General features: G+C 30.8%; 25 protein-coding genes, 3 long non-coding RNA genes and 1 pseudogene across 39 annotated transcripts in view; 15 read left to right on the top strand and 14 right to left on the bottom strand.

Moving 5' to 3' along the window:
* The window catches only part of LOC142229860 (dynein axonemal heavy chain 2), an 11,132-nt gene extending 4,351 nt beyond the window's left edge, over window positions 1–6,781 (top strand). Inside the window, 7 exon segments of the mRNA XM_075300441.1 lie at window positions 1–176; window positions 179–602; window positions 605–747; window positions 749–1,387; window positions 5,088–5,769; window positions 5,839–6,223; window positions 6,298–6,781. The exon segment at window positions 1–176 is cut by the window's left edge and continues 471 nt beyond it. Of these exon segments, the coding sequence (XP_075156556.1) occupies window positions 1–176; window positions 179–602; window positions 605–747; window positions 749–1,387; window positions 5,088–5,769; window positions 5,839–6,223; window positions 6,298–6,745 (2,897 nt within the window). The 3' untranslated portion in view covers window positions 6,746–6,781.
* Window positions 6,782–12,417: 5,636 nt separating this feature from the next.
* On the top strand, window positions 12,418–36,997 carry kl-2 (dynein heavy chain 2, axonemal kl-2). The gene is made up of 7 exons (XM_075300440.1): window positions 12,418–15,569; window positions 20,061–20,259; window positions 24,859–28,741; window positions 28,799–28,903; window positions 34,819–35,761; window positions 35,823–36,313; window positions 36,387–36,997. Exons 1-7 carry the CDS (start codon window positions 12,493–12,495, stop codon window positions 36,932–36,934), a joined length of 9,246 nt encoding a protein of 3,081 aa, XP_075156555.1. The 5' UTR covers window positions 12,418–12,492; the 3' UTR covers window positions 36,935–36,997.
* Window positions 36,998–68,420: 31,423 nt separating this feature from the next.
* Window positions 68,421–592,649, bottom strand: Appl (amyloid-beta-like protein). Of its 9 annotated transcripts, XM_075300177.1 has the most exons (12): window positions 592,305–592,649; window positions 591,625–591,966; window positions 265,800–265,970; window positions 107,407–107,545; window positions 106,898–107,119; window positions 94,322–94,839; window positions 94,108–94,260; window positions 86,432–86,581; window positions 85,752–86,368; window positions 85,536–85,680; window positions 85,287–85,475; window positions 68,421–69,108 (listed from the first exon to the last, which is right to left on the bottom strand). In XM_075300177.1, the coding sequence occupies exons 2-12, from the start codon at window positions 591,688–591,690 to the stop codon at window positions 69,001–69,003; spliced, it is 2,478 nt and encodes an 825-aa protein (XP_075156292.1). In that variant the 5' UTR covers window positions 591,691–591,966; window positions 592,305–592,649; the 3' UTR covers window positions 68,421–69,000. The 9 variants fall into 9 exon arrangements, with proteins under 9 accessions (XP_075156292.1, XP_075156294.1, XP_075156300.1 ...); XM_075300179.1 differs by having other exon boundaries at window positions 591,631–592,649; XM_075300185.1 differs by having other exon boundaries at window positions 94,108–94,248; window positions 106,898–107,116; window positions 591,625–592,649.
* On the top strand, window positions 233,682–239,521 carry LOC142230460 (uncharacterized). Its single transcript, XM_075301095.1, has 2 exons — window positions 233,682–233,902; window positions 238,690–239,521. The coding sequence occupies exon 2, from the start codon at window positions 238,708–238,710 to the stop codon at window positions 239,014–239,016; it is 309 nt and encodes a 102-aa protein (XP_075157210.1). The 5' UTR covers window positions 233,682–233,902; window positions 238,690–238,707; the 3' UTR covers window positions 239,017–239,521.
* A 34,141-nt stretch (window positions 592,650–626,790) lies between the features above and the next one.
* LOC142229968 (uncharacterized) lies at window positions 626,791–633,048 on the bottom strand. Its single transcript, XM_075300563.1, has 2 exons — window positions 631,643–633,048; window positions 626,791–627,012 (listed from the first exon to the last, which is right to left on the bottom strand). Exons 1-2 carry the CDS (start codon window positions 633,013–633,015, stop codon window positions 626,829–626,831), a joined length of 1,557 nt encoding a protein of 518 aa, XP_075156678.1. The 5' UTR covers window positions 633,016–633,048; the 3' UTR covers window positions 626,791–626,828.
* A 9,034-nt stretch (window positions 633,049–642,082) lies between these two features.
* Window positions 642,083–647,760, top strand: LOC142229804 (uncharacterized). Its single transcript, XM_075300383.1, has 3 exons — window positions 642,083–642,187; window positions 646,482–646,549; window positions 646,624–647,760. The coding sequence occupies exons 1-3, from the start codon at window positions 642,158–642,160 to the stop codon at window positions 647,675–647,677; spliced, it is 1,152 nt and encodes a 383-aa protein (XP_075156498.1). The 5' UTR covers window positions 642,083–642,157; the 3' UTR covers window positions 647,678–647,760.
* A 25,944-nt stretch (window positions 647,761–673,704) lies between these two features.
* Window positions 673,705–681,416, top strand: LOC142229908 (uncharacterized). Its single transcript, XM_075300497.1, has 3 exons — window positions 673,705–673,893; window positions 673,970–674,034; window positions 680,950–681,416. The coding sequence occupies exons 1-3, from the start codon at window positions 673,876–673,878 to the stop codon at window positions 681,320–681,322; spliced, it is 456 nt and encodes a 151-aa protein (XP_075156612.1). The 5' UTR covers window positions 673,705–673,875; the 3' UTR covers window positions 681,323–681,416.
* Window positions 681,417–682,451: 1,035 nt separating this feature from the next.
* kz (putative ATP-dependent RNA helicase kurz) lies at window positions 682,452–687,204 on the top strand. Its single transcript, XM_075299531.1, has 5 exons — window positions 682,452–682,601; window positions 682,667–682,852; window positions 683,630–686,739; window positions 686,801–687,003; window positions 687,067–687,204. Exons 1-5 carry the CDS (start codon window positions 682,527–682,529, stop codon window positions 687,150–687,152), a joined length of 3,660 nt encoding a protein of 1,219 aa, XP_075155646.1. The 5' UTR covers window positions 682,452–682,526; the 3' UTR covers window positions 687,153–687,204.
* Window positions 687,205–712,122: 24,918 nt separating this feature from the next.
* pcx (pecanex) lies at window positions 712,123–740,211 on the bottom strand. Its single transcript, XM_075298525.1, has 10 exons — window positions 739,338–740,211; window positions 738,980–739,134; window positions 733,240–734,298; window positions 730,027–733,176; window positions 726,889–728,223; window positions 726,654–726,814; window positions 722,439–722,838; window positions 722,022–722,368; window positions 719,620–721,956; window positions 712,123–714,545 (listed from the first exon to the last, which is right to left on the bottom strand). Exons 1-10 carry the CDS (start codon window positions 739,667–739,669, stop codon window positions 713,361–713,363), a joined length of 10,461 nt encoding a protein of 3,486 aa, XP_075154640.1. The 5' UTR covers window positions 739,670–740,211; the 3' UTR covers window positions 712,123–713,360.
* A 14,867-nt stretch (window positions 740,212–755,078) lies between these two features.
* On the top strand, window positions 755,079–756,902 carry LOC142228180 (uncharacterized). The gene is made up of 2 exons (XM_075298526.1): window positions 755,079–755,965; window positions 756,027–756,902. Exons 1-2 carry the CDS (start codon window positions 755,140–755,142, stop codon window positions 756,701–756,703), a joined length of 1,503 nt encoding a protein of 500 aa, XP_075154641.1. The 5' UTR covers window positions 755,079–755,139; the 3' UTR covers window positions 756,704–756,902.
* Window positions 756,903–761,559: 4,657 nt separating this feature from the next.
* Window positions 761,560–812,335, bottom strand: LOC142229502 (mitochondrial 2-oxodicarboxylate carrier). Its single transcript, XM_075300066.1, has 3 exons — window positions 811,928–812,335; window positions 768,666–768,848; window positions 761,560–762,327 (listed from the first exon to the last, which is right to left on the bottom strand). Exons 1-3 carry the CDS (start codon window positions 812,072–812,074, stop codon window positions 761,755–761,757), a joined length of 903 nt encoding a protein of 300 aa, XP_075156181.1. The 5' UTR covers window positions 812,075–812,335; the 3' UTR covers window positions 761,560–761,754.
* Window positions 787,060–787,640, top strand: LOC142229503 (uncharacterized). The gene is made up of 2 exons (XR_012720420.1): window positions 787,060–787,307; window positions 787,375–787,640. It is a non-coding gene; the product is annotated as an uncharacterized LOC142229503 (long non-coding RNA).
* Window positions 812,336–833,315: 20,980 nt separating the features above from the next.
* LOC142228262 (dual specificity mitogen-activated protein kinase kinase hemipterous-like) lies at window positions 833,316–864,536 on the bottom strand. The gene is made up of 10 exons (XM_075298644.1): window positions 864,129–864,536; window positions 857,304–857,779; window positions 857,055–857,234; window positions 856,756–856,976; window positions 853,193–853,336; window positions 845,239–845,912; window positions 844,759–845,166; window positions 840,389–841,162; window positions 837,577–838,120; window positions 833,316–833,579 (listed from the first exon to the last, which is right to left on the bottom strand). The coding sequence occupies exons 1-10, from the start codon at window positions 864,241–864,243 to the stop codon at window positions 833,441–833,443; spliced, it is 3,675 nt and encodes a 1,224-aa protein (XP_075154759.1). The 5' UTR covers window positions 864,244–864,536; the 3' UTR covers window positions 833,316–833,440.
* A 3,802-nt stretch (window positions 864,537–868,338) lies between these two features.
* Window positions 868,339–876,245, bottom strand: Nipsnap (protein nipsnap). 2 transcript variants are annotated; one of them, XM_075298632.1, is made up of 7 exons: window positions 876,139–876,245; window positions 875,368–875,431; window positions 870,004–870,183; window positions 869,777–869,945; window positions 869,589–869,713; window positions 868,900–869,042; window positions 868,339–868,840 (listed from the first exon to the last, which is right to left on the bottom strand). In XM_075298632.1, exons 2-7 carry the CDS (start codon window positions 875,415–875,417, stop codon window positions 868,692–868,694), a joined length of 816 nt encoding a protein of 271 aa, XP_075154747.1. In that variant the 5' UTR covers window positions 875,418–875,431; window positions 876,139–876,245; the 3' UTR covers window positions 868,339–868,691. The 2 variants fall into 2 exon arrangements, with proteins under 2 accessions (XP_075154747.1, XP_075154746.1); XM_075298631.1 differs by having other exon boundaries at window positions 876,044–876,201.
* Window positions 872,695–874,943, bottom strand: LOC142228251 (uncharacterized). The gene is made up of 3 exons (XM_075298630.1): window positions 874,790–874,943; window positions 873,409–874,723; window positions 872,695–873,350 (listed from the first exon to the last, which is right to left on the bottom strand). Exons 2-3 carry the CDS (start codon window positions 874,610–874,612, stop codon window positions 872,977–872,979), a joined length of 1,578 nt encoding a protein of 525 aa, XP_075154745.1. The 5' UTR covers window positions 874,613–874,723; window positions 874,790–874,943; the 3' UTR covers window positions 872,695–872,976.
* LOC142228253 (uncharacterized) lies at window positions 874,996–876,169 on the top strand. The gene is made up of 2 exons (XR_012720111.1): window positions 874,996–875,193; window positions 875,286–876,169. It is a non-coding gene; the product is annotated as an uncharacterized LOC142228253 (long non-coding RNA).
* Window positions 876,246–880,250: 4,005 nt separating the features above from the next.
* LOC142230814 (uncharacterized) lies at window positions 880,251–881,991 on the bottom strand. The gene is made up of 4 exons (XM_075301438.1): window positions 881,568–881,991; window positions 880,522–881,519; window positions 880,340–880,410; window positions 880,251–880,272 (listed from the first exon to the last, which is right to left on the bottom strand). The coding sequence occupies exons 1-4, from the start codon at window positions 881,989–881,991 to the stop codon at window positions 880,251–880,253; spliced, it is 1,515 nt and encodes a 504-aa protein (XP_075157553.1).
* A 1,676-nt stretch (window positions 881,992–883,667) lies between these two features.
* On the top strand, window positions 883,668–901,981 carry LOC142230815 (uncharacterized). The gene is made up of 4 exons (XM_075301439.1): window positions 883,668–884,091; window positions 884,140–885,137; window positions 885,249–885,376; window positions 901,888–901,981. The coding sequence occupies exons 1-4, from the start codon at window positions 883,668–883,670 to the stop codon at window positions 901,979–901,981; spliced, it is 1,644 nt and encodes a 547-aa protein (XP_075157554.1).
* Window positions 901,982–905,999: 4,018 nt separating this feature from the next.
* On the bottom strand, window positions 906,000–947,091 carry sov (small ovary). 3 transcript variants are annotated; one of them, XM_075300722.1, is made up of 6 exons: window positions 946,988–947,091; window positions 928,231–928,513; window positions 921,249–921,315; window positions 911,533–921,079; window positions 910,317–911,465; window positions 906,000–908,639 (listed from the first exon to the last, which is right to left on the bottom strand). In XM_075300722.1, exons 2-6 carry the CDS (start codon window positions 928,404–928,406, stop codon window positions 906,460–906,462), a joined length of 13,119 nt encoding a protein of 4,372 aa, XP_075156837.1. In that variant the 5' UTR covers window positions 928,407–928,513; window positions 946,988–947,091; the 3' UTR covers window positions 906,000–906,459. The 3 variants fall into 3 exon arrangements, with proteins under 3 accessions (XP_075156837.1, XP_075156835.1, XP_075156836.1); XM_075300720.1 differs by having other exon boundaries at window positions 911,533–921,097; XM_075300721.1 differs by lacking the exon at window positions 946,988–947,091 and adding an exon at window positions 930,779–931,187 and having other exon boundaries at window positions 911,533–921,097.
* Window positions 947,092–952,511: 5,420 nt separating this feature from the next.
* LOC142230816 (uncharacterized) lies at window positions 952,512–952,958 on the top strand. The gene has a single exon (XM_075301440.1). The coding sequence runs from the start codon at window positions 952,512–952,514 to the stop codon at window positions 952,956–952,958; it is 447 nt and encodes a 148-aa protein (XP_075157555.1).
* Window positions 952,959–959,739: 6,781 nt separating this feature from the next.
* On the bottom strand, window positions 959,740–1,010,229 carry LOC142228759 (D-xylose transporter). Its single transcript, XM_075299269.1, has 5 exons — window positions 1,009,875–1,010,229; window positions 965,971–966,206; window positions 963,351–963,614; window positions 960,474–961,318; window positions 959,740–960,382 (listed from the first exon to the last, which is right to left on the bottom strand). The coding sequence occupies exons 2-5, from the start codon at window positions 966,195–966,197 to the stop codon at window positions 960,135–960,137; spliced, it is 1,584 nt and encodes a 527-aa protein (XP_075155384.1). The 5' UTR covers window positions 966,198–966,206; window positions 1,009,875–1,010,229; the 3' UTR covers window positions 959,740–960,134.
* A 36,131-nt stretch (window positions 1,010,230–1,046,360) lies between these two features.
* Window positions 1,046,361–1,071,036, bottom strand: Pp2C1 (protein phosphatase 2C). Its single transcript, XM_075301013.1, has 3 exons — window positions 1,069,868–1,071,036; window positions 1,050,195–1,050,473; window positions 1,046,361–1,050,119 (listed from the first exon to the last, which is right to left on the bottom strand). Exons 1-3 carry the CDS (start codon window positions 1,070,478–1,070,480, stop codon window positions 1,047,025–1,047,027), a joined length of 3,987 nt encoding a protein of 1,328 aa, XP_075157128.1. The 5' UTR covers window positions 1,070,481–1,071,036; the 3' UTR covers window positions 1,046,361–1,047,024.
* On the top strand, window positions 1,051,052–1,052,407 carry LOC142230368 (cystathionine gamma-lyase pseudogene; annotated as a pseudogene).
* A 2,196-nt stretch (window positions 1,071,037–1,073,232) lies between the features above and the next one.
* On the top strand, window positions 1,073,233–1,078,652 carry LOC142231803 (protein regulator of cytokinesis 1-like). Its single transcript, XM_075302448.1, has 2 exons — window positions 1,073,233–1,077,778; window positions 1,077,852–1,078,652. Exon 1 carries the CDS (start codon window positions 1,073,433–1,073,435, stop codon window positions 1,075,593–1,075,595), a length of 2,163 nt encoding a protein of 720 aa, XP_075158563.1. The 5' UTR covers window positions 1,073,233–1,073,432; the 3' UTR covers window positions 1,075,596–1,077,778; window positions 1,077,852–1,078,652.
* A 10,661-nt stretch (window positions 1,078,653–1,089,313) lies between these two features.
* LOC142231804 (uncharacterized) lies at window positions 1,089,314–1,097,692 on the bottom strand. Its single transcript, XM_075302449.1, has 4 exons — window positions 1,096,942–1,097,692; window positions 1,091,460–1,091,725; window positions 1,090,134–1,091,169; window positions 1,089,314–1,090,068 (listed from the first exon to the last, which is right to left on the bottom strand). Exons 1-4 carry the CDS (start codon window positions 1,097,583–1,097,585, stop codon window positions 1,089,513–1,089,515), a joined length of 2,502 nt encoding a protein of 833 aa, XP_075158564.1. The 5' UTR covers window positions 1,097,586–1,097,692; the 3' UTR covers window positions 1,089,314–1,089,512.
* Window positions 1,097,693–1,099,164: 1,472 nt separating this feature from the next.
* Window positions 1,099,165–1,099,815, top strand: mRpL14 (mitochondrial ribosomal protein L14). Its single transcript, XM_075300146.1, has one exon. It carries the CDS (start codon window positions 1,099,257–1,099,259, stop codon window positions 1,099,743–1,099,745), a length of 489 nt encoding a protein of 162 aa, XP_075156261.1. The 5' UTR covers window positions 1,099,165–1,099,256; the 3' UTR covers window positions 1,099,746–1,099,815.
* Psf3 (DNA replication complex GINS protein Psf3) lies at window positions 1,099,763–1,102,882 on the bottom strand. The gene is made up of 3 exons (XM_075300145.1): window positions 1,102,696–1,102,882; window positions 1,102,246–1,102,640; window positions 1,099,763–1,099,961 (listed from the first exon to the last, which is right to left on the bottom strand). Exons 1-3 carry the CDS (start codon window positions 1,102,796–1,102,798, stop codon window positions 1,099,821–1,099,823), a joined length of 639 nt encoding a protein of 212 aa, XP_075156260.1. The 5' UTR covers window positions 1,102,799–1,102,882; the 3' UTR covers window positions 1,099,763–1,099,820.
* A 15,624-nt stretch (window positions 1,102,883–1,118,506) lies between these two features.
* Cep164 (centrosomal protein 164) lies at window positions 1,118,507–1,130,038 on the top strand. Its single transcript, XM_075300850.1, has 5 exons — window positions 1,118,507–1,118,944; window positions 1,125,368–1,125,479; window positions 1,125,549–1,129,429; window positions 1,129,507–1,129,602; window positions 1,129,675–1,130,038. Exons 1-5 carry the CDS (start codon window positions 1,118,818–1,118,820, stop codon window positions 1,130,031–1,130,033), a joined length of 4,575 nt encoding a protein of 1,524 aa, XP_075156965.1. The 5' UTR covers window positions 1,118,507–1,118,817; the 3' UTR covers window positions 1,130,034–1,130,038.
* LOC142230655 (uncharacterized) lies at window positions 1,124,304–1,125,172 on the bottom strand. Its single transcript, XR_012720763.1, has 2 exons — window positions 1,124,712–1,125,172; window positions 1,124,304–1,124,651 (listed from the first exon to the last, which is right to left on the bottom strand). It is a non-coding gene; the product is annotated as an uncharacterized LOC142230655 (long non-coding RNA).
* Window positions 1,130,039–1,153,433: the final 23,395 nt, after the last annotated feature.

A 1,153,433-nucleotide genomic window follows, 5' to 3' on the forward strand; every position in this document is an offset into this window, starting at 1 on the left:
ATTTGGCTGAGAAACAACCTTCGACGGGTTGGGAGTTGGATAATGCCATGATATTCAATCACATTGATGCCTTTGTCCAACGTCTCAGTGACCTAATCGATATTTGTGAGGCCATGATTGTCTTTGCCCGTTTAGATGAGACGGAAGAGATCCCCAGGCCTCGCTTTGGGGGGACCAATGCAAGGAATTTGAAAAAACTGCCGAGCGGGTGGAGAGTCAATTTCGCCAGACTTTGGCCTTACTCGAAAGTGATTCCAAGGATTTGATTTTGAATGTCCATAAGAATAGCTGGTATGAGGAGGTTTTGAAATATCGTCGCACCATCCAAAATCTGGAGGAGACCATACAACGTCTAATGGCCAACGCATTTCAAAGAGTCTGCAATATCGAGGAAGCCTTGGAGGTTCTGCATGCTGTACTCTTCTATTCCTATAGGTCCAGCATACGCAAAACCTATCTCAACATGGTCACTGAGGTTTGGCTAATGTTCTCCCAAGAAATGGACAATACCGCCAAGGCTTTAGTGGATCGAGTTAAGCTTCATGAATCCTGGCTACCCTACTATGCATCTAGGGCTGTGGGTTATCGCATTAACGTGGAACGTTACAGTGGCTAAGAGATCGCCTTAAGAATTCCGAATGGTTACCCTCAGTTCCTGAGGCTGTTACGGTTCTGGCCAAATTCGATGTTTTGAAAAAAGATTTTGAAAAGGAAATGCGTAAATCCTTTGATGAATGGCTACCACAATTGTAGCCATGGTGGTGGTAACCTCCAAGATCGTTTGGAACGTACCCTTCTTGTGCGTTCTAAACTCAAGAAGGGTTTATTGGAATGCAACATTGATCGCACCGTCCTCAGTATCTGCCAAGAGGCTCAACATTTTGAACAATTGGGTTTTCAAATTCCCCCAAGCATACGCAAAATCTACGATAAATATCCCACTTTGCAATTTGTCTACAATAGTGTGATTGCCGTTTGCTTGGACTACAATCGTATCCTATCGGCCCTGTCGGAAGAGGAGCGTAAACTTTTTCGTGCTTTAATTCAAACCTGTGATCGCAAAATAGCTCCTGGCCTCTTTAAACTGACCTGGAGTGGTGAATTGAGCGATGCCTACATAGCTGATTGTGCCAAACACACACAACGTTTGCAACAATCTTTGGATATTTATAAGAGGGCTAATCATCAAATTGCCCGAATTTGTGAACAAATTTGCGATACACCTCTGGTGAAATTTACTCTCCCGGGCGCTGTAGAATTGGCCACATTCGTGGACAATGTTATGGCATTTAATCGCAAATCAACGGCCCAAATTTTGAGTTTATATAATACCATCATTGATCTACTCTATGCTGTATTCCAGGAATTTCAATATGTCATAGAAGAGGTAAGTCGAGAATTGCGTCCTACACCCTCAAAAAATTCCCCTTAAAGGGTGATACGGTCAAAATTTGGTCAAGGGAAAACGCGTGTAAATCGGTGAAATCGTTTATTTAAAAAATCAAATTAAATTTCTTTTTCAAGTTCAATTAGTATAAAATTCAGAAAAAATATTCAGTTAGGCTTTCGCTTTTCCAAATCCGAATTGCCGGGCCTCACGCTTGACACCTGCCATCAGATTTTGTACAGCCACCTTGTCCACCTTCTTCGCCGCAGAAAGCCAGTTTGCCTTGAACTGCTGCTCGTCCTTAGCAGTTTTTTGGTCTTCTTTAGGTTCCGCTTGACAATAGCCCAGTATTTCTCAATTGGGCGGAGCTCTGGCGTGTTGGGAGCGTTCTTGTCCTTGGGAACCAGCTGCACGTTGTTGGCGGCGTACCACTCCATGGCCTTTTTACCGTAATGGCAAGATGCCAAATCCGGCCAAAACAGTACGGAACAACCGTGTTTCTTCAGGAAAGGCAGCAGCCGTTTATTCAAACACTCTTTCACGTAAATTTCTTGGTTGACAGTCCCGGAAGCTATGAAAATGCTGCTTTTCAAGCCACAGGTACAGATGGCTTGCCAAACCAGATATTTCTTTGCGAACTTTGACAGTTTTATGTGCTTGAAAATATCTGCTACCTTTCCCCTTCCTTTTGCCGTATAAAACTCCTGTCCCGGAAGCTGCTTGTAGTCGGCTTTGACGTAGGTTTCGTCGTCCATTACCATGCAGTCAAACTTCGTCCGCATCGCATTTGTAACGGTTGATTTGGCAACTTTTAGCGATTTTGCCAGCTTTGTGTTCGAGTAGCTCGGATTTTCGCGATGCGCGAGCAAAATTTTGATACGCTGCTCTTCTTGCTTGGACGGCATTTTGACAACTGAAGAGTGAATTCCAAAATCAAAATAGGAGCAACATTCTACACACACACCTTCAAAATGAGGGGTGTTCAGGTTTTTTAAATGAAAAATTGAAAGAAATACGTCAAGTTAAGCTACACTTTTAGTTTAGTCAATGCATGGCTTTAAGCTGAGATCAAAGACAATAATAAACTTTTATTTCTATAGAAAATTTTGTAAAAATTTATATCTATAGAAAATTTTGTCAAAGTTTTATTTCTAAAAAAAAGTTTCGCAAAATTTTATTTCTATAGAAAATTTTGTCAAAATTTTATTTCTATAGAATATTTTGTAAACATTTTATTTCTATAGAAAATTTTGTAAAAATTTGTCAAAAATTTATTGCTATAGAAAATTTTGTCAAAATTTTATTTGTTTGTCACAAATTTATTGCTATAGAAAATTTTGTCAAAATTTTATTTCTATAGAATATTTTCTCAAAATTTTATTTCTATAGAAAATTTTGTAAAAATTTTATTTCTATAGAAAATTTTGTCAAAATTTTATTTCTATAGAAAATTTTTTCAACATTTTATTTCTATAGAAAATATTGTCAAAATTTTTTTTATAGAAAATTTTGTCAAAATTTTATTGCTTTAGCAAATGTTGTCAAAATTTTATTTCTATAGAAAATTTTCTCAAAATGTTATTTCTATAAAAAATTTCTCAAAATTTTATTTCTATAAAAAATTTCTCAAAATTTTGTTTCTGTAGGAAATTTTGTCAAAATATTATTTCTATAGAAAATTTTGTCAAAATTTTATTTCTATAGAAAATTTAGCCAAAATTTAATTTCTATAAGAAATTTTGTCAAAATGTTATTTCTATAAAAAATTTTCTCACAATTTTATTTCTATAAAAAAGTTTGTCAAAATTTTATTTCTATAGAAAATTTTGTCAAAATTTTATTTCTATAGGAAATTTTATCAACATTTTATTTCTATAGGAAATTTTATCTACATTTTATTTCTATAAAAAATTTTGTTAAAAATATAGTGCTATAGAAAAGTTTGTCAAAAATTTTTATTTTTATAGAACATTTTTTTGTAAATTTTGTTGCTTTAGAAAATTGTGTCAAAATTTTAGTTTTATAGAAAATGTTGTCAAAATTTTATTTCTATAGAAAATTTTCTCAAAATTTTGTTTCTAAAGAAATTTTTTTAACATTTTATTTCTATAGAAAATTGTGTCAAAATTTTATTTTTATAGAAAATTTTGTCAAAATTTTATTTCTATAGAAAATTTTGTCAAATTTTTTTTTCTATAGCAAATTTTGTCAAAATTTTATTTTTATAGACAATTTTCTCAAAATTTTATTTCTATAGAAAAATTTCTCAAAATTTTAGTTCTATATAAAATTATATCAAAATTTTATTTTTATAGAAAAGTTTGTCAAAATTTTATTTCTATAGGAAATTTTATCAACATTTTATTTCTATAAAAAATTTTTTCAAAATTTTAATTTTATAGAAAACTTTGTTAAAATTTTATTTCTGTAGAAAATTTTGTCAAAATTTTATTATTATAGAAAACTTTTTTCAACATTTTATTTCTATAAAAATGTTTGTCAAAAATGTTTTTCCTATAACAATTTTTGTCATCTTTTTTTTAATTTTGTTATTTTGAATACATATTTTGTTTGAATACATATTAAAAAAGACCGATTAAATACGTCTATAATTCAATTTGACGCAATTTTCTATAGGAATAAAATTTTGACAAAATTTTTTATAGAAATAAAATTGTGACAAAATTTTCTATAGAAATAAAATTTTGATAAAATTTTCTATAGAAATAAAATTTTAACAAAATTTTCTACAGAAATAAAATTTTCACAAAATTCTCTATAGAAATAATATTTTGGTAGATTATTTTCGGCGCGAGTGGCAACCATGACCAATATTTGTGTGATTGGAGATCGGCTTTATATAACTATAAACAGATATGGACCAATTTTGGTATGGTTGTTAACGGCCATATACTAACACCACGTTCCAAATTTCAACCGGATCGGTGAATTTTGCTCCTCCAAGGGGCTCCGGAGGTCAAATCTGTGGATCGGTTTATATGGGGGCTATATATAATTATGGACCGATGTGGACCAATTTTTGCACGGTTGTTAAAGACCGTATACTAACACCACGTTCCAAATTTCAACCGAATCGGATGAAATTTGCTTCTCTTAGAGGCTCCGCAAGCCAAATATGGGGATCGGTTTATATGGGGGCTATATATAATTGTGAACCGATGTGGACCAATTTTTGCATGGATGTTAGAGACCATATATGAACACCACGTTCCAAATTTGAGCCGGATCGGGTGAATTTTGCTCTTCCAAGAGGCTCCGCAAGTCAAATCTGAGTGTCCGCCTATATGGGGGCTATACGTAAAAGTGGACCGATGTGGCCCATTTGCAATACCATCCGACCTACATCAATAACAACTACTTGTGCCAAGTTTCAAGTCGATAGCTTGTTTCGTTCGGAAGTTAACGTGATTTCAACAGATGGACGGACGGACATGCTTAGATCGACCCAGAATTTCACCACGACCCACAATATATATACTTTATTGGGTCTTAGAGCAATATTTCGATGTGTTATAAATGGAATGACAAAGTTAATATACCCCCCATCCTATGGTGGAGTGTATGAAAATTTTTGCCAAAATTTTATTTCCAATGGAAAAATTTTGTTATTTTGAACACATATCTGTTTTTGATTTTTTTTTGGTTAATTTTTTTGTGGCTTAATTTCCTACTTTTTCAGATGGCCTCCGAATGGTATACCTATGTTAATAGATTCGACGAAATGCTATCGGAAGCTATGTTGATTTGTGCTCGCAATTCTTTGAATAATGTCCATTCGGCCTTGCGGTCCGAAGGTGATATAAATCCCGCTCCAATTATCATTATCTCCATTGATATTGAAGAGAAAAAACTTTCCCTAAATCCCAGTATGGAAGCTGTAGAATCACTTTTGCTAAGCATGAAAGATAGTATTCACAATAGTTTGAAAAGTATACCCAGAATTGCCCACAAATTGGAAATGCCTGAGAATCTTGTTGGACCATCATTTGCCGAGATAATGGCAAAAGATAGTGCTATTGGTGAAATTCAAGAGAAAATAGCAATGGAAATTGATTACAATAAAGAACAGATGGAGAAATTCATAGAGAGTTGGCAAGATTACAGCGATATCTGGGAATGTAGTGAAGAGGAGTTTGTACGACGTATTGAGGACACGGATCAAACAGCGGATATATTTGAGGATAGTATTGAGTCATATAGCTCTCAGGCTGAAGTGATTGCCATGAAGGATGCTATTGTGAATGTTTATTTTGTAATGGCTAATCAGACAGCCTTAAAAAATACCCTAATGGATTATATAGAAAAATGGCAGTTACAGAATGTAAGTCTATTGACTAAAAGGGCTACAGCGAGTATCAAAAGTAAGTACATATAGATTGCAAAGAAGAAGAAATTGCCAGTCTTCCACACTATTCTAATTTTTTTTCCAGGTGTTTATCGTTACATAAAACGCAATGAGAAACGCATTGGCGTAGTACCCAGAACCCTAAAGGAAGCCCGTGAGGCTACAGAGCTATTTAATCGCCTGAGAAATGAGGTCCCCATCAAACAGGAAGAATTTCCCGAAATGTTGGATCTCTTTAAGGTTTTGGATAAATATCAAATCGACATAGCCGACAATACCAGAGTTTTGGTGTTGAATTTACAAACCAGCTGGGAAGCATATCTCAAGAAATTGGGTGAAGCTGGTGAAATGCTGGACAATACCAAAGATGAATTCAAAAAGAATTTACTTTTGCAAGCTGACAAATTCCGGGCTGTTATGAAGGAATTTTTGGCAGATTTTATGCTTAAGCTACCCACCTCATCACAAACGTAACTTATAAGCATATCCCCTTTCTTAGTCCTCCGCATATATAAAACCTTTCCTTTCCCTGTTTTTTTTTTAGTAATCCCCGTATAGCTTTGAAATATCTGAAAATTATATCCGATAAAGTCACTGCTTGTTTCAAATTCGAAGAAAGTCTCATCAATGATTTGGCCATTTTCTATATCAATCAACCGGAAAATTTAGAATTAAAAAAATTGGATACAGAAGTGAAAATTGTTCGTAATATATGGGAATTAATATTGCAATGGCAAAATTCATGGAATGAATGGCGTACTGGTAATTTCTGGCAAATCAATATCGATCTCATGGAGGATACTGCCATGGCTTTGTATAAGGAATTCAGTGCTTTGAATAAGAAATATTATCCCCGAAATTGGGATATGTTGATAACAACAACGAAAAATTTGGATAGTTTTCGTAGGACATTGCCTTTGATAACCGCCCTGAAGAATCCATGCATGCGTTTACGTCATTGGAATCGTGTGCGAGATTTAATGAAAGTGTAAGTGGGAATTTGAGGTTTTGTGCGGCTACGATTTTTGGATTTGGACACAATTTTCTACAGAAATAAAATATGAAAAAAATTTTCTATGGAAATGAAATTTTGCCAACATTTTCTATAGAAATACAATTTTGACAAAATTTTCTATAGAACTAAAATTGTGACAAAATTTTCTAAAGAAATAAAATTGTGACAAAATTTTCTATAGAAATAAAATTTTGCAAAAATTTTCTATAGAAATAAAATTTTGGGAAATTTTTATATACCCGTAGAAAAAAAAAAATAGGAAAAATTTCTATAAAAATAAAATTTTGAGAAAATTTTCTATCGCAATGAAATTTTGACAACATTTTTTATAGCTATTAAATTGTGACAAACTTTTCTATAGAGATAAAATTGTGACAAAATTTTCTATAGAAATAAAATTTTGACAAAATTTTCTTCAGAAAAACAATTTGACAAAATATTCTATAAAAATAAAATTTTGACAAAATTTTCTATAGAAATAAAATTTTGAGAAAATTTTCTATAGAAATAAAATTTTGAGAAAATTTTCTATTGAAATAAAATTTTGAGAAAATTTTCTATTGAAATAAAATTTTGAGAAAATTTTCTATTGAAATAAAATTTTGAGAAAATTTTCTATAGAAATAAAATTTTGACAAAATTTTCTACAGAAATAAAATTTGGACAAAATTTTCTATAGAAATAAAATTTTGACAAAATTTTCTATAGAAATAAAATTTTGACAAAATTTTTTATAGAAATAAAATTTTGAGAAAATTTTCTATAGAAATAATAGTTTGACAATTTTTTCTTTAAAAGTAAAATTTTGAGAAAATTTTCTTTAGAAATAAAATTGTGACAATATTTTCTATAGAAATAAAATTTTGAGAAAATTTTCTATAGAAAAAGAATTTTGACAAAAGTATCTATAGAAATAAAATTTTGACAAAATTTTCTATATAAATAAAATTTTGACAAAATTTAGAAATATAGAAATAAAATTTTTACAATATTTTCTGTAAGGAAAAAATTTTGCCAACATTTGCATAGAAATAAAATAAAAAAAAATCTATAGAAATAAAATTTTGACAAAATTTTCTATAATAATAAAATTTTGACAATATTTTCTATAGAAATTAAATTTTGAGAAAATTTGCTAAAAAATAACATTTTTAGAAGACGTGCTAGAAAAAATTGACAAAATTTTCTGTAAAAGTGAATATTGAGTTCGAGTTTAGTGGCTAAACCCGCCATTTTTTCACGATTACTTTTCTCTAATAATCCATTAAAAAGAATATAAACTTTGTAAAAAATTGTTTTGGGATATTCCTGATCACGTTCTAATAAAATTTGCACCAAAGGGGTAAAATTTTATACTGCTTTTTTAGCGGCTCGAACTAATTATCCACCTTAAGAATAAAATTACCCACCTTTAGCAATAAAATTTGTCAAAATTTTCTATAAAAATAAAAGTTTGAATGCATTTTCTATAAAAATTTTGGGACATTTTTTGAGAAAAATTTCTATAGAAATAATATTTTGAGCAATTTTGACAACATTTTCTATAGAAATAAAATTTTGAGAAAATTTTACTATAGAAATAAAATTTTGAGAAAATTTTCTTTAGAAATAAAATTTTGACAAAATTTTCTATAGAAATAACATTTTGATAAAATTTTCTATAGAAATAAAATTTTGAGAAAATTTTCTATAGAAATAAAATTTTGAGAAATTTTTCTATAGAAATAAAATTTTGACAAAATATTCTATAGAAATAAAATTTTGACAAAATTTTCTATAGCAATTAAATTTTGACAAAATTTTCTATAGTAATTAAATTTTGACAAAATTTTCTATAGAAATAACATTTTGACAAATCTTTCTATAGAAATAAAATTTTGACAAAATTTTCTATAGAAATAAAATGTTGACAAATCTTTCTATAGAAATAAAATTTTGAGAAAATTTTCTATAGAAATAAAATTTTAACAAAATTTTCTATTGCAATAAAATTTTGAGAACATTTTCGATAGAAATAAAATTTTGAGAAAATTTTCTATAGACATAAAAATTTGAGAAAATATTCTATAGAAAAAAAATTTTGAGAAAATTTTCTATAGAAATAAAATTTTGAGAAAATTTTCTATAGAAACAAAATGTTGAGAAAATTTTCTATAGAAATAACATTTTGACAATTTTTTCTTTAGAAATAAAATGTTAATAAAATATTCTATCGCAGTAAAATTTTGACAAAATTATCTATAGCAATAAAATTTTGACAAGGTTTTCTATAGAAATAAAATTTTGACAAAATTTTCTATAGAAATAAAATTTTGACAAAATTTTCTATAGAAATAACATTTTGACAATTTTTTCTTTAAAAGTAACATTTTGAGAAAATTTTCTATCGCAATGAAATTTTGACAAAATTATCTATAGAAATAAATTTTTGAAAAGGTTTTCTATATAAATAAAATTTTGACAATATTTTCTATAAGGAAAAAATTTTGCCAACGTTTGCATAGAAACAAAATTGTATAGAAATAAAATTTGGACAAAATTTGCTATAATAATAAAATTTTGACAATATTTTCTATAGAAATTAAATAAAATAAAGAAATAAAATATAGAAAAAAATTTCTATAGAAATAAAATTTAGAGAATTTTTTCTATAGAAATAAAATTTTGACAACATTTTCTATAGAAATAACATTTTGACAAAATTTTCTTTAGAAATATAATTGTGATAAAATTTTCTATGGAAATAAAATTTTGACAAAATTTTCTATAGAAATAAAATTTTGACGAAGTTTTCTATAGAAATAAAATTTTGACAAAATTTTCTATAGAAATAAATTTTTGCCAAAATTTTCTATAGAAATAAAATTTTGACAAAATTTTCTATAGAAATAAAATTTTGACAACGTTTTCTATAGAAATAAAATTTTGAGAAAATTTTCTACAGCAATAAAATTTTAAGAAAATTTGCTATAGAAGAAAAATTTTGACAAAATTTTTTATAGAAATAAAATGTTGACAAGTTTTTCTTTAGAAGTAAAATTTTGATAATAATAAGAAATAAAATTGTGATAAAATTTTCTATAGAAATAAAATTTTGACAAAATTTTCTATAGAAATAAAATTTTGACAGAATTTTCTATAGAAATAAAGTTTTGACAAAATTTTCTATAGAAATAAAATTTTGAGAAAATTTTCTATAGAAATAAAATTTTGAGAAAATTGTCTATAAAAATAAAATTTTGAGAAAATTTTCTATAGAAAGAAAATTTTGACAACATTTTCTATAGAAATAAAATTTTGACAAAATTTTCTATAGAAATAAAATTTTGACAGAATTTTCTATAGAAATAAAATTTTGAGAAAATTTTCTATAGAAATAAAATCTTGACAAAATTGTCTATAGAAATAAAGTTTTGACAACATTTTTTATAGAAATAAAATTTTGAGAAAATTTTCAATAGAAATAAAATTTTGAGAAAATTTTCTATAGAAATAAAATTTTGACAAAATTTTCTAACGAAATAACATTTTGAAAAAATTGTCTATAATAAAATTTTGACAAAATTTTCTAAGGAAATAAAATTTTGCCAACATTTTCTATAGATATACAATTTTGACAAAATTTTCTATAGAAATAAAATTTTGACAAAATTTTCTATAGAAATAAAATTTTGAGAAAATTTTCTATAGAAATAAAATTTTGAGAAAATTTTCTATAGAAATAAAATTTTGAGAAAACTTTCTATAGAAATAAAATTTTGAGAAAATTTTCTATAGAAATAAAATTTTGAGAAAATTTTCTATAGAAATAAAATTTTGAGAAAATTTTCTATAGAAATAAAATTTTGACAACATTTTCTGTAGAAATAAAAATTTGACAAAAATTTCTACAGAAATAAAATTTTGAGAAAATTTTCATTAGAAATAAAATTTTGACAAAATTTTCTATAGAAATAAAACTTTGAGAAAATTTTCTATAAAAATAAAATTTTGAGAAAATTTTCTATAGAAATAAAATTTTGACAACATTTTCTATAGAAATAAAATTTTGAAAAAATTTTCTATAGAAATAAAATTTGGGAAAATTTTCTATAGAAATAAAAATTTGACTAAAATTTTATTTCTCTAATAATCTAGTAAAAAGAATATAAACTTTGTAAAAAGTTGCTTTGGGATATTCCCCATCACGTTTTACTAAATTTGCACCAAAGTAGTACTATTTTATATTGTTTTACTGATTTAATTTCGGTTTTAGCGGCTAAACTCGAACTAATTACCTTAAGAATAAAAGTTTTGATTAATTTTTCTATAGCAATAAAATTTTGTCATAATTTTCTTTAGCAATAAAATTTGTCAAAATTTTCTATAAAATAAAAGTTTGAATGCATTTTCTATAGAAATAAAATTTTGGGAAATTTTCCTATAGATATTTTTTGAGAAAAATTTCTATAGAAATAATATTTTGACAAAATTTACTACTGAACTAAAATTTTGGGAAAATTTTCTATAGAAAAAAAATTAGGAAAATTTTCTATAAAAATAAAATGTTGAGAAAATTTTCTATAGAAATAAAATTTTGAACAAAATTCTATCGCAATAAAATTTTGAGAAATTTTTCTATCGCAATGAAATTTTGACAACATTTTTTATAGCAATTAAATTTTAAAAAAATTTCCCATAGAGATAACATTTTGACAATATTTTCTATAGCAATAAAATTTTGACAAATTTTTCTATACTCGTGAATAAAATTTTGATAAATTTTTCTATTGAATTAAAATTTTGAATAAAATTCTATCGCAAAAAAATTTTGAGAAATTTTTCTATCGCAATGAAATTTTGACAAAACTTTTATAGCAATCATATTTTGACAAAATTTTCTATAAAAAATGTTGACAAAATTTTCTATAAGAAAAAAATTTTTTAAAAAATTTTCTATAAGAATAAAATTTTGACAAAATTTTCTATAAGAATAAAATTTTTACAAAATTTTGTATAGGAATAAAAGTTTGACAAAATTTTGTATAGGAATAAAATTTTGACAAAATTTTCGATTAGAATAAAATTTTGAATACATTTTCTATATGAATAAAGATTTGCCAATTTTTTCTATTCTATAGCAATAAAATTTTGAAACATTTTTCTATTGCAATAAAATTTGACAAATGTTCTATAAGAAAAATTTTTTAAACAAAATTTTCTATAATAATAACATTTTGAATACATTTTCTTCACGAATAAAATGTTGACAATTTTTTCTAGTCTGTAGCAATAAAATATTGACAAACTTTTCTATCGCAAAAAATATTGAGAAATTTTTCTATCGCAATAAAATTTCGATAACATTTGCGATATTTGAATGGTAGATTCTATCAGACCTATAGATCTCATTGTTTGAACTTTATGCCCGAAGATGGCGGTAGTTGAACTGTAGTTCCAAAGATCTCAGTCTTTGAAGGGTTAATCCTAAGATTTCAGTGTTCTATCTATCGATCCATTGATCTCAGAACACTTCATTAGATTTTTACCAATGATCTCTCTTACACTCCTACCACTTAAGCTGCAAAAATATTTTCATTGGTTAGAGCTGCTTCAACACTTTCACCCTTTTTTCCGTTTAGGGATTTCGATGAGAACTCTCCAAAGTTTACATTGGAACTTATTATTGAACTTGATTTTCAAGCCTACTCAGAAGATATTCAAGATATCTCAAATGCAGCAACTATGGAGTTGCAAATTGAAAATGGTATTAAAAATATTGCTAGCATTTGGCGTAAGCAGACATTTGAAATGATCCATTATCGAGATGGAATCTATAAAATCAAGAGTGTCGACGAATGTTCGCAATTGTTGGAAGAGCATATGGTTCAAATATCTTCAATGAAATCGACCAGATTTGTGGAACCTTTCGCAGCGGTGGTGGATTATTGGGAGAAGACACTTTCGTATATTTCAGAGACTTTGGAAAAGGCTTTGCTAGTTCAGAGACAATGGTTGTATTTGGAGAATATATTCGGTGGTGAGGATATACGGAAACAATTGCCGGCGGAGGCTAAACGCTTTGCAACAATAACGGAGGAGTTTAAGGCCATAACGATGTATATGTTTGAGGCTAAGACGGCTCTGAAGGCTACCCATATAAAAGAGCCACCTTTTTTGTTGAATCGCTTTCAGAAAATGGATGAACGATTGGAGGCCATACAAAGAGCTTTGGAGATTTATTTGGAGAGTAAGCGGCAATTATTTCCACGTTTCTATTTTATATCGAACGATGATTTATTGGAGATCTTGGGCAATAATAGAAGGCCAGATCTGGTACAGGTGCATTTGAAAAAGCTTTTTGATAATCTTGTGAAATTGGAGCTAAAGCGGGTGGGTAAGGCATTAAATCGCTGGCAAGCTCTGGGTATGTACGCAGACGATGGAGAGTATGTAGAGTTTTTGAATGTGCTCTACATTGATGGTCCTTCGGAGAAATGGTTGAGTATGGTGGAGAGTTTTATGTTTGCCGTGATGAGAGAGCAATTAAAGTTAACACGGGCCTCTTTGAGGAAGCTGGCCACAAATCGGGAGAAATGGCTCTCTATGTGGCCGGGCCAATTGGTAAACACCACGTGTTTGATCCAATGGACCACGGAATGTACACGCAGTTTGATGCATTGCAAAATGGTGGATCAAAAGAAACCTTTGCGTAAATTGAAACGCAAGCAAAGTAAAATTTTGGGCAAACTTTCCGAGATGAGCCGTAAGGATTTGAGTAAAATTATGCGCCTGAAAGTGAATACCTTGATCACGGTAGAGATCCATGGACGTGATGTCATCGAGCGTATGTATAAAAATAATTGCAAAGATGTGGGCCACTTTGAATGGTTTTCCCAATTGCGATTCTATTGGCATCGCGAGTCGGAGACTTGTGTGGTGAGGCAAACGAATACCGAGCATTGGTATGGCTATGAGTATTTGGGTAATTCGGGCCGTTTGGTCATTACCCCTTTGACAGATCGCTGCTACATCACCCTAACGACAGCCTTGCATTTGTATCGCGGCGGTAGTCCCAAGGGTCCTGCCGGAACTGGGAAAACTGAAACCGTCAAAGATTTGGGTAAGGCCCTGGGAATGTGGGTGATTGTGACAAATTGTTCGGAAGGCTTGGATTTCAAGAGTATTGGTAAAAATTTCTCGGGCCTGGCCCAGACAGGATCCTGGGGCTGTTTCGATGAATTCAATCGCATTAATATTGAGGTCCTTTCAGTTGTGGCCCAGCAAATTATGTCAATTATAGCAGCCCTCTCGGCCAAGTTGACCGAGTTTATATTCGAAGGTCAGAAAATCAAATTGGTTCCCACGGTGGGCCTATTCATCACCATGAATCCAGGCTATGCTGGACGCACGGAGTTGCCCGACAATTTGAAGTCCATGTTTCGACCCATTTCCATGATGGTTCCCGACAATGCCATTATAGCTGAGAACACTTTGTATTCGGATGGCTTTACCAATACCCGAAGTTTGGCCCGTAAAGTCTATACCCTGTATGAATTGGCCAAGCAGCAGTTATCCAAGCAATATCACTATGACTTTGGTTTACGATCCATGGTAGCTCTGCTGAGATATGCGGGGCGTAAACGTCGTCAATTACCCCAAGCCTCAGAGGAGGAGGTGGTCTATTTGGCTATGCGTGATATGAATGTGGCCCGCTTGACGGCCAATGATCTTCCCCTATTCAATGGCATAATGTCCGATATATTCCCTGGGGTGGAGGTTCCCCTCATAGACTACAGTGACTTCAAGGTGGCCATAGAGGATGAATTACGGGGAAATGGCCTGCAGATTATACCCAGTGCTGTGAAGAAGGTCATAGAGCTATATGAGACCAAAAACTCCAGGCACTCCACCATGATCATAGGAGATACCAATACAGCCAAGTCGGTGACTTGGAAGTGCTTGCAAGGAGCTTTTGGCCGCATGAATTCGAACAAAAAGCCTGGTTGGCCTGCTGTGGCTGTACATCCGGTTAACCCAAAGGCCTTGAATTTGGCCGAACTCTATGGTGAATATAATCTGGCCACGGGTGAATGGTTAGATGGTGTGCTGAGTTCCATAATGCGGACGATATGTGCCGATGAAGATCCTACCCAAAAATGGTTGCTCTTTGATGGTCCCGTCGATGCCGTGTGGATTGAGAATATGAATTCCGTTATGGATGATAATAAAATTCTCACGCTGGTTAACAGTGAACGCATAACCATGCCAGCCCAAGTTTCCCTGCTATTTGAGGTAGCCGATTTGGCAGTAGCCTCCCCGGCCACAGTCTCTCGTTGTGGTATGGTCTATAATGACTATCGTGATTGGGGTTGGAGGCCTTATGTAAAATCTTGGATGCAAAGGCAAAAACCTTCTGACTATGTCAAATTCATTTCTCTATATTTCGATGAATTTTTGGATCGGGTCTTGACTTATAAGCACGGCCATTGTAAGGAAATTGTCAAGACCAATGAATTAAATGTCGTCATTTCGATGTGTAATCTTTTGGAAGGATTTGCCACTAAGGCCAATGGTATTGCGGCTGGTGATGAAGAGCTACTGGAAACTATGACAAAATTGTGGTTTATGTTTTGTTTGGTATGGTCTGTTTGTGCCACTGTTGATGAGCAGGGTCGCCTGAAATTGGATGCTTTTATTCGAGAAATGGATAGTACGTTTCCCATTAAGGATACCGTTTATGATTATTATGTGGATCCAATGCAACGGTGTTTTCTCCCATGGGAGAGTAAACTTTCCGATGCATGGCGTTATAATGAAGAGTAAGTTATTTAGATAGTGTACGTTTGAGAGATAACGGATATAAGAAAGTTGGACAAAAGTCCAATGTTTTGATATGAAGAGATAACCGATATACATAAGAGACTCTGAAGAAAATATAAATTTTTCACATCACTGATATAATAAAGTCCGAAAGCACGCGATTTTGACAGATCGTTGCTACATCACCCTAACGACAGCGTTGCATTTGTATGGCGGATGTAGTCCCAAGGGTCCTGCAGGAACTGGGAAAACTGAAACCGTCAAAGATTTGGGTGAGCCCCTGGGAATGTGGGTGATTGTGACAGATTGTTCGGAAGTCTTGGATTTCAGGAGTAAAAATGCATCTGGCCTGGCCCAGACAGGATCCTGGGGCTCTTTCGATGAATTCCGTTTTGCGTTCTTATATGCGTTTCTTATAAACTAAACCCTCTGTGGGCCCACCAGAAATATTAGTTTTAGACCCCAGAAGAATAATTCTCCTGAGTCAATCCTGTCCTGTGGTATTGCAATGTGGTTTTCTTCGTGGCTGAGGTAGGCCTGTGGCCTTCCGGGATTACCTTTTAAGGATCCACAAACTGTAAATAATAACACACTACTTTGCTCCTTTGCTGGAATTTTTTATTTACAATTCTTATTACATTTACAATATAAATGTGGTTGAGAGCAATCTATGGGCTGGTGGGTTGAAGAGGCGGCGAAGATGGCGAGCCGTGGGCTGTACAGGGTTGGGCGGTGGTGAGGACTATGGGATGCTGACGAGCGACGATGGTGATTCTGGTTGGTGACAATGTTGAAACGGTACGAAGCTAACTGGTGGCGGTGCCGGCTGGTGACGACGATGAAGGGATGATAATGGTGTCGATGATGGACGCTGCGATGTTGTCTAGTGACGGTGATGAGACGGGGTCGTTGGTGTTTTTGTAGCCCCTGGGAATTTATGTATGAAAAGAACAAATAGGAAAAATAAAAGAAAACAAGTATATACGGCCGTAAGTTCGGCCGGGCCAAAGTTTATGTACCCTCCACCATGGATTGCGTAGATACTTCTACTGAAGACTGCCATCCACAATCGAATTACTTGGGTTGCGGTAACACTTGCCGATGGCAAGGTATCTTAAAACTTCCTAACACCGTAATATATACCACATAGTCCATACGTGGTATATATTAAACTAAAAAAGGCCGATTAAATACGTATATAATTAAGTTTAAACTTATGTCTATAGAAATCCAATTTGGAAAAAAATTTCTATAGAAATCCAATTTGGAAAAAATTTTCTATAGAAATAAAATTTGGAAAAAATTTTCTATAGAAATAAAATTTTGACAAAATTTTCTATAGAAATAAAATTTTGACAATTTTTTCTATAGAAATAACATTTTGACAATGTTTTCTATAAAAATAAAATTTTTGTAGATTATTTTTGGCTCGAGTGGCAACCATGATTATGAACCGTTATAGACCAATTTTTGTGTGATTGGGGATCGGCTATATATAACTATAGACCGATACGGACCAATTATGGCATGGTTACAAGCGGCCTTATACTAACACCACGTTGCAAATTCCAACCGGATCGGATGAATTTTGCTCCTCCAAGAGGCTCCGGAGATCAAATCTGGGGAACGGTTTATATGGGGCCATATATAATGGACCAATTCTTGCGTGTTTGTTAGAGACCACATTTTAACACCATGTTCCAAATTTCAACCGGATCGGATGAATTTAGCTCCTCCAAGAGGCTCCGGAGAAAAAATCTGGGGGTCGATTTATATGGTGGCTATATATAATTATGGACCGATATGAACCAATTCTTGCATGGTTGTTAGAGACCATATACTAACACCACGTACCAAATTTCAACCGGATCGGATGAATTTTGCTCCTCTAAGAGGCTCTGGAGTTCAAATCTGGGGATCTGCTTATATGGGGGCTATATATAATTATGGACCGATATGGACCACTATTGGCATAGTTGTTAGAGACAATATACTAACACCACGTACCAAATATCAATCGGGTCGGATGACTTTTGCTCCTCTAAGAGGCTCCGGAGGTCAAATCTGGGGATCGGTTTATATAGGGGCTATATATAATTATGGGCCGATGTGGACCAATTTTTGCATGGTCATTAGAGAACATATACCAACACCATGTACCAAATTTCAGCCGGATCAGATGAAATTTGGTTCTCTTAGAGGCTCCGCAAGCCAAATCGTGGGATCGGTTTATATGGGGGCTATATGTAATTAAGGACCGATATGGACCAATTTTTGCATGGTTGTTAGAGACTATATACTTACACCATGTACCAAATTTTAGCCAGATCGGATGAAATTTGCTTCTCTTAGAGCAATCGCAAGCCAAATTTGGGGGTCCGTTTATATGGGGGCTATACGTAAAAGTGGACCGATATGGACCAGTTTTGCATGGTTGTTAGAGACCATATACTAACACCATGTACCAAATTTCAGTCGGATCGGATGAAATTTGCTTCTCTTAGAGCAATCGCAAACCGAATTTGGGGGTCCGTTTATATGGGGGCTATACGTAAAAGTGGACCGATATGACCCATTTGCAATACCATACGACCTACATCAATAACAACTACTTGTGCCAAGTTTCAAGTCGATAGCTTATTTCGGAAGTTAGCGTGATTTCAACAGACGGACGGACGGACGGACGGACGGACGGATATGCTCAGATCGACTCAGAATTTCACCACGACCCAGAATATATATACTTTATGGGGCCTTAGAGCAATATTTCGATGTGTTACAAACGGAATGACAAAGTTAATATAACCCCATCCTATGGTGGAGGGTATAAAAACAAACAAGTTATTGGGGTTAGACATTTAAGCTTCAACATCCAGCTCAAGGAAGCGAGTTGCCTCTACTAGGTTTGTCCAGAGTGAAATAGGTATCAGGTCTGTCGGCTTAGCAGGACTCTTGATGTGTGGCGACTGTCCACAATTCGCAGCACTGGTAAGAATATATTGCCTTCTGAACCGCTGCTGTGTGTGCCGCCCTCAATGACGTCCTTATTCCTTCATTACTGTCCTTATTCCCTCATCACAGTCATCGCCGATCAAGTGGTCTATTGACTGGATATCCTGGGTCGTTGGTGTCGGGTCCACTGGTGTTCGTAGGCGGGTATGACGATGATGAAGGGTAGACTGGTTTTAGTAGACGGGGATAACGATGGTGTCGTTCTGTCCCTGCAACGATAAGAGGGAAAGGACAGGGTTCGACTATACTAGCACTAGAGTGAAGCGGGCTAACCGCTGAAGCAGCTGAACTGCTGAAACGAACGAATCGCAGAAGCGGACGAACCCTTGAAGCAGCCGATCTGTGGAAGCGAATGAATTACTGAAGCGGACGGACCGCGGAAGCAGCCGAACTGCTAAAGTGGAAGAACCGCGGAAGCAGCCAAATTGCTGAAGCAAACGAATAGCGGAAGCGGACGAACCACTGAAGCATCCGAACTACGGAAGCGAACGAATCGCTGAAACGGACGAACCGTGGAAGCAACCGAACTGCTGAAGCGATCGAATCGCGGAACCGCCTTAGGTGGGTGGTCGAATAGCCGGGGGAGAAGAGGGTATGGGAGGAGGTGGTGGGCAGTGGAACCGTGGAAGCAGCCGAACTGCTGAAGCGATCGAATCGCGGAACCGTGTTAGGTGGGTGGTCGAATAGCCGAGGGAGAGGAGGGTATGGGAGGAGGTGGTGAGGAGTGCTAGTCTACTATAACGTTAGGATGCGAACGGATCGCGTTAAGTTTACAGGTATTGATGCGAACGGATCGCGTTAGGATGCATCGATTCTGCTATCGAAAGTTCGGCAGCGTTCTATGCCACTCGCTTTACTACTCGTCAAACTTCGGGCGATTCCTGCCATCATCCTTAAGAACCCACATTCTTAAACTGATGGTACCCACAACCCAACGAGAATTATTCTCATATCATTTATTTATGTTGGGTGTCGAAAATCACGTCGTTGAGCTTGTAAAGCACCCAATTCTTGAGTAAAACCAATTGATTGAAGGTGGTGAGAAATCATTATTCTAATGTTGAAATTTTCGACAATTTGTGAGGGAAGGAATATGATCACCTCAAACATGTTTTAAGAGCAAAATGTTATTTTTGTATGGTGACCATGTAACATGTTTGTCACTAAAATGTTATTTTCTCGTCAAATATAACCTGCTTGCCGAAATCAGATACATGATTTCCGATAAAATAACATGGTTGCGAAAACCATGTTACATGGTCACCACCCAAAAATAACATTTTGCTCTTAAAACATGTTTGGGGTGATCATATTCCTTCTCTGGGTGTACAGATCATTTCCGTCGTAACCTGCAGGTTATCCGTTTTGAGACAGATAACCTGCATTACGGTTGCAAAATAGCTTCTTGAGGTTCTTATATCCGTTATATTACTGCATATAAGAGTAAAGTAATATTCAAATTTGATGATTTCCTCCAGTGAGCCTTTCTATAAAATCATTGTACCCACTGTGGATACGGTACGCTATGATTATTTGGTATCAAAACTTTTGCAAGATAATCATCCAGTTTTAATGGTGGGCAATGTGGGCACAGGAAAAACATCAACTGCTGTTAGTGTTATGGAAGCTTGTGATAAGAATAAATTCACTGTACTCTCAATAAATATATCGGCACAGGTAAGTAATTTAAAGGGGATTCAATTCCAAGGCTTAAAGGGGGAAATTCTAGGACTTTGGCCTCAAATCGTTGTATGGATTAGTTTAGTTTAGTTTAAGATGGGGATATAGAGAAACCTCTAAAATCAGATTTCCTAGAGTTGAAAGAATTGTCTGTCCGCCTGCTAGGCTGACTCTTTGGTTAGATGGTACTATGCAAAAGATCGGTAGGATGGAATGGTTTACCTGTGGTGATTATGACCACCAAGTGTGAAATTTTGACATCAGGAAGAAGGTCCTGGGAGTTTGAGAAACCAGAAAAACTAATAGAGGGAAATGATTGTTAGGCAAATGTCATGGAATTTTTGAACGAGAATCTAGGTCAGAGGAAGGTGATATATGTAGGGCGTATGGTGAGTGAACCCCTGGATCACTACATCAGCCATCGAACTATATTGAAATGTAGAACCCACCATATCGGGAAAGATGTGAAATGGAACCTGACTTAGCTTAAAAACGAATTAAGAAACTTATTAAACATACGAAGTTCCTGGAATAAGAGAAGGGACCGATGAAATGAATGCTATAGAATTAAGTCACCTACAACTGTAATGCCCCCCTTTCTCATTCACCTTCAAAGGTTGGCGGGAAACTACTCTCACTGTCCTAACTTCAAATCCCCTAGTGGTTTAATTGTAAAGAGTTGTCCGAATGGGCACTGAAGACACACAGAGCGATGTAGAATAAGAGAAAGGCTGCAGAAGGAGAGTTGGAAGACGGCGAGGATTGTCGTGGGCATCATGATCAGGAACCTTCTGAGCCCATCTGCGCTACATAGGAACATCGGAAAATTAGATATGTGTGTATGGATGGAGAATGATGAGGCCTTGGGTTAGTATCTCAGCTACCTACCTGCACTCAAGAGATATAGAGACAACCATATCGGGAAAGATGTTAAATGGAAGCTGGCATTGGTTGAAAACAAACTAATTTTTTTTGAAAATACAAAGTTTCTAGAATAAAAGAAGAAACCGAAGACAAGAACGCGCGAAGAAACTGAATTTTAGAGGTGTAGGTTTAAATGACCTAGAATTTTATTGTCCCTCTTCCCTCTTCAGTTCCGATGGTAGACGGAAATCGAGTTGTCATTCGGGCATGAGAAGTAAGTAGTCCTTCAGACACAATAAATTGATTACTAAAGTGGAGTAGGAAGACGGCAACGATTGTCGTGGGCATCATGATCAGTTTAGCACATCTGTGCTAAAGGGTGATACGGTCAAAATTTGTTCAAAGGAAAGAGCGTGTAAATCGGTGAAATCGTTTATTTAAAAATCAAATTAAATTTCTTTTTCAAGTTCAATTAGTATAAAATTCAGGAAAAATATTCAGTTAGGCTTTCGCTTTTCCAAATCCGAATTGCCGGGCCTCACGCTTGACACCTGCCATCCAATTTTGTACAGCCACGTTGTCCACCTTCTTCTCCGCAGAAAGCCAGTTTGCCTTGAACTGCTGCTCGTCCTTAGCAGTTTTTTTGGTCTTCTTTAGGTTCCGCTTGACAATAGCCCAGTACTTCTTAATTGGGCGGAGCTCTGGCGTGTTGGGAGGGTTCTTGTCCTTGGGAACCACCTGCACGTTGTTGGCGGCGTACCACTCCATGGCCTTTTTACCGTAATGGCAAGATGCCAAATCCGGCCAAAACAGTACGGAACAACCGTGTTTCTTCAGGAAAGGCAGCAGACGTTTATTCAAACACTCTTTCACGTAAATTTCTTGGTTGACAGTCCCGGAAGCTATGAAAATGCTGCTTTTCAAGCCACAGGTACAGATGGCTTGCCAAACCAGATATTTCTTTGCGAACTTTGACAGTTTTATGTGCTTGAAAATATCTGCTACCTTTCCCCTTCCTTTTGCCGTATAAAACTCCTGTCCCGGAAGCTGCTTGTAGTCGGCTTTGACGTAGGTTTCGTCGTTCATTACCACGCAGTCAAACTTCGTCAGAATCGTCGTGTACAGCCTCCGGGATCGCGCTTTGGCCGTCGTATTTTGTTTATCATCGAGATTTGGAGTCACTACCTTCTTGTAAGTCGATAGTCCGGCTCGTTTTTTGGCTCGATGCACGGTTGTAGACGATAGACCCAGCTTATTTGCGGCATCTCGGAGAGAGAGGTTAGGGTTTCGCTTGAAACTACGGGCAACTCTCTTAGTCGTCTCAGCGGCTTCCGGTTTTCGATTTCCCCCCGATCCAGACTTCCTGGCTGTCGACAAACGTTCCCCAAACACTTTAATTACATTTGTAACGGTTGACTTGGCAACTTTTAGCGATTTTGCCAGCTTTGCGTGCGAGTAGCTCGGATTTTCGCGATGCGCGAGCAAAATTTTGATACGCTGCTCTTCTTGCTTGGACGGCATTTTGACAACTGAAGAGTGAATTCCAAAATCAAAATAGGAGCAACATTCTACACACACACACCTTCAAAATGAGATGTGTTCAGGTTTTGTAAATGCAAAATTGAAAGAAATACGTCAAGATTATATTGACCAAATTTTGACCGTATCACCCTTTACATAGGAACATCGGAAAATTAGGTATATAGGGCGTATGGTGAGGATGATGAGAATTATGAGACTTTGGATCGCCACCTCAACCACCCATATAGAGCCCGCCATATCGGAAAAGATGTTAAATGGATCTGGAATTGCTTGAACTTTAATGTCCCTCTTCCCCCTTCAATTCCGAAGGTCGACGAAAAACTCCTCTAACCGTCATAACTACAAATCCCGAATGACAACTCGTTCCAATTAACCAAGAGAAGGACTACTGAAGAAGAGGTCGAGGATTGTCGCGGGCATCATGACCAGGAACCTAGAGTTCAGAGCACATCTGCGCTACATAGGAACAGCGGAAAGTTACGTATCTAGGGCGTATGGTGAGCATGATGAGACTTTGGATCACGGACCTGCTGTCAAGAGATATAGAAACCTCTATATCAGGAAAACGCTATATTAGAAACGAAAATTTGTTATAGAGACAAACTCCCTGCTGTAAAAGAAGGAATTGATGGAAAGAATGAACTGAAACATACAACGAGTCGACTAAAGCGTTCTCCTGAGACGTACCACTAGGAAAGCTGGCTGTTTCAGAGTTGAAGAATGAAGTGACCAACAACTTTTTCGTCCCCATTACCCCCTCAGCTTTGAAGGTCGACGGAAAAATCCTATCATCGTCGTAACTACAAATCCCCTAGTGGTAATGAGTTGTCCGAATGAAGACACACAGAGCGATGTAGATTAAGGCTATTGAACTGAAGTAATGTAGGAAGATGGCGAGGATTGTCGTGGGTTTGTTAAGAAAGTTAGGGCATATGGCGAGGATTATGAGACATAGGTCACTAGCTCAGTCTCCGGCAGACAGGATTGTCGTGGGCATCATGATCGGGATCCTATAATTGAGAGCACATTTCTTCTATATATGAGCAGCGGTAGGTGATGTCTTTAGGGCGTTTGGTGAGGATGAAGAAACCTTTGATCATCATTTTAGCCATGGACCCGCTGTCAAGAGATATAGGAACCGCCATACCTGACCCAGCTTGGAAATTGGTTATAGAGACAAAGTTCCTGGAGTAAAAAAAACATGTTGAAAATAATATACTAATACTTACATCGAGCCGACTAAAGCCTTCTCCTGGGACGTATCATTAGGAAAGCTGTCTGTTTCAGAGTTGAAGAATGAAGTGGCCAACAACTTTTTCGTCCCCTTCAGCTTTGAAGGTCGACGAAAAAATCCTTTCACCGTCATCACTACTGATGACTAATGGCCGCGACAACTGATGACCAATGCTCATAGCTGGGAAAGAAGATGAATTCTGTAGAGATCAAGAACTTAATTTTCATATCAGAGCAGAATTATGCCTGAATTGTCTTCTGGACTCCCTTACATAAGCGTTTTTTTGTTTTGGGAGCAGAATGGCTAAAACCCATTCCAAAAGTTAGCATAGCAACGTCAGTGCTTACATATCTGGGACCCCAAAGGATTGGTTGTAGAGCAGAGAAGACTGATGACTAATGGCCCTGGCAACTAATCACTTATGCCCATAACTGTACTTCCATTACGTCAATGCTTCCATATCTGGAACCTCAGAGGATTGGTCATAGAGCAGAAAGAGGAGTGATGACTTATGGCTTTGACAACTGATGGCACATGTCCATAACTATACTTCCATCGATCTTGCCTTCCTTCCGTTGGTCTAGTTAGGATTTTCTATGGGGGAGAGGGTAATTCTCACACCAAAATACGGTCTTTAAAATATTTCAAGCGTAGACAGAAACTTCCAGCGGTTTACATGTTTACAGAAATGTCTCAACCATCTTCCAATCTTTCATTAGCTCTCCCCCTTCTCTGGCGACAGGGCAATTCCCATACCAAATACTGTTTTTAAAATATTTCAAATGTCAACGGAAAATTTCACGGGTTCACATGTTTATAGGAATGCCTCAATCCTCATCCCTAGCTAGGCCCTTGCTTTCCCTCTATGGAAACCTAGATCCTTGGAATGTTAGCGCTGACAGCTTTCATCCAATTCTTCTACTAACTTCCCCAACAATTTCCCTTATTTCTTGCAGACAACCGCAGCAGGTCTTCAGGAATCAATTGAAAATCGTACAGAAAAACGTACCAAAACACATTTTGTACCAATTGGAGGTAAAAAGATGATTTGTTTTATGGATGATTTCAATATGCCGGCAAAAGATGTGTATGGGTCTCAGCCTCCCTTAGAGTTGATACGCCAATGGATCGATTACAAATATTGGTTTAATCGAAGAAATCAACAGAAAATCTATGTAACCAATACACTGATCATGGCAGCCATGGGTCCACCAGGTGGTGGTAGGCAAGTGATATCGTCCAGAACGATGAGCAGATTCTTTTTGCTAAATATGACCTTTCCCACGGAGGCAGTGATTATGCGCATATTTGGCACAATGATCAAACAAAAATTGCAATCGTTCGCCCATGAGGTTAGGGAACTTTGGCATCGTATTGCAGGAGCCACCATACACCTATACAATGATGTGGTCGCCAAGATGTTACCCACTCCCAATAAGTCACATTATCTCTTTAATTTGAGAGATATTTCGAAAGTTTTCCAAGGATTGCTAAGAGCTAATTCGGAAGTTCTTGTGAAGAAAGCTCAATTTTTACGTTTGTGGGTGCATGAATGTTTCCGAGTGTTTAGTGATCGTCTGGTAGATGATCATGACTACGGATGGTTCGTGAATGAAATAAACGAAGTGTTGGGCAAGCACTTGGAGGTTACATTCCACAGTTTTTGTCCCAATAAGGTGGTGCCAATATTTGGAGACTTCATGAGCATGCAAGGTTTCTATGAGGATTTGAATTTTGAAAAACTTCGCGAGTACATCAATGACCAAATGGTGGAGTACAATAATTTCCCTGGTATGGCTCGTATGAATTTGGTCTTCTTCAAGGAAGCCATAGAACATGTGACACGTATAATTCGTGTTATATCACAGCCCAGGGGCCATATGCTGAACATAGGTATAGGAGGTTCAGGTCGTCAGGTTCTGGTGAAATTGGCCGCCTTTATTTTGGAAATGGGAGTTTTTCAAATCGAGGTGACCAAGAAATACAAGACCCAAGAGTTCAGGGAGGATCTAAAGAATCTCTATAAGGTGACGGGTATTAAACAGCGCCCCACCATATTCATATTCAGTGGCGAGCAAGTGGTGGAGGATACCTTTTTGGAAATCATCAATAATATGTTGAGTACGGGAGAGATAAATCTCTTCAAGGCCGATGAGTTTGAGGAATTGAAAACTGAACTGGAGCGTCCAGCCAAGAGATCTGGTGTTCAGTTGACCACAGAGGCTTTGTATAATTTCTTTATGCAAAATGTCAGAGATCACATGCATGTGGCCCTGGCCATGAGCCCCATAGGTGATGCCTTTCGTTCCTATATACGGCAATATCCGGCCCTTATCAATAACACCACACCGAATTGGTTTCGGCTTTGGCCTCAAGAGGCTCTCTTGGAAGTTGCTACGAAATTTCTAAGCGAATTCAAAATTAATGTCCCAGTTCCGGGGCGTGAAGATGAGAAACATCGTGACAGTTTGATAATGACCACCGAAGAAGTCCTACAGCAAAATGTGGCCTATGCTTTTTCGGTAATACATTCGAGTGTCTCTGATATCTCTCTGATGATGCTGTTGGAGGTGAAACGCCAGAATTATGTGACTTCTCTGAATTATTTGCAATTGGTTAGTGGCTTTAAGGAGCTGCTGGAACGGAAACGTTACGATATTTCCTCTAGTGCCAATAGGCTACGTAATGGCCTCGGGAAAATTGCCGAAACTCAGGAAAAAGTTTCCATAATGTCTGAGGAGTTGAAAGTCAGTTCGGAACAAGTAAAAATTCTAGCCGTTGAGTGTGAGGAATTTATAGCCATAATTGAAGAACAGAAAACGGAGGCCACCGAACAAAAAGAGAAAGTGGATGCTGATGCTGTGGTCATAAGGCGTGAGGAAGTTATTTGCTTGGATTTGGCGGCCGCCGCCAAAGCGGATTTAGAAGTTGTCATGCCCATGGTTGATGCTGCTGTCCAGGCTTTGGATGCCCTAAACAAAAAAGATGTCGCAGAAGTGAAATCTTATGGTAGACCTCCTATGAAAATCGAAAAAGTCATGGAAGCTGTCCTAATTCTCCTGGGTAAGGATCCCACTTGGGAGAATGCCAAAAAAGTTTTGGGTGAAGCCACATTTCTCAATGATCTCAAGAATTTCGATCGTGATAATATATCCGATAAGACTTTAAAGCGTATTGCCATATATACGAAAAATCCTGAATTGGAACCGGATAAAGTGGCTGTGGTGTCGTTGGCTTGTAAGTCCTTAATGTTATGGATTATGGCCATAGAAAATTATGGAAAGGTATATCGCATTGTGGCGCCCAAACAAGAGAAGCTGGACAATGCCATGAGGACATTGGCCGAAAAGCAAGCGCTGCTAGCAGCAGCCCGGAAGAAATTGGAAGAGCTAAATGCCCGCTTGGCTGATCTCTACAGGCAATTGAATGAAAAGACCCAGCTTTTGAATGAGTTAAGACAGAAGGAGGAACGTTTACGAAAACAATTGGAAAGAGCCATAATTCTGGTGGAATCGTTGTCCGGAGAAAGGGAGCGTTGGATTGAAACAGTGGCTAGTTTGGATAAGCAATTTGAAAAGCTTCCTGGAGATTGTTTGATAGCCACCGCCTTTGTATCTTATCTGGGTCCATTTGACACGAAATATCGTGAGATCCTCTTGGAAAAATGGGCCCTACTCATCAAGGAAAGGGCTATACCGGCCACAGAAGATTTGAAAATAACCGGCTTTCTGGCCGATGCTGTCACCATAAGAGAATGGAATATCCAAGGTCTACCAGCTGATGATTTTAGTACAGAGAATGGTGTTATAGTTACCCAGGGCAGTCGCTGGCCTTTGATCATAGATCCTCAAATGCAAGCCAATACTTGGATTAAGAACTCTGAAGAGAAAAATGAGCTGAAAATAATCGATTTTGGTCAATTGGATTATTTGAAAGTACTGGAGTTGGCTATGCAAAATGGCTACCCCGTTTTGCTGCAAAATGTAGGCGAAAACATTGATCAAGCCATAAATCCTATACTTCGCAAGAGCTATTCCTTACAAGGTGGTCAGAAGCTGATCAAATTCAATGATAAATATTGTTCCTACAATGACAACTTCCGTTTGTATATAACCACCAAGATTTCAAATCCCCATTATCCTCCTGAGATATCCTCGAAGACCACTCTGGTAAATTTTGCCCTTAAACAAGATGGTCTGCAAGCTCAACTCTTGGGTATTATTGTCCGCAAAGAGAAGCCGGCCTTGGAAGAGCAAAAAGATGAATTGGTTCTAACCATAGCCCGTAATAAGAGAACTCTTATCGATTTGGATAATGCCATCTTGAGATTACTCAACGAGAGTCGAGGATCTTTACTCGAAGATGATGAGCTCTTTGCCACTCTACAAAAATCCCGCCAAACCTCTAAATTGGTCAAGGAATCTTTGAGCACAGCCGAGGTGACTGAAATTGAAATTGACACAGCCCGTCAAGAATATCAGCCTGCTGCGGAACGTGCTTCCATTTTGTTTTTTGTTCTCATGGATATGTCTAAAATAGATCCCATGTATGTGTTCTCTTTGGCAGCCTATATTTTACTCTTTAGCCAATCCATTGAGAGGAGTCCGCGACATCAGATTGTTTTCGAGCGTATTATGAATATCAATGATTATCATACCTATGCTGTGTACAAGAATACCTGTCGCGGTTTGTTTGAGAAACACAAATTGCTCTTTTCGATACATATGGCAGCCCAGATTTTGGCCAATGCTGGCCGTCTGGTCGATGGGGAATATGAGTTTATTTTGAAGGGAGGAATTGTTTTGGATAAACAGGGACAGCCACCAAATCCAGCACCCGGTAGGTATTCTTGATGATGGGAAAATTTCTTATTTACGCCTCATTTTCTTCCCATAGTATGGATTAGCGAGCAAGCCTGGGACAATATCACCGAATTGGATAAAGTTGCTGGCTTCCATGGCATCATTGATTCCTTTGAGCAGAGTCCTAAGCTATGGCAAGGTAAGATTAAGAGAAAGAGCAGGTATGGGTGATCTTATTGAGCCATTTAGAGTATAAGGGCTAATATCTCTGGCTCCGGCGTTGAGGTTGTATGTTGTGGGGAAGACTGTACAAGCCTAGAATTCGAGCTTCTAATCTTTATAATATCAGTGATTCGTTAAATATCTACCTTTTTTGGTGTCGGAACTTTCGGTGCTGACAAAGAAAGATGCGTTTGAGCAGTGTGTTTAATTATGTCAAGGTAAAATTAGGCGGAAGAATCAATGGTTGGTCGAAAAGATTGGAGAATTTCTAGGGAAGCTCTTTTGCGAGGTTTGATGGAACTCAATAAAGACCCTAGATAGTATGATGGGTGATATCTCCGATGTTTTTCAACATGCACCAATCATCGCTTCAATTCCGGTCATCGATTCATTCGTTCTATTTGTTAGCTTGAACCGCTTAAAGACTTAAAAGTGTGTGAGGGTGATATTTCCGGCACAGTTAAACTTCTACATATCACCTACTCTACCACCTTCTGATGGCGTTGAGGTTATATCTTACGGGACGGCTGCACTTATATGTCAATTGGCCGCTCAGCGATAAACCATGTAGCGCAAGAACGGACAACACCGGCACAGGACACTCTGTTGAATAAAATACAGATCTGTCAGAAAACTGCTTTTGGAGACAGTGACATGGTCTGTCCACGATCATCTGAAACCCTACTTTCCCCTGGGGACCAAAATCTTCCCGGTTCAAAGACATAACCGATAGTAACTCCAAGCATATGCAGCACGAGCCTAAAATTGTCTTGGCTATGCAATCTTCTCACTCACTAGCAACTGAGAAGTTGCTGGTAGGTTATGGGTACACAACTCAAACCAAGCCACCTCATGGAGGATATGCTCTGGAAAATTCAAGGCGATCGGAATCGACTTCACCCAATGAGAAGGGGTCCATCGTCTACGACGATGAGGATCGGCTGCCTAGAGAGACATATTAGTGCCATCCCATCTAATAAATGATATCTTAAAGTACCAAAACAGAAGGGATAAACAAACAATCAATCAGTGATTTGGGAATAAGGATGGCATTGGGGGTTTTGACTTGCGTTGGAGAAATTTGGTGGTGGTGCAGAGTACTGTGGATTGCCATTGATTGTCGCTCCGAATCATTGGAACAGCATCTATAGCATGAAACAAGTATGGTCTCGGAAACAATGCAATCTCTTCACCCGACTGATAATTTTTTGTGGACACATCCGATTTGACTTCGTCCAATGATAAGGGAATGAGGACAGATTTGAAGATAGCTGCTGAGAAAAAATTCACAACACCAATTCAGCATGATACTGGGGAAAGATCCCCGATGGTCTTCGACGATGAGAGATGACAGTCTAGAGAGACTACCCTAATGCTATCTAATGTAAGTCAAGGCACCAAACCTGAAAGCAAACAATCAACAGCCACTAGTAATTTGGGAATAAGGATGGCATTTTAAACTTTAAACTTTTAGTAGAGAAATTTCCAAGCGGTACAGCAATGCCTCTTCAAGGAGGTCATCTTCTGTAGGATCCAAGGCCATTCGATTTGACTTCGTCCAATAATAAGGGAATAAGGACGGATTTGGATCAATCAACTGACACCAATGATTTGGGCTTCAACCGTCGAACTGAACGGACGTGTTTTTTTTTTATACCCTTCATCACTACTGTGGTACAGGGTATAATAAGTTTGTGCATTTGTATGTAACGCCAAGAAGGAGTAATCATAGACCAACATTTTAGTATACGGATCGGCTTAGAATTAAATTCTGAGTCGATTTAGCGATGTCCGTCTGTCTGTCTGTCTGTCCGTCTGTCTGTCCGTCTGTCTGTCTGTCTGTCTGTCTGTCTGTTGATGTATTTTTGTGTGCAAAGTACAGCTCGCAGTTTTAGTCCGATTGTCCTAAAATTTGGTATAGGGTCCTGTCTCGGCTCAAAGACGATCCCTATTGATTTTGGAAAAAATCGGTTCAGATTTAGATATAGCTGCCATATATATTTTTCACCGATCTGGTCATAATTGGCGTGTATATCAACCGATCTTCCTCAAATTCCGTACATCCGAATATTTTATGAGTCTCGAAAAACTTGCAAAATATCAGCTAAATCGGTTCAGATTTAGATATAGCTCCCATATATAGCTTTCGCCCGATTTACACTCATTTGCCCACAAAGGCCAAGTTTTTGCTCCGATTTAGTTGAAATTTTGCACAGGGAGTAGAATTAGCATTATAGCTATGCGTGCCAAATTTGGTTGAAATCGGTTCAGATTTAGATATAGCTCCCATATATAGCTTTCGCCCGATTTACACTCAAATGACCATAGAGGCCAATTTTTTCCTCCGATTTAGTTGAAATTTTGCATAGGGAATAGAATTAGCATTGTAACTATGCGTGCCAAATTTGGTTGAAATCGGTTCAGATTTGGATATATCTCCCATATATAGCTTTCGCCCGATTTACACTCATTTGCCCACAAAGGCCAAGTTTTTGCTCCGATTTAGTTGAAATTTTGCACAGGGAGTAGAATTAGCATTATAGCTATGCGTGCCAAATTTGGTTGAAATCGGTTCAGATTTAGATATAGCTCCCATATATAGCTTTCGCCCGATTTACACTCAAATGATATCAACCGATCTTCCTCAAATTCCGTACATCCGAATATTTTATGAGTCTCGAAAAACTTGCAAAATATCAGCCAAATCGGTTCAGATTTAGATATAGCTCCCATATATAGCTTTCGCCCGATTTACACTCATTTGCCCACAAAGGCCAAGTTTTTGCTCCGATTTAGTTGAAATTTTGCACAGGGAGTAGAATTAGCATTATAGCTATGCGTGCCGAATTTGGTTGAAATCGGTTCAGATTTAGATATAGCTCCCATATATAGCTTTCGCCCGATTTACACTCAAATGACCACAGAGGCCAATTTTTTCCTCCGATTTAGTTGAAATTTTGCATAGGGAGTAGAATTAGCATTGTAACTATGCGTGCCAAATTTGGTTGAAATCGGTTCAGATTTGGATATATCTCCCATATATAGCTTTCGCCCGATTTACACTCATATGACCACAGAGGCCAATTTTTTGCTCCGATTTAGTTGAAATTTTGCACAGGGAGTAGAATTAGCATTGTAACTATGCGTGCCAAATTTGTTTGAAATCGGTTCAGATTTAGATATAGCTCCTATATATATGTTTTTCTGATTTCGACAAAAAAATGGTCAAAATACCAACATTTTCCTTGTAAAATCGCCACTGCTTAGTCGAAAAGTTGTAAAAATGACTCCAATTTTCCTAAACTTCTAATACACATATATCGAGCGATAAATCATAAATAAACTTTTTCGAAGATTCCTTAAAATTGCTTCAGATTTAAACGTTTCCCGTATTTTTTTACTAACATTGTGTTCCACCATAGTGCATTAGCCGACTTAAATTTTGAGTCTATAGATTTTGTTGAAGTCTATCAAATTCTTCCAGATCGAGTGATATTTAAATGTATGTATTTGGGACAAACCTTTATATATAGGCTCCCACACATTTGACGGATGTGATATGGTCTCGAAAATTTAGATCTACAAAGTGGTGCAGGGTATAATATAGTCGGCACTGCCCGACTTTTGACTTTCCTTACTTGTTTTATTATCGAATTATTCAATTTCATCGTAATAAATACTTATTACGAATACCAAGTGTGGTGGTAAATTAAATTATTACGAATACCAAGTGTGGTGGTAAATTAAGCCACCATACAGCGAAGTTCAAAGTCATCCACTGGGTTGCTAAGTTCACGCCATCAAAAGGAAGTAATCCCTCACGAAAGAGATTCAAGGAACGCAGAAATCCTTTTTTTATCCTAAAGAAATTAGGATCAATCGACCCAAGCACGTTATCGGCTAAGCAAAGCGATTCCTTATAATGGGCTCAAGAAATTCTTGAAGCTGGAAAAGGCGAACGATCACCGGATGAGCTGCCATCCTCCCAAGGGGATCAATGATCGTTTGACTCAGTTGCAAAAGATAGTCTTGTGATAGCCATCATTAACAAAGGAGCATTGGACGGTATGGTTCCAAGCAAAAATTGGGAACGCGATATCTGGTGTCTACTCAGAGGTGCGAAAAAAGTTTTCAGGACCAAGCCCTCGATGGCAAGATGCTGGACGGTATCAAGGACAATTTAAGCTAATCGCATTTGCAGACCAGAGGTGAAGTTTGGGGAAGGAACCGCTTTGGAGATAGTCGAGAAGAAAGTCACAAAGGCTAAACCTAGAGCACTTGCATGGATACCTGCAAACCCTGCTGATCCTGAGTCAATATTAAACAGGCTAAAGGAATGTAACCCAGATCTTGGGAGCCACCGTGGTGCAATGGTTAGCATGCCCGCCTTGCATACACAAGGTCGTGGGTTCGATTCCTGCTACGACCGAACACCAAAAAGTTTTTCAGCGGTGGATTATCCCACCTCCGTTATGCTGGTGACATTTCTGAGGGTTTGAAAGCTTCTCTAAGTGGTTTCACTGGAATGTGGAACGCCGTTCGGACTCGGCTATAAAAAGGAGGTCCCTTGTCATTGAGGTTAACATGGAATCGGGCAGCACTCAGTGATAAGAGAGAAGTTCACCACTGTGGTATCACAATGGACTGAATAGTCTAAGTGAGCCTGATACATCGGGCTGCCACATAACCTAACCTATCCTAACCCAGATCTTCGATGCGCCGATTGGAAGGTTGGTCGTTTGGATGAGGTGGTTGGACCAAGACGACAAGTGGTGTTTAAATTGTACATTGAGTCGTTGCCACATCTAGCCCATACCCAAGAACGTGTAGGTTACGGTTTTCATGATAGCCATATGAATGCATACAAAAGTGATCAGCCAAAGGCTTCCGAAAAGAAAAAGCCTCCGTTAGTGTCAGAAGTGAAAAAATCTCCTTTCGAAACCGAAAGAGTCATAAAAACTACAGACATTAACGAACATCATATGTAGGAAGTTTCTACAGGACTGTTTCAAGAGTCACCGAGATCTGTGAAGAGGAAGTCCCTGATGACTCAATCTAACCCGGCTCGTGATAAATTGTATGGCGTACACAACCTAAACCATACCACTTCATGGCAGGCACCTTCCGGAAAATTCAAGGCCATCCGGCGTGAATAAGGGTGAAGTCGAAGGTAACGCATTGTACTAGAGGAAAGACAACCAATGGGCTGCGGCGATTAGAGACGGCGGATTAGAGAGGCTGGGTTAGCGCTATCTCACCTACGATCAGACATCTACAGGTACCTAAAACCTTACCTCTCATTTGTGGAACCCTGAAATTCAAGACGTCTTGCAGAAGTGTGATCATCCGAGTCACATCTTTGTGGCTTGGCGGCTGCCTAGAGAGACCGAATTAATGATGGCTCACTTAAGATCTGGCATCACAAGATACTTCACACTTCGGAAATCGGCAATTCAAGTTGTATTACCGAATTGTGGACACTAGAGTGTCCTGCGAAGCCGATTGAGTTGACATTTATTTCACTCTGCACGTATCCAGTAGGGATACATAAATAAAAACAACTTCATGCAAAGTTTCGTTTTCCTCTTTCTCTATGAATCCTAGGGACCACATTACATTACCTTAAAACAAGAATTTTTTGATACGCTTATAGAAAAACGCAGGCCCATATTTTGTAAGAGGGTTTTGAGATTTAAATGTTTCCTTATTAAATAGTTTCTGTCTCTAGACCTGAGGTTTGTTTCTTATAGCTTGAATTAACTCTCTGAGCATAATAGTTTCTCGAACACTCTTTTTGGGCCAATTTCCGTTTTGGGGGGTTTTAGGAGGAAGATCCCTGTGATACCCAATATTCTAAGATGAAAGAATTATTTTCCCTAATTTTTTCCACAGTGTGGTATGCTACCACAAATCCCGAAAATGAAGATCTCGTTGGTGAATGGAATCATAAATTGACAGATTTCCAGAAGATGTGTGTTGTGCGATGTTTACGACCGGATCGAATGCAATTTTGCCTTACCCAGTTTATTGTCAATTCTCTGGGTCAGCGTTTTGTTGAACCCCCAGTATTGGATCTAAAGACCACATTCGAAGAGTCCATTTCACAGACCCCTCTGATCTTTGTACTATCGCCTGGAGTAGATCCAGCTCAGTCCCTGCTGAGTTTGGCTGAGCAAGTGAAAATGTCGGCTCGCATGTTTTCTCTGAGTTTGGGTCAAGGTCAGGCCCCAGTAGCAACAAAAATGATAATGGATGGCATACGTGATGGCAATTGGGTATTCTTGGCCAATTGTCATTTATCCCTGAGTTGGATGCCAACATTGGATAAAATTATAGCCACCATGCAATCTATGAAGTTACACAAACGTTTTCGTTTATGGCTTAGTTCCAGTCCTCATCCGGAATTTCCCATCTCCATATTGCAAACAAGTATCAAAATGACCACGGAGCCTCCTAGGGGAATTAAGGCCAATATGAAGCGATTGTATAGTAATGTCAATGTTGATAATTTCGAAATGGCCCATGACCCCGGGAAATATAAGAAATTATTATTTTCCTTGTGTTTTTTCCATACCATTCTGCTGGAGCGTAAGAAATTTCTGCAATTGGGCTGGAATGTCGTCTACAGTTTCAATGATTCGGATTTTGAAGTTTCGGAGGCTCTATTGCTGCTCTATTTGAATGAATACGAAGAGACTCCCTGGGGAGCTTTAAAGTATCTGATAGCAGGAGTAAATTATGGTGGTCATGTTACCGATGATTGGGATCGTAGATTATTGGCGACCTATATAAATCAGTATTATTGTGAGGAGGCCATAAAAATCAATAAATATAGGTAAGTGTGAAGGGAAGGGATGAGAAGACTTTTGTTTCATGTATCTATGCAACCATTTCAGATTGTCATCGTTGAGCAATTACTTTATACCCTTGGAGGGAGATGTTCAAGCTTATATGGATCATATTCAACAATTTCCCACCTTTGATAAACCTGAGGCCTTTGGCCAACATCCTAATGCTGATATTGCCTCATTGATTGGAGAAACTCGTTTGCTGTTTGAGACTTTGGTATCCATGCAGGTTCAATCCTCAACCTCGGTGGGTGAAAGTAAAGAAGTTAAGGTCTTACGTTTAGCCCATGACATCGCCCAAAGTACTCCGGATGAATTGAACTATGAGCAGACAGCCAAACTTATAGGCCTTAATCGGTCACCATTGGAAGTTGTGTTACTACAAGAAATGGAACGTTATAATGTCCTATTGAGGAATATAAAAAATCATCTCAGAGATCTACAGATGGGCATCAAAGGTTTAGTGGTAATGAGTACGGAATTGGAGGATATCTATCAGGCAGTATATGAGGGAAGAGTACCGCAGGTTTGGTTAAAATGTGAGTAGTAATTGGCCCTAAGCCAAATGAAAACGAAGTTAAGCTAAACTCCCCTTCCTCCCCCCATCCATAGGTTATCAATCGGAAAAACCTTTGGCCTCTTGGTCTCGTGATTTGATCTTTCGTATTGATCATTTCGGCCACTGGGCCAAAGTTCTGAAACCTCCTAGCCTCTTTTGGTTAGCTGCTTACACCTTCCCCACAGGATTTATAACAGCCGTCTTACAAACCTCAGCTCGAGCAAATCGCATTCCCATAGACGAATTGGGTTGGGAATTTCATGTCTTTGTAGAAGAGGATACTGCAGCAGCTCGTATTGTTCGTGAAGGTGGTGGTGTCTATGTACGAGGCATGTATCTCGAAGGTGCCGGTTGGTTACGTAAAGCTCAATGTCTAACCGAACCTTTACCCATGGAATTGGTATTTCCCATGCCTGTCATACATTTCAAACCTGTGGAACAATCAAAGAAACGAACTCGTGGCATATACTCATGCCCAGCCTATTATTATCCACAACGTGCAGGATCCTTTGTTATAGCTGTCGATTTAAAATCTGGTTCGGAAAATGCCGATTATTGGATTAAGAGGGGAACAGCCCTATTGTTGAGTTTGAGTAATTAGTTTGTGTTGTTGTTAAGTGTTTTTTTTTTTTTTCAAAATAAAATATCATCGTTATTATTGTAATTTGATGTGAGATTTCATGGAGAAAGAGGATGAAGAAATTTAGGTTAGCTTGAATAGGATGGTAACAACTTTTAAAGCGAATTGATGTCCACTTAGACCACTATAGGGCCATTGTGATTCCTCGAGGTAATTTTTTCAACTTCTTCTTCGTGAGGTGGTCACTTTTAAAGTCGCTCATGAATTTCCATTTATCCGTCTTTCTTAAAGTAACTTATATGATTTAACCAGAGGCCCTGATGAAGGCAAGTATTTCCCTTAAGCTACACTCTTGCAGATCGATGAGAGCCTGCAAGAAAAAGGATACTGGTCTCCTTTTTCTTCTAAAGGATAATGCTGGACACTTATACGGGAGTTGGTACAAGTCTTCCGTAACTTCCGGCTCCTGACATCATCCGCAAATATCAGCATCTTTAAAGTCTATTCCTAGAATCCACCGTGGTGCAATGGTTAGCACGCCCGCCTTGCATGCACAAGGTCGTGGGTTCGATTCCTGCTTCGACCGAACACCAAAAAGTTTTTCAGCGGTGGATTATCCCACCTCAGTAATGCTGGTGATATTTCTGAGGGTTTCAAAGTTTCTCTAAGTGGTTTCACTGCAATGTGGAACGCCGTTCGAACTCCGCTATAAAAAGGAAGTCCTTTGTTATTGAGCTTAACATGGAATCGGGCAGCACTTAGTGATAAGAGAGAAGTTCACCAATGTGGTATCACAATGGACTGAATAGTCTAAGTGAGCCTGACACATCGGGCTGCCAACTAACCTAACCTAACCTAACCTAACCTAAAGTCTATTCCTACCATATATTTTCCAAATGTGTTATGCCCAAGTGTATAATGCCAATAAAAGGCTGCAATTCGTGTCTGTTCATATTTTTTTAGGGTTTTTGTCTTTCCATATCAACTTGGTTTGCTCTCCAACCTTCCGAAAATACCCAACGTTCTGACCATAATTTATTATCTTGTAAAGATTTGAAGACAGCGGAGGAAAAACGTCCACAAGGACACTATTAATTTCACGGGCAACCTTCATAGCCAGCATATCTGCTTCTTCATTTCCGCCCATTCCACAGTGCCTAGGTTCCCAGCACAGAGTTATATTATGCTATTCAGTGAGAATCCTAAGCACTCGATATCGCTTCTGCATCAAAAATACTCCTCCTAGCTCACTGTAATAAATGTCACTACCAGTTCCTTCGTCCATTGTAGATTTTCAGAGTTTCGAAAGCAATCCTTCTTTCCTTTCACTCTTCTTTAATCAGTCACCATACAGACCGTCTCTTGTGTGAATTAGCATCCAATATTGCAGAGGGATTGAATAGTAAGGAGCAACATAAACGTTCGATTCTCGTAGCATTGGACTGGTCTAAGGCGTTCGGTACAGTGAACTATACCACCCTTTTAGGGGATATTATAGGAACCTCCCTTCCTAATAATCTTAAGAAATGGCTGGCAGACAGTCTTATGTGGAATTCAGAGGAAAAACATCTTCGCCTAGGCGAAATAAACAAGGCGTACCTCAAGGCGATGTACTGTCCCCCTCCTTTTTAACTTTTAACGTGGCTAGAGCTCACCTCCAACCATCAGATGTTCACCTGATCCCCTATGCGGATGACTGTTCCATACTGACATCAGGGAGCTTGAGGTGAGGATAAATGACTACCTCCCTGCACTTAGGGACTTCTTTGTCGGCAGGAATCTGAAAATTTCCGCCCCCTAAATCTACTGCGACCATTTTCACATCGTGGACCAAGGAAGTGAACCTTGAACTTGATATCCACATTCGTGTCCAGAGAATCCCCACATGTAAGGACCCCATAGCTTGTGCGTTGCGGATTGCCACTGGATGTCACTCTAAGACACTAGAACAGCATCTGCAGCATGAAGCCAGGATGAGATTTCTGCGATTACAAAGGCTTCTGAGTCGCTGTTGATGAGGCCGTTATTCAGAAGCGATATCAGCTTCTTCATCGACAGTCAAGCAGCTATAGAAGCATTGGACAGTGCGAATATAAGGGGTAAGGTAGTCAGCCGCTATCATAGAGAACTCAAGGTTCTCACTGAACAGCATAATATAACTCTGTGCTGGCTACTTGGGCACTGGTGGGATAATAGGAAATGAGGAAGCGGATGTGCTGGCTAAGGAGAGCACTCGTGCAACGAATAATGTCCTAGAGGACGTTTTCCTCCACTATCTTCTTATCATTACAGACTAGAGGTCAAATATGATGAACTATGGCGAAGAAGCTGGGTCCCTTCTGATGGTTGCGAGCAAACCAAGTTGATATGGGACGTGAAGAACCGAAGGAATTGGGAAATTTCAATGTCCATGAACAGAGAGGAATTGCAGCCATTAATTGGCATCATAACAGGACATAGCACACTTGCGAAACACATGGTAGGAATAGGCCTTAAAGATGATGATATCTGTAGACGGTGCCAGGGCCCGGAAATTAGGTTAGGTTAGGTATAGTGGCAGCCCAATGTATCAAGCTCACTTAGACTTTCCAGTCCATTGTGATACCACAGTGGTGAACTTCTCTCTTATCACTGAGTGCTGCCCGATTCCATGTTAAGCTCAAGGGACCTCCTTTTTATAGCAGAGTCCGAACGGCGTTCCACATTGCAATGAAACCATTTAGAGAAGCTTTGAAACACTCAGCAATGTCACCGGCATTACCGAGGTGGGATAATCCACCGCTGAAAAACTTTTTCAGTGGTCGGTCGAAGCAGGAATCGAACCCTCGACCTTGTGTATGCAAGGCGGGCATGCTAACCATTGCACCACGGTGGCTCCCAAAAGTTACGGAAGACTCGTACCACATCCTGTGCCAGTGTCCAGCATTATCCTTTAGAAGAAACAAGATCTGCATGAGAGCAGCTTAACTACATTCATCAGGGATGAATGTAAGTATGTTCCTCTGGTTGGTTGTTCTAAGATTTCTTTTAGAGAAAATGGACAGGTGGAAGTGCTGTGACTATTCCAAAGGGGGCCGCATCGGAAAGAAGAAGATGGAAAGATCACATCGAGGAATCACAATGGACCTATATTGGTCTAAGTGGACATAAATTCAACACAAAATTGATGTCATCCTCTACAACCTAACCTAACCTATCGGAGAGGCAACACTGCACCTTCCTTATCCAACAACACCTGATAAAGTGCAGAGGGATAAACCACCCAAACCACATCCACATCCAGGAGGGTACCAACCGAAAGAGTCATTCCCATTTGGTTTGTTTTAAAAAAGAGATATTCAGTCAATAAATCATTGCAGCGGTTCACAAGGCTATAGATTCCTACAAGTGCAGCGTTGTGCTGGGGGGAAGACCACTACCTAGTAGCGATGAAGTGAGACGGCTTCCCAGAGAAACCAGGTCGGTGCTATCTCAGCTAAATAGTTACCTCTCCCTTCTGAATCCGGCAATTCAAGATGTTTGCCCGAATTGTGGACAGCCTCACATCACGAAGCATGTCATGCAAAGCCGGCAGACCTTACACCTACTTCACTCTGGACTCATCCAGTAGAGGCAGCTCGCTTTTTCGAACTGGATGTTGTTTGCTCTCTCTTTTAAATTTCCCTATTTGATTTTGAGCATCAATATCAGTTAGAATGTAGTAGTTTGGTAATAGTTTCTGGTCGATTCTCATAATACTGAAGATTGTTACTGCGAACTACTTTTCTCTCAATCCTACTTTTCTAACACTCCTACATGGGAACCCCAGCAACTCAATAGGAGAACTGTAGATTCTACGATCTCAGTGCAGGAATTGCTGACCCAAAGTTCTCCGAAATGCAAGCGCAAGATGAGCGCCTTACTACCACCAGAAATGTACTGTAAGGTACCAAGTATTTGTATTACCTACTGAGTCTCACTGTTGATGCAAAACTTCAGTCAGACAACCAATGCATTAGTTCATTATTTGTGATACCCAAAATCATGTTCCAGAGGTTGAGAATAGCCACCATGATATCTTGTCTATGCTGTACATTTCTGTACAATGGTCTTTAATATTTAGATTTTCTATTTCCTACAATATTTCCAACAGCCTTAAATATACTGTGAGGGAAATGTCGCTGAGAAATGTAGATCTCACAGAGAAAACTGCCGATTCGAAGAGTTCATATAGGATTTGAACGCTACTTTACTTACCAAAAATCTTAGGATTCTATAGTCTAAGAGATAGAAGCAAAGTGCGAACCTATGGATGGCACTCATATAAAAGGTTGTCTGATAAGTCCCTGGTCTAACAAAGAAAAACACATTTTTTTTTTGTCAAAATTCGTTTTTATTATTCAACATAGTTCCCTTCAAGGGCGATACAACGATTATAACGACCTTCCAATTTTTTGATACCATTTTGGTAGTACTCCTTCGGTTTTGCCTCAAAATAGGCCTCAGTTTCGGCGATCACCTCTTGATTGCAGCCAAATTTTTTTCCTGCGAGCATCCTTTTGAGGTCTGAGAACAAGAAAAAGTCGCTGGGGACCAGATCTGAAGAATACGGTGAGTGGCGAAGCAATTCGAAGCCCAATTCATGAATTTTTCATGCCATCGTTCTCAATGACTTGTGGCACGGTGCGTTGTCTTGGTGGAACAACACCTTTTTCTTCTTCATATGGGGCCGTTTTGCCGCGATTTCGACCTTCAAACGCTCCAATAACGCCATATAATAGTCACTGTTGATGGTTTTTCCCTTCTCAAGATAATCGATAAAAATTATTCCATGCGCATCCCAAAAAACAGAGGCCATTACTTTGCCAGCGGACTTTTGAGTCTTTCCACGCTTCGGAGACGGTTCAACGGTCGCTGTCCACTCAGCCGACTGTCGATTGGACTCAGGAGTGTAGGGATGTTTCATCCATTGTCACCGTGGTGCAATGGTTAGCATGCCCGCCTTGCATACACAAGGTCGTGGGTTCGATTCCTGCTTCGACCGAACACCAAAAAGTTTTTCAGCGGTGGATTATCCCACCTCAGTAATGCTGGTGACATTTTTGAGGGTTTTCAAAGCTTCTCTAAGTGGTTTCACTGCAATGTGGAACGCCGTTCGGACTCGGCTATAAAAAGGAGGTCCCTTGTCATTGAGCTTAACATGGAATCGGGCAGTACTCAGTGATAAGAGAGAAGTTCACCAATGTGGTATCACAATGGACTGAATAGTCTAAGTGAGCCTCATACATCGGGCTGCCACCTAACTTAACCTAACCTATCCATTGTCACATATCGACGGAAAAACTCGGGTGTATTACGAGTTAACAGCTGCAAACACCGCTCAGAATCATCAACACGTTGTTGTTTTTGGTGAAATGTGAGCTCGCGCGGCACCCATTTTGCACAGAGCTTCCGCATATCGAAACATTGATGAATAATATGACCAACACGTTCCTTTGATATCTTTAAGGCCTCTGCTATCTGGATCAACTTCATTTTACGGTCATTCAAAATCATTTTGTGGATTTTTTTGATGTTTTCGTCGGTAACCACCTCTTTCGGGCGTCCACTGCGATCACCGTGCTCCGTGCTCATTTCACCACGCTTGAATTTTGCATACCAATCAATTATTGTTGATTTCCCCTGGGACAGAGTCCGGAAACTCATTATCAAGCCAAGTTTTTGCTTCCACCGTATATTTTCCCTTCAGAAAACAGTATTTTATAAAAACACGAAATTCCTGTTTTTCCATTTTTTTTCACAATAACAAAAGTTGCTTCACAAAAGACGCTCTATATCACAAACTAATTGACTTACAGACGTCAAATGTTGACACGAATCATTTGAAGGTTGGTACTATATAAAAATAATATGCATTTAATACTAGCGACGCCATCTATGTGTCAGACTGGGGACTTATCAGCCAACCTGTAATTTGGCTTTTACCATCTCTGATATCAACGATTAGACTTCTTGGCGTTCCCGACAGAAATTTGTTCGAAATTAAAAATACTAGAGATATTTCGGGTTCACAAAGATCTGTATCGCATTTAGAGTGTATGGGTCCATGGTTTAGTGTACAGACCCCATATAGAGTGATTTGACTTCTAGGAACCGCAATTTTTATTCCATTTGCCTGAAAATTCAAATCTATAGGTATTTTATGTGTCGAAATTGGTTTATAAAGGATTATGTTTTCCCAAAGTCTCCATATCACCGATCTAACGATTTGATTTTTTGGGGTTTTAGACACCGCAAATTTTATCCGATATGTCTGAAATCAAAAAAAAAGTTGGAGTATGGAGGGATGGTATAAAATGGTTGGATTTTTATCCGATATTTTAGATTGTAATGGAGCCCGACACAAATAAAAACAAGTATATACAGCAGTAAATTCGGCCGGGCCGAATTTTAAATACCCACCACCATGAATCAAATATGATAGTTTACTTTGAAAACTCTTCGTCGTAGTGGGTTACTTGATAATATACAGAATTGTAGGGGGTTTGATGACAAATCTTCTCCCAAGGCAGTCAGCTCCTGAAGACAAACTTTAAAGATTCTACCTATGAAGACCAGATAAGATTCTAGATTTATGAGAACCAATTTTGTTTGAGTTTTAGAGAAATTATAAACATATCGTGTATATGATTAAATTACGCCTTGATTTAAAATATTAAATCTGCAGATTTTTTCCATCATTATTTAAATAAATACGATGAGTAAAATCTGGAAATTTTACTTTCAGTTTGAAGCAATTTTCATGATCAGTGCGCCTGCTATTTTAGAGAATTTTAGAGTTGAATAAACGAAAATACTTTATAAGAAAAGGAAATTTCGTTTGTCTAAAATTTCATTATAGATTACTAATTTCCAGCAAATCGGATAAAAACTACGGATTCTAGAAGCCCAAGAAATAAAGCCGGGAGATCGGTGTATATGGGGGCTATACCAAAACATGGACCGATAGGTACCATTTGCTACTCATATATTTGTGATCTTAAAATACCTCCAGAATTTCAAACAAATCGGCTAGAAAACATAGTTTCTAGACGCCCAAGAAGTAAAAATCGAGAGATCAGTCTATATGGGGGTTATACCAAAAAATGGACCGATATACCTCAATTTCGGTACACTTATTTTTGGCTTAAAAAACCTCTACATTTCGAATTTCAGGCAAATCGGGTAATAAATACAGTTTATAGAAGCTCAAGAATTTCAGGCAAAGCGGATGGTATATATAGTTTCTAGAAGCCCAAGAAGCAAAATCGGGAGATCAGTCTATATGGGGGCTATACCAAAAAATTGACTGATGGGCACCATTTTCGGCACACCTTTTTATGGTCCCAAAAGAACTCTAGATTTTCAATTTCAGGAAAATCGGATAGAAAATATAGTTTCTAGAAGCCCAAGAAGCGAAATCGGGAGATCAGTCTCTATGGGGCCTATATCAAAACATAGACCGATGAGCACCATTTTCGGCACACCTTTTTATGGTCCTCAAATGCCTCTAGATTTCTAATTTCAGGCAAATCGTATCGTAAATATAGTTTCTAGAAGCCCTAGAAGCAAAATCGGGATATCGGTCTATATGGGGGCTATACCAAAACATGGACCGATTGGCACCATTTTCGGCACACCTTTTTATGGTCCTCAAATACCTCTATATTTCCAATGTCAGGCAAATTGGATAAAAACTACGGTTTTTATAGGTCCAAGACTCCAAATCGGGAGGTTGGTTTATATGGGGGCAATATCAAAACATGGACCGATACGGACCATTTTCGACTCACCTCTTTATGGTCCCAAAATACCTCTAGGTTTTCAATTTCATACAAATCGGATAGAAAATACTGTTTCTAGACGCGCAAGAAGCAAAATCGGGAGATCGGTCTATATGGGGGCTATACCAAAACATGGACCCATACGGACCATTTTCGACACACCTCTTTATAGTCCCACAATACCCCTAGATTTCCAATTTCAGGTAAATCGGATGGTAAATATAGTTTCTAAACGCCCAAGAAGCAAAATCGGGAGATCGGTCTATATGGGGGCTATATCAAAACATGGACCGATACGGACCATTTTCGACACACCTCTTTATGGTCCCAAAATACCTCTGGATTTCCAATTTCAGACAAATCTGATAAAAACTACGGTTTTTATAGGCCCAAGACCCCAAATCGGGAGGTCGGTTTATATGGGGACTATATCAAAACTTGGACCGATATAGCCCATCTTCGAACTTGACCTGCCTGCAAACAAAAAACTAATCTGTGCCAAATTTGGGGACGTTAGCGCCATTATTGAAGGCTATAGCGTGATTACAACAGACAGACAGACAGACGGACAGACGGACATGCTTATATCGTCTTAGAATTTCTCCCTGACCAAGAATATATATACTTTATATAGTCGGAAATCGATATTTCGATATGTTACAAACGGAATGACAAACTTATTATACCCCCGTCACCATTTTATGGTGGTGGGTATAAAAATGTATGATTATTGGCATACTTCTTCAATGTTAAGACATTATCCCCTGGCATAAATTTTGGCAGCATGACATGTCACAAGTATTATTTCGTCTACTTACCAACGATGGGCTGACATAAGAAAAGCCTTCGTAACCTCAACTACTTACCCATTTTTTTGATAGGCCTATATTTTGAAACCAAATTATAGTTTTGGTTCTAATGTGCCATTTTAGTGGTATATTTGCCGCTATATGTAAATACTATAAGTTTTACATTTTTATGCCATTTTTTTGTCCTATTGTGCCACTGTTGATTTTATAACATATTAATATGTTTTTTTAGCCTTTTCCCATTTTATACATTATTTTCCCCAAATAGTGGCTCTCCAACTGCCTAAAAGTATGCAAAGAAATTTGTCTGTAGTAGGTAAACTAAGCTATTCGCCCAAACTGTTAATTTTGAGTGAATGATTTTCGATGGCATTGAAACAAAATTATGGTTCGATTAGTTTAGATCTAATTTAAAAGCCAAAAACACTTGTCAATTCTACAGTGAACATCATAACAAAGTGTACATAAGTATTTATAAAAAAATGTATTTTATTTCAGCCTTTATATTTAGGATTTTATAAACATTTTTTGGTTTACCAAAAGAGTATATAAATTTAAAAATAAAAAAATTATACCATACTTTTTTAAAATAAACCATTTTTACACTTTATTTTGAAGAAAAATTTTGTTAAGAAATAAAGTTTTGCAAAAATTTTCTATAGAAATAAAATTTTGACTAAATTTTCAATATAAATAAAATTTTGACAAAATTTTCTATTGAAATAATAATTTGAGAAAATTTTCTATAGATATAAAATTTTGACAGAACTCTGACAACATTTTTTATAAAAATAAAATTTCGAAAAGATCTTCTATAGAAATAATAATTTGAGAAAATTTTCTATAGAAATAAAATTTTGAAAAAATTTTCTATAGAAATAAAATTTTGAAAAAATTCTATATAGAAATAACATTTTGACAAAATTATCTATAGAAATAAAACTTTGACAGCATTTTCTATAGAAATAAAACATTGACAAAATTTTCTATGGAAATAAAATTTTGCCAAAATTTTCTATAGAAAGAAAATTTTGACAAAAGTTTCTATTGAAATAAAATGTTGAAAAAATTTTCTATAGAAATAAAATTTTGACAAAATTTTCTATAGAAATAAAATTTTGACAAGATTTTCTATAGAAATGATAACTTGAGAAAATTTTCTATAGATATAAAATTTTGACAAAAGTTTCTATAGATATAAAATTTTGACAAAAGTTTGCTATAGAAATACAATTTTGACAAAATTTTCTATAGAAATAAAATTTTTAGAAAATTTTCTATAGAAATAAAATTTTGACAAGATTTTCTATAGAAATGATAATTTGAGAAAATTTTCTATAGATATAAAATTTTGACAAAAGTTTCTATAGAAATAAAATTTTGACAAAAGTTTGCTATCGAAATACAATTTTGACAAAATTTTCTGTGGAAATAAAATTTTGACAAAATTTTCTATAGAAATAAAATTTTGACAAAATTTTCTATAGAAATAGAATTTTGACAACATTTCCTATAGAAATAAAATTTTGACTAATTTTCTATAGAAATAAATTTTTGAGAAAATTTTCTATTGAATTAAAATGATGACAACATTTTCTATAGAAATAAAATTGTTAAAGAAATTTTCCATACAATAAAATTTTGACAAAATTTTCTATAGAAATAAAATTGTGACAAAATTTTCTATTGAAATAAAGTGTTGACAAAATTTTCTATAAAATAAAATTTTGAGAAAATTTTCTATTAACATAAAATGTCGACAAAAATTTCTATAGTTTTACAAAATTTTTTATAGAAATAAAATTTTGACATAATTTGCTATAGAAATAAAATGTTGAAAAAAAACTTATATAGAAATAAACATATGGCAGAAATTTCTATAGAAATAAAAGCTTGAAAAAAATTTTTATAGAAATAAAATTTTGACAAAATTATCGATAGAAATAAAACTTTGACAAAATTTTCTATAGAAATAAAATTTTGACAAACGTTTCTATAGAAATAAAATTTTGACAAAAATTTGCTATAGGAATAAAATTTTGACAAATTTTTCTATAGAAATAAAAGTATGACAAAAATTTCGATAGAAATGAAAGTTTGACAAAATTTTCTATAGAAAGAAAATTTTGACAAAATTTTTTATAGACATAAAATTTTGACAAAATTTTCTATAGAAATAAAATCTGACGAAATTTTCTATAGAAAAAAAAAATTTACGGAAATAAAACTTTGCCAAAATTTTCTATAGGAATAATGTTTTGAGATATATTTCTATAGATATAACATTTTGACAAAATTTTCTATAGAAAGAAAAATTTTTATGGAAATAAAATTTTGACAAAATTTTCTATAGAAATAAAATTTTGACAATTTTTCTATAGAAATAAAATTTTGAGAAAATTTTCTATTGAAATAAAATTTTGAGAAAATTTTCTATTGAATTAAAATTTTGAAAAAATTTTCTATAGAAATAAAATTGTTAAAGAAATTTTCTATAAAATAAAATTTTGACAAAATTTTCTATAGAAGTAAAAGTCTGACAAAATTTTCTATTCAAATAAAATGTTGACAAAATTTTCTATAAAACAAAATTTTGACAAAATTTTCTATAGAAACAAAATTTTGAGAAAATTTTCTATTAAAATAAAATATCGACAAAATTTTCTATCGAAATAAAATTGTTAAAGAAATTTTGACAAAATTTTCTATAGAAATAATATTTTGACAAAATTTGCTATAGAAATAAAATTTTGAGAAAATTTTATATAAAAAAAACGTATGACAAAAATTTCTATAGAAATAAAATTTTGACAAAATTTTCTATAGAAATAAAATTTTGACAAATTTTTCTATAGAATGAAAATTTTGACAAGATTTTCTATAGATATAAAATTTTGACAAAAGTTTCTATAGAAATAAAATTATGACGAAAATTTCTAGAGAAATAAAATTTTGAGAAAATTTTCTATAGAAATAATATTTTGAGAAAATTTTCTATTAAAATAAAATGTTGACAAAATGTTCGATAGAAATAAAACTTTGACAAATTTTTCTATAGAAATATAATTTTGACCAAATAATGATTGAAGAATAAACCAACAATAACAAAACAAAAAGAATGAAGTAAGAGGAAGCACACTCAAAATAAACCCAGCCAACTGCACTCAAATCGATGATTTGACAGTGGCAAAGGAAAAGAGATATGTTTGTACGAATTTATTTCGGCATAAGCCGGCTATCGTAAACCTTTTTTCGGAAGGTTCAAGTGAGGTTGATAGTTTGGCTGCAAGTACAGGGTGCTGATGAGAAATGTGGTAATTCCGAAACGTGCGTCCATCCAACCATCTATAGGGCTTTGCCCAAATAAATTTGGCAAACATTCTTTTCCACTGTTGGTTAAGCTAAACTTGTAGTTTAGTCAATGCATGGTTTTAAGCCGAAATAAAATTATGACAAAAATTTCTATAGAAATGAAAGTTTGACAAAATTTTCTATAGATATAAAATGTTGACAAAGTTTTCTATAGAAATAAAATCTGAATAAATTTTCTATAGAAAACAAATTTTCTACGGAAATAAAACTTTGCCAAATTTTCTATAGGAATATTTTTTTGAGATATTTTTCTATTGATATAAAATTTTGGCAAGATTTTCTATATAAATAAAATTTTGACAAAATTTTCTGTAGAAATAAAATATTGAACACATTTTCTACAGATATAAAATGTTGACATAATATTCTATTTGTTGACAGAATTTTCTATAGAAATAAAATTTTGACAAAATTTTCTATTGAAATAAAATTTTGAAAAAAAAATTATATAGAACTAGCGTAACCCGGCCCGCTTTGCTGCGCCTTCCGAAGCGTATTTGGAGGAACATTTTGCGTTAACTTAGTCAACTATATCCTTCGTGCTGAAAACAAATTCGAAAAGATTTGAATTCTTTTAAACAAATCGGACTACTTGATTTTTCGTTTATAGGTACAAATACGGCGGGAGAGGGTGTACCCTTTCCTCCAAATTTTTTTAATAATGTTCTGTATTCAAGTAGTTGGACAATCTTCTATATTTCTTGTGAATTTTAAGTGTGGTTTGTCAAGGAAAGGTATCCTTTTCCTCAAAAAATCTGAAAATTAAGCACTATATTATCCAATAAATCGGAAAAAGCAAACGTAGTAAAAAATTTTACCACATTAACATTTGCTAAAATGTTGGAAAATGATGTACCCTCTACGTTGGCTACCAATTTCATGTAAATTTAAGTTCTTTACTAAAAAGAAGTCTGGCAGAAGCCTGTGCAAAAATCATAAAATTATGTACCGAGTTCCCATTTATGGACAACCCTCTACTTTCAATTTAAGAAAAAAAAACGGACAAAAGGGCACCCTCTCCCCACCTTCGCATCACTCCGACCTGATATCGGACTATCACGTACCCTATATTAAATTCGCAACTACTCAATGGTCCCTATAAATTCTATCGAAGTAAATCGATAAAGTTTATTTCAATTTTCCCTTCCCCAACCAGATATCGAAAAATCATATACCAATTTAAAAATCATGTATAAATTTAATCACCTCCTCCCACGTTCCCTGTAAATTTCAAGTAGATCGGCGATGTTTATATTTTGCTCTATTGTTTTAAAGGGACGTCACTTTCCCCGATACAATATCGACAAACACCGTAGTGAATAGCACCCCTAACCTTCCCAGAAAATTCTTAAAACTTTCCTTCAAGTGTGGGGCAAGGAAGGTTGCCTCTTCGTTCATAACGTTCCCCCACTGCTTTTGTAAATTTCAAGAAAACTTAATTTGTTTTTGCAGTTTTAGAGGAGGACTTCCTCCCCGACCAAATATCGAAAAGTGATGTAGCGTATCTTTTGTAAACGTCCCAGAAAATGTCAAACAAATTATAAGCCTAAAGGGGCGGCCTCTCTTCCGTCCAAATATCACAAAATCAGGTATCAACTATTAATATCGTAACCTCTCCCCAGTCCTCAAGTAACTCGGTAAAGTTTAATTGTTTCTCTGTATGTACTTAAGAGAAGCGGATGTCTCCCTATGCCCTTTTATTTCAGGAACCTGGTATAAATTTCAAAACCCGTTTTTTCCGTAAAATTTCAGTCGGGGGAGTTTAGTTTTGTTTGTACTTTCAAAAAAAAAAAAAAAAAAAAAATCGGCAAAGGGGACGTCCCCCTCCCCGACCAAATACCGAAAAATAATGTAGCGGATTTTTGTCTAGATGCCAACCCCAACATTCAATGAAAATTTTAAGCAAATCGCATAATTTTGTTCCAAGTTTCAAAAAGTAGGGCAAGGGGTAGGTCCCCCTCCCCATCCACATATGAAATCATCAGGTACCCCATATTAATTCCATAACCTCACCACATGTTTTCTGTTAATCTCAGATAATTTAGAGAATTTTAGTTTTTTCACAGTACTTTAAAAAAGTCGTACAAAGGGGAGGCCCCCCTCCGCCGCCAAATATCGAAATAAAAAGTAGCGGATCTTTGTCTAGATGCCAACCCCAATCTTCAATGAAAATTTCAAACAAATCGGTCAACTTTGGTCTAATTTTCAAAAAGTCGGACAAAGGGGAGGTTCCTCTCCGCGACCATATGTCAAAAAATGAGGTACCCTATTTTCAGCACATGAGTGCCCCCCACGATCTCTGAAAGTTTCAAGTAAATCGGTTCAGCCGCTTTCGCGCCAACCCGGAACATACAAATAAACAAACAAACAAACAAACAAATAAACAAACATAATTTGAATTTTATATATATAGATTAAAATGTTGACAAAATTTTCTATAGAACTAAAATTTTGACAAAATTTTCTATATATATAAAATGTTGACAAAATGTTCTATTGAAATAAAATGTTGAGAAAATTTTCTATAGAAATAATATTTTGAGAAAATTTTCTATAAATATATAATTTTGACAGAATTTTCTATAGAAATAAAATTGTGACAAAATTTTCCATAGAAATAAAATTTTGACAAAAATTGCTATAGAAATAATATTATCAGAAAATTTTCTATTAAAATAAAATTTGGACGAAATTTTCTATAGAAATAAAATTTTGACAAAATTTTCTATAGAAATAAAATTTTGACAAAATTTTCTATTGAAATGATAATTTGAGAAAATTTTCTATAGATATAAAATTTTGACAAAAATTTGCTATAGAAATAAAATTTTGACAAAACCAAATTTTGTACGAATTTATTTCGGCATAAGCCGGCTATCGTAAACCTTTTTTTCGGAAGGTTCAAGTGTGGTTCACTTTGGGTTTAGTAAACTGCATGAATTTATTCTGATAATTGGTGGATAGTTTTGCTGCAAGTAGAGGATGCTGATGAGGAATGTGGTAATTCCGAAACGTGCGGCCATCCAACCATCTTGCAGTCTATAGGGCTTTGCCCAAATATATTTGACAAACATTCTTTTCCTCCGTTTGTTAATCTACACTTGCAGTTTAGTCAATGCATGGTTTTAAGCTGAAATCAAAAACAACAATACAATTTTCTATAGAAATAAAATTTTGACAAGATTTTCTATAGAAATGATAATTTGAGAAAATTTCCTATAGATATAAAATTTTGACAAAAGTTTCTATAGAAAAAAAAATTCTATAGAAAAAAAAAATAACAAGTATATACGGCCGTAAGTTCAGCCAGGCCGAATTTTATGTACCCTCCACCATGGATTGCGTAGAAACATCTACGAAAGACTGTCATGGACAATCGAATTACTTGGGTTGTGGTATCTTAAGACTTCTTAACATCGTTTTCTAAATTGTGAGTTAGTCCATACGTGGTATGTATTAGACAATACATAGAAAGCCAGAATTGAAATATGGGGGTCGCTTATATGGGGGCTATATACAATTATGAACTTCATATGGACCAAATTTTGTGTGATTGGGGATCGATTTATCTGATGGCTATATATAACTATAGACCGATATGGACCTAGTTAGGCATGGTTGTTAACGGCCGTATACTAGCACAATGTACCAAATTTCAACTGACTCGTATGAAATTTGCTCCTCCAAGAGGCTCCAAAACCAAATCTCGGGATCGGTTTATATGGGGGCTATATAAGATTATGGACTGATATGGACCACTTTTGGCATGGTTGTTAAATATCATATACTACCACCACGTACCAAATTTCAAGCAGATCGGATGAATTTTGCTTCTCCAAAAGGCACCGGAGGTCAAATCTGGGGATCGGTTTATATGGGGGCTATATATAATTATGGACTGATATGAACCAATTCCTGCATTGTTGTTGGATACCATATACTAACATCACGTACCAAATTTCAACAGAATCGGATGAATTTTGCTCTTCCAAGTGGCTCCGGAGGTCAAATCTTGGGATCGGTTTATATGGGGCCTATATATAATTATCGACCGATTTCGACCAATTTTTGCATGGGTGTTTGAGGCCGTATATTAACACCACGTTCCAAATTTCAACTGAATCTGATGAATTTTGGTCTTCCAAGAGGTTCCGGAGGTCAAATCTGGGGATCGGTTTATATGGGGGCTATATATAATTATGGACCGATGTGGACCAATTTTTGCATAGTCATTAGAGACCATATATTAACACCATGTACTAAATTTCAGCCGGATCGGATGAAATTTGCTTCTATTAGAGGCTCCGCAAGCCAAATCGGGGGATCGGGGGGCTATATATATTTATGGACCGATGTGGACCAATTTTTTGCATGGTTCTTAGATACCATATACTAACACCATGTACCAAATTTCAGCCGGATCGGATGAAAGTTGCTTCTCTTAGAGGATTCGCAAGCCAAATTTGGGGGTCCGTTTATATGGGGGCTATACGTAAAAGTGGACCGATATTGCCCATTTGCAATACCATCCGACCTACATCAATAACAACTACTTGTGCAAAGTTTCAAGTCGAAAGCTTATTTCGTTCGGAAGTTAGCGTGATTTCAAAAGACGGACGGACGGACATGCTCAGATCGACTCAGAATTTCACCACGATCCAGAATATATATACTTTATGGGGTCTTAGAGCAATATTTTGATGTGTTACAAACGGAATGACAAAGTTAATATACCCCCCATCCTATGGTGGAGGGTATAAAAATGTTTTCAGAAAAATTTTTATTGAAATAAAATTTTGACGAAATTTTCTATAGAAATAAAATTTTGACAAAAATTTCTATAGAAATAAAATTTTGATAAAATTCTCTATAGAAATACAATTTTGAAAAAATTTTCTTTCGAAACAAAATTTTGACAAAATTTTCTATAAAAATGAAATTTTGACAAAATTTTTTTTATAGAATGAAATTTTTGACAAGATTTTCTATAGAAATAAAATTTAGACAAAATTTTCTATAGAAATAAAATTTAGACAAAATTTTCTATAGAAATAAAATAATATTTTCAGAAAATTTTCTATTGAAATAAAATTTTGACAAAATTTTCTATAGAAATAAAATTGTTATAAAATTTTCTATAGAAATAAAATTTTGACGAAATTTTCTATAGAAATAAAATTTTGACGAAATATTCTATAGAAATAAAATGTTGACAACATTTTTTATAGAAATAAAATGTGGACAAAATTTTTTATAGAAATGAAACCATTTTTACATTTTATTTTGAAGCTCACTGTATATAAGAAAATTAATTAATATAATATAATTAATTTTTTAATATAATTCATAATTTTTTCTTTTGAAAAATTGTGCCAATTTTTTTTTTTTTGGAAATGAGTGTTGCCATCTTTTATTACGAATGATATTTTTTATAACTTTTCCCAAACGGTTACACTGTTTGGGTCCCATTTTGAAATATTTTTTGATGCCAATTGTTACACATTTTTAATGCCCCTAACCATTTTTAAACACATTTTTCCTTGCTGTCCTTTTATAAATAGAAATTTCTGGTTTTAATTAGAAAGCTTTAAAAATTACCAAACAAATTCAAATCCCAAATCTTCAAATTGGGCTTCATTGTCATAGAGAAAAAATGTACTTGTTGAAATAAAAAGCCCTGATTTTTTTTTTATTTATTTCTTTAAAAATCTTTAATAAGCAGTTTGTTTTTCAGTTATATCTCGATAACTAGTTCTAGATAATCGCTTAATTCTAGGTAAGGGATAGAGGCCGAGCAAAAAGTGTCTTTTTGAGGGGGCTTGGGGGGAAAGGAGGGAACAAGTGTATATAGGTTAAGAGTAAATACATGAAGCAGGTGCGGTGGCTTTGGTTTTTAATGTTATATTTTTTTTATATATATATATTTTTTTATAAATTTTCTTAGCGAAAATTTTATTTATTTGTTTTTTGCGATTTTTAATTTTCAAAGAATGTAGTGTAAAATAATTACCAATTGGTGTTACCTTTCAATTTAAAATTACTTTTTAAATAAAATTTAGTTTAAGAAATTCTTTAATAAGTATAAGAAATATAAGAATAAGATTAATAATAATAATAATAATAATAAGAATATTTAAGAATAATAATTACCTTTGTGATAACAAATTGCATCCAATTTGAAAGTAAACGAAATAAAAACACAATTTCTAATAGTTGTTTTTGTTGTTTTTTTGGTTTTTATATTTATGCAAAATATTTCAAAAGAAGAAGAACACAAATACTTTTCTTGTAGTTTTCTATGATGTCTAGGGGAGGAGGGGGTAGCTGGGCAAGAGAGGAGGTTTTTTAGGGTTTGCAAAGTTTAATAACTGGAATATTTGATTTTTGGACAAAAATAGAATTATTTTATAAAGAAAACTAATTAAAAGAAAAATTGTATAGTATATTTTTCTGGGGGGGTAAGTTTTCATAACGCATCTGATTATTTTTGTTTTGAAGGGGGAGGGCCGGGATTTTTGTTTTGTTTTTTTTTTCTGGTTGTGGTTTTGAAACATTTTACATTGAATGGTTGTTTGGGTTGGTTGTTCTTGTTGTTGTTGGTTTTTATTATAATTATTAAATATATTTTTGGGTTTTTTTTGGTTTTGTTTGTTTAGCGTACAATTATTGTTGCAATTACAATTGTCTTGAGTACATTTATATATATAAGATTTTTTTTTTTAATTTTTTATTTTTAATTATATATATTTTGTTGTTTGTTTTGTGTATGACTTACATAATGTAAAAGTAAACGAAATAAATTGAAATAATAAGATTTTTTGTTTGTTTTATTTTTGGATTTTCTTTTTTTCATATAGGTTTTTTTACTTTAATATTTCTTGTTTAATGTTTTGTGTAAAGTTTTTCTCTCTTCTTCTTCTTGTCTTGTTTTGTTATATTATTTTATTTGTTTATTATTATGTTTTGTTTTCTTGTTTAACGCAGGACGGGGTTTTTTATCTTGTTTTCATTTTTTTTTTGTTTGCTTCTCATTTCATTTTGTTGCATTTGCAATTTTTTATTTTATTTTATTATGTTTTTTTTCTTTTGTTTTCTTTGAATTTATTTTAAATTTTTATTATTACTCTTACATTCATGCTAAGTTTTACATAAATATTTATGTTTTGTTGCTGTTTAATAAATTTTTCAAATGATTAGATGATTTAAGCATAATTTTCATTTCTTATGTTGTTGTTTTTTTTTTTGGTTTCTTTAGAAAGATTGTTATTCTTGCTGGGGGTTTTTGGTTTAATATTTTGGTTGACTAGGTTAATGTTTATGTGTCAAGTTTAATGTAATAAATAAATTAAAACTATAAAAAATAATGTAATAATAATAAGTTCAGTTTCAATAGAAGAAAATATATTAATAATAATAAAAATAAAATAAAAAATAAATACTAAAAACCAAATATAAAAATAAACTCAAAACTAATAAAAATTGAAATTTTATTTTTGTAAAAAATAAATAATATAAAAATTAAAAATATATAGTAATCAACTTTCGAACGGTCCCATCGCCCACTTTCCCGCCCCTTCCGACCATGAGGGCCTCGTCCCCATGACGTAGGGACAGCGTACACACCATGATCAAATATAAAAATAATAAATATGAAAAATTTTATATTGTATCATATTTAAAAAAATAATAAATTTATAAAACATAAATAAAAACCAAATATATAAATGTATTAAAAAATAAAAAAAAAACAATATTTTTTATTTTTGTAAATAAATTTAAACCCCAAATATATAAATAAATTAAAAACTAATAAAAGTAAAACAAGAAAAAAATATAACCGAATATATATAAAGAAAAAATTAAAAACTAATATTTTTATTAAGAAAAATATAAGAGAGTAAAAAAAGTTAAAAAATAAATTTATAAAAAATAATAAAACACATAAAAAACAAAATGTATAAATAAATTAAAAAATATTTTGATTAAAAGTAAAAATAAAACAGAAAAGTATAATTTAATATAATATATAATTAAATCAAAAACTAATAACAATATACATTTTATTTAAAAAAAAAAATTATTTATAAAAAATATGTAAAGCCCAAATTTTATTTTTGTACAAAATAAATTTTTAAATAAATTCAAAACTAATAAAAATATACATTTTATTTTTTAAGATAATGAATTTATAAAGAATGCGTAAAACCCAAATATATAAATAAATTAAAAACTAATAAAAATATAAGTTTTATTTTTGTTAATAAAGTTATAAAAAATAAATAGTTAAAACAAAAATATATAAATAAAATCAAAACTAATAAAAATATAAATTGTATTTTTGTAAAAAAAAAATAATAAATAATAAATTAATTTAAAACTAATAAAAATATAAGTTTTATTTTTCTAAAAAAATAAATTTATAAAAAAAAATACATAAAACACAAGTATATAAATTAAAAATTAATGAAAATAAAACAGACATATATAATATAGTAACAACTTTTAAAAAATAAATGTATAACAAAACACATAAAAACCAAATATGTAAAAAAATAAAAAAAAAATATAATAAAGAAATAAGATAATATATTATAGTAAAAATATTGAAAAAATATTTATAAAAACCACATAAAAACCAAATATGTAAAAAAATAAAAAAAATATAATAAAGAAATAAGATAATATATTATAGTAAAAAATATTGAAAAAAATAATTATAAAAACCACATAAAAACCAAATATGTAAAAAAATAAAAAAATATAATAAAGAAATAAGATAATATATTATAGTAAAAAATATTGAAAAAATAATTATAAAAACCACATACAAACCAAATATGTAAACAAATAATAAAAAAATAAGATAATATATTATAGTAAAAAAATATTGAAAAAGATATTTACAAAAACCACATAAAAACCAAATATATAAATAAATTCAAAACTAATAAAAATATAATTTTTTTTAATAATTAATTTATAAAAAAATACCCAAAACCCAAATATATAAATAAATTAAAGACCAATAAAATATAAACTTATTGTTTAATATCAAAAATAAAATTAAAAAACAAAGCAAGTTAAAAGAAAATACATTAATAACAAAAAATAAAAGTATAATATATAAATACAACATATATATAAAAAAAATTATAAAAAGTAACAGAAATTATAAAAAAACTTATTATAAATTCTGTGAAAATACCCAAAAATCATTACAATAAAAACTTTTAAAAATTAATTTGTTGTAAATTATTTTGTATCAAATATAAATAAAAAACAATAATAGGTATTATTATTACTATAAAAAACAACAAATATAAAAAGTAATATTTTACAAACAAATCAAAAACAAAAAAATACAATAAATGGATAAATAAAAAACTGAATAATTTTTATTTACTTATTTTAATAAGTAAAGATAGCAAAGGAAGTTGAATTGAAAGATTTACAAATTTTCATTAAATTTATAAATTTGTATAAAATATAGATAAAAAACAAAAAAAAAAAAAACAACAAATAATAATAAGTAATAATAAGTAATTTTATATTATAAAAAAATTGCAATAAACTCCAAATAATAAAATTAATTTAAAAAATTATATATTTTATTCACTCATTTATTATTTGGATTTTATTGTAATTTTTTGATAATATAAAATTTAATTTTCATAAATTAATAAATTTGTATAAAATATAAATAAAAAAACCAAAAAAAAACTACAAATAATAATAAATAATTTTATATTATAAAAAAATTGCAATAAACTCCAAATAATAAAATTAAATTAAAAAATTATATATTTTATTCACTCATTTATTATTTGGATTTTAGTGTAATTTTTTGATAATATAAAATTTAATTTTCATTAATTAATAAATTTGTATAAAATATAAATAAAAAAACAATAAAAGAAAAAACAACAAATAATAATAAATAATCTTATATAATAAAAAATTGCAATAAACTCCAAATAATAAAATTAAATTAAAAAATTATATATTTTATTCACTCATTTATTATTTGGAGTTTATTGTAATTTTTTGATAATATAAAATTTCAATTTCATTAATTAATAAATTTGTATAAAATATAAATAAAAAAACAATAAAAGAAAAAACAACAAATAATAATAACTAATTTTATAATATAAAAAAATTGCAATAAACTCCAAATAATAACATTAAATTAAAAAATTATATATTTTATTCACTCATTTATTATTTGGAGTTTATTGTAAATTTTTGATAATATAAAATTATTTTTTTATTATTTGTGGTTTTTTGCTTGTATAGTTTTATAATATATTATAAAAATTATATTAAAAAAATTAAAATAAATTCCAAATAATTAATGAGTAAATAAAAAAAAATAAATAATTATAATTATGTTTTACTTATTTTAATTAGTGAAGACAGCAAAGGAAGTTGAATTGAAAGATATTTAACTTTCCATTAATTTAATTTGGATTTAAAATTGAAACCCATTCAATGATTGTGAATTTCTTTTTTTTTATATAAAAACCATTTGATATTCTACACGGAAAAAATCACCAAAATTTTTTCAATTAAAATTTAATTGATTCAACAAAAGTCAAAAATCAATAACAAACATTAGTTTTAAAAATTAATTTTTTTATTGGATCAATTAAATTTTTAATTTTTTAATTAGATCAATTAAATTTTTAACTGGATCCATTAAATTTTTTGGCATTGGCATTTGTGATTGATACCATCATTTCTGTGATTGCCAAGATTTCAATTAAAAATTAATTAGATCATTAATTTTGTGATTGAGGACAATTTTTTTTCCTGTGAAATGGTACCACTTTTGGGACTGAAGCCATAGCAGAGAATTTTGACAAATTATGACTTTGTCTTATTGTTTTACCCTACAGGCGATACAGTAGTTATCGGATATAAGAAATTCAGGAAAAACACACAATTTTTTTTACTTAAAGGATTTTTTTTCTCATAAGCAATAAATTTTTCTTATGGGTGTTTTTACTAGTTTTCTTATATTCATATAAAATTTCTATAGAGCATACTTTTGGGAGTTAAAAAATAATCGTATCACACCTAATAGGAGTATTGGATTATATATATATGGAAGAGTAAATTATTTTCAACTTCCTTTTTATATTTCAAAAAAAAAAAAAAATGAATTTAAAATAACAATTTAAAAAATTACAATAAATAAATAAATATTATATAAGAAATTGTAAATTTAAATAATATTAAGTAGAAATTATAATAAACACATTATCATTTTAACTTTCTTTACTATTTTAAATATTTTCGTAAATATATTTTACTTAATATAGTTTAAATATTAATTACTCTTAAGATTTGCTGCTGATGAAGGGATGTTTGGTTAGAGGATTTAAATAGCATTTTTCCCATTTTCCATGTCATATATAGTATTTAAAGGTATTTATGACTGAATTCTCATATGGAAAAGAAATAAAGCAAAAATTGTTTTTTTCCTCATAGAAATGGAATAGATGACTCATGGTGAATATGTGTATATATAAAGGGCAATTTAATCAAATTGAAAATAAATAGTTGGCTTTTATATATTAAAAATAAATAATAATAACTGTCACAGCAAAGTTTTAAGATTGTTGTTTTATTTAATTTTTTTGTTTATGAATAATTTAGAAATAAATTTTGAAAGGAGATTAAAGGGTTTATAAATTGTCATTTGTTTTATAATTATACATATTTTACAGAAAAACTATAAAAAAAAAATAAAAAATAAAAAAAAAATTTATTGTTATGAAATATTGCAAGAATTTCTTTTTGAAATATATATTTGTCCCCTATAACATAATTTTATACAAATAAATCCCAAGTTCATAATATGAACTTAAATGATTTGTATTGTGAACTCAATTCTAATTTCTTTCTTTGCGATTACTGCATCGAGCTGTTCTCAGATGTAGTATTACATCTCAGCATGCTGGTGCGAAGAGACAATTGCCCAAAAAAAAAAAATATCACTCATCTAAAGCTTGCGTGATCAGGAGATATACTATGATCTCACATCTCAGCATGCTGGCACGCCGTAAAGATTGCGCAAAATAAATAGGAAGTAAAGCCCTGGGCGCCATAACAATGATGGCTACTGCCACTCTCGGGTTAATTTGGTCATTCTATCGATCAATGTAAGATCTATAAAGGAATGCTGGTGCGAAGAGACGATTGTCCAAAATAAATATCACTCATCTCACTTTGAGTGTTTAGGAGATGTATGATCTCATATCTCAGCATGCTGGTGCGCAATAATGATTGCGCAAAATAAATAGGAAATAAAGCCGATCAATGTAAGATCTATAATGGGACCTTAGTGAGAAAAAGGTTGAGAAAATCTCAGCATGCTGGAACAAAGGGATGATGGTGTAATAATGAAGCGGAGAGTTGTTAAACGGTTTGACATAAAGTTTGAATATTCCAAGGAGAGTTAAATCACTGGCCTCACTATTTAAGGCAATAACTCCGGCCATATTGACGATGAGTCCAAGAACTGATTCTTAAATTTTACTTAAGCAATTGCTTATAGAATGCTAAGTGGAAATTGTCTTGGACTGGACAGACTGGACTAAAGGTTTTTTTTGTGCTTAAATATTCATAGGGATCGGTCTATTTTTCATCTTCTAATTAGGAAGGAAATAGTAAGCTATCTCTGATTATTCAGAGCTGATGTCAATTTCTCTTTTTGAAAGGAATAGTTTGTTATACATCGATATTCACAGAAAAAAATATTTTTTGTCTTCAAACCAATTAATTTTTAATTGAAATGAAATGTGAAATTACAGAAATGATAGTATCAATCACCAAAGTCAATTGAATAATTAATTGTTCCACTTAATTGATACAATTAATTTTTGTGATTGTGACTTTTGTATCAATTAAACAATTTTGTGGAACCAATTAAATTTTTAATTCAATATCTTTATTTGAAATTCTATTAAAATTTTAATTGGAAAATTTATGATGATAAAATTTTTCTGCGTTTGAGAGGGTGTAGACCCAATTCTTAGCATGCTGGTATGATGTGAAGATTGCACAAAATAAATATGAGTGTGATACTCTGCTGGAGATAATGAGAGAGGTCATTCTTGCAATCAGTAAATTGTTTTTTAAATTGTTCCAGTGCGATTGAGCTGATTTCTTCATATAATCATTTCATATAATCTGTAAGCGAACCTTTTGAAAACCCTTTGCCATCTTGAGTAGTTTATTCATCAACTTTCTTAGCTATTATTTTGTATTCAAGCCTTTAAAAATTCTCCCATTAGACTAATTAGCTATCAAGAGAAAGAGCATTGGGAATTAAGAGAATTCATAAGCTTAGCAATTATGGAGAGAGACTTTGAGGATTTTATTCATTAAATTTCTTAGTTATTGAAATTCTCCCAATAGACTTATGTGCTTAGCAATTATGAAGAGAGATTCTGAGGATTTTATTCGTCAAATTCCTTAGTTGTTGAAATTCTCTCAGTAGCCTAAAATTATTTACCAAGAGAAAGAGCATTGGGAATTAAGAGAATTCATAAGCTTAGCAGTTATGCAGAGAGACTCTCAGGATTTTATTCATTAAATTTCTTAGTTATTGAAATTCTCCCAATAGACTTATGTGCTTAGCAATTATGAAGAGAGATTCTGAGGATTTTATTCGTCAAATTCCTTAGTTGTTGAAATTCTCTCAGTAGCCTAAAATTATTTACCAAGAGAAAGAGCATTGGGAATTAAGAGAATTCATAAGCTTAGCAGTTATGCAGGATTTTATTCGTTAAATTTCTTAGCTATCGAAATTCTCTCAATAGACTTATGTGATTAGCAGTTATCAAGAGAGACTCTGAGGATTTTATTCGTCAAATTCCTTAGCTATTGACATTCTCTCGGCAGACTAATTATTTACCAAGAGCAAGAGCATTGGGAATTAAGAGAATTCATAAGCTTAGCAGTTATGCAGAGAGACTCTCAGGATTTTATTCGTTAAATTTCTTAGCTATCGAAATTCTCTCAGTAAACTTATGTGCTTAGCAGTTATCAAGAGAGACTCTGAGGATTTTATTCGTTAAATTTCTTAGCTATTGACATTCTCTCAGTAGACTAAAATTATTTACCAAGACAAAGGGCATTGGGAATTAAGAGAATTCATAAGCTTAGCAGTTATGCAGATAGACTCTCAGGATTTTATTCATTAAATTCCTTAGCTATCGAAATTCTCTCAATAGACTTATGTGCTTAGCAGTTATGAAGAGAGACTCTGAGCATTTTATTCGTCCAATATCTTAGCTATTGATATTCTCTCAGTAGAGAAAAATTATTTACCAAGATAAAGAGCATTGGGAATTAAGAGAATTCATAAGCTTAGCAGTTATGCAGAGAGACTCTCAGGATTTTATTCATTAAATTTCTTAGTTATTGAAATTCTCCCAATAGACTTATGTGCTTAGCAGTTATGAAGAGAGACTCTGAAGATTTTATTCGCCAAATTCCTAAGCTATTGAAATTCTCTCAGTAGATTAAAATTATTTACCAAGAGAAAGAGCATTGGGAATTAAGAGAATTCATAAGCTTAGTAGTTATGGAGAAAGACTCTCAGGATTTTATTCATTAAATTTCTTAGCTATCGAAATTCTCTCAGTAGACTTATGTGCTTAGCAGCTATGAAGAGAGACTCTGAGGATTTTATTCGCCAAATTCCTTAACTATTGACATTCTCTCGGCAGATTAATTATTTATCAAGAGAAAGAGCCATTAAGAGAATACATGAGCTTAGCAGTTATGGAGAGCGTCTCCACAGAAATATTAAAGAGCAATATTTTACCTAGCGTATTTCCATCATATGGCATGTGGGGCAGAGATTTTCCTACAATTCAAAAAGAGAAACCTTCGTTGTATAACAGACCTAGCCACAAACATTATCTTTGTTATAAAATTTAGTTACTCTCACTTATGGAGAGCAAAGGTATTATTTGCTCTTGAGAAATGTCAGTTAATCAGCGTAGCCACAATGAATTTTTATTTTGGACCAACATTTTTCCAAAATTCGTACCAGTGGACCATTTTTCCAAACTAAATTATTTATAATTTAAAAGATAAAAATTTTTCCAAAATTTTATTTCGATAGAAAATTTTGTCAAATTTTTATTACTATTTACTCCTATAGACGATTTTGTCAAAATTTTTATTTCTATAGAAAATTTTGTCCAAATTTTATTTCTTTAGAAAATTTTGTCCAAATTTTATTTCTATAGAAAATTTTGTCCAAATTTTATTTCTATAGAAAATTGTTGTCCAAATTTTATTTCTATAGAAAATTTTGTCCAAATTTTATTTCTATAGAAAATTTTGTCCAAATTTTATTTCTATAGAAAATTGTTGTCCAAATTTTATTTCTATAGAAAAGTTTGTCCAAATTTTATTTCTACATAAAATTTTTACAAAATTTTTGCATAATTTTGTATCTATACAATATTTTGTTTTAAATTTATTTCTGTACAAAATTTTGTCCAAATTTTATTTCTATAGAAAGTTAAAAATTATGTTAAAATTTTAAAAATTTTGAAAAATTACCGATTTCACGAAAATGGACCAAAATTAACCAAATTCCAGTTGGTCCGACCATCGGACCAAATTTAAAATTTAATATTTTTGGACCAATTTTGGTCCGACCGGACCAAAAAAAAAATTACCGATTTCATGAGTGCTAATCAGCGTAGCCGCAATGAATTTTTATTTTGGACCAACATTTTTCCAAAATTCGTACCAGCGGACCATTTTTCCAAACTAAATTAATATAATTAAAATTTTTCCAAAATTTTACTTCGATAGAAAATTTTGTCAAATTTTTATTACTGTTTATTTCTATAGACGATTTGTCCAAATTTTATTTTTGTAAAATTTTATTTCTATAGAAAATTTTGTCCAAATTTTATTTCTATTGTGAATTTTGTCCAAATTTTATTTTTATAGAAAATTTTGTCAAAATTTTACTTCTAATTATACAATTGCCTGTTTCGGTATCAGGCTAACATGAAATATAAAAACTTTATTTCTATAGAAAGTTATCGCAAAATTTTATTTCTACATAAAATTTTTACAAAATGTTTGCATAATTTTGTATCTATACAACATTTTGTTTTAAATTTATTTCTATACAAAATTTCGCAAAATTTTATTTCTATAGAAAATTATGTTAAAATTTTAAAAATTTTAAAAATTACCGATTTCACGAAAATGGACCAAAACCAACCAAATCCCAGTTGGTCCGACCATCGGACCAAATTTAAAATTTAATTATTTTTTGGAGCAATTTTGGTCCGATCGAACCAAAATGGCAACCCTGGTGCTAATACAAACACCCCACCCTATAGGAGTATAAGTAAATATATTGAGACACACTTTTTAAAACGTATTTCTATATTCATCCAAATTTTATTTCTATAGAAAATTTTGTCAAAATTTTATTTCTATAGAAAATTATCGCAAATTTTTTTCTACATAAAATTTTTACAAAATTTTTGCATAATTTTGTATCTATACATCATTTTCTTTTAAATTTATTTCTGTACAAAATTTTGGACAAAATTTTATTTCTATAGAAAATTATGTTAAAATTTTAAAAATTTTGAAAAATTGCCGATTTTACGAAAATGGACCAAAATCAACCAAATTCCAGTTGATCCGACCATCGGACCAAATTTAAAATTTAATAATTTTTTGGAGCAATTTTGGTCCGACCGGACCAAAAAAAATTACCGATTTCATGAGTGCTAATCAGCGTAGCCACAATGAATTTTTATTTTGGACCAACATTTTTCCAAAATTCGTACAAGCGGACCATTTTTCCAAACTAAATTAATATAATTAAAATTTTTCCAAAATTTTACTTCGATAGAAAATTTTGTCAAATTTTTATTACTATTTATTTCTATAGACGATTTGTCCAAATTTTATTTCTATAGAAAATTTTGTAAAAATTTTATTTCTATAGAAAATTTTGTCCAAATTTTATTTCTATTGTGAATTTTGTCCAAATTTTATTTTTATAGAAAATTTTGTCAAAATTTTACTTCTAATTATACAATTGCCTGTTTCGGTATCAGGCTAACATGAAATATAAAAACTTTATTTCTATAGAAAGTTATCGCAAAATTTTATTTCTACATAAAATTTTTACAAAATGTTTGCATAATTTTGTATCTATACAACATTTTGTTTTAAATTTATTTCTATACAAAATTTCGCAAAATTTTATTTCTATAGAAAATTATGTTAAAATTTTAAAAATTTTAAAAATTACCGATTTCACGAAAATGGACCAAACCAACCAAATCCCAGTTGGTCCGACCATCGGACCAAATTTAAAATTTAATAATTTTTTGGAGCAATTTTGGTCCTATCGGACCAAAAAAAAATTACCGATTTCATGAGTGCTAATCAGCGTAGCCACAATGAATTTTTATTTTGGACCAACATTTTTCCAAAATTCGTACCAGCGGACCATTTTTCCAAACTAAATTAATATAATTAAAATTTTTCCAAAATTTTACGTCGATAGAAAATTTTTGTCAAATTTTTATTACTATTTATTTCTATAGACGATTTTGTCCAAATTTTATTTCTATAGAAAATTTTGTCCAAATTTTATTTCTATAGAAAATTTTGTGCAAATTTTATTTCTATAGAAAATGTTGTCCAAATTTTATTTCTATAGAAAATTTTGTCCAAATTTTATTTCTATTGAAAATTTTGTCAAAATGTTATTTCTAATTATACAATTGCCTGTTTCGGTATCAGGCTAACATGAAATATAAAAATTTTATTTCTATAGAAAATTATCGCAAATTTTATTTCTACATAAAATTTTTACAAAATTTTTGCATAATTTTGTATCTATACAACATTTTGTTTTAAATTTATTTCTGTACAAAATTTTGGACAAAATTTTATTTCTATAGAAAATTATGTTAAAATTTTAAAAATTTTGAAAAATTTCCGATTTCACGAAAATGGGCCAAAATCAACCAAATTCCAGTTGGTCCGACCATCGGACCAAATTTAAAATTTAATAATTTTTTGGAGCAATTTTGGTCCGATCGAACCAAAATGGCAACCCTGGTGCTAATACAAACACCCCATAGGAGTAAAAGTGAATATATTGATTTTAGAGTTGCCACATATTTTCGATAGCGCAAAACGTATTTCTATATTTATTAAAAATATGGGCTGTTTACCTCCTATAGAGGAATAATAATAAAATTAATGTTTTTCGACCTTTTTATGGGTACTTTCTTCTATTCTTCTTTTAATCAAAAGAAATTCTTGCAATAACTATTTTTCCCTCAACTTAAATTATGATATTAAATATAACAAATAATTAAATTTTATTAAAAAACAATTAAAATAAAATAAACTTTAAATAAATTTTTATATAAATATACAATTTTAACTAAGTCTTGTTTAAAATAAGATCAAATGATATGAATTTGTTTACATGTCTAATGTTATTCTCTTTTTCTCTCTATATGGTTTAAAGAGAATTTAATGAAGAGCTAAGAATAATAGAAACAAAGCAATATTAAGCTGTGCTGTTTATTTTGTTGTAGTATGTGTGTGAGTGTGTGTTGTTGTAGTTTACAATAGTTTTCTTTTGATTTTCTTTATGTTCTTAAGAGCATCTCATAGCTCTTCAAATCAGCTGCTTCATCTGAGGTTGAAGTTGAAATTGAAGAGTTGCCATCAAATTTAGTTATTTTTTTGTTTGTTTTGGTGATAATAAGAGTTGCATTCTTTAATGATGTTTTGGTTTAGCGTTTTAATGTATTCTTATTCATTTTTGTGTTTGACTAGAGTAGTAATTCTGTTATTATTCATTCATGGCTTAAAAGCGTTTGTTTGAATAGTAAGCTGCTCGTTTTTTCTCATATTTTTTGGTTTATATTTAGATTTTCTTTAGCTTTAGGTATTTCTTTCATATGAATTTTTGGAAGGAATTAAGAGAGAAGATCGTTGGAAACAAAAAAGAGAAATGTTTAGAAGTTTATAGGTTGAACCATGAGTAGCTTGCCTAAAATGAGTAATGCCTTTGTAGCGTTTTTGTTTTCTTCTTCTAACATTTCTCTTACTTTTGTTTGAATTTGAATTTTTATTACACTTTTAAATCTTCTTCTATTCTTGTCTAAATTTTGCTCTTCTTTTCATAGGAAATAATAAGTTGTATTTGTTTTTAATGGTAATATTTTGTTTTTTTTTTTTTGTTTGTTGTGTTCTTTTACATTTAATTTTCTTAAATCTAAATTTTTTTTATATGATTTGCTTTATCATTATATTCATTTTGGTTTTTTATTTTCTTTTTTGCATTACACACAATCAATTTACTTTTTTTTGGTTTTTTGTATCTCTCTAAACAAGAACGACGTTTAATGTTAGTAAAAGAAAATATTGTTGTTTGTTTTTTTCTTGTTATTGAATTTTTGGTTTTCTTAATAATCTTTGTTCTGCTTGACATTTTTCTTAAATCTTTCTGGGGTGATTGATGTTGATTTTTTTCTTTTTCCGATTTTATTTTGAAGTTGTAAATCTTTGCTGTGATCTCTATGGATAGATGGAGGTGTTGTGTGATCGTCAACAGATTTTCATAGTCAGAGATAGTTTTTTGTTTTTAATGAATTTTTCACATATTACAATAATTTGCAATTACTTAACTTTCTATTTTTCTCTTCGCTCATTTCCAATTCTCTTATCCTTCTCTGTATTAATTCTCTGTTAACTATGAAAAATGTTATTTAACAGTCCTCTGTATGTTTACATATTCCTATATTGTTCTTATATGAGGAATGAGGTGAGAGTAAGAGAGTCTGTTTGTGGTTATGTGAGATGGTGTTGGGGAGGGCGGGGGTTGGTAATAGTTTGTTGGAGTTTATTCATAAAAAGTTTTTTGTTCTTATATCTTCATTTTGAATAAGTTTTTGTTTGTTTTTCTTAGCTGTTTTTGGGTTTTGTTGTTGTTGTTGTTTTATTATTATATAAGTAAGTGTATTTATTTTGTTGCTGTTTGTGTTGTGTTGTTGTTGTTGCTGCTGCAAGTTTACTCTTTTACTTCAAAATATTTGTAAGTGGGATTCTCGTAACCATTGATTTGCATACTCGGCACGATTTTTTCTTCAGGGACCACAGGATGATGGGCGGCGGCATTCTGTAAAAAGGGATTCGAAAAACAAAATTTGGAAAAATAGTGATTAACACAAAACTATGTTTAAAACAAGTAAGGAAAGTCTAAAGTTGGGGGGGGGGGGGGGGGGCGCGTATATATTATACCCTGCACCAATTTGTAAATCCACATTTTCGATACCATATCACATCCGTCAAATATGTTGGGGGCTATATATAAAGGATTGTCCCAAATACATACATTTAAATATCACTCGATCTGGACAGAATTTGATAGACTTCTACAAAATCTATAGACTCAAAATTTAAGACGGCTAATGCACTAGGGTGGAACACAATTTTAGTAAAAAATATGGGAAACATTTAAATCTGAAGCAATTTTAAGGAAACTTCGCAAAAGTTTATTTATGATTTATCGCTCGATATATATGTATTAGAAGTTTAGGAAAATTAGAGTCATTTTTACCACTTTTCAACTAAGCAGTGGCGATTTTACAAGGAAAATGTTGGTATTTTGACAATTTTTGTCGAAATCGGAAAAACATATATATGGGAGCTATATCTAAATCTGAACCGATTTCAACCAAATTTGGCACGCATAGCAACAATGCTAATTCTACTCCCTGTGCAAAATTTCAACTAAATCGGAGTTAAAAATTGGCCTCTGTAAATCGGAGTAAAGCTATATATGGGAGCTATATATAAAACTGAACCGATTTCAACCAAATTTGGCACGCATAGCTACAATGCTAATTCTACTCCCTGTGCAAAATTTCAACTAAATCGGAGTTAAAAATTGGCCTCTGTGGTCATATGAGTGTAAATTGGGCGAACGATATATATGGGAGCTATATCTAAACTGAACCGATTTCCATAAAGTTTGGCACACCTGACTATAGTACTAATTGTCCTCCTAGTGCAAAATTTCAACCAAATTGGGGTAACACTCTGGCTTCTGGGACCTTATTAGTCCATATCGGGCGAAAGATATATATGGAAGCTATATCTAAATCTCAACCGATTTCAGTAAAATTTGGCACACTTGACTATAGTACTAATTGTTCTTCTTATGCAAAATTTTAAGCAAATTAGGGTAAAACTCTGGCTTCTGGGGCCATATAAGTCCATATCGGGCGAAATATATATATGGAAGCTATATCTAAATCTGAACCGATTTCTTCCAAAATCAATAGGGATCTATTCTGAGCCAAAACACATACTTGTGCCAAACTTGAAGTCGATTGGACTAAAACTGCGACCTAGACTTTGATTACAAAAATGTGTTCACGAACAGACGGACATGGCTATATCGACTCAGGAGCCCACTCTGAGCATTTTTGCAAAAAGACACCATGTGTCTATCTCGTCTCCTTCTGGGTGTTGGAAACATATGTACTATATAAAAATACGTTAAAATAAATGTTGGTGTATATAGCCAATTCACGCACCATATCAATATTTCCATGGCTTTTTAGTGTCACATGCACGGATGAAAAAGACTGTTTTTCATATGTTTGGCTATAAACATTATATGTTTGGAACACAAATTTTTAAACACAATATTTTTGAGTGCAAGCATATAATGTTCATAAACTAGCATAACATGTTTTGGACATATATGTTAATATGTTAGAACATATTATGTTTGGGACATAAAATGTTTGTAAATATAATATGCTTGGATGCAAACATATATTAATTTAGAAATAGCCTATAAACATATATGTGTTTAGTAGCTTGGAGCGCTATTTAACAGGGAGCGGTATTGAATTAAGTTGGTGGTTGTTGCTTGTTATTACAAACTTAACATTTTATTTTTCCTTGGGCAATTGATCAGCTACTTCTTTGATCCTTACAAACTGTGTGGTCCGCTGTTCGAATCCCCGTCCGGCAAAAGGTAAAATTAAAATAAAAAAATCATACAATTGAATAATTTCTTCTACAATGTTTGTATTACAGAAAAAGGTGCTAAGAACTAAAAAATCTCGTTGAAGTGAGAAAGATGTGGGGGAATATACAATTGGGCAGAAACAAAATTTTGAGCATTCAGGTCGAAAACCTATGTTGTTAGCACCTATATTACCTGTTTATTTTCATAATTCGTTATGATTGTAAATATATAAATAAATAAAATTTTGAGCACAATATTGTTTGGGAGAATTTTTTTTAAGCATATAATATTTTTGGGTGCAAACTGCTTCCAACCATATTATATGTTCACATAATAACATATTGTTTTTTGGAAGACAACATTATTGAATTTGGATGCAAAAATACAAAATGTTTGGAACTCAGACTACCCAAACATATATTGTTTAGACCAATATGCTTTCAAACATATTATATATTGGAAGAGATCAAACATATAAATGTTTGGGCAATACCCAAAAATATATATGCTTGAAGCAAAATATGTTTGGGAGTATATGTTACAGAAGCGATTTTTTGTGAGCGTGTGCTAACAGCGTATAGTCCCTAAAAACTCAGTCAAAAACTCAAGTAAGGAAGGTTAGGTTAGGTTATGTGGCAGCCCGATGTATCGGGCTCACTTAGACTATTCAGTCCATTGTGATACCACAGTGGTGAACTTCTCTCTTATCACTGAGTGCTGCCCGATTCCATGTTAAGCTCAATGACAAGGGACCTCCTTTTTATAGCCGAGTCCGAACGGCGTTCCACATTCCAGTGAAACCACTTAGAGAAGCTTTGAAACCCTCAGAAATGTCACCAGCATTACTGAGGTGAGATAATCCACCGCTGAAAAACTTTTTGGTGTTCGGTCGTAGCAGGAATCGAACCCACGACCTTGTGTATGCAAGGCGGGCATGCTAACCATTGCACCATGGTGGCTCCCAAACAAGTAAGGAAAGTCTAAAGTCGGACGGGGCCGACTATATTATACCCTGCACCACTGTGTAGATCTAAATTTTCGATACCATATCACATCCGTCAAATGTGTTGAGGGCTATATATAAAGGTTTGTCCCAAATACATACATTGAAATATCACTCGATCTGGACAGAATTTGATAGACTTCTACAAAATATATAGACTTAAAATTTAAGTCGGCTAATGCACTAGGGTGGAACACAATGTTAGCAAAAAATATGGGAAACATATAAATCTGAAGCAATTTTAAGGAAACTTCGCCAAAGTTTATTTATGATTTATCGCTCGATATATATGTATTAGAAGTTTGGGAATATTAGAGTCATTTTTACAACTTTTCGACTAAGCAGTGGCGATTTTACAAGGAAAATGTTGGTATTTTGACAATTTTTGTCGAAATCGGAAAAACATATATATGGGAGCTATATCTAAATCTGAACCGATTTCAACCAAATTTGGCACGCATAGCAACAATGCTAATTCTACTCCTTGTGCAAAATTTCAACTAAATCGGAGTTAAAAATTGGCCTCTGTAAATCGGCGTAAAGCTATATATGGGAGCTATATATAAAACAGAACCGATTTCAACCAAATTTGGCACGCATAGCTACAATGCTAATTCTGCTCCCTGTGCAAAATTTCAATTAAATCGGAGTAAAAGATTGGCCACTGTGGTCATATGAGTGTAAATCGGGCGAACGATATATATGGGAGCTATATCTAAATCTGAACCGATTTCAATAAAATTTGGCACACGTGACTACACTACTAATTGTACTCTTAGTGCAAAATTTCAACCAAATTGGGGTAAAACTCTGGCTTCTGGGACCATATTAGTCCATATCGGGCGAAAGATATATATGGGAGCTATATCTAAATCTGAACCGATTTCAATAAAATTTGGCACACTTGACTATAGTACTAATTGTTCTTCTTGTGCAAAATTTTAAGCAAATTAGGGTAAAACTCTGGCTTCTGGGGCCATTTAAGTCCATATCGGGCGAAATATATATATGGGAGCTATATCTAAATCTGAACCGATTTCTTCCAAAATCTGAGCCAAAACACATACTTGTGCCAAATTTTTGCCAAATTCGATTGGACTAAAACTGCGACCTAGACTTTGATTACAAAAATGTGTTCACGGACAGACTGACAGACGGACATGGCTATATCGACTCAGGAGCCCACCCTGAGCATTTTTGCCAAAGGCACCATGTGTCTATCTCGTCTCCTTCTGGGTGTTGCAAACATATGCACTAACTTATAATACCCTGTTCCACAGTGTGGAGCAGGGTATAATATATATATATATATATATATATATATATATATATATATATATATATATATATATATATATATATATATATATATATATATATATATATATATATATATATATATATATATATATATATATATATATATATATATATATATATATATATATATATATATATATATATATATATATATATATATATATATATATATATATATATATATATATATATATATATTCCCAAAGAGACTAAAATCCGATAAGGGTTTAGGTAGTGATCAATAGTTAAACTCCTTTTCGCTCGAGGACTAAGACGCATAGTTTAGGCGATATGAGCAAAATAAACAAGCATATACGGCAGTAAGTTCAGCCAGGCCGAAGCTTATGTACCCTCCACCATGGATTGCATAGAAACTTCTACTGAAGACTGGACCAATGAACCAATGGACCAATTCTTGCGTGTTTGTTAGAGACCACATTCTAACACCATGTTGCAAATTTCAACCGGATCGGATAAATTTTGCTCCTCCAAGAGGGGGCTATATATAATTATGGACCGATATGGACCAATTTTTGCATGGTCATTAGCGAACATATACCAACACCATGTACCAAATTGCAGCCGGATCGGATGAAATTTTCGTTTCTTAGAGGCTCCGCAAGCCAAATCGGGGGATCGGTTTATATGGGGGCTATATATAATTATGGACCGATGTGGACCAATGGTCATTAGAGAACATATACCAATACCATGTACCAAATTTCAACCGGATCGGATAAAATTTTCTTCTCTTAGAGGTTCCGCAAGCATAATCGGGGGATCGGTTTATATGGGGGCTATATGTAATTATGGACCGATATGGACCAATTTTTGCATGGTTGTTAGAGACCATATACTAACGCCATGTACCAAATTTCAGCCGGATCGGATGAAATTTGCTTCTCTTAGAGCAATCGCACGCCAAATTTGGGGGTCCGTTTATATGGGCGCTATACGTAAAATTGAACCGATATGGACCAATTTTTGCATGGTTGTTAGAGACCATATACTTAGACCATGTACCAAATTTCAGCCGGATCGGATGAAATTTGCTTCTCTTAGTGGCCTCGAAATCCAAATTTGGGGGTCCGTTTATATGGGGGCTATACGTAAAAGTGGACCGATATAGCCCATTTGCAATACCATACGACCTACATCAATAACAACTACTTGTGCCAAGTTTCAAGTCGATAGCTTGTTTCGTTCGGAAGTTAGCCTGATTTCAACAGACGGACGGACGGACGGACATGCTCAGATCGACTCAGAATTTTACTATCACCCAGAATATATATACTTTAGGGGGTCTTAGAGCAATATTTCGATGTGTTACAAACGGAATGAAAAAGTTAATATACCCCATCCTATGGTGGAGGGTATAAAAATAAGATTTTCATATAAAAATGTCTTTTTTTTAGGAAGTTTGGATTTTTTGCTAGCAGAATAGTTCATAAGTTCAATGCATTTTTATAAAGCAATTATCGGTCTTAAAATGAATAAACTTGGCAGCACTTACAGATGGGGTTGCTAATTAATTTCGACCAGAAATATTAAAAAAAAACAAAAACTATTCTCAACGCTTACAAAAATTCCATTAGTGATGGAAGCCCCCTTTGTACAATGGTCAGGGTTCAGTAAATGACAAGGAGGCGATATGATATAAAAATTTAGATTTTTTGAAGAATTTTGGATTTTCGTGGGAGCGATCACGACCTTTTTCTCTTTAATATGCATAGTTTAGGATTTTTGGATTTTCTTGGGGAAATCATGAATTAATATCCGCTTCGCTCCAGTAAACACAATTTAGGCGATATGAGAAAAATAAGATTTTAATATAAAAATTGAATTTTTTTCGAAGATTTTAGGTGGAATTTTGGATTTTCTGAGGGTGATCGCAAATTACGCTCTTTGTCGTTCTTGTACGCATACTTTAGGTGATATGAGTAAAATAAGATTTTCATATAAAAATGTCGAATTTTCGAGGACACTTCATAAGGTCAGTGCATTTTTAGAAAGCTCGTGACAGTCTTAAAATTATTATACTTGGCATCACTTACGGATAGGGTTGCCAACTAATTTTGACCAGAAGTATTTAAAAAATATTCCCAACGCTACAAAAATCGTATACGTTATAGAAGCCACCTTGGTACAATAGTCAGGGTTTTGGATGTGACACCGAAATAAGCACTTTTCGCTCGTGGGCAAAAGGTTTAGGCGATATAAGGAAAAAAACAGAATTTGATATAGAAATTTAGACTTTTCGAAAATATGTATGGAATTTTGGATTTTCTTGGGGTGATCACGAATTAAGCCCCTCCTAGCTCTGGGATACATACTCCAAGCGATATGAGCAAAACAAGATTTTCATATAAAAATTTCGATTGTTCGAGAATGTGGATGGATTTTTTGGGGGTGATGAAGAATTAATCTCCTCTTCTCTCTACTACGCATAGTTTTGGCCTTTTCAGATTTTCTTTGGGTGATTACGAATTACCCGCTTTTGCGCTCTACTTTAGGTAATATGAGCTAAATAACTTTTTTATATACAATTTTTTTTTTTGGATTTTCTTGGGGTGATCATTAATTAAGCTCCTTTTCGCTCTTGGATACATAGGTTAGGCGATATGAGAAGAAAAAAGATCTCATAAAAAAATTTTTATTTTTCGAGGATATTGATAAAAGTTTGGATTTTAATGGGGTGATCACAAATAAAATTCCATTTCGCTCTAGTGAAATGAAAATAGGCTAAAGCCTTTGAAGTCCCCAAAACTGCAAAAACCCATCGATACACAAAAAAGGTTAGATTGGAAAGAACCAAGGAGTTGCTTCGCTTGCACAAAGTGGCAAGATATCGAATTTGGTTTTATCCGATCAGAAGTCATTGCAAATTAAGCAGTTAAGTTATGGGAACCACCTTAGTATAGTACGTTTCTTAAATCCCCCTTTCTTGAGGGATTCCCACCTTTTTATGTCATTGGCCAAGGAAAGCTTAGCCGACTAATTTTTTATTGTCCAAAGCCCTGAAGTTTGTAGCCCTGAAGTGGATGACTTTGAATTGCATTGCATGGAGGCTTGTTTTACACACTGAAATTCGTAATGAGTACGTTTGCACTCAATAGAAAAAATGCAATTTAGAAAACACAAAAATTGGGATATTTGGATCCATCGAATGCGCAGACGAAGTTATAATACTTCCTCAAGATATGGATAGTAACAAGAAGGGCCGGAGGTCAGTGTAATGTCTAAGGATGACAAGGTCTGGGAGCTTGAAAGTGCACCCGGAGAAAAGGTAACATAATCACCAATTGTACTAAGATAGCCTATTGTGGTAAGATGCCAGTATGTTATTAGGTTTAGTAAGGTTAGTTTAAGTTAGGTTGAAAAACAGATCCAGGTTTCCCTTTCTCATGTCGACGGACAAACACTTAAGCGAAAATACGACTAATTTGTTTCCAGGCACTGATTCCAATCTGGGCGAGTTTTCGAATGGTCGTCACTCTTACTCGACACAGATATGTCTTTAAATCTGCTAGAGTTAATAAGGTCCAATGGACATGTGGTCTAGGCATTAATGGGCCAAAGAGGGTCAAGTTAACGAATGCTTCGGAAATGAGAAAGAAATTTAGGTCTATAGACATTTTTACCAAAAGGGGACCGACTTAACCGTCGTTAGATTATGCAACCAGAGAAGGAATGTGATCACCTTAAACATGTTTTAAGAGTAAAATATTATTTTTTGACGGGGAACATCTAACATGTTTGGCGAAATTTTATGTTCTGTTCAACTATATATCTGATTTCGGCAACCATGTATATGTATGCCGAGAAAACAACATTTTGGCGACAAAAATGTTCCTTGTTCACCGTCCACAAATAACATTTTGCTCTTGAAATATGTTTAAGGTGATCATATTCCTTCTCTGCGTGTGGGTGTTGAGAGAATAGGTGGAAATAAGAAACATAACAAACCATCGAACGATAATAAGGGCACCTAGGGAATAGTAATGGCGCAATGCTCAGGATACCAGTTTTGACCGAACAAAGTTTTTCAGTGGTGGTTAATTCCCCTCTCAGTAATGATATCGAAATTTCTCTAAATGGTTACACCTTAAAATAAAACAAGTATATACGGCCGTAAGTTCGGCCAGGCCGAATCTTATGTACCCTCCACCATGGATTGCGTAGAAACTTCTACGAAAGACTGTCATCCACAAATTTCAACTCACTCGGATGAAATTTACTCCTCAAAGAGGCTCCAAACCCAAATCTCGGGATCGGTTTATATATATAAATATATATATATATAAACCTATAAATGATTATGGACTGATATGGACCACTTTTGGCATGGATGTTAAATATCATATACTACCACCACGTACCAAATTTCAACCAGATCGGATGACTTTTGCTTCTCCAAAAGGCACCGGAGATCAAATCTGGCGATCGGTTTATATGGGAGCTATATATAATTATGGACTGATAGGAACCAATTTCTGCATGGTTGTTGGATACCATATACTAACATCACGTCCCAAATTTCAACTGAATCAGATGAATTTTGGTCTTCCAAGGTGGTTCGGAGGTCAAATCTGGGGATCGGTTTATATGGGGCCTATATATAATTATTGACCGATATGGACCAATTTTTGCATGGTTGTTAGAGAAAATATACTAAGATCATGTACCAAATTTCAACTGAATCAGATGAATTTTGGTCTTCCAAGAGGCTCCGGAGGTCAAATCTGGGGATCGGTTTATATGGGGGCTATATATAATTATGGACCGATACGGACCAATTTTTGCATGGTCATTAGATACCATATACTAACATCATGTACCAAATTTCAACCGAATGGGAAGAATTTTGCTGTTCCAAGGTGCTCCGGAGGTCAAATCTGGGGATCGGTTTATATGGGGGCTATATATAATTATTGACCGATATGGACCAATTTTTGCATAGAGATAGAGACCATATACTAGTATAGAGTATAGAGACCATATACTAAGATCATGTACCAAATTTCAGCCGGATCGGATGAAATTTGTTTCTCTTAGAGGCTCTGCAAGCCAAATCGGGGGATCGGTTTATATGGGGGCTATATATAATTATCGACCGATGTGGACCAGTTTTTGCATGGCCATTAGATACCATATACTAACATTATGTACCAAATTTCATCCGGATCGGATGAAATTTGTTTCTCTTAGAGGCTCTGCAAGCCAAATCGGGGGATCGGTTTATATGGGGGCTATATATAATTATAGACCGATGTGGACCAATTTTTGCATGGTTGTTAGGGACCACATACTAACACCATGTACCAAATTTCAGCCGGATCGGATGAAATTAGCTTCTATTAGAGGCTCCGCAAGCCAAATCGGGGGATCGGTTTATATGGGGGCTATATAATTATGGACCGATGTGAACCAATTTTTGCATGGTTGTTAGAGACCATATACTAACGCCATGTACCAAATTTCAGCTGGATCGGATGAAATTTGCTTCTCTTAGAGCAATCGCAAGCGAAATCTGGGGGTCCGTTTATATGGAGGCTATACGTAAAAGTGGACCGATATGGCCCATTTGCAATACCATCCGACCTACATTAATAGCAACTATTTGTGCCAAGTTTCAAGTCGATAGCTTGTTTCGTTCGGAAGTTAGCGTGCTTTCAACAGACGGACGGACGGACGGACATGCTCAGATCGACTCAGAATTTTACTATCACCCAGAATATATATACTTTAGGGGGTCTTAGAGCAATATTTCGATGTGTTACAAACGGAATGAAAAAGTTAATATACCCCATCCTATGGTGGAGGGTATAAAAATAAGATTTTCATATAAAAATGTCTTTTTTTTAGGAAGTTTGGATTTTTTGCTAGCAGAATAGTTCATAAGTTCAATGCATTTTTATAAAGCAATTATCGGTCTTAAAATGAATAAACTTGGCAGCACTAACAGATGGGGTTGCCAATTAATTTCGACCAGAAATATTAAAAAAAAAAAACTATTCTCAACGCTTACAAAAATTCCATTAGTGATGGAAGCCACCTTTGTACAATGGTCAGAGTTCAGAAAATGACAAAAAGACGATATGATATAAATATTTCGATTTTTTGAAGAATTTTGGATTTTCTTGGGCGCGATCACGATATTTTTCGCTCTAGTATGTATAGTTTAGGATTTTTGGATTTTCTTGGGGAAATAACGAACTAATATCCGCTTCGCTCCAGTAAACACTGTTTGGGCGATATGAGAAAAATAATTTATAATTTTCATATAAAAATTTAATTTTTTTCGAAGATTTTAGGTGGAATTTTGTATTTTCTGAGGGTGATCACAAATTACGCTCTTTGTCCTTCTTGTACGCATAGTTTAGGTGATATGAGTAAAATAAGATTTTGATATAAAAATTTCGAATTTTCGAGAACACTTCATAAGGTTAGTGCATTTTTAGAAAGCTCGTGACAGTCTTAAAATTATTATACTTGGCATCACTTACGGATAGGGTTGCCAACTAATTTCGACCAGAAGTATTTAAAAAATATTCCCAACGCTACAAAAATCGTATAAGTTATAGAAGCCACCTTGGTACAATAGTCAGGGTTTTGGATGTGACACCGAAATAAGCACTTTTCGCTCGTGGACAAAAGGTTTAGGCGATATAAGGAAAAAAACAGAATTTGATATAGAAATTTAGACTTTTCGAAAATATGCATGGAATTTTGGATTTTCTTGGGGTGATCACGAATTAAGCCCCTCCTAGCTCTGGGATACATACTCCAGGCGATATGAGCAAAACAAGATTTTCATATAAAAATTTCGATTGTTCGAGAATGTGGATGGATTTTTTGGGGGTGATGAAGAATTAATCTCCTCTTCTCTCTACTACGCATAGATTTGGCTTTTTCAGATTTTCTTGGGGTGATTACGAATTACCCTCTTTTGCGCTCTACTTTAGGTAATATGAGCTAAATAACTTTTTTATATACAATTTTTTTTTTTGGATTTTCTTGGGGTGATCATTAATTAAGCTCCTTTTCGCTCTTGGATACATAGGTTAGGCGATATGAGAAGAAAAAAGATCTCATAAAAAATTTTTTATTTTTCGAGGATATTGATAAAAGTTTGGATTTTCATGGGGTGATCACAAATAAAATTCCATTTCGCTCTAGTGAAATGAAAATAGGCTAAAGCCTTTGAAGTCCCCAAAACTGCAAAAACCCATCGATACACAAAAAAGGTTAGATCGCAAAGAACCAAGGAGTTGTTTCGCTTGCACAAAGTGGCAAGATATCAAATTTGGTTTTATCCGATCAGAAGTCATTGCAAATTAAGCAGTTAAGTTATGGGAACCACCTTAGTATAGTACGTTTCTTAAATCCCCCTTTCTTGAGGGATTCCCACCTTTTTATGTCGTTGGCCAAGGAAAGCTTAGACGACTAATTGGTTATTGTCCAAAGCCCTGAAGTTTGTAGCCCAGTGGATGACTTTGAATTGCATTGCATGGAGGCTTGTTTTACACACTGAAATTCGTAATGAGTACGTTTGCACTCAATAGAAAAAATGCAATTTAGAAAACACAAAAATTGGGATATTTGGATCCATCGAATGCGCAGACGAAGTTATAATACCTCTGCAAGATATGGATAGTAACAAGAAGGGCCGGAGGTCAGTGTAATGCCTAAGGATGACATTTGACAGAACAAGGTCTGGGAGCTTGAAAGTGCATCCGGAGAAAAGGTAACATAATCACCAATTGTACTAAGATAGCCTATTGTGGTAAGATGCCAGTAGGTTATTAGGTTTAGTAAGGTTAGTTTAAGTTAGGTTGAAAAACAGATCCAGGTTTCCCTTTCTCATGTCGGCGGACAAACACTTAAATAAAGGGTGATACGGTCAAAATTTGGTCAAGGGAAAACGCGTGTAAATCGGTGAAATCGTTTATTTAAAAAATCTAAATTTCTTTTTCAAGTTCAATTAGTATAAAATGCAGGAAAAATATTCAGTTAGGCTTTCGCTTTTCCAAATCCGAATTGCCGGGCCTCACGCTTGACACCTGCCATCAGATTTTGTACAGCCACCTTGTCCACCTTCTTCGCCGCAGAAAGCCAGTTTGCCTTGAACTGCTGCTCGTTCTTAGAAGTTTTTTTGGTTTGCCGGGCCTCACGCTTGACACCTGCCATCAGATTTTGTACAGCCAGCTTCTTCGCCGCAGAAAGCCAGTTTGCCTTGAACTGCTGCTCGTCCTTAGCAGTTTTTTTGGTCTTCTTTAGATTCCGCTTGACAATAGCCCAGTATTTCTCAATTGGGCGGAGCTCTGGCGTGTTGGGAGGGTTCTTGTCCTTGGGAACCACCTGCAAGTTGTTGGCGGCATACCACTCCATGGCCTTTTTACCGTAATGACAAGATGCCAAATCCGGCCAAAACAGTACGGAACAAGCGTGTTTCTTCAGGAAAGGCAGCAGACGTTTATTCAAACACACCTTCACGTAAATTTCTTGGTTGACAGTCCCGGAAGCTAAGAAAATGCTGCTTTTTAAGCCACAGGTGCAGATGGCTTGCCAAACCAGATATTTCTTTGCGAGCTTTGACAGTTTTATGTGCTTGAAAATATCTGCTACCTTTCCCCTTCCTTTTGCCGTATAAAACTCTTGTCCCGGAAGCTGCTTGTAGGCGTCTTTGACGTAGGTTTCGTCGTCCATTACCACGCAGTCAAACTTCGTCAGCATCGTCGTGTACAGCCTCCGGGATCGCGCTTTGGCCGTCATATTTTGTTTATCATCGCGATTTGGAGTCACTACCTTCTTGTAAGTCGATAGTCCGGCTCGTTTTTTGGCTCGATGCACGGTTGTAGACGATACACCCAATTTATTTGCGGCATCTCGGAGAGAGAGGTTAGGGTTTCGCTTGAAACTACCGGCAACTCTCTTTGTCGTCTCAGCGGCTTCCGGTTTTCGATTTCCCCCCGATCCGGACTTCCTGGCTGTCGACAAACGTTCCCCAAACACTTTAATTACATTTGTAACGGTTGATTTGGCAACTTTTAGCGATTTTGCCATCTTTGCGTGCGAGTAGCTCGGATTTTCGCGATGCGCGAGCAAAATTTTGATACGCTGCTCTTCTTGCTTGGACGGCATTTTGACAACTGAAGAGTGAATTCCAAAATTAAAATAGGAGCAACATTCTACACACACACACACCTTCAAAATGAGGGGTGTTCAGGTTTCACCTTTACGATTAATTTGTTTCCAGGCGCTGATTCCAATCTTGGCGAATCTTTCCGAATGGTCGTCTCTCTTACTCGACACAGATATGTCTTTAAATCTGCTAGAGCTAATAGGCATGTGTGTTAACGAATGCTTCGGAAATGAGAAAGAAATTTGGGTCTATAGACATTTTGACCAAAAGGGCACCGACTTAACCGTCGTTAGATTAGGCACCCAGAGAAGGAATGTAATCACCTCAAACATGTTTTAAGAGCAAAATATTATTTTTTGACGGGGAACATCTAACATGTTTGTCGGAATTTTATGTTCTGTTCAACTATGTATCTGATTTCGTCAACTATGTATATGTTTGCCGAGAAAACAACATTTTGGCGACAAAAATGTTCCTTGTTCACCGTCCACAAATAACATTTTGCTCTTGAAATATGTTTAAGGTGATCATATTCCTTCTCTGCGTGTGGGTGTTGAGAGAATAGGTGGAAATAAGAAACATAACAAACTATCGAACGATAATAGGGGCACCTAGGGAATCGTAATGGCGCAATGCTCAGGGTACCACTTTCGACCGAACAAAGTTTATCAGTGGTGATTAATTCCTCTCTCAGTATTGATGTCGAAATTTCTCTAAATGGCTACACCTTAAAATGAAACAATGTTCGTACTAGGCTATAGAAAGGAGCATATTTTTCATTGAACTAAACATGAAATCGGGAAGCAGAAGTTCACCGCGCTGTCGTATCAGAATGGTCTAAGTGAACCTGAAGGAATAGGCTACCTAACTTTACCTAATAGGGGACACCTTGGCAGTAATGACGGATGCACCACTAAATCGCGATCGAATGTCACACGCGACCTTGACTACAGAGTGTGAGTTTCCGATGCCAGAAAAAATCTGGGAGTCTGTGGTTTCAGATGTGGTGACGAGAACAAGCCAAATTAGAGCTTTGAAAACTATATTGGAGTTTATGATGGTAGAGAAACAAAACGAAAGCATCAATGAGGCAATGAGGGTCACGTTAACTAGAACTGTGAAAATGACAATGGATTGCAGACTTATGCGGACACAAAACCGAGTAGGCTATGGTGGCTTTAAGATTGACGATTTTGTGGGAATGGGAGCAATCACAAGACACAGCAAACCAATTGAAATCACTGAACAAATTTCCATAGGGCGTGAATTCGTAATTCCAGAAGGTTAGTCTTGGGAGACTGGAAACTTTCGTACATATATAACACAGGGAAATAATCCCTACTCCAAAAGATCAGTAATGGATAGAAGACATAGCAAACGAATTGCAATCACTGAACAAATTTCCATAGGGCGTGAATTCGTGATTCCAGAAGGTTAGTCTTGGGAGTCTGGAACCTTTCGTACATATATAACACAGGGAAATAATCCTTACTCCATAAGATCAGTAATGGATAGAAGGTCGGAACTGGGAGTTCTTATGGTGGACCCAAACACTGCGGCCATTTTCTAATTGCTTGACCACAGCAGAATCCTGCATCATGTCTCAGCAATAGCCCAAGGTCAGGGAACATGTAGTGATAGCTAAACGCACTGGAAGCGGCACTTTCACGAAACGTATTAGAATACAAGAAAATAATTAACGATAAGTCGAAATACGACAGGATCCTCATCACATCTATCCATTAATAAAATATAATCTCGGGTTATTCTCGGTTAATCCATTGATTGTATCGCCGTCATTGGCAACGTGTTCCAACGAAACACAGATTCGGTAAGGAGACAGAAACTCTATAGCAGTATCATCCTGAGACCTTGGGGCCTATAGTCTCATCACAAAGAGAGATCTTCGATCTTGAGTTTTGGAATACTAGAAAATAATCAACGATAAGTCGGAATACGGACCGGTCTCATATCCAGGGTTGGCCTGTCACAAACTGTGACTTTTGCGACATACATTTGCGACGGTATAATACGTATGTCGCAAAAGTCGTAAACCTATTGTAGAAAACCAAATTTTGAATAAAAGAAATCCTGAACATTTTTTAATTTAGTTTGACAGCATTTGTGAAAGTTTTCCCATGGTCAAGCCTATTTTCTTAGGTGGTATCGAAATTGCCGTTGGTGAGTGTGCAAAATACCTTGGGGTTATATTGGACAGGAGACTGAACTTAAAGCTAAGAAAGGACAAGAAAATCCACGGTTACCCTGTACTCGTGCAAAAGGCAATAGGGAAAATGTGGGTACTAAAACCGAAGATTGTGAACATTCCTAAGAATTGAAACTTCTGATCGTCATTCTGTTTTCTGTTCGGCGATAAAATTTTCTTATGTTCTAAAGAAGCGTTCCTGCATGCTGGGAACTGTAGACCTTTAGGTCTATAGTTCCCTCAATGAGATCCTCAAGTTTACACTTCCCTTTCTGAGACTTCCGTGCTTAGAATTTGCTTCTTGCGACCTTAGGACATATAGTTCCATCACTGAGATCTTCTGGTCCACAGTTCCCTCATTGCGATCTTCGAGTATAGAATTCCCTCCATGATAGCTTCGAGCCTATAAATCCCACACCTTCGAGTCTATAGATCCCACACTGAGACCGTGGGGCCTATAGTCTCAACGCAAAGAGAGATCTTCGAGTTTAGAAATTCCTCCCTGATACCTTTGAGCCTATAGATCCCACACCTAAACCTTGCGGTTCCACACTGACAATTTCAAGCCTACAGTTCCCACACTTTGATTTTCCCTACGAAGTATCCTAGAATTTGGCATATTTCACATTGCAACTCACCTGATCAACTTCAATAAAACCTTGCGCATGGGGCGAACGTGCTGTTCTCCACTTGGCAACAGCAATACCCACAAAGATGGCAGCCATAAGAGCAATGCCAGCAAAGGACAATGTAAAGTAGACATTGCGTCCCTCTTTATTCGCATGCGCAGATGATGAATGAGAGAATTCTCTGCGCAGAGAGAAGCTCTGTAAAGAAAAAGGATAGATTTTAGGTAAATACGGGTACAGAGAACGTACACGAAATACCGATTCGCGATGGCCCAAATCATGTGACATGAAATGCTGGACGGATGGTTCAGCTTCCTGATGGGCAACAGCGGCAGCAACATCTTCGACAGCACGTTGAACGGCCTCATCATCCACGGTGGGCAGGATGGTTTGGGTTTTGGTGCTGAAAGTAAAAGCAAAAAAAATAAAAGAAGAGTTAGAAGAGGCAGTTACTATGGATGCTGGGCTAAATACCTGAGTGTGGCTTCCACATATTCCTCTGCTGCTGAATCTTTATCACTGTGAGCCATCTTTGTGGGATCTACCATGGATTCATCTTTGCTGGTCTTCGATTCTTCACTGGTGAATGCCTGTGAATCTTGTTCAGCCTTAACCATATCATCAACTTTCTTGGCTTCCAAACGTAATTTCTCTTCACGCAACTTTTCACGTTCGGCAGCCCGTTGTTCTTTGCGTTGTTTTTCGGCCAAGCGTAGACGTTCCTTTTCAGCAACTTTACGTTCAATCTCAATGCGATATTTATCCAAAATAGCAGCTTCAGCTTCTTCGCTCATACCCAAAGAGGAGCCGGGAATATCATCTTTGCTGCGTAAGGCCAAAATGTAATCGTTCATTAGTTGAGAGATCTTGTTGGATAATTCGGGATAACGTTTCAGCATAGTCATCGATTGGTTAACAGCACGATCGATATCAATCAAACGTTCCAAGGTACGAGGTCTTTCAGAAGCAGCAGCTTCCAAACCACCAGCACCACCAGAATTCAAGAGATGACGATAATGGGCCAAAGCATGGGCACGATCCTTATGAAGAGCACGCAACAGTTTCTGCAGGCATTTCTCAACATGGTGAGCCTGAAAGTATGCAATGGAAAATTTTTTAGATTTTGTAAACAGCTAAAGGTAGCCCGCACTTACATTGGGTGGTTGCTCAGTCAAGGCTTGAGTGTAGCAGGTCATAGCTTCCCGTTTGCGTTGATTGATATGGGCCAAAACACGTTGCTGATGCATGGCAGCCAATTGATGCTTCTCAGCATTGCCTTCTTCTTCGAGTGCCTGAACAGAAGTCTAAAATTACATTCCCATATAAAGATGTATTGCACATTTAAGAGAGAAAGACTATCAGAAGGAAGTTGACATACTTTTGGTGTTGTTTGATTTGAGTTTTGAGCAATTTTGCAATGACTTTTGAGTGGTGGTGGTGGTGAGTTTCGTAAAGTTTTTTTTTGTTTTATTTTTTTTTTCTACTGATTTTTCATATTTCGAATCGATTTTACTTTCGGTTAGTAAATGATGTAATGAATTTCGTTAAGCGATTTTATTTAAAGCCTCTATATATCTAAATGTAATGTTTATCTACAGTGCTCGCTCAAGCTAGTTACACAAGCCTCTTGCATGGATAATTATCCCCCTTGGCATGCAGAATTATGGTGATTATGATTGTCATCGGAATCTTTAGTAGGAAATAAGGGGAGTGTGTTTTGCAAGTGGTGGAGGTGGAAATTTCCAAGAGAAAAAAATTGAATATGCTTTGCCAAAGGTGTTGGTGAGAGGAGTGACGTGAGAGTGGTGGAAAATAAATTAACCTCATATGATAGCTTCATGATCATCAGTAAGAGAATATTTATCATTTTTCTTCGAAAAAGAAAGAGTAATGAAGAAATTTGTTCAATTCAATGAGGTGAGAATGATGGTGAAAATGAACCTCATGTGGTAGCTTAGATCATCTACAGGAGAATATTGTTCTCTTTTGAATTTTTATGCTCTGTGTGCTCTTAAGAGTCAATAGAGAAATTTGGCCAATTGATTTTTATTTGTATACCTGAAGTCTAGGCCTAAATATAGAGCTGAGGAAAAGAGACAAGGGTCTAAAATAGACATCTCTATATATTCTTCTACTGCTTATTGATCATGGGAAATTTTAGAATAATTTAATTGAAACAGTTCTTCAAACTCCTTAACGAAGGTCCTGAAAGGACAAACATTTTTATTTCTATGGAATTGTTAAAAGACCTCGACTCAAAAACTAAGTGTCGCAAAGTTAGAATTGCAACAACATCACGAAAATCACTCATTGAAATTGGTAGGTCAGCGGAGTGACTTGGATTACCAACTACAGAATAATTTCTTTGTATACTTTCAGGCGCTACATGTCTACACCTGATTTGGCAATGGAAAAGTTCTCATAAATATAGCATTGGACGATTCCATTCGGCACAGATCACATCTTTATTTTAGACCGGATTTTGAAAAAAATTGCCGACAAATTTTCTATAGAAATACAATTTTGACAAAATTTTCTATAGACATACAATTTTGACAACATTTTCTGTAGACATAAAATTTTGAAACGATTTTCTAAAGAAATAAAATTTTGAAATGATTTTCTATAAAATAAAATTTTGACAAAATTTTCCATAGAAATAAAATATTGACAAAATTTTCTATAGAAATAAAATTTTGACAAAATTTTCTATAGAAATAAAATTTTGACAAAACTTTCTATAGAAATAAAATTTTGACAAAGATGTCTATAGACATAAAATTTTGATAAAATTGTCTATAGACATAAAATCTTGAAAAAAAATGTTACAGAACTAAAATTTTGAAAATTTTTCTATTGAAGTATAATTTTGAGAAATTTACTAAAGAAATAAAATTTGACATAATTTTCTATCGAAATAAAAATTTGACAATATTTTCGATAGAAATGAAATTTTGACAAATTTTTGTATAGAAATAAAGTTTTGATAAAATTTTCTATAGAAATAAAATCTGGACAAAATACTTTGAAATTATTTTCTATAGAAATAAAATTTTGATAAAATTTTCTATAGAAATAAAATTTTGACAAAATTTTCTGTAGACATAACATTTTCCCAAAATTTTCTATAAAAATGAAATTTTGAGAAATTTTTTAAAGAAATAAAATTTTGAAACAATTTTCTATAGAAATAAAATCTTGACAAAAAACTTTAAAATAATTTTCTATAGAAATAAAATTTTGACAAAATTTTCAAAGAAATAAAATTTTGATAAATTTTCTACAAAATTTTGACAAAATTTTCAATAGAAATAAAATTTTGTCAAAGTTTTCTATAGAACTAAAATTTTCTATGGAAACAAATTTTTGACAAAATTTGCTATAGAAATAAAATGTTGACAAAATTATCTATAGAAATAAAATTTTGACAAAATTTTCTATTGACATAAATTGTTGACAAAATGTTATATATAAATAAAATTTTGACAAAATTTCCTATAGAAATAAAATTTTGACAAAATTTTCAAAGAAATAAAATTTTGACAAATTTTCAATAAAATTTTGACAAAATTTTCGATAGAAATAAAATTTTGTCAAAGTTTTCTATAGAACTAAAATTTTCTATAGAAACAAATTTTTGACAAAATTCTCTATAGACATATAATTTTGACAACATTTTCTGTAGACATAAAATTTTGAAACGATTTTCTAAAGAAATAAAATTTTGTAATGATTTTCTGTAAAATAAAATTTTGACAAAATTTTCCATAGAAATAAAATTTTGACAAAATTTTCTATAGAAATAAAATTTTGACAAAATTTTCTATAGAAATAAAATTTTGACAAAATTTTCTATAGAAACAAAATTTTGACAAAAATGTCTATAGACATAAAATTTTGATAAAATTGTCTAGAGACATAAAATCTTGGAAAAAAATGTTATATAACTAAAATTTTGACAACATTTTCTATAGAAATAAAAATTTGACAACATTGTCTGCAGAAATAAAATTTTGACAAAATTTTCTATAGACAAAAAATATTGACAAAATTTTGTATAGAAATAAAATTTTGACAAAATTTTCTATAAAAATAAAATTTTGACAACATTTTCTGTAGACATACAATTTAACGTTTTATTTAGAAATAAAATTTTAACAAAATTTTCTATAGAAATAAAATTTTGACAAAATTTTCTGTAGATATAAAATTTTCTATAGAAATGAAATTTTGAGAAATTTTCTAAAGGAATAAAATTTTGACAAAATTTTCTATAGAAATAAAAATTTGACAATATTTTCGATAGAAAAAAAAATTTTCTGTAGAAATAAAGTTTTGAAACAATTTTCTATAGAAATAAAATTTCGAACAAATTTTCTATAGAGCAACAATTTTGACAAAATTTTCCATAAAAATAAAATTTTGACAAAATTTTCTGTAGACATAAAATTTTCCCAAAATTTTCTATAGAAATGAAATTTGGAGAAATTTTTGAAGAAATAAAACTTTAAAAAATTTTTCTATAGAAATAAAATCTTGGCAAAAAACTTTGAAATAATTTTCTATAGAAATAAAATTTTGACGAAATTTTCAGAGAAATAAAATTTTGACAAATTTTTCTATAAAATTTTGTTAAAAATCGTTCTATAGAACTAAAATTTTCTATAGAAACAAATTTTGCTGTTTTTTTCAGCTTAAAACAAAATGTTCTATAGACATACAATTTTGACAAAATTTTCTATAGAAACAAAATTTTTTATAGAAATAAAACTTTGACAAAATTTTCTATAGAAATAAAATTTTGACAAAAATTTCTATATAAATATAATTTTGACAAAATTTTCTATTGAAATAAAATTTTGACAAAATTTTCTATAGAAATAAGATTTTGACAACAATGTCTATAGACATAAAATTTTCATAAAATTGTCTATAGACATAAAATCTTGGAAAAAATGTTATATAACTAAAATTTTGACAACATTTTCTATAGAAATAAAAATTTGACAACATTGCAGAAATAAAATTTTGACAAAATTTTCTATAGACAAACAAGTATATACAGCCGTAAGTTCGGCCAGGCCGAATCTTATGTACCCTCCACCATGGATTGCGTAGAAACTTATACGAAAGACTGTCATCCACAAATTTCAACTCACTCGGTTGAAAGTTGCTCCTCCAAGAGGCTCCAAAACCAAATCTGGGGATCGGTTTATATGGGAGCTATATATAATTATGGACTGATATGGACCACTTTTGGCATGGTTGTTAAATATCATATACTACCACCACCACGTACAAAATTTCAACCAGATCGTATGGATTTTTCTTGTCCAAAAGGCACCGGAGGTCAAATCTGGGGATCGATTTATATGGGGGTTATATATAATTATGGACTGATATGAACCAATTCCTGCATGGTTGTTGGATACCATATACTAACATCACGTACCAAATTTCAACCGAATCGGATGAATTTTTCTCTTCCAAGGGGCTCCGGAGGTCAAATCAGGGGATCGGTTTATATGGGGGCTATATAAATATAATTATGGACCGATTTCGACCAATTTTTGCACGGGAGTTTGAGGCCATATATTAACATCACGTACCAAATTTCAACTGAATTAGATGAATTTTGGCCTTCCAAGAGGCTTCGGAGGTCAAATCTGGTGATCGGTTTATATGGGGGCTATATATAATTATGGACCGATATGGACCAATTTTTGCATGGTTATTAGAAACCATACACTTACACCATGTACCAAAATTTCAGCCGTATCGGATGAAAGTTGCTTCTCTTAGAGGCCTCGCAAGCTAATTTTCTAGAGAAATAAAATGTTGACAAAATTTTCTACAGAAATAAAATTTTGAAAAAATTTTCTATAGAATTAAAATTTTGACAAAAATTTCTTAGAAATAAAATATTGACAACATTTTCCAAGAAAATAATATTTTGACAAAATTGATATAGAAATAATTTTTTTTTCTAATTTTTTCTATAGAAATAGTTTTTTTCTGTAGACATAAAATTTTGAAAAAAAAATGTTACAGAACAAAAATTTTGACAACATTCTCGATAGAAATAAAAATTTGACAACGTTGTTTGTAGAAATAAAATTTTGAAAATATTTTCTGTAGAAATAAAATTTTGACAAAATTTTCTATTGAAATAAATTGTTGACAAAATGTTATATATAAATAAAATTTTGAAAAAAAAAATCTATAGAACAACAATTTTGACAAAATTTTCTATAGATATAAAATTTTTACAAAATTTTCTGTAGACATAAAATTTGGAAAAAAATGTTGTAGAACTAAAATTTTGACAACATTTTCGATAGAAATAAAAATTGTCAAATTTTGTAGAAATAAAATTTTGTAGAAAAATTGTCTATAGACATAAAATTTTGACAAAATTTTCTATAGAAATAACAATTTGACAACATTTTCTATAGAAATTAAAATTAAAAAAAAAATCTATAGAAATAAAATGTTGACAAAATTTTCAATATAAATAAAATGTTGACAAAATTTTCTATTGAAATAAATAAATTTTGACAAAATTTTCTAAATTTTGACAAAATTTTCTATAGAAAAAAAATTTTGACAAAAATTTCTATAGAAACAAAATTTTGACAAAATTTTCTATAGAAATAAAATTTTGTCAAAGTTTTCTATAGAAATAAAATTTTCTATAAAAATAAAATATTGACAAAATTTTCTATATAAATAAAATTTTGACAAAATTTTATATTAAAATAAATAGTTGACAAAATGTTATATAGAAATAAAATTTTGACAAAAATTCCTATAGACATAAAATTTTGATAAAATTTTCTATAGAAATAAAATTTTCACAACATTTCCTATAGAAGTTAAATTTTCACAAAATTTTCTATAGAAATAAAATCTTGAAAAAAAGTTTTCTATGGAAATACAATTTTGACAAAATTTTCCAAAGAAATAAAATTTTAATAAATTTTTCTATAGAATTTTGACAAAAATTTCTATAGAAATAAAAGAAAAAAATTTTTCTATAAAATTTTGAGAAAAATTTCTATAGAAATAAAATTTTGACAAAATTATCTATAGAAATAAAATTTTGACAAAGTTTTTTATAGAAAAAAATTTTGACAAAATTTTCTATAGAACTAAACATTTCACAAAATTCTCTATCGAAATAACATTTTGGCAAAATTGTCTATAAAAATAAAATTTGATGTTTTGCAGAACCAACCTAACTCTCCGAAATGCCCCGGGCGTAAAACTCCACCGGATTGATATCCGGAGATTTTGGTAAGCATCGTGGTGGTAGCAATGAAGCGAGGACCGTCCTTTTAAAGTCATTCTTAGTTGATACGGGTTTCCAACCAAATGTAAAGCAATTATATAGGGTGCTTTTTAGCTATTTTCTTTTTGCCAACACTGGGTTAAACAACTGACTCACGTTTCATGTTTTATTTCACTGTCAGACATCTAAAATTTGGTCAATAATATAACCATGAATCGTCTTTCAAACGAACACAGTTTGCACATAAGTTCATCGGGTAAATGCCTAAAATATTTCTGCCGAATAGTTTTGTTGAGAAATTTATCACAGGAATATTGATAAATATTTCATTTGCATGTTCGTTCTATTGAAATTTTCCTCTAGGATTCTCCCCCATTAATCACATCCTATAATGCATTGTAATTGAGGCCAACCAACATAGAGCTTGCACATATTCATATTAATAATAATTACTATATTAATTGTTATAATTAGTACTTTGTATAAAGAAATATTTATTGTATATTTTATATGTTATTTTGGATTATCTATATATGCGCAGCGACAAAGCGATAAAAGCTTTTTTTGAAAAAAAATATATATAGAAGTTTCCTTCACTTTGTTATTAATCCGATTACTAGCCAATGTATATGAAAAAAGCGAATTGAATCTATTCAATATATCATTATTATCAATATGAGCGAGAGAGAGAGAGTGAGTAAGTAAATTGCGATGGTTAATAACGATTACTGATTACTTAGACACAATGTTACATTGGCTATAGAAGTAAGTAAGTATGTAGATTTTGTTTTGATATTTGTATGTATGTATGTATGTTGTATGTTCTCAATGTTGTATATCACCATACTACAAACAAAAAGCGTCATATCTGATGATTCTTTCGCTCCCATTATTATGCACAACTACAACTAAAACATGTATGTATATATATATAGAGAGATAGATATAGATATGGATGTATAAACGTATAACTAAACAACAAGAGTAACAGAACAGAACAATAGAGTGACAATGATAGTAATAGAGAGCAATAACAGCAACAACAACAACAATAAGAATAAGAGTACTAATAATGAGTATAGGGAAAAGAATTAGAGAGAATAATAACAGATAATGGTAGAGTAAGACAATAACATTAGCGTAACTAAAGAAGCCAAGTCGTCTTGGATTTTTAAGATTTTGGCGTCGCGGAGGGGGACAAGGAAACACAAAATGGAATACTAATCAAAGATTTAATCCAAGTGAAAGGTTAATGAAATGAACCCTGATAGTAGCAAATAAAAACGAAACCATGTTAGGGCAAGAATATTAAAAGCTTCAAGCAAAATGAGAATATCGCTAATAAAAATAAAAAAAAGCATAAACGAAAAATACTAACTAACAGAAACCTAATGGTAAACTTATCTATTGAACATTTAGGTAAAATGGAAATGGAAAGATAGTATAGATAGATAGTCCTTAACTTCCTGGGAAATGCTAAATACCAGGAAGTCCTTAGGATACAAGGAAAAAGTTAATATATATTTTTTTGTTGCATACCTGGAAACGAGCAGTCATACGTTGCTTGAAACTCTGGGCTGCCTTGGGATCGGCCAAACGCATATCTTGATATTTCTCTTCCAAATCGGACCAATCCTTCATGACACGTGTCACCTTTTCACGATGCGATTCCTCGAGGCGCTGTTGGGCTTCCTTTTTTTAGAATTTATTTGGTTTTGATAAATAAGATGCCTAAGCATATGATAACACTTACTTTTTGACTTACTTTGTAGCTCTGGTGTTCATAGTGTGGATCGAAATGGGTAAAGTAGGGATCGGGTGTGGGTTGTCCGGTTGTTGGTGGCATTGGTAAATCACCATTGTTGTTGTTGCTGCTGCTACTCTTGCCTCCAGCACCGCCATCCAACAACGATCCACTTGACTTTTCATCCTTTGAGTTGGGTTTATTCGATGGTTTGGCACCACTAGAGCTACCTTGTTGATCATATGAATCAACAGCATCCTCCTCATAATTATCCTCTCCCGAATCATATTCAGCATTTACATCATCTCCAGTGGCGGTAGCCTCATCGGCAGCCATTTCATCCTCTTCATCGTCGGCCAATAAATCATCTTCATCATCTTCATCTTCAACATCATCGGCTGTATCCTTGGAATAATTGGAATCATTGTCATCGCTGCTGATATCATCTAAATCATCACTTAGGGGATTGGCCATTTCGACGGGTGGCATAACGGGTAAATCGGTTTTCTTAACACGTATCTCATCAGCTATTTGGGGGGAGAGAGAGAGAGTGAAGGAAAGAGAATGAAGCTATATTAAAAAAACACACTCACAAAATTATTAAAAAGATTATTGTTTCATAAAAGAAACTCATTGTAGAACATCGAAAGAGAGGGGAACGCAGAGAGAAACCATCTTGTAAATATTGGGAAAATCTCCCATATATGGGTTGTCTGGAGATTTTAAATAGGCTTTGATAAATTTTGTTTCAAGCTTTCAAGAAAGGCATGAGATATTTTCTAATATTCTCAATACACTACAAAAAGACAAAAAATTCTATGGCTAGACCTTTTAAGAAAAATTGTAGAAAATTCCTTCAGATTTTTTCGCTAGGTCATTTAGAAGATATTATAGAAAAAATCTTGGGACAAATGCGAAATGCTAGATTATAATCAGACCTATGTTTATTTCTACGGATATTTAATGTTATTATTAATAAAGAGAGAGATAAAGAGAGAGAGAGAGATAGAGAGAAGTGAAGTGGTATGGAAAAAGGAGTGCTAGTGGCTAAGTAGGGGAGAGTGGGTGCTACGGAATAAGGAATTTCAAACAAGTGAGTAGAAAGAACAAGGGGTTTATATGGCAAACAAATAAACGGATTTTAGGAAAAGTGGTTGACAGTTATTAAAGTTAACAGATAAAGAGAAAGGTAAGAGATAAAATTTGTAGGATCTATTAGTAAGTAGTAAAATATTATATTAAGGGTTATTTTCTAAACAAAAAAATCTTAAAAATTTAAGTGAGTGAGAGAGATAAGAAACAAACGTTTGTTGGAAAAAGCTGCATAATTTTAACGAAACTTTTCATTACACTTGAGCCAATGAAATAATTTCATGAATCCTATGATATTTTGCGTTATTTTAATGAATTTTCGACATATTAACGAAACATTTCTTATTCATATATGTATATTCATATATGATATGTTTCGTTATTATATCTAAAATTCATTACAATAACGAAAAATATCATTGGGTTCATGAAATAATTTCATTGACTATGAACTTAGTCATAGTCTTAATGCAAAGTATTCATTAGGTTACTGAAAAGTGAATTTCGTTCACTCAATTCTACTGATTTTTTTTTTTGGTATGTGAGTAGTAAAATATTCTTTTAGATGTTTCTGCCCAAAAATTAATAACATAAAATACCATATTTTATCTAAAGCAAATCTTATAAAATATTCAGAATAAAAATAATTGCAAATAAATAAGTGTTTGTAAATAATAATATAAAATAAACAGCACTATTCAAATTGTATAGATAATATCTTAAAAACTTAACATCAAGAAAAAAAGGTCTACATAAATATAACTCAGTGATAAAAATTACAGTGAAACCTCTAAGAAGTGGACGTTTCTACACACATACTAGAATTATTAAATTGTGGATCAAGTCCAAAGAAAAATCCAACTATAATTACAAACAGAAAACTAAATCGTATGGAAATTTTAAGACAATTATTTCATCTAAAGATAATAAAACACAATAGCTAATTGATAACTTAATTGAAAAAAAATATATATAAAATGAGTTTTGCGGCAATAATCAGTTAAAATTTTAATTGGACCATTTAATAAACTGAAAAATTAATTAATTGATTACCAAAGAAATCAGAAATCAGATACAGGTTTTATTTCTAATTAATTCTGTGATTGATATTATCATTTTCGTTATTAAAGTAGTTTCAATTTGTCAAAAAAAAAAAAAATTAAACGATCAATTAGTTTTGTAATAGAATCAGAAACGAAAAACTTTTCTGTGTACTACCAGATACCAAGTTGAAGATCGAAAACACTTTTTTTGGAAACTATTTTTAATTTTTTTTTTACAGGAAGTTCTTATTTATTTTAAAAATCTGTAATCGTAATGGAGTCTAACGCCTAGTGAGCACGGTTACAACAGTTGGAAAAATTCTACCGAAACTGATAGATTTTTTGATAGATTGGTAGAATTCTTGATGTTTTCGTAGATTTTGCAATATTTTCCTTTCCAACTAAGAGGTCCTTCAGTTTTCTATAAAAATAAAATTTGTCCATACTTTTCTATAGAATTAAATTTTGATAGAATTTTCTATAGACATAAAATATTGACAAAATTTTCTATAGAAATAAAATTTTGAGAATTTGCAATAAAAATAAAATTTTGTCAAAATTTTTTTTATAGAAAAAAAAAAAATTTAAAGATGTTCTATAGAGAAGTACAATTTTGAGAAAATTTTCTATTCAAATATTTTTTTTTTAAATTTTCTGTAGAAATAAAATTTTTCAAAAAATTTCTAAAGAAACAAAATTTTGCAAAAATTTCTTACAGAAAAAAATTTTCAAAAATTTACTATTAAAGTAAAATTTTTCAAAACTTTTCTATAGAAATACAATTATGACGAAATTTTCTATAGAAATCAAATGTTGACAATTTTTGTTATAGAAATATTGTTTTGACAAAATTTTCTATAGAAATAAAATTTTGACAAAATTTTCTATAGAAATAAAATTTTGATAAAATTTTCTGTAGAAATAAAATTTTGCAAAAATTATCTTTAGAAATAAAATGCTGACAAAATTGTCCATAGAAATAAAAGTTTGCAAAAATTTTCTATAGAAATAACATTTTGCAAACATTTTCTATAGAAATAAAATTTTGCAAAAATTTTCTATAGAAAGAAAATTTTATTATATTACATGTTAGCCTGATACCGAAACAGGCAATTGACGTCCAAATGCATTATATCTAATTATACAATTATTTTTCGAGCTTTATGGACAGATATAGATTAAGGAACATGGTTAATAGAGCCATTGAAAAGAAAACGCCAGATACCAATCTATACACGCCTGGACTGTACATGTTTCGGTTCGGGCGAATGAACCTTTCCACAGCCTTTAGTATAGATCTGGCTGGGAGAGATAACTCATGTACAGTGGGAGAAAAAGATGATTCAATTTGTAAGAGGAAATTTCCCAAATGTTTTCTCCATAAGGAGTTAGCATAAAGGGCCCAAAATTGAGTTATCTCTCCCAGCCAGATCTATACTAAAGGATGTGGAAAGGTTCATTCGCCCGAACCGAAACATGTACAGTCCAGGCGTGTATAGATTGGTATCTGGCGTTTTCTTTTCAATGGCTCTATTAACCATGTTCCTTAATCTATATCTGTCCATAAAGCTCGAAAAATAATTGTATAATTAAAGAAAATTTTGCAAAATTTTATTTAAAAATATATAAATTTACTCGGTTGCGAATAAGCTCATTATTTTGCAAAATTTTCTATAGAAATAAAATTTTACCAAAATTTTCTATAGAAATAAAATTTTGTATAGAAATAAAATTCGGAAATATTTTGTATAGAAATAACATTTTGCTAAAATTTTCTATAGAAATAAAACTTTGCAAAAATTTTCTATAGAAATGTAATTTTTCAAAATTTTTCTATAGCAATAAAATTTGAACAAAATGTTCTATAGATATAAAATTTCTATGGAAATAAAATTTTGATAAAATTTTCTACAGAAATAAAATTTTGATAATTTTCTATACAAACAATTTTTTTTACAAATTTTTCTGTAGAAATATACTTTTGCAAAAAATTTCTATAGAAACAAAATTTTGAGAAAAATTTCCATCGAAATAAATTTTTGACAAAATTTTCTATAGGAATAAAATTTTGCGAAAAATTTTCTATAAAAATAAAATTTTCTATATCAATAAAAATTTCCCAAATTTTTTTTAGAAATAAAATTTTGTAAAGAATTTTCTATAGAAATAAAATTGTCCAAACATTTTCAATAGAAATTTAATTTTGACAAAATTTTCTATAGAAATAAAATTTCGACAGAATTTTCTATAGAAATAAAATTAGGACTAAATTTTCTATAGAAATAAAATTATGACAAAATTTTGTATAGAAATATAATGTTGAGAAAATTTTCTATAGAAATTTTTGTAAAAATAAAATTTTGCAAAAAATTGTCTATAGAAATAAAAAATTAAAAAATTAAAAATAATTTTGCAAAAATTTTCTATAGATATAATATGTTGCAAACCTATGCTATAGAAAAAAAAATTTACAAAATATTCTATAGATATAAATGTGAGCAAAAATTTTCTACAGAAATAAAATTTTGATAAAATTTTCTATAGAAATAAAATTTTAACAAAAATTTCCTGTAGAAGTAAAATTTTGCCGATATTTTATGGAGAAATAAAATTGTACAGAAATTTACTATTGACATAAAGTGTTCCATAAACTTTCTACAGAAAAAAAAAATTGCAAAAATTTTGACAATTTTCTATAGAAATAATTTTTTTATAAAATTTTTTGTAGAAATAAAATTTGCCAAACAATTTTTTTAGAAATAAAATTTCGCAAAAAATTTTCCATTGAAATAAAATTTAGCAAAAGTTTTTTTGTAGAAATAAAAAAAAAATTTCCAAAATTTTCTATAGAAATATAAATCCTATTCAACCGTCGAACGGAACGGACGTGTTTTTTCAATAGCGGATAAACTCATAGTAATAGGTACCTACTACGAATTTCAAGTGTGGTGGGATATTAAGCCACCATGCAGCGAAATTCCAAGTCATCCACTGGGTTGCTAACTTCAGGGCCCAGTGGACGGGTATCGACTGGAGTTATAAATCTGGGCAATGACCAAGAGTTAGGCCCAATTAGTCGACCTGTAGACGGGTCGACAGGTGGCGACACACTGACAAGTCGAACTTTTTCTAAGGTAACGACATCAAAAGGAGGTAATCCCTCACGAAAGAGATTCAAGGAACGCAGAAATGCTTTGTTTATCCTAAAGAAGTTAGGATCAGTCGACCCAAGCACGTTGTCGGCTAAACAAAGCGATTCCTTAAAATGGGATCAAGGAATTCTTGAGACTGGAAAAAGGGAACGATCGCCGGATGAGCTGCCATCCTCCAAAAGGGATCAAAGATCGTTTGCCTCAGTTGCTAAAGATAGCCTTGTGATGGCTATCATTAATAAAGGAGCATTGGACGGTATGGTTCCAAAGCAAAAATGGGGGGAAATTGAGAATGCTCTATCTGTCGTCTACTCACAGGTACTGGAAAAGTTTCCCGGCCCAGATCCTCGACACCAAGAGGCTGGTTGGTATCAAGGACGATTTAAGCTAGTCGCATTTGAGGACCAGAGGTCTATAGAATGTTTTAAAGCTGCTCTGATACTAATTGGTGAAGTTTGGGAAGGAGCTGCTCTAGAGTTAGTCGAGAAGAAAGACATACCGGCTAGACCTAGAGCACATGCCTGGATACCTGCAAACCCTTCTGACCCTGAATCTATTTTAAATAGACTGAAACGATGCAATCCAGATCTTCCAACAGCTGATTGGAAGGTTGGCCGTTTGGATGAAGTGGATGGACCAAGACGGCATGCAGTGTTTATATTGAACACTCAGTCTTTGCCACATCTGGCAAAGTCCCAGGGCCGTGTATGTTATGGCTTTCATTATATCCAAATGAAGGTGTATAAAAACGATCAGCTAAAGGATTCAGAAATGGACAAGCCTCTGTCTGAATCAGAAGTAAGCGGATCCTCTTGCGAAGTCGAGGGAGATACCAAAGTTGAAGACATGGATAGATACCGTATGCGTGAGGAGGCTTCTATTGCCTCAGAACTCACCAAAGTCGAACCTATGGTTATTGCGAGAGTCACCGATATCTCTGAAGAGGACATTCTTGATGACTCGATCGAAGCGGCTGATGTGACGGTTGTTGAAAATCTCGATGGTCCTACGGATCCTCCAGATAAATCTTCATCATTGTAAGGCTGCATGTGCTGCCTTAAAAGTTCTCCTGATGAAAGGGGACATAGATATAGTTCTTATTCAAGAACCATATGTTTACAAAAACAAAATATGTGAATTAAGTACTCCGGGGTTCAAACTATTGCAGTATACTGGTAATGATGTAAATCGAGCCTGTATAATTGCTAAAAACGAGCTCAATTTGTTTCTGCTTCCCTCAAAGTGCAATACAGACACTGTCGTTGCAAGTTTAGAAATAGCCAAATGCAAATATTGGGTATCTTCGGTCTACATGGGACATGACAGGGAGATGCCTCCATATGCCGTTAAGACCTTAGTGGAGGAGTCACTGAAAACAAAGGCGAAACTCATTATGGGATGCGATGCGAATGCACATCATAGTATATGGGGAAGTAGTGATACTAATGCAAGGGGAGAGTCGCTAATAGAGTTTATTTTGCGTACTAATCTGGTAGTTTGCAACAAGGGAGATGTCCCAACCTTTGTCACTAAAAACAGGCAAGAGGTTTTGGACATCACCTTGGCCTCGCAAGAACTAAATGAAATGATATCTGAGTGGCAGGTTTTAAGTGAACACAGCTTCTCAGATCATCGCTACATCAGTTTCAAATTTGATGTTCATATCACCAAGATCATATTTCCGCCAAATGTTAGGAAAGCTGACTGGAATAGGTATAGGGAATCGTTCAATATGATGATACCGGAAATAACAGAGACAAATATGAGAAATGTGCAAGATATCGAACACACAGTGGAGCGGATTACTAAGGCCTTCAACATCTCACTGAAAGCTGCATGCCCTAGAGGAAAGCCAAGGGGGAAACATCGACCACCATGGTGGTCTACGGAATTAAGTAATATGAGGAAATCCTGCAGGAAGCTCTTTAACAAGGCAAAGTCCACCAGAGCCCCTGAGGACTGGGACGCTTACAAGAAGAATCTGAGAGGATACAAGCGAGAACTGAGAAAGGCTCAGCATAACTCTTGGAATGCTTACTGCAGCAGTATTGAGAATACGTCCGAGGCTTCCAGACTACGGAAGGTTCTAGCATCCACCAACTCCGCTCCAGGTTTCATTAAAACATCGGAGGGCAATTGGACAACGTCCAGTAAGGAGACGCTGGAGGTACTATTGGACACACATTTTCCTGGAAATCAGACGGTTGAACCATGTACTGGCGGTGCCACAGTTGCTCAGCGGTCGTTTCCTGTCGAGGAAATTGTATCGGAAACTAGAATAAGATGGGCGCTAAATAGCTTTGGACCATTCAAATCCCCTGGACCTGATGGAATTACTCCGGCGGAGTTACAAGCTGTAACTGACAAAATTATCCCCTGGTTGTCGGTGATATATAAAGGATGTATCAACTTATCATATATCCCAGGAAAGTGGAGGGAAACAAAGTCGTTTTCATACCTAAAGCGGGAAAAGCCTCTCACTCGAGGGCGAAGGATTTCCGACCAATCAGCTTATCCTCATTCCTACTTAAGACTCTGGAGAGGATGATAGATATTTATCTTAGAACTAGCATCGATTCAAGTTTGTTCTCGAAACGACAGCATGCATACTCGAAGGGCAGGTCTACTGAGACCGCACTACATGAACTAGTCAGCTTTATTGAAAGCTCACTATCTGTCAAAGAATACACAATCGTGGCGTTTCTAGACATCGAAGGGGCGTTCAATAATGTCCATCCGAGCTCGATATTAAATGGACTGACAACTCTGAATGTTGATCCATGTATACTCAGGCTGTTAGACGAACTGCTAATGAAGAGACGTATTTCAGCCACACTAGGACAAGCAAACATACAAAGGTATGTGAACAGAGGCACTCCCCAAGGAGGAGTCCTATCACCTCTTCTTTGGAATGTTGCTATAAATAGCCTTCTGGTTACTCTAGAAAAAGAAAGGATAAAAGTGGTGGCATACGCAGATGATGTGGCTCTGGCAGTCAGGGGAAAATTCCCATCCACAATCAGAGATATTATTCAGAGGGCCCTCCGGATGACTGAGAAATGGGCGAAAGACAATGGTCTTGGGGTAAATCCTGCAAAGACAGAATTAGTCATGTACTGCAACGATCGCAAAACTCCCACGGTTAGGCCTATTTCCTTAGGGGGTATTGAAATTCCCTTTGGTGAATGTGCAAAATACCTTGGCGTTATTTTGGACAGGAAGCTGAACTTTAAGCTTAATATTGAAGAAAGGGCGAGAAAGGCAACTGTAGCTTTGTACTCGTGCAAAAAGGCAATAGGAAAAAAGTGGGGACTGAAACCAAAAATTGTGCATTGGCTATACACGGCAGTGGTTAGACCTATAATGCTATATGGTGTTGTAGTCTGGTGGCCGGCACTTCAGAAACCGACTTGTTTAGATAAAGTTCAGCGTATGGCGTGTTTGTGTATTTCAGGCGCATTCAGCAAGACAGGAACAAATTCCCTTAATGTCGTGCTGCATCTATTGCCTTTAGACATTTTGGCCAAACAGTCAGCTGCAACAACGGCTGTGCGGTTGCGCGAACTATCGCTGTGGTCGGAAAAAGGTTACGGTCACAGTTCTGTCCTCAAAACAATGCCAGATGTGCCTAACGTAGTGGATTACACTTTGGCGAGTCCACTTTTCGACAAAAAGTTTGAGACTCTAATCCCCAACAGTGAGGCGTGGTGCACACAGACCCCGGGGAATAAAGAATATATAGATTTCTACACTGATGGCTCCAAATTGGATGGACAAGTGGGGTTCGGAGTATATTTTAATGATCTGGAACTTCGAATAGCGAAAAGATTACCTAATCACTGTAGTGTTTTTCAGGCTGAAATATTAGCAATAAGAGAGGTGGCGAATTGGCTGAGAAGTAATGTTCCAAAAAATGTGGGCATTAATATATACTCAGACAGTCAACCTGCAATAAAATCCTTGGACTCTGTGTTCCTCAACTCGAAAACGGCCATCGACTGCCGCAAATCTCTCAATGAGATGGCTGAGCAGTACAATATTCACCTAATATGGGTGCCTGGCCATAGGAACATACCGGGGAACTGCGAAGCGGATGAGTTGGCAAGGCTAGGGACTACCTTACATATTCCAGGGGAACTAGAATTTGTTGGTATGCCCCTAGCTACCTGCAAGCTCATGCTGCGTGAGAAGGCTGTTATGATGGCAAATGTTCGATGGGAGAATTGCAAGGGTTGTAACGACACCAAGCAAATATGGCCCCATTTCAACTTAAACCGCACACTAGATATGCTAATGTTCTCGAGACGTCAGATATCACTCCTGATATCTGCTATAACGGGTCGCTGCCTGATAGGCGATTTTGCAAAAACTATTGGCGCGAAGTATAATGACTATTGTATGAGCTGTCATGATGCGGAGGAAAAAGAATCAATTAAACACCTCTTGTGTGAGTGTCCTGCATTTTGTGTAAAGCGCAAGCAACTTTTAGGAGCATATAGCTTCAGATTACTGGCGGATCTGGAAAACGTTAACTTAAGCAGTCTGCTACTGTTTTTGGAACAATCTGGTTGGTTCAACAAAGAAAAATAATCAAGAAGGTTCAGCGGTTAAAACTAGAAGTGCCCATATGTAATAGGTACTTTTAGTTAATGTGGTATCACAATGGACTGAATAGTCTAAGTGAGCCTGAATCTTAATCGGGCTGCCACTTTAACCTAACCTAACCTAACCATAGAAATATAATTTTGACAAAATTTTCTATAGAAATAAAATTGTGATAATTTTCTATGGAAAAAAAAAATTTTTACAAAATTTTTTGTAGAAATAAAATTTTGCAAAAAATTTCTATAAAAAAAATTTTTACAAAAATTTTCCACAGAAATAAATTTTTGACAAAATTTTGTATATAAATAAAATTTCCCAAAAAATTTTCTATTGAAATAAAATTTTGCAAAAGCTTTTTTGTAGAAATAAAAAATAAAATTGCCAAAATGTTCTATAGAAATATAATATTGACAAAATTTTCTATAGAAATAAAATTTTGATAATTTTCTATAGAAATTTTTTTTTTCTAAAATTTTTTGTAGAAATAAAATTTTGCAAAAAATTTCTATAGAAAAAAAATTGCAAAAATTCCTGTAGAAATAAAATGTTGCAAAAAATTTCCATAGAAATAAATTTTTGTCAAAATTTTGTATAGAAATAAAATTTTGCGAAAAATTTTCTGTAGCAATCAAAATTTCGCAATTTTTTTATAGAAATAAAATTTTAAAATTTCAAATAAAACCCAGCCAACTGCATTCAAATCGATGATTTGAGTTTGGCAAAGGGAAAGAGATATGTTGGCAAATTTGTTTAGGCAGTAGCCGACTATCAAACCTTTTTTTCGGAAGGTTCAAGTGTGGTTCACTTTGGGTTGAGTGAAATACCCGAATTTATTCTGATAATTGGTTGATAGTTTTGCTGCAAGTAGAGGATGCTGATTAGGAATGTGGTAATTCTGAAACAGCTGTACATCCAACCATCTTGCAGTCTATAGGGCTTTGTCCAAATAAATTTGACAAGCATACTTTCCTCTGTTGGCTAAGCTACACTTGTAGTTTAGTCAATGCATGGTTTTAAGCTGAAATCAAAAACAACAACAATGAAATAAATTTTCTATAGAAATAAAATTCTGACAACATTTTCTATGGAAATAAAATTGTGACAAAATTTTCTATAGAAATAAAAGTTTGAAAAAATTTTCTGCAGACATAAAAGTTTGCAAAAGTTTTCTATAGAAAGAAAATTTTGCAAAAAATTTCTATAAAAACAAAATATTGCAAAAAATTTCTATAAAAACAAAATATTGCAAAAAGTTCCTGTAGAAATAAAATATTGCAAAAAATTTTCCATAGAAATAAATTTTTGACAAATTTTTTTATAGAAATAAAATTTTGCAAAAAATATTCTATAGCAATAAAAATTTCCCAATTTTTTTTATAAAAATAAAATTTCGTAAAAAATTTTCTATAGAAATAAAATTTTGCAAACAGTTTCGATAGAAGTTTTGACAAAATTTTCTATAGAAATAAAATTTTGTCAGAATTTTCTATAGAAATAAAATTTGGACAAAATTTTCTATGGAAATAAAATTGTGACAAAATTTTGTATAGAAATAAAATGTTAAGATTTTTTTTTATAGAAATTTTTGTAGAAATAAAAAAAATGGTCCATAAAAAAAATTTTGCAAAAATTTGCTATAGATATAAAATGTTGCAAAACTTTTCTATAGAAAAAAAAGATAAAATATTCTATAGACATAAAATTGTGCAAAAATGTTCTACAGAAGTAACATTTTGCAAAAAATTGTCTAGAGAAATAAAATTTTGATAAAATTTTCAATAGAAATAAAATTTTAACAAAAATTTCCTGTAGAAATAAAATTTTGCCAATATTTTATAGATAATTACAATTTTACCGAAATTGACTAGAGACATAAAGTGTTGCAAAAACTTTCTGCAGAAATAAAATTTTGCAAAAATTTTATATAGAAATAAAATGTTGACAATTTTTTATAGAAATTATTTTTTTCGACAAAATTTTTCTGTAGAAATAAAATTTTTATAGAATTACAATTTTGCAAAACATTTTTATAGAAATAAAATTTCGCACAATATTTTCTATGGAAATAAAATTTTGCAAACATTTTCTATAGAAATTTAATTTTGACAAAATTGTCTATAGAAACTAAATTTGGGCAAAATTTTCTATATAAATAAAATTGTGACAAAATTTTCTATAGAAATAAAGTTTTCTAAAGATTATAGAAAGGATTATTATATAGAGGAAGATTCAAAGGATCAGGCCATCCTATCCTACAAAATGTATTTGTTTATTACATAATTTTTTATAATTTTGTTAGACTTCAAGTGCTACAAAAAATGCAAAAAAAAAAATTTAAAAAAAAATTAAAATTAACAAAAAAAAAATTCTAGCAAAGTTCAGGATTTCTACTACGATTTTTTGTGGGTATCAAATGTCTTCATTTTGATCATTTTTTAATATTTTTTTTTTTGCAATTGACAATTATCTTGGCTACTTGGTTACATCTGATGTGATAGTCGTTTTTGCCATACGATGATGTTTCCAATTTTGTTTTCTTTTCTCAAGTTAAGTAAACTGGTGGTCTTTTGGAATAGGGGGGTCTTCCTAATAATTTAAAATATCTCGGTTTGTTTGTTAGCCAATGTCCATACTGATGGCCCATGGCATGGACATGTTGGTAAAAGGGGAAGATGGTTTTGGTTTCTACTCACTTTTGAAATGTTTTGGACAGCAGACAAATTCAACACCCGAAAACAAGGAGATGCCACAGGGTAGCAACATGGCAAAGCTACGCATTTGCATGCCACGTTCTTGACAGGCAGCAGCACCGGTCTGATTCCACCTAACGAAAGGCCAGCAGCGTGAGGCATTATGAATGTGATCGAAGAGGCAACCTTCGGGTACCAATAAAGCATCCGATTGGAAGGGTCCTTCTGAAAGTAATACACACACCCATATAAACATCAAAACGCAAAAACAAATCACTTATATTGTTCAGGGATTTTTAAAATAATTTTTTTTCGACGCTTTTTTGTAATTGTTGGGAGCTGCAATTATGTGATACATGGCTTGGTCACATGATATTGGCATTTAGCCCGTCGCCCCATATGCCAATGCTTGCATCCATTAATTCTTCTTTAATGAACAATGGCCATGATGTAGTCAAACTTGGCCCACCCAGAATTAGGGTTAGGGGGAAGGAGGGACAAACAAAACTTACCCAAGCACCGGAATGGTTTAATCCAACGATGGGCTCCCTTGCACTTGTTGGCATTCAAAGCTCCCTGGCGACACCAGCCGCCAATTTTCTGATAGTGTGATGACTCCACAATATTGGTGATATCTCTGTTGGGATAAGCCTGAAATATAAGCAGAGGGAAAGGGAGAAGGAAAAAAGTTTATTTTAGAAATTTGCTGCATACCATAGGGCGCTATAGAACTACATATCACATGTTGTATGTATTTAGGGGGATGGGGTGGTGTCGTTTATTATACTCTGTGCATATGAACTAAGGGTAAATGTGGTAAATGGAGCGGAACAAATCGATTTCCATGTACATAGACCTATTCTAGTGGTTTATCCTTAACAACCAAAAAAAAAAAAATGAATATGCCTTGTCTTTGGCCATCTCTCTCTCTCTGTAGACTACCAACTGTCCCTAAGTACGAATATCTCGCTACGCTAACATTGCGGCTGGCAGGTCATTGTGTTTTTTTTCTTCATCACAAAAAACGGCAACAACACATGTCCCACCGCCACACATGATGAAGTTATTCCAGCTTGTTATGATGCCAGCCCTCCTATTTGGATTTTGGCAAGAGATACAACACCATCGCCATCATTTGATGGGACATTGGCAAAATGCATTGTTTGCAAAGTTTCCCATTCGTTTCACAACAAAAGCCTAACTAAATTGTTTTGTGGATTAGGGCAAAAGGTTCTATGTAGATTTTTATTGATGAACTCTCGATGCACAGCAATAACAAAAAAACAGAGTTTATAGATGAAATTAAGGGCATTATAGTTTTGGAAGGAGAGTTGGATAGAAACAAAAAAAATTGCGGATTGAATGAACGGTGGTTTGTTTGTAGACTACTTCATTGGCTTCGAAAATCCGAAAATTACATGAATCCTTGCCCGAAAGCAGAGGAATAGAAATTACACAGAAATATTTGACTATGGTTAGAGGAAACAGATGACTTTAGCGGCAAAGTACACCACTATGTGGTTAAGGAATAGTGGTCAAGCTTGGACCGCCAGGTAACAGTATGGTAGCCTAGAGAGTTCTCGCTTCTAGGACTCGGACTTTAAAAACTCTGGCTATTGGTCAAGCCATGAGAAATTCAAGAGATTTGGTCCCTCTTCGATGTGAATTAGGAGGATCCTGAATCTCGCCAGGCTACTTGATCAACTTCAACCCTTAGAGAGAAAAGTAGGCTAAGCAACTGGAAGAGTCTGATCTGAGATATGGAAGCGACGGTGATCAACGATACGGAATCTCTCAAACATTTGCATTTCATTTAATCTAGATATTTGACTGTGGTTAGAGGAAACAGATGACTTTAGCGGCAAAGTACACCACTATGTGGTTAAGGAATAGTGGTCAAGCTTGGACCGCCAGGTAACAGTATGGTAGCCTAGAGAGTTCTCGCTTCTAGGACTCGGACTTTAAAAACTCTGGCTATTGGTCAAGCCATGAGAAACACAGATAAAATTCAATAGATTTGGTCCATCTTCGATGTGAATTAGGCGGATCCTGAGTCTCGCCAATCTGCTCTATCAACTTCAACCCTTAGTGAGAAAAGTGGGCTAAGCAACTGGAAGATTCCGATCTGGGATCGCATTTCATTTGGGAAGCAAACTTCCAAAGTGCGACACATATACGAAGAATGCTTTGTAAAAAAAACATGATGACATAGGTTCCGGAAGTTTACCAACCACATCGACGAACATGGTCGATCTGAAGGTGTAACCACCTGGAAGAGTCTGATCTGGGATCGCAACGTCTGTAGTCGGTGATCCGGAATCTCTCGATTATCTTTTTGGGAAGTAAACTTCAAACGACGATACCCGTACGATGAATACCTTCCGTCCTACCCTAGGATCCTAAGTTTCGCCAAGCTACTCGATCAACTTCAGGTTTGGCAAGCAACTAAAAAAGTTGGACCTGTGATTGAAGCGGATGTGGTACACGTTGAGGAGTCTCTCAACTATCAGCCTTTCATGTGTGAAGCAAACTTCAACAGCGTATTTCATTTGGGAAGCAAACTTCCAAAGTGTGACACATATACGAAGAATGCTTTGTAAAAAAAAAACATGACGACATAGGTTCCGGAAGTTTACCAACCACATCGACGAACATGGTCGATCTGAAGGTGTAACCACCTGGAAGAGTCTAATCTGGGATCGCAACGTCTGTAGTCGGTGCTCTGGAATCTCTCGATTATCTTTTTTGGAAGTAAACTTCAAAAGACGATACCCGTACGAGGAATGCCTTCCGTCCTACCCTAGGATCCTGAGTTTCGCCAAGTTCTCGATCAACTTCAGGTTGGGCAAGCAACTAAAAAAGTTGGACCTGTGATTGAAGCGGATGTGATCGACGGTGCGGAATCTCTCAAATACCAGCTTTTCATATGTGAAGCAAACTTCAACAGGCGAAACCCATACGACGAATTTTTTCTGTAGAAAACCCCGAACGACTTAGGTTTCGATCAAAATCCCTTGACAGAACCAGCCCGACCATAGCATCCTCCATCTCGCCAAGATGCTCGATTAAATTCATACATTAGTCAAAAAATAGGCCAAGCAACTGCAAAAGTCATATCTGTGATGGAAGCGGATGTGGTCGATGGTGCGGAATCTCCTGGACGACTGAGGTTGTCGAAGTTTGCCAAATAGATCAGCCTTTCATGTGTGAAGCAAACTTCAACAGGCGAAAGCCATACGACGATTTTTTTCTGTAGAAAACCCCGAACGACTTAGGATTCAGATCGACTAACCGATTGATCAACATGAATGCCTTCCTTTGACAAAACCAGTCCGACCATGGCATCTTCGGTCTCGCCAAGATGCTCGATTAAATACATACATTAGTCAAAAAATAGGCCAAGCAACTGCAAAAGTCTTATTTGTGATGGAAGCGGATGTGGTCGACGGTGCGGAATCTCCTAGATGACATGGGTTCCCGAAGTTTGCCAAATAGATCGACGCACATCATAGCTTTGGTTTTGCAACCATCCGGAAGAGTCTGATTTGCATACGAAGCGTCTATGATCGAGGAGTCGGAACAACTCAAAAATCTTTTTGGCCTTCCATTGACAAAACCGTCCTACCCTAGGATCCTGAGTCTGGCCAAGCTACTCGATCAACTTCAAGTTGGGCAAGCAACTAGAAAAGTTTGATCTAGAACCGAAGGGACTGTACTTGATGCCTTGGAATCATCTGCATTTCATGTAGGAAACAAACTTCAAAAGGCGATGTCCATAGGACAAATACATTCTTAGAAACCCAAAGACTTAGGTTCGAGAAGTTTGTCAACCAGATCGACCATGAAGAAAGTGGTGATACCATATTGGAAAATCTGATCTGACATTGAAGCGGATGGGGTCGAGAAGTTTGCCAACCAGATCGTCCAGGAGGAAAGTGGTGATACCATATTGGAAAATCTGATCTGACATTGAAGCGGATGTGGTAGATGATGTGGAATCTCTCAAGCATCTTTTTGAGATCGCACATAGTCGATCAGATGGTACAACCATCTGGAAGAGTCTGATCTGGGTACGAAACATCTATGATCGAAGAATCGCAATCTCAAACATATTTTTGGGAAGCTAACTGCAAAAGACGATACGCGTACCACGAATGGCTTTCATTGACAAAACCATCCGACCCTTGGAACCTGAGTCTGGCCAAGCTACTCGATCAACTTCAAGTTGGGCAAGCAACTGGAAAAGTCTGGTATGGAATCGAAGCGACTGTAGTTGACGGTTCGGAATCTCTCAAAAATCTAAGTTTTTTGTGGGAATCAAACTTCAAAAGGCGAAACTCATACGACGAATATTTTCTGTAGAAAATCCCCAACGACTTAGGTTCGAGAAGTTTGCCAACCAGATCGACTAACATTTAGACATATAAAGGAGGAAAGTAGTGATACTATCTCGAATAATCTAATGTGACATTGAAACGAATATGGTCGATGATGATGGAATCTTTCAAACATCTTTCGAGTAAAGTCCAAAAGTTGGCAACCGTACGACAAATGCCTTTCGTTGACAAAACTCGCCCGACTGCTCGATGCACTTCACTCATTGGTGAGAAAAGTTGGCCAAGTAATTGGAAAGTCTTATCTGGAATGGTAGTTGACTGTTCGGAATCTCTCAAAAATCTCAATTTCATGTGGGAAGCAAACTTCAAAACGTGATACCCACAGGACGAATACCTTCTGTAGAGTTGCGTTTGGTTCCGGAAGTTTGCCAACCACATCGACGAACATGTTCGATCTAGTGGTGCAAGAGTCTGATCTCGGATCGCAGCGGCTGTGGTAGACGATTCGGAATGACGGTGCGGAATCTCTGAAACATCTGCCTTTCATGTGAGAATCAATTTTTATAAGGCGATACCCATAGGATGAATACTTTCTGTAGAAAACCCTTAAGCACTTAGGTCCAAGAATTTTGCCAACCAAATCGACCATCTTGTAGGCATTATTAGGAGGAAGGTGGTGATACGCTCTGGGAATATATGATCTGACATTGAAGAGGATGTGGAATATCTCAAACATCTGATGTGGGAGAAATTTCCGAAAGGCTACATTAGTTCTACGAATGCCTTCCGTAGACAAAACTAGCCTGACTCTCGGATCCTCAGTCGCAGCAAAGCTACTCGATCGAACGGGATGCAATGGCCGTGGTGCAATGGTTAGCATGCCCGCCTTGCAAACAAGGGCGATTCCTGCTTCGACCGAACAACAACAAGTTTTTCAGCGGTGGATTATCCCACCTCAGTAATGCTGGTGACATTTCTGAGGGTTTCGAAGCTTCTCTAATTGGTTTCACTGTCATGTGGAACGCCGTTCGGACTCGGCTATAAAAAGGAGGTCCCTTGTCATTGAGCTTAACATGGAATCGGACAGCACTCAGTGATAAGACAGAAGTTCACCAATGTGGTATCACAATGAACTGAATAGTCTAAGTGAGCCTGATACATTGGGCTGCAACCTAACTTACTCGATCAACTTCAACCATTGGTGAGAAAAGTAGGCTAAGCAACGGAAGAGTATGATTTGGGATATGTGTGGTGATTGTTCATGTAGGAAGTCTGATCTGGGACGTAGAGGATGTGATAGATGATGGGGAACCTGCCACACATCTGCATTACATTTGGGAGGTAAATTTCAAACGCCGATACCCATACGACGAATGCTTTCTGTAGAAAAACCCAGATTCCAGAAGTTTTGCAACCACATCGACCTCCTGAAGCCTCATAAAGGAGAAGGAAAAGCAGCGCAACCATCGGGAAGAGTTTGATCTGAGATCGAGGAGGATGTGATCGATGATGCGAAATCTCTCAAATATCTGCATTTAATATAGGTAGAAAACTTTCAAAGCTGCTACCCATAAGACGAATGCTTTCTGTAGAAAACCTAGATTCTGAAAGTTTAGCAATCAGATCATCAAACATGCGGACCACCTGGAAGACTCTGAGTACGAAGAGTCTGCGATCGACGCGAGTCGGAATCTGTCAAACATCTTTTTGGGGAACAAACGGCAAAAGGCGAGAGATGTACGACGATTGCCTTCTGTTGACAAAACTCGCCCTATCCAAGGATACTAAGAGTCTCCAAAGTCTGTTCTGGAATCAAAGCGGGTGAGGTAGACGATGCGGAATCTCTCAAACCCCTAACCGCAATATAACAACCGCCATTCGTTTAAGCAAACTCCGAATGACCATAACCGCAGACTTGACTAGCATAAAACAACGGCAAGCCTTCTGTGCTCTCAGATCCTATGGTTGTGTATGTAGTTCACATATTTAGGAAACGAGCATACCGATTGAAGATAATGGCCGACACCTTCCGGATTCCTGGCCGACACCTTCAATGTATATGCCACAGCTCCACAGTTGGAAAACTCGATTTACTCTACTAAGTTGTAGCACATCTTCAGGTAGTTCTTTACAAGAGGATACAAGAAATACATTCCAGAAGTTGGATTTCTTGATATCTTTTCGAACATCGCTATGGAAGTATCAAATGTGGCTGATGAAAGCCACAGTATCTTTTTGAGGAACAAAGGGCAAAAGGCAAGAGATGTACGACGATTGCCTTCCGTTGACAAAACTCGCCCTATCCAAGGATACTGGGAGTCTCCAAAATAACAACCGGCATTCGTTTGAGCAAACTCCGAATGACCATAACCGCAGACTTGACAAACATAAAACAACGGCAGGCCTTCTGTGCTCTCAGATCCTATGGTTGTGTATGAGCTCACATATTTAGGAAACGAGCATACCGATTGAAGATAATGGCCGACACCTTCCGGATTCCTGGCCGACACCTTCAATGTATATGCCTCAGCATTCACTAAAGACGAATGTTCCGGTACGGACACCAAGGAAACATCCATAGATGGAAAACTCGATTTACCCTACTGAGTTGTAGCACATCTTCAGGTAGTTCTTTACAAGAGGATACAAGAAATATATCCAAAAGTCGGATTTCTTGATATCTTTTCGAACATCGCTATGGAAGTATCAAATGTGGCAGATGAAAGAGGTATGATCCGAAGAGAAAACTATGGTTATAACTCTAGGATAGGATTTGTGCGAAAGGTAAGGCAAGTATTGAATGGATGTGGTCGAAGATTCGGATTCTGTCAAACCCCAAATGAAAAACTAATATCTGAATTTCGTTTTGAGAGCAATTGCCAACAGACGATATCCGTACGCAGATTATGTTCTGCAGCAATCAAGCAAGCCGAAATCAAAAACGAACGAAGGCTAATTCATACATGTCAGCTATTGTACTTTCGTATGCTGAAGTATATTAGAGAGAATGGCGATAAAGAACTTACCCACGCCTTGAGATAAAATGGCCACTGGCATAAAACCTGTATTAGAAACTTTGAAATACTCGTCATCTGAAAAATAGGGAAGGTTCATCCGGTACTGAAACCAGAACACATATATACTTTGGGGAGAGGTGCTTGCTTCATGTAGACTCCTACATGAAGCAAGGAATCAGGAAACGATATATCTGAGCTTCTTTAAGGAACATTTGATGGGGCAAAACATCGGTAGTGGATTCAATCTTAAGAGCGGTAACGCATTGAATTTGTATGACTTTAATAGTATTAGCCATACCATCCACTTAGAAGATGGTGGGGATTTTTCTGTCCCTAATTATCTTAGAAAATGGTTGGCTAATTTCAGGATATTTGGACCATCCTGTGGGGAAATTTCTCGGCACAATATCTTCACACCTGCAAAACCCACAAAGGATGGAGTTTTGTTCACCTCCTATTCAAAGGCAAGAAATTCTCCACCTTTACCAGATGTCAATCTTATAATCTATGTTGTGGTCGTTATATCAATGATCTAGAGTTGAAGTATTCCCTGCACTCAAGGACTTTCTCCTTTCATCTTGTCAATCACAAAACTCACGTCTTGGTCTAAAAAGTTGAACTCAAATCGAAATCCACATTGGTGGTCAGAGTATTCTTACGTCCAATCACTCCTAAGTTCTCGGAGCGACGTTGGACACCATGTTCATCTTTGGTAAACATACAGAAGGTGTTGGGAGCAGTGTTGCCAGTATTGGGGATTTTTCACCAATTTGGGGAGGGGTTTTGGCCTAAATTTGGGGACTTTTTTGAAATCGGTTGAGTGTAATAAGCTCGCAAGCTGGTATGAAAAAAAATTATTATTTTTTATACCCTCCACCATAGGATGGGGGTATATTAACTTTGTCATTCCGTTTGTAACACTTCGAAATACTGCTCTAAGACCCCATAAAGTATATATATTCTGGGTCGTGGTGAATTCTGAGTCGATCTGAGCATGTCCGTCCGTCTGGTGAAATCACGCTAACTTCCGAACGAAACAAGCTATCGACTTGAGACTTGGCACAAGTAGTTGTTATTGATGTAGGTCGGAAGGTATTGAAAATGGGCCCTATCGGTTCACTTTTACGTATAGCCCCCATATAAACGGACCCCCAAATTTGGCTTGCGGAGCCTCTAAGAGAAGCAAATTTCATCCGATCCGACTGAAATCAGGTACATGGTGTTGGTATATGGTCTCTAACAACCATGTGAAAATTGGTCCATATCGGTCCACTTTTACGTATAGCCCACCGTGGTGCAATGGTTAGCATGCCCGCCTTGCATACACAATGTCGTGGGTTCGATTCCTGCTACGACCGAACACCAAAAAGTTTTTCAGCGGTGGATTATCCCACCTCAGTAATGCTGGTGACATTTCTGAGGGTTTCAAAACTTCTCTAAGTGGTTTCACTGCAAGGTGGAACGCCGTTCGGACTCGGCTATAAAAAGGAGGTCCCTTGTCATTGAGCTTAACATGGAATCGGGCAGCACTCAGTGATAAGAGAGAAGTTCACCACTGTGGTATCACAATGGACTGAATAGTCTAAGTGAGCCTGATACATCGGGCTGCCACATAACCTAACCTAACCTAACCTAACCTACGTATAGCCGCCATATAAACGGACCCCCAAATTTGGCTTGCGATTGCTCTAAGAGAAGCAAATTTCATCCGATCCGGCTGAAATTTGGTACATGGTGTTAGTATATAGTCTATAACACCCACGCAAAAATTGGTCCACATCGGTCTATAATTATATATAGCCCCCATATAAACCGATCCCCCGATTTGTTTTGCGGAGCCTCTAAGAGAAGCAAATTTCATCCGATCCGGCTGAAATTTGGTACATGGTGTTGGTATATGTTCTCTAATGACCATGCAAAAATTGGTCCACATCGGCCTACAATTATATATAGCCCCCATATAAACCAATCTCCGGAGCCTCTTAGAAGAGCAAAAGTCATCCGATCCGATTGAAATTTGGTACATGGTGTTAGTATATGGTCTATAACAACCATGCAAAAATTGGTCCACATCGGCCCATAATTATATATAGCCCCCATACAAATCGATCCCCAGATTTGTCCTCCGGAGCCTCTTGGAGGAGCAAAATTTATCCGATCCGGTTGAAATTTGGAACGTGGTGTTAGAATGTGGTCTCCAAGAAACACGCAAGAATTGGTCCACATCGGTCCATAATTATATATAGCCACCATATAAACCGATCCCCCGATTTGGCTTGCGAGGCCCCTAAGAGAAGCAAATTTCATCCGATCCGGCTGAAATTTGGTACATGGTGTTAGTATATGGTCTCTAACAACCATGCAAAAATTGGTCTACATCGGTTCATAATTATATATAGCCCCCATATAAACCGATCCCCCGATTTTGCTTGCGAGGCCCCTAAGAGAAGCAAATTTCATCCGATCCTGCTGAAATTTGGTACATGGTGTCAGTATATGGTCTCTAAGAACCATGCAAAAATTGGTCCACATCGGTCCTTAATTATATATAGCCCCCATATAAACCGATCCCCCGATTTGGCTTGCGAGGTCTCTAAGAGAAGCAAATTTCATCCGATCCGGCTGAAATTTGGAACATGGTGTTGGTATATGGTCTCAAACAACCATGCAAAAATTGGTCCACATCGGTCCATAATTATATATAGCCCCCATATAAACCGATCCCCCGATTTGGCTTGCGAGGCCTCTAAGAGAAGCAAATTTCATCCGATCCGGCTGAAATTTGGTACGTGATGTTAGTATGTGGTCTCTAACAACCATGCAAAAATTGGTCCACATCGGTTCATAATTATATATAGCCCCCATATAAACCGATCACCAGATTTGACCTCCGGAACCTCTTGGAAGACCAAAATTCATCTGATTCAGTTGAAATTTGGTACGTGGTGTTAATATATGGCCTCAAACTCCCATGCAAAAATTGGTCGATATCGGTCCATAATTATATATAGGCCCCATATAAACCGATCCCCAGATTTGACCTCCAGAGCCCCTTGGAAGAGCAAAATTCTTCCCATTCGGTTGAAATTTGGTACGTGATGTTAGTATATGGTATCCAACAACCATGCAGGAATAAGAAGTTTTAAGATACCACACCCCAAGTAATTCGATTGTGGATGACAGTCTTTCGTAGAAGTTTCTTCGCAATCCATGGTGGTGGGTACATAAGATTCGGCCTGGCCGAACTTGCGGCCGTATATACTTGTTTTTTTTTTTCAATTTTTAAATCATTACTGATTTTCTACAGCAAAGGCTATTTAATTATTTATTTTGCACAAAAACTTATCAACAATGTCTTGGAGATTTTTGTGGGGAATTTTAATTTAAACTGGGAATTTTTGGAGACGAAAGCATACTAATTTTGGAGGCAAGAGCCCGAAAAATACTGGCAACACTGGCAGAAATAAAATCCTGAAAGCATTGACTGCTAGTGCGTGGGAAAGACTTATAAGTCGATTAATTATCTCCACAATTTGCAAAATTCTCCTCTATTGAAGAGTATCGTGCAGCATGATTCCAAAATATTAATTGCATCGGAAGGGTAACCACGTTATTTATTGGGAGGATATCTTCTGGATGTTAAACCAACATCCATAAGCAAACTGAAAACAAGTCTTAGGGACTTCACATTCAATTGACTCGATCATTACATTGTCCAGAAATGGTTAAGACTGTGTACGTTTGTCGTCTACAAAATCTAAGTTCAATTATTATTTTCAATAAGACTAAAATAATCTCCAATAATCATTTTAGAAGTTTGGCTTTACCTTGTCAAAAATCAAGTTATACCATTCTGTGCACTTTGGTTAAATCTCTAAAGATTACAGTAATGCAGTTATCATTAATGAACAAATGCCATGTTCTACACAAATCATTTATTAAACTCGGAATATTTGATTGCATAAATATAGCAAAACTATATGAAATTACATTTCGATATATTGTATGAAATCTAATGCTAAATTGACATTTATATCTGGCAATCATTATGAATACCCAAAAGCTATGCAATGATATTTGCTAATGTAATATAAAATGTCGAGTGCCTAAAAGTATGCTACAATTGTAGACAATTGTCAATGGGTCAATGTATGAGAGCAAATGTCACTTGATTACTTCTATCTAATGAACTAAGGCATTAATTTATTCTTAAACTCTTTGTGCTATAGTAAGAATAATTGGGCATCGAATGAATTTAGTCTACATTAGAAATACACACATACACATCCACAGACATTTTCTTATACTAAGGCCTATTGAGATATACATATATCTTCTAGCAAATATGTATTTGCAATTAACATATAAAGCCTTAATAAACCTCAAAGCTATGCTACTCTTTCTTAATAACCCAAGACCAAGACCATGTTCCCTAATATTGCGATACTAGGATCACAGGATGGATGGATGGATGCCTTGTTGCCTTGTTGCCTTGTTGCTTACTTTTGCCTCAACATTAATGGGGAATGTGAGAGTATTATTGATAGCTCGAAAATCTCTATACTTTGGAGACTTAATGAAATTACTTTTGCTACAAAACTCTTTCGTATAAATAACCTAATGAAATTGCCAAATGTCTGAGTAAACAAACTCTCAATCGTTATACTTAACAAGACCCATCAACCAATACCAGAAATTCATATAAATACAAACAACAACAAACACATCCATATACATATGCATCACTTGGCAAATGACTCTGGTTTTCATTCTCTGCCACTCTCGCTCTCTCTCTCTCCCTCTATTACACTCTCTTTTATATTCATTCTCCAAATCAGTGCTGCCGCTACTACTTCAATCGAAGTATTTTGCTTCATTTTCACAAAATTTACTTCGTCACTCCTTCTTCTAAAAATCTGCTTCACTTTTTGTTCTGCTTCAAATTTTAAAATTTTCTTTTAATTACGATGAACATAGCGGTTTTAATCATTATTAACCGATGTGGACTAATTTTTGCATCGTTGTTAGAGACCATATACTTACACCATGTACCAAATTTCAGCCGGATCGGATGAAATTTGGTTCTCTTAGAGGTTCCGCAAGCCAAATTCGGGGAATCAGTTTATATGGGGGCTATATATAATTATAAACCGATTTGGACCAATTTTTGCATGGTTGTTAGAGATCATATGCTGAAACCATGTACCAAATTTCAGCTGGATCGGATGAAATTTGCTTATCTTAGAGTCCCCGCAAGCCAAATTTGAGGGTCCGTTTATATGGGGGCTATACGTAAAAGTGGACCGATATGGCCCATTTGTAATATCATCCGACCTACATCATTAACAACTACTTGTGCCAAGTTTCAAGTCGATAGCTTCTTCCGTTCGGAAGTTAGCGGGATTTCAACAGACGGACGGACATCAGATCGACTCAGAACTGCACCACGACCCAGAATATATATACTTTATAGGGTCTTACAGCAATATTTCGATGTGTTACAAACGGAATGACAAAGTTATCCTATGGTGGAAGGTATAATAAAATGAATTCTATTTTGTTTTCAAAAATGTATGCTACTTCAATTTTATTCAATCTACTCCACTTTTTCCCAAAATCTACTTCACTCAATTTTTCACTAGCGGCAGCACTGCTCCAAATTGATGCTGTTAACCAAATAGAATGACACAAAGAAAACCCTTACAACCACAAAATTTATAAAAAAGACTTAAATTTTATTACACACAAAGTACTTTTTATTGCCTTTATTGGAAGGGGGGTGGTGTGGGTCGAGGTTGGGGAAATGTAATTAACATGAAGATGTTTTGGTTAAAATGCCATAAAACTTCATAGGATCTTTCAATGTTAAAAATGACTTTTGGAAGTAAATCAAAGGATTTTCATTTTAGTTGAGAATGGGTGAGGAAAGTGGAAGAGTGTATACTATTTAGTCAGGGTTGCCATTTTGGTCCAATCGACCAAAACTGGTGCAAAGAATTATTAATTTTTAAATTTGGTCCGATGGTCGGACCAAATGGTATTTGGTTGATTATGGTCCATTTTCGTCAAATCGATAATATTTTATAAATGTTCTATAGAAATAAAATTTTTGACAAATTTTTCTATAGAAAAAAAAAATTGTGACAAAATTTTGTAGAGAAATAAACTTAAAAAAAAAATGTATAGATACAAAATTTTTAGAGAATTTTGTAAATAATAAATAATAAATAAAATGTTGACAAAATTTTCTATAGAAATAAAATTTGGACAAAATTTTCTACAGAAATAAAATTTTCACAAAACTTTCAATAGAAATAAAATTTTAACAATTTTCTATAAAACTAAAATTTTGACAACATTTTCAATAGAAATAGAAATTTGACAAAATTCTCTATAGAAATAAAATTTTGACAAAATTTTCTATAGAAATAAAATTTTGACAAAATTTTCTATAGTAGTAAAACTTTCACAACATTTTGTACAGAAATAAACTTTAAAAAAATATTTTATAGATACAAAATTAACAAAAATTTTGGATAGGAGGGGAATTTTGTAAATATTTTATATAGAAATAAAATTTTGCCATAATTTTCTATAGAAATAAAATTTTGACAAAATTTTCTTTAGAAATAAAATTTTGACAAATTTTTCTATAGAAATAAATTTTTGACAAAATTTTCTATAGCAATAAATTGTTGACAAACTTTTCTATAGAAATAAAATTTTGACAAAATTGTCTATCTAAATAAAATTTTGACAAAATTTTCAATATAAATTAAATTTTGACAAAATTTTCCATAGAAATAGAATTTTGATAAAATTCTCTATAGAAATAAAATTTTGACAAAATTTTAACAATTTTCCATAAAAATAAAATTTTGACAAACCTTTCTATAGAAATAAAATTTTGACAAAATTTTCAATAGAAAGAAAATTTTGACAAAATTTTCCATAGAAATAGAATTTTGACAAAGTTCTCTATAGAAATAAAATTTTGACAAAATTTTCTATATAAATAAAATTTTAACAATTTTCTATAAAAAAATTGACAAACCTTTCTATAGAAATAAAATTTTGACAAAATTTTCTATCAAAGTAAAATAGTGACAACATTTTCTATAGAAGTAAAACTTTAACAACATTTTGTAAAGAAATAAAAAAAAAAATTTATGGACACAAAATTAACAAACATTTTGGATATGAGGAGAATTTTGTAAATAATTTATATAGAAATAAAATTTTGCCATAATTTTCTATAGGAATAAAATTTTGATACAATTTTCTATCGAAGTAAAATTTTCATAAAATTCTCTATAGAAGTAAAATTTTTACAAAATTTTCTATAAAAATAAAATTTTGACAAAACTGTCTATAGAAATAAAAGTTTGACAAAATGTTCTATAGAAATAAAATTTTGACAAAATTTTCTATAGAACTAAAAATTTGAAATACAATTTTGCAAACATTTTTATAGCAATAAAATTTTGAAAAAAATTTTATAGAAGTAAAATTTTCTATAAAAAAAAAAAAAATTTAAAGAAATAGAATTTTGACAAAATTTTCTATAGGCATAAAATTTTCTATAGAAATAGAATTTTGACAAAATTTTCTATAGAAATAAAATTTTGACAAAATTTTCCATAGAAATAAATTTTTCACAAATTTTTCTATAATCATAAAATTTTGACTAAATTTTCGATAGAAATAAAATTTTAACAAAGTTTTTTTTAGAAGTAAATTTGTGACAAAATCTTCGATGGAAATAAAATTTTAACAACATTTTATACAGAAATAAAATTTTGACAAAATTTTCTATAGAAATAAAATTTTAACAACATTTTATGCAGCAATAAAGTTTTGACCTAATTTTCTATAGAAACAAAATTTTGACACAATTTTCTATAGAAATAAAATTAAGACACAATTTTCTTTAGACATAAAATTTGAACAAAATGTTCTATAGGAATAAAATTTTAACAACATTTTATACAGGAAAAAAATTTTGACATAATTTTCTATAGACATAAAATGTTAACAAATTTTCCATAGAAACAAAATTGTGACAACATTTTCCATAGAAATAAATTTTTGACAAAAATTTCTATAGAAGTAAAATTTTGTATAGAAAAAAAAAAAATTCACAAAATTTACTACAGAAATAAAATTTTTACAAAATTTTCTATAGAAATAAAATTTTGACAAAATGTTCCATAGAAATAACATTTTGAAAAAATTTTCTATAGAAGTAAAATTTTCACAAAATTGTCTATAGAAATAAAATTTTGAAAAATTTTTCCGTAGAAATAAAATTTTGACAAAATTTTCTATAGAAATAAATTTTTGACAAAATTTTCTCTAGAAGTAAAATTTTCACAAAATTTTCTATAGAAAAAGAATTTTCACAAAATTTACTACAGAAATAAAATTTTGACAATATTTTCTATAGAAGTAGAATTTTGACAAATTTTTCTATAGAAATAAAATTTTGACAATATTTTCTATAGAAGTAGAATTTTGACAAAATTTTCTATAGAAATAACATTTTGAGAAAATTATCCACAGAAATAAAATTGTGATAACATTTTCTATAGAAATAAAATTGTGAAAAATTTTTATATAGAAATAAAATTTTGATATAAGTTTCTATAAAAGTAAAATTTTGACAAAATTTTCTATTAAAATAAAATTTTGACAAAATTTTCTATAGAAATAAAATTGTGGCTAAATATTCTATACAAATACAATTTTGACAACATTTTCTATAGAAAAAAATGTTGTTGTTGTTTGATAGTTGACCTTTAAACTGTTAATTATATTTGGTTAGTTCGGCTTGAGGTCATATGAATAAAAACAGATGTTTTTGTTTTTGTTGAATTGTATTTTTATTTAAAATTGTCCAATATTTCGAAACATCTCCGATGTTCAGCTTCAGGGAAATTTTTTTAGGAGTAAAGAACAATGAACTTATTCGCACACGAGTAATTTTACAACTGAGTTGGGTTGTATTGGATAATTTTAAATAAAAATACAACTCAACAAAAACAACAACATCTGTTTTTATTCATATGACCTCAAGAGTAACTAAACAAATATAAATAAAATTTTGACAAAAATTTCATTAGACATAATATATTAACAAAATGTTCTATAGAAATAAAATTTTGACAAAATTTTCTATGGAAATCAAATTTTAACAACATTTTGTACAGAAATAAAATTTTGACAAAATTTTCTATAGAAATAAAATTTTGACAAAATTTTGTTAAGACATAAAATATTAACAAAATGTTCTATAGAAATAAAATTTTGACAAAATTTTCTATAGAATTAGAATTTTGATAAAATTTTCTATAGAAATAAAATTTTGATAAAATTTGCTATAGAAATAAAATTTTAACAATTTTCTATAAAAATAAAATTTTGACAAAATTTTCTATAGAAATAAAATTTTGACAAAATTTGCTAAAGAAATTGAATTTTAAAAATATTTTCTATAGAAATAAAATTTTGTATAGAAATAAAATTTTGACAATTTTTTTTTAGGAATAAAAATTTTCTATAGAAATAAAATTTTGACTAAATTTTCTATAGGAATAAAATTTTGATAAAATTTTCTATAGAAATAAAATTTTGACAAAATTTTCTATAGAAATAAAAATTGTGACAAAATTGTCTATTGAAATAAAATTTTAACAATTTTCTATAAAAATAAAATTTTAACAATTTTCTATAAAAATAAAATTTTGACAAAATTTTCTACAGAAATAAAATTTTCACAAAATTTTCTATAAAAATAAAATGTTGACAAAATTTTCTGTAAAAATAAAATGTTGACAAAATTTTCTATAAGAATAAAATTTTGATAAAATTTTCTATAGAAATAAAATTTTGATAAAATTTTCTATAGAAATAAAATTTTGACAAAAATTTCTATCGAAGTGAACTTTTGGAAAAATTTTAACTATTAGATGATATTAATGTAATTTGGAAAAATGGACCGCTGGTACGAATTTCGGTACAGTTGTGGAAAAATGTTGGTACAAAACAAAAATTCAATGTGGCAACGCTGATTTTAGTATTTTCTATTTCTCTCTCCTTTAACTAAAGTATTTCAGTGTCATTGCCTTTGATATGGAAGGGAGAATAACGGTAGTTTAAGGCAATCATTTTTGTAAGCAAGAAGAAGCATTGAGTGTATAATATACTACGAAATATACTCGTACAAAGTAAATGGGTACATCGAACTTGTTGTTGGTTTGGTCAAATGCATGAAACCAACATGAATTCAAGCCTTTAAGCGATAAAAGAAAAATTCTAAAGGTAAAAACAGAAATTATAGAGAATCTAATCTAATAAGCTTCCAAAATAATGCAAATGTCGAGATCACAAATATAAGACGTCGGCACGTCCACCCAGACTATCCGAGCAAGGAGAACTATTCAATCCATTGTGATATGGCAGTAATAGCAAGGGCTTTTGAGGATAGGAAATATGCCCAAGAAATACATGAAATTCAATTTTAAAACTAAATTATTGGCGTAACTACTTTTGTTTAATTTTAACTTCTATAGAAATCAAGCATTTCGTTTTTCTTTTTTTTTTTTGTTTCATTACAATTTAATTTTCCTATGTAAAGCTAAAATATTTCCATTTACGAAAGGCCATTATTCTAGGCTAAAAGAATATCTCAAATGCATTTACATAGAACAAAAGGGATAATGGAAAACCAAACTTTTGTTGTTATTTAGTATGAGTTATTATTGGCAATTGTTTTGTGTGGTGTGATGTATTTTGTAAACCATAATTGAAGCCATATGCAAATAAAAGCTGTTAGTTCAAAGAAACAAAAAAAAAAAACAGAAAAAAAACAAACAATAATTGCTACCATTTGGTGTAGTGTAGGCATTTTTTTTACTTTGCTCTGTATGCTTAAAACAACAAAAAGATAGTTCATACAATGGATGAAGTAAAACCACTAGGATAAATTAACTTGACCTCAAATGGTATATAACATATTTATTAACATTAAATTAAATTCTTATTAATTTCACAACAATTTAATATAGTTGCGTTTTTTTTTTAGATCTTAAGTAAAATGGAAAATTAATAATATATTGCAATTTAATTAAATTTTATGTTATATTATTGTCCAGCAAGAAAAGCATCACCAAAAAAGTCAGGAAAATATTCTTTTTCGATCAAGAAGTGGTGCAAAATTGTCATAGAAGCTATGAATGTAACATGGGTTTGTCATAGGACAGATGTCCAATATTTCAACAGCCGTTGAATTGAATGTGCATCACTTCTTAAGGTATGATCCGAATTTAGTCTTTTGTATGCGAATAAAAAAATGTTGTGATATTTTGCCATGTAAATAATTTTTATATTTTGTTTATGAGTTTTAATACATTCTTGAAACTTTTGACTACAAATAAAGGTTGATACGGTCAAAATTTGGTCAAGGGAAAACGCGTGTACATCGGTGAAATCGTTTATTTAAAAAATCAAATTAAATTTCTTTTTCAAGTTCAATTAGTATAAAATTCAGGAAAAATATTCAGTTAGGCTTTCGCTTTTCCAAATCCGAATTGCCGGGCCTCACGCTTGACACCTGCCATCAGATTTTGTACAGCCACCTTGTCCACCTTTTTCGCCGCAGAAAGCCAGTTTGCCTTGAACTGCTGCTCGTCCTTAGCAGTTTTTTTGGTCTTCTTTAGGTTTCGCTTGTCAATAGCCCAATTGGGCGGAGCTCTGGCGTGTTGGGGGGGGGTTCTTGTCCTTGGGAACCACCTGCACGTTGTTGGCGGCGTACCACTCCATGGCCTTTTTACCGTAATGGCAAGATGCCAAATCCGGCCAAGACAGTACGGAACAACCGTGTTTCTTCAGGAAAGGCAGCAGACGTTTATTCAAACACTCTTTCACGTAAATTTCTTGGTTGACAGTCCTGGAAGCTATGAAAATGCTGCTTTTCAAGCCACAGGTACAGATGGCTTGCCAAACCAGATATTTCTTTGCGAACTTTGACAGTTTTGTGTGCTTGAAAATATCTGCTACCTTTCCCCTTCCTTTTGCCGTATAAAACTCCTGTCCCGGAAGCTGCTTGTAGTCGGCTTTGACGTAGGTTTCGTCGTCCATTACCACGCAGTCAAACTTCGTCAGCATCGTCGTGTACAGCCTCCGGGATCGCGCTTTGGCCGTCGTATTTTGTTTATCATCGCGATTTGGAGTCACTACCTTCTTGTAAGTCGATAGTCCGGCTCGTTTTTTTGGCTCGATGCACGGTTGTAGACGATACACCCAGCTTATTTGCGGCATCTCAGAGAGAGAGGTTAGGGTTTCGCTTGAAACTACCGGCAACTCTCTTTGTCGTCTCAGCGGCTTCCGGTTTTCGATTTCCCCCCGATCCAGACTTCCTGGCTGTCGACAAACGTTCCCCAAACACTTTAATTACATTTGTAACGGTTGATTTGGCAACTTTTAGCGATTTTGCCAGCTTTGCGTGCGAGTAGCTCGGATTTTCGCGATGCGCGAGCAAAATTTTGATACGCTGCTCTTCTTGCTTGGACGGCATTTTGACAACTGAAGGGTGAATTCCAAAATCAAAATAGGAGCAACATTTTACACACACACACACATACATTCAAAATGAGGGGTGTTCAGGTTTTTTAAATGCAAAATTGAAAGAAATACGTCAAGTTTATATTGACCAAATTTTTATTTTTAAAAAATCCCAATTTTTCTAGAATGCATTTATATTTGTTGGACAAAATTAAAATAGTTTGTGTACCATTTTATTAATTCTTACTTTAGTTTTAATTTATTTGAAACAAAAGAAAAAGATAATATTGCCCATTAATCATATTTAGTGCACATTTTTTGAAGTGCTTTTAATGTTGTGCCTTTAAAACTTCCAATTTTTTGTTCGGTCTTTATTATTTTATTTTACTTTATTTTATTTTATTTTATTTTAGTTTTTACTTTAATTTGTTTTACTTGATTTTATTATTATATTTAATAATATTTTTATTTTACTTTTTACTTTACTTTAATTTAATTTATTTTATTTTACTTTTTTTATTTTGTTTTGTTTTATTTTATTTTATTTTATTTTATTTTATTTTATTTTGTATTATTTTATTTCATTTCATTTTATTTTATTTTATTTTATTTTGTATTATTTTAATTCATTTCATTTTATTTTATTTTATTTTATTTTATTTCATTTCATTATATTTTATTTTATTTTATTTTATTTTATTTTATTTTATTTTATTTTATTTTATTTTATTTTACTTTATTTTATTTTATTTTATTTCATTTTATTTTATTTTATTTTATTTTCTTTTTATTTTATTTTATTTTATTTTATTTTATTTTATGTCATTTTATTTTATTTCATTTTGTTTTATTTTGTTTTATTTATTTTATTTCATTTCATTATATTTTATTTTATTTTATTTTATTTTATTTTGTATTATTTTATTTTATTTTATTTCATTTTATTTTATTTTATTTTATTTTATTTTATTTTATTTTATTTTATTTTATTTTATTTTATTTTATTTTATTTTATTTTATTTTATTTTACTTTATTTTATTTTATTTCATTTTATTTTGTTTTATTTTCTTTTTATTTTATTTTATTTTATTTTATTTTATTTTATTTTATTTTATGTCATTTTATTTTATTTCATTTTGTTTTATTTTATTTTATTTTATTTTATTTTATTTTATTTTATTTTATTTTATTTTATTTTATTTTATTTTACCTTATTGTATTTAATTAAACTAATTTTTGTTTTATTTTTTTAATTATATATCATTTTATTATTTTTTCACTTTATTTTTAATTTAATTTAATTTTTACATTTAAATTTATAGCAATTTTTCCCTTTTTAACTTTAGTTTAATATTGCTATAAATTAAGATAATTTTCATTAATTACAACTAAATAAATTTTGATTTATTTTAATTATCGTTATCAGTATCAAAATATATGTTGCCTACTTTAAGGCTACCTGCAAAATATTGCTTGAGCTTTGTTAATTGCTACTCTTATTTTATTTTATTTTATTTTTTAATTTTATATTAATTTAATTAAATATTAACGTTAGTTAATTTAATTTAATATTAATTAATACAAATAAAGATAATTTTAATAAATTTATTTAATTACAATTAAATTAATTTTGATTTATTTTAATTATCGTTAAAGTTTTTAAGACTACCTGCAAAATATGTTATGTAATTGCATGAGCTTTCTTAATTGCTACTCTTATTTTAGTTGATTTATTTTATTTGATTTTGTTATAGTTTCTGGTTTATTTTTTTTTTTAATTTTATATCATTTTGTTCTATTTTAATTTTTTAAGTTAATTAAATATATAGCAAGTTTTCTCTTTATAGCTTTAGTTTATTTAATTTAATGTTAGTTGATATAAATTGAGATAATTTAAATAATTTAATTAAATACAATTGATTAAATTGCTACCCGTATTTTATTTTATTTTATTTTATTTTATTTTATTTTATTTTATTTTATTTTATTTTCTTTTATTTGATTTTGTGTTATTTTTTATTTTATCTTTTTTTTTAAATTTCGTTTTATTTTACTTTATGTTACCTTATTCTATTTTATTTCATTTTATTTTATTTTATTTTATTTTATTTTATGTTATTTTATGTTATTTTATTTTATTTTATTTTATTTTATTTTATTTTATTTTATATCATTTTATATCATTTTATTTTATTTTATTTTATTTTATATCATTTTATTTTATTTTATTTTATTTTATTTTATTTTATTATTTTCTTATTTTATATCATTCTATTTTATTTCATATTGCTTTTTTAATTTACTTTGTTTTATTTTATTTTATTTTACTTTCTGTTATTTTATTTTATTTTATTTTGTTTTACTTTACTTTGGGAGAGTGGTGTATAGGTATAGTGGCAGCCCGATATATCAGGCTCACTTAGACTATTCAGTCCATTGTGATCCCACAGTGATAAACTTCTCTCTTATCACTGAGTGCTGCCCGATTCTATGTTAAGCTCAATCACAAGGGACCTCCTTTTTATAGCCGCGTCCGAACGGCGTTCCACATTGCAGTGAAACAACTTAGAGAAGTTTTGAAACCCTCAGAAATGTCACCAGCATTACTGCGGTGGGATAATCCAGCGCTGAAAAACTTTTTGGTGTTTGGTCAAAACTGGGTTTGAACCCACGACCCTGTGTATGCAAGGCGGACATGCTAACCATTGCATCACGGTGGCTCCCTTAATTACCTACAATTAAATTAATTTTGATTTATTTTAAATATCATTAAAATGTATGCTTTTGCATTATCGAAATATGTGTTGCCTACTTTAAGGCTGCATACAAAATGGGATATTTAATTGCATGAGATTTTTAATTGCCCCTCTTAGGACAATTATATTATAAACAAACCAATGACAATAGAAGAAAGTCCACAAAAGATAATTAAGGTAAAAAAGTAGGACATTTTATATATTCTTCCCTGTAATTGGGGAATCTCTCTTCCCTGAATAATAATTGAAATAAAACGGGGTAAATAGAGATGATGACATAATTTCTTAATCCTGATATTGAAAGGAAAATTGTTAATATTTTTTTTTCTGTAGAATAATATATTCTGTAATGGCTTTTTAGAGATGAAACAATATGAAATGAAACTAAAAATAGCATATATAAACCATTGCATATTTTGTGGCCAAAAAATATATTCTATATTTGCTTTGATATTCTACAAATAAAGAATAGTTCTACTCATACGGCCTACTTTTAGGATTATAGACTTGCTATTGTATTCATTTATATGTGTGCGAATAATGCAGCAATTAAAGCCTTGGACAAACAATGGGCTTTACATGAACTGAATTGCGAATAATAACCAAAAATATGTTTACATTTTCGAGACTGAAAGCAAACATGAAATGTTTTGTATGTTTTTAGGCTCATATGCTAAGATAAATCTTATTTGCCTATGTAGGCCTTGATCAGAGCTCTACGCTGTGATAAATATCGTTGCTACATTTAACTAAGTCAGTTGGAAACCCCTCCCCCCCCCCAAAAAAAAAAAAAAAAATACCATATAGCAAATTTGATGAAAAATCTTTGGATTAGTTTATGAACTTCATTTTGGGCTACATAAATACCATCCATGTTTATTAAGTAATCTTCTGAGAATTTTCATTGTTGTTTTTTTTTCTTTTTATATTACATCTATAAATTAATCCAATTTTGTTTTTTTTTGAGAAATAAATAAAACAAATATTTTCTCCCAAGTTAGTCCTCTCAACAATGTCCAGCATTAAAAATTATAAAAACATCTTGAAATTCCAAAAAGGAAAAGTAAAGAAATGTGAATGTTTATTTAAATTTACGTCCATGGCTTACAAAAAGATTGAAATTCTTTGCTTTAGTAATCGAGTCACATACATAATAAAAAATGCAAATTATATAGCCTGCTTTCTGGGATTCCATTGAATATTATGCCTACTGCCTACTTTTGGGCAATTTAAAACAAAAAGAGAAATGCTAATGAGTCCACTGCTGTTTCATGCGAGAGCAAAACGAAAGAAACAAAAACAAAAAAAAAAACGGTATAAAGTGACCAAAAATTATTCATTTTTTTTTTGAGCCCTCTTCACATATTTGTCGCTGTCTTTGGCATCTTGGCATATTATTTTTCATTGCTTTCTTGCTTGGTCGACGAGGAATTCTGAATACTGGTGGATGAGTGGTGGCTTCGGTTTTTTTTTCTTGTTGCTGTTATTTAAGGGCCAGGCAAATTATGCTAATTTCATGCTTGGAGGGAAATAACAAATTTTCGCCAAGTCTTCAAGTTTTAAATGAAAAATTGAAGGCCCACAAGAATACAGAGAGGGCCATATATTAAAAACAAAAACGGCCTCGTGCTGGTATTTTGATCTCTAGCAACGAAAATATGAATACACAGAAGGAAATATGTAGTTGAACTGAAACTAAAATAAATTAATTTTGAAGCCATAGATTTTTTAGTAAATGCTACTTAATCCAAAAATATCAGTTGTCGTTATTTTAACAACGCATGCAAATAAGACCCCAAAAACAAAAATGAAGTTACTCCCAAAAAAACATAAACATTTTGTGTAGCTGTTTTCCATACAATTTTTTGGGGTCATATTTCAGTTAGGTTTTGGGGCTAATTTCATGGGATATTCATAGCGCCGTTGTGAGAATGAGCCCCAAAAAAGTAAATGATACAAGACCACAAATGTGTGGCGACGCTTCATAATGAATATGTGCCCCTAACATAATGTAAGCGAATCATGAAAATCGACCCCAAAATAAATTAGGGCCCATCTTCTCTGTTGATTTAAGAAAGTGAACCCAAATTGATGGAAACAAAATGGAGTTTTAATCGATCGCGTTGGTATCTGTAAATTGGAGAAAATCTTAATCACCGGCCGAAGGCGGGCCACTTAAAATTGGGGTTCATTCTCATTTGACATATTAGGGTTTTTTTTTCATAATGCAAATGGTCCTCACAATAAATAAGTAAACTCTACAAAAAAACATAAAAATTTCTTGCAGTTGTTTGTTAATAAAATTTGTTGGGTCATACTTCATTTAGATTTTGGGGCTAATTTTTATGGTGTCCATATTCATAGGGCCGATTTTGGCGGCGGTATGAAAATGGGTTCCAGGCAAATGAGCCCCAAATATCCAAATGAAACAGGGCCACAAATGTGGGCCGAGGCTTCATATTTATTATGAGGCCCATGAAAATGCGTCCGAATACAATAAAATTGGACCCCAATATAAAATAAGGGTTCATTTTCATTTGGCATATTAGGGGTTTTTCTCCATAATGCATACGGTCCTCAAAAATAAAATAAAGTTACTCTCCAAAAAAAACATAAAAATTTCTTGTAGTTGTTTGCTAAACAATTTGTTGGGGTCATACTTCATTTAGATTTTGGAGCTAATTTTTTTATGGTACCCATATTCATAGGGCCGATTTTGGCGTCGGTATGAAAATGGGTCCCAGGAAAATGAGCCCCAAAAATCCAAATGAAACAGGGTCATAAATGTGGGCCGAGGCTTCATATTTATTATGAGGCCCATGAAAATGAGTCCGAATACAATAAAATTGGACCCCAATATAAAATAGGGGTTCATTTTCATTTGGCATATTAGGGGTTTTTTTCCATAATGCATACGGTCCTCAAAAATAAAATAAAGTTACTCTCCAAAAAAAAACATAAAAATTTCTTGCAGTTGTTTGTTAATAAAATTTGATGGGTCATACTTCATTTAGATTTTGGAGCTAATTTTTTTATGGTACCCATATTCATAGGGTCGATTTTGGCGTCGGTATGAAAATGGGTCCCAGGAAAATGAGCCCCAAAAATCCAAATGAAACAGGGTCACAAATGTGGGCCGAGGCTTCATATTTATTATGAGGCCCATGAAAATGAGTCCGAATACAATAAAATTGGACCCCAATATAAAATAAGGGTCCATTTTCATTTGACATATTAGGGGTTTTTTTATTTCATAATTCATACGGTCCTCAAAAATAAAATAAAGTTACTCTCCAAAAAAAAAAACATAAAAATTTCTTGTAGTTGTTTGCTAAAAAATTTGTTGGGGTCATACTTCATTTAGATTTTGGGGCTAATTTTTTTATGGTACCCATATTCATAGGGCCGATTTTGGCGGCGGTATGAAAATGGGTCCCAGGCAAATGAGCCCCAAAAATCCAAATGAAACAGGGTCACAAATGTGGACCGAGGCTTCATATTTATTATGAGGCCCATAAAAATGAGCCCCAATACAATAAAATTTGACCCCAATATAATATAAGGGCTCATTTTCTCTTTTGTTACACAAGAGACCGTATGAAAATTAACCTTCACTGATTGAAAAATCTGAAGAAAAAATAAAATATGTGTTACTCAATACAAATCTCTTGGGAATCGCGTTAGCCCATTTTGGACTTTGTTTATTGGGGGAAAATCTTAAACCCCAGTCAGAAGCCTGTTACTCAAAATTGGGGTTTATTTTCATAATTCATAAATAAAATAAAGTACTCAACAAAAAACATAAAAACATTGTGTTGCTGTTTTCCATAAACATTTTTGGGCTCCATTGAGACTTTGGGGCTAATTTTCATATTCATTTTACTGATTTGGGCGGTATGAAAATTGGCCCTAGGAAAATGAGCCCCTAAAACCGAAATGTAGGGCGACACTTCAAAGCAAAATTGGGCCTCATTTTCTTAATCAGTTTAAACGACTGTGTAAAAATGTACACTAACTGATGGAAACCATAGGAGGAGGTCTTAAACCCTGGTCGAAAGCCATCTACTTTTATCACTTTGGAATCGCGTTAGCCCATTTTGGACCCTGTCCATGGGGTCCATTTTCATAGCGCCAAAATGGCACATTTTTCCCACCGAAAGAGTTTCTCTTTTTTTTTGTCTGTGTACATACATACTGGGATCATGAATGAAATATTGCTTAAATGTAGGGAGAAAAATCGTTTCACCGGAAACCACTTATATCCTTCAGTAATGATGACCCCAATTAATCAACCACAGACATTCTACAACTACAGTATATACGGGCATATATGAGAGGGCATTATAAGAACGTATGGGTGTATGTCTGCGTGTGCGTAAGAGAGACAATTCTACTATAAGCCATTCCCCTGGATTTCTCCGTTAAACTGAAAATATAAAGTATTTAAGAAAAAGAAAAAAAATATATATATATATAAAAAAGAATATCGTTTAACAAAATAATAGCAACTACTAGGCCATCCAACGATGCTCGTATTTCATGAGGCTTAAAGCAGTTCTCCCCGGAAAATTTAAAGCAAAAAAAAAAAAAAAAAATTAAGCCATGAAAAGAGTTTATTGGAACCGAGGATGGTTTTTTAAGTGAGATTGAGAATACTACAAGTACATTTATTAAATTTCTGTAAGTTAATAAAACATAAGAATTTTTAATGTCTAAATGTAAATAAAATACAAAAAAATCAGGTTTAATAAAGTTAGTTATAAAGTCCCTTTATGATATATTTCAGTCAATTCCCTTTATATTCTTCAATACTTTTTTCCCTAGTCAAATATGATGTCAACATTTTATTTCTATAAAAAAATTTTGTCAAAATTTTATTTGTATAGAAACTTTAATAAAATTATATTTCTATTGAAAATTTTTTCAAAATTATATTTCTATTGAAAATTTTTTCAAAATTTTATTTCTATAGAAAATTTTGTCAAAAATGTATCTGTATATAAAATTTAATCAAAATTTTATGTCTATAGAAAATTTTGTCAAAATTTTAGTTCTGTAGGTAATTTTGTCACATTTTTATTTCCATAGATAATTTTATCAAAATTTGATTTCTATAGTAAATGTTGCCAAACTTTTAATTCAATAGAAAATTTTCTCAAAATTTTATTTCTGTGGAAAATTTTGTCAAAATTTTATTTTTATAGAAATTTTGACAACATTTTCTATAGAAATAAAATTTTGACAAAATTTTCTACAGAAATAAAATTTTGACACATTTTCTATAGAATTAAAATTTTGACAAAATTTTCTATAGAATTCAAATGTTGGCAAAATTTTAATTCTATAGAAATTTTGTCAAAATTTTATTTCTATAGAAAATTTGCAAAGATTTTAATTCTATAGAAAATTTTGCCAAACTTTTAATTATATAGAAAACTAGCGTAACCCGGCCCGCTTCGCTGCGCCTTCCGAAGCGTATTTGTAGGAACATTTTGCGTGAACTTTGTCAACCATATCCTTCGTGCTGAAAACAAATTCGAAAAGATTTGAATTCTTTCAAACAAATCGGACTACTTGCTTTTTCGTAAAATCGGACTACTTGCATATGTAAAACGGTTCGTCTTAAAAAATGTCGGGGAGAGGGTGTACCCTTTCCTCCAAATTTTTTTAATAATGTTCTGTATTCAAGTAGTTGGACAATCTTCTATATTTCTTGTGAATTTTAAGTGTGGTTTGTCAAGGAAAGGTATCCTTCTCCTCAACATATCTGAAAATTAAGCACAATATTATAATAACATACAAAGAATTACTGTTTCCCATCCAATAAATCGGAAAAAGCAAAAGTAGTAAAAAATTTTACCACATTAACATTTGCTAAAATGTTGGAAAATGATGCATCCTCTATGTTGGCTCCCAATTTCATGTAAATTTAAGTTCTTTACTAAAAAGAAGTCTGGCAGAAGCTTGTGCAAAAATAATAAAATTATGTACCGAGTTCCCATTTACGGACAACCCTCTACTTTCAATATAAGAAAAAAAACGGACAAAAGGGAAACCACCTTCGCTCCACTCCCTCCTTATATCGGACTATCACGTACCCTATATTAATTTCACAACTACTCAATGGTCCCTATAAATTCTATCGAAGTAAATCGACAAAGTTTATTTCAATTTTCCCCTTCCCCAACCAGATATCGAAAAATCATATACTAATTTAAAAATCATGTATAAATTTAATCACCTCCTCCCACGTTCCCTGTAAATTTCAAGTAGATCGGAGATGTTTAAATTTTGCTCTATTGTTTTAAAGGGACGTCACTTTCCCCGATACAATATCGACAAACATCGTAGTGAATAGCCCCCCTAACCTTCCCTGAAAATTCGTGAAACTTTCCTTCAAGTGTGGGGCAAGGAAGGTGCCTCTTCGTTCATAACCTTCCCCCACTGCTTTTGTAAATTTCAAGAAAACTTAAGAATCTTTGTTTTTTTTGCAGTTTTAGAGGAGGATCCCCTCCCCGACCAAATATCGAAAAGTGATGTAGCGTATCTTTTGTAAAAGTCCCAGAAAATGTCAAGCAAATTATAAGCCTAAAGGCAAATTATAAGCCGTCCAAATATCACAAAAACAGGTATCAACTATTAATATCGTAACCTCTCCCCAGTCCTCTGTAAATTTGGTAAAGTTTAATGGTTTCTCTGTATGTAACATACTTAAGAGAAGCGGATGTCTCCCTATGCCCTTTTATTTTTCCCCGACCAAATATTAAAAAATTAAGAACCTGATATAAATTTCATAACCTCACCCATTTTTTCCGTAAAATTTCAGTCGGGGGAGTTTAGTTTTGTTTTCACTGTACTTTAACAAAAAAGTCGGGCAAATGGGTGGTCCTCCTCCGCGACCAAATATCGAAAAATAATGTAGCGGATTTTTGTCTAAATGCCAACCCCAACATTCAATGAAAATTTCAAGCAAATCGCATAATTTTATTCCAAGTTTCAAAAAGTAGGGCAAGGGGGAGGTCCCCCTCCCCGTCCACATATGAAATCATCAGGTACACCATATTAATTCCATAACCTCACCATATGTTCTCTGTAAATCTCAGATAATTTAGATAATTTTAGTTTTTTCACTGTACTTTAAAAAAAGTCGAACAAAGGGGAGGTCCCCCTCCGCCACCAAATATCGAAATATAAAGTAGCGGATCTTTGTCTAGATGCCAACCCCAACCTTCAATGAAAATTTCAAGCAAATCGGTCAACTTTGGTCTAATTTTCAAAAAGTCGGACAAAGGGGAGGTTCCTCTCCGCGACCATATGCCAAAAAATGAGGTACCCTATTTTCAGCACATGAGTGCACCCCACGATCTCTGAAAGTTTAAAGTAAATCAGTTCAGCCGTTTTCCCGCCAACCCGGAACATACAAAGAAACAAACAAATAAACAAACATAATTTGAATTTTATATATATAGATTTGTCAAATTTTTACTTCCGTAGAAAATTTTATCAAAATTTTATTTCTGAAGAAAATTTTTATTTCAATTGGAATTTTTTGTCAAAATTTTATTTCTATAGAAATTTTTGCTAAAATTTTAATTCTATAGAAAATGTTGTCAAAAGTGTAATGCTATAGAAAATTTGTCAAAATTTTATTTTTATAGAAAATTTTGTCAAAATTTTATTTGTATAGAAATTTTATCAAAATTTTATTTCTGTAGAAAATTTTGTCAAAATTGTATTTCTGTAGAAAAATTTGTCAAAATTTTATTTCTATAGAAAATTTTGCCAAAATTTAAATTCAATAGGAAATTTTGTCAAAATTTTATTTCTATAGGAAATTTGTCAAAATTTTATTATTTTTTTGTCTTTTTGTATTTTGTCAAAATTTTATTTTATTGGCATTGTTTGATAAAATTGTATTCCATAAAAATTTGTTAAAATTTTATTTCTATAGAAAATTTTGTCAATATATTAATTCTATAGAAAATTTGTCAACATTTTATTTCTGTAGAATATTTTGTCAAAATTTTATTTCTATAGAAAATTTTGCAAAAATTTTAATTCTATAGAAAATTTTGTCAAAATTGTATTTCTGTAGAAAAATTTGTCAAAATTTTATTTATATAGAAAATTTTGTCAAAATTTTAATTCTATAGAATAGTTGTCAAAATTTTATTTCTGTAGAAAATTTTGTCAAAATTTTATTTCTATAGAAAATTTTGTCAAGATTTTATTTCTATAGAAAATTTTGCCAAAATTTTATTTCTATAGAAAATGTTGCTAAAATTTTATATTCTATAGAAAATGTTGTCAAAAGTGTAATGCTATAGAAAATTTGTCAAAATTATATTTTTATAGAAAATTTTGTCAAAATTTTATTTCTGTAGAAAATTTTGTCAAAATTGTATTTCTGTAGAAAAATTTGTCAAAATTGTATTTCTGTAGAAAAATTTGTCAAAATTTTATTTCTATAGAAAATTTTGCCAAAATTTAAATTCAATAGGAAATTTTGTCAAAATTTTATTTCCATAGGAAATTTGTCAAAATTTTATTATTTTTTTTGTCATTTTTTATTATGTCAAAATTTTATTTTATTGGCATTGTTTGATAAAATTGTATTCCATAAAAATTTGTTAAAATTTTATTTCTATAGAAAATTTTGTCAATACATTAATTCTATAGAAGATTTGTCAAAATTTTATTTCTGTAGAATATTTTGTCAAAATTTTATTTCTATAGAAAATTTTGTCAAGATTTTATTTCTATAGAAAATTTTGCCAAAATTTTATTTCTATAGAAAAATTTGTCAAAATTTTATTTATATAGAAAATTTTGTCAAAATTTTAATTCTATAGAATAGTTGTCAAAATTTTATTTCTGTAGAAAATTTTGTCAAAATTTTATTTCTATACAAAATTTTGCCAAAATTTTAATTCTATAGAAAATTTTGTCAAAATTGTATTACTGTAGAAAAATTTGTCAAAATTTTATTTATATAGAAAATTTTGTCAAAATTTTAATTCTATAGAATAGTTGTCAAAATTTTATTTCTGTAGAAAATTTTGTCAAAATTTTATTTCTATAGAAAATTTTGTCAAGATTTTATTTCTATAGAAAATTTTGCCAAAATTTTATTTCTATAGAAAATTTTGTCAAACTTTGAATTCTATAGAAAATTTTGTCAAAATTTTATTTCTATAGAAAATGTTGTCAAATTTTTTTTCTAAAGAAAATTTTCTCAATATTTTTAGTTCCACGGAAATTTTTGTCAAATTTTTTTCTATAGAAAATTATATCAAAATTTTATTTCTATACATAATTTTGGCAAAATTTTACTTCTATAGAAAATTTTGTTTCTATAAAAAGTGGTGTTAAGACTAAATTACCTATTAGTTGGAGATGAAAATTTATTGTTAATCTTTTCTATTTTGCCTTTTATATTGACCCCGTCTAACTTCTGTGGCACACCTCGTAGAAAAATGAGTTTAATTAAGACACATATTCACGGGCATAAATTACGGTTAGTGGTTGTGTCAGTATAAATCCAAAAGTGTATATGCCACCATTAATTGTGGCCATTTACTGTCCCTAAAAAAGATCAAGCAAAAACCCAATCTATTTGTTTTTCCTCATTTTTCGGTGAATATAGAATATATACCAAAATTTGGTATACCAAAAAAAAATTTGTTAAAATCGAATTTTCATACGAAAATCTTTTACATCTTGAAAAATTGAAATTTTTATATGAAAAACTTATACCAATTGTGTTACATTGGAAATCAGGGTAAAATCGCCTGATACGATGTATCATATAAGAGCCCTACTCATGTTGGGGAAATGAACAAAGGAAAATATTATGAAGGTAAATTTTACAAAGGTAAAACTAGGTACTTACTGCAAATGATATGCGATCCCCAAAGTTAAACTAATCTTCTTAGGTGGAATTGAAGTTTTCATTGATCTATAGCTCACATGCAGATATATGCAGCCATATACAATCCATTCAATTCGATTTCGATTTTCAATATCACTTACTCCACGTTCATTTAAAGTTCAGAATTGCTAGTCGTCATAGCCTAACACCAAAGTCACTTAACTACAAAAAGCCCAATACAAACTGAGAGCCAGTCCTTATACAAAAAAAGCATACAAAACAAAATCCTCTAGCACTTAAAAAAAGTTTTTGTGTCACAGGACCGTGTAGAGATTTTCCACTTTAACAGCTAAGAACCTAGTAGCACCTCCATTTTTATGAGGAAGTACTTAGCCCTCTTTCACTCTCATTCACTCGTTTTACTCTAAAAGTAATCTCCGCTTTTGTATACAAACGGGAGAGAGAGAGAGGCCAAAAGGTAGGTGATGGGACAAAAGTTAGTCAGCTGAATGAAAAAGGCTTTGTCAATGGCTGGGGTGTTGGTGCAGAGAGAGAGAGATGGTGTTCTGACAGCAACCTTAGGCTCTGCTTGTAATTTGTTGCACTGAATGACTTTTCTTCAATGGGGGAGTTTGTTGGGTGGTTTGTTATATTTTACATTTGCTGTTATGTGTGTGGGTGTGTGTGTGTGTGCAATAGCCAAAAGACTTCAATGTGTTTGATATACGATTACAATGTATAGTGGATACAACAACGTGAAATTGGAAATTGTCCTCATTTGTGAATGGATGTATGTATGTAAGTTTGCTTGTGTATTTGACATGTATGCATATTGTATGCTCTACAACTAGAGTCAAATACAGCTAAACATTGCACAACAAAAGCAATAACATCAAACGAAGTCACCAACTATTATAACAGAGCTCAACTGTAATATCCATATACACATACATATGTATGTTCCCAAAGAATTTCTCTGCCTCTCTGATTCAATGGTTACCCTTTTTCCTATCTCTGAGAAAGCGGACTTTGATTATAGGAGAAACTAACGACGATGTACAAAAGGCTAGAAAATTAATACACACTCAGAGGCATATATGAATAATTCCATCTACAAATGTGGAAATGAACGGAGACTCAAGAAGATAACGCTCTAATAAAATAAAATAAAGAAAAATGAAATAAAATAAAATAAAATAAAATAAAATAAAATAAAATAAAGAAAAATTAAATAAAATAAAATAAAGAAAAATGAAATAAAATAAAGTAAAGTAAAATAAAATAAAATAAAATAAAATAAAATTAATTAAAATGAAATAAAATAAAATAAAATAAAATAAAATAAAATAACAAAAGAAAAATAAAGTGAAGTGAAGTGAAGTAAAGTAAAGTAAAGTAAAGTAAAGTAAAGTAAAGTAAAGTAAAGTAAAGTAAAGTAAAGTAAAGTAAAGTAAAGTAAAGTAAAGTAAAGTAAAGTAAAGTAAAGTAAAGTAAAGTAAAGTAAAGTAAAGTAAAGTAAAGTAAAGTAAAGTAAAGTAAAGTAAAGTAAAGTAAAGTAAAGTAAAGTAAAGTAAAGTAAAGTAAAGTAAAGTAAAGTAAAGTAAAGTAAAGTAAAGTAAAGTAAAGTAAAGTAAAGTAAAGTAAAGTAAAGTAAAGTAAAGTAAAGTAAAGTAAAGTAAAGTAAAGTAAAGTAAAGTAAAGTAAAGTAAAGTAAAGTAAAGTAAAGTAAAGTAAAGTAAAGTAAAGTAAAGTAAAGTAAAGTAAAGTAAAGTAAAGTAAAGTAAAGTAAAGTAAAGTAAAGTAAAGTAAAGTAAAGTAAAGTAAAGTAAAGTAAAGTAAAGTAAAGTAAAGTAAAGTAAAGTAAAGTAAAGTAAAGTAAAGTAAAGTAAAGTAAAGTAAAGTAAAGTAAAGTAAAGTAAAGTAAAGTAAAGTAAAGTAAAGTAAAGTAAAGTAAAGTAAAGTAAAGTAAAGTAAAGTAAAGTAAAGTAAAGTAAAGTAAAGTAAAGTAAAGTAAAGTAAAGTAAAGTAAAGTAAAGTAAAGTAAAGTAAAGTAAAGTAAAGTAAAGTAAAGTAAAGTAAAGTAAAGTAAAGTAAAGTAAAGTAAAGTAAAGTAAAGTAAAGTAAAGTAAAGTAAAGTAAAGTAAAGTAAAGTAAAGTAAAGTAAAGTAAAGTAAAGTAAAGTAAAGTAAAGTAAAGTAAAGTAAAGTAAAGTAAAGTAAAGTAAAGTAAAGTAAAGTAAAGTAAAGTAAAGTAAAGTAAAGTAAAGTAAAGTAAAGTAAAGTAAAGTAAAGTAAAGTAAAGTAAAGTAAAGTAAAGTAAAGTAAAGTAAAGTAAAGTAAAGTAAAGTAAAGTAAAGTAAAGTAAAGTAAAGTAAAGTAAAGTAAAGTAAAGTAAAGTAAAGTAAAGTAAAGTAAAGTAAAGTAAAGTAAAGTAAAGTAAAGTAAAGTAAAGTAAAGTAAAGTAAAGTAAAGTAAAGTAAAGTAAAGTAAAGTAAAGTAAAGTAAAGTAAAGTAAAGTAAAGTAAAGTAAAGTAAAGTAAAGTAAAGTAAAGTAAAGTAAAGTAAAGTAAAGTAAAGTAAAGTAAAGTAAAGTAAAGTAAAGTAAAGTAAAGTAAAGTAAAGTAAAGTAAAGTAAAGTAAAGTAAAGTAAAGTAAAGTAAAGTAAAGTAAAGTAAAGTAAAGTAAAGTAAAGTAAAGTAAAGTAAAGTAAAGTAAAGTAAAGTAAAGTAAAGTAAAGTAAAGTAAAATAAAATGAAATAAAATAAAGAAAATAAATTAAATAAAATAAAAAATAAAATAAAAAATATAAAATAAAAAAATGAAATAAAATAAAATAAAGTAAAATAAAGAAAAATAAAGTAAAATTACATTAAATTGAATTAAAAATGTAAAAATTTACTATTTCTTTAAATCCTTCAAAACACTATACACAGATGGAGGCTAAGCGAATCTACCTTTCCCTATTGGATTAAGTAAGACAACGCTACGGCACATAGATTCTTAAATTGTCTGACCTTCAATGTAAAATCTCTTGTCGATATCAGTCAAATAATCGAACTAGTAAATATACTGAACAGAAGTGATATCGATATCGCTTTCGTTCTGTAAACAAATCTAAAAAATCCACATAAAGTCCATCTTGACCAATAGAACAAGGTATTGTAATTGCAATAAAAACAAGTAAGGAAAGTCTAAAGTCGGGCGGGGCTGACTATATTGTACCCTGCACCACTTTGTAAATCCACATTTTCGATATGAGATCAAATCCGTCCAATGTGTTGGATGCTATATGCACCCATTTACATATATTCTGTATATCTGGCCAGATCTGGACAGAGTTCTACAATACTTATAGATTTTATATTTAAGTTGGCTAATGCGCTGAATTGGAACACAATAGGAAACATGAATGAACCAATTTTGAGGCAACTTCGTAAACGTGTATTTATGATATATCGGTCGATAGATATGTATTAGAAATAAAGGAAAATTTGAGTCATTTTTACAAGTTTTCGACTTAGCAGTGGCGATTTTATAAGGAAAATGTGGGTATTTTGGTCACTTTTGCCCAAATCGGAAAAACATATATATGGAAGCTATATCGAAATCTGAAACGCAAATCCACAATTTGAACTGCAAACATATGCACTAACTTATAATACCCTGTTCCACAGTGTGGCGCAGGGTAGGTTAGGTTATGTGGCAGCCCGATGTATCAGGCTCACTTAGACTATTCAGTCCATTGTGATACCACATTGGTGAACTTCTCTCTTATCACTGAGTGCTGCCCGATTCCATGTTAAGTTCAATGATAAGGGACCTCCTTTTTATAGCCGAGTCCGAACGGCGTTCCACATTGCAGTGAAACCACTTAGAGAAGCTTTGAAACCCTCAGAAATGTCACCAGCATTACCACCGCTGAAAAACTTTTTGGTGTTCGGTCGTAGCAGGAATCGAACCCACGACCTTGTGTATGCAAGGCGGGTATGCTAACCATTGCACCACAGTGGCTCCAGGGTGGCGCAGGCTATAAAAACAGAACACAATTAAATACATGGTTCGGTGGTTGCAAAAAGAGAACTACTGTCAAAATTTTCTATAGAAATAAAATTTTGACAAAATTTCCTATAGAAATAAAAATTTGACAATTCTTTCTATAAAAATTTTCTAAAAACAATACAATTTGGCCACGAAATTCTATTTCTAAAGAAAAATTTATCAAAATTTTATTTCTATGGAAATTTTTTTCAACATCATATTTCTATAGAAAATTTTGTCAACATTTTATTTCTATAGAAAATTTACTCACAATTTAATTTCTATAGAAAATTTTTCACAATTATATTTCTCCAAAAAAATTTCGCAAAATTTTATTTCTAAAGAAAATTTCCTCAATATTTTATTTCTATGGAAAGTTTTCTCAAACTTTTATTGCAATAGAAAATTTTCTCAAAATCTTATGTCTATAGTAAATTTTCTCATAATTTTATTTCTATAGAAATTTTTCTCAATATTTTATTTCTTTAGAAACTTTTCTCAAAGTTTTATTTCTACGGAAAATTTTATCAACATTTTATTTCTATAGAAAATGTTGTCAAAATTTTATTTCTATAGAAAATGTTCTCAAAATTTTATTTCTATAGGAAATTTTCCCAAATTTTATTTCCATACAAAATGTTATTTCTATGGAAAATTTTCTCAAAATTTTATTTCTATAGAAAACTTGTCAAACTTTATTTCTATACAAAAATTTTCCCAAAATTGTATATGCATAGAAAATTTTTCAACATTTTATTTCTATAGACAGTTTTCTCAACATTTTGTTTCTACAGAAAAATTTGTCAAAATTTTATTACTATAGACAATTTCCTCAACACGTTATTTCAATAGAAACTTATCTCAAACTTTTATTGCAATAGAAAATTTTCTCAAAATATTATTTCTATAGTAAATTTTCTCATAATTTTATTTCTATAGAAATTTTTCTCAATATTTTATTTCTTTATAAACTTTTCTCAAAGTTTTATTTCTACAGGAAATTTTATCAACATTTTATTTCTAAGAAAATGTTGTCAAAATTTTATTTCTATAGAAAACTTTCTCAAAATTTTATTTCTAAAGAAAACTTTCTCAAAGTTTTATTTCTATAGAAAACTTGTCAAACTTTATTTCTATACAAAAATTTTCCCAAAATTGTGTATGCATAGAACATTTTTCAACATTTTATTTCTATAGACAGTTTTCTCAACATTTTGTTTCTACAGAAAAATTTGTCAAAATTTTATTACTATAGACAATTTCCTCAACACGTTATTTCAACAGAAACTTATCTCAAACTTTTATTGCAATAGAAAATTTTCTCAAAATATTATTTCTATAGTAAATTTTCTCATAATTTTATTTCGATAGAAATTTTTCTCAATATTTTATTTCTTTAGAAACTTTTCTCAAAGTTTTATTTATACAGGAAATTTTATCAACATTTTATTTCTAAGAAAATGTTGTCAAAATTTTATTTCTATTGCAAATTTTCTCAAAGTTTTATTTCTATAGAAAATTTGTCAACATTTTATTTCTATAGGAAATTTTGCCAAAATTGTATTTCCATACAAAATTTTATTTCTATGGAAAATTTTCTCAAAGTTTTATTTCTATAGAAAATTTGTCAAAATTTTATTTCTATAGAAAACTTGTCAAACTTTATTTCTATAGAAAATTTTCCCAAAATTTTATATGCATAGAAAATTTTGTTTTATTTCTATAGAAATTTTTCTCAACATTTTGTCTCTAAAGTAAAATTTGTCAAATTTTTATTACTATAGAAAATTTCCTCAACATTTTATTTCAATAGAAACTTTTCTCAAAATTTTATTTCTATAGAAAATTTTCTCAAAATTTTATTTCTACAGACAAATGCCTCACCTTTTTTTCTATAGAAAATTTTCTCAATATTTTATTTCTATAGAAAATTTGTCAAAATTTTATTTCTATAGGAAATTTTGCCAAAATTTTATTTCCATACAAAATTTTATTTCTATGGAAAATTTTCTCAAAGTTTTATTTCTATAGAAAATTTGTCAAAATTTTATTTCTATAGAAAACTTGTCAAACTTTATTTCTATAGAAAATTTTCCCAAAATTTTATATGCATAGAAAATTTTGTTTTATTTCTATAGAAATTTTTCTCAACATTTTGTCTCTAAAGTAAAATTTGTCAAATTTTTATTACTATAGACAATTTCCTCAACATTTTATTTCAATAGAAACTTTTCTCAAAATTTTATTTCTATAGAAAATTTTCTCAAAATTTTATTTCTACAGACAAATGCCTCACCTTTTTTTCTATAGAAAATTTTCTCAATATTTTATTTCTATAGAAAATTTGTCAAAATTTTATTTCTATCAAATTGTTTCTCAAAATTATATTTCTAAAAGAAATTTTCTCACAATTTTATTTCTATAGAAAATTTGTTTAAATTTTACTTCTCAAAATTTTGTCAAAATCTTATTTCTATAGAAAATTTGTCAAAATTTTGTTTCTATAAAAATTTTTCTCAAAATTTTATTTCTATAGAAAATTTTCTCACAATTTTATTGCTATAGAAATTTTTTTCAAATTTTATTTTCATAGAAAATTTGCCCCAATTTTATTCCTATAGAAAGTTTTCTCAAAATTTTATTTCTACAGAAAAATGCCTCACCTTTTTTTATCTATAGAAAATTTGGTCAAAATTTTATTTCTATAGAAAATTTGGTCAAAATTTTATTTCAATCAAAATTTTTCTCAAAATTGTATTTCTAAAGGAAATTTTCTCACAATTTTATTTCTATAGAAAATTTGTTAAAATTTTATTTCTTGTCAACATTTTTTTCTCAAAATTTTATTTCTACAGAAAATTTTCTTAAAATTTTGTTTCTATAGAAAATTTTATAAAATTTTATTTCTATAAAAAAAAATTCTCAAAATTTTATTTCTAAAGAAAAATTTCTCAACATTTTATTTCTATAGAAAGTTTTCTCAAGATTTTATTTCCGTAGAATTTTTTCTCAAAACTTTATTTCTTTAGAAACTTTTCCAAAGATGTATTTCTAAAAAAAATCTTGACATTTTATTTCTCTAGAAAATTTTCTCAACATTTTATTTCTCTAGAAAATTTTCTCAAAATTTTATTTCTATAAAAAATTTTCTCAACATTTTATTTCTAAAGAAAAATTTCTCAAAATTTTATTTCTATATAAACTGCGCTCAAAATTTATTTCTGTGGAAAATTTTTTCAAAATTTGTATTTCCATAGAATATTTTCTAGAAATTTTATTTCTATAGAAAGTTTCTCTAAATTTTATCTCTATAAAAAATTTTCTCTAATGCAAGAATATGTCTTAAATTAAATTAAATAAAATTAAATTAAGTGAATTGAAATTAATTTAATTTAATTTGGATTACCTTAAATGAAATAAAATTTATTTTCTTACAATGTCTCATATATAATCATATTCACAATGTTCTCCCTTTTATTCTCATAGTATTGTGGTTGGTCGCTTTCATGGTACCATCAATGTTGGTACTAGAGGAAATTCTATGGCAAAGTTGCAACTAAACTCATTAACTTTTCAAATCCATTCCAATGAAACATTAACTGCTAAGCATCCTGTCTTCTCATGAGTGAAGCTCAAATACCCTCTTTCATCTGTCTTTCTTGTGTCATTGTGGCCAACAATAGCACCCATGTGAAAGAACTCTAAAGACTGGTGGAACTTAAACCCCAATGAATGTTCATCGCCCTTTTTGTGGTATATGTGAAAAACATTTAACCATGGGAATTGGCATAGGCATGTTTATGCATGAAACTAACTTCTTCACACGAACAAATTAATCTTTAAAGAATTTTGATGAGAACGCCTAAAAGGCTATGACTTAATGCAAAATGAGCTTCTTTCCTCTAGAGAGAGAGAGAGAGATCAATAGGATTGGATATTGGGTTGAGAAGGCTAAGAGTGTGGGACTAGATTTGAATAAATGCCCGGGGGAATTTTATAGCAAATCCACTATGTAAGAAATGCAAAAATTTTTAATTTTGAAAAAATTTTGGATTTTAATATGGATCGACTATAGATGAATATAGAAAATAATAAATGGTGCTTTGTGGTCTGGCGAAATTTTTGTTGGACTTTTGTAATTCGGAAAAGGAATAATAATATAAAGAAAGCATTGCCTACAATTAGGCGCATTCTAGAAACTCAAGTATTCAGTGGGATTTGTTAAATTGTTGCATACTTTCAGGCGGATTTTTAAAAGTCTTTTAAAGCTTACAAACCATTATCTTTACGTATTTTGTGGATCTAGAATTTGTGACAAGCTCAGCAAAAACTGATTGTAGATTTTTTTTGTAGATTTTTTTTCAAGTTTTTAAACTTGGATCAACTTCTATTTTTTAATTTTGCATACTTTAAGGTATATTTGTCTAGATGTATGCTATCATATAACTGCCTCCTTTTAACTTTCGTTTCTTCTTCAATTTAATAGGTTTCAAGATTTTCTCTTCAAATATTATTTACCAATATTTTCTCATCAATTTTAATTACAATTTCTTTTTAATTGTGTTGCCATTAGAGTAATTTCTCTGCACTAATCTGCATATAAATAAAGTATACCTTAAGGCAATTAACAAATCTTAGCTTTAAATTTGCTTGACTATCATGGAATTTGTAAACAATTAAAATGTATTCGAGTTGGGATTATATTCAATTTACCGCACCGAACCGACTAGCACGTAATGGTTATATAAATATAATTATACGAAAAGCTTTGCATACTTTTGAGGGTATCTTAGATTTCTTTTCATACTCAGACGATATTGAAAAGTATTTCATATTATAATGAAGTAAGAACACATTTCAAAATTGTTAATTAGTTTTCTTTGTTTCTTTTTTTTTTAATCTCTGGCAAATGAAAAATTTCTGTATTCGAAGATTTGTAATTAATTGTCATGCTAATGGCAAATATGTTTGCATACTTTTGGGATGAGCTGGTAATAGCTCATAATATGGTACAAGAATTTTAGTAAATGTAGGGCGTTTTCTTGTAGTTGACTGATACAGATTAAGCACATAGCATGACAAGTCATTTAAGTTAGTGCCAGTGATTTTTCACAGCATAAGCTATGTTAATGTGTCGTCTTTTGATGTCTATCGAAATGACACCTTAATAGAAATTGAGCCCCTAAAAGCCTACTCATTCATCCGACCCAAATATGTTGCAAGAAATTTTTTAGTCATCCAGAGAGAATCTTGCCATATAATATCAACGATAAAAATATAAACTAAGGACTTACAAACTATTAACTAAAGACTGAAATTTCCGATATAGTAATTTGGCATCTCGAAGAATTGAATAATTTAAAATTCTTTTACGGTTCATTTGACCTTGGATTGTTTTTCCAAGAAAAAAATATGAATTTTCCTTCATAGAATCTGAAGTTAATTATATATAACTCCTATAAAAAACAGTAAAAAATAATTGGTCATCTGAATTATTAATGCGCTCCAATACTCTGAATAATTATGAACACTTATACGCATGGATGGGGAACACGGTTGCCACAGTTGATAGGATTCTACCAAAAATTGTAGATTTTTTAATGTTTGGAGGATTGGTAGAATTCATGAAGTTTTTGGTAGATTTTGCATAATATTCCCCTCCAACGTACTAAATTTTCTTATCGAAATAAAATTTTGACAAAATTTTCTATAGAAATAAACTTTTGACAAAATTTTCTATAGAACAAAATTTTCTATAGAATTAAAATATTGACAAAATTTTCTATGGAAATAAAATTTTGCCAAAATTTTCTATAGAAATAAAATTTTGCCAACAATTTTTTTTAGAAATAAAATTTTGACAATATTTTCTACATAAATAAAATTTTGACATTTGCTATAGAAACATTTTTTTTTCAATATAAAAGTTACAAACTTTTCCATAGAAATGAAATTTTGTCAACATTTTCAATAGAAATAAAATTTTAACAAATTTTTCTATAGAAATATAATTTTGACAAAATTTTCTATAGAAATAAAACTTTGACAAAATTTTCTATAGAAATAAAATTTTGACAAAATTTTCTAGAAAAAATAAAATTTTGGCAAAATTTTCTATAGAAATAAAATTTTGACAAAATTTTCTATTAAAATAAAATTTTGACAAAATTTTCTATAGAAATAAAATTTTGACAAAATTTTCTAGAGAAATAAAATTTTGGCAAAATTTTCCAGAGAAAAAAATTTTGGCAAAATTTTCTATAGAAATAAAATGTTGAAAAATTTTCTATAGAAATAAAATTTTGACAAAGATTTCCTCAGAAATAAAATTTTGACAATATTTTCTACATAAATAAAATTTTGACATTTGCTATAGAAAAATTTTCTTCCAAAAATAAAAAAGTTACAAAATTTTCGATAGAAATGAAATTTTGTCAAAATTTTCAATAGAAATAAAATTTTAACAAAATTTTCTAGAGAAATAAAATTTTGACAAAATTTCAGAAAAAACATTTTGACAAATTTTCTAGAGAAATAACATTTTGTCAACATTTTCAATAGAAATAAAATTTTGGCAAAATTTTCTATAGAAATAAAATTTTGACAAAGATTTCTCCAGAAAGATTTCTCTAGAAATAAAATTTTGACAAAATTTTCTATACAAATAAAATTTTGACAAAATCTTCTATAGAAATAAAATTTGACAAAATTTTCTATTGAAATAAAATTTTGACAAAATCTTCTATAGAAATAAAATTTTGACAAAGTTTTCTATAGAAATAAAATTTTGCTGCAAGTAGAGGATGCTGATGAGGAATGTGGTAATTCCGAAACGTGCGTCCATCCAACCATCTTGCAGTCTATAGGGCTTTGCCCAAATAAATTTGACAAACATTCTTTTCCTCTGTTGGTTAAGCTACTCTTGTAGTTTAGTCAATGTATGGTTTTAAGCTGAAATAAAAAACAACAACAATGCTTAAAGAACAAAACCAACAATAACAAAACAAAACAAATGAAAAAGAAGAGGAGGCACGCTCAAAATAAACCCAGCCATGTGAATTCAAATCGATGATTTGACAGTGGCATAGGAAAAGAGATATGTTTGTTTCGAATTTATTTCGGCATAAGCCGGCTATCAATGTAAAACCTTTTTTAGGAGGGTTCAAGTGTGGTTTTTGTTGGGTTTAATAAACTGCCTGAATTTATTCTGATAATTGGTTGATAGTTTTGCTGCAAGTAGAGGATGCTGATGAGGAATGTGGTAATTCCGAAACGTGCGTCCATCCAACCATCTTGCAGTCTATAGGGCTTTGCCCAAATAAATTTGACAAACATTCTTTTCCTCTGTTGGTTAAGCTACTCTTGTAGTTTAGTCAATGTATGGTTTTAAGCTGAAATAAAAAACAACAACAATGCTTAAAGAACAAAACCAACAATAACAAAACAAAACAAATAAAATTTTGACAAAATTTTCTATAGAAATAAAATTTTGGCAAAATTTTCTATAGAAATAAAATTTTGGCAAAATTTTCTATAGAAATAAAATTTTGGCAAAATTTTCTATAGAAAAAAAATTTTGACAAATTTTATATAGAAATAAAATTTTAACAAAATTTTCTATGGAAATAAAATTTTGACAAAGATTTCCTCAGAAATAAAATTTTGACAAAATTTTCTATGAAATTAAAATTTTGACAAAATTTTCTAGAGAAATAAAATTTTGGCAAAATTTTCTATAGAAATAAAATCTTGACAAAAATTTCCTCAGAAATAACATTTTGACAAATTTGCTATAGAAATAAAATTTTGATGAAATTTTTTATAGGATATTACATATTTTCTACATAAATAAAATTTTGACATTTGCTATAGAAACATTTTTTTTTCAAAAATATAAAAAAGTTACAAAATTTTCCATAGAAATAAAATTTTGACAAAATTTTCTATAGAAATAAAATTTTGACAAAATTTTCTATAGAAATAAAATTTTGACAAAATTTTCTAGAGAAATAAAATTTTGGCAAAATTTTTGATAGAAATAATATTTTGACAAAATTTTCTATAGAAATAAAATTTTGACAAAATTTTCTATAGAAATAAAATTTTGTCAAAAATTTCTATAGAAATAAAATTTTGACAAAGATTTCGTCAAAAATAAAATTTTGACAATATTTTTTACATAAATAAAATTTTGACATTTGCTATAGAAACTTTTTTTTTCCAAAAATAAAAAAAAGTTACAAAATTTTCCATAGAAATAAAATGTTGTCAACATTTTCACTAAAAATAAAATTTTAACAAATTTTCCATTGAACTAAAATTTTGTCAACATTTTCAATAGAAATAAAATTGTAACAAATTTTTCTATAGAAATAAAATTTTGAAAAAATTTTCTATAGAAATAAAATTTTGACAAAATTTTCTAGAGAAATAAAATATTGGCAAAATTTTCTATAGAAATAAAATTTTGATAAAAATTTCCTCAAAAATAACAACATTTTGACAAAATTTTCTATAGAAATAAAATTTTGACAAAATTTTCTACAGAATAAAATTTTGACAATAATTTCTATAGAAATAAAATTTTGACAAAATTTTCTAGAGAAATAAAATTTTGGCAAAATTTTCTATAGAAATAAAATTTTGACAAAAATTTCCTCAGAAATAACATTTTGACAAATTTTCTATAAAATAAAATTTTGACAAAATTTTCTATAGAAATAAAATTTTGAAAAATTTTCTATGGAATTAAAAATAAAATTTTGAAAAAATTTCTATGGAATTAAAAATAAAATTTTGAAAAATTTTCTATGGAATTAAAATTTTGATAAAGATTTCCTCAGAAATAAAATTTTGACAACATTTTTTATGGAATTAAAATTTTGACAAAAATTTCTAGAGAAATAGACTTTGACAAAATTTTATATAGAAATAGAATTTTTACAAAATTTTCGATAGAATTAGAATTTTGACAAAATTTTAACAATATTTCCTATCGGAATAGAATTTTGAGAAAATTTTCCATCGAAATAATAAACGTACGCTTCAGTGGTCAGCTTAGTCAAAAAGATTTATTTCATACGCCCTAGTGTTCTCAATAATTAACATTACTTATACTTATATGGATAGGAAATGATCGCAACGATGCATCGGAAGTATAACTGCATTCATTTATTACGAAAATGTTCAAATTCATCAATTTACTATACTCGAACTAATCTATAACCACGATTGCCACTCGCGCCTGAAATAATCTAATAAAATTTGAAGAAAATTCTGCCAAAAATCTACCAAATTTAAAAAGTTTTATTTTTTCATCAACATTTTATTGCTCTTGAAGTTTTATCAACATTTTATTGTTCTCGAAAATTTTGCCAAAATTTTATTTCTATAGACAATTTTGTAAAAATTTAATTTCTATAGAATTTTCTTTTCAAAATTTTATTTCTATAGAAAATTTTTTAAAAAATTTACTTCTATTGCAAATGTTGTAAAAGGTTCAATTCCTTAGAAAATTTTGCCAAAATTTTATTTCTCTAGAAAATTTTGTAAAAAAAATATTTCTGTAGAAAATTTTATGAAAATTTTATTTCTATAGAAATTTTTGCCAAAATTGTATTTTTAGAGGAAAAAATTTTATTTTTATAGAAAATTTTGCCAATATATGATTTCAATAGAAATTTTTGCCAAAGTTTTATTTCTATAGAAAATGTTGTGAAAAAATTATTTCTATTGAAAATTTTATCAAAATTTAATTTCTATAGAAAATTTTGCCAAAATGTTATTTTTATAGAAAATTTTGTGAAATTTTTATTTCTATAGAAATGTTTGCCAAAATTATTACTAACGAAAATTTTGCCAAAATTTTTTTTTTTTTATAAAAAATTTTGCCAAAATATTATTTCTTTCGAAATTTTTGCCAAAATTTTATTTCCATACTAAATTGAAGTACTTCTTTTTGCAAAATCAACCAAATCATCCAAAATTCTACTAATCTAGCAAGTAGTAAAAAATTTACCTTTTTTTAGTGGAATTCTACTAACTGTGGAAACGGTGTCTGTAGCTTTACAAAAAATATTACTGAAGAGTTCTTCAGCCTTTTAACTGGGCCCTTGTAAACTAATCAAAATTATTGCTTTAAAATAGGAACCACGTTTTGTCGCGTTTAAATGAACCTAGTGTGGGAAATTCTACTGTATTTATTTTTCAAAACTGTTGCTATTTTGTTCTCAAAAAAAAAAAGATAATAATAATAATAATAATAAAGTAAAACACGATTATTAAAATTATAAGCACCATGGTAACTACTACTGTTAAGTAAACCTTGATAATATTTTCCTTTCTCGAAATCGTTGGGGGACCTTCAGGTTAAGCTTTAGCATTAGCATTTTGTGAAATGCAAGGAAAACCCCTCCTCTTTGAGTATATGTATGCGTGTGTATGCAATGTTACAAAAACATGTGCACTTGTACAATACATAAATAATCATCTATAAATAAAACCTCGTAAATTATTTTATATGACAAAAAAAAATTATATTTATATAAAATAGTTTTCATTTGTATTTATATTAAACAAAACAAAAAAAACTATAATACATACATGTAAGGCTAAAACCAACACATACCAACATTTCAATTGAAACCTGTATTTCATGGAAAATTTTCAGAGGGATAAATATGTGGAGGAGAAAAGACATCGTTACCAAATATGCATAGGTTAACCTTAGCTCCCTTCTTACTGGGGTGAAATAGGTAGAAATTTATTTTAAATCGTATATTTACAAACACAATGCAACCATGAACAGGGTTAAGCATGTAGTGCATATTAAGAAAAATGTAATCTTGGTTAGGATTCAGGTTTAACAATTTAAGTTTTATTCAAGCGATTTTGTTTTTTATACCCTCCACCATAGGATGGGGGTATATTAACTTTGTCATTCCGTTTGTAACACATCGAAATATTGCTCTAAGACTCCACAAAGTATATATATATATATATATATTCTAGGTCGTGGTGAAATTCTGAGTCGATCTGAGCATGTCCGTCCGTCCGTCCGTCTGTTGAAATCACGCTAACTTCCGAACGAAACAAGCTATCGACTTGAAACTTGGTACAAGTAGTTGTTATTGATGTAGGACGGATGGTATTGCAAATGGGCCATATCGGTCCACTTTTACGTATAGCCCCCATATAAAAGGACCCCCAAATTTGGCTTGCCGATCCTCTAAGAGAAGCAAATTTCATCCGATCCGGTTGAAATTAGGTACATGGTGTTAGTATATGGTCTCTAACAACCATGCTAATTGATTTTCAATTGATTTTTTTAATTGATTGAAGAAATATTCAATTAAAAATTTAATAATTTCAATACATTTTTTAATTGAAATAAAAATCAATCACAAAAATTAATAGTATCAATTAATTTTTTAATTGGATCATTTAATTTTTTTACTTAACTTTCAATTACTTTTTCAATGGATTAACAACATTCTGCACCCTCACAAAAAATCGCTTCTGTAACATATACTCCCAAACATATTTTGCTTCAAGCATATACATTTTTGGGTATTGCCCAAACATTTATATGTTTGATCTCTTCCAATATATAATATGTTTGAAAGCATATTAGTCTAAACAATATATGTTTGGGTACTCTAAGTTCCAAACATTTTGTATTTTTGCATCCAAATTCAATAATGTTGTCTTCCACAGAACAATATGTTATTATGTGACCATATAATATGTTTGGAAGCATTTTGCACCCAAAAATATTATATGCTTAAAAAAATTCTCCCAAACAATATTGTGCTCAAAATTTTATTTATTTATTTATATATTTACAATCATAATGAATTTTGAAAATAAACAGGTAATATAGGTGCTAACAACATAGGTTTTCGACCTGAATGCTCAAAATTTTGTTTCTGACCAATTGTATATTCCCCGACATCTTTCTCACTTCCACGAGATTTTTTAGTTCTTTGCACCTTTTTCTGTAATACAAACATTGTAGAAGAAATTATGCAATTTTATGATTTTTTATTTTATTTTAATTTTACCTTTTGCCGGACGGGGATTCGAACAGCGGACCACACAGTTTGTAAGGATCAAAGAAGTAGCTGATCAATTGCCCAAGGAAAAATAAAATGTTAATTTTGTAATAACAAGCAACAACCACCAACTTAATTCAATATCGCTCCCTGTTAAATAGCGCTCCAAGCTACTAAACACATATATGTTTATAGGCTATTTCTAAATTAATATATGTTTGCATTCAAGCATATTATATTTACAAACATTTTATGTCCCAAACATAATATGTTCTAACATATTAACATATATGTCCCAAACATGTTATGCTAGTTTATGAACATTATATGCTTGCACTCAAAAATATTGTGTTTAAAAATTTGTGTTCCAAACATATAATGTTTATAGCCAAACATATGAAAAACAGTCTTTTTCAACCGTGTGTGATTAAAAACATTTCATTTAAAAATTAACTGGATCAATTAACTTCGTGATTGAACACAAAAAAAATTTTTTGGTGTGTATTGTAAATTATTACGACTTGGGTTTTCTCAAGAACTTGAACCAGATAGAAAATGGCTTTTAAATCAAAATGCTTCTTTCAGTTTTTAACCGTGATAATAATTTACATGAAATTTATATTGAGATATAGATCCATACCAACCGTCTTCATTTTATTCTTTGGAGCATGGGAAAAAAATGCTAGATGTCCGTCCGTGAAAGCGTTCTATTCTCAAAATAATCTAAGTGTATAATTCAAAGTATGTTTGTTTATTTGTTTGTATGTTCGGGGTAGGCTCGGAAACGGCTGAACCAATTTACTTGAAATTTTCAGAGATCGTAGGGGGCGCTCATGTGGTGAAAACAGGGTACCCCATTTTTTGACACCTGGTCGTGGAGGGGGACCTCCCCTTTGTCGGACTTTTTGAAAATTGGACCAAAGTTGACCGATTTGCTTGAAATTTTCATTGATTGTTGGGTTTGGCATCTAGACAAAGATCCGCCTCATTATTATTCGATATTTGGTGGCGGAGAGGGACCTCCCCTTTGCCCTTTTGAAAACAAAACTAAATTCCCCGACTGAAATTTTACAGAAAAATGGGTAAGGTTATGAAATTTATATCAGGTTCCTGATTTTTTAATATTTGTTCGGGGAAAAATAAAAAGAGCATAGGGAGACATCCGCTTCTCTTAGGTACATACAGAGAAACCATTAAACTTTACCAAGTTACTTGAAATTTACAAGGACTGGGGAGAGATTACGATATTAATATTTCATACCTGATTTTGTGATATTTAGTCGGAAGAGGGACCGCCCTTTGGCCTGCTTTGTTAAATTTGACTTTTAATTTGCTTGACATTTTCTGGGACGTTTACAAAAGATACGCTACATGACTTTTCGATATTTGGTCGGGGAGGAGGACCTCCTCTAAAACTAAAAAAAAAAACAAAAATTCTTAAGTTTTCTTGAAATTTACAAAGGCAGTGGGGGAAGGTTATGAACGGGGAGGCAACCTTCCTTGACCCACACTTGAAGGAAAGTTTCAAGAATTTTCTGGGTACTATTCACTTCGGAGTTTGTCGATATTGTATCGTCCCTTTAAAACAATAGATCAAAATTTAAACTTCTCCGATCTACTTGAAATTTACAGGGAACGCGGGAGGAGGTGATTAAATTAATACATGATTTTTAAATTAGTATATGATTTTTCGATATCTGGTTGGGGAAGGGGAAAAATGAAATAAACTTTGTCGATTTACTTCGATAGAATTTATAGGGACCATTGAGTAGTTTGTGAAATTAACATGGGGTACGTGGTAGTCCGGTATCAGGTCGGAGTGGAGCGAAGATAGGGAGAGGGCTCCCTTTTGTCCGTTGTTTTTTTTTTCTTAAATTGAAAGTAGAGGGTTGTCCGTAAATGGGAACTCGGTACATAATTTTATGATTTTTGCACAGGCTTCTGCCAGACTTCTTTTTAGTAAAGAACTTAAATTTACATGAAATTGGCAGCCAACTTTCCCGGTATATGTTCGGGAATGGTATGTTCTCCATGTCCAACATTTTGACAAAAGTTATATGGTTAAATTTTTTACTACTTTTGCTCTTTCCGATTGTGCTTAATTTTCCGGTATGATGAGGAGAAGGATACCTTTCCTTGACAAACCACACTTAAAATTAAATTAAAATTTTTTAAAAAAATTTGGTGGAAAGGGAAAACCCTCTCCCCGACATTTTTTTAAGACGAACCATTTTACATATGCATATCCGCGTATTTGTACCTATAAACGAAAAAGCAAGTGCTCCGATTTGTTTAAAAGAATTCAAATCTTTTCAAATTTGTTTTCAGCACGAAGGATATGGTTGACTAAGTTAACGCCCAATGTTCCTACAAATACGCTTCGGAAGGGGCAGCGAAGCGGGCCGGGTAACGCTATCTATTTATAATGTTGCTTATATGATGTAGTTAAGATTTCTCCTTTTAAAAATTGAGATTTTTTTATTTTCTTAAAAATTTTGATAAATTATTTTTTTTTTAATTTCTTACCCACCAGAACCACCCTATTATTGATATTGTATACTTTATAACCATTTTAATAGGCTTCAAAGAGCATTTGGGTCGTCATGCTAAACCGACAAGCAGCGGGGCACAAAACAAAAAAAGTTAATTTATATTGGCCCAAAGAATGAGGAAAATTCTACAAAGGATCCAAACAAACTAAAACCACCATAGTCGTGTGAATACAAAGAAGCAGAATTTGCGCACTATGAAAAAAAAATTGAAACAAAATGAACATTGAAAAGATTTTCAAGTAGAAAATAAATGCGTAGTTTAAAAGGAGGCAAATTAAAGAAAAATTATTCTTATTCTTCTATGGCTATGGAAAAGTGGTGGTTGATTGTCGATATAAAATTGAAATAGAGATAAGGAGTCGTTGTAGAAACGGCAAGAAACCCATATAGGAAACAAGGATAATGAGGGAATGTATTACAAAACGGATATACTCTGTCTGCTCTTTTGTTTCCTTTACCATTCCTAGTTTCTTTGGTAAATTTTTGTGGGGCAATGAGTTTTGTAATTTGATCGAAAATTTAAATATCAATAATCAGCAGAGATATTCATTTCATTGTTTTATATATCCGTGATGGTTTAGTAGATTATAAATTAATTGAGTATTAATAAAACTACAATATAGTCAAGATGGCAAAAGTAATAGGAAACATAGTCATAAATGCCAGGGAGAAATAAAAAAAAAAAACATGAGAATAAATATAAAACAGTCACAAGAATTTATGCAATTTATGAAAAATCTGAACTATAGTCTTCTGAAGGTTTTGGTCAAAATTTTTATTTTTCCTTTTAGTTCTTAGAGCGATAAAGCGTAAATAATATGTAGATCGATTGCGCCGATTAATTTGTCTAATAATTTAAAATTTGAGTTTTTTCGGGATTTCCTCTATTTTTTTTTATTAATTCCTCTATTTTTTATTATTCCTCTATTTCTTTTTAAATTAAAATCTCAATTATAATTCTGTTAACCACGACTTTCTAAACTCAAATTTATATAATTTTTCAGTAGAAATAATATTTAAAATGTAGCCTTAAAATCTCATATTTTCTGTATCGATTTTTGGCCTTGTACATACCAAAAAAATATATGTTACATTTGTTGGTCTTCAATCACGAAATTAATTTATCCAATTATTCTTTAATTGAAACGTCTTCAATCACAGAAACAATCACCAAAGTCAATAAAAAAAAAAAAACAAGTATATACGGCCGTAAGTTCGGCCCAGCCGAATCTTATGTACCTTCCACCATGAATTGTACCCTTCACCAGTAATCGGCCGCAATCCAAGTGAATCACTTGGGTTGCGGCCGATCGCAAGGCATCTTAAAAACTTCCTAACATCATCTTCTAAATTGTAAGTTAGTCCATGCGGGATATATTTTAGGCAAAACAAAGGCCGATTAAATATGTATATATTCAGTTTTTGACCGGTATATATAGGGAGAAAATATGAACTTTTGTGCTGTAATTATAAAGCCAGAATTGAAATATGGGCGTCGCTTTATATGGGGGCTATATAAAATTATGACACGATTCTACCAAAAATGGCAGATTTTTTACTGTTTAGTAGATTGGTAGAATTCTCGATGTTTTGGAAGATTTTGCAAAATATTCCTCTCCAACTAAGAGGTGCTCCATAAATTTCCTATAGAAATAAAATTTTGACAAAATTTTCTATAGAAATAAAATTTTGACAAAATTTTCTATGGAAATAAATTTTTAACAAAATTTTCTATAAAAGTTAATTTTTGACAAAATTTTCGGAAGAAATAAAATGTTGACAAAATTTTCTATAGAAAAATAAAATTTTGATAGAGATTTCTATGGCAAAACAATATTGGTAGATTATTTTTGGCTCTAGTGGCAATCGTGATTATGAACCCAAAAGGGCCAATTTTTCTGTGATTGGAAAACGGTTTATCTCGGGGCTATATATAACTATAGATTGATACGGACCAATTTTAGCATGGTTGTTATCGGTTATATACTAGCGCAATGTACCAAATTTTAACCGGATCGGAGGAATTTTGCTCCTTCAAGAGGCTCTGAGTCGATCTAGCCATATCCGTCCGTCTATTGAAATCAAGCTAACCTCCGAACGAAACCAGCTATCGACTGGAAACTTAGCATATGTAGTTGTTATTAATGTAGGTCGGATGGTACTGCAAATGGGTAATATTGGACCACTTTTACGTATAGACCCTATATAAACCGACCCCCAGACGTGGTTTGCGAAGCCTCTTAGGGAAGCAAATTTCATACGATCCGGTTGAAACTTGGTACGTGGTGTTAGTATATGGTCTCTAACTATCATGCAAAACTTGGTCCATATCGGTCCATAATTTATTTATTATTTAATTTATTATAACTACAAATTAAAATAAACTTATTTATACGGGCACTAACAACTAGAGGCTATCGGTCCATAGTTATATACAGCCCCCCATATAACACGATGTGCAGACTTGGAGGAGCCTCTTGGAGGAGCAAAATTCACCCGATCCAGTTAAAATTTGGTACGTGGTGTAAGCATATGGTCTCTAACAACCGTGCAAAAATTGGTCCATGTCGGTCCATAATTATATATATTCCCAATATAGACCGATCCCCAGATTTGTCCTCCGGAGCCACTTGGAGGAGCAAAATTCATCCGATCCGGTTGAAATTTGGTACATTGCGGTACTTTATTTCTATTGAAAAGTTTGTCAAAATTCTATTTCTATTGAAAATTTTCACAAAATTTTATTTTTATAGAAAATTTTGTCAACATTTTATTTCTATAGAAAATTGTGTCAAAATTTTATTTCTCTAAAAAATTTTGCCAAATTTTATTTTCACAGAAATTTTTATCGAAATTTAATTTCTATAGAAAATTTTGTCAAAATTGTATTCCTATAGAAAATTTCCTGAAATTTTATATATATAGAAAATTTTGTCAAAATTTTATTTCCATAAAAAATTTTGTGGAAATTTTATTTCTATAGAAAGTTTTCACAAAATTTTATTTTTATGGAAAATTTTCACAAAATTTTATTTATATAGAAAATCTTATCGAAATATTTCTATAGAAAAATTTGTCCAAACTTTATTTCTATAGAAAATTTTGTTAAAATTTTGTTTCTATAGCAATTTTTCTCAAAATTTTGTATATATAGCAAATTTTGTTAACATTTTATTTATATACAAAATTTTGTTAACATTTTTTTTACAGAAATTTTTCTCAAAATTTTATTTCTATAGCAAATTTTGTCAAAATTCTATTTCTATAGAAAATTGTGGCAAAATTTTATTTCTATAGAAAATTTTGTCTTAATTTTATTTCTATAGAAAATTTTGTCTAAATATTATTTCTTCATTTTTTTCAACATTTTATTTCTACCGAAAATTTTGTAAAAATTTTCTCAACATTTTGTATATATAGAAAATTTTGTCAAATTTTTATTTCTATAGAAAATTTTGTCAAAATTTTATTTCTATAGAAAATTTTCACAAAATTTTATTTCCATAGAAAATTTTAGCAAAATATTATTTCTTTATAAAATGTCAAAATTTTATTTAAATAGAAAATTTTGTCAGTAAAAATTTTTCTCAAAATTTTATTTCTTTATAAAATGTTGTTAAAATTTGATTTATATAGAAAATTTTGCCTGTAAAAATTTTTCTCAAAATTTTATTTCTATAGAAAATTTTGTCAAAATTTTGTTTCTATAGAAATTTTTCTCAAAATTTTATTTCTATAGAAAATTTTCACAAAATTTTATTTCTATAGAAAAATTTCACAAAATTTTATTTCTATAGAAATCTTTCACAAAATTTTATTTCTTTAAAAAATTTTGCTAAATTTTATTTCTTTAAAAAATTTTGCCAATTTTTATTTCTACAGAAATTTTTATCGAAATTTTATTTCTATAGAAAATTTTGTCAAAATTGTATTCCTATAGAAAATTTCCTGAAATTTTATATATATAGAACATTTTGTCAAAATTTTATTTCCATAAAAAAGTTTGTGGAAATTTTATTTCTATAGAAAGTTTTCACAAAATTTTATTTCTATGGAAAATTTTCACAAAATTTTATTTATATAGAAAATTTTATAGAAATATTTCTATAGAAAAATCTTTCCAAACTTTATTTCTATAGAAATTTTGTCAAAATTTTGTTTCTATAGCAATTTTTCTCAAAATTTTGTATATATAGCAAATTATGGATGTTTTTATTTTATTTATATAGAAAATTTTGTCAAAATTTTATTTCTATAGAAAATTTTGTCAAAATTTTATTTCTATAGAAAATTTTGTCAAAATTTTAGTTATATAGAAAATTTTGTCAACATTTTATTTCTATAGAAAATTTTGTCAAAATTTAATTTCTATAGAAAATTTTGTTAACATTTTTTCTACAGCAATTTTTCTCAAAATTTTATTTCTATAGAAAATTTTGTCTAAATTTTATTTCTATAGAATATTTTGGCAAAATTTGATTTCTATAGAAAATTTTGTCAAAATTTTATTTCTATAGGAAATTGTGGCAAAATTTTATTTCTATAGAAAATCTTGTCTAAATTTTATTTCTATAGAATATTTTGGCAAAATTTTATTTCTATAGAATATTGTGGCAAAATTTTATTTCTATAGAAAACTGTGGCAACGTTTTTTTTCTATAGAAAATTTTGTCAAAATTTTATTTCTATAGAAAATTTTGTCAACATTTTATTTCGATAGAAATTGTTGTCAATATTTTATATCTATAGAAAATTTTCACAAAATTTTATTTCAATAGAAAATTTTGTCAACATTTTATTTCTATAGAAAATTTTCTTAAAATTTTTTCTACATAAATTTTTCTCAAAATTTTATTTCTATAGAGAATTTTCACAAAATTTTATTTCTATAGAAAATTGTGGCAAAATTGTATTTCTATAGAAAATTTTGTCAAAATTTTATTTTTATAGAAAATTTTGTCAAAATTTTATTTCTATAGAAAATTTTGCAACATTTTATTTCTATAGAAAATTTTGTCAAAATTTTATTTCTATAGAAAATTTTGTCCAAAAACATTTATATAGACGGAGTATGATTAGCATATATTTTATTATTGGTGCCCAACGTGGGGCCTTATAATATAACCTATGGGTAACGAGTATATTAATCAAAACCGTTTCGTGATGGGCATGATGGAATGCAAAATCAAGAGTATCTTTGAACGCGGTAGGATTATCATAAATAGTATTTTTGGAGACTTAACAATACAAGATTTCGGGTTTTACCACCTTACCTCTGGTTTTATCTTCATACGATTATTGAGTCAGCTTTGAAATAATATGATAAGTAGCATTGAAAATACATTGCCTGCAACAACAAAACAGTTTCTCGGTGGAAAGACAATATTACCAAGATGATATGCAGCAGAGAAATGAATAGTAATTCTTAAAGTGGTAAGATTAGCATCATTGGTATTATTGGCGCTCAACGTGGGGCTCCAAAAATTTGGTAACCAAAACTATTTCGTGATGGAAAGACATTATTATCAAGATAAAAATCATCAGAGAAATCAATGATAACTCTAAACGCAGTAGGATTAGCACTTTTCGTATTATTGGCGCCCAATGTGGGGCCTAACAAGTATGGTAACCAGAACCGTCTCCTCATGGACAATATGAAATGCAAGAGCAAAATTTTTAGTAAATCTACTCGCGTTAGGATTAGCAAAAATTTTCTTATTGGCAGCCAACGTGGGGCGTAACACCACAAAACTTCGGTTGTTACCATATTACTTCCCATTTTATTTTTATACGATTGTTGAGACATTATTTCTAAGAAGAAATGACTGAGAAAAATCAATGGTAACTCTGAACTAACACCATTGGTATTATTGGCGCCCAACGTGGGTGTAACCATACAAAATTTCAGTTCATACCATCTTAACAAGTATTTTCTAAGGTTTCGTTTTTGTTGTTTCTTGTTTTCAAATGGACTCCTCCTATACTCCTATCGAATTGCTATAACACACAGTCTTTCTGCGGAAAAATAGGTCTACTATGGTGTAGGGTGCCACATGATCAATTGTTTTCTTAATTATTTCCAATTGGCTTACACGTTTTCTAACTACTCTCGCATGTTTTGTGTTCTTTTTTTTTGTTAAAGGTCATTTTCTTAGAAAATTAAACCTTGAATTAGTCATTGTTTAGAAATATCCTTGAAATCAGGCATGCATACATAAATGGCTTTCAATGATATTTTGAATGCCTTTTTTTTGTAAATACTTTGAAAAAAAAAAAACTAAACTAAACTAACCCCCTTAACAAGTTATGTTAAATGGATTAGCCGAGCTCTTAAAAATTTATTGTCCTTTGCTTATCCTTATGGCATTTAAGCTCATGGTAGGATGGTGATATGCAAGTCTACTGTCATTGCATTTAGGTATCCCTTTTGAATTGTTTGCTAAAGACCATTGAGTATGATGATGATGACGTGGCTGAGATGACAATGATGACTGCAATCGATAGCAATTTTTATAATAATCTGTCATGACATTCATTAGAATTATGATTGCAGCAATAGAGCCCTTCCTTTGTCTGTAGTGATCAACTGTACACTGGCCATTTTCCTGTGTACATTGACCATGGCTTCAAATGTAAAGGCAAATTTGTTTGCCAGTTATTCATTCTCAAAACCTAACACACCCCAAGTGGGCTGGGGGACCGTCTCTGGACATGCCTGGTCATACATCCTTAGCTAAGCCATGTTGGGGCATTAGGATGTTCACATGGTGCCCCAGTGATTACTGGCCATGGCCAAAAGGATAAGGCTCGTTAAATTCAATGAACCGTGAATGATAATCTGCTATTTTGTGCTCATATCAAATTCAAATGGGAACTTGGCATATCTTACACCATTTGCACATGGCCTTTGAATATCTGGATAAGGAGGATGTGCTTTGAACATTAATCGGTAATAACTACAATGACAGCGCCATTGCTGTGTGGAAACTTCGTATGATGGTGATGAACGACAGAATAATGTGTCCGCTTTGTAATGGCTTTGGAGAAATGCTCAATCATCGTTCAGTAATGTTAAATTTTCGCATCATTAAATAATGACCAATGATCTGGGGAGCTTTGTTTCAAAGCAAAGCAATTGAATACAGTACAAAAAGCGATGGTATTCATAGATGAAATTCTTATAGAAAAATTTCCTTATTTTTTGGAGATTTCTTGTATGACCCTCAAATCGACACACAGATGGGTGTATCACATTCGATTTTGATATTTTAAGTGTTTAGGCACTGAAAAAAAAAATATTTTCTATTAAAAATCTTAATTTAATTAAAAACTCATCCCTCTTCCCTAGGGGTATGATTCCCACCTCGGAACCGCATTTGCATTACTTCGATGTGGAACCCACGTGGTCCGTGACCATCTCCTTCTAGTCCGCATCCAGATTTGAGCCTACATTATGCGTGTCGTAGTCGCCATGTCAATCTTCTTCCTTAGGAGAACGTGTTCTACAAATCGCCCAATGGCTTCCCAATTCTTCTCATTTTGTACCATCTTCTGGACTATATTTCTCGGAGAGACATGTCCAATTTCCTCTTCTAGCATTGTCCGTCGCTCTGCCCACCGGCTACATGTAAAGAATGTATATTCGGCATCATCCGCGACCTCTTCTTTTTCATGGTATATACAGTTCTCTGAGCTGCATTTCCCCATGCGATCCAGATACTTTCGAAAGAATCCGTGGCCAGAGAGCATCTGAGTTATGTAATACGTCACTCCCCCGAATCTTCTCCCTCGCCATAACTATATGTCACTTATAAGACGGCGTGTCCATCTGACCCTTGTCTCGTGCCTCCATCGGGCCTGCCGTATATCTCTGGTCTCTTTTTGAATGTTCGGTATCATGTCCGTCGCACCTTGTTGTTTAGCCTCGAATATCTTTTGCCGCTCAATCGCCTGGAGGTCTATTGGGATCGTCCCTGCTATCACTAATACGGCTTTCCCCGATATCGTGCGTTATGCTGAAGTGATTCTCAGTGCTGCCGTTCTCTATACTGAAAGCAGCCTTTTTCGCTCTAGTTCGTCTCTGTATGGTTGACGGCCAGATTTCACATACGTTGTGGGGGATACTGTTAGTCATCTCCATGAGTATCATTTTTCTGCTTGGAAGAGGGCCTCCTATGTTTGCCATCAGGCTGCTCAGTCGCGACTTTATCGTAGCAGATTTCTCCGTTGCGTACTCCATCTCCCTGGAGTACGTTAGTTTCGAGTCCTGCCTTATTCCCAAGTAATTAATTGACTGTTTTGTTCGGATTACCATGTCGTCTATGTGCATCTCTATCTCTAGAGGCAGATGCTGTCTCGGTCCGTGACCATCTCCTTCTAGTCCTCATCCAGATTCGAGCCTACATTATGCGTGTCGTAGTCGCCATGTCAATCTTCTTCCTGAGGAGAACGTGTTCGACAAATCGCCCAATGGCTTCCCAATTCTTCTCATTCTGTACCATCTTCTGGACTATATTTCTCTGAGAGACATTTCCAATTTCGTCTTCCAGAGTTGTTCGTCTCTCTGCCCACCGGCTACATCTAAAGAATGTATATTTGGCATCTTCCGCGACCTCTTCTTCGTATATACAATTCTCTGAGCTGAATTTCCCCATGCGATACAGATACTTTCGAAAGTATCCGTGGCCAGAGAGCATCTGAGTTATGTAATACGTCACTCCCCCGAATCTTCTCCCTCGCCATAAATCTATGTCACTTATAAGACGGTGTGTCCATGTGCCCTTTGTCTCGTTCCTCCATCGGGTCTGCCATATATCTCTGGTCTCTTGGTGAATGTTCGGTATCATGTCCGTCGCACCTTGTTGTTTAGCCTCAAAAATCTTTTGCCGCTCAATCGTCTAGAGGTCTATTGGGATCGTCCTTGCTATCACTAATACGACTTTCCCCGATATCGTGCGTTATGCTGAAGTGATTCTCAGTGCTGCCGTTCTCTATAGTGAAAGCAGCTTTTTTCGCTCTAGTCCGTCTCTGTATGGTCAACTCCCAGATCTCACATCCGTTGAGGAGGATACTGTTAGTCATCTCCATGAGTATCATTTTTCTGCTTGGAAGAGGGCCTCCTATGTTTGCCATCAGGCTGCTCAGTCGCGACTTTATCGAAGCAGATTTCTCCGTTGCGTACTCCATCTCCCTGGAGTACGTTAGTTTCGAGTCCAGCCTTAGTCCCAAGTACTTGATTGACTGTTTTGTTCGGATTACCATGTCGTCTATGTGCATCTCTATCTCTAGAGGCAGATGCTGTCTCGGTCGGTAACCATCTCCTTCTAGTCCGCATCCAGATTCGAGCCTTCATTATGCGTGTCGTAGTCGCCATGTCAATATTCTTCCTGAGGAGAACGTGTTCTACAAATCGCCCTATGGCTTCCCAATTCTTCTCATTCTGTACCATCTTCTGGACTATATTTCTCTGAGAGACATATCCAATTTCGTCTTCCAGAGTTGTTCGTCGCTCTGCCCACCGGGTACATGTAAAGAATGTATATTCGGCATCATCCGCAACCTCTCCTTCTTCGTAAATACAATTATCTGAGCTGCATTTCCCCATGCGATGCAGATACTTTGGAAAGAATCCGTGGCCAGAGAGCATCTGAGTTATGTAATACGTCACTCCCCCGAATCTTCTTCCTCGCCATAACTATATGTCACTTATAAGGCAGTGTGTCCATCTGACCTTTGTCTCGTTCCTCCATCGTTCCATGTCCGCCTTCCATCTGAATGTTCGGTATCATGTCCATCGCACCTTGTTGTTTAGCCTCGAAAATCTTTTGCAGCTCAATCGCCTGAAGGTCCCAATAGATCACGTCCTTGCTATGACTGATTTGTTGCGATTACCATGTTATCTATGTGCATCTCTATCTCTACATGCAGATGCTGTCTAGTTAGTAGTAGCAGTTCGGTCTTTTGCATGGCTAATTGTAAGCCATGTCTGTCTAACCAGTCCTTAACTCGTAGGTTAGGTGGCAGCCCGATGTATCAGGCTCACTTAGACTATTCAGTCCATTGTGATATCACATTGGTGAACTTCTCTCTTATCACTGAGTGCTGCTCGATTCCATGTTAAGCTCAATGACAAGGGACCTCCATTTTATAGCCGAGTCCGAACGGGGTTCCACATTGCAGTGAAATCACTTAGAGAAGCTTTGAAACCCTCAGAAATGTGACCAGCATTACTGAGGTGGTATAATCCACCGCTGAAAAACTTTTTGGTGTTCGGTCGAAGCAGGAATCGAACCCATGACCTTGTGTATGCAAAGCGGGCATGCTAACCATTGCACCACGGTGGCTCCAACGCGTATCATAGTTTGGCCAAGTTTGCGTTGGGCCTCTTCAGTATTCTTCGCTTTTATCACAGCAGCTAAGTCATCAGCTTAGCCAACAAGAAATGGCATGGTTATCTTCAGTATCTCGTGGTATGTTGCATTCCACAGATCTGGTCCAAGTATTGGGCCTTGTGCGGCACCCGAGGTTACCTCCATTCTTCTGTATAGTGTCATATATCAAAACTCGGTCTTTGAGATAGTCTTTCAATATTCACGTCAAGTATTTCGGTATGTGAAATATGGACTTTAGGGTGTATATTACATCTGCTAACCTTAGACTATTGAAAGCGTTCTTCCAGAGAATTATAGATCTCGAAGCGTGCCTGCCCTGTTGTGTCGCCCGGAATGCATCTGATACTTCCTAAGGGCTCCAATTATCGAGTTTCCAGATCTAAATCCGTATTGTCTTGCGGATAGACCCCCAACACTCCTAATAACCTCGTTAAGTCAATCAATCCGTTTTGTCTTGCGGATAGACCCCCAACACTCCTAATAGCCTCGTCAAGTCTTGATATGATGAGCCGTTCGAATAATTTTCCAGCTGTGTCCAGCGTGCACAATGGCCTGTACGACGATGGCGACGCTTGGTCGTCCTTGCCCTTGCTGATAAGAACTAGGCTTTGTTCTTTCCACGACTTGGGGAAGATTCCTTCTATTAGGCAGCGGTTGTACATAACAAGTAGTGTCTCGGGTCGTTTGGTACCTCTTTCCTAATTACCTCTGCGGGTATGCCATCAGGACCAGGTGGCATTTTTGCAACTCCTCTGTTGTAAAGACAGTGCTGTTTACGAGCGCCTCTGTATCACTCTCGTCCTCTTTGACCTCATGTCTGAGATTTAATTTAATTTAATTTATTGTTACAAATAAGTTATCTCTTCTTTATACAAATCAAATAAATAGAAATCATAGCCCAATTAACAAAAAAAAAAAAAACTCCACGAATAATATGAACCGTTTTATCATGATAGTGTTTTTACTGCATTTACACAGCAAAAACTTGGTAAAATACTATTTTTCTTTGTCTCGTGCAGTCATATAATTTTACTCCAAATATTGCTGTTGGCAATTTCACCAAGATTAATAGGTGAATAGAGTTTTTGCTGGGAAATTTAAAAGCATACTTATGTATTAATACGATATATGTGTAATTCAATTTTATTCAAGCATATTATACTCATACATATTCATATATTCCTTTTAAGTTCAATTAAAATTAAAATTCATTATACGCATTGTAGTTCAAAAGAATTAATAATAATCATACGCTGCCAGGGATTTGGTTGGATTTTTTTGTTAAAAATTATTAAAAGTAATTATACGTAACCAAGGACACCAAGGGATTTTTGATAAAAGCAGTAAATCGCTTTTTTTGCTAGAGATTATAGGAATGTTGGTATTATTTCAGATTTTTTTATTAGCTTTGGATAATTGTACAAAAAAACTTGTGGAATCACGTTTTTATAAAATCCAAGGGCAAAATGCGAATTGTCAGCCTGCGAGTAGGAATTTTAGAGTTCGGGTTGGTGGAAGCCCGATGTATCAGGCGCACTTAGACTATACCACATTGGTGAACTTCTCTTGCCCTCTAAGTCATGTAATTTTCCGTGACTTAGAGGGTACAATTTGAGGATAAATCTGTGTATTTGGATATCTGGTATTTGTTCTGTGTCTCTCTATAGACTATAAGTTCTATGATTTATACAATGTATACCAATGTATTCCAATTGAGTTCAATTTAAATAAAAATTAATTATACGCCATGCTGTTCGCAAGAATTAATAATAATCATACGTTGCCATGGATTTATATTGCTTTTTTAGAAGCAGACAAATATAGGTTTTATTTGCGCCTCATTTTTTTTTTTTTTGCTTCTAAAAATACCAGTGAATATTAAAGATTCCAGTAAGGTAACACATGTTCGTATATGTGCTCTGCCCTAAGCGAAGAGGAATAATATCGTATGTGTCTTGGAGAGTTGCCATAAATAGTCTCCTGCTTTTCCCACAATTTTTTTTTGTGTTTTTTTTTTTAATGCATTCAATATACATAGATGATCATATTACATTTGAGTTAAATTAAAAATTAATCATACGCAATGCTATTCAAAAGAATTAATATTAATCATACGTTGCCAAGGATTTACTCGAGTTCTTGGTAAGAGCATGTTTTATGGTTATCGATTAGTATGATATTCACCATTTTCTGCTATTCTCGGAGCAATAGAAAGCAAAATGGGCGCAAGATAACTGCCTTAGAGGCATAATTAGCACATCCTACGCTTACCTAAAGGGTCATGGGTTTAATTTTATTATTTTTTGTTTGGTCTAACACCAACCAATTTTAGCAATGGTATATTAATTTAATTTACCACTGCTAGGTTATAAATTTTCTATTATTAGTCTCAAAAATTCCTTGGAGGCGCTGAGGCAATTATATGAATTGTAAATATATTTTAATTTGAAATAAAATTATATAAAAAATTGTCAATATGAAACGGTTTAATTTATTAATCGTTTTTTTAAGTTTGTTGCCGGAATAGGTACCTATTACGAATTTCGATAGTTGTGGTAAAACAAGCCTCAACTGGACTGTAAACTTCAAGGCCCATTGGATTCGTCTCCATACACAGAAAAAAATTTTCACGAAAAGTCTTCCAATTCAAGTCTTAATAGAGTTTTAAAAAATTATCAATTAAAACTTTAATTCAGTCAACAATTTTTTTAATTGAAACAAAATCAATCACAAAAATTTATAGTATCAATTAGTTTTTTAATCGGATCAATTAAACTTTTAAATGGACTATCAATTAATTTTTTAATTGATACTATCATTTCTGCGATTGAAGACATTTCAATTAAAAAATTTATTGGATCAATTAATTTCGTGATTGAATCGGGAAAAAAACGTTTGTGTGTAACCAAGTGTCAGACACTAATAGAGGATCTGTAGACGGGTCCACAGACTGCTTTGGCTATTCCTAAAGAAATTAGAGGGTCGTGGGCTCAATCCCAGTATTTGTCGATCATAAACCAATTTTAGCAACTTTTCAGCTGACTTTTAGGGTTTTCTTTCATTCGATCGTTAAGGTAGACAAACGTAAACGTAGTTTTCGGTTTTATAAACGCATCGTGTTTTAGGTCTCGTATGTGAGGGTCTATAAAAAGTGGCGGTATAATAAGACCTCATGCGTAGAAACTCAATTACTGGGCTGCATTCTTTTTTTATAATTTTGCCAAAGAAATAAATCGACTGAAACAGCCGTAATAGGTACCTATTACGTATTTCAAATATAGTGCCAAAACAAGCTACCATGAAAAGACACGCATACCGTGGATTACCAACTTTAGAGTCGATTGGACATATTTCAATTGAAATTTCCAAATTAAGAAATTGCCAACAGAGAGATTCTAATAGTGGATCTGTAGTCGGGTCCTACAGAAATCCAGGTATTTGCCGAATACAAACTAATTTTTGTGGGTTTTGAAGCTGGTTTTTTCTATCATGCAAATTTCGAGTGGTTTCATTAGTCGAAATTTTTCCAATTTGAGTATTGACGTAATAGGTACCTATTAAGAATTTCGTGGACTTCACCACTGAGCTGTCAAATTCAAACCCCATTTTTTTATAATCCCAACAATAGTCGACGTAATGATTTTGTACCATTAATATTATTGTACCATAATTTGATTGTCGCCGTAATAGTTACCTATTACGATTTATGGTGGAACAAGTCCCCAGGCAAAAAAAGAAATCATTCACTGGCCTGTAATTTTCAGGACCCAAGGGATTCATTTCTAGTTGAATTTCTCGGAATTGAATAATACTGATTTGACAACCACCGTAATGGGTACCTATTACGAATAGCGAGAATGGTGGAAAAATAAGCCACCATGCGATGAAATGGATTTACTAACCTTCCAAATTCGGGGCACATATGAAGCGTTTTGATAGAAATTATTTTAATAGGAAATGACCCCTAATAGCCGGACGACTCTCCTTATTCTAAAGAATTTACAATGACATAGGTTCAATACCAGTCTATGCGGAACAAAAACTAGTTCAGCTGGTTTTCAAAAATTTCTTCCATTAATTTGATTCTATCATAATTTGATTGCCGCCGTAATAGTTACCTATTACGATTGATGATAGATCAAGTCTCCATGCAAAAAAAACATCCATTTTGAGACCGTTTATTTCATGCGTTTACTTTGAAGTTCCCAAATTGAATCTGTAGACAGATTAACAGACTACTTTGGTTATTCAAAAGAAATCGCCATCCATTTTTTAAGCGGAATTTTTCTAATTTATGTATTGCCATAATAGGTATATTACCGACACATTCAAAATCAACCCCGAATATATAATCTATATTTGCATCCCTAATTTTTTAATTGTATATTTAAATGTCAATTAATTTTAACGAAGAAAAGGCTTGTCAATAGTTTTCTAATTGCGCCATTTTAAGTGCTGATAATATCGCTTCATTGCGCGATTCCAGAATTTGCCTTTCACTAAGAATTTTCTAGCAATTTTTGCACTAAAAAGTATGTAACTAAATTTAAATATTAAACCGAAACATATGTAGAAAAATGTAATAATTAAAATCCTTTTAGGAGTTTTAATATAAGTGCGATTTGTGAAATAAACCATTGAAGGAAACACTTGTCGTGCTTTATTAAAAATCCAGCGAAAATGGCTAGCGTGGACTATATTGCGCCAACAGGGTACCTATTACGAATTTTGAAAATGAGGGCAAAATAAGTCACCCTGTGATGAAATTCGTCCACTGATCTGGACACATTGGACGCATTTCTACAGAATTGAATAAAATAGGAATGGGCATTTTGTGTTTGAACTACGCGAAGTAAATCCCCCACTTTGCGTAATTCAAACTATTTTAGCGGTAGTTCACATGGTTTTTGAAATTGGCAACCCTATTTTTATTGTAGTCGTAATAGTTATCTATCACGATTTCCAACATAGAAAATAGCCAAAATTTAGGCCCCAATAATCGACAGGCTACTTTCCTTAACCTAAAGAAATCGGAATGCCATAGGTTCAATCCCAGTCCATTTTGTTTTATTTGAATTGTGTACAATTAATTTGATTGTACTGAAATATCTAAATATAGAAATAAAATTTTGAAAAAATTTTCTATAGAAATAAAATGTTGACAAAATTTTCTATAGAAATAAAATTTTGACAAAATTTTATATAGAAACAAAATTTTGACAAAATTTTCTATAGAAATAAAATTTTGACAAAATTTTCTATAGAAGTAAAATTTTTACAAAATTTTCTATAGAAATAAAATTATTACAAAATTTTCTATAGAAATAAAATTTTGACAAAATTTTCGAAGAAATAAAATTTATCTAAATTTTCTACAGAAATAAAATTTTGACAAATTTGTCTATAGAAATAAAATTTTGACAAAATTTTCTATAGAAATACAATTTTGACAAAATTTTCTATAGAAATAAAATTTTGACAAAATTTTCGAAGAAATAAAATTTTGACAACATTTTCTATAGAAATAATACTTTGACAAATTTGTGTATAGAAATAAAATTTTGACAAAATTTTCTATAGAAATAAAATTTTGACAAAATTTTCTATAGAGGTAAAATTTTGACAAAATTTTCTATAGAAATAAAATTTTGACACAATTTTATATAGAAATAACATTTTGACAAAATTTTCTATAGAAATAAAATTATGGCAAAATTATCTATAGAAATAAAATTTTGACTAAATTTTCTATAAAAATAAAATTTCGACTAAATTTTCTATAAAAATAAAATTTTGACAAAATTTTCTATAGAAATAAAATTTTGACAAAATATACTATAGAAATAAAATTTAAACAAAATTTTCTATAGAAATAAAATTTTGACAAATTTGTCTATAGAAATAAAATTTTGACAAATTTGTCTATAGAAATAACATTTTGACAAATTTGTCTTTAGAAATAAAATTTTGACAAATTTGTCTATAGAAATAAAATTTTGACAAATTTGTCTATAGAAATAAAATTTTGACAAATTTGTCTATAGAAATAAAATTTTGACAAAATTTTCTATAAAAAAGAAATGACAAAATTTTCTATAGAAATAAAATTTTGACAAAATTTTCTAAAGAAATAAAAGTTTGACAAAATATTCTATAGAAATAAAATTTTGGCAAATTTCTATAGAAATAAAATTTTGACAAAATTTTCGAAGAAATAACATTTTACCATATTTTCTATAGAAATAAAATTTTGACAAAATTTTCTGTAGAAATAAAATTTTGCAAAATTATGTATTTCAATTAATATACATCATACGCATTGAGGTACAAACGAATTAATACTAATCATACGCATCAGTGGTCAAAGTGATATATCAATATGAAGAGCTTTAAATTAATAGAGTTATCTATGAATGAATTGACAAGGCGAAAAAATTTAGACATTGACAGTTGTTTTTGTGGTACTCAACTACTCAACATGGCATGTTTTTGTATATATTTTATATAAAAAACTAAAATACTTATAAAATTAAATAGGAAAAGTAAAAAAATGGCTTCACACTCAAATCATGTGCTCGTTTGAAGTCTTCATTGTAACCTGTATAGTTTTGAGTCATACTGTTAATCCTTTTAAATTTCTAGTTGACAAGGAATGACTATCTATAACTGTTATCAAATGAAAATTAATTATTTATATAAAGAAATACATAATACAATACAAACTAATTTATATTATAATTTTCCATGTTTTCAATTGAAAATTATTTATTTATACAAGAATTACAAAGCGAATTAATTATATCATGATTTTAAACAGCCTACAATGTGGGTGTATTGCAGGCCATAGTTACACAATTTTGTAATTACAGACTAGAGCTTCTGTTGGGAATAAAACCAATGCCATCATTGTGATTATGTTACATATTCAGCTACCTAAGTAACATGTAATTTGTATGTAATGGATTTTTATTCTCTATGTAATAAAAACGTATTGATTTTTTCCATTTTTACAAGGGCAGAATTTTGTTATTTAAAAAAATATCCACTTTTTTACGGAAAAGAAAAATTCAATTAACATAGGCTTTTTAGATGCTATCTCTATTTTATAGCATATGAAAATCGCTAAATTGTTTATACACAAAATTATAAGAGAACACAAGGCAAAGGAAGGATAAAGTTATTTACAAGGCATGGATGCCTATGTATGTATGACTTCAATTGGGTGCCACATATGATGTCTTGAGAACACTAGCAAATCTAGTGTGCGGTTAAGGTTTAGATGAGGTCACATTTGCTTAGTGTCGTTGCAAACACGGTTGGCACTCGTGCCATAAATAATCTACCGAAATTTGAAGAAAATTTCACCAAACATCTACCAATAAAATTTATAGAAAATTTTGTCAAACATTTTATTTAAATAGAAACTTTTGTCAAAATTTTATTTCTATAGAAAATTTTGTAAAAATTTTTATTTCTATAGAAAATTTAATTTTATAGAAAATTTTGTTTCTATAGAAAATTTTGTCAAAAATTTATTTCTTAAGAAAATTTTGTCGAAATTTTATTTGTATAGAAAATTTTGTCAAAATTGTACATCTATAGTAAATTGTTATAAATTGCCATTTTCCATAGAAAATTTCATTTCAATGGAAAATTTTTTCAAAATTTTATTTCTATAGAAAATTTTATCACAATTTTATTGCTATAGAAAATTTTGTCAAAATTTTATTCCTATAGAAAATTTTGTCAAAATTTTATTTCTATAGAAAATTTTGTCAAAATCTTATTTCTATCGAAAATTTTGTCAAAATTTTATTTCTATAGAAGATTTTTACGAAATTTTATTCCGTTAGAAAATTTTGTCAAAATGTTATTTCTATAGAAAATTTTGACAAAATGTTATATCTATAGAAACATTTAATTTCTATAGAAAATTTTGTCAAAATTTTATTTGTATAGAAAATTTTGTCAAAATTTTATATCTATAGAAAAATTTTATTTCTATAGAAAATTTTGTCAAAATTTTATTTCTATAGAAAATTTTGTCAAAATTTTATTTCTATAGAAAATTTTGTCAAAATTTTATTTCTATCGAAAATTTTGTCAAAATTCTATTTCTATAGAATATTTTGTCAAAATTTTATTTCTATAGAAAATTTTGTCAAAATTTTATTTCTATAGAAAATTTTGACAACATTTTATATCTATAGAAAAATTTGTCAACATTTTATTTCTACAGAAAATTTTGTCAAAATTTTATTTCTACAGAAAATTTTGTCAAAAACTGTAAAAATTTTATATCTGTAGAATAAATTGCCAAAATTTTATTTCTATAGAAAATTTTTTCAAATTTTTATTTCTATAGAACATTTTGTCAAAATTTTATTTCTATAGAAAATTTTGTCAAAATTTTATTTCTATCGAAAATTTTGTCAAAATTTTATTTCTATAGAAAATGGTTTCAAAATTTTATTTCTATAGAAAATGTTTGCGAAATTTTATTTCGATAGAAATTTTTTTCAAGAGTTTTTTTTACTAAATTTTTTTTTACAAAATTTTATTTCTATAGAAAATTTTGCCAAAATTTTATTTGTATAGAAAATTTTGACAAAATTTTATTTCTATAGAAAATTTTGTCAAAATTTTATATCTATAGAAAATTTTGTCAAAATTTTATTTCTATAGAAAATTTTGTCAAAATTTTATTTCTATAGAAAATTTTGTCAAAATTTTATTTCTATAGAAAATTTTGTTAAAATTTTATTTCTACAGAAAATTTTTTCAAAATTTTATTTCTATAGAAAATTTTGTCAAAATTAAAAATAAAATCTCACCAGCGGCATTATTTTTAATTTTTTTGTTTTCATAGATTATTTTTAACGATAGTTATTTTCGGCATATATTTTTTTCCATGTAAACTCAATAACAAAATATAAAATTCCAGCAGTTTGGAAAACCTTCTCAAAAGATTTTCCATGGAAGTCAAAAGACACAAATCCAAATCCCCGCGTGGTTGAAATTTTTATTTTATTTTCATTATTTTTGTGCTTTTTGTTTTTGTTTTTCTATTCTTTGTGCTATATCTAATTGTCCAAAATTTAAATTTTGACTTTAAATCGCAATAGGAAAAAATTTATGGAAAAAACCGAGATGCTTTTGATAGAAAATGTTTGTGGAACAACATCCAATTTTTTTTTGCTGAGATATTTTAGTTAAAATTTCCACAAAATATACGTAAGTAAGTTGCCTATAATATAATAATTATTGATTTATTTGTTTTTATAAACAACAAAGGAGAAAAGGAAATTATACACAAAAAATTTTACTGAATTCAAATGTGGCACAAAGCTATTCAGAATTTTCTAAAATTTTTAAATTTTATCAAAAATGCATCCATTTTGAAATTCGTATGACGCTAAAGACTTTTTTTGCAAATTTCTAACTCTAATATTGTATTTTTTTTTTCACAATAAAAAATGTAACAAGTGAGTAAAAAAAATAATTACGTCTAAAGGGCTCAAAAAATCTTTCTTGATAAAGAAAATAACAGATGAAATATAGTTAGTGTGTATTTCGGATTTTATTTTTTGTCTTATCAATTTCTAAAAAATTAAAAAAATAGTCAACATTTACTTTCCGTTGGGATTCTCTTTTTTAATAATATCGACCCCAATTAATATCGACCCCAACTGTTATACACATGATCCCCCCTCCCCCTTCACATCCATGAGTTTTGTATGGAGATTTAAAAAAAAACCAACAAAACTTTCTCACAATATGTGGGGGCTCGCTCACATGTGTTTGCTAAACTTATCTTGTGTTAGCATATGAGCTCAATTAATCCACTGGGTAACAGAAGAACATTAACGAAATGTAATTATTTGCATTTTCTACAATCACACACATACACATGCACGCACGTACTCTCGTATTTCTCCCTGGACCCAAACATACATACATATATCTATGGCGATATATATATGCATAGATGTAATTGTCTCATGCAGTACATGTTAAAGAATTTTTCTCTATATATTTTAATGTGTACGAGTATAAACCAACCATCACCTACCAAACCCATGAATATTTGTTGACTTATGGGACCTTGTGTTTTTGGAGCACAGTGTCATTCACATACGCATATGGACGCGTATAAACACACACACCCACACATGTGCGTACATACAGAGCTCAAAGTCTCCTAATTCAGTTTCAAAGTTTAATGTAATGCTTTAGAAAGAACAAAAAAAAAACAGAATAACAACAATGTTTATTACATTAGAAACACATGTGTTTTCCATGGGAGACTTGTCATGAGAAAATGTTGACTTTTACAAAAGGCATAGAAAGCAGCTTGAAATCATAGAGGAATCAAATTTACAATTGTGAAAATTATTTTATTTGATGTTTAATGAATGGGAATAGTTTTTTTAGTAGTAGAATTGTACAAGATACATACTAAGATATTAGTTTCCCATCATATTAGTTGTACAGGGTAGCTGATATGTATTGCAACCAAATTGCTGTAATTTGTAAACCGCTCGACTGAAAGGTCATAGATATCCCAGTAAAACAGAGCTTCAAAAAACTAGTTTCGAACCGCAATTTGTGATCCGGAAGTTGTGAAAACTTAGGTCATCTCCAATGAATATTACAAAATAGCGCAGAGCCACTTTCGTGCAGAGTGTGATGGCTTTGTCAGTTGTTTTAAGGCCATCATTTATGGCAAAGGTAGACAATTCGAACAAAATTTAAATTTGATACTATTTCCGACAATTTTTGCTTTTGAACAACAAAATTAACCCTCTGTATCATAGTGTAGACTGTAGGCAACATACCGTTCGAATGCCTCAAAATTAATAGAAATAACTTCTTTAGCTCAATCACGCACTGTATCCCGTGGTTTACATACTGAGCTAATAAACTTGTAAAAATAGAACAATTAGGTGGTCCTACTTGCTGAAAATTGACATTTCTTTATTGACTATTGGTATTTACGAAAAAGCGCCGGTCTGCTGTGACTTCAAAAAATAATAAAAAAATTGTTGTGCTTGTGTTTTGTGTGTAATCTTGATAAATTGGAGAGGTAAGTGTTTGAGCTTTATTGTAGAATGTTCTTTTTGAACAATTTTTAGGTTTTTGTTTTGTTTTTGGTGGCAAATAATGTTTGCCAACACACCCAATTTGTGGAAGTTTCTCTTCAAATAATAAAAATAAATGAAAATTAAAAAATACGTGTATTTTACTTTTTTGTTATCATCTCCGATACAAAAGATCATACAAATCGGAGTGCATGAGTGATAGAGGGTTAAAAAAAAAAAAAAATACAGCGCTTAACATGATGTATGACATATCTGCCACACTGTATAGCGTGTATACAAATAGATAGAATTTTGCCAAATACTTATATCCGAATATGACTACTATAATAGCATACCTGATTTTGGATTCATTTTATTTATTTGTTATTTTAATTGATAAATACCTGCAAAGAAAAGGGAAAAAAATATTTATTAGTGAATATAATATCATAAAAACAACAATAAAATAAATTCAAAAAATTAAAGATTATCGTTCAATCATAATAGATAGTACGGTGGTACATTTAGCTATCCAATGGAAATCCGAGAAATAAAAAAAAATTTATTTCTCGTGCTGTTTCAACTCCCGGGAAAGCGGCAATTTTTCTAATTTTAATAGAATTCTACAAAAAATGGTTGATTTTTTTACTGTTTGGTAGAATTCCTGATATTTGGTAGATTTCGCAAAATATTCCTCGCCAAGTTAAGTACCACGAGGTACTTCATAAATAGAAATACAATTTTGACAACATTTTCTACAGAAATAAAATTTTGACAAAAATTTCTACAGCAATAGAATTTTGACAAAATTGTCTATAGGAATAAAATTTTACCAAAATTTTTTTTTTAAAGAAATAAAATTTTGACAAAAATTTTCTATATAAATATAGTTTTTTATAGATATAAAATCTTGACAAAACTTTCTATAGAAATACAATTTTGATAAAATTTTCTATAGAAATAAAATTTTGATAAAATTTTTTATAGCAATAAAATTGTATTTGTTGCTTCGATCTCAGCTTAAAAACCATTTCTCAGCTTAGAAACCAAAATGTTCTATAGAAATAAAATTTTGACAAAATTTTCTACAGAAATAAAATTTGTTATAGATATAAAATTTTGATTAAATTTTCTAAAGAAATAACATTTTGATAAAACTTTTTATAGCATTAACATCTTGACAAAATTTTCTATAGGAATAAAATCTTGACCGAATTTTTTGTAGAAATAAAATATTGACTATAGAAATAAAATTTTGAAAAAATCTTCTATAGAAATAAAATTTTGAAAAAATCTTCTATAGAAATACAATTTGACAAAATTTTCCATAGAAATAAATTTTTGAAAACATTTTCAATAGAAATAAACGTTTGACAAAAATTTCTATAGCAATAAATTTTGTGAAAATTTTCTATAGCTATAAAATTTTGAAAGAATTTCTATAGAAATTAAATTTTGTGAAAATGTTCTATAGAAATAAAATTTTGACAAAATTTTCTCTAGAAATAAAATCTTGCAAAATAATTTTGTTTTTTTGGTAACATTTTCTCCAAATTTTAAACAGCAATAACATTTTGACAAAATTTTCTAAAGAAATAAAATTTTGACAAACTTTTCTATAGAAATAAAATTTTGACAAAATTTTCCATAGAAATAAAATTTTGATAAAATTTTCTATCGAAATAAAATTTTGACCAAATTTTCTATAGGAATAAAATTTTGAAAATTTTTTATAGATATAAAATCCCGACAAAACTTTCTATAGAAATGAAATTTTGATAAAATTTTTAAAAGAAATAACATTTTGATAAAACTTTTGATAGCATTAAAATTTTGACAAAAATTTCTATAGAAGTAAAATTTTTACAAAATTTTCTATAGAAATAAAATTTTGAGTAAATTATTTATAGAAATAAAATTTTGAATAAATATTTTATTGAAATAATATTTTGACAACATTTGCTATCGAAATAAAATTCTGAAAAAAACATCCATAGATATAAAATTTTGAGAAAATTTTCCATAGAAATAAAATTTTGCAAATATTTTCTATAGAAATAAAATTTTGCAAACATTTTCTATAGAAATAAAATTTTGCACAAATTTTCTATAGAAATAAAATTTTAACAAAATTATTATAGAAATAAATTTTGAAAAAAATTATAAAAATAAAATTTTAACAAAATGTTCTATAGAAATACAATTTTAAATTTAAATAAAATTTTGACAATAGAAATAAAATTTTGAAAAAATATTTTATAGAAATAAAATTTTGGCAAAATTTCCTTATACATAAAATTTTGACAAAACTTTCTATAGAAATAAAATGTTGATAAAATTTTCTATAGAAATATATTTTTAATAATGTTAGGTTAGGTTAGGTGGCAGCCCGATGTATCAGACTCACTTAGACTATTCAGTCCATTGTGATACCACATTGGTGAACTTCTCTCTTATCACTGAGTGTTGCCCGATTCCATGTTAAGCTCAATGACAAGGGACCTCCTTTTTATAGCCGAGTCCGAACGGCGTTTCACATTGCAGTGAAACCACTTAGAGAAGCTTTGAAACCCTCAGAAATGTCACCAGCATTACTGAGGTGGGATAATCCACCGCTGAAAATTTTTTTTGGTGCAAGATGGTTGGATGGACGGACGTTTCGGAATTACCACATCCCTCATCAGCATCCTCTACTGGCAGCAAAACTATCAACCAATTATCAGAACAAGTTCAGGCAGTTCACTAAGCCCAAAGTGAACCACACTTGAGCCTTCCGAAAAAAGGTTTATGATAGCCGGCTTATACAATTTTGACAAAATTTTCTATAGAACTAAAATTTTCACAAAATTTTCTATAGAGATAAAATTTTGACAAAACCTTTTTATAAATAAAAGTTTGAAAACATTTTCTGTAGAGATACAAGTTTGACAAAATTGTCTATAGAAATAAAATTTTGACAAAATATTCTTAAGAAATAAAATTTTGACCAAATTTTCTATCGAAATAAAATTTTAATAAAATTTTCTATAGAAATAAAATTTGGACAAACCTTTTTATAAATAAAAGTTTGAAAACATTTTCTGTAGAAATAAAATTTTGACAAAATTTTATTTAGAAATAACTTTTTAACAAAACTTTTTATAAATATAATTTTGACAAACCTTTTTATAAATAAAATTTTGACAAAATTTTCTATAGAAATAAAATTTTGACAAAATTTTCTATAGAAATAAAATGTTGACAAAATTGCTGTTGTTTTTTTGATCTCAGCTTAAAGCCATGCATTGACTAAACTACAAGTGTAGCTTAACCAACAGAGGAAAAGTATGCTTGTCAAATTTATTTGGGCAAAGCTCTATAGACTGCAAGATGGTTGGATGTACAGCTGTTTCGGATGTACAGCTCATCAGCATCCTCTACTTGCAGCAAAACTATCAACCAATTATCAGAATAAATTCGGGTAATTCACTCAACCCAACGTGAACTACACTTGAACTTCCCGAAAAAGGGTTTGATAGTCGGCTTATACAATTTTGACAAAATTTTCTATAGAAATAAAATTTTCACAAAATTTTCTATAGAGATAAAATTTTGACAAACCTTTTTATAAATAAAAGTTTGAAAACATTTTCTGTAGAAATACAATTTTGATAAAATTTTGACAAAACTTTTTATAAATATAATTTTGGCAAACCTTTTTATAAATAAAATTTTGACAAAATTTTCTGTAGAAATACAATTTTGACAAAATTTTCTATAGAAAAAAAATTTTGACACAATTTTCTATAGAAATAAAATTTTGACAAATTTTTCTATAGAAATAAAATTTTAACAAAATATTTATAGAAATAAACTTTTGCAAAAATTTTCTATAGAAATAAAGTTCTGCAAAAATTTTCTTTAGAAATAAAATTTTGCAAAAATTTTCTTTAAAAATAAAATTTTGACAAAATCTTTTAAAGCAATAAAATGAAGAATATATTTCAATATTTTGATGTGTTACAAATGGAATGGCAAAATTTATATATTTTTAATATTTTATATATGTATTATTTTTTTTTTTTTTTAATTTTTTTGCCATAATGTACCTCTTGAAAATCTTTATCCTTCTAATATATGTTATTTGCCACGTGTATGTTGGTTACATTAATATTTCCCCCCAATAGCAATAATTGCATCCCATTTAAAAATTAATTTTTCTCCTTTCATTAATTGCCTCGTGAAATCATGAATGTATATTGGTTAGGTCTATATCAAGAAAATGGCAATTTTTTTCCAAAAAAGAAAACCTAATTAAAAACCTTCTGTTGTTTTTTAATAAATGTGTTAAAGTAGCAGCTTAAATAAGCAAGGGGAAAGTCCGAAGGAAAATTAGTAAATTATTTCTCTTAAAAAGCAATTACCACAGTTAATATAAGCTTAATAAGTAAAATAAAAATAATTGTTGGAATTTTCCTGCTTAAGAGGCTTAAGTTTTAATTGTTTGCATCCTTGTAGATATGCAAATGACACTGACAGCCCCACCAAAAAATGCTTTAAATTTTGACATAACTTAAAATGTAATTAAAAACCCCAATATAAAATATCGGTCACCCCATATTTATTTTAGTGGAAAGTTTCCATAAGAATAGCTTATAAATCCAATTAAAAAGATATTTGGCACTGTTTAATAAACATTGCAGTTCCATGGCCTATGCGAAAAAGGTATACATTACATTACTAACAATTTATACTGCTCCAACTAGGGCTCTCAATAAATTTTAATATCCGATGGCATATTGGTGATTAAAAAAAAAAACTCATTCGAATGCTCTCAAAAATATGCCTATTGCAGTTGTGAAAAAATCAAATATTTTTTTATATTTTTCAGATAATCCTTTTTTACCTATATCACATTTGAAATTCCTTGAAAAAAAAATTGTTAAATGCCAACATTTGACAAGGGTTTTTTAATTTTAAGCCGATTTGGTGACACATTTGGTTACACGTGTATCGACTAAAGACACCACCAGATTTATTAGTATTTTTTTTCTTGGTTTCATCGAACGCGTGTAAGTCTTTCATTTTACTTATTATTTTTGGAAATTTAATACAACATAGAAATATTATATGAAGTTAATTAAAAAAAAAAAACTTTAATAAATATTTTTTTTTTTTTTTATATACAACCATTTTTTTATATAGCCAAAATTTAGGCATACTTTTTTGGTTGCTGTCTTACTAATTATTTTGTGGCATATTTTTACGTGATTTCATTTATTTTATTCTTGCTCAAATTTTTTTGCAGTCATTAATTTTTACATGGTCCTGGGGAGCCACCGTGGTGCAATGGTTAGCATGCCCGCCTTGCATACACAAGGTCGTGGGTTCGATTCCTACTACGACCGAACACCAAAAAGTTTTTCAGCGGTGGATTATCCCACCTCAGTAATGCTGGTGACATTTCTGAGGGTTTCAAAGCTTCTCTAAGTGGTTTCACTAGAATGTGGAACGCCGTTCGGACTCGGCTATAAAAAGGAGGTCCCTTGTCATTGAGCTTAACATGGAATCGGGCAGCACTCAGTGATAAGAGAGAAGTTCACCACTGTGGTATCACAATGGACTGAATAGTCTAAGTGAGCCTGATATATCGGGCTGCCACATAACCTAACCTAACCTAACCTACATGGTCCTGTGAATACAGCGAGGTATGAAAAATAATCCTTAACATCTAAACAATTTTGGAATTTTTTATATATATTTTTTATATATAACAAGTATATACGGCCGTAAGTTCGGCCAGGCCGAATCTTATGTACCCTCCACCATGGATTGCGTAGGAACTTCTACTAAAGGCTGTCATCCACAATCGAATTACTTGGGTTGCGATAACACTTGCCGATGGCAAGGTATCGTAAAACTTTTTAACACTGTCTTCTAAATTGTAAGTTAGCCCATACGGGGTATATATTAAACAAAAAAAGGCCGATTAAATACGTATATAATCTAGTTTGACAAAATTTTCTATAGAAATAAAATTTTGACAAAATTTTGTATAGAAATGAAACCTTGACAAAATTTTCTATAGAAATAAAATTTTGACAAAATTTTCTATAGAAATAAAAATTTGACAAATTTTTCTATAGAAATAAAAACTTGACAAAATTTTCTATAGAAATAAAATGTTGACAAAATTTTCTATGGAAGTAAAATGTTGACAAAATTTTCTATAGCAATACAATTTTGACAAAAATTTCTATAGAAATAAAATGTTGACAAAATTTTGTATAGAAATAAAATTTTGACAAACATTTCTATAGAAATAAACTTTTGATAAAACTTTCTATAGAAATGAAATTTTAACAAAACTTTCTATAGTAATAAAATTTGACAAAATTTTCTATGGAAATAAAGTTTTGGTAGATTACAAAATTTTCTATAGAAATAAAATGTTGACAAAATTTTCTATGGAAATAAAATTTTGACAAACATTTGTATAGAAATAAACTTTTGATAAAACTTTCTATAGAAATGAAATTTTAACAAAACTTTCTATAGTAATAAAATTTGACAAAATTTTCTATGGAAATAAAGTTTTGGTAGATTACAAAATTTTCTATAGAAATAAAATTTGACAAAATTTTCTATGGAAATAAAGTTTTGGTAGATTATTTTTGGCGATATGGACCAATTTTTGTGTAATAAGTCATCGGCTATATATAACTAAAGACCGATATGGACCAATTTTTACTTGGCTGTTAGAGGCAAAATGTACCAAATTTCAACCGTATCGGATGACTTTTGCTCCTCCAAGAGGTTCCGGACGTCAAATCTGGGGACGGTTTATATGGGAACTATATATAATTATGGACCGATATGGACCAATTTTTGCATGGTTGTTAGAGACCATATACTAACACCATGTACCAAATTTCAACCGTATCGGATGACTTTTGCTCCTCCAAGAGGCTCCGGAGGTCAAATCTGGGGATCGGTTTATATGGGGGCTATATATAATTATGGACCGATATGGACCAAGTTTTGCATGGTTATTAGAGGCCGTAAACTAACATCAGGTACCAAATTTCAACCGGATCGGATGAATTTTGTCCCTCCAAGAGGCTCCGGAGGTCAAATCTGGGGATCGGTTTATATGGGGGCTATATATAATTATGGACCGATATGGGCCAAGTTTTACATGGTTATTAGAGGCCGTAAACTAACATCAGGTACCAAATTTCAACCGGATCGGATGAATTTTGTCCCTCCAAGAGGCTCCGGAGGTCAAATCTGGGGATCGGTTTATATGGGGGCTATATATAATTATGGACCGATATGGACCAATTTTTGCATGGTTGTTGGAGGCCGTATACTAACATCAGGTACCAAATTTCAACCGTATCGGATGAATTTTGCCCCTCCAAAAGTCTCCGGAGGTCAAATCTGGGGATCGGTTTATATGGGGGCTATATATAATTATGGACCGATATGGACCAATTTTTGCATGGTTGTTAGAGACCGTATACTAAGACCACGTACCAAATTTCAACCGGAACGGATGAATTTTGCTGCTCCGGGAGTCTCCCCAAGCCAAATTTGTGGATCGGTTTATATGGGGGCTATACGTAAACGTGGTCCGATATGGCCCATTTTCAATACCATCCGACCTACATCAATAACAACTACTTGTGCCAAGTTTCAAGTCGATAGCTTGTTTCGTTCGGAAGTTAGCGTGATTTCCACAGACGGACGGACAGCCGGACAGACGGACAGACGGACGGACGGACAGACGGACGGACGGACGGACATGCTTAGATCGACTCAGAATTTCACCACGACCCAGAATATATATACTTTATGGGGTCTTAGAGCAATATTTCGATGTGTTACAAACGGAATAACAAAGTTAATATACCCCCATCCTATGGTGGAGGGTATAAAAATAATAGGTTATATGATATTAGAGAACACAAAATTTTCTATATTTTTTTTTTGATAATATTTCTTATAAAACAAAATTTTCTATAGAAATAAGACTTGTCAAAATTTTATATAGAAACAGATTTTGGTCAGCAATTTCTATAGCAATAAAATTTTGATAAAATGTTCCATAGATTTCTAGCGAAATTAAAATTTTGACAAAATGTTCTATAGAAAGAAAATTTTGTGAAAATTTTCTATAGATATAAAATTTTAACAAAATTTTTTATAGAAAAACAATTTTGACAAAATTTTCTATAGAAATAAAATTTTGTGAAAATTTGCTACAGATATACACTTTTGAGAAAATTTTCTCAAAATTGTATATCATTTTGCTAAAATTTTGGCAATATTTTCTATATAAAATTTTTTTTGAAAAAGATTTCTGTAGAAAAGTTTGGCAAAACTTTCTATAAATAAAATCTTGACAGAATTTTCCATACAAATAAAATTATGACAAAATTTTCTATATAAATAAAATTTTGACATCATTTCCTATACAAACAAAACGTGACAAAATTTTATGTAAAAACAAATTTTGACAAACTGTTTTATAGAAATAAAATTTTGATAAAATGTTTTATAAAAATCAAATTTTGACAAAATTTTCCATAGAAATAAAATTTTGGCAAAATTTTCTATAGAAATAAAATCTTGACAAAATTTTCTATAGAATTAAAATTTGACAAAATTTCCTATAGAAATAAAATTTTCTGAAAATTTTCTATACATATAAAATTTTAACGAAATTTTCTACAGAAATACAATTTTGACAAAATTTTCTTTAGAAATAAAATTTTGACAAAATTTTCTTTAGAACAAAAATTTTGACAAAATTTTCTTTAGAAATAAAATTTTGACAACATTTTCTATAGAAATAAAATTTTGACAAACATTTTTAAAGAAAAAAATTTTGTGAAAATTCTCTATAGCAAAAAAATTGTGAAAATTTTTTATAGATATACAATTTTAACAAAATTTTCTAAAGAAATAAAATTTTGGGCAACAATTTCTATAGCAATAAAATTTTGACAAAATGTTCTATAGAAATAAAATTTTGACAGAATGTTCTATAGAAATAAAATTTTGACACCATTTTCTATAGAAATAAAATTTTGTGAAAATTTTCTATAGAAATAAAATTTTGTGAAAATTTTCAATAGATATAAAATTTTAACAAAATTGTCTATAGAAATACTATTTGGACCAAATTTTCTACTAAATTTTGGCAACATTTTCTATATAAAAAAAATTTCTGTAGAAAAGTTTGGCACAACTTTCTATAAATAAAATCTTGACAAAATTTTCCATATAAATAAAATTTTGACAAAATTTTCTTTAGAAATAAAATTATGACAACATTTTCTATAGAAAAAAATGTTGACAAAATTTCCTACTGAAACAAAATTTTGACGCAATTTTCTATCGAAATAAAATTTTGAAAAAATTTTCTATAAAAATAAAATTTTAACAAAATTTTCTAGAGAAATAAAATTTTGCGAAAATTTTCTATAGATAATAAATTTTGCGAAATTTTCTATAGATATTAAATTTTAACAACATTTTCTACAGAAATACAATTTTGGCAAAATTTTCTATATAAATTTTTTTTTAAAAAGATTTCTGTAGAAAAGTTTGGCAGACAGAATTTTCCATACAAATAAATTTATGACAAAATTTTCTATATAAATAAAATTTTGACAAAATTTTCTATACAAATAAAACGTGACAAAATTTTATATAAAAACAAATTTTGACAAAATGTTTTATAGAAATAAAATTTTGATAAAACGTTTTATCAAAATAAAATTTTGATAAAATGTTTTATAAAAAAAAATTTGACAAAATTTTCCATAGAAATAAAATTTTGACAAAATTTTCTATAGAAATAAAATTTTGACAAAATTTTCTATAGAAATAAAATTTTGACAAAATTTTTGATAGAAATAAAATTTGACAAAATTTTCTATAGAAATAAAATTTTGTGAAAATTTTCTATAGATATAAAATTTTAACGAAATTTTCTACAGAAATACAATTATGACAAAATTTTCTATAGAAATAAAATTTTGTGAAAATTTGCTACAGATATATAATTTTGACAAAATTTTCTAAAGAAATAAAATTTTGGCACCATTTTCTATAAAAAACAAAAATTTTTTTGAAAAAAATTTCTGTAGAAAAGTTTGGCAAAACTTTCTATAAGTAAAATTATGACAAAATTTTCTAGAAATAACATTTTGACAAAATTTTCTTTAGAAATAAAATTTTGACAAAATTTTCAATAAAAATAAAATTTTGACAAAATTTTCTATAAAAATAAAATTTTAACAAAATTTTCTATAAAAATAAAATTTTGACAAAAATTTTTAAAGAAAAAAATTTTGTGAAAATTCTCTATGGAAAAAAATTGTGAAAATTTTTTTATAGATATAAAATTTTAACAAAATTTTCTATAGACATACAATTTTGACAAAATTTTCTAAAGAAATAAAATTTTGGCAACATTTTCTATATAAAAAAAATTTTAAGAATTTTCAGTAGAAATAAAAGTTTGGCAAAAAAAAAGTTTTATCTAGAAACAAATTTTGACAACAATTTCTAAAGCAATACAATTTTGACAAAAAATTTTTATAAATACAAAATTTTGAAAAATTTTCTAAAGAAATAAAATTTGGCAAATATTTCTATAGAAATAAAATTTTGACAAGTATTTCTATAAAAATAAAATTTTGACACAATTTTCTAGAGAAAAAAATTTTAGCAAAATTTTCTATAGAAATAAAATTTTAAAAAATTTTTCTACAGAAATTAATTTTTGCAAAATATGTTTTTTTATTTGATAGTTTTTGTGGTAACATTTTCTCCAAATTTTGGCAGATAATTTTTGGCTCGAGTAGCGACCCAGAATATATTTCGATGTGTTACAAATGGAATGAGAAAATTTATGGTTTGTGGCATATTTTTAGGTGATTTCATTTATTTTAGTTTTAATTAAACATTTTTGTTGCAATTTAATTTCTACATGGTCCTGTGAATACAGCAAGGAATGCAAAGTAATCCTTAAGATTTAAACAATTTTTGAATTTTTTATATACATATATTTTATATATAAAAATAATAATTAATTCGTATGATTTTTTATATAGCAAAACAATTTTTTTTTAAAGTTTGTTAATTGCATTAACTTAGTATTGATTTAATTGTTGCAATTGTAGAGAGATATTAATTAAACTTTGATATTACTTCTGATTAATTTGCATGGCTTCATCTGTTTTTGTAGCCAAATTAAAGTTTGAATACTTTTTTCGTTTGCTGTCTTACTAATTGGTTTGTGGCATATTTTTAGGTGATTTCATACATTTTAGTTTTGTCCAAAGTTTTTTGTTTGCAATCATAAATTTTTACAAGGCCCTGTGAATACAGCAAGGAATGAAAAATTATCGTTAACATTTAAACAATTTTGGAAATCTTTTTTTTTTTTGCATTATCAAAAAGTTTCTCAAGTCAGCATCATTCTATAGGGAAACGCCGTTGCCAGAGAAATGAACTCAACAAACAATTTCATAGCAAAATGGTAGATATACACATAAATATAAAGCAATATTTAAATAAGGAAATGACTTTTGCATCCGTTGCAAATTTCGACATTTCCTTTTTTCGACATTTTCTAGTGGGGTCTTTCTTACCTTACCTCTGGCAAAAGAACAGATTTTTGTTACGACAAAAAAAGTTTTAAAACAAAAATTTCTCAAAGTAGCTACTGCTCCCCCTTAAGGGATACTAAATATTACCTCTATACTTGTGAGAGTTTTTTACGGAAAAAAGAAAAAAAAACGAAAACATGGAAAAGGTGTAAATATTCATATTTCTTGTAAAGAACCAATTTGAAGTTTCCTTTTTTTTTTGTTTGATTGTTTCTTTCAAACACTTTCGGCTGTCTTGTTGAAGATCTATGACTGAATTGTTCTCCATGGCAATTTGGGTTTTATTTTGCCAAGAACAAACAAAAAACATTTTCTGGATACCTTTATTGTGATTTAAGTTATTTTTGTTTCTTTTATTATTCAAGAAAATATGGCCTGAATTTCCATAGCAAATGTGCTTGTAGTCTATCTGACTCTAGGATATAAATAATTGAAAGACAAAAATTCAAAGCATAGTTTTAGGCATTTCAAGAAATTATAGACATATACTATTACAGGAAATATTTGTATAAAATTTAAATGTGCTAAATATCAGACACATCGCTTCATATTGCACTAAAAATACGTTTCTTTTTTCCAACCATTTATTTATTTCGGTTTGCATCGGTACATTTTCCTTCTCATTGCTATTAATTAAAATCTGATATAAGTATTGCCTAAATGTATGCTACGAATTTTATAAATAAACTTTTACTGAAGAATTTTAAAAGGTGTAAATCTTCATGTATCTCCTAAAGACCCATTTTTATACCCTCCACCATAGAATGGGTGGTATATTAACTTTGTCATTCCGTTTCTAACACATCGAAACATTGCTCCAAGACCCCATAAAGTATATATATTCGTGGCCGTGGTGAAATTCTGAGTCGATCTGAGCATGTCCGTCCGTCTGTTGAAATCACGCTAACTTCCGAACGAAACCACCTATCGCCTTGAAACTTGGCACAAGTAAAGGGTGATTCTTTTGAGGTTAGGATTTTCATGCATTAGTATTTGACAGATCACGTGGGATTTCAGACATGGTGTCAAAGAGAAAGATGCTCAGTATGCTTTGACATTTCATCATGAATAGACTTACTAACGAGCAACGCTTGCAAATCATTGAATTTTATTACCAAAATCAGTGTTCGGTTCGAAATGTGTTTATCGACAAATTTTGTTCAGCGATGAGGCTCATTTCTGGTTGAATGGCTACGTAAATAAGCAAAATTGCCGCATTTGGAGTGAAGAGCAACCAGAAGCCGTTCAAGAACTGCCCATGCATCCCGAAAAATGCACTGTTTGGTGTGGTTTGTACGCTGGTGGAATCATTGGACCGTATTTTTTCAAAGATGCTGTTGGACGCAACGTTACGGTGAATGGCGATCGCTATCGTTCGATGCTAACAAACTTTTTGTTGCCAAAAATGGAAGAACTGAACTTGGTTGACATGTGGTTTCAACAAGATGGCGCTACATGCCACACAGCTCGCGATTCTATGGCCATTTTGAGGGAAAACTTCGGAGAACAATTCATCTCAAGAAATGGACCGGTAAGTTGGCCACCAAGATCATGCGATTTGACGCCTTTAGACTATTTTTTGTGGGGCTACGTCAAGTCTAAAGTCTACAGAAATAAGCCAGCAACTATTCCAGCTTTGGAAGACAACATTTCCGAAGAAATTCGGGCTATTCCGGCCGAAATGCTCGAAAAAGTTGCCCAAAATTGGACTTTCCGAATGGACCACCTAAGACGCAGCCGCGGTCAACATTTAAATGAAATTATCTTCAAAAAGTAAATGTCATGGACCAATCTAACGTTTCAAATAAAGAACCGATGAGATTTTGCAAATTTTATGCGTTTTTTTTTTTTTAAAAGTTATCAAGCTCTTAACAAATCACCCTTTAGTTGTTATTGATGTAGGTCGGAAGGTATTGCACATGAGCCATATCGGACCACTTTTACGTATAGCCACCATATAAACCGACGCTCAGATTTGGTTTGCGGAGCATCTTGGAAGGGCAAAATTCATCCGATCCGGTTGAAATTTGGTACCTGGTGTTAGTATCTCACAACTATGCGAAAATTGGTCCAAATCTGTCCATAATTATATATAGCCCCCATATAAACCGATCCCCAGATTTGGCTTGCGGAGCCTCTAATAGAAGCAAAATTCATCCCATCCGGTTGAAATTTGCAACATGGTGTTAGTATATGGTCTCTCACAACCACGCTAAAAATTGGTCCAAATCGGTCCATAATTATATATAGCCCCCATATAAACACATCCCCATATTTGACCTCGGTAGCTATTGGGGGAGAAAAATTCATCTGATCCGGTTGAAATTTGGTCCGTGGTGAAATTTGGTACATTGCGCTAGTTATATATAGTCGATCCCCAAAAATAATGTACCAAAATTTTACTTCTATAGGAAATTTTGTAAAAATTTTATTACTTTAGAAAATTTTGTCAACATTTGATTACTATAGAAAATTTTTTTCAAAATTTTATTACTATAGAAATTTTTTTCAAAATTTTATTACTTTAGAAAATTTTGTCAAAATTTTATTACTATAGAAAATTTTTGTCAACATTTTATTTCTATAGAAGATTTTTGTCAACATTTTATTTCTACAGAAAATTTTGTCAAAATTTTATTACCATAAAAAATTTTGTCAACATTTTATTGCTATGGAAAATTTTGTTAACATTTTATTTCTATAGAAAATTTGTCAAAATTTTATTGCTATAGAAAATTTTGTCAAAATTTTATAACTATGGAAAATTTTGTCAAAATTTTTTTACTATGAAAATTTTGTAAAAATTTTATTTCTGCAGAAAATTTTGTCAAAACTTTATTTCTATAAAAAATTTTGTCAACATTTTATTATTATACAAAATTGTGTCAAGATTTTATTTCTATAGAAAATTTTGTCAAAATTTTATTTCAATAGAAAATTTTGTCAAATTTTTTTGCTATAGAAAGTTTTAAAAATTTTATTTTTATAGAAAAAAATTGATTTTTATAGAAAATTTTTGTCAACAATTTATTTCTATAGAACATTTTGTCAAAATTTTATTACTATAAAAAATTTTGTCAAAATTTTATTACTATGGAAAATTTTGTCAAAATTTTATTACTATAGAAATTTTTTCAAAATTTTATTACTATACAAAATTTTGTCAAAATTTTATTTCTATAGAAAATTTTGTCAAAATTTTATTTCTATAGAAAATTTTTGTCAACATTTTATTTCTATTGAAATTTTTGTCAAAATTTTATTTCTATAGAAAAAAATTGATTTTTATAGAAAATTTTTGTCAACATTTTATTTCTATAGAACATTTTGTCAAAATTTTATTACTATAAAAAATTTTGTCAAAATTTTATTACTATGGAAAATTTTGTCAAAATTTTATTACTATAGAAATTTTTTCAAAATTTTATTACTATAGAAAAATTTGCCAAAATTTTTTTACTTTAGAAAATTTTATTAAAATTTTATTTTTATAGAAAATTTTGTCAAAACTTTATTTCTATAAAAAATTTTGTCAAAATTTTATTTCTATAAAAAATTTTGTCAAACTTTTATTTTTATAGAAAATTTTTGTCAACATTTTATTTCTATAGAAAATTTTGTCAAAATTTTATTACTATAGAAAAATTTGCCAAAATTTTTTTACTTTAGAAAATTTTATTAAAATTTTATTTCTATAGAAAATTTTGTCAAAACTTTATTTCTATAGAAAATTTTGTCAAAACTTTATTTTTATAGAAAATTTTTGTCAACATTTTATTTCTATAGAAATTTTTGTCAAAATTTTATTACTATAGAAAAATTTGCCAAAATTTTTTTACTTTAGAAAATTTTATCAAAATTTTATTTTTATAGAAAATTTTTGTCAAAATTTTATTTTTATAGAAAATTTTTGTCAACATTTTATTTCTATAGAAAATTTTGTCAAAACTTTATTTCTATAGAAAATTTTGTTAAAACTTTATTTCTATAAAAAATTTTGTCAACATTTTATTACTATACAAAATTTTGTCAAAATTTTATTGTTATAGAAAACTTTTGTCAACATTTTATTTCTATAGAAAATTTTGTCAAAATTTTATTTCTATAGAAAATTTTTGTCAACATTTTATTTCTATTGAAAATTTTTGTCAAAATTTTATTTCTATAGAAAAAAATTGATTTTTATAGAAAATTTTTGTCAACATTTTATTTCAATAGAACATTTTGTCAAAATTTTATTACTATAAAAAATTTTGTCAACATTTTATTACTATGGAAAATTTTGTCAAAAATTTTATTACTATAGAAATTTTTTCAAAATTTTATTACTATAGAAAAATTTGCCAAATTTTTATACTTTAGAAAATTTTATTAAAATTTTATTTTTATAGAAAACTTTGTCAAAACTTTATTTCTATAAAAAATTTTGTCAAAATTTTATTTTTATAGAAAATTTTTGTCAACATTTTATTTCTATAGAAAATTTTGTCAAAATTTTATTTCTATAGAAAATTTTGTGAAAACTTTATTTCTATAAAAAATTTTGTCAACATTTTATTACTATACAAAATTTTGTAAAAATTTTTTTGTTATAGAAAACTTTTGTCAACATTTTATTTCTATAGAAAATTTTGTCAAAATTTTATTTCTATAGAAAATTTTTGTCAACATTTTATTTCTATTGAAATTTTTGTCAAAATTTTATTTCTATAGAAAATTTTGTCAAAATTTTATTTCTATAGAAATTTTTTCAAAATTTTATTACTATACAAAATTTTGTCAAAATTTTATTTGTATAGAAAATTTTGTCAAAATTTTATTTTTATAGAAAATTTTGTCAAATTTTATTTCTATAGAAAATTTTGTCAAATTTTATTGCTATAGAAATTGTTTTAAAAATTTTATTTTTATAGAAAATTTTTGTCAACATTTTATTTCTCTAGAAAATTTTGTCAAAATTTTATTTCTATAGGAAATTTTGTCAAAATTTTATTTCTATAGAAAATTTTGTCAAATTTTATTGCTATAGAAAATGTTTTCAAAATTTTATTTCTATAGAAAATTTTGTCAACATTTTATTTTTATTGAAAATTTTGTCAACATTTTATTTCTATAGAAAATTTTGTAAAAATTTTATTTCTGCAGAAAATTTTGTCAAAACTTTATTTCTATAAAAAATTTTGTCAACATTTTATTATTATACAAAATTGTGTCAAGATTTTATTTCTATAGAAAATTTTGTCAAAATTTTATTTCTATAAAAAAAATTGATTTTTATAGAAATTTTTTGTCAACATTTTATTTCTATAGAACATTTTGTCAAAATTCTATTATTATAAAAAATTTTGTCAAAATTTTATTACTATGGAAAATTTAGTCAAAATTTTATTACTATAGAAATTTTTTCAAAATTTTATTACTATAGAAAAATTTGCAAAAATTTTTTTACTTTAGAAAATTTTATTAAAATTTTATTTTTTTAGAAAATTTTGTCAAAACTTTATTTCTATAAAAAATTTTGTCAAAATTTTATTTTTATAGAAAATTTTTTTTAACATTTTATTTCTATAGAAAATTTTGTCAAAATTTTATTACTATAGAAAAATTTGCCAAAATTTTTTTACTTTAGAAAATTTTATCAAAATTTTATTTTTATAGAAAATTTTTGTCAAAATTTTATTTTTATAGAAAATTTTTGTCAACATTTTATTTCTATAGAAAATTTTGTCAAAACTTTATTTCTATAGAAAATTTTGTTAAAACTTTATTTCTATAAAAAATTTTGTCAACATTTTATTACTATACAAAATTTTGTAAAAATTTTTTTGTTATAGAAAACTTTTGTCAACATTTTATTTCTATAGAAAATTTTGTCAAAATTTTATTTCTATAGAAAATTTTTGTCAACATTTTATTTCTATTGAAATTTTTGTCAAAATTTTATTTCTATAGAAAATTTTGTCAAAATTTTATTTCTATAGAAATTTTTTCAAAATTTTATTACTATACAAAATTTTGTCAAAATTTTATTTGTATAGAAAATTTTGTCAAAATTTTATTTTTATAGAAAATTTTGTCAAATTTTATTTCTATAGAAAATTTTGTCAAATTTTATTGCTATAGAAATTGTTTTAAAAATTTTATTTTTATAGAAAATTTTTGTCAACATTTTATTTCTCTAGAAAATTTTGTCAAAATTTTATTTCTATAGGAAATTTTGTCAAAATTTTATTTCTATAGAAAATTTTGTCAAATTTTATTGCTATAGAAAATGTTTTCAAAATTTTATTTCTATAGAAAATTTTGTCAACATTTTATTTTTATTGAAAATTTTGTCAACATTTTATTTCTATAGAAAATTTTGTAAAAATTTTATTTCTGCAGAAAATTTTGTCAAAACTTTATTTCTATAAAAAATTTTGTCAACATTTTATTATTATACAAAATTGTGTCAAGATTTTATTTCTATAGAAAATTTTGTCAAAATTTTATTTCTATAAAAAAAATTGATTTTTATAGAAATTTTTTGTCAACATTTTATTTCTATAGAACATTTTGTCAAAATTCTATTATTATAAAAAATTTTGTCAAAATTTTATTACTATGGAAAATTTAGTCAAAATTTTATTACTATAGAAATTTTTTCAAAATTTTATTACTATAGAAAAATTTGCAAAAATTTTTTTACTTTAGAAAATTTTATTAAAATTTTATTTTTTTAGAAAATTTTGTCAAAACTTTATTTCTATAAAAAATTTTGTCAAAATTTTATTTTTATAGAAAATTTTTTTTAACATTTTATTTCTATAGAAAATTTTGTCAAAATTTTATTACTATAGAAAAATTTGCCAAAATTTTTTTACTTTAGAAAATTGTATTACAATTTTATTTTTATAGAAAATTTTGTGAAAACTTTATTTCTATAAAAAATTTTGTCAACATTTTATTACTATACAAAATTTTCTCAAAATTTTATTGTTATAGAAAAATTTTTGTCAACATTTTATTTTCTATAGAAAATTTTGTCAAAATTTTATTTCTATAGAAAATTTTTCAAAATTTTATTACTATACATAATTGTGTCAAAATTTTATATCTATAGAAAATTTTGTCAAAATTTTATTTCTATAGAAATTTTGTCAAAATTTTATTTCTATAGAAATTTTTGTCAAAATTTTATTTCTATAGAAAATTTTGTCAAAATTTTATTTCTATAGAAAATTTTGTCAAACTGAATTTTTTACGTATTTAATCGGTCTTTTTTGTTTGTTTAATATATATGCCGTATGGACTAACTTACAATTGAGAAGTCGGTGTTAAAAAGTTTTAAGATACCTTGCCATCGGCAAGTGTTACCGCAACCCAAGTAATTCGATTGTGGATACGTTTATACTCGATACGTTTATACTGATTTAAGCTATTTTTATTTTTTTATTATGTAAGAAAATATGACCTGACTCATTCTCCCTTTCTTTGACTTTAGGGTATAAACAATTAAAAAATTCAAAGCATATTTGTAGGCATTTCAAGATATTGTAGAAATACAATGTTCGAGAACACATTTGCAACAATTCGACACAGTTATTTTACAACATGCGTTTTGATTAAAATTCCACACATCGTAATGTGCTGTGATATTATTTAAATCTGCAAGACCCATCGCTTGATATTGGGTTCATAATTTTTCTTTAATTTTTTTTTTAATTTAAAATTTTGTTTGGCTTTATTGTTATTATTTTTTTTTATCTAAGAAAATACCTATAGATTTCCAGACTTTAAATGAGTACATTTGTAAGACTTTTTCCTTTTCATATCATATTATTTTCAAGCTGATATGAGTAATGCCTAAAAGTATGCTATGGCAAATGGAATTGAATCGAACTAAACCCTATCTAATTTTTCGGTGTTCAATGCAAACTAAATTGTATGATATTTGTGCTGCTTTAAATTAATTTAATATATAAATTTAATTTTATTTGTAAATTTAAATTTCTGTATTATACACTGTAATTTAAAACTTCACTTTATTCGAAATACAAATTCCGTTTTCCCTTTGTTTTATTAAAAAAGTAATTCATTTTATTGTAATTTTTGTTATACATTTTACTACTAGGTAAAAATTAAATTAAATTTGTCCCTATTGTCAGCAATGATTTGATACCAATACATTTTTGTTCTTTTGTCCTGGTACAATAATTTCAACAAAATGAAATAGCAGTAGCCCAACGAGTTTTTAATGAACATTTGAGCCATGGGCAAAATAATAAAATAAACATTTTGTGAAATATCGTAATTTAATAGACAAACAGCAATAAAGCAATTTAAGCACGTTTCTGATAAAATGGTAGGTAGATGTGCCTTTTTTTGTGGGGGGGAGGGTAAATTTTAGAATTATTATATATGTGATGAGTTAATTTAATTGAAATAGTGTTTTTTTTTTTTTTTGGTAGCAAAATGCTCATGTGTACAGTAATGATTTTTCACTCTTTTGGCTAAAGACTAATTGAAAATTATTTTTATAGAAAACTGGAAAAGGGATTATTTGCTAATATAAATGTATTGGATATAGAATTTGGTGACAATGATGTGAAATATTTAATATGAGTTAGGAATGAAAATTTTTTTTAAATTATTAGAAATTTCGACAAATATAATGGTAATTTATCTATTTTTGGAATTATTAAATACAAGAAAAATACTGCATATGTTAAGGAGTTATAGATAAAAGTTTACAAATTGTTTATTATTTGAAGGTTATTCTTGATAGGAAGATCAAGACTAGTCCCCAAAACAAAAATAAATAACAAATACAAAAATTCATTCCAATTTTTTAATAAATAGATAAAAATTATTTAAAATTATTGTAATAGAATGTAGGAGAAATTTATATACTCCAGGTTTTTTAAGCAGTCAGAAAAATATTGCATACTTTATGGTGTTGTTTTTTTATCAAGAGTTGAGACAAAATTTTTTATAGAAATAAAAATTTGACAAAATTTCTATAGAAATAAAATATTGACAAAATTTTCTATAGATATGAAATTTTGACAAAATTTTCTAAGGAAATTTAATTTTGGACAAAATTTGTATGGAAATAAAATTTGGACAAAATTTTCTACAAAAAAAAAAAATTTGACGGAATTTTCTATAGAAGTAAATTTGTGACAAAATTTTCTAAAGAAATAAAGTTTTCACAAAATTTTCTATGGAACTAAATTTTTTAAAAATTTTCAATAGAAATAAAAGTTTGACAAAATTTCTATAGATATCAAATATTGACAAAATTCTTTATAGAAATAAAATTTTGCCTAATTTTTCTATAGAAAATAAGCTTGACAAAATTTTCTATAGAATAAAATTTTGGCAAAATTTCCTAAAGAAATGAAATATTGACAACATTTTCTGTAGAAAAGAAATTTTAACAAAATTTTCTATAGAAATAAAATTTGGACAAATTTTTTTTCTACAGAAATAAAATTTTGTCAAAATTTTCTATAGAATTAAAATTTTGACGACATTTCTATAGAAATAAAATTTTTACGAAATTTTCTATAGAAGTAAAATTGTGATAATATTTTCTAACGAAATAAAATTTTCACAAAATTTTCTGTAGCAAATAAGTTTAGCCAAATTTATTTTTGGTAGAAAATAAGTTTGGCCAAATTTCTTATAGAAATGAAATTTTGGCAAAATTTCCTAAAGAAATGAAATATTAACAAAATTTTCTATAGGTATGAAATTTTGACAAAATTTTCTAAGAAATAAAATTTTGGACAAAATTTTGTATGGAAATAAAATTTGGACAAAATTTTCTACAAAAATAAAATTTGGCAAAATTTAAAAAAAAAATAAAATTTACACAAAATTTTCGATAGAAGTAGAATTGTGACAATATTTTCTAACGAAATAAAATGTTCACAAAATTTTCTAAAGAAAATAAGTTTGGTCAAATTTATCTTTTGTAGAAAATAAGTTTGGCCAAATTTCTTATAGAAATGAAATTTTGGCAAAATTTCCTAAAGAAATGAAATATTAACAAAATTTTCTATAGTTCGAAATTTTAACAAAATTTTCTAAGGAAATGAAATTTTGGACAAAATTTTGTATGGAAATAAAATTTGGCCAAATTTTCTACAAAAATAAAATTTTGTCAAAATTTAAAAAAAAAATTACACAAAATTTTCTATAGAAGTAAAATTACGACAAAATTTTTTAACGAAATAAAGCTTTCACAAAATGTTCTATAGCAAATAAGTTTGGTCAAATTTATCTTTTGTAGAAAATAAGTTTGGCCAAACTTACTAAAGAAATGAATTATTAACAAAATGTTCTATAGGTATGAAATTTTGACAAAATTTTCTAAAGAAATAAAGTTATCACAAAATTTTCTATAGAAACAAAATGTTTGAAAAATTTTTCAATAGAAATAAAAGTTTGACAAATTGTCTATAGATAAAAATATTAACCAAATTCTTTATAAAAGTAAAATTTTGCCTAATTTTTCTATGGAAATAAGTTTGGCTAAATTTTCTATAGAAATGAAATTTTGGTAAAATTTTCTATAGATATGAAATTTAGACAAAATTTTCTATAAAAATAAAATTTGGACAAAATTTCTACAGAAATAAAATGTTGTCAACATTTTCTACAGAAATAAAATATTGTCAAAATTTTCTATAAAAATAAAATTTTGACGACATTTTCTATAGAAATAAAATTTTGACGAAATTTTCTATGGGAGTAAAATTGTGACAAAATAAAATATTTCTATAGAAAATAAGTTTGTCCAAATTTTCTATAGAAATAAAATTTGGACAAAATTTTCTACAGAAATAAAATTTTGTCAAAATTTTCTATAGAATTAAAATTTTGACGACATTTTCTATAGAAATAAAATTTTTACGAAATTTTCTATAGGAGTAAAATTGTGACAAAATTTTCTATAGAAATAAAATTTTTCTATAGAAAATAAGTTTGTCCAAATTTTCTATAGAAATAAAATTTGGACAAAATTTTCTACAGAAATAAAATTTTGTCAAAATTTTCTATAGAATTAAAATTTTGACGACATTTTCTATAGAAATAAAATTTTTACGAAATTTTCTATAGAAGTAAAATTGTGATAATATTTTCTAACGAAATAAAATTTTCACAAAATTTTCTGTAGCAAATAAGTTTGGCCAAATTTATTTTTGGTAGAAAATAAGTTTGGCCAAATTTCTTATAGAAATGAAATTTTGGCAAAATTTCCTAAAGAAATGAAATATTAACAAAATTTTCTATAGGTATGAAATTTTGACAAAATTTTCTAAGAAAATGAAATTTTGGACAAAATTTTGTATGGAAATAAAATTTGGACAAAATTTTCTATAGAAATAAAATTTTGTCAAAATTTTTATAGAAATAAAATTTTGACACAGTTTTCTATAGAAATAAAATTTTGACACAATTTTCTATAAGAATAAATAGACAAAAAATTTTGAACAGAAATACAAATTTGACAAAATTTTCTATCGAAGCAGAGTTTTGAAAAATTTTAACCTTTAGATGATATTAATTTGATTTGGAAAAATGGTCCGCTGTTACGAAATATGTTGATACAATTTTGGAAAAAAAAATGTTGGTCCAAAATAAAAATTCATTGTGGCAACGCTGGTAGATTTCATTATATTTCTCTCTTTCTCTCTATTCACCTTAATCAGTTGGCATTTACAGATAGTTCTCTTTAAGGAAGTTACCTTGATATTTGCTCTCTCAAATTTTAAATTAAAACCTATGTAGAGATTTCATTATATTTCTCTTTATATCTATAGAGATTAATTTTCTTTATCTCTATCACTTCATTATCTACATTTCCTGTCGTTTCATTGGCGAAAGCTGATTTTTAATCACCTAGTTTCTATCGAAATAGAACATGGCATTCCAATACACCAAAAAGGTTTCCTGAGCTTTGTGAGATTAACGAGAATATTATCCTTGGTTTATTGTTGTGGTTGTTAGTAGTCGTCATTAACGCTTTGGCAAAACAATGTCTACATTGAAATGGGTTACACATATTTTAGGGCTATAGTATATTTAGGTATTTGCAATAATCAAAAAAAAACGTCTTTTTAAGCCTAAAGATTTGTCGTTAAGTTATCCTTAAACATCCTTATGAAGGATTTTATTTTATGTGCGTCTAAGCAGGCGTTTGAATATTTTATGTTAAGCATAGACATGAATGTGAATACTTTTTTAATTGCTAACGCATTCTTTGTATGACTTACGCAATTTTCTTCTTAAGAGAGAGAGGCAGAGAGAGAGAAAATTATTTAAGGCGGCTTTTATTATACCCTGGAATTTTACAGAATTCCATTTCAAGCTAACCATGTGTGAGAGTTTGTCAGCCTTACGCTTACTTGTCAACCCTTAACGAGAGCTGTTTGTGACCACATCCTAAAAGTAGGCTACATTTTTTATGTTAACTAAGCTTTGCGTATAGAGCTGCCATTTACAAAGTTCAAGGCTTTAAATTCCAAAGTTTTCAATAAAAATTCAAACTTAAAACGAAAATTTATTCTTCCTTTGCACTGTATGATTTAGCCTGTATGTGTTTGGGAGTATTGTTGGGGCTTTTTTCGCATTATTTTCTCTATGGGATTTTTGCTAAACAAAAAAACCCTGTTTGTATTTTTGTGAGAAGATTATTTCTTACAATTGTGTGTTGAGTGGGAGCGCATGGGTGTTTGTCATCCTAGTGTTTAGACTTTTTAAAGACTTTGTATGGAGAAGGTGTTGGATTTTTGTATGTAATGCTCGAGAGTTTTCAAAAGGCTGAAATGTGGTGGTTTTGTGTGTGTGTGTGTGTTTTTTTTTGTCCTACGAAAGGTTATTTCATATTCAGTCACCAGCCAACGAATTGAAAATCACCTTTGGCATAGTTTTTTTTTCGTTATTTTATTTGTATGCTGGTGTGTTGGTGACATTTTTACAATTTTTGCATATCTCACTTGCCCCCCCATACACATATTCACACACTGAGATATTTGCTTGCGTTTTATGGTGTTGGCGTTTTCTTCTTCCTAAATTTACATCTCATGGCTACCAGTAACGAGGAAGGTATACAAATTTGACATACAAATCGCCCTAACTAAACTTATCAAAATGTTCCATAATTGGAAAAATAAAATAAAAAACAAGTATATACGGCAGTAAGTTCGCCAAGGCCGAATCTTATATACCCTCCACCATGGATTGCATAGAATCTTGTACTAAAGACTGTCATCCACAATCGAATTACTTGGGTTGCGGTAACACTTGCCGATGGCAAGGTATTTTGACAACATTTTCTATAGACATAAAATTTTGACAACATTTTTTATAGAAATAAAATCTTGACAAAATTTTCTATAGTAATAAAATTTTGACAAAATTGTCTACAGTAATAAAATTTTGACAAAAATTTTCTATATTCTATATAGTAATAAAATTTTGACAAAATTTTCTATAGTAATAAAATTTTGACAAAATTTTCTATAGTAATAAAATTTTGACAAAATTTTCTATATTAATAAAATTTGGCAAAATTTTCTATATTAAAAAAATTGGCAAAATTTTCTATATTAAAAAAATTGGCAACATTTTCTATAGAAATAAACTTTTGGTAGATTATTTTTGGTGATCGGCTATATATAACTATAGACCGAAATGGACAAATTTTGGCATGGTTGTTAGCATGGTTTGGCATGTACCAAATTTCAACCGGATCGGATGAATTTTGCTCCTCCAAGAGCTTCGGAGGTCAAATCTGGGGATCGGTTTATATGGAGGCTACATATAATATGGACCATTTCCTGCATGGTTGTTAAGACCATATACTAACACCACGTACCAAATTTCAGCCGGATCGGATGAAATGTGCTTCTATTAGAGGCTCCGCAAGCCAAATCTGGGGATCGGTTTATATGGGGGCTATATATAATTATGGACAGATATGGACCAATCTTTGCATGGTGGTTAGAGACCATATGCTAACACCATGTACCAAATTTCAACCGGATCGGATTAATTTTGCTCCCCCAAGAGGCTCCGAAAGCAAAATCTGACCGTCGGTTTGTATGGAGGCTATACGTAAAAGTGGTCCGATATGGCCCATTTACAATACCATCCGACCTACATCAATGACAACTCCTTGTGACAAGTTTCAAGTCGATAGGTTGATTCGTTCGGAAGTTAGCGTGATTTGAACAGACGGATGGACGGACGGACATGCTTAGATCGACTCAGAATTTCACCACGACGCAGTATATAGATAATTTATGGGGTTTTACAGCAATATTTTGATGTGTTACAAACGAAATGACAAAGTTATTATACCCCCCATCCTATGGTGGAGGGTATAAAAAAAAAATAAAATATTTGAAACAAATGAATTTAAATTAATTTTTAAGCTAAAGACCCTAGCACTCAAAGCTTACAATTATATTTATAATTTTATTGTAAATGTAATTAATAAATAAATAAATAAAAAATAATTTTTGTTGCCTTTAGTTTCTGATTTCTTTCATTTGTTTTTTTGATTTTACGAGATTGGAGTTTATTGGCTTAGTTTTTCCAAAATCCAATTGACCTCGCTTTTTGGGCATTCAGTGCGTATGATTGTTGTGGTCTCCTGTATTATTTTAAACAACAATCATACGCACCATTGGATATTCAAATAATATCAATTATACAACCCAGTGGAAATGTTTTCTTCTTTCAAAGCTTTTGGATGAACATCTTTCGCAGAATTATGGATTCATAATTACTTGAAAATAACATTACAATTTATGCAGAAAAACAATAGAGGAGAAATAAATGTATTTCCAGGCCATCACTTATTTATAGAAACGAAATCGCCTTTAAAAAATTCTTACTAAAATATGACATTACAAAAAAAAAAAAAAATTAAATATTTGAAACAAACGAAGTTTCTAATTTCTTTCATATTTTTTTGTTGATTTTACGAAATTGGATTTTATTGCCTTAGTTTTCAAAAAAATATATATAAGGTACTATTTATATGGAATTTATATACATGTAACACAAATCGTACACATTTATAGAAATAAATTATTTTCATATTTTTTTTTTTTCAAATTAACTACATGGGTGAAATACTAGTGATTATTTCAGTGTTCTTGGTTTCGGGGTATTCTATGCGTATGATTGCTTTGCTGAATGCCAATCATACGCACCAAATATTATCAATTATACAACCCAGTGGAAAGTGTTTTTTTTTTCAAAGATTTAGAATTTATAATCTTTTGCTGAATTATGGCTTAGTAATAACTTTGAAATGACACTAAATTTAGGCAGAAAGGCAATAAGGGAGATAGCAATGTAACTCTAGGCCATCATATATTTCAAAAAACCAAATCCCTCTTAAAAAATTCTTACTAAAATGTGGCAGGATACAAAAAAAAATTGAATATATGAAACAAATGAAATTAAATTAATTTTCAAGCTTAAGACCCTAGCAGTCAAAACTTACAATTATATTTATAATTTTATTGTAAATGTAATAAATAAATAAAAATTAATTTTTGTTGCCCTTAGTTTCTGATTTCTTTCATTTGTTTTTTTGATTTTACGAGATTGGATTTTATTGGCTTAGTTTTTCCAAAATCCAATTGACCTCGCTTTTTGGGCATTCTGTGCGTATGATTGTTGAGGTCTCCTGTATTATTTTAAACAACAATTATACGCACCATTGGATATTCAAATAATATCAATTATACCACCCAGTGGAAAAGGTTTTTTTGTTTCAAAGTTTTTGGATTAACATCCTTCGCAGAATTATGGATTAATAATAACTTTAAAATAATTTTAAAATAAAATTTATGCAGAAAAACAATAGAGGAGAAATAAATGTATTTCCAGGCCATCACTTATTTATAGAAACGAAATCGCCTTTAAAAAATTCTTACTAAAATGTGACATTATAAAAAAAATTAAAGGAAGTTTCTAATTTTTTCATATTTTTTTTGTTGATTTTACGAAATTTGATTTTATTGCATTAGTTTTCAAAAAAATATATATATGTAAAATAATATTTATATGAAATTTATATACCTCTAACACAAATCCTAAAAATTTATAGACATAAATTATTTTCATATTTTCACATTTCTGTCAAATTTAATTTAATTGTATGGGTGAAATGCTAGTGATTATTTAGTGTACTTGATTTCAGGGTATTCCATGCGTATGATTGTTGTGTTGTAATGTACGTTTGAGTACAAATCATACGCTCCATTGGATAATCAAATAATATCAATTATACAACCCAGTGGAAAATGTTTCTATTTTCGAAGCTTTTGGCTTTCGAATGTTTGGCATAATTATATATTATTAATAACTTTAAAAGGTCACTAAATAATAGGCAAAAAGGCAATTAGGGATAACCAAAATCGCCCTTTATCACAATGGACTGAATAGTCTAAGTGAGCCTGATACATCGGGCTGACACCTAACCTAACCTAAAATCGCCCTTAAATAGAATCTAACAGAAATGTCAAATAATTGAAAACAAAAAACTATTTTAAGCAAATAAAATTGAAAATATTTTCTATTGAGTTTATTTTTAGTTTCAGATTTATTTATTTTTTTTTTTTAATTTTATCAAATTGAATTGGATTTTTTTTTTGATCCAGTCTTAAACTTATATTCAAAAACTATGGAAAAATTATTTATAGTTATACACAAAACTAAATGAATTTATAGACACACCTAATTCTCATATTTGGTGTTAATTTAGTCAAATTAAATTTAAATTTAACTACATGGGTAAAATACAAGTGATTATCTTATTTCAGGACATTCCATGGTTGAAATGTCAGTGATTATTTTAGTAATCTTGATTTCAGGGTATTCCATGCGTATGATTGTTTTGCTGCTATGTACTTTGGAATACCAATCATACGCACCATTGGCTAATCAAATAATATCAATTATACAACACAGTGGAAGGTATTATTTCTATTCCAAAGATTTAGGATTCCATGCAGTGGAAGGTATTATTTCTATTCCAAAGATTTAGGATTCCATGCAGTATTATGGATTACTAATAACTTCAAAAATTACACTACTTTTGGAGAAGATATACAACAAAGGAGAAAGCAATATAGTACTAGGGGAACACCTATTCCTAAATTAAATTATTGAAATTTTCTAATAAAATGTCCCATTGCCGAAAAAAAATATTAAATACAATTTGAACAAGTATATAAGGCCGTAAGTTCGGCCAGGCCGAAGCTTATGTACCCTCCACCATGGATTGCGTAGAAACTTCTACTGAAGACTGTCATCCACAATCGAATTACTTGGGTTGCGGTAACACTTGCCGATGGGAAGGTATCTTAAAACATCCCAACACCGTAATATAACCACATAGTCCATACTAAACAAATTAAAAAAGGCCGATTAAATACGTATATAATTAAGTTTAAAGTTTCTATAGATATAAAATTTTTACATTTTCTATAGAAGTAAAATTTGGAAAAAATTTTCTGTAGAAATAAAATTTGGATAACATTTTCTATAGAAATAAAATTCTGACAAAATTTTCTATAGAAATAAAATTTTGACAAAATTTTCTATAGAAATAAAATTTTGACAAAATTTTCTATAGAAATAAAATTTTGACAAAATGTTCTATTGAAATAAAATTTTGACAAAATTTTCTACAGAAATAACATTTTGACAATGTTTTCTATAAAAATAAAATTTTGGTAGATTATTTTTGGCTCGAGAGGCACCCATGATTATGAACCGACAAGGACCAATTTTTGTGTGATTGGGGATCGCCTATATATAACTATAGACCGATATGGGCCAATTTTGGCATGGTTATTAGAGGCCTTATACTAACACCACGTTGCAAATTTCAACCGGATCGGATGAATTATGCTCCTCCAAGAGGCTCCGGAGGACAAATCTGGGGATCGATTTATATGGGGGCTATATATAATTATGGACCGACATGGACCAATTCTTGCATGGTTGTTAGAGACCATATACTAACACCACGTACCCATTTTCAACCGGATCGGATGAATTTTGCTCCTCTAAGAGGCTCCGGAGGTCAAATCTGGGGATCGGCTTATATGGGGGCTATATATAATTATGGACCGATACGGACCAATTTTGGCATGGTTGTTAGAGACAATATACTAACACCACGGACCAAATTTCAATCGGATCGGATGACTTTTGCTCCTCTAAGAGGCTCCGGAGGCCAAATCTGGGGATCGGTTTATATGGGGGCTATATATAATTATAGGCCGATGTGGACCAGTTTTTGCATGGTTATTAGAGACCATATACTAACACCATGTAGCAAATTTCAGCTGGATCGGATGAAATTTGGTTCTCTTAGAGTCTCCGCAAGCCAAATCAGGGGATCGGTTTATATGGGGGCTATATGTAATTATGGACCGATATGGACCAATTTTAGCATGGTTGTTAGAGACCATATACTAACACCATGTACCAAATTTCAGCCGGATCGGATGAAATTTGCTTCTCTTAGAGCAATCGCAAGCCAAATTTGGGGGTCCGTTTATATGGGGGCTATACGCAAAAGTGGACCGATATGGCCCATTTGCAATACCATCCGACCTACATCAATAACAACTACTTGTGCCAAGTTTCAATTGGATAGCTTGTTTCGTTCGGAAGTTAGCGTGATTTCAACAGACGGACGGACGGACGGACGGACATGCTCAGATCGACTCAGAATTTCACCACGACCCAGAATATATATACTTTATGGGGTCTTAGAGCAATATTTCGATGTGTTACAAACGGAATGACAAAGTTAATATACCCCCATCCTATGGTGGAGGGTATAATAAATTTTTATTTTATTTTTTACTTTGTTTTAGTTTCTTATTTTCTTAATTTTCCTAATTTTATTGGCTTAGTTTCAATGTGGAATGCGAATGCTTTTTTTTTTAATTGCTAACGCATTCTTTGTATGACTTACGCAGTTTGCATCTTCAGAGAGTGAGTGAGAGGGGGAGAGAGAAAATTATCTAAGACTGCTTTTATTATACCCTAGAGTTTATGCGTTAAGGAATTTTATAGAAATCCATTTCAAGCTAACCATGTGTGAGAGTTTGTCAGCCTTACGCTTACTTTTCAACCTTTAAGCTGTTTGTGACCACATCCTAAAAGTAGGCTACATTTTTTTATGTTAACTAAGCTTTGCGTATAGAGCTGCCATTTACAAAGTTCAAGGCTTTAAATTCCAAAGTTTTCAATAAAAATGCAAACTTAAAACGAAAATGTATTTTTCCTTTTGCACTGTATGATTTAGCCTGTATGTGTTTGGGAGTATTGTTGGGGTTTTTATATATACCTTCTTGCCAAATTACATGTAAATCTAACTACATATGTGAAATACAAGTGATTATCTTATTGACCTCAGTTTCAGGATACTTTATGCGTATGATTATTTTGCTTCAATGTACTTTTGAATACCAATCATACGCACCATTGGATAACCAAATGATATCAATTATACAACCCAGTGGAAAGATTTTTTTTATTAAATATTAGATAAAATCAAAAATCTAACTAATAAGGGTTTAATGATGATTTCCATACTTTAAACTCGCTCGTTTTATTTAAATATAGTCCTTTAAAATGTTAGCATTAGTTTACTCTCACATCATAATCTGTGTTTTGCTAGTGTTTTTTTTTTCTAATTTATTAAAAAAAAAAAAATCAAAAGTAAAAATATAGATTAGAAATTATCTAAACAAATTTTTAGACATAAATCATTTTTGCGGGTATTTTTGACAAATTTAATTTAAAAATGGAAGAAATACAAGTGCTTATCTTATGGATTCAGGGCATTCCTGGCGTATGATTGTCGTTCGGCCATGTATTTTTTGAGTACCAATCATACGCACCATTGGATAATCTAATAATAACAATTATACAACCCAGTGGACTGTATAGATTTGTCGTCTTTTTTGTTTATTAGATATAGTAAATAATCTAACCAGTGAGGATGTAGGCATTATTCCCATAATTTATACTTGTGCCCTCTGTATTTTTTTTTTGTTTTTTTGTCAAATATAGTCCCATAGATTTTTGCTTCATTTTACTTTCACATCATAGCCTGTGTTCCATATTATATGGAATTTTAAGTTTTTTTATTTCATTTATCCATATACGATTATGCCTTTAACAATTTCCCCTGGGCCTTTAGCTTTGGCGTGTGGCATTGCAGTATGCCATATAAAGTGATATTGAAAATTATTTTTTAATACTCCATTAATGTTGCCCTTAGCATGCATGATAGAAACAAGCAAAAAAAAACTGAGACACAAAATATAAGCACGTTAACTGTGATTTGTATAGCCAGAGACCGGTTATAATAATTTAGCTATTATTTATTTACTCTAATGGCATAGACTAGAAAATAATTTCAATGCTTTTATTTGAATAGTTATAAAAAAATTTAGTATTTTTATTTATGAATATAAATTCAATAGTTTCAGAAAAAAAATAAAATGTTGGCCTCGCTAGTTATACAAACCAATTTGTGGATACATTTTTTTTGAGTCTTTTACAAAAAATATTTATTTCGCTTTATTCAAGTTAAATAACAAAAACCAATACCTCGTTAGTATATTAAATGTTTTTTAATGTGAGTACATGATAATTCAAAAAATTGTTTTTGTTTTAATATTTATTTAAATTTTCAAGGATAAACGCCGATGTCAATGTTATCATGAAATTTAAAGGAGAGCTTAATTGGAAGAACAAAAAAAAAAAAACGTTGCTACTAAATCTAGATATTAATTTATTATGGTTGTTGATTTTTAGTGTTTTTGAATAAGTGTTCATATAAAAAACTTAATTTGATAGGCCAATTAAAATAAAACTGAAAATATAGACTGTGGTAATGGTTTCCTTTTCTCAGATCGAAAATTTCCAAAGGCCGAAAATTTCCCAAAATCCACTTTAATTTAAAAATTAAAAAATAAACTTCTCAAAAAAGTGTGTGTTTGAAATTTCTAAAACATAATTTTAGTAGCAAACAAAAAATTGTCAAATATCATACAAATATGTTCATGATTTATTTTGATTGTATCGTTTACGTAAAGAACGACTCAATAAATATAATTAAAATTACAATTGTTTTAATAATCTTCATCTTTGCTCAATGCATTAGTAATTTGTTTATACACATAAAGAAAATAAAATTCTTTTATTGATAAAACTAGCAAATTTTCATCATTGGCTATAAAATCTTACTTCCGTACTCAATTATTTTAATATTCAATGTTGTTGTGAGAACTACAACAGTTGCTTCAAGACTGTCCCCTCCAACAAAGAAGTACTTAAATTTTCTATATAAGTACGATTTTGACCACATTTTCTATATGAAAAAAGTATTGACCATATTTTTTACATAAATAAAATTTTGACCAAATTTTCTATAGAATAAAAATTTTGTGAACATTTTTCTATAGAAATAAAATTTTGAGAACACGAGACATGGAAATAAAATGTTTAAAAGTTTTCCTTCTATAGAAATAAAATGTTGAGAAAATGTTTCTTTAGAAATAAAATTTTGAGAACATGGTAATAAAATTTTAAAAAAAATTTCTATAAAAACAAAATTTTGAAAAAAAAAATATAGAAAACAAATATGACCAAATTTTCTATAGAAATTAAAATTTGAACAAATTTTCTACAGAAATAAAATATAAAAAATGTTCTTTCTGCAGAAATAAAATTGTTACCAAGTTTTCTACAGAAATAAAATTTTGAGAAAATTTTCTACAGAAACAAAATTGTTACCAATTTCTATAGAAATAAAATTTTGAGAACATGGAACATGGAAATAAAATTTAAAAAAATTTTCTATAAAAATAAAATGTTGAAAAAAACTTCTATAGAAAAAAATATGACCAAATTTTCTATAGAAATAAAATGTTGAGAAAATGTTTCTTTAGAAATAAAAATTTGAGAACATGGTAATAAAATTTTAAAAAATTTTCTATAAAAACAAAATTTTGAAAAAAGTTATAGAAAACAAATATGACCAAATTTTCTATAGAAATTAAAATTTGAACAAATTTTCTATAGAAATAAAATTTTGAGAACATGGAACATGGAAATAAAATTTTAAAAAATTTTCCATAAAAATAAAATTTCGAAAAAAAATTTTTCTATAAAAAAATATGACCAAATTTTCTATTGAAATAAAATGTTGAGAAAATGTTTCTTTAGAAATAAAATTTTGAGAACATGGAACATGGAAATAAAATTTAAAAAAATTTTCTATAAAAACAAAATTTTGAAAAAAATTCTATAGAAAAAAATTTTACCAAATTTTCTATAGAAATTAAAATTTGAACAAATTTTCTACAGAAATAAAATATAAATTTTTTTTTCTGTAGAAATAAAATTGTTACCAAATTTTCTACAGAAATAAAATTTTGAGAAAAATTTGTGCAGAAATAAAATTATGTGAAAATCTTATATAAAAATAAACTTTTTAGTACATTTTATATAGAAACAAATTTTTGAAACATTTTCTATAAAAGTAAAATTTTGAAAAAAGAATATAGAAATAAAATTTTCCAAAAAATAAAATGTTGGCAACATTTGTTAGAGAAAAAAAATGTTGAGAAAGTTTTCTATAGAAATAAAATTTTGAGACAATTTTCTATAGAAATAAAATTATGAAAAAGTTTTATATAAAAATAAACTATATAAAACATTTTCTCTAGAAATAAAATTTTGACAAAATTTTCGATAGAAATAAAATTTTGAGAAATTTTTCTATAGAAATAAAATTTTGAAAAAATTTTCTATAGAAATAAAATTTTTGACAAAATTTTCTATAGAAATAAAATTTTGACAAAAGTTTCTATAGAAATAAAATTTTGACAAACTTTTCTATAGAAATAAAATTTTGGCAAAATTTTCTATTGAATTAAAATTTTGAGAAAATTTTCTATAGAAATAAAATTTTGACAAAATTTTCTATAGAAATAAAATTTTGACAAAATTTTCTATAGAAATAAAATTTTGACAAAATTTTCTATAGAAATAAAATTTTGAAAAAATTTTCTGTATAAATAAAATTTTGACAAAATTTTCTATAGAAATGAAATTTTGGCAAAATTTTCTGTAGAAATAACATTTTGACAAGCTTTTCTATTGAAATAAAATTTTGGCAAAATTTTCTATAGAAATAAAATTTTGGCAAAATTTTCTATAAAAATAAAATTTTGACAAAATTTTCTATAAAAATAAAATTTTGACAAAATTTTCTATAGAAATGAAATCTGCATAAAATTTTCTATAGAAATAATATTTTGACTGCATTTTCTATATGAGAAGAATATTGGCCACATTTTTCATATAAATAAAATGTTGTTTTCTATAGAAATAAAATTATGAAAAAGTTTTATATAAAAATAAACTATATAAAACATTTTCTCTAGAAATAAAATTTTGACAAAATTTTCGATAGAAATAAAATTTTGAGAAATTTTTCTATAGAAATAAAATTTTGAAAAAGTTTTCTATAGAAATAAAATTTTTGACAAAATTTTCTATAGAAATAAAATTTTGACAAAAGTTTCTATAGAAATAAAATTTTGACAAACTTTTCTATAGAAATAAAATTTTGGCAAAATTTTCTATTGAATTAAAATTTTGAGAAAATTTTCTATAGAAATAAAACTTTGGCAAAATTTTCTATAGAAATAAAATTTTGACAAAATTTTCTATAGAAATAAAATTTTGACAAAATTTTCTATAGAAATAAAATTTTGAAAAAATTTTCTGTATAAATAAAATTTTGACAAAATTTTCTATAGAAATGAAATTTTGGCAAAATTTTCTGTAGAAATAACATTTTGACAAGCTTTTCTATTGAAATAAAATTTTGGCAAAATTTTCTATAGAAATAAAATTTTGGCAAAATTTTCTATAGAAATAAAATTTTGACAAAATTTTCTATAAAAATAAAATTTTGACAAAATTTTCTATAGAAATAAAATCTGCATAAAATTTTCTATAGAAATAATATTTTGACTGCATTTTCTATATGAGAAGAATATTGGCCACATTTTTCATATAAATAAAATGTTGACCACATCTTTTATATAAATAAAAAATTGACCAATTTTTCTATAGAAATAGAATTTTGAGAAAATTTTGTATAGAAATAAAATCATTTAATGTTACAATAAAATTATGAGAAAATTTTGTACAAAAATACACGTTTTAAAAAATTTCATATAGAAATAAAATGTTGAGAACATTTTCTCTGGAAATATAATTTGGAAAGATTTTCTATAGAAATTAAATTTTGGAAAAAACATGGAACATGGAAATAAAATTGAAAAACATTTTCTATAAAAATAGAATTTTGAATAAAAATTCTATAGAAAAAAAAATGAAATTAAAATTTGATCAAATTTTCTACAGAAATAAAATATAAAAAAATGTTTTTCTGTAGAAATAAAATTGTTACCGATTTTTCTACAGAAAGAAAATTATGAGAAAATTTTATATAAAAATAAATTTTCAGAAAATTTTATATAGAAATAAATTTTTGAAAAATTTTCTATTAAAGTGATATTTTGAAAAAAAAATTATAGAAATAATTGGTAACATTTGTTATAGAAATAAAATTTTGCGAAAATTTTCTATAGAAATAAAATGTTGACAAAATTTTATATAAAAATAAACTATTTAGAACATTTTCTATAGAAATAAAATTTTGACAAAATTTTCTAAAGAAATAAAATTTTGAGAAATTTTGAAAAATTTTTCTATAGAAATAAAATTTTTCACAAAAAAAATTTCTATAGAAACAAAATTTTGACAAAAGTTTCTATAGAAATAAAATTTTGACAAACTTTTCTATAGAAATAAAATTTTGGCAAAATTTTCTATTGAATTCAAATTTTGAGAAAATTTTCTATAGAAATAAAATTTTGGCAAAATTTTCTATAGAAATAAAATTTTGACAAAATTTTCTATAGAAATAAAATTTTGAAAAAAAATTTCTCTATAAATAAAATTTTGACAAAATTTTCTATAGAAATGAAATTTTGGCAAAATTTTCTGTAGAAATAACATTTTGACAAGCTTTTCTATTGAAATAAAATTTTGGCAAAATTTTCTATAGAAATAAAATTTTGGCAAAATTTTCTAAAGAAATAAAATTTTGACAAAATTTTCTATAAACTAAAATTTTGACAAAATTTTCTATAGAAATTAAATCTGCATAAAATTTTCTATAGAAATAATATTTTGACTGCATTTTCTATATGAGAAGAATATTGGCCACATTTTTCATATAAATAAAATGTTGACCACATCTTTTATATAAATAAAAAATTGACCAATTTTTCTATAGAAATAGAATTTTGAGAAAATTTTGTATAGAAATAAAATCATTTAATGTTACAATAAAATTATGAGAAAATTTTGTACAAAAATACACGTTTTAAAAAATTTCATATAGAAATAAAATGTTGAGAACATTTTCTCTCGAAATATAATTTGGAAAGATTTTCTATAGAAATTAAATTTTGGAAAAAAAATCTATAAAATTTTGAGAAAATTTTCTATAGAAACAAAAGTTTAAAACAATTTTTCATTCATTTGAAGAAAAATAATTTTTTTCATACTAACCATAAAAATTTGATCAAAAACTTTAAATAGGATTTGTTTAAATTTGGGAGATTGTGATAATATTTTCTTCAAATTGTGTTTAGATTCGTTTTGGAACGAGGGGCAACCGTGTACATATTCTCAATTTCGTTTATATTTGCCTTGATATTTGATCTCAATATTGAAGTTGAAAAATGTGTTAAGATTTTATCACATTCTCTTTATCTCTAGTGTGAGGAAGTTACTTTAATATTTGCTCTCAATATTGAAGTTGAAAAATGTGTGTAGAGTTGCCCCGATATTTGTTCTCAAATTTGAAATATGTGTGTAGAGTTTATTATATATCTCACTGTCTCCCTCTCTATCTCTTGAGATTGGGAGAAACTGAAAATTACTTTGATGTCTGCTATCAATTTTCTCAAGTCCTTTTCACCCCTGTCATGTAGCAATTACAGAGAGTCCTCTTAAGGAACATATCTCAATATGTGCTTTTAATTTTAAGGTTGGAATGTGTGTGTGGAAATATCATTATATTTCTCTCTCTCTCTCTCTCTCTCTCTCCTCTCTCTCTCTCGATAGCGAGAGTAAATTATTTTAAAAGCTGCTCTCAATTTTAATCTTGAAACATGTATAGAAATCATTATATTTCTCTCGCGCTATTTATCTTTGTCATGTTCTTTGAGAGTTCTCTTAAAGAATTTCTTTTCATATTGCTCTTAATTTTGAAAATGAAAAATGTGTGTGAATATCATAGCATTTCTCTTTATCTCTGGAGTTGTATCTCTCTATTATCAATATTTCCCATTGTTTTAGGGGTAAAGCTGATTTTTCATCAAACTTTTTCAACCACTGTGTCTTTTGCAATGAAAAATGTTTTTTAAAAATCATTTTTACTAATTCATAAAATCAAGTATATGTAAATTTATTGCTTTTATTTTCCCCCCCACCATTATTAAAATTATTCAGAAAATATGCATTGTAAAGGCAATTGATTGGAATAATAAATAATAAATTTAAATAACAACAACAAAAGCATCTTAGTGGTTATAATTTGATATTAATTATATTTTTAATATTTTCCCAACCAACCCATTCCCCACAATTGAAGTAGAAGTCCTTTGGTAACCGATTCTGGCTATGATATGATTGTAATAAATTAAAAATTGTGGTTAATTTTATGCAACATGCCTGGAAGGTTATAGAGGATGAAAAACATATCAGTAGCACCATCATCATTATCGTTATCGTTATCATCATTATCATTATTATTATAACAGGCCTCATTGTCGTCATAACCCTCAACAGATTTTTATGGGTTTTGTCATTTTGTGACAAACGTGTTGTTTGGGTTTTATGATTAAGGTTAAAATTATCATAAAATACATGTGCCTTTTGTATATAAACGATAAAATCAAATAATGACTATCAACAGCCAAAGAAATTTTTAATACAATTTATATAAGAATAATATACCTGATGCAGTACATATAAAACATAATGCAGATACATATTTTATAATCGTTATAGAAAAAACAAAAAAAAAAATAAAATTTATTAAATTTTATTAAATGTATGAGAACAAGTATATACGGCCGTAAGTTCGGCCAGACCGAATCTTATATACCCTCCACCATGGATTGCGTAGAAACTTTTACGAAAGACTGTCATCCACAATCGAATTACTTGGGTTGTGGTATCTTAAAACTTCTTAACATCGTTTTCTAAATTGTGAGTTAGTCCATACGTGGTATATATTAGACAAAAAAGGTATGTGTAGGTAAGTCTACAAATAATTACGAATCGATATGGACTTTTGCACGGTACGTAGAGAGCCAGTATTGAAATATGGGGGTGGCTTATTAGGGGGGCCTATATACAATTATGAACTTGATATGGACCAATTTTTGTGTGATTGGGGATCGATTTATCTGAGGGCTATATATGTTATAACTATTAACCGATATGGACCTAGTTAGGCATGGTTGTTAACGGCCATATACTAGCACAATGTACCAAATTTCAACTGGCTCGGATGAGATTTGCTCCTCCAAGAGGCTCCAAAACTAAATCTCGGGATCGGTTTATATGGGGGCTATATATGATTATGGACTGATATGGACCACTTTTGGCATGGTTGTTAAGTATCATATACTACCACCACGTACCAAATTTCAACCAGATCGGATGAATTTTGCTTCTCCAAAAGGCACCGGAGGGCAAATCTGGGGATCGGTTTACAATGGGGCTATATATAATTATGGACTGATATGAACCAATTCCTGCATGGTTGTTGGATACCATATACTAACATCACGTACCAAATTTCAACCGAATCGGATGAATTTTGCTCTTCCAAGGGGCTCCGGAGGTCAAATCTGGGGATCGGTTTATATGGGGGCTATATATAATTATGCACCAATGTGGACCAATTTTTGCATGGTCATTAGGGACCATATACTAAAACCGTGTACCCAATATCAGCCCGATTGCATGAAATTTGCTTCTCTTAGAGGCTCCGCAAGCCAAATCGGGGAATCGGTTTATATGAGGGCTATATATAATTATGGACCGATGGGGACCAAGTTTTGCGTAGTTGTTAGAGATCCTATACTTACGCCATGTACTAAATTTCCGCCGGATCGGATGAAATTTGCTTCTCTTAGAGGCTCCGAAAGCCAAATCGGGAGATCGGTTTATATGGGGGCTATATATAATTATGGACCGATGTAGACCAATTTTTGCATGGTTGTTAGAGACCATATACTAACACCATGTACCAAATTTCAGCCGGATCGGATGAAATTTGCTTCTCTTAGAGGAACCGCAAGCCAAATTTGGGGGTCCGTTTATATGGGGGCTATACGTAAAAGTGGACCGATATGGCCCATTTGCAATAACCTCTGACCTATATCAATTACAACTACTTGTGCCAAGTTTCAAGTCGATAGCTTGTTTCGTTCGGAAGTTAGCGTGATTTCAACAGACGGACGAATGGACGGACGAACGGACATGCTCAGATCGACTCAGAATTTCACCACGACCCAGAGTATATATATTTTATGGGGTCTTGGAGCAATATTTCGATGTGTTACAAACGGAATGACAAAGTTAATATACCCCCCCATCCTATGGTGGAGCGTATAAAAAAAAAAAAACAAGTATATACGGCCGTAAGTTCGGCCAGGCCGAAGCTTATGTACCCTCCATCATGGATTGCGTAGAAACTTCTTCTAAACACTGCATTCCACAATCGAATTACTTAAGTTGCGGTAACGCTTGCCGATGGCAAGGTATCTTAACACCTCCTAACTCCATCTTCTAAATTGTATGTAAGTCCATACGTGGTATATATTAAATCAAAAAAGATCGATCCAATACGTATATAATTCAGTTTGACAAAGTAGACATAAAATTTTGACAAAATTTTCTACAGAAATAAAATTATATCAAAATTTTCTATAGAAATAAAATTTTAACAAAATTTTCTATAGAAATTAAATTTTCACAAAATTTTCTATAGAAAGAAAATTTTGACAAGAATTTCTACAGCAGTAAAATTTTAACAAAATTTTCTATAGAAATAAACTTTTGACAAAATTTTCTATAGAAATAAAATCTTGGTAGATTATTTTTTGGCTCGAGTGGCAACCTGATTATGAACCGAATAAAATTTGAACAAAATTTTCTATCGAAATAAAATTTTGACAAAATTTTCTATAGAAATAAAATTGTAGCAATGATGAAAATTTTATTATGAACGGAATAAAATTTTAACAAAATTTTCTCTAGAAATAGAATTTTGACAAAATTTTCTATAGAAATAAAATTTTGGTAGATTATTTTTGGCTCTAGTGGCAACCGTGATTATAAACCGATATGGACCAATTTTTGTGTGATTGGACCAATTTTGGTATGGTCCTTAGCGACCATATACTAACACTACGTTCCAAATTTGAACCGGATCGGATGAATTTTGCTCCTCCAAGAGGCTCCGGAGGTCAAATCTGGAGAACGTTTTCTATGGGGCCTATATATAATTATGGACCGTTATGGACCAATTCTGGCACGGTTGTTAAAGATCATATACTAACACCATGTTCCAAATTACAATCGGATTGGATGAAATTTGCTTCTCTTGGAGACTTCGCAAGCCAAATCTTAGGATCGGTTTATATGGGGGGGGGGGGGGGGGCTATATATAATTATGGACCGATGTGGACCAATTTTTGCATGATTGTTACAGACCATATACCAACACCATGTACCAAATTTCAGCCGGATCGGATGAAATATGGTTCTCTTAGAGGCTCCACAAGCCAAATCTGGGGATCGGTTTATATGGGGGCTATATATAATTAAGGACCGATATGGACCAATTTTTGCATGGTTGTTAGAGACCATATACCAACATCATGTACCAAATTTCAGCCGGATCGGATGAAATTTTCTTCCCTTTGTGGCTCCGCAAGCCAAATCTGGGGATCGGTTTATATGGGGGCTATATATAATTATGGACCGATGTGGACCAATTTTCGCGTGGTTGTTAGAGACCATATACCAACACTATGTGCCAAATTTCAGCCGGATCGGATGAAATATGCTTCTGTTAGAGGCTCCACAAGCCAAATCTGAGGGTCCCTTTATATGGGGGCTATACGTAAAAGTGGACCGATATGACCCATTTTCAATACCATCCGACCTACATCGATAACAACTACTTGTGCCAAGTTTCATGTCGATAGCTTGTTTCGTTCGGAAGTTCGCGTGATTTCAACAGACGGACGGACGGACGGACATGCTCAGATCGACTCAGAATTTCGCCGCGACCCAGAATATATATACTTTATGGGGTCTTAGAGCAATATTTCGATGTGTTACAAACGGAATGACAAAGTTAATGTTCCCCCATCCTATGGTTGAGGGTAATAAAAAAACAGAAATATGTCATCTTAAGAATTTTTCAGATATTTTCTTTAATTCCAGTTCAATCCTTTACCATTTTTCAAAAATGGGTCAATAATTCCCCATAGTGCAATGGTGTGGGATATGGGCTTTTATAACACTCTCAGCAAGTGGTGATCTGTTTCAATAGGTTAGGTTAGGTTAAAGTGGCAGCCCCATTAAGATTCAGGCTCACTTAGACTATTCAGTCCATTGTGATACCACATTAACTAAAAGTACCTATTACATATGGGCACTTCTAGTTTTAACCGCTGAACCTTCTTGATTATTTTTCTTTGTTGAACCAACCAGATTGTTCCAAAAATATTAGCAGACTGCTTAAGTTAACGTTTTCCAGATCCGCCAGTAATCTGAAGCTATATGCTCCTAAAAGTTGTTTGCGCTTTACACAAAATGCAGGACACTCACACAAGAGGTGTTTAATTGATTCTTTTTCCTCAGCATCATGACAGCTCATACAATAGTCATTATACTTCGCGCCAATAGTTTTTGCAAAATCTCCTATCAGGCAGCGACCCGTTATAGCAGATATCAGGAGTGATACCTGACGTCTCGAGAACATTAGCATATCTAGTGTGCGGTTTAAGTTGAAATGGGGCCATATTTGCTTGGTGTCGTTACAACCCTTGCAATTCTCCCATCGAACATTTGCCATCATAACAGCCTTCTCACGCAGCATGAGCTTGCAGGTAGCTAGGGGCATACCAACAAATTCTAGTTCCCCTGGAATATGTAAGGTAGTCCCTAGCCTTGCCAACTCATCCGCTTCGCAGTTCCCCGGTATGTTCCTATGGCCAGGCACCCATATTAGGTGAATATTGTACTGCTCAGCCATCTCATTGAGAGATTTGCGGCAATCGATGGCCGTTTTCGAGTTGAGGAACACAGAGTCCAAGGATTTTATTGCAGGTTGACTGTCTGAGTATATATTAATGCCCACATTTTTTGGAACATTACTTCTCAGCCAATTCGCCACCTCTCTTATTGCTAATATTTCAGCCTGAAAAACACTACAGTGATTAGGTAATCTTTTCGCTATTTGAAGTTCCAGATCATTAGAATATACTCCGAAACCCACTTGTCCATCCAATTTGGAGCCATCAGTGTAGAAATCTATATATTCTTTATTCCCCGGGGTCTGTGTGCACCACGCCTCACTGTTGGGGATTAGAGTCTCAAACTTTTTGTCGAAAAGTGGACTCGCCAAAGTGTAATCCACTACGTTAGGCACATCTGACATTATTTTGAGGACAGAACTGTGACCGTAACCATTTTCCGACCACAGCGATAGTTCGCGCAACCGCACAGCCGTTGTTGCAGCTGACTGTTTGGCCAAAATGTCTAAAGGCAATAGATGCATCATGACATTAAGGGAATTTGTTCCTGTCTTGCTGAATGCGCCTGAAATACACAAACACGCCATACGCTGAACTTTATCTAAACCAGTCGGTTTCTGAAGTGCCGGCCACCAGACTACAACACCATATAGCATTATAGGTCTAACCACTGCCGTGTATAGCCAATGCACAATTTTTGGTTTTAGTCCCCACTTTTTTCCTATTGCCTTTTTGCACGAGTACAAAGCTACAGTTGCCTTCCTCGCCCTTTCTTCAATATTAAGCTTAAAGTTCAGCTTCCTGTCCAAAATAACGCCAAGGTATTTTGCACACTCACCAAAGGGAATTTCAATACCCCCTAAGGAAATAGGCCTAACCGTGGGAGCCTTGCGATCTTTGCAGTACATGACTAATTCTGTCTTTGCAGGATTTACCCCAAGACCATTGTCTTTCGCCCATTGTTCAGTCATCCGGAGGGCCCTCTGAATAATATCTCTGATTGTGGATGGGAATTTTCCCCTGACTGCCAGAGCTACATCATCTGCGTATGCCACCACTTTTATCCTTTCTTTTTCTAGAGTAACCAGAAGGCTATTTATAGCAACATTCCAAAGAAGAGGTGATAGAACTCCTCCTTGGGGAGTGCCTCTGTTCACATACTTTTGTATGTTTGCTTGTCCTAGTGTGGCTGAAATACGTCTCTTCATTAGCAGTTCGTCTAACAGCCTGAGTATACATGGATCAACATTCAGAGTTGTCAGTCCATTTAATATCGACCTCGGATGGACATTATTGAACGCCCCTTCGATGTCTAGAAACGCCACGATTGTGTATTCTTTGACAGATAGTGAGCTTTCAATAAAGCTGACTAGTTCATGTAGTGCGGTCTCAGTAGACCTGCCCTTCGAGTATGCATGCTGTCGTTTCGAGAACAAACTTGAATCGATGCTAGTTCTAAGATAAATATCTATCATCCTCTCCAGAGTCTTAAGTAGGAATGATGATAAGCTGATTGGTCGGAAATCCTTCGCCCTCGAGTGAGAGGCTTTTCCCGCTTTAGGTATGAAAACGACTTTTGTTTCCCTCCACTTTCCTGGGATATATGATAAGTTGATACATCCTTTATATATCACCGACAACCAGGGGATAATTTTGTCAGTTACAGCTTGTAACTCCGCCGGAGTAATTCCATCAGGTCCAGGGGATTTGAATGGTCCAAAGCTATTTAGCGCCCATCTTATTCTAGTTTCCGATACAATTTCCTCGACAGGAAACGACCGCTGAGCAACTGTGGCACCGCCAGTACATGGTTCAACCGTCTGATTTCCAGGAAAATGTGTGTCCAATAGTACCTCCAGCGTCTCCTCACTGGACGTTGTCCAATTGCCCTCCGATGTTTTAATGAAACCTGGAGCGGAGTTGGCGGATGCTAGAACCTTCCGTAGTCTGGAAGCCTCGGACGTATTCTCAATACTGCTGCAGTAAGCATTCCAAGAGTTATGCTGAGCCTTTCTCAGTTCTCGCTTGTATCCTCTCAGATTCTTCTTGTAAGCGTCCCAGTCCTCAGGGGCTCTGGTGGACTTTGCCTTGTTAAAGAGCTTCCTGCAGGATTTCCTCATATTACTTAATTCCGTAGACCACCATGATGGTCGATGTTTCCCCCTTGGCTTTCCTCTAGGGCATGCAGCTTTCAGTGAGATGTTGAAGGCCCTAGTAATCCGCTCCACTGCGTGTTCGATATCTTGCACATTTCTCATATTTGTTTCTGTTATTTCCGGTATCATCATATTGAACGATTCCCTATACCTATTCCAGTCAGCTTTCCTAACATTTGGCGGAAATATGATCTTGGTGATATGAACATCAAATTTGAAACTGATGTAGCGATGATCTGAGAAGCTGTGTTCACTTAAAACCTGCCACTCAGATATCATTTCATTCAGTTCTTGCGAGGCCAAGGTGATGTCCAAAACCTCTTGCCTGTTTTTAGTGACAAAGGTTGGGACATCTCCCTTGTTGCAAACTACCAGATTAGTACGCAAAATAAACTCTATTAGCGACTCTCCCCTTGCATTAGTATCACTACTTCCCCATATACTATGATGTGCATTCGCATCGCATCCCATAATGAGTTTCGTCTTTGTTTTCAGTGACTCCTCCACTAAGGTCTTAACGGCATATGGAGGCATCTCCCTGTCATGTCCCATGTAGACCGAAGATACCCAATATTTGCATTTGGCTATTTCTAAACTTGCAACGACAGTGTCTGTATTGCACATTGAAGGAAGCAGAAACAAGTTGAGCTCGTTTTTAGCAATTATACAGGCTCGATTTACATCATTACCAGTATACTGCAATAGTTTGAACCCCGGAGTACTTAATTCACATATTTTGTTTTTATAAACATATGGTTCTTGAATAAGAACTATATCTATGTCCCCTTTCATCAGGAGAACTTTTAAGGCAGCACATGCAGCCTTACAATGATGAAGATTTATCTGGAGGATCCGTAGGACCATCGAGATTTTCAACAACCGTCACATCAGCCGCTTCAATCGAGTCATCAAGAATGTCCTCTTCAGAGATATCGGTGACTCTCGCAATAACCATAGGTTCAACTTTGGTGAGTTCTGATGCAGTAGAAGCCTCCTCACGCATACGGTATCTATCCATGCCTTCAAATGTCTTGGTATCCCCCTCGACTTCGCAAGAGGATCCGCTTACTTCTGATTCAGACAGAGGCTTGTCCATTTCTGAATCCTTTAGCTGATCGTTTTTATACACCTTCATTTGGATATAATGAAAGCCATAACATACACGGCCCTGGGACTTTGCTAGATGTGGCAAAGACTGAGTGTTCAATATAAACACTGCATGCCGTCTTGGCCCATCCACTTCATCCAAACGGCCAACCTTCCAATCAGCTGTTGGAAGATCTGGATTGCATTGTTTCAGTCTATTTAAAATAGATTCAGGGTCAGGAGGGTTTGCAGGTATCCACGCATGTGCTCTTGGTCTAGCCGGTATGTCTTTCTTCTCGACTAACTCTAGAGCAGCTCCTTCCCAAACTTCACCAATTAGTATCAGAGCAGCTTTAAAACATTCTATAGACCTCTGGTCCTCAAATGCGACTAGCTTAAATCGTCCTTGATACCAACCAGCCTCTTGGTGTCGAGGATCTGGGCCGGGAAACTTTTCCAGCACCTGTGAGTAGACGCCAGACAAAGCATTCTCAATTTCCCCCCATTTTTGCTTTGGAACCATACCGTCCAATGCTCCTTTATTTATGATAGCCATCACAAGGCTGTCTTTAGCAACTGAGGCAAACGATCGTTGATCCCTTTTGGAGGATGGCAGCTCATCCGGTGATCGTTCCCTTTTTCCAGCCTCAAGAATTCCTTGAGCCCATTTTAAGGAATCGCTTTGTTTAGCCGACAACGTGCTTGGGTCGACTGATCCAAATTTCTTTAGGATAAACAAAGCATTTCTGCGTTCTTTGAATCTCTTTCTTGAGGGATTACCTCCTTTTGATGCCGTTACCTTGGAAAAGGTCCGACTTGTCAAATTGTCGCTACCTGTCGACCCGTCTACAGGTCGACTAATTGGGCCTAACTCTTGGTCATTGCCCAAATTTATAACTCCAGTCGATACCCGTCCACTGGGCCCTGAAGTTAGCAACCCAGTGGATGTCTTTGAATTTCTCTGCATGGTGGCCTAATATCCCACCACACTTGAAATTCGTAGTAGGTACTTATTACGATGATTTTATCCGCTATTAAAAAAACACGTCCGTTCCGTTCGACGGTTGAAATATATGCTCCATGTGTGTGTATATGCGTGTAAATGCAAATGCCATAGTAAATGTTTATATATTTGCTGAGCTCTTCTCAACATGCAGTAGATTGCATGTCTATGAGTGTGTGTATGGGTGTGTATATGTGCGTAAAACAATGTTACATTATTCATATAACCTACTCACACCACTTATAAATATCCTTGTTTGCTTATTCCATTGTATGTATATCCTGGGCAATGTGGTAGTGGAATTTTCCTCTCACACCTCAATGAATAATCGCATTTTAATCTGAGCATGAGTGTTTTGTTTTGCGCTCAAGTGTCAGAGTGTAATTGTTGTTTTCATTGATTTATATATGTGTCTGTGTGTGTGTATAAAACTGTTTAAGGACAATATTATTGTAGGCATGTGAAGGAGACCATGGATTTATATATAGATTTGAAAAAAAATAAAAAAATCGTAAATCAATTTAAATCACCAACGAAATATTTAGGTGATAAAACCAATATTTGTCTTCGATATTAGGTAAAATAAAACTCAATAAATCTCTGTTAAAAAAATTAAATTTAAAGAAAAATTAATTAAAGTTAAAACTAAATTTAAAGAAAAATTAAAATTAAAATTATTGAAACTAACTTAATTAAGTTTAGTAACTAAATTTAATTTTTTTTTGCATTCCATTTCCTTATATTTCCCTATAATTTTTGGCAACATTGTTTGCTGGGTATACCAATTCAGACATCAATATATTTTTCGTGATGTTGTTTTTTTTTTTGCAGAGTGGTCTATGTTATATGCAAATAGGTGAAAATAAATTGAAAATATGCTCATGCACCTTTGCATGTCCTTTAGACAGGTATTAAAAATGTCGGCATTAATTATGGTCGATATTGATGATGATGATGATGACAATGGTTAAGAGGATACTGCAGTACTTTAGAAATATGTTCTTCATATCAACCGATAGATAAAAATCAATGCAAGGTATTTTGATATTTGGCATTGTCATTATTGATATAATTATGATATTTGAATTTAAATTCAATCCTTTCCCAATGAGAACATGAGAAATTTGTTTGTATTCGATCTGTAATTAGGGTTATCAAAATCAATTTTTTGATTTTAGATGTAAGTCAAAGCCCTTAAAATGTAGTAGGACCTTCTATCGATACTAAAAACACAAAATATGGTATCAGCAAACCTGTATTAGTATTAGTAATTAGAAAAAAGTTTCCTATAAGCATATAAATTCATAATAAATAAATTTCTTTCTTATACGAATGTATTTCACAAAAATTTCTTTTAGATAGAAGTAACAAAATTTCGGTTTATAGTTTTAAAATATTTTTATTAATAAGAAAAAGTAAAAAAGGAAAAATTTAAGAATTCCAATCTGTTTCAATGTGAATAAAATAAACAAAACATAAAAAACGAAACAATATGTAATTTTTTAATTCTTAAAACAATAAAATGTTGGCCATATTTTCTATAGAAATAAAATGTTGGTAAAATTTTCTATAGAAATAAAATGTTGGCAAAATTTTCTATAGAAATAAAATTTTGGCAACATTTTCAATAGAAATAAAATTTTGAAAAAAAAAATTCCATAGCAATAAAATTTTGACAAATTTTTGCACAGAAATTAATTCTTTTTGGAAAATTTCCTATAGAAATAAAACTTTGACGAAATTTTCTATAGAAATAAAATTTTGGCAAAATATTCCTTACAACAATTTTTTATAGAAAATATTGGCAAAATTTTGACAATATTTGCTATGGAAATAAAATTTTGACAATATTTTCGATAGAAATAAAATTTTGGCAAAAATTTCTATAGAAATAAAATTTTGACAAAATTTTCTATAGAAATAAAAAATTTGGCAAAATTTTCAATAGCAATAAAATTTTGGCAAAATTATCCATAAAAATAAAATTTTGGCAAAATTTTCTAAAGAAATAAAATTTTGGCAAATTTTTCTATAAGAATAAAATTTTCTATAGAAAACAAATTTTGACAAAATTTTCCAAAGAAATAAAATTTTAGCAAAATTTTCTGTAAAATAAAATTTTTGGAAACATTTTTTATAGAACTAAAATTTTGGCAAAATTTTCTATAGTAATAAAATTTTGGCAAAATTTTCTATAGAAATAAAATTTTGACAAAATTTTCTATAGAAATAAAAATTTTGCCAAAATTTTCAATAGCAATAAAATTTTGGCAAAACTATCTATAAAAATAAAATTTTGGCAAAATTTTCTAAAGAAATAAAATTTTGGCACATTTTTCTATAAGAATAAAATTTTCTATAGAAAACAAATTTTGACAAAATTTTCCAAAGAAATAAAATTTTAGCAAAATTTCTATAAAAAAAAATTTTTGGAAAAATTTTTTATAGAACTAAAATTTTGACAAAACTTTCTATTGCAAAATCCTTTATAGAAATAAAATTCTGAATGTTTTGGTAGATTCTGCAAAATTTTCTATAAAAATAAAATTTTGACAAAACTTACTAAGAAATAAAATTTTCACAAAATTTTCCATAGAAATAAAATTTTGCAAATGTTTCTATAGAAATAAAATTTTGGTAAAATTTTCTATAGAAATAAAATTGTGAAAAACTTCTTATAGAAATAAAATTTTGGCAAATTTTTCTATAGAAATAAAATTTTGCCAAAATTTTCTATGGAAATAAAATTTTGGCAAATTTTTCGATAGAAATAAAATGTTGACCAAATTTTCTATAGAAATAAAATTTTGACCAAATTTTCTTTAGAAATAAAATTTTGCAAAATTTTCTACAGCAATAAAATTTTGACAAAATTTTCTATAGAAATAAAATTTTGACAAAAATTTCTATATATTCAATACCTTCAAACATTTTAATTTTCGTATTGGTCCATTCGTCAAAGTCCAGTGTGAGTAAGTTCTCCCTTGTTAAAGTAGTAACTTTCCCTTAATGGTGCAAGCTTAATCGTTAAAGCATTGCAAATTCGACAAATTTACAATTCAAGGAATATTTATACACCCACAAAAATTATCGCTAATTGGAGAGATCATATTTGCAATATTATAGCAAATACTGAAATAAATTTCTAAAATAAAATAATAAAAAAATTCTTTGGAAGAGAAAACCCTGTTTTTCAGTTTGATAAAAATGTTCAAAATATTGTTTTTTTTTAACTAGGTAAATTGTTGGTAAAGTGTTCTTCAAATTTTGGTAGTTTATTTTTGGTACGAGTGCCAAACATGACAGTGATGCCAATTTAGCTTTTTTCATAGCTAGATCTAGTTTTTTGATGATGAGTTCCTAGAAATTTGTAAAATTGTTATTAGCTACAAATCTAGCTAGTTTTGATGCTGCTATTTTTGCTGCATTTAAAATATCGCTTACTGGCCATTACAGATCGATTGTATTTGCCACTTATTTTGTAAGGTTTTGTGTTGCTACTATGTCACAATATCCAATATTTTCATCAATGTCCGCACGCTCATATGTTGAAATCACGGAACACAATGTCGGTTTGAAAATATGCAAAAGTTATTGTTATCTAAGATATTATATCATATATTAGATAAACCAAGATTTCAAGATTCCACTTCTTCGGTTTGAAATTCGGCAAGTGATGTCAAATTCAGTGCTCCAGCTACCATGCAAAAATGCCAATATCGATCCAAAATTACCTGTATGAAGCTCCGATCGTCTTCAAATTTAACATAAATTCATTTTTTAAGCATCCTTAAAGTACGCAAAATTTTATCGAAATCGGTTCAATTTTCGAGTTCGGCCGAATTTCCCTAATTTGGCCATAAAACCCTTATTTGTTAACCGATCTTTATCAATGTAATCTTCTATAGTACAAAATATACCTGCTCAAAAGAATCTGTTCAGACTTAGATATAGCTCCCCTATATGCCGAAATTAGGCTTTAATATTCTTATTTACTAACTTGCAATTTCTTTACTTGACAACTGTCAGCAAAATTTTAAACGGAGCTAATATCGTCATTTTCGGAGCAAAAATCGGCAAATGCTATTTTTTGAATAAAAAATCGTAAAAATGCCCATAAATTGGCAGCCTTGTATGCATATGAAAATTTTCTAATATTCTCTCTTGTTTTCACAACTCTCTCTATGTCTCTCAAAATGTTTTCTCAATTCTATCATAACACAAACCAAGTGCAAAACCGCACACACAACCAACCAGAAAACAGATAGTCAAACTAAAGCAACAACTACAATAAAATAAATATTATTTAACAGAAACTGAAGATAGTACCCACTCTAAGAGTCGTTAAAAAACATATTTGGCTAAATGATCATTTTAACACTTAAATTATTTCAGATCCCCACCCCAATTCCTCCCCATAATCATACGCACATAAAATAAATCCCTGTAATTCCCAACGCTTTAGCTCACTCTCTTGTTTTCAATACTATCACAATGACTATCAAACTATTTTCTCTATGAGTACATAACAAAGACTAACTACAGAAAAACACACACAACTAAGCAGATAACCAGACAACCAGATAACAGCTACTCAAACTAAAGTAAACAACTACAATAAGGGTAATATTATTTCAAAAAATGAAAAAAGATCTCCTTTATTTTTAATTAAATTAAACAATTAAAGCAATTTGCCTTATGCAAACAAAATTAGATTTCATTTTATATATTTACTGATAAAACGCAAATGTCTTTAAACAATAGCAGCTGACTATAAAAAGTTGAAATTCAAATGTCAATAAAGGTCATTTCGCTCAAAGCTATTCTTTTAATTTAAAATCTAGTGATAATACATTAAATATTCTCAAAGTAATTTCATCACAAAAGGAAGCCTCAATTTTAGATATAATCTAACACCAATAATAAATCAATATGCGTAATTTATTCCTATCATTTATCAACATAATTAAAATTGTACAATAATGTCTATGGTTCTCCATAAGCATTAATTTCAATAACGATTACCAATACGAAATTTCATATATCCTTTAATTCATTGCACTATGACAAAATATGTGGTAAATATAAATTTGTAACTATATTTTTGCATATTAATACAAAACCTCTAGATTCTACACAAAGGTTATGTTATTATTCCAGTGTTTGACAGAATCCTTAATAAATCTTGTATGAATTTTTGGTCTATTTACTTTGGTCAATATAATGGACATTTTATTTAGTTCCCTATGAAAGCAAGTGCATGACTATGTGTGTGTGTGTTACAAAGGATATTTTGTGTGATTAACATCATTTGTCGTATACAAGTAACCACAAATAAATAAACTGTCACTTGTTATTTTGCCATTACTTGACAGAGGCTATCAAGGGGTTGGTGTATGATTAATGATTAATATAACCATAGAAATTAAAATATAGTATATGGCCTCTGTAGGGAATTATCAGAAGTATTTTGGGTTATGAAGTGGTTTTCTTGAGATAGGCAATAAGATATTGGGAAAGAGTAATGGAAATTTCTTATTTCCACAAATCAAAATCCGTTTAACAAACCCTTAGCTAGGACTAAACCAAATATAACCAAAATTTTAGTTAAATTATGTTAGGATCAGAATTAGAATGTTTATCTGTTGCTACAACAGAATCTATGGTGGTTTATACACAATTTTATGAAAGTTTAGAACATTTTATCAAAATTTAGGAAATTTTATCAAAATTTAGAAAATTTTGTCAAAATTGTATTTCTATACAAAATTTTGTCAAAACGTTATTTCTATAGAAAATTTTGACAAAATTTCCTATAGAAATAAAAATTTGTTAAATTTTTTTTGTATAGAAAATTTTGTCAAAATTTTATTTCTATGGAAAATTTTGCCAAAATTTTATTTCTATAGAAAATTTCGTCAAAATTTTATTTGTATAAAAAATTTTGTCAAAATTTTATTTTTATAGAAAATTTTGTCAAAATTTTATTCTATAGAAAATTTCGTCAACATTTTATTTTTGTAGAAAATTTTGTCAAAATTTTATTTTTATAGAATATTTTGTCAAAATTTTATTTCTATAGAAAATTTTGTGAAAATTTTATTTCTATAGAAATTTTTGTCAAAATTTTATTTCTATAGAAAATTTTGTCAAAATTTTATTTCTATAGAAAATTTTGTCAAAAATTTTATTTCTATAGAAAATTTTGTCAAAGTTTTATTTCTATAGAAAATTTTGTCAAAATTTAATTTCTATACAAAATTTTTTCAAAATTTTTTTTTTATAGAAAATTTTGTCAAAATTTTATTTTTAATAGAAAATTTTGTCAAAATTTTATTTCTATAGAAAACTTTGTCAAAATTTTATTTCTATAAAAAATGTTGTTAACATTTTATTTCTATAAAAAATTTTGTCAAATTTTTATTTCTATAAAAAAATTTTGTCAAATGTTTATATCTATAAAAATTTTGTCTGTTTAAGTTCAAATGCCGTTTTCTTAGCTTTTGTTAAATCATATAATCATTTTCAAGTGTAATCCCGCCGTTAGGATTTGTCTATACCTTTTCTGCCTTTCGGTACGAAAATGAGGACATTTTCTAACGTCAAATGTCATCAACCCCCGCCTTTCGGCATCCAAGCTTTTTGACATTCTCTTTGAGACTCTCTCGCTTCTACGAAGGTAAATATTGTTTGACGAACAATAATTTATTAAATAAAGCCCATACATTTTGGTTCAAATTCTAAACCAGTGCCTTTTTATTTCTTTTCTACTTTTATGCCACGCATTCATTGGTCCATTCGAGCCGAATAATTGTTGGAAAGTATTAATTCGGTGTTTTTTATTTCTTCCTCGAAGGCAAAGGCTACGCCAATCAACAACAACAACAAACGATCGACGATCACCATCCTCTACGAGGCATTTTCAATTTATTACACAAATATTTTTATTATCAACAACCAAGGTATGTACTTTCAGTGATAATTAAAAAGTGAGCATATCCTTCGGTGTAAATATAAATAAAACAGAAATAGACACTCGCCTACGGTCGCTTTACAACTCGTATTTTATATCGGTTGTACATTAAATCTCTACGAGAAAAAATTAAATTATCCGTCGGTCTTTAATACCCGGTTACATTCTCATTAAAGTGTTGAAAAGTGCGTTTAATTCCACTTTGTTTTCGTCCAAATATTCTACGTCAAAGTTGAATTCAATTTCGCTGTATTTCTCCATTTGATTACATTCATATTGTTGTTTTTTCTTTTGGTTTTTTGATCTTCGATCGGCATAGAAAAAACAAAAACAATTGCATTGGTTGTAAGCATTGGTTTGCCAATAGGCATCAATAGTAAAGTGTTATACAGTTGCCGTTCAACTTGCTATACACACGTACGCACACAGGTGTTACATCCAACATACGTTCGAACTGCATACACGTTGGTTTATTAGCGTGGGTCGCTTACGGCGCGAAATTATAAAAATAATTTTTTGCAAGTTCAATTGAGAAAAGTATTTATTGTTGATTCCTACGGATATCGGTCGTTTACTATTATCGTTCATGTTACGTGGTAGTGTACCCTACGGTCGGTCGATATAAACAATAAAATAATAGTATTTTATATACATATATTATATTATTTTAATATTGACATATTTGAGTTTCCACGAAACTTTTTTGATTTTTATATTATTGTTGTTGTTGGACCTTACCGTTTGGTAGCGTGCATCTTACAGTCCGTGCACCCTACAATCGGTCAAGTTGATATTTTACAATCTAAAGTTCACGACTTTTTATTGTTTTGTAATTTTTCCATTTTGCAAGTGATATTCACGATACACTTGCACAAATTTTGTGTATCTACGTACACTGGGAGAAATTTTGGATAATATATACACTGAGAGAAACTCTCTCGTAATATATAAAGTTTTCATTTTTTTCGATAATTCGCCACGCAAAAATTATTCTTTGTATTCTACGATACACTGAAAATATTTTTTGTATTCACGATACACTTGCAAAAATCTTTTGGAACACAGGGTACACTGGAAAAATATTGCAATATTTTCCAAATAAAGATTTTGCATATATTTCGCCACGCGAAAAAGGGTTTCTTGTATTTACGATACACTGGAAGACACTTTACGTGTTTTCATACACTTGGAGAAATTTTTCGCCAATTTTTACAAAAAGTTAAAATACTTATAATTTACATTACAGAGCTAATTTTAGCTGGTATTTCCAATACACTGTAAGGAAATTGGTGTATCGACGATACACTGTAAAAAATTGGTTGTACTCCGTACACTGTGAGAAAGTTTCGGATCTCATTTTTTGTGTTTTTGTGGTAATCACGTTACCTTACTCACATTTTTAGTACTTTCGGTACACTGCGAAAAATATTGTGTGTTGACGATACAACTTTCGCATACACTGAGAGGAATAACTGCGTTTTCATTTGTTCGACGACAAATCGAAGTAGCTTTTTGAACCGATTTATACTCTTTTCAAGAGTTTTGGACATCACGTGTCAATTTTTTCGCCCTTTAAATTTTCCAGTACTTTTTCATAATGACTACTACACCACTTACTGCCTTCACAAGAGCAACTGACGCAATAGTCCGATTTGAAGCGAAGTTTCACAGTTTGCGAGACAATGATCTCACCGCCTATAGACTAGAATGTCATGGTTCCGAGGCTAAGTCATTGTGGGAAAAGGTTAAGGGCTTATTCGACGAATGTCTTGACTTTGTTTCCACACAGAGCAACGCCACCGAGGCAGCCGCTGCTGCTGGCGGCAAATATGATGTGGCTTATAATTGTTACTTGAATGTCATGGAGTCAATTCAAGGTAAATTGGATGCACTACGTGCACCATCTAAGCATTCTGCTAAATCGCCTCGGTTGGAGGACCAAACATCTCTTTTGAATGTTTCTCATAGGTCCGATGACTCACACAGTTCTTCCGTTAGTTCTAGGGGAGACAATAGTTCCTCCCATAGTCTCAATCTACCGCCTTGTGATATAGATGTTTTTGACGGCGATTTTCTCAATTGGCCAACATTTAGAGATTTCTTCACAGCGGTATATATTAACAATAGCCGACTTAGCGATATTGAAAAATTGTGTCATTTACTCAAGAAAACCAGTGGTGAAGCTCGCGATGTGGTTTCGAAATTTCCGCTCACGCATAGAAGCTTCGCTCTTGCGTGGAAGGCGCTAAAGGGTACTTATGATAATACCCGCCTCCTGGTGAACCACCAACTCAAATTATTATTTGATTTGCCAGTCTTGGAGTCTGAGACCAGTTCAGGACTGAAGAAGTTACAACGTGGTATCTCGACATGCATTTCGACAATGTCCATCTACGATGTGGCTACTGACGATTGGGATCCCATCCTCGTCTTTTTATGCCTTCAGAGGTTGCCGAAATGTACTGTCACACTTTGGGAACAGAGTATTAAGGACAAGTCTGCTTTGTCTTCTTGGTCAGATTTGGACTTCTTTCTCACGGAAAGAATCCAGACATTGACATGTCTTCGGGATATCCGCGGCATTGACGCCAGGCCTCCGGCCAACAAAAGAGTTCGTTCGCATTTCACGAATGCGAAAGCACCTCGTTCCCCAACAAGTACGCCTCGTTCCTCCCAGTCCTCTCCTGACAGATTATGCGTTCTCTGTCGACGACAGCATCACCTCAGAACGTGTTCTAGGTTTCATAATCTTTCAGTTCCTGAGAGGATGAATGTGATTAAGCGCCATCAGTGTTGTATGAATTGTCTGTCACGCAGACATGTGACAAATGATTGTCCCAGCGCATATGATTGCGGTAGATGTGGTAGAAGACACCACACTCTTTTGCATAGTGATATGTCGAATAGCCCTAGGACTACTCCGGTCGTTTCCGCACCGGCTACGCGAAATACCGAAGTGGCATCACCGGATGCCGATCAACCTTCTACGTCGACTGGCATTGTTTCTGGGTCGTCGAGTAGACAGGTATTCCATACTTCACGTACTGGAAATGTATTATTAGGGACTGCAATGGTGAATATCGTTCACCAGGGTATCACGTATTCTGCTAGGGCCTTAATAGATCCCGCTTCGGAATCATCCTTTATTACGGAAGGATTGCGGAACCGACTTGGACTGAGTACGTCTTCGACTTCGGCTACAATTTCTGGTGTGAATCAAAGTGTTTCGATCACGTCGAGAGAACTTTGTTCACTTTGCATTGGTACCCCACTAGATGAGTCGCTCCTACTGGAGACTACAGCGTACGTTCTTCCGAACATTTCCGGCAACCTGCCATCTTTTTCTCTAAATCGTGACATTGTGTCTAGCATGCCAAATCTACGTTTGGCTGACCCCAATTTATTTGTTTGTCGTCCTGTTGACCTTCTGTTGGGCGCGGATCTTTATCCGAAAATTTTATTGCACGGTACTCGAAGGAATATTTTGGGATCATTACTAGCACAAAACACAGTCTTCGGCTGGGTTGTCACGGGTCCTATCCCTTCCTCGAATATTTCTGTCTACACGACTACTGTGGACCTCTCCAAGGAAAATGGTCTTCACGAGACACTTCACCGCACTTTGGGAACTAGAAGAGCTTCCCCGACGTCCTCTCTTATCTGATTTAGATAAGTTTTGCGAGGAAAATTATAAAACGACATCCCGACGGTATTCTGAGTGAAGATACTCTTCCTCTTGAAACTTATTTCTTCGGACAAATCGGAAACCAAGGACGGCCTGGCTGACACAATTTCTTCGAAATTAGGCATCCCTCTTGTGAAAACCATGAATTAAGACGATTCACCACGACTTTGTCCGCGGGTATATACAGTTATACCATATGAGGCCAGTTTAGGTTACGCCTACAAATGAAAATGTGTTATCTGCCTTATCGCCGGTCATCCACCGATAAAAAGACAATTTGACTTCGATTGGTTTTCACTGCCTTGAATGACATTTTTACACGTCGGTCCGACTCAACAATCAGACTTGTTTCTCCTCGTTTTGAGGTGGAAGTTGTATAAATTTGTGTACAATTGCGATATCACACTGATGTATCGCCATATATATGTTGACCCGTCCTAGACATTTCTGCATTGAATACAGTTAAGATATTCTCTGCAAATATTATCCGGAACTTTTAGTTACAGACAGTGGCTTGGACAACTTTTGCATTTGGCTGACGACACGGAGAATGGGTTTCCTCTTTATGTACAAGTCCTACAGAAGTGCATGTACGTTGACGACGTATTGACGGGGTACCATAATTTGGGTAATGCGCCTGGGTCAAGGGGCAATACACGCCATGAGTTTGAGCTATCTTGTCCTATAGTACGCTATTTATCACGGTTATATTTAAAAAACTGTCTGCTTTTCTACGAAAGCGGTAACTTTACATGCTACTTTTGATTTGTCCACGACATTCTCGACGAGAACTATTACTCCCCACTACGTGGAAATTATGTCGTCTTCGCGATGTTCATCCGGGTACTAACGGTCGTAGTTTGTTCAAATGGATTACATCCTTGTCTTTTAGGGAGTTAACATAGGTCTATCTGTCGCGTTATGCTCGCGTCCTCCCTAGTTTTTGTTACATGAAAAATCTTTGGTTTGATGGCCGCGTTCGAATCGCAATAGATCAGACTACAAGTTGTGAGGCGACCTACGGTTTCTGGTCACCCTGACCATTATGTTAATTTGGTTTTCCGTTCCGAAATCTTTCTATATTTTCATAGATAGAAAACATAGCAAAGATGACTGCTACCCTTCCAGAGTCTGAGGACGACGTCCCCATGTTGGATGAGGAACGGGAGATTAATTCTAGCATCGCACCCCTTGCCGATGAACATACCATCAGTACGACTACTGATTCTGCCATTCTGGCCGACAATGTTGCAACAGCAACCAATAAAAAACCGTTGACGACGGCTTCTGGGGTCCCTCCAGGAGAATTGTTTGTGGCTTCGCCACCCCATATCACACTTGGGTGTAAGGTAGTCTTCAACAGCCTTCTGACTTTACGAGTCCTCGACACCCGGCTCTTCCGAGTCAAATTTATTTGAAATTTAAAAATCGATCGGGCTTAACGAGTCCATTTACGATCGCGTGCTTGACGAGCACATTTGTAAATATGAATTTGTTTTTGAAAAAATGAAACATGAAATGGAAACCATAACAAGAGAAAAAAAAGAATTGAACTAAAATAAAATGCCCATTTTTTTTAACTGAAATGTACATCCTGTATACTTTCATTATTTCATTATTTAAGTGTAACTATGAATTTATGTTTTAAACTTTGCAACCTGGCTGGATGTTGCAAGGCGGGCGGCAATGTTTAAGTTCAAATGCCGTTTTCTTAGCTTTTGTTAAATCATATAATCATTTTCAAGTGTAATCCCGCCGTTAGGATTTGTCTATACCTTTTCTGCCTTTCGGTACGAAAATGAGGACATTTTCTAACGTCAAATGTCATCAACCCCCGCCTTTCGGCATCCAAGCTTTTTGACATTCTCTTTGAGACTCTCTCGCTTCTACGAAGGTAAATATTGTTTGACGAACAATAATTTATTAAATAAAGCCCATACATTTTGGTTCAAATTCTAAACCAGTGCCTTTTTATTTCTTTTCTACTTTTATGCCACGCATTCATTGTCAAATTGTTATTTCTATAGAAAATGTTGCCAAAATTTTATTTCTATAGAAAATTTTGTCAAATTTTTATTTCTATAGGAAATATTGTCAAATATTTTGCCAAAATTTTATTTCTATAGAAAATTTTGCCAAAATTTTATATCTATAGCAAATTTTGTCAACATTTTGTTTCTAAAGAAAATTGTTCAAATACTCTTTTCCATAGAAAACATTGGCAAAATTTTATTTCTATAGAAAATTTTGTAAAAATTTGATTTCTATAGCAAATTTTGTCAAAATTTTACTTCAATAGAAAATGTTGTCAAAATATTATTTCTATAGAAAATTTTGTCAAATTTTTATTTCTATAAGAAATATTATCAAAATTTTATTTCTATAGAAAATTTTGTCAAAATTTTATTTCTTTAGAAAAATTTATCAAAAGTTTATTTCTATAGGAAATTTTGTCAAAACTTTATTTCTATAGGAAAGTTTGTCAACATTTTATTTCTATAGGAAAGTTTGTCAAAATTTTAGTTTTATAGAAAATTTTGTCAGAATTTTATTGTCAATTTTGTAAAATTGTTATTTCTATAGGAAATTTTGTCAAAATTGTATTTCTAAAGAAAAATTTTGAAAATATTCTTTTCCATAGGAAACTTTCTATAGAAAGTTAGGTTATGTGGCAGCCCGATGTATCAGGCTCACTTAGAGTATTCAGTCCATTGTGATACCAAATTTGTGAACTTCTCTCTTATCACTGAGTGCTGCCCGATTCCATGTTAAGCTCAATGACAAGGGACCTCCTTTTTATAGCCGAGTCCGAACGACGTTCCACATTGCAGTGAAACCACTTAGAGAAGCTTTGCAACCCTCAGAAATGTCGCCAGCATTACTGAGTTGGGATAATCCACCGCTGAAAAACTTTTTGGTGTTCGGTCGAAGCAGGAATCGAACCCACGACCTTGTGTATGCAAGGCGGGCATGCTAGCCATTGCACCACGGTGGCTCCAATTTTTCTATAGAAAATTTTGTCAAAATTTTATTCATATAGAAAACTTTGTCAAAATTTTATTTTTATAGAAAATTTTGTCAACATTTTATTTCTATAGAAAATTTTGTCAAAATTTTATTTCTATAGAAAATTTTGTCAAAATGTTATTCCTACAGAAAACTTTGTCAAAATTTTATTTCTATAGAAAATTTTGTCAAAATTTTATTTCTATAAAAACTTTTGTCAAAACTTTATTTCCATAGAAAATTTGGCCAAAAATTTTATTTCTTTAAAATATTTTTGCCAAAATTTTACTTCTATAGAAAATTTTGTCAAATTTTTATTTCTGTAGGATATTTTGTCACAATTGTATTTCTAATGAAAATTTTTCAAAATATTCCTTTCCATAGAAAACTTTCTATAGAAGGTTCGGTTATGTGGCAGCCCGATGTATCAGGCTCACTTAGACTATTCAGTCCATTGTGATACCACATTGGTGAACTTCTCTCTTATCACAGAGTGCTGCCCGATTCAATGTTAAGCTCAATGACAAGGGACCTCCTTTTTATAGACGAGTCCGAACGGCGTTCCACATTGCAGTGAAACCACTTAGAGAAGCTTTGAAACCCTCAGAAATGTCACCAGCATTACTGAGGTGGGATAATAGACCGCTGAAAAACTTTTTGGTGTTCGGTCGAAGCAGGAATCGAACCCACGACCCTGTGTATGCAAGGCGGGCATGCTAGCCATTAAACCATGGTGGCTCCCATTTTTCTATAGAAAATTTTGTCAAATTTTTATTTCTATAGGAAATTTTGTCAAAATTTTATTTCTATAGAAAATTTTGTCAAAAATTTATTTCTATAGAATATTTTGTCAAAATTTTATTTTTATAGAAAATGTTGTCAAATTTTTATTTCTCTAGGATAGTTTGTCAAAAATTTTTTTATAGAAAATTTTGTCAAAATTTTATTTCTATAGAAACCTTTGTCAAAATTTTATTTTTATAAAAAATTTTGTCAACATTTTACTTCTATAGAAAATGTTGTCACAATTTTATTTTACTAGAAAATTTTGCCAAAATTTTATTTTTATAGAAAATATTGTCAAAATTTTATTTCTATAGGAAATTTTGTCAACATTTTATTTCAATAGAAAATTTTGTCAAAATTTTATTTCTATAGAAAATTTTGTCAAAATTTTATTTCTATAGAAAATTTTGTCAAAATTTTATTTCTATAGAAAATTTTGTCAAAATTTTATTTCAATAGAAAATGTTGTCAAAATATTATTTCTTTAGAAAATTTTATCAAAAGCTTATTTCTATAGGAAATTTTGTCAAAATTTTATTTCTATAGGAAATGTTGTCAAAATTTTATTTCTATAGGAAAATTTGTCAAAATTTTATTGCTATAGAAAATTTTGTCAGAATTTTATTGTCAATTTTGTAAAATTTTTAATTCTATAGAAAATTTTTTCACAATTTTATTTCTATAGAAAATTTTGTCAAAAAGTTTATTGTATAGCAAATTTTGTCAAAATTTTATTTCTATAGAAAATTTGGTCAATATTTTATTTCTATAGAAAATTTTGTCAAAATTTTATTTCTATGGAAAATTTTGTCAAAATTTTATTTCTATAGAAAATTTTGCCAAATTTTTATTTCTATAGGAAATTTTGTCAAATTTTTATTTCTATAGGAAATTTTGTCAAAATTTTATGTCTATAGGAAAATTTGTCAAAATTTTATTGTTATAGAAAATTTTGTCAGAATTTTTTTGTCAATTTTGTAAAATTTTTATTTCTATAGGTAATTTTGTCAAAATTTTATTTCTATAGGAATTTTTTCTTTTGGTCAAAATTTTATTTCTATAGAAAATTTTGTCAAAATTTTATTTCTATTGAAAATCTTATCAAAATTTATATCTATAGAAAATTTTGTCAAATTTTTATTTCTATAGAAAATTTTTTCAAAATTTTATTTCTATTGAAAATTTTTTGTCAACATTTTGTTTCTATAGAATATTTTGTCAAAATTTCATTTCTATAGGAAATTTTGTCAAATTTGTATTTCTATAGGAAATGTTGTCAAAATTTTATTTCTATAGAAAATTTTGTCAAAATTTTATTTCTATAGAAAATTTTGACAAAAATTTTATTGTATCGAAAATTTTGTCAATTTTTTTTTTTTGTTTGTAGAAAATTTTATCAAAATTTTATTTCTATAGAAAATTTTGTCAAAATTTTATTTCTATAGAAAATTTTGCCAAATTTTTATTCCTATAGGATATTTTGTCAAATTTTTATTTCTATTGGAAATTTTGTCAAAATTTTATTTCTATAGGAAAATTTGTCAAAATTTTATTGGTATAGAAAATTTTGTCAGAATTTTATTGTCAATTTTGTAAAATTTTTATGTCTATAGAAAATTTTGTCAAATTTTTAATTCTATAGAAAATTTTTTCAAAATTTTATTTCTATAGAAAATTTTGTCTAAAATTTTATTGTATAGAAAATTTTGTCAAAATTTTATTTCTATAGAAAATTTGGTCAAAATTTTATTGTTATAGAAAATTTTGTCAGAATTTTATTGTCAATTTTGTAAAATTTTTATTTCTATAGGTAATTTTGTCAAAATTTTATTTCTATAGGAATTTTATTTTTTTGGTCAAAATTTTATTTCTATAGAAAATTTTTTCAAATTTTATTTCTATGGAAAATTTTGTCAAAGTTTTATTTCTATAGAAAATCTTATCAAAATTTATATTTATAGAAAATTTTGTCAAATTTTTATTTCTATAGAAAATTTTTTCAAAATTTTATTTCTATTTTTCGGGAGGTTCAAGTGTAGTTCACGTTGGGTTGAGTGAATTACCCGAATTTATTCTGATAATTGGTTGATAGTTTTGCTGCAAGTAGAGGATGCTGATGAGGAATGTGGTAATTCCGAAACAGCTGTACATCCAACCATCTTGCAGTCTATAGGGCTTTGCCCAAATAAATTTGACAAGCATACTTTTCCTCTGTTGGTTAAGCTACACTTGTAGTTTAGTCAATGCATGGCTTTAAGCTGAGATAAAAAAAACAACAATAACGATTGAAGAGAAGCCAACAATAACAAACAAAACAAAATTTTATTTCTATAGAAAATTTTGTCATAATTTTATTTCTATAGAAAATTTTTTCAAAATTTTATTTCTATAAAAAAAATGATCAAATTTTTATATCTATAGAAAATTTTGTCAAAATTTTATTTCTTTAGAAAATTTTTGTCAACATTTTATTTCTATAGAAACTTTTGTCAAAATTTCATTTCTATAGGAAATTTTATCAAATTTGTATTTATATATGAAATGTTGTCAAAATTTTATTTCTATAGGAACATTTGTCAAAATTTTATTGCTATAGAAAATTTTTTCAGAATTTTATTGCCAATTGTGTAAAATTTTTATTTCTATAGGAAATTTTGTCAAAATGTTATTTCAATAGAGAAAATTATCAAAATTTTATTTCTATAGAAAAATGAACAAATTTTTATTTCAAGAGAAAAAAATTATCAAAATTTTATTTCTATAGAAAATCTTATCAAAATTTATATATATAGAAAATTTTGTGAAATTTTTATTTCTATAGAAAATTTTGTCAAAATTTTATTTCTATAGAAAATTTCTAAATAAATTTTTGTCAAATTTTTATTTCTATAGGAAAGTTTGTCAAAATGTTATTTCTATAAAAACTTTTGTCAAAATTTAATTTTTAGAGAAAATTTTGTCAACATCTTTTTTTCTGTAGAAAATTTTGTCCAAATTTTATTTCTATAGAAAATCTTGTAAAATTTTATTTCTACAGAAAATTTTGTCCAATTGTAATTTCTATAGAAAGCTTTGTCAGAATTTGGCAAAATTTTATTTCTATAGAAAATTTTGTCAAATTTTTATTTCAATAGAAAATTTTGTCAAATTTTTATTTCTGTAGAAAATGTTGTCAAAATTTTATTTCTATAGAAAATTTTGTCAAAATTTCTTTCTCTTCTCTTCGCGGTGTTTCCGCTTATTCAAAAATCCTTTAAATGTTTGCCCTTCTGCTCCTCAAACGAAAGACAATTCTCTAGCACGATTTTCTTTTGCAACAAATTTCCATCTTTTATGACTTTTCCAGTTCCTTGAAGTTTCCCTGTGTTGTGTGAAAAGTTCTATTTGCTGGGCAAACACTAACAGATGTTGTAGTTGCTCTATAGTTTCCAGTCATTAGATATTGTTTAACTAGCTGGGTTACAAACTTTTTCGCTGGCATCTTGAAAAACTTGGTCAACAATGTGCATCGGTGGTGGAGGATGTAAACAATGCCATCTTCAAGTTAAGATCCATGGAAAATCGTTTGTTTTACTTTCCCCATTTTTCTCTTGCGGGGTTAAAGAACGTAAATAGGTTTTTGAATATTCTCCTGAATTTGTTTTTGACTATGCAGTGCATAAGGACCCCATTTCATTTTAATGACCAATATCATGAAACAAATTGGAATAGATAACCAAAGTAGAAATTGTTCAGAAAGAGGGCGAAAAGGAAAAATCAAATAGAAATCTATTGATTTTGTTTTTTGTGTCAGCTTAATGGTAAGGGTGTGACTCTAGTAGCAATTTGCAAGAAAAAACTTCACTTAAATGAGATTTTCTTCTTTTGCCATAAAAAGCGAGATTTTTATAAAAGTTAATGTTCCCTGTTTTTTTTGGCTGACTTTCTGCCAACTTAGTTTGGTGGAAAATGGAGAAAAATTATTTTTTTTAAGGAATTTTTGTTAATATTTTTGTACTCAGGTTTTGCTAATTCCATTTATGTTTACTCTAATAGTTGAACTTGGATGACATACAAAGAAAGTAATAAAATCGGACGAAATATTGGCTGGTAACTTAAGTAGAACTTTGCGTTAGAGTTATAGATTCATTCTCTCGTTTTTCTCCTTTTCACCTCATCCTTTCAGAATTGGAAACCGAATATACAAGATTAAAAAAATCATAATTTACCTCCAAACCACTCAGAGAAGCGGATTCCGCATATATTTCCGTTTCAGAGTCCTGAGTTCCCACACTGAGACTTTCTGGCCTAAAGTTCAAAAACTGAAACATCCTGGCCTACATTTCTTAGAATGAGACCCTCTGGCCCACTCATTCCATAATGAGACCTTCGGACCTCTACTTCCCTTGGTGAGATATTAAAGCCTTCGATTTCCACACTGAAAATTTCCTGACAACTTCCCACAATGAGACTATATCATCTTCAAACCAAAACCTTCAGATCCACAGTTCGCACATTGAGACCTCCAAAGCTGTAATTCCTAGACGTTCCGGCCCACAGATCATAGATATTTTATAAAAAAAAAACATTTTGTCCTAAAGTTCCTAGACTGAGCAGTTTCGCCCTTTATTTCCCAGAATTCATTGAACCTCTCATAAACGTGTCTACTGAAACAAAACGGTTCGAAAAGTTAAAAAATAGCGACGTTAGCCTTGACCACACATCTGGAAATGGACGACTTGCAGTTTTCGATATGACTCGAAGTAAACAACTTGCAGAATACGACGAATGACTCTTGGACGTGTCTGCTGTAAAAAAAGTAAAAGTTAAAAACGGCGAATTTGAACTTGACGACCTGCAGTAGACGACGAAGACATGCCACAAAGCGAAAGACTTGCAATATTCGACGAAGATTATCCGAAGTCACTATTGAAGGCAGACGTTCGCCAACCAACTTGTGGATTGAGTAAAAAATCGACATCGGTTCAATGAAAATCTTTCCATCTTCAATTACTAGGCTTTCCTCAAAAAAAAAAAAAAAAAAAAAACTTTGGAGCTTGTCTCTACAGCTCAATGATGAATCCAAATACACACGCCTTCAAATTGTTTCAATGTGAAATAATGAAAGGAGGGGGATCCGATCTGAGTGTCAAGCAAGATCTTCATCCAAAAACGAATCATGATATGTGTTTGGTGGGACTGGAACGGCATGTGTCCGCGTAAAGTAACGAAAGCAGTGAGTGATCCCACGATAGACGCAGAGCCCATGAGTCAAGCAAGAACTTCATGCAAAAAAGCCCAGAATCTGCGTTTGGTGGGATTGAAAAAATGGCCCTTAAAAACTCCGAAATCGAGTAGCAAGCAAGACCTTCACCCAAAAAAGGCCATGAGTTACTTTTTATGGGAATGGGAAGGAATGTAACATATTAATATGAAGCAATAACATATTAATATGAAGCAAAAAGGAGTGGAAGGCCTCTGGAAAAACATGGAAGCCGAGTGATCTGAGCTTTGGTTGGACTGGAATGCAACATGTCCACGTGAGACAAAGAAAGGAGTGGGAGGCCCGTTAAAAGAGCCAAAGCCGAATGTTAATCAAAGATCCATGATTCAAAAACGAGCCACGATTTGCGTTTGATGGGACTGGGAAGGCATATGTCTACGAAAAGCAAAGAACGGAGTGGGTGGCCCCTGGGAAAAGGCTAAAGCCGCGAGACAACAAAGATCTTCACCCAAAAAAAAGAGCCTTGATATGCGTTTGGTGAGACTGGGAAGGCATGTGTCCATGTGAAGCAATGAATGGAGTGGGTAGTCCCGGTAGGCCATGATCTGCGCTTGGTGGAACCGAAAAGGTGGCCCTATAAAGCGCCAAAACTGAGTGGCAAGCAAGACCTTCACTCTAAAAAGATCCCGGTAAAGACACCGCAGCCGAAAAGGTGGCCCTATAAAGCGCCAAAACTGCGCTTGGTGGAACCGAAAAGGTGGCTTTATAAAGCGGCAAAACTGAGTGCCAAACAAGACCTTCACTCTAAAAAGGTCCCGGTAAAGACACCGAAGCCCGGTAAAAACACCGCAGTCGAAAAGGTGGCCCTATAAAGCGCCAAAACTCACTAACTATATTTGGTGGGACTGGGGAGGAATGTCTTCATGTGAAGCAAATAATGGAGTGGAAGTTCTCTGGAAAAACGCCGAAGCCGATTGTGAAGCAATATCTTCACTCAAACAACGCCATGAATTTGGTGGTGCTGGGAAGGAATGTGTTAATGTGAAGCAAAGAAAGGAGTGGGTGGTCTCAGAACAGACGACGAAGCCACCACTTAAGCAAGATCTTCACCCAACAAAGGCCATAATCTGCTGTGGGTGGGAGTGAAGGTGTCAGTGTGAAGCAATCAGAGAAGTGGACGGCCTTAGGAAAGAATTTGAAGCTGCGAGTCAGCCAATAACTTCACGCAAAAAGGCCACTAGCAATGTGATTCAAATGAAAGAATGCGTGGTCCCAGAAAGGAAGCCGAAACCTAGAATAAATGAAGTTCTTCACCCTAAAAAAAAACCATGATCTGCGCTTGGTGGGACTGGAATGGAATGTGTCCATGTGAAACAAAGAAAGGAGTGGGAGGTGCCTACAAAAAAGCCAAAGCCGTTTGCCAAGCAAGGTCTTCCCACAAAAAGTGCCTAAGCCGGTTGCCAAGCAAGGTCTTTACCCAAAAAAGAGCAAAGAAGTACAATCGGTCTGGGAAGGAATGTGGTAATATGAAGCAAATAAAGGTCTCTGGAAAAATGCCGAAGCCAATTGTCAAGCAAGATCTGCACCCAACAAAGACCATGTTTATCTGCGCTTGGTATGACTGAGAAGGTCTGTTTACATGTGAAGCAACGAAAACAATGGGTGGTCCCAGGAAAGACGCCGAACCTATGAGTCAAGCAAGATCTTCACCCAAAAAAGACCATGATCTGCGTTTGGTAAGACTGGGAAGACATGTGTCCATTTGAAGCACAGAAAATAGTAAATGGTCCCAAGAAAAACCCCGCAGCCGAGTGTCAAGCAAAATCGTCGCCCATGGAAGCATAGAAAGGAGTGGGTGGCCCCTAGAAACACGCCGAAAGACGCTAAAGCCGCGAGTCAACAAAGTGATCCCAGGAAAGATACGGAACCCACGAGTCCAGCAAGAATTTAACCCAAAAAAGAGCACGATCTGCTTTTGGAATGATTGGGAATACGCGTGTCTATGTGAAGCAAAGAAAAAAGTGAGTGGTCCCAAAAAAATCGCGGAAGCAACGCGTCAAGCTAGATCTTCACGCGAAATGATCATGATCATCGTTTGATTGGACTGGATAGCCATGTTTCAACGTGAAGCAAAGAAAACAGTGGGTGGTCCCAGGAAAGACGCTGAACCTATGAGTCAAGCAAGATCTTCACCCAAAAAAGACCATGATCTGCGTTTGGTAAGACTGGGAAGACATGTGTCCATTTGAAGCACAGAAAATAGTAAATGGTCCCAAGAAATATCTCGCAGCCGAGTGGCAAGCCAAATCGTCGCCCATGGATGCATAGAAAGGAATGGGTGGCCCCTAGAAACACGCAGAAAGACGCTAAAGCCGCGGAAAGATACCGAATCCACGGGTCAAGCAAAAACTTCACCCAAAAAAGGAGCACGGTCTGCTTTTGGTATGATTGGAAATATATGTGTCTCTATGAAGCAAAGAAAAGAGTGAGTGGTCCCAGAAAAATCGCCGAAGCAACGCTAGATCTTCACGCAAAACGATCATGATCAGCGTTTGGTTGGACTGGAAAGCCATGTTTCAACGTGAAGCAAAGAAAACAGTGGGTGGTCCCAGCAAAGAATACGCAGCCTCGACTCAAGCAAAATCTTCATCCAACACAGATAGTGATCTGCGTTTGGGGCGACTGGTAACGCATGAGTCACTGTGAGGCAAAGAAAGGAGTGAATGTCTCCAGAACAGAATTCGAAGCCGCGAGTCAAGCAACACCACCCAAAAAGGTCACGATATACGTTTGGTGCAACTGGAAAGGCATGTGTCAATGTGACGCTAAGAAAGGAGAGGTCTTCACTCAAAACAGAGCCATGAAGTACAATTGGTTTGGGAAGGAATGTGTTAATGTGTAGCAAATAATGGAGTGAAAGGTCTCTGGCCGAAGCCAATTGTCAAGCAAGATCTTCACCCAACAAAGACCATGGCCATCTGGACTTGGTGTGACTGAGAAGGTCTTTTTACATGTGAAGCAACGAAAACAATGGGTGGTCCCACGAAAGACGCTGAACCCATGAGTCAAGTAAGATCTTCACCCTGGGAAGACTGGGAAGACATGTGACCATTTGAAGCACAGAAAATAGTGAATGGTCCCAAGAAAAACCAAGCAGCCGGCAAACAAAATCGTCGCCTATGGAAGCATAGAAAGGAGTGGGTGGCCCCTAGAAACACAACGAAAGACGCCAAAGCCGCGGAAAGATACCGAACCCACGAGTCAAGCAAGAATTTAACATAAAAAAGAGCACGATCTGCTTTTGGAATGATTGGGAATATGCGTGTCTATGTGAAGCAAAGAAAACAGTGAGTGGTCCCAGAAAAATCGCGGAAGCAACGCGTCAAGTTAGATCTTCACGCAAAACAATCATGATCAGCGTTTGGTTGGACTGGAAAGCAATTTGAAGCAACGAAAACAATGGGTGGTCCCGGGAAAGACGCCGAACCCATGAGTCAAGCCAGATCTTCACCCAAAAAAAGACCATGATCTGCGTTTGGTAGGACTGGGAAGACATGTGTACATTTGAAGCGTAGAAAAAAGTTAATGGTCCCAAGAAAGACCCCGCAGCCGAGTGGCAATCCAAAGTGTCGCCCATGGAAGCATAGAAAAGAGTGGGTGGCCCCTAGAAACACGCCGAAATACGCTAAAGCCGCGGAAAGATACCGAACCCACGGGTCAAGCAAGAACTTTATCCAAAAAAGGAGCACGATCTGTTTTTCGAATGATTGGAAATACGTGTGTCTCTATGAAGCAAAGAAAAGAGTGAGTGGTTCCAGAAAAATCGCCGAAGCAACGCGTCAAGCTAGATCTTCATGCAAAACAATCACGATCAGCGTTTGGTTGGACTGGAAAGCAATGTGAAGTAAAGTGGGTGGTCCCAGCAAAGAACCCAAAGCCTCGACTCAAGCAAAATCTTCATCCAACACAGATAGTGATCTGCGTTTGAAGCGACTGGAAACGCATGAGTCACTGTGAGGCAAAGAAAGGAGTGGATGTCTTCAGAAAAGAATTCGAAGCCGCGAGTCATGCAATACCACCCAAAAAGGTCACGATCTACATTTGGTGCAACTGGAAAGGCATGTGTCAATGTGAAGCTAAGAAAGGAGAGGGTTGCTCCTAGAAGAAAGCGGAAGTCGAGTGGCAAGCAAGATCTTCACTCAAACAAAGCCATGGACGAATTTCGGGGCGACTGGGAAAGAATGTGTTAATGTGAAACAAATAATGGAAACACGCGGATGCCAATTGTCATTCATTGTAAGGCTTGATAAAGGCTTCAGCCGGAATTTCTTTTCATCTTCTAGTGCCGGACTTTATCTCCCACTTGTAATGGAGGGATCTTTTTCGAGCCTTTAAGACTCTGCTGACTTTCGAAAAACTTTTAACGCCTGGTTTCATTTCTGAGAGAAAGTTGATCCTAGAACCCATTTCTTCACTTCACTTATGTCTTCTTCCTGTATATCGAACGAAAATCTATTCGAAAGAAAACAAGTCACTAGAAAACGAATTTACCGGACGAATGTGCCGGACTGTATCTCCCACTTTCAATGGAGGGATCTTGTTCGAGCCTTTAAGACTCTGCTGACTTTCCAAAAACTTTTCACGCCTGGTTTCATTTTTGAGAGAAAATTGATCCCAGAACCCATTTCTTCACTTCACTTATAACTTCTTCTTGTATATCGAACGAAAATCTATTCGAAAGAAAACAAGTCACTAGAAAACGAATTTACCGGACGAATGTGCCGGACTATATCTTCCACTTTCAATGGAGGGATCTTGTTCGAGCTTTTAAGACTCTGCTGACTTTCCAAAAACTTTTAACGCCTGGTTTCATTTTTGAGAGAAAGTTGATCCCAGAACCCATTTCTTCACTTCACTTATGTCTTCTTTCTGTATATCGAACTAAAATTCATTCGAAAGAAAACAAGTCACTAGAAAACGAATTTAACGGACGAACGTGCCGGACTATATCTCCCACTTTCAATGGAGGGATCTTGTTCGAGCCTTTAAGACTCTGCTGACTTTCCAAAAACTTTTCACGCCTGGTTTCATTTTTGAGAGAAAGTTGATCCCAGAACCCATTTCTTCACTTCACTTATGTCTTCTTCTTGTATATCGAACTAAAATTCATTCGAAAGAAAACAAGTCACTAGAAAACGAATTTACCAGACGAATGTGCCGGACTATATATCCCACTTGTAATGGAGGGATCTTTTTCGAGCCTTTAAGACTCTGCTGACTTTCCAAAAACTTTTAACGCCTGGTTTCATTTTTGAGAGAAAGTTGATCCCAGAATCCATTTCTTCACTTCACTTATGTCTTCTTCTTGTATATCGAACGAAAATCTATTCGAAAGAAAACAAGTCACTAGAAAACTAATTTGAGTTTTTCAACTTTTTCAAAATTCGCTTTGTTTGTATGAGAATACATTGATTATCAAAGGTGTGTGTATTCAAATTTACAGGAAGAGGGCATTATTCTCTCTTCGAAGCTACCGTTCAAAACCTTGTAGCAGAGTTGCTAATCCTGTTACATTAGCAGGATTTACCCCAATACCCTTCTCCTTTGCCTATTTCCCAGTCGTCCAGAGGGATATTTGCTATTTTATATTTTACCCTTTGGGGAAATGCTAGCTTGTCCTAGAGTGGCAAAATACGTCTCTTCCAATGTCTAAATAACATAATTTTATATTCTATGATAGTCAGTGAGTCCTCCATAAAATCGACAAATTCATTCAATACGTTCTCAATAGAGCATAGAGTCGTTAAAAGAAATTTTAATGTCATCGATTAGTTTCCTTATCTAGAAGAAAATTAACTCTGACAACGGAATAACAGACCACAGCTGACTATTAAAAACCCAAAAAAAATCATTCTATACTCTATATTAATTGTAACATCTTCTACTGTCAAACATATAGTCGAATTATACATAAATTTTAATCCAGCTTATATTTAATCCATATTTAGAAACTACCATTTCGACTTTACATAGATTTTTCGTTTTTATATAAATGGGAAATCGATAATTCCTCCAAATTCTTATTTTAAATTGCCCTTAAAATTCGTTAGTGCTTCCCATTGGTATAACAACCTTTTGATTCGATTTTCCAAACGCTCTTCTCTCTGTCTCTCTCTCATTTTTTAATCCCCAGCATTTGGGCCATAGTTAATGGGATTTCATTTTGATTTTCTTTTGCCGCATCTAACCACAAACTGTTTATTAAATTGTAGGCTTTTATATGGTACATAGCTATAGCAGGCCCCCGCCCTACTTCCCAGCAACCAAAGAAGAATAAATAAAAGCGTTACAGCATATCGGAAAGTAATACAAATTTGCCCCAATAAAATATCGACAGTTAGAGATGTGTATTGGGAGAGAGAGAGCGGGAGAGGGAGAGTTTATACTGGTGTATATGAATCTACTGGGAGATAGCTAAATGTTGCCATTATTACATGTGAGATTATATGTGAGTGTTTACTCGATTCAAACAACTCCTCCATTGCAACCAAAAAAATCTCATATGGGATCTGACCCCTATATCACCACTAACCCAATGTTACATTGGTGTATGTATGTATATGTGTTAATGTTTACTATACGAATGTTGGGTGATACAAGTAGACGATATGATTGTCCTGTTGCGATAAGCAAACCGCATAATCTTCTTAACTTTGGGTTAGAGCACGCACTAGGCACCAACAACAACAGCAGCAGCAGCAGCATCACCCAGCATATTCACATTGTAACGCATTTGTTTTTGTTGTTATTGTTCTGAGCACCATGTAACAAAATAATAGTCTGCAACGTAAATAACCGTAAACGGATATAGAAGTAACGGATGGCTAAAAACAACGCCTTAATGGGGAGTCGAGAATATAGGTGTTGGTATATTAGGGCTATTCGAACATTTATGAGTTGAGAGAAGTATAGAGCTTGAAAATGAAATTAAGTAAATATTCATAGTAAAACAAATTAAATTAAACTATATATAGAAATAAAATATAGAGCTTGAAAATAAAAATAATAAATTATTCATAGCAAATTAAATTTAAATTTGACAACATTTTCCATAGAAATAAAAATTTTTAAAAAATTTTCTATAGAAATAAAATTTTTATAAAATTTTCATAGAAATAAAACTTTTAAAAAATTTTATATAGAAATAAAATTTTAACAAAATTTTCTGTAGAATTAAATTTTTACAAAGTTTTCTATACCCAGTAAAAAACAAGTAAGGAAAGTCTAAAGTCGCGCGGGGCCGACTATATTATACCCTGCACCACTCTGTAGATCTAAATTTTCGATACCATCATATCACATCCGTCAAATATGTTGGGGGCTATATATAAATGTTTGTACTAAATACATACATTTAAATATCACTCGATCTGGACAGAATTTGATAGACTTCTACAGAATCTATAGACTCAAAATTTAAGTCGGCTAATGCCCTAAGGTGGAACACAATGTTAGTAAAAAATTTGGGAAAAATTTAAATCTGATACAATTTTAAGGAAACTTCGCAAACATTTATTTATGATTTATCGCTCAATATATATGTAATAGAAGTTTAGGAAAATAAGAGTTACTTTTACAGCTTTTCGACTAAGCAGTGGCGATTTTACAAAGGAAATGTTGGTATTTTGACCATTTTTGTCGAAATCAGAAAAACATATATATGGGAGCTATATCTAAATCTGAACCGATTTCAACAAAATTTGGCACGCATAGCTACAATGCTAATTCTACTCCCTGTGCAAAATTTCAACTAAATCGGAGCAAAAAATTGGACTCTGTGGTTATATGAGTGTAAATCGGGCGAACGATATATATGGAAGCTATATCTAACTATGAACCGATTTCAACCAAATTTAGCACGCATAGCTACAATGCTAAATCTACTCCCTGTGCAAAATTTCAACCAAATTGGGCAAAAACTCTAGGTATTAGAACCATATTAGTCCATATCGGGCGAAAGATATATATGGGAGCTATATATAAATCTGAACCGATTTCAATCAAATTTTGCACACTTGACTATACTACTAATTGTACTCCTAGTGCAAAATTTCAACCAAATTGGGGGAAAACTCTAGGTATTAGAACCATATTAGTCCATATCGGGCGAAAGATATATATGGGAGCTATATATAAATCTGAACCGATTTCAACCACATTTGGCACGTACAGCTACAATGCTAAATCTACTCCCTGTGCAAAATTTCAATCAAATTGGGCCAAAACTCTGGCTTCTAGGACCATATTAGTCCATATCGGGCGAAAGATATATATGGGAACTATATCTAAATCTGAATCGATTTCAACCAAATTTGGCACACTTGACTATACTACTAATTGAACTCCTAGTGCAAAATTTCAAGCAAATTGGGGTAAAACTCTGGCTTCTGGGACCGTATTAGTCCATAACGGGCGAAAGATATATATGGGAGCTATATCTAAATCTGAACCGATTTCTTCCAAAATCAGTAGGTATCTATTCTGAGCCAAAAAACATACTTGTGCCAAATTTGAAGTCGATTGGACTAAAACTAGACTTTGATTACAAAAATGTGTTCACGGACAGACGGACAGACGGACATGGCTATATCGACTCAGGAGCTCACCCTGAGCATTTTTGCCAAAGACACCATGTGTCTATCTCGTCTCCTTTTGGGTGTTGCAAACATATGCACTAACTTATAATACCCTGTTCCACAGTGTGGCGCAGGGTATAAACAGCATTACCAAAAAAGTAATGAAAATGTTCTTTTTGGATCCGGAAGTGGTGCAAAATTGACGCAGAAGTGATGAATTTAACATGGGCTTGTCATATGACGGAAGTTCTCCATTTCAACAGCCGTTGCACTGAATTTGTATCAATTTTTTAGGTGTAATCCGAATTCAATGTTGTGGATGTAAATTAAAAAACTCTGTGATATTTTGTAAAATAAATAATTTTTATAACTTTTTTATAATTTTCCTCAAATATTTAAAAAAAATGCACAATTTTTTCGGATTGGATTTAGCACTTTTTTTGTACCATTTTATAAAATCTTACTCTATTTTTAACCTATTTAAAACAAAAAAAAGTTAAAATTACCCATTAAAAGTAAGAAAAAACCAAGTTATAAAAAATTGAATTAAAAAAACTTCTTGGGTAGTTAAAATAAAGAACATCATTGGGAGTGCATCTTCTGGAAGTGCTTTTAAAGTTGTGCCTTTGGAAGAACTTCCAATTTTTTTTTTGCTGGGATAGAATTAAATTTTAACAAAATTTTCTTTAGAAATAAAATTGTGACAAATTTTTCTACAGAAATAAAATTTTGTCAAAATTTGCTATAGAAATTAAAATTTTAGCAAAATTATCGATAGAAATAAAATTTTTATAAAAAAAACTTCTATATTAATAAAATTTTGACAACATTTTTATAGATATAAAATTTTCGATATAAACAAAATTTAGAAAAAATCAACTATAGTAATACAATTTTGACAAAATTTTATAGCAATAACATTTTAACAAAATTGTCTATAGAAATAAAATTTTGCCAAATTGTCTATAGAAATAAAATTTCGACAAAATTTTCTATAGTAATAAAAATTTTAAAAATTTTCGATAGAAGTACAACTTTTAAAATATTTTCTATAGAAATAAAATCTTTAAAAATTTTTCTAGAGAAATAAAATTTTAACAAAGTTTTCTATACAATTAAATATTAACAAAATTTTCTATAGAAATAAAACTGTGACAAATTTTTCTACAGAAATACAATTTAACAAAATTTGCTGTAGAAATAAAATTTTGACAAAATTTTCTATAGAAATGAAATTTTGACAAAATTTGCTATAGAAAATAAAATTTTAGCAAAATTATCGATAGAAATAAAATTTTGATAAAATCTTCTATATTAACAAAATTTTGACAACATTTTTATAGCAATAAAATTTTCTATAGAAAAAATTTTTGATAAAATCATCTATGTAAAATTTTGACAAAATTTTACAATAATAAAATTTTTATAAAATTTTCTATAAATATAAAACTTTAACAAAATTTTCTATAAACATAAAATTTTAGCAAAATTTTCTATAAATATAAAATTTTAACAAAATTGTTTATAGAAATAAAAATTTAAACAAATTTCGATAGAAATAATATTTAAAAAAAAAATCAATAAAAATAAAAGGAAATTTTAGGTATAAAAGTATTTTTTTAATAAGAAACAATCGCTACCTAAACCATCACATGAATGTAATTGGAACTTTTAATTAATTATAATTTTAAAATTTAAAATATTGAAATTTAAATTTAAATTTAAAATTAAATTTAAAAATAAAATAAGAATTAGAATTCAAATAAAAATTGTATAGGTAGAGATCACAATGTATGGCTATATATTTGGTTCTTGTCTCAAAAAAACTTTTATAAATAAAATTTCCCTTTATTTCTATTAAGAATTTTGTTAGAATTTTATTTCTATAGAAAATTTTGTCGAAATTTTATTTCTATCGATTATTTTGTAAAAATTTCATTTCTACCGAAAATTTTGTCAAAATTGGATTTCTATAGACAAATTTGCCAAAATATTATTTCTATAGAAAATTTCTTAAAATTGTATTTCTATAGAAAATGGTGTCAAAATTTAAATATTTCTTTAGAAAATTTTGTTAAAATTTTAGTTTTATAGAAATTTTTATCAAAATTTTATTCCTATCGAAAATTTTGTAAAAATTTTATTTCTATAGAAAATTTTGCCAAAATTTTATTTCTATAGAAAATTTTGTCAAAATTTTATTTCTATAGAACATTTTGCCAAAATTTTATTTCTATAGAAAATTTTGCCAAAATTTAATTTCTATGAAATTTTTTTTAATTTAATTTCTATATAAACTTTTGGCAAAGTTTCATTTAAAAAAAAAATTGTCAAAATTTTATTTCTATAGAATATTTTGTGAATTTTTTTTATATAGAAAGTTTTGTAAAACTTTTATTTCTATAGAAAATTGTGTCAAAATTATATTTCTTTAGAAAATTTTGTCAAGATTTTATTTCTACAGCAAATTTTATCAAAATTTTATTTCTGTAGAAAACTTTGTCAAAATTTTATTTCTATAGAACATTTTGTGAATATTGTATTTCTCTAGAAAAATTTGTCCAAATTTTATTTCTATAGAACATTTTGTGAAAATTTTATTAATATAGAACATTTTGTAAGAATTTCATTTCTATAGAAAATTTTCGTAAATTTTGTTCTATCGATAATTTTGTTAAGATTTTAATTTCTACAGCAAATCTTGTAAACATTTTATTTCTATAGAGAATTTTGTTAGAATTTTATTTCTATTGGTGATTTTGTAAAAAATTGATTTCTACAGAAAAATGTGTCAAAATTTTATTTCTATGTTATAGACAATTTTGCCAAAATATTATTTCTATAGACAATTTCTTAAAATTTTATTTCTATAGAAAATTGTGCCAAAATTTTATTTCTTTAGAAAATTTTTTTCAAATTTTAGTTCTATAGCAAATTTTGTTAAAATTTTCGTTCTCTAAAAGTTTTTATAAAATTTTATTTCTATCGAAAATTTTGTAAACATTTTATTTCTATCTAAAAATTTTTAAAAATTGTATTTCTATAGAAGACTTTGTCAAAATTTTATTTCTATAGAAAATTTTGTTTATGTAGAAAATTTTGTCAAAATTTTATTTCTATAGAGAATTTTGTCAAAATTTTATTTCTATGAAAAATCTTTTCAAAAATTTAATTTCTATATAAATTTTTGGCAAAGTTTTATTTCCGTAAAAAAAATTGTAAAAACAAAAATATTTCTATAGATCATTTTGTGAAAATTTCATTTCTGTAGAAAAATTTGTCAACATTTTTTTTCTATAGAACATTTTGTGAAAATTTTGTTTATATAGAAAATTTTGTCAAAATTTTATTTCTATAGAAAATTGTGTCAACATTATATTTCTTTAGAAAATGTTGTCAAGATTTTATTTTTACAGCAAATTTTGTCAAAATTTTATTTCTATAGAAAATTTTGTCCAAATTTTATTTCTATAGAAAATTTTGTCAAAATTTTATTTCTATAAAACATTTTGTGAAAATTTTATTATTATAGAAAATTTTGTCAAAATTTCATTTCTATAGAAAATTTTCGTAAATTTTTTTCTATCGATAATTTTGTTAAGATTTTAATTTCTTCAGCAAATCTTGTAAACATTTTATTTCCATAGAGAATTTTGTTAGAATTTTATTTCTATTGATGATTTTGTAAAAATTTGATTTCTGCAGAAAAATGTGTGAAAATTTGATTTCTATAGACAAATTTGCCAAAATATTATTTCTATTGAAAATTTCTCAAAATTTTATTTCCATAGAAAATTGTGTGAAAATTATATCTCTTTAGAAAATTTTGCTCAAATTTTATTTTTAAAGCAAATTTTGTTAAAATTTTCGTTCTCTAAAAGTTTTTATAAAATTTTATTTCTATCGAAAATTTTGTAAACATTTTATTTCTATCTAAAAATTTTTAAAAATTGTATTTCTATAGAAGACTTTGTCAAAATTTTATTTCTATAGAAAATTTTGTTTATGTAGAAAATATTGTCAAAATTTTATTTCTATAGAGAATTTTGTCAAAATTTTATTTCTATGAAAAATTTTTTCAAAAATTTAATTTCTATATAAACTTTTGGCAAAGTTTTATTTCCGTAAAAAAAAATATTTCTATAGATCATTTTGTGAAAATTTCATTTCTGTAGAAAAATTTGTCAACATTTTATTTCTATAGAACATTTTGTGAAAATTTTGTTTAAATAGAAATTTTTGTCAAAATTTTATTTCTATAGAAAATTTTGTCAAAATTTTATTTTTGTAGAAAAATTTGTTCAAATTTTATTTCCATTGAAAATTTTGTCAAAATTTTGTTCCTATAGAAAATTTTGTGAAAATTTTGTTTATGTAGAAAATTTTGTCAACATTTTATTTCTGTAGAAAATTTTGTCAAAATTTTATTTCTATAGAAAATTTTATGTCTATAGAAAATTTTGTCAAAATTTTATTTCTATAGATAATTTTGACAAAATTTTATTTCTAATTTTTATTTCTATAGAAAATTTTGTCAATTTTTTTTCTATCGATAATTTTGTTAAGATTTTAATTTCTTGTAAACATTTTATTTCTATAGAGAATTTTATTAGAATTTTATTTCTGTAGAAAATTTTGTAAACATTTTTATTTCTACAGCAAATTTTGTTAAATTTTATTACTATAGAAGATTTTATCAATAGTTTATTTCTGTAGAACACTTTGTTAAAATTTTATTTCTATCGATAATTTTGTAAAAAATTTTATATCTTCAGGAAAATTTTAAAATTTTTATTTCTATAGCAAATTTTGCTAACATTTTATTTCTATAGAAAAATTTATCAAAACTTTATTTCTGTAGAAAAGTTTGTTGAAATTTTATACCTCTAGAAGATTTTGTTAAAATATTAGTTGTATAGAAAATTTTGTTAAAATTTTATTTCTATAGAAAAGTTTTTCAAACATTTATTTCTATAGAAAATTTTGTCAAAATGTTGCTTCTGTAGAAAATTTTATCTAAATTATTTATATATTAGGCACCCTGTTATATTACAAAAATTTTATTAGTGTTTGTAAAAGTTGGAAAAGTTCCTATTACATTCATGTGATGGTTTATGTAGGGATTGTTATGTATGGCCATACATGTGGTTCTTGTCTCGAAGAAACTTTTATACATAAAATTTCTTTTGCTATTGCAAAAATATTTTGTTGGTTTTTGTGGTTATAGTGTGCCTGCTCCAAGAATATTTCATCTCCTTCTATTCTTCGTCTTCTTCTTGGGTACCTTGTGGTTTCACATCTAGCAAAAGTCATAAAGTAATTTGTGGCCTAAGAAAGAAGTTATCCCTTGTGAAAGAACGTAACTTATCGCCACGCCTGCTACTACTGCCTATTGAACGTTTTTCACAAATCAACGACAGCCATGACGACAAGCTACGTAAAGTAGAAAATGACATTTAACTCTGAGGCAGGATTTTCCTCAGTTTCATTGCAAGTACTTAACTAGTCATCTTACAACTCGGCCATCCTGTACTATCACTGTCCTCAGTGATAATGGCACAGAACCAATAAACCGCTCAACCTGGAATACTTCCAGGGAACCGTAGATCAATCATCGCTCAATGTGAATATACATCACAGAGCCGCTCAACCTGGCAATACCCAGGGAACAACCAAATTAACCATCGCTCAATGTGTACTACACAGAGCCGCTCAACCTGGCAACAACCAGGGAACAAAATTACACATCGCTCAATGTGGAATACTTCCACAGAACCGCTCAACCTAGTAATAACCAGGGAACAATCTTCAAAACCAATAGTCCTGGAATACATCCGGGAAATCCATTTTTATTCAACCTGTCCAATTCCAATTGGACAAACACAGGTATACTTACAACTTACTACAAGTTGTGAAACAAAATATCCATTCAATTCGAATACGACAAATTATAGTAATAATAAGATACGTGTGTTTTAATTTATTTATAAATTTCTAGGCAATAAGAGACAATCAATTAAATATTTAAATAAATGTTAAATATTTTCATCTTCAAATATATCCATTCCTCCATCTTCTTCGACAGCCTTAAAATCATGTAATTCTGCCCATGGCTTCATCTTTTCTGCCGAGTGAACAGCTTCGTATTTTCGCTGTTTCACTTGAGTAACATCAGTATCCACCAATAAATATCGATCATTACCTAGGACCTTGTTTACTATATAAGGTCCCTTAAACCTGCTCAGTAATTTCCTCGAATGACCGTCTGCAGCATGCTCAGCTTTTATGAGAACTAAATCCTCCTCAACATATTTTCTAGGTTGGCAATGGTTTTCATTAAAACGCCTAGCATTTTGTTCTCCTTCTTTATCAAGACGTGATTTTATTTGTAACTTCAACTTTTCTAGAGGAATGTCGTCTTCTTCATCATCAATATCATCGTGAATCGCCGTGCTTAATTGATTTCCCAAATAATTTCGAGGTGTAAATGTGAAGAGTAGCTTTTGAGGTGTTTGACGTGTTACTTTATGCTCTATACTATTAATACCCCATTGAATGGACGCAACATGTTGATCCCAATCTCGACCATCTGCTTTCTCCGTCATCGAACGGACAGCAGAATTGACAGTTCGAAAATAACGTTCTATTTGTCCGTTTGCTCGTGGAGTTCTTACAGCGGTAAGTATATGCTTTACTCCATTCTCCCCACAAAACGACTCAAATAATTTGGATGTAAAAGCCGTTCCTCTGTCACTAATTATTTGAACTGGCATTCCAAAATATTGTAAAATATCAAGCATAGTTTGCACTACCGGTTTAGCAGATGTATTCCGGACAGGACGCAATATTAAAAATTTGGAATATGAATCGATGATTCCCAATATATATTGATTTCCCTTTGTTGATTTGGGATATGGACCAACGTGATCAATATGAATAGTATAAAAAGGAATTGCAACCTTTTCTATGGGATATATGTTGTAATTTGTTTCATCCTTTGATCTTTGGTTGTACAAACATTGTACACATGAGTCTAAATATTTCTTGACAATTCTTCTCATTTTCGGAAACCAATATAGCCGTTTCACACGATCACATGTTCTCACAAAACCACAATGACCTACATCATCATGTGCAGATTTTATTATCTTCCATCGTATGCCATTGGGTACTACAAACCGTAAGCCCTCATTCGTAATTTTAAACAATCTGTTATTCTTCACAGAATATTCTTTTTCGTAAGATTTTCGTAAGTTGTCATCTCTTGCATGTTGAAGTACTTCAATAATTTCATTGCATGATTTATCCTGTCTCTGTAATGTCGCTATCCAATCCGGTTCATCCATTCCAATAATAAGCACATCAAACCCAGCAACGTCCAACTCAACAGCACTATCCACTGGATTTCTGTTCAAAGCATCAGCATGAGCCATTTGAGCTCCAATTCTGTGTATACACTCAAAGTCAAATTCTTGTATCCTCAACCACCATCTTGCAATTCTAGGTATTAAGTTTTGCTTATTCGATGTCTCTTTCAAGGAGTTGCAATCCGTTATAACCTTAAAATGTTTTCCTAGCAAGTAAAATCGAAACCTTTCCAAGCATTCTACGACTGCAAGTGTCTCTAGTTCGTAGCTATGATATTTCTTCTCACATTCACTGGTCTGTCTGCTGAAATATGCAACAGGCCGTTTAAGACCTCGAGAACATATTTGAATTAACACACCGGCCAAACCATGTTGTGACGCATCTGTGTGAATTTCGTGCTTATCATCAGGATTGTAAATTACCAATTACACCTTTTGTTTTAACAATTGAAAAGCCTTCTCCTGCTCTTCTTTCCACTCGAATTTTGAAGTACCCTTTAGCAAATTATTTAAAGGATAAGCTATTTTAGCAAAGTTCTCAACGAATTTCCTGAAATATCCTGTAAGTCCCAAAAATTGCTTTACTTCTCTCACATTAATTGGTCTCGAAAATCTTGTAATAGCTTGCGTCTTTATATCTCCAGGTAATATTCCTTCGTCAGTAATAATATGACCCAAATATTCGATATTTCGTACAAAAAACTGACATTTTTTAAATTAAAAGTTATTCCCATTTTACAGCAAACGTTCAAAAACGTCTCAAGAGTCTCCATTAAATCATCGATTTCTTTTCCAAAAAGTACAATGTCATCCATGTACGCGATTATATTTGTACTTTTAGTAGAACGTATTAGTTGATCAACCAGACGCATGAAAACTGCGGGGGCATTGGTCAACCCAAAAGGCATTCTCTTATATTGGTAATGACCCCTAGGTGTAACAAATGCTGTTAAATGTTTGCCCGACTTATGAATAGGAATTTGATGGTAACCATTCATCATATCCAAAACAATAAAAATTTTATTATCCCGTATACGATTAATAGTTTCCTCTATATTTGACATAGGAAACACCTCTCGAACTGTTATTTTATTTAATTCTCGGTAGTCGACAACCATACGGAATTCCCCATTCTTTTTTGGAACTAAATGTGCTCTACTTGCATAAGCTGATACAGAATTCTCTATTATATCACATCTTAAAAGTTCAGACACAATTTCCTCCATCTTCTCAAGCAAATTATACGGTACACGATTGGGTTTATGACAAATAATTTTCTCAGGATTCTTTAATTGAATATTTAGCTCTATAGCGCTGGTTTTTCCCAATTGGGACGTGCTACTAGCAAAACACTCTCCATATTTCTCCAATACACCAAACAATTTTGATAAATTTTTCTCATCTAATTTTGGATCAAAATTTAATAATGAATGATTGAACTTACGATTTGAATTATTTCCTAGTCATTGTGAAGTTTCTTCTGACTTCGAAATTTTTAATATACCGTTCTCCCGAACCATTTTTACACCTTTATGGTCGAAAAAGTTCTGCCCAATGATCATTTCACTCTCCTGGTTCTCATTTCCAACCACGATAATGTCAATAGTAAGTGTTACTTCTTGTATCTTCACTTCTTTCTTCATTTTACCAATCGCATAAACTTCTGTTCCTCCAAAACCCAACAGTTTTATGTTAGAACTCTCAAAGTTCCAATTGAATCTTTGCACTACATCTATTTTCATTGTTGAACATTCACTTCCAAGATCACAGAACACATTGATTAAATATCCATCAATATAAGCTTGTTGAGTTAACCCGTTGCTTCTATTAATGGACAATCGAGAAACCTTTGGTGCAAAGTTGCTACGACCCAATTTTTCATGTCTTTTACGAGGTTTTGAACAATCTCTTGAAAAATGTCCCTGTTCTTGACAGTTGTAACATGTGATTCCATTTTTATCCATTCTAGTATTTGCATTTCGTGGTACTAATATTGATGATTGTGGCGCCTGATTTCTATTCAAAAACACCTCACGGTTCCTTTGCTGTTCCATAACAGACAGATGTGATTTGATATAACCCAATAGCTCCAATGGAGTTTTAACTTGAGTTATATATCCAGTGACAGCATTAATCAATTGTTTATCCTTAAGACCCGATACAATATAATTCTTTGCACTGTCATCGCTAATTCCTGCGCTTCTAGCGAGTGCTAGCACATCGTAAAAATATTTTTCAATACTTTCCTGTGGATCCTTCACGCGACACATCAACCGGAGATATATATCAGCCTTAGTTTTTTGTACAAGGAAAAGCCTCGGTTAATAGTTCCTTAAATTTTTTCCGTGACAGTTCTCTCTCATTTATGCCTGAAAACCATGATAACGCTGCCTCTTCCAATCGTAGAGCAGCGTAAAATACCGTAGTCTTATCGTCCCAATTAAATATATGTTTAACACGCTCCACATTTACTATCCATTCACGAGGCGACACTGAATCTTTACGAGATGAATTAAATACAGGGATTAATCTTCTGCATTCTTCAATGCCACACCACATAGCCCCCGATGGAGCCGCAACAACTGCTGACTCTTTGTCAGAGATAACGCTACTGCTTCCAGATTTTGCTATATTCTCCAATTCCAGTTCATTATTGTTAGCCATGTTGCATGAATTATATTCCTTTTTTTTTTTTTTAATGTCTATACCAAATTCTCTTTCTTTCTTCTGACAATTAAGTTTTTTTTGAATCCCACTTCTGATGAAAGAACGTAACTTATCGCCACGCCTGCTACTACTGCCTATTGAACGTTTTTCACAAATCAACGACAGCCATGACGACAAGCTACGTAAAGTAGAAAATGACATTTAACTCTGAGGCAGGATTTTCCTCAGTTTCATTGCAAGTACTTAACTAGTCATCTTACACTTGCAAATGGTTTGAAAACGATGACCATACCTTAGGCATACCAAGCCTCATACCCGAGTTAAGTAATCCCTTATCGCTTGAATGCTAGCAATGTTCGACCGATATTTAATCTTTTGGAAATATGTACGAACAATTTTTACTACAACATATTTGTATTCAAATGTGATTAAGGTATTTTTGTATATGTATTGTAATTTTATCCATGTGTATGTGTGTGAGTGTGTTGGGGTTTTAGTGTGGCGATAATGGTTTTGGTTGGTTGGCAAGGACTTACCTTTTTACAATAATCCAACAAATCGAGTTTATCACGCAGACAAGTTGCACCCGTTGATTTCTTATTCAAATCTGTTACCCAACGTCCCTCCTCGGATAGATATTGCGGCTGATAGACTTGACCAGCTTCGCAGAGTACTGCAATTTGTGGTTCCCAACGTGGTGAGGCAGCCTAAAGAAATGAAGGAAAACGAAATAAAAGAAAAAAATTATTATTTAACTTTCAGTTGAAATTTATACTCAAAGAAATTTATCTGTCAAAAAAAAGTAAAAAATTTTATTTTAGGACAAAACAAATAAGTTTTTTTTTTAAATAAATAAAATTAAAATTGAATTACTATATATAAAATTTAATTTAATTTAATTCAATAAGATATGGCTACCATCTGGGACAGCATGTAGCGGTTCGCTGGATGACCTCTAAGGTCATCTGTGAAAAATTAGAAGCCCCCTACCAAGAGCGGCAATGTTATATAAATATATATGACAGCTATATCTAAATCTGAACCGATTTTTTGGTCTTTGAGCCGAAAAAGGACCCTATCGGCCTTAAACTGCGAGCAGGACTTTGAACACAAAAATACATCAACAGACAGACGGACATAGCCAAATCGACTCAGAATTTAATTCTAAGCCGATCGGTATACTAAAAGATGAGTCTATGACTATTCCTTCTCGGTGTTACATACAAATGCACAAACTTATTATACCCTGTACCTCAGTAATGGTGAAGGGTATAACAAATATTTTTTATTTCCACGTTAATTGTTTAAATGTAATAAATATTTTCTAATACTACAACTAAAGAATTATAAATTAGATATGAAGGTAATGAAGATAGCCTTAATATCTACCTTGAGTTCAGGTATAAAATTCTCTCTCTCTCTTTGTTATTATTCGTCTACACATATAGCTATGTAGCCTCTTCAAAAACCCCTATGGGTTATGAGAAATTAATTAATGTGACTTTTTGCCCCATAAAAACTTCCTCTTCTATACATTTGAACATCAGTTTTTTTGCCATTAGAGAATTGTAGGAAAAAGTTTGAAGAGAGTTTTTAAATTAAATTCCCTTCAAAAATTCTGTTGCAAGGTTTTACTCTATTAACTATAAAAACAAAAACAATTTATACAAAAGTTGGAACACTTAAATTATGTAAGTTTTTTTTTTTTTTTTTTTAATTTTATAAAAAAAGAGAACTCGATAAAAAAAGAGTAAAATCATTAAATTTGCAACAAGTGAACTTTGCCACTAGAAGGGGATCGTATTCGATATGAAGTCAGTAAACAGCAAATATTACAAAAAGGAGCTGCCATATCAACTCAAAGCCATAATGAAAACCAAATTGGAGACTGAGGTTTCTACACAAGATCTGACCATAAAATCAGGACGACGGTTCACAAGGAAATATTAACAAGTATATACGGCCGTAAGTTCGGCCAGGCCGAAGCTTATGTACCCTCCACCATGGATTGCATAGAAACTTGTACTAAAGACTGTTATCCACAATAGAATTACTTGGGTTGCGGTAGTACTTGCCGATGGCAAGGTATCTTAAAATTTCTTAGCACCGCGTTCTCAATTGTAAGTTAGTCCATACGGGGTATATATTAAACCAAAAAAGGCCGATTAAATACGTAAATAATTCAGTTTGACAAAATTTTCTATAGAAATAAAATTTTGACAAAATTTTGTATAGTAATAAAATTTTGACAAAATTTTCTACAGTAATAAAGTTTTGACAAAATTTTCTATAGTAATAAAATTTTGACAATTTTTTTTTTAAATTAAAATTTGACAAAATTTTCTATAGAAATAAAATTTTGACAAATTTTTCTATAGAAATAAAATCTTGACAAAATTTTCTATAGTAATAAATTTTTGACAAAATTTTCTATAGAAATAAAGTTTTGACAAAATTTTGTATAGTAATAAAATTTTGACAAAATTTTCTATAGTAATAAAATTTTGACAAATTTTTTTATAGAAATAAAATTTTGACAAAATTTTCTATAGAAATAAAATCTTGACAAAATTTTGTATAGTAATAAAATTTTGACAAAATTTTCTATAGTAATAAACTTTTGACAAAATTTTCTATAGTAATAAAATTTTGACACAATTTTCTATAGAAATAAAATCTTGACAATATTTTGTATAGTAATAAAATTTTGACAAAATTTTGTATAGTAATAAAATTTTGACAAAATTTTCTATAGTAATAAAATTTTGGCAATTTTTTTTTATAGAAATAAAATTTTCTATAGAAATAAAATCTTGACAAAATTTTGTATAGTAATAAAATTTTGACAAAATTTTCTATAGTAATAAAGTTTTGACAAAGTTTTATATAGTAATAAAATGTTGACAATTTTTTTTTTATAGAAATAAAATTTTGACAAAATTTTCTATAGAAATAAAATTTTGACAAAATTTTCTATAGTAATAAAGTTTTGACAAAATTTTCTATAGTAATAAAATTTAGACAAAATTTTCTATAGTAATAAAATTTTGACAAATTTTTTTATAGAAATAAAATTTTGACAAAATGTTCTATAGAAATAAAATCTTGACAAAATTTTATATAATAATAAAATTTTGACAAAATTTTCTATAGTAATAAAGTTTTGACAAAATTTTCTATAGTAATAAATTTTTTTTATAGAAATAAAATTGCGACAAAATTTTCTATAGTAATAAAGTTTTGACAAAATTTTCTATAGTAATAAAATTTTGACAAATTTTTTTATAGAAATAAAATTTTGACAAAATTTTCTATAGAAATAAAATCTTGACAAAATTTTGTATAATAATAAAATTTTGACAAAATTTTCTATAGTAATAAAGTTTTGACAAAATTTTCTATAGTAATAAATTTTTGACAAATTTTTGTATAGAAATAAAATTTTGACAAAATTTTCTATAGAAATAAAATCTTGACAAAATTTTCTATAGTAATAAAGTTTTACCAAAATTTTCTATAGTAATAAAATTATGACAAATTATTTTATAGAAATAAAATTTTGACAAAATTTTCTATAGAAATAAAATCTTGACAAAATTTTGTATAGTAATAAAATTTTGACAAAATTTTCTATAGTAATAAACTTTTGACAAAATTTTCTATAGTAATAAAATTTTGACACAATTTTCTATAGAAATAAAATCTTGACAATATTTTGTATAGTAATAAAATTTTGACAAAATTTTGTATAGTAATAAAATTTTGACAAAATTTTGTATAGTAATAAAATTTTGACAAAATTTTCTATAGTAATAAAATTTTGGCAATTTTTTTTATAGAAATAAAATTTTCTATAGAACTAAAATCTTGACAAAATTTTGTATAGTAATAAAATTTTGACAAAATTTTCTATAGTAATAAAGTTTTGACAAAGTTTTCTATAGTAATAAAATGTTGACAATTTTTTTTTTTATAGAAATAAAATTTTGACAAAATTTTCTATAGAAATAAAATTTTGACAAAATTTTCTATAGTAATAAAGTTTTGACAAAATTTTCTATAGTAATAAAATTTAGACAAAATTTTCTATAGTAATAAAATTTTGACAAATTTTTTTATAGAAATAAAATTTTGACAAAATGTTCTATAGAAATAAAATCTTGACAAAATTTTATATAATAATAAAATTTTGACAAAATTTTCTATAGTAATAAAGTTTTGACAAAATTTTCTATAGTAATAAAATTTTGACAAATTTTTTTATAGAAATAAAATTGCGACAAAATTTTCTATAGTAATAAAGTTTTGACAAAATTTTCTATAGTAATAAAATTTTGACAAATTTTTTTATAGAAATAAAATTTTGACAAAATTTTCTATAGTAATAAAGTTTTGACAAAATTTTCTATAGTAATAAATTTTTGACAAATTTTTTTATAGAAATAAAATTTTGACAAAATTTTCTATAGAAATAAAATCTTGACAAAATTTTCTATAGTAATAAAGTTTTACCAAAATTTTCTATAGTAATAAAATCTTGACAAAATTTTGTATAGTAATAAAATTTTGACAAAATTTTCGATAGTAATAAAATTTTGACAAAATTTTCTATAGTAATAAAATTTTGACAAAATTTTCTATAGAAATAAAATCTTGACAAAATTTTGTATAGTAATAAAATCTTGACAAAATTTTGTATAGAAATAAAATCTTGACAAAATTTTGTATAGTAATAAAATCTTGACAAAATTTTGTATAGTAATAAAATTTTGACAAAATTTTCTATAGTAATAAAATTTTGACAATTTTTTTTATAGAAATAAAATTTTGACACAATTTTCTATAGAAATAAAATCTTAACAAAATTTTGTACAGTAATAAAATTTTGACAAAATTTTCTATAGTAATAAAATTTTAACAAATTTTTTTATAGAAATAAAATTTTGAAAAAATTTTCTATTGAAATAAAATCTTGATAAAATTTTGTATAGTAATAAAATTTTGACAAAATTTTCTATAGTAATAAAGTTTTGTCAAAGTTTTCTATAGTAATAAAATGTTGACAATTTTTTTTTATAGAAATAAAATTTTGACAAAATTTTCTATAGAAATAAAATTTTGACAAAATTTTCTATAGTAATAAAGTTTTTACAAAATTTTCTATAGTAATAAAATGTTGACAAATTTTTTTATAGAAATAAAATTTTGACAAAATTTTCTATAGAAATAAAATCTTGACAAAATTTTGTATAATAATGAAATTTTGACAAAATTTTCTATAGTAATAAAGTTTTGACAAAATTTTCTATAGTAATAAAATGTTGACAAATTTTTTTATAGAAATAAAATTTTGACAAAATTTTCTATAGAAATAAAATCTTGACAAAATTTTCTATAATAATAAAATTTTGACAAATTTTTCTATAGTAATAAAGTTTTGATAAAATTTTCTATAGTAATAAAATTTTGACAAATTTTTTTATAGAAATAAAATTTGGACAAAATTTTCTATAGAAATATAATCTTGACAAAATTTTGTATAATAATAAAATTTTTACAAAATTTTCTATAGTAATAAAATTTTGACAAATTTTTTTATAGAAATAAAATTTTGACAAAATTTTCTATAGAAATAAAATCTTGACAAAATTTTGTATAGTAACAAAATTTTGACAAAATTTTCTATAGTAATAAAGTTTTGACAAAATTTTCTATATGAATAAAATTTTGGTAGATTATTTTTGAGGATCTGCTATATATAACTATAGACCGATATGGACCCATTTTGGCATGGTTGTTAGAGGCCATAAACTAGCGCAATGTACCAAATTTTACCACGTACCAAATTTCAACCGGGTCGAATGTATTTTGCTCCTCCAATAGCTCCGTAGGTCAAATCTAGCGATCGGTTTAAATGGGGGTTATATATAATTAAGACCGGTATGGACCAATTTTTGCATGGCTGTTAGAGACCATATACTAACACCATGTACCAAATTTCAACCGGATCGCGTGAATTTTGCTCTTCCAAGGGGCTCCGGAGGTCAAATCTGGGGATCGGTTTATATTGGGGCTATATATAATTATGGACCGATATTGACCAATTCCTGCATGATTGTCAAAGACTATATACTAACACCACGTACCAAATTTCAACCGAATCGGATGAATTTTGCTCATCCATGAAGCTCCGGAAGTCAAATCTAGGGATCGGTTTATATGAGGGCTATATATAATTATGGACCGATATGAACCAAAGTTTGCATGGTTGTAACAGACCATATGCTAACACCATGTACCAAATTTCAGCCGGATCGGATGAAATTTGCTTCTCTTAGAGGCTCCGCAAGCCAAATCGGGAGATCGGTTTATATGGGGGCTATATATATAATTATTGACCGCTGTGGACCAATTTTTGCATGGTTGTTAGAGACCATATACTAACACTATGTACCAAATTTCAGTCGGATCGGATGAAATTTGCTTCTCTTAGAGCAATCGCAAGCCAAATTTGGGGGTCCGTTTATATGGTGGCTATACGTAAAAGTGGCCCGATATGGCCCATTTGCAATACCATCCGACCTACATCAATAACAACTACTTGTGCCAAGTTTCAAGTCGATAGCTTGTTTCGTTTGGAAGTTAGCGTGATTTCAACAGACGGACAGACGGACGGACACGCTCAGATCGACTCAGAATTTCAGCACGACCCAGAATATATATACTTTATGGGGTCTTAGAGCATTATTTTGATATGTTACGAACGGAATGACTAAGTTAATATACCCCCATCCTATGGTTGAGGGTATAAAAAAGGAGCTGCCATATCAACCCAAAGCCATAATGAAAACCAAATTGGAGACTGAGGTTTATACACAAGATCTGACCATAAAATCAGGACGACGGTTTATAAGGAAATATAAGAAAAAGTATGGGAAAAATTAGATATGTGTTAATTTTTTAACAAGATCTTCTTCCTTGTTTTCTTCTCATATTAAGGCAATAAAGTTTTCGGTTTGTCTTATACCCTAACATTAAATGGTCTAAAACTCACGACTTTAGAATCTTTGAATATTTAGTTGCCATGGGCAGCATTTCTCCATTGTCATTCATTTGGATGCCTTTGATGTCTGTTTGTTATTTCCTTCGTTATTTAGTTCCTTGCAGCAATGAATCTCAAAGTTCCATTATGAATAATTCTACAACTTCATCACCATGACAGTCGTCTTCACAATTGTCATCATAATCTTACAAATCTCTTAGCATTAGGTGAATTCTAAGAATATTTCCGTTTTTCTGAATTTTTAATTTAAAATGAGATCTTTGAAGTTCTGTTACCCAAGAAGGTCATTCTAAAGTAACAAAAAAAGAGGACGATTATGCCAAAGATCTACTCCCTTATGTAAAATGTATTAACTATACACAAGAAAGCACAAGAAGAACTAAAAACAACTATCTTCATTTTCATTATAATATGCTTAGAAAAAAAGGAGCACTGGGATTTACTTTTTTTACTTAAGTAACAATTCACCAAAGTGCAGCAACGGATTTTGCTTTAAGCCCACTAAAGCTCTCTGATAAGAAGTCCAAAGTGATTATAAAGATAAACGGCCAGAGAGTTACTAAGGCTAGAACAAAGGTGATTTGCAGCTATGTGATGCTTAATAATGAAACGGGAGATAATGATTATGAGAAACAGGAAAATAATTTCATTGTGTATATGCTGAAATTTAGTTTTTTTTTTTAAATTTTTGTTAGAACAAAAAAACATAGTAATGGTGTATACAACGAGAACAAGAATTAAAAACTTTTTTTTTATCGAAGTTAATTTATTTTTATATCCTTCACCACTACTGTGGTACAGGGTATAATAAGTTTGCGCATTTGTATGTAACACCGAGAAGGAATAGTCATAGACTCATCTTTTAGTATACCGATCGGCTTAGAATTAAATTCTGAGTCGATTTAGCGATGTCCGTCTGTCTGTCTGTCTGTAGATGTATTTTTGTGTTCAAAGTCCAGCTCGCAGTTTGAGTCTGATCGTCCTCAACTTTGGCATGAGGTCCTTTTTCGGCTCAAAGACGAAAATATCGGTTCAGATTTAGATATAGCTGCCATATATATTTATAAGCGATCTGGTCATAAACGACGTATTTATCAACCGATCTTCTTCAAATTTCGTATAATTGAATATTTTGTGAGTCTCGTAAATTTTAAAGCTATATAGCTCAAAATTCCAATTTGAAGAAAATATTGCCAAATTTTTATTAATATAGAAAATGTTGTCAATTTTTATTTACATAGAAAATTTTGTGAAGATTTTATTTCTATAGAAAATTTTATAAAATTTTTATTTTTAAAAAACATCGACAATTTTTTCTTTCCATAAACAACTGAAGTACTAAAATTTTATTTTTATACAAAATTTTGTAAAAAATTTATTTCTTCAGAAAATTTTGTCTAAATTTTATTCCTTTGGAAAATATTGTCATTATATTTTTTGACCAGAAAAAAAAATTTCAAAAATTTATTTCTATAGAAATCATTGTCAAAATTGTATTTCTATAGAAAATTATGTCAAAATTTTATTTCTTAAAAAAATTCTCAAAATTTTATTTCTAGAAAATTTTGTTAAATTGATAATTTTAAGAAAATTTTGCCAAATTTCTATTTCTTAGCGAATTTTGTAAAAATTTTATTTCTATTGAAAACTATGTCAAAATTGTATTTCTATAGAAAATTTTATCAAAATTTTATTTCTGTAGAAAATTTTGTCAAAATTTTATTTCTAAAAAAAATCACAAATTTTATTTCTACAAAATTTTGTTAAATTGATAATTTTAAGAAAATTTTGTCAAATTTCTATTACTAAGCGAATTTTGTAAAATTTTTGTCGAATTTTCCATTTCAATAGGAAATTTTATCAAAATTGTATTTCTATAGAAAATTCTGTCAAAATTTTATTTCTAAAAAAATTTCTAAAAACCTTATTTCAAAATTTTGTTAAATTGATAATTTTAAGAAAATTTTGTCAAATTTCTATTTCTAAGCGAATTTTGAGCGAAAAAAAAATTTATTTCTTTAGAAATTTTTGTCAACATTTGATTTCTAAAAAAAATTGCTCAAAATTCCATTTTGAAGAAAATATTGTCAAATTTCTATTTCCATAGAAATTTTTGTCAAGATTTTATTTCTATAGAAAATTTTATAAAATTTTTCTTTCTAAAAAACTTCGACAATTTTTTCTTTCTATAGACAACTGAAGTACTAAAATTTTATTTCTATAGCAAATTTTGTCAAAAATTTATTTCTTCAGAAAATTTAGTCGAAATTTTATTCCTTTCGAAAATATTGTCATTGTCATTGTCATTGTCATTTTTTTTTTTGTACAGAAACTTTTGTCAAAAATTTATTTCTATTGAAATCATTTTAAAAATGGTATTTCTATAGAAAATTCTGTCAAAATTTTATTTCTTAAAAAAATTCTCAAAATTTTATTTCTAGAAAATTTTGTTAAATGGATAATTTTAAGCAAATTTTTTCAAATTTCTATTTCAAAGCGAATTTTGTAAAAATTTTATTTGTATTGAAAATTTTGTAAAAATTGTATTTCTATAGAAAATTTTATCAAAATTTTACTTCTGTAGAAAATTTTGTCAAAATTTTATTTCTAAAAAAAATCACAAATTTTATTACTACAAAATTTTGTTAAATTGATAGTTTTAAGAAAATTTTGTCAAATTTCTATTTCTAAGTGAATTTTGAGCGAAAAACAAATTTTTTTCTTTAGAAATTTTTGTCAACATTTGATTTCTAAAAAAATTCCTCAAAATTCCATTTTGAAGAAAATATTGTCACATTTTTATTTCCATAGAAAATGTTGTCAAGATTTTATTTCTATAGAAAATTTTATAAAGTTCTAAAAAACTTCGACAATTTTTTTCTTTCTATAGACAAATGAAGTACTAAAATTTTATTTCTGTAGCAAATTTTGTCAAAAGTTTATTTCTTCAGAAAATTTTGTCGAAATTTTATTCCTTTGGAAAATATTGTCATTATTTTTCTTGTACAGAAACTTTTGTCAAAAATTTATTTCTATAGAAATCATTGTCAAAATTGTATTTCTAAAGAAAATTCTGTCAAAATTTTATTTCTCAAAATTTTATTTCTAGAAAATTTTGTTAAATGGATACTTTTAAGAAAATTTTGTCAAATTTCTATTTCTAAGTAAATTTTGTAAAAATTTTATTTCTATTGAAAATTTTGTCAAAAATGTATTTCTATAGAACATTTTATCAAAATTTTATTCCTGTAGAAAATTTTGTCAAAGATATATTTCTTCAGAAAATTTTGTCTAAATTTTATTCCTTTGGAAAATATTGTCATTATTTTTCTTGTACAGAAACTTTTGTCAAAAATTTATTTCTATAGAAATCATTGTCAAAATTGTATTTCTATAGAAAATTCTGTCAAAATTTTATTTCGTAAAAAAATTCTCAAAATTTTATTTCCAGAAAATTTTGTTAAATAGATAATTTTAAGAAAAATTTGTCAAACTTCTATTTCTAAGCGAATTTTGTAAAAATTTTATTTCTATTGAAAATGTCGTCAAAATTGTATTTCTATAGAAGATTTTATCAAAAATTTATTTCTGTAGAAAATTTGGTCAAAATTTTATTTCCAAAAAAAAATCCCAACTTTTATTTCCACAAAATTTTGTTAAATTGACAATTTTAAGAAAATTTTGTCAAATTTCTATTTCTAAGCGAATTTTGTCAATTTTTTGTCTGTCAAAATTTTATTTCAAAAACAAATTTCTAAAAACCTTATTTCAAAATTTTGTTAAATTTATAATTTTAAGAAAATTTTGTCAAATTTCTTTTTCTAAGCGAATTTTAGCAAAATTTTACTGCTGTAGAAAATTTTGTCAAAATTTTATTTCTATAGAGAATTTTTTCAAAATTTTATTTCTATAGAAAATATTTTTAAGCTTGTTTTTCTATAGTAATTTTTATCAAAATTTTAATGCTATAGAAAATTTTATCAAAATTTTATTTCTAAAGAAAATTGCTCAAAATTTTGTCAAATTTCTTATTGTAAGAAAATGTTGCCAATTTGTATTTCTGTAGAAAATTTTATCAAAATTTTATGTTTATATAGAAAATTTTATCAAAATTTTATGTTTATATAGAAAATTTTGCCAAAATGTCATTTTTAAAGAAAATATTGTCATAATGTTATTTCTATAGAAAATTTTGTCCATTTTTTTTCTAAAAAACTTTGTCATTTTTTTTCTTTGTATGGACAAGTGAAATACCAAAATGTTTTTCTATAGAAAATTTTATCAAGATTTTATTTCTATAGAAAATATAGTCAAAATTTTATTTCTATAGAAAATTTTGTGAAAATTTCTTATTCCAAGTACTCGTATGTTTCAAAAATTTGAAGAACTATGCATGGGTATAAAAACCAATGATAATGCTCATTAAACTAGAAGAAAATATTCTTACAAATTTCAACAATGGAATACAGAATGAACTATGTCAAAGAGGCCATAATTTGGCTCCAATTTATTTTTAAAATTTTTAAGAAATTCTTCCCAGCCAAATCAAATTTTCTTTATCCAAAGTATTTCTCAAAAATTTGATTAACTACATATGGATACAAAAATCAATGACATTTTTCCATTTTTAAAGCTCAGGACAAAGAACTATGGTCTAGTTAATATGGTAATGATTTGCCATTAATATTTTTTTACTTTCTTAGTTAAGATCGGTCACCACTGTGGTATCACAATAGACTGAATAGTCTAAGTGAGCCCGAAATATAGGGCTGCCACTATACCTAACCCAACCTAATAAAATTCTTTCTTAGCTTTTGTATATTGAATGGGTTAAATACATATGTATGTGTTTGACACTATGTAAATGTATTCGAGGAAAAAGTAGGCCATAAAGAATAAACAAAGAAAAATAATAAAAAAAACCCTATCCAAAATCTAACAACCATATAATAAACTTTTAAATGTAACATTGTTGTTGTTACACAAAAACAAACTCATACACACACTTCCACGTATATTCCCAAGTAAAGTTGTTTAAATAAATATAAAAGCTCTTTAGGCATCATAGTTACTTGAATGTTGATTCTAGTTTGCTTAAAGCCCATGCAAATGTGTGCGTGTGTGGGTGTGTACCAATTATACGCAATGTTAATATATATGAAGGATATACGCACCACACTTAAATCTAATCTGATATTTCATTGCAAGAGCTTAGAGATTTTAACAACATTCTCTCCAGGGCCACAGCATTGAGGTAGAGTTAAGCAAAGATCATAATGTGACTTAGAGAGTGAGTGAGTAAATGTGAGTAGCAAGCAAGGATGCCATAAATATTTGCCCAAGGTTTATTTCTATAGAAAATTTTGTCAAAATTTTATTTCTATAGCAAATTTTATCCAATTTTTTTTCTATAGCAAAATATATTCATATTTCAATTCCATAGAAATTTTTGTCAAAATTTTTTTTTCTATAGAAAATTTGTCCAAATCTTTTTCCATAGCCAAATACGTTCATATTTCAATTCCATAGAAAAATTTGTCAAAATTTTATTTCTAAAGAAAATTTTTTCAAAATTTTATTTATATAGAAAATTTTGTCAAAATTTTATTTCTATAGAAAATTTTCTTTATAGTTGAATTCTAAAGAAAATTTTGTCAAAATTTTAATCTATTGAATATTTTATCAAAATTTTATTTCTAAAGAAAATGTTGTCAATATTTTATTTCTAAAGAAAATTTTGCAAAATGTTATCTCTATAAAAAATTTCGTCAAAAGGTAACTATTGTAGATAATTTTGTCAAAATTTTATATCTATAGAACATTTGTCAAAATTTCATTGTTAAAAAAAAATTTTCAAAATTTTATTTCTATAGAAAATTTTGTCAAACTTTTTTTCTAACGAAAATTTTGTCAAAATTTTATTTCTAAAGAAAATTTGGTCAGAATTTTATTTCTATAAAAAATTTTGTCAAAATTTAACTTTTGTAGATAATTTTGTTAAAATTTTTCTTCTGTAGAAAATTTTGTCAAAACTTCATTACTATAGAAAATGTTTTTAAAATTTTATTTCTATAGAATATTTTGTCAAAATTTTATTTCTATAGAAAATTTTGTCAAAAATTTATTTCTAAAGAAAATTTTGTCGAAATTTTATTTCTGAAGAAAATTTTGTCAAAATTTTATTTCCAAAGAAAATTTTGTCTAAATTTTATTTCTATAAAAAATCTTGTCAAAATTTAACTTTTGTAGATAATTTTGTTAAAATTTTATTTCTATAGAAAATTTTGTCAAAATTTTATTTCAATAAAAAATTTGTTTATATATGAATCCTATAGAAAATTTTATGAAAATTTTATACCTATAGAAAATTTTATCAAAATTTTATTTCTAAAGAAAATTTTGTCAAAATTTTATTTCTATAAAAAATTTCGTCAAAATTTTATCTCTATAAAAATTTCGTCAAAAGATAATTTTGTAAAAATTTTATTTTTATAGAAAATTTTGTCAAAATTTTATTTCTATAGAAAATTTTGTCAAAATTTTATTTCTAAGGAAATTATGTCAAAATTTTATTTCTAAAGAAAATTTTGACAGAATTTTATTTCTATAAAAAATTTTGTCAAATTTTAACTTTTGTAGATAATTTTGTCAAAATTTAATTTCTGTAGAAAATTTTGTCAAAATTTCATTGCTATAGAAAATTTTATCAAAATTTTATTTCAATAAAAAATTTGTTTATATATGAATTCTATACAACATTTTGTCAAAATTTTATAACTATAGAAAATTTTATCAAAATTTTATATCTATAAAAAATTTTGTCAAAATTTTATCTCTATAAAAAATTGCGTCAAAAGGTAACTATTGTAGATAATTTTGTCAAAATTTTATTTCTATAGAAAATTTTGTCAAAATTTCATTGTTATACAAAAATTTTTCAAAATTTTATTTCTATAGAAAATTTTGTCAAAATTTTATTTCTAAAGAAAATTTTGTCAAAATTTTATTTCTATCAAAAATTTTGTTAAAATTGTATTCTATAGAAAATTGAAGTACCTCTTAGTTGGAGAAGAATATTTAGCAAAATCTACTAAAAATTTACAAAACAGATAAAAATTCACCATTTTTAGTAGAGTTCTATCAACTAGAAAATTTTGTCCAAATTTTTTTCTGAAGTTTTTTTTTTTTTCAAAATTTTATTTCGATAGAAAATTTTGTCCAAATTTTATTTACATAAACATTTTCTCAAAATTTTATTTCTATAGAAAAATTTGTCCAAATTTTGTTAAAATTTTAATTCTATAGAAAATTTTGTCAGAATTTTATATTTATAAAAAAAATTGTCAAAATTTAACTTTGGTAGATAATTTTGTTCTCATTTTCATTGCTATAGAAAATGTTTTTAAAATTTTATTTCTATAGAAAATTTTGTCAAAGTTTTATTTCTAGAGAAATTTTTGTCATAGTTTTTTTTTTTTTTTGTAGAAAATTTTGTCAAAATTTTATTTCAATAAAAATTTTGTCAAAATTGTATATGTATAGAAAATTTTGTCAAAATTTATATATATAGAAAATGTTGTGAAAATTTTATTTCTAAAGAAAATTTTGCCACAATTTTATTTCTATAAAAAATTTTGTCAAAATTTTCTTTTTTTTCAAAAATTTAGTCAAAATTTAACTTTTGTAGATAGTTTTGTCAAAATTTTATTTATATAGAAAATTTTTGTAAAAATTTCGTTGCTATAGAAAATTTTTTCAAAAATTTTATTTATAAAGAAAATTTTGTCAAAATTTTATATTTATAGAAAATTTTTGTCAACATTTTATTTCTAAACAAAATTTTGTCAAAATTTTATATTTATAGAAAATTTTTGTCAAAATTGTATTTCTATATATTTTGTCAAAATTGTATATCTATAGAAATTTTTATCAAAATTTTATTTCTGGAGCAAAATTTTCAAAATCTACCAAAACATCAAGATTTCTACTAATCTATTAAACAGTGCTTTGTGTGGGAGCAAATCTTGTTGGATTTGGCTCATCTTGAAACACCTGCACAGTCGACTGCTGTTTACTTTCGGGCTTCTTCGGCTAAATCCACGTTGTGTCACCTGTGACGATGTCATAGATGTGTTTTGAAGACTCTTAGTCGTATTTTTGGAGCCTTTCTTACGACCAATAAACACGAGTTGTTTTTGACAATTGTGTGGGATCCAAGGCGAAACATTTTTTGATCCGCCAAATAATAGGCAACTCTCGTATTAAAACCTTGGCCTGACCAAATTTACCGGCTTATTTATTTCTTTTTTGAAGAGAATTAGAAAACAAACCACTGTGCTACTATGACAATATCCTCGAGTAATCTTGCAAATAAAATGTCTGACAATGACAATAAATGTTAAATATTTACATGGTCATTGTTGAGAATGTATGTGTGTGCGAACTCAATTTCGTTTCATATACTCGTAGTAGAAGATAAGTACTGGGGCACGTATACTCAACGTCAAATGTAAAATAGTCTTACAGCCACATACGCACACACGTACATCATCAAAAATATTTTTAATTGTCATAGAACCAAACATTAAGAACAACACATGATGTTTTGTTATCAAAACCCCAAGAACATGGAAATATTATTATATTGACAGTTAAGCAGAGTCACTATAACACTCTTGTATTACGTATAAAAACACACAGGCAACGACAATCTCTCACACTCTCGTTAAGTCTAAGAGTCAATAAGAGACTCTATTAGAAATGAGAGACTGAGAATTGTAGAGTGAAGACTAACATTGATGACAGAGACAGAGGGCATTTTGTATTATGGGTTATAAGATAAGGAAATTGTTGGTATTTGTAACTACCGTTAGCATTGAGAGACTTCCAAGTATAGCTATAAAATTTCTAAATTGCTGTAAACATATGGTGTGTGTGTAACCATAAAAATAATTGCAATAACAACAAAATAAGCATTGATAACTAGCATGACATTAAATTACAGTGGTATAGAGTAGCAATTTTATTGGGTAATTGTCTGATCTTGATTTCTTGGTGCTAAAAAAGGTCATTGAACAATAAATACATGGGATTTTACAATAGATAATTTGTGGAATAGCTAAAGAGACAAAAATAGCGAGAAGAAAAATTGCAGTCTAAAGCAGTCTTTCAAATTTGGATACATAGAAAAAAATACACCTATTAAAGGTGACCAATTTTCGTGTAATGTTTGCTATTTTATCACTTAAAAATTAAACCATAATGAAATGATTAATCACAAATGAGGTCTCTTCTAATTTATTTATTTATTTTATTTGAAAAAAAAAAAAAACAGCACAACAAGACTTCCATCTTACAAGCGATACAGAATGTAATTTTGTCACAAAACAATGAAAAATAATGTTATATTAAAAAAAGAAAAAGTCTATGTATAATATATATAGAAAAATTTATAAATTACTTATTATAAAAAAAGAACATAATGGTAAATGTCGTGTTAAGCACCTTATTTTTTTATTCTATATTTGTATTTAAACTTTATTAACATACAGTGAAATATCTGTTACAGCAAACTGAAAAACTTTGACCTTTTTCAGCAGAAAAAAATCCTGTTGGCACATTTTAACTTTAAATCGGTATTGCTATGTGGGAATCGTATATTAATTGCGGTGTCTCGATGACCAAGACCCCATATCGGGGTTTTGATTTATATAAGGGCTACATAGCTTAGATTAGGTTAGGTGTACAGCTCGATATTTCAAACTTTGTAACACTCAAAAATTGTCACCAGCATTAGTTATATAGCTGAACAACTTTTTGGCATAAGGTCGTAAGTGGGGTTGAACCCACTACCCAATGTATCCAAGACGGACATCCTCACCAGTGCAACAAGGTGGCTCCCACTGTAGGGAGGAATGCAACCCGTTTGTAGAATTATACGAAAAATGGTAAATTTTTTACTGTTTGGTAGATTGGTATTTTGATAGATTTTGCTTAATATTCCTCTCCAAATAAGATCTACTTCAGTTTAAAAATTTAAATTTTGACAAAATTTTCTATAGAAAAATTTTGTATAAAAAAACATTTTGAGAACATTTTCTATAGAAATATATTAAATTTTTTTTTCTATAGAAGAAAATTTTGACAAAATTTTGGCCAAATTTACAAATGTTTTTAGAGAAATATATTTTCGACAAAATTTTCTATACAAATAAATTTTGAAATTTTCTGGAGAAATAATATTTTGACAAAATTTTTTGGAGGACAAATTGGCATAATTTTGATCAAACACTTCAAACTAAAATTTTTTAAATTTGGCAGATTTTTGGTAAAATTTTCTTCAAATTTTGGTAGATTATTTATTGGACGATTGGTAACCGTGATTGCGATTCGCAATATCTAAAGAAAATTGTCTTCCTAAAATTTTCTTTAACGTGTACGTTTTTTTATAGTAACCAAATCACCTTTAATTTATAGAGAAATAACATTTAGACAAAATTTTTTAGAAAAAAAAAATTGACAAAATTTTGATCAAAAACTTCAAAATAAAATTTTTTAAATTTGGCAGATTTTTGGTAAAATTTTCTTCAAACTTTGTTAGATTATTTACTGGACAAGTAGCAACCGTGATTGTGATTCGCAATATCTAAAGAAAATTGTCTTCCTAAAATTTTCTTTAACGTGTACGTTTTTTTATAGTAACCAAATCACCTTTAGTTTATAGAGAAATAACATTTTAACAAAATTTTTTAGAGAAAAAAATTGGCAAAATTCTGATCAAAAACTTCAAAATAAAATTTTTTAAATTTGGTAGATTCTTAGTAAAATTTTCTTCAAATTTTGGTAGATTATTTTTTGGACAAGTGGTAACCGTGATTGCAATTCGCAATATCTAAAGAAAATTGTCTTCCTAAAATTTTCTTTAACGTGTACGTTTTTCTATAGAAACCAAATCACCTTTATTTTATAGAGAAATAACATTTTAACAACATTTTTTAGAGAAAAAAATTGGCAAAATTTTGATTAAAAACTTCAAACTAAAATTAGCTAAATTTGGCAGATTTTTTGTAAAATTTTCTTCAGATTTAGATTATTTAGATTATTTATTGGACAAGTGGTAACCGTGATTGCAATTCGCAATATCTAAAGAAAATTGTCTTCCTAAAATTTTATTTAACGTGTACGTTTTTTTATAGAAACCAAATCACCTTTAGTTTATAGAGAATAACATTTTAACAAAATTTTTTAGAGAAAAAAATTGGCAAAATTTTGATTAAAAACTTCAAACTAAAATTTGTTAAATTTGGCACATTTTTGGTAAAATTTTCTTCAAATTTTGGTAGATTATTTTTTGGACAAGTGGTAACCGTGATTGCAATTCGCAATATCTAAAGAAAATTGTCTTCCTAAAATTTTATTTAACGTGTACGTTTTTCTATAGAAACCAAATCAACTTCAGTTTATAGAGAATGTCATAAACGATGAAAAAATCTTATCACATAGAGGTTAGGTTACACATAAAGGGTAATGAAGTGCTTTTTCTAGCTTTGTGAATGCTGAAAGAGAGTTATATTCTAGCTCTAAGTCAACACCCACATAATCAAATCACTCATGTTACCATTTTCGGAATTGCAAATCGAAAAAATTTATTTTTCTTATGACCACATAGGCTTACAAATTATACCCTTATGACAGTCAAACTGTGATAACCATGTCAGCATACTAAAATCAAAACAAACAAAAATCAAACGCACAAACAACCAAACAACAGCTTTTCAAACGTTGTTAGATTTTATTTTTTTTCTAATATATTATTTAAAAATGCAAATTTCTTCTTTTACGGAAAATTTATTTCCATATATGCAATTTGGTTAATGTCTTTCATTTACTCATTCTCTTCTCTCTATAAATTCTCTCCTTATGCCAGCTAGGTAAATGCTGAAGCAGAGTTCTGTTTCAGCGTCCACATTGTTCTCATTCTCGGAATAGCAAATCGCAAGAATTTATTTTTCATATGACCAGTATGCATCGAAAGTGCAATTCTATTAATGTCTTACATTTACTCATTCTCTTCACTCTATGAATTATCTCCTTATGACTCTCAAACTGTTGTCCCCATGCCAGCATAGCAAAAATCCAAACACACATGCACAACCAACCAAATAACAGACATTCAAAACGGTATAAGAACAAACCCAAAGATTATACACTTTAGAAGAGTATTGTTCTAAAGTGTATTGTCTTTGAACAAAACTTTAAAAAACAACTTCAATATTATTTTTTAACAATTCAAATTTCTTCAATTTAAAAACACTAATTAACTTGAAAAAATTTATGGCGATTCGTCATATCTACACAAATTTTCCTTCCTTAAATTTTCATTCAAGTGTAATTTTTTTTGTTACAAAACCACATCGCCATTAGTTTCTTCAAAAATTTAATGCTCCATATAATATATCCCCAAGCGATTGGAACTCCCGAGAATTAGTAAAATTCATGGAGAATAATTTCTCATACACGACATTATGGGCTATGGGCTTATCGCAAAAAGAAAGAAATAAAAATCATGTCATGACAACCCCAAAATATCACCACATAAGAACCTGAAAAAAAAACACAAAAACTTCAAAATGGTTATTTAGCTACTTTTTGTGAAGTTTTTTGTTTTTGTTTTTTTTTAATGCTAAGAACAATGGTTGTTATTGCCAACATATTGCCTTTTTGATAGAGTCTATACAAAAATAACATAGACTTTTCTCTCTAGCTAAAGTCACTGTAAAATTCCCACTCACCCCACACACTCTCCTTAAAATGCTCATTTTTATGGTATGTAGTAGATGTGTTCACCAATCCGCCTTTTGTTTTTGTTCTACATTTTGATATAATCCATTTGTTGTTTGCTGCTTTTATGATTCCAATAAAGCAGCTCATAATTACAATAAAATGATTGCCTTGATTGTCATTAAAAGCCAAACGGGACAAAAAATATCCCAGTCATTCTCATACGCTTTTGTTCATTTTCTGATTCCCGTGGAGTTTGTCATAGTGTGTTTGTGTGTGTGTGCCTTTCTTATATATTCCAATGAAATTATATTAATGGAGGGTATTTGGATGGCTTTGTCCAAGAGTGTTCTTTGCAAGAAAATTACATGGGGAACATTAAAATGTTGATTATTTTGGAAAACTAAAGAAAATGTTTTAAGAACTCCAATGAGGGAGTATGAATGAATAACATTGATGAGGGTGGTGGTGTGGCATAAATAATTAACATAAAAAAGTTGGCTAGTTTTTTTTTTGTTTAAATTGCATTTTATTTCTAATATAATACACTGAATAAAATAACGCAGTGTTAATATCTTTATTAATATAAAACCTAAAGGGTGATACGGTCAAAATTTGGTCAATATAAACTTGATGTATTTCTTTTAATTTTGCATTTAAAAAACCTGAACACCCCTCATTTTGAAGGTGTGTGTGTGTAGAATGTTGCTCCTATTTTGATTTTGGAATTCACTCTTCAGTTGTCAAAATGCCGTCCAAGCAAAAAGAGCAGCGTATCAAAACTTTGCTCGCGTCTACAAGCGTGCATCGAGCCAAAAAACGAGCCGGACTACCGACTTACAAGAAGGTAGTGACTCCAAATCGCGATGATAAACAAAATACGACGGCCAAAGCGCGATCCCGGAGGCTGTACATGACGATGCTGACGAAGTTTGACTGTGTGGTAATGGGCAATTCGGATTTGGAAAAGCGAAAGCCTAACTGAATATTTTTCCTGAATTTTATACTAATTAAACTTGAAAAAGAAATTTAATTTGATTTTTTAAATAAAAGATTTCACCGATTTACACGCGTTTTCCCTTGACCAAATTTTGACCGTATCACCCTTTAACTCTCTAAAACTCCTTGTATAATTCTCTTTAAGTGTCACACATTTTTATACACTCCCCCTCACAGTTGTAACTTTCACATAAACACACACACTCTCTCTCTCTCTCTCTCTCTCTTCCACTTAGCGTAAGATATTGTACTCACTGTGGATCCAAACTCACTAAGCCTAATATCATATTTTAGTTTGGCTCCTCTCTCACCCATGCTAGTACATATCAGCGATGCAAAAGTTGGTACAATTGTACTAAATTCGATACATTCCTTTTACCAAAAGAACAATTGTACTACAATGACCTATTTGATATAATTTGAAATATTCAGCTCATCTCCAGAATGCTGTAGAAGCACGTTGCCACAGTTGATAGAATTCAACCAAAAATGGTGAATTTTTTACTGTTTGGTAGATTCTTGGTAGATTTTGCAAAATATTCTTCTCCAACTAAGGGGAACTTCAATTTTCTATAGAAATAAAACTTTAACAAAATTTTATATAGAAATAAAATTTTGACAAAATTTTCTATAGAAATAAAATTTTGACAAAAATTTCTATAGAAATAAAATTTTTGCAGAATTTTCTATAGAACTAACATTTTGAGAAAATTTTTTACAGAAATAAAATGTTGGCAAAATATCGGAATAGAATGTTGAGAAAATTTTCTATAGAAATAAAATTTGGACTAAATTTTCTATAGAAATAAAATTTTAACAAAATATTCAATAGAAATAAATTTTTGACCAAATTTTCTATAGAAATAACATTTTGAGAAAATTTGTACAGAAATAAAATGTTGCCAAAATTTTCTATGGACATAAAATTTTGACAAAATATTCTATAGAAATAAAATTTTGACAAAATTTTCTATATAAATAAAATTTTGACAAAATATTCTATAGAAGTAAAAATGTTGACAAAATATTCTATCAAATTAAAATTTTGACACAATTTTCTATAGAAATAAAATTTTGACAAAATTTTCTATCGAAAAAAATTTTGAGAAAATTTTCTATGTAAATAAAATTTGGACAAAATTGTCTATAGAAATAAAATTGTGACAAAATTTTCTATAGAAATAAAATTTTGACAAAATATTCAATAGAAATAAATTTTTGACAAAATTTTCTACATAAATATCATTTTGAGAAATTTTTTACAGAAATAAAATGTTGGCAAAATTTTCTATGGAAATAAACTTTTGGCAAATTTTCTATAGAAATAAAAGTTTGTGAAAATTTTCTATATAAATAAAATTTTAACAAAATATTCTATAGAAGTAAAAATTTTGAAAAAATTTTCTATCGAAATAAAATTTTGCCAAAATTTTTTATCGAAATTAATTTTTTTTTTGTTTGTTATTGATGGCTTCTCTTCAATCGTTATTGTTGTTTTTTTGTTTTTTGATCTCAGCTTAAAGCCATGCATTGACTAAACTACAAGTGTAGCTTAACCAACAGAGGAAAAGTATGCTTGTCAAATTTATTTGGGCAAAGCCCTATAGACTGCAAGATGGTTGGATGTACAGCTGTTTCGGAATTACCACATTCCTCATCAGCATCCTCTACTTGCAGCAAAACTATCAACCAATTATCAGAATAAATTCGGGTAATTCACTCAACCCAACGTGAACTACACTTGAACCTCCCGAAAAAGGGTTTGATAGTCGGCAAAGGAAAAGAGATATGCTGGCAAATTTGTTTAGGCAGTAGCCGACTATCAAACCCTTTTTCGGGAGGTTCAAGTGTAGTTCACGTTGGGTTGAGTGAATTACCCGAATTTATTCTGATAATTGGTTGATAGTTTTGCTGCAAGTAGAGGATGCGGATGAGGAATGTGGTAATTCCGAAACAGCTGTACATCCAACCATCTTGCAGTCTATAGGGCTTTGCCCAAATAAATTTGACAAGCATACTTTTCCTCTGTTGGTTAAGCTACACTTGTAGTTTAGTCAATGCATGGCTTTAAGCTGAGATCAAAAAACAAAAAAACAACAATAACGAAATTAAATTTTGACAAAACTTTATATCGAAATGAAATTTTGAAAAAATTTTCTATGTAAATAAAATTTTGACAAAATATTCTATCGAAATAAAATCTTGACAAAATTTTCTATAGAAATAAAATTTTGACAAAATTTTCTATCGAAATAAAATTTTGACAAAATTTTCTATAGGAATAAAATTTTGACAAAATTTCCTATAGGAATAAAATTTTGATAAAATTTTCTATAGAAATAAAATTTTTTTGTATAAAGAATTTTCTATAGACAGAAAATTTTGACAAACTTTTCTATAGAAATAAAATTTTACAAAATATTCTATGGAAATTAAATTTTGACAAATGAAATTTAGAAATGAAATTTTGACAAAATATTTTATAGAAATAAAATTTTCACAAAGTTTTCTACAGAAATAAAATTTTGACAAATTATTTCTATAGAAATGAAATTTTGACAAATTATTTCTATAGAAATAAAATTTTGACAAATTATTTCTATAGAAATAAAATTTTGACAAAATTTTCTATAGAAATAAAATTTTGGCAGAATATTCTATAGAAATAATATTTTGAGAAAATTTTTTACAGAAATAAAATGTTGGTAAGTTTTGAGAAAATTTTCTATAGAAATTAAAGTTTGACAAAATTTTCTATGTAAATAAAATTTTGACAAAATATTCAATAGAAATAAATTTTTGACAAAATTTTCTATAGAAATAAAATTTTGAGAATTTTTTTTACAGAAATAAAATTTTGGCAAAATTTTCTATGGAAATAAAGTTTTGTCAAATTTTTTTTAGAAATAAAAGTTTGACAAAATTTGCTATATAAATAAAATTTTGACAAAATATTATATCGGAATAAAATTTTGACAAAATTTTTTATCGAAATAAAATTTTGACAAAACTTTTTTATCGAAATAAAATTTAGAGAAAATTTTCTATGTAACTCAAATTTGGACAAAATTTTCTATCGAAATAAAATTATAACAAAATATTTAATAGAAATAAAATTTTGACAAAATTTTCTATTAAAATACCATTTTGAGAAAATTTTTTACAGAAATAAAATGTTGGCAAAATTTTCTATAGAAATAACAGTTTGACAAAATTTTCCATATAATAAAATTTGGACAAAATTTTCTATAAAAATAAAATTTTGAGAAAATTTTTTATGTAAATAAAATTTTGACAAAATTTTCTATAGAAATAAAATTTTGAAAAAAATTTCTACAGAAAAAAAATTTTGGACAAAATTTTCTAGTTGATAGAATTCTACCAAAAATGGTGAATTTTTTACTGTTTTGAATATTCTTGGTGGATTTTGCTAAATATTCTTCTCCAACTAAGAGGAACTTCAATTTTCTATAGAAATAAAATTTAACAAAATTTTCTATAGAAATAAAATTTTGGCAAAATTTTCTATACAAATAAAATTTCGACAAAATATTCTATAGAAATAAAATTTGGAGATAACTTTCTATAGAAATAAAATTTTGACAAAATTTTCTATAGAAGTAAAATTTTGACAAATGAAATTTAGAAATGAAATTTTGACAAAATATTCTTTAGAAAAAAAATTGACAAAATTTTCTATATAAATAAAATTCTGAAAAAATATTCCATAGAAGTAAAAATGTTGACAAAATTTTCTATAGAAATAAAATGTTGACAAAATTTTCCATCGAAATAAAATTTTGGCAAAATTTTCTATGGAAATAAACTTTTGTCAAATTTTCTATAGAAATAAAATTTTGGCAAAATATTCTATGGAAATAAAATTTTGACAAAATTTTCTATCGAAATAAAATTTTGATAAAATTTTTTATCCAAATAAAATTTTGACAAAATTTTTTATCGAAATAAAATTTTGAGAAAATTTTCTATTTAACTCAAATTTGGACAAAATTTTCTATCGAAATAAAATTTTAACAAAATATTCAATAGAAATAAATGTTTGACAAAATTTTCTATAGAAATAACGTTTTGAGGAAATTTTTTACAGAAATAAAATGTTGACAAAATTTTCTATCGAAATAAAATTTTGAAAAAAATTTCTACAGAAAAAAAAAAATTGGACAAAATTTTCTAGTTGATAGAATTCTACAAAAATGGTGAATTTTTTACTGTTTGGTAGATTCTTGGTAGATTTTGCTAAATATTCTTCTCCAACTAAGAGGAACTTCAATTTTATATAGAAATAAAATTTAACAAAATTTTATATAGAAATAATGTTTTGGCAAAATTTTCTATAGAAATAAAATTTTGACAAAATATTCTATAGAAATAAAATTTTGAGATAACTTTCTATAGAAATAAAATTGTGACACAATTTTCTATAGAAATAAAATTTGTTAAAATTTTTAATAGAAATAAAATGTTTGGAAAATTTTCTATAGAATGAAAATTTTCACAAAATTTTCTATATAAATAAACGTTTGACAAAATTTTCTATAGAAATAAACTTTTTACAAAATTTTCTATAGAAATAAAATTTTGACAAAATATTCAATAGAAATAAAATTTTGACAAAATATTCAGTAGAAATAAAATTTTGACAAAATTTTCTATAGAAACAAATTTTTTATAGCAGTAAAATTTTGAAAAAGTTTTCTATAAAAATAAAATTTTTATAGTTTTTTTTATAAATTCAATATCTTTAAAAAAATTTTATTTTCGTGTTAGACGTTACTATCAAAATCCATTGTGATTGGGCTCAAATTCCCAATTTTGTTTGTTTGAATATTTTCATACGAAAATATGATGAATGCTTTGACAATAAACTCATTGGATGTGAATAGATTTTGAATTTTGAGTCGTTATGATCAAAGAAAAATTTTGCTTATTTCCCACGAATAGTGAAGGACCAGGAAAACGTCTCTAATCCAAATGTATAAAAAAGTATTTCCTCAGAAACGAAGTTTGTTTTTTTGTAAGGTTTTCTATTTAAAGTCGAAAGGCAAATCGTTGTTATTGATGCACGTTTTTCCCAACGAAATTTTCGTAGCCTTAAAGAAACTACTCTAACAACAAAAAAAAACTTCGTTGGCCTAAAATTTTGTTTGCCAGAAAATAAATTATATCCGAATTCGAGTGCGATGTCAGCCACTGTGGCCTCAAGAGCAGAATTGCTAATTTTCGATTTTTTGTAAAAATGGCTACATAATTTTTAAAACCCAATTTTCGACCACTTTGAAAATCGTTAAATAATTTTGTTAAGCTAGCCATTCATAGAGAAGTTTGTGATTATAATTAGGAGAGGCAAAAAGTGGATTTTCCGTATTTTTCAAAAAATAAAAATCCATAAATCGATTTTGGAAAATTTGCCAGGAGCAAAAAGCCTGCTTTCCGATTTTTATTGAAGTCTACTTCTCCCAGAAAAATTAAAAAAAAAAAACAAAGAATCAACCACCTTGAAAATCATTAAATTATTTTTTTTTTAATTCGACCATTCATGGTGATTATTGAGAATGTATTTAGGAGTCAAAAGTGGTTAAATAACAAAATGCACTTCGGCCATTCATTTTTAAAAATTTAGATTGTAATGAGAAGCAAAACATATATTTTCCAAAATTTTTTAAATATAATTAAATAAAAAAAATACTTTCGACCATCTTGAAAATCATTAAACAATTTTTTTAACAAGGCCGTTAAATCCAAGAAATCATTAAACAATTTTTTTAACAAGGCCGTTAAATCCAAGAAATCGAATTTCCAAATTTTTCATTTTAATTGAATTGAAAAAAAAATTAAATTCACATAAAAAGGCAACGTTGACACTAAAGCACCTAAACAGTGGTTTTGATGATATCGCCAATAACGAATAGTTTAAAGAGGTCCCGAAAAAGCTAAGAATCGCCTCTCATAACCGTACCCTAATATGCAATATAATAACCCATATCCCTACCAACATTTGGGTGATAGTTTTATCGTCTTTCGCTAAGATGTCACTATTTCGGATCGCTAGGAAGTTTTCTGGTAGTAAAATCGCAAGCACAGCAACAATAAAAACAACTATCGCGTGGGGTTTTTCCGTTTCGAAACAAATTCGACTCTAACAGCGATCAAAAATCTAAATATAGACTCCATACATCGACATAGCTAATTTTTCAATAGCACCTCTCTGAGAGTACATGTGTGTAAAAAGCCACTATCAACCAACGAGCGTGGGAGGCACAGAGGGAGAGCCTCTGGCTTGAAAACGAGAGGTTCCGAGTTCAAAGCTCGGTGCGGCCGATCATCATATTTATTTTTTAAAAAATAACTATCGCTTTTTATACCCTCCACCATAGGATGGGGGTATATTAACTTTGTCATTCCGTATGTAACACATCGAAATATTGCTCTAAGACCCCATAAAGTATATATATTCTGGGTCGTGGTGAAATTCTGAGTCGATCTAAGCATGTCCGTCCGTCCGTCCGTCTGTCCGTCTGTCCGTCCGTCCGTCTGTCCGTCTGTCCGGCTGTCCGTCCGTCTGTGGAAATCACGCTAACTTCCGAACGAAACAAGCTATCGACTTGAAACTTGGCACAAGTAGTTGTTATTGATGTAGGTCGGATGGTATTGAAAATGGGCCATATCGGACCACGTTTACGTATAGCCCCCATATAAACCGATCCCCAAATTTGGCTTGGGGAGCCTCCCGGAGCAGCAAAATTCATCCGATCCGGTTGAAATTTGGTACGTGGTCTTAGTATACGGTCTCTAACAACCACGCAAAAATTGGTCCATATCGGTCCATAATTATATAAAGCCCCCATATAAACCGATCCCCAGATTTGACCTCCGGAGCCTCTTGGAGGGGTAAAATTCATCCGATCCGATTGAAATTTGGTACCTGATGTTAGTATGTGGTCTCTAACAATCATGCAAAAATTGGTCCATATCGGTCCATAATTATATATAGCCCCCATATAAACCGATCCCCAGATTTGACCTCCGGAGACTTGTGGAGGGGCAAAATTCATCCGATCCGGTTGAAATTTGGTACCTGATGTTAGTATACGGCCTCTAACAACCATGCAAAAATTGGTCCATATCGGTCCATAATTATATATAGCTCCCATATAAACCGATCCCCAGATTTGACCACCGGTCCTCTTGGAGGAGCAAAATTCATCCGATCCGGTTGAAATTTAGTACGTGGTCTTAATATACGGTTTTTAACAACCATGCACAAATTGGTCCATATCGGTCCATAATTATATATAGCCCCCATATAAACCGATCCCCAGATTTGACCTCCGGAGCCTCTTGGAGGGGCAAAATTCATCCGATCCGGTTGAAATTTGGTACCTGATGATAGTTTACGGCCTCTAATAACCATGCAAAAATTGGTCCATATCGGTCCACAATTATATATAGCCCCCATATAAACCGATCCCCAGATTTGACCTCCGGAGCCTCTTGGAAGAGCAAAATTCATCCGATCCAGTTGAAATTTGGTACATGGTGTTAGTATATGGTCTTTAACAACCATGCAAAAACTGGTCCATATCGGTCCATAATTATATATAGTTCCCATATAAACCGTCCCCAGATTTGACGTCCGGAACCTCTTGGAGGAGCAATAGTCATCCGATACGGTTGAAATTTGGTACATTTTGTCAATATATTGCCTCTAATAGCCATGTAAAAATTGGTCCATATCGATCTTTAGTTATATATAGCCGATGACTTATTACACAAAAATTGGTCCATATCGCCAAAAATAATCTACCAAAACTTTATTTCCATAGAAAATTTTGTCAAATTTTATTACTATAGAAAGTTTTGTCAAAATTTCATTTCTATAGAAAGTTTTGTCAAAGGTTTATTTCTATAGAAATGTTTGTCAAAATTTTATTTCTATAGAAAATTTTGTAAAAAATTTATTTCTGTAGAAAATTTTGTCAACATTTTATTTCTATACAAAATTTTGTCAAAATTTTATTTCTATACAAAATTTTGTCAACATTTTATTTCTATAGAAATTTTTGTCAAAATTGTATTGCTATAGAAAATTTTGTCAACATTTTACTTCCATAGAAAATTTTGTCAACATTTTATTTCCATAGAAAATTTTGTCAAGTTTTTATTGCTATAGAAAATTTTGTCAAATTTTTATTTCTATAGAAAATTTTGTCAAAATTTTATTTCTATAGAAAATTTTGTCAAGGTTTCATTTCTATAGAAAATTTTGTCAAAATTTTATTTCTATAGAAAATTTTGTCAAACTAGATTATATACGTATTTAATCGGCCTTTTTTTTGTTTAATATATACCCCGTATGGGCTAACTTACAATTTAGAAGACAGTGTTAAAAAGTTTTACGATACCTTGCCAGCGGCAAGTGTTATCGCAACCCAAGTAATTCGATTGTGGATGACAGCCTTTAGTAGAAGTTCCTACGCAATCCATGGTGGAGGGTACATAAGATTCGGCCTGGCCGAACTTACGGCCGTATATACTTGTTTGACTTCTTTTGGTCACTGGTTTGATTCCCCGAGAACACTATCGCGTAGTGGGACATTTGTTCCCGAACGGGGACACTTACTCGATAAGAAAATGATATCGCCTATGAAAGTTTTATCTTCCAGGGTGAATCTACTTCGATACACTTTCGATAGAAAATGTTTGCAGGGATTCTCCATATACAAACGCCAACAATAAAACAATCAATATACTATGGTTGTTATTGTTGTTTTTTTCACAGAGCCAAATTGCCATAAATTTACTTTAGTGCAGTTATGAATGGATACGACAACAACAACACAAAACGACAATTTTTTTTTAATTTTAATTTAGTGACACTTGCATTTTGTTTTATTGCATGCTTGGGCTATTTTTTTATTTCTGTTTTTGTTGTTTTTCTCTCGCCTCTCACTTGTTGTCGTTTTTACAGTTATGAGGTGGCTAGAACAGTGTTGCTTGCTTTAAGGCTTTCAATGAAACAAAATGAACTTTTCAGTATACGCCATTGCTGTTGTCATTGGTTGGTATTTATGTGTGTGTGTGTGCGTCAGCGCTGCTGGTACCCCTAAACTAAATTATAAACTACCCAAAAAAAAACAACACCAATAAAGAGAGGGTCAGTTATGTCCACTCTGTAATATATAGGGAAGAGAGAGGCCAGACGTGAGAAAATCACATCAAAAACAAGAAACAAAGTGCGAACAAAGTAACACTGAAAATGTCATTTTTTATGCTGACACAGTTGACGTTGTGTGAAATTAAATGAAAATTCATGGCATGAGTGCTTCAGAATTGCTTCAGTGTTGTTTTTTTTTTTTTTGTTTTGCTAGTGTTGGTTGCCTTTGTCTATTGCACTTCATAATTTTCGATGGTGTTTATTATTGTTTTAATTTTTGTTTGTTGAATAAAAAAAAACAAAAACAAAATTTAAAATAAAAAAAAAATCCATAATATTTCATAGCCCTGGTATATTCCCCTCACCTCTTTTTGTAGGAGGTTACAATTCTGACCTTATCTCTGTGGTGAGTTTGTTTTTAATTGTGACCCTTGAATGAAATGTAATTAAGTTAAACTTTACACTATGTAGTTTTACATATTGGATTTTGTATTTTTTTTTTGTGGGGGAGGGGGAAAGGAAGGACTTTCTGACATTGCCAAAAAAAAAAAAAAAAATAAAATATGTAAGCATAAATTATAACATCTAGTACCTTGTAGGGTTCGGCTTGAATATGAATTAAAAAGTTTACAGTTTGAAGAATACTTGTTTTTCGAGTTTAGTTTACAAATAAAATGGAGCTTAGAGAGAATCAAAAATACAAAATAATAGAAGGTGGATGATATTGCAACTAACATCGGGTTGCAATCATTTCTAAACTCCTGACAGATTTATCTCAGTGATAGTTTATTTTATTATTTGCAAGCTTACAAAAACATTCTGATCTAATGCTTTCAGAAATAAAATTAGAGCCCTCCGGCATTTAAATCTAAGAGTCCTCCAGCATATAAATCTTTTGATTCCCGTACCACTGCTCGTTATCGTGATACTAGCAGCGTTGCATAAACGGTTGCCACAATTGGTAGAAATGGTACATTTTCTACCGTTTGTCAGATTGGTAGAATTCTTGAAGTATTGGTAGACTTTGCAAAATATTCCTTTCCAACTAAAAGGCACTTTAAGTTTGCATAGAAATAAAATTTCGACATATTTTCTAAAGAAAATATTATATCTATAGAAAATTTTTGTCAAAATTTTATTTCTATAGAAAACTTTGTCCAAATTTTATTTCTGTATAAAATTTTGTCAAAATTTTATTTCTATAGAAAACTTTATCAAAATTTTATTTCTACAGAAAATTTTGTCAAAATTTTATTTCTATAGAAAATATTTTCAAACTTTTAGTTCTATAGAAAATTTTGTCAACATTTAATTTCTAAAGAAAATTTTGTCAAAATTTTATTTATATGGAAAACTTTGTCAAAATTTTATTTCTATAGAAAATTTTGTCAAGATTTTATTTCTAAAGAAAATTTTGTCGAAATTTTATTTCTATAGAAAATTTTGTCAAAATTTTATTTCTATAAAAATTTGGTCAAAATTTTATTTCTATAGAAAATTTTGTCAAAATTTTATTTCTGAAGAAAATTTTGTCGAAATTTTATTTCTATAGAAAATTTTGTCAAAATTTTATTTCTATAAAAATTTGGTCAAAATTTTATTTCTATAGAAAATTTTGTCAAAAATGTATTTCTATAGAAAACTTTGTCAAAATTTTATTTCTATAGAAAATTTTGTCAAAATTTTATATCTATAGAAAATTTTGTCAAAATTTTATATCTATAGAAAATTTTGTCAAAATTTCATTTATATAGAAAATTTTGTCAAAATTTTATTTCTAAAGAAAATTTTGTCAAAACTTTATTTCTATAAAAATTTGGTCAAAATTTTATTTCTATAGAAAATTTTGCCAAAAATTTATTTCTATAGTAAACTTTGTCAAAATTTTATTTCTATAGAAAATTTTGTCAAAATTTTATTTCTGTAGAAAATTTTGTCAAAATTTTATTTCTATAGAAAATTTTGTCCAAATTTTATTTCTATAGAAAAGTTTCTCTTCAATCATTATTGTTGTTTTTGATCTCAGCTTAAAACCATTCATTTATTAAGCTACAAGTGTAGCTTATCCAACAGAGGAAAAATATTTTATGGATAATTTTGCCAACATTTTATTTCAATAGAACATTTCGTCAAAATTGTATTTCTATGAAACCTTTTTTTTAAACTTAAGTTCTATAGAAAATTTTGTCAAAATTTTATTTCAATAGAAAATGTTGTCAAAATTTCATTTCTATAAAAAATTTTGTAAAAATTTTATTTCTATAGAAAATTTTGTCAAAATTTTATTTCTACAGAAAATTTTGTAAAAATTTTATTTCTAAAGAAAATTTTGTCAAAATTTTATTTCTATAGAAAATTTTGTCAAGATTTTATTTCTAAAGAAAATTTTGTCAAAATTTTATTTATATAGAAAATTTTGTCAAAATTTTATTTATATAGAAAATTTTTTCAAAATTTTATATATATAGAAAATTTTGTCAAAATTTTATTTCTATAGAAAATTTTGTCAAGATTTTATTTCTAAAGAAAATTTTGTCAAAATTTTATTTATATAGAAAATTTTGTCAAAATTTTATTTCTTTAAAAAATTTTGCCAAAATTTTATTTCTGTAGAAAACTTTGTCAAAATTTTATTTCTATAGAAAATTTTGTCAAAATTTTATTTCTATAGAAAATTTTGTCCAAATTTTATTTCTACAGAAAATTTTGTTAAAATGTTATTTTCATTCGTTTGTTATTGTTGGTTTCTCTTCAATCATTATTGTTGTGTTTGATCTCAGCTTAAAACCATTCATTGACTAGCTTAACCAATAGAGGAAATGTATGCTTGTCAAATTTGTTTGAGCCAAGCCCTATAGATTGCAAGATGGTTGGATGTACAGCTGTTTCGGAATTACCACATTCCTCATCAGCATCCTCTACTTGCAGCAAAACTATCAACCAATTATCAGAATAAAATCGGGTAATTTCGTAGACAATTTTGTCAACATTTTATTTCTACAGACAATTAGTACAGAATTTAGTTTTATAGAAAATTTTCTCTAAATTTTGTTTATATAGAAAATTTTCTCAAAATTTTATTTATATAGAAAATTTTTTCAAAATTTTATTTCTATAAAAAATGTTGTCAAAATTTTATTTGTATAGAAAATGATTTCAAAACTGTTTTTATGGATAATTTTGTCAAAATTTTATTTCAATAGAACATTTCGTCAAAATTTTATTTCTATGAAACTTTTTTTTTTAACTTAAGTTCTATAGAAAATTCTGTCCAAATTTTATTTCAATAGAAACTGTTGTCAAAATTTTATTTTCATAAAAAATGTTGTCAAAATTTTATTTATATAGAAAATTTTGTCAAAATTTTATTTCTATAGAAAATTTTGTCAAAATTTTATTTCTATAGAAAATGTTGTTAAAATTTTATTTCTATAAAAAATTTTGTAAAAATTTTATTTATAAAGAAAATTTTGTCAAAATTTTATTTCTAAAGAAAATTTTGTCAAAATTTTATTTCTATAGAAAATTTTGTCAAAATTTTATTTCTGTATAAATTTTGTCAAAATTTTATTTCTATAGAAAGTTTTGTCAAAATTTTACTTCTATAGAAAATTTTGCCAAAAATTTTATTTCTGTAGAAAATTTTGTTAAAATTTTATTTCTATAGAAAATTTTGTCAAAATTTTATTTCTAAAGAAAATTTTGTCAAAATTTTATTTCTTTAGAAAATTTTCTCAAAATTTTATTTTTAAAGAAAATTTTCTCAAAATTTTATTTTTAAAGAAAATTTTGTCAAAATTTTATTTCTATAGAAAATTTTGTCCATATTTTATTTCTATAGAAAATTTTGTTAAAATGTTATTTTCATTCGTTTGTTATTGTTGGTTTCTCTTCAATCATTATTGTTGTTTCTGATCTCAGCTTGACTAAACTACAAGTGCAGCTTAACCGACAGAGGAAAAGTATGCTTCTCAAATTTGTTTGGGCCAAGCCCTATAGATTGCAAGATGGTTGGATGTACAGCTGTTTCGGAATTACCACATTCCTCATCAGCATCCTCTACTTGCAGCAAAGCTATCAACCAATTATCAGAATAAAATCGGGTAATTTCGTAGAAAATTTTGTCAACATTTTATTTCTACAGACAATTAGTACAAAATTTAGTTTTATAGAAAATTTTCTCTAAATTTTGTTTATATAGAAAATTTTCTCAAAATTTTATTTATATAGAAAATTTTCTCAAAATTGTATTTCTATAAAAAATTTTGTCAAAATTTTATTTGTATAGAAAATGTTGTCAAAACTTTTTTTATGGATAATAATGTCAAAATTATATTTCAATAGAACATTTCGTCAAAATTTTATTTCTATGAAAATTTTTTTAAGCTTAAGTTCTATAGAAAATTTTGTCAAAATTTTATTTCACTAGAAAATGTCGTCAAAATTTTATTTCTATAAAAAATTTTGTCAAAATTTTATTTCTATAGAAAATGTTGTCAAAATTTTATTTCTATAGAAAATTTTCTATAGAAATAAAATTTCTATAGAAAATTTTGTCAAAATTTTATTTCTATAGAAAATGTTGTTAAAATTTTATTTCTATAGAAAATTTTGTAAAAATTGTTTTTTCTGTTGAAAATTTTTTCAAAAATTTATTTTTACAGAAAATTTTATTCCTATAGAAAATTTTATCAAAATTTTATTTTTATAAAAATATTATTTTTGTAGGAAATTTTGTTAAAATTTTATTTCTATAGATTTTTTTTTTAAATTGCATCTCTTTACAAAATTTTTTCAAAATTTTATTTCTAAAGAGAATTTTGTCAAAATTTGATTTCTATAGAGAATTTTGTCAAAATTTCATTTCTATAGAAAATTTTGTCAAAATTTTATTTGTATAGAAAATGTTGTCAAAACTTTTTGTATGTATAATTTTGTAAAATTTTATTTCAATAGAACATTTCGTCAAAATTTTATTTCAATGAAACTTTTTTTTAAAACATAAGTTCTATAGAAAATTTTCTCAAAATTTTATTTCTATTGAAAATTTTGTCAAAATTTTATTTCTATAGAAAATTTTGTCAAAATTTTATTTCTATAGAAAATTTTGTCAAAATTTTATTTCTATAGAAAATGTTGTTAAAATTAAATTTCTAAAGAAAATTTTGTTAAAATTAAATTTCTATAGAAAATTTTGTTAAAATTCTTTTTTCTGTTGAAACTTTTTTCAAAATTTTATTTTTACAGAAAATTTTATCAAAATTTTATTCCTATAGAAAATTTTATCAAAATTGTATTTCTATAGGACATTTTTATAAAAATATTATTTTTGTAGAAAATTTTGTTAAAATTTTATTTCTATAGATTTTTTTTTCCAAATTGTATCTCTTTACAAAATTTTGTCAACATTTTATTTCTAAAGAGAATTTTGTCAAAATTTTATTTCTATAGGGAATTTTGTCAAAATTTCATTTCTATAGAAAATTTTGTCAAAATTTTATTTCCATAAAAATATTTCCCAAAATTATATTTTTATAGAAAATGTTGTCACAATTATATTTCTTTAGAAAATTTTGTTAAATTTTTTTTCCTATTAAAAATTTTCGCAAAATTTTATTTCAATAGAAAATTTTGCTAAAATTGTATTTCTATAGAAAATTTTGTCAAGATTTTATTTATATAGAAAATTTTGTAAAAGTTTTATTTATATAGAAAATTTTGTAAAAATTTTATTTATATAGAACATTTTGTCAAAATTGTATTTCTATAGAAAATTTTGTCAACATTTTATTTCTATAGAAAATTTTGTTAAAATTTAATTTATATAGAAAATTTTGTTAAAATTTTATGTCTAAAGAAAATTTTGTAAAAATTTTATTTATATAGAAAATTTTGTCAAAATTTTATTTCAATAGAACATTTCGTCAAAATTTTATTTCTATGAAACCTTTTTTTTAAACATAAGTTCTATAGAAAATTTTCTCAAAATTTTATATCTATAGAAAATATTGTCAAAATTTTATTTCTGTTGAAAATTTTGTCAAAATTTTATTTCTATTGAAAATTTTGTCAAAATTTTATTTCTATAGAAAATGTTGTTAAAATTTTATTTCTATGGAAAATTTTGTTAAAATTTTATTTCTATGGAAAATTTTGATAAAATTCTTTTTTCTGTTGAAAATTTTTTCAAAATTTTATTTTTACAGAAAATTTTATCAAAATTTTATTCCTATAGAAAATTTTATCAAAATTTTATTTCTATAGAACATTTTTATAAAAATATTATTTTTGTAGAAAATTTTGTTAAAATTTTATTTCTATAGTTTTTTTTTTTTTTTTTTAATTGTATCTCTTTACAAAATTTTGTCAAAATTTTATTTCTAAAGAGAATTTTGTCAAAATTTTATTTCTATAGAAAATTTTGTCACAATTTCATTTCTATAGAAAATTTTGTCAAAATCTTATTTCCATAAACAATTTTCCCAAAATTATATTTTTATAGAAAATGTTGTCAACATTATATTTCTTTAGAAAATTTTGTTAAAATTTTTTTCTATTGAAATTTTTTTCTCAAAATTTTATTTCTATAGAAAATTTTGCTAAAATTGTATTTCTATGGAAAATTTAATTAAAATTTTATTTTTATAGAAAATTTTGTCAAAATTTAATTTTTATAGAAAGTTTTTTTCCAAATTTTATTTCTATAGAAATTTTTTTCAAAAAATTTTTTTCTATAGAAAGTTTTGTCAAAATTTTATTTCTATAGAAAATTTTGTCAAAATTTTATTACTATAGAAAATTTTGTCAAAATTTTATTACTATAGAAAATTTTTCCGACTTTTCTGAGGTGCCGCCTCTTCTGGGTATCAAGGTTTAAGAGGTTACACTCTAATTCGCTTCTTTACGATTACTTTTAAGGTCTTTGTTGATATCATTTTGGTAGATTTTGTAACTTTCCCAAAATGATTGATGACCACAATAAATCACCAAATGTTTACTTTCTTTTTGTTAATCACCACATTATTTATTTGCATAATAATGTTGCAACAATATCTTGTCTCTCATTTCTTTGGTAGATTTCTATTCTATTGTCTTGCAATTTATTTCATTTTTATGGCAGATGTTTGAAAAGAAATCATGGTCTTCTTGCTATCCCAAAAAAAGCTGTAACAATATTTTATAGGTTCTTTTGTATGATATCAGCACAAGGACTTGAAGGATTTTTTGAAACGTTTTTCTCTAAGAGAATTGTTCATTTCCTATCTTATATCGGCTAGAAATGAAATGATACATAAATCACCATTTTAATATCTATGTTGGTTATCATTAAAATATCCTTAAAGTTCGTTGGGAATTGGGTGCAGTTTTTTGCTTTAATGATGGCTAAAATTTATGTTCGTTTATCTTGAAACTTTCGCTAAACAAAAATTTATTTATAACTCCCCGGGAAATGTCGTTGGCCTTCATTCATTTTCACAAGCAATGGACGCGCATTGGCTCTGTGGAAATATATAAAAATAACTTTGGTATGGCCTTGCCTTTGTAACACACCCTGGGTTGGTCTTTGAAAGTTGCGTTTTTTTTGTAGTCGCCTATAGCTTTTCATTAGAGCAATTGAACTTTGGCCTTTATCATCAAATGGAATATCAAATTGAAGGTTTTTTTCTTTTCCACACTCATTCACTTCTTTGCAAATTGAAGTATTTTTAGTATTTTTATTTCATTCTAATGAGTTTTAAGTGACATAGTTATTTTGAGAATGACGAATAAAAATATAACATACTTTAAGGCTGAAATAAAAACATTGTCATAAAATGTCTTCTTTGCGGGAAAGAAATAAATGACTTTTGTACTTCAATATACGTCAACAATTTTATTTCTATAAAAAATATAGTCAAAATTTTATTTCTATAGAAATTTTTTCACAATTTTATTTCTATAGAAAATTTTATCAAATTTTATTTCGATAGAAAATTTTCTCAAAATTTTATTTCTATAGAAAATTTTCTCAAAATTTTATTTCTATAGAAAATTTCGTCAAAATTTTATTTCTGAAGAAAATTTTAACAAAATTTTATTTCTGCAGGCAATTTAGTAAAAACAATTATTTCTACAGACAATTTAGCAAAAATGTTATTTCTGTAGAAATTTTTGTCAACATTTTATTTCTTTAGAAAATTTTGTCAAAATTTTATTCCTACTTAAGACTTTGTCTCAATTTTATTTCTATAGAAAATTTTCTCAAAATTTTATTCCTATAGAAAATTTTCACAAAATGTTATTATATTTCATGTTAGCCTGATACCGAAACAGGCAATTGACGTCCAAATGCATTATATCTAATTATACAATTATTTTTCGAGCCTTATGGACAGATATAGATTAAGGAACATGGTTAATAGAGCCATTGAAAAGAAAACGCCATATACAAATCTATACTCGCCTGGACTGTACATGTTTCGGTTCGGGCGAATGAACCTTTCCGCAGCCTTTAGTATAGATCTGGCTGGGAGAGATAACTCAATTTAGGGCCCTTTATGCTAACTACTTATGGAGAAAACATTTCGGAATTTTCCACTTACAAATTGAATCATCTTTTCTCCCACTATACATCATATTTTCATATAACTTACAAGTCCCTTAATCTCATTTTTATTTCGTTTTGTTACATAGTAATGCAACAACACGAAATTTATTTTTAGAAAGTTTATTTGTTAGAATTCACCTATAGACAATTTAGTAAAAAATTTATTTCTGCAGACAATTAAGTAAAAATTTTATTTATATAGAATTTTTTTCAACATTTTTTTCTATAGAAAATTTGGTCAAAATTTTATTTCTATAGAAAATTTTGTCAAAATTTTATTTCCACAGAAGACTTTTGGTGTTTTCTTTTCTGAAAAAAGTGCTTTGCCTTCATTTGGTCTGTACAGAATGCGCATTTTTAAAATGTTACCAGCAACCTAAAAAAATGCTATCATTTCAGCGGGCAGAAAAGAATTCAAAGAAGGAGGCAGGGCAATCGCAGCACTCTCGTTTGTTGGCAGTGCTGAAAATGCCCGTAATTTGCCTCTATGCGTGGCGCTATTTTCACAACAGAATTCAAAGCCTTTTCGCACTTTTGCCTGTTTTTTTAGAAAAGAACCTAAAAAGTACATTTTCCGGGTAAAATGCAAAAAAAGTGCGCATTTTTTACAAGAAAACGCTATTTGTCTCAATTTTATTTCTATAGAATATATTCTCAAAATTTTATTTCTATAGAAAATTTTCACAAAATTTTATTTGTGTAAAATATTTCGTCAACATTTTATTTCTGTAGAAAATTTTGTCAAAATTTTATTTCGATAGACAATTTAGTAAAAAAAAATATTTCTGAAGACAATTTAGTAAAAATTTTATTTAGATAGACATTTTTTTCAACATTTTTTTTCCATAGAAAATTTGGTCAAAATTTTATTTCTATAGAAAATTTTGTCAAAATTTTATTTCCACAGAAGACTTTGTCTCAATTTTATTTCTATAGAAATTTTTTTCAAAATTTTATTTCTATAGAAAATTTTCACAAAATTTTATTTGTATAAAATATTTCGTCAAAATTTTATTTCTGTAGAAAATTTTATCAAAATTTTATTTCTATAGACAATTTAGTAAAAAATTTATTTCTGCAGACAATTTAGTAAAAATTTTATTTATATAGATTTTTTTTGAAAATTTTTTTTTCTATAGAAAATTTGGTCAAAATTTTATTTCTATAGAAAGTTTTGTCAAAATTTTATTTCTATAGAAAATTTTCACAAAATTTTTTTTTTTTTAATATTTCGTCAAAATGTTATTTCTGTAGAAAATGTTGTCAACATTTTATTTCTTTAGAAAATTTTGTCAAAATTTTATTCCTACTGAAGACTTTGTCTCAATTTTATTTCTATAGACAATTTTCTCAAAATTTTATTTCTATAAAATATTTTGTCAAAATTTTATTTCTACAGACAATTTCGTAAAAAATTTATCTCTGCAGACAATTTAGTAAAAATTTTGTTTTTACAGAAAATTTTCTCAAAATTTTATTTCTGTAGAAAATTTTGTCAAAATTTTATTTCAGTAGAAAATTTTATTTGTATCGAAAATTTTCTCAGCATTTTATTTCTATAAAAAATTTTGTCAAAATTTTATTTCTATAAAAAACTTGGTCAAAATTTCATTTCTATGGAATATTTTGTCAAAATTTTATTTGTATCGAAAATTTTCTCAACATTTTATTTTTATAGAAAATTTTGTCAAAATTTTATTTCTGTAGAAAATTTTGACAAAATTTTATTTCTGTAGACAATTTAGTAAAAAATTTATTTCCACAGACAATTTAGTAAAAATTTGATTTCTATAGAAAATTTTGTCAAAATTTTTTAAATATTTTATTTCTACAACAAATTTTGTCAAAACTTTATTTCTATAGAAAAGTTTGTCAAAATTTTATTTCTATAGAAAATTTTGTCAAAATTTTATTTCTATGGAAAATTTTGTCAAAATTTTATTTCTATAGAAAATTTTGTCAACATTTTATTTCTTTAAAAATCTTCTCAAAATTTTATTACTGAAGAAAATTTTGACAAAATTTTATTTCTACAGAGAATTTAGTAAAAAAATTGTCTACAGACAATTTAGTAAAAAATATATTTCTATAGAAAATTTTCTCAAAATATTATTTCTATAAAAAATTTTGTCAAAATTTTATTTCTGTAGACAATTTTGACAAAATCTTATTTCTACAGACAATTTAGTAAAAATTTATTTCTATAGAAAATTTGGTCAAAATTTTATTTCTATAGAAACTTTGGTCAAAATTTTATTTCTATAGAAAATTTTCTCAAAATTTTATTTCTATAGAAAATTTTGACAAAATTTTATTTCTACAGACAATTTAGTAAAAAATTTATTTCTACAGACAATTTAGTAAAAATTTTATTTTTATAGAAAATTTTCTCAATATTTTACTTATATAAAATATTTCGTCAGAATTTTATTTTTGTAGAAAATTTTGTCAAAATTTTATTTTTACAGATAATTTAGTAAAAAATTTATTTCTGCAGACAATTTAGTAAAAATTTTATTTCTATAGAAAATTTGGTCAAAATTTTATTTCTATAGAAAATTTGGTCAAAATTTTATTTCTATAGAAAATTTTGTCAAAATTTATTTCTATAGAAAATTTTGATAAAATTTTATTTCTACAGAAAATTTTTTCAAAACTCTATTTCTATAGAAAATTTTGTCACAATTTTATTTCTATAGAAAGTTGTCTCAAAATTCTATTTCTATAGAAAATTTTGTCAATTTTCTTTTTATAGAAAATTTTCTCAAAATTTTATTTCTATAAAAAATTTCGTCAAAATTTTATTTCTGTAGAAAATTTTGACAAAATTTTATTTCTGCAGACAATTTTGTAAAAATTTGATTTCTATAGAAAATTTGTCAAAATTTTATTTCTATAGAAAATTTTGACAAAATTTCATTTCTACAGAAAATTTTGTCACAATTTTATTTCTATAGAAGTTGTCTCAAAATTTTATTTCTATAGAAAATTTTGTCAAAATTTTTTTTTTATAGAAAATTTTCTCAAAATTTTATTTGAGAAAATTTAGACAAAATTTTATTTCTGCAGGTAATTTAGTTGAAAATTTATTTCTACAGACAAAATTTCATTTCTACAGAAAATTTTGTCACAATTTCATTTCTATAGAAGTTGTCTCAAAATTTTATTTTTATAGAAAATTTTGTCAAATTTTTTTTTATAGAAAATTTTCTCAAAATTTTATTTGTATAAAAAATTTTCTCAAAATTTTATCAAAATTTTATTTGAGAAAATTTCGACAAAATTTTATTTCTGCAGACAATTTAGTTAAAAATTTATTTCTACAGACAATTTAGTAAAAATTTGATTTCTATAGAAAATTTTGTCAAAATTTTTTAAATATTTTATTTCTACAGAAAATTTTGTCAGAACTTTATTTCTATAGAAAATTTAATTTCTACAGAAATTTGTGTCAAAATTTTATTTATATAGAAAATTTTGTCAAAATTTCATTTAAACAGAAAATTTTGTCAAAATTTTATTTCTTTAGAAAATTTTGTCCAAATTTTATTTCTATAGAAAATGTTGTCAATATTTTTTTTCTATAGAAAATTTTGTCAAAATTTTATGTCTATAGAAAATTTAACCGACTTTTGTGAAGTGCCTGACACCTCTTTAGAGTATTAAAGTTTGCTTCTTTCCGATTATGTTTAATGTCTTTCTTGATATAATTTTGGAAGATTTTGATTGATGACAACAATAATAATTGTTTTGTTTTGTATGTTTTTTTTATTTTTATTTTTTTTTTTTTTTTTGAAAAAAAAAATACTTTTGTACGGAGCATATATTTTAGAGTAGGCGGATATTAGTATATATTTAACAAAATACTATTATATTACATGTTAGCCTGATACCGAAACAGGCAATTGACGTCCAAATGCATTATATCTAATTATACAATTTATTCGAGCTTTATGGACAGATATTGATTAAGGAACATGGTTAATAGAGCCATTGAAAAGAAAACGCCAGATACAAATCTATACACAGTCCAGGCGTGTATAGATTTGTATCTGGCGTTTTCTTTTCAATGGCTCTATTAACCATGTTCCTTAATCTATATCTGTCCATAAAGCTCGAATAAATTGTACAATTAGATTTAACAAAATACTTTTAAAAAATACTCTTAGTTCTTATTTGATAAAAATAAAATAAAAAAAAATATTACTTATCTTGTCCTTTGGAGACCAGAGCTTCACTTCTAGCCTCCATTCTATTTAAATGTGAGAAGAGCAATTTGTTGATGCATACCTAGAACGAGCAAAAAGGAATAAATATTAAATTAGTATATTTATTAAATAAAATTAAATGCCATAAAATCTAATAATATTTCCTATTTATATATAGTTGAGGTTAGGTGGCAGCCTCACGTAGACTATTCAGTCCATTGTGATACTCCTATTTATATATAAAAAATAAATCACTTTTTTAAAAAGATTAAATTAAAAATATAATATTTATTTATATATAAAAAATAAATCACTTTTTTTTTAAAATATTAAATTAAAAATATAATATTTATTTATATATAAAAAATAAATCACTCTTTTTTAAATATTAAATTTAAAAATTAATTTACGGATCAATTAAATAATATTATATTTACTCAGTTTCAATTATATTAAGGTTGAATTTAGTTTAAACAATTTTAATTTAAATACAACAAATTAAATTATATTATTTCATTTTTAAGTTAATATAATTATAATTTAAATTAAGTTATATATAGCATTATTAGTTCAATATTCAATTCCAACAAAATTAAAAATTAAATTTTGTGTAATTTTATTTTATACAATGCTATTAGTTTTTCTCATTTAGTACCATAGAGCGTATGATTAACTTAATAATATCGTAATTGTTTGGGTCCTTTCCAATATTTAACTTAATTAAAATATACAAAAATATACCTTCTCAAGTGCGTGTCAATATTCAATTCAAGCAATTATTTAAAAAAATGTAATTATATTATAAAATACTATTACTTTTTTCCCATTTAGTGGCATAGAGCGTATGATTAATACTAATATGTAGTAACATAAAAATATTACAATATTTTTGGCTCTTTTCAATTTTGTTATAAATAAATTCTTAAATAAAATATCTCTTTAGATTCTCAGTTTAGTATCACTATAAAGAAATACACCAATTTTCTTAAAAAACGTTAATGAAAACAAAAACATTTTCTTTTGAAAGTCTATACGTTGCAAATTTTCCTAATTTTTTTTTGTCATTTTCCTATTGCGAAAATCCATCTATTTCTTTACACGTATGCCCGATGTGCCTCATTTAAGGCCTTGAGAAATGTTGCGTAGCAGAAAAAAAAATGTAATCAAAAGATCCTTTGCGTTGTGATGAACCTTAAGCTGATGGTATAAATGGAACTTTTCATTTAGTGGTGACAAAAACAAGCAACCACATAAATTCCTAGTCTAACCTCCTACGTAGAAGTCAACATCTTATGGTACCAGATTTCTTATTAAGTAAATCTTCGAAACAGTTTTCCAAAACAATAGTTGAAGAGCTCAAGTATTTTGTCATGCTTGTTGAGATTCTGGGTTTTATTTTGCATTTGCCTTGTCAACAATGACATCAAGTCAAAGTGTAGGAATTTTTAACCTCAACCCCTTCTTTGCCACATTTCATTTCCATTTGCATTTTTCCAAGTTTCCAATATTGATGTGTTGGTGTTGATGATTTTTAATCAGGTTTTCTCAATTTTGTTCATTGCTGTTGTCGTCATCGTCATCGTCGTTGTTGTGGGCGACCGCAGTAAAGGCGGAAACAGGATATGGAAATGAATGTATCCTTGTATTTTTCCTTTTCATATTGTTAGGCTTGTCATGATGTTGAACAGAATTCTGAAGTAGAGCAGAACATAATGACTTAGTGTTTTCTTACCCCACCCCCTTTTTTTTGTCTTAACAATCAGACAAATAGATTAGAATGACTATGGAAAGGAAACTTTCAAGGTTTTCCTTCTCATAATTTCTTTTGCTTTGTTTTGCTTTGTTCATCTTCTATATTAATAAAATGCAACGAAATGAATGAATGAAGAGTGAAACAATAAGCGGATTCATTGTAAACAAGTCTCTTATTATGTCTTAATAATAAGACTTAAGGCAAAAAATAAAGAGTCTATAATACCGAGAGGACAGATTGCCTTAGACTAAGAGAAAATGTCATATGAGAATGATGGGATTGTTAAGAGCGGGGAGCATGCTTAGCTATTAACATTAAAGAAATAACTGTTAGATCTCACAACAAGCAAAGAGAAGTTTGGATCTCTCTCTCTCGCCCTCGAGACTCTTTCAAAAAAAAAAAATAATTCTTTAATATACTTGACATCTCGTCAATATTAACACTGTAGTACAGACCACTGTATTTTCCAAGAAGAAGAGGTCACGAATGATGCCGAGCATACAATCTTTAGATTTAGCCGGTGGGAGAATAGCGCTTGAAATTGGTCACGTTTCTCCTAGAAATATAATCTACATAGGGCGTTTTGTAGAACAAGTTCTCCGCAAGAGGGAAGAGCGAATAGTTTTTAGCCGGTGTCGTCAATTGTGAAGGAGTCCGACCTAATGGTGGACACACTGTCAAGTGCATAGAGCATTTTTCTACCCTTACACAAAAAACTATTTCTGAATCAATCACGAAATTAATTGATCCAATTAATTTTTTAATTGAAATGTCTACAATCACAGAAATGATAGTATCGATTAAAAAATTAATTGATACTATTAATTTTTGTAATTGATTTTTGCTTCAATTACAAAATTTGTTGAATCATTTAAATCGAATATTTTTATACCCACAACCATAGAATGGTGACAGGGTATAGTAAGTTTGTCATTCCGTTTGTAACAAATCGAAATATCGATTTATGACTATATAAATTCTAAGACGATACACAGAAAAAAATATCACCAAAATATTTCCAATTAAAAAGTTAATTGAAGTTGAAAATTTTTCAATTAATAAATTAATTGATACAATTAACTTTTTAATCATGATAGAAACATTAAGTTAATTAAGTCAATGATTGAAATTTTTAAAATGTTTAATTAAAAAATTAATTGATACAATTAACTTTTTAATCAAATTCGGAAGACTAATTCATTTAAAAAAGTGCTGATTTTTTTTTACTTTTTTAATTAAAAATGTATTTCAAACAATCATTTGTTAATCCAAATAAAAACTCTAAGCCAATCTAACTAAGTAATTAAAAATAGTTACCTTTTTTAATTAATAAATTAATTGCGTTTTGCAATCAACATCAATTAAATTTTTAATTGAATCAATTAAAAAATTAATTGAATTTTGCTGAAAAAATCAATTAATTTTTTAATCAAGAATTTTTTTTTATGCTCAATTAAAACTGTGATTGATACTATCATTTTCGTGATTGAAGACATTTCAATTAAAAAATTAATTGGATCAATTAATTTGGTGATTGAATCAGAGAAAAATTTTTTTGTGTGTATAAGCATGTCCGTCTGTCTGTCTGTTGTAATGACGCTACAGCCTTCAATAATGGGCCATCGTCCTGAAATTTGGCACAGATTCGTGTTTTGTTTGCGGGCAGGTCAAATTCGAAGATGGGCTATTTCGGTCCACGTTTTGATATAGTCCCTATAAAAACCGACCTCCCGATTTGGGGTGTTGGGCTTTTAAAACCCGTGGTTTTTATCCAATTTGCCTGAAATTTGAAATCTAGAGATGTTTTAGGACCATCAAAGGGTGTGCCGAAAATTGTGCATCTCGGTCCATGTTTTGGTATAGCCCCCATATAGACCGATGACCGGATTTTGTTTGTTGGGCGTCCAGAAACTGTATTTTTTATCCAACTTGTCTGAAATAAAAAATCTAGAGGTATTTTAGGACCAAAGATTGGTGTGTCGAAAATGGGGTGTATCGGTCCATGTTTTGGTATAGAGCCCATATAGACCGATCTCCCGATTTTACTTCTTGGGCGTCTAGAAACTGTATTTACAAACCGATTTGCCTGAAATTGGAAATCGAGAGGTATTTTGGGACCATAAAGAGTTGTGGCGAAAATGGGATGTATCGGTCCATGTTTTCGTACAGCCCCCATATAGAACGATCTCCAGATTTTATTTACTGTGCTTCCAAAAACTGTATTTACTATCCGATTTGCTTGATTTTTGAAATCTAGAGGTATTTTATGACAAGAAATAGGTGTGCCGAAAATGGGATGTATGTTTTCGTACAGCCCCCATATAGGCCGATCTCCCGATTTTACTGCTTGGACGTCTAGATACTGTATTTTCTATCCGATTTGCTTGAAATTGAAAAACTAGAGGTATTTTAAGACCACAAATAGGTGTATCGAAAATGGGGAGTATCGGTCCAAGTTTTGATATATCTCCCATAAAAACCGATCCCCCGATTCGGGGTCTTGAGCTTCTAGAAACCGTAGTTTTTATTCGATTTGTCTAAAATTGGAAATCGAAATGTATTTTAGGACCACAAATAGGTGTGCAGAAAATGGGGTGTATCGATCCATGTTTCATTGTAGCCCCCATATAGATCTCCCAAATTTATTTCTTGGACTAATAGAATCCGTAGTTTTTATCCAATTTTGGTATAGCCCCTTATAGACTGATCGCCCGATTTTAGATTTAGTAGTTTTTACCCAATTTGTCTGAAATTGGAAGTCTAGACATATCTGAGAACCATTAAGAGGTGTGTCGAAAATTTTGAGTATTGGTCCATGTTTTGGTATAGCCCCATGTAGACCTACCTCCCGGATTTATTTCTTGGGCTGCTACAATCTGTAATTTTTATCCACTTTGCCTGAAAATGTAAATATACTGGTATTTTAGACCTTCAAAAATTGGTATCACATTTATTTCTATCGGTCCATTATGTAAGGCATTGATCGATCGACCGATTTCACTTCTCACTAAAAAACTCGATTAGTCTCTCTCTTTCAATCTCAAGTCTCTTTCAACGGTAAAATATCCTTTTCCCAAATTTTAAATGACTATTTGAGCTGTTACATCTCAGAAATAAAATTTTGACCAAATTTTCTAAAGAAATAAAATTTGACAACATTTTCTGTGGAAAAAAACTTTTGACAAAATTTTCTATAGAAATAAAATTTTGACAAAATTTTCTATAGAAATGAATTTTTGAAAAAATTTTCTATAGAAATAAAATTTTGGCAAAATTTTCTATAGAAATAAAATGTTGGCAAAATTTTTTTATAGAAATGAAATTTTGACAAAATTTTCTATAGAAATTAAATTTTGGCAAAATTTTGTATAGAAATAAAATTTTGACAAAATTTTCTATGAAAAAAAATTTTTGACAAAATTTTCTATAGAAATAAATTTTTGACAAAATTTTCTATAGAAAAAAATTTTTGACAAAATTTTCTATAGAAATAAATTTTTGACAAAATTTTCTATAGAAATAAATTTTTGACAAAATTTTCTATAGAAATAAATTTTTGACAAATTTTTTTATAGATAAAAAATTAAAAAAAAAAACATGCTGTAGGAATAAATTATTTAAAATATTTAGTAATAAAAGGTTTTGCTAGATAGCTTTCAAGTTCATCCCTTTACCAGTTTAGATTAGTACTCGCGTTTCTACCCTTGCTGACATTATATTTAAACAACATTTTCTATTAAAATAAATTTGTGACAAAATTTTCTATAGAAATAAAATTTTGACAAAATTTTCTGTGGAAATAAAATTTTGACAAAATTTTCTGTGGAAACAAAATTTTGTCGAAATTTTCTATAGAAACAAAATTAGCTTCCAAGTTCATCCGTTTACCAGTTTAGACTAGTACTCGCGTTTCTACCCCTGCTGACCTGACAAAAAGAGCATAAGAACAAGGAGCAAATATTCTTTTTTGGGAGCCACAGTGGTGCAATGGTTAGCATGCCCGCCTTGCAAACACAAGGTCGTGGGTTCGATTCCTGCTTCAACCGAACACCAAAAATTTTTCAGCGGTGGATTATTCCACCTCAGTAATACTGGTTACATTTCTGAGGGTTTCAAAGCTTCTCTAAGTGGTTTCACTGCAATGTGGAACTCCGTTCGGACTCGGCTATAAAAAGGAGGTCCCTTGTCATTGAGCTTAACATGGAATCGGGCAGCACTCAGTGCTAAGAGGGAAGTTCACCAATGTGGTATCACAATGGACTGAATAATCTAAGTGAGCCTGATACATCGGGCTGCCACCTAACCTAACCTAATATTCTTTTGAAATAAACCTTTAACAAACTTTTCTACAGAAATAAAATTTTGAAAAATTTTCTATAGAAAGAAATTGAGAAATTCTTCTATAGAAATAAAATTTTGACAAAATTTTGTATAGAAATAAAATGTTGGCAAAACTTTCTATGGAAATAAAATTTTAACAAAGTTTTCTATAGAAATAAATTTTTGACAAATTTTTCTATATATAAACAATTTAAAATAAATGCTGTGCGAATAAACTATATAAAATAACATATTTAGTAATAAAAGCTTATGCTATATAGCTTTCAAGTTCATCCCTTTACCACTTTAGATAAGTACTCGCGTTTCTACCCTTGCTGATATTATATTATGATATTATATTAGAAAAAAATTTTCCATCAAAATAAATTTTTGACAAAATTTTCTATAGAAATAAAATTTTGACAAAAATTTCTATAGAAATAAAATTTTGACAAAATTTTCTATAGAAATAAAATTTTGACAAAATTTTCTATAGAAATAAAATTGTGAGAAAATTTTCTGTGGAAACAAAATTTTGTATAGAAATAAAATTTTGAAAAAAATTTGTATAGAAATAAAATTTTGAAAAAATTTTGTATAGAAATAAAATTTTGAAAAAATTTTCTATAGAAATAAAATTTTGAAAAAATTTTCTATAGAAATAAAATTTTGAAAAAATGTTCTATAGAAATAAAATTTTGAGAACATTTTCAATAGAAAAAAATTTTGAGAAAATTTTCAATAGAAAAAAATTTTGAGGAACATTTTTATAGAACAAAACTGAGGAACTTTTCTGTATAACAAAATTGTTTTAAAATTGCCTGAATAAAAAAAATGTATTAAAATTGTCCATAGAAAAAAAAATTGATAAAATTATCTATGTAAATAAAATTTTGAATAAATTTTTTATGGGAATAAAACTAAAAAAAGTCGATTATTCTCTCTCCCAAGCCTCTCTCAACGGTAAAATATCTCCTTTCCATATCTTAAATGACAATATGAGCTGTTATATCTCACGAAAAACAAAAAGAGCAATTAGTCTGTCTCTCGCTCTTTCACTACCACTTTCCTATACCATAAAACAGTGTTGCCAATGTGGTGCTTTTAGCACCAAATTTAGTGCCTTTTGATTTCCAAAAAGCACCAAATTGCCTTTTTAGTACCTTTTCAAAAAAAGTACCAACTTGGTGCTTTCTGGCGTTTTCATTTAGTGCTTTTGGTGCTTTTTCAATTTGAACAGTATTGAGTATAATTGACGACATCTTTTCATACAAAAATTCTGATTAGGCTGTCAAAAGCTTAAGAAACTCAACCATACTGCCATGGAATTTTATAGTTATGAAGTTGGAATTGATCCTTTTTTAATCAATATTGTTATTATTTTTAAAAGTCTAGGGTCGAGTAAAGAATTTCTGAACTTGATAAAAATGTCATTAGGGTAGGTATGCGTTCATAAATTCGTAAAAATGCTTCAAATTAAATCAATACCGAAAAAGTTTTACAATACATCTTTGGAAGTTTTTTTATACCCCACACTGCGGAGCAGGGTATTATAAGTTAGTGCATATGTTTGCAACACCCAGAAGGAGACGAGATAGACATATGGTGTCTTTGGCAATATTGCTCAGGCTGGGGCCCTGTGTCGATATAGCCATGTCCGTCTGTCTGTGAACACATTATTGTAATCAAAGCCTCTATTTTGCCTATGCTTCTAATACATATCCATCGACCGATATATCATAAATACACTTTTGCGAAGTTTCCTCAAAGTTGGTTCAGATTTAAATGTTTCAGATTTAGGTATAAATATTGGAAATATGCTCTGTGGTGTCCACTTAAATTTTAAGTCTATAGATTTTGTAGAAGTCTAACAATTTTTGTCCAGATGGGGTCAGACTTACATATGTGTATAAGGGAACAAAAAACATTTATTTATAGCACCCAACACATTTGACGGATTTGATATGGTATCGAAAATGTGGATCTGTTACACTTTATAATATTTTTTGGTGCTTTTTACCCTTCGTGAGTTGGCATCACTGCCATAAAAGACTATATAGTCAGTGTATAACCCTGCAAGCAATTGGGTATTTTTTATCATCTTTCGCAAAAATGTCACTACTTCGAATCGCCAGGAAGTTTTCTGGTGTAATATCTCAACCACAACAATACTAAAAGCAACTATCGCGTGGGGTGTTTCCGTTTCGAAACAAATTCGACTATAAAAGCGATCATAGCTAATTTTTCAATAGCACCTCTCTGAGAGTACATGTGTGTAAAAAGCCACTATCAACCAATGAGCGGGGGTGGCAAAGAGGGAGAGCCTCTGACTTGAAAACGAAAGGTTCGGAGTTCAACGCTCGGTGCATTCGATCATCATTTTTATTTTTTATTTAACTATCGCTTTTAAGACTACTTTTAGTTCTGGCGCTCTTAACATTTTTCAAATGCATACTCAATTTATTTCTTTTTTAAGTTTTTATAACTTAATTGAGCTGATATAAAAAATGCACAACAAATGTTTTAAACGTTGTAAACCTAGAAGGGAGGATTTCTATACTTATTAGTTATTATTCTTCAATTTTCATATATTTTTATATGTTTTTATAGCAAAATACATTATAGGTGACTTTGACATTTATCGAGTGGTTGTTAAATATAATTTAACATTTTTGTGTTTTTAATTGAATTCAGCTGAAATAAAAAATCATAACAAATGTCTTACACGAAGCAAGACCTAGCTCTGAGGATTTCTATTATTATAATTTTTTTTCTTTTTTCTATCAAGACCTAGCTCTGAGGATTTCTATTATTATTGACTTTTTTCTATTTGTATATACTTATATATTATTATACAAAAAATAAAGCATATTTATGGGCGATTTATAACATTTATCTGTTTGCAATTTTTTAATTTTAATTTAATTTTCAAAAATGTATTTTAAAATTTTTATAATCTAATTGAGCTGAAATATTAAGTTCATAAAAAATTTAAATTTCCCACTAAATTCTCCCTATGTGCATTTTTCATCTATTTTAGAAATCCACGTTATCAGTATTAAGAACCCTTTGTAATGAAAGTTTAAACTCTTTCTCCAAAAAATGAAAATAGATATGCATTCTATTGCATACTTTCAGTATACAAGCAATTTCCAAAAAATTATTGCATACTTAAAAGGGGCTACAACACAAAACACAAACTTCCATTGTTTTAGCAACAAAGGGCAATAGGAAAATAATGAGAAAATATGACCATTAACTTTAGAGGTGTTTGCTACGGACCCTTTCGTAATGGGGTTCATGGCCTTTTGTTTTTGTTAAAAATTTCTATGGCTTGCTCTTTCTTTGATTTCCTTCACCTTAGAACTAACAAAAGAATAGAAAATCTAACTGTTGGGGTAGAAGGGGTGTCGTAGTCGTTAATTCATATAAGCAATATGCTTTAATCAAAATTGAATTGAAAAACAAACTTGTTTTTCTAAAGCTTTCAGCCACGAACGGATATCATAGAGAAAACTTAGGACCTGTAGTCCTCCTTCAGCCAATATTCTTATCCCAGCCCAGACAACACCACATGGATATCTTCAATTGTACCACAAATGATGTCACAAAATCTTGAATGACTAATCCAAACACTTGACAATTGTTCCATGGCGCATAGTAGGGTGGTGGCTAAGCTTATTGCACTTGTATGGTAAAGATGCTGGGCCCATATTGCATAGTAAGCTCCTTATACCAATCCACGTATTTCACTGGTCTATGTATATACATGTGTATGTATGCAAATACCTACGTTAGCTGAGTATGACACCATAATCATAATACTTTAGAGGTTTCGCAGAACATCGCTGAAATCCCTGCCATCATTTAAAAGACATTTGATCCAAGGGTGATTGGGGACTATGTAGTAGCAACAAGCAAGCAATCGCCTGTAAGCGCCACATATGCCTCATTATCCTTATCAACAGGATATGTGTACCGTAACATAAATACTTGTAACTCGTGACAGGTATACATGTGTATGTGTGTGTAAATGAATTTCGAATATTAGCATAAGACGAAAAACCAAATTTTTAATTAGGGATTTCATACGACAAAAAATATTTTTAGAAAATTTTTACAAATTATTATTTCCAAAGGAAACAAAATAAGAAAATTTCCTAAAGAAATATAATTTTGAGAAATTTTCTATAGATAAAAATTTTTTTTTTTATAAAAATAAAATTTGCAAAAATTTTCTATATAGATAAAGTTAAAAAATAAAATTCAATAAAAAAATTTTACAAAATTTCCTATAAAAATAAAAGTTTGACAAATTTTTTATAAAAATAAAAATTTGACAAAATTTTCTATAAAAATAAAATTTGACAAAATTTTCTATAGGTTAGAGAGAAAAGAAAAACTGCGCATAATTTAGAAATAATATAATAAAAATATTTTTATAAAAAATATTAAAATATTATATAAAAAATATTTATAGAAGTAAATTTTTTTTATAGAAGTAAAATTTTTCAATTTTTTTTTTATTGAAAAAAATTTTCAAAAATTTTCTATAGAAATAAAGTTAAAACCCCAAATTCTGTAGAAATTAAAATTTAAGAAATAAAAGTGTGACAAAATTTTCTATAGAAACAAAATTTTGTGGCAGGATTTTTTATAGAAATAAACTTTTGAAAAACTTTTCTATTAGAATAAATTTTTCTTGAGAAATAAAATATTGACAAAATGTTCTATAGAAATGAAATTTTGACAAAATTTTCTATAGTAAAAAATTTTGATAAAAATTTTCGTTAGAAATAAAATTTTGACAAAATTTTCTAGAGAAATAAAATATTGACCAAATGTTCTATAGAAATGAAATTTTGACAAAATTTTCTATAATATTAAAATTTTTATAAACATTTTCGTTAGAAATAAATAAATAATTTTCTATAGAAATACAATTTTGACAAAATTTTCGTTATAAATATAATATTGAAAAAATTTTCTATAGAAATAAAATTTTCTATAAAACACAAAACATTGAAAAAATTTTCCATAGAAATGAAATATACCATAGACAAAAAATTATGAGGAAATTATCTATAGATAAAATGTTGACAAATATTTTTATAGAAATAGGCTAGGTTAGGTAAGTTATATTGGCAGCCCGCTAGTTTAGGCTCACTTAGACTATCCAGTCCAATGTGATACCACAGTGGTAGACTTCTCTCTTATCACTGAGTACAGCCTGATTCTATGTTTAGCTCAATGACAAGGGCCCGCCTTTTTATAGCCGAGTCCGAACGGCCATCCACATTCCAGTGACATAAATTTTGGTAAAATTTTCTATAGAAATAACACTTTGATAAAATTTTCTATTGAAATAAAATTTTGACAAAATTTTTTTTATAGAAATCAAATTAAAAAAAATCTATAGAAATAAAAAGAATTGAGAAAAACGGCCTTCCACATTCCAGTGACATACATTTTGGTAAAATTTTCTATAGAAATAACACTTTGATAAAATTTTCTATTGAAATAAAATTTTGACAAAATTTTTTTTATAGAAATCAAATTAAAAGAAAATCTATAGAAATAAAAAGAATTGAGAAAATATTCTACCGAAGTTAACTTTTAAAGAAATTTTCTATACCAATAAAATTTTGACAAAATTTTTTATAGAAATAAAATTTGGCAATTTTTTTATAGAAATAAAATTTTGACAAATATTTTCATAGATATAAAATGTTGACAAAATTTGCTATAGAAATAAAAATTTGAAAAATATCTCTATATAACAAAAATTTTTTTTTTTAATTTTCTATACAAATAAAATTTTGACAAATTTTTCTATAGACAAAAAAAAAACTTAACCAAATTTTCTATAGCAATAAAATGTTGAGATAAATATCTATAGTAATAAACTTTTTACAAAATGTTCGACAGAAATAAAAACATTTTCTATAGAATTTTTATAGATAAAAAATGTGAAAACTTTCATATAAAAATTTGAGAAAATTAAAAATTAAATATAGAAATAAATTTTTGGCAAAAGAAATCTTTTACAGAAATAAATTTTTGAGAACTTTTCTATAAAAATAAATTTGTGCAAATTTTTCTATAGAACTTAAATGCTACCAACATTTTCTAGAAATGCTATTTTGACAAAATAAAATTTTGTACCAAAATAAAATGTTAACAAAAGTTTCTATAGAAACATTTCGTATAAAAATAAAATTCTGAGAAAATTGTCTTTAGAAAAAGGACATTGAGAAAAATTTCTATAAAAATGAAATTATAAGAAAAAAATAAAATGTTAACAATTGTTTCTATAGAAACATTTTTTATAAAAATAAAATTGTGAAAAAATTGTCTTTAGAAAAAGGACATTGAGAAAAATTTCTATAAAAATGAAATTTTGAAAAAATTTTCTATAGAAATACAATTTTAAGCAAATTTGTTAAAGAAATAAAACGTGATAAAATTCTCTTTAGAAGTAAAATATGTCTAAAAAAAACAAAATTTTGAGTAAATTATCTAGAGAAATAAAATTTTAACAAAATTTTGTAAACAAAAATGAAATGTTAATAAAATTTTCTATAGAATACAGTTTTTACAAAATTTTCTATAGACATAAAATTTTTGACAAAGTTTTCTATAGAAGTAAAATTTTGACTAAAGTTTCTAAAGAAGTTGTAACATAGAAGTAAAATTTTGATTAAATTTTCCATTGAAATTTGAAAAAATTTTTTATAGAAATAAAATTTTGACAAAATTTTTTATAGAAATAAAAATTTGACAAATTTTTTTATAGAAATAAAATATTGACAAAATTTTCCATAGAAATAAAATTTCGACAAAATGATCTATAGAAATTATATTTTTACAAAATTTTCTTTAGAAATAAAATTTTGACAAAACTTTCTATAGAAATAAAATGTTGACAAAATTTTCTATAGAAATAAAATTTTAACAAAATTTTTTATAGAAATAATATATTTACAAAATTTTCTTTAGAAATAAACTTTTGACAAAATTTTTTATGAAAAATAATTTTGACAAAATTCTCTATGGAAACAAACTGTTGACAAAATTTTCTATATAAATAAAATTTTGGCAAAATTTTTTATAGAAATAAAATTTTGACAAAATATTCTATTAAAATAAAATTTTGACAAAATTTTCTATAAAACTAAAATGCTACCAACATTTTCTAGAAATGTTGTTTTGACAAAATAAAATTTTGTACTAAAATAATATGTTAACAAAAGTTTCTATAGAAACATTTTTTATACAAATTGAGAGAAAATTGTCTTTCGAAAAAAAAAACATTGAGAAAAATTCCTATAAAAATTAAATTTTAAGAAAATTTTCTATAGAAATATCATTTTAAACAAATTTGCTAAAGAAATAAAAGGTGACAAAATTCTCTATAGAAATAAAATTTTGACAAATATTTCTATAAAAACAAAATTTTGAGGAAATTGTCTAGAAAAATAAAATTTTGACAAAATTTTGTAAAAAAACATAAATGTTAATAAAATTTTCTATAGAAATAAAGTTTTTACAAAATTTTTCTATAGAAATAAAATTTTGACAAAGTTTTCTATAGAAGTAAAATGTTCACAAAATTTTCTATAGAAGTAAAATTTTGACAAAATTGTCCATAGAAATAAAAATTTTGACAAAATTTTCCATAGAAATAAAAATCTTGACAAGGTTGTCCGTAGAAATAAAAATTAAACAAAAAAAACATTTTATAGAAATAACATGTTGACAAAACTTTCTATATAAATAAAATTTTGACAAAATTTTCTATAGAAATAAAATTTTAACAAGATTGTTTATAGAAATAATATTTTAACAAAATTTTCTTTAGAAACAAAATGTTGACAAAATTTTCTATGAAAAATAATTTTGACAAAATTCTCTATAGAAACCAAATGTTAACAAAATTTTCTATAGAAATAAAATTTTGGCAAAATTTTGTATACAAACAAAATTTGGACAAAATTTTCTATAAAAATAAAATTTTTACAAATTTTTCTGTAAAACTAAAATGCTACCAACATTTTCTAGAAATGTTATTTTGACAAAATAAAACAAAATAAAATGTTAACAAAAGTTTCTATAGAAACATTTTTTATAAAAATAAAATTTTGAGAAAATTGTCTTTAAAAAAAGAACATTGAGAAAAATTTCTATCAAAATGAAATTTTAAGCAAATTTGCTAAAGAAGTAAAACGTGACAAAATTCTCTATAGTAATGAAATGTTGACAAATATTTCTAAAAAAAAAAAACAAAATATTGAGTAAATTGTCTAGAGAAATAAAATTTTGACAACATTTAGTACAAAAAAAAATGATATGTTAATAAAATTTTCTATAGAATAAAGTTTTTAAAAAATTTTTCTATAGAAATAAAATTTTGACAAAGTTGTCCGTAGAAATAAAAATTAAAAAGAAGAAAAAAAACTTTTTATAGAAATAACACTTTGACAAAATTTTCTATATAAATAAAATTTTGACAAAATTTTCTATAGAAATAAAATTGTAACAAAAATTTTTATAGAAATAATATTTTAACAAAATTTTCTTTGGAAATAAAATTTTGACAAAATTTTCTATGAAAAATAATTTTGACAAAATTCTCTATAGAAACAAAATGTTGACAAAATTTTCTATAGAAATAAAATTTTGGCAAAATTTTGTATAGAAATAAAATTTTGACAGACTTTTCTATTAAAATAAAATTTTGACAAAATTTTCTATAGAACTAAAATGCTACCAACATTTTCTAGAAATAATATTTTGACAAAATAAAATGTTAACAAAAGTTTCTATAGAAACATTTTATATAAAAATAAAATTGTGAGAAAATTGTCTTTAGAAAAAGAATATTGAGAAAACTTTCTATAGAAATAAAATTTTAAGCAAATTTGCTAAAGAAGTAAAACGTGAAAAAATTCTCTATAGAAATAAAATGTTGACAAATATTTCTAAAAAAATAATTTTGAGTAAATTGTATAGATAAATAAAAATTTGACAAAATTTTGTAAAAAAAATAAAATGTCTTATAGAATAAAGTTTTTAAAAATTTTTTTATAGAAGCAAAATGTTGACAAAATTTTCTATAGAAATAAAATTGTGGCAAATTTTTCTATAGAAGTAAAATTTTGACAAAATTTTCCATAGAAATAATAATTTTGACAAGGTTGTCCGTGGTAATAAAAATTAAAAAAAATTAGAGAAATAACATTTTGACAAAACTTTCTCTATAAATAAAATTTTAAAAAAAATATTCTATAGAAATAAAATTTTAACAAAATTTTTAATAGAAATAATATTTTTACAAAATTTTCTTTAGAAATCAAATTTTGACAATATTTTCTGTGGATATCAATTTTAACAAAATTATCTATATAAACAAATGTCGAAAAAGTTTTGTATAGAAATAAAATTTTGGCAAAGTTATGTATAGAAATAAAATTTTGACAAAATTTTCTATTAAAATAAAATTTTGACAAAATTTTCTATTAAAATAAAATTTTGACAAAATTTTGTATAGACATAAATTTTTGACAATTTTTTCTATAGATAGAAAATTAAAAAAAAAAATGCTGTAGAAATAAACTATTTAAAATATTTTGTAAAAAAAAAGTTTTTGCTAGATAGTTTCCATGTTCATCCGTTTACCAGTTTAGTCTAGTATTCGCGTTTCTACCCTTGCTGATATTATATTATGATCCTTTAACACATCTTTATTTTGTTTATCACCCATATGTAATAGTAAAAGTTATTGTGCTATTACTATCTGTACTCATTGTATACGTTCATGGTTGATGACAAGGCTTTGTTTGGGCAAAAGCTTTTGTCACTTGTTCATTACTCTATAGAGCTATGTGTTACTTATGAATGCCTCTATATCCGTACTACAACGCATTGCATGAATGCGTAGTTTATTGGAGGGGATATACTAATATGTCGCGTATGTGTGTATGTGTTAGTGACTGTATAGTATACATCTGTGTATGGGTCTATAGAGATATTGACTTAAATACTCATTTGGAAAATTATGCAGCTGTAATATTTATGTGAATAACAACAACATTTGAAGGGTCACGGAGAGAGAGAGGGATAGCATATGGCGCTTTGGCATACACACATGCATATAGACATGGACATATTCTCATTCGCATACGTATTTGCCCACACACTTGCTAGTCCTATTCATATGAGTTGTGTACACATCTCTCCCACCCACCCTTCCACTCTTCCATGTACTCATTCGATTCTAGACAAATGTCCCTTTCCGTTTGTGTCATGACTCTACACACTATCGCATAAATTCAATATTTATCTTATGGCTGATTACAAGTCTTGCATAGCGTGACATAGTGCTAAGTTATATGTCTTTGGCCATAAGGCAAAATGTGGATAGTGGGAGACATTAGTAACAGTGTCCTACTGTCTGCATATTGAATCAATGGCCTCCAATTGATAAAATGCTGAATACTAATGAATTTATACAGGAGATTATGGGATATTGGATGGAAAATATGAACTTTGATTATTTCAATAAAATTATTTAATATAAAATTGTATAGAAAATTTTGTCAAAATTTTATTTGTATAGAAAAATTTCTCAAATGTTTATATATTTACAAGTTTTTGTCAAAATTTTATTTCTATAGAAAATTCTGTCAAAACTTTATTTCTAAAGAAAATTTTGTAAAAATTTTATTTCTATAGAAAATTCTGTCAAAATTTTATTTCTATAGAAAATTTTATCAAAAATGTATTTCAATAGAAAATTTTGCCAAATTTTATTTCTATAAAAATTTTTGTCAAAAATGTATTTCTATAGAAAATTTTGTCAAACATTTATTTCTATAGAAATTTTTGTCAAGATTTATTTCTATAGAAAATTTTGTCAAAATTTATTTCTATTGAAAATGTTGTCAAAATTTTATTTGTATAGAAAATTTTGTCAAAATTTTATTTCTATAGAAAATTTTGTCAAAATCTTATTTCTATAGAAAATTTTGTCAAAATTTTATTTCTATAGAAAAATTTTTCAAAATTTTATTTCTATATGGAAAATTTTGTCAAAATCTTATTTCTATAGAAAATTTTGTCAAAATTTTATTTCTATAGAAAATTTTATCAAAACTATATTTCCATAGAAAATTTTGTCAAAATTTTATTTCTATAAAAATTTTTGTCAAAAATGTATTTCTATAGAAAATTTTTTCAAGATTTATTTCTATAGAAAATTTTGTCAAAATCTATTTCTATTGAAAAGTTTGTCAAAATTTTATTTCTATAGAAAATTTTGTCAAAATTTTATTTCTATAGAAAATTTTGTCAAAATCTTATTTCTATAGAAAATTTTGTCAAAAATTTATTTCTATATAAAATTTTATCAAAAATATATTTCTATAGAAAATTTTGTCAAAATTTTATTTCTATAAAAATTTTTGTGAAAAATGAATTTCTATAGAAAATTTTTTCAAACATTTATTTCTATAGAAAATTTTCTTAAAATTTAATTTTTATCAAAATTTTTGTCAAAAATGTATTTCTATAGAAAATTTTGTCAAAATTTATTTCTATTGAAACTTTTGTCAAAATTTTATTTCTATAGAAAATTTTGTCAAAATTTTATTTCTATAGAAAAATTTGTCAAAATTTTATATCTATAGAAAATTTTGTCAAAATTGTATTTCTTAGAAAATTTTGTCAAAATTTTATTTCTATAGAAAATTTTGTTGCCATAGAAAATAATGTCAATATTTTTTCAACAGAAAAATTTCTTTCTTTGGAAGCTTTTTTCAAAACTTTATTTTTAAGAAAATTTTGCCAAAAATTGATTTATATAAAAAAAATTTTAAAAATTTTATTTTTATCGAAAATTTTGTCAAAACTGTATTTCTATAGAAAATTTTGTCAAATTTTTATTTCTATAGAAAATTTTGTCAAAATTTTATTTCTATAGAAAATTTTGTCAAAATTTTATTTCTCTAGAAAATTTTGTCAAAATTTTATTTCTGTAGAAAATTTTGTCAAAATTTGATTTCTATAGGAAATTTTGTCAAAATTTTATTTCTATAGAAAATTTTGCCAAAATTTTATTTCTATAGAAAATTTTGTCCAAATTTTATTACTGTAGAAAATTTTGTAAAAATTTTATTACTATAGGAAATTTTGTCAAAATTTTATTACCATAGAAAATTTTGTAAAAATTATATTTCTATAGAAAATTTTGTCAAAATTTTATTTCTATAGAAAATTTTGTCAAAATTTTATTTCTATAGAAAATTTTGTCAAAATTTTATTTCTATAGAAAATTTTGTCAAAATTTTATTTCTATAGAAAATTTTGTCAAAATTTTATTTCTATAGAAAATTTTGTCTTTATTTTATTTCTATAGAAAATTTTGTCAAGATTTATTTCTATAGAAAATTTTGTCAAAATGTTATTTCTATAGAACATTTTGTCGAAATTTTGTTGCCATAGAAAAAAACGTCAACATTTGTTTCTACACTAAATTTTCTCAGAATATTTTTTCAATAGAAAAATTTCTCAAAATTAAAATTCTATAAAAATTGTCTCAAAATTTTAATTCTACCAAAATTTGTCTCAAAATTTTATTTTTATAGAAAATTTAGTCAAGATTTACTTTCGCTTATAATATTGCTCTTTATATTCGTAATTTGTATCAGAATGTTATGACATTAATTTCATCCAACACTTAACACTTCTAATTACATGAAAAATTCTGTGATATATCTTAAGTCATGGACAAAACGACATTTTGTAATTGTCTATGCAAATACCAAAGTATTGATACTACTTCAAAAAAAAATATCAAAAAAAAATTACTGGAGAGTTTTTATTTAAACCAAATATTTGCTTAATTGTTGATGATAGTTACAATGTCATGTCATCAAGACTCAAATATAACTATTTAACTCTTTACAGACATTTGCAGAATTGTATTAAAATTAAATTTTCCATATAGAACTTTCTAATATGCTAATAAAGAAATTGTTTGTATGTCGATTATTTCCGAAATGAAAGTTTTAAAGTCAGCAATAATGGAATATTTAAGTGAAGTTGAAAAAAAAACATTTCAATTTGCAAATTCAATGGAAAATAAAATTATTAAAACAACAGCTTCAGTGTTATACATAAAAAGCTTTTATAAAATATTAAAATAATTTTTTTTGTTAATTTTATTTATGTAGATTTTTTTTACAATTTTTTCGTATAGAGAATTTTGTCTACAATTGTTTTCATTTAAGAATTTTCTTTAATTCTATAAGAAACATTTTCTTAACATTTGATTTCTATAGAAAATTTTGCCAAATTTTATTGCTTTGGTCAAATTTTCTCACAATTTTATATGTTAACCAAATGCTGTCAGAATTTTATTTCCATAGAAAATTTTGTTTTGTTTTTTTTTTTTTTTTGTTTGAAAAAATGTTTTATAGATATTTTTATTTCTGTTGAAAATTTTCTCAAAATTCGATTTCCATGGAAAATAATGAGAACATTTGTTTGTCTACATGTTATTTTTATAGAAATATTTGTTTACATATTATTTTGATAGAAAATTTTGTCTACATTTTATTTTTATGGAAATTTTCTTCATTTTTTTTATATGGAGAATTTTATCAAAATTAAACTTCCATAAAATATTTGGCCAAAATTATATTTCTAATTTTTGCCACATTTTACTTTTATAGAATTTTTCTCAAAATTTTAAAACATGTTGTCTACATTTTATTTTGATAGAAATTTTTGTTAACAAGTATTTTTATAGAAAATTTTGGCGAAATTTTATTTCCATAGATAATAATGTAAATATTTTATTTTTACTGAACAAAATTGCATTCCTATAAAAAATCTTCTCAAAATTATATTTCTATAAAAATATTGTCAAAACTTTGTTTCTATAAATAAATTTCTCTAAACTTTTTTCCATAAAAATTTTGTTAAAATTTAATTTCTATAGAAAATTTTGTAATTTTTTTTGTTGATTTTTTTTTGATGCTCTTTATATGCGTACTTTGTCTTAGAATGTTATGATATTAATTTAAACCCTTCTAAGCAAATAAAACACTCTTTCATTTTATTATTATTTGTCAAAATATTATTTCTACAGAAAATGTTTGCAAAATTTTATTTACATAGAAAATTTTTGCAAAATTTTATTTACATAGAAAATTGTTGCTAAATTTTATTTCTGAAGAAAACCTTCTCTAAATTTTATATCTATCTATAGAAAATTTTGTCTATAGGAAATTATGTCAAAGTTTTATTTTTATATACATTTTTTTTTTTTAAATTGTATTTTTATAGATTTTTTTAAATTTTATTTCTGTAAAATTTTTCGTTTTAAATTCAATTTCTACCTGTGTATATATTATTTCTATAGAGAATTTTTTCAAATTTTTATTTCTATAAAACATCTTATACACATTTTACCTCCAAAAGAGAGTTTTGTCAAAATTTATTTCAATGGAAACTTTTGCATAATTTTATTTCCTTTAGAAAATTTTGTCGAAATTTTATTTATATAGTAATTTTAAAAAATTTTATTTCTATACAAATTTTGTAAAAATTTTATTTCCATAGAATTCTATTTCTATAGAAAATATTGTCAAAATTCTATTTCTATACAAAATTTTGTCAAAATTCTATTTCTGTAGAAAATTTTGTAAAAATTCTATTTCTATAGAAAATTTTGTCAAAATTTTATTTCTATAGAATATTTTGTGAAAATTTTATTTCTGTAGAATATTTTGTAAAAATTCTATTTCTATAGAAAATTTTGTCAAAGTTCTATTTCTATAGAAAATTTTGTAAATTTTTTTTCTATAGAATATTATGTGAAAATTTTATTTCTATAGAAAATTTTGACAAAAATTTATTTCTATAGAAAATTTTGAAAAAATTTATTTCTACAGAAAATGTTGTCAACATTTTATTTTTATTGAAAATTTTGTAAAAATTTTATTTCTATAGAAAATTTTGTCAAAATTTTATTTCTATAGAAAATTTTGTAAAAATATTATTTCTATAGGAAATTTTGTCAAATTTTAATTTCTATAGAATATTTTGTCAAAATTTTATTTTTATATATTTTTATTCAAATTATATTTTTAAAGATTTTTTAAATTTTATTTTTGTAAAATTTTTCCTTTTAAATTCAATTTCTACCTGTAAATATTTTATTTTTTATTTTTTTGAGAATTTTTTCAAATTTTTATTTCTATAAAATATCTTATACACATTTAATCTCCAATAGAGAGTTTTGTCAAAATTTATTTCAATGGAAAATTTTGCATAATTTTATTTCCTTTAGAAAATTTTGTCGAAATTTTATTTATATAGTAAATTTTGTAAAAATTTTATTTCTATACAAATTTTGTAAAAATTTTATTTCCATAGAATATTTTGTGAAAATTCTATTTCCATAGAAAATATTGTCAAAATTCTATTTCTATACAATATTTTGTCAAAATTCTATTTCTGTAGAAAATTTTGATAAAATTTTATTTCTATAGAAAATTTTGACAAAAATTTATTTCTATAGAAAATTTTGACAAAATTTTATTTCTACAGAAAATTTTGTCAACATTTTATTTTTATTGAAAATTTTGACAAAAATTTATTTCTATAGAAAATTTTGTCAAAATTTTATTTCTATAGAAAATTTTGTCAAAATTTTATTTCTATAGAAAATTTTGTCAAAATATTATTTCTATAGAAAATTTCTATAGAATATTTTGTCAAAATTTTATTTCTATAGAAAACATTGTCAAAATTTTATTTCTACAGAAAATTTTATCATTTTTTTTAGAAAATGTTGTCAAAATTTAATTTTTATAGAAAATTTTGTCAAAATTTCATTTCGTTATTGTTGTTTTTTTTATCTCAGCTTAAAGCCATGCATTGACTAAACTACAAGTGTAGCTTAACCAACAGAGGAAAAGTATGCTTGTCAAATTTATTTGGGCAAAGCCCTATAGACTGCAAGATGGTTGGATATACAGCTGTTTCGGAATTACCACATTCCTCATCAGCATCCTCTACTTGCAGCAAAACTATCAACCAATTATCAGAATAAATTCGGGTAATTCACTCAACCCAACGTGAACTACACTTGAACCTCCCGAAAAAGGGTTTGATAGTCGGCTACTGCCTAAACAAATTTGCCAGCATATCTCTTTTCCTTTGCCAAACTCAAATCATCGATTTGTATGTATTTGGCTGGGTTTGTTTTTGAGCGTGCTTCCTCTATCTTCCTCTATCCAAATAAATTTGACAAGCATACTTTTCCTCTGTTGGTTAAGCTACACTTGTAGTTTAGTCAATGCATGGCTTTAAGCTGAGATCAAAAAAACAACAATAACGATTGAAGAGAAGCCAACAATAACAAACAAAACAAAAATTTCATTTCTATAGAAAATTTTGTCAAAATTTTATTTCTATAGAAATTTGTGATCAAGATTTATTGCTCTATATGTTCGTATATTGTTTCAGAATGCTATTCTTTCTAATTTCAACGCTTTTAATCAAATAAAAAAATCTTTCATTTTATTTCAATTAAAAGTTTTTCCAAAAAATTTAATTTCTATAGAAAATTTAGTTTTTGTACAAAATTTTGCCCAAATTTTATTTCTGTAGAAAATTGTGTCCATATTTTATTTCGGTAGAAAATTTTGTCAAAATTGTATTTGTATAGAAAATTTTGTCAAAATTTAATTTTTATATATATTTTTTAAAATTGTATTTTTATAGATTTTTTTATATTTTATTTCCGTAAAATTTTTCTTTTAAATTCAATTTCTACCTGTAAATATTTTATTTCTATAGAGAATTTTTTCAAATTTTTATTTCTATAAAACATCTTATACACATTTAATCTCCAATAGAGAGTTTTGTCAAAATTTATTTCAATGGAAAATTTTGCATAATTTTATTTGTATAGAAATTTTATTGCTATAGAAAATTTTGTCAAAATATTGTTTCGAAGAAAAATTTGACAAAATTTTGTTTCTAAGAAAATATTGACAAATTTTTTTTCTTTTAGAAAATTTTGTCGAAATTTTATTTATATAGTAAATTTTGTAAAAATTCTATTTCTATACAAAATTTAGTCAAAATTCAATTTATGTCGAAAATTTTGTAAAAATTCTATTTCAATAGCAAATTTTGTCAAAATTCTATTTCTATAGAAAACTTTGTCAAAATTCTATTTCTATAGAAAATTTTGTCAAAATTTAATTTTTATAGAAAATTTTGTCAAAATTTAATTTTTGTAGAAAATTTTGTCAAAATTCTATTTCTATAGAAAATTTTGTCAAAATTCTATTTCTATACAAAACTTTGTCAAAATTCTATTCCTATAGAAAACTTTGTCAAAATTCTATTTCTATAGAAAATTTTGTCAAAATTTTACTTATTTATTTTTTCAAAAATTTTGTTTTTGGAAAATTTTGTCAAAATTTAATTTTTATAGAAAATTTTGTCAAAATTTAATTTTTATAGATTTTTTTTTCAAAATTTCATTTCTATAGAAAATTTTGTCAAAATTTTATTTCTATAGAAAATTTTGTCAAAATTTTATTTCTATAGAAAATTTTGTCAAAATTTTGTGTCTATAGAAAATTTTGACAAAATTTTATTTCCTTTAGAAATTTTCTCAAAGCTTTATTTCTATAGAATTTTTTTTTCAAACTTTCATTTCTATAGAAATTTTTGTAAACATTTGGTTTCAATAGAAAATTTTATTTCTAGAGAAAATTTTCTCAAAATGTTTTTTCTACAGAAAATTTTCTCTGAATTTTATTTCTATAGAAAATTTTTTCAGCATTTATTTTATTTTGTAGAAAATTTTGTCAAAATTTTATTTCTCTAGAAATTTTATTAAAAAAAATCTCAAAATGTTATTCCTATAGAAAATTTTGTTAAAATTTTGTTTCTATATAAAATTTTGTTAAAAAAGTTTGGTCTATAAAAAAGTTTTCGTACTTTTACTTCTATAGAAAATTTTGTCAAAAATTTATTTTTGTAGTGAAAATATTAATTGAATTATTTCTTTTTTAATTATGTTCATTACAAATTCATTTAGATTTTAATTCAAAAATATTAATAATAATTCAAATTTCGTGAAATAATTCGGTTAATTAACTTGGTAATTCTATTAAAAAAACATTCTATGTATAACAATTTTTACATCATTAGCAAATATACTGTTTTTTTGTTAATTTCTATAATTACAATTTAATCTAGTCATAAATCCATTATATATATTTTTTTTTTGCATACAAATCTCCATTATACCCAATTAAGTGTAAAACATTTTTTCCAAATGCATATCTCATACAGACTTGAATGCTAATATCCCACCTTAATCCAATGCTAGACGCCCAATTAACACAAAATGAAACTGATTTGTTTCTATCATATCCTCCAGAGCCATAATTAAATTAAACGACAGATAATTTCCGTTACAAATCAACTATAAATTTACTGTAACAGGCAATTACAAATTTTAAAATACGATTGTCCTTAGTTCAGTTACAAGAAATTAATGGCAATGGATATGAGGGGGAAATGTCATCATGTCCTGGAAAACAAATGTCAACACATTCCAACTAAATCAATTAAGAGACCAATGCCAGTGTCCATGCCATGGATGGACAAGGCAAATATAAAAGACACCCTCAAACAACGTTAACATGGGCAAAGTTTTGCTATGCTAAAAGTGCTATGGAAAGGAGCCGGAATTTGTATATTTTGTTGAATAACAAGAAAATAAGTGGAAGAAATCCAATCAAAAATTTAAATAAAAAAAAACGTCATTTATCAGCATCAATAGAACGATGATAGTGGTCGTGGTGGTGGTGGTGATGAACTTTTGCACAGACATCCAAATCAATCCTAATGCCAAGACCATGGTGACAAATGAACTAGTCAATAAAGCAATTAAGCTGCTTTTGCGATATCTTTGATATATCCTTGGTAGGTGGGTAGAATGTCATTGCAAAATAAATTCTTGTTAAATGAATAAAATGGAAAAAAATAAAAATTTGCTTTTCTTTCAGAAGTAAAGTCAATAAAAAAATGAGTGGTTTAATAAACGGCGAAATTTCAGATTATAAGAACAAAGGAGAGATGTCTTCTGCTATGATCACACTAGGCAAATATTGGACAGAAATCAAAAAAGAATCCGTCGCCACAGCCAAAGCAGCAGACATTTTTAGCTCATATTAGATATATAACATAACGGTAGGAATATTTTCCAAAAAACAGTATCCACATATATGGAATATGGTCCTGGAAAAATGTTTGACCTCATTTTGGTGAAATATTTGCCTAGTGTGACCATAGTCTTAGTCAATTATTCGAAATTAAAATATATTATTTCAAATTAAATAAAATTATTAAGATGGTGAAAATTTTCTCAATATTATTTTATAGAAAATTTTGTCAAAATTTTATTTCTATAGAACATTTCAACAAAATTTTATTCCTATAGAAAATTTTGTGAAAGTTTTATTTCTATAGGAAATTTTGTCAAAATTTTATTTCTATGGAAAATTGTGTCAAAATTTTATTTCTATAGAAAAATTTCTCAAAATTTTATTTCTATGGAAAATTTTATCAAAATTTTATTTCTATAGAAAAATTTCACAAAATTTTATTTCTATATACATTTTTCTCAAAAATTTATTTCTATAGAAAATTGTGTAATCTGTGTCTATAGCAAATTTCGTCACAATTTCCGTTCGATAGAATATTTTCTCAAAATTTTAGTTCTATACAAAATTTTCTCATAATTTTATTTCTATAGAAAATTTTGTCAAAATTTTATTTCTTTAGAAAATTTTGTCAACATTTTATTTCTTTAGAAAATTTCGTCAAAATTTTATTTCTTTAAAAATTTTGTAAAAATTTAATTTCTATAGAAATTAGTGTCAAAATTTTATTTCTATAGAAAATTTTCTCAGCATTTTATTTCTATAGAAAATGTTGCCAAAATTTTATTTCCATACAAAATTTTGTCAAAATTTTATGTCTTTAGAAAATGTTTGTAAATTTTATTTCTACGGCAATTGTTGTCAAAATTTAATTTCTTAAGAAAATGTTGTCAAAATTTTATTTCTATACAAAATTTTCTCAAAATTTTATTTCTATAGAAAATTTTGTCAAAATTTTATTTTTTTGGAAAATTTGGCAAAATTTTATTTCTATAGGAATTAGTTTTATTTCAATATTAAATTTTGTTACAATTTTATTTCTATAGAAAATTTTGTAAAAATTTTATTTCTATGGAAAATTTTCTAAAAAATTATTTCTATGGAAAATTTTGTCAAAATTATATTTCTACAGAAATTTTTGTCAAAATTTAATTTCTGTAGAAATTGTTGTCAAAATTTTATTTCTATAGAAAATTTTGTCCAAATTTTATTTCTACAGAAAGTTTTGTAAAAATATTATTTCTATAGAAAATTTTTTCAGAATTATACTTTTATGGAAAATTTTATTTCTATAAAAAATTTTCTCAAAATTTTATTTCTATACAAAATTTTCTCAAAGTTTTATATCTATAGAAAATTTTGTCAAAATTTTATTTCTTTAGAAAATTTTGTCAAAATTTTATTTCTATGGAAAATTTTTAAAAATGTATTTCTATGGAAATTTTTATCAAAATTATATTTCTACAGAAATTTTTGTCAAAATTTAATTTCTGTAGAAAATGTTGTCAAAATTTTATTTCTATAGAAAATTTTGTCAAAATTTTATTTCTATAGAAAATTTTGTCAAAATTTTATTTCTACAGAAAATTTTGTCAAAATATTATTTCTATGGAAAATTTTGTCAAAATTTTATTCCTATACAAAATTTTCTCACAATTTTTTTTTCGATAGAAAATTTTGTAACAATATAATTTCTATAAAAAATTTTGTAAAAATTGTATTTTTATAGAAAAATTTCTAAAAAAAATTATTTCTATAGAAAGTTTTGTCAAAATTTTAGTTCTGTAGAAAAGGTTCTCAAAACTTGTACTTCTATAGAAAATTGTGTATGTTGTGTCTAAATTTAATTTCTGTAGAAAATTTTGTCAAAATTTTATTTCTATAGAAAATTTTGTCAAAATTTTATTTCTACAGAAAATTTTGTCAAAATATTATTTCTATGGAAAATTTTGTCACAATTTTATTTCTATACAAAATTTTCTCACAAGTTTTTTTCGATAGAAAATTTTGTAACAATATAATTTCTATAGAAAATTTTGTAAAAATTGTATATTTATAGAAAAATTTCTAAAAAAAATTATGTCTATAGAAAATTTTGTCAAAATTTTAGTTCTGTAGAAAAGGTTCTCAAAACTTGTACTTCTATAGAAAATTGTGTATATTGTGTCTATAGAAAATTTCGTCACAATTACCATTCGATAGAAAATTTTCTCAAAATTTTATTTCTACAGAAAATTTTGTCAAAATCTTATTTCTATAAAAAATATTCTCACAATATTTTTCTATACAAAATTTTGTCACAATTTTATTTTTATAGAAATTTTGTCAAAATATTAGTTCTATAGAAAATTTTATCAAAAATTTATTTCTATAGAAAATTTTCTAAAAAAGATTATTTGTCAAAATTTTATTTCAATAGAAAATTTTCTCAAAAATTTATTTCTATAGAAAATGTTCTCAAAAATCTATTTCTATAGAAAATTTTCTAAAAAAAAATATTTTTATAGAAAATTATGTCAAAATTTTATTTCTGTAGAAAAGTGTCTCAAAAATTTTATTTCTATAGAAAATTGTGTAATTTGTACCTTTAGCAAATTTCGTCAAAATTTCCGTTCGATAGAAAATTTTCTAAAAATTTTATTTCTATAGAAAATTTTCTCAAAATTTTATTTCTATAGAAAATTTTGTCAAAAAATTATTTCTATAGAAATTTTCTCAAAATTTTATTTCTATGGAGAATTTTGTCAAGATTTTATTTCTATAGCAAATTTTCTCAAAAATTTATTTCTATCGAAAATTTTGTCAAAATTTTATTTCTGTAGAAAAGTTTCGCCAAAAAAAATTTTTTTTTTGCTATAGAAAATTTTGTAATTTGTGTCCATTGCAAATTTCGTCACAATTTTCCTTCGATAGAAAATTTTCTCAAAATTTTATTTCTATAGAAAATTTTGTCAAAATTTTATTTCTCTAGCAAATTTTGTCAAAATTTTATTTCTCTAAAAAATTTTTTCAAAATTTTATTTCCCTAGAAATTTTTTTCAAAATTTTTTCTAATATTTTTCTATAAAGAAAAATTTCTCAAAATGTTATTTCTATAGAAAATTTTGTCAAAATTTTATTTCTTTAGAAAATCTGGTCAACATTTTATTTTCATAGAAAATCTGGTCAACATTTTATTTCTATAGAAAATTTTGTAAAAATTTTATTTCTATAGAAAACTTTTTTCAAAATTTTATTTCTTTGGAATCTACCAAATCATCAGGAATTGTACCAATCTACCAAACAGTTCAAAATCTACCATATTTGGCAGCCGTGGTAACAGTTCGTTGTCTTTCGCTTTTTACCTTACCACATACCCTTGAAGTATACTTCTTTTTTATACCCTTCACCATAGGATGGGGGTATATTAACTTTGTCATTCCGATTGTAATACATCGAAATATTGCTCTAAGACCGCATAAAGTATATATATTCTGGGTCGTGGTGAAATACTAGGTCGATCTGAGCATGTCCGTCCGTTCGTCCGTCTGTTGAAATCACGCTAACTTCCGAACGAAACAAGCTATCGACTTGAAGCTTGGCACAAGTAGTTGTTATTGATATAGGTCAGATGGTATTGCAAATGGGCCATATCGGTCCACTTTTACGTATAGCCTCCATATAAACGGACCCCCAAATTTGGCTTGGGGATCCTCTAAGAGAAGTAAATTTCATCCGATCCGGTTGAAATTTGGTACATAATGTTAGTATATGGTCTCTAACAATAATGCAAAAATTGGTCCACATCGGTCCATAATTATATATAGCCCCCATATAAACCGATCCCCCGATTTGGCTTTCGGAGCCTCTAAGAGAAACAAATTTTATCCGATCGGGCTGAAATTTGGTACATGGTGTCAGCATATGATCTCTAACAACCATGCAAAACGTGGTCCACATCGGTCCATAATTATATATAGCCCCCATATAAACCGATCCCCCGATTTGGCTTTCGGAGCCTCTAAGAGAAACAAATTTTATCCGATCCGGCTGAAGTTTGGTACATGGTGTCGGCATATGATCTCTAACAACCATGCAAAACGTGGTCCACATCGGTCCATAATTATATATAGCCCCCATATAAACCGATCCCCAGATTTGACCTCCGGTGCATTTTGGACAAGCAAAATTCATCCGATCTGGTTGAAATTTGGTACGTGATGGTAGTATATGATATTTAACAACCATGTCAAAAGTGGTCCATATCAGGCCATAATCATATATAGCCCCATATAAACCGATCCCGAGATTTGGTTTTGGAGCCACTTGGAGGAGCAAATTTCATCCGAGTCAGTTAACATTGTGCTAGTATATGGCCGTTAACAACCATGCCCTACTAGATCCATATCGGTCTATTTTCTAATTTCATCCACAATCGAATTACCCAAGTAATTCGATTGTGGATGAAATTCTTTCGTAGAAGTTTCTACGCAATCTATGTTGGAGGGTACATAAGATTCGGCTTGGCCGAACTTACGGCCGTATATACCTGTTTTTGTTTTACTTACAAAAAATCTCTCCAAAATATTGTTATATTATTACATAATAATTATTATTAAAGGAAAAAACACGGCTTCATTACTTTTCCACTTATCCTTGAAGTATGCTTCATTTTTTACGTTTTGCTTACGAAATAAGAAATCTCACTAAAATTTGATTTATTATGAAATCTTATCGTTTTCTTTTGTGGCAAATTCATCATAAAAGAATCCATCTTTATTTTTATTAATAACAGTCTGGTGCTTCTTTATAAAATCTTGTTGTCTTTACCATACTTTTATCCAATTTCCCATTGAAATACAGCCAGAAATCCTTTCGGGTTTATTTTTCGAAGTTTATTCCAAACAGAAGGTAGACAATTTGTAAGCGACATTATTGTTACAAATTTATTTTCGTTATTGTCTCAAAAACAAAGCAGCAGGAGTTTTCGGGTTTTTTTTTTTGTGCTCACAATGATTTATGTCGCTTCTCGTCTTTTTTTCCACTCCACACTGTCAGCGTAAAATTTGATTTCACGCTTGAGTTATGTTATGCTGTTTTCATTTTAAGCGAAATAAAGAAAGAAAAAAAAACCCCAACGAAAAGAAAATATTCAAGAGTTTCGGAGATGAGGTCCTCTAGAGGTTATGAAAGACACAACATGACCTCGAAACAAAAACCTAAGGACTTTTGGTTGGCTATAGTAAGGCCTTATGGGTGTTATGAACAAAAATGCCATATAGAACCTCATTGCCAATGCATGAGTTTAAGGACATAAATTTTCTGTTTCATGGTGAATTTCTATTTTGGGTAGGTTGGTATTTTAAAGTATTTCGCTTTGAGTGAGAGAGAGAAATATATATAGAAAATATATAAATATTTATGTCTAAAAGGTATAGAGAACTTTCCAGGTAAAGCTTGGCACTTTACTTTACAAAGCTATTAATTCTAATGAATTGTATATTTTAGTTTTTTTTTTTTACCTTTGTAACCTAAATGCCTGGGGACTAAATAAGACCAAAACTGCCTTATTACTTAAACAATGTCATTTCTTTGGTTTCAAAAGTTTAATTCAAATAACAAAATGAATGGATCCAAATTACCTATATTTAGCACTAGGGGCGTATGATTGTTATTAATAGAAATCTCTTAAAAGACAAACTCTAGGTAAATAACCTAAATTACTATAAAAATTCGAATCAATTCATCTTGTAAGACTTCAGGAAGAGTACATGCATCAAGACAAATTGATATTATTTGCTGCGTTTAAATATAAAATATCAATAAAATTCCAAAAAGTTATGTTAGACAAACAAAAGTTATTTTGTATCATTTGTTCTTAGTAGGTCAATATTTAGAATGAAATGGAATTTCTTTAAAATTAATTATAAGATATAAACCAGAGGCAATTTTAATTTCCTTATTTATTGTTTTTTAGATATATATAAATATTTCAATAGTAATATTCAAACTTTTTAAATTAATGGTTCTATTAAAAGTAATCAAACAAGCACTTCCATTGAATATTATTTGACAAATTTTTTTATAGAAATAAAATTTTGAGAAAATTTTCTATAGCAAAAAATCTTTGACATAATTATCTATAGAAATAAAATGTTGATAAAATCGTAAATAGAAATAAAATTTTGACAAAATTTTCTATAGAAATAAAATTTAGACAAAATTTTCTATAGAAATAAAAATTTAAGAAAATTTTCTATAGAAATAAAATTTTCTATAAAAATAAAATTTTGACATAATTGTCTATAGATTTTTTTTGTTTGCTTTTTCTTCAATTATATTCGTTGTTTTGATCTCAGCTTAAAACCATTGCGTTGACTAAACTACAAGAGTAGTTCAATCAACAGAGGAAAAGAGTATTTGTCAAATTTATTTGGGCAAAGCCCTATAGACTGCAAGATGGTTGGATGGACGCACGTTACGGAATTACAACATTCCTCATCAGCATCCTCTACTTGCAGCAAAACTATCAACCAATTATCAGAATAAATTCGGGTAGTCAACTAAACCCAAAGTGAACCATACTGGAACCTTCCGAAAAAAGGAAATAAAATTTTGACAAAATTTTCTATAGAAATAACATTTTGGCAAAATTTTCCATAGACATAAAAATTATGGTAAAATATCCCTTCCCAATCAACAGATACTTCAAAATTTTCCATAGAAATAAAAGTTTGACAAAATTTCTATAGAAATAAAATTTTGACAAAATTTTCTATAGAAATAAAATTGTGAGCAAATTTGATATAGAAAAAAAATTGACAAAATTTTGTATAGACATACAAATTTTGAAAAAAATTTCTAAAGAAAAAAAATTTTAAAATATTTTCTAAGAAATAAAATTTGGAGAAAATTGTCTGTAGAAATAAAATTTGGAGAAAATTGTCTGTAGAAATAAAGTTTGGAGAAAAATTTCTATTAAAATAAAATTTTGACAATTTTTTTTAGAAATAAAATTTTGACAACATTTTTTTAGAAATAAAATTTTGACAAAATTTTCCTTAGAAATAAAATTTTCGACAAAATTTTCTATAGATATAAAATAAATTTTCTATAGATATAAAATTTTGACAAAATTATATCTAGAAGTAAAATTTTGAGACAAATTTCTATGAAAAAAAAAATTGAGAAAATTTTCTATAGAAATACAATTTTTACAAAATTTTCTATGGAAATAAAATTGTTTAGAAAAATTTCTATAGAAATTAAAATTTTGACAACATTTTCCATAGAAAAAAATTTTGACAAAATTTTTCTTAGAAATAAGATTTTGACAAAATTTTCCATAGAAATAAAATTTTGACAAAATTTTCTATAGACATAAAAATATTAATAAATTAAAAAAAATGAGAAAATTTTCTAAGAAATAAAATTTGGAGAAAATTTTGTATAGAAATAAATTTTGCGGAAATTTTTCTGTACGTAGAAATAAAATTTGCGGAAATTTTTCTGTACGTAGAATTAAAATTTTGAGAAAATTGTTTGTAGAAATCAAATTTTCAGAAAATTGTTTATAGAAATAAAATTTTCAGAAAATATCCTATAGAAATAAAATAGTTGATAAAATATCCCTATCCAACAAAGAGATATTTCACAATTCTTTTTTCTTTATTTTTCTATAGAAATAAAATTTTGACAAAATTTTTATAGAAATAAAATTTTAACAAAATTTTTATAGAAATAAAATTTTAACAAAATTTTCTATATAAATAAAATTTTGACAAAATTTTATTTCTATTGAAAATTTTGTCAAATTTGTATTTCTATAGAAAATTTCGTCAAAATTTTATTTCTATAGCAAATTTTAACAAAAGTTTATTTCAATAGAAAATTTATGAAGAAGTACCTCTTTGTAAAATCCACCAAAATCGAGAATTCTAAGAGTCTTCAAAACAGTAACAAATTACAATTTTTTTAGAATTATACCAACTGTGGCAACCGGCTCAGGAGCCGGCTCTAAATATTATTGCTAAAGACACCATGTGTATTCCTCTCACAAATGTTGAGATCGTGTAATAAAAACTAAAATATCCACATTTTGGAATATTTTTATATTATCAATGTCCGCTATTTATACTTTTTAGAGTTGATTTGATATCTGAGAAACGTTCACATTTAGGGTAGAATAACTCTATATATAGGCTAAATGTGATGAAAAAGTACCAAATGGCTCCATATCGTGCCACGGTGCTTTTGGCAGTCGAAATGCTCTCTGATTGCAACTCCTAAAACACACTCTTTTCGTTAACAATGCTCTCTGAGTGATTCTCAAACTATTATTCCCAATGCCAACATAACAAAAGCCTAACAAAAGAATACACACACAAGCAACCAACAAAACAAGAGCTTCTCAAACTAACACAAAACGATGACAATATCAATAGTTTTAATGCAAATTTCTCTAATACTGAAACTTTATCACTTTATGAAATTTTTACGATTCGCCATATTTGAAGAAAAATTTCTTTCGTTTAATATCAATATGGATTCCACTCCATGATTATCTGGAAAAAAGGGCACATTAACATTGGGATTACTTCAAAAGAGAGGTTAGGGATCATAATCCATACAAATTTGTCTGTTTTTTTTATATCCACCACCATAGAATGGTGACGGGGGTATAATAAGTTTGTCATTCCGTTTGTAACATATCGAAATATCGATTTCCGACTACAAAAAGTATATATATTCTTGGTCAGGGAGAAATTCTAAGACGATATAAGCATGTCCGTCTGTTCGTCCATCTGTCTGTTGTAATCACGCTACAGCCTTCAATAATGGCGCTATCGTCCTGAAATTTGGCACAGATTAGTTTTTTGTTTGCAGGCAGGTCAAGTTCGAAGATGGACTATATCGGTCCAAGTTTTAATATAGTCCACATACAAACCGACTTTCCGATTTGGGGTCTTGGACTTATAAAAACCATAGTTTTTATCAAATTTGCCTGAGGTACTTGAGGACCATAAAAAGGTGTGCCGAAAATGGTGCCAATCGGTCCATGTTTTGGTATAGTCGCAGATCTCCGGATTTTTATTCTTGGGCTTCTATAAACTGTATTTATTACCCGATTTGCTTGAAATTGGAAATCTAGAGGTATTTTGGGACCCCAAATGTGTGTGCCGAAATTGAGGTGTATCGGTCTATTTTTTGGTATAACCCCATATAGTTTTGCCGGAAATTAGAAATATAGACGTATCTTAGGACCATAAAGATGTGTGTCGAAAATGGTCTGTATCGTTCCATGTTTCGGTAAAAACCTCTATATAGACTGCTCTCTCGATTTCATAGGCTTCTAGAATTCGTAGTTTTCACCCAATTCGTCTGAAAGTGGAATTCTAGAGGAACATCTTTGAGGAACATTAAGAGGTGGTAAGTATTGGTCCATGTTTTGGTATAGACCCCATATAGACCTAATTCCCGAATTTATTTCTAGGACTTCTGGAATCCGGCTGACCACAAATAGGTCAGCCGAATATGGTGTGTGTCGACCCATGTCTTACTATAGCCTCCACATAGACCGATTTCAAGATTTAACTCCTTGGGCTTCTAGAAACCGTAGTTTTTATCCGATTTGCACAAAAATCTATATCGCATTTATTTTTACCGGTCCATTTGGCAAGGCATCGATATAGACGTTTTAACTTCTTGAGGAAAATATTTTTTCTTTGGGTGTACCCATTTATTTTCCATAATATTTTCCTCCGGAATGAAATTTTAGACAAACGAAATTCCCCTTTCGTATAAAGTATTTTCGTTTAGAGCAAGCCAATCTGAATTTTTGGTAAGCGAATCAACGATTGTCTCTAAAATTTATGTTAAAAGAAAAATTTGCATGACTAAAATTTCGTTCCTAAGAAAAGAAAACAATTCTTTCAGGGTATAGTAGGCGCACTGATCATGAAAATTGCTTGAAACTGAAAGTAAAATTTCCAGATTTTACTCATGGTATTTATTTAAATAATGGCGGAAAAAATCGACAGTTTTAAGATTTCAAATCAAGGCGTTATTTCATCATATACACGATATGTTTATGATTTCTCTAAAATTCAAACAAAATTGGTTCTCATAAATCTAGAATCTGATCTGGTCTTCATAGGTAGAATCTTTAAATTGCTATATATAATCATATAACCCGCTACGACGAAGAGTTTTCAAAGTAAATAAAATATTATATTTGAATCATGGTGGTGGGTATTTAAGATTCGGCCTGGCCGAATTTACTGCTGTATATACTTGTTGTAATAAAATTTTAAAATTTCTGTTTTTTGTTTCACTTCAACCTTGAAAACGGTTTTGACGAAGTCAACCGAAATATTGGAAATTTAAATAAAAACATTAATCTTATGTTTTTAAATCGACCTATAGCCGAAACTATGATAAATATTGCTTGGAAATAAAATTTTGACAAAATTTTCTATAGAAATAAAATGGTGCATTTTTATAAGGAAATAATACGAGTAAAATTCATATTTATATTTGTTTTTTGTTTTTCAATAAAATAACGACATCGTCCGACGAACTGACTTGACAAAAAAATTAAGAGACTTCATCTTCTATCCAATATTATAAATTTTTATATACACCTTTGTAATGTGGATGTGTATGTAAATATCCATATTTATATTTCTTCATTTCCCTTGGTAACCGTAAGTACTTCCCTCTACTCAATACAAAAATTTTATAACACTTCAAATGTTTAGGCCAAAATGCTTAAAATAACACTTCCGCTATTGTGTGACCTTCGCCTATTTTTGTAGTAAACCATCTCTCAGTATAAGGATCATAACACCATAGGCCTCTTAAGTGTTTCAAAAAAAAACAAGATTTTTCCGAGTTATTTTTACGGTGCCATTTTATAACACAATTCAAAGGAGGCCATAAAGCTACATAAAAATATAAAATTTCCAAAGTATACTTTTAGGGGTGATGAAAACTACTTCCTTGAAAAGTTAAGCCATGAAAAATGCCAGCCATTGAGAGGTATTATCTAAAGCTTTTAAAGTATTTACTTTGTGACCATAAAGGCTGAATGGTATATTTCGAAAATGTTTAGAGGGAGAGATGAAAAATAAAAACAACAACCTTGGACAACACTGGTTTTGGTGACAAACCAAAGACAATTTAGTATTTTCAGTAGTATTCGAATATGCCCGGTGGAGCTCAATAAATGGTCCCCAAACCCAGGATTGATGACATGAGAGGTTGTGCTAAGTGTTTGATGGAATTGGAAATGAAACATCTAAATGCCTGACGGAATGATTGATTTTTGACTTTTTTGTCATGAAAAAAAATGTGAGAAAAAATTGAAAAAATTTCAATAAATAGGGCTTGATTGTCCATCAGCTCAAAATTAGACCACAAAAATTAATGATTAATGACTTGTCGAAAACAGGGAAAACTAGACTGGGGAGCAATGCCAGTTTAGGCTACAAAAATTGCCACTTTTTCAAATCATTGATTTTGTTGCGGCAACTTTTTGTCGCGCCTCTAAATGGCATACTTATACACTCTTTTACCATGTTGTGCTACTTTTTATTATTATTAATATTATTATTATTATTAGTTTATTTAAAATCATAATAAATTATGAAAATAAATACAAAAAAATGAAGGTACTAACAACTAAGGTTTTCGAACTAATTATTAATATTTATTGTATACTTTAATAGCTTTCCGGCATTTTTATACCAGATCCTATTCGAATTAAGTATAGGATTTGTTCCTTAGTTTTGCTATGGTGAAAGCACTTAGAGAAGTTTTGAAACACTCCAACGATAATCCACCGCCGAAAAACTTTTGGTGTTCGATTGAAACACGGATTGAACCTACGGTCCTTTGTATGCAAGGCGGATATGTTGACTATTGCATTACTGTGGCTCCTTTAGAATATAATTAACTATGCGTCTAACACTTTATATGTGGGCTGTTTTTTCTTTCTCATACCCCAAGCTGACACCTAAAAGTATGCAACGAAAAGTTTCAATTATGGAAAAACCTTGATACTCTACTGAATTATCCATTTAAAGGTCTTTTTAAAAATTGATATGAATTTATGACCAGATATATTTTTTCTGTTTAATTCAAAATTCATAATAAGGGAATATACAGTGTGGCTGATATGTATTGCAACCAATTTCAGATTGCTAACATTTCTAAATCGCTCGCCTAACAACTCAAAGATGTATTCCATAGACATTTAATTTTATTGTTTGGAAGCTTACAAAAGCATTTGGATCTATTGCATTCAGAAATAAAATTATTCGTGATGGAATTCAAGCCTGACAGTGTGATTGCTTTATATTTTTCGCTGGGAGACCATAAGTGGCTATCGTTAGAGTTCTCTAACAATCCAATGTGAATGCACCGAAATGTGGTTTCATCGAAATTCGGTGGTAGAAAAATTTTCTCATGAGCTGAAAATATTGTGAAAACAGATGCACACATGCACACAACGAAAAATGAGCTTAGACTAAAGCCATTGTAACATGTAAGAGCTCTACTGATGCAAAAAAAGTTAGACTTGATAAAGCCAAGCAATTACTTATGGGGAACCACTGTGGTGCAATGGTTAGCATGCCCGCATTGCGTACACAAGTTCATGGGTTCGATTCCTGCTTCGATCGAACACCAAAAAGTTTTTCAGCGGTGGATTATACCACCTTAGTAATGCTGGTGACATTTCTGAGGGTTTCAAAGCTTCTCTAAGTGGTTTCACTGCAATGTGGAACGCCGTTCGGAGGTCCCTTCCTTTTTATAGCCGAGTCCGAACGTCATTGAGCTTAACATGGAATCGGGCAGCACTCAGTGATAAGAGAGAAGTTCGCCAATGTGGTATCACAATGGACTGAATAATCTAAGTGAACCTGATACATCGGGCTGCCACCTAACCTAACCTAATTGCTTCGCTTGCACGAAAGTGGTCAGTTAGCGAATTTGGGGCTTTCTCCCTTCCAAATTGAGAAAATTGCAATCAAACAAACTGGTCGGGTTTACTTGCCAAAGAAATCAGCTGAAAATTTGCACCTTCGATTAGAACTCAAACACTGTCGATGATAATGAAAAGGCTTCGATACTATCTTTAGGACAATTTTCCGATAATAGTTTGCATTTATTTAGACCCTCGAATACGGAAAATTGTCCTAAAGACACTATCGAAGCCCCCGGCCAATAAACATGTCGCCACCAAACCATGGACATTCCAACAGGGCTCAACATTATCGCACTCAGCGCTCGTCAATGAAGAATGCTTTAAAAAGGAGATTCCTCGCTTAATTTCTGAAGTTGACCGCCCTGTGAATGACTGCTTGATCTACGGTAAATTTAATTAAACCGATTCATTGAAAACACGTGCACACATTTCGACGGTTGAATGTTGAAATGAAATTACAAAAAATAGCTTTATATTTTATTAAATTGCATATCAGCCACCCTGTATATTTTTTTCTATAAAACATATCTTTCAATATATAATTATTGTTAGCATATTAAAAAAATCTTTTTTCTTTCATACTGCTTTATTACTTTATATTTCACCCTTAAAGTATGCATTAATTTTTACTTTTGCTTTAAAAAATTCTGTAAAATATGGTTTACTAAGAACTCTTATTTTATAGCCACAAATTCATCTATAAAAAAATCATCTTTACTTTTATTACTAACAGTCTAGTCAAATAATATTTTCTCTTTGTCGCTTCATACAGCTTCATTAATTTATATATTTGCCTTAAAGTATGCCACACTTTTTTGTTTTGCTTTCAAAAAAAAAAAAAACAAAAAAAAGATCTCTAAGATCTATATTTCTTAAAGACTAACATATCTTTCAATAAATGAAGATTGTTAGCATATATAAAAAAATTTAAAAAAATATTTTCTCTTTGTCCCTTCATACAGCTTCATTAGTTTATATTTTACTCTTAAAGTATGCCTCACGTTTTTTAGTTTTGCTTTCAAAAAAAGCTCTCCAAAATGTGGTTCATTATGAAATCTTACTTTTTTGTGGCAAATTCATTATTAACAATTCATCTTAATTTTTATTTTAAGTCTAATGCTGATTCATATAATTTTGCCAAAAATATTATTCAAATCCCATTGAAATACAGCCAGACATCTTTTCGGTTTTTTTATTGAGGTTGAATCTAAAAATAAGGTAGACAATTTGTCTGCAGCAATATAGTTACAAAATTTATTTTCGTTATTGTCTTAATCACAAAGCAGCATGAGTTTTTGTTTTTTTACATATCTAAGAAGCTTATTTAACCCTCTCGCATCTATTTTTAATATTAAATAAAAGTGAGAGAAACCTCGTTGATTTTCAAGAATGTAAATAAGAAAAAATAAAACAAAATCTGTAGCACACTTTTCGGCTTGAACTTCTTTCTCACTCTCTCTCTCTCTCTCTCTCTGACTATTGCCCTAATAGCTTTATTATCTTAAAGCAGAGCCATTTTCGTGGAGCCTGTGCAGGCTTTGTCGATCGGTTGAATGCTTTGGCTTTTCTTAAAAAAATATTTTTTCTTTGTCGCTTCATTAATTTATATTTTTGCCTTAAAGTATGCCACACTTTTTCGGTTTTGCTTTCAAAAAAATCTCTAAAATCTATATTTGTCACAGACTAACATATCGTTCTATAAATCAAGATTGTCAGCATTTAAAAAATATATTTCTCTTTGTTCTTTATAATTTGTATTTTACCCTTAAAGTATACCTCACTTTTTTCGTTATGCTTAAAAATGGTATATTATGAAGTCTTAGTATTTTTTCTGGCAAATACCTCATAAAAAATCCATCTTTATTTTTATTAATAAAAGTCTAGTGTTGTTTTATATAATTTTAATTTTTTTCCAAAATTTTTATTCAAATCCCATTGAAATACAGCCAGACATCTTTTCGGTTTTTTTTTCGTATCTATTTGTAATATTAAATAAAATTGAAAGAAATTCCCGCTAATTTTCTACATTAAGAAAAAATAAAACAACATTTGTAGCATACTTTTCGGCTTGAAATTCTTTCTTTCTCTCTCTCTGACTATTACCCTTATGCCTTTATTACCTTTTAAAGGTTTATTATCCTAAAACAGAGCCACCTTCGTGGAGTATATGATGGCTTTGTCGATGGGTTGAAGGCCTTAATTCGTAACGAAGATAATGAATTCGAACAAATCTAAAGATGTTTTGATTTTTTTTTCAATAAATAATTACATAGTAGCATATTAAAAAATAGTTTCTCTTTGCAACTTCGTTAATTTATATATTACCCTTAAAGTATGCAGCGTTTTGCTTTCAAACAAAAATCTCTAAAATACGGTTTATTATGAAATCTTAGTTTTTTGGGGTAAATTTGTAGCTAAAAATCTCTCTTTATTTTTTTTTAAATAAAAGCCTGGTGCTGTTTTATACAATTTATTATTCAAATCCCTTTGAAAACAGCCAGAAATCTTCTCGGGGTTTATTCTAAAAAGAAGGGAGACAATTTGTATGCAGCAATTTTTTTTTCGATAATGTCTCAAAAATAAAGAAGCAACAGTTTTCGTTTTTCTTAATATTCAAGAGATTTAATTAACCTCCCCTTATCGATTTTAAATAAAACAAAAAAATCTTTCCAAAATTTTCTGGTTTATTATTAATAGGAAAAAATAATAAAAAAAATTGGTGCATACTTTTCGGCTTGATATTCCTTCTCTGATTGTCCCTTAGTGAATTATTTGCATTTAAAGCCTATTTGTTTTAAATTTTAATGTATAATAATAAATAAAAAATAGCAATAAAGTTAAAAACAAGAATCGTGGATCCTATGATAGCTTTGTCGATCGTTTGAAGGCCATAATTCATAATGTCAAAGATAGTGAATTTGAACAAATCTAAATCGATTCTAAAATTGAACCATAAAATTACAAAAAAACATAAAAAATATAAGGGCTTAACTGTGTTCCATTATATATCAGTCACCCTATATATTTCTTACAGACAAAAATATCTTTCAATAAATAAAGATTGTTAGCATATTAAAAAAATATTTTCTCTTTGTCCCTTCATACAGTTCCATTAATTTATAGTTTACCCTTAAAGTATGCTTCACTTTTTTCTCTCTAAAATAAGGTTTATTATGAAATCTTATTTTTTTAGTAGCGAATTCATCATTTCAATATCCATCTTTATTATACCCTCCACCATAGGATGGGGGTATATTAACTTTGTCATTCCGTTTGTAACACATCGAAATATTGCTCTAAGACCCCATAAAGTATATATATTCTGGGTCGTGGTGAAATTCTGAGTCGATCTAAGCATGTCCGTCCGTCCGTCCGTCTGTCCGTCTGTCCGGCTGTCCGTCCGTCTGTGGAAATCACGCTAACTTCCGAACGAAACTAGCTATCGACTTGAAACTTGGCACAAGTAGTTGTTATTGATGTAGGTCGGATGGTATTGAAAATGGGCCATACCGGCCCACGTTTACGTATAGCCCCCATATAAACCGATCCCCAATTTTGGCTTGCGGAGCCTTCCGGAGCAGCAAAATTCATCCGATCCGGTTGAAATTTGGTACGTGGTCTAAGTATACGGTGTCTAACAACCATGCAAAAATTGGTCCATATCGGTCCATAAATATATATAGCTCCCATATAAACCGATCCCCAGATTTGACCTCCGGAGCCTCTTGGAGGAGCAAACTTCATCCTACCCGATTGAAATTTGGTACGTGGTCTAAGTATACGGTCTCTAACAACCATGCAAAAATTGGTCCATATCGGTCCATAAATATATATAGCTCCCATATAAACCGATCCCCAGATTTGACCTCCGGAGCCTCTTGGAGGGGCAAAATTCATCCGATCCGGTTGAAATTTGGTACCTGATGTTAGTATACGGTCTCTAACAACCATGCAAAAATTGGTCCATATCGGTCCATAAATATATATAGCTCCCATATAAACCGATCCCCAGATTTGACCTCCGGAGCCTCTTGGAGGAGCAAACTTCATCCTACCCGATTGAAATTTGGTACGTGGTGTTAGTATATGGTATCTAACAACCATGCAAAAACTGGTCCATATCGGTCCATAATTATATATAGCTCCCATATAAACCGATCCCCAGATTTGACCTCCGGAGCCTCTTGGAGGGGCAAAATTCATCCGATCCGTTTGAAATTGGGTACCTGATGTTAGTATACGGTCTCTAACAAGCATGCAAAAATTGGTCCATATCGGTCCATAATTATATATAGCTCCCATATAAACCGATCCCCAGATTTGAACTCTGGAGCCTCTTGGATGAGCAAAATTCATCCGATCCAATTGAAATTAGCTCCCATATAAACCGATCCCCAGATTTGACCTCCGGAGCCTCTTGAAGGAGCAAAAGTCATCCGATGCGGTTGAAATTTGGTACATTTCGTTAGTATATGGCCTCTAACAGCCATGTAAAAATTGTCAAATTTTATTACTATAGAAAGTTTTGTCAAAATTTCATTTCTATAGAAATTTTTGTAAAAAGTTTATTTCTATAGCAATGTTTGTCAACATTTTATTTCCATAGAAAATTTTGTCAAAATTTTATTTCTATAGAAAATTTTGTAAAAAATTTATTTCTGTAGAAAATTTTGTCAACATTTTATTTCTATAGACAATTTTGTCAACATTTTATTTCTATAGAAAATTTTGTCAACATTTTATTTCTATAGAAAATTTTGTCAAAATTTTATTGCTATAGAAAATTTTGTCAACATTTTACTTCCATAGAAAATTTTGTCAACATTTTATTTCTATAGAAAATTTTGTGAAGTTTTTATTTCTATAGAAAATTTTGTCAAAATTTTATTTCTATAGAAAATTTTGTCAAACTGAATTATATACGTATTTAATCGGCATTTTTTTTTTTGTTTAATATATACCCCTTATGGACTAACTTACAATTTAGAAGACAGTGTTAAAAAGTTTTACGATACCTTGCCATCGGCAAGTGTTATCGCAACCCAAGTAATTCGATTGTGGGTGACAGCCTTTAGTAGAAGTTCCTACGCAATCCATGGTGGAGGGTACATAAGATTCGGCCTGGCCGAACTTACGGCCGTATATACTTGTTTTTATTAATTACATTCTAGTGCTGCCTAATACAATTTAGTATTTTTCACCAAAATTTTATTCAAATCCCATTGAAATACAGCCAGAAGTATTTTCGGGGGTTTTTATGGATATTTGCTCTAAAAAAAATAATATAGATCATTTGTGTGCAACAATATAGTTACGAATCTATTTTCCTTATCGTCTCAAAAATAAAGCAGCAGGAATTTATTCAGTTTTTATAATTAACAGATTTATTTAACACTCTCTTAAATATATATTTTTTACATTAAATAAAATATTAAGAAATCCGCGATATATATAAATTTTGTCTCGATTTAGTTGGTAATTTCTACTTGAAATGAACAGTTCGGACAATTTACCCAGTTTACCTAGTAAAAAAATGTTTATAGCATACTTTCAGACTGTACATATAATTCTAAAAGAAAAATTTTTAAATAGACCAAAAAATAATATTATTTTCAAAACAAAGTCCGAATTAAGTCCTTTTATACACACACAGAAAAAAATTGTTTTCTCGAAATTACATGAAATTAATTGATCCTATCAATTTTTAAATGAAATGTCTTCAATCATAGAAATATCTTCAATCACTAAAGTCAATTAAAATATTAAGTGTTGCAATAAAAAAATTAATTTATACAAAAAATTTTTGTGATTGATTTTTTTAATTATAAAATTTATTGAACCAATTAAATTTTGATTAGAATATTCTTTTAAAATTTGAATTACAATTTTTATTGGAAACATTATTGGGAGATTTTTTTCGACTTTTTAACCAAATTTAATCCGATTTGCATTGAATCCAGAAATCCTTGTTTGTCTGGTTTCTTATCGAGATTCACTATAAAACCGAGGTAGAGAATATGTGTACGACTGTATTTTTACAAAATTTATTTTCGTTATTGGCTCAAATACAAAAATCACAGGAGTTTCCGTTTATTCGATTTTTATATAAATAAATTAAAGAGTTTTATTTAAACCTCTCGTATTTATTTTTACCATTAAATAAAATAGAAAAAAATTCCTCGCTAATTTTCTAGGCTATAAATAAAAAAAATGTGTAGCATACTTTTCGGCTTGAAATTCCCTTTCTCTGACTATTGCTCTGTATTTGTTCCCTTATGGCTTTATTACCATTTAAAGCATACTTGTTTAGTTTTTTGTTTTGTGCGGCGCGAGTTTTGTTTCTATTTATGTCATACCATGACACTCATTTCGTTCATGAAACTCTGTAGTTGTAGAAAATTTCACCCCTCCAATCCCCACTTAAGCTTTTGCATGCCATGTCACGTCTCTCTAGAGACACCCTTTTTGTCATATGGTAACATGATATGACTAGTATATATAGGCGACTAAAAGGTGGCCATGGCGGTAGGGGCGGGGGATGGAGAGTACAAATTGAACCAGCAAAATATTTTGCATGCTTTTTTTATTTCACAAAATTGTTTTGCTGGTTCATTTTCTGGTGCTTTTTTTTTGTTTCTCTCCTCCTCAAAACTGCCACGAAGACAACGACAAAAATGGTGTATGAATGTGATGTGCCGGTTTGGATGTGTCATAAATTCAAAGCTTAAGGATGTGGGGATCATAGAGAAAATATTCAGCCCTCAATCTCATTCACATAGAACTGAGTCAGCATGAGTCATACACGTAGCGAAGGAATTTTGCTTTCGTTTCTTTGCAAATATCCTTGTTTAGAAATGTCATACGCATACAAATGACAAAAACGCACACGAACATGAAAGGAAGAAGACCATGTCCTGCCATTCTCACTCGACCACAATTTGCAATTTTTCTTTAATAATATTTTACAAGCAAATTTAAAGCTCCAGAGGCGTCTTACAAAAAAACACATATTTAAACCACCTTGAGAACATTTTCTCTAGAAATAAAATTTTGACAAAATTTTCTGTAAAAAAAAAAAAATTTGGACAAAATTTTCTGGAGAAAAGAAAATGTTGACAAAAATTTCTATAGAAATTAAATTTTGACAAAATATTCTATAAAAATACAATTTTGAGAAAATTCTCTATAAAAATAAAATTTTGCAAAATTTTCTATAGAAATAAAATTTTGACAAAATTTTCTATAGGAATAAAATTTTTGAGAGAATTTTCTATAGAAATAAAATTTTGACAAAATTTCCTATAAATTTTGAGAAAATTTTCTATTTTTAATTTTGAGAAAACGTTCTAAGCAAAAAAAAAAAAGAGCCACGGTGGTGCAATGGTCAGAATGCCCGCCTTGCATACACAAGGTCGTGGGTTCGATTCCTGCTTCGACCGAACACCAAAAGTTTTTTCAGCGGTGGATTATCCTACCTCAGTAATGCTGGTGACATTTCTGAGGGTTACAAAGCTTCTCTAAGTGGTTTCACTGCAATGTGGAACGCCGTTCGGACTCGGCTATAAAAAGGAGGTCCCTTGTCATTGAGCTTAACATAGAATCGGGCAGCACTCAGTGATAAGAGAGAAGTTCACCAATGTGGTATCACAATGGACTGAATAGTCTATGTGAGCCTGATACATCGGGCTGCCATATAACCTAACCTAACCTACGCAAAAAAAAATTATGAGAAAATTTTCTATAAAAATTAAATTTTGACAAAATTTTCTATAGGAATAAAATTTTTGAGAAAATTTTCTATTGAAATAATATTTTGATAAAATTTCCTATAAAAATACAATTTTGAGAAAATTTTCTATAGAAATAAAATTTAGAGAAAACGTTCTATACAAAAAAAAATATGAGAAAATTTTCTATAAAAATTAAATTTTGACAAAATTTTCTATAGGAATAAAATTTTTGAGCAAATTTTCTATGGAAATAAAATTTTGACAATTTTTTTTTATAGCAATAAAATTTCACAAAATTTTCTACAGAAATAAAATTTTGACAAAAGTTTCTATAGGAATAAAAATTTTGTTAAAATTTTATTTCCATTGAAAATTTTCTCAAAATTTTTATTCCAATAGAAACTTTTGTCAAAATTTTATTACTATAGAAAAATTTTTCAAAATTTAATTCTTATAGAAAATTTTCTCATAATATATTTTTATAGAACGTTTTCTCAAAATTTTATTTTTATAGAAAATTTTCTCAAAATTGTATTTTTATAGGAAATTTTGTCAAAATTTTATTTGTATATAAAATTTCCTCAAAAATTTTATTCCTATAGAAAATTTTGTCAAAATTTTATTTCTATAGAAAAATTTTAACAAAATTTCCTATAAAAATACAATTTGCGAAAATTTTCTATTTGCATAAAATTTTGAGAAAACGTTCTATGCAAAAAAAATTACGAGAAAATTTTCTATAAAAATTAAATTTGACAAATTTTTCTATAGAAATAAAATTTTGACAAAGTTTTCTTTAGGAATAAAATTGTTGAGAAAATTTTCTATAGAAATAATATTTTGACAAAATTTCCTATAAAAATACAAGTTTGAGAAAATTTTCTACAGAAATAAAATTTTGAGAAAACGTTCTATGAAAAAATATTATGAGAAAATTTTCTGTAAAAATTAAATTTTGACAAATTTTTCTATAGAAATAAAATTTTTCTATAGAAATACAATTTTGACTAAAGTTTCTATAGGAATAAAAATGTTGTTAAAATTTTACTTCTATAGAAAATTTTTATTCCAATAGAAACTTTTGCCAAAATGTTATTTCTATAGAAAAATTTGTCAAAATTTAATTTTTATAGAAAATTTTTTCATAATATATTTTTATAGAACGTTTTCTCAAAATTTTATTTTTATAGAAAATTTTCTAAAATTGTATTTTTATAGGAAATTTTGTCAAAATTTTATTTGTATATAAAATTTTCTCAAAAATGCTATTCCTACACAGAAAAAAATATCACCAAAATATTTCCAATTAAAAAGTTAATTGAAGTTGAAAATTTTTTCAATTAATAAATTACTTGATACAATTAACTTTTTAATCATGATAGAAACATTAAGTTAATTAAGTCAATGATTGAAATTTTTAAAATGTTTAATTAAAAAATTAATTGATACTATTAACTTTTTAATCAAATTCGGAAGACTAATTCAGTTAAAAAAGTGCTGATTTTTTTTTACTTTTTTAATTAAAAATGTATTTCAAACAATCATTTGTTAATCCAAATAAAAACTCTAAGCCAATCTTACTAAGTAATTAAAAATAGTTACTTTTTTTAATTAATAAATTAATTGCGTTTTGCAATCAACATCAATTAAATTTTTAATTGAATCAATTAAAAAATTAATTGAATTTTGCTGAAAAAATCAATTAATTTTTTAATCAAGAATTTTTTCTATGCCCAATTAAAACTGTGATTGATACTATCATTTTCGTGATTGAAGACATTTCAATTAAAAAATTAATTGGATCAATTAATTTGGTGATTGAATCAGAGAAAAAATTTTTTGTGTGTATAGAAAATTTTGTCAAAATTTTATTTCTATAGAAAAATTTTAACAAAATTTCCTATAAAAATACAATTTTGCGAAAATTTTCTATTTGTATAAAATTTTGAAAAAACGTTCTATACAAAAAAATACGAGAAAATTTTCTATAAAAATTAAATTTTGGCAAATTTTTCTATAGAAATAAAATTTAACAAAATTTTCTATAGGAATTAAATTGTTGAGAAAATTTTCTATAGAAATAAAATTTTAATAAAATTTCCTATAAAAATACAATTTTGAGAAAATTTCCTACAGAAATAAAATTTTGAGAAAACGTTTTATGAAAAAATATTATGAGAACTTTTTCTATAAAAATTAAATTTTGACAAATTTTTCTATAGAAATAAAATTTTGACAAAAGTTTCTATAGGAATAAAAATGTTGTTAAAATCTATCTATAGAAAATTTTCTCAAAATTTTATTTCTATAGAAATAAAATTTTGACAAAATTTTCTATAGGAATAAAATTTTTGAGAAAATTTTATATACAAATAAAATTTTGACAAAATTTCCTATAAAAATACAATTTTGAGAAAATTTTCTATAAATATAAAATTTTGAGAAAACGTTCTATAAAAATATATTATGAGAAAATTTTATATAAAAATTAAATTTTGACAAATTTTTCTATAGAAATAAAATTTTGACAAAAGTTTCTATAGGAATAAAAATGTTGTTAAAATTTTATTTCTATAGAAAATTTTCTCAAAATTTTTATTCCTATAGAAACTTTTGTCAAAATTTAATTTTTGTAGAAAATTATTTCATATTTAAACACAAAAACGGATCTTCTCTCAATGAGATGGCTTGACTATTTGTAATCACCTAATGTAGATATCTCCAGACACTGTGGAACGACAAGGTTCAAAGACAATTACAATTGCTTGGTATTCTTGAGCTTTGCCCGTATTATTTCCAAAAATAGTCTCCATCATCCACCATATTCACTCTCCCCACCCAAAAAAAAAAAAAAAAAAAAAAAAAAAATGACATTCCCCCAGTGCCATTACACTTTGTTTTTTTTTTATGTTGACTAAAAGAAAAGAAAATGGTCGGAAATAAAATGAAGTTTTGTCATTTGCCGGTTGTGAATGTGACTGTACATTAGTATTTTTATTTTTATGACCTTAAAGTTGTATGAGTATATGTGTGAATACTCTAGTGACTTTGAGAAAACTATAGAAGCTTGTTTTTATGCTTGAGACTTCCTCAGCCTTGTTTGCTTTTATGCCAATGTTGATAAATGATGAGAACCAGAGAATTCAAGGAAAAAACTCAAACACCAAAGACATTTGGTTTTTTTTCTAGCATTTCAAGCATCAAAATTTTCTTGGCAAATTGCATTGTTAGTAGTATACACGTATACATGCCATCAATGTATTGTGGTAATTTTTGGTTTTTCGTTTCAGTTAGTTTGGGGCGGCTATCCAAAGGGAGTATTCAGAAATGTCAAAAAGTTTGAAGCAATTCCCCCTCCGAAAATACGCCTTTAATTTCTTTTTACCATCAATCCAAATCATTCAAATGAAATAACTTTGATAATATTTCAGGACAACATTTTGTTATATCATAACTTGAAGCATACTTTGGGGGGGACGAAAACTTCCAACTTCTGATTGTGGCGAAGAAGAAAATTTTATCACACCTTAGGAATTTCTAGATTAAAATCTAAATAATTGTTAAAGAAAGCCAGGGGCCGATTCAATAAATAAAATTATGTAGCATACTTTAAGGAGTGGTTTGTAGATGATAAGTTTCTATCATAGTTTGGCATTTGGTTCTTTCTGAGGTTATGAGAAGAAATTAAATTGGGATAAATGGAATAAAAGAAAATCCTCTAAAGATGGGATGAAAAAGGGCATTATGAGCAAATAATTATGTTAGAATATATCGTATATAAGAAATTAGAATATATTGTATATAAGAAATTATTCTTCTGGACTTAAATAGAAATAATAAAATGGCCATTAAAAAAGTTTTGCATTAATCAAAACAAATACTAGTCTGAAGGTTTAAGATTGGGTCTATATGGTATGTGCAACAAAACTTATTTAGTACCAACAATTTTCATTGAGTATTAGCATACTTTCAGGCGATATTTATGTCCGCTTGAATACATTAGTATATGAGAAGGGTAACAGTTTCATTGGGAATTTTTAAAATTGAGTAAATCGAATGCCACTCCTTCTCCAATAACAAAAATTGCCACATTTTTCAATATTGAAACAATTTGAATTAAATTGTAAAGCTTTTTTTTTTTGTATTTAATAAAATTGAAAAATCACATTTGTCAAATTATATCTAAATTGAATTTAACATTAATTTTATCTCTATTGAGAACTTAAATTAATAGCCCAGTCGATTTATCCAGTTAACCTAATGAAACAAAAATCGTTGCATACGTTCAGGCGGTGCATTATATAGAAATTCTCCTGGTCGTAAATAAAAATTCTAAATGGTTCCATTCAATTACTATCCTTTATAAACCATTTTTATATTATACTCTAGTATCCATGTCACAAATTGTGAACTAGTTTTAATAACGAAATGATCATGTAATGTATAGTAACATTACAGGATCATTTCTGTTTGCAGTCTTCAATTACTTTCATTGCAAAAAAAAAATAAAACGTTACCTACAAACCAATATTCAGACTAGAAATTGTAATGAGAAGCAGATTTTTCAACAAATTAATTTAAAAAATTCTACATTGAATTTTTCGAGTTGGCAAATAATAAAAGTAGGAAAATGTTTCCTTTCCAGATTTTTGATTCATTAAACAGTCGACTTTAGACTTCGAGACACAATTGCATACTTTTAGGATGCCTTATGTTTGCCTTGAAGTATGCCACTAAACAATAAATTTTTGAAGGAGAAAAATAAACTTAACTTAAAAATAACTTAATAAACTTGAGACCAATGTTTTTTAATCATTCGGCAGGTAGTAAACGTAGTTTAGGTTTAATAAACTTAAAGTGAAACCTTCGAGAAAGGGACACCCATGATCACCCAAATTTTATCCGAGGTGTCCACTTAAGACAAATGAACTTGAATGTAGTCTCATTAAAACTTTCCACTTTTCAAAGTGTCTTTGAGAAAGATTGTCTTTAAGTAGATTGGTAGCATTTTTGATGGTTTGGTAGATTTTGCCAAATTTTCCTCTCCAAATAAGAAGTACTTCACAAATTTTCTATAATAAAAAAAAAAGTTTGACAAAAATTTTTATAGAAATATAATTTGGACAAAATGTTCTATAAAAAATAAAATTTTGACAAAATTTTCTATACAAATATAATTTTAACAAAATTTTCTATAGAAATAAAATTCTTAGAAAAAATTTTTTATAGAAATAAAACTTTGACAAAATTTCCTATCAAAAATAAAATTTTGACAAAATTTTCTACGAAAAATAATATATTGAAAAAAGTTTCTATAGGAAATAAAATGTTGACAACATTTTCTATAGAAATACAATTTTAACAAAATTTTTTATAGCATTATAGGCCTAACTACTGCCGTGTATAGCCAATGCACAATTTTTGGTCTTAGTCCCCACTTTTTCCCTATTGCCTTTTTGCACGAGTACAAAGCTACCGTTGCTTTCCTCGCCCTTTCTTCAATATTAAGCTTAAAGTTCAGCTTCCTGTCCAAAATAACGCCAAGGTATTTGGCACACTCACCAAAGGGAATTTCAATACCCCCTAAGGAAATAGGCCTAACCGTGGGAGTTTTGCGATCTTTGCAGTACATGACTAGTTCTGTCTTTGCTGGATTTACCCCAAGACCATTATCTTTCGCCCATTTCTCAGTCATCCGGAGAGCTCTCTGTATAATATCTCTGATAGTGAATGGGAAATTTCCCCCGACTGCTAGCGCCACATCATCTGCGTATGCCACCACTTTTATCCAGAAGGTTCCATAGAAGAGGTGATAGAACTCCTCCTTGGGGAGTGCCTCTGTTCCCATACCCATTTAAAATTAAATAATATACCCTGTTAACAAAAATAACAAAAATTATTATCATTATTATTATTATTTCATTAAAACCAAAATTCCCCTCAATTGTCGTCACACAATATAGCAATAACAATAATTTCTCTAATATCCACATTCAATTCGTTGATTACTAAATTACATTTAATAAAGTAGTCGACCATCACATCTCATTTAATTGTGTATCTATTATGAGATAAAATAAAATTTGCTATGATTAAAAACAAAATTAATGTCGCTTATTTCTGTCGCCTGTACACTGCTGACAAAACATTTCACACAATTTCCGGTTATAAAAACATGTTCTTAATTACACAGCCATTAACACTTTATGTATCTTTCGACTTTATACACTCATTTTATAGCATACTTTAAGGCTTTTGGGGGAAATACAAATTCAAGCAGCTACTACTCGGTTATTGAAGTTAAAAGACATCACTTTTCCGAGTAACAGCATAGAATCCTTCCAGCAAGAAGGCATGGTAAAATGCTATTAACATTAAATACCCACTCGTCTACTCAATTTACTCATACACTTTGTTAAATATACATTGAAATTATATGAAGCTAAACAAATTATTTTAATAAAAAATTACACATAAAATTCGCTCATTACAACGAAAGTGAGTCATATTGGCAGAGAAATTAAAAAGGTAGTTTAAATAAATTTTTTGAAAGGGGAATCCTTATGTGTATTGAAACCAATTTTCTACTAGAAATTTGCTCTTTCGGAAGATTTGATGACACTAACAATCTAAAATTTTTATTTCCTTAGAAAATTTTGTCAAGATTTCATTTCTATAGAAAATTTTGTCAAAATTTTATTTCTGTAGAAAATTTTGTCAAAATTTTATTTCTATAGAAAACTTTGTCAAGATTTCGTTTCTATAGAAAATTTTTCAAAATTTTATTTTTATAGAAAATTTTGTCAAAATTTTATTTTTATAGAAAATTTTGTTAAGATTTCGTTTCTATAGAAAATTTAGTCAAAATTTTATTTCTATAGAAAATTTTGTCAAGATTTCATTTCTATAGAAAATTTTGTCAAAATTTTATTTCTATAGAAAATTTTGTCAAGATTTAATTTTTATAGAAAATTTTGTTAAGATTTCGTTTCGATAGAAAATTTCGCCATGATTTCATTTCTATAGAAAATTTTGTCAAAATTTTATTTGTATAGAAAAATTTGTGAAAATTTTATTTCTATAGAAAATTTTGTCAAAATTTTATTTCTATAGAAAATTTTGTCAAGATTTTGTTTCTATAGAAAATTTTGTCAAGATTTCATTTCTATAGAAAATTTTGTCAAAATTTTATTTATATAGAAAATTTTGTCCAGATTTCGTTTCTATAGAAAATTTTCTCAAAATTTTATTTCTATAGAAAATGTTGAAAGGATTTCATTTCTACAGAAAATTTTGTCAAAATTTTATTTGTATAGAAAAATTTATGAAAGTTGTATTTCCATAGAAAATTTTTTCAAAATTTTATTTCTATAGAAAATTTTGTCAAGATTTTGTTTCAATAGAAAATTTTATCAAGATTTCATTCCTATAGAATATTTTGTCAAAATTTTATTTCTATAGACAATTTTGTTAAAATTTTATTCCTATGGAAAATTTTGTCAAAATTTTATTTCTATAGAAAATTTTGTCAAAATTTTATTTCTATAGAAAATTCTGTCAAAATTTTATTTCTATAGAAAATTATGTTAAGATTTCGTTGCTATAGAATATTTTGCCCAGATTTCATTTCTATAGAAAATTTTGTCAAAATTTTAGTTGTATAGAAAATTTTGTGAAAATTTTATTTCTATAGAAAATTTGTCAAGATTTCATTTCTATACAAAAATTTGTCAAAATTTTATTTCTACAGAAATTTTTGTCAACATTTTATTTCTATAGAAAATTTTGTCAAAATTTTATTTTTATAGAAAATTTTGTCAAAATTTTATTCCTATAGAAAATTTTGTCAAAATTTTATTTCTATTGAATATTTTGTCAAAATTTTATTTCTATAGAAAGTTCTGACAACATTTTATTTCTATAGAAAATTTTGATAAGATTTCGTTTCTATAAAAAATTTTGCCAAGATTTCTATAGAAAATTTTGTCAAGATTTCATTTCTATAGAAAATTTTGTCAAAATTTTATTTCTATAGAAAATTTTTGTCAAAATTTTATTTTTATAGAAAATTTTCTCAAAATTTTATTTCTATAGAAAATTTTGTCAAGATTTTGTTTCTATAGAAAATTTTGTCAAGATTTCATTCCTATAGAATATTTTGTAAAAGTTTTATTTCTATAGAAAATTTTGTCAAGATTTCATTTTTATAAAAATTTTTGTTAAAAATTTATTTTTATAGAAAATGTTGTCAAAATTTTATTTCTATAGAAAATTCTGTCAACATTTTATTTCAATACAAATTTTTGTAAAAATTGTATTTCTATAGAAAATTTTGTCGAGATTTTGTTTCTATAGAAAATTTTTTCATGATTTCATTTCTATAGAGAATTTTGTCAAAATTTTATTTCTATAAAAAATTTGTCAAAATTTTATTTCTAAAGAAAATTTTCTTAAAATTTTATTTCTATAACAAATTTTGTCAAAATTGTATTTCTATAGAAAATTTTCTCAAAATTTTATTTCTATAGAAAATTTTGTCAAGATTTCATTTTTATAGAAAATTTTGTTAAAGTTAAATTTTTATAGCAAATGTTATCAAAATTTTATTTCTATAGAAAATTCTGTCAACATTTTATTTCAATACAAATTTTTGTCAAAATTTTATTCCTATACAAAATTTTTTCAAGGTTTCATTTCTATAGACAAATTTTTCAAGATTTCATTTCTATAGAGAATTTGGTCAAAATTTTATATCTATAGAAAATTTTGCTAAAATTTTATTTCTATTGAATTTTTTGTCAAAATTTTATTTATATTGAATTTTTTGTCAAAAATTTATTTCTATAGTAAATTTTGTCAAAATTTTATTTCTATAGTAAATTGTGTCAAAATTTTATTTCTTTAGTAAATTTTGTCAAAATTTTATTTCTATAGATTTTTTTTCAAATTAAATATTTATAGAAAATTTTGTCACAATTTTATTGCTATAGAAAATTTTGTCAAAATTTTATTTCTATAGAAAATTATGTGAAAATTTGTCGCCTCCGTGAGCACCAAGCATAAAATTAGCACTCAGAGGATGCAGTAAAGTACTGTCACTTTATCTAATCCTGCCCAATTTAAATATGACAAAAAATCCCCAGAATTAGAAAATTTGGGTATTTTTTTAAATATCCATCCAAAACCCATGCTTCATTCCAAGCAAAAAAAAATTAAAACCCCTTCAAATAAATTAATATTCAATTTCCTATACCAACTAAAATGTTTTGTAAATTAAAAAAAATAACAACAAAAAATTAAAATATAAATAAAAAACCCATCATAAATTAAAGTGAAATCCAATTAAACCGTATGCTACCTACATTCGTCCATACATATTTCATTACACACATATTTTACAATGGCTGATAAGTGGCTCTGTTTTGGGTGGGACGGGGTATAGATGGCCTACGCGTTTATGGAATAATAAAAATAAAATTAATAAACTGCTCACACAACCCGTCACTGCTGTTTGTTGGTTTGGTTTAATAAAATTTGATTGTTTGCTTGCCTTAATTTGGCAGCTTGCTGAAGAAGCCTAACTAACTATATGCCATAAACATTTTTAATTAGCATCAAATGTTTGGTGTAGCATACTGTTAGGCATACAGTTACAAATTAACTTTGAATTAAAAGCCCTATTTCTCTTTGGATCGTTGACTGTTGTAGACATTTCATTTAATGCTTTACCATCAAATTTGTATATTTCACGAATTTCAAATGCTTTGAAATATCAACAAAAGCAACAACCACTTAAGCTGATTTAGATGAATGACATATTCAAAAGTCTTCTTTACAAGGACAACAAGAAAAAGTGTCTGCAACACAAATAAATCATTATTATTTACATCAAGAAAGATTGATGGTAAATTCTAACTGAACACTGATTAGCTAAATATAGTAAGAAACTTTTCAAGAATATCAAAAAAAAAGAGAAACAAATGAAGAAAGTTTTTCAAAATTAGTTGATATACAAAAAAATTAAGGTTTTTAAAAGTTTTGGTTTTTGTTCTTTCAAATTTCCCAGACCTCATGGAATACTGTAAATATTTTCTTAATTTAGAAATACGTCACGTGTATAAAAAATTGCAAAATTATAGGAAATTTTTTAGCTTTTCTGTTGGCATCAACAGAGTAATATAAATAACATTTTGCTGGATTATTTAATTTTTTTAGTACTTTCAAAAAAAAATTAGGTCCAAAACTTTATAATTCTGGGTTTTTAAGAGGAGAATTAAAAACTGATTTATATATTTTCTTTTGCGAAGTACCATTTATATTTAAATCCTAATAATTTTTCAAATTGATTAATTTTTACTAAATAAATGTGCGTTTTTTACCAAATATTTACATTGTTCTATCAGTTTGAATAGATTATGTTGAATTCGCTATGGTGTATATGTTTTGCTTTTATTATGCTAACAAAGAGAAAACAGTTTGAGAGTCATAAGAGGAGCATTTATAGAGAGAAGAGAATAAGCTAAAGCAATGCTATTAACAGCATAGTAATATTTTGTATGCACCGTTGCCACAATGAATTTTTATTTTGGGCCAACATTTTTCCAAGATTGGACCGAAATTCGTACCAGCCATTTTTCCAAATTAAATTAATAGCATTTAAAAGTTAAAAATTTTCCAAAATTTTACGTCGATAGAAAATTTTGTCAACATTTTATTTCTATTCAAAATTTTTATTTCTTTCTACTTCTTTCGAAAATTTTGTCAAAATTTTATTTCTATAGAAATTTTTATAAAAATTTTGTTTCTATAGACAATATGGTCACAATTTTATTTCCATAGAAAATTTTTGTCAAAATTTTATTTCTGCAGAAAATTTTGTTTCTATATAATATTTTGTCAAATTTTATTTCTATAGAAATTTTTGTCAAAATGTTATTTCTATAGAAAATTTTTGTCTAAATTTTATTTCTATTGACAATTTTGTTACAATTTTATTTCCATAGAAAATTTTTGTAAAAATTTTATTTCTATAGAAAATTTTTGTTAAAATTTTATTTCTGTAGGATTTTTTTTTTTTGTTTCCAAAATTTTATTCCTATAGAAAATTTTGTCAAAATTTTATATCTGTAGAATATTTTATCAAAATTTTATTTCTATAGAAAATTTTTGTCAACATTTTATTTCTATACAACATTTTTGTCAAAATTTTATTTCTATAGAAAATTTTTTTCAAACTTTTATTTCGATAGAATATTTTGTCAATATATTATTTCAACAGAAAATAAAGGGTAATACGGTCAAAATTTGGTCAAGGGAAAACGCGTGTAAATCGGTGAAATCGTTTATTTAAAAAATCAAGTTAAATTTCTTTTTCAAGTTCAATTAGTATAAAATTCAGGAAAAATATTCAGTTAGGCTTTCGCTTTTCCAAATCCGAATTGCCGGGCCTCACACTTGACACCTGTTATCAGATTTTGTACAGCCACCTTGTCCACCTTCTTCGCCGCAGAAAGCCAGTTTGCCTTGAACTGCTGCTCGTCCTTAGCAGTTTTTTTGGTCTTCTTTAGGTTCCGCTTGACAATAGCCCAGTATTTCTCAATTGGGCGGAGCTCTGGCGTGTTGGGAGGGTTCTTGTCCTTGGGAACCACCTGCACGTTGTTGGCGGAGTACTACTCCATGGCCTTTTTACCGTAATGGCAAGATGCCAAATCCGGCCAAAACAGTACGGAACAACCGTGTTTCTTCAGGAAAGGCAGTAGACGTTTATTCAAACACTCTTTCACGTAAATTTCTTGGTTGACAGTCCCGGAAGCTATGAAAATGCTGCTTTTCAAGCCACAGGTACAGATGGCTTGCCAAACCAGATATTTCTTTGCGAACTTTGACAGTTTTATGTGCTTGAAAATATCTGCTACCTTTCCCCTTCTTTTGCCGTATAAAACTCCTGTCCCGGAAGCTGCTTGTAGTCGGCTTTGACGTAGGTTTCGTCGTCCATTACCACGCAGTCAAACTTCGCCAGCATCGTCGTGTACAGCCTCCGGGATCGCGCTTTGGCCGTCGTATTTTGTTTATCATCGTGATTTGGAGTCACTACCTTCTTGTAAGTCGATAGTCCGGCTCGTTTTTTGGCTCGATGCATGGTTGTAGACGATACACCCAGCTTATTTGCGGCATCTCGGAGAGAGAGGTTAGGGTTTCGCTTGAAATTACCGGCAACTCTCTTTGTCGTCTCAGCGGCTTCCGGTTTTCGATTTCCCCCCGATCCAGACTTCCTGGCTGTCGACAAATGTTCCCCAAATACTTTAATTACATTTGTAACGGTTGATTTGACAACTTTTAGCGATTTTGCCAGCTTTGCGTGCGAGTAGCTCGGATTTTCGCGATGCGCGAGCAAAATTTTGATACGCTGCTCTTCTTGCTTGGACGGCATTTTGACAACTGAAGAGTGAATTCCAAAATCAAAATAAGAGCAACATTCTACACACACACCTTCAAAATGAGGGGTGTTCAGGTTTTTTAAATGAAAAATTGAAAGAAATACGTCAAGTTTATATTGACCAAATTTTGACCGTATCACCCTTTATTGTCAAAAATTATGACAAAAATTTCGGTAGAAAAACAAAATTGACAAAAATTTTCTATAGAAATAAAATTTTGACAAAAATTTTCTTAGAAATAAAATTTTCTATAGAAATATATATAATTATAGACCGATATGGACCAATTTCTGCATGGTTGTTAAAAAACATATACCAACACCATGTACCAAATTTCAACCGGATCGGATGAATTGTGCTCCTGCAAAAGGCTCCGGAAGTCAAATCTGGGGATCGGTTTATATGGGGGCTATATCGTTTTATATGAGGGCTATATATAATTATGGACCGATATGGACCAATTTTTGCATGATTGTTAGAGACCATATACTAATACCATGTACCAAATTTCAGCCAGATCGGATAAAATATACTTCTCTTAGAGGCTCCGCAAGCCAAATCTGGGGGTCCGTTTATATGGGGGCTATACGTAAAAATGGACCGATATGGCCCATTGGTAATACCATCCGACCTACATCAATAACAACTACTTGTGCCAAGTTTCAAGTTGATAGCTTTTTTCGTTCGAAAGTTATCGTGATTTCAACAGACGGACGGACGGACATGCTTAGATCGACTCAGAAATTCACCACGACCCAAAATATACATATATACTTTGTGGGGTCTTAGAGCAATATTTCGATGTGTTAGGTTAGGTTATGTGGCAGCCCGATGTATCAGGCTCACTTAGACTATTCAGTCCATTGTGATATCACAGTGGTGAACTTCTCTCTTCGATGTGTTACAAAAGGAATGACAAAGTTAATATACTTGGCGAAAAATATTTCAATACAATTTAGAATAAATTCTTCTTAAAAAAATCCCAAAAAGCTTTATACGCTCGAATAAATCCCAGTTGATTTTTTTCAAAATAAAAATAATAAATAACTAAAGTAAATACCACAAAATGCACCATCTCCAACAGCGACATCATCTAAAATTAATTTTTCCAACAAAACCCAAATGTACACTACATAGATTCAGCATTTTAACATGTCCCTTGTTTATAGACCCAGTGGGAGAGAGAGATACACTAGAATTACATTCAAATACACGTTCGATTCAAGCCTCTCTCTCACCCCACAACCAAAAAGTTTCCGTTTCCTTCCCCCCCCAAAGAATTTCCGTTGTGTTCTCCATAGAATATTCCGCCAAAAAAAAAACCAAAAACGAAAACAAATTAAGTATTAACAAATGTTCCAATGGAATGAACAACCAACAATACAAAGGCAAAGAGGTGGAGAGGAGAAGAACATGTCAAGTTATAGTGCTGTGAGACAGCACAACAAAGTAAATACGTGTTTGGCATGCGAGAATTGAAAATTGTATTTTCAGCATAGAAAAGAACAAAGGGAGAAAACGTAAAAAAGCCATAATTTAATGGCAGCTCTACTATACAGCCACACTGCGTACAATGACTACGAAGACCTGCACAGTAAGGCAGACAAGGACGATGGCGACATTAGTGGGGGTAAGTGTAAAATCAGCCATATAAACTATGACAAAAACAACTTCAATGACACATACCAACAAATGAACTGACTCAAATATCCATAGAGCAAGAGAAAAACAAAATAACGCTGCAAAAGAAAGCAGCTACAAAAAAACGACGAGCACATCAACATTTACGGCAATAAATCTTTGGGAACAAAACACTTATGGCTTTTTTTTTAACATTCTCTTTGCCCTTCTCCCTTCTCCCCCTTTGGTTTTTTAGCCGGTCATCAGCAATGATCTTCCATCACTAAACATTGTAATGTATCCTTAAATATGTGTGTATGTGTGTATAGCTATGAAAGCTGATACGCCCAATAAGTCCACTAACAACAAATTACACTTACTCACACCATACGAAGTGAGTAAATGACAAATACATACTCTCATTCTCTCATACACTCAATGAGTGAGCTATGTGTGTATCCACTCTCCAATGATTTGTAGTGAATTTGATTTTCGTTGTTGTTGTTGTTGTTTTGCCTTGATGGACTCAGCAAAAGCCGAAGTATTAACTGGGGGGTTTTTGTTCGTTCTATTCCGTCGTCATTATTCGTTTGTTTGTTTGTTTGCTGCTATAGCCAGGCGCTATCAGGCAATGTTGTTGTTCGGTATTTCTTTTGATATACATCGGACACGAACATCAACTAACTACTGTTTGACCAAAGAGTTCAAAGTTCCCCCGTTTGTTTATTTTTTTCTTCTTTTTGTTCTTTCTTAATGGCCCCAGGGCATAACACAGGACTCTTTGGCGAATGGACAGCGGTAGCAGTCATAACCGGCAAATGGAAAATGAGTCACTCTCCCCGTTTTAGCTTTAGCTTTGACTTTGGTTTGGTGGCAACGATTAAGAGACAAATAAAAACAAAATGCTTTCAGTTTTTCAGATGGTTGACTTCCATTCGGTCGTTACATTTTAAATAACCACCATAACTATGAACAATATTCGTTTTAGTTAATTTGATATGTGCTTTGAGGTGAAGATAGGTCAAGGAATGAAAGACATTTATAATAAATTTAGTTTAGTCATATACATTGAAGTAATTCAAATGATATTTCTCACCTAGCTTGGGGCTACAACTGCAAAATTAAGCAGATGGGAAAAAATTTTAGAGGAAATTGTTATAGTGATAATTTAATGTTAATGCGAAGAGTGAGAATATCGTAATAATATAGCATGATATGATATAGGATAGCATAATATTTATCATATATTGGCTTATGTTTATGTATAAAAACAAATTAATATGTTAAAAAAAATTTGTAATTATGACTTTCATGAATTATTGGGGGCGATGAGTGCATACAGTCAGGGCGGGTCTCTGAGTCGATATAGCCATGTCCATCTGTCTGTGAACACTTTTTTGTGATCAAGGTCTACGTCGCAGTTATAGTCCAATCAAATTTGGCCCATGTTTCTGTTTTGGGTCAAAATAGAATCCTATTGATTTTGGAAGAAATCGGTTGAGATTTAGGTATAGAACCCATATATATATATATATATATATATATATATATATATATATATATATATATATATATATATATATATATATATATATATATATATATATATATATATATATATATATATATATATATATATATATATATATATATATATATATATATATATCTTTTGCCCGATATGGACTTATATGGCCCCAGAAGCCAGAGTTTTATTCCGTTTTATATGAAATTTTGCACAGGGACTAGAAATTATGTTCTGTATATGCATGTCAATTTGGGTTGAAATCACACCAGATTTAGATATAGCTCCCATATTTATCTTTCGCCCAATTTTCACTCATATGACTACAGATGTCAAAGTTATAATTCGATTAACGTGAAATTTTGCACAGAGAGTATAAATAACATTCTTACTATGCATGCCAAATTTGGTTAAAATCTATTCAAATTTAGATATAGCACTCATATATATGTTTTTCCGATTTTGGCAAAAATGACCAAAATACCCACATAATCTTTGTAAAATCGCCAATGCTAAGTCGAAAACTTGTAGAATCTTTTTTTGCGAAGTTGCCTAAAATTTGCTTCAGATATAAATGTTTCCCATATTTTGTTTACTAACATTGTGTTCCACCCCAGGACATTAAGAGACTTAAATTTTAACTTTGTAGAAGTCTAAAAAGTTTTGTCCAGATCGAGTCAGATTTAATTATATGCATATGGCATATAGCACCCAACACATTGGACGGATTTGATATGCTATCGAAAATGTGGATCTAAAAAGTGGTGCAGGGTAAAATATAGTCGCCCGAGTTTAGACTTTCCTTACATGTTCGCATTGCTTTAGCCCAGTTTCTTGTTAGCAATGCTCTCCCAATGACACTAAATTTTATTCCCCCCAAAAAACAACACAACACACACATACAAAGTTTCGTATTGACAAAATATTCTATAGAAATAAAATTTTGACAAAATTTTCTATAGAAATAAAATAATGACAACATTTTCTACAGAAATAAAATTTTAACAAAATTTAGTATAAAAATAAAATTTCGACAAGATTTTCAATAGAAATACAATTTTGACAAAATTTTCTACCGAAATAAAATTTTGACAAATTTTTCTTTGGAAATCAAATTTTGACAAAATTTTCTATAGAAATAAAATTTGACAAAATTTTCTATAGAAATAAAATGTGACAAAATTTTCTATAGAAATAAAATTTTGAGAAAATTTTCTATAGAAATAAAGTTTGACAAAATTTTCTATAGAAATAAAATTTTGGCAAATTTTTCTTTGGAAATAAAATTTTGACAAAATTTTCTATAGAAAAAAATTTGACAAAATTTTCTATTCTGACAAAATTTTCTATGGAAATAAAATTGTGACAAAATTTTTTTATGGAAATACAAATTTTGACAAATTTTTCTTTAGAAATAAAATGTTGACAAAATTTTGTATAAAAATAAAATTTCGACAAAATTTTCTAAAGAAATAAAATTTTGACAAAATTTTCTATAGAAATAAAATTTGACAAAATTTTCTATAGAAATAAATTTGACAAAATTTTCTATAGAAATAAAATTTTGAGCAAATTTTCTATAGAAATAAAATTTGACAAAATTTTCTATAGAAATGAAGTTTGACAAAATTTTCTATAGAAATAAAATTTTGAAGAAATTTTCTATAGAAATAAAATTTTGACAAATTTTTCTTTGGAAATAAAATTTTAACAAAATTTTCTACAGAAAAAAATTTGACAAAATATTCTATTGTGACAAAATTTTTTATGGAAATAAAATTGTGACAAAATATTTTTATGGAAATACAAATTTTGACAAAATTTTCTATAGAAATAAAATGTTGACAAAATTTTCTATAGAAATAAAATTTGACAAAATTTTCTATAGAAATAAAATTTTGAGCAAATTTTCTATAGAAATAAAATTTGACAAAATTTTCTATAGAAATAAAGTTTGACAAAATTTTCTATAGAAATAAAATTTTGAGGAAATTTTCTATAGAAATAAAATTTTGACAAATTTTTCTTTGGAAATAAAATTTTGACAAAATTTTCTACAGAAAAAAATTTGACAAAATTTTCTATAGTGACAAAATTTTTTATGGAAATAAAATTGTGACAAAATTTTTTATGGAAATACAAATTTTTACAAATTTTTCTTTAGAAATAAAATTTTGAAAAAATTTTCTATAGAAATAAAATTTTGACAAAATTTTCTATAGAAATAAAATTTTGACAAAATTTTCTATAGGAATAAAATTTGACAAAATTTTCTATAGAAATAAAATTTGACAACATTTTCTATAGAAATAAAATTTTGACAAAATTTGCTATAGAAATATAATGATGACAAAATTTTCAATAGAAATAAAATTCTGACAAAATTTTTTTTGGTAATAAAATGTTGACAAATTTTTCTAAAGAAATAAAATTTCGACGAAATTTTCTACAGAAAGAAAATTTTCCAAAGAACTAAAATTCTTAAAAATTTTCTATAGAAATAAAATTTTTAAAAATTTTCTATGGAAATAAAATTTTGTTACTTTTTTCTTTAGAAATACAACTTTAAAATTTGTTCTTTAGAAATAAAATTTTGACAAAACTCTCTATAGAAATAAAATTTTGACAAAATTTTCTATAGGAATAAAATTTGACAAAATTTTCTATAGAAATAACCCAGCAAAAAAAATTGGAAGTTGTTCCACAAACATTTCTTTTAAAGCCCATCCCAGAATCCCCCATCGAGTTTTTTCAACTTCCGATGCATCCTTTTGGACAAGTCCACAAACATTTCTTCTAAAGCGCATCGTGGGATCCCCCAATAATTTTTTTCCACTTCCGATGCAGTCCTTTTGGACAAGTGCACAAACCTTTCTTCTAAAGCGCATCTTGGGATCCCCCAATTATTTTTTTCTACTTCCGATGCAGTCCTTGTGGACAAGTGCACAAACATTTCTTCTAAAGCGCATCTTGGGATCCCCCAATTATTTTTTTCTACTTCCGATGCAGTCCTTGTGGACAAGTATTAGAAAGAACGCAATTAGTCTATTTTAAGTGCAAATTTTGTGCAATTAAATTTTACAAAAAAAGAGAAAAATAAAAAAATAATAAAAAAAAAATAAATTTCATCCCCACAGGTATTTGAACCTGTGCCGTTTGACTTTTTCGCTTCCATGGAAGTTCTTTTGAGATTTTTTTTTTGATTTTTAACGGAAAAATATATTTATACGAAAATATATGCCGCTGGTGAGATTTGAACCTGCGTTTCTTATTTTTTCGTTCATACTAATAAAGAACATCTCGAGAAGCAATTAGAATGTTATTCCTTGGTGTCGTATTACGATCATATCACAAACATTTGAATTGACCTTTCGACGCTTTATGTTCAATGGCGTTTAGGCTGAGTGTGCTAAGGCGTTCTGTTATGGTGCCAGCAAACCCAGGTTCAACCCCTGGTCGGAGCGAAAAAGTTTTTCAAATTGTAAAAATTAGATAATAGGAAAATAATTGTGTAATAAAACATATGGATGAAGAAAAAGTGAAATTGGTTGAAAAAATTGTTTTTTCCGCTTTTTAAATTTCTTTATTAAAATTAACTTCCAGGGCACAACTTCTAAAGCAATGCAAAGGATCCAAAAAAGGAGTACTTCCGTCCTATGACAAGCCCATGTAAAATTCTTTGGAGATGATCCAAGTTTGCACGAATTCCGGATCACAGATTGGGGATATAAACTACTTTTCTTGGAAGCTTTTTTGTTGCTGGGAAAATTTGACAAAATTTTCTATAGAAATAAAAGTTTGACAAAATTTACTATAGAAATATAATAATGACAAAATTTTCTATAGAAATTAAATTCTGAAAAATTTTTCTATAGTAATAAAATTTTGACAAATTTTTCTAAAGAAATAAAATTTCGACAAAATTTTCTAAAGAAAGAAAATTTTGACAAAATTTTCCAAAGAAAAAAGATGATTAAAAATTTTCTATAGAAATAAAAATTTTAAAAATTTTCTATGGAAATAAAATTTTGTTACATTTTCCTTTAGAAATACAACTTTGACAATTTTTTCTTTAGAAATTAAATTTTAACAAAACTTTCTACAGAAATAAAATTTTTTGACAACAGTTTCTATTATTGTTCAGTTATAAAAAATCCAATCGCAATATTCTCATTGCTCTCACCCAGTCTCTTGTTAGCAATGCTCTCCCAATGTGTCGCAATCTCATTGCCAGTATAACAGAAGCCAAACATAAAAACACACGCACACACAAAGCTATCCAAACAACAGCTACTCAAACTAGCACAACAACGTCAAAGGACTGAATAGTCTAAGTGAGCCTGAAATAAATCGGATTGTCACTTCCACCTAACCTAACCTATGGTCAATATTTTTAGAAAAAATGTAAAACATAATCAATTGGAAAAATTAAACCAATTTGTTATATTTAGGATTTTGGTTTGTTAACTTAATGCCACATTTTGTTAATACACAACAACCTGTTTTTTATGGGATAGAAGATAATCCAACATGGTTATTCCCTCTATAAGGCATCATAACAAGTGTTTTGTATACCTATAATTGTGAGTAGATTTGTACAAAGCATTTATTTAATGAAATAATTTCTATAAAATTATTTACAATTAAAATAATTCTTTTTTTATTGGATTTGAATTACCCCTCCTGCCATTGCCTCACTATTTTCCCACACCATCATTCATTTCAATTTGTTTGTTTCAAGAGAAAACATTTTCATTTTTGTGGTTGCCACTGTGGTGGCCCCAAAAAGCTTGTGTTTGGCCCACCACTCTGCGTAACTGCAGCTGCAAGTGATGATGGAAGTATGCCATGGGTGTTCGGTTTTGCGGTTCCACTTTAATGTGGACCAACACCAGAATCACAGAAAGAGTTTTTGGCCAATAAAAAAATATGATAACAACTGTAAATGTGGTTAATTAACTTTATTTGGTTTTTAATACAGCTGTAGCAGTAATAATGCCACATAAACCAATTCACAGAATTTCTATAATCGCCATAATAAACTAAAATGCTGGAATATATTCAAAATTTTATGTTAAGCATTATATTACATTTACAGTTAAGCCTATCTATAATATTGGTCAATAAATTGCATATCAAGTGAAATATTTCATTATACATAATCTTCACAAAACACAAAAAAAAAACAGAAAAACACACAAGTGGATTTAAAATTGCATGGCTTATGTACAATGATACGTTAGATAAAATAACCAGTCACGTAACGCAATTCACATAAATCGCCTTAATTTTGCATTCTCGCTAATAATTGGTAAAATTTACTTTAGTCGATAATCTGATTCATACAATGGAATATGTAACTCTAATTAATAATAGTTAATGATTGAATATTAATTTCCAAAGGATTATAAACATTTTGCTTTAATTAAATTAAGGAAGGTTAGTTTGCGATGGCAATAGCCCTTGCCCCACAAGCGAATATAAAGAAAAATTGAGTTATTTCGCTAATACTATTTTTATATATCTAATTTTTTTTCTCTTTTGTTTTTATTCTATTTGCTATTATTTTGTTTCAATTTTATTTTCAAAAAAAAAAAAAAAAATGATACAAAAAATAAAATTTTGACAAAATTTTCTATAGAAATCAAATTTTGGACAAAATTTTCTATAGAAATCAAATTTTGACAAAATTTTCTATAGAAATCAAATTTTGACAAAATTTTCTATAGAAATCAAATTATGACAAATTTTTATATAGAACTAAAATTTTGACAAAATTTTCTATAGAAATAAAATTTTGACAAAATTTTCCATAGAAATAAAATTATGGCAAGTTTTAGGTTAAAGTGGCAGCCCGATTAAGATTCAGGCTCACTTAGACTATTCAGTCCATTGTGATATTGGCAAGTTTTTCTATGGAAATAAAATTTTTACAACATTTTTTAGAGAAATAAAATTTTTAACAAAATTTTCTATGGAAATAAAATTTGACAAAATAAATAAAAAAAATAAGATTTCGAAAAGTTTTTCTTTGGAAATACGATTTTGACAATTTTTTCCTTGAAAATACAATTTTTACAAAATTTTCTATAGAAATAAAATCTTAATAAAATTTTCAATAGATATACAATTTTGACAACATTTTCTACAAAAATAATATTTTTAACAATATTTTCTATAGAAATAGTTTTTTTAACAAAATTTTCTATAAAAATAAAATTTTTAATAACATTTTCTATATAAATAAAATTTTTACTAAATATTCTATAGCATTAAATTTTGTTAAGATTTTCTATAGAAATAATTTTGAAAATTTGTTTATAGAAATACAATTTTGACAAAAATTTCTATGGAAACAAAATTTTGACAAAATTTTCTATAGAATTTAAAATTTTGACAAAATTTTCTATAGAAATAAACTTTTGCAAAATTTTTCTATAGAAATAAAATCTTGACAAAATTTTTTATATAAATAAAGTTTTGACAAAATTTTTTATAAAAGGAAATTTGTCAAAATTTTCTATGGAAATTAAATTGTGACAAAAATTTCTATAGAAATAAAATTTTGACAAAATTTTCTATTGAAATAACATTGTGAAATAAACTTTTGCAGAATTTTTCTATAGAAATAAAATCTTGACAAAATGTTTTATATAAATGAAGTTTTGACAAAATTTTTTATAAAGGAAATTTGTCAAAATTTTCTATGGAAATTAAATTGTGACAAAAATTTCTATAGAAATAAAATTTTGACAAAATTTTCTATTGAAATAACATTGTGAAATAAACTTTTGCAGAATTTTTCTATAGAAATAAAATCTTGACAAAATGTTTTATATTATTAAAGTTTTGACAAAATGTTCTATAGAAATAAAAATTTTCTTTGAAAATTTTTGACAAAATTTCTATAAAAATAAAATTTTGACCAAATATTTTATAGAAATAAAATGTTGACAAAATTTTCTATAGAAATAAAATTGTGACAAATTTTTCTTTGAAAATACAATTTTGACAAATTTTTCTTTGAAAATACAATTTTGACAAATTTTTCTTTGGAAATAAAAAATTTTCTATAAAAGTAAAATGTTGACAAAATTTTCTATAGAAATCAAATTTTGGACAAAATCTTCTATAGAATTAAAATGTTGAAAAATCTTTCTTTGAAAATTAAATTTTCACAAATTTTTCTATAGAAATACAATTTTAACCAAATTTTCTATAGATATAAAATTTTGACAAAATTTTGTATGGAAATAAAGATTTGAATTTTCTATAGAAATAAAATTTGAGAAAAGTTTCCATGGAAATAAAATACAAAATTTTCCATAAAAATAAAAGTTTGAAAAAATGTTCCATAGAAATAAAATTTTGAAAAACTTTTTCCCTGGAAATACAATTTTGACGAAATTTTCTATTGAAATAGAATTTTGACTCAATTTTCTATACAAATAAAATGTTTAAAAAATTTTCTATAGAAATAAAATTTTAACAAAATTTTCTATAGGAATTATATTATGATCAAATATTCTATAAAAATTAAATTTTGAAAAATTTCTATAAAAATAAAATTTTGACAAAAATTTTTATAGAAATAAATTGTTGAAAAATCTTTCTATAGAAATTGTGACAAATTTTTCAATAGAAATTGAATTTTCAATAGAAACAAAATCTTGACAAAATTTTGTTGAATTTTTCTTTGGAAATACAAATTTGACAAATTTTTCTTTGGAAATAAAACTTTGATTAAATATTCTATAAAAATAAAATGTTTACAAAATTTCTATAAAAATAAATTTTTGACAACATTTTTTATAGAAATAAAATTGTGACAAAGTTTTCAATAGAAATAAAATTTTAACCAAATTTTCTATAGAAATAAAATTTTGACAAAATTTTCTATGGAAATAAAGATTTGATTTTTTTACAGATATAAAATTTTCCATGGAAATAAAATGCAAAATTTTCTATAAAAATAAAAGTTTGAAAAAATGTTCAATAGAAATAAAATTTTGAAAAACTTTTTCCCTGCAAATACAATTGTGACAAAATTTTCTATTGATATAGAATTTTGACTCAATAAAATGTTTAAAATATTTTCTATAGAAATAAAATTTTAACAAAATTTTCTATAGAAATAACATTTTAACAAAATTGTCTATTGAAATTAAATTTTAATCAAATATTCTATAAAAATTAAATTTTGAAAAATTTCTATAAAAATAAAATTTTGACAAAAATTTTTTATAGAAATAAATTTTTGACAAAATTTTCTATAGAAATTTTTCAATAAAAATTAAATTTTGACCAAATTTTCAATAGAAACAAAATTTTGACAAAATGTTGTTAAATTTTTTGGAAATACAATTTTGACAAATTATTCTTTGGAAATAAAATTTTGAAAAAATTTTGATTAAATATTCTATAAAAATAAAATGTTGACAAAATTTCTATAAAAATAAAATTTTGACAAAATTTTTTATAGAAATAAAATTGTGACAAATTTTTCAATAAAAATAAAATTTTGACAAAATATTGTTAAATTTTTCTTTGGAAATACAATTTTGACAAATATTTTTTTGGAAATAAAATTTTGAAAAAGTCTTCTATAAAAATAGTTAAAATAGAATTTTGACTCAATTTTCTATATAAATAAAATGTTTACAAAATTTTCTATATATATAAAATTTTAACAAAATTGTCTATAGAAATTAAATTATGATCAAATATTCTATAAAAATAAAATATTGACAAAATTTCTATAAAAATAAAATTTTGACAAAATTGTTTATAAAAATAAAATTTTGACAAAATTTTTTATAGAAATAAAATTATGACAAATTTTTCAATAGACATAAAATTTTTACCAAATTTTCTATAGTAATAAAATTTTGACAAAATATTTTTAAATTTTTCTTTGGGAATACAATTTTGACAAATTTTTCTTTGGAAATAAAATTTTGAAAAATTCTTCTATAAAAATATTTGAAATAGAATTTTGACTCAATTTTCTATATAAATAAAATGTTTACAAAATTTTCTATAGAAATAAAATTTTAACAAAATTGTCTATAGAAATTAAATTATGATCAAATAATCTATAAATGTTTAATCTTGAAAAATTTCTATAAAATAAAATTTTGAGAATTTTTTTTATAAAATAATATGTTGACAAAATTTTCTATAGAAATTGTGACAAATTTTTCAATAGAAATTAAATTTTGACCAAATTTTCAATAGAAACAAAATTTTGACAAAATTTTGTTAAATTTTTCTTTGGAAATACAATTTTGACAAATTTTTCTTTGGAAATAAAATTTTGAAAAAATTTTGATCAAATATTCTATAAAAATAAAATTTTGACAAAATTTTTTATAGAAATAAAATTTTGACAAAATTTTTTTTAGAAATAAAATTTTGACAATTTTTTTTTTTAGAAATAAAATTGTGACAAATTGTTCAATAGAAATTAAATTTTGACAAAATTTTCTATAGTAATAAAATTTTGACAAAATTTTGTTAAATTTTTTTTTTGGAAATACAATTTTGACAAATTTTTCTTTGGAAATAAAATTTTGAAAAAATTTTGATCAAATATTCTATAAAAATAAAATTTTGACAAATTTTTATATGGAAATAAAATTTTGACAAAATTTTTTATAGAAATAAAATTTTGACAAATTTTTTTATAGAAAGAAAATTTTGACAAAATTTTTTATAGAAATAAAATAGTGACAAAATTTTCAATAGAAATAAAATTTTTACCAAATTTTCTATAGTAATAAAATTTTGACCAAATTTTGTTAAATTTTTCTTTGGAAATACAATTTTTACAAAATGTTCTTTGGAAATAACGTTTTGAAGAAATCTTCTATAAAAAATAAAATTTTGACAAAATTTTCAATAGAAATCAAATTTTGGACAAAATCTTCAATAGAAGTAAAATTTTGATAAATCTTTCTACGAAAATAAATTTTTGAATTTTTTTTTTGGAAATAAAATTGTGCCAATTTTTTTCCAGCCCTATATAGCGTTTTTCTTTTACGTATTTGAGTTTATCTTCATACTTGTACCTTTTTGTTATTGAAAGTTGAGGTTGTCTTTTCTATCTTTGGTGAAATGTTCATACCATTACTTTGATAACTTTGATAGGATATTTCGTTAAGTTTAGTATCTCTCTAAGCTTCTTCAATGTCCAAGGGCCAATGGAAATTACTTAAACAAATTCCATATGTTTGACATTTCCCAAAGAAAATAATGATAAGGGGAGTGGAAACTCAGTTTACATTCGATCTTCGGAAACTTTTACTAGCGTAAAATTCTCAAATGAAAAATGAAGAAAAAGAAACCATAAAAAACTTATAAAAATAAATGAATAATGGTAAAAGGCAAGAAAAGTTTTTTTTTTTTGCCAAAAATGTTCCTCTCTCAAGGCCCAAAGTAAATTGGCAACGAAATCTCTTATAAAAGTTTTTTTTCTTGGTCTTGAGGTAATTTGCTGTTTGCCGTCCAAGTGTATTTACCAGTCTACTGCTCAATTTTATTACAAACCCAATGTGGAAAAACAGAAAAAAAATAATCCTAAACACTGAAATTCCTTAAAACTGCCCTAATCCAGAGACTTATTTGTATGTAAATTAATAGCGAAACAAATTTCAAGTGAAAACTCCAAAAAAACCTACTCCTCCTCCCTGACCAAAGAGGCTATGGGATTGAACCTTAACAAATCCAGTTATTAAATTAACAAACTACCAGCCAGTCAGCCTTCAACTACTCCAACTCCCATTTCTGGCTTAGCCACTCACAGTAAGCAAATTTCTAATTATGCTTGGTCTCTGCGTTTTTTTGTTAATTATAATAATATGCAAAATACCCAAAATCCTAAATAAGGAGGGAATATTGGCGAGAGACTTCAACAGCTCTTGTTCGCCACAAAATTATGGAAATTTAATTGTAAAGAAAATTTTGTATGAACCAATTTAGTGTTAATACGATTTTGGAGAAAAACAAACAAAAATAATGAAAGAGCAATAAAGAACTCACTGGTAACATGGAGTAAATTTCGGAAATTTAAAAGGTGTTGATTTAAAATAAGTTATTTAAATGGTAAATACACAAATGTCTATTATGGTCTTCCGAGGAAATAGGACAGCCAAATTCACAATATTTTTCAATTCAAAAGAAGTTTCTACATTGGTAACTGCAAAATCTCTCCGACGTAGGATCCTTATTGATTAGACTAGAGTACCAAAAATGGTATATTTTTTACCGTTTTTGGTAAATATTCCTCTTCAACTATATTTGTACAGAAATAACATTTTGACAAAATTTTCTATAGAAATAAGATTTTGACAGAATTTTCTATAGAAGTAAAATCTAGACGAAATTTTCTATAGAAATAAAATCTTGACAAAATCTTTAATAAAAATAAAATTTTGACAAAATTTTCTATAGAAATAAAATTTTGACAAAATGTCCTATAGAAATAAAATTTTGACAAAATTTTCTATAGATATAAAATTTTGACAAAATTTTCTATAGATATAAAATTTTGACAAAATTTTCTATAGATATAAAATTTTGACAAAATTTTCTATAGATAGAAAATTTTGACAAAATTTTCTATAAAAATAAAATTTTGACAAAATTTTCTATAGAAATAAAATTTTGACAAAATTTTCTATAGAAATAAAATTTTGACAAAATTTTCTATAGAAATAAAATTTTGAGAAATTTTTCTTAATAAATAAAATTGTGACAAAATTTTTTATAGAAATAAAATTTTGACAAAATTTTCCATTTCCTACATTGGTAGGAAAGCTTTTGTAGGAAGGTTTTTGTCACTCCCATATTTTTTAATTTAAATGTGGCCTATTAGATTTAGAGTGTCGTGCTCACTGTTGCCACAGTTGGTATATCCCAAAATGATAGATTTTTTACCGTTTGGTAGGTTTGTAGAATTTATTATTTTTTGGTAGATTTTTTAATAATCCTCTTCAGGTAAATTTCTATAGAAATAAAATTTTGAGAAAATTTTTTTACAAATAGACTTTTGACACAATGTTTTATGGAAATAAAATGTGGAAAAAATTTTGTTGTAGAAATAAAATTTGTAGAAAACTTTCTGTAGAATTTATAGAACTTTTTTATACAAATAGAATTTTGACAACATTTTCTGCAGAAACAGAATTTTAACACTATTTTATGTAGAAATAAAATTTTCACCACATTTTTATAGAAATAAAATTTTGACAAAATTTTCTATAGCAATAAAATTTTGACAAAATTCCCTATAGGAAAAAAATTTTGACAAAATCTTCTATAGAAATAAAATGTTGACTAAATTTTTTATAGGAATAAAGTTTTTACAAAATTTCTTATAGGAATAAAAGTTTGAAAAAAATATTATAGGAATAAAATTTTGAAAAACATTTTTAATAGAACTAAAATTTTTATAAAATTTTCTATAGAAATAAAATTTTTGCAAAATTGTCTATAGAACTAAGATTTTGACAAAATTTTTTATAGAATTAAAATTTTGACATTTTCTATAGAATTAAAATTTGACAAAATCCTCCATAGGAACTAAAATTTTGACAAAATTTTCTATAGAAATAAAATTTTAACAAAATTTTCTATAGAAATTAAATTTTCCATAGGAAATAAAATGTTAACAAAATTTTTTATAGAAATAAAATTTCGATAAAAATTTCTGTAGAAATAACATTTTGACAAAATTTTCCATAGAAATAAAATTTTGACAATATTTTCTATTAAAATAAAATTTTGAGAAAAATTTCCATAGAAATAAAAATTTAACAAAATTTTGTATAGAAATAAAATTTTGAGAAAATTTTCTACAGAAATAAAATTTTGAGAAAATTTTCTATAGAAATAAAATTTTGAGAACATTTTCTACAGAAATAAAATTTTGAGAAAATTTTCTATAGAAATAAAATTAAGAAACTATAGAAATGAAATGTTGAGAGATTTTCTATAGAAATAAAATAAAAAAAAATATAGAAATAAAATGTTGAGAGATTTTCTATAGAAATAAAATGTTGACAAAATTTTCTATTGAAATAAAATGTTGACAAAATTTTCTGTAGAAATAAAGTTTTGACAAAATTTTCTATAGATATAAAACTTTCACAAAATTTTCTATAGAAATTAATTTTTACAAAATTGTCTATAGAAATAAGATTTTGACAAAATTTTCTATAGAATTAAAATTTTGACAAAATTTTCTATAGAATTAAAATTTTGACAAAATTTTCTATAGAATTAAAATTTGACAAAATTTTCTATAGAATTAAAATTTGACAAAATCTCCTATAGGACATAACATTTTGACAAAATTTTCTCTAGAAATAAAATTTTAACAAAACTTTCTATAGAAATAAAATTTTGACAAAATTTTCCTTAGGAAATAAAATTTTGACAAAATTTTCCATAGGAAATAAAATGTTGTTGTTTTTTAAAGAAATAAAATTTTGACAAAATTTTCTATGGAAATAAAATTTTGACAAAATTTTCTATATAAATAAAATCTTTCATTTCATTTATTTATTTGATTGGGATTTTCAGTACAACAAGACACAAAATAAATTTAGTAATAAATATACATTGCTATAAATTAAAAATAGTAAGGATAAATCATTCTATTACCTATTCTTATTAATATTTAAGTCGTTGAAAATTTATATTTGAATAGTACTAAGTTATAAGTACTAAATTTATAAGATTTGTAACTTGTTGTACTGAAAATCCCAATCAAATAAATAAATGAAATGAAAATCTCAAACCATGGCTACGACACCAAAACTTTTTTGCTTTTAGGGAGTAGCTCCATTTTATTGCTTCAGTTGAATTTGAGGCTCATTTTCATTGGGTTCGTATTCATAATGAATTATGAATATCAACCCAATTGAAAATGGGCCTCAACAAAATCCAACTGAAGCAATAAAATTGAGTTACTCCCTAAAAACAGAAAAGTTTTGGTGTCGTAGCCTAGCACTTGTAAAAAATTCGTATGCCCATTGTCTTGTATTACCTACATCTCTGAGCATATAAAGTGTTAGGTTTAACGACATTTTTTCTCGAAAAATTGATTTTTCTTGGTAAACATATTATACTGGCACTGAAAATTAATCCTAGATCCTCTATGTAAATCCCAAATATATACTCGCACACATGCACATGCCAAAAAATCGTTCATTATTCAAAATTGAGATATTCTAGGAAATTCTATAAATACCATCAATTTCTCTATGGAAAAAATAGTTATGTTGGCACATCCAGAAACATTTACACAAATCGATAATAGAGTAAGTAATCCGAACATATCAACCATGAATTGTTTATCTATGGGCCAATGCAATGCAATGTACTCCTCTCCTTAATCCATGAAAAGAGTATAGCAATGAGTGTATGCGAATGTGTGTGTGTGAGTTTAATTGAAAGGATGATTGTTCGGTTGGTTTGTATGAAGTATGGCTGTTAGCATGAGAGGTTCTATAAATATTTAAACTCTTGTCTAACTATCAGATTTAAGTATCATCATGTGCAAAAACAACAACAACAGCAACACAGAATCACCATCGTTCACATTATCAACGTCATCATCACCGGGAGCTGAAAGGCAATGGCATAGATGCCGTATGGCTTGGATAAGTATCCAATGCTTCTGCTGGGGATGACTAGCTTGGCTGGCTGTAACAACATCAAGAGCAACCACGTCAACAGCATATTCGAAATTCTCCCTTGAGCCCAGTATTCATGGTCCTCAAATGCACTCAGTGTCTTTCGCATTAAAACAATAAACAGCAACGCCAACATCAGCACCATGGCCATGGCTGGCATTCAAATCATCATCAGGCGTCCCCCCATTAAACAGCACTACCATGCCACAGCTACTCAATTTTACGTCCTTGCCAGGCTCGATTAACAACATTCACAAATCTTCAGCATCATCCCCAAACCTCAAACCTCATCTTTTGTTTCTGCCATTCTGCCCACCCATTGGCTTCATCATCTCAATGCCCCAATATTGTATTTATGGTCATTCAAAATAGAAGAAAAACTACAAAAAATTGCTAACATTTTTTTTTTAATTTTGTGGATTTTCGTGTTGTTGGGGCTGCACTGCATTTTGGTTGTTCGAAGCTTTTGGACTAAAAGCTTTTTCTTGCAAAAACCAAAACTCATCTAAAAGTTGACATAGTCAAATGTCGCTACTTTGCTAAATTAACATTGAAATAAACTCAATTAGATAAATAAATGTGAAGGGAATTTTTCACAATGGACAATTTAGAGAGAATGAGAGAATTGGTAGTAAGAAAAAGAGAGAGCTAAAGTTAGGTGAGTTATACGATTGTATTTTGTAGACGTTTGCTGCTGAGGGAAATGTGGTTGGGGGGGCTGAGATATTTTTATTTGCTAAAAGATCAATTAGTCTGATATTTTTCCTAAATGTTTTAATAAATAATGGGTAAATGGACATTATAAGAAAAATATATTTACCATTTCTCTTTTTATGACAACTTTAGAGGCGTATAAAGAGGATCTTGAGCCTCGCATATATTAATTAATAGGCTACATAATTTTCTGGCTACATTGGGTGAGAGAATATGAGAGTTATGGAATTTTTCACAATGGACAATTTAGAGAGAGAGAGAGAGAGAGAGAGAAAGAGTTAAAGTAATGCATGTAATACCATTTTATTTTGTAAACGTATGCTGCTGAGGGAAATATGGTTGGGGGGGCTGAGATATTTTTAATTGCAAAAAGATCAATTAGTCTGATATTTTTACTAAATGCTTTAATAAATAATGGGTAAATGGACATTATAAGAAAAATATATTTTCGATTTCTTTTTTTTCTCACAACTTTAGAGGTCTATAAAGAGGATCTTGGCGCCTCGCATATATTAATTAATAGGCTACACAATTTTCTGGCTACATTGGGTGAGAGAATATGAGAGTTATGGAATTTTTCACAATGGTCAATTTAGAGAGAGAGAGAAAGAGAGTTAAAGTAATGCATGTAATACCATTTTATTTTGTATGCGTATGCTGCTGAGGGAAATGTGGTTGGGGGGCTGAGATATTTTTAATTGCGAAAAGATCAATAAGTTTGATATTTTTCCTAAATGTTTTAATAAATAATGGATAAATAGACATTATAAGAAAAATATATTTACGATTTCTTTTTTTCTTACAACTTTAGAAGTCTATAAAGAGCATCTTGAAATTCGCATATATATTAATAGGCTACAAATTTTTTTTTTGATACATTGAGTGAGAGCATACGAGAGTTCTTTGAGGTAAATTTGGTATCAAATAAAAGGAAATTTTCTGTAGATATGGTGAATCGCTTTAATTTTCTCAATTGACAAATTTTTAGAGGAAAAAAATTGCCCTTTTTTTTAATATTCAAGCTATTGTAGTAGATGGTGGTAGTTTGAGAGTAGCAGGTGTTTGGTTAGTTGTGTTGTGTGGGTCTGTTTTGTATTTGGCTATTTATATTATGGCCTGGAGAATTAAGTTTAAGAGTTATCGAGAGATCATTGATAGGGAGAACAAGTATATACAGCACTAAGTTCGGCCGGGCCGAATCTTAAATACCCACCACCATGAAGCAAATATTAGGGTTTCCTTTGAAATTTCAGGAGGGCTTGAGGACTTGAGGACACTTCCCGAAGATAAATTTAAAGATTTCACCAATGAGGACTATATCAGATTCTGGATTTATAAGAACCATTTTTGTTTGAGTTTTAGAGGAATCATTAACATCTCTTGTAAGTGTGCAAGAAAATTATAAAATAACGTCTTAATTTGAAATCTTAAATCTGTGGAAGTAAAATCTGGAAATTTTACATTGAGTTTCAAGCAATTTTCATGATCAGTGCACCTTCTACACCCTCAAGAAGTGAAGTCGGTCTATATGGAGGCATTATCAAATGGACCGATAAAAACTTAATCCGATACACGTTTTTGTGAGCCTAAAATATCAGAATATTTACAAATTCAGGCAAATCAGATAAAAACTACGGTTTCTAGAAACCCAAGGAGTTAAATCGGGAGATCGTTCTTATGGGGGCTATACTAAAATATGGACCGATACTCACCGTTTTCGGCACACATCTTTATGACCCGAAAATACCTCTAGATTTCCAATTTCAGGCAAATAGGATAAAAACTTCGGAGCCCAAGAAGTAAAATCGGGAAATCGGTCTATATGGGGGCTATACCAAAATATGGACCGATACTCACCATTTTCGGCACACCTCTTATGGTCCTAAAATACCTCTAGATATCCAATTTCAGACAAATTGGATAGAAACTACGGTTTCTGTAAGCCCAAGACCCAAAATCGGGAGGTCGTTTTATATGGGGGCTATACCAAAACATGGACCGATACTCACAATTTTTGGCACACGTATTTGTGGTCCTACAATACCTCTAGATTTCCAATTTCAGGTAAATTGAATAAAAACTGCGTTTTCTATAAGCCAAAGAAGTAAAATCGGGAGATAGGTCTATATGGGGGCTATACCAAAATATGGACCGATACTCACAATTTTTGGTACACCTCTTTATGGTCATAAAATACCTCTAGATTTCAAATTTCAGACAAATTGGATAAAAACTACGATTTCTATAAGCCCAAGACCCCAAATCGGGAGGTCGGTTTATATGGGGACTATATAAAAACCTGGACCGATATAGCCCATCTTCGAACTTGACCTGCCTGCAGACAAAAGACGAGTTTGTGCAAAATTTCAGCACGATTGCTTCATTATTGAAGACTGTAGCGTGATTACAACAGACAGACAGACAGACGGACAGACGGACATCGTTATATCGTCTTAGAATTTCTCCCTGATCAAGAATATATATACTTTATATAGTCGGAAATCGATATTTCGATGTGTTACAAACGGAATGACAAACTTATTATACCCCCATCACCATTCTATGGTGGTGGGTATAAAAAAGAGTGAGAGCAATGAGAACAATACGATTGTACTTTGTACTATGCAATAAGGCAGAAAAGGGTGCTACGGATGAAACTTGGTTGCCATGAATTCTTGGTTTTCTTACCCTCAAGAGAAATGTTTACTTTAATCCAAAGAAAAGTCACAACGGATTGGAAAAAACTTACAGTTATTGGGCACTGTAAATGGTGTCTTAATCCAATGGTGAAGCATGGCATATATGAGAGGGAAATAAGGTCAATCATGACATACGTATCGATAGTCTGTTGAGCATCAATGGAGAGGAAATGCAACATCGAAATATTACAAAGGCTCTAATGGGCATGTTGTCTTGGCTTAACAGTAATTAAGTTATCCAGATACCTGGAGACGATACTGGACACAAGATGTATAGAGGTACAGATCAAAAGCGTGGTGGCTACGCTTTTGATCTGAAGCTGTGATGAGATTCAAGCTGTTAGGAGAATGGAAGGAAACCCTAGATCATCTTATCCAGGAATGTATTCAGGAATGTAAGTTGGTGAGAAAGCTTAAGAGATACAAGTATATACAGCAGTAAGTTCGACCGTGCCGAATCTTAAATACCCACCACCATGAATAAAATATAATAGTTTCCTTTGAAAACTCTTCGTTGAAGCGGGTTGATAATATATAGAATTTCAAGGGGGAGTGGATAACAGATATTCTCCTAAGCAGTCCAGTCCAACCAGTATACGTCCCGAAGATAAATTTAAAGATTCTCTATATGAAGACTAGGTCAAATTCTGGATTTATAAAAACCATTTTTGTTTGAGTTTTAGAGGAAACACAAACATCTCAAATGGACCGCTAAAAACTAAATTAGTTAAAATATTAGTCAAATTTTGATAACAACTACAGTTTATATAAGCCCAAGGTGTTAAATCGGGAGATCAGTCTATATGGGTGCTATGCCAAAAACATGCATGGATATATACCAAATTCAGCACAACTAATTGTGGTTGTGAAAAACCTACAGAATCTAGATCCCAAATCGGAGGGCGGGTTTATAAGAGGTGATATATCAAAATCTCTACCGATACACAATATATTTGGAAACGCTATTTATGGCCCTAAAAAACCTTTAGATTTCAAATTTAAGGCAAATTAGATAAAAGCTATGGTTTCTAAAAGACCAAGAAGTAAAATCAGGAGATCAGTCTATATGGGGGCTATACCAAAAGATGGACCAATAAGACCCCATTTTCAACATTCCCATTTGTAGTCTTAGGGCCAGTTTCTCAATGTCTTGTTATTATTTATCGTGTTGATAAAACAGCTGATCCCATACAAAAAATTTACTAACCGGAGGTGTATCCACCGGTTAAAATTAATCGGAGGATGAGAAACTGGCCATTAAAATACCTTTAGATTTTGAATTTCAGCCAAAACGGATGGAAAATAGAGCTTCTAGACGCCCAAGAAATAAAAGCGGGAGATCGGCCTATATATATATGTAGCCCCCATATATCAAAATATGGACCAATAATCCTCTTTTTCAACACACCTATTTGTAGTCTTAAAATACGTTTTGATTTCGAATTTCAGCCAAATCGGATAGACGCCCATAAAGTAAAATCAGATGATCGGTCAATATGGGGGCTATAGCAAAAGATGGACAAATACACCCCATTTTCGGCACAACTATTTGCGGACCTAAAATACCTATAAAATTCCAATTTCAGGGAAATCGGATAGAAAATACAATTTCTAGAAGCTCAAGAAATAAAATCCGGAGATCGGTCTATATGGGGGCTATAGCAAACCATGAACCTATAAGCCCTATTTTCGCCTCACCTATTGTGGTCCTAAAATACCACTAGATTTCAAATTTCAGGCAAATCGGCAAGAGAATACGGTTTCTAGAAGACCAAGACCCAAAATCGGAGGGTTGGTTGATATGGGGAGCTATAGCAAAACATGGACCGATATAGCCCATCTTCGAACTTGACCTGTCTGCAAACAAAAAAAATTGCAGGACGATAGCGCCATTATTGAAAGCTGTAACGTGATTACAACAGACCGAGAGACGGACATGGTTATATCGCCTTAGAATTTCTCCCTGATCAAGAATATATCTATAGTCGGAAATCGATATTTCGATGTGTTACAAACGGAATGACAAACTTATTATGCCCCCATCACCATTCTATTGTGGTGGGTATAAAAATAAAACTGATAATTTCCGACTTTTTAGTCCGAATAAAAGTCAGGCTATAATTTTAAAAATTTATAATTTTTAATTTTATAATTTTAAAAATCGACTTTTACAGTTTTTGAAAATCATGTTAATTTTTCTAAAGGCCAAAATCAGTAAAATTAGACTTTTCAACAATCACAAAAGTCACCATTTTAAAATCCAAAATTGACTTTGAATTGAGAAAAAAAATTCTCATGCGTATGACAACAGCTGGTTTCTTATAAAATGTTTCCGCTTCTTCGACACCAACCCCCTCCCCTTGCTTAGACAGGCTTTTCTCTTACATTATGCTATAATTCGAAACTCTCAAGGATCATGTTAATTTTTCTAGAGGCCAAAATCAGCAAAATTAGACTTTTCAACAATCGCAAAAGTCACCTTTTCAAAATCCAAAATTGACTTTTTCCGAAAGCCAATGTTGTAATTTTTTTTTACGATTCCTATTTTAATACAGACTCACTTTTAACCTGAAAATAACATATATTCACCACATTCAATACCATAACCACATAGTTTATTTGGACTAATGGTCTAATTGAGTTTTGCAAAAACTCACAGCCACTTCATTTAAGCACAAGAGATATTGAAATATTTCTCTTCATATCTCTTCATTTGGGGATAACACCTATTAAACCCTGTATCTCTTGATCATCATCCTCCGCCTTACTAACATACTAAAAAACATTCCTAGAACCCCTATAACTAAAACTCTATATATTTTAGCCCATTTCGTAAAACCCCATCTCCTTTGAATTGAGAGAACAAATTCTCATGCGTATGACAACAGCTGGTTTCTTATAAAATTTTTCCACTTCTTCGACACCAACCCCCTCCCCTTGCTTAGACAGGCTTTTCTCTTACATTTTGCTATAATTCGAAACTCTCAAGGATACACATCTGATGTGTAACTTTTTCATCATTTGCCTACTCCGTTTGTGGCATGCAATTTAATTATATTAATTTATTTCTTAATTCAAGAATAAAAAGGTTTTTAAGTAAAGACCAAGTTTTCTCTGCCACTGCTGCTGCTGCTGCTGCTCACAATTCACATTCTTATAGGCCTTAGAATGGATGGAATTTTATTCCATCCATTGGTATACTGTCATAGGATGGGTGAGAAAAATTCCTGAGAAATTTTGCCTAGGTTATTTTGGGTGGTGTGTATAATCTGGGTAAAACCATGAAAATTGCTCTTAATTTTCTCATTTTTTTTGTTGCTTATTTTGTTTTTGGGAACGATGAGTAAGCAGAAGAAAAAGAACAAGAAGAAGCAGAAACAAAGTGTAAAACAAAACAGTGTAAAGCTGAAAAGTTTAACTTAAATGTAACAAGAAAAAAAAGAAAGTAATGTGAATAAAAGTAATATAGCATAGCAAAGAGATAGGAAAACTTTGCAAACACCCAACTCTCGTTCCAGACTCCCAACACCATCCCCCTCCTTCTTTTTCATCTTTAGTGAAAGTAAGGTACCCGTATTCACATTCTTTTACAAAAGGAAAGCCAACAAAAATAAATGAAATTTAATACAAACACATCACACACACACACAGCCATACAATGTGTTCTGCATTCAAAACACTCTCACTCTCTCTCTCTCCCTCACCAAAATCTTCTGGAAATATTAGACATCTGTTCCAACAAAATAATCGGAAATCTTTTGGCCTGTTATAATATAGAAGAGACATTGTTGTACACATTAAAAATGTGTGTTCCCACCTGACCACAACGTTCGTTATCGTATTCGATATAGAAATATTCTCGGGGTTTTCTCGAAGAAAACTATCGAAAACGATATCGAGAATGGTTCGAAAAAATTTCGAAAAACGTTCATCTGTCGTGCTGTTACTGCCAGCAAACTCTTCGTTTTCGAAGGCTTGCTAGTGATTCGTTAAAGAAGGTTTCGCGATATCTATAATTGATCGTTAACGAATCTATTTCGAATTCGTTTTCGTATTCGATATCATTCCGCTTTCGAAGGGTTTCTATACTGTTTTATTCCCATTTTGTTCCCATTATAAGTTGTGTAGTAAAAGAAAATTTTCAAGTTTGTTTTTATTTTATTATAACACAATATAGATAATTATAATACAAAATAATATAGATATTAGTGTTGCGAACAAAATACTTAAAATATTTACATTTTGGAATATATATTTAGAGTCATTTAAGGCACTGCATTGACTTCTTTGCGCGGAATTTCTTATTAAGCCGGTCGTGGCTATGCCATTGAAAAGGACTATAATCAATGAGTAACATTTTCCTGGATACATCTGCAAATTAAACAAGAAAGAAAATTGATAGTTTTATTAAACGATATATAAATAAATTACTTACCTCTTTTAGATTCGCTAAGACACTTCACCCGCACTTAACAATTTCTTAAACTGAAATGACTTTTTAATCTCTGTCTTTGTCAAAAACAAACAAGGCGGAACAACAACAAATAAGCCGAAAAATATTCGTTATTACTTCGAAACAACGAACGTTCGAAATTTTTCTATTATCGAACTTTTCTCGAATAATGTGCGCTTTAAATTATTTCGAAAAATGTTCGCTTTAGCGAACCTTCGCCATTTCTCGGCACTTTGGTCGGGTGGGTTGTATTATATGTGAGAGGGTAACATTTGGTGAGAGTATGTGACCGATATTCGTTAATACATTTTATCTGTGGTGTGTGTGGGTGGATGGGAGAGAGTTTTTATATGAAATCCTTGATGTGTGTGACTGGAGATTGAAATGGAGATTTTCTAAGCATCCAATTAAAGTTAATTGCCTAAAACCACTTATTTCATTTGAATTTGCTATAGGTGTAGACAATTTCAAATCTATTGGAACCATGGCTAAATGAAACGCCAAGGTTGTGTAAATAGATAACACTGAGCTTAATTAATCCATATAGAAAACTTGTAAGAGAATTTTGTTCTTCCAGAGATAAAATCTCATAACGAGCGAGAGAGATAAATTTCTACCAAATACAAATCACTGAAACCACTATGAAAGAAAATCTAGATTTATTAAAAAAATAAAGTTAATTTTTTTTACTAATTGCAACATAATACAAAAAAGTAAATATATTTTTTTATTGAAGAAATATATTTAAAAAAAAATATATATAATTTTTTGAGTTTCAGAGGGAGATAAATTTCTACCAAATACAAATCACTGAACCCACTATGAAAGAAAATCTAGATTTATTTAAAACAAAATGTAATTTAATTGTTTACTAATTGCAACCTAATACAAAAAAGTAATTATTTTTTTAAATAAAAAAAATAAAAAAATTTTTGAGTTTCAGATTTTTGAAAATTAGGAAAAGTCCTAACGACCTTTTGTTTTTTTAAGTTGATTTTTCAAGTTTTTAACCTTTTTGAACATTTCGAAAAATTGATTTTTAAGGCTTTCGACCTTTTTAATATTTTTATAATTCATTTTTAGAGTTTTTGACCATTTTAAAATTTAGTAAAATCAACTTTTTCAACTTTAAAATTTTCAAACTTTAGAAAAAACGATTTTTATAAATTTTTCCAAGTTAACTTTTTGAGTTTCAGATTTTTGCAAATTTGGAAACGGCACATTTTCGACCTTTAGTTTTTTTTAAGTTGACTTTTCAAGTTTTCACCTTTTGAACATTTCTCGAAAAATTCACATTTTAGGCTTTCGACCTTTTTAATATTTTTATAAGTTAATTTTTCAAGTTTTCGACCATTTTAAAAATTAACCATTTTTAAATTTAAAGTTTATAAAAGAGTCTACTTTTTTTTAAGATTTTGTAAGTTGACTTTTCAGAGTTTTGAAAATTTGTAAAAGCCAAAATTTCGACCTTGTTTTGTATTTTTGAAATGTTGACTTTTTCGTCTTCAAAACTCGAATTTTCAACTTTTCTAAAAGTTTACTTTTCGAATTTTCGACTTTTTTATAATTTGGAATTATAGACATTTGGAGGTTTTTACTTTTGAATTCAGAAAATTCAATTTTTCAAGTTTTTGACATATAGAAAATTTTAATAATTCGACCTTTCGACAATTTGGAAAAGTCACCCTTAGATTTTTTTAAATAGAAAAAGTCGACATTTCGACAGGATAGTCGATTGTCGACCTTCCATATTTTTAAACTTTAAAAACGTCGACTTTTATATATTTTTTTCTATTTTTGTTCTTTTTTTGTGATTTTTATTTTATAACACCTATATTACCTGTTTATTTTCATAATTCATTATGATTGTAAATATATAAATAAATAAATAAATAATTTTATAATTTTGAAAAGTTGATTTTTCAACATTTCGAAAAATCAAATTCTCGACATTTCTAAAAGTTTACTTTACGAGTTTTCGAAAAATTCGACCTTTTTTTAGTTTTTGGCATTTCGTAAATTCTAATAATTAAAAAAATATATAATTTGAAAAATTTAATAATTTGAAAATTTGGAAAAATCGACTTTTTGTGTTTCAAAAATTTTAGAATTTGGAAAATTCTAATTTTTTTCTTTTAAATGGGGAAAAGTCGATTTTGCAAGTTTCGTCCCTTTTTGAAGATTGAAAAAATTGACTTTTCGACTTTTTTAAAATTCGAAAAACTCACCTTTTATATTTTTCGAAATTTGGAAAAGTCGATCTTTCGGCATGTTTAAAAAATTGGAAAAGTCAATTTTGAATATTTTTATTTCTGCATTTTTAAAAATTGGGAAAGTTAACTTGTGAACATTTTTTAAAATTTAGAAGAGTCCACATTTCAATTTTTTTTATAGTTTGGAAAAGCCAATTTCGCGTTTCCACGATTTGGAAAGGTCGACATTTCGCCTATTTTTAAATTTGTAAAAGTGAACTTTTCGTCATTTAGAAAATTAGAAAGGTCGAATTTCCAACTTTTGAAAATTTGTGCAATTTTGGTTTTCGAATTTTCGACATTTTCAAAACATGGAAAAGATAACTTTTCGAGATTTCAACCAGCCTTCGAGTTTTCCATCTTTTGAAAATTGGGAGATGTCGACTCATGGAATCGGGCAGCACTCAGTTATAGGAGAAAAGTTCACCACTGGTTTTGGCCAGTTTTGAACATTTCGAAAAATCAAAATTTCCACCTTTTGACTTTTTTTTAAATTTAGAGTTCACTTTAGAGTTTTCGATCATTTTAAATTTAGCAAAATTGACCTTTTGAGTTTTCGACTTTTTTGGAAAAATTAGGAAAATTCGATATTATAGAAAATTTTAGTAATTCAAGTTTGTGAAAATTTGGAAAAAATCGGCTATTTGTAAAACGACTTTTCGAACATTGGGCGTTTTGAAATTTTGGAAAACTCGACATTTAAATTTTTTTTTATTTGGAAAAATAAATTTTTCAATTTTGTTAAAATTGAGAAAAAAACGGCATTTCGCCCTCGAACATTTTTTTAAGGTGTAGAAGGTCGACTTTTCAAATTTCGAGTTTTCACTTTAGAGTTTTCGATCATTTTAAATTTAGCAAAGTTGACCTTTTGAGTTTTCGACTTTTTTGGAAAAATTAGGAAAATTTCGATATTATAGAAAATTTTAGTAATTCAAGTTTGTGAAAATTTGGAAAAAATCGGCTATTTGTAAAACGACTTTTCGAACATTGGACGTTTTGAAATTTTGGAAAACTCGACATTTTAACTTTTTTTTGTAATTTGGAAAAATAAATTTTTCAATTTTGTTAGAATTGAGAAAAAAAAACGATATTTCGCCCTCGAACATTTTTTAAAGTAGGGTCGACTTTTCAAATTTCGAGTTTTCAAAATTTGGAAAGATTGACTTAAATCGACATTTTTTTTAATTTGGAAAGTGAACTTTTTGACATTTCGAAATTTTTAAAATTTGGAAAAGTCGAATTTCTTTTTCGAAATTGCGAAAATTTGATTTTCGAATTTTCGATATGTTCAATACGGTTTTTAAAGTAAACTTTGCGAGATTTCGATTTAAAATTTTGGAGCCGACTTTTCAACTTGTTATATTTTCGAGATTCCACAATTCGATAGCATCGACTTAAAACGACTTTAAGGCCTTCCGATTTTTTTTTTAAATTGGAAAAGTGAAATTTTCGCCTTTTGAAATATTTAAAATTTGGAAAAATCGATCTTCTGACTTTTTGAGATTTCGACTCTTTTTTAAATTTTATAGTCGACTTATCAACTTTTTAAAGTTTCGAGTAAGCCGTATTGGCAAAGATCGACTTAAATCGAATTTTCGACTCTCGAATTTTTTTAAAATTTGGAAAAGTAAACATTGCGACATTTCGAAATTTTTGAGAATTTAGAAAAGTCGAATTTCTTACTTTTTGAAAATTGCGAAAATTAGATTTTCGAATATTTGACATTTTCAAAGTAAACTGTTTGCGAAATTTTAGAGTCGATTTTCCAAATTTTTAGATTTTCGAGATTCCACAATTTGAAAACATTAAATCGGTTTTTTTTTTTAAATTTGAAAACGTAAACTTTTAGAAATTTTATAAAATTTGGAAAAGTTGAATTTCTGACTTTTTCAAAATTCGTAAAATTGAATTTTCGCATAGATCGACTTAAATCGAATTTTCGACCTCTCATTTTTTTTTAATTTGGAAAAGTGAACTTTTCGGCATTTAGAAATTTTTAAAATTTTGGAAGAGTTAAATTTCTTACTTTTTGAAAATTCGGAAAATTTGATTTTCGAATTTTTGACATTTTCAAAGTTAACTTTCTGAGATTTTGATTTAAAACTTTAGAGTCGACTTTTCAACTTTGTAGATTTTCGAAGTTCCAAAATTTTAAAACATCGACTTAAATCGACTTTTAGACTTACCGACTTTTTTTTAAATTTGGAAAAGTGTGTTTTTCGACATTTAGAAATTTTGTAAAAGTTGAAGTTCTAACATTTTGAAAATTCAGAATATTTGATTTTCGAATTTGAGGTGAGGTCTAAAGCCTATAATTTGTTCAATTTTGGTACCTCTAATTTTCAATTGCTGAGGAACACAAAAAACTAAAGTTTGCTTAACTAGAATTTATAGTCTTACTAGAATTTTTGTTGCAAGTCCACAACTATGACATACCTGAAATTAAATAATAGAAAAAAATTTGTCAATATTAAATAAATACACTATAAAAATAAATTTTAATAAAAAAATGTTTTAAAAATAGATTTTTATAAAAATAAACTCGAATATATTTTTGATATATATTTACAAAATGTGGTCTCAAAGTGAACTAATTTAGGAGAGACAATCATTTCTTATGCGGCTATTGGTGCACTCTGATTCGACTATCCCAAGAGACCATTTCGAATAAAAAAATAATTGCTCTAATTAAAAGTTTTTAGTTTTGTGATTTATTTGTAAAAAGAAACTAAATCAATTAATTTTTAATTAATTTGTTTTTAATAAAAACAAGTATATACGGCCGCAAGTTCGGCCAGGCCGAATCTTATGTACCCACCACCATGGATTGCGTAGAAACTTCTACGAAAGACTATCATCCACAATCGAATTACTTGGGTTGTGGTATCTCCAAGAGGTTCCAAAACCAAATCTCGGGATCGGTTTATATGGGGCTATGTACGATTATGGACTAATATGGACCACTTTTGGCATGGTTGTTAAATATCATATACTACCACCACGTACCAAATTTCAAGCAGATCGGATGAATTTTGCTTCTCCAAAAGGCACCGGAGGTCAAATCTGGGGATCGGTTTATATGGGAGCTATATATAATTATGGACTGATAGGAACCAATTCCTGCATGGTTGTTGGATACCATATACTAACATCACGTACCAAATTCCAATCGAATGGGAAGAATTTTGCTCTTCCAAGGGGCTCTGGAGGTCAAATCTGGGGATCGGTTTATATGGGGCCTATATATAATTATGGACCGATATCGACCAATTTTTGCATGGGAGTTTGAGGCCATATATAAACACCACGTACCAAATTTCAACTGAATCAGATGAATATTGGTCTTCCAAGCGGTTCCGGAGGTCAAATCTGGTGATCGGTTTATATGGGGGCTATATATAATTATGAACCGATGTGGACCAATTTTTGCATGGTTGTTAGAGACCATATACTAACATCACATACCAAATTTCAGCCGGATCGGATGAAATTTGCTTCTCTTAGAGGCCTCGCAAGCCAAATCGGGGGATCGGTTTATATGGGGGCTATATATAATTATGGACCGATGTGGACCAATTTTTGCATGATTGTTAGAGACCATATACGTACACCATGTACCAAATTTCAGCCGGATCGGATGAAATTTGCTTCTCTTAGAGGCCTCGCAAGCCAAATCGGGGGATCGGTTTATATGGGGACTATATATAATTAAAATCCGATGTGGACCAATTTTTGCATGGTTGTTAGAGACCATATACTGATACCATGTACCAAATTTTAGCCGGATCGGATGAATTTTGCTTCTCTTAGGGGCCTCGCAAGCCAAATCGGGGGATCGGTTTATATGGGGGCTATATATAATTATGGACCGATGTGGACCAATTTTTGCATGGTTGTTAGAGACCATATACAAACACCATGTACCAAATTTCAGCCGGATCGGATGAAATTTGCTTCTCTTAGAGGCCTCGCAAGCCAAATTTTGGGGTCCGTTTATATGGGGGCTATACGTAAAAGTGGACCGATATGGCCCATTTGTAATACCATCCGACCTACATCAATAAAAACTACTTGTGCCAAGTTTCAAGTCGGTAGCTTGTTTCGTTCGGAAGTTTGCGTGATTTCAACAGACGGACGGACGGACGGACATGCTCAGATCGACTCAGAATTTCACCACGACCCAGAATATATATACTTTATGGGGCCTTAGAGCAATATTTCGATGTGTTACAAACGGAATGACAAAGTTAATATACCCCCCATCCTATGGTGGTGGGTATAAAAACTTATTTGAAAAAAATGTTGGTTATATTTTTTATCACTGTAATATGGGTGATATTTTTTCTGTGTATAATGATGTCATATCTTTTTCTTTGCCTTGAGGCGTTTGAGATTATTTTTTTTTATGTTGTTTTGTTACCCATCACCAATTTTTTTGATTATACCTATATAGGTATCCCGAAGGATTAATATCTCCCATTGAAAAGAAATAGGCTGTCCCATTTCCCATACACACTGAAAAAAAAGCATACTCGGTTCCAAAGATTTTGTCTTTACTTTAAAAAATTTGGTATTGATTCCGAGCCAAAGAAGCGGAGATTACAAGTAAGAATACTTTTAAGACACAATTCTCTTTTAAATTTAGGGTTAGGAAGCAAATTTTAATTTTTCGCTTTCTCAGCTTTTTTTCTTCATATGCTATCAAAGTCCTTTAAAAACGAGTTAACGGCAACTTTATTTTCCAAATTAGGACTCGACTTCCAGTAGAAATTATGCTATGTTTGAAGTAAAAAACTTCTTTAAAATAAAGTTTTGAAAAACATGTCCTATATTTGAACGATTTTTTGCTTTGTAGTCAAGATGCAAAAAGACAACAAATTTAAAGACAATTTCATTAAATTTAAAGAATTTTTCTGAATTATTAAAGTCAAGTTGACCTTAGCCTATAAATTTTTTCTTTCATGTTAAGATACCCATTTTTAAGTCAAATCACTTATTTATAAGGACAATACGACTTCATTGAAAAGTTTATCGACTTTTGGACAAGGAAAATAACTTTATTTTAGAGAAATGCGTCTTCTATGCTAAGCAAAATTTGTATTCGTATTTTAAAGACATGAAATCTTTGACCTCACGACAATATTTTTTTCAGTGCACTCTATTGGGTGATGCCTCAACACAATCGTTTCCTTGTCTTCAAATTCTACGTTTCTTATGACCCTTTGTAGATAATATCATGGCTTTTTGGTGGCATTTTGTTTTTTGTTTTTTTTTTTTTGTTTTTTTTCGTAATATCTCTAAAAAGAATTTCTCCTTTTACTCGACTGGATGCACATCAATTAAACTCCACTTTAGCTAAGAAGACGAACAAGTATGTTTACATTTCATCTTGAGTTTAATAGCCAGAACAGGCCTAAGGCCATATCCTTTCCTTTTTGAGACAAAACAAAAACCGTCAACGCTAAAGACTTGGCTTGCTCTGACAAAAGGCTCCTTTTGGCTCCCAATATATTTTCTTTGGGTGGTTGCTACTCGAAACTTCTTATGGGGTCCTAAAACCAGTGAAAAAGGAGTCTTAAAAAGGATTCCCTCCACAATTTAGTCCTATGTCCTCAGGCCAAAGCTACAATAAAAAGGCTGGAAAAAAATGCTTACAAAATGAGCAAATATTTACCAACATGTTTCCAGCAGAAACAAAAAAAACCAAAGCTTTAATATTTCCCTCCGTTAGTCAACGTAAAAAAAAAATAAATCAGCGTTAAATAAACATCAGGATAAAACACAAAAAAAACCAACAAACAGCAACATCGCAATTTTTTTATATCATAAGGTCTGGTGACCAAAAACCCTAAAAGGAGGCAACATCAGGACTTCAGCAGAAAAAAATCAAAGATGACCAGTAAAACACATTTGAAGCTTGAGAACGAATTGACTAAGCTGCCAATTTTGGAAAGTCGATTTTTTAAAATTTTTTATTTATTATTTTTTTTTTTAATCTGGGAAATTTAAAATACTTTAAAATTTTGAGTTTTTAAATCTGTAAAATCAGTTTTAAAAATTGTAAAACGTCCTCATTTCGAGTTTTTGACTTTTTTCAAAAATTGCAAAATTCGACTTTTTGATTTTTTAAAACACGTTTCAAGCTTAAAAATTAATTGACAAAGCTACCGATTTCGAATAATTTGAGTTTTCAAAATTTAGAATACTTTAAAATTTTAATTTTTGTTTTTTAGTTATGACTTTTAAAAATCTTTTTAAATTCATCACGAGTTTTCGACTTTTTCAAAAATTGCAAAAAATTTTCATTTTTTTAAACACGTTTCAAAACTAATATACAATGCTGCAAAGTCGATTTTTTTTTTTACTTTTTTATTTATTTATTTTTTTTTTAATCTGGGAACCTGGACTTTGAATACTTTAAAATTTTGATTTTTTTTTTGTTAATCTGTCAAGTCGGTTTTTATACCCTAAACCACATAGTGGTCAGGGTATAATAAGTTTGATCGGCCAAAAAATGTGCCTACCAGAAATATTGATTTTAGACCCCATATACCGATCGACTCAGAATCACCTCCTGAGTCGATCTAGCGCTTGGTGTCCGTCCGTCCGTCCGTCCGTCCGTCTGTCTGTCCATGTATTTGTTGTTCACAGGATTCCGGTCGCAATTATTAACCGATTTTGATGAAATTTGGTACAGGGAGTTTTTTGGGCACAAGGACAAACGCTATTGAATTTGGAAGAAATCGGATCAAATTTAGATATAGCTCCCATATATATGTATCGCCCGATTTCGACAAATGGGGTCACGTTGCGCGTTTTTTCAAACGGATCGTCACCAAATTTGGCAAAAGGTAATCTTTTCCATCGCCCTTCAAGTCTGCAAAATTTCATCAAAATTGGTTCAGATTTTGATATAGCTCTCATATATATGTATCGCCCGATTTTTCTAAATTTGGCCATAAAACCCTTATTTATCAACCGATCTTACTCAAATTTGGCTAAATGTAGTCTTCTATAGCATTAACTATATGTGCAAAAAATCATCGAAATCGGTTCAGATTAAGATATAGCTCCCATATATATGTATAGCCCGATTTTCCCAAATTTGGCCATAGAACCCTTATTTATTAACCGATCTTACTAAAAGTTGGCTAGATCCAGTCATCTATAGTACTAACTATATGTGCAGAATTTCATCGAAATCGTTTCAGATGTAGATATAGCTCCCATATATGTATCACCCGATTTTGAAAAATTCGCCCCTAATAACCTTATGTTTGACCATACAGGCCTCATTTCTTAACTGATCTTACTCAAATCTTGCACAAGGTAACCTTTTGTGGTATTAATCAAACCAGCAAAATATTATGCAAATTGGTTCAGATTTAGATATAGCTTCCATATATATGCATCGTTCGATTTTCCCAAATTTGGCCATAGTACTCTTATTTATTTATTAACCAATGTTACTCAAATTTCAAATTTTGATGTAGTATCCGATCGTTCTTATACGTACTTGTAGCTCTTACATAAGAATATTGCTCGATTTTTACAAATTTGTATTTATTACCCACACTAATTTAACGATTTTCTCTTTTTTACACGCAGAGAAGGAATATGATCACCTCAACCATGTTTCAAGAGCAAAATGTTATTTTTGGATGGTGACCATGTAACATTTTTATGGAAAAAATTTTCTTTTCTCTCCAAAAATAATATGCTTGCCGAAATCAGACACATAACCTCCGAGAAAATAACATGGTTGCGACAAACATGTTACATGATCACTATTCAAAAATAACATTTTGCTCTTGAAACATGGTTGAGGTGATCATATTCCTTCTCTGGGTGTAATAATGGGCTCAATATTAGTAGCATACTAACTCCGTAGGTGCAATATCAACACAGCCAGTGTTGCTAGAAGTAGGGGAAATTCCCTATATGTAGGGTTTTTCTAATATTTAGCGTAGGGCCACAATGTAGGACATTTTCACTCAACACAATTTGTAATAGTTTTTACATTTTGGTGGCTCTAGAGGAGGAAATTAGAAGCCGGCAAGGCTTGATCTTTAACAATGTGTGGTAAACTTTAGTCCTGTAGAAAATTTTGTCAACATTTTATTTCTATAGAACATTTTGTCAAAATTGTATTTCTATAGAAATTTTTTTCAAAATATTATTTCTATAAAAATTTTTCCCAAAATTTTATTTCTGTGGAATTTTGTCTCAAAATTTTATTTCTATAGAAAAATTTCTCACAAAAATTTGTTTATAGAAACTTTTTCCAAAATTTTATTTGTATAAAGATTTAACAAAAAAGATTACTAATTTGGGTAGAATTCTACCAACTGTGGCCGTAATACAAATTTATATTCTAAGTTATATACGTTGCATATTCATGTTTTATGACAATAAAGTACTTAGAACCATTTTTGTTTTGTAAAATTTAACGAAAAATATAGTAGGGAAAATTGTTTGGGAATGTATAGGAAAGTAGGGAACTTTTTTTTGTCCTTGTAGGGTAAACCGAACATTTTCCCTGGCAACATTGACAATGAGCTATAGTCAGATTGTCACAAAGCACCCATAGACATGTACCCCTTAATTTTCTTAAATATCCAACTGCGGTTTATCTCCCAGACCTATATGTTACCCACAAATGTTTATGATTACTAATTCTGTAATGGTGGTTTAGGGTATGATATAGTCGGCCCCGCCCGACTTCCTACTTTACTTACTTGTTTAATTACGAAAACAAAATTAAAGTTTTCTAAAGTAGAATTTTCGAGTTTTCAGAAATCTATAGTCGACTTTTTCAAAATTTACTAAAGCCGAAATATTCAAAATGTTTACTTTTTGACTTTAAACTTTTTTTTTTAATTAAGAAAGGAAATTAAGATTTTTCTCAAGTCGATTTTAAAAAATCTGGAAAAAGTAATTATCGAATTTTCGCTTTGTTTTTGAGTTTTAAAAAAATTCAACTTTTCCATTTTTTTTGGATTTTGAACTCTTTCTAAGAACAGGAAAGTCGACTTTGAAAAGTTTTCGATTTTTTGAATTTTCTAAAGAATGGCTTTACAAGATTTTGAGTTTTTCAAAATCTTTAAAACCCCATGAAAAAATGACTATTCGAATATTGAAAAAGTTTCCAAAGCAAATCGAAGGATTTCTATTTATTTTTAATATGGAAAGTCGATATTTAAAAATTTGAAAAATTTGCAGTAGTCCACTTTTTCGTTTTTTTTTAATTACCAAGAAAAAAAATCGACTTTTAGACTTTTTTAAAAATTTTGTATAATAGACTTTTCGAAATTTTAAAATTTTTGAATTGTGTTTAAAGTTTCTAATATTACAATTCATATACGCTATATATCGGTACACTTGTATTTAAAATAAATAAAAAATATTTAATTTAAATAGATACTCTCAGATTTGCCATAGAAATATTTATATCATATAGACCCTATTTTAATAAATTCGCGAATTTTGGAATTTTTCGTTAAAAGTCGATTATAGATTTTAGCCAACTTCAAGAGTCGATTTGAGTCAATTTTTAAAATATATCAAAAAAAGTCGCCTTTGAACAAAAAATTTAATTTCGACTTGAGTCGATTTACAAAAAAAAAAAACTAAATTTGATTATTCAGTGTTCGATTTTTTTATGACAAAATTTTTACTAGTCGAAAATTTAAATTTTCAACTTTTGTTTGTCCAATTCTTTGAAGCTAGCCCAAAATATTACACAGATCCTAGGATTCCCATAGTTCAACTGACATGGTACCACAATAAATTTTCCATATGAAAAAATTTAAGTCAGCAACCAACAACAACAACAGTACACCTCTGCCACACATTTGCCTTTTCAGGAGGGGATGTCATAATGATGATGATCATCATTATGATGATGGTTATGGCCAACAGCAACAGTAGAAATGGATGGATGTTTTTCCACTGTAACAAAAAAAAAAAAAAACAAAAATACCCAGGCAACGACAAAAGGTATCCTAGTCCTTGTGTCGTAGGAAGGTGCAAAAAACCAGTGGGTTACCATGGATGAATCCATGGTAAAATCAGCAACATTATTTAGCTGTTGCTGATTTTCCATCTCCTTCTCCTCCTCCTCTTCCTCATTGTTTTACACATAACGCCACAGATTCTAGATTCTGATAAACTCTGACTGATGTTCATGTGCTGGCATTCAGGGCAATACCTTTGGCTGAATGTTGCCATAGCAGATCCATGTGTCTTTGCTTTGCTTTACCAAGCTCGTTTTCTGTTTATGGTCTACGGTCTCTACATTTAATGTTCATTTCATTTTTATGCTGATAACTTTTAATGTTATAACCATAGATACGATTACAATTCCCTCCACCCATTGCGCTTCCTTCTTTGCCATGCTCTTTATTTTGCCTTACCCCCATTGCTTATCATTATCCTTGTTTTTGCTTTATTTGCGATTTTTAAGCTTTTCTGTTTGTTTTGATGCTTACCCTGCAAGAGTCTCTATCTCTCTATCCAGGTCTTTTGATAATATCAAATATATGAGATTTAAGGGTCAAAAGGGCTAACTTTTAAGATGGACCATATTAAGTGTAATTCTTCTTTTAAATAAATAGCAATAATGATTTTGCTGTGTATTGCACACTGTAAAAAAAAAAACATTGTCAAATTTTTCTTTAGATTCAATTTTTAATTAAAATTGAAAAAATATTCAACAATTTTCCAACTAAAACTTACTTCACAAACTTTCTGTAGAAATAAAATTTTGTCAAACTTTTCTATAGAAACAAAATTTTGACAATATTTGCTATGAAACTAAAATTTTGACACAATTTTCTATAGAAGTACAATTTTGACATAACTTTCTATAGAAGTAAAATGTGGACAAAATTTATTATAGAAATAAAATGTTGACAAAATTCTTTAAACGAATAAAATTTTGACAACATTTTCTATAGAAATAACATTTTGCCAAAATTTTCCATAAAAGTTTTGACAACATTTTCTATGGAAATAAAATATTGACAAAATTTTCTATAGAAATAAAATTTTGACAAAATTTTCTATAGAAACAAAATTTTGACAATATTTGCTATTAAACTAAAATTTTGACACAATTTTCTATAAAAGTAAAATTTTGACAAAATTTTTTATAGAAGTAAACTGTTGATAAAATTTGGATAGAAATAAAATGTTGACAAAATTTTTTAAACGAATAAAATTTTGACACCATTTTCTATAGAAATAAAATTTTGCCAACATTTTCTATAGAAATAAAATTTTGCCAAAATTTTCTATAAAAGTTTTGACAACATTCTCTATGGAAATAAAATATTGACAAAATTTTCTATAGAAATAAAATTTTGACAAAATTTTCTATAGAAACAAAATTTTGACAATATTTGCTATGAAACTAACATTTTGACACAATTTTCTATAGAAGTAAAATCTTGACAAAATTTTTTATAGAAGTAAACTGTTGATAAAATTTTTTATAGAAATAAAATGTTGACAAAATTTTTAAACGAATAAGATTTTGACAATATTTTCTATAGAAATAAAATGTTGCCAAAAGTTTCTATAAAAGTTTTGACAACATTTTCTATGGAAAAAAAATATTGACAACATTTTCTATAGAAATAAAATTTTGACAAAATTTTCTATAGAAACAAAATTTTCTATAGAAGTAAATTTTTATAGAAATAAAATGTTTAAAAAAATTTTTAAACGAATAAAAATTTGAAAAAATTTTCAATAAAAATAAATTATTCACAAAATATTCTATAAAAATTAAATGTTGATACAATTTTCTATAGAAATAAAATGACAACATTCGCTGCAGAAATACAATTTTTAAAAATTTTCTATAGAAATAAAATGAAAAATTTTCAATAGAAATAAAATTTTGATATACTTTTCTATAGAAGCAAAATTTTGACAAAATTGTTTATAAAAATAAAATGTTGACCAAAATTTTGAGAAAATTTTCTCTAGAAATAGAATTTTGACAATATTTTCTAAAGAATTAAAATTTTGACAAAATTTTTTATAGAAATGTAATTTTGACAAGATTTGCTGCTATAGAAATAAAATTTGGTTAAGTATTCTATAAAAATAAAATTTTGATAAAATTTTCTATAGAAATAAAATGTTGACAAATTTGCTATAGAAATAAAATGTTTAAAAATATTCTATAGATATAAAATAAAAAAATTTCCGATAGAAATCAAATTTTGACACACTCTTCTATGGAAGCAAAATTTTGACAAAATTTTTTATAAAAATAAAATGTTGACCAAAATTTTTAAACGAATAAAATTTTGATAAAATTTACTCTAGAAATAGAATTTTGACAATATTTGCTAAAGAAATAAATTTTTTACAAATTTTTTTATAGAAATGTAATTTTGACAACATTTGCTGCTATAGAAATAAAATTTTGATTAAATATTCTATAAAAATAAAATTTTGATAAAATTTTCTATAGAAATAAAAAATTGACAACATTTACTATTGAAGTAATATTTTTAAAAATGTTCTATAGAAATAAAATAAAAAAATTCCGATAGAAATAAAATGTTGACACATTTTTCTATAGAAGCAAAATTTTGACAAATTTTTTATAGAAATCAAATGTTGACAACATTTGCTAAAGAAATAAAATTTGTTATAGAAATGTAATTTTGACAAGATTTGCTGCTATAAAAATAAAATTTTGATAAAATTTTCTATAGAAATAAAATTTTGCCAAAATTTTCTATTGAAATAAAATTTTAACAAAATTTCCTATAAACAAAATTTTGACAAAATAATTTTTGTTTGTATTTTCTCCAATTTTTGGTAGATTATTTTTAGAGTAGAAATAGAAATAGAATTTTGACAACATTTGCTGCTATAGAAATAATATTTTGACAAAATTTTCTATAGAAATAAAATTTTGCCAAAATTTTCTAAAGAAATAAATTTTTAACAAAATTTCCTATAAACAAAATTTTGACAGAATAATTTTTGTTTGGATTTTCTGAAGTTTTTGGTAAATTATTTTTAGCTCGAATTTTATTTCTGAAAAAAAAAACTCCGCAATTTTTTTTGCAAAACACACATCGAGTGCAACAATTGACTAGCCTACAAACTTTGCTAAAGTCCTTGCCTATTAAAGAGTTCGATATTGTAAGATTATTTTTATTTTTCATAAAGGGTGATTTGTTAAGAGCTTGATAACTTTTTTTTTTTTTAAAAAACGCATAAAATTTGCAAAATCTCATCGGTTCTTTATTTGAAACGTTAGATTGGTCCATGACATTTACTTTTTGAAGATAATTTCATTTAAATGTTGACCGCGGCTGCGTCTTAGGTGGTCCATTCGGAAAGTCCAATTTTGGGCAACTTTTTCGAGCATTTCGGCCGGAATAGCCCGAATTTCTTCGGAAATGTTGTCTTCCAAAGCTGGAATAGTTGCTGGCTTATTTCTGTAGACTTTAGACTTGACGTAGCCCCACAAAAAATAGTCTAAAGGCGTCAAATCGCATGATCTTGGTGGCCAACTTACCGGTCCATTTCTTGAGATGAATTGTTTTCCGAAGTTTTCCCTCAAAATGGCCATAGAATCGCGAGCTGTGTGGCATGTAGCGCCATCTTGTTGAAACCACATGTCAACCAAGTTTAGTTCTTCCATTTTTGGCAACAAAAAGTTTGTTAGCATCGAACGATAGCGATCGCCATTCACCGTAACGTTGCGTCCAACAGCATCTTTGAAAAAATACGGTCCAATGATTCCACCAGCGTACAAACCACACCAAACAGTGCATTTTTCGGGATGCATGGGCAGTTCTTGAACGGCTTCTGGTTGCTCTTCACTCCAAATGCGGCAATTTTGCTTATTTACGTAGCCATTCAACCAGAAATGAGCCTCATCGCTGAACAAAATTTGTCGATAAAAAAGCGGATTTTCTGCCAACTTTTCTAGGGCCCATTCACTGAAAATTCGACGTTGTGGCAGATCGTTCGGCTATTCATGATGAAATGTCAAAGCATACTGAGCATCTTTCTCTTTGACACCATGTCTGAAATCCCACGTGATCTGTCAAATACTAATGCATGAAAATCCTAACCTCAAAAGAATCACCCTTTATAACTTTTTTAAATATTACCTTTCGCCTGAACGGAACCATGCAATTTGTAAGCCAACACACTACCACTGGGCTACGTAGCTGTTCTAGTCACCAATAGACAATTATCGTTATAAGTTACATTTATATAGCATAGTTTGCAGTGCCCACGAGCCCATGCAAACATAACTTTATTTAACAGAAACATACATTTGTTGGCCACGTGGAGCAGTGATTAGCATACGTTCCGATTTCTTTTAACGAACCAAGAAAATAAAATTGTGCCCATAATGCCAAAATGATAAACAAAACACATGTCCACACATACATAAAATGCTGCTCTCAAGACGAAAACACACGCTGTTGTTTTTTAAATGTCTATTCTCTTGGTTACGAATGTCTATTCTCTTTACTCCGAATACTCATTCTAATATTCAAATTAAATAATATATAGACTTAAGCATATCAAATTTTTGGCCTTATCATAAAATAGTTTTCCGAAACAACATACACAAATAGCTCTCTTTTCATTCTCTCACTGTGTTATGTTGATATCTTTCGTCAACCCTCCCGGTTTCCATTCTCATCTTTCCCTATACTCTAATATACTCTAATATGTTTAAATAAAATATCACAACATATATATGTTTAATCGAAATTTGTAAATGTTTACATTCACACATATTATTTTTATAAAACATTTATGCCCCAAACATAATATATTCTAACATATTAACATATGTGTCCCAAACATTTAGTGTTAGTTTAGGAACATTACATGTTTGCACTTAAATATATTGTGTTTAAAAATTGTGCCCGAAACACATTTTGTTTATATCGGAACATATGAAAAACATATTTTTCATATGAAAAACACATTTAAACGAATAAAATTTTGAGAAAATTTTCCATAAAAATAAAATGTTCACAAAATATTCTATAAAAATAAAATGTTGATACCATTTTCTATAGAAATAAAATGACAACATTTGCTGTAGAAATAACATTTTTAAAAATTTTCTATAGAAATAAAATGAAAAATTTTCAATACAAATAAAATTTTGATGCACTTTTCTATATAAGCAAAATTTTGACAAAATTTTTTATAAAAATAAAATGTTGACAAACTGTTTTAAATGAATAAAATTTTGAGAAAAATTTCTCTAGAAATAGAATTTTGACAACATTTGCTGCTATAGAAATAAAATGTTGACTAAATATTCTATAAAAATAAAAATTTGATAAAATTTTCTATGGAAATAAAATGTTGACAACATTTGCTATAGAAATAAAATTTTTAAAAATGTTCTATAGAAATAAAATAAAAAATTTCCGATAGAAATAAAATTTTGACACACTTTTCTATAAAGCAAAACTTTGACAAAATTTTTATAGAAATCAAATGTTGACAACATTTGCTAAAGAAATAAAATTTTTACGAAATTTTTTATAGAAATGTAATTTTGACAACATTTGGTGCTATAGAAATAACATTTTGACAACATTTTCTATAGAAGTAAAATTTTGACAAAATTTTCTATAGAAATAAAATTTTGCCAAAATTTTCTAAAGAAATAAATTTTTAACAAAATTTCCTATAAACAAAATTTTGACAAAATAATTTTTGTTTAGATTTTCTCCAATTTTTGGTAGATTATTTTTAGCTCGAATTTTATTTCTGAAAAAAAAAACTCCGCAATTTTTTTTTGCAAAACACACAGCGAGTGCAACAATTGACTAGCCTACAAACTTTGCTAAAGTCCTTGCCTATTAAAGAGTTCGATATTGTAAGATTATTATACCCTCCACCATAGGATGGGGGTATATTAACTTTGTCATTCCGTTTGTAACACATCGAAATATTGCTCTAAGACCCCATAAAGTATATATATTCTGGGTCGTGGTGAAATTCTGAGTCGATCTAAGCATGTCCGTCCGTCCGTCCGTCTGTCCGTCTGTCCGTCCGTCCGTCTGTCCGTCTGTCCGGCTGTCCGTCCGTCTGTGGAAATCACGCTAACTTCCGAACGAAACAAGCTATCGACATGAAACTTGGCACAAGTAGTTGTTATTGATGTAGGTCGGATGGTATTGAAAATGGGCCATATCGGACCACGTTTACGTATAGCCCCCATATAAACCGATCCCCAAATTTGGCTTGGGGAGCCTCCCGGAGCAGCAAAATTCATCCGATCTGGTTGAAATTTGGTACGTGGTCTTAGTATACGGTCTCTAACAACCATGCAAAAATTGGTCCATATCGGTCCATAATTATATATAGCCCCCATATAAACCGATCCCCAGATTTGACCTCCGGAGACTTTTGGAGGGGCAAAATTCATCCGATCCGGTTGAAATTTGGTACCTGATGTTAGTATACGGCCTCTAACAACCATGCAAAAATTGGTCCATATCGGTCCATAATTATATATAGCTCCCATATAAACCGATCCCCAGATTTGACCACCGGAGCCTCTTGGAGGAGCAAAATTAATCCGATCCGGTTGAAATTTGGTACCTGATGTTAGTTTACGGCATCTCATAACCATGCAAAAATTGGTCCATATCGGTCCATAATTATATATAGCCCCCATATAAACCGATCCCCAGATTTGAACTCCGGAGCCTCTTGGAAGAGCAAAATTCATCCGATCCAGTTGAAATTTAGTACATGGTGTTAGTATATGGTCTCTAACAACCATGCAAAATTTGGTCCATATCGGTCCATAATTATATATAGTTCCCATATAAACCGTCCCCAGATTTGACGTCCGGAACCTCTTGGAGGAGCAAAAGTCATCCGATACGGCTGAAATTTGGTACATTTTGTCAATATATGGCCTCTAACAGCCATGTAAAAATTGGTCCATATCGGTCTTTAGTTATATATAGCCGATGACTTATTACACAAAAATTGGTCCATATCGCCAAAAATAATCTACCAAAACTTTATTTCCATAGAAAATTTTGTCAAATTTTATTACTATAGAAAGTTTTGTCAAAATTTCATTTCTATAGAAAGTTTTGTTAAAAGTTTATTTCTATACAAATGTTTGTCAAAATTTTATTTCCATAGAAAATTTTGTCAAAATTTTATTTCTATAGAAAATTTTGTAATCTACCTAAACTTTATTTCCATAGAAAATTTTGTCAAATTTTATTACTATAGAAAGTTTTGTTAAAATTTCATTTCTATAGAAAGTTTTGTCAAAAGTTTATTTCTATAGAAATGTTTGTCAAAATTTTATTTCTATAGAAAATTTTGTAAAAAATTTATTTCTGTAGAAAATTTTGTCAACATTTTATTTCTATACAAAATTTTGTCAAAATTTTATTTCTATACAATATTTTGTCAACATTTTATTTCTATAGAAATTTTTGTCAAAATTGTATTGCTATAGAAAATTTTGTCAACATTTTACTTCCATAGAAAATTTTGTCAACATTTTATTTCTATAGAAAATTTTGTCAAGTTTTTATTTCTATAGAAAATTTTGTCAAATTTTTATTTCTATAGAAAATTTTGTCAAAATTTTATTTCTATAGAAAATTTTGTCAAGGTTTCATTTCTATAGAAAATTTTGTCAAAATTTTATTTCTATAGAAAATTTTGTCAAATTTTGTCATACGTATTTAATCGGCCTTTTTTTTGTTTAATATATACCCCGTATGGGCTAACTTACAATTTAGAAGACAGTGTTAAAAAGTTTTACGATACCTTGCCATCGGCAAGTGTTATCGCAACCCAAGTAATTCGATTGTGGATGACAGCCTTTAGTAGAAGTTCCTACGCAATCCATGGTGGAGGGTACATAAGATTCGGCCTGGCCGAACTTACGGCCGAATATACTTGTTTTTATTTTTCATAGAATAAAATTTACATACATACAATAATTATATGAATTTTCCTTAGAGTATTTTTCATGGGGAAAATATTTAAGTTGGGGATATAATTTCGAAATTGTGGGGATCTCTTTGGAAAAAATCTCTCAATCGTACCTTTTATCCGCAATTAACAGCTAACTGTTAATTAACATTCAAACAACATAAACTGTACTGATATCAGCATTTTCGATATGTGTCTCTTGTATAATCAAGGAATATATGACCCAAGTCTTTAGTTGTTCTCTTGCCCCACTAAATCTGCCCAACTAAAGGCCATATCTGTCTCAACGCGTTCCATTCACTGGACCCTGTCGTCCATAGTCTGGATGCAATATCTGTCCATAATACGGATACTTAGAGAATAAAATTGGAGAAATTGCATCTGCGTTAAATCGACAATGCAATAGGATTAGCAATATTTTTAAAAATCTCAAAACCATTGTTCTACTTAACTGGACTGGATGCCTTTATCCATTGACTGGCAAAGGGCAAAACGACATAATTCTCAAATTGCTACCAATGAAAATATGAGTTTTAGAGAAATAAAAGTAGAATTATGATAAAAGACTCGCACGATAATGGTCAATATTAAAATTGATGCGAAACCACTTCCACTGTTTCTCCAAACTAATTCAACAATAGTAACAGTTTTTAATCTCTCTCGCTCTCTCTCATACTCTTCACCTAACGTCACTACAAATATCTCACTATAGACCAGCAGAGTTGCAGTAATAAAGTCCCTGCTGTAGATTTAACTCTGATGGGCAAGAAGAAATTTGTGATGTGTGCTACACCATATGATCACTCTCTCTCTCTCTCCCTCTCTTTCTCTCTTTATGTACTTCGAGAAATCTTACTTGAATTTGGAAAAAAAAAACATTTCTGAATTAAAAACCAGAAAAGAAATACCAAAACGACAATAGAAAATAATGTGTACGTTCAAGCGAATATTTATTGTGTTTTTTTTGAGAACATTGCTGTTTTAGTTTATTACTATACACATAAAACATTTTTCTCATAGCCCTTTATAACGTGACATTTGTTTTATCTCTCTCTCTCTGAGAACCAGACCACGCCTTTTTGTATATTGTCTGTGGTAAGATGAGTGTCAGCCAGTGTTGTCAGCTGCTAAGAAGCAAATATAGCTAAATCAAACAAAATTTATAGCATAAAATAGCAAAAAAGAGAACAAAATTCCCAGAAATAATATCTAAATGAATTTTATTTAATTTTCAAATTAAAATTTTCTATAATTACAAAGAAAATAGAATTGATATCAAAAATGCCTAGATATACCTAAAAATAGTTAAATTGCCACCATTGGTTTCAGTATTCGATTCTTTCATACACGCATACAGTTCTCCATTATCTGCTCCAGGTATTGTGAAAGCCCTACTCCCATATCTGCTATGCCAATGCATTCGATTATCCTTTTTGCTTGGGTGTCTTCATCCTTTCTGGTAGTTCAAGCATCTTATAAGGAAATGACTTTTAATTTTATTATGACCATATTTACCATAAAAATGTTACAATGTTTTTGTTTTACTATTTGTACAGTAAATATGCTGTGTGCTTCCACTTCAGCTAATGTAGCCCCAAGCATAATGCCTGGCCCAAAAATGTTGGGATCGCCTTGACTAAGGTGGAGTGATAAGGTAAAAAAAGGGCTTCATTATTAAATTTTCCGGTATATTGCACATTTTTACTTAATTATAACACTTAATTAAGATGACTTCGAGAATCAAGAACAACAAGCCAATGCCACCATTTTGCCCCAAAACAAAACGACAATCTCATGGTTCTATTCACTCAGACATGGAAGGTGGTAAAATAAAGATAGAGAGCGTAAGAGAGAGAGATGGAGTGGCAGAGAGTGGTTTTACCGGATATTAAAAGTTACTAAAAACTATATTCTGCCATTGCTTAAGAAAAGTTCTCGTTTATTTTTCGCTCTCTGTGTGTGCATTGCAGGGCAATCAATTTCTTGAGTCAAGATGCCTAGGTATTCTACAACGTTGGGCGCCAGTTTCTTTGAGTTTGCAACACCATGGCTATGCTGGCTAAAATGCTAAATCGTTGTGTTTATTAAATTTTATGCTTCATAGACTTTTTATGTCAGGCAAAAAATAGAGTTATTGCAGTTTTTTTTTTGTATTTTTCTCTGGCGTTGACTATTTGTAAACAACTAGGATATCGCAGAACTCTTGCTAAGAGTAAGGCTATTTACAATGCGTTTTTTTTTCTTCCCTCTGCTGTTGATGAGAAAAATTGTCTATATTAAGAAGTTTTAATGAGAACGTTAGCCTACTCCATCTGAAGCTGGCTAAGTTGTGTTGAAAAAAAAATCCAAAGAAATGGCAAAGTAAATAAATATTAACAAAGTTGCAGGGTCATGATGAAAAAGGTTCTCCCCCTCACGAAAAGTCTTTCTATAGCTATAACTTTTTGACACAATTTTCTATTGAAATACATTTTTGTGAAAAGTTTCTATAGAAATAAAATTTTGACAAAATGTTCTATATAAATAAAATTTAGACAACATTTAAATTTTTGAGAAAATTTTCTATAGAGATAAATTTTTGAGAATATTTTCTATAGAGATATATTTTTCAGAAAATTTTCTATAGAAATAAAATTTTGACAAAATTTCATATGGAAATACAATTTTAACACAATTTTTTATAGAAATAAAATTTTTACAAAATTTTCTATAGAACTAAAATTTTGACAAAATTTTCTATGGAAATAAAATTTTGACAAAATTGTCTATGGAAATAAAATTTTGAAACAATTTTCTTTGGAAATAAAATTTTGAAACAATTTTCTTTGGAAATAAAATTTTGATAAAACTTCCTATCGAAATAAAATTTTGCCAAAATTTTCTATAGAAATAAAATTTTGACAAAATTTTCTATAGAAATAAAATTTTGACAAAATTTTCTAAAGAAATTAGATTTTGACCAAATCTTTTAAACATATGTAATTGTGACAAAATTTTTTAAGGAAGTAACTGTAGACAAAATTTTCTTTGGAAATAAAATTTTGACAAAACTTTCTATAGAAACTATAGACAAAATTTTCTATAGAAATAAAATTTTGAAAAAAAATTTTAGGAAAATAAAATTTTGACAAAATTTTCTATGAAATTAAAATTTTGGAAAAATTATTATGGAAATAAAAATATGACAAAATCTTCTACAGAATTAAAATTTTCGAATAAATATTGTGTAGATTTAAAATATAGACTAAATTTTCAAAAGAAAAAATATTGACAAAAAATTTATAGAAAAAAACATTTTGACAAACTTTTCTATAGAACAAAATTTTTGACAAAGTTTTCTATAGAAATTAAGTTTTGCCAAATTTTTTATGGAAATGAAATTTTGGCTATTCTAGAAAAACAAAATTTTGGCAAATTTTTCTATAAAACTAAAATTTTGACAAAATTTTCTATGGAAATAAAATTTTGACAAAATTTTCTATGGAAACAAATTTTTACAAACTTTTTAGACATTTAGACATAAAATTTTGAAACAATTTTGTTTGGAAATAAAAATTTTCATAAATTTTCCTATAGAAATAAAATGTTGACAAAATTTTCTGTATAAATAAAATTTTGACAAAATTTTCTGTATAAATAAAATTTTGACAAAATTTTCTATAGAAATAAAATTTTGAGAAAATTTTCTATAAAAATAAAATTTTGACAAAATTATCTAAAGAAATTAGATTTTGACAAAATCTTCAAACAAATGTAAATGTGACAAAATGTTTTGTGGAATTTTTGACAAAATTTTCTATCGAAAATTTAGATACAATTTTCTACGAATATGGAAATATAATTTTCATAAAATTTTTTAGGGAAATAAAATTTTGAAAAATTTACTATGGAATTAAAATTGTGGCAAAATTTTTATAGAAATAAAATTATTACAAAATCTTCTACAGAATTAAAATTTTTGACTAAATTTTAAGTAGATTTAAAATATAGACTAAATTTTCTATAGAAAAAAATATTTATTTTGACACAATTTTCTTTGGAAATAAACCTTTGACACAATTTTCTTTGGATATAAAATTTTGACAAAATTTTCTTTGGAAATAAAATTTTGATAAAAATTCCTATAGAAATAAAATTTTAACAAAATTATCTATAGAAATAAAATTTTGACAAAATTTTCTATATAAATAAAATTTTAACAAATTTTTGTAGAAATAAAATTTTGACAAAATCTTCTAAACAAATGTAATTGTAACAAAATTTTTTATGTAAGTAACAGTAGACAACATTTTCTTTGGAAATAAAATTTTGACAAAATTTTCTGTAGAAAATTTAGACAAAATTTTCTATAGAAATAAAATTTTGACAAAATTTTTTAGGGAACTTACATTTTGACAAAATTTTCTATGGAATTAAAATTTTGGCAAAATTTTCTATCAAAATAAAATTATGACAAAATCTTCTATAGAATTAAAATTTTTGACTAAATTTTGTATAGATTTATAATATAGACTAAATTTTCTATAGATAAAAATATTGACAAAAAATCTATAGATCATTTTCACAAAAAATTTTGTAGAAACAAAATGTTGACAAACTTTTCTATAGAACAAAATTTTTGACAAAATTATCTATAGAATAAAATTGTGACACAATTTTCTTTGGAAATAAAATTTTGACACAATTTTCTTTGGATATAAAATTTTGAAAAATTTTTCTTTATAAATAAAATTAATAAAATTAATGGAATTAAAATTTTGGCAAAATTTTCTCTCAAAGGAAAATTATGACAAAATCTTCTATAGAATTAAAATTTTTGACTAAATTTTGTATAGATTTAAAACATAGACTAAATTTTCTATAGATAAAAATATTGACAAAAAATCTATAGATCATTTTCACAAAAATTTTGTAGAGACAAAATGTTGACAAACTTTTCTATAGAACAAAATTTTTGACAAAATTATCTATAGAATAAAATTGTGACACAATTTTCTTTAGAAATAAAATTTTGACAAACTTTTCTTAGAAATAAAATTTTGACACAATTTTCTTTGGATATAAAATTTTGAAAAATTTTTCTTTATAAATAAAATTTTGACAAAATTTTCTATAGAAATAAAAATTTGACAAAATTTTCTTTGGAAATAAAATTTCTATATAAATAAAATTGCGACATTTTTTCTATATAAATAAATTTTTCAAAAACTATCTGCAGAAATAAAATTTTGACAAAATTTTCTATGGAAATGAAATTTTGACACAATTTTCTTCGGATATAAAATTTTGAGAAAATTTTCGTTGGAACTAAAATTTTGATAAAATTTCCTATGGAAATAAAATTTTAACAAAATTTTCTATAGAAATAAAATTTTGACAAAATTTTCTATAGAAAAAATGTTTTAACAAAATTTTCTTTGGAAATAAAATTTCTATATAAATAAAATTTCGACAAAATTTTCTATAGAAATAAAACGTTGGCAACATTTTCTATAGAAATAAAATTTTAACAAAATTTTCTATTGAAATAAAATTTTGACAAAATATTCTTTAGAAATAAAAAATTAAGAAAATTTTATATAGAAAGATAATATTAACAAAATTTCCCATAGAATTAAAATTTTAACAAAATTTACCATAAAAATAAAATTTTGACAAAATTTTCTATAAAAATAAAAATGCGAAAGACTATCTACATAAATAAATTTTTGAAAAAATATTTGCAAAAATAAAATTTTGACAAAATTTTCTATAGAAATAAAATTTTGACAAAATTTTCTATGGAAATAAAATTTTGAAAAAATTTTCTATAGAAATACAATTTTGGCAAAATTTTCTATGGAAATAAAATTTTGAAAAAATTTTCAATAGAAATATAATTTTGGCAATATTTCTTTGAAAATAAAATTTTGACACAAAATTTCCATGGAAATAAAATTTTAACAAAATTTTCTATAGAAGTACAATTTTAACAAAATTTCCCATAGACATACAATTTTGACAAAATTTTCTAAAGAAATAATATTTCTATGTAAATAAAATTTTGACAAATTTTCTATAGAAATAAAATTTTGACACAACTTTCTATAAAAATAAAATTTCGACAAAATTTGAAATAAAATTTTAACAAAATTTTATATAGAAATAAAATTTTGACAAAATTTTCTTTAAAATTAAAATTTTAAGAAAATTTTCTATAGAAATAAAATTTTAACAAAATTTCCCATAGAATTAAAATTTTAGCAAAATTTACCATGAAAATAAAATTTTGACAAAATTTTCTATAAAAATAAAATTGCGAAAATTTTTCTACATAAATAAATTTTTCAAAAACTATCTGCAGAAATAAAATTTTGACAACATTACAATTGTAGCTTAACCTCTGTTGGTTAAGCTACAATTATAGTTTAGTCAATGTATGGTTTTAAGCTGAAATAAAAAACAACAACAATGCTGAAATAAAATTTAGACAAAATTTTCTATGGAATTGAAATTTTGACAGAATTTTCTTTGAAAACAAAATTTTGACACAATTTTCTTTGGATATAAAATTTTGAGAAAATTTTCGTTGGAAACAAAATGTTGATAAAATTTCCTATAGAAATAATATGTTGACAAAATTTTCTAAAGAAATAATGTTTTGACAAAATTTTCTTTGGAAATAAAATTTCTATATAAATAAAATTTCGACAAAATTTTCTATAGAAATAAAACGTTGACAAAATTTTCAATAGAAATAAAATTTTAACAAAATTTTATATTGAAATAAAATTTTAAGAAAATTTTCTATACAAATAAAATATTAACAAAATTTCCCATAAGATTAAAATTTTAACAAAATTTACCATGAAAATAAAATTTTAACAAAATTTACCATGAAAATAAAATTTTAACAAAATTTACCATGAAAATAAAATTTTGACAAAATTTTCTATAAAAATAAAATTGCGACAAACTTTCTACATAAATAAATTTTTGAAAAACTATCTGCAGAAATAAAGTTTTGCAAAATTTTCTATAGAAATAAAATTGTGACAAAATTTCCATGGAAATATAATTTTGAAAAAATTTTCAATAGAAATACAATTTTGACAAAATTTTCTGTAGAAATAAAATTTAGACAAAATTTTCTATAGAAATAAAATTTTAGCAGACTGAAGTAGGTTGGTGTCCGTTTTCTCTTACACCTTAGTTTCATGTGTCACCTCATTATCCTGTTTCACCAATCGCATCCATTCATCTTGATGCCAAGGCCCATTAATTGTGACACAATTAAATGGACTTATGATATTTACAAAGAATCTAGAAAATGAAACCATTTCGAAAATTGTTTTCGTCATGGCAACTTTGAAAAACAAATCTAATCTTCTACCATAAACACATCCTTTGGCAAATCAAAAGTTTGTCTTGTGCTCTCTCGCTTTCCCTCTCCTTCTAATGGCCTAACACATGGAAAATGCTGACTAATCCAAGGATAATCTCTAAATGATTTGCTATTAATTTTTCTTGGAATGAAAATCGAAAAAATTAAAACAAAAACACAAAAAATATAAAACAATTTATCAAAGGCCACACAAATGAAAACAAATGTCCCCAAGCTGGTGTCCAGAGAACAATAAAAAACAACAACAACAACAACATCTCAACCATAGCCCCATGATCCTTTTGTCCTACTCTTCTATTGGTCTCTGTCTAATAGCCAAGAAAATTTTTCTTATTGTTTTGCGATTTAGCCAATCAATTTGAACTCCAAAGCAGATGAAGAAATCGAAGGCCAACAATATCCCCGGGGCAGGGAAAACGTAAAGTCCACCAAAGCGAAATCACCAAAGAGAGACCAACAATAAACAAACAAAAAAATCCCGAGTGTAACCAAAGATGAAAAACTGAAATGTAAATACTTAAATACCCCAATGAATAGGAAATTTGTGGTCAAGTCAAGAGATGAGAAAACAAAATCCAATGAAACGGGTAAATTGCGAAAGGCAACCACAAGACAATAATGATGAAGATGATGATGATGATGATGATGTTGATGACTATGAAGTAGACCATGAACACGATGTTCTAACCAAACCCTCCGGAAAAATGTCATTTATCACTTGAAACCCAACATGTATGGCAACACCATACATAAAAAGATTTCGAACTGACAAAACACCAACAAAGCGGCCTAATGAAGAGGCCAAGTAAGGCCGTTTCATAGTCAAAGACCAAATGATAAACGGTCATACAAATGACTTCAATGATTAAGGACATCATTGAGGAATAAAGCACACAAAAAAATGCTTAAAAAGCATTATATTGCTTCAGAACACCTTATTCAGCCAAGCTGAATTAGAGTTTTTCTATAGCAAAATTTATTGAGGTAGGCTAAATTAGGTTTTCTATAAAAAAAAAACTTTATTCAGCCCAGCTGAATTAAAGTATTTCTCTAGAAAACCTTATTCCACCTGGCTGAATTAAAGTTTTCTTATGGAAAATCGTATTCAGCTAGACTGAATTAAAGATTTCCTATTGAAACACATTTTCAAACACGCTGTTATAAAATGTTTCCAATAGCAAGGCTGAATTAAAGGCTGTGATAAGGTTTTCCTTATTCAGCAGGGCGGAATTAAAATTTTTCCTATAGAAAACTATACAGAACTTTATTCAGGCTAAATTAAAGTTTTCATATAGAAAACCTTATTCAGCATAGCTGAAATAAAACCTTCCTAAAGAGAACATTATTCAGCCTTGCTGAATTAAAATTTTCCTAGAGAAAACCTTTTGTTAGCCACCCTGAATAAAGTTTACTTAAAGAAACTTTTATCCAGCCAGGCTGAGTTAAAGTTTTCCTATAGAAAATCCTATTCAGCCAAGCTGCATTTAAGTTTTTCGATAGATAACCTTATTCAACAAGGATAAAAACCTTATTCAGCAAGGCTTAATTAAAGATTTCCGGGGGGAAAACCTTATTCAGTCTGGTTGAAATTAGGAATTCCGATGGAAAACATTATTTAGCCTTCATCGTGCCTATAGAAAACCTTGTTCAGCTAGGCTGAATTTAAGTTTTTCGATAGAAAACTTTATTCAGCCGGGCTGAATTTAAGTTTGTCAATAGAAAACTTTCTTCAGCCGGGCTGAAATAAAGTTTTCCTAAAGAGAACATTATTCAACCTTGCTGAATTAAAATTTTCCTATAGAAAACCTTTTTTAGCCACGCTGAATAAAGTTTACTTCAAGAAACTTTTACCCAGCCAGGCTGAATTAAAGTTTTCCTATAGAGAACCCTATTCAGCCAAGCTGCATTTAAGTTTTTCTATAGACAACCTTATTAAACAAGGATAAAAACCTTATTCAGCAAGGCTTAATTAAAGATTTAGGGTGGGGGACCTTGTTCAGCTAGGCTGAATTTAAGTTTTTCGATAGAAAACTTTATTCAGCCGGGCTGAAATAAAGTTTTCCAGGTTCAGCCGGGCTGAAATAAAGTTTTCCTATAGGAAACCTTATTCAACTTAAAGTTTCCCTACAGAAAACATTATTCTGGCAGGATGTATTAATGTTTTCCTATATACACCTTATTTAGCAGGGCTCTAAAAATGCTTATTCAGCAGTATTAAAAATAAGTTTTCCTATAGAAGACCTTATTCAGCCTTGCTGAAAACAATTTCTCATATTGAAAACCTTATTCAGGCTGACTAAATTAAACTTTTCCTATAGAAAATCGTATTCAGCCAGGTTTAATTATAATTTTCCTATATAAAACCCTATTCAGCCAAGCTCGATTTAAGTTTTTCTATAGAAAACCTCATTCAGCCAGGCTAAATTAACATTATTCTCGAGAAAGCCTTATTCAGCCAGGTTGAATTAAAGATTTTCGGTGAAAACCCTTTTTCAATCTAGCTGAGTTTAAGTTTTTCTATAGAGAATCTTATTCAGCCAGCCTGAATTAAAGTTATCCTCTAGAAAAACTTATACAGCCAAGCTGAATTAAAAATTTCCTGTGAAAACCCCTTATTCAGCTACGCTGAAATAAAGTTTTCCTATAGAAAATCGTATTCAGCCAGGTTGAATTATAATTTTCCTATATAAAACCCTATTCAGCCAAGCTTGATTTAAGTTTTTCTATGGAAAACCATATTCAGCCAGGCTGAATAAAAGATTTTTGGTGAAAACCCCTTATTCGATCTGGTTGAAATTTATATTTCCGGTGGAAAATCTTATTAAGCCAGGTTGAATTTAAGTTTTCTTATAGAAAATTTTATTCAGCCAGGCTGTAGTAAAGATTTCAGCTGGAAAAACTTATTTGGTCTGTTTGAAATTATGTTTTCCGTGGAAAATATTATTCAGTCAAACTGACTTAAAGATTTCCTACAGAAAACCCTACTCAGCCAATCTGCATTTAAGCTTATCTAAAGAAAACCTTATTCAGCCTGGCTGTGTAAAAGTTTTCCTATAGAAAACTTTATTCAGCCAGGCTGAATTAAAGTTTTGCTCTAAAAATTTTAGTCAGCAGTGTTAAAATAAACCTTTGCTGTAAGAAACCTCATTCAGCCAGGCTAAATTAAAGTTATCCACGAGAAAGCCTTATTCAGCTAGGATGAATTAAAGATTTTCGGTGGAACAGCTTATTAAGTCTAGATGAAGTAAGGTTTTCCGATGGAAAACTTTTTTTATTTCAGGCTGAAGTAAAGTTTGCTTATAGAAAACCTTATTCAGCCAGGCTGAATTAAAGTTATCCTCTAGAAAACCTTATTCAGCCAGGCTGAATTAAAGTTATCCTCTAGAAAACCTTATTCAGCCAGGCTGAATTAAAGTTATCCTTTAGAAAACCTTATTCAGCCAGGCTGAATTAAAGTTATCCTTTAGAAAACCTGAATAAAATATTTCTGGTGGAAACCCTTATTCAGTCTGGTGCAAATTAAGTTTTCCGATGGAAAACCTTATTCAGCCAGGCTGAATTTAAGTTTTACTATAAAACAATCTTATTCAGCCAGGTTAAATTTAAGGTTTTCAACAGAAAATCTTATTCAGCTAGGCTGAATGTAAGTTTTCCTATCGAAAATCTGATTCAACCGGGTTGAAATAAAGTTTTCTTATAGAACACCTTGAGATATGCTGAACTATTTTGGAATTTTCTATAGGAAAAATTTATTCAGCATAGCTGAATTCCTAATTATACCAAGCTGAGTTAAAGTTTTCCTATGGGAAATCTTATTAAGCTAAGCTGAATGAAAGTTTTCCTAACTAAACCCTTCTTCAACCAGGTTGGATTACAGTTGTCCTTTAATAACCCTTATCCAGGCAGTCTGGGTTAAAGTTTTTCCATAGAAAATTTTATTGAGTCAGGCTAAATACCACTTTTTCTATAGAAAATCGTATTCCGCCAGGCTGAGTACACCGAAAAAAAGTGAATTATTTTATAGGAAGAATGAACTACCTAGCACGAAAATTGAACTAAATTTTGCTCCATATTTTGAGATTTCCACAAAGCGTTGCTAAAACCTGGAAAATTTAATGACCTGTTATACATTTTAACTGCAGTTCACGAAATTACATCCTCTCATAGAAGAAAAAATGTACTAAAAATAAAGAAGAAAATCATTTTCACCAAATCATCACCATTTTAACCATATAGTAGTTCATTCTTACAATTTTTGGAAATCGTACGAAAATCTTCGTTTGCTTTAGTTCATATTGAACTTATGTGTACGGTCATTGAACTTTATACTCACGTTTAGTTCATAATATTTTTGAGACATACTTAAAAAAAGTAAGATTTCATTAAGCCGTAGAAAATTTCGAAAAAAATAATAAAATTTAACTACTAGCAAATATTTTTTTTCCAATAGAAATAAGTTAAATTTAGCGTTAGTTTAACTACGGAAATTTTTTTCTGTGTACAAGTTTTCCTATAGAATTTTTTTCAGCCATGCCAAATTAAATTTTTCTTTTAGAAAACCTTAACAGTCTCCTATAGAAACATTTATTCAGGCTAAATTAATTCTACTTATAGAAACCCTTATTCAGCAATGGTAAGATAAAGTTTTCCTATATTCAGCCTTGCTGAATTAATGTTTTCTCAAAGAAAATTGTATTCAGCCACGCTGAATTACAATTTTCCTATAGAAAACTCTATTCAGCAAGGTTGAGCTAAGGTTTTCCTATCGAAAACCTTATTCAGCATGGCTGATTTAACCGTGTTCTATAGAAAACCTTATTCAACTAGAAAATTAAAAAAAAAATGTTAAGATGAAGTTTTCCTCGAGAATCATTTATTCGGCCTTTGCTGAATTAATATTTGCTCAAAGAAAATTGTATTCAGCCACGCTGAATTACAATTTTCCTATAGAAAACTATATTCAGCCAGGTTTTCGATAATTCAGCATGGCTGAATTAACTGTTTTCTATAGAAAACCTTATTCAACTAGGATGAATTAAAATTTTTCTTTGCAAAACTATATTCAGACATTGGGAGCCACCGTGGTGCAATGGTTAGCATGCCCGCCTTGCATACACAAGGTCGTGAGTTCGATTCCTGCTACGACCGAACACCAAAAAGTTTTTCAGCGGTGGATTATCCCACTTCAGTAATGCTGGTGACATTTCTGAGGGTATCAAAGCTTCTCTGAGTGGTTTCACTGGAATGTGGAACGCCGTTCGGACTCGGCTATAAAAAGGAGGTCCCTTGTCATTGAGCTTAACATGGAATCGGGCAGCACTCAGTGATAAGAGAGAAGTTCACCACTGTGGTATCACAATGGACTGAATAGTCTAAGTGAGCCTGATACATCGGGCTGCCACATAACCTAACCTAACCTAACCTATATTCAGACAAGATGAATGAGAGTTTTCGTATAGAATATATTATTCTGCCTAGCCGAATTAGAGTTTGTCTACACCAAAACCTTATTCAGCAAAGCTGAATTAGTGTTTTCGTATTGAAAACCTTATAGGGCCAGGCTGAATTAAAGTTTTTCTATAGAAAACCTTAACAGCCAGCAAAGTTTTCTATAGAAAACCTTATATAGCCTAATTCAGCCAGGCTGAATTAAAGTTTACTCTAGAAAACCTTATTCAGCCGGGCTCTTATAAAAATGTTCGTGTTAACTTAACTTAAAAAAAAATATTCATATAATCTCATGTGTAGAACATTTTATTTATGCATAGGTATGTATACAATATTTTTATAATATTAAATTGAGCCGACGGGCTTTTTGGGCAGCAAATAAATCAATGACTTCTTCAGTCGGCACATTTATTCGGCGATGAACCGACATTAATGCCAATCCTTTGATTCTACTCTCGCTAGTTGAATTTCTAAGATACGTCTTTAATCTTTTTATTGTTGAAAATAAATGTTCGGATGAGCACGTAGTAACTGCAGGGATGGAAAATGCAGTACTATAGTACTTTTTTCAAAGTTTTTTCACCCCGGTCAGTACAGTAGTACACCGCGAATGATTTAGTACCATTTGTGTAGGCATTTTTGAGTCGATATCAGATTTATGGTACAATAGCTTTGACAAAATATTTTAATATTTTGAGATGTCAACAGACATGTTCATGTGGGAAGAAAATCTCGATTTTGTAAAAGACATAGTCAAAAAGAGGATTTTATTGAACTTTAAGAATGTTTTAGTACAAAAAAGAATGCGATTCTATATTATCGATTTTTTGTTTCGGTAGAAAATGTTGTCAAAATTTTATTTCTATATAGAATTTTTGCAAAATTTTATTTTTATAGAAAATTTTGTCAAAATTTTATTTCAATTGAAAAATTTGTAAAAATTTTATTTCTATAGGAAATTTTTGCAAAATTTTATTTCTATAGAAAAAATTTTGCAAAATTTTTTTCTATAGAATTTTTTTGGAAAATTTTATTTCTATAGAAAATTTTTGCAAAATGTTATTTATATAGAAAATTTTGTTAAAATTTTATTTTCTTTAAAATTCAGTCTCTTGACAATAATCTTCCAGTGAAATTTTTGTTGAAATTTAGTAAAAAGTACCTTTCCGCTCAAAAAATACCTTTTTTGTACTTTCTTAAAAATTGTATTTTCCATCCCTGAGTAACTGGCAAAGTGACCAAAATTTTTAAAAGAATATGTACGTTTGGAAATATCTCTTTATTGCTTCCATCGCTGAATTAGGCAGGTTCTTTTTGCAGGTTTTGCGCCATTTCATTTACACATGTGTGTTTGGCTGTTTCGTTGTTGTTGCTATGGCCAAACAAAGCGAGTCATGTTCACAAAAAGAACAACAAACAGACATAAAAAGCAGAAATACATTTTACAAAAATGAAATTTGTGGTGCGAGAACAAAAACAATTTGTTTTTTTTCGACCGTCGTTTGACGGGCTTTTCAAGTAGTATTCTATGATTTGTGTAAGTTTTATAGGTAAGCGTTTTTCAAAATAAAACCTCCAGCTTTTCTTCAACATCTTCGATAAGATTTTTCTATGCAGCTAAAAATATATATTTATTTATATAAAAATATTCATTCATTTCGGGGGGGGGTTTGATCCCCCTCATCCCCCCCCTGAATACGGCCTTGATAATGGCCACTTGAATTTTACACCCATTGTTTTTTTTTTGTGGATAGCACAAATACACACTCAAATTTTCATTTGTTTTTAATTTAGCCAGAGCAGAAGAAGAAATTTTAAATTTATGTTGACAAAACTATAAAAAAAATCTATTCCCTTGTTATTGGCCAACGAAAAAAGAAAACTCCAAACGAAAATAGAAAATAGAAAAGGCAAAAAAAAAATAAATGTAGATATAACGAAATTAAATAAAATAAATGTATATGTAAGATATTTTGAATGTTTGCACGAATCTTTTGCTGTTTGCCATTAAATGAATCCCTCATGTATAGACCCTCTTCACAAACAGAAGAACACACTGGAGTGTAGATACAAACATTAGACGGAGAAACAAAAAAAAACTAAAACATTGGAAAATCGAAGAAAGAAAGACCTAAAGGAAAACTAAGGGAAAGAAACATTCGTTGGTTTATAAAACCCCACATACAACAACAACAACAACAACAACAACCATGTCAAGCAACGGATTTAGTGTTGGTAAGTGTCTGTCTGCCTGTGTGTCTCTCTGTAATGGTTGATGGGTGATGGGTGGTATACAACACCTTTCAAGAATTTTTCATAGCCTATTGTTAGGCGCGGGGTGGTTTGTGAAAAATAAATGGAAAATATATTGATTTTATTTTATCGACAAGCAAAGATGCCTTGAACGAAACCAAAAAAAAAACACAAAACAGAAACAAAACACAGGCCTGAAATATCCAAACAGACCATGCCTATCTTTTTGTGATCCCCTTGTGCCCAAAACAAAAACTTCTAACACCAAAAGAGAAAAACCTAATTTTTCCAACCCCCAGGGGAAGTGTATCCTCGACGAAATAGAGTAACTTCAGCCTCAGCCCCTGGTGCCCAAAGAAACCCCCATTCACAACCACAACAGTGGATAAACAAAGCAAGCAAGAGCTAATGCTCGCAACGGCACAAGCCGAAAGACAATCGCAACTAATATTAAAACGAAGGATAATATCATGGACACGATAACAGCCGAACGTTGGTTAATCATGAAAAACACTCACCACCACTGTGAGTGAGTGTGTGAGTGGCCCATTAATGATACCATGGCAATCCAATACAGACGAAGAAAACCATAAAGGGAAGCTATAGCCAAGAATTGTCAAATGTTTTCAAACTCTCGCATTATTATCGATAAATGGCACAAACAAATATGCCACGCTGTTTTTAGCTCTAATGATGATGATTACAATCTTTGTTATGAAGACGCATGGCAGTGAGGGTGAAACGTATACAGGTTGTAACCGTAACACCATTAACATCAACTAAAGAGAATAACATTTTCTGAATTACATTTTAATTATCATAACGAATTTAATTAAAAACTTAATCGAATTGTTTGTTTTGCTATGGGAAAGCGCTATTGCGTCTAGCTGAATTAAAGTTTTCCTATAGGAAACTGTTTTTTGGGGTAGGTGAATTCAAGTTTTCCCAAAGAAAAGTCTATTCAGCCAGGATAAATTAAAGTTTCCCATTAAGAAACTCTATTCAGCCTGTCTTTTCCTATAGAAAACTCTATTCAGCCAAGCGGAATTTAAGTTTCCATAAAGAAAACTCCATTCAGCCTGGCTGAATTTAAGTTTTCATATAGAAAACTCTATTCAGCCAGGCGAAATTTAAGTTGCCATATAGAAAACTCTATTCAGACAAGCGGAATTAAAGATTTCACATAGAAAACTTTATTCAGCCAAGCCGAATTTAAGTTTCCATATAGAAAACTCAATTCAGCCTTGCCTGAATTTAAGTTTCCATATAGAAAACTCCATTCAGCCTGGCTGAATTTTAGTTTCCATATAGAAAACTCTATTCAGCCAGGCTGAATTAAAGATTTCCTATAGAAAAGTCTATTAACCACACCAGAAATCAAGTTTACCCATAGAAAACTCGATTCAGCCAGGCTGAATTAAAGCTTTCATATAGAAAACTGTATTCAGTCAAGCTGAATTAAGGTTTTTCTACAGAAAACACTATTTAGTCACGCTGAAATAGAAAACTCTATTCATCCAGGCTGAAATAAAGTTTTTCTAAAGAAAACATTATTCAGCCCGGCTGAATTAAAGATTTCCTATAGAAAAGTTTATTAACCAGAATTAAAGTTTACCGATAGAAAACTCGATTCAGCCAGGCTGAATTAAAGCTTTTATATAGAAAACTCCATTCAGCCAGGCTGAATTAACGTTTTTTTATAGACAACTCTATTCAGCCACGCTGAAATAAAGTTTTCATATAGAAAACTCTATTCAGCCAGGCTGAAATAAAGTTTTTCTATAGAAAAGTCTATTCAACCCACCAGAATTAAAGTTTACCCATAGAAAACTCCATTCAGCCTGGCTGAATTTAAGTTTCCATATAGAAAACTATATTCAGCAAGGCTGAAATAAAGTTTTTATATAGAAAACTCTATTCTGCCAGGCTGAAATAAAGTTTTTCTATAGAAAACATTATTCAGTCCGGCTGAATTAAAGATTTCCTATAGAAAAGTCTATTAACTCCCCCAGAATTAAAGTTTACCCATAGAAAACTCGATGCAGATAGGCTGAATTAAAGCTTTCATATAGAAAACTGTATTCAACCAGGCTGAATTAAAGATTTCCTATAGAAAACTCTATTCAGCCAAGCGGAATTTAAGTTTCCATATAGAAAAATCCATTCAGCCTTGCCTGAATTTAAGTTTCCATATAGAAAACTGTATTCAGCCAGGCTGAATTAACGTTTTTCTATAGAAAACTCTATTCAGCCACGCTAAAATAAAGTTTTTCTATAGAAAACATTATTCAGCCTGGCTGAATTAAAGATTTCCTATAGAAAAGTCTATTAACCCCACCAGAATTAAAGTTTACCCATAGAAAACTCGATTCAGTCAGGCTGAATTAAAGCTTTCATATAGAAAACTCCATTCAGCCAGGCTGAATTAACGTTTTTCTATAGAAAACTCTATTCAGCCACGCTGAAATAAAGTTTTTCTATAGAAAACATTATTCAGCCCGGCTGAATTAAAGATTTCCTATAGCAAAGTCTATTAACCCCACCAGAATTAAAGTTTGCCCATAGAAAACTCGATTCAGTCAGGCTGAACTAACGTTTTTCTATAGAATACTCTATTCAGCCAGGCTGAAATAAAGTTTTTCTATAGAAAACTTTCTTCAGCCCGGCTGAATTAAAGTTTCCGTATAGAAAAGTCTATTCACCCCACCATAATTAAAGTTTACCAATAGAAAACCCGATTCAGCCAGGCTGAATTAACGTTTTCCTATAGAAGACTCCATTCAGCCACGCTGAAATAAAGTTTTTCTATAGAAAACATTATTCAGCCCGGCTGAATTAAAGAATTCCTATAGAAAAGTCTATTAACCCCACCAGAATTAAAGTTTACCCATAGAAAACTCGATTCAGCCAGGCTGAATTAACTTTTTTCTGTAAAGTTTTCCTATAGAAACCCCTATTCATCCCTACTGAGTTATAGTTATTCTCTGAAAATCTCTATTCATCTTGGCTGACGCCAGATATCACTCCTGATATCTGCTATAACGGGTCGCTGCCTGATGTTTTTGCAGTCTGCTAATGTTTTTGGAACAATCTGGTTGGTTCAACAGAGGAAAATAATCGAGAAGGTTCAACGGTTAAGTTAATGTGGTATCACAATGGACTGAATAGTCTAAGTGAGCCTGAATCTTAATCGGGCTGCCACTTTAACCTAACCTAACCTTGGCTGAATTACAGTTCTCCTCTGGGAAACTCTATTGAGCATACACACAAAAAAATTTTTTTCTGATTCAATCACGAAATTAATTGATCCAATTAATTATTTAATTGAAATGTCTTCAATCACAGAAATGATAGTATCAATTAAAAAATTAATTGATCCAATTAAAAAATTAATTGATACTATTAATTTGTGTGATTGATTTTTATTTCAATTAAAAAATTTTTTGATTCAATTAAATTTTTAATTGAATATTTTTTAAAACTCAATTAAGATTTTAATTGGAAACATTTTCGTGAATTTTTTTCTGTGTAGCTGAATTAAATTTATCCTTTGGAAAACTCTATTCAGTCTTGTTGAAGTAAAATTTTCCTATAGAAAACCTTATTCAGCAAGGGTGGGTTAAAGGTTTTTCTATAAAAAACACAATTCTGCTTAGAAGAAAAAAAACCTATCTATAGAAAACTCTACTCTGCTCGGCTGAATAAAAGTTTTCCTGCAGAGAACTCTATTTATTCCAAGTAAATTTAAGTTTTCCTATGGGAAAACTCTAATCATCCAGCCTGAAATAGAGTTTGCCTATGTAAAACTCTATTCAGCCTGTAAAAATAAGGTTTTACTATAGAAATCTATATTCAGCCAAGCTGAATTAAAATTTTCTTATAGAAAACTCTATTCAGCCTAGATGAGTTGTAGTTTCTCCTTAGAAAACTCTATTCAGCAAGACGGAATTAAAGTTTTTCTGTAGAAAACTCTATTCAGCAAGGCTGAATTAAAGTTTTTCTGTAGAAAACTCTATTCAGCAAAGCTGAATTAAAGTATTTCTGTAGAAAACTCTATTCAGCAAGGCTGAATTAAAGTTTTTCTATAGAAAAATCTTTACAGAAAACAAATTCCATTCAAAAATGTTTAATTCAGTGTGGCTGAGTAAGGTTTACTATAGGAAATCTTTAATATAGCCTAGCTGAATAGGGTTTACGATAGGAAATTTTTAATTCAGCCTGCCAGAATACATTTTTCTATATGAAAATCCCTATTTCTACAGGAAAGCTTTAATTCAACCTGGCCGAATAAGGTTTTCTATGGAAAATCTTTAATTCAGCCCGGCTGAATAAGTTTTTTTCTATAGAAAAATTTGAGTTGTGACTAACGTGTTCTACAGAAAAACTTTAGATCAGCTTGGTTTTCGATAGGGAAACTTAACTCAGCCTGGCGGAATAAGGGTTTCTATGGGAAAACTGAATAAGGTTTTCTAAAGGCTAAATAGGGTTTCAATAGAAAAATCTTTACTTTAGCTTAGCTTCTATAGTAGTTCTTTAACTCAGGCTAGCTAAATAAGGTTTGCTGTAGAAAACCTTTAATTCTGTCCAGCTGAATACGATAACTTTAATTCAGCCTGGCTGAATAGGATTTTCTATAGGAAAATTTTAATTCTATCCAGCTGCATTAGGTTTTCTGTAGAAAAAGTTTAATTCAGCCCTGCTGAATAAGTGTTTCCATAGAGTTTTCTATAGAAATAAGGTTTTCTGGGGTGAGTAAGGGTTATTTAGCCTAGCTGAAGGTGTTTTTCTATAGGAAAACTTTAATTCAGAGTGGCTGAATAAGGTTTTCTATAAGAACTTTTTAATTCACCCAGGAATAATTTTCAATTCAGCCAGCCTGAATAAGGTTTTCTATAAAAAAGTATGTCGGAATAAGGGTTTCTTTAGGAAAACTTTAGTTCAACCAGCCTGAGTAAGGGTTTCTATAGAAAAGCTTTCATTTAACCTGGTGGATCAAGGTTTTCTGTAGGAAAACTTTAACTTAATCTGGCAAAATGGGATTTCCCATAGGAAAACTTTAGTAAATCCGAACTGAATAATGTTCATTTTAGCAAATCTGTAATTCAGACTGGCTGAGTAAGAAGTTTGTAAAGGAAAACTTTAATTCATATAACTGAATAATGTGGTTTCCATAGAAAAACTTTAATTCAGCTCAGCTGAATAAGGTTTTCTAAAGAAAAACTTTAATTCAGCTCAGATGAATAAGGTTTTCTAAAGAAAAACTTTAATTCAGCCTGGCTGAATAAGGTTTTCTAAAGAAAAACTTTAATTCAGCTTGGCTGAATAGAGGTTTGCTAAAGAAAAACTTTAATTCAGCTTGGCTGAATAAGGTTTTCTAAAGAAAAACTTTAATTCAGCTCAGCTTAATAAGGTTTTCGAAAGAAAAACTCTAATTCAGCCTGGCTGAATAGGTGTTTCTATAGGAAAACTTTAATTTAGCCTGCCTAAATGATATTTTCTATAGGAAAACTTGAATTCAGCCTGGCTGAATAGGGGTTTCTATAGGAAAAATTTAATTCTGCCTGGGTGAATAAGGTTTTCTGTAGGAAAACATGAATTCAGTCTAGCTGAATAAGGTTTTCTAAAGAAAACCGTTACTCCCCAAACTGGCTGAATGTAATATATAATTCAGTCTGGCGGAATCCGGTTTTCTAGAGGATAACTTTAATTCAGCTGGGCTGAATAAGGTTTTCTATAGAAAAACTTTAATTCATTCATGCTGAGTTATATTTTTTTGTTTTTATGGTTTTAGTATTAGTTCACATTCTGCAATCCTATCTCTAGAAATGAAACTCTATTATTTTCTCATCATTAGAATTTTTTTTATCATAACGGAACACAACAGTCATAAAACTGACCATCATAATCCTTTTGAATAACTTGCCACAAACAAAAAAATATCACTTTGCCATAACTCTTGGCCAATAACATAACCATATATCTTTGCTACTCCCTGTCTCATGCCAATTTGTTTTAAGGTTTCATGCCATGAACCAAATAGTCGTTCTCGGACAAACCCCTATGCCACATTTTTTCGTTGTTATTACTCATACTATGGTCTTTCCTCCCACCCTCCCAAAAAAAATGGTTTCTTGTGTCGATTCATCATTCCAACTCATTCCCTTTGGAAAGGATACAAAACCACGTATATGACCATAATGACAGTTTTAAGGTGTACCCTTTTCGAGTGGGGGTTTGGCTATGGGGTTGAAATTTTTGTGGGTGATACATAGGGAATTTATTTTTAGGTTTTTTGCCAAAAAGACTCGATGGCGACAATAACAATGGGGATCACTGGCCAGTCTGCTTCGGAAGAGAGGAAAACGGTCATAACTGATGAACCAAAAAAAACACAAACGCTTAACAATTTTTGTTTGTTGGTATAATAACCCATTGAGGGGGGGAGGGCAAAAAATCGTTATTGAAAAATGCCTAAGGAAATTGTGGTAGAAGTTTTTGTTGAGGGGGTGTTTTTCGGCTACCTTTCCAGGTGGCCAACAAAAAACTTTTGGGTTCCCATACAAACGCTTACGACTAAAGGCCTAAGGGGAAAGAGAAGTTTAGATCTAAACAATAACAGAACGCTTCTGCATATTGCATGTTAATCATCCCTTAATATTGGGTTAGGTATAATTTAATAACAAAAGCAGTAGCTCAGCCCTAGAAGCACCAAAAAATTACGACATCCACTTCAACATTTTTAACATTAGGGTAAAGACATTAAAAAAAGGTAATAAAAAATGTTTAAATTAAAAGTGTGTTGATAATAAATTTTATAGCTGCCAACATAACAATGTGCAGAGACACATACATATACACATTCATGTCGATAACTTTTAGAGGTTCTCCGTTTCCGTTGGTAGGAAACGGAAACAGAGATATTGAATTATTTCGCACATTATTAAGAGTCAATGTCAAGAGAAGATACCACAAACATTCCCTTTACACATCCTCGAAGTCTGGATAACATTCATCCCCCTCAATGTAAGGTAGTTAAATAGGCCATTTAAATGCGATTATTGGTGACAAGGGTATTTTTAGGATAATGAATGATTTTAGATAATTTTAGAAAATTATCTACACATACAGCAACCCAATTTGCCGACTCACAAATTATCTATAGGAATAACATTTTGACAAAAATTTCTAAAGAAATAACATTTTGACATAATTTTCTATAGAAATAAAATTTGGCAAAATTTTCTATAGAAATAAAATTATGACAAAATCTTCCATAGAAAAAAGATTTTGACAAAATTTTCTATAAAAATAAAATTTTGACAAAATTTTCGATAGAAATAAAATTTTGACAAAATTTTCTATAGAAACAAGATTTTGACAAAATTTTCTACAGAAATAAAATTTCGTATAGAAATAAAATTTTGACAAAATTTTCTATTGGAAATAATATTTTGACAAAATTTTTTACAGAAATAAGATTTTGACAAAATTTTCTATAAAAATAAAATTTTGACAAAATGTTCTATAGAAAAAAAAATTCACAAAATTTGCTATAGAAATAACATTTTCACAAAATTTTCTATAGGAAATAACATTTTGATAAAATTTTGTATAGAAATAAAATTTTGACAAAAATTTGTATAGAAATAATATTTTGACAAAATTTTCTATAGAAAAAAAAATTTTGACAAATTTTCTATAGAAAAAAATTTTGACAAATTTTCTATAGAAAAAAAAATTGATAAATTTTCTATATAAATAACATTCTGACAAATTTTTCTATAAAAATAGAATTTTTAATAAAGATTTTTTATAGAAACAAAAATTTTAACAAAATTGTCTTTGGAAATCACATTTTAACAAAGTTGTCTTTGGAAATCACATTTTGACAAAATTTACCATAGAAATAAAATTTGGACAAAATTTTCTATAGAAATAAAATTTTGTATAGAAATAAAATTTTGACAAAATTTTCTATAGAAAATTTATGACAAAATTATGACAAAATCTTCCATAGAAAAAAGATTTTGACAAAATTTTCTATAGAAATAAAATTTTCACAAAATTTTCTATTGGAAACAAAATTTTGACAAAATTTTCTACAGAAATAATATTTTGACAAAATTTTCTACAGAAATAAGATATTTACAAAATTTTTCTATACAAATAAAATTTTGACAAAATGTTCTATAGAATTACAGTTTTCACAAAAATTTTCTATAGGAAATAACATTTGCACAAAATTTTGTATAGAAATAAAATTTTGATACAATTTTGTACAGAAATAAAATTTTGACAACAATTTCTATAGAAATAATATTTTGACAAACTTGTATATAGAAATAAAATTTTGACAAAATTTTCTATAGAAAATAAATTTGACAAAATTTTCCATAGAAAAAAAGATTTGATAAAATTTCCTATATAAATAACATTTTGACAAATTTTTCTATAAAAATAAAATTTTTAATAAAGTTTTTTATAGAAATAAAATTTTAACAAAATTGTCTTTGGAAATCACATTTTAACAAAATTGTCTTTGGATATCACATTTTGACAAAATTTACTATAGAAATAAAAGTTTGACATAATTTCCTATAGAAATAAAATTTTCACAAAATTTTCTATATAAATAAAATTTTTACAAAAATTTCTATAGAAATGCAATTTTGACAAAATTGTATATAGAAATAAAATTTAGACATTTTTGACAAAATATGCGATCGAGATAAAATTTTAACAAAATTTTCTATTGACAAGATTTGGTAAAACTTGACGAAATTTGCTATAGAAATTAAAACTTGACAAAAATTTTCTATAAAAAAAGTTTGAACAATATTTCCTATATAAATAAAGTTTTAACAAAACTTTCTATAGAAATAAAATCTTGATAACATTTTCCAAAAAATAAAATTTTGACAAAATTTTCTATAAAAACAAAATTTTAACAAAATTTTCTAGAGATAAAATTTTGACAAAATTTTTTATAAAAATTAAATTTTGACAAAATTTTCTATAGAAATGAAATTTCGACAAAATTTTGAATAAAAAAAAATTTTTGACAAAATTTTATAAAGGAGATAAAATTTTGACAAAATTTTCCATAGAAGATAAAACTTTGTCACAATTTTCTATAGGAATTAAATTTTGACATTATTTACTATAGGAAATAAAATTTTGATAAAAATTCTCTATAGGAAATAAAAATTTGACCAAATTTTCTATAGAAATAAAATTTTCACAAATTTTGCTATAGAAATAACATTTTAATAAAATTTTCTGTAGAAATAAAATGTTGACAAAATTTTCTATAGAAATAAAATGTTGACAAAATTTTCTATAGAAATAAAATTTTGACAAAATTTTCTATAGAAATAAAATTTGGACTTGACGAAATTTGCTATAGAAATTAAATTTTGACAAAAATTTTCTATAGAAAAAATTTGAACAAAATTTCCTTTATAAATAAAGTTTTAACAAAACTTTCTAAGAAATAAAATCTTGATAACATTTTCTAAAAAATAAAATTTTGTCAAAATTTTCTATACAAACAAAATTTTGACAAAATTTTCTACAGAGATAAAATTTTGACAAAATTTTATATAAAAATAAAATTTTGACAAAACTTTTTATAGAAATGAAATTATGAAAAAAATTTCCATAGGAGATAAAACTTTGTCACAATTTTCTATAGGAATTAAATTTTGACAATGTTTTCTATAGGAAATACATTTTTCATAAAATTCTCTATAGGAAATAAAATTTTGACAAGATTTTCTATAGAAATAAAATTTTTACAAATTTTGCTATAGAAATAAAATTTTAATAAATTTTTCTATATAAATAAAATTTTTACAAAATCTTCTATATAAATAAAATTTTGACAAAATGTTTTATATAAATAAAATTTTGACAAAATTTTCTATATAAATAAAATTTTGACAAAATTTTCTATATAAATAAAATTTTGACAAAATTTTCTACATAAATAAAATTATGACAAAAGTTTCTATAAAAATAAAATTTTGACAAAATTTTCTATATAACTAAAATTTTGACAAAATTTTCTATATAAATAAAATGTTGACAAAATTTTCTATAAAAATAAAATTTTGACAAAATTTTCTATGGAAATAAAATTTGAAAATTTTTGACAAAAATTTTCTATAGACATGATTTGGTAAAATTTGACGAAATTTTCTATAGAAATAAAATGTTGACAAAAATTTGCTATAGAGAAAATTTGGACAAAATTTCCTACAGAAATAAATTTTTGACAAAACTTTCTATAGAAATAAAATTTTGACAAATTTTTTTATAACAATAAAATTTTGACAAAATTTTCCATAGGAGGTTAAATTTTGTCACAATATCCATAGAAATAAAATTTTGACAAAATTTTCTATAGAAATAAAATTTTGACAAATTATTCTATAGAAATAAAATTTTGACAAAATTTTCTATAGAAATAAAAATAAAATTGTTGACAAAATTTTCCATAGGAGATTCTATAGAAATAAAATGTTGACAAAAAATTCTATAGAAATAAAATTTTGACAAATTATCTATAGAAATAAAATTTTGACTAATTATTCTATAGAAATAAAATTTTGACAAAATTTTCTATAGAAACAAAATTTTGACAAAATTTTCTATAGAACTAAAATTGTGACAATATTTTCTATAGAAATAAAATTTTGACAACTGTTTCTATAGAAATAAAATTTTGGTAAAATTTTCAATAGAAATAAAATTTTGACAAAATTTTCTATAAAAAAAAATGATAAATGAACTTTTAACAAATTTTTCTGTATAAATAAAATTTTGATAAAGTTTTTTATAGAAAAAAAAATTTAACAAAATTGACAAAATTTTCTATACAAAAAAAAATTCCATAGGAGATAACATTTTTCACAATTTTTATAGAAGTTAAATTTTGACAAAATTTTCTTTAGGAAATAAAATTTTGACAAAATTCTCTATAGGAAATGAAATTTTGACAAAATTTCCTATAGAAAATAAAATTTTAACAAAATGTTCTATAGCAATAAAATTTTGATAAAACTTTATTTAAAAATAAAAATTTTACAAAATTTTCTATAGGAAATGAAATTTTGACAAAATTTTCTACAGAAAATAAAATTTTAACAAAATTTTATTTGGAAATAAACTGTTGACAAAATTGTCTATAGAAATAAAATTCTACTGCACCGGAATTATAAAATTTTCAGTGTTTGATTTTTAGAAAACAAAAGACCCTCAAAATGCTTTTGTAGGATATTCACTCTGATAGCAGGATTTTTATGAAAACAAAGCTATAATTTTTCAATTTCATTTTCTAAGGACCCCATCAAAGCTAATAAGAATTTCGAACAGTAATTTGTGTTCTTAAAAAAAGCCTAAGTTTGTCCATCAATTTCACTGTTATTAGGCCTGTAGCTTATAAAAGTTAAGCAATTTTTGAAGAAATTCAAATTACAAACCAAATGATTTCAATTTCATTTGGAGTTATCTAAGGATTTGTACACCTAAAACGCCAATAGTTTGTGGGGCAGAGTCTAGTAATAGTAAGAAAAACAAAAAAACAACAAAATCTTATTTAAATGCAAAGAAAAGGGACCAAGACCAGGTTTGATTCTCCTTCCATCCTTGTAAGGGAAAATGTCATCTTCTAGCTGCTCTAAAAAAGAAAAACTTTAGGAATGAAAAAGGGAGGGAGAAATAACAACAACATTGAAATTTACGGCCATAAAATCGTAGAATCCTTACTATTTCCTAAAGCTTGCTCTATTGGGGGTTTTCGGCCTCTTCTCTTCCAGGCTAAAGCGAGGCAGGTGTTAAAAACACTACAACTTTCCCAAAAAAAGAAACAACAAAACAGGACATTTTTGTACTCTTCAAAATAATGGGGTTTTTATGTTTTCGGCTTTCGGTACTTTGCCTACATCAACGTGGCCATAATAGAATGGGAATGCCTCCGAGTTTGAAGTGGAAAAGAAGAAAGCATTTAACCAAAGACAAAAAACTAAACGAAACTTTCCTAGGCTGGGAGTTTAGCTGGTACATTGAAAAAACTATTACGAAGCCTAAATTTTCCGATCCCTAATTTCTTTAAAATAATGAAAGTTTAAGGAAAAGTCATCGCCCTTACGATCATTGCATTGGACCACATCGTTTTATGTATTTCCCGTGCCCATTCATCCAACTCGGCCCGCATTGCCTCTTTTGGTTTTGAGTTCTCTAAGTTCACTTCCCTTTTTATCCCAGCTCTCACGGAAGGACAGTGGCAAAGGTAGTGTTAGAAGACCTCATCATCTTAAAACATGCCCTACATGCACCATCCTCGGCTGCTCCTATTCGGCATAGATATGCTCTCAATTCTAAGTAACCGGTCATTATTCCCATACTCCTTCTGATTTTCGTCCTACTTTCCTTGAGTAGTTCTCCAGTGTTTTAACTGGGTCTCCCCAAAGTATTCGTCGTCGCCCTTCCGACCGTTGTATTAGTCCACATCGCTTTATATGTCTCCCGAGCCCATTCACCCAACTCGGCCCGCATTGCCTCTATTGGCTTTGTGTTCTCTAAGTTCACTTCCCTATAGGTCCTAGCTCTTATAATCAGTTCACTTGTCTTTACATTTCCTATTATTTGGGAACAGAAGCTTATTTGTCTCGGAATTAATACCAAAATCCTTAAGTGAAGGTCAACATCTTTGGATCAGTTAGTCTGAAACCAAACCCATATTTTTTCCAAGAACACTTTGTCTCTAACGAATTCCCTGATTTGTTTCCAGACCCTGTCTCCCAAAGTGGACCACTTCCCCTATCAGTTCTTCACCGATATGGACAGTGACAAAGGTAGTGTTCCAAAGTCTCATAATCGTCAAAACACTTCCTACATCCTCGCCTGCTCTTATCCGGACTATGTGCTCTCAATTCTAGCTAACCGATCATTATTCCCACACTCCGCCTGACTTTCGTCCTCGCCTGCTCCTATCCGTACATATGAGCTCTCAATTCTAGGTGACCGGTCATTATTCCCACTGTCTTCATGACTGTCGTCCTACTCTCCTTGAGTAGTTCTCCAGTGTTTTAACTGGGTCTCCCCAAAGTATTCGTCGTCGCCCTTCCGACCGTTGTATTAGTCCACATCGCTTTATGTGTCTCCCGAGCCCATTCATCCAACTCGACCTGCGTTGCCTCTATTGGCCTTTCGTTCTCTATGTGTCCCAGCTCTTATCACAAGTTCATTTGCTTTTAAGTTTTCTCTTATTCTGACAACGAAGCTCTCTCTTTCCCTCGGAATCAATACCAAAATCCTTAAAGTGAAAATGAAGATCTTTGTGTTAGGTTAGTCTGAATAGAGAACTTAGGTTGCCTTGTCTTATGTCGGCTGACATAACCTAGCCCAGAAGTTGACTTGTTGTGAGCATGCGCCATCCTCGGCTGCTTGTATTCGACTCTGAATTCTAGATGGCCGGTCATTATTCCCACATTATTCCACCTGACTCTCGTCCCCCTCTCCGTTTGGACTTAGCTATAAAAAGGAGGTCTCTTGTCATTGAGCTAAACATAGAATCGGACAACACTCAGTAATAAGAGAGGAGTTTACCACTTTGGTATCACAATGGACCGAATAATCTAAGCGAGCCTATAGGGCTGCCACTTTAACTAACCTAATCTAACTTACCAACCTTGACTAGTTCTTCGGACATTTTCTTGGTTGGATCACCCCATAGTTTTTTCTTCGTTTAACCGACCTTTGCATTGGTCTTCATCGCTTTATGTGTCTCTCGGGCCCATTCATTTAACTCGGCTCGCATTGGCGCTCTTGGCTTTGCGTTCTCTAAGTATCCTAGATCTTTTTCGCCAGTTCATTTGCCTTTACGTGTCCTCTTAATCCGGTGTATCCCGGAACCCAATCCGAGTATTCGTTGATCATGCTTTTGCATTACAATACGGTTCGCGATCGAACTTTTATGTCTGCTATTGCCTGCCCTCTGGCAACCTGAGAATGTTCAGATTCTGGCACGCACTTCATCTGCCTGCAGGAATGTGCTGTGGTCCGTTAATCGGAATGGGATCTCGGTCTCTCGATCCTCCACATAAAAACCCAGTCCCGTCCTCTCACCCATCTTCGATCCATCGGTGTAGCAGCATTATCCTTCATTACCCTCCGGCAATCGGAAAAATGTCTACGTTATTTCCGAGCCATTTAGCACATTCCATTATGGCACGTAGTTCTACCTGCACGATTGTGCTGTGCAGAATAGGGTCCCGGTGTATGGATCCTCCACATATACACCCAGTCCCGTCCTATCACCCATCTTCGATCCATTGATGTAGCAGTTATATCCCTCTGGTATATGTTGTGGGGTCCCATTCTCCCATGCTTGCGCTTGTCGCACCCGTCCGCTTTGGCCACCTCAGGTATACGAATTGTTGCGGCATCCACCAGTTCACCCACCGTCTCCCCTATTATCCTCTGACGGTTCGTCATGTTTCGTGTTTTCGACCATTTCCCGCAACATCTTCAAGCTCATAGCATCCATGGAGGTTACGGTTTTTATCTCAACCTCTATAGGATTTAAGCCCAGTATCGTTTCCAAGATTCTGGTTGACGTGGACTTTACTGCATCAGTTATGCCTAGACAACTTGTCCGTTGGAACCGTTGTAAATATTTTTTGTTAAAATTTCTCTCCCTTGATATCCCGAAGTGGCCTTATTACTCTCTCTCATATATATAGGGCGTCACCTTTGGCCCTTCAGGCCCCATTTAGAGTCTACCGCTCTTCTTCACAGTGCCCAACATCTGTAGGCTTTCTCAGTCCTCATTTGATGTAGCTCTTCTTTGCATTAAAGTAAACATTTTTCTTGAGTGTAAGTATATCAAGGAGTCATGGCAACTACCTGTCACTCAGCAAAGGACTAAACGAAACAATTTTCCCTCTACTGCTGCTATTTTTAGTATAAACCCTAAACCCAAAACTCTAACCTACCTAGTAGGCCAGGTGAATGGGGTGAAAGAAATTCTAGACTAATGAGACTCACAGGAGGTCCAAATGACAGGTGGGAGGTTTTTTTGTATTATGACCAAAGAGAGTGAGAAAGAGAAATATTAAAAAACGAAGGGTGAAGGGGTGGGCGAAGGTATGTCCATTAAAATTCAAATCGTGTTTTTCTTTTGCCTCACAATAAAGGAGGTAATAAATTAGAAGCAAACCAAAAAACAGCAGGATATCTCATATGAGCCCACCATCTCCAAACAAACAGCTAAGATAAGAGAACCAGGTGAGGGGTTTAGAGGCCTACATTTCATCTGAAACGGTGTGTTATTCCATACGCGATAGTCGCATAGTATTGCACTTCCACTCCATAGAAGTTTTACAGCGGGTCCAACGGACATGTTGTCTTGACATAACTGGGGCACATAAGACCACGTCAACCAGAGCCTTGGAGACAATTCTGGACTTAAGACATACAGAAGTTCACGAAACATGACAAACCATCAAACGATAATAGGGGAGAAGGTGGGTGTAATGCCAGATACCGCAATAATCCATGATGGTATCCTGAGGTAGCTATATTTACCGAGTGTTTGATTCTGATGATCCTGGGACCCAAAGTTGAATAATTGCTACACAGATGGACCGAAGATGGATGAGAGGATGGGTCCTGGGAGAATGAGACACAAGAACAGATACCAGGGAGCCCCCGTAGTGCAATAGTTAGCATGCCCGCCTTGCATACATAAAGTCGTGGGTTCGATTCCTGCTTCACCGAACACCAAAAAGTTTTTCAGCGGTAGATTATCCCACCTCAGTAATGCTGGTGACATTTCTGAGGGTTTCAATGCTTCTCTAAGTGGTTTCACTGCAATGTGGAACACCGTTCGGACTCGGCTATAAAAAGGAGGTCCCTTGTCATTGAGCTTAACATGGAATCGGGCAGCACTCAGTGATAAGAGAGAAGTTCACCAATGTGGTATCGCAATGGACTGAATAGTCTAAGTGAGCCTGATACATCGGGCTGCCACCTAATCTAACCTAAGAACAGATACCAGAGTGAAATAATCGCTACACCGATGGACCGAAGATGGATGAGAGGACGGGACTGGGGAGCACCCAGACACCGAGATCCTATTCGCATTACCGAACCATAGCACAATCCTGCAATGGAGGCAATAGCATACAGACATTACGGTTCGATCGCTAGCCGTATTAGAATTCAAAAGCTAGACCAACGAATGTTAAGAATACGGCAGGATCCGCATCATATGGGTGCCGGAACAGGCTGAAGTAAGAGGACACGTAAAGGCAAATGAGCTGACAATAAGAACTAGGACACATAGGACGGGGAACTTAGAGAACGTAACGCAGGCCGAGTTGGATGAATGGGCAGGGGAGACATATAAAGCGATGCGGACCAATGCAATGGTCGGAAGGGCGTCGACGAAATGCCATGGGGATACCCAGTTAAAGCACTGGAGAACCGAATCAAGAAGAGTAGGACGACAGTCAGGGGGAGTGTGGGAATAATGACCGGTTACCTAGAATTGAGAGTACATCGGTGCCGAATAGAAGCTGCAGAGGATGGTGCATATAGGGCATGTTTTGAGGATGATGAGACCTGTGGATACTACCAGGAAGTTCCTCGCTTCATTTCTATCGCACAATAGCTACCAATATCAAAGGATATCAATCCTTTGGAGTAAGGGGTAAGGTTGGCTCTAGAAAAAATTACCAAAAAAATTACGATCATCTTCGACGGTATTGGGTTAACATATCGCGGAGCCAATTTCTCCAGCATTTGACATCTAAACTGATTCATAGAATTGATGATATTTCCGACATTTTTATGACTAAAATTAACACTACCTGGGGCGTAAGGTTGGCACTAAAAAAAACTATCAAAGTGTCGATTATCTCAAGACTTTCCTTCGCCAATAATGTTGGCCCATTTCGCGGAGCGACTTTTCTCCAGCGTTTAATGACTTTTTCGCCCGAAGATATCTTAACTGATTCGACAATTTGACGATATTACCGGCATTTTTGCTTTCGACCAACAAAATTAAAACTACCTTTGTCCGCTGCCATTGCTTTACTAGGCAAAGAGTTAACCATATATGTAGGTGAAGAGGTGATTCAAGACCTGTCGCAGCTTGGAAACAGGGAATGCAAACAAATTAGGATTTTCGTTGTGGGCGTATGATTCTTGGTATAAAAAAGGTTGCGATGGGAAAACAAAGTGGGAGAGCACATCAAGCCAAATACTGGCTTATGCGAATGTCAGCCGACATGAGACTGGTAAACGTGGATCCTCTTTTCAATCTAATCTAACCTACTTAAATCTACTTCAATTGCTGCTCCCATAGGGTTCGAGTCATCATCTTTAAAATCGCAGCATTGTTCCTCCCCGCTCTAGAAAATAGTTAAGACTCTTCTCCAAATTTTGGGCATGAAAAGGTTAAGCCATTGTTTGAAATTCCATTATTATTAAGCTCAATTATATCAAACAAATGTTTTGTTACTTTTGAAATTCTTGCTGAACTGAGCCTCAACTTAGCTACAACGATGAGAGATTTGCGGCAGTCTACTACAGTTTTCCAGTTGATGAATACGGACAGACATATATCTAAGATCCTCATTAAGCTTGTTGTACACTCGAGTGATATATCCTCTTCTTCACATATTTTTCTAGCTGAGGAACATAGTTTTCTTCTGCCAAGCTTGCTGTCCAAACTTGGTCAGCATGCTTCTTCCAAATGACGAGATCAGTTTTTTCTGAAAACAGTACAGTACAAGATAAAATGCTACTAGTTTTTGTCATTCTTGCTTCTCACATGCTCACTCCTATTCGTTTGCCATTAGAATATTTTCTTCCTGCCTTTCCGATCCATTCTTTAAATCAGGAGCCTTTCAGAAAATCATAACATCAGTTTTTTTTTTTCTTATGGGCGTGAGGGTCTCTTTATTGCAGAACTATGTATGCAGCCCACATTTTTTTTTTATCTCTAGGAAAATACAATCTGACATAGAAGACCAATAAGAATACATCTCTTAAAGGCCTTTCTAAGATATTTTCATACTTAACTCTTCACTGCTTCGCTGGCCCAACTTCCCTTTGTGTTTGGGACGTTTTTGTTAACAAAATAAAGAAACACACGAAAACCAGCCACATGGTGGTGGTTTCGGAATAAACAAAAAAACGGGTATTGTTTGTTGGCCATCAATTCGTTGAATGTTTGTTGGTGTTTTTTTTTCGTTTTATCTTTTATTTTCCAAGAAGCAAAGAGGAGTCTTTAACCAAAAGCAGCTTTTTGAAGCTTTCTTCTGATGCGTTTTTTTCTATTTCTTTTTGGCCATTAAACCAATAGCAAAATTCGTAGGACTAACATAAAATATGTTTAGGTAGCACATAAGGTAAACCATTCTTGCTACATGAAGTCTCGCATATACAAAGAGAACCCATTCACATGTACACATATATGGAAGTGTGCGTGATCATTCACCACTATTTTCATTTTTTGTTGAGGTTTTCTCCCCACACTGCAGTGTGGTTATGGATACTCCAACACACGCCTTCTGTTATATTTACCCAACAAGCATTTGGAACTTCATTTTATAGAATTTTGCTAAAATATCCTTACTAAGGATAGCTCAGAAATTTTCTGGTAGTAATATATCAAGTACAAAAACCAAATACACCACTGTAGGGAGGGAGTTTCTTTCAAGAAAATTTAAAATATTCTAGAGATAATTTTCTCAAAATTTTATTTCTATAGAAAATTTTGTTTATAATTTTATCAAATTTTCACAAACTTGTCTATAGAAATACAATTTTGAAAAAAAATTCTATAGAAATAAAAGATTGGCAAAATTTTCTATAGAAGTAAAATTTTGATAACAATTTCGATATAAATACAATTGAGATTTTTTGTTTTTATATAAATTTGACAAAATTTTCTATAGAAATAAAATGTTAACAAAATTTCTATAGAAATAAATTTCTATAAAAATTTTCTATAGAAACATCATTTTTAGAAAATTTTCTATAGAAATTCAATTTTGAGAAAAATTTCTATAGAAAAAAAAATTTGACAAAATATATTTTATGTAGAAATAAAATTTTGAAAAAAAAATTCTATAGAAATAAAAAGTTTTCTATAAAAATAAAATTTGCACAAAATATTCTATAGAAATTGAAATTTGATAAAATTTTCTTTACAAATAAATTTTAGACAAAATCTTCTATGGAAATAAAATTTTGACAAAATTTTTTATAGAAATAAAATTTACACTTTCGGGGTTATTCGTTTGGCTGGAGGTCATGGACTAATGAAAAATGCTGGTGTTGTTTTTTTGGTAAAATTTTCTATAGAAATAAATGTTGATACAAATTTTCTACAGAAATAAAATTTTGACAAAATTTTCTATAGAAATAAAATTTTGACAAAATTTTCTATAGAAATAAAATTTTGACAAAATTTTATATAGAAATAAAATTTTGATAAAAGTTTCTATAGAAACAAAATTTTTGACAAAATTCTATATCAAAATAAAATTTGCACAAAATATTCTATAGAAATAGAATTTTGATAAAATTTTCTTTACAATTAAATTTTTGACAAAATTTTCTACAGAAATAAAATTTTGACAAAATTTCTATAGAAATAAATTTTGACAAAGTTTTCTATAGAAATAAAATTTTGACAAAATTTTCTATGAAAATAAAATTTTGACAAAATTTTCAATAGAAATAAAATTTTGACAAAATTTTCTATAGAAATAAAATTTTGACAATATTTTCTAGAAACAAAATTTTGAATACAAGTTTTTTATAGCATTTTTGATAAAATTTTCTATATGTTAGAAATAAATCTTTAACAAAATTTTATATCAAAATAAAATTTGCACAAAATATTCTATAGCAATAGAATTTTGATAAAATTTTCTATAGAAATAAATTTTTGACAAAATTTTCTATGGAAATAAAATTTTGACAAAGTTGTCTATAGAAACAAAATTTTGACAAAATTTTCTATGGAAATAAAATTTTGAAAAAGTTTTCAATAGAAATAAAATGTTGACACAAATTTCTATAGAAATACAATTTTGAGAAAATTTTCTATAGAAATAAATTTTGAAAAAATTTTCTACAAAATTAAAATTTTGAAAACAATTTCTATATAAAAACAATGAACAAAATTTACTATACTAATAAAATTTTGACAAACTCTTATATCGAAATAAAATTGACACAAAATATTCTTTGTAAATAAATTTTTGACAAAATTTTCTGTGGAAATAAAATTTTGACAAAATTTTCAATAGAAATAAAATTTTGACAAAATTTTCTACAGAAATAAAATTTTGACCAAATTTTATACCAAAATAAAACTTGCACAAAATATTCTATAGAAATAGAATTTTGATAAAATTTTCGTTAAAAATAAATTTTTGTCAAGATTTTCTATGGAAATAATATTTTGACAAAATTTTCAATAGAAATAAAATTTTGACAAAGTTTCATATAGAAATAAAATTTTGACAAAATTTTCTATAGAAATAAAATTTTGACAAAAATTTCTATAGAAATAAAATTCTGAGAAAATTTTCAATAGAAATAAAATTATGACAAAATTTTCTTTAGAAATAAAATTTTGACAAAATTTTTTTATAGCAAAAAATTTTTGATAAAATTTTCTATAGAAATAAAATTTTAACAAAATTTTATATCAAAATAAAATTTGCACAAAATATTCTATAGCAATAGAATTTTGATAAAATTTTCTTTACAAATAACTTTTTGACAAAATTTTCTATGAAAATTAAATTTTGACAAAATTTTCAATAGAAATAAAATTTTGACAATATTTTCTATAGAAATAAAATTTTCTAGAAATAAAATTTTCTAGAAATAAAATTATGAATACAATTTTTTTATAGTAAAAAATGTTTGATGAAATTTTCTATATGTTAGAAATAAAAAGTTAACAAAATTCTATATCAAAATAAAATTTGCACAAAATATTTTATAGAAATAGAATTTTGATAAAAATTTCTTTACAAATAAATTTTTGACAAAATTTTTTATGAAAATAAAATTTTGACAAAATTTTCAATAGAAATTTTTACAAAGTTTTCTATGGAAATAAAATTTTCACACTGTTTTCTATAAAAATAAAATTTTGACAAAATTTTCTATAGAAATAAAATTTTTACAACGTTTTCAATAGAAATAAAATATACAATTTTATTTTTAGAAATACAAATTTCTACAAAAATAAAATTTTGAAAACAATTTCTATAGAAAAATAATGAACAAAATTTACTGTAGAAAAAAAAATTGACAAAATATATTTTATATGGAAATAAAATTTTGACAAACTCTTATATCGAAATAAAATTTGCACAAAATGTTCTAAAAAAATAGAATTTTGATAAAATTTTCTTTACAAATAAATTTTTGACAAAATTTTCTACGAAAATAAAATTTTGACAAAATTTTCAATAGAAATAAAATTTTGGCAAAGTTTTCTATAGAAATAAAATTTTGATAAAAGTTTCTATAGAAATAAACTTTTGACAAAATTTTATATCTAAATAAAATTTGCACGAAATATTCTATAGAAATAGAATTTTGATAAAATTTTCTTTACAAATAAATTTTTGACAAAATTTTCTTAGGAAATAAAATTTTGACAAAATTTGCTTTAGAAATAAAATTTTGACAAAATTTTCTTTAGAAATAAAATTTTGACAAAATTTTCGAAAAATAAAATTTTAACAAAATTTTATATCAAAATAAAATTTTGCACAAAATATTCTATAGCAATAGAATTTTAATAAAATTCTCTTTACAAATAAATTTTTGACAAAATTTTCTATGGAAATAAAATTTTGACAAAATTTTCAATAGAAATAAAATTTTGACAAAGTTGTCTATAGAAATAAAATTTTGACAAAGTTGTCTATAGAAATAAAATTTTGACAAAATTTTCTATAGCAATAAAATTTTGACAAAATTTTCTATAGAAATAAAATTTTGAGAAAGTTTCCAATAGAAATAAAATGTTGACATAATTTTCTATAGAAATACAATTTATAGAAAATTTTCTATAGAAAAAAATTTTGAAAAAATTTTCTACAAAATTAAAATTTTGAAAACAATTTCTATAGAAAAACAATGAACAAAATTTACTATAGAAAAATAAATTTTGACCAAATATTTTTTATATAGAAATAACATTTTGACAAACTCTCGATATAAGAGTTAAAATTGGTACAAAATGTTCTTTGCAAATAAATTTTTGACAAAATTTTCGAAAAATAAAATTTTAACAAAATTTTATATCAAAATAAAATTTTGCACAAAATATTCTATAGCAATAGAATTTTAATAAAATTCTCTTTACAAATAAATTTTTGACAAAATTTTCTATGGAAATAAAATTTTGACAAAATTTTCAATAGAAATAAAATTTTGACAAAGTTGTCTATAGAAATAAAATTTTGACAAAGTTGTCTATAGAAATAAAATTTTGACAAAATTTTCTATAGAAATAAAATTTTGAGAAAGTTTCCAATAGAAATAAAATGTTGGCATAATTTTCTATAGAAATACAATTTAGAGAACATTTTCTATAGAAATAAATTTTGAAAAAATTTTCTACAAAATTAAAATTTTGAAAACAATTTCTATAGAAAAACAATGAACAAAATTTACTATAGAAAAATAAATTTTGACCAAATATATTTTATATAGAAATAAAATTTTGACAAACTCTCGATATAAGAGTTAAAATTGGTACAAAATGTTCTTTGCAAATAAATTTTTGACAAAATTTTCTACGGAAATAAAATTTTGACAAAATTGTCAATAGAAATAAAATTTTGACAAAGTTTTCTATAGAAATAAAATTTTGATAAAAGTTTCTATAGAAATAAAATTTTGACACAATATCAAAATAAAATTTGCACAAAATATTCTATAGAAAAAGAATTTTGAAAAAAATTTTTTTACTAATAAATTTTTGACAAAATTTTCTATGGAAATAAAATTTTGACAAAATTTTCAATAGAAATAAAATTTTGACAAAATTTTCTACAGAAATAAAAGTTTGTATAGAATTAAAATTTTGACAAAATTTTATACCAAAATAAAATTTGCACAAAATATTCTATAGAAATAGAATTTTGATAAAATGTTCTTTACAAATAAATTTTTGACAAAATTTTCTACGGAAATAAAATTTTGACAAAATTCTCTATGGAAATAACATTTGACGAATATTTCTATAGCAATAAAATTTTGAGAAAATTTTCTATGGAAATAAAATTTTGACAAAAATTTTCTCTAGAAATAAAATTGTGACAAAAATTTTCTCTAGAAATAAAATTTCGACAAGATTTTCTATAGAAATAACATTGTGACAAAAATTTCTATTAAAATAAAATTTGCACAAAATATTCTATAGAAATTGACTTTCGATAAAATTTTCTTTACAAATAAATTTTTGACAAAATTTTCTATGAAAATAAAATTTTGTCAAAATTTTCAATAGAAATAAAATTTTGACAAAATTTTCTATAGAAATAAAATTTTGACAAAGTTTTCTATAGAAATAAAATTTTGAATACAAGTTTTTTATAGCAAAAAAATTGATAAAATTTTCTATAGAAATAAAATTTAAACAAAATTTTCTATAGCAATAAAATTTTGACAAAATTTTCTACAGAAAAAAAAAATGGACAAAATTTTCTATAGGTATAAAATTTCAGACTTTTCTTCGGGAACTGTGACTCCAACTCCTTTAGAAGAAGATATAACCTATGATGGTTTTGTCTTCCATGGCAAAACTACTTCGTTAAATAATGTTTGCATGGTACATTTGAAGCTTAGAAATGTAAACATATACAACAAGGAAATAAAAACGGATTCAGGATAACTTGAAATATTTTATGGGTGATGGCCGTTTTATGTTTTTCGTTTTGTATATGAGCTTATATGTATTAAGGATGTGTGTAATTGTGTGTGTTCAAATATCTTAAAAAACGTATTTCTACTAGTATCCTTCCCTATGTGTAAATATCTAAAGGTGTGTACGTGTTTCTTTTTTCATTTCGTTAAAGGACAATCACATAAACCTTGTATATACCTACTATACTTCCGTCTTCTTTCCATCCGTTGATATGATTATGCCCAGGTAATATAAATATATAGTTATGCCCTACATATGTGTGGCTTTATTTATGTTTAAAAAAATGCATATAATTTCGTTTACACGTACTAGCATTTATACCGTAATTTATTTTTTCTTATTTATGATTATTGCACCATGGGATGAAATATGATTTTTTTATGTTCACATAAAAAAAAAGATTTTTCAAGCATAAAAATCTAAGAAATGTACAAGGTACATTTAATGAATCAATTGAAAAGTTAACGGCCTAACAAATAGATGGCGCCACATTAACCTCTAATAAGGTCAAACTGCTGCTCTATCCATCACATTCGCCTGATTAGGTTCCAAAATTAAAAAATTAAAAATGTTAAAGGCCACAAATATCTATTGATTAAGAAGATCATCGTTGCCAAAGAGGCCTATTTTAAAAGGTTGCAGAAAATGTTTTTTATAGAAAGCTTTAAAACTGGGGACCTTTTCTAAGCTGATTATCGATTTATAAGGAGACTACATTGATAAACAAATCGTAAATTTTTACAATTTTTTCAGAGGCTAAGTATTTAGCGGACCATTCTAGTAGCTCAAATTCTATTTTTTATTTTACTAATTTCATCCAATGAAATTAATTACTTTTTTATACCCAGAACATGGTGCTGCTGGTATAGCTTTAGCTGCAAAAAAACATTCGTTTCTAGGAACATTTAATAAAGCCCTTGTTGTTGTTTTATTTGTAGTTTATTGCCTTCTTGCCTAAGTCATATTTCATTTTTATTTTCTTGTACACAATATTACCATAGTTGTTGTTGGAAAAATGTTTATTTTAATTTAAAATGTTCATTATATTTTTTTGTCGTGGCTACATAATTTTATGTTACTCATCTCTCACCCCGCTCTCCTCTCTCCACTCGCCACTCTAGGAATATAAACCTTCGTAGTACACGCCATTTCAAAGTAAGTCAAATCTTCCTTCAGTTTCTCTACTCTCCAAATGTCTCTCTGAATTTGCTGAGTTTTCGTATAATGGTGTTGTTGTGGTGTGGCGGGGTGGGGGAAGTATAGAAACTGCAAAGGTGGCATTTTAGAATCATGATTTTGGTAGTTTGGTGGTTACTATCCTTCATCTCTTGGTGTTTATTCAGTGATAACACCTAGTAGAGGGGCTACATTTTAAAGTGAATATATGACTGTCGTTTAGTGGGTGCTGTTTTTTGTGTGGGCCATTAATGAGGATAGCAGGGTAGGTGAGCATTTAGGTGTAGCTATGTGTGTGTGCCTATTGTCTGTGCCTATATGTGGCCCATTGCCGTTTACTTTTTATGCTGCTGTGTCTTGTGTAGTTAAAGAAACAAATTTATGATGTTTTTTTTTGTTAAATATGCTAATAATATAACTTTTTCGTTTTGTAGGCCAATTATGCAATATTTTGTTAAGATATTTAAATCGTTGAAAACAACTTCGTTATGCCATATTTTTAAGAGAGCAGAATGGGAAAGAGATGTAGAACAAAGAATTACAACATGCGACAAATGTTAGAGCATCTCATTTGAGAGAAAAAGTTTAATAGAAAGGCCTTCTCAGAGCTTAAACCAGGGAAGGACAGAGAGCTATTTGTGATTGTGTTCCTTATGTATTTCGAGTAATTTTACTTGAATTTAAAACCAAAAACAAGTGTACTATAAAATGAAGTTCTCTGGTCTTTTCCACTAGCTATTTAGAGAAAAGCTTTGATTTTTTTATTTCCCCCTTTCAAGACTAAAAATATTTTACTCGTACTCGCTATGAATTTCTAAAAATGTCTGTTGAAATAATAGGAAACATATGCAAGATGTTTTTGTAGTATAACATATATTGATTTTGTCCTCTTGCTTAGCAAGAGAGCCTTTTGGTGAGCGAGAGCAAAACGCTGCGTAGTCTCTTTGCCCATTCTTAAATAAATAAATCTTCACTTACTTATCTCGTTTTTTCTCTTATAATTCTTTTCGTCTAATAGTGATTATTGATGCTTACCTGAAAAGATACAAAATAAAAAAATGGTTTAGAAAAATGTTTTAAAAAGAATAATAAGAATTTAGAATATTCAATTCTTAACAGAAAATATCGAGCAGTATTTTTATGGTTTTACATAACCTCATAATGATAGGTCAACAAGTTAGCCTTATTCATTTCCCAGCAAAAAAAAAGCGTAGTGAAAATGTTCTTTTTGGATCCAGAAGTGGTGCAAAATTCGAGCAAAAGCGATGAATTTAACATGGGCTTGTCATAGGACGGATGTCCACCATTTTAACAGTCGTTGCACTGGATTTGCATCACTTCTTAAGGTGTGATGAAAATTAAGTGTTTTAACAAATAAAAAATTTTTTAAATTTTTTATGAGTTCTAACGCATTCTTACGCTTGTGTAGAACGTTTGGCATAAAATAATTTCAAAAATTAGCCATTTTTCTGCAATTGATTTGGCATTTTTTTTTCAGAAAAATTTAAATAATTTTTAAAATTTTTTTAATTCTTAATCTATTTGTAACCTATTTGAAACAAAAAATTTTAAAGTTTCCATTAAAAATATGAGTTATATATAATTGAATTAAAAGAACTTTCTGTGCAGCTAAAATAAAGAACTTCTTTGGGAGGACATTTTTGGAAGTGCTTTTAAAGTTGTGCCTTTAGAAGAACTTCCAAATTTTTTTGCGTTTTCTGGGTGCGTTTCTCATATTTATTTTTTACACTTTAGGCAATTCAACATTTACATAATATTAAGAAAAAAAATTCTTTAAACTATATAAATTTTAAAAATTTCGTTTAAATAAAAAAAAGCAAATTAAGAGAATTTTAGCAATATTTTGATTTTTCAACAAATTCTTTTTTATATTTTCCTTAATATATAATAATATATTTTTATAATTAAAAGAAATTATATTAAAATTAATTAATATATATATATATATATATATATATATATATATATATATATATATATATATATATATATATATATATATATATATATATATATATATATATATATATATATATATTTATATATATTTAAATTAAGGTATTCAATTTTTGAAAAAAATGTGAAATACAGTTTTGTTCATATACACTGGTAAAAAAATGATTAAGAAATAATAGAATCGAAAATGTCTTCGGCTATATCACAATTTTTTTTTTATTTATTTATTTTTTATTTTAATTATTTTACTATTATTTGAAATTTTATTTTATTTTGACTTTATTATTATTTATTTTTTTATTATTATTATTTGATATGTATTTTTAATTTTTATTTTAAGAAGTAATATAATCGAAATTGCTTTCGGCTTTATCACAATTTTTTATTATTTTTTTTTTAATATGATTAAGAAATAATAGAATCGAAAATGCCTTCGGCTTTATCACAATTGTTTTTTTATTTATTTTTTTTTTATTTTAATTATTTTACTATTATTTGAAATTTTATTTTATTTTGACTTTATTATTATTTATTTTTTTTATTATTTTTTAATAGGTATTTTTAATTTCTATTTTAAGAAGTAATAGAATCGCTTTCGGCTTTATCACAATTTTGTATTATTTTTTATTTTAATTATTCTACTATTATATGAAATTTTATTTTATTTTGAATTTATTATTATTTAATTGTTTATTATTCATTGATATGTATTTTTTATTTTTTTTGTTTTAATTTTAATTATTATTTAATTAATATATAGTAATTATTTTATATAATAAAATATTTTTATAATTTAAAGAAATAATCTTAAAATTAATTAAGGTATTCAATTTTTGAAAAAAATGTGAAATACAGTTTTGTTTATATACACTGGTAAAAAAATGATTAAGAAGTAATAGAATCGAAAATGCCTTCGGCTTTATTACAATTTGTTTTATTTTTATTTTAATTATTTTACTATTATTTGAAATTTTATTTTATTTTGAAATTATAATTATTTAAATTTTTATTATTGTTTGATATGTATATTTAAATTTTATTTTTATTTTAATTTTAATTATTATTTAATTAATATATAATAATCATTTTACTATTATTTGAAATTTTATTTTAATTTGAATTTATTATTATATAATTTTTTGTTATTATTTGATATGTATTTTTAATTTTTATTTTAATTTTAATTATTCTTTAATTAATATATATTAATTATTGTACTATTATTTGAAATTTTATTTTATTTTGATTTTATTATTATTTAATTTGTATTTAAATTTTCAATGATTTTTTTATTTTGTATGTATTTTTTTCATTTTTTTAAACTAATTTTTTTATTTGTACTATTTTATATTTACTTATTTTATTATTATTTAAAATTTATTTTATTTATTGATTTTATTATATCTTTAAAAGTTTTTATTATTAAAAAGTAATAGAATCGAAAATACTTTCGGCTTTATCAAAATTTGTGATTTTTTAAAATTATTGTATATTTATTTATTTTACTTTTATTTAATATTTTATTTTATTTATTGATTTTCTTATTATCTATTTTTCAATATCATTTTATATTTATTTTCAATTTTTATTTTAGTTTTTTTAATTTTCGGCTTTATAATTTTTTAAATATGTTTTAATTATTTTTGTTTTTTAATTTTAATTATTTTATATTGATTTATTTTTTTATTATTTAAAAAATATATGTTTATTAATTCTATTATTATTTAAATTTTTTGCATTATTTTTTTATACCCTCCACCATAGGATGGGGGTATATTAACTTTGTCATTCCGTTTGTAACACATCGAAATATTGCTCTAAGACCCCATAAAGTATATATATTCTGGGTCGTGGTGAAATTCTAAGTCGATCTGAGCATGTCCGTCGGTCCGTCTGTTGAAATCACGCTAACTTCCGAACGAAACAAGCTATCGACTTGAAACTTGACACAAGTGGTTGTTATTGATGTAGGTCGGATGGTATTGCAAATGGGCCATATCGGTCCACTTTTACGTATAGCCCACATATAAACGGACCCCCAAATTTGGCTTGCGACGCCTCTAAGAGAATCAAATTTCATCCGATCCGGCTGAAATTTGGTACATGGTGTTAGCATATGGTCTCTAACAACCGTGCAAAAATTGGTCCACATCGGTCCATAATTATATATAGCCCCTATATAAACCGATCCCCCGATTTGGTTTGCAGAGCCTCTAAGTGCAACAATTTTCATCCGATCTGGCTGAAATTTGGTATATGGTGTTAGTATATGGTCCCTAACAACCATGCAAAAATTGGTCCATATCGGTCCATAATTATATATAGCCCCCATATAAACCGATCCCCCGATTTGGCTTGCGGAGCCTCTAAGAGAAGCAAATTTCATCCGATCCGGCTGAAATTTGGTACATGGTGTTAGTATATGGTTTCTAACAACCATGCAAAAATTGGTCCACATCGGTCAATAATTATATATAGCCCCCATATAAACCGATCCACCGATTTGTTTTGGGGAGCCTCTAAGAGAAGCAAATTTCATTCGATCCGGCTGAAATTTGGTACATGGCGTTAGTATATGGTTTCTAACAACCATGCAAAAATTGGTTCACATAGGTCCATAATTATATATAGCCCCCTTATAAACCGATCCCCCGATTTGGCTTGCAGACCCTCTAAGAGAAGCAAATTTCATCCGATCCGGCTGAAATTTGGTACATGTTGTTTGTATATGGTCTCTAATAACTATGCAAAAATTGGTCCACATCGGTCCATAATTATATATAGCCCCAATACAAACCGATCCCCAGATTTGACCTCCAGAGCCTCATGGAAGACGAAAATTCATCTGATTCAGTTGAAATTTGGTACGTGGTGTTAATATATGGCATCAAACACCCATGCAAAAATTGCCCCCATATAAACCGATCCCCACATTTGACCTCCGGAGCCCCTTGGAAGAGCAAAATTCATCCGATTCGGTTGAAATTTGGTACGTGATGTTAGTATATGGTATCCAACAACCATGCAGGAATTGGTTCATATCAGTTCATAATTATGTATAGCCCCCCATACATGAAGAAAATGCCCCGATCCCGAGATTTGGTTTTGGAGCCTCTTGGAGGAGCAAATTTCATCCGAGTCAGTTGAAATTTGGTACATTGTGCTAGTATATGGCCGTTAACAAACATGTCTAACTAGGTCCGTATCGGTCTATATTTATATATAAAGCCCTCAGATAAATCGATCCCAATCACACATAAATTGGTGCATATCAAGTTCATAATTATAGCCCCCATATAAGCGACCCCCATATTTCAATTCTGGCTCTCCATGTACCGCGCAAAAGTCCATATCGATTCGTAATTATTTGTACACTTACCTATACATAACTTTTTTGTCTAATATATACCACGTATGGACTAACTCACAATTTAGAAAACGATGTTAAGTAGTGTTAAGATACCTTGCCATCGGTAAGTTTTACCACAACGCAAGTAATTCGATTGTGGGTGACAGTCTTTCGCAGAAGTTTCTACGCAATCCATGGTGGAGGGTACATAAGATTCGGCCTGGCCGAACTTACGGCCATATATACTTGTTGTATTTAATTTTAATTTTCAATGGTTTTCTATAGAACATAATTTGTCTTTCCGTTTTGCGACTTTACAAAGTTCGATTGTTGGGCTATCAAAAACAATTTTTCAACTATCGTTGCAACTTTGAAATATTTGATTAGTTCTCAATCTAAACATTCCCCATTTAATTCAACTTTTTCGGTCGAAAAGTCGAAAAATTTATCCCACATACAAAAAAAAAATCACTAAAGTTGAGCCAACGTAATTTTTTATTGAAGATTGTTCATTGGGCAAATGAAAGTGTTCATTAATAATATGAAATGTTTCATTATTTAATGGAAAATCATAACATTGACGAAATGTTCCATAATGTATTCGCTGGCTCAATTTTAAGGACAAATTTCGGTATTATAATTTTTTTTTTTTGGTGGAAAAAGTGACAAAAATCCTCGATTTCTTATTGGCCGACCTCCAATAAAACACTGGAGATTTTAAACGGGCGAATGATCCATATCTACATGGGGAAGACGGTGTCTTTATAGAGAGCCTTGTTTCCAACTTCGTACTGCAAATGGAAGAACTTTAATTTTTATCTAAGCCAGAGGAATTCCATGCTGTTGAACTTAAGGTCAAATTTTTTGGTTACGTCACACTATGCCACGAACCTTTTTACTTTTCGTGTCTTCTATAAATAAATTTAGTTCTTTAGTTAAATTCCTTGCACTAAGCAACCACTTTTTCAACTATCACTAATACGCCAACCTAAACTCGCATCACTGTGCAACATAATCATTTTTCCCCCTTCATTCATTTTGAACTTTTTTTTTAACGAATTCGCATATGAAAACCTCAGATAAAGGCCTTGTTTGGTTATCTTTTCTGGGGCAGCTGAGTACAGGCATATTTGCATTTCGTTTCGTTTTCTCTGTACTCTGGCGGTAAATAAAAGCGGTAACGAAACAAACGAATTGCAAATTAAAAAAATGAAACGAACAAACATACTAACATACAAGCCAGCCATTCAAGATGGGCTTTTGGGGTTTGGATCCCAAAAATCTCATTCTCCTACAAGCAAACAGTGAGTACCAAATAAAAAAGGCGGGAGAAAAAAAGAAAAATTTGGATATTTTTTATTCTTTTTGGGAACCATTTTTTCCTTTTTCTTTTTTTTCAGGGGAACATTGAATGGCACACTAAATGTATTCATATGTCAAACACAAAATCACAATTTAAGCACATTTCAACTATAACTCGGCTTGGCTTTTCCAAGGGAGGAAGTAGGTGATACAAGTAGTGAATGGTTAAGAAAAAAATCAGAGGAAGAGGAAAAGGAGATGGACTAAATCGATGACAATTGCGACTATACACAATACCCAGAGCTTTGCATAGCAAATAAACTCATCAATATTTGTTCAGGAACTTAATAGAAACACATCATAAAACAAGAGTAGAGAGGCATTTGCAAACCCAATCGCTATAATACAAAAAAACCGGAAATGGAGACGGAAACAGAATATAAACGGTTGTATACAAAACTACACATATAAAGAGAGCATATGGATGTATGTGTTGGTTTATTGTGTGAAAAATTAAGCAAATACAATTTCTCTCTATCAAGCATCTGGAAATTTGCTATAATCCCCCAACTGCCAGACCATGATTTCTCCCCACACCCAATTCAATTTTATTATACTCTTAGAATTCAATGAGAATCGTAAACATATGTAGATATGTGTAAAAGAAAGACAGAGCAGAGGGAGAGAGAGAGTGAGAAATGTTAAGGCCATACTCTTTGCCTTACAATATCTCACTGCATATGTATGTCTCTCCATTGTATGGGAGAGAATTTTAATAATGGAAGACCCATGTAAAGCAATGTTCTGTGTTGATCGTTTTAGCCCTAATTTAAAAATATGGAGAATTGAATATTCTTGTGTTTACCTATATATATGTGTGTATGTGTGCTTGTGTGTTTTAAAAAAGAAGCCAGCTGTCCCAGGAATCACCCAAACAAACAAAAAAAAAAAAGAATCCAAAAAACCCACAAGCTCCAGGTGGCAATTACGACCTTATTGCAAATCGGGACATTTTGTTGTGTGCCTTCCTGTTCCGTATGCTCGCATGTGTGTGTGTATGATATACTCGTATTTGGATTACCTACAACAGGTGTGTAAAATGGCATGTAATCAAAAAGTTTCAAATGAGATTTCTTTCCTCATCCGGAAATATCCAACATATGTGAGTGCGTGTGTGTGTGAGTTCCATGTATACACATTTTATTGTTGTAAATTTAACCACACCACATATGAATTGAAGGCAAAATTGGGTAATTTATAAAATATTCGCAACATGTCTTTTGTTAGCCGAAGAACAGCAATGCGTCAAAAGCATCATGGGTCAAAAGAAAAACACCACAAATCGTTTTCATTTACAAAAAAAAACTCGTACATGTCATTTATTATCGGAAAAATTTTAGTCTTTTGAAAATTTAGTTGAAGCGTGTGTGAAGGGAGGGATGAGACAAATGTGAGCTATGTATGTATATGTTGCTTGTATAAAATTCTTGTATAAAATTCCCTTTGAATTATTTGCATACTTTTAGGAGGACATATATGAAGACAGAACTTTTGGTCTTCATACCCTTAAAAAATTGAACGAAAATTTCAATAGGCCATTTAACTTTATAAGTGCAAGATAATTATTTGATAGAGAAGTAAAATTCTTCCCAATTTGAGAAAATTGTCTTAATTTTAATTATGCTTTTCTCACTCATACCTATTGAAAACTTTGCATACTTTTAGGCAGACATATAGGACTTTTGGTTATACACCGAAAAGAAAAAAATGCGTTGTTAAACTAACGCTAAATTTAACTTAGTTTTATTGCTAAAAAATATTTTTGTTGTTGTTTTTAAATTTTATTATATTTAGTTCAGCCCAATGAAATTTTCCTTTTTTCTAAGTATGTCTCAAATATTTTACATGGGTATAAAGTTTAATGAAAGTACAGATAACTTTAATATGATCTCAAATTAAAAAAAAAACTCGTACGGTACTCAAAAATAGTAAGAATGAACTAAAAATGAATGATCATCATGATTTGGCGCCAATGATTTTTAATTTTTCCTTTTATGTGAGGCTAAAATTTCGTGAACTGCAGTTAAAAAGTAAACACCGAGCAACAAATTTTCCTGGTTTTAACAACTCTTTATGGAAATCTCAAACTATAGAGTAAAATTTAGTTCAATTTTCGTATGACGTAGTTCATTCTTGCTATACAACAACTAATTTTTTTTTCTGTGTATCCTCATTCTTACTATAAAACAGTTTTTTTTTCTGTTTTAACGAAAATTTCAATAGGAAATTTTATTTTATTTTTTTAAGAAAATTATTCGATAGAAGTAAAATTTTCCTCAATTTGAGAAAATGGTTTTAAAAGGGAATTTAATTATTTTTTATTGGCTTTAACAACATGAACTCAAAATAAGAAAAAAAAATGTGCGAATTATATAATTATAATAATTTTCTAAAATTTGTAAAATTAATCTAAACTGTATTCAAACTCAAAAAAAGTTTATTTGGATCCAAAGATTTTGACCTTCCTTTAAGGATTTTGGTATTGATTCCGAGCCAAAGATGCGGGTTCTTTAAAATAAGGAAATTTTTTTGCGATCTATCTGGCTTTAAATCTAGGATTTATAAAATTAAAAGAAGGATACAGATCTCATTTATCGAATTTTTCGGTACACAGTAAAAAATTTCACGAAAATTTTTCCAATTAAGATTTTAATTGAGTTTTAAAAAATATTAAATTAAAAATTTAATTGATTCAACAATTTTTTTAATTGAAACAAAAATCAATCACAAAATGTAATAGTATCAATTAATTTTTTAATAGGTTCAATTCATTTTTTTAATTGACCTTCAATTAATTTTTTAATTGATACTATCATTTCTGTGATTGAATACATTTCAATTAAAAAATTAACTGGATCAATTAATTTCGTGATTGAATCAGAAAAAAACTTTTTGTGTGTATATTTACCAAATTATGACCGATACATCGAAGTAAAAAATATTTTCTTAATTCCAAAAAAAAAAACTTTAAACCAAAGATGCTAAATCCTCAAAATAAAAATATTTGAAGCGTTTTGGCCTTAAATCTAAAGATTCAATATTTCAGTTAATGTAAGGACGATTTCTTTAAATCAAAAACGTCTTTCTTTACTTTAAGGAAAATGTGCCTTAGTTTAAATACATGTAACTTTACCGAATGAACTTTTCAAAATGTGTGTCCTAAATTTAATGAAAATAATTTTTGAAGCAAAGTTTATATACTTTCTTTTAATTAAAATTTCATTATTTTAAAGAAATTTGTCCTTAATAGTTTGTAAATTGCGCATCCTAAAATTGAGGTTCCGTAATCTTTAATACCACGTAAATATTTTTTTAGTGCATCTTGATCATTCCATGATGCTAAAGCCATTTAAAAAAATTATTAATTTTTTTCTACGAAATACAAAATTTTCAGAAAAAAATTACTTAGAGCGAAACCTCTCAATGTTGGACATTCTGAAAAGTGGGCAGTTTTCGTGGCATGTTTTCTATATTGTCACATTAAAATTAATCTCTCATAGGTGGACACCTCACAAATGTGGAAAAAATTATAGCAAGCATGGTTGTCGACTTTTAAGAGGTTTCACTGTAACTCATTTATATAAAAGTATTTAAAGTTTCCCTAAATAAAGATAAATTTTATTTCATGATCGGTAAAGTTTTTTTTACCCACTTACTTAGGATGGTGATGGGTGAATAATAAATTTGCTAATTCGTTTGTAACTCATTGAAATATCTATTTCCGCCTACAGTGAAACCTCTCACAAATGGACACCCATGGTCGCCCACATTTTGTCTACATTTGGGAGGTGCCCAGTTATGAGAGGTCAATTTTAATGTGTTAATATCGCAAACCGGATTGCCATTTTGGTCCGATCCGACCAAAATTGGTCCAAATGGCATTTGGTTGATTTTGGTCCGTTTTTATCTAATCGGTATTTTTTGTATAAATTTTCTATTGAAATCAAATTTTGACAAAATTTCTGTAGAAATAAAATGTTGACAATTTTTTTTTATAGAAATAAAATTTTGACAAAAATTTCTATAGAAATAAAATTTTGACAAAATTTTCTATAGAAATACATTTTTGGCTGAATTTTCTAAAGAAATAAATTTTTGGCTGAATTTTCTATAGAAATAAATTTTTGGCTGAATTTTCTATAGATCTGAATTTTTGACAAAATTTTCTATAGAAATGAAATTTTGACAAAATTCTCTAATGAACTAAATTTTTAATAAAATATTCTACAGAAAAAAATGTTGACAAAAATTTCTACAGAAAAAAAATTTGTCAAATTTTCTATAGAAATAAAATTTGGACAAACTTTTCTATAGAAATAAAATTTCGAAAAATTTTCTACAGAAATAAAATTTTGACAAAAATTTCTATAGAAATAAAATTTCGACAAAATTTTCTACAGAAATGAAATTTTGACAAAATTTTCTAATGAACTAAATTTTTAATCAAATATTCTACAGAAAAAAAAATTGACAAAATTTCTGCAGAAATAAAATTTTGACAAATTTTTTTATAGAAATAAAATGTTGACAAAAATTTCTATAATAATAAAATTTTGACAACATTTTCTATAGAAATACATTTTTTGCTGAATTTTCTATAGAAATAAATTTTTGGCTGAATTTTCCATAGAACTGAATTTTTGACAAAATTTTTAATAGAACTGAATTTTTGACAAAATTTCCTAAAGAAATGAAATTTTGACAAAATTTTCTACAGAAATGAAATTTTGACAAAATTTTCTACAGAAATGAAATTGTGACAAAATTTTCTAATGAACTAAATTTTTAATAAAATTTTCTACATAAAAAAATGTTGTCAAATTTTTCTATAGAAATAAAATTTTGACAAATTTTTTTATAGAAATAAAATGTTAACAAAAATTTCTGTAGAAATAAAATTTTGACAAAATTTTCTATAGAAATACATTTCTGGCTGAATTTTCTATAGAAATAAATTTTTGGCTGAATTTTCCATAGAACTGAATTTTTGACAAAATTTTAAAAGAACTGAATTTTTGATAAATTTTCCTAAAGAAATGATATTTTTACAAAATTTTCTATAGAAATGAAATTTTGACAAAATTTTCTACAGAAATGAAATTTTGACAAAATTTTCTAATAAACTAAATTTTTAATAAAATATTCTACAGAAAAAAAATTTTGTCAAATTTTTCTATAGAAATAAAATTTTGACAAATTTTTTTATAGAAATAAAATGTTAACAAAAATTTCTGTAGAAATAAAATTTTGACAAAATTTTCTATAGAAATACATTCCTGGCTGAATTTTCTATAGAAATAAATTTTTGGCTGAATTTTCCATAGAACTGAATTTTTGACAAAATTTTTAAAAGAACTGAATTTTTGATAAATTTTCCTAAAGAAATGATATTTTTACAAAATTTTCTATAGAAATGAAATTTTGACAAAATTTTCTACAGAAATTAAATTTTGACAAAATTTTCTAATGAACTAAATTTTTAATAAAATATTCTACAGAAAAAAAATTTTGTCAAATTTTTCTATAGAAATAAAATTTTGACAAAATTTTCTACAGAAATAAAATGTTGACAAAATTTTCTATAGAAATAATTTTTTTGCTGAATTTTCTATAGAAATAATTTTTTTTCTGAATTTTCTATAGATCTGAATTTTTGACAAAATTTCCTAAAGAAATGAAATTTTGACAAAATTTTCTACAGAAATGCAATTTTGACAAAATTTTCTACAGAAATAAAATTTTGACAAAATTTTCTATAGAAATAAACTTTTGACAAATTTTTCTATAGAAATAAAATTTTGTCAAAATTTTCTGCAGAAATAAAATTTTGACAAAATTTTCTATAGAAATAAAATTTCGATAAATATGCTACAGAAATAAATTTTTGACAAAATTTCCTAAAGAAAAGAAATTTTGACAAAATTTTCTATAGAAATAAACTTTTGACAAAATTTTATACAGAAAAAAGATTTTTGACAAAAATTTCTACAGAAATAAAATTTTGCCAAATTTTCTACAGAAACAAAATTTTGACAAAATTTTCTACAGAAATGAAATTTTTACAAAATTTTGTAATGAACTAAATTTTTAATAAAATATTCTACGGAAAAAAAATTTTGACAAAATTTCTGTAGAAATAAAATTTTGACAAATTTTTTTATAGAAATAAAATGTTGACAAAAATTTCTATAGAAATAAAATTTTGACAAAATTTTCTATAGAAATACATTTTTGGCTGAATTTTCTATAGACATAAATTTTTGGCTGAATTTTCCATAGAAGCGAATTTTTGACAAAATTTTTAATAGAACTGAATTTTGACAAAATTTTTGACAAAATTTTAAAAGAACTGAATTTTTGATAAATTTTCCTAAAGAAATGATATTTTTACAAAATTTTCTATAGAAATGAAATTTTGACAAAATTTTCTACAGAAATAAAATTTTGACAAAATTTTCTATAGAAATAAACTTTTGACAAAATTTTCTATAGAAATAAAATTTTGTCAAAATTTTCTGCAGAAATAAAATTTTGACAAAATTTTCTACAGAAATAAAATGTTGACAAAATTTTCTATAGAAATAATTTTTTTTGCTGAATTTTCTATAGAAATAATTTTTTTTCTGAATTTTCTATAGATCTGAATTTTTGACAAAATTTCCTAAAGAAATGAAATTTTGACAAAATTTTCTACAGAAATGCAATTTTGACAAAATTTTCTACAGAAATAAAATTTTGACAAAATTTTCTATAGAAATAAACTTTTGACAAAATTTTCTATAGAAATAAAATTTTGTCAAAATTTTCTGCAGAAATAAAATTTTGACAAAATTTTCTATAGAAATAAAATTTCGATAAATATGCTACAGAAATAAATTTTTGACAAAATTTCCTAAAGAAAAGAAATTTTGACAAAATTTTCTATAGAAATAAACTTTTGACAAAATTTTCTAATGAACTAAATTTTTAATAAAATATTCTACAGAAAAAAAAAATTTTGACAAAATTTCTGTAGAAATAAAATTTTGACAATTTTTTTATAGAAATAAAATGTTGACAAAAATTTCTATAGAAATAAAATTTTTACAAAATTTTCTATAGAAATAAAATTTCGATAAATTTTCTACAGAAATAAAATATTGACAAAATTTTCTATAGAAATAAAATTTTGATAAAATTTTCTACAGAAATGAAATTTTGACAAAATTTTCTAATGAACTAAATTTTTAATAAAATATTCTACAGAAAAAAAAATTTGACAAAATTTCTGTAGAAATAAAATTTTGACAATTTTTTTTATAGAAATAAAATGTTGACAAAAATTTCTATAGAAATTAAATTTTTACAAAATTTTCTATAGGAATACATTTTTGGGTGAATTTTCTATAGAAATAAACTTTTGGCTGAATTTTCCATAGAACTGAATTTTTGACAAAATTTCCTAAAGAAATGCAATTTTGACAAAATTTTCTATAGAAATTAAATTTGGACAAAATTTTTTACAGAAATGAATTTTTGACAAAATTTTCTAATGAACTAAATTTTTAATAAAATATTCTACAGAAAAAAAATGTTTCTACAGAAAAAAAGTTTGTCAAATTTTTCTATAGAAATAAAATTTTGACAAAATTTTCTATAGAAATAAAATTTCGACAAATTTTCTACAGAAATAAAATTTTGACAAAATTTTCTATAGAAATGAAATTTTGACAAAATTTTCTACAGAAATGAAATTTTGACAAAATTTTCTAATGAACTAAATGTTAAATAAAATATTCTACAGAAAAAAAACTTTTGACAAAATTTCTGTAGAAATAAAATTTTGACAAAATTTTTTATAGAAATGAAATGTTGACAAAAATTTCTATAAAAATGAAATTTTGACAAAATTTTCTATAGAAATATATTTTTGGCTGAATTTTCTATAGAAATAAATTTTTGGCTCAATTTTCAATAGAACTGAATTTTTGACAAAATTTCCTAAAGAAATGAAATTTTGACAAAATTTTCTACAGAAATAAAATTTTGACAAAACGTTCTACTGAAATGAAATTTTGACAAAAGTTTCTAATGAACTAAATTTTTAATAAAATTTTCTACAGAAATAACATTTTGACAAAATTTTTTACAGATACTCGAATTAAAATTTTGACATTTTCCACAGAAATTAAATTTTTACGATATTTTCTATAGAAATAAAATTTTGTTAAAATTTTCTATAGAAATAAAATTTAGTTAAAATTTTCTATTGAAATAAAATTTTGACGACATTTTCGATAGAAATAAAATTTTGAAAAAATTTTTATCGAAGCAAAATATGGGAAGAAAATTGGAAAAATTGTAACGCTGACAACAAACGACTCATGACAATTTTCCACTTTTGATATGCATCCGGTTTTCAGAATTTCCAAGTTTGAGAGGTTCCACTGTATATAGCTATATCCGATTGTTCGGTTGTATAACCATTGTAATCACACTACAGCCTTCAATAATGAAGCTATCAAAAATTGGAACTACCTCGTCTTTTGTCTGCAGTTCGAAAATGGACTATTGCGGTGCATGTTTTAATATAGCCCCCATATAGACCGATTTCCCGATTTGATTTCTAGAAGGCGGTCATAAATTTGAAATCGAGTAAAATTTTAGATCCATTAGGAGATAGGAAAATTTGGTATAAATTAGTCCATGTTTTGATATAGCCCCCATATGGACCCACCACTCGATTTGACTTCTCTCAGACATGGAAGCAGCAATATCTATACGATTTGTTTGAAATTTGCAATTTAGAGGTATTTTAGGTTCATAAGGAGATATGACAAATTTGCTTATAAATCGCTTTATGTTTTGATATCTCCCGATTTGATTTCTTGAGGGCATATAAGCCGTAATTTTTATACAATTTGCTCAACAACTGTCCACTGTATAAATATACACAGAAAAAATATATTTTCTTTCAATTAAAAAATTAATTGAACCAATTAAAAATTTTTTTGAATTAATTAAATTTTGTGATAGACTATTTTTTTTAATTCAATTAAAATTTTAATTGGAAAAATTTTGGTTGAATTTTTTTCTGTGTCTGCAGTCATAAGAAAGCTGATATTTTCATACGATTTTCTTGAATGCTTAGACAGAAATTTAAGAGTCTTACAATTTTCAATTTTAACTTTGGAAGCCGTAATATTTAAACCGATTGTCTTGAGAGAGGGGTATGTTCCCTCAAATATTAAAAGGAAAGGAAGAAACAAAGAAAATGTTATGCTTTCCATGGTGGTGAATTTGTAGTATTCGCCTGAGTCGGCAAAGAGCCAACATGAGATGATCGATACTTGGATATTTTTTAGTGCCGAAAAAATCAACACTCGTAAAATTTGTTTTATATATATTTTTTTTAATTTTGAAGTTCTTCTTTTTCTTCATTTAAAAAAAAAAATATTTTCCCCATAACAAAATACATGCCTTTTATCTAAAATTTCAATTGAAAAGTATTAATAATTTTGTCCCTGTTTATACCCTTCACCACTACTGTGGTACAGGGTATTATAAGTTTGTGCATTTGTGTGTAACGCCAAGAAGGAGTAATCATAGACCAACCTTTTAGTATACGGATCGGCTTAGAATTAAATTCTGAGTCGATTTAGCGATGTCCGTCTGTCTGTCTGTCTGTTGATGTATTTTTGTGTGCAAAGTACAGCTCGCAGTTTTAGTCCGATTGTCCTAAAATTTGGTATAGGGTCCTGTTTCGGCTCAAAGACGATCCCTATTGATTTTGGAAAAAATCGGTTCCGATTTAGATATAGATGCCTTATATATTTTTCACCGATCTGGTCATAATTGGCGTGTATATCAACCGATCTTCCTCAAATTCCGTACATCCGAATATTTTATGAGTCTCGAAAAACTTGCAAAATATCAGCAAAATCGGTTCAGATTTAGATATAGCTCCCATATATAGCTTTCGCCCGATTTACACTCATTTGCCCACAGAGGCCAATTTTTTGCTCCGATTTAGTTGAAATTTTGCGTAGGGAGTAGAATTAGCATGGTAACTATGTGTGCCAAATTTGCTTGAAATCGGTTCAGATTTGGAATATCTTCCATATAAAGCTTTCGCCCGATTTACACTCATATGACCACAGAGGCCAATTTTTAACTCCGATTTAGTTGAAATTTTGCACAGGGAGTAGAATTAGCATTGTAGCTATGCGTGCCAAATTTGGTTGAAATCGGTTCAGATTTAGATATAGCTCCCATATATATGTTTTTCTGATTTCGACAAAAATGGTCAAAATACCAACATTTTCCTTGTAAAATCGCCACTGCTTAGTCGAAAAGTTGTAAAAATGACTCTAATTTTCCTAAACTTCTAATACATATATATCGAGCGATAAATCATAAATAAACTTTTTCGAAGTTTCCTTAAAATTGCTTCAGATTTAAACGTTTCCCATATTTATTTTTTACTAACATTGTGTTCCACCCTAGTGCATTAGCCGACTTAAATTTTGAGTCTATAGATTTTGTATAAGTCTATCAAATTCTGTCCAGATCGAGTGATATTTAAATGTATGTATTTGGGACAAACCTTTATATATAGCCCCCAACACATTTGACGGATGTGATATGGTATCGAAAATTTAGATCTACAAAGTGGTGCAGGGTATAATATAGTCGGCCCCGCCCGACTTTAGACTTTCCTTACTGGTGTTATTTAAATTTGTGAAATGTTTTGTATATTCGCCATCTGCCCTGGATCTTTGGTAAATATACCATTTACCATTGATTAGAGAATAAAACATATGGCCCTTAATAAACCAAATGAATACGAAATTAATTTAATATCCCCTTTTTTTGGTTTTTATAAATGAATGCCCATCTCAATGTCTAAAACAAGTGGTCTTTGTAAAAACAACAAAAAAAAATGGAAATTAGGATACATATACGAATTTTATTTATACAGACATCAGTGTATTTGACACCAATTTCTATATGTGTATACGTTTAAATCTACTCGAAAACACACACTCACACCGATAACATTTGAATATACGCACATTTACATATACCACCCCATCCCCCTCCCTACTTCCACACTCCACCAACCATAAATAATCTGTATAAAAATTGATGTAATAAACTACCAATATCTGAATACAATGCAGATAAGTGGCTTTTTTAGAAATTTATCACACACACGGACGCACGCACACACACACACTTCATCAATAAACACTCAACCATTCATTTATGCTGACTCTCCCTTGAAACAAGGATCCTCTCACTCTTCAAACACTCTATCATTCTCTTACCACACTCACTTCAATTCACACTATATTACAGCGATATACAATGCATTGGATACTTGTGCTGACAGCTACTCAATATGGCTTTTGGGTGGCATGTGTACATATGAGTGTGTGTGAGAGCAAGGGGGGATAACTAAGTAAGAAAGGTTTTTTAAATTGTTTTGTTGGTTTTTTGTTTGTTATTTTTTTCGATTGTATTACCCTCTAATAAAAGGGAGGTTTATGTGCTTGACTGAATTTAAGTTCATGTACCCTTCGTATATTTTGTGTGAGTGAGTGTGTGTGTGTTTTTGGTTAGATCCTCTTGTTCTTTGAGGTTTGAGGTTTTTCTAGAACAACAACAACCACAAGACCATTGGCATATATAAAAAAAAAAGGAACGAAAAACCACTGTAGTGAGTATGGCATCAATAACAACAACACTGACAAATTGCTATATTCTACGACAACAACGACATAGCAAAGTACATTGACAAGATGAAGGTTCAAAGTGAATCATTAGGCGAATGGGAGTATGTGTGAGCGATATGTGGATATTAGGGTTACTAGAAGAAAAGTATAATATTGTAGAAATAGTAGTTTTTCGACATCGAATTTCATGAAAACAATGAAATTGGAAAAAAACTTGGCCATATATAAAATTCATTTAAATTTACACATTATTTATTGTAATAAATAAATTTAAAGGGTGATACGGTCAAAATTTGGTCAATATAAACTTGACGTATTTCTTTCAATTTTGCATTTCATTTTGAAGGTGTGTGTGTGTGTAGAATGTTGCTCCTATTTTGATTTTGGAATTCACTCTTCAGTTGTCAAAATGCCGTCCAAGCAAGAAGAGCGGCGTATCAAAATTTTGCTCGCGCATCGCGAAAATCCGAGCTACTCGCACGCAAAGCTGGCAAAATCGCTAAAAGTTGCCAAATCAACCGTTACAAATGTAATTAAAGTGTTTGGGGAACGTTGGTCGACAGCCAGGAAGTCTGGATCGGGGGAAATCGAAAACCGGAAGCCGCTGAGACGACGAAGAGAGTTGCCGGTAGTTTCAAGCGAAACCCTAACCTCTCTCTCCGAGATGCCGTAAATAAGCTGGGTGTATCGTCTACAACCGTGCATCGAGCCAAAAAAACGAGCCGGACTATCGACTTACAAGAAGGTAGTGACTCCAAATCTCGATGATAAACAAAAAACGACGGCCAAAGCGCGATCCCGGAGGCTGTACACGACGATGCTGACGAAGTTTGACTGCGTGGTAATGGACGACGAAACCTACGTCAAAGCCGACTACAAGCAGCTTCCGGGACAGGAGTTTTATACGGCAAAAGGAAGGGGAAAGATATTTTCAAGCTAATAAAAATGTCAAAGTTCGCAAAGAAATATCTGGTTTGGCAAGCCATCTGTACCTGTGGCTTGAAAAGCAGCATTTTCATAGCTTCCGGGACTGTCAACCAAGAAATTTACGTGAAAGAGTGTTTGAATAAACGTCTGCTGCCTTTCCTGAAGAAACACGGTTGTTCCGTACTGTTTTGGCCGGATTTGGCATCTTGCCATTACGGTAAAAAGGCCATGGAGTGGTACGCCGCCAACAACGTGCATGTGGTTCCCAAGAACAAGAACCCCCCAACACGCCAGAGCTCCGCCCAATTGAGAAATACTGGGCTATTGTCAAGCGGAACCTAAAGAAGACCAAAACAAGTATATACAGCACTAAGTCCGGCCGGGCCGAATCTTAAATACCCACCACCATGAAGCAAATATTAGGGTTTCCTTTGAAATTTCAGGAATGCTTGAGGACTTGAGGACACTTCCCGAAGATAAATTTAAAGATTTCACCTATGAGGACTATACCAGATTCTGGATATATAAGAACCATTTTTGTTCGATTTTTAGAGGAATCATTAACATCTCTTGTAAGTGTGCAAGAAAATTATAAAATAACGTCTTGATTTGAAATCTTACATCTGTAGAAGTAAAATCTGGAAATTTTACATTAAGTTTCAATTTTACATTGTGTTTCAATTTGTAGAAACACAAGGAGTTAAATCGGGAGATCGTTCTTATGGGGGCTATACTAAAATATGGACCGATACTCACCGTTTTCGGCATACCTCTAGATTTCCAATTTCAGGCAAATAGGATAAAAACTTCGGATTCTAGAAGCCCAAGAAGTAAAATCGGGAAATCGGTCTATATGGGGGCTATACCAAAATATGGACCGATACTCACCATTTTCGGCACACCTCTCTATGGTCCTAAAATACCTCTAGATATCCAATTTCAGACAAATTGGATAAAAACTACGGTTTCTATAAGCCGAAGACCCCAAATCGGGAGGTTGTTTTATATGGGGACCATACCAAAACATGGACCGATACTCACAATTTTTGGCACACGTATTTGCAGTCCTACAGTACCTCTAGATTTCCAATTTCAGGTAAATTGAATAAAAACTGCGGTTTCTATAAGCCCAAGAAGTAAAATCGGGAGATCGGTCTATATGGGGGCTATACCAAAATATGGACCGATACTCACAATTTTTGGCACACGTATTTGTGGTACGACAATACCTCTAGATTTCCAATTTCAGCTAAATTAAATAAAAACCGCGGTTTCTATAAGCCCAAGAAGTAAAATCGGGAGATCGATCTATATGGGGGCTATACCAAAACATGGACCGATACTCACCATTTTTGGCACACCTGTTTATGGTCATAAAATACCTATAGATTTCAAATTTCAGGCAAATTGGATAAAAACTACGATTTCTATAAGCCCAAGACCCCAAATCGGGAGGTCGGTTTATATGGGGACTATATCAAAACCTGGACCGATATAGCCCATCTTCGAACTTGACCTGCATGCAGACAACAGACGAGCTTGTGCAAAATTTCAGCACGATTGCTTCATTATTGAAGACTGTAGCGTGATTACAACAGACAGACAGACAGACAGACAGACGGACAGACGGACATCGTTATATCGTCTTAGAATTTCTCCCTGATCAAGAATATATATACTTTATATAGTCGGAAATCGAAACAAACGGAATGACAAACTTATTATACCCCCGTCACCATTCTATGGTGGTGGGTATAAAAACTGCTAAGGACGGGCAGCAGTTCAAGGCAAACTGGCTTTCTGCGGCGAAGAAGGTGGACAAGGTGGATGTACAAAATCTGATGGCAGGTGTCAAGCGTGAGGCCCGGCAATTCGGATTTGGAAAAGCGAAAGCCTAACTGAATATTTTTCCTGAATTTTATACTAATTGAACTTGAAAAAGAAATTTAATTTGATTTTTTTAAATAAACGAGTTCACCGATTTACACGCGTTTTCCCTTGACCAAATTTTGACCGTATCACCCTTTATTCAGACCATTGTGATACCACATTGGTGAATCACTGAGTGCTGCCCGATTCCATGTTAAGCTCAATGACAAGGGACCTTCTTTTTATAGCCGAGTCCGAACGGCGTTCCCCATTGCAGTGAAACCACTTAGAGAAGCTTTGAAACCCTCAGAAATGTCACCAGCATTACTGAGGTGAGATAATCCACCGCTGAAAAACTTTTTGGTGTTCGGTCGAAGCAGGAATCGAACCCACAACCTTGTTCAAGAGTTTCCGGCGCCAATTAAACCAATTGCAGAAAACCAATTGCAAAGAAGCTAATAAGATAAGGCGACTTAATCCTAAAGCTACCGATACGTCTACCACTTCCGGGGATCCCAAAGCTAATATCCTTTCCCTAGATGAAGATACAACCAAAGATGAGATTCAATAAAAAACTTAATCGAAAAATCATTTCGTTATTATGTGTTTTTGGTTTTTTGTTTGTAAATTTAATTAAAATTTTATTTAAAAAAATGGGGATTTTTTCTCTGTGTAAAATTGAAAATTCTTTTCAATTCTTCATATCTGTTTTTTTTTACACGACAGCATAAAACACCAAATTCAATAAAAATTGAAATGGGGTCAAAAATTGATTCATACAAAAATATACATGTATGTGTATATATGAACTCACACATATATATGTATGTGTATATGTATATGTAAATACACAAATACATAGACACAATGCTTAATAATCATTTATCTATAGATTTGTATGTATGTCCGTATGGTATATAGATTGAAGATTCATAAGCTTTGATATATGTATATACACACACACAGACATATATATTGGTCCAAATATGAGAGCCTCTAATAGAGCATTGGAAAGCTTATAAATGTCAGTTGGTATGGTGGATGGTTGTGATGGTGGTGGTGATGTTTTTTGGTTGCTTCCATACATTTACGTATGTCTAGATAACAAATGGCATAAATTATAATGAAATGTTGACTTGAAAACATTATGTATTCATCCATATCGCCTCTATACGCTTACATATTTAAACAAATATATACTCGGCAAATTCCTACGACCCTTGTCAATATTCTTGCACAGATCTTTGTGTGTTGGTTGATTGGATGGCGCTTCAACTGATATATCGAGTGATAAAACTCAAAACAAAAAGATATCAGGCAATTGAATATAAAACAAAAATGCATTAAAGCAATGAAAAATATCGCAAACAAAAATTGTGATACCATAATAAGCTAAAGGACCTCTAGTATCAGCTCCCATCACAAAGGGTGGGAGAAGTGCCGGACAATTGGAAAATTAATTATGGTTTATATGGTGGTAATTGGGGGCGATTTTCTATAGATCATCTGAAAGCACATTTCACAAAAATTAAATTTTCTAAAAATAGACAAATAATAAACATTCTGTCAATGATAAATAAAATTGTGAGACAGTTTTCTTTAGAAATAAAATTTTGAGACAATTTTCTTTAGAAACAAAATTTTGACAAAATTTTCTACAAAGTAATATTTGGACACAATTTTCTATAGAAATAAAATTTTGACAAAATTTTCTATAGAAATCAAATTTGTACAATTTTTTATATAAAATAAAAATTTGACATAATTTTCCACATGAAATAAAATTTTGACAAAATTTTCTATAGCAACTAAAATTTCCACAAAATTTTCCATAGGAAATAAAATTTAACAAATTTTTCTATAGAAATAAAATTTGAAGAAAATTTTCTTTATGTCAAAATGTTATGTTGTCAAAGGTTTCTATATAAATACATGTGTGACCCAATTTTATGTAGGAAATAAAATGTTGCCAAATTTTCTATATGAAAAAAAAACTTTGACAAAATTTTTTATAGGGAATAAAATCTTGACAAAATTTTCTATAGAAAACTAAATTGTGACAAATTTTTCTAAAAGAATTATAATTTTGACAAAATTCTCTATACAAATAAAAGTTTGACCAAATTTTATGTAGAAAATAAAATTTTGACAAAATTTTCTATACGAAAAAAAAAATTGACAAAATTTTCTAAAGGAAAATAAATTGTGACAATTTTTTCTAAAAAAATAAAAGTATGACAAATTTTTCTATAGGCAATAAAATTTTGAAAAATGTTCCTATAGGCAATAAAATTTGACAAATCTTCTAAAAAAAATAAAATTTTGAAAAAATTTTCTATAGAAATACAATTTGGACAAAATTCTCCGTAGATGTAAAATTTTGATAAAACTTTCTATAGGAAAATAAATTGTGGCAAATTTTTCTACAAGAAATAAAAGTATGACAAAATTTTCTACAGAAGTAAAATTTTGACAAATTTTTCTATATGCAATAAAATTTTGACAAATTTTCCCATAGGCAATACAATTTGACAAATTTTCTAAAAAAAATAAAATTTTGACAAAATTTTCTATAGAAATACAATTTGGACAAAATTCTCCGTAGATGTAAAATTTTTATAAAATTTTCTATAAGAAATAAAATTTTAATAAATCTTTCTACAGAAATAAAATTCTGACAAAATTTAATATAAAACTAAAATTTTGATAAAATTTTTTATAGAAATAAAATTTTGACAGATTTTTCTATAGAAATAACATTTGGAAAACATTTTCTATAGAAATAAAATTTGGAGAAAATTTCTATAGATATAAAATTTTGATAAACTATCTATAGGAACTAAAATTTTGACAAAATATTCTATAAAATGTAAGATTTTGACAAAATTTTTTATAGGAACTAAAAATAAAAATTTCATAAAAGAAATAAATTTTTTTATAGAAATAAATTTTTGAAAAAATTTTCTATAGAAACAAAATTTTGACAAAATTTTCTATAGAAATAAAATTTTGACAAAATTTTTTATAGAAACAAAATTTTGACAAAATTTTCTATAGAAACAAAATTTTGGCAAAATTTTCTATAAAAACAAAATTTTGTCAACATTTTCTATAGAAACAAAATTTTGACAAAATTTTCTGTAGGAAATAAAATTTTGAAAAAATTTCTACAGAAATAAAGTTTGGACAAATTTTTCCACAGAAATAAAATTTTGGGGAAAATTTTGTACAAAAATAAAATTTTGAGAAAAATTTTAACAACATTTTCTCAAATTTTTGTATATTAATTTTCGCACGAGTGGCAACCGTTGTCTTGAGGCTACGGTTGATTCCATAACATTTTCAGTACCAGTGTCCTGCATTGTCATCAGAAGGAACAAGATATTGGGTTTTTATTTCTTCCAGACTATTAACGATTTGTGGATGGGTTTTCTTTACATTCAAGAACATTGTACTTACTTCAAAGGTACACTACTTTAATGTGGGTAGTTGAATACATTTTTCATAATTCGATTTTATTCTGACTTTTCTATGTGAACTTAAGTATTTTTAAGAAATGTCTTCTATTACCAGCAACCTACCATAAAAACCCACTTCTCTTGTCTCACCGCATCACCTTTATCACGAGGAAAATAAAAACAACACAAGGCAGCATAATATTCTCGAAGGATATCAAGAGAAAAATTACGGCCTCAATCAATCAATTTTTACGAAATGTAGTAATACAATTTATTGCTCTAAAATTTAGATTCTATAATTGTTCCTAAAAAATATTTGTTGGCCTCTGTCTTGATGCAATTATTTTTTAATAAAATTTTCTTCAATCACAGGAATTATCGTTAATTGATACAATTAAAAAATTTTGATAATTTTTTTGGAATCAATTGCATTTTTAATTATTTTTGTTATATTATTTTTTTTTTATAGAAATAAAATTTTGACAAAATTCCTATAGAAAATTATGTTCAATTTTTTTTTATTTTCCAAAAAAAATGTACATAGTTTTGACAACATTTTCTATAGAAATAAAATAAATTTTGCCAAACAAAATTTGACAAAGTTTCCACAAGTTTTTCTATAGAAATAAAATTTTGACAAAATTTTCTATAGAAATAAAATTTTGACAAAATTTTCTATAGAAATAAAATTTTGACAAAATTTTCTACAGAAATAAAATTTTGACAAAATTTTCTATAGGAATAAAATTTTAACAAAATTTTCTATAGAAATAAAATTTTAACAAAATTTTCTATAGAAATAAATTTTGACAAAATTTTCTATAGAAACGAAATTTTGACAAATTTTTCTATAGAAATAAAATTTTGACAAAATTTTCTATAGAAATAAACTTTGGAGAAAAATTTCTCCAAGTTTTCCATAGAAATAAAATTTGGAGAAATGTTTTCTATAGAAATAAACTTTGGAGAAAAGTTTCTATAGATATAAAATATTGATAAAATATCTTTAGGAACTATTTTATCAATATGTAAAATTTTGTCAAAATTTTCTATATATATAAAATTTTGACAAAATTTTGTATACAAATACAATTTTGACAACATTTTGTATACAAATACAATTTTGACTAAATTTTTTTTAGAAATAAAATTTTGACAAAATTTATTATAGAATTTGACAGAATTTTGTATAGAAAAAGATATAGAAATTTCGTCAAAATTTTATTTCTATATAAAATTTTATCCAAACTGTATTTCTATAGAATATTTTGTCAAAATTTTATGTCAAAAATTTGTTTTTTTTTTTTGACAAAATGTATTTTATTTCTATAGAAAAAATTTTCAAAATTATATTTCTATTGAAAATTTTGTCAAACAAAATTTGAGAAATTTTTGACATACTTTCGATAAATGTTGCCAAAATTTTATTTCTATAGAAATAAAATTTAGTTTGACAAAATTTTTTTAGTATTTTGTTTGAAAATAAAAAAATAAAATGTTGACAAAATTTTCTATAGAAATAAAATTTTGAAAAAAAATTTCTATAGAAATAAAATGTTGACAAAATTTTCTGTAACAGTTTGGCTGATAAGTCCCCGGTCTGACACATAGATGGCGTCGCTAGTATTAAATGCATATTATTTTTATATAGTACCAACCTTCAAATGACTCTTGTCAAAATTTGACGTCTGTAAGTCAATTAGTTTGTGAGATAGAGCGTCTTTTGTGAAGCAACTTTTGTTATTGTGAAAAAAATTTAAAAAAAGGAATTTCGTGTTTTGATAAAATACTGTTTTCTGAACGGAATACGGTGGAAGCAAAAATGAGTTTCCTGACTCTGCCCCAGGGAAATCAACAATAATTGATTAGTATGGAAAATTCAAGTGTGGTGAAATGAGAACAGAGGACGGTGAACGCAGTGGACGCCCTAAAGAGGTAGTTACCGACGAAAACATCAAAATAATCCACAAAAATGATTTTGAATGACCGTAAAATTAAGTTGATCGAGATAGCAGAAGGCCTTAAAGATATCAAAGGAACGTGTTGGTCATATCATTCATCAATATTTGGATATGCGGAAGCTCTGTGCAAAATGGGTGCCGCGCGAGCTCACATTTGACCAAAAACAACAATGATGATTCTGAGCGGTGTTTGCAGCTGTTAACTCGTAATACACCCGAGTTTTTCCGTCGATATGTGACAATGGATGAAACATGGCTCCATCACTACACTCCTGAGTCCAATCGACAGTCGGCTGAGTGGACAGCGACCGGTGAACCGTCTCCGAAGCGAAGACTCAAAAGTCCGCTGGTAAAGTAATGGCCCCTGTTTTTTGGGATGCACATGGAATAATTTTTATCGATTATCTTGAGAATGGAAAAACCATCAACAGTGACTATTATATGGCGTAATTGGAGCGTTTGAAGGTCGAAATCGCGGCAAAACCGCCCCATTGAAGAAGAAAAAATTGTTGTTCCACCAAGACAACGCACCGTGCCACAAGTCATTGCGAACGATGGCAAAAATTCATGAATTGGGCTTCGAATTGCTTCCCCACCCACCGTATTCTCCAGATCTGGGCCCCAGCAACTTTTTCTTGTTCTCAGACCTCAAAAGGATGCTCGCAGGGAAAAAAATTGGCTGCAATGAAGAGGTGATCGCCGAAACTGAGGCCTATTTTGAGGCAAAACCGAAGGAGTGCTACCAAAATGGAATCAAAAAATTGGAAAGTCGCTATAATCATTGTATCGCTCTTGAACTATGGAACTATGTTGAATAATAAAAACGAATTTTGACAAAAAATGTGTTTTTCTTTGTTAGACCGGGCAGAAATAAAATTTGTCGAAACTTTGTCAAACTTTCTTTGACAAAATTTTTTTATTTCCATAGAAAATTTTGTTAAAATTTTATTTTTTAATTTTATTTCTGTAGAATCAGCCAACCTGTTAGAAATAAAATTTGTCGAACTTTGTCAAATTTTCTTTGACAAAATGTTTTTTATTTCCATAGAAAATTTTGTTAAAATTTTATTTTTTAATTTTATTTCTGTAGAAATGTTTGTCAAAACTATGTAGGATTTTGTTTGAAAACAATGAGTTTGACAAAATTTAATTTTACAGAAAAATTTTCTCAAAATTTTATTTCTGTAGAAAATTTTGTCAAAACTTTGTCAAATTTTGTTTGACAAAATTTCCTCTGTCTCGATGCAATTAATTGTAATAAAATTTTCCTCAATCACAGAAATTATAGTTTTAGTCTAGTGACTAATAAAAAATTAATTATTAAAAATTTAATCGATCAATTTAAAATATTAATAGATACAATCAAATTTTGTGATTAATATTTTTTGGAATTAATTTTTTTTTTTTTGATTTAATTTTTTTAATTCAATTAAAATGTTAAATGGACAATTATTACTAATTTTTTTTTTGCTATGTATACAGTCCACCGATAATATTTTAAGCTGACTTGTACTGTATTTTATTTTTAGATTTTATTGATATTTTTGATAAATCGCTAAGAAACTCAAAAACCACCACCTTCATTAAAAAAAAATCGTTTCCTTAAATAGCACTTAATACTTATTCAACCGAAAACATTCAAATTGGTAGTAAGATGGAAATGAGAATTTTCCGCTAATGATGAGAAATAAATGTATATTGGTTTATAGCCAACTCTGCGCTCTCAAGCCATGAAAACTTTTAATAAAACATTCCAAGAATTACGCATACACATTAAGCATGCTGTGATAAAATCATCTCCCTCTCCCATTTTGCTCTCTCTCTCTTTCTCTCCTGCATTGGTTATACCTGTGTAGTTGTCAACTTTTTAACTAATGTTCATATTTTAATTTAACCCTCTTCACCTACCATCCACTTAAATTGTAACACACACAAACCCCCCCCCCCCCCCCTTGCACAAGTCATGAACTCATGCCACTACTTATGGAGCATCGTTCTACATTCCCAAGAGGGCCCTTTGGATAGGTAATACACTAACAACATTGAAGTACTATGGCAATACGTGTTAAATGAATTCACAGGAATTTTATTGAGCCAGAGAAAACAGAACGAAGGGATGGAGAGGAAATTAATGTTGAATTTTTGTTTTTCTCAATAGTAGAAAAGAAATTTCTTTTCCATTTGTTGGCCATAATGTAATTATGCTGTCTCTTCAAAGGTAACCCATGAAACACCAGCCACCAAAAGCAATGGTGATAATAAGTACACTGTCATACGAGTAAGTAAAGAGACTCGTTGGTCTTTAACAATGGCAGTGTAGATAAATGAAACCAAAGCAAATCATCAGTGAATGTCAACCTACTCAATTTCTCTGGCACGACCACAACCACAACTTCATAGACTCAAAGTCTCATACTCATATTCATTTTATATCCTAATCTTATGGCAGCATTTTGAAAGGACCTTCGAGACTTAATGTGTTCACAGTGTTGGCGGAGGGCGAGGGGGAGTATGGGGAGTACTATACAATTGAGTGAGGGTCCTTTTGTATTTATCCATGTTGTGGCGAAATATGTCTGAATACAGAAATGCCAGTTGTTCGTCCCATTGTATGCTGACTTCTTTGTCTGTTTGTTTGATTGTTTATTTGACTTTTTTATGACTATCGAGAGCGAGAGAGTGAAAGAGAGAGAGAGAGAGCACAAGAGTCTAAAGATAGGTGTTTCGTTGTATTTGTCTATGGTTGGCAAGAAATGCCTGTAAGTCTGCTTTCATAAACGTATGAGTAAGCCTTGCTGCCTTTAATTGTATGGGTAAGTAAAAATTACATTTGAACAAAAGGAAATACCAACATGAACATATTCTCTGGGGTTCTATTACCAGCAATACACCAAAAAATTCCCACTTCTCTGGCCTCACCATCATCACCTTTATCACAAGGAAAATAAAAACAACAACCTGAAAAAAACAAATACACAACACACGGCAGCAACGATATCCTCGAAGGATATCAAGAGAAAAATGACGACCTCACATGTCATAAAAGGACGTGAGTTTTTTTGGTTGTACTATTTTTTCCATTTGTCACAACAAGGACCAGTTATACCAGCACAAAATTCGGTATACAAACCACTTACTCACACACATCCCCATACACTTGCCCATTGACACACAGCAAATAGAATTGACAAATACTCTTTTTGGCCAATGTAACACAAGCCTCATGACAAGCCCAAAAGTTTTATTATTAAAAATTGTTTAAAACAAATTTGTTGGCATTTTAAGGGAAAACACAAACACAAGAACAAATTCAATAAAAAGAAAACTGCAATAAAAACCACAAATATTGCCTACTTTAAGGCTGATTCATTTTATTTATTTTTTTTTTGTAGCAAAAACAAGTATGGCCATTTTGTGAGAGGATAACTAAAAAAACAAATAAAAAAGCAGGATTGTTGGCAAAAAACGACGATGTAGATGCTCGTGTTAGTAGGCATTTTAAAAACTGTTATTTAAAAAAAATTGAAATATTATGAAATATTGATTGATATTTGATATTGATATTTTCTGGTAAGACTCTCTAGCTTAACCCTTTCACTATCGCAACAAACCTAATGTTAAAAACTTTAATTTTTCTTCTATTTTTACTAACAGCATGTAGAACAAAAATTTTCATTTTGAAGACCTACATCAATTACTTCAAGCAGTGTTGCCAGTATTGGGGATTTTTCTCCAAATCGGGGATATTTTTTCGTGGATGGGGACAACATTTTTCAGTTGGGGACTTGGGGATTTGATGGGAAATTTCCACAAATAAAAAAAAATTCTTATGTTGTAGTGTTAAATAAAATTTTTGTGTCAAAATTTTATTTCTATAGACAAAAAAAAATTTTGACATTATAAAACATTTGATTTTTATACCTTTCACCACTATTGCGGTTTGTGCATTTGTATGTAACGCTATACAATTGCATTAAAATTGCTCTAGGTTTATATTTCCCACATTTTTTACTAACATTGTGTTTCATTCCAAGGCGTTAGCTGATTTAGAAACTATGTAGAAATACAAAAATATCTCCAAATCGGCTAAGATATAAATTTGAAGGAGTTGTGATGGTAACACAAATTTTTGTCTACATAGTTGTGAAGGGTACAATATAGTCGTCCCCGCCCGACTTAAGACTTTTCTTATTTGTTTTAGAAATAAAATGTTGTCTAAATTTTATTTCAGTAAAAAAAAATTTGCAAAATTTTATTATAAAATTTTATTTCTATGGAAAATGTTGTCAAAATTTTATTTCTAATAAAATGTCAGTGGAGAAAATCCTTGAAAACGGTTTTGACGAAGCCAAACTATATATCGGAAAATAAAAACAACAAGGAACCAAAACTTCCACGTTAAATTTATAGATTTCTAGCCGATACTATGAGATAAAAATCATAAAAATTTTATTTCTATAGAAATTTTTGCAAAATTTTATTTCTGTAGAAAAATTTGCCACAATTTTTTGCAAAATTTTATTTCTATAGAAAATTTTACCAAAATTTTATTCCTATACAAAATTTTTTCAAAATCTTATTTCTATAAAAATTTTTTACAAAATATTTTTGTATTTGGTCTCAACAAGGAACCATAAATTCCACGTTTAATTTATAGATTTATAGCCGAGACTATGAGATAAAAATCATAAAAATTTTATTTCTATAGAAATTTTTGCAAAATCTTATTTCTGTAGAAAATTTTGTCACAATTTTTTGCAAAATTTTATTTCTATAGAAAATTATGTCCAAATTTTTTGCAAAATTTTATTTCTGTATAAAATTTTGTCAAAATTCTGTCAAAATTTTTATTTCTATAGAAAATTTTGTCAAAATTTTATTTCTATGGAAAATTTTGTCAAAATTTTATTTCTATAGAAAATTTTGTCAAAATTTTATTTCTAATAAAATGTCAGTGGAGAAAATCCTTGAAAACGGTTTTGACGAAGTCAACCGATATATCGAAAAATAAAAACAACAAGGAACCAAAAATTCCACGATTAATTTATAGATTTATAGCAATTTTTTGCAAAATTTTATTTCTATAGAAAATTATGTCAAAATTTTTTGCAAAATTTTATTTCTATAGAAAATTTTGTCAAAATTTTATTTCTGTAGAAAATTTTTTCAAAATTTTATTTCTGTAGAAAATTTTTTCAAAATTTCATTTCAATAACAAGTTTTTGCAAAATTTTTTTCTATAGAAAATTTTGTCAAAATTTTATTTCTATAGAAAATTTTGTCAAAATTTTATTTCTATAGAAAATTTTGTCAAAATTTTATTTCTATAGAAAATTTTGTCAAAATTTTATTTCTATAGAAAATTTTGCCAAATTTTATTTCTATAGAAAATTTTGTCAAAATTTTATTTCTGTAGAACATATTTTCAAAATTTTATTTCTATAGAAAATTTTGTCAAAATTTTATTTCTATAGAAATTTTTGTCAAAATTTTATTTCTTTGGAAATTTTTTTCAAAATTTTATTTCTATAGAAAATTTTACCAAAATTTTGTCAAAAATTTGTTTCTATAAAAAATTTTAGCAAAATTTTATTCCTATAGAAAATTTTGTCAAAATTTTATTTCTATCGAAAATTTTGTCAACATTTTATTTCTATAGAAAATTTTGTCAAAATTTTATTTCTATAGAAAATTTTGTCAAAATTTTATTTCTATAGAAAATTTTGTCAAAATGTTATTTCTATAGAACTTTTTTTTTAAATTTTACTTCTATAGAAAATTTTGTCAAAATTTTATTTCTATAGAAAATTTAGTCAAAATTTTATTTCTATAGAAAATTTTGTGAAAATTTTATTTCTATAGAAAATTTTACCAAAATTTTATTCCTATAGAAAATTTTGTCAAAATTTTACTAAAATTTTATTTCTATAGAAAATTTTGTCAAAATCTTATTTCTATAGAATTTTTTTACAAATTTCTATATAAAATTTTAGCAAAATTTTATTCCTACAGAAAATTATGTCAAAATCTTATTTCTATAGAAATTTTTTACAAAATATTATTTGTATTTTGTCAAAATTTTATTTCTATAGAATTTTTTTTTTTTTCAAAATTTTATTTCTATAGCATTTTTTTTTTGTAAAAATTTTATTTCTATAGAAAATTTTTTCAAAATTTTTTGCAAAATTTTATTTCTATAGATGTTTTTTTGTCAAAATTTTATTTCTATATATATACAAAAATTTGTTTTTTTAAAAAAATTTTAGCAAAATTTCATTTCTATAGAAAATTTTGTCAAAATTTTATTTCTATAGAAAATTTTGTCAAAATTTTATTTCTATAGAAAATTTTGTCAAAATTTTATTTCTATAGAAAATTTTGTCAAAATTTTATTTCTATGGAAAATTTTGTCAAATTTTTATTTCTATAGAAAATTTTGTCAAAATTTTATTTCTATAGAAAATTTTGTCAAAATTTTATTTCTGTAGAACATATTGTCAAAATTTTATTTCTATAGAAATTTTTGTCAAAATTTTATTTCTTTGGACATTTTTTTTCAAAATTTTATTTCTATAGAAAATTTTACCAAAATTTTGTCAAAAATTTGTTTTTATAAAAAATCTTAGCAAAATTTTTATTCCTATAGAAAATTTTGTCAAAATTTTATTTCTATAGAAAATTTTGTCAAAATTTTATTTCTATAGAAAATTTTGTCAAAATTTTATTTCTATAGAAAGTTTTGACAAAATTTTATTTCTATAGAAAATTTTGTCAAAATTTTATTTCTATAGAAAATTTTGTCAAAATTTTATTTCTATAGAAAATTTTGTCAAAATTTTATTTCCATAGAAAATTTTGTCAAAATTTTATTTCTATAGAAAATTTTGTCAAAATGTTATTTCTATAGAACTTTTTTTTTTAATTTTACTTCTATAGAAAATTTTGTCAACATTTTATTTCTATAGAAAATTTTACCAAAATTTTTTTCCTATAGAAAATTTTGTCAAAATTTTACTAAACTCTTATTTCTATAGAATTTTTTTACAAATTTCTATATAAAATTTTAGCAAAATTTTATTCCCACAGAAAATTATGTCAAAATCTTATTTCTATAGAAATTTTTTACAAAATATTGTTTGTATTTTGTCAAAATTTTATTTCTATAGAAAATGTTGTCAAAATTTTATTTCTATAGAAAATTTTGTCAACATTTTATTTCTATGAAAATTTTTTGCAAAATATTACAGTGAAACTTCTGAAAGGTGGACACTCACGGTCATCTAAAGTTTGTCCACATTTGGGAGCTGTCCACTTATAAGAGGTTAATTTTAATGTGTTAATATCGCAAACGTCCCCAGAGAGCTACCCACGTTTGGGAGTTGTCCGGTTTTCAGAGTGGCGAAGTTTGAGAGGTTTCACTGTATTTGTATTTTGTCAAAATTTTATTTCTATAGAAAATTTGTTCAAAAAATTTTTCTATACAAAATTGTTGCAAAATTTTTATTTTTATATTATTATTTTTAGAAAATATTTATATAGTTTTAGTTCTACATGAAATTTGTGAAGTACCTCTTAGTTAGAAAGGAATATTTTGCAAAATCTACTAAAACATCAAGAATTCTATCAAACAGTAAAAAATCAATAATTTCTGTTAAAATTCTACCAACTGTGGAAACCGAGTTTGTCGGGCGTTTAAAAACCCTCTTTTAGGTGAAAATCCCGTCAAACAGTCCTAATATATTTTTTTATAATTTTTTTTATAACTCTAACCAAGTTAAAAGACAACAAAACATAGTTGACAGTAACAAATAATGCCTACTTTAAGGTTGATTCATTTATTTCCAAAAAGATTATTTGATAGGAGTATACGTAAAAAATTGGAGTACGCAAAAAACGAGTTGGGTATTTTATATACAAAATCGAAATTATTTTTTATTTTAAGGTAAATTTCTGAAGAGTCTTACGAAGTGACGAAACTTCATAATGTCACGGTTTTAAAGCGTCGACTATTTTATTATTATTATAAATTGATTTGTAAAATTTATATTCTAGCTATACTCAAAAATCCAATGCCTATGAGACTATTTATTGCAGATTTAATGCAAAATCAACAACACCTGTAAACAAAAAAAAAAAACATACAAATATTGCCTACTTTGGGATGATTCATTTTACGGTCATTTTAAATACGTAAAAGAATATTGGTAATATCAGGTTTGTTGGCAAAAAAAAAAACAATGTCTGTACCCATGCTAGAAAGGTTTTTTAATAGCTGTTATTAAATTTAATATTGTTAAAAGCATTTGTTAAATTTTTAGAATTGTTATAAAGCAAATATAGACTACTTTAAGGGTGATTCATATCTCTACAAAAATAAAATTGTCATTTTGTAGGAGTATGAATAAATAAAATTGAAGTGGAAATATTTTTGAAAAATCGAAACAAACAAAAAAAAATCACATCGTAGCTAAGAAGCCAGAAAAATTGCTACAATTTTATCAATTCCACCAAAAAGACTAGATTAATTGAGCACTAAACGGAAATGACTGTGTACCTGAATTTCGAAAATATTGGGTCACTGATGGGCGTTGTAAAAAAATCCAACTAAAACCTAATTATTTAAAAAAATAAAATAAAAATATATATTTTTAATCAAACATATTTTACTTGAAGGTTTAATGAATTGTAAAGTATAACCCAAATTAATATGTCCCATCACTTCGAATAAAACGTGGGAATACGAAAATTTAATTCCAAGTTTGTCCTTTAAAATTTGAAATTTTCTTAAAATAAAAAAACAGAAAAAATATTATTCTAATAAATTTTCCTCAATATGTCAAATAGTATTAATTTATTTGTTCAGATATTTTATTTAAAATTTTCTAAAACATTTTAGTTAAAATTTTCTAAAACATTTTAGTTAAAATTTTCTAAAATATATCCATATTTTCTTTTTTGATTGGTTCACTTTTTTTCTGTGTGAATTAAGCAATTTTCTGGTCCCTTCAAAATTTATTATTGGGAAGTCCGACCTTCCTGTAATAAATTTACTCAATTACGAACCCTACACATTTCGAATGAATGAAAGTCACTTGAAGATTTATAATAATTCCAAAAAATTTACTCTATAAATATTATGGGCAATAAGTTTTACTATTCAATCGATTGTAAATATGTGAAAATTCAACTTAGTAAAAAAAATATAAAGAAAATATTTTTTTTTTTAGATTTTCGGACTAAATGATTGAGTTATAAAAATGTTTTCCCTTTTCAGTGATATCCTACGAACTAACTAAAGCATCCACTTGGTCTTCATTATAAAAGCAAATAAAAAGTATTGCCTACTTATAGGCTCAGAAAAAATTATTGCAGCATTACAAATTTCCTTTAAAATTTTGCAATAGTCCACAAAAAAAAACCAACAAAAGTCAAGTATCTAAATTACATTTGATCCTTGTTTTTTTTTTTTGCATAGAAATCTTCAATTTCATGTTTCAGTTTGTTGTAAATAAAATTTTTATGTGGTGTTTTCGTTTTTTATTTTTGCTGTCAGGGTGCTTATTGCTGGCCGGAAAATTTATTACAAAATGTTATGGTCAATTTTTTTTTTTTGAAAAAGAGGGTGAAAACGGAAATCCCAAATGCTTAGCAGTGTGTGGGTGTTTGAGGGTGTGTGTGTGTGCATGTGTTTTTGTATTTGTGACAAATAAAATTATAGAGTAAACACTCATATCTACAATTTAATGTGCATTTTCTTCAACAATTTGGTTTTGTAGCTTCCTTCCTCCCCCTCTATTGCCTTGATATTATTGCTTCAGTCCAGTCATTTTGGCCTAGACCACCATTATAATATGGCCCCAATGGCTTTGAGCTCAGACCATGAGTCCGGGTGCCATAAAATGTCGTGTGACGCCATAAAAATGAAATGACATAACAGCGCATATGTCGTTATTATGCATTTTATTTAATTTATAGCCCGGCCATAATAAAATAAAGTCGGCACAAGACAACGGAAAAGGACATGGCCACATACATATACACACACACAAAACTCACGCATATAAATATTGCTTTCCACAAATATATAAAATTTGTGTTTTTTGTTGCATTTATATGTATGTGGTCAAGTGAGGATTCTGTCATTCAGGATATGTAGAAAAGCTGTTTCAAAAAAAAATATATATTGTTTGCCATAATTTTATTTTGGACAATGTCCTGACAGAAAACTGTCCTTTGGCATGTCACATTGAGATGTTATCTAATTGATGCCAAGAAAATTATTTACGAAGTTATAGGTTTAAATAAAAACTTCAATACCATTTTAAATAAATTTTTATTCCAAGAAAAGTTTATTTCATTATTATTTTATTTCTAACGAAAATTTTTGTCAAAATTTTATTTCTATAGAAAATTTTGTCAAAATCTTATTTCTTTTTATCAACATTTAATATCTATAGATAATTTTGTCAAAATTTTATTTCTATAGAAAAATTTGTCAAAATTTTATTTTTATAGAAAATTTTGTCAAAATTTAATTTCTATACAAATTTTGTCAAAAGTTTATTTCATTATTATTTTATTTATATAGAAAATTTTTGCAATATTTTATTTTTATAGAAATTTTTGCAAAATTTTATTTCTATGGAAATTTTTATCAAAATCTTATTTGTTATTTCGAAGGAAAATTTTGTCAAACTTTTATATCTAAAGAAAAGTTTATCAAAATTTTACTTCTATAGAAAATTTTGTCAAAATTATATTTCCATAGAAAATTTTACCAAAATTTTATTTCCATATATAGTTTTTGCAAAATTTTATTTCTGTAGAAAATTTTGTTAAAATTTTATTTCTATAGAAAATTTTGTCCACATTTTATTTCTATAGAGAATTTTTCAAAATTTTATTTCTATAAAAAATTTTTCAAAATTTTATTTCTATAAAAAATTTTTCAAAATTTTATTTCCACAGAAAATTTTTCAAAATTATTTTTTTTTTTCGGAAAATTTTGTCAAAATTTTATTTCTATAGACCATTTTATCAAAATTTTATTTCTATAGAAAATTTGGTCCAAATTTTATTTCTATAGAAAATTTTGTCAAAATCTTATTTCTTTTTATCAAAATTTAATATCTATAGATAATTTTGTCAAAATTTTATTTCTATAGAACATTTTTTCAAAATTTTATTTCTATAGAAAATTTGGTCCAAATTTTATTTCTATAGAAAATTTTGTGAAAATTTTATTTCTATAAAAAATTTTTCAAAATTTTATTTCTATAGAAAATGTTTCAAAAAAAATTTTTTGTTGGAAAAGTTTGTCAAAGTTTTATTTCTATAGACAATTTTGTCAAAATTTTATTTCTAATGTTGGCAAAATTTTATTTCTATAGAAAATTTTGTCCAAAGTTTATTTCTATAGAAAATTTTTCAAAACTTTATTTCCACAAAAAATTTTTCAAAATTGTTTTTTTTTTTGGAAAATTTTCTCAAAATTTTATTTCTATAGACAATTTAGTCAAAATTTTATTTCCATAGAAAATTTTGCAAAAATTTTTTTCTATATGAAGTTTTTGCAAAATTTTATTTCTATAGAAAATTTTTTCAAAGTTTTATTTCTGTAGAAAAATTTTCAAAATTTTATTTCCACAGAAATTTTTTCAAAATTGTTTTGTTTTTTGGAAAATTTTGTCAAAATTTTATTTCTATAGACAATTTTGTCAAAATTTTATTTCTATAGAAAATTTTGTCCAAATTTTATTTCCATAGAAAATTTTGTAAAAATTTTATTTCTATAAAAATTTTTTCAAAATTTTATTTCCACAGAAAATTTTTCAAAATTGTTTTTTTTCTTGGAAAATTTTGTCAAAATTTTATTTCTATAGAAAATGTTGTCAAAATTTTAATTCTTTAGAGAATGTTGGCAAAATTTTATTTCTATAGAAAATTTTGTCCAAATTTTATTTCTATACAAAATTTCATTTCTATAGAAAATTTTTCAAAATTTTATTTCCACAGAAAATTTTTTAAAATTGTTTTGTTTTATTTTTTTTGGAAAATTTTGTCATCATTTTATTTCTATAGAAAATTTTTTCAAAATTTTATTTCTATAGAAATTTTTGTCCAAAGTTTATTTCTATAGAAAATTTTGCCCAAATTTTATTTCTATAGAAAATGTTGTCAACATTTCATTTCTATAGAAAATTTTTCAAAATTTTATTTCCACAGAAAATTTTTCAACATTTTTTTTTTGTTTGAAAATTTTGTCAAAATTTTATTTCTATAGACAATTTTGCCAAAATTTTATTTCAATAGAAAATTTTGTCAAAATTTTATTTCTATAGAAAATTTTTCAAAATTTTATTTACACAGAAAATTAATTTTTTTTTTTTGGAAAATTTTGTCAAAATTTCATTTCTATAGACAATTTTATTAAAAATTTTATTTCTATAGAGAATGTTGGCCACATTTTATTTCTATAGACAATTTTGTCAAAATTTTATTACTATAGAAATTTTTTTCAAAATTTTATTTCTATAGATAATTTTTCAAAATTTTATTTCTACAGAAAATGTTGTCAAAATTTTATTTCTACAGAAAATGTTGTCATGATTTTCTTTCCATAGAAAAGTTTCGTCAAATTTTTATTTATATAGGAACAATTTTGTCGAAGTTGTATTTCTATAGAAAAATTTGTCAAAATTTTGTCAACATTCTATTTCTATAGAATTTTTTTTTTTCAATATTTAATTTCTATAGAATATTTTATATTTTTTTTTTTCTATAGAAAATTTTGTTAAAATATTTATTGAAAAAAAAAACAACGTTCTCCTTGATACTTGCCTGAAACAAAAATATGACCCCACTTTGATTTCATCGTTTGTTCGTCACCATTTAAATCCCATCATTGCTGGTGGTGGTGAGCCTTCTGACCTATGTCATTTTCTTAACAAAACCTGAGCTTTTGTTGTTATACCTCAGTATTGGGTAACAAAGTCTTATGTTTCGGGCTTTAGGAATATCAGTGATATGTCGACATCAGCATTTAAACTTGAATGCCATACATTTGTTGTTTCATTCCAATGACTTCTGGGGGTATATTTCCACAAAAATACTTGGTTTGGATGGCAACAATCTCAAAAAAAAAAAAAAAACGACAACAGTGATATTGGAACCGGGCTGTATGCATTCCAGAAATGAAAAAAATAAACAAGGATAAATGAAAAATAAAACAATGCTAAATCCAGCATGATTGGATATTGTTGGAAAATTATGTTTTTTGTTCGAGCTTCCAAGGATCTGCCAGCCACTTCCGTCAAAATTCTTTTGGACAAGTGATAAAAATTCGCTTTTTGGCCGTTTTAAGAGAAATATTAAATTTTGAATAATTCAAATTCTTAAAATAGAATGGAAGATCTATAACCACTAAAACAAAAACCTTCTTTTATAGATTTTGATATTAATTTCGAACCTAAATTTCGGCTTCTTTAAAATAAAGACATTATTTTTGGGAGCTATCTATATTTAATTGTAGGTTCTAAAAAAACAGGTAAAACATATACGGCCGTAAGTTCGGCCAGGCAGAATCTTATGTACCATCCACCATGGATTGCGTAGAAAGTTCTACGAAAGACTGTCTCATCCACAATCGAATTACTTGGAATGGGTTGCCAATCGACTTACTTGGTAACCCTTGCCGATGGCAAGGTATCTTAAAACTTCTTAACATCGTTTTCTAAATTGTGAGTTAGTCCTTACGTGGTATATATTAGACAAAAAAGGTGTTTATAGGTAAGTCTACAAATAATTACGAAGTGATATGGACGTTTGCACGGTACGTAGAGAGCCAGAATTGAAACATGGGGGTCGCTTATATGGGGGCTATATACAATTATGAACTTGATATGGACCAATTTTTGTGTGATTGGGGATCGATTTATCTGAGGGCTATATATAACTATAGACCGATATGGACCTAGTTAGGCATGGCTGTTAACGGCCATATACTAGCACATTGTACCAAATTTCTACAGACTCGGATGAAATTTGCTCCTCCAAGGGGCTCCAAAACCAAATCTCGGGATCGGTTTATATGGGAGCTATATATAATTATGGACTGATATGGACCACTTTTGGCACGGTTGTTAAATATCATATACGATTACCACGTACAAAATTTCAACCAGATCGGATGAAATTTGCTTCTCCAAACGGTAACGGAGGTCACATCTGGTGATCGGTTTATATGGGGGCTATATATAATTATTGAGCGATGTGGACCAATTTTTGCACAGTTGTTAGAGACCATATACTTACACCATGTACCAAATTTCAACCCGATCGGATAAAATTTGCTTCTCTTAGAGGCTCCGCAAGCCAAATCGGTGGATCGGTTTATATGGGGGCTATATATATTTATGGACCGCTATGGACCACTTTTTGCATGGTTGTTAGAGATCATATACTCACATCATGTACCAAATTTCAGCCGGATCGGATTAAATTTGCTTCTCCTAGAGACTCCGCAACCAAATCGGGGGATTGGTTTATATGGGGGCTATATATAATTATTGAGCGATGTGGACCAATTTTTGCATAGCTGTTAGAGACCATATACTTACACCATGTACCAAATTTCAACCCGATCGGATAAAATTTGCTTCTCTTAGAGGCGCCGCAAGCCAAATCGGGGGATCGGTTTATATGGGGGCTATATATATTTATGAACCGCTGTGGACCACTTTTTGCATGGTTGTTAGAGATCATATACCAACACCAAGTACCAAATTTCAGCCGTATCAGATAATATTGGCTTCTCTTAGAGGATCCGCAAGCCAAATCTGGGGATCGGTTTATATGGGGGCTATATATAATTATGGTCCGATGTGCACCAATTTTTGCATGCTTGTTAGAGATAATATACTAACACCATGTACCAAATTTCAGCCAGATCGGATGAAATTTGCTTCTCTTAGAGGCTCCGCAAGCCAAATCGATATATATAATTAAGGACCGATTTCGACCAAGTTTTGCATGTGTGTTTGGGGCCATATATTAACACCATGTACCAAATTTCAACCGAATCGGATGAATTTTGCTCCTGCAAGAGGCTTCGCAAGCCAAATCTGGGGATCGGTTTATATGGGGGCTATATATAACAATGAACCCATGTGGACCAATTTTTGCATGGTTGTTAGAGACCATATAGTTACACCATGTACCGAATTTCAGCCGGATCGGATGCAATTTGCTTCTCTTAAAGGCTCCGCAAGCAAAACCTGGGGATCGGTTTATATGGGGGCTTTAGATAATTATGGACCGATGTGGACTAATTTACCAAATTTCAGTCTGATCGGATGAAATTTGCTTCTCTTAAAGGCTCCGCAAGCAAAATCTGGGGATCGGTTTATATGGGGGCTATATATAATTATGAACCGATGTGGACCAATTTTTGCACGGTTGTTAGATACCATATGTACTAAATTTCAGCCGGATCGGATAGGTTGGGTTAGGTTAGGTTAGGTTAGGTTAGGTTAGGTTAGGTTAGGTTAGGTGGCAGCCCGATGTAGCAGGCTCACTTAGACTATTCAGACCATTGTGATACCACTTTGGTGAACTTCTCTCTTATCACTGAGTGCTTCCCGATTCCATGTTAAGCTCAATGACAAGGGACCTCCTTTTTATAGCCGAGTCCGAACGGCGTTCCACATTGCAGTGAAACCACTTAGAGAAGCTTTGAAACCCTCAGAAATGTCATCAGCATAACCGAGGTGGGATAATCCAATTCGGTCGAAGCAGGATTCGAACCCACGACCTTGTGTATGCAAGGCGGGCATGCTAACCAGTGCACCACGGTGGCTCCCAATCGGATAATATTTGCTTCTCTTAGAGAATCCGCAAGCCAAATCTGGGGGTCCGTTTATATGGGGGATATACGTAAAAGTGGACCGATATGGTCCATTTGCAATACCATCCGACCTACATCAATAAGAACTACTTGTCCCAAGTTTTAAGTCGATAGCTTTCGTTCGGAAGTTATCGTGATTTCAACAAACGGACGGACGGACGGACGGACATGCTTAGATCGACTCAGAATTTCACCACGGCCCATTCTATATATACTGTATGGGGTCTTAGAGCAATATTTCGATGTGTTACAAACGGAATGACACGGAAGTTAATATACCCCCCATCCTATGGTGGAGGATATACAAATTAGGATTTTCAATGAGAACAAAAAAACGAGATATTAACAAAGCGATTCACGAACACGGATATTTTTTAACCTTAAATCACGAAATTAAATGATTTAATTATTTTTTTTTTTTTGAAATTTCTTCAATCACCTAAATAATACTATCAGTCACCAATGTCAAATGAAAAAAATCAAATATTTCAATTCATCCAAAAAAACAATTTAATTTATACAATCAATTTTTGTGATAGATTTTTATTTTGATTAAAAAAATTAAGTGAATGATTTAAATCTTTAAAATATTTTTTTTATAATTTAATTATAACTTTAATTGAATTTTTTGGTTTTTGTTCAAAATTTTCTATAGAAATAAAAGTTTGACAAAATTTTCTATAGAAACAAAATTTTGACAAAATTTTCTATAGAAATGAAATTTTGACAAAATTTTCTATATAAATAAAATTTTGACAAAATTTTCTATAGAAATAAAATGTTGACAAAATTTTCTATAGAAAAAACATTTTGAAAAAAATTTCTATAGAAATACAATTTTGCCACAATTTTCTATATAAATAAAATTTTGACAAAATGTCCTATAGAAATAAAATTTTGACAAAAATTTCTATAGAATTAAAAATTTGACAAAATTTTCTAAGAAATAACTTTGCAAAAGAAGATTTTTTTGTGTGGTAGTTGTTTTGTAAAATTTTCTCTAAATTTTGGTAGAATCTTTTTGGCTCAAGTGAAGTCGATTTTGGAAATTCTAAAAAGTCGATTTCGAACTTATTTTGTGTAGATATTTTTCAAAATGGACTATTTATAGGGACCAAATCGAGTCGAAAAGATATGGTGAGCAAATTTTTCTCCATAATTTATGGCATTGTGATAGGTTATCGCTCATGGTCTGGCTAGTTTCATTGTCATGAAAACCAAGTTTGTACTGTCTTACCCGCTTGGGTGTTTTTGTCTTTTTTTTAAATCTCACCCTCCCCCATCACCCATATCATGGAATGACTCATATGTTTATATATAAAGCTTCTTTAACATTTAATATTTTAAGTAGTATTTAGCCAGGACATTGATTGTCGCATGTGCCTGTCTCACATTTGACTGAATTCAGCCTTCATGGCTAAAGTCATCCTGTGAGTGTGACAAGTAAATTCATGGGTAAATAAATACTTTGAGGATATTTCTGTTTGGTTTTCAGTCTTTCATACGACGAAAAAAAATCCCTTTTTGAAACTGTCATCAAAGCAAAATGGCAATACAGGCCATACCAGGGTTTGATAGGGATAGAAACATACACACAAACACAGAGGGAGAGAGCGAGGGAAAGAGAAACATTGTGAGAGTTCCTCACCAAGCAAGAGACCATAGGAAGCCCAAACAAGAAAAAAAAAGGAAGAAGAAGCCTTAATGTATCCTGCCATAAAGAAGGACGAATCAACAGTCATTTCATTTATTTAATATTACTTGTCCTTAATAGGCTTCGGAATTAAATGTCCTGGGAATCGAATGTATGAAGATATTTGTGTTTTTTTTTATTTTTGTTAGCAATTTCTCAAACCGGAAATTAATTTTTTCTCCGCTTTGCAAAATTGTCAAGTACCCCTTGTGGGTGTGAAGGGGAATGACTTTGGTGAGCAGTTATCACGAAAGTAGGGTCTTTAGGTTTCACATATTTGTGTTTTGCAAAAAGGTATGTGTATGCCTATGGCCTTCCCCATTTAAGAATTTTATGATTAAAAAAAAAAGGTCAGTTATCAAGAAATGTGGTGACAGTTAAGGCTCATAGGCATTTTTCTTTAAATATTCATTAAGTTTTTATTTTTTTATATAATGGCTATTTTATGTTGACAAATCGGTTAAATGATTATCATTTTCCTTTGGGAAATTGGAAAATTGTGCTTTCAAAAAGTCAATAATCTGAAAAAGAGGTACACTTCAAAAAATTGGGACACTAAAGCTCATTTAACTTATTTAAGTTCATGGTTAAGTTATTTAATATTTTAGTTGAATTTTCCCTAATATGAGAATGTTTTCGTCACTTTAATATTTTTATGGCCTCCACCGTAGGATGGGGCTATACAAACTTTATACATAGACCACGGTTGACCATAGTTGGTAGAATTCTATCAAAAAATAATTAAAACTTTAACAAAATTTACTATAGAAATACGATTTTGACAAAATTTTGTATAGAAATAACATTTTCTATACAAAAAAAATTGTAACAAAATTGTCTACAGAAATAAAATTCTGACAAAATTTTCTATAGAAATAAAATTTTACAAAAATGTTCCATAGAAATAAAATTTTTACAAAATTTTCTATAGAAATCAAATCTTGGGAAAATTATCTAAAGTAATAAAATTGTGACACAATATTCTATTGAAATAAAACTTTGACAAAATTTTCTATAGAAATAAAATATTGACAAAATTTTCTATAGAAATAAAATTTTAACAAAATTTTCTATAGAAATAAAATTTTAACAAAATTTTCTATAGAAATAAAATTATGACAAAATTTTCTATAGAAATAAAATTTTGACAACATTTTCTATAGAATTCAAATCTTGGGACAATTTTCCATAGAAATAAAATTTTCTATAGAAATCAAATCTTGGGAAAATTTTCCATAGAAATAAAATTTTGATAAAATCTTCGATAGAAACAAAATCTTTGGAAATTTTTCTATAGTAATAAAATTGTGACACAATTTTCTATAGTAATAAAATTGTGACACAATTTTCTATAGAAATAAAATTTTTGGAAAATTTGCTATAGAAATAAAATTTTTAGAAAATTATCTTTAGAAATAAAATCTTGACAAAATTTTCTATAGAAATAACATTTTAACAAAATTTTCTGTAGAAATAAAATTTTGACAAATTTTTCTATAGAAATAGTATGTTGACAATTTTTTTCTATGCAAATAAATTTTTGACAAAATTTTCTATAGAAATAAAATTTTGACAAAATTTGCTATAGAAATAAAATTTTGACAAAATTTTCTATACAAATCAAATTTTGACAAAATTTTCTATAGAAATAAAATTTTTGGAAAATTTTCTATAGAAATAAAATATTGACAAAATTTTCTATACAAAACAAATTTTGACAAAATTTTCCATAGAAATAAAATGTGGACAACATTTTTTGTACAAATATAATTTTGACAAAATTTTGTATACAAATCAAATTTTGACAAAATTTTCTATAGAAATAAAAATTTTGAAAAATTTTCTATAAATAAAATATTTACAAAATTATCTATAGAAATAAAATCTTCACAAAATTTTCTATAGGAATTAAATTTTGACACAATTTTCTATAGAAATAAAATTTTTGGAAAATTTGCTATAGAAATAAAATTTTAACAAAATTTTCCATACAAATCAAATTTTGACAAACTTTTCTATACAAATAAAATGTTGACAAAATTTTCTGTACAAATAAAATTTTGACAAAAGTTTCTATAGAAATAAAATTTTGACAAAATTTTCTATAGAAATCAAATTTTGGCAAAATTTTCTATAGAAATAAAATTTTTGGAAAATTTGCTGTAGAACAAAATATTTGAAAAATTTTCTGTACAAATAAAATTTTGAAAAAAAAAAATTCTATAGAAATAAAATGTTGACAAAATTTTCTATACAAATCAAATTTTGGGAAAATTTTCTATAGAAATAAAATTTTTGGAAAATTTTATATAGAATAGAATATTTAAAAAATTATCTATAGAAATAAAATCTTAACAAAATTTTCTATAGGGATACAATTTTGACCCAATTTTCTATAGAACTAAAACTTTTGGAAAATTTGCTATAGAAATAAAATTTTAACAAAATTTTCTCTACAAATCAAATTTTGACAAACTTTTCTATAGAAATAAAATGTTGACAAAATTTTCTGTACAAATAAAATGTTGACAAAAGTTTTTATAGAAATAAAATTTTGACAAAATTTTCTTTACAAATCAAATTGTGCCAAAATTTTCTATAGAAATAAAATTTTTGAGAAATTTTCAATAGAATAAAATATTTAAAAAATTATCTACCGGAATAAGATTTTGACACAATTTTCTATAGAAATAAATTTTTGACAAAATTTTCTATAGAAATAAAATTTTCGATAGAAGTAAAATTTTGACAGATTTTTCTATAGAAATAAAATGTTGACAAAAATTCTATCTATAGAAATAAATTTTTGATACAATTTTCTATAGAAATAAAATCTTGACAAAATTTTCTATACAAATCAAATTTTGACAAAATTTCCTATAGAAATAAAATGTTGACAACATTTTTTGTACAAATAAAATTTTGACAAAATTTTCTATAGGAATAAAATTTTGACAAAATTTTCTATACAAATCAAATTTTGACAAAATTTTCTATAGAAAAAAAATATTTAGAAAATTATCTATAGAAATAAAATCTTGACAAAATTTTCTATAGGAATTAAATTTTGACAAAATTTTCTATAGAAATAAAATTTTGACAAAATTTTCTATAGAAATAAAATTTTAACCAATTTTTCGATAGAAATAAAATGTTAACAAAATTTTTTTATAGATATAAAATTTTCTATAGAATTAAAATTTAAAAAAATTTTCTGTAGAAATAAAATTTTGACAAAATTTTCTATACAAATCGGAAGGTTCAAGTGTGGTTTACTTTTGGGTTTAGTGAACTGCCTGAATTTATTTTGATAATTGGCTGATAGTTTTGCTGCAATAGAGGATGCTGATGAGGAATGTGGTAATTCCGAAACATGCGTCCATCCAAACATCTTGCAGTCTATAAGGCTTTGTCCAAATAAATTTGACAAACATTCTTTTCCTCTGTTGGTTAAGCTATTCTTGTAGTTTAGTCAACGCAATGGTTTTAAAGCTGAGATCAAAACAACAAATATATTTGAAGTACAAACCAACAATAAAAAATAAAAACGAATGAAATAAAATGTTGACAAAATTTTCTATACAAATCAAATTTTGACAAAATTTTCTACAAACATAAAATTTTGACACAACTTTCTATAGAAATAAAAATTTGGGAAAATTTTCTATAGAAATAAAATCTTGAAAAAATTTTCTATAGAAATAAAATTTTGACACAATTTTCTATAGAAATGAAATTTTGACAAAATTTTCTATAGAAATAAAATTTTAACAAAATTTTCTAATAGAAAGTTTTCGATAGAAATAAAATTTTTAGAAAATTATTTATAGAAATAAAATCTTGACAAATTTTCTATAGAAATGAAATCTTGAGAAAATTTTCTGTAGAAATAAAATTTTTACAAAATTTTCTATGGAATATATTTATACAAAGTTTTCTATAGATCAATTTTTGAGAACATTTTCTATAGAAATACAATTTTGGCTAAATTTTCCAAAGAAATAACATTTTTACAAAAATTTTCTGTAGTAATAAAATTTTTAAAAAATTTTCCATAGAAATAAAATTTTTACAAAATTTTCTGTAGAAATAATTTTTTTTTTTAAATTCTACAGAAATAAAATATTGAGAAAATTTTCTGTATAACTAAAATTTTGACTAAATATTCGATAGAAATAGAATTTTGACAAAATTTTCTATTGAAATAAAATCTTGAGAAAAATTTTTTTAGAAATAACATTTTAACAAAATTCTCTATAGAAAGAAAATTATGTTTTTTATACCCTCCACCATAGGATGGGGGGTATATTAACTTTGTCATTCCGTTTGTAACACATCGAAATATTCATCTAAGACCCCATAAAGTATATATATTCTGGGTCGTGGTGAAATTCTGAGTCGATCTGAGCATGTCCGTCTGTTGAAATCACGCTAACTTCCGAACGAAACAAGCTATCGACTTGAAACTTGGCACAAGTAGTTGTTATTGAGGTAGGTCAGATGGTATTGCAAATGGGCCATATCGGTCCACTTTTACGTATAGCCCCCATATAAACGGACCGCCAAATTTGGCTTGCGAAGCCTCTAAGAGAAGCAAATTTTATCCGATCCGGCTGAAATTTGGTACATGGTGTTAGTATGTGCTCTCTAACAACCATGCAAAAATTGGTTCACATCGGTCCATAATTATATATAGCCCCCATATAAACCGATCCCCCGATTTGGCTTTTGGAGCCTCTAAGAGAAGCAAATTTCATCCGATCCGGCTGAAATTTGGTACATGATGACCATATCGGTCCATAATTATATTTAGCCCCCATATAAACCAGATTTGATCTCCGGAGCCTCTTGGAAGACCAAAATTAATCTGATTCAGTTAAAATTTGGTACGTGATGTTAATATATGTCCTCAAATACCCATGCAAAAATTGGTCGATATCGGTCCATAATTATATATAGGCCCCATATAAACAGATCCCCAGATTTGACCTCCGGAGCACCTTGGAATAGCAAAATTCTTCGCATTCGGTTGAAATTTGGTACGTGATGTTAGTATATGGTATCCAACAACCATGGAGGAATTGGTTCCTATCAGTCCATAATTATATGTAGCTCCCATATAAACCGATCGCCAGATTTGACCTCCGGTGCCTTTTGGAGAAGCAAAATTCATGCGATCTGTTTGAAATTTGATACGTGGTGGTAGTATATGATATTTAACAACCATGCCAAAAGTGGTCCATATCAGTCCATAATCATTTATAGCCCCCATATAAACCGATCCCGAGATTTGGTTTTGGAGACTCTTGGAGGAGCAAATTTCATCCGAGTGAGTTGAAGTTTGTGGATGACAGTCTTTCGTAGAAGTTTCTACGCAATCCATGGTGGAGGGTACATAAGATTCGACCTGGCCTAACTTACGGCCGTATATACTTGTTTTTTTTTTTTTTTTTGTATTGTTGGCTTGTTCTTCAGTCTTATTTCTGGTTTTCATTTCAGCCTAAAATATTTCAACAACATTTTCTATAGAAATATAATCTTGTGAAAATTTTCTATAGAAATAAAATATTGAGAAAATTTTCTATAGACAAAACATTCTATAGAAATTATATCTTGAGAAAATTTTCTATAGAAATATTATATTGAGCAAATTTTCTATAGAAATAAAATTTTGACAAAATTTTCTATGGAAATAAAATTTTGAAAAAAAAATTTTCTATAGAAATAAAATGTTGACAAAATTTTCTATTAAAATAAAATTTTGACAAAATTTTCCATAGAAATAAATTTGGACAAAATTTTCCATAGAAATAAATTTGGACAAAATTTTCTATAGACAGCAAATTAACAAAATTTTCTATAGAAATAAAATTTTGATAGAATTTTCTATAGAAATAAAACTTTGACAAAATTTTTTATGGAAATAAAATTTGAATAAAATTTTCTATAAATAAAATTTAACAAATGTTCTATGGAAATAGAAATTTTATAAAATTTGCTATAAAAATAAAATTTTCACAAAAGTTTCTATAAAAAAAATAAAAATTTTAGAAAATTTTCTGTAGATATAAAAAAATACAAAAAATACAAAAAAATACAAAATTTTCTATAAATTCACTGTCGCACCAATATACAAATATTATGCTTAACTATATAAAACGTTATCATAATATTTTAATCCTTTAGGATTACCACAACCTACGCTATTTAATTATCTCAAATTTCCATATCATCTCATCGAACCCTATTTGATTTTTTTCCCATCATCCAACCATAACATAAAACCTTAAGTATCGAATAACATTATAATTAGTATCTCAGTACAAAGATAATCCGCATATAATCAAAATAAACCAATTTGTATTTAACACATGTGTGAGTTGCTATATCACAAATTGTAACTCGAAAATTCGAAACGTTTAATTATGAAATAATCAACATATTATATGATCACACATAAGCATACATACAAAAGGCCAATAATCATTTATTCCATATGCTAATAGTGGCCAATAACAAGGATGAAAATCTCATGGAAATGGGAGAAAAATTATTTCTGACACTATATTTACAAATTTGTTACACAAAGCATATTGTGACTGACCATTCTCTTCACTATTGGCATTGGGTTAATAGGGGGGCAATATACATACATATGTCATATGTTCGATGCTATGTTTGTTTGCAATCAACATTAATGTATGAGTATTGTTTTTTTTTTTTTTTTTTTTTTTGAGAGAGTTATGTGAGTGCATTAAACACAAGAAGAAGAAGAAAAACAAAAACGAAAACACATTAAAATTAAATGCAAATTGAAATTATTTTGAACAAATCGAAATTGAGCACTCAGTCTCACCAACCATCAATTCCGGCAATAACAACAACAATAACACTCCCAACAAAAATCACAAAACGTTTGTGTAAAAATACCCCCTAGCAAAAAAAAAAGAGAATCATCAAATCACCATTGCTGGTATATGGGAGATGAGATGAGTGAGAAGAAAAAGCTATAACGGAATCTATAGGACCCTAGAAACGAATGCCCAATTTTGCTCACTAGAAAACAGACAAAACTCTGATATATACAAACACACTCACTCGCAAACAGACACAAGAGCTCATGACAAATGAGAGTCCTACATGCCAATACAATTTGGTTATGGAGACATAGTTACACACATACATACAGGCACATATAAATACCAAATAGTAATCATTTGCATAGTTTGTATATGGGATTTATTTTGAGTATACATTGCCATATACAAATATCGATGAGTGTACTATGTTTATGCATGGATCCTTGCATATATGGATGGATGCTTGAATGGTTGTGTGTATGTTTGTAAACTTTTAGCAAAATGTATGTGTATTTATTGGAAATTGAAATGCCAAAAAGGAAGTAAAACTCTGGCGGGTGGGGAGAGGAAGTGTAAAGGAGTTGCAATTGCTCTAGAGAGCTGCTACACCAACAAGCCCCATTGCAAGGAGGAAATGGCAATTTTTAATTTGCATTTCTGTTTTCTTTGGGTTTTGCCATGAGAAAAAAATGAAAAAAAAAAAATAAAATCGAAAAATTTTCGTATTTTCCGCATTTTCCGCATTTTATCTGCAAATATAAACAGAAGCTTACATTCATACATCTCTATAGGAAGAATCTACAAAAACAAAATACTCACAAATATACACATACCAGCCGCTCTCCTGCTCTATCTCTATCTAGCTCTTCATCTCCCTCTCATATACATAGAGATACAGACATCCATAGTCATATTGATATTTGCGTATACATCATGCTATTTGGCAATAAAATTGCAATTTTATCATAAAAATATTTTCTTATTTAATTGGCTGGCTCTCAAGCAATCGACAGCAACTAAAGTTCTATCATAGCCATCATCGTCATCAGGCTATACGAGATTTTTAGGTATCTTTGTCTGTTTGCTTTTTTTTCTTGGCATTCACTCACGCAAAATATCAGTTATCTGACTAAAAACACACACACACATACACTTAGAATTTTTATTGAAATATAGTTTATGCATTGTCACGCAGTTATATTCCACATCACGTCTCAATGCAATCATTCGAAATTGCCAAAAAGCCTGAAATAGTGCAGTCAAAAAGTTTTTCAATCAATTTCCTATCACTGCGTAAAACCATTACACGCTATACATACTAATGGTCCGCAGGGGTAATGAGGTAGACCACGAAATTCGAAGAATTGGCATATGAAAGAGCCATGAAATAATGTGGGGGAAAAAATACACTAAAAGAAAAATTAGGATTTGAAATAAACTATAGAATTAATCGATGCAATTAAGTCGTAAATTAATCGATGGAATTAAGCCCCTGTTTTTCCGAATAAAAAACAAGCGATCATTTGCTTGGAAGTGCTTCATGCGCGACCAACTTGAGAAGGTTTTGGCTTAACTTGAAACACCCACACGGTCGATTGCTATTTACCTGCGGCCTCATATCCATAAATTTATGATGCATCATCTGTCGCGATGTCACAGACTTGCTTCGAAACATCTCGATCGTATTTTTGGAGCATGTTTTTCTACTAATTGACACGAGTCTTTTTTGCGTGATTGTCAATTTGATGGTCAAATATTCATTCGATATTGAATGTATGGTGGTTATGGTTGCCACATTTGGTAGAATTCTACCAACAATGGTAGATTGTTTACTGCTTGGTAGATTGGTAGAATTTCTATTTTTTTTGATCCAAATTTTGATACAAATTTTTATAGAAATAAAAGTTTGCAAAAATTTTTCGCTTTCTAGAGCGAAAATGACTTTAATTCGTGACCACCCCTAAAAAATTGAAAAATCCACCCAAATCCTAAAAAATTAAAATTTTTATATGAAAAACTTCTTTTGCCCATATCTCCTAAACTAAGCGTCCTAGAGCGAAAAGGACTTTAATTCGTGACCACTACCAAAAAATTTAAAAATCCATCCAAATCCTAAAAAATTTAAATTTTTATATGGAAAACTTCCTTTGCCCATATCTCCTAAACTAAGCATCCTTAAGCAAAAAGGACCACCCCCAACAAATTGAAAAATCCGCCCAAAACCTAAAAAAATTAAATTGTTGCCCATATCTCCCAAAATAAGCGTCCTAGAGCGAAAAGGACTTTAATTCGTGACCACCACCAAAAAATTGAAAAATCTACCCAAGACCTAAAAAAATTAAATTTTTGCCCATATCTCCTGAACTAAGCATCCTAGAGCGAAAAGGACTTTAATTCGTGACCACCCCCAACAAATTGAAAAATCCACCGAAAACTTAAAAAAAAGAAATTTTTATATGAAAAACTTCTTTTGCCCATATCTCTTAATCTAAGCGTCCTAGAGCGAAAAGGACTTTAATTCGTGACCACCCCCAAAAAATTCAAAAATCTACCCAAAACCTAAAAAAAATTAAATTTTTGCCCATATCTCCTGAACTAAGCGTCCTTGAGCGAAAAGGACTTTAATACGTGACCACTCCCAAAAAAATTACAAATCCATCCAAAACCTAAAAAAAATTTAAATTTTTATATGAAAAACTTCTTTTGCCCATATCTCCTAAACTAAGCGTCCTAGAGCGAAAAGGACTTTATTTCGTGACCACCCCAAAAAAATCCATCCAAGTCCTAAAAAATTTAAATTTTTATATGAAAAACTTCTTTTACCCATATCTCTTTAAATATGCGTCCTAGAGCAAAAAGGACTTTAGTTCGTGACCACCCCCAAAAAAAAATTAAAAATTGTAAAAATTTCTAGTTGAAAAAAATTTTTGAAAAAATTGTTTGTAGATATAAAATTTTACAAAAATTTTCTATAGACATAAAATTTTGCAAAAAATTTTCTACAGACATAAAATTCTGACAAAATTTTCTATAGGCATAAAATTTTGACAAAATTTTCTATAGTAATAAAATTTTGACAAAATTTCCTTTGGAAATAAAATTTCTACCAAATTTTTATAGAAATATTTTTTTTTTCATTTGTTTTGTTTTTTATTGTTGGTTTGTGTTTCAATCAAATTTGTTGTTTTGTATTTGTACAAAATTTATTTTATGCAAAGCCGCTCTATTGAAACCTTTTTATGGGATGTTCGAGTAAAATTTTCATTGGGTTTAGTGATTTACCCGAATTTATTCTGATAATTTGTTGATAGTATTGTTACAAGTAGAGAATGCCAATGAGAAATGTGGTAATTCCGAAATAGCTATCCATCCATAAATTTGACAAATGTACTTTTCCTCTGTTGGTTAAGCTACTCTTGTAGGTTAGTCAACGCAATGGTTTTAAACTGAAATCAAAACAACGAAAAAAAATTTGACAAATTTTATTATAGAAATAAAATTTGCAATAATTTTCTATGGAAATAAAATGTTGACAAATTTTTCTATAGACATAAAATGTTGACAAAATGTTCAATAGAAATAAAATTTTGACAAAATTTCCTATGGAAATAAAATTTTGACAAAATTTTCTTTAGAAATAAAATTTTAACAAAATTTTCTATAGAAATAAACTTTTGACAAATTTTCTATAGAAAAAACATTTTGACAAAAATTTTTATGTAAATAAAATTTGCAAAAATTTTCTATAGAAATAAAATTCTGACAAATTTTCAATAGATATAAAATTTTGGCAAAATTTTCTATGGAAAGAAAATTTTGATAAAATTTCCCATTGAAATAAAATTTTCTATAGAAATAAAATTTTGATAAAATGTTCTATAGAAATAAAATTTTGTCAAAAATTTTCAATAGAAATACAATTTTGACAAAATTTTCTATAGAAATAAATTTTTGGCTCGAGTGGCAACCGTGTTTATGGACTACGTTTTGTGTGATTGGGGATCGATTTATCTGGGGGCTATAACATATAAAACTATAGACCGATATGGACCAATTTTGGCATGGTTGTTAGCGGTCATATACTAGCACAATGTACCAAATTTCAACCGGATCGGATGAATTGTGCTCCTTCAAGAGGCTCCAAAGGTCAAATCTGGGGATCGGTTTTTATGGAGGCTATACATAATTTTGGACCGATATGGACTAATTTTTGCACTCTAATTTGCAAAATTTTTTTAGCCTCCAAATTTGCCAGTAACCACATTTGCCAGCATAATCTCCCATATCTAAGTTGGTTTACTAGTATTTGCACTCATCTGTAACCATCGATTTGGTGAACTAACGAAACCGTATGAATTGAAGCTGAACCAATTAAATCCAATTAAGAAATATAACAGAACGGCAATGAATACAAGAATGCCAGATTTTGAAATATTCTCAAACTTCCACATTGATTGCGAAGAACGGCAGATACCAAATGTCAAAGGAATTAGGTAGAACTTCAATGTGTTTTATATTTGAACCAGTGATTATGAAAATATTATGAACATGAATTTTTCTCCATCAAAATTAGAATTATGGCCATTTTCTATATGTGAATTTTAATAAAAAAAAAACAATTAAATTAAGATTTCATAACAAGTTTCACCATTTACAATTTAATACTATAGAGCGTATAAGTAATAACAATTTGCTGTACTCTAGATTACCATTAATAGAAGAAATCAAGCAAAGATCCACACCGTCATGATATTTTCATAGTTTTTATACCCTCCACCATAGGACGGACGAAATATGTCTCTAAGGCCCCCACAAAGTATATATATTCTGGGTCGTGGTGAAATTTTGAGTCGATCTAAGCATGTCCGTCCGTATGTTGCAATCACGCTAACTTCCGCACGAAACAAGCTATTTAAAACTTGGCACAAGTAGTTGTTATTGATGTAGGTCGGATGATATTGCAAATGGGCCATATCGATCCACTTTTACGTATAACCCCCATATAAACGGACCCTCAGATTTGGCTTGCGGATATTCTAAGAGAAGCAAATTTCATCCGATCCGGCTGAAATTTGGTACATGGTGTTAGTATATGGTCTCCAATAACCGAGCAAAATTTGGTCCACATCGGTTCATAATTATATACAGCCCCCATATAAATGGACCCCAGATTTGGCTTGCGGAGTCTCTAAGAGAAGCAAATTTCATCCGATCTAGCTGAAATTTGGTACATGGTGTTAGTATATGGTCTCCAACAACCAAGCAAAAATTGGTCCACATCGGTCAATAATTATATATAGCCCCCATATAAACCGATCCCCCGATTTGGCTTGTGGAGCCTATAAGAGAAGTAAATTTCATCCGATCCGGCTGAAATTTGGTACATGGTGTTAGTGTATGGTCTCTAATAATCATGCAAAAATTGGTCCATATCGGTCCATAATTATACATAGCCCCCATATAAACCAATCCCCCGATTTGGCTTGCGGAGTCTCTAAGAGAAGCAAATTTCATCCGATCTAGCTGAAATTTGGTACATGGTGTTAGTATATGGTTTCTAATAACCATGCAAAAATTGGTCCACATCGGTCTATAATTATATATAGCCCCCATATAAGCCGATCCCCAGATTTGACCTCCGGAGCCCCTTGGAAGAGCAAAATTCATCCGATCTGGTTGAAATTTGGTACGTGGTGTTAGTATATGATATTTAACAACCATGCCAAAAGTGGTCCATATCAGTCCATAATCATATATAGCCCCCATATAAACCGATCTTGAAATTTGGTTTTGGGGCCTCTTGGAGGAGCAAATTTCATCAGAGTCAGCTAAAATTTGGTACATTGTGCTAGTATATGACCGTTAAGAACCATGCCTAACTAGGTTAGGTTAGGTTATGTGGCAGCCCGATGTATCAGGCTCACTTAGACTATTCAGTCCATTGTGATACCACAGTGGTGAACTTCTCTCTTATCACTGAGTGCTGCCCGATTCCATGTTAAGCTCAATGCCTAACTAGGTCCATATCGGTCTATAGTTATATATAGTCCTCAGATAAATCGATCCCCAATCACACAAAAATTGGTGCATATCAAGTTCATAATTGTAGCCTACATATAAGCGACTCCCATATTTCAATTCTGGCTCTCCACGTACCGTGCAAAATCCACATAGATTCGTAATTATTTGTAGACTTACCTATACATAACTTTTTTGTCTAATATATACCACGTATGGACTAACTCACAAAGAAAACGATGTTAAGAAGTTTTAAGATACTACAACCCAAGTAATTCGATTGCGGATCGTCTTTCGTAGAAGTTTCTACGCAATCCATGGTGGAGGGTATATAAGATTCGGCCTGGCCGAACTTACGGCCGTATATACTTGTTTTTTTTTACGAAATAATGAATGATTTTCTTCCACATTTCATTAAACTCTAGTGCGTATAAGTAATAATAATTTGCCGTACACTAGTGCGTATGATTACTATTAATAAATTAAACGACGAAAATACACACTATCATGTTATTTATTTTGTTTTTTGTGAGAAAAACTTAACGAAACAATGAACGATTTTTTGTTTTCTACATTTCATTAAATTGAAATGTCAATTCTTTATAAATATATAAATTTACTGTTTGTAAATATGTTTACTGTTTTATAGTCATATGTATACACAAGGCTTTATTATTTCATTACAATAAAAAACGAAAGAATTTTTCATTTTCCATGGAAGAGAGATACCCTTAAAACATAATTATATAATATTACATGAGTCATATGGCACACATATACATAAATATGCATGTATGTATACAATGTTTGGCATGCATACCCACGCCACACACACACACAGTAAAACGAAATTTTAATGTATATAATAATGTCAGTCATAAGAATGATGTAGAAATCATACCCATATTTTTGTCATGAAATTTTATTTCCTTTAAAATATTTTTAATCAATTTTCTTTGTTATAATTAAGTTAAAAAATTTAATGACATTTTTCGTCTCTACAAAAAATAATTACACAAAAATTGTATGAAATGACTTTACAAAATCACCGCATCATTTAGTAAGCAATTATGGCAATTTTAAATATTGTCCTCTTGCCTCTTGTCACTCGACTGTACCACTTATCAGGTTAAACAGTTTCATAAGTGTTATCATTAAAAAAAAGAATCCCATGTCAAAGGAAAAGCATTAATACAAATTTATGAGTATATACCAACAAACTTGAAAGTGTAAATACAGAATCACACACACACACAAATGCAACAAAAAACAGCGAATAAAAGAATATCCAATGGGTCGAAGTAAGCGATACAGCAATTAGTTATGAAAGAAACTTAAATGATAAAATAATTGCAGTGAAAATATGTTATGATACATTTTTTTGTCATCACACTTTAGTTATGTTAAATTATATATTTTATATTTAGTAACTATATTATCCAATTTAGTCAATTAAATTATATTTAATCCACCTTTTAAATATTTATTTTAATCGTTTAAACCTCTAACGATATATTCTAATTCAGAACAAGTATTTACGGCCGTAAGTTCGGCCAGGCCGAAGCTTATGTACCCTCCACCATGGATTGCCTAGAAATTTCTACTGAAGCCGATGGCAAGGTATCTTAAAACTTCCTAGCACCGTAATATATACCATACGTGGTATATATTAAACTAACAAAGGCCGATTAAATACGTATATAATTAAGTTTAAAGGTTCTATAGAAATAAAATTTTGACAAAATAAAATTTTTGACAACATTTTCTATAGAAGTAAAATTTTGACAAAATTTTCTATAGAAATAAAATTTGGAAAAAAATTTCTATAGAAATAAACTTTTGACAAATTTTTCTATAGGAATAAAATTTTTACAAAATTTTCTATAGAAATAAAATTTTGAAAAAATTTTCTATAAAAATAACATTTTGACAATGTTTTCTATAAAAATAAAATTTTGGTAGATTATTTTTGGCTCGAGTGGCAACCATGATTATGAACCGATTTGGACCAATTTTTCTGTGATTGGGAATCGGCTATATATAACTATAGACCGATATGGACCAATTTTGGCATGGTTATTAGCGGCCATGTACTAACACCATGTTGCAAATTTCAACCGGATCGGATGAATTTTGCTCCTCCAAGAGGCTCTGGAGATCAAATCTGGGGAACGGTTTATATGGGGGCTATATATAATTATGGACCGATATGGACCAATTCTTGCATGTTTGTTAGAGACCACATTCTAACACCATGTTCCAAATTTCAACCGGATCGGATGAATTTTGCTCCTCTAAGAGGCTCCGGAGGACAAATTTGGGGATCGATTTATATGGGGGCTATATATAATTATGGACCGATATGGACCAATTTTTGCAATGGTCATTAGAGAACATATACCAACACCATGTACCAAATTTCAGCCGGATCGGATGAATTTTGCTCCTCTAAGAGGCTCCGGAGGTCAAATCTGGGGATCGGCTTATATGGGGGCTATATATAATTATGGGTCGATGTGAACCAATTTTTGCATGGTCATTAGAGAACATATACCAACACCATGTACCAAATTTCAGCCGGATCGGATGAAATTTTCTTCTCTTAGAGGCTCCGCAAGCTAAATCGGGGGATCGGTTTATTTGGGGGCTATTTATAATTATGGACCGATGTGGACCAATTTTTGCATGGTTGTTAGAGACCATATACTAACACCATGTACCAAATTTCAGCCGGATCGGATGAAATTTGCTTCTCTTAGAGCAATCGCAGGCCAAATTTGGGGGTCCGTTTATATGGGGGCTATACGTAAAAGTGGACCGATATGGACCAATTTTTGCATGGTTGTTAGAGATCATATACTAACACCATGTACCAAATTTCAGCCGGATCGGATGAAATTTGCTTCTCTTAGAGCAATCGCAGGCCAAATTTGGGGGTCCGTTTATATGGGGGCTATACGTAAAATTGGACCAATATGGCCCATTTGCAATACCATCCGACCTACATCAATAACAACTACTTGTGCCAAGTTTCAAGTCGATTGCTTGTTTCGTTCGGAAGTTAGCGTGATTTCAACAGACGGACGGACACGCTCAGATCGACTCAGAATTTCACCACGACCCAGTATATATATACTTTATGGGTTCTTAGAGCAATATTTCGATGTGTTACAAACGGAATGACAAATTTAATATACCCCCATCCTATGGTGGATGGTATAAAAAAATCAAATTAAATTATGGTCTTTGAATTAAGGTATACGATACCAATAATTATGGTATACGATAGCAATAATTATGAAAATGTTAGGCATACATAATTTTTTCTATGTAAAAAAAATTTATAAATGTACTTTATGTTCTATATGTGAATTGCGATACACAAAAACAATGAAATTACGATATCATAAAAAGCTTTTCCAAATATAATCGGATACTCCCGATTATGTTGAACTCTAGAGCGTATAAGTCATAATAATTTGCCATACACTAGTGCGTATGATTACTATTAATAGATGGAATCCACGAAATATCCACACTTTCATAAATATTCTGATGATTTTTCAAACATTTGTCAAAAAAAAAAACAGAAATTAAATAATGAATTATTTTTAGCAATAAAACAAAGTACTATATAAAGTTTAATTTCCAAGCGCGAAAGTGGGGAAACCAAGAGAAAACCACGGCAAAATGGGCCAAGGGAACGCTCCGAAGTTGTCGTTATAAAGCCCTGTGACGGGCACAGTTTTGCGTATGTGTTGCGAAGTTTAAGGGATAAGGTGGAGGCTGAAGTGGCAGTTCTAAGCGTTCGAAAGACTAAGGGCGTTTTCGTTTCGCAAAAAATATGTTGCCTTGGTGTTACACTACTTTCTTCGTCATTATATTTTAACTCATTCCAAAAGTGTCATTCCAAAATTATTGTTAATTCATAATATTGTGAGGGATACAGGGCCCAAAAGCTATAACAGTGCCCTTCATATTTTGCAAACAATTTACAGAATGTTGCACCTTTTTTACCAATCGAAATCGCCATAAGGCTATGAAAAGGGGGAGACAATGAAACCTGAATTGTGAAAGAGGAGGAACCAGATTTTGTTATTATCAGTGAGCAATATTAGCAGTATGACAAATGGATTTTGGCACGAAGATGAGACTAAAATATCTGCAATATGGTCTCCAGGCCACCCATTAAGGGCAGCAGACGCGGCAATGGCTTCGTTTGAATGCAGATTGCGAATTACACGATTGTAAGCTGCTACCTCATCGAGAACTTTTCACGTCCCAGACACGGTGATCTGGTTATGGCCGGGGGACTTTAACTCATGGGCAATTGAGTGGGGAATGAGAACTACAGAAGGAATATTCTAGATATGGTCGCACGGATAGGCATGACTGTTGCGAACACTAACACTACAGCTACATTTCGGTGATCCCGCTGTGAGGGCAACATTCCGGATGCTACTTTATGGCTAAAACATAAAAGTCGTAAAGATGGCCCTTGATTTTGGGATCTCTCACAATATTATGAATTCTCAATAACTTTAGAATACTCTATAATTTGGGCGTAAAGGTAATGAGGAAAAAAGTAGAGCAACACTTTTTCACAGAAACGAAATCGCCTTTAGTGTCTGAGGGCATTATTCACAAGACACGAGAATGAAGAGTCCTAGAGACATACACGGGAAGTGACCATCAATACATCTATTTTCGACTGCAAGGCGAAGTTGCTATACGATGAAGAGAAACTCGTGAGACTTCTAGGTGGATGGAACGTCAACAAGCTCGAAAGGGAAGCAATAATCTCAGAACTAGACAGTCGCTCGGAGGAGAATCTTAACAGACGAAATGCAATGCAGATTGTCAATCATACAATATCAAGTAAGGTCATGCCAAACAAGAAGCATAACACTGAGCGCAAGGCGGTATACTGGTGGCAGAAAGGAAATACACCAGGTCAAGGCACAGGGATGACATAGAAACAGAACACAACGCGTACAAAGAGGTAAAGAAACAATTGCAGTACAGCATAAACAAGAGTAAGAAAGATAAATTGGAAGAGGTACGATTAGATATAAATACTAATCCTTGGGGGACTGGATACCAAATAGGTTAGGTTAGGTTAGGTGGCAGCCCGATGTATCAGGCTCACTTAGACTATTCAGTCCATTGTGGTACCACATTGGTGAACTTCTCTCTTATCACTGAGTGCTGCCCGCTTCTATGTTAAGCTCAATGACAAGGGACCTCCTTTTTATAGAGGAGTCCGAACGGCGTTCCACATTGTAGTGAAACCACTTAGAAAAGCTTTGAAACCCTCAGAAATGTCACCTGCATTACTGAGGTGGGATAAATCACCACTGAAAAACTTTTTGGTGTTCGGTCGAAGCAGGAATCGAACCCACGACCTTGTGTATGAAAGGCGGGCGTGCTAACCATTGCACCACGGTGGCTCCCAAATGTACCAAATAGTTACGCAGAAACTAGTCACAACAGGTCCGGTGGACAAGATGGACGAGAATGAAATGCGGAACAACGTGGATACTTTTTTCCCAATACTCGAGCTCAGAGAAGACGAGAATGATACAGAAGCTTTCACAAGCATCCTTGTCTTTACAACAGAGGAACTGCAAAATGCCGCCAAAAGCCTCAAGGACAAGAAGGCACCTGGTCCTGATGGCATACCCGTAGAAGTAATTAAAGAAATAACAACCAAGCGACCCGAAACCCTACTTGCCATGTACAACAGTTGCCTAATACAAGAAATATTGGAAAGAACAAAGCCTAGTTCTTATCACCAAGGGCAAGGGCGACCAAGCGTCGCCATCGTCATACAGATCATTGTGCTTGCTGGACACAGCTGGAAAACTACTCGAACGGCTCATCAAACCAAGACTTGACGAGGCAATTAGGACTGTTGGGTGTCTGTCCGCAAGAGATTACGGATTTAGACCTGGGAAATGGACACTAAGAGCCCTAAAGAAAGTATCAGAGGCCGTTCGGGCGACACAACAAGGCAGTCACACTTCGAGATCTATAATTCTACTTGCGACGCAGGATATTAAGAACGCTTTTAACAGCCTGAAGTAGGCAGACGTAATATACACCCTGGAGATGATATTTCACATACCGAAAAACTTTATGAAGATATTGAAGGACTATCCTGAGGTAGGCAGAAGTAATATACACCCTGGAGACGATATTTCACATACCGAAAACTTTATGAAGATATTGAAGGACTATCCGAAGCACCGGATTTGGATATACGACACTATACAGGGCCTAAGAAGAATGGAGGCAACCTCAGGTGTCGCACAAGGCTCAATCCTTGGACCGGATCTCTGGAACGCAACATACGACGAGATACTGAAGATACTCATGCCAGATGATACAATCCTTGTTGGCTGCGTTGATGACATAGCCACTGTAATAAAAGCGAGAAATATTGAAGAGCCTTAACGCAAACTTCGCCAAACTATGATATGCACGAAAGACTGGATAGAGACGCATGGCTTACAATTAGCCATGCAAAAGGCCGAATTGCTACTACTAGCGAGACGTAATCTGCCTGTGGAAATAGAGATTCACATCATGCACAACATGGTAATTCCAACAAAGCAGTCAATCAAGTACTTGAGACTAAGACTGGACTCCAAACTAATGTACTCCAAGCAGATAGTGATACGCAACGAAAAGCTGCGATGATAACGTCGCTACTGAGCAGGATGATGGAGGCCCTCTTCCAAGTAGAAAAATGAGACTCCTGGAGGTGACTAACAGTATACTCCTCTATGGATGTGTGGATGTGAGATCCGGACGTCGATCCTACAGAGACGAACTAGAGCGAAAAAACTGCTTTCAGTACAGAGATCGACAGCTATGAGAATCATTTCGACATACCGCAAGGTATCGGGAGAAGCCACATTAGTAATAGCAGGAATGATCCCAATAGATCTCCAGGCGATTAAGCGGCAAGAGGTCTTCGAGGCTAAACAATAAGGCGCAACGGACTTGACATCGAACATTCAACAAGAGATAGATGGCAGGAACGATGGGGAAACGAGACAAAGGGCCGATAGACTTACAGACTTGTAACTGGCATACAGTTATGGCGAGAGAAGCTATAGAGAAGTAACGTATTACATGTCTCAGAAGTTTTCTGGTCACGGATACTTTCGAAAGTATGTATTCGAAAGTATATTTAGATGTGGGCAGAACGACGGACAGCGCTAGAAGATGAAATTGGACATGTCGCTCCCAGAAAGATAGTCCGGAAGATAGGTTAAAGTGCACGCAGAGAAGGAATATGATCACCTCAAACATGTTTCGAGAGCAAAATGTTATTTTTGTATGGTGACCATGTAACATGTTTGTCACTAAAATGTTATTTTCTCGTCAAATATAACCTGCTTTCCGAGAAAATAACATGGTTGCGAAAACCTTGTTACATGGTCACCACCCAAAAATAACATTTTGCTCTTAAAACATGTTTGAGGTGATCATATTCCTTCTCTGGGTGTGGCAGCCGGATTAAGATTCATGCTCACTTAGACTATTCAGTCCATTGTGATAATAATGGGTTGTCCGGAAGGTGGTACAGAGTTAGAGGAACTGGAATGCCTTATGGCGATTTTTTGGAACACATTCTCCACAGAAAAAACATTGACATGGACACTACGACATGAGTAATGTAAGCTTGAATTTATATGCGGAATATCCCAAACGTTCTCCGTAGGAAAAAGGTAGACATGGAGACTATGACATGAATAATGTAAGCTTGAATCTGGATGCGGACTAGAAGGAGATGGTCATGGACCACGTGGAGTCCATCTCGAAGTAATGCGAAAGCTTGGATCTGGATGCAGGAGATGCAAAATGTTTTCTGCAGGAGAAAGATTCACTTGAACACTACGACATGAGTAATGTCAGCTTGAAACTGGATGCGGACTGGAAGGAGATGGTGACGGACCACGTGAGGTCCACCTCGAAGTAATACGAAGATGGTTTTGAGGTGTTAATCATACCGCGGGGGAAGAGGGGTGGGTTTTTAGCCTATAGCTAATTATAACGGAGCAGAGATGCACGTTGACGACATGGTAATTCCAACAAAGCAGTCAATCAATTACTTGGCACTAAGGCTGAACTCCACACTAATGTACTCCAAGCAGATAGCGATACGCAACGAAAAAGCTGCGATGATAACGTCGCAACTGAGCAGGATGATGGCAATCATAGGAGGCCATCTGCCAAACAGAAGAAGGATACTCATGGAGATGACTAACACTATACTCTATAGACACACTTTCAGGTGCATACAACATTTTCTACCCTTACCAGCAAAAAAAAACAAATTAAGTTAAATTAAAAAATCTAATGTTACCTTAATTCTTCATATATAATACCAAAGTTTTACGTTACCAATTTTTGTGATTTATGCCATGTTTAAAAGTCTCTGTGATGCTTACCTGCAAAAAAATAAATAAAATATTTTATTATTATTAGAAAACATAGTAACATGAAATATTTAGATAGTTATTTTAGGATTAAACAAACAAAAATCCCACATTTCTATTACAGATAGTCATAAAAGTAGGGATAGGGATGTGTATGTCATATTTTAATACAAGATAATTAAATTTGTATATTTAATTAATAACTATATATTGCAAAAAATTAAATTAAATTGTATTAAGTAAAAAAGTAAATTAAGAATTAAACTAGTATATACGGCCGTAAGTTCGGCCAGGCCGAAGCTTATGTACCCTCAAGCATGGATTGCGTAGAAACTTCTTCTAAACACTGCCATCCACAATCGAATTACTTGAGTTGCAGTAACGCTTGCCGATGGCAAGGTATCTTAAAACCTCCTAACACCGTCTTCTAAATTGGATGTAAATCCATACGTGGTATATATTAAATCAAAAAAGATCGATCAAATACGTATATAATTCAGTTTGACAAAATTTTCTATAGATATAAAATGTTGACAAAATTTTCTATAGAAATAAAATTTTCACAAAATTTTCTATAGAAATAAAATTTTGATAAAATTTTCTATAGAATAAAATATTGACAAAATTTTCTACAGAAATAAAATTTTAACAAAATTTTCTATAGGAATAAAATTTTGACAAAATTTTCTATGGAAATAAAATTTTGACAAAATTTCCTATAGAAATAAAATTTTGACAAAATTTTCTATAAAATAAAATGTTCACAAAATTTTCGAAAGAAATTAAATTTTCACAAAATTTTCTATAGAAATAAAATTTTACAATTTTGGGATTATTTGTTTGGCTTGAGGTCATGGACTAATGAAAAATGCTGGTGTTAATGTTTTTCATCACTTTTTATTGAAATATTGCTATTCTCGGATATTTCGATACACCATCGGTGATCATCTTCAGCGAGATATTATCTATAAATTGTAATAATTTAAATATTTTACAATATTAACTTTAACAACGTTTTGAAACAAAAATATAACATTAATTATATTTACATTTTACAAAGTAATAGACTTTCTCCTTACAATGCTCATGTCTAACTGATTTATTATCTTAATTGTGTTTGCGATTTTGTATTAGATTTCTGTAAATCTGAAATAAAAGAAGAAATAAAATTTTGACAAAATTTTCTATAGTAATAAAATTTTGACAAAATTTTCTATAGCAATAAAATGTTGACATAAATTTCTATAGAAATAAAATTTTCACAAAATTTTCTATAGAAATAAAAATTTTCACAAAATTTTCTATAGAAAGAAAATTTTGACAAAAATTTCTACAGAAATAAAATTTTAACAAAATTTTCTATAGAAATAAACTTTTGACAAAATTTTCTATAGAAATAAAATCTTGGTAGATTATTTTTTGCTCGAGTGGCAACCATGATTATGAACCGAATAAAATTTAAACAAAATTTTCTATACAAATAAAATTTTCACAAAATTTTCTATAGAAATAAAATTTTGACAAAATTTTGACAAAATTTTCTATAGACAAAAATGTTGACAAAATTTTCTACAGAAAAAAAATTTTAACAAAATTTTCTATAGAAATAAAATTTTCACAAAATTTTCTATAGAAATAAAATTTTGACAAAATTTTCTATAGAAAAAAATTTTGACAAAATTTTCTACAGAAATATTTTTTTTTTTTTTGTTATATTATTGTTGGTTTTGTTCTTTAAGCATTGTTGTTGTTTTTATACCCTCCACCATAGGATGGGGGTATATTAACTTTGTCATTCCGTTTGTAACACATCGAAATATTTCTATAGGACCCCATAAAGCGTATATATTCTGGGTCGTGGTGAAATTCTGAGTCGATCTGAGCATGTCCGTCCGTCTGCTGAAATCACGCTAACTTCCGAACGAAACAAGCTCTCGACTTGAAACTTGGCACAAGTAGTTGTTATTGATATAGGTCGGATGGTATTGCAAATGGGCCATATCGGTCCACTTTTACGTATAGCACCCATATAAACGGACCCTCAGATTTAGCTTGCGGAGCCTCTAAGAGAAGCATATTTCATCCGATCCGCCTGAAATTTGGTACATGGTGTTGCTATATGGTCTCTAACAACCATGCAAAAACTGGTCCTCATCGGTCCATAATTATATATAGCCCCCATATAAACCAATCGCCAGATTTGGCTTGCGGAGCTTCTAAGAGAAGCAAATTTCATCCGATCCGCTTGGAATTTGGTACAGGGTGTTAAGTTATGGTCTCTAACAACCATGCAAAAATTAGGGGGTATTGAAATTCCCTTTAGGGAGTGTGCAAAATACCTTGGCGTTATTTTGGACAGGAAGCTGAACTTTAAGCTTAATATTGAAGAAAGGGCGAGGAAAGCAACGGTAGCTTTATACTCGTGCAAAAAGGCAATAGGGAAAAAGTGGGGACTGAAACCAAAAATTGTACATTGGCTATACACGGCAGTGGTTAGACCTATAATGCTATATGGTGTTGTAGTCTGGTGGCCGGCACTTCAGCAACCGACAGGTTTAGATAAAGTTCAGCGTATGGCGTGCTTGTGTATCTCAGGTGCATTCAGCAAGACAGGAACAAACTCCCTTAATGTCATACTGCATCTATTGCCTTTAGACATTTTGGCCAAACAGTCAGCTGCAACAACGGCTGTGCGGTTGCGCGAGCTATCGCTGTGGTCGGAAAAAAGTTACGGTCACAGTTCGGTCCTCAAAATAATGCCAGATGTGCCTAACGTAGTGGATTATACCCTGGCAAAACCACTTTTCGACAAAAAGTTTGAGACTCTAATTCCCAACAGTGAGGCGTGGTGTACACGGACCCCGGGGAATAAAAGATATATAGATTTCTACACTGATGGCTCCAAATTGGATGGCCAAGTGGGTTTCGGAGTATATTCTAAAGATCTGGAACTTCGAATAGCGAAAAGATTACCTGATCACTGTAGTGTTTTTCAGGCTGAAATATTAGCAATAAGAGAGATGGCGAATTGGCTGAGAAGTAATGTTCCAAAAAATGTGGGCATTAATATATACTCAGACAGTCAACCTGCAATAAAATCCTTGGACTCTGTGTTCCTCAACTCGAAAACGGCCATCGATTGCCGCAAATCTCTCAATGAGATGGCTGAGCAGTACAATATTCACCTAATATGGGTGCCTGGCCATAGGAACATACCGGGGAACTGCGAAGCGGATGAGTTGGCAAGGCTAGGGACTACCTTACATATTCCAGGGGAACTAGAATTTGTTGGTATGCCCCTAGCTACCTGTAAGCTCATGCTGCGTGAGAAGGCTGTTATGATGGCAAATGTTCGATGGGAGAATTGCAAGGGTTGTAACGACACCAAGCAAATATGGCCCCATTTCAACTTAAACCGCACACTAGATATGCTAATGTTCTCGAGACGTCAGATATCACTCCTGATATCTGCTATAACGGGTCGCTGCCTGATAGGAGATTTTGCAAAAACTATTGGCGCGAAGTATAATGACTATTGTATGAGCTGTCATGATGCGGAGGAAAAAGAATCTATTAAACACCTCTTGTGTGAGTGTCCTGCATTTTGTGTAAAGCGCAAGCAAATTTTAGGAGCATATAGCTTCAGATTACTGGCGGATCTGGAAAACGTTAACTTAAGCAGTCTGCTAATATTTTTGGAACAATCTGGTTGGTTCAACAAAGAAAAATAATCAAGAAGGTTCAGCGGTTAAAACTAGAAGTGCCCATATGTAATAGGTACTTTTAGTTAATGTGGTATCACAATGGACTGAATAGTCTAAGTGAGCCTGAATCTTAATCGGGCTGCCACTTTAACCTAACCTAACCTAACCATGCAAAAATTAGTCCACATCGGTCCATAACTATATATAGCCCCCATATAAACCGATCCCCAGATTTGGCTTGCGGAGCTTCAAAGAGAAGCAAATTTCATCCAATCCGGCTGAAATTTGGTACATGGTGTTGGTATATGGTCTCTAACAACCGTGCCAGAATTGGTCCATATCGGTCCATAATTATGTATAGCCTCCATATAAACCGTTCTCCAGGTTTGACTTCCGGAGCCTCTTGGAGGAGCAAAATTCATCCGATCCGGTTCAAATTCGGAACGTGGTGTTAGTATATGACCGCTAACAACCATACCAAAATTGGTCCATATCGATCTATAGTTAGGTTAGGTTAAAGTGGCAACCGGATTAAGTTTCAGACTCACGTAGATTATGTCCATTATTATAAATATATAGCCGACCCCAAACACACAAAAATTGTTCCATTATGGGTAATCATGGTTGCCAATCGAGCCAAAAATAATCTACCAAAATTTCATTTCTATAGAATACTTTGTCAAAATTTTATTTCTACAGTAAATTTTGTAAAAAATTTTATTTCTACAGAAAATTTTGTAAAAATTTTGTTTCTATGAAAAATTTTGTCAACATTTTATTTCTATAGAAAATTTTGTCAAACTGAATTATATACGTATTTAATCGGTCTTTTTATACCCACCACCATAGAATGGTGACGGGGTATAATAAGTTTGTCATTCCGTTTGTAAATCGAAATATAGATTTTCGACTATATAAAGTATATATTCTTGATCAGGGAGAAATTCTAAGACGATATAACGCTGTAGGTTTGTCTGTCTCTTGTAATCACGCTACAGTCTTCAATAATGAAGCAATCGTGCTGAAATTTTGCACAAACTCGTCTTTTGTCTGCAGGCAGGTCAAATTCGAAGATGGGCTATATCGGTCCAGGTTTTGATATAGTCCCCATATAAACCTACCTCCCGATTTGGGATCTTGGGCTTATAGAAATCGTAGTTTTTATCCAATTTGCCTGAAATTTGAAATCTAGAGGTATTTTATGACCATAAAGAGGTGTGCCAAAAATGTTGAGTATCGGTCCATGTTTTGGTATAGCCCCCATATAGACCGATCTCCCGATTTTACTTCTTGGTCTTATAGAAACCGCAGTTTTTATTCAATTTACCTGAAATTGGAAATCTAGAGATATTGTTGGACCACAAATACGTGTGCCAAAAATTGTGAGTATCGGTCCATGTTTTGGTATGGTCCCCATATAAAATGACCTCCCGATTTGGGGTCTTGGGCTTATAGAAACCGTAGTTTTTATCCAATTTGTCTGAAATTAGAAATCTAGAGGTATTTTAGGACCATAAAGAGGTGTGCTGAAAATGGTGAGTATCTGTCCATATTTTGGTATAGCCCCCATATAGACCGATTTCCCGATTTTGCTTCTTGGGCTTCTAGAATCCGAAGTTTTTATCCTATTTGTCTGAAATTGGAAATCTATAGGTATTTGCGGGTCATAAAGAGGTGTGCCGAAAACGGTGAGTATCGGTCCATATTTTAGTATAGCCCCCATAAGAACGATCTCCCGATTTAACTCCTTGGGTTTCTAGAAACCGTAGTTTTTATCTGATTTGCCTGAAATTGTAAATATTCTGGTATTGTAGGCTCACAAAAACGTGTATCGGATTAAGTTTTTATCGGTCCATTTGGTAATGCCTCCATATAGACCGACTTCACTTCTTGAGGGTGTAAAAGGCGCACTGATCATGAACATTGCTTGAAACTCAATGTAAAATTTCCAAATTTTACTTCTACAAATTTAAGATTTCAAATCAAGACGTTATTTTATAATTTTCTTGCACACTTACAAGAGATGTTAATGATTCCTCTAAAACTCAAACAAAAATGGTTCTTATAAATCCAGAATCTGATATAGTCCTCATAGGTGAAATCTTTAAATTTATCTTCGGGAAGTGTTCTCAAGCCCTCCTGAAATTTCAAAGGAAACCCTAATATTTGGTTCATGGTGGTGGGTATTTAAGATTCGGCCCGGCCGAACTTAGTGCTGTATATACTTGTTTCTTTAAATATTTGACACTGCTTAAAAGTGTCATATCTTTTTATACTATCAAATGAAGTTTTCGAGAAAGTATAATTAAGGAGAAGGGTACGTATGATTTATATTAATTTAAGATAAAATTAAATTAAATTACACTAAAACCTCTTCCACACTACACTTCCAAATTCCACTTTTACTACATTTCAACTGTCACTTGCCTTATAAAAACGGAATTTCAAATTCACTTTTAGTGGATTTCGAGCCTAATGTAAATGGGCTATAAATTAATTAAATTTTTTAATTCCTTCGAAATCTACCGTGGACATCATTCAGGTATACGGATGGACGGACAAGCTCTATGAATGTGAAAAAGTTATAAAACGATGTTTTTTAATTATCTTGAAGATCTTTGACACTGCTTATAGGTGTCATATCTCTTAATCCTCTCAAATGATTTATACTCCTTAATTTTTGAGAAAGTATAATTAAGGACAAGGGTACGTATGATTTATATTAATGTAAGATAAAATTAAATTAAATCACACTAAAACTTCTTCCACACTACACTTCCAAATTCCACTTTTACTACATTTCAACTGTCACTTGCCTTATAAAAAAGGAATTTCAAATTCACTTTTAGTAGATTTCGAGCCTAATGTAAATGGGCTATAAATTAACTCAATTTGTTAATTCCTTCGAAATCTACCATGGACATCATTCAGGTATACGGATGGACGGACAAGCTCTATAAATTTGAAAAACCATAAAACGATGTTTTATAATTATCTTGGAGAGTTTTGACACTGCTTATAGGTCTCATATCTCTTTATCCTATCAAATGAATTATACTTCTTAATTTTCGAGAAAATATAATTAAGGACAAGGGTACGTATGATTTATATTAATAAACGATACAATTATTCTTATAAACATAAGTTGAGCAATACACATAGGATTGATATATTTACATTGATTTAAAAGTAAAAGCGAATTGGGTTTATTATGGAACATTTTTTTTTTTATTTTTCCTAATATTGCATTTGCATTTTTCCACCTTTTTTGTAGACTTTCATTTAGCGTTCGATTTTCTTAGCTAAAAAAAAAAAACTAAAAACTGAAATCCAAGATATTTAACTAGATTTCGATGTCGTTTGCCAGTTGCAATATAACTACAATTTCTAACCACTTCTATGATAACTCAATTGGGTCAAACCTATTCAATTTCTCGTTTATTTCATGAAAATTCAAATAAAAGCAAAAGCAAATATAGAAATAGCGTTGAATCAATCTTAAACAGCAAACAAATGTATGCTCTCAAGAACAATAAAAATAGCCCAAGGAAAAAGGAGACTCAAGATGTTAGAAATGATAAAACACTAAGGTATTCATTAATAGTTAGAATCGTTATCATCATCATCATCATCATCAACCCCTTAAAACAAAGAAGATTTGGAATAGGATTATTGACATCATCATCACGATTTAAATCCCATCTCTTATCTTAACTCTACTCCAAAAGGGAAAAAATATGGAATTGCTAGGAAATGGTCTATAGAAAACTCAGTTAACCAATAGATAACTGGCACTTAACCCTTTTCATTATATTGATGTTTGATCCAGAGACCAATGAAGATGAAAATGCCATGGCTTCATGTCATATCCATAAATTTTCCTTTTTTTGTATTGTTTCCTAGTTTTTCTTGTGGAACATTTGTTTTCAATTCTATGTTTAGTCTTTCTACAAACAACAACAAAAATGAATAAATAAATAAATTTCTACCAAGGCCTTAGATTGTGTAGCACAATTATTATAATGGCCCTATAGACACTATTACAATCTATTTTAAATTGTTTATTTTTAAAACGTTTAAGTATATGGAGCCCAGCAATCAGGAAACAAGAAAAATATAAATTTCATTCAGAATTTTCATTAGTTCTACTATATGTAATACTAACACCATGTGAAATTTTTATGTAAACATTTTGTGTTACTTCCTAGATCCTAGAGATTTTCTCTACATGGAATTGTAAGCAACTACTGATGGTTTCTCCAATCATAACCAATGCTATACAATTACGTGAGCCAAGATTTCGATGGCAGATAGAGGGATGATATATAACTATCGATAAACTATTTATAAATAAGTTTTCGCCATGGCATTATAGTTTTCTAGGATTTGTTTTCATGGTAAAATGCCATTTACCCAATATGGTATGCATTTCTTGTTTCGAAATCTAAAATTAGTTACACAAACTGAGAGAGTTATTGATAAATTTCAAAAAAGTTGATTATATCAATCAGAAAATTCCATATCTTTTCGAGAACATAAGGTATACTTCTCTCACTCTTACTATAAATATAACTTCAATTCTCTACAATCATAAAAACTATGCTACACAATGGCTTTTCTTATCTTGAAAACAAATAAAAAGCTAATAAGTTAAAAAAAAATCCCATAGGGCGTATGAGTACTAAAAAACGAACTATAGTGCGTATGATTGTTATTAATAGATAAAGAATCAAGGAAATTCCTCATAACTCCATAACTGTTTACAATATTTTTTATTTTAAAACATTAAATGAAAGCCTACATATTAGACTATTAAATTAAAATATCCCTGGTAGGCATAAGACCCTATAACATTCAAACATTCCCACTCCATCTATGTATAGTATAAGTAGGTTGAGTTTCATTGAAAACCTAAAAAGCTTTTTCCGCAGAAGATTTTAAAAAGTTGGCATCTTAATATTAAATTTTGTACGAATTTTCTTTGCCGCATGTATTGGAATGATATTCTCTATAATCGTAACAGCTATCCTACCATATGGTATTCCTTATCTTAAGAAAAAAAACTCCATAATGATTTAATATATTTGTTCATTTAAAAACCTAAATATTCGTCTATTAAATCAAAATATGTCTGGTAGGTATACGACCGATTTAGGCGTTAAGATGATTACAATTCGACATGAACAGAAATTACCTCACAGATCCAGATATCCCAACCACGATTGTCGCTCGAGCCAAAAATAATCTGCCAACATTTAAAGGGTGATACGGTCAATATAAACTTGACGTATTTCTTTCAATTTTGCATCTAAAAAACCTGAACGCCCCTCATTTTGAAGGTGTGTGTGTGTAGAATGTTGCTCCTATTTTGATTTTGGAATTCACTCTTCAGTTGTCAAAATGCCGTCCAAGCAAGAAGAGCAGCATATCAAAATTTTGCTCGCGCATCGCGAAAATCCGAGCTACTCGCACGCAAAGCTGGCAAAATCGCTAAAAGTTGTCAAATCAACCGTTACAAATGTAATTAAAGTGTTTGGGGAACGTTTGCCGACAGCCAGGAAGTCTGGATCGGGGGGAAATCGAAAACCGGAAGCCGCTGAGACGACAAAGAGAGTTGCCGGTAGTTTCAAGCGAAACCCTAACCTCTCTCTCCGAGATACCGCAAATAAGCTGGGTGTATCGCCTACAACCGTGCATGGAGTCAAAAAACGAGCCGGACTATCGACTTACAAGAAGATAGTGACTCCAAATCGCGATGATAAACAAAATACGACTGCCAAAGCGCGATCCCGGAGGCTGTACACTACGATGCTGACGAAGTTTGACTGCGTGGTAATGGACGACGAAACCTACGTCAAAGCCGACTACAAGCAGCTTCCGGGACAGGAGTTTTATACGGCAAAAGGAAGGGGAAAGGTAGCAGATATTTTCAAGCACATAAAACTGTCAAAGTTCGCAAAGAAATATCTGGTTTGGCAAGCCATCTGTACCTGTGGCTTGAAAAGCAGCATTTTCATAGCTTCCGGGACTGTCAACCAAGAAATTTACGTGAAAGAGTGTTTGAATAAACGTATGCTGCCTTTTGGCCGGATTTGGCATCTTGCCATTACGGTAAAAAAGCCATGGTTCCCAAGGACAAGAACCCTCCCAACACGCCAGAGCTCCGCCCAATTGAGAAATACTGGGCTATTGTCAAGCGGTACCTAAAGAAGACCAAAAAAACTGCAAAATTTTATTTCTTTAGAAAAATTTTTGCAAAATTTTATTTCTATAGCAAATTTTATTTCTATACAAAATTTTGTTAAAATTGTATTTCTATAAAAATTTTGTTAAAATTTTATTTATAGAAAATTTTTGCAAAAGTTTTTTTTTCTATAGAGAATTTTGTCAAAATTGTATTTCTATAGAGAACTTTGTCAAAATTGTATTTCTATAGAAAATTTTGTCTAAATTTTATTTCTATAGCAAATTTTGCCAAATTTTATTTCTACAGAAAGATTTTGTGATAATTTTATTTCTATAGAAAAATTTTACAAAATTTTATTTTTATAGAAAATTTTTGCAAAATTTTATATCTTTAGAAAAATTTTTGCAAGATTTTATTTCTATAGAAAATTTTGTTAAAAATTTATTTCTTTAGAAAAATTTGTAAAAATTTGATTTCTATAGAAATATTGTCAAAATTTTATTTCTATGGATAATTTTGCCAAAATTTTATTTTTATAGAAAATTTTGTTAAAATTTTATTTATAGAAAATTTTTGCAAAAGTTTTTTTTCTATAGAGAATTTTGTCGAAATTGTATTTCTATAGAGAACTTTGTCAAAATTGTATTTCTATAGAAAATTTTGTCTAAATTTTATTTCTATAGCAAATTTTGCCAAATTTTATTTCTACAGAAAGATTTTGTGATAATTTTATTTCTATAGAAAAATTTTACAAAATTTTATTTTTATAGAAAATTTTTGCAAAATTTTATATCTTTAGAAAAATTTGTAAAAATTTGATTTCTATAGAAATATTGTCAAAATTTTATTTCTATGGATAATTTTGCCAAAATTTTATTTTTATAGAAAATTTTGTCCAAATCTTATTTCTATAAAAAATTTTGTCCAAATTCTATTTCTATAGAAAACTTTGTCAAAATGTTATTTCTATAGAATATTTTGTTATAATTTTAATTCTATAGAATTTTTTTTGGAAAATTTTATTTCTATAGAAAGTTTTTGTCAATATTTTATTTCTATAGAAAATTTTTGCAACATTTTATTTCTATAACCAATTATTGCAAATTTTTATTTCTATAGAAGATTTTTGCAAAATTTTATTCCAATAGAAAAATTTTGCAAAATATTTTCTTTCTATAGAGAATTTTGTCAAAATTTTATTTCAAATTTTATAGAAAATTTCTATAGAAAATTCTATAGAAAATTTTGTCAAAATTTTATTTCTACAGAACGTTTTTGTCAAAATTTTATTTCTATAGAAAAATTTGTCAAAATTTTATTTCTATAGAAAAATTTGTCAAAATTTTATTTCTATAGAAAAATTTTGCAAAATTTTATTTCTATAGAATTTTTTTGCAAAATTTTATTTTTTTAGAAAAATGTTTGCAAGATTTTATTTCTATAGAAAATTTTTGCAAAATTTTATTTCTATAGAATGTTTTTGCAACATTTTATTTCTATAGAAACTTTTGTCAAAATTTTATTTTTATAGAAAGTTTTTATCAAAATTTTATATGTATAGAAATTTTTGCAGAATTTTATTTCTATAGAAAATTTTGTTATAATTTTATTTTTATAGAAAATTTTTTCAAAATTTTATTCTATAGAAAATTGTTGCAAGATTTTAGTTCTATAGAAAATTTTGTTAAAATTTTATTTCTATAGAAATTTTGTCAAGATTTTATGTTTATAGAAAATTTTTGCAAAATTTTATTTCTATAGCAAATTTGTGCAAAACTTTATTTATATAGAAAATGTTTGCAAAATTTTTTTTCTATAGAGAATTTTGTCAAAATTGTATTTCTATAGAAAATTTTGTCAAAATTTTATTTCAATAGAAAATTTTGTCAAAACTTTGTATCTATAGAAAATTTTTGCAAAGTTTTATTTCAATAGAAAAATTTTTTTTAATTTTATTTCTATAGAAATTTTGTCAAAAGTTTCTTTCGGTAGAATTTTTTAAAATTTGATTTTGATTGATTTTATCAAAAGTTTATTGCCATATTGTCAAAATGTTATTTCTATGGAGAATTTTGTCAAAATTTTATTTCAATAGAAAATTTTGTCAAAATTTTATTTCTATAGAAAATTTTGTCAAAATTTTTTTTCTATGGAAAATTTTGTCAAAATTTTATTTCTATGGAGAATTTTGTCAAAATTTTATTTCAATAGAAAATTTTGTCAAAATTTTATTTCTATAGAAAATTTTGTCAAAATTTGTTTTCTATGGAAAATTTTGTCAAAATTTTATTTCTATAGAAAATTTTGTCAAAATTTTATTTCTATAGAAAATTTTTGCAAAATTTTATTTCTATAGAAAAATGTTTGCAAGATTTTATTTTTATAGAAAATTTTTGCAAAATTTTATTTCTTTAGAAAAATTTTTGCAAATTTTCCCAGCGAAAAAAGTGTCGCCAAAAAAGTAATGAAAATGTTCTTTTTGGATCCGGAAGTGGTGCAAAATTGACGCAGAAGCGATGAATTTAACATGGGCTTGTCATAGGACGGAAGTACTCCATTTCAACAGCCGTTGCACTGAATTTGCATCACTTCTTTAGGTGTGATCCGAATTCAATATTTTGGATGTAAATTAAAAAAATTTGTGATATTTTGTCAAATAAATAATTTTTATAATTTTTTATAATTTTTAATGGATTCTAACGCCTGTCGGAAACTATTGACCTCAAATATTTTCAAAAATTCACAATTTTTTCAGATCGGATTTAGCATTTTTTTCAACAAACTTTAAATGATTTGTATCATTTTATGAATTCTTTCTCTATTTTTAACATATTTGAAACAAAAAAAGTTAAAATTACCCATTAAAAGTATGAAAAAACCAAGTTATAAAAAATTGAATTAAAAGAACTTCATAGGTAGTTAAAATAAAGAACATCATTGGGAGTGCATCTTCTGGAAGTGCTTTTAAAGTTGTGCCTTTGGAAGAACTTCCAAATTTTTTTGCTGGGTTATTCCTATAGAAAATTTTTGCAAAATTTTATTTGTATATAAATTTTTTGCAAAATTTTATTTTTATAGAAATTTTTTGCAAAATTTTATTTTTATAGAAAGTTTTTGTCAAAATTTTATTTCTATAGAAAATTTTGGCAAAATTTTATTTCTATAGAAAATTTAGTCAAAATTTTATTTCTATAGAAAATTTAGTCAAAATTTTATTTCTATAGAAAATTTAGTCAAAATTTTATTTCTGTAGAAAATTTAGTCAAAATTTTATTTCTATAGAAAATTTTGTCAAAATTTTAATTCTATAGAAAATTTTGTCAAAATTTTATTTCTATAGAAAATTTTGTCAACATTTTATTTCTATAGAAAATTTTGTCAAAATTTTATTTCTATAAAAAAAATTTGTCACAATTTTATTTCTATAGAAAATTTTTGTCAAAATTTTATATCTATAGAACATTTTTGGCAAAATTTTACTTCTATAGAAAATTTTGTCAAAATTTTATTTCTATAGAAAATTTTGCCATAATTTTATTTCTATAGAAAATTTTGCCAAAATTTTATTTCTATAGAAAATTTTGTCAAAATTTTATTTCTATAGAAAATTTTGTCAAAATTTTATTTCTATAGAAAATTTTGTCAAAATTTTATTTCTATAGAAAATTTTGTCAAAATTTTATTTCTATAGAAAAATTTTTCAAAATTTTATATCTATAGATAATTTTTGCAAAATTTTATTTCTATAGCAAATTTGTGCAAAACTTTATTTCTATAGAAAATTTTTGCAAGATTTTTTTCTATAGAGAATTTTATCAAAATTTTATTTCAATAGAAAATTTTGTCAAAATTTTATATCTATAGATAATTTTTGCAAAATTTTATTTCTATAATATTTTTTTTATATCTATAGAAAAATTTGTTAAAATGTGATTTCTATAGAAATTTTTTTATTATAATTATTTCCATAGAATTTTTTTCTAAATTTTATTTCAACAGAAACTTTTGTTAAAATTTTATTTCTATAGAAAATTCTATAGAAAAATTTCTATAGAAATTTTGTCAAAATTTTATTTCTGTAAAAATTTTGACAAAATTTTATTATAATAATTTCCATAGAAAATATTGGCAAAATTTTATTTCTATAGAAAATTTTGTCAAAATTTTATTTCTATAAAAAAATTTGTCACAATTTTATTTCTATATTTTTGCAAAATATTATTTCTATAAAAAATTTTGTCACAATTTGATATGAAATTTTTGCAAAATTTTATTTCTATAGAAAATTTTGCCAATATTTTATTTCTATAAAAATTTTTGCAAAATTTTGTTTCTATAGAAAATTTCATAAAAATTTTATTTCTATAGAAAATTTTTGCAAAAGTTTATTTCTATAGAAATATTTTGCAAGATTTTATTTCTATTTGTAAAGAAATTTGTGAAGTTCAGGCTTCCACATTTATGTGGAAGCTGTTAAAACATCTTATGGACTTTCAATATGTCCTCTAAACCATTCTAGATTAACTTGTACAACAAGGACTAATTCGTGGGATCCAAAAGCCCAGGCTTAAATGGGTTCCTCATAGTGGCGATATGGGCAATCAATGGAAATACGAATTTTCGTGTACAACTATTTCGCCTGAAATTGGGCAGACAAGGGAAGAGGCGAAAAAGCAATGTCCTACATAGTCATTAATTATACGGCTTGCTTTAAACTCAAATACACTCCAATGCCCTGCGAATAATTTTTCCAAATTCGACCTGAGAAGCCGAGTTATGCGTCTTCAAAGTTGACGCTCATTTTATTATTCCTGGGTCTTAATAGACAAGGGAGTCACCGGGGCGGAATGGTTTGCATGTCCGGCATGCGTACAAAGTTTCCTGGGTTGAAACCCTGCATCGACCAAACACCAAACAGTTTTTCAGCATTGGATTATGCCCTCTTAGTAATGTTGTGTTCCAAAGCTTCTCTAGGTGTTTTCACAGCAATGTGGAACAACGTTTGGACTCAACTGTCAAAGGAGAGTTGGAAAAGGATCCCTTGTAATGGAGCTAACCATGGAATCGGGCAGTACTCAGTGACAGAAGAAAAGTTCAGTAAGGTGGTATTACAATGTACTGAATAGTCTAAGTGAGCCCGAAATAACAGGCTATGTTATATCAAGTTGAAATAATTAATAGCCCTTTTCGGTTCGTTCTTTCGCCAACTAAGTACTTATGAGATCACCTCCTTATACCCCTATTTACCCATAATGCAGATATTTTGAGATTTTTTTTTTCAAATTAAATTTCTCTTCAATCCCTATGTAATCAAAACTGACTCATGCCTGGACTATTCAATTGGTATTTCGTGCCCACTTACTCCAATTTTACAAAACAAAAAACCCTCTATAGTTTTGGAGTTTATATTCTGTACCTCCCCCCTGAAAACCTTAAGTTTTAAAGTTGGGAAAACTGCTAAGGCATAACCATTATATGTATTTTCTTCAAACAAACTTGGCATTTGGTTTAGAACTGAACGATGGCCGTAGAGAATAAACGTAAAGAACTGCAAAAAAAACATCAAAAATCTAGCACAAAAGGAAGTACAATAAAAGAAATTGCCAGAGCAAGAAAAAAACAACAACCAACCAGTAATTGGGGGGAGATAGAGAGAAACCGATAAGAAGCGGCCATCCAGCCCCCTAAATGCGAAAGCATAATAGGAAAAGTTTCTAAACTGAATGTGAAATTTAAAATGAATATTTGAAAAGTTGCGGAGATAAGTAAATGGACGAACGTTGTAGTTTGCGAGAATTTCAAATGACAAGGGTCTCCAAGAAAAAATCTATACCAGTCATTTACCCAAGGCAATCGATATTGTGGTAAGTTTCCCTTTGTTATTTTACTATTCAGTGGTATGCCTCATGAGAATTTCGATATTATAGATTCATTTATTTGCCATGGGAGAGAAGATAATGTAATTCAAGGTGGGTATTAATGGAGAAAACTAACCCGATTCAGTTTGTTTAAAGTTTAAGTTTTTGCAAATAATTTTTATCGAGTTTTGTTTTTGTGAGAATCCAAGGAATATTTGAATTCGAGTAGGTAAATTCGGTCACTTTTTTCCGTCGTTTTGTAAAAAGATATAACTGGATTTAACGTCAACTGAAGCCTCAGAGTCTTCTTAGATCCCACTAAGCCTAATTATGGTGGCATATGTTTGTACTCTGGACGATGGACAACATAACAGGTTGGCTGATAAATCCCCGGTCTGACACATAGATGGCGTCGCTAGTATTAAATGTATATTATTTTTATATAGTACCAACCTTCAAATGATTCGTGTCAAAATTTGACGTCTGTAAGTCAATTAGTTTGTGAGATAGAGCGTCTTTTTTTTTTTTTTTTTTTTATTTATTCAAAATATTATTGCATTACAATTCATAGTATGCCTCAGCGCCAACTTTGGCTTTGTAGAGGCTAGCTGGCAATTAACACTAGCAAAAATTTAATTTAAATTACATCCTATTAACAAATTCTATAGGTACAGGTTTAATTTAATTTAATTACATTGGGTGTTTTAGTATGAAGTTATGCATGTTAAAACACTAGAAGTATTTCAATGTTGTTTATCAAATATGTTTTCAGTTTCTTCTTGAAGGAAGTTAATGCCGATATTTCCTTTAAATCAGCTGGAAGCATGTTATATTCGGTGGGACCAGTATATGATATATGTTGCTTGGTTAGTTCCAACCGACAACGAACAGTGCTTAGAGCATGTGCTTGACGAGTCATTCTTTGTGTTATAGAGATATTCCTATTAAAGTTTATAGTGGGTGCTTCTACTCCTCGGATACTTTTATACATATACATATTTATTTGCTGTTTACAAAGACCTCTAATTGGCAATATATTCCTAGCATAATCTCTGTAAAGATCTATTGTACGAAATCTTCGTGGAAGATTGAACACAATCTTCAATGCCCTATTCTGTGCAGCCTGTAAAGATTTTAAAGATGCAATATTTCTTACTGCATAAATCATTGGTAAATAGGATAAATGTGCATGAATAAGAGAATTATAGAGCATAATTTTAGATTCGACGTTAAGTTTGCTTTTAAATTTGTGTAACATTCCTATACCAGCCGATATCTTCGACTTCATTTGATATATATGACTTTCCCACAAAAGGTTCTGACACAGATTAACACCGAGGTATTTTACACTTTCAGACTCAAAAATCTCATTTCCATCTATATGTACACTGAGATTTGTATCATTTCCCAAAACATAAGGCCGAAATCTAATAAATTTTGTCTTAGTGGAATTTAATATCAATTTGTTAACTCTCAAATATTCACTTAACACAGAGGCATCATACTCGATCTGTGTTTTCAATACCTCCGGAAAATCGTAGTCATAAATAAGGCAAATATCATCCGCAAACATATATAATTTCCCGAAGAATTCAACATTCTTCAAATCGTCAATATAGACCTTAAATAACAAAGGTCCATGCACGCTGCCCTGAGGAACTCCACATAAAACAGGAAGTACATCGCTTTTTTCTTCCCCAACTTGTACATACTGCCTCCTATTTTCTAAATAACTCCTGAATAGTAAAAGTGTGTTAGAAGATACCCCCATAATCTTCAGTTTCCTCAAGAGAATAGGATGATCCACCAACTCAAATGCTTTAGTCAGGTCAAAGAACACGCCAGCCTCTCCTTTCCTCCCACTGTCCAGTCCATTACATATAGTATCGATTACATCAACTATACATTCTTTCGTGCCACTCCCCTTTCTAAAACCATATTGACGTCCAAATAGCAATCTATTATTCTCAAAATACCCAATCAGCTGCATAAATATTATCTTTTCCAACACTTTACTAACAGTAGAAAGTGAAGATATTGGCCTGTAATTCTGAATCATAGTCTTGTCGTTGCATTTCGGTATTGGTATCACCCTCTGAATCTTTAATGCATCTGGAAAAACCGCGTCGTTGATCATGGTATTGAAAACCATAGTCAGAAATTGTGAAGTAGCATAATTTCTTATTAACAGTAAATTGGCCGTGATTCCATCATAGCCAGGGGCCCTATTCTTACCAATATTCTCCAAAATATTCTCAACAATATCTGACGATATTGGCTCAAGATCAAAGCTGCTATTCGATGGTGTTAATGTTCGAAAAATATTCACATCGTCAGACCTATATCTCGCCATCGCGGAACGTAAATGTGTTATTGTGTCCACAAAATATCGGTTAAAATGTGTGGCCTTATCCTGATCGACTTTCAAAATAATATTATTCTCAGTCGAAATGTCTGGAATACCGGTTTTATCTCTACCTAATTGTCTGTTGAGAAAAGTCCATGTCTTCCTAATATCTCCTTTACATTTCCCTAAGTTATGCACGTAGTAATTATTCATTAAGTAATTACTACATTTCTTAATAACATTACTAATCCGCCTTAGCCTTTCATTCAAATCTTTATTGTTCCTATCCTTTCTTCTTTCCTTTGTGAATCAACTTTTGTTATTGTGAAAAAAAATGAAAAAAAAGGAATTTCGTGTTTTGATAAAATACTGTTTTCTGAAGGGTGGAAGCAAAAACTTGGCTTGATAATGAGTGGAAGCAAAACTTGGCTTGATAATGAGTTTCCGGACTCTGCCCCGGGGAAATCCACAATAATTGATTGGTATGCAAAATTCAAGCGTGGTGAAATGAGCACGGAGGACGGTGAACGCAGTGGACGCCCGAAAGAGGTGGTTACCGACGAAAACATAAAAAAAATCCACAAAATGATTTCGAATGACCGTAAAATGAAGTTGATCGAGATAGCAGAGGCCTTAAAGATATCAGAGGAACGTGTTGGTCATATCATTCATCAATATTTGGATATGCGGAAGCTCTGTGCAAAATGGGTGCGGCGCGAGCTCACATTTGACCTACTACACTCCTGAGTCCAATCGAAAGTCGGCTGAGTGGACAGCGACCGGTGAACCGTCTCTGAAGAGTGGAAAGACTCAAAAGTCCGCTGGCAAAGTAATGACCTCTGTTTTTTGGGATGCGCATGGAATAATTTTTATCGATTATCTTGAGAAGGGAAAACCATCAACATTGACTATTATATGGCGTTATTGGAGCGTTTGAAGGTCGAAATCGCGGCAAAACGGCCCCATATGAAGAAGAAAAAAGTGTTATTCCACCAAGACAACGCACCGTGCCACAAGTCATTGAGAACGATGGCAAAAATTCATGAATTGGGCTTCGAATTGCTTTCCCACCCACCGTATTCTCCAGATCTGGCCCCCTGCGACTTTTCCTTGTTCTCAGACCTCAAAAGGATGCTCACAGGGAAAAAAATTGGCTCCAATGAAGAGGTGATCGCCGAAACTGAGTCCTATTTGGAGGCAAAACCGAAGGAGTACTACCAAAATGGTATCAAAAAGTTGGAAGGTCGTTATAATCATTGTATCGCTCTTGAAAGGAACTATGTTGAATAATAAAAACGAATTTTGACAAAAAAAAATGTGTTTTTCTTTGTTAGCCCGGGGACTTATCAGCCAACCTGTTAGAAACCGATGGACCGAACGGGCTGCGCCGTGCAGGCATCTACAATTCCTTCGCAATTGTCGTATTGTCCGTTTAGAGGGGTTGGGAGGTTTTGATTCGCCCACCCAGAATCTCCCACGCTGGCCACCCACTTTACTTTTAACGCCAAGCGGAAGTTGGGATCTGTCGGGGCATAACCTTGCTAGGACATTTTAATGCTCACCATGAACTATGGCCTAGTCTTCTAGGTAAATGCTAGAGAGGTATAGCCGAGGCAGATCAAACTAAATACTCCACATGGAGAACGAGGACGCCTCACCAGAATTAGCGGTAACTGAAGGTTTTCATCAGATATATCACCAAAAAGTTTTTCAGCCGTGGATTGTCCCACCTCAGTAATGCTGGTGACATTGCTGAGTGTTTCAAGCTTCTCTGAGTGGTTTCACTGGACTCTATAAACGGCTAGCTTAACATGGAATCGGGCAGTAGTAAGTGATAAGAGAGAAGTTCACCACTGTGATACCACAATGGACAGAATAGTCTAAGTGAGCCTGATACATCGGGCTGACACTTAATCTATCTATCTTTCGATGGCGTTTCAGTGAGCAGATGTTCCCAAGCTCCAAGATATGCTAAATGCAAACTCTGATCCCTTCCTACCTGGCAGAATTGCCAAGGCCCAACATCGCAGCAGAAAAATTAAGACTCGAAGAGTGGTAAGCTTCGTTTGTGATAAAAAAAGCAAATTCCTAGGTTCGGGGAACTGAATTTACAGAGTGGCTAGAACAAAAGTGTTGTAACTTAGTCAGGGGCTCTCGTAATTTGTGGATGACATCAAGAGCTCATGCTCTTCGAGAAAATCCTTTGGAATCACTTCAGAGACTTCGCAGATATCTGTTTCAGAGAGCTACCACGCTCTTTCCATGTCCGTGTTGTCAAACGGAAGCTGCAGCCGCTCGCTTCTTACCTACTGGCCGAAATTCTCAGGTATTGCTTAACCTGTTTAAGAGACTTCACCGATCTCCGTTTAAGCGAGCAAACGTTTCCACGTCAAGAGAAAGCTCCAAGACATGTTAAATGCAAACAAAGATCGCTTCGTAACTTGCAGAAATGCCGAGGTCTAGCTTTCCAGCAGAAGCTTCGTTGTGGTAAACCAAGCACCTGGAGTGGAGTGAACCTACAGAGTAGTTTGAAAGCCGATGAACACAAGCGGATCACACATAGCTAGAACACTTGAAGTTTTGTAACTCAGACACGGTCTCTGATAAGTTTTGGACCGCATCAGGAGCCCTCTTGAGAGAAATTCCTTTGGAATCGCTTCAGAGACTTCACCGCTCTCTATTTCAGAAAGCTACCATGTCCTTATTGCCAATGGAGAGATCCGGGCGCAACAACCGCTCTCTTAATACCTGCTGCTACAAATGTCCAGCAGGTAAGGCCTAACTTCCCAATCGAGCAGCTGGACTCGCAAACGGGCTTGAAGAGATTCTTCGTTGCAACGTTGCTGATTCTAAAATCAGGGAAGTGATCTATGTATTAGTAGTCGGAGAAGGGCAATATATGCCTAGGGAACCTGCGGCACTGACATATGTCCTGCCAAATTGTGAACCGCATTAAAAGCCTTCTCGAATCCTGAAAGGAGGAGTAATGAGATTTCTGTTATCTTTGGGGGAATTGACGGTGGTTTATACACAGAAATGAGCAAGGTTTTTCAACGGAACTTGAGAATCTCGAGAGTCATCGAGCGGCAAGGAGATTGCATTCGCAGCCTTCACAATTAACTTCAGTGTAAGTTACAGATGGCATCAACAGAGCCAAACCTCGAAAAGGCTATGCTTCGATGCCGAATCATATGATCATCCTGAGAGTTGAGTGCTTGACAAGATTCCTTAATTCGCCCTTGAGCTCTCTCATTATATTTGAGTTCTGGAAAATTTGTTGCACGACCCCTCTACTGATTCAAGCAAAGTCGCGAACAAAAGTTAATTATACAGGCCAATTTATCAACCTAGGTTAGGTACTAGTCCTACTGTGTCTTTAGGACAACTTACTTCCTAATATTGTGAGGGATACAGGGTCCAAAATCTATGACAGTGTCCTTCATATTTTGCAATAAATTTCGAGGATGTTGCCCCTTTTTTCCCAATCGAAATCGCCATAAGTGAACCTGAAATATCGAGCTGCCACTACACATAACCTAAGCATACTGAGTTTTTTCGGAGCGTTCCAGCTATTGAAAATAGACAAAGGCTCTCGTCACTTTATATCATTCGTCCTAGCGCGATCTTTATTCTTTTACCAGTAGTCAAGGTAAATGAGACATCAATTCTTCCGTTCTTCATGAAAAATTTTCCATCTGCCCATGATCTAAATGGAGTTCGCCAAGAACAAATGGCAACAGCAGATTTATGTTACATGCTATTACAATGTATTCATTAAATGCGCCCAAAATCGGACGCCCACCGTAGCCTACATTTTATATGCATTTGGATGGCGAATTCTAATGTGTTCAAATATCCAACTCCTCACACCTTTTTAGCTGTCGTCTTTTAATAGTGTTCCATTTTTAGAGGTATCACTGTCTCAATAGAGGTCTGAACCTCGATCCAATGTGCCTCTTGGCCACTCTCCTCGAAGACATAGAATCAAAGCCTATGAACCTTACTGTCTATAGAGCTATAAAAACTCATATTTGTTTTAACTAACTCCTTGCAAGGAAGATTGCTAGTATTTGCTTCCTAATATAAGCAAGACTTTTCATTTCTTATTCCTATTCCAATTTCTAAAACAAAGTTATTTTTACTGCCCATGATTTCGGTGTTCAATAAATTTTATGATTCTTTCTCATAAATTTCCGATTACCTAGAAGAAACTCTCATGGCAGCCTACATCAAAATTTATGGCTATCTTTCTTACAATCTACTTTTTCATCAGCATTCTGGAACAGGAAACACCTTTTTGAGTCGTTTTTTTCTGTGTGTGTGTGTGTGTTTTGATGCATGTCAGTTGATGGGAATATTGCTTACAAACGCCATTTTCTAAACCTTTGGTTTACTTTCTTCCGTTCCTTTTTTCGCCATTATTATTTTGCCTTTCTTAGTTCCATTTTTCCATGTTTTTTTTTGTTTATTTCAGAAGTTGTTCTCTTGTGTTTTTATGTCGATGAGATGTTTTTATTTGTGGGAACAGGGATTGACATAAGAAAACCATTATTACTGTGACAAAGTCTTTGAGAGCCAGAGAGAGAGTTTAGTTGGTGATGTTGTTTTTGTTCTTACTGGAGTTCTTAGTAATAATGTTGCTGTTGCTTGGTATTGTTTTTGTATACAAGCAAACACACACTCACGTTTGTTATTCAACACTTCCGTTGAGGTTAAAAGCGGCTAGAGAACACAAAAACACTGAGTATTTCAAGAAGTTTTTCTCCCGATGACTTATAAGAGAAATCTTCTTAAAATACTATGGCTATGAGAAAAAAGTAGCCCAGGATTTATTGAAGTAAGGGCAGTCAATGCCGTTTTTGTAGAACCAATATTTAGTGGCGCAATGAATATATGCCCCATGAATATTAGCCACAAAACCCAAATTAGGTAAGATCCCAAAAATTATATGTAAAACAACAGGCCCTATTTTTGTTTGGGGAGTGAATCCATTTTATTTTTGAGACCCATTTGCATTATGAAAACGGAGCTTTCGCTTAGCGCCCGAAAAGCTTTATTTACCCCAACACTTCGTTCGATCTCTTTTCAATCTTGTTTCCTGATTTTGTCTCTGCTGGGCGGGATGCACTTCGCTTGTTCTTAGGTGTCTGAAGTTATGGGGTATCTGCCGCAAAATCCTCATGTATCCTTCTCAGTATACCGGTTTCCCTCTCTTTCTCTGCCATATTCCTGGTTTTCCTGTAGCTACGGATAAAATAAACAATAATCCTACGTGGCGTATTTATACCAGCATCTCCTTCATTAGCAGGTACCATGCCGGTGGGACGAGCCATTTTTAGCGACTTCATTTTATTTTTGAGGTCCATTTGCATTGTGAAATTTAACCCCAATCAAATGAATATGAACCCACATTTTCATCCTGGGATTGTGCTTCAATTTTAAGTGGAATGGCTTCCTCTTCGGTTTCTCCCCTTTCGCGCCCGAAATCTTTATATTCGAAGCTTTTTTACCCCACTTGGTTCCAACACTTCTTTCGATCTCTTTATGATCTTCTATCCTGGGTTGATTTCTGCTGGGCTGGGTGCACTTTGCTTGTTCTTGGAGATCTGAAGTGTTGGGGTATTTGCCGCAAGATCCTAACGTATCCTTCTCGGTATACCGGTTTCCCTCTCTTTCTCTGCTATTTTTAAGGTTTCCTATAGCCACCGATAAAATCAAGTTATTCGCCTATGTCGGAAACTCCGTTTTGAACATCCCTACCAAAGTTCTTTTGTCTACTCATTGCGGCTCTCGTCATGGGAAGTTTTAACTGACTTCCTCTTCTGTCTTCTCATTTTCATAATGTACTCATGTTGAGCGGTGAGCTGTTTGATTGAAACGGTCACCCTTCCGATTAGTGGGCATTCTACATTTTCCCTTGGATTGCTCGGAGTTTCGCGCTCCTTGGGATTGGGAAATAATATAATCCCACGTGGCATATCTACACCAACTTCTTCTTTGGGAGCCACCGTGGTGCAATGGTTAGCATGCCCGCCTGGCATACACAAGGTCGTGGATTCGATTCCTACTACGACCGAACACCAAACAGTTTTTCACCTCAGTAATGTTGGTGAGATTTCTGAGAGTTTCAAAGCTTCTCTAAGTGGTTTCACTGGAATGTGGAACGCCGCTCGGACTCGGCTATAAAAAGGAGGTCCCTTGTTATTGAGCTTAACATGGAATCGGGCAGCACTCAGTGATAAGAGAGAAGTTCACCACTGTGGTAGCACAATGGACTGAATAGTCTAAGTGAGCCTGACACATCGGGCTGCCACATAATCTAACCTAACCAAACCTCTTCTTCTATAGCAGGTAAGCCATTTCCCTGAGATGTCACTCTCAGGTAACAAAATGCAACAGTTTCCTTTGGATATTCTCCATTTCCCTAAGGATTGCTCGGAGTTTCGCGTTCCTGGGGAATGGGAACTACTATAATCCCACGTGGCTTATTTATGCCAGCCTCTCCTTCATTAGCAGCTACTGTGATGCTAATGAAGGATATGGGTGGGACGACCCATTTTTACCGGCGACCGCATTATCCTAGTCCAGCTTCTAAAGGTCGATTATTTCCGTACTGGCTTGATATTAAAATCTTAGATCCATTAAGATTTTAATATAAAACATTTTCACATTTAGTGAAATAAAATTATCAGAAAAAAACTATTGTTTGACATATTTCAAATTTTTTTTTTTCATTTCGTGTTCGATTGGGATGCCAAAATTGAAACAGATTTCTAAGAGTTTGTCCGAGACTGGTTCCTGAGGACCTGTCTATGGGGTGATCCTACTAAATTGTCCCAGGACGTGTGCTTTGGGATGAGTCCAAGACGCGTCCTAAAATGTAAATTTACCCCGTCAATGACAAATCCATGTTAAAGTGACCGGTCCCTTCCATACGTTTTGACCTGAACTGGGACTGGTCCATACACACCAGGGACTAGTCCTGTACCGGTTCTGTGGTTGATCCATTTCCCGTAGGAATAGGTCAAATCATAGTCCATATTCGTAATTTCGTGTCAATACCATTCTTATATTCTCTGTGGTTAATTAAGGAATCCACGGGGACATCTCTCCCCGAACCGCGCCTATCTATAGGGTGGCCTAGTAGGAGAATGACTATTTTACTTGATGCATCCGATCGCCATGTTGAAAAAACATCCTCGGATATACTTGCCTTTATGTGGCAGGTCCTCAATCTTCGCCGCTCTTGGCTGGGGGCTGCCTATTTTTCACAACTGACCTTAGAGGTCGTCCTGTGGTGCACCACCCGCTGTCTGGATGATAGTCTTAGTTCAGACCCATTTAAAGTTGGCTAACGCATAATGGGTAGTCCATAAAAGTTACCCAGGCCTTCAGCCTGGGTTTCAAACAGAGTCTAAAGAGAGATAACGTAATTCCCAATATATCTAAGAACTGGGACTGGTCCATACACACCAGGGACTAGTCCTGTACCGGTTCTGTGGTTGTCCATATTCGTAATTCCGTGTCAATACCATTCTTATATTCTCTGTGGTTGATTAAGGAGTCCACGGGGACATCTCTCCCCGTACCGCTCCTATCTATAGGGCACCCTAGTAGGAGAATGACTATTTTACTCGATGCACCCGATCGCCATGTTGCAAAAACATCCTCGGATATACTTGCCTTTATGTGGCAGGTCCTCAATCTTCGCCGCTCTTGGCTGGGGGCTACTTATTTTTCACAACTGACCTTAGAGGTCGTCCTGTGGTGCATCACCCGCTGTCTGCGATGATAGTCTTAGTTCAGACCCATTTAAAGTTGGCTAACGCATAATGGGTAGTCCATAAAAGTTACCCAGGCCTTCAGCCTGGGTTTCAGACAGAGTCTAAAAAGAGATAACGCAATTCCCAATATATCTCAGTGGCCGGCCTTTGGCTGACCAAAATTTCCCTATCAAATTTAATATGCTCCAAACTCAATTTTTCAGATCCATTGCAGCGTACAAGCACACATCTGTGGATGTCAAACTTCCCATCAGTTTATCTTTGTGTTATTGTTTCTGATCCTAACTACATTGTTTATGCTATCAAGAAAATATACTAAGTTTAGTTGCTTACTCGCATAAACCGATTAGTTTTGGGATTATTCCCCAATTCTCTGCATAATCCACTGTACTGCGCCTAACACTTGGGCTACATTAACATAACACAAAATGTGAGAGAAGAATATACGACACACATACACAAATACAAGCACAGACATACACCGGTGAATATACATTTACATTTGTTGCCATCATCAATATTGTTCCATAAGCAGTGATGTCAATTTAGCTATTTTTTATGTCAAATTGCTGGGAAATCTCTGAAATTGGTATTAAATTCTAATCTAGACATTTTTCATGAAGCGTCTCTGAAAGTTATATTGATAAACCAAAAGCTGGATCCGGCCAAGAGAAGTGTGACATAGGAAGATAAAAAAGACAAAACAAATTAGAAGATTTAGATATTTAAGCTTTCAAAACCAATTCAAGGAAGCGAGGTGCCTCTTCTGGATGACACCAGAGTGAAGTAGGTGTCAGGTTTGTGGTCTCGCAGAACACGCTAAGTGGTGCCACGTGATGTGAGCGAATGTCCATCTGGAATCTCTGTGTTTCTGGAGAGTTCCCTAATTTATTTCCATTCTCTGTTTCCCAGCTCAACCAGGTCCCACCGATAAGGTTAATTCTTAGCCTAGTAAAGCCAGGACTGTAACAAAGTTGGTCTTCCATGGTCTCTTCATCCTCAAACAACGACCTTCATGCACCATCCTCTGCTGCTTTTATTCGGTACGGATATGCTCTCAATTGTGAGTGTCCCTTCATTATTCCCGCTGTCCTCCTGACTATCATCTTACTTTCCTTGAGTAGGTCTCCTGTTTTTTTTTTCTTATCTTGGCCACCCCATACTATTTTCGTCGCCCTTCCGACCCTTCTGAATTTTTCCACTTCGCTTTTTATATCTCCCGTACTTATTCATCCAGCCCGCGCTGCTTCTATTAGCTTTGCCAAACGTGTTGAACTTCGTTGTTGTAAACCAAATTCCTAGAATCGGCGACTGAATCTACAGACTAGTATGTTAGCCAATGAACAGAAGAGGAATCATGGCTAGACACTAGAAGTTTTTTAACTTAGACATGGGCTCGGCTATGTTGCGCATCGCATCAAAAGACTTCTTCAGAAAAGTTTCTTTTGGAACCGCATCAGAGGCTTCACCGAACTCTGTTTCAGAGAGCTACCACACTCCTCCCATGTCGCCGTGGAAGTTGCAGCCGCTCGCTTCATACCTACTGGTCGAAATATCAGGGTAAGGCATATCTTCCCAATAGAAGCAGCGGGACCCGCGGACGAGCTTGATGTGTTTCTTCGTGCTAACTCTGCTGAATAAAGAATCAATGATTTTGGTAGACGAAGAGCAACCTATGGCTAAGGCACCTGAAGCAATGACACATGCACTGTTACATTGTAAACTACATTAAGAATTCTGAAAAGAGGCATAATGGGGTTTCTGTTGTCTTATAGAGGAGTTTACGTTGCTTTATCCACAGAGATGAATGAGGTCTTCCAACGGAACTTCATAGAGCATCCCGAGAGTGATAGAGTGGAAAGAAACCCATTTTGTCTAATTTGTAAGCCCGAAGCCATCGCCACGCCAAAAATTTACCTCCTCCGAAGGCGCTGGGCCTCGATGGAGTATCGATGTTGAGGCTAAGTTATCTGGCGACACAGGGAATAATTATTCCCACGGCCCTTCTAATCTCCTTGAGTAGTTCTCCAGTCTTTTTTTCGCCCTCTTCCAACCGTTATTCCACATCGCTTTATTCTCCCGTGGCCATTCATCCATTTCGGCCTGCGTTGCCTCTACTTGTGTTGTCTATATTCACTTCTTTACGTGTATGTGCTCTTATCTCCAATTCATTTGCCTTTACGTTTCCTCTTATTCCGACATGTCCCGGCATTCATATGATGCGGATTCTGATATTCCGAGAATTCGCTCTACTATTGCATTGATTACCCTCTGGTAATCTGTGAAAATGTTCACTTTTTATGGCCTCGTATTATTTTCGAGCCATTTAACACATTCCGCCACCGTGGTGCAATGGTTAGCATGCTCGCCTTGCATACACACGGTTGTGGGTTCGATTCCAGCTTCGACCGAACACCAAAAAGTTTTTCATCGGTGGATTATCCCTCCACAGTAATGATGGTGATATTTCGGAGGGTTTCAAAGCTGCTCTAAGTGGTTTCACTGGAATGTGGAACGCCGTTCAGACTCGGCTATAAAAAGGAGGTCCCTTGTCATTGAGCTTAACATGGAATCGGACAGCACTCAGTGATAAGAGAGAAGTATCACAATGGACTTAATAGTCTAAGTGAGCCTGATACATCGGGCTGCCACCTAACCTAACACATTCCTTTATTGAATATACTTCTGCCAGCAGGATTAAGGTCCGGTAATCGGAATAGCATCTCAGTGCTTGAGTTATCCATATATACGCACAGTGCCGTCCTCTCACAACGGAACAGCTTCCCTTATTTTCCAGATATCTCATATCTAGCACCATTCTCTCAAGTATGCTTCAAAATCCTCGTAGCCAAACCATTTGGGTCAATTGCAGTGGAACTTTTGGCGGCCTGATGTTAACGCAATTTCAAAATGTAAAATTTCCGAAGTATCATATTTTTATGAATTACTTAAAATTTAATACTTCTAAAAAGGCTTGATATATTTGCAAGATTCTCTTTCTGTTTTTTTAATAATATTGAAAAAAATGAAAATTAGAATATTACACTGTATTGTTTGCAAATGATAAATCGTAAAATAGATAAATCGTAATTTTCTGTAATTGAAATTTTATTTATTGCGTCTTTTTTTTTTGTAAATGCTATTCTCTGAATTGTAAAGTTGAAGTAGTGAATTTCGATGAACTCGAGATAACATTATTCCGAATAGTTGACAACACTGTAGGCATAAGCCACCGTAGGAATTCTACATTCTTACAAGGGCCCCCATAAACAAACCTACATTCCATAGCCTTTTAGAGGTGTATGTATACATTTAGTGAAGCAAATACCAATTCAGTGGGTTATGGAAGTGTGTGTGTGTGTATTTGCATAAGTTTTTACACTCCTTAAAGCTGACTTTCTTGATGCTTCTTCAACACCATGTGTATGATGGGTATTAAACTCTCTCACTCTCACACTATTTCTCTCTGTATCTCATACTTTGTCATTCACAATAGTAATGGGCATAGCAGGTTCCTGTGTGTACACATTGTTTGCGAATATCTCTTCGTTTGGTGGAATTTCTCTTTTCTCACACCACCTCTCATCACACCTCACCACACCTTACCCAAAACTACGCTGAAGAACACATCTTCTAATGATTTGAGTTTTGTTGTATTCTCTTGAGTGGGAACAGCTTTTGCTCCTTCCACCACAAAATATCCCACATTCATTTCAGTTCATTTGTTCAATTGTGTGAATCATCGGTGACTACGATGCCGTTGTTGTCGTCGTTGGCGTCGTCGCCTATGCGGCGTTATCATCATGGGGTCTTTACATATTTTATTGGGGTTGAGTAGAATAGATGCATATCTATCTACTTGAGCTTATGTTTGTGTGTGTGTGTGTATGTATGTGGGTCTATCTTACTAAGTATTTCTCTTGGGTGGAGAGGGGTGGGGGTGTTACACTCGCATTCTCATACTTGTACAAGACATTAGTGAATAACTGTGTTTTTGGGTGCCTTGCGAGCCATAACACAGGGTTGCCATCATTTTGTTAATTATGTTGGTTGTATGGCACTCCCCTGCTCTAGCACCATGTATGTTAAATTAAAACCTTGGGTTGCTATATAATTCTTTGCTTAAGTAGGTTTTGTTGTTATTTTCATTTACTAGAAAGTTTTCCAATAAGTTGTTGTAATACGACTTGGAGTCTTTGTTGTTGTTGCTGTTGTTGTCGTTCTTAGGACTTTTGTTTTCAAAAACCGAATGAATATAAATTGGTTATTCAAGTAAGCATAAGTAATTAATTAGTTTCGTAAAAATCTTAAGCCCTCCATCCACGACTCGCCTCGCCTTGCCTCCCCTCTTCTGTTCAGGATCTAGAGAGAGTTTTGGAGATTCTTTCAATTTCCCAACTATGTAGAGATTTTCCGGCAATATTGCCAAATTTTTGGAAAAACTGTGGTGTGCGTGTGTGCATTTTTTTATATCATAGCTAGAAATAGCCCATTAAGAACCCTAGGGTATGCCTGCCACCCCCTACTGGGTCTTTGACCTAGGGGTGATAATGATTTTTTCGTGCCAAAAACTTTGACTATTAAATAAATTAAAGACTACTCAATGGGAAATTTAACGAATATTTTCGCTCAGACTCTGAAGAGTTCAATAAAAGTTTTCCCCTTGCCAGTTTTTTATTTGTTTATGTTTATTGGGTAATGGCAATGCTGTCTGCAAACTGGAGCAAGCAGTTACATGGAAAATACTTGAATTATTAATTATATTGTTTCGACATAAATATACATTTAAGATAAGGACTTTTGAGGAAATTATAGTATCTTTCACATTATGGCAATTGCCAAGCATCACTCCAAACAGAAGGACCATTTTTCAATGTTTCCTTTTTATAATTAATGACAGTTTAAGGATTTTTGAGATTTTTTTTTTTTTTGGCAAGGAATAATTTATTTTTACATACAATAAGTAATTCAACATGAAATGCATAGTGCTCACAACCATGGATCTCAGGAATAATAAACGCAAATTTAATAATGTCTTCATACCCGCAGATAAGGTATGTTATATGATCACCACCAACATAATGATAATTTTGAACTGGTAACATCGAATATTTTGGTTAATTTTGGGAAAATTGAAGAAGAAAGTTGCAGTTCAACATTGTAAAAATGTCTTTAGATTTTTTATTGGTAAAATTTACAAATTTTAAGATATTCTGAACTATTTTGTGGGAGACACGAATTTAGCTTTAGTGCCATAAATGGTTCACTTTTTTTAAATGGGGTCCTAATGCGTTGCTTGGCCTTAAAAGTCCAGGATAGAAACCCCGATTACCTATTATGGAAAAATGTCATTGAGTAAATTTGCATACTTTCAGGCGATACCAGTATCCGCTTGAATACTCTAAGAGTTGAAAAACATAAGTATTGGACAAGAAAATTCGATTATTTGATAGGACAACATAGATAATTTCAATAGGATTCGGAATCAATATGCACATGTACATCCTAAAGCATAAGAAAAATTTAATAAAAAGAGGCATAAAATAGTCAAAAGGTAGCACAAAAATGTAAAAATTATGACACATAGAGAAATATAAATAACATGAAGACATGCAAATGTGGCAATTTGGCCACTTAAGTAGCGCAACAGTAACTTTGTTTGGTAATACAAATACAGATGCCACAGTTGGTAGAATGGTAGGTGTTTTCCTGTTTGATAGAATTCTTGATTTTTTGGTATAATTTGAAATAAAATTGTGAGAAAAATTTCTATAGAAAGAAAAGTTGGGAACAATTTTATATGGCCAGAACATTTTGACAAATTTCTCTATAGAAATAAAACTTTGACAAAATTTTCTATAGAAAAAATTTTGAGAAAATTTTCTATAGGAAAACAATTTGAGAAAATTTTCTGTAGAAATAAAATTTTGACAAATAAAATTTAAAGAAAATTTTCTTAAATTTTTAAAATTTTCAATTTTAAAAAAAATTGAGTGAATTACCCGAATTTATCCTGATAATTGGTTGATAGTTTTGCTGCAAGTAGAGGATGCTGATGAGGAATATGGTAATTCCGAAACAGCTGTACATCCAACCATATTGCAGTCTATAGGGCTTTGCCCAAATAAATTTGACAAGCATACTTTTCCTCTGTTGGTTAAGCTACACTTGTAGTTTAGAGATTAAAAACAACAATAACGAAATAAAATTTTGATAAAATTTTCTATAGAAATAAAATTCTGACAAACTTTCCTATAGAAATAAAATTTTGAGAAAATTTTCTATAGAAATAAAATGTTGATAAATTTTTCTATAGAAACAAAATTTTGTGGAAATTATCTACAGAAATAAAATTTTGAGGAAATTATCTACAGAAATACAATTTTGCCAAAATTATCTATAGGAAGAAAATTTTGACAAAATTTCCAATAGAAATACAATTTTGATAAAATTTTTTATAGAAATAAAATTCTGACAAAATTTTCTATAGAAATAAAATTTTGAAAAATTTTTCTATAGAAATAAAATTTTGACAAATTTTTCTATAGAAAAAGAATTTTGAGAAAATTATCTATAGAAATAAAATTTTGATGAAATTTTTTTATAGAAACAAAATTTTGAGAAAATTTTCTATATAAAAAACATTTTGACAAAATTTTCTGTAGAAATAAAATTTTCTGTAGAAATAAAATTTTGACAAATTTTCTGTAGAAACAAAAATTTGAGAAAATTATCTATAGACATAAAATTTTGAGGAAATTATCTACAGAAATAATATTTTGACAAAATTATCTATAGAAATAAAATTTTGACAAAATTATCTATAGAAAGAAAATTTTCACAAAATTTCCCATAGCAATAAAATTTTGATGAAATTTTTTATAGAAATAAAATTTTGATAAAATATTTTATAGAAATAAAATTTTCTGTAGAAATAAAATTTTGATAAAATTTTCTGTAGAAATAAAATTTTGACAAAATTTTCTATAGAAATAAAATTCTGACAAAATTTTCTATAGAAATAAAATTTTGAGAAAATTTTCTATAGAAATAAACTTTTGACATATTTTTCTATAGAAACAAAAGATTGAAAAAATTATCTATAGAAATAAAATTTTAAGGAAATTATCTACAGAAATAAAATTTTGACAAAATTATCTATAGAAAGAAAACTTTGACAAAATTTCCCATAGAAATAAAATTTTTATGAAATTTTTTATAGAAGTAAAATTTTGACAAAATTTTCTATAGAAATATAATTTTTAGAAAATTTTCTATAGATATTTAATTTTAAGAAAATTGTCTAAAGAAATAAAATTCTGACAAAATTTTCTATAGAAATAAAATTTTGACAAAATTATCTATAGAAAGAAAACTTTGACAAAATTTCCCATAGAAATAAAATTTTGATGCAATTTTTTATAGTAATAAAATTTTGAAAAAATTTTCTATAGAAATAAAATTTTGATAAAATTTCTGTAGAAATAAAATTTTGATAAAATTTTCTGTAGAAATAAAATTTTGACAAAATTTTCTATAGAAATAAAATTCTGACAAAATTTTCTATAGAAATAAAATTTTGAGAAAATTTTCTATAGAAATAAACTTTTGACAAATTTTTCTATAGAAACAAAAGTTTGAGAAAATTATCTATAGAAATAAAATTTTAAGGAAATTATCTACGGAAATAAAATTTTGACAAAATTATCTATAGAAAGAAAACTTTGACAAAATTTCCCATAGAAATAAAATTTTGATGAAATTTTTTATAGAAGTAAAATTTGGCAAAATTTTCTACAGAAATATAGTTTTTAGAAAATTTTCTATAGATATTTAATTTTAAGAAAATTGTCTAAAGAAATAAAATTCTGACAAAATTTTCTATAGAAATAAAATTTTGAGAACATTTTCTATAGAAATTAAATTTTGACAAATTTTTCTATAGAAACAAAAATTTGAGGAAATTATCTACAGAAATAAAATTTTGACAATATTATCTATAGAAAGAAAATTTTGATGAAATTTTTTATTGAAATAAAATTTTGACAAAATTTTCTAAAAAAATATAATTTTAAGAAAATTTTCTATAGAAATTTAATTTCAGAAAATTGTCTAAAGAAATTAAATTTTTACAAAATTAAATTACTAAAACTTTGGAAAAATTTATTATCAAAATCAAATTTTGAAAAAAAAATCTACAGAAATAAAATTTTGACAAAATTTTCTATAGAAATAATATTTTGAGAAAAGGTTTTAGAGAAATCAAATTTTGACAAAAATGTTCTATAGAAAAAAAAATTTTTTCACAAAATTTTGTCTAGAAATAAAATTTCGACAAAATTTTCTATAGAAATAAAATTTTGTCATTATGTAAAAATAAAACTTTGACAAAATTTTCTAAAGAAAAAAACTTTGAGAAAATTTTCGATAAAAAATGTTGACAAAATTTTCTATAGAAATGAAATTTTGAGAAATTATTTTTATAGAACTAAATTTTTGACTACATTCATTGATAACAATTTTTATAAAACTAAAAATTTGAAAAAAATCTATAGAAATAAGATTTTGAGAAAATTTTCTGTAGAAATAAAATGTCGAATAAATTTTCTATAGAAGTAAAATTTTGACAAAATTTTCTATAGAAATAAAATTTTGACAAAAATTTCTATATAAAGAAAATTTTAGAAAAATTTTCTTTAGAAATAAAATTTTGACAAAATTTTCAATAGAAATAAAATTTTGACAAAAATTTCTATAGAAATAAAATTTTGAAAAAAATTTCTATATAAATAAAATTTTGACAAAATTTTCTATAGAAATAAAATTTTGACAAAATTTTCTATAGAAATAAAATTTTAGAAAAATTTTCTCTCGAAATAATATTAGGGCTGTTTTCTTTTAGCACTGGAAGGACTAAAAGAAAACAGAGTATTCGTTTATCCAGGACATCTCCAAAAATATGCAACACAGTCATCAGCTGTTTAAAAACAATCACAGAAAAGAAATGAAATCTTGCATTTTTTATGTATAAAATGCTCAAATTAGTAATAAATATTTACTGCTGCGATTATTTATGACACTGTACCACTTTGAATTTCATGTTTTTCGGTAAATGATTCACAATAAATTGCTATTGTGAATCGATGAAGCGTCACTTTATCAAAATACAATCTGGCAACAATCGGCGCGACTTGCACTGATGAGATGTTCTAAATAGAACACCAGTGCAGCGATGTTCTGGATAGCCCATACAGTGCAAAAAGAAAATAGCCCTATTATTGTTTTGATAGAAATCATGGATGGATCCTATGGCTCAACATTTGTTAAAGGCAGTCGAGACGAAATGATCGCAAACAGTTCTAGGATTTAAAAAAATAAAACTTTGCTTCTCTTTATTCTACGTCATACAAAAGTTTACAAATGGAGCATTTAACCAAGACAAAGGATTTTATTTTGTGGGCTTAAAAAAATTCTAGATATTTTCCCTACATTATGATTGATTTTTTTTTTAATTTCTCGCATGTCTATTTTCATATATTTTTTCAATTTAAAGTTCATATATCTTAGGATATCTATCCTATAAAATTTAATCACTTGCCGTAGGATCATATCTACAGCAAAAAAAAAAATTAAATTAAAACAAAAAATGTATGAAAAAATGAATATGGGAAAAATGGCGAAAAATCTCCAATCATATGCATGGAAGTATAAATGAACACTATGTTGAAACAAGAGCTATTTTTTCATTCATCATTTAAACATCTGTACATTTGCGATTCTTGGTATTATATGCACAACTCCTTTTCGTAATGAATGAATGAAAAAATGAATGCAAGAGGTTGGTCTGTCGAATGGGTCATTCGGTTTGAATAAAATATCAAAAGCAAAGTGAAAATCTTTTCCAGAGGCTTTAACAAACATTGATTGGAGTGTAAACAATATCAAACAAACAAACACACACACAGACACATACACATATGCAAAAGCAAATATCAACATATATAAAGTAAAAAAAACAACAACAAATATTACAGCATACAGACGAATGGTATAGGGGCCTCCATGAAAATCATATTTCCACTAAAGTGGCACAACTGCAACATTTCACATAAAGAATAAGTCATTCAATTTGCAAACTTTTTTCATTGTCATAAGGAAACCTGTTCAGTAAGGCAATGAAAATGTTTATTAAGAGTATGAAATGGAATTCTATTTTATTAAATTTTATTTCTATAGAAAATTTTGTCAAAATTTTATTTCTATAAAAATTTTATCAAAATTTTTTTTCTATAGAAAATTTTGTCAAAATTTTGTTTCTATAGAAAATTTCCTCAAAATTTTATTTCTGTAGAAAATTTTTTCAAAATTTTATTTCTATAGAAATTTTTTTCAAACTTTTATTTTTATAGAAAATTTTGTCAAAATTTTATTTCTATAGAAAATTTTGTCAATTTTTTTCTAAATAAAAAATTTTGTCAAAATTTTATTTTTATAGAAAATTTTGTCAAAATTTTATTTTCATAGAAAATCTTATTTTTATAGAAAATTTTGTCAAAATCTTATTTCTATAGAAAATTTTGTCCAAATTTTATTTTGATTGAAAATTTGGTCAAAAATTTTATCTTTATAGAAAATTTTGTCAAAATTTCGTCAAAACTTTTTTTCTGTAGAAATTTCGTCAAATATTTCTATAGAAAATTTTGTCAAAATTTTATTTCTATAGAAAATTTTGTCAAAATTTTATTTTTATAGAAATTTTTTTCAAAATTTTATTTCTGTAGAAAAGATTGTCGAATTGTTTTATTTTTATAAAAAATTTTGTCAAAATTTTATTTTGATTGAAAATTTGGTCAAAAATTTTATTTTTATAGAAACTTTTGTCAAAATTTTCTATTTCTATAGATAATTTTGTCAACATTTCTTATTCTATAGAAAATTTTGTCAAAATTTTATTTAGTCAAAATTTTACTTCTAAAGATTTTTTTTTTAATTTTGTCAAAATGGTATTTTTATAGAATAATTTGGCAAAAATTTTTATTTCTAAGGATAATTTTGTCACCATTTTTTATTCTATAGAAAATTTTGTCAAAATTTTATTTTGCAAAATTTTACTTGTAAAGAAATTTTTTAATTTTTTTTTTTTTGCTATAGAATTTTTTTTTCAAAATTTTATTTTTATAGAAAATGTTCTCAAAACTTTTTTTCTGTAGAAAATTTTGTTAAAAATTTATTTGTATAGAAAAATTTTCATAATTCTATTTTATAGACAATTTTGTCAACATTTTATTTATATAGAAAATTTTGAAAAATTTTTTTTTCTATAGAAAATTTTTTCAAAAATTTTTTTTATAGAAAATTTTCCCAAAATTATATTGCTAAAGATTTTTTTTGGAAATTTTACTTCTATAGAAAACTATGTCAAAATTTTATTTATATAGAAATTTTTGTCAAAATTTTATATCCGTAGAAAATTTTGTCAACATTTTATTTTTATAAAAAAATTTTGCCAAAATTTTATTTCCATAGAATATTTTGTCAAAATTTTATTACATTTTTTTTTTTTTTAATTTTATTTCAGTAGAAAATTTTGTCCAATTTTTGTTTCTATAAAATTTTTTGTCCAAATTTTATTTCTATAGAAAATTTTTTCAAAATTTTGTTTCTATAGAAAACTTTGTCAAAATTTTGTTTCTATAGATCATTTTGTCAAAATTTTATTTCTATAGAAAATTTTGTCAAAATTGTATTGCTATGGAAAATTTTTTCAAAATTTTATTTCTATAGAAAATTTTCTCAAAATTGTATTTCTATAGAAAATTTTCTCAAAATTATATTTCTATAGAAAATTTTCTCAAAATTTTATTTCTATAGATAGTGTTCTCAAAACTTTTTTTCTGTAGAAAATTTCGTCAAAACTTTTTTCTGTAGAAATTTCGTCAACACTTTATTTCTATAGAAAATTTTGTCAAAACTTTATTTCTATAGAAAATTTTGTAAACATTTTTTTTTACAGAAAATTTTTTCAAAATTTTATTTTGATTGAAAATTTTGTCAAAATCTTATTTCCATGGAAAATTTTGTCCAAATTTTATTTAGATTGAAAATTTGGTCAAAAATTTTATTCTTATAGAAAATTTTATCAACATTTTATATCTATAGAAAATTTTGTCAAAATTTTATATCTATATACAATTTTGTCAAAATTGTATTTCCATAGAAAATTTTGCAACATTTTTTATTCTATAGAAAATTTGGTCAAAATTTTGTTAAAATGGTATTTCTTTAGAAAATTTTGTCAAATTTTTTTATTTCTAAGGATAAGAATAATTTTTTATTCTATAGAAAATTTTGTCAAACTTTTACTTCTAAAGAAATTTTTTTCATTTTTTTTTTTTGCTGTTGAAATTTTTTTTTTTGTCAAAATTTTATTTTTATAGAAAATGTTCCCAAAACTTTTTTCATGTTGAAAATTTTGTTAAAAGTTTATTTGTATAGAAAAGTTTCATAATTCTATTTTATAGACAATTTTGTCAACATTTTGTTTCTATAGAAAAGTCTGACAAAATTTTATTTCTATGGAAAATTTTGTTTCTATAGAAAATTTTCCCAAAATTATATTGCTATAGATTTTTTTTTTTCAAAATTTACTTCTATAGAAAACTTTGTCAAAATTTTATATCCATAGAAAATTTTGTCAACATTTTATTTTTATAAAAAAATTTTGCCAAAATTTTATTTCCATAGAATATTTTGTCAAAATTTTATAAATTGTCTTTTTTTAAATTTTATTTCTGGAGCAAATGTTCTCAAAACTTTTTTTCTGTAGAAATTTCGTCAAAACTTTATTTCTATAGAAAATTTTGTTACAATTTTATTTTTATAGAAAATTTTGTCGAAACTTTATTTCTATAGAAAATTTCGTCATAATTTAATTTCTACAGAAAATTTTGTCAAAATTTTATTTTTATAGAAAATTTTTTTTCAAAATTTTATTTCTATACAAAATTTTGTCAAATTTTTTTATTTTTATAAAAAATTTTGTCAAAATTTTATATCTATAGAAAATTTTGTCAAAATTGTATTTCTATAGAAAATTTCGTCAAAATTTTATTTCCATATAAAACTTTTGTCAAAATTTTATTTTTTTTCTATAGAAACTTTTTTTCTGTAGAAATTTCGTCAAAACTTTATTTCTATAGAAAATTTTGTAAAAATTTTATTTTTATAGAAAATTTTGTCAAAATTTTATTTCTATAGAAAATTTTTTCATTTTTTTTTATTTTTATAAAAAACTTTGTCAAAATTTTATTTTTATAGAAAAATTTGGCAAAATTTTATTTTTATAGAAAATTTTGTCAAAATTTTATTTTTATATAAAAATAAAATTTTGACAAAATTTTCTATAAAAATAAAATTTTGCCAAATTTTTCTATAAAAATAAAATTTTGACAAAGTTTTTTATAAAAATAAAAAAAAATGAAAAAATTTTCTATAGAAATAAAATTTTGACAAAATTTTCTATAAAAATAAAATTTTTACAAAATTTTCTATAGAAATAAAGTTTTGACGAAATTTCTACAGAAAAAAAGTTTCTATAGAAAAAAAATAAAATTTTGACAAAAGTTTTATATGGAAATAAAATTTTGACGAAATTTTCTATAGAAATACAATTTTGACAAAATTTTCTATAGATATAAAATTTTGACAAAATTTTTTATAAAAATAAAAAAATTTGACAAAATTTTGTATAGAAATAAAATTTTGAAAAAAAATTTTCTATAAAAATAAAATTTTGACAAAATTTTCTGTAGAAATTAAATTATGACGAAATTTTCTATAGAAATAAAGTTTCGACAAAATTTTCTATAAAAATAAAATTGTAACAAAATTTTCTATAGAAATAAAGTTTTGACGAAATTTCTACAGAAAAAAAGTTTTGAGAACATTTGCTCCAGAAATAAAATTTAAAAAAAGACAATTTATAAAATTTTGACAAAATATTCTATGGAAATAAAATTTTGGCAAAATTTTTTTATAAAAATAAAATGTTGACAAAATTTTCTATGGATATAAAATTTTGACAAAGTTTTCTATAGAAGTAAATTTTGAAAAAAAAAAATCTATAGCAATATAATTTTGGGAAAATTTTCTATAGAAACAAAATTTTCCATAGAAATAAAATTTTGTCAGACTTTTCTATAGAAACAAAATGTTGACAAAATTGTCTATAAAATAGAATTATGAAACTTTTCTATACAAATAAACTTTTAACAAAATTTTCAACATGAAAAAAGTTTTGGGAACATTTTCTATAAAAATAAAATTTTGAAAAAAAAAAAAAATTTCAACAGCAAAAAAAAAAATGAAAAAAATTTCTTTAGAAGTAAAAGTTTGACAAAATTTTCTATAGAATAAAAAATTATTCTTATCCTTAGAAATAAAAAAATTTGACAAAATTTTCTAAAGAAATACCATTTTAACAAAATTTTGACCAAATTTTCTATAGAATAAAAAATGTTGCAAAATTTTCTATGGAAATACAATTTTGACAAAATTGTATATAGATATAAAATTTTGACAAAATTTTCTATAGATATAAAATGTTGATAAAATTTTCTATAAGAATAAAATTTTTGACCAAATTTTCAATCTAAATAAAATTTGGACAAAATTTTCCATGGAAATAAGATTTTGACAAAATTTTCAATCAAAATAAAATTTTGAAAAAATTTTCTGTAAAAAAAAATGTTTACAAAATTTTCTATAGAAATAAAGTTTTGACAAAATTTTCTATAGAAATAAAGTGTTGACGAAATTTCTACAGAAAAAAGTTTTGACGAAATTTTCTACAGAAAAAAAGTTTTGAGAACACTATCTATAGAAATAAAATTTTGTCAAAATTGTATTTCTATAGAAAATTTCGTCAAAATTTTATTTCCATATAAAACTTTTGTCAAAATTTTATTTTTTTTCTATAGAAACTTTTTTTCTGTAGAAATTTCGTCAAAACTTTATTTCTATAGAAAATTTTGTAAAAATTTTATTTTTATAGAAAATTTTGTCAAAATTTTATTTCTATAGAAAATTTTTTCATTTTTTTTTATTTTTATAAAAAACTTTGTCAAAATTTTATTTTTATAGAAAAATTTGGCAAAATTTTATTTTTATAGAAAATTTTGTCAAAATTTTATTTTTATATAAAAATTTGTCAAAGTCTTATTTCTATAGAAAATTTTGTCCAAATTTAATTTTGATTGAAAATTTGGTCAAAAATTTTATTTTTATAGAAAATTTTGTCAAAATTGTATATCAATAGAAAATGTTATCAAAAATTTTAATTGCTGTAAAAAATTTTGTCAAAATTTTATTTTTATGGAAAATTTTGTTAAAATTTTTTAGTTTTATAAAAAAATTTGTCAAAATTTTATTTCTATAGAAAATTTTGTCAATTTTTTTTATTTTTTTAAAAACTTTGTCAAAATTTTATTTTTATAGAAAGTTTGGCAAAATTTTATTTTGATAGAAAATTTTTAATTTTTGTAAAAAATTTCGTCAAAATTTTATTTTTATGGAAAATTTTGTTAAAATTTTATTTCTATAGAAAATTTTGTTAAAATTTTTTATTTTTATAAAAAATGTTGTCAAAATTTTATTTCTATAAACAATTTTGTCAAATTTTAATTTTTATAGAAAATTTTATCAAAATTTTATTTCTATAGAAAATTTTGTCAATTTTTTTTTAGATTTGTCAAATTTTTATTTCTATAGAAAATTTTATCAATTTTTTTTTATAAAAAAATTTGTCAAATGTTTATTTCTACAAAAAATTTTGTCAACATTTTATTTTTATGGAAAATTTTGTTAAAATTTTATTTCTATAAAAAATTTTGTTAAAATTTTTTATTTTTATAAGAAATTTTGTCAAAATTTTTTATTTTTATAAAAAATTTTGTCAAAATTTTATTTCTGTCAACAATTTTGTCAAAATTTTATTTCCATAGAAAATTGTGTCAAAATTTTATTTTGATTGAAAAGTTGGTCAAAATTTTATTACTATAGAAAATTTTGTCAAAATTTTACTTTTATAAAAAAATTTGTCAAAATTTTATTTTTATAAAAAATGTTGTCAAAATTTTATTTATATAGAAAATTTTATTTCTATAGAAAATTTTATTTCTATAAAAAATTCTTGTCAAAATTTTATTTCTATAAAATATTTTGTTAAAATTTTATTTCTATATATATATTTTGTCCAAAATTTTTTTTTTACATCCTTGTTCTCAAAAATGAATCCCAGAATTTCTCTATATTATCAGTCTTGGTTATTTTCCAGTATAGACCATTAAAACTCTAAACAAGTCTGGTTGTTCAACAAAAACCTTTTACAATGAATCCAAATAGAATATGAACATAGTATTTATTTTTCTAAACATATCCTGGTTAGTAGCTATACAATACAAGTACACTTGCAATTTACCAACTTCCTTGTTTCAAACATTCATTGAAATTTCCATTTTAATAAACTAACTTGGCACAAAGTTGTAAATTAAAGAAGAAAACATATACAAGAAGACATAGAAGATCTAGGAGAGTTTTTATTGTTATTCTTACATTGACTTGTGTTCTATATAAATAACATGGAAAATTCTGGATATGGACATGGTCAACGATAAGGTAAACATCAATAAAAATGAATCATGAAAGGCATATACAATTCCAGAGAATAAAGAATATAAGCCGATGTTGTTTTTTTTTTTTCAATCTAAAAATTAACATTTAAAATTTCAATAAATAATAAAAGCAACACATTTACAATGCATTCAAAGGGACAATAAAAAAATTTACTTCTAAAAATTGTTTTTGTTTGTATTGGTTTTTTTTTTGTAGAAAACAGGAATGGCAATAAACTTGTTTATATCCATGAAATGAGATAATGTTATAAAAAAAAATTAAAATTATTTCTTTGAAATTATAAGAGAATTTTTAAACATCTTTGATTTAATTTCATTTGATTATAAAAAGTCTTTAAACCCGGAAAGATATTAAACAGAACAACATTAAAATCAAAAAAGATTTTTAATAAATTTCTAAGAGAATTTTAAAAACCTTTAATTAAATTTTATTTAATGTATAGATAATATTTGCAGAAAGCCAATATCATTCAGGATTTAACTTTAACCTCATTTAAAAAATAAACTATTTTATTATCATATTTTTTTATGGGGAAAATATTGTATCATATTTATATTATTTGTTTGAATTTATTTTAATGTAAAAAAATTTAAACTCCATATAGAATTATTTTAGACTAATTTATTTTAATCTCTTTACTTAAAGACATCCACAATATTTTCATTAAAATTTAAATAACTCAACCCTGGAAAGTCATCCTGACTGTCTAGGGCTAAATAATAGGATTTAAATTAATTTTCATTCTATTTGATTAGAATTTATTATAAGATTATAATAAATTGTCGTAGTTTTTAATTTAATTAATTTTTAATTAACAAACAAATTTTAAATAATAAACAAATAAATAAATTTACTTTAATTTAAAGCAAATTTTTCTTTAATTTACTAACTGCTACTCTTTTCCAAAAATAAAATTGGATCCAGTTTTATAAAAGATTTTGAAATTATTTTTACATAATTTAAATCACAATAATATAACAACAACATATTTACAATGGATTCATAAAGAGCCATACAAAATTTAATTTTAATATTAAATTTACAATGAATGAAAAAAACATAAAGTATAATTCTCAAAATTGTTTTTCCGTTTGGATTGAGGGTTTTGTTGACACTTTTTGAATTTTTTTCTTTCAAAAGAATTGACCAAAAAATGGTTTGTACAAACGAAATGATATAATTTTTAAATAATTAATATTTTTATTTTTACGAACTTTTAATTTTATTTTATTATAAAAATACTTTAATCCCAAAAGGTATTAAGTTGGTGAATGTCAAAGCATTAAAATTATTTTGTTTTTCAGAGATTTTAAAGCAATCTCATCTGCAATGGATTATAAAAAAAATATTAATTCTTAAAATGATCTTTCTCTTGGTGGGAGTATTTTTACAATTTTTATTTTTACAAACTTTTTTTAATCATTGATTTAATTTTATTTTATTACAAAAATATTTTAATTCAAAAAGGTATTAAACTGGCCAATGTCAAAGCATTAAAATTATTTTGCTTTATGAATTTGTAAGACAATTTTAAGGCAGCCTCATCTACAATTATTAATGAAAATATTAATTCTCAAAATTATCTTTCAGCTTGGATTAGAGTTTTTTGTAGGAAACAGAATTTTAGCATTTCAAAAGAATTGATAGAAAAATGGTTTGCAACCACAAAATTGTATAATTTTATAGAAATTTTAAATTTTTAGTTCTACATTTTTTTATTTAATTTAATTTTATTATAAAAATATTTTAATCCCAAAAGGTATTAAATAGGACAACGCCAAAGCACTAAAATTATTTTGTTTTTTTATGAATTTATAATAGAATTTTAAAGCAGCCTCATCTAAAAATAATAATAAAAAATATTAATTTTAAAATAAAAATTATATTTCAGTTTGGGTTGGGATTTTTATAGGACATAGAAGTTTTGTCTGTCAAAAGAATTGAAAAAGGGTTTGTAACGACGAAATTGTATAATTTTATAAATAATTGAAAATTTTATTTTTTCGGATTTATAAGAAAATTTTTAAGTTTATGAAATTAGATAAATACAAATTGATAAATTGATATATTAGATCACAATACAAAGGGCCACAAAGAATTTAATTTTAAAACTAAATTTAAAATGAATTCAAAAAAGGACCATAAAGAATATATCTTAACATTATCCGTTTGGATTGGGTTTTTGTAGGAAATTGAATTTTTGCCTTTCGAAAGAATTTTGAACAAATGATTTCTAAGAACGAAATGGTATAATTTTATAAATAACACTAGTTTACACTGAAAATCAAATTTAAATGAAAAAAAATTATTTTGTAAATTAGTGTAAATAATATTTTTATTTTTACGAATATTTCTTTTTACTTTTTGATTTAATTTTAAATTATTATACAAATATTTTAAAGACATTCAATTGGACAATGTCAAGGCATTAAAATTATTATGTTTCTATGAATTGATAAGAGAATTTTATAGTTAACTCATCTATTCAACTTCGATAAAATAAAGACACATTTTAGGTACCCATGTAGCTTTAAATCTAGGATCAATCAAATTAAAATTAGAATACAGATCTCATTTATGGAATTTCCATTCTGCAATATATTAATAAAACTACTCAAAGAAATGCCTGTTTAAAATTCAAAACTATAGCGGATCCTTCAAATTAAACCATTCTTTCTTAATTCCAAAAACAGATACAAAATCCTCAAAATAAATCTTAGCCTATATTTAAAGGGTTTTTATGTTGAATCTAACTTTTCAAAATTTCAATTAATTTAAGCACGATTTATTAAAATAAAAAATGTTTTTCTTTACTTTAAAGAAAATTTTATTTAATGCAGAGTTATACGGCTTTAACGACGGGATACAAATTTCCAAAAATGTTGAAACAAAGATTTTTATTCCAAAGATTCAGTTAACTTAAAGATTAATACTTTAAATAGAAAACACTCCTCTTTAATTTAAAGAAATTTTGCATTCGAAACATGTCAAAGATGTTTTCTTAATTTCAGGAAAAAAAATTCCACTAAGGATGCACAATCCGCAAAATAAGTCTTAGCCTTTATTTAATTTTATTTTTTTCCATAGATTCAATATTTCAGTTAATTTAAAGATTATTACTTTACAATAAAAACGCTCCCCTTTAATTAAAGGAAATTTTGCATTCGATTTAAACCAATTCAACATTAAAAAATATATTCCTATAGAAAATTTTGTAAAAATTTGATTTCTATGAAGAATTTTGTCAAAAATTTTTATTTCTATAGAAAATTTTGTCAAAATTTTATTGCTATGGAAAATTTCTTTCTATAGAAAATTTTGTCAAAATTTCATTTCTATGGAAAATTTTGTCAATTTTTCTTCTATAAAAAATTTTGTCAAAATTTTATTTCTATAGAAAACTTTGTCAAAATTGTAGCGCTATGTCAATTTTTTTTTCTATAGAAAGTTTTGTTCAAAAAATAGACTTGGCTGGTATAAGATATAGTTTTTCCCTCGTTTGTTGGTTTTTAATATTTCTTATTATTACCTTCCTGTGATTCGTTCTGGCATATTTTTATCCGGAATACCGTATAGTAACCATATTTTTCCACAAAAATGAAGATGAACCATTTCTAATATTTTTACCATAGGTTAAAGGTTAAAGTGGCAGCCCGATTAAGATTCAGGCTCACTTAGACTATTCAGTCCATTGTGATATATATTTTTACCATCCATTTCTATAGAAAATTTTGTCAAAATTTTATTTCTATTGAAAATTTTGTCATAATTTTATTTCTATGGAAAATTTTGTCAAAATTTTATTTTTATAGAAAATTTTGTCAAAATTTTATTTCTACGGAAAATTTTGTCAAAATTTTATTTCTATAGAAAATTTTTTAAAAATTCATGTATTTCCATGAAAAATTTTGTCAAAATTTTATTTCTATAGAAAACTTTGTTAAAATTTTATTTTTATAGCAAATTTGTCAAAATTTTATTCCTATAGCAAATTTTGTCAAAATTTTTTATTTCTATACAAAATTTTGTCAAAAATGTTTATCTATAGAAAATTTCGTCAAATTTTTATTTCTATGGAAAATTTTGTAATTTTTTTTTTGCTATAGAAAATTTTGTCAAGATTTGATTTCTAGGGAAAATTTTGTCAAAATTTTATTTCTATGGAAAATTTTATTTCTATTATTTTGTCCAAAAAATAGGATTGGCTGGTATAAGATATAGTTTTTCCCTCGTTTGTTGTTTTTTAATATTTCTTATTATTACCTTCCTGTGATTCGTTCTGGCATATTTTTATCCGGAATACCGTATAGTAACCACATTTTTCCACAAAAATGAAGATGAACCATTTCTAATATTTTTACCATCCATTTCTATAGAAAATTTTGTCAAAAATTTATTTCTATAGAAAATTTTGTCAAAATTTTATTTCTATAGCAAATTTTATTTCTATAGAAAATTTTTTCAAAATTTTATTTCCATGAAAAATTTTGTCAAAATTTTATTTCTATAGAAAATTTTGTAAAAATTCTATTTTTATAGCAAATTTTGTCAAAATTTTATTTCTATAGCAAATTTTGTCAAAATTTTTTATTTCTATAGAAAATTTTGTCAAAAATGTTTACCTATAGAAAATTTTGTCAAATTTTTATTTCTATGGAAAATTTTGTAATTTTTTTTTTGTTTTGCTATAGAAAATTTTATCAAGATTGGATTTCTATGGAAAATTTTGTCAAGATTTGATTTCTATGGAAAATTTTGTCAAAATGTTATTTCTATAGAAAACTTTTTCCAAAAAATAGGCTTGGCCGGTATAAGATATAGTTTTTCCCTCGTTTGTCGTTTTTTAATATTTCTTATTATTACCACCCTGTAATTCGATCAGGCATATTTTTATCCGGAATACCGTATAGTAACCATATTTTTCCACAAAAATGAAGACGAACCATTTCTAATATTTTCACCATCCATTTCTATAGAAAATTTTGTCAATATTTTATTTCTATGGAAAATTTTGTCAAAATTTTATTTCTATAGAAAATTTTGTTTAGTTTTTTTTTCTAAAGAAAATTTTGTCAAAATTTTATTGCTATGCAAAATTTTGTCAAAATTTTATTGCTATGCAAAATTTTGTCAAAATTTTATTGCTATGGAAAATTGTGTCAACATTTTTTTTCTATAGAAAATTTTGTAAACTTTTATTCCTATGGAAAATTTTGTCAATTTGTATACCCTTCACCATAGGATGGGGGTATATTAATTTTGTCATTTTGCTTGTAACACATCGAAATATTGCTCTAAGACCCCATAAAGTATATATAATCTGGGTCGTGGTGAAATTCTGAGTCGATCTGAGCATGTCCGTCCGTCCGTCTGTTGAAATCACGCTAACTTCCGAACGAAACAAGCTATCGACTTGAAACTTGGCACAAGTAGTTGTTATTGATGTAGGTCGGATGGTATTGCAAATGGGCCATATCGGTCCACTTTTACGTATAGCCGCAATATAAACGGACCGCCAAATTGAGCTTGCAGATCCTCTAAGAGAAGCAAATTTCATCCGATCCGGCTGAAATTTGGTACATGATGTTAGTATATGGTCTCTAACAACCATGCAAAATTTGTCCACATCGGTCCATAATTATATATAGCCCCATATAAACCGATCCCCCGATTTGGTTTTCGGAGCATCTAAGAGAAGCAAATTTCATCCGATCCGGCTGAAATTTGGGACATGGTGTTAGTATATGGTCTCTAAAAACTATGCAAAAATTGGTCCACATCGGTCAACAATTATATATAGCCCCCATATAAACCGATCCCCCGATTTGGCTTGCGAAGCCTCTAAGAGAAGCAAAATTCATCCGATCCGGATGAAATTTGGTACATGATGTAAGTATATGGACTCTAATGACCATGCAAAAATTGGTCCACATCGGTGCATAATTATATATAGCCCCCATATAAACCAATCACCAGATTTGTCCGCCAGAGCCTCTTGGAAGACCAAAATTCATCTGATTCAGTTGATATTTGGTACGTGATATTAATATATGGCCTCAAACACCCATGAACAAATTGGTAGAAATCGGTCCATAATTATATATAGCCCCCATATAAAGCGATCCCCAGATTAGACCTCCGGAGCCCCTTGGAAGAGCAAAATTCATCCGATTCGGTTGAAATTTGGTACGTGATGTTAGTATATGGTCTCTAACAACCATGCAGGTATTGGTCCATATCGGTCCATAATTATATATAGCCCCCATATAAACCGATCCCCAGATTTGACATCCGGTGTCTTTTGGAGAAGCAAAATTCATCCAATCTGATTGAAATTTAGTACGAGGTGTTAGTATATGGTCTCTAACAACCATGCAGGTATTGGTCCATATCGGTCCATAATTATATCTGGTTGAAATGGTTAATCTGGTTGAAATTTGGTACGTGGTGGTAGTATATGATATTTAACAACCGTGCCAAAAGTGGTCCATATCAGTCCATAATCATATATAACTCCAATATAAACCGATACCGAGATTTAGTTTTGGAGCCTCTTGGAGGATCAAATTTCAACCGAGTGAGTTGAAATTTGGTACATTGTGCTAGTATATGGTCGTTAACAACCATGCCTAACTAGGTCCATATCGGTCTATAGTTATATATAGCCCTCAGATAAATCGATCCCCAATCACACAAAAATTGGTCCATTTAAAGTTCATAATTGTATATAGCCACCATATAAGCGACCCCCATATTTCAATTCTGGCTCCCTACGTACCGTGCAAAAGTCCATATCGATTCGTAATTATTTGTAGACTTACCTACACATACCTTTTTTGTCTAATATATACCACGTATGGACTAACTCACAATTTAGAAAACGATTTAAGATATCACAACCCAAGTAATTCGATCGTAGATGACAGTCTTTCGTAAAAGTTTATACGCTATCCATGGTGGAGGGTACATAAGATTCGGCCTGGACGAACTTACGGCCATAGATACTTGTTTTTCTATAGAAAATGTTGTTAAAATTTTATTTCTATAGAAAATTTTGTTAAAATTTTATTTCTATAGCAAATTTTGTCAAAATTTTTTATTTCTATAGAAAATTTTGTCAAAATTTTATTTCTATGGAAAATATTGTCAAAACTTGTTTTCTATAGAAAATTTTGTAAAAATTTGATTTCTATGGCAAATTTTCTCAAAATTTTATTTCTATGGAAAATGTTGTCAAAATTTTATTTCTGTAGAAAATTTTGTCCAAAAAATAGGCTTGGCTGTTATAAGATATAGTTTTTCCCTCGTTTGTTGTTTTTTAATATTTCTTATTATTACCTCCTTGTGGTTCGTTCCGACATATTTTTTGGCCATATAGTAATCATATTTTTCCACAAAAATGAAGATGTACCATTTCTAATATTTCCACATCCAGGTTAATTACTATGTTTCTGCATATCTTTCATTATGGGGTCTAAAGATGTTGACCTGCTTATAAATCTCTCAGTTTCATATCCATTAACCCTTGGGAAAACAATTGTATATGTGTAGCCTTAATTATGAATGCATACCATTTTTTTCCGGAGCTAAGATTTTGAATCATCTTTTTCTGTTAGTTTGACGACAAAAAAAAAACAATAACTCATTGCCACAATAGGCCATGAAATGGAAAATGGATGCATATTGCAAATGAGGTCTATTCTAACCTATTTTTTTGGTTTTCTTTTGGTTTATGTCACACACAGGATCAAACGCACTGTTGCCCTTTGTGGGAGATAGCCCCTTAAGAGCCTTAGTTTTTGTGAAAATTGTCTGTTATCACTTGTGGTCTTTTTCTTTCTAACCCCATCGCCATATTATTTCTAGTGTTCCCATATTTTGGCCTTCTTTCCCATTTTGCCATTATTGTTCGTTTTAATAACTAAGTCTTTTCATGTTAAGAGGTGCCCATGTTGTTTGTTTCCATTCCCAGTTTGCTTAAAGGGTTTTATTTTATATTTTTGTTTGTTATACTTCACTATCCTTGTGATGCTTTAGTCTTATCCAGTAGAAATGAATATTTAAGAGTGTAAGAGAGAGAGAGAGAGAGTGAGTGGGAGAGTGGGCTAGAGAGAATAGAAGTTTCTCTTATATGTTGTTAATTCATAGAAGATTCATAGAGATATTCTAAAGTTTAAATGTAAACTTCAAAGTCTCTATAAATGTAATGCTTCATTGGGGAAATACAGTAAGCATCAAAATAAAGTATACACTTAGTTTGTTTGAAAAAAAAAAAACCAAAGTTATTAACTTTTTATTTATGAGTTTTTAAAGTTAAATTTTCTTTTGCCAAACCTAAATAAAATATTTTATAAAATCCTAAAAATATAATAGCTGAAATAAAATACATTTTTCAACAATTAATTATATAGACTGTATCAGCACACAACTATATGCGTGTGTGTGTGGATAACCATACAGTTTGTGATCTTTTATAAATCCTGTATGTATGTCTATGTCTATGCCTATGTCTTCTTAAGCCCTAAATATTTTAATATCGGATGTTTTATGGAAAATCAACAAATGGCAAATCCTTTAATAATTTCCATTATTTTTGCTTCTTTTGTGTCTATTATTTAAAAAGCTATGGTGTAGATGGGCCTTTTGGGAGCAACATCTACCGTGTATCATATTTAGTAGCCTAAAAGTATACTTTAGTTATTGGTAATAAAAATTCAATTATAAATAGCCAAAGGCTTAAACATAATTTCCATGATAATTTTTCTATGCTTGATACTCTTATTCGTTTTGGGGAAAAATTTACAATTTGCTATCACATATCGAAACATTACCAAAACACCATTATTTTGTAGGACAAAAATTTACCATGTGAAGCCTTAGGGAATATTTTAATTATTGGTAATTTGGATTTTTGAACTGACATTTGTTTGTACGTGAATAGCCATGCATGGGATTTGTATCCTAATTTTAATTTTATTGATCATAGATTTAAAGTTAGATAGCTGCCCAAAAAAAAATGTCTTTATTTTAAAGAATTCGCATACCAAAATCCTTAAGGGATGGTCAAAATCCTTGGATTCAAGTAAACTTAACTGTATATATTACATAGGCCAAAAATTTAACTGCTAAAATTTTTCAGTTAAAGTTAACCGAAGAGAAGATATTTTCACTTTACTTTCTCTTAACTGGGGGGGTTAAAGTCTAACAGAGCTACTTGAAAATGGTCGTAAAAGATATAACATTAGCTTGGCAAAATTAATATTATGAATGACTTTAGGAAAAATATCCGGAAATCTGATCATTGCACTGTGGGGCCAATGACCGGATACTGCGGCAAAAAATCATAAACCATATTGAACCTAAAAAATAAGAAGAATTATAATTATTTAAAGCCTTATTACATTGAAAAAAATATTGTCGTGATTTTATGTCCTTAAAATACGAATGCAAATTTTGCCCAGCATAGAAGACGCATTTCTCTAATATAAAGTTTTTTTCCTTGTCCATAAGTCGATAAACTTATCAATGAAGTCGTATTGTCCTTATAATTAAGTGATTTGACTTAAAAATGGGTATTAAAGGGTGATTTGGTCAATATAAACGACGTATGACGTATTTCTTTCAATTTTGCATTTAAAAAATCTGAACACCCCCCATTTTGAAGGTGTGTGTGTAGAATGTTGCTCCTATTTTGATTTTGGAATTCACTCTTCAGTTGTCAAAATGCCGTCCAAGCAAGAAGAGCAGCGTATCAAAATTTTGCTCGCGCATCGCGAAAATCCGAGCTACTCGCACGCAAAGCTGGCAAAATCGCTAAAAGTTGCCAAATCAACCGTTACAAATGTAATCAAAGTATTGGGGGAACGTTTGTCGACAGCCAGAAAGTCTGGATCGGAGGGAAATCGAAAACCGGAAGCCGCTGAGACGACAAGGAGAGTTGCCGGTAGTTTCAAGCGAAACCCTAATCTCTCTCTCCGAGATGCCGCAAATAAGCTGGGTGTATCGTCTACAACCGTGCATCGAGCCAAAAAACGAGCCGGACTATCGACTTACAAGAAGATAGTGACTCCAAATCGCGATGATAAACAAAATACGACGTCCAAAGCGCGATCCCGTAGGCTGTACACGACGATGCTGACGAAGTTTGACTGCGTGGTAATGGACGACGAAACCTACGTCAAAGCCGACTACAAGCAGCTTCCGGGACAGGAGTTTTATACGGCAAAAGGAAAGGGAAAGGTAGCAGATATTTTCAAGCACATAAAACTATCAAAGTTCGCAAAGAAATATCTGGTTTGGCAAGCCATCTGTACCTGTGGCTTGAAAAGCAGCATTTTCATAGCTTCCGGGACTGTCAACCAAGAAATTTACGTGAAAGAGTGTTTGAATAAACGTCTGCTGCCTTTCCTGAAGAAACACGGTTGTTCCGTACTGTTTTGGCCGGATTTGGCATCTTGCCATTACGGTAAAAAGGCCATGGAGTGGTACGCCGCCAACAACGTGCAGGTGGTTCCCAAGGACAAGAACCCTCCCAACACGCCAGAGCTCCGCCCAATTGAGAAATACTGGGCTATTGTCAAGCGGAACCTAAAGAAGACCAAAAAACTGCTAAGGACGAGCAGCAGTTCAAGGTAAACTGGCTTTCTGCGGCGAAAGCCAGTTTGCCTTGGCTGTACAAAATCTGATGGCAGGTGTCAGGCGTGAGGCCCGGCAATTCGGATTTGGAAAAGTGAAAGCCTAACTGAATATTTTTCCTGAATTATATACTAATTGAACTTGAAAAAGAAATTTAATTTGATTTTTTAAATAAACGATTTCACCGATTTACACGCGTTTTCCCTTGACCAAATTTTGACCGTATCACCCTTTATAACATGAAACATGAAATTTTTGGGCTAAGGTCAACTTGACTTTAGTAATTCAGAAAAACTCTTTAATATTAATGAATTTGTCTTAAATTTTTTGTCTTTTTGCGTCTTGACTACAAAGCAAAACCTCCTTCAAATATAGGACATGTTTTTCAACACTTTATTTTAAAAATGTTTTTTACTTGAAACATAGCATAATTTCTACTGGAAGTCGTGTCTGAATTTGGAAAATAAAGTTGTTGTTAACTCGTTTTTAAAGGACTTTGAGAGGATATGAAGAAACAGTATATAAAGCAGTAAGTTCGGCCGGGCCGAATCTTAAATACCCACGACCACCATAATTTTCAGTACATCTCTTTAGTGTTTTAAAATACCTCTTTAGGGTTTTCAACCAAATTGGATAATAACTACGGATTCTAGAAGCCCAAGAATTAAAATCGGGAAATGGGTCTTTATGGGGGCTATACCTAAACATCAACCGATAGTCACCATTTCTGGCACACCTCTTTATGGTGCAAAAATACCTCTAGATTTCCAATTTCAGGCGAATTGGATAGAAACTACCGATTCTAGAAGCCCTAGAAATATAATCGGGAGATCGGTTTATATGGGGGCTATACCAAAACATGGACCGATACTCACCATTTTTGGCACACTCTTTGTGGTCATAAAATACTTCTAGATTTCCAATTTCAGGCAAATTGGATAGAAACTATGGTTTTTATAAGCCCAAGACCCCAAATCGGGAGGTCGGTTTATATGGGGACAATATCAAAACTTGGACCGATATAGCCCATCTTCGAACTTGACCTGCCTGCAGACAAAAGACGAGTTTGTGCGAAATTTCAGCATGATTGAAGACTGTAGCGTGATTATAACAGACAGACATACGGACATGCTTATTTCGTCTTAGAATTTCTCCCTGATCAAGAATATATATACTTTATATATTCGGAAATCGATATTTCGATGTGTTACAAACGGAATGACAAACTTATTATACCCCCGTCGCCATTCTATGGTGGTGGGTATAAAAAAAGCTGAAAAACGAAAAATTAAAATTTGCTTCCTAGAAGCAAGTACACAAAACCCCAATTTAAAAGGGAATTGTGTCTTAAAAGTATCCTCAAGATCCTGTACTCTCCGCTTCTTTGGCTCGGAATCAATACCAAAATTTTTAAAGTAAAAACAAAATCTTTGCAACCGGGCATGTTTTTTTTCAGTGTGTAACTAATATAATGAATCATTTGAAATTAAAAAACCTACTAAACCTCTTGAAACTATGGCTTCTCGGGCCTTTTTTGTCTACAATTTATTTCTATAGGAAATTTTGTCAAAATTTTATTTACATCGAAAATTTTGTCAAAATTTTATTTCTATAGAAAATTTTTTCAAAATTTTATTTCTATAGAAAATTTCGTCAAAATTTTATTTCCATAGAAGATTTTTCCAAAATGTTATTTCTATAGAAAATTTTGACAAAATTTTATTTCTATAGAAAAGTTTGACAAAATTTTATTTCTATAGAAAAGTTTGACAAAATTTTATTTCTATAGAAACTGTCAAAATTTTTTTCTATAGAAAATTTTGTCAAAATTGTATTTCTATAGAAAATTTTGTCAAAATTTTATTTCCATAGAAAATTTTGTCAACATTTTATTTCTATATAAAATGTTGTCAACATTGTATTTCTATAGTAAATTTTGTCAAAATTTTACTTCTATAAAAAATTTTGTAAAATTTTATTTTTATAGAAAATTTTATCAAAATTTTATTTTTTTAGAAAATTTTTTCAAAATTTTATTTCCATAGACAATTTTGTCAACATTTTATTTCTATAGAAAATTTTATCAAAATTTTACTTCTATGAAAAATTTTGTCAAAATTTTATTTATATAGAAAATTTTGTCAAATTTGCATTACTGTAGAAAATTTTGTCAAAATTTATTTCCATAGAAGATTTTTTAAAAATTTTATTTCTATAGACAATTTTGTCAAAAGTTTATTTCAATAGAAAATTATGAAGAAGTACCTCTTTGCAAAATCTACCAAAACGAGATTTCTACCAATCTACAAGCCAGTAACAAATTAAAATTTTTTAGAATTTTACCGGCTCAGGGGCCGGCTCTAAATATTATTGCTAAAGACACCATGTGTGTAGAGGCATAAACAATATTCCTCTCAAAAATGTTGAGATCGTGTAATAAAAACTAAAATATCTACATTTTGGAATATTTTTATATCGTCAATGTCGGCTCTTTATACTTTTTAGAGGCAATCAACAAATCTTCTTTCATTGATTTTTGATTTCAGCTTAAAACCATACATTGACTAAACTACAAGTGTAGCTTAACCAACAGAGGAAAAGAATGTTTGTCAAATTTATTTGGGCAAACCACTATAGACTGCAATATGGTTGGATGGACGCGCGTTTCGGAATTACAACATTCCTCATCAGCATCCTCTACTTGCAGTAAAACTATCAACCAATTATCAGAATAAATTCGGGTAGTTCACTAAACCCAAAGTGAACCATACTGGAACCTTCCGAAAAAAGGAAATAAAATTTTGACAAAATTTTCTATAGAAATAACATTTTGGCAAAATTTTCCATAGACATAAAAATGATGATAAAATATCCCTCTCCAATCAACAGATACTTCAAAATTTTCTATAGGAATAAAAGTTTGAAAAAAATTTCTATAGAAATAAAATTGTGAGCAAATTTGATATAGAAAAAAAAATTGACAAAATTTTCTATAGACATAAAAATTTTGAGAAAATTTTCTAAAGAAAAAAAATTTGAAAACATTTTCTAAAAAAAATTTCTATTAAAATAAAATTTTGACAATTTTTTTTTAAAATAAAATTTTGACAAAATTTTCCTTAGAAATAAAATTTTCGACAAAATTTTCTGTAGATATAAAATAAATGTTCTATAGTTATAAAATTTTGACAAAATTATCTCTAGAAGTATAATTTTGAGACAAATTTCTATGAAAAAAAATGTTGAGAAAATTTTCTATAGAAATAAAATTTTGACAAAATTTTCTGTGGAAATAAAATTGTTTAGAAAAATTTCTATAGAAATAAAATTTTGACAAAATTTTCCATAGAAATAAAATTTTGACAAAATTTTCCATAAAAATAAGTTTTGACAAAATTTTTCATAGAAATAAGATTTTGACAAAATTTTCTATAGAAATAAAATTTTGACACAATTTTCTATAGACATAAAAATATTGATAAATTTAAAAAACAAAATTGAGAAAATTATCTAAGAAATAAAATTTGGAGAAAATTTTGTACAGAAATAAAATTTGCGGAAATTTTTCTGTACGTAGAAATAAAATTTTGAGAAAATTGTTTGTAGAAATAAAATTTTCAGAAAATTTCCTATAGAAATAAAATAGTTGATAAAATAGCCCTATCCAACCAAGAGTTACTTCACAATTTTTTTTCTTTATTTTTCTATAGAAATAAAATTTTGACAAAATTTTTATAGAAATAAAATTTTAACAAAATTTTCTATATAAATAAAATTTTGACAACATTTTCTATAGAAATAGAATTTTGACAAAATTTTATTTCTATTGAAAATTTTGTCAAATTTGTATTTCTATAGAGAATTTCGTCAAAATTTTATTTCCATAGACAATTTTGCCAAAAGTTTATTTCAATAGAAAATTTATGAAGAAGTACCTCTTTGTAAAATCCACCAAAATCGAGAATTCTACCAATCTTCAAAACAGTAACAAATTACAATTTTTTTTAGAATTATACCAACTGTGGCAACCGGCTCAGGAGCCGGCTCTAAATATTATTGCTAAAGACACCATGTGTATATAGGCATAAAAAATATTCATCTCAAAAATGTTGAGATCGTGTAATAAAAACTAAAATATACACATTTTGGAATATTTTTATATCGTCAATGTCAGCTATTTATACTTTTTAGAGTTGATTTCATATCTGAGAAACGTTCACATTTAGGGTAGAATAACTCTATATATATAGGGTAATTGTGATGAAAAAGTACCAAATGGCTCGCGGTCGTGCCACGGTGCTTTTGGCAGTCGAAATGCTCTCTGATTGCAACACCTAAAACACACTCTTTTCGCTATCAATTCTCTCTGAGTGATTCTCAAACTATTATTCCCAATGCCAACATAACAAAAGCCAAACAAAAGAATACACACAGAAGCAATCAACAAAACAAGAGCTACTCAAACTAACACAAAACGATGACAATAGTTTTAATGCAAATTTTTATAAAACTAAAACTTTAAAAGTTTATGAAATTACTACGATTCGTTATATTTGAAGAAAATGTTCTTTCGTTTAATATCAATATGGACTCGAATCCATGATTATGTGGAAAAAAAGGACATATTAATCTTGGGATTACTTCACGAGATAGGTTAGGGATCATAATCCATACAAATTTGTCTGTTTTTTTTTTTTGTTTGCTCAATTAAACCATACCAATTAGAAAACTGACCTTATACCACATAACCCCCATTCATTTTATATATGATGGTCAAGTAATCTCAAAAAATCCATTTCCAAAACGTCACATGTTTTTTCCATGTCAGTAAGGTAATGAATCATTGTATCTTTTATCGAGTCTTTCTTCACATTAGTATTCCAATGAAAAGAAATTTTCTCACTTGATTTGTATTCTATACTACAACGTCTATGGTTTCTTTCGACATTTCTATAGCAAATGGTTGAGAATTTCTCATCTGTGAAAAATCCATTTCGTATAAAAACCATTCAACCCATTCCAAGTCAAAATAATAGTTGGGCGTACACACTGTTCTTCTGTCTGGCTTAGAAGACAGAAGAAAAACAAAAACAAGTATATACGGCCGTAAGTTCGGCCAGGCCGAATCTTATGTACCCTCCACCATGGATTGCGTAGGAACTTCTACTAAAGGCTGTCATCCACAATCGAATTACTTGGGTTGCGATAACACTTGCCGATGGCAAGGTATCGTAAAACTTTTTAACACTGTCTTCTAAATTGTAAGTTAGCCCATACGGGGTATATATTAAACAAAAAAAGGCCGATTAAATACGTATATAATCTAGTTTGACAAAATTTTCTATAGAAATAAAATTTTGACAAAATTTTGTATAGAAATGAAACCTTGACAAAATTTTCTATAGAAATAAAATTTTGACAAAATTTTCTATAGAAATAAAAATTTGACAAATTTTTCTATAGAAATAAAAACTTGACAAAATTTTCTATAGAAATAAAATGTTGACAAAATTTTCTATAGCAATACAATTTTGACAAAAATTTCTATAGAAATAAAATGTTGACAAAATTTTGTATATAAATAAAAATTTGACAAACATTTCTATAGAAATAAACTTTTGACAAAACTTTCTATAGAAATGAAATTTTAACAAAACTTTCTATAGTAATAAAATTTGACAAAATTTTCTATGGAAATAAAGTTTTGGTAGATTACAAAATTTTCTATAGAAATAAAATTTTGACAAAATTTTCTATGGAAATAAAATTTTGACAAACATTTGTATAGAAATAAACTTTTGACAAAACTTTCTATAGAAATGAAATTTTGACAAAACTTTCTATAGTAATAAAATTTGACAAAATTTTCTATGGAAATAAAGTTTTGGTAGATTATTTTTGGCGATATGGACCAATTTTTGTGTAATAAGTCATCGGCTATATATAACTAAAGACCGATATGGACCAATTTTTACATGGCTGTTAGAGGCAAAATGTACCAAATTTCAACCGTATCGGATGACTTTTGCTCCTCCAAGAGGTTCCGGACGTCAAATCTGGGGACGGTTTATATGGGAACTATATATAATTATGGACCGATATGGACCAATTTTTGCATGGTTGTTAGAGACCATATACTAACACCATGTACCAAATTTCAACTGGATCGGATGAATTTTGCTCTTCCAAGAGGCTCCGGAGGTCAAATCTGGGGATCGGTTTATATGGGGGCTATATATAATTATGGACCGATATGGACCAAGTTTTGCATGGTTATTAGAGGCCGTAAACTAACATCAGGTACCAAATTTCAACCGGATCGGATGAATTTTGTCCCTCCAAGAGGCTCCGGAGGTCAAATCTGGGGATCGGTTTATATGGGGGCTATATATAATTATGGACCGATATGGACCAATTTTTGCATGGTTGTTGGAGGCCGTATACTAACATCAGGTACCAAATTTCAACCGTATCGGATGAATTTCGCCCCTCCAAAAGTCTCCGGAGGTCAAATCTGGGGATCGGTTTATATGGGGGCTATATATAATTATGGACCGATATGGACCAATTTTTGCATGGTTGTTAGAGACCATATACTAACATCAGGTACCAAATTTCAATCGGATCGGATGAATTTTGCCCCTCCAAGAGGCTCCGGAGGTCAAATCTGGGGATCGGTTTATATGGGGGCTATATATAATTATGGACCGATATGGACCAATTTTTGCATGGTTGTTAGAGACCGTATACTAAGACCACGTACCAAATTTCTACCGGAACGGATGAATTTTGCTGCTCCGGGAGTCTCCCCAAGCCAAATTTGTGGATCGGTTTATATGGGGGCTATACGTAAACGTGGTCCGATATGGCCCATTTTCAATACCATCCGACCTACATCAATAACAACTACTTGTGCCAAGTTTCAAGTCGATAGCTTGTTTCGTTCGGAAGTTAGCGTGATTTCCACAGACGGACGGACAGCCGGACAGACGGACAGACGGACGGACGGACAGACGGACAGACGGACGGACGGACGGACATGCTTAGATCGACTCAGAATTTCACCACGACCCAGAATATATATACTTTATGGGGTCTTAGAGCAATATTTCGATGTGTTACAAACGGAATGACAAAGTTAATATACCCCCATCCTATGGTGGAGGGTATAAAAAATCGATATAGATTTCGTCATGGAAGGGCAATAAAACGTTAATAAAATGGAAATAATAATTATTAAGGTATTATTACTATAATATTTTATTTGTGTGTGTGGCAAAGAAAATAGTGAATAATTTTCTAAAGGGGCTATATGTTCTCCTTCTAAATTCGATGTCGACCGCGCACCACCTCCTCCGTTTCCCCCTGTGTGGCATTGGAAGTTTAATGGCAACGATTATGGCACCACTAAGCCTAAGCATTTCCCTTCTTGAAGGCGAAGGGAAATGCTATATACTCAAAAAGAAAATAAAAACGAAATACCAAAAAAAATCTTATTTGTTGTCTTCTATAGTATCGTGACATTAGAATAGCCAGGTGGATGGGTGATGAAGGAACGAACAACCAACCAACGATAAAAGAAAAACCGAAAAACCACAATAACAATAATTTTTCAACTAATAGCTAATGCAAAGGACTTGAAAAAGGACACGCATGTATTTGGTGGTGTATAGGGATGTCATTGAAGATGGAAATTTTGAAAACAAAATTGCCATTTTTCATAGCCCAAAAGTTTAAGTTTAGCTGGAAGTTTTTCCATGGATGCACTGAAATAAATATTGTCTTAATCATAAAAATGATTTGTCTGCACTCAAACAAAAAATGTTTCCTTGAATCCAAAAGTTGCGATCTTCGCTTAAGGATTTTGGTGTTGATTCTGAGCCAAAAATGCGTTTTTTATACCCTTCACCACTACTGTGGTACAGGGTATAATAAGTTTGTGCATTTGTATGTAACGCCAAGAAGGAAAAGTTTGAGACCCATCGTTTAGTATACCGATCGTCTTAGAATTAAATTCTGAGTCGATTTAGCGATGTCCGTCTGTCTGTCTGTCTGTCTGTCTGTCTGTCCGTCTGTCTGTCTGTCTGTTGATGTATTTTTGTGTGCAAAGTACAGCTCGCAGTTTTAGTCCGATTGTCCTAAAATTTGGTATAGGGTCCTGTTTCGGCTCAAAGACGATCCCTATAGATTTTGGAAAAAATCGGTTCAGATTTAGATATAGCTGCCATATATATTTTTCACCGATCTGGTCATAATTGGCGTGTATATCTACCGATCTTCCTCAAATTCCGTACATCCGAATATTTTATGAGTCTCGAAAAACTTGCAAAATATCAGCCAAATCGGTTCAGATTTAGATATAGCTCCCATATATAGCTTTCGTCCGATTTACACTCATTTGCCCACAGAGGCCAATTTTTTGCTCCGATTTAGTTGAAATTTTGCACAGGGAGTAGAATTAGCATGATAGCTATGCGTGTCAAATTTGGTTGAAATCGGTTCAGATTTACATATAGCTCCCATATATAGCTTTCGCACGATTTACACTCAAATGACCACAGAGGCCAATTTTTTGCTCCGATTTAGTTGAAATTTTGCACAGGGAGTGTAATTAGCATTGTAGCTATGCGTGTCAAATTTGGTTGAAATCGGTTCAGATTTAGATATAGCTCCCATATATAGCTTTCGCCCGATTTACACTCATATGACCACAGAGGCCAATTTTTTGCTCCGATTTGGTTGAAATTTTGCACAGGGAGTAGAATTAGCATTGTAGCTATGCGTGCCAAATTTGGTTGAAATCGGTTCAGATTTAGATATAGCTCCCATATATATGTTTTTCTGATTTCGACAAAAATGGTCAAAATACCAACATTTTCCTTGTAAAAATGACTCTAATTTTCCTAAACTTCTAATGCATATATATCGAGCGATAAATCATAAATAAACTTTTGCGAAGTTTTCTTAAAATTGCTCCAGATTTAAATGTTTCCCATATTTTTATTTTTTACTAACATTGTGTTCCACCCTAGTGCATTATCCGACTTAAATTTTGAGTCTATAGATTTTGTAGAAGTCTATCAAATTCTGTCCAGATCGAGTGATATTTAAATGTATGTATTTGGGACAAACCGTTATATATAGCCCCAACACCTTTGTCGGATGTGATATGGTATCGAAAATTTAGATCTACAAAGTGGTGCAGGGTATAATATAGTCGGCCCCGCCCGACTTTAGACTTTCCTTACTTGTTTTTAATTAAAAACGAAAACATTATTTAGGGACATATATATAGGGATGCCATTGAAGATGGAAATTTTGAAAACAAAATTGTCATTTTTCATAGCCCAAAAGATTAATTTTAGCTGGAAGTTTTTCCATAAATGCACTGAAATAAATATCATCTTAATCATAAAAATGTCTTGTCTATATTAAAAAAAAGTGTACTTGAATCCAAAGATTTTCGCTTAAGGATTTTGGTATTGATTCCGAGCCAAAAATGCGGATTTTTTTTAAATTAAAAACGAAAACATTATTTAGGGACCTATTTATAGGGATGCCATTGAAGATGGGAATTTGAAAACAAAATTGTCATTTTTCATAGCCCAAAAGTCTAATTTTAGCAGGAAGTTTTTCCATGGCTGCACTGGAATAAATATTGTCTTAATCATAAAAATATTTTGTCTACACTCAAAAAAAACGTTTACTTGAATCCAAAGATTGTGACCTTCGCTTAAGGATTTTAGTATTGATTCCAAGCCAAAGATACGGCTTTTTTAGAGGCATTTTTTAAAGACATATATACATTTAAATCTAGGATCAATAAAACTAAAATTAAGATAAAGATCTCATCTATGGAATTCTCATCCGTTTTTTGCGACATATTACAGAAAAAATATCACTAAAATATTTCCAATTAAAAAGTTGATTGAAGTGGAAAACATTTTCAATTAATAAATTACTTGATACAATTAACTTTTTAATCAAGATCGAAACATTTAGTTAATTAAGTCAATGATTGAAAATTTTAAAATTTTGAATGAAAAAAAAAAAATAATTCATACAAGTAACTTTTTAATCAAACTCAGAAGACTAAGTCAATTAAAACAAGTAAGGAAAGTCTAAAGTCGGGCGGGGCCGACTATATTATACCCTGCACCACTTTGTAGATCTAAATTTTCGATACCATATCACATCCGACAAAGGTGTTGGGGCTATATATAACGGTTTGTCCCAAATACATACATTTAAATATCACTCGATCTGGACAGAATTTGATAGACTTCTACAAAATCTATAGACTCAAAATTTAAGTCGGATAATGCACTAGGGTGGAACACAATGTTAGTAAAAAATAAAAATATGGGAAACATTTAAATCTGGAGCAATTTTAAGAAAACTTCGCAAAAGTTTATTTATGATTTATCGCTCGATATATATGCATTAGAAGTTTAGGAAAATTAGAGTCATTTTTACAAGGAAAATGTTGGTATTTTGACCATTTTTGTCGAAATCAGAAAAACATATATATGGGAGCTATATCTAAATCTGAACCGATTTCAACCAAATTTGGCACGCATAGCTACAATGCTAATTCTACTCCCTGTGCAAAATTTCAACCAAATCGGAGCAAAAAATTGGCCTCTGTGGTCATATGAGTGTAAATCGGGCGAAAGCTATATATGGGAGCTATATCTAAATCTGAACCGATTTCAACCAAATTTGACACGCATAGCTACAATGCTAATTACACTCCCTGTGCAAAATTTCAACTAAATCGGAGCAAAAAATTGGCCTCTGTGGTCATTTGAGTGTAAATCGTGCGAAAGCTATATATGGGAGCTATATGTAAATCTGAACCGATTTCAACCAAATTTGACACGCATAGCTATCATGCTAATTCTACTCCCTGTGCAAAATTTCAACTAAATCGGAGCAAAAAATTGGCCTCTGTGGGCAAATGAGTGTAAATCGGACGAAAGCTATATATGGGAGCTATATCTAAATCTGAACCGATTTGGCTGATATTTTGCAAGTTTTTCGAGACTCATAAAATATTCGGATGTACGGAATTTGAGGAAGATCGGTAGATATACACGCCAATTATGACCAGATCGGTGAAAAATATATATGGCAGCTATATCTAAATCTGAACCGATTTTTTCCAAAATCTATAGGGATCGTCTTTGAGCCGAAACAGGACCCTATACCAAATTTTAGGACAATCGGACTAAAACTGCGAGCTGTACTTTGCACACAAAAATACATCAACAGACAGACAGACGGACAGACAGACAGACAGACAGACAGACAGACAGACAGACAGACAGACGGACATCGCTAAATCGACTCAGAATTTAATTCTAAGACGATCGGTATACTAAACGATGGGTCTCAGACTTTTCCTTCTTGGCGTTACATACAAATGCACAAACTTATTATACCCTGTACCACAGTAGTGGTGAAGGGTATAAAAAGTGATAGAATTTTTCTTTTTTTAATTTTTAACTAAAAATTTATTTCAAAAAATCATTGTATTTAATCAAACTAAAAACACTTAGTCAGTTAAGAAAGTAGTTGAAAATAGTTACGTTTTTAATGAAAAAATTAATTGAGTTTTGCAAACAATATCAATTACTTTTGTAGTTGAATCAATTCAAAAATTTATTGAAATCAATTAATTTTTTAATCAAATATTTTTTTAATGACCAATTAAAACTGTGATTGACACTACAATAATAAATTAATAGATACAATTAATTTTCTAATCAAGATCGATATATTAAATTAATTAAGGCAATGATAGAAAATTTTATAATATATTTAACTTAACTTTTTAATCAAACTCGGAAGGCTAAGTCAATTAAAAAAAGTGATTTTTTTTATTTTTAACTGAAAATTTATTTCAAACAATCAATTTTTTAATGAAATGAATTTTTTAATGAATTTTTAATGAAAAAACACTAAGTCAGTCAAGAAAGTAATTGAAAATAGTAACGTTTTTACTGAGTTTGGCAATCAACATCAAATAAATTTTTAATTGAATCGATTAAAAAATTAATTGAGATCAATTAATTTTTTATCAAATATATTTTCAATTAAAACTGTGATTGATACCATAATTTTCGAGATTGAGGGCATTTCAATTAATTTCGTGGTTGAATCAGAAACATTTTTTTTTTTGTGTGATTAATAAAGATATTCACGTACCAACAAATGCCAGTTTAAAAATTCAAATTATAACAGATTCTTTAAGGTAAAAATTTTTTCTGAATTAAAAAAATTAAACCAGTTTAAAAATTCGAATTACATATAACAGATTCTTCAAAGTAAACAATGTTTTCTTAAATCAAAATAACTTTAAACCAAAGATGCTAAATCCTTCAAATAAGTCTTAGCCTATATTTGAAGCGTTTTTATCTTAAATCTAAAGATTCAATATTTTAGTTAATTTGAGGACGATTTATTTAAATCCACAATGTTTTTCTTTACTTTAAGGAAATTTTCCCCAGCTCAAAGACATACGACTTTAATACAAGGACACAAATTTGCAAAATATGTGTCTTAAATTCATTAAAAATAATTTTTGATGTAATGATTAAAAACGTTCTTTTAATTAAAATTTCTTTATTTTAAAGAAATTTATCCTTAGGTTAGGTATAGCGGCAGCCCGATATTTCAGTCTCACTTAAGCAATTCAGTCCATTGTTATACCAAAGTGGTGAACTTGTCCTTAATATTATGTAAACTGTTCATCCTAAAATTTAGAAAAGAATATTTAATACCACTTAAATAATCTTTTCAGTGTATATCTTTTATAAATTTTTATTTTTTTTCTGAAGGGGTTTTGTCATAAGGCTTAGACAATTAGCCATTAAAACTTGCATATTTAAATAAAAGAAACTTTGTTTTGAACTGAGGTTAAAAACACATAGAAGGATAGGAGAGTCTTTCAATTTTCTTTCAATTGAAAGAATGCTTTCGTTCCTTTCAATCTGTTTGTGTGTGCACTAGTTTAGTTTAGGTGGCAGACCGATGTATCAGGCTCACTTAGACTATTCAGTCCATTGTGATACCATAACCAGCAAAAAAATCGTCGCCAAAAAAATAGTGAAAATGTTCTTTTTGGATCCGGAAGTGGTGCCAAAGTGACGCAGAAGAGATGAATTTAACATGCGCTTGTCATAGGACAGATATCCACCATTTAAACAGCCATTGCACAGAATTTGCATCACTTCTTAAGGTGTGATGCGAATTCAGTGTTTTGGATGTTAATTAAGAAATTTTGTGATATTTTGCCCAATAAACAATTTTTATAATTTGTTATGGTTTTTAATGCATTATAACGATTGTCTGGAATGTTTGACACCAAATATTTCCACAAATTCACAATTATTCTAGAAAGGATGTAGCATTTTTTTCTGCAAAATTTAAATAATTTTTACAATTTTATTAATTCTTAATCTGTTCTTAACCTATTTGAAACAAAAGAATTTAAAATTTCCCTTTAAAAATATGAAATAAAAAATTGACTCAGATGAACTTCCTGTCCAGTTAAAATAAAGAACATCTTTGGGAGGACATTTTTGAAAGTGCTTTTAATGTTGTCCCTATAGAAGATTTTTTTTTTTTTTTGCTGGGTAGTGATGAACTTCTCTCTTATCACTGAGTGCAGCCCGATTCCATGTTAAGCTCAATGAATAAATATTCTTTGTCATGGTGAAGTTCTGAGTCGACCTAGCAATGTCCGTCTGTTCATCCGTCTGTTTTCAAACTTCTGAACGAGTTTCAAGTTATCGGCTTCACACAAGATGGTATTATTGATGTAAGTCCTCCATACACCGAAAGAATTCTCTTTGTAAAAATAGCCAAATATGTCATTGTTTTTCAACCAAAGACACTTGCAAATAACTTTGGTGCTTTAAATGAAATTTAACGACGAATACGAAAACTAGTTAAAGGAGAATGTTTAGTAAAAATGACGAAAAAATAAACAGATTTCCTGGAGCCTTCTGAAGCCGAATTCTTCCGATTACCATACAAAAATTGGTCCATATCGGTCCTTGATTACATATAACCCTCATATAAACTGGAGAAGCATCTGTAAAATTGGGAAAACATTCTATCCGGTTGAAATTTCCGGTTTAAGTGATGTCAGCATACGCATAGAACCATGCATAAAGTTGCAAATATAGAGTCATAATTAAATAGAGCAGCCATATAAATCAATCACCAGATTTAACATCTTGAGCTTAATGGAGGAGCAAATTTCATCATTTCCCTTTACGTAATGCCAGTACAAGCCTTCTGACAACCATCATTATTGTGGAACTCGTTAAACTAAAATTTTAAAATACATATAAAGGGTGATTCTTTTGAGGTTAGGATTTTCATGCATTAGTATTTGACAGATCACGTGGGATTTCAGACATGGTGTCAAAGAGAAAGATGCTCAGTATGCTTTGACATTTCATCATGAATAGACTTACTAACGAGCCACAACGTCGAATTTTCAGTGAATGGGCCCTAGAAAAGTTGGCAGAAAATCCGCTTTTTTATCGACAAATTTTGTTCAGCGATGAGGCTCATTTCTGGTTGAATGGCTACGTAAATAAGCAAAATTGCCGCATTTGGAGTGAAGAGCAACCAGAAGCCGTTCAAGAACTGCCCATGCATCCCGAAAAATGCACTGTTTGGTGTGGTTTGTACGCTGGTGGAATCATTGGACCGTATTTTTTCAAAGATGCTGTTGGACGCAACGTTACGGTGAATGGCGATCGCTATCGTTCGATGCTAACAAACTTTTTGTTGCCAAAAATGGAAGAACTGAACTTGGTTGACATGTGGTTTCAACAAGATGGCGCTACATGCCACACAGCTCGCGATTCTATGGCCATTTTGAGGGAAAACTTCGGAGAACAATTCATCTCAAGAAATGGACCGGTAAGTTGGCCACCAAGATCATGCGATTTGACGCCTTTAGACTATTTTTTGTGGGGCTACGTCAAGTCTAAAGTCTACAGAAATAAGCCAGCAACTATTCCAGCTTTGGAAGACAACATTTCCGAAGAAATTCGGGCTATTCCGGCCGAAATGCTCGAAAAAGTTGCCCAAAATTGGACTTTCCGAATGGACCACCTAAGACGCAGCCGCGGTCAACATTTAAATGAAATTATCTTCAAAAAGTAAATGTCATGGACCAATCTAACGTTTCAAATAAAGAACCGATGAGATTTTGCAAATTTTATGCGTTTTTTTTTTTTAAAGTTATCAAGCTCTTAACAAATCACCCTTTACAACTAAATACAAATTTACACAAATTTCATTGATTTCTTCAATCGAACAACGAAGTCGAAGAATAAAGCATTTGCTACTCTCGTCTGCTACTTCTAATGATGGAGATTATTCTATGTTTTCTAGATGGTTAAGTTATAAGATGGGCTGAATCCATCCTTTTTAATGCCAACCACCATAAAATTCTATTTGGAACATTTTGATATTAATTTTAGTTATTTTTTATACCCTTCACCATTGTGATACAGGGTTTAATAAGTTTATGCATTTGTATGTAAAGCACAGAAGGACCAGTGTGAAACCCATCAACCCGTTTAGTATACCGATCGTCTTAGAATTAAATTCTGAATCGATTTAGCGATGTGCGTCCGTCTGTCTATTCATGTGCTCTTTGTGCAAATTACAGCTCCGATTGTCCTCAAATTTGGCTGGGAGTCTTCTCGACTCAGTGTTAACCGCTATTGATTTTGAAACGAATTTTATTCTACTTGACTTGATATTTCACACAGAGAAAAGATTGAACATTCTGTATAAGGGCACTGAAAAAAATATTATAGTGGGGTCAAAAATTTCATGTCTTTAAAATACGAATGCAAATTTTGCTTAGCATAGAAGACGCATTTCTCTAATATAAAGTTTTTTTTCCTTGTCCAAAAGTCGATAAACTTTTCAATGAAGTCGTATTGTCCTTATAATTAAGTGATTTCACTTAAAAATGGGTATCATGACATGAAAGAAAAACTGTTTGGGCTAAAGTCAACTTGACTTTAATAATTCCGAAAAATTCTTTAAATGTAATGAAATTGTCTTTAAATTTGTTGTTGTTTGTTTTGCATCTTGACTACAAAGCAAAAAATCGTTCAAATATAGGACATGTTTTTCAACACTTTATTTTAAAGACGTTTTTTACTTGAAACATAGCATAATTTCTACTTGAAGACGAGTCTTAATTTGGAAAATAAAGTTGTCGTTAACTAGTTTTTAAAGGGCTTTGATAGCATATGAAGAAAAAAGCTGAAAAAGCGTAAAATTAAAATTTGTAAGTACACAAAAGCCAAATTTAAAAGAGAATTGTGTCTTAAAATTATCCTTACTTGAATTCTGCGCTTCTTTGGCTCGGAATCAATTCCAAAATTGTTAAAGTAAAGACAAAATCTTTGTTTTTTTTTTAGTGTGTGTAGATCCAAATCGGTTCAGTTTTAGATAAATCGCCATATATATGTTCTTTTGATTTAAGTAAAAATTGTTAGAATACCCATATTTTACATACAAAGTTAGCAATGATTTCCCCAGACTTTCCACAGCATCGGTTAAGATTTATATAAGGCTCGATCTTTTGTAAATATCGCCCAATGTGGCCAAATATTGTCACAAAACCCAGAATTGACCACCTCTAGAGGCGAGATCTAGTTCATATCTTGTAAAATTGCCACTGCTAAATAGCAACAATAGCAAAAATGTCTCAATGTCTATACCTCTAATATATATGTATCGCTCGATAAATTATAAACGCACTTTTGGGGAAGTGCAAGAAAATGGCTTTAGTTTCACATATTTTTTAATATATAACATTTTATTTTGTTCGAGGCCGTTAGCCGATGTAAATTTTAAGTCTAGAGACTTTGTAGAAGTTTAATAAGTTTTGTCCAAATCAGACCAGATTTAAATATAAGTTTATGGAAATATAAAACTTTATATAGCTTCCAAAAAATTGAAGGAAGTCGTCTGCGACCGAGTTTAGACTTTTCTTATATGGTTTTTTCTTTTTATTTTATTTTGGAATCTATCCATCCTGTTTGTATTTAAGCCACCTTTTTCGAAGAAAATAAATTATTCACATCCTATATTTAAGTTCAAAACAACCCGATAACAGTTTGCATATATTTAGATTTGAGACGTCGTCTTTCGGACAAAATAAATTATTTGCTTCATAAAATATTAGGGTTGAATTTCGTACAGAAACTAGTCGACTGCCTTTAAAAAAAGAATACAACACGAAATATGTTATTAAAATTTTAAGCCGAATTTTTTAGAAAAAAAAAATGAGCCATGTTTTTCTAGAAGAGAAATTATTTTTTGAATTTATTTTAATTAAGCCATATGGTTTGGAGAAAATTAATTATTTTCTTCCTATAGTTAAGTTCGAAACATCCCAGCACACAAAAATTGGAAGTTGTTCCACAAACATTTCCTTTAAAAAGCATCCCGGAATCGCCCAACAAGTTTTTTCCATTTCCGATGCAATCCGTTTGGACAAGTCAACATTTATTTTAAAGCGCATCCCGGCGCATGAATTATTTTTCAGTTCCGATGCAATCGTTTTGGACAAGTCTTAGAAAGTACGGAATTAGGCCGTTTTAAGTGAAAATTTATGTTTTGGACAATTAAATTTAAAAAAATAATAGAAATTCAATAAAAAAGTAAAAAAAAATCATTCCCCCTGGGATTTGAATCCGTGCCGTTTGACTTTTTCACTTCCATGGAAGTTCTTTTGAAAAGGTTTTGCAAATTACGATAATTTTTAATTGTTTATTGATTTTTAATAGAAAATATATGCCGAAAACAAAATAAAAACGATATATAACATAAAAATATAATTTTTTAAAAAAATATTTAATGAAAAAATTTCTCAGCAAAAAAATCGTCGCCAAAAAAATGGTGATTTTCACTGGTCTGTTTGGATCTGGAAGTGGTGCCAAATTGACGTGGAAGCGATAATTTTAACATGGGCTTGTCATAGGACGGATGTACACCATTCCAACAGCCGTTGCACTGAATTTGCATCACTTCTTAAGGTGTGATGCGAATCCAGTGATTTGGATGTGAATTAAGAAATTTTGTGATATTTTGACGAATAAATAATTTTTAAAATTTTTTTTTATGATTTTTAATATATTATAACGCTTGTCTGGAACGTTTGACATCATATATTTTCAAAAATTTGCAATTTTTCTAGAAAGGATTTAGCATTTTTTCGGCAAAATTTAAATAATTTGCACTATTTTATTAAGTTTTAATCTTTTTTTAAATTTCCCGTTAAAAATGTGAAAAAGCAAGATATAAAAAATTGACTCCAATGAACTTCCTGTACAGTTAAAATAAAGAACATATTTGGGAGGACATTTTTGGAAGCGCTTTTAAAGTTGTGCCTTTAGAAGAACTTCCAAATTTTTTTGCTGGGTTGTTCATACATAATAATCAAGATCATATCACGAAGTAGTTAGAATGTCATGCCGTCGTGTCATGTTACGTTATTATCACAAACATTTTAACAGACGTTTTGATGCATGATGTCCAATGGTGTTTGTGGCTGAATGTGCTAAGGCATTCTGTTATGGTGCCAACAGACCCAGGTGCAACACCCGGTGGAAGCGAAGAAGTTTTTCAATTTGTAAAAATTAGATAATAAGAAAAAAAGTGAAAATGGAAAAAAAAGATTTTTTATATATTTCTTCATCCAAATGAACTTCCAAAGCACACCTTCTAAAGCAATTCAAAGGATCCAAAATGGAGTACTTGCCCTATGACAAACCCATGTAAAATTCATTGGAGATGATCCAAGTTTGCACTACTTCCGGATCACAAATTGGGGATCCAAACCACTTTTTGGAAGCTCTTTTTTGGCTGTGATCTGAATAACCCATGTACTTTTTGGATTCGAAAAAAATTGACTCAAAAGCATTGAATTTTATATGAGCTGGTCATAGGGAGGAAGCCATCGTATTAATTCTTCAGATGCGATGCTATTTCATTATTTCGGATTTTATTTCAAAAAAAAAAACTAAGGAGATACTCTATGTAACGACGTTTTAATACTAGCAAATATTTTATCGCATATGCCACGTCTGCCTAGAAATTTATCGGTGTATTTTTTTGTTTTTCACTAAATTATTTTTTCTACTGGGTTGCGAAAAATGAATAAAACAAAGGATTTTAATATATCACCTCAAAAAAAAAAACACCTTGTGAAGTGGAAATTAAGTCCATTTCATGAAGAGAAGTTTTCGATGTTCATATTGACTTAGGAAGAACTTCCAAATTTGCTGGGCCAATAACATTTTACAATAATTATGATGGCTATACTGAAAGAAGATATTTCTTTCTGAGGAACGAAATTTTAGACAAGCAAAGTTTTGGTTTAACGCTAAAAATTTTTATTTAAAAGCAAATAAAAAAAGTGTAGAGACAATCGTTGTCTCGCTTATTCTAAATTCGGATTTATTTGATCTAAAAGAAAATATTTTACGAGTATAAGAAAAGGGAATTTCGTTTGTCGAAATTTTCATTGTTTTGGGTATACAATATCTTGCATACAATAAAATTTCGTTGTCAAACATATTATTATAAATTTTGTATAAATTATTTTTTTCAAACATTTAGTATTCGAAAAAATTGAATTTAGTACAAAACTTCAAAACTAAAAAAAAAACTTGTGTAACAACTCGAAATAATTTTATTTATTTGTACAAGATACGAATTATAATATAATATAAAATTAAAAAAAATATAATATAATAATATAATATAATATAAACATAATAAAATTAAAAAAATAGCATTGTCTCCATCAGCTAATGAAATCAATTTGAATTTATTTATTATTAGAAAATGGGAAATTGATTATGAATGACATACCTAATAACTAAGAAGCCTAAATCATTCTCTCTTTTCTCCCTCTCTCTCTCTCGTTCTCGCTCTTTCTCTTGCTCGCTTACTTACACCTCTATGCCACTATTCAAAATAAGTCTTATAGGAGAAGTTTGTTTTTTTTTTATTTCATTCATTACAAAATGAGTCACTATTAAAAAAATTAAAAAAAAAATGGTCATAGCACACTCACCTGTACCTGTGACGTCGCCGTGATGGCCATTAAAACCATTAGGCCCCATGCTAATATCCTCGACATTTTTAGATCCAAATGTATGTAGCGTTTAGAAGAGATGATTTTGTTTTTTCTAAATCCTCAAATAAGGGGTTTTTCGGGATGAAGTCTGTGCGTTTAGATATTTTTTTTTTTGTAAATTCTTTGTTGTCTTGCTTTTCTTTGGCCTTTTGTCGCTAAAGAAAAATATGACGTAAATGTTTGCAAGACTCAATCACTGATTTGCAATTTTCACCGAACAAGTGTAAATTTTCTCCGTTTTTTTTTCTGACGAAGCAGTTTCCAACACTGTTTACGAATCTGTATTTGATAAAAAGAAAATCTCAATAAACTTTTGGTTTTCTTTAGAAAAAAACAAACCGCAGAGTTTAAATTTTTATCTAACAATTTCACAAAATCCTAGGAATTTTCTTTCTTTACGGCGTGGCACACCCCTTTAAAATTTTCGGGATTTTTTTTTTTTTTTTTTTGGGGAAAACTTCACTTAACTTTCACCCAACGAAAAAAAGAACTACGCTTGCTCCCCTCAACACTGGACGTAGTGGTGTTAGTCGAAAGCGGGGGGGTTAAAATAGTAGTTATGGTATGTAGGAGCTGCTTAGGGTGTCCCACTCTGGCCCCAACAAATACACTCTCACACACACACACACACACGCAATAGTAACTCCGCAATGAAGCACTTCAGTTAAATTTTTTTATTTTATTTTTTTTTCAATTAATTTCAAATTAATTCGTTTTGTTTTATTTCAATTTTGCTCGATTTTTTTCTGTTATTTGTCATGAAAATCTCACACAATGAAAAAACACAATTTTCCAATTTGGATTTTCTTATTTCCAATTTTTTCCTTTTTTTACTTATTTTTTGGGTTCAATTTTTTTTATTCAGCAAACTCTCTCGGTGTGTATGCGCCTAGATGCGTCTACAAAATCCGATTGGTGTATGGAAAAATTTTGCACTCATCATTAACCTTTACGAACCCGTTTCGGAGGCGAATAACGCCAAATGGAAAAGTAACAAGAAGAAGAGCTAAATTCGAAGAGAGCCATAGGAAGAAAAAAAAACATGTACCATAGTACATACTCTAATAAGAAATTCGAAGACCAATATTAAATTCGAAAAAAAAGGATATGCTATGAAAGGTGGTTGATTATTTTCAATACGTAAAAATGCAACCGTGTTTTTCTTTGGGCAAAGAGTTGCCATATTTAAATGAAAATATAAGAACCCCATAGAGGAAAATATTTGTTTTAGGGAAATGTAACCCATAAAATACACTGTAGGATCTAGACACCAAAGTATAGATTGAATGATGGTGCATAGCTTAGTTTGAAACGTCTTGGACTCTTGTCAGAGTCGATTAGGAAATTTTATGTGTGTATCAAAATCTTCTCAAAATTCTAAGATATTAAGAAAATCTTGTTCACATTTTTCTTGATCACATTTTTGTGGTCAGTATATTTTTTTTTCGAAAAAAATGCTTTAATATTTTAATCTAGAAGTTTATAGAAAACATTGCCAAATTTTTATTTCTATAGAAAATTTTGCCAAAAATTTATTTCCATAGAAAATTTTCTCAAAATTTTATTTCTGTAGAAAATTTTGTCAAACTTTTAGTTCTATAGAAAATTTTGTCAAAAATTTATTTCAAAAGAAAATTTTGTCAAAATTTTATTTCTATAGAAATTTTTGTCAAAAATTTATTTCTATAGAAAATTTGGGCAAAGTTTTATTTCTATAGAAAATTTTGTCAAAATTTTATTTCTTATAGAAAATTTTGTAAAATTGTATTGCCTATAGAAAAATTTGTAAAAATTTTATTTACTATTACAAATTTTTTAAAAAAGTGTATTTCCTATAAAAAAAAATTGTCAAAATTTTATTTCTATAGAAAATTTTATCAAAATTTTATTTCTATAGAAAATTTTATCAAAATTTTATTTCTATAGAAAATTTTGTCAACATTTTATTTCTATAGAAAATTTGGTCAAAATTTTATTTATAAAGACAATTTTGTCAAAATTTTATTTCTATAGAATTTTTTGTCAAAACCTTATTTCTATAGAAAATTTTACCAAATTTTATTTCTATAGAAAATTTTGTCAAAATTTTATTTCTATCGAAAATATGACCAACATTTTATTTCTATAGAAAATTTTAGCAAAATTTTATTTCTATCGAAAATATGACCAAAATTTTATTTCTAGAGAAAATTTTGTCCAAATTTTATTTCTATAGAAAATGTTTCCAAAATGTTACTTGTATTGCAAAATTTGTCAAAATACTACTACTAAAGATTTTTTTTTTAAATTTTATTTTTTTGTCAAAAAAAATATTTCTATAGAAAATTATAAAGTTTTGATTTCTATAAAAAATTTTGTCAAAATTTTATTTCTATAGAAAATTTTTTTATTTATTGCTAAAGAAAATTTTGTCAAAATTTCATTTCTATAGAAAATTTGGTCAAAATTTTATTTATAAAGATAATTTAGTCAAAATTTTATTTCTATAGAATTTTTTGTCAAAACCTTATTTCTATAGAAAATTTTGTCAAAATTTTATTCCTATAGAAAATTTTGTCAAAATTTTATTTCTATAGAAAATTTTGTCAAAATTTTATTTCTATAGAAAATTTTGAACACATTTTATTTCTATAGAAAATGTTTCCAAATTTTTACTTGTATAGAAAATTTTGTCAAAATACTACTTCTAAAGATTTTTTTTAAAATTTTATTGCAGTAAATATTTTGTCAAAAAAAATATTTCTATAGAAAATTATAAAGTTTTGATATCTATAAAAAATTTTTTCAAAACTTTATTTCTATAGAAACTTTTGTCAAAATTTTATTTCTATAGAAAACTTTTGTCAAAATTTTATTTCTATAGAAAACTTTTGTAAAATTTTATTTCTATAGAAAATTTTGTCAAAATTTCATTTCTATAGAAAATTTTGTCAAAATTTTATTTCTATAGAAATTTTTGTCAAAAATTTATTTCTAATGAAAATTTTCTCAAAATTGTATTTCTATAGAAAATTTTCTCAAAAGTTTATTTCTATAGAAAATTTTGACAAAATTTTATTTCTATAGAAAATTTTGTCAAAAATTTATTTCTAAAGAAAAGTTTGTCAAAATTTTATTTCTATAGAAATTTTTGTCAAAAATTTATTTCTAAAGAAATTTTTTTCAAAATTTTATTTCTATAGAAAATTTTTTCAAAATTTTATTTCTATAGAAAATTTTTTCAAAATTTTATTTCCATAGGAAATTTTGTCAAACTTTTATTTCTATAGAAAATGTTTCCAAAATGTTACTTGTATAGAAAATTTTGTCAAAATACTACTTCTAAAGATTTTTTTAAAAATTCTGTAGAAAATTATAAAGTTTTGATACCTATAGAAATTTTTGTCAAAAAATTTATTTCTATAGAAAATTTTGTCAAAAAATTTATTTCTATAGTAAATTTTGTCAAAATTTCATTTCTATAGAAAATTTTGTCAAAATTTCATTTCTATAGAAAATTTTGTCAAAATTTTATTTCTATAGAAATTTTTGTCAAAAATTTATTTCTAATGAAAATTTTGTCAAAATTTTATTTCTATAGAAATTTTTGTCAAAAATTTATTTCTAATGAAAATTTTCTCAAAATTTTATTTCTATAGAAAATTTTCTCAAAATTTTATTTCTATAGAAAATTTTGACAAAATTTTATTTCTATAGAAAATTTTGTAAAAAATTTATTTCTAAAGAAAATTTTGTCAAAATTTTATTTCTATAGAAATTTTTGTCAAAAATTTATTTCTAAAGAAAATTTTTTCAAAATTTTATTTCTATAGAAAATTTTTTCAAAATTTTTTTCTATAGAAAATTTTTTCAAAATTTTATTTCTATAGAAAATGTTTCCAAAATGTTACTTGTATAGAAAATTTTGTCAAAATACTACTTCTAAAGATTTTTTTTAAAAATTCTATAGAAAATTATAAAGTTTTGATACCTATAGAAATTTTTGTCAAAAAATTTATTTCTACAGAAAATTTTGTCAAAATTTTATTTCTATAGAAAATTTTGTCAAAATTGTATTTCTATAGAAAACATTGCCAAAATTTTATTACTATAGAAAATTTTCTCAAAATTATATTTCTATAGAAAATTTTCTCAAAATTTTATTTCTAAAGATAATTTTGTCAAAATTTTATTTCTATAGAAAATTTTGTCAAAAATTTAATTCTAAAGAAAATTTTGTCAAAATTTTATTTCTATAGAAATTTTTGTCAAAAATTTATTTCTAAAGAAAATTTTGTCAAATCCTTATTTCTATAGAAAATTTTATCAAAATTTTATTTCTATCGAAAATATGACCAAAATTTTATTTCTATAGAAAATTTTGTCCAAATTTTATTTCTATAGAAAATGTTTCCAATATTTTACTTGTATAGAAAATTTTGTCAAAATACTACTTCTAAAGATTTTTTTTTTAATTTTATTTTTTTTTTTTCAAAAAAAAAATTATTTCTATAGAAAATTATAAAGTTTTGATTTCTATAAAAAATTTTGTCAAAACTTTATTTCTATAGAAAATTTTGTCAAATTATTTCTATAGAAAACTTTGGTAAAATTTTATTTCTATAGAAAGTTTTGTCAAATTATTTCTATAGAAAACTTTGGTAAAATATTATTTCTATAGAACATTTTCACAAAATTTTATTTCTGTAGAAAATTTTGTCAATTTTTTTTTATAAAAAATTTTGTCAAAATTTTATTTCACATCTTTGGTTTTAGTCCAGCTCGTGAAAGGAGACGAAATAGACACAGGCTGTCTTTGGCGATATTGCTCAGGGCCGGTCCATGAGTCGATCTAGCCATGTCCGTCCGTCCGTCTGTCTGTGAACAAAATTTTGAGAGCAAAGTTTAGGTCGCAGTTTTAGTCTAATCGCCTTCAAATTTGCCACAAGTTTCTATTTTAAGTCAGAATAGAACCCTATTTATTTTGCAAGAAATCGGTTCAGATTTAGATATAGCTCCCATATATATCTTTTGCCCGATATGGACTTATATGGCCCCAAAAGCCAGAGTTTTACTCCAATTTGGTTGAAATTTTGCACAAAGAGAGCAAGTGGTACTATAGTCAAGATTGCCATATTTTATTGTAATCGATTCAGATTTAGATATAGCTCCCATATATATCTTTCGCCCGATTTAGACACATATAACCACCGAGACCAAAGTTTTATTCCGATTTACTTGAAACTTCACACAGGGAGTAGAATTAAGGTTCTTGATATGCATGCTAATTTTGGTTCAAATCGGTTCAGATTTAGGTATAGCTCCCATATATTTATCTTTCGCCCGATTTTCCGTAATATGACCACAGAGGTCAAAGTTGTAATCTGATTTACGTGAAATTTTGCACAGGGAGTAGAATTAATATTGTAGCTATGCATCTCAAATTTGGTTCAAATCGGTTCAGATTTAGATATAGTTTCCATTTATATGTTTTTCCGATTTGGGTAAAATGGCCAAAATACCCACATTTTCCTCATAAAATCGCCACTGCTAAGTCGAAAACTTGTAAAAATGACACCAATATTCCCATAATTCTAATACACATCTATCGACCGATAAATCATAAATACAATTTTGCAAAGTTGCCTCAAAATTGGTTCAGATTTAAATGTTTCCCATATTTTGTTACTAACATTGTGTTCCACTCCTGGGCATTATCCAGATCGAATCAGATTTAAATATATGTATAATTGAAAATACACTCTTATATATAGCACATAACACATTTGACGAATTTGAAATAGTATGTGGTGCAGGGTATAATATAGTCGGCCCCGTCCGACTTTAGACTTTTCATACTTGTTTATTTAAGTTATATTTTATTAAAGCCAATATTTCGATTTGACATTGTCAATCTTCATCAGGGCCAGGTAATTGAACAAAACAAAAGTGAATTGCTTTTACTGTTTCATGATAATTTTTTTTCCAAAAAAAAATTTTTCTATAGAAAATTTTATCAAAATTTAGAAGTTTTGGTATAAATCTTATTTTTATTTTGTCAAAGCTTGTAAAAATTTTATTTCTACACAAAATGTTGTCAATTTTTTTTCTATACAAAATCTTGTTAAAATATTATTTCTATACAAAATTTTGTCAAAATTTTATTTCTATACAAAATTTTCTCAAATTTTTTATTTTTTAGAAAATTTTCTCAACATTTTATTTCTTAAGAAAATCTTCTCAAAATTTAATTTTTTTCGAAAATTTTCTCAAAATTTTATTTTTTTAGAAAATTTTCTCAATATTTTATTTTTGTAGACAATTTTCCCAAAATTTTATTTTTTTTAGAAAAATTTCTAAAAATTTTATTTCTACAGAAAATTTTGCCAAATTTTTATTTCTATACAAATTCCATTTCTTACTCTCTCAAAAATTTTATTTTTATAGAAAATTTTCTCGACATTTTATTTCTTTAAAAAATTTTCTCAAAATTTTATTTTTTTTTATTTTCTCAAAATTTTATTTTTTTTTTTAGAAAATTTTCCCAAAATTTTAATTTTTTAGAAAATTTTTCCAAAATTGTATTTTTTATAGAAAATTTTCTAAAAATGTTATTTCTTCAGAAAATTGTCAAAATTTCAATGGTTAAAATGTTCTGATAAGAACAGGCAAGAAACGAATAAATTCAATTCTGTTTCCCAGGATTAAGGACGCTCTTTTGGCTCGGAATCTATACCAAACACATTAGAATAAAGACTTATTATTATACCCTCCACCATAGGATGGGGGGTATATTAACTTTGTCATTCCGTTTGTATTGCTCTAAGACCCCATAAAGTATATATATTCTGGGTCGTGGTGAAATTCTGAGTCGATCTGAGCATGTCCGTCCGTCCGTCCGCCCGTCCGTCCGTCTGTTGAAATCACGCTAACTTCCGAACAAAACAAGCTATCGACTTGAAACTTGGCACAAGTAGTTGTTATTGATGTAGATCGGACGGTATTGCAAATGGGCCATATCGGTCCACTTTCACGTATAGCCCCCATATAAACGTACCCCCAAATTTGGCTTGCGAGGCCTATAAGAGAAGCAAATTTCATCCGATCCGGCTAAAATTTGGTACATGATGTGAGTAGATGGTCTCTAGTAACCATGCAAAAATTGGTCTACATCGGTCCATAATTATATATAGCCCCCATATAAACCGATCCCTCGATTTGGCTTGCGAGGCCTATAAGAGAAGCAAATTTCATCCGATCCGGCTGAAATTTGGTACATGGTGTTAGTATATGGTCTGTAACAACCATGCAAAAACTGGTCCACATCGGTCCATAATTATATGTAGCCCCCATATAAACCGATCACCAGATTTGACCTCCGGAGCCTCTTGGAAGACCAAAATTCATCTGATTCATTTGAAATTTGGAACGTGGTGTTAATATATGGCCTCAAACTCCCATGCAAAAATTGGTCGATATCGGTCCATAATTATATATAGGCGCCATATAAACCGATCCCCAGATTTGACCTCCAGAGCCACTTGGAAGAGCAAAATTCTTCCCATTCGGTTGAAATTTGGTACGTGATGTTAGTATATGGTATCCAACAACCATGAAGGAATTGGTTCCTAACAGTCCATAATTATATATAGCTCCCATATAAACCGATCCCCAGATTTGACCTCCGGTGCCTTTTTGGAGAAGCAAAATTCATCCAACCTGCTTGAAATTTGGTACGTGGTGGAAGTATATGATATTTAACAAACATGCCAAAAGTGGTCCATATCAGTCGATAATCATACACAGCCTCATATAAACCGAGCCTCTTGGAGGAGCAAATTTCATCCGAGTGAGTTGAAATTTGGTACATTGTACTAGTATATGGTCGTTAACAACCATGCCTAACTAGGTCCATATCGGTCTATAGTTATATATGGCCCTCAGATAAATCGATCCCCAATCACACAAAAATTGGTCCATATCAAGTTCATAATTGTATATAGCCTCCATATAAGCGACCCCCATATTTCAATTCTGGCTCTCTACGTACCGTGCAAAAAGTCCATATCGATTCCAAATTATTTGTAGACTTAACTATACATAACTTTTTTGTCTAATATATACCACGCATGGACTAACTCGCAATTTAGAAAACGATGTTAAGAAGTTTTAAGATACCACAACCCAAGTAATTCGATTGTGGATGTTAGTCTTTCATAGAACTTTCTACGCAATCCATGGTGGAAGGTACGGATTTGGCCTGGCCGAACTTACGGTCGTATATACTTGTTTTTTTTTTTTTTAGCTTATTATCTTAAAATTATGTTGCTTTTCTAACTTTATTGCATTGCCTTAAAGGTTCCCTGAGTAACTAATTTTAAACAAACTGGCAACACTGGTTTTATGGAAGTAACAAAATAAAAGCAGGCGATTTTCTTATAAGAAAATAATCGTTTAATAAAAGTTTTAAAATGTTTTTCATAATTTTACATCATTCAATTTTTTCTTTTAACACAAAAACTTCTCTGTTTCTGTTCAATATTCATTCAATATTCAAAATTCATTAAACCAATTCTCCATTATTCTATTCTCGAAATTTCTCACATTTTTTCTATAAAAGAGAGTGTAAGAAGATTTCTCGCATTTCGTTCGTTTACTTTTTTTTTTTGTGGACATATCCTGACTTCATCGTCCTTTGGTCTCTTTCGTATACAAACACTTGTTATTGTGTTTTGTTCTGCTTATGTGGTTTCCATCCACATTCCATTCCACTTATGAGAATAATTTGGAGCACAATGTGACACATTGTACTCTTCATAATTGTGCTCTCTCTCTCTCTCTCCATTGTGGCAATTTCGAAAATCCAGTTTTCGAATTGGTTTATCAACCCTTAATGGGATTCCTCTTTTCGTAGTAGACGGACCGGCGCAGTTTTTTGCCTCATCAGACAAATGGCTATATTCCAATACACGTACGATTTCAACCCTCAAAAACGAATGGAATAATTTTCGGTGGAATTGGAATATGAATGGGAGAGCATTTAAAAGTCATCTCAACTCTAGCTATTCCATTGCAGGCATATCATCTAAACACCCCATTAAAATGGTATAAATTGACAAGCGAATTTGGTTGATAAAAAGTGTATGGTTCATATTGCCAATTTTTTTTTTATTATTTTGTATATAAAATAAACACGATTTATATTTATAGGCATTTAAAATATTGTTTTATTAAGTATTATTGATACTAATTAGGCTTTATGGCAATATTAATATTGTGGAAATTCATTTGTCGTTAAATCGTAATCAACTTTCAAAGTGTAAATTTATTCACTTATTAATTTTATTTAAAAAAATATAAAATTTTAATATAAACTATGCGGGTTTTTAATTTAATTTTAATTGTTTTAATTTCGTTTAATTGATTCTAATTTATCTTGGATTAATTAAAATTAACACAATTAAAATTTAATTCAATTTAGGCTCATTTTACTCAATTTCATTGAGTTTAACTAACTCGGTTGAATTTAATCAATATTACACAATTTAATTTAATTTTCTTATGTAAAAATCACTAATTTATTTCGTTTCATTAGGCTTATTTTATTTAATTTAATTGAGTTTAAAAATTTTTATGTAAAAATCGTTAGTAATTATATCAATTTCAATCTATTTCGTAAAATTTATTTTATCTTGAACTAGCGTAACCCGGCCCGCTTCGCTGCGCCTTCCGAAGCGTATTTGGAGGAACATTTTGCGTTAATTTAGTCAACTACATCCTTCGTGCTGAAAACAAATTCGAAAAGATTTGAATTCTTTTAAACAAATAAGTCTACTTGATTTTTCGTTTATAGGTACATATACGGCGGAAGAGGGTGTAGGCTACACCCTCCAAATTTTTTTAATAATGTTCTGTATTCAAGTAGTTTAACAATCTCCTATATTTCTTGTGACTTTAAGTGTGGTTTGTCAAGGAAAGGTATCCTTCTCCTCAACATATCTGAAAAGTAAGCACTATATTATACATTAAACATACAAAGAATTACTGTTTCCCATCCAATAAATCGAAAAAAGCAAAAGTAGTAAAAAATTTTACCACATTAACATGTGCTAAAATGTTGGAAAATGATGCACCCTCTACGTTGGCTGCCAATTTCGTGTAAATTTCAGCCTGTGCAAAAATCATAAAATTTTATACCGAGTTCCCATTTACGGACAACCCTCTACTTTCAATAAAAAAAAAAGAAAAAAACGACAAAAGGGAACCCTCTCCCCACCTTCGCTTCACTCCGACCTGATATCGGACTATCACGTACCCTATATTAATTTCGCAACTACTCAATGGTCCCTATAAATTCTATCGAAGTAAATCGACAAAGTTTATTTCAATTTTCCCCTTCCCCAACCAGATATCGTGTATAAATTTATAAATTTAATCACCTCCTCCCACGTTCCCTGTAAATTTCAAGTAGATCGGCGATGTTTAAATTTTGCTCTATTGTTTTGAAGGGACTCACTTTCCCCGATACAATATCGACAAACACCGTAGTGAATAGCGCCCCTAAACTTCCCTGAAAATTCTTTAAACTTTCCTTCAAGTGTGGGGCAAGGAAGGTAGCCTCTTCGTTCATAACCCACTGCCTTTGTAAATTTCAAAAAAACTTACGATTTTTTTTTTTTGCAGTTTTAGAGGAGGTCGGGGAGGAGACCAAATATAGAAAAGTGATGTAGCGTATCTTTTGTAAACGTCCCAGAAAATGTCAAGCAAATTATAAGCCTAAAAGGGCGGCCTATCTTCCGTCCAAATATCACAAAATCAGGTATCAATTATTAATATCGTAACCTATCCCAAGCCCTCTATAAATTTCAAGTAACTCGGTAAAAGTTTAATTGTTTCTCTATATGTACTTAAGAGAAGCGGATGTCTCCCTATGCCCTTTTATTTTTATTAAAAAATCAAGAACCTGATATAAATTTCATAAGTATAGTTTTGTTTGTACTTTCAAACAAAAAAATTCGGGCAAAGGGGTGGTCCCCTCCCCGACCAAATATCGAAAAATAATGTAGCGGATTTTTGTCTAGATGCCATCCCCAACATTCAATGAAAATTTCAAGCAAATCGCATAATTTTGTTCCAAGCTTCAAAAAGTAGGGCAAGGGGGAGGTCCCGCTCCCTATCCACATATGAAATCATCGGGTACCCCATATTAATTCCATAACCTCACCACATGTTCTCTGTAAATCTCAGATAATTTAGAGAATTTTAGTTTTTTTCACCGTACTTAAAAAAAGTGGAACAAAGGGAAGGTCCCCTCCGCCACCAAATATCGAAATAAAAAGTAGCGGATCTTTGTCTAGGTGCCAACCCCAATCTTCAATGAAAATTTAAAGCAAATCGGTCAACTTTGGTCCAATTTTCAAAAAGTCCGACGAAGGGGAGGTCCCCCTCCGCGACCGGGTGTCAAAAAATGAGGTACCCTATTTTCACCACGTGAACGCCCCCTAAGGAACATACAAATATATATATATATATATATATATATATATATATATATAATATATATATATATATATATATATATATATATATATATATATATATATATATATATATATATATATATATATATATATATAATATATATATATATATATATATATATATATATATATATATATATATATATATATATATATATATATATATATATATATATATATATATATATATATATATATATATATATATATATATATATATATATATATATATATATATATATATATATATACATATATATATTGCTCTATTGATATGGACCAAATCTGGCATGGTTATTAGAGACCATATACTAACACCATGTACCAACTTTCAGCCGGATCGTATTAAAATTGCTTCTCTTAGAGGCTCCGCAAGCCAAATCGGGGGATCGGTTTATATGGGGGCTATATATAGTTATGGACCGATGTGGACCAATTTTTGCATAGTTGTAAGAGACCATGTACTAAATTTCAGCCGGATCGGATGAAATTTGCTTCTCTTAGAGGCCTGAATGGACTGAATAGTCTAAGTGAGCCTGATACATCGGGCTGCCACCTAACCTTCTCTTAGAGGCTCCGCAAGCCAAATCTGGGGATCGGTTTATATGGGGGCTATATATAATTATGGACCGATGTGGACCAATTTTTGCACGGTTGTTAGAGACCATATACTAACACCATGTACTAAATTTCAACCGGATAGGATGAAATTTGCTTCTCTTAGTGTATTCGAAAATCAAATTTGGGGGTCCGTTTATATGGGGGCTATACGTAAAAGTGGACCGATATGGGTCATTTGCAATAACATTCGACCTACATCAATAACAACTACTTGTGCCAAGTTTCAAGTCGATAGCTTGTTTCGTTCGGAAGTTAGATTGATTTCAACAGACGGACGGATGGACGGACATGCTTAGATCGACTCAGAATTTCACATCGACCCAGAATATATATACTTTATGGGGTCTTAGAGCAATATTTCGATGTGTTACAAACGGAATGGCAAAGTTAATATACCCCCATCCTATGGTGGAGGGTATAATAAACTAAATTACAACTTGACAATCGTAATTTTCTTGAACCGCCTAAAAGTATGCTTATAATTATTAACAAATTTATAAATCAAAATTGAAGTCACAACTCTCGAAGTGACTTCAAATGCATTTATTGTTTAAGTCCAAAAAATATCCGGTTATACGTTACAGCATTAATCATATTCGTTTCCACCACAATCGCATACCTTATAGTGTGGCCTAACGAACCTAAGTAACTTTCCACATGTCTCCTTATAAAGGTTCACATCTACACTAAAAAAAGTTTACTTGGATCCAAAGATTTTGACCTTCCCTTAAGGAGTTTGGTATTGATTCCGAGCCAAAAATGCGGCTTTTTATACCTTGCGCCACACTGTGGAACAGGGTATCATAAGTTAGTGCATATGTTTGCAACACCCAGAAGGAGACGAGATAGACACATGGTGTCTATGGCAAAAATGCTCAGGGTGGTCCGTCTGAGTCGATATAGCCATGTCCGTCTGTCCGTGAACACATTTTTGTAATCAAAGTCTAGATCGCAGTTTTAGTCCAATCGACTTCAAATTTGGCACCAGTATGTGTTTTGGCTCAGAATAGCCCTATTGATTTTGGAAGAAATCGGTTCAGATTTAGATATAGCTCCCATATATATGAACTTATATGGCCCCAGAAGAACAATTAGTACTATAGTCAAGTGTACCAAATTTTATTGAAATCGGTTCAGATTTAGATATGGCTCCCATATATATATTTCGTCCGATATGGACTAATACGGTCCCAGAAGCCAGAGTTTTACCCCAATTTGGTTGAAATTTTGCACAGGGAGTAGATTTAGCATTGTCGCTATGCGTGCCAAATTTGGTTGAAATCGGGTCAGATTTAGATATAGATCCCATATATATCGTTCGCCCGATTTACATTCATATGACCACAGTGGCCAATTTTTTGCTCCGATTTGGTTGAAATTTTGCATAGGGAGTAGAATTAGCATTGTAGCTATGCGTGCCAAATTTGGTTGAAATCGGTTCAGATTTAGATATAGCTCCCATATATAGCTTTCGCCCGATTTACACTCATATGACCACAGAGGCCAATTTTTTGCCCCGATTTAGTTGAAATTTTGCACAGGGAGTAGAATTAGCATTGTAGCTATGCGTGCCAAATTTGATTGAAATCGGTTCAGATTTAAATATAGCTCCCATATATATATTTTTCTGATTTCGACAAAAATGGTCAAAATACCAAAATTTTCCTTGTAAAATCGCCACTGCTTCGTCGAAAAGTTGTAAAAATGACTCTAATTTTCCTAAACTTCTAATACATATATCGAGCGATAAATCATAAATAAACTTTTGTGAAGTTTCCTTAAAATTGCTTCAGATTTAAATCTTTCCCATATTTATACCCTAAACCACATAGTGGTCAGGGTATAATAAGTTTGATCGGCCAAAAAATGTGCCTACCAGAAATATTGATTTTAGACCCCATAAAATATATACCGATCGACTCAGAATCACCTCCTGAGTCGATCTAGCGTTTGGTGTCCGTCCGTCCGTCTGTCCATGTATTTGTTGTTCACAGGATTCCGGTCGCAATTACTAACCGATTTTGATGAAATTTGGTACAGGGAGTTTTTTGGGCACAAGGACGAACGCTATTGAATTTGAAAGAAATCGGATCAAATTTAGATATAGCTCCCATATATATGTATCGCCCGATTTCGAAAAATGGGGTCACGTTCCGCGTTTTTCAAACGGATCGTCAACAAATTTGGCAAAAGGTAATCTTTTCCATCGCCCTTCAAGTCTGCAAAATTTCATCCAAATCGGTTCAGATTTAGATATAGCTCTCATATATATGTATCGCCCGATTTTCCCAAATTTGGTCACAAAACCTTTATTTATCAGCCGATCTTACTCAAAGTTGGCTAAATATAATCTTCTATAGCACTAACTATATGTGCAAAAAATCATCGAAATCGGTTCAGATTTAGCTATAGCTCCCATATATATGTACCGCCCGATTTTTCTAAATTTGGCCATAGAACCCTTATTTATTAACCGATCTTACTAAAATTTGGCTAGATCCAGTCCTCTATAGTACTATCTATATGTGTAAAATTTCATCGAAATCGGTTCAGATGTAGATATAGCTCCCATATATGTATCACCCGCTTTTGAAAAATTCGCCCCTAATAACCTTATGTTTGACCATACAGGCCTAATTTCTTGAACGATCTTACTCAAATCTTGCACAATGTAACCTTTTTGGTATTAATCAAACCCGCAAAATATTATGCAAATTGGTTCAGATTTAGATATAGCTTCCATATATATGCATCGCTCCATTTTCCCAAAATTTGGTCATTGTACTCTTATTTATTAACCAATGTTACTCAAATTTCAAATTTTGATGTACTAGCCGATCGTACTTATACGTACTTGTAGCTCTTACATAAGAATATTGCTCGATTTTAACAAATTTGTATTTATTACCCACACTAATTTAACGATTTTCTCTTTTTTAATAATGGGCTCAATATTAGTGGCATACTAACTCCGTAGGCGCAATATCAACACAGCCAGTGTTGCTAGAAGTAGGGGAAATTCCCTATATGTAGAGTTTTTCTAATATTTAGCGTCGTAGGGACGTAGGGCCACAATGTAGGACATTTTCACTGAACACAATTTGTAATAATTTTTACATTTTTGTGTTTCTAGAGGAGGAAATTAGAAGCCGGCAAGGCTTGATCTTTAACAATATGTGATAAACTTTATTCCAGTAGAGAATTTTGTCAACATTTTATTTCTATAGAGCACTTTGTCAAAATTGTATTTCTATAGAAATTTTTTTCAAAATATTATTTCTATAAAAAATTTTCTCAAAATTTTATCTCTGTGGAATTTTTTCTCAAAATTTTATTTCTATAGAAAATTTTCTCGCAAAATTTTTTTTTTAGAAACTTATTCCAAAATTTTATTTTTATAGAGATTTAACACAAAAGATTACTAATTTGGGTAGAATTATACCAACTGTGGCAACCGTGGTGGTAATACAAATTTATATTCTATGTTATATACGTTGCATATTCATGTTTTAAGATAATAAAGTACTTAGAACCATTTTTGTTTTGAAAAATTTTTTAAATTTAACGAAAAATATAGTAGGGAAAATTGTTTGGGAATGTATGGGAAAGTCAGGAACTTTTTTTGTCCTTGTAGGGTAAACCCAACATTTTCCGTGGCAACATTGACTATGAGCTATAGTCAGATTGACACAAAGCACCCATAGACATGTACCCCTTAATTTTCTTAAATATGCAACTGCGGTTTATCTCCCAGACCTATATGTTACCCCACAAATGCTTATGATTACTAATTCTGTAATGGTGGTTTAGGGTATGATATAGTCGGCCCCGCCCGACTTTCTACTTTACTTACTTGTTTTTTACTAACATTGTGTTCCACCCTAGTGCATTAGCCGACTTAAATTTTGAGTCTATAGATTTTGTAGAAGTCTATCAAATTCTGTCCAGACCGAGTGATATTTAAATGTATGTATTTGGGACAAACCTTTATGTATAGCCCTCAACACATTTAACGGATGTGATATGGTATCGAAAATTTAGATCTACAAAGTGGTGCAGGGTATAATATAGTCGGCCCCGCCCGACTTTAGACTTTCCTTACTTGTTTTTATATTTTATTAAGTTATTAACAGCCAACTGCATTACATTTTGAGAATTATCAAATATTACCGGGAAGAATTTATTATTGTCATTATATGTTAGTCATTATAACTCACCGCAATGTAATGCAACGTGTAATGACAATTTTACTACTGGTTATGCAAATTGTAATGAGATGTGGTTAGCTAGTTTTCAACAAGAATTAAAGAAACTGAATTCCAAAAAATCGCCGGGATATGATCTTATAGATGGCAAAGTGCTAAGAGCTCTACCCACACAAAGATTAGTTTTTCTCACTGTTCTCTTCAATTCTGCGATGAGACTAAGTCACATACCAATACAATGGAAGCTTGCTAAAATTATAATGATATTGAAACCAAACAAGCCAGAAAATTCCATTTCGTCATATAGACCTAAAAGTTTGCTGCCAATAATTTCTAAAGTTTTCGAAAGACTTCTGCAAAGTAGACTACTACCTATCTTAAACGAACTCGATATAATTCCTGATCATCAATTTGGTTTTAGGCATGGCCATAGCACATCTGAGCAATATCACAGAGTCGTACGAACAATACGTGAGTGTTTAGAGAACAAGCAATTTTGCTCATCTGTTTTTCTAGATGTAAAGCAAGCTTTTGATATGGTATGGCACAAAATACTACTTCCCACTCCGTTTTATTTGATAATAAAATCCTACTTGAATGAAAGAAAATTTTTTGTAAACATCAACGATGAAGATTCGGAAATCGGCAGTATCAACTCCGGAGTTCCACAAGGTAGCGTATTAGGACCTGTTCTCTACACCGTATTTACTTATGATTTGCCATCTAATGATGACGTAACTGTGGCACTTACGCTGACGACACAGCCGTCCTAGCAGTGAGTAACTCCTCTGTGGACGCATCGGAAATACTGCAAGATCATCTCGGCTGCGATCGTGGAACATAAAAGTAAATACAGACAAGTCGACACATGTGACTTTTTCACTTAATAAGGGAGACTGTCCAGAAGTTTATCTGAACGGTAACATCATTCCCTCATCCAACTGCGTTAAGTATTTGGGTTTAAATATTGATAGACGATTAACTTGCAAAGAGCACATAAAACTAAAAAGACAACAATTAGAAACAAAAACAAAACGGATGCATTGGCTTCTGGGACAGAAATCACAATTAAGTTTAGAAAACAAGGTTCTGCTATATAAAACTACTTTGAAACCAATTTGGACATATGGTATAGAACTAAGGGGTACTGCGAGCAAATCAAATGTGGAAATATTGCAGCGTTATCAATCCAAAACGATAAGAATGATAACTAATGCACCCTGGATTGTAAGGAACAAAAATATTCATAAGGATCTCGATATTCCGGAAGTAAAGGAAGAAATCAAAAGATTCAGCACAAAATATCTCAACAGGTTGAGTAGGCACTCGAATATAAACGCTATTACACTTCTCGATGACACTCACGAAACACGAAGACTAAAACGACTGAATTTTCTTGATCTACCCTTTCTCTCTTATTTAAGTCTAATATATAATATTTATGTAATGTTAATAAATGAAATCATTGTGAATATTATAATCTTAATTTGTACTTAGGTAGAAATCTATGAGACTAGAATTTATTGTTAAGTTCAATGGAACTTAACAAAAAAATCTTTTTTTTATTTATATTTATTTCTTTAACACATTTGCTTAATATTTCTGGTTTATTGTAAATAGATTGCAAATAAAGAACATGAAAAAAATTTTATTTCTATATATAAAATTTTGTCAAAATTTTATTTCTATATAGATTTTTTTTTTAAATTTTTTTCAAAAAAGTGTTGGAAATTTTTGTGAGGAATTTAAATTTAAATTGGGGATTTTTGGTGACGAAAACATCATAATTTGCGGAGTCAATCGCGCTGGTTGGACATAGCATGATTGACTCCGAATTTCACCACGACCAAGAGTATGTTTATATACTTTACGGGATCTGCAACCAATATTTCGAAGCGCTACAAATGGAATGACACACTTAGTACACCCTCATACTAGGGTGGAGGGTATAACAAGTAAGGAAAGTCTAAAGTCGGGCGCGGCCGACTATATTATACCCTGCACCACTTTGTAGATCTAAATTTTCGATACCATATCACATCCGTCAAATGTGTTGGGTGCTATATATAAAGGTTTGACCAAATACATACATTTAAATATCACTCGATTTGGACAGAATTTGATAGACTTCTAGAAAATCTATAGACTCAAAATTTAAGTCGGCTTATGCACTAGGGTGGAACACAATTTTACTAATAAAAAATATGGGAAACATTTAAATCTAAAGCAATTTTAAGGAAACTTCGCAAAAGTTTATTTATGATTTATCGCTCGATATATATATGTATTAGAAGTTTAGGAAAATTAGAGTCATATTTACAACTTTTCGGCTATAGCCCCCCCTAGGAAAGTTGTCTAGCTACGCTAATGGCTCCCATATATATCTTTCGCCCGATATGGACTAATATGGTCCTAAAAACCAGAGTTTTGGCCCAATTTGGTTGAAATTTTGCACAGGGAGTATATTTAGAATTGTAGCTATGTGTGCCAAATTTGGTTGAAATCGATTCAGATTTAGATATAGCTCCCATATATATTTTTCGCCCGATATGCACTTATATGGACCCAGAAGCCAGAGATTTATCCCGATTAGCTTGAAATTTTGCACAAGGAGTACAATTGGTAGTATAGTCATGTGTGCCAAATTTGATTGAAATCGGTTCAGATTTAGATATAGCTTCCATATATATTTTTCGCCAGATATGGACTTATATGGCCTCAGAAGCCAGAGTTTTGGCCCAATTTGGTTGAAATTTTGCACTAGGAGTACAATTAGTTATATAGTCATGTGTGCCAAATTTGATGGAAATCGGTTCAGATTTAGATATAGCTCCCATATATATGTTTTTGTGATTTCGACAAAAATGGTCAAAATACCAACATTTTCCTTGTTAAATCGCCGCTGCTTAATTAATAGACTGAACTTATAGGTTCAATTAATGTTTTATTTCATAAAAATGAATAACAATATAGGCATCAAAATTACTCGACAATTAATTTATAATAAAGCAACTAAAAGTAGTTCCACACTTTTCTCAGCAAAAAAATTGGGAGTTGTTCTAAAGGCACAACTTTAAAAGCACTTCCAAAAATGTTCTCACAAAGAAGTTAATTATTTTAACTACACAGGAAGTTTTTTACTTAATTTTTTTCATATTTTAATGCGTAATTTTTTGTTTTCTTTAAAAAAAAGTAAGAATAAATAAAATGGTACAAATTATTCAAATTTTGCCACAAAAATGCTAAATTCATTATAGAAATTTTTATAGAATTTTTGATAATATTCGAGGGAAAACGTTTCAAGCAAGCGTTAGAATGTATTAAAAATCATAAAAAATATAAAAATTAATTATTTTGGAAAATATAACAAAATTTTTTAATTCACATTCAAAACACTGAATTTGGATCACAACTTAAGAAGTGATGCAAATTCATTGCAACGGCTGTTGAAACGGTGGACATTCGTTCTATGACAATTTCATATTACATTCATCGCTTCTCCGCCATTTTTGCACCACTTCCGGAGCCAAAAAGAACATTTTCACTTCTTTTTGCCATCGGCAACTGCTACCACAACCAAAGTAATTCGATTGTGCATGATAGCCTTTAGCGGAACTGTGTGCGGTTGTATATACTTGTTTAATTTTTAGAAAAATCTAAAATCGTAAATAGGTTTTCAAATTCTGGGGGGGCTAAAATTTTTCTGGGGGGGTCTAAGCCCCCTCCCCAGAGGCCTTCCTACGCTTATGATGGGAGCTATATCTAAATCTGAACCGATTTCAATCAAATTTTTCACACTTGACTATACGACTAAGTGTTATGTTTGCACAAAATTTCAAGCAAATCGGTATAAAACTCTGGCTGCTGGGTCCATGTTAGTGCATATCGGGCGAAAGATATATATGGGAGCTATATCTAAATCTGAACCGATTTCTTCCAAAATCAATAGGGTTCTATTCTGACCCAAATTAGGAACATGTGCCGAATTTGAAGGCGATTGGACTTAAATTGCGACCTAGACTTTGATCACAAAAATGTGTTCACAGACAGACGGACGGACGGACATGGTTATATCGACTCAGGGACCCACCCTGAGCATTATTGCCAAATACACCATGTGTCAGAATAATAGTCATGGCAAAAAGTGATCCTATCGAACAATAGTATATGTATTCTAAAATGTTCTTATGATGTTTGAAGAGCTGTAGTAATTTTTTTTTTTCAAAACAAAATCACATACAGTTCATATAAATACATGAAATCGTTTTTTAAATCGATAGAACGGCTCATATAATTTAACGTTTTAAGATTATTTCAAGCAAATTTTTACCGTGATTGCCCCTCAAATGGTCCATCCGTTCAGTTCAATTTTGGCATACTATTTGCAACATTTCGGCCGGTATCTCAAGAACTAACGCTTCAATATTATCTTCCAATGCATTAATTATAGATAGGGCTGTATAGATAGGGCTTTCAACATAGTCCCACGGCAACTAATCTAAAGGGTACGATTTAGCCGGCCACTTGACCGGATCCGAATGTGAAATATAATGTACACGGAACTCGCCTCTTAATAAGACCATTTTTAAGCGTGCTACGTAGCACATGGCATTGTCTTCTTAAAACCAAATGTCATGAAAGTCAAGCTCTTGCGTTTCGGATGTTGGATTCCTCTCACGGTAGCGATCACCATTCATAGTTACTTTACGATTCGCATTATCTTTAAAGAAGTACGGCCCAACGATGTCACCAGCCCGTAAACCGCACCAAAATGTGACTTTTCTGGATATATTGGTAGCTTGTAATACTTCGAAAATTTTGCTTATTTATGTACCCATTGAGTTAAAAATTACTTACCTGAACACAAATTTTCTCGCGATGAACTTTCTTAACGGATCACTTTTTTCATAATAGAATTCAATAATTTGCAAGTGTTGTCGTTTGTAGGACTATGTATGGTTAAATTATAGACCAAACAAGGGTTGCCATTTTGGTCCGATCGGACCAAAAGTGGTCCAAAAAATTATTAATTTTTAAATTTGGTCCGAAGGTCGGACCAAATGGAATTTTTCGATTTTGGTCCATTTTCGTCAAATTAGCATTTTTTTCAAAATTTTCTATAGAAATAAAATTTTGACAAAAATTTTTATAGAAATAAAATTTTAATAATATTTTGCCAAAATTTTGTACAGAACTAAACTTATATATTTAGATACAAAATTATCCAAAAAATTTGTATAAGAAGAAAATTTTGTAAAAATTTTATATAAAAATAAAAATTTGACAAAAAATTTTTAACAATAACATTATATTGACAAAATTTTCTAAAGAACTGAAATTTTGACAAAACAAAAAATATCCTAAAGAAATGAAGATTTGATAAAATTTCCTAAAGAAATTAAATTTTGACAAAATTTTCTATAGAAATGAAAATTTGTCAAAATTTACTAATATTTTCTAATATTTTAATAAAGTCTTCTAAAGAAATAAAATTTTGACAAAATTTTCTATAGAAATAAAATTTTTACGACATTTTCTATAGAAATAAAATTTTGACAAAATTTTCTATAGATCTAAAATTTTGACAAAATTTTCTATAGATCTAAAATTTTGACAAAATTTTCTATAGATCTAAAATTTTGACAAAATTTTCTATAGATCTAAAATTTTGACAAAATTTTCTATAGATCTAAAATTTTGACAAAATTTTCTAAAGAAATAAAATGTTGACAAAATTTCCTAAAGAAATGACATTTTGACAAAATTTTCTACAGAAATAAAATTTTGACGCAATTTTCTATAGAAATAAAAATTTTACAAAATTTTGAATAATTTTCTATAGAAATAAAATTTTGAATAATTTTTCTATAGAAATAAAATTTTGAAAAGTTTTCTATCGAAGTAATATTTGGACAAAATTTTCTATAGAAATAAAATTTTGACAAAAAATTTTATAGCAATAATATTTTGACGAATTCTTCTATAGAAATAAAATTTTCACAAAAATTTCTATCGAAGCAAAATTTTGAAAAAATTTACCTTTAAATGTTATTAATTTAATTTGGAAAAATGGTCTGCTCCTACGAATTTTGGTCCAATTTTGGAAAAATGTTGGTCCAAAATAAAAATTCATTGTGGCAACGCTGGACCAAACTGAAGATGTTTGACAGTAAAACAGCTGTTTAAACCAGTGTTGCCAAAAATATAAAAGCTAATAAATCATTCTTTTGAATGAATAAAATACATTTTTGCATAAACAAATAGTTTTAATTTCACAGCAAAAGAAAAATTGAAAGTTCTTCCAAAGGCACAACTTTAAAAGCACTTTCAGAAGATGGACTTCCAATGATGTTCTTTATTTTAACTACCCAGGAAGTTCTTTTAATTCATTTTTTTATATCTTGGTTTTTTCATACTTTAATGGGTAATTTTAACTTTTTTTGTTTCAATTAGGTTAAAAACAGAGTACGAATTCATAAAATGGTACAAATCATTTAAATTTCGTCGAAAAATGCAAAATCCAATCTGAAAAAATTGTGAATTTTTGAAAATATTTGAGGTCAAACGTTTCCGACAAGCGTTAGAGCCCATTAAAAATTATAAAAATTATTTATTTGACAAAATATCACAGAATTTTTTAATTTACATCCAAAACATTGAATTTGGATTACACCTAAAGAAGTGATGCAAATTCAGTGCAACGGCTGTTGAAATGGAGGACTTCTGTCCTATGACAAGCCCATGTTAAATTCATTGCTTCTGCGTCAGTTTTGCACCACTTCCGGATCCAAAAATAACATTTTCATTACTTATTTGGCGACGCTTTTTTGCTGGGTCGTAACATTTTATGTCAGATAATAATGAAATTTCTCTGTAAAGATAATATTGTTTTCTCAGATTTTATCTATAATCCCACTGTTAGCTCTTTTTAATTGCCCATCAGACCTCCCTGAAATAATTCTTTAAACTATGATGATCATAAATGTAGTCCAACATTATATTTGGTTTTTTTTAGATTCCAATGAAAGTGAATTCTATGGGAAAACAAAAGACTTAAGGCACAAACTTTCTTCGAAATGCATTGAGAAAAACTTTCGAAATTATAACCTAATAGACTAAAAATTAACTCAAGAACTTTCTCCAATTCACCTTACATAATTAGACTATCACGCTAACAGTTTTTATAGTTTTCCAATTATGAGAATCCATCTAATTTACTCTTAGTCCCTCATCAAGAGACCATAGCCAAACTGAATGATTGATTTGCCTATAGTGAAGCATTAAACATTTTCATAACACAAACACCTACTAAACTAAACATATGTACTTCCAATTAAACATATCAACCATGTCAGTAGTGTATCCAACCATTCGTAACAATTTTTCTCATAATATCTCAACATTACATAAGTCAAGTTATTAGGAGAAGGCAAGTAATTGTGATGATTTGAAATCAAGGAAAATCCACTAAACATTCGCTCTTATTTAAATATTACCACATAAAAATGTTCGAATTTGCTCTTCTTTTTTGGCCAATAAATCTTTAGTATTCAATTAGTCGTAATAGCTAACAAAAAAAACTACTACTAAAAATCAAAGCAACTGCATGTTTAAAAGTAATTAAAAATGTACAACAAATCTTGGTGTATACAACCAACAATTTTTTCCTTGGATTTGTTTTTTTTTTTTCATTTTCTCTTCTTTTACTGTAAGTTCCATAGAATGTGTATGTGGTTTTTTACAATGAAATTGAGTGGCACGCTATCTTCATTTTTTTGTTAATCCATGAAGCGCCATAGCCCCTGGTGCAGCTCACTCTCTCCCTGGTTTGTCTGGCATGGGGCGTAAGGGTTTCAAAAATATAAAGCTACCGTAACTTTATGGCCTATGATGGATTTGTTTTGGTAGATCTGTTTGCTTATCAGTTCAATAGCTTTTGAATACAACTAAGGAACAACACTTCTTTCTCACGCATGTGAAAACAATATACAGACTGTCAAAACTATTATTAATCACAAAAGGTAAGAAACATGTATTAATATATGAGGGGCTTGGTATTTGAATTACAGGCCACTAAGAACATGTGTGGCATGTTTTCTATATTTGTGTTTAGAAATTAAGCTCTATATTAAATGGATTCTTCCAAATATGATAGAGTTTTTACTGTTTGGTAGATTGGTAAGATTCATGATTTTTAAAAGAAATGAAATTTTGACAAAATTTTCTATAGATAAAATTTTGACAGAATATTCTATCGAAATACAATTTTGACAAAATTTTCTATAGAAATACAATTTTAACGAATTTTTCTATAGAAATACAATTTTGACAAAATTTTCTATTAAATTTTCAAAAAATGTTCTATCAAAATAAAATTTTGACAAAATTTCTATAGAAATAAAACTTTGACAAAATTTTCTATAGAAATAAAATATTGATAAAATTCTCTATAAAATAAAAATTTCCTAAAAATTTTTATAGAAATAGAATTTTGACAAAATATTCTATCGAAATAAAATTTTGAAAAAATTTCCAAAGAAATAAAATTTTGACAAAAATCTTTATAGAAATAAAATTTTGACAAAATTTTCTTTAGAAATAAAATTTTGACAAAATTTTCTTTAGAAATAAAATTTTGACAAAATTTTCTTTAGAAATAAAACTTTGACAATATTTTCTATAGAAATATAATTTTGACAAAATTTTCTATAAAAATAAAATTTTGACAAAATTTTCTGTAGAACTAAAATTTTGAGAAAAATTTCTATAGAGCCAAGTCCGAACGGCGTTCCACATTGCAGTGAAACCACTAAGAGAAGCTTTGAAACACTCAGAAATTTCACCAGCATTACTGAGGTGGGATAATCCACCACTTAAAAAACCTTTTGGTGATTGGTCGAAACTGGGTTGGAACCCACGACTAAGTCTGCACCACGTTGGCTCCCAAATTTTCTGTAGAAATAAAGTTTTGACAAAATTTTCTATAGAAATAAAATGTTAAGAATTTTCTATAGAAATAAAATTTTGAAAAAATTTCCAAAGAAATAAAATTTTGACAAAATTTTCTATAAAAATATAATTTTGACAAAATTTTCTATAGAAATAAAATTTTGAAAAAATTCCCATAGAAATAAAATTTGACGATATTTTCTATAGGAATTAAATTTTGACAAAATTTTCTATAGAAATAAAATTTTGACAAAATTTTCTATAGAAATAAAATTTTGACAAAATTTTCTATAGAAATAAATTTTGGACAAAATAGAAAAAATATTTTGGGAAAAATTTCTGTAGAAATAAAAATAAAATTTTGATAACATTTTCTATTGAAATAAAATTTTGACAAAATCTTCTATTGAAATGGAAAGGAAATTTTCTATAGAAAAAATTTTTGATAAAATTTATTATTATAAATTTTAAATATAGAAATAAAATGTGAACAAAATTGTATATAGAAATTAATTTTTGACAAGTTGTGTAAAATTTTCTTGACATTTTTGTAGATTATTTTTGGCACGCATAGGAACCATGCTCAGGTACCGGCCCTGAGCATTATTGCCAAAGGCACCATGCATTTACCTTGTCTATGCATTAACTTATAATGCTCTGTTCCATAGTGTGGCGCATATCAATAGCGCGTGATATCAATAGACTTAAGACACAAACAGTTAAGCAATACAGCAAGTTTTTTTTCTAAGTCTTTCATTTATATTCCCTCGCATTTGACAAAAATTGTCTATTTCGATTTTACCAAATTTGAACCATTATTGTTTGATTACGAAAACTTTAATATGTTTTCACATATAACAGATTAAAGGTTACTAGCCTTTACATATCTATTTTGGGTAAGCATGTGTCATAGATTATCACAAAAAAACACTAGCATTACCGAAAACAAGTAATCATTATTATAATAACAACCAAAATGACCACATACAAAAAAAAAAGAAAAATGAAATGGGTTAAGAATTTTTGGGCAGACAGTTAAAGCGTGCATCACAAGTGCATTAACAGCAGCCGTCTGTTTATGAATCACTTGCCGGTATCAGATTCTTAATGGATCTGATGGTGGTATTCACTTTTCAAACTCTTTGATGTAACATACACGGGACATGCAGACATCCATCCAACGTTTAGACATATCTGTCTGTCTGTCTGTCTCTATGACATACATCATGTTATATTTCTGATTTATTATAGTATCAAGATAAAGTATGCTTAGACACAAACATATTAACATCTGCCTATTCGTGCTGTCTCATTTCAAAGCAGAGGCTATTAAAAACATTTCAAACACATTTTATATGAGTTTTTTGTTTTTTTTTTTTTTTTGAAAAATTTGATTGATCAACATTGAATTTTCTTTTCGAATGTTTTTTTTTATTTAATTCGTGCTATGTCTTCACATATGACCCCAATGAAGTGAAGATAATATGGTCTAAGAATGTAATTAGAAAAGTAAATTTTGTTTAATCTCTTTTCGGGATTAGAATTTTGGACAACCAGGAAATTGAATTTTGTTTTTCTTCAAATTTAGCTGTTTTGGGGGGCATGAAAATTGAAAATGTTTCGGAAATTAATTCTTAATCGAAATTTAATGAGTTTTTGTCGTTTGGTTTACAAATTTTGATAAAAAAAATAAAAACTTGTAATGTAAAGATCAATGAAAATTATTTGCCTGCAGTGAAAAGAAGAAGTTAGACATGCTACATTAAGATAATTCATTTTCCTTATAAACCACAACCAAGAAGCATTCAAATTTTATTTTATGTGAAAAAAATATATTAATAAGAAACAAGTATATACAGCAGTAAGTTCGGCCGGGCCGAATCTTAAATACCCACCACCATCAACCAAATATTAGGGGTTCCTTTGAAATTTCAGGAGGGCTTGAGAACTTGAGGACACTTCCCGAAGATAAATTTAAAGATTTCACCTATGAGGACTATATCAGATTCTGGATTTATAAGAACCACTTTTTTTATAGTTTTAGAGGAATCATTAACATCTCTTGTAAGTGTGCAAGAAAATTATAAAATAACGTTTTGATTTGAAATCTTAAATCTGTAGAAGTAAAATCTGGAAATTTTACATTGAGTTTCAAGCAATTTTCATGATCAGTGCGCTTTCTACACCCTCAAGAAGTGAAGTCGGTCTATATGGAGGCATTACCAAATGGACCGATAAAAACTTAATCCGATACACGTTTTTGTGAGCCTAAAATACCAGAATATTTACAATTTAAGGCAAATAAGATAAAAACTACGGTTTCTAGAAACCCAAGGAGTTAAATCGGGAGATCGTTCTTATGGGGGCTATACTAAAATATGGACCGATACTCGCCGTTTTCGGCATACCTCTTTATGACCCGAAAATACCTCTAGATTTCCAATTTCAGGCAAATAGGATAAAAACTTCGGATTCTAGAAGCCCAAGAAGTAAAATCGGGAAATCGGTCTATATGGAGGCTATACGAAAATATGGACCGATACTCACCATTTTCGGCACACCTCTTTATGGTCCTAAAATACCTCTAGATTTCCAATTTCAGACAAATTGGATAAAAACTACGGTTTCTATAAACCCAAGACCCCAAATCGGGAGGTCGTTTTATATGGGGACCATACCAAAACATGAACCGATACTCACAATTTTTGGCGCAAGTATTTGTGGTCCTACAATACCTCTAGATTTCCAATTTCAGGTAAATTGAATAAAAACTGCGGTTTCTATAAGCCCAAGAGTAAAATCGGGAGATCGGTCTATATGGGGGCTATACCAAAATATGGACCGATACTCACAATTTTTGGCACACATAATTGTGGTCCTACAATACCTCTAGATTTCCAATTTCAGGCAAATAGGATAAAAACTTCGGATTATAGAAGCCCAAGAAGTAAAATCGGGAAATCGGTCTATATGGGGGCTATACCAAAATATGGACCGATACTCACCATTTTCGGCACACCTCTTTATGGTCCTAAAATACCTATAGATTTCCAATTTCAGACAAATTGGATAAAAACTACGGTTTCTATAAGCCCAAACCTCAAATCGGGAGGTCGTTTTATATGGGGACTATATCAAAACCTGGACCGATATAGCCCATCTTCGAACTTGACCTGCCTGCAGACAAAAGACGAGTTTGTGCAAAATTTCAGCACGATTGCTTCATTATTGAAGACTGTAGCGTGATTACAACAGACAGACAGACAGACAGACAGAAGACAGACAGACGGACAGACGGACATCGTTATATCGTCTTAGAATTTCTCCCTGATCAAGAATATATATACTTTATATAGTCGGAAATCGATATTTCGATGTGTTACAAACGGAATGACAAACTTATTATACCCCCGTCACCATTCTATGGTGGTGGGTATAATGAATGATAATAATTCAAGATTTTTATGAAATTTATTTAATTTTAAATTTAATTTAATTTAGGTAAATTTTTAAGGAAATAATTATCTTTAATTAATAATATAAAATGTTTGAATTATGTTTCATACTTCATTTGAAATATTTTGGAAATTAGCGAAATATATTTTAGTTTGATTTTTGTTTGATTTTTTATTTTCTTTGGATAGAAATCAATAGCAATATTCTTAAGTAAAGGTCAACATTTTTGGATTCGTGTAAACTTTTTTGAGATTGTAGTTCAAAACATCCAAAATATTAATTAATTGGAAGTATCAGTTGGTCCGTTGGTCATATCAAACTAGAATGTGAACATCCGAAGTCTTTCAAAAAATCATTTTAAATTTATTTAGCTTAATTTAATTTAATTAGCTTAATTATATTTTATTTAAATATAAGTTGGTAGATTATTTTTCCAACTATTTTAACCTTCCCTTAAGGATTTTTGTATTGACTCCGAGCCCAAAATGAGGCTTCTTTAAAATATTTAAATATAGCTTCTATAAAATTAGAATCAAGATACAAATCTCAATTTTCAAAATTCTCTTTTCTTTAACAAATATGTCCATATGCAAATAAATGTCAGTTTGAAAAATGAGGCTTCCCAAAATGAGGCTTCTTTAAAATATTTAAATATAGCTTCTATAAAATTAGAATTAAGATACAAATCTCAATTTTCAAAATTCTCTTTTCTTTAACAAATATGTTCATATGCAAATAAATGTCAGTTTGAAAATCGAAATAATTAAACAAAAACTGTTTCTTAGAAAAACGGTGCGTGTGCAAAATCTTCATAATTTGCACGCATTTGAAAGTGTTTATACCCTAAACCACTCTGTGGAACTGGGTATTATATGTTAGTCCATATGTTTGCAACACCCAGAAGGAGACGATATAGACACATGTGGTCTTTGACAATATTGGCAACCTGAGCACGGTTGCCTTTGACAACATTTTCTATAGCAATAAAATTTTCACAAAATTTTCCATGGAAATAAAATTTTCACAAAATTTTCTATAGAAATAAAATTTTTACTAAATTTATATATAAAATATAAATATTAGGGTTTCCTTTGAAATTTCAGAGGGTTTGAGGACAGATCAAGCAGAGCAGTTCAACCAGTACACTTCACGAAGATAAATTTAAAGATTTTACCTATGAATACTATATCAGATTCTGGATTTATAAGAATCAAGTTTGTTTGAGTTTTAGAGGAATCATTAACATCTCTTGTAAGTGTGCAAGAAAATTATAAAATAACGTCTTTATATTAAATCTTAAATCTGTAGATTTTCACCCGAGAAATAAAATCTGGAAATTTTACATTGAGTTTCAAGCAATTTTGTGAAAGAAGAAGTGAAATCGGTCTATATGGACGCATTACCAAATGGACCGATAAAAACTTAATCCGATACACGTTTTTGTGGGTCTTATATATCAGAATATTTACAATTTCAAGCAAATCGGATAAAAACTACGGTTTCTAGAAACCTAAGGAGTTAAATCGGAAAATCGTTCTTATGGGGGCTATACTAAAATACGGACCGATACTCACCGTTTTGGGCACACCTCTTCATGGCCCGAAAATACCAATAAATTTCCAATTTCAGGTAAATTGAATAAAAACTACGGTTTCTATAAGCCCATGAAGTAAAATCGGGAGATCGATCTATATGGGGGCTATACCAAAACATGAACCGATACTCACTATTTTTGGCACACCTCTTTATGGTCCTAAAATACCTCTAGATTTCCAATTTCAGGCAAATCGGATAAAAACTACGGTTTCTAAAAGCCCAAGAAGTAAAATCGGGAGATCGGTCTATATGGGGGCTGTACCAAAACATGGACCGATACTCACCATTTTTGGCACACCTCTTTATGGTCATAAAATACCTCTAGATTTCAAATTTCAGGCAAATTGGATAAACAACTACGATATCTATAAGCCCAAGACCACAAATCGGGAGGTCGGTTTATATGGGGGCTATATCAAAACCTTGACTGATATAGCCCATCTTCGATTGCTTCATTATTGAAGACTGTAGCGTGATTACAACAGACAGACAGACAGCCAGACAGACAGACGGACAGACGGACATTGTTATATCGTCTTAGAATTTCTCCCTGATCAAGAAACTTTATATAGTCGGAAATCGATATTTCGATGTGTTACAAACGGAATGACAAACTTATTATACCCCACGTCACCATTCTATGGTGGTGGGTATAAAAATACAATTTTGATACAATTTTCTATAGAAATAAAATTAAACAAAATCTATAAAAATAAAATTTTGAAAACATTTTCTGTAAACATAATATTTTGACAAAAAAGAAATAAAATATAGACTGTATTTTCTATAAAATTAAAAATTTGACAAAGTTTTCTATAGAAATAAAATTTGGCAATATAAGATTTTTTGTTTGGTTAAATTTCCTTCACATTTTAGTAGATTATTTTTGGCTCGAGTGGCAACCGTGCCCCTGAGTCGATCTGGCAATCTCAGTCTGTCTATCCGTCCGTCCGTCCGTCCTTCTCTGTTTACACACGTTGTAATAAAATTCTAGGCCGCAGTTTTAGTGCACTCGACTTGTCACAAGTCAGAATAGAACCTTATTGATTTTAAATGAAATCGGTTCAGATTTGGATATAGCTTTCATATATATCGTTCGCTCGATATGCACTTAACTGTCCTCAGAGGTCTGAGTTGCACCTTGATTTGCTTCAATATTTAGCACAAAGAGTACAATTGATAGCTTCGTCAAGTGTGCCAAAAACTTTTTGTTTAAATTCATTTGACCACGGAGACCAAAATTCACTCTGGAAAACTCTACATTTTTCCACGGAGAGTAACCTTTAACTGCCTCTTCGGCATCATCAACTCATAGGTGAGGCTTAAAGTTCTCCCAGGCATCCGGCCATGTACCTCATGTAACCTAGCAATATTCTCTGATGGTTTTCGAATCTAATCTATAACTGACAACGACGAGTGATTATGAGTATTGTATTCAACGCCTATTCGTATTTGGAAACATAAGAGTTGTATTATTATACCATTAAAAGCTATTAAAATTGTTGTATTGATAATTTAATAAAGAAACACACAATGATGGGATTATAGCATAATCCTAAAATTTATTTTCGATAAGAAGATTGTCACCTCATATGTAATAGATAATTCCTTTTAAACAAATCACCACCAATGTTTCTTTATTTTCACAATGGCATATTTACATGACACTTTCTCTGTTTAACCCATCCACCATTGGTGAACGATTGATTAATTACTTATGAAGATTTGGAAAAAGAAATCCAACAATGTCATACATTTCCGTGGGTTTTTATCATCTTTGGATTAAAATAAAATAAATCAGGTATTTAACAAATGTAGCCATAATGCAATGATAAATAAATAAGACTGTTTAAGTTGGACAAATCAAGTTATGAAATATAACTTCAACGATTTCAAGTTGACTTTAGTCAAACAAAATTTTCTTTCATATAAAGGTATCCATTTTTAAGTTGAATTACTTAACTATTCATTGAAGAGTTTATCGACTTCTGGACAAGGAAAAAAATTTTGTAGCAGTGAAATGTGTCTTCTATGCTAAGCCAAATTCGCTATCGTAGTTTATGGACAAAACATCTTTGGTCTCCCGACAAAATATTTTTCAGTGTAGATTTAAATACGTATAGCCTGTGAGCATCTCCATTAGCTTCCCAAGTAATTTTACCGGTAATTTTCGTTTTGTTCCTTTTTGTAGTATTGCTGAAGATTACAGATAGTTACCACATGACACTGGGGAATAGTGCGGCAAATGCGAAAACAATAATTTGGATGTCAGTGGAAAGCTTCAAGCGAGTCTCCACGCCTTTAAGGTTGCTATACTAATTCCATAAATGTGGTAACGACAGACCCTAAAGCTACGAATTTGACTTAGGGATGTGCTCTCCACCTTAAAGTGCCCGCTGTTTCACTTTCTTTGGCGACTTATGGAGGTCCAATTTGTCCATTGGTAGCTATTTGGCGTAGTTTGTCCATCTTAAAGTATGCGCTGTTTCGCTTTCTATGGCATCTTATTGAGTTCCAATTTCTGTTACACAAACTCGATTATTTCGAAATATTTTTTTATGGTTAACTCTATAAACAGTAGTTTTAGTGTTACGACTTTTTCTTTTATATAATTTTAATAATGCTATAAAATGCCACCAGAGTCTTATTAGTAGGTATTATAGTTTACAACAACGGTAGTATTGTGAATAAAATTTAGTGTCCATTTCCATCATGTTCTAGTTGTGGGGAAAAAACAAAAGACTTAAGCAATAAACTCTGTTTGGCAAACCTACGCATGGAGTTGAGAATTTCCTGTGATTTTATGTAAAAATTTCCTTAATACACCATAAAGTTACTGGCACAATATCATGTAACAAACATTCTAACTCAATTTTTTTACATACAGTGAAACCTCTCAAATTTTGGCACTTCTCAAATGTGGACAAAAACTTACCTCTCATAGCTGGACACCAATGTTGCCAGAAGTAGGGGAAATTCATATACATGTATGTTTGTTTCTAATATTTAGCGTCTTGTAGGGACGTAGAGGCATAATGTAAGGACTGTTTTACTCAACGCAATTTTTCAGGAGGAGGAAATTTGTAGATGGCAAGGCTTGATCTTTAACAATGTGTGGTAACCATGGTTACCACTCGTACCAAAAAAATCTACCAAAATTTGAAGAAAATTTTACCAGAAATCTAACAAGCAAATATTTCTATAGAAAATTTTGACAAAATTTTTTTTTCTATAGAAAATTTTCTCAACATGTTATTTCTATAGAAAATTATGTCAAAATTTTATTTCTATAGAAATTATTTTGTCAAAATTTTATTTGTATAGAAAATTTTGTCAAAATTTTATTTCAAAAGAAAGTTTTATCAAAATTTTATTTCTATAGAAAATTTTGGCAAAATTTTATTTCTATAGAAAATTTTGGCAAAACTTTATTTCCATAGAAAAATTTCTCAAAATTGAATGTTTTCTCAAAATTGATTTCTATAGAAAGTTTTGTCAAAATTTTATTTCTATAGAAAATTTTGTCAACATTTTATTTCTATGGAAATTTTTCTCAAAACTTTATCTCTATAGACAACTTTGTCAAAATTTTATTTCTATATAAAATTTTCTCAAAACTTTATGTTATATCTATAGAAAATTTTGTAAAAATTTTATTTCTATAGAAAATTTCACAAAATTTTATTCCTATAGAAAATTTTGTCAAAATGTTACTTCTATAGAAAATTTTGTAAAAATTTTATTCAAGTGTGGTTCACTTTGGGTTTGGTGAACTACCAGAATTTGTTCTGATAATTAGCAATTAGAGGATGCTGATGAGGAATGTGGTAATTCCGAAACGTGCGTCCATCCAACCATCTTGCAGTTTATAGGGCTTTGTCCAAATAAATTTGACAAACATTATTTTCCTCTGTTGGTTAAGCTACTCTCGTAGTTTAGTCAACACAATGGTTTTTAAGCTGAGATCAAAACAACAAATAAATTTTATTTATATAGAAAATTTTGTCAAAATTTTATTTCTATAGAAAATATTGTCAAAATTTTATTTCTGTAGAAAATTTTGTCAAAATTTTATTTCTATAGAAAATTTTGTCAAAATTTTATTTCTATAGAAAATTTTGTCAAAATTTTATTTCTATAGAAAATTTTGTCAAAATTTTATTACTATAGAAAATTTTGTCAAAATTTTATTTCTGTAGAAAATTTTGTCAAAATTTTATTTCTATACAAAATGTTATTTCTATTATTTCAAAATTTTATTTCTACAGAAAATTTTCTCAAAATGTTATTTCTATAGAAAATTTTGTCAAAATTTTATTTATATAGAATATTTTATCAAAATTTTATTTCTATAGAAAATTTTGTCAAAATTTTATTTCTACAGAAAATTTTCTCAAAATTTTATTTCTGTAGAAAATTTCATTTCATAGAATATTTTGTCAAAATTTTATTTCTACAGAAAATTTTCTCAAAATTTTATAGAATGTTTTCTCGAAATTTATTTCTTTAGAAAATTTTGTCAAACTTTTATTTCTATAGAAAATGTTGTCAAAATTTTATTTCTGTAGACATTTTTGTCGAAATTTTATTTCTATAGAAAATTTTCTCAAAATTTGACAAAATTTCTATAGAAAATTTTCTCAAAATTTTATTTCTATAGAAAATTTGGAAATGTTGGGGCAAGTAGGAAACTTTTTTTGTCTTTGTAGGGTAATTTGGACCATGATATTATTTCATTATTAAACTGTTTTACATGGTTTCATTTACTTTAATTAAATTTTTATTTGTTTATTCATTACATTACTATTTCAATTTTATCTCCATACAAAGCTCTCATTTGTGGTTGAAGTTTATTAGTCTCCTTCGCTGTTGTTTGTTTACCCTTTAATACATTCACAGGATTCTTTAAGGACCTTGTCGTCTGCACATATTTCGATGAATGTAGATTTTTAGATTTTGATTTTATGGGACCTTTGTATCTGTAAGTATGGAAAAGTATTTGAGAGAAATAGAATATAAATAATACGTTATTAAAAAATCGATTTCGTGGTTTTAAGAACGATAAGCCAGTAAAGGGTGATACGGGCAAAATTTGGTCAATATAAACTTGACGTATTTCTTTCAATTTTCCATTTTAAAAACCTGAACACCCCTTATTTTGAAGGTGTGTGAGTGTAGAATGTTGCTCCTATTTTGATTTTGGAATTCACTCTTCAGTTGTCAAAATGCCGTCCAAGCAAGAAGAGCAGCGTATCAAAATTTTGCTCGCGCATCGCGAAAATCCGAGCTACTCGCACGCAAAGCTGGCAAAATCGCTAAAAGTTGCCAAATCAACCGTTTCAAATGTAATTAAAGTGTTTGGGGAACGTTTGTCGACAGCCAAGAAGTCTGGATCGGGGGGAAATCGAAAACCGGAAGCCGCTGAGACGACAAAGAGAGTTGCCGGTAGTTTCAAGCGAAACCCTAACCTCTCTCCGAGATGCCGCAAATAAGCTGGGTGTATCGTCCACAACCGTGCATCGAGCCAAAAAACGAGCCGGTAGTGACTCCAAATCGCGATGATAAATAAAATACGACGGCCAAAGAGCGATCCCGGAGGCTGTACACGACGATGCTGACAAAGTTTGACTGCGTAGTAATGGACGACGAAACCTACGTCAAAGCCGACTACAAGCAGCTTCCGGGACAGGAGTCAAAATTCGCAAAGAAATATCTGGTTTGGCAAGCCATCTGTACCTGTGGCTTGAAAAGCAGCATTTTCATAGCTTCCGGGACTGTCAACCAAGAAATTTACGTGAAAGAGTGTTTGAATAAACGTCTGCTGCCTTTCCTGAAGAAACACGGTTGTTCCGTACTGTTTTGGCCGGATTTGGCATCTTGCCATTACGGTAAAAAGGCCATGGAGTGGTACGTCGCCAACAACGTGCAGGTGGTTCCCAAGGACAAGAACCCTCCCAACACGCCAGAGCTCCGCCCAATTGAGAAATACTGTGCTATTGTCAAGCGGAACCTAAAGAAGACCAAAAAACTGCTAAGGACGAGCAGCAGTTCTAGGCAAACTGGCTTTCTGCGGCGAAGAAGGTGGACAAGGTGGCTGTACAAAATCTGATGGCAGGTGTCAAGCGTGGGGCCCCGCAATTCGGATTTGGAAAAGCGAAAGCCTAACTGAATATTTTTCCTGAATTTTATACTAATTGAACTTGAAAAAGAAATTTAATTTGATTTTTTAAATAAACGATTTCACCGTTTTCCCTTGACCAAATTTTGACCGTATCACCCTTTAAGAGATTTATATTGTCTCAGCAGTGAATGGAATAATTAAAATGAGAGACAATTAATGGTGTTAGTGATTCTTCAATAATGCCAATTAGTTCATAGAAATTATTTATATAAAGATATTTTTATTGGAGAGGGTATCGATCGACGAGTAGTCGGTCTATATTTCGGCTGATTTTGGCCAAAATATAAATCGAATTCGATTAGATGATTTTAATGGATTTTCAAACAAATCAAAAGTAGGACATATTTCTTTTAAATAGAGACGTTTTAGGTAAAACAATGTTCTTAGCCTTTGCTTTAACTTGTTTTTTTTTTTCTTAAATGTGACGCATGTCTTTGAATATATTCTTTAAAGTAAAGAAAAACTATGATTATTGTTTTGATTTCAACTACAAGATAAGCTTAACCAACAGAGTAAAACAATGTTTGTAAAATTTATTTGGGCAAAGCCCTTTAGACTGCAAGATGGTTGGCTGGGTGGCCGTTTCGGATCTCCCACATTCCTCATAAGCATCCTTTACTTGCAGGGAAAATATCAACCAATTATCAGAATAAATTCGATAGCGATAGATTTTATTATAAAGTGGATCGAGGTAATGTTATTTCAAAGGAACATAGAGGTTGAGCTGGCAAACTCTATAGGTAACGCTGAGACCACAAGAGGATTGCAACAAGGCTGTGTAATAGCACCCTGGATAAGGCTATTGATAGCAAAATGTTCTATAGAAATAAAAATTTGAGAAAATCTTCTATAGAAAAATTTTCCATAGTAATAACATTTTGACAAAATTTTCTATAGAAATAACATTTTGACAAAATTGTCTATAGAAATAAAATTTTCACAAAATTTTGACAAAATTTTCTATAGAAATAAAATTTTGACAAAAATTTTTAATAAAAATTTTATAAAATAAGATTTTTTGGTAAGTTTTTGATAAAATGTTCACCCAGAGAAGGAATATGATCACCTCAAACATGTTTTAAGAGCAAAATGTTATTTTTGGGTCTTGACCATGTAACATGGTTTTCGCAACCATATTATTTTCTCGGAAATCATGTATCTGATTTCGGCAAGCAGGTTATATTTGACAGTTTAGTGATAACATTTTAGTGACAAACATGTCACATGGTCACCATACAAAAATAACATTTTGCTCTTGAAACATGTTTGAGATGAAAATATTCCTTCTATGCGTGTTGGTAGATTATTTGAGTGGCAAGCCTGTGTGGAATGCGACCTGCCCTTTTAAATTGACTTTCCACTACGGGTTCAAGACCTGTTACTGCCACGTTTGGTGGATAATCGCGAAACACCAAAATCAGATTTTGAAATTTAATAGGATAATTATGGCTATTGGTCATAAAAGATATTTTAATTTGAGTGAGCAACAAAGGCATCAAAGTAGCGGATGACATATTGGCATCGGGAAAATCCTGTATACGACCTCAGATGTGTTGAATGGGGCTTAATACTATCTTCACGACTGGACCAGAGGATGTGGAATGGATGTGAACCCTGGAAAAACAGAGCTGGTACTCTTTAATAGAAGAAGAAAGATATTTGGATACAAAGCTCCCGAACAAAGTTGAGTCTTTCGAAATAAGGAAAATACTTTGGAGTTCTCTTGGACCCTTAAAAAATATTTTATGAAAATTTCTATAGAAATAAAATTTTATTGTTGTTTTTGATCTCAGCTTAAAGCCATGCATTGACTAAACTACAAGTGTAGCTTAACCAACAGAGGAAAAGTATGCTTGTCAAATTTATTTGGGCAAAGCCCTAGAGACTGCAAGATGGTTGGATGTACAGCTGTTTCGGAATTACCACATTCCTCATCAGCATCCTCTACTTGCAGCAAAACTATTAACCAATTATCAGAATAAATTCGGGTAATTCACTAAACCCAGAGTGAATTACACCTGAGCCTCACGAAAAAAGGCCTTTGATAGTCGGCTTTGCTTAAAAAATTTGCAAGCACATCTCTTTTCCTTAGCCAAAGTCAAATTATCGATTTGAGTGCAGTTGGTTGTTTATTTTGAGCGTGCTTCCTCTATATTCATTCGTTTTGTTTTGTTATTGTTGGTTTATTCTTCAATCGTTATTGTTGTTTTGATTTCAGCTTAAAACCATACATTGACTAAAATTTTAACAAAATTTTCAATAGAAATAAAATTTTGACAAAATTTTCTATAGAAATAAAATTCTGAGAAAATTTTCTATAGAAATAAAATTTTGAGAAAATTTCCTAGGGAAATAAAAGTTTGAGAAAGTTTTTTATAGAAATAAAATATTAAGAAAATTTTCTATAGAAATTAAATTTTGACAAAATTTTCTATAGAAATAAATTTTTGAAAAAAATTACCTAAGGAAATAAAATTTTGAGAAAATTTTTTAGAAATAAAATTGGCAAAATTTTCTATGGAAATAAAATTTTGGCAATAAAAACTAATTGTGCCAAGTTTGAAGAAAAAAAAGTTTGAGAAAATTTTTTATAGAAATAAAATTTGATAAAATTTTCTATAGAAATAAAATTTTGACAAAATTTTCTATAGAAATAAATTTTTGAAAAAAATTCCTAAGGAAATAAAATTTTGAGAAAATTTTCTATAGAAATAAAATTGGCAAAATTTTCTATAGAAATAAAATGTTGACCAAATTTTCTATAGAAATAAAATTTTGACCAAATTTTCTATAGAAATAAAATTGACAAAATTTTCTATAGAAATAAAATTTTGAGAAAATTTTCTATAGAAATGAAATTTTGAGAAAATTTTCTACAGAAATAAAATTTTGGAAAAATTTTCTATAAACAAAAAATTTGACAAAATTTTCTATAGAAATAAAATTTTGACCAAATTTTCCATAGAAATAAAATTGGCAAAATTTTCTATAGAATAAAATTTTGACAAAATTTTCTATAGAAATAAAATTTTGACAAAATTTTCTATAGAAATAGTAGCCTACCATTTGACCTACTGCAATAAAAACTTCTTTTGCCAATTTTGAAGCCGATAGCGTGTTTCGTTCGAGATTTCAACAGACCGGCGGACTGATGCACGGACTGACGACCGGTTGGGCGGGCATTCTGAGGGATGGACGGACGTAGCTAGATCGATTCAGAATTATACCCCGACCATTATTGCGATGTGTTACAAACGGAATGAGAAAGTTAATATACCCCATCTCTAAAAAGGCTGCAAATATTTTGACAATGTTGCATCTTTACCCAGGAAAAAAAAACGTGTTGCCAAAAAAGCAATTAAATTTGTTAATTTTTCTAATTTAAAAATCCGAAAATATTAGTTGCTTTCTTTTGACTTTTTTCTTACCTTGAATTCAGTATAAACCAAGTGTTTTCCTTGCTTTTATTGGAATCCGCATTAATATCCTTCACTTCAGCTATTCTACCATCTTCCCTATTCGCTTTGGTTTCTGTGGAATTATGTTTAATCCCATCCTTTTTGTCATTATATGTCCTCCTCCTATCATAAATTGGTTTAATGTTATAACTAATGGGTGGTTCATAATTTCCATAGGACCATGGATCCTGGTGTATCGTCTCCGAAGTTTGGGGTTCCACGATAGTGCTATCAATCTCTGGAGGTCGTTCCAAATTGACTGAAGCTGTTACATCATCCTCATAAGTTATGCGAAATTTATCTTCACCATCATTATAGGTTACTTCAAGCTTCTTATGTGGTAGAGGAGTAGTAGTCAACTTATCTTCAGCAGGTAGTTTATGATTTTCCCAAGGTTTATCCAAAGTTATAGGCTGATTAGTTGTTGTTATTGAATTAAATGGCTGTGCTAAAATATCTTCAGGGGAATAAAACGCTTTATATTTTTTGATTTTTCTAAAACGTTTAGGTTTTAATGTAGTCAGAGGTGGTAAAGATTTTGTGGGAGCCATTTGTAGATTTACCATTCTAGGATCAATGGCTTCATAGGCATAGAATGGTATCATGGTTACATTGAATGATCCTGGAATACGATTTGGAGTTTGGGGTATAGGGTTAGATGTCTTGGTTTCGGGAAAATGAATCACATTTTCCTCTACATCACTTTTGAATAACAAAGTTCTTGGAGGTCGTAAGGTTTGTCCTGGTATAGGTTCTCGCATAGGATATTGATAGCCACTCATCATGGTATTGAACAACAAACGGCCCCTTTGCCCTGTATACACAAATATGGGTGAGGAGTTTTCGTAGGTGTCATCTCCAGGCAGGCTATCGAATGTGGGTAGTTCAGCTACATCAGATCTGGTGTAAGAACTACCTCTACCACCTCCATCTCTATGGGGTATATAATTGGCGGGTAATTTCAAATGTTTCCTATTATTGTAAAATGTAATGCGTTTTTGAGCTTTCACTTTGTGATTTGCGTATCTTCCATTAGTGATAAGGCGTGAGTTTGGTTGATTGCGTATAAATATGGGTTTTATATGATCGTATTTCTCTTTTTCCTTTGTTGCCTTAAAAAGTGGTCGTTTGTTTTCATTGGGCTTTGTCATATTTTCATCTTGTAATATCCACAAAGGACGATTATGATTTAGATAAAATGTTCCCGTTTGTAATGATTTGTAATTTGAATTTGTTATTTTTTTCACCGAATTTAAAGAATTTGTATTTATGGCTATAGTCATACGAAGAAAAGAGAATTGCACGATTACAGCCCCCAGGCTTAGAATTTTTATTATTTTCATTTTTTTTTCAATATTTTTTCGAGTATGCTTCACTTTAATTTGTTCTTTTCTTTGGTCTTAATACTGTATGATTAAAAGTAAAACTTCTATGTTACCTTATATTTATAGATATATACAATTCTGGGTAAAGTATTTGAGGCACTACTTTCATTAAAACTAGTTTGAAAAATAAATTCATTTAACTGGCAAGTTTAATGCAAAACACTTTCATTTATGCTAAGCAATAATTGTTTATACACAAAGAGAAATATAACTAAAAAAAACAAAACCAAAAACTAAAAGAAATAAAATTTGGACCAAATTTTCTATTGAAAAAAAAATTGACAAAATTTTCTATAGAAAAAAAATTGATAAAATTTTCTACAGAAATAAAGATTTGACAAAATAAAGAAACAAAGATTTGACAAAATTTTCTAGAGAAATAAAATTTTGACAAAATTTTTTATAGAAATAAAATTTTGAAAAAAAAAAATCTATAGATGAAAAAAAATTTACAAAATTTGCTATAGAAATAGAATTTTGAAAAAAATTTCTATAGAAAAAAAATTGACAAGATTATCTATAGAAATAAAATTCTGACAAAATATTCTATAGAAATAAAATTTTGACAAAATTTCTTATAGAAATACAATTTTGAAAAAATTTTCTCTAGAAGAAAAAATGTTACAAAATTTTCTATAGAAATAAAATTTTGAAAAAAAATTCTATAGAAAAAAACATTGACAAAATTATCTACAGAAATAAAATTTTGACAAAATTTTCTATTGAAAAAAAATCTATAGAAAAAAAATTGACAAAATTATCTATAGAAATAATAACATTTTGACAAAATGTCTTATAGAAATAAAATTTTGAAAAAAACTTTCTATAAAAAAAAGTTTTTGTTTTTTTGACAAAATTTTCTGTAGAAATAAAATTTTGACAAAATTTTCTATAGAAATAAAATGTTGATAAAATTTTCTATTGAAATAAAATTTTGACAAACTTTTCTCTAGAAATAAAATTTTGCAAAAATTTTCTATAAAAATTGTCTGTATACATAAATCTTGGACAAAATTTTCTATAGAAATACAAGTTTAACAGAAATTTTTATATATATTCAAAGTCTTTAAAAATTTAGTTTTCGTGTTCCATTGTTGGTGCAGGTTAAATCGTTAAAATATTAAAACTTGGTCATTTTTACAATTCATGGCATATTTATACAACCAAAATATTGTCGCTCAGAGGAGAGATCATAACACATATATAATTTTACAAATATTGAAATAAACTTCTAAATAAAATAAGATCGAAAACTTCAAACTTCACCAAGGCAGATCTTACTAAAGACTATTGAAATATCAGTCAAAAAGAAATCCACGTTATTACATTTTCCTTGTTTTACCAAAAGTAAAACAAAGTATTTCATTTTTACCATAAAACAGTTTACATTTTTTTTCTGTGTACTTACCTAAACCAGATATAACCTAAAACCCACTGACATGGTTTTAATGGCATTACAAGTAAACATACACTGACACTGTATAACCTTTTGACACCCAATTGTAATAAAAGTTCTTGAATGTAATGAAAACACAAAAGACTTAAGCGACAAACCTTTTGTTTTTTCTGGTTTGTCGCTTAAGTCTTTTGAGCCAATGAGAAAGCTAATTACTTTGGTTTTCTAAGTGTGTGAACCAATGTGAGAACTGATCTATGAGAAAAGAAGACAAGTACACCAGTTGGATAAATAGATTTATTCAGTTATTGGTAATCCAAAATATTTGTTTTTTGTATTTTGTCAATAGATGTCGTTGGAGTCGTCTATCTCCAATGCAAGTAAACATATTGTATTTTATCATCATGGTAGAGGAAAAATTATATTTTAAGCTTTATTTAACCAAGAACGAAACAATTTTATTTCGAAATGTTGCAAAACGAATATATCTGTTCAAAAAAGGAGACAAATTAAGAAGAATTCCTAATCGAAAGAGAACATTTTCACTACTTTTTTGGCGACGCTTGTTTTTAACACTTTTTTTTATAAAATTGAAGAAGATTTAAAAAATTAAAAAATTTTTGTTGTACAAGAAAATTTCTTATCTCGAAGGAAAAAAATGGTGTTAAAAATTTTCTCACAATTAGCCAATATTAGGTTAAGTTAGGTTAGGTGGCAGCCCGATGTACCAGGCTCACTTAGACTATTCAGTCCATTGTGGTACCACATTGGTGAACTTCTCTCTTATCACTGAGTGCTGCCCGATTCCATTTTAAGCTCAATTGCAAGGGACCTCCTTTTTATAGATGAGTCCGAACGGCGTTCCAAATTGCACTGCATCACTTAAAGAAGCTTTGAAACCCTCAGAAATGTCACCAGCATTACTGAGGTGGGATAATCCACCGTTGAAAAACTTTTTGGTGTTCGGTCGAAGCAGGAATCGAACCCACGACCTTGTGTATGCAAGGCGGGCATGCACCACGGTGACTCCCATTAGCCAATATTAACTAAAATCAACAATTTTTCATAAACTAAAATAAAATTAAACAGGCTATAGAAATTTTGGTTGATCTGGGATTATATTCCGTTTTGCCTGCCTTTTGGAAAAAGTGAAATACGTGTCAAATTTTATGATAATAGCTTCGTTAGTGACAGATAGAAAGCAATAGACAGAGAAACTGACGATCGTCTTCGATTACTATAGATACTTTATATGGTGGAAAATCGATATTGATGAGTTACTATGGTTGAAAGTATGAAAATATACGATGAACTTCCTATGTTTATGAGTTTGTTACTTAAATTTTATGTTTTTGTGGATTTCTCTTGACTTTTAAAATCTTTTTTTAAACGTAGCAATAAAGATATCGAAAAATAATTCTAAAAAATACGTAGACTTTTAATTAAGACTCCCATATTTTTGTGATAGATCAATGACTATTTTTTTACGTTAGCATGATATCAATGCAGGCTGGCTCAATGACTCTATTTCACTATTATGAGACATTTATTTGTTATCTTTACAAAAATGTATTCTGTTAGTGTTTAACAAATTAATAACAGCCATCTAAATTATTTTATGAGTTTTATGACAATACATATCAATTTGTTTTGTCTTTATGAAAATTTCCTTTCAAAAAGAAAGTGTAGGGGAAAGAAATGAATAGAAAGAGGAGTGATGGAAATTTTAAACGAAATATATATGGTTGGGGATTTAAATTGCATTGATTCACTGTAAGTAAATAAAATAAAAGTAATTTATAATTTAAATGAATTAATTTAATTTATTTTAATACAATAATGTATAATTTTAATTCAATTAATTAAGTTTAGAATTAATTTAATTTTACTAAATTTAATTTCATTTCATTAGGTCTTTTTTTTTAATTTAATCTCACGAGAAGAATAAACAAGCTTATTTTATATCTTTGAAGGAAACTACATAAAAAAATTTGGTCAAAATTTTATTTTTATAGAAAATTTTGTCAAAATTGTATTTTTATAGAAAATTGGGTCAAAATCTTATTTCTATAGTAAATTTGGTCAAAATCTTATTTCTATAGAAAATTTTATTAAAAGTTGTATTTCTATAAAAAATTTTGTTAAAAATGTTATTATAGAAAAATTTTTCCAAATTTGTTTTTAATAGAAAATTTTGTCAAAATTTTATCTCTATAGACATTTTTGTCAAAATTTTATTTTTAAAGAAAATTTTGTCAAAATTTTTTTCTATAGAAGTTTTTGTCAAAGTTTTATTTTTATAGAAAATTTGGTTAAAATTTTATTTATATAGAAAATTTGGTCAAAATGTTATTGCTTATACAAAATTTTGTAAAAATTTTATTTACTATAACAAATTTTGTAAAAATTTTATTTACTATAACAAATTTCCATCCAACCATCTTGCATTCTATAGGGCTTTGTCCAAATAAATTTGACAAACATTATTTTCCTCTGTTGTTTAAGCTACTCTTGTAGTTTAGTCAATGCATGGTTTTAAGCTGAAATCAAAAACAACAATTTATTTAATTTTAAATTAAATTTTATTTCATTAGTTCATTTTTTTAATTTAAATCTCACAAGAAGAATAATCAAGTTTATTTTGCATATTTGAAGGAATATGCATAAAAAAATATGGTAAAAAATTTTTCACAATTGTATTTATATAGAAAATTTTGTAAAAATCTCATTTCTATAGAAGATTTTGTTAAAAATTTTAATTCTGTAAAAAAAAATTCAAAATTTTATTTCTATAGAAAATTGTGTCAAAATTTTATTCCTAGAGAAAATTTTGTCAAAGTTTTATTTCCTATAGAAAATTTTGTCAAAAATTTTATTGCCTATAGAAAAATTTTTAAAATTTTTTTTTACTATTACAAATTTTGTAAAAAATTTATTTCCTATAAAAAAAATTTTGTCAAAATTTTATTTCCTATACATTTTTTTAATTTTTATTTATGTAGAAAATTTTGAAATTTTTTTGTCCTATAGCAAATTTTATCAATTTTTTTGTCCTATAAAAAAATTTGTCAAAATTTTGTTTCCTATAAAAAATATTTTCAATATTTTATTTCTATAGAAAATTGTGTCAAAATTTTATTCCTATAGAAAATTTTGTAAAAATTGAATTTCTATAGAAAATTTTTTGTCGTATAGCAAATTTTATCAATTGTTTTGTACTATAAAAAAATTTGTCAACATTTTATTTCCTATAAAAAATATTTTCAATATTTTATTTCCATAGAAAATTGTATCAAAATGCTATTCCTATGGAAAATTTTGTCAAAATTTAATTTCTATAGAATTTTTTTTGTCGTGTAGCAAATTTTATCAATTTTTTTGTCCTACAAAAAAAATCCTATAGAAAATATTTTCAATGTTTTATTTCTATAGAAAATTGTGTCAAAATTTTAGAAAATTTTGCAAAAATTTTATTTCTAAATAACTAAAAATACCTATTACATATGGGCACTTCTAGTTTTAACCGCTGAACCTTCTTGATTATTTTTCTTTGTTGAACCAACCAGATTGTTCCACAAACATTAGCAGACTACTTAAGTTAACGTTTTCCAGATCCGCCAGTAATCTGAAGCTATATGCTCCTAAAATTTTGTAAAAATCTCATTTCTATAGAAACTTTTGTTAAAAATTTTAATACTGTAGAAAATTTTTTTAAAATTTTATTTCCTATAGAAAATGTTGTCAAAATTTTATTGCCTATAGAAAAATTTGTAAACATTTTATTTACTATTACAAATGTAAACAATTTATTTCCTATAAAAAAAATTGTCAAAATTTTCTTTCCTATACATTTTTTTTTAAATTTTATTTATATAGAAAATTTTGACATTTTTTTGTCCTATAGCAAATTTTATCAATTTTTTTCCTATAAAAAAATTTGTCAAAATTTTATTCCCTATAACAAATATTTTCAATATTTTATTTCTATAGAAAATTGTGTCAACATTTTATTCCTATAGAAAATTTTGTCAAAATTTTATTTCTATAGAAAATTTTTTGTTCGATAGCAAATTTTATCAATTGTTTTGTACTATAAAAAAATTTGTCAAAATATTATTTCCTATAGAAAATATTTTCAATATTTTATTTCTATAGAAAATTGTGTCAAAATTTTATTCCTAACATATAGAAAATTTTGTAAAAATTTTATTTCAATAGAAAATTTTGTCAACATTTTACTTCTATAGGAATTTTTGTCAAAATTTTATTTTGATTTATTTTGTTTCTTGTTCGATCTTTTTCAGTTTAAATAAAATTCTTTATTTTGCCAAGCTTGAGATCTATTTGTTTTTATTATTTTTAATTCATCCGACCTAATATTTCGCAATTTTCGTTGAATTGCTTCATCAGAGGTGTATGATATATAAATCAATCACTATACACAAAATTCTTATTAGAGCATCACTGCTCTCGTCAGCTTTCCCTATTGCACTCAATAGCGAATTTTATTTAAAAGAATTTTATTTCTATAGAAAATTTGGGCAAAATTTTATTTCATAGAAAATTTTGTCGAAATTTTAGTTCTTATAAAAAATTTGTAAAAATTGTATTGCCTATAGAAAAATTTGTCAAACTTTTATTTACTATTACAAATTTTGTAAAAAATGTATTTCCTATAAAAAACATTTGTCAAAATTTTATTTCCTATAGATTTTTTAAATTTTATTTATATAGAAAATTTTGACATTTTTTGTCCTATAGCAAATTTTATCAATTTTTGTTTTGTCCTATAAAAAAATTTGTCAAAATGTTAGTTTCTATAGAAAATATTTTATTTCTATAAAAAATTTTGTCAAAATTTTATTACTATAGAAAATAATTTTTTTTTGCCCTATAGAAAATTTTGTAATTTTGTTTTGTCCCATAGAAAATTTTGTCAAAATTTTATTTCCTGTAAGAAGTTTTATCAAAATTTTATTTCCTGTAGAAAATTTTGTCAAAATTTTATTTCCTATAAGACATTTTATCAAAATTTTTTTCTATAGAAAATATTGTCAAAATTTTATTTCCTTTAGAAAATTTTGTCAAAATATTATTTCCTATAGAAAATGTTTTTAGTTTTTATTTGTATAGAAAATTTAGTCAAAAATTTATTTCTATAGAAAATTTTGTCAAAATTTTATTTAATTGATTAGTTTATTTAGATTTAGTTTGGCTTAATTTAGTATATTATAATTTAATTTAATGTACGGTTTCTTAAATAGAATTTATTTTAAATTAATTTAATATATTTTAATACTTTAATTTCTTTCTTTTAATTTCTTAATTAATCAACTTAATTTTATTTAACATTTCATTTAGTTTGTTTCAATCTTCTTTACTTTAATTAAAGCCCATTTAATTAAGGTTGTTTTTTTTTTTGTAATTTATTTTAATTTTATTTGCATTATACTAAATAAAAAATTCTATTTAATATTTTTATACCCACCACCATAGAATGGTGACGGGAGTATAATAAGTTTGTCATTCCGTTTGTAACACATCGAAATATCGGTTTCCGACTATATAAAGTATATATTCTTGATCAGGGAGAAATTCTAAGACGATATAACGATGTCCGTCTGTCCGTCTGTCTGTCTGTCACGCTACAGTCTTCAATAATGAAGCAATCGTGCTGAAATTTTGCACAAACTCTTTTGTCTGCAGGCAGGTCAAGTTCGAAGATGGGCTATATCGGTCCAGGTTTTGATATAGTCCCCATATAAACCGACCTCCCGATTTGGGGTCTTGGGCTTATAGAAATCGTAGTTTTTATCCAATTTGCCTGAAATTTGAAATCTAGAGGTATTTTATGACCATAAAGAGGTGTGCCAAAAATGGTGAGTATCGGTCCATATTTTGGTATAGCCCCCATATAGACCGATCTCCCGATTTTACTTCTTGGGCTTAAAGAAACCGCAGTTTTTATCCAATTTGCCTGAAATTTGAAATCTAGAGGCATTTTATGACCATAAAGAGGTGTGCCAAAAATGGTGAGTATCGGTCCATGTTTTGGTATAGCCCCCATATAGACCGATCTCCCGATTTTACTTCTTGGGCTTATAGAAACCGCAGTTTTTATCCAATTTATCTGAATTTGGAAATCAAAAGGTACTTTAGAACCGTAAAGAGGTGTGCCAAAAATAGTGACCATCGGTCCATGTTTTGGTATGGGGCTTATAGAAACCGTAGTTTTTATCCAATTTGCCTGAAATTGGAAATCTAGATGTATTTTGGGACCATAAATAGGTGTGCCGAAAATGATGAGTATCGGTCCATATTTCGGTATAGCCCCCATATAGACCGATTTCCCGATTTTACTTCTTGGGCTTCTAGAATCCAAAGTTTTTATCCATTTTGCCTGAAATTGGAAATCTAGAGGTATTTTCGGGCCATAAAGACGTGTGCCGAAAACGGTGAGTATCGGTCCATATTTTAGTATAGCCCCCATAAGAACGATTTCCAGATTTAACTCCTTGGGTTTCTAGAAACCGTAGTTTTTATCTGATTTGCCTGAAATTCTAAATATTCTGGTATTTGAGGCTCTGAAAAACGTGTATCGGATTAAGTTTTTATCGGTCCATTTGGTAATGCCTCCATAAAGACCGACTTCACTTCTTGAGGGTGTAGAAGGCCAACTGATCATGAAAATTGCTTGACACTCAATGTAAAATTTCCAAATTTTACTTCCCGGGTGAAAATCTACAGATTCAAGATTTCAAATCAAGACGTTATTTTATAATTTTCTTGTACACTTACAAGAGATGTTAATAATTCCTCTAAAACTCAAACAAAAATTGTTCTTATAAATCCAGAACCTGATATAGTCCTCATAGGTGAAATCTTTAAATTTATCTTCCGGAAGTGTCCTCAAGCCCTCCTGAAATTTCAAAGGAAACCCTAATATTTGGTTCATGGTGGTGGGTATTTAAGATTCGGCCCGGCCGAACTTACTGCTGTATATATTTGTTTTACATTATTTTATTTTAATGTATTTTATTTTAACTGCCACAAAATAATCATCATGACACCTGCCGGTATACCCTTTACAATTTACTATATTTTACGCTTAGCATATCTCTGTTAAGTATTTCTATCAAATCTATACTTGATTCTTTGTTTCCTTTCTGAGATTTTCATTTGATTCATTGTGGCATGGATAGCCTAAAAGGGCTGTGGGCGCTGCGTGTCGTTCAAACCATCTTCTGTTCTACGCATGCATGAATGCAATTCATAATTCTCTGCATCCGTTGGAATTTTATGGACCATCGTTTTTCCATGCTTCTTTCTTTGAAGGTCCCCCACCCCCTGCCAATGTTTTTCTTTGGATGATCTCTGGTATTCATTGATCTTTATGGTGTTTTCCATTGGGGCATATTTTATAATTTTCTACATCTGGTTACAAACCTGAGTATCTATGTTTATTTGTGTTTAACGCTAAATTAATTTTCTTACGTGAGTTTTTGGAAGGGTTCTGACAAATTGAAATTTTTGGAGATTTAATGTGAGTGTGTATGGCTTCATCGATGCATCGTATAAAAGCGCTGAGGTATGGCGCAACGCTTTTAGAATTCCTATAGACGTAATAGTGTTAAGAACCAAAGGCCTTATAGAAAGCCAAAACAAGAGATTTAACGAAATATTGAAAATTATCAAGGATAAAAAATGTTAAATGCTATGTTAAAATATTTAGTGGTATGTGTAGAAAATCAAAAAAGGAAAAAATTAATCGAAATTAAAGTTTTTGAAAATATTGGAAATAGATTGTTGTTGTCAATGAAAATTTATTTGTTTAAAATAAGAACAAGTTATTTTGAATTATTGAACTGACAACGGTCAATTAAAACACGAACTTTGTGCATATACCAGTGCAAAATGAATATCCTGTTAATAATATGCAAATGCTATTAAAAAAAACATTTGAAATTAAAAGAGAAAAAAATATTAATAAAATGATCTGTGTGATAAGTACGAGTATCCTGGCTTACATTACAGATTGTAAAAAAAGTATTGCTGTATTTTTAAAGGATTTATTTTTTTTTAATTTAAAAATAATTAATTAATAATCAAAAGATTTTTTGAAAAGTAATATTGAAACCTCGATAATTTGCAATCATTATACTAAATGAAACCAATTATATTTTCGACTCCTGTTATTAGCTAACATCGGCTTGCCATCACGGTTACCACTCGAGCCAAAAGAATAATCAACCAAAATTTGGAGACAATTTCAACACACAAAAAAACAAACAAACAAACAACATCTCATTTTGCAAATTTTATTTCTATAGAAAATTTTGTAAAAATTTTATTTCAATAGAAAATTTTCTCAAAATTTTATTTCAATAGAAAATGTTGTCAAAATTTTATTTCTATAGAAACTGTTGTCAAAATTTTATTTCTATAGAAAATTTTGTCAAAATTTTATTTATATAGAAAATTTTGTCAAAATTTTATTTATATAGAAAATTTTGTCAAAATTTTATGTCTATAGAAAATTTTGTCCTCTACCATTTATCAGAATAAATTCGGTTAATTCACTAAACCCAGAGTGAATTACACTTGAGCCTCCCGAAAAAAGGTATTTGATAGTCGGCTTTTGCCGAAATAAATAAGGTGTTTGGACGAAGATTTTACTGAACTGACTGAATTTATTCTGATAATTTGTTGATAGTTTTGCTGCAAGTAGAGGATGCTGATAAGGAATGTGGTAATTCCGAAACGTGCGTCCATCCAATCATCTTGCAATGTATAGGGCTTTGCCCAAATAAATTTGAAAAAAAAAAAATATTTTTCTCTGTTGGTTAAGCTACACTTGTAGTTTAGTCAATGAATGATTTTAAGCTGAAATCAAAAACAACAATAATGATTGAAGAATAAAGCAACCATAACAAAACGAAAAATTTTATTTCTATAGAAAATTTTGTCAAAATTTTATTTCTATAGAAAATTTTTGTCAAAATTTTATTTCTATAGAAAATTTTTGTCAAAATTTTATTTCTATAGAAAATTGTGTCAAACTTTTAAGTCTATAGAAAATTTTGTCAAAATTTAATTTCTATACAAAATTTTGTCAAAATTTCATTTCTATAGAAAAATTTGTCAAAATTTCATTTCAGTAGAATTTTTTTTTTAAATTTAATTTCTATAAAAATTTTATTTCCATAGCAAATTTTGTCAAAATTTTATTTCTATAGAAATTTTTGTCAACATTTTCTTTCAATTTTTTTTTCTATAGAAAATTTTTTTCAAAATTTTATTTCTATAGAAAATTTTGTCAAAAGTTCATTTCAGTAGATTTTTTTTTTAAGTTTAATTTCTACAAAAATTTTGTCAACATGTTTTACTATTGGAAATTTTGTCCAAATTGTAAGTTTATAGGCATTTATATCAAAATAGTATTTCTATAGAAAATTTTGTCAAAATTTCGTTTCAGTAGATTTTTTTTCACGATTTAATTTCTATAAAAATTTTGTAAAAAATTTTTACTATTGGAAATTTTGTCCAAATTTTAAGTTTATAGGCATTTATGTCAAAATTTTGTTTCTATAGAAAATTGTGTCAAAATTTTAGTTCTATAAAAATTTTTGTCAAAATTTTATTTTTGTAGAAAAGTTTAATTTCTTAAGGTGGGTATTAAGTTCGAGTTTATCGGCTACAACGGACATTTTTTCACGATTACTTTTCTTTAATAATCCATTTTATGGATTACAAACTTTGTGAAAATTTGCTTTGGGCTATTTACCATCAAGTTATAATAAAATTTGCAACAAAAATGTATAATTTGATGCCTTTCTTTACTGATTTAGTTTTCACTTTAGCGGCTAAACTCGAACTTAGTACTCACCTTTATAGAAAATGTTTTAACAATGTTATTGCTTATAGAAAAATTTGTAAAAATTTTATTTCTTAAAAAAATTTTGTGAAAATTTTATTTTTATAGAAAAATTTTTCAAAGTTTAATTTCCTAAGAAAATTTTGTAGAAATTTTATTGCCTACAAAAAATTTTGAAAAATTTTTAATTTCCTATGAAAAATTTTATCAAAATTTGTTTCTGGAGAAAATGTTGTCATATTTCTATAGAAAAATTGTGAATTGCAGCCATATCATTGTTTCACATTAGGCTGGATTTTTATACCCTCCACCATAGGATGGGGGTATATTAACTTTGTCATTCCGTTTGTAACACATCGAAATATTGCTCTAAAACCCCATAAAGTATATATATCCTGGGTCGTGGTGAAATTCTGAGTCCATCTAAGCATGTCCGTCCGTCTGTTGAAATCACGCTAACTTCCGAACGAAACAAGCTATCGACTGGAAACTTGGCACAAGTAGTTGTTATTGATTTGCAAATGGGCCATATCGGTCCACTTTTACGTATAACCCCCATATAAAGGGACCCTCAGATTTGGCTTGTGGAGCCTCTAACAGAAGCATATTTCATCCGATCTTGCTGAAATTTGGTACATGGTGTTGGTATATGGTCTCCAACAACCATGCAAAAACTGGTCCACATCGGTCCATAGTTATATATAGCCCCCATATAAACCGATCCCCAGATTTGGCTTGCGAAGCCTCAAAGAGAAGCAAATTTCATCCGATCTTGCTGAAATTTGGTACATGGTGTTTGTATATGGTCTCTAACAACCATGCAAAAATTGGTCCACATCGGTCCATAATTATATATAGCCCCCATATAAACCGATCCCCAGGTTTGGCTTGCGAAGCCTCAAAGAGAAGCAAATTTCATCCGATCTTGCTGAAATTTGGTACATGGGTCCACATCGGTCTATAATTATATATAGCCCCCATATAAACCGTTCTCCAGATTTGACCTCTGGAGCCTCTTGGAGGAGCAAAATTCATCCGATCCGGTTCAAATTTGGAACGTGGTGTTAGAATATGGCCGCTAACAACCATACCAAAATAGGTCCATATCGGTCTATAGTTATATATAGCCGATATCCAATCACACAAAAATTGGTCCATATCGGTTCATAATCATGGTTGCCACTCGAGCCAAAAATAATGTACCAAAATTTTATTTCTATAGAAAATTTTGTCAAAATTTTATTTCTATAGAAAATTTTGTTAAAATTTTATTCGGTTCATAATCATGGTTGACACTCGTGCCAAAAATAATCTACCAAAATTTTATTTCTGTAGAAATTTTTTTTTTTAATTTTATTTCTATAGAAAATTTTGTCAAAGTTTTATTTCTATAAAAAATTTTGTCAAAATTTTATTTATATAGAAAATTTTTTTAAAATTTTATCTCTATAGAAAATGTTGTCAAAATTTTATTTCTATAGAAAATGTTGTCAAAATTTTATTTTATAGAAAATTTTGTCAAAATTGTATTTCTACAGAAAATTTTGTCAAAATTGTATTTCTATAGAAAATTTTGTTAAAATGTTATTTCTATAGAAAATTTTGTTAAAATTTTATTTCTGTAGAAAATTTTGTCAAAATTTTATTTCTAAAGAAAATTTTGTCAAAATTTTATTTCTATAAAAAATTTTGTCAAAATTTTATTTCTATAAAAAATTTTGTCAAAATTTTATGTCCATAGAAAATTTTGTCAAACTGAATTATATACGTATTTGGTCGATCTTTTTTGATTTAATATATACCACGTATGGACTTACATACAATTTAGAAGACGCTGTCAGGAGGTTTTAAGATACCTTGCCATCGGCAAGCGTTACCGCAACTTAAGTAATTCGATTGTGGATGGCAGTGTTTAGAAGAAGTTTCTACGCAATCCATGGTGGAGGGTACATAAGCTTCGCCCTGGCCGAACTTACGACCGTATATACTTGTTTTCATTTTAGTTCGATTGATCACTTGATGCATGGCTGTTCAATTTTTTTAATGAAATTTTAGTTCATAGATCCCATTGGATATCCTCCCAAAATCTATACCTTTCATATCTTTCTCATCTAATGTAATATATTCATGGAAATCTTGTATTTCTAATTTCAGTGGCTATCGCCTTTGGTGCTCATCAGTACACCATCAGTTCAAGGATTTTGGTGGCGTTCTACTACCACGTAAGTAGCGTTTTTAATGTCACCACTATTATTATTAGCACTATTTGATATAGATTTTATTTTACTTATTGCAGTGAGGCACCACCAACGCCACCGATGATGAAGCAAATACCGTTGACATATTTTCGCACCTATACATATCAGCCATTGCCGGCTAATCCATTGCCATTTCCCTTAATGAGTTCCACGGATTATCTAACAAATTATGCTGCATTAGCCAATAATCCATATTTCAATCCTATGATGTCACTGCTGGGAGGTGGAGCAGGAGGAATTGCTGTGACAGGAGGAAATAGCAATGATTTGGGGTATGGACCTCAGGCATCAATGGGAGGAAGTGGTGCAGCAGGAGTAAGACCCTCAAAAAGTTATGCTACCATGGATACCATACGGTCACTGAAGAATGGTCCTCAAATAGTATCACCAAAAAGTACCAGTAGCTCTACAACAACAACTACCACCACTACTACTACACGTAAACCTACCACCACAACAACAAGAAGGACCACATCGACGACATCAACAACAGAACCCACAACCACTTCCACATCAACATCTACAACATCGACTACAGAAAGTTTAAAATCATTAAACGAGGGAGCATCGACATCTTCTGGCCCTGTGATTAAAACCGATTCCATGGTTAATATTGAGACAGCGTATCCAGCGTTTAATCGCAAAGTTTACACAAATCATTTCAATATAAACTACAATAGACCAGTCTATCCTTATCCAGAATATTCGATATATAAACCCTCCAATTCACAGATCAGTGCTAGCAATGAGGAGAGTAATTCTGCAACGTCCTCAACACAAACCCCTCCTTCAAGTCCAACGACCAATGTTGAATTTGTACCATGTATGTGTCCTGTAAATATACAAAGTGGTTATCCTTCTGGTCTACCCATTACCGGTAATCCCTCCAATTCAATATTCTTGGCTCAAGGTAGAACCAATCCTGATACTGAAGCTGGAATTGAAATACTTGCATCCGATGCCATGGTATCCACGAATGATGGTGATTTAATAACCGAGGAGATGCCCATGACAAACTTTGTAGAGGATTTGTCTATGAGTAATATGGATGGTGGTGAGAATGGTGTTACGCCTAGTTTATCGGCATCTTGAAGTGACATTGAAGAGTATAGAATTTTCAATATAAGTTTTACTAATAAGTATTATAATTATAAGATTAGACTGACTGTAAAGAAATGAGGAGAGTTATAATAAAAAAAAAACATATAAAAAAAGAAAATATTTAATTGTAAGCAAATATTTGTACGATATACGTCAAGATTAATTCATACAGTGACTTCACGGGGCTGTGAAATAGGAATACAAAAATCGAGTGGTCGATTTTTTTTTCCAAAAAAGTCAACATTGATCTTTGAAATCTTCAAATTCCACTATTTGCCTTTTTATAAATCGACTTTTGATGTTGGATAAAATCGTTTTTTATCGAATAAATCAAAAAGTGGAAAAGCAATATGATGGAGGTATTTCTATGGTAACTTTACTTTCAATAACTTTCAACCGTCGAACGGAACGGACGTGTTTTTTTAATAGCGGATTAACTCCTCGTAATAATTACCTACTACGAATTTCAAGTGTGGTTGGATATTAAGCCACCATGCAGCGAAATTAGAAGTCATCCACTGGGTTGCTAACTTCAGGGCCTTGTAGACAGGTATCGACTGGTGTTATAAATTTGGGCAATGACCAAGAGTTAGGCCCAATTAGTCGACCTGTAGACGTGTCGACAGGTGGCGACACTTTGACAAGTCGAACCTTTTCTTAGGTAACGACATGAAAAGGAGGTAATTCCTCACGAAAGAGAATCAAGGAACCCAGAAATGCTTTGCTTAGAATCAGTCGACTAAAGCACGTTGTCGGCTAAACAAAGCGATTCCTTAAAATGGGCTCAAGGAATTCTTGAAGCTGGAAAAAGGGAACGATCACCGGATGAGCTCTCATCCTCCAAAAGGAATCAAAGATAGTTTGCCACAGTTGCTAAAGACAACCTTGTGATGGCTATCATTAATAAAGGAGCATTATGGTTCCAAAGCAAAAATGGGGGGAAATTGAGAATGCTTTGTCTGGCGTCTACTCACAGGTGCTGGAAAAATTTCCCGGCCCAGATCCTCGACACCAAGAGAACGATTTAAGCTAGTCGCATTTGAGGACCAGAGATCTATAGAATGTTTTAAAGCTGCTTTGATACTAATTGTTGAAGTTTGGGAAGGAGCTGCTCTAGAGTTAATCGAGAAGAAAGACATACCGGCTAGACCAAGAGCACATGCGTGGATACCTGCAAACCCTCCTGACCCTGAATCTATTTTAAATAGACTGAAACAATGCAATCCAGATCTTCCAACAGTTGATTGGAAGGTTGGCCGTTTGGATGAAGTGGATGGAACAAGACGGCTTGCAGTGTCTATATTGAACACTCTGTCTTTGCCACATCTAAGGCTCAGCATAACTCTTGGAATGATTACTGCAGCAGTATTGAATATACGTCCGAGGCTTCCAGACTACGGAAGGTATTAACTTCAGGGCCTTGTGGACAGGTATCGACTGGTGTTATAAATTTGGGCAATGACCAAGAGTTAGGCCCAATTAGTCGACCTGTAGACGCGTCGACAGGTGGCGACACTTTGACAAGTCGAAGCTTTTCTAAGGTAAAGACATCAAAAGGAGGCAATTCTTCACGAAAGAGAATCAAGGAATCCAGAAATGCTTTGTTTAGAATCAGTCGACTAAAGCACGTTGTCGACTAAACAAAGCGACTCCTTAAAATGGGCTCAAGGAATTCTTGAAGCTGGAAAAAGGGAACGATCACCGTATGAGCTGCCATCCTCCAAAAGGAATCAAAGATTGTTTGCCACAGTTGCTAAAGACAACCTTGTGAAGGCTATCATTAATAAAGAAGCATTGGACGGTATGGTTCCAAAGGAAAAATGGGGGGAATTGAGAATGCTTTGTCTGGCGTCTACTCACAGGTGCTGAAAAAATTTCCCGGCCCAGATCCTCGACACCAAGAGAACGATTTAAGCTAGTCGCGTTTGAGGACCTGAGGTCTATAGAATGTTTTAAAGCTGCTTTGATACTAATTGGTGAAGTTTGGGAAGGAGCTGCTCTAGAGTTAATCGAGAAGAAAGACATACCGGCTAGACCAAGAGCACATGCGTGGATACCTGCAAACCTCTCCTGACCCTGAATCTATTTTAAATAGACTGAAACAATGCAATCCAGATCTTCCAACAGCTGATTGGAAGGTTGGCCGTTTGGATGAAGTGGATCGACCAAGACGGCATGCAGTTTTTATATTGAACACTCAGTCTTTGCCACATCTAGCAAAGTCCCAAGGCCGTGTATGTTATGGCTTTCATTATATCCAGTATATAAAAACGATCAGCTAAAGGATTCGGAAATGGACAAGGCTCTGTATGAATCAGAAATAAGCGAATCTTCTTGCGAAATCGAGGGAGATACCAAAGATGCAGACATGGATGGACACCGTATGCGAGAGGAGGTTTCTACAGCCTCAAAACTCACCAAAGTTGAACCTATGGTTATTGCGAGAGTCACCGAGATCTCTGAAGAGGACATTCTTGATGACTCGATTGAAACGGCTGATGTGACGGTTGTTGAAAATCTCTCGATCCTCCAGATAAATCTTCACCATTGTAAGGCTGCATGTGCTGCCTTAAAAGTTCTCCTGATGAAAGGGGACATAGATATAGTTCTTATTCAAGAACCATATGTTTATTGAAACAAAATATGTGAATGAAGTATTCCGGGGTTCAAAATATTCCAGTATACTGATAATGATGTAAATCGAGGCTGTATAATTGCTAAAAACGAGCTCAACTTGTTTCTGCTTCCTTCAATGTGCAATACTGACACTGTCGTTGCCAGTTTAGAATTAGCCAAATGCATATATCTCCGGTATACATGGGACATGATAGGGAAATGCCTCCATGTGCCGTTAACACCTTAGTTGAGGAGTCATTGAAAACAAAGACAAAACTCATTATGGGATGCGATGCAAATGCACATCATAACTGGTATATGGGGAAGTGGTGACATTAATGCAAGAGGAGAGTCACTCCTAGAGTTTATTTTGCGTACTAATTTGGTAGTCTGCAATAAGGGAGATGCCCCAACCTCTGTCACTAAAAAATAGGCAAGAGGTTTTGGACGTCACCTTGGCCTCGCAAGAACTGAATGAAATGATATCTGATTGGCAGGTTTTTAGTGAACATAGCTTCTCAGATCATCGCTACATCAGTTTTAAATTAGATGTTCATACCACCAAGACCATATTTCCGCCAAATGTTGGGAAAGCTGACTGGAATAGGTATAGGGAATCGTTCAATATGATGATACCGGAAATACCAGAGACAGAGACACTGTGCAAGATATCGAACACGCAGTGGAGAGGATTACTAAGGCCTTCAACTTCTCACTGAAAACTGCATGCCCAACAGGGAAGCTAAGGGGGGAAAATTGACCACCATGGTTGGTCTACGGAGTTAAGTTATATGAGGAAATCCTGCAGGAAGCTCTTTACCAAAGCAAAGTCCACCAGAGCTCCTGAGGATTGGGACGCTTACAAGAAGAATCTGAGAAAAAATAAGCTATAACTGAGAAAGGCTCAGCAAAACTCTTGGAATGATTACTGCAGCGGTGTTGAATATACGTCCGAGGCTTCCAGACTACGGAAGGTACTAACACCCACTAACTCCGCTCCAGGTTTCATTAAAACATCGGAGCGCAATTGGACAACGTCCAGTGAGGAGACGCTGGAGGTACTGTTGCACACACATTTTCCTGGAAATCAAACGGTCGAACCATGTTCTGGCGGTGCCAGGGGTCGTTTCCTATCGAGGAAATTGTATCGGAATCTAGAATAAAATGGGCGTTAAATAGATCCCCCGGACCTAATGGAATTACTACGGCGGAGTTACAAGCAGTGACTGACAGAATCATCATTTATATATAGGATGTATTTGCTTAGCATAGAAGACGCAGACTCTAGCATAGAAGAAGACTCTAATATAGAGCTTTTTCGTTGTCCAAATGTTGATTAGCTTTCCAATGAAGTCGTTCATAACATGAAAGAAAATTTTGTTTGGCTAAAGTCAACTTGATTTTAATATTTTAGAAAAAATCTTCTAAACTAATGAAACCGTCTTTAAATTCGTTGACTTATTGCATCTTGACTACAACGCAACAATTCGTTGAAAACTAGGACATGTTTTTCAAAACTTTATTTTAAAGACTTTTGTACTAGAAACAACATAATTTCTACTTAAAGTCGAGTTTGAAAAGTTGTTAAGTTGTCTTTAGCACATTTTTAGGGACTTTGATAGCATATGAAGAAAAAGGTAAAAATACGATTAGATTAAAATTTGTTTCTTAAAATCAATTCCGCAAAACTGAAGTTTAAAAGAGAATTGTGTCTTAAATTTATCCTTACTCAATTCTCCGTTTCTCTTGTTCGGAATCAATACCAAAATCATTAGTTTAAAGAGAAATGCTTTGGAAGAGGACATGCTTTTTTCAGAGTATTTTTCGGCAGATGTAAAAATTTGCTTCTTATCCAAGAAGAACAATTTCATTCATTCTTTGGTGTGCTTTACACACGTAGAGAAGAAACACGATTGTCACAATCATATTCGAAGAGCAAAATAATATGACAGGAGCTATTTTTCCGGCGACCATGTAACATTTTAACCTGCAACTATGTTTGCTCAGTGAACATGGTTCTAAGAAAAATAAAATTGTCTTCATCTAAAATGTTATTATATTGATAAAAATAATTTAGTTTGAATCAAAAGACAATGGTTGCGATCTAAAATGTTATGGTATTCGTCAAAAATGTTTTTCTTCCAGTTAAAAGAACATGGTCACAACCTAAAATGTTTTGATCTTTATGAAAAAAATTACACAAAATTAACTTTATTTATTTGTTTTTATGTTATAAACTAATTCATTGCTTTTTTGTATTTATAATGTCTGTTCAATTTCCCCTAGTAAAGGGTATTTCGTGATACACCGGCGGAGTACTATAGGAGCCAACAAAACAAAAAAAAAAGAGAGTCACAATACCGCACGCAGGGAATATGCAGCCAAATAATAAACACCTTTATGTTTCAATTCACTAGTTTATTATATTCCAAAGTATTTTATTAAACTAAAATTTCTTTTAATTATTGTTCAGAACACTATATATAATTTACACGCTTCTCTTTTCAATACAATGGGCTTTTTTAATAAAGTTCAATACAATGGTCTATGACCGCGCGGTTTGACCTCTTCTAATCCACTAACACCTACATAAATTCAAGTAAATATTCATAATAAAAGAAATGTTAAACTTAATATATAAAAAAATGTCCCAAGCTCCTCGCTATGTGGCCATATCTTACAGCAACTGATTCATAATTTTTGCGAGAAAGTCACCCAGTTGAATTTATAGATGGCGTTGTTTTTAAAGTTCAAAACTGTTGACTCATGATATCTCTCAACGTCAACAATGTCGTTCAAGCAAACATCGCATATTTTTACACACACTATTCTATAATCATTCCATATTTACTTTGTGCCCATCAAATATACCAACGTAGACATCATGTAACTGCAAATATAAATAAATTATACCATATATCAAAATGCAGAACAAAAAAACAGGTACATTTTTATACCCTCCACCATAGGATGGGGGTATATTAACTTTGTCAGTCCGTTTGTAACACATCGAAATATTGCTCTAAGACCCCATAAAGTATATATATTCTGGGTCGTGGTGAAATTCTGAGTCGATCTGAGCATGTCCGTCCGTCCGTCTGTTGAAATCACGCTAACTTCGGAATGAAACAAGCTATCGACTTGAAACTTGGCACAAGTAGTTGTTATTGATGTAGGTCAGATGGTATTGCAAATGGGCCATATCGGTCCACTTTCACGTATAGCCCCCATATAAACGGACCCCAAATTTGGCTTGCCGATCCTCAAAGAGAAGAAAATTTCATCCGATCCGACTGAAATTTTGTACATGGTGTTAGTATATTGTCTCTAACAACCATGCAAAAATTGGTCCCCATCGGTTCATAATTATATATAGCCCCCATATAAACCGGTTGAAATTTGGTACGTGATGTTAGTATATGGTATCCACAACCATGCAGGAATTGGTTCATATCAGTACATAATTATATATAGCCCTCATATAAACCGATCCCCAGATTTGACCCCGGGTGCCTTTCGGAGAAGCAAAATTCATCCGATCTAGTTGAAATTTGGTACGTGGTGGTAGTATATGATATTTAACAACCATGCCAAAAGTGGTCCATATCAGTCCATAATTATATATAGCCCCCATATAAACCGATCCCGAGATTTGGTTTTGGAGACACTTGGTGGAGCAAATTTCATCCGAGTCAGTTGAAATTTGGTACATTGTGCTAGTATATGTTATGGCCGTTAACAACTATGCCTAACTAGGTGCATACCGGTCTATATCGATCCCCAATCACACAAAAATTAGTCCATATCATGTTCATAATTGTATATAGTGCACATATAAGCGACTCCCATTATATTTGTTATATATTTGTAGACTTACCTATACATACCTTTTTAGTCTAATATATACCACGTATAGACTAACTAACAATTTAGAAAACGATGTTAAGAAGTTTTAAGATAATTCGATTGTGGATGACAGTCTTTCGTAGAAGTTTCTACGCAATCCATGGTGGAGGGTACATAAGATTCGGCCGGGTCGAACTTACGGCCGTATATACTTGTTTTCAATTACACTTTCCTTTTTTGTGTTCACATAAAACCACGTGCCACTTCTGAATAAATAAATTAACACAAAACACAGTAATTCCGTATTCTCCGTCCATTCCAAGAAACAATCAACACACAACTGACGCGAAAAATGAAAATCTTGCGTACCTGCTCAATGTTTTTATAAAATTCTTTTCGCTGCAAAAAACAAAAAATAAAAATTAAATGGTCACGAAAACAATGTACATAATCTTTATGGTAACCTATAAAAATACTTTTTTCTCAGCAAACAATTGAAAAAATTGAATGGTTAGGTACATGATTTTCCCGACCATGTAATGGTCTCAAATTTTATCATTTAAATAATAAAACAGGTTTGCTGCATTTGAGAACTATTTAAATGCTTATTGCCAACATATATTTTTCTCCGCTCGAAAATTATTTTTACAAAGACAAAATACATGGTTTTCGCGACAATTACATGCTCTAGATAAGCATTAAATGGATGCGGCAACCATGTCCAAACATGTTTTTTCTGTGCGTGCAGCTACATAACAACAATAGTTAAAGATTGATTATAAATTGTTAAAACTTTGGTTTTTATGTTTTTTTGGTAATTCCAATGAACTTCAAGGCATAACATAAAGCAACCCAGCAAAAAATTTGGAAGTTCTTCCAAAGGCACAACTTTAAAAGCGCTTCCAAAAAATTTTCTTCCAAAGATGTTCTTTAAACAGGAAGTTCTTTTAATTCTACACAGGAAATTCTTTTAATTAAATTATTTATAACTCGATTTTTTTCTTATTTTTAATGGGTAAATTTAATTTGTATACCCACCACCATAGAATGGTGACGGGGGTATAATAAGTTTGTCATTCCGTTTGTAACATATCGAAATATCGATTTCCGACTATATAAAGTATATATATTCTTGATCAGGGAGATATAACCATGTCCGTCTGTCTGTCTGTGTAATCACGCTACAGTCTTCAATAATTTTCGGGCCATAAAGATGTGTGCTGAAAACGGTGAGTATCGGTCCATACTTTAGTATAGCCCCCATAAAAATGATTTCCCGATTTAACACCTTGGGTTTCTAGAAACCGTAGTTTTTATCCGATTTGTCTGAAATTGAAAATATTCTGGTATTTTAGGCTCACAAAAACGTGTATCGGATTACGTTTTTATCGGTCCATTTGGTAATGCCTCCATATAGACCGATTTCACTTCTTGATGGTATAGAAGGTGCACCGATCATGAAAATTGCTTGAAACTCAATGTAAAATTTCCAGATTTTACTCCTCGGGTGAAAATCTACAGATTTAAGATTTAAAATCAAGACGTTATTTTATAATTTTCTTGCACACTTACAATTCCTCTAAAACTCAAACAAAAATGGTTCTTATAAATCCAGAATCTGATATAGTCTTCATAGGTAAAATCTTTAAATTTATCTTCGGGAAGTGTATCGGTTGAACTGCTCTGCTTGATCTGTCCTCAAACTCCCCTGAAATTTCAAAGGAAACCCTAATATTTGATTCATGGTGGTGGTTATTTAAGATTCGGCCCGGCCGAACTTACTGCTTTATATACTTGTTTTGTTTCAAAAATATTAAAAACAGAGTAAGATAAGAATAAAGTGGTACAAATTATTGAAAATTTGTCGAAAAAAAACAAAATCCATTCTAGAAATACTGCGACAAGCGTTAGAATGTATTAAAAATCATAAAAGATTATAAAAAATATTTATTTGTCAAAATATGACAACATTTTTTAATTCACATCCAAAACACTGAATTTAAATCACAGAGTAAGAAGTGATGCAAATTCAGTGCAACGGCTGTTGAAATGGTTGACATCCGTCGTATATGATTCAATCACGAAATTAATTGATCCAATTAATTTTTTAATTGAAATGTCTTCAATCACAGAAATGATAGTATCAATTAAAAAATTAATTGAAGGTCAATTAAAAAATTAATTGATCCAATTAAAAAATTAATTGATACTATTAATTTTTGTGATTGATTTTTGTTTCAATTAAAAAATTTTTTGATTCAATTAAATTTTTAATTGAATATTTTTTAAAACTCAATTAAAATTTTAATTGGAAAAATTTTCGTGAAATTTTTTTCTGTGCGTGTTAAATTCATCCTTTCTGCTCCAATTTTGCACTACTTCCGGATCAAAAAAGAACATTTTCACTACTTTATTACTGGGAATGCAAAGAAAACGTTATATGACAAGTCCATATATCGAAGATCCAAAAAGTTTTTTTTTGGAAACTCTTTTATTGCTGGGTTAATAACATATTACCAATTTTTTAGACAAAATAATAAAACAAGTCAGTTAATATACTTATTGAAAATATTTGTTAGTCGAAAAAGGAGCTCATATTGGATTATTCATTTGGAAAGCACCTAGTATATAATTTCCATGATTTAAACAATATCAATTGAAAATTAGTTGGATCAATTAATTCCATGATTAGAGACAAGAAATATTTTTTTTTTCAGTATATGCAATGTAGATTCGTAGAAAAACTAGGTGGGTACGATATATACATTTGTTATGGAACTTCCAAGTATATCCTTATTTACGACAAACTTCGAACCAGATCCTTTTTATATTTCACTTTACATGTTCTAATTAAATTACCTGTATACAAGGAATGCATAAATTAGTTGCTTTGCATGTCGAATTTAATGGATTAAGTGTAGTGAAAGTCTAGCTCTTGGGCTTCAGGATAAAAGTTAAAATTATTCAAAATTACAATATTAAGAAAATCTGTCAGCATAATTACGAACATACATTAATCAAAATGTATCACCTGAAAATTTTTTCATTTTCCATTTGACCTATTCAGCAGGTATTCGTAATTTGAAACCGTTACCAAAATAAAAACGATACTCAAAAATGTGTTACCCTAACAAATATCTACAAGCAAATGGCATAGCAGCAATCATTTTTCATTCAAACGGAGAAAAGGCATCGCTTTAGGCACGAGACCAATATTAGTGAGAAAAGCGAAAGCATAATCTTTGTTGGAATAACACAAACTAACATAAATGAATATTAGATTTGAATTTCAAACAAATTCAGCCTTGGGAAATTCTTTTCAACATAGGTATGTTATATCTTGGTCATACAAATGTATAGAGACAAATTAGTATTGTCTACCGATAGAGACAGTTTTCAATGGTCGAATCTTCTTCTCTTGTAATTTTTTTGGTTTCACAAAGAGAAATCAAAAGAAAATTAATCAATAATTTGAAAAATTTTTCTTCAATGAAAACCTAACAAAAGGAATCAGTGAAAGTTAACAATTTTATTAATTATACATCTACTGCAATAGATAGATGTTTAAAATGTGTTGAATATTTTGTATGTTTGAAAGAAAACAAAAGACTTAGGAAACAAACATGAATTTCACGGCTCTTAACTTGGAATCACATTTTCCCTATAAATGGTATTTTTTCAGAAAGTCTTCATATATCAGGCATTATTTTGGAAGCCACACTGTTCCCGTGTTTTTTTTTCAGGAAATAGCTCAGACAACAGAGGGTCAGGCCAGAAGAAGTGTGACATGATTTGTTACAAAATTGTGCAGAATATGAAAATACAATTCCCGCGTTTGTTGTTGCAATTTCCAAATAGAAAATTTCAGGAATTTTGTATTTTTTGGAATTAGTTAAAATTCAATATCTCAAAAATTTTCTTTTGGATTTTAAAAAATAAAATTCGAAAAAACAAGTATATATGGCGTCTAATCTTATGTACCCTTCCATAATTCGAATAACCTACACACATTCGAATAACCTACACTGAAAAAATATTATCGTGAGGTCAAAGATTTCATGTCTTTAAAATACGAATGCAAATTTTGCTTAGCATAGAAGACGCATTTCTCTAATATAAAGTTTTTTTCCTTGTCCAAAAGTCGATAAGCTTTTCAATGAATTCGTATTGTCCTTATAATTAAGTGATTTGACTTACAAATGCACGGATGAAAAAGATTGTTTTTCATATGTTTGGCTATAAACATTATATGTTTGGATCACAAATTTTTAAACACAATATTTTTGAGTGCAAGCATATAATGTTCATAAACTAGCATAACATGTTTGGGACATATATGTTAATATGTTAGAACATATTATGTTTGGGATATAAAATGTTTGTAAATATAATATGCTTGGATGCAAACATATATTAATTTAGAAATAGCCTATAAAAATATATGTGTTTAGTAGCTTGGAGCGCTATTTAACAGGGAGCGATATTGAATTAAGTTGGTGGTTGTTGCTTGTTATTACAAAATTAACATTTTATTTTTCCTTGGGCAATTGATCAGCTACTTCTTTGATCCTTACAAACTGTGTGGTCCGCTGTTTGAATCCCCGTCCGGCAAAAGGTAAAATTAAAATAAAAAAATCATACAATTGAATAATTTCTTCTACAATGTTTGTATTACAGAAAAAGGTGCTAAGAACTAAAAAATCTCGTGGAAGTGAGAAAGATGTGGGGGAATATACAATTGGGCAGAAACAAAATTTTGAGCATTCAGGTCGAAAACCTATGTTGTTAGCACCTATATTACCTGTTTATTTTCATAATTCATTATGATTGTAAATATATAAATAAATAAAATTTTGAGCACAATATTGTTTGGGAGAATTTTTTTAAGCATATAATATTTTTGGGTGCAAAATGCTTCCAAACATATTATATGTTCACATAATAACATATTGTTTTTTGGAAGACAACATTATTGAATTTGGATGCAAAAATACAAAATGTTTGGAACTTAGACTACCCAAACATATATTGTTTAGACCAATATGCTTTCAAACATATTATATATTGGAAGAGATCAAACATATAAATGTTTGGGCAATACCCAAAAATATATATGCTTGAAGCAAAATATGTTTGGGAGTATATGTTACAGAAGCGATTTTTTGTGAGCGTGTGGGTATCATAACATGAAAGAAAATATGTTTGGGCTAAGGTCAACTTGACTTTAATAATTCAGAAAAATTCTTTAAAATTAATGAAGTTGTCTTTAAATTTGTTGTCTTTTTGCATCTTGACTACAAACCAAAAAATCGTTCAAATATAGGACATGTTTTTCAACACTTTATTTTAAAGACGTTTTTTACTTGAAAAATAGAATAATTTCTTAGTATTAATTAGGAAAATAAAGTTGTCGTTAAATCGTTTTTAAAGGACTTTAATGGCATATGAAGAAAAAAAGCTGAAAAAGCGATAAATTAAAATTTGATTTCTGAAAGCAAGAACACAAAACCCAAATTTAAAAAAGAATTGTGTCTTAAAAGTATCCTTACTTGTATTCTCCGCTTCTGTGGCTCGGAATCAATACCAAAATTTTTAAAGTAAAGACAAAATCTTTGGAACCGGACATGCTTTTTTTTAAGTGTAGGATGTGGTAACATTTGCCGATGGCATGGTATAGTTTTATTTCTTAACATTATCTTCTAAATTGTAAGCTAGTCCATATAAATTTATCTTAGACCAAAAAGGCAGATTGAATACCTATATAAGCCTCTTTAGTTATTGATCGGTTTACATAGAATCTATAAATAATTATGAACCGATATGAACCAATTTTCACACATGAGACTTTAGAAGTCAAATCGTGGGGGTGTCGGTTTATATGGGGCCATATATAATCATAAACCTACACGGATGCATAGTAACATAAAACACCAAATTTCCACCGGACCGGATGAAATTTATTTTTCCCAGGAGCTCCGGGAAAAATTGGCCTATATCGGCTAATTTTTGCATAGTTTTTAGAAAGCCAATATATGGTTTCTAAAAACCATGCAAAAATCATCACATATCAATTTGGAAAAAAAACCGATATGGAAAAATTTAAGAATACACTTTAAATAACACATTTGTGTTTAAGATATAGAGCACCAGGAAGGAAAATAATGAATTACAGATCAAAATTTTTAGTTAGTTTTCAATATCGTACAATTTTTCAATTTTTTTGGTTAAATATACACTGAAAAAATATTGACATGAGGCCAAAGATTTCATATCCTTAGAATATGAATGGCAATATTGCTTAGCAAAAGTCTATAAATTTTGCCTGTCCAAAAGTCTATAAACTTTTCAATGAAGTCGGCTAAGTGATTCAAAAATGGGTATCATAACATGAAAGAAAATTTGTTAGACCAAGGTCAACTTGACTTTAATAATGCAGAATAATTCTTTAAAATTAATGAATGTAATTTTGCATATTCAATACAAAGCAAAAAATTGTTCAAAAATAGGACATGATTTTCAGCACTTTATTTTTAAAACGTTTTTTACTTGAAACATAGCACAATTTCTAGTGGAAGTCGAGTCTGAATTTGGAAATTAAAGTTGTCGTTAACACGTTTTTAAAGGACTTTGGTAACATATGAAGGACAAGAGCTGAAAAAATGAAAAATTAAAATTTGCTTCCCAGAATCAAGTACGCAAAACCCAAATTTAAAAGAGAATTGTGTCTTGAAAGTATCCTTATTTGAATTCTGCGCTTCTTTGGCTCGGAATCAATACCAAAATAATTAGAGTAAAGACAAAATCTTTGGAACCGAGCATGTTGTTGTTTTAGTGTATAGACCAAAATTTGGCAAAATATGAAGTGTACTAACCTAAACAAACCTTAGAGAAAAGAATTTTACCAATATATTACCATATAGAATTCCGAAAAACGCAAAAATATAAATTGCAAAACCAATAACCTAGGGAATTTACATTCTTATTTGGCTCAGTTCTGGGATACTTTCAATTATGACAGGCGCTTTATAGTATTCTCCCAGGCCTTTCGTTTAATACCAAAAAATATTGCACAGGTAAAATACGCGATGCTGAATTTTATTAAATATCTTCTTTTTCCAAATTATGATTAGACATTACACTTAAAAAAAATACTTGGATCCAAAAATTGTAAGTTAAAAATCCAATACGTAAAAGTTAAAAATGTTTTATTAATAAACAAGTATATACGGCCGTAAGTTCGGCCAGGCCGAAGCTTATGTACCCTCCATCATGGATTGCGTAGAAACTTCATCTAAACACTGCCATCCACAATCGAATTACTTAAGTTGCGGTAACGCTTGCCGATGGCAAGGTATCTTAAAACCTCCTAACACCATCTTCTAAATTGTATGTAAGTCCATACGTGGTATATATTAAATCAAAAAAGATCCATCCAATACGTATATAATTCAGTTTGACAATAATACATAAAATCTTAACAAAATTTTCTACAGAAATAAAATTTTCACAAAATTTTCTATAGAAATAAAAATGTTGACAAAATTTTCTATAGAAAGAAAATTTTGACAAAAATTTCTACAGAAATAAAATTTTAACAAAATTTTCTCTAGAAATAAAATTTTGACAAAATTTTCTATATAAATAAAATTTTGGTAGATTATTTTTGGCTCTAGTGACAACCATGATTATGAACCGAATAAAATTTGAACAAAATTTTCTATAGAAATAAAATATTGACCAAATTTTCTATAGAAATAAAATTTTGACAATGATAAAAATTTTATTATGAACCGAATAAAATTTTAACAAAATTTTCTCTAGAAATAAAATTTTGACAAAATTTTCTATATAAATAAAATTTTGGTAGATTATTTTTGGCTCTAGTGACAACCATGATTATGAACCGATATGGACCAATTTTTGTGTGATTAGACCAATTTTGGTATGGTTGTTAGCGACCATATACTAACACCACGTTCCTAATTTGAACCAGATCGTCAATCGGTCAAATCTGGAGAATGTTTTATATGGGGGCTATATATAATTATGGACCGATATGGACCAATTCTGGCACGGTTGTTAAAGATCATATACTAACACCATGTTCCAAATTACAACCGGATTGGATGAAATTTGCTTCTCTTGGAGACTTCGCAAGCCAAATCTGGGGATCGGTTTATATGGGGCTATATATTATTATGAACCGATGTGGACCAATTTTTGCATGGTTGTTAGAGACCATATACCAATATCATGTACCAAATTTCAGCCGGATCGGATGCAATTTGCTCCTCTTTGAGGCTTCGCAAGCCAAATCTGGAGATCGGTTTATATGGGGGCTATATATAATTATGGACCGATATGGACCAATTTTTGCATGGTTGTTAGAGACCATATACCAACATCATGTATCAAATTTCAGCCGGATCGGATGAAATTTTCTTCTCTTTGAGGCTCCGCAAGCCAAATCTGGGGATCGGTTTATATGGGGGCTATATATAATTATGGACCGATGGGAACCAATTTTTGCATGGTTGTTAGAGACCATATACCAACACCATGTACCAAATTTCAGCCGGATCGGATGAAATTTGCTTCTCTTTTAGGCTCCGCAAGCCAAATCTGGGGATCGGTTTATATGGGGGCTATATATAATTATGGACCGATGTGGACCAATTTTTGCATGGTTGTTAGAGACCATATACCAACACCATATACCAAATTTCAGCCGGATCGGATGAAATATGCTTCTTTTAGAGGCTCCACAAGCCAAATCTGAGGGTCCCTTTATATGGGGGCTATACGTAAAAGTGGAGCGATATGGCCCATTTTCAATACCATCCGACCTACATCGATAACAACTACTTGTGCCAAGTTTCAAGTCGATAGCTTGTTTCGTTCGGAAGTTAGCGTGATTTCAACAGACGGACGGACGGACGGACAGACGGTCGGACATGCTTAGATCGACTCAGAATTTCACCACGACCCAGAATATATATACTTTATGGGGTCTTAGAGCAATATTTCGATGTGTTACAAACGGAATGACAAAGTTAATATACCCCCATCCTATGATGGAGGGTATAAAAATAATAATAATAATAAACAAAAGATGCAAAATTCTCAAAGTAAGCATCTAAAGATTCGATTTATGCCCTATGCCCTCCCATTTGGAAGTTGTTCTAATTGCACTACTTTAAAAGCACTTCCATAAATGTCCTCCCAAAGGTGTTTTTAATTTTAACTACACAGAAAGTTTTTTTAATGCAATTTTTATAACACGCTTTTTTCATATTTATACCCTTCACCACTACTGTGGTACAGGGTATAATAAGTTTGTGCATTTGTATGGAACGCCAAGAAGGAGTAATCATAGACCAACCTTTTAGTATACGGATCGGCTTAGAATTAAATTCTGAGTCGATTTAGCGATGTCCGTCTGTCTGTCTGTCCGTCTGTCTGTCTGTCCGTCTGTCTGTCCGTCTGTCTGTCTGTCTGTCTGTTGATGTATTTTTGTGTGCAAAGTACAGCTCGCAGTTTTAGTCCGATTGTCCTAAAATTTGGTATAGGGTCCTGTTTCGGCTCAAAGACGATCCCTATTGATTTTGGAAAAAATCGGTTCAGATTTAGATATAGCTGCCATATATATTTTTCACCGATCTGGTCATAATTGGCGTGTATATTAACCGATCTTCCTCAAATTCCGTACATCCGAATATTTTATGAGTCTCGAAAAACTTGCAAAATATCAGCAACATCGGTTCAGATTTAGATATAGCTCCCATATATAGCTTTCGCCCGATTTACACTCATTTGCCCACAGAGGCCAATTTTTTGCTCCGATTTAGTTGAAATTTTGCAGAGGGAGTAGAATTAGCGTTGTTACTATGCGTGCCAAATTTGCTTGAAATCGGTTCAGATTTGGATATATCTCCCATATAAAGCTTTCGCCCGATTTACACTCATATGACCACAGAGGCCAAATTTTAACTCCGATTTAGTTGAAATTTTGCACAGGAAGTAGAATTAGCATTGTAGCTATGCGTGCCAAATTTGGTTGAAATCGGTTCAGATTTAGATATAGCTCCCATATATATGTTTTTCTGATTTCGACAAAAATGGTCAAAATACCAACATTTTCCTTGTAAAATCGCCACTGCTTAGTCGAAAAGTTGTAAAAATGACTCTAATTTTCCTAAACTTCTAATACATATATATCGAGCGATAAATCATAAATAAACTTTTTCGAAGTTTCCTTAAAATTGCTTCAGATTTAAACGTTTCCCATATTTTTTTACTAACATTGTGTTCCACCCTAGTGCATTAGCCGACTTAAATTTTGAGTCTATAGATTTTGTAGAAGTCTATCAAATTCTACCAGATCGAGTGATATTTAAATGTATGTATTTGGGACAAACCTTTATATATAGCCCCCAACACATTTGACGGATGTGATATGGTATCGAAAATTTAGATCTACAAAGTGGTGCAGGGTATAATATAGTCGGCCCCGCCCGACTTTAGACTTTCCTTACTGGTTTTAATATGTAATTTTTTTTGTTTTAAGTATTTTAGAAACAGATTTTGAAATAATAAAATGGTACAAATAATTTAAACTTTGTCGAAAAAAAATGCTAAATCTATGCTAGAAAAATTGCGATACGTTCAGACAAGCGTTAAAATCCATTAAAAATCATAAAAAAAAAAAAAAACAAGTAAGTAAAGTAGAAAGTCGGGCGGGGCCGACTATATCATACCCTAAACCACCCTTACTGAATTAGTAATCATAAGCATTTGTGGGGTAAAATTGATATAGGCCTGGGAGATATGTTAAACCGCAGTTGCATATTTAAGAAAATAAAGAGGTACATGTTTATGGGTGCTTTGGTAGTATATGATATTTAACAACCATGCCAAAAGTGGTCCATATCAGTCCATAATCATTTATAGCCCCCATATAAACCGATCCCGAGATTTGGTTTTGGAGCCTCTTGGAGGAGCAAATTTCATCCGAATCAGTTGAAATTTGGTACATAGTGCTAGTATATGGCCGTTAACAACCATGCCTAACTAGGTCCATATCAGTCTATAGTTATATATAGCCCTCAGATAAATCGATTCCCAATCACACAAAAATGGTCCATATAAAGTTCATAATTCTATATAGCCCCGATATAAGCGACACCCATATTTAAATTCTGGCTCTCTACGTGCCTTGCAAATGTCCATGTCGATTCGTAATTATTTGTAGACTTAACTATAGATAACTTTTTTGTCTAATATATACCACGTATGGACTAACTCACAATTTAGAAAACGATGATATACCACAACCCAATTAATTCGATTGTGGATGACGACAGTCTTTCGTAGAAGTTTCTACGTAATCCATGGTGGAGGGTAAATAAGATTCGGCCTGGCCGAACTTACGGCCGTATATACTTGTTTTTTGCTGGACTGTTCCTGTATGTGGCCTATTTTTTGTATACAATGATATTGATTTCTCGTTTCCTATTTAATTTAGAATTTAATTAAATGCCTCATTTACAATATGTTTTTTTTATTTCCTCTATCACCTTATTTTAGTTTGCCAATATTTCGTGCTAACGTATAATAATAGACATTTCTTATTCAAAATGTTTGATTGAGTATAAATATGTGTGCTATTTTTTTTTTACAAATAATGCATAAACATTTGGTAATGTTTTCCAATTTATTATGTGAATATTTACATTCAATGAATATGTACTTCAATGTAATACTTTTGCAACATACACACCAAACAAACGACCAAAACTAATACACAACCCAAATGGCATTTCCGTTGAATGAGTTTCTTTGCTTCCGTTTTTAAAATGGAATTAAAATGTAAGACAAGTGCCAATTTTCATTATATGCAGAAAATTGTTACAATTAAATATAAAGTGCGAACAATTTGAAGATTTGCAACAAAAAATTAATCATATGACACTCTAAATAACCACTACGTTGCATTACAAAGTGGTAAAGAATTTGTTAATGTTTTACATATATACAAACAATTTTTATTTTTTTTTTAATTTGAAAGTTGTTCCAGTCGTCGACCAATAAAGTGTAATTGATGCTCACCATGTTCCTTTAAAACGACCATGTTCTTTAAAAACTGGTCAGTTTTTTTTTTAATAAAATAAACACTTTTTTATTTAATTTCTAGGCGCATCGCTGGTGTGGGTTTCGAGCTTCATCAGGAGATTGTATGTATTCGTATTTTTATACCCTCCACCATAGGATGGGGGTATATTAACTTTGTCATTCCGTTTGTAACACATCGAAACATTCCGTTTGTAACACATCGAAAGTATATATATTCTGGGTCGTGGTGAAATTCTGAGTCGATCTAAGCATGTCCGTCCGTCCGTCCGTCTGTCCGTCTGTCCGGCTGTCCGTCCGTCTGTGGAAATCACGCTAACTTCCGAACGAAACTAGCTATCGACTTGAAACTTGGCACAAGTAGTTGTTATTGATGTAGGTCGGATGGTATTGAAAATGGGCCATATCGGCCCACGTTTACGTATAGCCCCCATATAAACCGATCCCCAAATTTGGCTTGCGGAGCCTTCCGGAGCAGCAAAATTCATCCGATCCGGTTGAAATTTGGTACGTGGTCTAAGTATACGGTCTCTAACAACCATGCAAAAATTGGTCCATATCGGTCCATAATTATATATAGCCCCCATATAAACCGATCCCCAGATTTGACCTCCGGAGCCTCTTGGAGGGGCAAAATTCATCCGATCCGGTTGAAATTTGGTACCTGATGTTAGTATACGGTCTCTAACAACCATGCAAAAATTGGTCCATATCGGTCCATAAATATATATAGCTCCCATATAAACCGATCCCCAGATTTGACCTCCGGAGCCTCTTGGAGGAGCAAACTTCATCCTACCCGATTGAAATTTGGTACGTGGTGTTAGTATATGGTCTCTAACAACCATGCAAAAACTGGTCCATATCGGTCCATAATTATATATAGCTCCCATATAAACTGATCCCCAGATTTGACCTCCGGAGCCTCTTGGAGGGGCAAAATTCATCCGATCCGTTTGAAATTGGGTACCTGATGTTAGTATACGGTCTCTAACAAGCATGCAAAAATTGGTCCATATCGGTCCATAATTATATATAGCTCCCATATAAACCGATCCCCAGATTTGAACTCTGGAGCCTCTTGGATGAGCAAAATTCATCCGATCCAATTGAAATTTAGTACGTGGTGTTAGTATATGGTCTCTAACAACCATGCAAAAATTGGTCCATATCGGTCCATAATTATATATAGCTCCCATATAAACCGATCCCCAGATTTGACCTCCGGAGCCTCTTGGAGGAGCAAAAGTCATCCGATGCGGTTGAAATTTGGTACATTTCGTTAGTATATTGCCTCTAACAGCCATGTAAAAATTGTCAAATTGTATTACTATAGAAAGTTTTGTCAAAATTTCATTTCTATAGAAAGTTTTGTAAAAAGTTTATTTCTATAGCAATGTTTGGCAACATTTTATTTCCATAGAAAATTTTGTCAAAATTTTATTTCTATAGAAAATTTTGTAAAAAATTTATTTCTGTAGAAAATTTTGTCAACATTTTATTTCTATAGGCAATTTTGTCAACATTTTATTTCTATAGAACATTTTGTCAACATTTTATTTCTATAGAAAATTTTGTCAACATTTTATTTCTATAGAAAATTTTGTCAAAATTTTATTGCTATAGAAAATTTTGTCAACATTTTACTTCCATAGAAAATTTTGTCAACATTTTATTTCTATAGAAAATTTTGTCAAGTTTTTATTTCTATTGAAAATTTTGTCAAAATTTTATTTCTATAGAAAATTTTGTCAAACTGAATTATATACGTATTTAATCGGCCTTTTTTTTTTGTTTAATATATACCCCTTATGGACTAACTTACAATTTAGCAGACAGTGTTAAAAAGTTTTACGATACCTTGCCATCGGCAAGTGTTATCGCAACCCAAGTAATTCGTTTGTGGATGACAGCCTTTAGTAGAAGTTCCTACGCAATCCATGGTGGAGGGTACATAAGATTCGGCCTGGCCGAACTTACGGCCGAATATACTTGTTTACTATTTTATTATTAGTAATTCCATTTTAGATTTAAAAATAAAACATATATGCATATAAGAAAACAAATTGTTGTGGGTTTTCTGGGGTTGTTTTTAAGATATTACCTATAAAATACTAAAAATTAATATACTTCCTTATTTTATGTTCAGCAATACCCAGCAAAAAAAATTTGGAAATTCTTCCAAAGGCACAACTTTAGAAGTACTTGCGAAAATGTCCTCCCAAAGATGTTCTTTATTTTAACTGCAGATGAAGTTCTTTTAATGTAATTTTTTTATAACTTACTTTTTTCATATTTTTAATGGGTAATTTTAACTTTTTTGTTTCAAATAGGTTAAAAACAGACTAGGAATTAATAAATTAGTACAAATTATTATAATGTTGTAAAAACAAGTATAAACGGCCGTAAGTTCGGCCAGGCCGAATCTTATGTACCCTCCACCATGGATTGCGTAGAAACTTCTACGATAGACTGTTATACACCATCGAATTACTTGGGTTGTGGTATCTTAAATCGTTTTCTAAATTGTGAGTTAGTCCACACGTGGTACATATTAGACAAAAAGGTATGTAAGTCTACAAATAATTACGAATCGATATGGACTTTTGCACGGTACGTAGGGAGCCAGAATTGAAATATGGGGGTCGCTTATATGGTGGCTATATACAATTATGAACTTTAAATGGACCAATTTTTGTGTGATTGGGGATCGATTTATCTGAGGGCTATATATAACTATAGACCGATATGGACCTAGTTAGGCATGGTTGTTAACGGCCGTATACTAGCACAATGTACCAAATTTCAACTGACTCGGAGGAAATTTACTCCTCCAAGAAGCTCCAAAACCAAATCTCGGTATCGGTTTATATGGGGGCTATATATGATTATGGACTGATATGAACCACTTTTGGCATGGTTGTTAAATATCATATACTACCACCACGTACCAAATTTCAACCAGATCGGATGAATTTTGCTTCTCCACACGCAGCGAAGAAACATGATTGTCACAATCATATTCGAAGAGCAAAATAATATGATAGCAGCTATTTTTGCGGCGACCATGTAACATTTTAACCTGCAACCATGTTGGCTCAGTGAACATGGTTCTAAGAAAAATACAATTGTCCTCATCTAAAATGTTATTATATTGATAAAAAAGAATTTTGTTTCCATTAAAAGACAATGATCACGATCTAAAATGATATGTTATTCGTCAAAAATGTTTTTCTTCTAGTTAAAAGAACATGGTCACAACCTAAAATGTTTTGATTTTTATGAAAAAACTTTTTTCGTCGTGGAAAAAAGGACGCCACTTGAGAAAAGAAAACACAAAATCAACTTTATTTATTTCTTTTTATTTATTTATAAACTAATTCATTGTTTATTTGTATTTATAATGTCGTGCAAGCAAACATCACATATTTTTACACACTCTAGTTTGGTTCAATTTCAACAATAAGTAATCATTCCATATTTACTTCGAGCCCATCAAATGTACAAACGAAGACATCATGTAACTGCAAATAAAAATAAATTATACCATATATCAAAATGCAGAACAAAAACCAGGTAAATTTTTTTTCAACTACACTTTCCTTTTTTGTATTGACATAAAACCACGTGCCATTTCTGAATAAATAAATTAACACAATAATTTCGTATTCTCCGTCCATTCCAAGAAACAATCAACACACGACTGACGCGCAAAATGAAAATTGTGTGTACCTGCTCAATGTTTTTATAAAATTCTTGTCGCTGCAAAAAAATTAAAAAATTAAATGGTCACGAAAACAATGTACATGGTCTTTATGACCATGTAATGGTTGTAGACATGTCTATACGTAAACTATAAAAATACTTTTTTTCTCTGCAAAAAAGTAAAAAAAAACTGAATGGTCAGGTACATGATTTTCCTGACCATATAGTGGTCTCAAATTCTATCATTTAAATAATAGAACATGTTTGCGGCATTTGAGAACCATTTAAATGCTTATTGCCAACATATATTTTTTCCGCTCGAAAATTATTTTTACAAAGACAAAATACATGGTTTTCGCGACAATTACATACTCTAAATAAGCATTAAATGGATGCGACAACCATGTCCAAACATGTTTTTTCTGTGCGTGCACAAGGCACCGGAGGTCAAATCTGGGGATTGGTTTATATGGGGGCTATATATAATTATGGACTGATATGAACCAATTCATGCATGGTTGTTGGATACCATATACTAAGATCACGTACCAAATTTCAACCGAATCCGATGAATTTTGCTCTTCCAATGCACTATGGGCGGAAATTGAAAATTTGCGGCAAAAATTATTTACAATCAATCTAGTATCGCCAAACATGGTATATCGATATATCTTATCAAAATCAAATGTTACCAACAAAAAGGGAGTCAATCCCCCTTATTCCAGGTGCGTTACTATAGAGGGGTCGAAATTGTAATTCCACTTGGAATACTATAGAATATACTCTTAGATGTAGTTTAATTTATATTTGCTTATTTTCCTTATTAAGAAAGTGCCTTATCCCCAGAACTTGATGTAAATAGTACAAACCAATTGTCATTTTATTAAATTAATTTTATTAATTAAAATTAAAAAAATAGTAACCATCAAAATCACATTCTTCGGTATCTAACTCTAATTCCGTCCCTCTGTGTTTGTTGTTCGCAGGATTCCGGTTTCGAATATTAACCGATTTTGATAAAATTTGGTACAACATGTTTTCTTGGTCAAAGGGAAAACACGGTTGAATTTGGAAAAAAATGGATCAAAGTTACATATAGCCCCCATATATATGTATCGCCCGATTTCGACAAATTAGACCATACTGCGATTATTTACCACCCGATTGTCTTCAAATTTAACACAAAGTAATTTTTTATAGTACCCTTAAAGTGTGCAAAATTTCATCAAATTCGGTTCAGATTTAGATATAGCTACCATATATATGTATCGCCCGATTTTCCCAAATTTGACTATAAAACCCTTACATTTATTTTAGTATGGGCAAGTTTGGGCAGACAAACTTTACAGCACGTAAAAGTATACTTCCTCACGAACAATATTAAGCAAAAATTTTCATTAACAATCGTTAACATTTCCAGATCTATTCCTCCCAAATATACGTATGTGTTACAATTTTCACATATAAACCGCACTTTTGAATCCATAAATTCAAGTTCAAAAACAAAAATATTTTGTAAAGTCTTTACAACATTTTGAACTACCTCCTCTTAGAATCTACATTTAAAAGTTTTCTTTATTCACTTTTATTGCGAAAAAAATTAAGCACGAAATTTGTCAATTTTTGTTCGCCTTGATTAAACGCAACTGGCATAAATTTTGGTAAACATTGGCAGCCTTTTTCTCCTGAACAGGGTTGCCAAGTTTTAAATTAACTTTCGATTTCTTTCGATTTTTACTATCCAAGATGTTCTATAGTAATTTCAATTGGAATATCCAATAATTTTTCATTTTGAAAATTTGACTTTTTGCCGCTGTTTTGCGATTTCCGCCCATAGTGCAATGGGCTCCGGAGGTCAAATCTGGGGATCGGTTTATATGGGGGCTATACATAATTATGGACCGATTTCGACCAATTTTTGCATGGGTGTTTGAGGCCATATATTAACACCACGTACCAAAATCTCAACTGAATAAGATGAATTTTGGTCTTCCAAAAGGCTCCGGGGTCAAATCTGGCGATCGGTTTATATGGAGCTATATATAATTATACACCGATGTGGACCAATTTTGGCATTGTCATTAGAGACCATATACTAACACCATGTACCAAATTTCAGCCGGATCGGATGAAATTTGCTTCTCTTAGAGGCTCCGCAAGCCAAATCGGGGGATCGGTTTATATGGGGGCTATATATAATTATTGACCGATGTAGACCAATTTTTGCATAGTTGTTAGAGACCATATACTAACACCATGTACCAAATTTCAGCCGGATCGGATGAAATTTTCTACTCTTAGAGGCTCCGCAAGCCAAATCTGGGGATCGGTTTATATGGGGGCTATATATAATTATGGACCGATGTAGACCAATTTTTGCATAGTTGTTAGAGACCATATACTAACACCATGTACCAAATTTCAGCCGGATCGGATGAAATTTTCTACTCTTAGAGGCTCCGCAAGCCAAATCTGGGGATCGGTTTATATGGGGGCTATATATAATTATGGACCGATGTGGACTAATTTTTGCATGGTTGTTAGAGACCATATACTAACACCATGTACCGAATTTCAGCCGGATCGGATGAAATTTGCTTCTCTTAGAGGGTCTGCAAGCCAAATTTAGGGGTCCGTTTATATGGGGGCTATACGTAAAAGTGGACCGATATGACCCATTTGCAATACCATCCGACCTACATCAATAACAACTACTTGTGCCAAGTTTCAAGTCGATAGCTTGTTTCGTTCGAAAGTTAGCGTGATTTCAACAGACGGACGGACGGACGGACATGCTCAGATCGACTCAGAATTTCACCACGACCCAGAATATATATACTTTATGGGGTCTTAAAGCAATATTTCGATGTGTTATAAACGGAATGACAAAGTTAATATACCCCCCATCCTATGGTGGAGGGTATAAAAACATATGCCTTAAAAAACATAGTGGTACACACAAAAAATTTTTTTTTCTGGTTCAATCACGAAATTAATTGATCCAATTAATTGTTTAATTGAAATGTCTTCAATCACAGAAATTTGTTTAATTGAAATGTCTTCAATCACAGAAATGATAGTATCAATTAAAAAATTAATTGAAGGTCGATTAAAAAATTAATTGATACTATTAATTTTTGTCATTGATTTTTGTTTCAATTAAAAAATTTGTTGAATCAATTAAATTTTTAATTGAATATTTTTTAAAACTCAATTAAAATTAAATATTTGTAAATATTTTCCAGATATTACCAACAAAATAACATACTAAACTTAATATACTTTCCTATTTTGTGTTAATCACAAATTGGGGGAGTTTTTGGAAAAATACAAAAACACAATCATTTCTTTAAAATAAAATTTAAAAAAAAATCACCATGAAAATAAATTAAAAACAGGCACAAACTAAAAAGTGTTACAATTCACTGAATATATGTGGGTATTTTTCGTGTTCCACATTGTGCTCTCTTCTTCAAAATAAAATACATTTTTTCCAACCAACTCCATAATGTGTAAGGAAGTGAGAAAACGAAACGAAAATATTGGCCAACATTAAAATGTTGCCCATATACTTCATAAAATCAACAGAAAACAGACATTCAGTCATGAACAACTAAAATCAAAAAAAAAATGTTAAAAACATAAAATAATGGAGGTTCAGTTGTACACCAGTACCTGGGTCTCTACCCCAAAGCTATTATATTATAAAAACTGTTGATAATCACAAATTGTTAAACATTTCAATTTCAGTCATTAAACGAAAACCAACTCCAGCTACAAAATCAAAGCGGATATTTTGAATTTGTAGTTAAATTAAGAAAGCTCGGATTTCGATTGGATTTTTTTGGATTTAACAACTGACTTTTTTCCTTCTTCCATCTAAAAAAAAAATCATGAATAGTCGACAATTGGTAAGGACATTCTAAGAGAATCTGTGTAAAAGTGCTGCAAAAAAGATAACTCTTCAATTTCGTCCTTTGTTTCCAGTCTTTGCAAGTTTTCCTTGTTATTGGTTTGGCATTGGTGTTATACTGTGATTATGCATCGGCTGGGTAAGTTAAAAAAATACGGAAGTGATAATAAAATGCAACTAGCAAATGTGTACGAGGCAAACCTACAAAACTAAAGAAAGTCAATGAGAATAAGTTTCATTCACCTTGCTAGTGGCTTATTATATATAAAAACAAATGTGTACGACAAATGTGTCCGGAACTTAGATATCTTCCACCATATATTGCGTGCGAAATTCTTCCACAGACAGTTGTCAACAATCGAATTACATGCGCTGTGGTAAAAGCTATGGCAAGGTATCCTAATACTTCTTCAGTTTTAATTTTGGTCCGATGGTAGTCTCAAATAAAATTTGGTTCATTTTCACCAAATTGGTAAATTTTTTCTCAATTTTTGTATTCAAGATTTCGAACTAAAAACTTTAAAAAAAATCCAAGTCTCATCCTATTAACAAATTTACCAAACGTTTATTTTCATAATACTCTGTTAAAATGGTTCAAGTGTCTTAGAATCCCAGCAAAAAAAAATTTGGAAGTTCTTCCAAAGGCACAACTTTAAAAGCACTTCCAGAAGATGCACTCCCAATGATGTTCTTTATTTTTAATACCCAGGAAGTTCTTTTAATTCAATTTTTTATATCTTGGTTTTTTCATACTTTTAATATGTAATTTAAAATTTTTTGTTTCAAAGAGGTTAAAAACAGGGTAAGAATTCATAAAATGGTACAAATCATTTCAATTTTGTCGAAAAAAATGATAACTCTAATCTGTAAAAATTGTGAATTTTTGAAAATATTTGAGGTCAAACGTTTCCGACAAGCGTTTGAATCCATTAAAAATTATAAAAATTATTTATTTGACAAAATCTCACAAAATTTTTTAATTTACATCCAAAACATTTAATTTACATCCAAAACATTGAATAAAGAAGTGATGCAAATTCAGTGCATCGGCTGTTGAAATGGAGGACTTCCGTCCTATGACAAGCCCATGTTAAATTCATCGCTTCTGCGTCAATTTTGCACCACTTCCGGATCCAAAAAGAACATTTTCATTACTTTTTTGGCGATGCTTTTTTTGCTGGGATGTAAAGAAGAAAATAACAAGTATATACCCAAAACTGGGTAACAGGCAGTGATTCCTCCAGCATTACCGGTAGTAAAAGACTAGCTACTTACAGCATTATCGGGGATTTAAAAATAATAAGTCAATGCTCATATCATTACCAGTAATTAAAATCGTAATGTGGTAAACCATTACGGTTGCCACTCGAGTCAAAAATAATCGACCAAATTGTAAAGAAAATTTTACAAAAAAAGTACCACACAAAAAATGTCTTGTTTAGCAAAGTTTTAATTTATTAAAAATTCTGTCCAAATTTTATTTCTATAGAGAATTTTAAAAAAAAAAAAAATTTTATTTCTATAAAAAATTTTGTCAAAATTTTATGTTTATAGAAAATTTTGTCAAAATTTTATGTTTATAGAAAATTTTGTCAAAATTTTATGTTTATAGAAAATTTTGTCCAAAATTTATTTCTATAGAAAATTTTGTCAAAATTTTATTTCTATTGAAAAATTTGTTAAAATTTTAGAAAATGTTGTCAACATATTATTTTTATAGAAAATTTTGTCCAAATAGCATTTGTATAGAAAATTTTGTCAAAATTTTATTTCTATAGAAAACTTTGTAAAAATTTTTATTTCTATAGGAAATTTTGTCAAAATTTTATTTCTATAGAAAATTTTGTCAAAATTTTATTTCTATAGAAAATTTTGTCAAATTTTTTTCTATAGAAGATTTTGTAAAAATTGTGTAAAACAAAAAATTTATTTCTATAGAAAATTTTGTCAAAATTTTATTTCTATTGAAAAAATTGTTAAAATTTTAGAAAATGTTGTCAACATATTATTTCTATAGAAAATTTTGTCAAAATTTTATTTCTATAGAAAAATTTGTCAAAATTTTATTTCAATAAAAAATTTTGTCAAAATTTTAGTACTATGGAAAATTTTGTCAAAATTTTAGAAAATTTTTTGTAAAATTTTATTTTTATAGAAAATTTTGTCCAAATAGCATTTGTATAGAAAATTTTGTCAAAATTTTATTTCTATAGAAATCTTTGTAAAAATTTTTATTTCTATAGGAAATTTTGTCAAAATTTTATTTCTATAGAAAATTTTGTCAAAATTTTATTTCTATAGAACATTTTGTCAAATTTTTTTCTATAGAAGATTTTGTAAAAATTGTGTAAAACAAAAAATTTATTTCTATAGAAAATTTTGTCAAAATTTTATTTCTATTGAAAAAATTGTTAAAATTTTAGAAAATGTTGTCAACATATTATTTCTATAGAAAATTTTGTCAAAATTTTATTTCTATAGAAAAATTTGTCAAAATTTTATTTCAATAAAAAATTTTGTCAAAATTTTAGTACTATGGAAAATTTTGTCAAAATTTTAGAAAATTTTTTGTAAAATTTTATTTTTATAGAAAATTTTGTCCAAATAGCATTTGTATAGAAAATTTTGTCAAAATTTTATTTCTATAGAAATCTTTGTAAAAATTTTTATTTCTATAGGAAATTTTGTCAAAATTTTATTTCTATAGAAAATTTTGTCAAATTTTTTTCTATAGAAGATTTTGTCAAATTTTTTTCTATAGAAGATTTTGTCAAAATTGTGTAAAACAGAAAATTTATTTCTATAGAAAATTTTGTCAAAATTTTATTTCTATTGAAAAAATTTTTAAAATTTTAGAAAATGTTGTCAACATATTATTTCTATAGAAAATTTTGCCAGTCGCCGATTACGAAACAAATCATATCTTCAGGTCTGGCTTCGAATTCTGACCCCACCCCCCATCCATTTTAAGAATTATTTTTTTTTTTTCTTATTAAGTATTTAGGAATCCTTCAGGAATCATGTTTTATAAATTGAGTAATGTTGAGTCCAGTGGTGACAGTATTGGGGATTCCCCCCCTAAATTGGGGACAAAATTTTAAAGTTGGGGACTTAGGGATTTGGTGGGGAATTTCGATAAATGCCGGGGATTTTTGATTTTGTTGAAATCAATTCAGTATAATCAAGTTTGCATGAAGTTCTTTTTATTTCCACATTATTAAGCACGGCAAATCGTCAAAATTTAAAAGAAAACGTTGCTCCTTTTTTGGACTAGAAGCCGACATAGGATTTTTTTTTTTTGCCCAAATGCTGTGAAATCATTTCAAGAAGACGGGGGCCTAAATGTGTTCCATCATCAGTGTTCATCAATGATTTGGACAATATATCCCTTAAATATAGAAGAAGATGAAGATGGTTCCCCTTCAAATTGATCCATCACCCAATTTTATTACTTGAAAATTTAGAAGCAAATTCGTTCGTTCATAAATACATGGTAAGATAAGTTCAAGAAGACGATCACCAGTCTCCTGGTGTTGCGTTTCGAAATCTTGATCACATTGCAGCTTGCTATCTGGTATCACCAAAAAAATAATTTTTTTTTTTCAATTTTTAAATTATTACTGATTTTCTACAGCCTATTTTCTTTTGTTTTTTTTTCATGAAAACTTGTCAAAACTCTATTGAGGATTTTTGTGAGAAATTTCAATTTAAATTTGGGGATATTTGGGGACGTAAGCGTCCTAATTTGGGGACAAGATCCAGAGAAATACCAGCAACATTGGCCGTATCGCATTTCAGCAAAAATACAAAACATACCCTTGTACAGGACATATCAAAAATAGTACAACACTGACATCAGCTGTTTAAAAACAATCACAGAAAACAAGTGAAATATTACATTTTGAATGCATGAAATGCTCAAATAATTATAAATATTTACTGCTGTAATTATTTATGACAGTGATTATTATGACAAATTAATTATGTATTACAAATTGCTACTGCGAATCGTGGAAACGTCACTTTTGCAAAATGCAATCTGGCAACACCGACGCGATTTACACTGATGAGATGTTCTGAATAGAACACCAGTGCAACGTTGTTCTGGATAGCTCATACAAATGTAGCATCGAGTACTAAAAGAAAACAGGCCTATTGTGGGTATACCGATGACGAAGAGGTTACTGAATTTTGCGGAGGCTTATCTATACTCATACCTGGTAATAAGAGTTTTTGCTGGGTATTTCTGTAACAAAAATTCTCCATGTTTCCCGTAGAAAGGTAACATTATGCTCTTGAAACATTTGTGGGTGATTATATTCCTTCTGTGGGAGTAAATTATTTCCCATGGACTGCTACAGAAGGTAATCACTTAGTATCAGGATGCATAAGAATCTCCTAACCAAGTTCCCGGAGCTTCCGGTGAGTTAGGTTAGGTTAGGTTAGGTGGCATCCCGATGTATCAGGCTCACTTAGACTATTCAGCCCATTGTGATACCACATTGGTGAACTTCTCTCTTATCACTGAGTGCTGCCCGATTCCATGTTAAGCTCAATGACAAGGGACCTCCTTTTTATAGCCGAGTCCGAACGGCGTTCCACATTGCATTGAAACCACTTAGAGAAGCTTTGAAACCCTCAGAAATGTCACCAGCATTACTGAGGAGGGATAATCCACCGCTGAAAAACTTTTTGGTGTTCGGTCGAAGCAGGAATCGAACCCACGACCTTGTGTATGCAAGGCGGGCATGCTAACCATTGCACCACGGTGGCTCCCGGTGAGTTACTGTCAATGTATGTAGCCTGACATTGTCCTGATGGAGCACAATTCCTCTCCTATTGTATAAAGATGGATGCTATAAAGCAATCACACTATCATTCTTGAATTCTATCGAATTTACTACATTTTTGCCTACGGCGATATAAATTTGTCGGACAATTATTCATTATATATATGATGGACAATTATCCTTTATAAAATCAATTTGAAGTTATCCGAATGGTATTGATATTAATTGTACAACCAATCTAACAATCACAATTACATATCATTAAAATTTTCTATGCTAAAGTTTTGCAAAATTATTATAGCAGCTTGATATTAAATGTCGTGGACTGGCTAAAAATAATCGCGTGATAAACTCGGTTTTTCGTCATTCAACCGTCGAAGTGAACGGACGTGTTTTTAATAGCAGATTATATCATCGTAATAAGTACTTATTACGAATATCAAGTGTGGTGGTAAACTAAGCCACCATGCAGCGATATTCAAAGTCATCCACTGGGTTGCTAGGTTAGGTTAGGTTAGGTGGCAGCCCGATGTATCAGGCTCACTTAGACTATTCAGTCAATTGTGATACCACATTGGTGAACTTCTCTCTTATCACTGAGTGCTGCCCGATTCCATGTTAAGCTCAATGACAAGGGACCTCCTTTTTATAGCCGTGTCCGAACGGCGTTCCACATTGCAATGAAACCACTTAGAGAAGCTTTGAAACCCTGAGTAATGTCACCAGCATTACTGAGGTGGGATAATCCACCGCAGAAAAACTTTTTGGTGTTCGGTCGAAGCAGGAATCGAACCCACGACCTTGTGTATGCAAGTCGGGCATGCTAACCATTGCACCACGGTGGGTCCGAACTTCAGGGACGGGTATCGACTGAAGTTATATATTTGGGCAATTACCAAGAGTTAGACCCACTTAGTCGACCTTTAGACGGGTCGAAAGGTGGCGACACTTTAACAAGTCGAACCTTTTCTAAGGTAACAACATCAAAAGGAGGTAATCCCTCACGAAAGAGATTCAAGGAACGCAGAAATGCTTTGTTTATCCTAAAGAAATTGGGATCAGTCGACCCAAGCACGATGTCGGCTAAGCAAAGCGATTCTTTACAATGGGCTCAAGGAATTCTTGAAGCTGGAAAAACGGAACGATCACCGGATGAGTTGCCATCCTCCAAACGGGATCAAATATCGTTTGCCTCGTTTGCATTGGACGGTATGGTTCCTAAGCAAAAATGGGGGAAATTGAGAACGCGATGTCTGGAGTCTACTCTGGAATGACGTTCGGACTCGGCTATGAAAAGTAGGTCCCTTCTCATTGAGCTAAACATGGAATCGGGCAGCACTCAGTGATAAGAGAGAAGTTCACCAATGTGGTATCGCAATGGACTGAATAGTCTAAGTGAGCCTTATACATCGGGCTGCCACCTAACCGACCCTACCTACTTAGAGGTGTGAAAAAGTTTCCCGAACCAAGCCCTCGACGGCAAGATGCTGGATGGTATCAAGGACGATTTAAGTTAATCGCATTTGCGGACCAGAGGTCTATGGATTCCTTAAAGCTCCTTTGATGCCAATTGGTGAAGTTTGGGAAGGAGCCGCTTTGGAGTTAGTGGAGATAAAAGACATACCGGCTAAACCTAGAGTACATGTATGAATACCTGCAAATCCTCCTGATCCTGAGTCCATATTAAACAGACTAAAGGAATGTAACCCAGATCTTCCAACCGCCGATTGGAAGTTTGGTCGTTTGGATGAGGTGGATGGACCAAGACGACATGCGGTGTTTATATTGAACATTGAGTCGTTGTCACATCTCGCCCAGGCTTAAGGACGTGTAAGTTACAGCTTTCATGATATCCATATGAAGGTATACAAAAGCGATCAGCCAAAGGATTCCGAAACGGACAAGCCTCCGTTAGAGTCAGAAGTGAAAAAATCTCCTCGAGAAGGTTCAGCGGTTAAAATTAGAAGTGCCCATATGTAATAGGTACTTTTAGTTAACGTGGTATCACAATGGACTGAATAGTCTAAGTGAGCCTGAAACATAATCGGGCTGCCACTTTAACCCAATCTAACCTAAACTCGGTGACGCGACTCGGCGTCAACTTCATTCTCTGTAGAGAGCCTCAATTTATACATATACCAACGAAAAATTGTACAACAAAACTAGTGTTTTAGTCCACCAATTACAATAACCATAAAATAAGACGATTTTAATTTGAAAATCCTATCCTAAAGTAAAATAAAAAACTCTCCTTTTTAATTTAGGCATCATACGAAAAAGAAGAAAATCATCATACATGTACCCGTTCACAAGAAAATCGAAAAGCATACCCATACCATTGTGAAGCACATTCATCATCATCACAAACCGATTGTTGTAAAAGAGGAAAAGAAAATTATCGAAGAGCATCATCCGATTATCAAGCAAGAACATGTGTCCCATGAACATCACCACCATCATGAAGGCAAACATGATCATAAGCATGAGCACAAACACTCGCATCCAGTCAAAAAAGAGCATCATGAGAAAGTCGAGGAGGAGGAGGAAGAAGAACATATACATCATCATCACAGTTATGAGCATAAATCATCACCACATGATGAGGAAGTCGATGATGATTTCTTTGAAAGATACTGACCCCAAGACTGTTAGAGTATAAGTTATTTTAGGCAAATGAAATAATAAGCAAATCTGTAATATAAAATAAATGTGGATGTTAAATATGAATTTATTCCAAATGTCTTTTGTTCTATATGGTGTGGAAGTCTGGTGGCCGGCACCAGCCGACAAATTTAGACCAGATTCAGCGTATGGCGTGCTTGTGTATCTCAGGCGCATTCAGCAAGACAGGAACAAACTCCCTTAATGTCATGCTGCATCTATTGCCTTTAGACATTTTGGCCAAACAGTCAGCTGCAACAACGGCTGTGCGGTTGCGCGAGCTATCGCTGGGGTCCTGGGTCCGTGTTAGCCCACTTTGGACTCTGTCCATAGGAGAAAGTCTCAAACCCCGGACGTAGGCCGCCAACCTATCCACTTTGGGTTCGCGTTAGCCTACTTTGGACCCTGTCCATAGGCGAAAGTCTCAAACCCCGACCGAAGCCGGCCACCTATACGCGAATTTTCAAGGGTCGGTATCTCGAAAACTACGCTCTTCACAAAATTTTTACTTAATATTTTCTCTTTAAAAACGCAAAAAAGCGCAACTTAATTTATTTCATGAAAAATTGCTGTCAGAATTAACAAAATTATAAAGGAAACTACCGATTTCAGATGTCGATATCTCGAAAACAAGGCTTTTCCGACAAAATCTTTACTTGACATTTTCGCTTTAAAATCCCTTCTCCTACACTCAAAAAATTTTTTGTTTGTTTTTAACAACTTTTGCTAAAGTAGATTTGTTCCGAACCCTCTTTGTGGCTGGGTTTGGCCCAATCATATGCCATCCTTAGTACTCTCTGTTTTTCTTGTAAATGTGCTAAATGAACCATACATACATAACCTAACCAAAAAACCAAAATGTGATTTACCCAGAGATCGGAAAAATAGTCTTTTTAGTTTTGATAATTCAAAAAGTGTATTTAACATGACATGAAAACGTTTTGAAATCAAACACTTGCCTCAGAGTGATCCTCATTGCGCTACCTTTACTCCCATAGTCGCATTGCTACTATATTTTATTAAGTCTCTGATACGCCCTGTTAATAACAGCTGTCCGAACAACAACAACACGTGTTTTGTTTATATTGAATGCAGCCGACGGCAAAGCCAGCAGAGGCTCTCTAAAAAACGTGTATGTCGAAAAACACAAATATTAACAACAAGTAAAACTTAAAAAACCATGGGTAAAAAAGTTTATAATGCAAAAGCGAGACAACAAAAGGAGATTGTTGTGGATAATTCTGGTCTAAAAAATGTAAGATTGATGAAATTGCGAAGAAATCCTCGCGAGCATAATTATACTGTATTTTTTGATTTTAGGTAAAATTGGATCTAGATTTGGGTGAGTCCGGAGGAGGCTATGACGAATCCAATGCTTTGGTATTGCCTTCACAAAAACGAGCAACAAAAGTTAAAGTAGAACATAAACAAAATGTGAAAATTTTAACCAAAAAGCAAAGGAAACATTTACAGGCCATTGTGGACAAGAAGAAAAAGAAGGAAGGGGTAAGTTGGCATAGGGGTTTTCTAAGGGGAATTAAATCAGGGTAGATAATAAATTCATTGAAATAAAAACAGCGTAACATCAACCACAGAAATATTTTGATATGTAGTCTTTCGCCAGGGAGATACTACTTGTTTCGACCGCGGTATGTAAAACCAACTCGCCTTAATGTTGGTTGTTGTTGTATCCCTTTGGTAGCGTTTGTATTTTCGAATTTTCCACGAAATAACCATACTCTAAAAGGGGGTTTATAGTTCTTGGACAGAGTGGAAAATCCTGTATCCACACCGAGTAATAGACCCGACTGCTATGAAGGCGGTGGTTTTTATTTTCGGACTCGCAATTGACCTATGGAGAAATAATTGGTGTCATTCTCTATAATATAAGCTAACTTGTTTGTGGCTTCAGAAGTATCATAAAAGCAAATGCTTTCCATGAATACAGGTGGAGTAGGAATTACAAGCAATTGCTAATAATGGATTTTTATTAAAAGTTCCCTAATCCGTCATTGGAGACGCAGTTCCTTATTTTCTACTGATGTTGGAGGTCTCCAAGTTAGTTTATTTTACCCGGATATTATGGATGCTGAATAGTCTCCAAGGAAATTTTTTTCTTAAGTAGGCCTTCTCCTACTGTTCCCTCAAAAATTCTATACAAATCAGCCAACTCCTATACCTGATTCCAATGCAACTCGCTTACTTCAATGGTTAACTGCTAGAGCTATAGGTTGAATCTTTGAAAGCTTACTAATTTTATTGTTTTATTTCGTTTTTTTCCAGCGAGCAGAACTTTTGGAGGCCCTAGCCAAAGTTCAAGTGGATGAAACAGAGCTCAAACAATATACCTCGATAAGTCAAGTACAAACAGTAGGTGTTAAAAAATTGGATACTCTTGATCAGCTGATATCGAAAAAGTTGGAGAGACAAAAGGTTCAACAGGTAGCAGAGGGAACTAAAATAAGTTCTATAAAAGGGGCGGCAAAAAGGAAATTACTTAGAGAAGAAGAAGCCGATATTGAAGCAAAAAAGAGAAATCCCAATTTTGTGGGAATTGAAGAGAGTAGCAGTGATGACGATGATGATGATGATGAAGAGGAAGATGCCAGCAAAAATCAAGAGATAAAAACTGATAACCAAGGACCCATAGATAGTAAAAATGACACGAAAACATCTAACAATATTGAAGCAGAAAAGCCGAAAATTCAGGAAGAAAAATCCCGCCAAGATCCTATAAAATCGGATAAAGCCTCTACTTCAAACAGTGCTTCCGCATCTTTAGCTCCAGCAAGGCCTACGGTATATGTTCCCGTAATAAGAGATCCTGAAATTCAAGCGGCACGTTTGAAACTTCCCATTTTGGCTGAAGAACAACAAGTAATGGAGGTCATCAATGAGAACAATATTATAATTGTGGCTGGTGAAACAGGTTCGGGTAAGACGACACAAATACCTCAGTTTCTTTATGAGGCGGGCTATTGTGAAAATGGTAAATTAATAGGCGTTACAGAACCCAGACGTGTTGCAGCCATTGCTATGTCCAAACGTGTTGCTACTGAAATGAATTTAAGTGAAAAGGAAGTCTCCTATCTGATTCGTTTCGAAGGCAATGTAACACCCGAGACAAAAATAAAATTCATGACCGATGGTGTACTACTGAAAGAAATTGAATCTGATTTTCTGTTGAAACACTATTCCGTAATAATTTTGGATGAGGCTCATGAGAGAAGTGCCTATACCGATATTCTAGTGGGCTTATTGTCTAGGATTGTTCCTCTGCGCTTGAAACGGGGAGGAAATCCTTTAAAATTAATTATAATGTCAGCCACCTTACGTGTTGAGGACTTTACTGCCAATACACGCCTATTCAAAGTTCCCCCACCCCTAATAAAAGTTGAAGCCAGACAGTTTCCGGTAACAGTTCATTTTCAAAAGCATACACCCGATAATTATGTTGAAGAAGCCTATAGGAAAGTTGTTAAAATACATTCTCAACTACCCGAGGGAGGTATTTTAATATTTTTAACTGGTCAACAAGAAGTTAATCAATTGGTGCGTAAATTGAGAAGAACTTTCCCTTATAAATCTGAAAAAGAAACCCTTAAAAACATGAAATCAAATAAAGACGATGACCCTAAAAACGAGGGTGAAGCCATCGAAATGGATAAAAAACGTGATTCCGATGATGAATTTGATATGAAAAGGGCCATTCGCAATGTTCGCAAGTCCAAGAAAAAATTCCTCTCCCAATTAGCATTGCCTAAAATTAATTTAGATGATTATAAATTACCAGGTGATGATACCGAGGCTGATCTTTTAGAAGATCTCAATTCGGATGAGGAAAATGCTGGAGAAGAAGGGCATTTAGATGATGAGGACGACGACGACGTGGAAGATGGTCCTACAACAGCAATGGATGAAGATACAGCAGCTGCTACCACACGCCAGCCCTTATGGGTTTTACCTCTATACTCCCTACTATCAACAGAAAAACAAAATCGCATTTTCCAAGCTCCTCCAGATGGTTGTCGCCTGTGTATAGTGAGCACAAATGTTGCTGAAACCTCACTAACCATACCCAATATCAAATATGTGGTTGACAGTGGCAAACAGAAGACACGTCTCTATGATAAAATCACTGGTGTCAGTGCTTTTGTTGTCACCTATACATCAAAGGCCTCGGCGGACCAGAGAGCTGGTCGTGCGGGTCGTGTAAGTGCTGGTCACTGCTATCGCCTTTATTCTAGTGCTGTATATGCCAATGAGTTCGAGGATTTCTCTTTGCCTGATATACAGAAAAAGCCTGTAGATGATTTAATGTTGCAAATGCGTTGCATGGGTATAGATCGTGTGGTTAATTTTCCATTTCCCTCACCTCCCGATGTGGTTCAACTAAAAGCGGCCGAGCAACGTTTGATTACATTGGGCGCTTTGGAAAAGGTTTCCGATGTGTCGTCAAGTGCCAAAGAGATACCCCCCATGGTGACACGTTTAGGCCATATAATATCGCGATTCCCTGTGGCTCCACGTTTTGGTAAAATGTTGGCTTTGTCCCACCAACAAGATCTATTGCCCTATACAGTGTGTTTGGTGGCCGCCCTATCCGTGCAAGAAGTTTTGGTCGAAGTAAATTTCGATCGAGATAATGAAGACGGCGGCTCTTTGGCCTCGAACAAATGGCAAAAGAAACGATCATCCTGGGCTTCCAGTGGTAACTATCAACTGTTGGGTGATCCCATGGTCCTTCTAAGGGCTGTTGGATCTGCTGAATATGCTGGTTCCAAAGGAGAACTTGTCAAGTTTTGCTCCGATAATGGTTTGCGTCACAAGGCCATATCCGAAGTTCGTAAACTTAGAATACAACTCACGAATGAAATCAATTTGTCTATATCATCGGTAAACCTATGTGTGGATCCAGCAATGCCCCCACCTTCTGATGCCCAAGCTCGTTTTCTAAGGCAAATACTTCTATCCGGTATGGGGGATAAAGTAGCTCGCAAAGTATCCTTAGCTGATATTAGCGATAAAGAAGAAAAACGACGTTTAAAATATGCCTATAATTGTATGGACATGGAGGAGCCCGTATTCATTCACTCCTCTTCAGTGTTAAAGCAAAAACTTCCAGAATGGGTTATATATCAGGAGGCCTACGAAATAAAAAATGGAGATTCGAGTAAAATGTTCATTAGAGGTATAACAGCCATAGAACCCGAATGGCTATTAATATATGTGCCATTGTTGTGCAATATAAAAGCGATCAAAGAAGATCCCTTACCCAGATATAAAGAGGATGATGGGAAGATTTATTGTTATGTGGATGCTACATTTGGCAAGGCTGGCTGGGATCTGCCGCTCGCAGAAATTGAAATGCCTAAGGAGGAGAAAGCATTTTGGTATGATTTCATTTTGAATATTTTCCCAGACACTCCACTATCAACTGATTTCTATTTCCAGCTACTTTGGCATGTTTCTTTTGGATGGCCATGTGTGTCCAAAGCTAAAAGATTTCAAAGGAAAACTAAAATCTACGCCTAGCTCTTTGACAAAAAGTTGGTCCAATTTAAATGATGCCCTTGTGAAATTTAAACGTTGCCTTATTATCAAACAAATCAATACCAGGCAAAAGCTTTTCGAGGAGTGGGAAAAAGATGCCAATTGTAAGCTATTAGTTTGATGATTTCTGTGAAATAATTAATTAATATTTTTATTTTTTTTTATAGTTCTACTTCATGAGTACCAGAATTTACTGTACGATGTCTCTTTATCGGAATTAATGCCAATTTGGCCTCCCAACAAATTAGATTAGTTTTTTTTCTTGTTTCTATTTTTTAAATGTAAATTAATTTTATTAAAAACAATGCATTGATTGTTTTTCTTATAATGAAGTGGATATTAAATGGTAAAGATTTCCATTTATGGAGCTACTAGGCTAAAACAGCGAAATTTCAGCTGAATAAGGTCATGCTTGCTGAAGTGGCAAACATTATTTGCTATTTTTTACACTCGCTTACACTAAAGCGATCACGATTTAGGATCCCTTCGTTCTGAGACACTTAGCTTAGGAGATATGGGCAAAAGAAGCTGTTCATATATGAATTTCAATTTTTCAGGATTTGGATGGAATTTTCGATTTTTTTTTTTGTGATGATCATGAATTAACTTCCTTATCGATTTACGATGCTTAGTTTAGGATATATGAGTAAAAGAAGTTTTTCACATAAAAATTTAAAGTTTTTAGAATTTGGATTGAATTTTCGATTTGTAGGGGGTGGTCACAAATAAATCTCCTTATCGCTTTGCGACGCTTAGTTTAGGAGATATGAACAAAAGAAGTTTTTCATACAGTCATCAAAAAAGTTGTATACCAATCAATGTGAAATAAATTGTGAAACGCCATGGAAAGTATCAAGTAAATATATATGTATTATACCTTAAATCAAAGCTTGAGATCCCAGCTACAAAATAAGAAGAACATTAATTCGGATCGTTAATTTCGCATAGCAAAATAAAAACTTCTATACCAAAACTAAATGACATCTTTTGGTTTAAATTCTAAATACGACAGGTTTTTAATATTTTGTATTTATCAATTTCTCGTTTGTTACAGCATGGAGTATCTTTGGCATTAAGTGGGCTAGGATTTTCGTCAAATTTACGGGAATTGAGCTCCATATACCCATAAGTACGTTTTTGAGAGTTTCTTTGCTTTGTCTTCTTCAGCTTTGTCTTCATATATTTCCAAATGTTTTCAATTAGATTCATGTCTGAGGTGAGGTAATACTTTTTTGGTGTTGTATATCATGTATTCTTTAAGAATATGGGTCAAATGCTTGGAGTCATTATCTTGGACAAACACAAATCCATCTTCCAGACCCGTTTTTTGGGAAGATTCAGCCAAATTATTCTTCAGAATGTGTAAAGTATCAATTGTGTGTATATTTCCTCCAAGAAATATGGGGGTTTCAACGCCATTTGCATGCCGTCACATTTTTGCCTATGAGGTTGGCAGTAAAAGTAATATTTCGTTTTTTCCCACTATAGAAATAAAATTTTGACAAAATTTTCTATAGAAATAAAATTTTAACAAAATTTTCTATAGAAATAAAATTTTGACAAAATTTTCTATAGAAATAAAATTTTGACAAAATTTTCTATAGGCAAAACATTTTGAGAAAATGTTTTATAGAAAATAACATGTTGACAAAATTTTCTACAGAAAATAAAATTTTGATAAAAGTTCCTATAGGAAATAAAATTTTGACAAAATGTTATATAGGACAAAAAATATTTGAAAATTTTCTATAGTAATAAAATGTTGACAAAATTTTTTATAGAAATAAAATTTTGATAATCTTTTCTATAGGAAATAAAATTTTGACAAAATTTTCTATAGGACAAAAAAAATTAATAAAACTTGCTATAGGACAAAAAAATTGTCAAAATTTTCTATATAAATAAAATTTAAAAAAAAATTCTATAGGAAATAAAATTTTAACAAATTTTGACAAAATTTTCTATAGAAATAAAATTTTGAAAAAAAAAATCTATAGATATAAAATTTTGACAAAATTTTCTATAGAAATAACATTTTGACAAAATTTTCTATAGAAATAAAATTTTGACAAAATTTTCTAAAGAAAAAAAATTTTGACAAAATTTTCTATAGGCAAAACATTTTGAGAAAATGTTTTATAGAAAATAAAATTTTGACAAAATTTTCTACAGAAAATAAAATTTTGATAAAAATTCCTATAGGAAATAAAATTTTAACAAAATGTTATATAGGACAAAAAATATTTGAAAATTTTCTATAGTAATAAAATGTTGACAAAATTTTTTATAGAAATAAAATTTTGATAATCTTTTCTATAGGAAATAAAATTTTGACAAAATTTTCTATAGGACAAAAAAAAAATCAATAAAATTTGCTATAGGACAAAAAAATTGTCAAAATTTTCTATATAAATAAATTAAAAAAAAAATCTATAGGAAATAAAATTTTAACAAATTTTGACAAAATTTTCTATAGAAATAAAATTTTGAAAAAAAAAATCTATAGATATAAAACTTTGACAAAATTTTCTATAGAAATAAAATTTTGACAAAATTTTCTATAGAAATAAAATTTTGACAAAATTTTCTATAGAAATAAAATTTTTACATAATTTTCTATAGAAATAAAAATTTGACAAAATTTTTTATAGAAATAAAATGTTGACAAAATTTTCCGTAGAAATAAAATTTTGACAAAAATTATCTTTAGAAATAAAATTTTGACAAAATTTTCTATAGAAATAAAATTTTGACAAAATTTTCTAAAGAAAAAAAATTTTGACAAAATTTTCTAAAGGCAAAACATTTTGAGAAAATGTTTTATAGAAAATAAAATTTTGACAAAATTTTCTACAGAAACTAAAATTTTGATAAAAATTCCTATAGGAAATAAAATTTTGACAAAATGTTCTATAGGACAAAAAAATGTACAAAATTTTCTATAGGACAAAAAAATTAGAAAATTTTCTATAGTAATAAAATTTTGACAAACTTTTTTATAGAAATAAAATTTTGATAATATTTTCTATAGGAAATAAAATTTTGACAAAATTTTCTATAGAAATAAAAATTTAAAAAAAATTTCTATAGAAATAAAATGTTGACTAAATTTTCTATAGAAACCTTCCGAAAAAAGGTTTTACATGATAGCCAGCTTATGCCGAAATAAATTCGTACCAACATATCTCTTTTCCTTTGCCACCGTCAAATCATCGATTTATTATGAGCGAGCTTCTTCTTCTTCTTTCATTCGTTTTGTTTTGTTATTGTTGGTTTTGTTCTTTAATCATTGTTGTTGCTTTTTTGATTTCAGCTTAAAACCATGCATTGACTAAACTACAAGTGTAGCTTAACCAACAGAGGAAAAGAATGCTTGTCAAATTTATTTGGGCAAAGCCCTATAGACTGCAAGAAATAAAATTTTGACAAAATTTTCTATAGAAATAAAATGTAGACAAAATTTTCTACAGAAATAAAATTTTTGTCAAAATTGTCTTTAGAAATACAATTTTGATAAAAATTATCTTTAGAAATAAATTTTTGACAAAATTTTCTATAGAAATAACATTTTCGTTTTGTTTTTTATTGTTGAAAACACTACGAAATAAATGACGTGAAAATATCCATGAGCTGAAATCGCTTTAAGATGGAAAATTAAAAACAAAAACGTCCAGGAAAAAGTAGCTTCTACTCAATCCCATAGCAGAGGATTCTTTGTGCCAGATTGTCCCCATGGCATGTACTTCTCGTCCTTAATATTTTAAAAATAAATTTAAAAAAAAAAAAAAATTAACACAATAAGCATTCACCAATAAAAATTCACAATTACAATATTGGACTTTTCTATATTTTGACAAAATCCAATTTTGTATTTTTTTTAATATATCAAAATTTAAAATATTTGGTTCAGATTCGCTGTGGCGAAATAAAATGTTGACAAAATTTTCTGTAGAAATAACATTTTGACAAAATTTTCTATAGAAATAAAATTTTGACTAAATTTTCTATAGAAATAAAATTTTGACAAAATTTTCTATAGAAATAAAATTTTGAAAAAAAAAATCTATAGAAATAAAATTTTTACAAAATTTTCTATAGAAATAAAATTTTTACAAAATTTTCTATAGAAATAAAATTTTGACAAAATTTTCTTTAGAAATAAAATTTTGAAAAAAATTTCTAAAGAAATAAAATTTTGACAAAATTTTCTATAGAAATAAAATTTTGACAAAATTTTCTATAGGCAAAATATTTTAAGAAAATGTTTTATACAAAATAAAATTTTGACAAAATTTTCTACAGAAAATAAAATTTTGATAAAAATTCCTATAGGAAATACAATTTTGACAAAATGTTCTATAGGACAAAAAAATGTACAAAATTTTCTAAAGGACAAAAAAAATTAGAAAATTTTCTATAGTAATAAAATTTTGACAAAATTTTCTATAGGACAAAAAAAAATTATAGGCAAAAAAAATTATAGACAAGGACAAAAAAATTGTCAAAATTTTCTATATAAATAAAATTTAAAAAAATTCTATAGGAAATAAAGTTTTAACAAATTTTGACAAAATTTTCTATAGAAATAAAATTTTGACAAAATTTTCTATAGAAATAAAATTTTGATAAAATTTTTTATAGAAATAAAATTTTGACAAAATTTTTTATAGAAATAAAAATTTAAGAAAATTTTCTATAGAAATAAAATCTTGACAAAATTTTCTATAGAAGTAAAATTTTGACAAAATTTGCTGTAGAAATAAAATTTTGACAAAATTTTCTATAGAAATAAAAATTTGACAAAATTTTTTATAGAAATAAAATCTTGACAAAATTTTTTATAGAAATAAAATTTTTACAAAATTTTTTTATAGAAATAAAATTGAGACAATTTTCTATAGAAATAAAAATTTGACAAAATTTTTTATAGAAATAAAATCTTGATCAAATTTTTTTATAGAAATACAATTTTGCCAAAATTATCTATAGAAATAAAATTTTCGTTTTGTTTTTTTTTTTTTATTGTTGGTTTGTTCTTCAATCATAGTTGTTGTCTTGATCTCAGTTTAAAACCATTGCGTTGACTAAATTACAAGAGTAGCTTAACCAACAGAGGAAAAGAATGTTTGTCAAATTTATTTGGGCAAAGCCCTATAGATGGTTCGTTGGACGCACTTTTCGGAATTACCACATTCCTCATCAGCATCCTCTACTTACAGCAAAACTATCAACCAATTATCAGGAAGGAAAAAGAGATGTTTGTACAAAAGAGATGTTTGTACAAAGGCAAAGGAAAAGAGATGTTTATACAAAGATTTATTTCAACAAAAGCCGACTATCATAAACATTTTTTCGGAAGGTTCAAGTGTGGTTCTCTTTGGATTTAGTGATCTACCCTAATTTATTTTGATAATTTGTTGTTAGTTTTGCTACAAGTAGAGGATGCTGATGAGGAGTGTGGTAATTCCGAAACAGCTGTACATCCAACCGTCTTGCAGTCCATAGGTATTTGCCCAAATAAATTTGACAAGCACACTTTTCCTCTGTTGGTTAAACTACACGTGTAGTTTAGAAATAAAATTTTGACAAAATTTTCTATAGAAATAAAATTTTGGCAAAATTTTCTATAGAAATAACATTTTGACAAAATTTTCAATAGAAATAACATTTTACAAAATTTTCTATAGAAATAAAATTTCGACAAAATTTTCTATAGAAATAAAATTTTAACAAAATTTTCTATAGAAATAAAATTTTATTTCTTTAGAAAATTTTGTCAAGATTTTATTTCTATAAAAAATTTTGTCAAGATTTTATTTCTATAAAAAATTTTGTCAAATTTTTATTTCTATAGAAAATTTTGTCAAAATTTTATTTCTACAGCAAATTTTGTCAAAATTTTATTTCTATAGAAAATTTTGTCAAGATTTTATTTCTATAGAAAATTTTCTTAAATTTTTATTTCTATAAAAAATTTTGTCAAAATTTTATTTCTATAAAAAATTTTGTCAAAATTTGTTAAAACTTTATTTCCTATAGAATTTTTTTAAATTTTATTTATATAGAAAATTTTGACAATTTTTTTGTCCTTGTCTATAATTTTTTTTGCCTATAATTTTTTTTTGTCCTATAAAAAATTTTGTCAAAATTTTATTACTATAGAAAATTTTCTAATTTTTTTTTGTCCTATAGAAAATTTTGTACATTTTTTTGTCCTATAGAACATTTTGTCAAAATTGTATTTCCTATAGGAATTTTTATCAAAATTTTATTTTCTGTAGAAAATTTTGTCAAAATTTTATTTTGTATAAAACATTTTCTTAAAATGTTTTGCCTATAGAAAATTTTGTCAAAATTTTATTTCTATAGAAAATTTTGTCATAATTTTATTTCTATAGAAAATTTTGTAAAAATTTTATTTCTATAGATTTTTTTTTCAATATTTTTTTTCTATAGAAAATTTTGTCAACATTTTATTTCTATAGAAAATTTAGTCAAAATTTTATTTCTATAGAAAATTTTGTCAAAATGTTATTTCTACAGAAAATTTTGTCAACATTTTATTTCGCCACACCGAATCTGAACCAAATATTTTAAATTTTGATATATTAAAAAAAAATACAAAATTGGATTTTGTCAAAATATAGAAAAGTCCAATATTGTAATTGTGAATTTTTATTGGTGAATGCTTATTGTGTTAATTTTTTTTTTCAAAAAATGTATTTTTAAAATATTAAGGACGAGAAGTACATGCCATGGGGACAATCTGGCACAAAGAATCCTCTGCTATGGGATTGAGTAGAAGCTACTTTTTCCTGGACGTTTTTGTTTTTAATTTTCCATCTTAAAGCGATTTCAGCTCATGGATATTTTCACGTCATTTATTTCGTAGTGTTTTCAACAATAAAAAACAAAACGAAAATGTTATTTCTATAGAAAATTTTGTCAAAAATTAATTTCTAAAGATAATTTTTATCAAAATTGTATTTGTAAAGACAAAAATTTTATTTCTGTAGAAAATTTTGTCAAAATTTTATTTCTATAGAAAATTTTGTCTACATTTTATTTCTATAGAAAATTTTGTCAAAATTTTATTTCTATAGAAAATTTTGTCAAAATTTTATTTCTATAGAAAATTTTGTCAAAATTTTATTTCTTGCAGTCTATAGGGCTTTGTCAAATAAATTTGACAAACATTCTTTTCCTTTGTTGGTTAAGCTACACTTGTAGTTTAGTCAATGCATGGTTTTAAGCTGAAATCAAAAAAAGCAACAACAATGATTAAAGAACAAAACCAACAATAACAAAACAAAACGAATGAAAGAAGAAGAAGCTCGCTCATAATAAATCGATGATTTGACGGTGGCAAAGGAAAAGAGATATGTTGGTACGAATTTATTTCGGCATAAGCCGGCTATCATGTAAAACCTTTTTTCGGAAGGTTTCTATAGAAAATTTAGTCAACATTTTATTTCTATAGAAATTTTTTTAAATTTTTATTTCTATAGAAAATGTTGTCAAAATTTTATCAAAATTTTATTTCTATAAAAAAGTTTGTCAAAATTTTATTACTATAGAAAATTTTCTAATTTTTTTTGTCCTATAGAAAATTTTGTACATTTTTTTGTCCTATAGAACATTTTGTCAAAATTTTATTTCCTATAGGAATTTTTATCAAAATTTTAGTTTCTGTAGAAAATTTTGTCAACATTTTATTTTCTATAAAACATTTTCTCAAAATGTTTTGCCTTTAGAAAATTTTGTCAAAATTTTTTTTTCTTTAGAAAATTTTGTCAAAATTTTATTTCTATAGAAAATTTTGTCAAAATTTTATTTCTATAGAAAATTTTGTCAAAATTTTATTTCTAAAGATAATTTTTGTCAAAATTTTATTTCTATAGAAAATTTTGTCAAAATGTTATTTCTACAGAAAATTTTGTCAACATTTTATTTCTATAGAAAATTTTGTCAACATTTTATTTCTATAGAAAATTTTGTCAAAATTTTATTTCTATAGAAAATTTTCTTAAATTTTTATTTCTATAAAAAATTTTGTCAAAATTTTATTTCTATAAAAAATTTTATCAAAATTTTATTTCTATAGAAAATTTTGTCAACATTTTATTTCTATAGAAAATTTTGTCAAAATTTGTTAAAACTTTATTTCCTATAGAATTTTTTTAAATTTTATTTATATAGAAAATTTTGACAATTTTTTTGTCCTTGTCTATAATTTTTTTGCCTATAATTTTTTTTGTCCTATAGAAAAGTTTGTCAAAATTTTATTACTATAGAAAATTTTCTAATTTTTTTTGTCCTATAGAAAATTTTGTACATTTTTTTGTCCTATAGAACATTTTGTCAAAATTTTATTTCCTATAGGAATTTTTATCAAAATTTTAGTTTCTGTAGAAAATTTTATCAAAATTTTATTTTCTATAAAACATTTTCTCAAAATGTTTTGCCTTTAGAAAATTTTGTCAAAATTTTTTTTCTTTAGAAAATTTTGTCAAAATTTTATTTCTATAGAAAAGTTTCTCAAAATTTTATTTCTAAAGATAATTTTTGTCAAAATTTTATTTCTACAGAAAATTTTGTCAAAATTTTATTTCTATAGAAAATTTTGTCAAAATTTTATTTCTATAGAAAATTTTGTCAAAATTTTATTTCTATAGAAAATTTTGTCAACATTTTATTTCTATAGAAAATTTTGTCAAAATTTTATTTCTATAGAAAATTTTGTCAAAATTTTATATCTATAGATTTTTTTTTAAATTTTATTTCTATAGAAAATTTTGTCAAAATTTGTTAAAATTTTATTTCCTATAGAATTTTTTTTAAATTTTATTTATATAGAAAATTTTGACAATGTTTTTGTCCTATAGCAAATTTTATTGAATTTTTTTTTGTCCTATAGAAAATTTTGTCAAAATTTTATTTCCTATAGAAAAGATTATCAAAATTTTATTTCTATAAAAAATTTTGTCAACATTTTATTACTATAGAAAATTTTCAAATATTTTTTGTCCTATATAACATTTTGTCAAAATTTTATTTCCTATAGGAATTTTTATCAAAATTTTATTTTCTGTAGAAAATTTTGTCAACATTTTATTTTCTATAAAACATTTTCTCAAAATGTTTTGCCTATAGAAAATTTTGTCAACATTTTATTTCTATAGAAAATTTTGTCAAAATTTTATTTCTATAGAAAATTTTGTCAAAATTTTATTTCTATAGAAAATTTTGTCAAAATTTTATTTCTTTAGAAAATTTTGAGAAAAAAATCTATAGAAAGAAAGTTTTGACAAAATTTCCTATAGAAAAAAAATTTTAACAAAATTTTCTGTAGAATAAAATTTTATTTCTATAGAAAATATAAAATATTTTTTTTACAAAATTTCCTATAGAAATAAAATGTTGACAAAAATTTCTATAGGCAAACAATTTTAAGAAAATTTTCTATAGAAATAATAATTTAAAAAAACTTTCTTTAGAAATAAAATGTTGGCAAAATTTTCTATAGAAATAAAATTTTGACAAAATTTTTTATAGAAATAAAAATGTTCTATAGAAATAAATGTTTGCGTTTAATTCATCGACGTTTTTTCGCCTCACCGAATCTGAACCAAATATTTTCAATTTTGATATTGTGGATTTTTATTGGTGATTGCTTATTTTTGTAGATTTTTTACATGCCATTCACAAAAACTCGTGTAGGCAAATTATGAGATTAAAAAAATCTATTTTTAATATATTAAGGACGAGAAGTACCTACTAAATAAAACATATAGAGGATATTATGTCATATGAACAGGTGCAATGGGGACAATCTGGCACAAAGAAGCCTCTGGTATGGGATTGAGTACACTGAAAAAAAGCATTTTCCGGTTCCAAAGAATTCTTGCTTTGTAATCAAGATGCAAAAAGACAACAAATTTAAAGACAATTTCATTAAATTAAAAGAATTTTTCTGAATTATTAAATTCAAGTTGACCTTAGCCCAAACATTTTTTTCTTTCATGTTAGATACCCATTTTTAAGTGAAATCACTTAATTATAAGGACAATACGACTTCATTGAAAAGTTTATCGACTTATGGACAAGGAAAAAACTTTATGTTAGAGAAATGCGTCTTCTATGTTAAGAAAAATTTGCATTCGTATTTTAAAGACATGAAATCTTTGACCTCACGACAATATTTTTTTCAGTGTAGAAGCTACCATATTTCCCTGGACGTTTTTGTTTTTAATTTTCCACCTTAAAGTGATTTGAGCTCATGGCTATTTCCACGTCATGCCTATTTATTTCGTAGTGTTTTTTTACAAATATGCACAACTCAAGATGAATCATGTAAGATCAAGTCTAGGTGTGATAGAAAATTTTTTCCACAAATTATAATTGCCCTAACCAACCAGTAGTCCAGAATCTTTGGCTTAGTCATACAAATAAAACACAATGTTTTTTTTAATAATTTTTTTTATTAACTCAATCAATTTGCTTTAATTAATCTTTTGTTTTCTGTTATTATTGATAATGTTTCATAATTGTACATAATAAATGTATTAATATCTTTTTGTTGAACTATTTACAAAGCTAATGTTGGTTATGATAATATTGACCTTAAAACATTTTGTTTGTTTTTTTTGGATATTATTTATTCGTTCGATTAATATTTTTGGATTAGAAACGCAGTTGAAAAAGACAGAGAGATATTGAAATCAATTGAGAGAATTAGGACAAGAGTGTGGATCCGAAGGTAGGATATAGATGTTTATTATTATTTTGTATACAAATATTTAACAGTTTTCAAACACATTTTGTTTTTTTTTTCAAAATTTTAATTTTTTTTCTTCTTGTTTTGTGGTTAATTTATTAACTTAGCTATTACTTAAAGACGAAAAAAAAACGTATGCACCAATTTGTTTTTTTGTTTTATTAACACTTGGAAATTGTTTTGTTTTTATTATAATTTAATTGAAATATTTTTATAGGTTTTATTTCGTTTAGTTTAATTTACATAATTGATATGCTTTTTAAAATTTGTATTTTATGTTTAATATCTTTTGTAGTTGTTTTTGTTGTTATTCTATTTTGTATACAGTTTTGTTGAATCTGTGGTTATTTTAATTTTAAATTTTAATATATACAAAAACAATACAAATATATTTGTTATAGATTTTAATTTTTGTAACTCATATACTAATTTAAAGGGTTCTAATTATTAACCTAAAAACACGCAAATATTTGAAATATACTAGAATTCAAATCTCTTTCAAAGTGTTATATTTGAAAGATATTTGAATTCACAAAATTTTCCAAGGTTTGTGGTTTTTGGGGTCTATTAGAAGAAAAAAAAAATAACAAAATAAATTTTCTATTCACATTTTCTTTGGGATCCAACAGAACTTACAAATTCATTATTTTTTTGTGATATATTTGTATATATATTTTTTTTTAATACTAAATAGGAAGAGTTAAGGAAAGTATATTTGTGTGGTTTTTTCATATTTTAACAAATCTCTGGTATTTTTGCGAATGTATATTTTAACGAAACATTTTTTTATTTTAGATGAAAGTATATTAGGTATTTGGATATCTGTTGTTCTTTCATTGTTTCTCCTAGATTTGTGTTAATTTTCTTTTATTTTAAATTCTTTATTATAGTTTATTAGAAAAATCAGTCTAATTTTTTAAGGCAACATGAGAGCTTTTGTTTTACCATCTCGTTTTTTTTCTTTACTAAAACAAAACTTAATACTAAATTTGGGGGTTTTTTGTGTATTCTTTTTTTTTGCAGTTTTAATAATTTAGCTCCAGTTTTTTAAAATGTAAATAAATGGAATTATATATATAGAAAAGAAATATTTGAAAAAATAAAAAAATATACAAAATTAAAGGCCTTAATCTAGATACTAACAATGTATTTAAATTAAAAGAAAGGGAAGACTAAAAATTTTATTTTCTTAAAACTACAGGGAGGAAATAAATTTGTCAAGTAAATGGTGAGTAATCAACGTTATCTCTTAATGATTTTGAATTTTTATGATTTCAAACTTAAAATTATAATTCTATAAGGTTTAATTTATTTAGACAATCATTTGTCATACTTCACACAGAAAAAAAAATCACGAACATTTTTCCAATTAAACTTTTGAGTTTTAAAAAATATTCAATTAAAAATTTAATTGATTTAACAAATTATTTAATTGAAACAAAAAACAATCACAAAAATTAATAGTATCAATTAATTTTTTTAATTGACTTTCAATTAATTTTTCAATTGACTTTCAATTAATTTTTTTTTAATTGAGACTATCATTTCTTTGATTAAATACATTTCAATTAAAAAAAATTAATTGAATCAATTCATTTCGTGATTGAACCAGAAAAAAATGTTTTTATGTGTACGTGTATGCTGAGTCAATTTAATAATAAAATTCAAAACGATTTACACAGAGAAAAAAATTTCACGAAAATTTTTCCAATTAAAATTTTAATTGAGTTTTAAAAAGTATTCAATTAAAAATTTAATTGATTCAATAATTTTTTTAATTGAAACAAATATCAATCACAAAAATAAATAGTATCAATTAATTTTTTAATTGATTTTCAATTAATTTTTTTAATTTATGCTATCATTTCTGTGATTGAAGACATTTAAATTAAAAAAAATTGATTGGATCAATTAATTTCGTGTTTGAATCAGAAAAAAAGGTTTTTGTGTGTACGATGCTGAGTCAATTTAATAATAAAATTCAAATCGATTTACACAGAATAAAAATTTCACGAAAATTTTTCCAATTCAAATTTTAATTGAGTTTTAAAAATTTTTCAATTAAAAATTTAATTGATTCAACAAATTTTTTAATTGAAACAAAAATCAATCATAAAAATTAATAGTATCAATTTTTTAATTGGATCAATTAATTTTTTTTAAATTGATTTTCAATTAATTTTTTAATTTATGCTATCATTTCTGTGATTAAAGACATTTCAATTAAAAAAATTAATTGGATCAATTAATTTCGTGTTTGAATCAGAAAAAAAGGTTTTTGTGTGTACGATGCTGAGTCAATTTAATAATAAAATTCAAATCGATTTACACAGAAAAAAATTTCACGAAAATTTTTCCAATTAAAATTTTAATTGAGTTTTAAAAAGTATTCAATTAAAAATTTAATTGATTCAATAAAATTTTTAATTGAAACAAAGATCAATCACAAAAATAAATAGTATCAATTAATTTTTTAATTGGATCAATTAATTTTTTAATTGATTTTCAATTAATTTTTTTTTTTTAATTTATACTATCATTTCTGTGATTGAAGACATTTCAATTTAAAAAAAAATTAATTGGATCATTTAATTTCGTGATTGAATCGGAAAAAGGTGTTTGTGTGTACGATGCTGAGCCAATTTAGTAATAAAATTCAAATCGATTTACACAGAAAAAAATTTCACGAAAATTTTTCCAATTAAAATTTTAATTGAGTTTTAAAATGAATTCAATTAAAAATTCAATTGATTCAATAAATTTTTTAATTGAAACAACGACCAATCACAAAAATAAATAGTATCAATTAATTTTTTAATTGGATCAATTAATTTTTTAATTGGATCAATCAATTGTTTAATTGATTTTCAATTAATTTTTTTAATTTATACTATCATTTCTGTGATTGAAGACATTTCAATTAAAAAAAAATAATTGGATCAATTAATTTCGTGTTTGAATCGGAAAAAAGGTGTTTGTGTGTACGTGCATGCTGAGTCAATTTAATAATAAAATTTAAATCGATTTACACAGAAAAAAATTCACGAAAATTTTTCAATTAAAAAAAATTAATTGGATCATTTAATTTCGTGATTGAATCAGAAGAAAAGGTTTTTGTGTGTACGTGTATGCTGAGTCAATTTAATAATAAAATTCAAATCGATTTACACAGAAAAAAAATTCACGAAAATTTTTCCAATTAAAATTTTAATTGAATTTTAAAAAGTATTCAATTAAAAATTTAATTGATTCAATAATTTTTTTAATTGAAACAAAGATCAATCACAAAAATTAATAGTATCAATTAATTTTTTAAATGGATCAATTAATTTTTTAATTGATATTCAATTAATTTTTTTAATTTATGCTATCATTTCTGTGATTGAAGACATTTAAATTAAAAAAAATTGATTGGATCAATTAATTTCGTGTTTGAATCAGAAAAAAAGGTTTTTGTGTGTACGATGCTGAGTCAATTTAATAATAAAATTCAAATCGATTTACACAGAATAAAAATTTCACGAAAATTTTTCCAATTAAAATTTTAATTGAGTTTTTAAAAATTTTTCAATTAAAAATTTAATTGATTCAACAAATTTTTTAATTGAAACAAAAATCAATCATAAAAATTAATAGTATCAATTTTTTAATTGGATCAATTAATTTTTTTTTTTAAATTGATTTTCAATTAATTTTTTAATTTATGCTATCATTTCTGTGATTAAAGACATTTCAATTAAAAAAATTAATTGGATCAATTAATTTCGTGTTTGAATCAGAAAAAAAGGTTTTTGTGTGTACGATGCTGAGTCAATTTAATAATAAAATTCAAATCGATTTACACAGAAAAAAATTTCACGAAAATTTTTCCAATTAAAATTTTAATTGAGTTTTAAAAAGTATTCAATTAAAAATTTAATTGATTCAATAAAATTTTTAATTGAAACAAAGATCAATCACAAAAATAAATAGTATCAATTAATTTTTTAATTGGATCAATTAATTTTTTAATTGATTTTCAATTAATTTTTTTTTTTTAATTTATACTATCATTTCTGTGATTGAAGACATTTCAATTTAAAAAAAAATTAATTGGATCATTTAATTTCGTGATTGAATCGGAAAAAGGTGTTTGTGTGTACGATGCTGAGCCAATTTAGTAATAAAATTCAAATCGATTTACACAGAAAAAAATTTCACGAAAATTTTTCCAATTAAAATTTTAATTGAGTTTTAAAATGAATTCAATTAAAAATTCAATTGATTCAATAAATTTTTTAATTGAAACAACGACCAATCACAAAAATAAATAGTATCAATTAATTTTTTAATTGGATCAATTAATTTTTTAATTGGATCAATCAATTGTTTAATTGATTTTCAATTAATTTTTTTAATTTATACTATCATTTCTGTGATTGAAGACATTTCAATTAAAAAAAAATAATTGGATCAATTAATTTCGTGTTTGAATCGGAAAAAAGGTGTTTGTGTGTACGTGCATGCTGAGTCAATTTAATAATAAAATTTAAATCGATTTACACAGAAAAAAATTCACGAAAATTTTTCAATTAAAAAAAATTAATTGGATCATTTAATTTCGTGATTGAATCAGAAGAAAAGGTTTTTGTGTGTACGTGTATGCTGAGTCAATTTAATAATAAAATTCAAATCGATTTACACAGAAAAAAAATTCACGAAAATTTTTCCAATTAAAATTTTAATTGAATTTTAAAAAGTATTCAATTAAAAATTTAATTGATTCAATAATTTTTTTAATTGAAACAAAGATCAATCACAAAAATTAATAGTATCAATTAATTTTTTAAATGGATCAATTAATTTTTTAATTGATATTCAATTAATTTTTTTAATTTATGCTATCATTTCTGTGATTGAAGACATTTAAATTAAAAAAAATTGATTGGATCAATTAATTTCGTGTTTGAATCAGAAAAAAAGGTTTTTGTGTGTACGATGCTGAGTCAATTTAATAATAAAATTCAAATCGATTTACACAGAATAAAAATTTCACGAAAATTTTTCCAATTAAAATTTTAATTGAGTTTTTAAAAATTTTTCAATTAAAAATTTAATTGATTCAACAAATTTTTTAATTGAAACAAAAATCAATCATAAAAATTAATAGTATCAATTTTTTAATTGGATCAATTAATTTTTTTTTTTAAATTGATTTTCAATTAATTTTTTAATTTATGCTATCATTTCTGTGATTAAAGACATTTCAATTAAAAAAATTAATTGGATCAATTAATTTCGTGTTTGAATGGGAAAAAAGGTTTTTGTGTGTACGTGTATGCTGAGTCAATTTAATAATAAAATTCAAATCGATTTGTCTTGCTAATGTAAATTAATTAATTTCGCTTCATTTCAATTTAGCTTAGCAGAAAGTGCATAGAAGTCTCCAAAGGATATCACATGTCTAGATAATTGTAGACTTGCAAAGTCCAAACAAGCAGTGAAATATTTTTCAATTTTTTCCAATAGCCTATATTTATTTCTCAAAAAAAAAGATATAAAACACAGAACCAAATGCAAATAATACACCCTACATTCTTTACACCGCTCAAAAAGTTCGTTGGTCTGACTCACACGAGAGAAGACTTTTTTTCAGACTTCTGATTGAAATATGTAAACAGCTGATTTTTTTCTACAATGTATTTGCAGACAGAAACTATAAACTAAAAATATTTTTTGCGGTAAAACAGAAGAAATTTTTGTCCAAATTTTAGATGGTTTTCTATTTTTTTATCTACACCAAAAAAAAATCACCAAAATATTTCCAATTAAAATTTTAATTAAATTTTATTGAAATTTATTCAACAAAATAATAGTATCAATTAATTTTTTAATTGGAGCAATTAATTTTTTTATTGGATCAATTAATTTTTTAATTGGATCAATTAATTTTTTTTAATTTTTTAATAGTATCAATTAATTTTTAATTGGATCAATTAATTTTTTAATTGACTATGGTTATTAATTGGATCAATTAATTTTTTTTAATGTTTTAATTGACTTTGGTGATTGAATTGATCCAATTAATTTCGTGATTGAATCCAAAAATTATTTTTTTGTGTGTAAGAACCAAAATTAGTTTTTTTTTTCATATGCCTGCTCTTTCATAACAAATGCAATTAGCAAACATTTATTTACTGTTATGCCTTAATTTGAAAAATATTCATATTTTTTGGCCATACACACAAAAAAATTTTTTTCTGATTCAATCACCAAATTAATTGATCCAATTAATTTTTTAATTGAAATGTCTTCAATCACGAAAATGATAGTATCAATCACAGTTTTAATTGGGCATAGAAAAAATTCTTGATTAAAAAATTAATTGACTTTTTTCAGCAAAATTCAATTAATTTTTTAATTGATTCAATTAAAAATTTAATTGATGTTGATTTCAAAACGCAATTAATTTATTAATTAAAAAAGGTAACTATTTTTAATTACTTAGTTAGATTGGCTTAGAGTTTTTATTTGGATTAACAAATGATTGGTTGAAATACATTTTTCATTAAAAATTTAAAAAAAAATCAGCACTTTTTTTAACTGAATTAGTCTTCCGAATTTGATTAAAAAGTTAATTGTATCAATTAATTTTTTGATTAAAAATTTAAAATGTTCAATCATTGACTTAATTAACTTAATTTTCTATCATGATTAAAAAGTTAATTGTATCAATTAATTTATTAATTGAAAAAATTTTCAACTTCAATTAACTTTTTAATTGGAAATATTTTGGTGATATTTTTTTCTGTGTATACAGGACACATTTTTTTAGACATGGTTTTTAATGTATAATAATTTTTTGATGTTAACAATTTGTATACTTTTTTTCTTGACTCCTATCGTATATACTATACGTTCCCAGCAAAAACCATAGGTAACCACATCTAATTACAATTGACATTACCAGGAGTAAAGCTGTCATTACACGTTGCATTACATTGCGGGGAGTTATAATGACTAACTTGTAATGACAAAAATAAAAACTTCTCGGTAATTTTTGAATTGTTATTTTCAAATTTTTAGGCAGTTGACTGTTAATGACTTAATAAAATAGAATAAATGATGGTACCATTAGGTATAATTATTCACATAATTGAGCATTTACTTAAAAAATCAAAAAGAATATGTAATGTCACGTTAATGCTGATGATTTTTTCGTTAAGAATTTTTTTTTCACAAACAATTCATACTAATTGTGTTTTAAATAAATGACATTATCATTTTATGTTTTAAATAAATACTTTCTTATACGTCATTCATATTACATTTCCAAAATGCTCTTAAACTAGATTGCCTTATAAAAAAAGGGGCTTAAAATCAACTTTTAGTAGATTTCGAAACTAATGTGAATTGGCTATTGGATATATTTGCCCATGTTCCCAGATCCACTTCCAGGTGAATGTGAATCAATTCCACGATTTTCGTGTCCTACAATCCACTTTCACCGGAATTTTCGTAAAATCAATTCCCTTGAAAAAGTCTTGGTGAAAGTTGATTTATGTCCAAGATGGGTGTATTTCCGTTAAAAAAAAGTACTCGCGTAAAAAATTTGAAATGTTTTATATTTAATACATGAGTTTTATTAAAACTGCGTCATTTTTAATTTAAAAAAAAATAATAAATTATAATAAGTCTATTGATTCCACTTATTTTGATTTCCACCTTAGTGAATTTTTTGGGTGATTTATGCAACCCAGCTGGTTACAGAAAAGTTCAAAAAAGAACGTGGAACGTGGATTTGACGTGAATAGTGGAAGTGGAATTGAAGTGGATATCGGAACATGGGTGATTATAACGTATTCACGAATCCAACTATCTTAAACAACCTACATTTATTTCTATTTTAAGTGTGAAATTAATTTGTGTGTAATCTTATTTAGATGATTTATTAGATTTTTTCGTTTATTTATACAATATTCGTTTCTATTCAACATTACTCGCCACATTTTGAACCATTGTAATCGGCGATAGAAATCAATATTTTCGAGATTTTGTTGCCTGAATAAGTGGCTGTTTTGTGGCTACGAATAAGTGATTACATATTAAAAACACTACTTATTTCATGGGCGAAAGTATGCCTGGGGAGAAATACTTTCCTCCTAGGACATGCGTATATAAATGTAATCCGGAGCGATGCCAATTAATAAGTGGTTATTAATTTTTAAATAGGCTTACCTACAAGATTACCGGGTAATGAGAGTTTTTGCTGGGTTCGTTTACAACATGATAAAAAAATATGAAGTGACATACTTATCGACATAGAGAAACCAAAACCACCCAGTCAGAAAAAAAAAACATCGGAAAGCATTGTAAACGGTTGATACACGGTGGGAAAAAGCGTTGTTACAATCCCAAAATGATAACATCATTCTACGGTGTATCGATCGTATTTAACAAGGTTTTCAAAGCGTCATGAAAACAATATTTTTTATGCGTTTTCGATTGCTTAACAACCTCAAAATGATACACAGAAAAAAATTTCACGAAAATTTTTCCAATTAAAATCTTAATAGAGTTTTAAAAAAATATTCAATTAAAAATTTAATTGAATCAACAAATTTTTTAATTGAAATAAAAATCAATCACACAAATTAATAGTATCAATTAATTTTTTAATTGGATCAATTAATTTTTTAATTGACTGTCAATTAATTTTTTAATTGATACTATCATTTCTGTGATTGAAGACATTTCAATTAAAAAATTAATTGGATCAATTAATTTCGTGATTGAATCAGAAAAATATTTTTTTGTGTGTAACACACAGACAAAAAAAATCACGAAAATTTTTCCAATTAAAATCTTAATTGAGTTTTAAAAAATATTCAATTAAAAATTTAAATGAATCAACACATTTTTTAATTGAAATAAAAATCAATCACACAAATTAATAGTATCAATTAATTTTTTAATTGGATCAATTAATTTTTTAATTGACTGTCAATTAATTTTTTAATTGATACTATCATTTCTGTGATTGAAGACATTTCAATTAGAAAATTAATTGGATCAATTAATTTCGTGATTGAATCAGAAAAATATTTTTTTGTGTGTAACATCGTTATACGGTGTTTCGATGGTTTTTACAACCAATAAAAAGCACTGAAAATTCAAATTGAAGTTTTTAATTTGACTATACATTTTCCATTCAAAAAACCAAACGTACACTAAAAAAGTGAACCCTTGAGGACAAAAACATTCTTGCAATTTTGAACTCCAATTTTTTCCTTCAAACAACGAAATTATGTTTAAAATGTGAAAAAACAAAAATTATTCACCCTTATAGGTGAGTATTAAGTTCGAGTTTAGCCGCTAATTTTCACTAAAGTGAAAACTAAAGCAGTAAAAAAAGTCATAAAATTATACATATTTGTTGCAGATTTCATTATAACTTGATGGGGAATATCCCAAAGCAAATTTTCACAAAGTTTGTATTCCTTAAAATGGATTATTAAAGAAAAGTAATCGTGAAAAAATTACGATTTTAGCGGCTAAACTCGAACTTAATACTCACCTTATTCCTGAAGTCGCCCTCGCCGTCGCTTTTTGTCGCTTTTCCTCTGTCGCCACTAATTGGTATTCCGTTCGTCAATATATTCTGCTACCGAAGAAAATCGGTATTCCTGGTGTCGCTTTTTGTCACCAATATCGTCGCTTTTTGTCGTCTTTAAATTTACCAGCGACAAGTTTAGTGTTTAATTTTTGAAGAAGTTTTTTAGACTTTATTAATCGAACAATTGAAAACTAAATTTAAAAAATAGAAATTGGTAAAAGGTAACGTGACTAATCTTCAATAATTACAAAAAAAATGGGAAAAAATCAGTATATATAGCAGTTATGGTCATCACATTCACATCATAGAAAAGAACACTGTACAATTAAAGTAAACGTGTTGATTTTCAATTCCATTTATTTTTAATAGAAACCCTTCAAGGCCAATGTATTTTATTTAGCACCAAACTTAGATAAGAAATGTGTCCTTCACGAATGATGAAGGACATGATCCTTGGGCACATAATGTCAATGATCCTTGGGTACATAATGTCAACGTCGTTGCAATTGTATATGCCGGATGTTGTTATTGTCCTAATGTAGATATCTAAATCATTTCCCCGAGTCAAATTTATCATTTATTTTGATTTTCCAAGTCAAAATTGGATTACAAACAAATCGCATTTTAAACGCAAATAATTAAAATTCAGTTTTGTATATCACCTGATTGTTTTCGTGCATGATGATCCTTGTGCCATTGATCTAAGCGTCATCTCCATTTTTATAGTTTTGGAAGCTTTTACTGTCCTTGAATATATATTCACATTTTTTCCCATGTCAAATTAATTATTTTTCTTGATTTTCCGACATAGAATTGCGTCGGAAATAAAAATATTTTAAGCCGAAAAAATTAAAATTCATGTTTTTACACATCAGCTGATTGTTTTCTAGTGATATCGGCCTTTTATTACCGAGTATTGTAATTGGTACAAAAAGTAATCGTCGTCGTCGCCGTCGCCACTTCACAGAAATACCAATTGAATGACGAGACGACTTAAAAGCGACAGACGACAAAAAGCGACGGCGAGAGCGAGGGCGACTTCAGGAATAAGGGTGATTATTTTTCTTGATTTTCCGACATAGAATTGCGTCGGAAATAAAAATATTTTAAGCCAAAAAAATTAGAATTCATTTTTTTGCACATCAGCTGATTGTTTTCTAGTGATATCGGCCTTTTATTACCGAGTATTGTAATTGGTACAAAAAGTAATCGTCGTCGTCACCGTCGCCACTTCACAGGAATACCAATTGAATGATGAGACGACAAAAAGCGACGGCGAGAGCGAAGGCGACTTCAGGAATAAGGGTGATTTTATCTAAAAACTTTCATGAGTTAGTCGAAAAATATCTGTGGACTTTTGACAAAACCCCATAAGACGAGATAGAACAATTTCTCAAAAATTTTATGTTGTGTGTAGTTTTTGAAGGCGCATCTTTCTGTGTTTACAGATACAGATGCAATATGGTGTCTCGAATTTGTATGTACAGTAATCCCTCGATTTACGTCGTGATTGGTTCCGGAATATGACGACGTTAATCGAAACGACGTAAAACGAATTAAAACTTGCTCATACTTACTCCTAAGTCCATTTAATTATGTATGTATATGGGTGTACATAATAAACCACTTGAAGAATAAAAGTAATTCAGTCTTTTATCCATAAAAAATAAATAATTAAATATATATCCATAAAGCAAACATAAAAAACAATTCATTATTCCAAAATATCAGGGTTTAAAACTTAAGTTCATAAACAAATGAAAAACCGTTACGTTGTATACATATAAAAAAACATCGTCACTTCGACAATTGCGTATATATGCAATGTCAATCAGAGTTTGACGAATTTCGGTAAGAATTTCAGTAATAAATGTTGCAATGTCATCATCGTTGGTACTTATTTCACTAATGGAAGGAGTCTCTGATAAAGCTGGCAAAAAATCGACGACGTAAATCGAATGGCAACGTAAATCGAAGTTGGATGGAACAAAAAACTTGACGACGAAAATCGAAACAACGTAAACCGAGACGACGTAAATCGAGGGATTACTGTATAATTTTAGCAAAACAACATATATGTTGTAAAATCGAAATACTTGTATGATATTTTTGACAAAACAATATAAGTCCACATAAGGTTTGTGTAATTGACAATTTTTTTTTACAAAACAACAGACACACAAAAAAACTTTTTTCTGATTCAATCACGAAATTAATTGATCCAATTAATTTTTTAATTGAAATGTCTTCAATCACACACAGAAAAAAATATCACCAAAATATTTCCAATTAAAAAGTTAATTGAAGTTGAAAATTTTTTCAATTAATAAATTAATTGATACAATTAACTTTTTAATCATGATAGAAACATTAAGTTAATTAAGTCAATGATTGAAAATTTTAAAATTTTTAATTAAAAAATTAATTGATACAATTAACTTTTTAATCAAATTCGGAAGACTAAGTCAGTTAAAAAAGTGATGAACATTTTTTTAAATTTTTAATTAATTTTTTTTTTTCAAACAATCAATTGTTAATCCATATAAAAATTCTAAACCAATTCAAAATGTAATTGAAAATAGTTACCTTTTTTAATTAATAAATTAATTGAGTTTTGCAATCAACATCAATTAAATTTTTAATTGAATCAATTAAAAAATTAATTGAAATTTGGTAATGAAATCAATTAATTTTTTAATCAAGAATTTTTTCTATGCCCAATTAAAACTCTGATTGATACTATCATTTTCGTGATTGAAGACATTTCAATTAAAAAATTAATTGGATCCATTAATTTCGTGATTGAATCAGAAAAAAATTTTTTGTGTGCAGAAATGATACTATCAATTAAAAAATTAATTGAAGGCCAATTAAAATATTAATTGATCCAATTAAAAAATTAATTGATACTATTAATTTTTGTGATTGATTTTTGTTTCAATTAAAAAATTTGTTGAATCAATTAAATTTTTAATTGAATATTTTTTAAAACTTAATTAAATTTTTAATTGGAAAAATTTTCGTGAATTTTTTTCCTGTGTAACAATTAAAAAATTAATTGAAGGTCAATTAAAAAGTTAATTGATCCAATTAAAAAATTAATTGATACTATTATTTTTGTGATTGATTTTTGTTTCAATTAAAAAAATTGTTGAATCAATTAATTTTTTAATTGAATATTTTTTAAAACTCAATTAAAATTTTAATTGGAAAAATTTTCGTGAAATTTTTGTGTGTATATTTCGAATCATGGTGTTTTGTCGAAAAAAAAATAAAAATAAACGCATATTTAATTTCAGTTGTGTTGTTTTTTTAGTCAGAATATGATCATGATTCAATGCGACAAAACATACAAATAGATATATTTTTTTTTGTTTTATTTTTTTTTTTTTTTAATAAAATATCATATGACAAAACAACATAAGTCGGTACACACAAAAAAATTTCACGAACATTTTTCCAATTAAAATTTTAATTGAGTTTTAAAAAATATTCAATTAAAAATGTAATTGATTCAACAAATCTTTTAATTGAAACAAAAATCAATCACAAAAATAATAGTATCAATTAATTTTTTAATTGATACTATCATTTCTGTGATTGAAGACATTTCAATTAAAAATTAATTGGATCAATTAATTTCGTGATTGAATCAGAAAAATTTTTTTTTGTGTGTAGTTCCTAATTTTCTCTAAAAATAAGCTATGGAAAAGATCTATCACATTAATATTAAACATTTTCCAGATCTTTTCTACAGAAGTTTTTGAGACCCCATATAGGTGTATTTTCGCTCCCCTGTAAAATTGAGTTTTTAGACTTATGGGGTTTTATCATAAATCCACAGATACGCACTTATATTTGTGAAATCAGCGTTTAGTTTAGTTAAAACTTTGTACAATTACCTACATTTGTAAAATTAAACAAAATTGTTCTTCCTGGTACAGACAAAAAAAAATTTTTCTGATTCAATCACGAAATTAATTCATCCAATTAATTTTTAATTGAAATGTCTTCAATCACAGAAATGATAGTATCAATTAAAAAGTTAATTGATCCAATTAAAAAATTAATTGATACTATTATTTTTGTGATTGATTTTTGCTTCAATTAAAAAATTTGTTGAATTAATTAAATTTTTAATTGAATATTTGTTAAAACTCAATTAAAATTTTAATTGGAAAAATTTTGGTGATTTTTTTTGTGAGTAGGTTCACTGTTTTTTTAGTGTACACCTTCAATTTATATGAAAAATGAATTTTATCCTATTCTAAATCAATTCATATCAACAGTAATACCTCCATTATTCATAAAAAAAACCTTAAGCATTGAAAGAAAATGCATTTTCAACGATAATTTTGTGGAAAATATACTTTTTAAAAACCGTCAATTAATTTGTTTAGCAAGCGTTGTTTCAACGTTAGCTTCCAACGTTGTTACAACGCTCAATATTTATAACCATCAGGAATTTCTGACTGGGCAATTTTCTTTCGTTCGAAATACGAAAGAAAGCTATCGTGTGATAATCAGTAACAGGGCAATAATTTTGAATTTTAATATTTCATTAAATAAAATTTTTTAACAACTCCAAAAAGTTGTTATATTCAAAATAGAAAAGTCTACTCTTTGTTCACAATTGATTACAATTTGGACATAAGTTTATCAGAAGAATCCGCCTTAGCAAAATCAATTTTTTTTCAAAATTTGTTAAAGTCGATTACTCAGACCATAGATCTTTTTTTTGGTGGCGATTTTAATATAACATGGAGAAAATTAAATAGGAAAAAAATTATTCTAAAAAAATGTCTCAATCAAATGACCCCATTTCCTTAGCATTAGAATTAGGCTAGCAAATGTGTGTGACACAATACATTTCTTTTTTATTATGTTTGAGCTTTTATCTGCTAAGCAGATGTTTGCAGGGATTTCTTTTCACATTTTACAAGATAGTAAAAACAAAATAGAACTTGAAATATAGAAAATCTCAGTTTATAACATTGAATAAATACATATAAATACAAGTATAAAATGCTTGAATAATTTTACAAAAAACACTCGAGTTTGAATTCTCAAAAAATAATAATAAAAATAAAAATAAATTAGAACTCGAGTTATGCAATAAACTAAAGCTAAATTATTAAAATAGGGTTTACGTTTTGGATTTTTTTGTTTGTTTTGTTTTTTCTTCTTAATATTAAAACTACCAAAGTTGTATATGTGCAGTTTGATGGGAGAGAATTATGTAGAAAAAAACCTAGGTAATCTAGAGGCAAATAAAGCAAATAAAAATAATGGATATGAAACATAGTTTTTTTTTTTTGTTTTGGAGTTTTAACATCATTATACAAAATGGGAGTATTGTATTAATAGGAAATTACATTTAATTATCATTAGAATAATTGGTATAATACAATAAATGTATTTTATAATAATTATATTGGTTATTTTATAAGATTAATTTAATTAATGTTAACATATACTTTATTCAGCTAGTAAAGCAATTGTAATAAATTTTTACAACGTTTTTTTTTTTAATTTTTTTCTTTTCTAAAAGAAATAGTTTTTTTTTGTATGTTTTGAGTTTAACATTTGATCATTTGAGAAACTAAACAAATAACCCTGTTTCTTATATTTTTTTACACTTTTTTTTGTTTTTTAACAACCATATTAAAAATATATTTTTATATATAGCAATTAACTACATTTTTATATGTATGTATATAAAAAAACTACAATAACAAATATTTACATAATGAAATGATTTTTGAGTTATCTTTTTATTAAAAAAATAGATAATGCTCTGATTGAACATTTTTTTTTTTGGCTTAGAGAAGTGAAAGAAGAAGGAAAGTACATGTGGGTAGCCAAGAAAAGAAAAATAAACAAAAAATTCTAATTGAACACTTAGGTTGGCAACGCCTTGCCAAAAGTCCTGGAAAGATATTTAAAAAAAATCCTAGCCATAAATCATGTATTTCTCCATTTATAAAAACCTAGGAAAATAGCAATGCTAGAGAATGCCAGTGACAGTGGAGATTATCTCTCCATAAAATGGATTTTTGGATCTTACCAAAAACGCTATAATTCAAATGCTAAACATCTTCACTTTCCATGACTTTAGAATCTAGTTCTTCTTCTTCTTCATTTTCTTCCGTATTTTCTAATGGTAAATCTTTATCATTTTCATTACCAACCATAGGTAAGTCTTCATCATCATCTACTGAATTTTGTTTATTTGATGCCTCCACAGAAGATTCGTCTTTACTAACATCTTCAGGATGCACCACATCTTGTATTTCTTTTATCTCCGAATCAATTTCATCTTTAACATCTACAATCTGGACTTCATCTATTAAATCATCTTCAACTTCCAATTGTTCGCTTATAACGTTATCACATATGACATCCACCAAATGATCTACCAGATCTTTAGTGCTAAAATTATTGCTAATATTCGAATTTTCTGGAGAAATAGTTAATGCAACATTACTTTCATTTAGGGATTCTTTTTCCCCCGGAGAAGAAGATATTTCAGACACTTTGCATTCATCGCCTGGCAATTTTTCATCACTTGGCGGTGTAGAGACTTCATACTCAATGTCTTGTGGTGAATTGTCCTGACTACTATCTTCTTTCTCCAGTTTTAGATCTTTATCATTATCACGGACCCGTTCTAGACGTTTCAATTTTTCTCTATTTCTTTCTTTTTCTCTTTCCTTTTCCCTTTTCTCCTGTTCAACCACTTGTTGCCAGAGATTTTTCAAATACTCTTCTTGACGTTCTTTTTCCAAATTCATTAGACAACTTTCATCTTCCGAAGAACTACTACTCACCGCTTGAATTCCTGATTTACCTGTGTTCGAGCTGCGTGGTCCTTCGGCCATTAGAGATGTGGGTGGTGATTCCAAACTACTGCCCAAAATTGGTGTTAGACCACGATCAACTTGTTGCTGACGCAACTCAGCCATTTCCCTTTGCAATGAATTTCGCCTGGATGTTTCTATTTCCTTTTGAACACTATCCATAGCTTGGTTGTATTGGCGCAGGCCACTGGCCGTGACAGGAACATAATTTTCTCCAATTTCTATGAGATAAACATCACGATTAAGGGGAGTGCGACAAACTTTATTCGGATGATTTGGACGCCAAATATGTATGACATAGCCCACCATGCCGGCTCGCGGTTCCCAACCATCCCATGAGAGACGTCCTCCTTTCTGACGTAATGCTTCGAATGGCCATGCTATACGTCTACATTGGTCGATATTATGGAATATCTGAAAAACAGAAACCAAATAAAGATATTGTATAAGATATGGCGCTGGAGTAAATAAATAAAATAGAATCGGGGAACTGAATCTAGAGATTAGTAAGATAGTCGACGAGCACATGCGAAACACAGGTTAGAACACCTGAAGCAATGTAACCTAGGCACAGGAACAGATAAATTGTGGTCAACAGTGAGAGCCCTCTCGAACCCCGCTACGAGGGATGATGGGATTTCAGTCATCTTTGGCGACCGTGACTGATCCGTAGAGATGCGCTAAATACTTCAACAGACAGTTTGTCGAGAATCCCGAGAGTGATAGAGCGAAAAGGAGAGCCACTCGTCGCATACGTGGTCTCCGAGCCGATGACACACCACAATTTACCACAGCCGAAGTTACTAATGTCATCAACAGCGGGCAACCATCCAAGGCGCTGGGCCCCGACGGAATTTCAATGCTAATGCTGAAGCATCTGGCAATACTGGGCATCCCGAGAGTGACAGAGCGAAAAGGAGAGCCACTCGTCGCATACGTGGTCTCCGAGCCGATGACACACCACAATTTACCACAGCCGAAGTTACCAATGTCATCAACAGCGCGCAACCATTCAAGGCGCTGGGCCCCGACGGAATTTCAATGCTAATGCTCAAACATCTGGGAACACTGGGAGTTGAGTACTTGACCAGACTCCTGAATTTGTCCTTAGAATCTCTCATTATACGCGATGTCTGGAAAATGGGTAAGTGATTCCACTACTGAAACCAGGCAAAGACTTGAGCAAGGGTGAATCGTACAGACCGATATCCCTTCTCTCGCCAGTGGCCAAGATAATTGAGGCACTACTCCTCCCCAGCCTTGTGGAGAATTTTACAGCTGCCCACCATCAACATGGATTCCGCAAAGTACACAGTACGACAACGGCTTTGCATGCCATTTCAGCATTTATAAATAGGAGACTCAATCAGCCCAGGCCGTGTCACAGGACGGTCCTCGTGGCGCTTGACCTATCGAAGGCATTTGATACGGTCAACCATGACCGACTTTTCGAGGACATCGAGTACACGTCCCTACCGGCCGGAACCAAGCGTTGAGTTACTAATTATCTGTGCGGACGTCAGTCGTATGTGCAATTTAAGGATAGGAAATCAAGACCCCGTAGAGTGAAACAGGGAGTTCCCCAGGGTGCGGTAATATCTCCGGCACTGTTTAACCTCTACCTATCTTCCACACCCTCCAGACGGCGTCGAGATTGTATCATACACAGACGATTGTACAATCTTGGTATCTGGGCCCAATGTTGATGACATCTGTGATCGTTTAAACGTCTATATCGCTAATCTTACCAGTTATTTCACTGCGAGAAACTTGAGGATATCCCCCACCAAATCCTCAGCCACACTATTCACTACTGAACATTTTAAAGAGAAAATATTAAGTAAAAATTTTGTCGGAAGAGCCTAGTTTTTGATATACCGACCCTTGAAAATTGGCGTATAGGTGGCCGACTTCGGCTTTCTCCTATGGGCAGGGTCCGAAGTAGGCTAACGCGAACCCAAAGTGGATAAGTTGCCAGCCTTCGACCGGGTTTTGAGACTTCCTCCTATGGACAGAGTCCGAAGTGGGCTAACGCGAACCCGAAGTGGAATTGTGGCCGGCCTTCGGCAGAATTGTGCATGCAGTTGAATATTACTGTCGATGGCGAAATAATTCCGACCACAAATTACCCCAAGATTCTTGGGTCGCATTCGACAGCCTTTTCAGGTCGTCTGCCCAGCCAACTGCAATTTGTAATAAGCTCCGTGGTAGAAACAAGTCACTTGCCGGCAGTACTTGGGGTGCGGACAAAGAAACCTTGTTAACGACATATAAGGCAATTGGCCGGTCAGTGGTAAACTATGCAGTTCCAGTGTGGATACCGCAGACTGGTGATACGCAGTAGAATAACATACAGACCTGCCAGAACCCTTAGAGCTGCCCTTCAAACTGCGACTGGGTGTCTCCCCAGCACACCCCTAGATCACCTTTATGTGAAGACAAAGATCATCCCTGTGCGAAGACACCACACCATAATCCGCATACGTATTTGTGGTCCAAAAAAACTCCATATTTGGAATTTCATACAAATTGGATAAAAGCTTTCTTTCCTGGAAGCCCAAGAAGTCAAATCGAGAGATCGGTCTATGTGTTGGCTATACCAAAACATGGACCAATATCCACCATATTAAGCACCCCTATTTGTGGATCTAAAATATCTCTAGATATGAAATTTTGAGGTGTAAAATACTTCTAGATTTCAAATTTAAGGCAAATCGGATAAAAATTGCGGTTTCTACAAGCCCAAGAAGTCAAATCAGGAGATAAAGGGTGATACGGTCAAAATTTGGTCAATATAAACTTGACGTATTTCTTTCAATTTTGCATTTAAAAAACCTGAACACCCCTCATTTTGAAGGTGTGTGTGTGTAGAATGTTGATGAATAAGCTGGGTGTATCGTCTACAACCGTGCATCGAGCCAAAAAACGAGCCGGGCTATCGACTTACAAGAAGGTAGTGACTCCAAATCGCGATGATAAACAAAATACGACGGCCAAAGCGCGATCCCGGAGGCTGTGCACGACGATGCTGACGAAGTTTGACTGCGCGGTAATGGACGACGAAACCTACGTCAAAGCCGACTACAAGCAGCTTCCGGGACAGGAGTTTTATACGGCAAAAGGGGAAAGGTAGCAGATATTTTCAAGCACATAAAACTGTCAAAGTTCGCAAAGAAATATCTGGTTTGGCAAGCCATCTGTACCTGTGGCATGAAGCATTTTCATAGCTTCCGGGACTGTCAACCAAGAAATTTACGTGAAAGAGTGTTTGAATAAACATCTGCTGCCTTTTCTGAAGAAACACGGTTGTTCCGTACTGTTTTGGCTCCCACCGTGGTGCCACCGTGGGAGCCACCGTGGTGCAATGGTTAGCATGCCCGCCTTGCATACACAAGGTCGTGGGTTCGATTCCTACTACGACCGAACACCAAAAAGTTTTTCAGCGGTGGATTATCCCACCTCAGTAATGCTGGTGACATTTCTGAGGGTTTCAAAGTTTCTCTAAGTGGTTTCACTGGAATATGGAACACCGTTCGGACTCGGCTATAAAAAGGAGGTCCCTTGTCATTGAGCTTAACATGGAATCGGGCAGCACTCAGAGATAAGAGAGAAGTTCACCACTGTGGTATCACAATGGACTGAATAGTCTAAGTGAGCCTGATACATCGGGCTGCCACATAACCTAACCTAACCTACTGTTTTTGCCGGATTTGGCATCTTGGCATTACTGTAAAAAGTCCATGGAGTGGTACGCCGCCAACAACGTGCAGGTGGTTCCCAAGGACAAGAACCCTCCCAACACGCCAGAGCTCCGCCCAATTGAGAAATACTGGGCTATTGTCAAGCGGAACCTAAAGAAGACCAAAAAAAACTGCTAAGGACGAGCAGCAGTTCAAGGCAAACTGGCTTTCTGCGGCGAAGAAGGTGGACAAGGTGGCTGTACAAAATCTCATGGCAGGTGTCAAGCGTGAGGCCCGGCAATTCGGATTTGGAAAAGCGAAAGCCTAACAGAATATTTTTCCTGAATTTTATGCTAATTGAACTTGAAAAAGAAATTTAATTTGATTTTTTAAATAAACGATTTCACCGATTTCCACGCGTTTTCCCTTGACCAAATTTTGACCGTATCACCCTTTATGTTAATATGGGGGCTATACCAAAACATTGACCGATGATCACCATATTCGGCACATCTATTTGGAGTCCTAAAATACCTGTAGATTTCCAATTTCAGACAATTCGAATAAAAATTTTAGCCCAAGAAGTCAAATTGGGGGATCTGTCTATAGGGGGGCTATGCCAAAACATGGACCGAAACCCACCATATACGTCACACCTTTTTCTGGTCCTAAAATACCTCTAGATATCAATTTCTAGGAAAATTGGATAGAAATTGCGGCTTCTTGAAACCCAAAAATTCAAATCAAGATATAGGTCCTTTAGATATTAATTTTCAGGATAATCGGATAAAAATTTCGGCTTCTATTTGGGAGCTATGCCAAAACATGGACCGATGCACACCATATTCGCACATATATTTGTGGTCCTAAAATACGGCTAGATTTCCAACTTGAACTGCCTGCAAACAAAAAACGCCAAATTTTAAGCCGAAAGCTGCATTTTTGAAGGCTATAACTTGATTACAATAGACAGACAGATGGACATGGTTATATTGACTTAGAATTTCTAATATACAAGAATATCCCCCATGTTCCGATATTCGGAATCGCAAATCGCAAGAATTTATTTTTGTTATAACGAAGAAATAGAGATACTCTCCGACTCCAATCCAATCTTAATTTGAGCTTCTCATTAAAGAGAACTATATTACCAAGATTTATGCTTATAAGTTTCATGGTTAAGAAATTTTTGCGATTTGCGATTTCAAATTTCGGAACATGGGGGTATATATACTTTATATAGTCAGATATCGATATCTCGATATGTTACAAACGGAATGAAAAACTTATTATACCTCCATCACCAATCTATGGTGGTGGGTATAATAATAAAAAATAAATAAATAAAAAGTATTAAAATATGTACAAATAGCACAGATAAAACCGATAGCCTTAGTTGCTTATTGATTTTTTTTTTTGTTATGCATTTATTATAATTTGTCATTATAATCAAGATTTTATTAAAAAAAAAATAAATAAATATCAAAATTTCCCGAAAATATTAAATGAATTTTTTAAATAAAACAAAAAATCATAAATCAATTATATAATTTTTAATTGATTTTGAAGACATTTCAATTGAAAATTAATTGGATGAATTAATTTCGTGATTGGAGACACAAAAATCCAGTGAGTCTTGTAATACTTTATAAAAGAAAGCGTCATTTTTTTCTAATTTACGTGCCACCTTCTATTGCAAATGATACGTTTTTTTGTCACTTATTAGAAATTCCCAACTTAACCCTGAGTAACACCTAAAGTACCATTACAAATCCTTATATGATAGAAATAAAACAAAAAATACTCACTTCTCTTTCATCCACAATGATCACTTTTTCATACAATGCAAAACGTGGCTGGGCCACTTCTCCACTGCCTCTGCTACATGTCGAGGATGTAGACATGGTTTGTTCGCCACTTCCAACCATAACGGACGAATTACTATTGCCCGAATTGCTACATGCTACAGTTCCACCACAATTGCCACTTACAACACTTGCAGCGGCGGCCGTTAAACAAATCGGACCTTTTGTTTTGCGCGGGTAATCAACGGGAGTGGTAATTATATTACCAATACCAAGATTGCCCGATGAACAATAGATTTTTGTGTAACGTCTAGGACTTCCGGTAGCCATGCAATTGACACCGCCTCCGTTATTTGTTGCAGCGCCGGCTACAGCCATATTATCACTGGATACATCTTTGTCGAGCGTTTGTGAGGAATCATCCGAGTCTTTTGTGACCTCGGGCAACACAGAACTTGTGCTAGCTATTGGCAATGTAGCTCTTCTCTCACGTTCCGATGAATTACGCACTGATGAGGAAGACAACAATTGTTTATTTGTTCGTGACTCCCTTAGAATTTCCTGTTCGCGATTAAGTAGACCAGCCAATAAGGTGGTAGACGAAGGTTTCATCACTGTCAGGGAACTGCGCATAGATAGACCATCACTGCCAAACTGAGAACTCAATGTGGCCCCGGGTACACCCGATGCTGCAGTAGCCCGACTGAACATTGTACTGGCGGTGAGGGTATTGTAAATAGGAGGAGATATATACATGGGTCTTAAGTCTCCACTTTCGCCCAGATTGGAACAGGCCCCCGAAGGTAGACCCAAATGTGTGGTCGTCTCCATCGAAGAACCAGAACTACAGCCTTGACGACATTTTTCCCTTATGTGATGCCACCACTCTAAGATATTCGTTTTAATAGCTTCAGGAGTTATGGGACCACCCACCACTTTCCTCAACTGATCATTGGTGTCCGCATACGATGTGGTCAGAGGTGAGACATAAATCGGATAACCAATAGGTTGATCACAGCTGGAATTTATAATATTACGCAAGGCTTGCTTGGCATTTTGTATGCTACCACGTTCTGGATTACGATTGCGCAGATAGATTAGCTCTTGCTGTTGCCCAGCCCACAATCCACGAACACATTCCCTATTCAGTTTTATAACACGAAAAGTGAGCAGACGCTTGGTGAGGCGAATAATACGATATTCATCGGAGCCATCTTCCATAACATGACGTAAGGCCAATAAATTTGGGGCCCCTCTTAGGACGGCACTACGCCAAACTGGATCCGCCTCATGAGATATAACCAAATCTTTGGCACTAGTATTGATAGCTTCGTATAAAGCATCGGGGTCACGAAATTCATCCGAATTGGATATATGATCCTGTTGTAGTTTTAAAGCCATTTTTACAGCGGGAGCCACCACGGCATGCAATAAATCCATATCTGCAAAAACCCATTCATCTCGCGGTGAAGTTATACGAAAATCACCCTTAAACAAGGCATGCAAGCCATGCAAAAAGAATTCCACACCAGTCATTGAACTATGGGATGCTGTAGCTAAAGATCGGCGAGCCAATAGGCTTAGAGCCAAACATAAAGAGACTATGGGCGAGTCTTTAGCTATAGAAGGTACTTTGAGTTTTATGGGAGGTGGTTTTTCGGCCGAAGAACCCCGAGAGGGTTCTGCTGAAGCAGCCCTGCCCTCCGGCCTGGCCGAAGGAGAACTATCACTTTTCTGATAAGAATGTTTGCTACCAGAAGGTGCCGACTTACTACACCTGGTCAAAGGGGTAGAAGTTGTTGTTAGACCCGGAGCACTTTCCGAAGCCTGGCGCGATATATTGGCCAGTGAATGAGATGTGGCCATTTGTTCTGCCGAATTGACAACCACCTCATTGCTGCCCGACATGGTTGCACTTTTCTGCGGACGTATTCTTAATTGCTGTTGAGATTGTGACTTCTGTTGAGCCGTTGATAAATTCGGTGTACTGGCTATTGTGGTGGTGGACACAGCTGCCGTAGGTTGTTGGGTGGTAATGCCAGCCTGTGAAGCGGTGGGTGTAGGATTTTGATTTTGAACACTATTTGCCGTAGATGTGGGATTCATATTTTCCTTGCGCCTATCGTAACAGTAATTCAGCCAACTGAGGTAAACATAACAAAAACTGGTACGAGTGATGCCAACTGCACGAAAATCGAAATCTTCATCCAGATTAAAATTGAATATGGGATCTAAGTCCACAAATTGGCGACTGAGGGTGTGTTGCAAGGCCTCTTGGATGACAGTGGAATTCAGCCATTCATCCAATTTTGGATGTTTTATAACATAGTAAATTATACTCTAAAAAAGAGAATGAACCAAATACTTTAAAGAAAATCCTGGAAATTTTTTTCATCTAAACCCACCTTAACATAATACGTTATCAAAAATTTTCGATATTCAAACACTTGCAAGGTAGTGCTGGCCAAATTATCCGATATTGAATAACCCTCAACAACGTATTGTGAAGCCACTACCTGCCAAGCTAACCAGCGTGTGGAAAACATGGCATTTGCACTTAACATTCGTGGTAAATGGCCGGGATCACAACAACAACAGCCATCATTATCTTCAACATCCTCGGTAATAGCCTCAACTTCACGCTGCTGGCAATAGGTCCCCCGAAATTCCAAGCCACGCATTTGGAAGGTACACAAACCATTACCCAATTCAATGATATGGACCAAACAATTCAAATAATCCGAAGCCAAAACTAACATAATATAAAAAAATGTTAATTATTTTGAGAAATTCATAAATTCCTTTTTGTTTTCAAAACTTACCAAAACAATCACCCTGATTAACATTTCCCCAACGACCCATTATTAAATCACCACACAAGGAATGTTGTAATGATCTCGTTAGATGCTCATAGAATATTGAATTCAGATTATTATCATCTGCTCCCAAATCTCGTTCTAATTGTGAACTCAAACGTGTATTGGAATGATCAATACGCCTGGTGTTATAATCTCGTTCCCAGAATTTAATCGGCCGCACATAAGATGTAAGAAATATCGCACTACCTAGAAATGGATTAAGTGGAGTGGAGAGAATTGATGAGATGCCGGCCTGTAGAAATAACATGGCCGAGTGAGGTACACTAAATGGTTGGGCAAAGGCATGAAATGCTGAACCCCAGGTAATTTGCCAGGGAGCTATATAGGTGACTATAAATTGTAGCTGAAAAAGAAAGAAAAAATGCTTCATTAGGGCAAAGAGAAATAGGACCAAAATGACAATAAATTGCGTCTACTCCAACAAAGTTTGTCTAGGGTTTCCACCCAAGTTTTGGAACGAATTTATATCAACTTATGATATTTTGCTAGATTCCACTCCAAAAAAAGTGGAACTTAAATTTTATGTATATAGACATTTTGAAAAAATTCTCTATAGACATAAAATTTTGAGAAAATTTTTATAGAAATAAAATTTTGGGAAAATTTTCAATAGGAATAAAATTTTGGCAAAATTTTCTACAAAAATAAAATTTTGACAAAATTTCCTATAGAAATAAAATTTTGGGAAAATTTTCAATAGGAATAAAATTTTGGCAAAATTTTTTATAAAAATAAAATTTTGACAAAATTTTCTATAAAAATAAAATTTTGACAAAATTTTCTAAAGAAATAAAAATTTGACAAAATTTTCTATAGAAATAAAATTTTAACACAATTTTCTATAGAAATAAAATTTTGACATTTTCTATAAAAATAAAATTTTGACAAAATCTTCTTCTATAGAAAAAAATTTTGAGAAAATTTTCTATAGAAATAAAATGTTGAGAAAATTTTCTATAGAAATAAAATTTTGACAAAATTTCCTATAGAAAAAACATTTTGACAAAATTTTCTATAGAAATAAAATTTTAACAAAATTTTCTATAGAAATAAAGTTTTGACATTTTCTATAAAAATAAAATTTTGACAAAATCTTCTTCTATAGAAATAAAATTTTGAGAAAATTTTCTATAGAAATAAAATGTTGAGAAAATTTTCTATAGAAATAAAATTTTGACAAAATTTTCTATAGAAATAAAATCTAGACAAAATTTTCTGTAGAAATAAAATTTTGACAAAATTTTCTATAGAAATAAAATTTTGACGAAATTTTCTATAGAAATAAAATTTTGACATTTTCTATAAAAATAAAATTTTGACAAAATCTTCTTCTATAGAAAAAAATTTTGAGAAAATTTTCTATAGAAATAAAATGTTGAGAAAATTTTTTATAGAAATAAAATTTTGACAAAATTTTCTATAGAAAAAATTTTTGAGAAAATTTTCTATAGAAATAAAATCTTGACAAAATTTTCTATAGAAATACAATTTTGACAAAATTTTCTACAGAAATAAAATTTTGACAAAATTTTCTATAGAAATAAAATTTTGACGAAATTTTCTATAGAAGTAAAATTTTGATAAAATTTTCGATAGAAATACATTTTGAGAAAATTTTCTATAGACCCAAATTTTCTATAGAAATAAAATTTTGACAAAATTTTCTATAAAAATAAAATTTTGACAAAATTTTCTAAAGAAATAAAAATTTGACAAAATTTTCTATAGAAATAAAATCTAGACAAAATTTTCTATAGAAATAACATTTTGACAAAATTTTCTATAGAAATAAAATTTTAACAAAATTTTCTATAGAAATAAAATTTTGACATTTTCTATAAAAATAAAATTTTGACAAAATCTTCTTCTATAGAAAAAAATTTTGAGAAAATTTTCTATAGAAATAAAATGTTGAGAAAATTTTTTATAGAAATAAAATTTTGACAAAATTTTCTATAGAAAAAATTTTTGAGAAAATTTTCTATAGAAATAAAATCTTGACAAAATTTTCTATAGAAATACAATTTTGACAAAATTTTCTACAGAAATAAAATTTTGACAAAATTTTCTATAGAAATAAAATTTTGACGAAATTTTCTATAGAAGTAAAATTTTGATAAAATTTTCGATAGAAATACATTTTGAGAAAATTTTCTATAGACACAAAATTTTCTATAGAAATAAAATGTTGACAAAATTTTCGATAGAAATAAAATGTTGAGAAAATCTTCTATAGAAATGAAATTTTGACATAGTTTTCTATAGAAATAATTTTTTTACAAAATTCTATATAGAAATAAAATTTTGACAAAATTTCCTAGAGAAATAAAATTTAGACAAAATTTTCTAGAGAAATAAAATTTTGACAAAATTTTCTAGAGAAACAAAATTTTGACAAAATTTTCTATTGAAATAAAAATTTTGACAAAATTTTCTAGAGAAATAAAATTTTGACAAAATTTTCTATAGAAATAAAATTTTGACAAAATTTTCTATAGAAATAAAATGTTGACGAAATTTTCTATAGAAATAAAATTTTGACGAAATTTTCTATAGAAATAAAATTTTGACAAAATTTTCTAGAGAAATAAAATTTTGACAAAATTTTCTAGAGAAATAAAAATTTGACAACATTTTATATAGACATAAAATTTTGAGAAAATTTTCTATAGAAATAAAATGTTGATAAAATTTTCTATAGAAATAAAATGTTGACAAAATTTTCGATAGAAATAAAATGTTGACAAAATCTTCTATAGAAATGAAATTTTGACATAATTTTCTATAGAAATAAAATTTTTACAAAATTCTATATAGAAATAAAATTTTGACAAAATTTCCTAGAGAAATAAAATTTTTACAAAATTCTATATAGAAATAAAATTTTGACAAAATTTCCTAGAGAAATAAAATTTTGACAAAATTTCCTGTAGAAATAAAATTTTGACAAAATTTTCTAGAGAAATAAAATTTTGACAAAATTTTCTAGAGAAATAAAATTTTGACAAAATTTTCTATAGAAATAAAATTTTGACAAAATTTTCTATAGAAATAAAATTTTGACAAAATTTTCTATACAAATAAAATTGTGACAAAATTTTCTGTAAAAATAAAATTTTGACAAAAATTTCTATACAAATAAAATTTTGACAAACCTTTTCTATAAAATATAATTTTGACAAAAATTTCTAGAGAAATAAAATTTTCTATAGATATAAAATTTTGACAAAATTTTCTATAGATATACATTTTTGACAAAATATTCTATAGAAATGAAATTTTGAGAAAATTTTCTATAGAAATAAAATTTTGATAAAATATTCTGTAGATATACAAATTTGAGAAAATTTTCTATAGATATACAATTGTGACAAAATTTAGAAATACAATTTTGACAAAAATTTCTATAGAAATAAAATTTTGACAAAATTTTCTATAGAAATGAAGTTTTGAGAAATAAAATTTTGAGAAAATTTTCTATAGAAATAAAATTTTGAGAAAATTTTCTATAGAATTAAAAAAAAGACAAAATTTTCTATAGAAATAAAATTTTGAGAAATTTTTCTATAGAAATAAAATTTTGAGAAATTTTTCTATAGAAATAAAATTTTGACAAAATTTTCTATGGATATAGTTTTGACAAAATTTTCTAGAGAAATAAAAAGTTGACAAAATTTTATATAGACATAAAATTTTGAGAAAATTTTCTATAGAAATAAAATGTTGACAAAATTTTCTATGGTAATAAAATTTTGACAAAATTTTCTATAGATAAAATTTTGAAATAAAATTTTGACAAAATTTTCGATAGAAATAAAATGTTGACAAAATTGTCGATAGAAATAAAATGTTGACAAAACCTTCTATAGAAATAAAATTTTGACAAATTTGGGGAAAAGGCAGTGTTGCCAGAATTGGAGATTTAAGAAATTAGTTGGATCCATTAATTTCGTGATTGACTCAGAAAAAAATTCTGTGAAACCTAATGATTGGTGTAAAATCATTGTTGATTTTATGCCAACACGTCCATAATTTGATTTCCATTTTTTCATTATTAAAAGCTTTTTGTGCCACACTTTAAGGATACTTAAGTCTTCGACTTTTAATTTGAACATTGACACTTTTTTAAAAATTCTGAATGAATTTTCGCTAACTTACCTTCAAAAAGAAATCACAGCACTTGCGGAAAGCCAACGATACAAAGAAATAGTCAATTAGAAAAGTCTCCGAGGCCATTGCAAAATCCACACGAAAAAAAAGTACAGTAAACATAACAATCAGGTACTGATTTGTGGGATCCGAATATGCATTACGGATAACTAAACGTAAACAAATAGAACCAAGATATTATTGCAGATCATATTGACACCATTTTGTCATACTGTCGACTTACATTTCAAAGCACACACCGACACAATTAACGAACCCCAAGCAATACCATATTTTACCGCTATCACAGTTGCATCGGCAGTCAGTGCTGATATGGCCAAAAGGGGAAACAAAACATTCCTCTCAATCAAACACAAATATATGTAAAATTTTTCAAACCACATAATTTTCGGGGCATTCGAAACTTCATAACGGCCATATTCTTTTTGTTTCAGCAAAGGTTTAGCAAAACATAGCCAAGGCATATGTTTACGCATTTGTGGTATGATATAGTGTAGCAAGAAGCCCAGGGCTCCAGTGAAGCAATACAACACCACGTTCAGATCCGGTTGAAGGACAGTGAAAACTGTGCTACAGTGCAAACCCAAAACCACTACCGATAGAAAAATCGTTACAACAAAATCATTTTTCAGTCTTGTGTAAACAGTGTGCTGTAACTTTTTTGGCAAAGGATCAGAATTGCTTTCTGTATCGCTATTAGGATTATCGGGACAATTCATGGTAAACGCATCATTTTCATTTGGTTCCGTTTCATTAATGACGCCCGTCAATGTGGACATTTCTGCGGGATTTGTGGTCGAGGTAGTGGACATTTTATCCATGTCTGGCTCTTTGGCAGTTGTGGTAGGATTCGCGAGGTCCTTATCTTTGTTCTCTCTGGAAGATGAGCCAGCACCTGTGGTGGGCTGTGCTGAAGGAGTAACCACCTCAACTTCTTTCATAACATTTTCGTTATCCAAATTGGTGTTACAAGAACTACTCGAAGCTGTTATTGCCTTTTTACTGGTGGACATGGTGGTTTTACCCAATGTCTGGGTACTACTACCCAATGAAGAGGCTTTTGATTTACTTCTCTTCTCGCTTATATGATCCTTATCTTCTGATAAATCATTAGTTTCTGTTTCCTCTTCACCATCGGCTTCATCCAAATCTTCACCTGCATCATTTTTCGTTTCTGTTCCTGTGCTTTGTAGTTTCTCCATTGAAGACATTTCTATGTTTTCACTTTGTTTGTTTTTACCATCGCCCCCTTTGTCCCTTTCTCGTTTCCTAGAGGAACTTCTTTTCGTTTTTCCCGATGTTAATTTTTGTGTACTTGCGGTACTAACTTCATCATCATCATCATGATACGTGGACATAATACAATGTTTCATAAGAGCCCATATGTGACTAAAATCACTGGCCGAACGTGACAGATGATATCCCAGTGGTACGAGAAGAGCACAAAATATTGAAAATATAATGTGTTGTGTTCCTTTGCCTTCATTTAAAGCTGCATACAAAGGTCCATAGAGTAGTAAAACACCCATCATGGAGCGTATGACACAAAGGAAAGAGCCTGTAAATTAATTTAATTATTTTGAAACTATATTTAACTAAATAACAAATTTTTATGAAATTTTTATCAATTTAATTTTTAGACATTAATTTTTCAATTAAAATAGTAATAGATTTTGCAAAACTATTTAATTAAAAAACTAATACAATTCATAATAATTTTGTTTTTTATTATTAATTTATTTTTTAATTTAATTGTAAAACTAATTGATATTAATTTTCCAATTATTAAAATTCATTTAAATTAATTTTAAAGAAATATTTCATTAAAAAACTAATTCAATTATTTTTAATCTTTAATTATGTTCTATTATCAACTTAGTTTTTTAATCATCAATTAATTAAGATCGTAATCGATGTAGAAAAAATATTTAATTAAAATGCTAGTTGACATATTTATTGTTAATCATAAATTATTTTTTATTACCAATTTATTTTTTAAATCATCATTTAATTTTTCGGATAAAATCGTAATCGGGTTTAAAAAAATATTTAATAAAAGAAACTACTATAAAATTACTTTCAATCACCAATTAAATTCTCAATTAAAATCATTATCCATTAAAAAATTAAAATTATTATCCATTAAAAAAATTAATTTTCCAATTCAAATCGTATTCGATTTGGAAAATATATTTAATTAAAAAAGCTAATTGATATTGTTAATCATAAATTATTTGATAACAAATAATTATCTTTTAATAATCAATTCATTTTTTTAATCACAAATTATTTTTTTTTTTATTAATCATGAACAAATTTAATCAATCATCAATTGAGGTTTCAATTAAAATCGTACTCGATTTTGAATAAAATATTTAATATTAAAGGATTCAAGTATTTTAATCATCAATTATGTTTTTGTAATTATAAATATTTCTTTTACTCATCAATTAATTTTTTTAGTCATAAAAAAATGTTTTTATCAAACTAATAAGCAATTACTTTTAATTTTCGACTAAAATTGAAATCGATTTTGAAAAATATTTAATTAAAAAATTAATTGATTCAATTATTTTTAATCATCATTTTTTTTTATTATCAATTATTTTTTTAATCATTTATTAAATTTCACCGATTAAAAAATATATATATATATATATTTTATTAAAGAAACTGTTTTTTTAACATAATTTTGTTTTTATTTTTAAATATCAATTTATTTTTTGAATCTTCAGTTAATTTTTTAATCATCCATACATAACTTTTTCCATTAAAATCGTAGTTGACTTTAAAGAAATTTATTAAAACACTAATTTCTTCAATTATTTTTATTATTTTTCTTTTATTTTATCGTCAATAAATTTCATCTAATTGAAAACTTAGATGTTTTCAATTAAAATAGTAATTGATATTAGAAAATATTTAAAAAAAAACTAATTTATTCAATTATTTATTTTATATTATAATTGATGATACAAAATTAATGCTTTTTATTAATAAATAATTAATTTGAAAAAATATTTAATTTAAAAACAAAATAAATTTATCAATTATTTTTAATCATAAATTATTATTTTTCTTAATTATCAATTTATTGTTTACTCATCAATTAATTTTTCAATTAAAACCATAATAGATCTTGATTCAATAAATTTATTCAATTATTTTTAATTTTTTTATGGGGACTTTTCCAAATTTTTTCCAAAGTCCCAATATCGAAACTCGACTTTAATAAAAATTTAAAAACTCCAAAAAGTCGAATTTTTCTTTCTTTATTTTTGTCACCCTCCACTGGCAATAATCAACATTTATTTTTAAAAACCTATCTCTACTATTTTTTTGTATATTTGTGTGTACTTACCAATTAAACTACCCGCAGCATTACCGCCAAATACATGCATATCAATTTGTTCCATTAAATACATGGTAAATGTGTTGATTTGGGGAAACAAACCCAATGAGAATATCAATGGAAAACTTAATAGGAATATGTACAGAGCTTGTAGAACCAAGCCATTAACCTGGGCCGGGAAGAAACGTAGACCAAAGAAAGTCAATTCTTCCATTTCACCTCCCCGCATTGCCACTAAATCGTATTCCTCTTTGAGACTCTCGAATAACAATAGCAATGAAGAGCATATGCAAAAATATATAGCCCGTGAATAGGCTACAGTCTTATTAAAGCCATGAATGGGAGATGCTGCATCTGGTTGGACGCTCTTCAACAATGAATACTGAGAACCTGCAATGACTGCACAAAAAAGAAAAGCGAACACATCTTTGTAATAGTTGAGCTGTAATATCGATGAACCCAAATAGGCAACGGCTGCACTGAGGACCACAGAGAGAACTATGTGTATCCAATGTATATCACGATCAAATAATGCCATCAATTCCAAACGATTTATGGATATTTTGAATTCCTGCTTTAGGGCCCCCAATTTAAGGTGATACTTGTAGAAGGATTTGGGTGTAGTTGAGGGTTTCTCTGCGGCCAACATACATGCTGGCCGCCAATAATCACAGTAGTTTTCTATATGGGCGCCATCGACATTGAGTATGGCTGCCATTGCAGCTCGATTGTTGGTTGTAGCCAGTGGAGTAGATTGCACTCTTTGGGTGGTCTCCATGTTGCGTAATTCATCATTGATGAACTCGTGTATGAAGCCCTTTAGGGAAACCGTTGTGGCACTGCTGACATTGCGATTATTAAGCACTGTCGAGGAAGAGGGAGAATCTATCATTACTTGAGTTAAGGGGGCAGCGGGTCTAGAGGATGCAGCCACAGCTGCATTGGATGAAGATGATGCGGACATTAAATGAGACATTGCGGCATTACTATCTAAGGGCCATTGCTCGATAGCATTACTATGATTGGATTCGACATCGCCAGCTGATCTTTGACGCATACTCCTCCTCAGCAATTGTTCGCGATGATATAAACGTTCGGTTAGTGCCAGCCGTTCGGCCGAGGAGGCCGAGTTCAAGGCCTTCAAAGCATCCTGATAAAATTGCAGATGGGCATTTGACATATTGCTTTGATTGTTACCACCAACACCGCCACCACCAGTGGATGGTAGCGGGGCCAAGTTCTCCACATTGTGAAAGGGTCTTCCTCTGTCGTCTACTGAGCCGCCATGCATAAGGCACAACATTTTATGCATGTCGGCCGAAAATGACTCAGCACTAACACTGTGCGAACTATTCGATGAGGAGGATGTGCGTGAGATGCCTTTGAGACCAGCCACAGCGGAAGCATGAGCTGTTTGTGTGGTTGGGGCCACAGAACTCCAATTACCCGCATGACGTTTGTAACTATGATGCGAACAGGTGGTATTTGGGTAGTTGTCACAGTTGGATCTCTCATCTACTTCACGATATTGCACTTGCTTGGGTATGGCTCCCAGACGTTTTCCCACATTGGATTGAGCACTGGTAGATGGTGTATTTACCATTGCAGCTGGCTCATGGGAACCTTCACGACTTTTATTCGGTTTCTCATGATGAACCTTTTCACTGGAGATATTTAACAGGACATCTTTGGAACTAGCACTGATTTGCTCACAATCACTTGAGGGACAGCCCGAATCAGCCTCATTGCCTTTGGAGGGATTAACTGCAGCCGCTGCAGGCAGAACTGGTGGTTGTTGGGAAGCATTACTATCCACATCGCCATCTGGATTATTTAGAGCATGTATACTGAGTTGATGCTTTTTAATGGAATGTTTTTGTTTTTGTACGTTTTTTATTTCCTCTCTTAGATTTTTTTCGCTGGCAGCTTTTACCGAGGAAGACGAGGTAATTGCCCATTTCTTATTATTGAGTAATGGAGACCTAGATCCGTTATTATCTGTCTCAGAATCTGTGGAATGTAAACGTTCTCTGGGACTTATTGCTGCGGCACCTTCATTATCATCATCATCGTCGTCGTCGTCGTCATCATCTTCGTCATCGTCATCATCATCTTGATCATCATCACCCTCACCACCATTATTTTCGTTATCATCATTGTTTGCTGGTCCAATCTTTCCTGATCTACGCATGGACTCTTTATCAGACTTTTTGTTTTTGCCAGAGTCTGTTTGTGTACTCTGTATAGGTTTTTGTTGTTTTGGATGTTGCTGCTCTTGGGCCAACTGATCCAATTGATTGTCCAATTGGTTATGGGTTTGCTCAAGCACCTCCAGTATATGTTCCACATTATAGTCGAAATCTTTGAATTCGTCATCATCATCGTCGTCATCTCCATTGCTATCTGTGGCATTGTCCACATTGCGATGATCGCATTCCTCATCTCCTGCCTCATTGTCGTCATCGTCATCATTTTTGGTGTCATTCAGAATCTGACCCACATCTGATTCACATAATTCTTCGGAGGTCTTCTTCGATTTCCCATCCCGTTTAGTTTGTCCATAGACAGGATCAATTAAAGCGTTAGTCGATCCAAAATCTAAGCTACTATTGGTGGAACTACCACCAAAACTTCCTCCAAATTTCGGGCATAGATTCAAATGTGGATTGCGTACCAGACACTTACTGGGTGGTGGCAATAGAGCATTTTGAGGATTTTTGATTTGTTGTTGGCCATTTATGGCCTCCACACTGTTGGGGTGAGGACAAAGATTTGATACAGAGGGGCGCGGGCAAGCCACCTCTAGAGCTGCACTTTTGATTCGACGTACCGTTGTGGGATTGCCCGGCATTTGGCCCACATTTGAGGAACTATCTGCAGGTGTTTTGAACAGAGCCGTTGCATTGGAATGCCTTCTCCGTTTGATGGCACCCTCGCGCCTAGGTCGTTTATGCAGTTGCAAAGCAGATATCGTACAGATGGGATCCTTGGAGATATTTGCTCTTCCCGAGGATGCCTGAGAATGATGATTCAAACGATAATGATTGGTGTTGGGATGGGCCCGTGTAGAATTGCTGGCAGAACGATCATCCAATTGTTCAATACCCAAATCCGATTTGGTAAAACTATCGTCTTCGATGAAGACATCAGATGAAGAACCTGCAACAAATATGTTTCCATTAAAAAACCACCAACCACCATAGTTATTCCTCTAACACTTACCCAAAATCCAGGAAGGCAAAGCACGCATTCTCCCATCACTACTTAAATGGCTACCATGAGTCACAATGTTGGCACTTCCTCCTAAACCCAATTCCATATCGTCCACCTCAAAGCTTTCACTGGCCCCTGCATGGGAACCCAAAACTACTACCGAACCACTGCTGCTGGCCATGGGTGGGGCACCACCACTACCACCTCGCCTATGAGTATGATGATGATGATGACAATTCCTACCGTGTTCATGGTGAATTGATAGAAAAATTCCCCCTCCTGCACTGGGACCAACACCTGAGCCCGATATTCCACCTCCACCATTGTTGCGTTGCTGCTGTTTCAAACGCTCATCATGTGTCTCCGAAGAACGATGTCTCTGCAAACGCGATGTTTTCAGTGAAGCGGAGGGTAAGCACGCATTGGCATTGGATGTTGACCTCGTTGTAGTTGTTCGTTGTGCCTGTGCGTGTAAGAAACTATCACATTTCTCAGAATTTTCTCCACCACACGTGGAAGAATTTGTAGCGCATGCAGGCGACACTTTGGTAGATTCTGAAATTTGCCTTTGCATTAATTTAGCAACAATAGCTGACTCTGCTGCCGCATCAAGACTCGATTGACGCTCTAATCTTCTCCTCTGGTGACTACCACGTACTATTTCCGAAGACTTACGTACAAGATGTGGTGGTTTTGGTCCAATTGTTAATGAATTCGTTGATGTTTGTTGTGGCACATTCAAACAATTGTGATGATTGGCATTTGAGCTTGTTGAGGCGATAGGACTACTATCTTTGGGATAAACACTTATATATTTGGCTTGCGGATCATTGATTGGTGTAGAAGTATTGTTGTTATTATTATTGTTATTATTATTGTTGTTGTTGTTATTGTTACTACTACTATTATTGATGGTATGGGAGGAACGTATTGATTTTGAATTACTTGCGGTGCCAACCAATGATGATTGGTCCTGCTGCTGGCTATTGCCTGAGACCATTGAGGGAGCATAAAACATTAATTCTATCGATTCAGAACTGTTTTTGCGATGAACATCAACTTTTAAATCTAAAACAAAAATGGTAGAAGTTAAATTAGCAAAAATGCAAAAAATTGCAAGAGTGTATCAAACATCATAGCTGTCCAAAAGAAATTTTGAAAACCTGGGTGTAAAATCCATATTGCCAAGAAAATCTGCACGAATAGCCCAAGTGAGCTTGAAATAAAATAAACCTACGTTAGGTTAGGTTAGGTTATGGAGGATGAGACCAGCTAAAAGGGCTGGCTCCCACTTAGACCATGTTGATCCATTGTGTTTCCTCATAGTTGTTCTTGTTCCTCCTCATCAATCATTTACCTACAAAATAAACCTAAAAATCCTTAATCTTCTTAGTCCCAAATATGTCAGCAAAAAAAGACAATCACAATATTAAATACAAAAACAAAACTCATCGACAGCCTCCTCAGGGTTCCGTATTTTGTGTCGTCATCCCGTCCTCTGTTGGTCTGGGATATAGGAAATTCGCTGATCAATGGTCTGTTATACTGGGAGTTGTAAAACTGATTTCGCACTTGCTGCAGTGCCGACGCAAACATTACTTTCGTCATCTATAAATGCAGCTTCCACGAAATTTCCCGCCAAGAATTTACTCTTGGTAATCAAGCAAATTTTATTTATATGGATTTAAGAAAATCGTGGTATGTCATAAGATTTGAGTGAAAATAAAACCGTATGTGAACATTTGTTTAAGCGCCATCTATATGTGGCAAAATAGCACAAATTGGACAAATGTGAAGAGATGGAAAAGCCAATTTTTAATCAAAGATAAACTGCAATGATAAATTTCGTTTGATGAATAAAACCTCTTGCCATCCAACTTTTGAATCGCAGCAAGGCAGCATATACGAAACTTGGAGAAATGAGTCCGAACTTATGTATGGATGATAGGTATTTTAGTCCTCCATGCGATGGTAAAAACGGTTATTGTAAAATCTGTTTGGGACGGAACCCATTGCGGTGTAATGGTTAGCATGCCTGAAACATCAGGCAGCCGCTATAACTAAACTAACCTGTTCGGGAATCCCAATACACAGAAAAAAAATCACGAAAATGTTTCCAATTAAAATCTTAATTGAGTTTTAAAAAATATTAAATTTAATTGATGCAAAAAAATTTTTAATTGAAACAAAAATCAATCACACATATTAATAGTATCAATTAATTTTTTAATTGACTGTCAATTAATTTTTTAATTGATACTATCATTTCTGTGATTGAAGACATTTCAATTAAGAAATTAATTGGATCAATTAATTTCGTGATTGAATCAGAAAAAAATTTTTTTGTGTGTATTTGCCCTACAAAACAGCTGAGCCACTGCACCTCGAGAGAAATGTAACCACAATGGACGAATGCAAAAAATGAGAATCCAGATTTATATGTGAAAAATAGATTTGTTAGTCCCCCATGGGAGCCAACGTGGTGCAATGGTTAGCATACCCGCCTTGCGTACACAGGGTCATGGGTTCGAACCGAATTTCGACCAAACACCAAAAAGATTTTCAGCGGTGGATTATGCCACCTCAGTATGCTGGCGACATTTCTGAGTGTGGTTTCATCAAAGTGGTTTCACTGCAATGTGCGGCTATAAAAAGGAGGTCCCTTGTCATTGAGCTTAACATAGAATCGGCTAGCACTCAATGATGAGAAATTCACCACTGTGGTATCACAATGGACTGAATAGACTAAGTGAGCCTGAAATATCGGGCTGCCACTATACCTAACCTAACCTAGTCCCCTATCCCATGATAAAAACGCGTATTGCAATTTTTTTGGGAGGCAGTGCTCCTCCAGGGAAATGTATCAACTATGCCCAAATAGAAAAATATGGGCATCCAGCTTTGGAGCGTGAAGGTAGTGCTACCCACTATGGCAAATTGAAAAAGATGAACATCCAGATTTATATGTGAATGGTAGATCTTTCTCTCTATCTGATAGTAGAGTACAATAAAAACGGAAATTGCCTACTTTTTGTAGGTCAATGTGTGACTTATAAAAAAGGGGCAATACTCTACAATAGAAATGCATCCACTGTGGCCAAATGAAAAAAGATGGACATCCAGTTTTATATGTTAAAGGTGACTCGTTTAGCCTGCTATCCTATGGTAAACACAGATATGACGAGATGTGTTTGGGATTACCAAAATATGGCCTACAAAAAAGTGAAGGCAGTGCTCCTCGAGAGAAATGTATCAACTATGCCCAAATTAGAAAAGATGGGCAACCACTTTTTTATGTGGAAGATACATCTTTTAGTCCTCTATCCGATAATAAAAAAAGGATATTGCAAAATTTGTTTGGGAGTCCCAATATATGGCCTACAAAAATGCGTCGAAGGTGCTCTTCAAGAGGAATGTGACCACAATGGCAACATAAAAAATGGGCTCTCAGACTTATGTGTGAAAGGCAGATTTTTTGTCCTCCTTCCGTGGATTAAAAAGGATATTGCAAAAAAAAATTGGGAATCCCAATATATGGACTCGAGAGAAATGTCAGAAATGTGACCAAATGGACATCCAGATTTATAGCAAAAAGGAAAAAATTGGGCAAGCACATTTAGATGTGAAAGATAGATCTTTTAGACATCTATCCGATGGTAAAAACGGATATTGCAAATTGTGTTTGGTAATCCCAATATATGGCCTACAAAAAAGTTGTGGCAGTGTTCCACGAGAGAAGTTTGTCCACTATGGCTAATTGGAAAAATATGGACATCCAGACTTGTATGTGGAATAGAGATTTTTTTAATCTTCTATCAGATGATAAAAACGGATACTGCAATTTTTTTGGGATTCTCAATATATGACCTACAAAAATAGGAAGCAGTGCTCTTTGAGAAAAATGTGTCTACTATGTCCAAATTGACAAAGATGGGAATCCATATTTATATGTAAAAGATAAATTTTTTAGTTCTCTATTCAATGACAAGATGTGTTTGGGATTCCCAACATATCGCCTGCAAAAATGTGTGGGCGGTACACCTCGAGAGAAATGTATCCACTATTGCCAAATGAAAAAGGCTAGGATTCTATTGCAGCAGCCCCGCAGGGCTCACCGACCAATTCGAAAGCACCTTTTCTACAGGCCTTTGATATCCAAAAGAATTCCACCGAAAACATCTCTTATGACGGCACATAAAAATTCGAGGTACAGATCCTTACGAGAGTAAATATAGTTTCAGGGATAAAAGATTTATCCAGGAAGGTGCCTTGACCTTGTCCTTATATGCTTCTCTCACCCCGTTTCCATTGGAGCAACCTCACGCATGATGACCGACCAATTCTAAAGCATCCCTATAGATCTCTACTGACCGTTGATTTCAAAAAGGATTCAACTAAAAACACATCGAAATTAGCAGTCACAGATGCTTACAATAGTGATTAATTTTGGGATAAAATATTTATCCAGGAAGGTGCCGTTGATCTTGCCTTTATATGCTTCTCTTCTCAATATATCCTGATCTCTAAAATTACAGTTTTTTTCTATCGTTGGTAACATTTTCTCGAAGTTATACTCGCCCACTTACAGCAGACTCTCTTTTGTTTTATGCTCTGAAATAAATTTACCAATTTGCAGTCTGAGGAATATACTCGACTTTGCCAAGGCTTTTGGGTTGATTATGATGGGATCGATTGATGGGATTTGAGACCATTGATAGGCATCATAACAGGACATAACACACTTGGAAAACACATGGTAAGGATTGGCTTAATGACTGACGATATTTGTAGATAGTGTCTGGACCCAGAGGCATCAGAAGACTCCTATGATTTTCTGCGCCATTTTCCAGTATTATCCTTTAGCAGGAACAAGATGCTGGGCTCATTTTTCTTTCAGGATATAACGGATGTATGAAACTGCAACCTGAAAGATATACTTGCCTTCATCAAGGCCCCGGGATGGATGACCTAGAAAGCTCTTTCTTTGGAACTCGTCTGGAAACTCGAATGCTCCAATGATTGATGAAGGTGAGGGAAAACAACTATGAGGAAACACAATGGATCAACAGGGTCTATGTGGGAACCAGCCCCTTTTGCTAAGGACTGCTTTCATCCTCTATAACCTAACCTTACCATGAGATTGATACCGACGATAGTGGTATAGAAGACAAAGAGTAACCCCCATATTCATAACAGTTGAAGTAACCTTTAATCCTACTATTACCATACGAATTCCTTCCATAAACGGTCAGTAAATTATTATGAATATGGGCATAAATATGTTTAAGGAATTACAATGGATCAATATGGTGTTAGTGGACACCAAATTCGTTTCCATTGTTTGGTATTATTTTCTATAACCTAACCTGAAGTCCCTTAAATTTGTTCTCATCACAAAATATACTCCTGTGAGCGATTCCAGTCAAAGAGAGATTTTTATAGCGATACCGGTTAGTAGGACCGAATAAGGTGAAACTGACGCTCGTCAATGGTTCAATTGGTTCGGCTGATGTCTATAAATTTACTTTATAGCAAAGGAGAATATGATGCTATTAAAAATCTCTATTGGTATGAAACACATGTTGACGTAATTATTGAACCCATACCATATGCTGAAATATTTTCTGCTTTTAATTATCATTCCTAGAGAATTAACTAGGCAATTTGGATTCCCAAATTCTGGTAAACAAAAAATATATACATCCTGGAATATTTTGGAATCGACTATTCAGTTTATCATGATTCTTACCAATAATACTATTTCCATTTTCTATGGACACCATACTATTCTCTCCGCTTATTTCATTGATGGCCTTTTCCACTGAGTTGGCCATATCATCAACTGCCACTTCGCCATCCTCATTCAATACCTTCATTTCAATGCCAGGTTCATTGTCTTGATTTCTGTGTTAAACCATCATTGCCGTCATAATCGTCATCATCGGGCATCATCATTGTTACAGCGTCCGGAAAGGAGAAGGCCATGCAACGCGTAGAAGCAAAAAAACAACAAGCAAACAAACAATTCAGCATAAAGAACCCATTGACGTACCATTCACTGGCAATTACAATTTGTTTTTTTGTCATTTGATATGTAGGTCACCTACCTTTCGCCTGATGTTTCCTTAGTAACCTTGAAAAAGTGTTGTTTTATGTTCGCCTCTGACATTGACTGGGCCCGATCGTACAATCGATGTAAGGCCATGTTTGCCATCTTTAGCAGCATGACCGTCAGACTGGTGAGGATACTGTAAATGCTCCATGTCAGCCATGTTCCCGGAAAATAGAGATACGCCACAAATGGTGTACACAACAGGAACAGCCACAGGTACAGATGGACTATATTGCAGAAGACACTTTGATGCGGGTCATAGAACCAGCCTCCAGTTAAAGATGCCCAGACTCCTTGACGTAATATTTCCAAGGTCTGAGAACCCATGGCTTACCAGGCATTGCCGTATGAGGAAATGAATGAATAGAATTAAAGTGAAATCAATTTCCTCATATACCAGTCCAGCACACACCAACACTATTACTTCACAAATATGATATTTTCTATTTCTTCTTTCGTTAAATTCAACGACGGGGCAATGGGGAAAAAATGTAAACAACGGCCCATCGAAACTAAAACCTTGAGATTATTTTCTTCTTTCCTACTGCAGATTCGAATGGTTGTCTTATTTCACTACACTTATTTTTCTTATGGTTTGGTTGAATTGGTGTAATCTGAGACTCCTTTGTCGTGTAAATTTTGGGTACGGGGGGGAGTTTGCAAACATACACATACACACACTTATAAGTACACATTCACGTTGTATGCGAAAGCATTGAAATCTCATTTCCCGATCGATTCCAATGGTAAATTATAAACATATTCATATTTTTCTTCAATTTTTCCTTTTTATTACTCGACTAAACATTTATGTTGTCATCGATTTCATTTTTCCACTTGCACTTGCACAATGACACCGAGACAAAACAGGGCCGAGCCGCCGACTAAACTATTTGTTCGGCTTAGATATGTCAAATGTTTTGCTTCAGTGTTGCTGCCAAAATGACATTTCTTGTCAATCTCTTCTTTTTGCTGCAAAACAAATGATAACACAAAATCAGATGCAGTAAAAATATAATGGATATGACACACTTTAAGATTGGTAGTGCAATTGTATTCAATGACAGAATTTATGGTGATATTATTGCGCCGTCCAGATTATAAGTTTATCCGGACGGAATGTCTGAATTTGTAAAGAATCTTACAGTGTGGTCAATCGATACGAATTGTCGGCTATGACTAATAATCGGTAAATGTGTGTGGCCAACATCTGGGATGGGATAGCACTGTTGTCCGGATAAACTTATATTCTAGACGCCGCATAAAACACACGCCGCATAAAACCTAACCTACAGTGTGGTCAATCGATACGAATTGTCGGCTATGACTAATAATCGGTAATGTGTGTGGCCAACATCTGGGATGGGATAGCACTGTTGTCCGGATAAACTTATATTCTAGACGCCGCATAAAACTCACATGTATATTAGTGTATTTAATAAGTTTATTTTTATCTTATTGAACTATTGGTTTTCAACAAATTTCTACCATGAACGGAGAACAAAGCAGAAATTTATGCCGGAGCAGCTCGAGTAAACTATAGCCTCCAATTAATCAAACTGTATTTAAGTCTGAAAAATTGCTTATAATTATTTTATTTTATTCCGAGAAACTTGTCTCAGATAAATAACCCTGCCAGCATTGCAAAGATCGAAGATTTTATCCACAATGAATCGTCAACAAACTATTGTGAACAGTGCGGAAATGTACCAAAAATGTTTAAAATTAGTTTGCCTTCACTATTAAATGAGCCTTTTTAATATTTTGTGAAACACTAAGAGTAATTTATTTTATTTGAATAAAACAAAAAAAAAACAGCGTTGAAAACATTGTTATTAGGCTTATAATTGTGAAAAAATATTTTTGCGAAAATTTTTCGAAATTCAACATGGAATAAATTGAGATCCTTTTTAATATTTTGTGAAACACTCAGAGTAAATTATAAATTATTTGAAGAAAACAGTTATGCCTATAATTGTGAAAAGTATTTTGGCGAAAATTTGTCGAAATTCAAAATGAATTAAAAGTGATTTTTTTTCCGAACACACTGGCTCGATCAAGGATAAAACGCTGACTGCCGGGACGCTTGTACTTCACCTGGAAAGTAGCTGTTATAGCGATAAGAATATTTTAAATGTGATATTTGCATTTCATAGCTAAATTGAGAATTAATAAATGTGCAAATCTAAAAGCAATATTTTTTATTTATACTTTTATTTATTTATCTTTTTTATTTTATTTTTTTATTTCATTTTTTTATTTATACTTTTCAAAAATCCTTATTGGGTATGCTTATTTTTTCAAAATAGGCGCTAAATCAACCCTTTAATTAAAGTACTTGGCGTGGTACAACTTCTCAATAGTGACCTTTCCGATGATATTTGGGTATCATAAAAGACAGAATGCCAAATAACATATTTGTTACAACCAATTTCCCATAACCGAAACGAATTTGAGGACTAAAACCAAAAATTGTGCATTGGCTATACACGGCAGTAGTTAGACCTATAATGCTATATGGTGTTGTAGTCTGGTGGCCGGCACTTCAGAAACCGACTTGTTTAGATAAAGTTCAAAGTATGGCGAGCTTATGTATCTCAGGCGCATTTAGTAAGATAGGAACAGACTCCCTTAATGTCATGCTGCATCTATTGCCTTTAGACATTTTGGCCAAACAGTCAGCTGCAACAACGGCTGTGCGAGCTATCACTGTGGTCGGAAAAAAGTTACGGCCACAGTTCGGTCCTCAAAGTAATGCCAGATGTGCCTAACGTAGTGGATTACACCCTGGCAAAACCACTTTTCGACAAAAAGTTTGAAACTCTAATTCCCAACAGTGAGGCGTGGTGTAAACAGACCCCGAGGAATAAAATATATATATAGATTTCTATACTGATGGCTCCAAATTGAATGGACAAGTGGAGTTCGGAGTATATTTTAAAGATCTGGAAATTCGAATAGCGAAAAGATTACCTAATCACTGTAGTGTTTTTCAGGCTGAAATATTGGCAATAAGAGAGGTGGTGAATTGGCTGAGAAGTAATGTTCCAACAAATTTTGGCATTAATATATACTCAGACAGTCAACCTGCAATAAAATCCTTGGACTCTGTGTTCCTTAACTCGAAACGGCCATAGACTGCCGCAAATCTCCCAACGAGATGGCTAGCAGTACAATGTTCACCTAATATGGGAGCCTGGCCATAGGAACATACCGGGGAACTGCGAAGCAGATGAGTTAGCAAGGCTAGGAACTACCTTACACATTCCAGGGGAACTAGAATATGTTGGTATTCCACTGGCTACCTGCTAGTTCCAGGGGAACTAGAATCTGTTGGTATGCCTATGGCCACCTGCAAGCTCTTACTGCGTGAGAAGGCTGTTATGATGGCCAATATTCGATGGGAGAATTGCAAGAGTTGTAGCGACACCAAGCAAATATGGCCCCATTTAAACTTAAACCGCACACTAGATATGCTAGTGTTCTCAAGGCGTCAGATAGCTCTCCTGATATCTGCTATAACGGGTCGCTGCCTGATAGGCGAATTTGCAAAAACTATAGGTGCGAAGTAAAGGGTGATTTGTTAAGAGCTTGATAACTTTTTTTTAAAAAAAAACGCATAAAATTTGCAAAATCTCATCGGTTCTTTATTTGAAACGTTAGATTGGTCCATGACATTTACTTTTTGAAGATAATTTCATTTAAATGTTGACCGCGGCTGCGTCTTAGGTGGTCCATTCGGAAAGTCCAATTTTGGGCAACTTTTTCGAGCATTTCGGCCGGAATAGCCCGAATTTCTTCGGAAATGTTGTCTTCCAAAGCTGGAATAGTTGCTGGCTTATTTCTGTAGACTTTAGACTTGACGTAGCCCCACAAAAAATAGTCTAAAGGCGTCAAATCGCATGATCTTGGTGGCCAACTTACCGGTCCATTTCTTGAGATGAATTGTTCTCCGAAGTTTTCCCTCAAAATGGCCATAGAATCGCGAGCTGTGTGGCATGTAGCGCCATCTTGTTGAAACCACATGTCAACCAAGTTCAGTTCTTCCATTTTTGGCAACAAAAAGTTTGTTAGCATCGAACGATAGCGATTGCCATTCACCGTAACGTTGCGTCCAACAGCATCTTTGAAAAAATACGGTCCAATGATTCCACCAGCGTACACGGATGAAAAAGGCTGTTTTTCATATGTTTGGCTATAAACATTATATGTTTGGAACACAAATTTTTAAACACAATATTTTTGAGTGCAAGCATATAATGTTCATAAACTAGCATAACATGTTTGCGACATATATGTTAATATGTTAGAACATATTATGTTTGGGACATAAAATGTTTATAAATATAATATGCTTGGATGCAAGCATATATTAATTTAGAAATAGCCTATAAACATATATGTGTTTAGTAGCTTGGAGCGCTATTTAACAGGGAGCGATATTGAATTAAGTTGGTGGTTGTTGCTTGTTATTACAAAATTAACATTTCATTTTTCCTTGGGCAATTGATCAGCTACTTCTTTGATCCTTACAAACTGTGTGGTCCGCTGTTCGAATCCCCGTCCGGCAAAAGGTAAAATTAAAATAAAAAAAATCATACAATTGAATAATTTCTTCTGCAATGTTTGTATTACAGAAAAAGTGCTAAGAACTAAAAAATCTCGTGGAAGTGAGAAAGATGTGGGGGAATATACAATTGGGCAGAAACAAAGTTTTGAGCATTCAGGTCGAAAACCTATGTCGTTAGCACCTATATTACCTGTTTATTTTCATAATTCGTTATGATTGTAAATATATAAATAAATAAAATTTTGAGCACAATATTGTTTGGGAGAATTTTTTTTAAGCATATAATATTTTTGGGTGCAAAATGCTTCCAAACATATTATATGTTCACATAATAACATATTGTTTTTTGGAAGACAACATTATTGAATTTGGATGCAAAAATACAAAATGTTTGGAAATTGACTACCCAAACATATATTGTTTAGACTAATATGCTTTCAAACATATTATATATTGGAAGAGATCAAACATATAAATGTTTGGGCAATACCCAAAAATGTATATGCTTGAAGCAAAATATGTTTGGGAGTATATGTTACAGAAGCGATTTTTTATGAGCGTGTACAAACCACACCAAATAGTGCATTTTTCGGGATGCATGGGCAGTTCTTGAACGGCTTCTGGTTGCTCTTCACTCCAAATGCGGCAATTTTGCTTATTTACGTAGCCATTCAACCAGAAATGAGCCTCATCGCTGAACAAAATTTGTCGATAAAAAAGCGGATTTTCTGCCAACTTTTCTAGGGCCCATTCACTGAAAATTCGACGTTGTGGCAGATCGTAAGTCTATTCATGATGAAATGTCAAAGCATACTGAGCATCTTTCTCTTTGACACCATGTCTGAAATCCCACGTGATCAGTCAAATACTAATGCATGAAAATCCTAACCTCAAAAGAATCACCCTTTATAATGACTATTGTATAAGCTGTCATGATGTGGAGGAAAAGGAATCAATTAAACACCTCTTGTGTGAGTGTCCTGCTTTTTGTGTAAGGCGTAAGCGAATTTTAGGAGCATATAGCTTTAGCTTACTGGCGGACCTGGAAAACTTTAACTTAACAGTTTGTTAATGTTTTTGGAGCAATCTGGCTGGTTCAACAAAAGTAAATAATAGAGAAGATTCAGTGGTTAAGACTAGAAGTGCCCATATGTAATAGGTACATTTAGTTAAATGTGGTATCACAGTGGACAGAATAGTCTAAGTGAGCCTGAAATGTAATCGGGCTGCCACTTTAACCTAACCTAACCTAATGCTTTCGTTTGACTAGGATGTCCAAAACAGCTGAATTTATTAAGAGAAAATCAGATGTTTTTGTTATTTCAGTCGAACGAAAGCGTTCGTTTGGAATATGAGAAATAGGCTGCTATTTTTCTTGTTATGTCTTCATAACGATGTGATCGATAACACATTTACCGATTATTTAGTCATCGCCGACAAGTCGTATCGATCCGACACACTGTAAGATTCTTTACAAACACCGACATTCCGTCCGGAATAACTGATAGTCTGTAAAGCGCATAAAATACAAGTGAGTTTTATGCGGCGTCTAGAATATACGTTTATCCGGACAACAGTGCTCATGTCGATCATATCCCAGATGTTGGCCACACTACATGTTAGGTCCGAAGATATAATCGATACTGCAGATTGTTAATGGGATCGATAACAAATTTATCGATATTTTACTTACCTCCGATAATTCTTAGCATTCGGCCCCACTGTAAGATTCTTCATAAACAAACAGACATTCCGACCGGAAGAATATATTAATAATAAATAGCCTGGGCGACGCATTACAAGGCTGGTGCCGATGCTCCAGTTTCTCGCTAATTTAAAAATTTTAATATAGTTTACTATCTATATTCTCTGTACTATCTAAAATCTCTTGATATTAAAATGTCATTATCACTAGAATAATCCAGTGCTCAACATTGCGATTCGGATGCTCAAAATGAAACAGGTTACAAAGAGGATGTACAAGACTGGTTCATGGGAACCAGTCCCACTGAACTGCCCCAGGACTTGTCTTTTGGAGTAAGTCCAAGACGTGTCCTAAAACGTAAATTTGCCCCGTCAATGACCTGTCCCTTCCGTACGTTTTGATCAAAAGTGGGACTAGTCCAACCACAGATCTGGGGTTTATCCATTTCCCGTAGGGTTCATATAGCCCTTATATGCACCAATCCCCAGATTTTATTCATTGTTCCTTTATTATACACTTGACACACGATACATGAAATTTATATACGAGGATGATCCGAAGAAGGCACAAATTTCATTCGCTCCGGTTGAAATTTGGTACGGAATGTTAGTATATGGCCTCTAATAACCATGCAAAAAATGGTCTATATCAATCCATAATTGTAATAGCCCCCATATAAACCGATCCCCAGAGCCTCTTGGAGGAGCAAATTTCACCCCTTCTGGCTGAAATTTGATCCGTGGCATTAGTCTATGACCTCCAACAACCATATCAAAACTGGCCCATATCGGTTCATAATTATACATAGCCCCCAGATTTGCCTTGTGGTGCCTCTAGGAAAAGCAAATTTCAGTTTAAATTTGGTGCGTGATGTTATTATAGGCCTCTTACAACCATATAAAATTTGGTCCATATCGGTTCATAATTATATATAGTCCTCATATAAAGCGATCCCAATATTTGCCTTGTAGAGCCTTTAGGAGGAGCAAATTTCATTCGATCCGGTTGAAATTTGGTACGTAAAGTTATTATATGGCCTCTAACAACCATACTCATATTGGTCCATATCAGTCCATAATTATATATAGCCCTCATATAAACCTATGCCCAGATTTGGCTTTTTGAGCCTCCAGGAGGATAAAATGTATCCCGATCCGGTTGAAATTTGGTTCTTGATGTATGAATATGTATTTTAACAATCATACAAAAATTGGTCTATAAATATATATAGTTCCCAATAAAATCGATACCCCCATTTGAACTCCTTAGCCTCGTGAAAGAGCAAATTTCATCCGATGCGGTTGAAATTCGGTGCGTGATGTATGTGTATGTCCTCTAACAAATATGTAAAAATGTGTAGATATCGGTCCATAATAATATATATGTAGCTCCCATATAAATCGATCCCACAATTTGAACTCCGGAGCCTCGTAAAGGAGCAAATTTCATCCGATGCAGTTGAAATTCGGTGAGTGATGTAAGTGCATGTCCTCTAAATGTAACATGTAAAAATTGGTCGATATCGGTTCACAATTATATTTAGTTGCCATATAAACCGTGAATGAGCCCCGTGAACAAATCTCATCCGATTCTGTTGAAATTCGGTACGTGATGTCTGTCCTCTAACAAACATGTAAAAAGTGGTCGATATCGGTCCCCAAGATTATACTACTGGATCCTCATGGAGGAACAAATTTCATCTGGTCGCTTTGAATTTGTCCTTTTAACTACTAATGGTTAGAATTTTCATATCAGTTCATAATTATAGTCGCCTCTATATAATTAAAGTGACTTATATAGGTACTCAATCTTCCTTCTCTATTTAACAAAGACTCCATATGGACTAAGTTACAATTTAGTAGACAATTTTAAGAAGGACTATGATACCGTGCCATCGGCAACTGTTAGCACAACCCATGTAATTCGATTGTAGTTGACAGTCTTTAATTGATTTTTATCTTTCCAAGAATGCCAAAAACTTCTCTCTCGAAAATCTTTTAAGAATATCAAAATCAATACCAAATGGATGATACCAAATTTGGTACCGCCAAAAACCAGCAGACAATGTCATTATCAAGTCCCAGTTGACTTTGAAGAGTCACACACAATTCCTATAATAGCTTAGCTCTAAATTCAATTGTTTTTATTTTATTGCCAAGTAAATATCATGTGAACTACTTTTTATGCCAACGGAAAACGGACACTCAACAACACCGCCCAAGTGGTGTTTCCATAAAATCTGAAAGCTTATATAATACAGAAAAAGTTCATTTTATTCCGTTTTCCATGAAACCGGTGTGGATTATTCATTGGAATGAATTCATGTTAAAGCATGGTGTGACCGAAATTTTAGCGAGTACGGTCAGTGGACAGGTATTGGTCAAGGAGGAGGATGTTGGTGTTACAGTAAGTACAAGTCAAACGTCAAATCTTTGTTTGCTATTGGACACAATCTCAAAAGCCCACAAAGCATACTATGGGCGACCGGCCGACCGACCAACTAACCATTGGACAATCTATGTATCTAGTCTACTAGTATCTATTAATGTGTATCGAATGCTAATACTAACCTGGTAATTTTTGCAACAGAAAACGAAAGCCTTGCTGCTAATGTTGTTGCAGCATACATTCGTATATGATTAGGCTAGACACAGTCAAACGGCATTAAAGAACCAGACAAACGTGTTGATCGTATGGGAACCTCAAGTATCACAGTGTTACGATTTCTATAAAGATATATCTTTAGTAACATTGGTAAATATAATTCAAATATCCCCCTAATGCAAGAATGTTAGAACGAATGGTATTGAAATCATCCGGCCTATGCCCTTAGCATATGTCTTTTAACAACCAAGAAAACATTTGTCCATATCGATCCATAATTATATGTAATCCCGATATAAGCCGATCAGGGTTGCCATTTTGGTGCGATCGAACCAAAATTGGTCAAAAAAATTATTCATATTTAAATTTGGTGCGATGGTCGGACCAAATGGAATTTGGTTCATTTTCGTCAAATCGGTATTTTTTTCAAAATTTTCTATTTTGACAAAATCTTCTGCAGAAATAAAGTTTTGACAAAATTTTCTATAGAAATAAAATTTTGACAAAATTTTCTGTCGAAATAAAATTTTGCAAAAATTTTCTATAGAAATAAAATTTTGACAAAATTTTCTAAAGAAATAAAATTTTGACAAAATTTTCTATAGAAATAAAATTTTGACAAAATTTTCTAAAGAAATAAAACTTTAATAAAATTTTCTATAGAAATAAAATTTTGACAAAATTTTCTATAGAAATAAAATGTTGACAAAATTTTCTTTAGAAATAAAATGTTGACAAAATTTTCTTTAGAAATAAAATTTTGACAAAATTTTCTATAGAAATAAAATTTTGACAACATTTTCAATAGAAATAAAATTTTGACAAATTTTTCTAAAACTAGAATTTTGAGAAAATTTTTTAGAAATAAAATGTTGACAAAATTTTCTATAGAAATAAAATTTTGACAAAATATTCTATAGAAATAAAATTTCAAGAAAATATTCTATAGAAATAAAATTTCAAGAAAATATTCTATAGAAATAAAATTTTAAGAAAATTTTCTATAGAAATAAAATTTTGAGAAAATATTTTATAGAAATAAAATTTTGACATAATTTCTATAGTAATAAAATGTTGACAAAATTTTCTAAAAATAGAATTTTGAGAAAATTTTTAAGAAATACAATTTGACAAAATTTTCTATAGAAATAAAATTTTGACAAAATTTGTATAGAAAAATTTTCTTAAAATAAAATTTTGAGAAAATTTTCTATAGAAATAAAATTTTGAGAAATTTTTCTACAGAAATAAAAATTTGAGAAAATTTTTTATAGAAATAAAACTTTAACAAAATTTTTTATAAAAGTGGAATTTCTATGGGAATAAAATTTTGACAAAATTTTCTATAGAAATAAAATGTTTGACAAAATTTTGTATAGAAAGAAATATGACAAAATTTTCTTTAGAAATAAAATTTTGAAAAAAAATTTTCTATAGAAATAAAATTTTGAAAAAAATTTCTATAGCAATAAAATTTTAAATAAAAGTCTTCTGTTTTTTCGAGCTTGAGATCGGTATATATTTATGTATTATTTTCTTTCAATATTTCGCAATTTCTTTGAATTGCTTCTTCAGGAAATATGTATCTATAATAAGTATATTATAATAAATTAAATTAATAGTATAAACTATTGATAACAAACTTTTTTTTTTATATTAAATACATTAACAACATAAATAATTAACATCTCAACATAACACATTGTACTAGGCTAACATAAAAAGTAGGTGGATACAACATTCATTTCACTTACATCGTCTACAATAACTAAACACTTATTCTTATTGGAGTCAGCGAAACATCACTGCTCTCGTCAGGTTTCATTATTGCACTGAATGTTGCTCTGCAAATTGCTCGTCGTATATTCTAGTTTTGTTTCTGCATACCATTTGTCTGTATATGTGAGCGATGTTGTCCGTGTCTGTTTTGTAATTTATTCTCCTCGTCGTTGGTACGTTGTTTATGTGTAACATTTCTAAGGTGTATCTCTTGTTTATGTTGCTCTCTCGTTGTAACACACGAACTCTATCATTTTGCAGAGCAACATTCAGTGCAATAATGAAACCTGACGAGAGCAGTGATGTTTCGCTGACTCCAATAAGAATAAGTGTTTAGTTATTGTAGACGATGTAAGTGAAATGAATGTTGTATCCACCTACTTTTTATGTTAGCCTAGTACAATGTGTTATGTTGAGAGGTTAATTATTTATGTTGTTAATGTATTTAATATAAAAAAAAAAAAAGTTTGTTATCAATAGTTTATACTATTAATTTAATTTATTATAATATACTTATTATAGATACATATTTCCTAAAGAAGCAATTCAAAGAAATTGCGAAATATTGAAAGAAAATAATACATAAATATATACCGATCTCAAGCTCGAAAAAACAGAAGACTTTTATTTGAAAATAAAGATCGAAAAACAACAAAAACATTAAAAAGCAATAAAATTTTGAAAAATTTTCTACAGAAATAACATTTTGACAATAATTTCTACAGAAATAACATTTTGACGAGATTTTCTATAGAAGTAAAATTGTGATAAAATTTTCTATAGAGATAAAATTTTGACAAAATTTTTTGTAGAAATTAAATTTGGACAAAATTTTCTATAGAAATAAAATTTTGACAAATGTTTCGATAAAAATAAATGGAAATAAAAATTTGACAAAATTTTTTATCGAAGTAAAATTTTGAACAAATTTTAACTTTTAAATGATATTAATTTAATTTGGAACAAGTAATTACGGCCGTAAGTTCGGCCAGGCCGAATCTTATGTACCCTCCACCGTGGATTACGTAGAAACTTCTACGAAAGACTGTCATCCACAAATTTCAACTCACATGGTTGTTAAATATCATATACTACCACAACGTACCAAATTTCAACCAGATCGAATGAATGAAATGCTTCTCCAAACGGCACCGGAGGTCAAATCTGGGGATCGGTTTATATGGGAGCTATATATTATTATGGACTGATAGGAACCAATTCCTGCATGGTTGTTGGATACCCTATACTAACATCACGTACCAAATTTCAACCGAATGGGAAGAATTTTGCTCTTCCAAGGTGCTCCGGAGGTCAAATCTGGGGATCGGTTTATATGGGGCCTATATATAATTATGGACCGATATCGACCAATTTTTGCATGGGTCTTTGAGGCCATATATTAACATCACGTACCAAATTTCAACTGAATCAGATACATTTTGGTCTTCCAAGAGGTTCCGGAGGTCAAATCTGGTGATCGGTTTATATGGGGGCTATATATAATTATAAACCGATATGGACCAATTTTGGCATGGTTGTTAGAGACCATATACTAACACCATGTACCAAATTTCAGCCGGATCGGATGAAATTTGCTTCTCTTAGAGGCTCCGGAAGCCAAATCGGGGGATCGGTTTATATGGGGGCTATATATAATTATGGACCGATATGGACCAATTTTTGCATGGTTGTTAGAGACCATATACTAACACCATGTACCAAATTTCAGCTGGATCGGATGAAATTTGCTTTTCTTAGAGGCTCCGCAAGCCAAATCGTTGGATCGGTTTATATGGGGGCTATATATAATTATGGACCGATATGGACCAATTTTTGCATGGTTGTTAGAGACAATATACTGACACCATGTACCAAATTTCAGCCGGATCGGATGAAATTTGCTTCTCTTAGAGGCCTCGCAAGCCAAATTTGGGGGTCTGTTTATATGGGGGCTATACGTAAAAGTGGACCGATATGGCCCATTTGCAATACCATCCGACCTACATCAATAACAACTACTTGTGCCAAGTTTCAAGTCGATAGCTTGTTTCTTTCGGAAGTTAGCGTGATTTCAACAGACGGACGGACGGACGGTCGGACATGCTCAGATCGACTCAGAATTTCACCACGACCCAGAATATATATACTTTATGGGGTCTTAGAGCAATATTTCGATGTGTTACAAATGGAATGACAAAGTTAATATACCCCCCATCCTATGGTGGAGGGTATAAAAATGGTCCGCTGGTACGAATTTTGGAAAAATGTTGGTCCAAAATAAAAATTCATTGTGGCAACGCTGGAACCGACCTCTAGATTTGACTTTCGGAACCTCTTGGATTTGCAAATTTCATACGATCCGGTTGAAATTTGTTACTTGATGTTAGTATATGCCTACCTCAAAGTTCGTCCATATCGGCTCATAATTATATATAGCCCCAAGTAAACCCATCACCGGATTCTACATATTGAGCTTCCTGGAGGAGCAAAATTCATTCGGTTGATATTTGGTACGTCAGAGAGTATTAAGAAAACAAGAGGACGAAAATTTCTATTCTACAAAAACAACAAATGTCTACCGTATAGATGTCGCACAATGCCTGCAGCTTTGGTATAACCGACGTTGCGGTCGAAGCGCTGTTTTGATAAATTCTTTATTAAGGCATCGGCAGTTTCAATTTCAAATAGTTTGCCAAAAATTTAATAGAATGAAAACAAGTATAAAAAAGAACATATGTTATTACATGGTAGGTTCTAAATCCTATTTTCCTTAAGTTTCGTAAAGCCCGCAGAGAACTGAACTGGGTGACGCCGACGCAAACTGTATGATATTTGAGAGAAGAGTCGACAAAAACGGCATGACATTAGATAATTTTCCTCATGACTGCCACCTACTGTCGCAGTTTCTCTTGACAGTTTCGTTCTCTTGTTTTCTTAATACTCTCTGGGTACGTGATGCCCTCCCTTGCCATTCTTTTTGAAAATTTAATCAAAGTTCTGCGACCCGCACCTTTATTATACCCTCCTCCATAGGGTGGGGGTATATTAACTTTTTCATTCCGTTTGTAATACATGGGGTCTAAGACCCCATAAAGTATATATGTTCTGCGTCGTGGTGAAATTCTGAGTCGATCTAGCGATGTCCGTCAGTCCATCTGTTAAAATCTCGCAAACATCCGAACGAAACCAGCTATCGACTTGAAACTTGGCCCAAGTAGTTGTTATTGATGTAGGTCGGATGGTATTCCAAAAGGGGCAATACGGACCACTTTTACGTAAAGCCCTCATATCAACCGAAAATTTCATCCGATCCGGTTGAAATGAGGTACGTGGTTTTAATATATGGGCTCTAAAATTAATGCAAAAACTGGTCCATATGCGTCCATAATTATATATAACACCCACATAAGCCGATCCCCACCTCTTGGAACCTCTTGGAGGAGCACATTTCATCCGATTCGGTTCACACAAAACTTGGTCCATAGTTGTTAACCCCCAATAACCCCATATTTCAATTCTGGTTCTCTAATTACCGCACAAAAATTGGTTCATGTCGGTTCGTAATATTTATAGACTAGAAGAATTTGTCTGAAGTTTCACCTCCCACGACTTTTTGATGATCAACTCCTCCTTGTTCGATTTTTTGAAAATTTGTATTTTTGTACTCAATTTCTTGATATATGCGCGGGACGGGAAGCTCTTTCTTGCCACAATTAGAAATAAAATTTTGACAAAATATTCTATAGAAATAAAATTTTAAGAAAATATTCTATAGAAATAACATTTTGAGAAAATTTTCTATAGAAATAAAATTTTGGCAAAATTTATTATAGAAATAAAATTTTGGCAAAATTTACTATAGAAATAAAATTTTGACATAATTTTCTATAGAAATAAAATTTTGACAAAATTTTCTAAAGAAATAACATTTTGACAAAATTTCCTATAGAAATAAAAATATAAAATTTTGACATAATTTTCTATAGAAATAAAATGTTGACAAAATTTTGTTAAAGAAATAAAATTTTGACAAAATTTTCTATAGAAATAAAATTTTGACAAAAAAAAATTTTTACAAAATTTTCTTTAGAAATAAAATTTTGACAAAATTTTCTATAGAAATAAAATTTTGACAACATTTTCTATAGAAATAAAATTTTGACAAATTTTTCTAAAAATAGAATTTTGAGAAATTCTTTTAGAAATAAAATTTTGACAAAATATTCTATAGAAATAAAATTTTGACATAATTTTCTATAGAAATAAAATTTTGACATAATTTTCTCTAGAAATAAAGTTTTGACAAAATTTTCTGTCGAAATAAAATTTTGCAAAAATTTTCTATAGAAATGAAATTTTGTGAAATCTTCTATAGAAATAAAATTTTGACAAAATTTTCTAAAGAACTAAAATTTTGACAAAATGTTCTATAAAAACAAAATTTTTATAAAATTTTCTATAGAAATAAAATTTTGAGAAAATTTTCTATAGAAATAAAATTTTGACAAAATTTTCTAAAGAACTAAAATTGTGACAAAATGTTCTATAAGAACAAAATTTTTATAAAATTTTCTATAGAAATAAAATTTTAACAAAATTTTCTACAAATAGAATTTTGAGAAAATTTTTTAGAAATAAAATTTTGACAAAATTTTCTATAAAAATAAAATTTTGACAAAATTTTCTATAGAAATAAAATTTTGACAAAATGTTCTTAAAATAAAATGTTGAGAAAATTTTCTATAGAAATAAAATTTTGAGAAATTTTTCTACAGAAATAAAAATTTGAGAAAATAAAACTTTGACAAAATTTTTTATAAAAATCGAATTTTTATGGGAATAAAATTTCGACAAAATTTTTTAAAGAAATAAAATTTTCACAAAATTCGTACAGGACTAATATAAATATATATGTTATTTATATCCTTTGCTTCTTTTGGAATATCAACACAAGTCAAAATTCTCAACACTGTGCGACATATCATTACCTTCATTTTTTCCTAGCATCCACTTGTGGATAATTTTCAAATTTAATACACAAAACAAATTATAACTCACAGTTCTTTTTTGGAGTTCAAACATAACGGATCGTTAAAAATCAAATACGGTATCAAACTTAGGTTTGAACGCGAATTTATTATGCGCAAATCTTTGCAATTTTTAGTGGTGATTGTATTGCTGTACAATGTGATAACGACTATTAGCCCAACCTGTGGACAGGAGTTACATCAAAGTTTTGATATCCTTGCCATAGAACCGGATCGTGATAAGAGAGCAGTGGATTTGGGTTTGTTGGTGCGTAATTTATTGCTGAAAAGTGCCTATGCGAGTAATACAAAGGCAGCCATTAAGGCAAATGTAGTGAATTTGAAAACTACAAGACGTCCAACAACAACTACTACCCGACGCCCTAGGACAACAACCTTGGCTCCTATTTTCGATAAGAAATCATTTTGGTTTCCATTTAGTTTATCCTCTGCTGGTTTTCCCCCAAACCCCCCACCAAAAGTGCCAGTTAATCTACCTAGACCTGTGGCACCCAGTGGTCCTAGAGGAGGGATCAGAGGCGGTAGGTTTGGAGACTACGATTATGTAGATCAATTGGGACCGGTTCAACAGCCTACTAAACGGCGAAGGCCATCCACTAGCACAGCAGCTCCAATTATTACTACCACTACCAGAACAGCCACACCACCACCTCCACCAAGGCGACCTCAGACAGTGAATGGTAGACGGAGACCATTGACAAAGAGGCCGAACATTCCATTGATTGGCGATTATTATGATGACGATTATGATTATGGTCAAACTCTACCAAAAACGACACGGCCACCACCACCACAGCCCCGAACACGTAGGCCTCAAGGACAAAATGGAAGTGGTTCTTCGCTTCGGAAGGGTCTAAGACAAAATCGTCCTACACGTTTGCGGAATCCCGCTATCTACCAATACGCCCAAGATTATGGTAAAGTAGCCCAACTTGTTACCAATTGCCGAACTATTGGATTTTCTCCTTCACTTTGTAGATTTCTCTATCAATAATGATGCTGATGGTGATGATGATGCCGCCACGGATGATGCTGATGCCAACGACAATAACAATGCAAATCCTAATGACAATGATGATGGTAGTGATCCACCTACAAATGCCGATGACGAGACCTCACAAGATACCAATGCTGCCGACGACATCGATTATGTGAATAATGCTGTGGCCAATGTGAACGTTGACGATGCGCCGGCTTTCGATCCTAACACAAACTCAGAGGATGACTATAATGACTCTAGTGATAATTCTAATTCTATTCCTAATACAAATGGTAATGGTTCCAATGGTAATAATATCAGTGATGCAGATAGTGGCAACAATGAAACACCAAGTAATCCGGCTCAAAATCCTTCCCTTGACTATGACTATGACAATGGCTCGCCGCCACCTTTCAATAATCGTCCACCAGGTGCTGGTCCGCCTTTCTCTCAATCTAACTTTGGTACACAATACATAGATCCACGAAGATTCAATGGTCTCAGGCTGGGAATTAATCGTGGACCCTCATTGGATCCCTCCTCACCACAATTGGGACAATCATTTAATTTATCCCCGGACTATCAAAATTTCCAATATCCCACTTTCAATGACTATGGCGGCCCACAATATCAACAACCATCTTCCCCGCAAGGATATTCCGTGCGTTATTATTGAAGATTAGTTACCGTGAGGTATAGTCTAATTTCATCTATAAATACATTCAGAAAAAAATTCGTTTCATTATTGTACAAACATTGCAGCATATTTACATACATACATACAACATTTGTAACTTATAATTAACGTAAAACTACAAACTCAATAAATTTCAAAAAATTATGAAAATCCCAATCGGGGTTGGTTGTAAAGCTAATGGATAACTCTAAAGTTGAATACATCAAAAGCAATTTAGAATTTGACGCAGTTGGCGTAAGTTCTGTTTTGTACCACGGCAACGGATGGGTATCTCACATAAAACAACGCATATAAAAGTGTAGAAAAACACTAAAAGACTGTAACCCACAAACGAATTACTTACAAATATAAAAATATTATAAATAAGATTTTGACAAAATTTTCTATAGAAATAAAATTTTGAGAAAAATTTTATAGAAATAAAATGTGGATATTTTATAGAAATAAAATGTGGCCACCAAAACACTAAAAGACTGTAATCCACAAACGAATTACTTGGCGACGACAAGATATCTTAAGTCTTCTTAAAATTATCTACTAAATTCAACTTAGTCCATACGCAATGATACGTTGAATATTGCTTTTCAAAGCGTCAAAATATGTTTCCAAATATTGTCAAAATTTTATTTCTATGGATTTTTTTTTTTTCAAAATTTTATTTCTATAGAAAAATTTTTCAAAATTTTATTTCTATAGAAAAATTTTTCAAAATTTTATTTCTACAAAATTTTCTATAGAAATAAAATTTTGAGAAAATTTTCTAAAGAAATAAAATTTTGACAAAATTTTTTATATAGAAATAAAATGTTGACAAAATTTTCTATAGAAATAAAATTTTGACAACATTATTTATAGAAATAAAATTTTGACAAAAAATTTTCCTAGAAATAAAATTTTGACAAAATTTTTTATAGAAATAAAATTTTGACAAGATTTTCTATAGAAATAATATTTTTTGTAGTTGTTGTATAGTTGACATTTTGACAAAATTTTTTATAGAAATAAAATTTCGACAAAATATTTTATAGAAATACAATTTTGACAACATTTTCTATAGAAATAAAATTTTGACAAAATTTTTTATAGAAATAAAATTTTGACTAAATTTTTTATAGAAATACAATTTTGACAAATTTTTTTATAGAAATAAAATTTTGACAAAATTTTCTATAGAAATAAAAGTTTGACAAAATTTTCTATAGAAATAAAATTTTGACAAAATATTCTATAGAAATAAAATTTTGACAGAATTTTCTATAGAAATAAAATTTTAAGAAAGTTTTCTATAGAAATAAAATGTTGAGAAAATCTTCTAAAGAAATGAAATTTTGAGAAAATTTTCTATAGAAATAAAATTTTAAGAAAGTTTTCTATAGAAATAAAATGTTGAGAAAATCTTCTAAAGAAATAAAATTTTGAGAAAATTTTCTATAGAAATAAAATTTTGACAAAATTTTCTATATAGAAATAAAATGTTGAGAAAATCTTCTAAAGAAATAAAATTTTGAGAAAATTTTCTATAGAAATAAAATGTGGACAAAATTTTCTATAGAAATAAAATTTGGACAAAATTGTCTATAGAAATAAAATTTTGAGAAACTTTTCTATAAAAATAAAATTTTAAGAAAATTTTCTATAGAAATAAAATGTGGCCACCAAAATCTCAGAATCTCAATCACGGTTTGGCAACCGTTGCACTATGGGGCAAATGACCGAATTCTGCGGCAAAAAGTCAGTTTTTCGGTAGTTTAAATTGTAAAAACTGATAACGTCATTCTGTTTCAGACATCCCAGTAGCTCGAAATACAAAATATTAGAAACATATGGCAACTCATTGCTTTTAAAACAAGCTGGCAAAGTTGGTTGTTTTTACACGCAGAGAAGGGATATGATCACCTCAACCATGTTCCAAGAGCAAAATGTTACTTTTTCACGGAAAACATGTAGCATGTTTGTCGAAACCATGTTCTTTTCTCGGAAATTATGTATCTGATTTCGGAAAGCATGTTATTTCGGAAAGCATTGTAGAAAATTGGATGTAAAAAATAAACTAATAAGCGAATCTACATTGTGTAAAATGGAAAATAGTACTACAAGTACGCAAAATAATATAAAAAATATTAAAAATTCGTTTGTGTTTGTGCGAAAAGAAATGTGTTGTGTTAAAGTGGTAAGTTTTTGTTTTATAATTTTCATGTAATGTTTCGTGGAATGGTACTTTCTGTATTCACGTGTATTCACCGACATTTTGGTATGGGAAGAAAGGTTATTGAGTATACTTTCATGTGGTTTTAAGTTTAATTCTGGCAGCGTCCGGCTTATAATGAAAATTTTAAAAATTCAAAAAATTCAGTGTTTCTAAAAATAAAAAAATGAACTCGTAACATTTTGACTGCAAAAGCGTCGGAATTCCTTTGTCATATTCCAAATTTTCAAGGAATGCAAAGTATCAATAATTAAGAAAATATATATTTTCGCTCGAGCCAAACAAAAATGGAAGAAACACAAAGAGCAGATGCGTTTCATTAGCTGTTTGCGGCAAATTTTTCACTAAATAGAAATAAATGTTATAATAAAGACTTGATCATGCAAAGAAGGACTCGAGGATTCACAGAATAAGAAATCTTTTCAATAGAGCCATCTTTGTGTGCAATTTGAAGCAAATTAAGGTGAAACTCTGGCTTCTGGGGCCAATAAAGTACATATAAGGTGAACGATATATATGAAAGCTACACCTAAATCTGAACCGATTTCCACCAAATTTGGCATGTATTGCTAGAATGTTAATTCTGCTCCCTTTTCAAAATTTCACGTAAATCGGAGTAAAACTTTGGTCTTTGTGGTCACATTTGTGTAAATCGGACGAAGCATATATATGGGAGCTATATCTAAATCTGAACCGTTTTCAACCAAATTTAGCACACTTGCAAATACGAGTACTATCAATTTTACCCTTTGTGCAAAATTTGAAGAACATTGGGATGAAACTATGGCTTCTTGTGCCTTATATGTGCGTACCGGGCGTAAGATATATCTAAATCTCAACCGATTTCCTCCAAAATCAATAGGGCTCTATCCTGACCCAATACACATACGTGTGCAAAATTTAACGTCAATTGGTCTAAAATTGCGATCTAGACATTGAATACAAAACTACAATCTAGTGCAGGGTATACATATTAAAGGTTTCAGTGGGCGTGTCAGTGGGCGGCTCGATCAGAAAATTTCTATGAGCTCTTCTGACGTTATGAACAACATGTGTTTCAAATTTTAAACCGATAAGTGCATTTTTGTAGTTTTTGCCTCAAAATCCAGTCGTTGGCCCCATAGTGCGTTGGTAGAATTCTACAAATAGAAAAATTTTAAAAATAACAATTTGACAAAATTTTCTATCGAAATAAAATTTTGAGAAAAATTTGATAGAAATAAAATGTGGCCACCAAAATCTCCGGACCTCAATCACGTTTGCCACAGTTGGTAGAATTTTACCAAAACTGGTAGATTTGTTACAGTTTGGTAGATTGGTAGAATTCTTGATGTTTTGGTAGATTTTGAAAATATTTGTCTCCAACTAAGACATTTTCTATGGGAATAAAATGTTGACAAAATATTATAGAGAAATAAAATTTTCTAGAAAAATACAATTTTGACAAAATTTTCTATTCCATTGTTTCGCCCGTTGTATGACAAGTGACATCATCCTGTTGAAACCACATTTCGTTTACATCTATATCTTGAAGTTTTGGCAACAAAAATTCATGATCATGATTCTGTATCGATTTCAATTCACGGTAACGCGTTGTCCTTCATCATTTTTAAAGAAATAAGGACCGAATATTCCACACACCTATAGACCGCACCAAACAGTACTTTAATGGGGATGCATTGATAATTCTTGAACGGTGTTTGGGTTATCTTTGCTCCCGATACGGTAATATTGCTTGTTGACATATCCATTCAACCAAAAATGCACCTCAACACAGAGGAAAATTTTGCGTTAAAAAAGCGGATCTTCGTCTAATTGAGGACAAAATAAATATCAACGATTTGGAAGCGTTTTTCTGGAGTTAACACATTCATGGTGATGTGACAAACAATACTGAGTAAAGACGTCACTTTAAACTGTCAAAATAGCTGTTAGACAACAGAGTGATTCATGTAAAAAAAAAAAACACTTTTTATGCGTTTGTTCGATGTATGGAAATATGGAATTCCTACATTTTAGCCCCGAGAATCAATGAGATTTTAGGTAAATTGACTTGATATTTTACTTCGTGTTTGCATGATTATTAAAATATTACTGACATCATGTATCGAATTTTCACCGCATCAGATGAAATTTGCTCCTTCACGAGGTTCCGGAGGTCAAATCCGGTTATCGCTTTATATGGGAGCTATATATAATTATGGACCGATATCGACCAATTTTTACACAGTTGTTAGAGGGCATATATGTACTAACATAATGTACCATATTCCAACTGGATCGAATGAAATTTGTTTATGAGGCCCCATTGTGGTGGGTCGGTTTATATGGGGGCTATATGTATAAAATTATGAATCTATATGGACCAATTTTTTGCTTGAATATTAAAATTCATCAAGAACATAGTACTCACCTTAATTAAGAAATTTATTAAACTCTATAATATCGTGGTATTTATCTTTATTTTATATCATTTTTTTTATTTGATGCAAAACTTGTGACATCTTGCTAGTAGTGACATCTAGCGCCTATGTTTTGCAATAAATGATTAGTATTTTCTTTTTAATGATCTTTGGTAAATATCCGAAATAGAGTTGCCATATTTAAATTAATTTAAGACCATAACATATTTTTGGAGAAAATATTATCAAGTTATTTTATTTTTCGAAATAAATTTACGAAATAAAACCATATTTCATTCAAAATATAATAATTAAGTGGAAAACTTATTTTGCAAATACATAAACAAAATGTACAGTCAAAATTTTATATAAATTATAATTAAAAAAAAATCTTAAGTCTTAACATGCTCGTCCAGGAGAGTTCAAAGACATTTTTGTTGCAAAAATTCATAGGTGTATTCAAAGACCAACAACATAATGGCGCCACCGGGACCCAAACGCATAACTTTCGGTACTAAACCCTTATAGAGGGCCCGAAAACCTTCCTCACGATACACCAAAGCCATTGAGCCGAATGTCGATTTATATTTAATGATGCCAGGTTGAGGTTGAGGACCTTGAATACGTGATTTCGCTACATCAAAGGGTATATTAACAAAACAGGCCAGTGTACCCGAAGTAAAACCAATAATAACTTTACGAATAAATTCTTTGGTATGATCCTCAAAGGCAGGAACTATATTTTTAACACTGTGATAGAATCCAAAATAGACCATATTGAAGACACCATTTCGGCCCATAGTGGCTGTAACACCTTTATTGAGACCACGAAAACCAAAACCATCCTTTTGTATAATTTGCTTCGTAACGGTCCATGTACTTTTGGCTTCTTTCATTTTCGTTTTGTCCGCTTGCTGGGCAACTTTAACAACTTCGAAGGGATTTACGGCTATAGCCTCAAGAAGACCAGCTGTCAAACCAGCCAAGGAGAATGTCTAAAATTAGAAAAAAGAATTTAACAACATAAAATTGTGAATATAGGGAAAACTCTTAGAAGAAAAAATATTTTTTGTCAACGAAATTGATTGATCTAATTAATGTTTAATTGAAATAATATATAATTGATCCACTTTTCCAAAAACTTTTTTCTATAGAAAATTTTGTTAAAATTTTATTTCTATAGAAAATTTTGTCAAAATTTTTATTTCTATAGAAAATTTTGTCAAAATTTTATTTCTATATAAACTTTTTTCAAAATTTTATTTCTATAGAAAATATTGTCAAAATTTCTATAGAAAATGTCAAAATTTTATTTCCATAGAAAATTTTGTCAAATTTTATTTCTATAGAAAAGTTTGTCAAAATTTTTTTCCTATAGAAAATTTTGTCAAAATTTTATTTCTATGGAAAATTTTGTCAAAATTTTATTTCTAAGAAGATTTTGTCAAACCTTTATTTCCATAGAAAATTGTATCAAAAATTTATTACTACCGATAAATTTATCAAAATTTTATTAAAAAAAAAAAAAAAAAATATATAATATATATATATATATATATATATATATATATATATATATATATTATATATATATATATATATATATATATATATATATATATATATATATATATATATATATATATATATATATATATATATATATATATATATATATATATATATTTCTATAGTAATTTATTTCAAAATTTCATTTCTAAAGAAAATTTTTTCAAAATTTTATTTCTATAGAAAATTTTGTCAAAATTTTAATAAAATGTTGATATAATTTTCTATAGAAATAAAATTTTGACAAAATTTTCTATAGAAATAAAATCTTGACAAAATTTTCTATAGAAATAAAATTTTGACCAAATTTTTTTTAGAAATAAAACTTTGACAAAATTTTTTTCAGAAATAAAATTTTGACAAAATTTTCTGTATAAATAAAATTTTGACAACATTTTCTATAGAAATAAAATTTTGAGAAATTTTTTTAGAAATAAAATTTTGACAAAATTTTCTATAGAAATAAAATTTTGACAAAATTTTCTATATAAATAAAATTTTTACAAAAATTTTGGTAGAAATAAACACTTGACAAATTTTCTATAGAAATAAAAATTTTACAAAATTTTCCATAGAAATAAAATTTTAAGAAAATTTTCTATAGAAAGAAAATGTTGACAAAATTTTCTATAGGAATAACATTTTGAGAAAATATTTTTTAGAAATAAAATTTTGACAAAGTTTTCTATAGAAATAAAATTTTGACAAAATTTTTTATAGAAATAAAATTTTTACAAAATTTTTGGCAGAAATAAGCACTTGACAAAATTTTCTATAGAAATAAAAATTTTACAAAATCTTCCATAGAAATAAAATGTTGACAAAATTTTCTATAGAAATAAAATTTTGACAAAATTTTCTATAGAAATAAAATTTTGACAAAATTTTCTACAGAAATAAAAGTTTGACAAAATTTTCTATAGAAATAAAATTTTGACAAAGTTTTCTATAGAAATAAAATGTTGACAAAATTTTCTGTAGAAATAAAATTTTGACAAAATTTTGACAAAATTTTCTATAGAAATAAAATTATTACAAAATAAAATTTTTAAAAAATTTTCTATAGAAATAAAATGTTGATAAAATTGTCTATAGAAATAAAATATTGACAAAATATTTGGTAGAAATAAACACTTGACAAAGTTTTCTATAGAAAGATAAATTTTACAAAATTTTCCATAGAAATAAAATTTTGAGAAAATTTTCTATCGAAATAAAATTTTGACAAAATTAATGTCGAAATAAAATTTTGACAACATTTTTACAGAAATGAAAATTTTGACAAAATTTTCTGTGGAAATACATTCTTCACAAAATTTCTTACAGAAATAAAATTTTGACGAAATTTTCCATAGAAATATTTTGGCAAAATTGTCAATAGAAATAAAATGTTGGCAACATTTTCTATAGAAATTTTGACAAAATTTTCTATAGAAATTTTGACAAAATTTCTACAGAAATAAAAATTTTGACAAAATTTTCTGTAGAAATAAAATTTTGACAAAATTTTCTATAGAAATAAAATTATGACAAAATAAATTTTTTAAAAAAAATTCTATAGAAATAAAATGTTGATAAAATTTTCTATAGAAACAAAATATTGACAAAATTTTCTATAAAAATAAAGATTTTACAAAATGTTTGGTAGAAATAAACACTTGACAAAGTTTTCTATAGAAAGATAAATTTTACAAAATTTTCCATAGAAATAAAATATTGAGAAAATTTTCTATCGAAATAAAATTTTGACAAAATTTCCACAGAAATAAAAATTTTGACAAAATTGGAAATACATTTTTTTCACAAAATTTCCTACAGAAATAACGAAATTTTCCATAGAAATATTTTGGCAAAATTTTCAATAGAAATAAAATTTTGGCAAAATTTTCCATAGAAATTTTGACAAAATTTTCTATAGAAATTTTGACAAAATTTTCTATAGAAATGTTGACAATATTTTCTATAGTACACAGAAAAACATATCACCAAAATATTTCCAATTAAAAAGTTAATTGAAGTTGAAAATTTTTTTCAATTAATAAATTAATTGATACAATTAACTTTTTAATCATGATAGAAACATTAAGTTAATTAAGTCAATGATGGAAAATTTTAAAATTTTAATTAAAAAAATAATTGATACAATTAACTTTTTAATCAAATTCGGAAGACTAATTCAGTTAAAAAAAGTGCTGATTTTTTTTTTAAATTTTTAATTAAAAATGTATTTCAAGCAATCATTTGTTAATCCAAATAAAAACTCTAAGCCAATTCAGAAAGTAATTAAAAATAGTTACCTTTTTTAATTGATAAATTAATTGAGTTTTGCAATCAACATCAATTAAATTTTTAATGGAATCAATTAAAAAATTAATTGAAATTTGCTGAAAAAATCAATTAATTTTTTAATCAAGAATTTTTTCTATGTCCAATTAAAACTGTGATTGATACTATCATTTTCGTGATTGAAGACATTTCAATTAAAAAATTAATGGGATCAATTAATTTGGTGATTGAATCAGAAAAAATTTTTTTTGCGTGTAATGAAATTTTGACAAAATTTGCTATAGAAATAAAATTTTGACAAAATTTTCCATAGAAATAAAATTTTGACAAAATTTGCTCTAGAAATAAAATGTTGACAAAATCCCAGTAAAAACTAGGGAACCACATCTCATTACAATTGACATTACCAGGAGTAAAGCTGTCATTACACGTTGCATTACATTGCGGCGAGTTATAATAAATAACTTGTAATGACAAAAATAAATACTTCTCGGTAATTTTCGAATTGTTATTCTCAAATTTTTAGGCAGTTGTAGTTAATATAATTATTCACATAATCGAGCACTTACATAAAAAATCAAAAAGAATATGTAATGTAACGGTAATTCTGAAAAATTTTCCGTTAAGAATTTTTTATCACAAATATTTCATAATAATTTGAACATAATGTTTAATGACATTATCATATTATGTTTTAAATAAATGCTTTCTTATACCTCATTGACATTACACTTCCAAAATGCGCTTAAACTAAATTTCAAATGCCATTTGCCTTATAAAAAAGAGACTTAAAATCCACTTTTAGTAGATTTCGAACCTTATGTGAACTGGCTATTGGATATATTATAACGTAATTCACGAATCCAACTCCCTTAAACAACCTACATTTATTTCTATTTTAAGTGCGACATTAATTTGAGTGTAATCTTATTTAGATTATTTATTAGATTTTTTGTTTATTTATAAATATTCTATTTCTATTCAAGTAGTTCTCCTATTACAGCACCACTCGCCATACTTTGATCCATTGTAATCGGCGATAGAAATCAATATTTTCGAGATTTGGTTTCCTGAGACAATAAGTGGCTATTTTGCTAGCTTTGGTGTATCTACGAATAAGTCATTACATATTAGGTGATTATATGCTTTAAATGCACTACTTATTTTATGGCCGAAAGTATGTCTGGGGAGAAGTACTTTCCTCCTAGGACATGCGTATGTAAATGTAATCCGAAGCGATGCCAAATAATAAGTGGTTATTAATTTTTAAATAGGCTTACCTACAAGATTACCGGGTAATGAGAGTTTTTGCTGGGAATGTTCTATAGAACTACAATTTGGACAAAATTTTCTATAAAAATTAAATTTTTACAAAAAAAAAAAAATTACAAAATTTTCCATACACTGAAAAAACAGTGAACCCACCAGGAAAGAAAATTTTAGTTAGTTTTAGAAAAAATATATTAATTTTAGAAAATTTTAACTAAACTGTAATAGACACGCGGATGTCATGCCGATTTCACAAAACTAAGTAAATTATTTTCGATAAATTCAAGAAAATTTATTAGACATAATTCATTTTTTTCACTTGTTAAAGAAAATTTCGAAGTTTGAAGGAAAAAATTGGAGTTAAAAATTGCAAAAATGTCTTTAGTACCATACGAAGTTCATGATAGGCTAATTACTGGTAAATTTTACAAATTTTAAGAAATTCAGAACTATTTTGTGGGAGACCCGAATTTAGTTAATCTTTATACTTCCTTTGCGTATAATTTTTTCCTCTATTTTAGTTTTATTAACTAACGTAGGCAAAAAGTTATTAACGTCAGGGAAACTTTATTAAAACGTAATAATTCCATGAACTAAAATAGAGTTAAATCAGCTTTAGTGAAATATAGGGTTCACTTTTTTTTGAGTGTAGAAATAAAATTTTGAGAAAATTTTCTATAGAAATAAAATTTTGACAAAATTTTCTATAGGAATAACATTTTGAGAAAATATTTTTTAGAAATAAAATTTTGACAAAATTTTCTATAAAAATTAAATTTTTGGTAGAAATAAACACTAAAATTTTCCATAGAAATAAAATGTTGACAATATTTTCAATAGAAATAAAATTTTGAGAACATTTTCTTTAGAAATGAAATTTTGAAAAAATAACTATAGGAATTTATATTTTTTTAAATAAAATTTTTATAAATTTATTTGTAGTAATAAAATTTTGATACAAGTTTTATCAAAATTTTATTTCTATTGAAAATTTTTTCATATTTTAATTTCTATAGAAAATTTTGTCAAAAAAATGTATTTCCACAGAAAATTTTGTCAAAATTTTAGTTATATAGAAAATTTTGTCAAAATGTTATTTCTATAGAAACTTTTGTCAAAATTTTATTTCTGTAGAAAATTTTGTCAAAATTTTATTTCTATAAAAAATTTTGTCAAAATTTTATTTCTATAGAAAATTTTGTTAAAATTCTATTTCTATAGAAAATATTGTCAAAATTTATATAGAAAATTTTGTCAACATTTTATTTCTATGAAAAATTTTGCCAAAATATTATTTCTATGGAAAATTTTGTCAAAATTTTATTTCTATAGAAAATTTTGTCAAAATTTTATTTCTATAGAAAATGTTGCCAAAATTTTATTTCTATAGAAAAGTTTGTCAAAATTTTATTTTATTAAATTTGTCAAAATATTATTTCTTAAAAAAATATTTCTATAGAAATTTTTGTTAATATTTTATTTCTATAGAAAATTTTCTCAAAACTTTATTTCTATGGAAATATTTGTAAAAATATTATTTCTTTAGAAGATTTTGTCAAAATTTTATTTCTATAGAAGATTTTGTCAAAATTTTATTTCTATCGAAAATGTTGTCAAAATATTATTTCTATGTATAGAAGATTGAAGTACCTCCAACTAGGATAAATCTACCAAAACATCAAGAATTCTACTAATCTAACAAACAGTAACAAATCTACAATTTTTGGTGCGCAGGAGCTTATCCTGAGCATTATTCTCAAAGACATCATGTTTCAATCTCGCTTCCTTCTGGAGTAAAATTTTGGCATATGTTCGACAGTATGGCGCAGGGTATACAAATATGGGGAATATTTATATCTAAAGCCATTTTTATGCTTTTTTGCCAAAGCGCATTTATATAAAGTCGATTGGACTAAAACTGCGTCCTAGACTTTGATTTCAAATATGTCTTCACAGACAGACGGCCATAGCTAGATCGACTCGGGGGCCGATCCTAAGTAAATAATATAGCCAAAGGAAAATTTTAAATTAAGGAATTCATTAATTAATTCGTTTAAAAAAAATAATTGAATCAATTAATTTTTTAATGGAATATTCTTTCTAAATCAATAGATTGTTTTATTTAAATAGTCTCTTCAATTCAAATAAAAATTTAACTAAAAAGTGTTACTGATATTTATTTCTGTCTATCAATATATTTTATACTTACCAATGGGGTAGGCGCTGGAGCTCCAAAAAGAAACAGAGGCTTTGTTTGTTCAAAACAAACAAATTTTATGGCTCGTTTAGGTGTTTCGGCAATAACTGGAGGTAGAATTCCTTTCCAGAAGGAATAGAGACCTTCGTGACGATACATTTTTCCAAAACAATCAAAAACGCCTTTATATTGATGCTGTAAACAAAACAAAAAAAAATATAATTGGTTATATTAAGTTCATTAAATAATATAAGAGTATTTCCATACAACAAAAATAATAATAATAAAATAATAACCAGAAAAAAATGCCAAAAGAAAAACTAGCCCAAAAATGTGTGACATTATTAATTGCAACTTGTTTTTGTTTTTTGTTAATAACTATCAAGACCATAACAATACCGGTAACAGGAAATCACAAACTGTGTTTATTATTATTATTGGGGGTAGTTTTGAACACAAAACTATTATGCTATTAAATAATAGAGTTTTTAATCTTAAGATTTCTTATGAACACAAGAATTACCAGTTTCCCATGTAAGCGAGTTATACTAGATAAAGTTTTCAATATAAATAAAAAAAAATAATAATCATGGCAAAAAAAACTTTAAACATCAATTACTTTTAAATATAAGAGAACACTAAATATAATTTAGTAATATTTTAAACAAATTTTGTCGACATTTTTAATTTATAAAATTTTAAAATGTTTCAATATTTGAGAACCACTGTCTATTTCTGGTGCATTTTACTGCAGGCCACCATTAAATATTTTAGATGTGAATTGGTACAATGTCTCACATATAATTAACACATATATGTATTAATGAAGCTTTTAATAAATACAATATGAGGAATTTTCTTTCAATGTTCTTCACAGGTATGTTATATATACAAAAGAAATAATAAACACATATATTAAATAAAAATAAAGATCAATGAACGTTAAGATATAAACGAGTCAGTATGTATGGGACACTTAGTTCCCACATAGACTTTATATTTCTGTATAAATATATTACTTTATAATAGGATTATTTTCATTTAGTACTGGATAACCAAGCGGTGAGGGACTAAGGGAATACACAATACTCGTTTATCCAGGACATGTACAAAAATACAACATTTAAAAATATAAATTTATAAAATCCGAGTTATGTTTGTTATATCTGTTTTCTGCACACTTCCAACTCGTTTCTGAACACTTCCAACGTAGTATTCGTCCAAGCTGTCAAATAAAATTCGTTACTTTTCTAATGAAATCCCAGAGATAATTCAATGAAATATAAACAATTCGAGCTTGATCAATTAGAAGCGAATATTTTGTCAACAAAATCTCTGAATTACTTAATTTTTTATGGCTTCAGGCATGCTAACCATTGCACCACGGTGGCTTCGTGCATGCCCGCATTGCATACACAAGGTCGTGGGTTCGATTCCTGCTTCGACCGAACACCAAAAAGTTTTTCAGAGGTGGATTATCCCACCTCAGTAATGATGGTGACATTTCTGAGGGTTTCAAAGCTTCTCTAAGTGGTTTCACTGCAATGTGGAACGCCGTTCGGACTCGGCTATAAAAAGGAGGTCCCTTGTCATTGAGCTTAACATCGAATCGGGCAGCACTCAGTGATAAGAGAGAAGTTCACCGATGTGGTATCACAATGGGCTGAATAGTCTAAGTGAGCCTGATACATCGGGCTGCCACCTAACCTAACCTAACCATGGTCCTAAACCGATCCCCGGATTTTACAACTTGGGCACTTTTGTTTTTATATACAGTGAAACCTTTGAAAGGTGGATTCCCACCTTTCACCGCCTTATTTTTCTACATTTGGGAGGTGTCCAGCTATGAGTGGTTAATTTCAATGTGTTAATATAGCAAACGTCCCCTGACGTCAGAATGTCCAAGTTTGAGAGATTTCACTGTATAGCTATCATATAAACCGACCCCAAATGAAAATATTCCCAATTAAAAAGTTGATTTAAGTTTAAGATTTTTTCAATTAATAAATTAATTGATACCATCCGGTTGAAATTTGGCTCTCTAATTATCGTACGAAAATTGGTTAATTTCGGTTCCTATGTATACACTACTTTATATAAACCGATCGTAGACTTCATATGAACTAACTTACAATTTAGAAGGCAATATTAAAAAGTTTTAAGATACCTTGCCCATGGGCAAGTGTAATTCGATTGTGGATAACAGTCGTTAGTAGAATTTTCAACTTGTTTAATTATTCGTTTCTTACTTTACGGACATGAACTAAAAAAGTATACATATACACGCAGAGAAGAAACATGATTGTCACAATCATATTCGAAGAGCAAAATAATATGATAGGAGCTATTTTTGCGGCGACCATGTAACATTTTCACCTGCAACCATGTTAGCTCAGTGAACATAGTTCTAAGAAAAATAAAATTGTCCTAATCTAAAATGTTATTATATTGATAAAAAGAATTTTGTTTGAATCAAAATAAAATGGTCACGATCTAAAATGTTATGGTATTCGTCAAAAATGTTTTTCTTCCAGTTAAAAGAACATGGTCACAACCTAAAATATTTTGATTTTTATGAAAAAACTTTTTTCATCGTCGAAAAAAGGACGCCAATTGAGAAAAGAAAACACAAAATTAACTTTATTTATTTGTTTTTATTTATTTATAAACTAATTCATTGTTTATTTGCATTTATAATGTCGTGCAAGCAAACATCACATATTTTTACACTCTATTTTGGTTCAATTTCAACAATAAGTAATCATTCCATATTTACTTCGTGCCCATCAAATTTAAAAATTCAGGCATCATGTAACTGCAAAAAAAATAAATTGTCCATAAGCAAAATGCAGAACAAAAACCAGGTAAATTTTTTTCAATTACACTTTCCTTTTTTGTGTTCACATATAACCACGTGCCACTTCTGAATAAATAAATTAACACAAAACACAGTAATTCCGTATTCTCCATCCATTCGAAGTAACAATCAACACGCGACTGACGCGCAAAATGAAAATTGTGTGTACTTACTCAATGTTTTTATAAAATTCTTTTTGCTGCAAAAAAGTTAAAAAATTAAATGGTCACGAAAAAATATACATGGTCTTTATAGCCATGTAATGGTTCTAGGCATGTCTACTCCTAACCTATAAAAATACTTTTTTCTCTGCAAGAAAGTAAAAAAATTTAATGGTCAGGTACATGATTTTCCCGACCATGTAATGGTCTCAAATTCTATCATTTAAATAATAGGACATGTTTGCGGCATTTGAGAACCATTTAAATGCTTATTGCCAACATATATTTTTCTCCGCTCGAAAATTATTTTTACAAAGACAAAATACATGGTTTTCGCGACAATTACATACTCTAGATAAGCATTAAATGTATGCGGCAACCATGTCCAAACATGTTTTTTCTGTGCGTGTAGAGTAAACAGTTGTACTAATTTCGAAATTAGCACTAAATAGTTCATATTTTTCTAAACTGAGTAAATTTTACTTAAATTGTGGTCTTGATTTTCTAAAATAAATAAATTGTACCTAAATTCTGTTTATGTTAAACATGACATTTTAAGAATTTTTAACTCACATTTTTATACCCTCCACCATAGGATGGGGGTATATTAACTTTGCCATTCCGTTTGTAACACATCGAAATATTGCTCTAAGACCCCATAAAGTATATATATTCTGGGTCGTGGTAAAATTCTGAGTCGATCTAAGCATGTCCGTCCGTCTGTTGAAATCAGCTATCCACTTGACACTTGGCACAAGTAGTTGTTATTGATGTATGTCGGATGGTATTGCAAATGGGCCATATCGGTCCACTTTTACGTATAGCCCCCATATAAACTGACCCTCAGATTTGGCTTGCGGAGCCTCTAAGAGAAGCATATTTCATCCGATCCGGCTAAAATTTGGTACATGGTGTTGGTATATGGTCTCTAATAACCATGCAAAAATTGGTCCACATCGGTCCATAATTATATATAGCCCCCATATAAACCGATGCCCAGATTTGGCTTGCGGAGCCTCAAAGAGAAGCAAATTTCATCCGATCCGGCTGAAATTTGGTACATGGTCTCTAACAACCATGCAAAAATTGGTTCACATCGGTCCATAATTATATATAGCCCCCATAAAAACCGATCCCCAGATTTAGCTTGCGAAGTCTAAAAGAGAAGCAAATTTCATTCGATTCGGCTGAAATTTGGTACATGATGTTGGTATATGGTCTCTAACAACCATGCAAAAATTGGTCCACATCAATCCATAATTATATATAGCCCCCATATAAACCGATCCCCAGATTTGGCTTGTGGAGCCTAAGAGAGAAGCAAATTTCATCCGATCCGGCTGAAATTTGGTACATGGTGTTGGTATATGATCTCTAACAACCATGCAAAAATTGGTCCACATCAGTCCATAATTATATATAGCCCCCATATAAACCGATCCACAGATTTGCCTTGTGGAGCCTAAAAGAGAAGCAAATTTCATCCGATCCGGCTGAAATTTGGTACATGGTGTTGGTATATGGTCTCTAATAACCATGCAAAAATTGGTCCACATCGGTCCATAACTATATATAGCCCCCATATAAACCGATGCCCAGATTTGGCTTACGGAGCCTCAAAGAGAAGCAAATTTCATCCGATTCGGCTGAAATTTGGTACATGGTCCCTAACAACCATATAGCCCCCATATAAACCGTTCTCCAGATTTAACCTTCTGAGCCTCTTGGAGGAGCAAAATTCATCCGATCCGGTTCAAATTTGGAACGTGGTGTTAGTATATGGCCGCTAACAACCATACAAAAATTGGTCCATATCGGTCTATAGTTATATATAGCCGATCCCTAATCACACAAAAATTGGTGCATATTGGTTCATAATCATGGTTGCCACTCGAGCCAAAAATAATCTACCAAAATTTTATTTCTATAGAAAATGTTGTCAAATTTTATTTCTATAGAAAATTCTGTTAAAATTTTATTTCTATAGAAAATTTTGTCAAAACTTTATTTCTATAGAAAATGTTTTCAAAATTTTATTTCTATAGAAAATTTTGTCAACATTTTATTTTTGTGGAAAATTTTGTTGAAATTTTATTTCCATAGAAAATTTTTCTAATTTAATATATAACAGGTTGGCTGATAAATCCCCGGTCTGACACATAGATTGCGTCGCTAGTATTAAATGCATATTATTTTTATATAATACCAACCTTCAAATGATTCGTGTCAAAATTTGACGTCTGTAAGTCAATTAGTTTGTGAGATAGAGCGTCTTTTGTGAAGCAACTTTTGTTATTGTGAAAAAAAATGGAAAAAAAGAAATTTCGTATTTTGATAAAATACGGTTTTCTGAAGGGAAAAATACGGTGGAAGCAAAAACTTGGCTTGATAATGAGTTTCCGGACTCTGCCCCAGGGAAATCAACAATAATTGATTGGTATGCAAAATTCAAGCGTGGTGAAATGAGCACGGAGGACGGTGAATGCAGTGGACGCTCGAAAGAGGTGGTTACCGACGAAAACATCAAAAAAATCCACAAAATGATTTTGAATGACCGTAAAATAAAGTTGATCGATATAGTAGAGGCCTTAAAGATATCAAAGGAACTTGTTGGTCATATCATTCATCAATATTTGGATATGCGGAAGCTCTGTGCAAAATGATGCCGCGCGAGCTCACATTTGACCAAAAACAACAACGTGTTGATGATTCTGAGCGGTGTTTGCAGCTGTTAACTCGTAATACACCCGAGTTTTTTCCGTCATTATGTGACAATGGATGTAACATGGCTCCATCACTACACTCCTGAGTCCAATCGACAGTCGGCTGAGTGGACAGCGACCGGTGAACCGTCTCCGAAGCGTGGAAGGACTCAAAAGTCCGCTGGCAAAGTAATTGCATCTGTTTTTTGGAATGCGCATGGAATAATTTTTATCGATTATCTTGAGAAGAAAAAACCATCAACAGTGACTATTATATGGCGTTATTGGAGTGTTTGAAGGTCGAAATCGCGGCAAAACGGTCCCATATGAAGAAGAAAAAAGTGTTGTTCCACCAAGACAACGCACCGTGCCACAAGTCATTGAAAACGATGGCAAAAATTCATGAATTGGGCTTCGAATTGCTTCCCCACCCACCGTATTCTCCAGATCTGGCCCCCAGCGACTTTTTCTTGTTCTCAGACCTCAAAAGGATGCTCGCAGGGAAAAAATTTGGCTGCAATGAAGATGTGATCGCCGAAACTGAGGCCTATTTTGAGGCAAAACCGAAGGAGTACTACCAAAATGGTATCAAAAATTGGAAGGTCGTTATAATCGTTGTATCGCTCTTGAAGGGAACTATGTTGAATAATAAAAACGAATTTTGACAAAAAATGTGTTTTTTTTTTGTTAGACCGGGGACTTATCAGCCAACCTGTTACCACGTATGGACTTACTTACAATTTAGAAGACGGTGTTAGGAGGTTTTAAGATACCTTGCCATCGGCAAGCGTTACCGCAACCCAAGTAATTCGATTGTGGATGGCAGTGTAATAAAATTTCTTTAACAGTTGATAATTTTCTTCCAAACAAACAATATTTAGAACGTTGGAGAGGAAAGAACTATTTTAACTCAGCAAACTGGCTGTTGAGGTGAAAAATTCTTACGCTCAGAAAAAAGTGAACAAAATTTCTTTTATTTCATGAAAATTAATTGATTTTAGTTAACTGTATGAAATATAAAAAGTATGACTTGAACTAAAAATTTAGTTGATATTTTCCTAAAATGGGTGAAGATTACTTAAACTGCTTTCATAAGTTTCTGAAATGAGTAAATTTTTCTAAAATTGTGTCTTCCTACAGCACTGAAGACATTTTAAGTTTTTCCTTCAAAATATGCTTTCACTACATTTGCTTTCATGTTACACTCAAAAATATATTGTCCTGAGGCCAAAAATTGCATGATCTTGGAATATTAATGCTAATTTTGCTTACACAGAAAAAATATCACCAAAATATTCCCAATTAAAAAGTTGATTGAAGTTTAAGTTTTTTTCAATTAATAAATTAATTGATACCATCAACTTTTTAATCAAACTCGGAAAACTACGTCAGTTAAAACAAAAGTGATGGAAATATTTTTAATTTTTAATTAAACATTTATTTCAAACAATCAATTTTTTAATCAAACTAAAGACACTAACCCCCATTTTCATGAAGCTCCGTTAGTGCTAGGTTAGGTAACGAACTTTTAAAACGTACTATGGACATATCTATCATCTTGCCTATATATTCTATATGCCAGTTAGGAGCTTAACTGCTAAAAAATTTTCAGTTAAAGTAAACCGGATAGAAGATATTTCCATTTTACTTTCTTTTAACTGGGAGTTAAAGTCTAACGGAGCTACATGAAAATGGCCGTAAGCCAGTTAAGTAATTGACAATAGTTAGCTTTAAAAAAAATCAATTGAGTTTTGCAATCAACATCAATTAAATTTTTAATTGAATCAATAAAAAAATTAAAAATAAATTTGGTAATGAGAACAAGTTTTTAATCAAGCATTTGTTTATGCCCAAATAAAACTGTGATTGATACAATCATTTTCGTGATTGAAGACATATCAAATAATTCAACATTTCAATGGGTCTTAAAGGTATCTTTACTTCAATTTTCAGATTCTTTGGCGCTCGGAATCAATACCACAATCATTAGTATATAGCCTAAATCTATATCCGTATATGCTTACAATTTAGCTCTTGCAAAGAAGTATTTTCCAAAATTTTCTATAGAAATAAATTATGACAACATTTTCTATAGAAATAAATTTTGACAAAATTCTCTATAGAATTAAAATTTTGACAAAATCTCTATAGAAATAAAATTTTGACAAAATTTTCTGTAGAAATAAAATTTTGACAACATTTTCTATAGAACTACAATTTTGACGAAATTTTCTACACAAATAAAATTTAGATGTAATTTTCTATGGAAATAAAATTTTGACAAATATTTCTATGGAAATAAAATTTTGACAAAATTTTCTATAGAAATACAATTTGGAAAAAAATTTCTATAGAAATAAAATTTTGACAAAATATTCTATAGAAATAAAATTTTGACAAATATTTCTATAGAAATAAAATTTTAACAAAATTTTCTATAGAAATACAATTTTGACAAAATATTCTAACGATATAAAATTTTGACAAATTTTTCTATAGAAATAAAACTTTGACAAAATTTTCTACAGAAATAAAATTTTGACGAAATTTTCTATAGAAATAAAATTTGGACATATTTTTCTACAGAAATAATGGGTCTTATTTAATGGGTTTTATTACATTTTAATTAAATAAATGTACTGTGCGGCGTTAATAACCTGTATATGTGTTGGAAATACATTTCTTACTATGTCAAAGAGTCTCCAAAATATATTCGAGGTTCAATGAGTAAAACACCAATGTATTCTCTCGTATTCGTAAGAGCTTAACAGTTGATTTAGCATTCTATTAAATAATTCACTAATGGGACATTGATTAGATTGTCCCACTTGAAGTAGTTATGAAGATTGCCATCAAACAATACCAAGATAATTCTGTTTGTATTTCAAAATAAACCAAAAGGCAGAGGAAAAACTTTGGAGACACGCTCCATGAGTTGACAAGCGTCACTCCTTTGTGTTTTGACAACAGATGTGGATTTACAGTCGGTATTTGAGACGATAGGAAATCTGGTATGTTGAGGTTTTGTTTGAGGTTCAAAAATGGCCTAATATCACTTCAGACGAACGAATTCTATGGAGATTGGATGGAGTATAGACTCAATTAATCAAGTATCTTAATTTTTTGTCTATTTTATTATTTTGTTGAAATTGTATACCAATTTGAAAAAGTTTTTATTTTGCTCAGCAAACTAATGATTTTTCTAACCAGAGCAAATTGACTTTTCACCGTAGCAAAAATCTGCAATTTCGGATCCAGGCCTTTGGATATGAAAATAACAAATAGCTTTGCATTAAAAAAATACATTTGCAATGTAGGAGCATTCACTTAGGGCAGTTCATGCATATGATTTATATTTAAAAAAATATTTGGCAAATTATGTATTTAGTTATAATTCCACTCATATAACTTAGGATGTACACAGAAAAAAATTTCCGTAGTTAAACTAACGCTAAATTTAACTTATTTTTATTGAAAAAAAAAATTATTTGCTTGTAGTTAACATAAATTTTATTATTTTTTCGAAATTTTCCACAGCTTAATGAAATTTTACTTTTTTTTAAGTATGTCTCAAAAATTTTATAAACTAAACGTGAGTATAAAGTTCAATGACCGTACACATAAGTTCAATATGAACGAAAACAAATGAAAATTTTCGTACGATTCCTAAAAATAGTAAGAATGAACTACTGTATGAACTACTTTTAGTTAATTTTTTCTTCCATGGGATGATGTAATATCGTGAACTGCAGTTAAAAAGTACAACAGGGCATTAAAATTTCCTGTTTTTTACAACGCTTTGTGGAAATCTCAAAATGTGGAGTAAAATTTAGTTAAATTTTCGTGCGGGGCAGTTCATTCTTCCTATAAAACAGTTCACTTTTTTTCGGTGTAAAGGGTATTAGAATTTAGTATTCTAAACAGGGTTGATACAGTTGGTAGAATTCTACCAAAAATGGTAGATTTTTTTTACTGGTTGGCAGAATTCTGAAAAATTAAATTTTGATAAAATTTTCCACAGAAATAAAATTTTGAGAAAATTTTCTATAGAAATAAAATGTTGACAAAATTTTTTGTAGAAATAAAATTTTGACAAAATTTTCTATAGAAATACAATTTTGACAAATATTTCTATAGAAATAAAATTTTGACAAATATTTCTATAGAGATAAAATTTTGACAAAATTTCCTATAGAAATACAATTTTGACTAAATTTTCTATAGAAATAAATTTTAACAAATATTTCTATAGAAATAAAATTTTGACAAAATTTTCTATATAAATACAATTTTGACTAAATTTTCTATAGAAATAAAATTTTGACAAATATTTCTATAGAAATAAAATCTTGACAAAATTTTCTGTAGAAATAAAATTTGGAAAAATTTTTCTATAGAAATAAAATTTTGACAAATATTTCTATAGAAATAAAATCTTGACAAAATTTTCTGTAGAAATAAAATTTGGAAAAATTTTTCTATATATAGAAAAATTTTTCCAAATTTTATCTCTATAGAAATATTTGTCAAAATTTTATTTCTATAGAAATATTTGTCAAAATCGTATTTCTATAGAAAATTTTGTCAAAATTTTATTTCTATAGAAATATTTGTCAAAATTTTATTTCTATAGAAAATTTAGTCAAAATTGTATTTATATAGAAAATTTTGTCAAAATTTTATTTCTATAGAAATATTTGTTAAAATTTATTTCTATAGAAAATTTAGTCAAAATTGTATTTCTATAGGAAATTTTGTCAAAATTTTATCTCTATAGAAATATTTCTATAGAAGTAAAATGTTAACAAGATTTTTATAGAAATAAAATTTTGACAAAAAATTCTATAGAAATAAAATTTTAACAAAATTTTCTCAAAATGTGGAGTAAAATTTAGTTCAATTTTCGTGCGTGGTAGTTCATTCTTCCTATAAAACAGTTCACTTTTTTTCAGTGTAACAGATATTAGAATTTATTATTCTAAACAGGGTTGCTACAGTTGGTAGAATTCTACCAAAAATGGTAGATTTTTTACTGTTTGGCAGAATTCTGAAAAATGAAATTTTGATAAAATTTTCTATAGAAATAAAATTTTGACAAAATTTTCTATAGAAATAAAATTTTCATAAAATTTTCTATAGAAATAAAATTTTGACAAAAATTTCTATAGAAATAAATTTTTGACAAATATTTCTATAGAAATAAAATTTTGACAAAATTTTCTATAGAACTAAAATTTTGACAAAATTTTCTATAGAAATACAATTTTGACTAAATTTTCTATAGAAATAACATTTTCTATAAAACTAAAATTTGGACATAATTTTCTATAGAAATAAAATTTTGACAAAAATTTTTATAAAAATAAAATTTTGACAAAATTTCCTATAGAAATAAATTTTGACAAAAATTTCTATAGAAATAACATTTTGACAAAATTTTCTATATAAATAAAATTTAGAAAAAAATTTCTATAGAAATAAAATTTTTACAAAATTTTCTATATAAATAAAATTTGGATAAAATTTTCTATAGAAATACAATTTGGAAAAAATTTTCTATAAAAATAAAATGTTGACAAAATTTTCTATAGAAATAAAATTTTGAGAAAATTTTCTATAGCAATACAATTTTGACAAAATTTTCTATAGAAATAAAATTTTATATTTATTTAGTTCGGCTTGAGGTCATATGAATAAAAACAGATGTTGTTGTTTTTTTAGTTGTATTTTTATTTCAAATTATCCAATATTTCGAAACATCTCCGATGTTCGTCTTCAGGAAATTTTTTTAAACAGAAAACATTTTACACATTAATAAACAAAAATATATATCATAATCCATAAATATTGATAATTACTTTTAGAAGTAAAGAACAATGAACTTATTTGCAAACGAGTAAATTTACAACTAAAGGCTAATTTGATTTTCTATATTTTTGTACAATATTTCTATAAATATGTGCACAATGGTCTGTATCAGTCTTAAAATTCATCCGTTTTTCTGTAGGTACATTTATAATATGTAACATCTCCAGTGTAAATCTCCTCTTATAGTTGGTTTCTTGCGTCAAAATATCTACATCCTTAAGATTTGGCTTATGTCCTGCTAAAGTGCAATGTGCTGCAAGTGCCGTCGTTTGCTCCAAGGGCTTGTCAGTGGATTTCTGATCAGATTTATGCCCTGAGATTTTAGTTTTTAGTTTGGTTTTTGTTGTACCAATATATACTTTTCGGCAAGTATCAGATTCTTTCCCATCGCATTTTATCCTATATACTATGTTCGACATATCATCTTTCTTGATTTTGGATTTTGTCTTACTGAAGAATTTATTTACAGTATTGTGAGTCCTTTGTGCAATTTGAAATTTGTCCTTATTAAACATATTTGATGATTTGAATCTTTCTGTGAATCCGGGAATATATGTCAAGGGTTTGTACAAATATTTCTATAAAAATAAAATTTGGATAAAATTTTTTATAGAAATAATTTTTTTACAAAATTTTCTATAGAAATAAAATTTTGACAAATTTTTCTATAGAAATAAAATTTTGACAAATTTTCCGACAGAAATAAAATTTTGACAAAATCTTCTGTAGAAATAAAATATTGAGGAAATTTCCTATATACATTAAATTTTGAGAAAATTTCCTATACAAATAGAATTTTGACAAAATTTACTATTGAAATAAATTTTGACAAAATTTTCTATACACACAAAAAATTTTTTTTTGATTTCAATCACGAAAATCGCGGATTCAATCATTTTTTAATTGAAATGTCTTCAATCACGAAAATGATAGTATCAATCACCCATTTTGATTGAAAACCAACACGATTTTCAATTAAAAATTTAATTGACTTTTGTCACGGAATCAATTAATTGTGTGATTGAAACAATAAAAAACGTGATTGATTTTTAACATAAAATTCAATCACAGTTTTAATTGAATCAATTAAAATTTTAATTAATTTCGCGACAAAAAACAATCAACTATTTGATTCATTCAATTAAATAATTAATTGAAATTGGCTATAAATTTCAATCAAAAAATTTATATATTGCGACCCCAAAATCGTATTTAATTTTATTTGAAATAAAAGGAAATATGTGTTTTTTATAAAACATATTTAATATTTTATTATTTTTTGAATTATGCAATAGACAAATAAATTTGGTTCTTGTCATTTGTGGTTTGTTCTAACATAACTTACAAATACAATTACATAAATTATATAAATCATTATCTTCCTTATAATAATAACCATGTTAGCATGGTCCTTCTAATATGTAGATGCGCCTAGATTTCCAATAAATCAGCAGCCTGTAAGCTAAATTAGTTTTTCTGAAAGTAAACAGAATAATTCGAATTTAATTTTGTTAAATTAAAAGTTAATTTTGTTAAACATTACCTGCATAGAATATCAAGTTCAATTCTTAGTTCCAGGTTGCAGATTTCTTCTTTTGCAGTTGTAGTCTTTTAGCATAAAAAGGTGTATTAAGGAGCTCGGTAATTAAATTTTAGTAGCAATTCCTTTCCAAAATTTCCGCACATTGAAATCGTCTATTAAAATTTGAACCAATCATAGACAAAAATAATGGGAAAGCAATGTAATATTTGGTATTATATTGATGATACTTTGCAAATTCTAAAAATAGAAAAAATATATAAATGGGAAATACATATTTTTATTATTTTGGGATATTTTTCATATTTTTAAATCCAAAAGAAAGAACTTTTTTACCATTACATAATTCAGCTCATTAGTTTATATATCAGATATACTGCTCTCTACTTGGGTTCAAACTGAAAAAGGCAGGTAAAACAAAAATACAATTTAATGCCAACGCCACTTCGCAATTTCAAGGTGAATCTTCCAACAAACCCATACCGCTCTTGGTTTTAAGAAAACTAGTAGTGAAAAAAAATATAATTTTAAAAGATCAATACGGTACCCACTTTTTTGTTGCAAACATATTCTTACATATTTGATAAAATGATGGAGTTGATTGGTCAATTTCACGAAATAAAATTGGTTACTAAAATAAATGAATAAAAAATATATTATTTTAGTCCGTTTAATGTAAACAGGCTTCAATGGAAAACGGTATTCACATTTCACAATTTTTTACCTTCAATAAACGTATATTGTTTTCCATTTTTACAATACCACAAAACACAAACACAGGTAATTTCAAATGCGTTCCGTCATATATTTTTTTCAAACCTTTAGCACGTGGCCATTTGTTGTTGCACACTTTATTTATTTCAACCCTTTGCTATGATTTGTCGTTGCGTTCAAAATATTCATGTACACATTTTCAATGCAGCAGACAGAATGTCGCCAATCATGTTTTTCAATTTACGCGAAAAACAAAAACCCAACCGTTCGTTACAAGTTACTTCTACAGACTGATCTCTCCATCATACATTGTTGAATAACTACCCATTCTCTTGTTCTCTTTTCGCTCTTTCCATTGCTCAAAATTATTCAATTTCAATCACAAAGGTGATTGGATCAATCACATGTGTAATTGGAAACGGAAAAAAATTCAATCACGTTTGTAATTGAAAATTATTTAATAATATTTATAAAATATTAATTGATTCAATCAATTTGTTAATCAATTCGGAAATAATTTTCAATTACAAACGTGATTGAAATTTTTTCCGTTTCCAATTACACATGTGATTGATCCAATCACCTTTGTGATTGAAACTGAATAATTTTGAGCAATGGAAAGAGCGAAAAGAGAACAAGAGAATGGGTGTTTATTCAACAATGTATGATGGAGAGATCAGTCTGTGGAAGTAACTCGTAACGAACGGTTGGGTTTTTGTTTTTCGCGTAAATTGAAAAACATGATTGGCGACATTCTGTCTGCTGCATTCAAAATGTGTGCATAAATATTTTGAACGCAACAACAAATCATAGCAAAGGGTTGAAATAAATAAAGTGTGCAACAACAAACGGCCACGTGGTAAAGGTTTGAAAAAAATATGTGACAGAACGCATTTGAAATTACCTGTTTGTGTTTTGTGGTATTGTAAAAATGGAAAACAATCTACGTTTATTGAAGGTAAGAAATTGTGAAATATGGATACCGTTTTCCATTGAAGCCTGTTTACATTAAACGGACTAAAGTAATATATTTTTTATTCATTTCTTTTAGTGACCAATTTTATTTCGTGAAATTGACCAATCAATCCCATCAACTCCATCATTTTATCAAATATATAAGAATATGTTTGCAATAAAAAAGTGGGTACTGTATTGATCTTTTAAAATTATACATTTTTTTTCACTCCTAGTTTTCTTAAAACCAAGAGCGGTATGGGTTTGTTGGAAGATTCTCCTTGAAGTTGCGAAGTGGCATTGGCATTAAATTGCATTTTTGTTTTACCTGCCTTTTTCAGTTTGAACCCAAGTAGAGAGCAGTATATCTGGTATATAAACCAGGGATCCGGAGCGGTCCATTTTTTTCGCTCCGCTCCGCTCCCGCTCCGGAGAAAAAAAAATCGCTCCGCTCCGAGAAAAAAAAAATCGCTCCGCTCCGCTCCACGCTCCGCTCCGCTCCTCTTCGAGAAAAATCGGGCGGTACATATATATGGGAGCTATAGCTAAATCTGGGAAAATCGGGCGATACATATATATGAGAGCTATATCTAAATCTGAACCGATTTGGATGAAATTTTGCAGACTTGAAGGGCGACGATCCGTTTGAAAAAAAGCACAGCGTGACCCCATTTGTCGAAATCGGGCGATACATATATATGGGAGCTATATCTAAATTTGATCCGATTTCTTCCAAATTCAATAGCGTTCGTCGTTGTGCCCAAAAAAACTCCCTGTACCAAATTTCATCAAAATCGGTTAATAATTGCCACCGGAATCCTGTGAACAACAAATACATGGACAGACGGACGGACACCAAGCGCTAGATCGACTCAGGAGGTGATTCTGAGTCGATCGGTATATATTTTATGGGGTCTAAAATCAATATTTCTGGTAGGCACATTTTTTGGCAGATCAAATTTATTATACCCTAACCACTATGTGGTTTAGGGTATAATGACTTTAAAACAATGTGTTGAAACATTTTATTAATTTTGAAGATTTTTTCAGAAATATTAAATCCATTTTGACTTCAATAAAACGAAATTTTCATTCATGTTAGGATACACATTTTTATGTCGAATCACTTAGCTATAAGGACAAACTGACTTCATTGAATAGTTTAGAGACTTTTAGACAAGGAAAAAACTTTATATCAGAGAAATACGTCTTCTATTCTAAGCAAAATTCGTATTCGTATTTTAAGCATGTGAAATATTTGGCCTCCCGACAATATTCTTTGCGGTGCACCATCTACTATTTAATATGTGATAGAAACCAAATTTATGAAAATGTACCAAAATGGACCAAATTTAAAAATTAGAAATCTTTTGGACCAATTTTGGTCCGATCGGACCAAAACGGCAACGCTGATTGGAATTGAAAGTCTATACACAGAGTAGAAGTAACTACTCTCCGAAAGTTTTTTTTTGTTTTGCAACAGACGTAGAGAAAAGGTTTTGTAATATTTGATGATTTGACTTAAAAATGGGTATCTTAACATGAAACAAAAAATTTATAGGCTAAGGTCAATTTGACTTTAATAATTCAGAAAAAATCTTTAAATTTAATGAAATTGTCTTTAAATTTGTTATCTTTTTGCATATTGACTACAAAGCAAAAAATCGTTCAAATATAGGACATGTTTTTCAAAACTTTATTTTAAAGAAGTTTTTTACTTCAAACATAGCACAATTTCTACTGGAAGTCGAGTCCTAATTTGGAAAATAAAGTTGCCGTTAACTCGTTTTTAAAGGACTTTGATAGCATATGAAGAAAAAAAGCTGAGAAAGCGAAAAATTAAAATTTGCTTCCTAGAAGCAAGTACACAAAACCTAAATTTAAAAGAGAATTGTGGTTTAAAAGTGTCCTTGATTGTATTCTCCGCTTCTTTGGCTCGGAATCAATACCAAATTTTTTAAAGTAAAGACAAAATCTTTGGAACCGAGTATGCTTTTTTTCAGTGTATGTTTGCAACAACCTCCACCGAAATCAGTCCGTGGTATACCAACGAATATTCTTACTCAGATCTAGTGTTACCTAATTTCGCTTTTTTCCCCTTTATTGTAAAAATACATTTTCGAACAGCGTTTTTAAGAAATGTTCGTTCTCAAAAAAAGTAGATAACATGCAATAATACAAATCAAGTCATTAGTTTTCAATGTTAAAAAAAAAATAAAATAAATGTATATGCGCACATTTTTCAACCAAAATTGAAACTATCCATAATTTTAATTAAATTTTCGAGAACTAATATCAGAAATAAGAGAATGCTAGGGTATAGTACAATAGTAAAGCAAATATGAATGTCCTTACACTGAAAAAACGCATGCCCGGTTCCAAAGATTTTGTCTTTACTTTAACAGTTTGGGTATTAATTACGAGCCACAGAAGCGGAGAATACAAGTAAGGATACTTTAAAGACGCAATTCTCTTTTAAATTTGGGGGTTATGTACTTGCTTCTAGGAAGCAAATGTTAATTTTTATTTTTTTTTAGATTTTTTTCGTCAGTTGTTATCAAAATCCTTTAAAAACGAGTTAACGACAATTTTATTTTCCATATTAAGACTCGACTTCCAGTAGAAATTATGCTATGTTTCAAGTAAAAAGCGTCTTTAATATAAAGTGTTGAAAAACTTGTCTTATTTTTTAACGATTTTTTGCTTTGTAGGCAAGATGCAAAAAGGAAACAAATTTAAATACAATTTTATTAATTTTAAAGAATTTTTCTTAATTATTAAAGTCACGTTGACCTTACCTCAAAAATTTTATCTTTCATGTTATGATACACATTTTTAAGTAAAATCACTTTATTATAAGGACATTACAACTTCATTCAAAAGTTTATTGACTTTTGGACAAGGAAAAAAACTTTATTTTAGAGAAATGCGTCTTCCATGTTAAGCAAAATTTGTAGTCTTATTCTAAGGACATGAAATCTTTGACTTCACGACAATATTTTTTTCAGTGTAGAAAACTAAAAAATTAAATATAAATAAGATCGTTTAATTGCATTTATTTGGCGTTCATTACAAACATCTTTGTAGTAATACGGGATGAAATTGATCGAAAGTACTGTTGTTACTTTTACAACACATACTAGAGATATATTTTGACATTTGCCGTTTTTGAAAACAATTACTAAAAAAACACTTTGTGTTTTCCCCAATGTACGTACGTACAAAAATACATATCGTACATTTTAAACGTTTACTCACTCTACGATAAGTACTAAGTAATTTCAAATTTACACATTTCATTCAAGTAATATTTTATTCGGAGCGGAGCGGTTTTTCATTTGGAAACCGCTCCGCTCCCGCTCCGCTCCGGATTTTAGAAATGCCGCTCCCGCTCCGCTCCCGCTCCGGCAAAAACAGGGCTTGCTCCGCTCCGCTCCACGCTCCGCTCCGCTCCGCTCCGCTCCGCTCCGGATCCCTGATATAAACTAATGAGCTGAATTATGTAATGGTAAAAAGTTCTTTCTTTTGGATTTAAAAATATGAAAAATATCCGAAAATAATAAAAATATGTATTTTCCATTTATATTTTTTGTTCTATTTCCAGAATTTGCAAAGATTCATCAATATAATACCAAATATTACATTGCTTTCCCATTATTTTTGTCTTTGATTGGTTCAAAAAATTTAATTGGTTTTAATAGACGATTTTAATGTGTGGAAATTTTGGAAAGGAATTGTTACTAAAATTAAATTACCGAGCTCCTTAATACACCTTTTTATGCTAAAAGACTACAACTGCAAAAGAAGATTATAAATCTGCAACCTGGGACTAAGAATTGAACTTGATATTCTATGCAGGTAATGTTTAACAAAATTAACTTTTAATTGAACAAAATTAAATTCGAATTATTCTGTTTACTTTCAGAAAAACTAATTTAGCTTAAGGGGCTGCTGATTTATTGGAAATATAGGCGCATCTACATATTAGAAGGAACATGCTAACATGGTTATTATTATAAGGAAGATAATGATTTATATAATTTATTTTTTCACCCTATAGTTGTTATTGATAGTAATTGTATTTGTAAGTTATGTTAGAACAAAACACAAATGACAAGAACCAAATTTATTTGTCTATTGCATAATTCAAAAAATAATAAAATATTAAATATGTTTTATAAGAAACACATATTTTCTTTTATTTCAAAAGAAAAAAACTAAATACGATTTTGGGGTCGCAATATATAAATTTTTTGATCGAAATTTATAGCCAATTTCAATTAATTATTTAATTGAATGAATCAAATAGTTGATTGATTTTTGTCGCGAAATTAATTAAAATTTTAATTGATTCAATTAAAACTGTGATTGAATTTTATGTTAAAAATCAATCACGTTTTTAATTGATTCAATCACACAATTAATTGATTCCGTGACAAAAGTCAATTAAATTTTTGATTGAAAATCGTGTTGGTTTTCAATCAAAATGGGTGATTGATACTATCATTTTCGTGATTGAAGACATTTCAATTAAAAAAATGATTGAATCCGCGATTTTCGTGATTGAAATCAAAAAAAAATTTTTTGTGTGTAGAAATAAAATTTTTACAAAATTTTCCATAGAAATAAAATGTTGACAAAATTTTGACAAAATTAGATAGATTTTTGGTAAACTTTTCTTCAAAGTTAAATAGATTATATATGGCACTATTGGCAACCGTGACTCTAAAATATTCTGTCTTTTTTCGCTTTTCAAAAAAAAATGTCTGTACCCTCTAAGACATTTTTTGTTTCGCTAATTATTCGTTACATTCCTACTTGAAATATTACCGGCAAACCATTTACTTAATGACAAAACTAACCAAACAACTGAACAAATCGCCAATTCAAAACAATTTTCAGCATCGTACATATTACATGATAGAAGTGTGTCATATTTTCAAATGCAATCATATGAGTGAACGCATATTGATTGTGTATGGCCCCCACATTCGGTTATTTTTACACCTTGTACTCGATTTACTTGGATATTTATAGAAAAAATTACAATTGCGTTAAAACTTACTTGCAAAACAGAGCTTCCAAAAAAGTAGTTTGGATCCCCAATTTGTGATCCGGAAGTAGTGCAAACATGAATCATCTCCAATGTATTTTACATGCCATAGGACGGAAGTACTTCATTTTTGGATCCTTTGCATTGCTTTAGAAGTTGTGCCTTGGAAGAACATTTGGATGAAGAAATTAAAAAAAAAACTAAAAAAATTTGTTTCCAATTTCACTTTTTTATTTTTTTTTCAGTATTTTTTGTTACACTTTTAGCATTTTTTTACAAATTGAAAAACTTCTTCGGTTCCATCGGGGGTTGAACCTAGGTCTGTTGGCACAATAACAGAACGCCTTAGCACACTCATGAGTTTGCCATTGAACTCGATCCATCAAAATGTCTATTCAAATCTTTGTGATATGAACCTAATATGACACCACGGCATGACATTCCAACTACTTCCTGCGATGTTCTTTATTATTATGAATGAAAAAATAAGGAACGCTAGTTCAAATCTCACCAGCGGAAATATTTTTATTAAATATTTTTCCAGAAAACTATTTTTTTATGTTATACATCGTTTTTATTTTTTTTTTTTCTCAGCATATATTTTTGATAAATATATTTTTTCCCTTAAAAATCAACAAAAAATTAAAAATTATCGTAATTTGCAATACCTTCTCAAAAGAACTTCCATGGAAGTGAAAAAGTCAAACGGCACAGGTTCCAATCCCAGCGGGGATGATTTTTTTTATACCCACCACCATAGAATGGTGACGCGGGTATAATAAGTTTGTCATTCCGTTTGTAACACATCGAAATATCGATTTCCGACTATATAAAGTTTCTTGATCAGGGAGAAATTCTAAGGCGATATAAGCATGTCCGTCTGTCTGTCTGTTGTAATCACGCTACAGCCTTCAATAATGGCGCTATCGTCCTGAATTTTGGCACAGATTCGCCATTTGTTTGCAGGCAGGTCAAGTTCGAAGATGGGACCAAGTTTTGATATAGTCACCATATAAACCGACCTCCCGATTTGGGGTCTTGGGCTTATAAAAACTGTAGTTTTTATTCAATTTGCCTGAAATTGGAAATCTAGAGGTATTTTAGGACCATCAAAAAGTGTACCGAAAATGGTGCCTATCGGTCCATGTTTTGGTATAGCGCCCATATGGACCGACTTCCCAATTTTGCTTCGTGGGCGTTTAGAAAGTGTATTTTCTATCCGATTTGCCTGAAATTGGAAATCTACAGGTATTCTAGGACCATAAAGAGGTGTGCCGAAAATGGGGTGTATCGGTCCATGTTTTGATATAGCCCCCATATAGACCGATCTCCCGATTTTACTTCTTGGGCTTCTATAATCCGTAGTTTTAATCCAATTTACCTGAAATTTGAAATCTAGAGGTACTCTATGACCCTAAAGACGTGTACCGAAAATGGTGAGTACCGGTCCATGTTTTGATATAGCCACCATATATACCGATCTCCCGATTTTATTTCTAGGTCTTCTAGAATCCGTAGTTTTTATCCAATTTGCCTGAAATTTGAAATCTAGAGGTATTCTAGGACCATAAAGACGTGTGTCGAAAATGGTGAGTACCGGTCCATGTTTTGATATAGCCCCCATATAGACCGATCTCCCGATTTTACTTCTTGGGCTTCTAGAATCCGTAGTTTTTACCCAATTTGCCTGAAATTGGAAATCTAAATGTATTCTGGGAATATAAAGAGATGTGCCGAATATATTGAGTATCGGTAAACCGGCTCTCCGATTTGGGGTTTAGATTCTAGAACTACAATTAAATGTACTGAATACTGTGTGTATCCTTCCATGTTTTGGTATAGCCCCCATTACACCGAACTCCCGATTTAACTCCTAGGGTTTCTAGAAATTGTAGTTTTTATCCGATTTGCCACAAATTGAAAATATACTGGCATTTTAGACACATAACAAAGTGTATATGATTAAGTTTTATCGGTCCATTTGATAGGCCTCCATATAGACCGATTTCACTTATTGAGGGTATGGTCATGAAAATTGCTTGAAACTGAATGCAAAATTTCCAGATTTTACTTCTCGTAGTCATTTTAATAATTTCAAATTTCAAATCAAGGCGTTATTTCATCATTTTCTTGCACTTACAAGAGATGTTTATGATTCCTCTAAAACTCAAACAAAAAATGGTTCTTATAAATTCAGAATCTGATCTAGTCTTCATAGGTAAAATCTTTACATTTATCTGTGGGAAGGGTTCTGTTTGAACTGATCTGCTTGGGAAAATATCTGTCATCAAACTCTCCTGAAATTTTCAAAGGAAACTATTATATTTGATTCATGATGAAGGGTATTTAAAATTCGGCCCGGCCGAACTTATTACTGTACATACTTGTTTTTAATTAGTTATGTATTTATTATTTTTAACTTTTTTTGTTAATTTTCTATTCTTTTTTGCGAAATGTAATTGTCGAAAACTTAAATTTTCACTTAAAACGGCCTAATTCCGTACTTTCTAAGACTTGTCCAAAAGAAATGTTTGTGGAACAACTTCCATTGTTTTTTTTTTTGCTGGGGCATATAATGAAAGTATAATATAAAGATAGCTGATACGAAATGTTTCCAAGTTAGGACTAGTACATATTGTTTATAGCCGAGAGACTTCGAAAGGCGATTTTTACTTGCGAACAACTGCCCCAAAAGGCAGCAATAGAAAGGTTGTTTTGCATGGCATCGTTACAGGTGATGAAAAGTGGATGCAATTATGGTTATTACGGCCATGCCTCAACTTCAACATAAAAAGAATGTTATTCGCGAAAGTTCAAGCGTTAAATTAATTGTGTTTACTTACGGTATTTATTTTTGTATAAATATATCGTTTCCATTAACAATCAACAAAAAATTGTTAATTCTCGTAACCTTCTCAAAGAACGTCCATGGAAGTGAAAAGGTCAAACGGTACTGGTTCAAATCCCAGCGGAGATAAAATTTTTAATTTTATTGTTTTTGTTTTTTACTCTTTTTTTATTGGTTTTCTATTCTTTCTTGCAAAATTTAATTTGCAAAACTTAAATTTTCACATAAGACTTGTCCGTCTAAAAGAACTGCATGGAAAGATGGAGAAGTATTTGTGGAACAACTTTGAAGTTTTTTTTTTGCTGGGATATAATAATAGTCTCATTAACTTTAGGAATTATAAATTTTAAAATTTTATTTAAATGCATTATACTAGCTCATAAAATTCCGCTTGGAAAAACTGGTCAATTGGATTCCAAAAAAACTGAAGGGTGTGAATAAATCTTTTGTTTCTCGTATAGTGTTGCCAGTATTTTTCTGGCTCTTGTCCCCAAATTAGGACGCTTTCGTCCACAAAGATCCTCAATTTAAATTAAAATTCCTTACAAAAATCCTCAAAAAAATGTTGACAAGTTTTTATAAAAAAAAAAATAAATAAATAGACTCTGCGGTAGAAAGTCAGTATTAATTTAAAATTTTAAAAAAATTATTGTCATACTAGATTACGAGCTGCAATAGGATCTAGATTTCGAAACACATCACCAAGTGTTCAAAAACTGAAAAGAGGAACCATATTCATCATTTCTATATTTATGGGATATATCGTTCAAATCAGTGATAAACGCCGATGAGAGGGCAATATTAAGGCCCGAGTCCTCACGATATGATTTCAGAATTGTAGAATAATGTATTAACCAAGCTGAGTAAAATTTGAAATAGAATCCGGTGTCTGTTTCTAATCCAAATGTTTCCTCTAAACCCTTTTGAATCCTTTTTGAATAATGTAGAAATAAATAGAATTTCATGTAAATCATTATTGTAAACCTAGTTAATTATCTAAACCGATTGCGATATCCCCAAATCAAAATTCTCGTTTACTGCTTTCTCTTTTTCAACCAACTTTCTGCTGATTTAGAAGATTAATTTAAATGGTAAATGAGGTATAAGTGTATTGTTCTGTTTGCATACATGTACCTATAAAATGTAAACGATCTAGCCTTCAGTGGTTAATGTCTCGGAATAAATGAACTTCTAATATTAGAATTGGTTACGTGTATTAAAAACTTTAATAGAATAGAATATTATAGTTGTCATTTTTTTCCATTAAATTCCATATCATATAAATATGTGAATTCGTGTAAAGACATTGGCAAGTAGTTTAACGTCTATTTTATTACTAAATCCCAAATAGAATACAAATGTGATTCTGTACCGCTGGTGGGTGTAACATGATCCTACACTCAAAAAAAGTTTACTTGGATCCAAAGATTTTAAGCTTCCCTTAAGGATTTTGGTATTGTTTAAAATAAAGAAATCTTTTAGCAACCTATTTGGCTTTAAATCTAGAACCAATAAAATTAAAATTAGGATACAGATCTCATTTTTCAAATTTTCATTCTCTTTGCGCGGTTTATTAATAAAGGTACGTTCGTACAAAAAAATCCAGTTTAAAACTCTAAATTATAACGGATGCTTCAAAATAAAAAATGTTTCCTTAATTCCAAAAAAACTTTAAACCAAAGATGCTAAATCCACAAAATAAGTCTTAGCCTATATTTGTAGGGTTTTATCTTAAATCAAAAGCTTCAACATTTCAGATTATTTAATGGCGATTTCTTTAAATCAAAAATGCGTTTCTTTACTGTAAGGAAAAATTACCTCAAGAAGAAACTTCTATGAAAGACTGTCATCCACAATCGAATTACTTGGGTTGTGGTAATACTTACCGATGGAAGAAATTTGCTCCTCCAAGAGGCTCCAAAACCAAATCCCGGGATCGCTTTATATGGGGGCTATATATGATTATGGACCGATATGGACCACTTTTGGCATGGTTGTTAGCGATTATATACTAACACCACGTACTACTGGGGATCGGTTTATATGAGGGCTATATGTAATTATGGACTGATATGGATCAATTCCTGCATGGTTGTTAGAGATCATATACTAACACCACGTACTACATTTCAATCAGATCGGATGAATTTTGCTCTTCCAAGAGGCTCCGGAGGTCAAATCTGGGGATCGCTTTATATGGGGGCTATATGTTATATGATTATGGACCGATATGGACCAATTCCTGCATGATTGTTGGAGACCATATACTAACATCACGTACCAAATTTCAACCGAATCGGATGAATTTTGCTCTTCCACGAGGTTCCGGAGGTTAAATCTGGAGATCGGTTTATATGGGGGCTACATATAATTACGGACCGATACGGATCAATTCCTGCATGGTTGTTAGAGACCATATACTAACACCACGTACCAAATTTCAGCCGGATCGGATGACAAAGTTAATATACCCCCATCCTATGGTGGAGGGTATAAAAATATTGAATATATAGAAAATTTGTCAAATTGTCAACATTTTAGTTCCATAGAAAATTTTGTCAAAGTTTTATTTCCATAGAAAAATTGGACAAAATTTTAGTTCTATAGAAACCTAAAAATTTTTAATTTTATTTCTATAGAAAATGTTGGCAAAATTTTATTTCTATAGAAAATTGTTGACAAATTTTATTTCTGTGGGAAGGTTTGTCAAAATTTTATTTCTATAGAAAATTTTTCCAAAAATTTATTTCTATAGAAAATTTTGCTAAAAATTTTTTAGAAAGCTAATTTGTTAGCTTTCTAAAAAAAAAAAATTTCGTGTTGTTGCATTACTATGTAACAAAACGAAATAATAATAAGATTAAGGGACTTGTAAGTTATATGAAAAGATGATGTACAGTGGGAGAAAAGATGATTCAATTTGTAAGAGGAAATTTCCCAAATGTTTTCTCCATAAGGAGTTAGCATAAAGGACCCAAAATTGAGTTATCTCTCCCAGCCAGATCTATACTAAAGGCTGTGGAAAGGTTCATTCGCCCGAACCGAAACATGTACAGTTCAGGCGTGTATAGATTTGTATCTGGCGTTTTCTTTTCAATGGCTCTATTAACCATGTTCCTTAATCTATATCTGTCCATAAAGCTCGAAAAATAATTGTATAATTAGATAAAAAAATTTTTCTATAGAAAAACTTATTTCTATAGAAAATTTTGTCAATATTTTATTTTTATAGAAAATGTCAAAATTTTATTCCAAAAAAAAAAATTGAAGTACCGCTTAGATGGAGAGGAATATTTTAAAAATTCTACCAAATAATCAAGAATACTACACCCAGAGAAGGACTATCTACCATTTTTGGTAGAACTCTACCAAGAGTGGCAACCACGCTTCTGAGTCGATCTAACAATGTCCGTCTGTCTGTGAACACATTTTTTGATCAAAATATTGAGTTTGGAAGAAATCGGTTGAGATTTAGATATAGCTCCCATATGTATATTTCGTTCGATTTACACTCATACCAAAGTTTTACTCCGATTGTGTACAGGGTAGAGGTGTGCACGTGACACGAAATTGTCGTGACTCACGAAAATTTTCGTGACTCACGCGTGAGTCGTGAGTCACGCTCATGGCACCGGCGTGAGTGTACGTGAGCGTGATTAACAAACCAAAATGTCGTGCGTGAGCGTGAGTCACGAAAATATTATCTTCGTGAGTGTGCGTGAGTAAAGATTTACGCTCACGAAAATAATCCCGCTCACCAACATAAAACGCTTAAGAGTTAAATTCATTTACAATTTTAGTGACACCTGGGATGTTAAGAGTGTAATAACGCTCTCGATTTTAATAATGCTCATATTTTCAGACACGTCGCTAAGGTAAATTACTCAAAAAAATGTTCGTGAGTCACGACATTTTTCGTGAGTCACGATATTTTTCGTGAGTCACGACATTTTCGTGCGTGAGTGTGCGTGAGTACAAATTTTCTTTTCGTGAGCGTGCGTGAGCGTGAGTCCTACCAAACAATATCGTGCGTGAGTGTGCGTGAGTAAGATTTTTCCGTCGTGAGTGTGCGTGAGCGTGAGCAAAATATTACTCACGTGCACACCTCTAGTACAGGGAGCAGAATTAACATTCTTACTACACATGCCAAATGTGGTCAAAATCGGTTCAGATTTCCATAAGTTTTGCCAGCCTATAAACTCAGGTCAAAATTTCTCTCCGATTTACTTGAAAATTTGCACAGAGATAATAATTAACATTTGTGAAATGTGTGTTAAATTGGCTCAGATTTAGACAAAGCTCCATACATAATATAAGAAGGCTTTAGATGTAAATATTTCCAATATTTTTTACTAACAGTGTGCTCCGCCCCAGGGCATTAGCGTATTTAAATTTTAACTCTAGAAAATTTGTTCAAATCGATTCAGTTTTAAATATATGTATACGGGGACATAAAGCTTTGTAACATATAACAGGTTGGCTGATAAGTCCCCGGTCTAATAAAGAAAAACACATTTTTTTGCAAAATGCGTTTTTATTATTCAACATAGCTCCCTTCAAGGGCGACACAACGATTATAACGACCTTCCAATTTTTTGATACCATTTTGGTAGTACTCCTTCGGATTTGCCTCAAAATAGGGCTCAGTTTCGGCGATCACCTCTTCATTGCAGCCAAATTTTTTTTCCCTGCAAGCATCCTTTTGAGGTCTGAGAACAAGAAAAAGTCGCTGGGGGCCAGATCGGGAGAAAACGGAGGGTGGGGAAGCAATTCGAAGCCCAATTCATGAATTTTTGCCATCGTTCTCAATGACTTGTGGCACGGTGCGTTGTCTTGGTGGAACAACACTTTTTTCTTCTTCATATGGGGCCGTTTTTCCGCGATTTCGACCTTCAAACGCTCCAATAACGCCATATAATAGTCACTGTTGATGGTTTTTCCCTTCTCAAGATAATCGATAAAAATTATTCCATGCGCATCCCAAAAAACAGAGGCCATTACTTTCCCAGCGGACTTTTGAGTCTTTCCACGGTTCACCGGTCGCTGTCCAGTCAGCCGACTATCGATTGGTCTCAGGAGTGTAGTGATGGAGCCATGTTTTATTCAATGTCACATATCGACGGAAAAACTCGGGTGTATTACGAGTTAACATCTGCAAACACCGCTCAAAATCATCAACACGTTGTTGTTTTTGGTCAAATGTGAGCTCGCGCTGCACCCATTTTGCACAGAGCTTCCGCATATCCAAATATTGATGAATGATACGACCAACACGTTCCTTTGATATCTTTAAGGCCTCTGCTATATCGATCAACTTCATTTTACGGTCATTCAAATTTATTTTGTGGATTTTTTGATGTTTTCGTCGGTAACCACCTCTTTCGGGCGTCCACTGCGTTCACCGTCCTCCGTGCTCATTTCACCACGGTTGAAGTTTACATACCAATCAATTATTGTTGATTTCCCTGGGGCAGAGTCCGAAAAGTCATTATCAAGCCAAGTTTTTGCTTCCACCGTATTTTTTCCCCTTCAGAAAACAGTATTTTATCAAAACACGAAATTCCTTTTTTTCCATTTTTTTTCACAATAACAAAAGTTGCTTCACAAAAGACGCTCTATCTCACAAACTAATTGACTTACAGGCGTCAAATTTTGACACGAATCCTTTGAAGGTTGGTACTATATAAAAATAATATGCATTTAATACTAGCGACACCATTTATGTGTCAGACCGGGGACTTATCAGCCAACCTGTTGTAGCAACCAACAAATTTGAAGGATTTGATATGGTATTGAACACGTAAATCTACAAAGTGGTTCAGCGTATAAAATGTATTTTTATGTTCATATTATGATGGGGCCTCTGTGTAAGCTTATGTCATAATTTAGTTTATTGACAATAGTATCCAATTGGTCTAAATTTCTTTTAGACTACTAAAATTCTAACGTTTGTCGGTATGCAACTGGAATCAAATGTGAAATTTAGAAATTTACATCGGTCCATTTTTACCCGGAGTCGGAGTCGAGGCTGATGAAAAATGCTGGAGTCGGAGTCCAGCGAAATTGGCTCGACTCCACAGTCCTGCTTTAAAGGAACAAATTTGAGTTAAAAATTGCAAAAATGTCTTTAGCGGCATACGAACGTCATGATGGGCTCATTTGTGGTAAAATGTATACATTTTTAAAACCTATAGGCCAGCCCGTGGACAAACTAGGGACTTAAAGGAAAACACCTCAATTTTCACAGCTTTATGTTGATATCTTTATCCATTCAAAAGTTGCAGAATAATTTCCAAAAAAAAAAACGGTTTGGAACCACTGTGCTTCAATGCAATGATACACCGGATAACTCTTACAAATTGGGTATCAAGTGCAAAAGAAAAACATGCCTAATATAATATTAGTTTGTCTGTAGTTTCAACATGAATTGGTATCACGTCAATTGTCGAATCCAGTAAATATTTACAAGTACAATGGCCAGATTTCGTCAATACGAAAATATTTTCGTTATTATAAATACACTGATTATTAATCTTTATGTATTTTTTGTTGGTGTCATTATTTTGATAAACATACGCCGGCTATGATAAAGATAACATTGGCTTTTCACTTCCAGACCAAAGACAATACAATTTAACAGGCTAATACGCATAGTAGACTGAACGACAGACGGAATGATGAGCAAAAAGTCCAGGGTAACAAAGACATCTACGTTGAGGCAAACTGACAACTTAATGTGTCTGCGAAAATTATCAGCTATTATAGAGTGAGAAAGTAATTCGTGCATACAATAATATAATTAATCTAGACCAAACAAAAAACATTAATATTTCTTGAATAAATACAGTTGCTTGTAGCCTAAGATAAAGAGAAAAAAAATATATAGGAAAATAGATTACACGGAAGATATAATGAAAATCTTGTGTATGTATCGCAAAATATGTTACGATGGAAAATTTGAATTGCAATGACAGTTTGACGCACCTCACCACTTGCCAATTGTTGGAAAGTGTAGCTGTTAAATGAAATATTTTCTTTTGCCTTGGAAAACAATGTGATATCCTATATGACCAAGTTAATAACGCGAATGTGTCTATTGGAAAAATAATTTCCGTATTTCACTTTAGCCGAGGAAATTGTGATTGGGTCAATTATTAGTTTATGGACTGTTTGGTATTTTATTTAAGATCTATTCAACTGACACACACTTCAAATTTCTAAATCATATATCAGTTTTTTATTTGTATTATCTAATACTATTATCTAGTACTACACTGTTAGAAAAATATGTTTTTCATATGCTCCGATATAAACAAAAAGTGTTTCGGACACGATTTTAAACCACAATATATTTAAGTGCGAACATGTAATGTTCCTAAACTAACACTAAATGTTTGGGACATCTATGTTAATATGTTAGAATATATTATGTTTGGGGCATGAATGTTTCATAAAAATAATATGTGTGAATGTAAACATATATAAATTAACAAATTTCGAGTAAACATATATAAAAGTCTTCTGTTTTTTCGAGCTTGAGATCGGTATATATTTATGTATTATTTTCTTTCAATATTTCGCAATTTCTTTGAATTGCTTCTTCAGGAAATATGTATATCGTCTACAATAACTAAACACTTATTCTTATTGGAGTCAGCGAAACATCACTGCTCTCGTCAGGTTTCATTATTGCACTCACCTGACGAGAGCAGTGATGTTTCGCTGACTCCAATAAGAATAAGTGTTTAGTTATTGTAGACGATATACATATTTCCTGAAGAAGCAATTCAAAGAAATTGCGAAATATTGAAAGAAAATAACACATAAATATATACCGATCTCAAGCTCGAAAAAACAGAAGACTTTTATTTGAAAATAAAGATCGAAAAACAACAAAAACATAAAAAAGTAAACATATATATGTTGTGATATTTTATTCAGAGAGCGACAAAAAGAGAGTATAGAGAAAGAAATAGAGATGGAAACCGGGAGGGTTGACGAAAGATATCAACAGAACAAAGCGAGAGAATGAAAAAAGAACAATTTCTGTGAAACCGCTTGTATGTTGTTTCGGAAAAGTGTTTTATGATAAGGCTAAATATTTGATATGCTTAAGTCTAAATATTATTTAATTTGAATAAAGAGAATAGACATTCGGAACCAAGAGAATAGACATTTGAAAAACAAACTGCATATGTTTTCGCCTTGAGAGCAGCATTTTATGCATGTGTGAACATGTGTTTTGTTTATCATTTTGGCATTATGGGCACAATTTTTCGTTAAAATAAATCAGGGGTCTTCATAAAAATAACGAAAGGGCACTATACTCTTTTTAGAGTTGGGACAGTAAAATGAAATAAGGAGGAAATAGTGAAAAATTACACAGTAAAATGTAAAAAAACAAACTTTAGTTCCTCTTTATTAAAAAGTAGTCCACGAGGAGTTGACGGACACCATCAAATATAAAAGCGGGCATTAAGTTCGAGTTTTACAGCTAAAACAATTTAAAAAGTTTATTTTCTTTAAAATGAATTATTAAAGAAAAATAAAAGGAATTTTAGAGCGATGGTGTTAAATGCTAGTAAAAAACTGTTCACTCCTAAATAAATTTATGTTTATATTATAAAATTATGTATAAATGTTTATACTCGACTCCACATTCTTCTTTTGTTAGTTTTTGAATTCCTTCCAAATTTTAAAGTTTTGTACAAAAACAGGTTTTTATTAAAAAATTTTTATTTTTGCAATAAAAAATAATATTTTATCCAAAAATCAAGCAATTTCGTTTATATCAAGCACTGTTACTGACTATAAATCTTTAATAACACACATTTCGAAGTTTCATTTAAAAAAATTTAATATAGTATAAATATAAATGTGTAAATTACAAAAAAAAAAAAAAATGTTCTGTCGGAGCAGGGATTGAACCCACGACCCTTTGTATGCAAGACAGACATGCTAACCACTGCTCCACGTGCCAAACAAATGTATGTTTCTGTTAAATAATGTTATGTTTGCATGGGCTCGTGGGCGCTGCAAACTATGCTATATAAATGTAACTTAAAACGATAATTATCTACTGGTGACTATAACAGCTACGTAGCCCAGTGGATAGTGTGTTGGCTTACAAACTGTATGGTACTCGGTTCGATTCTCCGTGCAGGCGAAAGGTAAAATTTAAAAAATTTATAAAAGTGAATAATTTCTTCAACATTATTTGTATTACAGAAAAAGGTGCCAATAACTAAAAAATTTCGTGGAAGTGAAAATTACGAGTATGTTAGGGAATGAGCACAATCGTGTTTGGGAAAAATTCTTCCAAGCATATAATATTTTTGGCTCAAAATGCTTCCAAACATATAATATGTTTACATAAAACAAACATATTAATGTTTCGGCAGTATGCAATAATATATGTGCTTCCTGCAAAATATGTTTGGAACATATGTTAAAGAAGCGATTTTTTTTGAGGGTGTATATGTATTATCTAGTACTAAGTTCGAGTTTAGCCGCCAAAATTAAAAATAAGTCTCTTCACTAAAAGAAAAAAGCAATGGAATAGTCTACAGTAAATTAAAGATTTTGACCTTCCCTAAAGATTTAGGTATTGATTCCCAGCCAACGATACGGCTTCTTTAAAATAAAACCATTTTCTAGGGATCTAGATTAGGTTAGGTAAAACGGCAGCCCAATATGTCAGGCTCTCTTTGACTATTCAGTCCATTGTGATATCATACACACAAAAAAATTTTTTTGATTTCAATCACGAAAATCGCGGATTCAATCATTTTTTTAATTGAAATGTCTTCAATCACGAAAATGATAGTATCAATCAGCCATTTTGATTGAAAACCAACACGATTTTTAATTAAAACTTTAATTGACTTTTGTCACGGAATCAATTAATTGTGTGATTGAATCAATTAAAAACGTGATTGATTTTTAACATAAAATTCAATCACAGTTTTAATTGAATTAATTAAAATTTTAATTAATTTCGCGACAAAAATCAATCAACTATTTGATTCATTCAATTAATTAATTGAAATTGGCTATAAATTTCGATCAAAAAATGTATATATTACAACCCCAAAATCGTATTTAGTTTTTTTTTTCTTTTGAAAAACAAGAAAATTTGTGTTTCTTATAAAACATATTTAATATTTTATTATTATTATTTATTATATTATTATTATTTATTATATTATATATTATTATTCATTATATTATTATTATAGACAAATAAATTTGGTTCTTGTCATTTGTGTTTTGTTCTAACATAACTTACAAATACAATTACTATCAATAACAACTATAGGGTGAAAAAATAAATTATATAAATCATTATCTTCCTTATAATAATAACCATGTTAGCATGTTCCTTCTAATATGTAGATGCGCCTATATTTCCAATAAATCAGCAGCCCCCCTTAAGCTAAATTAGTTTTTCTGAAAGTAAACAGAATAATTCGAATTTAATTTTGTTCAATTAAAAGTTAATTTTGTTAAACATTACCTGCATAGAATATCAAGTTCAATTCTTAGTCCCAGTTGCAGATTTATAATCTTCTTTTGCAGTTGTAGTCTTTTAGCATAAAAAGGTGTATTAAGGAGCTCGGTAATTTAATTTTAGTAACAATTCCTTTCCAAAATTTCCACACATTAAAATCGTCTATTAAAACCAATTAAATTTTTTGAACCAATCAAAGACAAAAATAATGGGAAAGCAATGTAATATTTGGTATTATATTGATGAATCTTTGCAAATTCTGGAAATAGAACAAAAAATATAAATGGAAAATACATATTTTTATTATTTTCGGATATTTTTCATATTTTTAAATCCAAAAGAAAGAACTTTTTACCATTACATAATTCAGCTCATTAGTTTATATACCAGATATACTGCTCTCTACTTGGGTTCAAACTGAAAAAGGCAGGTAAAACAAAAATGCAATTTAATGCCAATGCCACTTCGCAACTTCAAGGAGAATCTTCCAACAAACCCATACCGCTCTTGGTTTTAAGAAAACTAGGAGTGAAAAAAAATGTATAATTTTAAAAGATCAATACAGTACCCACTTTTTTATTGCAAACATATTCTTATATATTTGATAAAATGATGGAGTTGATGGGATTGATTGGTCAATTTCACGAAATAAAATTGGTCACTAAAAGAAATGAATAAAAAATATATTATTTTAGTCCGTTTAATGTAAACAGGCTTCAATGGAAAACGGTATTCACATTTCACAATTTCTTACCTTCAATAAACGTAGATTGTTTTCCATTTTTACAATACCACAAAACACAAACACAGGTAATTTCAAATGCGTTCTCTCATATATTTTTTTCAAACCTTTACCACGTGGCCGTTTGTTGTTGCACACTTTATTTATTTCAACCCTTTGCTATGATTTGTTGTTGCGTTCAAAATACTTATGCACACATTTTGAATGCAGCAGACAGAATGTCGCCAATCATGTTTTTCAATTTACGCGAAAAACAAAAACCCAACCGTTCGTTACGAGTTACTTCCACAGACTGATCTCTCCATCATACTTTGTTGAATAAATACCCATTCTCTTGTTCTCTTTTCACTCTTTCCATTGCTCAAAATTATTCAGTTTCAATCACAAAGGTGATTGGATCAATCACATGTGTAATTGGAAACGGAAAAAATTTCAATCACGTTTGTAATTAAAAATTATTTCCGAATTGATTAACAAATTGATTGAATCAATTAATATTTTAATTGGAGACGTAACAAATATCAATCATTTTTTTAATTGGTTTTTATTCGGATTTGATTAAATAATTAATTGAATCAATTAACATATTAATTGAATCCGTTTCCAAATTCAATTAAGTGTTTAATTGAAAAAAATTTGGTGATAATTTTTTGTGTGTATGTGGTGAACTTCTCTCTTAGGGATATATCTTCTTCTAGGGATCTATCTAGTCTTAAATCTAGGATCAATAAAATTAAAATTAGGATATAGAACTCATTTATTGAATTTTCATTCGTTATACAGGTTAAAAATCCAAATCATATCAAATACTTCAAAATAAAATGGCCAGGCCGAATCTTATATACCCTCCACCATGGATTGCGTAGAAACTTCTACGAAAGACTGTCATCCACACACTCAAAAAAAGTTTACTTGGATCCAAAGATTTTAACCTTCTTAAAGATTTTGGTATTGATTCCGAGCTAAAGATGCGGCTTCTTTAAAATAAAGAAATTTTTTAGAGACCTATCTGACTTTAAATCTAGGATCAATAAAATCAAAATTAGGATACAGATCTCATTTATCAAATTTTCATTCTCTTTTCGCGGTTTATTAATAAAGGTACTCAAGTACAAACAAGTGCCAGTTTAAACATCCAAATTATAACAGTTACTTCAAAGTAAAAAAATGTTTTCATAATTCCAAAGAAACTTTAAACCAAAGACGCTCAATCCTCAAAATACGTCTTAGCCTATATTTGAAGCGTTTTTATTTTAAATCTAAAGGGTCAACATTTCAGTTAATTTAAGGACAATTTCTTTAAATCAAAAATGTGTTTCTTTAAATTAGTCAAGGAAAATTAGTCTTAGTTCAAAGACAAACGACTTTAACGGAGGGACGCAAATTTAAAAAAATTGTGTCCTAAATTTAATGAAAAATTTTTTGAAGCAAAGATTATAAACTTTATTTTAATTAAAATTTCATTATTTTAAAGAGATTTGTCCTTAATATTTTGTAAATCGAATTACTTGGATTATGGTAATACTTGCCGTCTTCTAAATTGTAAGTTAGTCCATACGGGGTATATATTAGACAAAAAAGGTCGATTAAATACGTATATAATTCAGTTGTTGACCCGTGTATATAGAGGAGTCTATAAATAATTACAAACCGATACGAACTGTTGCGTGGTAATTAGAGAGCCAGAAGTGTATATGGGAGTCGCTTTATGTGGGAGCTATATACACGCAAGGAAAACGTCCACCGAAAACGTTTTTCTTTTGTTAGAGTTTTTTGAATTCCTTCGAAAATTTTAAACTTTTATCAACTTTTATCAAAAAAAAAAATAGTTTGTTACAAAATTTTTATTTTTACAATAAAAAAAATATTTTTGAACCAACAACACAGTTCATTTCGTTTATATCAAGCAGTGTTCTTTTCTGACATTAAGTCCTTAACAAGACATATAGTAAAAAATGATTTTGTAGTAGTATGTAATGTTGAACCTTTTTATTTGGTAATTTTCCGAACTTATCTGGAATATATGTAAAAAAAAATAAAAAAAAAATTTAAAAAAAAAACTTTTTGGTGTTCGGTCGAAGCAGAGATCGAACCCACGAACCTTGGCATGCAAGGCGGATGTAGCAACCACTGCACGGTGCCCAACAAAATATATGATTTTGTTCAATAAAGTTTGTTTAATCGGCTCTTGGGCGCCGCAAGCTATGCTATATAAATATAACTTTTATGGATAATTGTCTATTGATGACAATAATAGCTGCATAGCTCAGTGGATAGTGTGTTGGCTTACAAATTGCATGTTCCGCGGTTCGATTCTCCGTGCAGGCGAAAGGTAAAATTTAAAAAATGCATAAAATCGAATAATTTCTTCTACATTGTTTGTATTACAGAAAAAGGTGCTAAGAACTAAAAACCTCGTGGAAGTGAGAAAGATGTGAGGGAAAATGCAATTAGCCAGTCTTTATGAAATTGTTTTTACATCCTGGAAAAGAATAAACGTTTATCACATATAAAAATATAAAAAGTATATAATTTTTTTCGTTTGGGAGGAAAGAATTATTTTTTTGCGTGTACAATTATGAACTGATTTTGTGTGATTGGGGATCTGTTGGCTATATATAACTATAGACCGATATGGAACAATTTTGGCATGGTTGTTAGCGGCCATATCCTTGATGAAATTTGCACCTCCAAGAGGCTGCGGTGGTAAAACCTGGATATCGGTTTATATGAGGGCTATATATAAATATGGACCGATATGGACCAATTTTCGCATGGGTGTTAGAGACTATAGACTTACACCACGTACAAAATTTCAACCGGATCGGATAAATTTTTCTCCTCCAAGAGGCCCTGGAGGTCAAATATTGGGATTTGTTTATATGGGGGCTACACATAATTATGGACCGATATGGAGCAATTTGCGCATGGTAACACCATTTATCAAATTTCAACCGGATCGGATAAATTTTGCTCCTTCAAGAGGATCCGGAGGTCAAATCTGATACATAATTATGGACCGATATGGACCAATTTTCGCATGAGTGTTAGAGACTATATTCTTACACCACGTACCAAATTTCAACCGGATCGGAAAATTTTTGCTTCTCCAAGAGGATCCGGAGGTCAAATCTGTAGATCGGTTTATATGGGGGCTATACGTAAAAGTGGTCCGATATGGCCCATTTGCAATACCGTCCGACCTACATCAATAACAACTATTTATGCCAAGTTTCAAGTAGATAGCTTATTTCGTTCGGAAGTTAGCGTGATTTTAACAGACGGACGGACGTGGCTAGATCGACTCAGAATTTCACCACGACCCAAAATATATACTTTATGGGGTTTTGGAAGAATATTTCGATGTGTTACAAACGGAATGACTAAGTTAATATACCCCCAATCCTATGGTGGGTATATTATAATGTTTTTCAATTCCTAAAAAATATCTTCACTAATAGGAAAAATTGCATTCCACAATCGTGAACGGACGGTGACAAAATGAAACGCAAACGTTCACACAAAATCAAAACGGAATGTTCACGATATCGTCCACGGGCGTTCACGATTTCATGAACGGCATTCTTTTTTCTTTGGCCATGAAAAGTCTTAAAATAATCGCTACACGTTTTTATTCCCAATCGGCCAAAAAGCATTTTAGATCGAAAATGAAATTTTGCGTCGTCATTTTGACGAAGGATGACTGTCTAGGGTTAAAACAAAGGTGCAAAATCCTCAACAAAAATCGAAGCCTATATTTGAGGCGGTGTTGTCTTTAGTCTAAAAATTCAATATATCAGTTAATTAAAATACAATTTTATTAAATCAAAATAGTTTTGTCTATTTCATACATACAACTTTAACGGAGGAATGCACATTCCCAAGATTCGTGTCCTAAATTTTAGTAGCCATGATTGTAAGCTTAAATTAATAAATAAAATTTAATTTAATTTAAGAACATTAATGTTATAATGAAAAAACTTTCGAAGCAAAGATTATAAACTTATTTATAATTAAAATTTCATTTTTTTTAAAGAAATTTCTCTTGAATATTGTTTAAATTGACTAACCTAAAATTTAGGTTGCATAATCTTTCAATATTTTTTCCGTGAACCTATGGTATTTATTTCAATCCAAATAAGCGAGAAATTACTGTAATGATACATCTAAGACGTACTTGGTATTAAGAAAGACATTTTTCTTTATTCCCTTTTCCAGTGTTTTTTCGTACACTCAAAAAAATTTATTTGATTCAAAGATTTTGACCTTCCTTAAGGAGTTTGGTATTGATTAAGAACCAAAATGTCTGCTTCATATTTAGGCAGTTAACATATATATCTTCACTGAAAAAAATATTTACGTTATATTAAAGATTACGCAAACTAGATTTTAGGATGCGCAATTCACACAATATTAAGAACAAATTTCATTAAAAGAATAAAATTTTAATTAAAATAAAATTTATAATCTATGCTTCAAATTTTGAAAATTTGCGTCCGTCGGTTAAAGTCGTATGTCTTTGAACTAAAGCAAATTTTCCTTAAAGTGAAAAAACACATTATTGATTTAAAGAAATCGTCCTTAAATTAACTGAAATATTGAATCTTTAGATTTAAGATTACAACGCTTCAAATATAGGCTAAGACAGTAGGGTGATTTAGGGTTTGATACAGTCGGCCCCGCCCGACTTTCTACTTTACTTACTTGTTTATTAATAAATCGAAGTATTCATTCAGTGTTAACGACCCTTACACGGGTGTCGACAGTGAGAAATGTTTCTCATCTGCTAATTATATAGACAATAAGATAAGATCGCGTTTATCTGATGCAACATGAATGCCTTGATATTTTTAAAAAGTTACATAAAACGATGAAGTACAAAAGATATAACACAAGAGAACGAAAATATACCTAGTATAAAGAAAATCCTTAAATTCTTTTGTTGAATATCAAGCAATATTATTAATTGCTTTTTAATTTATTTTTGTGTTTACTTTTTGGTTTTTCTTTTTTTTTTTAAATCCAAAAAATTGGGGATCACGAAAACATCCCATAATGCCGGAATTCAATATTTTGAAATCCTGAATCCCGGAATTAAAAAAACCCATTCCCGAATGGCATCTCTACACTGAAAAAATATTGTCGTGAGGCCAAAGATTTCATGTCCTTAAAATAAACGAATGCAAATTTTGCTTAGTAAAGAAGACGCATTTCTCTGATATAAAGTTTTTTCCTTGTCTAAAAGTCGTAAAGGATTTTGATAGCATATGAAGAAAAAACTTCAAAAAAAAAATTAAAATTAAAATTTACTTCCTAGAATCAAGTACCAAAACCCAAATTTGGCTTCTTTGGCTCGAAATCAATGCCAAAATCATTGGAGTAAAGACAAAATCTTTGGAACGTGGCATGCCTTTATTTCAGTGTAGTTGGCAGAAACCTCTGATGCTTCAGTTCTCCAATGACAAGACTTATAGTCCTATAGTCTAGATTAAAGGGTGATACGGTCAAAATTTGGTCAAGGGAAAACGCGTGTAAATCGGTGAAATCGTTTATTTAAAAAATCAAATTAAATTTCTTTTTCAAGTTCAATTAGTATAAAATTCAGGAAAAATATTCAGTTAGGCTTTCGCTTTTCCAAATCCGAATTGCCGGGCCTCACGCTTGACACCTGCCATCAGATTTTGTACAGCCACCTTGTCCACCTTCTTCGCCGCAGAAAGCCAGTTTGCCTTGAACTGCTGCTCGTCCTTAGCAGTTTTTTTGGTCTTCTTTAGGTTCCGCTTGACAATAGCCCAGTATTTCTCAACTGGGCAGAGCTCTGGCGTGTTGGGAGGGTTCTTGTCCTTGGGAACCACCTGCACTTTGTTGGCGGCGTACCACTCCATGGCCTTTTTACCGTAATGGCAAGATGCCAAATCCGGCCAAAACAGTACGGAACAACCGTGTTTCTTCAGGAAAGGCAGCAGACGTTTATTCAAACACTCTTTCACGTAAATTTCTTGGTTAACAGTCCCGGAAGCTATGAAAATGCTGCTTTTCAAGCCACAGGTACAGATGGCTTGCCAAACCAGATATTTCTTTGCGAACTTTGACAGTTTTATGTGCTTGAAAATATCTGCTACCTTTCCCCTTCCTTTTGCAGTATAAAACTCCTGTCCCGGAAGCTGCTTGTAGTCGGCTTTGTCGTAGGTTTCGTCGTCCATTACCACGCAGTCAAACTTCGTCAGCATCGTCGTGTACAGCCTCCGGGATCGTGCTTTGGCCGTCGTATTTTGTTTATCATCGCGATTTGGAGTCACTACCTTCTTGTAAGTCGATAGTCCGACTCGTTTTTTGGCTCGATCCACGGTTGTAGACGATACACCCAGCTTATTTGCGGCATCTCGGAGAGAGAGGTTAGGGTTTCGCTTGAAACTACCGGCAACTCTCTTTGTCGTCTCAGCGGCTTCCGGTTTTCGATTTCCCCTTATCCAGACTTCCTGGCTGTCGACAAACGTTCCCCAAACACTTTAATTACATTTGTAACGGTTGATTTGGCAACTTTTAGCGATTTTGCCAGCTTTGCGTGCGAGTAGCTCGGATTTTCGCGATGCGCGAGCAAAATTTTGATACGCTGCTCTTCTTGCTTGGACGGCATTTTGACAACTGAAGAGTGAATTCCAAAATCAAAATAGGAGCAACATTCTACACACACACACCTTCAAAATGAGGGGTGTTCAGGTTTTTAAAATGCAAAATTGAAGGAAATACGTCAAGTTTGTATTGACCAAATTTTGACCGTATCACCCTTTAACTTTTTCTAATGATCCTCTAAGAGTTGCCACACTTCATTAGTTGAGTTGGCGACTTTTTTATTGTCATCAGAAACCCAAAATCTAGCACAAGATCTAATTCTTGCCATATGTGTTCAGTATATTGGATAATCAATAAATGCTTGTGCTATCTAACGAAATATAGAACTTCTTAGCTACATGTAATGCGTAAACGATAAAAATAGAATAACATCGACAGACTGATAGTGCTACCGAACTAAAACGAATCAATTTGATTTCCAAATGACAAATTGTTGTTTCTTTCTATTTATTCCATAATTTTGTTTCGAATGAGGGGGCAATTTTGTGATAGAACGGATTCAAACCAAACACAAGCTGAATTATCTTCAATTTTAGTTGTAAGTTACACACAAGTGTTTATGTAGGGGAGTTTTTATAGTTTTTGGGAAATAATAAATAAGAAATAAATACAATTAATAGTTCTATGATTAACTTAAGGTAATTACGGTCATGGTCGATTCTGTGGAACTAGAAATAAGTATAAGTGTGAAGTAGTTCCCAGTCGTGTATTAGAAGTGCAGGTTTCACCAGGTTTTTACCTTGAAAGTAATCGAGAGTGGAACTAACAGATTGGCTGATGGCGTCTTTTGTGAAGCAACTTTTGTTATTGTGAAAAAAAATGGAAAAAAAATTTCGTGTTTTGATAAAATACTGTTTTCTGAAGGGAAAAAATACGGTGGAAGCAAAAACTTGGCTTGATAATGAGTTTCCGGACTCTGCCCCAGGGAAATCAACAATAATTGATTGGTATGCTAAATTCAAGCGTGGTGAAATGAGCACGGAGGACGGTGAACGCAGTGGACGCCCGAAAGAGGTGGTTACCAACGAAAACATCAAAAAAATCCACAAAATGATTTTGAATGACCGTAAAATGAAGTTGATCGAGATAGCAGAGACCTTAAAGATATCAAAGGAACGTGTTGGTCATATCATTAATCAATATTTGGATATGCGGAAGCTCTGTGCAAAATGGGTGCCGCGCGAGCTCACATTTGACCAAAAACAACAACGTGTTGATGATTCTGAGCGGTGTTTGCAGCTGTTAACTCGTAATACACCCGAGTTTTTCCGTCGATATGTGACAATGGATGAAACATGGCTCCATCACTACACTCCTGAGTCCAATCGACAGTCGGCTGAGTGGACAGCGACCGTCTCCGAATAGTGGAAAGACTCAAAAGTCCGCTGGCAAAGTAATGGCCTCTGTTTTTTGGGATGCGCATGGAATAATTTTTATCGATTATCTTGAGAAGGGAAAACCATCAACAGTGACTATTATATGGCGTTATTGCAGCGTTTGAAGGTCGGAATCGCGGCAAAACGGCCCCATATGAAGAAGAAAAAAGTGTTGTTCCACCAAGACAACGCATCGTGCCACAAATCATTGAGAGCGATGGCAAAAATTCATGAATTGGGCTTGAAGAAGAAAAAAGTGTTGTTCCACCAAGACAACGCACCGTGCCACAAGTCATTGAGAACGATGGCAAAAATTCATGAATTGGGCTTCGAATTGCTTCCCCACCCACCGTATTCTCCAGATCTGGCCCCCAGCGAGTTTTTCTTGTTCTCAGACCTCAAAAGGATGCTCGCTATGAAGAGGTGATCGCCGAAACTGAGGCCTATTTTGAGGCAAAACCGAAGGAGTACTACCAAAATGGTATCAAAAAATTGGAAGGTCGTTATAATCGTTGTATCGCTCTTGAAGGGAACTATGTTGAATAATAAAAACGAATTTTGGCAAAAATGTGTTTTTCTTTGTTAAGCCTAGTACTAAGATCACGTTTTTGCACGAAAAACTGTTATATTCCATATAAAAAACGTTAGCGCGGAACAAATGCGAAATCTTTGTTTTGAGCATTTTCAAACACATATTTATACAACCCTGGATTTTTCGCACGAAAAAATAGGCAGGCATATTATTTCGCATAAACAAGTAAACATCCCTGCGCTTGAGACCCTATTTACGGAGATAGATGAAGATATTCGTTTTTCGCAGAAACGAACTTAGTACTAAGCATTAGACCGGGGTCTTATCAGCCAACCTGTTATATCTATTTATTTAGTCTCATTGCTTATCGGGTAACTATTCGGGCTGTAATTCGGAATTTATCCCAAATCCCGGGATTTTTTATTTTGAATCCCGGGATTTTCGGGATGCCGAAAAAAATAATCCAAACTAGTTAAATTTGTGGCTTTTTAGGATTTTTATTAATAAATTGATGTCTTCATTCAGTATAAACGACCCTTAGATCTGAGTAGACTGTGACAAATGTTTTTCATCTGCATTAAGATAAGATCGCCTATAAATATTTGTATTACTCAAAATATTTAATGAATCCCGAAAATTTCGGGATCCCGAATCCGGGATTTATAAAAATTGATCCCGAATGACAGCCCTAGTATTTATTCAATACCTCATGGTAATTAGTAATAACAAAACAAATTGTTGTCCCCGTTGAAAATACACCCACTGTATTTGCTTGGATACTCACCACTCCACCACCTAATTGCATGCGTGTTTTAACCACATCCAGGGGCTGCATAATGCAAACTTCTATAAAACCAGCTGAGCCTCCGGAAACGACTTGCAAAGCTGCCCTTGTTAAAGGTGTCAATTCTTTTTGTTGGCTAGCACTCATTTTCGTATCGTTTTTATTTTAATGTGTTATTTTGTAATATTTCGTTTCTTTTCTTACTATTTTACTTATACGCTATGAACGCAACGTTATGGACAAAGCACTGAAAATTCTTCCTCTAAAATTGAATGAATTTCGGACAATTTCTTTTTATTCTGCGTCTTCCAGAATCTTAACGTATTGCCGTCCCCGTTCAATAAAACAACCCGCACATTTAAATGCTTAGAACTCAAGCATGCTACTGATTGACTTGGTGAGTATTGTCCATCGATCCTACATATTTGCATGGATGTTTTGAATTCTATTGTTTCTCCATGCGACACGCGTAGTGGTTTTGTTTGCTTTGTGTGTGTTGTTGTTGTTTTTTTGTTTTTGCCACACTCTTCTTTCCACTCATTCATCGACATCGTTGACCGACAAAACACGACAATGCCTCTCTTGTTGATATCATCTGTAGTATACGACGATTGCACAGTGTTTCATTTCCACATTGATCGCTATGAACCGTTAAGATTATTCATTAATGAGTTCATTATAAGTTTTTTAGACATTTTGGAATTTCTCGTTTAAAACTTTCCGTGCATCTCTAGCGAATTTTATTGATATTAATAAGCAGTGTTGCCAAGCCCAAAGGCCAAAAAGCACCAAAAATATATTATCAATTCTAACATACCACCTTCCAGCACAAAATCGAAAATTAAATGCTCTACTAAAAAAAAAAAAAAAAAAAAAAAAAAAACTTCCGAAGATGTATTATAGAACTTTTGTGAATTGAATTTTAAGAAGTTAAGGTGGATATTAAGATCGTGTTTAGGCGCTAAAATAGTCATTTTTTTCATAATTACTTTTCTTTAATAATTCATTTTAAAGAATACAAACTTTGTGAAAATTTGCTTTTTGGTCATTCCCCATCAAGTTATAATAAAATTTGCAGCAAACATGCATAATTTTATGCCCATTTTTACTGATATAGTTTTCACTTTAGCGGCAAAACTCGAATTTAGTACTCACCATTATGAACCGCTATTCAAGTATACACCTTGATCAGTTTTAATGCTTTCGTCAGAATACCCTAAATAACATTATTAATTAAAAAATAATCAATACCAACTTCATAACAATCAAATTCTATATTTGGCAACAAATTTGAGTTTCTTCAGCTCTTGAAAGTCTAATCAAAATTTTTGTATCAATTACTTAATACTGTTCAAACTAAAAAAAGCACCAAAAGCACTAAATGAAAATGCCAGAAAGCACCAAGTTGGTGCTTTTTAGAAATCAAAAAGCACTAAATTTGGTGCTAAAAGCACCAAATTGGCAACACTGTTAATAAGAAATACATGGTATATGGTATTTAATTATTATGAAATTGTCCCGTAATTTTTATAATTTTTTTTTGTCAAAGTGAGATTTGTTTGTTTAACCAGCAGAAAGAGAAAATATGAGATATTAAATTTGACTGTTGACAGAAAAAAAGAGTTCAACATTTTTGCCAGGTTAAGGCATATTTAGTAAGGCAGTTTTAGTATTACAAAAATGTCATTCACCATATTGAAACTTTGATTGTCAGTCAAATCGCTTTAAATTTCCCACTTGTTGAACACATTGTTTTAAAAATTTAAGAGAAAATATGGAAATGTATCGATGTTTGCTTCGAAATGTGATGAAATGTGTTACGGTTCGCAAGAATAATTGAAGAAAATCTTACCAACAACTATGAGAATCATTTATTTCGATATTTTTCTGTCATAAATTTGAAACAAATTGAATCTCGTATTCGGTTCGGAAACTTCTTAGCCTATCAATGAAAGAGAATAACAGGTTGGCTGATAAGTCCCGGGTCTAACAAAGAAAAACACATTTTTTTGTCAAAATTCGTTTTTATTATTCAACATAGTTCCCTTCAAGAGCGATACGACTATAACGACCTTCCATTTATTTGATACCATACTCCTTCGGTTTTGCCTCAAAATAGGCCTCAGTTTCGGCCTCTTCATTGCAGCCAAATTTTTTCCCTGCGAGCATCCTTTTGAGGTCTGAGAACAAGAAAAAGTCGCTGGGGGCCAGATCTGGATAATACGGTGGGTGGGGAAGCAATTCGAAGCCCAATTCATGAATTTTTGCCATCGTTCTCAATGACTTGTGGCACGGTGTGTTGTCTTGGTGGAACAACACTTTTTTATACCCTCCACCATAGGATGGGGGGTATATTAACTTTGTAATTCCGTTTGTAACACATCGAAATATTGCTCTAAGACCCCATAAAGTATATATATTCTGGGTCGTGGTGAAATTCTGAGTCGATCTGACCATGTCCGTCCGTCCGTCTGTTGAAATCACGCTAACTTCCGAACGAAACAAGCTATCGACTTGAAACTTGGCACAAGTAGTTGTTATTGATGTAGGTCGGATGGTATTGCAAATGGGCCATATCGGTCCACTTTTACGTATAGCCCCCATATAAACGGACCCCCAAATTTGGCTTGCGGAGCCTCTAAGAGGAGCAAATTTCATACGATCCGGCTGAAATTTGGTACATGGTGTTAGTATATGGTCTCTAACAACCATGCAAAAATTGGTCCACATCGGTCCATAATTATATATAGCCCCCAAATAAACCGATCCCCCGATTTGGCTTGCAGAGCCTCTAAGAGAAGCAAATTTTATCCGATCCGGCTGAAATTTGATACGTGGTGTAAGTATATGGTCTACTATATGGCTACTATTTCAACCGTCGAACGGAACGGACGTGTTTTTTAATAGCGGATAAAATCATCGTAATAAGTACCTACTACGAATTTCAAGTGTGGTGGGATATTAGGCCACCATGCAGAGAAATTCAAAGACATCCACTGGGTTGCTAACTTCAGGGCCCAGTGGACGGGTATCGACTGGAGTTATAAATTTGGGCAATGACCAAGAGTTAGGCCCAATTAGTCGACCTGTAGACGGGTCGACAGGTGGCGACAATTTGACAAGTCGGACCTTTTCCAAGGTAACGGCATCAAAAGGAGGTAATCCCTCACGAAAGAGATTCAAAGAACGCAGAAATGCTTTGTTTATCCTAAAGAAATTAGGATCAGTCGACCCAAGCACGCTGTCGGCTAAACAAAGCGATTCCTTAAAATGGGCTCAAGGAATTCTTGAGGATGGACAAAGGGAACGATCACCGGATGAGCTGCCATCCTCCAAAAGGGATCAACGATCGTTTGCCTCAGTTGCTAAAGACAGCCTTGTGATGGCTATCATAAATAAAGGAGCATTGGACGGTATGGTTCCAAAGCAAAAATGGGGGGAAATTGAGAATTCTTTGTCTGGCGGCTACTCACAGGTGCTGGAAAAGTTTCCCGGCCCAGATCCTCGACACCAAGAGGCTGGTTGGTATCAAGGACGATTTAAGCTAGTCGCATTTGAGGACCAGAGGTCTATAGAATGTTTTAAAGCTGCTCTGATACTAATTGGTGAAGTTTGGGAAGGAGCTGCTCTAGAGTTAGTCGAGAAGAAAGACATACCGGCTAGACCAAGAGCACATGCGTGGATACCTGCAAACCCTCCTGACCCTGAATCTATTTTAAATAGACTGAAACAATGCAATCCACAGGGCGGTTACTATGTAACTCGATTCGAAAGTTTGAACAGCTCGAAAGTTGTATTCGATCCGAATTTATAGTCTTACCATGTAAGAGTTTTGAATCGAGTGAAAAGTGTTGTCACTAATTCTTAACATTTTTGGCAGTACTTTCGAATGTTTTATTCAGAGTTGGCTACATCTATTACATGAAATGTCAAAACAATTAAAATAAAAAGTAAATAATATTTGTGCGTTACAAAAATGGATTCGGTTGCCCTTTGGATGGAAAATGAAGATGAGCGAATGGAACGCAGAATCTTACGCGATGGTGTAGATTTTACGTGTTATGTATGTTGTTCCTGAGTTTATACTTATATTTATAGGTTTGTGCGAAATTTCCGGCTTAACAAAGAAGCTTTTAACTATATGTTGGAGAGCATTAGATCACAGCTACCAACAACACAGAGATCGACTGGTGTAACACCTGAAATTAAATTAGGTGTTACACTTAAGTTTCTTGGTCAAGGTGGGTACCAACACCAAATCGGTCAAGACCGTTTTGCTGGCTTGGCACAACAAACTGTGTCAAACTGCATCAAAGAAGTGTGTAATGCTATAGAGAATGTATTGTGTCCCAAACATATAAATTTCCTTATGAACGATGATGAAAAACGAGCAGCTAAAAATTCGTTTTATGTCATGTCCGGAATTCCAGGGATAATAGGAGCTGTTGATGGTACTCACATCCAAATGGTCAGACCATCTAAAAACGAGCACTTGTCTTTGTTTGGTGTTTACATTTTTTGTTGGATTTTCCCTATTAAAAAATATTTTTATATATATTAATATACTGATATATATAAATTTAACAAATACTTACATTTTTATGCGTTTGGTGCCAATAATTTAATATTTTAAAATTTTCCGTTAACATAATATCAAACGAGTACAAATGTTTACTTTCGAGCGACTTTGACATCTAAATTCGAAGTACATGGTGATGCACATACGAAAGTAGAGTATGAATATCCGATAATCGGATGTGGCAACTCGAAAGTAGCAAATGTATTTGCCAATTCGAGTTAGTTGGTAGGAAAAATCCGTTTTCGTAATATTTAACTTTCGAATCGAGTTACATAGTAACCCCCCAGATCTTCCAACAGCTGATTGGAAGGTTGGCCGTTTGGATGAAGTGGATGGGCCAAGACGGCATGCAGTGTTTATATTGAACACTCAGTCTTTGCCATGGCTTTCATTATATCCAAATGAAGGTGTATAAAAACGATCAGCTAAAGGTTTCAGAAATGGACAAGCCTCTGTCTGAATCAGAAGTAAGCGGATCCTCTTGCGAAGTCGAGGGGGATACCAAGACATTTGAAGACATGGATAGATACCGTATGCGTGAGGAGGCTTCTACTGCCTCAGAACTCACCAAAGTTGAACCTATGGTTATTGCGAGGAAGCAGGAGGAGATCGCCAAGGAGGAGGTGATCACGATGGAGGTGATACAAACTCCAAGTAAGTTATTTTCCAACATATATATCATAAATAAATAAAATTTTGACTAAATTTTCCATAGAAGTGATTGCGGAGGAGGTGGTCACGATGGAGGAGGTGATCGCCAAGGAGGAGGTGATCACGATGGAAGTGATACAAACTCCAAGTAAGTTATTTTCCAACATATATATCATAAATAAATAAAATTTTGACTAAATTTTCCATAGAAGTGATTGCGGAGGAGGTGGTCACGATGGAGGAGGTGATCGTCGAGGAGGAGGTGATCACGATGGAGGATGTGATCGCCGAGGAGGATTCTACACGCGATCGAAGTAAGTATATTTTATTATAAATTTTTTTATAGAAATCAAATTTTATTTTACTTTATAGTTTCATGCAAACTGAGCAGGAATACGGCTTCGAGCCATTGAGCTCGTTGAAATGGATCCGTTCATTTCTGATGTAAATTTTAAATACTACAACATTCGCAACAAAAAGCTACTTGCATTTAAAGCAATAGAAAACAAATTACGTGCAGAATTTAAAAATCTTCCCCGCGGAACCTTCTTAGCTCGAAGTCTCTCGGGTATTCGCCGAAATGCGATGCGGAGCTATAAAGCAAAAGGGGACAGATCAAGCAATCCATTTATTGAGTATGCACTTCGGTAAGTTTTTAAATTAATTTGGAGTTACGTCTTTCCATTTTTCTTTTTTTACAGTTGGAAACAACGAAACAAATAAATGAAAAAATATCTATATCTGAATCGAAATCCTCATAAATTTAATTTTGCTCAATTTCCGGTAACAATCAGTTTTTTCAATAGAAACTTACCGACAATCATTGGCATGCTAAACCATGCCATTCATAATCCTCTAAAATTCATTCTAATAAATTCAAAATTACCTAAATCGACAAAACCCAAAAAGGGTTTTTGTTTTGCTTGTTATCAACATAAATCCTAAAAATCCAAGCATTAAACCTACATCCAAGAAAAGGACACTATAAAAAGTAGTTGTAATTGGTAAAAAAAACATGGAGTTTAAATGAATCTCTTGATTTTGTAGAGTGTCATAGGAAAACAAAGAAAACTTGTAAATAATAAGCTAATTTCATAAAAAAACTACTTGGAATATATATTCTATAGGGAAAAGGATTATGCAAATCCTTCAATATATCTGAAACATGGATATTATTTCATTTTATTTTTTTTTCTCAATGTACATATTATTTCCCCTTTTTCTTTGATTTAGTATTGATTCTAAAAATAAACTGTTCCATTTAGATTTGCTTTGGTAACTGTCTATAAGGCATACGAGTAAATTGGCAATTTTATTATCAAATTTCTATTGTATATTAATAATAAGAAAATATGACTGATTTTCGTACAAATTAATGTTATAAGAGTATTATACTTATAAGCATCTTATTTTCTCACCATAATTTATCTTCTTCACAAAAGTTTTGTTTGTTTATCAGAAGAAGAAAAAAAAACGACAAATACAATTCAATAACTTATTATAAAAGACATATAATTGTTTTATTTATTAACTATTGAAAGAATAACCTAAACCACTCGTTGCCACTAGTTAATCTATTTCTCAACACAAGTTCGTGTAGATTACCACATAAATTAGATATTTAGAGAATAATTTGACATAATATATATTATGTTATAGGGGAAACTCGGCAGATACATGATTTTTGATGATTTTTCTGTTAGTAAATGTGTATAGTGTGATCTTATTTTCCCAAATTTGAAAAATTGGGCGATATATGGGAGCTACATGTAAATCTGCTCCAATTTGCATGATATTTTGCAGGTACGATAGATACAACAGAAGGTTACCTTGTGCAAAATTTGAGTAAGATCAGTTAAGAAATGCGGCCTCTATGGTCAAACACAGGGTTATTAGGGCCAATTTTTCAAAATCGGGCGAAACATATAAATGGGAGCTATATCTAAATCTGAAATTTGATACGTGGTGTTAGTATATGGTCTCTAACAACCATGCAAAACTTGGTCCACATCGGTCCATAATTATATATAGCCCCCTTATAAACCGATCACCAGATTTGACCTCCGGAGCCTCTAAGAGAAGCAAATTTCATACGATCCGGCTGAAATTTGGTACATGGTGTAAGTATATGGTCTCTAACAACAATGCAAAAATTGGTTCACATCGGTCCATAATTATATATAGCCCCCTTATAAACCGATCACCAGATTTGACCTCCGGAGCCTCTAAGAGAAGCAAATTTCATCCGATCCGGCTGAAATTTGGTACATAATGTTAGTATATGCTCTCTAATGACCATGCAAAAATTGGTCCATAATTATATATAGCCCCCATATAAACCGATCACCAGATTTGACCTCCGGAGCCTCTTGGAAGACCAAAATTCATCTGATTCAGTTGAAATTTGGCACGTGATGTTAATATATGTCCTCAAACACCCATGCAAAAATTGGTCGAAATCGGTCCATAATTATTTGTAGGCCCCATATAAACCGATCCCCAGATTTGACCTCCGGAGCATCTTGGAAGAGCAAAATTCTTCCCATTCGGTTGAAATTTGGTACGTGATGTTAGTATATGGTATCCAACAACCATGCAGGAATTGATTCCTATCAGTCCATAATTATATATAGCTCCCATATAAACCGATCGCCAGATTTGACCTCCGGTGCCTTTTGGAGAAGCAAAATTCATCCGATCTAGTTGAAATTTGGTACGTGGTGGTAGTATATGATATTTAACAACCATGCCAAAAGTGGTCCATATCAGTCCATAATCATTTATAGCCCCCATATAAACCGATCCCGAGATTTGGTTTTGGAGCCTCTTGGAGGAGCAAATTTCATCCGAGTGAGTTGAAATTTGTGGATGACAGTCTTTCGTAGAAGTTTCTACGCCATCCATGGTGGAGGGTACATAAGATTCGGCCTGGCCGAACTTACGGCCGTATATACTTGTTCGCTTTATCACTCTCGTCGTACTCGATAAACTGCAGTTTGAAGAATATAGCGCACCTCCTCGGATCGGTCAGTGTCACGTCGCCAAAGGTGACTGAAATAACATCATCCCTAGTAGCGGGGTTCGAGAGGGCTCTCACTGTTTACAACAACTTACCTGTTCCTGTGCCCTGATTACATTGCTTGAGGTGCTCTAACCATGTGTTACGCTTGTACTCGTTGACTGTCTCGTCGAACTTAATCTAGAGATTAGTAAATCTGTAGATTAAGTTCCCTAATTCTAGGATCAGCAGGGTTAGCGCACAACCACAATCGAATTTCTTTTATTGTATTAACGAATATCGCTTAGTTTTTGGTTGGTTTATATCGTGCCAATATCTACTTATGGACCGATATTGACCATTTTTGTGCTGCTGTGTGAAAGTAAATAAGTTTCCAGGGGGCTAATCACGGCATTCGATATCGAGAACTTTTGATCGAAATCTAAATTTTTCGGAACACGGGAGTCGATATCGAATTTTTGTGATCAACAATTTGTTCGATTGGTAAATTGCAATCGTAAAACATTTTTCACTAGTTTTTACATAGTTTTCACCATATAGGAATAGTAAATATATTAGTTTTAGTTCGAATTGTTGCTAATTTGTAGTAAATTTACATATAATGAATTTTTTTTTTATATTTAGGACTAATGCAACTCCAATAAAAGTTAAATAAAAACTGGTCATAGTCGAGTTCGGAAGCGAGTATCCTAGCTTGGCAAAGAACCATATATAAAGTGCACATGCTAGATCGATACCCAAGAGATTGTGATCAACCACTTACCGTACCACTCCGTGACAACATAAAGCTTCTGGACCACCTTGTAAGAATAGTGAATGATGAAGGCTTCCACTGGCAAAAAGTTTTAAGACGGCAGACAATTGTAAAGCGACGTTGACGCCCCTCCTTCGTCAGCCGAAATCGTCCATTGAAAAGGTGACTTTCTAACAGTGCACACCATTTCAAACCCATGTACTTACACCAATAACAATGTGAACTTTTATTCCTTATTTGTCGCCGAATTATTTTATATTCATCTCATCCTCCAATTAGGAAGGAATTCGGAGGAATGTAAAAAGAGATATGGGTCCATAAGATATAATGCAATACAATTTACTTTTTACTTTGAAATCTTCAAAAACATGTGTTTTTCTACATTCTATTTTGTGCCGCTAACTTAATTTTGTAATTTCATTTTGTTCTGCTTCGTTTTTTGCGGTTGGCAATGCTAGAGAAATTACATCAAATTTCGATCGAATGCCGTGATCCAAACTTTTAATCGTATCGACAATTTTTTCGATACGATTATGAATTCGATATCGAATATACCTTTAAGGGTCGATTAGGTATTGACAGGTGTGCATAATTTTGTCTACCATTGTTGGATATGGATATTAATAAAGGGTGATTCTTTTGAGGTTAGGATTTTCATGCATTAGTATTTGACAGATCACGTGGGATTTCAGACATGGTGTCAAAGAGAAAGATGCTCAGTATGCTTTGACATTTCATCATGAATAGACTTACTAACGAGCCACAACGTCGAATTTTCAGTGAATGGGCCCTAGAAAAGTTGGCAGAAAATCCGCTTTTTTATCGACAAATTTTGTTCAGCGATGAGGCTCATTTCTGGTTGAATGGCTACGTAAATAAGCAAAATTGCCGCATTTGGAGTGAAGAGCAACCAGAAGCCGTTCAAGAACTGCCCATGCATCCCGAAAAATGCACTGTTTGGTGTGGTTTGTACGCTGGTGGAATCATTGGACCGTATTTTTCAAAGATGCTGTTGGACGCAACGTTACGGTGAATGGCGATCGCTATCGTTCGATGCTAACAAACTTTTTGTTGCCAAAAATGGAAGAACTGAACTTGGTTGACATGTGGTTTCAACAAGATGGCGCTACATGCCACACAGCTCGCGATTCTATGGCCATTTTGAGGGAAAACTTCGGAGAACAATTCATCTCAAGAAATGGACCGGTAAGTTGGCCACCAAGATCATGCGATTTGACGCCTTTAGACTATTTTTTGTGGGGCTACGTCAAGTCTAAAGTCTACAGAAATAAGCCAGCAACTATTCCAGCTTTGGAAGACAACATTTCCGAAGAAATTCGGGCTATTCCGGCCGAAATGCTCGAAAAAGTTGCCCAAAATTGGACTTTCCGAATGGACCACCTAAGACGCAGCCGCGGTCAACATTTAAATGAAATTATCTTCAAAAAGTAAATGTCATGGACCAATCTAACGTTTCAAATAAAGAACCGATGAGATTTTGCAAATTTTATGCGTTTTTTTTTTTTTTAAAGTTATCAAGCTCTTAACAAATCACCCTTTATTATTAATTATTTAATTCCTTGAATTGACCACCGGTGGAAATTTTGGTTTAATTTTGGAAATATTTTATCCAAAATAAAATTCTGTTTTGGCAACGCTGATAAGTTAATAAAATAAATATGCATTGTATCTATGGTATTTGTTTTTTTTTTTTTTATTTATGTACTAAATTTTTAGTACCTTTGAGGTTTTCTATACATATTTTTTGTGTTTTTAATATTTTCAAGGATTTTTCTTTTATTTCTTTTATACATAGCATACTATTACTATTTTATATCGTATATAACAATATGTATATATTTACACTAAATTTAAATATGAAAAGTTATTATTTTTCGATTTCTAGTATAGTCACTTTTCAATTATTACATGTTTTTTTTTTTGTTTATCTTTTTTCTATTTATTTATTTTTTTCTTTCTTTTTTCTCCTTGAATATAGATTTGTTATAGTTTTTTTTTTTTCAATATATTATAGAGTACATATTTTCATAATAGAATAATTTAAATAAAGTTTTATAGTACCAAGTATAGATGTATAGAGTAAGTTACAACTATATGACTAAATTTCGATAATTTATAAGTAATAAAAAAAAACCAAATACATTTAATTGAATAATTATATAATTTTTGTTTCGGTTTTTGTTAATATATATTTTTTTAGGTGAATAAAAGATTTCTCTCAGTTTTAAACAAAAAAAAAGAATTCTAACATTTAAGGCAAAGAATATGAAACAAACCACTTAGGAAGGCAAAGATAGATGGAGAGAGGGGGAGAGGAATATAAACAAATAATTTAAATAAAACATCTTAGATTCTTTACAAAAACTTTAAGATTGTCATTTGTCCTTCATGTGGCAAAGATTATTGAGTTGGTTTTTACTTTTCCAATAATAATTCGATTGTTAGTAATCATGTAATTAGAGGTTATATTTATTTGTTTGAGTCGTTAAAATATAAAATTAAAATTATTCAGTCAAAGTTTAGTTTTACACAAAAATATAAACAGAGGCTTTAAAAACAGCAAAACAAATCATATAGGAAATATATTGTTAATTAACAAACCTATTAAACAAACAATTTACACAAGGAACTTTTCGTTTTAGGAAAAAAAAAAAACGGAATAAACAAAAAACACAGACATACATACACAGGGGCAGGGTCAGGAGCTAGGAAATCAACGATAAAACTTAAGTGTAAAGACATAAACCACCTAATATAATTTATACATTTTTCATATACATATGAATATAGAGAGTTTAGAAGTATATATATGGAGTATATACAGTAGTGGAGATAGAAATGGGAAACTAGTTTCCCTCATTATCGTCATAATCTAAACTTGATCCTGGTTTTTTATTCAGCATAGAAAAGGCAGCTACACACAATTTAAATCATATGTTGATGTCCTTATGTCTATTATATTTTCAAAGATATTTTCGAGTTTAAGGAAAAGTCAATTTTTGAGTGATAAAATAAAATGTTTTACACTCCTATACAATTGTTAAATTTTGAGAATATTTTCTATTGAAATAAAATTTTAACAAAATTTTCTATAGAAACAAAATTTTGACAAAATTCTCTATAGAAACAAAATTTTGAAAAAATTTTCTATAGAAATAAAATTTTGACAAAATTCTATATAGAAATAAAATTTTGACAAAATTTTCTATAAAAATAAAATTTTATGAAAATTTTCTATAGAATTAAACTTTTGACAAAATTCTCTAAAGAAATAAAATTTTGACAAAATTCTCTATAGAAATAAAATTTTGACAAAATTTTCTATAAAAATAAAATTTTATGAAAATTTTCTATAGAAATAAAATTTTGACAAAATTTTCTATAAAAATAAAATTTTGACAAAATTTTCTATGGAAATAAAATTTTGATAAAATGTTGACAAAATTGTCTATAGAAATAAAATTTTGACAACATTTTCTATAAAAATAAAATTTTATGAAAATTTTCTATAGAAATAAAATTTTGACAAAATTTTCTATAAAAATAAAATTTTGACAAAATTTTCTATGGAAATAAAATTTTGATAAAATGTTGACAAAATTGTCTATAGAAATAAAATTTTGACAAACTTCTCTATAGAAATAAAATTTTGACAAAATTCTCTATAGAAATAAAATTTTGACAAAATTCTCTATAGAAAATAAAATTTTGAAAAAATTTTCTATAAAAATAAAATTTTGACAAAATATTCTATAGAAATAAAATATTGAGAAAATTTTCTATAGAAATATAATTTTGACAAAATTTTCTATAGAAATAAAATTTTGACAAAATTCTCTATAGAAACAAAATTTTGAAAAAATTTTCTATAGAAATAAAATTTTGACAAAATTCTATATAGAAATAAAATTTTGACAAAATTTTCTATAAAAATAAAATTTTATGAAAATTTTCTATAGAATTAAACTTTTGACAAAATTCTCTAAAGAAATAAAATTTTGACAAAATTCTCTATAGAAATAAAATTTTGACAAAATTTTCTATAGAAATAAAATTTTGACAAAATTTTCTAAGAAATAAAATTTTGACAAAATTTTCTATAAAAATAAAATTTTGACAAAATTTTCTATGGAAATAAAATTTTGATAAAATGTTGACAAAATTGTCTATAGAAATAAAATTTTGACAACATTTTCTATAAAAATAAAATTTTATGAAAATTTTCTATAGAAATAAAATTTTGACAAAATTTTCTATAAAAATAAAATTTTGACAAAATTTTCTATGGAAATAAAATTTTGATAAAATGTTGACAAAATTTTCTATAGACATAAAATTTTGACAAAATTTTCTATAGAAATAAAATTTTGACAAAATTTTATGTCTATAGAAATAAAATCTTGACAATATTTTCTGTAGGAATAAAATTTTGAAAAAATTTTCTATAAAAATAAAATTTTGAAAAAATATTCTATAGAAACAAAATATTGAGAAAATTTTCTATAGAAATATAATTTTGACAAAATTTTCTATAGAAATAAAATTTTGACAAAATTCTCTATAGAAACAAAATTTTGAAAAAATTTTCTATAGAAATAAAATTTTGACAAAATTCTATATAGAAATAAAATTTTGACAAAATTTTCTATAAAAATAAAATTTTATGAAAATTTTCTATAGAATTAAACTTTTGACAAAATTCTCTAAAGAAATAAAATTTTGACAAAATTCTCTATAGAAATAAAATTTTGACAAAATTTTCTATAAAAATAAAATTTTATGAAAATTTTCTAAGAAATAAAATTTTGACAAAATTTTCTATAAAAATAAAATTTTGACAAAATTTTCTATGGAAATAAAATTTTGATAAAATGTTGACAAAATTGTCTATAGAAATAAAATTTTGACAACATTTTCTATAAAAATAAAATTTTATGAAAATTTTCTATAGAAATAAAATTTTGACAAAATTTTCTATAAAAATAAAATTTTGACAAAATTTTCTATGGAAATAAAATTTTGATAAAATGTTGACAAAATTGTCTATAGAAATACAATTTTGACAAACTTCTCTATAGAAATAAAATTTTGACAAAATTCTCTATAGAAAAAAATTTTAAGAAAATTTTCTGTTGAAATAAAATTTTGACAACATTTTCTATAGAAATAAACTTTTGACAAAATTCTCTATAGAAATAAAATTTTGACAAAATTCTCTATAGAAATAAAATTTTGACAAAATTTTCTATAAAAATAAAATTTTATGAAAATTTTCTATAGAAAGAAAATTTTGACAAAATTTTCTATAGAAATAAAATTTTGATAAAATGTTGACAAAATTTTCTATAGAAATAAAATTTTGACAAAATTTTCTATAAAAATAAAATTTTGACAACATTTTCTATGGAAATAAAAATGTTGACAAAATTTTATATAGAAATAAAATTTTGACAAAATTCTCTATAGAAACAAAATTTTGACAAAATTCTCTATAGAAATAAAATTTTGACAAAATTCTTTATAGAAAATAAAATTTTAAGAAAATTTTCTATAGAAAAAAAATTTTGACAAAATTTTTTATAGAATTAAACTGTTGACAAAATTCTCTATAGAAATAAAATTTTGACAAAATTCTCTATAGAAATAAAATTTTGACAAAGTTTTCTATAAAAATAAAATTTTATGCAAATTTTCTATAGAAAGAAAATTTTGACAAACTTTTGACAAAATTCTCTATAGAAATAAAATTTTGACAAAATTTTCTATAAAAATAAAATTTTATGAAAATTTTCTATAAAAATAAAATTTTATGAAAATTTTCTAAGAAATAAAATTTTGACAAAATTTTCTATAAAAATAAAATTTTGACAAAATTTTCTATGGAAATAAAATTTTGATAAAATGTTGACAAAATTGTCTATAGAAATAAAATTTTGACAACATTTTCTATAAAAATAAAATTTTATGAAAATTTTCTATAGAAATAAAATTTTGACAAAATTTTCTATAAAAATAAAATTTTGACAAAATTTTCTATGGAAATAAAATTTTGATAAAATGTTGACAAAATTGTCTATAGAAATACAATTTTGACAAACTTCTCTATAGAAATAAAATTTTGACAAAATTCTCTATAGAAAAAAATTTTAAGAAAATTTTCTGTTGAAATAAAATTTTGACAACATTTTCTATAGAAATAAACTTTTGACAAAATTCTCTATAGAAATAAAATTTTGACAAAATTCTCTATAGAAATAAAATTTTGACAAAATTTTCTATAAAAATAAAATTTTATGAAAATTTTCTATAGAAAGAAAATTTTGACAAAATTTTCTATAGAAATAAAATTTTGATAAAATGTTGACAAAATTTTCTATAGAAATAAAATTTTGACAAAATTTTCTATAAAAATAAAATTTTGACAACATTTTCTATGGAAATAAAAATGTTGACAAAATTTTATATAGAAATAAAATTTTGACAAAATTCTCTATAGAAACAAAATTTTGACAAAATTCTCTATAGAAATAAAATTTTGACAAAATTCTTTATAGAAAATAAAATTTTAAGAAAATTTTCTATAGAAAAAAAATTTTGACAAAATTTTTTATAGAATTAAACTGTTGACAAAATTCTCTATAGAAATAAAATTTTGACAAAATTCTCTATAGAAATAAAATTTTGACAAAGTTTTCTATAAAAATAAAATTTTATGCAAATTTTCTATAGAAAGAAAATTTTGACAAACTTTTGACAAAATTCTCTATAGAAATAAAATTTTGACAAAATTCTCTATAGAAATAAAATTTTGACAAAATTTTCTGTAAAAATAAAATTTTATGCAAATTTTCTATAGAAAGAAAATTTTGACAAACTTTTGACAAAATTCTCTATAGAAATAAAATTTTGACAAAATTCTCTATAGAAATAAAATTTTGACAAAATTTTCTATAAAAATAAAATTTTGACAAAATTTTCTATGGAAATAAAATTTTGATAAAATGTTGACAAAATTTTCTATAGACATAAAATTTTGACAAAATTTTCTATAGAAATAAAATTTTGACAAAATTTTCTATAGAAATAAAATTTTGAAAAAATTTTCTATAGAAATAACATTTGCTACAGAAATAAAATTTTCTCCAAATTTTGGTAGATTAATTTTGGGTCGAATGGCAACTGTGATTGAAATTCCCTTTGGTGAGTGTGCAATCATGGGGTTATTTTGGAGAGGAAACCGAACTTTAAGCTATAATGCTATATGAGTCGGCAATTCAGCAGCCGATAAGTTTAGATAAAGTTCAGCGTATGGTGTGCTTGTGTAGCTCAGGCTTATTCAGTAAGAGAGGAACAGATTCCCTTAATGTCGTACTGCATCTATTGCCTTTAGACATTTTGGCCAAACAGTCAACTGCAACAATGGCTGTGAGGTTGCGCGAGCTATTGCTGTGGTCGGGAAAAAAGTACTGTCACAATTCGGTTCTCAAAATAATACCAGATGTACCAAACGTAATGGATTACACCCTGGGGAAACCACTTTTCCATAAAAAAGTTTACCTAATCACTTTGGTGTTTTATAGGCTGAAATATTAGCAATAAAAGAGGTTGCAAATTGGCTGAGATGTAATGTTCCAACAAATGTTGGCACATTACATATATACCCAGCCGCCAATCTCTGAGTAGTACAATATTCACCTAATATGGGTGTCTGGAACATACCGGGGAACTGCGTAGCGGATGAGTTAGCAAGGCTAGGAACTACCTTACATACAGTGCACTCGCGGTAACGTGAACTAATTAAAATCAAGCGAGTTCACGTTAGCGAAAATGTTCACGTTAGGGAACTTCAGCGAATTTCATAACAAAACATAGCCATATTCGGGAGGTTTACACGCTCTAGCGTGCTAGTTTAGTAATAGTAGTAGTTAGTAGTTTAGTAGTAGTTATTAGTAATATTAAGAACTTAATTTATTTTCACGAAAAAATTTAAAAAGCAAGTTAAATAAATAATTAAAATTCACGAAAAGAGCCAAACTAGATTACTAAAAAATTCCGTATGTGTATTTGAAATTGTACTGAGCATTGTGAATCTGCTTTTAACGTAAAATTTCAATGTTTTTCATCGTTACGGAGTAGTTAGTGTATGAAAAAGCGTGTTCACGTTATGCGGTGTTCAGGTTATCACGAGTGCACTGTTTTTCAGGGGAGCTAGAATCAGTTGGTATCCCTCGGGCTACCTGCAAGCTCTTGGCCAATTTAAATTTAAACCGCACACTAGATATGCTAGTGTTTTCAAGACTTCAGATATCACTCCTGATATCTGCTATAACGGGTCGCTGCCTGATAGGCGAGTTTGCAAAAGCTATTGGGTTGAAGTATGACTAATGTATGATCTGTCATGATGCAGAGGAAAAGGAATCGATTAAACACCTCTTGTGTGAGTGTCCTGCATTTTGTGTAAGCCGTAAGCGAATTTTTGGGACATGCAGCTTTAGATTGCTGGCGGACCTGGAAAATGTTAACTTAAGAAGTCTACTAATGTTTTTTGAACAATCTGGTTGGTTCAACAGAAGAAAATAATCGAGTAGGTTCAGCGGTTAAAACTAGAAGTGCCCATATGTAATAGGTACTTTTAGTTAAGGTGGTACAGTGTTGCCAGGTTAGGGGTTTTTCCACGTTTAGGGGGATTTTTGGGGGTAAAAAAATATCTTAGACCTTATAAATTGGAGCAATTCTCAAGCAAATTGGGAACAATTCTGGCATGAATTATGAGAAAAAAGATGAGGGAGGGCAACAAGAAGATCCTAAATACAAGCAAGTATGTAATAGCATTATATTCGTTATCTTTTTTAAACGGTTCTGTTGAAAGGGCATTTTTAATATTTGACACAATTAAAAACAATCTTATTTTAACTTAGCAGCTGAAAGCATTTTAAGAGTAAGCCTGCTTTTTAAATTGATATACATATTCTATTATTACATCCAAAAAAAAATAATTTCTTCAGGGACGAAATTTTAAACAAACGAAATTGTCTTTTGTTATAAAGTATTTTCTTAAAGAGCAGCTTTTATTTTGTAGTTACTTCAAAAGAAAAGTTTTTAGTATCAAACGAGAACTTAGTTTGTCTAAAATTAAGCCTAGGCCAATTTAGGGTTTTTTTCTTAAGATTTGGGGGGAAGAATCAAAAATCGCCTGGCAACACTGATGTGGTATCACAATGGACTGAATAGTCTAAGTGAGCCTGACAAATAAATCGGGCTGCCAATTTAACGTAACCATAGACACTTTAGTGACACTATAACAATACCCAACTCTGATGCGAAATATACCCAAACCATGTCCATGGCGATATCCAGCAGCAATTGTCATCTCAGAGCTTAAGTTTGTTTGCCAAAACCGAAAGTAATATGCCATTAAATATGACTTTAGGTTTTCGTGCCTAAAAAACAAATTTTCTCAAAAAATGTTTACGTTTGATATAAAATCATGGGAGAAAGTTTCAGAGGCTCCAACATATTTAGGAATTCCAAAGTCTGCAGACAATAACGACTACCTTGTGGCGTTTATGCAAATTTACCAAGTGATAAAATATCTTCGAAAAATGTGACGGTTTTTGCTTGTCTCGATAAATCCCGGAATGTATGGCGCAATGTTCCGGATTTCGGCAACCATCATCTGGTAACCTTAGTTCCTTTGAAACCTAGGTTACTTCCGCAATAAATGCTTCCGCATTTAACTTTCTTTCGCTCTACTTGCTTCGGCATCTATTAGTTAGCAAAATGAATCTGAATATATTATTACAGAAAAAATGATGACAAAAATGTTTACGTTTGATATAAAGTTTTAGAGGCTCCAACATATTTAGGAATTTCAAAGTCTGCAGACAATAACGACTACCTTATGGCGTTTATGCAAATTTACCAAGTGATAAAATATCTTCGAAAAATGTGACGGTTTTTGCTTGTCTCGATAAATCCCGTAATGTATGGCGCAATGTTCCGGATTTCGGCAACCATCATCTGGTAACCGTAGTTCCTTTGAAACCTATGTTACTTCCGCATTTAACTTTCTTTCGCACTACTTGCTTCGGCATCTATTAGTTAGCAAAATGAACCTGAAGTACAGCACTGCCACTATAATCTAACTTAATATATTACAGAAAAAATAGGTTAGGTTGTTAGACTCAAATGGGTGAAATCTCGTTATGATGTTGGAACGAAAATAGAATAGAATAGAATCCACGATCCTTTCTATGTAAGACGGATATACTTCGGAAATTTTGTAACTCCCGCATTAAACTTGCTTCGGTACATAGCTAGCTAGGTCAGAGAACCTTAAGTACCACATTGCCACTATAGCCTAATTTTTAATATGTTACTGAAAAATAGGTTAGCTTATTAGGCCCACAGGTGAAACCTCTGTTTACTGTTGGAACGAAACTAGAATAGAATCCACAATATTTTTTATGCAAGTCGGGTATGCCTTGCACCATGGTGGTCGGAGAGTCAAACAGGATTTGCGTTTATGAAAAAGCCTACTTTTTCAATAATGACAGAAAAGTATTTTTTTTTTTTTTTGAATTTTCTAATTTTTGAAAAAGTAGTAGTGCGCTCATAGAATATTCAACTTTGATTGTTGCCAAACTGAAAGAGCTACATCACTATTCCCTTTTCTTTCCAAACTCTACATTTCGGTGTTTTCACGTAATGTGAGGATTCGATCTTGGAATATTTTGAAATGCCGAAAGATCTTGCATATAGCGATATAATATCGAGGAACATTAAGATCTAACGGAGCTATTAACTGAACTAAGCTATATTTTAAGTCATTTATTTTTTTATCGAAGAAATCTTAAAATTGTTAGCAACTTTTACGCAGATGGGTGTCGAAGAGACTAAGATTTCCTTTTTTCTTTTCATACTTCAAAAATCACACAAATTCTTAGAAAATATGTGAGAGATATGGATAATAAAATATAATTTCAATTGTGTTTAGTCTTTCTAAAATTCCTAAAATGGGGTCAGGTTGCTTTTCGGTGTTTTCATTAAATTCGATTTGGCTATATTGGTCCCTGCTAAAAGCCGATTCGTCAATTATGACGTAATGTAAGGAATCGATTTGGCCCGATATTAAAACAAAAGTAGATGTTGAAAATTACAACAATTTACGAGTTTTGCTCGGTGGCTCTTACCTCTATTTCATCTCCAAAAATACACCAAAGGTACCCTACATCATCAAAATTCTTTACAATGCTGCATTGACTCAAATCTTGGAATATTTTGAAATGCCGAAAGGTCTAGGGTATAGCGATATAATATCGCGAAACATTAAGAGCTAACGTAGCTATTAACTGAACTAAGCAATTTTATTTCATACAGTTTTTATATCAAAGAAATCTTGAAATTGTTAGCAAATTTTACGCAGAAGACACTAAGATTTCTTATGTTCATGCCTCAAAAAGCTCTCAATTTCTTGGAAAATATGTGAGAGACATGGCTAACAAAATATAATTTAAATTGTGTTGTCTTTCTTACATTCCTAAAATGGGGTCTCTAGTTGCTTTAAGAATTTTGAAATAATGTGGGATCAAGATTTACCAACCACTGTATATGAACAGACTTCATTAGACATTAGACGTTTATAATTTTCATATTTTCAAGAGCTCTATACGCTGTTATACTTCATTTTTATAAATATATATTATTATTATTATTTAAATAAATATTGCTTAAATTTGGTGTTCTATGGTGTTTAGTTTTCTTTCTTTTCTTACGCTTTTGGATTTCCTACATAATTATGATTTACATACATATGTAGGTATTCTGAAAAATTATTATAAAGCTTTTTTTTAAAGCATATCTGTACACGAGACTTTTAGATTCATGGCGGTATCATCCGTTAACACAATGATACTCGATTGCTCAAAAATATGTATTCACATTTTTGTTGTTATTGTTATAGCTTCCGTTCGTCAAAAGCACTACACATTTGTCTTTAAGTTTGCAAATTATTGCATTTTCACAATAACTAACAAAACTTAATTTGTTTAACAAATTAAACTTTACACCATAGCCATGGAGTGTCCTTATCTTTGTTGTATATGGTTGTTATTTTCGCATAGAATATTGTGCACGACGTATACGAGCTGAATACATATCATCGGCATCCAAGGATAATGAGGAAAATGCTGGCACCGAGGCTGGGCTGTTGTCAAAATCATGATGCAGTTGTGTAGTCAATGATGATGACATGGTGTCCAAACCATCTCGAATACTACCCGAATGACTAAAAGAACGAGTAGTTAGAAAATCTCTGGAGGACGATGACGAAGATGGCAATGGATTAGCATCATCCACAATAAAATCAATATCTGTTGTTGGACCAGGCATCATATGACCAGCTTCAGCAGCAACAGCAGCAGTAGCATCAGCATTGTCATCATCAACAAAACCATACCAGTATCACATAACCATTATTTGAAGTGCCACTCATTGATCTATAGTCCGATAAATACGTCTTTGTGGTTCGGGTGTGTAATGAATGCGGGTGCGGAAATGTTGTGGCGAACCGGGTACACTCTCTGAACCACGTCTTGGTGGAGGCAAAGGTGGAGATGCGTTGACAAATCTGTAATGTAAGAAGAACGAAATGAATTAAAAAGAGAAAAATGCTATTTTATTCAATCCAAAGCCAACTTATTAACCCTCTAATGCCCCAATTTTTTTGCCAGCTGATTAAAGTTTCAATGTTAACGACACAAAAGCAAGAAAACTAACCAAGAAAAATGTATACCGTAAAATTCAGTATATGCTGCAAAGCCACTTGAACAGTTCAAACTAAGTTTTATTTTTATTCTACCCACTTTTGTCGTCTTAAGGTGCGTCTTACTAAAAGCTTCCTTATTAAATGAAGCCCGCCTAAAGGCGGGATTTGGCATTAGATGGTTAAAGTATGTTGAGCATATAATCTAAAATTTAAAAAATATATATTATATGGAATTTATATCCGCCCTTTTAAAGTATTATTATCGGTTCGACCATATAATCCATCTTAGTACATTTAATCGCATCGAAACATATCCGCAGCTAAAGCCGGATAATATAATCTTCCCATTCGTGTACAAAAACTTTCCCTCATATAGGGAGTCCACCGAATGACATGACAATGAACGAAGTAGAATGGTCTAGAAATTAATCCTGCAAAGACAGAGCTGGTTATGTACGGCATTTTCTCACTTAAATTCGTCTTCTTAGGTGGCATTGATTAAGTATGAAATATGAAAGAAGACACAGGACTTTGATCTCAATAATGAATAAAGAACGAGATAGCCGCAGTGCCTTTCTTCTTACGCACATATTCTAAAACCCAGAATTCAATAACTGTACATAGCGGTAATTAAACGTAGAATTTTAAAAGTTGGACAGATTAAATCGTAGGCTAGCGAATGGTGCCATTTCATATTTCAGACATATTTAATAAAATAGGTATTATACGAAATGATTCGTCTATTAGCTAGCAAACTCTGACATTCCCTACAACGAAAGTCATCCAGTTATAATTCCCGTCAATTCACATTACTGTCGGTTACTGATTCATTTCACCCATGAAGACTTAAAGCTGCCATCAAAAAATATGTTACAGTATGCAACTGTAAGACCTGCACCCTATATAAGAAAGCGGTCCTAAATCAAATAATTGCCGCCCTATCCACTGAAAGAACTTCATTCTAACTCTCTTTCTCTTTCTCACATACTGGCATCAACTGTGCAGGTCCCTTTTTCTATTATAACGGCATTTATCCGACAGGCCCCGTACCCTTAAGGTGTACCTTTATATTTTCGTTTGTTCCAGCACAAAAGCGATACATTTGGAACAATGTTCACATCTCTAACGCATAACTAATTTTATGTCCGATAATTTTACAGGAGCTGAAAAAGCTCTTCGATTGAATTTGCTCCATTTATAAAAAGCGTCGCCCATGATTCAAACGCCTCCTTATGCTCCTCATGGAGTCATGTCATTAAACTCCATATCAGGAGCCATGTCATTAAACTCCATATCTATAGAATAAAAAATTTTGACAAAATTTTCTATAGAATAAAAAATGTTGACAAAATTTACTATAGAAATAAAATTTGAGAAAATTTTCTATAGAAACAAAATTTGAGAAAATTTTCTATAGAACTAAATTTTGAGAAAATTTTCTATAGAAATAAAATTTTGAGAAAATTTTCTATAGAAATAAAATGTTGACAAAATTTTCTATAGAAATAAAATTTTGACAAAATTTTCTTTAGAAATAAAATTTTGACAAAATTTTCTATACAAAAAAATTTCGACAAAATTTTCTATAGAATAAAAAATTTTGACAAAATTTTCTATAGAATAAAAAATTTTGACAAAATTTTCTATAGAATAAAAAATTTTGACAAAATTTTCTTTAGAATAAAAATTTTGACAAAATTTTCTATAGAATAAAAAATTTTGACAAAATTTTCTATAGAATAAAAAATTTTGACAAAATTTTCTATAGAATAAAAAATTTTGACAAAATTTTCTATAGAATAAAAAAGTTTGACAAAATTTTTTATAGAACTAAATTTTGAGAAAATTTTCTATAGAAATAAAATTTTGACAAAATTTTCTATAGAAATAAAATTTTGACAAAATTTTCTTTAGAAATAAAATTTTGACAAAATTTTCTATACAAAAAAAAATTTCGACAAAATTTTCTATAGAATAAAAAATTTTGACAAAATTTTCTATAGAATAAAAAATTTTGACAAAATTTTCTATAGAATAAAAATTTTGACAAAATTTTCTATAGAATAAAAAATTTTGACAAAATTTTCTATAGAATAAAAAATTTTGACAAAATTTTCTATAGAATAAAAAATGTTGACAAAATTTTCTATAGAATAAAAAATTTTGACAAAATTTTCTATAGAGTAAAGAATTCACTACAGAAATAAAATTTTGACATAATAGCAAATTATGTCAAAGAAATAAAATTTTGACAAAATTTTCTATAAAAATAAAATTATGACAAAATTTTCTATAGAAATAAAATTTTGACAAAATTTTCTATATAATTTCTATAGAAAAATTTTCAAAATTTTATTTCTATCGAAAATTTTTCAAAATTTTATTTCTATCGAAAATTTTGTCAAAATTTTATTTCTATAGAAATTTTGTCAAAATTTTATTTCTATAGAAATTTTTGTCAAAATTTTATTTCTATAGAAAATTTTGTAAAAATTTATTTCTATAGAAAATCTTGTCAAATATTTTTATTCTATAGAAAATTTTGTGAAATATTTTTATTCTATAGAAAATTTTGTCAAAATTTTATTTATATAGAAAATTTTGTCATTATTTATTTTTCTATATAAAATTTTGTCAACATGTTTTATTCTATAGAAAATTTTCTCAAAATTTTATTTCTATAGAAAATTTTCCCAAAATTTTTTGTTCTATAGAAAATTTACCCAAATTTTTTTGTTCTATAGAAAAATTTTCTCAAAATTTCTTATTTTTTTATTCTATAGAAAATTTTGTCAAAATGTTATTTCTATAGAAAATTTTTTCACAATTTTATTTCCATAGAAAATTTTGTCAAAATTTTATTTCTATAGAAAATTTGTTCACAATTTTATTTCTATAGAAAATTTTGTCAAAATTTTATTTCTATAGAAAATTTTGTCAAAATTTTATTTCTATAGAAATTTTTTTCAAAATTTTATTTCTAAGCAATACTTATCATAGTTTCGGCTATAGGTCGATTAAAAAAAACATAGGATTGATGTTTTTATTTAAGTTTTATTTCCGATATTTCGGTTGACTTCGTCAAACCCGTTTTCAAGGATTTATTCTGGTGTGCACAGCTTCACACTCTGCAAAACAGATCCTATGTTTTTTTAAACGACCTATAGCCGAAACTATGATAAGTATTGCTTAAAAATAAAAAAGGTCAACGATAACCAATCAGAAATAAAATTTTATTTACTTATCATAAATTTTGACAAAATTTTCTATAGAATAAAAATATTTCACAAAATTTTCTATAGAATAAAAATATTTGACAAGATTTTCTATAGAAATAAATTTTTACAAAATTTTCTATAGAAATAAAATTTTGACAAAAATTTCTATAGAAATAAAATTTTGACAAAATTTCTATAGAAATAAAATTTTGACAAAATTTTCGATAGAAATAAAATTTTGAAAAATTTTCGATAGAAATAAAATTTTGAAAAATTTTCGATAGAAAATTTTCTTTCGAAATAAAATCTTTAGAAATAAAATTTTGACAACATTTTCTATAGAATAAAAAATGTTGACACAATTTGTTTTGCAAATTTTACAAAAAAAAAGAATTTTGTGTTTGGTAGTTTTATGATAAAATTTTCTCCAAATTTTGGTAGATTACTGATCTACGAGGACAAGTGACGTCTCAAGCACTATATTTCCTCCAAGAAGCCGTCGGTGTAACATCAACTCTTCCTCAATAAAAATTCTTGCTTTAAACCCTACGATATCCCGTGTTCTCTCATTTAGTTTGGAATTTTTGATAACGAAATGTAAATACAACAAAACTTTTTCATATTTAAAATTGTTTTCTTACCTTCTATTGACTAGAGGTGATGTCCCTGGTGGCTGGCCACTCAATTCCAAAATATTCTTACGCAAAAGCAAAGGTGATTGACCACGATTGTAACGGGGCGGTGGATCAGGTGATCGATGTCTTCTATCCAAATTTGCCAAAATATGAGCGGGAGTATGGGTTGCAGGAATTTGTGTATTTGCTCCAGGTGCATTGATATTTGAACTAGAACCACCACCTGTAACACCAGTTGTGGCTGCATACCGCTTAATAAATCCACCGGCATTAGAACCTTCGTAAAAGGTTCCCTCAGAACCGTTTCCACTCTTCAAAGCTGTTGTCTCATTTGAAGGAGATGTAGCTTGACTATTGCCAGTTGAGCTACTGCTACCCGTTGACATGGTGCGATAAAAAAGGTTTGACCTATTATTGTCCGGAGCTATGGTTTCACCATTTGTGGGCGATGTTGTAGCTGAGTTTGAAGGAGAATTGTTATTGGAGGTTTGCATTTTAACATAATTGGACAGCTGGCGTTTCATGGCACCGGCCAATGTATTAAACCAGCCTGTATGAATGTTTGGAATAGTTTTGCAAGCATACCAAAAGACATACACACACAAATACATACACAGAAACGCATAGAAGAGCAAGATGGAATTGCAATTGTGTAATCGCAAATCAAAGGTGCAAAATGTAAACGTTCAAAAGGCAATATCAAATAATCATTCAATGAGCAGTAAGGCAGAGTGCAATACAAAAAAATTAGATATATGTGAAAATCGTGTTATGATATTGTTTTGTTTTTTTTTTTTTTTTATTTTGTAGCGAAATTTGGTGAAAAAGAAAAGAAAAAAAACAAGAAGAATTAAGAAATAAATGTTGAGTGAAATGGTGAGTATATTTTTACAATGATAGCTGTTAGCAAATATTTTATTAAAAAAGATTGGAATGCATGCCGCCACGAAGCACATTTTTGGGTAAATTGGATGTCACAATTCAAAATTTATTATTATTAAGAATTATTTTCATAACAAGGTTGAAAACGTGAGAACTATTGCATTAAATAATATATTACTATTTTTTTGTCACTATGTATACCATGTAAGAACTAAATGGATGGTGTGCTTAGAAATTAAATTTAATCCAATCACAAAACCACAAAAAAAATCTTATGTTATTTATGTTTTCGATTTTGAATTGTGACATTTGTGTGGAACAAGTGCATGATGATGATGATAATATCATTTTATTTCCTTTTTTAGTAAAGATAAAGACAATTCGATAAGCCTTATATTAAAAAAATAATTAGAAATACTTGTGCAATGACCCACACCACTGTTCTGTAAAGGTGAAAGTGTGTTGCAGAATTGAAAATTGTTCGGAATCGGCATTATCATGTAAATTTTTTCACAAATTGATCATATTTAAAATTGGTCGTTATAGAAAAAAGTTATAGAAAAAATTGGACTTCTGCAAATGCTTACGCCACTGCTTTGGAAGCGTGAAAATGTGTAGAACAATTGAAAAATATGTGTATATGGGCATGATCATGTCAAGTTTTCACAAATTCATAATTTTACAATTTTTTTAAAGTTCTAGAAAAAATGTAGGACTTTTGCCAAAGCTCATGCCACTGATTTGGTTGAAAGTGAGAACTCAGAAAAAAAATATTTTTTATCTTTAATCACGAAATTAATTGATCCAATTAATTTTTAATTGAAATTAGACACAATCCCACGGCATGGAGTCTTGGGCGCAGATGGATTACGGTTGCCGCAGACTAACAGTGGAGGGGGCACAGAAGGGGATGTCATAACAGGGCCACCTTGCCTTGGGTGCTACAAACGGCACCAGATTTGCCTCTGCCTAGAGTTAGGTTGATATTGATGAATTATTTGATTAAATTATTTTAGTCTTTGGGAATGATTGATTATAATTTTTTGTTCGACGGCAGTGGTGTGGCCGACCGAACAGGAAATAAAATGTGAACGTTGACAGGTATGCGGGCATGATTGACGAAATACAACACTGTAAAACCGAGTGGACCTGTTGGAAAAAAAGGTTGGTGGGTTGGAACTCTCTGGGATATGTGCCGCGAGCTTTCGGAAGCCACCTTAGCGCCATTATAGGGGCACCCAACAAAATGCCTTCAATCACAGAAATGATAGTATTAATTACCAAAGTCAATTAAACAATTAATTTTTGTGATTGATTTTTGTTAAAAATTCGTTGCTCCAATTAAATTTTTAATTGAATATTTTTTAAAATTCAATTAAAATTTTAATTATTTTTTAAATTGCCTATTTTAAAGGAAAATTAACAATTCCAATTTCTAGAGAAAATTTTTCTGTTATTTTTGGGGAATTTTTAAATTATATAGTATTGGGAGAATATTTTTTGGGGAATTTATTCATAAATGATTTGTGAAAATTTTCCCCTATCAAAACCAAATAAATCATAGAAATTGCTTGAATGCAGTAAATTTTTAAATTTGATAAATTATAACTTTTTTTAATTTGATGACGGTGATTGATACAATTTCAATTAAAAATTAATTGGATCAACTAATTTCGAAATTGAAAAAAAAAAACAATTTCTATGTACGAACAAGAAGTAGGTGAATAAACAACTGTAAAGCATATAATTTGCGGTCAAGAATCAGTGATTTCGGCAGGCTAAAAGCTACGGTGTAATAAATTTAACAATATCAATTTAGGCTTTTCATGTCTTTATCGTTTTCAAAAAAGAAAAGTTAATGATTTTCTCTCTCTATATATCGCAATATTTTAAATTATAATTTACAACTGCTTTAGTGTATATAACAACTACTTACCACTTTCAGGCTTAAAATTATTCTCCTTGCTTGCAGTACCACCGGTATTATTTGCGTTTGCAATAGACGATGCAGCTGCAGCAGATGAATTGGTACATTGTTGTATTTGCCTCTGATTGTATAATTTACTAAGTTTTGTGACAGTAGGGCTTGTAACATCCGTTCTAGAATTAGCTTCATTATTTAGGCCAGAATCCAAAAACATCTCAGAAGGCGATGTAGGTGGAGATCTTGATCTGCGTAAAACATTTGCATGGGGAGTATTTGTCAAATATTGTTGGGGCAGTGGTTGATATTGCAAATGTCCTGTTGCGGTGGATGATGATGGTGATGCCAAAAGCGAAGTGGGCGATGTTGCTGTTGTACCAAATCCTTTTGTGGCCATTGTCATCTTTGTTTGTGGAGCAGAGTTGTTGTCATAGTTTGCCATTATAGGTAAACTTCTTGGTCCATGATGTTGCTGCTGTTTTGCTGTGGTAGCTGTTGACGATGGTTCTACACCAATTTGAGAACATTGTGAAGATTGTGTAGACGATTGACTAGATGTTGAATATGATGATAGATTACTCGACGATGCAATTGGTATATGCGAACCATGATGGGGATTTTGTGGAGACGATGCTGATTGATAGAAATTTGAATGAAAGGGATTTGTGCTTTCGTTTGATGGTGAATGTTTTTGGTAGAATGTATGATGACTTTGTTGTTGGTAATGTTGTCGTTCCAGCTCTTTTTCGCGTAATTGATTTTGTTGATGGTAGAAACGTTGAAGTACTAAAACAAATTGAAAACGTTAGTTAGTTAATTAATGAAAAAAAATAATTATAACATTGCTACGGATACCAAAACCGTTTTTCTGTATATCAATAAAAGTTCTGTATTTCTTGAAACTCAAACTAGGACAAATTCGACATTTTAATGACAAACTTGAATATGGCCTAAGGACACAAAATTAAAAAATCGATTACCAAATACAATATTTTCCAAAAAAGTCGATGTCGATGATCTTAATCTTCAAATTCGACTAATCAACTATCAATGAGTTTTAAAACTCGACACAAATTGAGTAATCGACTTTTGATGGTGGGCATGAAATTTATTTTACCATGTTTCCTTCCTAAAATTTTGTCAAATTTTATTTCTATAGAAAATTTTCTAAAAATTCTATTTCTATAGAAAATTTTCTCAACATTTTATTTCTATACAAAATTTTGTCAACATTTTATTTCTATAGAACATTTTCTCAAAATTTTATTTCTATAGAAAATTTTGTCAAAATTTTATTTCTATAGAAAATTTTGTCAAAATTTTATTTCTATAGAAAATTTTGTCAAAATTTTATTTCTATTGAAAGTTTTCTCAACATTTTAGTTCTATAGAAAGTTTTCTCAACATTTTATTTTTATAGAAAATTTTCTAAAAATTTTATTTCTATATAAAATTTTCTCAACATTTTATTTCTATAGAAAATTTTGTCAAAATTTTATTTCTAAAGTGAATTTTGTCAAAATTTTATTTCTATAGAAAATTTTCTCAACATTTTATTTCTATAGAAAGTTTTCTCAACATTTTATTTCTATAAAAAATTTTCTAAAAATTTTATTTCTATAGATAATTTTCTAAAAATGTTATTTCTATACAAAATTTTCTAAAAATTTATTTCTTAGAAAAGTTTCTCAACATTTTATTTCTATAGAAAATTTAGTCAAAATTTTATTTCTATAGAAAATTTTGTCAAAATTTTATTTCTATAGAAAAGTCTGTCAACATTTTATTTCTATAGAAAATTTTGTCAAAATTATATTTCTATAGAAAATTTTGTCGAAATTTTATTTCTATAGAAAATTTTGTCAAAATTTTATTTCTATGGAAATTTTTGTCAAAATTTTGTTTCTATAGAAAAAAATTTTGTCGAAATTTTATTTCTATAGAATATTTTCTAAAAATTTTATTTCTATAGAAAATCTTCTAAAAATTTTATTTCTATAGAAAATTTCCTAAAAATGTTCTTTCTATAGAAAGTTTTCTCGACATTTTATGTCTATAGAAAATTTTCTAAAAATTTTATTTCTATAGAAAATTTTATCAACATTTTATTTCTAAAGAGAATTTTGTCAAAATTTTATTTCTATAGAAAATTCTGTCAAGATTTTATTCTTATAGAAAATTTTGTCAAAATTTGATTTCTATAGAAAATTTTGTCAAAATTTTATTTCTATAGAAAATTTTGTCAAAATTTTATTTCTATAGAAAAAAATTTTGTCAGGATTTTAATCTAAAGAATATTTTCTAAAAACTTTATTTCTATAGAAAATTTTCTCAACATTTTATTTCTATAGAAAATTTTCTCAAAATTGTATTTCTATAGAAAATGTTCTAAAAATTGTATTTCTATATAAAGTTTTCTCAACATTTTATTTCTATAGAAAATTTTATTTCTATACAAAATTTTCTAAAAATTTATTTCTTAGAAAAGTTTCTCAACATTTTATTTCTATAGAAAATTTAGTCAAAATTCTACTTCTATAGAAAATTTAGTCAAACCGTTTTTCTGTATATCAATAAAAGTTCTGTATTTCTTGAAACTCAAACTAGGACAAATTCGACATTTTAATGACAAACTTGAATATGGCCTAAGGACACAAAATTAAAAAATCGATTACCAAATACAATATTTTCCAAAAAAGTCGATGTCGATGATCTTAATCTTCAAATTCGACTAATCAACTATCAATGAGTTTTAAAACTCGACACAAATTGAGTAATCGACTTTTGATGGTGGGCATGAAATTTATTTTACCATGTTTCCTTCCTAAAATTTTGTCAAATTTTATTTCTATATAAAATTTTCTAAAAATTCTATTTCTATAGAAAATTTTCTCAACATTTTATTTCTATACAAAATTTTGTCAACATTTTATTTCTATAGAACATTTTCTCAAAATTTTATTTCTATAGAAAATTTTGTCAAAATTTTATTTCTATAGAAAATTTTGTCAAAATTTTATTTCTATAGAAAATTTTGTCAAAATTTTATTTCTATTGAAAGTTTTCTCAACATTTTAGTTCTATAGAAAGTTTTCTCAACATTTTATTTTTATAGAAAATTTTCTAAAAATTTTATTTCTATATAAAATTTTCTCAACATTTTATTTCTATAGAAAATTTTGTCAAAATTTTATTTCTAAAGTGAATTTTGTCAAAATTTTATTTCTATAGAAAATTTTCTCAACATTTTATTTCTATAGAAAGTTTTCTCAACATTTTATTTCTATAAAAAATTTTCTAAAAATTTTATTTCTATAGATAATTTTCTAAAAATGTTATTTCTATACAAAATTTTCTAAAAATTTATTTCTTAGAAAAGTTTCTCAACATTTTATTTCTATAGAAAATTTAGTCAAAATTTTATTTCTATAGAAAATTTTGTCAAAATTTTATTTCTATAGAAAAGTCTGTCAACATTTTATTTCTATAGAAAATTTTGTCAAAATTATATTTCTATAGAAAATTTTGTCGAAATTTTATTTCTATAGAAAATTTTGTCAAAATTTTATTTCTATGGAAATTTTTGTCAAAATTTTGTTTCTATAGAAAAAAATTTTGTCGAAATTTTATTTCTATAGAATATTTTCTAAAAATTTTATTTCTATAGAAAATCTTCTAAAAATTTTATTTCTATAGAAAATTTCCTAAAAATGTTCTTTCTATAGAAAGTTTTCTCGACATTTTATGTCTATAGAAAATTTTCTAAAAATTTTATTTCTATAGAAAATTTTATCAACATTTTATTTCTAAAGAGAATTTTGTCAAAATTTTATTTCTATAGAAAATTCTGTCAAGATTTTATTCTTATAGAAAATTTTGTCAAAATTTGATTTCTATAGAAAATTTTGTCAAAATTTTATTTCTATAGAAAATTTTGTCAAAATTTTATTTCTATAGAAAAAAATTTTGTCAGGATTTTAATCTAAAGAATATTTTCTAAAAACTTTATTTCTATAGAAAATTTTCTCAACATTTTATTTCTATAGAAAATTTTCTCAAAATTGTATTTCTATAGAAAATGTTCTAAAAATTGTATTTCTATATAAAGTTTTCTCAACATTTTATTTCTATAGAAAATTTTATTTCTATACAAAATTTTCTAAAAATTTATTTCTTAGAAAAGTTTCTCAACATTTTATTTCTATAGAAAATTTAGTCAAAATTCTACTTCTATAGAAAATTTAGTCAAAATTTTATTTCTATAGAAAATTTTGTCAAAATTTTATTTCTATAGAAAATTTTATCAAAATTTTATTTCCATAGAAAATGTAGGTATAATGTATGAGTTTCAAGATCTTAATGTGTTGCACTACTTTACTAACCTAAAGGACTATGATTGCCCGGAACACGCTGTGGTTGTGCCTCATTCTTTGTCAACGTAGCCATGGAAGCTTTTTCTGGCGTTTGCTCATTTTGAGACATTTGCCTTTCGAAAGTACTCTTTGTCTCGTTGAAGGTGCCGTTGTTATCTGTGGATGCTTTCTTGGCTGTTGTCATATTATATTTCGAGTCACTCGCCATTTGAAACCTTTTCCGTTGTAATGCTGGCGAATCGGTATTTCCGGTCATTGATTTATTCGTATGGTCACAAGTATCAAATGCAGGATAAGTAGCATCCTGGCTACAAGGCATACGAAAGAGAGGATCTATTTGATTTGGTTGAACCGTATTGGGAGTATTCTTCTTTTGACTAAAAGGTGACGTCGTTAGATTACGTAATATCGATTGACCTGCAAAAGAAGTTGAGTGAACAAGTCAAGGGGATTTTGGAATATAGGATGAATTGTGATTGCGCTTATTACCTATTGAAGTTAATACAGATTCTTTTTTGGGACTTTCATCGCCTGTCGGTGCATTGTAACGATTGTACGAAGATGAACCATTAAATTTCTTTGGCATAAATGGTGATTTACGGCATAATTTATGCATTTCATTGATTAATTTAGTATCTTGGTCCTTGTTGATATTATACGAGGTTATACTAGGAGGTGATAGAGGACTTGAACTTGTGGCACTGCTGCTGCCTGAACCGCTGGGCATCCTTTCCAGGCCACCAACACCCCTGCCATTGTTACCACTCGCAATTGTCGATGATACATCGACCGTATTTGCCGTGGTCATCAATGATCCCTGATAATAACTTATTGCTGCATTACTGCTATTGTATTGAGGTAGTTGTGATGGCTGCTGGTGTTGTTTATGAAGACTATTACTTCGATGTGGCACATTTCCTGAACCATAATAGCTTGGTATTTGTGATTGTGATGTTGTTGCAGATTGCAATGAAGACTTTGTTGAAGGATTTATTGTCATTGTGGTCGTTGTTGTTCCTGTTCTTGTTCCTGCAAAAAGATTTGTATTCGCTGATGATGCAGCATTCGACGACGAAGCATCATAGGATAATGCCTTTGTGGGATTTTTATAATGTTTTGATGCATCATATGTGGCTGGGGTCATTGAAGTTGGTATTTGTGTTCTGTAAATGGAGAGAAAACAATTGAAAGCTGTATGATTTGCAAAACAAAGAAATCAAGGTTATTTACAGACATTCATCATTTGAAGCAATAAAAACAGGGAATTTCATGAACCGGACACATTCACAAAAAATGAACCTAAAACTTTGCTAAAGGTTTCCCTACACAGAAGAAATTTTCTCCAGTATTTGTATAAAAAAAAACAAAAATATATCGAATATCTCCTTAAATAGTTTTTGCAATTAAATAGAAAAAAATAAAATTTTATCAATTATACCTTGCAGCACACAGTGGAACAGAGTATTAAAAGTTAGTGCATATGTTTGTCCACAAAGAGACAATGGCTGCGCCTAAAGACGATCTAGCAATATCCCTGAGTCCGCCCACCCGTCTGTGAACACATTTTTATAAACAATGTTTAGGTAGCAGATTTAGTACAATCGACTTGACAATCGATCTTTTTTGGATCATATTCGAGGCCCATTGACTCCGTCCGTCTGTGAACACATTTTATAATCAATGGCTAGGTCGCAGTTTTAGCGCAATCAAATTGGCAACATTTTTTGGATCAGATTTGACGTCCATTGATTTTGATTGAAATTGGTTCAGATAGCTCCAATATCTATATTTCGCCTGACATACACTTATATGGTCCCTAAGATTATATTACCATGTCCGTCTGGCCGTAATCTCGCTACAGCCTTAAATAATAGCGATATCGTCCTGAAATTTGGCACATATTGATTAAAAAATACATAATATGGTGTGTATCGGTCCATGTATTGGTATAGCCTCCAACAGAGATGGAAAAACTATGGTACTTTTTTCAATACTTTTTCACCTTGGTCAGTGCCGTGGTACCCCCGCGAATGATTTAGTACATTTTGTGTATACAGATTTGAGCCGATATCAGCTTTACGATACAATAGTTTTGACAAAATATTTTAATGTTTGGAGAAAGTTTTTAACTTTATAGAAAATTTTGTTAAAATTTTATTTCTATGGATATTTTTGTCAAAATTTTATTTCTATAGAAAATTTTGTCAAAATTTTATTTCTCTAGCAATTTTTGTCAAAATTTTATTTCTCTAGCAATTTTTGTCAAAATTTTATTTCTCTAGCAATTTTTGTCACAATTATATTTCTATGGAAAATTTTGTCAAAATTTTATTTCTATAGAAAATTTTCTAAAAATTTTATTTCTATAGAAAATTTTCAAAAAATTTTATTTCTATAGAAAATTTTCTAAAAATATTATTTCAATAGAAAATTTTGTCAAAATTTACTTTCTAAAGAAAATTTTGTAAAAATTTCATTTCTATAGAAAATTTTGTCAAAATTTTATTTCTATAGAAAATTTTGTCAAAATTTTATATCTATAGAAAAGTTTGTCAAAATTTTATTTGTATAGAAAATTTTGTTAAAATTTTATTTCTATGGATATATTTGTCAAAATTTTATTTCTATAGAAAATTTTGTCAAAATTTTATTTCTATAAAAAATTTTATCAAAATTTTAATATATATAGAGAAGTTTGTCACAATTTTATTTCTATAGAAAATTTTGTCAAAATTTTATTTCTATAGAAAATTTTGTCAAAATTTTATTTCTATAGAAAATTTTGTCAAAATTTTATTTCTATAGAAAATTTTGTCAAAATTTTATTTCTGTAGAAAATTTTGTCAAAATTTTATATCTATAGAAAATTTTGTCAAAATTTTATATCTATAGAAAATTTTGTCAGAATTTTATTTCTATAGAAAATTTTGTCAACATTTTATTTCTATAGAAAATTTTCTAAAAATTTTATTTCTATAGAAAATGTTCTAAAAATTTTATTTCTATAGAAAATTTTCTAAAAATTTCATTTCTATAGAAAATTTTGTCAAAATTTTATTTCTCTAGAAAATTTTGTTAAAATTTTATTTCTATAGAAAATTTTGTCAAAATTTCATTTCTATAGAAAATTTTGTCAAAATTTTATTTCTCTAGAAAATTTTGTTAAAATTTTATTTCTATAGAAAATTTTGTCAAAATTTTATTTCTATAGAAAATTTCGTCACAATTATATTTCTACAGAAAATTTTGTCAAAATATTATTTCTCCATTTGTTTTGTTTTGTTATTGTTGGTTTTGTTCTTTAAGCATTGTTGTCGTTTTTTTATTTCAGCTTAAAACCATACATTGACTAAACTACAAGAGTAGCTTAACCAACAGAGGAAAAGAATGTTTGTCAAATTTATTTGGGCAAAGCCCTATAGACTGCAAGATGGTTGGATGGACGCACGTTTCGGAATTACCACATTCCTCATCAGCATCCTCTACTTGCAGCAAAACTATCAACCAATTATCAGAATAAATTCAGGCAGTTTATTAAACCCAACAAAAACCACACTTGAACCCTCCGAAAAAAGGTTTTACATTGATAGCCGGCTTATGCCAAATGAATTCGAAACAAACATATCTCTTTTCCTATGCCACTGTCAAATCATCGATTTGAATTCACATGGCTGGGTTTATTTTGAGCGTGCCTCCTCTTCTTTATCCATTTGTTTTGTTTTGTTATTGTTGGTTTTGTTCTTTAAGCATTGTTGTCGTTTTTTTATTTCAGCTTAAAACCATACATTGACTAAACTACAAGAGTAGCTTAACCAACAGAGGAAAAGAATGTTTGTCAAATTTATTTGGGCAAAGCCCTATAGACTGCAAGATGGTTGGATGGACGCACGTTTCGGAATTACCACATTCCTCATCAGCATCCTCTACTTGCAGCAAAACTATCAACCAATTATCAGAATAAATTCAGGCAGTTTATTAAACCCAACAAAAACCACACTTGAACCCTCCGAAAAAAGGTTTTACATTGATAGCCGGCTTATGCCAAATGAATTCGAAACAAACATATCTCTTTTCCTATGCCACTGTCAAATCATCGATTTGAATTCACATGGCTGGGTTTATTTTGAGCGTGCCTCCTCTTCTTTTTCCATTTGTTTTGTTTTGTTATTGTTGGTTTTGTTCTTTAAGCATTGTTGTCGTTTTTTTTATTTCAGCTTAAAACCATACATTGACTAAACTACAAGAGTAGCTTAAGAAAATTTTGTCAAAACTTTATTCTATAGAAAGTTGTGTCAAAAATTTATTTTTATTTATCAAAAGAAAATTTATGACGTACCATTTGTGGAAGAATTCTACCAAACGTGGCAACCGTGATTATAATACTACGGTAGTCTTTGTAAGCGGATATAAAAACATTAAAAATAAAATATTTAAAATTGAGAAGTTGACAAACAAAATTTTATTTTCTTCAAAATTCACTCTAAAGGAGCTCTTGACAATAATCTTCCTATGGAATTTTTGTTGAAAATTTGTGAAAAGTATTTTTTCACGCAAAAATACCTTTTTGTACTTTCTTAAAAATTGTATGTTCCATCCCTGGCCCCCAATATAGACCGATCTCCCGATTTGCCTTCTTCAACTTCTAAACACCGCAATTTTCATCGGATTTTACTGAAACAGGTAATCAAGGGGTATTTTAGGTTCAAAAAGGAAGAGGTTTCATATAATGCTCAGAACCACCGGTTGAAATTAATTTCTTGAGGGTATGAAAGACACACAGATTATCCAAATTGCAAGAAACTAGAAGGAAATTTGTCCGATTTTACTTCTCATGCTAATTGAGTAATGAGGCTAAACTTAAGGCCGTATTTTACTGAAACAGGTAATCAAGGGGTAATTTTAGGTTCACAAAGGAAGATGTTTCAGACAATGTTTCAGAACCACCGGTCTCCCAAATTAATTTCTTGAGGCACACAGATTATCCAAATTGCACGAAACTAGAAGGAAATTTGTCCGATTTTACTTCTCATGCTAATTGAGTAATGAGGCCAAACTTAAGGCCGTAGTCAATTATTTTCGTTTTTTCTCAAATAAATAGATAAAAATTGTTTCGATACTTCGATACTTTTTGAAAAATACATTGGTAAATGATAAAAGCCTACAAATATTTGCTAGACCAAGAATTACGAAATCTAGCACTAGGAACCCATTGTCGTTTTTATGAGTGTATTATCTGCGCAAGAAATGAAAGAATTGAATCAATATAAGATTGTTGTTATTGCTTTAAAAAACCCATGATATACATAAATATGATTTTAATAGTATCTTCTTCTAAGATGCTAAAATACAATTTGAAATCTTTCTTAAGGATTATTCATGCAATGTAAATGTGAGTAAAGAAATAATGAAATGTCATGCAAAAAAGTAATTAGTAAACTCAAAACCATTAGAGGAATACAATAAATGAAAATAGAAGCATAATGTGAACTAATCAACTATGCATGAGGCAAAGATGGGAATTATTATTTATACAATTTATATGCAAATCAATGGATTTTTTCATAAAAAAACTGAACCAGCCTAATGTAATATTTAGCATATCGTAATGTGGTGATATAAAAATAAAATTTTGACAAAATTTTCTAAAGAAATACAATTTTGACAAAATTTTCTATAGAAATAAAATTTTGAGAAAATCTTCAATAGAAATAAAATTTTGACAAAATTTTCGATAAAAAAAATGTCGACAACATTTTCTATAGAAATAAATTTAAACAAAATTTTCTATAGAAATAAAATTAGGACAAAATTTTCTATAGAAATAAAATTTTGACAAAATTTTCTATACAAATAAAATTTTGACAAAATTTTCTATAGAAATAAAATTTTGACAAAATTTTCTATAGATAAAAAATTTGACAAAATTTTCTATGAAATAAAATTTTGAGAGAATTTTCAATACAAAGAAAATGTTGACAAAATTTTCTATAAAAATAAAATTTTGAGAACATTTTCTACACAGAAAAAAATATCACCAAAATATTTCCAATTAAAAAGTTAATTCAAGTTGAAAATTTTTTCAATTAATAAATTAATTGATACAAATAACTTTTTAATCATGATAGAAACATTAAGTTAATTAAGTCAATGATTGAAAATTTTAAAAATTTTTAATTAAAAAATTAATTGATACAATTAAATTTTTAATCAAATTCGGAAGACTAATTTAGTTAAAAAAAGTGCTTATTTTTTAATTTTTAATTAAAAATGTATTTCAAACAATCATTTGTTAATCCAAATAAAAACTCTAAGCCAATTCAGAAAGTAATTACAAATAATTACCTTTAATTAATTGAGTTTTGCAATCAACATCAATTAAATTTTTAATTGAATCAATTAAAAAATTGATTGAAATTTGCTGAAAAAAATCAATTAATTTTTTAATCAAGAAATTTTTCTATGCCCAATTAAAACTGTGATTGATACTATCATTTTCGTGATTGAAGACATTTCAATTAAAAAATTAATTGTATCAATTAATTTGGTGATTGAATCAGAAAAAATTTTTTTGTGTGTATAGAAATAAAATTTTTAGAAAATTTTCTATAGAAATAAAATTTTTAGAAAATTTTCTATAGAAATAAAGTTTTTAGAAAATTTTCTATAGAAATCAAATTTTGACAAAAATTTCTTTAGAATTAAAATTTTAACAAAATTTTCTTTAGAATTAAAATTTTAACAAAATTTTCTATAGAATTAAAATTTTGACAAAATTTTCAATAGAAATAAAATTTTGACAAATTTTTCTATAGAAATAAAATTTTGACAAAATTTTCTATAGAAATAAAATTTTGACAAAATATTCTATAGAAATAACATTTTGAGAAAATTTTCTACAGAAATAAAATTTTTAGAAAATTTTCTATAGAAATAAAATTTTTAGAAAATTTTCTATAGAAATAAAATTTTTAGAAAATTTTCTAAGAAATAAAATTTTTAGAATATTGTTGTTTTTTTTTTAATTATTGTTGTTGTTTTTTTCATTTCAGCTTAAAACCATGCATTGACTAAACTACAAGTGTAGCTTAACCAACTACTACACTTGTAGTTTAGTCAATGCATGGTTTTAAGCTGAAATGAAAAAAACATCAACAATGATTCAAGAGAAATAACATTTTTAGAAAATTTTCTATAGAAATAAAATTTTGTCAAAATTTTCTATAGAAATAAAAATTTTGACAAAATTTTCTATAGAATTAAAATTTTAACAACAGTTTCTATAGAATTAAAATTTTGACCAAATTTTCTATAGAAATAAAATTTTGACACAATTTTCTATAGAAATAAAATTATGACAGATTTTTCCATAGATATAAAATGTTGACAACGTTTTCTATAGAAATAAATTTTTGACAAAATTTTCTATACAAATAAAATTGCGACAAAAATTTCTATAGAAATAAAATTTTGACAAAATTTTCTATACAAATAAAATTTTGACAAAATTTTCTATAGAAATAAAATTATGACAGATTTTTCCATAGAAATAAAATGTTGACAACATTTTCTATATAAATAAATTTTTGACAAAATTTTCTATACAAATAAAATTTTGACAAAATTTTCTATAGAAATAAAATTTTGACAAAATTTTCTATAAAAATAAAATTTAACAAAATTTTCTATAGAAATAAAAAAAATCTGTATATAATTGCTTATATGTTGGCAATATTTCTAAAAATTTCATCCCTACAACCTTATTCATAGTGAAGCACCACTTCATTCGTTTATAAGTCGTTTATAAAGAAAACACGCTTTAACATCTAATAGTTCCCATCTTTGCATATCCTTAAATGAGTACAAAATAAAAAAAAATAATTCAAATTTAATACTTACGGGGGGATGGTAGGACATGAGTAGTTTTATGTAAACTTGGTTTACATATTGTTTGTATTAATTTCAACAATACGTGTATTGTATTTTCTCATTTATATGGAATATTTGTTTTATGTTTCATTTTTGTGTTTTTGTTTAGAAATTATAATAATTTTGTTTATAGGGGATTTATTAAGGATTAGATTTTAAGTTACCTACAAATAAAAAGATTAATAAAATAAAAACAGAACAAAATATATTTGGAAGAAAACAAAAATAAACAAAATAACCAATCAAAAGTAATGATATCAAAATTAGTTAATATAGAGTAAAAATAGCAACGAAACAAAACAATTTTAATAATTTCGTTTTTACAATGATTAGATTCCACAAAAAAATAAGATGACAAAGTGGCGATACATTTCAACCATTTTTGTTTTTAAATAATTAAATCAAATTAATAAATAGAGACAAGCATTAAATATTGTTTTTTGTTTGTTAAACAGAATAAGAAAATTTTAAAGAAATGTTGCATGTTTTTTTTTTAAGGGAGAAAAAAAATACTTACCTACGATGTGTTTTAATACCTGTTGAATCTACAACAGATTTAAACCATTGGGGTATATCAACTTCGGCTACTTCATAATATTTTATAAATGGTTGTTCCAAGAGTAAAGGATATTTCGGGCGTAGAACATGATCCTTTATTAAGCTGCAATAAAAATAGGTAAAATACAAATAGTAGATAATAAAAGCTAGTTCCAAGATTAAAGTGCAATAAACGATACATCTTTTATTAAAAACATAGATTTTTTTTATTTTGAATTAATCTAAAGCAAAATCCATCTATAATTATAATCGAAAAATTTATAAGTATAAACTCTTATAGAATTACAAGAACACAACATCATCTTTACATTACGTCTAAATGAAAAACTATTATAAATAAATAAATTAGCAAATGAATAAAAAATAATTGAGTTTTTCGACGAATATTATTTAAATGTTCAATTGAACCGATTAAAAAATTTAATGAAAGTGCCGAAGAAATCAATTAATTTTTTAACTAAGTCTATTTTTTATTTTTAATTAATTCTGTAATTCCGTACACATAAAAATATCATCAAAATATTTCCATTTAAAAAGTTGATTGAAGCTGATTTTTATTTTCAATTAAAAAATTATTTTTTCAATCGAACTAGGAACTTAGTCATTCCGTTTGTAACACATCGAAATATTGCTCGAAGACCTCATAAAGTATACACATTTTCTGGGTCGTAGTGAAATTCAGAGTCGATCTAAGTACGTCCGTCTGTTGAAATCACGCTAACTTCCGAAACAAGCTATCGACTTGAAACTTAACACAAGTAGTTGTTATTGATGGTGTTGGTATATGGTCTCTAATAACCATGCAAAAATTGGTCCACATCGGTCCATAATTATATAGCCCCCATATAAATCGATCCCCAGATTTGATCTCCGGAACCTCTTGGTTGGTTTCATCCGATTCGGTTGAAATTTGGTACACTGCGCTAGTATATGGCCGCTAACAACCTTGCCAAAATTGGTCCATATCTCTCTATAGTTATACTGGGTGGTTAAATTGTAAGGGCCGATGTTGAATGTTAACCACACCTAAACGCCAAGTTTTTTTCCGAATTTTATTTGACATTTCTCTATTTCAGACTTACTCAATTTGAACCATGTAGAGATACACAATCCAACAACGTGTTAAAGTTATCCAGACTTATTATGAAAATGGGCGTTCAAATCAAAATGCATATCATGCACCTTCATCTTCAGTGATGAGGCACATTTTCACCTCAGTGGATTCGTCAATAGACAGAATTGAAGCATTTGAGCGAATGAGAATCTAAGAGTGATTGTCGAAAAACCAATAAACCCACAAAGAGTGACTGTTTGGTGCGGTTTATGGGCTGGCGCCATCATCGGGCCGTATTTTTTCCAAAATGAGGCCGGTCAGGCAGTTACTGTGAATGGTGTTCGCTATCGTGGGGTGATAACGAACTTCTTATGGTCCGAATTGGAAGATATGGATGTGGAGGATATGTGGTCTCAGCAGGACGGTGCCACTTGCCACACAGCTAACGAAACAATGGCTCTTTTGCGCAACAAATTCTATGGACGTGTTATCTCACGTAATGGCGATGTCAATTTGACACCGTTGGACTTTTTTCTTTGGGGTTATTTGAAAGAAAAGGTGTACGTCGATAAGCCAGCAACAATTCAAGAGCTAAAGGATGACATAATTCGGCACATTAACGGCATAGAACCTCCATTATGCCTCAGCGTCATCGAAAATTTGGACCATCGGATAAAGGTGTGGCACCGAGGTCGCGGCGCCCATTTGGCCGATATTTTGTTCCATACATAATTGACTAATACCAATATACCATAATAAAATAAAATTACAATAATTTCCTAAATAGTTTGTGTTTTATTCAAAATCAATATCGGCCCTTGAAATTTTAACCACCCTTTATATAGCAGATCCCCAATCACACAAAAATTGGTCCATATCGCCAAAAATAATCTACCAAAATTTTATTTCTGCAGAATATTTTGTTAAAATTTTATTTCTATAGAAAATGTTGTCAAAATTTTACTTCTATACAAAATTTTATCAACATTTTATTTCTGTAGAAAATGTAGAAATTTCTATAGAAGATTTCATAAAAATTTTATTTCTATAGAAATTTTTGTCAAAATGTTATTTCTATAGAAAATTTTGTCAAAATATTATTTCTATAGAAAATTTTTGGCAAAATTTTATTTCTACAGAAAATTTTTGGCAAAATTTTATTTCTACAGAAAATTTTTGGCAAAATTTTATTTCTATAGAAAATTTTTGGCAAAATTTTATTTCCATAGAAAATTTTTAGCAAAATTTTATTTCTATAGAAAATTTTTGGCAAAATTTTATTTCTATAGAAAATTGTGTCAAAATGTTATTTCTATAGAAAATTTTATCAAAATTTTATTTCTATAGAAAATTTTGTCAAAATTTTATTTCTGTAGAAAATTTTGTTAAAATTTTATTTCTATAGAAAATTTTGTCAAAATTTTATTTCTATAGAAAATTTTGCCAAAATTTTATTTCTATAGAAAATTTTGTCAAAATTTTATTTCTATAGAAAATTTTGTCAATATTTTATTTCTATAGAAAATTTTTGGCAAAATTTTATTTGTATAGAAAATTTTGTCAAAATTTTATTTGTATAGAAAATTTTGTCAAAATTTTATTTGTATAGAAAATTTTGTCAAAATTTTATTTGTATAGAAAATTTTGTCAAAATTTTATTTGTATAGAAAATTTTGTCAAAATTTTATTTGTATAGAAAATTTTATCAACATTTTATTTCTATAGAAAATTTTGTCAAAATTTTATTTCTATAGAAAATTTTGTCAAAATTTTATTTCTATTTCTATTTCTGTAATTCCGCACACATAAAAATATCATCAAAATATTCCCATTTAAAAAGTTGACTGAAGCTGAAAATTTTTCAATCAGAAAATTAATTTTTTTAATCAAACTAGGAAGACTGAAAAAAATGATTGAAATTTTTAAATTTTTAATTAAAAATTTAATAGAAACTATCAATCTTTTAATCAAACTAAAAACACTAAGTCACTTACGAATGTGATTGAAAATAGAAGAAATTTCCTTGAATATTTTAATTGCCAAAAACTCGACCTTGATTTGTTTTTTTTTTTTTTTTTTGGCAAAAAAATTAACTTTTCGACATTTTTGTCAAATAGTTCTTGTAATTGATAATTATTACTTTCTTATCCAGCATGGCTGTAAGACTCATTTACTGCAAATTGTGAATTGTCAAAAATAACTTTTCAACAATAGCAGCAATAGCCGATAGTCGAATGTGCCAAAATTTTCAAAAGTTTCAGCGTCGACCTAAAAATTGGATAGTCGATCAGTCTCCATTTAAAAAAAAATGATTTCAAATAGCATTTCCAAAAATTTTTGAAAAGTTAAAAATTTACTTTTTGACTTGGACTACAATTACTAAACTGCTGGAACCAAATTATAATAAAAAATTCAAAAGCGAATCTTCATCGACATGACGATTCACAAATAAAATGCAATAAACTTACCACTTATTAACAAAATTGTGAAATTCAGAACTAAAATGAAATTTGTCATCTTCCGGTAAGGTAGGAGGATCGCAAGCTAAAACTTTTGTTAAAACTTCAAAGTCTGTATTGCAGCCTTCATAGGGTGATCGTGCCGTAGCCAATTCCACCAGTGTTATACCCAAAGACCAGACATCTGCACGAATGTCATATTTAATTTTCTTAGGATCGATACGCTCAGGCTAATTGAAAAAAAAGCAAAAAATTAACAACCAATATTTGTGTGTGTGTCTTAAGCTTACAAGTTAATATAAACTTACCGCCATATATGCTGCGCATCCCGCCGATCTTGTAGCCGCTTTAGAATCAACCAATCGACCACTTATACCAAAATCACAGAGTTTTATATTACCCCTTTCATCTATGAGAATATTTGAAGGTTTTACATCACGATGTATGACACCATGTTTCTCCTTCAAATAGTTCAGAGCTTTAACCGTCTGTGAAAATACATAAAATTAAGTTTAGTTACAAACGACTATTAAATATCATGGATATCTAGAACTTACTGCCACCGTAACTTTTCCCAATATTCTCTCTGGCACTGGTCTCTTTGATAATTTCAAGAGTTTATCGAAACACATTGACATCATTTCCATACATATCCATACATCAGCATCTGTTACGAAACAGCCGAAACATTGAACTATATATTGGCAGTCATGGGATTTCAATACAACATCCAGATCCATAAGGATGCGTTTATTTTCCTCTGTATTTCCGGTGCGACGCATTTGTTTAACAGCTATTATTGTGCCACTAGGTTTATGTCGCATTTTAACAACATTCCCACTGGTCCCATTGCCTAAATCGCCCAAATGTTCGAGATCTTTAATATCGGATTTGTATTTGTGATTGTTTATTGTTAAAATTCCAGTCTGTTTATGTATTTTCTTTAATTTTCGATCAGTTTCGGATTCAGTCGCTGGCATAGTTGAGTGAGGGAAATCGAGAGTCATTCTACTACGATTTGGTATGCTATCCACTGTAATAAATAGAATATGAAATCGTTAATATCGGAGCTTCAAACACAAAATAGTAATTGTAAAATTATTTAAATTATCGACAAGTCAATTTTTTATTTTTTACTTCAACCAACATATGTGCAACTATGGCTATAAGTCCCTAAAATCGTTACAAATGCAAAAAACACCAGCCCATCTCCAAAAAATTAAGGATTTTAAATAAAAAAGAATTACAAAAATAGAAATAAAAAGTCCATGAAAAATTAAAAGTAATAATTTATTATAATGCTAGATTCAATAAAAACACCATCCCTGAAGAAAATTGAATCCCCCAACGAAACGTTGGATGACGAAAATTTAATAAATTAATATTTTATTCGCATTAAAATACCTGACCTTAAATTTTGAAAAAATTTTCTATAGCAATAAAATTTGACAAAATTTTCTATACAAATAAAATTTTGACAAAATTTTCTATAGAAATAAAATTTTGACACAATTTTGAATAGTAATACAATTTTGACAAAATTTTTTATAGAAATAAAATTTTGACAAAATTTTCTATAGAAATAAAATTTTGACAAAATTTTCTATAGTAATAAAATTTTGACAACATTTTCTAAAGTAATAAAATTTTGACAAAATTTTCTATAGAAATAAAATTTTGGTAGATTATTTTTGGGGATCGGCTATATATAACTATAGACCGATAAGGACCAATTTTGGCATGGTTGTTAGAGGCCATATACTAGCGCAATGTACCAAATTTCAACCGGATCGGATGAATTTTGATCCCCCAATATGTTAGCTCCGGAGGTCATATCTGGGGATCGGTTTAAATGGGGGTTATATATAATTAAGACCGGTATGGACCAATTTTTGCATGGCTGTTAGAGACCATATACTAACACCACGTACCAAATTACAACCGGATCGGGTGAATTTTGCTCTTCCAAGGGGCTCCGGAGGTCAAATCTGGGGATCGGTTTATATGGGGGCTACATATAATTAGGGACCGATATGGACCACTTCCTGCATGGTTGTCAGAGACCATATATTAACACACGTACCAAATTTCAACCGCATCGGATGAATTTTGCTCATCCATGAGGCTCCGGAGGTCCAATCTGGAGATCGGTTTATATGAGGGCTATATATAATAATGTACCGATGTGAACCAATGGTTTTTAGAGACCATATACTATGGACCGATTTTCCGATTTTGCTTCTTGGATGTCTAGAAAGTGTATTTTCTATCCGATTTGCCTAAAATTGGAAATCTAGATGTATTTAAAGATCACAAATTGATGTGTCGAAAAAGGGGTGTATGGGTCCATGTTTTGGTGTAACCCCCATATAGATCGATCTCCCGATTTTACTTCTTGGGAGTCTAGAAATTGTATTTACAATCCGATTTGCCTGAAATTAGATATCTAGAGGTATTTTGGGACCATAAAGAGGTGTGTCGAAAATGGTCAGTATCGGTCCATGTTTTGGTATAGCCCCCATATGGACCAATTTCCAGATTTTGCTTCTTGGACGTCTACAAAGTGTATTTTCTATCCGATTTGCCTAAAATTGAAAATCAAGAGGTATTTTAGGATCACAAATTGGTGTGTCGAAAATGGGGTGTATCGGTCCATGTTTTGGTGTTGCCACCTTATAGACCGATCTCCCGATTTTACTTCTTGGGCTTCTAGAATCCGTAGTTTTTACCCAATTTACCAGGAATTGGGAATCTAGAGGTATTTTAAGACCAGAAATTGGTGTGCCGAAAATAGAGTGTATCGGTCCATGTTTTGGTATAGCCTCAAAAAAGACCGACCTCCCGATTTCACGTCTGGGGCGTCTAGAAACTGTATTTACAATCCGATTTGCCTGAAATTAGAAATCTAGAAGTATTTTGCGACCATAAAGATGTGTGTCGAAAATGGTACGTATCGGTCCATGTTTTGGTATAGCCCCCATATAGACTGATCTCCCGATTTTACTTCTTGGGCTTGTAGAATTCCTAATTTTTATCCAATTTGTCTGAAATTTGAATTCTAGAAGTATTTGAGGACCTTTAAGAGGTGTGTCGAAAATAGTGAGAATTGGTCCATGTTTTGGTATAGCCCCATATAGACCTACCTCTCGAATTTATTTCTTGGGCTGCTAGAATCTATAGTATTTAGGACCACAAATATGTCTGCCAAATATGGTGTGTATCGAGCCATGTTTTATTATAACCCCCATATATCGAGCCATGTTTTAGTATAGCTCCGATCTTCCGATTTAACTCCTTGGGCTTCTAGAAACCGTAGTTTTTATCCGATTTGACCGAAAATGTAAATATACTGGTATTTTAGACCCTCCATTATGTAAGGCATAAGATTTTAGAGCGGTCCATTATGTAAGGCATCGATATAGACCGATTTCTCTTCTTGAGGGTATAGCAGGTGCTCTGATTATAAAAATTGCTTGAAACTGAGAGTAAAATTTCCAGATTTTACTAATCGTAATCATTTAAATAATGGCGGCAAAAATCTACAGACTTAATATTTCAAATCAAGGCTTTATTTCATCATTTACACGATATGGTGATGATTTCTCTAAAACTCAAACAAAATTGTTTCTTATAAATCTAGAATCTGATCTAGTCTTCATAGGTAGAATCTTAAAATTTATCTTCGGGAAGCGTATTGGTTGAACTGATCTGCTTGGGAGAATATCTGTCAAAAATCCCCTGAAATTCTATATAGTATCAAGTAACCCGGCGAAGAGTTTTCAAAGTAAACTATTATATTAGATTCATGGTGGTGGGTATTTAAGATTCAGCCCGGCCGAACTTACTACTGTATGTACTTGCTTATATTTATTAAAACTAATCGAGCCCATGTGGACGATATGTTGATAGATAATACACACAAATCTCTTGTCTACTTTTACTGACAAAAATGTAGGCTGATCCTTTTTTGAAATGATTTGACTATCCCATTATGCAATATATTATTATAAAGTGTTTCCAATAATAAGTGTGTGGTAGCCTTCGCTTGTGAAACTTTTATTTATTTATTTTATTAATTTCATAGTCAAGTAATTAGACAATATATGACTCGAAGGCAATAAAATTTCTTTAATAATTTACTTAATTTATACAATAAATATTGTCGATATTCGACAAGGATATTGTCCTGAGTGGTGATAATTTGATTGATAGTGATTTTCGTTATTAACGACATACCATCCTCTTTATGATTGATTAACCATTCGATCATTTATCAAAAAAAAAATAATAATAATAAATTTTTCTTTGAATACCAAAATAACACCTCTTATTGGAAAAACCTTTATAACTCCTGATATTTGTCTTAACTTGTCATTGTCTAACAAAGGAGTGTACAAATAATCTTGGGTCATTTTCTGGTTGATCACATAGTAGCTTTAGCTTTGTATAATGAATGCGTTTGCTTAATATTTACTCTAAAAGGCACAAATACATATAGATGTATTTGCACACAATACAATGAATTCTTCACTTAGCTTGTTCCGGAAATGCCAAAATCGGTAAAACAACTGAATTCCCATATTTTGTCTCATATTGAAAACATCAGTTGATCTCAAAACAACACAAAAACGCATAACATAGGAGAGCAGTCAGGGATCCGGCTCATACATCGGCGTCAAAGCAAAGCAGCACAAAAACCAACAAAAAGGGAACACAATGTTGTGATACTGGATATGCTTTTCGCATAGAATATCTAGGTGTTAGAGGGGTAGTGGTATAATACACATAATAATTAGAAAATTATAAGATATAACAGAGACGGACTTAATAAAAAACAAGGTGGTGTGACAAGTTATTGAAAATTACAAGCGACTTAAAGTATTCTTCAACAACACACATGTGTACTATATGTTAAAATGGTTGTGGTATCAAATTATTTATATACCCAGCATAAAATTTGGATGATCTTCTTAAGGCACAACTTTAAAAGACCTTCCAAAAATTCTCTCCCAAAGATGTTCTTTATTTTAACTGCACAGGAAGTTCATTTGAGTCAATTTTTTTTAAATCCCCTTTTTTCATACTTTTCATGAGAAATTTATTTTTTTATGTTTCAAATAGGTTAAAAACAATTAAGAATTAATAAAATGGAGCAAATTATTTAAATCTAGCCGAAAAAAAATTTAAATCCCTTGTAGAAAAATTTCGAATTTTTGAAAATATTTGATGACAAACCTTCCATACAAGCGGTACATTAAAAATCACAAAAAAATTTAAAAATAAATAAATAAATTATTTATTTGTCAAAATATCAAAAAATTTCTTTATTCGCATCCAAAATACTGAATTCACCTCACACCCTAAGAAGTGATGTAAATTCAGTGCAGCGGCTGTTGAAATAGTTGACATCCGTCCTCTGACAAGCCCATGTTAAATTCATCGCTTCTGCTTCAATTTGGCACCACTTCCAGATCCAAAAAGAACATTTTCACAACTTTTTTGGCGACGCTTTTTTTGCTGAGATGCTTGGGGTCGACAACTTATTCCTCAGAGTTAGCGCAAACCCCCACAAACTAAGGCAATTTTGATTGCAAAATATCAAGGTAGTATCCATAATAAACGGACCAATCTTTCTTGGCCTAACTAGACATTTTCTATTTGGTAAAGATTGCAAAAGGTAAATAATGTACTGGGTTTTGCTACCCACTTTAAATATAGATAGATCTTTTGAGAAGAGTTATCACTGTACTATGGTTTGGCCGAAGGATCTATTCATTTATCAATTGGAACGTGTTTTAAGGGTAGCATCTCGAACAAATACCCGAAATATCTTTTGGTGATTTGTCGGAGAACTTGTATGGGTCCAACCACCACCCACCCTTCTTCATATAGACGCTGCCATGGTCAACTCATTCTGTCGGTATGATGTTCTATATTTTTCAATTCCTTTGTAGATGTGGTCCTTCTCATTTCCGCACTTATTCAGGGATTTTAAAGAGAAAATATTAAGCAAAAATTTTGTCGGAAGAGCGTAGTTTTCGAGATACCGACCCTTGAAAATTGGCGTATAGGTGGCCGGCTTTGGTCGGGGGTTGAGACTTTCTCCTATGGACAGGGTTCAAAGTAGGCTAACAGGAACCCAAAGTGGATAGATTGTCGGTCTTCGGCCGGGGTTTGAGACTTTCTCCTATGGACAGAGTCCAAAGTGGGCTAATGCAAACCCAGGACCTCTACGGGTCCATGTTATTCTAAATATATTACTTTTAGGATGATTATGTTCGATGAATACTAAATCCAATATACGTGATAATGAAAACTTTAGGGGCCCGTACTTCCGAAAATGGGTCTTTTCGACAAAAAGTGGTATACTACATTTTATGTTTAGAATCGAAAAGCTGGCCAAAAATTACACCAATCGGACCACTTGTACTAAAGTAGATTTAAGCCCAACATGTCCGCTGAATTCATCTCAATATACTCATATTGGATAGATACTCTATTGATATCCATCTGAAAATCAAGGCGTATGTCAGACTAGGCTTAATTATGCTTAGATATGTCCAAAGAGATATCTTTAGCTTCTGGTCCCATTTTGAACCTAGTGCACTCGGCGTAATCTCCAGCATCAGTGAGTCTTAATCAATCATCTTCAATAATTGCATTTTCAGAGAATAGAAATATATGGTGAGACTTCATTTATAACCCTTTCGAAATCTGATTTTTTAATTTCGAAAATATATGGCTAAAACACTAGCATAGTATAATCTTCACACTAAAATATTCCAGAAGCTATAGAATATCTAAAAGTAAATGGGACCACCTTCTCGCATAATTTTATGTTATACAAAGTTTTTATAAACACCGCTTTAACCCTTTTGGTAATTCTTCGCCTAACATCATGTACATCGTCGATACTGCCAGAGATATGTATATCTATTCATACTTTTCGATGTCAACAAAAGTATGTAAAGAATATTTATCAAAAACCATATGCGTTATAAACAATAAGAAAAACAAATACACAAACAAATATCGAGGTATCGATATATTCTGTCTAGTTTTGTCAAGAAACCAATTTTTTTAAAGGGTATCAAAGGCCTTATCATACACACAACTCCGCTGCTGGACGTCAGCGGCGAAGGCAGAAAGTGGTGGAAGTTTTATAATGAACAGAAATTCATAACCAAGAAAACGCAAAAGAATGTACGTATGTGCGGGATGGTACGAGCACAAGTGACAAGCTGATGGCCTGTGATATGCTCGCTTTTCTTTTATCAAAATATTTGAGAACTATTATCAATGCAAAATTCGCAATGTGTCTCCGTGCAAATTACAAATTACATTACTCGTATGGAAGTCTCATTTTTTTCATAACTACTTACGTCCTAATTGTGGCCGTCTCCGTACTCCGGGTGGTGGTTCAAAAACTCTGGAAGACTCATTTTCATCATTGAGGCGTTTTTCCAGCGACTGCAGTTTACAAGTTATATTGTCCATTGTGTATTGCTAATATTTGTTTTAACACTGGTGTTTTTTTTTTTTCTTTTCGATAAAAAAAACCACCTCAAAAGTCCTTCTTATTGAGCTTCTTGCAAATTTTTTTCGTTTCTTCGTATAACACGGTCATACGGGTTAGTTTTTTAATTGCATTACTTCGCGATCGATTCACTCACGCCAATTCATAATTGTTCGAAACAATAAATATCGGACAACATAAACTTTTGCACAATTCTTTTTATTTTCTTTTAGGTTTTAAGGCTACACATATTTCAGTGACAGAGAACAGAGTCGCTCATTTTTTGAGTTGTTAGTTTTTGACGCCGTTATTCATTTTTCAATAGACATATCAAACGCCTTGGGAAAATAAGATAAACAGGTAATGTACGTGATGAACAGCTGACTTTGGCAATTGAATAATAGCTGCGTTTTTTATCCTAAACAGGTCCACTTAAAAAAGTTTCGTTCGACTACTTTTTTGTAATTAACCCTTTCACTACCGAAATAAACCTAATGTTAAAAACTTTAATTTTTCTTCTGTTTCTACTTGTACCAACAGCATGTAGAACAAAAATTGTAATTTTGAAAACCTACCTCAATTACTTCAAGAGCTATATGAGCTTGTTCTGAAAACTTGATTCTTGAATTGTGACCAAATGGCCTTACGAAAATAAGCGCTATTTGACCTATAATATCTTTCAATGTGTGAGAAAAAATTAAAAAAAAGAACCCGAAGTAGTATCAGCTATAGTTTTTGTATGAATGTCCATTTACTAGAAACATATAGTAGAAAAATTGTCTCAAATTTTCGTATTTTTCGTTTATTGTTAAAGAACTTTATAAAAATGTATTTTAGTGCTCACCAATATGGAAAATATTTATAGCTTATTTAGATTAAAGCCTCTACTTTAAAATAACATCGAGAAATAAATCGAAACTAAGTGGAAAAATAGAATTTGTTGTCTTTTTCGAATGTCCTTCTAAGAGGACATCGGTAGTGAAAGGGTTAAGAGAGTTCCATATGAAATAATTTAAATTCAATCAAAACTTATGAAAGTCCATTATAAGAAGTGGTGTTGTGCACTACTTATCCATCTATGGCTACTTAAAGGTGGGTATTAAAATCGAGTTTAACCGCTAAAATCGAAAATAAATCTGTTAAAGCAGAACAAAAATTAAAACAAATTTTATTATAACATGATGGGGAATGAATTTTTAAAGAAAGTTAAGGTGAGTATTAAGTTCGTGTTTAAAGGTGAGTACTAAGTTCGAGTTTAGCTGCTAAAGTGAAAACTAAATCAATAAAAAAGGCATAAAATTATAAATATTTTTGCAAATTTTATTACAACTTGATGGGGAATAGCCCAATGCGAATTTTCACAAAGTTTGTATTCCTTAAAATGGATTATTCAAGAAAAGTAATCGTGAAAAAATACGATTTGAAGGTGGGTATTAAGTTCGAGTTTAGTCGCTAAAATTGTCATTTTTTCACGATTACTTTTCTTTAATAATCCATTTTAAGTAATACAAACTTTGTGAAAATTTGCTTTGGGCTATTCCCCATCAAGTTATAATGAAATCTGCAACAAATATGCATAGTTTTATGCCTTTTTTACAGAATTATGGTGTTTTCTTCTCTGAAAAAAGTGTTTTGCCTTCATTTTGTCTGTACAGAATGCGCATTTTTAAAATGTTACCAGCAACCTAAAAAAATGCTATCATTTCAGCGGGCAGAAAAGAATTCAAAGAAGGAAACAGGGCAATCGCAGCACTCTCGTTTGTTGGCAGTGCTGAAAATGCCCGTAATTTGCCTCTATGCGTGGCGCTATTTTCACAAAAGAATTCGAAGCCTTTTCGCACTTTTGCCTGTTTTTTTAGAAAAGAACCTAAAAAGTACATTTTCCGGGCAAAAATGCAAAAAGAGTGCGCATTTTTTACAAGAATAGACAACGCCATTAGTTTTCACTTTAGCGAAAAAATTAAGATTTTAGCAGCTAAACTAAATCAAAAACAGAATCAAATTAAATCTTCTTGTTGCAAATTTGATTATAACATGATGGGGAATGATCCAATGCAAAAATTAAAAAATGGTGAATTTAACGCGATAATGTCATCTTAATTGTATACTGTTTTTACTGATTTAATTTCGGTTTTAGCGGCTAAACTCGAACTTAGTATTCACCTTTAACCGTGAAAAATGACTATTTTAGCGGGATAATGCGACCTTTATACAGGATGAATTTTATTTACCTTTCTTAAATGCCCGAAAGTGAGAAGAAAATTTTCGTCTATATCTAAATTTCACAAATTTATTTATGAAATAATATATTCCGCTTTTTAAATACACTCGCAAAACACCAAATATCAGCTAAAGTTGACCAAAAATATTGTAACATTATTTAAATATTGAAAATTATTTAAACAGCTGATATGACCTTCATAACTTGTACTACTAAAGTAAATAGGACTCTATATAAGACACCGGTTTTCATTATATGGATGTAAAAAAAAGCAAAATATAATTCAGATAATAACATATGATTTTAAGCTAGATAAAATGGATAAAATTTTTGGGTATTTGAAAGGTCCTTTTAAGTACAACAAGGACCTCTTAAATACTCATTGAACATTTCGATCATAATATTCTCGAGCGCTTGTTTGCGATTCGAGTTTCCAGACTGCGGAACTCCTTACCTCAAGATATAAACAAATTTCATATATTGTTCATGCCCAGCAAAAACTCTCATTACCCGGTAATCTTGTAGGTAAGCCTGTTTAAAAATTAATAACCACTTATTAATTGGCATCGCTCCGGACTACATTTATATATGCATGCCCTAGAAGGAAAATACTTCTCCCCAGGCATACTTTCGGCCATAAAATAAGTAGTGCATTTAAAGCATACAATCACCTAATATGTAATGACTTATTCGTAGATACACCAAAGCTTGCAAAATAGCCACTTATTGTCTCAGGCAACCAAATCTCGAAAATATTGATTTCTATCGCCGATTACAGTGGATCAAAATATGGCGATTGATGCTGTAATAGGAGAACTACTTGAATAGAAGCGAATATTGTATAAATAAACAAAAAATCTAATAAATAATCTAAATAGGATGCAAATTAATTTTACACTTAAAATAGAAATAAATGTAGGTTGTTTAAGGGAGTTGGATTCGTGAATTACGTTATAATATAGCCAATTCACATAAGGTTCAAAATCTACTAAAAGTGGATTTTAAGTCTCTTTTTTATAAGGCAAATGGCATTTGAAATTTAGTTTAAGCGCATTTTGGAAGTGTAATGTGAATGAGGTATAAGAAAGCATTTATTTAAAACATAATATGTTGATGTCATTAAACACGATTATTATGAAATATTTGTGATAAAAATTTCTTAACGGAAAAATTTTCAGAATTACCGTTACATTACATATTATTTTTGATTTTTTATGTAAGTTCTCGATTATGTGAATAATTATACCTAATAGTACCATCATTTATTCTATTTTATTAATTCGTTAACTACAACTGCCTTGAGAATAACAATTCGAAAATTACCGAGAAGTATTTATTTTTGTCATTACAAGTTAGTCATTACAACTCGCCGCAATGTAATGCAACGTGTAATGTAGCTTTACTCCTGGTAATGTCAATTGTAATGAGATGTGGTTACCTAGTTTTTGCTGGGCGTTTTTAAAAATAAGCTAATATCCCATTTTGCTGAGGAAGCTTACAGTTCCTGAGCAAAATGGCAATTTCTGTATCAGTTTTATTTTTTATTTTCTTTTTAGAAATCTGCATTGAGATTGTTGCTAGATTTTTAGGTTTTAAGTTATTTTAGTTAATTTTGTATGTAATTTATAATTTAAATCACGATATTGTCCCGTATTATATATCTATCAACATGGGGTTTAGTCTGATTAAATAAATAAATAAATGCGATTACAAGAATAACGTATATGCAAAATAAAAAAACTACTTGGTTAAAAATTAGAGGCCAATTACTGGAGACCACAGTTCTAAATTTATATTAACATTTCCAACCACCCACGTTACCCATATACGACAAAAAATATTAAAAACAAAAACATTTGTCTTTAAAAAAATTATTTCTTACTTTATTTTATATAAATGCTGTTTTACAGTTTTATTATCAAATAATCTTTTATCTTAAATATTTAACACGATTTATATGATTTTCATTACTTTTAAACAATTCATAATATTTATATTCAACAAGTATATCTTGTATATAAATGTATATGTGATAACAACGCTTTAAGTTTTTCTTTTCTTTCTTGAAAGCCAATAAGTATTAAGTGAAATGGAAAATAGTAAAAGTGTGCAGTTTTCGTTGAAGCTCAAATCACATTTTAGAATATTTTTTTTTAATTATTTATGTGCGTATGACTACTTAGCTGGACAAATAGTAACATATTCAGGTTACTGAGTGGGAGAAAACTCTGTAGGTGCTAGAATGCGACAGTGCATTTCCCTAATCAAGGGGACGGTATAGGCAACACATTCATCCCATCCTGGTGAACGCCAGGCAGCTTCACGGGTCTCTTTGCGTTCTTGTAGTGACTTGTAGCCTGTAAGTGAAACCTATTATTTTACCAAAACATTGATTTCAATAAAAAAAAATACTTACACCAAATATGGTGCACATTATAAAGGCGACCAATTTGCGAGAAAAATCCCGCAAAGGCTTCGTTATTATTTTTACGGAAATTAATGGCACGTGCCCAATTGTTACCCCATTCAATCATGGTACCTGGTTTCAAACGGTATGACCTGTGTGAAAAAAGGGTATCATATAATTTAATTCAATTTGAATCACAGCGTCTATATACACTTGAAGTAATAATAAGGTGACATCTCTGAAATATTTAACTACAAAAGTCGTATAATTTGGGAGAAATTAACAATAAAAAAGGAACATTGACATCAGCGAAGACTTTTAGGTATACGACAGTGCCTCTAGCGGAGAATAGTGACAATATATTCCCCTTTATCAATTAAATACTACTGATCGAACAGGAGCTAGATAGTGGACAAAAGTATCTTTAAAGCCAATTTCTGTTATACGAAATGAACTGAATTGCCATAAAGCTGATTTTTCTTAATAATTTTAACTGTTTTGGACATCCTAGTCAAACGAAAGCATTCGTTTGGGATATGAGAAATTCAGTGTTATTTTGTATATAATTTTATTAAGTTAAGGTTAGGTTAAAGTGGCAGCCCGATTTAGTTTCAGGCTCACTTAGATTATTCAGTCCATTGTGATATAATTTTATTAAATAACCTATAAATAAATAAATTTGTATATTTTAAACTTACCGCATTTCGTATATATTATTTCCCGTACGGCTATGAATTTGTGGCCAATAGCTGAATGGTAAAAGATATTGCAAATGGCGAGATCTTAAAAATTTGGAACGATCTTTCATTAATCCCAAATATTCCTAAGAGCATAAAATTGAGACTTTAGTAAGCAAATTCAAGTCCATATCTAAGGAAATTCTTACCGGATCATGCCACAAGTCTTCTTTGGCTTCATCAATCTTCTCAAAACCTCCAGTATATTTCCATAAATGAACACATTGATCCATATCACCAACTTGGACTGTCCATGATGCCACCAATTTCTGTGATAATTTGGCTTTTTTGTCTCTAATCAAGTCAACCGTAGTTTTGCTAGAATTTTTTGATGTTTTTATATCATGCCGTTTTCATGGTAGTGTACAAAACTTACTAATTAGTTAGGTATTCTGCCATTGAGTCTGGACGGACATTGTGCGTATGCAGGGCATAGATGATCTCTTTATCACTAAGCATTCGACTATGGGATTCTTTTGTTGGTTCAATTTTACGTACCAACAATTTTGAAAACCATGAATCTGATTCACTGAGTGGTGCTGTGGTTGAAATGCAACTGTAAGAAATAAAAAAATTACAACTATAACAAATTTGCAGTTTTATTTGTTTCAATAAAAATATAAAGTAAAAATTAAAGAAATTAAATGTTTGAATTGAGTTGAAAATGTGAAGAAAAGGAAATTTTTATGTCATTAATATAAATATAAAGTCATTAAGTTTCGAATATCCGACATTTTATGGTAACAATTGCCGATGGCAAGGCATCTTAAAACTTCCTAACGTTATCTTCTAATCTGTAAGTTCTCCCAAATGGAGTCTATATCTAACATAGATAAAAGGCAGATAAAAAACATTGATAATTTTTCCGTTTTTAAAAATAGAATAATTTCATTTTAATGTAATTTAATCTAGAAATTTGTAAAAAAATATGTAATAATAACTATATAAGTTAAATAAAAGAAATAAAACAAAACATATAATACACTTAAGTACTTGATCGCTTTATGTTATATATAGGAGTCTATAAATAATTATGAACTGATATGAACCAATGTTCGAATAATAATAAGAGGGCCAAATGTTGTCAAAATTTCATTTCTATAGGAAATTTTTTCAAAATTTCATTTCTATAGGAAATTTTGTCAAAATTTAATTTTTATATGAAAATTTTTTCAAACTTTCATTTCTAAACCGAATTTTGTCAAAATTTTATTTCTATACCGAATTTTGTCAAAGTTTCATTTCTATAGGAAATTTTGTCAAGATTTCATTTTTATAGGAAATTTTTTCAAAATTTCATTTCTATACAGAATTTTGTCAAAATTTCATTTCTATAGGAAATTTTGTCAAAATTTCATTTCTGATGTGAACCAATGTTCGAATAATAATAAGGCCAAATTTTTTAAAAATTTAATTTTTTGCCAAAATTTCATTTTTATAGGAAATTTTTTCAAAATTTCAATTCTATACCGAATTTTGTCAAAATTTCATTTCTATAGGAAATTTTGTCAAAATTTCATTTCTATCGGAAATTTTATGCAAATTTCATTTGCGTAAGAAATTTTATCAAAATTTCATTTCTATAGGAATTTTTTTCAAAATTTCATTTGCGTAAGAAATTTTATCAAAATTTCATTTCTATATCAAATTTTTTCAATTTTTCTCTTTTATAGGAAATTTTGTCATTATTTCATTTCTACAGGAATTTTTTTCATAATTTCATTTCTAGACGAAATGTTGTCAACATCTAGTTTCTATAGGAAACGTTGTCAAAATTTCATTTATATATACAATTTTGTCACAATTTCATTTTTATAGGAAATTTTATCAAAAGTTCATTTCTATTGGAATTTTTTATCAAAATTTTAGTTCTATAGGATATTTTGTCAACATTTCATTTTTATAGAAAATTTTGTCAAAATTTCATTTTGTCAAATTTCATTTCTATAAGAAGAACCCAGAACTCAAATTATGGGATGCCAGTTTATATGTGGGCCATATTTAATTATGTAGCGATATGGAGCAATTCCTACAAGAGCCTCCGGATGTCAAATCTGGAAGTCGGTTTATATGGGGATTATATATAATTCTGGACCGTCATGGACCAATTTTTGCAAGGTTCTTAAGGGACATATATATTAGTACCACGTATCAAATTTAAAGAGTATCGCATTCAATTTTCTATTCCAAGAATCTACAGAAGTCAAATCTTGGGAATCGTTTTATATGGGGGCTTATTTCTATAAAAATTCATTTCTTTAAAAAATTTTATCAACATTTCATTTCTATGCGAAATTTCGTCATAATTTCTTTTCTATAGGAAATTTTGTCAAAATTTCATTTCTATAGGAAATTTTGTCAAAATTTCATTTCTAAAGGAAATTTTGTCAAAATATCATTTCTATAGGAAATTTTGTCAAAAGTTCATTTCTTTTGGAATTTTTTTTATCAAAATTTTAGTTCTATAGGATATTTTGTCAACATTTCATTTCTATAGAAAATTTTGTCAAAATTTCATTTTGTCAAATTTCATTTCTATAAGAACCCAGAACTCAAATTATGGGATGCCAGTTTATATGTGGGCTATATTTAATTAGGTAACGATATGGAGCAATTCCTACAAGAGGCTCCGGATGTTAAATCTAGAAGTCGGTTTATATGGGGATTATATATAATTCTGGACCGACATGGACCAATTTTTGCAAGGTTCTTAAGGGACATATATATTAGTACCACGTATCAAATTTAAAGAGTATCGCATTCAATTTTCTATTTCAAGAATCTACGGAAGTCAAATCTTGGGGATCGTTTTATAGGGGGCTTCATAGGGCCTGAGACCAATATTTCGATGTTATACAAACGGAATAACTATGTTAGTATACCCCCATCTTATCGTGAAGGTTTTTTTAAATATATTTTCATGATATAGGGTAAGTGCAGCAAATGTGATATACCCATTTGTTTTTTGATAACCAAATTCTTAGGTTTAGTCCGGCCAGGCTAAGATTTTACAACATTCATGTTACTAGTGTTAGCCATCCATGCAACTATGAACGAAAAAACACAATTTCAGATATATTTGTGTATTTATTGAAAAACTCATTAAACACGAATTCACAAAATGTGCAGGTAATGTGGTACACCATATGATCGTATTGTGGTATACTCTATATACCACGTTACCAGGAAATAATTTCTATACATATTCTGTCAAAAATTTAGATAAGTTTTTTTTGTAACTTATGAAATAAATAATGCTAACAAAAATAATGAAGCAGAAAACATTGCAAATTCATTAAATTCTACTTTGGTAATACATACTAATAAACCTAAATAATGTTTGTTTAATTTAATTACAAGAAGTACAAATGAAAACTACGCTATCTTTAGGAATACATTCTACATGAGCCCAGAGTTGTTCGCATTGCAGACATAAAGTCCATTCCTTTATATTTACATCATCGTTACAGGCTCTTTCGCAATAATTACACAATGCGTGTTTTATAGGTGGCGCATCTAAATACTCCTCTTCATCTGATGTGTCAATTACAATGACATCATTCTCACTTGATAGAGATTCAACACGAATTTTCTTTCTGTTTTCTGTATTTTTAGATACATTATTAAAATGTGAATTTGAGACATATGCACGTTTTTTACTAATATTTTCGATGCTTTGAATTAAATCATTTTGGTATGCCGAAATTGTTGTTGTTGTTGTTTCTAAAAAAATAAACATTTTTCAATTATCGAAATAAATTACCAGTATGTAGATATCTACCTGAAAACTTTTCTGCTATGAAATCGTCATCGGTGAAAATGCTTTTATTGAAAGGATAAATTCCTGTCACTCTAAAACCATTTACAGCTATTTCTTCAGTCTGAACTTTCACGTAGGCATTATTAAATAGGCCAGTAATATCATAAGGTGTCGGTTTTCTTCCCTCCTCTCTGGTAAATCTTCGTATTTCTTCATTGTAATATTTTTTTAAAGGGCCCATAAATGTTTTGTCCAATGGTTGAAGTTTATGTGATGAATGAGAAGGCAGTGAAATAATGGTGACATGATGTCCTCGTGCAAGGTCCAGCATTTCGATATTGCGAGTGTGGCTGTAATGGCCATCTAAAATCAGTAAAAATGGGTCGGTTAAAGATGGCTTTGTTTCCTTTAAAAAGTGTTTGAACCACTCTGTAAAAATTGGAATTTGGACCCATCCAGATAAATGGCATGCCGACTTCGAACCAGGCGGAGCATCCTTTATAAGTAGCGGATTGTGATTTTTTCGAGGGAATATGAAAAACGGTGGTACAAACGCTCCTCCAGCACTCATGCAAGTAATGACGGTAACCAGTGACCCGCGCTCGGCAGATGTAATCATACCAATCTGTTTTTTGCCTTTTCTAGCAATTACTTGCGGTTGATGTGTTGGCACCACTGATAGTCCCGTTGCATCTACGTTCCATATACGAGAAGGTGGGAAATTGTGCTTATTGTATTCACCTTCAAGTGAATTAAAAAATAGATCGACATTTTCTCTAGAGAATCCACGATATATACTGGTCCCAGTAGGCTTTCTTAAACTTATTATGTTTGGATGACGTCTAATAAATCCATTTAACCAATATCTTCCCGCGCATTCTTTAATTACAGAAAATTTGTTCGGTATGTTATATATTGAGGCTATTTGAAAACATAAAGATCGTATATCTGCTCGTGTTAGTCTCCAGAATAGTGACTCCATTTCTAATATATATCTAACAAGTTCATTTTCCAAATCGGCACCTAATGCTGGACGTCGACCAAGCTTTGTTGCTAAAATATCTTCAATGGTCTTTGCGCTTCTTGCATAACGTTGTAAAGTTGTGTGGGGTACACCAAATGTTTTTGATGCCAATAGAATACCCATTGTTTTACATCTAACAGCCTGTATAGCAGCTCTCATATCATCTGCATTCCAATTCCTTGCTTCTCCCTTTTTCGGCATTGTTTTGTTTTTGTTTTTTTTATGGTAATGTGGTATACTATACTAAATTATCAGCTGCTAACTATACCACAATTGCTGCACTTGAGTTTAATGTAGATGTTTTTGTAAAAACTAAAAAAAAATACAACGTATATGTATACATCAATTGCATACATTCTATGCTTATTCAGTACTCACCAGTTATTTATAACTGAAAACTAATGAAATGAAAATATACCTTTCACACCAAACAAAATGTTTAAGAACCACCGAAAGCAGTCGACCACAGGTAAATGTGAATTTTTTCAACTGTCACAAAGAAAGAGTTGCAAACTGATCTTTGATTGCTTCATTCTCTGACAGTCGCAATCTATTTTGCTTGATTCTGTTATTCGTATGTTGTTAGATAGAGAAGGAAGATGTCATACCACATTACCAGTCTGTACCACATTTGCTGCACTTTACTCTATAAAATTAAACATGGCCCAATATATAAAAAATCAACTTATGAATGTGGCCAGTTGACATCCAATGAAACTGGGAGGCACCCTAATTAAAATGGAATGACTGAATCCATTAAAAACTGGAGTCTAGCCAATGACGTACGTATAATGACCATAACCTTGGTAGAAATTTGGATTCCAACTACATATTTACCAAACATGTTTATTTTGTGTTTTTTTTTTTTTTTAAGTTTAACTCGTATTCTATTATTTTCCTACGGAGTAAGCACATTTGTCTAAGGTACCGGATATTTTTATATACTACAGACTTACCGCAGCGTATTTGCATTGCCAGCATTAACGATGTTTCGTAGTTTCAACATCTTCGCAGTAAAAACTGTAATGAAAATCATAAACAATCTCAAAATTATTACATATAGTATAGTGTGTCGTCGATCTGGAATTATGTTAGGATTAGATGCAATAGATCAAGGTACATGACCTTTAATCATCGATGAAGGTGACCTATTTATGGGCGCAGAGTTAGAAAACGCATTTCCAGTAGAAATGCATTTTAAGAATGAAGGGTGTTTGCATTACGTTGTTTCTACTGACAACGCTTTTTATATTCACTGTGAGAAAAAAAATCCAACAACAAATAATACTTCATATCAGCAAATTATCAAACCCCACAGATGTTTTTGTTGATTTGCGCGATGGTGCGATACAGTGTTATTTGTTTTTATTGTATTTTCACATGTCCCTCTTGACGTCTTTTTATACATATCTCATATCTACACATATGTCTCTGCGTAGGATCCAAAAGTTATTTTTGGTTCACAGTTCAATTGGCCAAAAACAACGTATGCTATAGGGAGCAACAACAATTTTTGCTTTATTTTCATCTCTTCCAGTTCCATAAATGCGGCTTATCAAACCTCTTTGGCCGTATCTTGATTAATATTGATACTATACGTTGACACATCAGATATATTATCTCTTAACTTGCCTAGATCTTTTTTGTTGATAAATATAAATCGTTTATTGATTGGGAACAAAAATTTTATTTCTTATCCGACAAATAATAACTAAAAATTACCGCACCTCTCAATGACTTGGTTAAACAGAAAATAAATTGTGCATTCTTTTATGTTGTTTTTATTTTACTGCAATTTGTACCGACTGACAGTTATTTGAGTAATGTCAAATTTTATTCCTTTGTGCTATATCTAAATGATGACGCACGGCGTTTGGGTTCATTATATTAGGGGTAATCATAGGAGGCCATTCATGAGTACAGGCCGGTATGCACCTCTACCGAAATTTTCGGTAGCAAAAATTTATTTAAGTCTACAACAAAAAAACAGGGCTGTGTACACAAATTATAAACCAGCTAATCGCTTTTAAAAATTGTTAATATATGTTCCAAACATTCCTCAAATAAATTGTTTATTATTTACAGGCCTTTTAAAACTTTTACGCCCACAATGATTGTAATAAATTAAATGTTTGCTGCCAAAACATGCTTTTGACAACCCTGTTATTTTCATTAGAGGTGCGTACCAGCTTACGAAATTGAACGCTACCGAAAATTTCGTTAGCATAAATAGCAATGCATTTCTTATGGGAATAAAATTTTTCGCTAGAGGTGCATACCGGCCTTACACACGCAAATTTATTAGTCCCGTTCCCTTATTCTTTTCTTTTTAATACGTCATTCACATTATACTTCCAAGACCCACTTTACGCAGATTTTAAATGTCATTTGCCTTATAAAAAACATTTCAAATATACTTTTAGTAGATTTTGAGCTTAATGTGTATGGGTTATAATATATATAACAGTGACCAAAATTTTTTTGGATGTTGAGAAAAGCGCCGTCGCTAATGAGAAGTTGTACCACCCAAGATGCTACATAAAAGCATTGCATGCGATATCGATACTATCGATTTTTTTCCAGCAATTTTAAAAGTTTTTCATTAAACAAAAGTTTACTCTTTTCTCTTGTCTCATATTTTGGTGTACACTGGAAGAAAAAAGGCGGTATGTGGCCATTACCGTTTGGAATTAATAAATTGACTCACGTTACCTTTTAATTTTGGTACCACTTTGTACAAAGACTTTGTAATTATAACAAGATGTCCAAATTGCCTCTTGTTCTTGATTAGATAAAAGTGCACGACTTTAGGTTCACACACGTTCGTTATCTATTTTGCTGGTTGGCAGGTTTCTGTGCAACATTTTCTTCAATTTAAAATTGTATTCGTAGCAATCATGTGTGTAAATAATGTATAATAATTTGTGACTCTAAAATTTTTCGTTTAAAGGCCGGTACTCTGTTCGGTTTTCGCGTTGAAACTCCATACAAAACCAAAACATGCGAAAAACTAGCGAAATTTTTTCCATTTGTGGTACTTTGTTTTTTTCGAGTTGAAAAACTGACGTAACTCGCGTGTTCAGTATTTTCATAACATGGCGCCATTTGCAATGTGAATTAAGAAATAATTTATTTATTAAACTGATTTTTGTGAATTTATAACACAAAAATGGATCTGATTATTATTTAAAAATGTAATCTGATGATTGATAAAACTAACATGGAATTGTATTTCCATAATAAACTAGCAACCAACATCTACCGCTCCCTACTATATGGTAGAATATAAATAATTTATATAATATGAAATTTAAACACAAATGTTAACAAAATAAAAGCTTTATTTGGTGAATTATATTTTACAATCGTTTCATTTGTACTGGGCATCGGGATAATAAACACAAAACATAATTTAAACAAAAGGAGGCACAGCAATTGATGTTCCAAACAAGCATTAGCACTTCAAGCAACATGTATAGTACCGAGGTAGCAATGAATGGAATCACAAGAATTAACTGCTATGTTCCAAAAAATAAAATGCAGCACTGTAAAATTAGTTTTTTAATTCCATAGATATTTGTAAAATAACTTCGCCTGCTTCTTCTTTTTCAAATTATTTATTTTGTATGCGTGTGTGTGTAAATCGAGCAACTAGTTGCGTATGTATATGTAATCATTTCGTGACAGTCTGCGATGTTGTCAATACATTTCGACGAAATAAACGCAAAAAAGTCCCAAAATGGCTGTTTTTTTCCCTCAAAATATATTGTCAACACTATCATTTTTCAACGCGAAACAATGATTTAGGGGAACTTTTTTCGCACCAACAAACAGAGTACGAAATTTTCGGTAGCAAAAATTTATTTAAGTCTACAACAAAAAAACAGGGCTGTGTACACAAATTTTAAACCCGCTAATCGCTTTTAAAAATTGTTAATATATGTTCCAAATATTCCTCAAATAAATTGTTTATTATTTACAGACCTTTTAAAACTTCTACGCACACAATGATTGTAATTAATTAAATGTTTGCTGCCAAAATATGCTTTTGACAACCCTGTTATTTTCATTAGAGGTGCGTACCAGCTTACAAAATTGAACGCTACCGAAAATTTCGTTAGCATAAATAGCAATGCATTTCTTATGGGAATGAAATTTTTCGCTAGAGGTGCATACCGGCCTTTAGACAAAAACACGAACAAAAAGAGATAAAAAACAACAATTGACAAATAAAGAAGTTAAAAGAGGGAAACATTTTGAATTGGCCGCTACTAACAGGTTGGCTGATAAGTCCCCGGTCTAACAAAGAAAAACACATTTTATTGTCAAAATTCGTTTTTATTATTCAACATAGTTCCCTTCAAGAGCGATACAGCGATTATAACGACCTTTCAATTTTTTGATACCATTTTGGTATTACTCCTTCGGTTTTGCCTCAAAATAGGCCTCAGTTTCGGCGATCACCTCCCTGCCAACATTTTTTGAATTTGGGGGCGCTTCTGAGAATCCCCACTACGTCGAAAACAGTCGTATACGATATCCAAAACTCCTCGGAAAAGCGCCGTCACTCTCGAGAAGTTGTACCACGCCAAGTTACTACAAAAAAGTATCGCATGAGTGCAATTATTAGGTGCCCTTCTGGATACATTTAGAAGGACGCCAATAAGAGCCCCTTCAAACAATCAAACAAAGTGCATTTTAAGATAGTTGTAAAATAATCATTGTGGTCAAGTAAAACACGATTGTTTAGATGTTTATTAATTTTATTAAACATTTATAAATTCTCATAAATGTTGTTTTAATTAGTTGACCTTTAAACTTTTAATTATATTTGCTTAGTTCGGCTTGAGGTCATGTGAATAAAAACAGATGTTGTTGTTTTTTGAGTTGTATTTTTATATTTAAAATTTTCCAATATTTCGAGACATCTCCGATGCTCGTCTTCAGGGAAATTACTTTAAACAAAAAGAAAAAACATTTAACACATTAACAAAAAAAAAAAAATATATCATTACATGAAAAACACAGATAATTACATTTAAATTTAAAGAACAGTGAACTTCTTTACAAGGGAGTATATTTACAACTAAAAGCTAATCTGTCTTTCTATATTTTTGTACAATATTTCTATAAATATGTGCACAATGGTCCGTATCAGTCTTAAAATTCATTCGTCTTTCTGCAGGTACATTTATAATATGTAGCATCTCCAGAGTAAATCTCCTTTTATAATTGGTTTCTTGCGTCAAAATATCTACGTCCTTAAAGTTTGGTTTGTGTCCTGTTAAAGTGCAATGTGCTGCAAGTGCCGTCTTTTGCTCCAAGGGCTTATCAGTGGCTTTCTGATCAGATTTATGCCCTGAGAGTCTAGTTTTTAATTTGGTTTTCGTTGTACCAATATATACTTTTTGGCAAGTATCAGAGTCATTTCCATTGCATTTGATCTTATATACTACGTTTGACTTGTCTTCTTTCTTAATTTTAGATTTTGTCTTGCTGAAGAATTGATTTACTGTATTATGAGTCCTTTGTGCAATTTGAAATTTGTCCTTATTTAGCATGTTAGATGATTTGAATCTTTCCGAGAATTGGGGGACATATGTCAAGGGTTTATAACTTTTGGGTTCAATTTCGTCATGTTTGATATTTTGTTGTTCTTTTACATGTTGTATTAGGTCGTCAATCGTCTTATTCGGGAAATCATTTAATCGCAATATGGTCCTTATCTTATCTTCGTTGTCCTTATGAAATATTTTGTCGCTGATATCGTGTACTCTTCTTATAAAATTTGTAGCCGTATTCATTATAACTCGTCTAGGATGTTTGGAGTTGAAATTTATCAATCGTCCTGTGGCTGTTGGCTTTTGATACCAGTTAATTTTTATTCCATTTCTGTGCTTTAGAATTATGGTATCTAAGTATGGTAACTTGTTGTCCTCTTCTGTTTCCATCGTAAATTGAATTTGTCTATCAAAGGCGTTTAAAGCTGATAAAGTGGCCTGAACGTCATTTTTATTCAAAATACAGAACAGATCATCTACATATTTTGTCATTATTTTTGGTTTAATAGTCAATTTTTCCAATACTGAGTCCAAGAGTACTTCCATTACAATATCGGCGATAATAGGTGAAGCTGGTGATCCCATTGGCATTCCTTTACGTTGCTCATACACCTTGTCATCATATACAAAATATCTTGAGTCCTTTATACAAAAAGTTAACATTTCTATAAAAATATCCATCGGTATCTTCGTATAGTCCTTTATTTCGTCCCATTTTTCTTTTATAATCTTAATCGCCAAATTTACTGGAATGCTTGGAAAAAGAGATACTACGTCAAACGAGATCATTGTTTCATTGTCCTCAATCTTAATATTACTGGTTTTATTCTTAAATTCAATTGCGTCCTTTACATTATATTTGGAATCTTTCGTCAAATTTTTCAAAATATTTACAATATATTTTGATAGTTCATAAGAGGGGGAATTTATTGAAGAACATATCGGTCTTACAGGGACTCCTTCCTTATGTATCTTCGGAAGTCCATAAATTCGAGGGGCGTTAGCAGTTTTACATATCAATTTTAATTTTTCGTTGGTGTCAATGATGTTCATTCTGAATAATTTTTCCACCAGTTTGTTATTTTTGGTTTGTAGTGTTGATGTCGGATCTCTTTTTAAGCGTCTATATGTACAAATATCTCTTAAAATATTTTTCATCTTTATTTCATAATCGTCTTTATACATCGCTACGGTTTTTCCCCCTTTATCAGCAGTTAGAATAAGTAAATCTTTATTTTCCTTTAGATATTTCCGTGCCTCCCCCACTGTGTCAAGTATAAATTTCTCTTTCTTATTTGGTTTAGTCTTTTGTATGTGGTCATCTATAAGAGAAGCTAAACGTACTCTCGCGTTCTCTTGTTCTTCTTTATTGTCTAATGTTTGTATGCACTCATCGCCTTCAGCTATAACATTGAACAACGGAAAGGAAGTTGTTGTTGTCGGAAGAGAAAACTTGGGTCCTAGAGAAAGCAGCCATTTAACATTAGTTGGTATGGTTTTATTTGTGAGGTTCTCAAACCAACTTGTTTTGTTGTTCATGCCAAGCTCTACTTGTTGTTGTTGTTTTAATGCGTTTAGTTTTTTAATGTGAGTACTTTTAATTTTATAGTTGTGTGATATTCTGAGAGTATTTTCACTCTCAATGAATTTGTTGTAGTCATCCGTGCTCATGACTTTGCTTAGTTTATCTTTAGCATTAGAAATCATTATTGTATTTTTGTGTATTTGCATGTGTTTGTATTGTATGATGAGATTCAATACTTTAGTGTGAAAGTTATAGTTATGCTTTTCTAATTCTCGTTTGAATTTTGGCGGCAAGTTGTTAGTATTGAAGATGTTATAAGTATGTGTTGTTGTATTAGTGATGAATTTTGGTATAATACCTGCTTGTTTGCATTTTATTAGAAAAGTGGTTGATGCCTTTAGGGATGCTGCTTGCCTGTTACTTTTGGAATATTGTTTGATTATATTTTTCGTTTCTGTGTTATATTTATGTTTAATGTTTTTGTAAAGTTTCATTTTGAAAATTATTGCGGTGTGCCTTCCGTGTATTTTGTTGTTTTAATTAGTTGACCTTTAAACTTTTAATTATATTTGCTTAGTTCGGCTTGAGGTCATGTGAATAAAAACAGATGTTGTTGTTTTTTGAGTTGTATTTTTATATTTAAAATTTTCCAATATTTCGAGACATCTCCGATGCTCGTCTTCAGGTAAATTACTTTAAACAAAAAGAAAAAACATTTAACACATTAACAAAAAAAAAAATATATCATTACATGAAAAACACAGATAATTACATTTAAATTTAAAGAACAGTGAACTTCTTTACAAGGGAGTATATTTACAACTAAAAGCTAATCTGTCTTTCTATATTTTTGTACAATATTTCTATAAATATGTGCACAATGGTCCGTATCAGTCTTAAAATTCATTCGTCTTTCTGCAGGTACATTTATAATATGTAGCATCTCCAGAGTAAATCTCCTTTTATAATTGGTTTCTTGCGTCAAAATATCTACGTCCTTAAAGTTTGGTTTGTGTCCTGTTAAAGTGCAATGTGCTGCAAGTGCCGTCTTTTGCTCCAAGGGCTTATCAGTGGCTTTCTGATCAGATTTATGCCCTGAGAGTCTAGTTTTTAATTTGGTTTTCGTTGTACCAATATATACTTTTTGGCAAGTATCAGAGTCATTTCCATTGCATTTGATCTTATATACTACGTTTGACTTGTCTTCTTTCTTAATTTTAGATTTTGTCTTGCTGAAGAATTGATTTACTGTATTATGAGTCCTTTGTGCAATTTGAAATTTGTCCTTATTTAGCATGTTAGATGATTTGAATCTTTCCGAGAATTGACATATGTCCCCCAATTCTCGGAAAGATTCAAATCATCTAACATGCTAAATAAGGACAAATTTCAAATTGCACAAAGGACTCATAATACAGTAAATCAATTCTTCAGCAAGACAAAATCTAAAATTAAGAAAGAAGACAAGTCAAACGTAGTATATAAGATCAAATGCAATGGAAATGACTCTGATACTTGCCAAAAAGTATATATTGGTACAACGAAAACCAAATTAAAAACTAGACTCTCAGGGCATAAATCTGATCAGAAAGCCACTGATAAGCCCTTGGAGCAAAAGACGGCACTTGCAGCACATTGCACTTTAACAGGACACAAACCAAACTTTAAGGACGTAGATATTTTGACGCAAGAAACCAATTATAAAAGGAGATTTACTCTGGAGATGCTACATATTATAAATGTACCTGCAGAAAGACGAATGAATTTTAAGACTGATACGGACCATTGTGCACATATTTATAGAAATATTGTACAAAAATATAGAAAGACAGATTAGCTTTTAGTTGTAAATATACTCCCTTGTAAAGAAGTTCACTGTTCTTTAAATTTAAATGTAATTATCTGTGTTTTTCATGTAATGATATATTTTTTTTTGTTAATGTGTTAAATGTTTTTTCTTTTTGTTTAAAGTAATTTCCCTGAAGACGAGCATCGGAGATGTCTCGAAATATTGGAAAATTTTAAATATAAAAATACAACTCAAAAAACAACAACATCTGTTTTTATTCACATGACCTCAAGCCGAACTAAGCAAATATAATTAAAAGTTTAAAGGTCAACTAATTAAAACAACAAAATACACGGAAGGCACACCGCAATAATTTTCAAAATGAAACTTTACAAAAACATTAAACATAAATATAACACAGAAACGAAAAATATAATCAAACAATATTCCAAAAGTAACAGGCAAGCAGCATCCCTAAAGGCATCAACCACTTTTCTAATAAAATGCAAACAAGCAGGTATTATACCAAAATTCATCACTAATACAACAACACATACTTATAACATCTTCAATACTAACAACTTGCCGCCAAAATTCAAACGAGAATTAGAAAAGCATAACTATAACTTTCACACTAAAGTATTGAATCTCATCATACAATACAAACACATGCAAATACACAAAAATACAATAATGATTTCTAATGCTAAAGATAAACTAAGCAAAGTCATGAGCACGAATGACTACAACAAATTCATTGAGAGTGAAAATACTCTCAGAATATCACACAACTATAAAATTAAAAGTACTCACATTAAAAAACTAAACGCATTAAAACAACAACAACAAGTAGAGCTTGGCATGAACAACAAAACAAGTTGGTTTGAGAACCTCACAAATAAAACCATACCAACTAATGTTAAATGGCTGCTTTCTCTAGGACCCAAGTTTTCTCTTCCGACAACAACAACTTCCTTTCCGTTGTTCAATGTTATAGCTGAAGGCGATGAGTGCATACAAACATTAGACAATAAAGAAGAACAAGAGAACGCGAGAGTACGTTTAGCTTCTCTTATAGATGACCACATACAAAAGACTAAACCAAATAAGAAAGAGAAATTTATACTTGACACAGTGGGGGAGGCACGGAAATATCTAAAGGAAAATAAAGATTTACTTATTCTAACTGCTGATAAAGGGGGAAAAACCGTAGCGATGTATAAAGACGATTATGAAATAAAGATGAAAAATATTTTAAGAGATATTTGTACATATAGACGCTTAAAAAGAGATCCGACATCAACACTACAAACCAAAAATAACAAACTGGTGGAAAAATTATTCAGAATGAACATCATTGACACCAACGAAAAATTAAAATTGATATGTAAAACTGCTAACGCCCCTCGAATTTATGGACTTCCGAAGATACATAAGGAAGGAGTCCCTGTAAGACCGATATGTTCTTCAATAAATTCCCCCTCTTATGAACTATCAAAATATATTGTAAATATTTTGAAAAATTTGACGAAAGATTCCAAATATAATGTAAAGGACGCAATTGAATTTAAGAATAAAACCAGTAATATTAAGATTGAGGACAATGAAACAATGATCTCGTTTGACGTAGTATCTCTTTTTCCAAGCATTCCAGTAAATTTGGCGATTAAGATTATAAAAGAAAAATGGGACGAAATAAAGGACTATACGAAGATACCGATGGATATTTTTATAGAAATGTTAACTTTTTGTATAAAGGACTCAAGATATTTTGTATATGATGACAAGGTGTATGAGCAACGTAAAGGAATGCCAATGGGATCACCAGCTTCACCTATTATCGCCGATATTGTAATGGAAGTACTCTTGGACTCAGTATTGGAAAAATTGACTATTAAACCAAAAATAATGACAAAATATGTAGATGATCTGTTCTGTATTTTGAATAAAAATGACGTTCAGGCCACTTTATCAGCTTTAAACGCCTTTGATAGACAAATTCAATTTACGATGGAAACAGAAGAGGACAACAAGTTACCATACTTAGATACCATAATTCTAAAGCACAGAAATGGAATAAAAATTAACTGGTATCAAAAGCCAACAGCCACAGGACGATTGATAAATTTCAACTCCAAACATCCTAGACGAGTTATAATGAATACGGCTACAAATTTTATAAGAAGAGTACACGATATCAGCGACAAAATATTTCATAAGGACAACGAAGATAAGATAAGGACCATATTGCGATTAAATGATTTCCCGAATAAGACGATTGACGACCTAATACAACATGTAAAAGAACAACAAAATATCAAACATGACGAAATTGAACCCAAAAGTTATAAACCCTTGACATATGTCCCCCAATTCTCGGAAAGATTCAAATCATCTAACATGCTAAATAAGGACAAATTTCAAATTGCACAAAGGACTCATAATACAGTAAATCAATTCTTCAGCAAGACAAAATCTAAAATTAAGAAAGAAGACAAGTCAAACGTAGTATATAAGATCAAATGCAATGGAAATGACTCTGATACTTGCCAAAAAGTATATATTGGTACAACGAAAACCAAATTAAAAACTAGACTCTCAGGGCATAAATCTGATCAGAAAGCCACTGATAAGCCCTTGGAGCAAAAGACGGCACTTGCAGCACATTGCACTTTAACAGGACACAAACCAAACTTTAAGGACGTAGATATTTTGACGCAAGAAACCAATTATAAAAGGAGATTTACTCTGGAGATGCTACATATTATAAATGTACCTGCAGAAAGACGAATGAATTTTAAGACTGATACGGACCATTGTGCACATATTTATAGAAATATTGTACAAAAATATAGAAAGACAGATTAGCTTTTAGTTGTAAATATACTCCCTTGTAAAGAAGTTCACTGTTCTTTAAATTTAAATGTAATTATCTGTGTTTTTCATGTAATGATATATTTTTTTTTTTGTTAAAGGCCGGTATGCACCTCTAGCGAAATTTTCGGTAGCAAAAATTTATTTAAGTCTACAACAAAAAAACAGGGCTGTGTACAACAAATTTTCAACCAGCTAATCGCTTTTAAAAATTGTTAATATATGTTCCAAATATTCCTCAAATAAATTGTTTATTATTTACAGACCTTTTAAAACTTGTACGCACACAATGATTGTAATAAATTATATGTTTGCTGCCAAAATATGCTTTTGACAACCCTGTTATTTTCATTAGAGGTGCGTACCAGCTTACGAAATTGAACGCTACCGAAAATTTCGTTAGCATAAATAGCAATGCATATCTTATGGGAATGAAATTTTTCGCTAGAGGTGCATACCGGCCTTAATGTGTTAAATGTTTTTTCTTTTTGTTTAAAGTAATTTCCCTGAAGACGAGCATCGGAGATGTCTCGAAATATTGGAAAATTTTAAATATAAAAATACAACTCAAAAAACAACAACATCTGTTTTTATTCACATGACCTCAAGCCGAACTAAGCAAATATAATTAATTCTCATAAATATAACATTTATACGAATATCACATCACATTTAACATATTTTTGTGCATTAATAAAAGATTGATGTTGAGTTACAAGTTGCAATTTACATGTTGTAGCGTCTATCAGCCAGTGCTTTTATTCCCAATGGAGGCAGCGTGCCTGGAAAAATATCTGAAAAACTATCACTTTATTTCATTTGGAAAGTCAAAAATTGTTCACCAATATACCTTTCACAATTTTAAGCGAAATAACTATGTTTTCAGCACTTCATTATCATTTTTATTTAAATAAATTATAACAAGCTAGTTGTGCTTGGTGTTTCACAAAATATAAAATGGCTCTTGTAACAATAGTGATGGCAAAATACTTTCATGCGAATAGTGATGGCAAAATACTATCACAGTTCGCGATTGTTGCCGTGTCACTTACGAGTGTGTGGTAGCGATGAGGATGAAATGGAACTTTGAAATGCTGGCAGGGCTCTTCATTGCAGCCAAATTTTTTCCCTGCGATCATCCTTTTGAGGTCTGAGAACAAGAAAAAGTCGCTGGGGGCCAGATCTGGAGAATATGGTGGGTGGGAAGCAATTCGAAGCCCAATTCATGAATTTTTGCCATCGTTCTCAATAACTTGTGGCACGGGGCGTTGTCTTGGTGGAACAATACTTTTTTCTTCTTCATATGGGACCGTTTTGCCGCGATTTCGACATTCATACGCTCCAATAACGCCATATAATAGTCACTGTTGATGGTTTTTCCCTTCTCAAGATAATCGATAAAAATTATCCCATGCGCATCATGTTTCATCCATTGTCACATATCGACGGAAAAACTCGGTTGTATTACGAGTTAACAGCTGCAAACACCGCTCAAAATCATCAACACGTTGTTGTTTTTGGTCAAATGTAAGCTCGCGCGGCACCCATTTTGCACAGAGCTTCCGCATATCCAAATATTGATGAATGATATGACCAACATGTTCCTTTGATATCTTTAAGGCCTCTGCTATCTCGATCAACTTCATTTTACGGTCATTCAAAACCATTTTGTGGATTTTTTTGATGTTTTCGTCGGTAACCACCTCTTTCCGACGTCCACTGCGTTCACCGTCCTCCTTGCTCATTTCACCACGCTTGAATTTTGCATACCAATCAATTATTGTTGATTTCCCCTGGGGCGGAGTACGGAAACTCATTATCAAGCCAAGTTTTTGCTTCCACCGTATTTTTCCCCTTCAAAAAACAGTATTTTATCAAAACACGAAATTCCTTTTTTCCATTTTTTTTACAATAACAAAAGTTGCTTCACAAAAGACGCTCTATCTCACAAACTAATTGACTTACAGACGTCAAATTTTGACACGAATCATTTGAAGGTTGGTACTATATCAGACCGGGGACTTATCAGCCAACCTATTATGGGCGTGTTTCCAAAATTAAAACTGCAAAGTAAAAATTCCTATTTTATCAGAAAAACTACAAAACTTAATGCAGAAAGAACACCAGGGAACATAATAGACATCTCTTAATGATTTAATGACTTAAGGTGGGTATTAAGTTCCAGTCTAGCCGTTAAAATTGTCATTTTTATCATCATATAATTATAAATAAACCATATTAGTCATTATGTCTTGTATGGCAATGCAATTTGTAAAGATACGGTACCAATAAAGACACAACAAAATAAAAATAAACACAATTTACTTGAAATAATTTCTTTTGGCATAAATGTTGAATGAAAAGAGTGCAGAAACAGGCCTATTAACCAAATTGAAAATTCTTCATTTTCTTTTCTTTTTTAAGGCCGGTATGCACCTCTAGCGAAATTTTCGGTAGCAAAAATTTATTTAAGTCTACAACAACAAAAACAGGGCTGTGAACACAAATTTTAAACCAGCTAATCGCTTTTAAAAATTGTTAATATATGTTCCAAATATTCCTCAAATAAATTGTTTATTATTTACAGACCTTTTAAAACATATACGCACACAACGATTGTAATAAATTAAATCTTTGCTGCCAAAATATGCTTTTGACAACCCTGTTATTTTCATTAGAGGTGCGTACCAGCTTTCGAAATTGAACGCTACCGAAAATTTCGTTAGCATAAATAGCAATGCATTTCTTATGGGAATGAAATTTTTCGCTAGAGGTGCATACCGGCCTTTAGATTCGTAACATCATACCCATTTTTTTCCAACTCTCTCATACATGTATAGACATCTTGTTAATTCAGATAATCTTTGATCATACAGTTTGCGTCGGCGTCACCCAGTTCAGTTCTCTGCCGGCCTTATGAAACGTAAGAAAAATATTGTTACGAATTTGATAATTATAGATTTAAGTTTATTTAAATTAGTTTCCGTTAATTTAAATTTCAAATTGTAACGATAAAATTTCGTTATAACTTGTTGGAATCATCTATTCATTTTCTAGCACTTTCCTGAATTTCTTTTATGTTCTTTTGTTTGCTTATTTTCATGTAAGTTCTCACTCTCTTTGATAACAACCCCTTTGCTTTGTTATTTTGCATTCTCATTTCATCTCATTGTATATTGTCATTGTTTTTGTTCTTGTAGTAATGCGAGCGTATATCTATGTGAGTGTGTATGTGTTTAGCAGCCACCAGATGAATGACTTAATGGTCGTAGATCCTTCCAGCATTGTCTAAGAATGTTCTGGCGTTGCCAGAATATTGTAGTGCTACCAGAATGTTCTCGTATTGCCACACCGTCATATATAAAAGCGCTCGCATGCTGCTAACGAGTCAGTCTTAATTAAAGCGTCAAACGAATAACTTCAGTGTGAACGAATTGTAAAGTGTGAAGTCATAGTAAATAAATTGTAGATTGTCGTTATTTAAAAGAACTGTGTTTTAATTGTCGGGTAATTAAAAACGCCTAAATATAAAAACGTAACAATTGGTGTCGGAAGTGAAATAACGAAAAAAAAAAATCTACAATGAAGTTTAATGAGCTTCGAGTGGAAGACTGTAAAAAGGAATTGAGCAAACTGGAGCTGCCGACAACAGGCAATAAGGCCCAGCTTCAAAAGCGTCTACTGGAAGAGTTTGAACGGCGTAATATGGACATTGCGACGCATGAGTTTGATTATAAGGAAGACATTGATGAATCAATACTCGTCAATACAAGCACTGTAGAAACTCCATCTGTGGCTTCGAATGTTGTGGATTACACATCAATGCTCAATGCTTTGAGCAAAATGATGGAAGAAAATTCTAGAAAAATGGAAGAAAATTCTAGAAAAATGGAAGAAAATTCTAGAAAATTGCTGAAGGAAAATGCCCTACAAATGGAAGCAAATTCTAGAAAAATGGAAGAAAATTCTAGAAAATTGGAAGAAAAATTCGACGAAAATTCTAGAATGGTCAACGAAAAATTACAACAAATTTCTGAAGGCATGGAGAAACGTGTGGACCATATAGAAAATCAAATTGTGGAATTGGATAAGAAAGTTCTTTCCGTGGATGAGAAAATTATGGTTCATGATGAGAAGTTTCTGCACATCGAGAAAAAAATGTCAGAGCTGGAAATTAAAGGTGGTCCAGTGCGCGTCATCGAGGGCTCAAAAATCAAAACTCCTGTTTTCGATGGCTCAACGTCATTTGATGTCTTCAAATTCCAATTCGAAATGGTTGCTTCTAGAAATTTGTGGAATGACGATGATAAAGCAATTGAACTTCTATTGGCATTAAAGGGCAATGCTGCTGATGTGATACAAAGCATTCCCGCTGTTTCTAGAAATAACTATAATGTAGTAATAGCGGCGCTTCAACGCAAGTATGGTGGAGAGCACAAGCAAGACATCTTTAGAATGGAATTAAGAGGTAGAGTCCAGAAATCAAACGAGACTCTACAAGACTTTGCAACAGAAGTTGAGCGGTTGGTGCTACTGACATACCCAGGAGAGAGTCACCCACTTGTGGACCGCATCAAAATTGAGACCTTTGTGAATGGAATTCGAGACCCAGATATAAAATGTGCAACATATGCGTCACAAAAGGCTACATTCGCTGAAACAGTAACATTCGCACTTGCACAGGAGACTGCGAGATTGCTAGCGCGGCCTCAAATTCACAAGGTACGTAAAGTAGAGACAGAGTGTGATGAATCAAAGTCCGTTATTGAGTCGATGAAAGAGGCCATGAAGCAGGCAATGCAAGAAATGAAGCAAGAAGCAAATAAATCCCGGATCAAATGCTATAACTGTGATAAGCCGGGACATCTAGCTCGAGAATGCAAAGCACGACGCAAACGGTCAAGGTCCACATCACCATCTCCATTAAACAATAGCCATAAGAAGGTGACCACACAGTCAAGTGAGTCACCTTTAAACTAAATCGAGCTAGTTCAGCGGGGCAAGAGCTGGCTCCCACAGACGATGGCCCCACCATCTCCATAGCAATAGTTCAACAGAAAAATAACAATTTAACTATTGCGGGTGTTATTAATGGCGACAAGCGTACTTTGACGTTGGATACTGGTGCATCAAAGTCTATCATTAGATCTGATTTAGTAAAAGGAAAAGTTACACCACTGATTGGAGTCAAGCTACGCACGGCTACAGGGGAACCCGCAACCGTATATGGAAAGGTCACCGTAAAATTAACTATTGCTAACAAATCCGTTACTTATGATTTCATTGTGGCCGATATAGTAGACGAAGTTATAATTGGAGCGGATTTCATGATTGCTTTTGGTCTCAATTTGGATATGAAGCGTCGTGTAATGACATGGTGCGATGCCGAAATAACGGTAAACGTGGGATACGACGGGAATACACCAGTCAGACGTTTGACAATGAGCCAGTCAGAGTCTATACCACCGAATGCCGAAGCAATTATATGGGTTTCTATGAATGGAGATTGTGAAGTCGGCCAATTGTGGGTTGTTGAACCAGCAGAAAACAAAAGCAACAACATCTTGATAGCAAATGCCCTGGTAACAACGAACGAAGAGAGACTAATACCAGTTCGTGTCTTGAACTTGTCTGACAATCACGAGCACATTGTAAAATTTTCTGACATTGGCAAATGTACACCAGCCGAGGCAATAGTCAATTTGGAAGGCAACTCATCAAAGACACATGGAGCAGTGAGAAAACATCTAGAAGCGTATGTCGAGGCTTGGACACGTCATCTATCGCCGTCAGAGAGAAATAAAGCCAAGCAATTGTTGTGGAAAAACGCCTCTGCTTTTGCTTCTGAAAAGGGAAATCAAGGAAGAACATCTGTAGTGAAACATGAAATTAAAACCGCAGAAGAAAGGCCCATAAAACAGGCACCTCGAAGTGTTCCCCTTGCAAAAAGAGACGAAGTTCAAAAGCTCATAAAGGAAATGGCGGAGAGTGGTGTGATCGAGCCGTCATCAAGTCCTTGGTGTTCCCCAGTTGTGCTGGTCAAAAAGAAAGATGGAAGTACCCGATTCTGCGTGGACTACAGAAAACTGAATGATGTCACCAAAAAGGACAGTTATCCGCTTCCACGCATTGATGACACGTTGGACACACTAGCCGGAACAACATGGTTTTCTACGCTCGATTTGCAGAGTGGATATTGGCAAGTAGAGATCGCCGAGAAAGACAAGGAAAAGACGGCTTTTGGCGTTAATGGCGGTCTCTGGCAATTCAATGTAATGCCGTTCGGGCTCTGCAACGCTCCGGCTACCTTCGAAAGATTGATGGAGCGGGTACTGAAGGGGTTGCACTGGAAATCGTGCTTGATATACTTGGATGACATCATAGTGATGGGCAAAACATTTGACGAGCACCTTAAGAACTTGAAAGACGTTATCCAGCAATTGTCAGCCGCTGGTCTACGCCTTAACGCAAAGAAATGCTCCCTTTTTCAGCGGGAAGTTAAATACCTGGGTCATCATGTGACTGCAGAGGGCATATCCACCGATGAAGACAAAATCCAAGCTGTCAGAGATTGGCCACGACCCCGAAATCTCCACGAATTAAGAAGTTTCCTTGGGTTATGTACATATTACCGACGATTCGTCCCAAACTTCGCCAGCATCGCCGCTAGTCTCCATAAATTGACGCAAAAAGGTCAGAAGTTCCAGTGGAGCGACGAACAGGAGGATTCATTCCAACATTTAAAAGAACTTTTATGTTCAGCTCCTGTTCTGGCGTATCCTATTCCGGGCGAAGAATTTGTTTTGGATACAGATGCTAGCGCGCATGGTATTGGAGGTGTGCTATCCCAACAGATAGACGGCAAGGAGAAGGTCATCGGATATTTCAGCCGAACGTTGTCCAAGCCCGAAAAGAACTACTGTGTAACGCGACGAGAGCTGCTAGCCGTCATAGAGAGTGTAAAACATTATCATAAATATTTGTATGGACAACACTTCTTGCTCAGGACTGATCACTCAGCTCTACGATGGTTGCTCCAATTCAAGAATCCGGAAGCTCAACTGGCACGTTGGATCGAGAGGCTCCAAAGCTATGATTTCAGTGTCGAGCATAGAAAAGGTGGAAAACACGGTAACGCTGACGCTTTGTCACGTCGACCTTGCAGTATAGAATGCAAGCACTGCTCGAAAGCTGAACATAAGGAGGAGATTGTTGATATTCGGCTGTTACACATCGAATCTGGAGTGGACTGGCCAACAGAACAGCGTAAAGATCCCATTTTGAACAAAATTATTTCGGCAAAGGAAGAGAACGAGAAGCCCAGTAAGAAAGACATCGCAGCCGAAAGTCCACTTATGAAATCATACTGGGCTCAATGGGATAGTTTAGTTCTAGTCAATGGATCCCTGCAACGTAAATGGGAAAGCGAAGATGGCAAGAGCAGCCGAAATTTGATCATCGTTCCAGATTCCAAAATAAGAGATGTTTTGGCAGAGTTCCATAATGGTCCCAGTGGAGGTCATCTGGGAATAACCAAAACCGCCGAGAAAGTGAAGCAACGATTCTACTGGGTTGGATGCCAGAAATCAATTGCTGAATGGGTAGCCAATTGCGAGAAGTGCATGAAGGCGAAAGGTCCAACAAGGAAAAGTCGAGGTCCTATGCAAGAGTATAGACCTGGAGCCCCGTTTGAAAGAATAGCAATGGACGTGGCAGGCCCTTTCCCAGTAAGTGATTCTGGAAACCGTTATGTCCTTGTGGTCATGGATTACTTCAGCAAATGGCCGGAGGTGTATGCAATTCCAAACCAAGAGGCAAAAACGATTGTGGATGTGGTCAACAAAAACTGGATATGTCGCTACGGTGTGCCGTCCGAGATTCACTCAGACCAGGGAAGAAATTTTGAATCGGCCATATTCAAAGAGATGTGTGAATCCCTTGGTATCAAGAAAACGAGGACTACGCCATTACATCCACAATCCGATGACATGGTAGAAAGGTTTAATCGCACCCTGGAGGAACATCTTCGAAAAGTGGTGGACAACGGCCAGAGGGACTGGGACGAGCATATACCAAAGTTTTTGCTGTCCTATAGATCTGCCATTCATGATTCCACCTCTCGAACACCGGCCAATGTTCTATTCGGAACTGAGTTGAAGTTGCCTGGAGATCTGATATTCGGCGCTAAACCTTATGAGCTCGCCATGGAAGAAAACAGAAACGACATCCCAAACACTTTCGGAGAAGTTCACGAATCAGTGCGCAACAAAATAAAAATGGTCAGCAACAGAATGAAGGCGAGATACGATCGTGCTGTAAATACTGAGGGCTTCCAAGAAGAAGAATTGGTTCTGCTATTTAACCCGCAACGAAAGAAAGGACTGTGTCCCAAACTGCAAACACAGTGGGAAGGCCCATACAAAGTCATCAAGAAGATCAATGATGTTGTATACCGGATTCAGAAGGACGACAGCCCTAGATCAAAGATGAAAGTTGTACATCTGGAACGATTGGCTCCTTACGGAACAGGTTCTGTGCCTGTTCGGGACGAACAGGCTTAAGCGGGAGGCAGTGTTACGAATTTGATAATTATAGATTTAAGTTTATTTAAATTAGTTTCCGTTAATTTAAATTTCAAATTGTAACGATAAAATTTCGTTATAACTTGTTGGAATCATCTATTCATTTTCTAGCACTTTCCTGAATTTCTTTTATGTTCTTTTGTTTGCTTATTTTCATGTAAGTTCTCACTCTCTTTGATAACAACCCCTTTGCTTTGTTATTTTGCATTCTCATTTCATCTCATTGTATATTGTCATTGTTTTTGTTCTTGTAGTAATGCGAGCGTATATCTATGTGAGTGTGTATGTGTTTAGCAGCCACCAGATGAATGACTTAATGGTCGTAGATCCTTCCAGCATTGTCTAAGAATGTTCTGGCGTTGCCAGAATATTGTAGTGCTACCAGAATGTTCTCGTATTGCCACACCGTCATATATAAAAGCGCTCGCATGCTGCTAACGAGTCAGTCTTAATTAAAGCGTCAAACGAATAACTTCAGTGTGAACGAATTGTAAAGTGTGAAGTCATAGTAAATAAATTGTAGATTGTCGTTATTTAAAAGAACTGTGTTTTAATTGTCGGGTAATTAAAAACGCCTAAATATAAAAACGTAACAATATGATTTAGAACCTACTTTGTAGTAACAAATGCATTGTGCGACATCTATACGGTTGACATTTGTTGTTTTTGTAGAAGAGAAATTTTCGTCCTCTTGTTTTCTTAATACTCTCTGGTATCGCTATCGAATATATTGATGTTTATCTTCTCATCGGTATGGCGAACCCTATATCTCGTGAAAGTAGGACAGTGACATAGGATGTGCTCCAAGTATCCTAATCACAACACGCCCTACATATATACAGATTAGGGTTGCCATTCGGTATTTATTCCGTCCCGAAATCCCGTGATTTGAATACCGGGATTCAGAAAAAATAATTGAAATTTGTTAAATTTGCAGCTTTTTAGGATTTTTATTAATAAATTGGTGTCTTTATTCAGTATAAACTACCCTTAATGCGCTTTACGGATTATCAGTTATTCCGGACGGAATTTCGGTGTTTGTAAAGAATCTTACAGTGTGTCGGATCGATACGACTTGTCGGCGATGACTATATAATCGGTAAATGTGTTATCGATCCCATAAACATGCAGCAGTATCGATTATGTCATCGGACTTAACTTATAATGTGCACAATATATGGGATATGTTCGACACTGGCACTGTCGTCCGGAATAACTGATAGTCTGTAAAGCGCATTATAAATACGTACTCAGATGGCGAATCATTGGACTCGGATACACTTTCCCTCCGATGACAACTGTTATAAATTGGTTTAACGGGTTTCAACGTGGTCCCATGTAAATTTTTGATGAGCCTTATCCAAGCCTACCAAATCTAACCACTATACTGGACAAATTGACAAAAATCCACGATCCTATATTGGTTCAGTCGATTGGAAATTTCATCATGAAAAGGTTGTCGGCGCAATCCAAGAGAACCTAGCGTGCCGGATACTAAGGAACAATAAAATATAGGACCGTTCCGGCAAACGTACTCCGAAGAAAGCCAAGATTAGTTTTTCGGTCGGACTTTCGGGGAACATGGTATGACAACCACATAACAGGTTGGTTGATAAGTCCCCGATCTTACACAGAGATGGCGTCGCTAGTATTAAATGCATATTATTTTTATATAGTACCGACCTTCAAATGATTCGTGTCAAAATTTGAAGTCTGTAAGTCAATTAGTTTGTGAGATAGAGAAATTAGTTTGATAGAAATGAATTTGATCGATATAGCAGAGGCCTTAAACATATCAAAGGAACGTGTTGGTCATATCATTCATCAATATTTGGATATGCGGAAGCTCTGTACAAAATATGAGCTCGCGCGGCACCCGAGCTCACATTTGACCAAAAACAACAACGTGTTGATGATTCTGAGCGGTGTTTGCAGCTCTGTACAAAATGTGAGCTCGCGCGGCACCCGAGCTCACATTTGACCAAAAACAACACCGTGTTGATGATTCTGAGCGGTGTTTGCAGCTGTTAACTCGTAATACACCCGAGTTTTTCCGTTGACATGTGACAATGGATGAAACATGGCTCCGTCACTACACTCCTAAGTCCAATCGACAGTCGGCTGAGTGGACAGTGACCGGTGAACCGTCTCCGAAGCGTGGAAAGACGCAAAAGTCCGCTGGCAAAGTAATGGTCTCTGTTTTTTGGGATGCGCATGGAATAATTTTTATCGATTTTCTTGAGAAGGGAAAAACCATCAACAGTGACTATTATATGGCGTTATTGGAGCGTTTGAAGGTCGAAATCGCGGCAAAACGGCCCCATATGGAGAAGAAAAAAGTGTTGTTCCACCAAGATAACGCACCGTGCCACAAGTCATTGAGAACGATGGCAAAAATTCATGAATTGGGCTTCGAATTGCTTCCCCACCCACCGTATTCTCCAGATCTGGCCCCAGCGACTTTTTCTTGTTCTCAGACCTCAAAAGGATGCTCGCAGGGAAAACATTTGGTTGCAATGAAGAGGTGATCGCCGAAACTGAGGCCTATTTTGAGGCAAAACCGAAAGAGTACTACCAAAATGGTATCAAAAAATTGGAAGGTCGTTATAATCGTTGTATCGCTCTTGAAGGGAACTATGTTGAATAATAAAAAGGAATTTTGACAAAAAAAAAATGTGTTTTTCTTTGTTAGTCCGGGGACTTATCAGCCAACTTGTTAAATGTACAATCCTGAACTATTCGACGAAGAAATATGGGCTGTACTGTGCAGTCATCATAATTATCTCTTATAAAACTAGCTGGGAAAATTTTGAGTCGGTTTCTGCCACGGAGGCTTATTTTGTAGAACACATATTTTTCAGTGAGTTTTATTACCATCTCGATCAGGAATCTAGTATTTGAATGATATCAGGTCATGGCCGAGTTTTTATTTCCTTAAACTAGAAAGATTTTAGTTTTGAAATTCAATTTTAGTTGTGTAGACTAAGGTAAGGTAATTGATTGGATGATTTTATGGTGAACTTCGATCGTTGTTTCTAGGTGAAAGGAACTGATGTCCAATTTCGCCACCATTCTCCACAAGAGGTGCTGCCATATGCATATATCTGTTTTGCACGGATGTAAAGGATCCTTACCTCTCCTATCGGGAGTCATTGTGTGATTTGCCTTTATTGGCCACTAGAGGCATTGCCGTAAACATTAGCTATTGGTTCATGATGATACTGGGAACATTTTTTATCGGTGCTAATGTAACCTGCATTTTTACTGGTAAAAAGAAACGGATTTTAATCTTTTCCGGCAGAGGTGGACAATGGAAGTGGGACCGTATATGTAAATTCTTTTGTTCTACTCTGACCGGGAATCGTGGCATTTGCCACGTAAAACATACGCAGCGCGACCGGCTTACCAAAGCCATATTTTCGTTGTTAATTGGCGGAAGAGACTGTTGTGTGAATTTAATCACTAGTCTCCACTACAAGTTGTAAGCTATATATCTTCCCTTAACGTTGTGTAACTTATCTTCGGAGCATTGTTTCATCACTGCTTATATTATCCGAATCAAATGTGGTTAATTGATGAAGGGGAGTTTTGTCACTATTCTCTACTAGAGGCGCTGCTGCGTATTTTAGGTGAGGAAGCTGTGTATCTCATCTCTTTGTTATTCTTGTCTTTTATAAAATGAAATTGCGACCGTTTGTAAATTGAACAAGTGCATATTTGCCAGTGCCACACGATTGGGAATCGAACCCGGTACCTTTTTCGGAGTTCCAATTGATTAGTAAGTGTAATCTGTGTGTTTGTCGCCCTTTTGCTTCTTACGCTGTTGTTTGTACCCAGCTTTGGTTATAAACGGGATTTGGTTATAAATGAGACCGGCTACTCTGCTATCAATTCCGGATAATTAGAAGTTGAGCCGGCTGCACTTGCATGATCTTAGTTGGTTCAAAACGACCGATGTCTTTCCGGAATTGTCTCTTTCATACTCTTAGAACAGGATTATATTGTACCTCCTCAGCGCATGAACTACAGCATGCTTACGTATTCTCTTCAAGCTTATCTGGTATGCAATCCGATCTATACACCCAGAAAAAAGTGCCTTCGAAACTAAAGGAAAAAATTTTCATCAATATAGTTTATCCATTTTATTTCCATCAAGGTAAATTTTTGTGAAAAATAATAAAATTTACTCGTTTCATTAAAAAAATCCTAAACTGTAAGCAGTTAGGAATAGTTCATTAACTAGAATAAGGCATGGAATTTTACTAATACTATTTTCTTCGCTGGGTATAAGAATTTACTACTGAAAAAGAAAATTTTATTCACCGATAACAAAGCATTCGTAAAAATAAACAAAAACCGAACTAAAACCAAGTTTCCTCAAAATTAGTAAAATTTCTTATAAAATGATAATTGCGACTTCCTTTATAATAGAAAGTTTTTCATACATACGAACAACACTTGACATAGAAAAATATTTTTGTTCATTCGTACTAAGAAGTATGCAATCCTTTCAAAACTTAAGGAAACACACTTGTTAGAATATAGGAAATTTTCCTAAATTTCTATTGTCTACCTGTAATCGATACCTGTCATCGTAATCGATGTGTTTGCGCGTGGGTGTAATCGATATGTTTGCGCGTCGGTTGTTTTTTCTAGTTGGAATCGCGTTGTTTTGGTATACGGAGAGATTGTTAAAAAATAATATGGTAAAATAATATAACAAATAACAAATGAAATATATAAAATATTTGTTATTTTAAATTAGTGAGAAAAATTTTCGTTTTTAAAAATAAATCTATCAATGTTCGTGATAGTGTAAAAGGAAGAAAACACCAGCAGAATAACAACCCTTTCATTTGTCTTCATTTTGGAATCTTCAATTATCAGGTAATATTCAGTGACGCTAACCTTTTGGAACAAAAATGTTTTATGATTTTTTATATTTGTAGGTATTGAAATTGTAAAAGGAGGACAAAATCGTTAGGCAGCAACTTATTAAAAGTGAAAAGTACAAGAAGAAGAAAAAGTGCGTTTTACAGTTGATAATATCACACGGAAATTGGAAATAGTGGAATAATAAACTAATATTTCAAAGAGATTCGATGCTGTTGATTCTTAATAAATATATTCAATATATTAATAAAACATGTCTTTTATTGAAGATAAAGTTGCTTATAGAAATAAATAAAATTGTATTTAAAAACGAAGGTAAGCTGTTCTAATTATGAAGTAAAAGTTTTACCACAAATGTGTAAGATTTGTCCAAATGAATGAAAAAATTTCAATAAAATCATTCCATATATGAATTCAAATTAGTTAAATTTTTTCATTCTGTAGTATAGTGGTACATAAATATAGGAAAATGTTAACTAATATATGGAATACATTATTCCTAATTTCTACGAAAATCACATCGTTCAAACAAATAAAAATGTCTTTGGCGCTATACGAAGTTCAACTTTCTTCACAATGAGTTCATTTTAACTTAAAGAAGGGGTCACTTTTTTCTGGGTGTAGGGCATAGTTGTAGACGTAGCCATGAATTCCTTAAATCGGATATATTATGGACGCTTTTTGTATATTTGCTTGCAAATTTATTCGTATCTAGATCATCCAGCAGGGTAGCCAGGGTAGGATAGTAGAGGAAGTTCTTAAGATTATGCTTTGTCGGCGGAAATTCCTGGTACTTTGATTTGTATATTTTTAGTTTTTGGGACAAATGTTCCATGTTTATTTCAAAATAAGGAGGAAGGCAATATTAGCCACCACGACCACGCTCACAAGCATCCTTTTATGAATTTTTGTCCACAAGTTGATTGGATAGCCTATCTGAATCGAATCTGAGATATTGGTATAGACTTTATCTTTCTCATGGCCCCAGTGGAAGATGTCGTTAGGTGCTCTCGGTGGCACGTACCGTCGTCTTCTTGAAATTATATTTCGTCCAGATCAATACCATTAAATTCCGATCATGAAAACATAAGTCTTCCAATGGCAGAACATACTAAAAAGGGCACCAAACAGTCACGCGTCGAGGATTGAGAGACTTCTCAAAAAAACTTGGATTTTCAAGCATACAATCCGCAAAGTCGGGACATTTATCGACCTGCCTGAGTCCTTTGTTTTAACTGAATTTTAATATCCTTATGACCCAGGTTTTACGCAAAATATTGTGTAGGAACATATGTGGAATGTCACAATCCAAAGAACGACAAAGAATGGATAAACCCCTGCGGTTTCTACAACACTTTGGGCTACAGCAGCAATATTCACAGTTTTTATACTTCACATTATTAACTTGTCCCAAAATCTCTTGAGGAGCGTGTGTGGAATGCCACAATCCAAAGAACGACAAAGAATGGATAAACCCTTGGGATTTCTTCAACACTTTGGGCTACAGCAGCAATATTCGCAGTTTTTATACTTCACATTATTAACTTGTCCCAAAAGCTCTTGAGGAGCGTGTGTGGAATGCCACAATCCAAAGAACGACAAAGAATGGATAAACCCTTGGGATTTCTTCAACACTTTGGGCTACAGCAGCAATATTCGCAGTTTTTATACTTCACATTATTAACTTGTCCCAAAAGCTCTTGAGTTTTTCCACCAAATTTTGTGTATAGTGGTCCGACAAGATGTTTCATGATGATCCAAAAACTTTTAATTTTGCGACTGTGAGTAAGATTTCACCATTTTAACAATTTCAATGTGTTGTTGTTGTATTTGCAGCAACTTGGAAGTTAATCATTGAGTTGTTGTAACTTCTCCCCAGCTTCGGTGTATATATATACCGATATATGGCTTGTTACTGGACGAGTTTGATCCTTTTGTTGATTGTGGCATTATGATAGGTCGTATGCTTCATTTTAATGATCATATTAGTACGATGGTGTATACGGCATTTAGGGTTCTAGGATTCATAATGCCTTGGGTAAAGGAGTTTTCGGACTCTTATTTTACCAAGAGCCTTTTTAGACTCGTCCTGGAGTACGACTTTATTCTTCCTCCATACACTGCTAGATTGATTTATCAAATAATAAGAGCCCACTGACGTTGTAGAGCTCTACGATGATGCATAGGTTAGTTAGTGGTAATGTTCCAAGCTCAGAATTGTTATCTAGGATTAGATTAAGTATCCCTTTCAGGTCTTCTAGGAATTACCAGTTCCTTTTCATTGATTATCAAGGTTCGAATTATGCATCAGTATGTGCATTGATTTTAATACAATCTGCCATCTAGTTTATAACAACTTAAGTATTGATGTGATAGAGTCCAGAATTTTAGCATATTTGGATATCTAACACATTTCTTGTTGGTGATGCTAGTATTTAGTCTTGTAAAGTAATATGTCCGGCTGATGAGTCCTTCTTTGTATCTGATCCCTCCGCCTCCACCTACCACGGTCCGGCTCATGGTGTGTACGCTGTCCCTACGCTACGGAGATGGGGCCCTCACGGTCGGAAGGGGTGGCAAAGCGGGTGTTCGCATCGTTCGAAAGCTCCTGGGATCGTTTCACTCGGTTGCAGTAGTTCATAGTACACAACACACAACTGGTCGCACAGGGATGATCTTGGTTTCTACATATAGTTGATCCAGGGGTGTATTGCGGAGACATTCTGTCGCAATTCTAAGGGCAACCTTCGGACAGGTCATTAGGAAATTCCACTGCGTGTCGCTTGATTGAGGTGTCCACACTGGCGGTGCATAGTTTATCACTCTTTCCATGGGTATTCGTCTTTGCCGTCGAGTGCTGCCGCGCGAGGCTCTTTCTACCCATGCTATGGGCGGCGGTCGAGCTTCGAGAACAGGATAAACCTTGCAGCTTCTCACCGCTTCAGCTACAGTATCCTCATGAATCCTGTTCGTATCTGTCTGGTATGCTACCTCATCTAGAGGCAGCATATAACTTTTTTTCGTTTGGTATTGGATCCCCCTTTCATCACCAGCAATATTACGACGCAAAACCTTTGCTTTGATGCCTTTGGAGCAGCTGTTCGCAAGTTTACTGCAAACGCTGTTTTGCGGGCAAGGAAAAATGCTGCCGCGGGAGGTCTTTTTCTTCCGGTGTTATGGGCGGCGTTCAAACACCGAGGACAGGATTAACCTTGTAGCTTCTCATCGCTTCAGCTACAGTATCACTCATGAATCTTGTTCGGACCTGTCTAGTATGCTGCCTCATCTAGAGGCTCTCTTTTGTAACGCAGATGGTTGGTTACTGCGATAACAACCCAGGTTATAGTGGACGATCGTGGTCTTCACATGAAGGTGTTCCAGGCGTATATTGCGAAGACATCCTGTCGCAGTTCTAAGGGCAGAGTTCTGACAGGTTTGTACATTATTCCACACTGGCGCCGCATAGTTTACCACTCCTTCCATGGAAATTCGGCTTTGCCGTCGATCTTAAGCCATGACCTATGTACTCATCTGATTTTTTTTTCGTTTGGCATTGGGTCCACCTTTCATCATCAGTAACGTTGCGATGCAAAAAAAAAACTTTGCTTTGTTGCCTTTGGAGTAACTGTTCGTAAGTTAGCCGCAAATGCTGCTTCCAAGCTGGACAAGGGAAAATGCTGCCGCGGGAAGTCTTTTTATTCCGGTGCAATTGCGGCATTTGAGCCCCGAGAACAGGATTAACCTTGTAGCTTCTCTCCGCTTCAACTACAGTATTCTCGTGAATCCTGTTCGGACCTGCCTGATCTAGGTGCTCTCTTTTTGTAACGCTTTTCCACAAGATGGTGATATGGATGGTTACTGCGATAACAACCCGAGAGATACTGCTTTGGTGATGAACAATCCAGGAGATGATCTTGTTTTCACATACAGGTGATCCAGGCGTGTACTACGGAGACATCCTGTCCCAGTTCTAAAGGAGTAACGTTGCGATGCAAAAAAAATTTGCTTAGTTGCCTTTGGAGTAGCTGTTCGCAAGTTAGCCGCAAATCCAGTTTTGTGGGCAAGCTGGGCAAGGGAAAAATGCTGCCGCGGGAAGCCTCTTTATTCCGGTGCTATGGGCGGCGTTTGAGCCCCGAGAACAGGCTTAACCTTGTAGCTTTTCTCCGCTTCAGCTACAGTATTCTCATGAATCCTGTTCGGCCCTGCCTGATCTAGAACCTCCCTTTTTGTAACGCTTTTCCACAAGATGGTGATATGGATGGTTACTGCGATAACAACCCGGGAGATACTGGTTTGATGATGAACAATCCAGGAGATACTGATTTGATGAAACAGATGCATGATCTTGGTCTTCACATACAGGTGATCCAGGCGTGTACTACGGAGACATCCTGTCCCAGTTCTAAAGCAGTAACGTTGCGATGCAAAAAAAATTTGCTTAGTTGCCTTTGGAGTAGCTGTTCGCAAGTTAGCCGCAAATCCAGTTTTGTGGGCAAGCTGGGCAAGGGAAAAATGCTGCCGCGGGAAACCTCTTTATTCCGGTGCTATGGGCGGCGTTTGAGCCCCGAGAACAGGCTTAAACTTGTAGCTTTTCTCCGCTTCAGCTACAGTATTCTCATGAATCCTGTTCGGACCTGCCTGATCTAGACCTCCCTATTTGTAACGCTTTTCCACAAGATGATGATTTGGATGGTTACTGCGATAACAACCCGGGAGATACCGGTTTGATGATGAACAATCCAGGAGATACTGATTTGATGAAACAGATGCATGATCTTGGTCTTCACATACAGGTGATCCAGGCGTGTACTACGGAGACACCCTGTCCCAGTTCTAAGGCAGTAACGTTGCGATGCAAAAAATCTTTGCTTCGTTGCCTTTGGAGTAGCTGTTCGTAAGTTAGCCGCAAATGCTGCTTCCAAGCTGGACAAGGGAAAATGCTGCCGCGGGAAGTCTCTTTATTCCGGTGCAATTGCGGCGTTTGAGCCCCGAGAACAGGATTAACCTTGTAGCTTTTCTCCGCTTCAGCTACAGTATCCTCATGAATCCTGTTCGGACCTGCCTGATCTAGGTGCTCTCTTTTTGTAACGCTTTTCCACAAGATGGTGATATGGATGGTTACTGCGATAACAACCCGGGAGATACTGCTTTGATGATGAACAACCCAGGAGATACTGATTTGATGAAACAGATGCATGATCTTGGTTTTCACATACAGGTGATCCAGGGGTGTACTACGGAGACATCCTGTCCCAGTTCTAAGGCCTGCGTCCCTCTTGTTTGAGGCGTAGTTTTGTGGACAAGCTTGGCAAGGAAAACTGCTGCGCGGGAGGTCTCTTCCTTTTGGTGCTATGGGCGGGGGTCGTGCCGCGAGAATAGGTTTAACCTTGTAGCTCTTCACCTCTTCAGCTACAGTATCATGAATGCTGTTGGGACCTTCGTGGTATGCTGTCTGATCTAGGTGTTCTCTTTTTGTAACGCTTTTCCACAAGATGGTGATTTGGATGGTTACTGCGATAACAACGATATTTGGCTTTGCCGTTAAGGCGTGATCTTTGCAACCATATGATTTTTTTCGTTTGGCATTGGATCCGCTTTTCACCACAAGCAACATTGCAATGCAAAAAAACCTTTGCTTTGGAGCAGCTGTTCGCAACTTTACCGCAAAGGCTGGACAAGGAAAATCCCGCCGCGGGAAGTCTCTTTCTTATGGTGCTACGGATTTGCCTGGTATGCTGTCTGATCTGGAGTCTCTCTTTTGTAATGCTTATCCACAACATGATGATTTGGATGGTTACTGCGTCAACAACCCAGAAGATACTGCTTTGACTACATGTAATTGTGTCTTCACACAGGTATGATCTTGGGCTGTGGAGACATCCTTTCGCAATTGTAATGGCAGCGTTCTGACAGGTCTTCCGGTTCTTACACTGCGCGTTGCTTGTTTGAGGCGCTGCATTGATATTCCATGGATATTCGGCTTTGCTTGTTTGTGGGCAAGAAACGTAAAACATCTATGTTTGTTACGCTCCGGACAAATGACACATACTGAAAATGAAATCTATGGAATCCGGTTGTGCCATGTGTTGGATATCTCGTTTTACTATAAATTGGACAATAGAATACCAAAGAATATCATTGAATCTTAAACTGCCGGCTTCGCTTTTATATACTTGGAGTAAATTGCAGACAATGTACTGTTTACTACCCAATGGTATGTGCATGATTTTTTTTGCATGAGATTTTCACTTTATACCAAACACTTACACTTGGAAACTTATCACTTTTACAATTCACATAAAAATCAGACAAAACTAAAAGACTCAATTATTTTTCACATGATAATATAAAGTTTGACAATATATGCATTGTAATAACTTATATACATTTTATTTCAGTAAAATAATTTGTAAAAATATTAATAATAATAGTAAAAATCTAATATTATAATTAATAATAATTAAATGAAAAATAAAATCCAAATGTTTTAATTTAGATAAAGGAAGAAAAATAACTTTAAAATAAGCAACAGGAAATATGGGCATCCAGTTGCTCTCAATAACATAGTTCAAACAAAACCGATAATTTCAAAACGCCCTCTTACACACATTTCAATATAAATTAAAATAATAATTATATATTAAGCATAAAACTATTATGTTGTGGTATTTATATACAGTTGATGTTCTGTGGTATAGCTAATAATTAAATACTATAAGATTCCACAATATTGGAATTCTTTTGTTGTCTTAAAATTACAAGAGTCCTAAATACTTATATTAATCAAAGGGAAGTTTATAACTTATTGTTGGTTCTTTTTCAGTTCATGAAAATTTTAATTTATGGCTGGCCGGACAAGCCTTTTTAATGTGCTTGTACTGCATATAAGCCGGCACATTGGAAACATCACATTTAGTTAATTTCAGTTGACAATCAATGTTAAACAGCAGCCGAAATTTATCTATGCTGAGAGGTGTATTGATGCCTCCTATGGCTACTTTGGTATAGATCTTGGATAAATCTAAAGGTTCTGGTTTTACACCATAATATGAGAAATATTCTAAATCGGGTTGAGGTGATCGTTGAGTCGTCGTCGCTGATGAAATGCTTTTAAATGATGTATCAACTGGTTTGGCTCTTTGTTTGTATGTCGTCATATCACCGTCGGGAACATACGGATGAGGAGATCGATTGGATGAAAAAGACGTGGAGGCTTTATCATTCGGATCTGAAGATATGGTACATCTTCTTTTTTTGATACGCATTGCTTGACCCACGGGTACATTGAATTCCCAGGATGGAGAATTAAGAGAACCCATATTGTCTCCAATCAAAGATCCTGATTTTCTTTTTGTGCCCGCCCCATTTTTACTACGTGAGGAAAATTCATTTGTTTCTTCGTGACCCGAGGAAATTATTGTACATCTTCTTTTTGTTATTTTCTTCGGTTGCGTTGGCAGAATTTCCTCATTCGTATCCGAAAGATGTTGTGGCGAAGAATTGGCTGATGTATGTTTGGCTTCTATGGATTTTCTGGCAACCAGCCTTGCTATAGACAGTCTAGGTATTGGTGGTTGCTGTGATATTCTATACATTTCCTCATAGTATTCATCTATAGCTTTACTAGAACCATATTTTGTCTTTGAGAGATTTCTCTTGCTAATTATAAGGCCATTGGGAAACAATATAAACATTTGCATAAAAAATTGTCTAATTTGGTCCGAAGTAAATATATCCCTGAATCGTCGAGTTTCCTCACGATGTTCAGCATAACAATGTTGCATGCAATGCTCGAATGAGTTTTGTGGACTATTACAAAAATAACAACGTTTAAATGTGCCACAGTGATCGATCATATGACGTAGCAGGGTAGATTCTTCAACCGCATAAAACTGACACAGAGGACAACAGTATATTGTACTATTCGAAAGTTCCTTGAAGGAGAAACCCTCATCGTTGCTATGCAAATTGATAGCATGTTGAACTATAGCCACACGGTTACCAAAGATCTGGGTGCATTGTAGACATTGGTAGCAAGTTCCGGTGGAGTCACCCAGTTCCAATATATCCGTTATCTGATCATCACACTCAATGCGTATATCCTGTGGCGAATGTTGAGATTTTGCCGTTCGAAAATGTTTCTTCAAATGATCCGTTCTCACACAATGGAATGAACAATAGCCACATAGTAATCTGTGTGAGTTGTCTTCACTTTCCGCTAAAGATATGTCCGCAGCATAATAATAACGGACGTTGTGAGCACTGGACAAATGTAATTGCAATTCATGATTATTGCCGGTAAATTTACGACATTCGGGGCAGCAGACAAGTTGCATTAGACGGAAAATAAAAGGTTGCGACGATTCCAGTGGTAAACTATGGACATTTTTGTAATGTGTCGAGTACAATTCGTCAAATTGTTGACTTTTATAATTGCAATGGTAACAGCCAAATTCAAAGCCTTTTATAAAATTGCGTCGGTAATTATCTGTGAGATCTTCCGCATCATTCTCATCATCCTCATCGGCCACCAAGTTTTTGCGATGTACCTCAGATTCTTCTTCATCCTCCATTAGTATACCTCGAATGTGACGAATTCGTGTTGGATCATTACGCTGCCATAGTGGTCTCGTATCTGCCATATCGTTATCCTCCTCCGATGATATTTTACGATAGATATAACGGGCATTTCTCGTTTTTCCGGGATGAGTTTCATCAACATGATAAAGTATTTGTGAGAGTTGTTGCGAACCAAAATTACAATGAATACATTGATAGGGTAATTTGCACGCATGTACATTTTGGCAATGGTTTTGTATTTGACCTAGACTTGATGCCTTGTATTTGCATATATCGCACAACCATTTGCCTTTGGTTTTTGCATTGCTAGCTGAAGTCGTGGAAGTTGTATCGCTATTTGCTGATGATCGTGTCGAGGGTGGTGCTGAAGATGTGCTTGCTGTAGGAGCCTGATTTGCATCAGTGTTCTCTTTATATTTTCTAGCTAAAGTAAAAGATTGAAAAATGGATTTATTTTATAAAAATTTTCACAGTGAAAATGTCATAATAATATCTTTTCATATAAAAATAAGTAAGGAGTGGGACAACCTCAAATCCATTGAGAATTTATTCGGAGCTGCATAAAGGCAACAAAATTTTGGATAGAAATAAAATTTTGACAAAATTTTCTATAGAAATTAAATTTTGACAAAATTTTGACAAAATTTTCTATGGAAATGAAATGTTGACAAAATCTTCTATAGAAATAAAATTTTGAGAAAATTTCTATGGAAATAAAGTTTTGAGAAAATTTTCTGTAGAAATAAAATTTTGAGAAAATTTTCTATGGAAATAAAATTTTGACAAAATTTTCTATGGAAATAAAATTTTGACATAATTTTCTATAGAAATAAAATTTTGAAAAAAAAATTTCTTTCGCAATAAAATTTTGACAAAATTTTCTATAGAAATAACATTTTGACAAAATTTTCTATAGAAATAAAATTTTGAGAAAAATTTCAATAGAAATAAACTTTTGAGAACATTTTCTATAGAAATAAAATTTTGACAAAATTTTCTATAGAAATAAAATTTTGAGAAAAATTTCAATAGAAATAAACTTTTGAGAAAATTTTCTATAGAAATAAAATTTTGAGAAATTTTCTATAGAAAAAAAATTTTACAAAATTTTCTGTAGAAATAAAATTTTGACAAAATTTTCTATAGAAACAAAATCTTGACAAACTTTTCTATAGAAATAAAATTTTGACAAACTTTTCTATAGAAATAAAATTTTGACAAAATTTTCTATAGAAACAAAATTTTGATAAAATTTTCTATAGAAATAAAATTTTGACAAAATTTTCTATAGAATAAAATTTTGGGAAAATTTTCTATTGTATTAAAATTTTGACAAAATTTTCTAAACAAATAAAATTTTGACAAAAATTTCTAAAGAAATAAAATCTTGACAAACTTTTCTATAGAAATAAAATTTTGACGAAATTTTCTATAGAAATAAAATTTTGACAAAATTTTCTATAGAAATAAAATTTTGACAAAATTTTCTATAGAAATAAAATTTTGACAAAATTTTCCATAGAAATAAAATTTTAACAAAATTTTCTATAGAAATAAAATCTTGACAACATTTTCTGTAGGAATAAAATTTTGACAACATTTCCTATAAGAATAAAATTTTGACAAAACTTTCTATAGAAATAAAATTTTGAAAAAAAATCTTTAGCATTAAAATTTTGACATTTTCCATAGAAATAAAATTTTTTATAGAAATAAAATTTTGACAAAATTTTCTATAGAAATAAAATTTTGACAAAATTTTCTATAGAAATAAAATCTTGACAATATTTTCTGTAGGAATAAAATTTTGAAAAAAATTTTCTATAAAAATAAAATTTAGACAAAATATTCTATAGAAATAAAATATTGAGAAAATTTTCTACAGAAATATAATTTTGACAAAATTTTCTATAGAAATAAAATTTTGACAAAATTTTCTATAGAAATAAAATGTTGACAAAATTTTCTATAGAAATAAACATTTTTGACAAAATTTTCTGTAGAAATAAAATGTTGACAAAATTTTTTGGAAAAACGTTTAATGTTGATTACAAAACAAAAAATACAAACTAGGACTTCTTTCTTAGCTTTATAAACTTACCAGTAAATATGGACGAAGACATTGAACCATCTGTATTCTCCTCTTCGGTTCTTTCATGTTTCACAATATTGACTTTCGAAGTGGAATGCTTTTCATTAACATGTCTCTCTACAACGTACCGTTGATAATGTAGATAATTACACTCCTCACAACGATGCAAGAGGTAACCATGAAAACGTAAATGACCCAAAACCCGATCTACGGACATTCCTCTCTTGCATATGTCTTCGTGACAAAAAACACATCGATAGGTCATCACTTCTCCATGGAGTGTCGATAAATGTGAACGGAATATATCTTCAGATACGGTAACATAGTTGCAGGAATTGATGCCACATTTAAAACGTTTAAACTCTGGCACAAATGCGTAGGGAATCTTGTATGGCGCTTTTGTTGCCGAAGCAGACTGCTGAGTGGATGGTATCAAAGAAGATGAGGCCAAGTTTGTCATTTTATCGAAAAACTTTTCATTGCTGTTTAAACATGGTACAGGATTAACCGGATCCACACTGGCCACCATTGTCCCGGTGCTATTGGGTTGGTTGGCATTTTGTTTGTGCATTAGCAAATGCCGATACATGTTAGTGCGAACTTTTGTCTTATATTCACATTCACCACAATTCACTTCACGCTGATATATCGGAGGAATAGGCAGTAAATCAATTTCACTTGATTTGAAATGTGTTTTTGATCCAGACTTTTTACGTTGCCACTCTAAAATCAATTTCTCTCCATATTTTCGTACATCGGTATCACTTAGATCACTGGTATAGACCAGATAGTAACATGAATCTTGTATTTGCTCTGTCCCATCGGGATTGGTTACAACTTTCGCCTTTAACAATTCTTTGGTAAACATATTTAAGGTGCGCCAGTGCTTCTCGGAGAAATGCTTCAGCATTTTATCCGGATTAGAGGAAGTCTCCTCACATAAATAGCAAAAGTAACGACTTCGGGCATGACTTTTAATATGGGCCTTTATACCCGCAGGACGATGGTATTGAGCCGAACAATGTGGACATTTGAAAACATAATTATTGGGATTTGATACACCCAATGTGCTAATATGGAACATGATATGAGAATGAAATGTGTTTTCGGTTAGTTGTGTACGACAATTTTTTACCACACATCGATACAATTTGTCATCTAAAAAAAAAGGAAAACTCATCATTAGAATCCCGAAAAACAAACTTACACGAATACCCAAACATACCAGGAAAACCTGTAGCTCCCACAATTTCATCAATAGTTGCCCTTAGTTTATTTTCATATTCCTCTTCGGTTTCTTTTTGTTTATTTAATAGATTTTTATTAATTTCTGTCATGCCCATTGTATTTTTATTGGCATTTGATGTCTCCATTTTCTTACTCAAAATGTCACAGATATTTCTAGAAATTGGTGCCGTCGCCTCATTTCCACTTTGGCTTGCAGACGTTGCAGGTTTATTTGTTTTACTTATTATATGGAACCGTTCGGAATGTTTCATGTAATCGTCAACATCACCAGCTTGGTAGGAACAAAAGGCACAAGAAAAATAATCGCATTTTGTGGAGAGATTACGTCGCTCGTGAAAACGTAAATGATCACTCATGGCCACGGGAACACGTGTGGTAAATTTGCATCCGCTTGCCATACATTTATATTGGCGCGATGTAACCAATGGAGTATGTAAATCCAGATTTGAGGTGTTATCCACCAGTTCAATAGGTGGTCCTCGATCCCCTGCCACGACTAAAGGAGTTTCGCTTTCGTTATTGGTATTCGTCGATATTGAGATGTTGCTTAGCATCGAGGGCTGTATAGAAATATTAAAGTCCACCGAGGCCGATGAAGAATTTCCTCCATATTGGGTGGATACCGTTTGGGTAATTAGAAAATCTCCCGCCGTGGCTTGAGCAACAGGAACAGTTTCGGCCACAACTATGGGTCCTGGAGAATCCTCACGTGAGCGTCTTGAGTGTTCACGCTCAACACGTGAGGATTTTCTTCGACTAGCGTTTTCTAAAATATTGGATACTTCCAAGGAGGCAGCCCTCGATTCCAATAACTCCTGACGTTCCTGCTCAATCTGTTGGGACCATATATTACCCGATTTTCCCGATGATAGGGTACAAACATTGGAAATTTTGGGCAATGTGGATGAGTCCTGATGTTGATTTAAACTAACAACACTGGAAATTTGGAAAGGGGAATTCTCCCCATCCTCCACTTTGGCCCCCGATTCGACTGAGGTTATAACAAAATCATGGCCAACGTTAGTAAATTTCTCTGTATCGACCAACAAAGGCTCCGTCAAAGGCATTTCCGGTTGAGGTGGCATATCTATTGTGGGAGGTTTGGGTTTAGCATTCAAAAGGGCCCCCAAGAGTGTATTTGATTGTGGGGGTATTGATGTTGCAGCACTAGCCGGAGCGGATGCCACAGAAGGAATGGGACTTTCAGAATTCGATGTGGATAAACAGTCCCCTGTCATTCGTCTCAGCTTTATACGAGGTCTATCCTCACCATTTCCTGCTTGACCCACGGTGCTCGAATGCTGACTTGAATCAGAATTGTGCTCGATTGTAGGTCCATTCACATGTTTATCGACCATATGTTTTATCTCTTTGCTTATGGAATAATCCTGGTCATGGGGAAAACATTGAGACTGACAGAGAGCACAATACCCCTTCCACTTGATTTGAGAATGTTCACACAAAAAGTGATTTTCCAAGCCCATGGGATCACTGGAGAACAAAAACGAACAGTTATCCAGTAAACAATAAAACTTCACATTATTATCCTTTTGCGAATAGCCCACATTTTGAATTTGACTTGTACTGGAATTTTTCGTTTGTGCTGAACCAGATTTTTTTAAGGCTTGTGATGCCTGCTTCTCTTGGGCTGCTTGCTCAGATATAAAATCTAAAGCATCTTGTATACACGTATGACTCTCATCCATATGTAAACCCACCGAACCGCTAGCACTAAGATTCGAATCAAGTATGGAGGAGATATCGTTCAAATCGGTTAAAGGTTCGAGTGGTGTCAATTCGGGAACTAAATCTATGGGATCGTTACAAGGTGAGTCGGGCAACAGGTCTTCCATAATGTTAATTACGGGTTTGAAACCCAAGTTAGATACTGGTGAAATGGGCCTTTGCACAGTCTTCTCTGTATTAACAACAGGCTTGATGGTTATGGGAGATGAAGAATTTGACTGGGGTTGTGAAACTTTCTCCTTTGCGGCTTTCTTCTTGGAAAAGAAAACTAATGGAGGTATAGTTTTCTTGGATTTGTTCGGATTGCCTTTAAACATACCAAATTTCTGGAATATGCCTTTGTTTTTATTTTTTTGCAAATGACTAGAAGAGTTGTGCGAGTTTGTTGAGTTGGGTGCCGATTCAGTTATTTCAATATCTTCCCATTCCTCATCGTCACTTATGACAGTTATTTCCTCATTATTTGGAGAATTATCTGCATGCTTTTTATTTTGTTCTTGACTTGATGATGATTTCTCCATATGCTCTTTTGCTTCTTTCTCTTCAATTTGGTTTTTATTGTTGTTTGAAGGTGCTGTTGCATTCTCTTGCAAAATTTTTAGTCTTTGACTCAAACGTTCAGCCATAGAGGTGACAACAATGGGGGGTTCATTTGATGTTTGTGGGGCCTTGTCTTGCTCATCAATACTTACAATAGATTGGGCCAGTATTTTAATGGGACGTATATTGTTTTCAGCCTCCGTTGTCGATACAAATACATTTGATGAAGGACAATGTCTCTTGGAAGCATCCTCCTCTATATCATCCATCTGATCATCATTTGATTTACGTTTGTTATGTTGAAACCCAATGTTAATTTGTGTGGTGTCCCCAGGACTTTCATTCGAGGATGCCGCTACTTTAGCTGCTAATGTTAGTAATTCCTCTTGGGCATCTCTCGAATTATCATAATTTTCTGGAAGCGTTGTTTTCTCATTGTTTTCTTGTGCTGCCAAAGCGGCCAAAGAGAGGAGTTCATCTTGAGCCTCTTTGGCTTCGTTATCTTCGCTTATTATTTGACAATTGAAATATGAGCGAGCCATATTGTTTTTGTTTAGTTCCTTCAAAGAGCATTGATCTTCTCCACTGAGTACTAGGGTATATTTTTTAGCTGCAATTTGAACGGAAGGAGATGTTACATCCGTCAGAGATGTTGAAGGACTTGTGGGATCCTTTGAGGAGGGGCTAAATTTCTTGGGAGTTGTCATGATATTCGTTTCTTCTATTTTAGAAACAGGTTCCACTTTCTTTTCCAATTTGTCATTTTCACTAGCGGGATTACTTTCTCCTTTTTCAACGTCATTTGGTTGCATAGAAGATTTTATTGGTTTTTTGGGTTGAGTTTTCGCAGATGATGATTTTGCAATTTGAGCTTTGGGAGGTGGTGTTAATGTACTTACTGGTTTTGCTTCATTAGCTACATTTTCTCCCATCGATGATGGTATTGGCTTTTTATTTATTGGGGTTGGGGTTTTACCTTTAGTTTTGCTCTCTGGCTCTAATACTTTTTTCGTTTGTTTTTCATTTGCCAGGGGTATGGCCTTATCATTGGCAATTTCTTGTTTCTCGTCCTTATCCTCTTTCAAGATAGGAGTTTTTCGGAGCACATTATCAATTTTATCTTTTGTTATGTCCTGTTTTCCATCAGAGATTCGGGATTTTTCTCCATCATTTTGCTCCTTCTCGTTTAGATTCTCCTGTGACTCCTTGTTTACCTCCACATCATTGATATGAATTTCTGGTTCTCTCTTCTCCTCCACCTCTCCCACCGTCTCATCTACATCATCATCTATATCGATGACTTCTTCTTCTTTTGCTATAACCTCCCTAGCTTTTTCTTCTCTGGCAAGAGCCTTGTCCTCTGGTACAAGTTCCACACCGGAATGATCAAATATTATTATGGTATAACCCAAAAGATCAACATTTTTATGACCCAGCATATGCTGTTCAATGTAATGCCTCTCCAAGCTGGCCCTTTTGATTTGAATGAAATTACACAAATGACAGACATGAGCCTTTATCAACTCTCCCATTATCTTAGCCACCGAATTGATGGCGGTGGCACCCTTACAATTGGAGCTAATATGGCGTCGTGTACTGGCCATACGATTGCTACCCCAGTGACATTTCGAGCATTCGTATCTATACTCGGCGGTATGGTTTTGAAAATGTTCCAACCACAAAGGCATTGTGGTGTTGTAATATTGCAAACAAAATGGACATCGATGGAACCAAGATGGCTGTCTCGGGGTTCGGTCAACACCAAACAATGGCTTACTTAATTTACCCTGTTTGAATTTTTGCACCAGAATGGGTGCCAGACGTGATATGTAATTTTCGCCATGATGAAGTTTATAATGGGAAGAGCATGAAATTGCCAATATTTTCTTATTACAAAGCATACACCAAGAGGTATATTTCGATTGGTTATGCCAATGAATATTTGTGTTCTTAATCGTATCCATAGCGGTCGATTTCGTTTGCTTCTCTTCGACTTCAGGCTCTTCGTCACTTTCTGATGTTACACTCTCATCGGTGTTGTAGGCTCTCAATGGATCTTTGGTAAGTTTACTTTTCTTGCTTTTCGGACATGGTTTATTGTTGGGGGGTTTTCTTTTATTATCTTTAGCTGGCATTTCATCATCTTCTAGTTCCTCTGGTAATTTGATGGGGGTATGGGGTTTAAGTACAGGCATTTTTCTTCTGGTTGGTGTAGTGTCTTTAACTTTGCTGCTGCTGCTGGTTTCTGGGGATTTGTTATCCATTTCTTCGGCATTCTCACTCTCCTCATCGTTGGCCTCTGCCGGTTTCGCACTCCTTAGAGATCTTCTTAGTGGCAAAGTGGTTGTATTATTTGCCTCTTTCAATCGGCCAGATCTCCTTTTGGAATTGCCCACGTTTTCTGTTTTGAGCAAAGCTGTAGGCTGTGCAAATTTTTTATTGGCCGAATTTTCTGTATCATTCTTTTTATTTCTTTCGTTCATTAGTGTGCACATTCGTTTACCGGTTGCGGTAAGTACACCCTCACATATGAACATGTCACGTATATCCTCATTCAATCGATCCAATTCATTGCGTTTCTTTTTAATGGTAGGTGTATTTCTACCTGATTTTAGATTTTTACTTAATTTTGAATTCTCCCCACCACTGTTTTCATCTTCATCATCATCATCATGATGATTGTCCACTTCTTCTTCGTCAGCTTCACTTTCGCCATCGTTTTTATGGGATTTGGTGGTTTTAGATCCTTTGGGGGTTTTGTTTTTTGATTTTCTTTCCGATTTCGCCGTTTCATCTTCTTTAGCTTCCTTATCTTCATCAACATTTTGTTTGGCTGTAGACTCAATTGCCGATTTGATGATTTCCAATTTATCTTCGCTTAAAATTTGACCCAATAAACTTAAGATATGCTGTTTATCGGCATTGGGTTTGATGATTTCCTGTACAAATTCATTTAAGAAAGCATGGCGATTGTTTTCATCTTCTTGGGGTGTAGGGGTAGGATTAGAAGATTTACTTCCACCACTACTGCTGGGCTCATTGTCATCGACATCCTCTTTCACAAGCCTTAAAGCCTTAGATGTTGTAGGTGGCTCTTCACCTGGCGATTCGGTGGATGTACTCGATACAGCACAAATTTGATGTTCTTCATCGGCAATGACTGTAGTCGAAGCTGGGGTAGTAGATGCTTCTGTGCATTGTTCTGTGGATGATATTGACGATGTTGTAGCTTCGGGTTTTATAATACTCTCCTCTTCCTCCAACGTCTTTGTCTCTATTTGTTCCAAGGGTTTTTTGGTAATTTCTTTATTTTTCAATGACACCAGTTTCACAGTTAACTTTTTACCCTTTTTCGGAATTACTGGTTTGGTTTTGGATGGTTGCTCAGGCTTTGTTGTCGAATCATTTTCTTCGTCTTTGGGTTTTTTAGTAGCCTTTTTGTCATCAATTTTGTCTTGCTCCACTTCGCCAGAATTAAATTTAACATCATCTTCTGGGGCCTTATTGGAATCTTCCTCTTTCTCTTTAGTGTCTTCACATTCCTCCTCCATTTTGTTGGTTTTGCATTCAGTTTTTGAAACAATTTCTTCCAATTCATCTGCTGTTGCCTTTTGCGCTTTGGCTCTTGTTGTTCGTGTAGTTTTGCTAGATGCTGGAGGCGTGCCGTTTGCCGTTTCTTTTTTACTTAAATGTTTAAAAACATTAATTGCATTTTGGGTTTCATTAAAATTAATCGAGGCCCGTGTTCTCCGCTTGCCAGTGATAATATTTTGTGTTGATACCGTACAATTGTCATCGGTTTTTTGAAACATCTCTTCTAAATGTTTATTACGCCTTTGCGTTTGTCTCTCTTCCTCTTCTCTACGTTTCTTTAGTTTTTCCCTTTCTTCAATATCCTCAAGCATAAGAGCATTTGCCTGCAGTAATTTATCTTTATCTACAAGAGGAGCACTTCCTATGGACACCATGGTGCAACGTCTTCGCATTATTTTTTGTGGTTTGAATTCAGCATCGGAAGCAAATTTAATAGTATTGGCTTCGTCTAGGAAACGTTTGGTATTGGATATAGGATTTTCCGTAGAGGATTTATTCAGGGATTCTAAATTATTATTTTCGATTTCTTTTTCTGGTTCATCATTGGCCACTGGCTTTGGTATATTTCTTGGTCTACAACGGGGATCACGTACGTTTGTAGATTTTTCACTTATCATCGTTTTCACTTTTTCATCTTTCTCCGTTACAATATCATCATTCTTTGTCATCGTCTTCTCTTTTTCCTCCTCCTTCTCTGCCACAATTTCATCACTCTTAGCACATGGTTGTTCAGATGTTTCATTTTCAGAATCCCAATTTTCTTCGGTATCTTTAGGAGGATTTGGTGCAATACTTGGTGCAATATCAATGACTTTGCTTTTCTGGCCAGCAGCTTTTTTAGTTTTCCCATCATTGTTTGTAGTTTTTGGCGTTTCTTTAGTCTTATTAACAACAGGTTTTGGGTCTCCAGCCGATACCTTTTTCTCTGCAATTTCTAGGGCAGCCTTTTTTTCCATAGGTTTCCTTTCATTTGTGGGTGGTTTATTTATCTCTGTTTTTCCCTGACTTTCTTCTGACTTTTTCTTCGGTATTTTAAAACTCAACGTGGCCTTGGGAAATTGTGTTGTAAAATTTTGTGTTCTATACATTTTATCCAAAGTTGATTCTCCTGCCTTTGTCTTGCCAGTTGCATTTGCCGATTTCTCTTGATCCCTATTTTTTTGGTCTGTAGTTGGTGGTTTCGTTTTATCTTGTAACTCGGAAAGCTTCTTTTTCTCTTCAGCGGCCTTTTTCTTAGCCGCTTCGGCTTCTTCAAGTTTTCGTTTCGCCTTGAAAAGAGCTGCTCTCATAGCTTTTCTATTTGCTTCTTCCATGGCCTGAGTTCTTTCTCGTGACTCTTTAAATTCCTTATATGTTTGGGGTTGGGGCTGTTGTTGTTGTTGTTTTGATTTCTTTGACTCAAAATATCGCATTCGTTCACGGCTATCGTTTAAGGAAGTATTAAAGCGGTTACCCACCGAGGAATTGGAATTCAGATACGAAGGTGTTGGTGAAGAAAATTGATCCATTGCTGGAGCAAATGAATTAGAAATTGGTGCCACATTTCCATAGGGATTAGCCCCAAATGGAACATGACTCGTTGGATGGGCAAATGGCGTAAAGTTTGAGGAATTTCGGCACAACATATCTGGCTTAGTAGTATTCCAATTTCCGGTCATATCATGTTTGGGAACATTGGGAATAAACATGCGATCCATTGGACCAGCCAATTCTTCGGGAAGTTGATTTATACTTTTTCTACGAAATGGCCCTTGCTGTTGCCTATGCGTTTCCCATGATAACGGTTTATCACCTCCTTTATTTAGGATGTTATTATCTGTATCAGAATCCCAGTTTTCCTCTGACTCTCTTCGTGGTGGATTAGGAACAAAGACATTTTTTATAGCAGGTGGAAGGTCTGGTGTTTGACAAATACTCTTCCTACGTGCCATAGGTGTTGGCTGATCTCTTTTTTCTATAATACTAGTAACTGGAGCCGGAGGTCCTTTATTAACCCCCCTCGGATTATTACTATTATCTTCGGGATCTGTGTCCCAGTTTTCCTCTGGAGTAATATATGGTTGTGGCGTACTCAATCCTATTGCGGGCTCCGTGGTTTGCGGTATTTGCCTTGCCATTCTAGGATCATTCCTAATTTGTCCTGTATTGGCTGCTGGGGCCATAGGATTTTTATTTATCACTGTATTTAATTGTGGTTGTCGTTTCAATCGTGGATCATTTGCATTTATACACGGTAGAACATTTACGCCAACTGGTGGTAGAGGTACGCTCATTTTTGATTTTAAACGTGGATCGTTTGGATTGTTGCTAATCCGTGAACCAGATTGTTGGCTGCATTCACTGCCATCGTTAGAGGATAAAGACTGTAAACGTTCTTGTCGCGGATGAGGATTATATTTAAGAGCTACTCTTTCACTGGTTAATGATGCAGGACTTCCACTTGTCTCTACACTCTTAGTTTCCAAGGATGGGGAACTGGAGTCTCTCATCTGTGGAGAGCCAATCTTTGTTATTTGAGCAAATTTTTTGCGTACAATGTCTAAGGAATTTGGAAGGTCTTCGCTGGGGGGTTTCTTTGGTCTACGTGTTCCTATCTCAGAAATATCGGGAGGAACATATTCGGCTCCAGACTCTTTCAATAGGTTATTTATATCGTTGACCGACAAAGGTGGACTTTTTAATACATCTGGTATAGATGTTTTGCGGGTTGGTACTATGGGAACAGGTGGCGATTGTAGATGTCCTACAGATTGTGGTATATCATCGGGAACTTTATCACCTAAACGATGGAAAACACCTGATTTATTTTTACAATTTTTCTGAGCTTCATTATATTTTTCCCATGACTCATCGGGATTATAGGCATCGTCATTAGATGGCGAGTTAATTAAGTCAATGCTATGCAGGCATCTTTGTTGATCTTTAATTGGTGGTGAGTTTTTAGGTTGTTGATAACGATATTGATGATGCGGGGGAAAATGCCGTTTGGTTATATCTTCGGAAAGTGGTTCTGTTATGACCACTTTAACAGTTTGCAAAACTGAGGGTGATGTTGTGGGCTTCGAACTAGCGCGAGCATTTTGTTGTGAGTGCTGTTGGTGTTGTTGTTGATGTTTCATAGCGGAATGGGTATGCAAATCCTTTGCAATACGATGAGAGTGAAGTGGAGTCTTGTGTTCGGAAGAAGATTGATGTGAATTATCAACATCGGGACGTCGTTGAACCGATTGTGTGGCATCGTTACGATGTTCTTGATGATGTGGTTTTCGCTGTTCACGATTATCTTGAGATTTGTGTTGCAAAGCATCTTTTGCATTTACTGAAGATCGTTGTTTGTGTGAATGGTGGTGACTACTACGAGTATCGTTTGAACGCGATTTATGATCACTGGATGTTTTCGAAGTACTGGGTAGTTTATCCTCATCGCAAATATCTGCAGACTTTCGCCTTTCGGTAGGAATGACAACTGGCTGTATGTTACTATCACAGTCAACAACTAATCGTTCTGGAGAAGGACTAGCCGGTGCTGAGTCGAATCTCTTTTCCGGTTCCTGTGGTTTTTCTGCCTGCACGCTAGGTTTCCCAGCTTTCGATGAAGTTTCAGCCATTTGAGTATTATTCATTGGGTTTTCAGTTTCCTCATTCTGCAAGAATGATGAGTGCTTTACAATGGTATGGTGGTAATAAGGAAACAAAAAAGAAACCAAAACGAAAAAAAAAATAAGAAATTGTAAGAAAATAATAATCATGCCCGTAATTCGGGTGTGATGAAAATAAAAATTGATTAACACGAACTATAATTTCGATATTTACCTTCTCAATCTTAGCATGTAATTTTATTAGGACTCCTTCACATTTTAGCAGTGTTTCTATTTTTAATCTGAAATTTTATAAAAGAAAATGTTAAGAGAGTCAAAAGACAATGGAAAATGGAAAATGTTATATATGTTATCTTAGAATAAATTAATGGCTAAACTCTGTAGTGAATTTTTTCTGTAACAGAAGTAAGATGCAAGTTTGGTGCGAAATCGAAACAAAATGTCCCAAAAGCGACTTGGGGAATTTTTTTTTTTTTTTTTATTATTAAACATCAATACAAAGGAAGCCACTAAAGGCCTATTATACATGTATTGTAATAAAGAAGCTATGTTAGATATTGTAAAACTAATTTTAAATACCTAGAAATTATTTTATAACAAAAGTATATGGCTCCCCAGCCACATGAATATAATATAATTAATACAAAAAAGAATAAAAAGTCCTAAAAGTGCCAGACATCAATGCTTCAGTTTACCGTACTCATATTATTCAAATAGTCAATTAGTTTCCTTCTATATTCGTTACAAGAACAAGAGAAAACTTTTAGATCAGAAGGCAATCGATTCCACAAACGAAAAACTCGGACCAGAAAGGATTGTTCGTATATGTTAGACTGAATTCTCGGTACATCAATCTGTACATTTCTTGTTGAATTAATAAATGTAAATTCACGGGTCAAAACTTCCGGCTTCCCGTACTTAAAAATTTTGTAAAAGTGAAAAACAGACTTCATCTTAATATAGTTCCTGAAGGAACATCCTAAGATATCAGGAATACACTGGTTAACTAGATCATGATCCCGAACCCGTAAATTGAACACATATCGGACGATCTTCCTCACGACTCTCTCCATTCGATCCAAGTTATATGACCAGGTCCCGGAATAAACCTCAATACCGTAATTAAGCTGAGACATCAACAAAGAATGTGCTAACCGAAGACGAACATGCTTTGGCGTATATGCACGCAGAGCATATAGTCTCCTCAAAGTCAGACATACCCTATTACCCATATTATTTATTCTTTAGAATAAACAATTTGTTTTGAATATATTCACTTGAATTGTTAATAATTGACATTTTATATCAATTTTTTAGCATAAGTATTTATTTATTTATTTTTAAAAGTATGAATTGAGAGATGAAAATAAATTCAGTAGGCGATGCAATAGTCATTAGAAAATTTATCGACAATTCATTACTACATATGGTATATACCAATTAACATTGAGTATATAAACGTCATTCAAAAGCTTATTTTTTGTCTCCCAATCACGAAATGAATTGATCCAATTAATATTTAATTGAAATGTCTTCAATCACAGAAATGATAGCACCAATCACCAAAGTCAAACAATTAATTGATCCAATGAAAAACATGATCGATACAGTTAGTTTTTGTGATTGATTTTTATATCAATTAAAAAATTTGTTAAATCAAATGAATATTTAATGAATGTTTGTTTCTTTTTACACCCTAAACCACATAGTGGTCAGGGTATAATAATTTTGATCTGCAAAAAAATGTGCCTACCAGAAATATTGATTTTAGACCCCATAAAATATATACCGATCGACTCAGAATCACTTCGGCATTAGAACCGAAAATTATTATACCAACTGTAAAATTTGGAAAATTGTCCGCAATTTTGTATGGGCTCGATATGCCAAGCAATGGACTTGGAAAAATCAAAATTGTGCATGGAAATATAACGAAAGAGACATTTTAAAGAATTAATTAATTTCAAGAGCTGCAGAATCTGGATTTGTGTGGTCGTGGCTCTTGAACGAATAAATAAAATTAAATAATAAAGAGAAAAACGGAATAAAAATAAAATAATTAAATGTATAGCGAAAGAATGGGAAAAACTGCTGTTGTAATACAATTTTAAAAATTTAATCACATCTATGGAAAGAAGATTGCAAGCTGTAATTGCTGCAACTTAAAGGCACAGAGTTGTTCATAAAGGTTTACAGAGTTGTTCATAAAGATAGTAATTATGGGGTGGTGGAATGTCTATTTGCTGAAGTTGCGTGTGGGGATGATGTTATGTTAGTTGGCGTTGTTTATCTCCCGACTGGAGACCTCGCGGCGTTGGATGCGGAGGTGTCTACCTTGGTTGTAAGGTATAGGTCTGTGGTTATTATGGGGGACTTCAACAATAATTTATTTCAAGCTCCTACTGCAATGGCTGTTAGGCTGACTTGCAGACGACTTAATTTGTCGATTCGCCATAATTCGCGGCCCACTCATTTTGACTCATTTTGGGAATCGACATCGCTAATAGACTATTTTTTGGTGTCTCATATGGGCAATGTAGATTTTTCAGGTCGGGTATTGTGCCCTGGCATTTCTAAGCATGCGATTATATATGTATCTCTTGGCGTGATGGTGAATAGGAGGATAGAGGATATTGTGGAATTTATTGATTATGGGGCGATTGCACCCGATGTTGTTCGGATTGAGGTTTTGTCCATTGACTTTAGCCGTATGTACGCTACATCGGACATTGATGTGCAGCTGGACGTTCTCATGGCGGTGTTGTATACGATAAATTCTTTGTTTCCGGTGAGGACTATCAGGGTGAGGTGGATGGTTGGTTCAATGTGCCTCTCATATCTTACCACCTATCTCTTCTGGATTTGGCATTTAGGGCTTACTTGGAGGATAGAAATGAAGATAATTGGAGGGTATTTTGTAGAGTGTGCAATAAGGCAAAGGCTGTTGTGAGGAGAGCCAAGAGGGAGGCTCATGAGTCTTTATTTTCTGTGCACAGTGATGCTAGGAGTTTATGGAGGTGCATTCGAAATAGAGGGGTAGTTGATGATAGATATGACGAATATGTCGATATTATTGATTTTGGCCTGGACGATTTGAATAGGAGGTTTGTTGACAATCAGATGGTGGACGCGGTGGCACAGGATGAAGTTGATAGCGACGGTGACATGCACGGTAGTTTTGGTTTTCGTTGTATAGCTACGCAGGAATTGTTCTCGGCATTTTCGGCGATGTCTTCGAATGCGGCGGGGTGTGATGGACTTTGTTTGAAGTTCTTTAAGGTGATTTTCCCTCATGTAAGCGAAGTTTTCTTGCATCTGGTGAATACCATCCTTATGACTTCTAAGTTCCCTTCGGATTGGAAGGTAGCTAGGATCACCCCGATTAGGAAAGCCACTGGTTCTGGTTCTATCGATGACTTAAGGCCGATCAGTGTGCTACCTATTTTGTCGAAGGTTGTGGAGCACGTAATGCGTCAGCAGCTGGTACCATATGTTGAGTCTATCCTTAGTGATTGCCAGTGTGGGTTTCGCTCTAAGCGAAGTACTTCTTCCTTGCTGGCTGGCCTTACTGATCAGATAAGGTTCAGTATCAGCAACAGGAAGTTTTGTGTTCTTCATTCATTGGATTTGCAGAAGGCGTTTGATAGGGTGGCGTGTCAACTTCACCCTCCGTCGGCTCTATAATTGCGATTTAATGTTGCCGCGGGATGTACGGATTAAATTGGTTCATGCGTTGGTGATGTCGGTGATCTTGTATGGTATGGAGGTTTATGCAGGTTGTGCTGGTTATAACTTAAATAGGGTCCAGGTTGCGTTCAATAATGCGGTAAGGTTTATTTATGGGGTCAATCGATTTTCTCATATAGCACCATTTGTTGAGCGCTTTGTGGGGTGTTCGTTCCACAGTCTCGTATCTATTCGTAGTCTGATGCTGTTTTATAGGGTATGGAGGAATCAGTGCCCTTCGTTTTTGACGCAGTCACTTGTGTTCACACATTCCTCGCGGAGCAATCAATTGGTCGTGCCAAGGGTCGGTGTACCGTGGTAGGCTATTGCAACACTTTGGTTCTGAGAGCTTTTGACGCGTTGGTATTTTTAGTAACTATTTTTTGTTAGTTTTGTGATTATTGTTTGCGGTTAGTTGGGGACTCTGGTGGCAATATTATAATTACTGCAACTACTATATGAACTATTGTTAATTTGTCAGGGGGTTTATTGGTATACTGAAATTTGTTACTACATATATTATTACTATTGTTATGGGTTTCGGGTAAGATAAAAAGATGTTTGCTATTTTTGTGATGGATTATCAATTTCTTAATAGTATAGCGAACTGCTTTGTATTCTTAGGGCTATATAAATATCTACTTTAAGAATTTAGGGTAAATATTAAGAATTCTGCAAATCTGTTTTGAATTTGTGTATTTTTTAGTAGACTGTATTGTAGTCTGTGTAATTTTGTTATAATTGGCCATTGGGTTTTGAAATTACAAATAAAGTATGAAAGAATGAATGAAATACTGAGTAATTTCTATAAGATAGTCAAAAATATTTTCTAAAGAATTATTTGACATAATTTTTATTATGAAATTATATATAATTGTCCGTTTTTACTTATATTGTTGATCTTTTTTTGAGTTTTCGTTCCTTACAAAGCCGAAATACACAAATAAAGAACACCAACTTGGAAAATCGATAAAGTTTTCCCACTATGCATTGTTTAACTATTTTTTTAAATATTTGTTTGCAATCTGTATAACAAGGCTAGAATTCCTTTTCTATATTATACATTTTTTGGGCTCTATATGCTGATATATTGTGAAAAACAAAATTGACTTTTAAATATTTGGTAGTGTTTTTAGATAATATGAAATAAGATGTTTTGTCAAATGAATAATTTGCAACACACATTAAAGAAAATCAACATATATCGACCTAAAAAATCGTGTTGTTTTTTCGAAACATTTACATTTAACAAAAGAATATATTTGGACACATAGTGATATTTTGTCCAAAATTAATTTGATCGATTTTTTGCATATGTGAAAACTGCTGCTTGGCAAATGCAAATAAGTAAAATACCCAAAATGCAGATTTTTCGATGTTTATACCTTCCGGTCTAGATCAAAAATTTCCAATATGTTACAATTTATATATATTCCAAAATATCGTAGAGAATTGAGAAAAAACAAGTTAGAAGGAATTATAGCCAGAATCAAAATGTCCACCGTTCTTTTTTTATAAATTTTGGAAAACTCGATTTTTTTTTTCAATATTTTAAAAAATTGATTGGCAAAGGCAAATTTCCTATTTTTTTTATAAATTTGAAAAACATTTTTGACTTTTTCCAATTTTTAAAGCGCAAGATTATTTAGTATGAGAAACGCAAAAGCAAAATCGTATTTATGATCTATAGGTCGATAGATATGTATTAAAGTAATAGGAAAATTTTAGTAATTTTTACAAGTTTTCGACTTAGCAGTGGTGATTTTACAAGGAAAATGTGGGTATTTTGGCCTAAATCGGAAAAACATATATATGGAAGCTATATCGAAATCTGAACCAATTTCCCTCAAATTTCACATGCATAGTTACTACGTGAATTCTACTCCCTGTGCAAAACTTCACGTAAATCGGTTTACAACTTTGACCTCTGTGGTCATATGACGGAAAATCGGGTGAAAGATATCTGTGGGTATATGAGCCTAAATCGAAATCGAATGATATATTCCGGAACTATATCTAAATCTGAACCGATTTAAACCAAATGTAGCAAGCATAGTTAGAATGTTAATTCTACTCCCTCTGCAAAATTTCACATAAATCGGAGTAAGACTTTAGACTCTGTGGTCATATTAGTCCAAATCGGGCGAATGATATATATGGGAGCTATATCTAAATCTGAACCGATTTCAATAAAATTTATCACACTTGACTACACTACTAATTGTATTCCTAGTGCAACATTTCCATGAAATTAGGGTAAAACTCTGGCTTGCACAACACAATGTAAGTCCATATCGGGCGAAAGATATATATGGGAGCTATATCTATATCCTTGTGCAAAATTTGAAGCAAATCAGGACAAAACTCTGGCTTTTGTGGCGTTCCACATTCCAGTGAAACCACTTAGAGAAGCTTTGAAATCCTCAGAAATGTCACCAGCATTACTGAGGTGGGATAATCCACCGCTGAAAAACTTTTTGGTGTCCGGTCGTAGCAGGAATCGAACCCACGACCATGTGTATGCAAGGCGGGCATGCTAACCATTGCACCACGGTAGCTCCCGGCAGCTATATCTAAATCTGAACCGATTTTTTCCAAAATCAATAGCGATTGTCTTTGAGCCAAAGTAAAACTCTGTGCCAAATTTGAGGACGATCGGACTTAAACTGCGACCTGTACTTTGCAGACAAAATTACATATACAGACAGACGGACATCGCTAAATCGACTCAGAATTTAATTCTAAGACGATCGGTACACTAAACGGTGGTTCTCAAACTTTTCTTTCTTGGCGTTACATACAAATGCACAATCTTATTATACCCTGTACCACAGTAGTAATGAAGGGTATAAAGAGTTGAAAATCCGACTCATATTCCAAAAAGTCGATTTTTCAAAAATTTTAAAAATGATCGTTTTTTTAATTTTAAAAATATTCATTCCATGATTTCAAAAAGTCCACTTTTCAAGATTTTAAAATTTTTCGATTTTTTTTTTAAATTTTTAAAATCGAAGTCAAAGACAATATATTTTTTTCTAAGCAAAATTTTTATTTTAATCCCTAGTTGTTGTTGTGTTGTGCAAAATGTATACAAGAGCCTTTGATGAGAAGACTGCTTTATAAGATTTTAACATAATCAACAGCTCTTTAAATTGGACAAACTACTGATACCAATTAGACCACAACTGTAGGTATTGTCTTTTCGTGATTTCTTTTTTTTACTTTTTTTATTGGCTGGGGAGACTTGTATTAAGAAAAAAAAAAATAAAATGATTGGAAATAGTGTTAAAGTCAATCTTCATTTGTTGAAAGTAGGCTCTAAAAATGAAATATTTACAAAAGTTGAATAACGTAGACATATTTTTATTTTCCTCGTACACAGTTTTCTGTTAAATTGCCTTGTGGCATATGTATGACAAAAAATGCTATAGATGAATTAATTCTAGCTGAATGTATATTTTATTACTTACTTTTTTGTTTTATTTGTTAAAAGTCCATATAACATTTCCATCTTCTGAAGTTGCGCTTTGCGCGGATTATCTCCCTGCTGGTCATTGTTGACTTTGAGTTTCTCAATGACCTTTTGAATAAAGGGAATATATTTTTGCATTTCATTGAATTTGGCATCATATTGCGCATCAGTCATTCTGGCTTGATTCTACTAGTTGATATCTTAGCTCTTTATTGGAATAAATATTTAGGTGAAGCCCTATCTATATTGAATTACATAGTCTTTTGAGTTTGTGTGAAGTTCTGAAATGGAAAAATACATGCTTTGTGATATATTATTTTATTATAATTATTATTATTTTTTTTAATATAATTTATCAAGACATTGTAGTTGCATAGTTCTATATTAAAATAATAATCATACAAAGAAAAACAAATTGAACAAATTAAAACAATTGAATCCCTGCTTATAAAATGTCAACAATGTTTTCAGTTAATTTTTTTAAATATTTATACCGAAATTAATTAGGTATAGGTTGATACAAAGTATATATGTATATCAGTAGGAGTAAGGTATCTACATAAAATTTTAAAATTCTCTATTTGATTTTATAGATTCTGTGATATGTCCTTCAGACTTAGCTATAATATAAAATGTATTTGATACTTTAACTTATGAGAGAAGCGGCACCTGTGGTATCACATTGGACTATTTATCCAACATTCGGCATGAAGCCGAATCGTGTAAAATTGGAGAGCAACTGGGCACCTCACGCTTAAATTTCAAGTATGTTAAGTAATTTGGTGTGATAGGTTACTTTAGGTGGCAGCCCGATGTATCAGGCTCACTTAGACTATTCAGTCCATTGTGTACCACAGTGGCGAACTTCTCTCTTATCACTGAGTGATGCCCGATTCCATGTTAAGCTCAATTACAAGGGACCTCCTTTTTATAGCAGAGTCCGAACGGCGTTCCACATTGCAATGAAACCATTTAAAGAAGCTTTGAAACACTCAGCAATGTCGCCAGCATTACTGAGGTGGTATAATCCACTTTTTGGTGTTCGGTCGAAGCAGGAATCGAACCCACGACCTTGTGTATGCAAGGCGGGTATGCTAACCACTGCATCACGGTGGCTTGATTCAAAGTAAAAATTTTGGCGGAAAGGTCCCGGGTCTTGAGAAATAACCTCTATCAATATTTTGCTCTATAACATGGTGTCGTTGTACAGCTGGTGCCAAATGGTAGTAACCATCGTTAAAAGCACATGGGAAAAGTGCTATTAGCAACCGTATATGTCTATGTTGGATATAGACAGAATCCTAAGTGGGCTAACGCGAAGTTAATGGGACATTGGTGGTTTGAGACTTTCTCCTATAGACAGAATCCGAAGTGGGCTAACGCGAAAGTAACCATGGCCAGCGGCCGTATGGAAAGAATCTAAAATGCGCTAACATGAAGGTAAAGTGGAATGGGCGACAGGCCTTAGGCCGAAGTTTAAGACTTTCTCCTATGGACAGAATCTAAAGGGCTCTAACGTGAAGGTAAAGTAAAAATTTGTGGCAAGCCTTCGGCCGGGGTTTAAGACTTTCTTCTATGGCCCGAATCCAAAGTGCGCTAACGTGAAGGTAAAGCGAAATGGTTGGACGGCCTGGGGTCAGGGTTGGAGACTTTCTCCTATGGATAGAATTCAATGTGGGCTATCGCGAAAGTAGCGACATTGGTGGCAAGCCTTCGGTCAGGTTTTGAGAGTTTCTCCTATGGACTGAATTCAAAGTGGGCTAACGCGAAATTAGTGACAGGGGTGCCCGGCCTTCAGTCGGGGTTTGAGGTTTGTCCTATGGACTAACGCGAAAGTAGTATCATGGTGGACATGGGTGGGTTGGGCCTTTCTCAATGGGCCAAAGATTAATATTTTTTGTATATATTGAAAATAAAAAATTGATAAATTTGCTAAAACTTAAGCTATAGTTACAAATTATAACTTAAATAAAAAAGGCAGAGGGTCTTTGGTACAGAGGAGGAAAAAGAATAGGTCATAATGGAAGGACATTTAAAATACATTAAAATGTTCAACAAAATTGTGGCCAATTTTTTTTTGTTATATCTCATAAACTATAGTAAATATTTACGAAAAGTTTTCTGTGATTAAGAGCACTTGGGACCAACAAGTTTTTTCAGATTAAACCAATAATGACTGAGATGTAGCAAAATTTTGATTAAACTTTTAGAGGTTATTGCTCAAGACCCGGTTTTTTCCGGTCCAAAATTTTTACTTCGTTAGAATCAGAACGCCGAACTACATAATATACATGGAATTTAAGCAATTTGGCGAGGAGGTGCCAGTAAATTGCAGTTAAGCCAACTGTGATATTGGCTTGTTTATGGTAGGTAACACTTTTTTTCGACAAACGGATGGCAGCTCTAATTCAAATAATTATGTAGTATCTATCTTTTATCCTCTTATCTCAAAAATTTGCATAAATTTTATAAACATGCGTAATTATGTACTATTTACAACCTACAGGTTTTATTGTTCACATGAAAAATGTTTCCTCAGTACTTACTAAAATCAAATCAGCTTTCCCATCACATCGGACCTTTCCCAACTCCTTCAAGCGCACGAACGCATTATGGTAGATTTCTACTTTTTAGCTTTATTGAAAAAATCGCACAACACGTGTAAACTCAAAGAATTGCTTAACTGCGGACACTAAACAAGGCATATAATCGCGATATGCGTTCCTTATTCCCGGTAGATATATAAGGCTTACAAACCGTCACTCAAAAATTCAACTGGGAAAAACGATGTATACGATGGATTATTTCAAGATATAATATACATACGTTCAACATTAATAAAAAAATATTAAGTCGATGATATTTTTGTACACATTTAAGCAAGGACTTTTGCCATAATACGAAGAAATAATTTTCCACCAGCCGAAGTACTTTTACCAGAAGCCCTCTATTCTCTTATTTTCCTTCCCGTATCGCAGTTTTTGTTATTGTTGTGTCGCTTGTCAAAATGCTTTTTGTCGCAGATAACAAAGTCAATTGAATTGCAACGGCGGCCAACATTGTTTATTGGCGGGTAAAATTAAACATTTTCACAAACAGCATAAGGTAAAAACATGTAAGCAACTGGAAATAAAATTGCCGAGGCAACCAAAGAAATACCTATACATTAAGGTGGGTACTATGTATGTTAAAGAAAATCACTTTATTTTCGTTGTTCTTTTTTTTAATAATTAAAAAATATAAATGAAAACAAACGTATTGCTGTTAAATCTTGGAAAAATTTAAATGAATAAACTGAATACAACAATTGAGTAAAATAGTTTGATTTACTCTGCTAGCATTACAAAGTTCCATTTCATCCTCATCGCCACCACAGACTCGTAAGTGACACTACAACAATCGAAAACTTTAATGGGGCACTATTGTTACAAGAGCCATTTTATATTTTGTGGATCACCAAGCGCAACTATCTTATTATCTTAAAATTGTGAAAGATATATTGATGAAAAATTTTTGACTTTTCAAATGTAATCAAGTGATAGCTTTTCAGATATTTTTCCAGACACGTTGCCTCCATCAAAAATAAACACTGATAGACGCTTGAGCATCAGCCGTATATAGCAGAATCGCAACTTATAAATCAACATAATTGCTTTTTAAGGCATTATGTTTAACGTTTTTTTATTCGTATAAATGTTATACTTGGAATAATTTATACAATTTTATTAAAATTAATAAACATCTAAATAATCGTAAATTACTTGACCACAATGATTCCTTTACAACTATCTTAAAATGTGACGGCAATTTTGCGACGAGTTTTGGATTTCGCATACGATTGTTTTCGACGTGGGGGATTCTAAGAAGTGCCGTCATATTCAAAAAATGTTTTTATTGGTATAAATGTTATACCTGGAATAACGTATACATTTTTATTCAAATTAATAAACATCAAAACAATCGTATTTTACTTGATCACAATAATTCTTTTACAACTATTACAAAATTCACTTTTTCTGATAGATTGAAGGAGTCTTATTGGCGTCGTTCTAAATTGATCTAAAAACTCACTTAATAATTGCACTCATGCGATACTTTTTTGTAGTAACTTCTCAATAGTGACGGCACTTTTGCGAGAGGTTTGGATAACGTAAACAACGTTGTGGGAATTCGCAAAAGTGCTGTCAAATTCGAAAAATGTTGGCAGGGTTAATGGTTAGTACACAATTCGTTTCTGCGAAAAATTAATATCATTTATCACCGCAAATAGGGTCGCAAACTCAGGGTTGTTAGCTTAATGGGGTTAACTTACATGTCTGCCTATTTTTCCGTGCGAAAGTTCCATAATTATATCAATATGTGTTCAAAAATGATCAAAATAAAGATTCCGCGCAAATGGTTTTTATATGGAGTATAATAGTTTATCGCTCTTAAGCCTTGTACTAAGATCACGTTTTCGCACGAAAAACTGTTATACTCCATATTAAAAAACGTTAGCGCGGAATAAATGCGAAATTTTTGTTTTGAGCATTTTCAAACACATTTTTATACAACCCTGGATTTTTCGCACGAAACAATAGGCAGGCATATTATTTCGCATAAATAAGTTAACATCCCTGGGTTTGAGACCCTATTTACAAAGATAGATTAAGATATTCGGGTTTTCGCAGAAACGAAGTACTAAGCTTTAAGCTTAGTACAAAAAATCACGTTTTCGCACGAAAAAATGTTATACTCCATATAAAAAACGTTAGCGAGGAATAAATGCGAAATCTTTGTTTTGAACATTTTTAAGCACATATTTAAAGGTTGAATTACACACCCTGCGTCAATCCGTGCGTTGATGGAAGGGTTGATTTTTTTCTGTTTGCGGCAGACTATTCGAGCTTTTGATTTCAAAGAGAAATTTCAACTCTTCAATCATCGGACGCATTGTACGCATTGAACGCATGGTATGTAATTCTACCTTAAGCAACCCTGGATTTTTCGCTCAAAAAAATAGGCAAGCATATTATTTTGCATATTATTTCGACACGACCACTGTCGTCCGGATAAACTTATAGTCTGCAAGGCGAATTAACATATAATAAATCGATAATGGCAAGTTTATCAATTTTTATTTCTTTTGATGTATAAAAAGGCGTGGGCTACGTGGAGAATATATTAGGCGCTTTAATTTTCTTAGGAAATCCAAAGTAATTTTTGTCCGCAGGCAAAACTATTAAATTGAATAATAGTTAATATTTATTTAACTAATAACACAATAAGTCAAGTAAAATTATATATTACACAATTTCGGAATCGTAAGAAATATATTTCTTATAACTAAAAAACTGAGGTATTCTCGGATTTAAATCCAATTTTTATTTGATATGCTCATTATTTGCGATTATCGATTCCGGATATCGGAACATGGGGGTATAACATAATGCCACTTGTTTTAAAGTGCGAAGTAAGTAAGGCTAAAGAGTACACAATTACCGGTTTTTTTCATTTTTTGGCGTTTGCATAATTCAAACTAAAAATTTAGAAAAATAACGAAAATGATACATTTCCTGTCTATTTTTCTATTTAGATACAGTAAGTAACGGATATAATCAAAGACAATAAACTTGAGGAAGATAGGAAATTGGCTTGCATCATACCAAATGTTGCATTTACCATGTTAGTTCATTTCATTTTTTAAATGAAAAATTTAATTTTCTTAATGAAACAATGTTAAATTTTAGGCAACAACAAAACGATTACATTTTCCCCTTTATGGAAATTTATTTCGTGCACTTAATTTCTTTTTATTTGCATTTTAATACTGCGTATACTTGTCGTATACGCGTTTGGTTCGAGTATTAAACTAACCCGGTAAATGGTTCGATCTCCACAGTAGCTGATTACCTATCTTCCTGAATCTATAATCTTTGGATATAATCACATCTCATTTAAGATATTATAAAAGAACTTTAAAACGCATATACACAGAGAAAAAAGTGAACTATTTTGTGGGAAAAATGAAGTACCTTGTCGAAAATTTAACTAAATTCCTTTTTTGAGATTTCTATAATACGTTATTAAAATAATGAAATATTACGATATTTTTGGATTTTTTTTAAGAAGTGGTGAACTTCTCTCTCAATGACAAGGGACCATCTTTTTATAGCCGAGTCCGAACGGTGTTCCACATTGCCGTGAAACCACTTAGAGAAGCTTTGAAACACTCAGAAATATCTCCAGCATTACTGAGGTGGATAATCCATCGCTGAAACACTTTTTTGTGTTTGGTCGAAACTGAGTTTGAACCCACTACCCTGTGTATGCAAGGCGGGCATACTAACCATTGCACCACGGCAGCTCCCTAAAAATGTAAATGTACTCTCAGACATTAGGAAACAGACCATTATGGTCAAAGATTATAGATTTGAGGAAGATGGTTTGATGTGCTCAGTAGCCAACAGTGCTGCCGTTAGTGAAAAATTTAGTGAAGTAGATTTTGGAAAAAAGTGGAGTAGATTGAATAAAATTGAATTAGCATACATTTTTGAAAACAAAACAATAGAATTCATTTTATTATACCCTCCACCATAGGATGGGGTATATTAACTTTGTCATTCCGTTTGTAACACATCGAAATATTGCTCTAAGACCCCATAAAGGGGTCTTAGAGTGGTGAAATTCTGAGTCGATCATGAGCATTCCGAACGAAAGAAGCTATCGACTTGAAACTGGGCACAAGTAGTTGTTATTGATGTAGGTCAGATGGTATTGCAAATGGGCCATATCGGTCCACTTTTACGTATAGCCCCCATATAAACGGCCCCCCAAATTTGGCTTGCAGGGACCCCCATAAAGGGGTCTTAGAGTGGTGAAATTCTGAGTCGATCATGAGCATTCCGAACGAAAGAAGCTATCGACTTGAAACTGGGCACAAGTAGTTGTTATTGATGTAGGTCAGATGGTATTGCAAATGGGCCATATCGGTCCACTTTTACGTATAGCCCCCATATAAACGGCCCCCCAAATTTGGCTTGCAGGGACTCTAAGAGAAGCAAATTTCATCCGATCCGGCTGAAATTTGGTACATGGTTTTAGCATGTGATCTCTAACAACCATGCAAAAATTGGTCCACATCGGTCCATAATTATATATAGCCCCCATATAAACTGATCCCCAGATTTGGCTTGCGGATCCTCTAAGAGAACCAAATTTCATTCGATCCGGCTGAAATTTGGTACATGGTGTAAGCATATAAAAAATAAAAATTTGAAGCAGAACAAAAAGTGAAGCAGATACTTCGATTGAAGTAGTAGAGGCAGCACTGGTCAAAGATTATAGATTTGGGGAAGATGGGAGATTGACTTGCGTCATACCAAATGTTGCATTTACCAGATTACTTTAATACATGTTTGTAATCTTTTAGTTGTTTTTAGTTTTTATTTTTTAAATGAAAAATTTAATTTTCTTAATGAAACAATGTTAACTTTTAGGCAACAACAAAAAAATTACATTTTCCCCTTTATGGAAATTTATTTCGTGCTCTTAATTTCTTTTTATTTGCATTTTAATGCTATGTCAATACTTGTCGCATACGCGTTTGGTTCGAGTATTAAACTAATGTGGTAAATGGTTTGATGTGCTCAGTAGCCAACAGTGCTGCCGCTAGTGAAAAATTGAGTGAAGTAGATTTTGGAAAAAAAGGGGAGTAGATTGAATAAAATTGAAGTAACATACATTTTTGAAAACAAAACAATAGAATTCATTTTATTATACCCTCCACCATAGGATGGGGGTATATTAACTTTGTCATTCCGTTTGTAACACATCGAAATATTGCTTTAAGACCCCATAAAGTATATATATTCTGGGTCGTGGTCAAGGCCGTAGCCAGGATTTTAATTCGGGGGGGGTTCAACTTAAAAAAAAAATATTCATATAATCTCATGTGTAGAAAATTTTATTTATGCAAAGGTATGTATACAATATGTTTATAATATTAAATTGAGCCGACGGGCTTTTTGGGCAGCAAATAAATCAATGACTTCTTCAGTCGGCACATTTATTTGGCGATTAACCGACATTAATGCCAATCCATTGAGTCTACTCTCGCCAGTCGAATTTCTAAGATACGTCTTTAATCTCTCCATTTTTGAAAATGAACGTTCGGATGAGCACGTAGTAACTGCAGGGATGGAAAATGCAGTAGTAAAGTACTTTTTTCAATACTTTTTCACCCCGGTCAGTACCGTAGTACCCCCGCGAATGATTTAGTACCTTTTGTGTAGACATTTTTGAGTCGATATCAGATTTATGGTACAATAGCTTTGACAAAATATTTTAATATTTTGAGAAAGTCTTTATCAACCTTATTTGCTAACAGTCTTTTACAAATATGACAAAACAGACATGTTCATGTGGGAAGAAAATGTCGATTTTGTAAAAGATATAGTCAAAGACAGGATTTTATTGAACTTCAAGAATGTTTTAGTCGAAAAAAGAATGCGATTCTATATTCTCAATTTTTTATTTCGGTAGAAAATGTTGTCTAAATTTTATTTCTATATAGAATTTTTGCAAAATTTTATTTCTATAGATAATTTTGTCAAAATTTTATTTCAATTGAAAATTTTCTAAAAATGTTATTTCTATAGTAAATTTTTGCAAAACTTTATTTCTATAGAAAAAATTTGTTTTCTATAGAATTTTTTTTTGCAAAATTTTATTTCCCTTCGTTTTGTTTTGTTATTGTTGGTTTTGTTCTTTAAGCATTGTCGTTGTTTTTTTATTGCAGCTTAAAACCATACATTGACTAAACTACAAGTGTAGCTTAACCAACAGAGGAAAAGAATGTTTGTCAAATTTATTTGGGCAAAGCCCAATAGACTGCAAGATGGTTGGATGGACGCACGTTTCGGAATTACCACATTCCTCATCAGCATCCTCTATTTGCAGCAAAACTATCAACCAATTTTCAGAATAAATTCAGGCAGTTTATTAAACCCAACAAAAACCACACTTGAACCCTCCGAAAAAAGGTTTTACATTGATAGCCGGCTTATGCCGAAATAAATTCGAAACAAACATATCTCTTTTCCTATGCCACTGTCAAATCATCGATTTGAATTCACATGGCTGGGTTTATTTTGAGCGTACCTCCTCTTCTTTTTCCATTTGTTTTGTTTTGTTATTGTTGGTTTTGTTCTTTAAGCATTGTTGTTGTTTTTTATTGCAGCTTAAAACCATACATTGACTAAACTACAAGTGTAGCTTAACCAACAGAGGAAAAGAATGTTTGTCAAATTTATTTGGGCAAAGCCCTATAGACTGCAAGATGGTTGGATGGACGCACGTTTCGGAATTACCACATTCCTCATCAGCATCCCCTACTTGCAGCAAAACTATCAACCAATTATATGAATAAATTCAGGCAGTTCATTAAACCCAACAATAAACCACACTTGGACCTTCCGAAAAAAAGGTTTTTGTATGATAGCCGGCTATAGAAAATTTTTGAAAAATTTTTTTAATATAGAAAAATTTTTCAAAATTTTATTTTCTTTAAAATTCAGTCTCTTGACAATAATCTTCCAGTGAGATTTTTGTTGAAATTTAGTAAAAAGTACCTTTCCGCTCAAAAAATACCTTTTTTGTACTTTCTTAAAAATTGTATTTTTCCATCCCTGAGTTACTGGCAAAGTGACCAAAATTTTTAAAAGAATATGCACGTTTGGAAATATCTCTTTATTGCACTCTCCAAGTGCTTCCATCGCTGAATTAGGCAGGTTCTTTTCGCAGGTTTTGCGCCATTTCATTTACACATGTGTGTTTGGCTGTTTCGTTGTTGTTGCTATGGCCAAACAAAGCGAGTCATGTTCACAAAAAGAACAACAAACACACATAAAAAGCAGAAATACATTTTCCAAAAATAAAATTTGTGGTGCGAGAACAAAAACAATTTGTTTTTTTCGACCGTCGTTTGACGGGCTTTTCAACTAGTATTCTAGGATTTGTGCAAGTTTTATAGGTAAGCGTTTTCAAAATAAAACCATCAGCTTTCCTTCAACATCTTCGATAAGATTTTTCTATGCAGCTAAAAATATATATTTATTTATATAAAAATATTCATTCATTTCGGGGGGGGTTTGATCCCCCTCATCCCCCCCCCTGAATACGGCCTTGGTCGTGGTGAAATTCTGAGTCGATCTGAGCATGTCCGTCCGTCCGTTTGTTGAAATCACGCTATCTTCCGAACGAAAGAAGCTATCGACTTAAAACTTGGCACAAGTAGTTGTTATTGATGTAGGTCAGATGGTATTGTAAATGGGCCATATCGGTCCACTTTTACGTATAGCCCCCATATAAACGGACCCCCAAATTTGGCTTGCAGACCCTCTAAGAGAAGCAAATTTCATCCGATCCGGCTGAAATTTGGTACATGGTTTTAGCATGTGATCTCTAACAACCATGCAAAAATTGGTCCACATCGGTCCATAATTATATATAGCCCCCATATAAACTGATCCCCAGATTTGGCTTGCGGAGCCTCTAAGAGAAATTTGGCTGAAATTTGGTACATGGTGTAAGCATATAAAAAATAAAAATTTGAAGCAGAACAAAAAGTGAAGCAGATTTTTTGAAGAAGGAGTGACGAAGAAAATTTTGTGAAAATGAAGCAAAATACTTCGATTGAAGTAGTAGCGGCAGCACTGGTAGCCAATCTCCCATCTTCCTCTTCTATAATCTTTGCTGCCCACGACGTACGAATGTGGATAGTCTATCATGTTCCGCACATTCTTCCGACTCCTCCACAATCACCAGACATGAATCCTATAGAACAGCTATGGGAAGAATTGGGCAGACGTGTGCAAGAGCGTCCAATGAGTAGCAAAAGTCAACTAAACAAGGACCTGTCACAAGTATGGAACAAATTGGGTCCGATGTCACAAAAAAACTATCACATTCAATGCCAAGAAGGTTGGAAAGTTCTAAATTTTTCGAAAAAAAACTAAATCTCAATAATTTTACAACTTTGAGCATACTAAGTCTCCACAAAAACTTGTCATGAATTACAAATTTGTTTTGTTTTTCTTTTATTTTTTTAGAAGGAAGATGTGAATTGGGCATATTGTTATTCTTTTTTCTCGAGAAACCAGAGATTAGTCCCAAACATGTTCGATGAGAAGTTTCAACATTTTTTCGGTTTCTCTTTTCATTTTGCATTCGTAACAAAACCTAATTCGCTTATTTTAGCAATTTCTTTTACTTTTAAAAGAACAAAAACAATTCATGAAACATTTAATTAATAATTTAGTGCAATCGTCACAGAAATTTGGGAAAACTTTTGAGCAAATAGCAAAATAAAAATTGTCTGCATCAAACCAGTAAGTTCGGAGCGCCTTCCCTACAAGTGTGGGACTAATCTCTGGTTTCTGGTACTAGCACTATCAAAGCCAAATTCACATATGTATTCTTTTTCTATGGTCTTTGTTTATAACATATATCAAAAATTTTATAGATATAGATAAATCATAAATAAATACAAAATTTCGATGAATATATTACTCAGCTATCGGCTTTTAAAAAAGAAATGAGAACTGAACATAAAATTGTATGCTGTGTGAGTAATTTGTCCGGCAAAATATGCAAAGTAAAAACAATTATTTTCACGTCCCTACACACAAAGAAAATTTAATTAAAATAGGGCCAATGACAGCTTTTCATTGGTACAACGTTGATAGTACGAACCGTTTTATTCTTTAACAGAAAATTCATAACAATAATATTTTGAAGAGAGTATGTTTGGTCAGAGCATATTCCAAATTAGGGAGGTTAACATTCTAAAATTGACGCGAAAAACTTGCGTTTTGGACTTGGTTTTTTGTATGGGGAAAACGACTTGTCTTAAAATGTTATAAAGGGAAAACATTTCAGACTCAAAAAAAATGATTTGTGAGAACGCCGTAATAGTGAGCCTGAAATAACTCCGGTTTTTGATGAGGGACGTACATGTTCCGCGAGAAAGGCGACCACGTATTCCTAAGAAAACTTGTGTCACAATGGGTAGCGATCTTGCTCACTCCGAACAACAAGCGTAACCTTGAACGGAATTCAGAGAAGTTTTTGACGCTGTCTAAGCGCAATTCGAATAATTGTGGAAGACTGTGATCCATAATACTACGTTCGCTCTAGACACGAAATCCTCGTAAACGAGGATTTTGGCCGAAATCCTCCTAGATCTCAGTAGATTTGCAATAGGCAAATATCAGCTGGCTCGTAGAGGATTTCAAAAAAATCTCTTTCAAAATCCCCTATATTGCCTTGTACAACGGTGGTTTTAGTACTAAAAATACGCTTTTTGCAACCCTGCCCCAATTTTCCTTGTAGATGAATATGTGTGTACGTGTACACATACGAGTTTGGTGTTGTATTGATATATTTACAAACAGCTGTTAAATCCTCAAATCTACGAAATCTCGTTATTTTGCCAGTCCGAACACTTGAGATTTGTAAATAGATTTTGGTTCTAAATAGCGAGATTTCGTGTCTAGTGCGGACGTAGTATAAAGCTAGACGACACGCTTGTCGGCTAAAATTTTCTCTCTTCTTGTTTTCTCCCTTGTGTTTTTGATGTCAATATAGGTCGAATAATTTGCTACTTTTGAGTTATTTCAAGAAAGAAGAATTTTCACAATGCGTAGCGATGGCAACACTATCCCATTTCCGCCAAGGAATTCGAGTAGATTTTAATTTATTTGGGAATTTTTAACCATTATGTGATATTCAAGGGTAAAAACTTATCGTGCACTACATTTGAAGTCGATCATCTTAATCATTTGAGATATAACAGGTTTGCTGATAGGTCCCCGGTCTGACACATAGATGGCGTCGCTGGTATTAAATGCATATTATTTTTATATAGTACCAACCTTCAAATGATTCGTGTCAAAATTTGACGTCTATAAGTCAATTAGTTTGTGAGATAGAGCGTCTTTTGTGAAGCAACTTTTGTTATTGTGAAAAAAAATGGAAAAAAAGGAATTTCGTGTTTTGATAAAATACTGTTTTCTAAAGGGAAAAAATAAGGTGGAAGCAAAAACTTGGCTTGATAATGAGTTTCCGGACTCTGCCCCAGGAAAATCAACAATAATTTATTGGTATGCAAAATTCAAGCGTGGTGAAATGAGCACGGAGGACGGCGAACGCAGTGGACGCCCGAAAGAGATGGTTACCGACGAAAACATCAAAAAATCCACAAAATGATTTTGAATGACCGTAAAATGAAATTGATCGAGATAGCAGAGGCCTTAAAGATATCAAAGGAACGTGTTGGTCATATCATTCATCAATATTTGGATATGCGGAAGCTCTGTGCAAAATGGGTGCCGCGCGAGCTCACATTTGACCAAAAACAACAACGAGTTGATGATTCTGAGCCGTGTTTGCAGCTGTTAACGCGTAATACATCACATCGACAGTTGGCTGAGTGGACAGCGACACAATCGATAGTTGGCTGAGTGGACAGCGGTCGGTGAACCGTCTCCCAAGCGTGGAAAGACTCAAAAGTCCGCTGGCAAAGTAATGGCCTCTGTTTTTTGGGATGCGCATGGAATAATTTTTATCGATTATCTTGAGAAGAAAAAAACCATCAACAGTGACTATTATATGGCGTTATTGGAGCGTTTGAAGGTCGAAATCGCGGCAAAACGGCCCCATTTGAAGAAGAAAAAGTGTTGTTCCACCAAGACAACGCACCGTGCCACAAGTCATTGAGAACGATGGCAAAAATTCATGAATTGGGCTTCGAATTGCTTCCCCACCCACCGTATTCTCCAGATCTGGCCCCCAGCGACTTTTTCTTGTTCTCAGACCTCAAAAGCATTCTCGCAGGGAAAAAATTCTGAGGCCTATTTTGAGGCAAAACCGAAGGAGTACTACCAAAATGGTATCAAAAAAGTGGAAGGTCGTTATAATCGTTGTATCGCTCTTGAAGGGAACTATGTTGAATAATAAAAACGAATTTTGACAAAAAAAAATGTGTTTTTCTTTCTTCGACCGGGGACTTATCAGCCAACCTGTTACCACACACACTAGCAGATGAACGGACATTCTCCATTCAACTAGGAATGCCTTTATTGAATTTCGTCCATAAGTGGTATATAATCTCCGTATGCTCCTTGTATATGTTGCCCATTTTGTTCGTATCAAATGAGGTATAACATTCAGTTTCGTACTCATGTTCAGCAGTCTTCTATAGGATTTCCACAAAATCGACTATACTGTCTTTTAGAACTGTGTTTTAGTACTAAAACTCCACTTTTTGCGATGTAGTATTTATTTAAATTTTTGAAGTATTGGTGTTTATTTTTTCGAATAGTTGCGCTGAATTTGCGTATTCATTCTTAGAGAAATGGTTAGTTTGGACATAAATAAACCGAAATCAACTGTATGTTTTTTGTACCAGTAAACAGCCTTTAAGGGCCGGTTTCTCAATGCCTTGTTATTTATTGTGCCGATAAAACAACTGATCGCATACAAAAAATTTACTAACCGGTTGACTATCCTTCGGTTAAGTACAAATCACAGAATTAGAACGGTCAAATGAAAGGCATTTTAAATCTTTGCAATGTTCACATTCGAGATTTGAAATTTCGCCAGTAGTGTAAGTAGTTCGCTAATGCGCTTTACAGACTATCAGTTATTCCGGACGACAGTGCTCGAGAGCATTATAAGTTAAGTCCGAAGGCATAATCGATACTGCTGCATGTTTATGGGATCGATAACACATTTACCGATTATTTAGTCATCGCCGACAAGTCGTATCGATCCGACACACTGTAAGATTCTTTACAAACACCGACATTCCGTCCGGAATAACTGATAGTCTGTAAAGCACATAAGGCGAAATTTCGTTTTATCTTTTAAAATTGCACCAAATTGACTAGTAGGAAATCACCATCAGAGCCGTGGCAAAATAAAATATAAAAAAGCGATCTTCCTTCGCCAGCACATTTGATGTCCGTTTCGACGAAAGTAATTGTTATGTTTGGTCATTTTGTTTAAATTCTCTGCAAAATGTGAATAAATTGGTTAATCCAATGTCATCACGCATTGCTAATACAGTTATCGAGTTTTTCCATATTTTTATATAGTGCAGAGCCAACATGACATTTGAAGTTCATTTCCTGTACAAACAAGTTAGTCTGCATGTCAACATATTAAATAACGGGCCATTTCTAGCGATTTTTTACTAGAGATCGTTGAGTTTTAACGAGATATCCTATTTTGGTTCTACATAATGCAGATTTCAAGAAATGGCATCCACATAGTTTACTCGAGTGATTTATGTACTCGTTATTTTAATGTTTGACATCATTACGCCTCTTTGCGTATTTTATTTTTTACAACTTACAAATTAGCGATAGAAGTCGTTTCTTTGTTATCAAAGAGCATCATTATGTACATTTTAGATATTTTTACAGGATAATTTTTACTGGAAAAATACGCGAACAGTCCGTAGTTGCAATTGTAATAAAGTAAGACGGGTTGTGTCTAGACTTGCTAGATGGCCTGGATTCACCCGGAATTTCGTCACTTGGAAGTGTCCAGAATTTTTCACAAAATTTGCCAAAAATCCCGAAATTTCAATTACTCAAGGCATATGTTTTAATTTTTTTCCCATTTCTTAGAAAAGAAAACGATTTGAAATTAAATCGCTTTCAAAAATATTTTTGGTTTTGGACTGTCATATTTTTTAAATATACATTTGTCTGTCAGATTTTATACCATTTCATTCAATCTCATCACTATGAGAAACAAATCAAATCACTGTCTTTCAAGTTCCAGTCAAGAAGAAAACAAACGAGATAGATAGGTTTATGGCAAATCTCTTTAGTAGGACTTACAGTAATTGAGGTAGTCAGTCGATTGTGAAGAAAGTTATTATTTTTTTTTTATTTTCCCCGTTTGCTTTGTTGCTTCTTTTGAACGCCGTCAGTTTTTTACAAATTATAAGTCATGTTTATACTCCCTGCCAACATTTCAAAGTTCGGTTTTATCCCTATCAGGACTCTTTAGTGACACTATAACAATGCCCAACTCTGATGCGAAATATACCCAAACCATGTCCATGGCGATATCCCAATCCCCAGTATCGAAATGCGCTACAAAAGAAGCAGCGATCGTCATCGCAGAGCTTAAGTTTGTTTGCCAAAACCGAAAGTAATATGTCAGTAAATATGAGTTTAGGTTTCCGTTTTAAAAAAACAAATTTTCCCAAAAATGTATACGTTTAGGTAAGTACTATGTTCGCTTTTCGCGTTGAAATTTTCGCGGTTACTTTATTAAAACAGTTTAATATAAAGCAGATAAATTTACTCAATTGATGTGCAATTTCTTGTTCCTATAGATTTCGGCAAGACTTTACAGGAATATGTCTGTTTTCATTTATTATTATTCCAGGAAAAGTAATCACGAAAATAAAGTGATTTTCAACTCGAAAACCGAACATAGTACACACCTTTTGATATAAAATCGTGGGAGAAAGTTTCAGTGGCTCCAACCTATTTAGGAATTTCAAAGTCTGCAGACAATAACAAATGCAAATTTATTAAGTGATGAAATATGGCCAACTGTTTTCGAAAAATGTGACGTTTTTTGCTTGTCCCGATAAATCCCGGAATGTACGACGCTGTGTCCCGGATTTCGGCAACCATAATCTGGCAACCCTAGTTGAGTCTACTTGATCTATCTTAAGGCCGGTACTCTGTTCGGTTTTCGCGTTGAAACTCCATACAAAACCAAAAAATGCGAAAAATTTGCGAAATTTTTTCCATTTGTGATACTTTGTTTTTTTCGTGTTGAAAAACTGACGTTTATAGCACGGCGCCATTTGCAATGAGAATTAAGAAATAATTTATTTATTAAAAACTATTTGTGCGGGTTTATAAATCAAACACGGACAATATTTTTGTTCCGAAACTATACAAAGGATCAAAGGAATAGCAGATCAATTGCCCAAGGAAAAATAAAATGTTATTTTGTAAAAACAAGCAACAACCACCAACTTAATCCAATATCGCTCCCTGTAAAATAGCGCTCCAAGCTACCTAAAAAAACGCCGCTTTCTATGTGCGAAATAATGATTTCCATAAAAATTTTTCGCAAGAATGAACATAGTACCGGCCTTTATACATTATAACATTATATATTTCATTTGAAAATTTTCACAAAATGAATTTTGCCATTTCACACTGCTGAAACAATAGTTTTGGTCAACTTTGTCGTAACTACAAAATAATAGAAGGTTTCTTCAAACACCTTTATCGAAACGTTGTAATCAGCGGTTCCATAGATGCCAACATATTATTACATCATAGGTGGAATATCGCTTCCACTGTTCCAGAAATTTTGACAATTCCAATGATGTTTCATATTTTGTAGAACTATGCTAGTTTTTTTTCTAAATTGCTTTCTTCGTATCTATATCTGAAAATTTGCTTAACATTTGCCATACAACAATGCGATTTTGGTAAATTTTAGTATTTCACACTGCTGATATAATATTTTTGATCAACTTTGTCGTATGACGTTTGGCGTCATATTTCATCGAAACATTGTACGCAGCTGTTCAAGAGTTATCACATTATTATTACATCCTAGATACATTATCGCTCCCATTGAGATATATGTCTTTTTCCAGAAATTTTCATAGTATTCACAAATCCTTTGAAGTTTCATATTTTGTACAACTTTCCTTTTTTTCTAAATAGTTCCTTTAAGCACTCTCCATATCGATATCTGAAAATTTACTACACCACAATGTATTCCCAATCAACAATTATTAAAATTTTTTCGATTTGGCAACCCTTAAATTTGCATGATTTGTAGCATTTGCTTTCCATTGTCTTTCTTCGCCGACGATGAATTTTTAATTTAATTTTCCATAATATTTTATTTCTTTTCATACGTTTCCACTGTACACAGGAATATTTGGAGATAATATTTACTATTCTCGTTTTTTTTCTTATATGCGATTAGCTTTTATAAGCAATGCTACTCATCATTTTGTTGGGGTTTTGGCAGCAGCTTGTCTCTTTAAACGGTATATTAAAGTACGTAGTAGTTTTATATTGCCATCATTAAATTCTAAAATATCAGCTTGCAATAGGAAAAATCTTGTTTGTGTATATGTTCCCATCCATCCATGTTAATGGCAAAAAATTGCTTTGATGAAGTACTTAAAGAAACCAAGCCATTTCATTGAATGTTGCTAGGTATGAACAACCCGCTTCCAACAACAATATCCACTAGCATTTGGTCACACGGCCAAACCACTTCCCAGAGAACCTTATTGAACCAAACACGCACACACTCACACACATATGTGTATGGGTACATCATTGACGTAATACTTTGAAAAAGAATATTTTCTGCATACCTCATGGTTTAACTGGTCGCCTAACACACCTCCGATAATATTTCCCTGTATTCTAGTTCTGTTTAATTTCATTTAATTACACTTTCTTTTAGAAGACATAAAGGAGACATATTTTTCCATTAATTGAATGCAATATACTTTGTTTCTCATGGACAAAAATGAGGAAAAATGAATGTGGCGAGGAGAATAGGGGTTCTTTTTGTGTTATATTTGACTGGTATGCATATTTCTTAAATTTAGTTTTTAATTTTAGTCACATTTTATTGTTTTATATCCATATACGATGGTTATTAATGTTTCCACCTTGTATTGATTTAGTTCTTTTCATTACCTCTTGTCAATTTTGTAACAATGTGAAATTCCAATAAATAAAACAGAAGACACTAAATTGGAGAGTTCATTGTTTTGTTCGTCAATGTCGAAATCCAAATCTCAACTGAATCATAGTAATGTCTAAACGTAGATATTGTGTCAGGCTGTCGTCGTTTTTTAAGTTGTCGGCTACCCATTCGTGACGAAGGCTTCGTGTCAGCCAGTTTGAATATTGACACACACTCAAGGCAAATTGCTTGCCATAAGCACTCACACTCGTACTTTGAGTTCTTTCTCAATTCGCTGTGAATATCGGTTAATGCATATTTATTTTAGCGTCTCCTCTGTGGTGCCATAAGGGAAAATGCTTAAATACAAGTGGCGGTGTGAACAATCTTTTCAGTTGTTGGTTGGATGTTGGGCGGTTTGGTTGCGCTTGTTTTGTAGTGGGTAAGTGAGTGGCGTCGTCATTTGTTAATGGCTGTAAATGGGGTTACTGAGAGTTTTCATGGATAGAGAAAATTTTTTGTGTATCTACAGATGACCTTAATTGGTATCGGGTTTCATTTTGTATATAGTATGTATATGTTGTCTGTCATTAGATGTATATGTTGTCTGTCATTAGAAAAAAATATCTATGTTCCTGAACGACAGTAAATCTAGTAATAAATTTTCTCTTGCCATAAGAAGGACTTGGTCCAAGTTCATGCACTTTGAGATATGAAAGGAGAAGCTATGATAAAATGTTTACACCTAGTCTTTTTACATGAAATGGAGACTAAAAGAGGTATTTACTGGGAATTGTGAATATGTCAATATAGGGTTTAGCAAAATAATCAGACATGAAGAGTTGTTGCAAAGGTGAACAAAAAATTGTTCCGATATCAGCTGAGGTGCTCGAGGACAGCATACTTGATCAGTAAATCGATCCGAGTGCAATGTATGCGTGGATATTTTCTCCGCAGATAGGAATACAAAAGGTCAAGGGTTCAAACCCTTTTTGACCGAATGTCGAAAAGATTTTCAGCGGTGATTTATCCTCTCCCAGTAATGCTGACAGTTTTCAGCAATGGTTTATACTCTCTAAGTAATGCTGACAGTTTTGGGACACTGAGAAAAGTGTCCCAAAACTTCTCTAAGTGATTTCACCAAAATGTGAAACGCCATTCGTACTCTGATATAAAAAAGGAGGTTCCTTGCCATTGAGATTTAGGTAGAATAGGACAGCTCTCATGGAAGAGAGAGAGAGAAGTTCACAGCCTATGGTTAGGTTAGGTTAGGTTAAAGTGGCAGCCCGATTAAGATTCAGGCTCACTTAGACTATTCAGTCCATTGTGATACCACATTAACTAAAAGTACCTATTACATATGAACACTTCTAGTTTTAACCGCTGAACCTTCTTGATTATTTTTCTTTGTTGAACCAACCAGATTGTTCCAAAAACATTAGCAGACTGCTTAAGTTAACGTTTTCCAGATCCGCCAGTAATCTGAAGCTATATGCTCCTAAAAGTTGCTTGCGCTTTACACAAAATGCAGGACACTCACACAAGAGGTGTTTAATTGATTCCTTTTCCTCCGCATCATGACAGCTCATACAATAGTCATTATACTTCGCGCCAATAGTGTTTGCAAAATCGCCTATCAGGCAGCGACCCGTTATATCAGGAGTGATATCTGAACATACCTAGTGTGCGATTTAAGTTTAAATGGGGCCATATTTGCTTGTTGTCGTTACAGCCCTTGTAATTCTCCCATTGAACATTTGCCATCATAACAGCCGTCTCACGCAGCATGAGCTTACAGGTAGCCAGGGGCATACCTGCATATTCCCCTGGAATATGTAAGGTAGTCCCTAGCCGTGCCAACTCATCCGCTTCGCAGTTCCCCGGTATGTTCCTATGGCCAGGCACCCGTTATATCAGGAGTGATATCTGAGCATACCTAGTGTGCGATTTAAGTTTAAATGGGGCCATATTTGCTTGGTGTCGTTACAGCCCTTGCAATTCTCCCATTGAACATTTGCCATCATAACAGCCTTCTCACGCAGCATGAGCTTCCAGGTAGCCAGGGGCATACCAACAGATTCTAGTTCCCCTGGAATATGTAAGGTAGTCCCTAGCCGTGCCAACTCATCCGCTTCGCAGTTCCCCGGTATGTTCCTATGGCCAGGCACCCATATTAAATAGGTGAATATTGTACTGCTCAGCCATCTCATTGAGAGTTTTGCGGCAGTCGATGGCCGTTTTCGAGTTGAGCAACACAAAGTCCAAGGATTTTATTGCAGGTTGACTGTCTGAGTATATATTAATGCCCACATTTTTTGGAACAGTACTTCTCAGCCAATTCGTCACCTCTCTTATTGCTAATATTTCCTGAAAAGCACTACAGCGATTAGGTAATCTTTTCGCTATTCGAACTTCCAGATCATTAGAATATACTCCGAAACCAAATTGTCCATCCAATTTGGAGCCAACAGTGTAGAAATCTATATATCTTTTATTCCCCGGGGTCCGTGTACACCACGCCTCGCTGTTGGGAATTAGAGTCTCAAACTTTTTGTCGAAAAGTGGTCTCGTCAAAGTGTAATCCACTACGTTAGGCACATCTGGCATTATTTTGAGGACCGAACTGTGACCGTAATTTTTTTCCGACCACAGCGATAGCTCGCGCAACCGCACAGCCGTTGTTGCAGCTGACTGTTTGGCCAAAATGTTTAAAGGCAATAGATGCAGTATGACATTAAGGGAATTTGTTCCTGTCTTGCTGAATGCGCCTGAGATACACAAACACGCCATACGCTGAACTTTGTCTTAACTTGTTGGGTGGTGAAGTGCCGACCACCAGACTACAACACCATATAGCATTATAGGTCTAACCACTGCCGTGTATAGCCAATGCACAATTTTTGGTTTTAGTCCCCACTTCTTTCCTATTGCCTTTTTGCACGAGTACAAAGCTACCGTTGCTTGTCTCGCCCTTTCTTCAATATTAAACTTAAAGTTCAGCTTCCTGGCCAAAATAACGCCAAGGTATTTTGCACACTCACCAAAGGGAATTTCAATACCCCCTAAGGAAATGGGCCTAACCGTGGGAGTTCACAGCCTATGGCATCACATAGACTGAATATAACGTTAGGGTGGGTACATTCGTTACCAGAAACAGAAAAGAATCTTTAAACGTCATCGTCACCCCGCTATAACCGAATGATAAAATATCGAAATGACAGGTTTTAAGCGAACTAAGCTTCTCAGATTATCAGTTTCAAAGATGATTTGAACGTACAGGCCATCGAACACGCTGGGAATGGATTACAAAAACCCTCAATATCTCACTTACGTTGTATGAGGAAAGCTTACAAAAATAATCTGAGAGGATATAAGCGAGAACTGAGAATGGATCAACTCAACTCATAGATTTATAATTGTAGCAATTTCAATGCGAAAGTACATCAGAGGCGTCAAGTTTTAGAAAATTATTACCATCCACTCATTCAGCTTCAAGTAACATTAAAAAGCAACATTGAGTAACTTTGAAGAACAAGTAACATTAAAACTGGACCACTTCTATTAAGGAGATATTGTAGTACTATTTAATACACACGCCAAAGAAAATACAAAATATTCTATTATTGGTTCTGTAGACATTAAGGCAGCATCCAACAGTGAAAATACGAACTCCTAACGATGGGACGTATTTTAGGTACTTTAGGCCAAGCCACCATATATACCAGGAAACTGGAAGGAGACAAATATCGTTTTCATCCCTAAAGCGTGTAAATTCTTTTTAAGACTCTGAAGAGGCTGATAGATATTTGTCTTAGAACTAGTATCGATTCAAGAATACTCTCTAAACGACAACATGTTTATTCGAAGGGCTGTTCTACTGAGAGCATTGCATGAATTAGTCAGCCTTATTGAAAACTCACTATCTGCCAATGAATGCACAATTGTGGCTTTTCAAGACAACGAAGGGGCATTTAAGAACGTTCATTCGAGTTCAAGGGACTGATAGACGAACTTCTAATGAAGATGATTTTTTTTGTGCCACTGTAGGAAAAGCAATCATTATAAGGTATGATAACAGAGGCACTCCCCAAGGAGGAATTCTATGTATAAACAATTTTCAGGTTTCCTTAGAAAAAGAAGGGATACGAGTTGTGGCTTTATCAGTCATGAGAAAATTCACATTTACAAGAAGAGATTACTTTGGAATGTAGTTAAACCTGCTACACTTACTTGGAGCGGGATTGACAATAGATGATGTAGGTCAAAAGCTAATTCCATAGCTTTCATTTACCGAGAGTGTAAACAACATAGAGGTGGTTTTTGTGTAGTGTTAGGCATTATAGTTCAGTGTAGTGATCGCTCACTTCAGCTCTTTTCCGATCAACGAACTAGTTCGGTCAGTTAGTTCATTTAGTGACCGGTTCATTTCAAATTCTGTTGTTGCTTTCTTCCAATTCATCATACATCAACATATTAGCCTTGCGTTGATTTATTCATCCCAACAGAAAAACACATGCGAAAAGAATCCCGAACATCTTATGTGCAAAAACGATCGATACAATGTGCTTAGTTAGTTAAACTGACATGGTGAACGGAAAATAACGATAGATGTGAACTAGTTCAGCTCGCTCATTTCAGTGAACCGTTCAATTGAACTAGTTCGTTCACGAACTACCCAACTCTATTTTTGCGTTTATGAAGTGATGATTTTGATGGGAATGACTCAAAAGCAAGGAAATCGGGAACCGAACGATTTCAAGTTGTGTGACGTGAACAGAGGCACTCCTCAAGGAGGAGTTCTATCACCTCTTCTTTGGAATGTTGCTATAAACCACCTTCTGGTTTCCCTAGAAAAAGAAAGGATACAAGTGGTGGCATACGCAGATGATGTGGCGCTAGCATTCAGGGGAAAATTCCCATTAACAGTTAGAGATATTATACAGAGAGCCCTCCGGATGACTGAGAAATGGGCGAAAGATAATGGTCTTGGGGTAAATCCTGCAAAGACAGAACTAGTCATGTACTGCAAGGATCGCAAAACTCCCACGGTTAGGCCCATTTCCTTAGGGGGTATTGAAATTGAGAGTGAGTGTGCAAATACCTTGGCGTTATTTTGGACAGGAAGCTGAACTTTAAGCTTAATATTGAGGAAAGGGCGAGCAAAGCAACGGCTTTATACTCGTGCAAAAAGGCAATGGGGGGAAAAGTGGGGACTGTGGTGACAACCTTGGCTACACACTTCTAAAATATAGAAGTTTTTAAAAAAATCAATTTACCTTTGCTTTTTCATTAATATTTTTTTCACATATATTTTTCCTTTTCAAAAAGCTTCAATTGTACATTTTGTTAGCAATCATTTTTTTTAAATAAAAATTTTTGTAAAAAGAAACTTTGTGCACGTGATCTTTGCTTACCTGCGACCCACAAATTGGTGATCGCGGCCGTCAGTTTACATCAAAATATTTTCATGATTTTTGTAAATTTATCGGTGCCAAATGCCAACATACTACTTCATATCACCCGCAAGCAAATGGAATGATTGAACGTTTTCATCGAACTTTGAAATCATCCATTTTATGCCATGACAATATCCAGTGGACAAGAATTTTGCCTTCTGTCTTATTAGGAATTAGAGTTTCTTATAAGGAAGATATCAAGTCATCATCGGCAGAATTGTTATATGGGGAAAATTTACATCTTCCAGGAGAATTCTTTCAAGATAGTTTAAAGCCAAAATATCATAGTGAATTTCTGTTGTCCCTCAAGAATGTTATTTCCAGTTTCAAACCACAAAAAGGATCTAATCATAGTAAATGCAAACCATTTATAAGTAAAGACTTACTGCATTCAGAGTTTGTTTGGATTAGAAAAGATGCTTCTCATACGCCATTTACATTCAAATATAATGGGCCTTTTAGAGTTATGAAAAGAAACGAAAAATATTTTACAATCCTCATAAATGGCAAAGAAGATACAGTATAAATTGATCGCCTCAAACCAGCTTATATTGAGAATGAAAATGTTCATCAAGTTGAATTTTCATCAAATTCAAGCATATTGCCGAGAAATACACCAATGAGAAATAAAAAAATCGCTTTCCGCTAGAAGGGGGGTAGTGTGGTGACAACCTTGGCTACACACTTCTAAAATATAGAAGTTTTTAAAAAAATCAATTTACCTTTGCTTTTTCATTAATATTTTTTTCACATATATTTTTCCTTTTCAAAAAGCTTCAATTGTACATTTTGTTAGCAATCATTTTTTAAATAAAAATTTTTTTTAAAAAGAAACTTTGTGCACGTGATCTTTGCTTACCTGCGACCCACAGGGACTAAAACCAAAAATTGTGTTAGACCTATAATGCTATATGGTGTTTTAGTCTGGTGGCCGGCACTTCACCAGCCGACAAGTTTAGACAAAGTTCAGCGTATGGCGTGCTTTTTATCTCAGGTGCATTCAGCAAGACAGGAAAAAATTCCCTTAATGTCATACTGCATCTATTGCCTTTAGACATTTTGGCCAAACAGTCAGCTGCAACAACGGCTGTGCGGTTGCGCGAGCTATCGCTGTGGTCGAAAAAAAGTTACGGTCACAGTTCGGTCCTCAAAATAATGCCAGATGTGCCTAACGTAGTGGATTACACTTTGACGAGACCACTTTTCGACAAAAACTTTGAGATTCTAATTCCCAACAGTGAGGCGTGGTGTACACGGACCCCGGGGAATAAAAGATATACAGATTTCTACACTGATGTCTCCAAATTGGATGGACAAGTAGGTTTTGGAGTATATTCTAAAGATCTGGAACTTCGAATAGCGAAAAGATTACCTAATCACTGTTTTGTTTTTCAGGCTGAAATATTAGCCATAAGAGAAGTGGTGAATTGGCTGAGAAGTAATGCTCCAAGCAATATTGGCATTAATATAGTCAGACAGTCAACCTGCAATAAAATCCTTGGACTCTGTGTTCTTCAACTCGAAAACGGCCATCGACTGCCACAAATCTCTCAATGAGATGGGTGAGCAGCACAATATTCATCTAATATGGGTGCCTGGCCATAGGAACATACCGGGGAACTGCGAAGCAGATGAGGTAGCAAGGCTAGGAACTACCTTTCATATTCCAGGGGAACCAGAATCTGTTGGTATGTCTCTGGCTACCTGTAAGTTCTTACTGCGGGAGAAGGCTGTCATGATGGCAAATGTTTGATGGGAAAATTGCAAGGGTTGTAACGACACCAAGCAAATATGGCCCCATTTAAACTTAAACCGCACACTAGATATGCTAGTGTTCTCGAGACGCCAGATATCACTCCTGTTATCTGCTATAACGGGTCGCTGCCTGATAGGCGATTTTGACTATTGTGAGCTGTCATGATGCGGAGGAAAAGGAATCAATAAAACACCTCTTGTGTGAGTGTCCTGCATTTTGTGTAAGGCATAAGCAAATTTTAGGGGCATATAGCTTCAGATTACTGGCGGACCTGCAAAACGTTAACTTAAGCAGTCTGCTAATGTTTTTGGAACAATCTGGTTGATTCAACAGAAGAAAATAATCGAGAAGGTTCAGCGGTTAAAACTAGAAATGCCCATATGTAATAGGTACTTTTAGTTAATGTGGTATCACAATGGACTGAATAGTCTAAGTGAGCCTGAATCTTAATTGGGCTGCCACTTTAACCTAACCTAACCATGGTGAATTTAACAGAAGTCGTACAAAAAAAAATTCTCGAAAATTTTTCCAATAAAAGTCTTAATTGAGGTTTAAACAAATATTCAATTAAAAATTGAATTGATTTAAATTTTTTAATTGAAACAAAAATCAATCACAAAAATTAATAGCATCAATTAATTTTTTAATTGTCTTTCAATTATTATTATATCCTCCACCATGGGATGGGGGTATATTAACTTTGTCATTCCGTTTGTAACACATCGAAATATTGCTCTAAGACCCCATAAAGTATATATATTCTGGGTCGTGGTGAAATTCTGAGTCGATCTGAGCATGTCCGTTCGTCCGTCTGTTGAAATCACGCTAACTTCCGAACGAAACAAGCTATCGACTTGAAACTTGGCACAAGTAGTTGTTATTGATGTAGGTCGGATGGTATTGCAAATGGGCCATATCGGTCCACTTTTACGTATAGCCCCCATATAAACGGACCCCCAAATTTGGCTTGCGGGGACTCTAAGAGAAGCAAATTTCATCCGATCCGGCTGAAATTTGGTACATGGTGTTAGTATATGGTCTCTAACAACCATGCAAAAATTTGTCCATATGGGTCCACTTTTACGTATAGCCCCCATATAAACGGACCCCAAAATTTGGCTTGCGATTGCTCTAAAAAAATTGGTCCATATCGGTCCACTTTTACGTATAGCCCCCATATAAACGGACCCCCAAATTTAGCTTGCGATTGCTCTAAAAGAAGCAAATTTCATCCGATCAGGCTGAAATTTGGTACATGGTGTTAGTATCGGTCCATAATTATATATATAGCCCCCATATAAACCGATCTCCAGGTTTGAACTCCGGAGCCTCTTAGAGGAGCAAAATTCATCCGATCCGGTTGAAATTTGGTACGTGGTGTTAGTATATGGTCTCTAACAACCATGCAAAAATTGGTCCATATCGGTCCATAATTATATATAGCCCCCATATAAACCGATTCCCAGATTTGATTTGCGGATCCTCTAAGAGAAGAAAATTTCATCCGATCCGGCTGAAATTTGGTACATGATATTAGTATATAGTCTCTAAGAACCATTCACAAATTGGTCCATATCAGTCCATAATTATATATAGTCCCTATATAAACCGATCCCCAGATTTGAACTCCAGAGCCACTTGGAAGAGCAAAATTCATCCGATCCGGTTGAAATTTGCAACGTGGTGTTAATATATGGCCGCTAATAACCATGCCAAAATTGGTCCATATCGGTCTATAGTTATATATAGCCGATCCCCAATCACACAAAAATTGGTCCATATCGGTTCATAATCATGCTTGCCACTCGAGCAAAAATAATCTAGCAAAATTTGTCGAAATTTTATTCCAATAGAAAATTTTGTCAAATTTTATTTCTATAGAAAATTTTGGCAAAATTTTATTTCTATAAAAAAATGTTGTCAAAATTTAAAATCTTTTGAAAATTTAGTAAAAAGTTTATTTCTATAGAAAATTTTGTCAAAATGTTATTTCTATAGAAAATTTTGTTAAAATCGTATTTCTATAGAAAATTGTGTCCAAATTTTACTTCTATAGAAAATGTTGTCAAAATTTTATTTTGTCAAAATTTTATTTCTATAGAAAATTTTGTCAAACTTAATTATATACGTATTTAATCGGCCATTTTAAGTTTAATATATACCACGTATGGACTACGTGGTATATATTACGGTATTATGAAGTTTTAAGATACCTTGTCTTCGGCAAAAGTTACCGCAACCCACGTAAATCGATTGTGGATGACAGTCTTCAGTAGAAGTTTCTACGCAATCCATGGTGGAGGGTACATAAGCTTCGGCCTGGCCGAACTTACGGCCGTATATACTTGTTTTTTAATTGATACTATAATTTCTGTGATTGAAGGCATTTCAATTAAAAAATTAATTGGATCAATTAATTTCGTGATTGAATCAGAAAAAAAATTGTGTGTAGTTCACTCCAAGACGAATTTCGTGAAGGTCGTCCAAAATCAGTTGCTCCTGAAGTACCTATTACATATGTGCGCCAACAGATATAGTAAAATCGTCGAGTGACCTATCGTGAGATTGAGACAACTTGCATATTACACGAACATTTGACCGTTAAAAAAATTGGTCGCTATGGATCGCGCACAATTTATCAATTTCTCAAAAAAAGGCTCGTATCGATTGGTCGAAAGAAATGTCCCAAAACTACGGTACTTCGAAACACGTCTATTATATTGTGACATTTGATCAATGGTGGATTTAGGCGTATGGGCCCGAAATTAAACAGCGGTTGAAAGTTCGACACATCAAAAAGCGGTTGATGCGTTCAGAATGTTTTGGATGGCATGTTCTATCAGAATGGCAAAAGTGTTTCGACAATTGAATCAAACACATGCAAACATGGGTTAAAGGGGAATATTTTGTTCTATCAGAATGGCAAAAGTGTTTCGACAATTGAATCAAACACATGCAAACATGGGTTAAAGGGGAATATTTTGAAAAACAATAAATCGATTTTCGATGATTAATATTGGGTTTTGTTCTCTAAGCCCAAAATATAAAAGGCAAATTTAATAATTTTTCAAATGCTATCTTTTTCAATGTGGCTCCCATTGTCATAAAAAACACTTCAGTTAAATTTTGCTTTAGCGCCATCTAAATGTCAAATCAGATGTAGGAGCAGTCCTAAGTTTGTTGCAGCAAGCCATCTTGCGGCAATGAAGTAGATTAATGATGCCATAGCAAGTACAAAAACCAAGATGTTCAATGATGCATAACAGAGGGCCCTAGTGAATATTGTTCCATCATCTCATCTTTCACTCATTCAAGAGTTCATCCGAATTTTCAATCTGCGGCTCAAATGTAGTATTGCCGTTTGTGTATTAAAGGAATCGTATGGATAATGCAGACAAAATGAATAATAGCCGATTTCATGATCTTTCTAAATCAAAATGTATATCGATTTGGATAGAGATGAAATGAGTTTCTAATCACAAGGAGAAGAGTAAAAGTGGAAAAAACAACTTTTGGGTGACTGTACCAAAGAAAAGGTTATATTCACATGTTGTAACTGGTGGATGTGGCCATTTATTGACTAGGTCAGTTACTTTCTTAGAACAGACTTTAATACATCATGTCTTACATCAGCTTTGTGCTAAGGACTAACAGGTTGGCTGATAAGTCCCCGGTCTAACAAAGAAAAACACATTTTTTGTCAAAATTCGTTCTTATTATTCTACATAGTTCCCTTCAAGAGCGATACAACGATTATAACGACCTTCCAATTTTTTGCCTCAAAATAGGCCTCAGTTTCGGCGATCACCTGTTCATTGCAGCCAAATTTTTCCCCTTCGAGCATCCTTTTGAGATCTGAGAACAAGAAAAAGTCGCTGGGGCCAGATCTGGAGTATACGGTGGGTGGGGAAGCAATTCGAAGCCCAATTCATGAATTTTTGACATCGTTCTCAATAACTTGTGGCACGGTGCGTTGTCTTGGTGGAACAACACTTTTTTCTTCTTCATATGGGGCCGTTTTGCCGCGATTTCGACCTTCAAACGCTCCAATAACGCCATATAATAGTCGCTGTTGATGGTTTTTCCCTTCTCAAGATAATCGATAAAAATTATTCCATGCGCATCTCAAAGAACAGAGGCCATTACTTTGCCAGCGGACTTTTGAGTCTTTCCACGCTTCGGGGACGGTTCACCGGTCGCTGTCCACTCAGCCGACTGTCGATTGGACTCAGGAGTGTAGTGATGGAGTCATGTTTCTTCCATTGTAACATATCGACGGAAAAACTCGGGTGTATTACGAGTTAACAGCTGCAAACACCGCTCAGAATCATCAACACGTTGTTGTTTTTGGTCAAATGTGAGCTCGCGCGGCACCCATTTTGCACAGAGCTTCCGCATATCCAAATATTGATGAATGATATGACCAACACGTTCCTTTGATATCTTTAAGGCCTCTGCTATCTCGATCAACTTCATTTTACGGTCATTCAAAATCATTTTGTGGATTTTTTTGATGTTTTCGTCGGGCGTCCACTGCGTTCACCGTCCTCCGTGCTCATTTCACCACGCTTGAATTTTGCATACCAATCAATTATTGTTGATTTCCCTGGGGCAGAGTCCGGAAACTCATTATCAAGCAAATTTTTTGCTTCCACTGTATTTTTTCCTTTCAGAAAACAGTATTTTATCAAAACACGAAATTCCTTTTTTTCATTTTATTCACAATAACAAAAGTTGCTTCACAAAAGACGCTTTATCCCACAAACTAATTGACTTACAGACGTCAAATTTTGACACGAATCATTTGAAGGTTGATACTATATAAAAATAATATGCATTTAATACTAGAGACGACATCTATGTGTCAGACCGGGGACTTATCAGCCAACCTATTATATAGTCGGAAATCGATATTTCGATGTGTTACAAACGGAATGACAAACTTATTATACTCCCGTCACCATTCTATGGTGGTGGGTATAAAAATGGTAAAACAAACGCCAGAAAGTATGATACCACAATTAATGTGCACCCGCTGTCATCACATGAAAAAATTTTATCGCTCTATACAAACGTGAAAAGAAAACCAACCTATCCCTCCAACTCGTCGGCTTCAATTCGAACCAGTATTTTTACGACAACGAAAACCTTTCATTCTATAACTACAAAATCCTACAAAAGGCACTACAACTCAAAAGGCAGAAATATCTTCACACGGCTTATTCTTTTCGAGGTCTTATATATGTCAAACGGACACAATTCAAAAATTCGTTTATGGTGGAATCCATCAATCAGCTCGATGGCTTATTTCGGGAGAACTCACAATTACCAAATACGTCGGAGGAAAATAGTTTCGGAGAGTTTCAAAGCTTCTCTAAGTGGTTTCACTGCAATGCGGATCGCCGTTCGGACTCGCCTATTAAAAGAAGGTCCTTGCCATTGAGCTTAACATGGAATCGGGCAGCACTCTGTGATAAGAGAGAAGTTCGCCACTGTGGTATCACAATATATGTAACCTATCCTACCCCATTGCACAAAAAAAACACATCTATTATTTTTATTATATTGTATAAAAATCTTATTTATTTTAATTTTGTTTTTTTTTTATTTAACAAATTATATACAAACTGTATTTCGTCTATCTCTGTTTAGACCAGCAGAGAAGAAATCCTATGTAATTTATGTTTCTAGTGACTAAATTTTTGTTAGATGACAAGTAATACTTGTTACATGAAGATTGTACTAACTGAGTACTGGGATGGATGGATGCTGTATATAGGTATAGAGGTACAAATGTAGGAAATTCGATCATTTGTGATTTAAGGCTAGTTATGAGTATAAAGGAATGATGTGTGATGTCTTTCGACAATAAAAATGAAGCGAACTTAAGATGTATAACAATTTGCAGTAAGGGTAAAACAATAGTAATAATTTGTGATAACAATACTACAGTCGACTACTCTCTTGAATTTGAGATTTGTGCGCCGGACTATTCTGCAAATTATTTGTTAGAGCTGAAGATTTCTTGTTGATGCCATTATAGGCTGGAGGTTCATCAGCGGAGAATACGGAATTATCATGGCCTTGAATGTGGCGGGTGTGGGCTTCCATGCCACCATTTTCAACTTTTTCAGCTTCATTGCTCTTGGGTTTGCCCTCCAACATGAAACAGGTAATGAGGAAGAGTATAGAACCTATAAAGGATAAAGGGTAAACAATTAAAATCAAGCGACAAACACTTTAATTGAATATTTTTGTTTCCAGTCCTGGATATATTATACTTACTTATGCCATACATGCCAGCATAGAAGATCATTATGGATCCACGATAACCAATAGCCTTGGCCACAGGATCAACCAAAATGGGCAAGTTTCCACCAATGTTGTTCATGACAAACAAGAAGACTCCAATTGTTGATGAGCGCACATGTAATGGCACAATTTCTACGACAATGGCGAAAACAATGCCAAACCACATTTCGGCAAAGAAATATGAACTTCCCAGGGTGATCATGGCCCACAATGGTTCAAAGAAGACAGAGCCAAAAGCTGGCAAGGTTGCAATCAACTGACTGATGGCCAATACAAATGCTCTTGAACGTATACCCATTTTGGCAACGATTTTATCTGAAACTACACCTCCAACAACCACACCAACACTACCAATGCCAATTGTGACAGCGAAGAGCCACCAACCCAAATCGGTGTCAGGGAAATATTGATTATAATACAAATCGGCATTATAGGCAAATGTCATGCCTCCACAATGTCTAATGGATGCGGCAATCATCAACATAATCATAGCGGGATTTTTCAACACTGACCACAAATTGGCTTTCTTTCCGTCTTTAGTGGTCATCGAATCGTCTGAGATGGATTTCCTTTCGGGTTCTTTGAGAGTAACACCAGTCAATACAGCAATAAGAACAGCCAATATGCCAGCTCCCAAATAACAAACTCTCCATCCCAAATTGAAGAAATTCGCTTGTGTGATATAACGACCCACTGGGAAGGCAATACCGTAACCACCATAAATACCCCAATTGAAAATGGCCATGACCAAAGCTCTTTTATCTTCTGGGAAAATGTCGGACATAATGCCGGTGGCCAAAGGATTACAACCAGATTCACTAGAAATAGAAAATAAATATGTGTAAAAATCATTGGAGAATATTATAAACAGATACAGATGACTAGGAAATTGAATTAACATGTCGATAACAGTGTTTCGAAAAGTCTGGTATATATCAGTCGTAATATTCTCTAGAAAATCGAGCAAATGCAGTTATCGACTGTTTACATTTGGCTGCAGTAGATGGATTATTGACATTCAGAATACGACGGCATTATCGACAACCAAAGGTAACCAACTATTTTAAGTTCGATATGACCATCTAGTGGAAATTTCGTTTGTCAATAAGACCGTTTTACCGATTGTTAACATTAGGCTGTAAGAGCTTTATTATTAGCATGCAAAAGAATTTACAGCTAATGGCATTATCGACGAGCAAAGGGAACCATTTATTTTAACACCTCCGTTATTGATTATTTACATTTGGCTGCGATGGTTATATTATTGATATGCAACGTAATTTTCTATTCAGTTGCATTATCGACTCGCAATGGAACCATTTATTTTAAGTCTGAAATGCATTTAGCGGAATGGTCATATTATTGATATGCAACGTAATTTTCTGTTCGATTGCATTATCGACTCGCAATGGAACCATTTATTTTAAGCCTGATATGCCATTTAGTGGAAATTTCGTTCGCGTATCACTAACACCGCCTTCATCGACTGTTTACATTTGGCGGAGATGGTTGTATTATTGGAATGCAAAAGAATTTTCTGTTCGATGGCATTATCGACTCGTAAATGGAACAATTTATTTTAAGACTGATATGTCATTTAGAGGAATTTTCGTTTGCGTGTCACTAATACGGCCGCTATCGATTGTTCACATTTGGCAGCGGTGGCTGTATTATTCGCGATGGCATTATCGACTAGCAAAGGTGCCCATATATGTATGTTAAGCCCGATATGTACCTCTATCGGAAATTTCGTTTACTTGTCAATAAAACCTCCGTTATCATTTGGCTGCAATGACTGTAAAAGAATTCTCTGTGCGATGTCATTATCGACTAGCTAGGTTAGGTTAGGTTAGGTGGCAGCCCGATGTATCAGGCTGCCACAGTCCATTGTGATACCACATTGGTGAACTTTTCTCTCTTATCACTGAGTGCTGCCCGATTCCATGTTAAGCTCAATGACAAGGGACCTCCTTTTTATAGCCAAGTCCGAACGGCGTTCCACATTGCAGTGAAACCACTTAGAGAAGCTTTGAAACTCTCAGAAATGTCACCAGCATTACTGAGGTGGGATATCCACCGCTGAAAAACTTTTTGGTGTTCGATCGAAGCAGGAATCAAACCCACGACCTTGTGTATGCAAGGCGGGCATGCTAACCATTGCACCACGGTGGCTCCATTGACTAGCTAAGATAACCATTTATTTGAAGCCGGTCTGCCAATTAGCGGAAATTTCGTTTGCGTTCCAATAACATCGTTATATGGGAGCAAAATTTAAACAATTGATAACAATACCTTGCTGAATTTTTGTTAGCAAATCTAGTAATGAATTTCTTATGGGTAACGGAAATTTCGTTAGAGGTACATACCGGGCTTTACTAAAAATGTAGACCGGTTTTAAATGGTATGCCGCACAAGAGGACTTTTTCTTCTGGACGTCAATAGCATAGTTTTGCCATGTATTTAATATTACGAGGTATATTCATTGTTGAAAAGTTTATTTTCGCTTTTGTAATAATTCACAATAAACTGCTATTGTGAATCGGAGAAATGAAATTGTGAAAAAAAAAATTTATCAACGACAATAGCGGTGCGTGCCAATATTAAAACCGTTTATATTTGCATGAAATGAATTTTATAGGAAATGTCTCGCATCTCGCAAAAATGCTTAAATTCGACATGGATGTAAAAAAATGCATTTTACGGGAAAAAAATCACGGTTTTGGACATTTCAACGTTCCAGATATATAACGCATATTGTTTGAGAGTTTATTCATTTTTTCTCCTATAAATTTTCCTATAATTATAATATTAAAATGGTGTGTGTTTTTTTTTTTAATTTATGTTACTTACCCAGCAGCCATTATCATTCTCAATATTACTAACTGCCAATATTCTTTAACGGTTCCTTGTAAAATGATCGCCACAGCAAATACCAAGGTACAAACTGTCAACATTTTGACACGATTAAAACGATCAGCAGCAAGACCCATAAAAACACCAGCAATGGTAAAGACCAAAATAAAAGTGGGACCAGCCAATATCTGGTATTCAATACCCAAGCCATTGCGATTCCATTCACAATAGGTAGTTCCATTGTGGTCCAATGCATGACAGCTGGAAAATAAAACATAAATGAATATTTAAGATTTTTATATAGTATTCATATAAACAAGTCAAAGGTTTGTATTTTATTATTATTACTACTCGCTTCATACTAACAATGTTGCATCGCTTCCAAAAAGTGGACGAAAAAAATGGTAACAATTTCAGAAAGTCCGAAAACCGAAGGCCAGATATCATCGAAATTCGAGACGCAGTGCCGAAACGGATGCAACATACAATATTGAAAAATGAACTTTGACTAAAACCATTGAATTTCCAATTAGTCTCAGAGCTTATCGATAGCCAAAGGAAATTAGACTGGAAAATCGCTTGCACGAAAGAGACCCAGCTACTGAATTTGGATTTCTACAAAAGTTAGCTGAAAATTTAAACCTTCGATTGGCCATCAGAAATTGAGCGCCACCGATTTAATGGTGTGAGCCGCCGTAAAGCCGATGGTCCCTTCACGGACATATCCATCGACCGTGGGCTCAAAGCAAATTCCGAATATTATCGCGGAGATGTCCTAACCACAGTATGGAAGCCCTGGACAAAGAAATATTTCGGCCGCAGACTATGGACATTCCAACAGGACTCCGCACCGTCACACTTAGCACGTGTCAACTAAATATGACTTAAAAGGAAACTCCTCGCATATAAAAATTTGGATTGAAGATTCGATTTTTTGGGGTTGAGATCGAATTAACTTCCTTTTCGCAGTACGACATTTAGTTTAGAAGATATGAACAAAAGAAGTTGTTCCTATAAAAATTTCCAGTTTTTCAGGATTTGTGTGAAATTTTCGGTAATCGCTCGCTTAGTTTAGGAGATGTGAGCAAAAGAATTTTTCCACATAAATTTTTTTTTCAGGATTTGGATGGAATTTTCGATTTTTTGGGGGGTGATCACGAACGAAACTTCCTTTCGCTCTACGATGCTTAGTTTAGGAGATATGAGCATAAAAGGTTTTTCATATAAAAATTTCCAGTTTTTCAGGATTTCGATGAAATTTTCGATTTTTTTTGTGTGATTACGAAGAATCTCCTTTTCGCTCTATGACGCTTAGTTTAGGAGAAATCAGGGAGACACCGTGGTGCAATGCTTAGCATGCCCGCCTTGCATACACAAGGTCGTGGATTCGATTCCTGCTTCAACCGAACACCAAAAAGTTTTTCAGCGGTGGATTATCCCACCTCAGTAATGCTGGTGACATTTCTGAGTGTTTCAAAGCTTCTCTAAGTGGTTTCACTGCAATGTGGAACGCCGTTCGGGCTCGGCTATAAAAAGGAGGTCCCTTGTCATTGAGCTTAAGATGGAATCGGGCAGCACTCAGTGATAAGAGAAAGGTTGACCACTGTGGTATCACAATGGACTGAATAGTCTAAGTGAGCCTGATATATCGGGCTGCCACCTAACCTAACCTAGGAGAAATCAGCAAAAGAAGTTTTTCACATAAAAATTCGAAGTTTTTCAGGATTTTGATGAAATTTTCGATTTTAGGTGGGTGATCACGAATTAACCCCATTTTCGCTCTACAATGCTTAGTTTGAAAAAAAGAGCAAAATAAGCTTTTAAATCAAAAGTTTAGATTTTTTCAAAATTTGGATGAATGAATTTATCGATTTTTTTGGAGGTGATCACGAAGAAGCCTTTCATACAAAAATTTAGATGGAATTTTCGATTTTTTGGCATTTAATCTACGATGTTTTGATATCTCCGTTTAGGAGATATGAGCACAAGAAATTTTTCATAAAAACAAATTTAAATTTTTTCGATTTAGATTTTTTTGATTTTATTTCTATAGAAATAAAATTTTGACAAAATTTTCTATAGAAATAAAATTTTGACAAAATTTTCTATAGAAATAAAATTTTGACAAAATTTTCTATAGAAATAAAATTTTGACAAAATTTTTTATAGAAATAAAATTTGGATGCAATTTTTGGGGGTGTCCACGAATTAATCTCCTTTTCGCTCTTTAATGTTTAGTTTAGGAGATGTAAGCATACGAAGTTTTTCATATAAATATTTAGATCTTTTCAGGATTTTGATGAAATTTTTTATTTTTATAGAAATAAAGTCTTGACAAAATTTTCTATAGAAATAAAATTTTGGCAAAATTTTCTTTAGAAATAAAATTTAGATGGAATTTTTAATCTTTTGGGGGTGTCCACGAATTAATCTCCGTTTCGCTCTACAATGTTTAGTTTAGGAGATGTAAGCATACGAAGTTTTTCATATAAATATTTAGATCTTTTCAGGATTTTAATGAAATTTTTGATTTTTGGGGTAGAGCTCCTATTAGCTCCGCAATACTTAGTTTAGGAGATATAAGCTAAAGAAGAAGAAGATGTTTATAACACCTTACCTTGGTTCATCTTTAATAGCAGAACACTGTTGAGGTACCTCAGCTCTGGAGAACATTGTATTATTCTGTTGACATGATATATCACCATATTCCAATTCAATAGCTGTTTGCTTAGAGGTGACACCAATCAGATAATGACCTAATTCACCGAGAATATAGCCAATGGTCAATACACCCAATACATATGCGCTGTAATAGCCGCTTAGTTTAGATAGCACCGGCAGCATTTTGTAAAACTAAAAATAAAGATAAAAAACATAAAATTGTAACATTTGTCCCCATTAAGAATTTTTTTTTTAATCTATATAAAAAATGCTTATTAAAAAAATTACCTCAATATAACTACAGAGTTTAAAAAAAATTGTATCAGTTAATTAACCAAATTGAAAGTATTTGACTCATACATAATAACTAATATTCTATACAAATTTAATGATTAATCATGCTACAGACAACAGTTTGAAAGCTATTAAGAAAATCTTGAATTTTTTTCACTTAAATGCATGCATTGTATTCTATCTGCCTGCATCAATCAGATAATCATTATACAAATTATAATTAAAAAAGTAAGTGTTTTATTTATTTTGCTCTCGTTTTGTTTATATATTTTTTCTCTCGCAGACTGATTATTAATTTGTGCTAATTTAGTAGATGCTAAGTGTCAATAAATTAACAATTAGTGATAGTAACAGCTGCTGTCAGATTTCTCATTACAATGACATTTCACAAAATGGTTTGTGAGAACTTGAGTGAATGGTATAGGCAAGAAGAATTTAATATAAATATAAAATAAAAACAATTTTTTGGTTTTAAAATTGTTTGCCTTTTAAAAACTAGGTCCCTATTAGGCATGATGAAACTATTACTATTATAAGCTAATCACGGTTAATTGCTAACAAATTGAATCGAAATGTCAAATAAACAGAACCATAGTCATCCTATATTATTGGAATTTTTGTAAAAAAAACAATATTTTTTGTGGTTTTGTGAGGCAACTCTAACATTACTGTGTCTGAAAGTCCTATGAAGTTGCATGAAGTTTTTGGTAATAAAATCAGTACCTGGGTAGTATTTGATTAAATCGGTTTTATTATGCACTGTTGGTGCCAAATTAGATCGATTTGGTGTTTTTAAAAGATTTAAAAATTACAAACAAAAATTATACAGCGATGTCACCTTGTTGTGCAACTGCGTCACCTAGTTATGTAAAATTTTAACAAATTTTTCTGTAGAAATAATGCCCTTGTGGCACTGAGGCTACAAGAAGTATGAAAACTACAATAAAGTACAATTATATAAAAAATACAACTTTGACAAAATGTTCTATAGAAATAAAATTTTGACAACATTTCCCTACGGGAAATGGATCAATCACAGGACCGGTACAGGTGTGCATGGACCAGACCGGTCACTTTAACATAGGTTTGTCATTGACGGGGTAAATGTACACTTTAGGACACGCCTTGGACTCGTTCCTAAGGACACGTCCTGGGGCATTTTAGTAGTAGCACTCCATAGACAGGTTCTCATGAACCAGTCTCGGACAAACTCTTAGAAATCGGTTTCAGTTTGGTTATCCGAAACGCACCAGAAATGAAAAATGTTGAACAATAGGTTATTCTGGTAATTCTTCTTCATTAAATGTGTAGATCCAATAAGATTTTTATATCAAGCGAGTATGGAAATCATTAAATTATCTCCATTTAAAAACTGCGACAAACTGGATCACCGATACCAGTCCTGTGATTGGTCTGTCAGTGGCAATTTGCACCAATTTCCCGTACGGTTCCTATAGAAAAAAAATTGACAAAATTTTCTATAGAAATAAAATTTTACAAAATTTTCTATAGAAATAAAATTTTATTTTCTATAGAAAAGAAATTTTGACAAATTTTTTATAGATATAAAATTTTGACAACATTTTCTATAGAAATACAATTTTGACAAAATATTCTACAGAAATATAATTTTGACAAAATTTTCTATAGAAATAAAATTTGACATAATTTTCTATAGAAATAATATTTTAACATAACTTTCTTTAGAAAAACAATTTTGACATTATTTTCAATAGAAATAAAATTTTGAGAAAATTTTCTATAGAAATAAAATTTTGGCAAAATCGTCTATAGAAATAAAATTTGGGCAAAATTTTCTATAGAAATAAAATTTTGAGAAAAGTTTCTATAGAAATAAAATTTTGACAAAATTTTCTATAAAAATAAAATTTTGACAAAATTTTCGATAGAAATAAAATTGTTCCAAGAAATGGCAACAGTGGATGATAAATTTTCGAAGAAAATCATCTTCTGTGATGAGGCACATTTTCACCTGGCTGGCTGGCGGCATCATCGGGCCGTATTTTTTCCAAAATGAGGTCGGTCTGGCAGTTACTGTGAATGGTGTTCACTATCGTGAGATGATAACGAACTTTTTATGGCCCAAATTGGAAGATATGGATGTGGACGATATGTGGTTTCAGCAGGACGGTGCCACTTGCTACACAGCTAACGAAACAATGGCTCTTTTGTGCAACAAATTCAATGGCCGTGTTATCTCACGTAATGGCGATGTCAATTGGCCGCCAAGATCATGTGATTTGATACCGTTGGACTTTTTTCTTTGGGGTTATTTGAAAGTAAAGATAATTCGGCACATTAACGGCATAGAACCTCCATTATGCCTTAGTGTCATCGAAAATTTGGACCATCGGATGGAGGTGTGCCACCGAGGTCGCGGCGCCAATTTGGCCGATATTTTGTTCCATACATAATTGAGTAATACCAATATATCATAATAAACTAAAATTACAATAATTTCCTAAATAGTTTGTGTTATATTCAAAATCAACATCGGCCCTTGAAATTTTAACCACCCTTTATAAAAATAAAATTTTGACAAAAATTTCTATAGAAATGAAATTTTGACAAAATTTTCTATAGAAATAAAATTGTGACAAAATTTTCTATAGAAATAAAATTTTGAGAAAATGATCTATAGCATTGAAATTTTGACAAAATTTTCTATAGAAATAAAATTTTAAACAAATTTTCTGTAGAAATAAAATTTTGACAAAATTTTCTGTAGAAATAAAATTTTGACAAAATTTTCTATAGAAATGATATTTTGACAAAATTTTCTATAGAAATAAAATTTTGACAAAATTTTCTATAGAAATAAAATTTTGACAAAATTTTCTATAGAAATAAAATTTTGAGAACAGTTTCTATAGAAATAAAATTTTGGCAAGATCTTCTATAGAAATAAATTTTTGACAAAATTTTCGATAGAAATAAAATTTTGACAAAATTTTCGATAGAAATAAAATTTTGACAAAATTTTCTATAGAAATGAAAATTTGACAAATTTTTCTATATAAATAAAATTTTGACAAAATTTTCTATACAAATAAAATTGTGACAAAATTTTATATATAAATAAAATTGTGACAAAATTTTCTATAGAAATAAAATTTGACAAAATTTTCTATAGAAATAAAATTTTGACAAAATTTTCTATAGAAATAAAATTTTGGCAAGATTTTCTATAGAAATAAAATATTCACAAAATTTTCTATAGAAATAACATTTAGACAAAATTTTCTATAGAAATAAAATTTTGACAAAATTTTCTATAGAAATAAAATGTTGATAAAATTTTCTATAGAAATAAAATCTTGAGAAAATTTTCTATAGAAATAAAATTTTGACAAAATGTTCTATAGAAATAAAATTTTGACAAAATTTTCTATAGAAATAAAATTTGACAAAATTTTCTATAGAAATAAAATTTTGAGAAAAGTTTCTATAGAAATAAAATTTTGAGAAAAGTTTCTATAGACATAAAATTTTGAGAAAAGTTTCTATAGAAATAAAATTTTGAGAAAAGTTTCTATAGACATAAAATTTTGAGAAAATTTTCTGTAGAAATAAAATTCGACAAAATTTTCTATAGAAATAAAATGTTCACAAAATTTTCTATAAAAATAAAATTTTGACAAAATTTTCTATAGAAATAAAATTTTGACAACATTTTCTATACACCGAAAAAAAAAGTAAACTGTTTTATAGGAAGAATGAACTACTTAGCGCGAAAATTGAACTATTTTGTACTCCATGTTTTGAGATTTCCACGAAGTGTTGTTAAAACCAGGAAAATTTAGTGCCATGTTGTACGTTTTAACTGTTGTTCTCGAAATTACTCCCTCTCATTGAAGAAAAAATTAACTAAAAGTAAATAAGAAAATCATTGGCGCCAAATCATGACCATTTTAACCATACAGTAGTTCATTCTTACTATTTTTGGGAACCGTACGAAAATTTTCATTTGTTTTAGTTACAAATTAACTTATGTGTAGGGTCATAGAACTTTATACTCGCGTTTAGTTCATAAAATGTTTGAGACATACTGAAAAAAAACGAAAATTTCATTGGACTGTGGAAAATTTCGCAAAAAATAATAAAATTTAACTACAAACAAATAATTTTTTGCAATAAAAATAAGTTAAATTTGGCGTTAGTTTAACTACGGAAATTTTTTTCTGTGTAGAAATAAAATCTTGAGAAAATTTTCCATAGAAATAAAATCTTGACAAAATTTTCTATAGAAATAAAATTTTGACAAAATGTTCTATAGAAATAAAATTTTGACAAAATGTTCTATAGAAATAAAATTTTGACAAAATTTTCTATAGAAATAAAATTTTGACAAAATTTTCTATAGAAATAAAATCTTGAGAAAATTTTCTATAGAAATAAAATCTTGAGAAAATTTTCTATAGAAATAAAATTTAAAAAAAAAAAAAATTCTGTAGAAATACAATTTTACAAAATTTTCTATAAAAATAAAATTTTGACAAAATTTTCTATAGAAATAAAATTTTGACAAAATTTTCTATAAAGATAAAATTTTGACAAAATTTTCTATAGAAATAAAATTTTGACAAAATTTTCTACAGAAATAAAATTTTGACAAAATTTTCTATAAAAATAAAATTTTGACAAAATTTTCTATATAAATAAAATTTTTACAAAATTTTCTATAGAAATAAAATGTTGACAAAATTTTCTATAGAAATAAAATTTTGACAAAATTTTCTATAGAAATAAAATTTTGATAACATTTTCAGTAGAAATAAAATTTTGACAAAATTTTCTATAGAATTGAAATTTTGACAAATTTTTCTATATAAATAAAATTTTGACAAAATTTTCTATACAAATAAAATTGTGACAAACTTTTCTATAAAAATAAAATTTAGACCAAATATTCTAATTCAAATATTCTTTGACAAAATTTTCTATACAAATAAAATCTTCAGAAAATTTTCTATAGAAATAAAATTTTTACAACATTTTCTATAGAAATAAAATTTGATAAAATGTTCTTTAAAAATTACATTTTCTACAAGGGTTAGCCTATCGCCTAGCGCTATGATTATGTTAACACATTAATGTTGGGATATCTAACGGTTTCATTTTTGTATCACAAGGTGACTCTATATTTTAAAAACTTATCGAAGATTTCATCATTCACAATAGTCCTCTAGGGGTATGTTCGGTAAGGCCTAAGTATAATATTATATAAACAATTTTATTTGTTGTGTTTGATTTCAGCTTAAAACCATGTATTGACTAAACTACAAGTGTAGCTTAACCAACAGAGGAAAAGAATGTTTGTCAAATTTATTTGGGCAAAGCCCTATAGACTGCAAGATGGTTGGATGGACGCACGTTTCGGAATTACCACATTCCTCATTTGGCTGGGTTTATTTTGAGCGTGCTTCTTCTTTTTTCATTCGTTTTGTTTTGTTATTGCTGGTTTTGTTCTTTAATTTAAATTTTTAATAGATTCTAAAAAATAAAACTTTTAAATAAAATCTAATGTAGACAAATGTAAACCAGTATGACTTTAATTTAATGAAAAAATATAAATCATCGCCTTTATTATTATTGAAGTTTTTATTGTATAGAAAAAAAATTGGTATCATGAAAACAAATTTGGGCATTAATAAACTATTGTCACATGAAGAACAAAGTCACAACGTTTACAAATTTGAGAAATTCCAATAAAGTGTTAACACTAATTAGTTTTTAACACTAACAATAATTCAATATCTTGACAAAGAAAGTGAAAGGCATTTGTCTAACATTTACAACAGGTAACTTAGAGCCGGATATAAATTTACAATAAACAAGGTTATCGAGGTAATAGTATAGAACAACGAGATCATTTTGGAGATTTTAATAATCGAAGCTATCAAGCCAGTAACAAAAAAAAATAGAAATTCCAAACATCCTCATAATGGTCTTTGTGTAGAACTAGAATACAAATTGTCTAATTTTAGAAAGAACAAACGAAGTTTGTTTGTAATACAATTAATATCCGCATGGGTTTTAGTTCATTATTTCAATAAATTATTTGGCATATGCCAAAGCCTTTGTGTGTGTGTCTTTCCTGGCTTCATACATTTTCATACTTTTTTTTTAAAAAAGCTTTTAGCATTTGGGAGTTTGTACCGGTTTTGTGTTTTTGTTTTATTCTTTTCCAGCACTTGATGTTGGAAGTTTTTTCTTTTCTTATTTTTTTTTTAATCCCAAATCAATTCATAGCCTTGAATTCCATTAAACTATAGTCAAATAAATAGCAATAAAAACAAAAAGTACTTAAAAAAAAATTCCATAGAATCTCGGAAATGAATGATTGATATGGGTTTTACACAGGTTCTTTCATCTTTTTTTTTTCTTGGCAAAAGCCAATGACTTGTGGGAATAATAAAAACTAACTCCATGGTTTTTATACATATTTTTCGGCATCTACTGTGCTTTTTTAATACTTAAAGAATGTTTTTGTGTTGATCAATGTGTAGAGTACTTGATGCTGATAATATAACATTTTTTTTAGTTTAATGCAAAACTCTACGAACCACACCCAAATGGTGTAGAACAAAGTCAAATTCCAAGAACAATCAAATACATCACAAATTAGCCAATTTTTTAATTTAATGCTGTGAATTTTAGTTCAAATGATAAGCCAGAACAGGAGCACTAATGGAAAGAGCTACGTATTATTGATGCAATTTGATATTCAAATTGAGACAACGAAAGACTTTAAAAATAAAATATAACTAGTAACAATTGCCGATACATAGAAAAATTTTTTTTTCTGATTCAATCACGAAATTAATTGATCCAATTAATTTTTTAATTGAAATGTCTTCAATAACGAAAATGATAGTATCAATCACAGTTTTAATTGGAAATTAAAAAAATACTTGTATTAAAAATCAATTGATTTCATTCGAAAATTTTAATTATTTTTTTATATTGATTCAATTAAAAATTTAATTGATGTTGATTGCATAACTCTATTAATTTTTCATTAAAAACGTAACTATTTTCAATCACTTTCTTAACTGACTTATGGTAGTGTTTTTAGTTTGATTAAAAAATTGATTGTTTGAAATTAATTTTTAGTTAAAAAAAGATTCAATTAGTTTTTAATAGACTTAGTCTTTCAAGTTTGATTAAAAAGTTAATTGTATCAATTAGTTATTTGAATTAAAAATTTTAAAATTTTCAATCATTGCCTTAATTAACTTAATGTTTATATTTTGATTAAAAAGTTAATTGTATCAATTAATTAATAAAATTTCAACTTCAATCAACTTTTTAATTAGAAATATTTTGGTGATATTTTTTTCTGTGTGGTATGGCATCTTAAAAGATTGTAACATTGTCTTCTGATTTGTACCTTATCGGACGAAATTTGTTCTTCAATGAAACTTCAAATCTTGGGGTTTATATAGATGCCAAATTTCAACCAGATCGGATGGAATTTAATCCACTAAGAGGCGCCGAAAGTCAAATCTGGAGACCGGTTTATATGGGAGCTATAATTATATATATTGGCCAATATGTATAATTTTGTGTGATTTTTAGGGAGTATACACTAACGTTCCAAATTTCATTCGGATCGGCTATAATTTGCTCTTTCAAGAAACTCCGGATATCAAATCAAGGGGTCTGTTTATATTGGGGCTATACCTTCACTGAAAAAAGTATTGACTTAATATGAAAGATTATGCAACCTAAATTTTAAGACACGCAATTTGCTCAATAGTGAGGACAAATTTCTTTAAATTAATGAAATTTTAATGAAAAGAAAGTTTATAATCTATGTCTCAGAAAAAATCTTTTGTTAAATTTAGGAATTTTAGAAATTTGTGTACGTCCGTTGACGTCGTGTGTCTTTGAAATAAGGCAACATTTCCTTAAAGTAAAGAAAAACACATTTGATTTAAAGAAATCAAAAATTAAATTTTAGGAACCTATGTAGATGTAAATGTAGGTTCTATAAGAATAAAAAAATTATAGCAGATACTTCAGAGTACAAATGTTTAATTATTTTTTTTAACCAAAGACGCAAGATCCTTTAAATAAGACTTAGCCTGTATTTAAAGCCTTTTGATTATACATTGACACACATAAGTATTGACACACTAAACAATTTTGTTTACAAACCACAAGTTAAAAGTGATATGAAGCTATTTTAAATTAAACAAGTATATACGGCCGTAAGTTCGGCCAGGCGGAATCTTATGTACCCTCCACCATGGATTGCGTAGAAACTTCTACGAAAGACTGTCATCCACAAATTTCAACTCACATGGTTGTTAAATATCATATACTACCAAATTTCAACCAGATCGGATGAATTTTGCTTCTCCAAAAGGCACCGGAGGTCAAATCTGGGGATCGGTTTATATGGGAGCTATATATTATTATGGACTGATAGGAACCAATTCCTGCATGGTTGTTGGATACCCTATACTAACATCATGTACCAAATTTCAACCGAATGGGAAGAATTTTGCTCTTCCAATGTGCTCCGGAGGTCAAATCTGGGCATCGGTTTATATGGGGCCTATATATAATTATGGACCAATATCGACCAATTTTTGCGTGGGTGTTTGAGGCCATATATTAACATCACGTACCAAATTTCAACTGAATCAGATAAATTTTGGTCTTCCAAGAGGCTCCGGAGGTCAAATCTGGTGATCGGTTTATATGGGGGCTATATATAATTATGGACCTATATGGACCAATTTTTGCATGGTTGTTAGAGACCATATACTAACACCATGTACCAAATTTCAGCCGGATCGGATGAAAATTGTTTCTCTTAGAGGCTCTGCAAGCCAAATCGGGGGATCGGTTTATATGGGGGCTATATATAATTATGGACCGATGTGGACCAATTTTTGCATGGTTGTTAGAGACCATATACTAACACCATGTACCAAATTTCAGCCGGATCGGATGAAATTTGCTTCTCTTAGAGGCTCCGCAAGCCAAATCGGGGGATCGGTTTATATGGGGGCTATATATAATTATGGACCGATATAGACCAATTTTTGCATGGTTGTTAGAGACCATCTACTAACACCGTGTACCAAATTTCAGCCTGATCGAATGAAAATTGTTTCTCTTAGAGGCAAGCCAAATCGGGGGATCGGTTTATATGAGGGCTATATATAATTATGGACCGACGTTAACCAATTTTTGCACGGTTGTTAGAGACCATATACCAACACCATGTACCAAATTTCAGCCGGATCGGATGAAATTTGCTTCTCTTTTAGGCTCCGCAAGCCAAATCTGGGGATCGGTTTATATGGGGGCTATATATAATTATGGACCGATGTGGACCAGTTTTTGCATGGTTGTTAGAGACCATATACCAGCACCATATACCAAATTTCAGCCGGATCGGATGAAATATGCTTCTGTTAGAGGCTCCACAAGCCAAATCTGAGGGTCCCTTTATATGGGGGCTATACGTAAAAGTGGACCGATATGGCCCATTTTCAATACCATCCGACCTACATCGATAACAACTACTTGTGCCAAGTTTCAAGTCGATAGCTTGTTTCGTTCGGAAGTTAGCGTGATTTCAACAGACGGACGGACGGACGGACATGCTTAGATCGACTCAGAATTTCACCACGACCCAGAATATATATACTTTATGGGGTCTTACAGCAATATTTCGATGTGTTACAAACGGAATGACAAAGTTAATATACCCCCATCCTATGATGGAGGGTATAAAAAAATTATAACAGATACTTCAGAGTACAAATGTTTAATTATTTTTTTTTTAACCAAAGACGCAAGATCCTTTAAATAAGACTTAGCCTGTATTTAAAGCCTTTTGATTATACATTGACACACATAAGTATTGACACACTAAACAATTTTGTTTACAAACCACAAGTTAAAAGTGATATGAAGCTATTTTAAATTAAAAAATATTTCAAATTGGATTGTAACTGCGTTAAGTATCTACATCATTATTTTATTTTAGAAAGATGTATGTCCTTTAAATATTTAAATTATAAAAAAAAAATTAAAAAAAAGGCAAAATTTTTTGAGGAACAAAAGTATTGGCAGTACAGTACTTGTTGGGCAGTCCTTTTTGTTTTGAAATAGCATTAAGCAGTCTAGATAATGAATGGACTATTTATTTTGTTTTATTTGTACCTATATTCTTCCACACTCATAAAAAAGTTTACTTGGATCCAAACATTTTGACCTTCATTTTAGGATTTTGGTATTGATTCCGAGCCAAAGATGCGGCTTCTTTAAAATAAAGACATTTTTAGCTACCTATCTGGCTTTAAATCTAGGACTAATACAAATAAAATTAGGATACAGACCTCATTTATCAAATTTTCACTCTGTTTTCGCGGTTTATTAATAATGGTACTCACGTACAAACAAATGCCAGTTTAAAAATCCAAATTATAACGGATACTTCAAAATAAAAAATGTTTTCCTGATTCCAAAAAAAACTTTAAACCAAAGACGCTAAAACCTCAAAATAAGTCTTAGACTATATTTGAAACGTTTTTATCTTAAATCTAAAGTTTCAATATTTCAGTTAATTTAAGGACAATTTCTTAACATCAAAAATTTGTTTTTTTTTACTTTAAGCAAAATTTACAAAATTAGTGTCCTAAATTTAATGAAAAAAAATGTTTGAAGCAAAGATTATAAACTTTATTTTAATTAAAATTTCATTATTTTAAAGAAATTTGTCCTTAATATTTTGTAAATTTGGCATCCTAAAATTTAGGTTGTGTAATCTCTAATATCACGTAAATATCTTTTTCAGTGCATTCTACCATCAACACTTTACCAAATTTCGTCAAAACCGCTTAACAATAGTGACCTGTATACTGCGAACAACAAATACGTGGTCAGGCGGACGGACACCAAGGGCTAAACTGACTCAGGAGGTGGTTCTAAGTCGATCGACATATATCTTATGGAGCTTTAAATTCTTTGGGTGCACCGTAAAAATAGTGAACCCACAAGGAAGAAAAATTTTTTTTTTTATTTTTAGAAAATTTTAACGAATAAATAAGTAAATATTTTTCGACAAATTCAAGAAAATTTATTAGTCATAATCAATTTTTTTTCACCTGTTAAATTTTGTTGTTTGAAGGTAAAAATTTGCGTTCAAAATTGCAAAAATCTCTTTAGTGCCATACAAATTCTAGGGAGCCACCGTGGTGCAATGGTTAGCATGCCCGCCTTGTATACACAAGTTCGTGGGTTCGATTCCTGCTTCGACCGAACACCAAAAATTTTTCAGCGGTTGATTATCCCACCTAAAGGGTGATACGGTCAAAATTTGGTCAATATAAACTTGACGTATTTCTTTCAATTTTGCATTTAAAAAACCTGAACACCCCTCATTTTGAAGGTGTGTGTGTAGAATGATGCTCCTATTTTGATTTTGGAATTCACTCTTCAGTTGTCAAAATGCCGTCCAAGCAAGAAGAGCAGCGTATCATAATTTTGCTCGCGCATCGCGAAAATCCGAGCTACTCGCACGCAAAACTGGCAAAATCGCTAAAAGTTGCCAAATCAACTGTTACAAATGTAATTAAAGTGTTTGGGGAACGTTTGTCGACAGCCAGGATGTCTGGATCGGGGGGAAATCGAAAACCGGAAGCCGCTGAGACGACTATAGAGTTGCCGGTAGTTTCAAGCGAAACCCTAACCTCTCTCTCCGAGATGCCGCAAATAAGCTGGGTGTATCGTCTACAACCGTGCATCGAGCCAAAAAACGAGCCGGACTATCGACTTACAAGAAGGTAGTGACTCCAAATCGCGATGATAAACAAAATACGACGGCCAAAGCGCGATCCCGGAGGCTGTAAACGACGATGCTGACGAAGTTTGACTGCGTGGTAATGGACGACGAAACCTACGTCAAAGCCGACTACAAGCAGCTTCCGAGACAGGAGTTTTATACGGCAAAAGGAAGGGGAGAGGTAGCAGATATTTTCAAGCACATAAAACTGTCAATGTTCGCAAAGAAATATCTGGTTTGGCAAGCCATCTGTACCTGTGGCTTGAAAAGCAGCATTTTCATAACTTCCGGGACTGTCAACCAAGAAATTTACGTGAAAGAGTGTTTGAATAAACGTCTGCTACCTTTCCTGAAGAAACACGGTTGTTCCGTACTATTTTGGGCGGATTTGGCATCTTGCCATTACGGTAAAAAGGCCATGGAGTGGTACGCCGCCAACAACGTGCAGGTGGTTCCCAAGGACAAGAACCCTCCCAACACGCCAGAGCTCCGCCCAATTGAGAAATACTGGGCTATTGTCAAGCGGAACCTAAAGAAGACCAAAAAACTGCTAAGGACGAGCAGCAGTTCAAGGCAAACTGGCTTTCTGCGGCGAAGAAGGTGGACAAGGTGGCTGTACAAAATCTGATGGCAGGTGTCAAGCGTGAGGCCCGGCAATTCGGATTTGGAAAAGCGAAAGCCTAACTGAATATTTTTCCTGAATTTTATACTAATTGAACTTGAAAAAGAAATTTAATTTGATTTTTTAAATAAACGATTTCACCGATTTACATGCGTTTTCCCTTGACGATGGACGCATTTGTAGCAAAATTTACAAATTTAAAGAAATAATGAACTAGTTTGTGAGAAGTACGAATTTAGTAAATCTTTATGTTTCATTTGTGTATAATTTTTTCCAGTTTTTTTAGTTCATTTAACTAACGTACGCAAAAAAAAGAGTAAAGGAAACTTTCTCCAAACATAATAATTCCATGAACTAAAATAAAGTTAAATTGGCCCTAGTGAAATAGAGGGTTCACTTTTTTGAGTGTGTAGTACTGTCATAAAATACGAATTTATGAAAAGTTATGCAAAATTGTCTAAAATTCCTCAGAAAAGAAAACTTTACTTTCAGTGTAAAAGAAAACAAGCCTATTATACTCAAACCTATAATTTTGTTAAATAGGTGGCGCCCACAAAACGATGGATTAATTTAAATTGTAGCGATCGTATAATTTTTTATAATAAACGCATCTATTAAAAATTGTATATTGGAAGCAAAAAAGCCATGACATGTGCTATTACTATTCCAACTAAAATATATGCAACACGTATACAATAATTAATTGTTTTAGCAGTGGCGTTCAATACAACTATATTTTTACATTTTTAAACTGAAATCATATGCTCCAATTCATATTTGCCCATACATACATACATATATCCTTTGTAATATAACCATATATCATATTTCAGTTTTTACAACTGTTCTGTTCTAAAGTGAAGTGTAGACATTTTCAAGGTTAACCACTTAAGAACTTTGGACGCAAAGTTCGATACAAAGAAAACCATTAAATAAAATTCCCAGACTACTTCCTTTTAAACTTTTTATTCACTTTATATGTACGTAGTATAAATGTATTTTATCTTTTTCATAGGTACAATATGAATCATGCGTGGAACTCTTAATAGCTAAATGTAAGACCAGTTTTCTATAGCTATGGTATCCAATTATGGGGGTATTCCCCATGAGAGGAAATTCGTATTGTGTTAAAACAAAATCAAAAACCACGTGCAAACTCTTTTAAGTTCATTTTAATGATTATGCTGGATATTTACGCATATACAATACCGGTTTCAAGACAACTTCATTTTCTTAACATTGAAAAGAATGTGCAATTTGTTATTATAGTGTACACAATATTATTGATATGTGTTTTTTCAGAATTGGTCTTAATTGATACAGATTTCAAATGCGTAGTGTCTACTAACATGTTTATAACATATGCTGTTGACACGCATAACATACGCATATATTATGATCGTATAGTACACTCAAACAAAACGTTTAGTACACTCAAACAAAACAATGTTCCTACAACATAAAAAAAAAACTATTATTATACCCTCCACCATAGGATGGGGCTATATATTAACTTTGCCATTCCGTTTGTAACACATCGAAATATTGCTCTAAGACCCCATAAAGTATATATATTCTGGGTCGTGGTGAAATTCTGAGTCGATCTGAGCATGTCCGTCCGTCCGTCCGTCCGTCTGTTGAAATCACGCTAACTTCCGAACGAATCAAGCTATCGACTTGAAACTTGGCCCAAGTAGTTGTTATTGATGTAGGTCGGATGGTATTGCAAATGGGCCATATCGGTCCACTTTTACGTATAGCCCCCATATAAACGGACCTCCAAATTTGGCTTGCGTTTGCTCTAAAAGAAGCAAATTTCATCTGATCCGGCTGAAATTTGGTGCATGGTGTTAGTATATGGTCTCTAACAACCATGCAAAAATTGGTCCATATCGGTCCATAATTACATATAGCCCCCATATAAACCGATCCCCCGATTTGGCTTGCGGAGCCTCTAAGAGAACCAAATTTCATCCGATCCGGCTGAAATTTGGTACATGGTGTTAGTATATGGTCTCTAACAACCATACAAAAATTAGTCTACATCGGTCCATAATTATATATAGCCCCCATATAAACCGATCCCCCGATTTGGCTTGCGGAGCCTCTAAGACCAGCAAATTTCATCCGATCCGTTTGGAATTTTGAACATGGTGTTAGTATATGGTCTCCAACAATCGTGCCAGAATTGGTCCATATCGGTCCATGATTATATATAGCCCCCATATAAACCGTTCTCCAGATTTGACCTCCGGAGCCTCGTGGAAGAGCAAAATTCATCCGATCCGGTTGAAATTTGGTACGTGGTGTTAGTATATGGTATCCAACAACCATGCAGGAATTGGTCCATATCGGTCCATAATTATGTATAGCCCCCATATAAATCGATCCCCAGATTTGGCTTGCGGAGCCGAACGAGCTCTATCGATCGATAGAAATTTTTCTGGGGGGTCTAAGCCCCCTCCGCAGAGGCCTTCCTACGCTTATGAACAACGCAAAAGTTGCGAACAAAGCATTCAATATTGGAAATTAATTGAGTGAAAACTATTTTCTCTCAAGAGTTGCAGACGTTTCGAAGTTTCGACATGACCTCAGAATCAAGATTAAAGTTCAATGGAAATGCTTCATAAAATCCTAAATATATTTTTTATCAATTTCAGGATGTAGAAAAAATGGTCTATGTGGTGACCATACTTGATGTCTTGAATATTTTTGAAATATGCCGTTTCCAAAATGTCTAATACATTTGTTATTCCTATAGCATGCCGATAATACAGTTTTTACATGCACTACTTATGGCAGCCAAATATAAGTGATAACAACGTTTCATGGAATTTTTTGGCAGAAAAATCATCCATGCATTTGTTATCGGTAGCGGATATTTATGAAAATTCCTGTTGTATACCAATAATACTAATAATAATACTAATAATAACGCCTCCCGTAATTTTCAGTAAGCACAAAAACAATGCATTTGTTATGGATAGCCCAAACTTCGTTAGAGGTACAAACTGGACTTAAGCAAAGCTTGTTTTTGGGCACTTGCCTTTCAAAATAGCAGACAAAGTTTGTTACCACTGACTATTCTCTATTTTTCGAATGAGTTTTCAGCGTTTTCTACTAACAAATTTTTTTTAGAGTTTTGAATTTCTCAGACATCTCAAACAGAGTTTAGTTCTAGCGCCACTGGAACTCAATTCATTCATAACATAGGAATTTAACACTATTTTAATAGGTGATATTAGTGTGAAAAATGGTTTGTCCCATTGTTTATAGGTAGGTAACGACATTTTGACAACAAAATGCTATATAAATCAATTTATTTAAGCTATTTTATATACATGTCAAACAAAGTTAGGCAAACGCCAAACAAAATGATTTATTCTTGATCATATTGTCATGGATATCGAATAGGAGGGTAAATATAAAAAAGCCTCATGTTGCTAGTGTCCATAGACCGAGAAGTGCACAGACTTCTTAAATCAATTTTAAGCTCGGTTATTTGTCTATAGTCCATAGATGGAGCTTTTTCTTTTATAAAATAATTATTTTTAATTTGTTGTCTCCTTTTGAAAAACTGCAAATTTTGTAAAAGAATATAAAGTTCAGCATATACATAAGCTTAATATATTTTAATATTTAATACGATCAATCACAATAATCTATTATTGTGAGTGGAATTTCAACGGATATCAGTTCAACGATTTCTGGTAATAAGGGTTTCCTTTTTCTCGGACTTTTTCCAAACCGGGAATTTTTTTCGAATTTCCCGGGATCCCGGTCAAAGGGAAACCAACTTTGATGGTTTCCCATCAATCGCCTAAAGCTACGATTATAAGCCATTGTCTGGACAACTAACAATATATATAATATTGATCTCTTACATCAGTCATAAAAATCATACTAAAATATGAAATATTTTGTAATACAAAAAATTTTCACAATGTTTTCTTTCAGTATAGTTTTCGGAAAAACACTTCTAATATAGTGGGATTTTTTGTAACCTTAAGAGTGTTTGGAAATGAAAAAACTTATTTCGATTTCACTATCATTCACACTCATTCACAATACACTTCCAAAATCCACTTTAACTAGATATCAACTGTCATTTTCCATATAAAACCCTCTAAAGGGTGATATGGTCAAAATTTGGTCAAGGGAAAACGCGTGTAAATCGGTGAAATCGTTTATTTTAAAAATCAAATTAAATTTCTTTTTCAAGTTCAATTAGTATAAAATTCAGGAAAAATATTCAGTTAGGCTTTCGCTTTTCCAAATCCGAATTGCCGGGCCTCACGCTTTGTACAGCCACCTTCTTTGCCGCAGAAAGCCAATTTGCCTTGAACTGCTGCTCGTCCTTAGCAGTTTTTTTGGTCTTCTTTAGGTTCCGCTTGACAATAGCCCAGTATTTCTCAATTGGGCGGAACTCTGGCGTGTTGGGAGGGTTCTTGTCCTTGGGAATCACCTGCACGTTGTTGGCGGCGTACCACTCCATGGCCTTTTTACCGTAATGGCAAGATGCCAAATCCGGCCAAAACAGTACGGAACATCCGTGTTTCTTCAGGAAAGGCAGCAGACGTTTATTCAAACACTCTTTCACGTAAATTTCTTGGTTGACAGTCCCGGAAGCTATGAAAATGCTGCTTTTCAAGCCATAGGTACAGATGGCTTGCCAAACCAGATATTTCTTTGCGAACTTTGACAGTTTTATGTGCTTGAAAATATCTGCTACCTTTCCCCTTCCTTTTGCCGTATAAAACTCCTGTCCCGGAAGCTGCTTGTAGTCGGCTTTGACGTAGGTTTCGTCGTCCATTACCACGCAGTCAAACTTCGTCAGCATCGTCGTGTACAGCCTCCGGGATCGCGCTTTGTCCGTCGTATTTTGTTTATCATCGCGATTTGGAGTCACTACCTTCTTGTAAGTCGATAGTCCGGCTCGTTTTTTGGCTCGATGCACGGTTGTAGGCGATACACCCAGCTTATTTGCGGCATCTCGGAGAGAGAGGTTAGGGTTTCGCTTGAAACTACCGGCAACTCTCTTTGTCGTCTCAGCGGCTTCCGGTTTTCGATTTCCCCCCGATCCAGACTTCCTGGCTGTCGACAAACGTTCCCCAAACACTTTAATTACATTTGTAACGGTTGATTTGGCAACTTTTAGCGATTTTGCCAGCTTTACGTGCGAGTAGCTCGGATTTTCGCGACGCGCGAGCAAAATTTTGATACGATGCTCTTCTTGCTTGGACGGCATTTTGACAACTGAAGAGTGAATTCCAAAATCAAAATAGGAGCAACATTCTACACACACACACCTTCAAAATGAGAGGTGTTCAGGTTTTTTAAATTGCAAAATTGAAAGAAATACGTCAAGTTTATATTGACCAAATTTTGACCGTATCACCCTTTATTATATATGAAATATTGTAAAGAAAATTTCCCGGGAAAGCGGGAGCGAAAAAATAGCAAATTCCCTGGATCCCGTTTCCGGGGAAAACCCTACTTGTAATTCAACAAAGTGGTTTTGACGATAAATGTGTTGCTTAGTTTACCATCTAAATATTTTTTTCAATGAAAATGTTTTCTGGGATTTAGTAAAACAAAAACTAATCTCTTTTCACGTAATATCGAAATTTTGTTCATGTCTCTCTTAATAAAACAAAATATCTAAATAAGTGTTAATTTCGATTAAATTATACAATGAAATAAAAAGCGCTTATCTTCAATCGCACAAAACAATTGAAAATACATCATGATGCATTTCAATGTTAAAAGAATATCTTGTTAATAGGTTTCTGTTGTCACAGACATTAAGAACGCAATGCAGAACCGCAGAGCATGCAATGCACATTGATGAAGCAGCTCATCATTGATAGTACAACTTTTCATCATTGTATGTATGTATGTTTGTTTTTTTTTTTATTACCCTGACATGATGTTGGACAGTTGAATGGCGGCAATAAACCATGGCCCAACAATGCTGTTGTCAATGTGACAACATTAATTTGCTATAATTTGACAACAATTTGCTATAAAATCATATCTACATATGTATAGATTTACATAAATGAATTGTAACATGAATATTTAATTGGTTATTGTTTATTGACTTTTCAATTCGGTACAGGATTGACACTGTGGCTAAAGGCCGGTACTATGTTCGATTTCCGTTGGGAAAAATTAGTGATTTTTTTCCATTTGTGGTACTATGTTTTTTTTCCTTCCACATGTTGAGATTAGTTATAAGAAATTATTATACCCTCCACCATAGGATTGTAACACATCGAAATACTGATCTTAGACCCCCATAAAATATATATATTGTGGGTCGTGGTGAAATTCTAAATCGAAATCACGCTAACTTCCGAATGAAACAAGCTATCGACTTCAAACTTGGCACAAGTAGTTGTTATTGATGTAGATCGTATGTTATTGCAAATTTTTTGAGGAATAAATCTATAAAAATAAAATTTTTGAAAAAAATTCTATATTTATAGATATAAAATGTTGACAAAATTATCTATAGAAATAAAATTTTGACTAAATTTTCTGTAGAAATAAAATTTTGACTAAATTTTCTATAGAAATAAAATTTTGACCAAATTTTCTGTAGAAATAAAAATAGAAATAAAATTTTGACAAAATTTTCTATAGATATAAAATGTTGACAAAACTTTCTATAGAAATAAAATTTTGAGAAAATTTTCTATAGAAATAAAATTTTGACAAAATTTTCTATAGGAATAATATTTTGACAAAATTTTCTATAAATAAAATTTTGATAAAATTTTCTAGAGAAATAAAATTTTGACAAAATTTTCTATAGAAATAAAATTTGACAATTTCCTCTGTTGGGTAAGCTACTCTTGTAGTTTAGTCAACCAATGGTTTTAAAGCTGAGATCAAAACAACAAATATGATTGAAGTACAAACCCACAATAAAAAACAAAACACGAATGAAGTAAGAGGAAGCACGCTCAAAATAAACCCAGCCAACTGCACTCAAATCGATGATTTGATGGTGGCAAAGGAAAATAGAAATGTTTGTATGAATTTATTTCGGCATAAGGTTAAAGTGGCAGCCCGATTAAGATTCAGGCTCACTTAGACTATTCAGTCCATTGTGATAAACCGGCTATCATAAAACTTTTTTCGGAAGGTTCAAGTGTGGTTCACCATGGGTTTAGGGAACTGCCTGAATTTATTCTGATAATTGGTTGATAGTTTTGCTGCAAGTAGATGATGCTGATGAGGAATGTGGTAATTCCGAAACCTGCGTCCATCCAACCATCTTGCAGTCTATAGGGCTTTGCCCAAATAAATTTGACAAACATTCTTTTCCTCTGTTGGTTAAGCTATTCTTGTAGTTTAGTCAACACCAGGGTTGGCCTGTCACAAACTGTGACTTTTGCGACATACATTTGCGACGGTATAATACGTATGTCGCAAAAGTCGTAAACCTACTGTAGAAAACCAAATATGAATAGAAGAAATCCTGAACATTTTTTAATTTAGTTTGACAGCATTCGCTGTGAGTTTCTGCAGAAATTTGTGAAAGTTTTCCCATGTTTAAGCCTATTTTCTTAGGTGGTATCGAAATTCCCGTTGGTGAGTGTGCAAAATACCTTGGGGTTATATTGGACAGGAGACTGAACTCAAAGCTAAGAAAGGACGAGAAAATCCACGGTTACCCTGTACTCGTGCAAAAGGCAATAGGGAAAATGTGGGAACTAAAACCGAAAATTGTGAACATTCCTAAGAATTGAAACTTCTTCGCATATACCATCGTCGTGGATGTCATCGAATTCGCCGCCTAGCTGACGCGACTAAAGTATTTTCAGTTTGCGACATTTGTTACTTTTTCTACATTTACGACGCGTATGTGACGTTTACAACTTTGCGACAGTCGCAAACCTAAAAAAGTTTGATACAGACCATCTCTGGTCAACACAATGGTTTTAAAGCTGAGATCAAAACAACAAATATGAAATAAAATTTTGACAACATTTTCTATAGAAATAAAATTTTGACAAAATTTTCTATAGAAATAAAATTTGGAAAAAATTGTCTATAAAAGTAAAATCTTGACAAAACTTTCTATAGAAATAAAATTTTTACAAAATTTCTACAGAAATAAAATTTTTCTAGAGAAATAAAATTTTGACAAAATTTTCTATAGATATAAAATGTCGACAAAACTTTCTATATAAATAAAACTTTTACAACATTTTCTATAGAAATAAAATTTTTACAAAAGTTTCTATAAAAGTAAAATCTTGACAAAACTTTCTATAGATATAAAATGTTTACAAATTTTTCTATAGAAGTAAAATCTTGACAAATCTTTCTATAGAACTAAAATTTTGACAAAATTTTCTGTAGAACTAAAATTTTGACAAAATTTTCTAGAGAAATAAAATTTTGACAAAATTTTCTAAAGAAATAAAATTTTGAGAAAATTTTCTATAGAAAAAAATTTTGATAAAATTTTCAACAGATATAAAATTTTGACAAAACTTTCTACAGAAATAAAATTTTGAGAAATTTTTCTATAGAAATAAAATTTTCAGAAAATTTTCTATTGGAATAAAATTTTGACAATATTTTCTATAGAAATATTTGTTTGGTAGATTTGTGATAAGGTTTTCTTCTTTGGTTAGGTTATGTGGCAGCCCGATGTATCAGGCTCACTTGGACTATTCAGTCCATTGTCATACCACAGTGGTGAACTTCTCTCTTATCACTGAGTGCTGCCCAATTCCATGTTAAGCTCAATGGCAAGGGACCTTCTTTTTATAGCCGAGTCCGAACGGCGTTCCACATTCCAGTGAAACCACTTAGAGAAGCTTTGTAACCCTCAGAAATGCCACCAGCATTAGTGAGGTGGGATAATCCACCGCTGAAAAATCGAACCACGAACCCACGACCTTGTGTATGCAAGGCGGGCATGCTAACCATTGCACCACGGTGACTCCCGTGGTTTTTTTGGAACGAGTGGCAACCGTGGTTCCTTACAGTGTTAAAGATCAAGCCTTGCCGGCTTCTAATTTCCTCGTCTAGAGCCACCAAAATGTAAAAATTATTAAAAATTGTGTTGAGTGAAAAAGTCCCTACGTCCCTACAAGGCGCTAAATATTAGGAAAAAACCTACAACCTTTTGGAGTAGTAAAATTTATCCGATCCGATTAAAATTTGGTACGTGGTGTTAGTATATGGCCGCTAGCAACCATGCAAAGATTTATCCATATCGGTCCATAATTATATGTAGCCCCAAATTTGCAAATATTGGTCTATATATAATTATATATAGCTCTCAGATAAACCGATTTTCAATCACTCAAAAATTGGTCCATATCGGTACATAATTGTATATAGGCCCCATAAAAAGCGACCCCCATATTTCAATTCTGGGTATCTAATCAGGGTAAAAGTCCGTATCGATTCGTAATTATTTGTAGACTTAATTCAATAACGCTCCCTGCTTAAATAGCGCTCCCAGTTACCTAAATAAACACCGCTTTCTATATGCGAAATAATTGTATAAAAATTTTCACCATAATGAACATTGTACCGGCCTTTAAATATAAAGTAGCAATTTATGACCAATTTATGTTAGTTAACTCCATATCCATGGGCAGAAGAAATCAATATCCCAGCAAAAACAGAACTAATAAAAAAATCGTTTGGATCCCCAATTTGTGATCCAGAAGTAGTGAAAACTTGCAAATGAATTTGACATGGTTTTGTCAAAGGAAAATTTATCGCAATGTATTTTTTGTTTTCCTAGGAAATGATTGAATTCTTTCTTTCTGTGTAGCATCTTATTATTGTGGCATTGCTAGGCATGTGTACATTATTATCGAATATTCTTGTTAACTTTGATTATTAGTATTATTGTATGTATATTATTATCTTGCAGTCTTTCTATTGTCTTAATGGCTAATAATGGTACAATGTTGCTAAAGATGTGGAACCCAGAGTATCATTTCATTATATGTTAGTGTGCTCTTCTCAAAATTAAACTGATAAAAAAATAGAAACAAAGATAATATTGAAGCCTATTTGGCAATGAAAAATATTACTTAAGTGTTTTCTTGTGTCAATTTGTTAAATAAATATAATAAACGCGACTGGAAGTTTTTCGTGATTTTTAGGTTTTCAATATATGTCATAGTTGAAAATGGTTCATATTTTGATCGTTTAAAACAAAAATTAAAAATATTGTAGTTTTTAATTTTTTCAAACGAATTTGAAACATTAAAAACATCAATTTGTTAAGTAAATATAATAAACAATTTTGGAAGTTTTTGTTTTTTATGATTTTTAGGTTTTCATTATATGACATTAGATATTAGTTAAAGGTAAACGACAAATCATATAAAATTTGCACTGCCTCCATTAATCACGAATTGTTTACCAGCAAAAAATAAATTCTTACTGATACAAAAATGCGAGTGGGCGAATGAATTTATTTGCAATGAATTTATTAGTCCATTTTTGTTTTCTTTTTGTGCACAGTGAAAAATTTACACTTAGTATACATTATGAAAGAAATAAGGTATATTAAAAATATTTCAATAAAACAATGAAATACTGTTTCTGTATGTGATTTTCATATATGCACATAGAAAAAATATAACCAAAATATTTCCAATTAAAATTTTAATTTAAAAAAAAATATTTAATTAAAACTTTAATGGATTAAAAAAAAATTAATTGAAACAAAAACCAATCACAAAAATTAATTGTATCAGTTTGTTTTTTAATTGACTTTGGTGATTGATACTATCATTTCTGTGATTGAATATATTTCAATTAATTTCATGATTGAAGAAAAAAAATATTTTTGTCTGTGCAGTTAGGATTTTTTTTACAAGAGATACATGGCAAAACTACTCCGTCTTATGTTAGGTATAGGGTCCTCGTAAAAATTCTAAGACGATATAACCATGCCCGTCTGTCTGTCTGGCTGTCTGTCTGTTGTAATCACGCTACAGTCTTCAATAATCGTGCTGAAATTTTGCACAAACTCGTCTTTTGTCTGTAGACAGGTCATGTTCGAAGATGGGCTATATCGGTTCAGGTTTTGATATAGGCCCCATATAAACCGACCACCCGATTTGGGGTCTTTGGCTTATCGAAATCGCAGTTTTTATCCAATTTGCCTGCAATTTGAAATATAGAGGTATTTTATGACCATAAAGAGGTGTGCCAAAAATTTGCCTGAAATTGGCCTTCTGGAGGTATTTTAGGACGGTAAAGATGTGCGCCAAAAATGGTGAGTATCGGTCCATATTTTAGTATAGCCCCCATAACATAAGAACGATTTCCCGATTTAACTCCTTGGGTTTAAAGAAACCGTAGTTTTTATCCGATTTGCCTGAAATTGTAAATATTCTGGTATCATGTATCGGATTAAGTTTTTATCGGTCCATTTGGTAATGCCCCCATATAGACCGATTTCACTTCTTGAGGGTATAGAAGGCGCACCGATCATGAAAATTGCTTGAAACTCAATGTAAAATTTCCAGATTTTACTTCTCGGATGAAAATCTACAGATTTAAGATTTCAAATCAAGACGTTATTTAGTGTACTGGTTGAACTGCTCTGCTTGATCTGTCCTCAAACCCTCCTATTATATTTCCTTTACGGCAGGAAAGCATAAACAAATCGATAACGATTTCTCAGTACATTTTTGCCTACAATTTCATACAAAATATCGGGCTTTATTGTGATATTATGTTTAAATTTCTCTTGTGTGTCGATAACACAGGACTTTCTACTTTCTTTACCGCAAGAAACTGTAAACAAATCGACAACGCCTTCTCAGGGAATTGGCCCTAGCAATTTAATACAAAATATGGGGATTTATTGAGATATTATGTTTAAATTATAAATGTCGATACTGCAGCTCATTATATTAATAAACAAATCGGTAACGTTTTCTCAGTACATTTTCGCTTACAATTTCATACAAAATATCCAGCTTTATTGTGATATTATGTTTAAATTTCTCTTGTGTGTCGATAAAACAGGACATTCTACTTTCTTTACGGCAAGAAACTGTAAACAAATCGATAACGAATTGTCCCTAACAATTTAATACAAAGTATGGGGATTTATTGTGATATTACCTTTAAATTATAAATGTCGATAATACAGCTCCTTATATTTTTCTTATCGAAAGAAAATATAAATAAATAGAAAACGATTTCTCAGAGAATTTTCGCTTACAAATTTAATATAAAAATTTAATAATAAAGAATTCACTCACAATTTAATAATAGGGCTGTTTTCTTTTAGCACTGGATACCCTAAGCCGTGAAGGACTAAAAGAAAACAGAGTACTCGCTTATCCAGAACATCTCCAAAAATATGCAACACTGTCATCAGCTGTTTAAAAACAATCACAGAAAAGAAGTTAAATCTTGCATTTTTAATATATGAAATGCTCCAATTTGTAATAAATATTTACTGCTGCGATTATTTATGACACTGTGCCACTTTGAATTTCATGTTTTTTGATAAATTAGTCACAATAAGTTGCTATTGTGAATCACTTTATCAAAATACAATCCGGCAACATCGGCACGACTTGCACTGATGAGTTGTTCTGGATAGAACACCAGTGCAACGATGTTCTGGATAGCCCATACAAATGTTGCATCCAGTGCTAAAAGAAAACAGCCCTAATATAAATATTCTGTCGATAACGAATTTTAGCACTACATTTCTATTGGATGAAAAAATTTTCGATAGAGCTGCCTATCGGGTTCCATAATTATGGAAATGGAGCTGTATCTGGAAAAAACGGACGATACTTATTATGTATGGCTATATTTATACCTTAACCGATATGGATGATATTTTGGGCATATCGTAGAGAAATACATTTAGGTCAAAAAATTTTTTTTTATATATTTATTTTCATAATTTATTATGATTGTAAATCTTGTAATAAATAAATAAATTAGACGAATAGATGTGTTCAATAGGTCCCACATTGGTTTTAAAATGGATACATAGGTTTACGCCCGATATTTTTGTACGCATTTGTCTTTTTCCACTTATTTAATGAGAACTTGTTCCAACATCTATATTTTACTTTTAAGCGATTCACTTAGAAAGTAATTGTAAAGTTTTCTTAACAATATTGGAAGGAATGAGAATATCATAAATAATGAACATAACAAGTTAAAAAAAAATATATAAATGATTACATCGCGTGCTTTATAATGAACCAGAAGACTTTAGCGCTAAATTACATGCTGGTATCAATAATTTCATAATATCTCCCTTTATCCATTCTATATGATCATGACACCAAAACAATTAGAGTATCTACTAAGGCAAACGATTAAAAATCTATGATACTAATTAATGCATAAAGTGCAATGTTTGAATATTATAACTAGTTATGCGAAAAGTGAATTGAAAAAAAGTAAACACCTGTTTATATTTCTATAGAAGTACTAACATGTTACATATCTACTTGTCATGTAACTCATTATAACAATTAATTAAAATGTGTATAAAAACCTGAGTTTGATTGTAGAAAACCACAATTTTAAAATCTAAATTTATAGTAATATTTAAATGCAGATTATTAAATAAATACCAACATTCTTCAAATAGATAAGTAATTAATAATTTCATAGTTTTTGACAAGGTCGTTGATTGTAAATAACTGTTAGAAATTCATTTATCAATAAGATTTTTATTAAATTTAATTGTTTTGCAAAAAATTTTTACTGTCTCAAATCAATTGTAAACCGCAAGTTGTGGTGATCTACAATCATAAACAATTCAAAAAGCAAAAACAAAAAATATGTATCTATAAAAACCGCATATAATAATTAATTTCCGTTGTGGTATTTCAGCCACATTATGTTAAGAACATGATGTTGTACACATAGATAAAATAAACCGTTCATGGGAAAAATTAACTACCTCGTGCGAAAATTGATTTAAATTCTACTCCACTTTTTGAGATTTCCACAGTGCGTTATTAAAACAAGGAAAAAAATAATGATCTGATATACATTTAATTACAATTTATAGAAGAAAATATGAAGTAAAAGTAAAGAAAGAATCATTGACGCCAAATCATGGTCATTTTAACCAGTTCATTCTTATGCTCAAAAACAAGTTTACTTGTATCCTTTCCTTAACCCTCTAATGCCCAATTTTTTTGCCAGCTGATTAATTTTTCAATGTTAACGACACAAAAGCAAGAGAACTAAGCAAGAAAAATGTATGCCGTAAAATTCAGCATATGCTGCAAAGCCTCTTGAATATTTTTAAATAAGTTTTCTTTTTATTTTGCCCATTTTTGTTGGCTTAAGGTGTGTTTTACTAAAAGCCTCCTTATTAAATAAAGCCCGCCTAAAGGCAGTCTTGGGCATTAGAGGGTTAAGGATTATGGTATTGATTCCGAGCCAAAGATGCTGCTTCTTTCAAATAAAGACATTTTTAGTGAGATAGCTTTAAATCTAGGATCAATAAAATTAAAATTAGGATAAAAATCTATTTTTTCTTCGCGGTATATTAATAATGCTATTCACATACAAACAAATACCAGTTTAAAAATCCAAATTATAATGGATATTTCAAAGTAAAAAATGTTTTCTTAATTCCAAAAAAAAAAAATTAAACCAAAGATGCTAAATTCTCAAAATTAGTCTTAGCCTATATTTGAAGCGTTTTTATCTCAATTCTAAAGATTCAATATTTCATTTAGTTTAAGAGCGATTTCTTTAAATCAAAAATATGTTTCTTTACTTTAAGGAAAATTTGCCTTAGTCCAAAATCATGCGACTATAACGGAAAGACGAAAATTTCCAAAAATTTAACGAAAAAAAAAAATTGAAGCAAATATTATAAACTTTATTCCCACTAAAATTTCATTATTTTAAAGAAATTTGTCCTTAATATTTTGTAAATTTAGGTTGCGTAATCTTTAATATCACGTAAATACTTGTTTTTATTGTACTATATTTGGGAATCGTACGAAAATTTTCTTTGGTGTACCTAAGTTTAGTTCAGAACATTTTTGAAACATAATTGAGTTAAATTTCGAAATAATTAATAAAAATTAACTACAAATAAATATTTGTGCCCAATAAAAATAAGTTAAATTTCGCATTAGATCAACTACGGATTTTTTTTGTGTAGAGTAAAGTTATAGTTTTATATGTTTGAGTAAAATCAATGCCTACATCAATAACAGCTGCCAAATTTCAAGGCGACAGCCTGTTTCTTTCGAAAGATAGCATGATTTCAACAGACAGACGGACATCGACTATATATTTCTGAACACGGTTGCACAGTTGGTAGAATTCTACCAAAAATGGTGGATTATTTTGTAATATATTCCTCTCCAACTAAGTTGTACTTTACAAATTTAAATTTTGACAAAATTTTCTATAGAAATAAAGCTTTGATAAAATTTTCTATAGGAAAAAAATTTTTACAAAATTTTGTATAGAAATAAAATTTTTACAAAATTTTGTATAGAAATAAAATTTTGACAAAATTTTCTATAGAAATAAAATTTTGACAAAATTTTCTATAGAAATAAAATTTTGACAAAATTTTCTATAGAAATAAAATTTTGACAATATTTTCTATAGAAATAAAATTTTGAGAAAATTTTCTATAGAAATAAAATTTTGAGAAAATTTTCTATAGAAATAAAATTTTGACAACATTTTCTATAGAAATAAAATTTTGAGAAAATTTTCTATAGAAATAAAATTTTGATAAAATTTTCTATAGAAAAAAATGCTGACAAAATTTTCAATACAAATAAAATTTTGACAAAATTTTCTATAGAAATAAAGATTTGATAAAATTTTCTATAGAAATAAAGCTTTGATAAAATTTTCTATAGAAATAAAATTTTGACAACATTTTCTATAAACAATAAAAGTTTGATAAAATTTTCTATAGAAATGAAATTTTGACAAAATTTTCTATAGAAATGAAATTTTGACAAAATTTTCCATAGAAATAAAATTTTGATAAATTTTCTATAGAAATAAAATTTTGACAAATTTTTTATAGAAATAAAATTTTTACAAATTTTTCTATAGAAATAAAATTATGATAAAATTTTCTATAGAAATAAAATTTTGATAACATTTTCTATAGAAATAAAATTTTGACAAAATTTTCTATAGAAATAAAATGTTGATAAAATTTTCTATAGAAATAAAATTTTGACAAAATTTTTTATAGAAATCAAATTTTGATAATTTTTTTTTTATAGAAATAAAATGTTGACAAAATTTTCTATAGAAATAAGATTTTTAGAAAATTTTCTATAGAAATAAAATTTTGACAAAATTTTCTATAGAATTAAAATTTTGACAAAATTTTCTATAGAAATGAAATTTTGATAAAATTTTCTATTGATATAAATTTTTGATAAATTTTTCTATAGAAATGAAATTTTGACAACATTTTCTATAGACATAAAATTTTGAAAAATTTTCTATAGAAATAAAATTTTGATAAAATTTTCTATAGAAATGAAATTTTGATAAAATTTTCTATAGAAATAAAATTTTGACAAAATTTTCTATAGAAATAAAATTTTGACAAATTTTTCTATAGAAATAAAATTTTGACAAAATTTTCCATAGAAATAAAATTTTGACAAAATTTTCTATAGAAATAAAATTTTGAGAAAATTTTCTATAGAAATGAAATTTTGACAAAATTTTCTATAGAAATAAAATTTTGACAAAATTTTCTATTGATATAAATTTTTGATAAATTTTTCTATAGAAATGAAATTTTGACAAAATTTTCTATAGAAATAAAATTTTGACAAATTTTTCTATAGAAATAAAATTTTGACAAAATTTTCCATAGAAATAAAATTTTACCAAAATTTTCGATAGAAATAAAATTTTCTATAGAAATAAAATTTTGACAAAATTTTCTATTGATATAAATTTTTGATAAATTTTTCTATAGAAATAAAATTTTGACAACATTTTCTATAGACATAAAATTTTGACAAAATTTTCTATAGAAATAAAATTTTGATAAAAATTTCTATAGAAATGAAATTTTGATAAAATTTTCTATTTAAATAAAATTTTGACAAAATTTTCTATAGAAATAAAATTTTGACAAATTTTTCTATAGAAATAAAATTTTGACAAAATTTTCCATAGAAATAAAATTTTACCAAAATTTTCGATAGAAATAAAATTTTGACAAAATTTTCTATAGAAATAAAATTTTGACAAAATTTTATATAGAAATAAAATTTTGATAAAATATTCTATAGAAATAAAATTTTGACAAAATTTTATATCGAAATAAAATTTTGACAAAATTTTATATCGAAATAAAATTTTGACAAAATTTTGTATAGAAATAAAATTTGGACAAAATTTTCTATAGAAATAAAATTTTGACAAAATTTTCTAAAGAAATAAAATTTTGAAAACATTTTCTGTTGATTTTGATAAAATTTTCTATATGTATAAAATTTTGATAAAATTTTCTATAGAAATAAAATGTTGGCAAAATTTTCTATTGAAATATAATTTTGACAAAATTGTCTATACAAGAAAAATTTTGATAAAAATTTCTATATATATATAAAATTTTGCGCAATAAATATTTTTGTTGATAGTTGTTTAGTAAAATTTTTTCCAAATTTTGGTAGATTATATATTTTTGGCTTGAGTGGCAACCGTGTTTCTGTATATTTCCATCATCCTATGGAGGTGGATTTAGGAAATTTATATAAGTAGCTGATGCCAGTACTGTGTTTTGTTTTAGAGCGCCACAAATTGGGTTCTACGGACCGATTTATCCACGAGTATTATTATAGGCAGTAGTAAAATGTAATGTACTTCATATTTAAAGAAAAGTGAATTCTATGACTGAAACATGTTGAAATTAATATATCTCCATTCGCAATAACAGAGTATTGCTATTATTACAAAAATAATATCTTTGAACTTTTCCTGGACATTTTTCACATTCTCCCATATAATTAATAACTTATGTCCATATTCATAATAATTTACTGACAATTTATCGAAGGAATTTTTATGGTAACAGTAGGTTTAAAGTTTAACTTTTATGAATATGCAGGTTAAAAGTTTCTTTTTGCCAACTGTTGCCACGTTGGTCAATCATAAATATTCTTTGCAATCATACTTACGTATATATTTAAATACATTATTCTTTGAAAGAAAAAAAAACAATATTATAAAAATAATATCTTTGGATTTTTACTAGGCATTTTTCAAATTCTCCCATATAATTAATAACTTAATAGTTTATTTTGCCAACTGTTGCCACGCTGGTATTATGATAGATTTTCTTTTTAATCACACTTAGGTATAAATTTAAATAAATTATTATTCGAAAGAAAAAAAAAACACAATTACACCATTGAAACATCTGGTGTCTCAATCAACACCACACTGCTGAGGAGTACATAGAGACAAAATAAAACCGGATTTATTACTTTAGACTTTGTCGCCGGATACATTACAGCATATATGTATGTATGTATTTCTATTCTAATCAAATAAGCAATAACACTCTATATACGCAAATTACGATACGATGTCTTTGAATTTGCATTATTATTTATTATTTGTGGCCATTACCATTTAATAATCGAGGCGAAATTATTTCTATGATAAATGCCCAAACTAATGCAACTGAACAGGTTCTCATGACAAAATTAAGTGATTTTTAGTTTAGACTAAAATGTAAAATTGTTTTTTTTTGTATTACTACCAGACAATGGTGTTTTCATAAAATAAAATTAAATAAAAAAAAATCAATTCGCGCATTTATCCAAAGAATACTAAAGTGTTACGGCCAGCGGGTAGTTAACCTTGGATGCGGTTATCACGTTGTGATATTAGAACACGCTTTTACAGCCGTACCCACGAACTTGGAAGCAGAATAACAACTATGCCCACCTAAAGTTCTTGGTGCCGGTGTAATAATATTAAAATTATTATTGTTTCATTGGTGGATATGTACAATTGCCCGATGAACGAAAAGTTGCATTCAACCATTAGAGGTCTTTGGTTTACTTTGATGGCAAATACATAATTATTATTCATTTTTTTTCGTTGTTTTACAAGAATATATTTGCTTTTTAAGTTTTCTCATTATTTTTGAGAAGTGTAATAATTTCGCCAAGTTTTGTACACTATTTTACAAGGACATTTCATTTGAGATACATGGATAAAATCTTGCATGTCAATAATAAATGTTTTTAATAGGGTTAGCGGAAACTTCGTTAAGTTGTCGATAACACAGTTTTGTAGTTGCTAAAACTACTCTGAACAAGTATATACGGCCGTAAGTTCGGCCTGGCCGAACTTATGTACCCTCCACCATGGATTGCGTAGAAACTTCTTCTAAACACTGCCATCCACAATCGAATTACTTGGGTTGCGGTAACACTTGCCGATAGGTTAGGTTAGGTTATGTGGCAGCCCGATGTATCAGGCTCACTTAGACTATTCAGTCCATTGTGATACCACAGTGGTGAACTTCTCTCTTATCACTGAGTGCTGCCCGATTCCATGTTAAGCTCAATGACAAGGGACCTCCTTTTTATAGCCGAGTCCGAACGGCGTTCCACATTCCAATGAAACCACTTAGAGAAGCTATGAAACCCTCAGAAATGTCACCAGCATTACTGAGGTGGGATAATCCACCGCTGAAAAACTTTTTGGTGTTCGGTCGTAGCAGGAATCGAACCCACGACCTTGTGTATGCAAGGCGGGCATGCTAACCATTGCACCACGGTGGCTCCACTTGCCGATGGCAAGGTATCTTAAAACCTCCTAACACCGTCTTCTAAATTGTAACTAGTATATATTAAATTAACAAAATTTTCTATTGAAATAAAATTTTATCAAAATTTTCTATAGAAATAAAATTTTGAAAAAATTGTCTATAGAAATAAAGTTACGACAACATTTTCTATAGAAATAAAGTTTTGACAAAATTTTCTATAGAAATGAAATTTTAACAAAATTTTCTATAGAAATAAAATTTTAACAAAATTTTCTATAGAAATAAAATTTTGACAAAATTCTCTATAGAAATAAAATGTTGACAAAATTTTCTATAGAAATGAAATTTTAACAAAATTTTCTATAGAAATAAAATTTTAACAAAATTTTCTATAGAAAAAAAATTTTTGACAAAATTCTCTATAGAAATAAAATTTTGTTGTTGTTTTTTTATTTCAGCTTAAAACCAAACATTGACTAAACTACAAGTGAAGAGGAAAATAATGTTTGTCAAATTTATTTGGGCAAAGCCCTATAGACTGCAAGATGGTTGGATGGACGCACGTTTCGGAATTACCACATTCCTCAGCAGTTCATTAAACCCAACAATGAACCACATTTTAACCTTCCGAAAAAAGGTTTTACATGATAGCCAGCTTATGCCGAAATAAATTCGTACAAACATATCTCTTTTCCGTTGCCACCGTCAAATCATCGATTTGAGTGTAGTTGGCTGGGTTTATTCTGAGCGTGCTTCCTCTTCTTGTTCCATTCGTTTTGTTTTGTTATTGTTGGTTTTGTTCTTTAAGCATTGTTGTTGTTGTTTTATTTCAGCTTAAAACCAAACCAAATTTTGACAACATTTTCTATAGAAATAAAATTTTGGTAATTATTTTTGGTTCGAGTGGTAACCATAATTATGAACCGATATGGACCAATTTTTGTGTGATTGGGGATCAGCTATATATAACTATAGACCGATATGAACCTATCTTGGTATGATTGTTAGTGGCCATATACTAACACCACGTTCCAAATTTGAACCGGATCGGATGAATTTTGCTCCTCTATGAGGCTCCGGAGGTCAAATCTGGAGAACGGTTTATATGGGGGCTATATATAATTATGGACCGATATGGACCGATATGGACCAATTCTGGCACAGTTGTTGGAGACCATATGATGAAATTTGCTTGTCTTAGAGGCTCCGCAAGCCAAATCTGGGGATCGGTTTATATGGGGGCTATATATAATTATGAACCGATGTGGACCAATTTTTGCATGGTTGTTAGAGATCATATACCAACACCATATACCAAATTTCAGCTGGATCGGATGAAATATACTTCTCTTAGAGGCTCCGCAAGCCAAATCTGGGGATCGGTTTATATGGGGGCTATATATAATTATGGAGCGATGTGGACCAATTTTTGCATGGTTGTTAGAGGCCATATACCAACACCATGTACCAAATTTCAGCAAGATCGGATGAAATTTGCTTCTCTTTGAGGCTCCGCAACCCAAATCTGGGAATCGGTTTATATGGGGGCTATGCGTAAAAATGGACCGATATGGCCAATAACAACTACTTGTGCCAAGTTTCAAGTCGATAGCATGTTTCGTTCGGAAGTCAGCGTGATTTCAACAGACGGACGGACGGACATGCTCAGATCGACTCAGAATTTCACCACGACCCAGAATATATATATACTTTATGGGGTCTTAGAGCAATATTTCGATGTGTTACAAACGGAATGACAAAGTTAATATGGAGGGTATAAAAACCGTTAAAAAATAGCACATGTCTTTCAACACTTTATTTTAAAGATGATTTTTACTTGAAACATAGCATAATTTCTACTTGAAGTCAAGTCTGAATTTTGGAAATTTAAGTTTTCGTTGACAAGAAAGAAAATGTAAACAATCGATAACATCGTCCTAAGGTTAGCAAAAGTAGCATTTTTTAAATTACATACTTAATTCAAGCTTATTGATAAGTCTAAGAGTTTCCGAGATGTCATGTGTGAAAAAAATTAAAGAAGCTTAAAAAGAAATGACAAAGTACAATGCCAAAAGAAATCAATTACTGTCAATCTTATGGTATTCGCTTGTCGCGGAAAAAAATGTTCGCCTTTTGTTAATTGATATGATTGTGTTTACACACCTATTATTGACAACACATGTATGTATGTCTAAGGCATGATGAAACAATTACTAGTGGTCTATCACAGAACAGATGTTCACAGCTGATATTTATCCAGATGTCAAGTGGACTATAAAAATGGTTGTCATATATTAACAATTTCTAGTAAAAGAAGCTATAATAATCATCTCTTTGATTTTACGTAACTATTGTAATGGAAATGAATATAAACTTATTAGTAATTTTTTATGTATTTAACGTACTGTTGTAGAGCAAGAAAAGTAAAGAAGTATCACGTCAATTGACAGCGATGTTATTTCTCAGCTCAACATAGATGGCGCCTTCTCTTCAGCCTATGAAACAGCTGATGACTGTTGTTTATAAATTTAAATTTTTAATTTAATTCCAAATAAAACATTTAAAGAAAATAATGAAAAGCTTTTTATATTTCACACTAATCTCAAATACACATCAATATTCTTTTAGGTTTTTCAATTAATGTTGAAGATATCATTGTGATTGACAATCAAAATTATTACTGATTTCCTAGGATATTTTTGTACTTGCTGTTCCATTCACATGATGCTTTTGTATTTGGTTTGATTGATGGCATAGCTTATAAACCCTAAAGTAAAATATGGGATCATAATATGACATATAAGTTAAATCCTAACAAGTTCTTATAATATGGTTTACATCTGCTACTTATGAATTCCGTATTTGAAATAGTTATGTAAAATTTTCATTTGAATTGTTTTTTTTTACAAAATAACAAAAGTTGTTGTCATCGTGAATTGGCATAGGAGCCAAACAATAAAATTAACCCACGTTGTGTCTTATTAACAATTAAAAGATAAATATTCAGTAGCGTGGAAGGAATATATTAGAAAGGGGAAATAGTTTGTTTTTTAATATCTCTTCATTCATTCATCATTTTATTATGGTGACATTTACATTTAAAATGTTCTTAAAATAATAATAATATCAATTGTTTATGGAGATTAATGCATTGCAATTAGGTACATGACTTAAGGCCCACACCCCATATTAAACTACACGCAAAAAAAATCTATGGTCTATGGGAAATTTTAAGTTCACAGAAAAAAATTTCACGAAAATTTTTCCAATTAAAATCTTAATTGATTTTTAAAAAATATTCAATTAAAAAATTAATTGATTCAACAATTTTTTTAAATTGAAACAAAAATCAATCACAAAAATTAAAAGTATCATTTAATTTTTTAATTGATACTATCATTTCTGTAATTGAAGACATTTCAACTAATTTCGTGCTTGAAGACAAAAAATATTTCTTTTTGTGTGTTCCTTGTTGTTTTCAAAGCAATTTTAAGGTCAGGGTTTTTAATTGAAACAAAAATCAATCACAAAAATTAATAGTATCACTTAATTTTTTAATTGACTTTCAATACATTTTTTAATTTATACTATAATTTCTGTGATAGAAGACATTTAAATTAAAAATTAATTGAATCAATTAATTTCGTGATTGAAGACAAAAAATAATTCTTTTTGTGTGTTCCTTGTTGTTTTCAAAGCAATTTTAAGGTCAGGTAAAGCCGAGTGGAAATAAACTTTGTTGTGGTTTTTATAAATTCGTTTATGTTTGTTTCCGAAAGTCATTTTTATAAATTCCATGTTTTTATTTCTGAGCCTAGTCGAAATTTAAAGTTTTTAGTATAGAGAGAAAAATGTATATTTAGTTTTATTTAGTTATAATGGCATTATCACATGGAAAGCATTGTAAAATTAAAAGTTTTAGTTTACTTTTTATACCCTCCGCCATAGGATGGGGATATATAAACTTTGTCATTCCGTTTGTAACATCGAAATATTGCTCTAAGACCCCATAAAGTATATATATTCTGGGTCGTGGTGAAATTCTGAGTCGATCTGAGCATGTCCATCCGTCTGTTGAAATCACGCTAACTTCCGAACGAAACAAGCTATCGACTTGAAACTTGGCACAAGTAGTTATTATTGATGTAGGTCAGATGGTATTGCAAATGGGCCATATCGGTCCACTTTTACGTATAGCCCCCATATCCGATCCGGCTGAAATTTGGTACATGGTGTTAGTATATGGTCTCTAACAACTATGCAAAAATTGGTCCACATCGGTCCATAATTATATATAGCCCCCATATAAACCGATCCCCAGATTTGGCTTGCGGAGCCTCTAAGAATAGAAAATTTCATCCGTTCCGGCTGAAATTTGGTACATGGTGTTAGTATGTGGTCCCTAACAACTACGCAAAAATTGGTCTACATCGGTCAACAATTATATATAGCCCCCATATAAACCGATCCCCCGATTTTGCTTTCGGAGCCTCTAAGAGAAGCAAATTTCATCCGATCCGGCTGAAATTCGGTACATGGTGTTAATATATGGTCTCTAACAACCATGCAAAAATTGGTCCACATCGGTTAATAATTATATATAGCCCCCATTGTAACCGATTCCCAGATTTGGCTTGCGGAGCCTCTAAAAGAAGAAAATTTCATCCGATCCGGCTGAAATTTGGTACATGGTGTAAGTATATGGTCTCTAACAACTATGCAAAAATTGGTCCACATCGGTGCATAATTATATATATCCCCCATATAAACCGATCACCAGATTTGACCTCCGGAGCCTCTTGGAAGACCAAAATTCATCTGATTCAGTTGATATTTGGTACGTGGTGTTATTTAGTATATGGTATCCAACAACCATGCAGCAATTGGTTCATATCAGTCCATAATGATATATAGACCCCATATAAACCGATCCCCAGATTTGACTCCGGTGTCTTTTAGAGAAGCAAAATTCATCCGATCTGGTTGAAATTTGGTACGTGGTGGTAGTATATGATATTTAACAACCATGCCAAAAGTGGTTCATATCAGTCCATAATCATATATAGCCCCCATATAAACCGATCCCGAGATTTGGTTTTGGAGCCTCTTGGAAGAGCAAATTTCATACGAGTCAGTTGAAATTTGGTACATTGTACTAGTATATGGCCGTTAACAACCATGCCTAACTAGGTCCATATCGGTCTATAGTTATATATAGCCCTCAGATAAATCGATCCCCAATCACACAAAAATTGGTCCATATCAAATTCATAACTGTATATAGCCCCCATATAAGAGACCCCCATATTTCAATTCTGGCTCCCTATGTACCGTGCAAAAGTCCATATCGATTCGTTATTATTTGTACACTTACCTACACATACCTTTTTTGTCTTTTATATACCACGTATGGACTAACTCACAATTTAGAAAACGATTTAAGATACCACAACCCTAGTAATTCCATTGTGGATGACAGTCTTTCGTAGAAGTTTCTACGCAATCCATGGTGGAGGGTACATAAGATTCGTCCTGGCCGAACTTACGGCCATATATACTTGTTTTTAATTTAAATTTCTTTGTGTAAAAATTTAAATTAAAATAAATCTTTTCTTTAAAAACGGCTTTCTTGAAATTTAAGACACGAAATTTGCGTCCCTACTTTAAAGTCGTATGTTTTTGAAGTAAGGCAAATTCTCCTTAAAGTTAAGAAAAACATTTTCGAATTTTTGAGTGTTTGAGTATTTTAAAAATAAATTAAATAAAAAAATTATTACATAAATTAATAAATTAAATAATTTAATTTTTTAATTGTTTTTTTTTTTTTAATTAAAGACATACTTTAAAATCGTAGAGCCACCGTGGTGCAATGGTTACCATGCCCGCCTTGCATACACAAGGTCGTGGTTTCGATTCCTGGTTCGACCGAACACCAAAAAAATTTTCAGCGATGGATTATCCCACCTCAGTAATGCTGGTGACATTTCTGAGGGTTTCAAAGCTTCTTTAAGTGGAGGTCCCTTGTCATTGAGCTTAACATGGAATCGGGCAGCACTCAGTGATAAGAGAGAAGTTCACCAATGTGGTACCACAATGGACTGAATAGTCTAAGTGAGCCTGATACATCGGGCTGCCACTATACCTAACCTAACCTAACCTTAAAGTCGTATGTCTTTGAAGTAAGGCAAATTCTCCATAAAGTTAAGAAAAACATTTTTGGAATTTTTGAGTGTTTGAATATTTTAAAAATAAATTAAAGAAAAAAATTAATTACATAAATTAATAAATTAAATAATTTCATTTTTTAATTGAATATTTTTTTTAATGAAAGACATACGACTTTAAAGTCGTATGTCTTTGATGTAAGGCAAATTCTCGTTGAAGTTAAGAAAAACATTTTTGAATTTTTGAGTATTTTAAAAATAAATTAAATAAAAAAAATTAATTACATAAATTAAATAAATTATTTTTTTAAGTGAATATTGTTTTTTTTAATTCACTTATGATTTTAAATGAAAAACGGCTGATGATATTTTTTTCTGTGTTTGTATGCAAATTTCTAAGCATTTCAAATAAAAAAAAACAGACCTTAACTAAAAGACAATGACAAAATCGTGAAAAGATAATGTAATGAAATGAATTTACTTTATATATAAATACATGCAATTTACAATTCTCAATTCGATGTTGTAATACTTATACATAGAACAAAGGGCACACGATACGATATTATTTTTTTTAATAGAATTAATTGAAAATCTGGATAATTCTTCAAACCAGTCTTGGATAATAAATTTGTAACATTAACGAGTCAAGGTATCTATGCAAGGTTCAAATGTGTGCTGTTTATATTTATCGCCTAGTTTTTAAGACATTTCTAACTATACACTATAAGAAAAAATAAGTTGATGTGCCACGAACTCTGAAGCTAGAAAACTGGAAAATTTATAGAAAAAGGGTAAAATAAGCACCCAAAGCACAATGGACTAAATAGTCTAAGTGAGTCTGACACTAAATAGGGCTGCCACTAAGCATCCAAATAAAGTAAACTCTTCATGAACCAAAATGTACACAAAAAAAAACATTTACTTGGACCCAAAGATTTTGACCTTCACTAAGGATTTTCGAGCCATAAATGCAAATTCTTTAAATTAAATTAATTTTCAAGAAAGAATACAGCCGTAAATCTAGATTCCATAATATTAAAAAATGAATGCAGAACTCGTTTATTGAATTATCTGTTTGAAACTGAAGATATATAGACAAATAAATAAATGCAACTTTAAAATCTAAATTATTATAGATACTTGAAAGATAAACGTGTTTTCTTTATTAAAAAAAAAAAAAAAAACAAATATATACAGCAGTAAGTTCGGCCGGGCCGAATCTTAAATACCCACCATCATGAATAAAATATAATAGTTTACTTTGAAAACTCTTCGTCGTAGCGGGTTTCTTGATAATATATAGAATTTTAGGGGGTTTGATGACACATTTTCTCCCAAGCAAATCAGTTCAACCAGATTCTACCTATGAAGACTAGATCAGATTCTGGATTTATGAGAACCAATTTTGTTTGAGTTTTAGAGTAATCATAGACATATCGTGTATATGATGAAATAACGCCTTGATTTGAAATCTTAAATCTGTAAATTTTTTCCACCATTATTTAAATGAATAAATACGATGAGTAAAATCTGGAAATTTTACTTTCAGTTTCAAGCAATTTTCATGATCAGTAAGCCTGTTATACCCTGCAAGAAGTGTTTTCTTTTCTGAGGAAAATTCGGATTAGTTAGCTCTAAAAGAAAATACTTTATACGAAAGTATAAAATTTCATTCCGGAGGAAAATATTTTTTTCTTTGGGTGTACCCTCAAGAAGTTAAATCGATGCCTTACCAAATGGACCGGAAAAATAAATTCGATACAGATTTTTGAGGGTCTAAAATTCCAGTATATTTACATTTTTGTGCAAATCGGATAAAAACTACGGTTTCTAGAAGCCCAAAGAGTAAAATCTGGAGATCGGTCTGTGTGCAGGCTATACTAAAACATGGGTCGACACACACCATATTCGACTGACCTATTTGTGGTCAGCCGGATTCCAGAAGTCCTAGAAATAAATTCGTGAGTTAGGTCTATATGGGGGCTATACCAAAACATGGACCAATACTAACCACCTCTTAATGTTCCTCAAATACCTCTAGAATTCCACTTTCAGACGAATTGGGTGAAAACTACGAATTCTAAAAGTAAAATCGGGAGATCAGTCTATATACCAAAACATGGACCGATACGGACCATTTTCGACAAACCTCTTTATGGTCCTAAAATACCTCTAGATTTCTAATTTCTGGCAAATTGTATACAAACTACGGATTCTAGAAGCCCCAGGAATAAAGTCAGGAGATAGGTCTATATGGGAGCTATACCAAAACATGTACCGATAGACACGATTTGCGACACACCTATTTGTGATCTTAAAATACCTCTAGATTTTCAATTTCAAGCAAATCGGCTAGAAAATATAGTCTCTAGACGCACAAGAAGTAAAATCGGGAGATCGGTCTATATGGGGGTTATACCAAAAAATGGACCGATACACCTCAATTTCGGCACACCTATTTGTGGTCCCAAAATACCTCTAGATTTTCAATTTCAGGCAAATCGGGTAATAAATACAGTTTATAGAAGCCCAAGAATAACAATCGTGAGATCGGTCTATATGGCGGCTATATCAAAACATGAACCGATACGGACATTTTTCGAAACACCACTTTAGGGTCCTAAAATACCTCTAGATTTTCAATTTCAGGCAAATCGGATAGAAAATACAGTTTCTAGACGCCCAAGAAGCAAAATCGGCAGATCGGTCTATATGGGGGCTATACCAAAACATGGACCGATACGGACCATTTTCGATATACCTCTTTATATTCCCAAAATACCTCTAGATTTCCAATTTCAGGCAAATCGGATAGTAAATACAATTTCTAGACACCCAAGAAGCAAAATCGGGAGATCGGTCTATATGGGGGCTATACCAAAACATAGACCGATACGGACGATTTTCGACATACCTCTTTATATTCCCAAAATACCTCTAGATTTCCAATTTCAGGCAAATCGGATAGTAAATACAGTTTCTAGACGCCCAAGAAGCAAAATCGGCAGATCGGTCTATATGGGGGTTATACCAAAAAATGGACGGATACACCTCAATTTCGACACAACTATTTGTGGTCCCAAAATACCTCTACATTTTCAATTTCAGGCAAATCGGATAGAAAATACAGTTTCTAGACGCCCAAGAAGCAAAATCGGGAGATCGGTCTATATGGGGGCTATACCAAAATATGGACCGATACGGACATTTTTCGAAACACCACTTTATGGTCCTAAAATACCTTTAGATTTTCAATATCCAGCAAATCGGATAGAAAATACAGTTTCTAGAAGCCCAAAAAGCAAAATCGGGGGATCGGTCTATATATGGGGGCTATACCAAAACATGGACCGATACGAACCATTTTCGACACACCTCTTTATATTCCCAAAATTCCTCTAGATTTCCAATTTCAGGCAAATCGGATAGTAAATACAGTTTCTAGACGCCCAAGAAGCAAAATCGGGAGATCGGTCTATATGGGGGCTATACCAAAACATGGACCAATACGGACTATTTTCGACACACCTTTTATGGTTCTCAAGTTTCTCTAGATTTTCAATTTCAGGCAAATTAGATAAAAACTACGGCTTTTATAAGCCCAAGACCCCACATCGGGAAGTCGGTTTATATAGGGACTATATCAAAACTTGGACCGATATAGCCTATCCTCGAACTTGACCTGCCTGCAAACAAAAAACTAATCTGTGCCAAATTTCAGGACGATAGCGCCATTATTGAAGGCTATAGCGTGATTACAACAGACAGACAGACGGACAGTCGGACATGCTTATATCGTCTTAGAATTCCTCCTTGATCAGGAATATATATATATATACTTTATATAGTCGGAAATCGATATTTCGATGTGTTACACACGGAATGACAAACTTATTATACCCCCATCACCATTCTATGGTGGTGGGTATAAAAAAAAACTTTCGGTCAATGACACAGAATCCTCAAAACAAATCTTGGCCTATATTAAATTTTTTTTTGTCTTCATGCCAAAGATTCAATATCTCATTTAACTTAAAAAATATTTTCCTTAAAGTTCTTCATAGCCAATCGACTTTAATGGAGGGTCGGATATTTCAAAGATGACTTAAAGAAGTAAAATTTTAAAACAAAAATAATAAACGTTAGTGCCCTAAAATTAAAAATGGCTGCTCTTTCTTATTAGGGTTTTTAGAAAATTTAGTCAATATATCACCAAACGGAAGAAAAATTATTATACATACAAGGAAAAAAAAATCCGCATTTAAATTAAAGCTAAATTTAACTTATTTTTATTGTAAAAAAAATATTTGTTTGTAGTTAAATTTTATTATTATAGAATTATACCAACTGTGGCAACCGTGTCTTGTCACCCCCAAATTTTGAGAATTATACTCTCAAAACACTGAGATTTTTAATGCATTTTACCGCTTGTCTCCAATATTTTCAAATAGGATCGATTTTTCTAGCAAGGATTTTGAATTTTTGAGGCAAAATTTGAATAATTTGTACCATTCTATTAATTCTTACTCTCTTTTTATTCTATATGGAAAAAATTACCCATTAAAATTATGAAAAAAGCGAGCGAAATTGAATTAAAAGAACTTCCTGTGTATTTAAAATAATGAACTTCGATGTGATTAAATTTTTGAAGGTGCTGTTAGGTTGTGCCTTTACAATAACTTTCAATTTCTTTTTGGCTGGGAATATATGAAAAACTGTGTAACTACCGTCAATCGTTTTTAAAATTTATAAAAAAATGAATTAATATGAAATAATATCAAAATTTAAAATAATAAAATAATAATTGTATTTTATTGTTAAGTTTTGAAGACTGAACTAACTTGTTGTAAGTGTCATAGACTGAACTGAAGTTTGAAATTAACTTTAAATTATAAATCACATTTTTATCAATGCGTAATTGTCATACAATAACCAAAACTGGAGATAAAATTTTTAACATGTGGTAACTGACAGATAATATACACAATATTTATATTACAGTTTTTTACACATTTGTTAATTTTATTTTTAATAACTTCAAAATTAATAAAATGTCCTTGGGTAAAGAAGAGTCCTTTCTTATAAATTTCTACATTATTTGATTTTTTTATATTGTTTTATATATTTTTTTTTAATTAATTTATTTTCAACTCACCTTTTATTTATTTTTAAGTAATTATAATAAAAATTCCTTGCAAAAAATTCACTTTGATTATTTTTAAATAACACTATGCTTTTCTGCAATTGTATTTTTGTTTCTTCTCTTAAAAATGTTATATTTAAAATTTAGTTTTTACAATTTGCCCGTTTTTCTTTTTCTCGATGAAACAAAAACGAAACACTAGTAAAAAAAGTTACTTTTTAAATTGATTTTTTATAATTATTTCACTCTTTATTCCATATACTATTTGTATTTTTTCTTCTTTAGATATTTGTTCTTTCTCTTTCGATTTAAAAATTTTGCTTGGGAAGGAAGCCAAGCTTCACGTTGGCTCCTAGGGTTAAAACTGATCGTTTTACTGCAATGGGCAATCGTTTTTAAAGAACAAAGCAAACAAAACGGAAGCTCAATGTGGCTGAAACTCATTTTTCAAGAAAAGCAACAACAACAACAAATCCCAACAAAACAGGGGGTGTCGTCTGAAAGTCTGAGAGTTGTTTTGCACAACTACAGCTGTTGGAGAATTTCGAACATCAAACCACATACATGTTGTGCTTCATACATAATCGCATTCACGAGAGTAACCATATTTTCGCTTTGTGAATTACAATTCCCATTGTCGATATAATATTCCCTTCACCTAAAAAATTAAGTGAGATACAAAAATTTACACTCAAAAAACAGTTTACTTGGATCCAAAAATGTTGACCTTCCCTTAAGGATTTTTTTATAGATTCCGAGGCAAATATTCCGTTTCTTTAAAATAAAAGGAGCTATCAACGCTGTATCTACACTGACAAAAATATTAACCTAATATGGAGAATTATGGAACCTAAATTTTAGGATACACAATTTATGGTATACAATATTAAGGAGAAATTTCTTTGAAATATAGAAATCTTTATTAAAAAATCTATGTTTTAAAAATGTTTTCATTAAACTTAGGACACGAATCCGGGAAATTTGAGTCCCTCATATATCTTTTAAGTAAGACAAAATGTCCATAACCAAAAGAAAAACAATTTCCGAAATAAATGTGATAAACAAATTAACTAAAGGAAACATACAGAAAAGAAAAGTGCTTGATATAAATAAAATTGACTGAGGTTAAGAATAAAAGGATTTTTTATTGCAAAAATAAACATTTTAAAACAAAAAAAAAATTGGTGCACTGAAAAACCAGTGAACCCATCAGGAAAAACAATTTTGGTTAATTTTAGAAAATTTTGCTGACATCGGACTGCCACATAACCTAACCTAACCTAACCTAACCTAACCATACCCTGACCACTATCAGGTTTTACGATATATTATATATATAATACTTTTCGACAAACTGAAGAAAATTTTAGACATATTTAATTGTTTTTTCACTTGTTAAAGAAAATTTCGTAGTTTTAAAGAAAAAAAATTGGAGTTCAAAATTTGCAAGTATTTACAAATTTAAAGAAATAATGAAATAATAGCCGACTATCAAACCCTTTTTCGGGAGGTTCAAGTGTAGTTCACGTTGGGTTGAGTGAATTACCCGAATTTATTCTGATAATTGGTTGATAGTTTTGCTGCAAGTAGAGGATGCTGATGAGGAATGTGGTAATTCCGAAACAGCTGTACATCCAACCATCTTGCAGTCTATAGGGCTTTGCCCAAATAAATTTGACAAGCATACTTTTCCTCTGTTGGTTAAGCTACACTTGTAGTTTAGTCAATGCATGGCTTTAAGCTGAGATCAAAAAAAAAAAAAAAAACAACAATAAGAAATAATGAACTATTTTGTAAGAAGTACGATTTCAGAAAATCTTTTTGCTTCATTTGTGTATGATTGTTTCCCTTTTTTAGTTAATTTAACTAACGTGCGAAATAATGATTATATCTCCAAACATAATATTTCCATGAACTGAAGTAAAGTTAAATTGGCTTTAGGTAAATAGAGAGCTCACTTTTTTTGAGTGTGTAAAAGTTTGAACTTTTCGAAAGAATTCAAAAAACAGCAACAAAGGAAACCAGAAAAGATGGAACAGTGCTTGATATAAACGAAATGGACTGTGATTTTGGAATAAAAATAATTTTTCTTGTAAGAAACAAATTGTAACAAAAAAATTTTTGGTGGTAAAATTTGAACTTTTCGAAAGAATTAAAAAAAAAAAACTACAACAAAAGAAAATGTTTTTCTTTGTGTCATGTTTGAGGAGTAAAAACTTTCATTCTAGAGTTATGAAAAAAATAACAATACAAATCGGCTCCCTGATTTGGGGTCTTGCGTTCTTCTAGAAACCGTAGTTTTTATTCAATTTGCCTTAAATTAGCAGTCAAGGGATATTGTAGGCCCAAAAATAACTTCGCCGACTATGGTGTGCTTCGGTTCATATTTTGGCATAGCCCACATACAGACGATCTCCCGACTTGGTTTCTTGGGCTTCTAGAAACCGCAAAATTTTTTATCTGATTTGCATGAAATTGAATATGTAGAGGTATTTTAAGGTCCCCAGTAAACTGCGTCCAATATGGTGTGTATCTGTCCTTGTTTTCGTATAGCCCTCATATAGACCGATCTCCGGAATTATCTTCTTGGTCTTCTAGAATCCCGAATTTTCCTGAAATAGGAAATCTTGAAGTATTTTAGCCCCTATATAGACCAACCTCCCGATTTTATTTCTTGGGCTTTTAGAATACGCAATTTTTATACGATTTGAATGAAATTGGAAATCCAAAAGTATTTTATGACCACAAATAGCAGTACTGAATATGTTTTTTGAGTATAGCCCCCATATAGACCGATCTTTTAGAAACCCCAATTTTCCTGAAAGTGGATATCTAGAGGTATTTTAGGACCACAAATAGGTGTGCTGAATAGGGTGTTTATCGATCTACCGATCTTCTGATTTAATATTTGGAAGAGATAAAAGGCGCGCTGGTTATTCGAATTGCGCGAAACTAAAAGCAAAATTTCCAAGTTTTAATTCTCGTACTAATTCGAATAATGGAGGACAAAAATTTACAAAATTTAGATATCATGTCAAGGCTTTATTATATCCTTAAATTTTCTTGTACGCTTACACGAAATGTTTAAGATTCTTGTAAAACTTAAACAATAAAACCAGAATCTGATTAAAGGATCATCTTGAGGTAGTATGTTTCATAAAATCCACCTGAAATTTTCAAGTAAACTCCTACGACGAGGAGCTTTCATATAAAACTTTATTTAAGATTCGGGCCGGTATATACTTATATTTAATCTATTGTTTCACATTTAAAATCCAACTATTCTATCGCTAATTTCATTTTCCCTATGTATTGTCTTCACTTTTCCCAGTAAAAATAAATTATATAATAAGGTGGCAATATTGATTGTACTTGCATCAAACATCGTATCGTAAAACAATGCAACATGTTTGATTGGTAGAATATGAGATTTATTGTGTTTGAAATGGGGACCAGTGGATATCAAACATGTATGGTTTCAAATTGGGGATTTTTTCACGTTGAAAAGAAAGTTTGTAAAGCAAAAGTAACCAAACATGTATAATTTCTTGGGAATGCTTAATATTTGGCTTATTTAAATATGTTGTGACGTCTATAATTGTCCAATATGAATCAGGGGGTTGATATTAAAGAATTATTCCACTGATGATCTTACAAAACTCCTCGCTCACATGTGTTTTGGAGTTTTAGGGGATTTTTTTTTTGTTGTATTTAAGAGACATTCTAAAAATAAAGTTTATAAGAATGTAACATTGTGAATGGGTTCAAAATATTTAGATTAATTTGTGCAATGCAAAATCCTTAATCAATTAAAATTTTAATTTACACAATTAAGTTCGTAATAAAATTTAAAAAAAGTTGTTTAAGAAAACTATTGCCAATTTTTATGGTTTTAATTAAATAATATTTTAATTAAAAACATAAAAATGCAATTTTACTATTTATTTTGAATTATGCCCTGCAAGGCCGTAGCCAGGATTTTAATTCGGGGGGGTTCAACTTAAAAAAAAAATATTCATATAATCTCATGTGTAGAAAATTTTATTTATGCATAGGTATGTATACAATATTTTTATACCCACCACCATAGAATGGTGACGGTGGTATAATAAGTTTGTCATTCCGTTTGTAACATATTGAAATATCGATTTCCGACTATATAATGTATATATATTCTTGATCAGGGAGAAATTCTAAGACGATATAAGCATGTCAGTCTGTCTGCCTGTTGTAATCACGCTACAGTCTTCAATAATGAAGCAATCGTACTGAAATTTTGCACAAACTCGTCTTTTGTCTGCAGGCAGGTCAAGTTCGAAGATGGGCTATATCGGTCCAGGTTTTGATATAGTCCCCATATAAACCGACCTCCCGATTTGGGGTCTTAGTGTTATCCAATTTTGTTGGTGTTATCCAATTTGCCTGAAATTTAAAATCTAGAGGTATTTTATGACCATAAAGAGGTGTGCCAAAAATGGTGAGTATCGGTCCATGTTTTGGTATAGCCCCCATATAGACCGATCTCCCGATTTTACTTCTTGGGCTTATAGAAACCGCAGTTTTTATTCAATTTATCTGAAATTGGAAATCTAGAGGTATTGTAGGACCACAAATACATGTGCCAAAAATTGTGAGTATCGGTCAATATTTTGGTATAGCCCCCATATAGACCGATCTCACGATTTTACTTCTTGGGCTTATAGAAACCGCAGTTTTTATTCAATTTACCTGAAATTGGAAATCTAGAGGTATTGTAGGACCACAAATACGTGTGCCAAAAATTGTGAGTATCGGTCCACGTTTTGGTATGGTCCCCATATAAAACGACCTCCCGATTTGGGGTCTTGGGCTTATAGAAACCGTAGTTTTTATCCAATTTGTCTGAAATTGGAAATCTACAGGTATTTTAGGACCATAAAGAGGTGTACCGAAAATGGTGAGTATCGGTCCATATTTTGGTATAGCCCCCATATAGACCGATTTCAAGATTTTACTTCTTGGGCTTCTAGAATCCGAAGTTTTTATCCTATTTGCCTGAAATTGGAAATCTAGAGGTATTTTCGGGTCTTAAAGAGGTGTGCCGAAAACGGTGAGTATCGGTCCATATTTTAGTATAGCCCCCATAAGAACGATCTCCCGATTTAACTCCTTGGGTTTCTAGAAACCATAGTTTTTATCTGATTTGCCTGAAATTGTAAATATTCTGGTATTTTAGGCTCACAAAAACGTGTATCGGATTAAGTTTTTATCGATCCATTTGGTAATGCCTCCATATAGACCGACTTCACTTCTTGAGGGTATAGAAGGCGCACTGATCATGAAAATTGCTTGAAACTCAATGTAAAATTTCTAGATTTTACTTCTACAGATTTAAGATTTCAAATCAAGACGTTATTTTATAATTTTCTTGCACACTTACAAGAGATGTTAATGATTCCTCTAAAACTCAAACAAAAATGGTTCTTATAAATCCAGAATCTGATATAGTCCTCATAGGTGAAATCTTTAAATTAATCTTCGGGAATATCCTCAAGTCCTCAAGCCCTCCTGAAATTTCAAAGGAAACCCTAATATTTGGTTCATGGTGGTGGGTATTTAAGATTCGGCCCGGCCGAACTTAGTGCTGTATATACTTGTTATAATATTAAATTGAGCCGACGGACTTTTTGGGCTGCAAATAAATCAATGATTTCTTCAGTCGGCACATTTATTCGGCGATGAACCGACATTAATGCCAATCCTTTGGGTCTACTCTCGCTAGTCGAATTTCTAAGATACGTCTTTAATCTCTTCATTGTTGAAAATGAACGTTCGGATGAGCACGTAGTAACTGCAGGGATGGAAAATGTAGTACTATAGTACTTTTTTCAAACCTTTTTCACCCCGGTCAGTATCGTAGTACTCCCGCGAATGATTTAGTACCTTTTGTGTAGACATTTTTGAGTCGATATCAGATTTATGGTACAATAGCTTTGACAAAATATTTTAATATTTTGAGAAAGTCTTTATCAACCTTAGTTGCTAATAGTCTTTTACAAATATGGCAAAACAGACATGTTCATGTGGGAAGAAAATCTCGATTTTGTAAAAGACATAGTCAAAAACAGGATTTTATTGAACTTCAAGAAAGTTTTAGTCGAAAAAAGAATTCGATTCTATATTATCGATTTTTTATTTCGGTAGAAATAGTTGTCAACATTTTATTTCTATATAGAATTTTTGCAAAATTTTATTTTTATAGAAAATTTTGTCAAAATTTTATTTCAATTGAAAATTTTGTAAAAATTTTATTTCTATAGGAAATTTTTGCAAAATTTTATTTCTATAGAAAATTTTGTCAAAATTTTATTTTCTTTAAAATTCAGTCTCTTGACAATAATCTTCCAGTGAAATTGTATTTTCCATCCCTGAGTAACTGGCAAAGTGACCAAAATTTTTAAAAGAATATGCACGTTTGGAAAAATCTCTTTATTGCTTCAATCGCTGAATTAGGCAGGTTCTTTTCGCAGGTTTTGCGCCATTTCATTTACACACGTGTGTGTGGCTGTTTCGTTGTTTTTGCTATGGCCAAACAAAGCGAGTCATGTTCACAAAAAGATCAATAAACACACATAAAAAGCAGAAATAAATTTTCCAAAAATGAAATTTGTGGTGCGAGAACAAAAATAATTTGTTTTTTTTTTCGACCGTCGTTTGACGGGCTTTTCAACTAGTATTCTATGATTTGTGCAAGTTTTATAGGTAAGCGTTTTTCAAAATAAAACCTCCAGCTTTTCTTCAACATCTTCGATAAGATTTTTCTATGCAGCTAAAAATATATATTTATTTATATAAAAATATTCATTCATTTCGGGGGGGGGTTTGATCCCCCTCATCCCCCCCCCCTGAATACGGCCTTGATGCCCTGTTTCTGTATGTCGAACAAAAACCCAGTCGACTGAAAAGCAGTCACTCGAATTCGAATCAATTTGGGTTTCTCTATTTTTGAAAGTTCTTATCGTTTGTATGAGCCCAGTGGTAAAAATTCAAACCCCTTACCAAAAGATCGATTATGTTCTTGAGAAATTTGGAAGATTAAGTAAGTATGTTGTATGTAAACACACATATAGTTGACAATGCTACTACTTATACCTTAGCATTGAAAAATCGAACAGAATGTAATTCCATCAAAACTTAAACAAATAAAAGCTATTACATAGTCATCTAGTTGGGTCGTAGTGGGACAACCAGTGCTTACGACTTCCACTTACTGCGTAAGGGGTCTGTAATTAGGAATAAAAACTCAAAAATTTGCTAGACAACGTTTCCAAGCAACATTGGTTTTTGTTTGTTCGTATTTTTTCAGTTTTCTGAAAAATTTTTCGGGCATAAATAAATTTTTATTTACATCTTTTTTTTCTTTTCCAGATTATCAATTAATTTGTATTGAGTTGTACATCCTTTCCAGATATACAGCTAGACCTCGCTTTACGTCGCAGATACGCTCCAAAAAACACGACGCAAAGTGAATTATGAGTTTCTATGGCAAACCATGCAAAGATTGGAGACAGATAACAATGATAACAACGCAACTTCGAAAATCTAACGACGCAAAGTGAAAACTAGTACTAATTCAGCAGCGACGCAACTTCGAAACAACGCAAAACGAAACGACGCAAAGCGAGGTCTAGGTGTATATGTGTAAAGGTAAGTGTGAAAATAATTAATTAAAATATGGAGGGATTTTCGTCCAGAAATTTAAAGCGATTAGCGCGTAAGGAAGAAAATAATTTTAGAGCGATTTCCCTGCATCAATTAGCACCTTTCCAAGCGCCAGATTCAGGGGAGCCAGGGAGCCATGTGCCAGATTCAGGTAATATTTCTTATATAACTTTCTATTTGTATATTTATTGACTAATAACATATATTCTTTTATTTCAGATGCTGTCAAGACGGAACAGTACACAGAAAAAGATTATATAGCGGACATTAGGAAGTCGGTCAAAAACTTTAAGGGTCGCCATTTCCGCAAAGTTTGTGGGTAAAAAAAAAACAAAAATGTAATGAATAAATATATACCAGTTATTATAATAGTATTACCTAGTATTAAATATTGTATTGAAATATTATTACCAAATATATATTAATTGTTATAATATATAAAACCAAAAAAAATAGTTATTTAGAATATTATTTGCATATTTTTAGGAAAAAACTATAAAATACATCATATTTTTATAGTTTACCGGCGAATCGGGTGTAAATAGGGGTGCTTAGCTCTATATTCAGCGGTGCCAACTCTGACGATTTTTCGTCATTTTGACGATTTTTTATGGTAAATTTGGCCTCTGACGATTTGACGACGATTTCAAACAACTTAGTTATGAGATGACGATTTTTTAAAATACTCGACTCAAGTGTTTCCTTTTAAGGGTTTTTATGTCGATTTGACGATTTTTCAACGTGGTGTAGTTATAAGTTGACGATTTTCATAAGATGTAATGTAAACAAGTTATTTTAGATCTCAATAATATCACAATTTATATGTAGCTTGCTCCCAGCCGTCTCCAATGTAGAAAGAAATTTCAAAGCAATTAATATAAATAAAACTAAAATTCGGAATGCCTTTGAAAATTAAACATTGCAAGGTATTCTTTTGTCTAAAAACTATTTAAAGCAAAATAATTCTGATCGCTATGAAGCCAGTTTAGTTAAATTCACTTTATTTATTTATTGATTACCGATAATAGTAATAATAATAAAAATTATACATGAGCAAGTAATAAGGATTTAAATTCGATTAGAGAATAGAACATTTTTCTGTCAAGAAAATGTTGTTAAACAATGTAGTACATATGGTCACAATCAGATATATTAATTTAAATTAATTAAAAATTTATTTCAATTAATCGTCGTTTAAAAAAACTGGAAACTATATGACTAGATAGAGATTTAAACGGCATTATTCATGTAACTAAAATGAATAAAACCCCAATTTCAATTAAATCGTTTACTCCGATTTAATTGAAATTTTCCACAGGGAGTAGAATTAGCATTGTAGCTATGCGTGCTAAATTTATTTGAAATCGGTTCAGATTTAGATATAGCTCCCATATATAGCTTTCGCCCGATTTACACTCATATGACCACAGTGGCCAATCTTTTACTCCGATTTAATTGAAATTTTGCACAGGGAGTATAATTAGTATTGTAGCTATGCGTGCCAAATTTGGTTAAAATAGGTTCAGATTTAGATATATCTCCCATATATTGCTTTCGCCCGATTTACACTCATGTTCAGTCTATAGGTTTTTTAGAAGTCTATCAAATTCTGTTCAGATCGAGTGATATTTAAATGTATGTATTTGGGATAAACCTTTATATATAGCCCCCAACACATTTGACGGATGTGATATGGTATCGAAAATTTAGATCTACAAAGTCGTGCAGGGTATAATATAGTCGGCTCCGCCCGACTTTAGACTTTCCTTACTTGTTTAATAACAGCTTTATTGTGTATACAATATATGGATGCCTCAGATGTTGGAATAAAAATTTTATTTTATTATGAATGACGATTTTTTGACGAATTCTTTGGTATGCATTGACGATTTTGACGAAAAATATTTTTAAAATTGACGATTTTCAGCCCAAAACAGTTGGCACCACTGTCTATATTACTTTTATAAATAGAAAGTAAAACTGGTTTACTCCATCGTTCCCATTACCGAGTAAAACACAATATTCAATAATCGTCATCCGAAGCCCTTAAGCATTGGTAATGCCGTTGTAATGGGCTATCATTATGCTTTCATTTACCATGACTGCCTATGACACGCCAATGTAAAAGTAATGCGGAAAATTGATCGGAAACGTGGAGTAGTTGTCTCGACAAAATCGGTAGGATATAATCGATTTGGTAATGACGTCTTTTACCACTGGGTTCTTATCGTTTGTATGAGAGTACATTGATTATCAAAAATGAGTATTTTCAAATTTTTGGCCTGAGAATTGATTCAAATTTCAAAATTGTTTTTACTTTTTTCTTGACACTTATTGTATATGTTCGTTTGCCTGTCGACATAGAGAAACCCAAATATTTTTTTTTATGCCCTGGGGCCAAATCACCGCATTCGTCATCGAGTTCTGTTTCGTATAGAGAAACATTTCGATCGCATTAAATTTTTGGATCACCGCATTCGATCGTAATTTATTTTGTCTACTACTTTTTTTACATTGCTGTAAACATATGGTAATAAGAAATTGAAAGAGAGTAGAATTTCAAAATAATGTTTTGTTATCAAATTATGTTATTTCTGAGATATTTATATTGTATTTGTGTGTTAAAATATATTATGAATCCAAGTGTTTTTTTCCTCGTTTTCGGATTCAGACGATGAGTACAAAGTGGCATTAATAAGGAAAAATATTCGTGACAAAAGCAGTCCTTTAGCATTGCCTGAAGTAGAGTAAGAGTAAATTGTGTTTTTAACACCCATAGATTTAAAAGACGTTTTCATATGTCAAAAGAAGCTTTTAAATATGTTCTTGAAAAAATAAGTTTTTTTTGAAGCGGCTACTGAGCATTCCTTTCTTTGATCCGATTCCCTAAATGCAAGTAATATATTTTCTTAAATGTATTTTGCCAAAATGGAATAATAATTACATTTTCACCAACTGTTTTCTTTTTGTTTACCTTTTTTCTGCTCAAAAATCACTACATACTTCGTTTTCGATAGCATGCTATCTATCGTGTTCAACTTCGAGTAGAAACAATTCGATAACGACTGCGGTGATCCGCGTAAACTACATTACGAAGACGAAGTACTCGATTTCGACTGCGGTGATTTGGCCCCTGTTCCTGTATATCGAACGAAAACCAGTTCGAATGAAAGGCAGTCACTCGAATTCGAATGAATTTGGGTTTTTCTATTTTTTAAAGTTCGATTCGTTTGTATGAGAATACATTGATTATTAAAAATGAGTATTTTTAAATTTTTTGGCCTGAGAATTCATTCAAATGTTAACAATACTTTTACTTTTTTCTTGACACTTATTGCATATGTTCGTTTATTACTCGACAACCAAATATGAAGTGACTTGACTTTCGAAATAAAAGAACAAAAATCAATTTTCTTTGGTTTGGAATACGAAATGAAGCTTTCGTTCGATATACAGGAACAGGCCATAAATTTTTTTATTACATTCTCTGCATAGAAAAAAATATCACAAAAATATTGTGCCAATTACAAATTTGATTGAAGTTGAATATGTAATCAATTAAAAAATTAACTGATAAAATTAACTGTTTTTTATCAAATTAAAAATTAAAATCTATTAAGAAAATGATTAAAATGTTTTAAATAAGATATTTATTATCTCAATTAAACTTTTAATTAAATTAGAAAGTATTTCCAAATAAAGACATATGTAATTCTGTTCGGAAATAATTGTAATAAAAAATTTCACGAAAATTTTTCCAATTAAAGTCTTAAATAATTGAGTTTTAAAAAAAAATTAATAGTATCAATTTAATTAAATTAATCTAATTTTTTTAATTGGATCAATTATTTTTTTAATTGGATCAATTATTTATTAATACTATCATTTCTGTGATTGAAGACATTTCAATTAAAAATTAATTGGATCAATTAATTTCATGATTGAAGACAAAAAATATTTTTTGTGTGTATGCATACTAGAATCATTAAATTTGTCTCAAATCGAAAAAAAAAATAAAAAAGAAACAATATTAAAAAACTACAAACAAATTACTTTATCTAAAGTTAAAATAATTATTAATACTTAAATAATTGATTACGGCAATTAAAAAAATAATTAAATTTTTTATTAAACCATATAAAAAATTAATTGAAAGTGTCGAAAAATTAAAAAAAAAAATATTTTCCATTAATTCTGTGATTATTACTATTGAAATTGTACAAGAAAAGTACAAGAAAATTACGTCATCATCTTTTTACTGATTTATTTTTCAAAACTCGAACTTAATACCCACCTTAAAGGTATCGTAAGTAATCAATTATTTAATTATTAATTAAATAATTGATTACCCCAATTAAAAAATATTAATTAAATTTTTATTAAACCAATTAAAAATTAATTGAATTGTTAATCAAGGATATTTTTTATTCCCAATCAATTCAATTAAAAAATTAAGTGGATCAATTAATTTCGGGATGGAATCAGATTTTTTTTGTGTGGTTGTGACATCTTCCCTCATATCTTTCCCACTTCCACGTAATTTATTTATTTCTCAGCACTTTTTTCTAATTATTATTACTTAGTTAATTGATTACCGCAATTAAAAAAGTTTATTAAATTTTCATTAATCAAATTAAAAAATTAATTAATTAAGTGTCGAAAAAATCAAAAAAACAAAAAACAAAATGTGGTATCTTAAAACTTCTTAACATCGTTTTCGAAATTGTGAGTTAGACCATACGTGGTATATATCAGACAAAAAAGTTATGTATAGATAAGACTACAAATAATTACGAATCGATATGGACTTTTTGCACGATACGTAGAGAGCCAGGATTAAAATATGGGGGTCGCTTATAGCCCCCATATACAATTATGAACTTGATATGGACCAATTTTTGTGTGATTGGGGATCGATTTATCTGAGGGCTATATATAACTATAGACCGATATGGGCCTAGTTAGGCATGGTTGTTAACGGCCATATACTAGCACAATGTAGCAAATTTCAACTGACTCGGATGAATTTTGCTCCTCCAAGAGGCTCCAAAACCAAATCTCGGGATCGGTTTGTATAGGGGCTATATATGTTATGATTATGGACTGATATGGACTTCTTTTGGCATGGTTGTTAAATATCATATACTACCACCACGTACCAAATTTCAACCAGATCGGATGAATTTTGCTTCTCCAAAAGGCACCGGAGGTCAAATCTGGGGATCGGTTTATAGGGGAGCTACATATAATTATGGACTGATATGAACCAATTCCTGCATGGTTGTTGGATACCATATACTAACATCACGTACCAAATTTCAACCGAATCGGATGAATTTTGCTCTTCCAAGGGGCTCCGGAGGTCAAATCTGGGGATCGGTTTATATTGGGCCTATATATAATTATGGACCGATTTCGACCAATTTTTGCATGGGTGTTTGAGGCCATATATTAACACCACGTACCAAATTTCAACTGAAGCAGATGAATTTTTGTCTTCCAAGAGGCTCCGGAGTTCAAATCTGGTGACCGGTTTATATGGGGGCTATATGTAATTATGGACCGATGGTCATTATAGACCATATACTAACATCATGTACCAAATTTCAGCCGGATCGGATGAAATTTGCTTCTCTTAGAGGCTCCGCAAGCCAAATCGGGGGATCGGTTTATATGGGGGCTATATATAATTATGGACCGATGTGGACCAATTTTTGCATGGTTGTTAGAGACCATACACTAACACCATTTACCAAATTTCGGCCGGATCTGATGAAATTTGCTTCTCTTAGAGGATCTTCAATTTGGGGGTCCGTTTATATGGGGGCTATACGTAAAAGTGGACCGATGTGGCCCATTTGCAATACCATCCGACCTACATCAATAACAACTACTTGTGCCAAGTTTCACGTCGATAGCTTGTTTCGTTCGGAAGTTAGCGTGATTTCAACAGACGGATGGACGGACGGACGTGCTCAAATCGACTCAGAATTTCAACACGACCCAGAATATATATACTTTATGGGTTTTAGAGCAATATTTCGATGTGTTACAAACGGAATGACAAAGTTAATATACCCCCATCCTATGGTGAAGGGTATAAAAAGAGTCAGAAAAGGACAGTGTTTGATATAAACGAATTGGACTACGGTTTTGGAATAGATTTTGTTTTTTTGCAAAAATTAAAATTTTTAACCAAAAAAGTATTTTGCGGATAAACAAAGAAATTCGAAAAAATTATAATAAAATTAACAATATTTGCAATATTTGTTATCCAAATGCTGTTTTATCTTTACGTGTGATTGTTTAACTGATACTGATAAAGTAGATATTAACATTGAAACAAGAACCTAGTGCCTGGCATTAAAGTGAGCATAGAAAAAAAATTCAGGAAAATTTAGTTTTTCTTAATTGAGTTTTAGAAATATTAAATTAAAAACTTAATTAATTTAACAAATTTTTTAATTGAAAAAAATCTATCACGAAAATTAATAGTATCAATAAATTTTTTAATTGGATCAATTAATGTTTTTATTGACTTTCTATTAATTTTTTAATTGATATTATCATTTCTGTGATTGAAGAAATTTCCATTAAAAATTAATTGGATCAATTAATTTCGTGATTGAAGACAAAAAAATATTTTTTTGTGTGAATTCCCCCTGACAAGATGAAAAATATTCCATAGTTTATGTAACGCTGAATTTAACTTATCTTAATTACAAAAGAAAAAAGAAATTAGTTGGTAGTTAAATTGTATTTTTTTTACGAAAATTTCCACAGTTTAATGAAATTTTCTATTGTTAAGTATGTCTCAAACATTTTATGAACTAAACATGGGTATAAAGTTCAATGACCGTACACAATATAAACTAAAGCCGGAAAAATTTTTCGTACACACAAAAAAATATTTTTTGTCTTCAATCACAAAATTAATTGATCGAATTAATTTTTAATTGAAATGTCCTCAATCACAGAAATGATAGTATCAATAAAAAAATTAATTGAACGTCAATTAAAAAATTAATTGATAAAAAATTGTTGAATCAATTAAGTTTTTAATTGAATATTTTTTAAAACTCAGACTTTAATTGGAAAATTTTTCGAAAAAAAAAATTTCAGTGTACAATTACCAAAACTACTGTGTGATTAAAATGGTCATGATTTGGTGCCAATGTTTGTTTTCTTTACTTTTAGTTAATTTTCTCATATGATAGGGTGTAATTTCGTGAGTTGTAGTTAAAAAGTATACCAGGACATTACATTTTCCTGCACTGAAAAAAATATTTACGTGATATTAAAAATTATGCAACCTACATTTTAGGATGCGAAATTTAGCAAACATTAAGGACAAATTTCTTTAAAATAATGACATTTTAATTACAACAATTAAAATTAAAATTGAAGTTACTTCAAACATTTTTTCATTAAATTTAGGACACAAATTTTGTAAACTTACGTCCCTCCATTAAAGTCGCATGTCTTTTAACTAAGGAAAATTTTCCTCAAAATAAAGAAATACATTTTCGATTTAAAGAAATCGTATTTAAATGAACTGAAATATTAAATCTTTAGATTTAAGATAAAAAAGCTTCAAATATAGACTAAGATTTATTTTGAGGATTTAGCATGTTTGGTTTAAAGTTTTTTTGGAGTTAAGAAAACATTTTTACTTTGAGGTATCCACTATAATTTGGATTTTTAAACTGGCATTTGTTTGTACGTCAATAGCTTTTTTAATATACCGCGAAAAGAAAATGAAAATTCGATAAATGAGATCTGAATCCTAATTTTAATTTTATTGATCCTAGATTGAAGGCCAGATAGGTCGCTAAAAATGTCTTTATTTTAAAGAAGCCGGATCTTTGGCTCGGAATCAATACCAAAATCCTTAAGAGAAGGTAAAAATCTTTGGATCCAAGTAAGCGTTTTTTTAGTGTGGTTTCAACAACATTTTGTGCAAATCTGAAATTGTGGTGTGCAATTTAGTTCAATTTTCCCACAAGGTAGTTCATTCTATCTATCAAACAGTTCACTTTTTTCTGTGTGGGCTTATTACACTCAAAAAAAAGTTTACTTGGATCCAAAGATTTTGACCTTCCCTTAAGGATTTTGGTATTGATTCTGAGCCAAAGATGCGGCTTCTTTAAAAGAAAGACATTTTTTACGAACCTCCCTGGCTTTAAATCTAGGATCAATAAAATTAAAATTGGATACAGATCTCATTCATTGAGTTTTTATTTTCTTTTTGCGATATATTAATAAAGGTATTTATGTACAAACAAATTCCAATTTCAAAATTCAAATTATGCCAGGTACTTCAAAGTAAAAACAGTTTTCTTAATGCTAAAAAAAAAACTTTAAACCAAAGATGCAAATCCTTAAAATAAGTCTTAGCCTATATTTGAAGCGTTTTTATCTTAAATTTAAAAATTCAAGCTGAGTTAAAGACGATTTCTTTAAATTAAAAATGTTTTTTTCTTTATTTTAAGGAAAATTTGCCTTATTTCAAAGATCTACAACTTCAGCAGAGAGACGCAAAATTTCAAGATTTGTGTCCTAAATTTAATGAAAATAATTTTTGAAGCAAGGATTATAAACATTCTTTCAATTAAAATGTCATTGTTTTAAAGAATTTTGTCCTTAGCATTGCGTAAATTTTGAGTCCTAAAATTTAAGTTGCATAAACTTCCATATTAGGTCAATATTTTTTTCAGTGTACGATCACAAAATAATATCAAAATCATGAATTGGCTGATGTATTTTCATAGTATTAGAGTACCCTGGACCATAACGTTTTTTATTAATTTACGTATATATATATATATATATATATATATATATATATATATATATATATATATATATATATATATATATATATATATATATATATATATATATATATATATATATATATATATTTTTTTTTTTTTATACCCTCCACCATAGGATGGGGGTATATTAACTTTGTCATTCCGTTTGTAACACATCGAAATATTTTTCTAAGACCCCATACAGTATATATATTCTGGGTCGTGGTGAAATTCTGAGTCGATCTGAGCATGTCCGTCCGTCCGTCCGTCTGTTGAAATCACGCCAACTTCCGAACGAAACAAGCTATCGACTTGAAACTTGGCACAAGTAGTTGTTATTGATGTAGGTCGGGTGGTATTGCAAATGGGCCATATCGGTCCATTTGTACGTATAGTCCCCATATAAACGGACCCCCAAATTTGGCTTGCTATTGCTCTAAGAGAAGCAAATTTCATCCGATCCGGCTGAAATTTGGTACTTGGTGTTAGTATATGGTCTCTAACAACCATGCAAAAATTGGTCCAAATCGGTCCATAATTATGTATAGCCCCCATATAAACCGATCCCCCGATTTGGCTTGCAGAGCCTCTAAGAGAAGCAAATTTCATCCGATCGGGCTGAAATTTGGTACATGATGTTAGTATATGGTCTCTAACAACCATGCAAAAATTGGTCCACATCGGTCCATAATTATATATAGCCCCCATATAAACCGATCCCCCGATTTGGCTTGCGGAGCCTCTAAGAGAAGCAAATTTCATCCGATGCGGCTGAAATTTGGTACATGATGTCAGTATATGGTCTATAATGACCATGCAAAAATTGGTCTACATCGGTCCATAATTGTATATAGCCCCCATATAAACCGATCACCAGATTTGACCTCCGGAGCCTCTTGGAAGACCAAAATTCATCTGGTTAAGTTGAAATTTGGTACGTGGTGTTAATATATGGCCTCAAACACCCATGTAAAAATTGGTCGAAATCGGTCAATAATTATATATAGGCCCGATATAAACCGATCCCCAGATTTGACCTCTGGAGCCCCTTGGAAGAGCAAAATTCATCCGATTCGGTTGAAATTAGGTACGTGATGTTAGTATATGGGGTCCAACAACCATGCAGGAATTGGTTCATATCAGTCTATAATTATATATAACCCCCATATAAACCGATCCCCAGATTTGGCCTCTGGAGCCTTTTGGAGAAGCAAAATTCATCCGATCTGGTTGAAATTTTGTACGTGGTGGTAGTATATGATATTTAACAACCATGCCAAAAGTGGTCCATATCAGTACATAATCATATATAGCCCCCATACACGCTCACAAAAAATCGCTTCTGTAACATATACTCCCAAACATATTTTGCTTCAAGCATATACATTTTTGGGTATTGGCCAAACATTTCTATGTTTGATCTCTTCCAATATATAATATGTTTGAAAGCATATTGGTCTAAACAATATATGTTTGGGTAGTCTAACTTCCAAACATTTTGTATTTTTGCATCCAAATTCAATAATGTTGTCTTCCAAAAAACAATATGTTATTATGTGAACATATAATATGTTTGGAAGCATTTTGTACCCAAAAATATTATATGCTTAAAAAAAATTCTCCCAAACAATATTGTGCTCAAAATTTTATTTATTTAATTATATATTTACAATCATAATGAATTATGAAAATAAACAGGTAATATAGGTGCTAACAACATAGGTTTTCGACCTGAATGCTCAAAATTTTGTTTCTGCCCAATTGTATATTCCCCCACATCTTTCGCACTTCCACGAGATTTTTTAGTTCTTAGCACCTTTTTCTGGAATACAAACAGTGTAGAAGAAATTATTCAATTGTATGATTTTATTTTTTTTTTTTAATTTTACCTTTTGCCGGACGGGGATTCGAACAGCGGACCACACAGTTTGTAAGGATCAAAGAAGTAGCTGATCAATTGCCCAAGGAAAAATAAAATGTTAATTTTGTAATAACAAGCAACAACCACCAACTTAATTCAATATCGCTCCCTGTTAAATAGCGCTCCAAGCTACTAAACACATATATGTTTATAGGCTATTTCTAAATTAATATATGTTTGCATCCAAGCATATTATATTTACAAACATTTTATGTCCCAAACATAATATGTTCTAACATATTAACATATATGTCCCAAACATGTTATGCTAGTTTATGAATATTATATGCTTGCACTCAAAAATATTGTGTTTAAAAATTTGTGTTCCAAACATATAATGTTTATAGCCAAACATATGAAAAACAGTCTTTTTCATCCGTGTATAAACCGGTCCCGAGATTTGGTTTTGGAGCCTCTTGGAGGAGCAAATTTCATCCGAGTCAGTTGAAATTTGGGACATTGTGCTAGTATATTACCGTTAACAATCATGCCTAACTAGGTCCATATCGGTCTATAGTTATATATAGCCCTCAGATAAATCGATCCCCAATCACACAAAAATTGTCCCATATCAAGTTCATAATTCTATATAGCCCCGATATAAGCCACCCCATATTTCAATTCTGGCTCTCTACGTACCGTGCAAAGGTCCATATCGATTCGTAATTATTTGTAGACGTACCTATACATACCTTTTTTGTCTAATATATACCACGTATGGACTAACTCACAATTTAGAAAACGATGTTAAGAAGTTTTAAGATAACACAACCCAAGTAATTCGATTGTGGATGACAGTCTTTCGTAGAAGTTTCTACGCAATCCATGGTGGAGGGTACATAAGATTCGGCCTGGCCGAACTTACGGCCATATATATTTTTTTGGTAAACAAAGTTCGACGTGTTTTCAGGTCATACAATTAAACAAATTAAATTGTTAATTATTCATAAAAGCACCAGGCATTTCATAACCCATCAGCCAAATCCAAACCACATCTTGGAAATTTTCAGATTAGTATATTTGATGCGGCATGCCAAAAAAAAACAAGAAACTGGAAATTAAATATTCAAATACAAGACATCAAAAATATTAAATTTTCTACGTCATCTAGCAAATTTAAATTTCATAAATGCAAATATGATGGGGGGTTTCCTAAGAAAAAAAAAAACATTTTTTGTCGTCACATATTTCCAAAAATTTGCATATGACGTATAAAATGTGTTAATTTTGAAACATTTTTTTTTATGTATTAATTATAGAAATCGATTAAAATATGTGGTTTACTCTCCAAAGCGTTTAGTGAATCACAACGGTTTGTACGTTTGAATGTACTTAAATAAATCACGTGAGTGTTAATAGCCTAACAACATTTTAATTTAATTCACATACAATTTATGAATAAGAGTTTAATTTAGTCAATTACAACTGCTTTCATCGTGTGACTGCCCAAATATAACTTTTCCATGCGACTCTTAATATTTTCTTGAGAAATTGAATGTATTACTTGCATAAAAAAGGAGTATAAAAATAACACCTAACCAATAGAAATGGAAAATTAAAGTAAATTGTGGTAAAATTCAAAGGAAATTTTTTAATTTGGTATAACTGAAAGAATTCATGTGGCTAATATGTATAATGATGCTTTGATTTCTTATTAAATATTTCGATGTGCTATACTCAGAGAAAAGACGTCGATAGTTCTTTAAACTTTCTTTGTCTAAAAGTTGTTTGTTATCTTCAAATAAAGTTCCTATACATCAACTTGTGTGTGCCCAATAATGTGGTCTATAAATAGAACTTCTTGACATATACATTATTTGGGCTTTGATAATTGTGTGTTGATGGCAATAACAGCTACATTACCCAGGGGATACACTCAACAAAAATTTACTTGAATTCAAAGATTGTGATCTTCTCTTAAGGATTTTGGTATTGATTCCAAGCCAAATATGCAGATTCTTTGAAATAAGAACATTTCGGGAGCTATCTAGGCTCTATAAAATTAAAATTAGGATACAGATTTCATTTATCGAATTTGCATTCTCATCCAATATAAGGCTAACATTTTCTTAATTTCAAAAAACTTTTAAAAAATATTTAAAATACTCACAATAAGTATTAGCCTATATTTGAAGCCTTTTAATTCTAAGATTCAATATCTCAGTGGTGCAATGGTTAGCATGCCCGCCTTGCATACACAAGGTCGTGGGTTCGATTCCTGCTTCGACCGAACACCAAAAAGTTTTTCAGCGGTGGATTATCCCACCTCAGTAATGCTGGTGACATTTCTGAGGGTTTCAAAGTTTCTCTAAGTGGTTTCACTGCAATGTAGAACGCCGTTCGGACTCGGCTATAAAAAGGAGGTCCCTTGTCATTGAGCTTAACATGGAATCGGGCAGCACTCAGTAAGAAGAGAGAAGTTCACCAATGTGGTATCACAATGGACTGAATTGTCTAAGTGAGCCTGATACATCGGACTGCCACCTAACCTAACCTATCTCAATTAACTTAAAGATTATTTCTTTTATTCAAATATGTGTTTCTTTACTTTAAGGAAAAGTTTATCTTGCTTCAAAGATATACGACTTTAACGAAGGGACACGAATTTCGAAGATTCATTTTCTAAAATTATAGAAGACAGTATATACGGCCGTAAGCTCGGCCAGTCCGAATCTTGTGTACCCTCCACCATGGAGGGTACCGATGGCAAGGTATCTTAAAACTTCTTAACATCGTCTTTTCAATTTTAAGTTAGCCCATACGTGGTATATATTAGACAAAACAAGTATAAACGGCCGTAAGTTCGGCCAGGCCGAATCTTATGTACCCTCCACCATGGATTGCGTAGAAACTTCTACGAAAGACTGTCATCCACAATCGAATTACTTGGGTTGTGGTATCTTAAATTCTAAATTGTGTGTTAGTCCATACGTGGTATACATTAGACAAAAAAAGTATGTGTAGGTAAGTCTACAAATAATTACGAATCGATATGGACTTTTGCACGGTACGTAGGGAGCCAGAATTGAAATATGGGGGTCGCTTATATGGGGGCTATATACAATTATTGATATGGACCAATTTTTGTGTGATTGGTGATCGATTTATCTGAGGGCTATATATAACTATAGACCGATATGGACCTAGTTAGGCATGGTTGTTAACGGCCATATTCTAGCACAATGTACCAAATTTCAACTGACTCGGATGAAATTTGCTCCTCCAAGAGGCTCCAAAACCAAATCTCGGGATCGGTTTATATGGGGACTATATATGATTATGGACTGATATGAACCACTTTTGGCATGGTTGTTAAATATCATATACTACCACCACGTACAAAATTTCAACCAGATCGGATGAATTTTGCTTCTCCAAAAGGCACCGGAGGTCAAATCTGGGGATCGGTTTATATGGGTGCTATATATAATTATGGACTGATATGAACCAATTCCTGCATGGTTGTTTGATTTCGACCAATTTTTGCATGGGAGTTTGAGGCCATATATTAACACCACGTACCAAATTTCAACTGAATCAGATGAATTTTGGTCTTCTAAGAGGCTCCGGAGGTCAAATCTGGTGATCGGTTTATATGGGGGCTATATATAATTATAGACCGATGTGGACCAATTTTTGCACGGTTGTTAGAGACCCTATACTAACACCACGTACCAAATTTCAGCCGGATCGGATGAAATTTGCTTCTCTTAGAGGCCTCGCAAGCCAAATCGGGGGATCGGTTTATATGGGGGCTATATATAATTATGCACCGATGTGGACCAATTTTTGCACGGTTGTTAGAGACCATATGCTAACACCATGTACCAAATTTCAGCCGGATCGGATGAAATTTGCTTCTCTTAGAGGCCTGGCAAGCCAAATTTGGGGGTCCGTTTATATGGGGGCTATACGTAAAAGTGGACCGATATGGCCCATTTGCAATACCATCCAACCTACATCAATAACAACTACTTGTGCCTAGTTTCAAGTCGATAGCTTGTTTCGTTCGTAAGTTAGCGTGATTTCAACAGACGGACGGACGGACGGACATGCTTAGATCGACTCAGAATTTCACCACGACCCAGAATATATATACTTTATGGGGTCTCAGAGCAATATTTCGATGAGTTACAAACGGAATGACAAAGTTAATATACCCCCCATCCTATAGTGGAGGGTATAAAAAGCTACACTTTTTTGTATCAAAAGTTACATTTTTGATTGAATTTTAGCAAACTTAAAGGCTTCATTTCACTTAAAATACATATCCACATCGGTCCATAATTATATATAGCCCCCATATAAACCGATCCCCAGATTTGGGTTTCAGAGCCTCAAAGAGAAGCAAATTTCATCCGATCCGGCTGAAATTTGGACATGGTGTTGGTATATGGTCTCTAACAAGCGTGCAAAAAACCGTTCTCCAGATTTGACCTCCGGAGCCTCTTGGAGGAGCAAAATTCATTCGATCCGTTTCAAATGTGGAACGTGGTGTTAGTATATGGTCCCTAACATCCATGCAAAACTTGGTCAACATCGGTTCACAATTATATATAGCCCCCATATAAACCGATCCCCAGATTTGGCTTGCGGAGCCTCAAAGAGAAGCAAATTTCATACGATCCGGCAGAAATTTGGTACATGCACGCAAAGAAAAAAACGTTTGGAAAACGTGTACCGAAAACGTTTTTCTTTTGTTAGAGTTTTTTGAATTGCTTCGAAAATTTTAAATTTCTATCACCAAAAAAAATCGTTTGTTCCAAAATTTTTATTTTTTCAATAAAAAAATTTATTTTTGAAACAACAACACAGTCCATTTCGTTTATATCAAACACTGTTCTTTTCTGACTTTAGGTCTTTAATAAGACACATTTTACAGTTCAAAATTTAATATACTACAATGTAATGTTGAACATTTTTTCGGAATCTTCCGAACATATCTGGAATATATGTAAAAAAAAAAAAAAAACAAAAAAAACTTTGGTCGAAGCAGGAATCGAACCCACGACCCTTGGCATGCAAGTCGGACGTAGCAACCACTGCTCCACGGTGCCAAACTAAATGTTTGTTTCTGTTAAATAAACTTTGTTTATTCGGTTCGTGGGCGCCGCAAGCTATGCTATATAAATATAACTTATATGGATATTTATCTATTGATGACCATAACAGGTACATAGCTCAGTGGTTAGTGTGTTGGCTTACAAAGTGCATGGTCCGCGGTTCGATTCTCCGTCCAGGCGAAAGGTAAAAAAAAATTTTAAAAATTCATAAAATCGTATAATTTCTTCTACATTGTTTGTATTACAGAAAAAGGTGCTAAGAACTAAAAATCTTCGTGGAAGTGAGAAAGATGTGAGGTAAAATGCAATTAGCCAGAAAATTTTTTTTTTGAGTTAGTCTTTATGAAATTGTTTTTACATCCTGGAAAAGAATAAACATTTATCACAAAAAGTATATACTTTTCTTCCAAATACACTTCCTTACAGCGAAAATCAAATGAGAAACGAACTTTGTTTGTCTAAAATTTCGTTTGGGAGGAAAGAATTATTTTTTTGCGTGTGGTGTTGGTATATGGTCTCTAACAACCGTACAAAAATTGGTCCATATCGGTCTATAATAATAAAATTATATATATATATATATATATATATATATATATATATATATATATATATATATATATATATATATATATATATATATATATATATATATATATATCCGGAGCCTCTTGGAGGAGCAAAATGTATCCGATCCGGTTCAATTTGATTGTGGATGGCAGTGTTTAGAAGAAGTTTCTACGCAATCCATGGTGGAGGGTACATAAGCTTAGGCATGGCCGAACTTACGGCCGTATATACTTGTTTCTAGCTATTTTTTTAGAATTTTGTAGCTTTTTTAGTTTTTTTTTTTTTTTGGCAAATGTAGCGGTTTTTGGTGAAACAATTCTGGCAACGCTGGGGGAAGGTATAAAAATAGTTATTTAAAGCAAAGATTATGAACTTTCCTTTCTTTGTTTTTAAAATTTTTTTCAAGGCGCAGAGCCACTTTCGTGCAGCATATTATGGCATTATCGGTCGTAAGAAGGCCGTAATTCCTACCAAGGGTACCCAATTCTAACAAATTTTAAAATTTTATATTATTTCCGATATTTTTTTGCTTTTCAACAAAAAAATTAAAAATAATATGGCACTTTACTTTGTAACATTACATATCAGCCACTCGGTAGATTCGCCACCCATAGTCTTAAAACATGTTTCTTTATTCCGCATATTTTCATAGTTTTGGGCTTTGGTACAGATGGCTAATCAACCCAAAGCCTAAACCAATTTTAAGAGCATTGAATTAAAATTTGATACTTGAAGAAGAAATACGGAGAATTCTTCTGTCAATTGTTTCTCGTGTACTATATTTTTTTACTTTTTGCGATTAAATCAAAGCAAAATATCCATAATTGCGGAAGTAGGCTTCCAGTTATTTACCTGCTTCGAAATCGTAATTTTTTATAACTAATACAAGGCTTACATTTCCTAATACTGTCTGTAACCCATGTACTCAATTAAATCACGATGAAGTAAAAGTAAAATGTTTTGTTTTTTCTCCTATCTCTCTTATTAATATCAACAATAAATTATATAATATTGCACTTGATTTTGACATGTTTCAGTAGTATTTAGTTTTTTGTTGTTCTCTTCAAGAGTATGGAAATAAAACACCTGGTAACATTAATAATCGTGACCAATGAGCCTCCTGAATGTGAGCTTTCAACATTGATTAAACAATTAAATTCTAACTAAAACAAATACCACTCGCCAATACTAAAAAGTTCTCCATGTTACATTATTACGTCATATGTAAATTATAAAAATAATCGATAGCAATTTATCACAGTATACATTGGAAGAAACTTCTATACATTTTTGTTTCTTCAGTATTTTATTATAACTTAGTCAATACAAAAAAGAAAACGTTTTGGCAATAGATCACATCCGACCACACTGACACAAATACTGCCAAAGATTTTATGTCCTTAAAATACAAATGCGAAAAGAAAATTTTATTTGACTAAGTAATTTTATTTGACTAATATAATAATTTTGAAAAATTCTTTAAAATTAATGAAATCGTCTTTAACCCTTTCACTACTGAATTAAAAGTAGCCATAGCAAAATTATTTTTGTTTTACTTTTGAAAGTATTTTTTATTTTTTTTATTTTATTAAATTTATTTATTTTATTTACAAATTTAAAGAAAACATTTTCAAATTTAAAGAAAACATTTTCAAATTTAAAGAAATAATGAAATATTTTGTGAAAAATACGAATTTAGTAAATCTTTACGCTTAATTTGTGTATATTTTTTCTCGTTTTTTAGTTAATTTAACTAACGTACGTATTGGAGTAAAGGAAATATTCTCCAAACATAATAATTCAATGAACTAAAATAAAGTTAAATTGGCTTGGAGAGTTCAATTTTTTTGAGTGCTGGTTTACAAGTTCAAAATCGCAAATCGAGTATTAAGTCCTCTATTAAAACTCCCTAAGGTTGGAATTTTATTTATATATGTTAAAATAAAGATTTGTTTGTTTTACAAACCTGTTAACCAGAAAATAAGTATTTTTCAGTGCTTGAATCCTTTTAACCAAAATTGAGTTGAGTTCCTTAAAATCTCAAAGATGTGAAGATATTTTTCCAACTTCTATGGGATTTTCAGAGCCCCATACAATCTCCTTTTTACAATAATTTCGAATTTTTCCATACCATATAACATTTTTTGTTTAATACTATTAAAACGGTTGTATAAATTTTGCAACCTTTGGCTACCGATGTCCACTATAGAGGACATGACTTTATCGACTTATTTAAGGTTAGCATTATGTTCGTTTTTTCACCAAATCACTAATTTAAAAGTACAAATATATTTATGAAGACGATTATATTCTGATCAAGTCTTGCCAAATTATGAATGTAAAAGATTCAAGGAATTGATTGCAAAAAATTTTATATTTCTAAATTGATAAATTTAAACAAGTATATACGGCCGTAAGTTCGGCCAGGCCGAATCTTATGTACCCTCCCCCATGGATTACGTAGAAAATTCTACGAAAGACTGTCATCCACAATCGATTTACTTGGGTTGCGGTATCTTAAAACTTCTTAATATCGTTTTCTAAATTGTGAATTAGTCCGTACGTGATAGAGAGCCAGAATTGAAATATGGGGGTCGCTCATATGGGGGCTATATACAATTATGAACTTGATATGGACCAATTTTTGTGTGATTGTGGATCGATTTATCTGAGGGCTATATATAACGATATGGACCGAGTTAGGCATGGTTGTTAACGGCCATATACTAACACCACGTATCAAATTTCAACTGACCCGGCTGAAATTTGCTCCTCCAAGAGGCTCCAAAACCAAATCTCGGGATCGCTTTATATGGGGGCTATATATGATTATGGACTGATATGGACCACTTTTGGCATGGCTGTTAAATATTAAATACTACCACGTAACAAATTTCAACCAGATCGGATGAATTTTGCTTCTCCAAAAGGCACCGGAGGTCAAATCTGGGGATCGGTTTATATGGTGGCTATATATAATTATGGACTGATATGAACCAATTCCTGTATGGTTGTTGGATAACATATACTGACATCACGTACCAAATTTCAACCGAATCGGATGAATTTTGACCTTCCAAGGGGCTCCGGAGGTCAAATCTGGGGATCGGTTTATATGGGGGCTATATATAATTATGGACCGATTTCGACCAATTTTTGCATGGGTGTTTGAGGCCATATATTAGCACCACTGAATCAAATGAATTTTGGTCTTACAAGAGGCTCCGGAGGTCAAATCTGGCGATCGGTTTATATGGGCGCTCTATATAATTATGAACCGATGTGGACCATTTTTGCATGGTCATCAGAAACCATATACTTACACCATGTACCAAATTTCAGCCGGATCGGATGATCGGGGCTATACGTAAAAGTGGACCGATATGGCCCATTTGCAATACCATCCGACTTACATCAATAACAAGTGCCAAGTTTCAAGTAGATAGCTTGTTTCGTTCGGAAGTTAGCGTGATTTCAACAGACGGACGGACATGCTCAGATCGACTCAGAATTTATATATATATATATATATATATATATATATATATATATATATATATATATATATATATATATATATATATATATATATATATATATATATATATATATATATATATATATATATATATATATATATATATATATATATATATATATATATATATATATATATATATATATATGGACAACACAGTCCATTTCGTTTCGTATCAAACACTGTTCTTTTCTGACTTTAGGTCTTCAATAAGACACATTTTACAATTCATAGTAAAAATTTTATATACTAGAATATAATGTTGAAAATTTTTTCGGAATCTTCCGACCATATCCGGCATATATGTAAACAAGTATATACGGCCGTAAGTTCGGTCAGGCCGAAGCTTATGTACCCTCCATCATGGATTGCGTAGAAACTTCTTCTAAACACTGCCATCCAGAAATCCAGAAAATCTTGGTAGATTATTTTTGGCTCGAGTGGCAACCACGATTATGAACCGAATAAAATTTGAACAAAATCTTCTATAGAAATAAAATTTTGACAAAATTTTCTATAGAAATAAAATTTTGACAATGATGAAAATTTTATTATGAACCGAATAAAATTTTAACAAAACTTTCTCTAGAAATAAAATTTTGACAAAATTTTCTCTAGAAATAAAATTTTGATAGATTATTTTTGGCTCTAGTGGCAACCATGATTATGAACCGATATGGACCAATTTTTGTGTGATTGGACCAATTTTGGTATGGTTGTTAGCGACCATATACTAACACCACGTTGCTAATTTGAACCGGATCGGATGAATTTTGCTCCTCCAAGAGGCTCCGGATGTCAAATCTGGAGAACGTTTTATATGGGGGCTATATATAATTATGGACCGATATGGACCAATTCTGCCACGGCTGTTAAAGATCATATACTAACACCATGTTCCAAATTACAACCGGATTGGATGAAATTTGCTTCTCTTGGAGACTTCGCAAGCCAAATGTGGGGATCGGTTTATATGGGGGCTATATATAATTATGAACCGATGTGGACCAATTTTTGCATGGTTGTTAGAGACCATATACCAACATCATGTACCAAATTTCAGCCGGATCGGATGAAATTTGCTTCTTTTAGAGGCTCCACAAGCCAAATCTGGGGATCGGTTTATATGGGGGCTATATATAATTAAGGACCGATATGGACCAATTTTTGCACGGTTGTTAGAGACCATATACCAACACCATGTACCAAATTTCAGCCGGATCGGATGAAATTTGCTTCTCTTTGAGGCTCCGCAAGCCAAATCTGGGGATCGGTTTATATGGGGGCTATATATAATTATGGACCGATGTGAACCAATTTTTGCACGGTTGTTAGAGACCATATACCAATACCATGTACCAAATTACAACCGGATTGGATGAAATTTGCTTCTCTTGGAGACTTCGCAAGCCAAATGTGGGGATCGGTTTATATGGGGGCTATATATAATTATGAACCGATGTGGACCAATTTTTGCATGGTTGTTAGAGACCATATACCAACATCATGTACCAAATTTCAGCCGGATCGGATGAAATTTGCTTCTTTTAGAGGCTCCACAAGCCAAATCTGGGGATCGGTTTATATGGGGGCTATATATAATTAAGGACCGATATGGACCAATTTTTGCACGGTTGTTAGAGACCATATACCAACACCATGTACCAAATTTCAGCCGGATCGGATGAAATTTGCTTCTCTTTGAGGCTCCGCAAGCCAAATCTGGGGATCGGTTTATATGGGGGCTATATATAATTATGGACCGATGTGAACCAATTTTTGCACGGTTGTTAGAGACCATATACCAATACCATGTACCAAATTTCAGCCGGATCGGATGCAATTTGCTCCTCTTTGAGGCTTCGCAAGCCAAATCTGGAGATCGGTTTATATGGGGTCTATATATAATTATGGACCGATGTGGACCAATTTTTGCATGGTTGTTAGAGACCATATACCAACATCATGTACCAAATTTCAGCCGGATCGGATGAAAGTTGCTTCTCTTTGAGGCTCCGCAAGCCAAATCTGGGGATCGGTTTATATGGGGGCTATATATAATTATGGACCGATGTGGACCAATTTTCGCATGATTGTTAGAGAACATATACCAACACCATGTACCAAATTTCAGCCGGATCGGATGAAATATGCTTCTCTTAGAGGCTCCACAAATCTGGGGATCGGTTTATATGGGGGCTATATATAATTAAGGACCGATATGGACCAATTTTTGCATGGTTGTTAGAAACCATATACCAAGACCATGTACCAAATTTCAGCCGGATCGGATGAAATTTGCTTCTCTTTTAGGCTCCGCAAGCCAAATCTGGGGATCGGTTTATATGGGGGCTATATATAATTATGGACCGATGTGGACCAATTTTTACATGTTTGTTAGAGACCATATACCAACACCATATACCAAATTTCAGCCGGATCGGATGAAATATGCTTCTGTTAGAGGCTCCACAAGCCAAATCTGAGGGTCCCTTTATATGGGGGCTATACGTAAAAGTGGACCGATATGGCCCATTTTCAATACCATCCGACCTACATCGATAACAACTACTTGTGCCAAGTTTCAAGTCGATAGCTTGTTTCGTTCGGAAGTTAGCGTGATTTCAACAGACGGACGGACGGACGGACATGCTTAGATCGACTCAGAATTTCACCACGACCCAGAATATATATACTTTATGGGGTCTTAGAGCAATATTTCGATGTGTTACAAACGGAATGACAAAGTTAATATACCCCCATCCTATGATGGGGGGTATAAAAAAAACTTTGATCTTAGCAGGGATCGAACCCACGACCCTTGGCATGCAAGTCGGACGTAGCAACCACTGCTCCACGGTGCCCAACTAAATGTATTTTTCTGTTAAATAAACTTTGTTTAATTGGCTCGTGGGCGCCGCACGGTAAGCTATATAAATATAACTTCTATGGGTAATTGTCTATTGATGACAATAACGGCAACATAGCTTAGTGGATAGTGTGTTGGCTTACAAATTGCATGGCCCGCGATTCGATTCTCCGTCCAGGCGAAAGGTAAAAAAAAATTTCAAATTTATAAAATCATATAATTTCTTCTACATTGTTTGTATTACAGAAAAATGTGCTAAGAACTAAAAAAACTTCGTGAAGTGAGAAAGATGTGAGGGAAAATGCAATTAGCCAGAAACATTTTTTTTTGAGTTAGTCTTTATGAAATTGTTTTTACATCCTGAAAAAGAATAAACGTTTATCACAAAAAGTATATACTTTTCTTCCAAATACACTTCCTATCAACGAAAAGCAAATGAGAAACGAACTTTGTTTGTCTAAAATTTCGTTTGGGAGGAAAGAATTAGTTTTTTGCGTGAAGTTAGCGTGATTTAAACAGACGGACGGACATAGCTAGATGGTCCTAGAATTTCACCACGACCCATATTATATGTACATAACGTATATACTTTATGGGGTCTGAGGTTAATATTTCAATGTGTTGCAAAAGAAATTGACAAAGTTAGTATACCCCCCTATCCTATGGTGGAGGGTATACTAATTTTGTCATTTTCTAATTTCACTCACGCGCTCACATCCTCTAAGTAGTAATCGGCCATAAAACCTGTTTCTTTAAATTGGCAGCAGATTATCAGCCAATAAACCTTTCCTCGGAATTATACACCTTTTCTATAAAAAATTAAAAAACATTTTTATATAGTAAAACCACAGGTTGGAAACCCCCCTTCGCATCATTCTTCAAAATCAGACTTGATACACGCAGAGCAAAATGTTATTTTTAGACAATGAACATGGAACATTTTTGTGGCAAAAATGTTCTTTTCTCGGCAAACATATACATGGTGGTCGAAATCAGATACAAAATTTTCAAGAAAATAACATTTTTGCGACAAACATTTTACATGTTCCCCGTCCAAAAATAACATTTTGCTCTTTAAACACGTTTGAGGTGATCATATTCCTTCTCTTTGTACCGTTAAGAAAATAATAAATTTTTATTTTCTCGCATGAAGCTTTATTTAGATAAGGCAGCTAACTCCATCTTATGTGATCTTCAGATAGATATTTCAAGTATTGAGAGATTTATGTCAAATGACTACATCCTCAATAATTCTATATGAAATGCCGACTAGAATTTATACGACAAATCATACACGGATGAAAAAGGCTGTTTTTCATATGTTTGGCTATAAACATTATATGTTTGGAACACAAATTTTTAAACACAATATTTTTGAGTGCAAGCATATAATGTTCATAAACTAGCATAACATGTTTGGGACATATATGTTAATATGTTAGAACATATTATGTTTGGGACATAAAATGTTTGTAAATATAATATGCTTGGATGCAAACATATATTAATTTAGAAATAGCCTATAAACATATATGTGTTTAGTAGCTTGGAGCGCTATTTAACAGGGAGCGATATTGAATTATGTTGGTGGTTGTTGCTTGTTATTACAAAATTAACATTTTATTTTTCCTTGGGCAATTGATCAGCTACTTCTTTGATCCTTACAAACTGTGTGGTCCGCTGTTCGAATCCCCGTCCGGCAAAAGGTAAAATTAAAATAAAAAAAATCATACAATTGAATAATTTCTTCTACAATGTTTGTATTACAGAAAAAGGTGCTAAGAACTAAAAAATCTCGTGGAAGTGAGAAAGATGTGGGGGAATATACAATTGGGCAGAAACAACATTTTGAACATTCAGGTCGAAAACCTATGTTGTTAGCACCTATATTACCTGTTTATTTTCATAATTCGTTATGATTGTAAATATATAAATAAATAAATAAAATTTTGAGCACAATATTGTTTGGGAGAATTTTTTTTAAGCATATAATATTTTTGGGTGCAAAATGCTTCCAAACATATTATATGTTCACATAATAACATATTGTTTTTTGGAAGACAACATTATTGAATTTGGATGCAAAAATACAAAATGTTTGGAACTTAGAGTACCCAAACATATATTGTTTAGACTAATATGCTTTCAAACATATTATATATTGGAAGAGATCAAACATATAAATGTTTGGGCAATACCCAAAAATGTATATGCTTGAAGCAAAATATGTTTGGGAGTATATGTTACAGAAGCGATTTTTTGTGAGCGTGTAGATACAGCAGCAAAATTTCAGTCGCCCGCCCATATGAACAATTTTTACATCAATCCCTGTGTTCACCTCTACCGAGGACAAGTTCGTTAATGGCCGACGTCTTCCTGCATGGGGCCCATCCATAACTCATTACTCAAAGCTATCTCCATCTCGTAAGGTACTTCAAAACAATATTTGTTTGGCCAGTCTAGTGTCGAATGTTTGTGATACATTCGTTTTATTTTCTCCCTGTTAACGTTTCGCATTAATGTCACATTTTAGTTGTTCCATGCCTTTGTCTGATATGTTATAATTTACTTTATTTATAACAAATACAACCTTTAAACAGAAATTCCTTAAAATTAAAAATAAACACAAACCTTTCACTAAATCTTTGCAGACAAAGAAACGGCTAAAATATTTAAATATAAAAATAAAAAAAAACACATTCTTAAGTACAGTTCGAATTTTAAACAAAATAAGAAAAAATATTGAATACAACTTGAGGTTTTGTTTTTCATTTCTTTTACCAAAGGTTAGTATACCATAGTGGCTTATACCATTCTCTATGGTTCGCTCAAACATGTTTGATGACAACACCACCAATTTTATTGGTATGGTAGGGGTTGCAGCACTACACTTAAATAACACTGGTTTGAAAATCCCCTGATACGGAGCTAAATGTTATTAAAAACAAGCGACTACAGACAAAACTATTTTCTTGTTTATCATAACATTTTAAATTATTTTTAATAAAAATAAGTTAAATGTAACATTTCGACCATTTGCAAATAAAATTTTTTATTGTAAAACAAGTAAGGAAAGTCTAAAGTCGGGCGGGGCCGACTATATTATACCCTGCACCACTTTGTAGATCTAAATTTTCGATACCATACCACATCCGTCAATTGTGTTTTACAACTTTTCGACTAAGCAGAGGCGATTTTACAAGGAAAATGTGGGTATTTTGACCATTTTTGTCGAAATCCGAAAAACATATATATGGGAGCTATATCTAAATCTGAACCGATTCCAACCAAATTTGGCACGCACAGCTACAATGCTAATTATACTCCCTGTGCAAAATTTCAACTAAATTGGAGTAAAAAATTGGCCTTTGTGGCCATATGAGTGTAAATCGGGCGAAAGCTATATATGGGAGCTATATCTAAATCTGAACCGATTTCAATCAAATTTGGCACACTTGGCTATACTGCTAATTGTACTCCTAGTGCAAAATTTCAACCAAATTGGGCCAAAACTCTGGCTTCTAGGACCATATTAGTCCATATCGGGCGAAAGATATATATGGGAGCTATATCTAAATCTGAATCGATTTCAATCAAATTGAATACAATTAACTACACTACTAATTGTGCTCCTAGTGCAAAATTTCAACCAAATAGGGCCAAAACTCTGGCTTCTGGGGCCATATAAGTCCATATCGGGCGAAAAATATATATGGAAGCTTTAGATATAGCTGAACCGATTTCAATCAAATTTGGCACACATGACTATATTACTAATTGTACTCCTAGTGCAAAATTTCAACCAAATTGGGCCAAAACTCTGGCTTCTGGGGCCATATAAGTCCATATCGGGCGAAAAATATATATGGAAGCTATATCTAAATCTGAACCGATTTCAATCAAATTTGGCACACATGACTATACTACCAATTGTACTCCTTGTGCAAAATTTCAAGCTAATCGGGATAAAACTCTGGCTTCTGGGTCCATATAAGTGCATATCGGGCGAAAGCTATATATGGGAGCTATATCTAAATCTGGGGGCTAATCACGGCATTCGATATCGAATTCATAATCGTATCGAAAAAATTGTCGATACGATTAAAAGTTTGGATCACGGCATTCGATCGAAATTTGATGCAATTTCCCTAGCATTGCCAACAGCAAAAAACGAAGCAGAACAAAATGAAATGACAAAATTAAGTTAGTGACACAATATAGAATGAAGATTTCAAAGTAAAAAAGAAATTTGTATTGCATTATATCTTGAGGACCCATATCTCCTCCGAATTCCTTCCTAATTGGAGAATGAGATAAATATAAAATAATTCGGCGACAAATAAGGAATAAAAGTGCGCATTGTTATTGGTGTAGGTACATGGGTTTGAAATTGTGTGCACTGTTAGGAAGTCACCTTTGGAGGCTCAATGGACGATTTCGGCTGACGAAGGAGGCGTTCAAATGGAAAATAATTTTTGGTGGCACGTCAACATCAATTTTATCGCTTTACAATTGTCTGCCATCTTAAAACTTTTTGCCAGTGGAAGCCTTCATCATTCACTATTCTTACAAGGTGGTCCAGAAGCGTTATGTTGTCACAGAATGGTACGGTATTTGGTTGATCACAATCTCTTGGATATCGATCTAGCATGTTCACTTTATATATGGTTCTTTGCCAAGTTAGGATGCTCGCTGCCGAACTCGACTATGACCAATTTTTGTTGAACTTTTATTGGAGTTGCATTAGTCTTAAATATTCAAAATATGTTCATTATATGTAAATTTACTACAAACTTGCAACAATTCGAACTAAAACTAATATATTTACTATTCCTATATGGCGAAAACAATTTAAAAAACAAGTAAAAAATGTTTTACGATTGCAATTTACCAATCGAAAAAATTGTCGATCAAAAAAACTCGATATCGACTCCCGTGATCCGAAAAATTTAGATTTCGATCAAAAGTTCTCGATATCGAATGCCGTGATTAGCCCCCTGAATCGATTTCAACCAAATTTGGCACGCATAGCTACAATGCTAAATCTACTCCCTGTGCAAAATTTCAACCAAATTGGGCCAAAACTCTGGCTTGTAGGACCATATTAGTCCATATCGGGCGAAAGATATATATGGGAGCTATATCTAAATCTGAACCGATTTCAATCAAATTTTGCACACTTGACCCCTTTACAAAAGAAAACAACCGATTTTTATAATTTATATTAATTTTCTGAAAAAATATTTTATTTTTCGATTTTTTTTAGCATTTGTAAGTTTTCTCATTAAACGATTTGCTTATGAATTTATATTAATAAAGTTAGTTCTATGGCTTATTTTTTTCTAATCTAAAGATATACATTTAAAAACCACACTTACATATAATTTATTGAACTTTTCTTTTTAGATTTGTGGTAAAGACATAAAACAAATGTAATTTTGAAATTGCAAAAAAAAAAATACTAAAACATAGAAGTATTAAAAATTATCTACAAATACCATATAAAATTGAATAGTATGAATAGGTTTTATTTTTTTGTAACATAAAGTGAGGAAAAAGTTTTGAATTTATTTTGATTAAATGTTGCTTTGTTTTATTATAAACTTAAATGATAAATCTTGTAAAAGCTATAGCGTCTTTTTCTATGTTTGATTTTTATTGGTGTTATTATGGAGAATAATTGAGTTGAAAGTGAAAAATAAAATATTAATCTATAGAATAGTTTTTTAAAAAATAGCTTAATTCAATTAAATGATGTTTCCTCTAAGATTGGTTTGCTTTTTGGGGAAATAGAATATACATAATTTTTTTATGGAATTAATGTACAAGATGTTAGGCGGTGTATTGATTGATATTTGTATAAAAAAATGATTGTGATTTGTAAAATCGATGTATTGCAAAAAATACAAAAACAAATAATAAAACTAATTTAAAAAAAAATATTAATGATAAAAAAAACTTATATCATATCGTTTTTGATTAAAATTACAAATTATTATTTGGGAGAATATAAATAAATGTTTTTATATATAATATAAATATATATCTCTATGTATTCATGGGTGTATATAGTTTTTGTTTTTATTGTGTTATGCAAATATACACCATAATTTATTTAATTATTTTGTACTACACATTCATCATGACCCTTTCTCAGTAGCAAGAGTATTGTTCATGTTTACGTTCTTAACCCAAATCATTGTAGGACCCCAAAATTATTATTGTTTTTTTTTTTATAGCTAAAGATCTAAATTATTTTATCCCTAGTAAGCTTAAGAGCTTAAAAGTTTATCGATAAAATCGTTTAAAGCTTTAATTTTTTAATTTTTTTTTTGGTATAAAAAATTTTTTATAGCACTCGAGTTTTGAAAATTCCACGGTCCCAGATCTTGACAATATATTTCATAATGTAAGACATGATACACTTATATTTTCATAAATCTTGTGATCGTGGAAATTTCTATTCTTTCTAGTTCAAAAGATCAATGGACAAAAAAAATGCATCTCTTTTTGTCTATAAAGCTTTTCAGGGTTGTTTTTTTTAATGTGACATTGTTGTCTCCACAATGATTAAGAGAAACGAACATTAGCAGAACATTATAAAGCTTTTTCAGTTCGAAACCTCAAGTAGAAACCTCTATCCAGGACTTGTCGTTATTTTTTTGGAATATATCTATTTTTGGTCTATTGCTTAAATTTCTTTACTATGCGACCTCTTAGTGTTTGATGTTGACCATTTGCTGTCTCGATACTGCCATTACTTCTCAGATTCACCCGTTTACCGAAAACCGCGGACACCACCGATGCTGTTCCATTGGCTTGTGCAGCTCGCTGTTGCGTAATCAAAGACCTAGCCCTTGTTGCCGCAGCTGCAACTGCAGCAGCAGCATTGATCATTTTGGGTGATGGCGGTGGAGCTGCCAGGTTGGTCCCTGTACTCTGCGAACGTGTGGTTTTGCTAAAATTTGCCTGGGCTGGTGGTCCTATTCGGGGAGAGCTGCGTGTGTGAATAGAGCGCAAATTGCGTCGATCGGACAGGGAGGCACGTTTTATCACAGGAGTTGAGGCTGCCGATGGTGTATGAGAGGCCGAACTACCATTCATACTTTCCAACGTATTATTAAGATGGAGAATATTTGGAGTAGTCGCTGATACCGAACTCTGACGAGACCTTAAATTCAGATGGTGCGGCGTTTGAGTCATGGGAGTATTCGTACTGTTGTTGCGTGTTTTAATACTGCGTCCACTCGTATTTGTGTTGAGAGATCTTCGATTTGTTGGAGTCATATGTTGTTCCTGCAGTAGCACTGAATTACCCACCAGCAATGCTGCTGCTGCGGCGGCTCCATTTCTTTGCAGGAATTTACGTGTATTGTGTGGATGATATTTAATGGCCGCTTGCACCAAAGCCGTTTTAGCTTTCATATCTTTTGTCAATGAATTTCTCGTTCGTAAGGTACGTTTTCCATAATCCACTATGGGGGTATTGTTACAGCTGCTACGTAATTGTCTTTGGATCATGGGGGTGGATGTTGCTGCTGGTGGTGTTATCATAAGGGCTGCAGGAGTTTTAGTACTACTTGTTGGTGTCATATTTAAGCTACGTCTAGGACCATGATGATAAAGCGTATGTTTACTCTTGCCATTGGATATTCTCTCTAGATTTTCATTCTGTACACTAGCATATACAAATGAGCGCAAAGCCCTTTGTCCCGATTTGGTAAGAGCCACAGGAGTTTTTGTCATTGTATGGCATAAACTATTGGTGGTATTCATTATGGATTTTCGTCTTTCGATTGGTGAATTGTTTTGCAATTTTTCAGATTCTATAGCTTCTTGAATGGGAGTGCTAACCTCAAACATGGGTTCTTGCAAGATTTCGATTTTTTCTATTTTCTCCGAAACACTGCTGGTAGCCATATGGTCGGTTACTGTTTCACCATGTGCCATATCTTCCATTCCATTTATTTCTTGCACAATTTCCTCACCAGACGAAGAAGATATTTCATGTATTTGTACCGATGGCTGGATAGGTTCAATTGTTGCTTCTTGGTCTTCTTCCTCCTCCTCCTCTTCAACTTCCTCTATAAGATCTTCGGGCTCTAATAATGAAACTTCATTTTCCAAAACCAAAGATGAAGGCATATGATTTGGAACATAGGCTGTCAATGCCGACGTTGGGGCCGAATCATGCCTTACCGCCTGTAGACATGCATAGGCGGTAATATTTTGCTCTTCACTATGATCGGGAATTATTATTTTATTTTGCATTTGTTGCTGTCTTTCAAATGCCACCTGTTGCTCCTCTTCACGCTCCTGTTGCAGTAAAGAATGCAATTCCAATGGTTTCTGATGCAATTGTGGCATATATGTTGTATGATGTGGATAATACCGTTCTGTATGCGTACTGTAGACGGTGGTGGTGGTGGTGGTCATGTTTTGAGAATCTTGAATGTTGGGGTGATGGAAAAATTTGAATGTATCTACGCCCGAGTTTGTACCTTGGGATTTGCATGATTCTTGTTCTCTTCTTGTTTCTAACTTGGTCAAAGAGTAACCATCCTCTTCGGACATACACTGTTGTTGATACAATTGTTGTTCTTCGATTATTGCATTCATATTAGGCGGGGAAACACTTTGACAATTTGAGGAATTTGAGCTGGAATTTGAGTTGGAATTTGTTGGTGTTATTACGGTTGCGACATTTGTAGAAGGACTATTGTCCTCTATGGATGCTAAACATTCACTTTGCCCCGCCGACAACAGGGAATTATAAGATTCTGCGAATGTATTGATGTATGAGTCCGTCGCATTGTTCGCCTCTTCCGAATCCATTTGCAGGTAATTTCGATAATCGATGACGCATACTTCTCGTTCATTTGGCATAGTTTGTGGTTCCTCGATCTCTTCGTCTTCGCCATCATCTTCATCCATATCATCTTCTTCACTGTCTTCCGTATAGCCGGGTTCTTCTTCGGCCACATTCTGATGTAAGGTTTGGTTTACCAAACTTGTATGCTGTTGCCAATTCCAACCATTCGTTTGTAATTGAAAGTTAACCGCAGTGTTTGTCTCATTTATGGATTTTGTTGTTACATCCATATCTTCCGCATCGCTTTCGTCCGTATCAGCCTCTTCGGCATGATCCGAATCATCTGTATAGTAATCGAAATTACGATACGCTTCTGGTGGTAAATATTTCATGGCCATTTCTTTGTACGTTGTAACATCATCGTATGTGGGAATTTCAGCCTGCACCTGTGTGTATTCCAGACCATAGCTGGCTGGTTGTACAAATGCTGGGGGTGTTGCCATAACACTCATATCCTTACGACTTTGATTTCCATTGGTATGACCACCTTGACCCGGTGGATACAATATCACAGTGACGACAGAGGTATTGTCCGCTCTCATCTTCTTAGATGACCACATTGCTAAGGCTTGATCGACCAATGATTTACTAGGATTGGTCCATTGATTACCCTCATGTGGGCTATCACCACGTTGTGCTTGTAAACGCTCATTTATGATTTCTTTTTCTCTTACGGTATTAACGGCTTCCTGGGCACTTACAACGTTCCACAGGCCATCAGTGCCAAATATTAAACAGCGGAATGTTTTTGGGTTAATTGGTATGACTTTAACATCTGGATCTGGACTAACCACAAATTCATTACGTTCGGAATTGTAACTCCATAGATCACCCAAACTACGAGCAACCGCTAAGAAGGGAATTTCGTCAACGGGTGTTTTGTGTTTTATAGGTCCTCTATGACTGGCTGTAGATGTAGGAAAAAAATACACTGGGTAAGTATCACTTTCCGGCACATAATATTAATTCCAATTGATCTTACCATTTCTCGGTCGATTCCATACAACCCTGGGAACACCGGATTTAACCACCACTTTTCCACCGGACCTCATAATACGGGTTCTTTCTTCCACTGATTCAGGTTTGTGGTCCACGGTTAATTGTTTGGCTCTCCAGAAGTTCTCATTCTCATTTTGGTATCCCAGGACAATACCAGAATCTCCCACATGTCCTATATATATTTTCTCACGCCTTATGAAGGCAACAGTGGCAGTAGTACCAGCGGTACTAGGTAGACCATTTGCGGTTTTAGGCCATTTATCTGAAATTAAAAAAAAAATTAAAGGATGATTTAAATTTTTTGGAAAAAATTAAAAATTTATATAAAAAAATTCTAATAAAGTATCATCACAAAGAGGGATTTTGATCAAGAAAATTTAAATTGAACCTCAAAACACTGATCAACCATAGTAGCGGGCAACATATTCTATGTAGAGGGACAATGGACCATTATCATTAATAAGTCTGCACCAACAGATTGCTCGGATCTCCAAGTTCATTATCGGTGTGGTGAATCGCAAAGGGTAAGACGACGATTCAAAGCTTGGGATAGGTTAGATAATGATACAGATTAAATTTATTAACGAACAATAGCAATAATTGTTGGTTTATGTTTGTAAAACCAGCATTTAACATCACGTCATATACAACGACATTTCTGTACCCCAAGCAATTGGAATGTATTCTAAGTTGATGTTTTTTTTTTTCGTTCGTCGCCGGTCTCTGTGCTTGTTCGCCAATTAAAATGTGATAAGAAAAGCTCCCAGATCTAAACAATCGTTGTGATAAGAAAGCTCAAACTGAGGAGATCTATCTTCGCCACATGGACATTAACAATCAATTGCGTTTAGTCTTAGTAACGGTGCGGCCTATAACGTTTCATGATGAGTGCCGGATTTAGAAAACAACCTCCAGGTTTTGCCACCAAGGCTATTCATGTTGGACAGGATCCAGAACAATGGAACAGTATGTGTGTGATTCCACCGATTGCCATGAGCACAACTTATAAACAAGAAGGTCCTGGACAACATAGGGGATTTGAATATTCCCGAAGTGGAAATCCAACTCGTCAAGTTCTGGAACAATGTTTGGCCTCTCTGGACAATGCTAAATATGGACTCACATTTTCATCTGGTTTGGGTGCTACAACTGCTGTTCTAACCATGCTTTCCAGTGGTGATCATATTGTTTTGGGTGATGATATTTATGGTGGCACCAATCGATTAATTAGACAAGTCATTAGTAAATTTGGTATAGAAGCCACCTTTGCTGATCCCACAAATATTGATGAGTTCAAGGCTGCTATTAAACCCAACACAAAACTCGTCTGGGTGGAAACTCCTACAAATCCCATGATGAAAGTCTCCGATATTAAGTTATTGAGTGAAATCGTACACAAATCTGGTGATATTATCTTTGCTGTGGATAACACCTTCCTGACGTCATATTTCCAAAGACCCCTAGAGCTGGGAGCCGATTTAGTATGCTACTCTTTGACGAAATACATGAATGGTCACACGGATGTGGTTATGGGAGGTGTTACTATGAATTGCGAAAAGCTATACGACCGTTTGAAATTCTTACAAAATGCTGCTGGAATAGTTCCATCACCTTTCGATTGTTATCAAGTTAATCGTTCGCTCAAAACTCTTGCCATACGTATGGAACAACATTTTAAAAATTCCGTTGCTGTAGCCAAATTCTTAGAGGCTCATCCTTTCGTCGAGAAGGTTTTGCATCCGGCCCTTCCCTCACATCCACACCATAAAATAGCCCTAAAACAAACCTATGGTTATAGTGGTGTATTTTCATTTTATCTCAAAGGAAATCTAAACAACTCGACTGCCTTTTTAAAGCACCTCAAAATGTTTGCTTTAGCTGAAAGTCTGGGAGGATACGAAAGTCTTGCTGAGCTACCATCCATAATGACACATGCATCTGTACCAGCAGAAGATAGGAAAAAATTGGGAATTACTGATTCTTTGATTCGTTTATCAGTTGGTCTGGAGGATGTCGATGACTTGATTGCAGACATTTCGGATGCTTTGAAAGTGGCACAAAAAGTTTAAAGCATTTATTTGCAGTTCTATGAATTTATTCTTAGGTGGAAAAAAACATTGCTCTTATTATTGTAGTTCTTTTTTTTTCTTTTGTGTGGTGAAAAGAAAATATGAAATAAATTAACTTTTTATTATATTATTTTGAATTTACATATTTGGTCATCAACGAATATAACTAATGTCGCCAGTCAAGATTTTGCAGACACTTGGACACCAGCTAGTCCTTTGACATCTCTCCTCTGATATCAAAGAATGCTGCTCGATTCCATTCTGAACTCAGTTATATGGGACCTCATACACAAGGATTACAAAGAGGCTAAATCCCTCCAAAAGAATGGGATATTGTTGAGTTATCCCACTCTTTATTGTAAATGTTGTGGCTGAAGAACTCGAAATTGTGATAAGTAATATAAAAAGGAAATCCATCACTTGAATCGGCATTAAATAAACAATTTGAAATATTTGATAGTCATCTTTTTCATCTATTGTGAATGAATTGTCCCCTATTGTTATCCATTTGAATTTGATAATTAATCATAGGCTTTATACGAGAAGACCAAGAAGTCAATACCGTCACCTCATGATTAGACACTTGTTGATAATGGGAGCACACAGAGTCATATTGATATCAATGCTCGACTATACACACAAAAAAAATTTCACGAAAATTTTCCAATTAAAATTTTAATTGGGTTTTAAAAAATATTCAATTAAAAATTTCATTGATTCAACAAATTTTTTAATTGAAACAAAAATCAATCACAAAAATAATAGTATCAATTATTTTTTAATTGGATCAATTAACTTTTTAATCGACCCTCAATTAATTTTTTAATTGATACTATCATTTCTGTGATTGAAGACATTTCAATTAAAAATTAATTGGATCAATTAATTTCGTGATTGAATCAGAAAAAAATTTTTTTGGATCAATTTTTGAAAGGAAATCGGATTTTCCCTATATTTTATATTGATTTTCAAGGGAATCGTATAATAAAATAAGTCCCAAGGACATTTCAAGAAATCAAATATAAGAATAGGTTAATTGCTCTTCTTAGATACTGATATAAACCAATTTTTATATGTTTGATAGAGGACAGGGAAGAGTTTATGGAGCTAAATTAGGAGATCAGGCGTAATACGTTATATACAATAGCCAATATAAACAATTTTAATGTGGTGGTTAGGCGATGGGTACATTCATAATGTTCCGAATTTTTGTATGGATATGGATGATTTTTGTTTTTGGGGTAAGGTTTTTAAGACCATCGAGAGGAAAATAAGCCCTTAGAAAGACTAAGAAGTCAAAATCTTAATCCATGATGTACAAAATCTTAATACAATATCGCAATTAGCGTTATTTCACACATACTGATTGACTCCTATCATACCTAACATGATTTTATGGCTCGAATAAAGGGATAGGTATGGACAGACATTTCTCATTTACTCTATGAAAATTTCACATAAAACACTTTATTGGTTTATGATCATCATATAAAATTAACATTTTATTAGAGACAATTAATGGAATCCAATGTAGTCGTTTATTACAAGCAAAACACAGCAAAAAATTGGAAGTTATTCGACAAACATTTCGCATCAAGGTTGTCACTCGTGCCAAAATTAATCCACCAAAAATTTGAAGAAAATTTTACTAAAAATCTATCAAATTTAAAAACATCGTTTTATTTCTATAGAAAATATTGTAAAAATTTTATTTCTATAGAAAATTTTATTTCTATAGAAGATTTTTGTCAAAATTTTATTTGTATAGAAAATTTTGTCAAAATATTAATTCTATAGAAAATTTTGTCAAAATTTTATTTCTATAGAAGATTTTGCAAAATTTCATTTATATACAAGATTTTTTCAAAATTTTGTTTTTATAGAAAATTTTTTCAAAATTAGATTTCTATAGAAAAATTTTTCAAAATTAGATTTCTATAGAAAATTTTGTCAAAATTAGATTTCTATAGAAAATTTTGTCAAAATTAAATTTTTATAGAAAATTTTGTCAAAATTTTATTTCTATAGAAGATTTTTGTCCAAATTTTATTTCTATAGAAAATTTTGTCAAAATTTTATTTCTATAGAAAATTTTGTCAAAATTTTATTTCTATAGAAAATTTTGTCAAAATTTTATTTCTATAGAAAATTTTGTCAAAATTTTATTTCTATAGAAAATTTTGTCAAAATTTTATTTTTCCAAATTTTATTTCTATAGAAAATTTTGTCAAAATTAGATTTCTATAGAAAATTTTTTCAAAATTAGATTTCTATAGAAAATTTGGAGCAACTGCAGTTTATGGGCCCCTCACCGAATTACTTAAAATTAATATATGTTGTGTCATTCGGTGAGCTGATTCCATCAAAGTGACCCATACCGGGGGAAGTACCCGGGTCTTGAGATATAGCCCTCCAAAGGGTCAATAAAAACTTGATATATCTCTTTTGTTTTTTGTCCAATCTAGACAAACTTGGTATCATATGAAAGCTTGTTCAATGCATTTTTATACGCAATTTTTTGTTATTTTCATTCTATCCCAAAAACTCTTCGATTATACCCTAAGATTGAAAGCCTAGTTTCTGGCCTTTCGATTGATGTACTACATGTCTTTATAGGTCCATTTTTAGCAAAGTTATTGAGCTTTTATTCTGAGTAGAAAAAAATTGTTTTATTACTGAAATAATTTTTGTATATTGGCCGGACAGAGTCCAAAGTGGGCTAACGTGGACCCAAGAGGGGAGAGAAGCCGGCCTTCGGCCGGGGTTTAAGACTTTCTCCTATGAACAGAGTCCAAAGTGGGCTAACACAGACCAAAGGGGGGAAAGTAGTCGGCCTTCGGCCGGGGTTTAAGACTTTCTCCTATGAACAGAGTCCAAAGTGGGCTAACGCAGGCCCAAGGCGGGAAATGTAGCCGGCCGGACAGAGTCCAAAGTGGGCTAACGTGGACCCAAGAGGGGAGAGTAGCCGGCCTTCGGCCGGGGTTTAAGACTTTCTCCTATGGACAGAGTCCAAAGTGGGCTAACGCAGACCCAAGGGGGGAAAGTAGCCGGCCTTCGGCCGGGGTTTAAGAGTTTCTCCTATGGACAGAGTCCAAAGTGGGCTAACGCAAACACAAGGGGAGAAAATATTTCAGTAATAAAACATTTTTTTTCTACTCAGAATAAAAACTTTGCTAAAAGTGGACTTATAAAGACATGTTGTACATCAATCGAAAGGCCAGAATATAGGCTATGTGTAAAAAATTTTGGGAATAATCGAGAACTTTTTGAGATATAACGAAAATAACAAAAAATTTGGATAAAATTTTTCTTTTTTATTGATATCTCCCAAATTAAACTAAATATTAAAAAAAATATTTTTGCGTATAAAAGTGCATTGAATAAGCTTTCATATGATACCAAGTTTGTCTAGATTGGAAAAAAAAGAGATATATCAAGTTTTTATTGACCCTTTGGAGGGCTATATCTCAAGACCCGGGTACTTCCCCCCGGGTACTTTGTTGGAATCAGCTCACCGAATGACACAACATATATTAATTTTAAGCAATTCGGTGTGGGGCTCATAAACTGCAATGGAGCCGAAAATTTTTTCAAAATTAGATTTCTATAGAAAATTTTGTCAAAATTAGATTTCTATAGAAAATTTTATCAAAATTAGATTTCTATAGAAAATTTTGTCAAAATTTTATTTCTATAGAATATTTTTTGTCAAAATTTTCTATAAAAATAGAAAATTTTGTCAAAATTTTATTTCTATAGAAAATTTTGTCAAAATTGTATTTCTATAGAGAATCTAATCTTGTCAAAATTTTATTTCTATTGAAAATTTTGATTATAATGATTTTAATGAGATTATGTCCCAGTTTAAAGAATGTTCTCTTGGTTCTCTTGAATTAGTAAAGCTATTGTCTTCAAATACCTGAAAATTAGTATAACTTAAATTTACCAGTTCCCAATTGTCAAAAATACATGTTAATGATGGATGACTAGCCAAGGATTAATAAATTGAAAATGAAAATTCTTTAGAATGTCAATTAGAATTAAGAGTCGTAAAACTGAAGTTGAAGTCGATTTATCAAATAGTGAAAAAAATTAGTTTTTACAAAAGCTGTAAGTAGGCTACATATTCGAAAATGTTTAAAAACCCTAGTCTCTTCTACTAAACAAACCACTAATGAGAATTTTTTAGGATACCATATACAGTGCACTCGCGGTAACGTGAACAGGCTTTTTCTTAAACTAACTACTCCGTAACGCTGAAAAACATGAAATTTGACATTAAAGGCAGATTCACAATGCCAAATACAATATCAAATACACTTACGGATTTTTTTAGTGATCTAGTTTGACTTTTTTCGTGAATTTTAATTATTAATTTAAATTGCTTTATAATTCCATACCCACATTTTTTTTTTTTTTCAAGAAATTAAATTAAGTTTTTACTATTACTAATAACAAAAATAAAAGACTATCACGCTAGAACATGTAAAACTCCCGAATATGGTTATGTTTTGTTCTGAAATTCGCTGAAGTTCGCTAACATGAACTCTCTTGGTTTTAATAAAGCTTCTCAAACTTGGACCCTCCGAAAAGCAGACACCACTCAAAATTTGGTAATTTTTGAGAAACATTTTCTATATCGTATTATTACCTTAGAATTAAAATTCATTAGTGTTTGGGTGTGCGATTCATTGTTGCAACCGTGGGTGTGCGATTTTAAGAGGTTTCACTGTAATCGACTTTACCTTTTCATTTCTTGCTTTTATTCAATTCAAATTCAATTCAAACATTTATTTAATCAATTTGCCCCTTTGGAAATGACGAATTTATTTTAAATGTTGTTTTGTATTAATTTGTAATTTATTCAAGAACCTAAATAAATGGAATATAATTGTTACAAAAACTTTTTGCAAGTTTTTGTATAACAGCATAATTATATCCATAGTTTAAACATATCACCAATGTGATAGAAATCAAGAACTCAAAAATAAGAAAAATTAATTAAAATTTTAATATGTAATAGAAAGATATGTGTGAAGTACAAGACAAGCATATGTACACATATTTTCGAATTTACTTCAACTATAATTTAACTTTAATTTATAGTGGGAAAATTCATAAAAATCAAATTCATTGGAGAAAAAGTTCAAAACCAAAGAACATTTTTGGTTAAAAAAACAATCCCACGGAGCAAACAAAACAAGTCTTTCGTTCTTATTGAAGCTAATTCAAGAACGACAAATTATTGCATGTAAAATTACTTCCTACTTCAGTGAAGGGGATTGTATAAAAATAACAAAAACAAATTTTCACAAAAGTAGCGGCAAATTAAGATAATCAAAACAAAAACGTTAAACATTTGTTTTGATCTCTTTGAATATTAAAAAATGGCATAAAATAAGAATGGGGGACAACAAGAGGAAAATTGCGTGCCCCGTAAATGACAACAGTAAATACAATTGAAAAGAAGAAATCTGAAAAAAACAAAAAAACACAGCCGCGTAATGGGTGCCTGCCTGCTTTAGTTAAGGTGAGTTTTATAAGAGCTATGTATAAACACCACGACGACGACCATAACACCACCCAATCAAGTGTCAATAAAGCACAAGCAGAACATGAAATATCTGTGGGGATGAAATTAGCCATGATCGAAAAAACAGGGTTGCAATTTAATACTTTAGTAGTGGATAAAGTTTGGCTTTATGCGTTTCTAGTGAAAGTTTATAGAGGGCCGAGTTCAAAACAAATCCTAGCCTTGAGAAATTCCTTTATTATTTGTTTTCAAATAAATCCTCGCATTATATATATATTTTTCGTTTCTTCTAGAGAAATCTACAGAAAAGAAAAAAATAATTTCCTGTTGAGAAACAAAATTTTTGTGTATATCAACATTTTTTATTTTGCTTTCATAAAAATGAAACAACAGAAAATTCAGTTTAACCATGACTGGCTGACTCATGAAATACGAAAAACAGCAACAACGACGTTCACATTGAGTATACACACAGCCAGCCACACAACGCTGCTTATTTGCTTGCTTGTTTGCCTGCCTGACTGCCTGCGCTAAAAGTGACTGGCTTATGTAAACTCAAAAACAGAAATAACAAAACACCCGCCGTCATCAGCACCACCGTCCTCCTCTAAATGCCATTTATACCACACGGGCACTAATGTACCCTACTAACAGAAAGAAACTACCACCACACTGATGAAACCAGCTATCGTCGAATTCCATGCAATGAACAAACAACCCAATGGGAAGGCCTTTCACATTTAGGCCTCTTTGCATGAAGTTTTAAAATTGAATACCAAGAAATGTATTGCCGTCTCTTTAAGTCAGTTCACAACGCAGTTGTTTATCTGCTCATAAATAACGCTTTCTCATGTTTAAAATAATGACAAACTGTAATCAAGCCAACTCATTAAGAATTTACTATGGTGAACTTTAAACATTGTCGTTTGACAAACATTTGAATTCACCATGCATTCAAGTCATTATGTTTTTAAACGCATCTATACATGTATGGTCCAGGAGAGCTTAAATTTGGTAAATAAGTGTTTGAATTTGAGATTAAATTCGAGTTAAAAAAGTAATATGTAAAAAATCGGTAAAAGTAAAATTAATATATAACTTTTTGTTTTTAATTTTGCAATAACTTGTAGGGGAATAAATCAAACCAATAATTCAAAAAGTGTATTCCTTAAAAATTAATAATAATTCAGACGTGAAATAGTTACTGTTTTAGCGTGATAATGGAATTTTAATACCGGCCTTAAGGCGAGTACTAAGTTCGAGTTTGGCCGCTAAAGTGAATCACAAACTAAATCAGTAAAAAAGGCATAAAATTATACATATTTTTTGCAAATTTTATTTGATAAGGAATAGCCCAAAGCAAATTTTTACAAAGTTTGTATTCCTTAAAATGGATTATTAAAGAAAAGTAATCGTGAAAAAATGACGATTTTAGCGGCTAAACTTGAACTTAATACCCACCTTTATAAGAAAAAAACGCATATAATTTTTTTTTTGTTTTTGTGTTTCTTATAACCGTTTCCTCAATTTTTTGTTTTGAGGCCGTTATTAAGTTGGCATTATCGTGCTAAACTGGACATTGTTTTAACGGTTACTTTTCTTTAATAATTTATTTCACAGAAAATAAACATTTCCAATTCTTGCATTGGATCATTTCCCAATAAATTATATTAAAATTTGCAACAAGAAGTTATAATTGTATACCGATTTATTTTTTATTTCAGCGGTAGATTTATTTTTGATTTAAGCGGTTAAACTCGAACTTACTACCCACATTTACAATATTTTGTTTTTGACAAAAATTTCCTTCAATCAAATATTAACACTAAAGCAGGCCTACAAAAGGCCCTCTATAGAGACTTTCCATACCTACTCTCTCGCTCTCGTTAAATTTGTCCGCATTATAAAAATATACCACCACAACGGCGTTGTCGAATCGAGTGTGTTGAACACGAACGAAATTGTACAAAACGGAATGAACGATAATTCTCATCGTAGTGCGATGAGATGCCATCATAAAAACCAACAGAGTGGCTGACAATGATGGTGGTGGTATATAAGCGTTCAAATGAACCCGTATCTTATACACAGAAAATATGCTATATACAACACTGTGTTGTGTTGTCGATAAAATGGGGAAAAGTAGTATTCATCGTTGTCGTATTTCAACAAATTAGGTAGGTACACAATATTATCAGGGTTGGAAATATCATGTCTGTGAATGAAAATATTGGATGATTTTCTTTACGATTTCGCAATGAAATTAAGAAATTTTACATTGTAATTTTTGCAATTTAAATGCGATAATACACGAATAAAATAATTACATATACATATATATGAAAAATATGTCTGTATAAAAACTTATGAATGCGATAAGTATCTTTGTTTAAATACAAGGAATAAAAGGAATCATTAACTATCGATATTGTATACAAAGTAATACAAGAACAAGCTTTTTTCTAACATGCAACACTACTTCGATTTGAGGGCAAACCCTTTTCAACATAAATACAACTCGGCAAGCAAACATATTCTCTAACGTATTTCAAGCTTTTGAAAATGCTTTCGAATGCTATTGAATGTACCGAATCGAACGCTAACGTGATTTTTAGAAAATATACAACCGCTTATGACATTTTCGTTCCAGGTAAGTGTTCGATGTCTGTTTTTCTACTGTTTTAATTTATAGGCCTATTGCCGAGATTATGAGATAACAAATATAAGAAATAAAATTTTGACAAAATTTTCGATAGAAATAAAATTGTGGGAAATTTTCTATAGAAATAAAATTTTAACAAAATTTTGTATAGAAATCAAATTTTGACAAAATTCTCTACAGAAATAAAATTTTGACAAAATTTTCTATAGAAATAAATTTTGTCATTTTTTTATAGAAATAAAATTTCGACAAAATTCTCTATAGAAATAAAATTGTGAGAAAATTTTCTATAGATATAGAATTTTGACAAAATTTTCTATAGAAATCAAATTTTGATAAAATTTTCTATAGAAATAAAATGTTGGCAAAATATTCTATAAAAATAAAATTTTTACAAAATATTCTATAAAAATAAAATTTCGACAAAATTTTCTATAGAAATAAAATTTTGACAAAATTTTCTATAGAAATCAAATTTTGACAAAATTCTCTACAGAAATAAAATTTTGATAAAATTTTCTATGGAAATAAAATTTTGATAAAATTTACTATAGAAATAAAATTTTTGACAAAAATTTTTATAGAGCTATATTTATGACAAAATTTTCTATAGAAATAAAGTTTTGACAAAATTTTCTACGGAAATAAAATTTTGACAAAATTTTCTATAGAAATAAAATTGTGAGAAATTTTTCTATAGAAATAGAATTTTGACAAAATTTTCTATAGAAATAAAATTTTGACAAAATTTTCTATACAAATCAAATTTTGACAAAATTCTCTACAATAAAATTTTGACAAAATTTTCTATAGAAATAAAATTTTGATAAAACTTACTATAGAAATAAAATTTTTGACAAAAATTTGTATAGAACTATATTTTTGACAAAATTTTCTATAGAAATAAATTTTTTGACACGAATTTTCTATAGAAATAAAGTTTTGACAAAATTTTCTACAGAAATAAAATTTTGACAAAATTTTCTATAGCAATAAAATTTTGACAAAATTTTCTATAGAAATAAAATTTTGACAAAATTTTCTATAGAAATAAAACTTTGACAAAATTTTCTATAGAAATAAAACTTTGACAAAATTTTCTATAGAAATAAAATTTCGACAAAATTCTCTATAGAAATAAAATTTTGAGAAAATTTTCTATAGAAATAGAATTTTGACAAAATTTTCTATAGAAATAAAATTTTCTATAGAAATAAAATTTTGACAAAATATTCTATAGAAATAAAATTTTGATAAAAATTACTATAGAAATAAAATTTTTGACAAAAATTTGTACAGAACTATATTTTTGACAAAATTTTCTATAGAAATAAATTTTTTGACACGAATTTTCTATAGAAATAAAGTTTTGACAAAATTTTCTACAGAAATAAAATTTTGACAAAATTTTCTATAGCAATAAAATTTTGACAAAATTTTCTATAGAAATAAAATTTTGACAAAATTTTCTATAGAAATAAAACTTTGACAAAATTTTCTATAGAAATAAAACTTTGACAAAATTTTCTATAGAAATAAAATTTCGACAAAATTCTCTATAGAAATAAAATTTTGAGAAAATTTTCTATAGAAATAGAATTTTGACAAAATTTTCTATAGAAATAAAATTTTGACAAAATATTCTATAGAAATAAAATTTTGATAAAAATTACTATAGAAATAAAATTTTTGACAAAAATTTGTACAGAACTATATTTTTGACAAAATTTTCTATAGAAATAAAATTTTGACAACATTCTCTACAGAAATAAAATTTTGACAAAATTTTCTATAGAAATAAATTTTGACAAAAATTTTTATAGACCTATATTTTTGACAAAATTTTCTATAGAAATAACATTTTGACATTTTCTATAGAAATAGAATTTTGAGAAAATTTTCTATAGAAATAAAATTTTGATAAAATTTTCTATAGAAATAAAATTTTGACAAAATATTCTATAGAAATAAAATTTTGACAAAATTTTCTATAGAAATAAAATTTGTGACAAAAATTTGTATAGACCTATATTTTTGACAAAAAAAATTTTTTCTATAGGAATAAAGTTTTGACAAAATTTTCTACAGAAATAAAATTTTGACAAAATTTTCTATAGCAATAAAATTTTGACAAAATTCTCTATAGAAATAAAATTGTGAGAAAATTTTCTATAGAGATAAAATCTTGACAACATTTTCTATAGAAGTACAATTTTGACAAAATTTTCTATAGGAATAAAATTTTGATAAAATTTTCTATAGAAATAAAATTTTGAAAAAAAATTTTGACTAAATATTCTATAAAAATAGAATTTTGACAAAATTTTCTATAGAAATAAAATGTTGACAAATTTTCTATAGAAATAAAATTTGTGACAAAATTTTCTATAGAAAATAAAATAAAATTTTGGAAAAATTTTTTATAAAATAAAATATTGGAGAAATTTTCTACAGAAATCAAATTTTGCCAAAATTTTCTACAGAAATCAAATTTTGAAAAAATTTTCTATAGAAATAAAATTTTGACATTTCTTTTACTTGGTAGTTTGTTTGGTAAAATTTTCTTCAAATTTTGGCCGATTATTTTTGGCTCAAGTGCCAACCGTGATACCAAATTTTATTGAAGCTTGTAAAATGTTATGGATTATGGCAAAAAATTATTTCAGCTCTATGAACACTATCCATCCCTGATAAACCTACTTCAAAAGTAAAATCGATAGCGTACAAAACGAACAGTATGGCATTATGGCAGCACCTTGGGAATATTCCATTGTATTTAAGTGCAGCTGGGCAAGGTACGTAAAGAGAAGCACCAAACCAGCACACAAGTTTCACAATTTAGCTAAGGGTTGCCACTACATTAAAAACCAGATACTCAAGGTAAACATGGAAGACCTGTCAGCTTATCGTTATCACTGGTGAAATGAAAGATTTCGCCGGCGTTCATTTATATTTTGTCAGATATCATCATGAAGCAGCACAAATATGTTTATCCATAGCCACCACAGTCAAGTGGCAACTCTTTTTTCATTCGAATTTATTTAGTTTAGATGTATGCCTTGCCTCATTGTATACGTGACTGTTTTGTGTATGGCGGAGGAAATTCACACAAAACCACATACATGTGAAAATGAAAAAGACCTCGTATATTTTATTTCAGCGTTTTTTTTTCTAAATACCATAGAAATGGGTACACTAGAGACACAACTGCACAATACAGAGCTCAAATGCCTAATAAACTACTACCCAGCCCACCATATGGATGATATTTGTTGTAGATAGAAAACGGAAAAATATACAAAAGCAAATGATGGCTGGTTGTGTATATACAATAATCAAGAAAAAAACAAGACAAACAAAATCAACCAGATGCCTAACAGCCACGGTCGCAAAGCCGTAGCATTGCGAGTGGTGGTGAAATTGGATTTTTCCGTTGTCGTTGTCGATGTTGTTCTTGGGTCTTTTTGTAATAAGTAATGATGATTTTGCTTAATGCATATCTAAACAAGCAACTTGGAACGATTTTTTTGGTTGCTTTAAATCGAAAAAAGGTTGTGGTCTATGATTATACAAAAGTATGTAGGATGCGAGCATACAAAACGCAAAACGTCGTTTCAACTCGTTACGGCGACCACGAAAACAATCTCCGAGTAGAAGATATATTGACAGTTCTTGCCAAACCAACAATAATACCGCGAAAGGCTGATGCATAGGCGAATCCAAATTACATTATAATTAATTGCATGGGGTGTAAATTGAGTATGGTGGATAGATAGATACGATAGATACGATGTTTGACAATTGAACTAGGGGGGTTATACAGAAGATATCTTCTACACACAATATAGGGAGCATAAGACGAAAGAGCAAAAGCAACGGTAAAATTAAAACGAAACGGAAATTTGAAAATGTAAACTGCTAATGAGTAAAGAGAGTTTGTAATTTATAAGAAATCAATAATTAAACGAACATTCAAGGGACCCTCAATATTTAATGGGATAGATTGAAAAGATATTAAGATAGTTTTTTTTTTAAGTAAAATAATGGCAAAAATAATACATAAACAATGAATAAGTACTAAATTTTGAGAAACTAATTTTTGTAAGCTAAAATAATTAATAATTGTTTGTAATCTTTAAATTATTATTTTTCAAATAGACGAGATTCCCAGAAAGAAGTCAAAATTATTGACGAAACGTTGGGAAAAAATTTACAAATATTTCTTCTTTACATTGATGAATTTAGTTAGATACAATTAGCTGAATAAAACATTAAAGGAAAAATTTTCGATTTTTTTATAAAAAAAAAATAAAATATACCGAAGTCACATATTTTGTTGTAAGCACTTTAATGGAATAGACAATAGCTAGCTATATCACCAACATTTTTTCATTTAAAATTTTGGTTGACTTTTTTTAAATATTTCAAGTAATTTTTTATTTAAAACAAAAATCATTCATCATTATTGATTAGATCATTTAAAGCTTCCATTGATTTTGGAAGTCATTTCACTTAAAAACTAACTGGGTCAATTTATTTCGTGATGGGTATGTATTTGCATTTGTTAATTGAGTCTAAAATGAAACCTCCGAAAAAGTGGATAATTGTCCTGAGAGGTTTGCTATATTAACGTATTAAAATCAACCTTTCAAAACAAGGCACCTCCCAAATTTGGACAGAATTTAGGCGATCATGGGTGGGTGTCCCCTTTTTAAGAGGTTTCACTGTATTGATTTAAAAAAGAATATCATTACCATATCAAAATCTGTTCACAAACTTTATTCTCCCAATAACAGAGAGGACTTATAGAAAAATCTTGATCATTCCTCAACAACACCAACTGTTGATTTCAGAATGGTATTTTCTTCAACCCACCTTTGGTATCCTCTACTTCCATCAATACAATTTGTTGACAACGCTACATCATTTTAAAATACGTTTTTCAAATTCTATTCCTTGCGACCTAATGTAAACTATAGTTAATACCAGGGAAGGAAAATGCAGAACTATAGTACTTTTTTTCAATACTTTTTCACCGTCAGTACCGTAGTACCCCCGCTAATGATTTAGTATCTTTTGTGTAGAAATTTTTGAGCCGATATGAGATTTATGGTACAATAGATTTGACAAAATATTTTCAGAAAATCTTTAATAAACTTATTTGTTAATAGTCTTTTTAAAATTTGGCAAACCAGACAAGTTCATGCGGGAAGAAAATCTCGATTTTTTAAATCCCCAGTCAAAAACATGATTTTATTGAATTTCAAGAATGTTAGTTGAAAAAGCATGTGATTCTATATTACGCTTCAACACGAACACTTTCTAGATAAGAAGTTATCGATTGCGTACCAACATTTGGAAAAAATCTTACCATAAACTACCAAAAAAAAATATTATTTTGCAAAAATTTGTTTCTTCAGAAATTTTTGTCAAAATTTTATTTCTACAGAAAATTTTGTCAAAATTTTATTTTATTTTTTTGTCAAAATTTTATTTCTATAGAAAGTTTTGTCAAAATCTTATTTCTATAGAAATTTTTGTCAAAATTTTATTTCTACAGAAAATTTTGTCAAAATTTTATTTTATTTTTTGTCAACATTTTATTTCTATAGAAAGTTTTGTCAAAATCTTATTTCTATAGAAATTTTTGTCATAATTTTATTTCTGATGAAAATTTTGTCAAAATTTTATATCTATAGAAAATTTTGTCAACATTTTATATCTATAGAAAATTTTGTTAAATTTTTATATCGGTACAAAAATTTTGTCAAAATTTTATTTCGGTAGAAGATTTTGTCAAAATTTTATTTCGGTAGAACATTTTTTTTTAATTTTATTTCTATAGAAAGTTTTGTCAAAATTTTATTTCTATGGAAAATTTTGCAAAATTTTATTTCTGGGAAAATTTTGCAAAATTTTATCTCTATGGAAAATTTTGTCAAAAATTTTTTTTATTTATCTATTTTTTTGGAACTTTTGTTGAAATTTAGTGAAAAGTACTTTTTCGCTCAAAAAAATACCCTTTTTGTACTTTCTTCAAAATTGTATTTCCATCCCTGGTTAATACCGTAAATCCTCTCCGAAGTGGACACTCACGGTTGCCTGCCTAAATTTTGTCCATATTTGGGAGATGTCCAGCAATTAGAGGTTAATTTTAATGTGTCAATGTCTTTTGAGTTGTGTCCGCTTTTCAGAGTGTCTAAGTTTGAGGGTATTCGCTGTATATACAGTATGTCAAGAAAGTGTTTTGACAATAGGATAAAACTTATGTTTTGTTCCAAAATTAAATATAATTTAATTTTAAAAAATATTTTATTATGTATTTTGCAAAGTATACATATTTTATTTTTCTCAAAACGAATTAACAACTCGATTTTTACTTCAATTATTTCTGGAATTTGAAATATTTGGCAATGTCAAAAGACTTTCTTGACATACTGTATTGGCAACATATACTACCCAGCAAAAAAAATTGGAAGTTCTTCTAAAGGCACAACTTTAAAAGCACTTCCAGAAGATGCACTCCCAATGATGTTCTTTATTTTAACTACCCAGGAAGTTATTTTAATTAAATTTTGGTAAAACTTGGTTTTTTTCATACTTTTAATGGGTAATTTTAACTTTTTTTCAAATGGGTTAAAAACAGAGTAAGAATTCATAAAATGTTAGAAATCATTTAAATTTTATCGAAAAAAATGCTAAATCCAATCTGAAAAGTTGTGAATTTTTGAAAATATTTCAGGTCAAACGTTTCCGACAAGCGTTAGAATCCATTAAAAATTATACAAAATTATAAAAATTATTTATTTGACAAAATATCACAGAATTTTTTAATTTACATCAAAACAATTGAATTCGGATCACACCTACAGAAGTGATGCAAATTCAGTGCAACGGCTGTTGAAATGGAGGACTTCCGCTTCTGCGTCAATTTTGCACCACTTCGGGATCCAAAAAGAACATTTTCATTACTTTTTTGGCGACGCTTTTTTTGCTGGGTACGTAAGCATTATTTTAAATTAATGTATTGAACCAAATTATTTAAAATATGCAATTTTAAATGTAATGTTCATTTAATTAAACATGTTAAATTGTAGCTTAAATTTTTTTTAACAACCGAAAATATACTGAAACTTGAAACTAACCCAGCAAAAATTATTCTTTCTTTTAGAAGCTTATTTGAATATAACTACTTGTAGAACACCTTGCCAATTTTTGGCGTTGCATTGTCTATATATTTGCCTTGGTGTTAAATATTCTTTAGTGCTAATGTGCTATTTAATTTCCAACATTTAATTTCAAACACCCAAAAAAGAATCGGCTTTTAAAACAGTGTTTTCTGATCCATTGCGGATTGTTTTTGGTTGCAATTGTGATTCGCGTTCAGGAAAACTAATTTCTATTTTAGCATAAAAGAATTCCTTTTATAAAAATGTTTTTGGTTGCAATTGTGATTCGCGTTCAGGAAAACTAATTTCTATTTTAGCATAAAAGAATTCCTTTTATAAAAATTACTGATTGGAGAGGAATTATCTTTTTATAGAAATTACCGATTGGAGAGGCAAAGTGGCAAATAGTGCTACAGAACTTAATGATTTCCTTACTGCATTTCCATTTTGGAAAACTTTAGCTTGCTTGTAGATACCATATCATAACAAACTCGTCTATACCAATCCTTCTAAATACAATTAAAAAAATTATCCAAATTTCCCTCCAATCGTACAATATTACGATGAACGTATGGTAAATTTGTAAATTGAATAAATATTGTTTGTAAAAATCTTAGAATTCTTTTCTATTCGAGAACATTACAGTAACAATTTGGTAGTTTTGAGAATTTTTAAAAGATTTAGTAGTCGACCAAATTATCTTTTGATTTATGAAATAATATCAATTCTCATAACTACAGAACGATCCGTGGCGGAAGAGGACTTCAAAAGTGCAGTATTTTAGTAATACTAACCCTCTAATACCCAATCGCGCCCTTAGGCGGACTTCATTTAATAAGGAAGCTAGTAAAACACATCTTAAGACTACAGAAATGGGTAAAATAAAAAGAAAACTTAGTTGAAACTGTTCAATAAGAGGCTTTGCAGCATATGCTGAATTTTACCGTATAAATTTTTTAAAATTTAATCAGCTGGCAAAAAAAATTTGGGCCTTAGAGGGTTAAAAAGGAGACAAATGTACAATTAATACAATGTTGATTTATCTATCAACAAATAGTACAATGGGGCTCGGTTTGAAAAAAGTTTTGCTACAACGCCTTTTGTAGAGAATATAGGTGCTCAAAGGGTTAGCTTAACTATTAACGCCATTGGGATAGTTTAGATAAACAGACGAGAATCTCTTCAAACACAGAATTTTTGTACAATTTTGTACAAAATATGTATTCCAAACAGCCCTATTGCTTAGCCTGAAAGATCGCTCATTGATTCAAACGATCATGCAATTGTACCTTAACATATTTTCAAATATTCAATACCATTTTTACTATTTTATTATTTTTATTAGTATGTTCAAGAAAATATGTAGCTTTTGAGCCATATATGGTCTAATGACTTGACTCTTTGTGAATTTTTATAAATAAAATAAATGTTAAAAAGCGTATTACAATGTTGGACTAACTTTTAAAAAAGAGACAATTCTCATAAAACTAACTAACTAACTCAGCAAAGTATTCATCCTTTTGCAGACTTTCTCTTGTATAAGGAAATCCTTTTTATTGACTTGAACATAAAATCTTTAAGTCCTCACTGATATAACAGAAAATTGTACGGGAATACCCCTGCAAAATACCATATACACTATGAAGAAAATAGCCGTTTTATATTTGTAGTCTCACTTTTTTATAGAAAGGCGATTTGCAAAAGCGAAATTTCGAACGAAGTCTGAACGTAGTATAAATTGTGTTTCTATTAATCGAGGAATCATGGTAATCAAAGGAGCACAGTGTTCCCAAAAACTATTATAAATATTGTCATGTTATAACTTTGTTATTGTTGTATTTAATAGTACAAATCTTTTTGTTTAATATCCTGACTTGGATTCTAAAATTTATGCATTTATTATACAATTTTAAAAAAATACTGTAAACTACTACTAACTTGACCAACTTACAAAATTTAATATTTTCTTAACAATAAAATACGGTCTATATTTGTGGAAGGTTAAACATGGTAGGACATAGTCTCTCGTCTGGATTTCACCCTATGATTGCAAGTGAGTATATGCTAACCATTGGACCTTGTTGGCTTCCCCATAGACGATTCTTTATAAACAACCATGCTTTATATAGTAATGAAAAAATTTTATTCATAGTAGATAATACTCGAGTAAGTAAAATATTTATATAAATTTTATAAATAATGATTGATTTCGATGGCACTCACCTTGTTCTCTCCACATTGCATAATGTGTCGCTATATATCCCTCCCGTATGGCCCTGAGGACGTCATGATCTGAAGCTGACCAGAATAATCTCTGGTTAATAATCTCCATCATAAGATGCTCCTTGGCAAATGTGGCTGCTTCAGCACCACCATGACCATCATAGATGCCAATGAAAGCATATTCCAAATCTTTGGCATTTTCCGATTGTTGATAAGCAACGGAAAAGTAATCCTCCATATATTTGCGACCTCCCTGGCTACATTGCCCCGTCACCCTTAAATTCACTCCTATTGAGGGGGTCGATCTTTTATCGGATATATTGGAATTTGAGGACTTTGGAGATAGGCAAGGCGAATTGCAATCACTTGATGACGATGATGTTGGGCTGGGACTTGTGGTAGAATTATAGTTAAGGGATACTTCGGAGCTGCTATAATACTGAGATGAACTTTCTGACGTCACGATGGGAGTGTGAAGTCCTTCGTTCAAGGATGATAATGGCGGTGTTACTGAGGATGGCATTGTGGAAGCAGGCATGTGGGCATAACCCTGATGGGTATGTAATGGATGATGGTGCTGGTGTTGGTGATCTGGCAGGACTTGTTCTTGCATTTTGTTTATATTTACAGTATGACAATTTGTTGTTGCTGTCAGCGTTTTTGTGGTATTTTTTTAAGTTTCTTTTAGCTATTTTGTTGCTTGTTTTTACATAGAAATTTGCTGGACATTTGCACTCTTCCCTTTTGAATGGTATTCTTGTGTTTGTTGTTGTTTTCACTGTGGCTGCATTAAGGAAATGACAGCTATCACCCTCACACATTCTAATGAGAATGTAGTAAGTGCGACAGAGAGCGAAGACACTTCGCTTTTTTTAATCTCTATTTTCCTTTCCTTCGTTGTCTCTGCTTCCTCTTCGCAATCAAAAACTATGTATTTTATATTCCACCAAGCTTCCAACAAACGACCTCTTTAATGCATATTTCATTTATCCGCGTTATTATCAAAGCTAATCACTTTTAATTTCTAAATCATTTTGTTTAAATTTTAGTTACAATTGCAATTTATCAATTTTTTTAATCAATTTTTATATGATAATTTTCTTTATTTAACAAAACCGTCTCTTAAAAAAATTTTACAGCGACTACGTCTTTTCTCTACGACTGAAACTCTGTGTCTGTCAAAATGTCGCTCGCTTACGTCTTAGTGCTGGAAAAGTAACGAGTATTTGATTACAAGTACTTGTTACTGACTAATTTTTTGAATAAATGAGTACCCAATATCTTCAATACAATCCCAATAAACACAACCCAGTGTACACTTAGAAGTGTACACTGACACAACCGCATGAAAAATGCTAAAATTTAAATGTTTTTCAAACAATTAATTAATTAATTTTAGGTCTAAAAATTAATTATAATAATCAAAAGGCCGTTAGAATATAATTAAAATATCCCACGGAAATTTGGATGATAACGCCTATTGCTTTGGGCTATTCCCCATCTAGTTATAATACAATTTGCAACAAATATGTATACTTTTATGTTTTTTTCTTCCCATAATGATATCATTCGCATATACATACATACATTTGGACTTTTATTCATAATTTCAGGTCCAAATATTTTGTCATCAATTATTCTATTAAGGCCGGTATGCACCTCTACACCCAGAGAAATGGTTGGTTGCAATTCGATCATTACAATGAGGAAATGATGTCAGTAACTTATTTTTTGTTACAAGAACAAGGTTTTGATTATTTTCCCCATTATACATCCAACACGACCATAAAAAAGTTCACAGGATCAAAACGAAATTTCCATAACCATTCAATTAGTTACAATAACCAATGCCGATAAATTTGGTTTTATGCTGCATAAAATTGTTGAGCTAACCACCAGCATAGTGAGACCTACATCATGGGAATCAACAAATGGTTGGTACAACCAAAAGTTGAGTATACTAATAGAATCTTAGTTCAATTATAGCACGGGCGTAAGGTAGTTGTTGCAACAAATAAATATTTATATCAACATCGACATGGTAAATGGTATGACGCTACAAAATTTGCAAAACGGGGAACAGCATTTACTCGATAATAGTCCGCAATACATTGAATAAAGTTTATCACATAGAAAAGAAGTTGCCTTCAGGTAAGTATCGCACCGATTTATAAAAAAGGAATATTACAAAAGTTTCCATAAAAATTGCAGGCTTCATACACCAACAAACACAAATACTTTTTACGGCAAGCGAGCTTTTTTTATTGTATTAAGCATACAGGACGAGTCTAAGTCGATCTGTATTTATATCTAGAGGATTAAGGAAGAAATTTCTGGCAAGCATATATCGAATTAGTTTTTTTAGTTTGACCACATAATTGCAACCTAATAACCATCTGTCATTGGTATACAAACATTACCTATAAAAAAAATTGTAAATTGTAATGTAAATTAATCTCACATATCTGTAGATCAAAAGCCTTTGTTTTTAGCACCTTTTGTATTTATTCTCGTAGTTTATTATGATTGTAAATCTTGTAATAAATTAATAAAATCTCAATATAATCTGCCCTTTCATTTAATATTGGAATTTGGTTAGGATAATAATAAAGAAAATCGAGGGCGGTTGCACCAACAAACAAAACAATTAATATGAGATTGCGACAACCAATGCAAAGTTGATCCAACATACTACCACGCAGTTACAATTGTCAAATGTTAGTTGTGCTGACAGATATCATTGATAGTTGATGGAACCACCTGCTTTCGGTTGGCAAATAATTCGGTTGAGGCAACGAATTTGTTTTCTGGGTGTAGCGAAATTTTCGGTAGCAAAAAAAAAACAACAACAAAAAACAGGGCTGTGTACACAAATTTTAAAGCAGCTAATCGCTTTTAAAAATTGTTAATATATGTTCCAATATTCCTCAAATAAATTGTTTATTATTTACAGACCTTTTAAAACTTTTACGCACACAATGATTGTAATAAATTAAATGTTTGCTGCCAAAATATGCTTTTGACAACCCTGTTATTTTCATTAGAGGTGCGTACCAGCTTATGAAATTGAACGCTACCGAAAATTTCATTAACATAAATAGCAATGCATTTCTTATGGGAATTACATTTTTCGCTAGAGGTGCATACCGGCCTTTAAGGAATATAAACTTTGTGAAAATTTGCTTTGCGATATTCCCCATTAGTGGATTTAGTGTTGGTAAGTGTCTGTCTGCCTGCGTTGCAGAACGGTACGTACATTGGTTTACGGCACGCACTTCTGGTTTTCAATTTAGGCTTTCGCTAGAAGTGACAGCGGCTAACGCCTTTGTTTACCTCGTCGACTCTGAAGTTTGCCGAAGGCTATTTGACATGAAGAGGCCATTTTAAAAAGTAACCGCTTGTAATCAAAAATATAGCATACTTTCAAACAAAAATATCTGCAGGAATTTTAAAAGCAGTTATTACCTCTTTAGCCAAGGATAAACATCAAATAATTAAAATTTTTATAACCCTTGGATGTAATTAGAGAACTTTAAGTGTGTATTTTTGTGTCTACTTATATAAAATGGCAAACTACGAGAAGGAATGCAAGGAAATTCTGTACGTCACACAAAAATATGTATGTGAGATTACTAAAATTTGGGAACAGCTTTTTGAAGAAGATTTGTGCAGGGAAAACTTGCGAAAGTTACTGGAACATGCCAATAATTTCTATACGGATTTGGTAAATGAATCAATTTCACGCAAGTCTTATATTGAAGGAGAAATCGAGGATTTGAAAAAGGAGGCGGAAAATTTAAAGAGGCTGCTCAATGTCGATGTTCAATTGCCATCGTATGAGTCAAATAATATTCCATTGCTTAGAGTTCAATCGGAGCTGGATAAAAGCCTAGAGGATTTAAGAGATCAACTAAAGTTGCGCAAGGAGCAGATATGTGAGTTGCTTTTGGAGCAAGAAGCACTTTGTGAAGAACTGGGTGAACCACCACGTGCTTTGCTGGCCGATCCCCTGCCTACCGCCGAAGAAATAGAGGAATTCCGTTTACATCTTGATTCTCTAAGGGATGAACGAACTGAACGTTTGAGCCGTGTATCAAATATGCGTAGAGATATTAAAAATTTCCTACAGATTTTGGATTTGAAAGTGAATACTGAGACTGAAGATCGTTTGCTTAATCATCGTGAAATACCCATGAATAAGGAGACTTTCAATGGTCTCAAGCGTATGTACGACAACTATGGAGCTCAAGTGCAGGAATTAAGAGAAACCATTGATGGCATGCGTAACAAAATTAGTACCCTATGGGATCGTCTTCAAACATCCCCCAATACCCGGCACAAATTCAATCGCTATAAGGATTATAATCAACATACCTATGATGTCTTCTACAGTGAGCTGCAACGTTGTGAACTACTCAAGAGTCAAAATATCAAATTATATGTTCAACAGATAAGGGATGAAATTACTCTGTGGTGGGACAAGTGTCTGAAAAGCGATAAACAGAAAGAACGCTTTTTGGCTTTTACCTCATCCTGCTATACTGACGATCTATTGGACTTGCATGAATTGGAGTTGAACGATTGCAAAATGCATTACGAAATAAACAAGCATATATTTGATTTGTTCGCTGATCGTAACATTTTGTGGGATCGTATGTGTGCTTTGGAGGCAAAGGCCTCTGAACCGGGTCGTTACAATAATCGTGGTGGCCAATTGCTAAAGGAGGAAAAGGAACGTAAAACGATTGCTACTAAATTACCCAAAATTGAGCAGCAAATAAGTGATTTGGTGAGGGAATTTGAAGAAAGGGAGCATGCACCCTTTTTGGTATATGGCGAAAATATAACTACATATATGGCCAATCAATGGGAAAGGAAGAGAAAAGCTAAGGAGCAAATCCAATCGGCACGTAAAAATGCAGCAAAGACACCAGGACCTACACCGGCTAAACCTAACAGCACTATGCGCACTCCATTGTCTTTGAAGAATGCCACATCAATGTCATCATTGCGAAAAACGCCATCCACAACCAATCTCACTGGTCGCTCGGCAATGTCATCACAAAAACGCAAACTTAATCCAACTGAAAAGAATACCCCTTTGGCCAAGCGCAGTTTAATGCAGGCACTAAATAGTCCTAGTGTATTTGTTAAGCCATCGACTTCAAAAAACACCATATCGCAATCTAAATTATTAGGATCGGCGAGTAAAATGTCTACATTCAAATCACCGCTTAAAAAAACTAAAGTCATAGGTTCAACTATAAGACGGCGAAGTATGCGCCAAAGTTCGTCTACCAAAAAGCGAAAATCTTTGAATAAGAGCGGTACGTCGAGTAGAAATATTCCCCGTATAGTGGTTCAGGATTGTCATTCGTCAGAGGATTATACCACAGACAATGCTGACGATACCTATGATTCATTTCGTAAATGCATAGAACCAGCTTCAAGATCATCCATAATACAAAATATGACAACACATTCGTGTAACGGTAGCACCACCATGCGCAATCATCGTATGCAAAAGGTAGTAATGGATGAGAATGCACGTTTGGCCAAATTGCCTAGACCAAAACCAATAGCTCGTACACCTTCGAAACAGAATTTAACGCACCACGGTAGTACTACGAATTTAACCAGAACTCCAACAAATCTCCATCATTCACCGGTGGCCTGTACAACAGGTAGTCGTAAATTGACAACAAAAAATTTGCCTATAATTATTTAAGTTTTATATATATTTTTTACTTTCTAAGAGATTCTTTAGAGACTAGTTAAGTTTTTCACTTTTTTGTTTTGTGATTATTATTGGTGTTAGGTGTTTTTTTTTTTGATTGTTTATATATGATAAAGGAAAAGGAGAGACGAGAATTTTGTTTGGAAGGAAAAGCCATAGTGCTTTATGGAATAGATATACGGCAATTATGGGATCTATTGCTAAAATATAACCTTTAATAAACCAGACGCCTTAAGTCACATTAAATGATACCAAATTCAAACTCGTTTTGAAAAAATTAAAATTAAATTAAGAAATTAAGAGAATCTAAAATGAAGCATTCAATTTAAATCGGCTTTCGCTTCGAGCTATGATTATCCATTATATGGTGATAGGATTTCTTGGCATTTGTGCCAGCTTCCTATTTCAATATCAGCAATTACCAAATCTTAACTTCGTTTCCCCACTTGCAAACTCGAAAAAAGAAACAAAATTGTCGGAATCGAAAATGACAGAAACAATTTAAATCAGCTCTAGTCTACAACTACGATTTTCTATTAAATCGTGGTATGATTTCTTGAAGTTTGTGCTAGTTATCCTATTTCAATATCATAAATTGTCAATTTTTTATTTCGTTTATCCTTTTGCAAATTTCGAAAGCTTGCCATGCCAATCGGAAAAACTAAGATGCAATTTTATTATGTCCAATTTGAAAAAAAAATCGCTTTATTGTAGAAATCCATGGCATCAATTAAATTTACATATCGATCTTTCGATTTAGATTCAGAAATGAGGGATCCACACTTATTGCTGGTCGAATATCATCAGCGTCTAATATGGATATAATTAATAATATATAATTGGAATTGTTTGCCTCATCTTATGCCCACAAATTATGGAATGGATATTAAAATGGAGTGGATAAAAAAAAAACTCCTTAAATTAAAAACAAAAAACTTTTTACTGTGGTTTCAGAGGTTTTTCTCATTTTTATGTAAATTTTTTGCAATTACACCAGATTGATAAAAATACGCTTATATTGTGGAATTAATATTAAAATGGAGTGGATAAAAAAACTCCTTAATTTAAAAACAAAAAACTTTTGACTAAGGTTTCATAGGTTTTTCTCATTTTTTATGTATATTTTTTTTTTTTTTTTTGCAATTACACAAGATTGATAAAAAGACACCAAATTTTTCTGAGAAAAATTTTTGTCTTAGGAGTCTATTTCCTTTTTTCATATTTTAATTTAACGTTAGAAAAAAATTGTCCAACACAAAAAAAAATATCTGATTCAATCACGAAATTAATTGATCCAATTATTTTTTAATTGAAAATCACGGAAATGATAATATCAATTAAAAAATTAATTGAAAGTCAAATAAAAAATTAATTGATCTAATTAAAAAATTTATTGATACTATTAATTTTTGTGATTGATTTTTGTTTCCATTAAAAATTGGTTGAATCAATTAAATTTTTAATTGAATATTTTTTGTAAATTTTGATTGAAAATTTTTCGTGAAATTTTTTCTGTGAACGTTTCAACAATAATTTTAATATATAATCTGATTATAGTAAAAAATGAAAAAAAAACGACGGAAAAAGGTTTACGAACATAAATTTTTCTAATAATGTTCAGAACCAAAGTTCAATTCAATTCAAGTCAATTAAAAAATTAATTGATCCAATTAAAAATTTTATTGATACTATTAATTTTTGTGATTGATTTTTGTTTCCATTAAAAAATTTGTTAAATCAATTAAATTTTTAATTGAATATTTTTTGTAAATTTTGATTAAAAATTATTCGTGAAATTTTTTCTGTGAACGTTTTCAACAATAATTTTAATATATAATCTGATTATAGTAAAAAATGAAAAAAAAACGACGGAAAAAGGTTTACGAACATAAATTTTTCTAATAAAACTAGCTTGATGTTCAGAACCAAAGTTCAATTCAAGTCAATTAAAAAAATAATTGAAAGCCAATTAAAAAATTAATTGATACTATTAATTTTTGTGATTGATTTTTGTTTCCATTAAAAAATTTGTTGAATCAATTAAATTTTTAATTGAATATTGTTTTAAGTTTTGATTGAAAATTTTTCGTGAATTTTTTTCTGTGAACGTTTCAACAATAATTTTAAAATATAATCTGATTATAGTAAAAATGAAAAAAAAACGACGGAAAAAGGTTTACGAACAAAAATTTTTCTAATAAAACTTGCTTGATGTTCAGAATAAAAGTTCAATTCAAATCCAAAAAGAACAGGTTCTACGAACAAGAATTTTTGTAATAAAACTTGCTTGATGTTCAGAACAAAAGTTCAATTCAAATCACATTTACAAAAAAAAAATTGACTTTTTTATCAATCTGGAGTAATTGCAAAAAATGCAAAAAATCATTTTTTGCAAAACTGTAATTGAAAGAGGAAAATAGGAAAATAGACACCACAGAAAATTTGTTTTCTGAAAAATTAGGCGTCTTTTTATCAAACTGATGTAATTGCAACAAAATATACCTAAAAAATGAGAAAACCTCTGAAACCATAATCAAAAGATTTTTTTTTTAATTTTAGGAGCTTTTTTTTTTTTTTTTTGAAAAAGAAAACAAATAAAATGTCCATTCCATTTTAATATCCATTTCACAATTTCTGGGCATAAGATTAGGAAAACAATCCCATTCATTTGATGAGAACACGGGTATTGTAAAAATGTGAAAAAGGGAAATGCTCGGAAAATAATGCTCAAAAGATCTTTTTCCATTTTAGTAAAGTAACAAAATAAAATAAAAATTGGAATCTTAAAAAAAAAAAACTAAAATTTTATATAAAAATAGGAAAAAAGAGGGAAATAGACTCCTCAGACAAAAATTGTTCTCGGAAAAAATGGTAAAAAGGGAAATCTAAAACCCAATGGTCAAAAATTCTTTTTTTTTCGTTTAGTGAACTTTATTTATTTGAGCTTTGGGTCTGAACATCTTTCTATTTTATGAAAAAAAACGAGCAAGTTTTATGAGTCTATTTTTTTGTCCGCTGAGCCTTATAGTCGTTTTTTAATTTTTTTTTTTTCAAAAATGAAAAGAACCAAAATTAGAATATAATCTTATAAATAAAAACCCATATTCCATTCCCATCCTTCCTTCTAAATAGATTAGTCTCTCCTTTACTCTATACTAACATATATTATTTGTTTTATTTTTGTGTGTAATATTTTGTTTATTATTGATCAAAACTTTGAGCTTAAGTGCTATTGAGCCTTGTTTCGATGTTGTAAAAATTTTAACCAGCAGCTCTTAATTTTATATGAAATAGAAAATAAAAACATCTGTCAGTATTTATTTCTTTAGACTTGATTGCAATTTATTTTACTTGATTTACGCTTGTTTTTTTTCTTAGAATGACATTTTAAAAAAATGTTCCTGTTTTTTTTTATAAATAATAAATTCATAACTTTGTTTTTTTTTTTAATAATTGACCATCAGATATATAAACAATAATTTTTGTAATAAAATAAAATAATAAATTTTAAAATTATACATACTAAAGGATATTGAAATTTTAACTAAGGACCATATGAGTTGTTAGGATTCCCTTGTCTTTTATCGTCAGAAATAATGAAATTTCAAAACTTTTTAGAAATTGCATTAATTTTATTTATCGCTGCTAAATTAAAATATTGTAAAATATAAATATTTCTCTTTAAAGAGAAATCTTTAATATTTATTTGGTTTTTGCATTTCCTCAATGTCAAAGTAAATTTTATTTAAATATTGTAAATGGTCAGTCATGTAGTAGTTTTTAAGGACTTTTTAACATTAACAATAAAAAAGAACTAACAAACAAAATCTTAACAATATTTTATTTATTTTTTATTTTTTTAAATCCTTCACCATAGGAAGGGTTTCGTTTGGAACATATCGAAATTTTGGTCTCAGATATATGTGGGGTGAAATTCTGAGTCCATCTAGCGATATCCGTCCTTATGTTGAAAGCAAGCCAACTTCCAAACATAATATAGTGCTCTTTCACATAGGATGAGACTGCCCTAACCATTGTAGGAATTTCTTTTATTACAAAATATAAAAATAAAATTTTCTATAGAAATAAAATTTTTATAAAAAATTTCTATAGAACTTTGACAAAATTTTCTATAGAAATAAAATTTTGACAAAAATTTCTAAAGAAATAAATTTTTGACAAAACTTACTAAAGAAGTAAAATTGTTAGAAAATTTTCTATAAAAATAAAATTTGGATAAAATTTTTTTATAGAAATAAAATTTTGAAAAAATTTTCTATAGAAATAAAATTTTAAAAAAATTTTCTATAGAAATACAATTTTGACAACATTTTCTATAGAAATAAAATTTTGAGAAAATTTCATTAGAAATAAAATTTTGACAAAATTTTCTATAGAAAAAAAATTTTGAGAAAATTTCATTAGAAATAAAATTTTGACATTTTCTATAGAAATAAAATTTTGACAACATTTTCTATAGAAATAAAATTTTGAGAAAATTTTCTTTAGAAATAAAATTTTGAGAAAAATTTCTATAAAAATAAAATTTGGATAAAAATTTTCTATAGAAATAAAATTTTGACAAAATTTTCTATAGAAATAAAATTTTGACAAAATTTTCGATAGAAATAAAATTTTGAGAAAATTTTCTATAGAAATAAAATTTTGAGAAAATTTTCTATAGAAATAAAATTTTGACAAAATTTTCTATACACTCATAGAAAAAAGTCTGCTAAAAGAGCAGTCGATGTCTGTTCTTATATTTTTGTACATCAAATTAAAAAATTAACAACAACAACAAATTATAAATTTTTATAGCCACCACCATAGAATGGTGACGGGTGTATAATAAGTTTGTCAACCGTAGTTTTTGCCTGAAATTGTAAATATTCTGGTATTTTAGGCTCACATGGTCCGGATCATGGTGTGTACGCTGTCCCTGCGTCATGGGGACGAGACGCTCACGGTCGGAAGGAGCGGGAAAGTGGGCGATGGGACCGTTCGTTCAAAAAAAACGTGTATCGGATTAAGTATCCGTCCATTTGGTAATGCCTGAAACTCAATGTAGAATTTCCAGATTTTACTTCTCGGGTGAAAATCTACAGATTTAAGATTTCAAATCAAGACGCTATTTTATAATTTTCTTGCACACTTACAAGAGATGTTAATGATTCCTCTAAAACTCAAACAAAAATTGTTCTTATAAATCCAGAATCTGATATAGTCTTCATAGGTAAAATCTTTAAATTTATCTTCGTGAAGTGTACTGGTTGAACTGCTCTGCTTGATCTGTTCTCAAACACCCCTGAAATTTCAAAGGAACCCCTAATATTTGATTCATGGTGGTAGGTATTAAGGATTCGGCCCGGCCGAACTTACTGCTGTATATACTTGTTTAGGTTATAAATTTTTCCCAAAGCATATTTAATAACCAAAAGTAGTTTTTGGTATATAAAATGTTGCTTTAATTGTGTTATGATAGCTCCTAAGTTAACCTTTTTATTTGTTTCAGCAAAACTAAAACATGTCTTAGTGTAATCGACATTAAAAAAACAGCAGACAATGTTTGCTATTTCAGAAAACAGTGACTGCTGTCCCTTTTTCAGCAGGCATTCTGCTGTTTTAGCAGACTTTTCTGCTGTCCCTACTAACAAATTTCTTTGGGTGTAGAAATAAAATTTTGATAACATTTTCTTTCTATATAGAAAAAATTTTCTATAGAAATAAAATTTTGATAAAAATTGTCTATAGAAATAAAATTTAAAAAAAAATCTATAGAAATAAAATTTTGACAAAATTTTCTATAGAAACAAATTTTGACAAAATTTTCTATAGAAATAAAATTTTGACAAAATTTTCGATAGAAATAGAAATTGTACAAAATTTTCCATAGAAATAAAAATTTGATAAAATGTTCATTCTCGATTCTCATTATAAAGGTTGTGTCAGACAACCTTTGCTATTAATGTGGATTAAATCACCATTGAAAAAAAATTTTAATATAGAAACATTTATTTTATTTACATACATTATCATTGTGAACAAAAAAATATGTATTTAAGAAGAATAAATTATAAACTAATAAATTACAAATATAAACAAGTATATACGGCCGTAATCTTATGTACCCTCCACCATGGATTGAAACTTTTACTAAAGACTCCACAATCATCCACAATCGAATTACTTGGGTTGCGGTAACACTTGCTGATAGCAAGATATCGTAAAACTTCTTAACACCGTGTTCTAATTGTAAGTTAGTCCATACGGGGTATATATTAAACAAAAAAAGGCCGATTAAATACGTAAATAATTCAGTTTGACAAAATTTTCTATAGAAATAAAATTTTGACAACATATTCAATAGAAATAAAATTTTGACAAAATTTTCTACAAAAATAAAATCTTGACAAAATTTTGTATAGTAATAAAATTTTGACAAAAATTTCTATAGTAATAAAATTTTGGCAAAATTTTCTATGGTAATAAAATTTTGACAAAATTTTTTATAGGAAAAAAAAATGTTGACAAAATTTTCTATAGAAATAAAATCTTGACAAAATTTTGTATGTAATAAAATTTTGACAAAAATTTCTATAGTAATAAAATTTTGACAAAATTTTCTATAGAAATAAAATTTTAACAAAATTCTCTATAGAAATAAAATTTTGACAAAATTTTATATAGAAATAAAATTTCGACAAAATTCTTTATGGAAATAAAATTGTGAGAAAATTTTTTATAGAAATAAAATGTTGACAACATTTTGTATAGAAATAGAATTTTGACAAAATTTTCTATAGAAATAAAATTGTGAGAAAATTTTCTATAGAAATAAAATTTTGACAAAATATTCTATAAAAATAAAATTTCGACAAAATTTTCTATAGAAATAAAATTTTGACAAAATTTTCTATAGAAATAAAATTTTGACAAAATTTTCTATAGAAATAAAATTTTGACAAATTTTTCTATAGAAATAAAATCTTGACACTATTTTGTATAGTAATAAAATTTTGAAAAAAAAAGAAATTTTATAGAAATTAAATTTTGACAAATTTTTCTATTTTTCTATGACAAAAATTTCTATAGAAATAAAATTTTGACAAAATTTTTTATAGAAATAAAATTTTGACAAAATTTTCTGTAGAAATAAAGTCTTGACAAAATTTTGTATAGTAATAAAATTTTGACAAAAATTTCTATAGTAATAAAATTTTGCAAAAATTTCTATAGTAATAAAATTTTGACCAAATTTTCTAAAGTAATAACATTTTGACAAAATTTTCTAAAGTAATAAAATTTTGACAAAATTTTCTATAGAAATAAAATTTTGGTAGATTATTTGTGTGGATTGGCTATATATAACTATAGACCGATATGGTAGGTATGAATTGAGGCGGCTGCATTTGCCTGATCTTAGTTGGGCCAAAACTACACTTGTCTGCCGTGGGAGGTCTCTCTCCTCCGGTGCTATGGGCGGCGGTCGGACTCCGAGAACAGGATTAACCTTGTAGCTTCTCACCGCTTCAGCTACAGTATCCTCATGAATCCTGTTCAGACCTGTTCAATCCCACGGCGGTGGGTTCTGTGTACCGGATTGATCCGATGGACACAATCCATTGGCCAGCGGCTGCCACATCAGTGTACGTGTTGTTTCGTGTAGCTCCGGAGGTCAAATCTGGGGATCGGTTTAAATGGGGTTTATATAATTAAGACCGGTATGGACCAATTTTTCCATGGTTGTTAGAGACCATATACTAGGTTTGGTTAGGTTAGGTTATGTGGCAGCCCGATGTATCAGGCTCACTTAGACTATTCAGTCCATTGTGATACCACAGTGGTGAACTTCTCTCTTATCACTGAGTGCTGCCCGATTCCATGTTAAGCTCAATGACAAGGGACCTCCTTTTTATAGCCGAGTCCGAACGGCGTTCCACATTCCAGTGAAACCACTTAGAGAAGCTTTGAAACCCTCAGAAATGTCACCAGCATTACTGAGGTGGGATAATCCACCGCTGAAAAACTTGTTGGTGTTCGGTCGTAGCAGGAATCGAACCCACGACCTTGTGTATGCAAGGCGGGCATGCTAACCATTGCACCACGGTGGCTCCCGAGACCATATACTAACACCACGTACTAAATTTCAACCGGATCGGGTGAATTTCGCTCTTCCAAGGGACTCCGGAAGTCAAATCTGGGGATCGGTTTATATGGGGGCTACATATAATTAGGGACCGATATGGACCAATTCCTGCATGGTTGTCAGAGACCATATACTAACACCACGTACCAAATTTCAAACGCATCGGATGAATTTTGCTCAACCATGAAGCTCTGGAGGTCCAATCTGGGGATCGGTTTATATGAGGGCTATATATAATTATGTACCGATGCGAACCAATTTTTGGATGGTTTTTAGAGACCATATACTAACATCATGTACCAAATTTCAGCCGGATCGGATGAAATTTGCTTCTGTTAGAGGCTCCGCAAGTCAAATCGGGGGATCGGTTTATATGGCGGCTCTATATAATTATGGACCGATGTGGACCAATTTTTGCATAGTTGTTAGGGACAATATACGTACACCATGTACCAAATTTCAGCCGGATCGGATGAAATTTGCTTCTCTTAAATGCTCCGCAAGCTAAATCGGGGGATCGGTTTATATGGGGGCTACATATAATTAGGGACCGATATGGACCAATTCCTGCATGGTTGTCAGAGACCATATACTAACACCACGTACCAAATTTCAAACGCATCGGATGAATTTTGCTCAACCATGAAGCTCTGGAGGTCCAATCTGGGGATCGGTTTATATGAGGGCTATATATAATTATGTACCGATGCGAACCAATTTTTGGATGGTTTTTAGAGACCATATACTAACATCATGTACCAAATTTCAGCCGGATCGGATGAAATTTGCTTCTGTTAGAGGCTCCGCAAGTCAAATCGGGGGATCGGTTTATATGGCGGCTCTATATAATTATGGACCGATGTGGACCAATTTTTGCATAGTTGTTAGGGACAATATACGTACACCATGTACCAAATTTCAGCCGGATCGGATGAAATTTGCTTCTCTTAAATGCTCCGCAAGCTAAATCGGGGGATCGGTTTATATGGGGCTATATATGATTATGGGCCAATTTGATTTATTTTGTTTCTTGTTCGAATTAAAGAATTTTATTATGGACCAATTTTTGCCTGTTTGTTAAAGACCATATACTAACACCATGTACCAAATTTCAGCCGGATCGGATGAAATTTGCTTCTCTTAGAGGCTCCGCAAGCCAAATCTGGGGATCGGTTTATATGGGGGCTATATATAATTATGGACAGATTTGGACCAATTTTTGCATGGTTGTGAGAGACCATATACTAACACCATGTACCAAATTTCAACCGGATCGGATGAATTTGGCTCCTCTAAGAGGCTCCGCAAGCCAAATCTGAGCGTCGGTTTCTATAGGGGCTATACGTAAAAGTGGACCGATATGGCCGATTTGTAATACCATCCGACCTACATCAATAATAACTACTTGTGCTAAGTTTCAAGTCGATAGCTTGTTTCGTTCGGAAGTTAGCGTGATTTCAACAGACGGACGGACGGATATGCTTAGATCGACTCAGAATTTCACCACGATCCAGAATATATATACTTTATGGGGTCTTAGAGCAATATTTCGATATCCTGTAGTGGAGGGTATAAAAAGTATATTACAATTGGTAAGATAAGAATTTTATAAATTAATAAAGAATTTTATATTATAATTACATTTTGAGATTTTATTGTATTACACTGAAAAATAGTGAATAACTTAAAATCTAATTACAAACTATTGTGTATACGTGTGTACTCCATTCATAAATTAAATCATTATTAAAATATAGTATTTTATTTCATTTATTAAGATTTGTTTATATTTCATCCTTAAAAAATAGAAGAACTACTTTTTAGAAATGCAAATCCAGACCATGATGACAGAACCTACATACATTTGAAAAAATATATAGCAAATGCAAAATAGGAATTGAAGTCAATTCCAATGAAACATTGGAATTGGGGGTTTAAGATCAGTTTCTAAACCAATCCATCAGTTCTATTAGGCAAATGCACCAAAGAAATGTGTTAGTAGAACCAGCAGCAAAAACTGCTAAAACAGCAAACAGACAGCTGAAAAAGTGAAAGCAGTCACTGTTTGCTGATATAGCAAATATTGTCTGTTATTTCTTTAAGACTAGGCTGTTATTTTTTTTTTAAATATTTTTTACTTGCTGAAATAAAAAATATTTTTCTTGTATTTGCCCACAAATTAAAACTCTATATACTCAACAAAAAAAAAAAAAAAACATTGCCATTTTGAGACGAAAATCTTGCCAGAAAAATTCTTGTAATTTAAAATATTTTCAATATTTTCGTAAAAATAAAAAATTGTAATTCTCCTGTAAAATATTGTAGTGCTATAATTACATATAACTTTAATTATATAAATACTAAATACTTATTACAACACTAATTAAAATGTACGCATATATGCCTATACTTGTTATTTTCGTCTCGGCTGATGTGATGCTATTCGTGACATAGTTTGGGCAACCAAATTTATGTGACGATTTGTTTGACGATGTCGAGCCAATTGACCAGAAGTTGCAAAACTTTTTTCGCATGGCTTACAAGCAAAATATTTCTCTGAATGTACGTCACGGAAATGTTTTTGCAGGTTATCTTTGCGTTTAAATGTTTTCTCGCAGAACTCACATTCGAAAGGTCGGTCATCGGTATGCGTCAGCATATGACGTCTTAAATTTCTTAATAATTTAAATTCCAATGGACATTGTTCGCAATGATATAGATTGGTAACCTCATTTCGTGTATATACGATGCAATCCAAGTTATTTGATTTCTCCACAGGTTCCTTATAGTCCAGCATGTGTTGAAACATTTCATTGTCATCGATACTGCTTTGCCGACTACGCTTCACGCTTCCATTATAATTTGGTGTTATTAATTCGGGTTCTTCATACTTTCCTAATTGTTTTTTCACACCGTCTACATATTCGTAATCATCATAACTGTAACGATCTTCGATGTCAATGGATTCAACTATATATTAAAAATAAAAAATATATATTTTTTAATAAACATTTATTGGGAATTAAAAAAGATGGTAACATAGAAGTTTGTTTTTACTAACCACACGTCAGAAAAAAAACTGTTGAAAATTAAAAGTAACCCGCTTTCCTGGGAATCAAAATGTTATTTCAATATTCAATAAAATGTTGTCAAAATTTTATTCTAAAGAAAATTTTATCAAAATTTTATTTCTATAGAAAATTTTGTCAAAATTTTATTTCTATAGAAAATTTTGTCAAAATTTTGTTTCTATAAAAAATTTTGTCAAAATTTTATTTATATAAAAAATTTTTTCAAAATTTTATTTCTATAGAAAATTTTGTCAAAATTTTGTTTCTATTGGAAATTTTGTCAAAATTATGTTTCTATAGAAAATTTTGTCAAAATTTTGTTTCTATAGAAAATTTTGTCAAAATTTTATTTCTATAGAAAATTTTGTCAAAATTTTATTTCTATAGAAAATTTTGTCAAAATTTTATTTCTATAGAATATTTTGTTTCTATAGAAAATTTTGTCAAAATTTTGTTTCTATAGAAAATTTTGTCAAAATTTTATTTCTAAAAAAAATTTTGTCAAAATTTTATTTCTATAGAAAATTTTGTCAAAATTTTATTTTTATAGAAAATTTTCTCAATATTTTATTACTTTAGAAAGTTTTCTCAACATTTTATTACTTTAGAAAGCTTTCTCAAAATTTTATTTCTATAGAAAATTTTGTCAAAATTTTATTTCTATAGAAAATTTTGTCAAAATTTTATTTCTATAGAAAATTTTGTCAAAATTTTATTTCTATAGAAAATTTTGTCAAAATTTTATTTCTATAGAAAATTTTGTCAAAATTTTATTTCAATAGAAAATTTTGTCAAAATTTTATTTCTATAGAAAAGTTTGTCAAAATTTTATTTCTATAGAAAATTTTGTCAAAATTGTATTTCTATAGAAAATTTTGTCAAAATTTTATTGCTATAGAAAATTTTGTCAAAATTTTATTGCTATAGAAAATTTTGTCAAAATTTTGTTTATATAGAAAATTTTGTTTGTATAGAAAATTTTGTCAAAATTTTATTTCTATAGAAATTTTTGTCAAAATTTTATTTCTATAGAAAATTTTGTCAAAATTTTATATAGAAAATTTTTTCAAAATTTTATTTCTATACAAAAATTTGTCAAAATTTTATTTTGTCAAAATTTTATTTTGTCAAAATTTTATTTCTATAGAAAATTTTGTCAAAATTGTATTTCTATAGAAAATTTTGTCAAAATTTTATTGCTATAGAAAATTTTGTCAAAATTTTATTTCTATAGAAAATTTTGTCAAAATTTTATTTCTATACAAAATTTTGTCAACATTTTATTTCTATAGAAAATTTTATTACTATAGAAAGTTTTTTCAAAATTTTATTTCTATAGAAAAATTTCTCAAAAATTTATTACTATAGAAAATTTTGTCAAAATTTTATTTCTATAGAAAATTTTGTCAAAATTGTATTTCTATAGAAAATTTTGTCAAAATTTTATTGCTATAGAAAATTTTGTCAAAATTTTATTGCTATAGAAAATTTTGTCAAAATTTTATTGCTATAGAAAATTTTGTCAAAATTTTATTTCTATAGAAAATTTTGTCAAAATTTTATTTCTATAGAAAATTTTGTCAAAATTTTATATAGAAAATTTTTTCAAAATTTTATTTCTATACAAAAATTTGTCAAAATTTTATTTCTATAGAAAATTTTCTCAAAATTATATTTCTATAGAAAATTGTGTCAAAATAGATAAATCAATATAAAAATCTTTTTCAAAATTTTATTTCTATAAAAAATTTTGTAAAAATTTTATGTATATAATTTTTTTTTTCAAAATTTTATTTCTATAGAAAATTTTGTCAACAGTTTATTTCTATAGAAAATGTTGTCAAAATTTCATTTCTATAGAAAATTTTGTCAAAATTTTATTACTATAGAAGTTTTTTCAAATTTTTATTTCTATAGAAAATTTTGTCAAAATTTTATTTGTATAAAAATTTTTGTCAAAATTTTATTTCTTTAGAAAATTTTATCAAAATTTTATTTCTATAGAAAATTTTATCAAAATTTTATTTCTATAGAAAATTTTCTCAAAATTATATTTCTATAGACAAATTTATCAAAATTTTATTTTTATACAAAATTTTGTCAACGTTTTATTTCTATAGAAAATTTTGTCAAAATTTTGTTTCTATAGAAAATTTTGTCAAAATTTTATTTCTATAGAAAATTTTGTCAAAATTTTATTTCTATAGAACATTTTGTCAAAATTTTATTTCTATAGAAAATTTTGTCCAAATTTTTGTCAAAATTTTGTTACAATTTTATTTCTATAGCAGGTTATGTCAAAATTTTATTTCTATAGAAAATGTTGTCAAAATATTAACCGATGGGAGCGAAGTTGCTAACGATTTGGGCCAGAAAATTGTAGATTCTTCTCGATTCATATTTTTTTATCAAAGTTACGATCACACTTGTCAAATATTAAAACATTGAAATTGAAATTTGCATACCAAGGGCCTAAAAACACATTCATACGATTAAGTTTTATATAAAATAATAAACGTGAAATTTTATTTACTTTCGTCAAATAGTGTGACTAGTGTGAACATATCTTTACATGCGATTTATTGATTTGCAATTTATGCTTAGATAAACTAAGAAAAACTAAAACGAAAAATTAATATTAAACAAAATACAGAATTAAAAAATTATGTTTACAACTAACTATATACATTATTACAAATGTGTTGGTGGTGGTGGATGTAGCGGTGGTGGCAAGAGGGCAACATCAATGCTTGGGGTTTGAATTGTAGAAGATGCCGTAAGAGGATTCAAAAATTGTTGACCCAGATACAAGGGAGGTGTAGTTGAATTATCCGCTTGTGGGTGTATAGGCGCTAATGATTCGGACCCTTCTGAGCAGGCTTCTTTATCCATCATTGCGTCGTCTGAAGTTGAGGGAATTTCTTCATGGTCACCACCTGCTTGATCAGCTTTACGTAAACGTCCCGTAAATGAGGTTACAATTATACCATGGACCGATCGCAAATGGGCATTTAGACCATATCGCTGTAGGAAAGCAGCACTACACTTATCACAACGGAAACGTTCACCAGTATGACGCCTTATATGAGCCTTAAGATCATTACTCTGGGCAAACGCTTGAGGACATTGAGGGCATTTATAAGGTTTCTCACCCGTATGTGTACGCATGTGTATAGTGAGATTGTAGGGACGATGGAATCCTTTGCCACACAAATTACAAAGATTTGGTTTTAGGCCAATGTGATATCTAATGGAAAACACGAGTTAATTAAAAAAATCTTAGGATTTGCCTTTAAATACTTGCTTACTTACCTTTCGTGCATTTTCAGATCCGTACTGCGAGGAAATCCTTTCTCACAGAATCGACATTTATATGGTTTTTCGCCTGTGTGTCGTCGCATATGGATCTTGAGATATTCATTGCGTTGAAACGAATCTCCACATATGCTACATAGAAAGTTTCGCGGCTGAGAATGCTCTTTCTTTTGGTGTTCCTTCATTTGCTCCTTCTCAGTGAAGGTGGCCGTACAATGTTTGCAAGCATACAGACGATGTGTATGTAAAAGCCTATGTCTTGCCAAATAGGTTTTTGTGGTGAATTTCTTTTCGCACATATCGCAAGCATATTGAGGTTTAGGAACGGAAGGATTTTTATTATGTCGAGTCTCAATATGCCGCTGGAGATGGTCTTTACGTCCATAGGCGGCATCGCATTGATCGCACTTATAGTTCTTTTCAGCATGTATGCTCTGAATATGTTTCTGTAAATGATCGGAACGGGAAAAGCCTTTACTGCAGATTTTGCAAATGTGAGGTTTTTCATCGCTATGCGTTAACATATGACGTAAGAGATGATTATATCGCGAAAAAGTTCGATCACATTCTTTGCAACGATTCTCTTCCTCATTTGAAGTACCATAGCGGCGCCTAGGCTTTCTTGTCTTAGTATTTGAGGAACACGTTGGACTTTCTTTTAGTGTAGTGGGTTGCTCTTCCTTTTTCGCATTTTCCATTAGAGGTTTAAAATCTTCGTGATCTTCCCCTTTGCTAACATTTTTGTCTTCTACGTCATCGTCGTCTTCATCGTTATCATCGTCATCATCATATTTATCGCTATAGTTGTCATCAGATTCACTAGTTTGTCCATCAGTATTTCCACCATCTCCTACGCGATCATTATAAGTCTGGTTATCGAAATCTACAAAACCCACTGGTTCCAACTTTCCTTCATAACCTTCCGTTTTCTCTGGTTTTAGTGTTTGAATAATTTGGTCAGAATTTTCCCCGCCAGTTAATTCTTGCGGTTTTGTATTTTGTAAGCCACTGTCCATGTAGTCTAGTTTTTCAACTGTAATTAAAAAATATTTTCAAAATATTTACACTTTAATAGAGATTTATTCAATTCATTAATACGAACCCTTATATATGTATGTAACTTTTGGAAATTATTTTGTTCATTTCTATTTTTTTCTTTCTCTCTTGCTTTTTTTAAATTTTCACACGAAACAATTGACAAGTTAAAACTTTTAACACACGTTACTTTTTTTCTAATTGGTATAAAAGCCCACCCCTGTTTGGTTTGGTTAGAAATGTTACAATGTCTTAAATAAATGTTCTATTTTAGTTTTTCAAAATTACCTTTTATAGATATTTCCGGTTGGGCTAAAGTTTCGGCAAAATTTTTAACATCTTCCGCATCCATATTGCTGAAATCCGCATCATCATCCTCACTTGAGAAGGGATTTGTTGCTACAGTGGCATTCTGTTCCATATTTCTTGTTGTATCGGGCTCCTCCTCTTCCTCATTATAGTCAGGCCAATGGCTGCTATAATTGTTGAGATCTGTGGGGAGGCTGGTGGGATTTTGAATTTGAATTTCAGGTTCATCAAGCGACACCTTTGAACTGGAAAGAAATATAAAAAATATCATAAATTAAATTGAATTGTACATTAATGGCATAATTTCCACAGTATTAATATGGAATGTGCTAATTCCGAATTAGTCATAAGAGAGTCCAAATAGTCTTTTTGCGACTATTTGTCTTTTAGCCATATAAAATCGGTTAGTCGCTTTGAATTGCATGGGGAATGCGAGAGATTTTTATGTGGACTTAGTATAAAAATACCGTGATGCCAAATTTGAAAAAAGCAAGTCAGCCTTTTTAAATTTTTGAAAGTAAAAATTATATTTCTTCTTTTCAATTTTTATTACATAGCGAGAGTGACAGAGCGAAAAGGAGAGCCATTCGTTTCACCCGTGGTCTCCGATCCGACAATACACCACACCCGAAGTTACCGATGTCATCGACAGTGCGAATCCATCCAAAGAGCTGGTACAGAGGACACGGTATATCAAGTGGTGAGAAGTTACAAGTTAATTCTGTTCTCGGAGTCCTCCCACTAGGGCCCAAATAAAATCAGTGGCTGATTGATAGCAGCGTAGCTGACTTGTGTCCCGTATGCAATCAAAGGCCATATGACACACGTCATCTTTTTGCTTGTCCAGCTAAACCAACCCGACTCACAATCAGATCACCAATCCCACGGCGGCGGGTTCTACGCACCGGATTGACCCGATGGATACCAGCCATCGGCCAGCGGCTGCCACCTCAGTGTACGTGTTGTCTCGTCCATTTTTTCGTGTTGGAGAAGGTGCATCCCGGGGAGCCTTCTCCGCCTGCTTTTGGTCCGAGCCGGGATAGAGGAAAACCCCGGACCATGGTACTGTGCCGTCTGCCGAAATCGAATTCACCATCGCTCGGTTTCGGTGAGGTGTAACCGGTGCATGGAATGGGTGCACTTCCGGAATTGCTCCGGCCTAACATCGCTGCGGGAGTATAGTCAAACTGACTTCGTGGCAGGATGCTGTGCCAATGACAGCAGCAGTGGGTCATCTGATTATGTGACCCCACCGACTTCTCCCGCACAACAATATTCTCCGCCGCAGCATCTTACACCGAATATTGTTGTACCAGTTCCGGAGAGTGCATCATTTTTGCAATTTAATTGCAACGGGCTCCGTGGTAAGATTAGTGAGATCGTAGACTTTATGAATCGGAAAAGGATAAGGGTCGCGGCGATCCAGGAAACAAAGCTGAATCCCACCTGCAGCCTACGACATTGTGATGGGTACAATGTCCTACGGAAGGATCGCACAAGAAATGGAGGTGGTGGCCTGGCTTTCATATTACACCGTTCCGTGCAGTATAGACCTATCACGCTTGTGCTAGACACTAATGACCCGTACATGGAATGTATGGGGGTAGCAGTTAAGTGTGGGGCTGCCGAGATAGAGCTATACAATGTGTACATACCGCCGGTTGGTAGCTGTGCTCCTGGTTATAGCCCAAACATTGAGTGGTTGTTGAGCGGGCATAACCGATTGGTTCTAGGAGATTTTAATGCCCACCATGAACTTTGGCATTCTCTCCTGGGTAATGACCAGAGGGGCATAGCTTTGGCAGAGCAGATAGACGACTCCACATTTTGCACGGTGAACGAAGAGGCCCCCACGAGAATTATGGGTGACTGCAGCAGTTCGCCAGACTTATCGTTAGCATCGCCTGGTCTGATAAATGACGTCTCCTGGCAACCCGTCATTTCATTGGGTTCGGACCACCTCCCCATAATTCTCACCATCAACCGACCCTCCGATTTCATAACCTCTGAACGCCGGACGTTTATTAATCAAAAGAAAGCCAACTGGGAAGGCTTCAGAGAATACACCGATCGCTGCTTCAGTGAGCTCCCGTCCCCCTCACATGTTCATGTTGCCCAGAGGGAGTTCCGGGACATCATCAACGCAGCAGCCGCTCGCTTCATACCCGCTGGTCGAATTGCCCAGGTGAGGCCCAACTTCCCAGCCGAAGCGGCGGGACTCGCAGACGAGCGTGATGAACGCCGTCGTGCTAACCCTGCTGATCCTAGAATCAGAGAACTAAATCTAGAGATTAGTAAGATAGTCGACGAGCACAAGCGGAACACTTGGTTAGAGCACCTGAAGCAATGTAACTTAGGAACAGGAACTGGTAAATTGTGGTCAACAGTTAGAGCCCTCTCGAACCCCTCCACAAGGGATGATGGGATTTCAGTCACATTTGGCGACGTGACTGTGACTGATCCGAAGAGGTGCGCCAAATACTTCAACCGACAGTTTGTCGAGCATCCCGAGAGTGATAGAGCGAAAAGGAGAGCCACCCGTCGTGTACGTGGTCTCCGAGCCGATGACACACCACAATTTACTGCAGCCGAAGTTACCAATGTCATCAACAGCGCGAAACCATCTAAGGCGCTGGGCCCTGACGGAATTTCAATGCTAATGCTGAAGCATCTGGGAATACTGGGAGTTGAGTACCTGACCAGACTCGTCAATTTGTCTTTGGAATCACACATTATACCCGATGTCTGGAAAATGGGAAGGGTGATTCCACTACTGAAACCGGGCAAAGATTCGAGCAAAGGTGAATCGTACAGACCGATATCCCTTCTGTCGCCAGTAGCCAAGACACTTGAGGCATTACTCCTCCCCAGCCTTGTGGAGAATTTTCCAGCTGCCCACCATCAACATGGATTCCGTAAGGTACATAGTACGACAACAGCCTTACATGCCATTTCGACACATATTAATAAGGGACTTAACCAGCCCAGGCCGTGTCACAGGACGGTCCTCGTGGCGCTTGACCTATCGAAAGCATTCGATACGGTCAACCATGCCACATTATTTGAGGACATCGAGAATACGTCCCTACCGGCAGGAGCGAAGCGTTGGGTGCTGAATTATATGTGTGGACGCCAGTCGTACGTGGAATTCAGGGACAGAAAGTCAAGACCGCGTAGAGTTAAACAGGGAGTTCCCCAAGGTGGGGTGATATCTCCGGCACTGTTTAACCTCTACATGTCCTCGATTCCACCCCCTCCTGACGGCGTCGAGATTGTATCATATGCGGATGACTGTACAATCTTGGCATCTGGGCCCAATGTTGATGACATTTGCGATCGGTTGAACGTCTACATAGCTAATCTTACCAGTTATTTCACTGCGAGAAACTTGAGGATATCCCCCACCAAATCCTCAGCCACACTATTTACTACATGGACGGCAGAAGTGCGCAGGCAGTTGAATATCAGAGTCGATGGAGTAATAATTCCGACCACAAATTACCCCAAGATTCTTGGGGTCACATTCGACAGCCTTTTTAGGTCATCTGCCCATGCCACTGCAATTTGTAATAAGCTCCGTGGTAGAAACAAGGTCCTCAAGTCACTAGCCGGCAGTACTTGGGGTGCGGACAAAGAAACCTTGCTAACTACTTATAAGGCAATTGGCCGGTCAGTGGTAAACTATGCAGCGCCAGTGTGGACACCGCAGACCAGTGATACGCAGTGGAATAACATACAAACCTGCCAGAACGCTGCTCTTAGAACTGCGACTGGGTGTCTCCGCAGCACACCCCTGGATCACCTTTATGTGGAGACAAAGATCATCCCTGTGCGAAGACACAACTACATGTTGTCAAAGCAGTATCTCCTGGGTTGTTATCGCAGTAATCATCCAAACCACCATCTTATGGATACACAACCACCACCCAGGAACGTAAGGGTTGATATACATAATCTAGAGCGCGAGATCCAGCGCTATAAAAGAGAGCCTCTAGATCAAGCAGCGTACCAGGCAGGTTTGAACAGGATTCATGAGGATACTGTAGCTGAAGCGGTGAGAAGCTACAAGGTTAATCCTGTTCTTGGAGTCCGACCACCGCCCATAGCACCGGAGGAAAGAGACCTCCCACGGCAGACTAGGGTAGTTTTGGCCCAATTAAGATCAGGCAAGTGCAGCCGCCTCAATTCCTACTTATCGGTGATTGATAGCAGCGTAGCTGACGTTTGTCCAATTTGCAACCAAGGGCCACACGACACGCGTCATCTTTTCTCTTGCCCAGCCAAACCAACCCGACTTACCACCAGATCACTCTGGACACACCCCATCTTAGTCGCAGAGTTCCTTGATCTGCCAACAAGCTGATGTACCAAGCGTATAACATGAAATGGATGAGATCACAATAAACTGTTACAACAACAACAACAACAATCAGATCACTGATCGTAGAATTCCTTTATTTGGATACAATTTGAAGTGCCATAGCGCATAACATATAAATGGATGAAGGAACAACAAAAACAATAAAAAAATTTTCATATTTTTATCCGACGTTTTGTTGGCAATTTCCAATTTCTTCTAGAATGAATTTTATTGCAATATTTTGCATTTTTTCATATTTTTGATATTATTAGCGACGGCCATAGCATTAAACACAAAATTAAAATAATTGCAAAAATAATTAAATAGCTAAATTAAAATATCACAGATCTTTTTGTCTTATGGCTACGATCACAGATGATTGAAATTAAATTATTCGGACTCAGCTAAAGAATGGAGGTAACTTAACATTGAGATGAAAAAAAGAATCGGCCATTGATTTAAAAGACTTCAGCCATATATGAAAATATCCCGTGAAAGGAAGCAATATACAGTGAAACCTCTGAAAGGTGGACACCCACGGTCGCTTAAATTTTGTCCACCTTTGAGAGGTGTCCAGGTATGAGAGGTTAATTTTAATGTGTTAATATAGCAAATGTCCCCAGACAACTGTCCATTCTTGGGAGGTGTCCGGTTTTCAGAGTGTCCAATTTTGAGAGGTTTCACTGTATATTAAACATGCAAATCAAGCCTAAGGCTTTGGCCATTTCCAAAAGACAAAAAATATTTAGACTCGAAAGAGTAAAGCATTTACAGCGCATTGTCCAAGAAAAAAAAATCGAAATGTTTTTTAAACCTGGAGATCGACCTCTTCGAATTCAGATTTAATAAACCCGAATACCTCTTAAACAAAATCCCCCAAAGAACATTATACAAATGGCATATTTTGTATCCCCTAACACATACCAATCCTATGGGTGAAATCTAACCCTATGGGTGAACTTCATGTTTGTAGCATATATCATACCAAAAATTTTCCAGATTTTGATAAGGTAAGCGAAAGGCTGAATAAAGAGCCCGGTTATGGGTTTGTTGTTGGGAGGCAATCGGTTATTTTTAAATCAAATTTACTTATATACTTACACGATCAATTTATCATCAATTTTATGCACCTTCCGTACATGACGTTTCATGTGATCCTTGCGTGCAAATTCCCGTTGACACAATTCACATTTGTATTCACATCGTATACCTTCACTGGGATGCTCTGTGGATAAATGCACCTTCAATTGGCCAAGATGATTGAATATCTCGCCGCAAACTCTACATTTTTTGGCCAATATTTGACAAGTTGTCCTATGCAAACGCAGTTCACTCTCTATGAAAAACTTTTTCGTACACGACTCACACTGGAATATTGTACTTTTCTCCGTTTGTGTATATCTATTGACCAAACGGCCCTCGCCCTCATCCTTTTCTTCCGACACCCAGGTTATATCATACAACGCCTTTAAACGACGATATGATTTTTCGGTTTGTAGTTTAAAACTGTGGGCACTACGGGCAAGTTCCAGGCAAGCCAAACATATATTTGTGGGCAGTTTATCATCGCGTGTCACCTTATACTTGCTACACTCTGTTAAAATCTCAGCTACTGTTACTGGGGTAATGAAATTTGTGTCTGTACTTTGAGATTTTACTGGATCAAATATTGGGTATAAATCCGGTTCGGGTTGTAAACAAATTCGACAAATTGTATCCTTATTGTAGCCCTCTGACAATTCCATGGCAATTGAAATTTAATGTACTCTTTTGCTGCAAATCTAATAAAACATTTGGACCTTGTATTGATTTTGTTTACGGAGCTTGTAAAAAATGCTTCCTCTATGCGAAATGAAAAAAATCATTCAGCTTGAAATGATAACACGCCGAAAGAGTAATGAGCCAACATAGCGTAAAACGGCTTTCTAGTGTAGGCAGTGAACCGGATAAAAAAACTCAAATATTATCTGATTTCCCAAGATGTCTAAATTCTTCCCCTTTTTTTCTAATAGGCTCATGAGTTTAGGTTCATACCAAAGACCATTAATAAAGAAGACGTGAATTGGGCTTTGATAGTGTTAGTAATAGAAAACGGAGATTAATATCATACTTGTTGGAAAAGCGCTCCGAACTTACTGGTTTGATGCAGACAATTTTTATTTAGCTATTTTCTCCAACATTTCACGCAAATTTCTGTGTCGGTTGCACTAAATTACTAATAAAATGTTTCACTAAGTGTTTTTGTTCGTTTAAGAGTTAAAAAAATTGCTAAAATAAGCGAATTAAGTTTTGTTACGAATGCAAAATGAAAAGAGAAACCGAAAAAAAGTTGCAACGTCTCATGGAACATGTATGATATTAATCTCTGTTTTTTCAAGAAAAAGAGGAAGAGCAAGCTTATCTCACGTCTTCTTTATTAATGGTATTTGGTTAGAGTATAGTTCTATCGTGTGGGATCCTCAGTATGAAGTTTGCATTGATAGGATAGAATCGGTTCAGAAGCAATTCTTGTTGTTCGCTTTGAGACATCTTCATTGGAACAGTGATTTTGTTCTTCCTTCATACACTTCTAGATTGAGGCTGATTAATTTGCCTACTCTTAGGAGCCGACGGACGATGTTGAGCTCCATGATGATGTATAGGTTAGTTAGTGGGTATATTCCATGCTCGGAATTGATATCTAGGATTAGGATAAATGTTCCTTTTCGGGCATCTAGGAATTACCAGTTTCTTTACATTGAATTATGCTTCTGTGGAGCCTATTCGTATAATGTGCATTATTTTTAATCCAATCTATCATCTAGTTGACACTAACCGTAGTATTGATATGATGAAGTCTAGAATTTTAGCATATTTGGATAACTAATACATTAGTTTTATTGAATAACCTAATATTTGATCTTGTGTTTTAATATATCCGGCTGATGAGTCCTTCTCTGTAGCTGGTCAAATCCCTCTGCCTCCACCCCGCCATGGTCCAGATCATGGTATGAACGCTGTCCCTACGTCATGGGGACGAGGCACTCACGGTTGGAAGGGGCGGGAAAGTGGGCGATTGGACCGTTCTTAAAAAAATAAGAAAACAACTCCGAAAATGGATCTTTGGAACAAAATATATTCGTAAATACAAACAATATACCCCCGTATGGTAAATGCTAAGGCATAAATTTTGTAAAATTCGCCACCGGCTTCATTCTCTGACTTGTATATGGCACGAATGGAGAAAAATTACCATCAGCTGTTTGCCTTCTACTACCTTTTATTATTCGGGCAACTTTGGAAATTTCAGTTAATACGAACGGAATTGTTTTATGAAATGCGGTAACATTACATGTAGACTATTGTTATCCAATTGGACAGGAGGATTGTGGCAAATTAGATTTTTGTTAAGTTCTATCATTATAAATCGAACGAATATGTCCTTTTTGTGGAAATCTATACAAACTTCAGCTCTATCCACTACTGCCAATACACTTAAGCAGACACAAGGTCAAGTGAGTTTTCTACACACAACGCCGGCATGCTTTGAGATACGAAAATTGGCTCGCTTACGAGTGGTGGACAACAGCGACTTGGGCAAAAGAGCCATGGCCGAAGGTAGACCACCACGCTGCATTCATGTATATAACAAACGAGGTATTGGTTTGGTAGGGGACAAAGTGTTGGTGGCCATTAAAGGGCAAATGAAGAAAGGCATTTTGGTGGGATTGAAACAAAAACAACGACCAAAAATCCCCAAATTCGATAGTAATAACCTTGTTTTGATCGACGATAATGGCACACCATTGGGAACTCGTATTCATGTACCAGTACCTACCATATTACGAACAATTCTCAAGGAGAGAACTCAAGCCAAAGGAGCAGATTATACAAAAGTTTTAGCCATAGCAAGTAGATTTATATAAAAAAAGAGTGTTTGCCATTTCCTTTTTGTTCAAAATAATAAAGTTTATTGTTAAAAGCGAAAAAAACGAATGAAGCTACAATGTTTGCCGTTTATGATCCTGTTCAGGAGAATCAGAGTTTGCATCACTAACTTCACGTTTACGTTTTTTGGAATGCTCTTGTACCATTTCGGAGACGGCAATGTTGTTGTGGTCCATGCGCAACCAGTTAGTGTACTGAAATAGAAAGTAATAATAAATGATAATTGGGAGGTCTGCATATAAAAAAAGTGTTGAACTAAATTAAAAGATTAATCGATATGTATTTTCGTAGATAAAAACAATACGCCCCCGTGTACCTATATTCAGAGTAGCAAAGAGCAAAATTTTCGTTAAGCTATATTTTCCTAACAGAAACTTTAAAATTTGGCAGAATGGTAATCTTGAATGAAAAGTTCAAATTTAAATTGGATTGAGAGAGAATTTTATTTTTTTCGTTATAAGAAAAATGATTTCTTGCTATTTGGAATTCCGAATATTGGAATATTGGCGGATAATAGCCCATTCACCTTCGGTTCTAAATCTATTAAATGTGGATTTGAAATAGTTTAAGTGTATGAGGTTTAAGGCAAATGACATTTGAAATCTAGTTAAAGTGGGGTTTGGAAGTGTCATGTGAATGAATTATAAAGCAATTTAAGCCAATTGTGATGAAAATGTATTCTTCAGTTGTTCGGGATATCGATTCATGGGGGACTCCATAAAATAACTAAATATCGCTGATGACCAGTATAGCTAAATATTTAGCGCCTTAAGGCCGGTACTCTGTTCGGTTTTCGCGTTGAAACTCCATACAAAACCAAAATATGCGAAAAACTAGCGAATTTTTTTCCATTTGTGGTACTTTGTTTTTTTTTTTCGAGATGAATGGCGCCATTTGCAATGTGAATTAAGAAATAATTTATTTATTAAAACTATTTGTGTGGCTTTATAACGCAAACATGGATCATATTTTTGTTCCGAAAATATACAAAGGATCAAAGAAGTAGCAGATCAATTGCCCAAGGAAAAATAAAATGTTAATTTCCGAATAGCAAGCAGCAACCACCAACTTAATAAATATCGCTTCCTGTTAAATAGCGCTCACTGTCACCTAAATAAACCCGCTTTCTATGTGCGAAATAATGGTTTATAAAGGGTGATTTGTTAAGAGCTTGATAACTTTTTTTTAAAAAAAAACGCATAAAATTTGCAAAATCTCATCGGTTCTTTATTTGAAACGTTAGATTGGTCCATGACATTTACTTTTTGAAGATAATTTCATTTAAATGTTGACCGCGGCTGCGTCTTAGGTGGTCCATTCGGAAAGTCCAATTTTGGGCAACTTTTTCGAGCATTTCGGCCGGAATAGCCCGAATTTCTTCGGAAATGTTGTCTTCCAAAGCTGGAATAGTTGCTGGCTTATTTCTGTAGACTTTAGAATTGACGTAGCCCCACAAAAAATAGTCTAAAGGCGTCAAATCGCATGATCTTGGTGGCCAACTTACCGGTCCATTTCTTGAGATGAATTGTTCTCCGAAGTTTTCCCTCAAAATGGCCATAGAATCGCGAGCTGTGTGGCATGTAGCGCCATCTTGTTGAAACCACATGTCAACCAAGTTCAGTTCTTCCATTTTTGGCAACAAAAAGTTTGTTAGCATCGAACGATAGCGATCGCCATTCACCGTAACGTTGCGTCCAACAGCATCTTTGAAAAAATACGGTCCAATGATTCCACCAGCGTACAAACCACACCAAACAGTGCATTTTTCGGGATGCATGGGCAGTTCTTGAACGGCTTCTGGTTGCTCTTCACTCCAAATGCGGCAATTTTGCTTATTTACGTAGCCATTCAACCAGAAATGAGCCTCATCGCTGTACAAAATTTGTCGATAAAAAAGCGGATTTTCTGCCAACTTTTCTAGGGCCCATTCACTGAAAATTCGACGTTGTGGCTCGTTAGTAAGTCTATTCATGATGAAATGTCAAAGCATACTGAGCATCTTTCTCTTTGACACCATGTCTGAAATCCCACGTGATCTGTCAAATACTAATGCATGAAAATCCTAACCTCAAAAGAATCACCCTTTATAAACTTTGTTCGCAAGAATAAACATAGTACCGGCCTTTAAACTACAAAACATTGGCATTTTGATCACTTGAAGGGCCATAGATGAAAATAAGAGAGCGATAAAGCGAAAACCAAAACTTTGGAACAATTTTTACAAAGATTTTTTATCGTCGATAACATTGATATATTTATATTGGGAGAAGTTTCGAATAGGTAGGTTGGAATATTCGGTCCATTGCAATACCTTATTTTTCTTCGAACTACTCTATTTTCAGATAACAGTTTAGTTCAATGGCAACACCTTTTTATAGGCGAGTCCGAATGCCATCATTCGGGAATGTATAAGTTCACATTAACGTGGTGCTATCTAGTGGTACTTAATAATTTTACCGAAATCCCTTGAATACTTACCAAATGACTTGTTTTTACTCCAGCTTCATAAAGTTTATTTTCTATATTATCCAGACGATGTTCTGGCCTACCAGTGTCTCCCGTATTTTTTGAGATGTCTAATAAATGTCTCACTCTTTGGCGCATTGTTTCGAATACAATTTTTCCCACAACATGATTACGATCATATGGCGTTAGATAACGGCCATATTCGTAAAAGTATGGATGGAGTTTTCCTAGTTCTATATGTGTTGTCTCAGCTTCGCATACTGCCTTGTGAACATTTTTGTATATATCCGGTACGCATACCGTAAAGTAGGGATTATTGATTTTAAGTTCTTTGATATACCACAATGGAAGGTTGACATTGCGACCTGGATTCAAATCTTCCGTGTCTGCGCCAGAATCTAGGAAGCCTTTTTTTAAAGATTGTTAGTATTAGTTTGCAATTATATTATTTCATATTTTTACCCATTTTTAACAGTTTTGTGTTGACTTTGCATTCTACTTTTTCTTGTGTTACAAGTAAATCATCCACAGCATAGTAATTGGGAAAATAACTTTGGGTATTCATTGCACTTTATTTTTATTCCCTTAGTACATAAATTGCAATGCTTTGCTTTTTGGCGCTGCACAGAAACATCTGTTTTGACAGTATTTACATTTGGTCCATTCACCTAGAAATGATATCACTAGTGTTGCCAAACCAATGGGAAATATTTTGTTGGTAAAAACTAGAGGTGGGTGCGTGAGTGAAATTTATCTCATGCTGACGCACATTCAAGAAGCAATATTTTTCCTCACGCACGACATGTTGGTAGTAAAGCTGCCATTCGAGATCGAGTTTTATAAATCCGGGGATTCGGGGTTTCAAAATATAGCTAGAATGTTAATTCTACTCCCCGTAAAACATTGGCCTCTGGGGTCATACGAGTGAAAATCGAGCGAAATATATATGGGAGCTACAAGTATATCTGAATCTGAACCAATTTCAATCAAATTTAGCATACTTGATGATACTATCAATTGTATTTCTTGTATATTTATGAGAGCTATATCTTAATCGTAATCGATTTCATCCAAAATCAATCGGGATCTATTCTGACCCAAAATAGATACTTGTGTCAAATCCTAGGTCAATTGGACTAAAACTGTGACCTTGACTTTAACTACAAAAATGTGTTCTCGAAATCGGACATGCCAACGACACCATGTGTCGTTCTCGCTTCATTTTGGCTGCTAATTTTGCTGAAAATTCCGATTTCTCGATTTTTATTATCTTTTATATTATCAAAGAATTTTGCACTTTTATTTTAGCAAATGAAGGACAATTATTAGATCAGAGTATAGGGTGTTAAGTTTGTTCAATTTTGAAGTAATTTTTGAAAATACTGAAATAAATTTGAAAAGATTGTAGAAAAAAATTTTCGGAAATAAATCGTGGGGACCTTTTCTAGTTGCTTCAAAATTAGTACAAAGAATGATGTTTTTTCCACACTCCACCGTATGTATTTATTTTACTTTCGTATTTATTTAATTTATTAAAGTAGAAATAAATTAAAAGGACAATTAGAACAATCTCGTTTTTCGGCAGTGCTGAAAATGACCTCAATTTGCCGAGGCACTATTTCCACAACAGAATTCGAAGCCGTTTCGAACTGCTGACTGTTATGTTATGTTTGGTTTTGTTTTTTTTTTTCTTTTTTTTGTAAAAAATGCCATGTTCCATAGTATGGTTTAGAGTGTAATAACAATGCTTTCAGCTTTCTTCATATAATTTAAAATAAGCAATTTGCTTTTGTCAAAATTTTATTTCTATAGAAAATTTTGTCACAATTGTATTTCTATAAACAATTTTGTCAAATTTGTATTTGTATAGAAAATTTTGTCAACATTTTATTTCCATAGAAAATTTTGTCAACATTTTATTTCTATAGAAAATTTTGTCAACATTTCATATCTATAGAAAATGTTGTCAACATTTTATTTCTATTGAAAATTTTGTCAAAATTTTATTTCTATTGAAAATTTTGCCAAAATTTTATTTCTAACATATAGAAAATTTTGTCAACATTTTATTTCTATAGAAAATTTTGTCAAAATTTTATTTCTATAGAAAATTTTTTCAACATTTTATTTCTATAGAAAATTTTGTCAAAATTTTATTTCTATAGAAAATATAGTCAAAATTTTATTTGTATTGAAAATTTTGTCAACATTTTATTTCTATAGAAAATTTTGTCAAAATTGTATTTGTATTGAAAATTTTGTCAAAATTTTATTTCTATAGAAAATTTTGTCACAATTGTATTTCTATAAACAATTTTGTCAAAATTGTATTTGTATAGAAATTTTTGTCAACATTTTATTTCCATAGAAAATATTGTCAAAATTTTATTTGTATTGAAAATTTTGTCAACATTTTATTTCTATAGAAAATTTTGTCAAAATTGTTTTTGTATTGAAAATTTTGCCAAAATTTTATTTCTATAGAAAATTTTGTCACAATTGTATTTCTATAAACAATTTTGTCAAAATTGTATTTGTATAGAACATTTTGTCAACATTTTATTTCCATAGAAAATTTTGTCAAAATTTTATTTGTATTGAAAATTTTGTCAAAATTTTATTTGTATTGAAAATTTTGTCAACATTTGATTTCTATAGAAAATTTTGTCAACATTTTATTTCTATAGAAAATTTTGTTAAAATTTCATTTCTATAGAAAATTTTGTCAACATTTTATTTCCATAGAAAATATTGTCAAAATTTTATTTGTATTGAAAATTTTGTCAAAATTTTATTTCTATAGAAAATTTTGTCAAAAATTTATTTCTATAGAAAATTTTGTCACAATTATATTTCTATAAACAATTTTGTCAAAATTGTATTTGTATCGAAAATTTTGTCAACATTTTATTTCCATAGAAAATTTTGTCAAAATTTTATTTGTATTGAAAATTTTGTCAACATTTTATTTCTATAGAAAATTTTGTCAACATTTTATTTCTATAGAAAATTTTGTCAAAATTGTATTTGTATTGAAAATTTTGTCAAAATTTTATTTCTATAGAAAATTTTGTCACAATTGTATTTCTATAAACAATTTTGTCAAAATTGTATTTGTATAGAAATTTTTGTCAACATTTTATTTCCATAGAAAATATTGTCAAAATTTTATTTGTATTGAAAATTTTGTCAACATTTTATTTCTATAGAAAATTTTGTCAAAATTGTTTTTGTATTGAAAATTTTGCCAAAATTTTATTTCTATAGAAAATTTTGTCACAATTGTATTTCTATAAACAATTTTGTCAAAATTGTATTTGTATAGAACATTTTGTCAACATTTTATTTCCATAGAAAATTTTGTCAAAATTTTATTTGTATTGAAAATGTTGTCAAAATTTTATTTGTATTGAAAATTTTGTCAACATTTGATTTCTATAGAAAATTTTGTCAACATTTTATTTCTATAGAAAATTTTGTTAAAATTTCATTTCTATAGAAAATTTTGTCAACATTTTATTTCCATAGAAAATATTGTCAAAATTTTATTTGTATTGAAAATTTTGTCAACATTTTATTTCTATAGAAAATTTTGTCAAAATTTTATTTCTATAGAAAATTTTGTCAAAAATTTATTTCTATAGAAAATTTTGTCACAATTATATTTCTATAAACAATTTTGTCAAAATTGTATTTGTATCGAAAATTTTGTCAACATTTTATTTCCATAGAAAATTTTGTCAAAATTTTATTTGTATTGAAAATTTTGTCAACATTTTATTTCTATAGAAAATTTTGTCAACATTTTATTTCTATAGAAAATTTTGTCAAAATTGTATTTGTATTGAAAATTTTGTCAAAATTTTATTTCTATAGAAAATTTTGTCACAATTGTATTTCTATAAACAATTTTGTCAAAATTGTATTTGTATAGAAATTTTTGTCAACATTTTATTTCCATAGAAAATATTGTCAAAATTTTATTTGTATTGAAAATTTTGTCAACATTTTATTTCTATAGAAAATTTTGTCAAAATTGTTTTTGTATTGAAAATTTTGCCAAAATTTTATTTCTATAGAAAATTTTGTCACAATTGTATTTCTATAAACAATTTTGTCAAAATTGTATTTGTATAGAACATTTTGTCAACATTTTATTTCCATAGAAAATTTTGTCAAAATTTTATTTGTATTGAAAATTTTGTCAAAATTTTATTTGTATTGAAAATTTTGTCAACATTTGATTTCTATAGAAAATTTTGTCAACATTTTATTTCTATAGAAAATTTTGTTAAAATTTCATTTCTATAGAAAATTTTGTCAACATTGTATTTCCATAGAAAATATTGTCAAAATTTTATTTGTATTGAAAATTTTGTCAACATTTTATTTCTATAGAAAATTTTGTCAAAATTTTATTTCTATAGAAAATTTTGTCAAAAATTTATTTCTATAGAAAATTTTGTCACAATTATATTTCTATAAACAATTTTGTCAAAATTGTATTTGTATCGAAAATTTTGTCAACATTTTATTTCCATAGAAAATTTTGTCAAAATTTTATTTGTATTGAAAATTTTGTCAACATTTTATTTCTATAGAAAATTTTGTCAACATTTTATTTCTATAGAAAATTTTGTCAAAATTTTATTTGTATTGAAAATTTTGTCAACATTTTATTTCGATAGGAAATTTTGTCAAAATTTTATTTCTATGGAAATTTTTTCAACATTTTATTTCTATAGAAAATTTTGTCAAAAATTTATTTCTTTTGAAAAGTTTGTCAAAATTTTATTTCTATAGAAAATTTTCTCAAAAGTTTATTCTATAAAAAATTTTGTCAAAATTGTATTTCTTTAGAAAATTTTGCAAAAATTTTATTTCTATAGCAAATTTTGTTTAAATGTAATTCTATAGGAAATTTTGTCAACATTTTATTTCTATAGAAAATTTTGTTCAAAATTTTATTTCTATAGAAAATTTTGTCAAAATTTTATTTCTATGGAAAATTTTGCAACATTTTATTTCTATAGAAAATTTTGTCAAAAATGTATTTCTCGCTTTTCGAAGTGAAATTTTCGCGGTTACTTTATTAAAACAGTTCATATAAAGCAGACAAATTAACTCAATTGTTCCTATAGATTTCGGCTTGACTTACGGGAATATGTTTGTTTTCATTTATAATTTTGTTTATTTCAATTATTCAATTAATTCAGTAATCGCGAAAATAAAGTGATTTTCAACTCGAAAACCGAACATAATACACACCTTAATATAGTTTTTGTTTTTTTCATTTCTATTATGATAGACAATAGAGCGTATTTATTAAAAATAAAATGTCTGTACGAAGACTTTTTATGTCAGTGTATGATCTATAGGGCCATAATTCTTTCTACACACAAAAAATTTTTCTGATTCAATCACGAAATTAATTGATCCAATTAATTTTTTAATTGAAATGTCCTCAATCACAGAAATGATAGTATCAATTAAAAAATTAATTGATCCAATTAAAAAATTAATTGATACTATTAATTTTTGTGATTGATTTTTGTTTCAATTAAAAAATTTGTTGATTCAATTAAATTTTTAATTGAATATTTTTTAAAAATCAATTAAAATTTTAATTGGAAAATTTTTCGTGAAATTTTTTTCTGTGTATTCGGGTAATTACAAGTTCATACAGTGCTCACCATTCATACCAATCTCCTACGGAATATGACATTTAACATAAGGGCAAATTGCATTGCTTATATCAAACAAATTCGAAGGATAAAATAAAAACAAATCAAACAAAATGACGTAACAAACATGCGGAGTAGATATAAACAAAAATCAGCTGGCCATACGAATGATGAAAGCATTAGAAGCTCTCCCTCATTATACAGTCTACACACATTTCCGTTAAATACAAGTCATGGCTTTTTGTATGTGTGTACGTGTATAGTGTGTATTCATTTTCATAAAGAGGAAACTAGAATAAAATGTCCTGTATGACAGAACGGACCTTGGATACGCAGTAAGAAATCAGTACGTGGTTGAAAAGGGCAGCAGCTGGTTGTAATCGTTAGTGAAGAAAAGAAAAAAAAAAGCTTTAGCAAGGAAAAGTTGAAAAATTGGAAACCTTAAAGTGAACAAAGTAATGAAAAATTTGTAAAAAATAGCATTTATTAAGTGTTTTTGTATTTGAAAATGTGAAATATAAATTATTTTTAAACAGAGAATAAAGTTGAAAGTGTTTTAACATAGACATTTTCTGGGTACTTCTAAAAGGAAACCCTTTTGAAAAGCTGTGAATCATTGGTATTTGGTGGAGAAAAATCAATAGTTATACATTAAGGAATTGAAAATACAGTGCTTAATTAATGTATGTAATATTAGTGTACTTTGTTGGATTTCTAAGTAATTTTGTGGTAAAGATTTACGATTAAATATTTTCTTGAATTTTCTTCGAACATCCTTAAGTTTGGAGGTATGCTTTAAATTTTTTTCTCTTATAGTTCTGCTTTAGTTCTTTTGTGTGTCATTTTGTTTTTTTTGGGTGTGTGCGTTTATGTGTGTTAGCTCATTTGCACATACACTGACAAACATCTCTAGTCTTACATCTCTGCAGTTGCATTATTACTGTTTTTTTTTTTGTTGTGAATAAATTACAACAATACAATGCTCCCATTTTATTATTGGTTTGGCATGGAGTCTGAGACAGTGACAATACTTCAAGCAATTGCTGTGAATTTTGATTCAGGAATTAAAAAAAAAAACATAAAATTTAGCTGGTGTTGCCTCAAACAAGTGCAACTCTGATGTCAGCTGTGTTTGTATAAATGAAGTAAACAATTGTGCTTTCACTATATGTATATTAGTTGATATTTAATGATTACTATATTTTAATAGGGCGGCTATCTGCTGGCCAGATTTTATCATAAGACCCGATGGGAAAAACTTATTTAAAATTTAGCTTTAAGGTGGTTACTAAGTTCGTGATTAGCCGCTACAATAAAAATGCTGTAAAACCAAAATAATTTGATAACTTTATTGACAATTTTATCATAAGTTGAAGGACAATGATACAAAGCAACCATTAAAATAGTTTATTAACAATTTTATCGCGACAATGCGAATTTAATGCCGGTCAAAATTCACTTTAATGAGATTTCAACTTAATTTGCCTTGTAAAACGAGATTTCAAATCTCGAAAAATTTGGATTTTGAGGGAAAAATGCTACTTTTACAAAAAGAAAGAACTTTTTCACAAATTTTATTCCTAGAAAAAATTTAGTCAAAATTTTATTACTAGAGAAAATTTTGTCAAAATGTAATTCCTTTTTTTAAAATTTTATTTCTATAGAAAATTTTGTCAAAATTGCATTCTTAGAGAAAAATTTGTCAAAATTTTATTCATACACAGAAAAAAATTTCACGAAAATTTTTACAATTAAAATTTCAATTGAGTTTTAAAAAATATTCAATTAAAAATTTAATTGATTTAACAAATTCTATAATTGAAACAAAAATCCATCACACTTACTCAAAATTTTATTACTAGAGAATATTTTGTCAAAACTTTATTCCAAGAGGAAATTTTTTAATTCTACAGAAAATGAATATTTTGTATATTTTCTCAAAACTTTATTTCTATAGAAAATTTGGTCAAAATTTTATTTCTATAGAAAAATAATTTCTATAAAAATAAAATTTTGTCAAAACTTTATTTTTATAGAACATGTTGTCAAATTTTATTTCTATAGAAAATTTTGTCAAAATTTTATTTCTATAGAAAATTTTGTCAAAATTGTATGTCTATAGAAAATTTTGTCAAAATTGTACGTCTATAGAAAAATAATTTCTTTAAAAATAAAATTTTGTCAAAATTTTATTTCTATAGAAAAATAATTTCTATAAAAATAAAATTTTGTCAAAAGTTTATTTCTATAGAAAATTTAGTCAACATTTTATTTCTATAGAAAATTTTGTCAAAATTGTATTTCTATAGAAAATTTTGTCAAAATTTTATTTCTATAGAAAATTTTGTCAAAATTGTATGTCTATAGAAAAATAATTTCTATAGAAATAAAATTTTGTCAAAATTTTGCTTTAGTTCTATAGAAAATTTAGTCAAAATTTTATGTCTATAGCAAATTTTGTCAACATTTTATTTCCATAGAAAATTTTGTCTAAATTTTATCTCTATAGAAAGTTTTGTCAAAATATTATTTCTATAGAAAATTTTATCAAAATTTTATTACTAGAGAAAATTTTATCAAAATTTTATTACTAGAGAAAATTTTGTCAAAATTTTATTTCCATAGAAAATTTTGTCTAAATTTTATCTCTTTAGAAAATTTTGCCAAAATATTATTTCTATCGAAAATTTTGTAAAATTTTTAATTCTACAGAAGATGAATATTTTGTATATTTTCTCAAAACTTTATTTCTATAGAAAATTTTGTCAAAATTTTATTTCTATAGCAAAATAATTTCTATAAAAATAACATTTTGACAAAATTTTACAACATTTTCTAAAATTTTATTTTTATAGAATATTTTCAAATTTTATGTCTATAGAACATGTTGCCAAAATTTTATTTCTATAGAAAATTTTGTCAAAATTTTATTTCTATAGAAAATTTTGTCAAAATTTTATTTCTATAGAAAATTTTGTCAAAATTTTATTTCTATAGAAAATTTTGTCAAAATTTTACATCTATCAAAAATTTTTTTAAAATTTTACTTCTATAGAAAATAGTTTCAAAATTTTTTATCTATAGAAAATTTTGTCAAAATCCTCAAATTGTTCTCAAAATTGTACTTTATAGAAAATTTTGTCAAAATTTTATTTCTATAGAATTTTTATACCCTCCACCATATATATTAACTTTGTCATTCCGTGTGTAACACATCGAAATATTGCTCTAAGACCCCATAAAGTATATATATTCTGGGTCGTGGTGAAATTCTGAGTCGATCTGAGCATGTCCGTCCGTCCGTCTGTTGAAATCACGCTAACTTCCGAACGAAACAAGCTATCGACTTGAAACTTGGCACAAGTAGTTATTATTGATGTAGGTCGGATGGTATTGCAAATGGGCCATCCGATCCGGCTGAAATTTTGTACATGGTGTTAGTAAAGGGTGATTTGTTAAGAGCTTGATAACTTTTTAAAAAAAAAAACGCATAAAATTTGCAAAATCTCATCGGTTCTTTATTTGAAACGTTAGATTGGTCCATGACATTTACTTTTTGAAGATAATTTCATTTAAATGTTGACCGCGGCTGCGTCTTAGGTGGTCCATTCGGAAAGTCCAATTTTGGGCAACTTTTTCGAGCATTTCGGCCGGAATAGCCCGAATTTCTTCGGAAATGTTGTCTTCCAAAGCTGGAATAGTTGCTGGCTTATTTCTGTAGACTTTAGAATTGACGTAGCCCCACAAAAAATAGTCTAAAGGCGTCAAATCGCATGATCTTGGTGGCCAACTTACCGGTCCATTTCTTGAGATGAATTGTTCTCCGAAGTTTTCCCTCAAAATGGCCATAGAATCGCGAGCTGTGTGGCATGTAGCGCCATCTTGTTGAAACCACATGTCAACCAAGTTCAGTTCTTCCATTTTTGGCAACAAAAAGTTTGTTAGCATCGAACGATAGCGATCGCCATTCACCGTAACGTTGCGTCCAACAGCATCTTTGAAAAAATACGGTCCAATGATTCCACCAGCGTACAAACCACACCAAACAGTGCATTTTTCGGGATGCATGGGCAGTTCTTGAACGGCTTCTGGTTGCTCTTCACTCCAAATGCGGCAATTTTGCTTATTTACGTAGCCATTCAACCAGAAATGAGCCTCATCGCTGAACAAAATTTGTCGATAAAAAAGCGGATTTTCTGCCAACTTTTCTAGGGCCCATTCAATTCAAAATTCAATGATTTGCAAGCGTTGCTCGTTAGTAAGTCTATTCATGATGAAATGTCAAAGCATACTGAGCATCTTTCTCTTTGACACCATGTCTGAAATCCCACGTGATCTGTCAAATACTAATGCATGAAAATCCTAACCTCAAAAGAATCACCCTTTATATGGTCTTTAACAACCATGCAAAAATTGGTCCACATCGGTCCATAATTATATATAGCCCCTATATAAACCGATCCCCGGATTTGGCTTGCGGAGCCTCTAAGAGAAGAGAATTTCATCCGATCCGGCTGAAATTTGGTGCATGGTGTTAGTATATGGTCTTTAACAACTATGCAAAAATTGGTCCACATATGTCAATAATTATATATAGCCCCCATATAAACCGATCCCCCGATTTGGCTTGCGGAGCCTTTTAGAGGAGCAAATTTCATCCGATCCCGCTGATATTTGGTACATGGTGTTAGTATATGGCCTCAAACACCCATGCAAAAATTGGTCGAAATCGGCCCATAATTATATATAGCCCCCATATTTGACCTCCGGAGCCCCGTGGAAGAGCAAAATTCATCCGATTCGGTTGAAATTTGGTACGTGATGTTATTATATGGTATCCAACAACCATGCAGGAATTGGTTCATATCAGTCCATAATTATATGTAACCCCCATATAAACCGATCCCCAGATTTGACCTCCGGTGCCTTTTGGAGAAGCAAAATGCATCCGATCTGATTGAAATTTGGTACGTGGTTTTACAGGAAGCTGAACTTTAGGCTTAATATTGAAGAGAGGGCGAGAAAAGCCACGGTAGCTTTGTACTCGTGCAAAAAGGCAATAGGGAAAAAGTGGGGACTAAGACCAAAAATTGTGCATTGGCTATACACGGCAGTAGTTAGACCTATAATGCTATATGGTGTTGTAGTCTGGTGGCCGGCACTTCAGAAACCGACTTGTTTAGATAAAGTTCAGCGTATGGCGAGCTTATGTATCTCAGGCGCATTTAGTAAGACAGGAACAGACTCCCTTAATGTCATGCTACATCTATTGCCTTTAGACATTTTGGCCAAACAGTCAGCTGCAACAACGGCAGTGCGGTTGCGCGAGCTATCGCTGTGGTCGGAAAAATTGTACGGTCATAGTTCGGTCCTCAAAGTAATGCCAGATGTGCCTAACGTAGTGGATTACACCCTCTCAAAACCACTTTTCGAAAAAAGTTTGAAACTCTAATACCCAACAGTGAGGCGTGGTGTACACAGACCCCGGGGAAGAAAAGATATATAGATTTCTATACTGATGGCTCCAAATTGAATGGACAAGTGGGGTTCGGAGTATATTCTAAAGATCTGGAAATTCGAATAGCGATTACCTAATCACTGTAGTGTTTTTCAGGCTGAAATATTAGCAATAAGAGAAGTGGGGAATTGGCTGAGAAGTAATGCTCCAAGCAATATTGATATTAATATATACTCAGACAGTCAACCTGCAGTAAAATCCTTGGACTCTGTGTTCCTTAACTCGAAAATGGCCATAGACTGCCGCAAATCTCTCAACGAGATGGCTGAGCAGTACAATATTCACCTAATATGGGTGCCTGGCCATAGGAACATACCGGGGAACTGCGAAGCAGATGTGTTAGCAAGTCTAGGAACTACCTTACATATTCCAGGGGAACTAGAATCTGTTGGTATGCCTCTGGCCACCTACAAGCTCTTACTGCGTGAGAAGGCTGTTATGATGGCCAATATTCGATGGGAAAATTGCAAGGGTTGTAACGACACCAAGCAAATATGGCCCCATTTAAACTTAAACCGCACACTAGATATGCTAGTGTTCTCAAGGCGTCAGATAGCACTCCTGATATCTGCTATAACGGGTCGCTGCCTGACAGGCGAATTTGCAAAAACTATAGGTGCGAAGTATAATGACTATTGTATAAGCTGTCATGATGTGGAGGAAAAGGAATCAATTAAACACCTCTTTTGTGTAAGGCGTAAGCGAATTTTAGGAGCATATAGCTTTAGATTACCGGCTGACCTGGAAAACGTTAACTTAAGCAGTTTGTTAATATTTTTGGAGCAATCTGGTTGGTTCCACAAAAGTAAATAATAGAGAAGGTTCAGTGGTTAAGACTAGAAGTGCCCATATGTAATAGGTACTTTTAGTTAAATGTGGTATCACAACGGACTGAATAGTCTAAGTGAGCCTGAAATTTAATCGGGCTGCCACTTTAACCTAACCTAACCTAACCTACTATATGATATTTAACAACCATGCCAAAAGTGGTCCATATCAGTCCATAATCATATATAGCCCCCACATAAACCGATCCCGAGATTAGGTTTTGGAGCCTCTTGGAGGAGCAAATTTCATCCAAGTCAGTTGAAATTTAGTACATTGTGCTAGTATATGGCCGTTAACAACCATGCCTAACTAGGTCCATATCGATCTATGGTTATATATAGCCCTCAGATAAATCGATCCCCAATCACACAAAAATTGGTCCATATCAAGTTCATAATTGTATATAGTCCCCATATAAGCGACCCCCGTATTTCAATTCTGGCTCCCCACGTACCGTGCAAAAGTCCATATCGATTCGTAATTATTTCTAGACTTACCTACACATACCTTTTTTGTCTAATATATACCACGTATGGACTAACTCACAATTTAGAAAACGGTGTTAAGAAGTTTTAAGATACCACAACTCAAGTAATTCGATTGTCGATGACAGTCTTTCGTAGAAGTTTCTACGCAATCCATGGTGGAGGGTACATAAGATTTGGCCTGGCCGAACTTACGGCGGTATATATTTGTTTTTTCCGATGGCATTAAGGGAATCTGTTCCTGTCTTACTGAATGCGACTGAGATACAGAACGCTAAAGGGCCGACCACCAGACCACAACACCATATAGCGTGTTCGGTCTAACCACTGCCGTGTATAGCCAATGTACAATTTTCAGTTTTAGTCCCCACTTTTTCCCAATTGCCAGCTTGGCTTTTCTCGCCCTTTAAGCTACAAGTTCAGCCTACTGTCCAATATAACCCTATTGAAATTCCCTTTGGTGAGTGTGAAAAAACTCACCAAAGGGAATTTTAATAACACTTAAAGAGATGGTGGGAATTTTGGGGTTTTTGCATAATACGCCTAGTTCTGTCTTGGCAGGATTTACACCTAGACCATTCTACTTGGCCCATTTTTTCAGCTAACCGGACGGCTCTCTGTATAATATCTATAATTGTGGATGGGAATTCATCAACATCATCGGTGTATGACACCAATTTTATCCTTTCTTTTTTAGGGAAACCTGAAGGTTGTTTATAGCAACATTCCAAAGAAGAGATGATAGAACTCTTCTTGGGGAGTGCCTCTTTTTCGTTCACATACCTTTGAAGTTTTGCTTGCCCTAGAGTGGCTGAAATACGTCTCTTCGTTAGAAGTTCGTCTAACAGCCTATGTATCCTTTTTCAGAGTTGTCAATCCAGTCGAAGTCGGCTGGACGTTATTGAATGTCCCTTTGATGTTCAGAAAGGTCGTAATTGTGTATACATTGACAGATAGTGAGCTGACTAGTTCCTGCAATGCGGTCTTAGTAGATCAACATTATTTGATCAACGTTCTGAATTGTATATCCGTTTAATACCGAAGTCGGATGGACATTATTGAATGCCTCTTCGATATCTAAAAAACCATTGTGTATTCATTGACAGATAGTAAGCTTACAATAAAGCTGACTAGTTCATGCAATGTAGTCTCAGTAGACATGCCCTTCGAGTAAGCATGCCGTCGTTTCGAGAGCAATCTTGAATCGAAGCTAGTTCTAAGATAGATATCAATCTCTGGAATCATAACATAACAGGTTGATAAGTCCCCGGTCTGACACATAGATGGCGTCGCTAGTATTAAATGCATATTATTTTTATATAGTACCAACCTTCAAATGATTTGTATCAAAATTTAACGTCTGTAAGTCAATTAGTTTGTGAGATAGAGCGTCTTTTGTGAAGCAACTTTTGTTATTGTGAAAAAAATGGGAAAAAAAGGAATTTCGTGTTTTGATAAAATATTGTTTTCTGAAGGGGAAAAATACGGTGGAAGCAAAAACTTGGCTTGATAATGAGTTTCCGGACTCTGCCCCAATAATTGATTGGTATGCAATTCAAGCGTGGTGAAATGAGCACGGAGGACGCCCGAAATAGGTAGTTACCGACGAAAACATCAAAAAAATCCACAAAATGATTTTGAATGACCGTAAAATGAAGTTGATCGAGATAGCAGAGGCCTTACAGATATCAAAGGAACGTGTTGGTCATACCCATGATACAATGATTATAAGGTAGCCTTATTCCGTCAGGTGACTTTGAACGGCTCATCATAATGTCAAAAATATTGTTGACATTTTTAAATTATGTTGTTGGAATTAACGTCTTAAATTTAAATTGTATTTGAAATTCGGAAATGAAACGGAAAATGCGAAAGTGTTGTCTGTGTAAAGGTTGAGTTACATATCATGCGTTAATCCGTGCGTTGATGGAAGGGTTGATATTTTTCAGTTTGAAGCACTCTAACAAATCTGTTGCTTTCAAAGAGAAATTTCAACTCTTCAATCAACGGACGCATTAACGCATGGTATGTAACTCAACCTTAACAAGCGGGTAAATGGTGAAAATGGTCAATTTTTTTCTATTCCAAAAAAAAAAAACATTTCTCATGAGCAACACAAAATCAAAACAAACATTTTTGTATTTGTTTATTTACTTTTTACCGACATTTAGTTTGATGTTATGATGAGCTGCTTTTATGTTTTTGTTGTTATTTTTGTTCTACAGAGGCTACCTTACAATCATTGTATCATGGTCATACCATTCATCAATATTTGGATATGCGGAAGCTCTGTGCAAAATGGGTGCCGCGCGAGCTCACATTTGACCAAAAACATCAACGTGTTGATGATTCTGAGCGGTGTTTGCAGCTGTAAACTCGTAATACACCCGAGTTTTTCCGTCGATATGTGACAATGGATGAAACATGGCTCCATCACTACACTCCTGAGTCCAATCGACAGTCGGCTGAGTGGACAGCGACCGGTGAACCGTCTCCGAAGCGTGGAAAGACTCAAAAGTCCGCTGGCAAAGTAATGGCCTCTGTTTTTTGGGATGCGCATGGAATAATTTTTATCGATTATCTTGAGAAGGGAAAAACCATCAACAGTGACTATTATATGGCGTTATTGGAGCGTATGAAGGTCGAAATCGCGGCAAAACGGCCGCGAAGAAGTGTTATTCCACCAAGACAACGCACCGTGCCACAAATCATTGAGAACGATGGCAAAAATTCATGAATTGGGCTTCGAATTGCTTCCTCACCCACCGTATTCTCCAGATCTGACCCCCAGCGACTTTTTCTTGTTTTCAGACCTCAAAAGGATGCTCGCAGGGGAAAATTTTGGCTGCAATGAAGAGGTGATCGCCGAAACTGAGGCCTATTTTGAGGCAAAACCGAAGGAGTACTACCAAAATGGTATCAAAAAATTGGAAGGTCGTTATAATCGTTGTATCGCTCTTGAAGTGAACTATGTTGAATAATAAAAACGAATTTTGACAAAAAAATGTGTTTTTCTTTGTTAGACCGGGGACCAACCTGTGTTAAACCTTTAGGCCGGTGCCATGTTTGGTTTTCGAGTTCAAAATCACATTATTTTCGCGACCCCTTTTTCAAAAATAATTATAAATTAAAATCAACATATTACTGTTAAATCTTGACGAAATCTAAATGAAAAAGAAAGTGTGAATAGATTGAGTTCGATTATTTATTTTGAATCGAAATATTTGAAGAAAGTAACCGTGAAAACCGAACATAGTATCGGCTTTTTATAGCGAATAAAGCTTTCTGCACCCAGAGAAGGAATATGATCACCTCAAACATGTTTTAAGAGCAAAATGTTATTTTTGGGTGGTGACCATGTAACATGGTTTTCGCAACCATGTTATTTTCTCGGAAATCATGTATCTGATTTCGGCAAGCAGGTTATATTTGACGAGAAAATAACATTTTAGTGACAAACATGTTACATGGTCACCATACAAAAATAACATTTTGCTCTTGAAACATGTTTGAGGTGATCATATTCCTTCTCTGCGTGTGGGTCAATTTATAAAAAAAAGTGTTGTCACATGGACAGATTTTCAAAGTGAAACTTAAGTATAAGACAGCCAATATAGCCTAACCCAAACAAGTCGAGTTAGCATATTTTGAAATTAATGAAACAATATAAATATTTCTCTATTATTATCATTATTTTCCTCTTGTTGCTCTTATTTCATATTTTCTTCGTCTTTGTGAATTTTTTAGGTCACAATTGCACCACGGGTCATAGAAAATCAACAAAAGCGGGGGAAAAAAAATATGAAGATGATGAATGGAATTGCTTTGAAGAAAATTACCAAGAAATGAGAAGAAAATCATTATCATTAAAGCTAACGACTACAAGCTCGGCATATGAGAATTATGAAAAGTCTGGTGCGTGCATTTTCTTAAGAAAACAATCGAAGGAAAATTGATTTAATTTTCTTTGAACACTCTACACGGATTAGAATGATTTGAGCGTAAAAATTGCTCTTTGTGCTTTTGAGTTTGCTTAACATTTTGCTTTTTTTTTGACTCTGTGTGAACAATGGCTGAGTCAATATCGTCCACAACATCGTCTTCGTATCGTATGGATGACGCTGCTACCTCACATTCCGAGTCGATTGTGTGTCAGGGATTCTATAGTGATTCTTCAATGCAGCCAACGGAAGAAGGTGAGTGTTCGTTTTTGAAATTCATTAAGATAACAAAAGTCAAAACATTAGGGCGTGATTCCAAATGACTAAGCTTTTGGATGTCATTCCATTGCATACAGAGTTTGGGCATGCCTGAGTAAAGTCCTTAATCTTATCTCTGGTAGGTGAGAAAGTAAGCAATTTATCTTGTGGTTTTACACCAAATATGAACTGAAAAGGAAAAGGGCAACATGATGAGTTGTATGTCACTAAAGAAGAAACTCCACAAAGATTGGCTCTGTTCGCTTTGCTAATAAAAGGTTGGCTGATAAGTCACCGGTCTAACAAAGAAAAACACATTTTTTTGTCAAAATTAGTTTTTATTATTCAATATAGTTCCCTTCAAGAGCGATACAACGATTATAACGACCTTCCAATTTTTTGATACCAGTTTGGTAGTACTCCTTCGGTTTTGCCTCAAAATAGGCCTCAGTTTCGGCGATCACCTCTTCATTGCAACCAAATTTTTTCCCTGCGAGCATCCTTTTGAGGTCTGATAACAAGAAAAAGTCGCTGGGGGCCAGATCAGGAGAATACGGTGGGTGGGGAAGCAATTCGAAGCCCAATTCATGAATTTTTGCCATCGTTCTCAATGACTTGTGGCACGGTGCGCTGTCTTGGTGGAACAACACTTTTTTCTTCTTCATATGAGGCTGTTTTGCCGCGATTTCGAACTTCAAACGCTCCAATAACGCCATATAATAGTCACTGTTGATGGTTTTCCCCTTCTCAAGATAATCGATAAAAATTATTCCATGCGCATCCCAAAAAACAGAGGCCATTACTTTACCAGCGGACTTTTGAGACTTTCCACGCTTCGGAGACGGTTCACCAGCCGACTGTCGATTGGACTCAGGAGTGTAGTGATGGAGCCATATTTCATCCATTGTCACATATCGACGGAAAAACTCGGGTGTATTACGAGTTAACAGCTTCAAACACCGCTCAGAATCATCAACACGTTGTTGTTTTTGGTCAAATGTGAGCTCGCGCGGCACCCATTTTGCACAGAGCTTCCGCATATCCAAATATTGATGAATGATATGACCAACACGTTCCTTTGATATCTTTAAGGCCTCTGCTACTCGCTCAACTTCATTTTACGGTCATTCAAAATCATTTTGTGGATTTTTTTGATGTTTTCGTCGATAACCACCTCTTTCGGGCGTCCACTGCGTTCACCGTCATCCGTGCTCATTTCACCACGCTTGAATTTTGCATACCAATCAATTATTGTTGATTTCCTGGGGGCAGAGTCCAGTTTTTGCTTCCACCATATTTTTTCCCTTCAGAAAACAGTATTTTATCAAAACACGAAATTCATTTTTTCCATTTTTTTTCACAATAACAAAAGTTGCTTCACAAAAGACGCTCAATCTCACAAACTAATTGACTTACAGACGTCAAATTTTGACACAAATCATTTGAAGGTTGGTACTATATAAAAATAATATGCATTTAATACTAGCGACGCCATCTATGTGTCAGACCGGGGACTTATCAGCCTACCTATTAAGAAAAATTATTGAAAAATGTCAGCAAAAGAAAACCAGGGAAAGCACATACCATATATATATGGCCGAAAGTTTGGCTAGTCTAAATTATTGGGGCACTTAAAAGAAGAATCTGAGAGGATACAAGTGAGAACTGAGAAGGGTTCAGCATAACTTTTGGAATGATTACTGTATCCATAAGCGTAGAAAGTCCTCTGAGGAGAGGGATTACCCCCTCCAGAAAATGTTTACGATTTTCCAATGTAATACATTACTGTATCAAAGCCTCCCTCTAGCTAAAATTTCTAGAAACGCTAATGACTGTATCAGCAATGAAAATAAGGTTTCCAGACAACATTGGAGCGGCATTGGACTGTTTGACACAGGTTAGGTTAGGTTAAAGTGGCAGCCCGATTAAGATTCAGGCTCACTTAGACTATTCAGTCCATTGTGATACCACATTAACTAAAAGTACCTATTACATATGGGCACTTCTAGTTTTAACAGCTGAACCTTTTTGATTATTTTTCTTTGTTGAACCAACATTAGCAGACTGCTTAAGTTAACGTTTTCCACATCCGCCAGTAATCTGAAGCTATATGCTCCTAAAAGTTGCTTGCGCTTTACACAAAATGCAGGACACTCACACAAGAGGTGTTTAATTGATTCCTTTTCCTCCGCATCATGACAGCTCATACAATAGTCATTATACTTCGCACCTATAGTTTTTGCAAATTCGCCTATCAGGCAGCGACCCATTATAGCAGATATCAGGAGTGATATCTGACGTCTCGAGAACACTAGCATATCTAGTGTGCGGTTTAAGTTTAAATGGGGCCATATTTGTTTGGTGTCTTACAGCTCTTGCAATTCTCCCATCGAACATTTGCCATCATAACAACCTTCTCACGCAGCATGAGCTTGCAGGTAGCCAGAGGCATACCAAAAGATTGTAGTTCCCCTGGAATATGTAAGGTAGTCCCTAGCCTTGCCAACTCATCCACTTCGCAGTTCCCCGGTATGTTCCTATGGCCAGGCACCCATATTAGGTGAATATTGTACTACTCAGCCATCTCATTGAGAGATTTGCGGCAGTCGATGGCCGTTTTCGAGTTGAGGAACACAGAGTCCAAGGATTTTATTGCAGGTTGACTGTCTCAGTATATATTAATGTCCACATTTTTTGGAACATTACTTCTCAGCCAATTCGCCACCTCTCTTATTGCTAATATTTCAGCCTGAAAAACACTACAGTGATTAGGTAATCTTTTCGCCATTCGAAGTTCCAGATCATTAGAATATACTCCGAAACCCAATTGTCCATCCAATTTGGAGCCATCAGTGTAGAAATCTATATATTCTTTATTCCCCGGTGTCTGTGAGCACCACGCCTCACTGTTGGGGATTAGAGTCTCAAACTTTTTGTCGAAAAGTGGACTCGCCAAAGTGTCACATCTGGCATTATTTTGAGGACCGAACTGTGATCGTAACTTTTTTTCGACCACAGCGATAGCTCGCGCAACCGCACAGCCGTTGTTGCAGCTGTTTGACATACATTTTCCTGGTAATCAGACGGCTGAACCATCTTCTGGCAGTATCATAGAAGCTCGACGGTCATTTCCTATCGAGAAAATTGTATCAGATAGACTGACAGAATTATCTCGTGAATGTCGGCGATATATAATGGTTATATCAACTTAGCATATATTCCAGGAAAGTGGAGGGAGACAAAAGGGGGAAAAGCCTTTCATTCAAGTGCGAAGGATTTCGGACCAATCAGTTTATCCTCATTCCTTCTGAAGTCTCTGGAGGGGCTGATAGATATTTATCTTAGAACTAGCATCGTTTCAAGAAGAAGAGATCTACTGAGACCGCATTGCATGAACTAGTCAGCTTTATTGAAAGCTCACCATCTGTCAATGAATACACAATCGTGGCGTTTCTGGACATCGAAGGGGCATTCAATAACGTCCTTCCGAGTTTGACATTAAATCGATTGACAGCTCTGAATGTTGATCAAGGAATACTTAGGCTGTTAGAAGAACTTCTAAGAAGGAAGTTTGGCCACTCTAGGGCAAGAATACATTCAAACCAATGTGGACAGAGGCTCTCCCCAAGGAGGAGTTCTATCACCTCTTCTTTGGAATATTGCTATAAACAACCTTCTGGTTTCCCTCGAAAGTTAGGTTAGGTGGCAGCCCGATGTTAATCAGGCTCACTTAGACTATTCAGTCCATTGTGATACCACAGTGGTGAACTTCTCTCTTATCACTAAGTGCTGCCCGATTCCATGCTAAGCTTAATGACCAGGGACCTCCTTTTTATAGCCGAGTCAGAACGGCTTTCCACATTGCAGTGAAACCACTTAGAGAAGGTTTGAAACACTCAGAAATGTCACCAGCATTACTGAGGTGGGATAATCCACTGCTGAACAAATTTTTTGGTGTTCGGTCGAAGCAGGAATCGAACCCACGACCTTGTGTATGCAAGGCGGGCATGCTAACGAATGCACCACGGTGGCTCCCGGTTTTACTAGAATAAGAAAGGATAAAAGTGGTGGCATACGATGTGTGATCAGTTAGGGGAAAATTCCCATCCACAATTAGTTTTATTATACAGAGAGCTCTCCAGATGACTGAGAAAGGGGCAAAAGAGAAAAGTTTGAAACTCTAATTCCCAACATTGAGGTGCGGTGCCCACAGACCACGAGAAGTAAACGTTATATAGACTTCTACACTGAAGGGAGCCACCGTGGTGCAATGGTTAGCATGCCCGCCTTGCATACACAAGGTCGTGGGTTCGATTCCTGCTTCGATCGAACACCAAAAAAGTTTTTCAGCGGTGGATTATCCCTGAATTATCTGAGGGTTTCAAAGCTTCTCTAAGTGGTTTCACTACAATGTGGAACGCCGTTCGGACTCGGCTATAAAAAGGAGGTCCCTTGTCATTGAGCTTAACATGGAATCGGGCAGCACTCAGTGATAAGAGAGAAGTTCACCAATGTGGTATCACAATGGACTGAATAGTCTAAGTGAGCCTGATACATCGGGCTGCCACCTAACCTAACCTACACTGAAGGCTCCAAATTGGATTGAAAAATGGGTTTCAGGGTTTACTCAAAAGAGCTGGAAATTAAAATCGCCAATAATCACTGTGGCTTTTTTACAGGCTGAAATATTAGCAATAACAGGGTGGAAAATTCACTGAGGCGTAATGTCCCAAATGAAGTTGGGTATAAATATATACTTAGACAGTCATCGTGCAATAAAATCCTTGGACTCTGTGTTCCTTAACTCGAAAAGGGCCACAGACAGACGCAAATCTCTCAACGAGATGGCTGAGGAGTACAATATTCACCTAATATGGGTGCTTGGCCATATAGCAGGAAAATGCAAAGCGGTGGATTTAGCAATGCCAGGAATTACCTTACATATTCCAAGGGAACTAGAATATGTTGTTATGCCTCTGGCTATCTGTAAGCTCATAAATTCTCGAATACATTTTCGGGACTATGTGGTTATAGATTTGCTGCACGTGAAGGCCAACACAGACAATGAAATAATCGTCGAGTAGTAGACAAGATAATAGCTACACCCAGAAAACAAATTCGTTGCCTCAACCGAATTATTTGCCAACCGAAAGCAGGTGGTTCCATCAACTATCAATGATATCTGTCAGCACAACCAACATTTGGCAGTTGTAACTGCATGGTAGTATGTTGGATCAACTTTGCATTGGTTGTCGCTATATCATATTAATTGTTTTGTTTGTTGGTGCAACCGCCCTCGATTTTCTTTATTATTATCCTAACCAAATTCCAATATTAAATAAAAGGGCAGACAATATTGTGATTTTATTAATTTATTAAAATATTTACAATCATAATAAACTACGAAAATAAATACAAAAGGTGCTAACAACAAATGCTTTTGATCTACATATACGTGAGATCAATTTACATTACAATTTACAATATTTTGTAGGTAATGTTTGTTTACCAATGACAGATGGTTATTAGGTTGCAATTATGTGGTCAAACTACAGAACCTAATTCAATATATACTTGCCAGAAATTTCTTCCTTAATCCTCTAGATATAAATACAGATCGACTTAGACTCGTCATGTATGCTCAATACAATAAAAAAAAGCTCGCTTGCCGTAAAAAGTATTTGTGTTTGTTGATGTATGAAGCCTGCAATTTTTATGGAAACTTTTGTAATATTCCTTTTTTATAAATCGGTGCGATATTTACATGAAGGCAACTTCTTTTCTATGGGATAAACTTTATTCAATGTATTGCGGACTATTATCAAGTAAATGCTGTTCCCCGTTTTGCAAATTTTGTAGCGTCATACCATTTACCATGTCGATGTTGGTATAAATATTTATTTGTTGCAACAACTACCTTACGCCCGTCCAATAATTGAACTAAGATTCTATTAGTATACTAAACTTTTGGTTGTAACAACCATTTGTTGATTCCCATGATGTAGGTCTCTCTATGCTGGTGGTTAGCTCAACAATTTTATGCAGCATACAACCAAATTTATCGGCATTGGTTATTGTAACTAATTGAATGGTTATGGGAATTTCGTTTTGACCCTGTGAACTTTTTTATGGTCGTGTTGGATGTATAATGGGGAAAATAATCAAAACATTGTTCTTGTAACAAAAAATAAGTTACTGACATCATTTCCCCATTGTAATGATCGAATTGCAACCAACCATTTCTCTGGGTGTAGATAAGGATTAAGTATAAAGATTCTTTGGCTTAAGAAGTATATTCTTTATTTCGACCAATTCCAAACTAATTATTTGAAAATTTTCACCTATTAGCACTTTACGTTGATTTACATACCATGATTTTTTATTAACACTTGCCATCATTTAACTTTTTCTTCTCGTCAGAAATCCATGAATATGCCAAAACTATTGGCATTGATCCAGCCAAGGAAGCTCATCTACTACATTTGGCCAAGGAGGGTTTAATGCGACCATTGCCTGCTAACTGGCAATTATGGTAGGTATAAAATTACCAGGGTCTTAATCATCCATTTATATTTTCTAAAGTCGTTTTTTATGATTACAGTGCGGCTGATGAAATAGGCGATCCTTATTATTACAATATTAAAACGAACAGCACGCAACGTGAACATCCTTTGAATGAATACTATCGTCAATTGGTACGACAGGAGAGACAAAGACACAATGATTTTCCTCTAAAGGTTGGCATGAGCACTAACAAAATGGAAGATAGGCCACATTTGGCCTCTACGCCACCAACTGCAGTTAAAGGTGATATTTTTGGACGAAATGTCCACGCACGCAATAGTGTAAAGGCCAAAGCTTCGCTGTGGGACCAAGCTTTCGATGAGGTCTACAATAAGGTTATACAACAGGAGAAACCAAAACATGAGCCAGCGAGGAGGTTAAGTGTGACAACAACAACAACAACTGCTGAAGAAGCTGTAGAAGCCTTGGAAACTATGTCACCGCCAGTGAAGACACGAAAAGATGTCAATGATTCGAAAGAAGAGGAGACAGGTGAAAAAGATTCCGATGTCCAAAGTCCTCCATCTATTGGGAAAAATGGCAAAAATAAAAATGCCTCGGAAACTTCGTCCTCCTCTTCCGGTCAGTCTGTTCAAGCAAATACAACTGGAGCTATACCCAAACTTTATGGAAATTCAACACCATTGTCCAGCACACCTAGTGGATTTAGTGGGAACGTAAATCGTTTCCTTGAAACCAGATCGAAAAATTTCCCCAAAACTTTCAAAGCCCAAGGCGTGGGAAAAATTCAAAAAGGCTTCAACATTAAGGCAGGCAATGAAAAGTATCCTTTTCCACATCAAGGAGATAAGGAACTGGAGGAGGGTCTCAATGATGAAGGGACAGGTGATAGGAAAGGTTTCACCCTTTCCGGTACAGGAGCTATGTTTCTTAAATCGCGGCGTCATTTTGGTATAACCTCTTCGGAGCCCCCGGTTAATTACAAAGTTGTGGTGGAGGGGGAAGTCGGCACTCCACCTGGTTATAAAAGTATTCTACGTGAGACTGGTTTGGAAGAAGTGAAGAGACGCTGGCAGCGAGAGTTTGCCAAAAGTGATCAAAGAGCTATATCTGATACCGATATCGATGATAGGAAAAATGTGCGTTTTAATCTAGACGAAGGTAGAATTCCCAGTTCCAGTGAGGAGGAACTGAATGCGGAAATGTCTTCGGAGTCGGAAGATGTCAACGATGTGGATGATCCTTGGGGTGATGAGGAATTGGATGAATTTGAAGATTTGGAACACGATGATGATGTCGAAGAAGTGAATGACTGCGTTGGCATAGGTACTCTGCCCATAGAAGGTGTTGGCTATCAACGTAGTCTCAATCCATTCCTAATGAATGATGAGAGACACCTGAAGGAGATCAAAGTAACACCCGTTAGTAAGAGTCAGACCATTCAAATGCTTAAAGCCCAAAGTTTTTCCATACACATGAAAGCGAAGGATGTTGAGGGCGATTCCAATGAGACCACTAAGGATAACGAAAATCCCATAGCTGTCCAATACCTCGAAAAGTTTAAAGAAAGTGCTGGTGTGAAACCTTCATATGAAGACACCGACTCAGACTCTAAAGGAAGTTCGGTGCACAGCATTGTGGTCAACAAACAAGAACCTTCATCTATGGCTCATAGTCCTTCAAATAATCCCTTTCAAATGGACGACAATCAGACTGAAATTGAGCAAAAGCCTGCACAAGTGGTGGTACAGGCCAGTGAAAAACCTTCCGTAAGATCATTTAAAGTTGCCTCCAAATTGGTGGGCTTCCTCAGAAAAGATCCCGAAAAATGTGAACAACCGAAAGACAGAGACTCCGATGATAATTCTTTCGACTTGGACAAAGATCGGGCTGTGTGGATAAGCGAGGATGGTTATGAATCCGAATGTCCTGGTAACAATCCCTTTGACTTGGATGAGCTGGGTCGACGCCATAGTCGGGACGTGGAATTACTCGAGAAGAAACTGCGTATGTCTAAAAACGAGAGAACCACTACACGTTCCTTTAGGGTAGCTTCCAAATTGGTTAATCTCCTAAAGAAAGACAGCGAAAAGGTCTGTGCTACTGATAACAGACAAGCCATAGATGCCCAAGAAAAAGCAGAACTCAGAGAATCTTTAGAGAAACAAAAGCAAACATGGCTCAATGAAGAGCGGGAAAAACTTGAAGAACTGCTTCAGCAAGAGATCAGCCAGATTAAAAAGGACCATGAACAAAAATTACGCAGTATTCGCCATGAGTATGACCTTAGACTGACTTCATACCGGCATCAAACAGAGGAGGCGTTCGAGTTACAGTTGGCCGAATATCGTACTCAATTGGAGGAAGAATACGATGGAAAACGAAAGGCAATTGTGGACGAACACAAATCCCAAATGGCCACAGTACAAAAGAACCATGCCGAAATCCTAGAAGAGCTGGAACGAGATCTGAAAAGCGAAGAGGAAATGATAAAGAAAGAGCATGTTACAAAATTGCAGCAAATGAAAGATAAACTCAATGATGAAATGGAAGCGGAGCGTCAACGGATGAAGGAATCTGGGGAGGAGAGACTCTATGAGAAGGTGCGTTGTGAGAAACGTTTGCTGGAAGATAAGTACCGTTGCCTCAAGGAGAAATACGGTCGTCTAAAGACAGAGGTAAAACTTTCGGTGGAACGGAGAAATCGTCGCAGAGAAGCTCAGGCTTTGCAGCAAAAGAATCTTCATACAACGACAACGGGCTCCGAGACAGAACGTTCGACTTCACATAGACCATCGCCAACCGTGGTGAGTAGTGAACATCGTTCGACGACCACAAATCAAGGCAGTGGACAAAGCTCAAAGCCTCCTGTACCCAATAAAACACATCTGGTAAATACCAGCAAGGAGACAACGCCCTCAACGGAACGTAACTCTGAGAGAATAGCCTCATCCGGATCGCGTAGACCTGGTGCCTCACCAAAATATGCCCGGCATCTAAGAGTTCAAGATGACACCACATCTGTTAGCCAATCGGACACAACAATTTCCAATAATTACCCTAAGGGTAGATATCTACTGACACCCGGTTCGGCCCTCAGCGATAATGGAAACTCAGATTCTGAGGCATTCGCAAGCAATGTGGAAAATAACAATAACTCACGTCGTGGCAGTGGGGCTGGACCACAAGCACAGCAACGCAAAAAACAATTCACACGTCTGAAATCAGCCTCAACATCACGTCTCAATACGGACAATATTAAAAATGAACGTCCCTGTACTCCTGTCGAAAATCTACGCCATCAATTACAAAAGCTCGAAGACCTTGAAGATCAATTGCCCGACAATGCATTGGAGACAACTTATCATTTACGTTATCCCTTCTCGGACATATCGAATGCCGACTATGCAGCTGGGTCCAGCTCGGAATTGGAGTTCTTCAAACATCGCATACATTTGGAGAGGGATTCGGTACGCCGAGCTAAGGAGTCATTGCGTTCGCAAAGAACTACCTTTAGAGCTAGACAGCGAGAAATCAAGCAAAGGCACAATAATCTGGCCACACGTCACAGTATCGAGCAGCTAATACAGGAAGAGAAAGATCTTACCGAAATGGAGGTGACACTGCATCGAACGCGTGCCTTGTTGGGCGAAAAGGTCATACGTCTGCGTCATTTGGAACAGAGTGTTATGCGCATATGTGACAAGGCGGGCAACAAGGCATCGCTGGATCTCTTAAGTGTGGAGCCAAAAGAAGATGCTACTTTGAGTGATTTGTCGTCTCAGTCTAGCTCCGGTTTTAGTAGTACCGATTTGGCCAGCGGCGATACACAGAATCTGAATAAGCGTCGAGAATTCCATAGTCTTGAGTCGAACGAATGCATTAAAAATTTGGAAATATTAAATGCGGAGATACGAGAAATTCTAGATTTATTGGGAAGAGGAGGACATCAGACAGGTAAGAAAAAGAGACAGGAGAGAGAGAGAGAGACAGAGAGAAATACTTACTACATATATGATTTTCTCCAAACACAGGCTTAAATATACCCATGATACCGCCAGCGGAATTGAATTGGTCCCATATGATGGGCTCACCAGGAACTGGAACAACACCAATAAGTCCAACACCAGGTAAGATATTTTGAGATTTATAACTTTTTTTTGGATAAGTTCTCATTGAGTTCATTTCTTGCATTCTTGCAGATCGTCGTGAAAGCTATCGGAAGCTCAGTACTGGCAATACCTCAACCATTGATCGTATGCAAAATTCTATAATGGCGGCCAAAACCATAGCCTCCCAAAATCCCAAAGCCATTAATTATACCAATAGTCTGGTGGAGAGAACAAGAGATATTCGCAATTGGCTGAAACAGGCAAAGAATGAGCATGAGCTAACCAGTCCCAAGGCTTTGGGTCTAACAAGTCCACAACAAGTGTCAAGTGGTCAACTAACACCCAATAATGCTTCAGGAAGTGAAGGTGGTGGTGGCGGTGGCGGAAGTGTGGGTGCTGGAAGTGTTAGCCCTGTTGGAGCAGTTGGACAATCGCCTGGAAACTCTTAAAACAAAGTCATCGAGACTCTATGAATATCCTATTGACAATTAGTGTTTCCTTCATGGAGACACCGATCCAAGATCAGGTTGTGTTCGAAGTAATGTGAAACTGTCGTCGTATTTTTGGTGCCAAAGAATTGAGTATTAACTACTTGAGTGATTGATAGTTTTTTTTTTCTAACGATATTTTCTAGGAGCAACAACAATAGCTAAGTAAAAATGAAAAATTGACTTGGACGACATGTTCGTAGTTAGAAATCGTCAAAACGAAATCATATGATCTTCAAGGTAGGGAGTAAACCGATACTAGTAGATGATAAAGGCTGGAGCTTTTTGTCTCCTTGTCCTTGACATATTAATAAAACTGTAGACTAGATAAAATTATATTAATCTAGAATAGTTAATGGAAGCTAAATTCAAATCGTTTAGATCGTCTAAGAAATTATAGAGAGCAGGAAGCTCAACTGATATATGAGATTTTTCTTTTATTTTAAGCTAGAATACACACACACATACACAGCCAAAGAAAATTTAATTGAAATTGGGTCATGGGCAAATCGGCTACATCTTTGAGTAAATGGAACTGGGTAGCTCAACAGATAATACATTAGGCTATTTTTGTTTCCATGGAATAGCTAAGGCGGAAGGGACTAACATAAAACACAAAACACGTCTATGGAGAAAAAATTTTTAAAGATGGAATTACATGCGATCCGTGTCTCATGTCGATTGCGATACACATAAGCCTGTATTTGGCTTGTTTTGCGTTCTTTTATTCCAGGAATCCTGTGTCCTTAATGAATTCCCTAATTTATTTTCAAATCCTACTTCCATGCTGGGTCAGGTCCCAAACCACCTTCTCAACGTTATGGTTAACTCTTTGTCTAGTACAAGCAAAGCAGTAACAAAGGTAGTGTTCCAAGGTCTTATCATTCACAAAACACGCCCTACATGCACCATGCTCTGCTGCCCCTATTCGGCAATATTCCCCTATTCATTATTTCCAAGGACCTTCTAAATGTCGTCCTATTCTCCTTGAGTAGTTCTACATACTTTTTCTTGTCTGGCTAACAAAGGTAGTGTTTCAAGATCTTATCATCCACAAAACACGCCCTACATGCACCATGCTTGCTGCCCCTATTCGGCAATATTCCCCTATTCATTATTCCCAAGAACCTTCTAAATGTCGTCCTACTCTCCTCGAGTAGTTCTACAGACTTTTTCTTGTCTGGCTAACAAAGGTAGTGTTCCAAGGTCTTATCATCCACAAAACACGCCCTACATGCACCATGCTCTGCTGCCCCTATTCGGCAATATTCCCCTATTCATTATTCCCAAGGACCTTCTAAATGTCGTCCTATTCTCCTTGAGTAGTTCTACAGACTTTTTCTTGTCTGGCTCAACCCATAATATTTTCGTCGTCCTTCCGATCATTATAGTGGTCCACATCGCTTTATGTGTCTAGCTCCGGTTTTAGTAGTACCGATTTGGCCAGCGGCGATACACAGAATCTAAATAAGCGTCGAAAATTCCATAGTCTTGAGTCGAACGAGTGCATTAAAAATTTGGAGATATTAAATGCGGAGATACGAGAAATTTTAGATTTATTGGGAAGAGGAGGACATCAGACAGGTAAGAAAAGAAAGACAGGAGAGAGAGAGACAGAGAGAAATACTTACTACATACAACTACACAAAACACGCCCTACATACACCATGCTCTGCTGCCCCTATTCGGCAATATTCCCCTATTCATTATTCCCAAGGACCTTCAAAATGTCGTCCTACTCTCCTCGAGTAGTTCTACAGACGTTTTCTTGTCTGGCTCAACCCATAATATTTTCGTCGTCCTTCCGACCATTACAGTGGTCCACATCGCTTTATGTGTCTCCCGTGCCCATTCATCCTGCAGGATGGTGGTCTGATCTGGTTATCGATGTCTGGGTCCTCCATATATACGCCCAGTGCTCTCACCTATCTTCGGTCCATGGGCTTAGCAGTTATTATTCTCTGGTATCTGTTCTTGGTTCTCACCGGGAGCCACCGTGGTGCAATGGTTAGCATGCCCGCCTTGCATACACAAGGTCGTGGGTTCGATTCCTGCTGCGACCGAACACCAAAAAAAGTTTTTCAACGGTGGATTATCCCACCTGAGTAATGTTGAGGGTTTCAAAGTTTCTCTAAGTGGTTTCACTGCAATGTGGAACGCCGTTCGGACTCGGCTATAAAAAGGAGGTCCCTTGTCATTGAGCTTAACATAAAATCGGGCAGCACTCAGTGATAAGAGAGAAGTTTACCAATGTGGTATCACAATGGACTGAATAGTCTAAGTGAGCCTGATACATCGGGCTGCCACCTAACCTAACCTAACCTTGGTTCTCATTCACCCAGGACCATGTTACTGGCGTCAAAATGTCACACTCGTCAGCTATGGCCACCTCAGGTATACGATCATGGATTGTTGCGGCAATCGCAATTTCGCTCACCATTTCCCCTGCTATCCTTTGATGGTTCGTCATGTTTCGTTTCAGATCATTCTCCCAACATCGTCAATCTCATGGCGGCTACGCATGTTTGCAGATCTCAAGTCAAGTATTGCTTCCAAGGTTCCGGTTGACATGGTATTCATTGCACCAGTTATGAAACAACAACATGTCCGTTGGACTCGTTGTAAAATTTCTATGTGGCACTTATTCTCCATTGATGTCCATTAGACTATCGACACGTATGTTCGGATTGGCTTCATTATGCTCTCATATATACTGTGCGTCACCTTTGGATTTAGGTCCCATTTAGAGGCCACCGCTCTTCTGCACAGAGCCCAACATCTGTAGACTTTCTCAGTTGTCACTTTGATGTGGTTTTCCCATGCAGTTTCCTATCTAAAGTTACTCCTAAGTACTTTATTTTATAAGATACTGGTATAGTCTTGCCCAATAAACATGGTTTAAAATATTGGGCAACTTTATAATCTTTCCAGTGAATAGCTTCTCCGGGTTAAAATCACGCTTCTCACAGTTGGTAGAACTCTACCAAAATTCTTGATGTTTTTGTTGATTTTGCAAAATATTCCTCACAAACTAAATTTTGACAAAATTTTCATTAGAAATGAAATTGTGACAAAATTTTCATTAGAAATAAAATTATGACAACATTTTCTATATAAATAAAATTTTGTAAAAATTTTCTATAGAAATAGAATTTTGACAAAATTTTCTATAGAAATAAAATTTTGACAAAAATTTCTATAGAATTAAAATTTTGAAAAAAAATATGTAGAAAAAAATTTTGCAAAAATTTTCTATAGAAATAAAATTTTAACAAAATTTTCTATAGAAATAAAATTTTGGCAAAATTTTCTATAGAAATAAAATTTTAACAAAATTTTCTATAGAAATAAAATTTTGACAAAATTTTCTATAGAAATAAAATTTTGACAAAATTTTCTATAGAAATAAAATTTTGACAAAATTTTCTATAGAAATAAAATTTTAACAATATTTTCTATAAAAATAAAAAGTTGACAAAATTTTCTATAGAAATAAAATTTTAACAATATTTTCTATAAAAATAAAAAGTTGACAAATTTTTCAATAGACATAAAATTTTCTATAGAAATAAAATTTTGACAAAATTTTCTATAGAAATAAAATTTTAACAATATTTTCTATAAAAATAAAAAGTTGACAAAATTTTCAAAAGACATAAAATTTTTACGAAATTTACTAAAATTTTAAGAACATTTTCTATAGAAATAAAATTTAAATGTTAAGATGATTTTGTGGCCAATTTGACTATTTCATTTGTTCTGATAATGTCCTGACTGTCCTCGCCTTCTGTGTGTAACAGTGTCTTCTCCCTGACATCGGCAAAAATGACTGTCCATCGAGAGTCTTATGCTATCTTTTATTGATTCCATTCTATTCCCCATATCGTCTACCGAAAAACCACTAACAGTAATTTAACAGTCGTAACCGTAATTTGAGTTCAAATAAGATTGTGATTGTTGTTAATTTTATAATAAAAATTGAACAAAAAGTTGTTTTCCATAATCTCAAAAGTGGAAAGCTGACTTTAACATTTTTAAAAAGTAGAAAATCGAAAAAATAAAAAAAAAATGAAACTATTCCATATATTTTTGAATTTTTAGATATTTTTAATATTTTTTATTGATTCCGAACCAAAGAAGCGAGAAATTACTCTAAGGATAAATTTAAGACGCAATGATGTTGCGTGTGATCTTATTGCTGTGTTTCAATGTTTACTCTTTCTGTTTGTAAACAAAAAACAGCTGTTAGATTGACAAATTAACGAAATCTCAATTTTTTTCTTAGAATGAATAAGATTTGCATGGAGATTTAAATATTGAAGAATTTTTGAGATTTGATGAAACCAATTTGTTCTCATTTCAAGGAAATTTTCTTTTCTGCAATGATATCAATTTTAAAGTCAAATCATCTAAATCTAAAGACAAAATGCCTTCAATGCAAATGTTGCCATATTTGGCCAAACAAAACAGTTCTATTATTATGATTTTATATATATGTGTGTGTGTGTTCAATTTAAATTTCACTTATCAATATGCCTTTTATTGTAAAATTTATATTTTCACTACTAACTTGATAAGTTGCAAAAAGGAAACTGTATTTTTTTTTTTGCGCAAAACTAGAGAAATTTTTATGACTAATATACATTCACTTAGGTTTTATAGATTTGTATATTTTCATAATAATTTAAATTATGTGGTTTCTATTATCCCATGAATTTAAAAATATTAACCTCTGAAATGTTACTGGTATTACTACTACGCATGATGAAACTTTTAAAGATGGTCTATGGAAATCAGCTGATTACAGCTGATTCATTTGCTGAGCTATATATCGAAATGTAAAAAAAATAAATAAAATAAAAATGTGGTTGCCTTAAATTGACAATGTAACAAGCTTAAATTTAATTAAATTTTGTCAAAATTTTATTTCTATACAAAATTTTGTCAAAATTTTATTTCTATGGGAAATTTTGCCAAAATTTTATTTCTATAGAAAATTTTGTCAATTTTTTTTTTATAGAAATATTATTTTTATGGAAAATATTATTTCTATATGAAATTTTGTAAAAAAATGTATTTCTATAGAAAATTTTGCCAAAATATTATTTCTATAGAAAATGTTGTCAAAATTTTATTTCTATAGAAATTTTTTTCAAACTTATGTCAAAATTTTATTTCTATAGAAAATCTTCGCAAAATTTTATTTCTATAGAAAATGTCCGCAAAATTTTATTTCTATAGAAAATTTTTGCAAAATGTTATTTCTGTAGAAAATTTTCGAAAAACTTTATTTCATTAGAAAATGTCAAAATTTTATTTCTATAGAAAATTTTGTCAAAATTTTATTTTTACAGAAACTTCTGTTAACATTTTATAGAAAATTGTATTTCTATAGATATAAATATTTATTTCTATAAAAATAAAATTTTGACAACATTTTCAATGAAATAAAATTTTGACAACTATTTCTTTAGAAATAAAATTTTATCATAATTTTCTATAGACATAAAATTTTGACAACATTTTCGATGGAAATAAATTTTTGACAAAATTTCCCATAGAAAAAAAATTTTGACAAAATTTTCTATAGAAATAAAATTTTGACAACATATTTTGTATAGAAATAAAATTTTTACAAAATTTTCTATAGAAATAAAATTTTTACAAAATTGTCTATAGAAATAAAATTTGTTGGTAAATTTTCTCCAATTTTTCTCTATAAAAATAAAATTTTGACAAAATTTTCTATAAAAATAAAATTTTGACAAAATTTTCTATAAAAATAAATTTTTGACAAAATTTTCTATAAAAATAGAATTTTGACAAAATTTTCTATAAAAATAAAATTTTGACAAAATTTTCTATTGAAATAAAATTTTGACGCAATTTTCTATAGAAATAAAATGTTGCCAATATTTTCTATAGAAATAAGATGTTGACAAAATTTTCTATAGAAATAAAATTTTGACGAAATTTTCTATAAAAACAAAATTTTGACAACATTTTCTAATGAAATAAAATTTTGTCAAAATTTGCTATAGAAATAAAATTTTGACAACATTTTCTATAGAAATAAAATTTTGACAAAATTTTCTATTGAAATAAAATTTTCACGCAATTTTCTATAGAAATAAAATTTTGCCAATATTTTCTATACAAATAAAATTTTAACAAAATTTTCTATCAAAATAAAATTTTGACAAAATTTTCGATAAAAATAAAATGTTCACAAAATTTTCTATAAAAATTAAATTTTGGCAAAATTTTCTATTGAAATAAAATTTTGACGCAATTTTCTATAAAAATAAAATGTTGACAAATTTTTCTATAGATATAAAATTTTGTCAAAATTTTCTATAGATATAAAATTTTGACAAAATTTTCTATAGAAATAAAATTTTGACGAAATTTTCTATAAAAACAAAATTTTGACAACATTTTCTAATGAAATAAAATTTTGTCAAAATTTTCTATAGATATAAAATTTTGACAAAATTCTCTATAGAAATAAAATTTTGACAAAATTTTCTATAGAAATAAAATTTTGACAAAATTTTCTATTGAAATAAAATTTTGACGCAATTTTCCATAGAAATAAAATTTCGACCAAATTTTCTATAGAAATAAAAGTTTGACAAAAATTTGTATAGGAATAAAGTTTTGTCAAAATTTTCTATAGAAATAAAGTTTTGTCAAAATTTTCTATAGAAATAAAATTTCGAGAAAATTTTCTATGGAAATAAAATTTTCTGACAATTTTCTATAGAAATAAAATTTTGCCAATATTTTCTATAGAAATAAAATATTGACAAAATTTTCTATAGAAATAAAATTATGCAAAATTTTCTATAAAAATAAAATTTTCTATAAAAATAAAATTTTCTACAGAAAAAAAATTTTGACAAAATTTTCTATAGAAATAAAATTTTGATAAATCTTTCTCTAGTAAAATTTTTTTTTATAAATATTTCTATAGAAATAAAATTTTGATAAAATTTTCTATAGAAAAAAAATTGACAAAATATTTTCTATAGAAATAACATTTTGACAAATATATCCTATAGAAATAAAATTTTGCCAATATTTCCTATAGAAATAAAATTTTGATAAAATTTTCTATAGATATAAAATTTTGACAAAATATTCTATAGAAATAAAAATTTGACAAAATTTTCTATCAAAATAAAATTTTGACAAAATTTTCTATTGAAATAAAAATTTCACGCAATTTTCTATAGAAATAAAATTTTGCCAATATTTTCTATACAAATAAAATGTTGACAAAATTTTCTATAGAAATAAAATTTTGCAAAATTTTCTATAAAACTAAAATGTTGTCAAAATTTTCTATAGATATAAAATTTTGACAAAATTCTCTATAGAAATAACATTTTGACAAAATTTTCTATTGAAATAAAATGTTGACGCAATTTTCCATAGAAATAAAATGTTGACAAAATTTTCTATAGAAATAAAATTTTGCGAAAATTTTCTATGGAAATAAAATTTTGATAAAAGTTTCCATAAAAATAAAAATTTGACAAAATTTTCTATAGAAATAAAATGTTGACAAAATTTTCTATTAAAATAAAATTTTCTGACAATTTTCTATAGAAATAAAATTTTGCCAATATTTTCTATAGAAATAAAATATTGACAAAATTTTCTATAGAAATAAAATTATGCAAAATTTTCTATAAAACCAAAATTTTGACAAAATTTTCTATAGATATAAATTTTTGAAAAAATTTTCTACAGAAAAAAAATTTTGACAAAATTTTCTATAGAAATAAAATTTTGCCAATATATCCTATAGAAATAAAATTTTGCCAATATTTCCTATAGAAATAAAATTTGGTAAAATTTTCTATAGATATAAAATTTTGACAAAATATTCTATAGAAATAAAATTTTGACAAAATTTTCTATAGAAATAAAATTTTGCGAAAATATTCTATGGAAATAAAATTTTGACAAAAGTTTCCATAAAAATAAAAATTTGACAAAATTTTCTATAGATATAAAATTTTGACAAAATTTTCTATTGAAATAAAATTTTGACACAATTTTCTATAGAAATAAAATTTTGCCAATATTTTCTATAGAAATAAAATATTGACAAAATTTTCTATAGAAATAACATTTTGAAAAATCTTTATCTACAGATAAAATTTTGACAAAATTTTCTATAGAAATAAAATTTTGACAAAATGTTCTAAAGAAATAAAATTTTGACAAATCTTTCTTTAGAAATACATTTTTTACAAATCTTTCTATAGAAATAAAATTGTGACAAAATATTCTATAGAAATAAAAATTTGACAAAATTTTCTATAGATATAAAATTTTGACAAAATTTTCTATAGAAATAAGAATTTTAATAAAAGTTTCAATAAAAATAAAATGGTGACAAAATTTCCCATAGAAATAAAATTTTGACAACATTTTCTATAGAAATTTCTAAAGAAATAATATTTAAATTCTACAGAAATAAAATTTTGACAAAAGTTTCCATAAAAATAAAAATTTGACAAAATTTTCTATAGAAATAAAATTTTGACAAAATTTTCTATTGAAATAAAATTTTCTGACAATTTTCTATAGAAATAAAATTTTGCCAATATTTTCTATAGAAATAAAATTTTGACAAAATTTTCTATTGAAATAAAATTTTGACAAAACTTTCTATAGAATTAAAATTTTGACAAAATTTTCTATAGAAATGAAATTTTGACAAAATTTTCTATAGAAATAAAATTTTGACAAAATTTTCTATAGAAATAAAATTTTTACAAAATTTTCTATAGAAATAAAATTTTTACAAAATTGTCTATAGAAATAAAATTTTGACAAAATTTTCTATAGAAATAAAATTTGTTGGTAAAATTTTCTCCAAATTTTGGTAGATTATTTTTGACTCGTGTTCATGAGATGTTCTGGATAGATGACACAAGTGCAACGATATTCTGCAACAGTCCGATAAACATGTTATCGAAAAATCTAATTATTACTTTTTATATTTGTAAACAAAAAAAGCTGCTAAAGCCTCAAATAAACTAAATCTAAATTTTGCCAATTTGAACACTTGAGATTTGTAAAGAGATGTTGATGCAAAAAGTCGAGGTTTCGTGACTGGTATGAACGTTCTATGACGGTTCGATAAATATGGTCATTATTTTGGTTATAGTTACAGTACATTTAAAAGTTTTATCATGCTACTATGTTAGACTGATTGTTACTTTATTGTTTTTTTCATTTTTGACTACACAAATAAATGACATAAAAAGGTATACATAAAGAAAAGGGGGTTCTGCAATCCCTAGGATCAATATTTTAAATGTCACCTTCTCCCCAAAAACCTCGATAAACGTAAGCATTGTTTTTTTTTTTGAATAATATGTATTAGCTAGTAAGATAAATAAAAAACCCAAAGAAATCAGATCGAAATAAATGTTCACAATCGAGATTTATCCAAAATACGAAAAACAAAACAAGAAAAAACGGACCTGTAACCAATTCGAGTTATAGTAAAACTATATTCGAATGTCTTCTTCAAATGGAATGCGAAACGATGGAATCTAGGAATTATATGACAGGAATTAGTAATTATGTCACGAATATATGTCTAACCTATTTACTTCTATCTCATCAATATCAATATACAAAAATATAAAAATAAAATAATTATCTAAAAACCAAAAATGGATAACAATAAAAAAAACACACACACACGAACATAAAAACCTGGTGAATAAATCATCTCTATCTTAGATACAAATCAAAATATACTTCTAGTCATTGTTAGAATAAAATTCGAAATGCAATTGAAATTCGTTCAGAATATGAAAATAAATAAAATATTGTTAAAAACTATAAAAACATTTGTAGTTTTTTAATTGAAAGATTTAAGTTCAAACATTTGGAAAAGTTCCCTTATCGAATGCCATCTAATGAAAACTTAACTTTGGATTTCTTAGACAATGAATTTTTTAAAATTTTGGCAAAAGTTGATATCTTAATTTTTTTTGAAATTTTGGAATATGTCTATTTTTGAATTTGGTTGAAACTAGAATTTTTAATTAAACTACTTTGCCACTTTCGAATAAATAAAGTGGAAATATTTAAGAACATCCAGAAAAAAGTGAACCTACCATTAGGGAAAATGTAGGTTTATTTGAGAAAGTTTTAACTAAATTATTCTAGTAGCTGCAACATGACACAAATCAGATTACAATTTTTATCAAATTGAAGAAAATTTATTTAAAATAATAATTGTTTTTTCTGTTGTTTACAAAAATTTCATATTATGAAGGAAAAAACAAGTAAGGAAAGTCTAAAGTCGGGCGGGGCCGACTATATTATACCCTGCACCACTTTGTAGATCTAAATTTTCGATACCATATCACATCCGTCAAATGTGTTGGGGGCTATATATAAAGGTTTGTCCTAAATACATACATTTAAATATCACTCGATTTGGACAGAATTTGATAGACTTCTACAAAATCTATAGACTCAAAATTTAAGTCGTCTAATGCACTAGGGTGCAACACAATGTTAGTAGAAAAATATGGGAAACATTTAAATCTGAAACAATTTTAAGGAAACTTCGCAAAAGTTTATTTATGATTTATAGCTCCATATATATGTATTAGAAGTTTAGGAAAATTAGAGTCATTTTTACAACTTTTGGACTAAGCAGTGGCGACTTTACAAGGAAAATGTTGGTATTTTGACCCTTTTTGTTGAAATCAGAAAAACATATATATGGGAGCTATATCTAAATCTGAACCGATTTCAACCAAATTTGGTACGCATAGCAACAATGCTAATTCTACTCTCTGTGCAAAATTTCAACTAAATCGGAGTTAAAAATTGGCCTCTGTGGTCATATGAGTGTAAATCGGGCGAAAGCTATATATGGGAGATATATCTAAATCTGAACCGATTTCAACCAAATTTGGCACGCATAGTTACAATGCTAATTCTACTCCCTGTGCAAAATTTCAACTAAATCGGAGTTAAAAATTGGCCTCTGTGGTCATATGAGTGTAAATCGGGCGAAAGCTATATATGGGAGATATATCTAAATCTGAACCGATTTCAATCAAATTTGGCACGCATAGCTACAATGCTAATTCTACTCCCTGTGCAAACTTTCAACTAAATCGGAGTTAAAAATTGGCCTCTGTGGGTAAATGAGTGTTAATCGGGCGAAAGCTATATATGGGAGCTATATCTAAATCTGAACCGATTTCAACCAAATTTGGCACGCATAGCTACAATGCTAATTTTACTCCCTCTGCAAAATTTCAACTAAATCGGAGCAAAAAATTGGCCTCTGTGGGCAAATGAGTGTAAATCGGGCGAAAGCTATATATGGGAGCTATATCTAAATCTGAACCGATTTTGCTGATATTTTGCAAGTTTTTCGAGACTCATAAAATATTGTGATGTACGGAATTTGAGGAAGATCGGTTGATATACACGCCAATTATGACCAGATCGGTGTAAAATATATATGGCAGCTATATCTAAATCTAAACCGATTTTTTCCAAAATCAATAGGGATCGTCTTTGAGCCGAAACAGGACCCTGTACCAAATTTTAAGACAATCGGACTAAAACTGCGAGCTGTACTTTGCACACAAAAATACATCAACAGACAGACAGACAGACGGACAGACAGACGGACATCGCTAAATCGACTCAGAATTTAATTCTAAGCCGATCCGTATACTAAAAGGTTGGTCTATGATTACTCCTTCTTGGCGTTACATACAAATGCACAAACTTATTATACCCTGTACCACAGTAGTGGTGAAGGGTATAAATATGGGAAACATTTAAATCTGAAACAATTTTAAGGAAACTTCGCAAAAGTTTATTTATGATTTATAGCTCCATATATTTGTATTAGAAGTTTAGGAAAATTAGAGTCATTTTTACAACTTTTGGACTAAGCAGTTGCGATTTTACAAGGAAAATGTTGGTATTTTGACCCTTTTTGTTGAAATCAGAAAAACATATATATGGGAGCTATATCTAAATCTGAACCGATTTCAACCAAATTTGGCACGCATAGCTACAATGCTAATTCTACTCCCTGTGCAAACTTTCAACTAAATCGGAGTTAAAAATTGGCCTCTGTGGGCAAATGAGTGTTAATCGGGCGAAAGCTATATATGGGAGCTATATCTAAATCTGAACCGATTTCAACCAAATTTGGCACGCATGGCTACAATGCTAATTATACTCCCTGTGCAAAATTTCAACTAAATCGGAGTTAAAAATTGGCCTCTGTGGTCATTTGAGTGTAAATCGGGCGAAAGCTATATATGGGAGCTATATCTAAATCTGAACCGATTTCAACCAAATTTGGCACGCATAGTTACAATGCTAATTCTACTCCCTGTGCAAAATTTCAACTAAATCGGAGCAAAAAATTGGCCTCTGTGGGCACATGAGTGTAAATCGGGCGAAAGCTATATATGGGAGCTATATCTAAATCTGAACCGATTTGGCTGATATTTTGCAAGTTCTTCGAGACTCATAAAAAATTCGGATGTACGGAATTTTAGGAAGATCGGTTGATATACACGCCAATTATGACCAGATCGGTTAAAAATATATATGGCAGCTATATCTAAATCTGAACCGATTTTTTCCAAAATCAATAGGGATCGTCTTTGAGCCGAAACAGGACCCTATACAAAATTTTAGGACAATCGGACTAAAAGTGCGAGCTGTACTTTGCACACAAAAATACATCAACAGACAGACGGACAGACAGACAGACAGACAGACGGACATCGCTAAATCGACTCAGAATTTAATTCTAAGACGATCGGTATACTAAACGATGGGTCTCAGACTTTTCCTTCTTGGCGTTACATACAAATGCACAAACTTATTATACCCTGTACCACAGTAGTGGTGAAGGGTATAATTAGAGAGCAAAATTGTTAAAATGTCTGTCTTGAATTTCAGACAGACACAATTTAAGGGAAATTTACCCATTTTAGAAACATATCAACGCAATTTAAGTAAATTTCACCAATTTTGGGAAAACATAAACTATTTTCAAATTTAGTAAAATTTTCTACTTCATTTGTATACAATAGATAGGGTCACGAAAAAAAGTTGATGCGGTCGGTCACCCCCCAGTTTTGTAGCGTATTCGAAGACAATTTCAGAACACCAAAACTTTTTTTTCGTGCACCCTACGACCCCCCGAAATACAATTTATTGTGCTGTGTCGTCATTTGAAGTCCGATCGAAAAGAAACGCATATGGTTGATCAGGGGCTATATTTCGTGCATTGGTCATTTTTGACTCCGACGTCAAATTTGATTTTTATTTATTTATTTATTTATAGTTGATACTTAATTTATAGTAAATATAATATTAGTATAAAGATATAAAAAGCATTGACAACTGAGGCCATCAGCTAAAATTTGATTTTTAATTTTTATACCCTTCACCACTATTGTGGTACAGGGTATAATAAGTTTGTGCATTTGTATGTAACGCCAAGAAGGAAAAGTCTGAGGCCCATCGTTTAGTATACCGATCGTCATAGAATTAAATTCTGAGTCGATTTAGCGATGTCCGTCTGTCTGTCTGTCTGTCCGTCCGTCTGTCTGTTGATGTATTTTTGTGTGCAAAGTACAGCTCGCAGTTTTAGTCCGATTGTCCTAAAATTTTGTTTAGGGTCCTGTTTCGGCTCAAAGACGATCCCTATTGATTTTGGAAAAAATCGGTTCAGATTTAGATATAGCTGCCATATATATTTTAACCGATCTGGTCATAATTGGCGTGTATATCAACCGATCTTCCTAAAATTCCGTACATCCGAATTTTTTATGAGTCTCGAAGAACTTGCAAAATATCAGCCAAATCGGTTCAGATTTAGATATAGCTCCCATATATAGCTTTCGCCCGATTTACACTCATGTGCCCACAGAGGCCAATTTTTTGCTCCGATTTAGTTGAAATTTTGCACAGGGAGTAGAATTAGCATTGTAACTATGCGTGCCAAATTTGGTTGCAATCGGTTCAGATTTAGATATATCTCCCATATATAGCTTTCGCCCGATTTACACTCATATGACCACAGAGGCCAATTTTTAACTCCGATTTAGTTGAAATTTTGCACAGAGAGTAGAATTAGCATTGTTGCTATGCGTGCCAAATTTGGTTGAAATCGGTTCAGATTTAGATATAGCTCCCATATATATGTTTTTCTGATTTCAACAAAAAGGGTCAAAATACCAACATTTTCCTTGTAAAATCGCCACTGCTTAGTCCAAAAGTTGTAAAAATGACTCTAATTTTCCTAAACTTCTAATACATATATATGGAGCTATAAATCATAAATAAACTTTTGCGAAGTTTCCTTAAAATTGTTTCAGATTTAAATGTTTCCCATATTTATACCCTTCACCACTACTGTGGTACAGGGTATAATAAGTTTGTGCATTTGTATGTAACGCCAAGAAGGAGTAATCATAGACCAACCTTTTAGTATACGGATCGGCTTAGAATTAAATTCTGAGTCGATTTAGCGATGTCCGTCTGTCTGTCTGTCCGTCTGTCTGTCTGTCTGTCTGTCTGTTGATGTATTTTTGTGTGCAAAGTACAGCTCGCAGTTTTAGTCCGATTGTCCCAAAATTTGGTATAGGATCCTGTTTCGGCTCAAAGACGATCCCTATTGATTTTGGAAAAAATCGTTTCAGATTTAGATATAGCTGCCATATATATTTTTCGCCGATCTGGCCATAATTGGCGTGTATATCAACCGATCTTCCTCAAATTCCGTACATCCGAATATTTTATGGGTTTCGAAAAATTTGCAAAATACCAGCCAAATCGGTTCAGATTTAGATATAGCTCTCATATATAGCTTTCGCCCGATTTACACTCATTTGCCCAAAGAGGCCAATTTTTAACTCCGATTTGGTTGAAATTTTGCACAAGGAGTAGAATTAGCATTGTAACTATGCGTGCCAAATTTGGTTGAAATCGGTTCAGATTTGGATATATCTCCCATATATAGCTTTCGCCCGATTTACACTCATATGACCACAGAGGCCAATTTTTTGCTCCGATTTAGTTGAAATTTTGCACAGGGAGTAGAATTAGCATTGTAGCTATGCGTGCCAAATTTGGTTGAAATCGGTTCAGATTTAGATATATCTCCCATATATATCTTTCGCCCGATTTACACTCATATGACCACAGAGGCCAATTTTTAACTCCGATTTAGTTGAAATTTTGCACAGAGAGTAGAATTAGCATTGTTGCTATGCGTGCCAAATTTGGTTTAAATCGGTTCAGATTTAGATATAGCTCCCATATATATGTTTTTCTGATTTCGACAAAAATGGTCAAAATACCAACAATTTCCTTGTAAAATCGCCACTGCTTAGTCGCAAAGTTGTAAAAATGACTCTAATTTTCTAAACTTCTAATACATATATATCGAGCGATAAATCATAAATAAACTTTTGCAAAGTTTCCTTAAAATTGCTTCAGATTTAAATGTTTTCTATATTTTTTTACTACCATTGTGTTACACCCTAGTGCATTAGCCGACTTAAATTTTGAGTCTATAGATTTGTAGAAGTCTATCAAATTCTGTCCAGATCGAGTGATATTTAAATGTAAGTATTTGGGACAAACCTTTATATATAGCCCTCAACACATTTGAGGGATGTGATATGGTATCGAAAATTTAGATCTACAAAGTGGTGCAGGGTATAATATAGTCGGCCCCGCCCGACTTTAGACTTTCCTTACTTGTTTAGTTTTTTAAATTTCTTCATCCAAATGAATTTCCAAGGCACAACTTCTAAAGCAAAGCAAATGATCCACAAATGGAATACTTCCGTCCTATTACTAGCCCATGTAAAATTCATTGGAAATGATCCAAGTTTGCACTACCCAGCAAAAAAATTTGGATGTTCTTCTAAAGGCGCAACTTTAAAAGCACTTCCAAAAATGTCCTCTCGAAGAAGTTCTTTATTTTAACTGCACAGGAAGTTCATTTGAGTCAATTTTTTATGACTCGCTTTTTTCATAGTTGTAATGGAAAATTTGACAAAAATAAAAAAATGCAGATTACACAGTGCAACACAAAAAATCCAAACAAAAAATCGCTTATACCAGCCGAAAGTACTGGATGAGAGAAGAAAAGTAATGTCTGCATTTTGCTAGATTGGTTGCCGTTCGTCTTTTTTGAGCCTCTAAAGTTTTGTCGCCAAATGTGATTTTGAGCATTTTTTGCAATTTTCGTATGACCATAGCTCGAAAAGGAGCTATAGAGGATGTAATCAACTGAATCGGATGAAATTGTTCCTCTAAGATTTTCCTTCAATCAAATCACTTACCAAATTTCTATCCGATCGGTTGAAATTTCGTTAAGGACAACAAGCTCATTCAAACAAACAAAAACTGGGTAAGTAGTTGATGTTAAAAGCTACTTACCAAGAGTATTTGTGCAATTTTGTCCTCAGCAATGCCATGGCCTTGGGAATAATGACCTACCATTATCGGATGATTTCAGATTTTAATGAGTACTACCTAGCGCCATATAGATTTTCTGTCGTCCACGCTTACAATTTGCCACCTTATAGTGCTGCAGAGAAGTACTTCCTTTTTTGGATATGAGGGCTGTGGAGTCGAAGTCTGGATGAATTAACAAAAGGTCTCAAGCTTTAAAATATTTGAAGAAAAAAAGATCGAATAAAAAACAAAAAACTCCAGTCATCAACAGATATTTATCCCTATAGCCATCAACGCATAAGCAATGCATACAGCGAAGCAGTTATATTTATAGAGCATAGTTTTGGGCGCCCACAAGCCGATGTGAAGAAACTTTAGTTATGCGAAATAAAACTTTAGTTGTTTAGTTTTTTTTGAACGGAAATACTGTAATTTTACATATGTTCCAAAAATGTTCGCAAAATTTCCAAAAGATGTTCGGCATTACATACTGCTATATAAAATTTTTACTATGAAACTTCAAAATGTGCCTTATTAAAGACTTAAAGACAAAAAAGAACAGTGCTTGATATAAATGAAATGGTCTGTGCAGTTTGGATGGATTTTGGAACAAAATTTTTTTATGAAAAATTAAAAATTATGTAACAAAAAAATTGTTGGTGATAAAAAAAGAAAAAACAAGTATATACGGCCGTAATTCGGTCATGCCGAAGCTTATGTACCCTCCACCATGGATTGCGTAGAAAATTCTATTAAAGACTGTCATCGACAATCGAATTACTTGGGCTGTGGTAATACTTGCCGATGGCAAGGTATCTTAAAACTTCTTAACATCGTCTTCTAAATTGGAAATTATTCAATACGGGGTATATATTAGAAAAGGCAAAAAAAGCAGGTTTAATACCTATATAATTGAGTTCTTGATCAGTATATATGGGGGAGTATATAAATAATCACAAACCGATTTGAAGTTTTGCGCGGTCAATGAGAGGCAAAAGTGAAATATGGTGGTCGGTTTATATGGGGGCTATATACAATTATGAACCTATAAATTTATGAAATTTGCTTATCCAAAAAGAAGTAAAATCTGTGGATTGGTTTATCTGGGGGCTATATATAACCATATACTAACACAGCGTACCCAATTTCAGCCGAATCGGATGAAATTTGCTCCTCCAAGAAATTTGCTCTTCTAAGATCCTCCCGAGGTCAAATCTGGGGATCGGTTTATATGGGGGCTATATATAATTATTGTGACCGTATATGGGAGCCACTGTGGTGCAATGGTTAGCATGCGCGCCTTGCATACACAAGGTCATGGGTTCGATTCCTTCTCTAAGTGGTTTCACTGCAATGTGGAACGCCGTTCGGACTCGGCTATAAAAAGGAGGTCCCTTGTCATTGAGCTTAACATGGAATCGGGCAGCACTCAGTGATAAAAGAGAAGTTCACCAATGTGGTATCACAATGGACTAAATAGTCTAAGTGAGCCTGATACATTGGGCTGCCATCTAACCGAACCTAGTGACCATATACTTACACCACATACCAAATTTCAAAAGGATCGGATAGCTTCGCCATAAAAGTACTGAAAAACTTGGAACTAAATTATCTCCAAGATTCTTTGGTAGTGAGCTGGTTTTTGCTGGGCATTTGTTTTAAAGAGCAACCGTAGTTTAATTAAAATTTGTGTAAAATAAATATTTTAAATTCTATTTGAATAGAAATATCTCAATATTAAAGGCATGTGTCCTTACTATCGTGTGCTGCAATATACTTTTCACAATCTTTGGACTATTAAGTCCAAATGTTTATCAGTGTATATGAACTCCTACTTGGAAGCTTCAGTTACAGCTTACTGCCATCTCAATAAAGGTGATTTTTGTAGCAATATCTACTAAGCAATAAAAGAAAAGTAAGTGCTAATAATTTATTCATAGCTCCTGTAATTTTCCCAGAACGTTTCGACAAAAGATAAAACAAAGAGACGAAAGAAAAGTCGTTGCATTGAAGATGTTGTTTATAAACAATTTTCCTCAATTTTCCTTTGAATTGAGCACCCCCTAAAGTTGGTTGACAAATGTCAGCACTACACGCAATGCTCAATTACAAAAAAAAACCAGCATCCAATAGCAAGCGTCCTTCAAATGTCACAAGTCAAGCCATCACAAAAGATTTCCACTTCAATACAAATGGAAACAAGCTAGAGAAACTCGAAGCAGTAGGGAGGAATCTGAGAAAAATCCCCACATTGTCATGCCATGTATGCCTGGGAATGTGTTTAACCTATGCAAATTGAAAAGTGGCATCCAATAACATCTAAACCCAATTTCAATTCTAATTTATCTCTGTGTGTATGGGCAAGAAAAGTATCTACAGGTAATGCTTACACTGGGAAAATTGTGATGTGGGGAAAGTACTTCTCTGCAAGAGAAATAAATAACAAATGTGTGGGCTAAGTGTTTGTAAATCTTAAGAAAATCTGATGTATGGTACCCAAAACCTTTATGGTAAGGCAAAATTTTGGCAAAATTTATTAAAGAAATAAAATTTTGAAAAAATTGTCTATAGAAATAAAATTATAAAAAATATTTATTAAATATAGAAATAAAATTTTGCCAAAATTTTCTATAGAAATAAAATTTTGCCAAATTTTTCTATAAAAATAAAATTTTTAAGAAAATTTTCTAGAGAAACAAAATTTTGGCAAAATTTATTTTGACAAAGAAAGGAAAGTCTAAATTCGGGCGGGGCCGACTATATTATACCCTGCACCACTTTGTAGATCTAAATTTTCGATACCATATCACATCCGTCAAATGTGTTGAGGGCTATATATAAAGGTTTGTCCCAAATACATACATTTAAATATCACTCGATCTGGACAGAATTTGATAGACTTCTACAAATCTATAGACTCAAAATTTAAGTCGGCTAATGCACTAGGGTGCAACACAATGTTAGTAGAAAAATATGGGAAACATTTAAATCTGAAACAATTTTAAGGAAACTTCGCAAAAGTTTATTTATGATTTATAGCTCCATATATATGTATTAGAAGTTTAGGAAAATTAGAGTCATTTTTACAACTTTTGGACTAAGCAGTTGCGATTTTACAAGGAAAATGTTGGTATTTTGACCCTTTTTGTTGAAATCAGAAAAACATATATATGGGAGCTATATCTAAATCTGAACCGATTTCAACCAAATTTGGCACGCATAGCAACAATGCTAATTCTACTCTCTGTGCAAAATTTCAACTAAATCGGAGTTAAAAATTGGCCTCTGTGGTCATATGAGTGTAAATCGGGTGAAAGCTATATATGGGAGATATATCTAAATCTGAACCGATTTCAACCAAATTTGGCACGCATAGTTACAATGCTAATTCTACTCCCTGTGCAAAATTTCAACTAAATCGGAGTTAAAAATTGGCCTCTGTGGTCATATGAGTGTAAATCGGGCGAAAGCTATATATGGGAGCTATATCTAAATCTGAACCGATTTCAATCAAATTTGGCACGCATAGCTACAATACTAATTCTACTCCCTGTGCAAACTTTCAACTAAATCGGAGTTAAAAATTGGACTCTGTGGTCATATGAGTGTAAATCGGGCGAAAGCTATATATGGGAGATATATCTAAATCTGAACCGATTTCAATCAAATTTGGCACGCATAGCTAAAATGCTAGTTCTATTCCCTGTGCAAACTTTCAACTAAATCGGAGTTAAAAATTGGCCTCTGTGGGCAAATGAGTGTAAATCGGGCGAAAGCTATATATGGGAGCTATATCTAAATCTGAACCGATTTCAACCAAATTTGACACGCATGGCTACAATGCTAATTATACTCCCTGTGCAAAATTTCAACTAAATCGGAGTTAAAAATTGGCCTCTGTGGTCATTTGAGTGTAAATCGGGCGAAAGCTATATATGGGAGCTATATCTAAATCTGAACCGATTTGGCTGATATTTTGCAAGTTCTTCGAGACTCATAAAAAATTCGGATGTACGGAATTTTAGGAAGATCGGTTGATATACACGCCAATTATGACCAGATCGGTTAAAAATATATATGGCAGCTATATCTAAATCTGAACCGATTTTTTCCAAAATCAATAGGGATCGTCTTTGAGCCGAAACAGGACCCTATACAAAATTTTAGGACAATCGGACTAAAACTGCGAGCTGTATTTTGCACACAAAAATACATCAACAGACAGACAGACGGACAGACAGACGGACATCGCTAAATCGACTCAGAATTTAATTCTAAGACGATCGGTATACTAAACGATGGGTCTCAGACTTTTCCTTCTTGACGTTGCATACAAATGCACAAACTTATTATACCCTTTACCACAGTAGTGGTGAAGGGTATAAAAAGATAGATCCAATACGTATATAATTCAGTTTGACAAAGTAGACATAAAATTTTGAATACAGAAAAAAAATTTTAACAAAATTTTCTATAGAAATAAAATTTTCACAAATTTTTCTATAGAAATGAAAATTTTGACAAAATTTTCTATAGAAAGAAAATTTTGACAAAAATTTCTACAGACAAAAATTTTAACAAAATTTTCTATAGAAATAAACTTTTGACAAAATTTTCTATAGAAATAAAATCTTGGTAGATTATTTTTGGCTCGAGTGGCAACCATGATTATGAACCGAATAAAATTTGAACAAAATTTTCTATAGACATAAAATTTTGACAATGATGAAAATTTTATTATGAACCGAAAAAAATTTTAACAAAATTTTCTCTAGAAATAAAATTTTGACAAAATTTTCTCTAGAAATAAAATTTTGACAAAATTTTCTATAGAAATAAAATTTTGGTAGACTATTTTTGGTTCTAGTGGCAACCATGATTATGAACCGATATGGACCAATTTTTGTGTAATTGGACCAATTTTGGTATGGTTGTTAGTGACCATATACCAACATCATGTACCTAATTCGAACCGGATCGGATGAATTTTGCTCCTCCAAGAGGCTCCGGAGGTCAAATCTGGAGAACGTTTTATATTGGGGCTATATATAATTATGGACCGATATGGACCAATTCTGGCACGCTTGTTAAAGATCATATACTAACACCATGTTCCAAATTACAACCGGATTGGATGAAATTTGCTTCTCTTGGAGACTTCGTTATGAACCGATGTGGACCAATTTTTGCATGGTTGTTAGAGACCATATACCAACATCATGTACCGAATTTCAGCCGGATCGGATGAAATTTGCTTCTGTTTGAGGCTCCGCAAGCCAAATCTGGGGATCGGTTTATATGGGGGCTATATATAATTATGGATCAATGTGGACCAATTTTTGCATGATAGTTAGAGACCATATACCAACATCATGTACCAAATTTCAGCCGGATCGGATGAAATATGCTTCTCTTAGAGGCTCCACAATCCAAATCTGGGGATCGGTTTATATGGGGGCTATATATAATTAAGGACCGATATGGACCAATTTTTGCATGATTGTTAGAGACCATATACCAACATTATGTACCAAATTTCAGCCAGATCGGATGAAATTTTCTTCTCTTTGAGACTCGGCAAGCCAAATCTGGGGATCGGTTTATATGGGGGCTATATATAATTATTGACCGATGTGGACCAATTTTTGCATGGTTATTAGAGACCATATACTAACACCATGTACCAAATTTCAGCCGGATCGGATGAAATTTGCTTCTCTTTTAGGCTCCGCAAGCCACATCTGGGGATCGGTTTATATGGGGGCTATATATAATTATGGAACGATGTGGACCAATTTTTGCATGGTTGTTAGAGACGATATACCAACACCATGTACCAAATTTCAGCCGTATGGGATGAAATATGTTTCTGTTAGAGGCTCCACAAGCCAAATCTGAGGGTCCCTTTATATGGGGGCTATACGTAAAAGTGGACCGATACGGCCCATTTTCAATACCATCCGACCTACATCGATAACAACTACTTGTGCCAAGTTTCAAGTCGATAGCTTGTTTCGTTCGGAAGTTAGCGTGATTTCAACAGACGGACGGACGGACGGACGGACATGCTTAGATCGACTCAGAATTTCACCACGACCCAGAATATATATACTTTATGGGGTCTTAGAGCAATATTTTGATGTGTTACAAACGGAATGACAAAGTTAATATACCCCCATCCTATGATGGAGGGTATAAAAAGGCCGATTAAATACGTATACAATTAAGTTTGACAAAATTTTCTATAGAAATAAAATGTTGATAAAAGTTTCTATAAAAATACAATTTTGACCAAATAAAATTTTGGCAACATTTTCTATAGAAGTAAAATTTGGACAAAATTTTCTATAGAAATAAAATTTTAACAAAATTTTCTATAGAATAAAATTTAGTCAAAATTTTCTATAGAAATATAATTTTGACAAAATTTTCTATAGAAATAAAATTTTGACATATTTTTCTACAGAAATAAAATTTTTGAGAAAAATTTCTATAGAAATAAAATTTTGTTTTGTTTTGTTATTGTTGGTTTTGTTCTTTAAGCATTGTTGTTGTTTTTTTATTTCAGCTTAAAACCATACATTGACTAAACTACAAGAGTAGGAAAAGAGATATGTTTGTTTCGAATTTATTTCGGCATAAGCCGGCTATCAATGTAAAACCTTTTTTCGGAGGGTTCAAGTGTGGTTTTTGTTGGGTTTAATAAACTGCCTGAATTTATTCTGATAATTGGTTGATAGTTTTGCTGCAAGTAGAGGATGCTGATGAGGAATGTGGTAATCCGAAACGTGCGTCCATCCAACCATCTTGCGGTCTATAGGGCTTTGCCCAAATAAATTTGACAAACATTCTTTT

The sequence above is a fragment of the Haematobia irritans genome, chromosome 3 (assembly GCF_050003625.1).
Source record: "Haematobia irritans isolate KBUSLIRL chromosome 3, ASM5000362v1, whole genome shotgun sequence".
NCBI classification, from domain to species: Eukaryota; Metazoa; Arthropoda; class Insecta; order Diptera; family Muscidae; genus Haematobia; species Haematobia irritans.

Bases quoted from the DNA above. Each gene is read 5' to 3' on its own strand.
- LOC142230816 (XM_075301440.1), top strand. From the start codon at position 952,512: ATGATTGAACGTTTTCATCGAACTTTGAAATCATCCATTTTATGCCAT.
- LOC142228180 (XM_075298526.1), top strand. From the start codon at position 755,140: ATGCGCAAATCTTTGCAATTTTTAGTGGTGATTGTATTGCTGTACAAT. The intron at 755,966-756,026 runs GTAAAGTAGCCC...TTCACTTTGTAG, and splicing joins CCAATACGCCCAAGATTATG to ATTTCTCTATCAATAATGAT.
- pcx (XM_075298525.1), bottom strand. From the start codon at position 739,669: ATGGGTTCTCAGACCTTGGAAATATTACGTCAAGGAGTCTGGGCATCT. The intron at 733,177-733,239 runs GTAAGTGTTAGA...TATTTGTTGCAG, and splicing joins TTTGCCTTCCTGGATTTTGG to GTTCTTCATCTGATGTCTTC. The intron at 728,224-730,026 runs GTAAGTACACAC...ATTAATTTACAG, and splicing joins TGCTGCGGGTAGTTTAATTG to GCTCTTTCCTTTGTGTCATA.
- LOC142231803 (XM_075302448.1), top strand. From the start codon at position 1,073,433: ATGGCAAACTACGAGAAGGAATGCAAGGAAATTCTGTACGTCACACAA.
- LOC142228251 (XM_075298630.1), bottom strand. From the start codon at position 874,612: ATGCCGAAAAAGGGAGAAGCAAGGAATTGGAATGCAGATGATATGAGA. The intron at 873,351-873,408 runs GTAGATATCTAC...TTATTTTTTTAG, and splicing joins CATAGCAGAAAAGTTTTCAG to AAACAACAACAACAACAATT.
- LOC142229968 (XM_075300563.1), bottom strand. From the start codon at position 633,015: ATGAAAATAATAAAAATTCTAAGCCTGGGGGCTGTAATCGTGCAATTC. The intron at 627,013-631,642 runs GTAAGAAAAAAG...CCATACTTACAG, and splicing joins TGGTTTATACTGAATTCAAG to ATACAAAGGTCCCATAAAAT.
- LOC142228262 (XM_075298644.1), bottom strand. From the start codon at position 864,243: ATGGACAATATAACTTGTAAACTGCAGTCGCTGGAAAAACGCCTCAAT. The intron at 856,977-857,054 runs GTAAGTTTATAT...TTTTTCAATTAG, and splicing joins GATGCGCAGCATATATGGCG to CCTGAGCGTATCGATCCTAA. The intron at 838,121-840,388 runs GTAAGTAGTTGT...ACATTCATACAG, and splicing joins TAATTTTAAGCCTGAAAGTG to GCTGGTTTAATACATTGGCC.
- kl-2 (XM_075300440.1), top strand. From the start codon at position 12,493: ATGGAGTTGCAAATTGAAAATGGTATTAAAAATATTGCTAGCATTTGG. The intron at 20,260-24,858 runs GTAAGTAATTTA...TATTTCTTGCAG, and splicing joins CAATAAATATATCGGCACAG to ACAACCGCAGCAGGTCTTCA. The intron at 28,742-28,798 runs GTAGGTATTCTT...TTCTTCCCATAG, and splicing joins GCCACCAAATCCAGCACCCG to TATGGATTAGCGAGCAAGCC.
- Psf3 (XM_075300145.1), bottom strand. From the start codon at position 1,102,798: ATGAATACCCAAAGTTATTTTCCCAATTACTATGCTGTGGATGATTTA. The intron at 1,102,641-1,102,695 runs GTAAAAATATGA...CTTTAAAAAAAG, and splicing joins CACAAAACTGTTAAAAATGG to GCTTCCTAGATTCTGGCGCA. The intron at 1,099,962-1,102,245 runs GTAAGTATTCAA...TTTCTATTTCAG, and splicing joins GAGTAAAAACAAGTCATTTG to TACACTAACTGGTTGCGCAT.
- LOC142229804 (XM_075300383.1), top strand. From the start codon at position 642,158: ATGTTAAATGCTATGTTAAAATATTTAGTG. The intron at 642,188-646,481 runs GTATGTGTAGAA...TTCTAATTTCAG, and splicing joins CTATGTTAAAATATTTAGTG to TGGCTATCGCCTTTGGTGCT. The intron at 646,550-646,623 runs GTAAGTAGCGTT...TACTTATTGCAG, and splicing joins TGGTGGCGTTCTACTACCAC to TGAGGCACCACCAACGCCAC.
- LOC142229502 (XM_075300066.1), bottom strand. From the start codon at position 812,074: ATGAGTGCTAGCCAACAAAAAGAATTGACACCTTTAACAAGGGCAGCT. The intron at 768,849-811,927 runs GTGAGTATCCAA...TTTTGTTTACAG, and splicing joins TGCAATTAGGTGGTGGAGTG to CATCAATATAAAGGCGTTTT. The intron at 762,328-768,665 runs GTAAGTATAAAA...TTCTAATTTTAG, and splicing joins CTCCAGCGCCTACCCCATTG to ACATTCTCCTTGGCTGGTTT.
- LOC142231804 (XM_075302449.1), bottom strand. From the start codon at position 1,097,585: ATGGAATTGTCAGAGGGCTACAATAAGGATACAATTTGTCGAATTTGT. The intron at 1,091,170-1,091,459 runs GTAATTTTGAAA...TTTTAATTACAG, and splicing joins ACCGGAAATATCTATAAAAG to TTGAAAAACTAGACTACATG. The intron at 1,090,069-1,090,133 runs GTAAGTAAGCAA...GTTTTCCATTAG, and splicing joins GATCTGAAAATGCACGAAAG to ATATCACATTGGCCTAAAAC.
- LOC142229908 (XM_075300497.1), top strand. The intron at 674,035-680,949 runs GTAAGTTAAAAA...TTTTTAATTTAG, and splicing joins TGTGATTATGCATCGGCTGG to GCATCATACGAAAAAGAAGA.
- LOC142230815 (XM_075301439.1), top strand. From the start codon at position 883,668: ATGAAACTTTACAAAAACATTAAACATAAATATAACACAGAAACGAAA. The intron at 885,138-885,248 runs GTAATGGAAGTA...AATGACGTTCAG, and splicing joins CACCTATTATCGCCGATATT to GCCACTTTATCAGCTTTAAA. The intron at 885,377-901,887 runs GTATCAAAAGCC...TATCCCTTTCAG, and splicing joins AATGGAATAAAAATTAACTG to GTCTTCTAGGAATTACCAGT.
- LOC142230460 (XM_075301095.1), top strand. From the start codon at position 238,708: ATGACTGCTACCCTTCCAGAGTCTGAGGACGACGTCCCCATGTTGGAT.
- LOC142230814 (XM_075301438.1), bottom strand. From the start codon at position 881,991: ATGAAACTTTACAAAAACATTAAACATAAATATAACACAGAAACGAAA. The intron at 881,520-881,567 runs GTACTCACATTA...AACAACAAGTAG, and splicing joins ACACAACTATAAAATTAAAA to AGCTTGGCATGAACAACAAA. The intron at 880,273-880,339 runs GTTACCATACTT...TGGTATCAAAAG, and splicing joins GAAACAGAAGAGGACAACAA to CCAACAGCCACAGGACGATT.
- Appl (XM_075300177.1), bottom strand. From the start codon at position 591,690: ATGTCGAGGATATTAGCATGGGGCCTAATGGTTTTAATGGCCATCACG. The intron at 94,840-106,897 runs GTGAGTAGAAAC...CCCCCCAAATAG, and splicing joins CTGTCCAAAACATTTCAAAA to CTGATGAGATACGTGTTAAG. The intron at 85,681-85,751 runs GTATTTAGCCCA...TTTTACTTTCAG, and splicing joins TATGTGGAAGCCACACTCAG to CACCAAAACCCAAACCATCC.
- Cep164 (XM_075300850.1), top strand. From the start codon at position 1,118,818: ATGGCTGAGTCAATATCGTCCACAACATCGTCTTCGTATCGTATGGAT. The intron at 1,125,480-1,125,548 runs GTAGGTATAAAA...TTATGATTACAG, and splicing joins CCTGCTAACTGGCAATTATG to TGCGGCTGATGAAATAGGCG. The intron at 1,129,430-1,129,506 runs GTAAGAAAAAGA...CTCCAAACACAG, and splicing joins AAGAGGAGGACATCAGACAG to GCTTAAATATACCCATGATA.
- Nipsnap (XM_075298632.1), bottom strand. From the start codon at position 875,417: ATGTTGAAACTACGAAACATCGTTAATGCTGGCAATGCAAATACGCTG. The intron at 869,043-869,588 runs GTAAGTTTAAAA...TTTTTCACACAG, and splicing joins AATAATATATACGAAATGCG to GTCATACCGTTTGAAACCAG. The intron at 868,841-868,899 runs GTAAGTATTTTT...TTTCACTTACAG, and splicing joins TAATGTGCACCATATTTGGT to GCTACAAGTCACTACAAGAA.
- sov (XM_075300720.1), bottom strand. From the start codon at position 928,406: ATGACTGATGCGCAATATGATGCCAAATTCAATGAAATGCAAAAATAT. The intron at 921,098-921,248 runs GTAAATATCGAA...ACCATTGTAAAG, and splicing joins TACATGCTAAGATTGAGAAG to CACTCATCATTCTTGCAGAA. The intron at 911,466-911,532 runs GTATGTTTGGGT...CTTTTTTTTTAG, and splicing joins GGGAGCTACAGGTTTTCCTG to ATGACAAATTGTATCGATGT.
- LOC142228759 (XM_075299269.1), bottom strand. From the start codon at position 966,197: ATGCTGCCGGTGCTATCTAAACTAAGCGGCTATTACAGCGCATATGTA. The intron at 963,615-965,970 runs GTAAGGTGTTAT...TTTATTTTCCAG, and splicing joins GCTATTAAAGATGAACCAAG to CTGTCATGCATTGGACCACA. The intron at 960,383-960,473 runs GTAAGTATAATA...TATCCTTTATAG, and splicing joins TGCTGGCATGTATGGCATAA to GTTCTATACTCTTCCTCATT.
- kz (XM_075299531.1), top strand. From the start codon at position 682,527: ATGGGTAAAAAAGTTTATAATGCAAAAGCGAGACAACAAAAGGAGATT. The intron at 682,853-683,629 runs GTAAGTTGGCAT...GTTTTTTTCCAG, and splicing joins AGAAGAAAAAGAAGGAAGGG to CGAGCAGAACTTTTGGAGGC. The intron at 687,004-687,066 runs GTAAGCTATTAG...TTTTTTTTATAG, and splicing joins GTGGGAAAAAGATGCCAATT to TTCTACTTCATGAGTACCAG.
- mRpL14 (XM_075300146.1), top strand. From the start codon at position 1,099,257: ATGTCCTTTTTGTGGAAATCTATACAAACTTCAGCTCTATCCACTACT.
- Pp2C1 (XM_075301013.1), bottom strand. From the start codon at position 1,070,480: ATGCAAGAACAAGTCCTGCCAGATCACCAACACCAGCACCATCATCCA. The intron at 1,050,474-1,069,867 runs GTGAGTGCCATC...TTTTAATTTCAG, and splicing joins TGCAATGTGGAGAGAACAAG to ATAAATGGCCTAAAACCGCA. The intron at 1,050,120-1,050,194 runs GTAAGATCAATT...CTACATCTACAG, and splicing joins ATGGAATCGACCGAGAAATG to CCAGTCATAGAGGACCTATA.